Source organism: Planococcus citri, chromosome 3 (genome assembly GCF_950023065.1).
Source record: "Planococcus citri chromosome 3, ihPlaCitr1.1, whole genome shotgun sequence".
NCBI classification, from domain to species: domain Eukaryota; kingdom Metazoa; phylum Arthropoda; class Insecta; order Hemiptera; family Pseudococcidae; genus Planococcus; species Planococcus citri.
The window spans coordinates 12,670,780-13,823,517 of record NC_088679.1 but is presented as its reverse complement, the minus strand read 5'-3'; the positions used below and the strand labels follow the sequence as shown (position 1 = coordinate 13,823,517).

General features: G+C 36.3%; 29 protein-coding genes and 3 long non-coding RNA genes across 49 annotated transcripts; 24 read left to right on the top strand and 8 right to left on the bottom strand.

Annotated features, from left to right (window-relative positions):
- The first annotated feature begins 10,545 nt into the window (after positions 1-10,545).
- On the top strand, positions 10,546-25,816 carry LOC135841730 (zinc finger protein on ecdysone puffs-like). 3 transcript variants are annotated; one of them, XM_065358868.1, is made up of 12 exons: positions 10,546-10,774; positions 10,985-11,289; positions 12,282-12,470; positions 16,010-16,230; positions 18,190-18,283; positions 18,376-18,453; positions 18,538-18,789; positions 23,378-23,570; positions 24,053-24,277; positions 24,354-24,490; positions 24,578-24,655; positions 24,747-25,816. In XM_065358868.1, the coding sequence occupies exons 2-12, from the start codon at positions 10,987-10,989 to the stop codon at positions 25,182-25,184; spliced, it is 2,208 nt and encodes a 735-aa protein (XP_065214940.1). In that variant the 5' UTR covers positions 10,546-10,774; positions 10,985-10,986; the 3' UTR covers positions 25,185-25,816. The 3 variants fall into 3 exon arrangements, with proteins under 3 accessions (XP_065214940.1, XP_065214943.1, XP_065214941.1); XM_065358869.1 differs by having other exon boundaries at positions 10,547-10,774; positions 12,318-12,470; XM_065358871.1 differs by lacking the exon at positions 12,282-12,470.
- A 1,861-nt stretch (positions 25,817-27,677) lies between these two features.
- On the top strand, positions 27,678-53,504 carry ctrip (E3 ubiquitin-protein ligase ctrip). 3 transcript variants are annotated; one of them, XM_065358867.1, is made up of 36 exons: positions 27,678-27,911; positions 29,503-29,641; positions 29,736-29,825; positions 30,501-30,627; positions 32,799-32,850; positions 32,923-33,115; positions 33,208-33,332; positions 33,429-33,671; positions 33,848-34,306; positions 34,394-34,585; positions 34,823-35,010; positions 35,082-35,270; positions 35,364-35,525; positions 35,602-35,724; positions 35,906-36,082; positions 36,356-36,583; positions 36,672-36,913; positions 37,000-37,147; positions 37,335-37,482; positions 37,576-38,151; positions 38,242-38,395; positions 38,471-38,750; positions 42,123-42,335; positions 42,410-42,604; positions 42,690-42,863; positions 42,945-43,136; positions 43,206-43,414; positions 43,502-43,632; positions 43,720-43,904; positions 46,218-46,327; positions 46,410-46,665; positions 46,740-46,985; positions 47,059-47,247; positions 47,392-47,532; positions 51,411-51,720; positions 51,819-53,504. In XM_065358867.1, exons 2-36 carry the CDS (start codon positions 29,553-29,555, stop codon positions 52,013-52,015), a joined length of 6,933 nt encoding a protein of 2,310 aa, XP_065214939.1. In that variant the 5' UTR covers positions 27,678-27,911; positions 29,503-29,552; the 3' UTR covers positions 52,016-53,504. The 3 variants fall into 3 exon arrangements, with proteins under 3 accessions (XP_065214939.1, XP_065214938.1, XP_065214937.1); XM_065358866.1 differs by having other exon boundaries at positions 42,093-42,335; XM_065358865.1 differs by having other exon boundaries at positions 33,848-34,312; positions 42,093-42,335.
- A 2,075-nt stretch (positions 53,505-55,579) lies between these two features.
- On the top strand, positions 55,580-57,236 carry LOC135839208 (ribonuclease H2 subunit B). The gene is made up of 7 exons (XM_065355126.1): positions 55,580-55,749; positions 55,812-55,968; positions 56,043-56,139; positions 56,215-56,329; positions 56,399-56,569; positions 56,648-56,868; positions 56,998-57,236. The coding sequence occupies exons 1-7, from the start codon at positions 55,674-55,676 to the stop codon at positions 57,082-57,084; spliced, it is 924 nt and encodes a 307-aa protein (XP_065211198.1). The 5' UTR covers positions 55,580-55,673; the 3' UTR covers positions 57,085-57,236.
- LOC135839210 (probable pterin-4-alpha-carbinolamine dehydratase) lies at positions 57,137-59,137 on the bottom strand. Its single transcript, XM_065355129.1, has 4 exons — positions 58,891-59,137; positions 57,920-57,958; positions 57,695-57,820; positions 57,137-57,619 (listed from the first exon to the last, which is right to left on the bottom strand). Exons 1-4 carry the CDS (start codon positions 58,969-58,971, stop codon positions 57,434-57,436), a joined length of 432 nt encoding a protein of 143 aa, XP_065211201.1. The 5' UTR covers positions 58,972-59,137; the 3' UTR covers positions 57,137-57,433.
- Positions 59,138-63,485: 4,348 nt separating this feature from the next.
- On the bottom strand, positions 63,486-69,859 carry LOC135839209 (uncharacterized). 2 transcript variants are annotated; one of them, XM_065355128.1, is made up of 6 exons: positions 69,611-69,859; positions 69,090-69,293; positions 68,966-69,007; positions 64,115-64,159; positions 63,900-64,019; positions 63,486-63,773 (listed from the first exon to the last, which is right to left on the bottom strand). In XM_065355128.1, the coding sequence occupies exons 1-6, from the start codon at positions 69,692-69,694 to the stop codon at positions 63,555-63,557; spliced, it is 714 nt and encodes a 237-aa protein (XP_065211200.1). In that variant the 5' UTR covers positions 69,695-69,859; the 3' UTR covers positions 63,486-63,554. The 2 variants fall into 2 exon arrangements, with proteins under 2 accessions (XP_065211200.1, XP_065211199.1); XM_065355127.1 differs by lacking the exons at positions 63,486-63,773; positions 63,900-64,019; positions 64,115-64,159 and adding exons at positions 64,307-64,685; positions 64,756-64,881; positions 68,108-68,173 and having other exon boundaries at positions 69,611-69,857.
- A 132,019-nt stretch (positions 69,860-201,878) lies between these two features.
- On the top strand, positions 201,879-203,720 carry LOC135840363 (uncharacterized protein in vnfD 5'region-like). The gene is made up of 2 exons (XM_065356855.1): positions 201,879-202,102; positions 202,179-203,720. The coding sequence occupies exons 1-2, from the start codon at positions 202,034-202,036 to the stop codon at positions 203,580-203,582; spliced, it is 1,473 nt and encodes a 490-aa protein (XP_065212927.1). The 5' UTR covers positions 201,879-202,033; the 3' UTR covers positions 203,583-203,720.
- Positions 203,721-209,970: 6,250 nt separating this feature from the next.
- On the bottom strand, positions 209,971-1,045,555 carry LOC135841105 (max dimerization protein 3-like). 3 transcript variants are annotated; one of them, XM_065357910.1, is made up of 9 exons: positions 1,045,439-1,045,555; positions 1,043,971-1,044,675; positions 1,017,187-1,017,292; positions 983,837-983,866; positions 561,005-561,119; positions 423,930-424,125; positions 422,940-423,209; positions 422,707-422,820; positions 419,035-419,313 (listed from the first exon to the last, which is right to left on the bottom strand). In XM_065357910.1, the coding sequence occupies exons 2-9, from the start codon at positions 1,044,023-1,044,025 to the stop codon at positions 419,216-419,218; spliced, it is 984 nt and encodes a 327-aa protein (XP_065213982.1). In that variant the 5' UTR covers positions 1,044,026-1,044,675; positions 1,045,439-1,045,555; the 3' UTR covers positions 419,035-419,215. The 3 variants fall into 3 exon arrangements, with proteins under 3 accessions (XP_065213983.1, XP_065213982.1, XP_065213984.1); XM_065357911.1 differs by lacking the exons at positions 419,035-419,313; positions 422,707-422,820; positions 422,940-423,209; positions 423,930-424,125; positions 1,045,439-1,045,555 and adding exons at positions 209,971-216,647; positions 227,150-227,345; positions 268,073-268,355 and having other exon boundaries at positions 1,043,971-1,044,410; XM_065357912.1 differs by lacking the exons at positions 983,837-983,866; positions 1,017,187-1,017,292; positions 1,043,971-1,044,675; positions 1,045,439-1,045,555 and adding exons at positions 795,470-795,556; positions 817,167-817,251.
- On the top strand, positions 278,544-285,840 carry LOC135841100 (metabotropic glutamate receptor 1-like). 3 transcript variants are annotated; one of them, XM_065357903.1, is made up of 14 exons: positions 278,544-278,844; positions 279,056-279,164; positions 279,260-279,533; positions 279,753-281,031; positions 281,186-281,310; positions 281,417-281,502; positions 283,208-283,412; positions 283,489-283,612; positions 283,701-284,095; positions 284,206-284,520; positions 284,626-284,825; positions 285,138-285,262; positions 285,362-285,444; positions 285,580-285,840. In XM_065357903.1, the coding sequence occupies exons 4-14, from the start codon at positions 280,932-280,934 to the stop codon at positions 285,643-285,645; spliced, it is 1,824 nt and encodes a 607-aa protein (XP_065213975.1). In that variant the 5' UTR covers positions 278,544-278,844; positions 279,056-279,164; positions 279,260-279,533; positions 279,753-280,931; the 3' UTR covers positions 285,646-285,840. The 3 variants fall into 3 exon arrangements, with proteins under 3 accessions (XP_065213975.1, XP_065213974.1, XP_065213973.1); XM_065357902.1 differs by having other exon boundaries at positions 279,260-281,031; XM_065357901.1 differs by lacking the exons at positions 278,544-278,844; positions 279,056-279,164; positions 279,260-279,533 and having other exon boundaries at positions 280,932-281,310.
- Positions 286,671-289,598, top strand: LOC135840999 (uncharacterized). Its single transcript, XR_010557823.1, has 4 exons — positions 286,671-287,287; positions 287,985-288,093; positions 288,178-288,451; positions 288,761-289,598. It is a non-coding gene; the product is annotated as an uncharacterized LOC135840999 (long non-coding RNA).
- LOC135840998 (metabotropic glutamate receptor 1-like) lies at positions 290,789-297,686 on the top strand. 2 transcript variants are annotated; one of them, XM_065357779.1, is made up of 11 exons: positions 290,789-290,927; positions 293,161-293,652; positions 293,745-293,830; positions 295,274-295,481; positions 295,550-295,673; positions 295,765-296,159; positions 296,289-296,603; positions 296,691-296,890; positions 296,974-297,098; positions 297,192-297,271; positions 297,417-297,686. In XM_065357779.1, exons 2-11 carry the CDS (start codon positions 293,596-293,598, stop codon positions 297,462-297,464), a joined length of 1,638 nt encoding a protein of 545 aa, XP_065213851.1. In that variant the 5' UTR covers positions 290,789-290,927; positions 293,161-293,595; the 3' UTR covers positions 297,465-297,686. The 2 variants fall into 2 exon arrangements, with proteins under 2 accessions (XP_065213851.1, XP_065213852.1); XM_065357780.1 differs by lacking the exon at positions 290,789-290,927 and having other exon boundaries at positions 293,019-293,652.
- On the top strand, positions 300,607-312,160 carry LOC135841046 (metabotropic glutamate receptor 1-like). Of its 2 annotated transcripts, XM_065357834.1 has the most exons (16): positions 300,607-301,080; positions 302,498-302,606; positions 302,695-302,968; positions 303,161-303,270; positions 303,527-303,678; positions 303,807-304,009; positions 304,115-304,248; positions 304,809-304,894; positions 309,507-309,726; positions 309,808-309,934; positions 310,048-310,448; positions 310,572-310,886; positions 310,950-311,149; positions 311,419-311,543; positions 311,637-311,719; positions 311,803-312,160. In XM_065357834.1, the coding sequence occupies exons 1-16, from the start codon at positions 300,845-300,847 to the stop codon at positions 311,866-311,868; spliced, it is 2,841 nt and encodes a 946-aa protein (XP_065213906.1). In that variant the 5' UTR covers positions 300,607-300,844; the 3' UTR covers positions 311,869-312,160. The 2 variants fall into 2 exon arrangements, with proteins under 2 accessions (XP_065213906.1, XP_065213905.1); XM_065357833.1 differs by having other exon boundaries at positions 310,572-311,149.
- Positions 312,693-328,308, top strand: LOC135840807 (metabotropic glutamate receptor 1-like). The gene is made up of 16 exons (XM_065357506.1): positions 312,693-313,411; positions 317,243-317,351; positions 317,438-317,717; positions 317,917-317,999; positions 319,086-319,240; positions 319,374-319,600; positions 320,542-320,666; positions 321,521-321,606; positions 322,115-322,331; positions 322,420-322,543; positions 325,782-326,182; positions 326,308-326,622; positions 326,686-326,885; positions 327,355-327,479; positions 327,570-327,652; positions 327,785-328,308. The coding sequence occupies exons 1-16, from the start codon at positions 313,134-313,136 to the stop codon at positions 327,848-327,850; spliced, it is 2,874 nt and encodes a 957-aa protein (XP_065213578.1). The 5' UTR covers positions 312,693-313,133; the 3' UTR covers positions 327,851-328,308.
- Positions 329,521-341,072, top strand: LOC135839717 (metabotropic glutamate receptor 1-like). Its single transcript, XM_065355870.1, has 16 exons — positions 329,521-330,017; positions 335,035-335,143; positions 335,239-335,512; positions 335,759-335,865; positions 336,119-336,270; positions 336,411-336,613; positions 336,706-336,839; positions 337,359-337,444; positions 338,116-338,332; positions 338,421-338,544; positions 339,070-339,470; positions 339,606-339,917; positions 339,983-340,182; positions 340,474-340,598; positions 340,700-340,779; positions 340,939-341,072. The coding sequence occupies exons 1-16, from the start codon at positions 329,782-329,784 to the stop codon at positions 341,002-341,004; spliced, it is 2,826 nt and encodes a 941-aa protein (XP_065211942.1). The 5' UTR covers positions 329,521-329,781; the 3' UTR covers positions 341,005-341,072.
- On the top strand, positions 341,095-351,484 carry LOC135839716 (metabotropic glutamate receptor 1-like). Of its 2 annotated transcripts, XM_065355869.1 has the most exons (17): positions 341,095-341,621; positions 342,948-342,971; positions 343,105-343,374; positions 343,463-343,571; positions 343,668-343,944; positions 344,081-344,175; positions 347,264-347,415; positions 347,532-347,749; positions 347,833-347,966; positions 348,057-348,142; positions 348,450-348,699; positions 348,798-348,921; positions 349,028-349,428; positions 349,518-349,826; positions 349,925-350,124; positions 350,236-350,428; positions 350,697-351,484. In XM_065355869.1, the coding sequence occupies exons 3-17, from the start codon at positions 343,130-343,132 to the stop codon at positions 350,754-350,756; spliced, it is 2,853 nt and encodes a 950-aa protein (XP_065211941.1). In that variant the 5' UTR covers positions 341,095-341,621; positions 342,948-342,971; positions 343,105-343,129; the 3' UTR covers positions 350,757-351,484. The 2 variants fall into 2 exon arrangements, with proteins under 2 accessions (XP_065211941.1, XP_065211940.1); XM_065355868.1 differs by lacking the exon at positions 342,948-342,971.
- LOC135841646 (uncharacterized) lies at positions 353,190-354,110 on the top strand. Its single transcript, XR_010557959.1, has 3 exons — positions 353,190-353,481; positions 353,644-353,752; positions 353,843-354,110. It is a non-coding gene; the product is annotated as an uncharacterized LOC135841646 (long non-coding RNA).
- Positions 354,535-363,278, top strand: LOC135841858 (uncharacterized). Its single transcript, XR_010558002.1, has 4 exons — positions 354,535-354,829; positions 361,015-361,235; positions 362,293-362,429; positions 363,193-363,278. It is a non-coding gene; the product is annotated as an uncharacterized LOC135841858 (long non-coding RNA).
- On the top strand, positions 363,387-365,967 carry LOC135838703 (metabotropic glutamate receptor 1-like). Its single transcript, XM_065354441.1, has 7 exons — positions 363,387-363,537; positions 363,938-364,332; positions 364,419-364,727; positions 364,837-365,039; positions 365,116-365,228; positions 365,312-365,406; positions 365,642-365,967. The coding sequence occupies exons 1-7, from the start codon at positions 363,387-363,389 to the stop codon at positions 365,726-365,728; spliced, it is 1,353 nt and encodes a 450-aa protein (XP_065210513.1). The 3' UTR covers positions 365,729-365,967.
- On the top strand, positions 370,156-379,831 carry LOC135838696 (metabotropic glutamate receptor 1-like). The gene is made up of 12 exons (XM_065354427.1): positions 370,156-370,486; positions 370,685-370,820; positions 370,929-371,208; positions 371,455-371,737; positions 371,904-372,124; positions 375,908-376,065; positions 376,197-376,279; positions 377,002-377,233; positions 378,456-378,579; positions 378,683-379,047; positions 379,157-379,471; positions 379,544-379,831. Exons 1-12 carry the CDS (start codon positions 370,257-370,259, stop codon positions 379,724-379,726), a joined length of 2,610 nt encoding a protein of 869 aa, XP_065210499.1. The 5' UTR covers positions 370,156-370,256; the 3' UTR covers positions 379,727-379,831.
- On the top strand, positions 383,274-393,175 carry LOC135840494 (metabotropic glutamate receptor 1-like). 2 transcript variants are annotated; one of them, XM_065357080.1, is made up of 12 exons: positions 383,274-383,575; positions 383,748-383,850; positions 383,970-384,240; positions 384,463-384,700; positions 384,804-385,021; positions 389,943-390,058; positions 390,149-390,207; positions 390,723-390,957; positions 391,036-391,165; positions 391,249-391,643; positions 391,748-392,059; positions 392,134-393,175. In XM_065357080.1, exons 1-12 carry the CDS (start codon positions 383,346-383,348, stop codon positions 392,368-392,370), a joined length of 2,544 nt encoding a protein of 847 aa, XP_065213152.1. In that variant the 5' UTR covers positions 383,274-383,345; the 3' UTR covers positions 392,371-393,175. The 2 variants fall into 2 exon arrangements, with proteins under 2 accessions (XP_065213152.1, XP_065213153.1); XM_065357081.1 differs by lacking the exon at positions 383,274-383,575 and having other exon boundaries at positions 383,749-383,884.
- On the top strand, positions 396,413-406,219 carry LOC135840509 (metabotropic glutamate receptor 5-like). The gene is made up of 9 exons (XM_065357102.1): positions 396,413-396,632; positions 398,157-398,266; positions 399,081-399,139; positions 400,289-400,423; positions 404,378-404,486; positions 404,564-404,696; positions 404,799-405,187; positions 405,292-405,606; positions 405,690-406,219. The coding sequence occupies exons 1-9, from the start codon at positions 396,605-396,607 to the stop codon at positions 405,867-405,869; spliced, it is 1,458 nt and encodes a 485-aa protein (XP_065213174.1). The 5' UTR covers positions 396,413-396,604; the 3' UTR covers positions 405,870-406,219.
- Positions 411,341-416,507, top strand: LOC135841249 (metabotropic glutamate receptor 1-like). The gene is made up of 9 exons (XM_065358110.1): positions 411,341-411,612; positions 411,760-412,033; positions 412,185-412,390; positions 412,488-412,680; positions 414,766-414,988; positions 415,067-415,193; positions 415,323-415,717; positions 415,822-416,136; positions 416,218-416,507. Exons 1-9 carry the CDS (start codon positions 411,435-411,437, stop codon positions 416,395-416,397), a joined length of 2,091 nt encoding a protein of 696 aa, XP_065214182.1. The 5' UTR covers positions 411,341-411,434; the 3' UTR covers positions 416,398-416,507.
- LOC135841140 (metabotropic glutamate receptor 1-like) lies at positions 429,575-438,739 on the top strand. Its single transcript, XM_065357956.1, has 14 exons — positions 429,575-429,755; positions 429,835-430,179; positions 430,603-430,723; positions 430,804-431,080; positions 431,228-431,501; positions 431,596-431,810; positions 432,323-432,530; positions 436,537-436,765; positions 436,870-436,996; positions 437,084-437,472; positions 437,563-437,871; positions 437,995-438,164; positions 438,300-438,418; positions 438,493-438,739. The coding sequence occupies exons 2-14, from the start codon at positions 429,956-429,958 to the stop codon at positions 438,519-438,521; spliced, it is 2,691 nt and encodes an 896-aa protein (XP_065214028.1). The 5' UTR covers positions 429,575-429,755; positions 429,835-429,955; the 3' UTR covers positions 438,522-438,739.
- Positions 711,695-721,239, bottom strand: LOC135838405 (uncharacterized). The gene has a single exon (XM_065354019.1). It carries the CDS (start codon positions 720,783-720,785, stop codon positions 719,310-719,312), a length of 1,476 nt encoding a protein of 491 aa, XP_065210091.1. The 5' UTR covers positions 720,786-721,239; the 3' UTR covers positions 711,695-719,309.
- LOC135838406 (uncharacterized) lies at positions 712,146-714,274 on the top strand. Its single transcript, XM_065354020.1, has 4 exons — positions 712,146-712,236; positions 713,368-713,651; positions 713,750-713,935; positions 714,058-714,274. The coding sequence occupies exons 1-4, from the start codon at positions 712,146-712,148 to the stop codon at positions 714,247-714,249; spliced, it is 753 nt and encodes a 250-aa protein (XP_065210092.1). The 3' UTR covers positions 714,250-714,274.
- A 716-nt stretch (positions 1,045,556-1,046,271) lies between the features above and the next one.
- Positions 1,046,272-1,047,583, top strand: Rrp46 (exosome complex component Rrp46). The gene is made up of 5 exons (XM_065356803.1): positions 1,046,272-1,046,505; positions 1,046,663-1,046,776; positions 1,046,837-1,046,958; positions 1,047,040-1,047,162; positions 1,047,246-1,047,583. Exons 1-5 carry the CDS (start codon positions 1,046,409-1,046,411, stop codon positions 1,047,435-1,047,437), a joined length of 648 nt encoding a protein of 215 aa, XP_065212875.1. The 5' UTR covers positions 1,046,272-1,046,408; the 3' UTR covers positions 1,047,438-1,047,583.
- Positions 1,047,584-1,052,246: 4,663 nt separating this feature from the next.
- Positions 1,052,247-1,114,509, top strand: Swip-1 (EF-hand domain-containing protein D2 homolog Swip-1). The gene is made up of 4 exons (XM_065355907.1): positions 1,052,247-1,052,648; positions 1,111,374-1,111,521; positions 1,112,008-1,112,142; positions 1,113,850-1,114,509. The coding sequence occupies exons 1-4, from the start codon at positions 1,052,485-1,052,487 to the stop codon at positions 1,113,988-1,113,990; spliced, it is 588 nt and encodes a 195-aa protein (XP_065211979.1). The 5' UTR covers positions 1,052,247-1,052,484; the 3' UTR covers positions 1,113,991-1,114,509.
- Positions 1,114,510-1,119,459: 4,950 nt separating this feature from the next.
- Positions 1,119,460-1,121,880, bottom strand: LOC135840275 (uncharacterized). Its single transcript, XM_065356714.1, has 3 exons — positions 1,121,240-1,121,880; positions 1,120,822-1,121,158; positions 1,119,460-1,120,747 (listed from the first exon to the last, which is right to left on the bottom strand). The coding sequence occupies exons 1-3, from the start codon at positions 1,121,699-1,121,701 to the stop codon at positions 1,120,176-1,120,178; spliced, it is 1,371 nt and encodes a 456-aa protein (XP_065212786.1). The 5' UTR covers positions 1,121,702-1,121,880; the 3' UTR covers positions 1,119,460-1,120,175.
- A 4,670-nt stretch (positions 1,121,881-1,126,550) lies between these two features.
- Positions 1,126,551-1,130,716, bottom strand: LOC135841842 (titin-like). Of its 2 annotated transcripts, XM_065359045.1 has the most exons (4): positions 1,130,576-1,130,716; positions 1,130,336-1,130,451; positions 1,130,010-1,130,221; positions 1,126,551-1,129,928 (listed from the first exon to the last, which is right to left on the bottom strand). In XM_065359045.1, exons 2-4 carry the CDS (start codon positions 1,130,408-1,130,410, stop codon positions 1,126,748-1,126,750), a joined length of 3,468 nt encoding a protein of 1,155 aa, XP_065215117.1. In that variant the 5' UTR covers positions 1,130,411-1,130,451; positions 1,130,576-1,130,716; the 3' UTR covers positions 1,126,551-1,126,747. The 2 variants fall into 2 exon arrangements, with proteins under 2 accessions (XP_065215117.1, XP_065215118.1); XM_065359046.1 differs by lacking the exon at positions 1,130,576-1,130,716 and having other exon boundaries at positions 1,130,336-1,130,522.
- Positions 1,130,717-1,130,966: 250 nt separating this feature from the next.
- Marcal1 (SWI/SNF-related matrix-associated actin-dependent regulator of chromatin subfamily A-like protein 1) lies at positions 1,130,967-1,134,223 on the top strand. Its single transcript, XM_065359047.1, has 12 exons — positions 1,130,967-1,131,565; positions 1,131,645-1,131,763; positions 1,131,841-1,131,950; positions 1,132,027-1,132,161; positions 1,132,236-1,132,413; positions 1,132,490-1,132,656; positions 1,132,746-1,132,907; positions 1,132,982-1,133,143; positions 1,133,225-1,133,332; positions 1,133,406-1,133,580; positions 1,133,665-1,133,853; positions 1,133,954-1,134,223. Exons 1-12 carry the CDS (start codon positions 1,131,103-1,131,105, stop codon positions 1,134,068-1,134,070), a joined length of 2,085 nt encoding a protein of 694 aa, XP_065215119.1. The 5' UTR covers positions 1,130,967-1,131,102; the 3' UTR covers positions 1,134,071-1,134,223.
- A 66-nt stretch (positions 1,134,224-1,134,289) lies between these two features.
- Positions 1,134,290-1,143,174, bottom strand: Mlh1 (DNA mismatch repair ATPase Mlh1). 2 transcript variants are annotated; one of them, XM_065359049.1, is made up of 13 exons: positions 1,142,943-1,143,174; positions 1,142,820-1,142,883; positions 1,142,540-1,142,739; positions 1,142,308-1,142,464; positions 1,142,093-1,142,232; positions 1,141,883-1,142,016; positions 1,141,569-1,141,795; positions 1,141,299-1,141,498; positions 1,141,045-1,141,218; positions 1,140,911-1,140,974; positions 1,140,646-1,140,832; positions 1,140,402-1,140,571; positions 1,134,290-1,134,574 (listed from the first exon to the last, which is right to left on the bottom strand). In XM_065359049.1, the coding sequence occupies exons 1-13, from the start codon at positions 1,143,062-1,143,064 to the stop codon at positions 1,134,419-1,134,421; spliced, it is 1,995 nt and encodes a 664-aa protein (XP_065215121.1). In that variant the 5' UTR covers positions 1,143,065-1,143,174; the 3' UTR covers positions 1,134,290-1,134,418. The 2 variants fall into 2 exon arrangements, with proteins under 2 accessions (XP_065215121.1, XP_065215120.1); XM_065359048.1 differs by lacking the exon at positions 1,134,290-1,134,574 and adding an exon at positions 1,140,017-1,140,307 and having other exon boundaries at positions 1,142,943-1,143,173.
- On the bottom strand, positions 1,137,264-1,139,775 carry LOC135841846 (uncharacterized). Of its 3 annotated transcripts, XM_065359052.1 has the most exons (7): positions 1,139,454-1,139,775; positions 1,139,139-1,139,367; positions 1,138,993-1,139,043; positions 1,138,939-1,138,956; positions 1,138,736-1,138,843; positions 1,138,333-1,138,398; positions 1,137,264-1,137,799 (listed from the first exon to the last, which is right to left on the bottom strand). In XM_065359052.1, the coding sequence occupies exons 2-7, from the start codon at positions 1,139,187-1,139,189 to the stop codon at positions 1,137,350-1,137,352; spliced, it is 744 nt and encodes a 247-aa protein (XP_065215124.1). In that variant the 5' UTR covers positions 1,139,190-1,139,367; positions 1,139,454-1,139,775; the 3' UTR covers positions 1,137,264-1,137,349. The 3 variants fall into 3 exon arrangements, with proteins under 3 accessions (XP_065215124.1, XP_065215122.1, XP_065215123.1); XM_065359050.1 differs by having other exon boundaries at positions 1,138,939-1,139,043; positions 1,139,454-1,139,774; XM_065359051.1 differs by having other exon boundaries at positions 1,138,939-1,139,043; positions 1,139,582-1,139,774.
- A 309-nt stretch (positions 1,143,175-1,143,483) lies between the features above and the next one.
- Positions 1,143,484-1,151,138, top strand: LOC135839492 (uncharacterized). The gene is made up of 10 exons (XM_065355547.1): positions 1,143,484-1,143,635; positions 1,143,709-1,143,887; positions 1,143,974-1,144,069; positions 1,144,143-1,144,235; positions 1,144,313-1,144,366; positions 1,144,449-1,144,535; positions 1,144,618-1,144,704; positions 1,148,532-1,148,612; positions 1,148,693-1,150,580; positions 1,150,831-1,151,138. The coding sequence occupies exons 2-10, from the start codon at positions 1,143,774-1,143,776 to the stop codon at positions 1,151,010-1,151,012; spliced, it is 2,682 nt and encodes an 893-aa protein (XP_065211619.1). The 5' UTR covers positions 1,143,484-1,143,635; positions 1,143,709-1,143,773; the 3' UTR covers positions 1,151,013-1,151,138.
- Positions 1,151,139-1,152,738: the final 1,600 nt, after the last annotated feature.

Genomic DNA, 1,152,738 nt, shown 5'->3' with positions numbered 1-1,152,738 from the left:
ATCATTTCTCGTAGTCGTATTAAATGATCGTAAGATTAGTTTAAAATTTAAATAAATCCTTCTTAGTCCGGCATATGACAATAGGAGTAATTGCACCACCCCCCCCCCCGCCGATCCTCCGGGACAACTTTTTTCTTAAAGGGGACATCCTAAGGAACATTTTAAAGCAAACTTTCCAAAGAAAAAGTTGGCCTTACTTACAAAATGGCGGCCATTTTGATTGACAGGTCAGCCGAAATCGCAGATTTTGCGTTTTAACATAGGACTTGCACGGACTTTTTCAAACTTTACAAAGGTAGATCGAAAGATCATGCAAAAATTTATCACCTGCCAAAATTTCAAGTGCTAAAGTGCGTTTTTCGATTTTTGGTGAATTTTTGAAAATCGAATTTAGGCCAAAAATGAGGGAAAAAATCAAAATTTTACCAAATTGACCGAGAAAGCTGAAATTTGGGATATAACCTATTTTCGACATGCCAAATCGATTGGAAACGGTTTCGACCCGTTTTGAGCAGTTCTGGAGCCTCCGGCAGAATTTTGAAACTCGAAATTCCCACAAAATTCCATCAAATTGGAGTTGTAAAGCTAAAATTTATTCTAAAAACTAATTTCAATACGCTACGAAGTACTGCAGGTGAATTTCAAGTCGTTTTGGAGCCTCCAGCGACTTTTTGAAAATTCCTGAAACCTCCAGCAGATTTTTGAAACTTCAAATTTTCACAAAATTTCATCAAATGGAGATGGAAAGCTGAAATTAACATCTACACTCCAATTTTAACACCTTCTGAAGACGACTTCAGGTGGGTTCAAGTAATTTTAGGGCCTCCAGCGACTTTTTTGAAAATTACTGGACCCTCCAGTAGATTTTTTAAACTTGAAATTTCCCCAAAATTTCATCAAACTGAGATGGAAAGTCGAAATTTATTCTGCAAACTAATTTCAATACACTACGAAGTTGACTGCTGGTGAATTTCAAGTCGTTTTGGAGCCTCCAGCAACTTTTTGAAAGGTTGTACGATGTTTTTTTGGAAAATTGAAATTTCCTAAAAGTAGCTGGAAGCTTCAAAACCATTTGAAACCACCATGTAGTCTGCGAAGTAAATTTCAGCTTGCCAACTCTATTTGATAAATTAATGTTGGGGAAATTTCAAGTTTAAAAAATCTACTGGAGGCTCCAGTAATTTTCAAAAAAGTCGCTGGAGGCCCTAAAATGACTTGAAACCACCCACCTGAAGTCGTCTTCAGAGGGTGTTAAAATTGGAGTGTAGAGTAAATTTCAGCTTTACATCTCCATTTGATGAAATTTTGTGAAAATTTAAAGTTACAAAAATCTGCTGAAGGCTCCAGTAATTTTCAAAAAAAGTCGCTGGAGGCCCTAAAATTACTTGAACCCATCTGAAGTCGTCTTCAGAAGGTGTTAAAATTGGAGTGTAGAGTAAATTTCAGCTTTCCATCTCCATTTGATGAAATTTTGTGAAAATTTAGAGTTTCAAAAATCTGCTGGAGGTTTCAGGAATTTTCAAAAAGTCGCTGGAGGCTGCAAAACGACTTAAAATTCACCTGCAGTACTTCGTAGCGTATTGAAATTAGTTTTTAGAATAAATTTTAGCTTTACAACTCCAATTTGATGGAATTTTGTGGGAATTTCGATTTTCAAAAATCGGCTGGAGGCTCCAGAACTGCTCAAAACGGGTTGAAACCGTTTCCAATCGATTTGGCATGTCGAAAATAGGGTATATCCCAAATTTCAGCTTTTTCGGTCAGTTTGGTAAAATTTTGATTTTTTCCCTCATTTTTGGCCTAAATTCGATTTTCAAAAATTCACCAAAAATCGAAAAACGCACATTAGCACTTGAAATTTTGACAGGAGATGAATTTCTGCATGATCTTTCGATCTACCTTTGTAAAGTTTGAAAATTTTCGTGCAAGTCCTATGTTAAAACGCAAAATCTGCGATTTCGGCTGACCTGTCAATCAAAATGGCCGCCATTTTGTAAGTAAGGCCAACTTTTTTTTTGGAAAGTTTGCTTTAAAATGTTCCTTAGGATGTCCCCTTTAAAAAAAAAGTTGTCCCGGAGGATCGGCGGGGGGGGGGGGGTGCAATTACTCCTATTGTCATATGCCGGACTATCTACTTTGAATCAAATTCAGAGATTTTATCGATTCTTCATTCTTGTTATGTAGAATTTTGAACCAGAAACGAGAAACGAACAGACGTTGAAAATGTTGATTTGACAATTTTGATTTTGAATTTCTATATCTAACTTACTTTTGAACAAGAATGTTTTTGAACTCAAAAAAACTTCATTTCGAAGATTTTTTGTTTGAAATTGAAAATTTTTAATTTTTTATACGCATACCTACCTATTTACTACCCTGTATGCTCTACGTATTCCTTTTGAAACAAAACAAAAATAAGAAAAGGAATCTGGAAAATGAAATTCTGTGTGAGAAGAATGATGATTGATAACATGATGAGTTGATCAATTATTGCTAAAGTAAAGAGCAGTAAGATAGGTCACCTGTCATGAACCCAGCATAGATCGATCTGATTTTTTAAGGTCATCAGTCCACAAAGCACTGTCAAATTTCCCTAAAAATTGAAAAAATTCTTTCTGTAATTTTCACACATACTTTTTTTTTGGATTTGCTGTTCAGGATGTGAATAGTACATACGTATACGAGAAAACAGCTACCTACCTATTTCGAACGGTGGCTAAGTACCTACTTATATGATTAAGATTGTATATTAGGATAGATCGCGAAAAAAAACATGTCGCAGGATTTTGACTACGAGTAAATTTGATAGCGACCTTTATTTTGAGCTGAAAATCACTCAAGAAATTACTTAGTTCCGAATGTCTCTGCAAAGGAGCAATATGGTTATGGGCTCACAAAGAGGGAGAATTTTTGAAAAAAATCGTAGTTTTTTCACTTTAGTTTCTACCTAACGTATTTTGGAAAACATGGTCTAGTTCCAAAAAATAGTAGGTACCTACCAATTTGAGATTCTGCATCGATCTATGGGCCATTTTCGTAAAAAATCCAACATCACTTTTCAGATTCTATCATTCTATTGAGTAGTTGAAAATTATCAAATTTTTTATTTTTGGCTAATTTTGTATTTTGAAAATATTTTCTATTCCAACAAATTGAGAAATAAAAATATAGCTTAGTATTCAAAACATATCGAATTTTTTCGAGTCCTCAAAGTTAGCATTATAATGGCCAAAATCAGCTTCCAGTCCAGGGATTTTGTTTGTGGGGGCACTCAGAGGCACGCAGTGTCTCCAGAGGAAGTTTCAAAAATATCACAAAATAGCTATAAAAATAACTGAAGAAATAAAATTTGACGAAAAATAAGTTTTAAGTAATTTTGTAAAAAAGAGAAGTTTTGTTTGGCATAAGTAAATAAAAAGCTTTGAAACAAAACGATGACTTTTTAGGTAGGCAAGGCAAAAATCTCTGCTTTTTGGACGTTTTGGGATCAGGGTTGGCAAAAAAAGCACAAAGGCCCTAGACAGATAAGTATGGTTGAGCGGCCCCCGAGACTTTCGGAGGTGAAACTTATGTGATGCATAGGTACCCCCAAGATGAGTATTTTCCCCAAGTTTTGGACCTCAACTCTGAGTGGTTTTTGAGTAATCCCTCAAAAATCTAAAATCGTTTTTAATTTTTTTCTCACGATTGACTCGGCCGATTTGTTTCAAACTTGAACCAAAGTGTACGTATGCATAAGGGCTTTTCCCAAAAAAATCAACAGCCCCCTCCCCCCACTTTTCCCCTTCCAAAATTTCGATTCAATTTTTTGAGGTCCCCCTTACCCCCCGAGGCCTTTCGGCACACTTTTTGAAAAATATTTTTTAGATGCAGTATTGATCCTAGAACAACATAACTTACCCAAAATTGTACCTCGGGTGCGTCATAGTCAAATTCGAACAAAACCAACACCCCCTAGCTCACCTGTAATAAGGTTAAAAGGGTAGTTTCTCAAATGCTATTTTTTGGAATTAGGCCATTTTCTTTAAAAACAGGCTGGGTAGTTAGGCCAAAAACAACCACGATTTTTTTTTTCAAAAATCTCCCATGAAAGTTTCCATTTAATTTGGTCAAAGTCAAAATCCTGCCATACATCTTCAAAGTCAGACCTACCAATACCAACATGTTACTCATCAGGAACATCTTTATATTTCATCCACTCTCAACCAGGCCATTCTTATTCGGAGCGAGAGGTGAGAGTTACGAGAATGAAATTTGACGTCAATGGTAAAAATACATCAACCAGATTCCTTGACAATGTAGGTAAATGATAGATAGGTACTTACTTATTTTTCTTCCAATTTTTATCGAGATTAGGTATTTATTTTTTCAATACCGCTTTTGCTGACGTTCCTTATTGTGACCCACCAGGTTCTAAATTTTGTTTCTTTCTCCAGAAAAGGCCTAGGTACTACAGAATCAAGTTCAAGTACCTATTGAAGATGAACGCGAACCCAACAAATGTATTTTTGTTGATAAATGTCCAGTCAAAATTTCATATTTTTACCGAACTTTGAATGGGTTAAAACGGATAGATAAGTCAGAACCGCAGAATCATGAACTGTGAATTTTTTCGTTAAAGGCAAATTTTCATAAGTTACCCAGGTAATGTAACACTAGTTCAGAATTCTATTTTATCGTAGTTACTTACTTACTTAGTACTTTTCTGTTGTAGCGTTAGCGTTGTGTAAGTTGCGCCTTAGCGCATTGCAGTCTATTGGACTCCTGTAAAATATGTTATATGCACGTTGATAATAAATACTCAAGTTATGGGTTAAATTAATTCATTCGAGTTATTAATAATTATCCTGCTAAAGTTATAACAGTTGGCGACGAGGATGGGATTCGAACCCACGCGTGCATAGCACATTGGATTACCATTCAAATTCGACGTCTTGACGAGATAAACGATTCAGCGGATACATAATATTGCTGAACTCAGGAACAAAACGACTGTAGTAGTTTACTAAACCACGAAACACTTCGATGTCTTTCTTATTTTCTGGTCTTTTCATGTTAACGATAGCTTCGCATTTAGCTTGCAACGGATGAATACCTTCTTTATCGACACGATAACCGCAATATTCGATTGACTTGGCGAAGAATACGCTTTTCTCCACGTTGATTCGTAAGTTGTACTTCTGCAAACGTTCAAGCACTTCACGTAGAGTTTGAAGATGTTCTTCTCTTGTTGGACCAGTCATATACAGATCGTCTTGAAAAATCTTCTTACGTCGAATACCGGCTAAAATTTTCTCCATCGTCGCTTGCCAAGTACACGCAGCTGATGCTAGACCAAACATCATTCGAGTCGGTTGTAAAAGTCCTCGATGAGTATTCAACGTAAGTATTTTTTGATCTTTTTTGTTCATCATAAGCTGCATATACGCATGGTAAATATCGATTTTCGTATACTCGTCACCCTGCATATCAGCAAACATCTCTTCGTAGGTTGGCATAGGGTAAGCATCGATAATTATCTGCGGGTTGACGGTTATTTTGTAGTCGCCACAGATACGAACGTCGCCTGATGCTTTGACCACAGGAACTATCGGAGTTGCCCAATCACTCGCCGTAACAGGAATATAAATGCCTTCGGAAATGTATTTATCGATTACCGCATCAATCTTGCTTTGTAACGCAAAAGGCACAGGTCGAGCTTTGAAAAATACAGAAGGAGAAAGAAGCCCAGTGTTATTATACAGTTTAAATAAAGTCACGAAAAAGCAGAGTCTTGTTCATTATTTAATACGTAAAACAAATTCATCAAATTATATAAGTACAAAACGAGATGATAAAGGCATGGTGAAAAAAAACAATGTTACCACACACACCGGATAGAGCTTAAATCTAGTTAAATTTCGATGGCAGTGTTGCACATTTCCAACACTCCCTTACAACACAACAATCGAAAGTTCAGGAATACGTAATTCTAAAAAATAAAATCAAAAATAGCACCTAGTAATAAAAACTAGAACAAAATCACAAAGTGAGCAAATTTGGATAGACAAACACATGTCATGAAACACTTAATTCTAAAAAGAGTAGATAATATGTTTAAAAATACAAAGAACACAAGAAATGTAAAACAATTTTAACAAGCAAGTGTTACCTTTTCCTTTTCTTTTTTTACCTTGCAATTTTTTGAGTAGTGGCCCTTATCTCCACAGGAATGGCACACTGCATTATTTCTTTTCATCAATTCAGGGCAGGAATCCACAAGGTGACCTTTCGTTTTACAATACTTGCAGGATTGATCTTCGGAATTAGTATTGGATTGAGCTGATGGAGGAGTTGATGAGGTTGCTATCAGGGCTGCTGCTGTTTTCACAATCACAGGTTCGTTTTTCGGATCTGGTTCTTTCTTATCAGCACCTTTCAATTTACGTAGACGAATATCCTCGGAAACCAATGATGAAATTAAATCTTTGAGCTTGATTTTTTTGTTCAGATTAGCTGCTGATACGATTGCATCGAAACATTTAGGTAGAGATGACAAAATTCTTGTTTTAAAAGCGGACTCGGAAATGCTATCGCCTAAGTTGATTATCTTTTGGCGCAATATTTCAAGTTTACTCACATTTTCTTGCATGGATTTTTTACTGTCATACTCGAAATTGAAGAATTCCAGTTGCAGTTCATCAAGATCTTCTTCTTTTGGACCATAGAGCTGTTCGATTTTATCTAACATCAAAGTTGAAGTGGTACAATGCAAAATGTGACTGGTCACATGTTCACTGATTGTACCTGCGATCAAGAGCTTGAGTTTCAATTCTAAACTTTCTTGTTTTGTTTTTTTCGTGGTATGATGCACTTCTAAGTCATGTAAGTTTGTTACTTGTTCTATAGCTAAGTTCAATCGAAAACGCCATTCAGGATAGTTCTGTGTACCTTGTAGTTTGGAGATGCCATTTGAGATGCTGATTATTAGGTTGTCCATGTTGACTGAGTTCGGAGATTGAGTGGTTGTTCTGTTCGAGTGCGAGATCCAATGATCGAGTTCTAGTTCTTGTTCAAAGTTCAAGGAGTGCGAGGCCAAATATGCCGAGTTCAAAGAGTGCGAGGCCAAAATTGCCGGTAGTACAAAGTACATTAGTTGAAAAATACCATAGTTCGAGTTCGATTTCTGTTCGCGCACAGTTAGGCAAGGGACTGGGCCCATAACCTGTTATTATACAGTTTAAATAAAGTCACGAAAAAGCAGAGTCTTGTTCATTATTTAATACGTAAAACAAATTCATCAAATTATATAAGTACAAAACGAGATGATAAAGGCATGGTGAAAAAAAACAATGTTACCACACACACCGGATAGAGCTTAAATCTAGTTAAATTTCGATGGCAGTGTTGCACATTTCCAACACCCAGACATCGGCACTTGGATCGAAGACAGCTCATGCATCGGTAATTGAAGCTGTTGAAGAGTTCGTCGATATGTATGTGAACGAATGTGAATCTTCGAGCAGTCTGCGCAGAAAAATCTGGGTACATCCTACAATCAACGGTGTCGAGTTAAAAATGGAACTCGATTAGTGTTGGCCTGAGAATATTCTCAATGCGCATAATCTGAGAATATTCGCGAATATTCGCGAATATTCTCAAACGCTTGGAGAATATTCTCTCAAAAAAATAAAAATCGGGACTTTTTTCAAAAAATTTGAAGATTTTTCTACAATTTTCCACAATTTACAAGTTTTACAACTACTTTTCTTTATAAATTTCCAATTTTCCTCAATAATTTGAAAGTTACCAAAACCTTTTCCCTATTATCTCTAAACTAGGCAATAATTTTCTAATTTTTTGAAAAGAATCTGCGGAATATGCGCAAGAATATGCGCATATTCTTGCGCATGCGCAAGCAAAAAAAGAATATTCGCGAATTTGCCCAACACTAAACTCGATTGTGCAGCGGCAGTTTCAACGATAAATTATCGAGAAGCGCTCAAATATTGGCCGAAAGCTGAAGTAAAAACCAGTCAACTTACCTTGTTATCGTTCAACGGGCAGCCATCCAAGGTTCATAGTGAAATTATGGTTCGTGTAAACTTCGAAAAATGTACCAAAGAGCTCAAGTTGTTTTTAGTGAAAGAAGAGCGACCCCCGTTATTTGGTCTCGAATGGATCTACGTATTCAATGTCGATTGGAACAAGTATATTCCTTACATGGATAATTAATTTGGTTTAATTTCGTTTTCGTTTTTATTTTTTGTTTACGTTTTGTCGATTTTGCTTTATTTTTCGTTAACTTCGACGAATTTTTCTTATTTTTTACTTGATTAATGTTTCGTTATTGTTAGTTTTAGTTCGATCTATGTATCGTTATTCTTATTTTTATTTATTTTTTTCCATTCTACGTGAATAGGAATCTTTTTTTTTCTATTTTTTTTGTAAAAGTAGAAAGTGTTGTAGCGTTAGCGTTGTGTAAGTTGCGCCTTAGCGCATTGCAGTCTATTGGACTCCTGTAAAATATGTTATATGCACGTTGATAATAAATACTCAAGTTATGGGTTAAATTAATTCATTCGAGTTATTAATAATTATCCTGCTAAAGTTATAACATTTTCTAACTTCTGTACATAGTATTTTGCTCTAGCCCTTGCCTTAACCGTTTACTTGATGCTTTATAGTTCATTCCACGTTTCATTTTTTTCTCAATGAAGGGCAAGAGTATGTTTTTGAGGTTCAAAATCAACACAGTCAACTACATATTCAACATGCATCAATTAATATCAATTTTTTTTATTCATTTCTCAAGTTTTTACTTTTTTTCAATTTTTTCCTTCTGATTTCTGAAGTTCTGAGTTTTGAATTGAAATTGATATCATTTCCCTACTCTTCTTCAATAATTTCAATAAATATACTTTTGAATTTTTGAGGCGAACGGCGAACTGATGGGGTAGTGACTAGTGACTGAGGTCAGAGCCTCAGAGTCAGGTCAGAGGTGAGTGAGGTGAGGACTAGTAAGGACTTTGACTACTTTGAGACTTGACAAGATTATTTAATTATTAATTCTTCCTTAGTTCCTTACTTCTTTATTTTACCGCCAATTAACAAAATCCAATACCTAATTCAGAATTCAAAATCAGATTTTTTTCAAAATTTAAAAAATTTAAAAATTTTTCATTCAGATTTACCGGAAAGTACATATATACTGGTAATTTACCGAAGTAAAGTGAATTTTACGTTTTCTAGACCTCATAGACCTCTAGCCGTTTCCCATTTATATGCCAAATCAATTTATTGATCAATTAACTGCATAATTGCACTACTAATTACAATCTCACAAAGAACAAGATCAAATAATGTATTAATTCTAATCGATTTTACCTAACGTTATTTCAATCAAATAAAAAAACAAAAAACTAAAACTGTACAAAAATTGGGTCAGCAGTGTGTCACATGCTCAGGGGGAAAATGGAGGGAAAAAGTCGCATGGATGGAGTCGTGCCCAGAGATGTCTAGCTAGCCAATAGCCATTAGCCATTAGCCATTAGCTTATTGAATTTTTTACGTTTAGCCATTAGCCATTAGCCAGCCAATCAACAAAAAATTTAGCCATTAGCCAGCTTTAGCCAATTGATTTTGGCTAAAAATGATTGGCTAAAGGGGCGTACACATGATCCAATATATTTGACAAACTCGATTTGTCAAATCAAATTGAATTTAATCAAACATATTCGGTTGTGTGGACGCTCTGATGATGTCTTTCTCAAATTTTTAACGTTTTGTTGATCGGAGACACCATAGACACAACTCTGAAAATAATTCTGAAAATATAAATAATTTCTATTTTCAGAATTGGTGTCATCGATCAACAAAACGTTGAAAATTTGGAAAAAAAACTTAGATTATCAGAGCGTTTACATGATCTAATATATTTGACTTTCCATGCAACCAAATATATGTTGATTATATGTTGATAAATTTTATCAACGATGTCAATTTGACAAACCTGGTTTGTCAAATATATTGGATCATGTGTACGCCCCTTAAAATTGTAAAAAAAATAGGTGAGTAAATGGGTTTCCTGTGGGTAAAAAAAATAAAAATAAAAAAAAATTAGAAATTTTAAAATTTGTAATAAAATTAAAAGCAAAAGACCGAAAAAGTAGTTTGACATTGGCGGTTCCGGGGTTCTTTTTATTAATTTTTTTCAACGATCGTTGTTTTTCAGTATCTATTTACCTTTGAATACATATAATCAAATAATGCGTGAATGGGAATAATTGTGATTCACGTTTGTGAAATAATAATTATTTCCTAAAACTAGAAATAATATCTATAATGGGAATGTGCTCACTTAGAGGAGTATTTAGAGGGGTCACTCGATTTTTGAAAAATTAGCCAGCTGATAGCCAGCCAATAGCCAGCCAATGAAGAGACATTAGCCAATAGCCGTTAGCTTAGCCAAAGCCCCTAAATTTTTCTAGCTTTAGCCGTTAGCTTTAGCCAATCCCATTGGCTAGACATCCCTGGTCGTGCCTGGCATGTGTACGCTCGTCGCCGCAACCGCGCCGCGGCGTTCATTTTCATTCATTTGGACAAGGTTTGGATAAAATTGCTGTGTACTTTCCTCCCATTTTGTTTCAAATTCAGCGATTTACGTATAATTCGATTACTCCCGTAGTGACTTCAGTTCAGTGAATAATTAGAATTGTTAATCGAAGTATTGCTTGATTATCAACTTGGTATTCGCTTCGGAACTTCCTTCGCGTTGATACTAAATCTCTCGCAGGTAAATCTTATTTATTAGTATTTTCATTCGAGCGTTATTTTGATTTCCAACGTGGCTATCTATAATTTCCCGTTACGCCGGTACCTTCACCTTCGTTTACTTCTTTTCGAAGCTTTTTCAGTTTTCATCGACAGTTCTTCATATTTTTCTAAGCCACCTGTCGCATTGCATCACGTATATTGTATTAATTGAGATGTTAATTTCACCTAGGGATGGCAGGCCGTCACGGTAACATGAACTCGAACCGCTTCGGCTTCGGTAATCAGAAGAAACCCATGATGCAGAATCAGAATAGGAATCGTTTATCTGGAGGCAACCCGAATAATTATTCAGGCGGAGGATTAATGAATCAAGTCAACCCGTGGTTATCTACTAGTAACAACAACGGCTCATCGTACAATAATTCCTTAGGCAGGAATATGAATATCGTGAATGATCCTCAAGCTCAGCTAGCTCTGGCCAGTAATTTACTTAACAACTTGTTATCTCCGTCGCAGCTGAATAATCTATCGCAGGTAAATATACGCGACGAAAACGTGCTAAATCTGTTGTATCGATTTAGCCTAAATATTCCGTTGACAGCTTCTACAGTAATTTTTCATTTTACTGTGGACGTTCCCTGCAATGGTACAGTATATCGATCGATACCTTCGATGCTATATTTTGCAAGTTGTTATACTTTTAAAACACTATTTCGATGGTATATTTTGAAATAACTTCGTGATTTCACTGACAGCTTCCATCGTGCGATTCATAACACGGCGGACGTTCCCTGCAGTGATAGATTGATATCATTTTTCGGTGTTTTTTTTCGTTATTACGATGTAATTTCCGAAGGCCTGTTAATGAGACAGTTAGCTTAGTTTTTCATGTATATAGAACTTTGATTGCAGTCTACGTACGATTTGTTGTTGAAAAATTTCTAGAATTCACTGACAGCTTCCATCGTATGTTTTATAATACGATGGACGTTCCCTGCAGTGATAGAGAAATATCAATCTGCGTTTTATAAACTTCGTGTTTTGTATTCTACGGTCATGAAATTCATGCAATTGAGACATTCTAGTGTAGTTATCATCGTTATAATTAGAATTTATTGACAAGTTTTAGCTCTATATGAGCTGAAAAATAGCCAAAATTCACTGACAGCTTCTGTAAATATGTTTCATAATATTACAGACGTTCCCTGCAGTGAGAAAGTAATACAGTTATGCTATGTTTTAGTGATTCGATTGTTTTCACTAGAGTACAAATAACTGTAACATACCTAAATCAGAAACGAAATGAATTAGTCCACAACTTTGCCTCTATATTTAGCTCTATCATGCTTTTATGGACTTTCCTTATTGTGGTAAATTGAAATCGAGTTAATTCACATCTTTCTATAATGCATTTTGTTATGGAAATTTGCATTACTCGAACATCTTCGTAGCCTATTCACGAAATAGTGACATATTTCGATGTATTTCATTCTGTATTTGTGCTAAATTTCTACGAATACTTTTAGGATAAGAATGCTCTAAAGAGGATGAATTCTTTTCAGCCTCCTTCTCTGCTCAGTCTTGGCAACATGTCGAATTCGAGATCAGCTTATGGAGGCAATCAATCTTACAATCGTGACCGTTTCAATCATGGAAGACCTAATCATCAAGGCAAAGTTCAAAAACGAGATGATTTCAAGAAGCAAGACAACAAGGTATTACTTAACATTCGTTTAGGTTTCAGTCAACTTTTATTTTCAGCTTTCGAATATGCCTAAGATGTTGTGTGAGTTTGTATGAGTACGGATTTCTACTCTTGAAAATTTGAATCTTCGAAGATATCCTGTGTTTCGATTTCGTTCGTGGTTTCGTCGCTTCTCATTGCATTTTGTCAGTGCATGTTGAAATTCGGTGAACTTTTCTGTCACGAAAATGTGATCGTTCTGATACGTAATAGGTAATGATTTAATTTTTAATTGCGGTCAATCAATGTGTACTGATCTGTTGCCTTGTCCTATCTAGTTATGTTTTTTATTCTCCTTCTCGCCCTATTTTTATACGTTATTTTTCTATCGATTTTTATTATATTTAAGATTTTCATTCATTATGTTCAAGTTTATGTGAAAATGGTTCATTGTTCGAGCTGTAAACATGTCACGTGTTTCAAAATGACGATATTATTTCGTTTTGTATGTATTTTCCTCAGCTTTTGCCTTCGTTCGAAATTATTATCGTCGTTTGCTTTTGACAGGTGAATCGAACTATGAAATATTGCAGATAATTCGGCCTCACGTGAGTGTGATATTGTATCAGATAAAACGCTTCGTTTGTTTTAATTTCGATGCAAATATTGAATTTACATTTCGATTGGCTTTCAAATATTTAATAGAGTGTGAATTTTCGTTTCAATATTAGTTTCAAGATACTAATAAACTAACTATCGAAGAAAGTAATTTCTAAAATTAATACCAATCTTCGTAATCAGTATTTTAATTAGCTTGTGAGAATGTTTGAATTTCGGACTTTGTAATCGTCCTTCTCCTTGTTGAGAAATGGAATTGATTTTGAGAATTTCATTTCAGTGAATTAAATTAACACCATTCGAAACCTTATTATTCATATTGTAACATTCACGTCTTTCTGATGCTCCTTGTATGTTCTAGAGGGCAAATAACTACGATGATACGGATCATTTGCCATGTTTAAAAATGCCCTTTCTTTAATCTGTAGTTAATGTTTAAGTTTTTCTTTACTCTTACCAATTTACTGGTGTGATCTTTTCTCCATCGTCCATTTTGACGTTTGTTTCGTATCACTAAAATTTGAAATATTTTTAGTGGAAATGACTGAGAATATTTGCATCTAGTTTACGTTCTAATCGAACAATTTTTCTTCGAAATTGCATTGTGATTTTTTTTTACGAATAGTTTGGAAATTTTCTTATTGTACAATTTATGAATTGCATCGAATGTGATTTCATCCAATTATTCTGTATTTTTGAGTTTCATCGCCGATGATGATTCAATTGGTTGATAAATATTATTAATTAGAGGTAAAATTCAATTTTTCTTCATTTCGCTGTATAATTTCCTTCATAGTCGGGGGCCCACATAAGGATAACTTGCACCCCCCTGCCGATCATCCGGAACAAATTTTTTCTTAAAGGGGATGTCCTAAGGAACATTTCTAGCCCTTGTACTAAAAAAGAAGTAGTGGCCCTTCTTAAAAAATGGCGGCCATTTTGATTGACAGGTCAGCCGAAATTGCAGATTTTGCGGACTAGCATAGAATTTTTTAAACCGTACAAAGGCAGATCGAAAGAGGAGGCAAAAATTCATCACTTGTCAAAATTTCAAGTGCTGAAGTACTTTTTTCGATTTTTGGTGAATTTTCAAAAATCAAATTTTGGTCAAAATGTGAGAAAAAAATCAAAATTTTACCAAATCGACCTAGAAATCTGAAATTTGAGATATACCCTATTTTTGACATGCCAAATCGATTGGAAACTGTTTCAAACCGTTTTGAGCAGTTCTGGAGTCTCCAGCAGATTTTTGAAACTCGAAATTCCCACAAAATGTCATCAAATGGAGTTGGAAAGCCGAAATTAATTCTGCAAACTAATTTCCATACGCTATGAAGTCGACTGCAGGTAAATTTCAAGTCGTTTTTGAGCCTCCAGCGATTTTTTGAAAATGACTGGAGCCTCCAGTGGGTTTTTGAAACGTGAAATTTCCTCAAAATTTCTTCAAATGGCGTTAGCAAGCCGAAATTTACTCTGCACACTAATTTGAATACAATAATATGAAGTCGACTGCATGGTGGTTTCATGTGGTTTTGAAGCTTCCAGCTACTTTTTGGAAATTTCAATTCTCCTAAAAACGCCATGAAACCTTTCAAAAAGGTCACCGAAGGCTCTAAAATTACTTGCACCCACCTGAAGTCATCTTCAGAGGGTATTAAAATTGGAGTGCATAGTTAATTTCAGCTTTCCATCTCCATTTTGATGAAATTTCCCCAGTTTCAAAAATTTCCTGGAGGCTCCAGTAATTTTCAAAAAATTGCTGGAGGCTCCAAAACGACTTGAAATTTACCTCCAGTCGACTTCACAGCGTATTGAAATTAGTCTGCAGAATTAATTTCGGCTTTCCAACTCCATTTTGGTGAAACTTTGTGGGAATTTCGAGTTTCATAAATCTACTGGAGGCTCCAGAACTGCTCAAATCGGATTGAAACAGTTTCCAATCAATTTGGCAGGTCGAAAATAGGGTATATATCAAATTTCAGCCTTCTAGATCAATTTCGTAAAATTTTGATATTTTCTCACATTTTGGCCAAAATTTGATTTTTGAAAATTCACCAAAAATCGAAAAAGGAACTTGAGCACTTGAAATGTTGAAAGGTGTTGAATTTTTGCCTCCTCTTTCGATCTACTTTTGTACGGTTTAAAAAATTTTATGCTAGTCTTATATTGGAATGCAAAATCTGCGATTTCGGCTAACCTGTCAATCAAAATGGAAAATGGCCGCCATTTTGTAAGTAGGGCCACCTTTTTTTTTAGGACATGGGCTAGAAATGTTCCTTAGGACTCCCCCTTTAAGAAAAAAGTTGTCTCGGAAGATCGGCAGGGGGGTGCAAGTGATCCTTATGCGGGCCCTCCGACTATCAATTTTGGTGTATTAAAAAACAAAATCATCATACCAATGTTTGAACCTTACATTTAATCTGAATTTTTTATTATACATATTTTTTAATTTAAGTTTTCTTACTTTTCAACCAAGATGTAATTTTTTTTCTTTTCTTTTTTGGTTTATCATTTTATAGAATTACCAACATTGTACGTATTTCGATTCAATATCACTACTTTATAGAAACCCCCCCCCCCTTCCCCAAATGAATCAATTTTATTTCATACTCCTCGATTCTAGTTCTCAAAAAAAAAGGCAACAGATGAACTTGCGTTGAATTTAGACCGCATACTATTTGTCCTAGAGTATTATAGATTTCAAAATCAAGATTTCAAAGAATCCTGTACCACAAATACGAGGTTTCTGATGATTCGAGTCTTCACTTTGTGTTATCCAAACACGCCAGATGATGAATGTTGTAATTTAATTTTGTCCGATGTCGGATATTTTGAGCTTTTTTTGTATACTGTTATTTTTCTTGTATTCGTCGTACCCACTTCGATGCGACACGTTTTATATAGACGAGTTCGTAATTTACAATATCTATTTCGTATATCCCTGCAATTCAGAACAAACGTTTCGGAAACGATCGCAAGAATGCTGGTTTGAAAAAACCTGATCAGTCTGATAAGAAATCCGCTGGTGACGCGAAAAATGTCCAAGAGAAAAAGGATACTACTACTATCGGTTCTGCAACCGCTTCTTCTGTAACTACTTCTACCGTTTCTACGACAGATAATAAGGAAGAAGTCAAAGTCGATAACGCAGATAAACTAGAGCAACCCGTGAGGTAAGCATCACCTTTATTTCTTCCTCTCCACTCAATCCGTTCTGTTCCTCGGTTTCTTACACCGTCTTCAATTTTGATTGATGTTGATAACTATTTGGTTTCCATCAATCAAAGCGTTTTGTTTTTTTTTTTCAATTTTTTTATTTTACCAGTCCCCTATTTTATTCGAGTGCTCCCATACAGATCGGATAGCGTGAGCGAAGAGGTTTCTGTGTGAATATTTCTATCTCTGTGAGGAGTTGAGTTGAATGGGTAGTTCCTATTCTGGTCTCCAGATGTGGTCGAGTTTTTTTTCAGTTTTTACCGGCTTTTCGAAGAAAAGTCAGGTACTGTATTTGTCTCAACTGTGACAGTTTCGGTCCGGAGTAAATTTTCTTTGCGTTTTGGGGTGTTGGGATCATTGTGGGACCATTAGTTTTTTTTCAGGTTTCCTTAAAGTTTATATATATATATATATATATATATATATGTGTTTATGTACCAATTTTGTGGCAGAGTCAACTCGAAACCTATGAAATTTTGAACAAAGTGCTTTATCCCTCCCGACTGGTGTATTGCCGAAATTTTGAGATTTCGAGTTTTATTAAAATCGGTCCAGGCGTTCCCTCGATATTTCAGATTAAGTGATATTTTTTGTCATTTTTGCGTCCTTTTGCAGACTTCCTCATCAGTTTTGTTTTTGGTATACCTATTTTTTTGTAAGAATAAATATTTTGCTTAGTAATAATCAGTAACATCTGTCTTAATATACCCAAACGATTTCTCAGTTTATTTCTTGTTAGGAACTCGATGGAAAGTCGGTTCACGTGTTCCTCTGACAGTTCAGCTTAGGTAGGCCTAATTTATTTTTGGTGGCATTTTTGCAGACTTTTGCAGACTTCCTCATCAGTTTTGTTTTTGGTACACCTATTTTTTTTTAAAGCATAAATGTTTTGCTCAGCAAACACCAATGTCTGTCTTAATACCCAAACGATTTCTCAGTTTATTTCTTGTTTCGAAATATTTAGGTTTCGAGATGGAACTCTTTGACGAAGGGGGAGCACCCCCACCCCCAATTTTGGGTGAAACTTTCAAAAGAAAATCTGGGGCATGTGATATATCGAATTGTATGTTTTCGGTGACGCTGAACACGAATATGACGTCAGATTTTTGATTGGACCCCATCCATGGCCCCCGGCACCTCCCCAAAGGGGGTAAAAATTAAATAAAGTGTTTTGTTCGTGCGACACATGAAATAGTACGTTTCTTGTAACGCTGAATACGAATATGACGTCAGATTTTCTATCTATTAAATTCTAAAAGCAATTTAATACTAAAATTTGCATATTGAAAGACATTGTTATGAATTCTATTTGAAAAGAACAATATGAAATCACCAAATTTGCTTTATTGAGATTTTATTTGTTTTTTAAATTTATTTCAATGAATTGAAATATTATGCAAATTTAAAATTAATTACGCTATTGTAATACTTGAGAAACTAGTGAATAAATAACTGACCCGAAGTTGATTACGACGTGGTAATGTTTAAAATCACAATCAAAAATTAACCCAAGAAATTTTAAAATTTTCCAGTCATAATTGAATTATGAACACCCTCGAAAAAAAGAACAATATGAAATATCCAAATATGCTTTATTGAGATTTTATTTGTTTTTTAAATTTATTTCAATGAATTGAAATATTATGCAAAATTAAAATTAATTACGCTATTGTAATACTTGAGAAACTAGTGAATAAATAACTGACCCGAAGTTGATTACGATGTAGATATTTGTTTTATATTTATAAAACTGTTATACTGATATAAATATAATTAATATGTTTTTAATACGTTTTTCAATTCTGAAAAGCCGGTTATCTCACGCTTTTTTGCGTGAGTGTTTTTTTTTTTTCGACGGATAAGATGGTGCTCTGACGTAAGATGAACTCATAAACTGTAATAATTTTTATTTATAGTGTTGGTAAAGGAAAGAAAAAAGGAAAGAAGGCTGCAAATGAAAAGAAACCCGAAACTGCTAAAAAAGACGAAGACTCGAAAAAAACAGAAGAGGTATGTTTAGTTAGAATTGAAATCTCAAGTGACGATTTTTATGCAAAAACGTGAGAAATTATGTTATAATAAATGTTCTTTTTTCCCCACAGGTTAAAGTGAGCTATAGCGAAGTACCACCGGCGCTGTTATTCTGTCATATTTGTCGTAAACATATGTGGGATGATTCGGTAAGGTTTCCATAATCTTCGTGTCTCATTTCCACACTACCTTTTGCTAATTAGACTTTATTTTTGTGTGTGTGTATTATGCAGTCTTTCGAGAAGCATTTGGAAGGTAGGCCGCATAAGATGATGGTAGAAGAGTTGGATCAAAGTTATAAGTTGAAGGTGGATTTGTTACGTCACGACATGCGTGTCACTGAGCAGCAGAGGGAAAATGATATTCAACGTGCCCAGCGTAAAGGCAAAAGCAACGTGAAAACGCAGCAGAGAGGATTCTGTACTATGTGCAATTTAAGCTTCCTCGGAATGTTACCGGCTCATAGGAAAAATGAGAAACATCAGGTATGCACTGAAAATGGCTATTGTGTTGAATAAGTTATAGAATTTGTGCATTTAATCGATAATGTAACGATCGTAATCGCTGAATGTTTAAATTTCTACGATGGGCAGGGTAAATTAAGATCATCTTCGGAGTGGGAATTTAATTTTTGAAAGGGACTTTGATTTCAAAATTAACTTGAGGATGGGGCAACTTTTTCTTAAAGAAGGAGTCCTAAAGAACAGTTCTAGCCCTTGTACTCCAAAAAAAAGTGGTACTACTTACAATATGGCGGCCATTTTGGTTGACAGGTAAGCCGAATTCGCAGATTTTGCGTTCTAACATAGGACTTGCACAACATTTTTCAAGCTGAACAAAGGTAGATCGAAAGATCAAGCAAAAATTTATCACCCGTCAACATTTCAAGTGCTAAAGTGCGTTTTTCGATTTTTGCTGAATTTTTAAAAATTAAATTTAGGCCAAAAATGAGGGAAAAAATCAAAATTTTACCAAATTGACCAAGAAAGCTGAAATTTGGGATACACCCTATTTTCGACATGCCAAATCGATTGGAAATTGTTTCAAACTGTTTTGAGCAGTTCTGGAGCCTCCAGCAGATTTTTTAAAGCTGGAATTGATTCTGCAAACTAATTTCAATGCGTCACGAAGTACTGCAGGTGAATTTCAAGTCATTTTGGAGCCTCCATCAGATTTTTTGAAACTTTAAATTTTTACTAAATTTCATCAAATGGCGATGGAAAGCTCAAATTTACTTTACACTCCAATCTTAACATCCACTGAAGACGACTTCAAGTGGGTTCAAATCATTTTGAAGCCTCCAGCGACTTTTTGAAAATTACTGGAGCCTCCAGTAGATTTTTGAAACTTGAAATTCCCGCAACATTTTACCAAATGGAGTTGGCAAGCTGAAATTTCTTCGCAAACTAACTTCAATACGATATGAAGTCGACTACATGGTGGTTTCAAATGGTTTTAAATGATTTTGAAGCTTCCAGCTACTTTTTGGAAATTTCAATTTTCCAGAAAACACCACATAACCTCTCAAAAAGTTGCTGGAGGCTCCAAAACGACTTGAAATCCATCAGCAGACGACTTCGTAAGGTATTGAAATTAGTTTGCAGAATGAATTTTGACTTTTCATTTCCGTTTGATGAAATTTTTAGGAAATTTAAAGTTTCAAAAATCTCCTGGAGGCTCCAGTAATTTTCAAAAAATCGCTAGACGCTCCAAAACGACTTGAAATCCCCCTGCAGTTGACTTCGTAGCGTATTGAAATTAGTTTGCAGAGTAAATTTCGGCTATCCAACTTTATTTGATGAAATTTTGTGGGAATTTCGAGTTTCAAAAATCTGCTGGAGACTCCAGCACTGCTCAAAACGGTTTGAAAAAGCTTCCAATCGATTTGGCAGCTCAAAAATAGGGTGTATTCCAAATTTCAGCTTTCTGGGTCAATTTGGTAAAATTTTGATTTTTTCCCTCATTTTTGACCTAAATTTGAGTTTCAAAAATTCACCAAAAATCGAAAAACGCACTGTAGCACTTGAAATGTTGACAGGTGATGAATTTTTGCTTGATCATTCGACCTACCTTTGTACAGTTTGAAAAATTTTGTGCAAGTCCTATGTTAGAACGCAAAATCTGCGATTTCGGCTTACCTGCCAATCAAAATGGCCGCCATTTTGTAAGTAGGGCCAATTTTTTCTTTTTTTGAGTACAAAGGCTAGAAATGTTCCTTAGGACTCCCTCTTTAAGAAAAAAGTTGTCCCGGAGGATCGACGGGGGGGGGGGGTGCAATTTATCTTTAAGTAGGCACCCCGACTAAAAGAAGTTTGATTTTTTTTTACAAAATTGTCATCGTCTCTCTCTTTTTGTCAACATTTTCCAAAAAAAGTAACTTTTTTATCAAGAAGTTGCAATAAAGTCTCACATTTGCGACCAAAAATTTCGAAAAAATACACGTAATTTTTTTCTAGAATTTTTCAAAAAAATTACCATCAATTGCCTTGAAAAACTTTTTCAAATATTTTTTGTGATTTTTCTGCTCCATTGAGATGTTTACCTCACGACTTGTAATTTTTTTTGGTCACTTTTAGGTTGCTTTTTCAAACTTCTTTGGTTACTGTATGAAAATACTTTATTTCAAAAAAATTGAGTGGGTACGAGCCCTGAATTGCTCATGTGTTAGTGCTGCATTAAAATTGCATAAAAATTGATTTGACTGAATTTTACTTATTTTTTCATCGTCGTGAGGCTTAGAGATTTTGAGGTCGAAAACTTCCACCTTCAGAGAATCAATTTTAATTTTTTGAGCTGTCGAAGTCGAATAAATTTTTTTCTAGTTTGCACACGATTTTCAACATCTTGAATAATTCTGACGAGCTCTTTAGTGATTGTTATGTAGTTGTGGAATTTTCCAAATGCTTTGGATTTGTGTTTGTTGCAGGTTTGTTTTGGGGGGAGGGGTAGGGGGGGGGGGGTCTTTTTTTTTTCTTGAGAACTTATCTGCATAAGAATATAGATGATTTAAATTGTTACAAAAAGATTTTTAAAAAACATTTTCTTTCTCTTTTTTTTAAATGACTGAGCCTAGGAAAAAATTGTCAAATGACCTCTAAAAACTTTGGAAAAATTTCAAATTTTTAGGTCCATGTTTAACCTTCTTGGCGATACCTCAACGTGTAAATAGAAATCCATTGAAACTCTGTTAATAGTCTGAAAGGGGGTTGAATGCTTCAGAAAAGGAGAGAATTGAAATAAAACCCGGGCTCTTTTTTTTTTTTTTTTTACAAACGATAGTGTTTTTACTTCTTGACGGTTTGATAATTTCTTTATTTTTATTTTATTGTAATATTATTTGGTTCGTGTTCTATCCTAAATCTGTTTTTAATTTTCCTCAATTCACTGACAGCTTCTGTAATTACGATTCATAGTATTACAGACGTTCCCTGCAGTGAGAAATTAAAACAGTCATGCTATGTTCTGGAAATTAACTTTGTTTCTAAGAATACAAATGACTGTGATAAATAATAATTTATTAAATTAAGTAATTTGTGTTATTCAATTGACGATAGACTGCTTTAAATCACTGACAGCTTCTGTAAATACGCTTCATAGTATTACAGACGTTCCCTGCAGTGAGAAATCAAAACAATCGTGCTATGTTCTAGAAATTAATTTTGTTTCTTAGAATACAAACGATTGTGATAATTAATTTTACTCGTAATTTTAATGCATAGAATTTACATCATCCGAGTTTGAAATCTTGAAGCAGTTCCCAGTCTCAGTTTCTGATAAATTGCTCTCAATCACTGACAGCTTCTGTAAATACGCTTCATAGTATTACAGACGTTCCCTGCAGTGAGAAATCAAAACAATCGTGCTATGTTCTAGAAATTAATTTCGTTTCTTAGAATACAAACGACTGTGATAATTAATTTTATTCGTAATTAATGCATATGTAGTAGGTATTTACATCATCCGAGTTTGAAATCTTGGGGGCACGTCCCAGTCTCAGTTTCTGATAAATTGCTGTGAATCACTGACAGCTTCTGTAAATATGCTTCATAATATTACAGACGTTCCCTGCAGTGAAAAAGCAAAACAGTTGTGCTATGTTTTAGAGGTTTTCTTTGATCCCTAAAGTACGAATAACTGTGACATTTTAATACGTATTAATTTAGTTGAGAATTTTTCGCCAGTATTCTACCAGAATTTTTCAATAACTGTTCAAATTCACTGACAGCTTCTGTAAGTATGCTTCATAATATTACAGACGTTCCCTGCAGTGAAAAAGCAAAACAGTTGTGCTATGTTCTAGAGATTTACTTTGATCCCTAAAATACGAATAACTGTGATATTTCAATAGATCAACTATACAATTAAATTGAGTTGAAAATTTCAAACGAATATTTCAGTTGCATTTTCTAATTAACTAATTATCTAAATTCACTGACAGCTTCTGTAAATACGCTTTATAATATTACAGACGTTCCCTGCAGTGAGAAATCAAAACAGTTGTGCTATGTTTTAGAGATTTACTTTGATCCCTAAAGTACGAATAACTGTGATATTTCAATAGATCAACTATACAATTAAATTGAGTTGAAAATTTCAAACGAATATTTCAGTTGCATTTTCTAATTAACTAATTATCTAAATTCACTGACAGCTTCTGTAAATATGCTTCATAATATTACAGACGTTCCCTGCAGTGAAAAAGCAAAAAATAGTTATGCTATGTTTTGGCGAGTCATTTTTTCTCATCAAAATACAAATAACTGTTACAGATATCGAAATATGTACATAAATCAATTTATCCACAACTTTGCCTCTGTTTTAGCTGTATTATGCTCCTACAGACTTTCCCTTTTGTGGTAAATTGAAATTGAGTCTGTTCAAATCTTTTGTGATATTTTTATTATGAAAATATGGATTAACTCAAACACTATCACATACGTGTATCATCTGCATATAATTTGCTAACTAAATAGATTACAATTTTCTGTTTGTATTTATTCGATTTTTTTTTCAAGTTACGAGTGTATTTTTAACATATTCATTTTTGTATTTTTTTTTCTGTGTCGTATGTAGAAATTGAAGAAATTCCTTCACCCAAAATGCAGCGCGTGTTCGAAAGAATTCTACACCAGATTGGAATGGGATGATCATAAATTAACGGCAGCCCATTTGAAAAAGTTGGCAGAAATCAGAAAAGCCCGAAGACCTGATCTGCAAGATTCCGAATTCGATATCGCCGATTTTATCGAAGATGTCAACGACGAAAGTAAGTTCAAAAGTGTTTCAATTACAAGAAATATGTGATCAGGTTCAACGAATTTTGTTTAAATTATCCACTTGAATCGACTGTTGAAGAGGGTGTATTCGAGTAATCTCGATTTTGATCCCTGCGTCTTACGTCATTGAATTCTCCTCAAAATTCCCTTCATTTTGAGCACTCACACGAGTACTTTCGAATGATTGTGATTCGAAGCCTCTTAGGGGTTCAGGAGCCCCATCAAATTTGATTTTGAGGCCAGATTATCCCAAATATCGTGTTGTATGTCGATTTCTATGTTTTTGAGGTCCCCGAATCCGAATCCGTAAGCGTTTTGGGAATCTGACTCTTGTATGAGGAAGAGTACTATGAATAATACAGGGAAACATTATTACTTCACAATTCACATCTACAATTTAGTCAACTTGAGAGATTTGAAAATATGCTCTTGTTACTAATGAAAAATCTATTTGCATGTTTTTATTCTTTAGTCGAAGCCGAAGGTGCAGATATTAAAGTGACTGGTAAAAGGGAGACGTTGGAAGAGCTGCGGGGTGATACGAAAGAAGTCGAAGGTGATGCGGTTGGAAATAGCAGCGCTACAGCTGCCGATGGCGAAGGTGAAGATAATGCTGATGAGAACGATAAAGAAGGTAAAGCTGAGGACGACGAGGAAGCGAAGAAATTGCCCAAGTATAGTCCAGGAATCCCAGTCGGTAAGAGAACATTCGAATGATAGGTATCGCATACGTATGAAAAAAGGCAGTACTAAAGTGGTTCATTTTTTTGCAGGAGAGAACTTCGTCGTTAATAAAACTGGTCATTTATGCCGAGCGTGTAATCGGTTCATGTTAACTCCGGAAGATATTAAAACTCATTGCCAAACTGTTGTCCATTTCAATAATACGATTAAAATCTTGAAAGCGCAGGTGAGTTTTGTATACGCTGCGTATTTCTCATCGAGAAAACGTGATTTCTTCGGAAGTGATAGATTAACGGTATCGTTTCAATTTCAGAATAAAATCGTTCGTAAACGACGATTGAACGAGTCAACGACGAAAAACGACGATGAGAAAACAGCCACCGCAGGAAACGTAAGTCATTTCGACTACTCGTTTGAGTCAATCTTGTAATTTCCAGCTTTGTTTATTCAACTACAACTAACTTATTCGTTTTGTTTTCCAGGACAAAAACGCAAAACGATTAAAACTAGACGAAACTGCATCCTCAGATAAAGAACTAAACGGTACGGTAAACGAGTCGATGGAAGTAGACGCACCGGCGGTGGCCGCGGCAGCGCCAGCGCCAGCGCCGGAGACAAATGCTACAGCAGGATCCGAACAATACGACCCGGAGAACCCGGAAAGTGAGAATGAAAAAGAAGGTGATACTGGTGATCAGCAACTCAAGCTAGATCACGATATAAAAGAGAGTCAAGTCGTACTTGTAGATATTAAGCAGGAAGCACGTGACGAAGAGCCTGTCCAGGAGAAGCAAGAAGAACCTGCCGAAGAGCCTGTTCAGGAGGAACCGATGCAGACTTCGCCTGTAAAACCAGAAAGAAAACCAGCGGGTAGGTCGCCCGGTGGACGTGGTCCGAGAGCTCGTCGAGGTCGCCGTTAGTTCTGCCAGCAGCAAAATTTGACGTGCAAGTTCTCCTTAGGGATGGGGATGCTCTTCTTAAGGTGTTTTATTCGACGAACTGTCTCGTATCTATCCCTCATTTCGTCCATGTATGGTACGTCGTGACGTTGTACAATTGTGCTGCGTTTAATCTAGTTTTACTATATTACATTACTACGATACGATTAAATTTTAATTTTTCTCCATTTCACGCTGAATCCCGTGAAATGTTCATTTTCATTTTGACATTATTATGATTTGTACGATTTTGTATTGCTTTATTTTTTTTTTTGTTTTGTTTTTGAACGTTTAGTGAGTGTTGGAGTGTATTGTAACGTCTTGCAAGTGTAAGAGACGTGATCTTAGTATCAATTTTTTCGTGTTTTTAAATTTTTATTAGTCGAATGGGTTTCGAGTCATGTTTGAAATGTGATGTGCATAATGCTCTATGCAGATGTCGAGTTTTCTCCACGCCCAATGAGGTTGCAATACTCTCCTTTATTATTCCATTAGTGTTTTCTGTTCTGCTCGTTTTTTATTTGTGTTTAGCTACAAACGTTGATCACAGTAATTCTATATTGTTTTCCTATTTTGTAGGTAATCTAGAAATATATACAAGTTTAGTACTATCAGTCAAAGTGTTGAATTTTTTTGAATTGAATCCATACAGCGATTTAGTAGTCTGCCAAAGACGATTACAGAATACAGAATGATGAATTGATGATTGATTAATGATGAATAATTATTGATGATCATATCATAGTTGGTGGGATTGAAATTAAAAATAGATGGGAAAAATAAAGGCAAACTTTGCGTCTACTCAAAACAATAACATTTTTGAGGCAAATAGCAAATTTTGGGAAAAAAATCGAGAAAAAATTCGTGTCGTTTTCGTTTCTGTGGAAAACCACTGAACTCTATACTCTTACACTGGAACGCTTACGATACCACGTGACCCGATCGAGCGCGTTAGAAAGAGATAGATATATGTTAAGACGTTCTTGTCCTTGTCTAGCGCGTTGGTAAGTATTGCGTATTCATTTCATCCGTACAGTAGCGTGATTTTTTTTTTGTTTTTTGTTTTAATTTTTGCAATTTTTTGTAGAATTTTTTTATTTTATACGAGTATTGATGTTCAAGATCACTTTTAAGACATCGGCGATCGTAGGAATTGAGAAAATTGCTTTTAAAAAATGAATTATTTACAAAAGTGTACCAGATACTTCAAGTTGAAATATTATAATTTGTAGCAGTACTTATTCAATAAAATTTAAAAACTCATGATCTGGAAATTGAAATACTTAATTCAAATTAGAAAAATATTTAAGTGAATATTGAATAATTTAAATTTTCCAGCAATATTCTATATATATTTATGTACTACATTATAATAAATAAACGAAATTACCTATTATGCAGCTGTGTTGTCAGTTGTGTAGGCTAGATACATGAAAAAGTGACTAAAAAAGGAAAACAGGTACATGATTGAAAATTTTTGAAGAATTTATCACTCAATGAAGCCTCAAACTCAAACTCATTCAAGAGCTGCACAAGACAAAGAATGCACAAATACATTTTTAAAATTGAATGAAATCGAAAATTTTAAATCCAGAACTCCAGAAGTTGTTCATTTTCCAATTCATTTATCAAATAGGTTGAGGTTGAACCTAATTTAGTAATTTAAATCAAGTTTTGAGGGGAAAAAATGAACTCAGATTTTTCAACTCCTTCATTTATCTATCTGTGATAAGATAACGGATAATACGGATATATTTTATTTTTATTCTTCAAAAATTTTCAATCGTGTACCTGTTTTCCTTTTTTAGTCACTTGTCCAAGTACCTTCCCTACACAGCTGCATAAGCACTTTGAAATTTTTTTTACCATTACATAAATGTCTATAAATGTCTCCGTTGTAATATATGAAATCAATTTTTACCGTGAAAAAAAAACGTGAAAAGTTAGAGTCATTATAAAAAAGTCTTAAAGTTCTGTTACGAAACATAATTTCAACTTGAAATACCTTGTTCACTTTTGTAAATAATTCATTTTTTAAAAGCAATTTTCTGAATTCCTAGGATCGCCGATGTCTCAATTTCATCTTGAAATATTAATAATTGTATAAAATAAAAAAAATCAGCAAAAAGTTGCAAAAATTTAAAAAAAAAAACAAAAAAAATCACGCTACTGTATGAATGAAATGAATACGCAACGCGCTAGACAAGGATAACAACTTCTATTCATATAGCTATCTCTTTCTAACTTGCTCGACCGGGTAGTTTAACATTGGACCATATGCAGCGTAAGCGTTCCAGTGTAAGAGTATAGAGTTCAGTGTGGAAAACACATCGTAATACAAAGCTTCGAAAAAAATCCGCTCAACTGGCGCAGCGCTAGTTGACGTTTCGACGACGCCACCTTGAACGCTTTGTTGACGTTTCCGCTTTCGACGACGTTCTCCATTTTACCTGCTGCCTCGTTCCATGGCGAACAGCTGTTTTTCGTTTTATTTTATCTAGTTTCTTTCATTTTTAAAATTTATTAATTAGAGTGTAAAAGTACGTCGCAGTTAAATGGTTACGTTGTTAAGAATATCGCAATATTACTTTAGTACATATGTGTGAAAAATGCAATTGTAATTATCGTTTTGAATTTCATTTTCATTAGGTTTAAGAGAACTATTTTATATAAAAAATTTTCGTGATAGAAGTGGTAGAAATCGGATCGGTAGGTTACGTTTGCCTTGGCTTTGAACTACAAATGAATATGTCCTAAATATGGACGCTTTCTAGTTAACACGTTTTTCTAATCATTTAAATAGTTTTAGTTTAATTAGTAACGAAATATCGATTACGTACGACGATCGTTGGACGATTTACTCGTTTCGTAACTCGATTATTTTCTCGGTTACGTCTCTAGTGATATTGTTATGTATTCGTATTCTCCAGTATCCTTTGTTACAATAGCATATCAACATATCCAAAAATAGAGTTGGAATTTTGTTATTCTAAGTACGTACTTAGATTACTCGATACGATTTATCTCGCGTGTTTCTAGCTTCGTCTGCGATTCCTAGTAGTAATTATTGACCGATTTCTCGAAACCTAAGTGATCGAAATCGATGCTTTGCTAGTACCACCGAGTGAATTCGTATCGATCTTTCGAACACTAAGATGAGCACGAAAGCGATTAAATGATTGATTCTAAAGAGTCGAATATTTTATTAAGTAAGGTAAAAGATGATCAGAGTGTTCTGTACGAGTTGAGTGTTGAAAAATTAGGTTAGGTATTGATTTGTACGTTCGGTGACGAATGCCAATCTATTGTTTCCTTGATATGATCTTGGTTCATTTTCATCGTGTGTGTTTGAGTGTTGCTTGAGAATTATCACACTAGTGATGTTTAAACGAGCATTGAAAACTCAAAAAATGGAAATTTTTTTCAACCCGAGGAAATCGATTGGTACACTCTTCTTTGCTGTGAACTAGAATGAAAAGCTACGCTATCGTATTACATTACCTATTTATTCCAGGAAACAAACCTGTAATTGTTGTTTTTCGATAAGATAAGTTCATTACGAATTTTGGTTTTATTCGGTGTTACGAGTATTTTTTTCGATGGTTTGAGGCTTTATCTTCTCGTTTGAAGCAATCTAGGATTGTTTTTCTTTTTCAATATGGAAATTACTCCCGTTGTCCCGTTGTGTTGAAATTTACCTAGCGTCTAAATGATACCTTTCGGAGTAAGAGATTTTGGAGTATGTTCGATTTATCTTGTTTACCACTTGCGTTGTACATAGGATGACGAACGTGCATTGGAATAATTATTCATTATCGGTGTGTGAGTGTAATGAATATGTGATAAATAGTTCACCGAGGCGATATCTTTCTGGTTGCGTTGATTGGTGAAAGATTATTATATTATCATTGTGGATTGATTTCGCGTATTACTAATTGTGAATTGTGAATTGCGACTGGGTCCAGTGTTTAGTGAGTATTGTTGTGCTTTAGAATACATATAAGGTTCTGGTTGTACTAAAAGGGGATGACTAATGATATATCCACCATTTACGAGTTGGGTTGGCTTCGGTGTGTATGGTTTGTGTTGTGGTGCTATTGTTTCGTTATCTCTAGCTCTCTATTGTGAACTTTTCATTTGCCCATTGTTACCCCGAGGCTATGAAATTTTACCCGAGTTGCATTGGAGAATACGTTAGATTAGAATTTTTAGTCTCTAGGACGAGTGTTGTAGAATTGTATGCAGATGTTACTTATGTGCGGTGGTGTTTTAATAATCTGGTATATTTTGCATTCGGCAGGTTTGCTATATTTATACGTGGAATGATCGAACTGTTGTGTTGTTGCGTCTATGGCCGAACAAGCTAGTTCTGTTCCGGGGGACGCGTCTTCTACATCCCATAAGTTCTCAGCCGATAGCGGCAAGTCCGATAATTCTTCGTAAGTATTTCGTATATATAACCTAAAGTATACATAATAACACGAGGTAGTGCATATAACAAAATTCGACTAATTGTTTCGATAACGTTTCTAGGAAAGAAGAAAAAGCTTCGGAAGATAGTGAGGCGACGCGATTCAAAACGTCCAAGAAAAGAACTCGCATAAATACTACCTCAGCTAGAAAGTAAGTGATGTAACTCGATCGTTTACTTACAACAAGGTGTAATATTTATTTTCCTAAATGGTAGTCTCATGTCTCAACAATGATTGTTCCATAACCATGTTGTAATTAATAAGAAGAAAATCAGTAGTGTAGTATTTGTTAACGTTAACGTGTGGTACACCACGTTCTTGCGACGTTTATTAGTATTCTATTCTTGACCGAAGTTTTGTATACTTTATCACTCGAGTTTTATTCCATGTCGTATTGTATCTGCGAATTATCGCGATTGTTCTTTGCTCCAACGACGCGAATATCGAGAAGGTTGCTGCTGAGGTGTTTGGAGGGCAAGGTTATCCACTTTTGTTATATTGATATTGAAGATCTTTGAGGTGAAGTGTTAGCTACTCGTATGTAATACTATAAGGTGTAATTTGAAAGAAATATGCTCGGTACTCGTCTGGTCCGGTTCGGGCGTCGATCTGGATCTCAGGATATGGAAGTCACGTGGAGTTGGAGGTTTATTTTATACACGAATGTAGCGTGGGAGGTGAATCGTAGATATTGATTTTTTAGTCGAAGCAATTTCGATATTCGTGATTCATGATGGAAAATTATTACTCGTGTTATATCGATCGTGTAATATCAACCTGTATTTGAATTACAATTTATCATCTGTGTTTATTATTTTTTTTACAGAAAAAGAAAAGCGGCTAGTTCGAATTCGAGTAATCATCCAGCAGTACCTGAGGTCAGTAAAAATACGTCGAAAAAATCAAACTCGTCTGTCAAACAGAAAACCACTCCGTTGGTGAAAAAATCAAAGGTAATTTGATCGTTTTACTGTTTGCTTTGTCTGGTATTTTTCACTATTGAGAAACCAAGTCAAGGGAAATTGATTCCTGGGTTGATATTGTAGAATTATATGAAGCATGTGTTTCCAAAACGCACTAAGTCCATTTTTGAAGATTCTGAGATTGCAAGGCCATCTAGCATAAAGTTGAGGCCCAAAATGGCTGATTTTTTGATATGTAGTGCCCAAGGGTCTTGACTATAACATATCAAAAAATCAGCCAATTTGGGCCATTTCTACGTTTCCAAATTGTACTAAGTATCATGAATTTCTTATCAATATTTTTTTGGACTTAGTGTGTTTTGGAAACACATGCTTCATATATATATACAAAAAGAATTCTAAATGATTTGACAGAAAATGGAAGTGAACTAGGTTTTTTAAAATGATCGTTATCAAAATTGAAAATGACTCGGGATGAACATATTTTCTGAGGAACGTTTTATTGAAATAATTGGTTCAGGAGAATAGATTAATTTTTTTGAGGAGTATCAAGAAACTGAGATAGTGAAATTTTGGTAAGAAATCGAAAATGTTGATTTAAAAAAAAGGCAAATTTAAGGAATAATCGTTTGAAAATTTTAAAATGATTTCAAAACCCTACTACAGACTCGTACTGGGTTACTTTTTCAAAATTTTGGCCACCAAAGTCTCTAAATCTGGACTCTGTACTTTTTGAAAAAAGAAGTCTTGGTATTTGTCAAAATTACCAAAAAGTGTTCAATCTTGCTTGTTTGCAAAAATTTCCAAATGTGTCTATTTTTCCTCCAAAAGATCCTAAAGTCTCGCTTTGCTGCCAAAACTTGTCAAAAAGCCTCTCCTTTTTGTCAAAATATTCTGTCTTGCATTTTGTGAACATTGTCTTTAAAAAAAATCTTTTTTTTTTCACCAAAAGATTACAAAAAAGTCTCACTTTTTGAACAAAAATTGAGAAAAAGTATCGCCATTTTCTGCCAGTAGTTTCCAAAAGTCTAGGATCTCGTCAACAATTGACAAAAATTTTCACTTTTTACCTACCCAAGTATTTGCTAAAAAAATTTACCAGTAATTTCCAAAAAAGTCCTGCTTTTTGCTGAAATTGTCAAACTCGAAATCGAGTTTCATTGTTAGATTTTAATTTGAATGTTTATTGTTTCTATATTTTTTTTGTTTTTTTACATTCTGAGTTGAATCAATATTCTGGCTTTTTTTTGGTGATTTTTTCTCTACATTAGAATGGTTTTTGTTGTTTGGTTACTTTTTTCAGCTTCTTTAGTTACTAAAGTCGCATTTTTTGGGAAGAAATTGAGTACGACCGTTTTTATTGCAGTTTTAAGGAAAGTAATTGAGCTTGGAGAAGGGAAGGGGATGGTCGAAAAATCAGAATTCGAAAAAATTATTGAAAATTTAATGGAAAAGACCAGGATTACGTTTGCATTCCTCCTTTCTCCTCCTTATACGTCTAAAGTTGAGACTGAAAGTGTAGAAAATCTGTAGAAACGAGTTTCAAACAACCAGAAATTGAGCTGACATTTCTGGAAGAAAAAGATAATTTAAAATTTAAATGCAGGTGTAAAGATCAGGTATATTGAAGTCGTGAATTCATTTCGCTGAAATTCATGTTTAAATATTTCTGTATCTATAATTTTTTTCTTCCAAGTGCAACGAGTGGTTAAAAATGTTTGAAAACGAAACTCGTTTTAAAGATTTGATAAATCTGGAGGGGTATTTTTTTTTATCAGAAATGGTGAGGAAATGAAGTTGAACTTTGACGTCGAAGTTTCGGGACATTTAATCCCCCCCCCCCTTCCCTCCGAATTGTATTTCAGTTTGTCAGAGGCATTATGTCAGCTTCTATTCAATAATTTTGCTGCATCGCTCCAAAATGATTGTGAATTTGTTTCGAACTGAAAAAATTATGTACTCGTCTTTTTGTAGTCTCGAAAAATATATTTTTACTGAATGAAATACTTTGATGAAAAGCTCAACTCAACTCCGTTGTTTTGAAACCTCTCGGTCGTACGAGTAAATGTGAATTGAATACGTTGGCTCTCTCCCCGCCTCTCGCCCCTCTCGCACGATGGGAAAAAATGACGTTATTCCGTCATTTGCACGAAAAGACAATGAATGGTATATGTTAATATGAGAATTATTTTGTTTTTCAGACTGCTAAAAATAAAACAGCCGCGAACGAAGATAAAAAGAAATCCTCTTCGAGTAAGTTGACGAGCAGCGAATAACGTAAACTGACGTTCGGGTTCAACAATAATTCGATCATGTCAATTGCAGGTCAAATTGCCTCCGAAGGTGATCACACTTGTGGTGAGTCGTCGACTAGCGGGGTAACGAGGGGTAGTAAGGCAAAATCTGCGCCCGAATTAGTCGTCAAGAGAAGGGTTCGGTTTCAAGCTGCTGTATACGAAGCAGCCGAAAGTAGCACCGCGTCTGATTCGAATACGCAGGATTCTGACGTCGAACAAAAGTAAGTAAAAACGGAAATCATTTGAATTGGAGTTCGAATACCGTGCGGATTTGTATCGATCACGATAATATGGACGGTGCGTTTGATTTCAGTAGAAGTAATACGCGTAAGAGCAAAGCTAAGAAGAAAATAGTCAATAAACGATTGGTGAATTCGAAGAAACGTCAGAAAGCCAAAGCAGAAGCGTTGAAACAAAAAATACATAAAGATAAGAAAAGTATGTCGCTATATTTATATCGTATGAAAGATGATTTTCATCTCGAAGAATTATCGTATGTCTAATGTATTGGTTTTTTTTTTGCTGCGTTTTAAGGTGCACCGAAGAAAAGCTCATCGACGGTGGTGGAAAGCTCGTCGAGCAAACGTAGTGCTACCGAATTAGTTAGAGAATACCCGTTACGTAATCGTATTAGATATAGTATTACCAACGCCAGTACGGAAAATACGTCAAACGCCAACACTGTGGAGTCTTCAAGTGATACGCAAAATTCCACCAAATCCGGGAGGAGCGCTGTACCACATAAAAAAGCCAAATTTGGATCTGCCGAAACACTGGGTAAGAAAATTGCTCGTTTAAGGTTTGATTTTCAAGTTTCTAACCATCAGTCTGGATGGCTGGTTTTTTAAACGATTAAAAATTCGTCTTTTTAAGCCTATTTATTCCTCCTGATCGTGATGGAAGTCGTAAAATCGATCTGAGATTTTCTAAATTTTTGAAATGTTTATTTACAGGGGCGAGTATTTCTTCAGGTGGACGTGAGGCGAGTACAAATTCGACCGATAACAACGTATTGAAGTCGGAATCGTCTCAGCCACCTTTACCCTTATTCAGACGACGTAGTACTCGCCAAAAAACAACGGGTTCGTGCGCCAGTACAAGTCGACGATCCCCTCGCGGAGGGAAGTTACCATTTGCTGAGGGTACCGCTAGCGACGGATCTCGTATTGCCGGTATGTCCGGAGGAGGTACCAACAATGAACCGAATAGCTCAAATAATTCTACAAACAACGCCGCAGTCGCCGCCGTTGCCGCTGCAGCTGCTACCGCCGCTACAAACGCTGCCGCGTCCGGTAACACCGACAATACGACGGCTACGTCTTCGACGTCGACTGCCGCCAGCGCCACTCTCAGTAATGTATCTCTACGGGTAAACCCGTTCGAGAATTTCTCCGTAGCGATGGATACCGAACGTAAAGGCAGTTGACTTGATTCACTTTCGTATGTATTGGGAGTTTGCGAAACGAGCTTGACGATTTGTGTTTTTTTTTCTCGTACAGGAACTTGGACTACGTTGGTGCATTCGACCAGTGCTCCGGGCACAGCTGCTAATCAAGATAGCGAAAGCGACGATAGCGATGTTGGACGACTACAAGCGCTGCTTGAATCACGTGGATTGCCTCCGCATCTGTTCGGCGCCCTTGGACCGAGAATGCAGCATTTGTTGCAGAAGAGTATGGGGAGCAGTACGAGTAAGTGCGAGGATCGAATATTGATCTTGTATTAACCTTTGCCTGCAGTAAATTCGGTCGTAATGGGGATGAGGTTTTGAGTGAAATTGAATTTATGATTGAAGGAAATGATGCATGGTATTGATTGTTTAGAGTAAATCATTGAGAATTTCTAAATCAAAATATTGAAATATACTAAATTATATAATATAGGCCGAATAGATTGATAATATTGTGTTTCTTCGTGTAATTTTCCAGGTACCAAAGCTCAACAATTACTTCAGGGATTACAGGCAACTGGAGACGAAGGTCAGCAATTACAGGCGGTAATAGAAATGTGCCAAATGTTGGTTATGGGTAACGAAGACACCTTATCAGGGTTCCCGGTCAAGCAGGTCGTATCCGCTTTGATCGTTTTACTTTCAATGGAACATAATTTCGATATGGTAAGTAAATTAGATTTCACTTTTAAGTGAAATTTACGCATTGTTACTGATTTCTTTCGTCACGTTCACAGATGAATAACGCTTGTCGTGCGTTAACTTACATGATGGAAGCTCTACCTCGTTCGTCGGTCGTCGTATTGGACGCTGTGCCGGTATTCTTGCAGAAATTACAAGTGATTCAATGCATGGATGTAGCCGAACAGAGTTTAACTGCTTTGGAAATGCTGTCGAGAAGACATAGTAAATCGATTCTACAAGCTGTAAGTTTTATCCTCCCTCTCGAGAGAGATTTTATTCGAATAGAGACGACGAATTGTGTAATAAATGTTGTATTTTTTTGGTTGCCAATACAGAGAGGCGTGTCGGCCTGTTTGATGTATCTGGACTTCTTCAGCATAGTTGCCCAACGAGCTGCATTAGCGGTCACAGCCAACTGTTGTCAGAATCTATCGCCGGAGGAGTTCTATTTCATCGAACCTTCGTTACCGTTGCTGTCGACTAGATTGACTCATCAGGTGAGTTAATCAGTCTGAGGGGAAAATGTCGAAAGGATTGTTATCGTTGACCTAAATAATATTTCTCTCGTTTCAGGATAAGAAAAGCGTCGAAAGCGTTTGTCTGGCTTTCAGCAGATTAGTCGAAAGTTTTCAAAACGAGCAGAAAAAGTTACACATTTTGGCCGGAAACGATTTACTTAAAAATTTACAACAATTGGTAAGCCACATGTGAAAATATGTATCGTTTTATAATATTGTAATTACGTCGTCGACGACACGATAACGTGTAATGTAATTTTTTTTCTATCGTTTTAACGACAATTGTGTCGTGTTAAATGGGTCGACGACGTGACGTCGTTGATGATTTACTAATCGACGCGAATGTTTACCGCTTTCAGCTCGTCGTTTCGCCGCCTGTTATCAGTACCGGAACTTTCATTACGGTTTTAAGGATGCTTTCGACGATGTGCGCCAGCTGCTCCGATTTGGCCGTCGAATTACTTAAAAATAACATCGCCGATACGTTATGCTATCTTTTGACCGGATCGCCCGATGGTGCTAATGGAAAAGAAGAGGTTAGTTTGGGGTTCGAGATGAATGGAGGTTAGGTGGGCGAATTGGGAAGTTGAACGGTGACGTGGGTAATGAAATCGTTCACTGGAAACTGGAAAAATCTGTGCTATATTGAGTTGGAATATTCATTGAATCTAACCAGATTCAATGAACTGAAATAATTCAATTTCCGTTTCCTTTTTTGTCGTTGGAATATCTTCACATTTTTTTTTCAACACAATGCTTCCTCTGTAGATCGAATGTATCAATAATATCGTTCAAATATTCCTTTTCAGATCGAGCTAGTTTCTCGAAGCCCGCAAGAGTTGTACGAAATTGTTTGTTTGATCGGTGAGCTAATGCCGAAGCTTCCAAGCCACGGAATGTTCGCGGTAGACAGCCTTTTGGAGAAATCATCGCCGTTGCCAGGAGCCAATCATCAAGATATTCCTATCGTATGGCAATGGAAGGACGATAGATCTCAATGGCATCCGTATTCACCGATGGATTGTAGAATTATCGAAGTGAGTATCGCAGCTTTTGTCAGTCGAAGCTGTAGGTAGATGATCTGGTTCATCGAGTACTCATTCGTGTACATTTTCTTTCTTTCAGGCGTCCCATCAATCGGGAGAAGAAGACGTGAGCTTGACGACGCAAGGACGAACGTATACCATCGATTTCCATCTGATGCGACAGATTAACGACGATACAGGCACAACGAGACCGGTGAAACGTACGATAAATACAGTATTCTTAGCCAACTCCGTCTCGACGAACGATGCGAACGCCGATGCTAGCGGCGGTTTATCTGGTGCTAATAATAATCATCAATATGATTCTGATCTCAAATTCGTGTAAGTTGATACGGCCGATTGTCTGCGTAATTTTTCTGTTGAGATTTTGAGTTCATTTTGATGTGTTTTTTTTTTGTTTTCTGCAGCGAAAGCGGATTGGCGTCTTCTTTCATAAGATCATTATTCGGCATTTTATACGAAGTGTACAGTAGCTCAGCTGGACCTTCTGTTCGATACAAGTGTTTGAGAGCCTTGCTACGTATGGTCTACTACGCTCCGCCGTATTTGTTACAAGTTCGTGTGAATTTTTTTTTGAATTTTGTTTATTTTTGAGATCGATCATCTCGAAACCGATCTGCACTGGCATTTTTTTGGTCATCGAATGTCCTTTTTTGTTGAACAGAAATTACTTCTGTATATTTAATTGGAAAAATTGATGGATCCTAATTAACTGATTGTAAAAATACGTATTAATTTGCAGGAAGTACTAAAGAATAAATTGGTCTCGAGTCATATCGCCTGTATGATGGCATCGCAGGACTTACGAATCGTCGTAGGTGCCTTACAAATGGCCGAAATCCTAATGCACAAACTGCCAACCGTTTTCGAAGTACATTTTACTCGCGAAGGTAAGATATAACGAAGAGCATGATTACTGATTACCGATGAATTGAAGATTTCTATTGCTAACCTGCTGTTTTTTCTTTCCCGTTTTGTTGCAGGAGTTATATATCAAGTTCAACAATTAATCAATATGCCCGTGTTACCTCCTTGTATGGTCCCGTCTACCTCAGAATATCATATCCTCAGCTTACCTCCTATTCCAAATGTCTCAAGCGCCTCTTCGAATAACGTTCCTGCTAGCAATAATTCCTCTCCGAGCAGTAATAACAACAATAGTACTAATATAAATAACAATAACAGTAGTAATAATACGAGTATTAGTAGTAACGGCACAAGCCCGAGTAACAACGATAACAACGGTAACGTGGATAATTCGACAACGAGTGTCGCTGGCGGCACTTCGACCACAACCACGACCGCCGCCGCTGCCCAGGGCGCTGCTACGACTTCGACTACTACGACAACGACCAACTCGAGCAACACGACGACGACTTCGGCATCGGTGACTAGCGGCGATGGTGATAACGAGAACAGCCTGAATGGCGGCAGCGATTTGAGCAGTAATCGAGATACCTCTCAGTTGGTTACCATGGTTCAGTGCAATAATTTGTTGACTAGTCACGAGTCGACCTTAGCTTCGGTATCGTCGGCCAATGGAAGCATTCCGTGTATTAGTAAGTAACGATGCTGGAATTGAAAACAATCTGGATACTTGAGAAATCTTCAATGATGTAATGATAACATAATTTTTTTTGTCTTTTCAGGCAATAGTTACGAAAACGCCATACCACCTCCGTTCGCCAACGTTTTACTCGCGGCTTCGCAAAACAACACGAATTACGCTCCGTTGCCGACTGATTTCCCATCATTGCCCGTGAGCGACGAGTCGAATAGTCGTACCACTTCTCATACTCATATGTAAGTTACTCGACATCGAACCAATAACGAACTGGAATCAGAGTTCCGATTTCTAATCCACTATGTTCTGTGTAGAAGATTAACCGACGTCCTGAAACGTAAACGGACCGCCAAACGCCCAGCTACCTCGACGACTAGTCGTAAAAGACAAGACGATTTGTCATCTTCGGTCATGATGCAGGAGATGTTCAGCCGAGGATCGAGCAATAGTCACGTGAGCGCCAATGTCGCCAGCAGCGGTAGCAGCGCTTCGTCCAGATCTCGTTTATCAGTAGCCACTATGAAGACTAGCAGCTTTTTCGCGTCGCTGAATCCAGCCCGATGGGGTCGGCATGCCGAACGTACTTTCCAAAAAGTAAGTGTTATTGTGTGATTCTGTTCTTAAGATAAGGATAGAATAGGATAGAAATGGGTATGCTCTGTGGAGGGGTTTTGAAGCTAGCTATGGTGGGGCTGGAATTCAATGGGAATTGAGAATGAAAAGGAACCTGGACGTGTAAAATTTGATCCATGAGTGCGAAGCTGTATAATGAGGTCTCTGAATGAAGGTTCACAAATTTGCCCCATCTCGATGATTTTATGTCTAAGTATCCCCTTCTCCAACTCCCCTTTTCAGAAGAATTCTTTATTTCTGCATTATGGTCTACTATGAAAAATTTATCAAGCCGAAATTGAACATTTTTAGCTATTTGAGAAATTTCAATTCGAGTTCCTCTCACTTCTGATTTCAAAAATTGAGTGCCCAAAAAGCCTCCAGATGCAGTTTTTTTTTTTTGTAATTTTCTTTGGAACTACGCAAACTGGCACCTCATTTTAGGGAATAAAAGGTTGGTTCAGAATGAAAAAACTCCAATTATCCTCAAGTTTAACCCCCTTTTTTCAGAGAGTCAAAATATTCCTTCAAAAAAATTGTTCTGAGTGAAATTTACCGTTAGTTCATAGCAAAAATTTTAATCCAAGCTCTTATTTTCTGCCAATTTTACAGGCAGTTTATCAAATTCGTGGTTGAATTAAATTTTCAACGTTTTTGTCTAAAATTTGAAATTGTTTGAAGTTGAATTCAGCATGAAAAAGCCGAGAAAAATCGAAAAAACAATTGATTTTCGGATCAAGAGAAAATTATTAAAAAGAGCATCAGGGGTCTTGACAGCTCTACTTATCCTGCTTTCCCTATTTCTATCCTGCTTTTTGTTGGTGTGCCTTGCTTTTCTGCCTAAACTTACGAAAGACGCTGATTTTTGCTTTAATTGCCTTGAAAGTCTTGGGTGAAAAAAAATCGAAGAAAGTCCTGTTTTTGAAAAAATTGCCTGAAAGGTCGTGATACATATTTTGGTTAAAATTGCCAAACAAAAGGTGTAATGTAAATCCTGTTCTTTCCTGTGTGTGAATTTAAAAAAAAAGTCATCTGTTGAAAATTGCCATAAAAGTTGTGTTTTTTTCCAAATCTGTTGAAAAAGTCATGTTTTTTTTCGTCAAAATTTTCAAGAGTTCTATTTCTACCAAAGTAATCAAAAAGTCTCATTTTTTGCAAAAATTGTCACAAATCCCTAATTATGTAAGTATATCTTAGATTTTTAAAACGTCACATTTTTTGCCTAAATTGTCAGATGGTCTACTTTTTGACAAAATATTATCAAAAAATCACAGTTTTTGACAAAGTTATTTAAAAATTTGTAATTCCTGATTTTTTGCTAGAACCTTCAAAAAAGTACATTTTGATTCTTGCATTAGCTGTTCTGTCCTAAATTGAAAGCCTTGCCTATTTTTTTTCCAAAATTATCAAATAAAAATCCTGTTTTTTGTCAAAGTTTAAAAAAAATATCTACCATTTTCTTTTTTTTTCAAAATTGTCAAAAAGTCTCATTTTTTGCCAAAATTGAATATCCCAACTTTTTCTCAAATTGTATAAAAGCCACATTTTTCGCCGAAATGCCTATTTTCAAGAAAGCTGTAATTTATAAAATTACAAAAAATTCAAATTTTGACCAAATTAATATAAAAAAAGTCCTATTTTTTCCATTTTCCAATATTGTTGTCAAAAAGTCCCATTTTCTGTCAAATTTGTTGAATATGTTTTCATTTTTATCAGAATTTGTCCAAAAGTCCAGCCACTTGCTAAAATAGCTAAATGAGGTCCTCCTGATTTTGAAACCTTTGTAAAAATTGTCAAAAAAGTCCCCCATCTTTGGCCAAAATTGTAAAAAAACCTAATTTTTATGAAAATTGCTCAAAAGTCCTGTTTTTTTGTAAAAATTTCCAGAAAGTTTTTTTTTGCTAAAGTTGTAGAAAGTCTCATTTTTTTTGCAAAATTTTCAAAAAGTTTTGGTTTTTTTCTGTCTATGCCTAAAAAGTCTTATTTTTGTCAAAATTTCGGAAAAGTTTCACTATTTTGTCGAAATTTGCGAATAAAGCTTTACTTTTTACAATTTTTTAAATCAAATTTAGTGCATAATTTTCCATTCATTCTCGTTTTGCAGAATTTTGATTTTTTCTACTTCTCTTTGGGAAACATTTTGATTCCTAAAAATTTTAGATTGAATAAATAAGTAGAAACTATTCTCTACCTAGATAGAGACATCTGAAGGATGTCCTGCCAGAAGTAATTACTGCCTTTATCCTGCTTCTGAGCTTGTCTCATTTTTTAGACACCTTGAACAATTGAAAATGTTTTATCGTGCAAAATTTCTGAAGTCTCGAGTTTCATTTTTTGATTTTTAAAAATTCAAAAGGCCATGAAAAGTACCCCAATTGAAAAATGATTGAAGTAGAACTTGAACTTTGGCTCAAAGACGTACTTTGAATTTCTTTAATCGATGGGTATCGGTTTTAAACTCCGATCGATCTTTCAAAAAAAATGTTGGGTTTTTGAAAAATCCTCTAAAATCTCTTTAATACTTGAAATTCAAAACCTGCAGACTGGGATTGAACGTTCTCGTGTCATCTTTCTGGCGGTTGCAGTCCTGAAATTTTTTCTGCAAATAACTGTTCAATAAAATGCTTCTATCTGAAGACCCCCTCTCCCCTCCCCCTCCAAAAAGTAATCGACGAACGAAACCAATCGAGCATTACTTTATCTTGCATTATTATTCTTCTTCCCTTCTTTCACTTTTTTTTGAGGGGAAAAAAGTGCATCATACAATTCTTATTGACAGAGGATATTTTTTTCGACTCTAAATGTACGCACGCAGCAATATTTCATGCAGTTCAAGCAAAAAGAAAATAGAGCAAGAGGAGAGGAGGGGGGGAACTACATTATTCGCGAAAGATTATTTTTCGTTCGTTTTTTTGTTGCGAAAAATTAGGAAGACGAGGAGGTATAGATAATGTTGCAGGTCTATTACGAAAATTTATTACTTTCGACAAACATGCAATTGGACGAAATATTCGCGTTAAACGAACTAATAAGAATTACTTCCACGAGTCTAAGGGCCGGGGAACCTTGTTCTTGGCATATCTCGCCGCCAAAATACGTACCTACACCTAATTTGCAATATTATACTGTATGCGGTAGGTTGGAAGGGGAATAGGCGAGAAGGCGAATAAAAGGGGCATGCTCTGAGCGATACCTTGGTACTGTTCTTATTAAGACTTAATATTCGCGTAAGAACCGTCATTTAGTTTATTTCTTATGGTTATTACGTAACGTTTTTTTTCTCGTTTTATTAACTTTTGTGTTTTCTCAACTCTGTGTGTACAGACAACAATGCTAACTTCTCCTTCTGCGCAGGAATTAGGGACATTATCAAAGAGCGTCAGCAACGTCAGCATCAGCGCCGGTAATCGCGAAAAAGCCAAGATATGGATACGCGAAAGAGCGGCCATTTTTATGAACTTGTACAACACGAAATTGAACAGCTCGACTACGGTAGAAAGTGGTTTCCATCCGGCCACGTCGATTCTCACTCAGCTTATAGCTGCTATCAAAAAACTAGCCAAAGAGGTGAGTATCTGTGTTCTTCTTTTAACAGCTGCGGATCTGTGGTCTGAACTAATGATGGATTGTTATTCGTTTAGCCTGCCGATGGTATCCCGCCGTTGTTAGATTTAAAGGAAATCGTCCTATCGTCAGACATATCATCGTTCGAAGTTAACCACAGTGGAATGGTTGACGCTCTGTTGATGTACTTGACCCGTCTAGATGATCAGTTCGCCAACGTCGACCGGAATCAACGATTGCGTAATTTCATTCACGTGTTTGCCAGCTGTCCTGTGAGTATCTCGAGTAGTCAGCGAGTCGTATACAAATAGCTCGATTGATGGAACGTAGAAGTACTAATATTTTGATTGATTTTAGGCTGGTTTCGAAGTACCTGCCGGAGATCGTGATGTTACCGCGTTCGCAGCGTTAGTTAATAAATTGAACTGTTGTATATCTCAACTGGAACAGTTCCCGGTTAAAGTGCACGATTTACCTGCCGGAGCTGGCAGCACAACTGCGTTGAAGTTTTTCAATACTCATCAGTTGAAAGTAAGTGTCCAGCGGGTCCATCGAACATGTAAATGTCCGATCGACGAACTAATCTAATCTATGGTTTGCATCTTCGCGCAGTGCCATTTACAACGTCATCCCGAATGCACCAATTTGAAACAGTGGAAAGGAGGTACCGTGAAAATCGACCCACTCGCCATGGTCCAGGCCATCGAACGATACTTGGTGGTGAGAGGATATGCGAGAATACGCGATAAGGATCTGGCCGACTCGGACGATGACAATAGTGACGAAGATATCGACGATACTTTGGTAAGTGTGATGCCTCTGGTTGGGATTTGTTTTTGTGAACGTTTACGAATAATGAATTATTTTTTACAGGCTGCTGTGGTCATCAGCCAAAGCGGATCCAGGCACAAGTTACAGTTCTTGATCGGAGGTCACGTGTTGCCTTATAACATGACCGTGTACCAGGCGGTCAAACAGTTCTCGCCCAATGTAACCAACGATTTCTCCGAGAACGATACCGATAGTGAGACACCCCTAGGATCAGCTAATATCTGGGTTCAAACCCATACCGTTTACTATCGGTGAGTTCATCGTCGGAGATTCTCATAACAGAAAATCCACGTTTGAAAAATGTAGTTCTTAATTTGATTTTCCCCTCGTTTGTTCAGCCCTGTACCTGAAGAAAGCGCCACGTCGACTAGCGCCCGAACCGGACCCAGCAATCCGGTACCGATCAGAAAAGGTAAATCGGGATCTGCCAAATCGGTCTCGAAAAAGAAATCCGACGATTTGTGGAATGGTAAGTGAATCAATCAATCGCTCTGGTATTATGATTCTGTAAATGGAATATTTCATGTTTTTTTTTCTTTACTCGATACTTTTGCAGAAGGTAATTCGCCTTTGGCCAAATCGCCGTTGGATCCGTTCTTGTTCATGTCACTTCCTCCCGGCGTGGTTGTGCAAGATGCCTCGTTACCTGTGCTCACGTTGCTGAGGATATTGCACTCGATATCCAGATATTGGGGTACTCTTTATCCGGCCGTTAGCTATAAATCATTGCTCTCGTTACAAGTAAGTTCGACCGTTTTCGGCGATTGGCTTCTTCGTCTGAATAATATTTCGATTTCGAGGAGAGGTGGTAAAGTTTTCGTGTTTTGTGGCGTGTGAACGGAAATGGAGTTTTGTCAAGGATACAGGGTGTTCAGAAATGGTCTTCGGTAGTGTTTTTCTTCTGGGTTGGAAAGAATTGGGCATTCGTTATTTTTTCGGTTACTTTTCAAGTAACTATGGAACCAAAATTAACTTTTGGTTACTTTTTCTATCGTACTTTGGTTTGAAAAAATTCTTAAAGTTTTATTTTTATGCCAAAAATTCTCACTTTTTAGCAAAAAAATTTTCACTGTTTCAAAAATTGACTGTAATTTTAGCTTAGGGTTTTTTTGCACAAAATACGAAAAAGTCACGCCTTTCTCCACAAATTGTCCAAAAGTCTCGATTTTTTGACATAAACTCCAAGAAGTATCATTTTTTTTTTTTTTGAAAAATTAATAATTGTCAAAAAGTCTTGCTTTTCATCAAAATTATGAATGAGCCTTGCTTTTTGCAAAAAATTGACAAAAACTTTCGCTTTCTAACAAAATTGTTGAAAAATTTTAATTTTTTTCTAAAACTCCAAGAATGTTTTTTTGTTTCAAAAATAGTTTAAAAATCAAGCTTTTTTGCCAGAAATTTTCAAAGAATCTCGGTTTTTTAAAAATGACAAAAATTTTGTTTCAAAACCTACTTAATGGCTACATTTTTTTTTGTATAAAATTCCAAAAAATCATATTCTTTTTGGAGACTGTCCAGAAGTTTTGCTTTTCTCGACAGAAATTGACAAAAAGTATCATTTTTTTTGTCACCAATCACTTATCAAAATGTTCTGCTTTTTGATAAAATCGTCAATGTTTTGCTTTTCGCCACAAATTTTTAAAAATGTTACATGCTTTTTTCGCGAATTACAAATTTTTTTTTGCTTTTTAGCAAAATTGCAAAAAAATGATGTTTTTTAAAAGTTGAATTTCACATAATCTCACAATTGACATAAAGTATCCTCTTTTTTTTTGCTACTAATCGCCTGGTTCTACTTCTTCCTAAAATTGCCAACGTCTTGCTTTTTCCCTAAAATTGCCACAAATTCATTTTTACGTAGCTTTTTTAAAAATGACAAATTTTTTTTTGCTTTTTTTTAGCAACACCTAAATATATTCTAAAATCTTACTTTAAATTTTTTTTCCAAAATTCTCGTTTCTTTACTAGAAATTTCCAACAAAAAAATACTGCCTTTTATTAAAATTGTCAAAGTTTTGTTTTTTGCCAAAAAACTGCCAAAATGTCTTTGTTTTTTGCCAGAAAACTGCCAAAAAGTCTTTGTTTTTTGCCAAAAAAATGCAAAATAGTTCAACGTTTTGAAATTATCTAAAACATTCGAATTTGAAATGTGCTTTTTTTGGTCATTGCTTTTTGGGTGAATGATGTTTTATTTTGAGAGGGGAGGAGAGAGGGAGGGGAGGGGGGAATTGAGTTAGAGTTCTGAAAATGTTGAATTGAAAAAGAAATCAACATTCTGGTGATATGGATTTCGAAATGATGTGCTTTTTTGCTTTTCAAATCAGTTTTTTTGAAGTCTTTTTACTCTAGAAACCAATAATTTTCGGAGAGAGAATGAGAGTGAAAGTAAAATTCGAAATTTTCAAACTGACTTTTTCCGCTTAGTTCCATTTGGAAATTTTCATTCGAGGGAAATGAATGTATCGGTGTAATTTTGGAAACACCCTACGCATGACGTTGGCAGTAACGAAAATTCCGCGAAAAATTACAAGTTTTATTCCCTTTGTAATGAGAAGTTAATTCACGAAACCCATCTACCCACCCCTTTTTCATCCTTCTGCTGCATTACATCGCAGCACAAGTCGTAACACGAATGTTTTTTTCATTCCTGGAAGAGGCGGTGGTGTTGAAGAGAGGAGGAATTACTCGAACGATATTTAGGTTCGTAAGGATGGTACGAAGAAGTTTTCCTTTTCCTTAACACTCTGGCAGTTCGTAAAATATGTGAAAGATTACGACAGGGGGAGAGAGAAAGAGAGAGCTATATGCGTGTCTTGAATTACCGAACTAACTCGCCAAATTTTCGTGACTGAATTTGAAAAAATCAGGTCTTCAACTCTGGGCTAGAGAGGTGGTGCGTTTGGAAGGTGTGTTTTTTGTGCATGACGCGAACGAAATTAAATTTATTACGCGCATCGACGATGAAGAATTGTTGATTTGACACGGTTTTCGTTTTGCTGCCCTTTTTATGTTGGTTGTGATTTTTATTCATATCGTGTTTTTTTTTTTGCTTAGGATTTCGTCAACACCAAATTATCAGCTAAAGCGAATCGCCAGCTGCAGGATCCATTGGTAATCATGACCGGTAACTTGCCTTGTTGGTTGCATCAGATCGCTGTGTTAAGGTGAGTTACTTACTTGGTTGAGTATTTGGTATTTTGAGATTATTTATTCATTTTTAACGCGGTGAAATGTTTTTTTTTGCAGTCCATTTTTGTTACCATTTGAAACACGTCAATTGTTATTCTACGCGACGGTATTCGATCGCGATCGAGCTCTTCAACGATTACTAGACTCGAGCCCGGAACTAGGAGGCAGTGCCGATTCGCAGGAACGTGTCGCTCCTCGACTCGATCGTCGTAAACGTACCATATCGCGGGAGGATATCTTGAAACAAGCCGAAACTGTGATTTCAGACGTTGCCTCTTCGAAAGCTCTGCTCGAAGTGCAATACGAAGATGAAGTAAGCTCGCACGTTTTAAAACAACTCGTTTGTCTTTTTGTACCAGTTGTAACGCGGATTTTTCCCCTGTTTAGGTGGGTACCGGTTTAGGACCGACGCTGGAATTTTACGCATTGGTCTCGCAAGAGTTACAAAGAGCCGACTTGGAGCTGTGGATTAATCCGAATCCGTCGAAAGAGCAAACCTACGTGTTCAGCCCAGTCGGCCTGTTCCCAGCACCTTTGGGAAGGACTACCAAAGTATCTCAGTTGGTGAAAATCAAAAGTAAATTCAGATTCCTCGGTAAGCTGATGGCCAAAGCTGTTATGGATTCTAGACTGGTGAGTTTTTTCGTCCACGAATTGAAAATTGAGATAACACGATCGATTAATTTGTGTAAAATTCCCCTTCTAGCTTGATCTACCGTTCAGTATCGTGTTTTATAAATGGATGCTGGGTCAAGAAAACACACTCTCGGTATGTGATCTGGCCGATGTCGTGCCCGATGTTTATAACACAATCGTACGCCTGAGGGGACTGTGTATGGAGAAAAGAGCCATCGAAACTGATACTACACTGGAGAAAGAACAACAAGATACGAAGGTAAATAGTGCGGAAAAATTATTGATTCGATTATTTCGATTCGTCGAATCTTCAAAAACATACTTTATTTTTCACAGTTTTATAATGTGAATTTCGGTGAACAAATACTTCTATTTTTAAAATCGAACATTTCTTTTTTCGCAGATAAATCAATTAACATTGGACGGTTGCCCAATCGAAGATCTCAGCTTAGATTTTACGCTTCCTGGATATTCTCACATAGAGTTAAAGAAGAACGGGAAAAACACCCCGGTTACTATACATAATTTAGAATCGTATTGTAGGGTAAGTATCTCATGATGATTTGACTTTTTGCTTGTTTGTCTTTCGTAATCTTACTGTTGTTGAATCATTCAAAAGTGACCTTTCGATTTATCATAAAATGGATTGAAATTTCGCGAGAAGTTTGAATATTTCAACGAAAATGGTTTATAAGCGCTTTTGAAGAATTTTTAACCCAAAATTGGGTTATAATTTTTGGGATTTTTAAAATGTCTTATCAAAATGAGTTGTTATTTTGTGAGAAAATCATTTTCTTTCTTCAAAGCTTTTATGAGAACATTTTAAGAGTTTTGAACTTGAAATTAGGTCATGATTTTCAGTGGTTTTGAAAAAGGTGTCGTGTGACCTGTCAAAATGATCTTAAATTTCGTCAAAAAATCAAAAATTTCTATGAAAAATTTCTTTTAGTATTTTTAAAGGAATTTAAAGCCTAGAATTGGATTGCGATTTTTTGGGATTTTTGGAAAAAAAATTTCGTCAGGAAATCAACATTTTATATTAGAACTTTTTTTGAGTACTTCTGAAGAATTTTGAATCTTGAATTAGTGTAGGTCATGATTTTCCAGGGGTTTTGAAAAAAGTGTCAAGTGACTTACCATAACGAGCTTACATTTTTTTTAGAAAACTAAAAATTTCCTTTTGAGTACTTTTTTAGAATTATTCTTGAAAAAAATAGGATTTTTGACAATTTTAAGGATGAGTTTTTGAAAAAATATTTCAGCAAAAATTTAAAGACTTTTTGACAATATTGGGCAAAAATGAAACTTTTTTGAAAATATCCTTGCAAAAAATAGCATTTTACAAGGATTAAAATCTTTTTTCCATTTTGAAAAAGATTGGCACTTTTTGACAATTCTTGAAAAAAAATTGGAATTTCTTGGCAATTTTTGAGAAAAGTGTTTTTTTTTGGAAATCTTTGGGGAAATAGTTTTTTGACAGTTTTGGCAAACAATGAGACTTTATTGAAAATCTTGGCCCAACAAATAGCACTTTTTGACAATTTTTACAAAAATTAAATTTGTTGGCAATTTCGCCAAAAATGAGCACTTTTTAACAATTTTTGAAGAAAATTAGAATTTTTTGGCAATTTTTGTGCAAATGGTTTTTTTTTGGAAATATTAGGGGAAATAATTTTTTGGAAATTTTGGCAAAATGTGAGGCTTTGGACAATTTTAACGAACAATGAAACCTAATTGAAACTTTTGGCCAAAAAATAGCACTTTTTGACAATTTGGACAAGAATTTAATTTTTTTTGGCAATTTCGCCAAAGAGCTAGAGGTAGCCCTTTTTCACAATTTTTGAAAAAATAGGATTTTTTGCCAACATTGAGGAAAGCGGGTCTTGAATATTTTTTTAATTTAGGCAAAAAACCGCACTTTTTGACATGTTTGGCACACATTAGAACATATTTTTGTAAACTTTTGGAAAAGATTGAGACTTTTTAAAAATTTGTTTGCAAAAATCTCCCTTTATGACAATTTTTGTGAAAAAATAGTACTTTTTGACAGTCAAGGCTAAAATTAGGACTTTCTGACCTTTTTGTAAAAAAACACCACCTTTTGTCATTTTTTGGAAAAAGTTAGGACTTTTTGACAATTTTGGCCAAATTTCAGACTTCTTTGGAAATTCTGGCTGAAAATTGCACTTTTTGACAGCTTTGGGCAAAATTATAAAACTGACAATTTCAGCAAGAATTAATAATTTTTGACAAATTTGCAAAAAAAAGAAACTTTCTGAAAATTGTTTCAAATGCAGCATTTTTTGACAGCTTTGGAAAAATTAGTAGTCTTTGAAAGTTTGGGCCACACAATTAATAGGACTTTGACAATTTTGGGCAAAAAGTAGGACTTTGGACAATTTTGACAAAAATGCAAACTTTTTTGTCAGTTTTGGCCAAATTTAGAAATTTTTGACAATTTGAAAAAAGTGCCAGAAGACGTACCAAAATGATTTGAAATTTCACCAGAAAATTAACATTTTTTTAACAGTTTTTTTTGAGAATTGTTAAAGAGTTTCAAGGCCTAAAATTAGGTCATGATTTTACAGGGTTTTGAACAAAGTGTCTTGTGACCTAACAAAATGAACTTGAATTTATTCAGTAAAACAAATTTTCTATAAAAATCAAAATGAGCCTAAATTTCTTCGAAAAATCAAATTTTATATGAAACATTTTTTGAGCGCTTTTTGAAAGAATTTTAAGCCTGAAATTGAATTACGATTTTTGTGATTTTTGAATAAAGTGTTGTAAGACATACTGAAATACAATAGGTTGAAATTTCTGCAGAAAATCGACATTTTTTCATCAGAGCTTTGTTGAGATTTTTTTTTAGGAATTTTGAGCCCGAAATTTAATTACGATTTTTGTGATTTCTGAAAAACATATTATAAGACATACTAAAATGGGTTAAAATTTTGTTAAAAAATCAAAATTCTTCAAAAAAGCTCTGATGGAAACATTTTGATTTTCTATCGGAGTTTTCTTGACCATTTTTGAGGAATTTTGAGCCCGAAATTGGATCACAATTCTGTGATTTTTGAAGAAAAAATTAGTATGAGACATACTAAAATGGGTTGAAATTTCGTCAGAAAATCAAAATTTTTCTATCTGAGCTTTGCTGAGCATTTTTTAAGAATTTTGAGCCCGAAATAGGAGTACGATTTTTGTGATTTTTGAAAAACGTAATATGAGACATACTAAAAATGGGTTAAAATTTCGTCAGAAAATCGAAATTTTTCTATCAGAGCTTCGTTGAGCATTTTTGAGAAAATTAAAATTCTCTATCGAAGCTTTTCGGAGAACTTTCGAAGAATTTTGAGCTCTGAATTTGGGTCATGATTTTCGATTCTTTTGAAAAATCTGCCATGTAATCTACTAAAATGGATTAAAATTTCTGAAAAAAATCAAAAGTTTCTATCAAAACTTTTCTAAATTACTTTTGAAAAATTTTATGTGTCGTGAGCCCAAAATTAAGTCACGATTTTTAGGGTGATTAAAAAAAGTACCATGCAATTTATCAAAATGGGTCAATGTTTCGCCATAAAATTCAAAGGTTCTGTCTAAAATTTTTTTGGGCATTTTTGAAGATTTTTGAGTTTATAATTGGGCCATTACGTTCGAGATTCTTGAACAACACGTCATGTGACCTATCGAAATAAGTTGAATGTTGACAGAAGAACAAAAATTTTTATCGACATTTTTTTTGATCATTTTTGAATATTTTCAAGCTCAAAAGTGGCTCATGAAAATACGTTAGAATTCTGGTAGAGAATCGAAATTTTCCATCAAAATTTGTTGGATACTTTTGATGAATCTTGAGCTCAAAATATTGAATCACTTTTCCACCTAAAACTCATCAACTTTTAGACATGAATTGTTATGATTACCTGCGAATTATTTTCAAAATTCTGGTTTTTTTTTACCTACCCAGGGCTGGGCAAACCTTTTTTGAAAATGAGTCAACGCTTCAGTTTTTGAACTTTTGAAACACTATCAAAAAAAAAAGAGCGATTGAACTGACTCAATCTCGTTGCAATTCTTTGTGATGTGAGAATGCTTCCTTGTTAGCAGTCGAAGTTGTCAAAAACAGGGATCAAATAAAAAATATGAGAGTGGAAAAATAGTTGAAAGGAGTTGAAGAGATCATATTTTCATCCAAAAATCGATTTCTTTCACATTTTAGACCCATATTTACAAAACGTCAATTGAATTTTTTGGACCACTAAAATTCCACTCAAATCGATTTCTACGACACTTTTTATCTGTTGAGCTGTGGATTAATTTTACTATGCATAGTGTTTTTTTTTCAATATAGGACACCCTGTATATTTGACATTTAATTCTATACTATTTAATTGTTTTTGTTTTCTGTTTGCCCCGTAGCTCGTAACATACTGGTTCTTAGTAGAAGGCGTCAGCCGGCAGATGGAATCGTTCCGCGAAGGCTTCGAAAGCGTATTCCCAGCAGCCAGATTAAACATGTTCTACGCCGAAGAACTGGAAAAAGTATTCTGCGGCTCGGAAACTTATTGGGATGTGAAAACGTTAATGGAATCGTTCAGACCCGATCACGGATACACGAGTGATTCAAAAGCCATCCAGAACCTAATGGAAGTACTGGCTTCCTACAATGTCTCCGAACAACGCGATTTTCTCAGATTTGTTACCGGATCGCCTCGTTTACCCGTAGGAGGTAAGTCTAAAGTCCAACTTTTTGTCTATCTATCCATTCATAATTTTTTTTTTTTTTTTTTAAACACGATGCTAAATTTTTATCGTATTCGTTCACAGGTTTCAGAGCATTATCACCGCTGCTGACAGTGGTTCGTAAAACGGTCGATAACAGCACGAATCCTGACGAATATCTACCTAGTGTGATGACCTGCGTTAACTACCTTAAATTACCCGATTATACTTCGATCGAAGTGATGCGAATCAAGTTACGTTTAGCAGCAGTAGAAGGACAGAATTCTTTCCATTTATCGTAAACGATAATTTTGTATGTGATGATAGGGTTTCTTTGTATATCTCGAAAAAAAAAAACGTCAAGTCTTGAAAAAAAAACCGAACGTTGATGCGCCTAGAAAACGACGTATTTTTGCCTATTTTCTTTACTCGAATCAGTTTTTAATTTTTTTCCTTATTTATTGAACCTTTTTTTTTGTTTCGTTTCATCAAAATGAATTTATAAATTATTTCCAACGATATAAAAAAAAAAAAAAAAAAAATGAAGAACATTTTTAAAATTCGTATGTTCGTGTTGAAATTCTCGGTTGAAAAATTAACGACTCGTAATTTGTACAGTATTCTATTTAATATAATATCGTACATAAATTATGTATTTTGTAGGTTGATTTTTATCGATGACGTAGTTATTCGCGTCTCTCCCTTGGTACTCTGCTCGTCACTGACCCGTCACCTTCGTCTTAATTTGAATCGAATTCGTTCGTTTTGTGGTCTTTTTTTTTACCCCCAAATGAAGATATCTCTCTCGTCAGATTTACATTTAGGATTCATTTTGCTCCAAGTGGCAGTTTCTCTGTCTCGATAAAATAACTAGGTATTTACTAATCAAACTTCGATTTTAAATTTTTTTTTGTTTTAATGGAAGGTATTACGCGTATATGTTTGTAGGGAATAGGGATATGGGGTGCGCTGTGTATGTTGTGAAATAATACTAATGAGATTTTAAGTGCGCTCGTAAAAGTTTGTGGTTATGTGTATTTAAAGTTTACCAGTTACATATTTTTTTCCTCTTCTTTTTTTTTCTCTCGTTAAAAATCATCGATTACGATGAGTAATACCACCTTTTTGAAGTCTGATTTTTTTTAAACGTATTAATTTTTAGGATCAAGTCGAATATATAACAATGTATAGTTTTTGTAGCTATTTCGATTTTATTTGATTTCTTTTTTTTTCGTTCTTTCGCGCCTTTATCTTATTCAGTTCGTGTGTTCGAGACTCAGAACAGAGCTAATTTCGTGGTGGTAAAATTTTATACGTGATGGGTAATATTTTTTTTGTAGCTTGGTATATTATCTCCTGTTTTTTCTCTTCTCTTTATTATTATTATTAATACGTTTGTTTCGATCGATCGTCTATAGAAATTTTTATTTATCGTAGGGTTATTTTAACGAATTCATGAAAGACGTTTTTATTTTACAATATTTTTACGTGTACGCGCCCCTTGAATTTTTTTTTTTTGTGTGTAAATACCGAACGTTGATTTCTTTTCTTTTTTTTTCATATTCACAAATATATTGTATTTTTAAGATCTCTTGTTTTTTTCTCCCCTCTTTCTCTTCTATATATATTTATATACATATTATACGATACGTCGTGTTAATTCGCTTTCAATGCTGTCGCCTTCGAAGTGTTTTATTTGTGTATTATAATGAAATTTCTAGCTTATATTTGTTTTATTTTTTAAGAATGAATTCATGTTTCGTGAAAATAATAAATTGTGTAATATATGGATGGATTTTGTTCTTTTTTTTTTCTTTTTGTTGTAATTTTTAATAAACGGACATTAAATTTTTGAGATGGTTTTATTTTGAAGTGGTGTGAAAAGGGAAGATGGATGAGGAGAGGAGGAGGATGAGAAATGGGTGAAATAGTGATCGGAGTTGTTTTTTGGAGCGAGATTGGTTGGTTTTTTTTTTTGTAAATTATTTATATTAGAAAAGAAATGAAATCGATGGAAAATCGTCATTATTGGCCCATCAACCTCCTTGAGGTAAAGGTTTTGGTTTTTTGAGCCAGTTGAAATTTCTGAAGCCTTTCAAGACTCCTGAAAGTTGAAACTTGGAGGTTTTTTTTTTATCTGTCAAGTTTCAAATGTAAGTAATTGCAGTGGCGTAGCCAGGATTTTCTCAAGGAGGGGGCAAAACCACATTTTTAGGCATGAAAAATCTAAATGAGGGGTAATTTTCTAGAAATCTATTATGATGTGTGGTGATTTTATGAAAAGGAAGGCTAAAGTACTGCTCGAGCGAAGCGAGAGCGAAAATTTTTAGAAAAAATGGGTCCAAACAACGAAAAAACGTCCATTTTTGCATGTTTTCTTCAAAATTTTCGCTCTCAAGGGGGGGGGGGCATGGCCCCCTTCGCCCCCCCTTGGCTACGCCACTGAGTAATTGAGAGTATAGTTTCAAAAATATCCACCAGAAATTCAGTTGGAAATTTTCCAGTTGATCGCAGAGGCGTGATGAACCCAAAGCGATGTATCTTGAGGTGGAGGGGAAGGGTGAAACTGAAATTTTCCATGGGAGTTGGGAAACAAAAATTTTGAGTAATTTCAAATGTTAAAAAATGATGCTTTCATACATGACAAAAAATTTGAATTGTTCTATTGCCAAGGCTGGCACCGAAATTCAAAATTCAAAATTTTAGTTGTTCTGAGTTTTTTCTTCTGGTATTGAAAAACAAATTGAACTGAATTTTGGAGGGAACGTCATTTTGAACAGAAAAACTGTTTTAAAGGCGTCTAAAATAGTAACAAACTATGTCAAATTGTCAATTGGCAATTGATATTGAACAATTTAAAAAAGCATGTTCTTTTTTTTTTTTTTAAAAAAAACACTGCTAAAAATGTTTTTTTACGTTTTCTTACTTTTCTGTTTTCTTTTAAATACCTATTCATTTTTGTATTTTCTTGAAATATGCATTGCATTCAGTTCCGCTTTACGTGTTTAAAACTCTATAGCAGTGTTTTAAAAAGGGTTTTCTCTGTCGCCCTAGTTGAATAGCTATTCAGTGGGTACCTACCTACCATTTTTAAAAGTGTGAAAATTTTAAATTATAAAATATTCCAAAGAACCATGAAATGTGGAGCATTGATTAATTGTACAAGTAAATAAATAAGTACCTATATTTCAAACAAATCTGGAACCATTTTGTACAAATTCAGTTTTTGAGGGAAAACTTAAAAGGTCAAAAAACGCGATCAAAGTTGCGCCTCAGTTTCAAACACAGACATGTGAACATTATCTTAGTTTCAAAAACAGACATATACTGGATATGTCTGTTTTTGAAACTAAGACAATTTGCACAATCATGTCTGTGTTTGAAAATAAGGCAAAACTTTGAGCACGTTTTTTACCCTTTTACGTACTATATTGAAAATAACAGACCTCGGCAATGAAAAGAGCGTTAAAAATCCCATAAGAATCAATATCTAACTCGATTTTTGTTGAAGTGGCGTTTGTCTAACTTTGTAACCAACCTCCTCACCTTTTACCTCAAAATTCAATATTGAAATCAAACGATTTGATTTTTGATTTGATTTTATTTAACCCTGATTTCTGCAAGGAGAGAAAGAGAACTGAGATACTCAGAAGAAGACTGAAGAAAAGGGAGGACTATACACTTACACTTTTGATTTTTCTGGTCAAAAAATCAAAAATTCAAATTTTTTTTGAATTTCATTTTCTTTTTCCAAAAATGTTGGTAAAATTCGTAATTTTCAGGTAAATAACGTAATAATTTGTAAACGCGAGCTGCCTGAAATCGAACGTTCAAAGTCAACAAATTTCAATTCGGCGGTATTTTTCTTTTTTTCTTCCTTTTTGAAACTTTTTACTTTTTTGTGATTTTGTGAACTCAAAATTCTTTCAAAATTCAAAACTTCGAGCTTATTCTATCGCGATGAAGAAGAAAACCGGAAGTACAGAGGTGAAAGCTCGATGTCCCGATTCGGATCTGATGTTACTCGTTATGAAAGGTAAAAAATACTCAACTCATCCAACCACATAAAAACATTTCACTATCACTTCCCTGTTTCAGAATTGACAAATTTAAACCACGAATCAGGAGATAATAAGCTAAAAAATCTGGAAATATTGACCTTATCACATCCTCGTGAAAGAAGAAAATCTTTATACATTCTGAACCCGAACGATAACAGTGTCCAAGAGATACTAAAGTTCTCTCCACCTTACAGGTAACTAATATTCCGGAAAAATTGTAATATAAATCGTGTTTCAAGTCTGTGATCTTTTAATTTCTGTACTTTAGATCTTGGTTTATAGGAAATACGATAGAATCTGATGGAAAAATATACCTGTCGTCTAATATCGATCCTTTATTCTTAATACTTCCGTATGTTTTCGAGGTAAGATGAAGTGGTTACCATTATACGTATTATTACTTTGAAAGAACACCGGAATTAAAGGTTTTCGTGTTCCAGGCTAAAATGAGTTCAACTTTCGATCAAATAATCAACGACGATGATTTCTCAGACGCTATAAAACTAGAATCTATCATCGCTGAAGAACAATTATCGATGATCGCTGATCAAAAAAGTATGTTTCAAATTTCACTATAGAAAGTTGCATAGATGTCGAAATATTTACTCGAATTTGTTCGCACAGAATGTGGAGATTTAACAGTATGGAAATATAACGAAGAAAAAACAATGCAATGGTTAGAGAAAAAAGTGAACAAAGTTTCCGACGTCTTGGAACGAAAAGGAATCCACGTTGGGACCGCTTCAGCTGCATCGAACACTTATGTAATAAGTATGAATAAAAAAGAATCACATGGTGAGAATTTTTAGCTAGTTTTTATAACGAATACATACATCCTGTTCAGTACAGTAATTGTCAACTTTTTATTCGTAGAGAATTATGTCAGATATGCTCACGGTATCGTTTCGGATTATTTGAAATCTGAAGTAAGCGAAAAATTACTGCAGCATTTGGGTCTACCGCCTTTAGAAGTGAATTCGAAGAAGAGAAAGAATACTGATTTGGATCCGGAGGAGATTAAAAAACTCAAGAAACAGTGTGCTGAGAAAGAGACCACTTCGAAGTATTTTAACGAAGATGTTAAGCCAGAAAAAGTGAGTTATTTGATCGAATCATCGATGATGAAAATTATTCGACTGGTTCACTTTTTTTTCGATAACAATTTATTCGTATTACTGATGATTCTTGAATCGTATTGACTCCAAATTCCTCTTGAATTTCAGAATCCTAGGAAAAACGTCAAAAAAGCTCAGTTGGCAAAAGCTGCTACTGGAACGAAAAGCATATCGTCATTTTTTAAGAAAAAGTGACCATGGTTTGCTCAACTTGATCAATGTAAAAATTGTTAAACAAAATTAAATATTGTGTAAGTATGTTTTAATGTGAATAATACGTTTAAATTACCGTTATAATTACGAAATTTTAAAGAACTGAATATAATTATGAATTTGTTTTATTTTTATTATTGTGTTTTTGAAATAATTTGTTGTTCTGAAAACAAAATAGGTAGTAGGCTACAAGATGTTTCAGAATGCATGTTTTGAAAATTCAGAATAAGGATAATTCGCTTTCGTAACTTTCGCTACACCCTGTATAAGTATTTCTGTACTTCGAACGTGCTACCGATTGATTGGGATTTTTCTCCTGAAATACAGAACGTTATATATTCTGATAGATCCCGACGACTTGCTCGATATAATTAGCCAAAGTAATATCTCGTTGACTCAGGGTTTTGATGTGTTTCGTCGATAACGATATTTTGACCACTTTATAAACGTTGAACCATTCCGGGAAATGATTGGTTTCTTCGCAGAACATCGCAATATGGCTCATGAACCCGAACGCCTAAAAGTGAATCAAAAAATACATTAAAATGAGGAGTATTTTGTGTCGAGTCAATCTTCATCATTTTATACTAACTCCGAAAAAACTCCTAAAAATGAAATCTTTCTTCATTTTAGCCACAGAAATATTTCTATCGACCATCCAACCCTTTCGTATCAACGGAGCCAAATGCTTTTCATGGTCTTCGTCTGTTAAAGGTACCTAAATTCGGTTCAAAAGGGGAAAAAATGAATAAATATGAAAAGTTCGCAGAATTAAGAGAGAGAAAAAAAGCACGATTAATTCGAAATTATACATTACCGCCGAAGTCAAGGGTGGTTTTTGCCAATTTCTTTTCCCCTGTAGAAAAAGAGAAAAACAACGAATTCATAATTACTCTACCCGGTTTTGGTATTTTTAATAATCAGATTTGTATACCAAGTCGTCTCTTTTTTTATTTAATGTCATAAATTTGCATTTTAAATTTTGTTTAGTTTGAATTTTGAATTTTTTCAACGTTTCATCGAACTAACTGTTTAATCGAAATGTTTTCCGAGTGTTATTTTGTTCCGCTTTTTTTTTCTTTGTTTATTTTTGCCAGTTTTTTTTTTTGCATCGTGGTGATTTATTATTGAAGTGCTGAAATGGGTGAAAAATGAGTTACGCTGACGGAATTCGAAAGAGTTGCTGTTTAATGATGGAAATTTCTTATTTTTACATAATGTTGCTTTAATATTGTGAATTTTTCATAGATTTTTCTTCTTGATGTTTTAATTTGGATTTTATTCGTCTTTTAATACGTAGAAGTGTTTTTTAAAATTGTTTTGATAAAATTTGTCACTGAATGGTTGTAACATTCTTTTTTTTCATCCACATTTTCATTATTTTTATTGTTTTTAGTTTTTTATTCGCAGTGTGTTTACAAAGTGCTTTATTGGTTTTATCATCAGCTTCCAGCATTTCATACTGTGCAATTGAATGGACCAAAAAAAAACAATTTACGATTAAATTTACGTAAAATTTGATACCTATTCAAAGTTATAAAATACAGAAAGAATTTTTTCCTAATCCTAAATTGATAACGCATTACCTAGATTGGAATGTAGAAAACGTATCTCATCGTTTCAGTTTTGGCAAATTTTTTATGAAAAGCTTACCGAAAGTTTTCCCACAGCCTATTTCTATTGCCAACTGCGACTAATTTTTATTTTAGTGCAATAAATAAAAGTGTAATATATTTTGTAAATCATAATGAATAGAATCACATTTGAAATAGGTACAATACTACTTACCTTGCGTTGGTATTGAGAACACACACACGAGCTTAAATACACTACGAGCAAAATTCGAACATAATTTTTTAATTGGAGCATAATTATTTGATCGTTAATTCGAAGAAAAGTCTTTTGAATAGGAGATTTAGGGTCAATATTAGGTACGAGTTCACATCACCGTATCAATAATACTAAATTTTCAAAAACGTTCATAGAGGAGTACGGAAAAATTGAAAAATTTTGATGATACTTCATCGATGATGAAGATTAGCTTGGTAATTTTAATTTCTTATCATCTGGCGCTGAATTTCAACTTTACTCAATGAGGAAACATTACCTGATAAATCGGTTGAGTCGTTAAAGCGAAGGAGGCTATTAGACGTGTGTATTATTTTTTCCTGCAGAATCATTAGATACTTTTATGTATGTACTTTGATTTACTTATTGCCTGTTTCAGTGGCTGTGTCTTACAAAAAAAGAGGTAATGGCTCGGGTTAGAAACGGAGTCTGACTTTACCACCGGCAGTTATTTGGGTCTGAACACACCCACTGATTGAAAACAGTGTCTGTTTCAAACACTGGTCCTAACTTGGGTCTGAAAACACACACTGGTTTTAAACAGTGTCTGTTTCAAACACTGGTTTTAAACAGTGCCTGCTTCATAGGCTGGTTTGAAGCCGTGTCTGTTCCGAACACTAGTTTTGAACAGTGTCTGTCACAAACACTGGTTCTGAGCAGTGTCTGTCACAAACACTGGTTCTGAGCAGTGTCTGTCACAAACACTGGTTTTAAATGTCTGTCACAAACACTGGTTTTAAACGTCTGTCACAAACACTGGTTTGAAGCACAATCAGTCACAAACACTGGTTTGAAGCAGTGTCTGCCACAAACACTGGATTTAGAGTATGTCACAAACACTGGTTTTAAGCAGTGTCTGTTACAAACGCTAGTTCCAAACAGTGTCTGTCACAAACACTGGCTTGAAGCAGTGTCTGTCACAAACACTGGTTTGCAGCAGTGTATGTCACAAACACCGGTTTGCAGCAGTGTCTGTCACAAACACTGGTTTGAAGCAGTGTCTGTCACAAACACTGGTTTTGAACAGTGTCTGTCACAAACATAGGTTTTAAGCAGGGTCTGTCACAAACACTGGTTTTAAACTGTGTCTGTCACAAACGCTGGTTTGAAGCAGTCTCTGTCACAAACACGGGTTTTAAACAGTCTCTGTAACAAACACTGGTTCTAACTGGTTTTAAGCAGTGTCTGTTACAAACACTAGTTCCAAATAAGGAACTAAATACCAGGTATGGAAATACGCCATTTTTGGTTATAGATTTCGTAGTTTTGACGGTGATGTGATTTTTTCATTTCAGTCTTATAATGAAATTGAATCAAAAAAATGGTGGGAAAATGTTTATTTTGTGTATTAAAATGAATATGAAGTAAAAAAATAACGTAAATTGGTGGTATTATTTATAAATTTAGTCCTTGAAAATTTTTTTCCATATCCAAAGATGGCGTATTTCCATACCTGGTATTTAGTTCCTTAGTTCCAAACCGTGTCTGTCACAAACACTGGGTTGAAGCAGTGTCTGTCACAAACACTGGTTTGAAGCAGTGTCTGTCACAAACACTGGTTTTGAACAGTGTCTGTCACAAACACTGGTTTTGAACAGTGTCTGTCACAAACACTGGTTTTGAACAGTGTCTGTCACAAACGCTGGTTTGAAGCAGTCTCTGTCACAAACACGGGTTTTAAACAGTCTCTGTAACAAACACTGGTTCTAAACAGTGTCTGTCTCAAACACTGGGTTTAAAACAATGTCTGTCACACATACTGGTTTTAAACAGTGTTTGTCACAAACTCTGGATTTAACCTTGCATAGTTAAAATTGAAACAGACACTGTTTTCAATTAGTGGGTGTTTTCAGAACCAGGTTAGGACCAGTGTTGAGAACACGTTTGTGACAGCCACTGTTTAGAAGCAGTGTTTGGCACAGACACAGTTTAAATCCAGTGTTTGTGAGTTTTTGTGACATCCTGTGCTTAAAATCAGTGTTTGTGACAGACACTGCTTAAAACCAGTGTTTGAAACAGACACTGTTTAAAACCAGTCTTTGAAACAGACACTGTTTAAAACCAGTGTTGGTGACAGACACTGCTTCAAACCAAGTGTTTGTGACAGACACTGCTTAGAACCAGTGTTTGTGACACACACTGCTTAAAACCAGTGTTTGTGACAGACACTGCTTAAAACCAGTGTTCGTGACAGACACTTTTTATAACCAGTGTTTGTGACAGACTCGTCTTAGACTGCTTAGAACGAGTGGTTGCGACAGACACTGTTTCAATCCAGTGTTTGTGACAGACACTGCTTAAAACCAGTGTTTGAAACAGTCACTTTTTATAACCAGTGTTTGTGACAGACTCGTCTTAGACTGCTTAGAACCAGTATTTGTGACAGACACTGTTTAAATCCAGTGTTGGTGACAGACACTGCTTCAAACCTGTGTTTGTGACAGACACTGTTTCAATCCAGTGTTGGTGACAGACACTGCTTCTAACCAAGTGTTTGTAACATTCTGTGCTGAAAACAAGTGTTTGTCACAGACCCTGCTCAAAATCAGTGTTTGTGACAGGCACTGCTCAAAACCTGTGTTTGTCACAGACACTGCTTAGAACCAGTGTTTGTGACACACACTGCTTAAAACCAGTGTTTGTGACAGACACTGCTTAAAACCAGTGTTCGTGACAGACACTGCTTAAAACCAGTGTTTGAAACAGACACTTTTTATAACCAGTGTTTGTGACAGACTCGTCTTAGACTGCTTAGAACGAGTGGTTGCGACAGACACTGTTTCAATCCAGTGTTGGTGACAGACACTGCTTCAAACCAAGTGTTTGTAACATCCTGTGCTGAAAACAAGTGTTTGTGACAGACACTGCATAAAACCAGTGTTTGTAACAGACCCTGCTCAAAACCTGTGTTTGTGACAGACACTGTTTAAAACCAGTGCTTGAAACAGACACTGTTTAAAACCAGTATTTGTGACAGACACTGCTTAAAACCAGTGTTTGTGACATCCACTGTTTAAATACAGTGTTTGTAACAGACACTGTTTAGAACCAGTGTTTGTGACAGACACTGCTTAAAACCAGTGTTTGAAACAGTCACTTTTTATAACCAGTGTTTGTGACAGACTCGTCTTAGACTGCTTAGAACCAGTATTTGTGACAGACACTGTTTAAATCCAGTGTTGGTGACAGACACTGCTTCTAACCAAGTGTTTGTAACATTCTGTGCTGAAAACAAGTGTTTGTCACAGACCCTGCTCAAAATCAGTGTTTGTGACAGGCACTGCTCAAAACCTGTGTTTGTCACAGACACTGTTTCAATCCAGTGTTGGTGACGGACACTGCTTCTAACCAAGTGTTTGTAACATTCTGTGCTGAAAACAAGTGTTTGTCACAGACCCTGCTCAAAATCAGTGTTTGTGACAGGCACTGCTCAAAACCTGTGTTTGTCACAGACACTGCTTAGAACCAGTGTTTGTGACACACACTGCTTAAAACCAGTGTTTGAAACAGACACTTTTCATAACCAGTGTTTGTGACACTGTGACAGACTCGTCTTAGACTGCTTAGAACCAGTATTTGTGACAGACACTGTTTAAATCCAGTGTTGGTGACAGACACTGCTTCAAACCAAGTGTTTGTGACATCCTGTGCTTAAAACCAGTGTTTGTGACAGACACTGTTTAAAACAGACACGGTTTGAAACCAGCGTTTGTTACAGACACTGGTTTCAAACAGGGTCTGTTTCAAACAGGGGTCCGCGTCTGAAAACATCTACTGATTAATAACAGTGTCTATTCCCAACATAGGTTCTAACCTGGGTCTGAAAACACTCACTGATTGAAAGCAGTGTCTGTTTTAATTTCAAACACTGGTCCTAACCTGGGTGTGAACTCACACACTGATTGAAAACAGTGTCTGTTTCAAACACTGGTCCCAACTGATTCTGACTTTATCACTTTTTTGTGTGGCGCCGTGACACAAATACAAAAAACACATTTTTTTGAGTGTTTCATTGTGTTTTTGAAGATGATACAACTGGTGAAAATGTTTGAAAAAAATACCAATTATAGCACTCATGTATTTAAATTCCTAAATGAAAAAAATTATGTGTACAAAAATTTGGTTCGGAGATACGACGGTTTCAAATTTGGTTTTGTCAATATCTCCCCTCGGGGGGGGGGGGGGTTCCGAAAAGTTTTCAAAGAACTCTCGTTGATAGACTCATGTTTCCTCCATATTTTTTGGGTGAATTCGAAAATTTTTACTGAAATCTCGTTGAAGTATAATTTTTTCCCGGTTTGGTCATTGTTGTCAAGGGGGTTGGGGTTTTTGGGCTACGTATTTTTTATGAAGTTACCCAACAATGTTTCATCAAAATTTCAAAAATCCGAGGACAGGGGAATTTCACCTGTGTTACCCGGAAATACTCTTTACATCTCTAGTGATAAAATCAAAACACATTGATGTATTATAATTATTTTTACTACCTACCTAAAAATATTGTACATATAAAAATTAAATGACGTTAAGAAAACTGCAGTCTAATTCTTTCGTTTATTAAATTACCTGGTACCTAAAAAAATTACAGAAAAATGTCGTATAACTTAAACAGTAAGGCTCCTTTCCAAAATTTCGTCATCTCTTCCCATCATTCGTTCATAAACACGACTGGCAAATTGGGCGATTGCAATATCTTTACGAGTTAGGCCTTTAATCGATTTCGAGCATAGTGTGATTTTTACCCAGCTATCAAAATTGTACCAATCTGGAAAATGACTGATTCTTTCCGATATTAAAGCAACCTGTGTCATGAAACTGAATGCCTGAAAAAAAGTCAGAAAAAATATTTCTCAGCGGATAGATATTAGAATTAAGTATAGGTATCAGCATAGGTATTTTATCTAAAATTGATAAATCCGAATGAAAAGGTGAGATGTTTTTATACCTACCAGACGAAAATCTGCGAATTCGAATTCTCTTTTTAGCGTGCTTGATTGGGATGCTTTAGTCCATCCGAGTTTTATCAATGGTCGTAGTAATTCGTCTTCTTCTTCTTTCCTCAATGGTATCTGCAAAAAGATCAGTATTTTTATGAAAAAATCGATGTACGATGGAGCCATTAGATACAAAAGCATTTGTTTTAAAAAAAATTCATTTTTCATACCAAGGCGGTTGTTGCAAGTGTTCTGAATGGTGTTCTTTTGCCTTTCTGAAAAAAAATTAATGATTTTAATTAGGGATTACCTAGTTTTTAAAATATCAAGTATTCTAATTGAAACTTCAGGTATTCTTAAACTATGTATAGTTAAATTCGGGTAAATAATTCAAATTTTTCACTCAAGCAGATACATACGAATATGTGTGTTGATTAATTTTATTTTTATAAATGATCACAAATTTGAAACTGTTTACAATAAATATTGCAGATCGATAAAATACTTGAAACAATAAATAAAATACAGAAACACAAAAAATACAGAGGTGAACTATTTATAAGTAGGATGATTGTTGCAAACGTGTTAGGAACAGTCTCAAATAAACGGTGTCGATGGCTTCATTTCGAAATGCTGCTCGATTTTGTCGATAAATCTTGCCATTATAATATCTTTGTAAGTTAATCCGTTCACTTTATTCGACCATAATGTGATCTTCAATCTGTTCAGGCTGTTGTACCATTCAGGATGATGTCTTAATTTTTCAGCACGTAAAGCTACTCTGGACATGAAACCGAAAGCCTAAAACAAAAAATGGAACTCGGTTGGAAATTGGTAGAAAAAAATTTCTCGTAAATTTCAGGCTGCTTACTTCGTTGAATGACGCGAACCAGAAATTTTTCACTAATGCTTCTCGTCTATGATCCCATTTCCATCTGTTTTCCAATAAAGGCATCGTAAACTTTTCTACTAAATCAGGGCTGAGTTTTTTTTCTTCCTGAAAATTTCAAAAATATGTTTTAAAAAAAATACGCAAGTGTTATTTCATATTTTAGAATTAGGTTGGGGAGGAGGGGGGCACTGCAATAATGTATGACATTTACATGGAATGAGTTCAGCAATTTTTTTTTCACTTGAATTTTCCAAATTTAAGTCATCAAAAGGTACACAGAACAGAATTTATTTCATTGGCCTATTTTTTTTTTTTTGCAGAGTAGGTACCTACCTAGAAAATTACTGAAGGTGTCTAGCTCACCAGAATTCAACGAATATGTTCAGTTTTTGGACAGAATATATTTTACATGCGTCATATCCAAAATTTCAGCTCCTTTGAACTGTTTTTGTTATGAACTTTTTGAAAATTAAAATTATGAACTTAGGTATCTTATCTAAAAATGGCTTGATTTTTTTCAAATATAAAATCATGACATTTTCAAACTGATAATCGTATTTTAAAAATAAAATTGGTGAACTTTTTCCAATGTTTTTACGTCAATTTCTCAAAACTGAATCACCTTATTTCCGTCCTATTAGGAACTCTGATATGTAATTTTTAGTCAAGAAATGTGGAAAATGAAAAAAAATATTAATTGAAAATGAAAATGTTGTTGAAGTTTTTGGATTGGTTGAAAATGATATCATTTTGATTTATGTTGAGCTTTTCAACTTTGGATAAAACTCAGAAACAAAAACTTGGAAAAAATCCTTTTTAAATTCAATTATCTTTAGCAAACTTGATACGGGTAATTGTTTGTAAAATAATGGTGATTTTTGGTAAATTTATATCTAGTTTATTTTATTATCATCACTGGTAATTTTTGGTAAATTACCAAGAACTATGTAATTTTTTTTGCATTACCACTGATTGATATTTGGTAAATAACACGTAATTTTTTTGTAGATTACTGGTAATTTCTTGGCAAAGTACTGATCATTTGTTGGTAAGTTACTGGTAATTTTTTTTGTTGGTAACTGGTAATTTTTTGGTATATTACTGGTCTTTTTTTGGTATATTACTGGTCTTTTTTTTTGGTGAAATACCAATACCTTTTTTTTTGTAAATTACTGGTCATTTTTTAGGCAAATTACTGGTAAGTTTTTTGTTTAATTACTGGTAATTTTTTTGGTAAATTACTGGTATTTTTTTGGTAAATTACTGGTATTTTTTTGGTTAATTACTGGTATTTTTTTGGTAAATTACTGGTAATTTTTTTGGTAAGTAACTGGTGATTTTTTTGGTAAATTACTATCTAGTAATTTTTTTTGGTAAACTACTGGTCATTTTTTGGTAAATTACTGGTAATTTTTTTAGTGAAATACCAATACTTTTTTTTTGATAAATTACTGGTAAGTTTTTTGGTTAAATACTGGTAATTTTTTTGGTAAACTACTGGTCATTTTTTGGTAAATTACTGGTAAGTTTTTAGGTAAATTACTGGTAAGTTATTAGGTAAATTACTGGTAAGTTATTAGGTAAATTACTGGTAAGTTTTCAGGTAAATTACTGGTAAGTTTTTAGGTAAATTACTGGTAAGTTTTTAGGTAAATTACTGGCAAGTTTTTTGGTTAATTAGTGATAATTTTTTTTGGTAAATTACTGACAATTTTTTTGGTAAATAAGTAGTAAATTTTTGGTAAATTACCTGTATTTACAGGTTTTTGTTAAATTTCTGGTAAATTGTTGGTAAATTACCTGTAATTACCGATTTTTGGTAATTTTCTTGGTAAATTACTGGTAAGTTTTCTGTTTTTTGGTTAATTACTGGTAAGTTTTTAGGTAAATTACTGGTAAGTTATTAGGTAAATTACTGGTAAGTTTTCAGGTAAATTACTGGTAAGTTATTAGGTAAATTACTGGTAAGTTTTCAGGTAAATTACTGGTAAGTTTTTAGGTAAATTACTGGTAAGTTTTTAGGTAAATTATGCTGGTAAGTTTTTTGGGTAATTACTGGCAACTGGTAATTTTTTTGGTAAATTACTGGCAATTTTTTCGGTAAATAACCAGTAAATTTTAGGTAAATTACCTGTATTTACATGTTTTTGTTAAATTCCTGGTAAATTGTTGGCGAATTACCTGTAATTACCGAGTTTTGGTAAATTACCGTTAGTTTTTTGTTAATATCTGGTAATTTGTTAATAAACCACTTGTAATTTTCAGTAAGTCAGTTGAAATTTTTAATGAATCAATAATTGAAATTTTTTGAGGATTATTTTCCAATATTTTTTTTTCTGTCCAAATTCCCAGCAATTTTTTGTAGTTGGTAAATTACTAGCAAATTGAATTGGGTGTTGTACAGTAGTTTTTTGGATTGGGAAGGAGGGGGGAGTGGTTGAGTCAATCACCAGTCATTTTTCGTTGGTTAATTACTAATCATTTTTTCTGGTAAATTACCGTTTCCTGTGAGAGGTTGGGGGAGGATGGGTGGTTTACTTGGCTATCATTTTTTTGGTTACTTTTCCAGTTTTTATCGGGAGGGGGGTCTGAGGTGGGGGTAAATTGTTGGTATTTTTTTTGGTTGGAGATACCTACCTTATTAAATTGGCTACTGATAATTTTTGGTTGGTAAAATTACTTATAAAAATATTTTTTTTTTGGTAAATTATCAAATAATTCGGTAAATTATTAGTAACTTGCAAATCTTGAGGTAAATTACCGGTAATTTTATAATTTTTTACAATGTTAATAGTACCCTATCGTTTGAAAAATCAATAAAATGCTGCGTCCAGTCAGAATTTAGAAAATTTGAAAAAAACCCTGTTAAACTTTCCTTGCAGCGGAGACTTCACCCGAATTTCAATTTCAGAATGATGCCACTTTGATGGAAAATGATTTTAATTTCAAAAAGTGCAAAGATTGTTCAAAAATCAAAAAGTCGAATAGCGCGATTGGATTTTTTTTTTTTGAAATTAGAAACAAGCATTCAACTATTTGTAATTCCTTCTCAATTTTTTTCTATTCCAAAACGATATGATTCAGTTCGTTGAACCTGAAATATTTTTGACTTCGGTAGATAATTCAATTTTAACTAAGCATAATAGAGTATTTTTCAAAGAAGAAATTTCTTTTTCAATCGAGTTTTTTTTTGAAATTGTTTCACTTATTTCTTTTGAGCAATTAAAAGTTACCCTGGAGCTTTCCCTTGTTCAGTATTTCTCAACTTTATTCTAATTACTAATTAGACGACCGACACGACGAATGAAAGCTGACGATATAATCACCTTACCTTATACGTGAAATTATTTTTGCTCGATGGCCATTGAATTGCGATACTACCGGCATCGGAATTCCCCTAAAATAAATACCATCGAATTAATAAAAAATTTACGTAATAAATTTCAAATTATAATAACCAAACTATTATAATTAAATGCATCGTAAGAAAGACGTAGGTATTAAAATTCACAGTGTACCGTAATTCATTAGTCGAGCTATAAAAAAAAGAAAAAAAGAAAGAAACTCTTCGCGTCGAGAAAAAATATCAAGAAGCGAGAGTCGCTCGTAATAATTCGCGAAACAAATTAGTTTTGTAATTCGTTCTGGTTGATAACCTTTTGGGTGTTTGCGAATTAGGTAGCTAAGTTAAAAATTTATCACTGAAGGTTCACCTAACCTATACTATACTACGTTAAGTTAATAAACAATAATTTATGGAAACTTACCAATATATAGTAGCGTTGGTTTAATAACTAATAGTAATAATAAATTCCACACAACTATCACAATAAATTTGAAACACGACAAATCACACCTGAAATGCAAACAACTGCACCCGAATTATCGGCATACGCACAACCAGAACGATAAAATACAAAACTATTTATTATACGTGGAAAATTTTGATTATGAAACACACCGAATAAATTTTACCCGAGGTATATACTTATACTTTTAAGATTAATCGCAGCTCCAAGTTTTTATAGCGATGCCTCGCTATGCGCGGATTTGCTGCACGTTACGCTGAGTCAGCGTTTTTTTTTACATTCGAGGGGAAATTATACGAGTAGCTGGGTAATTTTATCTCGATATTATTACCTGCTAAAAGTACCTATATGTTTATAATGGAAATGGGCTAATTATTTACCGAAAATGCTCGTCTTGTGGTTGCCAGATCATCTTGGGTGTCCTAAAATTAAAATTATTGAGGGTAGCGATTTTTGTTTCGGATTAATAATTTAAGTGGAGATTATTTGATACTCAGAACTTACGTCTTCGGCATCAGGAAAAGCTTCTTGGGAAGGTTCGTTGAGATTTCGTTCACCTGCAAGCTCTTGATCATTGGCATCGCCTGATTCTTGGTCAGCTACCTGCCCAGGTCCAGGAGCTGGCTCAGTTGCGAATTCGGTTTGTTCTGCATTATGAGGCGTGGTTTCATCGTCTTCTTCTATGGAGCTAAATTCGTTTTTATATTGCTAGAAAATTTCGTCCAAGTGTAAGAAAATCATCACCAATTTTCTGAATACTGCTAATCTAAATTTATCTTAGTAAAATTTGACAGAGAGCTGGGAGACGTTTTTTCTCATTGAAATGAGCTGTCAAAAATATTCTCAGGTATTCTTTAAAAATGGTTGCTTTTCCATTGATGAATGTCTACGTATTTCATCAGTCCAAATTTCCTCAATGTGTAAATTTTACGAATAGATAAGACATAGAATAATTTAATAAAGGGATGCTATGTTGAGAAATACCTAAACACCAATTTGAAAAAAATTGAAATTTTTATATTTACCCCATGCACTTGATTTATGTGTATGACATCTTGGACTAGCATAAAACATATCGAAATATAAACGACACTTCTTATTTGTAACATATTAATTCGAAAATTCCGTCGAATTTCATGTATGGGATGTGTGATACTACACCAAGATCTTGATTAACTGACGAATCAGATTTATGATATGTAGTTACATTTTCTCATATTTATTAGATTTGGTTAATAGATTTCCCAATACAACTTTGAAGCACCGGAATTCGTAAGTACTTTTGAAACACTTTTTCTGCTGAACATGAAACTGGCCTCTTAATCAGATTTCATATCGATGACCCACAAAGATATACCTAGATAATTTTAAAATATGCGGTAGGTACTTGCGATCAATTTCTTAATCTCGATCGCATCAAACCCAAATACTTACCTAATACCTACATATTTAAAGGTCATCAACTTGGCATAGGTATCTCCTAAATTACCTATTCATCAACATAGAGATAAAACTTTGCATTTCTTAAAACTTTTTGTGCCCCGAAGAAACCCTCAAACCTCAAATAGATAACGTTAATTTCGCCAAATCCATTAGGTTAACTTGAAACACAGCACGACAGCGTAAATACTTACGGATGGATGGGAATCCGCCACCCCCCCCCCCCCCAACAAAAATGCTTACTAAACGCTTACTCGACTGGAATTAAAAGATAACTCCCTCTTTCATGTAAATTCGCAATTAAAAATCACGAATTAAAGAGCAGACTAGAGGTAAGACAAATATAATTCGATTCTGACCAATATAATTTTCTTAGCTCAATACCGTCCTATAATTAATGCCGATTAGAGTAAGTTGCTTTTTATTCAGCGAACGAGACTTTTCTCGTCTTCGTTTCGTTTTATTTTTAATCAATTAAATGTTGCATTTTATAACGTCTTCGTTGTAGTAATAATTATGCATTTGTGAAATTTGAAATTCGACTCGAAGGGTTGGACGGTCATTAAAAAAAACTGGTGTGAAAATAAAGGTTTTGGATTCAGGGACGAAGAAGACCAATTTAACTAGGGAGAGGAATCTTTAAAAATGCCAACTAAAAAACCACAAATTTCCTACAAAAACCTAACTACGAGTACCTAGTTACTAACTTTTATAAGATGAACACAACATTTTTTTATGCCTTCCAAACATGATACTTGCTCGGCGTGAAGAAGTTGTTGGTAGGTAATTTGTGGACACCTTGCGATTGTACTGAATTCGACTTATTTATCATTAAAAAATATGCACGAAAAATGATGGACGTGATCGTTGATTTTGACTATGGAGAATTTTTAGAAATTCAGATACATGAGGAGAGATACAAGTGATCGAGCAAAAATTTACAGTGATTTCTAAGCATTTTGAACAGAGTTTACAGATGTGCGTGAGTTGTGTTTTTGGTATTTTTCAATGCGCAAAACCGCCCCACAATCTTCCAATCAAACGGTAGAAGGCTACCTCGACCCTGAAAACCCCCCTGGTAACCATTCTTGTCCTTGAAAAAATCACATTTTTGTCAAAAACTTGAAATTTCATCTTTCTGGTGAATTCAAACACAGTTTGCAGGAGAACAAAGCGGTTTCATGAGCTGCGGTTTGCGGAATTGAATTCGCCGTCCCAAAAAACCCCCCCGGTACACCATTTTCAAATTCCAATTCGCAAACTCGCGCGGACCCTTCATTTCTGCACACTGCAAGGTAAAGACCTTCCAATTTGCAATTTTTGATGGGACCGCGCGACTTGTGACTTTGCACGCAGGAAGCAACGGTTTTGGACTAATTTTGGGTCGCTGATTTCGAATATGACGTTCATTTTCACGGGCGATGCGCGTAAGTGGTGTTTTTGGTACTTTTCATTGTGCAAAACCGCCCCACAGGCTTCCAATCAAACTCTAGAAGGCTACCGATTGTTGCAATGAATTCCTCGACCCCGAAAACCCCTCGGGAACCCATTCTCGACTCATTTGCTAGAATTCGTTTCTTGAAAAATTCACATTTTTGTCAAAAACTTTGAATTTCGTCTTTCCAGCGAATTCAAACCCAGTTTCCAGGAGAACAAAGAGGTTTCATGAGCTGCGGTTTGCGGCATTGAATTCGCCGTCCCAAAAAACCCACGAGCCCAAATTTTCAGCTCGTTTGGGCGACATTTTCTCCAGTGGTTTTTTGGCCCCTTCCGCCCACCCCCTAGTGGGCAATGGTGTAATCAACAAGTATGGAGAAAAGTGAGCGATTTGTCCGCAACAAAGACGATTTGGGACTAATTTTGGGTCGCTGATTTCGAATATTACCTTCATTTTCTTGGGAGATGCGCATAAGTGGCATTTTTGGTACGTTTCATTGTGCAAAACCGCTCCACAGGCTTCCAATCAAACGCTAGCGAGCTACCGATTGTTGCAATGAATTCCTCGACCCTGAAAACCCCCCTGGTAACCATTCTTGTCCTTGAAAAAATCACATTTTTGTCAAAAACTTGAAATTTCATCTTTCTGGTGAATTCAAACACAGTTTGCAGGAGAACAAAGCGGTTTCATGAGCTGCGGTTTGCGGAATTAAATTCGCCGTCCCAAAAAACCCCCAGGTACACCATTTTCAAATTCCAATTCGCAAACTCGCGCGGACCCTTCATTTCTGCACACTGCAAGGTAAAGACCTTCCAAGTTGCAATTTTTGATGAGACCGCGCGACTTCCGACTTTGCACGCAGGAAGCAACGGTTATGGACTAATTTTGGGTCGCTGATTTCGAATATGACGTTCATTTTCACGGGCGATGCGCGTAAGTGGTGTTTTTGGTACTTTTCATTGTGCAAAACCGCCCCACAGGCTTCCAATCAAATTCTAGAAGGCTACCGATTGTTGCAATGAATTCCTCGACCCCGAAATCCCCTCGGGAATCCATTCTCGACTCATTTTCTAGAATTCGGTTCTCGAAAAATTCACATTTCTGCCAAAAACTTTGAATTTCATCTTTCTGTCGAATTCAAACCCAGTTTCCAGGAGAACAAAGAGGTTTCATGAGCTGCGGTTTGCGGCATTGAATTCGCCATCCCAAAAAACCCCCACCCCCAAATTTTCAGCTCGTTTGGGTGACATTTTATCCAGTGGTTTTTTGGCCCCTTCTGCCCACCCCCTAGTGGGCAATGGTGGAATTAACAAGGATGGAGAAAAGTGAGCGATTAGTCCGCAACAAAGACGATTTGAGACTAATTTTGGGTCGCTGATTTCGAATATGACCTTCATTTTCTTGGGAGATGCGCATAAGTGGCATTTTTGGTACTTTTCATTGTGCAAAACCGCCCCACAGGCTTCCAATCAAACTCCAGAAGGCTACCGATTGTTGCAATGAATTCCCCGACCCCGAAAACCCCGCTGGAACCCATTCTCGACTCATTTTCTAGAATTCGGTTCTCGAAAAATTCACATTTTTGCCAAAAACTTTGAATTTCGTCTTTCTAGCGAATTCAACCGCAGTTTCCAGAAGAACAAAGAGGTTTCATGAGCTGCGGTTTGCGGCATTGAATTCGCCGTCCCAAAACACCCCCAGGCCCAAATTTTCAGCTCGTTTGAGCGACATTTTCTCCAGTGGTTTTTTTGGCCCCTTCTGCCTACTCCCTAGTAGGCAATGGTGGAATCAACAGGGGTGGCGGATAAATGTGAGCGATTCGTCCGCAACAAAGACGATTTGGGACTAATTTTGGGTCGCTGATTTCGAATATGACCTTCATTTTCTTGGGAGATGCGCATAAGTGGCATTTTTGGTACGTTTCAATGTGCAAAACCGCTCCACAGGCTTCCAATCAAACGCTAGCGAGCTACCGATTGTTGCAATGAATTCCTCGACCCTGAAAACCCCCCTGGTAACCATTCTTGTCCTTGAAAAAATCACATTTTTGTCAAAAACTTGAAATTTCATCTTTCTGGTGAATTCAAACACAGTTTGCAGGAGAACAAAGCGGTTTCATGAGCTGCGGTTTGCGGAATTAAATTCGCCGTCCCAAAAAACCCCCAGGTACACCATTTTCAAATTCCAATTCGCAAACTCGCGCGGACCCTTCATTTCTGCACACTGCAAGGTAAAGACCTTCCAAGTTGCAATTTTTGATGAGACCGCGCGACTTGCGACTTTGCACGCAGGAAGCAACGGTTATGGACTAATTTTGGGTCGCTGATTTCGAATATGACGTTCATTTTCACGGGCGATGCGCGTAAGTGGTGTTTTTGGTACTTTTCATTGTGCAAAACCGCCCCACAGGCTTCCAATCAAATTCTAGAAGGCTACCGATTGTTGCAATGAATTCCTCGACCCCGAAATCCCCTCGGGAATCCATTCTCGACTCATTTTCTAGAATTCGGTTCTCGAAAAATTCACATTTCTGCCAAAAACTTTGAATTTCATCTTTCTGTCGAATTCAAACCCAGTTTCCAGGAGAACAAAGAGGTTTCATGAGCTGCGGTTTGCGGCATTGAATTCGCCATCCCAAAAAACCCCCACCCCCAAATTTTCAGCTCGTTTGGGTGACATTTTATCCAGTGGTTTTTTGGCCCCTTCTGCCCACCCCCTAGTGGGCAATGGTGGAATTAACAAGGATGGAGAAAAGTGAGCGATTTGTCCGCAACAAAGACGATTTGAGACTAATTTTGGGTCGCTGATTTCGAATATGACCTTCATTTTCTTGGGAGATGCGCATAAGTGGCATTTTTGGTACTTTTCATTGTGCAAAACCGCCCCACAGGCTTCCAATCAAACTCTAGAAGGCTACCGATTGTTGCAATGAATTCCCCGACCCCGAAAACCCCGCTGGAACCCATTCTCGACTCATTTTCTAGAATTCGGTTCTCGAAAAATTCACATTTTTGCCAAAAACTTTGAATTTCGTCTTTCTAGCGAATTCAACCGCAGTTTCCAGAAGAACAAAGAGGTTTCATGAGCTGCGGTTTGCGGCATTGAATTCGCCGTCCCAAAACACCCCCAGGCCCAAATTTTCAGCTCGTTTGAGCGACATTTTCTCCAGTGGTTTTTTTGGCCCCTTCTGCCTACTCCCTAGTAGGCAATGGTGGAATCAACAGGGGTGGCGGATAAATGTGAGCGATTCGTCCGCAACAAAGACGATTTGGGACTAATTTTGGGTCGCTGATTTCGAATATGACCTTCATTTTCTTGGGAGATGCGCATAAGTGGCATTTTTGGTACTTTTCATTGTGCAAAACCGCTCCACAGGCTTCCAATCAAACGCTAGCGAGCTACCGATTGTTGCAATGAATTCCCCGACCCCGAAAGCCCCCCTGGAACCCATTCTCGACTCAATTTTTTGAATTCGGTTCTCGAAAAATTCACATTATAGTCAAAAACTTTGAATTTCGTCTTCCCAGCGAATTCAAACCCAGTTTCCAGGAGAACAAACAGGTTTCATGAGCTGCGGTTTGCGGCACTGAATTCGCCGTCCCAAAAAACCCCCACCCCCAAATTTTCAGCTCGTTTGGGCGACATTTTCTCCAGTGGTTTTTTGGCCCCTTCTGCCCACCCCCTAGTGGGCAATGGTGGAATCAACAAGGATGGAGAAAAGTGAGCGATTAGTCCGCAACAAAGACGATTTGGGACTAATTTTGGGTCGCTGATTTCGAATATGACCTTCATTTTCTTGGGAGATGCGCATAAGTGGCATTTTTGGTACTTTTCATTGTGCAAAACCGCCCCACAGGCTTCCAATCAAACTCTAGAAGGCTACCGATTGTTGCAATGAATTCCCCGACCCCGAAAACCCCGCTGGAACCCATTCTCGACTCATTTTCTAGAATTCGGTTCTCGAAAAATTCACATTTTTGCCAAAAACTTTGAATTTCGTCTTTCTAGCGAATTCAACCGCAGTTTCCAGAAGAACAAAGAGGTTTCATGAGCTGCGGTTTGCGGCATTGAATTCGCCGTCCCAAAACACCCCCAGGCCCAAATTTTCAGCTCGTTTGGGCCACATTTTCTCCAGTGGTTTTTTGGCCCCTTCTGCCCACCCCCCAGTGGGCAATGGTGGAATCAACAAGGATGGAGAAAAGTGAGCGATTTGTCCGCAACAAAGACGATTTGGGACTAATTTTGGGTCGCTGATTTCGAATATGACCTTCATTTTCTTGGAAGATGCGCATAAGTGGCATTTTTGGTACTTTTCATTGTGCAAAACCGCTCCACAGGCTTCCAATCAAACGCTAGCGAGCTACCGATTGTTGCAATGAATTCCCCGACCCCGAAAACCCCGCTGGAACCCATTCTCGACTCATTTTCTAGAATTTGGTTCTCGAAAAATTCACATTTTTGCCAGAAACTTTGAATTTCGTCTTTCTAGCGAATTCAACCGCAGTTTCCAGAAGAACAAAGAGGTTTCATGAGCTGCGGTTTGCGGCATTGAATTTGCCGTCCCAAAACACCCCCAGGCCCAAATTTTCAGCTCGTTTGAGCGACATTTTATCCAGTGGTTTTTTTGGCCCCTTCTGCCTACTCCCTAGTAGGCAATGGTGGAATCAACAGGGGTGGCGGATAAATGTGAGCGATTTGTCCGCAACAAAGACGATTTGGGACTAATTTTGGGTCGCTGATTTCGAATATGACCTTCATTTTCTTGGGAGATGCGCATAAGTGGCATTTTTGGTACTTTTCATTGTGCAAAACCGCCCCACAGGCTTCCAATCAAACTCTAGAAGGCTACCGATTGTTGCAATGAATTCCCCGACCCCGAAAACCCCGCTGGAACCCATTCTCGACTCATTTTCTAGAATTCGGTTCTCGAAAAATTCACATTTTTGCCAAAAACTTTGAATTTCGTCTTTCTAGCGAATTCAACCGCAGTTTCCAGAAGAACAAAGAGGTTTCATGAGCTGCGGTTTGCGGCATTGAATTCGCCGTCCCAAAACACCCCCAGGCCCAAATTTTCAGCTCGTTTGAGCGACATTTTATCCAGTGGTTTTTTTGGCCCCTTCTGCCTACTCCCTCCCTAGTAGGCAATGGTGGAATCAACAGGGGTGGCGGATAAATGTGAGCGATTTGTCCGCAACAAAGACGATTTGGGACTAATTTTGGGTCGCTGATTTCGAATATGACCTTCATTTTCTTGGGAGATGCGCATAAGTGGCATTTTTGGTACTTTTCATTGTGCAAAACCGCTCCACAGGCTTCCAATCAAACGCTAGCGAGCTACCGATTGTTGCAATGAATTCCCCGACCCCGAAAGCCCCCCTGGAACCCATTCTCGACTCAATTTTTTGAATTCGGTTCTCGAAAAATTCACATTATAGTCAAAAACTTTGAATTTCGTCTTCCCAGCGAATTCAAACCCAGTTTCCAGGAGAACAAACAGGTTTCATGAGCTGCGGTTTGCGGCACTGAATTCGCCGTCCCAAAAAACCCCCACCCCCAAATTTTCAGCTCGTTTGGGCGACATTTTCTCCAGTGGTTTTTTGGCCCCATCTGCCCACCCCCTAGTGGGCAATGGTGGAATCAACAAGGATGGAGAAAAGTGAGCGATTAGTCCGCAACGAAGACGATTTGGGACTAATTTTGGGTCGCTGATTTCGAATATGACCTTCATTTTCTTGGAAGATGCGCATAAGTGGCATTTTTGGTACTTTTCATTGTGCAAAACCGCCCCACAGGCTTCCAATCAAACTCTAGAAGGCTACCGATTGTTGCAATGAATTCCCCGACCCCGAAAACCCCGCTGGAACCCATTCTCGACTCATTTTCTAGAATTCGGTTCTCGAAAAATTCACATTTTTGCCAAAAACTTTGAATTTCGTCTTTCTAGCGAATTCAACCGCAGTTTCCAGAAGAACAAAGAGGTTTCATGAGCTGCGGTTTGCGGCACTGAATTCGCCGTCCCAAAAAACCCCCACCCCCAAATTTTCAGCTCGTTTGGGCGACATTTTCTCCAGTGGTTTTTTGGCCCCATCTGCCCACCCCCTAGTGGGCAATGGTGGAATCAACAAGGATGGAGAAAAGTGAGCGATTAGTCCGCAACAAAGACGATTTGGGACTAATTTTGGGTCGCTGATTTCGAATATGACCTTCATTTTCTTGGAAGATGCGCATAAGTGGCATTTTTGGTACTTTTCATTGTGCAAAACCGCTCCACAGGCTTCCAATCAAACGCTAGCGAGCTACCGATTGTTGCAATGAATTCCCCGACCCCGAAAACCCCGCTGGAACCCATTCTCGACTCATTTTCTAGAATTCGGTTCTCGAATAATTCACATTTCTGTTGAATTTCGTCTTTCTAGCGAATTCAAACCCAGTTTCCAGGAGAACAAAGAGGTTTCATGAGCTGCGGTTTGCGGCATTGAATTCGCCGTCCCAAAACACCCCCAGGCCCAAATTTTCAGCTCGTTTGAGCGACATTTTATCCAGTGGTTTTTTTGGCCCCTTCTGCCTACTCCCTAGTAGGCAATGGTGGAATCAACAGGGGTGGCGGATGAATGTGAGCGATTCGTCCGCAACAAAGACGATTTGGGACTAATTTTGGGTCGCCGATTTCGAATATGACCTTCATTTTCTTGGGAGATGCGCATAAGTGGCATTTTTGGTACTTTTCATTGTGCAAAACCGCTCCACAGGCTTCCAATCAAACGCTAGCGAGCTACCGATTGTTGCAATGAATTCCCCGACCCCAAAAGCCCCCCTGGAACCCATTCTCGACTCAATTTTTTGAATTCGGTTCTCGAAAAATTCACATTGTACCGTAAGCGGGTGATATTTGGCAGTCCGGGGGTAATTTGGCAGTCTCTCATATGGAGCAATATTATTGCATACTGTGGGACTGATTAACACCCAGCGGAGTGCTATCACACAGTCTAAGCTTCCCAAGTCCACAAATAATAATTTAGAACGAATACCGCTTTTTGAGATGCATTTTAAGGAAATTGAGAGTAAAATTACGAAATGATGTTAATTGTTATTCAAAATGTCACCTTGGAAAGTTACCTCTACCGACCGAACTGGTAAAAAGTTACATTGGCGAGTATTACATTTTCATACGCAGAATTTTATCCTCTTTCTAATGGTATACATGAAGTTGGAGTTATATTGGTACCAACACTCGCTGTAGTTGGTTTTTTAGTTAAAAACGTGTGATTTTCGTGTTGAAAATGCCAAATTACCCTCCGTGACCCACCGTGACCCACCAGATTATCATGTAGTGCCAAATATCCCCATCGCCGGCTAATTTGGCAGTTTTTGCGCAAGGTCTCCGCACGCTAATACCGTCAACTCTGGGGGTAAGTTGGCATCTCCATTCTACTCTACTAACATAGACGATCATTTTAAGCATATATTTGCCTATGTTATCTTCAATCATACAACCTACACAGCGCGTCAAAGTTGAAAACCCCCAGAAAAACCTGCCAAATATCACCCGCTTATGGTAGTCAAAAACTTTGAATTTCGTCTTCCCAGCGAATTCAAACCCAGTTTCCAGAAGAACAAACAGGTTTCATGAGCTGCGGTTTGCGGCACTGAATTCGCCGTCCCAAAAAACCCCCACCCCCAAATTTTCAGCTCGTTTGGGCGACATTTTCTCCAGTGGTTTTTTGGCCCCTTCTGCCCACCCCCTAGTGGGCAATGGTGGAATCAACAAGGATGGAGAAAAGTGAGCGATTAGTCCGCAACAAAGACGATTTGGGACTAATTTTGGGTCGCTGATTTCGAATATGACCTTCATTTTCTTGGGAGATGCGCATAAGTGGCATTTTTGGTACTTTTCATTGTGCAAAACCGCTCCACAGGCTTCCAATCAAACGCTAGCGAGCTACCGATTGTTGCAATGAATTCCCCGACCCCGAAAACCCCGCTGGAACCCATTCTCGACTCATTTTCTAGAATTCGGTTCTCGAAAAATTCACATTTCTGTTGAATTTCGTCTTTCTAGCGAATTCAAACCCAGTTTCCAGGAGAACAAAGAGGTTTCATGAGCTGCGGTTTGCGGCATTGAATTCGCCGTCCCAAAACACCCCCACCACCAAATTTTCAGCTCGTTTGGGCGACATTTTCTCCAGTGGTTTTTTGGCCCCTTCTGCCCACCCCCTAGTGGGCAATGGTGGAATCAACAAGGATGGAGAAAAGTGAGCGATTAGTCCGCAACAAAGACGATTTGAGACTAATTTTGTGTCGCTGATTTCGAATATGACCTTCATTTTCTTGGGAGATGCGCATAAGTGGCATTTTTGGTACTTTTCATTGTGCAAAACCGCTCCACAGGCTTCCAATCAAACGCTAGCGAGCTACCGATTGTTGCAATGAATTCCCCGACCCCGAAAACCCCCCTGGAGCCCATTCTCGACTCATTTTCTAGAATTCGGTTCTTGAAAAATTCACATTTTTGCCAAAAACTTTGAATTTCGTCTTTCTAGCGAATTCAACCGCAGTTTCCAGAAGAACAAAGAGGTTTCATGAGCTGCGGTTTCCGGCATTGAATTCGCCGTCCCAAAACACCCCCAGGCCCAAATTTTCAGCTCGTTTGAGCGACATTTTATCCAGTGGTTTTTTTGGCCCCTTCTGCCTACTCCCTAGTAGGCAATGGTGGAATCAACAGGGATGGTGGATAAATGTGAGCGATTTGTCCGCAACAAAGACGATTTGGGACTAATTTTGGGTCGCTGATTTCGAATATGACCTTCATTTTCTTGGGAGATGCGCATAAGTGGCATTTTTGGTACGTTTCATTGTGCAAAACCGCTCCACAGGCTTCCAATCAAACGCTAGCGAGCTACCGATTGTTGCAATGAATTCCCCGACCCCGAAAACCCCGCTGGAACCCATTCTCGACTCATTTTCTAGAATTCGGTTCTCGAAAAATTCACATTTCTGTTGAATTTCGTCTTTCTAGCGTATTCAAACCCAGTTTCCAGGAGAACAAAGAGGTTTCATGAGCTGCGGTTTGCGGCATTGAATTCGCCGTCCCAAAACACCCCCAGGCCCAAATTTTCAGCTCGTTTGAGCGACATTTCATCCAGTGGTTTTTTTGGCCCCTTCTGCCTACTCCCTAGTGGGCAATGGTGGAATTAACAAGGATGGAGAAAAGTGAGCGATTTGTCCGCAACAAAGACGATTTGGGACTAATTTTGGGTCGCTGATTTCGAATATGACCTTCATTTTCTTGGGAGATGCGCATAAGTGGCATTTTTGGTACGTTTCATTGTGCAAAACCGCTCCACAGGCTTCCAATCAAACGCTAGCGAGCTACCGATTGTTGCAATGAATTCCCCGACCCCGAAAACCCCGCTGGAACCCATTCTCGACTCATTTTCTAGAATTCGGTTCTCGAAAAATTCACATTTCTGTTGAATTTCGTCTTTCTAGCGAATTCAAACCCAGTTTCCAGGAGAACAAAGAGGTTTCATGAGCTGCGGTTTGCGGCATTGAATTCGCCGTCCCAAAACACCCCCAGGCCCAAATTTTCAGCTCGTTTGAGCGAAATTTTATCCTGTGGTTTTTTGGCCCCTTCTGCCCACCCCCTAGTGGGCAATGGTGGAATTAACAAGGATGGAGAAAAGTGAGCGATTTGTCCGCAACAAAGACGATTTGGGACTAATTTTGGGTCGCTGATTTCGAATATGACCTTCATTTTCTTGGGAGATGCGCATAAGTGGCATTTTTGGTACGTTTCATTGTGCAAAACCGCTCCACAGGCTTCCAATCAAACGCTAGCGAGCTACCGATTGTTGCAATGAATTCCCCGACCCCGAAAACCCCGCTGGAACCCATTCTCGACTCATTTTCTAGAATTCGGTTCTCGAAAAATTCACATTTCTGTTGAATTTCGTCTTTCTAGCGAATTCAAACCCAGTTTCCAGGAGAACAAAGAGGTTTCATGAGCTGCGGTTTGCGGCATTGAATTCGCCGTCCCAAAACACCCCCAGGCCCAAATTTTCAGCTCGTTTGAGCGAAATTTTATCCTGTGGTTTTTTTGGCCCCTTCTGCCTACTCCCTAGTAGGCAATGGTGGAATCAACAGGGGTGGCGGATGAATGTGAGCGATTCGTCCGCAACAAAGACGATTTGGGACTAATTTTGGGTCGCTGATTTCGAATATGACCTTCATTTTCTTGGAAGATGCGCATAAGTGGCATTTTTGGTACTTTTCATTGTGCAAAACCGCTCCACAGGCTTCCAATCAAACGCTAGCGAGCTACCGATTGTTGCAATGAATTCCCCGACCCCGAAAACCCCGCTGGAACCCATTCTCGACTCATTTTCTAGAATTTGGTTCTCGAAAAATTCACATTTTTGCCAAAAACTTTGAATTTCGTCTTTCTAGCGAATTCAACCGCAGTTTCCAGAAGAACAAAGAGGTTTCATGAGCTGCGGTTTGCGGCACTGAATTCGCCGTCCCAAAAAACCCCCACCCCCAAATTTTCAGCTCGTTTGGGCGACATTTTCTCCAGTGGTTTTTTGGCCCCATCTGCCCACCCCCTAGTGGGCAATGGTGGAATCAACAAGGATGGAGAAAAGTGAGCGATTAGTCCGCAACAAAGACGATTTGGGACTAATTTTGGGTCGCTGATTTCGAATATGACCTTCATTTTCTTGGAAGATGCGCATAAGTGGCATTTTTGGTACTTTTCATTGTGCAAAACCGCTCCACAGGCTTCCAATCAAACGCTAGCGAGCTACCGATTGTTGCAATGAATTCCCCGACCCCGAAAACCCCGCTGGAACCCATTCTCGACTCATTTTCTAGAATTCGGTTCTCGAATAATTCACATTTCTGTTGAATTTCGTCTTTCTAGCGAATTCAAACCCAGTTTCCAGGAGAACAAAGAGGTTTCATGAGCTGCGGTTTGCGGCATTGAATTCGCCGTCCCAAAACACCCTCAGGCCCAAATTTTCAGCTCGTTTGAGCGAAATTTTATCCTGTGGTTTTTTTGGCCCCTTCTGCCTACTCCCTAGTAGGCAATGGTGGAATCAACAGGGGTGGCGGATGAATGTGAGCGATTCGTCCGCAACAAAGACGATTTGGGACTAATTTTGGGTCGCTGATTTCGAATATGACCTTCATTTTCTTGGAAGATGCGCATAAGTGGCATTTTTGGTACTTTTCATTGTGCAAAACCGCTCCACAGGCTTCCAATCAAACGCTAGCGAGCTACCGATTGTTGCAATGAATTCCCCGACCCCGAAAACCCCGCTGGAACCCATTCTCGACTCATTTTCTAGAATTTGGTTCTCGAAAAATTCACATTTTTGCCAAAAACTTTGAATTTCGTCTTTCTAGCGAATTCAACCGCAGTTTCCAGAAGAACAAAGAGGTTTCATGAGCTGCGGTTTGCGGCACTGAATTCGCCGTCCCAAAAAACCCCCACCCCCAAATTTTCAGCTCGTTTGGGCGACATTTTCTCCAGTGGTTTTTTGGCCCCTTCTGCCCACCCCCTAGTGGGCAATGGTGGAATCAACAAGGATGGAGAAAAGTGAGCGATTAGTCCGCAACATAGACGATTTGAGACTAATTTTGTGTCGCTGATTTCGAATATGACCTTCATTTTCTTGGGAGATGCGCATAAGTGGCATTTTTGGTACTTTTCATTGTGCAAAACCGCTCCACAGGCTTCCAATCAAACGCTAGCGAGCTACCGATTGTTGCAATGAATTCCCCGACCCCGAAAACCCCCCTGGAGCCCATTCTCGACTCATTTTCTAGAATTCGGTTCTTGAAAAATTCACATTTTTGCCAAAAACTTTGAATTTCGTCTTTCTAGCGAATTCAACCGCAGTTTCCAGAAGAACAAAGAGGTTTCATGAGCTGCGGTTTCCGGCATTGAATTCGCCGTCCCAAAACACCCCCAGGCCCAAATTTTCAGCTCGTTTGAGCGACATTTTATCCAGTGGTTTTTTTGGCCCCTTCTGCCTACTCCCTAGTAGGCAATGGTGGAATCAATAGGGATGGCGGATAAATGTGAGCGATTTGTCCGCAACAAAGACGATTTGGGACTAATTTTGGGTCGCTGATTTCGAATATGACCTTCATTTTCTTGGGAGATGCGCATAAGTGGCATTTTTGGTACGTTTCATTGTGCAAAACCGCTCCACAGGCTTCCAATCAAACGCTAGCGAGCTACCGATTGTTGCAATGAATTCCCCGACCCCGAAAACCCCGCTGGAACCCATTCTCGACTCATTTTCTAGAATTCGGTTCTCGAAAAATTCACATTTCTGTTGAATTTCGTCTTTCTAGCGTATTCAAACCCAGTTTCCAGGAGAACAAAGAGGTTTCATGAGCTGCGGTTTGCGGCATTGAATTCGCCGTCCCAAAACACCCCCAGGCCCAAATTTTCAGCTCGCTTGAGCGACATTTCATCCAGTGGTTTTTTTGGCCCCTTCTGCCTACTCCCTAGTAGGCAATGGTGGAATCAACTGGGGTGGCGGATAAATGTGAGCGATGTGTCCGCAACAAAGACGATTTGGGACTAATTTTGGGTCGCTGATTTCGAATATGACCTTCATTTTCTTGGGAGATGCGCATAAGTGGCATTTTTGGTACTTTTCATTGTGCAAAACCGCTCCACAGGCTTCCAATCAAACGCTAGCGAGCTACCGATTGTTGCAATGAATTCCCCGACCCCGAAAACCCCGCTGGAACCCATTCTCGACTCATTTTCTAGAATTCGGTTCTCGAAAAATTCACATTTCTGTTGAATTTCGTCTTTCTAGCGAATTCAAACCCAGTTTCCAGGAGAACAAAGAGGTTTCATGAGCTGCGGTTTGCGGCATTGAATTCGCCGTCCCAAAACACCCCCACCACCAAATTTTCAGCTCGTTTGGGCGACATTTTCTCCAGTGGTTTTTTGGCCCCTTCTGCCCACCCCCTAGTGGGCAATGGTGGAATCAACAAGGATGGAGAAAAGTGAGCGATTAGTCCGCAACATAGACGATTTGAGACTAATTTTGTGTCGCTGATTTCGAATATGACCTTCATTTTCTTGGGAGATGCGCATAAGTGGCATTTTTGGTACTTTTCATTGTGCAAAACCGCTCCACAGGCTTCCAATCAAACGCTAGCGAGCTACCGATTGTTGCAATGAATTCCCCGACCCCGAAAACCCCCCTGGAGCCCATTCTCGACTCATTTTCTAGAATTCGGTTCTTGAAAAATTCACATTTTTGCCAAAAACTTTGAATTTCGTCTTTCTAGCGAATTCAACCGCAGTTTCCAGAAGAACAAAGAGGTTTCATGAGCTGCGGTTTCCGGCATTGAATTCGCCGTCCCAAAACACCCCCAGGCCCAAATTTTCAGCTCGTTTGAGCGACATTTTATCCTGTGGTTTTTTGGCCCCTTCTGCCCACCCCCTAGTGGGCAATGGTGGAATTAACAAGGATGGAGAAAAGTGAGCGATTTGTCCGCAACAAAGACGATTTGGGACTAATTTTGGGTCGCTGATTTCGAATATGACCTTCATTTTCTTGGGAGATGCGCATAAGTGGCATTTTTGGTACGTTTCATTGTGCAAAACCGCTCCACAGGCTTCCAATCAAACGCTAGCGAGCTACCGATTGTTGCAATGAATTCCCCGACCCCGAAAACCCCGCTGGAACCCATTCTCGACTCATTTTCTAGAATTCGGTTCTCGAAAAATTCACATTTCTGTTGAATTTCGTCTTTCTAGCGAATTCAAACCCAGTTTCCAGGAGAACAAAGAGGTTTCATGAGCTGCGGTTTGCGGCATTGAATTCGCCGTCCCAAAACACCCCCAGGCCCAAATTTTCAGCTCGTTTGAGCGAAATTTTATCCTGTGGTTTTTTTGGCCCCTTCTGCCTACTCCCTAGTAGGCAATGGTGGAATCAACAGGGGTGGCGGATGAATGTGAGCGATTCGTCCGCAACAAAGACGATTTGGGACTAATTTTGGGTCGCTGATTTCGAATATGACCTTCATTTTCTTGGAAGATGCGCATAAGTGGCATTTTTGGTACTTTTCATTGTGCAAAACCGCTCCACAGGCTTCCAATCAAACGCTAGCGAGCTACCGATTGTTGCAATGAATTCCCCGACCCCGAAAACCCCGCTGGAACCCATTCTCGACTCATTTTCTAGAATTCGGTTCTCGAAAAATTCACATTTCTGTTGAATTTCGTCTTTCTAGCGAATTCAAACCCAGTTTCCAGGAGAACAAAGAGGTTTCATGAGCTGCGGTTTGCGGCATTGAATTCGCCGTCCCAAAACACCCCCACCACCAAATTTTCAGCTCGTTTGAGCGACATTTTATCCAGTGGTTTTTTTGGCCCCTTCTGCCTACTCCCTAGTAGGCAATGGTGGAATCAACAGGGATGGTGGATAAATGTGAGCGATTTGTCCGCAACAAAGACGATTTGGGACTAATTTTGGGTCGCTGATTTCGAATATGACCTTCATTTTCTTGGGAGATGCGCATAAGTGGCATTTTTGGTACGTTTCATTGTGCAAAACCGCTCCACAGGCTTCCAATCAAACGCTAGCGAGCTACCGATTGTTGCAATGAATTCCCCGACCCCGAAAACCCCGCTGGAACCCATTCTCGACTCATTTTCTAGAATTCGGTTCTCGAAAAATTCACATTTCTGTTGAATTTCGTCTTTCTAGCGTATTCAAACCCAGTTTCCAGGAGAACAAAGAGGTTTCATGAGCTGCGGTTTGCGGCATTGAATTCGCCGTCCCAAAACACCCCCACCACCAAATTTTCAGCTCGTTTGGGCGACATTTTCTCCAGTGGTTTTTTGGCCCCTTCTGCCCACCCCCTAGTGGGCAATGGTGGAATCAACAAGGATGGAGAAAAGTGAGCGATTAGTCCGCAACAAAGACGATTTGAGACTAATTTTGTGTCGCTGATTTCGAATATGACCTTCATTTTCTTGGGAGATGCGCATAAGTGGCATTTTTGGTACTTTTCATTGTGCAAAACCGCTCCACAGGCTTCCAATCAAACGCTAGCGAGCTACCGATTGTTGCAATGAATTCCCCGACCCCGAAAACCCCCCTGGAGCCCATTCTCGACTCATTTTCTAGAATTCGGTTCTTGAAAAATTCACATTTTTGCCAAAAACTTTGAATTTCGTCTTTCTAGCGAATTCAACCGCAGTTTCCAGAAGAACAAAGAGGTTTCATGAGCTGCGGTTTCCGGCATTGAATTCGCCGTCCCAAAACACCCCCAGGCCCAAATTTTCAGCTCGTTTGAGCGACATTTTATCCAGTGGTTTTTTTGGCCCCTTCTGCCTACTCCCTAGTAGGCAATGGTGGAATCAATAGGGATGGCGGATAAATGTGAGCGATTTGTCCGCAACAAAGACGATTTGGGACTAATTTTGGGTCGCTGATTTCGAATATGACCTTCATTTTCTTGGGAGATGCGCATAAGTGGCATTTTTGGTACGTTTCATTGTGCAAAACCGCTCCACAGGCTTCCAATCAAACGCTAGCGAGCTACCGATTGTTGCAATGAATTCCCCGACCCCGAAAACCCCGCTGGAACCCATTCTCGACTCATTTTCTAGAATTCGGTTCTCGAAAAATTCACATTTCTGTTGAATTTCGTCTTTCTAGCGTATTCAAACCCAGTTTCCAGGAGAACAAAGAGGTTTCATGAGCTGCAGTTTGCGGCATTGAATTCGCCGTCCCAAAACACCCCCAGGCCCAAATTTTCAGCTCGTTTGAGCGACATTTCATCCAGTGGTTTTTTTGGCCCCTTCTGCCTACTCCCTAGTAGGCAATGGTGGAATCAACTGGGGTGGCGGATAAATGTGAGCGATGTGTCCGCAACAAAGACGATTTGGGACTAATTTTGGGTCGCTGATTTCGAATATGACCTTCATTTTCTTGGGAGATGCGCATAAGTGGCATTTTTGGTACTTTTCATTGTGCAAAACCGCTCCACAGGCTTCCAATCAAACGCTAGCGAGCTACCGATTGTTGCAATGAATTCCCCGACCCCGAAAACCCCCCTGGAGCCCATTCTCGACTCATTTTCTAGAATTCGGTTCTTGAAAAATTCACATTTTTGCCAAAAACTTTGAATTTCGTCTTTCTAGCGAATTCAACCGCAGTTTCCAGAAGAACAAAGAGGTTTCATGAGCTGCGGTTTCCGGCATTGAATTCGCCGTCCCAAAACACCCCCAGGCCCAAATTTTCAGCTCGTTTGAGCGACATTTTATCCAGTGGTTTTTTTGGCCCCTTCTGCCTACTCCCTAGTAGGCAATGGTGGAATCAACAGGGATGGTGGATAAATGTGAGCGATTTGTCCGCAACAAAGACGATTTGGGACTAATTTTGGGTCGCTGATTTCGAATATGACCTTCATTTTCTTGGGAGATGCGCATAAGTGGCATTTTTGGTACGTTTCATTGTGCAAAACCGCTCCACAGGCTTCCAATCAAACGCTAGCGAGCTACCGATTGTTGCAATGAATTCCCCGACCCCGAAAACCCCGCTGGAACCCATTCTCCACTCATTTTCTAGAATTCGGTTCTCGAAAAATTCACATTTCTGTTGAATTTCGTCTTTCTAGCGTATTCAAACCCAGTTTCCAGGAGAACAAAGAGGTTTCATGAGCTGCGGTTTGCGGCATTGAATTCGCCGTCCCAAAACACCCCCAGGCCCAAATTTTCAGCTCGTTTGAGCGACATTTCATCCAGTGGTTTTTTTGGCCCCTTCTGCCTACTCCCTAGTAGGCAATGGTGGAATCAACTGGGGTGGCGGATAAATGTGAGCGATTTGTCCGCAACAAAGACGATTTGGGACTAATTTTGGGTCGCTGATTTCGAATATGACCTTCATTTTCTTGGGAGATGCGCATAAGTGGCATTTTTGGTACGTTTCATTGTGCAAAACCGCTCCACAGGCTTCCAATCAAACGCTAGCGAGCTACCGATTGTTGCAATGAATTCCCCGACCCCGAAAACCCCGCTGGAACCCATTCTCGACTCATTTTCTAGAATTCGGTTCTCGAAAAATTCACATTTCTGTTGTATTTCGTCTTTCTAGCGAATTCAAACCCAGTTTCCAGGAGAACAAAGAGGTTTCATGAGCTGCGGCTTGCGGCATTGAATTCGCCGTCCCAAAACACCCCCACCACCAGATTTTCAGCTCGTTTGGGCGACATTTTCTCCAGTGGTTTTTTGGCCCCTTCTGCCCACCCCCTAGTGGGCAATGGTGGAATCAACAAGGATGGAGAAAAGTGAGCGATTTGTCCGCAACAAAGACGATTTGGGACTAATTTTGGGTCGCTGATTTCGAATATGACCTTCATTTTCTTGGGAGATGCGCATAAGTGGCATTTTTGGTACGTTTCATTGTGCAAAACCGCTCCACAGGCTTCCAATCAAACGCTAGCGAGCTACCGATTGTTGCAATGAATTCCCCGACCCCGAAAACCCCGCTGGAACCCATTCTCGACTCATTTTCTAGAATTCGGTTCTCGAAAAATTCACATTTCTGTTGAATTTCGTCTTTCTAGCGAATTCAAACCCAGTTTCCAGGAGAACAAAGAGGTTTCATGAGCTGCGGTTTGCGGCATTGAATTCGCCGTCCCAAAACACCCCCAGGCCCAAATTTTCATCTCGTTTGAGCGACATTTCATCCAGTGGTTTTTTTGGCCCCTTCTGCCTACTCCCTAGTAGGCAATGGTGGAATCAACAAGGATGGAGAAAAGTGAGCGATTTGTCCGCAACAAAGACGATTTGGGACTAATTTTGGGTCGCTTATTTCGAATATGACCTTCATTTTCTTGGGAGATGCGCATAAGTGGCATTTTTGGTACTTTTCATTGTGCAAAACCGCTCCACAGGCTTCCAATCAAACGCTAGCGAGCTACCGATTGTTGCAATGAATTCCCCGACCCGGAAAGCCCCCCTGGAACCCATTCTCGACTCAATTTTTTGAATTCGGTTCTCGAAAAATTCACATTTCTGTTGAATTTCGTCTTTCTAGCGAATTCAAACCCAGTTTCCAGGAGAACAAAAAGGTTTCATGAGCTGCGGTTTGCGGCATTGAATTCGCCGTCCCAAAACACCCCCAGGCCCAAATTTTCATCTCGTTTGAGCGACATTTCATCCAGTGGTTTTTTTGGCCCCTTCTGCCTACTCCCTAGTAGGCAATGGTGGAATCAACAAGGATGGAGAAAAGTGAGCGATTTGTCCGCAACAAAGACGATTTGGGACTAATTTTGGGTCGCTTATTTCGAATATGACCTTCATTTTCTTGGGAGATGCGCATAAGTGGCATTTTTGGTACTTTTCATTGTGCAAAACCGCTCCACAGGCTTCCAATCAAACGCTAGCGAGCTACCGATTGTTGCAATGAATTCCCCGACCCCGAAAGCCCCCCTGGAACCCATTCTCGACTCAATTTTTTGAATTCGGTTCTCGAAAAATTCACATTATAGTCAAAAACTTTGAATTTCGTCTTCCCTGCGAATTCAAACCCAGTTTCCAGGAGAACAAACAGGTTTCATGAGCTGCGGTTTGCGGCATTGAATTCGCCGTCCCAAAAAACCCCCACCCCCTAATTTTCAGCTCGTTTGGGCGACATTTTCTCCAGTGGATTTTTGGCCCCTTCTGCCCACCCCCTAGTGGGCAATGGTGGAATCAACAAGGATGGAGAAAAGTGAGCGATTAGTCCGCAACAAAGACGATTTGGGACTAATTTTGGGTCGCTGATTTCGAATATGACCTTCATTTTCTTGGGAGATGCGCATAAGTGGCATTTTTGGTACTTTTCATTGTGCAAAACCGCTCCACAGGCTTCCAATCAAACGCTAGCGAGCTACCGATTGTTGCAATGAATTCCCCGACCCCGAAAACCCCCCCTGGAGCCCATTCTCGACTCATTTTCTAGAATTCGGTTCTTGAAAAATTCACATTTTTGCCAAAAACTTTGAATTTCGTCTTTCTAGCGAATTCAACCGCAGTTTCCAGAAGAACAAAGAGGTTTCATGAGCTGCGGTTTCCGGCATTGAATTCGCCGTCCCAAAACACCCCCAGGCCCAAATTTTCAGCTCGTTTGAGCGACATTTTATCCAGTGGTTTTTTTGGCCCCTTCTGCCTACTCCCTAGTAGGCAATGGTGGAATCAACAGGGGTGGCGGATAAATGTGAGCGATTTGTCCGCAACAAAGACGATTTGGGACTAATTTTGGGTCGCTGATTTCGAATATGACCTTCATTTTCTTGGGAGATGCGCATAAGTGGCATTTTTGGTACTTTTCATTGTGCAAAACCGCTCCACAGGCTTCCAATCAAACGCTAGCGAGCTACCGATTGTTGCAATGAATTCCCCGACCCCGAAAGCCCCCCTGGAACCCATTCTCGACTCAATTTTTTGAATTCGGTTCTCGAAAAATTCACATTATAGTCAAAAACTTTGAATTTCGTCTTCCCAGCGAATTCAAACCCAGTTTCCAGGAGAACAAACAGGTTTCATGAGCTGCGGTTTGCGGCATTGAATTCGCCGTCCCAAAAAACCCCCACCCCCTAATTTTCAGCTCGTTTGGGCGACATTTTCTCCAGTGGTTTTTTGGCCCGTTCTGCCCACCCCCTAGTGGGCAATGGTGGAATCAACAAGGATGGAGAAAAGTGAGTGATTAGTCCGCAACAAAGACGATTTGGGACTAATTTTGGGTCGCTGATTTCGAATATGACCTTCATTTTCTTGGGAGATGCGCATAAGTGGCATTTTTGGTACTTTTCATTGTGCAAAACCGCTCCACAGGCTTCCAATCAAACGCTAGCGAGCTACCGATTGTTGCAATGAATTCCCCGACCCCGAAAACCCCCCTGGAACCCATTCTCGACTCATTTTCTAGAATTCGGTTCTCGAAAAATTCACATTTTTGCCAAAATCTTTGAATTTCCTCTTTCTGGCGAATTCAAACCCAGTTTCCAGGAGAACAAAGAGGTTTCATGAGCTGCGGTTTGCGGCATTGAATTCGCCGTCCCAAAACACCCCCAGGCCCAAATTTTCAGCTCGTTTGAGCGACATTTTATCCAGTGGTTTTTTTGGCCCCTTCTGCCTACTCCCTAGTAGGCAATGGTGGAATCAACAGGGGTGGAGAAAAGTGAGCGATTAGTCCGCAACAAAGACGATTTGGGACTAATTTTGTGTCGCTGATTTCGAATATGACCTTCATTTTCTTGGGAGTTGCGCATAAGTGGCATTTTTGGTACTTTTCATTGTGCAAAACCGCTCCACAGGCTTCCAATCAAACGCTAGCGAGCTACCGATTGTTGCAGTGAATTCCCCGACCCCGAAAACCCCCCTGGAACCCATTCTCGACTCATTTTCTAGAATTCGGTTCTCGAAAAATTCACATTTTTGCCAAAATCTTTGAATTTCCTCTTTCTGGCGAATTCAAACCCAGTTTCCAGGAGAACAAAGAGGTTTCATGAGCTGCGGTTTCCGGCATTGAATTCGCCGTCCCAAAACACCCCCAGGCCCAAATTTTCAGCTCGTTTGAGCGACATTTTATCCAGTGGTTTTTTTGGCCCCTTCTGCCTACTCCCTAGTAGACAATGGTGGAATCAACAGGGGTGGCGGATAAATGTGAGCGATTTGTCCGCAACAAAGACGATTTGGGACTAATTTTGGGTCGCTGATTTCGAATATGACCTTCATTTTCTTGGGAGATGCGCATAAGTGGCATTTTTGGTACTTTTCATTGTGCAAAACCGCCCCACAGGCTTCCAATCAAACTCTAGAAGGCTACCGATTGTTGCAATGAATTCCTCGACCCCGAAAACCCCTCGGGAACCCATTCTCGACTCATTTTCTAGAATTCGGTTCTCGAAAAATTCACATTTCTGCGAAAAACTTTGAATTTCGTCTTTCTAGCGAATTCAAACCCAGTTTCCAGGAGAACAAAGAGGTTTCATGAGCTGCGGTTTGCGGCATTGAATTCGCCGTCCCAAAACACCCCCAGGCCCAAATTTTCAGCTCGTTTGAGCGACATTTTATCCAGTGGTTTTTTTGGCCCCTTCTGCCTACTCCCTAGTGGGCAATGGTGGAATGAACAAGGATGGAGAGAAGTGAGCGATTAGTCCGCAACAAAGACGATTTGGGACTAATTTTGTGTCGCTGATTTCGAATATGACCTTCATTTTCTTGGGAGATGCGCATAAGTGGCATTTTTGGTACTTTTCATTGTGCAAAACCGCTCCACAGGCTTCCAATCAAACGCTAGCGAGCTACCGATTGTTGCAATGAATTCCCCGACCCCGAAAGCCCCCCTGGAACCCATTCTCGACTCAATTTTTTGAATTCGGTTCTCGAAAAATTCACATTATAGTCAAAAACTTTGAATTTCGTCTTCCCAGCGAATTCAAACCCAGTTTCCAGGAGAACAAATAGGTTTCATGAGCTGCGGTTTGCGGCATTGAATTCGCCGTCCCAAAAAACCCCCACCCCCAAATTTTCAGCTCGTTTGGGCGACATTTTCTCCAGTGGTTTTTTGGCCCCTTCTGCCCACCCCCTAGTGGGAAATGGTGGAATCAACAAGGATGGAGAAAAGTGAGCGATTAGTCCGCAACAAAGACGATTTGGGACTAATTTTGTGTCGCTGATTTCGAATATAACCTTCATTTTCTTGGGAGATGCGCATAAGTGGCATTTTTGGTACTTTTCATTGTGCAAAACCGCTCCACAGGCTTCCAATCAAACGCCAGCGAGCTACCGATAGTTGCAATGAATTCCCCGACCCCGAAAACCCCGCTGGAACCCATTCTCGAGTCATTTTCTAGAATTCGGTTCTCAAAAAATTCACATTTCTGCGAAAAACTTTGAATTTCGTCTTTCTAGCGAATTCAAACCCAGTTTCCAGGAGAACAAAGAGGTTTCATGAGCTGCGGTTTGCGGCATTGAATTCGCCGTTCCAAAACACCCCCAGGCCCAAATTTTCAGCTCGTTTGAGCGACATTTTATCCAGTGGTTTTTTTGGCCCCTTCTGCCTACTCCCTAGTAGGCAATGGTGGAATCAACAGGGGTGGCGGATAAATGTGAGCGATTTGTCCGCAACAAAGACGATTTGGGACTAATTTTGGGTCGCTGATTTCGAATATGACCTTCATTTTCTTGGGAGATGCGCATAAGTGGCATTTTTGGTACTTTTCATTGTGCAAAACCGCTCCACAGGCTTCCAATCAAACGCTAGCGAGCTACCGATTGTTGCAATGAATTCCCCGACCCCGAAAGCCCCCCTGGAACCCATTCTCGACTCAATTTTTTGAATTCGGTTCTCGAAAAATTCACATTATAGTTAAAAACTTTGAATTTCGTCTTCCCAGCGAATTCAAACCCAGTTTCCAGGAGAACAAATAGGTTTCATGAGCTGCGGTTTGCGGCATTGAATTCGCCGTCCCAAAAAACCCCCACCCCCAAATTTTCAGCTCGTTTGGGCGACATTTTCTCCAGTGGTTTTTTGGCCCCTTCTGCCCACCCACTAGTGGGCAATGGTGGAATCAACAAGGATGGAGAAAAGTGAGCGATTAGTCCGCAACAAAGACGATTTGGGACTAATTTTGGGTCGCTGATTTCGAATATGACCTTCATTTTCTTGGGAGATGCGCATAAGTGGCATTTTTGGTACTTTTCATTGTGCAAAACCGCTCCACAGGCTTCCAATCAAACGCTAGCGAGCTACCGATTGTTGCAATGAATTCCCCGACCCCGAAAACCCCCTGGAGCCCATTCTCGACTCATTTTCTAGAATTCGGTTCTTGAAAAATTCACATTTTTGCCAAAAACTTTGAATTTCGTCTTTCTAGCGAATTCAACCGCAGTTTCCAGAAGAACAAAGAGGTTTCATGAGCTGCGGTTTCCGGCATTGAATTCGCCGTCCCATAAAACCCCCACCCCCAAATTTTCAGCTCGTTTGGGCGACATTTTCTCCAGTGGTTTTTTGGCCCCTTCTGCCCACCCCCTAGTGGGCAATGGTGGAATCAACAAGGATGGAGAAAAGTGAGCGATTAGTCCGCAACAAAGACGATTTGGGACTAATTTTGTGTCGCTGATTTCGAATATGACCTTCATTTTCTTGGGAGATGCGCATAAGTGGCATTTTTGGTACTTTTCATTGTGCAAAACCGCTCCACAGGCTTCCAATCAAACGCTAGCGAGCTACCGATTGTTGCAATGAATTCCCCGACCCCGAAAACCCCCTGGAGCCCATTCTCGACTCATTTTCTAGAATTCGGTTCTTGAAAAATTCACATTTTTGCCAAAAACTTTGAATTTCGTCTTTCTAGCGAATTCAACCGCAGTTTCCAGAAGAACAAAAAGGTTTCATGAGCTGCGGTTTCCGGCATTGAATTCGCCGTCCCAAAAAACCCCCACCCCCAAATTTTCAGCTCGTTTGGGCGACATTTTCTCCAGTGGTTTTTTGGCCCCTTCTGCCCACCCCCTAGTGGGCAATGGTGGAATCAACAAGGATGGAGAAAAGTGAGCGATTAGTCCGCAACAAAGACGATTTGGGACTAATTTTGGGTCGCTGATTTCGAATATGACCTTCATTTTCTTGGGAGATGCGCATAAGTGGCATTTTTGGTACTTTTCATTGTGCAAAACCGCTCCACAGGCTTCCAATCAAACGCTAGCGAGCTACCGATTGTTGCAATGAATTCCCCGACCCCGAAAGCCCCCCTGGAACCCATTCTCGACTCAATTTTTTGAATTCGGTTCTCGAAAAATTCACATTATAGTCAAAAACTTTGAATTTCGTCTTCCCAGCGAATTCAAACCCAGTTTCCAGGAGAACAAACAGGTTTCATGAGCTGCGGTTTGCGGCATTGAATTCGCCGTCCCAAAAAACCCCCACCCCCTAATTTTCAGCTCGTTTGGGCGACATTTTCTCCAGTGGTTTTTTGGCCCCTTCTGCCCACCCACTAGTGGGCAATGGTGGAATCAACAAGGATGGAGAAAAGTGAGCGATTAGTCCGCAACAAAGACGATTTGGGACTAATTTTGGGTCGCTGATTTCGAATATGACCTTCATTTTCTTGGGAGATGCGCATAAGTGGCATTTTTGGTACTTTTCATTGTGCAAAACCGCTCCACAGGCTTCCAATCAAACGCTAGCGAGCTACCGATTGTTGCAATGAATTCCCCGACCCCGAAAACCCCCTGGAGCCCATTCTCGACTCATTTTCTAGAATTCGGTTCTCGAAAAATTCACATTTTTGCCAAAAACTTTGAATTTCGTCTTTCTAGCGAATTCAACCGCAGTTTCCAGAAGAACAAAGAGGTTTCATGAGCTGCGGTTTCCGGCATTGAATTCGCCGTCCCATAAAACCCCCACCCCCAAATTTTCAGCTCGTTTGGGCGACATTTTCTCCAGTGGTTTTTTGGCCCCTTCTGCCCACCCCCTAGTGGGCAATGGTGGAATCAACAAGGATGGAGAAAAGTGAGCGATTAGTCCGCAACAAAGACGATTTGGGACTAATTTTGTGTCGCTGATTTCGAATATGACCTTCATTTTCTTGGGAGATGCGCATAAGTGGCATTTTTGGTACTTTTCATTGTGCAAAACCGCTCCACAGGCTTCCAATCAAACGCTAGCGAGCTACCGATTGTTGCAATGAATTCCCCGACCCCGAAAACCCCCTGGAGCCCATTCTCGACTCATTTTCTAGAATTCGGTTCTTGAAAAATTCACATTTTTGCCAAAAACTTTGAATTTCGTCTTTCTAGCGAATTCAACCGCAGTTTCCAGAAGAACAAAAAGGTTTCATGAGCTGCGGTTTCCGGCATTGAATTCGCCGTCCCAAAAAACCCCCACCCCCAAATTTTCAGCTCGTTTGGGCGACATTTTCTCCAGTGGTTTTTTGGCCCCTTCTGCCCACCCCCTAGTGGGCAATGGTGGAATCAACAAGGATGGAGAAAAGTGAGCGATTAGTCCGCAACAAAGACGATTTGGGACTAATTTTGGGTCGCTGATTTCGAATATGACCTTCATTTTCTTGGGAGATGCGCATAAGTGGCATTTTTGGTACTTTTCATTGTGCAAAACCGCTCCACAGGCTTCCAATCAAACGCTAGCGAGCTACCGATTGTTGCAATGAATTCCCCGACCCCGAAAGCCCCCCTGGAACCCATTCTCGACTCAATTTTTTGAATTCGGTTCTCGAAAAATTCACATTTCTGTTGAATTTCGTCTTTCTAGCGAATTCAAACCCAGTTTCCAGGAGAACAAAGAGGTTTCATGAGCTGCGGTTTGCGGCATTGAATTCGCCGTCCCAAAACACCCCCAGGCCCAAATTTTCAGCTCGTTTGAGCGACATTTCATCCAGTGGTTTTTTTGGACCCTTCTGCCTACTCCCTAGTGGGCAATGGTGGAATCAACAAGGATGGAGAAAAGTGAGCGATTTGTCCGCAACAAAGACGATTTGGGACTAATTTTGGGTCGCTGATTTCGAATATGACCTTCATTTTCTTGGGAGATGCGCATAAGTGGCATTTTTGGTACTTTTCATTGTGCAAAACCGCTCCACAGGCTTCCAATCAAACGCTAGCGAGCTACCGATTGTTGCAATGAATTCCCCGACCCCGAAAACCCCCCTGGAACCCATTCTCGACTCATTTTCTAGAATTCGGTTCTCGAAAAATTCACATTTTTGCCAAAAACTTTGAATTTCCTCTTTCTGGCGAATTCAAACCCAGTTTCCAGGAGAACAAAGAGGTTTCATGAGCTGCGGTTTGCGGCATTGAATTCGCCGTCCCAAAACACCCCCAGGCCCAAATTTTCAGCTCGTTTGAGCGACATTTTATCCAGTGGTTTTTTTGGCCCCTTCTGCCTACTCCCTAGTAGGCAATGGTGGAATCAACAGGGGTGGTGGATAAATGTGAGCGATTTGTCCGCAACAAAGACGATTTGGGACTAATTTTGGGTCGCTGATTTCGAATATGACCTTCATTTTCTTGGGAGATGCGCATAAGTGGCATTTTTGGTACGTTTCATTGTGCAAAACCGCTCCACAGGCTTCCAATCAAACGCTAGCGAGCCACCGATTGTTGCAATGAATTCCCCGACCCCGAAAACCCCGCTGGAACCCATTCTCGACTCATTTTCTAGAATTCGGTTCTCGAAAAATTCACATTTCTGTTGAATTTCGTCTTTCTAGCGAATTCAAACCCAGTTTCCAGGAGAACAAAGAGGTTTCATGAGCTGCGGTTTGCGGCATTGAATTCGCCGTCCCAAAACACCCCCACCACCAAATTTTCAGCTCGTTTGGGTGACATTTTCTCCGGTGGTTTTTTGGCCCCTTCTGCCCACCCCCTAGTGGGCAATGGTGGAATCAACAAGGATGGAGAAAAGTGAGCGATTTGTCCGCAACAAAGACGATTTGGGACTAATTTTGGGTCGCTGATTTCGAATATGACCTTCATTTTCTTGGGAGATGCGCATAAGTGGCATTTTTGGTACGTTTCATTGTGCAAAACCGCTCCACAGGCTTCCAATCAAACGCTAGCGAGCTACCGATTGTTGCAATGAATTCCCCGACCCCGAAAGCCCCCCTGGAACCCATTCTCGACTCAATTTTTTGAATTCGGTTCTCGAAAAATTCACATTTCTGTTGAATTTCGTCTTTCTAGCGAATTCAAACCCAGTTTCCAGGAGAACAAAGAGGTTTCATGAGCTGCGGTTTGCGGCATTGAATTCGCCGTCCCAAAACACCCCCAGGCCCAAATTTTCAGCTCGTTTGAGCGACATTTCATCCAGTGGTTTTTTTGGACCCTTCTGCCTACTCCCTAGTGGGCAATGGTGGAATCAACAAGGATGGAGAAAAGTGAGCGATTTGTCCGCAACAAAGACGATTTGGGACTAATTTTGGGTCGCTGATTTCGAATATGACCTTCATTTTCTTGGGAGATGCGCATAAGTGGCATTTTTGGTACTTTTCATTGTGCAAAACCGCTCCACAGGCTTCCAATCAAACGCTAGCGAGCTACCGATTGTTGCAATGAATTCCCCGACCCCGAAAACCCCCCTGGAGCCCATTCTCGACTCATTTTCTAGAATTCGGTTCTTGAAAAATTCACATTTTTGCCAAAAACTTTGAATTTCGTCTTTCTAGCGAATTCAACCGCAGTTTCCAGAAGAACAAAGAGGTTTCATGAGCTGCGGTTTCCGGCATTGAATTCGCCGTCCCAAAACACCCCCAGGCCCAAATTTTCAGCTCGTTTGAGCGACATTTTATCCAGTGGTTTTTTTGGCCCCTTCTGCCTACTCCCTAGTAGGCAATGGTGGAATCAACAGGGGTGGTGGATAAATGTGAGCGATTTGTCCGCAACAAAGACGATTTGGGACTAATTTTGGGTCGCTGATTTCGAATATGACCTTCATTTTCTTGGGAGATGCGCATAAGTGGCATTTTTGGTACGTTTCATTGTGCAAAACCGCTCCACAGGCTTCCAATCAAACGCTAGCGAGCTACCGATTGTTGCAATGAATTCCCCGACCCCGAAAACCCCGCTGGAACCCATTCTCGACTCATTTTCTAGAATTCGGTTCTCGAAAAATTCACATTTCTGTTGAATTTCGTCTTTCTAGCGAATTCAAACCCAGTTTCCAGGAGAACAAAGAGGTTTCATGAGCTGCGGTTTGCGGCATTGAATTCGCCGTCCCAAAACACCCCCACCACCAAATTTTCAGCTCGTTTGGGCGACATTTTCTCCAGTGGTTTTTTGGCCCCTTCTGCCCACCCCCTAGTGGGCAATGGTGGAATCAACAAGGATGGAGAAAAGTGAGCGATTTGTCCGCAACAAAGACGATTTGGGACTAATTTTGGGTCGCTGATTTCGAATATGACCTTCATTTTCTTGGGAGATGCGCATAAGTGGCATTTTTGGTACGTTTCATTGTGCAAAACCGCTCCACAGGCTTCCAATCAAACGCTAGCGAGCTACAGATTGTTGTAATGAATTCCCCGACCCCGAAAACCCCGCTGGAACCCATTCTCGACTCATTTTCTAGAATTCGGTTCTCGAAAAATTCACATTTCTGTTGAATTTTGTCTTTCTAGCGAATTCAAACCCAGTTTCCAGGAGAACAAAGAGGTTTCATGAGCTGCGGTTTGCGGCATTGAATTCGCCGTCCCAAAACACCCCCACCACCAAATTTTCAGCTCGTTTGGGCGACATTTTCTCCAGTGGTTTTTTGGCCCCTTCTGCCCACCCCCTAGTGGGCAATGGTGGAATCAACAAGGATGGAGAAAAGTGAGCGATTAGTCCGCAACAAAGACGATTTGGGACTAATTTTGTGTCGCTGATTTCGAATATGACCTTCATTTTCTTGGGAGATGCGCATAAGTGGCATTTTTGGTACTTTTCATTGTGCAAAACCGCTCCACAGGCTTCCAATCAAACGCTAGCGAGCTACCGATTGTTGCAATGAATTCCCCGACCCCGAAAACCCCCCTGGAGCCCATTCTCGACTCATTTTCTAGAATTCGGTTCTTGAAAAATTCACATTTTTGCCAAAAACTTTGAATTTCGTCTTTCTAGCGAATTCAACCGCAGTTTCCAGAAGAACAAAGAGGTTTCATGAGCTGCGGTTTCCGGCATTGAATTCGCCGTCCCAAAACACCCCCAGGCCCAAATTTTCAGCTCGTTTGAGCGACATTTCATCCAGTGGTTTTTTTGGCCCCTTCTGCCTACTCCCTAGTAGGCAATGGTGGAATCAACTGGGGTGGCGGATAAATGTGAGCGATTTGTCCGCAACAAAGACGATTTGGGACTAATTTTGGGTCGCTGATTTCGAATATGACCTTCATTTTCTTGGGAGATGCGCATAAGTGGCATTTTTGGTACTTTTCATTGTGCAAAACCGCTCCACAGGCTTCCAATCAAACGCTAGCGAGCTACCGATTGTTGCAATGAATTCCCCGACCCCGAAAGCCCCCCTGGAACCCATTCTCGACTCAATTTTTTGAATTCGGTTCTCGAAAAATTCACATTATAGTCAAAAACTTTGAATTTCGTCTTCCCAGCGAATTCAAACCCAGTTTCCAGGAGAACAAACAGGTTTCATGAGCTGCGGTTTGCGGCATTGAATTCGCCGTCCCAAAACACCCCCAGGCCCAAATTTTCAGCTCGTTTGAGCGACATTTTATCCAGTGGTTTTTTTGGCCCCTTCTGCCTACTCCCTAGTAGGCAATGGTGGAATCAACAGGGGTGGCGGATAAATGTGAGCGATTTGTCCGCAACAAAGACGATTTGGGACTAATTTTGGGTCGCTGATTTCGAATATGACCTTCATTTTCTTGGGAGATGCGCATAAGTGGCATTTTTGGTACTTTTCATTGTGCAAAACCGCTCCACAGGCTTCCAATCAAACGCTAGCGAGCTACCGATTGTTGCAATGAATTCCCCGACCCCGAAAACCCCGCCGGAACCCATTCTCGACTCATTTTCTAGAATTCGGTTCTCGAAAAATTCACATTTCTGTTGAATTTCGTCTTTCTAGCGAATTCAAACCCAGTTTCCAGGAGAACAAAGAGGTTTCATGAGCTGCGGTTTGCGGCATTGAATTCGCCGTCCCAAAACACCCCCAGGCCCAAATTTTCATCTCGTTTGAGCGACATTTCATCCAGTGGTTTTTTTGGCCCCTTCTGCCTACTCCCTAGTAGGCAATGGTGGAATCAACTGGGGTGGCGGATAAATGTGAGCGATTTGTCCGCAACAAAGACGATTTGGGACTAATTTTGGGTCGCTTATTTCGAATATGACCTTCATTTTCTTGGGAGATGCGCATAAGTGGCATTTTTGGTACTTTTCATTGTGCAAAACCGCTCCACAGGCTTCCAATCAAACGCTAGCGAGCTACCGATTGTTGCAATGAATTCCCCGACCCCGAAAGCCCCCCTGGAACCCATTCTCGACTCAATTTTTTGAATTCGGTTCTCGAAAAATTCACATTATAGTCAAAAACTTTGAATTTCGTCTTCCCAGCGAATTCAAACCCAGTTTCCAGGAGAACAAACAGGTTTCATGAGCTGCGGTTTGCGGCATTGAATTCGCCGTCCCAAAAAACCCCCACCCCCTAATTTTCAGCTCGTTTGGGCGACATTTTCTCCAGTGGTTTTTTTGGCCCCTTCTGCCCACCCCCTAGTGGGCAATGGTGGAATCAACAAGGATGGAGAAAAGTGAGCGATTAGTCCGCAACAAAGACGATTTGGGACTAATTTTGGGTCGCTGATTTCGAATATGACCTTCATTTTCTTGGGAGATGCGCATAAGTGGCATTTTTGGTACTTTTCATTGTGCAAAACCGCTCCACAGGCTTCCAATCAAACGCTAGCGAGCTACCGATTGTTGCAATGAATTCCCCGACCCCGAAAACCCCCCTGGAACCCATTCTCGACTCATTTTCTAGAATTCGGTTCTCGAAAAATTCACATTTTTGCCAAAAACTTTGAATTTCGTCTTCCCAGCGAATTCAAACCCAGTTTCCAGGAGAACAAACAGGTTTCATGAGCTGCGGTTTGCGGCATTGAATTCGCCGTCCCAAAAAACCCCCACCCCCTAATTTTCAGCTCGTTTGGGCGACATTTTCTCCAGTGGTTTTTTGGCCCCTTCTGCCCACCCCCTAGTAGGCAATGGTGGAATCAACAGGGGTGGCGGATAAATGTGAGCGATTTGTCCGCAACAAAGACGATTTGGGACTAATTTTGGGTCGCTGATTTCGAATATGACCTTCATTTTCTTGGGAGATGCGCATAAGTGGCATTTTTGGTACTTTTCATTGTGCAAAACCGCTCCACAGGCTTCCAATCAAACGCTAGCGAGCTACCGATTGTTGCAATGAATTCCCCGACCCCGAAAGCCCCCCTGGAACCCATTCTCGACTCAATTTTTTGAATTCGTTTCTCGAAAAATTCACATTATAGTCAAAAACTTTGAATTTCGTCTTCCCAGCGAATTCAAACCCAGTTTCCAGGAGAACAAATAGGTTTCATGAGCTGCGGTTTGCGGCATTGAATTCGCCGTCCCAAAAAACCCCCACCCCCAAATTTTCAGCTCGTTTGGGCGACATTTTCTCCAGTGGTTTTTTGGCCCCTTCTGCCCACCCACTAGTGGGCAATGGTGGAATCAACAAGGATGGAGAAAAGTGAGCGATTAGTCCGCAACAAAGACGATTTGGGACTAATTTTGGGTCGCTGATTTCGAATATGACCTTCATTTTCTTGGGAGATGCGCATAAGTGGCATTTTTGGTACTTTTCATTGTGCAAAACCGCTCCACAGGCTTCCAATCAAACGCTAGCGAGCTACCGATTGTTGCAATGAATTCCCCGACCCCGAAAACCCCCTGGAGCCCATTCTCGACTCATTTTCTAGAATTCGGTTCTTGAAAAATTCACATTTTTGCCAAAAACTTTGAATTTCGTCTTTCTAGCGAATTCAACCGCAGTTTCCAGAAGAACAAAGAGGTTTCATGAGCTGCGGTTTCCGGCATTGAATTCGCCGTCCCATAAAACCCCCACCCCCAAATTTTCAGCTCGTTTGGGCGACATTTTCTCCAGTGGTTTTTTGGCCCCTTCTGCCCACCCCCTAGTGGGCAATGGTGGAATCAACAAGGATGGAGAAAAGTGAGCGATTAGTCCGCAACAAAGACGATTTGGGACTAATTTTGTGTCGCTGATTTCGAATATGACCTTCATTTTCTTGGGAGATGCGCATAAGTGGCATTTTTGGTACTTTTCATTGTGCAAAACCGCTCCACAGGCTTCCAATCAAACGCTAGCGAGCTACCGATTGTTGCAATGAATTCCCCGACCCCGAAAACCCCCTGGAGCCCATTCTCGACTCATTTTCTAGAATTCGGTTCTTGAAAAATTCACATTTTTGCCAAAAACTTTGAATTTCGTCTTTCTAGCGAATTCAACCGCAGTTTCCAGAAGAACAAAAAGGTTTCATGAGCTGCGGTTTCCGGCATTGAATTCGCCGTCCCAAAAAACCCCCACCCCCAAATTTTCAGCTCGTTTGGGCGACATTTTCTCCAGTGGTTTTTTGGCCCCTTCTGCCCACCCCCTAGTGGGCAATGGTGGAATCAACAAGGATGGAGAAAAGTGAGCGATTAGTCCGCAACAAAGACGATTTGGGACTAATTTTGGGTCGCTGATTTCGAATATGACCTTCATTTTCTTGGGAGATGCGCATAAGTGGCATTTTTGGTACTTTTCATTGTGCAAAACCGCTCCACAGGCTTCCAATCAAACGCTAGCGAGCTACCGATTGTTGCAATGAATTCCCCGACCCCGAAAGCCCCCCTGGAACCCATTCTCGACTCAATTTTTTGAATTCGGTTCTCGAAAAATTCACATTATAGTCAAAAACTTTGAATTTCGTCTTCCCAGCGAATTCAAACCCAGTTTCCAGGAGAACAAACAGGTTTCATGAGCTGCGGTTTGCGGCATTGAATTCGCCGTCCCAAAAAACCCCCACCCCCTAATTTTCAGCTCGTTTGGGCGACATTTTCTCCAGTGGTTTTTTTGGCCCCTTCTGCCCACCCCCTAGTGGGCAATGGTGGAATCAACAAGGATGGAGAAAAGTGAGCGATTAGTCCGCAACAAAGACGATTTGGGACTAATTTTGGGTCGCTGATTTCGAATATGACCTTCATTTTCTTGGGAGATGCGCATAAGTGGCATTTTTGGTACTTTTCATTGTGCAAAACCGCTCCACAGGCTTCCAATCAAACGCTAGCGAGCTACCGATTGTTGCAATGAATTCCCCGACCCCGAAAACCCCCCTGGAACCCATTCTCGACTCATTTTCTAGAATTCGGTTCTCGAAAAATTCACATTTTTGCCAAAAACTTTGAATTTCGTCTTCCCAGCGAATTCAAACCCAGTTTCCAGGAGAACAAACAGGTTTCATGAGCTGCGGTTTGCGGCATTGAATTCGCCGTCCCAAAAAACCCCCACCCCCTAATTTTCAGCTCGTTTGGGCGACATTTTCTCCAGTGGTTTTTTGGCCCCTTCTGCCCACCCCCTAGTAGGCAATGGTGGAATCAACAGGGGTGGCGGATAAATGTGAGCGATTTGTCCGCAACAAAGACGATTTGGGACTAATTTTGGGTCGCTGATTTCGAATATGACCTTCATTTTCTTGGGAGATGCGCATAAGTGGCATTTTTGGTACTTTTCATTGTGCAAAACCGCTCCACAGGCTTCCAATCAAACGCTAGCGAGCTACCGATTGTTGCAATGAATTCCCCGACCCCGAAAGCCCCCCTGGAACCCATTCTCGACTCAATTTTTTGAATTCGGTTCTCGAAAAATTCACATTATAGTCAAAAACTTTGAATTTCGTCTTCCCAGCGAATTCAAACCCAGTTTCCAGGAGAACAAATAGGTTTCATGAGCTGCGGTTTGCGGCATTGAATTCGCCGTCCCAAAAAACCCCCACCCCCAAATTTTCAGCTCGTTTGGGCGACATTTTCTCCAGTGGTTTTTTGGCCCCTTCTGCCCACCCACTAGTGGGCAATGGTGGAATCAACAAGGATGGAGAAAAGTGAGCGATTAGTCCGCAACAAAGACGATTTGGGACTAATTTTGGGTCGCTGATTTCGAATATGACCTTCATTTTCTTGGGAGATGCGCATAAGTGGCATTTTTGGTACTTTTCATTGTGCAAAACCGCTCCACAGGCTTCCAATCAAACGCTAGCGAGCTACCGATTGTTGCAATGAATTCCCCGACCCCGAAAACCCCCTGGAGCCCATTCTCGACTCATTTTCTAGAATTCGGTTCTTGAAAAATTCACATTTTTGCCAAAAACTTTGAATTTCGTCTTTCTAGCGAATTCAACCGCAGTTTCCAGAAGAACAAAGAGGTTTCATGAGCTGCGGTTTCCGGCATTGAATTCGCCGTCCCATAAAACCCCCACCCCCAAATTTTCAGCTCGTTTGGGCGACATTTTCTCCAGTGGTTTTTTGGCCCCTTCTGCCCACCCCCTAGTGGGCAATGGTGGAATCAACAAGGATGGAGAAAAGTGAGCGATTAGTCCGCAACAAAGACGATTTGGGACTAATTTTGTGTCGCTGATTTCGAATATGACCTTCATTTTCTTGGGAGATGCGCATAAGTGGCATTTTTGGTACTTTTCATTGTGCAAAACCGCTCCACAGGCTTCCAATCAAACGCTAGCGAGCTACCGATTGTTGCAATGAATTCCCCGACCCCGAAAACCCCCTGGAGCCCATTCTCGACTCATTTTCTAGAATTCGGTTCTTGAAAAATTCACATTTTTGCCAAAAACTTTGAATTTCGTCTTTCTAGCGAATTCAACCGCAGTTTCCAGAAGAACAAAAAGGTTTCATGAGCTGCGGTTTCCGGCATTGAATTCGCCGTCCCAAAAAACCCCCACCCCCAAATTTTCAGCTCGTTTGGGCGACATTTTTCTCCAGTGGTTTTTTGGCCCCTTCTGCCCACCCCCTAGTGGGCAATGGTGGAATCAACAAGGATGGAGAAAAGTGAGCGATTAGTCCGCAACAAAGACGATTTGGGACTAATTTTGGGTCGCTGATTTCGAATATGACCTTCATTTTCTTGGGAGATGCGCATAAGTGGCATTTTTGGTACTTTTCATTGTGCAAAACCGCTCCACAGGCTTCCAATCAAACGCTAGCGAGCTACCGATTGTTGCAATGAATTCCCCGACCCCGAAAGCCCCCCTGGAACCCATTCTCGACTCAATTTTTTGAATTCGGTTCTCGAAAAATTCACATTATAGTCAAAAACTTTGAATTTCGTCTTCCCAGCGAATTCAAACCCAGTTTCCAGGAGAACAAACAGGTTTCATGAGCTGCGGTTTGCGGCATTGAATTCGCCGTCCCAAAAAACCCCCACCCCCTAATTTTCAGCTCGTTTGGGCGACATTTTCTCCAGTGGTTTTTTGGCCCCTTCTGCCCACCCCCTAGTGGGCAATGGTGGAATCAACAAGGATGGAGAAAAGTGAGCGATTAGTCCGCAACAAAGACGATTTGGGACTAATTTTGGGTCGCTGATTTCGAATATGACCTTCATTTTCTTGGGAGATGCGCATAAGTGGCATTTTTGGTACTTTTCATTGTGCAAAACCGCTCCACAGGCTTCCAATCAAACGCTAGCGAGCTACCGATTGTTGCAATGAATTCCCCGACCCCGAAAACCCCCCTGGAACCCATTCTCGACTCATTTTCTAGAATTCGGTTCTCGAAAAATTCACATTTTTGCCAAAAACTTTGAATTTCCTCTTTCTGGCGAATTCAAACCCAGTTTCCAGGAGAACAAAGAGGTTTCATGAGCTGCGGTTTGCGGCATTGAATTCGCCGTCCCAAAACACCCCCAGGCCCAAATTTTCAGCTCGTTTGAGCGACATTTTATCCAGTGGTTTTTTTGGCCCCTTCTGCCTACTCCCTAGTAGGCAATGGTGGAATCAACAGGGGTGGTGGATAAATGTGAGCGATTTGTCCGCAACAAAGACGATTTGGGACTAATTTTGGGTCGCTGATTTCGAATATGACCTTCATTTTCTTGGGAGATGCGCATAAGTGGCATTTTTGGTACGTTTCATTGTGCAAAACCGCTCCACAGGCTTCCAATCAAACGCTAGCGAGCCACCGATTGTTGCAATGAATTCCCCGACCCCGAAAACCCCGCTGGAACCCATTCTCGACTCATTTTCTAGAATTCGGTTCTCGAAAAATTCACATTTCTGTTGAATTTCGTCTTTCTAGCGAATTCAAACCCAGTTTCCAGGAGAACAAAGAGGTTTCATGAGCTGCGGTTTGCGGCATTGAATTCGCCGTCCCAAAACACCCCCACCACCAAATTTTCAGCTCGTTTGGGTGACATTTTCTCCGGTGGTTTTTTGGCCCCTTCTGCCCACCCCCTAGTGGGCAATGGTGGAATCAACAAGGATGGAGAAAAGTGAGCGATTTGTCCGCAACAAAGACGATTTGGGACTAATTTTGGGTCGCTGATTTCGAATATGACCTTCATTTTCTTGGGAGATGCGCATAAGTGGCATTTTTGGTACGTTTCATTGTGCAAAACCGCTCCACAGGCTTCCAATCAAACGCTAGCGAGCTACCGATTGTTGCAATGAATTCCCCGACCCCGAAAGCCCCCCTGGAACCCATTCTCGACTCAATTTTTTGAATTCGGTTCTCGAAAAATTCACATTTCTGTTGAATTTCGTCTTTCTAGCGAATTCAAACCCAGTTTCCAGGAGAACAAAGAGGTTTCATGAGCTGCGGTTTGCGGCATTGAATTCGCCGTCCCAAAACACCCCCAGGCCCAAATTTTCAGCTCGTTTGAGCGACATTTCATCCAGTGGTTTTTTTGGACCCTTCTGCCTACTCCCTAGTGGGCAATGGTGGAATCAACAAGGATGGAGAAAAGTGAGCGATTTGTCCGCAACAAAGACGATTTGGGACTAATTTTGGGTCGCTGATTTCGAATATGACCTTCATTTTCTTGGGAGATGCGCATAAGTGGCATTTTTGGTACTTTTCATTGTGCAAAACCGCTCCACAGGCTTCCAATCAAACGCTAGCGAGCTACCGATTGTTGCAATGAATTCCCCGACCCCGAAAACCCCCCTGGAGCCCATTCTCGACTCATTTTCTAGAATTCGGTTCTTGAAAAATTCACATTTTTGCCAAAAACTTTGAATTTCGTCTTTCTAGCGAATTCAACCGCAGTTTCCAGAAGAACAAAGAGGTTTCATGAGCTGCGGTTTCCGGCATTGAATTCGCCGTCCCAAAACACCCCCAGGCCCAAATTTTCAGCTCGTTTGAGCGACATTTTATCCAGTGGTTTTTTTGGCCCCTTCTGCCTACTCCCTAGTAGGCAATGGTGGAATCAACAGGGGTGGTGGATAAATGTGAGCGATTTGTCCGCAACAAAGACGATTTGGGACTAATTTTGGGTCGCTGATTTCGAATATGACCTTCATTTTCTTGGGAGATGCGCATAAGTGGCATTTTTGGTACGTTTCATTGTGCAAAACCGCTCCACAGGCTTCCAATCAAACGCTAGCGAGCTACCGATTGTTGCAATGAATTCCCCGACCCCGAAAACCCCGCTGGAACCCATTCTCGACTCATTTTCTAGAATTCGGTTCTCGAAAAATTCACATTTCTGTTGAATTTCGTCTTTCTAGCGAATTCAAACCCAGTTTCCAGGAGAACAAAGAGGTTTCATGAGCTGCGGTTTGCGGCATTGAATTCGCCGTCCCAAAACACCCCCACCACCAAATTTTCAGCTCGTTTGAGCGACATTTCATCCAGTGGTTTTTTTGGACCCTTCTGCCTACTCCCTAGTGGGCAATGGTGGAATCAACAAGGATGGAGAAAAGTGAGCGATTTGTCCGCAACAAAGACGATTTGGGACTAATTTTGGGTCGCTGATTTCGAATATGACCTTCATTTTCTTGGGAGATGCGCATAAGTGGCATTTTTGGTACTTTTCATTGTGCAAAACCGCTCCACAGGCTTCCAATCAAACGCTAGCGAGCTACCGATTGTTGCAATGAATTCCCCGACCCCGAAAACCCCCCTGGAGCCCATTCTCGACTCATTTTCTAGAATTCGGTTCTTGAAAAATTCACATTTTTGCCAAAAACTTTGAATTTCGTCTTTCTAGCGAATTCAACCGCAGTTTCCAGAAGAACAAAGAGGTTTCATGAGCTGCGGTTTCCGGCATTGAATTCGCCGTCCCAAAACACCCCCAGGCCCAAATTTTCAGCTCGTTTGAGCGACATTTTATCCAGTGGTTTTTTTGGCCCCTTCTGCCTACTCCCTAGTAGGCAATGGTGGAATCAACAGGGGTGGTGGATAAATGTGAGCGATTTGTCCGCAACAAAGACGATTTGGGACTAATTTTGGGTCGCTGATTTCGAATATGACCTTCATTTTCTTGGGAGATGCGCATAAGTGGCATTTTTGGTACGTTTCATTGTGCAAAACCGCTCCACAGGCTTCCAATCAAACGCTAGCGAGCTACCGATTGTTGCAATGAATTCCCCGACCCCGAAAACCCCGCTGGAACCCATTCTCGACTCATTTTCTAGAATTCGGTTCTCGAAAAATTCACATTTCTGTTGAATTTCGTCTTTCTAGCGAATTCAAACCCAGTTTCCAGGAGAACAAAGAGGTTTCATGAGCTGCGGTTTGCGGCATTGAATTCGCCGTCCCAAAACACCCCCACCACCAAATTTTCAGCTCGTTTGGGCGACATTTTCTCCAGTGGTTTTTTGGCCCCTTCTGCCCACCCCCTAGTGGGCAATGGTGGAATCAACAAGGATGGAGAAAAGTGAGCGATTTGTCCGCAACAAAGACGATTTGGGACTAATTTTGGGTCGCTGATTTCGAATATGACCTTCATTTTCTTGGGAGATGCGCATAAGTGGCATTTTTGGTACGTTTCATTGTGCAAAACCGCTCCACAGGCTTCCAATCAAACGCTAGCGAGCTACAGATTGTTGCAATGAATTCCCCGACCCCGAAAACCCCGCTGGAACCCATTCTCGACTCATTTTCTAGAATTCGGTTCTCGAAAAATTCACATTTCTGTTGAATTTTGTCTTTCTATCGAATTCAAACCCAGTTTCCAGGAGAACAAAGAGGTTTCATGAGCTGCGGTTTGCGGCATTGAATTCGCCGTCCCAAAACACCCCCACCACCAAATTTTCAGCTCGTTTGGGCGACATTTTCTCCAGTGGTTTTTTGGCCCCTTCTGCCCACCCCCTAGTGGGCAATGGTGGAATCAACAAGGATGGAGAAAAGTGAGCGATTAGTCCGCAACAAAGACGATTTGGGACTAATTTTGTGTCGCTGATTTCGAATATGACCTTCATTTTCTTGGGAGATGCGCATAAGTGGCATTTTTGGTACTTTTCATTGTGCAAAACCGCTCCACAGGCTTCCAATCAAACGCTAGCGAGCTACCGATTGTTGCAATGAATTCCCCGACCCCGAAAACCCCCCTGGAGCCCATTCTCGACTCATTTTCTAGAATTCGGTTCTTGAAAAATTCACATTTTTGCCAAAAACTTTGAATTTCGTCTTTCTAGCGAATTCAACCGCAGTTTCCAGAAGAACAAAGAGGTTTCATGAGCTGCGGTTTCCGGCATTGAATTCGCCGTCCCAAAACACCCCCAGGCCCAAATTTTCAGCTCGTTTGAGCGACATTTCATCCAGTGGTTTTTTTGGCCCCTTCTGCTTACTCCCTAGTAGGCAATGGTGGAATCAACTGGGGTGGCGGATAAATGTGAGCGATTTGTCCGCAACAAAGACGATTTGGGACTAATTTTGGGTCGCTGATTTCGAATATGACCTTCATTTTCTTGGGAGATGCGCATAAGTGGCATTTTTGGTACTTTTCATTGTGCAAAACCGCTCCACAGGCTTCCAATCAAACGCTAGCGAGCTACCGATTGTTGCAATGAATTCCCCGACCCCGAAAGCCCCCCTGGAACCCATTCTCGACTCAATTTTTTGAATTCGGTTCTCGAAAAATTCACATTATAGTCAAAAACTTTGAATTTCGTCTTCCCAGCGAATTCAAACCCAGTTTCCAGGAGAACAAACAGGTTTCATGAGCTGCGGTTTGCGGCATTGAATTCGCCGTCCCAAAACACCCCCAGGCCCAAATTTTCAGCTCGTTTGAGCGACATTTTATCCAGTGGTTTTTTTGGCCCCTTCTGCCTACTCCCTAGTAGGCAATGGTGGAATCAACAGGGGTGGCGGATAAATGTGAGCGATTTGTCCGCAACAAAGACGATTTGGGACTAATTTTGGGTCGCTGATTTCGAATATGACCTTCATTTTCTTGGGAGATGCGCATAAGTGGCATTTTTGGTACTTTTCATTGTGCAAAACCGCCCCACAGGCTTCCAATCAAACTCTAGAAGGCTACCGATTGTTGCAATGAATTCCTCGACCCCGAAAACCCCTCGGGAACCCATTCTCGACTCATTTTCTAGAATTCGGTTCTCGAAAAATTCACATTTCTGCGAAAAACTTTGAATTTCGTCTTTCTAGCGAATTCAAACCCAGTTTCCAGGAGAACAAAGAGGTTTCATGAGCTGCGGTTTGCGGCATTGAATTCGCCGTCCCAAAACACCCCCAGGCCCAAATTTTCAGCTCGTTTGAGCGACATTTTATCCAGTGGTTTTTTTGGCCCCTTCTGCCTACTCCCTAGTAGGCAATGGTGGAATCAACAGGGGTGGTGGATAAATGTGAGCGATTTGTCCGCAACAAAGACGATTTGGGACTAATTTTGGGTCGCTGATTTCGAATATGACCTTCATTTTCTTGGGAGATGCGCATAAGTGGCATTTTTGGTACGTTTCATTGTGCAAAACCGCTCCACAGGCTTCCAATCAAACGCTAGCGAGCTACCGATTGTTGCAATGAATTCCCCGACCCCGAAAGCCCCCCTGGAACCCATTCTCGACTCAATTTTTTGAATTCGGTTCTCGAAAAATTCACATTATAGTCAAAAACTTTGAATTTCGTCTTCCCAGCGAATTCAAACCCAGTTTCCAGGAGAACAAATAGGTTTCATGAGCTGCGGTTTGCGGCATTGAATTCGCCGTCCCAAAACACCCCCAGGCCCAAATTTTCAGCTCGTTTGGGCGAAATTTTCTCCAGTGGTTTTTTGGCCCCTTCTGCCCACCCCCTAGTGGGCAATGGTGGAATCAACAAGGATGGAGAAAAGTGAGCGATTAGTCCGCAACAAAGACGATTTGGGACTAATTTTGTGTCGCTGATTTCGAATATGACCTTCATTTTCTTGGGAGATGCGCATAAGTGGCATTTTTGGTACTTTTCATTGTGCAAAACCGCTCCACAGGCTTCCAATCAAACGCCAGCGAGCTACCGATTGTTGCAATGAATTCCCCGACCCCGAAAACCCCCTGGAGCCCATTCTCGACTCATTTTCTAGAATTCGGTTCTTGAAAAATTCACATTTTTGCCAAAAACTTTGAATTTCGTCTTTCTAGCGAATTCAACCGCAGTTTCCAGAAGAACAAAGAGGTTTCATGAGCTGCGGTTTGCGGCATTGAATTCGCCGTCCCAAAACACCCCCACCCCCTAATTTTCAGCTCGTTTGGGCGACATTTTCTCCAGTGGTTTTTTGGCCCCTTCTGCCCACCCCCTAGTGGGCAATGGTGGAATCAACAAGGATGGAGAAAAGTGAGCGATTAGTCCGCAACAAAGACGATTTGGGACTAATTTTGGGTCGCTGATTTCGAATATGACCTTCATTTTCTTGGGAGATGCGCATAAGTGGCATTTTTGGTACTTTTCATTGTGCAAAACCGCTCCACAGGCTTCCAATCAAACGCTAGCGAGCTACCGATTGTTGCAATGAATTCCCCGACCCCGAAAACCCCCCTGGAACCCATTCTCGACTCATTTTCTAGAATTCGGTTCTCGAAAAATTCACATTTTTGCCAAAAACTTTGAATTTCCTCTTTCTGGCGAATTCAAACCCAGTTTCCAGGAGAACAAAGAGGTTTCATGAGCTGCGGTTTGCGGCATTGAATTCGCCGTCCCAAAACACCCCCAGGCCCAAATTTTCAGCTCGTTTGAGCGACATTTTATCCAGTGGTTTTTTTGGCCCCTTCTGCCTACTCCCTAGTAGGCAATGGTGGAATCAACAGGGGTGGTGGATAAATGTGAGCGATTTGTCCGCAACAAAGACGATTTGGGACTAATTTTGGGTCGCTGATTTCGAATATGACCTTCATTTTCTTGGGAGATGCGCATAAGTGGCATTTTTGGTACGTTTCATTGTGCAAAACCGCTCCACAGGCTTCCAATCAAACGCTAGCGAGCCACCGATTGTTGCAATGAATTCCCCGACCCCGAAAACCCCGCTGGAACCCATTCTCGACTCATTTTCTAGAATTCGGTTCTCGAAAAATTCACATTTCTGTTGAATTTCGTCTTTCTAGCGAATTCAAACCCAGTTTCCAGGAGAACAAAGAGGTTTCATGAGCTGCGGTTTGCGGCATTGAATTCGCCGTCCCAAAACACCCCCACCACCAAATTTTCAGCTCGTTTGGGCGACATTTTCTCCGGTGGTTTTTTGGCCCCTTCTGCCCACCCCCTAGTGGGCAATGGTGGAATCAACAAGGATGGAGAAAAGTGAGCGATTTGTCCGCAACAAAGACGATTTGGGACTAATTTTGGGTCGCTGATTTCGAATATGACCTTCATTTTCTTGGGAGATGCGCATAAGTGGCATTTTTGGTACGTTTCATTGTGCAAAACCGCTCCACAGGCTTCCAATCAAACGCTAGCGAGCTACCGATTGTTGCAATGAATTCCCCAACCCCGAAAGCCCCCCTGGAACCCATTCTCGACTCAATTTTTTGAATTCGGTTCTCGAAAAATTCACATTTCTGTTGAATTTCGTCTTTCTAGCGAATTCAAACCCAGTTTCCAGGAGAACAAAGAGGTTTCATGAGCTGCGGTTTGCGGCATTGAATTCGCCGTCCCAAAACACCCCCAGGCCCAAATTTTCAGCTCGTTTGAGCGACATTTCATCCAGTGGTTTTTTTGGACCCTTCTGCCTACTCCCTAGTGGGCAATGGTGGAATCAACAAGGATGGAGAAAAGTGAGCGATTTGTCCGCAACAAAGACGATTTGGGACTAATTTTGGGTCGCTGATTTCGAATATGACCTTCATTTTCTTGGGAGATGCGCATAAGTGGCATTTTTGGTACTTTTCATTGTGCAAAACCGCTCCACAGGCTTCCAATCAAACGCTAGCGAGCTACCGATTGTTGCAATGAATTCCCCGACCCCGAAAACCCCCTGGAGCCCATTCTCGACTCATTTTCTAGAATTCGGTTCTTGAAAAATTCACATTTTTGCCAAAAACTTTGAATTTCGTCTTTCTAGCGAATTCAACCGCAGTTTCCAGAAGAACAAAGAGGTTTCATGAGCTGCGGTTTCCGGCATTGAATTCGCCGTCCCATTACACCCGCAGGCCCAAATTTTCAGCTCGTTTGAGCGACATTTTATCCAGTGGTTTTTTTGGCCCCTTCTGCCTACTCCCTAGTAGGCAATGGTGGAATCAACAAGGATGGAGAAAAGTGAGCGATTTGTCCGCAACAAAGACGATTTGGGACTAATTTTGGGTCGCTGATTTCGAATATGACCTTCATTTTCTTGGGAGATGCGCATAAGTGGCATTTTTGGTACGTTTCATTGTGCAAAACCGCTCCACAGGCTTCCAATCAAACGCTAGCGAGCTACCGATTGTTGCAATGAATTCCCCGACCCCGAAAGCCCCCCTGGAACCCATTCTCGACTCAATTTTTTGAATTCGGTTCTCGAAAAATTCACATTTCTGTTGAATTTCGTCTTTCTAGCGAATTCAAACCCAGTTTCCAGGAGAACAAAGAGGTTTCATGAGCTGCGGTTTGCGGCATTGAATTCGCCGTCCCAAAACACCCCCAGGCCCAAATTTTCAGCTCGTTTGAGCGACATTTTATCCAGTGGTTTTTTTGGCCCCTTCTGCCTACTCCCTAGTAGGCAATGGTGGAATCAACAGGGGTGGTGGATAAATGTGAGCGATTTGTCCGCAACAAAGACGATTTGGGACTAATTTTGGGTCGCTGATTTCGAATATGACCTTCATTTTCTTGGGAGATGCGCATAAGTGGCATTTTTGGTACGTTTCATTGTGCAAAACCGCTCCACAGGCTTCCAATCAAACGCTAGCGAGCTACCGATTGTTGCAATGAATTCCCCGACCCCGAAAGCCCCCCTGGAACCCATTCTCGACTCAATTTTTTGAATTCGGTTCTCGAAAAATTCACATTATAGTCAAAAACTTTGAATTTCGTCTTCCCAGCGAATTCAAACCCAGTTTCCAGGAGAACAAACAGGTTTCATGAGCTGCGGTTTGCAGCATTGAATTCGCCGTCCCAAAACACCCCCAGGCCCAAATTTTCAGCTCGTTTGAGCGACATTTCATCCAGTGGTTTTTTTGGCCCCTTCTGCCTACTCCCTAGTAGGCAATGGTGGAATCAACAGGGGTGGTGGATAAATGTGAGCGATTTGTCCGCAACAAAGACGATTTGGGACTAATTTTGGGTCGCTGATTTCGAATATGACCTTCATTTTCTTGGGAGATGCGCATAAGTGGCATTTTTGGTACGTTTCATTGTGCAAAACCGCTCCACAGGCTTCCAATCAAACGCTAGCGAGCCACCGATTGTTGCAATGAATTCCCCGACCCCGAAAACCCCGCTGGAACCCATTCTCGACTCATTTTCTAGAATTCGGTTCTCGAAAAATTCACATTTCTGTTGAATTTCGTCTTTCTAGCGAATTCAAACCCAGTTTCCAGGAGAACAAACAGGTTTCATGAGCTGCGGTTTGCGGCATTGAATTCGCCGTCCCAAAACACCCCCAGGCCCAAATTTTCAGCTCGTTTGAGCGACATTTTATCCAGTGGTTTTTTTGGCCCCTTCTGCCTACTCCCTAGTAGGCAATGGTGGAATCAACAGGGGTGGCGGATAAATGTGAGCGATTTGTCCGCAACAAAGACGATTTGGGACTAATTTTGGGTCGCTGATTTCGAATATGACCTTCATTTTCTTGGGAGATGCGCATAAGTGGCATTTTTGGTACTTTTCATTGTGCAAAACCGCCCCACAGGCTTCCAATCAAACTCTAGAAGGCTACCGATTGTTGCAATGAATTCCTCGACCCCGAACACCCCTCGGGAACCCATTCTCGACTCATTTTCTAGAATTCGGTTCTCGAAAAATTCACATTTCTGTGAAAAACTTTGAATTTCGTCTTTCTAGCGAATTCAAACCCAGTTTCCAGGAGAACAAAGAGGTTTCATGAGCTGCGGTTTGCGGCATTGAATTCGCCGTCCCAAAACACCCCCAGGCCCAAATTTTCAGCTCGTTTGAGCGACATTTTATCCAGTGGTTTTTTTGGCCCCTTCTGCCTACTCCCTAGTAGGCAATGGTGGAATCAACAGGGGTGGTGGATAAATGTGAGCGATTTGTCCGCAACAAAGACGATTTGGGACTAATTTTGGGTCGCTGATTTCGAATATGACCTTCATTTTCTTGGGAGATGCGCATAAGTGGCATTTTTGGTACGTTTCATTGTGCAAAACCGCTCCACAGGCTTCCAATCAAACGCTAGCGAGCTACCGATTGTTGCAATGAATTCCCCGACCCCGAAAGCCCCCCTGGAACCCATTCTCGACTCAATTTTTTGAATTCGGTTCTCGAAAAATTCACATTTCTGTTGAATTTCGTCTTTCTAGCGAATTCAAACCCAGTTTCCAGGAGAACAAAGAGGTTTCATGAGCTGCGGTTTGCGGCATTGAATTCGCCGTCCCAAAACACCCCCAGGCCCAAATTTTCAGCTCGTTTGAGCGACATTTTATCCAGTGGTTTTTTTGGCCCCTTCTGCCTACTCCCTAGTAGGCAATGGTGGAATCAACAGGGGTGGTGGATAAATGTGAGCGATTTGTCCGCAACAAAGACGATTTGGGACTAATTTTGGGTCGCTGATTTCGAATATGACCTTCATTTTCTTGGGAGATGCGCATAAGTGGCATTTTTGGTACGTTTCATTGTGCAAAACCGCTCCACAGGCTTCCAATCAAACGCTAGCGAGCTACCGATTGTTGCAATGAATTCCCCGACCCCGAAAGCCCCCCTGGAACCCATTCTCGACTCAATTTTTTGAATTCGGTTCTCGAAAAATTCACATTATAGTCAAAAACTTTGAATTTCGTCTTCCCAGCGAATTCAAACCCAGTTTCCAGGAGAACAAACAGGTTTCATGAGCTGCGGTTTGCAGCATTGAATTCGCCGTCCCAAAACACCCCCAGGCCCAAATTTTCAGCTCGTTTGAGCGACATTTCATCCAGTGGTTTTTTTGGCCCCTTCTGCCTACTCCCTAGTAGGCAATGGTGGAATCAACAGGGGTGGTGGATAAATGTGAGCGATTTGTCCGCAACAAAGACGATTTGGGACTAATTTTGGGTCGCTGATTTCGAATATGACCTTCATTTTCTTGGGAGATGCGCATAAGTGGCATTTTTGGTACGTTTCATTGTGCAAAACCGCTCCACAGGCTTCCAATCAAACGCTAGCGAGCCACCGATTGTTGCAATGAATTCCCCGACCCCGAAAACCCCGCTGGAACCCATTCTCGACTCATTTTCTAGAATTCGGTTCTCGAAAAATTCACATTTCTGTTGAATTTCGTCTTTCTAGCGAATTCAAACCCAGTTTCCAGGAGAACAAACAGGTTTCATGAGCTGCGGTTTGCGGCATTGAATTCGCCGTCCCAAAACACCCCCAGGCCCAAATTTTCAGCTCGTTTGAGCGACATTTTATCCAGTGGTTTTTTTGGCCCCTTCTGCCTACTCCCTAGTAGGCAATGGTGGAATCAACAGGGGTGGCGGATAAATGTGAGCGATTTGTCCGCAACAAAGACGATTTGGGACTAATTTTGGGTCGCTGATTTCGAATATGACCTTCATTTTCTTGGGAGATGCGCATAAGTGGCATTTTTGGTACTTTTCATTGTGCAAAACCGCCCCACAGGCTTCCAATCAAACTCTAGAAGGCTACCGATTGTTGCAATGAATTCCTCGACCCCGAACACTCCTCGGGAACCCATTCTCGACTCATTTTCTAGAATTCGGTTCTCGAAAAATTCACATTTCTGCGAAAAACTTTGAATTTCGTCTTTCTAGCGAATTCAAACCCAGTTTCCAGGAGAACAAAGAGGTTTCATGAGCTGCGGTTTGCGGCATTGAATTCGCCGTCCCAAAACACCCCCAGGCCCAAATTTTCAGCTCGTTTGAGCGACATTTTATCCAGTGGTTTTTTTGGCCCCTTCTGCCTACTCCCTAGTAGGCAATGGTGGAATCAACAGGGGTGGTGGATAAATGTGAGCGATTTGTCCGCAACAAAGACGATTTGGGACTAATTTTGGGTCGCTGATTTCGAATATGACCTTCATTTTCTTGGGAGATGCGCATAAGTGGCATTTTTGGTACGTTTCATTGTGCAAAACCGCTCCACAGGCTTCCAATCAAACGCTAGCGAGCTACCGATTGTTGCAATGAATTCCCCGACCCCGAAAGCCCCCCTGGAACCCATTCTCGACTCAATTTTTTGAATTCGGTTCTCGAAAAATTCACATTATAGTCAAAAACTTTGAATTTCGTCTTCCCAGCGAATTCAAACCCAGTTTCCAGGAGAACAAATAGGTTTCATGAGCTGCGGTTTGCGGCATTGAATTCGCAGTCCCAAAAAACCCCCACCCCCAAATTTTCAGCTCGTTTCGGCGACATTTTCTCCAGTGGTTTTTTGGCCCCTTCTGCCCACCCACTAGTGGGCAATGGTGGAATCAACAAGGATGGAGAAAAGTGAGCGATTAGTCCGCAACAAAGACGATTTGGGACTAATTTTGTGTCGCTGATTTCGAATATGACCTTCATTTTCTTGGGAGATGCGCATAAGTGGCATTTTTGGTACTTTTCATTGTGCAAAACCGCTCCACAGGCTTCCAATCAAACGCTAGCGAGCTACCGATTGTTGCAATGAATTCCCCGACCCCGAAAACCCCCCTGGAACCCATTCTCGACTCATTTTCTAGAATTCGGTTCTCGAAAAATTCACATTTTTGCCAAAAACTTTGAATTTCCTCTTTCTGGCGAATTCAAACCCAGTTTCCAGGAGAACAAAGAGGTTTCATGAGCTGCGGTTTGCGGCATTGAATTCGCCGTCCCAAAACACCCCCAGGCCCAAATTTTCAGCTCGTTTGAGCGACATTTCATCCAGTGGTTTTTTTGGACCCTTCTGCCTACTCCCTAGTGGGCAATGGTGGAATCAACAAGGATGGAGGAAAGTGAGCGATTTGTCCGCAACAAAGACGATTTGGGACTAATTTTGGGTCGCTGATTTCGAATATGACCTTCATTTTCTTGGGAGATGCGCATAAGTGGCATTTTTGGTACTTTTCATTGTGCAAAACCGCTCCACAGGCTTCCAATCAAACGCTAGCGAGCTACCGATTGTTGCAATGAATTCCCCGACCCCGAAAACCCCCCTGGAGCCCATTCTCGACTCATTTTCTAGAATTCGGTTCTTGAAAAATTCACATTTTTGCCAAAAACTTTGAATTTCGTCTTTCTAGCGAATTCAACCGCAGTTTCCAGAAGAACAAAGAGGTTTCATGAGCTGCGGTTTCCGGCATTGAATTCGCCGTCCCATTACACCCGCAGGCCCAAATTTTCAGCTCGTTTGAGCGACATTTTATCCAGTGGTTTTTTTGGCCCCTTCTGCCTACTCCCTAGTAGGCAATGGTGGAATCAACAAGGATGGAGAAAAGTGAGCGATTTGTCCGCAACAAAGACGATTTGGGACTAATTTTGGGTCGCTGATTTCGAATATGACCTTCATTTTCTTGGGAGATGCGCATAAGTGGCATTTTTGGTACGTTTCATTGTGCAAAACCGCTCCACAGGCTTCCAATCAAACGCTAGCGAGCTACCGATTGTTGCAATGAATTCCCCGACCCCGAAAGCCCCCCTGGAACCCATTCTCGACTCAATTTTTTGAATTCGGTTCTCGAAAAATTCACATTTCTGTTGAATTTCGTCTTTCTAGCGAATTCAAACCCAGTTTCCAAGAGAACAAAGAGGTTTCATGAGCTGCGGTTTGCGGCATTGAATTCGCCGTCCCAAAACACCCCCAGGCCCAAATTTTCAGCTCGTTTGAGCGACATTTTATCCAGTGGTTTTTTTGGCCCCTTCTGCCTACTCCCTAGTAGGCAATGGTGGAATCAACAGGGGTGGTGGATAAATGTGAGCGATTTGTCCGCAACAAAGACGATTTGGGACTAATTTTGGGTCGCTGATTTCGAATATGACCTTCATTTTCTTGGGAGATGCGCATAAGTGGCATTTTTGGTACGTTTCATTGTGCAAAACCGCTCCACAGGCTTCCAATCAAACGCTAGCGAGCTACCGATTGTTGCAATGAATTCCCCGACCCCGAAAGCCCCCCTGGAACCCATTCTCGACTCAATTTTTTGAATTCGGTTCTCGAAAAATTCACATTATAGTCAAAAACTTTGAATTTCGTCTTCCCAGCGAATTCAAACCCAGTTTCCAGGAGAACAAATAGGTTTCATGAGCTGCGGTTTGCGGCATTGAATTCGCAGTCCCAAAAAACCCCCACCCCCAAATTTTCAGCTCGTTTCGGCGACATTTTCTCCAGTGGTTTTTTGGCCCCTTCTGCCCACCCACTAGTGGGCAATGGTGGAATCAACAAGGATGGAGAAAAGTGAGCGATTAGTCCGCAACAAAGACGATTTGGGACTAATTTTGTGTCGCTGATTTCGAATATGACCTTCATTTTCTTGGGAGATGCGCATAAGTGGCATTTTTGGTACTTTTCATTGTGCAAAACCGCTCCACAGGCTTCCAATCAAACGCTAGCGAGCTACCGATTGTTGCAATGAATTCCCCGACCCCGAAAACCCCCCTGGAACCCATTCTCGACTCATTTTCTAGAATTCGGTTCTCGAAAAATTCACATTTTTGCCAAAAACTTTGAATTTCCTCTTTCTGGCGAATTCAAACCCAGTTTCCAGGAGAACAAAGAGGTTTCATGAGCTGCGGTTTGCGGCATTGAATTCGCCGTCCCAAAACACCCCCAGGCCCAAATTTTCAGCTCGTTTGAGCGACATTTCATCCAGTGGTTTTTTTGGACCCTTCTGCCTACTCCCTAGTGGGCAATGGTGGAATCAACAAGGATGGAGGAAAGTGAGCGATTTGTCCGCAACAAAGACGATTTGGGACTAATTTTGGGTCGCTGATTTCGAATATGACCTTCATTTTCTTGGGAGATGCGCATAAGTGGCATTTTTGGTACTTTTCATTGTGCAAAACCGCTCCACAGGCTTCCAATCAAACGCTAGCGAGCTACCGATTGTTGCAATGAATTCCCCGACCCCGAAAACCCCCCTGGAGCCCATTCTCGACTCATTTTCTAGAATTCGGTTCTTGAAAAATTCACATTTTTGCCAAAAACTTTGAATTTCGTCTTTCTAGCGAATTCAACCGCAGTTTCCAGAAGAACAAAGAGGTTTCATGAGCTGCGGTTTCCGGCATTGAATTCGCCGTCCCATTACACCCGCAGGCCCAAATTTTCAGCTCGTTTGAGCGACATTTTATCCAGTGGTTTTTTTGGCCCCTTCTGCCTACTCCCTAGTAGGCAATGGTGGAATCAACAAGGATGGAGAAAAGTGAGCGATTTGTCCGCAACAAAGACGATTTGGGACTAATTTTGGGTCGCTGATTTCGAATATGACCTTCATTTTCTTGGGAGATGCGCATAAGTGGCATTTTTGGTACGTTTCATTGTGCAAAACCGCTCCACAGGCTTCCAATCAAACGCTAGCGAGCTACCGATTGTTGCAATGAATTCCCCGACCCCGAAAGCCCCCCTGGAACCCATTCTCGACTCAATTTTTTGAATTCGGTTCTCGAAAAATTCACATTTCTGTTGAATTTCGTCTTTCTAGCGAATTCAAACCCAGTTTCCAAGAGAACAAAGAGGTTTCATGAGCTGCGGTTTGCGGCATTGAATTCGCCGTCCCAAAACACCCCCAGGCCCAAATTTTCAGCTCGTTTGAGCGACATTTTATCCAGTGGTTTTTTTGGCCCCTTCTGCCTACTCCCTAGTAGGCAATGGTGGAATCAACAGGGGTGGTGGATAAATGTGAGCGATTTGTCCGCAACAAAGACGATTTGGGACTAATTTTGGGTCGCTGATTTCGAATATGACCTTCATTTTCTTGGGAGATGCGCATAAGTGGCATTTTTGGTACGTTTCATTGTGCAAAACCGCTCCACAGGCTTCCAATCAAACGCTAGCGAGCCACCGATTGTTGCAATGAATTCCCCGACCCCGAAAACCCCGCTGGAACCCATTCTCGACTCATTTTCTAGAATTCGGTTCTCGAAAAATTCACATTTCTGTTGAATTTCGTCTTTCTAGCGAATTCAAACCCAGTTTCCAGGAGAACAAACAGGTTTCATGAGCTGCGGTTTGCGGCATTGAATTCGCCGTCCCAAAACACCCCCAGGCCCAAATTTTCAGCTCGTTTGAGCGACATTTTATCCAGTGGTTTTTTTGGCCCCTTCTGCCTACTCCCTAGTAGGCAATGGTGGAATCAACAGGGGTGGCGGATAAATGTGAGCGATTTGTCCGCAACAAAGACGATTTGGGACTAATTTTGGGTCGCTGATTTCGAATATGACCTTCATTTTCTTGGGAGATGCGCATAAGTGGCATTTTTGGTACTTTTCATTGTGCAAAACCGCCCCACAGGCTTCCAATCAAACTCTAGAAGGCTACCGATTGTTGCAATGAATTCCTCGACCCCGAACACCCCTCGGGAACCCATTCTCGACTCATTTTCTAGAATTCGGTTCTCGAAAAATTCACATTTCTGCGAAAAACTTTGAATTTCGTCTTTCTAGCGAATTCAAACCCAGTTTCCAGGAGAACAAAGAGGTTTCATGAGCTGCGGTTTGCGGCATTGAATTCGCCGTCCCAAAACACCCCCAGGCCCAAATTTTCAGCTCGTTTGAGCGACATTTTATCCAGTGGTTTTTTTGGCCCCTTCTGCCTACTCCCTAGTAGGCAATGGTGGAATCAACAGGGGTGGTGGATAAATGTGAGCGATTTGTCCGCAACAAAGACGATTTGGGACTAATTTTGGGTCGCTGATTTCGAATATGACCTTCATTTTCTTGGGAGATGCGCATAAGTGGCATTTTTGGTACGTTTCATTGTGCAAAACCGCTCCACAGGCTTCCAATCAAACGCTAGCGAGCCACCGATTGTTGCAATGAATTCCCCGACCCCGAAAACCCCGCTGGAACCCATTCTCGACTCATTTTCTAGAATTCGGTTCTCGAAAAATTCACATTTCTGTTGAATTTCGTCTTTCTAGCGAATTCAAACCCAGTTTCCAGGAGAACAAAGAGGTTTCATGAGCTGCGGTTTGCGGCATTGAATTCGCCGTCCCAAAACACCCCCACCACCAAATTTTCAGCTCGTTTGGGCGACATTTTCTCCGGTGGTTTTTTGGCCCCTTCTGCCCACCCCCTAGTGGGCAATGGTGGAATCAACAAGGATGGAGAAAAGTGAGCGATTTGTCCGCAACGAAGACGATTTGGGACTAATTTTGGGTCGCTGATTTCGAATATGACCTTCATTTTCTTGGGAGATGCGCATAAGTGGCATTTTTGGTACGTTTCATTGTGCAAAACCGCTCCACAGGCTTCCAATCAAACGCTAGCGAGCTACCGATTGTTGCAATGAATTCCCCGACCCCGAAAGCCCCCCTGGAACCCATTCTCGACTCAATTTTTTGAATTCGGTTCTCGAAAAATTCACATTTCTGTTGAATTTCGTCTTTCTAGCGAATTCAAACCCAGTTTCCAGGAGAACAAAGAGGTTTCATGAGCTGCGGTTTGCGGCATTGAATTCGCCGTCCCAAAACACCCCCAGGCCCAAATTTTCAGCTCGTTTGAGCGACATTTTCTCCAGTGGTTTTTTGGCCCCTTCTGCCCACCCCCTAGTGGGCAATGGTGGAATCAACAAGGATGGAGAAAAGTGAGCGATTTGTCCGCAACAAAGACGATTTGGGACTAATTTTGGGTCGCTGATTTCGAATATGACCTTCATTTTCTTGGGAGATGCGCATAAGTGGCATTTTTGGTACTTTTCATTGTGCAAAACCGCTCCACAGGCTTCCAATCAAACGCTAGCGAGCTACCGATTGTTGCAATGAATTCCCCGACCCCGAAAACCCCCCTGGAGCCCATTCTCGACTCATTTTCTAGAATTCGGTTCTTGAAAAATTCACATTTTTGCCAAAAACTTTGAATTTCGTCTTTCTAGCGAATTCAACCGCAGTTTCCAGAAGAACAAAGAGGTTTCATGAGCTGCGGTTTCCGGCATTGAATTCGCCGTCCCATTACACCCCCAGGCCCAAATTTTCAGCTCGTTTGAGCGACATTTTATCCAGTGGTTTTTTTGGCCCCTTCTGCCTACTCCCTAGTAGGCAATGGTGGAATCAACAGGGGTGGTGGATAAATGTGAGCGATTTGTCCGCAACAAAGACGATTTGGGACTAATTTTGGGTCGCTGATTTCGAATATGACCTTCATTTTCTTGGGAGATGCGCATAAGTGGCATTTTTGGTACGTTTCATTGTGCAAAACCGCTCCACAGGCTTCCAATCAAACGCTAGCGAGCTACCGATTGTTGCAATGAATTCCCCGACCCCGAAAACCCCGCTGGAACCCATTCTCGACTCATTTTCTAGAATTCGGTTCTCGAAAAATTCACATTTCTGTTGAATTTTGTCTTTCTAGCGAATTCAAACCCAGTTTCCAGGAGAACAAAGAGGTTTCATGAGCTGCGGTTTGCGGCATTGAATTCGCCGTCCCAAAAAACCCCCACCCCCTAATTTTCAGCTCGTTTGGGCGACATTTTCTCCAGTGGTTTTTTGGCCCCTTCTGCCCACCCCCTAGTGGGCAATGGTGGAATCAACAAGGATGGAGAAAAGTGAGCGATTAGTCCGCAACAAAGACGATTTGGGACTAATTTTGGGTAGCTGATTTCGAATATGACCTTCATTTTCTTGGGAGATGCGCATAAGTGGCATTTTTGGTACTTTTCATTGTGCAAAACCGCTCCACAGGCTTCCAATCAAACGCTAGCGAGCTACCGATTGTTGCAATGAATTCCCCGACCCCGAAAACCCCCCTGGAACCCATTCTCGACTCATTTTCTAGAATTCGGTTCTCGAAAAATTCACATTTTTGCCAAAAACTTTGAATTTCCTCTTTCTGGCGAATTCAAACCCAGTTTCCAGGAGAACAAAGAGGTTTCATGAGCTGCGGTTTGCGGCATTGAATTCGCCGTCCCAAAACACCCCCAGGCCCAAATTTTCAGCTCGTTTGAGCGACATTTTATCCAGTGGTTTTTTTGGCCCCTTCTGCCTACTCCCTAGTAGGCAATGGTGGAATCAACAGGGGTGGTGGATAAATGTGAGCGATTTGTCCGCAACAAAGACGATTTGGGACTAATTTTGGGTCGCTGATTTCGAATATGACCTTCATTTTCTTGGGAGATGCGCATAAGTGGCATTTTTGGTACGTTTCATTGTGCAAAACCGCTCCACAGGCTTCCAATCAAACGCTAGCGAGCCACCGATTGTTGCAATGAATTCCCCGACCCCGAAAACCCCGCTGGAACCCATTCTCGACTCATTTTCTAGAATTCGGTTCTCGAAAAATTCACATTTCTGTTGAATTTCGTCTTTCTAGCGAATTCAAACCCAGTTTCCAGGAGAACAAAGAGGTTTCATGAGCTGCGGTTTGCGGCATTGAATTCGCCGTCCCAAAACACCCCCACCACCAAATTTTCAGCTCGTTTGGGCGACATTTTCTCCGGTGGTTTTTTGGCCCCTTCTGCCCACCCCCTAGTGGGCAATGGTGGAATCAACAAGGATGGAGAAAAGTGAGCGATTTGTCCGCAACAAAGACGATTTGGGACTAATTTTGGGTCGCTGATTTCGAATATGACCTTCATTTTCTTGGGAGATGCGCATAAGTGGCATTTTTGGTACGTTTCATTGTGCAAAACCGCTCCACAGGCTTCCAATCAAACGCTAGCGAGCTACCGATTGTTGCAATGAATTCCCCGACCCCGAAAGCCCCCCTGGAACCCATTCTCGACTCAATTTTTTGAATTCGGTTCTCGAAAAATTCACATTATAGTCAAAAACTTTGAATTTCGTCTTCCCAGCGAATTCAAACCCAGTTTCCAGGAGAACAAATAGGTTTCATGAGCTGCGGTTTGCGGCATTGAATTCGCAGTCCCAAAAAACCCCCACCCCCAAATTTTCAGCTCGTTTCGGCGACATTTTCTCCAGTGGTTTTTTGGCCCCTTCTGCCCACCCACTAGTGGGCAATGGTGGAATCAACAAGGATGGAGAAAAGTGAGCGATTAGTCCGCAACAAAGACGATTTGGGACTAATTTTGTGTCGCTGATTTCGAATATGACCTTCATTTTCTTGGGAGATGCGCATAAGTGGCATTTTTGGTACTTTTCATTGTGCAAAACCGCTCCACAGGCTTCCAATCAAACGCTAGCGAGCTACCGATTGTTGCAATGAATTCCCCGACCCCGAAAACCCCCCTGGAACCCATTCTCGACTCATTTTCTAGAATTCGGTTCTCGAAAAATTCACATTTTTGCCAAAAACTTTGAATTTCCTCTTTCTGGCGAATTCAAACCCAGTTTCCAGGAGAACAAAGAGGTTTCATGAGCTGCGGTTTGCGGCATTGAATTCGCCGTCCCAAAACACCCCCAGGCCCAAATTTTCAGCTCGTTTGAGCGACATTTTATCCAGTGGTTTTTTTGGCCCCTTCTGCCTACTCCCTAGTAGGCAATGGTGGAATCAACAGGGGTGGTGGATAAATGTGAGCGATTTGTCCGCAACAAAGACGATTTGGGACTAATTTTGGGTCGCTGATTTCGAATATGACCTTCATTTTCTTGGGAGATGCGCATAAGTGGCATTTTTGGTACGTTTCATTGTGCAAAACCGCTCCACAGGCTTCCAATCAAACGCTAGCGAGCCACCGATTGTTGCAATGAATTCCCCGACCCCGAAAACCCCGCTGGAACCCATTCTCGACTCATTTTCTAGAATTCGGTTCTCGAAAAATTCACATTTCTGTTGAATTTCGTCTTTCTAGCGAATTCAAACCCAGTTTCCAGGAGAACAAAGAGGTTTCATGAGCTGCGGTTTGCGGCATTGAATTCGCCGTCCCAAAACACCCCCACCACCAAATTTTCAGCTCGTTTGGGCGACATTTTCTCCGGTGGTTTTTTGGCCCCTTCTGCCCACCCCCTAGTGGGCAATGGTGGAATCAACAAGGATGGAGAAAAGTGAGCGATTTGTCCGCAACAAAGACGATTTGGGACTAATTTTGGGTCGCTGATTTCGAATATGACCTTCATTTTCTTGGGAGATGCGCATAAGTGGCATTTTTGGTACGTTTCATTGTGCAAAACCGCTCCACAGGCTTCCAATCAAACGCTAGCGAGCTACCGATTGTTGCAATGAATTCCCCGACCCCGAAAACCCCACTGGAACCCATTCTCGACTCATTTTCTAGAATTCGGTTCTCGAAAAATTCACATTTCTGTTGAATTTCGTCTTTCTAGCGAATTCAAACCCAGTTTCCAGGAGAACAAAGAGGTTTCATGAGCTGCGGTTTGCGGCTTTGAATTCGCCGTCCCAAAACACCCCCACCACCAAATTTTCAGCTCGTTTGGGCGACATTTTCTCCAGTGGTTTTTTGGCCCCTTCTGCCCACCCCCTAGTGGGCAATGGTGGAATCAACAAGGATGGAGAAAAGTGAGCGATTAGTCCGCAACAAAGACGATTTGGGACTAATTTTGTGTCGCTGATTTCGAATATGACCATCATTTTCTTGGGAGATGCGCATAAGTGGCATTTTTGGTACTTTTCATTGTGCAAAACCGCTCCACAGGCTTCCAATCAAACGCTAGCGAGCTACCGATTGTTGCAATGAATTCCCCGACCCCGAAAACCCCCCTGGAGCCCATTCTCGACTCATTTTCTAGAATTCGGTTCTTGAAAAATTCACATTTTTGCCAAAAACTTTGAATTTCGTCTTTCTAGCGAATTCAACCGCAGTTTCCAGGAGAACAAAGAGGTTTCATGAGCTGCGGTTTGCGGCATTGAATTCGCCGTCCCAAAACACCCCCAGGCCCAAATTTTCAGCTCGTTTGAGCGACATTTTATCCAGTGGTTTTTTTGGCCCCTTCTGCCTACTCCCTAGTAGGCAATGGTGGAATCAACAGGGGTGGTGGATAAATGTGAGCGATTTGTCCGCAACAAAGACGATTTGGGACTAATTTTGGGTCGCTGATTTCGAATATGACCTTCATTTTCTTGGGAGATGCGCATAAGTGGCATTTTTGGTACGTTTCATTGTGCAAAACCGCTCCACAGGCTTCCAATCAAACGCTAGCGAGCTACCGATTGTTGCAATGAATTCCCCGACCCCGAAAACCCCGCTGGAACCCATTCTCGACTCATTTTCTAGAATTCGGTTCTCGAAAAATTCACATTTCTGTTGAATTTCGTCTTTCTAGCGAATTCAAACCCAGTTTCCAGGAGAACAAAGAGGTTTCATGAGCTGCGGTTTGCGGCATTGAATTCGCCGTCCCAAAACACCCCCACCACCAAATTTTCAGCTCGTTTGGGCGACATTTTCTCCGGTGGTTTTTTGGCCCCTTCTGCCCACCCCCTAGTGGGCAATGGTGGAATCAACAAGGATGGAGAAAAGTGAGCGATTTGTCCGCAACAAAGACGATTTGGGACTAATTTTGGGTCGCTGATTTCGAATATGACCTTCATTTTCTTGGGAGATGCGCATAAGTGGCATTTTTGGTACGTTTCATTGTGCAAAACCGCTCCACAGGCTTCCAATCAAACGCTAGCGAGCTACCGATTGTTGCAATGAATTCCCCGACCCCGAAAACCCCGCTGGAACCCATTCTCGACTCATTTTCTAGAATTCGGTTCTCGAAAAATTCACATTTCTGTTGAATTTCGTCTTTCTAGCGAATTCAAACCCAGTTTCCAGGAGAACAAAGAGGTTTCATGAGCTGCGGTTTGCGGCATTGAATTCGCCGTCCCAAAACACCCCCACCACCAAATTTTCAGCTCGTTCGGGCGACATTTTCTCCAGTGGTTTTTTGGCCCCTTCTGCCCACCCCCTAGTGGGCAATGGTGGAATCAACAAGGATGGAGAAAAGTGAGCGATTTGTCCGCAACAAAGACGATTTGGGACTAATTTTGGGTCGCTGATCTCGAATATGACCTTCATTTTCTTGGGAGATGCGCATAAGTGGCATTTTTGGTACGTTTCATTGTGCAAAACCGCTCCACAGGCTTCCAATCAAACGCTAGCGAGCTACCGATTGTTGCAATGAATTCCCCGACCCCGAAAACCCCGCTGGAACCCATTCTCGACTCATTTTCTAGAATTCGGTTCTCGAAAAATTCACATTTCTGTTGAATTTCGTCTTTCTAGCGAATTCAAACCCAGTTTCCAGGAGAACAAAGAGGTTTCATGAGCTGCGGTTTGCGGCATTGAATTCGCCGTCCCAAAACACCCCCACCACCAAATTTTCAGCTCGTTTGGGCGACATTTTCTCCAGTGGTTTTTTGGCCCCTTCTGCCCACCCCCTAGTGGGCAATGGTGGAATCAACAAGGATGGAGAAAAGTGAGCGATTTGTCCGCAACAAAGACGATTTGGGACTAATTTTGGGTCGCTGATTTCGAATATGACCTTCATTTTCTTGGGAGATGCGCATAAGTGGCATTTTTGGTACGTTTCATTGTGCAAAACCGCTCCACAGGCTTCCAATCAAACGCTAGCGAGCTACCGATTGTTGCAATGAATTCCCCGACCCCGAAAGCCCCCCTGGAACCCATTCTCGACTCATTTTCTAGAATTCGGTTCTCGAAAAATTCACATTTCTGTTGAATTTCGTCTTTCTAGCGAATTCAAACCCAGTTTCCAGGAGAACAAAGAGGTTTCATGAGCTGCGGTTTGCGGCATTGAATTCGCCGTCCCAAAACACCCCCAGGCCCAAATTTTCAGCTCGTTTGAGCGACATTTCATCCAGTGGTTTTTTTGGCCCCTTCTGCCTACTCCCTAGTAGGCAATGGTGGAATCAACTGGGGTGGCGGATAAATGTGAGCGATTTGTCCGCAACAAAGACGATTTGGGACTAATTTTGGGTCGCTGATTTCGAATATGACCTTCATTTTCTTGGGAGATGCGCATAAGTGGCATTTTTGGTACGTTTCATTGTGCAAAACCGCTCCACAGGCTTCCAATCAAACGCTAGCGAGCTACCGATTGTTGCAATGAATTCCCCGACCCCGAAAGCCCCCCTGGAACCCATTCTCGACTCAATTTTTTGAATTCGGTTCTCGAAAAATTCACATTATAGTCAAAAACTTTGAATTTCGTCTTCCCAGCGAATTCAAACCCAGTTTCCAGGAGAACAAAGAGGTTTCATGAGCTGCGGTTTGCGGCTTTGAATTCGCCGTCCCAAAACACCCCCACCACCAAATTTTCAGCTCGTTTGGGCGACATTTTCTCCAGTGGTTTTTTGGCCCCTTCTGCCCACCCCCTAGTGGGCAATGGTGGAATCAACAAGGATGGAGAAAAGTGAGCGATTAGTCCGCAACAAAGACGATTTGGGACTAATTTTGTGTCGCTGATTTCGAATATGACCATCATTTTCTTGGGAGATGCGCATAAGTGGCATTTTTGGTACTTTTCATTGTGCAAAACCGCTCCACAGGCTTCCAATCAAACGCTAGCGAGCTACCGATTGTTGCAATGAATTCCCCGACCCCGAAAACCCCCCTGGAGCCCATTCTCGACTCATTTTCTAGAATTCGGTTCTTGAAAAATTCACATTTTTGCCAAAAACTTTGAATTTCGTCTTTCTAGCGAATTCAACCGCAGTTTCCAGGAGAACAAAGAGGTTTCATGAGCTGCGGTTTGCGGCATTGAATTCGCCGTCCCAAAACACCCCCAGGCCAAAATTTTCAGCTCGTTTGAGCGACATTTTATCCAGTGGTTTTTTTGGCCCCTTCTGCCTACTCCCTAGTAGGCAATGGTGGAATCAACAGGGGTGGTGGATAAATGTGAGCGATTTGTCCGCAACAAAGACGATTTGGGACTAATTTTGGGTCGCTGATTTCGAATATGACCTTCATTTTCTTGGGAGATGCGCATAAGTGGCATTTTTGGTACGTTTCATTGTGCAAAACCGCTCCACAGGCTTCCAATCAAACGCTAGCGAGCTACCGATTGTTGCAATGAATTCCCCGACCCCGAAAACCCCGCTGGAACCCATTCTCGACTCATTTTCTAGAATTCGGTTCTCGAAAAATTCACATTTCTGTTGAATTTCGTCTTTCTAGCGAATTCAAACCCAGTTTCCAGGAGAACAAAGAGGTTTCATGAGCTGCGGTTTGCGGCATTGAATTCGCCGTCCCAAAACACCCCCACCACCAAATTTTCAGCTCGTTTGGGCGACATTTTCTCCGGTGGTTTTTTGGCCCCTTCTGCCCACCCCCTAGTGGGCAATGGTGGAATCAACAAGGATGGAGAAAAGTGAGCGATTTGTCCGCAACAAAGACGATTTGGGACTAATTTTGGGTCGCTGATTTCGAATATGACCTTCATTTTCTTGGGAGATGCGCATAAGTGGCATTTTTGGTACGTTTCATTGTGCAAAACCGCTCCACAGGCTTCCAATCAAACGCTAGCGAGCTACCGATTGTTGCAATGAATTCCCCGACCCCGAAAACCCCGCTGGAACCCATTCTCGACTCATTTTCTAGAATTCGGTTCTCGAAAAATTCACATTTCTGTTGAATTTCGTCTTTCTAGCGAATTCAAACCCAGTTTCCAGGAGAACAAAGAGGTTTCATGAGCTGCGGTTTGCGGCATTGAATTCGCCGTCCCAAAACACCCCCACCACCAAATTTTCAGCTCGTTTGGGCGACATTTTCTCCAGTGGTTTTTTGGCCCCTTCTGCCCACCCCCTAGTGGGCAATGGTGGAATCAACAAGGATGGAGAAAAGTGAGCGATTTGTCCGCAACAAAGACGATTTGGGACTAATTTTGGGTCGCTGATTTCGAATATGACCTTCATTTTCTTGGGAGATGCGCATAAGTGGCATTTTTGGTACGTTTCATTGTGCAAAACCGCTCCACAGGCTTCCAATCAAACGCTAGCGAGCTACCGATTGTTGCAATGAATTCCCCGACCCCGAAAGCCCCCCTGGAACCCATTCTCGACTCATTTTCTAGAATTCGGTTCTCGAAAAATTCACATTTCTGTTGAATTTCGTCTTTCTAGCGAATTCAAACCCAGTTTCCAGGAGAACAAAGAGGTTTCATGAGCTGCGGTTTGCGGCATTGAATTCGCCGTCCCAAAACACCCCCAGGCCCAAATTTTCAGCTCGTTTGAGCGACATTTCATCCAGTGGTTTTTTTGGCCCCTTCTGCCTACTCCCTAGTAGGCAATGGTGGAATCAACTGGGGTGGCGGATAAATGTGAGCGATTTGTCCGCAACAAAGACGATTTGGGACTAATTTTGGGTCGCTGATTTCGAATATGACCTTCATTTTCTTGGGAGATGCGCATAAGTGGCATTTTTGGTACGTTTCATTGTGCAAAACCGCTCCACAGGCTTCCAATCAAACGCTAGCGAGCTACCGATTGTTGCAATGAATTCCCCGACCCCGAAAGCCCCCCTGGAACCCATTCTCGACTCAATTTTTTGAATTCGGTTCTCGAAAAATTCACATTATAGTCAAAAACTTTGAATTTCGTCTTCCCAGCGAATTCAAACCCAGTTTCCAGGAGAACAAATAGGTTTCATGAGCTGCGGTTTGCGGCATTGAATTCGCCGTCCCAAAAAACCCCCACCCCCAAATTTTCAGCTCGTTTGGGCGACATTTTCTCCAGTGGTTTTTTGGCCCCTTCTGCCCACCCCCTAGTGGGCAATGGTTGAATCAACAAGGATGGAGAAAAGTGAGCGATTAGTCCGCAACAAAGACGATTTGGGACTAATTTTGTGTCGCTGATTTCGAATATGACCTTCATTTTCTTGGGAGATGCGCATAAGTGGCATTTTTGGTACTTTTCATTGTGCAAAACCGCTCCACAGGCTTCCAATCAAACGCTAGCGAGCTACCGATTGTTGCAATGAATTCCCCGACCCCGAAAACCCCCTGGAGCCCATTCTCGACTCATTTCCTAGAATTCGGTTCTTGAAAAATTCACACTTTTGCCAAAAACTTTGAATTTCGTCTTTCTAGCGAATTCAACCGCAGTTTCCAGAAGAACAAAGAGGTTTCATGAGCTGCGGTTTCCGGCATTGAATTCGCCGTCCCAAAAAACCCCCACCCCCTAATTTTCAGCTCTTTTGAGCGACATTTTATCCAGTGGTTTTTTTGGCCCCTTCTGCCTACTCCCTAGTAGGCAATGGTGGAATCAACAGGGGTGGTGGATAAATGTGAGCGATTTGTCCGCAACAAAGACGATTTGGGACTAATTTTGGGTCGCTGATTTCGAATATGACCTTCATTTTCTTGGGAGATGCGCATAAGTGGCATTTTTGGTACGTTTCATTGTGCAAAACCGCTCCACAGGCTTCCAATCAAACGCTAGCGAGCTACCGATTGTTGCAATGAATTCCCCGACCCCGAAAGCCCCCCTGGAACCCATTCTCGACTCAATTTTTTGAATTCGGTTCTCGAAAAATTCACATTTCTGTTGAATTTCGTCTTTCTAGCGAATTCAAACCCAGTTTCCAGGAGAACAAAGAGGTTTCATGAGCTGCGGTTTGCGGCATTGAATTCGCCGTCCCAAAACACCCCCAGGCCCAAATTTTCAGCTCGTTTGAGCGACATTTTATCCAGTGGTTTTTTTGGCCCCTTCTGCCTACTCCCTAGTAGGCAATGGTGGAATCAACAGGGGTGGCGGATAAATGTGAGTGATTTGTCCGCAACAAAGACGATTTGGGACTAATTTTGGGTCGCTGATTTCGAATATGACCTTCATTTTCTTGGGAGATGCGCATAAGTGGCATTTTTGGTACTTTTCATTGTGCAAAACCGCTCCACAGGCTTCCAATCAAACGCTAGCGAGCTACCGATAGTTGCAATGAATTCCCCGACACCGAAAACCCCGCTGGAACCCATTCTCGAGTCATTTTCTAGAATTCGGTTCTCAAAAAATTCACATTTCTGCGAAAAACTTTGAATTTCGTCTTCCCAGCGAATTCAAACCCAGTTTCCAGGAGAACAAACAGGTTTCATGAGCTGCGGTTTGCGGCATTGAATTCGCCGTCCCAAAACACCCCCAGGCCCAAATTTTCAGCTCGTTTGAGCGACATTTTATCCAGTGGTTTTTTTGGCCCCTTCTGCCTACTCCCTAGTAGGCAATGGTGGAATCAACAGGGGTGGCGGATAAATGTGAGCGATTTGTCCGCAACAAAGACGATTTGGGACTAATTTTGGGTCGCTGATTTCGAATATGACCTTCATTTTCTTGGGAGATGCGCATAAGTGGCATTTTTGGTACTTTTCATTGTGCAAAACCGCTCCACAGGCTTCCAATCAAACGCTAGCGAGCTACCGATTGTTGCAATGAATTCCCCGACCCCGAAAGCCCCCCTGGAACCCATTCTCGACTCAATTTTTTGAATTCGGTTCTCGAAAAATTCACATTATAGTCAAAAACTTTGAATTTCGTCTTCCCAGCGAATTCAAACCCAGTTTCCAGGAGAACAAATAGGTTTCATGAGCTGCGGTTTGCGGCATTGAATTCGCCGTCCCAAAAAACCCCCACCCCCAAATTTTCAGCTCGTTTGGGCGACATTTTCTCCAGTGGTTTTTTGGCCCCTTCTGCCCACCCCCTAGTGGGCAATGGTGGAATCAACAGGGATGGAGAAAAGTGAGCGATTAGTCCGCAACAAAGACGATTTGGGACTAATTTTGGGTCGCTGATTTCGAATATGACCTTCATTTTCTTGGGAGATGCGCATAAGTGGCATTTTTGGTACTTTTCATTGTGCAAAACCGCTCCACAGGCTTCCAATCAAACGCTAGCGAGCTACCGATTGTTGCAATGAATTCCCCGACCCCGAAAACCCCCCTGGAACCCATTCTCGACTCATTTTCTAGAATTCGGTTCTCGAAAAATTCACATTTTTGCCAAAAACTTTGAATTTCCTCTTTCTGGCGAATTCAAACCCAGTTTCCAGGAGAACAAAGAGGTTTCATGAGCTGCGGTTTGCGGCATTGAATTCGCCGTCCCAAAACACCCCCAGGCCCAAATTTTCAGCTCGTTTAAGCGACATTTTATCCAGTGGTTTTTTTGGCCCCTTCTGCCTACTCCCTAGTAGGCAATGGTGGAATCAACAGGGGTGGTGGATAAATGTGAGCGATTTGTCCGCAACAAAGACGATTTGGGACTAATTTTGTGTCGCTGATTTCGAATATGACCTTCATTTTCTTGGGAGATGCGCATAAGTGGCATTTTTGGTACTTTTCATTGTGCAAAACCGCTCCACAGGCTTCCAATCAAACGCCAGCGAGCCACCGATTGTTGCAATGAATTCCCCGACCCCGAAAACCCCCTGGAGCCCATTCTCGACTCATTTTCTAGAATTCGGTTCTTGAAAAATTCACATTTTTGCCAAAAACTTTGAATTTCGTCTTTCTAGCGAATTCAACCGCAGTTTCCAGAAGAACAAAGAGGTTTCATGAGCTGCGGTTTGCGGCATTGAATTCGCCGTCCCAAATCACCCCCAGGCCCAAATTTTCAGCTCGTTTGAGCGACATTTTATCCAGTGGTTTTTTTGGCCCCTTCTGCCTACTCCCTAGTAGGCAATGGTGGAATCAACAGGGGTGGTGGATAAATGTGAGCGATTTGTCCGCAACAAAGACGATTTGGGACTAATTTTGGGTCGCTGATTTCGAATATGACCTTCATTTTCTTGGGAGATGCGCATAAGTGGCATTTTTGGTACTTTTCATTGTGCAAAACCGCTCCACAGGCTTCCAATCAAACGCTAGCGAGCTACCGATTGTTGCAATGAATTCCCCGACCCCGAAAGCCCCCCTGGAACCCATTCTCGACTCAATTTTTTGAATTCGGTTCTCGAAAAATTCACATTATAGTCAAAAACTTTGAATTTCGTCTTCCCAGCGAATTCAAACCCAGTTTCCAGGAGAACAAATAGGTTTCATGAGCTGCGGTTTGCGGCATTGAATTCGCCGTCCCAAAAAACCCCCACCCCCAAATTTTCAGCTCGTTTGGGCGACATTTTCTCCAGTGGTTTTTTGGCCCCTTCTGCCCACCCCCTAGTGGGCAATGGTGGAATCAACAAGGATGGAGAAAAGTGAGCGATTAGTCCGCAACAAAGACGATTTGGGACTAATTTTGGGTCGCTGATTTCGAATATGACCTTCATTTTCTTGGGAGATGCGCATAAGTGGCATTTTTGGTACTTTTCATTGTGCAAAACCGCTCCACAGGCTTCCAATCAAACGCTAGCGAGCTACCGATTGTTGCAATGAATTCCCCGACCCCGAAAGCCCCCCTGGAACCCATTCTCGACTCAATTTTTTGAATTCGGTTCTCGAAAAATTCACATTATAGTCAAAAACTTTGAATTTCGTCTTCCCAGCGAATTCAAACCCAGTTTCCAGGAGAACAAATAGGTTTCATGAGCTGCGGTTTGCGGCATTGAATTCTCCGTCCCAAAAAACCCCCATCCCCAAATTTTCAGCTCGTTTGGGCGACATTTTCTCCAGTGGTTTTTTGGCCCCTTCTGCCCACCCCCTAGTGGGCAATGGTGGAATCAACAAGGATGGAGAAAAGTGAGCGATTAGTCCGCAACAAAGACGATTTGGGACTAATTTTGTGTCGCTGATTTCGAATATGACCTTCATTTTCTTGGGAGATGCGCATAAGTGGCATTTTTGGTACTTTTCATTGTGCAAAACCGCTCCACAGGCTTCCAATCAAACGCTAGCGAGCTACCGATTGTTGCAATGAATTCCCCGACCCCGAAAACCCCCTGGAGCCCATTCTCGACTCATTTTCTAGAATTCGGTTCTCGAAAAATTCACATTTCTGTTGAATTTCGTCTTTCTAGCGAATTCAAACCCAGTTTCCAGGAGAACAAAGAGGTTTCATGAGCTGCGGTTTGCGGCATTGAATTCGCCGTCCCAAAAAACCCCCACCCCCAAATTTTCAGCTCGTTTGGGCGACATTTTCTCCAGTGGTTTTTTGGCCCCTTCTGCCCACCCCCTAGTGGGCAATGGTGGAATCAACAAGGATGGAGAAAAGTGAGCGATTAGTCCGCAACAAAGACGATTTGGGACTAATTTTGGGTCGCTGATTTCGAATATGACCTTCATTTTCTTGGGAGATGCGCATAAGTGGCATTTTTGGTACTTTTCATTGTGCAAAACCGCTCCACAGGCTTCCAATCAAACGCTAGCGAGCTACCGATTGTTGCAATGAATTCCCCGACCCCGAAAACCCCCCTGGAACCCATTCTTGACTCATTTTCTAGAATTCGGTTCTCGAAAAATTCACATTTTTGCCAAAAACTTTGAATTTCCTCTTTCTGGCGAATTCAAACCCAGTTTCCAGGAGAACAAAGAGGTTTCATGAGCTGCGGTTTGCGGCATTGAATTCGCCGTCCCAAAACACCCCCAGGCCCAAATTTTCAGCTCGTTTGAGCGACATTTTATCCAGTGGTTTTTTTGGCCCCTTCTGCCTACTACCCAGTAGGCAATGGTGGAATCAACAGGGGTGGTGGATAAATGTGAGCGATTTGTCCGCAACAAAGACGATTTGGGACTAATTTTGGGTCGCTGATTTCGAATATGACCTTCATTTTCTTGGGAGATGCGCATAAGTGGCATTTTTGGTACGTTTCATTGTGCAAAACCGCTCCACAGGCTTCCAATCAAACGCTAGCGAGCTACCGATTGTTGCAATGAATTCCCCGACCCCGAAAACCCCGCTGGAACCAATTCTCGACTCATTTTCTAGAATTCGGTTCTCGAAAAATTCACATTTCTGTTGAATTTCGTCTTTCTAGCGAATTCAAACCCAGTTTCCAGGAGAACAAAGAGGTTTCATGAGCTGCGGTTTGCGGCATTGAATTCGCCGTCCCAAAACACCCCCAGGCCCAAATTTTCAGCTCGTTTGAGCGACATTTCATCCAGTGGTTTTTTTGGCCCCTTCTGCCTACTCCCTAGTAGGCAATGGTGGAATCAACTGGGGTTGCGGATAAATGTGAGCGATTTGTCCGCAACAAAGACGATTTGGGACTAATTTTGGGTCGCTGATTTCGAATATGACCTTCATTTTCTTGGGAGATGCGCATAAGTGGCATTTTTGGTACTTTTCATTGTGCAAAACCGCTCCACAGGCTTCCAATCAAACGCTAGCGAGCTACCGATTGTTGCAATGAATTCCCCGACCCCGAAAGCCCCCCTGGAACCCATTCTCGACTCAATTTTTTGAATTCGGTTCTCGAAAAATTCACATTATAGTCAAAAACTTTGAATTTCGTCTTCCCAGCGAATTCAAACCCAGTTTCCAGGAGAACAAATAGGTTTCATGAGCTGCGGTTTGCGGCATTGAATTCGCCGTCCCAAAAAACCCCCACCCCCAAATTTTCAGCTCGTTTGGGCGACATTTTCTCCAGTGGTTTTTTGGCCCCTTCTGCCCACCCCCTAGTGGGCAATGGTGGAATCAACAAGGATGGAGAAAAGTGAGCGATTAGTCCGCAACAAAGACGATTTGGGACTAATTTTGGGTCGCTGATTTCGAATATGACCTTCATTTTCTTGGGAGATGCGCATAAGTGGCATTTTTGGTACGTTTCATTGTGCAAAACCGCTCCACAGGCTTCCAATCAAACGCTAGCGAGCTACCGATAGTTGCAATGAATTCCCCGACCCCGAAAACCCCGCTGGAACCCATTCTCGAGTCATTTTCTAGAATTCGGTTCTCAAAAAATTCACATTTCTGCGAAAAACATTGAATTTCGTCTTTCTAGCGAATTCAAACCCAGTTTCCAGGAGAACAAAGAGGTTTCATGAGCTGCGGTTTGCGGCATTGAATTCGCCGTCCCAAAACACCCCCAGGCCCAAATTTTCAGCTCGTTTGAGCGACATTTCATCCAGTGGTTTTTTTGGCCCCTTCTGCCTACTCCCTAGTAGGCAATGGTGGAATCAACTGGGGTTGCGGATAAATGTGAGCGATTTGTCCGCAACAAAGACGATTTGGGACTAATTTTGGGTCGCTGATTTCGAATATGACCTTCATTTTCTTGGGAGATGCGCATAAGTGGCATTTTTGGTACTTTTCATTGTGCAAAACCGCTCCACAGGCTTCCAATCAAACGCTAGCGAGCTACCGATTGTTGCAATGAATTCCCCGACCCCGAAAGCCCCCCTGGAACCCATTCTCGACTCAATTTTTTGAATTCGGTTCTCGAAAAATTCACATTATAGTCAAAAACTTTGAATTTCGTCTTCCCAGCGAATTCAAACCCAGTTTCCAGGAGAACAAATAGGTTTCATGAGCTGCGGTTTGCGGCATTGAATTCGCCGTCCCAAAAAACCCCCACCCCCAAATTTTCAGCTCGTTTGGGCGACATTTTCTCCAGTGGTTTTTTGGCCCCTTCTGCCCACCCCCTAGTGGGCAATGGTGGAATCAACAAGGATGGAGAAAAGTGAGCGATTAGTCCGCAACAAAGACGATTTGGGACTAATTTTGGGTCGCTGATTTCGAATATGACCTTCATTTTCTTGGGAGATGCGCATAAGTGGCATTTTTGGTACGTTTCATTGTGCAAAACCGCTCCACAGGCTTCCAATCAAACGCTAGCGAGCTACCGATAGTTGCAATGAATTCCCCGACCCCGAAAACCCCGCTGGAACCCATTCTCAAGTCATTTTCTAGAATTCGGTTCTCAAAAAATTCACATTTCTGCGAAAAACTTTGAATTTCGTCTTTCTAGCGAATTCAAACCCAGTTTCCAGGAGAACAAAGAGGTTTCATGAGCTGCGGTTTGCGGCATTGAATTCGCCGTCCCAAAACACCCCCAGGCCCAAATTTTCAGCTCGTTTGAGCGACATTTTATCCAGTGGTTTTTTTGGCCCCTTCTGCCTACTCCCTAGTAGGCAATGGTGGAATCAACAGGGGTGGCGGATAAATGTGAGCGATTTGTCCGCAACAAAGACGATTTGGGACTAATTTTGGGTCGCTGATTTCGAATATGACCTTCATTTTCTTGGGAGATGCGCATAAGTGGCATTTTTGGTACTTTTCATTGTGCAAAACCGCTCCACAGGCTTCCAATCAAACGCTAGCGAGCTACCGATTGTTGCATTGAATTCCCCGACCCCGAAAGCCCCCCTGGAACCCATTCTCGACTCAATTTTTTGAATTCGGTTCTCGAAAAATTCACATTATAGTCAAAAACTTTGAATTTCGTCTTCCCAGCGAATTCAAACCCAGTTTCCAGGAGAACAAATAGGTTTCATGAGCTGCGGTTTGCGGCATTGAATTCGCCGTCCCAAAAAACCCCAACCCCCAAATTTTCAGCTCGTTTGGGCGACATTTTCTCCAGTGGTTTTTTGGCCCCTTCTGCCCACCCCCTAGTGGGCAATGGTGGAATCAACAGGGATGGAGAAAAGTGAGCGATTAGTCCGCAACAAAGACGATTTGGGACTAATTTTGGGTCGCTGATTTCGAATATGACCTTCATTTTCTTGGGAGATGCGCATAAGTGGCATTTTTGGTACTTTTCATTGTGCAAAACCGCTCCACAGGCTTCCAATCAAACGCTAGCGAGCCACCGATTGTTGCAATGAATTCCCCGACCCCGAAAACCCCCCTGGAACCCATTCTCGACTCATTTTCTAGAATTCGGTTCTCGAAAAATTCACATTTTTGCCAAAAACTTTGAATTTCCTCTTTCTGGCGAATTCAAACCCAGTTTCCAGGAGAACAAAGAGGTTTCATGAGCTGCGGTTTGCGGCATTGAATTCGCCGTCCCAAAACACCCCCAGGCCCAAATTTTCAGCTCGTTTGAGCGACATTTTATCCAGTGGTTTTTTTGGCCCCTTCTGCCTACTCCCTAGTAGGCAATGGTGGAATCAACAGGGGTGGTGGATAAATGTGAGCGATTTGTCCGCAACAAAGACGATTTGGGACTAATTTTGTGTCGCTGATTTCGAATATGACCTTCATTTTCTTGGGAGATGCGCATAAGTGGCATTTTTGGTACGTTTCATTGTGCAAAACCGCTCCACAGGCTTCCAATCAAACGCTAGCGAGCTACCGATTGTTGCAATGAATTCCCCGACCCCGAAAGCCCCCCTGGAACCCATTCTCGACTCAATTTTTTGAATTCGGTTCTCGAAAAATTCACATTATAGTCAAAAACTTTGAATTTCGTCTTCCCAGCGAATTCAAACCCAGTTTCCAGGAGAACAAATAGGTTTCATGAGCTGCGGTTTGCGGCATTGAATTCGCCGTCCCAAAAAACCCCCACCCCCAAATTTTCAGCTCGTTTGGGCGACATTTTCTCCAGTGGTTTTTTGGCCCCTTCTGCCCACCCCCTAGTGGGCAATGGTGGAATCAACAAGGATGGGGAAAAGTGAGCGATTAGTCCGCAACAAAGACGATTTGGGACTAATTTTGGGTCGCTGATTTCGAATATGACCTTCATTTTCTTGGGAGATGCGCATAAGTGGCATTTTTGGTACTTTTCATTGTGCAAAACCGCTCCACAGGCTTCCAATCAAACGCTAGCGAGCTACCGATTGTTGCAATGAATTCCCCGACCCCGAAAACCCCCCTGGAACCCATTCTCGACTCATTTTCTAGAATTCGGTTCTCGAAAAATTCACATTTTTGCCAAAAACTTTGAATTTCCTCTTTCTGGCGAATTCAAACCCAGTTTCCAGGAGAACAAAGAGGATTCATGAGCTGCGGTTTGCGGCATTGAATTCGCCGTCCCAAAACACCCCCAGGCCCAAATTTTCAGCTCGTTTGAGCGACATTTTATCCAGTGGTTTTTTTGGCCCCTTCTGCCTACTCCCTAGTAGGCAATGGTGGAATCAACAGGGGTGGCGGATAAATGTGAGCGATTTGTCCGCAACAAAGACGATTTGGGACTAATTTTGGGTCGCTGATTTCGAATATGACCTTCATTTTCTTGGGAGATGCGCATAAGTGGCATTTTTGGTACTTTTCATTGTGCAAAACCGCTCCACAGGCTTCCAATCAAACGCTAGCGAGCCACCGATTGTTGCAATGAATTCCCCGACCCCGAAAACCCCGCTGGAACCCATTCTCGACTCATTTTCTAGAATTCGGTTCTCGAAAAATTCACATTTCTGTTGAATTTCGTCTTTCTAGCGAATTCAAACCCAGTTTCCAGGAGAACAAAGAGGTTTCATGAGCTGCGGTTTGCGGCATTGAATTCGCCGTCCCAAAAAACCCCCACCCCCAAATTTTCAGCTCGTTTGGGCGACATTTTCTCCAGTGGTTTTTTGGCCCCTTCTGCCCACCCCCTAGTGGGCAATGGTGGAATCAACAAGGATGGAGAAAAGTGAGCGATTAGTCCGCAACAAAGACGATTTGGGACTAATTTTGTGTCGCTGATTTCGAATATGACCTTCATTTTCTTGGGAGATGCGCATAAGTGGCATTTTTGGTACTTTTCATTGTGCAAAACCGCTCCACAGGCTTCCAATCAAACGCTGGCGAGCTACCGATTGTTGCAATGAATTCCCCGACCCCGAAAACCCCCTGGAGCCCATTCTCGACTCATTTCCTAGAATTCGGTTCTTGAAAAATTCACACTTTTGCCAAAAACTTTGAATTTCGTCTTTCTAGCGAATTCAACCGCAGTTTCCAGAAGAACAAAGAGGTTTCATGAGCTGCGGTTTCCGGCATTGAATTCGCTGTCCCAAAAAACCCCCACCCCCTAATTTTCAGCTCGTTTGGGCGACATTTTCTCCAGTGGTTTTTTGGCCCCTTCTGCCCACCCCCTAGTGGGCAATGGTGGAATCAACAAGGATGGAGAAAAGTGAGCGATTTGTCCGCAACAAAGACGATTTGGGACTAATTTTGGGTCGCTGATTTCGAATATGACCTTCATTTTCTTGGGAGATGCGCATAAGTGGCATTTTTGGTACGTTTCATTGTGCAAAACCGCTCCACAGGCTTCCAATCAAACGCTAGCGAGCTACCGATTGTTGCAATGAATTCCCCGACCCCGAAAACCCCACTGGAACCCATTCTCGACTCATTTTCTAGAATTCGGTTCTCGAAAAATTCACATTTCTGTTGAATTTCGTCTTTCTAGCGAATTCAAACCCAGTTTCCAGGAGAACAAAGAGGTTTCATGAGCTGCGGTTTGCGGCTTTGAATTCGCCGTCCCAAAACACCCCCACCACCAAATTTTCAGCTCGTTTGGGCGACATTTTCTCCAGTGGTTTTTTGGCCCCTTCTGCCCACCCCCTAGTGGGCAATGGTGGAATCAACAAGGATGGAGAAAAGTGAGCGATTAGTCCGCAACAAAGACGATTTGGGACTAATTTTGTGTCGCTGATTTCGAATATGACCATCATTTTCTTGGGAGATGCGCATAAGTGGCATTTTTGGTACTTTTCATTGTGCAAAACCGCTCCACAGGCTTCCAATCAAACGCTAGCGAGCTACCGATTGTTGCAATGAATTCCCCGACCCCGAAAACCCCCCTGGAGCCCATTCTCGACTCATTTTCTAGAATTCGGTTCTTGAAAAATTCACATTTTTGCCAAAAACTTTGAATTTCGTCTTTCTAGCGAATTCAACCGCAGTTTCCAGGAGAACAAAGAGGTTTCATGAGCTGCGGTTTGCGGCATTGAATTCGCCGTCCCAAAACACCCCCAGGCCCAAATTTTCAGCTCGTTTGAGCGACATTTTATCCAGTGGTTTTTTTGGCCCCTTCTGCCTACTCCCTAGTAGGCAATGGTGGAATCAACAGGGGTGGTGGATAAATGTGAGCGATTTGTCCGCAACAAAGACGATTTGGGACTAATTTTGGGTCGCTGATTTCGAATATGACCTTCATTTTCTTGGGAGATGCGCATAAGTGGCATTTTTGGTACGTTTCATTGTGCAAAACCGCTCCACAGGCTTCCAATCAAACGCTAGCGAGCTACCGATTGTTGCAATGAATTCCCCGACCCCGAAAACCCCGCTGGAACCCATTCTCGACTCATTTTCTAGAATTCGGTTCTCGAAAAATTCACATTTCTGTTGAATTTCGTCTTTCTAGCGAATTCAAACCCAGTTTCCAGGAGAACAAAGAGGTTTCATGAGCTGCGGTTTGCGGCATTGAATTCGCCGTCCCAAAACACCCCCACCACCAAATTTTCAGCTCGTTTGGGCGACATTTTCTCCGGTGGTTTTTTGGCCCCTTCTGCCCACCCCCTAGTGGGCAATGGTGGAATCAACAAGGATGGAGAAAAGTGAGCGATTTGTCCGCAACAAAGACGATTTGGGACTAATTTTGGGTCGCTGATTTCGAATATGACCTTCATTTTCTTGGGAGATGCGCATAAGTGGCATTTTTGGTACGTTTCATTGTGCAAAACCGCTCCACAGGCTTCCAATCAAACGCTAGCGAGCTACCGATTGTTGCAATGAATTCCCCGACCCCGAAAACCCCGCTGGAACCCATTCTCGACTCATTTTCTAGAATTCGGTTCTCGAAAAATTCACATTTCTGTTGAATTTCGTCTTTCTAGCGAATTCAAACCCAGTTTCCAGGAGAACAAAGAGGTTTCATGAGCTGCGGTTTGCGGCATTGAATTCGCCGTCCCAAAACACCCCCACCACCAAATTTTCAGCTCGTTCGGGCGACATTTTCTCCAGTGGTTTTTTGGCCCCTTCTGCCCACCCCCTAGTGGGCAATGGTGGAATCAACAAGGATGGAGAAAAGTGAGCGATTTGTCCGCAACAAAGACGATTTGGGACTAATTTTGGGTCGCTGATCTCGAATATGACCTTCATTTTCTTGGGAGATGCGCATAAGTGGCATTTTTGGTACGTTTCATTGTGCAAAACCGCTCCACAGGCTTCCAATCAAACGCTAGCGAGCTACCGATTGTTGCAATGAATTCCCCGACCCCGAAAACCCCGCTGGAACCCATTCTCGACTCATTTTCTAGAATTCGGTTCTCGAAAAATTCACATTTCTGTTGAATTTCGTCTTTCTAGCGAATTCAAACCCAGTTTCCAGGAGAACAAAGAGGTTTCATGAGCTGCGGTTTGCGGCATTGAATTCGCCGTCCCAAAACACCCCCACCACCAAATTTTCAGCTCGTTTGGGCGACATTTTCTCCAGTGGTTTTTTGGCCCCTTCTGCCCACCCCCTAGTGGGCAATGGTGGAATCAACAAGGATGGAGAAAAGTGAGCGATTTGTCCGCAACAAAGACGATTTGGGACTAATTTTGGGTCGCTGATTTCGAATATGACCTTCATTTTCTTGGGAGATGCGCATAAGTGGCATTTTTGGTACGTTTCATTGTGCAAAACCGCTCCACAGGCTTCCAATCAAACGCTAGCGAGCTACCGATTGTTGCAATGAATTCCCCGACCCCGAAAGCCCCCCTGGAACCCATTCTCGACTCATTTTCTAGAATTCGGTTCTCGAAAAATTCACATTTCTGTTGAATTTCGTCTTTCTAGCGAATTCAAACCCAGTTTCCAGGAGAACAAAGAGGTTTCATGAGCTGCGGTTTGCGGCATTGAATTCGCCGTCCCAAAACACCCCCAGGCCCAAATTTTCAGCTCGTTTGAGCGACATTTCATCCAGTGGTTTTTTTGGCCCCTTCTGCCTACTCCCTAGTAGGCAATGGTGGAATCAACTGGGGTGGCGGATAAATGTGAGCGATTTGTCCGCAACAAAGACGATTTGGGACTAATTTTGGGTCGCTGATTTCGAATATGACCTTCATTTTCTTGGGAGATGCGCATAAGTGGCATTTTTGGTACGTTTCATTGTGCAAAACCGCTCCACAGGCTTCCAATCAAACGCTAGCGAGCTACCGATTGTTGCAATGAATTCCCCGACCCCGAAAGCCCCCCTGGAACCCATTCTCGACTCAATTTTTTGAATTCGGTTCTCGAAAAATTCACATTATAGTCAAAAACTTTGAATTTCGTCTTCCCAGCGAATTCAAACCCAGTTTCCAGGAGAACAAATAGGTTTCATGAGCTGCGGTTTGCGGCATTGAATTCGCCGTCCCAAAAAACCCCCACCCCCAAATTTTCAGCTCGTTTGGGCGACATTTTCTCCAGTGGTTTTTTGGCCCCTTCTGCCCACCCCCTAGTGGGCAATGGTTGAATCAACAAGGATGGAGAAAAGTGAGCGATTAGTCCGCAACAAAGACGATTTGGGACTAATTTTGTGTCGCTGATTTCGAATATGACCTTCATTTTCTTGGGAGATGCGCATAAGTGGCATTTTTGGTACTTTTCATTGTGCAAAACCGCTCCACAGGCTTCCAATCAAACGCTAGCGAGCTACCGATTGTTGCAATGAATTCCCCGACCCCGAAAACCCCCTGGAGCCCATTCTCGACTCATTTCCTAGAATTCGGTTCTTGAAAAATTCACACTTTTGCCAAAAACTTTGAATTTCGTCTTTCTAGCGAATTCAACCGCAGTTTCCAGAAGAACAAAGAGGTTTCATGAGCTGCGGTTTCCGGCATTGAATTCGCCGTCCCAAAAAACCCCCACCCCCTAATTTTCAGCTCTTTTGAGCGACATTTTATCCAGTGGTTTTTTTGGCCCCTTCTGCCTACTCCCTAGTAGGCAATGGTGGAATCAACAGGGGTGGTGGATAAATGTGAGCGATTTGTCCGCAACAAAGACGATTTGGGACTAATTTTGGGTCGCTGATTTCGAATATGACCTTCATTTTCTTGGGAGATGCGCATAAGTGGCATTTTTGGTACGTTTCATTGTGCAAAACCGCTCCACAGGCTTCCAATCAAACGCTAGCGAGCTACCGATTGTTGCAATGAATTCCCCGACCCCGAAAGCCCCCCTGGAACCCATTCTCGACTCAATTTTTTGAATTCGGTTCTCGAAAAATTCACATTTCTGTTGAATTTCGTCTTTCTAGCGAATTCAAACCCAGTTTCCAGGAGAACAAAGAGGTTTCATGAGCTGCGGTTTGCGGCATTGAATTCGCCGTCCCAAAACACCCCCAGGCCCAAATTTTCAGCTCGTTTGAGCGACATTTTATCCAGTGGTTTTTTTGGCCCCTTCTGCCTACTCCCTAGTAGGCAATGGTGGAATCAACAGGGGTGGCGGATAAATGTGAGTGATTTGTCCGCAACAAAGACGATTTGGGACTAATTTTGGGTCGCTGATTTCGAATATGACCTTCATTTTCTTGGGAGATGCGCATAAGTGGCATTTTTGGTACTTTTCATTGTGCAAAACCGCTCCACAGGCTTCCAATCAAACGCTAGCGAGCTACCGATAGTTGCAATGAATTCCCCGACACCGAAAACCCCGCTGGAACCCATTCTCGAGTCATTTTCTAGAATTCGGTTCTCAAAAAATTCACATTTCTGCGAAAAACTTTGAATTTCGTCTTCCCAGCGAATTCAAACCCAGTTTCCAGGAGAACAAACAGGTTTCATGAGCTGCGGTTTGCGGCATTGAATTCGCCGTCCCAAAACACCCCCAGGCCCAAATTTTCAGCTCGTTTGAGCGACATTTTATCCAGTGGTTTTTTTGGCCCCTTCTGCCTACTCCCTAGTAGGCAATGGTGGAATCAACAGGGGTGGCGGATAAATGTGAGCGATTTGTCCGCAACAAAGACGATTTGGGACTAATTTTGGGTCGCTGATTTCGAATATGACCTTCATTTTCTTGGGAGATGCGCATAAGTGGCATTTTTGGTACTTTTCATTGTGCAAAACCGCTCCACAGGCTTCCAATCAAACGCTAGCGAGCTACCGATTGTTGCAATGAATTCCCCGACCCCGAAAACCCCCCTGGAACCCATTCTCGACTCATTTTCTAGAATTCGGTTCTCGAAAAATTCACATTTTTGCCAAAAACTTTGAATTTCCTCTTTCTGGCGAATTCAAACCCAGTTTCCAGGAGAACAAAGAGGTTTCATGAGCTGCGGTTTGCGGCATTGAATTCGCCGTCCCAAAACACCCCCAGGCCCAAATTTTCAGCTCGTTTGAGCGACATTTTATCCAGTGGTTTTTTTGGCCCCTTCTGCCTACTCCTTAGTAGGCAATGGTGGAATCAACAGGGGTGGTGGATAAATGTGAGCGATTTGTCCGCAACAAAGACGATTTGGGACTAATTTTGTGTCGCTGATTTCGAATATGACCTTCATTTTCTTGGGAGATGCGCATAAGTGGCATTTTTGGTACTTTTCATTGTGCAAAACCGCTCCACAGGCTTCCAATCAAACGCCAGCGAGCTACCGATTGTTGCAATGAATTCCCCGACCCCGAAAACCCCCTGGAGCCCATTCTCGACTCATTTTCTAGAATTCGGTTCTTGAAAAATTCACATTTTTGCCAAAAACTTTGAATTTCGTCTTTCTAGCGAATTCAACCGCAGTTTCCAGAAGAACAAAGAGGTTTCATGAGCTGCGGTTTGCGGCATTGAATTCGCCGTCCCAAATCACCCCCAGGCCCAAATTTTCTGCTCGTTTGAGCGACATTTTATCCAGTGGTTTTTTTGGCCCCTTCTGCCTACTCCCTAGTAGGCAATGGTGGAATCAACAGGGGTGGCGGATAAATGTGAGCGATTTGTCCGCAACAAAGACGATTTGGGACTAATTTTGGGTCGCTGATTTCGAATATGACCTTCATTTTCTTGGGAGATGCGCATAAGTGGCATTTTTGGTACTTTTCATTGTGCAAAACCGCTCCACAGGCTTCCAATCAAACGCTAGCGAGCTACCGATTGTTGCAATGAATTCCCCGACCCCGAAAGCCCCCCTGGAACCCATTCTCGACTCAATTTTTTGAATTCGGTTCTCGAAAAATTCACATTATAGTCAAAAACTTTGAATTTCGTCTTCCCAGCGAATTCAAACCCAGTTTCCAGGAGAACAAATAGGTTTCATGAGCTGCGGTTTGCGGCATTGAATTCGCCGTCCCAAAAAACCCCCACCCCCAAATTTTCAGCTCGTTTGGGCGACATTTTCTCCAGTGGTTTTTTGGCCCCTTCTGCCCACCCCCTAGTGGGCAATGGTGGAATCAACAAGGATGGAGAAAAGTGAGCGATTAGTCCGCAACAAAGACGATTTGGGACTAATTTTGGGTCGCTGATTTCGAATATGACCTTCATTTTCTTGGGAGATGCGCATAAGTGGCATTTTTGGTACTTTTCATTGTGCAAAACCGCTCCACAGGCTTCCAATCAAACGCTAGCGAGCTACCGATTGTTGCAATGAATTCCCCGACCCCGAAAGCCCCCCTGGAACCCATTCTCGACTCAATTTTTTGAATTCGGTTCTCGAAAAATTCACATTATAGTCAAAAACTTTGAATTTCGTCTTCCCAGCGAATTCAAACCCAGTTTCCAGGAGAACAAATAGGTTTCATGAGCTGCGGTTTGCGGCATTGAATTCTCCGTCCCAAAAAACCCCCATCCCCAAATTTTCAGCTCGTTTGGGCGACATTTTCTCCAGTGGTTTTTTGGCCCCTTCTGCCCACCCCCTAGTGGGCAATGGTGGAATCAACAAGGATGGAGAAAAGTGAGCGATTAGTCCGCAACAAAGACGATTTGGGACTAATTTTGTGTCGCTGATTTCGAATATGACCTTCATTTTCTTGGGAGATGCGCATAAGTGGCATTTTTGGTACTTTTCATTGTGCAAAACCGCTCCACAGGCTTCCAATCAAACGCTGGCGAGCTACCGATTGTTGCAATGAATTCCCCGACCCCGAAAACCCCCTGGAGCCCATTCTCGACTCATTTTCTAGAATTCGGTTCTCGAAAAATTCACATTTCTGTTGAATTTCGTCTTTCTAGCGAATTCAAACCCAGTTTCCAGGAGAACAAAGAGGTTTCATGAGCTGCGGTTTGCGGCATTGAATTCGCCGTCCCAAAAAACCCCCACCCCCAAATTTTCAGCTCGTTTGGGCGACATTTTCTCCAGTGGTTTTTTGGCCCCTTCTGCCCACCCCCTAGTGGGCAATGGTGGAATCAACAAGGATGGAGAAAAGTGAGCGATTAGTCCGCAACAAAGACGATTTGGGACTAATTTTGGGTCGCTGATTTCGAATATGACCTTCATTTTCTTGGGAGATGCGCATAAGTGGCATTTTTGGTACTTTTCATTGTGCAAAACCGCTCCACAGGCTTCCAATCAAACGCTAGCGAGCTACCGATTGTTGCAATGAATTCCCCGACCCCGAAAACCCCCCTGGAACCCATTCTTGACTCATTTTCTAGAATTCGGTTCTCGAAAAATTCACATTTTTGCCAAAAACTTTGAATTTCCTCTTTCTGGCGAATTCAAACCCAGTTTCCAGGAGAACAAAGAGGTTTCATGAGCTGCGGTTTGCGGCATTGAATTCGCCGTCCCAAAACACCCCCAGGCCCAAATTTTCAGCTCGTTTGAGCGACATTTTATCCAGTGGTTTTTTTGGCCCCTTCTGCCTACTCCCCAGTAGGCAATGGTGGAATCAACAGGGGTGGTGGATAAATGTGAGCGATTTGTCCGCAACAAAGACGATTTGGGACTAATTTTGGGTCGCTGATTTCGAATATGACCTTCATTTTCTTGGGAGATGCGCATAAGTGGCATTTTTGGTACGTTTCATTGTGCAAAACCGCTCCACAGGCTTCCAATCAAACGCTAGCGAGCTACCGATTGTTGCAATGAATTCCCCGACCCCGAAAACCCCGCTGGAACCCATTCTCGACTCATTTTCTAGAATTCGGTTCTCGAAAAATTCACATTTCTGTTGAATTTCGTCTTTCTAGCGAATTCAAACCCAGTTTCCAGGAGAACAAAGAGGTTTCATGAGCTGCGGTTTGCGGCATTGAATTCGCCGTCCCAAAACACCCCCAGGCCCAAATTTTCAGCTCGTTTGAGCGACATTTTATCCAGTGGTTTTTTTGGCCCCTTCTGCCTACTCCCTAGTAGGCAATGGTGGAATCAACAGGGGTGGCGGATAAATGTGAGCGATTTGTCCGCAACAAAGACGATTTGGGACTAATTTTGGGTCGCTGATTTCGAATATGACCTTCATTTTCTTGGGAGATGCGCATAAGTGGCATTTTTGGTACTTTTCATTGTGCAAAACCGCTCCACAGGCTTCCAATCAAACGCTAGCGAGCTACCGATTGTTGCATTGAATTCCCCGACCCCGAAAGCCCCCCCTGGAACCCATTCTCGACTCAATTTTTTGAATTCGGTTCTCGAAAAATTCACATTATAGTCAAAAACTTTGAATTTCGTCTTCCCAGCGAATTCAAACCCAGTTTCCAGGAGAACAAATAGGTTTCATGAGCTGCGGTTTGCGGCATTGAATTCGCCGTCCCAAAAAACCCCCACCCCCAAATTTTCAGCTCGTTTGGGCGACATTTTCTCCAGTGGTTTTTTGGCCCCTTCTGCCCACCCCCTAGTGGGCAATGGTGGAATCAACAAGGATGGAGAAAAGTGAGCGATTAGTCCGCAACAAAGACGATTTGGGACTAATTTTGGGTCGCTGATTTCGAATATGACCTTCATTTTCTTGGGAGATGCGCATAAGTGGCATTTTTGGTACTTTTCATTGTGCAAAACCGCTCCACAGGCTTCCAATCAAACGCTAGCGAGCTACCGATTGTTGCAATGAATTCCCCGACCCCGAAAACCCCCCTGGAACCCATTCTCGACTCATTTTCTAGAATTCGGTTCTCGAAAAATTCACATTTTTGCCAAAAACTTTGAATTTCCTCTTTCTGGCGAATTCAACCGCAGTTTCCAGAAGAACAAAGAGGTTTCATGAGCTGCGGTTTCCGGCATTGAATTCGCCGTCCCAAAAAACCCCCACCCCCTAATTTTCAGCTCGTTTGGGCGACATTTTCTCCAGTGGTTTTTTGGCCCCTTCTGCCCACCCCCTAGTGGGCAATGGTGGAATCAACAGGGATGGAGAAAAGTGAGCGATTAGTCCGCAACAAAGACGATTTGGGACTAATTTTGGGTCGCTGATTTCGAATATGACCTTCATTTTCTTGGGAGATGCGCATAAGTGGCATTTTTGGTACTTTTCATTGTGCAAAACCGCTCCACAGGCTTCCAATCAAACGCTAGCGAGCTACCGATTGTTGCAATGAATTCCCCGACCCCGAAAACCCCCCTGGAACCCATTCTCGACTCATTTTCTAGAATTCGGTTCTCGAAAAATTCACATTTTTGCCAAAAACTTTGAATTTCCTCTTTCTGGCGAATTCAAACCCAGTTTCCAGGAGAACAAAGAGGTTTCATGAGCTGCGGTTTGCGGCATTGAATTCGCCGTCCCAAAACACCCCCAGGCCCAAATTTTCAGCTCGTTTGAGCGACATTTTATCCAGTGGTTTTTTTGGCCCCTTCTGCCTACTCCCTAGTAGGCAATGGTGGAATCAACAGGGGTGGTGGATAAATGTGAGCGATTTGTCCGCAACAAAGACGATTTGGGACTAATTTTGTGTCGCTGATTTCGAATATGACCTTCATTTTCTTGGGAGATGCGCATAAGTGGCATTTTTGGTACTTTTCATTGTGCAAAACCGCTCCACAGGCTTCCAATCAAACGCCAGCGAGCTACCGATTGTTGCAATGAATTCCCCGACCCCGAAAACCCCCCTGGAACCCATTCTTGACTCATTTTCTAGAATTCGGTTCTCGAAAAATTCACATTTTTGCCAAAAACTTTGAATTTCCTCTTTCTGGCGAATTCAAACCCAGTTTCCAGGAGAACAAAGAGGTTTCATGAGCTGCGGTTTGCGGCATTGAATTCGCCGTCCCAAAACACCCCCAGGCCCAAATTTTCAGCTCGTTTGAGCGACATTTTATCCAGTGGTTTTTTTGGCCCCTTCTGCCTACTCCCCAGTAGGCAATGGTGGAATCAACAGGGGTGGTGGATAAATGTGAGCGATTTGTCCGCAACAAAGACGATTTGGGACTAATTTTGGGTCGCTGATTTCGAATATGACCTTCATTTTCTTGGGAGATGCGCATAAGTGGCATTTTTGGTACGTTTCATTGTGCAAAACCGCTCCACAGGCTTCCAATCAAACGCTAGCGAGCTACCGATTGTTGCAATGAATTCCCCGACCCCGAAAACCCCGCTGGAACCCATTCTCGACTCATTTTCTAGAATTCGGTTCCCGAAAAATTCACATTTCTGTTGAATTTCGTCTTTCTAGCGAATTCAAACCCAGTTTCCAGGAGAACAAAGAGGTTTCATGAGCTGCGGTTTGCGGCATTGAATTCGCCGTCCCAAAACACCCCCAGGCCCAAATTTTCAGCTCGTTTGAGCGACATTTTATCCAGTGGTTTTTTTGGCCCCTTCTGCCTACTCCCTAGTAGGCAATGGTGGAATCAACAGGGGTGGCGGATAAATGTGAGCGATTTGTCCGCAACAAAGACGATTTGGGACTAATTTTGGGTCGCTGATTTCGAATATGACCTTCATTTTCTTGGGAGATGCGCATAAGTGGCATTTTTGGTACTTTTCATTGTGCAAAACCGCTCCACAGGCTTCCAATCAAACGCTAGCGAGCTACCGATTGTTGCATTGAATTCCCCGACCCCGAAAGCCCCCCCTGGAACCCATTCTCGACTCAATTTTTTGAATTCGGTTCTCGAAAAATTCACATTATAGTCAAAAACTTTGAATTTCGTCTTCCCAGCGAATTCAAACCCAGTTTCCAGGAGAACAAATAGGTTTCATGAGCTGCGGTTTGCGGCATTGAATTCGCCGTCCCAAAAAACCCCCACCCCCAAATTTTCAGCTCGTTTGGGCGACATTTTCTCCAGTGGTTTTTTGGCCCCTTCTGCCCACCCCCTAGTGGGCAATGGTGGAATCAACAAGGATGGAGAAAAGTGAGCGATTAGTCCGCAACAAAGACGATTTGGGACTAATTTTGGGTCGCTGATTTCGAATATGACCTTCATTTTCTTGGGAGATGCGCATAAGTGGCATTTTTGGTACTTTTCATTGTGCAAAACCGCTCCACAGGCTTCCAATCAAACGCTAGCGAGCTACCGATTGTTGCAATGAATTCCCCGACCCCGAAAACCCCCCTGGAACCCATTCTCGACTCATTTTCTAGAATTCGGTTCTCGAAAAATTCACATTTTTGCCAAAAACTTTGAATTTCCTCTTTCTGGCGAATTCAACCGCAGTTTCCAGAAGAACAAAGAGGTTTCATGAGCTGCGGTTTCCGGCATTGAATTCGCCGTCCCAAAAAACCCCCACCCCCTAATTTTCAGCTCGTTTGGGCGACATTTTCTCCAGTGGTTTTTTGGCCCCTTCTGCCCACCCCCTAGTGGGCAATGGTGGAATCAACAGGGATGGAGAAAAGTGAGCGATTAGTCCGCAACAAAGACGATTTGGGACTAATTTTGGGTCGCTGATTTCGAATATGACCTTCATTTTCTTGGGAGATGCGCATAAGTGGCATTTTTGGTACTTTTCATTGTGCAAAACCGCTCCACAGGCTTCCAATCAAACGCTAGCGAGCTACCGATTGTTGCAATGAATTCCCCGACCCCGAAAACCCCCCTGGAACCCATTCTCGACTCATTTTCTAGAATTCGGTTCTCGAAAAATTCACATTTTTGCCAAAAACTTTGAATTTCCTCTTTCTGGCGAATTCAAACCCAGTTTCCAGGAGAACAAAGAGGTTTCATGAGCTGCGGTTTGCGGCATTGAATTCGCCGTCCCAAAACACCCCCAGGCCCAAATTTTCAGCTCGTTTGAGCGACATTTTATCCAGTGGTTTTTTTGGCCCCTTCTGCCTACTCCCTAGTAGGCAATGGTGGAATCAACAGGGGTGGTGGATAAATGTGAGCGATTTGTCCGCAACAAAGACGATTTGGGACTAATTTTGTGTCGCTGATTTCGAATATGACCTTCATTTTCTTGGGAGATGCGCATAAGTGGCATTTTTGGTACTTTTCATTGTGCAAAACCGCTCCACAGGCTTCCAATCAAACGCCAGCGAGCTACCGATTGTTGCAATGAATTCCCCGACCCCGAAAACCCCCTGGAGCCCATTCTCGACTCATTTTCTAGAATTCGGTTCTTGAAAAATTCACATTTTTGCCAAAAACTTTGAATTTCGTCTTTCTAGCGAATTCAACCGCAGTTTCCAGAAGAACAAAGAGGTTTCATGAGCTGCGGTTTGCGGCATTGAATTCGCCGTCCCAAATCACCCCCAGGCCCAAATTTTCAGCTCGTTTGAGCGACATTTTATCCAGTGGTTTTTTTGGCCCCTTCTGCCTACTCCCTAGTAGGCAATGGTGGAATCAACAGGGGTGGTGGATAAATGTGAGCGATTTGTCCGCAACAAAGACGATTTGGGACTAATTTTGGGTCGCTGATTTCGAATATGACCTTCATTTTCTTGGGAGATGCGCATAAGTGGCATTTTTGGTACGTTTCATTGTGCAAAACCGCTCCACAGGCTTCCAATCAAACGCTAGCGAGCTACCGATTGTTGCAATGAATTCCCCGACCCCGAAAGCCCCCCTGGAACCCATTCTCGACTCAATTTTTTGAATTCGGTTCTCGAAAAATTCACATTATAGTCAAAAACTTTGAATTTCGTCTTCCCAGCGAATTCAAACCCAGTTTCCAGGAGAACAAATAGGTTTCATGAGCTGCGGTTTGCGGCATTGAATTCGCCGTCCCAAAAAACCCCCACCCCCAAATTTTCAGCTCGTTTGGGCGACATTTTCTCCAGTGGTTTTTTGGGCCCTTCAGCCCACCTCCTAGTGGGCAAAGGTGGAATCAACAAGGATGGGGAAAAGTGAGCGATTAGTCCGCAACAAAGACGATTTGGGACTAATTTTGGGTCGCTGATTTCGAATATGACCTTCATTTTCTTGGGAGATGCGCATAAGTGGCATTTTTGGTACTTTTCATTGTGCAAAACCGCTCCACAGGCTTCCAATCAAACGCTAGCGAGCTACCGATTGTTGCAATGAATTCCCCGACCCCGAAAACCCCCCTGGAACCCATTCTCGACTCATTTTCTAGAATTCGGTTCTCGAAAAATTCACATTTTTGCCAAAAACTTTGAATTTCCTCTTTCTGGCGAATTCAAACCCAGTTTCCAGGAGAACAAAGAGGTTTCATGAGCTGCGGTTTGCGGCATTGAATTCGCCGTCCCAAAACACCCCCAGGCCCAAATTTTCAGCTCGTTTGAGCGACATTTTATCCAGTGGTTTTTTTGGCCCCTTCTGCCTACTCCCTAGTAGGCAATGGTGGAATCAACAGGGGTGGCGGATAAATGTGAGCGATTTGTCCGCAACAAAGACGATTTGGGACTAATTTTGGGTCGCTGATTTCGAATATGACCTTCATTTTCTTGGGAGATGCGCATAAGTGGCATTTTTGGTACTTTTCATTGTGCAAAACCGCTCCACAGGCTTCCAATCAAACGCTAGCGAGCTACCGATTGTTGCAATGAATTCCCCGACCCCGAAAACCCCCCTGGAACCCATTCTCGACTCATTTTCTAGAATTCGGTTCTCGAAAAATTCACATTTTTGCCAAAAACTTTGAATTTCCTCTTTCTGGCGAATTCAAACCCAGTTTCCAGGAGAACAAAGAGGTTTCATGAGCTGCGGTTTGCGGCATTGAATTCGCCGTCCCAAAACACCCCCAGGCCCAAATTTTCAGCTCGTTTGAGCGACATTTTATCCAGTGGTTTTTTTGGCCCCTTCTGCCTACTCCCTAGTAGGCAATGGTGGAATCAACAGGGGTGGCGGATAAATGTGAGCGATTTGTCCGCAACAAAGACGATTTGGGACTAATTTTGGGTCGCTGATTTCGAATATGACCTTCATTTTCTTGGGAGATGCGCATAAGTGGCATTTTTGGTACTTTTCATTGTGCAAAACCGCTCCACAGGCTTCCAATCAAACGCTAGCGAGCTACCGATTGTTGCATTGAATTCCCCGACCCCGAAAGCCCCCCCTGGAACCCATTCTCGACTCAATTTTTTGAATTCGGTTCTCGAAAAATTCACATTATAGTCAAAAACTTTGAATTTCGTCTTCCCAGCGAATTCAAACCCAGTTTCCAGGAGAACAAATAGGTTTCATGAGCTGCGGTTTGCGGCATTGAATTCGCCGTCCCAAAAAACCCCCACCCCCAAATTTTCAGCTCGTTTGGGCGACATTTTCTCCAGTGGTTTTTTGGGCCCTTCAGCCCACCTCCTAGTGGGCAAAGGTGGAATCAACAAGGATGGGGAAAAGTGAGCGATTAGTCCGCAACAAAGACGATTTGGGACTAATTTTGGGTCGCTGATTTCGAATATGACCTTCATTTTCTTGGGAGATGCGCATAAGTGGCATTTTTGGTACTTTTCATTGTGCAAAACCGCTCCACAGGCTTCCAATCAAACGCTAGCGAGCTACCGATTGTTGCAATGAATTCCCCGACCCCGAAAACCCCCCTGGAACCCATTCTCGACTCATTTTCTAGAATTCGGTTCTCGAAAAATTCACATTTTTGCCAAAAACTTTGAATTTCCTCTTTCTGGCGAATTCAAACCCAGTTTCCAGGAGAACAAAGAGGTTTCATGAGCTGCGGTTTGCGGCATTGAATTCGCCGTCCCAAAACACCCCCAGGCCCAAATTTTCAGCTCGTTTGAGCGACATTTTATCCAGTGGTTTTTTTGGCCCCTTCTGCCTACTCCCTAGTAGGCAATGGTGGAATCAACAGGGGTGGCGGATAAATGTGAGCGATTTGTCCGCAACAAAGACGATTTGGGACTAATTTTGGGTCGCTGATTTCGAATATGACCTTCATTTTCTTGGGAGATGCGCATAAGTGGCATTTTTGGTACTTTTCATTGTGCAAAACCGCTCCACAGGCTTCCAATCAAACGCTAGCGAGCTACCGATTGTTGCAATGAATTCCCCGACCCCGAAAACCCCCCTGGAACCCATTCTCGACTCATTTTCTAGAATTCGGTTCTCGAAAAATTCACATTTTTGCCAAAAACTTTGAATTTCCTCTTTCTGGCGAATTCAAACCCAGTTTCCAGGAGAACAAAGAGGTTTCATGAGCTGCGGTTTGCGGCATTGAATTCGCCGTCCCAAAACACCCCCAGGCCCAAATTTTCAGCTCGTTTGAGCGACATTTTATCCAGTGGTTTTTTTGGCCCCTTCTGCCTACTCCCTAGTAGGCAATGGTGGAATCAACAGGGGTGGCGGATAAATGTGAGCGATTTGTCCGCAACAAAGACGATTTGGGACTAATTTTGGGTCGCTGATTTCGAATATGACCTTCATTTTCTTGGGAGATGCGCATAAGTGGCATTTTTGGTACTTTTCATTGTGCAAAACCGCTCCACAGGCTTCCAATCAAACGCTAGCGAGCCACCGATTGTTGCAATGAATTCCCCGACCCCGAAAACCCCGCTGGAACCCATTCTCGACTCATTTTCTAGAATTCGGTTCTCGAAAAATTCACATTTCTGTTGAATTTCGTCTTTCTAGCGAATTCAAACCCAGTTTCCAGGAGAACAAAGAGGTTTCATGAGCTGCGGTTTGCGGCATTGAATTCGCCGTCCCAAAAAACCCCCACCCCCAAATTTTCAGCTCGTTTGGGCGACATTTTCTCCAGTGGTTTTTTGGCCCCTTCTGCCCACCCCCTAGTGGGCAATGGTGGAATCAACAGGGATGGAGAAAAGTGAGCGATTAGTCCGCAACAAAGACGATTTGGGACTAATTTTGGGTCGCTGATTTCGAATATGACCTTCATTTTCTTGGGAGATGCGCATAAGTGGCATTTTTGGTACTTTTCATTGTGCAAAACCGCTCCACAGGCTTCCAATCAAACGCTGGCGAGCTACCGATTGTTGCAATGAATTCCCCGACCCCGAAAACCCCGCTGGAACCCATTCTCGACTCATTTTCTAGAATTCGGTTCTCGAAAAATTCACATTTCTGTTGAATTTCGTCTTTCTAGCGAATTCAAACCCAGTTTCCAGGAGAACAAAGAGGTTTCATGAGCTGCGGTTTGCGGCATTGAATTCGCCGTCCCAAAACACCCCCAGGCCCAAATTTTCAGCTCGTTTGAGCGACATTTTATCCAGTGGTTTTTTTGGCCCCTTCTGCCTACTCCCTAGTAGGCAATGGTGGAATCAACAGGGGTGGCGGATAAATGTGAGCGATTTGTCCGCAACAAAGACGATTTGGGACTAATTTTGGGTCGCTGATTTCGAATATGACCTTCATTTTCTTGGGAGATGCGCATAAGTGGCATTTTTGGTACTTTTCATTGTGCAAAACCGCTCCACAGGCTTCCAATCAAACGCTAGCGAGCTACCGATTGTTGCATTGAATTCCCCGACCCCGAAAGCCCCCCCTGGAACCCATTCTCGACTCAATTTTTTGAATTCGGTTCTCGAAAAATTCACATTATAGTCAAAAACTTTGAATTTCGTCTTCCCAGCGAATTCAAACCCAGTTTCCAGGAGAACAAATAGGTTTCATGAGCTGCGGTTTGCGGCATTGAATTCGCCGTCCCAAAAAACCCCCACCCCCAAATTTTCAGCTCGTTTGGGCGACATTTTCTCCAGTGGTTTTTTGGGCCCTTCAGCCCACCTCCTAGTGGGCAAAGGTGGAATCAACAAGGATGGGGAAAAGTGAGCGATTAGTCCGCAACAAAGACGATTTGGGACTAATTTTGGGTCGCTGATTTCGAATATGACCTTCATTTTCTTGGGAGATGCGCATAAGTGGCATTTTTGGTACTTTTCATTGTGCAAAACCGCTCCACAGGCTTCCAATCAAACGCTAGCGAGCTACCGATTGTTGCAATGAATTCCCCGACCCCGAAAACCCCCCTGGAACCCATTCTCGACTCATTTTCTAGAATTCGGTTCTCGAAAAATTCACATTTTTGCCAAAAACTTTGAATTTCCTCTTTCTGGCGAATTCAAACCCAGTTTCCAGGAGAACAAAGAGGTTTCATGAGCTGCGGTTTGCGGCATTGAATTCGCCGTCCCAAAACACCCCCAGGCCCAAATTTTCAGCTCGTTTGAGCGACATTTTATCCAGTGGTTTTTTTGGCCCCTTCTGCCTACTCCCTAGTAGGCAATGGTGGAATCAACAGGGGTGGCGGATAAATGTGAGCGATTTGTCCGCAACAAAGACGATTTGGGACTAATTTTGGGTCGCTGATTTCGAATATGACCTTCATTTTCTTGGGAGATGCGCATAAGTGGCATTTTTGGTACTTTTCATTGTGCAAAACCGCTCCACAGGCTTCCAATCAAACGCTAGCGAGCTACCGATTGTTGCAATGAATTCCCCGACCCCGAAAACCCCCCTGGAACCCATTCTCGACTCATTTTCTAGAATTCGGTTCTCGAAAAATTCACATTTTTGCCAAAAACTTTGAATTTCCTCTTTCTGGCGAATTCAAACCCAGTTTCCAGGAGAACAAAGAGGTTTCATGAGCTGCGGTTTGCGGCATTGAATTCGCCGTCCCAAAACACCCCCAGGCCCAAATTTTCAGCTCGTTTGAGCGACATTTTATCCAGTGGTTTTTTTGGCCCCTTCTGCCTACTCCCTAGTAGGCAATGGTGGAATCAACAGGGGTGGCGGATAAATGTGAGCGATTTGTCCGCAACAAAGACGATTTGGGACTAATTTTGGGTCGCTGATTTCGAATATGACCTTCATTTTCTTGGGAGATGCGCATAAGTGGCATTTTTGGTACTTTTCATTGTGCAAAACCGCTCCACAGGCTTCCAATCAAACGCTAGCGAGCCACCGATTGTTGCAATGAATTCCCCGACCCCGAAAACCCCGCTGGAACCCATTCTCGACTCATTTTCTAGAATTCGGTTCTCGAAAAATTCACATTTCTGTTGAATTTCGTCTTTCTAGCGAATTCAAACCCAGTTTCCAGGAGAACAAAGAGGTTTCATGAGCTGCGGTTTGCGGCATTGAATTCGCCGTCCCAAAAAACCCCCACCCCCAAATTTTCAGCTCGTTTGGGCGACATTTTCTCCAGTGGTTTTTTGGCCCCTTCTGCCCACCCCCTAGTGGGCAATGGTGGAATCAACAGGGATGGAGAAAAGTGAGCGATTAGTCCGCAACAAAGACGATTTGGGACTAATTTTGGGTCGCTGATTTCGAATATGACCTTCATTTTCTTGGGAGATGCGCATAAGTGGCATTTTTGGTACTTTTCATTGTGCAAAACCGCTCCACAGGCTTCCAATCAAACGCTGGCGAGCTACCGATTGTTGCAATGAATTCCCCGACCCCGAAAACCCCGCTGGAACCCATTCTCGACTCATTTTCTAGAATTCGGTTCTCGAAAAATTCACATTTCTGTTGAATTTCGTCTTTCTAGCGAATTCAAACCCAGTTTCCAGGAGAACAAAGAGGTTTCATGAGCTGCGGTTTGCGGCATTGAATTCGCCGTCCCAAAACACCCCCAGGCCCAAATTTTCAGCTCGTTTGAGCGACATTTTATCCAGTGGTTTTTTTGGCCCCTTCTGCCTACTCCCTAGTAGGCAATGGTGGAATCAACAGGGGTGGCGGATAAATGTGAGCGATTTGTCCGCAACAAAGACGATTTGGGACTAATTTTGGGTCGCTGATTTCGAATATGACCTTCATTTTCTTGGGAGATGCGCATAAGTGGCATTTTTGGTACTTTTCATTGTGCAAAACCGCTCCACAGGCTTCCAATCAAACGCTAGCGAGCTACCGATTGTTGCATTGAATTCCCCGACCCCGAAAGCCCCCCCTGGAACCCATTCTCGACTCAATTTTTTGAATTCGGTTCTCGAAAAATTCACATTATAGTCAAAAACTTTGAATTTCGTCTTCCCAGCGAATTCAAACCCAGTTTCCAGGAGAACAAATAGGTTTCATGAGCTGCGGTTTGCGGCATTGAATTCGCCGTCCCAAAAAACCCCCACCCCCAAATTTTCAGCTCGTTTGGGCGACATTTTCTCCAGTGGTTTTTTGGCCCCTTCTGCCCACCCCCTAGTGGGCAATGGTGGAATCAACAAGGATGGAGAAAAGTGAGCGATTAGTCCGCAACAAAGACGATTTGGGACTAATTTTGGGTCGCTGATTTCGAATATGACCTTCATTTTCTTGGGAGATGCGCATAAGTGGCATTTTTGGTACTTTTCATTGTGCAAAACCGCTCCACAGGCTTCCAATCAAACGCTAGCGAGCTACCGATTGTTGCAATGAATTCCCCGACCCCGAAAACCCCCCTGGAACCCATTCTCGACTCATTTTCTAGAATTCGGTTCTCGAAAAATTCACATTTTTGCCAAAAACTTTGAATTTCCTCTTTCTGGCGAATTCAACCGCAGTTTCCAGAAGAACAAAGAGGTTTCATGAGCTGCGGTTTCCGGCATTGAATTCGCCGTCCCAAAAAACCCCCACCCCCTAATTTTCAGCTCGTTTGGGCGACATTTTCTCCAGTGGTTTTTTGGCCCCTTCTGCCCACCCCCTAGTGGGCAATGGTGGAATCAACAGGGATGGAGAAAAGTGAGCGATTAGTCCGCAACAAAGACGATTTGGGACTAATTTTGGGTCGCTGATTTCGAATATGACCTTCATTTTCTTGGGAGATGCGCATAAGTGGCATTTTTGGTACTTTTCATTGTGCAAAACCGCTCCACAGGCTTCCAATCAAACGCTAGCGAGCTACCGATTGTTGCAATGAATTCCCCGACCCCGAAAACCCCCCTGGAACCCATTCTCGACTCATTTTCTAGAATTCGGTTCTCGAAAAATTCACATTTTTGCCAAAAACTTTGAATTTCCTCTTTCTGGCGAATTCAAACCCAGTTTCCAGGAGAACAAAGAGGTTTCATGAGCTGCGGTTTGCGGCATTGAATTCGCCGTCCCAAAACACCCCCAGGCCCAAATTTTCAGCTCGTTTGAGCGACATTTTATCCAGTGGTTTTTTTGGCCCCTTCTGCCTACTCCCTAGTAGGCAATGGTGGAATCAACAGGGGTGGCGGATAAATGTGAGCGATTTGTCCGCAACAAAGACGATTTGGGACTAATTTTGGGTCGCTGATTTCGAATATGACCTTCATTTTCTTGGGAGATGCGCATAAGTGGCATTTTTGGTACTTTTCATTGTGCAAAACCGCTCCACAGGCTTCCAATCAAACGCTAGCGAGCCACCGATTGTTGCAATGAATTCCCCGACCCCGAAAACCCCGCTGGAACCCATTCTCGACTCATTTTCTAGAATTCGGTTCTCGAAAAATTCACATTTCTGTTGAATTTCGTCTTTCTAGCGAATTCAAACCCAGTTTCCAGGAGAACAAAGAGGTTTCATGAGCTGCGGTTTGCGGCATTGAATTCGCCGTCCCAAAAAACCCCCACCCCCAAATTTTCAGCTCGTTTGGGCGACATTTTCTCCAGTGGTTTTTTGGCCCCTTCTGCCCACCCCCTAGTGGGCAATGGTGGAATCAACAAGGATGGAGAAAAGTGAGCGATTAGTCCGCAACAAAGACGATTTGGGACTAATTTTGTGTCGCTGATTTCGAATATGACCTTCATTTTCTTGGGAGATGCGCATAAGTGGCATTTTTGGTACTTTTCATTGTGCAAAACCGCTCCACAGGCTTCCAATCAAACGCTGGCGAGCTACCGATTGTTGCAATGAATTCCCCGACCCCGAAAACCCCCTGGAGCCCATTCTCGACTCATTTCCTAGAATTCGGTTCTTGAAAAATTCACATTTCTGTTGAATTTCGTCTTTCTAGCGAATTCAAACCCAGTTTCCAGGAGAACAAAGAGGTTTCATGAGCTGCGGTTTGCGGCATTGAATTCGCCGTCCCAAAACACCCCCAGGCCCAAATTTTCAGCTCGTTTGAGCGACATTTTATCCAGTGGTTTTTTTGGCCCCTTCTGCCTACTCCCTAGTAGGCAATGGTGGAATCAACAGGGGTGGCGGATAAATGTGAGCGATTTGTCCGCAACAAAGACGATTTGGGACTAATTTTGGGTCGCTGATTTCGAATATGACCTTCATTTTCTTGGGAGATGCGCATAAGTGGCATTTTTGGTACTTTTCATTGTGCAAAACCGCTCCACAGGCTTCCAATCAAACGCTAGCGAGCTACCGATTGTTGCATTGAATTCCCCGACCCCGAAAGCCCCCCCTGGAACCCATTCTCGACTCAATTTTTTGAATTCGGTTCTCGAAAAATTCACATTATAGTCAAAAACTTTGAATTTCGTCTTCCCAGCGAATTCAAACCCAGTTTCCAGGAGAACAAATAGGTTTCATGAGCTGCGGTTTGCGGCATTGAATTCGCCGTCCCAAAAAACCCCCACCCCCAAATTTTCAGCTCGTTTGGGCGACATTTTCTCCAGTGGTTTTTTGGCCCCTTCTGCCCACCCCCTAGTGGGCAATGGTGGAATCAACAAGGATGGAGAAAAGTGAGCGATTAGTCCGCAACAAAGACGATTTGGGACTAATTTTGGGTCGCTGATTTCGAATATGACCTTCATTTTCTTGGGAGATGCGCATAAGTGGCATTTTTGGTACTTTTCATTGTGCAAAACCGCTCCACAGGCTTCCAATCAAACGCTAGCGAGCTACCGATTGTTGCAATGAATTCCCCGACCCCGAAAACCCCCCTGGAACCCATTCTCGACTCATTTTCTAGAATTCGGTTCTCGAAAAATTCACATTTTTGCCAAAAACTTTGAATTTCCTCTTTCTGGCGAATTCAACCGCAGTTTCCAGAAGAACAAAGAGGTTTCATGAGCTGCGGTTTCCGGCATTGAATTCGCCGTCCCAAAAAACCCCCACCCCCTAATTTTCAGCTCGTTTGGGCGACATTTTCTCCAGTGGTTTTTTGGCCCCTTCTGCCCACCCCCTAGTGGGCAATGGTGGAATCAACAGGGATGGAGAAAAGTGAGCGATTAGTCCGCAACAAAGACGATTTGGGACTAATTTTGGGTCGCTGATTTCGAATATGACCTTCATTTTCTTGGGAGATGCGCATAAGTGGCATTTTTGGTACTTTTCATTGTGCAAAACCGCTCCACAGGCTTCCAATCAAACGCTAGCGAGCTACCGATTGTTGCAATGAATTCCCCGACCCCGAAAACCCCCCTGGAACCCATTCTCGACTCATTTTCTAGAATTCGGTTCTTGAAAAATTCACATTTTTGCCAAAAACTTTGAATTTCGTCTTTCTAGCGAATTCAACCGCAGTTTCCAGAAGAACAAAGAGGTTTCATGAGCTGCGGTTTGCGGCATTGAATTCGCCGTCCCAAATCACCCCCAGGCCCAAATTTTCAGCTCGTTTGAGCGACATTTTATCCAGTGGTTTTTTTGGCCCCTTCTGCCTACTCCCTAGTAGGCAATGGTGGAATCAACAGGGGTGGTGGATAAATGTGAGCGATTTGTCCGCAACAAAGACGATTTGGGACTAATTTTGGGTCGCTGATTTCGAATATGACCTTCATTTTCTTGGGAGATGCGCATAAGTGGCATTTTTGGTACGTTTCATTGTGCAAAACCGCTCCACAGGCTTCCAATCAAACGCTAGCGAGCTACCGATTGTTGCAATGAATTCCCCGACCCCGAAAGCCCCCCTGGAACCCATTCTCGACTCAATTTTTTGAATTCGGTTCTCGAAAAATTCACATTATAGTCAAAAACTTTGAATTTCGTCTTCCCAGCGAATTCAAACCCAGTTTCCAGGAGAACAAATAGGTTTCATGAGCTGCGGTTTGCGGCATTGAATTCGCCGTCCCAAAAAACCCCCACCCCCAAATTTTCAGCTCGTTTGGGCGACATTTTCTCCAGTGGTTTTTTGGGCCCTTCAGCCCACCCCCTAGTGGGCAAAGGTGGAATCAACAAGGATGGGGAAAAGTGAGCGATTAGTCCGCAACAAAGACGATTTGGGACTAATTTTGGGTCGCTGATTTCGAATATGACCTTCATTTTCTTGGGAGATGCGCATAAGTGGCATTTTTGGTACTTTTCATTGTGCAAAACCGCTCCACAGGCTTCCAATCAAACGCTAGCGAGCTACCGATTGTTGCAATGAATTCCCCGACCCCGAAAACCCCCCTGGAACCCATTCTCGACTCATTTTCTAGAATTCGGTTCTCGAAAAATTCACATTTTTGCCAAAAACTTTGAATTTCCTCTTTCTGGCGAATTCAAACCCAGTTTCCAGGAGAACAAAGAGGTTTCATGAGCTGCGGTTTGCGGCATTGAATTCGCCGTCCCAAAACACCCCCAGGCCCAAATTTTCAGCTCGTTTGAGCGACATTTTATCCAGTGGTTTTTTTGGCCCCTTCTGCCTACTCCCTAGTAGGCAATGGTGGAATCAACAGGGGTGGCGGATAAATGTGAGCGATTTGTCCGCAACAAAGACGATTTGGGACTAATTTTGGGTCGCTGATTTCGAATATGACCTTCATTTTCTTGGGAGATGCGCATAAGTGGCATTTTTGGTACTTTTCATTGTGCAAAACCGCTCCACAGGCTTCCAATCAAACGCTAGCGAGCTACCGATTGTTGCAATGAATTCCCCGACCCCGAAAACCCCCCTGGAACCCATTCTCGACTCATTTTCTAGAATTCGGTTCTCGAAAAATTCACATTTCTGTTGAATTTCGTCTTTCTAGCGAATTCAAACCCAGTTTCCAGGAGAACAAAGAGGTTTCATGAGCTGCGGTTTGCGGCATTGAATTCGCCGTCCCAAAAAACCCCCACCCCCAAATTTTCAGCTCGTTTGGGCGACATTTTCTCCAGTGGTTTTTTGGCCCCTTCTGCCCACCCCCTAGTGGGCAATGGTGGAATCAACAAGGATGGAGAAAAGTGAGCGATTAGTCCGCAACAAAGACGATTTGGGACTAATTTTGTGTCGCTGATTTCGAATATGACCTTCATTTTCTTGGGAGATGCGCATAAGTGGCATTTTTGGTACTTTTCATTGTGCAAAACCGCTCCACAGGCTTCCAATCAAACGCTGGCGAGCTACCGATTGTTGCAATGAATTCCCCGACCCCGAAAACCCCCTGGAGCCCATTCTCGACTCATTTCCTAGAATTCGGTTCTTGAAAAATTCACACTTTTGCCAAAAACTTTGAATTTCGTCTTTCTAGCGAATTCAACCGCAGTTTCCAGAAGAACAAAGAGGTTTCATGAGCTGCGGTTTCCGGCATTGAATTCGCTGTCCCAAAAAACCCCCACCCCCTAATTTTCAGCTCGTTTGGGCGACATTTTCTCCAGTGGTTTTTTGGCCCCTTCTGCCCACCCCCTAGTGGGCAATGGTGGAATCAACAGGGATGGAGAAAAGTGAGCGATTAGTCCGCAACAAAGACGATTTGGGACTAATTTTGGGTCGCTGATTTCGAATATGACCTTCATTTTCTTGGGAGATGCGCATAAGTGGCATTTTTGGTACTTTTCATTGTGCAAAACCGCTCCACAGGCTTCCAATCAAACGCTAGCGAGCTACCGATTGTTGCAATGAATTCCCCGACCCCGAAAACCCCCCTGGAACCCATTCTCGACTCATTTTCTAGAATTCGGTTCTTGAAAAATTCACACTTTTGCCAAAAACTTTGAATTTCGTCTTTCTAGCGAATTCAACCGCAGTTTCCAGAAGAACAAAGAGGTTTCATGAGCTGCGGTTTGCGGCATTGAATTCGCCGTCCCAAATCACCCCCAGGCCCAAATTTTCAGCTCGTTTGAGCGACATTTTATCCAGTGGTTTTTTTGGCCCCTTCTGCCTACTCCCTAGTAGGCAATGGTGGAATCAACAGGGGTGGTGGATAAATGTGAGCGATTTGTCCGCAACAAAGACGATTTGGGACTAATTTTGGGTCGCTGATTTCGAATATGACCTTCATTTTCTTGGGAGATGCGCATAAGTGGCATTTTTGGTACGTTTCATTGTGCAAAACCGCTCCACAGGCTTCCAATCAAACGCTAGCGAGCTACCGATTGTTGCAATGAATTCCCCGACCCCGAAAGCCCCCCTGGAACCCATTCTCGACTCAATTTTTTGAATTCGGTTCTCGAAAAATTCACATTATAGTCAAAAACTTTGAATTTCGTCTTCCCAGCGAATTCAAACCCAGTTTCCAGGAGAACAAATAGGTTTCATGAGCTGCGGTTTGCGGCATTGAATTCGCCGTCCCAAAAAACCCCCACCCCCAAATTTTCAGCTCGTTTGGGCGACATTTTCTCCAGTGGTTTTTTGGGCCCTTCAGCCCACCCCCTAGTGGGCAAAGGTGGAATCAACAAGGATGGGGAAAAGTGAGCGATTAGTCCGCAACAAAGACGATTTGGGACTAATTTTGGGTCGCTGATTTCGAATATGACCTTCATTTTCTTGGGAGATGCGCATAAGTGGCATTTTTGGTACTTTTCATTGTGCAAAACCGCTCCACAGGCTTCCAATCAAACGCTAGCGAGCTACCGATTGTTGCAATGAATTCCCCGACCCCGAAAACCCCCCTGGAACCCATTCTCGACTCATTTTCTAGAATTCGGTTCTCGAAAAATTCACATTTTTGCCAAAAACTTTGAATTTCCTCTTTCTGGCGAATTCAAACCCAGTTTCCAGGAGAACAAAGAGGTTTCATGAGCTGCGGTTTGCGGCATTGAATTCGCCGTCCCAAAACACCCCCAGGCCCAAATTTTCAGCTCGTTTGAGCGACATTTTATCCAGTGGTTTTTTTGGCCCCTTCTGCCTACTCCCTAGTAGGCAATGGTGGAATCAACAGGGGTGGCGGATAAATGTGAGCGATTTGTCCGCAACAAAGACGATTTGGGACTAATTTTGGGTCGCTGATTTCGAATATGACCTTCATTTTCTTGGGAGATGCGCATAAGTGGCATTTTTGGTACTTTTCATTGTGCAAAACCGCTCCACAGGCTTCCAATCAAACGCTAGCGAGCTACCGATTGTTGCAATGAATTCCCCGACCCCGAAAACCCCCCTGGAACCCATTCTCGACTCATTTTCTAGAATTCGGTTCTCGAAAAATTCACATTTCTGTTGAATTTCGTCTTTCTAGCGAATTCAAACCCAGTTTCCAGGAGAACAAAGAGGTTTCATGAGCTGCGGTTTGCGGCATTGAATTCGCCGTCCCAAAAAACCCCCACCCCCAAATTTTCAGCTCGTTTGGGCGACATTTTCTCCAGTGGTTTTTTGGCCCCTTCTGCCCACCCCCTAGTGGGCAATGGTGGAATCAACAAGGATGGAGAAAAGTGAGCGATTAGTCCGCAACAAAGACGATTTGGGACTAATTTTGTGTCGCTGATTTCGAATATGACCTTCATTTTCTTGGGAGATGCGCATAAGTGGCATTTTTGGTACTTTTCATTGTGCAAAACCGCTCCACAGGCTTCCAATCAAACGCTGGCGAGCTACCGATTGTTGCAATGAATTCCCCGACCCCGAAAACCCCCTGGAGCCCATTCTCGACTCATTTCCTAGAATTCGGTTCTTGAAAAATTCACACTTTTGCCAAAAACTTTGAATTTCGTCTTTCTAGCGAATTCAACCGCAGTTTCCAGAAGAACAAAGAGGTTTCATGAGCTGCGGTTTCCGGCATTGAATTCGCTGTCCCAAAAAACCCCCACCCCCTAATTTTCAGCTCGTTTGGGCGACATTTTCTCCAGTGGTTTTTTGGCCCCTTCTGCCCACCCCCTAGTGGGCAATGGTGGAATCAACAGGGATGGAGAAAAGTGAGCGATTAGTCCGCAACAAAGACGATTTGGGACTAATTTTGGGTCGCTGATTTCGAATATGACCTTCATTTTCTTGGGAGATGCGCATAAGTGGCATTTTTGGTACTTTTCATTGTGCAAAACCGCTCCACAGGCTTCCAATCAAACGCTAGCGAGCTACCGATTGTTGCAATGAATTCCCCGACCCCGAAAACCCCCCTGGAACCCATTCTCGACTCATTTTCTAGAATTCGGTTCTCGAAAAATTCACATTTTTGCCAAAAACTTTGAATTTCCTCTTTCTGGCGAATTCAAACCCAGTTTCCAGGAGAACAAAGAGGTTTCATGAGCTGCGGTTTGCGGCATTGAATTCGCCGTCCCAAAACACCCCCAGGCCCAAATTTTCAGCTCGTTTGAGCGACATTTTATCCAGTGGTTTTTTTGGCCCCTTCTGCCTACTCCCTAGTAGGCAATGGTGGAATCAACAGGGGTGGCGGATAAATGTGAGCGATTTGTCCGCAACAAAGACGATTTGGGACTAATTTTGGGTCGCTGATTTCGAATATGACCTTCATTTTCTTGGGAGATGCGCATAAGTGGCATTTTTGGTACTTTTCATTGTGCAAAACCGCTCCACAGGCTTCCAATCAAACGCTAGCGAGCTACCGATTGTTGCAATGAATTCCCCGACCCCGAAAACCCCCCTGGAACCCATTCTCGACTCATTTTCTAGAATTCGGTTCTCGAAAAATTCACATTTTTGCCAAAAACTTTGAATTTCCTCTTTCTGGCGAATTCAAACCCAGTTTCCAGGAGAACAAAGAGGTTTCATGAGCTGCGGTTTGCGGCATTGAATTCGCCGTCCCAAAACACCCCCAGGCCCAAATTTTCAGCTCGTTTGAGCGACATTTTATCCAGTGGTTTTTTTGGCCCCTTCTGCCTACTCCCTAGTAGGCAATGGTGGAATCAACAGGGGTGGCGGATAAATGTGAGCGATTTGTCCGCAACAAAGACGATTTGGGACTAATTTTGGGTCGCTGATTTCGAATATGACCTTCATTTTCTTGGGAGATGCGCATAAGTGGCATTTTTGGTACTTTTCATTGTGCAAAACCGCTCCACAGGCTTCCAATCAAACGCTAGCGAGCCACCGATTGTTGCAATGAATTCCCCGACCCCGAAAACCCCGCTGGAACCCATTCTCGACTCATTTTCTGGAATTCGGTTCTTGAAAAATTCACATTTTTGCCAAAAACTTTGAATTTCGTCTTTCTAGCGAATTCAACCGCAGTTTCCAGAAGAACAAAGAGGTTTCATGAGCTGCGGTTTCCGGCATTGAATTCGCCGTCCCAAAAAACCCCCACCCCCTAATTTTCAGCTCGTTTGGGCGACATTTTCTCCAGTGGTTTTTTGGCCCCTTCTGCCCACCCCCTAGTGGGCAATGGTGGAATCAACAAGGATGGAGAAAAGTGAGCGATTAGTCCGCAACAAAGACGATTTGGGACTAATTTTGGGTCGCTGATTTCGAATATGACCTTCATTTTCTTGGGAGATGCGCATAAGTGGCATTTTTGGTACGTTTCATTGTGCAAAACCGCTCCACAGGCTTCCAATCAAACGCTAGCGAGCTACCGATTGTTGCAATGAATTCCCCGACCCCGAAAACCCCCCTGGAACCCATTCTCGACTCATTTTCTAGAATTCGGTTCTCGAAAAATTCACATTTTTGCCAAAAACTTTGAATTTCCTCTTTCTGGCGAATTCAAACCCAGTTTCCAGGAGAACAAAGAGGTTTCATGAGCTGCGGTTTGCGGCATTGAATTCGCCGTCCCAAAAAACCCCCACCCCCAAATTTTCAGCTCGTTTGGGCGACATTTTCTCCAGTGGTTTTTTGGCCCCTTCTGCCCACCCCCTAGTGGGCAATGGTGGAATCAACAAGGATGGAGAAAAGTGAGCGATTAGTCCGCAACAAAGACGATTTGGGACTAATTTTGTGTCGCTGATTTCGAATATGACCTTCATTTTCTTGGGAGATGCGCATAAGTGGCATTTTTGGTACTTTTCATTGTGCAAAACCGCTCCACAGGCTTCCAATCAAACGCTGGCGAGCTACCGATTGTTGCAATGAATTCCCCGACCCCGAAAACCCCCTGGAGCCCATTCTCGACTCATTTCCTAGAATTCGGTTCTTGAAAAATTCACACTTTTGCCAAAAACTTTGAATTTCGTCTTTCTAGCGAATTCAACCGCAGTTTCCAGAAGAACAAAGAGGTTTCATGAGCTGCGGTTTCCGGCATTGAATTCGCTGTCCCAAAAAACCCCCACCCCCTAATTTTCAGCTCGTTTGGGCGACATTTTCTCCAGTGGTTTTTTGGCCCCTTCTGCCCACCCCCTAGTGGGCAATGGTGGAATCAACAGGGATGGAGAAAAGTGAGCGATTAGTCCGCAACAAAGACGATTTGGGACTAATTTTGGGTCGCTGATTTCGAATATGACCTTCATTTTCTTGGGAGATGCGCATAAGTGGCATTTTTGGTACTTTTCATTGTGCAAAACCGCTCCACAGGCTTCCAATCAAACGCTAGCGAGCTACCGATTGTTGCAATGAATTCCCCGACCCCGAAAACCCCCCTGGAACCCATTCTCGACTCATTTTCTAGAATTCGGTTCTCGAAAAATTCACATTTTTGCCAAAAACTTTGAATTTCCTCTTTCTGGCGAATTCAAACCCAGTTTCCAGGAGAACAAAGAGGTTTCATGAGCTGCGGTTTGCGGCATTGAATTCGCCGTCCCAAAACACCCCCAGGCCCAAATTTTCAGCTCGTTTGAGCGACATTTTATCCAGTGGTTTTTTTGGCCCCTTCTGCCTACTCCCTAGTAGGCAATGGTGGAATCAACAGGGGTGGCGGATAAATGTGAGCGATTTGTCCGCAACAAAGACGATTTGGGACTAATTTTGGGTCGCTGATTTCGAATATGACCTTCATTTTCTTGGGAGATGCGCATAAGTGGCATTTTTGGTACTTTTCATTGTGCAAAACCGCTCCACAGGCTTCCAATCAAACGCTAGCGAGCTACCGATTGTTGCAATGAATTCCCCGACCCCGAAAACCCCCCTGGAACCCATTCTCGACTCATTTTCTAGAATTCGGTTCTCGAAAAATTCACATTTTTGCCAAAAACTTTGAATTTCCTCTTTCTGGCGAATTCAAACCCAGTTTCCAGGAGAACAAAGAGGTTTCATGAGCTGCGGTTTGCGGCATTGAATTCGCCGTCCCAAAACACCCCCAGGCCCAAATTTTCAGCTCGTTTGAGCGACATTTTATCCAGTGGTTTTTTTGGCCCCTTCTGCCTACTCCCTAGTAGGCAATGGTGGAATCAACAGGGGTGGCGGATAAATGTGAGCGATTTGTCCGCAACAAAGACGATTTGGGACTAATTTTGGGTCGCTGATTTCGAATATGACCTTCATTTTCTTGGGAGATGCGCATAAGTGGCATTTTTGGTACTTTTCATTGTGCAAAACCGCTCCACAGGCTTCCAATCAAACGCTAGCGAGCCACCGATTGTTGCAATGAATTCCCCGACCCCGAAAACCCCGCTGGAACCCATTCTCGACTCATTTTCTGGAATTCGGTTCTTGAAAAATTCACATTTTTGCCAAAAACTTTGAATTTCGTCTTTCTAGCGAATTCAACCGCAGTTTCCAGAAGAACAAAGAGGTTTCATGAGCTGCGGTTTCCGGCATTGAATTCGCCGTCCCAAAAAACCCCCACCCCCTAATTTTCAGCTCGTTTGGGCGACATTTTCTCCAGTGGTTTTTTGGCCCCTTCTGCCCACCCCCTAGTGGGCAATGGTGGAATCAACAAGGATGGAGAAAAGTGAGCGATTAGTCCGCAACAAAGACGATTTGGGACTAATTTTGGGTCGCTGATTTCGAATATGACCTTCATTTTCTTGGGAGATGCGCATAAGTGGCATTTTTGGTACGTTTCATTGTGCAAAACCGCTCCACAGGCTTCCAATCAAACGCTAGCGAGCTACCGATTGTTGCAATGAATTCCCCGACCCCGAAAACCCCCCTGGAACCCATTCTCGACTCATTTTCTAGAATTCGGTTCTCGAAAAATTCACATTTTTGCCAAAAACTTTGAATTTCCTCTTTCTGGCGAATTCAAACCCAGTTTCCAGGAGAACAAAGAGGTTTCATGAGCTGCGGTTTGCGGCATTGAATTCGCCGTCCCAAAACACCCCCAGGCCCAAATTTTCAGCTCGTTTGAGCGACATTTTATCCAGTGGTTTTTTTGGCCCCTTCTGCCTACTCCCTAGTAGGCAATGGTGGAATCAACAGGGGTGGTGGATAAATGTGAGCGATTTGTCCGCAACAAAGACGATTTGGGACTAATTTTGGGTCGCTGATTTCGAATATGACCTTCATTTTCTTGGGAGATGCGCATAAGTGGCATTTTTGGTACGTTTCATTGTGCAAAACCGCTCCACAGGCTTCCAATCAAACGCTAGCGAGCTACCGATTGTTGCAATGGATTCCCCGACCCCGAAAACCCCGCTGGAACCCATTCTCGACTCATTTTCTAGAATTCGGTTCTCAAAAAATTCACATTTCTGCGAAAAACTTTGAATTTCGTCTTTCTAGCGAATTCAAACCCAGTTTCCAGGAGAACAAAGAGGTTTCATGAGCTGCGGTTTGCGGCATTGAATTCGCCGTCCCGCAAAACACCCCCAGGCCCAAATTTTCAGCTCGTTTGAGCGACATTTTATCCAGTGGTTTTTTTGGCCCCTTCTGCCTACTCCCTAGTAGGCAATGGTGGAATCAACAGGGGTGGCGGATAAATGTGAGCGATTTGTCCGCAACAAAGACGATTTGGGACTAATTTTGGGACGCTGATTTCGAATATGACCTTCATTTTCTTGGGAGATGCGCATAAGTGGCATTTTTGGTACGTTTCATTGTGCAAAACCGCTCCACAGGCTTCCAATCAAACGCTAGCGAGCTATCGATTGTTGCAATGAATTACCCGACCCCGAAAACCCCGCTGGAACCCATTCTCGACTCATTTTCTAGAATTCGGTTCTCGAAAAATTCACATTTCTGTTGAATTTCGTCTTTCTAGCGAATTCAAACCCAGTTTCCAGGAGAACAAAGAGGTTTCATGAGCTGCGGTTTGCGGCATTGAATTCGCCGTCCCAAATCACCCCCAGGCCCAAATTTTCAGCTCGTTTGAGCGACATTTTATCCAGTGGTTTTTTTGGCCCCTTCTGCCTACTCCCTAGTAGGCAATGGTGGAATCAACAGGGGTGGTGGATAAATGTGAGCGATTTGTCCGCAACAAAGACGATTTGGGACTAATTTTGGGTCGCTGATTTCGAATATGACCTTCATTTTCTTGGGAGATGCGCATAAGTGGCATTTTTGGTACGTTTCATTGTGCAAAACCGCTCCACAGGCTTCCAATCAAACGCTAGCGAGCTACCGATTGTTGCAATGAATTCCCCGACCCCGAAAACCCCCTGGAGCCCATTCTCGACTCATTTTCTGGAATTCGGTTCTTGAAAAATTCACATTTTTGCCAAAAACTTTGAATTTCGTCTTTCTAGCGAATTCAACCGCAGTTTCCAGAAGAACAAAGAGGTTTCATGAGCTGCGGTTTGCGGCATTGAATTCGCCGTCCCAAAAAACCCCCACCCCCAAATTTTCAGCTCGTTTGGGCGACATTTTCTCCAGTGGTTTTTTGGCCCCTTCTGCCCACCCCCTAGTGGGCAATGGCGGAATCAACAAGGATGGAGAAAAGTGAGCGATTAGTCCGCAACAAAGACGATTTGGGACTAATTTTGGGTCGCTGATTTCGAATATGACCTTCATTTTCTTGGGAGATGCGCATAAGTGGCATTTTTGGTACTTTTCATTGTGCAAAACCGCTCCACAGGCTTCCAATCAAACGCTAGCGAGCTACCGATTGTTGCAATGAATTCCCCGACCCCGAAAACCCCCCTGGAACCCATTCTCGACTCATTTTCTAGAATTCGGTTCTCGAAAAATTCACATTTTTGCCAAAAACTTTGAATTTCCTCTTTCTGGCGAATTCAAACCCAGTTTCCAGGAGAACAAAGAGGTTTCATGAGCTGCGGTTTGCGGCATTGAATTCGCCGTCCCAAAACACCCCCAGGCCCAAATTTTCAGCTCGTTTGAGCGACATTTTATCCAGTGGTTTTTTTGGCCCCTTCTGCCTACTCCCTAGTAGGCAATGGTGGAATCAACAGGGGTGGCGGATAAATGTGAGCGATTTGTCCGCAACAAAGACGATTTGGGACTAATTTTGGGTCGCTGATTTCGAATATGACCTTCATTTTCTTGGGAGATGCGCATAAGTGGCATTTTTGGTACTTTTCATTGTGCAAAACCGCTCCACAGGCTTCCAATCAAACGCTAGCGAGCTACCGATTGTTGCAATGAATTCCCCGACCCCGAAAACCCCCCTGGAACCCATTCTCGACTCATTTTCTAGAATTCGGTTCTCGAAAAATTCACATTTTTGCCAAAAACTTTGAATTTCCTCTTTCTGGCGAATTCAAACCCAGTTTCCAGGAGAACAAAGAGGTTTCATGAGCTGCGGTTTGCGGCATTGAATTCGCCGTCCCAAAACACCCCCAGGCCCAAATTTTCAGCTCGTTTGAGCGACATTTTATCCAGTGGTTTTTTTGGCCCCTTCTGCCTACTCCCTAGTAGGCAATGGTGGAATCAACAGGGGTGGCGGATAAATGTGAGCGATTTGTCCGCAACAAAGACGATTTGGGACTAATTTTGGGTCGCTGATTTCGAATATGACCTTCATTTTCTTGGGAGATGCGCATAAGTGGCATTTTTGGTACTTTTCATTGTGCAAAACCGCTCCACAGGCTTCCAATCAAACGCTAGCGAGCCACCGATTGTTGCAATGAATTCCCCGACCCCGAAAACCCCGCTGGAACCCATTCTCGACTCATTTTCTAGAATTCGGTTCTCGAAAAATTCACATTTCTGTTGAATTTCGTCTTTCTAGCGAATTCAAACCCAGTTTCCAGGAGAACAAAGAGGTTTCATGAGCTGCGGTTTGCGGCATTGAATTCGCCGTCCCAAAAAACCCCCACCCCCAAATTTTCAGCTCGTTTGGGCGACATTTTCTCCAGTGGTTTTTTGGCCCCTTCTGCCCACCCCCTAGTGGGCAATGGTGGAATCAACAAGGATGGAGAAAAGTGAGCGATTAGTCCGCAACAAAGACGATTTGGGACTAATTTTGTGTCGCTGATTTCGAATATGACCTTCATTTTCTTGGGAGATGCGCATAAGTGGCATTTTTGGTACTTTTCATTGTGCAAAACCGCTCCACAGGCTTCCAATCAAACGCTGGCGAGCTACCGATTGTTGCAATGAATTCCCCGACCCCGAAAACCCCCTGGAGCCCATTCTCGACTCATTTCCTAGAATTCGGTTCTTGAAAAATTCACACTTTTGCCAAAAACTTTGAATTTCGTCTTTCTAGCGAATTCAACCGCAGTTTCCAGAAGAACAAAGAGGTTTCATGAGCTGCGGTTTCCGGCATTGAATTCGCTGTCCCAAAAAACCCCCACCCCCTAATTTTCAGCTCGTTTGGGCGACATTTTCTCCAGTGGTTTTTTGGCCCCTTCTGCCCACCCCCTAGTGGGCAATGGTGGAATCAACAGGGATGGAGAAAAGTGAGCGATTAGTCCGCAACAAAGACGATTTGGGACTAATTTTGGGTCGCTGATTTCGAATATGACCTTCATTTTCTTGGGAGATGCGCATAAGTGGCATTTTTGGTACGTTTCATTGTGCAAAACCGCTCCACAGGCTTCCAATCAAACGCTAGCGAGCTACCGATTGTTGCAATGAATTCCCCGACCCCGAAAACCCCCCTGGAACCCATTCTCGACTCATTTTCTAGAATTCGGTTCTCGAAAAATTCACATTTTTGCCAAAAACTTTGAATTTCCTCTTTCTGGCGAATTCAAACCCAGTTTCCAGGAGAACAAAGAGGTTTCATGAGCTGCGGTTTGCGGCATTGAATTCGCCGTCCCAAAACACCCCCAGGCCCAAATTTTCAGCTCGTTTGAGCGACATTTTATCCAGTGGTTTTTTTGGCCCCTTCTGCCTACTCCCTAGTAGGCAATGGTGGAATCAACAGGGGTGGTGGATAAATGTGAGCGATTTGTCCGCAACAAAGACGATTTGGGACTAATTTTGGGTCGCTGATTTCGAATATGACCTTCATTTTCTTGGGAGATGCGCATAAGTGGCATTTTTGGTACGTTTCATTGTGCAAAACCGCTCCACAGGCTTCCAATCAAACGCTAGCGAGCTACCGATTGTTGCAATGGATTCCCCGACCCCGAAAACCCCGCTGGAACCCATTCTCGACTCATTTTCTAGAATTCGGTTCTCAAAAAATTCACATTTCTGCGAAAAACTTTGAATTTCGTCTTTCTAGCGAATTCAAACCCAGTTTCCAGGAGAACAAAGAGGTTTCATGAGCTGCGGTTTGCGGCATTGAATTCGCCGTCCCGCAAAACACCCCCAGGCCCAAATTTTCAGCTCGTTTGAGCGACATTTTATCCAGTGGTTTTTTTGGCCCCTTCTGCCTACTCCCTAGTAGGCAATGGTGGAATCAACAGGGGTGGCGGATAAATGTGAGCGATTTGTCCGCAACAAAGACGATTTGGGACTAATTTTGGGACGCTGATTTCGAATATGACCTTCATTTTCTTGGGAGATGCGCATAAGTGGCATTTTTGGTACGTTTCATTGTGCAAAACCGCTCCACAGGCTTCCAATCAAACGCTAGCGAGCTATCGATTGTTGCAATGAATTACCCGACCCCGAAAACCCCGCTGGAACCCATTCTCGACTCATTTTCTAGAATTCGGTTCTCGAAAAATTCACATTTCTGTTGAATTTCGTCTTTCTAGCGAATTCAAACCCAGTTTCCAGGAGAACAAAGAGGTTTCATGAGCTGCGGTTTGCGGCATTGAATTCGCCGTCCCAAATCACCCCCAGGCCCAAATTTTCAGCTCGTTTGAGCGACATTTTATCCAGTGGTTTTTTTGGCCCCTTCTGCCTACTCCCTAGTAGGCAATGGTGGAATCAACAGGGGTGGTGGATAAATGTGAGCGATTTGTCCGCAACAAAGACGATTTGGGACTAATTTTGGGTCGCTGATTTCGAATATGACCTTCATTTTCTTGGGAGATGCGCATAAGTGGCATTTCTGGTACGTTTCATTGTGCAAAACCGCTCCACAGGCTTCCAATCAAACGCTAGCGAGCTACCGATTGTTGCAATGAATTCCCCGACCCCGAAAACCCCCTGGAGCCCATTCTCGACTCATTTTCTGGAATTCGGTTCTTGAAAAATTCACATTTTTGCCAAAAACTTTGAATTTCGTCTTTCTAGCGAATTCAACCGCAGTTTCCAGAAGAACAAAGAGGTTTCATGAGCTGCGGTTTCCGGCATTGAATTCGCCGTCCCAAAAAACCCCCACCCCCTAATTTTCAGCTCGTTTGGGCCACATTTTCTCCAGTGGTTTTTTGGCCCCTTCTGCCCACCCCCTAGTGGGCAATGGCGGAATCAACAAGGATGGAGAAAAGTGAGCGATTAGTCCGCAACAAAGACGATTTGGGACTAATTTTGGGTCGCTGATTTCGAATATGACCTTCATTTTCTTGGGAGATGCGCATAAGTGGCATTTTTGGTACTTTTCATTGTGCAAAACCGCTCCACAGGCTTCCAATCAAACGCTAGCGAGCTACCGATTGTTGCAATGAATTCCCCGACCCCGAAAACCCCCCTGGAACCCATTCTCGACTCATTTTCTAGAATTCGGTTCTCGAAAAATTCACATTTTTGCCAAAAACTTTGAATTTCCTCTTTCTGGCGAATTCAAACCCAGTTTCCAGGAGAACAAAGAGGTTTCATGAGCTGCGGTTTGCGGCATTGAATTCGCCGTCCCAAAACACCCCCAGGCCCAAATTTTCAGCTCGTTTGAGCGACATTTTATCCAGTGGTTTTTTTGGCCCCTTCTGCCTACTCCCTAGTAGGCAATGGTGGAATCAACAGGGGTGGTGGATAAATGTGAGCGATTTGTCCGCAACAAAGACGATTTGGGACTAATTTTGGGTCGCTGATTTCGAATATGACCTTCATTTTCTTGGGAGATGCGCATAAGTGGCATTTTTGGTACGTTTCATTGTGCAAAACCGCTCCACAGGCTTCCAATCAAACGCCAGCGAGCTACCGATTGTTGCAATGAATTCCCCGACCCCGAAAACCCCCTGGAGCCCATTCTCGACTCATTTTCTAGAATTCGGTTCTTGAAAAATTCACATTTTTGCCAAAAACTTTGAATTTCGTCTTTCTAGCGAATTCAACCGCAGTTTCCAGAAGAACAAAGAGGTTTCATGAGCTGCGGTTTGCGGCATTGAATTCGCCGTCCCAAATCACCCCCAGGCCCAAATTTTCAGCTCGTTTGAGCGACATTTTATCCAGTGGTTTTTTTGGCCCCTTCTGCCTACTCCCTAGTAGGCAATGGTGGAATCAACAGGGGTGGTGGATAAATGTGAGCGATTTGTCCGCAACAAAGACGATTTGGGACTAATTTTGGGTCGCTGATTTCGAATATGACCTTCATTTTCTTGGGAGATGCGCATAAGTGGCATTTTTGGTACGTTTCATTGTGCAAAACCGCTCCACAGGCTTCCAATCAAACGCTAGCGAGCTACCGATTGTTGCAATGAATTCCCCGACCCCGAAAACCCCGCTGGAACCCATTCTCGACTCATTTTCTAGAATTCGGTTCTCGAAAAATTCACATTTCTGTTGAATTTCGTCTTTCTAGCGAATTCAAACCCAGTTTCCAGGAGAACAAAGAGGTTTCATGAGCTGCGGTTTGCGGCATTGAATTCGCCGTCCCAAAAAACCCCCACCCCCTAATTTTCAGCTCGTTTGGGCGACATTTTCTCCAGTGGTTTTTTGGCCCCTTCTGCCCACCCCCTAGTGGGCAATGGTGGAATCAACAAGGATGGAGAAAAGTGAGCGATTAGTCCGCAACAAAGACGATTTGGGACTAATTTTTGGGTCGCTGATTTCGAATATGACCTTCATTTTCTTGGGAGATGCGCATAAGTGGCATTTTTGGTACTTTTCATTGTGCAAAACCGCTCCACAGGCTTCCAATCAAACGCTAGCGAGCTACCGATTGTTGCAATGAATTCCCCGACCCCGAAAACCCCCCTGGAACCCATTCTTGACTCATTTTCTAGAATTCGGTTCTCGAAAAATTCACATTTTTGCCAAAAACTTTGAATTTCCTCTTTCTGGCGAATTCAAACCCAGTTTCCAGGAGAACAAAGAGGTTTCATGAGCTGCGGTTTGCGGCATTGAATTCGCCGTCCCAAAACACCCCCAGGCCCAAATTTTCAGCTCGTTTGAGCGACATTTTATCCAGTGGTTTTTTTGGCCCCTTCTGCCTACTCCCCAGTAGGCAATGGTGGAATCAACAGGGGTGGTGGATAAATGTGAGCGATTTGTCCGCAACAAAGACGATTTGGGACTAATTTTGGGTCGCTGATTTCGAATATGACCTTCATTTTCTTGGGAGATGCGCATAAGTGGCATTTTTGGTACGTTTCATTGTGCAAAACCGCTCCACAGGCTTCCAATCAAACGCTAGCGAGCTACCGATTGTTGCAATGAATTCCCCGACCCCGAAAACCCCGCTGGAACCCATTCTCGACTCATTTTCTAGAATTCGGTTCTCGAAAAATTCACATTTCTGTTGAATTTCGTCTTTCTAGCGAATTCAAACCCAGTTTCCAGGAGAACAAAGAGGTTTCATGAGCTGCGGTTTCCGGCATTGAATTCGCCGTCCCAAAAAACCCCCACCCCCTAATTTTCAGCTCGTTTGGGCGACATTTTCTCCAGTGGTTTTTTGGCCCCTTCTGCCCACCCCCTAGTGGGCAATGGTGGAATCAACAAGGATGGAGAAAAGTGAGCGATTAGTCCGCAACAAAGACGATTTGGGACTAATTTTGGGTCGCTGATTTCGAATATGACCTTCATTTTCTTGGGAGATGCGCATAAGTGGCATTTTTGGTACGTTTCATTGTGCAAAACCGCTCCACAGGCTTCCAATCAAACGCTAGCGAGCTACCGATTGTTGCAATGAATTCCCCGACCCCGAAAACCCCCCTGGAACCCATTCTCGACTCATTTTCTAGAATTCGGTTCTCGAAAAATTCACATTTTTGCCAAAAACTTTGAATTTCCTCTTTCTGGCGAATTCAAACCCAGTTTCCAGGAGAACAAAGAGGTTTCATGAGCTGCGGTTTGCGGCATTGAATTCGCCGTCCCAAAACACCCCCAGGCCCAAATTTTCAGCTCGTTTGAGCGACATTTTATCCAGTGGTTTTTTTGGCCCCTTCTGCCTACTCCCTAGTAGGCAATGGTGGAATCAACAGGGGTGGTGGATAAATGTGAGCGATTTGTCCGCAACAAAGACGATTTGGGACTAATTTTGGGTCGCTGATTTCGAATATGACCTTCATTTTCTTGGGAGATGCGCATAAGTGGCATTTTTGGTACGTTTCATTGTGCAAAACCGCTCCACAGGCTTCCAATCAAACGCTAGCGAGCTACCGATTGTTGCAATGGATTCCCCGACCCCGAAAACCCCGCTGGAACCCATTCTCGACTCATTTTCTAGAATTCGGTTCTCAAAAAATTCACATTTCTGCGAAAAACTTTGAATTTCGTCTTTCTAGCGAATTCAAACCCAGTTTCCAGGAGAACAAAGAGGTTTCATGAGCTGCGGTTTGCGGCATTGAATTCGCCGTCCCGCAAAACACCCCCAGGCCCAAATTTTCAGCTCGTTTGAGCGACATTTTATCCAGTGGTTTTTTTGGCCCCTTCTGCCTACTCCCTAGTAGGCAATGGTGGAATCAACAGGGGTGGCGGATAAATGTGAGCGATTTGTCCGCAACAAAGACGATTTGGGACTAATTTTGGGACGCTGATTTCGAATATGACCTTCATTTTCTTGGGAGATGCGCATAAGTGGCATTTTTGGTACGTTTCATTGTGCAAAACCGCTCCACAGGCTTCCAATCAAACGCTAGCGAGCTACCGATTGTTGCAATGAATTACCCGACCCCGAAAACCCCGCTGGAACCCATTCTCGACTCATTTTCTAGAATTCGGTTCTCGAAAAATTCACATTTCTGTTGAATTTCGTCTTTCTAGCGAATTCAAACCCAGTTTCCAGGAGAACAAAGAGGTTTCATGAGCTGCGGTTTGCGGCATTGAATTCGCCGTCCCAAATCACCCCCAGGCCCAAATTTTCAGCTCGTTTGAGCGACATTTTATCCAGTGGTTTTTTTGGCCCCTTCTGCCTACTCCCTAGTAGGCAATGGTGGAATCAACAGGGGTGGTGGATAAATGTGAGCGATTTGTCCGCAACAAAGACGATTTGGGACTAATTTTGGGTCGCTGATTTCGAATATGACCTTCATTTTCTTGGGAGATGCGCATAAGTGGCATTTTTGGTACGTTTCATTGTGCAAAACCGCTCCACAGGCTTCCAATCAAACGCTAGCGAGCTACCGATTGTTGCAATGAATTCCCCGACCCCGAAAACCCCCTGGAGCCCATTCTCGACTCATTTTCTGGAATTCGGTTCTTGAAAAATTCACATTTTTGCCAAAAACTTTGAATTTCGTCTTTCTAGCGAATTCAACCGCAGTTTCCAGAAGAACAAAGAGGTTTCATGAGCTGCGGTTTCCGGCATTGAATTCGCCGTCCCAAAAAACCCCCACCCCCTAATTTTCAGCTCGTTTGGGCCACATTTTCTCCAGTGGTTTTTTGGCCCCTTCTGCCCACCCCCTAGTGGGCAATGGCGGAATCAACAAGGATGGAGAAAAGTGAGCGATTAGTCCGCAACAAAGACGATTTGGGACTAATTTTGGGTCGCTGATTTCGAATATGACCTTCATTTTCTTGGGAGATGCGCATAAGTGGCATTTTTGGTACGTTTCATTGTGCAAAACCGCTCCACAGGCTTCCAATCAAACGCTAGCGAGCTACCGATTGTTGCAATGAATTCCCCGACCCCGAAAACCCCCCTGGAACCCATTCTCGACTCATTTTCTAGAATTCGGTTCTCGAAAAATTCACATTTTTGCCAAAAACTTTGAATTTCCTCTTTCTGGCGAATTCAAACCCAGTTTCCAGGAGAACAAAGAGGTTTCATGAGCTGCGGTTTGCGGCATTGAATTCGCCGTCCCAAAACACCCCCAGGCCCAAATTTTCAGCTCGTTTGAGCGACATTTTATCCAGTGGTTTTTTTGGCCCCTTCTGCCTACTCCCCAGTAGGCAATGGTGGAATCAACAGGGGTGGTGGATAAATGTGAGCGATTTGTCCGCAACAAAGACGATTTGGGACTAATTTTGGGTCGCTGATTTCGAATATGACCTTCATTTTCTTGGGAGATGCGCATAAGTGGCATTTTTGGTACGTTTCATTGTGCAAAACCGCTCCACAGGCTTCCAATCAAACGCTAGCGAGCTACCGATTGTTGCAATGGATTCCCCGACCCCGAAAACCCCGCTGGAACCCATTCTCGACTCATTTTCTAGAATTCGGTTCTCAAAAAATTCACATTTCTGCGAAAAACTTTGAATTTCGTCTTTCTAGCGAATTCATACCCAGTTTCCAGGAGAACAAAGAGGTTTCATGAGCTGCGGTTTGCGGCATTGAATTCGCCGTCCCGCAAAACACCCCCAGGCCCAAATTTTCAGCTCGTTTGAGCGACATTTTATCCAGTGGTTTTTTTGGCCCCTTCTGCCTACTCCCTAGTAGGCAATGGTGGAATCAACAGGGGTGGCGGATAAATGTGAGCGATTTGTCCGCAACAAAGACGATTTGGGACTAATTTTGGGACGCTGATTTCGAATATGACCTTCATTTTCTTGGGAGATGCGCATAAGTGGCATTTTTGGTACGTTTCATTGTGCAAAACCGCTCCACAGGCTTCCAATCAAACGCTAGCGAGCTATCGATTGTTGCAATGAATTACCCGACCCCGAAAACCCCGCTGGAACCCATTCTCGACTCATTTTCTAGAATTCGGTTCTCGAAAAATTCACATTTCTGTTGAATTTCGTCTTTCTAGCGAATTCAAACCCAGTTTCCAGGAGAACAAAGAGGTTTCATGAGCTGCGGTTTGCGGCATTGAATTCGCCGTCCCAAATCACCCCCAGGCCCAAATTTTCAGCTCGTTTGAGCGACATTTTATCCAGTGGTTTTTTTGGCCCCTTCTGCCTACTCCCTAGTAGGCAATGGTGGAATCAACAGGGGTGGTGGATAAATGTGAGCGATTTGTCCGCAACAAAGACGATTTGGGACTAATTTTGGGTCGCTGATTTCGAATATGACCTTCATTTTCTTGGGAGATGCGCATAAGTGGCATTTTTGGTACGTTTCATTGTGCAAAACCGCTCCACAGGCTTCCAATCAAACGCTAGCGAGCTACCGATTGTTGCAATGGATTCCCCGACCCCGAAAACCCCGCTGGAACCCATTCTCGACTCATTTTCTAGAATTCGGTTCTCAAAAAATTCACATTTCTGCGAAAAACTTTGAATTTCGTCTTTCTAGCGAATTCAAACCCAGTTTCCAGGAGAACAAAGAGGTTTCATGAGCTGCGGTTTCCGGCATTGAATTCGCCGTCCCAAAAAACCCCCACCCCCTAATTTTCAGCTCGTTTGGGCCACATTTTCTCCAGTGGTTTTTTGGCCCCTTCTGCCCACCCCCTAGTGGGCAATGGCGGAATCAACAAGGATGGAGAAAAGTGAGCGATTAGTCCGCAACAAAGACGATTTGGGACTAATTTTGGGTCGCTGATTTCGAATATGACCTTCATTTTCTTGGGAGATGCGCATAAGTGGCATTTTTGGTACTTTTCATTGTGCAAAACCGCTCCACAGGCTTCCAATCAAACGCTAGCGAGCTACCGATTGTTGCAATGAATTCCCCGACCCCGAAAACCCCCCTGGAACCCATTCTCGACTCATTTTCTAGAATTCGGTTCTCGAAAAATTCACATTTTTGCCAAAAACTTTGAATTTCCTCTTTCTGGCGAATTCAAACCCAGTTTCCAGGAGAACAAAGAGGTTTCATGAGCTGCGGTTTGCGGCATTGAATTCGCCGTCCCAAAACACCCCCAGGCCCAAATTTTCAGCTCGTTTGAGCGACATTTTATCCAGTGGTTTTTTTGGCCCCTTCTGCCTACTCCCTAGTAGGCAATGGTGGAATCAACAGGGGTGGTGGATAAATGTGAGCGATTTGTCCGCAACAAAGACGATTTGGGACTAATTTTGGGTCGCTGATTTCGAATATGACCTTCATTTTCTTGGGAGATGCGCATAAGTGGCATTTTTGGTACGTTTCATTGTGCAAAACCGCTCCACAGGCTTCCAATCAAACGCCAGCGAGCTACCGATTGTTGCAATGAATTCCCCGACCCCGAAAACCCCCTGGAGCCCATTCTCGACTCATTTTCTAGAATTCGGTTCTTGAAAAATTCACATTTTTGCCAAAAACTTTGAATTTCGTCTTTCTAGCGAATTCAACCGCAGTTTCCAGAAGAACAAAGAGGTTTCATGAGCTGCGGTTTGCGGCATTGAATTCGCCGTCCCAAATCACCCCCAGGCCCAAATTTTCAGCTCGTTTGAGCGACATTTTATCCAGTGGTTTTTTTGGCCCCTTCTGCCTACTCCCTAGTAGGCAATGGTGGAATCAACAGGGGTGGTGGATAAATGTGAGCGATTTGTCCGCAACAAAGACGATTTGGGACTAATTTTGGGTCGCTGATTTCGAATATGACCTTCATTTTCTTGGGAGATGCGCATAAGTGGCATTTTTGGTACGTTTCATTGTGCAAAACCGCTCCACAGGCTTCCAATCAAACGCTAGCGAGCTACCGATTGTTGCAATGAATTCCCCGACCCCGAAAACCCCGCTGGAACCCATTCTCGACTCATTTTCTAGAATTCGGTTCTCGAAAAATTCACATTTCTGTTGAATTTCGTCTTTCTAGCGAATTCAAACCCAGTTTCCAGGAGAACAAAGAGGTTTCATGAGCTGCGGTTTGCGGCATTGAATTCGCCGTCCCAAAAAACCCCCACCCCCTAATTTTCAGCTCGTTTGGGCGACATTTTCTCCAGTGGTTTTTTGGCCCCTTCTGCCCACCCCCTAGTGGGCAATGGTGGAATCAACAAGGATGGAGAAAAGTGAGCGATTAGTCCGCAACAAAGACGATTTGGGACTAATTTTGGGTCGCTGATTTCGAATATGACCTTCATTTTCTTGGGAGATGCGCATAAGTGGCATTTTTGGTACTTTTCATTGTGCAAAACCGCTCCACAGGCTTCCAATCAAACGCTAGCGAGCTACCGATTGTTGCAATGAATTCCCCGACCCCGAAAACCCCCCTGGAACCCATTCTTGACTCATTTTCTAGAATTCGGTTCTCGAAAAATTCACATTTTTGCCAAAAACTTTGAATTTCCTCTTTCTGGCGAATTCAAACCCAGTTTCCAGGAGAACAAAGAGGTTTCATGAGCTGCGGTTTGCGGCATTGAATTCGCCGTCCCAAAACACCCCCAGGCCCAAATTTTCAGCTCGTTTGAGCGACATTTTATCCAGTGGTTTTTTTGGCCCCTTCTGCCTACTCCCCAGTAGGCAATGGTGGAATCAACAGGGGTGGTGGATAAATGTGAGCGATTTGTCCGCAACAAAGACGATTTGGGACTAATTTTGGGTCGCTGATTTCGAATATGACCTTCATTTTCTTGGGAGATGCGCATAAGTGGCATTTTTGGTACGTTTCATTGTGCAAAACCGCTCCACAGGCTTCCAATCAAACGCTAGCGAGCTACCGATTGTTGCAATGAATTCCCCGACCCCGAAAACCCCGCTGGAACCCATTCTCGACTCATTTTCTAGAATTCGGTTCTCGAAAAATTCACATTTCTGTTGAATTTCGTCTTTCTAGCGAATTCAAACCCAGTTTCCAGGAGAACAAAGAGGTTTCATGAGCTGCGGTTTGCGGCATTGAATTCGCCGTCCCAAAACACCCCCAGGCCCAAATTTTCAGCTCGTTTGAGCGACATTTCATCCAGTGGTTTTTTTGGCCCCTTCTGCCTACTCCCTAGTATGCAATGGTGGAATCAACAGGGGTGGCGGATAAATGTGAGCGATTTGTCCGCAACAAAGACGATTTGGGACTAATTTTGGGACGCTGATTTCGAATATGACCTTCATTTTCTTGGGAGATGCGCATAAGTGGCATTTTTGGTACTTTTCATTGTGCAAAACCGCTCCACAGGCTTCCAATCAAACGCTAGCGAGCTACCGATTGTTGCAATGAATTCCCCGACCCCGAAAACCCCCTGGAGCCCATTCTCGACTCATTTTCTGGAATTCGGTTCTTGAAAAATTCACATTTTTGCCAAAAACTTTGAATTTCGTCTTTCTAGCGAATTCAACCGCAGTTTCCAGAAGAACAAAGAGGTTTCATGAGCTGCGGTTTCCGGCATTGAATTCGCCGTCCCAAAAAACCCCCACCCCCTAATTTTCAGCTCGTTTGGGCGACATTTTCTCCAGTGGTTTTTTGGCCCCTTCTGCCCACCCCCTAGTGGGCAATGGTGGAATCAACAAGGATGGAGAAAAGTGAGCGATTAGTCCGCAACAAAGACGATTTGGGACTAATTTTGGGTCGCTGATTTCGAATATGACCTTCATTTTCTTGGGAGATGCGCATAAGTGGCATTTTTGGTACGTTTCATTGTGCAAAACCGCTCCACAGGCTTCCAATCAAACGCTAGCGAGCTACCGATTGTTGCAATGAATTCCCCGACCCCGAAAACCCCCCTGGAACCCATTCTCGACTCATTTTCTAGAATTCGGTTCTCGAAAAATTCACATTTTTGCCAAAAACTTTGAATTTCCTCTTTCTGGCGAATTCAAACCCAGTTTCCAGGAGAACAAAGAGGTTTCATGAGCTGCGGTTTGCGGCATTGAATTCGCCGTCCCAAAACACCCCCAGGCCCAAATTTTCAGCTCGTTTGAGCGACATTTTATCCAGTGGTTTTTTTGGCCCCTTCTGCCTACTCCCTAGTAGGCAATGGTGGAATCAACAGGGGTGGTGGATAAATGTGAGCGATTTGTCCGCAACAAAGACGATTTGGGACTAATTTTGGGTCGCTGATTTCGAATATGACCTTCATTTTCTTGGGAGATGCGCATAAGTGGCATTTTTGGTACGTTTCATTGTGCAAAACCGCTCCACAGGCTTCCAATCAAACGCTAGCGAGCTACCGATTGTTGCAATGGATTCCCCGACCCCGAAAACCCCGCTGGAACCCATTCTCGACTCATTTTCTAGAATTCGGTTCTCAAAAAATTCACATTTCTGCGAAAAACTTTGAATTTCGTCTTTCTAGCGAATTCAAACCCAGTTTCCAGGAGAACAAAGAGGTTTCATGAGCTGCGGTTTGCGGCATTGAATTCGCCGTCCCGCAAAACACCCCCAGGCCCAAATTTTCAGCTCGTTTGAGCGACATTTTATCCAGTGGTTTTTTTGGCCCCTTCTGCCTACTCCCTAGTAGGCAATGGTGGAATCAACAGGGGTGGCGGATAAATGTGAGCGATTTGTCCGCAACAAAGACGATTTGGGACTAATTTTGGGACGCTGATTTCGAATATGACCTTCATTTTCTTGGGAGATGCGCATAAGTGGCATTTTTGGTACGTTTCATTGTGCAAAACCGCTCCACAGGCTTCCAATCAAACGCTAGCGAGCTACCGATTGTTGCAATGAATTACCCGACCCCGAAAACCCCGCTGGAACCCATTCTCGACTCATTTTCTAGAATTCGGTTCTCGAAAAATTCACATTTCTGTTGAATTTCGTCTTTCTAGCGAATTCAAACCCAGTTTCCAGGAGAACAAAGAGGTTTCATGAGCTGCGGTTTGCGGCATTGAATTCGCCGTCCCAAATCACCCCCAGGCCCAAATTTTCAGCTCGTTTGAGCGACATTTTATCCAGTGGTTTTTTTGGCCCCTTCTGCCTACTCCCTAGTAGGCAATGGTGGAATCAACAGGGGTGGTGGATAAATGTGAGCGATTTGTCCGCAACAAAGACGATTTGGGACTAATTTTGGGTCGCTGATTTCGAATATGACCTTCATTTTCTTGGGAGATGCGCATAAGTGGCATTTTTGGTACGTTTCATTGTGCAAAACCGCTCCACAGGCTTCCAATCAAACGCTAGCGAGCTACCGATTGTTGCAATGAATTCCCCGACCCCGAAAACCCCCTGGAGCCCATTCTCGACTCATTTTCTGGAATTCGGTTCTTGAAAAATTCACATTTTTGCCAAAAACTTTGAATTTCGTCTTTCTAGCGAATTCAACCGCAGTTTCCAGAAGAACAAAGAGGTTTCATGAGCTGCGGTTTCCGGCATTGAATTCGCCGTCCCAAAAAACCCCCACCCCCTAATTTTCAGCTCGTTTGGGCCACATTTTCTCCAGTGGTTTTTTGGCCCCTTCTGCCCACCCCCTAGTGGGCAATGGCGGAATCAACAAGGATGGAGAAAAGTGAGCGATTAGTCCGCAACAAAGACGATTTGGGACTAATTTTGGGTCGCTGATTTCGAATATGACCTTCATTTTCTTGGGAGATGCGCATAAGTGGCATTTTTGGTACGTTTCATTGTGCAAAACCGCTCCACAGGCTTCCAATCAAACGCTAGCGAGCTACCGATTGTTGCAATGAATTCCCCGACCCCGAAAACCCCCCTGGAACCCATTCTCGACTCATTTTCTAGAATTCGGTTCTCGAAAAATTCACATTTTTGCCAAAAACTTTGAATTTCCTCTTTCTGGCGAATTCAAACCCAGTTTCCAGGAGAACAAAGAGGTTTCATGAGCTGCGGTTTGCGGCATTGAATTCGCCGTCCCAAAACACCCCCAGGCCCAAATTTTCAGCTCGTTTGAGCGACATTTTATCCAGTGGTTTTTTTGGCCCCTTCTGCCTACTCCCCAGTAGGCAATGGTGGAATCAACAGGGGTGGTGGATAAATGTGAGCGATTTGTCCGCAACAAAGACGATTTGGGACTAATTTTGGGTCGCTGATTTCGAATATGACCTTCATTTTCTTGGGAGATGCGCATAAGTGGCATTTTTGGTACGTTTCATTGTGCAAAACCGCTCCACAGGCTTCCAATCAAACGCTAGCGAGCTACCGATTGTTGCAATGGATTCCCCGACCCCGAAAACCCCGCTGGAACCCATTCTCGACTCATTTTCTAGAATTCGGTTCTCAAAAAATTCACATTTCTGCGAAAAACTTTGAATTTCGTCTTTCTAGCGAATTCAAACCCAGTTTCCAGGAGAACAAAGAGGTTTCATGAGCTGCGGTTTGCGGCATTGAATTCGCCGTCCCGCAAAACACCCCCAGGCCCAAATTTTCAGCTCGTTTGAGCGACATTTTATCCAGTGGTTTTTTTGGCCCCTTCTGCCTACTCCCTAGTAGGCAATGGTGGAATCAACAGGGGTGGCGGATAAATGTGAGCGATTTGTCCGCAACAAAGACGATTTGGGACTAATTTTGGGACGCTGATTTCGAATATGACCTTCATTTTCTTGGGAGATGCGCATAAGTGGCATTTTTGGTACGTTTCATTGTGCAAAACCGCTCCACAGGCTTCCAATCAAACGCTAGCGAGCTACCGATTGTTGCAATGGATTCCCCGACCCCGAAAACCCCGCTGGAACCCATTCTCGACTCATTTTCTAGAATTCGGTTCTCAAAAAATTCACATTTCTGCGAAAAACTTTGAATTTCGTCTTTCTAGCGAATTCAAACCCAGTTTCCAGGAGAACAAAGAGGTTTCATGAGCTGCGGTTTGCGGCATTGAATTCGCCGTCCCGCAAAACACCCCCAGGCCCAAATTTTCAGCTCGTTTGAGCGACATTTTATCCAGTGGTTTTTTTGGCCCCTTCTGCCTACTCCCTAGTAGGCAATGGTGGAATCAACAGGGGTGGCGGATAAATGTGAGCGATTTGTCCGCAACAAAGACGATTTGGGACTAATTTTGGGACGCTGATTTCGAATATGACCTTCATTTTCTTGGGAGATGCGCATAAGTGGCATTTTTGGTACGTTTCATTGTGCAAAACCGCTCCACAGGCTTCCAATCAAACGCTAGCGAGCTACCGATTGTTGCAATGAATTACCCGACCCCGAAAACCCCGCTGGAACCCATTCTCGACTCATTTTCTAGAATTCGGTTCTCGAAAAATTCACATTTCTGGTGAATTTCGTCTTTCTAGCGAATTCAAACCCAGTTTCCAGGAGAACAAAGAGGTTTCATGAGCTGCGGTTTGCGGCATTGAATTCGCCGTCCCGCAAAACACCCCCAGGCCCAAATTTTCAGCTCGTTTGAGCGACATTTTATCCAGTGGTTTTTTTGGCCCCTTCTGCCTACTCCCTAGTAGGCAATGGTGGAATCAACAGGGGTGGCGGATAAATGTGAGCGATTTGTCCGCAACAAAGACGATTTGGGACTAATTTTGGGACGCTGATTTCGAATATGACCTTCATTTTCTTGGGAGATGCGCATAAGTGGCATTTTTGGTACGTTTCATTGTGCAAAACCGCTCCACAGGCTTCCAATCAAACGCTAGCGAGCTACCGATTGTTGCAATGGATTCCCCGACCCCGAAAACCCCGCTGGAACCCATTCTCGACTCATTTTCTAGAATTCGGTTCTCAAAAAATTCACATTTCTGCGAAAAACTTTGAATTTCGTCTTTCTAGCGAATTCAAACCCAGTTTCCTGGAGAACAAAGAGGTTTCATGAGCTGCGGTTTGCGGCATTGAATTCGCTGTCCCGCAAAACACCCCCAGGCCCAAATTTTCAGCTCGTTTGAGCGACATTTTATCCAGTGGTTTTTTTGGCCCCTTCTGCCTACTCCCTAGTAGGCAATGGTGGAATCAACAGGGGTGGTGGATAAATGTGAGCGATTTGTCCGCAACAAAGACGATTTGGGACTAATTTTGGGTCGCTGATTTCGAATATGACCTTCATTTTCTTGGGAGATGCGCATAAGTGGCATTTTTGGTACGTTTCATTGTGCAAAACCGCTCCACAGGCTTCCAATCAAACGCTAGCGAGCTACCGATTGTTGCAATGAATTCCCCGACCCCGAAAACCCCCTGGAGCCCATTCTCGACTCATTTTCTAGAATTCGGTTCTTGAAAAATTCACATTTTTGCCAAAAACTTTGAATTTCGTCTTTCTAGCGAATTCAACCGCAGTTTCCAGAAGAACAAAGAGGTTTCATGAGCTGCGGTTTCCGGCATTGAATTCGCCGTCCCAAAAAACCCCCACCCCCTAATTTTCAGCTCGTTTGGGCGACATTTTCTCCAGTGGTTTTTTGGCCCCTTCTGCCCACCCCCTAGTGGGCAATGGTGGAATCAACAAGGATGGAGAAAAGTGAGCGATTAGTCCGCAACAAAGACGATTTGGGACTAATTTTGGGTCGCTGATTTCGAATATGACCTTCATTTTCTTGGGAGATGCGCATAAGTGGCATTTTTGGTACTTTTCATTGTGCAAAACCGCTCCACAGGCTTCCAATCAAACGCTAGCGAGCTACCGATTGTTGCAATGAATTCCCCGACCCCGAAAACCCCCCTGGAACCCATTCTCGACTCATTTTCTAGAATTCGGTTCTCGAAAAATTCACATTTCTGTTGAATTTCGTCTTTCTAGCGAATTCAAACCCAGTTTCCAGGAGAACAAAGAGGTTTCATGAGCTGCGGTTTGCGGCATTGAATTCGCCGTCCCAAAACACTTCCAGGCCCAAATTTTCAGCTCGTTTGAGCGACATTTTATCCAGTGGTTTTTTTGGCCCCTTCTGCCTACTCCCTAGTAGGCAATGGTGGAATCAACAGGGGTGGCGGATAAATGTGAGCGATTAGTCCGCAACAAAGACGATTTGGGACTAATTTTGGGTCGCTGATTTCGAATATGACCTTCATTTTCTTGGGAGATGCGCATAAGTGGCATTTTTGGTACGTTTCATTGTGCAAAACCGCTCCACAGGCTTCCAATCAAACGCTAGCGAGCTACCGATTGTTGCAATGGATTCCCCGACCCCGAAAACCCCGCTGGAACCCATTCTCGACTCATTTTCTAGAATTCGGTTCTCAAAAAATTCACATTTCTGCGAAAAACTTTGAATTTCGTCTTTCTAGCGAATTCAAACCCAGTTTCCAGGAGAACAAAGAGGTTTCATGAGCTGCGGTTTGCGGCATTGAATTCGCCGTCCCGCAAAACACCCCCAGGCCCAAATTTTCAGCTCGTTTGAGCGACATTTTATCCAGTGGTTTTTTTGGCCCCTTCTGCCTACTCCCTAGTAGGCAATGGTGGAATCAACAGGGGTGGTGGATAAATGTGAGCGATTTGTCCGCAACAAAGACGATTTGGGACTAATTTTGGGTCGCTGATTTCGAATATGACCTTCATTTTCTTGGGAGATGCGCATAAGTGGCATTTTTGGTACGTTTCATTGTGCAAAACCGCTCCACAGGCTTCCAATCAAACGCTAGCGAGCTACCGATTGTTGCAATGAATTCCCCGACCCCGAAAACCCCCTGGAGCCCATTCTCGACTCATTTTCTAGAATTCGGTTCTTGAAAAATTCACATTTTTGCCAAAAACTTTGAATTTCGTCTTTCTAGCGAATTCAACCGCAGTTTCCAGAAGAACAAAGAGGTTTCATGAGCTGCGGTTTCCGGCATTGAATTCGCCGTCCCAAAAAACCCCCACCCCCTAATTTTCAGCTCGTTTGGGCGACATTTTCTCCAGTGGTTTTTTGGCCCCTTCTGCCCACCCCCTAGTGGGCAATGGTGGAATCAACAAGGATGGAGAAAAGTGAGCGATTAGTCCGCAACAAAGACGATTTGGGACTAATTTTGGGTCGCTGATTTCGAATATGACCTTCATTTTCTTGGGAGATGCGCATAAGTGGCATTTTTGGTACTTTTCATTGTGCAAAACCGCTCCACAGGCTTCCAATCAAACGCTAGCGAGCTACCGATTGTTGCAATGAATTCCCCGACCCCGAAAACCCCCCTGGAACCCATTCTCGACTCATTTTCTAGAATTCGGTTCTCGAAAAATTCACATTTCTGTTGAATTTCGTCTTTCTAGCGAATTCAAACCCAGTTTCCAGGAGAACAAAGAGGTTTCATGAGCTGCGGTTTGCGGCATTGAATTCGCCGTCCCAAAACACTTCCAGGCCCAAATTTTCAGCTCGTTTGAGCGACATTTTATCCAGTGGTTTTTTTGGCCCCTTCTGCCTACTCCCTAGTAGGCAATGGTGGAATCAACAGGGGTGGCGGATAAATGTGAGCGATTAGTCCGCAACAAAGACGATTTGGGACTAATTTTGGGTCGCTGATTTCGAATATGACCTTCATTTTCTTGGGAGATGCGCATAAGTGGCATTTTTGGTACGTTTCATTGTGCAAAACCGCTCCACAGGCTTCCAATCAAACGCTAGCGAGCTACCGATTGTTGCAATGGATTCCCCGACCCCGAAAACCCCGCTGGAACCCATTCTCGACTCATTTTCTAGAATTCGGTTCTCAAAAAATTCACATTTCTGCGAAAAACTTTGAATTTCGTCTTTCTAGCGAATTCAAACCCAGTTTCCAGGAGAACAAAGAGGTTTCATGAGCTGCGGTTTGCGGCATTGAATTCGCCGTCCCGCAAAACACCCCCAGGCCCAAATTTTCAGCTCGTTTGAGCGACATTTTATCCAGTGGTTTTTTTGGCCCCTTCTGCCTACTCCCTAGTAGGCAATGGTGGAATCAACAGGGGTGGCGGATAAATGTGAGCGATTTGTCCGCAACAAAGACGATTTGGGACTAATTTTGGGACGCTGATTTCGAATATGACCTTCATTTTCTTGGGAGATGCGCATAAGTGGCATTTTTGGTACGTTTCATTGTGCAAAACCGCTCCACAGGCTTCCAATCAAACGCTAGCGAGCTACCGATTGTTGCAATGGATTCCCCGACCCCGAAAACCCCGCTGGAACCCATTCTCGACTCATTTTCTAGAATTCGGTTCTCAAAAAATTCACATTTCTGCGAAAAACTTTGAATTTCGTCTTTCTAGCGAATTCAAACCCAGTTTCCAGGAGAACAAAGAGGTTTCATGAGCTGCGGTTTGCGGCATTGAATTCGCCGTCCCGCAAAACACCCCCAGGCCCAAATTTTCAGCTCGTTTGAGCGACATTTTATCCAGTGGTTTTTTTGGCCCCTTCTGCCTACTCCCTAGTAGGCAATGGTGGAATCAACAGGGGTGGCGGATAAATGTGAGCGATTTGTCCGCAACAAAGACGATTTGGGACTAATTTTGGGACGCTGATTTCGAATATGACCTTCATTTTCTTGGGAGATGCGCATAAGTGGCATTTTTGGTACGTTTCATTGTGCAAAACCGCTCCACAGGCTTCCAATCAAACGCTAGCGAGCTACCGATTGTTGCAATGAATTACCCGACCCCGAAAACCCCGCTGGAACCCATTCTCGACTCATTTTCTAGAATTCGGTTCTCGAAAAATTCACATTTCTGGTGAATTTCGTCTTTCTAGCGAATTCAAACCCAGTTTCCAGGAGAACAAAGAGGTTTCATGAGCTGCGGTTTGCGGCATTGAATTCGCCGTCCCAAATCACCCCCAGGCCCAAATTTTCAGCTCGTTTGAGCGACATTTTATCCAGTGGTTTTTTTGGCCCCTTCTGCCTACTCCCTAGTAGGCAATGGTGGAATCAACAGGGGTGGCGGATAAATGTGAGCGATTTGTCCGCAACAAAGACGATTTGGGACTAATTTTGGGACGCTGATTTCGAATATGACCTTCATTTTCATGGGAGATGCGCATAAGTGGCATTTTTGGTACGTTTCATTGTGCAAAACCGCTCCACAGGCTTCCAATCAAACGCTAGCGAGCTACCGATTGTTGCAATGAATTACCCGACCCCGAAAACCCCGCTGGAACCCATTCTCGACTCATTTTCTAGAATTCGGTTCTCGAAAAATTCACATTTCTGTTGAATTTCGTCTTTCTAGCGAATTCAAACCCAGTTTCCAGGAGAACAAAGAGGTTTCATGAGCTGCGGTTTGCGGCATTGAATTCGCCGTCCCAAAACACTTCCAGGCCCAAATTTTCAGCTCGTTTGAGCGACATTTTATCCAGTGGTTTTTTTGGCCCCTTCTGCCTACTCCCTAGTAGGCAATGGTGGAATCAACAGGGGTGGCGGATAAATGTGAGCGATTAGTCCGCAACAAAGACGATTTGGGACTAATTTTGGGTCGCTGATTTCGAATATGACCTTCATTTTCTTGGGAGATGCGCATAAGTGGCATTTTTGGTACTTTTCATTGTGCAAAACCGCTCCACAGGCTTCCAATCAAACGCTAGCGAGCTACCGATTGTTGCAATGAATTCCCCGACCCCGAAAACCCCGCTGGAACCCATTCTCGACTCATTTTCTAGAATTCGGTTCTCGAAAAATTCACATTTCTGTTGAATTTCGTCTTTCTAGCGAATTCAAACCCAGTTTCCAGGAGAACAAAGAGGTTTCATGAGCTGCGGTTTGCGGCATTGAATTCGCCGTCCCAAAACACCCCCAGGCCCAAATTTTCAGCTCGTTTGAGCGACATTTCATCCAGTGGTTTTTTTGGCCCCTTCTGCCTACTCCCTAGTAAGCAATGGTGGAATCAACAGGGGTGGCGGATAAATGTGAGCGATTTGTCCGCAACAAAGACAATTTGGGACTAATTTTGGGTCGCTGATTTCGAATATGACCTTCATTTTCTTGGGAGATGCGCATAAGTGGCATTTTTGGTACTTTTCATTGTGCAAAACCGCTCCACAGGCTTCCAATCAAACGCTAGCGAGCTACCGATTGTTGCAATGAATTCCCCGACCCCGAAAACCCCCTGGAGCCCATTCTCGACTCATTTTCTGGAATTCGGTTCTTGAAAAATTCACATTTTTGCCAAAAACTTTGAATTTCGTCTTTCTAGCGAATTCAACCGCAGTTTCCAGAAGAACAAAGAGGTTTCATGAGCTGCGGTTTCCGGCATTGAATTCGCCGTCCCAAAAAACCCCCACCCCCTAATTTTCAGCTCGTTTGGGCGACATTTTCTCCAGTGGTTTTTTGGCCCCTTCTGCCCACCCCCTAGTGGGCAATGGTGGAATCAACAAGGATGGAGAAAAGTGAGCGATTAGTCCGCAACAAAGACGATTTGGGACTAATTTTGGGTCGCTGATTTCGAATATAACCTTCATTTTCTTGGGAGATGCGCATAAGTGGCATTTTTGGTACTTTTCATTGTGCAAAACCGCTCCACAGGCTTCCAATCAAACGCTAGCGAGCTACCGATTGTTGCAATGAATTCCCCGACCCCGAAAACCCCCCTGGAACCCATTCTCGACTCATTTTCTAGAATTCGGTTCTCGAAAAATTCACATTTTTGCCAAAAACTTTGAATTTCATCTTTCTGGCGAATTCAAACCCAGTTTCCAGGAGAACAAAGAGGTTTCATGAGCTGCGGTTTGCGGCATTGAATTCGCCGTCCCAAAACACCACCAGGCCCAAATTTTCAGCTCGTTTGAGCGACATTTTATCCAGTGGTTTTTTTGGCCCCTTCTGCCTACTCCCTAGTAGGCAATGGTGGAATCAACAGGGGTGGTGGATAAATGTGAGCGATTTGTCCGCAACAAAGACGATTTGGGACTAATTTTGGGTCGCTGATTTCGAATATGACCTTCATTTTCTTGGGAGATGCGCATAAGTGGCATTTTTGGTACGTTTCATTGTGCAAAACCGCTCCACAGGCTTCCAATCAAACGCTAGCGAGCTACCGATTGTTGCAATGGATTCCCCGACCCCGAAAACCCCGCTGGAACCCATTCTCGACTCATTTTCTAGAATTCGGTTCTCAAAAAATTCACATTTCTGCGAAAAACTTTGAATTTCGTCTTTCTAGCGAATTCAAACCCAGTTTCCAGGAGAACAAAGAGGTTTCATGAGCTGCGGTTTGCGGCATTGAATTCGCCGTCCCGCAAAACACCCCCAGGCCCAAATTTTCAGCTCGTTTGAGCGACATTTTATCCAGTGGTTTTTTTGGCCCCTTCTGCCTACTCCCTAGTAGGCAATGGTGGAATCAACAGGGGTGGCGGATAAATGTGAGCGATTTGTCCGCAACAAAGACGATTTGGGACTAATTTTGGGACGCTGATTTCGAATATGACCTTCATTTTCATGGGAGATGCGCATAAGTGGCATTTTTGGTACGTTTCATTGTGCAAAACCGCTCCACAGGCTTCCAATCAAACGCTAGCGAGCTACCGATTGTTGCAATGAATTACCCGACCCCGAAAACCCCGCTGGAACCCATTCTCGACTCATTTTCTAGAATTCGGTTCTCGAAAAATTCACATTTCTGTTGAATTTCGTCTTTCTAGCGAATTCAAACCCAGTTTCCAGGAGAACAAAGAGGTTTCATGAGCTGCGGTTTGCGGCATTGAATTCGCCGTCCCAAAACACTTCCAGGCCCAAATTTTCAGCTCGTTTGAGCGACATTTTATCCAGTGGTTTTTTTGGCCCCTTCTGCCTACTCCCTAGTAGGCAATGGTGGAATCAACAGGGGTGGCGGATAAATGTGAGCGATTAGTCCGCAACAAAGACGATTTGGGACTAATTTTGGGTCGCTGATTTCGAATATGACCTTCATTTTCTTGGGAGATGCGCATAAGTGGCATTTTTGGTACTTTTCATTGTGCAAAACCGCTCCACAGGCTTCCAATTAAACGCTAGCGAGCTACCGATTGTTGCAATGAATTCCCCGACCCCGAAAACCCCCCTGGAACCCATTCTCGACTCATTTTCTAGAATTCGGTTCTCGAAAAATTCACATTTTTGCCAAAAACATTGAATTTCCTCTTTCTGGCGAATTCAAACCCAGTTTCCAGGAGAACAAAGAGGTTTCATGAGCTGCGGTTTGCGGCATTGAATTCGCCGTCCCAAAACACCCCCAGGCCCAAATTTTCAGCTCGTTTGAGCGACATTTCATCCAGTGGTTTTTTTGGCCCCTTCTGCCTACTCCCTAGTAGGCAATGGTGGAATCAACTGGGGTGGTGGATAAATGTGAGCGATTTGTCCGCAACAAAGACGATTTGGGACTAATTTTGGGTCGCTGATTTCGAATATGACCTTCATTTTCTTGGGAGATGCGCATAAGTGGCATTTTTGGTACGTTTCATTGTGCAAAACCGCTCCACAGGCTTCCAATCAAACGCTAGCGAGCTACCGATTGTTGCAATGAATTCCCCGACCCCGAAAACCCCCCTGGAGCCCATTCTCGACTCATTTTCTAGAATTCGGTTCTCGAAAAATTCACATTTTTGCCAAAAACTTTGAATTTCCTCTTCCCAGCGAATTCAAACCCAGTTTCCAGGAGAACAAAGAGGTTTCATGAGCTGCGGTTTGTGGCATTGAATTCGCCGTCCCAAAAAACCCCCGCCCCCAAATTTTCAGCTCGTTTGGGCGACATTTTCTCCAGTGGTTTTTTGGCCCCTTTCTGCCCACCCCCTAGTGGGCAATGGTGGATTCAACAAGTATGGAGAAAAGTGAGCGATTTGTCCGCAACAAAGACGATTTGGGACTAATTTTGGGTCGCTGATTTCGAATATGACCTTCATTTTCTTGGGAGATGCGCATAAGTGGCATTTTTGGTACTTCTCATTGTGCAAAACCGCTCCACAGGCTTCCAATCAAACTCTAGCAGGCTACCGATTGTTGCAATGAATTCCTCGATCCCGAAAACCCCTCTGGAACCCATTCTCGACTCATTTGCTAGAATTCGTTTCTTGAAAAATTCACATTTTTGTCAAAAACTGAAAATTTCATCTTTCCAGCGAATTAAAATACCAAATTTCAGCTATTGAGTGAATACAAACACAGTTTCCGAGTGATGACGAGAGTTTGATGAAATGTCGATACCGTCAATGAATTGAGCTTCTCGATCAGCCCCCAATACTTTACTAGTAAGTATAGTTTTCAAACTTCTAATGATAGCATAAATATCTGTGAAAATCTGCGATCAATAATCGAAATTTCGGCGAACCTAGCAAATTAAAATGAATTAAACCAACAGTATCAGATAAAGGTATTTATCATTAGGTACTTATTTTCCTCATTCAAAATTTTTTGAAATTTTAAGAATGAATCGAACCTACCATCGCTACAGTCGATAACGAATACCTATTTGATTCGTTCTGAACGATTCCCAAATGATACCACGTAATGATAACGATAATTCGACGTTTTCATTAATGAATTTGGTACCTCTCGAGTAATTTTAATTTGAATTCTTTGAATATTAATCACTTACCTATGCAATGCCTTCTTTATGTATAAATGGGTAATTATTGCCCGAAATTTTGTTACCGATATTATTAGTTGAAAATAATCTAAAATGCTATATCTGTCATTATGTTTGCTTTTGTGTTCCTATTTTGTAGAAGAAACGATCGGTTACATCACAGTAAGTTTGAACCTTTATACAGAATAAATTTTAAAAATACGAAAGAAGTACTTAAGCTTATTCCGTTTTTATTCAGGATCTAGGCACGCTACCTACCTTCAGCGACTGGGCCATAATTCCATATACGATAGCAACCTATGGTCGAGTCCTTTATAAAGAAGATGGTAAATATTTCTTTAAAAATACCAGTCGAAATTTAGTCCCCGAAGGTGAACAAGTGGAATACTTCAAACACTTCTTGAAAAGCAGCGAAATATACGTCGATAAAAGCCCGTTCATTACCGAAGTATTAAACGATCCCAACCGAGCGATTCGTATCCTCAGGCCTAGAATGTGGGGCAAAACGTTAAACCTAAACATGTTGGAGAAATTCTTAGAAATCGAGGTAGACGAGAAAGGTAATCCAGTCGACGAGAAATTCAAACGAAATCCCGAACTGTTCTGCGGAGCAGGATCCAAGCAATTGAAAGTTTGCAATGATAAAGAATCCATGAACGTTTTTGGTAAACATCCTGTTTTATCGATTAGTTTGAAAGGTATACGAGGAAATTCGTATAAAGAAATCGAACTCGGTATTAGGGAACGACTCACTACTGCTTTTCAAAAACATTACTATCTGAAAAGGTATTTAAACGATAATGAAACTTTATTACCATTCGTAGCCATGAAGGATAGATTATTGTCTTTGATGGAAGGTGATCCTCATACCATCGATATGCTGTGTTCGATTCAGTTCGTATCCGAGTTACTCTACAATCACCATGGCAATTCAACTCGCGTGTATCTTCTGATCGATGATTTTGATAGCCCTATTATCAACGCTTTCGCAGCATTTGGGCATAATAAGACCGAATACGACGAACTCATGGAATTCGTACAAGGCTTTTATTCGATGGGTGTGAACGATAATGAATATCTTGAGAAAGTCGTCATGACTGGCACGTACCATTTGTATTTGGATGACGATTTCGCCGGACTGACCAACGTAACGGAGTATAATATACTTCAGGATGATAAATATGGCAAGTATTTTGGATTCAGTCAGCAAGATGTGGAAGGTTTACTGGCAGAGAAATCCATTTCAACTCCAATTTCTCAAGTTCAGCAGTGGTATAATGGATATAAAGTAGGAGGAAGCGAATCTGTATATAATCCCGGATCTGTGATGCAGTTTATACAAAATGGAGGTAAATTGGACCAATATACTGTTCAAAAAGTCAACGATCCATTTCTCACTAAAATATTAGCATCCGATGAAGCTAAATCTGTTCTGAGAAAAGTATCCACAGAGGAGTTGCTGGTAGAAGGCGATGAAGCAGATATAGAAATCGATCCTCCTCAGAATTATGTGAGTAAATCGATCGTATTAATGTGTAATGGAATTCTGACTCCTACCATGATCGATTTGGAGAAAGAAGTTTTAAAACTCAAGTTGCCTAATGAAGAAGTGAAGGAGTTTGTGAAAAAAGTGCTGGCGTAATTCGATGGTATTATTTATTAGATTAGGTATTATGTTTTGTTAAGGATTTATTTTAATAATGTGTATTGATTGTTTTTTTTCAAATTTTGATGCGTAATGTAGATATTAATATTACAGTTTTTTTGGGAGGCTTGAGAAGAGGTGATTCTTTTTTTTTTTTATTAGAGAGAGAGAGCTGAGATAGTTTGCTGAAGATATCTTTTGACTACCCGGGGAAAAAAGTTCAAACTTGGCCATACATGATCATGTATGACGACTTCATACATGATCATACTAAAAAATTGTCCCCCACATGCTCATGTATGGATCATTTGTATGAAATTGCATGTTTTATATCATACATTTTATTCTATAATCTAGACAAGTGTCTATAATCTGGAAAAATGTCTGAAATTCATTTATCCACATTTGTCTTGCATTCTTAGCACATCTTATGTACTTATACCATTCAGCAAATTATCCCATATATTTTATACTGACAATATTTTTATTATAAAAATTCATACATTCTCGAATTTAAAGTATGATCATACATGTTCATGTTAAAAAAAATCCCCGCATTTACACATGATCATGGTTACACTAAATCATACTTGATCATACATGATCATATATGACATGTATGATCATGTGGGGGACAATTTTGTAACATGAGCATGTATGGAAACTTTGGTTTATGTATGATCATGTATGCTCGAGTTCATCCACCATACATGATCATGTATGGCCAAGTTTGAACTTTTTTCCCCGGGTACGTACTGATTCTTGGATAAGTTGAACTGCATGCTTTTTTTTTGATCCTCATTGGGCAAGATTTTTAATCCATTGTCATAAAGAGACGTTCTTGACCTGTACCTACTTCATCAATCTTCCAAGATGCCTCACAATATTGAAATAGGCAACTTTGTCGACACTTGTGTTGATAAAGTTGCCGATCTAGTTTACTGTAAAAATACGAATAATATTGGTGTTAATAAATTTGCCTACCTAGTTTGCCGTAAATACGATTATACGCAGGGTTGATAGAATTATTGGAAATATTTTTAGATTATTTGTAGCTCGATTTGTAGCTCAAATTGATTACATCAGTGCAACTTCGTCTTGAAAGCATAAAATGATGGATGCTTAAAAAGTTCAAACGAAAAATAAAAGTTGAATTTTTAAACATTTTCCTGATTGGATTTGCTTTTTGCCTAATCCATTTTTCAAAGCAGCCAACGTCTTCTTTATTTTTCAAAATTTAGATTATCTACGTTGAAATTTTTTTTTTTTTACTAATCATGAAATTTGAAAGTTTTTTAACAAAAGTTTACATTCAAAGGTCAAAATTGAAGATTTTTGACAAAAATTTGCAGATCATTTTCTTCACTGAGAGTTCAAAGTTGAAGTTTTTATTGCAATTTCAAATCTTTCCTTGCCAGTTCAAAGTTTAACAAAACATTAAAAGATCAAAATTGAATTCTTGAATATAAAAAGCTCAAATTTTACATTAGAAGTTCACAGTTTACTTTTTCATTGAGAGTTTCAAAGTAGAGTACCTAATTTTGTATAAAACTCAAAGTTGACCTATTTCACTGAAAGTTCCAATTTCAACTTTTTCAATTAAAGTTCAACTTCGAATTTTTTCATTGAAAGTCTGAAGTTGAACTATTCATTTCATCAAGTTCAAAGCAGCACATTATTGAATAATCGAACTCTTGAATTGATCATACTGCAAATTTTTCATCATAAATTCACAGTTGAATTTTTCATCGAGAGTTTGAAATTCAATTTTTCCATCGAAATTTCAAAGAACTTTTTTGTTGAGAATTCCAAGTTGAACTTTATCACTGAAAGCTCCTATTTGAACTGATTTACTGAAGGATTCTTTTTAAAGTTCTTCATGGTAAGTTTAAAGTTGAACATTTTATTGAAAGTTCAAAGTTGATCTTTTTTACTAAAAGTTCCAATTTGAACGTTTTCACTAAAAGTTCAAATTTCAACTTTTTCCCTGGCAGTTCAAATTTGAATTTTTCATCAGCGTTCCAATTTGAACGTTTTCACTGAAGATACTATTCATTTCAAGTTCAAAGTTAAACAAAAGTTGAACTTTTCCGCTGAAAATTCCTATTTGACCTTTTTTTAAAAATGAAAGTTTCATCTTGAAGTTCTTCATTGAAAGTTCAAAGTTATTCATTCAATTGAGTAATGTTGAACTGTAACATCAAGTTTCCAAACTTTTCCATCAAAAGTTTGAAATTGAATTTTTAAAATTTTAAATCCAAAGTTGCAATTTATAGTTGAACTTTTTCATCGAAAGTTCCAATTTAAACTGACTTATGTATTTCGCTAAATACGAGTCCGATCGCAAAACGAAAATCATTTTTGGATTCAGCTCCTTCACATTAGTCAAAAAAAGTCATTAAAAAGGCAAAATTTTACAACTTTTTTCCAGCTCATTTTGAGTCCAAAAAAAAATGACAAATTATCAGTAGAAGGAAGCATCGGAGGGGCAATCTGACACCGGAAATGAATTCCCCGTCCAAAAAAACCTCCCTGACCAAAACTTCAACTCGATTACGCCCGAATTTCAATGAGTCATTTTTTTGTCCTAAAATCCAGCTTCTTTTTACTTAAAAAAATGATTCATCGAAATTAACGCGTAAACTAGTTGAATTTTCGGTCCGTGGGGTTTTTTGTGTCGGGAAATTCATTTCCGGTGTCCAATGTTGAAAATTGCATTTTTTTTAGCTCAAAATTGAGGTTAAAAAACCACCTAATATTGTACTTTTAATGACGTTTTCTGATATGTACATCGGGGTTGGATTGAAAAATGAACGTAATTTTCAGGTTCAGCGACCTCAATTGAGTTCAAATGAGTGAAATATTCGAGTAGAAGGAAGCTTCACCCAACGGGAGGTTCAATAGTCCTAATACTTGAATTTTTGAATCAATTTTGTGAGCTTTAGAGAGCTTTTTAGACCGCACGAACTGTCCGTATGGAGGGTTTTGACACGCGGAGAATCCGTTTTTGGCGTTTGTGCTGTCAAAAATGCTCTAAGTTGCCTCAAAAGTGAAGCTTTTTTTTCAAAAAAGTCGAACATTCAGGTAGAAAAAAGCTCGACAAATTAAAATAAACGAGAGTGACGTGATCAGCGATGCTTAATCAGTGATAATCGACTATTCGTACACGCTGTTTGGCTTTCATTTGGCTGAAAAGCTCAATTTTGAAGACAAGTTTAAAAAAATGATGCAGCGCTTCAGGTGGCAGAACATGGAACTTTTTTTGTTATCGTCAAATACTTACATAGTAGTTGTAAATGCATTTTTCTATATCTCAAAATCAGGATTACAAAATAAATTCTCATTTTCACCGCCTGGAGCGCTGCATCATAAATTTTGAACTTTTGAGTCAGTTTTGCGAGCTTTAGAGAGCTTTTTAGGCTGTACGAACAGGTCGAATGGGGGGGGGGGGGGTTTGAAAGGCGCAGGATCCGTTTCCGGTGTTGGTGCTGCCAAAAAGCTCACAGTTTTCTCAAAAATTAGTGTTTCTTTCAAAAAAGTTAAACTTTCGAATAGAAAAAAGCTGGATCGATTAAAATGAACGAGATTGACGTGATCAGCGATGCTTAATCAGTGATAATCGACTATTCGTACTCGCTATTTGGCTTTCATTTGGCTGAAAAGCTCAATTTTGAAGACAAAAAGTTAAAAAAAATGATGCAGCGCTTCAGGTGGCAGAACATGGAACTTTTTTTGTTATCGTCAAAAAGTAGTTGTAAATGTATTGTTCTATATCCCAAAAATCAGGATTATAAAAGAACTTCTCATGTTCACCACTTGGAGCGCTGCATCATAAATTTTGAACTTTTGAATCAATTTTGCGAGCTTTAGAGATCTTTTTAGGCTGTATGAACAAGTCGAATGGGGGGAGGGGGGTTTAAAGGTGGAGAATCCGTTTCCGGTATTGCTGCTGCCAAAAAGCTCGAAGTTGCCTGTAAAATGAATTTTTTTTCAAAAAAGTTGAACTTTCAGGTAGAAAAAAGCTCGATTGATCAAAGTAAATGAGATTGACGTGATCAGCGATGCCTAGTTAGTGATAGTCTACTATTCGTACAACCAATAATCCAAAATTGGCAACCAAGTTTTTCTTTACAAAAAATTTTGGATTTTTCCACCAAAAAATTGGAGTTTTTCCCCAAAAAATTTTGGATTTTTTTCCCAGAAAATTTTGGATTTTTTCTCCAAAAAATGTTGAACTTTTTCCCCCAAAAAATGTTGGATTTTTTTCTCCAAAAAATTATGGATATTCTTCTCCAAAAATTTTTGGATTTTTTCCCCAAAAAATTTTGGATTTTTCCCCCCAAAAATTTTTGAATTTTGTTCCCCAAAATTTTTTGGACTTTTTCCCCAAAAACTTTTGGATTTTGTTGATTTCCAAAAAAATCGAGTAAAATGTCGTTTTCGACTAATTGGAGGTCGCCAAGTCTGAATCTGGTATCCATTTGTGTCGTGGGACGCTGCTTCAGTCAGAAATTGCAATTATGTACTGAAAGTTCCATTTTGTAACTGTTCTTTCATCAGAAATTCACAGACTGTTGAAGTATTCATGAAAAGTTTGTAATTGAATTTCGCAATCGAGAGGTCAAAGTTGAACATTTTTATGTAAAATTCCAAGTTGAACTTTTCTACTAAAAATCCCAATGTGAACATTTTCACTGAAAGTTTAATTTTGAAGTTCTTTCATCAGAAATTCACAGTTGAAAGAGTATTTATCGTGAGTTTGTTAGGGTAAAACAGGGGGTTCTTATGGTTTAGGGGAAAAGTCTTACTTATGCCACCTGGTACCTTAACCCTAAAACAACCCAGTTCGTATAGAACACTGAACCCGCAAGGTATGAATACCTATCTCAGTCTACCCAACTACTACTCTCCACAGCTCGTCGTAAATCAATGATCAACACAAATACATACGTTTCACCATATATTTATATCTCTCATTTGATGTACAGTGAATAAGAACGTTGCTACGATAACTATTCAATACCATTCGTTTACACGAAAGATTCTGCTGGTGATGAGGCGTTTCCTAACAGACAGAGTTGGCATAAGCCAGCGTTAAACTTATTACTACTCTTTATGAAGATGGTTAGAAAACTGCAAGGCGGCTCGCTTCGGCAATCTCGGCCGTCGTCTCCACTGAACCAGTACACCAGATGGCGCTGTACCGGTTGCAGTGTTGCCGCCTGCCTGGGCATCAACTTACCACTGTAGAGTGGTAACATGGAGTCCCAAGTACCCTCTACAAGTTTGAAATTTAATTTCGCAGTCGAGATTTCAAAGGTGAACACTTCTATGTATCAAAAATTCCAATTTCAACTTTCTCACCAGAAGTTCAATTTTGAAGTATTTTATGCGATGCGTCGAATAGCAGATTTTCGAAGGTGTTGATCACGAATATGTCCTTATTTTTTCAATTTGACTCTTTCCACCTCATCAGTTTCCCCTTCATTGGGACTTCAACCAGGAAATATTAACGAGCTACGTAAAACTTTTGAAAAAATTGTACACACGAGTCACTTTTTACACTGAATCGAAGACGAAATGAAAAATTCAATTTTAAAACATTTATTGACACTTTTGAATTAATATAAATTATTTTTCTCTTTACATTAATAATAAAAATAATATTATAATGATAATAACAATAATAATACGTAACTATTACATGAATTAGTTACTCTCTCTACACAAATTTTAACTGAAAAATAACATCGAAAGCTATTCACAATTAATACCTATATAGTGAAGCGTTAACGTACGATTTTTTTTATTATCATTTTTCAAGAACATGAAAAAAAAACAACAATTTGCGAACCAAAAAAAAAGTGGATAAATAAAAAATGAAAAAAAAATAAGAAGAATTAAGTTGGTAAGTATCCTAAAAAAAAGAGTTAATTTTAGTGTCGTTTTGTTTCTTGTTTTTTTCAACGGTATAGGGGTCAACGAACTGGACATATTATTGTCAAATATTAGTTTTAACTAGGTACTGTTGTTGTTGTTGATGTTGTTGTTTGAAAATCTGGCACAATATACGAATATAGTATGTAGTATAGTATAGGTAGTATAAGAGGTTAATGGTTATACATACACACAAAAAACATAATAGAGTTTTGTTTTCAACAACCTTATAAAATAATATTTGCGAAAATATCGTGGTAAAGAGTATAGCTTACAACTTATAAATACGCAATTTACACCAACTTATAACTTTGATCGCATATCTAAAGCAGACATTTGAGAAAATAAAAACAGTAATACTGTCGCAAAGAGATCAGTCTGCTTCCAGCACAAACTAAACATCGTTCTACAAAAAGAAAGACATTTGGTGAGTATCGGCGGAGTGGTGAACAAAAAAACCTGTAAAACTTAACACTTATTTGCGAATCACTTGCTCTCTTAAAAAATACGTACCTAAGAAATTTTGTATTTATAGTATGAACGAGAGAGAGAAAAAAAAAAAGGAAAAAAAATCAATATTTCGAACAAAAGATACCTACTTAAAAAATTTGTACTTAATCCTGTATCATCTTAGAATTTATATACACAAATGGTATTTATGTAGTATTATTTTAATGTATAATATGCAAAGAGTTAGAATTTTATTGATCACACTATCGTGCTTCGCAAACGCAAACGTGTACTCGATGTGATCTAGGAAGTTAGCAATTTTATACACGAGCTCGATGGAATATTATCAATACCTTACAAACACATTGGTATATCCGCTAAACTTTATATAAATTATACATACCTATAATTGTAAATTAAAAATTTATTGTTTAATGATCACAATCAGTTATGGTAATCGCCGAAATGAACTTACAAATTAATTTAAACTTGCCAAGATCGTTGAGTAGACTCTCTCGTTCTTTTTCAGTTTTTAGTAATTCGTCGACGAAAATTTCCACTCGGAAATTTCCCAATAGTTTCATACCATATCAATTTTTTTCTCTTCGTATTTTGACGTTTTAATTATCGCGCGAAATCTTATTCTTCGCGTGTTGAACAACCCGATCACTTAATGGGATGAACAAGATACATACGTATAGGTATGGATCCGAAAATGACATCGATTCGTATCTATTTATATGTATAACAAATAAAACCAAACACGACGGTTTCTAATTATTTCACTGTCAACGTAATTGACTCTATTTTTGACGCAACGAGCACCGTATAATTATTATTTCTCCCATAGAAAGTAAAAGTAATATGTACTTTCGGATACCACACAAGGTGAATTATAAATGTCTCCAAATTTTTCAATTATTGGTTGTAGTAAAACTCAATGGATAAAAAAAAATTACTCGAAAATGAAAATAGGAAATTATGAAGGGTGATTGGAAGGGAAAAGGGGTTAAATTTATTCTGTAGAGAAGAAGAGGGGAGAGGAGAAGGTGAAATATTTCAGTTTCAGATCAAAAGGAGAAGATTAAATGATAATACTGGGTGAAATATTTCAGTTTCAGATCAAAAGGAGAAGATTAAATGATAATACTGGGTGTTCTATTTGAGATATCAAATAATCTGCCTTCAATACAGCAACCCAAACAACACAGGTGTACGATGATTAGCCGACACTGAGAATTGCAGGGGATATTTGGTTCAAAATTTTCAAAATTTCGCCAATGCTTCAAAAAAAGCATCAAAAAAACCCTTTTTAAATTTTATTCCAATTTAAATTTTCATTAAGATGTTATGATCCAGATCTTGAAAATGCTTCAGAGTCTTCAGTTTTACTTTCAGGTAAAAAACAGCTGCACGTTCTACATAAAAAAGTTATGTTCATGTTTTGCCTATGTTGAAAATTGATGGCGCTATCTAGGTACATACCTGTGCTCAATTTTTATTCAGATATTCGTTAATTTGAATTCGGTTTCAATTTTTTCTACAAAATTTGTCACATTCAGAAGATTTTCCCAAAAATATTGCACTGTAAAGTTCTTCTATCTAAGGTATAATTTTTGCTGTTTGGACATATGGACATATTTTCAACCACAAAGCAAGATCTTTAATTGTAATTCACAAAAATACACAGTAATTTACCGTTTTTACGGTCATATTTGGTATTTACCGTAAATAGAAGTGAAAATATTCATCACAATTTCGTTTCAATTCAGATGTGCTCAAAAAAAGTTATGCCAAAGTGGGACAAACATTTTTTTCTAAAATTTTATGGTAATTTACATGTTTTGACCAACATCTACAAAAATTCATATTTTACTAAATTTATGGTAATTTACCATATTTTACCAAATTCATAGTCATTTACCATATTTTACCAAATTTATGTTAATTTGCCATATTTATCAAATTTATGTTAATTTACCGTATTTCACCAAATTTATGGTAATTTACCATATTTTACCAAATTTACGGTAATTTACCATATTTTACCAAATTTATGGTAATTTACCATATTTTTCCAAATTTATGGTGATTTACCATATTTTACTTTTATGGTAAATAATTTGCCATATTATTTTATCAAATTTTACAGTAATTTACTATGCTTTACCAAGTTTTACAAACATTTACCATATGAATCGGCCAAATTTTGTAATGATTTGTATTTCAGAGTAATTTCTATATTATACCATTATGTAGATAACCAAAAATTTAACAGAAATTTGTATTTTGGAAATTTTCTGGCAATTTACTGTATTTTACCAAATTTTACAGTAAGTAATTCACCGTATTCAACACAAACTCAACAGCGATTTGTATTTTACAATTTTTTTTAGTATTTTTCTGTATGTTATCAAAATTTACTGTAATTTACCCTGATTTACCTAATTTTACAGTAATTTACCGTATTTGTATTGAAGTCCAACTTTACAGCAGTGTTGAAAGAACAGCACAAGAACGGAACAAAATTTAAAAGAACGGAACATTTTTTGAAGAACAAGAACAAGAACGAAAACAAAATTCAAATTTTTTCAAGAACAAGAACAAGAACAAAACCGCAAAACCAATTTTTGAAAGAACAAGAACAAGAGCAAGAACAGAATCAAAATCTCCTCAAGAACAAGAACAGGAACAAGAACGGGAAAACTTCCCATGTTCTTTCTTCTTGATCTGTTCTTTGTTCTTCGTTCTTATTCTTGAATGTTCTTTCATTTTTTTCTTAAACCATTGTCATAGCTACGAACTTCTATGGAAATTTATGCAAAAAATTTTGTAATTTGTGAGAAAATCATAAAAAAAGGGTGTAATTTTTGCAAAATATTGATAAAATTGTCAGCAGATTTGAAACCAGCAAGAACGCTAGTGAAAAACGCTAGTGAAAGAACGCAAGAACGCCAGGAAAGAACTCAACAAGAACAAAAATAAAAACAACCAAGAACGGGCGTTCTTGGTAGTAAAGAACAAGAACAAGAACGAAACTGTGGTGCAAAAATTTGAAAGAACAAGAACAAAAACAAGAACATAATTTGATAACAAAGAACAAAAACAAGATCAAGAACGCTTCTGATACATCAAGAACAAGATCAAAGAACAAGAACGTGGAAATTTTTTTCGCGTTCTTTCAACACTGCTTTACAGTAATTTGTATTCTATTCTGCCAATTTTTTGGTAATTTACTGTTTTTTACCAAAAATTTACGGTAATTACCCTATTTTACCAAATATTACTGTTATTTACTTTACCTAGCTTATCTGGCCCAAAATTGACAGCGATTTGTATTTTGCAATTTTTTTGTAATTTACTGTTTTTTACCAAAAGTTTACCATAATTTACTCTATTTTACCAAATATTACAGTAATTTACTGTACCAAGCTTATTTGACCCAAAATTGACAGTGATTTGTATTTTGCAATTTTTTGGCAATTTACTGTATTTTACCAGAAATTTACCGTAATTTACCCAATTTTTACCACATTTTACAGTAATTTACCATTATTTAAGCCAAATTTTACTGCGATTTGTACCTATTCTGTAATTTTTTTTTGGTAATTTACCATATTTTACTAAAACTTTCTGTATTTTACTGTATTTTACCAAATTTTACAGCAATTTGAGTTCTGCAATTTTTTTGGTCATTAGTACTTCATTTTACCAAACTATACTGTAATTTACCCTCTGTTACCAAATTTTACTGCGTTGGCCAAATTTTACATTATTTGAGAAAATTTAACAGAAATTTCTACTTTGCAAATTTTTTGGTAATTCTCATGGTATTTTACCCAAATTTACTATAATTTACCCCCCCCCCCCAATTTTACTTTCATTTACTGTGTTGAACAATTTTTTGTAACTTATTGTATTTTATCCAAATTTTACAAAAAATTGTGTCTTGCAAATTTTTTTGGTAATTTACTGTATTTTACCAAAATTTACTGTAATTTACCCTGTTTCACCAAATTTTACTGTAATGAACTACAGTGACCATCTGACCAAATTCAGCAGTAATTCATATTTTACAAAATTTTATGGCAAATTTGCAGTGTTTCATCAAATTTTTGAAATTAGTTGTATTCTATCAAATTTTACAGTAATTTACAATAATTTACGGTATTTTACCAAATTTTACAGTAATTTACCCAATTTGATGATAATTTACTGTATTTTACCAAATTCTTCCAAATGTTACGGTAATTTACCGTATTTTACCAACGTTTACAGTAATTTACCGTATTTTACCAAATTTCACGGTAATTTACCGTATTTTACCAAATTTCACGGTAATTTACCGTATTTTACCAAATTTTACGGCAATTTACCGTATTTTATCAAAATTTTACTGTAATTTACTATATTTTTACTAAATTTTACCGTATTTTACCAAATTTAATTTACAGTATTTTACCAAACTTTACGGTAATTTGTCGTATTTTGAACCAATTTACCGTAACAACTAATAAAAGAAGGCAACGTAGAATTGATTGTAACTTTCCCAAAAACTCATTGTCATTACCTTTAGGAGTTTTTTTTTTTCAGAGGATCTCGGCGAGTAAACTCAAATCAAAATCTTGAATCATTTCAACAAAATTTTACGGTAATTACCGTTGAATTTTGCAAAAATTCGATACATTTTAGATAAGGAATATCGACTTTGAGAAAAATCAAAAACCTGATCCTGAATATATCGAATGATTGTTTTTCAAAATTTTCAACCTCTTTTGAACGTTTTCAACGACTTTTTTATCACATTTTTTCATCGTATTTGTCCCAAAAAGATTTGCAAATTCGTTCTTCGAAAAACACTTTTTTTTTACATTTTTTCATACTTTTGAAAACGAAAAGGTAAATTTGATAAAATACTGGTAATAAGATTTGAACCCAAATTTACAATTTTTTGATAAAATTTAAGCCATAAATATCCGCTTGTAGCAGAATAAATAACTTTGCATTTCATCATCATGCCATAGAAAGTAAATCAACGAAAAAACCAAAAAGAAGGTAGGTACCAAAGTCCAAAATACTCCATTTCAACGCCATCATTCTCCCTCCCCTCTCCCCTCGTTATTAATCTCAAATACCAAGTGGATCCGTAATCGGATCACATGAAACTAAAAACTCACCGACATTAAAATACCAAGCAAAATTGAGACTAATTAGCTTTTTTCAGCAGTTCTTCCTCTCAAAACACCGTCTTCGTCTCAACTTCATTATTTTCTCAACCCCTCCTCCTCTTCTTATACTGCTCCACTGTACGTACAAATTCCTATATGCACTCAACGAAAACTCACTCTCTTTTCAGCATCGCTCTCTCGATGACTCATACATTTTTTTTTTACGTAAAAATAAACAAATAACGCTATCAGTTCATTCGCAATTAAAAATAAATAACAATAAATTCGTCATTATTTTTAAATAAAAAACGAATTCCGACTAACATAAAAGCTGACAATATTCCTTCATAAAAATTCTAACTCTTTTAAAATATAGGTAGGTAGGTATATTATAACGTAGGTACAAACGAAAGCGGTGTTTTGAAAAAAAAAGAAAAAAAATTCACAAAAAGGAGAAAAAAATTAACATCGTAATTAATTACACAAAAGCGACAAACAAAATTGGAACAATATTATAACTTAATATTATATAAAAACCTCGAACAGGTTTCCACGCGTTAATCTTTGTACACGAAACAATAATCTCGCATTTTTGGTACATGTCGAAATGTCTTTTTTTATTAAAAAAAAAAGTTTAGAGAATTTTAACGTAAAATTCTTTTATTATTTCACAATAAATATATTATATTTATATATTAAACACAAAGAAGGGGAAAATATATAATAACAATTTTACACAATGCAAGTGCTTATACATTTGTTTTTTTTTTTTTTTTGATTGAATTCCTCTCTTATCAACAAATATCTCAACTAATTACACAACAAAACGTAAACGATCGAAGAAATGCAACTTCCTTACACACATAAAACTGTATATTAAATAGTATAAGCTTATTATATTATTTACTCTTATTTGCGCAAAAAAAAAAATTTAAAAAAATTTGTACGTTACCGCAGGCAAAATTTTACCAGTTGCCTCGAAGGGCGTCATAGTATAGATATTATAAATGTATTATAGAGGACACGATAAGCACAAAAAGTTCGCTATTAGATTAACAATTTTTAAAAAATTGGCACGATAAAGTAATATTACAAAATATTTAGTAATTTTATGCTGATCGAATTACTCTTTTGACATTTTTACTTTCGAAATTCACGTCACGTAGATTATTAACAATTAATTGTATCACATGAAAAAAATTCGCATTCGTTTATCAAACGATTTTCATGTATAAAAACAGAAGAAGGAGAAAAAAAAACAAGTAAAAACAAAAAACTAAAAATAAATAAATGAAAAAACACGATGTAGATGTCAATTTTTCTTGTGCGTTGAATGATTTTTAGAAAAAACGAATCTTTAGTCGAGATAAACAAACATACGATGATCCAAAACAAGTTTTACAATTCCAATAGGTTTCTGTATGATTACTATAAGATAGCTTTTTTTTTTGGAATTTTATTAATAATAATGCCAACAACACAAGGATCCGGCTCCGTTCCAAATGACCTGCAAAAAAAATCATTTTTTTAGAAGTCAGATATTTTAAATGTTGATTAATTTCAGCTCGATTAATATAAAAAAACTCATTGTACAGTTTTACACCATGAAGAATAGATTGTGAGGTTAGGTTAGGTACACGATTTTACTGAATATAGATAACGTCAATGCGTTGGAATTGTGGGGAAAGTTCTCAATAAAGTGGAATAGATGAAAGGCTACAACTGCATCGAATACAAAGGCTGTTGTTAGTTATGTCTTATCTTAGAAAAGAGCTTCTATTCATCGTGTTTAGGGGATACAATGTATCATTTCTTTTCGACAGACAGAAAAATAGAATCTGTTGGAATTGAATTATGAGAAAGTAATTCATCGAATCTTAAGTTCGAAGTGAAAAAATGAAAAAAAAAGAACTATGAACTTTGGGGGAATAGTTAATGAATGATTGACATTTGACATTTGACATTTTAACAACCATTTCAAATTCTAATAGTCATTTCGTTTCTAAAGATACTTTCAAAATTATAATAATTGTTAGCATTTTTTGGCTCAATTAATTGTTTTGAATATATTCTCGAACCAGGAATGATTCAAATTGAAAAGAATCGTTCGCAAACGACCATGTCAAATTATAGCATGTCATTTATTTTCCAAAGATACTTTCAAAATTATTATTGTTAGAATTTTTTGGCTCAATGTAATTGTTTTGAATATATTCACAAACCAGTAATGATTCAAATTGAAAAGAATCGTTCGCGAACGACCATTTCAAATTCTAAAGTGATTCATTTATTTTCTAAAAATACTTTCAAAATTACTATTGTTAGAATTTTTGGGCTCATGTTAATTGTTCAGAATAAATTCACGAAACACGAACGATTCAAATTGAAAAGAATCGTTCGCGAACGATCATTTCAAATTCTAGCAGCTATTTTTTCCCTAAAGATACTTTCAAAATTCTTATTGTTAGAATTTTTTGGCTTAATTAATTGCTTAGAATATATTCACGAACCAGGAATGATTCAAATTGAAAAGAATCGTTCGCGAACGACCTTTTCAAATTCTAGAGTCATTCATTCATTTTCTAAAGATACTTTCAAAATTACTATTGTTAGAATTTTTGGCTCATTTAATTGTTCAGAATAAATTCACGAATCACGAACGATTCAAATTGAAAAGAATCGTTCGCGAACGACTACCTATTTCCAGTTCCAGGAGTCAATTTTTTGAAAACGTAAATAGATTTAAATTGTTTTTAGAATCTTCTACTTCAATGAATCGAATACATTTTATAACAGATTCATCACAAATGATTCGAATCAAAAAGAATCGTTTGTGAACGACAATTTCAATTTTCAATGTCGAAGCGGAATTTTCGAAGAAATATCTTTATTGTAATAACTTCACAACAAATTAGTTCAAAACTGATTCATTTTTTTGAAAATCGATTCAGTGATTCAAATTGAAAAGAATCGTTCGTGAACAACTACCAATTTCCAGTTCTAGGAGTCAATTTTTTGAAAACGTAAATAGATTTAAATTGTTTTTAGAATCTTCTACTTTAATGAATCGAATACATTTATAACAAATTCATCACAAATGATTCGAATCAAAAAGAATCGTTCGTGAACGACAATTTCAATTTTCAATGTCGAAGCGGAATTTTTCGAAGAAATATCTTCATCGTTATAACTTTACAACAAATTAGTTCGGAACTGATTCATTTTTTTGAAAATCGAATCAGTCGTTCGCGAACGAATATTTCAATTCGTAACGAATTTGTTCGAGAACGACTCATTAGAGTTAGATAAAAGTAAGAGAAATTTTTGAGTACTTACTTTCAAATGAATCGATCATTCAGAAATAATGAAAATGATGATTTGAAAAGCTTGAAAATTGATCACAATTACCTACTCCCCTCCTCAATTTAATAGGAATCATTCGCGAACGACAATTTTACTAGCCAGAAGAAAAATTTTTAAAGAAATACTTTCAATTAATTAAAATTATCATTTTTTTTTAAAGAATAGATAGATTTAGTCGTTTGTCAATGAACATTTCAATTCATAGAAAATTATTGAAGAATGACCGAGAACGATTCATTCACTCGATTAAGATCAAAATCAGAGGAATTTTTTGAACACTTTCAAACGAATCAATCGTTCAGAAACGATGAGATGATGAATTGAGAAGTTTAGAAATTAATCACACGGATTCAGAATCACACTCTCTCACTCAACCCAAAAAGAATCATTCGTGAACGACTATTTTACGCGTTCGAAGTAGAATTTTTTGAAGAAATTCCTGATTTCATTAACTTTATACGAGTAACAAATTACTTCAAAACTGATTCATTTTTTTGAGAATCGATTCAGTCGTTCTTGAATGAGAATTCAAAGTCATAGGAAATTCTTCGAGAATGATTTAATTTGAGTTATATAATGTATTATCCAAATCAAAAAATCCTAAAAATAAACCAAAACAAAACACTTTCACATGAATCAATCATTTAGAAACAGAATAACAGAAACAATGCATTTGATCACACAAAATCAGAATCATTCTCCCAAAATTCACAGATGATTCAAACCAGAGACAGAGAGTCGTTCGCGAACGGTAATTCAAACGTCAAATTATTTGAACAAGTATCTTTATGAACGATATCCTTAGTCCGTTCGATAGTGATTCATTTCGTTTGAAAGTCGATTCAGTCGTTCGTGAATAAAGGTTTCACTTTACAGAAAATCGTTTGCGAACGATGATTTAAAATTTCATGAGAATCAGATCCAGTATTTTTATAAATTAAAAATGGAATTCCTTCGTTCAAAAACGATTCATTTTTTTTGAAAATTGATTCTATCGTTCGTGAAAAAACGCTTCGGTTTATGAAAAATCGTTCGCCCTCCCCCCCCCAAAAAAAACGAATGGTGATTTTTATTAATTTTTCAACAAAATTTGATATTAGGTACATGTAATTTTTGAAATAATGCAAAAGTGACCTAATAGTAGGTATTACATATTTTGAAAATTAGAAGCTGCTGATCACTGCCTCAACATTAAGGGTTGCAAGTCTGAAATTTTGCCGCGTTCGTTGTTCATGTAAGCTCATTTATCTGCCATTGCAACTTCTACATTCTCATAAATTAAAAACGACTCTTTGTAGATCTTGGCTTATCCCCCCCTCCCTCTCTCTTACTTTGAAAGAAGAAAGCGGGTATTTTCAAACTAGAAAAACGTAATCAATATTCCATTTTATTTTTGGAATTTTCAAAATTTTGATTCAAATTAAAAGCTCTTGTACCCCTTTGAAAGCTTGGGATCCCACTTCGAATTATTAAGTTTGTTAGAAAAAAAATAAAATGGATTCATAAGTGTAATTTTTTTTTAGATAATTTCAAAATTCCTTCTGCGTACCAATCCTGATAGGACCCATACTTCTGGGGGGAGGGGGAAAAACGTCAGAAACCGATTTTTGGGTAGGTCTCATCCTCCCTTTTGAGAGACACTCGCCAGCTACGGGTAGGAATTTTTGCCACACTGAACGGTCCCTATTGTTAGACGGATATGCCTTAATGGTAACACGTATGTGTATAAACAGGTAATTTAACCCTTCCAGCACCGTTCGGTGATGTGGTTGGTAACAATGAGTGGTCAAGGTGTCAAATGAGCCTTCCAGCTTCCTTGGCAACTGGACCAACTCGTAGTTCGTTTTCGAGAAGCAAGCGAGTTGCCAAGATAATATGTCCTTAATTCTTTAGAGCTCCGGCCCTAGGTTTAAAGTGTTCTTGTATATTTTATAATTTAGTAATAATTCAGTAGTGTTAACGTAATTTTCCCCCTCTGATAAATATTGTATTGTTTTCCCTATTTCTCCGAGTCGGTTTAAGTATATTGTGTCATTTTTGACCATAATACATTCGTTTACACGAACTTTGCGTATGATATTGTATTGTGTTCGGTAGTGTACTAAAAGCCCTAGCCGAGGTAAGTAATTAGCTTTATTACGATTACACCAGTGCATTCTCCGTATCCGATTACCTGCTTATTCGAGTAGGTAATTAGTCAGTAGGTATCGAATATACGAACGTATATTTAGTAGGTACCTACGACACAATATTATTTTATCATTGGCGCCTCAACGCAAATCTTTATTGCATGCAAAGTGAGCTTGATTTTCCTTACGGAAAAACGCGCCTAAAATACAGTTAGCTACTGTAATCTGTGTTTAAAGTTAATTAATTTGTGCTTCGCTTCCGCTTTCCGATAGCAAATACCTGTGTAGGTATTTGTATATAAGTTAACGAAATAGTATTGGTATTTATTTTATTTCTTTTCATAAACAATAATCAGTATTTACAATGCATGTTGTAACCTATACATCGAATAAAAGTACAAACTTATTTCTAATTCGCACATTTTTTTCTTCCTAAACGTTGCACTTATTTTTACTGATGTTTACGATGGTAATTAAAGACCGGCTCGGAGGTGTTAATGACCCATATACCTGAAACATAAAAATAGAAACAATGATGTTAGAATACAATAACAACTATAGTTACGAGCTTTATTTTATTCCAAATTGATTTTTTTTTTTTTTTTTCTCTTATTTTGGTTCTTATTTACAATAGTTATATCGAAGCAATAATATTATTGGTAACCGGTTCTCACCTGCTTTGGACATATTGACTTGGACATCAAACTCGCAGCTACGTACGTAGCTCTTCTTTTCTTCATCGTTCAGAGCTGCTGTGGCTGATCTTGATTTGATCCATATTCTCACCTTTTCCGGACGGGTATCTGAAACAAAAAAGGATCTTATTATTGCTAACTGGCAACTTTTTCGATGTTGTGTATCCTAGGCTAGAGCTAGGTAGTTACGTGTATTTGTTGAGTACATTGTATTTCGAGTGATCGATCTCTGGTGGCTCAGTGGGTCACGTACGCGCCTGCTTCAACACTTAGGGTGCGCTGTGGTTCCAAATTTGAGAATTTTCTTCTTTCTTCTCTGCTCACCAATTTCTCATCCGAGAAACTCATGGGGGGCAGCAGGGTCCGTACGGACAGTGTTATCATTAAGTCATGTCTATGTCTCACACCGTGATTTCCTCTGCTGGGAACTTAGCTCGCTGAGTCATAGCTGAGTAAACCTCGGAGGGCATATGTTAGACGGATATGCCTTAATGGTAACACGTATGTGTATAAACAGGTAATTTAACCCTTCCAGCACCGTTCGGTGATGTGGTTGGTAACAATGAGTGGTCAAGGTGTCAAATGAGCCTTCCAGCTTCCTTGGCAACTGGACCAACTCGTAGTTCGTTTTCGAGAAGCAAGCGAGTTGCCAAGATAATATGTCCTTAATTCTTTAGAGCTCCGGCCCTAGGTTTAAAGTGTTCTTGTATATTTTATAATTTAGTAATAATTCAGTAGTGTTAACGTAATTTTCCCCCTCTGATAAATATTGTATTGTTTTCCCTATTTCTCCGAGTCGGTTTAAGTATATTGTGTCATTTTTGACCATAATACATTCGTTTACACGAACTTTGCGTATGATATTGTATTGTGTTCGGTAGTGTACTAAAAGCCCTAGCCGAGGTAAGTAATTAGCTTTATTACGATTACACCAGTGCATTCTCCGTATCCGATTACCTGCTTATTCGAGTAGGTAATTAGTCAGTAGGTTTCGAATATACGAACGTATATTTAGTAGGTACCTACGACACAATATTATTTTATCACTATACTTGAAAAAAATGGGATTTTTTTTAGGCTGGGCTGTTTCGATCTTTTCAAATTTCAATCTGCTTTTCATTGTGTTCAATATCCCACGAAGATTTACTTCAAGTTCATTCGTTCTCGAAATAAGAGCTTTCAAAATGTTGATAATATTTCGAAAAATCTCAAATCTCTTCTTCTCCCCCCTCTGCAATCTAATGCTGGGTTCAATCGAAGTAAATATATATCATACTTATATTATTATTATTATTTTTTTTTTTGAAAAGTTGGGGCTATCTTACTAATCAAATCTACTCGTGTGATTAAGCAGTTTCACGAATAAACACTGGACAAATAGAAAAGGCAAGACCATTGTAATTGCTCGCGCAGAAAACGAAAAAAAAAAAAAATGAAATAAAATGAAAAGTCGAAAAAAACGACCGCTCTGTGTCGTCGAGTTATTAATTCTTCTTTATTAAAATTTGTTTATTGTGAGCTAAAAAAAAAATTCCCCCAATTCCGACTTTGCGCAGCTCCATCACGTTCTCACTGAGTTTCCAGACCCACCAAGGGCCAAGCCCTAAGATCCAGGCATCGTATATACGCGTTTAATCCAATTACATAATCGTTAAAAGCATAGGCTCTAAAAAATTTCTTCATGCTTTTGCTTAAAAGGTAATAAAAAAAGTTCTTATTACATGGCTGGAAAATTTTCACTTTCCGCTCACGTACTCCATCGTTTAATAATAAAAATAAAAAAAGGCTGGCTGGCGAGTCTATGGAAGAGGGAGCAGCAGCAGTCCGGTATAGTGAATACGAATAGGTACATGAAACATTTGAGTCTGCAAAATGTACTAGTTGATAAAGTAAAATTTTCCTAAATGTCTAGTTTTTAGAATCCCACTTCATCGTGTTGAATATTTTATTCGTTTTTGCTTTTGTCGTGTTGCGAAAAAATATGAAGAGAGAGGAAAGAGAATATAAAACATTACATTTTTCAATTAGGAATAAAATCACATCGTGAATTATCCGATATACAAAATAAATAATATGAAATTATCTCACTCGTGTGTGTATGTGAAATACATTCTATGAGACAAAGTTACTCGTACATTTGCGAAAAATTCCATATTGCAAGAGTTACAGAAGGGTGAACGTGGGAGAAATGGATTAAATAAGCATCGCGAGTAGATTCGCAAAAGCCGGACGAAAAAAATAATAAAAAATTTAACGCATTAAACGTAAATTATTGGACCTATATTTGGTCGTAGGTCTAAAGCCTCGACTTCGGTGCTGTGTACATATTTTGCAGGAATAATATAGCCCAAGAGAAAGTGAATTTGGAGGGTGTGGGGTAAGAGGGAAATGACCGAAGCGTAAAAACTAAAAACTATAAACACGAAAAACGAAATACGTGTAATATATTAACACTGCACCGTATTTATCATTTATGTAGGACTCGATTCGAGCTTTTAATAAATATCATCCCTCGAACATGGTACTGGTAGTAGGATCGTCAGAACGAGGAAGAGCGAAAATAATGGTCTGTATATTTCACAATAGAAAATAAGCAACGGTGGCGATGGCGACGAAGCAAAAATTACAACATCGGCGGCGGCGTCGATGGCATGAAAAGGAAAAAAAAGTGCGAAACGAAAATAAAAATCACCCCGTCAAATAATTACTGCCCCTCGCGTGTTCCACGGTTCACTAAATTATCGCAATTAGCAATAAAATCTTAACTTTACGTTGAAGCGAAAATAAAGTAGTGGAAAAACTTTTTATTCGCAATTTATTACAAAGGGATTTTATAATTCTTTTTTGAAGATTAAATTCCCTTAACTTATAATTACGGGCTAAAAATCTTTATTTAATGCAGTTGAGAGAAACTTTTGCCTCGTTTGGTGTAGTAGTTCTCTGTCTTTCCCTTATAATATCTATCTTTCTTATATTTTTTCCTTTCGTATTCTCGTTCTTCTTCCGAAAATGCCCGTTGTCGCCGTAGTCGCTTTTTCCATCCACCCCCCCCTCCCCTCCACTCTCCCTCGTTTCCTCTTTCTCGAAATATAAGAAAGATATTAAAAAATATTTGCGCTTCGAATGTCCTTTTATATTATTTAGTTTGCTAATAACGAAATTAATTATTTTTCTTTCGGGTCGTCTCCACCGTCTCTTGTACCCGTATCCCTTCATCGTTTTGCTCCGAGATTCGTCTTTTTGTGCCATTTTCTTTTAACTTTTCGCTCGCTCGACCGAACCGCGGATCGCGGATTGCTTCTTGTAGAATATTTCATCAGTGTGGTGTAGTTTCCACTGGCAGCTTGGGGCTAGAAAATTCAGCGAGAAATTTAACAACCCTTAAAAAGGCAATGACCGATGCTATTTTTGTATATTTAATGAAGTAAGTTTTAAAGATGAAGCGAAAGGAGGCGAGGAAGGGGTGCCAATTGAATAAAGTTTTTATTCCGTAGTTATTTCATTATGCTGTGAACGAGCGTTCTCTCTTGCACTTGCTCTCCTCGACTGTTTGGAATATGTTTTTGATAATTTGATTTAGAAATTTCGTCGTCGTCGTTGATTTCGTATTTTTAGAAATAGTTTTTTAAAAATTTGGTTGTTTTTTCGTCATGATAGAGCGATTTGATTGTTCTACAGGCGATGAAAGTTCGCATTAGTTGAGTTTCCTTGTTGAAAAAAAAAGTGCTTGCGCAAATTATTTGCGTTAAAATAGAAAACTTCGAAGTTGAGATGTGGTAGATGTACAAGTTACGAGTGGCTGAATTGATTCTTTTGTGAATCGTTCTCGAACGAAATGAATCGTTAGTAATTTTTAGTATGTATAAACAGAATTATCCAAAAACACCTATTTTTGAAGCGGTCGTCTTAATTTCCAAATCTTTTTTCTGAGTGGGAGAAGGAAGAAATGAAAAGCTACTCAGTGCGCAAATGCCAAAATGAGTGAAAAATTTTAATCAAGTGTCCTGAAATTTTCGATTTCTTGATATTTTGACAACCTTTAAAGACCTTAGAGGGGAAAAGGATTTCAAGTGTCTCTATTCACACGAAAGAAATACGTCTCAATCAGAGTAGGGTGGCTCTTATTTATAATTGTAAAATTTTTTTGGCCATTTTTATGCTGTCCCATCCCATTTTTGGGTTTTCATAATGGAAAAAAAATTGCTGAAAATTTTAGCCCTCCAACAAAAATTAAATTACACAGGGAGAGTTGAAAGAACTCAAAAGAGTAAAAAAATTATTCAAAAAACTTTCATATTAAAAAAAAAAAAATTATCTCATTTTTACAAACAAAATCTCCTTTGATTCCACAAGCAATTTTATTCTCTAATAATAAGGGCCCTTAAATTGAGAGGAAAAAAAAGTAGAATATACCTAGGTACCTAAGTACGATGTACATACAAAATTGGTAAACATTTTCTGAAATTTTCCTACTTCTGAATCGAAATTCTCCCAAACATCCCTTTTTTGAAAAGAAAAAAACCCTTCCTCAATCCGCCAAATAATGTTGGTTCCCTTGTAAAGAAGCTCCCAAAGTTGAAAAACAAAGATAAATGTATTAATAAGAAAGATGAAGTCTGTAAATTTAAAAAAATACTTTCCATTTTGGTCAAAATTCTCCAAATACGAGTATGTAAATCTTTTTTCAAGAAAACACCTCATTCAGCACCCCTCCCCCACCCTATACGAGTTCCCACTCAAAAATTATTTTTTCAAACATGAAATACCTACAGAAGAACGAGCAGACATTGTCTTGTTTGGTTCGTTTTGTAGTATTTAACTGGATGAATTTTTCATTCCTGGCGCAGAACCCGCTCACCTCTCCAGTTAAATTTTCCAAACATTTTCGTGTAATGAAGGCCCCCAAAGTTGTAGAAAAAATTAAATCAAAATTCGTTGGTAATAATTTTTCAAAAATATTTCATTTCTGTTTCAGAATTTTCAAAAATAACCCCCCCCCCTCTTTGAAAAAAAATCTCCCTTGGTGTTGGAGGGAGTTGAAAGTATTAACTTCAAGGATTAGAACGAAAAAAACGTAAAAAGTCCAAATTTTATTGATTCTTCTTATTTTGAATAGGGGGGGGGGGGCAGTTCCCATTTTTCAACATGTAAGGAGAGGGGAGGGTCAAAACGCCTGAATAGTGATTTTTCATGAAACTGTACCAAATCCAAGGATTATGATGTGAAGACTAAACATTTTGTTTTTTTAATTTTAATTTTTTCCAAAGGGGGGGGGGAGTTTTTAGAGAATTTTTTTCATACGCCTTAAGTAAAAATTTGAAGGATCGAATTTCATGACGTGATTTTCTCATTCAAAGTAACAACTTAATGGTACAAAGGCAAGCCGAAAAAATCGAGTAACAACATTTTTTCGCGGGTGTGATAATGTATAAACACCCCCCCCCCCCCCTCAAAGGACATGGTTTAATTTTTGGTATTTTTAAAAATTGAAATTTGCTTCATAAAAATATTAAAATTGTCATGTACTCTTGTTTTCACTCTCTTTTCAACCTCTAGAATGAAGCATTTAGCAGTAAGTCGGAAATAGGCTTCCAACAAAACTCTAGCTGCATAAATTAATTTTTTGTCATAAACATACACACCAAAAAGTTTCAACCAGTTTGAATAAACTCAATTTTAAATTCACCCTGCAGTTCAAATTTCAATTAATCATTCGATCAGTAGAGCAATAAGTTCAAGTCACACATGCCAGTCATAAAAAGAGTAGATCCATTTTTGACATCCAACTCAGTTAATAACTTATGTATTTTCCGAATACTTACCATTAAATATCCATCTCGGATAAAGTGATCTGCATCGACGACACCGAAACTCGAGTATTTGGTCTTACTCTTGGTCTCGGCCGAAGAATATAATTATCTCCCCAATCGAACGTACTATTATCCCCTTCGGTACTGAACGCATCCTCCGAATCCTCACTACTATGAGTAAAGTATCCTCCAATATTGTCGATTTCATCTGTAAACACAACAAAAAAACAAAAAAAAAACTCCAATTAATAAAGCTTCATTAACAATACAGCAACAACACCAACAAAACAAAAAAAAGGTCACAGGAATAAATTATTTCGATATTCGAACGAAAGTGCACAGCAAGGTAAATTTTCCCACATATACTTATTCTCTCCTCGTTGAAATTCAGTAAAAAAAAATACTTCACCATGCTAGATATGATACTGGTTCATCCTCGTAGTTCAGCAGTAGCACGAAAAAAAAATCCAATAAAGAGAGCACAACAGTGTTGGCGAAATTCCAAACGTGTAAGAATCTTCTCGTTTATCCCTAATTCCTCCTCCCCCTCCCCTTCCTCTTACCAACCACTCATAACACGTAATACACGCATATCAACGAGACCCTGTACAGTTGAGGGGTAAGTAGAGGAGCGTACGATAAAAGCGTAGAAATCGTGAAATATAGATGTTAAATAAATTGCATATCTAATCGCCTAAAATAACATCAACTCGTATTCACGGCAAACCACTTATGCAATTTATTTAACACGCGAATTTCGTTTCTACTCCGCGTCCAAGTTGTGTTTTTTTCCACCGGTATTTTTTTACCATATTATGTATTTTTTTCTGTCTTTTATAGTTTTATCAAATGATTGATTTTTTCAATTTGGGTCATAAAGGGTAGCGATCCGAGGGTGCGGAGAGTGGGTAATTTATAATGGTAGGTATGAATTATTTATGCATACGAAGACATATTTACGATGGCGAATATAATATTACATCATTAAATAATGTACTTTTTTATGTAGGCAGGTAAAGGTACGTAGTTGTTTTTTTGAGCCCATTTAGAGAAAGGTTGGAAGTTTTTATAATACGCAAATAACAGAAATAATGGACGATGAAAACCAAGGGAGGGGAATGGGATAGTGAAATGTGTTTTGGAACTCGATTTTTTTTTTGCTAAGTATAAAATTATGCCAAATGCTAATTTATTACGGAAGATTGAAAATAATGGGGAAGGGGAGGGGAAAATGAGAGATGATTTTTGATGTTGGAGATGTATGAATAATTACACCGAAACTTCAAATATTTTGACCAAAAAGTTAAAAGAAAAAAGAACCCAAAATTTCACAAAATCATTTAAAGGGCCATCAAAATACGTTATCTAGTTCATTTTAGAAATTGTTCGACAAAATGACTTTTTTTTCGTGTCAAAACGAACCAAAAATGAAGCTTTGTTCTGCGATTCCGTTCAATTTTTTTTAATCAGTTCTCTTTACTGGCTAAACTTGAAGCAGAAATAGCAAAATAAACAAAAAAGTTTTTTAAATCCTCTTTTCAACACATTTATTTCCACCCTGGGTACAGAAGGGTTCCTTTGAACGTTTTTTTGAAGGCGCTGAGTTCGTATTTTGACTCATTTTTTCGATCTCACTATTCTAAATTTCCCTTCTCCAGCTCTCGTGTTTCCAAAAATGGTCAAAATATGTATTAGAGAAATGCAAAATCATAAGTGACGTGTCATTTGTCAAGTTTTTGAGGAGGATGCTAAGATGGAAAATTGGCTCATTTTTTTGATCAGGCTGCTCTGGACCTCTCTCACGTACCCCTAATGTTTGGAACCAGGTACAGCTAAATTGGAAGACCATATAAAAATATATCACAAGCCACAATTTCAGACGTTAAAGTGCATTTTTAGATTTTTGGTGAATTTTTGAAAATCAAATTTAGATCGAAAATTTGAAAAAAAATTAACATTTTACCCCATTTATTTTTTTAGACCCCCCCCCCCGAATCAATCGGAAACGGTTTGGAACTGCTTGGAACTATTCTGGAGCTTCCAGAAACTTTTTGAAAGTTCGAAATTTCACCCAATGAAGCTGAAAAGCTAAAATTAACTTTTATTGAAGGTTATTTTCAAATCGTTTTGAAGCTTCTAGGTGTAGGTATTTTGGAAATTTTGGATTTTCAAAAAGTGCCATAATTATTGGTGCTTATTAGCGATCTATTGGATTAAATAAACGCCATTTTTTTCAACATCGATTTTGGCAGTTCGGAACCGAATATTTCTCTGCGATTTCACGTTTATGGAAGATCGAAAAAAAAATTATTGTACTGACGGTGTTTGACGAGGAACGGTGAAATTCAATTCATATCCATGTTTGATATAAATGCACTAAATTGACTGGAAATGGTTTTAAGCTGTTTTCGAGCCTCCATAATTTTTTTCAAAATTCCATTTTTTACCGAAAATGCCACAAAATATATCGAAAAAAGCCTCAAACACGGAATTTTTCATTTTATAAAAGAGATATAAATCGGTCCGAGCGAAACGAGAGCAAAAGCTTTTGAAAATTCGTATTTTGATTGGTGAAAAAATAATGTTTTTCATACGAGGACTTGATTTTTTTTTTGGCTTCAAAATATTAGAATTCGAATGGTTTTTAAAAAGGGATTTCAGTTTTGAAAAATTATCAAAAAAAGCCCAAACCAAGTGAGGGCAAAAGTTCCCAAAATTTCGTGTTTTGAAAAGTAAAAAAAAAAATATCTATTTTTTGTGAGAAGTTTATTCATTTTTTGAGTTTGAATAAGGGTAAGGGGCACCAATTATGGGCCAGTCCGCAATATGGACCAGCGCCCGTTCTCGTTGGTAATTAGCGCAATCTGTCAGGAAAAAATGTATTCTGATGTATTTTTCATCAAAAAAACGAATGAGACAAAAATTACAACTGTAAAGTCAAAACTCGCTGAGAAATTTACAAAAAACTGTTTGGAGACACTGAAAAATTTTTTTAGTGTGTTTTTCAACTTTTATTAAAATATATAGGTGGTGTAATTTTCTAAATGTCATTGATGTTTATAATATCAAAAAAGGATGTAATTTCTGCTGGAGTGATCAGTTTTTGCTAAAAATGAGGGTATGTACAGAAATTTTCGGTGCAAATTTTTTTTTAATGGGGTGCGCTAATATGGACCACCTGTGATATTGAATTTTTTACTCATTTTTTACAGCCGCTGAAAAGGGGAATGCTTGAAATACTTTTTTTTTGTTCATTTCTACTAATAAATATGATGTTTTGAAACGTAAAAATATGTTTATTTTGAAATTATTCTTTAGGTGGTCCATATTAGGCGTCCAAAATTTTGATCGTCATTTAACCATTTGAAAAAAAATATTCAAAATAAACCTGAACTGCTTAGAATAAGTTTTTTTGTTCATTTTACAAATAAATATGACCTTTTGAAAAATGTGAAAGTATGTTTATTTTGAAATTTTATGGGTGGTCCATATTAGGCGTCCAAAATTTCGAACTGTCATTTTGACACTCATCACTCAACAATAAAAAAAAAACATACTTAAAGTTGACCTTCACCCCTGAAGTTTTGTAGTGTTAGTGGAAGGATGGAACTTCATTTTAAGCCTTTGTGGAGGTTTCTACCTCCTATAGTTTTCAAGTGGCAATCCTCCAAAAAAAAGTGGTCCATATTTGGTGCCTCTACCCTTAATAGATTTTTAGAACGTTTTATTTTGGAAAAACAATATGATTTGGGAAGAGGGGGAGGAGGAGGGGATTATCATTTTTGATCCTTTGATTTTCAATTTGTCAAAAATCGAAAAATGATGTGGGCTGGTTTAGTTTTTTTTTATGGACTTTGGATTTAGCGTCATTTGGTGCAAAAATTTCTCAATCAATTGAAATACATATGTATATGTAGGTACTCGTATTTCTTATCAGAAGGTTTTGGCTATTTGCAATGGCTAGTTCTTCTTCAAAATACAGACGTAAAGGCAACGGAGTTTTCCCCTCCGTCCCTCTTTCCTCGCTTAGCCCACTGTGTAAGTGGATAATTCATGCAATTTAACATGATTAGTAATTATGCTTATTAATTTATTATGGAACATCGAATATTTGTCCGATCTTACTGGTCATCGGAGGTATTTCTCAAATAATAAGGACTTTGTGTAATCCATTTCTGTCGACGCTCTTAGCCTGAGTAGAACCCGCAAAAGATACAGAAGATAAGTACAGTGTCAGTAAGTAGTGAAATATGCTTATTTAGGTAGTTTAATTGATGCACTTTTTCCCTATGAATGTCGTCGTTGTTTCCTTATAAGCGGTAGGCCTATTGGCCTGTCTGCTGCGGTGTGGAACCTGTTGAGGATGAGCCTGAGGTATCCGTGAGTTTCCTCCTTGGTCTCCCTCTGCTTCGCTTCCCCGTTGGTGTATATTGGAGGACCTGTTTTGGTGATCTTGTTTCCTCCATCCTTTTGACATGATTTCTCCAATCTTTCCTATACTGTTTTATCTTCTTCATGACTGGCTTCACTCCGAGATCTGCTGTTATTTTCTCGGATGGGACTCTGTCTCTGAGAGTCACCCCTGCCGTTCTCCTCATGAACTTCATCTCTGCTGCCATTATTCTTCTTTTATCAGATTTCTTCAGTGCCCATACCTCGCTTCCATACGTCATCATTGGTATTGCTAGGGTATTGTACACCTTCAATCTTGTTTCTTTTTGCACCTTACTGCTTCTCAGGGTCCTATTTATCAGTCCTGTGACTCTCAGGAACTTTGCAATCTTTCCACCAACATCTACTTCTCCCTGGTATGATATCGTGTTTCCCAGGTATTTGAAATTGTTGACCTGTTCAATGATTTTTCCATTTATTACAATTTTGCTTCTTACTGGCTCCTTTCCTTTGAAGGCCATTGTTTTTGTTTTCTCTGAAGATATTCTCATATCATACTTTTCTGATGTCTTTGTTAAATTATACATTGATCTCTGTAGGTCATCTTCTGTTTCGGCTAGTACTGCTTGATCATCTGCGAATAATACTGTTGATATTTCTTGCCTTCTGTCTGTCTTGATTCCTTTTGGCTTCATTTTCTGCCATTCTTTTACCATGTGATCCATGTACATGTTGAATAAAACACAAGACAGTGGGCATCCCTGGCGAACTCCTCTGTTTATTTCTGCTTGTTCTGAGAGTTTATTTCCAATTTGTACTCTTATTCTAGTGTTCTTATATATGCTGTTTATCACCTTTCGCATTTTATATGTTATCTCTTCATCTTTTAGGACTTCAAACAGTTTTTTTCTATTAACCCTATCATATGCTTTTTCCAGGTCTATAAAGCACATGTGTGTTTCTAGGTTGTATTCGATCCGTTTTTCCATCAGTAGTTTTACTGTATAACTTGCATCAGTGCATGATCTTCCTTTTCTAAATCCGTTTTGACTTTCTGACAGCTTTTCTTCTGCATGCTCTGCCAGTCGTTTTGCCAGTATTTTCGCATATATCTTGTAGCAGGTGTTGAGTAGACTTATTCCTCGGTAGTTTTTCAGGTTTGACATATCACCTTTCTTGAACAGTGGTATTACAATTGCTGTTTTGAAATCTTCAGGTACCCTTTCTTCTTGGTACATCCTATTTAGGAATTCCAGAAGTCTTCTTTTAAATTCGCCACTTGCATATTTGTACAATTCTGTTGGTATGCCATCTTCTCCTGGAGCTTTTGCATTTTTTGCTGTTCTCAAAGCTTCTTGAAGCTCTTTAATTGAAATTCTGTCTTCTGTTTCTCCAATTTCATCTTCTATCTTTGTATCTTGTGCATTTTCATCACTCCAGAATTCTTCAAAATATTCCTTTGCATCATTGATTTTAATCTTTGGCAAACCCACGCTTTCGTTAAAATTTGTGTCAATTCTTCTTATGATCTTGTACACCTTTGGCCGTAACTTGTATGTGTCATGCTCCAGGAATGTGATGAAATTTTCCCAGCTCTCTCTCTGTAATTTCCTGGACTTTCTCTTGACTTTTGCCGACTGTTTTCGATATTCTTCACCATCAACCTCGCTTTTTGTGCTCATGAATTTTCTGAATGCCTGTCTTCCTATGAATGTCGATCATCATATTTACACCTATAGCTTAAGACTTACTTAGATGAAAGGCAAAACCTAACCTTGTTTTATTAATTTTACTTTACTTCATCGCTAATTAATAATACTTGAGCTAATATAGTTACGGCACTTAAAATTATTATTAAGATTTTTCTATTCACTAACGCGAGTCGTAAGATGCGAGCAAAGGCTTGTGTCCATTATAAAATAATTCTACCATTACAGTAAAAGCTCGTTATAACACTTCTCAAGGGATCCAAAAAAAGAGCGTTATAAGCCGAAGCGTGCTTTAAGTGAAAGTTTTTGTGTGAATGGGGCTGTCTAGGGACCAAAAGAAATCAGCGTTATAACGAAATTAACGTTATAACTGGAAGCGTTATAACGAGCTTTTACTGTGTTTTATATTGATTTATCCTTATGTGTATTTTCAAATTATTCTTAAATCGTAATAAATCAGTAGGTAGTACTAATATTTCGGCAATCTTGTGTATTTATTTGGTATTTTCGAATGATTCTGTGCATAGGGTGACTGGTTTTATTGTATTACTCTTCCAACTCCGAGCTATCCAGGACAAGGTAATTATTCCTTCCCAAAGGACTAATTATCGACTAAACCACCTTACAAAATAATTAAAATAATTTCTCCTTATCCCAATAATCCCAAGTCTCACGCTATCAATTTTATTCGAAAAAACTGATATCTATTTTCATGACAAATTTTTACCCACCCCCCCTCAAAAAAAACTGTTCCCGTTAGATTTACTAATTTTTGAAAAATTGAATAAGAAGGCAAAAACAAAAATAAATTGCACAAACTTGCATTCAAGTATCTGAATTTGAGAAAACAACAGGACGAAAAAGATTCTCGAGAGGAAGAGATGAAATTTTGTGAACCCCATTCGGTTCATTCGCCAGGGGTCCCAACCCAACCGAACAAGTCCACGTCTGGTTGGCATTCTATTTCAATAATTGTACAAAAAATATCACTGAATTTTTCCAAATCAAATTCCAAAAATAAATTCGAAAAACATCCAGAAACCTTTATGAACGATTCACCATATGTAGTTAGGTTAGATTTGATCACATACTTCGAAGAGCAAAGACGCTAATCTTTGAAAATATTTTACCATCGACGTGTGCTATATTATGAATAAAAACAGAAACACACGTATACGTATCAGCTGGGGATGCCTTTTTTCTCCAAATCTTGACACGCTTCACATAAAACATTATCCTTTTCCGACGATGCGACAAAAACTACCTTCTACTTGCCCCCTCAGTTCACCATTCGCCACCTACCACAGCCTACGTGTTCGTGTTTCGCGCCAGCCTTATAGTATAGCGAGAGAGAGATATGTACGACTACACGAAAACAAAACGAACGCTCTCGAATTTTTTTTTTTGGCTTCGAACAAATGCTCGCGAAATACATTTATCATACTTTTAACGAATACGTTAAAAACGTTGTGTGTATACGTGGCGGCGGTGGCGGCAGCAACGACGGCCCAAGTGAAAAAGCACCAAAAACCCCCGTATATCGTCATAAATAAACGCGAAAACAACAAAGGAAACTGCAAAGGAAACTTCCGACGTTATATAAATCATAAAGAGACGAGGCTCGTTTCGCTGCCGCCATCGCCACTGCCGCCTTCACCAACGTACTATCTACGCCAATACGCTATACTAGTACACTTTTTTCATTTTTGAAGAAAAAAAAAAGATAGAAAGAAAAAGAGTACTTTGGGTACCACCAGCATCGCCATCGTCACCGCCGAAATTATACGATAATTTAGCCAACAAAATATGTGCATTATTTATAAACGCGAAAAAGACAGAGAACGTAGAGAGATGGAAAGACGATTCAACATCGTCGTCGTCGTCGTCTTCGTCTTCTTGATCGCATTCGTCGTCGTCGTCGTATTCTTCGAGAAAAATAACCCTCTCGAATACCCCCCCCCCCGTCTGTTTACCCTTTATCAGGGAACTTGGTACCTCTAGCATATAACCGTCTCCGAGAGACACCTTGGCCCATGCTACGCATTCATTTGCCGCGACACTATATCTTGTATAGTGGACATCGTCGTACCACCCCACTCCCCTACCACGGTTGGAGAAAAGTCTGGTGTATGTATCGCTCTCAACTACTACTCACCCCGTATACTCTGGTATAGACCGACTGTATAGTACAAAAGATCGGCTAATAGGAAATGCCTGTCAACACCAGTATACCACCGAATGTAATTTATCGTCGAGCTTTCTCATTCACCGCTGCTTCTTCTCTTCTAACGTAAGATCCGATAGCCAATTCTTATGCCCGCCGAACAAATGGTGCCCGGTGTTTTTCGTTCGCCCTCTGTGCCTCTTACCTATCGGGTTCCTTTTACGAAGCCGGCCATCGAGCTGCGTCTTCTGGTGCTCGGACGTGTGCTCGATCCTATTTATATTAATACACTCGCCAGGGCCATGGCCAGATAAGAGGGGTGAAAAGTATCCAAGATACTGAGAAACATATACGTGGAATTATACGCTACATTTTTTCTCTTGCGAATCGAGTCGATGTTTCAATTTGCATATGAATTTATTGTACAGGGTGTTTAGAAAATATAACGCGATTTCAATACAATGAGAAGTGATTGAGATTTAGTATGTACTTGGAACGTTGAGAATCTTTCAGATAAGTTGAATTATTTTGAAAAATTAAGTATGGGGCATTCCATGTCAAATTAGTCTGGTTTTAAGTTACGGTCTTCTGATTTTACTCAACACTCAAAATAGGTAACTCACATTAGAAAAGGGCAGGGTTGGTTCTCTACGCGTAGACTATCTTTGTCTACATAGTCTACGTTTGTCGCGTAATCTATGTAAACTTCATGTAAAGTAGACTTCCTGTAGACTATGTGTAATGTATGTCAACTTTGAAGTTGTGTGTTCCCAAATAATCTCCCTTCTTGCTAAAAATTGTCATTTTTTTGCAAAAATTACCGTCACTTTTCAGCTGAAAAATTGAAGGAAAAAAAACCTGTATTTTCAACAAAGATTGCGAAAAAGTTCAATTTTCTTACCAATAATTGACAATATCTACTTACTTCTGCAAAAATTATCAGTTCTGCTTTTTTCAAGGTTTTTCGCTTTCAAAAGTTGTCAAAAATAAATTAGGTACCTACTTTAAAAATTGATGAAAATTCTTGTTTTTTGAGCCAAATTGCTAAAAAGTTTCATTTTTTTACCCAAGAAATGCAAAAAATCTCGTTTTTTAATTCTGCTAAAAATTGTCAAAAATTGAAAAGTATTGCTGTTTGCCAAGGAGGTATGTTTTTTACGCGGATTCTCAAAAATCTAGTTTTTGGACATTTTTTGAATCTTGTTTTTGAACACTTATTGGATTTTAACTATCAATTTTCAAAATTTTCTGCCAAAATCCATGTAAAAAATGCCTTATTCTAAAACAAAAAACAGTTTTACTTTGTAGTGTACATAGTTACATAATCTACAATGTCTACATGTAAACTATCGTTGTCTACAGTAACGTTGTTTACACGTAGACAAAGCGTGTAAAGTAGACTATATAGTCTACTTGCCAACCCTGGAAAAGGGCCCCAAAACCTCCTCCCTCCCAGTTTTGCAGATCTCGTTCAATAAATGCGTGCTTTTTGGATTTGCTCAACTTTGAAATTAAGTACTTGACGAAATTTTTGGCAAATATTTTTGAAGCTGCTCTCAATTAAGTACTTGATATTTTTAGTTTTTTCCCAAAAATTTCCAACACAGGTAGTACGGTTTTTAAACGCCAAAAATCCATTTCGGAAGTAACGGGAGAGGAGGGGGAAATCAAAAAAATTCAAAATGTGTACGTTTCGTCGAATAAGGTAAAACACTCAAATGTGGCCAACTTGAAGTTTTTTCCCCCCAGATAAATGCAACACTTTGCAAGCCATACTAAGACGACACTTACTGGCATCAAAATCATCTCATTTGAAAGTAAAAAGAATATCACATTTTTTGAACACCTTATTTTTAAAAAATAAATCAAATTTTCGAGCGAAATTTCTTTTTGAAAATATCAATGTTTTGCTCAAAATGACTATATTATTAAAATTGTAAAAATCCAAAAATGGCCACTAGGGCAAAACGCTCTGACGTCACACAGTGTATAAATGGTTGCGAATCTTGATTCCCCTTACATTCTGTAGGGTTCAAGCTAGTGATTGTTCTGTCTACTTCACACTTTGATAAGTCCAGAACTTTCAAACCATCTCGAGGATCCCATTATTATATGGTTCTAAATTGTAGAGAATTTTGTCTTCTTTCCAATGGTACTACATTTTTTGAAAACCTCAAAGGTCTTCCTTGAGGAAATTGACTTAAGGAGCAGGAAAAGGTAGCAAAATTCAACTTATTGTTCTGTCAACTTTGCACTCTGAGGTGGCAGAACTTTTAAACCATCTCGAGGACCCCATTATTTTATGGTTCCAAATTGTAGAGAATTTTGTCCCCTTTCCAACGGTACTACATTTTTTGAAAACCTCAAAGGTCTTCCTTGAGGAAATTGACTTAAGGAGCAAAAAAAGGTGGCGAAATTTAACTTATTGTTATGTTAACTTTGCACTTTGAGGTGGCAGAACTTTTAAACCATCTCGACGACCCCATTATTTTATGGTTCCAAATTGTAGAGAATTTTATCCCCTTTCCAACGGTAGGTACTACATTTTTTTTGAAATCCTCAAAGGTCTTCCTTGAAGAAATTCACCTGACAAGCTGAAAAAGGTAGCCAATTTAACATTGTTCTGTCCACTTTCCACTTTGAGGTGACAAAACTATTAAACCATCTCGAGGATTCCATTATTTTATGGCTCAAAATTGTAGAGAATTTTTACCCCTTTCCAACAGTACTACATTTTTTGAAATCCGCAAAGGTCTTCCTTGAGAAAATTGACTTGACGAGCTGAAAAGTAGAAGTGAACAGCATTGTTTACAGCTAGACTTGTAAGGACCCTACCATTCACACGGCGCATGTATGCAATCTGAAATACGCGTTTTGCCCTCTTGAAAAATAAATAACAAAATTTTAACAAATTGACCCAGGAAGCTGAAAATTTACATATTACCTAATTACCTACCTCATTTTCAACCCACCAAATCGATTAGAAACGGTTTTGAACAGTTTTGAGCAGTTCTAGTTTTTTTTTTTGAATCACCCTTTATAAACTAATTTAATTTGAACGTTTTTTATGGCAATTTTTGAAAATCTGGAATTTTTGAAATAACGTTGAAGACGAAGGCTCTGAAACGCCGTGAAACCCTCTGCAATCGATTCAGCAGGTAAAAGTTAAGGTATGAAGTGAATTTTATCTTTCCTATCTACTTCATTGGATACAATTTAGTGGAAATTTCAACTTCAGAAAATCTGCTCGAAGTTCCAGAACTACTCAAAACGGTTCAAAATCGTTTCCAGTCAATTTTGTGGGTGGAAAATGAAGTAGATATCAAATTTCAGCTTTCTAGGTCAATTTTGTAAAATTTTGGGTTTTTCTCATTTTTGACTCGGAATTTGATTTTTCAAAAATTCATAGAAAATCAAAAAATGCACTTTTAAAATTGAGTATCTTCGTAATATGTACTTCAAATGTTTTGCAAAATATTTCATTATACGAGTATTATAGATGCAGTTTTTGAACACCGAAAATCCATTTCAGAAGTTATGGAGGAGAAAGGGGGGGGGGGTCAAAAAAAATTCAAAATTCATTGGCTGTATCGAATAGATAAGGCATCAAAATCCAAGTTATGTGACGCCCAAATTATTCCTTCAAAAAAGCAATAAAAACTCAAAAAGAGGGTTTCCAAAGTATTTGACAGAAAATCTTGAAAGTTTGAAAAAATCTCAAATAAGTACATATAAAAGAATATGCCTTCGTCTTTTTACAGCTAGAATTCATGAAACCAATCGCAGTTGGCCAAAAAAATCTCTAAACATGCTATCTCATGAGGGGGGAGAAGGAGGTGAGAGGAGGAGGAGGGGGGGAGGGGGACAAAATTGAATTTTTACAAAGTTACGTTCTCAATTTTTATAGGCAATTTGAAAATTACATTTTTCTTAATTTTTTCAACTAAATTTCTACTCTGCAGCTTGAAAGATTTAAACTAATTTACGAAACTTGCTACAGATGGCGTTAGATTCTCCAGTTGGCACAATAATAGGGATTTTCAAGATGAATTCACTTTTCACTTTTCTTCATTTTTTTTGTCTTTCTTCTAATCGAGTACTTCTTACCTATCTATGTCCTTTTTCCCCCTTTCTCAAGCATACACAAATAGAAAACTAAAAAATTAAAAATTAAGTTGGGGGGGGGGTTGAAAATAAACTGAAATCCTACCTACAAATAATGATGAGTTTTCGGAGTCTTTTTCAAACTGTTTACTTTTCATTTTCTTGAAAACTTGTAGATACATTCAAAAAAAAAAAAAAAAAAATCGAAACGTAAAAAAACTCACGAAGGACCGAACAAAAAATTACTTTAAAGCATCGTACTTTCATTAGGTAGTTTTTTTTGTTTTTTGTTTTTCTAATTGGGCGAACATTTCGGCAGAGAACAAAATTTTTCATCACTCGAACGAAAAAAAATCCAAGACTCCAGCAAGATGCAAGATGAAACAAAACACCAATCATTCTAAAAAAAAAAATGTCACCCTCGCACTTACCCAAACTACCCAGTACAGAAAATCACAGCTGAGAAATGAATGGATACCATCTTCTCACCCCACCCAAGTTGATACCCTTTTCAGAGAATTTCTCAGCTCCGGCCGAGGATCGAGGAGAAGTCGAAGGGAATGCAAATGAGACCGAAGTATAGCGAACTCAGCCCAAAAAGAACACGCGAAAGGCTCACTCTTTTTTTTTTCTGCCATCCGAACGAAAACGGTAGGGCAGGGTAGAGTAGCAGTAGAGAGACGATAGATAAATTACGTAGTCCGAAGGTTTAAATCTTTTCTCAACTAGAGCTTAGGGGGTGGTTCGCGGAGCAAAGAGGGTACCTATACTAGGAGTTTCGCAACGTTGAAATATTAATACTCGGTGTATCGTGTCCACCCATTAGATTACCGGTGCTCTAAAGCTTACGTTAGTCTCGTGACACGCTATTCGTTTCATTTGTTTAATGAACTCTCACTCCCTTCATTCTCGCGAGCTTTACACAGTGTTCGAATACTGAAGGCGGAGGAGGGTAGATGATTTAGATTTTTTCTAGCATATACTACCTACCTACCTACACTATAGGAGTAGTTGCGAGTTTTTCCTTCTCTTTTTTCGCCCCTCTCGCACACACCCTTTCGTCGGGTGTTGTCGTCGTTTATTTTTCTTCTTTATTTTTTCCTTTGCCTACAGCGAGCGATTTCACTCCGGCTGCTGCGAGTGTAATTTATTTCTTATACTTGTTGAGGTGGAGCGGAATTTCTCGCTTAGTCTTCTGCTGTGCAAAAGTGACTCGACTCGGTCGTTCCACGTCGACGATTTTTTAATCGGCTGATTCGTTAGAGAGGTTACAAATTAGTGTAAAAGCAAACGAACGCGGGAGATGCGAGACAGCGTGTTTAATTAGCGAGCTAATTTTCATCCTAAATTGTTAAAATATCGTCGGATGTAGTCGATTAGTATTCAGATGGGTTGAAATGATTCTTTCGTTGTTGAAGAATTGCTCAAATGCTGGAGAACGATTTGGTTAAGTTCGTTATTGTAAAACGCGTTTTTGGGTCTGAATTAACTGAGAAATTAATTTTCAATTTTTTTACACGATAATAACAGTGTCAGAGATATTTGGAATTCAAGAATGAGAAGGGGTGTCACTCTATACAAATATCAAAGTATTTTTGTATTTTTTCAAATTAAAAAAAAAAACAAAACAAGAAATTCCACAAAATAAAAATTCCCAAATTTTTTTGACCTTTTTTTCCTGCGAAGAAAATTATCCAAGTAATACTTAATTTTTTGCCCAAATTTCTTGCGAAAAAGTCTTTTTTTTGTTGCAAACTTCCAAAAAAGATTTCCCTTTTGCAAAACCTGCAAAAAATACCATTGTCAAGTGCTTTTTTTGTATAACTTGTAATAAATGCCTGCTATTTTCCAAAATTACAAAAAAATTATTCAATGCTCCAAAACTGCAAAAAGTCATCTGTTTTGTACCAAACTAGCAGCAATTTGTTCAATTCAAGAGCCAAGGGAGTGAGGGAGGGGCGAGGAGAAAAAAGAGTACCTACTTACCCGCATCTCTATTCCATCACTTGTCGACATGACATTTGTTGACACCAATGTCGATACATGACGAGTGAGAAGTTGATATCAAAATCGACTGTCGTCTCCCTTCATTTTTTGTCTTGACAAGGTCTCGACATTGGTGTCATTTTTTTGAGTGTAAAAGAGTCAAATTTTGATTGAAAATGTGTGAAATGTTCCCAAAACTATCTTTTTGATTCAAGTGAAGTTATTCTCAAAAATATTTCACCCTAAAAAATTTTTTTGAAAGAAAAAAAATTGCCCTGGGTAGGGATTGAACCCAGGTCGCTGCTGTCCTACTTGCTTCTGCCACTGTTGAGTGAAGATGCCTTAAAAGAATATTCAGTCCATCTTATTTTGGACTTAGAAAACTTTTCTTATTGTGTTGTAGACTCAGACATCGACAAATGAGTTGGCAACACTTTGAAATTTCTAAAAATATTTTATAGATCTTGTGATCAACATAAACTTCTTCATCAATATTAACCAGATGGTTGATGTCGATTACAAGATCTACAGAAGTATCTACTTGATGACGACATTTTGTAGATACTTTTGCAGACCCTCTAATTGATATCAAAATTCAACTCACTTTGCCAATGCCAAAGTTGATGTCGACTATAAGATCGACAAAAGCATCTACAAAATTTTGATCTTGTATAGTTACTTTTGTCGATCTTATAATTGTCATCAACTTTGGCATCGGCAAGATGACCTGAATTTTGATATCAATTAGAGGGTCTATAAAGGTATCTACATTATATCGAAATCTTGCACATGACTGCAGATACAAATGTAGACAGTAGGGTGAGTCAGGTTGCATTTTTTTTGAAATGTTGAAGTCTTACCCGCTTAAAATGTTCATTTTTGGTTCAAATGGAACCCCTTAAATTTTTGTTGAAAAATATTAATATTTAGTGGTGGCGCAAACGTGTTGAATGTTGAGAGATACGAGCGCGCGCAAGCACAATACTTTCCACGATGGCGCCGCGGGAAACGCAACGAAGCTTGACGGGGTTCATTCGGCGCAACTATAATGAGAGTGGCATCCCCACTACAACTCATCAAGTGATTCCAATCTTTCTTGGATTTTTAAATCAACCACAACAAAGTATTGATTATGATTTTTCGGCTTTAGAATTCATTTGAACCCAAATTGTGGAATTCAGAAATCAAAACATTCCATTTTCACTAATTAACAGCTTTAAAATGAATAATAGTTATAAAACATAAACTGAAAGTGCTGAATCTTATAAAACAGTCATCTTTCAATGTAAATTCATCCTATATCTACATTACACACATTTTTTCCTACAGTTTCTGAGTAAAATAGAATATTACAGCCTCAAATTCATACTTTTTTTTTTACTTTTCAAATTTTTTGTATTTTCACCTTAAGTCAGCTTTGTACTTGAAAAAATGGTATTGAATCTCCATTAATAACATCTTAAGAACACCACCAAGGACTAGACTTACTTATCATGCATCGTAGAGGGGGTAACGTTTTGTAAGACTGCTTCAATCCAGCGAGGGAACGCAACGCTACATTCCCCGGCGCGCAACCGTGGGAAGTTTTCGCTCGACGCGCTCCTAACTTCTCAACATTCAACTCATCTGCGCCACCAGTAAATATTATTTTTTTTTGCTGATATTTTATATGATGTCTTTTTAGACATAAATGAACGTTTTTAGAGGGTAAGACTTCGAAAAAGTGGAAAAAAAAATTTTCCCATGTAAAGCTGACTCACCCTAGTAGACAGCAATGACGGCTATCAGCATTTCCATCATAATTTTTGAAAATAGTGTCAATTTTTAATCAATTATCATAAACTTAGTTAGATTAACCCCTTTGTGGATAATGTTCTGACTTGTTTCAATCAACAATCATGTAAAATCATGTCAATACTTTTGTCGAGGCCACTGACGATCTCATCAGTGCTATGCGGGTATTCTATCAAAAATGGAATTAATATTTTCTTTGTAAAAAAAATAATTTAGAATTAGAAGAAATGAAAACAGAAACAATTTTTCATAAAAAGTAAAAAATTGTAGTGGGAGGAATTTCGGCATTTTGTATCACTCATGTGAGTTTGTTCTGTATTCAGCTGCATCTCATTTTAGTTATGTAAGAGCGCATTCTGGCGGATTAATTACATAAAAACGCCATCTGGTGGATTAGTTCTCTCATGACCAACGTGTTGTGAAAGCTCCGAGCCACACTTCAGTCATCCATGGACTCACCATGCATAGCATGGGTTTTGGATCTGTTCACTGCCAAGATAGGTCTATGTATGGCTTCCTATCTGAGAAGAATAAACAAGTCGAGATATGGAGCCTTGTTGTAGTGAACATTGTCTTTACGTAACATGAACTATATTCTTATGCGATCAGTTGGGTAGTTATCAATTCAAGCAGACAAATACACAAAGTTTAAGGTGGCTTGGGTGTTACATATATTCATCCTTATCTAAAACCTTTAAGCAGAGTCATGGACAATGAATATGCCCTGTTTGTTGCTCAGGCCCTTCCTCCCTGGGTGGTGTATTTACACATTCACAAATACCTAGTATTCATTCCTATCTATCTAAATCATATATACCTTAGTATTACGTAACTACACAAAGATTATAATAATTACATCGGAAGTGCTTTATAAAAGCTGGAGAATTATAATCGACTTGAGTTATTTCTATTTCGTATCATGCATTCTATATATATGTAAGTATCTAATTCATGTCCCATTACCGAAGAGTAGGTATCGAGGCGGTAATTTGCCCCAGTGATAGCTCTAGGTAAAAGGTTCACTTCCTGGAGGTAGGGAGGAAGATGGACCAATGCATGAGGTTTTAACCAGTAACCACATTAAGCCAAAATCCTCTTTACAAAATTGGGGAGATGAGAACAAAAAGTAACATAAGGTAAGCTACTAGTTATAGACCGAGGTACCAATTACGGATCTTTTTTTGCAAGGGCCTGGCTAGTTTGCAACTTGTCCAATAGGAGTGCCAATTGCGGCATTGTGTTGCCTCAAGTGTAGCCAACCTAGAAATGCATGGGTTTTGGATGTTGGGTGTTATCAGTGTGCTCCACATGTTTATAATCAGAAAGTAAAAATTTTTACTGCAAAAATTTTGTTAAATTTGTACAAGGGGTTTTAATTAATTCAATTACATCCATCTAAAGAGTATATTCAACGAACATTTGGTTTCTATGTGTGAAGCTAAGTACCAAGAACGACTTTTTTGATGTTCAAACTTTTTTTTTTTGCAGATTTTAGGTTTATGTTAGGCGCTTTTTGGTAGAATGACAATGTTCAAACTTGAAATTGCTGTAATGTTTTCAAAATTGATGATTATAAGCCAAGTCTCATGTATTTATGTTGCATACCACATATATTTTCATGTTCCAGTGAATAAACATTCAAATTGTGAAATTCAGTTTTGATTTGTAATTGGTTTGATCCGAAATTGGCAGCTATTTTTTTTACTCCTATGAATTTTTCAATTTCAAAAGGGTTGTCAGGTAGCAATTACAGACTGGTCCACAATTGGTAGTTTTTCAACTTCAATATTTATGAACTTTGATGATGAAAATTTTGTAATGTGGTTCTCGGGGTACTACATATAACTGGTCTCTGAGTGAAAAAAATTAAACGCTTCTGTTCATATTTGCATGATTCGTAATTGGTACCTCTTCAAAAACTGTCTTTTTTTAGACCTTATTTTAAATAGGAATTGGGGAAATGAAAATTACTTTTTTTTCAAAACTGAACACCTTGAAGTGAAAGAGGAAGCTTCAAGGATTTTTTAAAAAAATATATATATATCAAAATTGGGTCATAAATGATGTTTTGGTGATTATGGTAATTGTGAAAAAGTGGTCCATAACTGGTAGTTCACCTTACATACATTATCTTTCAGTGAGAGTTGTGAGAAAAGGTTCCTGGAATTGGAGATTTTTTTTCATGTACCTACATATGTAGTTGCAAAACTAGCCAAAACTGTATGATTGTTAAGCTAAAAGCTTCAAAAATTACAAAAATCGTGACCCAATTTTGGGCTAAAAATTCTTCAAAAATGCTCGAAAACACATTCCACCAAAATATTTGAGTTTCTCGCGACATTTAACCCATTGATAGGTCGTATTACACTATTTTAAAATATACATTTTTTTATAGTCACATTTGAGTCACAATCAGGCTTAAAGGCCCAATTTTAATGCAAAAAGGACTCAGAATGTTTCCACAAGAAAAACTGAGATGCTAGAAAATGTACATCTTTTCACTAATGAAAAAATCCAAGAGTGTGAAAAAGTCCTAGCTATCAACGCCGCCGCCGATTCCCCAAACTACACCTCACCCTTCTTTTTCCGTCTCTCGTGGGGTAATATGAAAATGAGAATGAAAAAAAAAAGAGCAAATTGAACCGTACAGCTCACTCCTTCTTCAACACCTCCACCTATGGGGGATGTAATACGATGCACCAAAAAAACCAAAATCAAAACGAAGGGATTCGTCGAGCTCGTCGCGTATAATTTACAAATTCGTGGCGCGCTCGGTGAGTAATCGTTTGCGAAAAATACTTTATACGCGACATTATGTTAAAAAATAGCTCACATATTAATGCACATAGATTTTTTTTATAAATCAAAATACGTACAAACGTCATGTGCGCAATCTAGAAGCCATAAAAATAGCGAACGTCACCAGCCGTAGCCGTAATAGCGGGAGGGTTTCTTTTTCTTTTTTGGTGGTGGAAGAAAAAATTTTATTCGTTCGACGAAATATGTGTGTACAATAAAAATGCGCGGTTTATTATACCGTGGCAATGGTGCAGAGGGGAGAGGAGAAGGGATGCAGACGGTGTACCCTGTGAAAAATATACGAGCAAAGAACCGAGGGGTGGAATGTCATCGCACGTCGTCGAAGATGGAAAAAGAGCATAATATGACTTGGTAAATATATATATTTGCGACGAGGTTATACGAGTATTTGTGGTCTCCCTTTTTGTTGGTTGAGCGATGATGCTTCTGCACTTGGCTGTATTTTGTAGATCGAGGAGATGATGATGATGCTCATGGTCCTATATATATGGTATACACGGTGGCGTTGATATTTATATTATTTGTATATGTGATGTATACTTTATAATGCCTTATTCAATTTAATATCTTTTACGCCTAAATATATAACGTGCTCGGTTTATTTACATAATATCTGGATATCTAAGCCACAATATCGGTTGCCTGTACGGTACCTACCCAGACCCCTGGTGCGCGATAGTACTATAAACATATATAATATGAGCCAAAAAATGACTACGAAACAGTTGAAAGTTGTTGTCGAGTGAGAGAGAAGAGAAGCGGAAGGAAAGAAATACTTTTAGACGTAAGATACGATACGACAGCCGAGCCGAACGCAGCGAATTTTGTATTCAATTTGGGTGAATAAAGCTCTTCGACACGACCCGTTTATATGGGCAACAAATTGTTCGGAAATATATTTAAACGAAAGTACGAAGAAGAAAAAAAAGATGACGAAAAAAAGCACCAGCACCTTTTTCCTTCTTTTTCTTCGCCTTTCGTCATCGTGTATAGTTCGTATATGCGAGTTCTCCCTCTCTCTCTTGCTTTTACAATATTTAGAGGGGGGAAACATAGTGGGTGCTTTTTTTCTGTCACGTCACCAGACATATAAACGTTTAAAATTGAATCTGTCCTTTCGTGTATATATTTGGATACTGGACGGGATTTTATACTCGGTAAGATGAAGTTTTATCGAAAGAGGTTTAACGCGAATACGATGTATTCGAGATGTAGAATATACGTACAAGTGTAAGTTTTTCCATCCCGAATTGTATTAGGAAATAAGGAAATGCGCGAGAATTTGCAGCTTTTTTCTGCTTTTGAATAAGATATCAAAGCAGAGGTCATTTTTAGCCTCGTTGGGTCGAGTGCCGTTTCGGACGAACGATGGGTGTTTTCCATTTTGCAATATAATGCTAACGTTTGTGCTGATGGTATTCGTAGTTTTTTCGTTGCGATGTTTTTTTTCTTCGTGGGGATGTTTTGTATTTTTTTGCGACGAATGTTTTTTTTTTTTTTTTTCGAGAAGAGTGCGAAAATTGGTCGAGAAAAGTACGTTATGGAGGAGCTTATAATTTTTGAAAAGAGATAGGGGAAAGAGTGGATACTCTGGATGCTTTTTTTCATTGCCGAAGTGTGCTCTGAAAATTAAGTTGGATAATTTTTTATTTGAAGGATCAAAAAGAAAGCAATCTGTTACAAAATAGTAACATTCTCACTGGTAGGTCCAATATAATGACATCTACGCAGATAGTATATCTTTTCATTACAATTCAAAAGATTTTTGACTAATAGGTACATACATTGTCGTGGTTAGAAATTATTTCTTGATAGATGTTACTTCTTATGGATATCATTGCTGATTTCACACTAGGTATTTCCAAATCTTCAAGAGTTGTGCTGTTCTTCACATACCGCGGCTCATTTATAAGTTTTCTCAGAATTTTGTTCAGGAGTCTTTCAATAATCAGGATATTGGATTCACTAGCTGAACCCCATAGTTCAATACCATGCAACCAAATTGGTTTGAATAAACATTTGTGTATCGTTAGCTTAATGTCAAATCTGTGTATGTCCATCAAAAAAAAAAAATGTATTTTTGAGTCACTGATAAGACTCTGGGATGCCCTGAATTGAAAATTTTGCACCAGAGTGCAGTAAAAGTACATGACAGATGATGCACAAAGCTGACCGATGTTCAATCAGAACTCAACGAACCCTTCTGAGTATATCCAAACCCTATTAGTGATGCATAAAAATCGTACTTTTTTTATATGGACATACACAAATTTGGCATTAAGATAATGATATTAAGATCTTGTTTTGTTGGTTCAGCATATTAGTTCCAAGAAGCTAATAAAGCAATTTGATTTTTTTGTTGAGTTGAATTCTCTTCTTCAGATATGATCTCTCCATGTGAGATACAGCAAAAGCTTGTTATAACACTTCTCAAAGGACCAAAAAAAAAGAGCGTTATAAGCCGAAGCACGTTATAAGCAAAAGTTTTTGTGTGAATGGGGCTGTCTAAGGACCAAAAGAAATCAGCGTTATAACGAGCTTTTACTGTAGTTATCAAGGTGTAATCCCAGATATTTGACAATGTTTGTTCAAAGTATTTCATCATTATTAAACATTAGTGAGCAAGTTGTTTCAAGTATTCTTCTGGTAAAAAGGACGTAGCTTGATTTTTCACAACTGATCTTGATTCCTCCGAGTTTTAGACCATTTGTTTATTGTGTTTAAGTTGTTTTGTAATTTGTCCATTGCAACATCTGCCCACTTGACAAGAGATTTGCCGGTTAAGCCGAAATGCCGGTTTATTTGTGTAAATTTGCCGTTTAATAGGCGCGCAAAAATGACAGTAAATTTGCTGTAGAAAAAACACTGGCTAGAAAAAGCTACTACTTTTTATAAAAACAGCCATTTAAACAGCCGTTTTTGACCAGCGAATGGCAGAATTTGTTATTTGCCAAACTGCTGGTTCTCACAAATCAGCTGTTTTTTATTCACCGATTATAGTGCACATGTGCAATGGGTATTCACAACTTCTTTTTAAAAAATTGAATAAAAGTACAAAGTGCGGTACATGTATACTGCTTGAAAACAGAAATATTCACCTTGCAATGATGGCTGCGTGGTTAGAGCAATGGATTGTCAAGTGGGAGTCCTGGGTTCGATCCCCGCTTGGGCTGGAAATTTTTTGTAGATTTCTGGTTTTTATTCAGCGATTTAATGCATTAGGTATTTAAACAGCAGCCGATTTTTTCCTGGCGTTTTTTTAATGGCAAATTTAGTGTCATATTTGAGCCGGCTTTTTCACTGGCTTTTTTTATCGGCGAATCTATTGTCAAGTGGGTGGATTAAAATCTTATGTGGTAATTGCAGTGTTGCCAGCAAATGTCGCCATTGTGACATCACTTGTCAAAGGGATATCACCCATGTAGAGAAGATATAATATCGGGCTCAATACGCTTCCTTGTGGTGCTGCTGCTTAGATTGTTCATGGAGTCAGAGAAAGCATTGTTGTATTTGACTTAAAATTTTCCAACACTTGGGGCCAGTAGCACAATGCAGGTTTAAACCAGAGTTGTAAGTTAACTCAGGTTCAACTAAAATGCAGTGTAGCGCAATGGATGATTAAACTTTTTTTACAGCTTAAAGCAGGTTTTACTTAACTCGACAATTTTTGGAGGTTACCCTAGGATTAACAAATTGGGGCGTGTTCATTGGTTCTTTCAAGTTGTGTGATTACTGATTATTTTGCAAAGGGAAACCAATAACTTCAAATAATAACAACTTTCGACAAAGACAAAGTATAATTACTTACTTACATTGAATGACAGAAAACAAGAATACCTATTATTGAATGTGAAATTTCGAATCACATCACACCCATACTAAAAAATTTGACGACTTTTGTTTAAAATTTGACACTTTACCTCAAACAAATTAATTTTCTGCAGCAAAAAAATTAAATCTAGTCAACTATTCCTTTAAGTCATTCAAGAATATTTATTTATTTTTATTCAAAAATTAGAACTTTGTCTCCAATTGTAAAATATTTCTAATCATTAAAAATAAAAATATGTAATCAAAAAGCACTCCAAAACATTGATATCACAGACATAACCAACAATAATTGCGACAAAATTTGGTTAAATGATGCGTTATCAAAGGATTAGTTAATCTAAACCTGAACCAATGTTGTGCAATGCTACAGAAGTTGAACCTGGAACTGGTTCAAGATTTAAACTAAGTTCAGCTAAACCAAAATTTAAACCTGCATTGTGCTACTGGCTCTTAGATAGTGAGCCAGAAGATTGTATAGTACATCTGGAAGATGGTTTCCAAGTTTCATTAAGAGACCAGCATGCCATACTCAATCAAAAACTTAGCTTACATAAAGATAAGCCACCAGAGCAAATTTTTCAATCTTTGAGAGAGTTGTTAATTTTTTTGACGAGACAATGTACTTGCTGAATAGTATTGTGTTTGGAACAAAGTCCAAATTGGTGGCTTGGAATCACCTTCCTACTTTCCAGAATTGACCATAGCCTTTGTAAAATTAGTTTTTCAAGGATCTTAGATAGGATTGGCAATAAGCTGATAGGTCTATAAGATGATGTGTCATGTTCTGGTTTTCCTAGTTTATGGATGAGAATAACTTTAGCATACTTCCATTGGTTGGGATAGAGTCAAGTTGTAAGTGTCATGTTAAAAATTTGTGTGATATACCAAATATCAGTTGAGGTGGAAATTCTTTAATGATTTTTCCATCAATTTTGTCGTATCCAGGTGATTTCTTGTTTTTAATTTGTTTAACCATTAATCTAACTTTGTCGATTGTGATTGGTATTTGAGTGTTGTTACATTCTTTAGCAGATATATTTGGTGGAGATGTACATAGTGGATGTGGTTTAATTTTTTTTACAAGGTGGCCACTGGCCAACAAAGATTTAGGATTTTTCAGATACATTACATGCCCATTCGCCATATTCTTGTCTTGAAGATGGTATTGATTGTTTTGGTCTTTTTAGGTGTTTAATAATTTTCCAAAGAGAATGAAAACAAAGAAATATACCTCAATGAATACTCGTAAAATATAGAAGGCCAATATACCTAAAGGGCCAGGTAATCAATTAAAATGAATACTCATTACTCAAGTCTAAAAGGGACAAAGATTATATCTATAAAAGGATTGAAGATTACTAAAATGTTCTAAGGTGTGAATAAAAATGCACAGAAGCATTTTTGATTTTCTGTGAAAGGAATGAGAAGGTTTACAATCTTGGAAACATGAAAGAGGCCCTTTCTACATATAAATAAAATCATGTAATTTAAGATCATTTATAAGCCAAATTACTTTAAAATTGAGTAATTGTGTATCCAGATAGTCCCCTTGTGTCGCTGTCCAGAGTATCCCAACCTGACAATTTTCTCTAGAAATGAACCATTGCAAAATGGAGCAAAAGGAATGTCAAATCCATGAAAACACATGAATTTTTAATTTTTCAAACGACTATGATATGTGAGGACGCCTTAGCATCTAGTGAAAAATGAATGTAACTCCTTCGCACGATCAAGTCAAGTAACCTTCTATTAAGTACCTAAATCCACATTTTTTTTTCTACTTCTGAGCTTAGAAAATAGGTAGTTCTTTTAAAAATCATTTGAAATATAGGCTACTTATATAAAGAGGGCGTAGTTATTTTACAAATCATCAATTTTTTCTCCAAAATTATACTCTTCCCGGAATATTTCTCTATTTCTATCCTTCCTTCTCCGTGTGCCCTTTCGAATAAAATCATTACTTCGAAATTTTTGGGTATCTAAACCAATTTACCTGGATGCCATTTTAATCCAAAACCTCGACCAAAACTTACGTGTTTGATTCGTTAGTTAAATCCAAATTAACTTTGTTTAAAACAACCGGGGGGAAAAAACGCGAAAAAGAACGGAAAACTATTCAATATAAAATGCGGTAATCATAAGGTTAAAAGGGTAAACTTTTGTAATCTTCTTTAGTCACGACACTTACCTATATAGGTACTATTGTTGTGTAATGTGTACACGTACCCCGCATTTATATAATTTTTTCTCGATGTCAACAATACACGTCGTGTGCTTGTAAAGTTTTTATATAATTTAAAACTTTTTTTACTCGTTCTATCGTTTCGCTTGAATATTCCAGCCAGAAAAATGTAAATTGAGAAATTAACGTAATTACGGTACCGCAGCTTTTTTAAACCCTTTTTTCTTCGGTGCACAAAATGCACGAAGGAATAAAGACAAACGATACTCGTGTCTTGGTAAGTCATGCAATGAAGGAAAAGAAATAGAAAGAGATGCTAAAGGAAAAAATTGCACTTTTAAATTTATTAGTATAAACGAATCGAACCTAACCTGTTGATAAAGTTCGTGACGAGGCTACTTTTTCCTTTTAATTCTGTATTTTTCTATCTCTGCCTGTTTGCGTAGGGAGGTTTCCATAATTGCTTTTTATTCTTCTAGCGTGTCTTTATTCTTTCTCTGTTTCTTTGGTTTGTTGTACTCGTAATATAAACGTATTGTAATTTTTTCCCCTCTAAACAATCGTTTAAATTTTCACGATTTTCTTCGAATCGTTTGTCGCTATGTTTGCATTCTTGAAATCGAAGCACGGAAATTGTCGTGATGCGAACAGAAAAACCTGTGGGTTTGGCAGCCTATGAGTTTTCAAGTTACCGTGTGTTTATCCTGTGTACCTTTTTGTAATGTTTTAATTTCGAAATTACAATAATTCAGTTCGACGATTTGCATGTTAAATCAAAGCTGTCTTTCTTTTTATTCACGATTAATTTGAATGAGTACGTTATTCGTAGTTCTAAGAATTGAATAAACGATGGGTGTGCTTTTTTTTTTTTTTGATTTCATCATAATGCAGTAAAAATCAGAGTACCTTACGTAGGTACGTAGTTTCTAATTAGAAGTTTTTTTCCACCGTTTCGTTCGTCGATCTCTCCAGAGAATCGTTCGTCTTCTTGTTTCTCGTGAAAAGATATTTTTATCAGACCTCCTGTTACGTGCCATAACGATGAAGATGGAAGAAAAAGAAAACGCCAACGATGGTGTACGGTAGCGAGAATTCGTAAACCATCATGTTTTTGTCGAATCAATCTTTTCGTAGCCTGAAGATACCCTAACTACGTCATACCTTTGGCATTTAGACCTGAACCGCAGTTGCGAAAAATTGCTTAATTCGATAACGTATCGTATTCGAGGCTCGAAAGCGTTACGTACTCGGCTCTTTATTAAATTTCCTTCCATCTAACGACAATTTTACCAGTCAATTATTCACTTAGCGTCATTACGTGTCAGGGTTTCTGCTATATACGACGAAGCTCATCGTCGAGATGCTCTTAAAAGACGTAGCGAATGACAGGGAGGGGGAAACGTTCCTGGAGAATTTATTTTTTAATAAGGATATAGGGTGTTTAGAAAATTTTGTAGGGTGTTCTTTGTTCAGGAGAATTCTCAATTTAAATAACAAGTAATTTTGCGTTCAGTTTGTGAATGAAAAGAAATACCGAATGACGACCATTGATTTCGATTTTTGATTTTTTTTTTTTTTTAAACAAAAAAGGGATAATTTTTTTTTGGTTGAAAAAATTCAAGTTTTAAAACTGTGATTCTCTATTTTTTTTTTATTGAAGGCGAAAAATCCTTAATAAAAGAAAAATTACTTAAAATTTGATTTTCTGTTTTTGTGTTTAGCTTTTTTTTTTTTTGAAACTTGTGAGCACAACATTTTTTGACCATAACAAAGCTAAATTAAAAATGCATTGTCAGCTAAAATTTCAAAAGCTCAAGTGCATTTTTCGATTTATGACGAATTTTTTAAAATCAAATTTTAACCAAAAGAGTAAAAAAATCAAACTTTTCTGCTCAAATTGATTTTTCAGTTTTTGACAAATTTTTGAAAATTCAAAATTGACCATTTTCCAGGATTTCTGCATGTTTTTTTTTTTTTTTTTTTTGATAAAAATGTTTACCCATTCGGTAAAGATGTTGAAAACTGCTCTTGAAACTAATATCAACTCCTCCAAAACAAATTTTACCGTTTGTGGTCATTCTGGAGCCTCCAGTGCGATTTTTGATTTTTCCAGGATTATGAATAAATTCCTCCAGAAGACGTGGAAATTCATTCGGGCAGCTAAAAATTGAGTTCTCGCTTAATCTCAAGCTGTTTAAAAGGATCATCCATACTTGAGTAGATTTACAGGTGGACTCCACGAGTACGTTTTTTTGCTCAGAAAATATAGAAAAAACATTGAAAAAAAATCAAAATTTTTCAATTCGCAAGGACATTTTTGAAATTCGCTCGAGTGGCTGTATCTTGCCTAAAAATTGACTCCCTTTCGAATTTCACAATTCTTAGCCATTCTGGAACCTCCAGCGCAATTTTCGAGTTCTCCAGAATTATAGAATTTTTCCAGAAAACATGAAAATCAATTGAAGTAGGGCGGTGGGGGGGGGGGAAATCGAGTTGTGGCTTATGCACGACCTGTATTCAAGTAGATTTCCAGGCGGACACTTTGAGTACTACGTTTTTTGCCCAGAGATGAAAAAAAAATCAAAAATTGAAAAGTTTTTTATTGGATGGGAAAATTTTCGAAAATTGAAAACCAAATTTTTTCCAAATTTTACTGCTACATATAATGTGGGTTAAGAAACGCACTCGAGATGTCCTCCTGGAAATTGGTCCAAAAGATGATGAACTCACTGAATAGGTCATTCATCATTAGCCATAACTCGACTTTTAGCTGCACAAATTGATTTTTTATAGCTCTCACTGGAGGCTCCAGTAAGTTGAATTGGTCGGGAGGGTGGACGGCGGGTTGATTTAAGTTTCAGAACACATTCTTATTAGTCCGGCATATGACAATAGGAGTAATTGCACCCCCCTCCCTCGCCGATCCTCCAGGACAACTTTTTTCTTAAAGGGGACATCCTAAGGAACATTTTAAAGCAAACTTGCCAAAAAAAAAAGTTGGCCTTACTTACAAAATGGCGGCCATTTTGATTGACAGGTCAGCCGAAGTCGCAGATTTTGCGTTTTAACATTGGACTTGCACGAACTTTTTCAAACTTTACGAAGGTAGATCGAAAGATCATGCAAAAATTTATCACCTGTCAAAATTTCAAGTGCTAAAGTGCGTTTTTCGATTTTTGGTGAATTTTTGAAAATCGAATTTAAGTCAAAAATGAGAGAAAAAAATCAAAATTTTACCAAATTGACCAAGAAAGCTGAAATTTGGGATACACCCTATTTTTGACATGCCAAATTGATTGGAAACGGTTTCAACCCGTTTTGAGCAGTTCTGGAGCCTTCAGCAGATTTTTAAAACTCGAAATTCCCACAAAGTTCCATCAAATTGGAGTTGTAAAGCTAAAATTTATTCTAAAAACTAATTTCAATACTCTACGAAGTACTGCAGGTGAATTTCAAGTCGTTTTGGATCCTCCAGCGACTTTTTGAAAATTCCTAAAGCCTCCAGCAGATTTTTGAAACTTAAATCACAAAATTTCATCAAATGGAGATGGACAGCTGAAATTTACTCCACACTCCAATTTTAACACCCTCTGAATACGACTTCTGGTAGATTTCAAGTCATCTTAGAGCCTCCAACGACTTTTTTGAAAATTACTGGAGCCTCCAGTAGAGTTTTGAAACTTGAAATTTCCCCAAAATTTCATCAAACTAAGATGGAGAGTTGAAATTCATTCTGCAAACTAATTTCAATACGCTACGAAGTTGACTGCTGGTGAATTTCAAGTCGTTTTGGAGCCTACACCAATTTTTTGAAAGGTTGTATGATGTTTTTTTTTGAAAATTAAAATTTCCTAAAAGTAGCTGGAAGCTTCAAAACCATTTGAAACCACCATGTAGTCTGCGAAGTGAATTTTAGCTTGCCAACTCCATTTGATAAATTAATGTTGGGGAAATTTCAAGTTTCAAAGATCTACTGGAGGCTCCAGTAATTTTTAAAAATGTCGCTGGAGGCCCGAAAATGGCTTGAACCTACCTGAAGTCGTCTTCAGAGGGTGTTAAAATTGGAGTGTAGAGTAAATTTCAGCTTTCCATCTCCAGTTGATGTGTGAAAATTTCAAGCTTCAAAAATCTGCTGGAGGCTCCAGTAATTTTCAAAAAAAGTAGTTGGAGGCTCTAACATGACTTGAACCCACCTGAATTCGACTTCAGAGGGTGTTAAAATTGGAGTGTAGAGTAAATTTCAGCTTTCCATCTCCATTTGATGAAATTTTGTGAAAATTTAAAGCTTCAAAAATCTGGTGGAGGCTTCAGGAATTTTTATAAAGTCGCTGGAGGATCCAAAACGACTTGAAATTCACCTGCAGTACTTCGTAGCGTATTGAAATTAGTTTTTAGAATAAATTTTAGCTTTACAACTCCAATTTGATGGAATTTTGTGGGAATTTCGAGTTTTAAAAATCTGCTGGAGGCTCCAGAACTGCTCAAAACGGATTGAAACTGTTTCCAATCGATTTGGCATGTCGAAATTAGGGTATATCCCAAATTTCAGCTTTCTTGGTCAATTTGGTAAAATTTTGATTTTTTCTCTCATTTTTGAGCTAAATTCGATTTTCAAAAATTCACCAAAAATCGAAAAACGCACTTTAGCACTTGAAATTTTGACAGGTGATGAATTTTTGCATGATCTTTCGATCTACCTTCGTAAAGTTTGAAAAAGTTCGTGCAAGTCCTATGTTAAAACGCAAAATCTGCGATTTCGGCTGACCTGTCAATCAAAATGGCCGCCATTTTGTAAGTAAGGCCAACTTTTTTTTTTGGCAAGTTTGCTTTAAAATGTTCCTTAGGATGTCCCGTTTAAGAAAAAAGTTGTCCCGGAGGATCGGCGGGGGGGGGGGGTGCAATTACTCCTATTGTCATATGCCGGACTATATCAAAAATATGTATTTTTTTAAAAACGCATAAATCAACAAAAATAGCCAATTTTCAATTCTCAAAAATTCCACAAAAATTAGAAAATCAATTTGGGCAGCTAAAATTTTGTATAAGGGAGATTCAGACACACTCGTTCCAAAAACCAGTGTTCCGTTCAAATCGCAAATAGACCACCTTGATAGGTTTCCTCATTAGTCGAATCTCTAATCCGAAACTTTCATAAAATTTTCATAAAATTATTCGACAATTTTTTTTTCATTGCCCATCTTCTCAAATGAAAAACTTGATTATAAACCATCTAAATAAATTACCAGAAAACAAGCTCCATTTATTCGAAGATCTCAGAATCTGGTACAAGTACCCCAAAAAACGAGAAGAAAACTAATTTCCCGGATTCAATTTGCAAAAAAAAAAAAAAAATTCAAAAAACAAAAACTTCCAACAATTGAACATAATTTCAGTGCATTTCGCGATTTCCTCACCTTCAACATTTCTCAACACATCGAAGAGGTACGACTCGAATGAAAAACATATACTCAAAATAGACGAAAAGGGATCAGAACCGTGAGTTGCCACGGAATTGTCGCATTATAATATATTCTATTTACGAAACGTAGAGCTCAATTCGTATGCTGGTTAAGCGTTCGTATAGCTCCGTATAAAGAAAACGTGTTGCATTCCAACATTGAGGCTGCAATCGAGCTTGTTCAAAGTTGAGAAAAGTTCCAGACAGAATTCTTATTCGATATAAATATTCCATCGTTCGTAAAATCGTAATCGTATAAGTGTACGAATATACTCGATACGTACTATGTCTAGAGACGTACGAAAAAGTAGGTACCTGCAGTGCAAATTTGTACTTATACACATGTATAATACATCTGCCAGAGTCAGTGCACTGAATCGACCTCCAGCCAAATTTCAAAACTCTTCCACAAATAACTATTTTAAATAACTCGATAGAAATATTCGTTAGATCTTTCTCTTTTTCTCATAACACACTCTCAATAATTTCCCATTCAATATTCTCGAACAAATTACACGCAAATGGAGACTCGATCGGTTTAATACAAAAGAACAGACAGACTAGGGGGTTGGGGTGGGGAGGAGGGGTGGAAGTAATCCATCGTACACCGTTATAAGTCTCGAATAAATAAAAAAACACTCTCGTAGTAGTAATTTCTGAAGAATAAGGAGCAGAAAGTGGTAAGCACTAAGCAGAGTTATACGAATGAAAGAAACACATCACCACCGTAGCCTTTGGCTAGAACAAGAACCAGTATATAGGCAGGGCGACAGGTCGAGGGTGTAAAGTAGGTATTTTTAAATGGCAAAAGAGAGAAAAAAAAAGGGTTATTGATAGTCGAGCTACGACCAAGTTTCTTTTCATACATTTTCGTAATTAAAGAGGTATTATTTTTACGACGGCTTGGCCCTGTGTTTCGATATGGCTGAGCTGCCCCGTTCACTGCTCCTCATCTTAGGTGCTTTTTAAAAAGAACTTTCTACCTCGATTCTTCGAAGACTCCTCGTTCGCCGGGTATTTTTTTTTCGCTTTTATTTTCAGTTCGCTCTTTTGCACGTCGTCGTCATCGTCGTCGTCGTCGTCGCCGCAGTCCGCGGCTGAATTCCCCGGTCGCCATTTTATAAACAGTTTTTCATTAGCGCAAATATTTAAAGGGTTATTTTACCAGACTATGCAAGCTTTTTGGCCGGGTCGTGACGCAGACGCGCTTTAGCACCTAATGAAACGGCAACAAACGAAACAAAAGCGCGGTCGAGCCGTAGCCCCGTTCGCCGTTTCAGCGCAGCGAACGGGTTAAAGCTCTCTTTCTCATCGTCGTGTTTTTTACCGCACGTCGAGTGATTATCTTTTTTTTCTCGTTTTTTTCCCCGTTGCTATCCCTCTTCTGTACACTTTGCCTTTTGTACCAGACTAATACCCGTAGTATATAGTCTGTTTCTTCATTTCCTCGCTAAATACAACAGCCGTCGGGGCGAAATTGGTTACAAATAGTTTACCCTCCTTCCCCCCTCCTTTGAACACTGCAGGTAAGGAAAAAGCCAAACGTATATAAATGGTGTACCAGGATCTGTGAACTGTGATAAACCAACAAGGGCGAAGACTTGAAGAGTTGGTATTGGAAAACAAGCAGTTCAGTTTATTAAAATGCTGCTAGAATTTGTGTCGTTTGTAATTTCATTTCCAATTTGTTGGTATTTTAATCACGTTTCAGATATTGAAAAGGGGATAAAGGGGAGGGAGGGGGATATAGTTGAATCGAAAAAATAACCAGATATTCGAACTCAGCAGCTTTGATTTAGTACCCATGACTTCAGTTTTTAATTTTTTTTCGAATTATGAAAATTAGGGAGGGGAGAGGGTCCTTACTCTCCTTCGGGATGTTGAAATTCTACTTTGAAAATAATTTTTTCTAAAAAAGGTGGTAAAGTAAGGTCTTTGTAGTCATTTTTTCAAAATTTTTAATTTCTTTCAAATTTTCAATTTTTTAAAATAAATTGAACTTTTAATGTGAAAGTTTAGTTTGAAATTTTTCCAATTTCAATTATTGATTTCGAATCTTTTTTTTCTTCTCTTTAAGCTCCTGTTAACAGATTTACTTCAAGTTCAACTACTCCAGAGATACGAGTTTTCAATGTTCGGCAACTTCGCAAAAATCTCGAATTCGTGAAAATTACAATCCCCCCCTCCACCACTGAAAATCGGGATGGGAATAGCGCTGAATATTTCACCGATTTTTCGAAAAGAAATCATGAAAGGATTGCATGAAATTAGAATATCAGACTTCAATTTTTTGACTCGAGCGAATTCGCGTATTTACGGCAAACTGGTTAGGCAATTCTATTAACATCTTTGAAATATTACGATTAAGTGAGTAATCGTGATTTGAAGGCGAAACAATACCGCCGTGTTATGTTGGGGTGGTTGGGGGAGGGTAAGTTGAAGGGATAATGATGATTGTTCATTTCTATTGTATTATTATGCCTCGCAAAACCTTCTTCTATTGTTTCATGAGGGGCGGAGGGAAGAGGATAAGAGGACATTGTCGAGTAGGGTATCCAAATCCATGCACATGTTTTGGACTAAACAACTTCATTTTTTATGTTATTATCCTTTACAAGCTCCAGAAAATTCCTTGGACTCAGAATCGAATTCCAAGACCTACAAACATAACAGTCGATATGTCATCGCAGTGGGCTGTGAGCACCCTCAAAACGCGCGTAATTCAAAAACTTACAATAACACAAAAACAATTGTAAAATGATATCCTCCCTTATGTTTTTGGGGTCACAGAATACGAATTTGACAATATTTTTTGTGGGGGTAGTGGGTGGGAGAAGGGGCGAGGGGGGGGGGGTCAAAAATTCAAAATTTGGCCATAATGACGTGTGATATGTCGAAATGTATGTTTTCGAGGGTGTGGATCACGAATCTGACAATATTTTTTTCTTAGGGGTGAATGGTGGGGGATGAATGGGTGAAAACGGTGAAAAACTCAAAATTCGATTATAATGACGTGTGATATGTTGAAATATATGTTTTCGAGGGTGTAAATCACGAATTTCACAATATTTTTTTTCGTTGGGGTGAATATTGGGGGATGAAGGGGGTGAAAACAGCGAAAAATTCAAAATTTGACTATAATGATGTGTGATGTCAAAATGTACGTTTTCAAGGGTGTAGGAGGGTGAAAAGTGGGAGATGTAGAATTTTTTGTTGGGGAGTCGTCAAAGTCCCAGTAAGAAAAAAATTTGTATCCAACTTTTTAACAAAATTCACTATGATTTTTCACTACAATCGAATGTGGGGGCCGTTGGGTCACTTTCGGTCAAAAATGGCAATTGACATCTTGAAATAGGCCTACACTAGATCTATCACTCTTAAGAAAAAAAAACGAATCTTCGACTTTTTAAAAATCAAAAAAAAAATGGAATTTCAAAAATGTTTGTTTTTTTTAATTTACATTTTTTTAACCGAATTGAAATTTTCAGAAATTTTTAAAAAATCCAAAAGTGAAATTCAGTTTAAGTTTTTTTTCTTGTGGTGTACTTTTGAATGTTTTCCAGGGTTTTTCCATCCAGTGCATCCCCCTCCTCCCACTCCAAATTAATTTCAGCACCTAAATTTTCTCTTTTGGAATATTGCTGATTTTGCTTCGTCGTCCCATAAAAATACATATTCTTCCCATCTGCTTATTTTGAGGGGGGGGGGGGTTGGAAGGAAGAAAAGGAGGGAGGGAGGGAGGGAGGGAGGGAGGGAGGAGTAACAAAAAAATTGTCACATTTGAATTTCTGAGAATTTTTCAACATTTTTCAAAATTACATTTTTAGACAGGTGCTTTAAAAATCAAAAAATCAAATTCTGCCTAAAAATTTCGCTCTTGAGAATATTTTTGGATGTTTTGATTTATTTTGTCCAATCCAAAAATCCTTTCCTTTCCTTTATTTTTTCCCACAAACGAGCAATATTTACCTACCTAAGTCAAAAATCAAAAATTTTTCGTTTCAATCTTTTTTTATGCAGCATATTTTTGAAGTTTTTTTTTATCCTGTACAAAAATAACCCCAGACCCCCACTTCCTTCTAATTTTTCAGGAAAATGAGTAAGCATAAAGTGCTGTTCATCGGAATATTTTCAGATACTTTGATTTTTTTCAGTCCAGTTTGAAAATTTTTCTCACGTTTTATCAGGTTTTTCTGGGCTGTGAATAAAATTTGAACTGTCGGTCATTTTTTTTTTGGAAAGCAAAAAATCAAATACAGCTAATTCGAGTATTTTTTGAAAAAATAAAAAAAATAAAAAATCTAAAAATGAAATTTATTAAGTATTTTATTTTTACAAAAATCGTTCGAATCAGTTCAAAACTCGCTCCCTCTTTTTTTTCTTTTCAGAGAAATGAGAAATGGGTCGAATTTTATAATTTCTTAAAATTCTTCAAGAATCAAAAAATGAAACTCAACTCGTGAATTTTGTTTGATGGTACATTTTTGGATTTTCTTATGATTTTTTTTCTATTCAAACGAGAAATGAATATCGCTCTAGCTCTTCTCTTCTCAAACCGACTCAACACGTCTAAAAAAGTAACACAATTCTTCACAAAATTCCTGTTTTTAGATTCCACATCCAGGGGTTCTCAAAATGTATTTTTTCGAAATAATTTATCATCCAGCAATTTTTTAAATGTTCGTTTTCTAACATCTCGAAGTAATTTATCATGAATTTGTATTACCTCCCCCCTCCTCCTCCCTCTTGAAATAATTAATGTTCAATGTTTTAAAAAAAAGTATTGTGAACTGTTTCAAAAAGCATAATTTCGTTCTCTTTAGATGAGAAAATTACGACTTCGGTTCTCTTTAGCGTTTAAATACCTGTTAACAAACTTTTACAAATTTCATAATCTAATTTATCGCTTCGTCGTCGTTTCCATCATCGTAATATCAATTTCAGCTTCATCGTCCTCGGTCCTCCTCACCATGATACCTCTGTTGGTCATAATCACTTTAAGTATAGAATTAATTCACTCCTATACTTCGTATTATACGTTCATTGACCGACGATAGTTGGTAATTTCACACTTTGAAAAAAAAAAAAAAAAAAAATAGCTCGACGATGTTAAAGTAAAAAGGAAAGCCTATTACAGGTTGAAAATCTATACAGTTTGTTAATTTTTATCGCGCTGGCTCTTTATTCGTATTAAAGTTAAAAGCAGCCTGACTGAAATAGGCTCTTTAAAATTGCACTTTCAAGCCTTTACGACTTTTTCAGCTTCCATTTATGTAGTATACCTACTGTAAAAGGAAAATATGCGTATACCAGGTCACGGTGTGTGTTAATCGTTGTGTGTTGTGTACATGATTTTCTATGTTATGGATGAAACAGGATGCTCGTATTTTCGTTGCAAATTTCCGAAAGAGTCGAGTAATTAGGTTTAGAACATTTCGAACAAATGACTTCGTTGAATGAGGCGAAATGATGACGAAACAAGTCGTACCCAGACCTTCTGGCTTCTACCTACATTCGGAGAGAATAGTAGAACACCAACAAAATTCATTATTTTGATATTTGCTATAATGTAAAACCAGATAGAGAAAGAACGAGGGGTTAATTTCGTGTAAACTGTAGAGTACGAGTATTCGGAGGTTGTAAAATTCCGCCGTATAAGATTGTTAAATTTTAGCAACCTGTAGGTTGGTATTCTGGCGAAAATATATGTAGCGTGTATCTCATTTCATCATGTGTAGCTGTACATAAGGCACCTATAATACATATAATGAAATTGCCAAGAAGAGAGACGGTCGTTTTGAGTCCGGTGCTTTTATAACATCGATACACTTTTGCAATTTACTCGTGTTCTCGATGCACGCGCGTCTTCTGTTCAAATATCTGCTATTAAAGAAACGACCGATCGTTAAGATCGCTTATGACATACTTTTACTGCACAACGCGATGTGTATACTATGGTGTGCGTCCAAATAACGAAGGACCAACTATTTTTTATTTTTATTTGTTGCTTATCTTGTATATGATACTATAATACGCCCCCGTTACGTTATTTAACTCGGAGCCGAGTCGAGTGGGGTGATTTAACTTGTGGAGGTAATATTTTGATAGCCTTACAGACTGTTTATGGTGTGGCTCATTCCCCTCCATCTCCCCTCGTGGCACAGACAGGTCCTAAGTTGAAATATAAATTCATAATATTTGATGCTTGGAGTCTTTGAATTTATAATTTCAACATTTATTTCTGAGAAGGGGGATTGCATATGGATACGGATATCAATAGACGCTACCTTGAGGACAAAAAATTTGATTTTCAGGGAAGGAAAAGGGCCGCAAGACATTAATCTATACAGCAAAAATTTATTTTTTACAGCTTCGGAAAATTTTTGAAAATGAAATTTAAATAAAAAAAAAACATTTAGATTGACGATTGAACAAATTGATTGATTTCTAGGTGAATTACTCACGAACGAATTGATTATTAGTCGGTGAATCATTCGCGAACAAATTGAATCATTTTTGATGAATCATTCGCGAACGAATTGAATTTTTTAGTGAATCATTCGCGAACGAATTGAATCATTTTTGGTGAATCATTCACGAACGACTTGAATAATTTTTGGTGAATCTTTCCTGAACGAATTGAATAATTTTTGGTGAATCATTCGAGAACGAATTGATTCGTATAAGTGACTTGTTCGCGAACGAATAGAATAATTTTTGGCTTTTGGCGAATCATTCGAGTACGAATTGATTCGTATTGGTGAATCGTTCGCGAACGAATTGATTCGTATAAGTGACTCGTTCACAAACGAATTGTGTTTTTTTAGTGAATCATTCGCGAACGAATTGAATAATTTATTAATTTTTGTGAATCTTTCGCGAACGAATTGAATTTTGTAGTGAATTATTCGCGAACAAATTGAATAATTTTTGGTGAATCATTCACGAACGAATTGATTTTTATAAGTGACTCGTTCGCGAACGAATTTAATTTTTCAGTGAATCATTCGCGAACAAATTGAAAAAGTGAATCTTTCGTGAACAAATTGAATAATTTTTGGTAAATCATTCATATAAGTAACTCGTTTGCAAACGAATTGAATAGTTTTTGGTGAATCTTTCGCGAACGAATTGAATTTTTTAGTGAATCATTCGCAAACGAATTGAACAATTTTTGGTGAATCATTCGAGAACGAATTGATTCGTATAAGTGAGTCGTTCGCGAACGGATTGAATAATTGTTGGTGAACCTTTCGTGAACGAATTGAATCATTTTTGGTGAATCATTCACGAACGAATTGAATAATTTTTGGTGAATTTTTCGCGAACGAATTGAATAATTTTTGGTGAATTATTCGAGAACGAATTGATTTGTATAAGTGAATCGTTCGCGAACGGATTGAATAATTTTTAGTGAATCATTCGAAAACGAATTGATTCGTATAAGTGACTCGTTCGCGAACGAATTGAATCATTTTTGATGAATCATTCGCGAACAAATTGAATAATGTTTGGTGAATCATTCACGAACGAATTGATTCGTATAAGTAACTCGTTCGCGAACGAATTGAATAATTTTTGGTGAATCTTTCGCGAACGAATTGAATTTTTAGTGAATCATTCGCGAACGAATTGATTCGTATACTTAAGTGACTCGTTCGCGAACAGATTGAATTTTTTAGTGATTCGTTCGCGAACGAATTGAATAATTTATGGGTAATCATTCGCAAACGAATTGATTTGTATAAGTGACTCGTTCATGAACGAATTGAATTTTTTAGTGAATCATTTTATTAATCGTTCGCGAACAAATTGATGAATTTTTGGTGATTCATTCGCGAACGAATTGATTCTTAAATTGAAGAACTGATCAATTCGTGTAAACAATTCGTTTGAAAACAGATCCACGGTATTAATAAACGATTCGTTAGGAATGGTGGAGGCTTTGTGAGATTTCAAGTTTCATCAAGAGCGGTTCATCCGTTTTCTAGGTAATGAGTTTTTTTTGAAAAATTTTGAAAAAAAGTGTTGTCACTCGATAAACTTGGAAGCTTTGAGCTTTTGGAACTTGATGATGATGTCGAAATGTCCGACTGGTAGCTTAATAAAGTTGTGAAATTCAAAATTTGATAAAAATCGGTTCGGCCGTTCCTGAGAAATTCAATTTTCAATGAATTTTGTGCAAAGTCACCACATGAAAATTTCCAAAAGCTCAATTTTGTTTGCGATTACGCTGGAGATCTGCATAGTTTTTTGGATCACGGTGATTGCGTTCCCTTGCAGAAACTCTAATTTTCTTAGGTTCAAAATTTTTTGTTCTTTGGGTTGAGATACCTCCCTCTTTAGTATTTGAATCTGAGGTTTCCAAAAATTTAAATTACTTTGGGCCACTCTTCTACTAAAATGAATGGATTTTTGAACAAATGTGTTCCTTGCAATATGCTCTCCCAAAAAATCAAAATTTCATCAAACTGAAGAGCAAAGCTGAAATTTTTGTCAATATAAATAATAATTATATTTTTTGATCACTCGAATACATTAGTTGAATTTCCAAGCTGTCTGCGTTCTACACTTCTACAGCCTTTAGATGATTTGTTTTTGAGTGCAATTGTTTTGGAGCATCCAATTGATTGAATTTTTGAATGCCCCAGACTTGAAAAAGTCTCACATAGGTCAATCATGACTAAAATTTACATCTTTTTCAAGATACCTACTTTTGAAATCAGAAAACTCATAAGTCAGTCGCCGAGACTTTGAAATTTTTATTAATTTTTTATCGGAAATAAATGGAATTTCCCTTGAAATAATACGTCAAAAATTCAAAAAAATCATATTTGGCACTTGTAATTTTTCTTATAACCTCATTTCTGAATATCCTCTAAATTTTTTTTCGCACAGGTCAAAAACTCCCGCATTATCCCAAGAGCATTGAATGAACCTTGAAAAAATTTCAGCCAAGCCATAACAATCACTTTTTGTTTTAAACCCTGAGAAATCAAAACATTTGACCAACCTCACCAAGGACCTACACCCACAGCAGACATTCCTAATCAACACAACATTCGATAATAATTACAGAAAATGAATAAAACGCACAACATACACCCTCGGAGGAAAACCAACCCATCAAAGGTGCCAAATATTACCACCACTTACCCTCCCCCCTGCACCCTCAGCAACTAACACATTTAAATTACCTGTTCGCAACGATGCCTTTCGGGCATCGACTATAAATACACGCTTCGCTTGATAGTTAAATTCGTTTTTCATTTCCTTCTCCCTGCACCCCTCTCTACTTTCACCCCTTCTCGAGAGTATAATAAACGTTAAAGCTTGTCTGGAACGAGTGAATGAAGCGGCGGCAGCGATACCTTAGCATCCAGAAACAGCTATATCCTTGGGCTATACACATACACCGTATATATACAGTACGTAAACTCGAGCACGTGCTTCTCTTCTACTTATACCATACGAGTAACCAACTTCTCACCAAACTCATCAATTGCCTTCAAAACGATTCCTTTCAGCCTCCCCCCCCCCCGGTTCACAGATCCTACGCATATCTACTCTAAAAACATTACTACACATACACAGCTCCGACGATTATTCGTCTGTAAGTATAGGTAGGGGTCATTCGAACATAAATCGTAACACGTTTCAATCTGTTCGAAAGAAAAATATCAATATTCCATCGTCGTCTCACGCGTACCACAGCAGCCGGCCGCAAACAAACAATCCCAAAAAGGTTTCCTACCCCTCCCTCGTCCGGCCTTTGCAACCACGAGCGATTCCGCGTCGGTATTCGGCGCTTTTTGCCGTGTGCTCGACGACCGGTGAATTTCCCACAAATTATCGAAAACACGCCGTCGTTTTTCCGAACCCTTCCCCCTCCCTCAACCCCCCAGAACCCTTACGCCGGCGGTAACATTCCGATTCTAATGGATGCTTCGACGGTTGAGACAAATGACCTGACTCAACTTTCAACTTGGCCGCGTTCGTGACGGTTAGTTCTTTTTTGATCGAGAGAGCAGTGTTGGGCAGAGCGGTGGTAATTTTAGCGAATTTCACAGCGAGGGTTTGGTTTTCGTTTCGGAGTGAATATTATTCTTCTGATGGATGATTTCTGTATGCGGTGTAGGCGAGAAAAACAACTCGAAAACCCGGAACGAAGGGGTGAGACCGGTCATAGTAGAGAAATGACCGACCATGAAGTAAGTATTCCCTGTGAGAGATTGAAGACACTTTGGTAACTTTTGGCATTTGTATAACCGTACGAGGAAGTTGGAAATGCGTGTATGGGTCGAAATTAACCCGTGGCAAAACAAAAAGTATTGTCGAAATATGTCGATAATCGAAAAATTGATACTATTTCACCCAAAGAAATATTTTAACTGGTGTTTTTTTTTTCAGACTTATTCTCATTAGAAGAATACACAGCTGTAAGATGATTCGCGAAAATTGAAGTTACGTATGCGAATAAATTGGTGCATCTTACCTGATTCAGAATTAGATGAGAGCGACGAATTGTTCCCAGAAGAAATTGACAAATACGAAGAACTTGACGAAGCAGAAACGGACGAAGAGGAAACGGTACTAGAGGATGAAGATAATGCCGAGCATTCGGATATCGATCTTCGCTTCATGGCGGCCGATCCGGCTGCGACTGCTGCTGCATTACAGCTCACCTGCAGTTGATCGAGCTTTCTCCTGAGATACCTTGCTTCTCGTCTCAGCGTTTCTTTTTGAATACCGTATCTCTTATCTTGGAATTCTAAATTCTGTAACAGAAATTAAAAAAAGGTTCATTAAGTATTTGTAAAATATGACTTAATTAGGTACATCAAAATAATGTAATATTGGTGTTTTAATTTCAATTTCTCGTTGTTTGAACTAACTTTGAGGAGTCAAGTTCATTTCAATAAGATTACATTCATTTTAGTGACTTTACTTTTCTTTTATACCTAAGTAAGTCGGTTTTAGAAAAAAGAAATAATAATAAGTAGGCATATTTAGCTCAAATTCTTTGAAGAATTTCTAGGATTAATATTATTACTCCTCACCACAAATAACAAATATTTAACAAGAGGCTCAATTTGAATTACTATATATAAGATAATTTGAGAAGAAAATGACAATATTATTTAAAATTCAAATTCAATGACTAATGAGAATAAGTGTTCAAAATACATCATCTCAAAATTAATTTTTTAAAAAAGGTGTTTGAAGACCATTTTTGGTATTTTTCACCAAAATTTCATTTTTTTTTTGTTTTGAGGAAACTCAACTCTAAAAGTACACACGATTGGAAATAATTAAAGTGAGGATTTGGAGTGGATCGAAATATGTTTTTTCTGGTTCAAAAATTCAAAGGTAGGTACTTTTTTCCAGAAATGAAGAATTTTTGAGAAAAAAATGAAATGTAAGAAATTTGTGGCCAACGAAGAAGTCAACTTGAAATGCTAAAAATGGATAAGTTTATATAACTTGTTTTCGAGCTTTCAAATCAATTGGCAGTGATTTTTAGTCGTTTTGGAACCTCCAGTGGATTTCTGAATTTTACAATTTCCATTGACAACTTTTCATAATTTTAATTAATTAATTTTTTTTTCAAAAATAATCTCTAGAAACATTTTGAATATACGAGTAAATCGGAGAAAATGAATATGTTTTTCGCCATGATCGCTCATAAAGCCATCGCGAACTTGATATGGAAATCAGCGCAGAAAAAACCTCCCTTCCACTCCCATCATGAGCGAAAATGTTGCCATAAGCGTGTGTATCGTTTAATTGACCGGTCTGTCCGGTTTTTCAAGGTTGTCTGCCTGTCCAAGGTTGTCAATCTGTACGTCTGTGTAGCCTCATGAGGTCAACGACCCTGCATACTGACTTCCCAAGGTCATCTACTCAAATATCTGACCTCATAAAGTCATTGAGCCGTTCGTCTGGCTTTTCAAGATCGCCAGTCTGCCTGTTTGGCCTACTAAGGTCATTGACTCGTCTATTCTGCATATCTTGTAAGGTCATTGACCTTTCTATCTGGATTTCCAAAGTCTTATGTCTATACATATCTGCCCACATCATAAGGTCATCAACCCGGTTTTGTGTCCTCTTAAGGTCATTGACCCGGTTTCATGATCTCCTAAGGTCATTGACCCGGTTTCATGGCCTCTTAAGGCTATTGACCCGGTTTCATGGCCTCTTAAGGCCATATGACCCGAATTTATGATCTCTTATGGTCATTGACCCGGTTTCATGGTCTTTTAAGGTCATTGACCCACATGTGTAGCATATAATAGTCGACTGCCTGCCTTCTTAGGGTTATTGACCCGCCTGTCTGATTTTTCAAAGTTGTCTGCCTTCCTATGCGGCCTCTCAAGATCATTGACCTGTTTGTTGGACTTCTCAAGGTCGTCTGTCTGTCTGTCCACATAACTCTCTAAGGTCATTGACCTGTCTGTCTGGCTTCTCAATGTCGTTTGGCTGCATGTATGGCCTCATAAGGTCATTGACCCTTCTGTCTGGCTCCCCGAGGTCATATATCTGCTTTCTTTTGAGGTCCTTGACCCTTCAGTTCAGATTTCCAAGATTTTCTGGCTCTCCAAGGTCGTCTGTGTACTTGTCTGCCTTTGTAAGGTCATCGAGCGGTCTGTCAGACATCTTAAAGTCACCGCCCTACCTATCTAGCGTATCATGGTCATCCGTCTGCCTTCTAAGGGTTATTGACCCGGCTGTCTAGTTTTTTAAAGTTTTCTGTCTTTCTGTGTGGCCTGTCAAGGTCATTGACCTGCCTGTCTCAGCAATTCTTAGCTTTTGAATCAACAACTGGTAAACTGAGAAGAGATGAATTGACTCAAATTTATGACATTATTAAGGTGACTTTTGGTGTCAAGAAGCTGATAATTTTTATTTTAAAGTTGGTTGGATGATGGTCAAGAGTCCATCGTCTCTCCCTCCCCTCCAGATTAGGGATAAAGTTGGAAAATAATTCAATCATAGTTCTAGATTTAAGATGTAAATTTTTTAAAATAATTTTGTTTATAAAATACCCCCACTGCTTGGTTCGGATTGGGGGATGGGGGGTGAGAAGAAAATTATTATCTTGTAAATATGTACACTAAAACCTAGAATTGTGTAATTGAACAACTACAAATTAAAAATCTTCCTTTTAGATCATATTTTCATTATCGTTGTGCCTTTAATATGTACCACTTTGTGGGGGGGGGGGGATTTGGGCCTCCAAAAATACCAATTTTCCATCTATCCATATCAAAATTCAGATTCTAATTACGATGGTAATTCAAATATGACTAGAAATAAGGTTTTCTGAAATTATAATTAATTATGTAGTTTTTCATCAATTTTATTGATGCAATTTTTAGACCATTTTGGACAATTGAAAACCTCTTGAAATTTACAATTTTTCATGTGAGCAGCTGAAATTTTTTTCGGAAGCTACCTCTTCGTGGGTCCCATGCTTTGGTAAGAAAATGAATAAAATCGATGAATGATCAACGACAACTGAGCTCCTAATACCATTTCTCAAAATTTAAGTAGAAGAGAGACATTTCAAGGAGATATTTCTTCAAAAAATCGACAATTTTGAGAGGATGGGAGCCAATGATCTCAAAAATTGAAAATAAGAACGAGCAGACCCCTCAATATATGTATTTGAAAATTTCTCAATTTTCAAATAATTTCATACCCGATCCTACAAACACACAATCTTCAAACACATCCAAACTACACCATCATTATACTTTTCTGCACACACTATTACTCCGGCAATCCGTCCAAACTGCTTAAACGTTCGTTTTCGTAAATCAAATTTAAAGTACACCCCGCACCGCCGCGCCCATGCCCCTCTACACACAGTAGAGCAGCTACACTATATAAAGCCACCAAGATTTATCAAACTTCGTTATACATACGGCTACGTGGGCTGGCATCCTACCACGTCGACAATATTCTGCCATCTCGTCACAATAAAATAGTACGCGGCGCGCCATAAAAATCGGTCTGAATTTCAATTACATTAAGAATTCGAAATACGAAAACGAGCCCTACAAAGAAAGCCTCACGCGACATTTCCCCACTTTCTCTCTCTCTCACTCCCTGTATCAGTAATACTACGATTCGTTCTTAGAGGAATTTCAAGAATTCTAACAAGTTAAATTAGCCTCAAAAAAAAGAAAAAAAAGAAGGGAAAACGAATGCAGCTTTTTTCCGCATATATCGTTCCCCTCTGGCATCCTCTTATACCCGGTCTGTTTCGCAAAACTATATCTACTACTTCGCAATCATACACCATACGTTAGTTTATACCGTATGTATGTACCCTACCCTTCCTTTCCTTATCACCATACCATGTTCTCGCACACTTTCTCTCTCATCGTCGTCGTATTTTTTTCTCCTTTCCTTTACGTAGTATACTTTGCTTTCCAGTAAACACGAAACTATATGAAAAATTACCCGAAATTTCCGGGCGTTCTACCTCCCTTCACTTCGGTCTCTATCGTATCGTATCGTATACGTGGTATCGTCTTGTTATTCCACAGCACTCGACTCTTTTTCAAATTAATCACCGATATGTACGTACGTAATACGTATAGTGTATACAGCATACTCGTACACACCGACACAGTCAGAGATATTCCAGCTATACGACGACGTGTTTTATCTCTGCCGAAGGTTAATGACAAAATCGATACATATTCGTGGTAGGTACTGTACTAGGTATATGTATTCGTAATATCAGCATCGAGAGTTCCTTTTACCACTACTACATACGTAGGTAGAGGTACTTCTGCTATAACTCATATTACCAGGGATCCTCTCCCTTTTCTCTTAATCTCTCTCTCACTGAGTCAGAAATACATTACCTTATACTCATACCTCTACCTACACATAAGGGTTAATTATGCACATACCGATACATAACTATATCCAACTCATCTCCCCAGCTTCCTCTCCTAACCAGAGAATATGCTGCCATCGTACATACAGCACGAATATTATGTACGTACGTAGATACGATCGTATTCGGAGTACGACCGTTGTCGTATCATATCTAATATGAGCTCATTTTTTTCCATCCTGTCCCATCCTATGTGCACGTAACTAAGTACACTATCGCCGGGACCTGTCCCCATGAAATACACGTACGTAAAATGCAAAAAAAAAATCCACTAGCACATCCATGATACGAGGTACAATAATGGAAATGCATACGAAGAAATCGTACAGGAAATACCAGAAAATATCCGTATAGCGAACGTGTACTGTACTTTCCATACAGAGCACATATATTTATGTAGGTTGCTTCCTCCCTTCTCCTCTTCATCATTCGGTGTTTCGTGAACCGTTTTTGCGACTTGTATTTTGACGATACTTTAATGTTCGCCGAGCAAAGAATTTCGTCTCTTAAAAAAGCATATACGATATCAAAATTAAATCGTAAAATTTTACAAGTATCGTTTTACCACACAATATCAAAGAATATACGCGGTACAGGGTGTGCGTAAAAGTACGATGGGAAGAAAAACGAATGCGATCAGTTTTACATATCAAGAAATATTGAGTAAAAAAGTAGATCGACGGGGTTGGAGGGGATGGAAAGGGAGAGAGGAATAAATACTTAGTAAGTATGAAAAAATAAAATGTACAAAATTGCAAAGGCTACAAGATTTGAATGTTCAACTCTCACCACCACCCCCTTCAGCCTTCTTTTTTTTATTGAAATGGGGGGGGGGATATCAGAAAAGATACTACTAGTACGTACATTCATATTTTTACTTATGAATACCCCCTCCCCTTCAAAAAAAAAATTAAAAATGGAACCGAAAAATTGAAAGGGCGTTTAAAAATTTGTCAGTAAAAATTCAAAACTCCTAATCTTGGTTTTCTGAATCGAAATAAATTTCAAATTTTTGAAAATTCAAATCTGGCTTTACACGCACAAAAAAAATTGATCTGTTTGAGGAAGATACAGGACCATTTTCGATTTCACGAACGGTTAAAGATGATTTCAAGTTATTTAGAAGTTTCTGATGATTTTTAGAATTTTTTCCAGAACCAAAAAATTTCACAGGAATGAAGTTTTGAAAACTTTGTCTGATGTTGGAGGCTTTAAAATGGAGTGAATGATTCGAAATTGTAACCAGATGATTTAGAAAAATCCAATTGAGAATCTTAAAGAAAATTTTAGCTTTTTTTGTCCATTTCCGAGTTTTGATTTCACAAATTCTCAAAAGTGATTTCAATTTTGTCCGGTACCCGTTTTTTTTTTTTTTTTTAGATTTTTTCATATTTTACAAATTTTCCAAAGATGATATTTTGAGAGGGGGGGGGGTGAAAACTCTTTTATGATGTTGGAGGTTATAAAACCGTTCGAAATAATAACCATTCGATTCAAGAAGATTCTTTTATTTATGAGAATTCTAAAAAAAGAAGTCAAATTTCACCAACACCCCCCCCTCCACACAAACAAAATTTAATTTCTTGCAAATTTGAAAGGGATTGGAAAATTGTGAACATCTAAATCAATCAAACAAATCACAAGTGTCATAAAAATATTGCATTCGCCTATTTTCAGAGAAATTTTTCCAAAATTATAAAATTTAAAAATCCGCTGGAAGAGGTATTTTTACTGACTTTTAAAGTGTTGAAAATTTCTTAAAATTCGACAAATTGAATAAATTTTTGCTCTGTATAAAACTTTTATTTTTTCACTTTTTTCAAAATTTCATTCAATTAAATTCTCTTTTCAAAAAGCACGAAAAATTTCATTAAGGTATGAGTAGTAATTTTAATCTTAGTAAAATTTCAAACTTCCCAAAATGTATTTTTGTGGCACAAAAAAGTCAGAAAAGACCTACTTTGCATTTTTATAATACGACAATGTGATGAGGGGCGGAGGGAGGGAGAGGAAAATCAGCATAAAAACCACAAATTTACAAAATGAGATATTATACGACCAATAAAAATTGGTTAAATTTCACGAGAAATTCAAATATCTCAACGAAAATGTTTCATTTGGAGCAGTTTTGAAGAATTTTGAGCTCAAAAGTGGGTTATAATTTTTGGAATTTTTGAAGGAAGTGAAATGCGACTAATCCAAATGAATTAAAATTTTAACAGGAAATCAACATTTTCATCAAGACTTCTTCTGGTCAATTTTCAAGAATTTTAAGCACAAAAATGAACCAAAATTTTTGAAAGAAGAGTCACACAACCCATCAAAATGAGTTTATAATTTTATTTTTTGAACATTTTCTAAGAATTTTAAGCTCAGAATCGGGTCATTTATAAATTTTGGAATTTTTGAAAAATCGAGCATTTCCATCAAAATTTTTTTGAGCATTTTTTTCAAGAATCTGGAGCACAAAACTGAATCAAAATTTTCGAAATTTTGAAAAACTAGTCACAAGACCCATCAAAATGAGTTATAATTTTTCAAAAAATTCAATTATTTAAACGAAAACAGTTTTTGAACATTTTTTTTAAATTTTGAGCTCAGAATTGGGTCATTCATAATAATTTTGGAATTTTTGAAAAATTGATCATTTCCAAGACAAGTTTTTGTGAGCATTTTTCAAGAATTTTGAGCTCAAAAGTGGATTATGAATTTTGGGATTTTGGAAAAAGGTGTTATGCGACCCATCAAAATGAGTTGGAATTTTGCGAGAAATTCAAAAATTTTGATCAAAACTTTTTTGCGCATTTTTACAGAAATTTGAGCTTCAAATTGGAGCTTAATTTTTGGAATTCTTGAAAAAAGTGTCATGTGACCTATCAAAATGAGTTAAAATTTGGCGAGAAATTCAAAAAATTTGACTAAAACTAGCTTCAAATTGATTATGATCTTCAAGTTTTCTGAGAAAGCGTCGTACAACGTATCAAAATTGGTCAAGATTTTGCGAAAAATTCAAATACATATTTTCATCAAAACTCCAAGTGGGTTCCCCTTTTCACTGGTCAAGAAGCGGTAAAAACATTTTTTTAAATTACGAAATGGATTTTTAAACAGGAAAAAACGTCTCTCTTTCACTTCAAACTAAAAAATTGCTGTCATATGACCATTTAGGCCAATTTTATTGCTATTTTTCTGAAAAAGGGTGATAAAATTAGAACCGTACAAATCACTCAACTTGAGCAATCTCAAATTCGAGATTGACTTTCTCCTCCCCCTCTTAAAACTGCTGGGTCAGTTTTAGCTCAAATATGCAAACCTTCACTGTTCTGAATTCAAATTCAATCAATCTATCTTTCTTCAGGTGAAGCTTTGAGGTCAAAGATGGCTTCACGAAATTTCGAATTGTATCTCAAATTATTCAATTTTTACCACACAATTCGGCATTTTGAAAAGAAATGCCCAACCCAACTTAAATAATATTTTCTTTAAATAAATTTTCCAGCTCCGAAACTTATCCTAATTTTCCCCTAGCTCAAGTCAAGAATCAACCCTTCGAAACACCCTGTACCGTACTCGTAAAATACCCCAACGCAACGCCAACGTATTATATTCGTCGACTACTACGCTGTTGGTATATTCCTTAACCATTATTTTTTGATTTGCTTTATTTTAATACACGATATTTGCAATTTTTATCAGATACATACTATTTGCAAAACTCGATACAGAAAGAATTTCACGACGTAATCTCACCGCACGTGTCGTCGCCTCCATGTCCCAATTGTCCCACCAACATTTAGTGGAATTTTTATCAGCGAGTGGTGAAATATGAAATTTCCATTTCCACTTTTTGACTCATCTTTTTCACATCATAAATTAAAAATACATACGTTCACGGTTTTGAAAAAAAATACGATAAGGATGTAAATAGGTACCTACATACTTAATAACCATTTCACTTTGGACAAGCATAAATAAAAATAAAAATACACCCAATTTATAAAGTAAAAAAATTGAAAAATTCGGTATTTTTTTATAATGAGAATTTTTGAAATTGCTCGGAAAAAACAATAAATTAATAAATACTCCAAGTTCATCACTTTTGGAGGAAAAAAAATTAAAACTGATTACAAATCACATACATGAATATTCAAATCCATTTCCAACTTTTAAATTTCTTTTATGCCTTTTTCCTCTACCCCAGATCACCCTACAGCAAAGCAACGTCCAAATTGAGCGGCTCGTTTTTTACATCGCACCATTTGCTGCGCTCTGGTCGAACAAGATATGCTTTAAAAAGACGACCAACGACGGTCGACGAGACCTCCGAAGCTGCGAGGCGGATTGGAATGGGTGAATGCAAAAATAAACGCATATTTTAAGCCAGCCGTCGCCCTGCTGCACATAAATCGAATATCATCTTCGGAAACGTCCAGCTTTTCGCTTCCAGCCATATTTGGAGGAAAAAAATTACGTCCGTTTTCATATCTCTCTAGCTATACGAGTCAAAACGAATAACAGCAGCGACGATGAAAAAAAAAGTAGAGGAAAAAAATGTAACAAGCGTTGTATTATCGTATCTCGGACCCTTCTCTATGAGCTCACTGCTCAGTGACATATTCGGTATCAACTATCCCACCCAGTACATTGAATCCATCTCCTTCAACCCCTCGCAGCATAATCATAAATCCTGCAAACATACTGGGCACTTCTAAAACTTTGAATACACAAACTCACATGAACGAAAATTACATTCATACATAGCGACTATACTACAGCGAGCTGCAGATAGAGAAGAAAAAAACGATAAGAGTAGAAGGGGTGCTGTCGGCAGTGGATGAAAAAAAAATATAATCGTAAAAAAACACAATTGCTGTCGTCAAAAGTGAATTTACGAGCACTTCGCCACGTTCGTACTACCGTCGCGCAGTCTATGAAAATTAAAAAAGTCGCGAAAACTATTTTCAATTGTTTTCCATTTGAATAAATTTATATTTAATTTTGTGAGAAACATTTGTAATAAATTTAAAAATTCCATCTATTTCAATTGTGTTTCATAAAAGAAAAAAAAACTACTACGAAAGTGAACGAAAGAGAACGTGGAATAAAAAAAAAGAAACGAAAACTTCGTAACAAAATTTCATCAGTATTTCTGAAATTAATTATTTTTAGTGACGCTTTCGAAATGAGGTTTTTTCGATATTATTTTTTTTACTGGGTTTCCTCTTTCCCAATCTAAATTAGGTTTCAATGATTACCAAAAAAAAAAAAAATTTCTTTTTCCAATGACATAGCTCATAGAGAATTCACTCATTCTCCTTCAATCCTTCCACTCAAATAACTCGTACTCGTACATTTTATTTGAAAATGTGCAAGTGAACATCTCATTTCTACTGTTGCAATAGATTTGCGGAAGACGTACAAAAATAAAGATTTATGCTGATGCAGCCTGAAATGCTTCAGGGTACCACTTTGGTATTTCAGCATAGGTGAATATATATTCTCAAATTTTAATCATTCGCAAGTCACAGGATGTTTCTTTTTTCTAAGATGCAAGCATATCTATGTACATTATAGGTAGGTATACTTAGGTAAGTAATAGTACATTATGTTCATCTACGTCGACTTTTCAACAAACAAAATATGTTACTTATTGGAAGAAATAGGTCCATGTACATACATAGGTATGTTGAGATCACATTAGCGAAAGCAATGAATTCGCAATTAGCAATATTTTCATTCTTTCAACCATCGATAGTAATTTTATGCTACCGCAAAGCGGAAATTTTAATTACAAAAACCTGCATTAAACGTGGACGGATGCTGGGTTTAAAAAACGATACGATATCTTTACTGATAGGTAACAAACTAATATCGCAATTTCGAATAATTCGAGTTGGAAAGTGAATGACAGAGACAAATTTCACTATCACGAATGAGTAGGTACTTAGTTTTCCTGAACCTATAGTCATTCTCACAATGCAACGAAATTTCCCCTTTTTTGGTATAAAATGATATGTTTTGAGATAAAAATCAAAGAGATGTTCGCTATAAATTCATGAAAAATGCATTCAGTCTGGAAATGTTCAGATCATTATATGTAGTACACTAATCGACATGAAACGGAATCGCTTCACGTGTTCGGTGATTTTTTTCGCATCATTATTTTCGTTGAAGAACGCGAATTGTGACAGTGAACTTTCAAAAGAGCGAAGTAACAAACCTAAACTTAAAGTAGCAGTTATATTGCCACTTTCTAAACCGAACTCGGATAGACTTACATGTTCAAATGAATTTTTTGAAGACGCTTTACAAAACGTGGAAGCTTTATACTATGCCTTGGACGAGATAGAACAGTAAGTAAAATAAATTTTCACACAGACAATGGTTTGCAAATTTTGGCGAATAGTAAATAAAATATAATGTAGGTTCAGGCAAGCATTAGGTTGTATATACTTCAAAACTACGTTTTTTCGTTGTTGAAAAGTTTATACCACTTATTTAGATGAATTTTTCAAACGGATTTTGATATTAGGTGTAACATGTACATAAGTGTGTAAATTTCAGAAATGACACACTTTCAAGAAATTTTACCTTAACAATTGAAGTAATGGAGAATTGCGGTCAACTGATCTCAGAATTGACATATCTTACAAATTTATCCAAGCAATTGATGGTAACAGCTATTTACCTACATACAAAATATATCTATGTACCTTCTTGATTAATTATTCTAGAAAATTCTGCGTTACTGAAATTGAAATTTTACAGGTGGAGCCTGTGTATGCTGAAAATGCAACAGTTGGCGTTATCTACACAAATGATTTAACAAAGCTTAAATACGACACGATTTTCGAATCATTTCCACGGTTCCCACGAATTAGCTATTCAGGACCACCGGCAACAATTGAAGATGAGAGGGAGATTGAAAATGGTCACCCATTTGGTTTGATCATGCTAACATCCGGTCATATTTTCATAGCAGAAGTAATGTTTGAAATTTTGAAACAATTCAACTGGAAATACATTGCGATATATCATGATGGTGAGTTTATCAACTGAACCTTACCGTCGCCTGAATCTGAACAAAAATTATCAAGCGGGACGCAAATTCTCAAACATCTGATTGCAGACTCAGCAAGTTTTTCCCAGCCCTTTGACTAAAAATTCAAGAGTTAAACTACGTATTTTTAAAATTTTTCCTATTAAATGGGGATTTTTCAGCAGTTTTTGGATTAAATCCAGCAATTTTGCATTTTCGTAGGTTGCAATTTCTCTCCAATGGCAGATTTTTTCAAGAAACGCGCGCAAGTATTAGCTATGAGTCATGAAGTTTGTGCAAGTGCTACATACTATCGTTTCTGTCCGGTAAGTTGGTTTTTCAACGAATTGATACCTTGAAATACCTACGTATATGCAAATAATCTCAAATGCAACGACCGGTAATAAAATTCCGAGGATATCAAATTTTCTAAAAGTTTTGTCACCTAACCAAATTCGTTGTCGTTACATTCATATCAGCATTCGACCATTTGGCATGTCGGTTGTTTTCTTAGGTAGTTACCACGATTCAAATTTCTCCAGAAATTGAAAATCGCTCTGAATGGGCCAAAATGTTCAAATTTTGCAAATCGCTTATATTTTGAATGAAATAAATATTTTCTCGGCAGACATTTCGCATTAACTATGATAAATTGATATCGAAAGATATCATTGAAACTGGGGAAACGTTTTGGTACGCAGTGGTGCCGATTTTTTTAATAATTTTTGCCAATTTCAATTTTTTTTTTGATTCATTACCTTCCAGTATTTTAAATCATTTTGATGTGCAAAAAAGCCAATAAACGATCGCTTTCAATCATTTCTAACCCAAATTCTCACGGCATAAAGACACTGCGTCAAAAATGAAATTCCAGGATTTTTCAAATTTCTGAATCGTTACTTGATGACATTGATTGAAATGACGAGACTCACGTCAGTTTGATATGATTATGAACAGTAACTTCGAGTTATGAAATAAATTAAATGAATAGATGGCTTAAGTTCAACAATATGATTCAGGACGATAAATTATTCTACATCAAAGATGCAGATCTGTTGGAATACACGTATAAAACAGTCGACGTGATAATTTGTTATTGCGAAAAAGAACACCTCCAGAATTTAAAGAATTGGTTGAAAATATTTCGTAAAAAATACATTGTTATTGCAGGGTTGGTAAATATTGAATAAATACAAACGTCGCAACAAGAACAGGTACTTACGTAGGTACTAATATTGCTTTGAAAATACATTTTGTTCTATGAATTCATACAATAGGAGTATGGACCAATACTGGGCGCGAAACGAAGTGAATTGACCGTCAGATTTAGGAGAACTGTATTACGTCACACCAACCCCGCAATACCATGAAAAATTCAACAATTACTACACAGCTTTGTCAATGAACAGTACTACGAAACACACTTACCTCAAAGAATTCCGAGAACGGTACTTCGAGGCAAAATTTGATTCTAAAATGAAGTACATAGGATCATCCGCAAGTAAAACGCCTACATTCAAGATGATATATGTACTTACTTACTTACTTACCTATCTATATATTAAATAACTTCATACTTATTTGTAATACGTGGTTACCAAGTTACACCATGTGGAATCACGATATGTTATATTTCTTATTTTTACACGCTTCAGGCGTATATAGAGACACATACAAAAATGATTCAAAAGCGACGGTCAACCTTATTAAATCACTTCACATCATGGCCCATGTTTTGAATGAAGTAGATACCAATGATTCTTCTTACCGGCTATCTGCGGTAAGTTTTCTTTCCACATCGATGAAAACAAAAATTAAAAAAAAAAAACAAGTTGCCAACTTACATATACATATTTCCTGTGATATTAAATCCAACTTTTTGACAGGCTCTCAAAACCGACCATGTCAAATTCGAATTTTTAAATGAAGAATTGAGATTTAGCTCATTCAGACATCTACCTGAAGGAGAAAAGTTAGTACCTATAGTATTGATTTTTCAAACATGATGTCAACAGTGTCCCACAATCCACAGATTTTTTTAAATTGCATTTTGAAAATATTTCTTCTGTATTTCTCTTCAACAATGTTGATTTCATTATTCGAAACAAAGAACTCCATCGAGACTTACAAATGCGAACTACCTATTTCGGAAGAAATGCAATGATTTGCAACTAAGCACTCATCTTACCGCCTACAAAATCATTCTAACAATGAAATCGAACCTCTCCGTGCACCACATCTCACGAGACATTTGGTACAAATATCAATTACAAAAAATATGATCGCATTTGATAATCAATTTTACACGAAAATAGGAGACTTCAAAGTGGTTTTTGACTTTAAAAAATGTTATGAACATTTTTTTTTTTTGACATTCAGACTTTCACAACATTACCAAAAAGTTCTCCAGCTCAGAAATAAACGGATTTTCAATTACGTACCAATAAATGAAGACTTGATTTAGTAAGGCAAATAAGGCAATGTTTAGGAGACTTGGTTGGTTAGAGCGGAATGATTGCCAAAAGCAATAAAGCATTTTCTCGCTATGAATACAGATACCTAAATGTAGTTCGAAAAATTTGTTTTTTCCGCAATTTTTTCTGGATGGTTCTTGAAACATTGTCAGGAAATCCGGAGTATACAAAAACCGCTGTATACAATCTTTGTGCTCAAATTCAATTACCTTAATTCTAATATTTTTTACTTGTCGGATTCAATTTTTTTTTAAAAACTATAAGTACGTCTTCAACGTTTTATGATCAGGTCAAATAACATTCTTATTTTAGCTCGATTTTGTAGTTTTGCAGCACTATATCACTCAATTAGATGTTGAAAAATGAAGATGAACACGAAGAGAGATAGTAAAATACATCTGCGAGTTCAGTGTGCCATTTCGTTTACGCTAAGGATTTGTGTTTTTGCTCAATATTTCTCTCTATGTTCATCTTCATATTCCAACATCTGATTAAGTGGTAAAATACTTATTTTTTTTTTTCAAAATGAAAAAAATTCTACGCTACATCTCATGTTTTAAAGCAAAAATGTTTTCATTATTAGTTACCTGCACAACTAAAGCTTGCAATTTCGCCATTTTAAGGTCATATTTCAGCCCAATAGATTTTATGACTCGATAAAAAATCCTCTCTTTGTGGCCTGGATTTTCGTTTGTTTTTTTTCATTTTTGGTCAAATGCATCTCTTTCATCGAGATTTTATTTTTGCTCGATTTGTGAACTGCCAGACGGCCTTTTTTACTGTCGTTATTACGATTTTTTGAATGAACCAATGAAATTGTTTATTTTCCCTTATTAAAATTCTCTAAAAATATTTTCAAAAAGTGCTTTTTGTTAATGATTTTTTACTCATGCTGTTAAATAATTTTTGAAGAAAGATTCCAATTTATCTATGTACATATATTAATTTGTTTTGTTGGAAATTATAAGGATTTAAGCTTTTTTAAAACTTTCATTTTCCAACAAGATTTTCCTTTGAATGCTCAACTTTTTCGTGATTTTGTCAATTGGGCAGGATACCCTGTTACAACCCTTTAAAGCAATTTGTTTCCTCAAAATGGGAACCTAGAGAACCTCCAAAGGATTAAAGAAGAACAGCAATTAAATATAAAATCGAAGTAACAAGAAATAATAAGTAATTTATTATTGTTATAAATTATTTTAGATTTGATATACACAAATTCAAAGCAATAGGAAATCACTCGGGCGACTTCTTCAAAATCGGAGAGTATGCGACACTTCGTGTTTTGGATAACGGAGATCGAACAGAAATAAACGGAACATTAAACATAAATTATACACATTTCAAGTATTCAAAAGATTATCCGAAACGGACATGCAGTAAACAATGTTCTGCGGGAAACTTCATGGTGAATTTATCGATCCATAATACCTACTGCAAAAAGTAATTTGAGAAATGTGAATAATTGAGAAATGCCCTCGCAGAAAGTAGAGATCGTCCAATGCTGTTGGGAATGCGTTGCGTGTGATGATTTTGAAGTATCAAATGGTAGTATTACTTCGTGCACCAAATGCTCATCAGGTACGGTTCCAGATCAAAACAAAAGTGGTAAGTTGGGGGTCAAAGTTACGATACCTACATTAATTATCCTCATGAAATAAAAAGTAATATTATTCTTGAAACAACTATTATACAGCCTGCATATCAATATCTCAGATTCTTACACTTCCAATTAAATGGAATGATAGCCAGAATTTGATATCTATTGGGATTTCTTCATTTTCAATCACATTGACGGCGATCGTAATATGGGTATTTGTCAAGTATCAGAATACTCCTGCTGTCAAGTCAACCACCAGAGAGCTATGTTACGTAATGTTTGCGGGAATTATTTTGGTAAACCTTACACTCTCTATTTCGGCAATGACCTCGAACTTTAAAACACCAGACGGAAAAATTCTACCTGCGGTAGGATTCACAATGATATATGCCGCTCTGCTGGTGAAAACCAATCGCATTGCTCGCTTATTGGTCACATCCAAACATAAATTCGCCAACATGAACCTCAAATACGTGTCACTGAAAGCTCAGGTAAACTTTGATAAAATACGTTGATATTTAGCTAGGTAGGCAGGTAGATAGGCATTCCATTTTATGAAAAAATCAAATGTGAATCATATGTATGCTCCTATTTATTTTAGGTCTCCATAACTTCGATATTAATCGGAATAGAAATACTAATATGCTGGTTCGCAGTGAAATTTCATGATCCAGATCCAAACATCAGAGGAAGTGACCTCGTTTTGAGAATGTTTTATTTGGATAGTATATTTTTCATCAAGATATTCGCTTTTGTGGCATTATTGATATTGTTTTGTACTTATTACGCGTTCAAAACACGAAATCTACCAGAAAATTTCAACGAGACTAAATGCATTGGTTTTGCGATGTACGCCACGGTAGTGACAGCAGTGGCTTTCAGCATGGTATATTTTGCTACTGATACAAGTAATAAAGTAAGTATGCTGCCCTATATGTATTTTTTGTGAATTCGATTGCACTGAAAACATAGCTATCATATCAATCAATGACTATTTTTTATATATTTTTTTCTTTTACAGATATTGGCGATGAACTTATGCGCCTCGATTAACACTCTGACAATTTTGATTTTCTTGTTTGCACCGAAATTGTACATCATCTTGTGGAAGCCTGAGAGGAATACTAGAGTTTACTTTTCACCTGTTACGTCTAGTATTCGCAGTTATATTGGAAAGGAATCGCGTCCCAATGCATGCAAACCACTAAATCAGTGTTACTCGTAAGTTCATAGAAGTATAAACAAGTACGCACTAACACATACACGCATACAAACAAGCAGAACATTATGTATTATATGGCGTTGCTCAAATTGTTCCATAATTACTTACTTAGGTACCTACATAAATTCTTTTGCTTGACTTTTAACACAACTGAAATCATGCATTCAAAGCAATGCTTTTTTCTAGGATTATTCGAACACAGCAAATACGCAGCTTTTAAACAATTTTTCTAGTTTTAATGAACAGTTATGATGATGAAACTAGGCATCACATTACATTATATGATATTCGTAGTCTTCAATTTCACACAGGCTTGAAACCTCAGGACCACAATCCAGCTCTACTGATGCAGTGGAGAGTGTAAAGGAAAACGAACGAAATGTCATCGAAAAAGTAATTAAAGGAATTGACTTTCAACAGAAAATATTAAATCTAGGTAAGTAGGTACATTCAAAGTCAAGCTACCCTAATGCGTAGTGAAATAATCTCGTTTTTCGACTCAATTTTTGTATCGCTGTGTACTTTTTGCCAAAAGATACATTGAAGGAGAAAGTCAAGACAGGCGATTTACAACTTGATGAAATGATAGATGATCTCCAAAAAGAATATTTTGAAAAGGTATGGTTCAATGTTGATAACGATGAGAGTATACTTTTATTGACACTTTGACAGCCTATGGCAAAAATACTACCTATGTAGGTACATAGATACAAATAGATACCTACAAAATAATTTTTATTTTTCAATACCTAGATCGAAAAAGTAAAACTGAAATATAACGTGGACGTGAATCGAGTAGAACAAAACGAAATCAAGTAAGTAGAAAACATAATATTTTCAACGCCCATGTTCTAATACTCTAATTGAACGACTTTGAAGGTGGAGCTTTGTAAATTGAAATTACAAATTTTTAAATAAGTATAGGTAAAGGAATACCGAGGTCAATTTTGGTACATGGTGCGCATTATATGTATTTTCGTTTTTAAATGTAATTAGCTAGAATAAAATGTAATTAACGAGCACTAATCACTATTTATTGGCCATGCATCCAAATTAGGCCGGTCAATTTATGTCAAGAAAGAGGCATGCACACGTAAAAAAATCTAAGTATAGACATCAAGATCAGCCAAAACTTGCTCTATGAATATTAAATAGATAGGTACATACATCATCTTTACGAACACCATGAGACTATATAATTGATTCCGAGTGATTTTCAAGTCAAGATGAAAGTCTCCGTGGAATATGGTTCAAATTTCTAGCTAAAGATCCACCTAAATGTGTAATTAGGTGCATGAAGAAAAATCGTAGGTCTAGACGGAAACTGGCGAGAATATTCATTTTGAGTGGTCATAGTAGGAGACGAAATACGAAGTCCTTTTAAAAAAAAAACTGCTTTGTCATCATTTCCTCGACTGAAAAGATGCGTTCAAAACGGAATTTTAGAGAATGTAAATTTTCGGTAGAAACGGTGAAGTTGTGGCAGAAAATGGGCATTTTCAACAAAAAAAAGTAGCTTCGGAGAAGGAAAAAATAATTGTTTGTTGTATGTACTTACTTATTTACCGAAATGAAAAAATTTGACAAGAAATGAGGTCTTTTCACAATGAATGAGAATTTTTGTTGGAAAAGACAAGGTTTTGGAAGAATATAGGTACCTAAGTGTATGCGCGAGTGCCAAGCGAAAATTCCAACGATATAAACCTGCATTGTAAGTGGACGGATGCTGGATTTAAAAAACGATAAGATATCTTTTCCGATAGACCACTACATAGTACATACGTAGTACTTCGCAATTTCGAATAATCCAAGTTCGAAAAAGGATGATAGTAGTTGACAATAACGCAATTTTCACGCGAACGATCTCTGATAAACCAGACAATATGACACCATCGTTTAATTTTTCCCAACAAATTTCATTATCAAGAATGAATAATTTCCCTGAATTATATTAATCCGCAAAAGCCACAAAATCACGCGTTTTTGTTATAAAAGTGACATGTTCTGAGATAAAAATTAGAGAGATGTTCGCAACGAATTTTTAAAAAAATGTATTCAGTTTAAAAAGGTTCAGAACCTACCTAACGTTGTGCAGTTACTTGATCTGTGTCGCGTCGTGAATAATCACATTATGAAAGCACATAATAATTTACCACTTTCATAAAAATCTTTTGTTGTGTAGTTACTTTTGCAAGCAAAGAGACGTCATCCGACAACCCAACATGAAACGGGTTCGCTTCACGTGTTTGGTGATTTTTTTTGCATCATTATTTTCATTGAAGAACGTGAATTGTGACAGTGAACTTTCAAAAAAGCAAGGCAACAAACCTAAACTCAAAGTAGCAGTTATATTATCACTTTCTGAGCCGAACTCGAATGACCTAACATGTTCAGATAAATTTTTTCCTGACGCATTACAAAACGTGGAAGCTGTATACTATGCCTTGGACCAGATAGAAAAGTAAATAAAATGAATTTTTTCACAGATAACAGTTTGCAAATTATGACAAATAGTAGGTACAATAAGTTTAGGCGAAATACCGGGTGTCTGATTAATTGCAAGCTTCCTCTAGTTTTCAATTTCATTTTGTTCGCGAGAAAAAATAAATAGAAGAAATTATGATATTATGTGGATATGTACTTACATTTTATTTTATCGTTTATGAAATTATGCGTCGAAATAAATACCTTATACGTCTTACATATTTGATTACGTCATAATTATGGTTCGCTTCTTCTGCGTAAAAACGAAGCTAAAAATGATGAAAAAATGAGGAGGAGCCCGCATCAATCATGACACCCAGAAGGTAAATGAGTACCACAATTAAAAGAAATTAGGAAAAAGCTGGCACTCATTAGCTCGAATTAATGTTGAAATTTTCAAACAATTTCAAATATTCTCCAGTGCATGATGATTCGGGAAAAACAAGTTTCATGACAAAACAGTAAACATTAAGTAGGTGGGCACTTTTCGCCTGTTTAAAAGAAAATCTAAATTAAACAAAATTTTCAAGTTTACATATAGCGACTTCCAATACTGTAGATAGTAGATACATACCTACCTACTTCTTTTGGTGAAACTGTTACACAGCATTTAGGCAAAGTTACCTACAGATTTTAATATCAAATAGATATACATTAATATGTGTAAATTTCAGAGACGACACACTTTCACGAAATTTCACCTTAACAGTTGAAGTAACAGAGAATAGCGGTCAACTGGTCTCAGAAATGAAATACCTTTCAAATTTATTTGGGCAATTGAAGGTAATACAGCTATTTACCATCAGAAAAAAACATAACTTGATTTATTCTTGAAAATTTTGCATTACTGAAATTGAAATTTTACAGATGAGACCCGTGTATGCTGAAAATGCAACAGTTGGCCTTATCTACACAAATGATTTAACAGTGCTTAACTACGAATACATATTCAAATCATTTCACAATTTCCCACGAATTAGCTATTCAGGACCGCTGACGGGAATTGAGGATATAAGGGAGATTGAAGATCGTTCCCCTACTGAATCGATCATGCTGACATCCGGTCATATTTTCATAGTAGATGTTATGTTTAAAATTTTGAAACAGTTCAACTGGAAATACGTTGCGGCATTTTCGAATTGTGAGTTTATCAATTGAACCTTACCCTCGCCAAAATCTGAACAAAAACTACCAGGTGGGACGCAATTTTTCGGACACCTGATGGCAGACTCAGCAAATTTTTTATGCCTTGGGCTAAAAATTGAAATAGTTAAACTACGTACCTCATTTTTGGAATTTTTCATCATTAATAATGATTTTGCAGATCTTTTTAGCTTTAAGTTTACCGATTTCTCATTTCTGTTTTCTCTTTCAAGTTGATGGATTCAAACTTGGAATGTCAAATTTATGTTAATTTTTGAACATTTTTGTTTCATGATAACAAACGCAGATTGTGGACCACCCAACATGCCAAATTTTACCTTCAGACGCGCTCTAAAATTAGCTGAAAGGTACAATGTTTGTATAGTTGGTTCAAGCCTGTGCTCAGTAAGTTGACTCATCGACGAGTAAATACCTAACCTACTACTGTCATCTGATAAAAAAGTTATTAGTAAAATGGTGTAATAGTTAGAGGGGGAAAGGCTGTGATAGGACTGACAGGTAATGATTATCATAAATACTGGGTTGAAGGGGTTCCAAAAAATATCTTCCAAAGGGCGAAAATTCCCTGGTACCTAGTTACATACGAATATGCAACTTGTCTCTCCTGCTCTAACCTACACAGAAACCAGATCATAATCTATAGAATAAATCACGACACAATGATTTATACTGCTTTATTATTGAAGTTAAATCATTGAGCTAATCATAATAAATTAATTATCATTACTAGTAACTAATTGATTTCATAAAGAACGAGATTAGACCTAAATTATGTTAAGTACTTATATTAAACTACACTCAGGACGAATCCTGGTGATTGGTTATTAGGTAGGACTAAAGTTAGAGCACATTAATAATCTATATTCTAACTCGAAAAAGCTCAACACAGATAGGATGCAAACGCTCCACTATGTCGAGCTGATCACCATTTAATCTTGGAGTGTGTCTCAACACTTACCCAACCGTTCGCATTAAGTATCTCTTCTGGGGCTCACTTAAACTAGGCCCATCGATACTTATGATTTATTTCTAAGTTCACTTTAAAACTGGGTACACACTCCCCATGTCCGGATAATGGGAGGTGATCCAAAATACCACAAATCGGGACAATCTGTATGATAATTACGATTTACGTTAACAAAACTCATTTTATCCAAACTAAGTGGAGAATAATAAAGATAAGGGCGCGGAGGCACACAGCCTTGAATGAAACTTAGTGGTGACCAAAGTACTGAGAGCTCGAGATCTTGTACAGGTAGTGAAGAAGAGATGTTTCCGATCCTGGTCCAGACCTAGCATTGGAGAATTTAGCACGTAACCTTCCATCCCTATCCTGAAACCAGTTATTATATTAATAACCACCATAGGCAGTCAGGGCATGTCTACTCATCACAATGGTATGCAAGTAGTCTCAAATGAATCAATAAAACGTGACAAAATTCTGTGGAAATCAAATTTTTGAAAAAGTTCATTACCTATCTGGCATAATTTGTTGTTATTTAAGTACTTACATTTTTATCACCATTCGCCCAGATTGTCCCATTGGCTGCCTTCGTAGACAATTACCGGAATTCAAATTTCTTCAGAAAATGAAAGTCACATTGAGATCGTTTTCGAGCCACGCCAATGATATCTTGTCGAAAAAAATTGCTTGTTATAAAAAAGTAAACATTTATTTGGTGGATCGCCCGAAAAAAGTCGACTGCAGATTTTGACCAAATTCAGCAAAGACATTCTTTTTGAGTTGAAAGTTGCCCACAAAAGTTTTAGCTCCGGAGGTTTCCTTGGAAGGGAGATTTTTGGCCCCCTCAAGAGGTGATATCTATGAAATATTAGTTGTCTTTTTCGCTTCTGTCACTATACACAACCTGTTTTGGGAAAATGGCCCAGTCTCATGTTATTGGCGTCAAAATCCAAGACTACTTCTAGGGCGTTCTACTGAGCGGTTGAAAATTTGCAACTCGCTTGTTTTTTGGATAAATAATTTTTTTGGCGAACATTTCGCATTAATTATTCTAATATATTGAAAGACATCATTATACTGAAACAAGGGAAGTATTTTTTAATGCAGAGGTGCCAATTTTTTTCATCATTTTGTTGAAAATTTCAAATAATTGAAAAAATTTCATAGGTTTTGGCTATTTTTTTCGGTTTATTATTACTTGACGACATTGATTGAAACAACGAGGTTTGGTTTAATCTTATTAAGGAACGAATTACACCTTCCAAAATCATTAAATAGGTAAATAAAAAATTAAATAAATAAATGATGACTTTTAAGTTCAACTTATGATTTAGGGATCTGGATACAACATTTCGACTGAGGAACAAATTGAGCAGGAAAACATGTATAAAACAGTCGATGTTATCATTTGTTATTGTGAAGAAGAAGACCTCCAGATTTTAAAGAGTTTTTTACAAAAAGGTCGTAAAAAATACATCGTTATTGCGGGGTAGGTAAATAGTCTGTACAAAATGCACCTTCGGAGTATTAATTATAATCTGGAAAAATGTCTGAAATTCATTTATCCACATTCGTCTTGCATTCTTAGCACATCTTATGTACTTATACCATTCAGCATATATTTTATACTGACGTTCATTAATCAATATTTTTATTATAAAAATTCATACATTCTCGAATTTAAAGTATGATCATACATGTTCATGTTAAAAAAAATCCCCGCATTTACACATGATCATGGTTACACTGAATCATACATGATCATAATATATGACATGTATGATCATGTGGGGGACAATTTTTTAACATGAGCATGTATGGAAACTTCGGTTTATGTATGATCATGTATGCTCGAGTTCATCCACCATACATGATCATGTATGGCCAAGTTTGAACTTTTTCCCCCGGGATACATTTTATTCTATAATCTAGAAAAGTGTATATAATGTGGAAAAATGTCTGAAATTCATTTATCCACATTTTTCTTGCATTCTTAGCACATCAAATCATCTCATATCCCGGGGAAAAAAGTTCAAACTTGGCCATACATGATCATGTATGACGACTTCATACATGATCATACTAAAAAATTGTCCCCCACATGCTCATGTATGGATCATTTGTATGAAATTGCATGTTTTATATCATACATTTTATTCTATAATCTAGAAAAGTGTCTATAATCTGGAAAAATGTCTGAAATTCATTTATCCACATTTGTCTTGCATTCTTAGCACATCTTATGTACTTATACCATTCAGCAAATCATCCCATATATTTTATACTGACAATATTTTTATTATAAAAATTCATACATTCTCGAATTTAAAGTATGATCATACATGTTCATGTTAAAAAAAATCCCCGCATTTACACATGATCATGGTTACACTAAATCATACTTGATCATACATGATCATATATGACATGTATGATCATGTGGAGGACAATTTTTTAACATGAGCATGTATGGAAACATCGGTTTGTGTTTGATCAAAATTGATTATGTATGATGATGTATGCTTGAACATACATCATCATACATGATCAATTTCGATCATGTATGGCCAAGTCGGAACTTTTTTCCCCGGGGTATGTTTTACGTCATACATTTTATTCTATAATCTAGAAAAATGTCTGAAATACATTTATCCACATTTGTGTTGCATTCTTAGCACACCTTATGTACTTATACCATTCAGAAAATCATCTTATATATTTTATAGTGACGTTCATTAATCAATATTTTTATTACAAAAATTAATACATTCTCGAGTTTTGACTAATCATACGTGATGAACTGTTCATGTTAAAAAAATATCCTCGCATTTACAGTCGGCAGTGATTATTTTAACGTGTATATTTGTGTAATACCAAAAATATATATTACTGATTTGCTTGGGAGTTTTTCAATGAAAAAAAAGTTGAAAAAAGAGCTAATTGTGCTTGAAAATGAAAAATATTTTTGTTCAAACTGTTAAAAATTTCTGTGGTAGAAAAACTGACTTTTCACATCAAAATTATAGCTGTTTTCCTTCTTGAAACTGCAAATTTCAAAAAGCTTTTGCCCTCGCTTCGCTCGGGCCAATTTGATTCTCTTCTTCACACTTCAAATTTCAAGAAACTATCGATGAAATTTTTTAAAAGTTGAGATCAGAAAAGCTGAATTCTTACATTAACATTGATATTGTTCTACTTTTCGAACTACAAATTTTTCAAATTTTTCGCCCTCGCTTCGCTCGGGCCAATTTTGTTGTTTTCTACGCGGTTCCCATTTTGGAAAAATTTATGATTGAATTTGAAAAATGTTGAAATCAGACAAACAAAATAGATAGTTTTCAACAAACTTTGTCTGGTTGTTGGGAGGGGGGAGTGGTAAGAAAATCAGGGAGAGTTGGAAAAAGAAGGGGGGAATCTTGATACTGAAAATTATCCCGGTTGTGTTTGTGTAGCTCCAAAAAATTCTTAAAAACATCCCTGATTTACACAGTATGATCATGTGGGGGACATTTTTGTAACATGAGCATGTATGGAAACATCAGTTTATGATCATGTATGATCATATAATGCTCGAGTTCATCAGCCACACATAGAACTTTTCCCCTCAGGGTTATTACTCCGAAGGTGCGAAATGTTACTTTGCAACGAGTTGCCTACTACATAATACGAGTATTTATTTGTAAGTACATAGGTATATTTTGATTTATGAATTACTATACTAGGAGTGTAGACCAATATTGGACCAAAACGAAAATGAATTGGACGTCAGATTTAGGAGACCTATATTACGTCACACCAACCCCGCAATACCATGAAAAATTCTACAATTACTACACGGCTTTGTCAATGAACAGTTCTACGAAACATACCTATCTCAAAAAATTCCGAGAACGGTACTTCGAAGCTAAATTTGATTCTAAAATGAAGGACATAGAAACATCCGCAAGTAAAACGCCTTTTTCACTTTACATATACTTATTTCTCTATTTGTAATATCTACATGCTTACCAAGTTTGAAGTTACCACATGTTAGCGTTAACTGCTACATTAGAATTACGATTGTTATTTTCTTATTTTTACTTGCTTTAGACGTACATAGAGACCTTTACAAAAATGATTCGAGAGCGACGGTCAATATCATTAAATCACTTTACACCATGGTCCATGCTCTGGATAAAGTAGATCCCGATAATCCTTATTACCGGATGTTTGCAGTAAGTTTTCTTTCAAAATTGATGAAAACAAAAAGAAACGAGCAAGTTGCCTATTATTATTTTCTCTGATATTAAATTAAACTTTTTGACAGGCTTTCAAAATCGATGAAGTCAAATTTGAATTTTTAAACGAAGAATTGAGCTTTAGAAACTACAAAGGTCTACTCGACAGAGAAAAGTTAGTAGCATCGATTTTGCAAACATGATGTCAATATGTGAGGAGAGTGGAGTGATCACGCCTTTTTCGGAAAAAAAATAATGCGTCCACGAGTTTTGAATTTAAAAAATACTTTCTTCTGAGGCTGGGCCATAGGGACTCCACATATTTTGGGTGAATTCAAAATTTTTAATTCAAAACTTGTTGAAGCATGATTTTTTTCCCCGCTATTGTGAGCAAGGGAGGTGGGATGGAGGAACTTTCTTTGGCTCCAACATTTTTTTCAAAGGTACCTACCTTACAATATTTCATCAAAATTCAAAAAATCCGCGGACAGGGGCATTTCACCTATTTTACCCAGGAATGCTCTTTTAGCTATCTTGATATATAAGCAAAAAGTACTTCTGTGCGCTAAATGAATTTTTAATTAAACATTCTGAGGTAAAATTTTACGCTGAACAATTTTAGTTCTCTTCGATTTCCGCCATTTGTCCAAAATTTTGGAGAACCGTGTAAATAAGCGTGGTTTTTTGAGAGTTTTCTGAGCTTTTGAGCTTAACCCATACCACTTCAAATGGCCGGGCGATGATTTCTATAGAAAATAGACCTAAAGATACACTGAAAAAAAAAACAATAAAAATTACTATTTCAGTATAGTAACCGGATCCAATCCAAAAATAATAGTGATTTTTACTCAGCCAAAAAATACATTTTACCTATATTAGGTAAAATTTATTATTCTCATAGTAAAATTTAATAATCTCATAGTAAAAATCGCAATATTTTTGAATGGGATCCGGTTACTGTATGAAATAGTAAAAATTATCCATTGAAATAGTAAAAATTATCCATAATTTTTTTTCCGTGTACATATTTGACGAAAGAATCGTTTTGGCATGTTTTTTCGTTCCGGAGTACTGTCAATTAAAAGTTTTCTTTTGTTTCCCCTTCTCCCCCCATACGATGAAAAATGTTGAAAAAATTCAGGGAGGTATCCCCATGTATTCTCTAACTATATTCGCTCACAGAAAAAAAATATATCAAACACGCGCTTATGCCGAATTTTCCTCCTGAAAGAAGCGGTTTTTGGTCCCGGCTGAGGGAGGTGAGAAGAGGGCGGCGCGAAAGTTCAAACATTTTTCGGCAGCCACTGTACGCAATCTTTGCTTTGCAAAAAATATCTACAATGAAGTATCTTGACTAGCCCGATTCAATTTCAAAATAATCTAAGCTATCAACGTTTCATGCCCAAGGCCGAATTGCGTTCTCATTTTTGCTCTATTTTGTAGTTTTGCGGCATTTAGCTACCTACTTACCTACAGCTGTTTAGTAGACTGTTTAAAATTTTTTTCAACTTCACCAACAACATTTACTTAGTTTATTACGTAAAAAAAAGCTGAAAGGTAAATATAAAATCGAGGTAACAGAAATAATAAGTAGGTACCTTATTATAAATTATTTCAGATTTGATATACACAAATTTAAAACAACAGGAGATCACTCGTCGGGTGACTTCATCAAGATCGGAGAATATTTGAAAGTTGGTTTTTGGAGTGATGAAGATCAAATGCAAATAAAAGGAAAAATAAACATAGATGACACGCATTTCAAGTATTCAACTAATTATCCGAAACAGACATGTAGTAAACAATGTTCTGCGGGACACTTCAGGGTGAGTTTTATTTAATAACGAAAAAATCATTGAAAAATGCCAATAATTGAAATCGAATGACTTTGCAGAAACCACGGATCAACAGATGCTGTTGGGAATGCGTTGCCTGTAATGATTCTAAAGTATCAAATGGTGAAACTACTTCGTGCAAGAAATGCGCATTAGATACAGTTCCAGATCAAAACAAAAGTGGTCAGTTGAGGTCAAGTCAATGTTAAGGAACATTAAACTATCCTCTCTCAACATAAAAACTAATACTATTCTTGAAACAATTGTTGCGCAGCCTGTATACCAATAACAGAGATTCTTCCGCTACCAACTAATTGGAACGATAGCCAGAATTTAATATCAATTGGAATGTCTTCATTTTCAATCATATTGACGATGATTGTAATATGGGTATTTGTCAAGTATCAAAATACTCCGGCTATCAAGTCAACCACCAGAGAGCTATGTTACGTAATGTTCGCGGGAATTATTCTGGTAAACGCTTCACTCTTTATTTCGGCAGTGAATTTGAACTTCAGAACAGCAGATACAAAAATTTTACTAGCAGTTGGATTCACAATGATATACGCCGCTCTGCTAGTGAAAACCAATCGCATCGCACGCATATTGGTCACATCCAAACATAAATTTGCCAACATGAACCCTAAATATGTGTCGCTGAAAACTCAGGTACCAAATCGTTGATAAAACATGTCGATATTTAGGTAGATAGGTAGACAGGCAGGTACAGTGGTACATATCCCATTTTACGAAAAAATCAAAATGTAAATCGTAAACTTATGCTCCTATTTATTTTAGATTTTAATAACTTCAATATTGATCGGAATAGAAGTAGTAATATGCTGGTTCGCAGTGAAATTTCATGATCCAGATCCAGACATGAGAGGAAGTGACCTCGTTTTGAGAAGGTTTTATTTGGACGGTGTATTTTTCATCAAGATATTTGCTTTTGTTGCATTATTGATATTGTTTTGCACTTATTACGCGTTCAAAACACGAAACCTTCCAGAAAATTTTAACGAGACTAAATGCATTGGTTTCGCAATGTACACCACGGTACTAACAGCAGTAGCATTCAGCATGGTATATTTTGCTACCGATTCGAGTAATAAAGTAAAGTTCGCCCTATATTTTGTAAATTGTAGTCCACTGAGAATATAGCTATCATATCAATCAATGCCTACTTTTTGTTTTTTACAGATACTGGCGATGAACTTATGCGCTTCGATCAACACCCTGACAATTTTGATTTTCTTGTTTTCACCGAAATTGTATATCATCTTGTGGAAGCCTGAGAGGAATACTAGAGCCTACTTTTCACCTGTTAAATCCGGTATTCGAAGTTACATTGGTAATGCATCGCGTTCCAAATCACGCAAACCACAAAATCAGTGTTACTCGTAAGTTCATAGGAATGTAAATAAGCAAGTACCCAATTACATAAATGTACAATATGATATTCATAGTCTTCAATTTTACACAGGCTTGAAACCTCACTGTCACAATCCAGCTCCCATGATGCAGTAGAAAATTCAAAGGAATATGATCGAAATGTCATCGAAAAAACAATCAAAGAAATTGCCATTCAACTGAAAGAATTAAATCTAGGTACGTACAAAGTCAAACTACCCCAATACGTAGAGTGGAAATAATCTCATTTTACGACTCGATTTATATCGCTATGTATTTTTTTGCTAAAAGATGCATCGAAGGAGGAAATCAAGACAGACGATTTACAACTTTATGAAATGATAGATGATCTACAAAAAGCATATGAAAAGGTATGGCTGAATGTTGATAATGATGAACGTATACCTATTACCTACTTATTTGTCAGCGTATATCATACGATAAACGCGTTCTTAAATTCAAATTGACTAAATACTACATACTGATAGGTACAAAATATTTTTTATTTTTTAATAGATCGAGAAAATAAAACTGAAACATAAAGTGGGCGTGAATCGAGTATAACACAAACGAAGTCAAGTAGAACACAAGATATTTCCAAGGCACATGTTCCAATACTCCAATTGATCGACTTTAAATACAGAGCTTGGTAAATTGAAATTACCAACTTTTAAATATATTCTGTAGATACGTCAGGTCAACTGACTCAACTGTCGTACGTACTTGGCACACGTTATTCTTTTGTTTTCCAATGTACATAATTAGCTGGAATAAAATGTAATTAACGAGCACTATAATGATGACCATTTATTTGCCGCATACATCCGAATGTTGCCAGTCAATTTATACTCGTATCAAGAGGTATGCACGCGTAAAAAAGTACCTAACTATATCTACAGGCACCCAGATCCTCCACAACTTGCTCTTTAGGTATTAAATAGGTACATAAATCCTTTATACGGAACCTCGAGACTATAAAATTAATTCTGAGTGATTTTCCACTCAAAATGCACGTCCCAAAGGGAATATGGTTCAAATCTTTAGATTAAGATCCACCTGAATATGTGTTAATAGATGCATGAAGAAATGTCTCGGATTTATAATGATGGACGCTGGTGAGAAACATTATTTTGGGTGGCCTGACTGGGAGGCAAAATAGGATCACTTTTGAAACAAATAAAGTTGTTTCGCCATTGTTTCCTACCCTGAAAAGATACCTTCAGAATGGAATTTTTAATGATAAAAAAGTGTAATAAAATCGATAAGAAATCGTTATTTGCGATTTACAAAGGAAATATTGGCCTGCTAAAAAATAAATTTCTAAAAAAAAGGGAAACTTTGGCAAAAAAATGAGCATTTTTTAAAAAAAATACTTATGGAAGAAAATGTAAATTTTTTGAAAAAAGAAAATGAGCTTTTTTAACAAAAAATAAGTAGCTTTGGAGAAAATCAGCATTTCAGCGAAAAAAAACAACAAAAAAACAGATTATTTCCAGCAAAATATGTAAAAAAAAATTGATGACAATGAATTAGTGTTTTCATACAAAATGAGACTTTTTGTTGGAAAAGATAAGGAGTTGGCAGAATATAATCAATAATCATATACTTTGGCAGAAATGAATATTTCTAGCAGAATGTGAGCAGTTTTGGTGTAAAAGAGATCAGTTGTGGCAGATAGTGTAATGTTTTGATGACGATTTCGGAAAAATAAAAATTGGTAATAATTTTATGGATATTTTGGGTATAATTTTGGTTTAGTATACAGTAGATACACTGTATTAACAATTTTCACCGTGTTTGGACATTTTTGAAATTTTTTTCATTGTGTGAGCTCGCATTGAAGGTAAGTCAAAATTCAAAACAAAAATATTGATTACGAGGTCATTAATACAGATAAATCAATTATAATGAGTGTGCAAGGTATTCTATAATACTGTAAGTTACTAATAACTTCGATGAAAAACTGTCCCCTGAGTGCTTCATGGGAACTCGGGATAAGACAAACCTCCAAAAGGCCCGAGCACTTCCAATTTCCCACGAGCGCGCCGTGGTACATTTGACCGACACTCGGGCAATTATCACAAGTGACCAAGTACTTGGCGCTTTTTTTTTGAAAATTCAAATGCTCGTACCTCCTTCCGTTTTGGGATTTGTGGGTTCCACCTTGGACTTTTGTGACTCATTTGCCATCTGGTTTCAATAGATTTTTGAAAAATTTGAATCGGAGGGGTGACCAAGATTTGGTAACGGGTGTCAAAACTTGGTTTTTTGGAGGATTTTTAAAACGGCGGTGGTGAGCAGAAGAGATAATTTTTGAAAACTCCCACTCCCCTTAAAATTTCCTAAAAGGATTAAATTTTTGTATGCCAGTTCTAAATTTACCCCCCGCCCACCACAGACCCCCCAGGGGGCTTCAAAAAACGCCAATCGAGTTTTGGCGCTATAATAATGCCTTATTATGCCAGAAATCAGAAAAAATATTCTGAATTTTCTAACGTCAGATTTCTAAAGCTATATCTTTGATATTCGGTAGGTATGTTGGTTTGTCGCGATGTATTGAAACGACTCTTTGATAAAATCGCATCCTCTTTTTTGGAGCTATGCAGATAGCCCAGTAAAATTAAAATCAGTCAAACTCGAACACATACATTCATAAGTACTTACTTACTAATACTGGCATATCTTTATAGCTTACTGTCATCGAAACACCATTATGAAAATCTTCAAAAAATTACCTGCAACAAACAAAGGAAAAATCCATTGGTTATAGTCTAATATGTGGCATGTGTAAATGGTAGGTAGGAAGGTAGGTATAAATTAAAAACAAAAATCATCAGATAAGTAAGTAAACTTATTTTATAAGTAACCTTATTTAATTATTGAACAAGTAGTCAACAATCTTGATGGTTAGAGTTAGACTCATTTTCACGATGGAATCGAGGAATATCTCGTATTATGAGTCATTCCTAGAATCTCTAGTATATAAAAGTTCACCGGAGGGAGTTGAATTTTTTCCTATTTCAACTCAACATTCACAGGTCCAATAATATGTACTTACTAAGTTATAAAAATTCTAAAACCACTAATTTTATTGTTGTTTTTGCTGCAGGTGTCGAAACCTGATTTTCGCTTAGTTTCGATTTGAATCCTTTTTTCGAGGAGAAAAAACATCAGTTTTTCTGTTCGTCCCTTTAATTTCAGTACATAAATACAAGTACTATAACATTTATGATTTCATCTACGAGAGTAAATAATTAAACCCTGCAGACCGCAATAATTATTGCAGAAAAATGCTTTCAGAGCTCGATTTTCTCATGGTTATGCTGGACTTTAACTGGAATAATCGAAGTGCTCCCTCCCGTCCGCGCCAGCAAACACAATCAAGTTTAAAAATCTGCTTAAAAATGTTCCATCGAGTTATATTTGGAAACCACTTTTCAAACATAAGCTATCGTATCGATTTTATCATAAAAATTTCGTCATCCTGGATGAATAACTGCATTGAAATTTTTGTCACCTTGAATGCACAGGATTTGCCGTCCTATCGTGCTGTAGAATTATGTCATGTGAGATATTAGGTATTAAACGAGATAAAGCAATAAAATAATCGCACTTTTAAATGTTCAAAAATTCTAATTTGAAAAATCTGTACTTATGCAAAATGTTTTTGTGAGTAGATTATTCGCGAATGTTACCGAAGTACCTACCTACATCATACATGAATTTATAAATAATTATACCTTTTTCAATTTTGTAAATAATACGACTGATTCATAGCGTTTGATTATTACAAAAACCGTTCATTTTATCAATTTTTAATCAATTTTCGAGATAATTTGCGTACTTTCAAATCAAATTTAATAATTAAATTCGTGTGCATTAAACTTAATCACATCAGTTTTGTGCGCTAAGAAAGACCGTATCAAATAATTCAACTGAGTAATATGAAACGGTATCGTTACGCTTTTTTTTTGACTTTTTTTATATCAACGGTTTCGCAGAAGAACGTGAATTGCGATGATGAATCGTCATCGAAAAAAGACGGCAAGCCAAATATCAAAATAGATGTTATTTTACCGCTTTCTGAAACTGGAAGTGGCGGCAAATGTGGAGACGTATTTCATCCCGATGCATTACAAAACGTGGAAGCCTTATACTATGCGCTGGACTTGATACAAAAGTAGGAAAAATGGGTTTTCGTTAATGATTTTATCTAGAAGACAATTTTTTAACCGTACTGCTGGGCAGATTAACAAGATACATAGATTAAGGTGTATAAGTAATAAAAATAACTAGAGTACGTGCAATTTATATATGCGGGTGACGCGCGCATCCAACGTAAGCGGGAACCAACGAGAAGCCCATGTTGGCATATTCGGCTGCTGACTCGGGGCCCTCGTTGGTTCCCGCTTACGTTGGATGCGCGCGTCACCCGCATATATAAATTGCACGTACTCTATAGGTACATACGGATACGGAAGCTCAAAATCAATGTGTTCGAAAAAAACTAGGGTAAAGAAAACAATTTGGGAGGGGATATTTTTCACATGTTCGTCTACATATGGGTGAAATATTTCAAAAATGCAAAAATATTAATTTTCTGGGTTCCTGCTTTTGTTTAAAACAGCGGTGAAATTTTGTCAATATGTTTCACTCTTTAAAAAATAGCACAAAAAATGGTATTTCTCGTCAATTTGTTGACAAATTGTAGGGAGAGAGATTTTTTTCACATGTTCGTCTGCACATTGGTAAAATATCTCAAAAAAGCAAAAATTTTCATTTTTTTTTAGGTTTCTGATGGTATTTTTGCAATAAATGTAAAACTTGTAATTTTTTTCTCGAAAATGGAAAAAAATGCCAGTCCAATTTTTTGATACGTTATTCTACATAAAATGGACTAAAACTGAGAATTTTTTCGAATTTTTACTCGTCGAGATCATGTTTGTATTTAAATTATAAGTTTTTAAATAGATTTTTTTAGGTTTTTGAAAGTGTCAACACTGATTATGACATCATTCATCGATTACTCTTTCAAAGTAGGTACTGCAATTTGAAAAATAGTTCAAAATTCTATACAACGTAGAACGTACAACCGGAGCAATTTGCAACTGAAATTTTCCATTTTCGGCCATTTTGGAAAACTTTGAAGCCCCACAGCTCCGCCAAAAAAATCGAAAAAATGTTCGGTTAGCGTCATTCGTCATCGTTTGATGACCTCTACACATGATCTGACTTTGAAAAAAATCGAGACCCTCGTGCAAAAATCCGCCGATTTGGCATGGAACGACCCTTTGCTATTTGGCTATTTACTAGGAAACGGAAGAACGATCAACGAATGAATTAGTGGAGGACTCTAATCAGGGAAGGGGAATGCATCGCAAGTCCCTTTCGAAAACGATTCTGTGTTTCTTATCAATTTTTTTTTTAGCATCACAGTACAGTAGATAAAGTATTAGTCCGATTTGAAAACATTTTAGGATGCACAGAAAGTAACACGAACAAATAGCCGAATAAAACATATTCGTTTAAAAGAACGCTCAAGTACTAAAATTTTGGTTTTAATACCTACAATGTAATGATTTTTATTTTTATTTCAGAGACGACAAACTTTCGCAAAAATTCAATTTAACAGTAGATGTAAAGGAAGTTTGCAGCTCTCCCAACCTAGAATTGAAACATCTTTCAAAATTTTACGATCAATTAATGGTAGCCATACCGAACTAGATGCGTATACAAATCCATTAAGTTGATACACAAAATAAGACCATTAATTATGAAAATCATAATTTCATAGGTGGATCCGATAGAATATCAGAATGCAACCTTTGGACTCATTTATGACACTGTTTTCACAGAATTCAATTATGAAAATATTTTCCTCACGTTTCGTGTCTTCCCTCACATCAGCTATTCGGGGGCTCCAACGAAACTGAACGACGCAGATGTGATTGCGCCTCAATTTGCGTATGATTTTATCACTCCAACATCCGGTCATATTTTCATAGCAGACGTTATACTGGAAATTTTGAATCATTTCAAGTGGAAATATGTTACAGTACATGATCCTCGTGAGTATTCTAGGCCAGGGATTCGAATGTTTCAATATTCTTAACACGAATTTTATTTTATAATTTGAAACACTTTTTTTTTCTTCCTTTTTATACACGTACACAAATTACCAAGATAATGTTTTATTTGAGGTAGGATTAAGTAAACTTTATAAGTTGATTATATGTTATATACTAGAATTTTATTTTCAGGAAAAGATTCTAGAGATGACAAAAATGGAATGGCCAAGTTTTTTGAGAGACGCTTTGAGAAATTAGCCGAGAGCAAAGATGTATGCATATCCAAAGAATCGAAGGAATCGGTAAGTATAGTTTTGTTGTGAAAAACTGGTTTGAGAGATGAGAAAAATAAATAAGACCCAATTACAACCGAACACAAAGACAACTGACATAAGAAGAGAAAGCAGCAAGAAAGTACCCACATGCTCCGACTGAAATGTATTTAATTACGAGGTAGAAATTTTCTGATCGAAGCGAGGGGAAAGAGGAAAATTATTTACTGCAGTTTATCCTAAGCACTTTATATACGTTGGTTTATTGCTCAATCCAAAATTTCAGATTATTGAAGCCACCGAAAATGTACTAACACAAACGCATACTCGCACGAGTAGTATGGCCGACGTAATCCTTTGTTTTTGCGATCAACAAGAGATCGAAAATTTAAAGGGCCAATTGCAAAACCGAAGTAAAAAATACGTTGTAATTGCAGTGTGAGTAATGTAATATAAGTTGCTACTTGGTATCAGATAAGCTTCTCACACATGTTTTTTTCGAGCTTGAAGCACTCATCATGATATTTTTTTAATGAGTGATTTGTTTCGTAAATTCGTGAAAACAGAAATACAGAGCTAAGTTGGACAAACCAAGTGAAATGGAATTCAACTATGGGAGACCTGTATTATGTCACGCCATCACTTCAATATAATGAAACTTTCTACCATTACTACACTTCGTTGTCGGAGGAAAATTATACGAGATATCCCTATCTTGAGAAGTTCAGGAAACGGTACTCCAAATATAACCGCAAAGAAATGTCTAATGGTATAGCATCTTACAAAAAATAGCAGAGTACCTACAGCTAATACAGCATATTTGGTGGTTATTTTGAATAATAAGCTTATATTATTTCATTTTTTCGATCCACAGGTACGAGTATGTACGCAGACACCTATCAGAATAATTCAAATTCAGCGATTAACATCATCAAATCACTATACGCAATGGCTCATGTTATAAAACGAACATTTGATTCAAAATCAAAGAAGGACAGATATGAAGCAGTGAGTGTCGGTCCTGTACTGACAAGGCTACTTTTCGAACTGGCATCCTGCGATTTGAACTAGGTAAACTAAGAAGTTAGACCGAACGAGGAATCTTAAATTGCTCAAAATGAGAAAAAATGAACGCTTCAGCACTTGTAACTTGAGTTGGGTTGCTTATTGGGAATTCTTTTGACTATTTTCTTTAACCAAAACTACGTAAGAAAATAGAAACTGCAGGAGAGTATTTCATTAAAATCTGAGAACTAATGTCAGAATTAATCTCAAATAGCTTTATTGTGATTTGTAATGCTATTTGATGGCATAAATGAAAAAATAGGCACCTAATGCAATATTCCTACTTGTTTGGCAAACGTGTAATCTCCTTAAAATTTTCAAAAATTCGCCAAAAATCTAAAAATGAACTTCAGCGCTTACAATATCGAAGCATGCTGTTTCCGTTTAATCAGGTTTCGTTCAAATCGGCGGACGTCAGTTCATAAAGTTCCCTTGCGCGATAAGGAAAAATGTGAGTAACGCCATTTTTACTGATAATAAATTAATGAACATTATTCCAATAGGGAAATGTGATTCGCAGCATCAAATTCAATTTATTCAACGAAAAAATAAGTTTTACTGGACGCAGTGGTCTACCAAAGGTAGAAAAGTAAGTACCTAGCTATTAACACTTATGTATCTCTATACCTATACTCACAAAATTCGTTTCCATAAATTTTTCATTCGAATCCTCTTCTCATAGTCATATTAGCAACATTTTAGCATGGAAAATAACATATTACAGTACCTACCAAAAAATTTTAATATTTACTCGAAGAAGCCTAACTACGAAATGCCGCATTTTTTTTCAATCTCAAAGTTTTTTTTTCAAATCAACCTCAGGCAATATTAATTGGATCAATCGAAAGGTATCCAATTCGTGAGGGAGGGGGGGGGGATTTTTTCACACGCCTGTCTAAATACTGGTGAAATATTTTAAAAATTTTCATTTTTTAGGTTCCCGCTTTTGTTTAAAACGGTGGAAAAATTTTTTCATCAAGTTTCACGCTTAAAATTATAGCACGAAAAATAATATTTCTCGTCAATTCGTTGACAAATTGTGGGGAAGGGGATTTTTTTCACGTGTTCATCTACACATTGGTGAACATTTTTTTCTCGAAAATGAAAAAAAATGTTTGTCCAATTTTTTGGTACCTACGTTCTTCTACAATTCTACATAAAAAGGACTAAAACTGAGATTTTTTCAGAATTTTTAATGGTTGATGGTTATATTTAAATTAAAAGTTTTTAAATCAATTTTTTTAGTTTTTTGAAATTGGAAACACTGATTTTGACATCATTCGTCTAAAGCTCTTTACATTCATCGATTACCCACTTATAGTCCATCCGGAGCAATTCGCAACTGAAATTTTTCATTTTCGGCCGTTTTGAAAAACTTTGAAGCCACACAGCTCCGCCAAAAAAAAATCGAAAAAACGTCCAGTTTGAGTCATTCGCCATTGTGTGATGACCTGTATACACATTAGGGTGTAATCGTCGTATTCGCGCTACTTTACAGGAGATAGCGTATATGTCCATCTATATTAGCCCGTATCTAGCGTATCTAATCGCTTCTTTCAGGGTCTTGCAGGGAGAGTTGGCCGGTGAGTTTGTTGTTAACAGTTCCGACCGTTTCCTCCCTCTCGTTGATCTTCCTTGGATTTTCCCCTGTACCGCTAGCATGAAAATACCGTTTTCTCGTATTTTATGAGCTAAATACTTAAGCTTTCTGTTTTTGATGTCTTCAACTATGATTTTCCACTCCTCTCCTATTTTTGCTAGTACTTCCTTGTTGGTAATGAAGTCCTTCCATGAGATCCGTAGTAGCCTTTGATAGCACCACATCTCAAAAGCGGATACTTTCTTCTCGCATTCTGCACTCATGGTCCATGTTTCGCAGGAATACTTCAGAACGGTCCATACGTAGCATCGCATAATTCTCTTCCTCAGATCTATACTCATCGTTTGATTTCCCAGCACATTGGCAAGGTTGTTGAAAGCGGTCTTTGCCATTCCAATCTGTGATTTAATTTCTTAAACTTGAATTATCACCATTGGTTTTGGCTTGACCTCCAATCTCACGAGTAGTATCCTCTCTGATTTTGGAATTATGGCACTGATCTTATCACTGATTCTGGTATGTATTAATAATACCCACACCTTGTTCATGTGTGTCTTTCTCAGCGAAGATCATTTCATAGTTTTCATCTACCCGGTATCTACCATTTCCAGTCCATCGGGTCTCACTTATTCCTAACACGTCGATTTGCAATCTCCTGGCTTCTTTAATTACATACATTAGCAAGTTGTCCAATTTTATACAAGGTTTGTACTGATGTTGTTCTGCCTTGTTTTAACTCCGCATATTCTTAGCACCCTATCCAGCTGCCTTGGTGGATGAGGATCAGCCTGATGGAGACTTAGGGCCATTGCTAGATTGATGTCCATATAATTCTAGGGAAATATAATGGTGTTGGTTTCCCATTGCCTTCCACCATGATTTTCTGTTGGGGTTTACTCCCTTAGCCAAATTTGCCAGTTTTTAGGCCCTGGTATTTGCCTACTCACTCTGAAGCTCTTGCGCTTCCCTGGGGCTGGAACGAGTGAGTTGTTGGTGTTCTGCAGCTCTTTTGCATTCTTGTTTGTAATCCGTATTTATGTAGAGGCTTGGCCTTCGACTTGCCACTCCTCCCCGTTCTTTCACCAACTGGAGAATTCTGCTTTAGCCATATTTATCAATTCCGAGTCCATCAAACAGCAATATGTTACCACCCCGCACGATGTGGACGCGCAGAATACCCCTGGTGTTGTCTTCGCCTTCTCATCTGTCCTGTGGGACTGGCTCCTCTTGATGATCCGAGCTACTACCTAGAGACTACCTCTAGCGACAACAACCTGTGCCCTCACGGGGCATTAGGGTGTACCTTATTTTGAAAAGATCATGTTTTGTAGCTCCCACCCGCCAAAAACATGACCTCAGGTGAAAAAATAGTTCCCTATTTTTTATTTTTCCCCATCTGTAAAAAAAGTGGTGCCGCCGGTACTTGAGTGGGGAAAATTAAATTTTAAAAAATTTAAAAAAAGTTATATTCATGAATATTTGTTGTTTCTGCGTCTGAGTGTTTCTAAATAATCTCCTTTTTAAGAAAAAAATTTCTCCGGCCTTTCAAATCATATTGGCCTCCTAGTAAGGAGCCCCTCAAAGTTGAAAAAATCACAAAAAATGATAATAAATCAAAGTTATGAAGGTGAAAATATCTCATTTCCACATTGGAATTGTTCTACATAACCTCCCTTTTCAAGAGAAACCCATTGTTGGACCCCTAAACGATTTTGGCTCTCTTGCATGGAGCCCTCAAATTTAGGAAAAATAAAAAAAGATATTGAAAATTGATGTACGTAGAAAGTTTTTGAAAATTTTTCATCTATGTGCAGGATCTTTCTGAATAAGCACTTTTTCAAGAAAAACCTTCCCCCAGTCACCCAAATCATGTTGGTTACTTATAAAGCCTCTCAAAGTTGAAAAAAATCAACAAAAAATGAAAAATTCGCATATCTATACTTAACTTACATGTTTTTTTGATAATGTTTCATTTCTGAGAGCAGAGTACTTTTAGACACCCACTTTTTCAAGAAAAGCACCCTTTTGTATACCAAATGATGGTGGTCAATCCTCTTTTATGAGACTCTCAAAATTGAAGAATATCGAGAAAGATGAAAATTGATGTCTACAAATAGGTACCTACTCGTAATTAGGTGAAAATTTTTCATCTCTGTGCAGAATGCTTCTAGATAATTCTTTTTTCCAGAAAAACATTTTCTCAGTCCCCTCTACAATGCTCACCATCTGCATATTATGTAGATGATAGAGATCAACATAGTAGACATTTTTTTTTGGAATGGAGGTGAAGTCTCCTTTGCAAAGATAATTTCAAGTAAGTAATGGATATGTTTTTTTGCTTTAAATTTGAAAATGAAATCTTGTAATGGGGAAATATGCCCTGACTTCCTATGGTAGTCTATGTCGTACTTATTGCCTTAAGCAATAATTCGAAGATGACCTCGTGAAGGTCATCTGGTTTTGATCGTTCTAGATCATTCCATCTTACAATCCCCCTGGGTACCTCTCACCCTACAGTAATTGGCAATGTGTGAACTCTATGATGTCACAGACGATTTGCAAACTCGAGGTATCTCTCGTAGATCGTCGAGCTTGCCTCTTTACTCAGTTTTTGCTACTCGCGATGATAAGGTCTGGGTTATGACCCTCAACCGTTTAACATAGGATGTGTCGTGCCAGTGCCTTACTTATTTTATACCACCTTCGGTGGCTGACGTAATCCCCCAAGCAATGGGGGAATTAATAATTATCTTTTTATCTCTCGGACCTTTTGCCAGAATCCGGACTGGGAAAAAGGCAACCCATATAAAAGTGCTTCTTCTACCTAGAACCTACGCTCGAGCCTAGTAAGTATTAGGGGTCTCACAGGTGAGTAGGTTTAACGTGTACATTGTTTTGGGATTTTACCCCAATCAGACTCCCTTTCGATTAACTTTTTAATAATTTATGTTAATCAAAATCTTGCCTATGGATATGGGGATTTAGTGTGAACCATGGACATAGGCAAAAAGGCGAAAGGCATGATTATATCAGATGTCCTTATAGATTTAATTGCTTTATTTTACCTTAAATGTTGACGAACGTAATACACATTTTGTAACTTTAGATTATGCAACCAAATTGGCTTAGATGCAGAAGTTTTGTCTAAGTCAATATGTATTTTAATTGCACTTAGTTTTACACTAGTCTTATCTCTCGAATCAATATTATAAATTACATCGATTAAATAGGATATAAATTGATTCAAATGGGTGTTTTTATTTAATTATACTCTTCTGATTTAAATTAATAATGAAGGTCGGAATGGTGATATCTCTCCGTTATTTTGAGCTAGTTCGGTTGAGGGGAAATATTCCTTCTCTAAGGAATATTTCTTGACGTGATTTCCTAACGTTGTAATTATTACAATTATCACCTTTAACCAATATTTCCCATCTTTACTATTACAACCTCATTGATAGGGATTCCAGCAGACGATTTTTTCCAAGTTTTCAAGTCTTACATTACAAAATATCAGAACGTCAATAAGTCGATCTTCTGTGAAAATTTACGTATTAACGCCCACGAGCACTTACAGAAATTATAAATTTTTCATCTTCAGATTCGATGTACACAAATTTCAAGAAAAACAAAATGAAACCGGCCATTTCATAAGAGTTGCTGAATATTTGAAAACCAGTCATACAGAATACAGCGAAGCAAGAAAATATCTGAATGTACAAATACAAGGTAACCTAACCATATTGGATGCGGGATTCCAATATCCAAAGCATTACCTGATGCACAGATGCAGCGAACCATGTTCAGCCGGACACGTCAAGGTGAATTTTTCGTTTTAATGCCACTTAATTTTTTATCAATCAAAAGTACATACCAATTGTTTGATCGAAATTTGATTACAGAAATTTCATGATGACAACACATGTTGTTGGGAGTGCGAAAAATGCGGAAATTTTTCAATACCAAACAAGGATGGCAACAACTGTGAAAAATGTGAAGAAGGTTTAATGACGAATGAAAATTACACCAGTAGGTGCCATTGAATAGAGCATAGATTATGTTTTTAAAAAATCGGTCATTTCGGTACACCAAATTAACGCTGCAAAATAATCAACATTTTTTCTGAAATGACTGTTGTGTAGAGTGTATAGCTTCGACTTTATCCGTTGTTCTTCAAATATCAACCGAATGCGCATACGTTCAGAATTTATTATCCATCGGACTTTCTTCAATCTCCATTATATTGACAGCGGTCGTACTATTGATGTTTGTCAAACACCAAAATACTCCGGCAGTCAAGTCGACCACCAGAGAACTATGTTACATGATGTTCGCGGGCATTATTTTGGTCAACGCCATAATCCTCTTTTCGACGGCAACCTCTAATTTTGAAACATCAGATGTGAAAGTTCTACCAGCAATTGGTTTCACAATGATATACGGCGCATTATTGGTGAAGACCAATCGAATTGCTCGTCTGTTGGTCACACCTAAACGTAGATTTGCCAAAATGAACCTCAAATATTTGTCATTGAAGGCTCAGGTACTTATCTAGTCTAGCATCTACCTATTTACAACACTGACCAGAAATATGTTTCATAACCCATTCACGTTCATGAAGACTGAGCTACAAAAGCAAATCACAAAATACCTTTTCAACTTCCAGATCATCATGACTGCGATTCTGATTGCAATAGAAATATTAATATGCTGGTTCTCAGTGAAATTCCAAAATTTATCAGAACCAGGAATTCTTGGAAGCAACCTAAACCTGAAAAAGTTTTATCTAGATGGAGTATTTTTAATCAGGATATTCGCCTTCGTCGCCCTGTTGATATTGCTTTGCACTTATTACGCGTTCAAAACACGAAATCTGCCAGAAAATTTCAACGAGGCCAAGTACATTGGTTTTGCGATGTACGCCACCGTACTCACAACAATAGCTTTCGGCACGGTGTACTTTACCATTGATGACAAAAAAGTGAGCTTTTTGCTGAATTCAACTTGTATGAAAATAAATCAATTGGCGGTCAATCTTTTGCAGATATTAGCGATGAACGTATGCGCTTCGATTAATACTCTGATAATTTTGATTTTCTTGTTTTCGCCAAAATTGTACATCATCTTGTGGAAGCCTGAGAGGAATACAAGAGTTTACTTTTCACCTGTTACATCTAGTATTCGCAGTTACATGGGGAAGGAATCGCGTCCCAATTCACGCAAACCTCTAAAGCAGTGTTACTCGTAAGTTCATAGAAAAGTAAACAAGTAGGTTCCTATCACATACAAACATTACAGTGTAGCTCAAATTGTGCCATAATTATATAAATTGTTTCATCTATCTTTTAACAGAAGTGAAATCATTCATTCAAAACGATTCTTTTTTTTTTATAGGTTTATTGCAGCTTTCAAACAATGTTTCTCTAGTTTTGAATTTTTTGAATAAATATGTAGATCATTATTTCTAAGAACTTATATACAATATGACATTTATAGTTTTCAATTTGACGCAGGCTCGAAACCTCAGGACCACAATCAAGCTTCAGTAATGCAGCAGAGAATTTGAAGGAGCATGAACGAAATGACATCGTGAAAACTATTGAAGAAATCGACATTCTACAAAAAGAAATAAATCTAGGTAAGCACAAAATCCAACTAGGTACCAAAATGAACAATGAGATAATCTTGTTTCACGACTGAATTCATATCACTGTGTATTTTTTGCCTAAAGATATATTGAAGGAGAAGTTCAAAGCAGACGATTTACAACTCGATGAAATGATGGATAATCTGCAAAAAGCTTATTCTGAAAAGGTACGATTCAATAAGTAGCTTCTATCAAATATCAACGTGTTGTTGAATGTAAAATGAAATTTAACTAACGTATAATGAAATAGATCGAGAATGTAAAACTGAAATATACCGTCAAAGTGGATCGGGTGGAAAAAAACAACTCCAAGTAGGAACAAAGACTTATTTCCGAGAAACACCTTCAAAGACTGAAACTGAATGACTTTTATAGTGGAGCTTGCTTCGTAAATTTAAGTTACAATTTTCGAAGTGTACCTGACATCAGGTCAATTTCAGTACCTATGTACTACCTACACCTAGTACATATGCACCTACTCGTATGGTACTCTTTTGTATTGCAATGTCATAAAATTAAATAAAATGTAATTTACAAACTTCAAAGAGCATCCAAATGCGCCAATCAATCTTTTCACACTTACAGGTTAATGAAAAACTATAGCTTGACAATCCAATAAATCAATCAATTAATTACCTACTCGGTGAATTAAAATCGAAACGAATTTGTAAGAAGATAATTTTGGTTATCATAGGCTGTGCTGTAAGCAAAAACAACAACAACAAAAATAAAATGAAATCCCACATTGATTTTGTAAAGTATTTTTGTATAAGCTTTGCTCTCAGGTACCTATTTAATTTCGTTTAATCCCTTCAATGAAGAAGATCAATTGAAAAAAAAATTATACGTAATAGAAGTAGGTAGGTACACAATGACTGCTCATTGATCAGTCATAATTTACACAAATGTTCAGGTACCAGTATGTATAACGCCTACTTGGACGACGACTTTAACTGGAATGATCAAGGCGCCCCCTCCCGTTCACGCCAAAAAACACAATCAAAAGCTTAAAAATCTGCTTTGAAAAAGTGCTATCGAGTTATATGTATTTGGAAACCGTTTTTCAAACATAAGCTATCTTTTTGATTTTATCATAAAAATTTCATCATCCTGGATGAATAACTGCTCTGAAATGTTTGTCACCTTGATGTACAGGATTTGCTGTCTTATCGTGCTGATTGTGTCATGTGAGATAATAGGTATCAAAAGAGATTAAGCAAAAATAAAAATAATCACACTTTGAAAAAGTCCAAAAAAAATGTTCTATTAAAAATCTGTACACAATTATATTCGTTAGTACGATCGAGTAGATTATTCGTGAATGGTACCTACCTAGTTACCTACATCATACCTGAATTTATATCTATAAATAACTATAGACTTCAATTTTGTAAATAATATGACTGATTCACAGCTATTGATCATTCCCTAAATGGTTTATTTAATTAATTTTCAACAATTTTCGAGATAATTTGCGAACTTTCAATTCAAAGTTGATAATTAAATTCTCGTGTATCACTTTAACGTAATATTTCAACCTAATCAAAGTACCTCTACCTACTACATCATCATATCAGTTTTATGCGCAAAAACAGACCAAATAAAATAATTCAACTGAGTAATATGAAACTGTATTGTCACACCTTTTTGTTGATTTTTTTAATATCATCAGCTTCGCAGAAGAGCGTGAATTGCGATGGTGAAATATCACCGAAGGAAGACGGCAAACCAAATATCAAAGTCGGAATTATTTTACCTGTTTCAACAACTCGAGGAGACGTTCAATGTGATGATCAATTTCATCTCGATGCATTACAAAACGTGGAAGCTGTATACTATGCGCTGGATTTAATACAGAAGTAAGAAAAATAGATTTTCATCATTAATTTTATCGTTTAGAGGCAATTTTTCAACTCAAGGTACATATTATGGCATATCGTCGTCGTCGTCGTAGTCGCGCTCCTTTACAGGAGATAGCGTATACTTCCATCTATATCAGCGGGTTTCTAGCGTATCTGATAGTTTCTTTCAGGGTCTTACAGGGAGAGTTGGCCGGTGAGTTTGTTGTTAACATCTCCGATCGTTTCCTCCCTCTTGTAGTTCTTCCTTGAATTTTCCCCTGTACCGCTAGCATGAAAATACCATTTTCTCGTATTTTATGAGCTAGATACTTTAGCTTTCTATTCTTTATATCTTCTACTACGACTTTCCGCTCTTCTCCTATTCTTGCTAATACTTACTTCCTGGTTGGTAATGAAGTCCTTCCATGAGATCCGTAGTAGCCTTCGATAGCACCACATCTCAAAAGCAGATATTTTCTTCTTGCATTCTGCACTCATGGTCCATGTTTCATAGGAATACTTCAGAATGGTCCATACGTAGCATCGCATAATTCTCTTCCTCAGAGCTAGACTCATCGTTCGATTTCCCAGCACATCGGCTAGGTTGTTGAAGGCGCTTTTTGCCATTCCAATCCGTGATTTAATTTCTTTATGATCTCTACCATCATTATTTATCAGCGCTCCAAGGTATCTGAACCGATTTACATTTCCAATTTCTTAAGTTCCAATGTTGATTTTGACCTCCTTGAAGTCTCCTTTTGTAAATCTCATCACCTTGGTCTTACCTGCATTTATCTTCATTCCATATTTTAATCCAGCACTGTTGATTTGGTTGATCATTTTCTGCATCTGCGCTTCTGTTTCAGCAAGGATCACTTTGTTGTCTGCGTAGCTTATTTCATTTATTCTCTTGCCGTTGATCTTGAATCCCGTTTGTTTGATTCGTGCTTCTCTCATTATTTCTTCTGTGTACACGTTGAACAGCCTAGGTGAGAAGGGGCATCCTTGTCTCACACCTCTCTTTATACCACATCTATTCTCTGAGTACTCAGTTCCAAACTTGATGTTTGCACTCTGCTCCCAGTACAAGTTCTTGATTATCCGCAGGTCTTTGTCATCGATATTGTATTTCTTCAGGATCTCCAGCATCCTCTCATGGTTGACACGATCAAATGCTTTTTCATAGTTGACAAAGCAAGCAATAATTTCCCTGTTTGCATTCAGTGCTCTTTGGATGATCACTTTCAGCAGGGCGATTGCGTCTCTCGTCCCTCTTTTTGCTACAAAGCCATATTGTGTTTCGCTTAGATTTTCATCTATCTTCTTTTCAATCCTGGCATTTATGATGGATAGTAGTAGCTTTAGAGCATGGCTCATTAATGCGATGGTTCTATATTCAGAGCATTTTTGCGAGTTGTTTTTCTTTGGTATTGGTACAAAATTTACTGCTTTGAAGTCCTTAGGCATCATATGTACCTTCATTGTATATCTCATTTATAATCTTCAGAAGCTCCTTTTCGTACTCAGGTGTTATATGTTTAATCAAGTCTATTGGTATGAGATCTTCCCCCACTGCTTTGTGGTTTCTGGCTCTCTTCACCGCATTTCTCAGCTCCCACATTTCGATTCGTGGTGCCTCCTCTGTGGATGAAACTTCCATTTGAGCCGGACGTGTGTCATCTTCATATCGCACCTCGGGAGTAATAAGGTCACATCTCAAAAAAGTGAAATTTTACAGGAGAGTGATTTTCTTTTTTTTTAAAACTTGATTAATTATTTTCATCAACTTATAATCAATTGTGAGGAATGAATAGCATGTCATTTTGAAGATTGGGTATCGTACCTTCATTTAGCATAAGAATATTTTGAAAAATAAAATCTTAAAGAGGAAATATTTCAATGTTTGGAAAACATTTTGAGTTAGAACCTTTCATAAAAAGTGATCTGGAGGCGAAAAAAAGCGTCCAAAAAAATTTTCATGATAACAAAATTGTAGAGAATTAAATTTCCAATCGACATAATGTCGTTAACTAGTTTTTTTCTAGAGTGCTTAGTTTTTGAGTTTTTCTCAAAAAACTAAAATTTCAATATATATGCAAATTAATTTTTCTGAAAAATGTTCTATTTTAAAAATTTTTTGTTTTGGAACAAACCTACAAAAAATGCACTCCTTGTGATTATTTTACATCTTAAAAACGTTCAACACTATCGAAACTGGTTTCTGACACTTTGTATGTGCGAATTTTACTCAAAGAAAGAGGAGTTTTTTGAGATGTGACCTTATAACTCCAAACAACTTGCAATGTTGTAGAAATTTTGAGTTAGGCCCTTTGCATTTTTTACATGATCTAAGCAGCATACCCGACTCAAAGTGTTATTTTTGGTTGCAGGGGGTCATGCAAACCCCAAAAATGCAAAAACATCAAAATTGATTTTTTTTGAGATGTGACCTTATAACTCCCGAGGTGCGATATAGTTCCTGTATGTAGCTGATCCAGGCCTCTTCTGTTTCTTGATTGTTAACACAATACTTTCCGTCTTTTCTTCGCATGTATGCTATTCCACTTCTCCTTTTCTTATGGGCAGCCATCATCTTCTTCACTTTGGTATGCATTTCTCTAGAGTTGTGTCTTTTCTCCAGTTCTTCTACTTCTCGACATTTCTCCTCATACCATTCATTTTTGGCCATTCTGCACATTCCCATGATCTTGTGATTTAGTTCTGTGTATTCACTACTTGGTCTGTTTGCATTCCTTCGTTCTTCCATCAGATCCAGTATTTCTTGAGTTATCCATGGTTTGTGTTTTCTTTTATCTTTGAGTGGAATAGACTTTCTGCTGCTGTTTCAACCTTTCGCTTCCATTCTTGCCACTTTTCTTCAATACCTTGTTCTTCTTCCAACTTGTCTTCCTTTTGTTTTTCCAGTTCTTCTTGGAATTTCTTCTGCACATGCTTTGATTTGATCTTTGCAATGTCAAGTTGTTGGTATTGTTCTTTGCTCTTCTTCTGGCTCTTCATGACTATCTGGCATTTTGCAGCCAGTAGCTTATGGTCAGTGTTGCAGTCAGCACTAGGATATGTATGACAGTTCTTCACTATGTTCTTGAATCTTCCTTTTACAAGTATGTAGTCTATCTGGTTTCTGGCTCGATCTCCAGGACTGACCCATGTGTATAATCTTCTTGCATGTTGTTTGAACCAGGTATTGCATATTATTAGATCGTGTATATCTGCAAACTCTTCGAGCATTTCTCCTCTTTTGTTCTGCTCTCCAAGTGCGTGCTTCCCTGCCACTTGGCTACCATGATCATTCCCGACTTTGGCATTGAAGTCTCCCATCAAAAACACAACATCATTGTTTTTTGAGCAGCTCATTACTTTTTCTAGATCATTGTAGAAGTTATTGATTTCTGCTGTACTGCTTTCTGCTGTTGGCGCATAAACTTGAATTATCACGATTGGTTTCGGCTTGACCTCCAATCTCACAAATATTATCCTCTCTGATTTTGGAATTATGGCACTGATTTTATCGCTGATTCTTGTATGTATTAATATACCCACAATTTCCAAAAAAAGAAATACGCATAATGCGTGTTTTTTATCAACTTTTTTCAGCATTACAGTATTAAGTACCTAGTCTGTTTTGAAAACATTTTAGGATGCATAGCGAATAATGAACCAAACAAATCATTCGTTTTAAAAATCGCTCAGTATCTACTATAAAATTTTGGTTTTAATACAATGATTCTGGAAGAAAGAATATTGGCACTGGAAACATTTCAATTTTAATCATTTTTTCACCTCATCATGAAGCTACAGATTATGTAATGATGTTTATTTTGATTTCAGAGACGATAAACTTTTGCAAAAATTTAATTTGACAGTATATGTAATGGAGGATTGCGACTTTCCTGGCCTAGAAATGAAATATCTTTCAAAATTATATGATCAATTAATGGTAGCCACCGAACTAGATACGTACACAAATCCATTAAGTTGATACACTAAATAAGGCCATTAATTATGAAAATCATAATTTCATAGGTGGATTCGATAGATCACGATAATGCAACCTTTGGACTCATTTATGAAACTGATTTCACGCAATTAAATTTTGAAAATATTTTCAAAACGTATTATGCCTTCCCTCACATTAGCTATTCAGGGCCACCGACCAAAATGGATGGCATGGATGGCATTACGCCGGAGTACCCTTATGATTTCATCACTCCAACATCCGGTCATATTTTCATAGCAGATGTTATATTTGAAATTTTAAATCATTTCGAGTGGAAATATGTTGCACTTGCAGTACGTCATCCTCGTGAGTATTTCAGCCACGGATTCGAATGCCTTAAATATTTTCAACATCAGTTTTGTTTTAGTTATGTACCTATATTTTAAAACATTGTTTCCCTTCCTTTTTGTACACAAAACGCCTAGAAAATAAGCTTTATTTGTCGTGGTATTTAACTTTAATACAAGTTGATTATTGTAAATGTACACTCGCATTTTATTTTCAGGAAAAGAATATGACAGTAAAGACAAACATGGAATGGCCAACTTTTTCAACAGACGCGTTGAGGAATTAGCTGAGAGCAATAATGTATGCATAGTCAAAGAATTGTTAAGTACATAGGTATAGTTTCGTCGTGAAACTGTTTTGAGGGATGGTAAAATAAATAAGACCCCCATTAAAATTGAATACAAAGACCAGGGGCGAAACATGAAAGAACAATGTTTTTTTATTTATGGGAGGAGGTTGATTTTTTTGGCTTGAAAATTTCAGAATTTAATTTTTTTTTCAAAAACAGTTTTGAAAAGCAAAAGCGAAAAATCCTGAGTAAAGTGAGAGCGAACGTTCTCAAAATTTCGTATGTGGAGTAGTAAAAAAACATTTTTTTAATTAGTGAGGAGTTTATTTTTGGATTTAAACACTTTTTTTGAGTTTGAATGATAATTTTTTAGAAAGTTCGATTTTGAAAAATGAAAATAAACAGACCTCAGCGAAGCGAGGGCTGAAGTTTTCGAAAATTTATATTTCAAATATCTAGCAAATCATGTAAGTATTACTTTCTTACAAGAAGTCAGTTTCTTTGTTACATTCAACATCCTAAAACAGATATTTTCCGAGTGCAGAAATTCAGAAATTCGCTCGGGCCAAAAATTTTATAACTGTGCTATTCAAGTTCCATAAAAGTCGGCAAATAAGTCTCTTTATTAAGACTAAAAATTTTCAAAATTTATCAACTTCGTCGATTCCTGACAAAGTCGGCAAATTTACCGAATTTTTAAGATTAGGCAACTTCGGAGGGGGGAGAGTGGTCCACCCACCCCATATAGTTTTGTCCCTGACAAAGACATTTGGCGCAAGAAGAGAAAACACACACGAGTCATTTGCTTGAAATAGTGTTGATACGTAATTTGCTATCTGCTTCGTTCGGATCAATGGATCATTCAGTCAATTCATTTCGAGTTGTTCGTCCCCTCACGGTTTGTGCTTTATGGTTCCTTTCATCCCTCAGTTTAAAAAAATGGTAAGATAGGTACTCCGACTGAAATGTTTTCAACTGTGAGGTACGTATTTTAAGGGTTATTTCCTGAACGAAGCGAGGGGGAAAAAGAAAATAATTTACTGCAGTTTAGCTTAAGCATTGTATTAAGTTAGATATTGCTCAATCCACATTTTCAGTGGCTTGATCCACTCAACCCTGAACAAATAATGCAAACACAAACTCGTACGAGTAGTATGGTCGAAGTAATCATTTGTTATTGCCATCAAGAAGACATCCAAAATTTGAAGAACCGATTACAAAACCAAACTAAAAAATACGTTGTAATTGCGGGGTGAGTAGTACATATGAGTAGGTAGATTAGATATGTAGCTTCTCGCAAATGTATGTTTTTTTTTGAGCTTGGAGCACTTATCATAATTTTTTTCATGCATGATTATTGATTTGTTATAAATTCGTGAAAATAGAAATATAGCGCTAAGTTGGACAAAAGAAGTGAAATGGAATTCGACTTTAGGAGACCTGCACCTTGTCACGCCATCGCTTCAATATAATGAAAATTTCTACCATTACTACACTTCGTTGTCGGAGAAAAATGATACGAAATATTCCTATCTTGAGACGTTCAGGAAAAGATACTTCGACGAGAAATTCCGTTCCAAAACTGATGATAAGCGCGAAGAAATGTCTAATGGTAAATCATCCTACACACACACACACACACACACACGCATACATACATACATACACACACACACACACGCACACACACATCATAGTACATCATATTTCGCACCTTGGGAGTAATAAGGTTACATCTCAAAAATTAAGTGAAATTTTACAGGAGAGTGATTTTCTTTTTTTTAAAACTTGATTCATTATTTTCATCAACTTATAATTAATTGTGAGGAATGAATAGCACCTCATTTCAAAGATCTCGTATCGTTCCTTCATTTAGCATAAGAACACTTCGAAAAATAAAATCTTAAAGAGGAAATATTTCAATGTTTGGAAAACATTTTGAGTTATAACCTTTCATTAAAATTGATCTGGAGGCGAAAGGAAGCGTCCAAAAAAATTTCATGTTAACAAAGTTGTAGAGAATTAAATTTGCAATCGACATAATGTCCTTAGTTTTTTTCCAGAGTGCTTAGGTTTTGAGTTTTTCTCAAAAAACTAAAATTTCATTATGTGCAAATTCATTTTTCAGAAAAGTGATCAATTTCAACATTTTTTTCCATTTGGTACAAACCAATAAAAAATACACTTCTTGTGACTATTTCTATCTGACAAACATTCAAAACAATCAAAACCGTTTTTTAACACTTTGTAAGTACATGTATACTTATACGGAATTTACTCAAAAAAGGCGGAATTTCTTGAGATGTACCCTTATAACTCCAAACAACTTGCAATGTTGTTGGGATTTTGAGTTAGGCCATTTGCATTTTTACAAGATCTAGATAATGTACCCAACTCAGAGTGTTATTTTTGGATGAGGGGGGTCATACAAACCCCAAAAATGCAAAAATGTGAAAATAGGTTTTTTTTTGAGATGCAACCTTATTACTCCTAAGGTGCGATTTAGTGATTATTTTGAACAATATATAATTATTTCATTTTTTCGATCCAAAGGTATGCACAGAGACTTCTATCAGAATAATTCAAATGCAGCGATTAACATCATCAAATCACTATATGCAATGACCCATGTTGTGAAACAAACATTTGATTCAGCACAAATAACCAGAAGGACAGCAGTGAGTGTCGGTCCTGCACTAGCAAGGCAACTTTTCGAACTGGCACCCTCCGATTTGAACTAAACTAAGTTAGATCGAACGAGAAATTTTTAAATCTCATATGAGTTCTAAAATTCTCAAGAAATATGTACTCTCCAGTCTCTGTTTTCTAGTTTGCCTCATACTACTCGTAAATTCGTAATAAGGGTTATTGAGCAAATCAAACAAAATGATTCCCAATAAGCTCGCCAAGTCAAGTCATAAGTGCTGAAGCGTTCATTTTTTCCCATCCAGAGCAATTAAACTTTAATTTTTTGTGGAATTTTGCAGTGCCTCTGACAGAAGTAGGGGGGGCAAGTGAGGCAAGTGAGGCAAGTTGGCTCGGGCTTGCGTTTTCCAGGGAGATCGAGTTTTTTAAAACGAGTTTGTTAACTTTATTTTCAGAAAGACAATCTTCACTTTAGAGAAAAAGAAAAAATGAGAACCTTATTCCAGAACAGAAATACACACCATCTCAATTTTTGAAGGGAAAATGGAAACATTCATTGAACAAAAACTATCAAACTTTGTTTTTTTTTTCTTTTCATTTTTTTAAAGTCTCTTATGGAATACGTTTTTGAACGAAAAACCGTGCAAGAAAACCCCTCTTCAAAAATTAGTAAAAAAATTGTTTTTGGCCTCGACTTTCAAAAATGAAAACTTCAAATTTGAAAAAACTTCTTCTTGAAAAAACTTTTATAGAATAAATATTTCCATTTAGTCAGGTTTCATTCAAATCGGAGGACGTCAGTTTAAAGTTCCCTCACGCGATAAAGAAAAATTTGAGTAACACCATTTTCATCGATAATAAGTTAATGAACATTATACTTTAACAGGGAAATGCGCTTCGTGGCATCAAATTTGAATTATTCAACGAAAAAATTAGTTTTACTCGGCCTAATGGTCTACCAAAGATAGAAAAGTAAGTACCTAGGCGTTATGTACCGACAAAATTCGTTTCCACAAATTTTTTATTCGAATGCTCTTCTCATAGTTATATCAGCAACATTTTATCGCGGAAAAATAACATATTACAGAATAAAAAAATTTAAATTAAACTTATATGTACTTACTTGAAGAAGCCTAACCAAACGTTTCAACGTCAAATAAGTACTCGTAGTTGTGAAGATAGTTTATAGTAATAAGTAAGGCATCAGGCTACGTTTTTTTTTGGCCAATTTATTTTCACCTCTCTATGCATTTCTGCAATGGTAAAAGAGAATTTCAGAGCCCTCATGGAGATGCGACCTCAAAATAAAGAGGTTCACACATTTTTAGCAATGTTATAGCTTATGTCCTGTGTGCTTTCATACTTTTATAATTTGTGACCAAAAGCTAAGAAAAATATATTTGCTATCTCAATTTCTTGACGCACACGAGCACCTTTAGAAAATACTCGTATAATAATCATAGGCTATTTCCATGTGCAGATTTGATGTACACAAATTTCAAGAAATACAAAATGAAACCGGTTATTTCATCAAAGTTGCAGAATATTTGAAAACCAATCATACAGAATACGAGCAACAAGAAAATGTGAATTTACGAATACAAGGTAATCTAACCATATCGGATGCGGGTTTCCAATATTCAGATCACTATCCGATACAGAGATGCAGCAAACCATGTGCAGCCGGATACTACCGAGTGAATTTTTCGTTTCAATACCGCCGAGTTTTTAATCAATTAAAAGTACATTATTATTATCTATTGCTTGATCGAAATTTGTTTACAGACAAATCATGACAACAAATGTTGTTGGAATTGCGAAAAATGCGGCGATTTTTCAATACCACACAAGAATGGTACTTCGTGTGAAAAATGTGCAGAAGGTTCAATGGCGAATCAAAATCATACCGGTGGGTGCTACTGAATGGAGCATATACAGTATGACACAAAAGTAGTGCTCGGTGGCTTTTATTTCTAAGCGTGGAAAGAGCTAGCGAGGTGAATGAAGCGGCGTTGAGTAGGGGAAAAAAAGGGCTTTCAACAGCGACCTTGAAAATTTCTGGCTCATGCACAGGGTGCCCCTAAATTGAAAAACCGGTTTGGTCAAAAAATCTAAACAGGTTTTTATTGGCGTAATGTATTCTACACACTAAGGCGACAAAAATCTGATATGAAACCGGTTCATTTGTTCGCATTCAGCAAGCAGTTTTTAACAATCGCCTAAAAATTATCTAGAGATAGAGAAAAAACCTTGGAACAAAAGTTGTAGAGCGTGAAAAATTGAACAATTTTCGTTGATCAGATTTTGAAAATGGCTAATTAATTTGCAACCAGGTAACTTTCGATGGCTTGCTGCGAATTCACGAACTGGTTTCAAAATCTGATTGGCGAAAGTATAGTTAAATTTTTCACACTCCACAACTTATGTTTCAAACTTTTTTCTCTATCTTAAATTTTTAGGTGATTGTCAACAACATGGTTGCTAAATGTGAAGCAATGAACCAGTTTCAAAATGTGATTAGGCAAAATTGTGTAATTTTACATGCTTTACAACTTTTGTTTCAAGATTTTTTCTCAATCTCAAATTTTTAGGCGATTGTCAAAAACTGCTTGCTAAATGCGCACCAATGAACCAGTTTCAAAATGTGATTAGACAGAATTGTGTAATTGAAGAGCTCTATTCCAAAGTGGGTTGAGTCATTTTAAAAAAAGGCACGTTTTACGGAGATTTTTACTTCAAAAGTGGGTTAAGTCATCAATTTTTCAAAGTAAATTTTTCTACAAGTGATTGTTCTATGTCCAAAGAAAAGAAAGGTGCACCGACCTTTGGAAACAGAACAAATTTTAGTATCAAAAACTTTAAACGCATTTTTTGGAGGAAAAAATGACTTAACCCACTTTGGAATAGAGCTCTTCAATTTTTCAAGCTCTACAACTTTTGTTTCAAGCTTTTTTCTCTATCTACAATTTTTGGGTATTTTTTGTTAGCTGGTTGCAAATTAATGAACCGGTTGTAATAGTGTGGATAGGAATAACTAGGTTTAGGTGGAATAATGGTAAAAACATCTAGGTATAGACACTGGACCAGCGTATAAGACAACCAACTGGCAGCCATCTTGGCAAAATAACCTGAGTAACGCCAATTTATCCCGCTGGGTGATCTTGGCAGCGCTGTACTTCAATTTTGCAGGCAACAGGGAAAAGGGAGGGTTGTGTAGTCCGGAAGGAACTCCTGGCTGCGCGCGCAGTCAGGAGTACCTCGCGGACTACACAGCCCTCCCTTTTCCCTGTTGCCTCGTCGACCGTATATAATGGACGAATAATTCAAATGGCAGGAAATGACGGCTAGATTTTGGATGCAGAATCCTGGAAACGTTCTGCTCATGCGCCAAACATGACGCTTACGGTGCTGGTGGAGAGAGAGACGGTTCACTGGTTCAACCCATGTTCAACCAGTAAACCGTCTCTCTCTCTCCGCCAGGACCGTAAGCATCATGTTTGGCGCATGTGCAGAACGTTTCCTGGATTCTGCATCCAAAATCTAGCCGTCATTTCCTGCCATTTGAATTATTCGTCCATTATATACGGTCGACGTGTTGCCTGCAAAATTGAAGTACAGCACTGCCAAGATCACCAAGCAGCATAAATTGGCGTTACTCAAGTTTTCTTTACCATTTCTGTTCCCCTCAGCCTGCAGTTGGTTGTCTTATACGCAGGTCCAGTGTCTATACATCTGGGGAACCATTTTAAGAATTATTCCTTAGAGAAGGAATAATTTCCTCTTCCAAACTAGCTCAATTCACAGAGAGTAGCCACCCTTCCTAACCACAATATTCATTTAAATCATGTAGAATATAAAAAATATACTCGAATAAACATTTTATGTCCCGAAAATAGATGTATTACATAAAATATTACAGATAAGGACATACTTTAGAAGTTACGTGCGTTACAATAACTACTACTTGACTTAGGCAAAATCACCTACTTCTAAGCTAAATCTATAGTATAATACTAAAGTTATGAGATAGACACTCATCAACAGTTAGGAAAATTATTAAAACTATAGGTGCGCCTGATATAGTTGCGGCGCCCTTCGTCGTTCTACCTACGTCCACGGTTCACACTAAATCCCCATGTCCGCAGGCAGACATTTCGATTAACATAACATTGGTGGTTAATCTAAAGAGGGTAAGATCAGGGTAAAATCCCATTATAAAATGTACACGTTAATCTACTCACCTGTGGGTCCTCTAATACTAGGCCCGAGCGTAGATTCTAGTTTTAGAAACACATTTGTAGGGTTGCCACTTCTCCCAGTCCGGATTCTGGTGAAGGGTCCGAGATATGAGAAGATATGTAAAGAATCCCCATCGGGGGTTACGTTAAACATTTGAAATAAATTTACGTTTGCCACCGAAGGTGGTAAGAAATGATTAAAGAACTAGCACAACAAATTCTATATTAAACTGAGTAAAATCAAAGACAGGACCTTGCCATCGCGAGTAGCAGAAGTCAAGTAAAGAGGCGAGCTTGACGATCTCATAGAGATACCTCGAGTTCGCGAATCGTCTGTGACGTCATAGAGTTCACACATATTCAATTACTGTTAGGGTAGATAGAGAGATGCCCAGGGGGATCGTATGATCGAAAGATCTAAAAGAACCAAAATAATAAGATGACCTTCATGAGGTACATCTTCGAATTATTGCTTATGCAATATGTAGGACATGGACTACCTATGGCAGTCAGGGCATATTTCCCCATTACACGGTTTCAAAAAATGCATATCACGTTTTTGTCGCCTTAGTGTGTAGAATACATTGCGCCAATAAAAACCAGTTTGAATTTTTTGACTAAACCGGTTTTTCAATTGAGGGATACCATGTGCTTGGGCCAGAAATTTTCAAGGTCGCTTTTGAAAGCCCTTATTTTTCCCTACTCAACGCCTCCGCTTCATTCATCTCGCTAGCTCTTTCCACATGGAAATAAAAGCCACCGAGCACTACTTTTGTATCATGCTGTCATGCTGTGTATATTTTTTAAATCGGTTATTACTTCGGTACGACCTATATAGGTGTACACTGTACAGTGTTAATTAACGCCGCAAAATAATCAACTTTTTTTTCTGAAATAACTGCTGTGTAGAGTGTATGCCTTCACCTTTATCCGTTATTCTACGAATACCAACCGAATGCACCGATGTTCAGAATTTATTATCCTTCGGACTTTCTTCATTATCCATCATATTGACAGCGATCGTACTATTGGTGTTTGTCAAAAATCAAAATACTCCGGCAGTCAAATCGACCACCAGAGAACTATGTTACATGATGTTTACGGGAATTTTTCTGGTTAACACTACAATCCTCATTTCGACAACAACCTCTAATTTTGAAACATCGGATGTCAAAGTTCTACCAGCAATTGGTTTCACAATGATATACGCTGCATTATTGGTGAAAACTAATCGAGTCGCTCGTCTGTTGGTCACGCCTAAACATAGATTCGCCAACATGGACCTCAAATATTTGTCACTAAAGGCTCAGGTACCTGTTACTTATGTAGTTTCTTAGTATTCACTATTTAAACACTGACCAAAAATATGTATCATAACTTATTCACATTCATGAAGACCGAGTTACAAAATGCAAATACCTTTTCCAACTTCCAGATCATCATGACCACGATGTTGATTGCAGTAGAAATATTAATATGCTGGTTTGCGGTGAAATTCCAAAATTCATTAGAACCAGGAATTGGTGGAAGTAACCTCAACCTGAAACGGTTTTATCTAGATGGAGTATTTTTAATCAAAATATTCGCTTTCGTCGCCCTGTTGATATTGCTGTGTACTTATTACGCGTTCAAAACACGAAATCTGCCAGAGAATTTCAACGAGGCCAAGTACATTGGTTTTGCGATGTATGCCACGGTGCTCACAGCAATAGCTTTCAACACGGTGTACTTTACTATTGATGACAAAAAAGTAAGCTTTTTAGTGAATTCAACTTGTTTGAAAATAAATCAATTGACAGTCAATATTTTGCAGATATTAGCGATGAACGTATGCGCTTCGATTAATACTCTGATAATTCTGATTTTCTTGTTTACACCGAAATTGTACATCATCTTGTGGAAGCCTGAGAGGAATACTAGAGTGTACTTTTCACCTGTTACGTCCAGTATTCGTAGTTATATGGGGAAGGAATCGCGTCCCAATTCACGCAAACCACTAAAGCAGTGTTACTCGTAAGTTCATAGGAATGTAAACAAGTATACCTACTTGTTGTAGTATGTATTTGGTACCTAAGTAGGTACCAAACACATTCATGCAGAGCAGCATTATTGTGCACTTGACTCAAATTGTGCTATAATTATCTCGTGCTTTAAACCCAAAACTTTTTTAAAATAAAATCAGTCGTCCCAACTAAAAACCTCGCAATTTCATCAAATTTTGTGCCATATATATTTCAACCTGATTTCCTGACTTGATGAAAAAAACTTTTCATAGCGGCCCAGATTTTTTTTTCACTTTTTGGTCAAAGGCATTTCTTTCACCCAGTTTTTATTTTTGCTCACCTCGAAAGCGTTAATGGAAATCTTTGAATTGTTGAGATAATTGAAAAATTCCCAATGCTTTTTGCACGCAAAAAAATATGCTCGAGCATAAAAATCCGAGTCCTGTAATATGACATTCATAGCCTTCAATTTCACACAGGATTGAAACCTCAGGACCACAATCCAGCTCTACTGATGCGGTGGAGAATGTGAAGGAAAATGAACGAAAAGCCATCGAAAAAGTAATCAAAGAAATTGACTTTCAGCAGAAAATATTAAATCTAGGTAAGTATACAAAAACAAGCAACCCGAATGCATAGTGAAATGATCTCGTTTTTAGACTCATTTGTATCGCTGTGTATTTTTTTCGAACAGATAAATTGAAGGAGAAAGTCAAGACAGACGATTTACAACTTGATGAAATGATAGATGAGATACAAAAAGCATATTTTGAAAATGTATGGCTCAATTTTGATATTGATGAAAGTATACCTACTAATTGTTAGCTTACATCATATCAATGGGTTCTTAAATATTAAAAATGACAAAAATACTACATACGAGTACAAAATAATTTTTATTTTTAATAGATCGAGAAAGTAAAACTGAAGTATAACGTGGATGTGAATCGAGTAGAGCAAAACGAAGTCAAGTAGAAAACAAAATATTTTCAAGGCACACGTTCTAATACTCGAATCGAACGACTTTGAAGATGGGGCTTTGTAAATAGAAACACAAATTTTTAAATAAGAACCTATACCTCAGATACACCAGGTCAATTGTGGTACTTTGGTGCATCTTATTCTTTTGTTTTCCAATGTAATTAGCTGGAATAAATTTTTAATTAACGAGCACTAACGACCATTTATTGGCCATGCATCCGAATAAGGCTAGTCAATTTATGTCAACAGGAATGCAATTCATACGTGAAAAAGTATCTATAGGCACCCAGATCCTCACAACTTGTTCTAAACGTTTTTATTAATTTCGATCTGTTTTGGTGGGAAAAAGTTAAAAAAGCAAGTGAATTGAGACCGTGAAGCTTAAATTTCTTAAAACTTCGAGGCACTATGGAAACTAATATTACCATAATTACCTACCTATTAATTTTTCTCTATGCTTGATGGAGAGGAAAAATCGTTACCAGATTATGACGGGAAATCAGAAAAATTTTTCTGAATTTTCTAATATCAGATTTCTGAAGCTAGGTATATATTTTTGATAGTCTACGTGGGCCTATATTATTGATTTGTTGCGATGTATTAAAACTACTCTCTGATTGAATCACATCCTCTTATTTGAAGCTACGCAGGTAGCTCAATAAAATTAGAATCAGTCAAACTCATATTCTTAAGTGCTTACTTACTAACACTGGCTTATCTTTAGCTTACTGTCATCATCAAAACACCCAATTAAAATCTTCAAATAATTACCTGCAACAAACAAAAAAATCCATTGGTTATAATCTAATATATCAGGAATGTGCAGATGGGAGGTATAAATTTAAAAAAAATCCATCACATAAGTAAGTAAACTTATTTTATAAGTAACATCAATTAATTATCGAGCGAGTCAACAATCTTGATGGTTAGAGTTGGACCCATTTTCAGGATGGAATCGAGGAACGTCTCGTTTTATGAGTCACTCCCAATCCCAAAATTTCTAGTAAAAGTTCACTAGAGTTGAATTTTTTCCTATTTCAACAGCTCAACATTCATAGGTTCAATAATAATTATAAGAATTCTAAAACCACGAATTGGTGTTTTTACTGCAGGTATTGTAGCCTGATTTCTGCTTAGCTTCGATTTGAATCTTTTTCTCGAATAAAAAAAACTTCAGTTTTTCTGTTTGCCCCTTCATTTTCAGTAAATACCATAACTTTATTATTTCATCTACGAGAGTAAATAATTAAACCCCGCAGACCGCAATAATTGCAGAAAATGCTTTCCAAGCTCGATTTTCTCATGGTTATGCTGGACTTTAACTGGAATGATCGAGATGCTCCCTCCCGTCCGTGCCAAAAAACACAATCAATAAAAATCTGCTTAAAAAATAATGTTCTATCGAGTTATATTCGGAAACCAATAATTTTCAAACATACGCTATCGTATCTATTTTATCATAAAAATTTCATCATCCTGGATGAATAACTGCATTGAAATTTTTGTCACTTTGAGTGCACAGAATTTGCCATCCTATCGTGCTGTGGAATTGTGTCATGTGAGATAAGGTATTGAACGAGATAAAGCAAAAAAATGATAGCACTTTGAAAATGTTCAAAAATTCTAATTTAAAAAATCTGTATGCAATTTTGTTCTTGTGAGTAGATTGTTCGCGAATGTTACCTACCTACATCATACAGGAATTTATAAAATTATACCTACTTCAATTTTGTAAATAATACAACCGATTCACAGCGTTTGATTTTTTTTTTTAAATTTTTAATCAATTTTCGAGATCATTTGCGAGCTTTCATTTCAAATTTAATAATTAAATTCGTGTGCATCATTTCAACGTAATATTTTAACTTCATCGCATCAGTTTTGTGCGCAAAGAGAGACCTTATCGAATAATTCAACTGAGTAATATGAAACGGCATCGTTACACTTTTTTGTTGATTTTTTTTATATCAACGGTTTCGCAGAAGAACGCGAATTGCGATAATGAATCGTCATCGAAAAAAGACAGCAAGCCAAGTATCAAAATAGACGTTATTTTATTGCTATCTAGAAATGGAGGTGACGGCAAATGTGCGGACGAATTTCATCCGGATGCATTACAAAACGTGGAAGCGTTATACTATGCGCTGGATTTAATACAAAAGTAGGAAAAAAATGGTTTTCGTTAGTGATTTTATCGAGGAGACAAATTTTTAACTGTATATTGTAGGGCAGATTAACAAAAGACATAGATTAGAGTGCATAATAAAAATAGGTAACCCTATTGACAATTTCAAGTGGCAGAATGCTAGCAACAGTGCTAGCATGGTCATGCTAGCACTGGTTGCACCATTTTGAACACCTTTTCTAGCATATCTGCTAGCAAACTGTTGCCAGCACAATGCTAGGAAAATGGTACTAGCACCACGCTAGCAGCATTTTTCTAGCATTATGCTAGCGATGGTTTGCTAGCAGATATGCTAGTACAGGTGTTCAAAATGGTGCCATTGGTGCTAGCATAGTCATGCTAGCATATTTCTAGCATATGCTGGCATACAATTGGCATAATTCTAGCAGGGGGACTAGCATTATGCTAGCGTCAGTTTGCTAGCAGATATGCTAGTGCAGGTGTTCAAAATGGTGCTACTGGTGCTAGCATGATCTTGCTAGCTTTTTGCTAGCATATGCTAGCATGTGTATAATATGTATAATGCTAGAAGTGCATTAATTTCCTTATTAAAGAATAGGGTATTTTTAATTATGGTACGTTTCCCAAAAATATCCAAAAATTGGCAATTGCCCTACAATGCTAGTTTAGAACTAGCATTGCACTAGCATCTTGTGCTAGTATAAACTGAGTGATTAGTTTGCCAACTTCACTCTTCTTAATTTAAACAGGAAACTGTATTGAGCTTATATTCGACTTGACTACATACTTCATCTAAGAGAAGTAAAGTGTATCATGATAAAGAACAACACTAGCAATTTGCTAGCATTATGCTAGCACTTGACTGCTAGCACCTGGATAAGAAGTCTTTCAACAAAAATCCAGCACCATGCTAGTACTTTGACTGCTAACTTTACCAAGGTTAGAATAGCGCTAGCAGTGGACTAGTGCAAGTTTACCTGTGATTGTATTTCTAGCATGTAACTAGCAGATTGCTAGCATGCCTTTTGCTAGTTCACCTCATGCTAGCACCATTACAGAGTGCTAGCAATGCACTAGCAATATGCTAGTAGTGACTGCTAGCTTTACTCGGTGGTTATGCTGCTAGCATGTAACCAGCAAATTGCTGGTCTGTCCTTTGCTAGTTCACCGCATGCTAGCATCATACCAGTTCTATGCTAGGATGAATTTTCCAATAAAATGTCTGCTGGCAAAGTGCTAAGTGCTAACACCATTCTAACTGGTAATCTGCTAGTTGATTTCATGCTAGCACCGTGCTAGTATTCTGCTACTAATGCTAGCATTCTGCTAGTAAAATTGTTGATAAGATAATTATTCTGCTAGGATTAACTAGTGTATAGCTAGTGTAATTTTTACTAGCTCATATCATGCTAGCAACATGGTAGCTTTATGCTAGGAGAAACTGCCAGCATCGCTCGGTAATTATGATGCTAGGATATAACTAGCATGTTGCTAGCATACATTGTGCTAGCTCATCTCAAGCTAGTATCATGGTAGAATTTTGCTAGCAGAAGCTGCTGGGATCACTCGATAATTATGGTGCTGGGTTTTAACTAGCATATCCCTAGCATACATTTTGCTAGATAATCTCACATTAGCAATATGATAGCATCATGCTAGCAGGGACAACTGGCATTACTAGGTAATTATGAGGTAAGGGTTTGATTAGCACATTGCTCGCATACATTTTGCTAGCTCATCCATGCTAGCGATATGATAGCATCATGCTAGTATGAACTGCTAGCATCACTTGGTAATTAAGGGGCAAGGGTTTAACTAGCATATTGCTAGCATACATTGTGCTAGCTCATCTCATACTAGATATATGATAGCATTTTGCTAGCGGGAAATGCTAGCTTCATTCGGTAGTTATGTTGCTAGCATGTAGCTAGCTCATTGCTAACATACTTCTTGCTAGTTTGTATCATGCTAGTAATAAGCTGGCATTTTGCTAGCATGTTATGCTAGTTCATTTCATGCTAGCATAACGCTAGTATCATGCTAGTTTCCTGCTACTCATGCTAGGTGGGTGCTACTAATGCTAGCATTCTGCTAGTAAAATTGTCAATAGGGAAGGTTACATAAATGCAAGCTCAAAATCAAAGTGTTCGAAAAAAACTAGGGTAAAGCTAGAAAACAAATTGGGGAGGCGGGAGGGGAGATTTTTTCACATGGCCCTCTACGTATGGGTGAAATATTTCAAAAATGCAAAGTATTCATTTTTATGTTACTGCTTTTGTTCAAATTGGCAGCGAATTTTTTATAGGGTAATTTGTTTCACTCCCAAGATTAAGCACGAAAAATGATATTTCTCGTCAATTCGCTGACAAATTCGGGGGAAAGGGATATTTACCACATGCTCGTCTACACATTGGTAAAATATCTCAATAAAATGCAAAATTTTTCATTTTTAAAGTTTCTGATGGTATACTTGTGCAATAAGAGTAAAACTTGTATTTTTTTTTCATCGAAAGTGAAATAAAATGCCAGTCCAATTTTTTGATATCTTATTCTAAATGACAAGCACTACAACTGAGAATTTTTTCAGAATGTTTACTCGCCAAGATCATGGTTATGTTTAAATTATAAGTTTTCAAGTCGATTTTTTTAGGTTTTTGAAAGTGGCAACACTGATTTTGACATCATTCGTCAATTACCTTCTCAAAATACTACAATTTGAAAAAAAATTAAAAATTTTATACCACGTACAACCGGAGCAATTTGCAACTGAAATTTTCCATTTTCGGCCATTTTGAAAAACTTTAAAACCCCACAGCTCCACGAAAAAAATCGAAAAAATGTCCGGTTTGCGTGATTTTTCATCGCTTGATGACCTCTAAACATGATCTGATTTTTAAAAAAATCGAAGACCCCTCGTGCGAAAATCCGCCGATTTGGCATGGAATGAGCCTTTGTAATTTGGCTACCTATTTGGCTATTCAGTAGAGGACTCTAGACCGGGAAGGGGAATGCATCGCAAGTCTCTTTCGAAAACGATTCTTCGATTCTAATCAAATTTTTTTTAGAATCACTGTATGTGGGTAATTCTCAGAAAAAGGTAAAATTCGTGTACATAGCAAATTTCTCAACGGTTTTAGCATGAATTTTTTTTTTTTTTTTTTGGTCCATTCAAGAATGACCCCGCACACATTTCACACATGGTATTGAGGTTTTTAGACCCTCCTTTCATTGGTGTACATTTGATTTTATACCCCAAATTTCCTTCGACTTGGCTGTCACACATCATGTTTTTGAAAATGAATGTTATAAAGTGTCATGAACTTCATTTTTTTTTGGAAAAATTGACACATTCTCATTATCATCAGTGGCGAGGCGTGAATTTTCCTGGCAGGGAAGCAAATTTGTAGTAAAAATTTTCAAGAAATGAAGTACCACAGAGACAGAGTTACATTGAATAAAATGGTGACAATCATTTTATGCAATTTTTCAAATTCACTGTTTTTATTTGGAGCTGTATACAAGCGCATGCGCATGTTACATTAAAAAAACTGGATCGTAAGAGGCAACTAGCAAGTTGCTTCCAAAGAATCACCGTTCGACGCTCTAACGCGGGTGTTGAGGATGGCAAATATGACTCTTTTTTCAGTTGAAACCGGTTTTTTGGAAGCAATGTACAGTTTGCTTCCAAAACACAGAATTATGGTTTTTGTATTCAATAAAAGAGGTGTATTGGATGTCATATGAACAAAATAGTATTCTCCATCGTTTTTCAAATATTTTCTGATATTGATAACTTTGTTACCTACTGGTTACTGATATTTTTTAATTAATTTAATTTTCTACAACAAGGAAAGTGTAAAGGGAAGCAATGCTTCCCTTGCTTCCATGGACGCTTCGCCACTGATTATCATAGAACATGAAAGTCTGTTATTGTGCAAATTGCAATTGCAATAAGTCTATAGGAAGCTCACAATTCACATTTGAAAACTGTCACACACTTTTTGCTCAAATTTTCGAGCAATTTTCAATTATTTTTGGTAGCTTCCCAATCCAACATTTTTTTCTGGTGAGTGGCTGCACTGGTTCACTGTTCTCATAGAAATGTTACGCCGCACCGTTCTTTTTAAAAACTACATTACAGCTCGTTCTGATCGTACTTATCTGTGAAGTTTTGATATTTCGCAAAATCTGTGTCCTCCGGCTTGGTGTTTTCATTTACGCCAATGAACCCGCCAAAACCAATAATTGAGCACGAGAAGTTATTCTACATGATAAGTACACATTTATTTCGTGTTAAAAATCGAATAATGTCCAGTAGGCAAGGCTAGAAACGAAAAAACGTTGAGATTGTCCTTCGGCTTGTCCAGCGCCCATTTGTCCTTCGACTTGGCCAAATTTCAGACAGCAGTACTTTTATCGCGCTAGTCGGCATATTACACGATAATACAAGCAAAATTTCACATTTTCTCCCTCCCCACACTTCACCTCTACCCCTACCAAATAAATAAGTCCAGATTCGAACTCTGCGGCCTGAAAAACATAAATCGACATATTACACGATAATATAAGCAAAATTTGACATGTTCCCCCTCCCCACGCCTCACCCTCCACCTCTACAAAAAAAATAACTCCAGATTCGAATTCTACGACCTTGAAAACATGTCAATCGACGTATTACACATCGATGAGGGTCGAATTCTAATTATCGCCGTTTTAGGGGGGCCGGGTTCCACAGTGGGGGGGGATTGAATTGAGGCCAACACTAGAAAAAGGATCTGGGACACATATACAAATGATTCCCACTTGAAATTTTCCAAAAAAATGATTTTCGTTTTTAAAAATTATGCATATCAAAATCGACCCTTTTTCTGAGAATTACCCACGTATTGATTTGAAAACATTTTTGGATGCACAGAAAATACATAACACGAACGAACCGAATAAATCATTCGTTTAAAAGAACGCCCAGTAGGTATCTACTAAAATTATGACTTTAATATCTACAATGTAATGATTTTTATTTTGATTTCAGAGACGACAAACTTTCGCAAAAATTCAATTTAACAGTAGATATAATGGAAGTTTGCAGGATTCCCAACCTAGAATTGAAACATCTTTCAAAATTATACGATCAATTAAAGGTAGCCACCGAACTAGATACGTATACAAATCCATTGCTTGATAGGTACACTATATGTAAATAAGACCATTAATTATGAAAATCATAATTTCACAGGTGGATCCGATAGAACATGAGAATGCAACCTTTGGACTCATTTATGACACTGTTTTCACAACATTCAATTATGAAAATATTTTCGACACGTTTCGTACCTTCCCTCACATCAGCTATTCAGGGCCTCCGACGAAATTGAACGACGCGGATGTGATTGCGCCGCAATTTACGTTTGATTTTATCACTTCAACATCCGGTCATATTTTCATAGCAGACGTTATACTGGAAATTTTGAATCATTTCAAGTGGAAATATGTTACAGTACATGATCCTCGTGAGTATTCCAGCCAAGGATTCGAATGTTTCAATATTTTTAACACGAGTTTTATTTTATAGTTTGAAACACTTTTTTTTTTAGGTACACAAATTACCTAGATAATGTTTTATCAAAAATACTTTTAAAAAGCAAAATTACCGCCAACAAAAAAAAAAAAATAATAATGTTTTATTTCAGGTGGGATTAAACTTTACAAGTTGATTATACCTACTCGTATGTTGTATACTCGCATTTTATTTTCAGAATCAGGTTCTAGAGACGGCCAATATGAAATGGCCAAGTTTTTTGAGAGACGCGTTGAGAAATTAGCTGAGAGCAACGATATATGCATAGTCAATGTAAAAGAATCGGTAAGTATAGTTATGATATGACACTGATTTGAGAGATGATAAAAATAAATAAGACCAAATTAAAACCAAATACTTACAAAGACAGAAGAGTAAGCAGCTAGAAAGAAAGTACCTACATGCTCCGACTGAAGTGTATTTAATCACGAGGTACAAATTTTCTGATCGAAGCGAAGGGAAAGAGGAAAATTATTTACTGCAGTTCATCCTAATAAGCATTTCATAAGTTGGATTATTGCTCAATCCACATTTTCAGATTATTGAAGCCGCCGAAAATGTACTAACACAAACGCATACTCGCACGAGTAGTATGGCCGACGTAATCCTTTGTTTTTGCGATCAACAAGCCATCGAAAATTTAAAGGACCAATTGCAAAACCGAAATAAAAAATACGTTGTAATTGTGGGGTGAGTATACCTAATATTAGTTGGTACTTGGTACGTATCAGATACTTAGCTTCTCACACATGTTTTTTTTTCGAGCTTGGGAGCACTTATCATAATTTTTTTTTAAATGCATGATTTGTTTCGTAAATTCGTGAAAACAGAAATACAGAGCTATGTTGGACAAACAAAGTGGAATGGAATTCAACTTTGGGAGACCTGTACTATGTCACGCCATCGTTTCAATATAATGAAAATTTCTACCATTACTACACTTCGTTGTCAGAGGAAAATTATACGAGATATCCCTATCTTGAGAAGTTCAGGAAACGGTACTCCAAATATGACCGCAAAAAAATGTCTAATGGTAAAGCATCTTACAAAAAATAGTAGAGTACAACTATAGCATATTTGGTAGTTATTTTGAAGAATATATTATTTCATTTTTTCGATCCACAGGTACGAGTATGTACACACATACCTATCAGAATAATTCAAATTCAGCGATTAACATCATCAAATCACTATACACAATGGCTCATGTTATAAAACGAACATTTGATTCAAAATCAAAGAAGGACAGATATGAAGCAGTGAGTGTCGGTCCTGTACTGACAAGGCAACTTTTCGAACTGGCATCCTCTGATTTGAACTAGACTAAGTTACTAGATCGAACGAGCAATCTTAAAAATATTATATTGCTCAACATGAGAAAAAATGAACGCTTCAGGCACTTATAAGTTGAGTTGGTTTGCTAATTGGGAATTCTTTTGACTGTTTTTTTAAAACCAAAACTATAGGTAAGAAAAAAGAAACCGGAGAGTATTTCTTGAAAATGTGAGAACTCATGTCACACACAACTTAATCTCAAATAACTTTATTTTGTGATTACTGATTAGTAATGTTGTTCGATAGCATAAGTGAAAAAATAGGTATTGTAACATTCCTACTTGTGTTTTGTAGTTTTTATTCAGAGTATGCTGTTTCATATTTAATCAGGTTTCGTTCAAATCGGAGGACGTCAGTTCATAAAGTTCCCTTACGAGATAAGGAAAAATTTGAGCAACGCCATTTTTATCGATAATAAACTAATGAACATTATATTCCAATAGAAAAGTGTGCTTCGCAACATCGAATTTAATATATTCAACGAAAATATAAGTTTTACTGAACGCAGTGGTCTACCACGGATAGAAAAGTAAGTACCTAGGCGTTATGTATTCGTTTCCACAAATTTTTCATTCGAATCCGCTTCTCCTAGTAGTTTTACGTATGTAGCAACATTTTTGCGTGGCCAAATTACATACAGTACCTACCAAAAATTTTAAATACTTGAAGAAGTCTAACTAAATTTATAGGACGGCATCAGGCTCATTTTATCAATTGCTTTTCCTTTTTGTATAAATATCTGCAATGGTGAAAGAGAATTTCGGAGCTCTTATGGAGATTACTCAAAATAAAGAGGTTCACACCTACCTTTAGGATGAAAAACTCTTATTTCAATCCTTACTGAAATATTTATTTCACCACCCGAAAACTCATGAAAATTGGCATGAATGTAGGAAACATACAATTGAGAATTACTAAAAAAATTAAAAAATTTTGTAAATTCATAATCGAAAGTGCGAGCTAAGAGGTCACGGCATTGATTTGGGCGAGGAGGGGAGGAGAATTATTCAGCGACCGCTACACTGATTTCAGTCATTTTTCTTGATATTAATACTAATATCATACTTTTGTAATATGTATGTACCTATGTATAAAGCTGGCAACAGATATTTAAAAAAATTTAGAAAAATACATCCAATATTTAAATTTCTTGACACACACGAGCACCTACAGAAAATATACTCATAATTCCATCTTTAGATTTGATATACACAAATTTCAAGCAGTACAAAATGAATCCGGATATTTCATCAGAGTGGCTGAATATTTGAAAACCAATCACACGGAATATAACGAAGGAAAAAATCATAGTTCACGAATACAAGGTAACCTGACCATATTGGATGCGAGTTTCCAATATCCAAAACACTATCCGATGCAGAGATGCAGCGTACCATGTCCAGCCACATACATCCGGGTGAATTTTTCGTTTAAATGCCATTATACAATTTTTAATCAATCAAAATTAATTACATATCTATTGTTCGATCGAAATTGGTTTACAGACAAATCATGAAAACCAATGTTGTTGGAAATGCGAAAAATGCGACATTTTTTCCATACCACACAGGGATGGCACTTCGTGCGAAAAATGTGGAGAAGGTTTAATGGCGAATCAAAATTACACCGGTGGGTGCTAATGCTCCAGGAGCATATCTATTTTTTCCCCCCTTAAAACGTTCATTTCAGTACACCAAATTAACGTTGTAAAATAACCTACTAGGCAACAATTTTCAACTTTTTTATTATGTTTGGGATGGAAATGCACAATGCACTTGATCGATAGTTTAGACCTTAAGACACAAAACAGAGTGAGTTTTTTAAATTTGAGTTGTTTTTGTGGTCAGGAGAGGTAGTCAAAGTTGTGAAAATAACCGTTTTTGCCTACTTCAAAAATTCATAGCGACATCCATATTGTTTTGTGAAAAAAAAAACAGTTCATTTTCAGATTCTAAAAACTTTTTAAAGTAAATTGATTCTCCGATTTTCGAAGTTTTAAGCATTCTTTTCTTCTTATAATGTTTGAAATACGAAAAAAATTAAATTTGAACTTTAATTTTATTCATAGAATAGGTAAGCCCATTTTCAACCCAAACACAAATTTTCTGCTGCCCAGTGTAATCAATTTTTTTTTTTGAAATGACTGTTGTGTAGCGTGTATACCTTCACCTTTATTTGGTATTCTACAAATACCAACCGAGTGCACTGATATTCAGAATTTGTTATCCATCGGACTTTCTTCACTCTCCATCATATTGACAGCGGTCGTACTATTGGTGTTTGTCAAATATCAAAATACTCCGGCTGTCAAGTCAACCACCAAAGAACTATGTTATGTTATGTTTGCTGGTATTATTTTGGTCAACACTACAATCCTCATTTCGACGGTAACCTCAAATTTTTTGACATCAGATGTCAAAGTTTTACCAGCAATTGGTTTTACAATGATATACGCTGCTTTACTGGTGAAAACTAATCGAATCGCACGTCTACTGGTCACGTCTAAACATAGATTCGCCAACATGAACCTCAAATATTTGTCACTGAAGGCTCAGGTAGGTACCTAGTTACTTAGTTTCTTAGTATTCACTAAAGTAAGTACATATTTAAACACTGGTCGAAAATATCATAACCTATTCACGTTCATGAAGGTTGAGCTACAAATGCAAATGTTCTTTTTCAACTTTCAGATCATCATAACCGCGATTCTTATTGCAATAGAAATAGTAATATGCTGGTTCGCAGTGAAATTTCAAGATCCAGATCCAGACATCAATGGAAGTGACTTCATTCTGAAAATGTATTACTTGGACAGGGTATTTTTATTCAAAATATTCGCTTTCGTCACCCTGTTGATATTGCTTTGCACTTATTACGCGGTCAAAACACGAAATCTGCCAGAAAATTTCAACGAGGCCAAGTGCATTGGTTTTGCGATGTACACAACAGTACTCACAGCAATCGCTTCCAGCACGGTATACTTTACTACTGATGAGAAAAAAGTAAGCTTCTTAGTGAATTCAACTTCTCATGAACATGAATCAATTGACAGTCAAATCTTTTGCAGGTATTAGCGATGAACGTATGCGCTTCGATTAATACTCTGATAATTTTGATTTTCTTGTTTTCGCCAAAATTGTACATCATCTTGTGGAAGCCTGAGAGGAATACTATAGTCTTCTTTTCACCTGTTACATCCGGTATTCGCAGTTATATGGGAAAGGAATCACGTACCAATTCACGCAAACCATTGAATCAGTGTTACTCGTAAGTTCATATATGTCGAAATGTAAACAAGCTACACACAAGCGAAGCAATATTATTGCGCATCTAGCTCAAATCGGGCCATAATTGTTCCCTTTTTTTTGCTACAATTTTAACAAAACGGAAATCATTCATTCAAAACAATGCTTTTTTCAGTATTATTCGAGCACAAATACGCAACCTTTAAAAAATGCCTCTATAGTTTTGAATTTTATGAACAAATGGATCATAATTTCTAGAGACATGTCCTGCAACATATGGCATTTATAATTCATATTCTTCAATTTGATACAGGCTCGAAAACTCAGGACCACAATCAAGCTTGAATAATGCAGCAGAGAATTTGAAGGAGCATGATCGAAGTGTCGCAGTAAAGGTTATCGAAGAAATTGACATTCTACACAAAGAAATAAATTTAGGTAAGCATACGAAATCTGACTACCAAAATGCACAGTGAAACACAGTGAGATAATCTTATTTCACGACCGAATTCATATCACTGTGAATTTTTTTACTGTAGATTTGAAGGAGAAATTCAAAACAGGCGATTTAAAACTTGATGAAATAATGGATAATCTGCAAAAAGCGTATTCTGAAAAGGTATGATTCAATGTTGATTACAATGAATCTATCTATATATACTACATGATATACATATAAGTAGACGTTTTCATATACTACGAGTATGACCAACATGGTTTGAATTTATACTTAATTAAAATCTAACAATTAATGCAAAATGTATTTTCCTTTTCATAGACTGAGAACATAAAACTGAAATATATTGTCGAAGCGGATCGGACGGAGAAAAATGCCGTTAAGTAAAAAACAAGACTACCTATTTCCAAGATACACCTTCAAACACTCCAAATGAATGAATTTGAATGTGGAGCTTGCATTGTAAATTTAAGTTAAAATTTTGTACTGGTTGGGATTGCGCCCGCAGCTTCCACCATGAATGGAAGATGTGTACCTGTAGGAAGTGGCTGTGCTGTGATGTAGTAGTTTTCCACTACAGGCAGCGCGATCTATTGGAACTGGTTTCCGAGTCACTTCCGAGCTAGGTAGAAGACACCTATAGCTCTTCAGTTATGATTTCGTTGTAGATTAGTTCGCACGTAATTGTATACTCATAGTTAGGGATTCGTTTAATTTCTGTATTAATCGTGTCTAGTGTTTAATTAATGTTGTGTAGCTTGTTAATTAGATAATACACGCCCTTTTGAACACAGTATTGTGCCGCAATTATTGTATTGCTTTTCGCGTTCGTTGTTGAACCTACATAGCTGCCCAGTCAGCCATAACAAGAGTGGTTACCTGACCCTCAATCACCTCGGAGATAGCATAAATTCAGAGTATAGCTTCTCCGAATCTTATGTAGCTGAGTCGTTTCTTATACAGGGGAGTCTAGGGTACACCCCCGACCACTACAATTTTTTGCTGTAGGTATTCCAGGTATCATGTCAGTTTTAGTACCTATGTACCTATTGGTATCTTTTGCATCTTTTTGTTTTCCAATGTCATTATCATTAAATAATATAGAATGTAAATTCACAAAACTCCAATGATCATTCACTGACTATCAGGGATTTCGAAATAAAATCGATTAAATTCAAATACGTAGGTATGTACGTACCTACAAACGCTAGTTTTCTTCGTTCTATACCTATGTACATTCAGCAAAATAACAAGTAAGAATCCTGAAATACCAACCTGCAACAAACGAAATAAAATTCATTGTTAGTTATTTAATGCTATTTAATCAGTAAAATTAAGTGTGCAATTGAACCAAAAACGCTTCAAATTCGATTCCAAAACGCGAGTAGATATGAGTATTACAACAGCATGAATCGCTAAAAAAATATCTACCTCATATGAGGAGGGAGGGGGGGAGTTTGACCAAATTCAGTGAAAATTTTCATTTTGAGAAAAAAGTTACTGAAATTTTTTTTTTAGCTCGGATAAGGGTCTCGAAAGAGGGGGTATTTTTGAAGAAGAAGAAACGTGGTTTTTTCACACCAGCCTCCGTTCCAATCTCAAATCTGGGTTTGAAAAAAAAGCCCAGTTCTAAAAGACAATATCAAATGTCACTTTTAGGATTCTAAAGTACCTACTGAATAGTTGAAAATGTTTTCTTTCCAAATACCTGGGGAAATATTTTGAAACACAACAGTGCCAATTTTTCGGTCATATTGTCAATTTCTAAAAACCAAAAAATCAAATAAAAAAAACAAAAGCAAACCTCCAGGGCTTTAACGATACCTACTTATTAGTATAAAATCCCAAAATGAATGATGAGATCTCTCCTTGAATTATTCGGACTTTCAGCCCATTTTTTAAGATTTTTTTTTTCAAACTGCCTTGACCAATTAAATAGCTCAACGTGTGGTCATAAATAACTATCATCAGCTCAATCGGCGAATTAAATGTGACAGAGATTCGAATAAAGAAAAAATTTAACATCACACATCGTTCTGGCTCAACATTCACAACTTTGGTTTTTATTTCGTTTCAACTTGCATATTATCTAATTCCCCTGTTGAAGAAATTTTTATTAACAACCATATTAGCTAATATATGTAGGTCTCCGGCCACTCAACGCATCAAATTTTGTGAATTAAAAGTAGGTCTAGGTACATTTATACGTATAACAGCAACACGAAAACAGAGTAATTATTTTTTTATTTGTAAGCAGACGAGCACTCTTGTAAATTACGTATTTCTTTTATGTATTTACTCATTCAAAAAGTACTTTTCTCTTTCAACAGTTCGAGTGAACGTATTATAAGTAGGTAGGTATGTTTTAAACATTCATTTTCGATTGGTCTTAGAACCCACCAAAATGTGTGTTTTGACAGTAAAATTCAACATACCTACTTACGAAGTGAGCAATCATAAAATGCATCATTTTTTCATTCTATGCAGCTGGTGCAAATTAGACTAGTCCAACATGAAACCGAATCGCTTTGTGTATTTTGTGATTTTTTTCGTATCATCGGTTTCGCTGAAGAACGTGAATTGTGAGAATGGATTTTCATCAGAAAAAAACGACAAAAGAAAACTAAAAATAGCAGTCATATTACCGCTTTCTAATCCATTAATGTTATCGAAACCATACGAATGTTCAAACATGCTCCTTCCTGATGCATTACAAAATGTGGAAGCTGTATTCTATGCATTGGATTTAATAGAAAGGTATGATTATATTATCAATTAACAATTCCGGCAATAATATGTAATGTACTCAGTACAGATTTAAATATTGCATACCTATTCATTTCAGAGACGATACACTCTCACAAAAATATACTCTGACAATTGATATTCTAGAAAGTTGCTATCTTCCTAGCATAGAAATGGGACATCTTTCAAATTTACTCGAACAACTGCAGGTATCTGTGCCTTCCAAGCATAAGTACATAAGTAGTTACCTATACGTACAATATTGCAGAATTTACTATTTAATTAACAAAATAATAATTCCACAGGTGGAGCCTTCAGATTCAGAAAATGCTACCGTCGGAGTTATTTATGCATTCGATTCGGGAGTACGAGGATTGAATTACGAAACTATTTTTGCATCGGTTGACCTTTTCCCACATATTAGCTATTCAGGACCACCGTCACAATTTGATATGAGTACAATGGCGCCAAGATATAATGATGATTTTCTAGCAATAACTTCTGGTCATATTTTCATAGCGGACGTTATGTTTGAAATTTTGAAACATTTTGAGTGGAAATACATCGCAATATTTACGTCCAGTGAGTATATCAGTTGGTTACTTCAGAAAATATGTGTAGGTACAGGAAAGCTCGTTTTACTACTTTTTTTTTTCTCAAACATACTCTTATTGATTATTTTACCATTACGTATAAGTTTCAATTGTTACATACACAGCTTGGTCTGACAGAAATGTCGAAGTGGGGAACTTTTTCGAGAAACGAGCTAAAAAATTAGCTGAAAGTGACAAAGTTTGCGCAGCCAATGATTTTGTAAGTATACTTTCCTATAATTATTTTTAATGGGAAGGGAAAAACTGGAACCAAACGGGTAGGATTTTCAGGTCCAAACTCCAAAAATTTATCAGAAAGGTAAGTTTTGTATATCAACCCAACCGACCCCAACATGGTGACAATTGTCACAAACTGGTTTCTTCCTGCGATCGCTCCGCAGGAACGTGTGATAGGGTAGTAACGACTCCTGGTACACATTTTTTTATTATTTTGAAATAAAGTATAGGGAACTGCCTACTGGCATTCACTGCTTAACTTAATCTATGTAAACCATCGACTTTTATTAACCTAGACCGCTAATCATACGCGAAAAAAAACAATTGGTTATGTCGCCAACTCTGTGTAATAAACAAATGCAACTGCACATGCGTCAACAACTGATGATGTGTGTGTGTGTGTGTGTATGTGTGTATATTGCTGTTAGTGGTTGAGTTGAGTTTACGGTTGAGTTTACGGTAGGGGTAAACTCAACTCAACTACTAACAGCAATATACACACACACTCACATCATCAGTTGTTGACGCATGTGCAGTTGCGTTTGTTTATTACACAGAGTTGGCGACATAACCAATTGTTTTTTTTCGCGTATGATTAGTGGTCTAGGTTAATAAAAGTCCATGATGTAAACTAGTTAATCTAATATACAGGAGCAATGGAGGGGAGGTTAACCAACGTCTCACTCCATTTGTGGTGATCTTTAATGACGCAATTAGATCGGTAGGTTTATCTCTTTTTAGCCATCTTTGAGATGGTGGTGGTATCCAAGAGCTGGATGGCTTCAACGTTTGGATGCCGATGGCGTCTTTGGATCTGAGCTTTTGCCACATGACTGATAACTTCATCCACATTATGGTAAACTCCAATCTGTATCACTATATGCAATGTTTTATTGCTAACATACCATGGGGTGTTCACCATTCATTTTGGAGCCTCTGGATTATATCTCGGTTGGACTTCTTCACGCATCCCCAGAGCTGCGCGCCATACGTCCATACTGGATGTATAATACTGATGAGTAGATGAGCTTTTTGTTTTCAATGCTCAATTTAGAATTTCTTCCGATTAACTAATAAATGTCTCTAAATGCTTAGGTCAAGTTCCTTTCTTTTCTTTTTTACATGCTTACTCCAGCTTAGCTTCAAGTCCAAGATCATACCTAGGTATTTGACTTTATCTATCTGCTGGACGATCCTACCATTTAAGATGATTGATTGATACTGTTGAACATATATAATGGACAAATATTTCAATGTAAAAAAACGACTGGAGTTGAAGCCAACTTTTTGGATGCAGAATCCAGGAAATCTTCTGCTGATGTGCCAAACATGATGCTTACGGAGCTGGTGGAGAGAGAGACGGTTCAATTGTTCAACCAGTGAACCTTCTCTCTCTCCACCAGGGCGGTAAGCATCATGTTTGGCGCATGAACAGAAGGTTTCCTGGATTCTGCATCCAAAAAGTCGGCTTCATATAGGCCAATTTGAAATATTCGTCCATTATATATGATCAACAGTTGATACTGATATTTGCAATTTGAGAATGTAACCACTGCTGATTTGTTGTCATTGATTTTAATCAGGGTTGTGCAGTAGAATACACCATGTAGAATACATGGACATTCTACGCATAGAATAGCACATGTAGAATAGCCTGGAAAAAATGTAAAATGTGTAGAATGCGTAGAATGGGTAGAATGCGTAGAATATGCGTAGAATAGGTAAATGTGCAGACAATTTTTTTTTCGAAAAACTTTATTTTTTCATTTTTTTCATCATTTATTTTATAATCAGGTTACATAATTAAAAAGAAGAAATTCCAAATTCACATTTCCAATTTAATTTGCTGAACAAAATAGTTGAACTTTCATTTTTCAAATCACATTTTTGATAAATAAACAATATTTTTGGCTTTCAGATGGGTGATTTTGTCGCATTCTACGCATTTTACATCGTATTTTACGCATTCTACACATTCTACGCATATTCTACGCATTTTACACATTCTACATCAAATTTTACGCATTCTACACCAAAATGTAGAATAGGTTATTCTACGCGTAGATACCCAACCCTGATTTTAATCTTCCATCGTTTTGCCCATTTTTCAATTTTGGTTGGCATTGTTTGTAGTTTGTTGACTGCTGAGTTATGATTTTTGTGTATTACCAGCTGAGCTGTGTCATTGGCAAATGTGGCATTGATGATATCTGTATCACAAGGAAACTCGGCCGTGTGAATTACATATAATATCAGACCAGTTTTGCTACCTTGAGGTACTCCAGCCTCAATTTCTTGCTCATATGATGTAGCATCATTGTATTGGACAACCTAGTACACATGCGTGTATGCTGTGCTGTTCATTTGCTGTGTGGAGAAGGTTGCCCACTTTTTTATTTCAAGGGGCAGTATTTTTTTTAAAATTTTGTACAGGCCAGAAGCTCGACATTTTTTGTCCCTTAAATAAAGTAGATTAAAAGGATAGGCAAATTGCTGTGCACAAGCAAGTTGGACATGGACACACAATTGTCAGTGATGAGTCAAAATGATTCCACCTGTTTTTAATTTTTTTTTAAAATAAAGAATCGATAAATGTGGAAATTACAAATTAAAAAAAAATATTTGCCCCTTAAAATAAAAAAGTAGGCAAAATGCTCAACATGAGAAGTTAATGGTGCAACCTCTACACACTCCCTCTGGATATCCCAATTCCATACCATATTTCGTTCTGGAGCAGGAAAATTTATTACTCAATGACATTTTTGTAAGTTGGGGGAGGCGGGTTAATGCCTCAGTGGTATGTAAATTTCCAGAATCCGAAAGTCCTTACAATTTTTTCTTAGTCCTTCCAAGCATTTTTTTTGTCCATTGAGATCCTTATTCAATCACAGCCAATTTAGTAGCTTTATCCATTTCAAACATTTTCCCACCAGTTGAGATACCTCCACAAAGTACGAGCCCAAATTTTGTTCAAAGCTTTACAATCAAATCATTCTGCTGTGATGAAGGACATCAGGACTATGAATTCCAAACTCTATCATTTATCTATACTCAAGAATCTAATTCAATAGGTGTTGGAGAATATGAATGACTGGCTTTTAAAATCAAATACTACACTTGCACCTAAGGTCGATGTAATAATTTGTTATTGCTATTTAAGCGATATCCAAACCTTAAACCGGCAATTAAGAAGACACCATAAAAAATATGTCGTCATCGCAGGGTAAGTAGAAGTGTTCGTTGTGTATTATGTAGTACATTATGAATAATACATAGGTATGTACCTACTTATTTATCGTATTTGTCTCCATGTTTCGCTTACTGAACTAATAAAAAAAGAAATAAAGACGAAGATTGGACAAAAGAAGATGATATAGAATGGACATCGGATTTAGGAGACCTATATTACGTAACACCAATGCCAAAATTCAACGACAAATTTTACCATCATTACATTTCTTCGTCCGGGCAAAATGATACCAAATATGATTATCTAAATAAATTCAGGGAACGGTATCTTCAAAAAGCAGTTTATGGAAATGAAGAACCACCAACAGGTAAATCTTTGCTTTAAAATTAACATATCTGTACCTACTGATTTAGAGATATTTGAGCTTACAGTTAATTTTCATTTCACCAGCCGAAAATATGTACAGAAACTCTTATAAAAATAATTCAAAAACAGCATTCAATATCATCAAATCACTGTATACCATGGCTCATGCTTTCAAAAGAACACTGAATGCAACATCTCAGATTGAGCGACACCATGTTGTGAGTACCTACCTACTTAACTAGTTGCACCTTTATTCTGACGATTTCAATTAAATTCATAAGCAACCGTATTAATTCGATAATTAATAGGTAACCATGCTTCGTCGCGTCAACTTTGAATTATTCAACGAAGAAGTGAGTTTTACACGACGCAGAGGCCTGCCAAAAATAGAAAAGTTAGTACTTTTGATTTCTTCTTTCCATGCGCTTATCTGAAGAGATGAAATTATTCCGATCTGGGGAAAGTGATCTGATCCAACCTGATCAGATAAAACCAGTGTAGACCCAATTATAATCAGATCTGATCCCATCATTCAATGGATCCAAATTAATCTGACCACAATCAATCACTTTCTCTCCTAGAAAAAGAAAACACATTGTGTTATCTTACCAGCGAATTTCCAGCCTACATCTTACTGTACCTACAGTTCCACCAATTTAATGTGTTGAAAAACAGAAAATAATCAGTATTGTTAATTTCAGATTTGACATCCAGAAATTTCAAGCAACATCAAACATATCTGGAAACTTCGTCAAAGTTGGCGAATATGTTTTGGAGGGCGACGAATCAGACGGTACTGAAACGGATTTGAAGACAGGACACGTTATATCGAGATCAGATACAGTAATACGAGTACAAGGTAATTTAACAATAACGGACCCAAATTTCCAGTACGCGAAAGATTATCCGAAACAGACATGCAGTGAACCGTGTCCAGAAGGACACTTCAAAGTAATTTTTTCTACTACATATTAAATGACATAAGTACGTACAAGTACCAAGACTTTTCAAGCAATCGAAAATACATATGTTTTGAAATTCTCTTGTAGAGAAATCAATCAGATCAATGTTGCTGGGAATGTGTTGGATGCGGCGATTTTGAGATATTGAACAACGATGCAACTTCATGTGAAAAATGTCAAGTTGGTTTTATGGCAGATCAGAATAATATTGGTTAGTACAAGTCACTGTGTGGTCTAAGAAAAAAATGATTGGATGTACATATTTAATGAGCCCAAAGAATCATTATACCATACTGCAAAAATCATTTTTTTCACAGCCTGCATATCCGTACGTTTATCTTCTATTCTACCACTGCCACCCAAATGGACTGACGGTCAGAATTTAATATCCATTGGGTTTTCTGCATCTGCCATCATAATGGCGGTGATCGTATTATACGTGTTCATCAAGTATCAAGATACTCCGGCTGTTAAATCGACCACCAGAGAACTATGTTACATAATGTTTTCCGGGATTATCTTGGTTAACATTACTGTCTTAATTTCGTCAGTGACTTTGAGCTTTGAAACAGCAGATGTGAGAGTTTTACCGCCAATAGGCTTCACGATGATATATGCTGCTTTGGTGGTAAAAACTAATCGAATTGCTCGTATATTGGTTACATCCAAACATAAATTTGCCAACATGAATCCGAAATACGCATCACTAAAGGCTCAGGTATTTCACTGATTCAAGTTAGGAATTTAATAGGTAATCTAATATACTCGTAGACTGTGTGTTTATAATCATTTTTTTTAAACATTTAGCTCATCATAACTTCTACACTGATCGGAATAGAAACACTAATATGCTTGTTCTCAGTGAAATTTCAAAATCCAGAATCGGAAATGGAAAATAGCGACTTCATTATAAAAAAATATTACCTAGACAGTGCTTTTTTAATCGAAATATTTGCTTTTGTTGCAATCCTCACACTGCTTTGTACTTATTACGCCATCAAAACGCGAAATCTTCCGGAAAATTTCAACGAAACCAAGTGCATTGGGTTTGCGATGTACACTACTCTGATAACAGAAACAGCTTTCGGCTTGGTATATTTCACTACAGATAAGAAAGTACGTTCGGTATTACTCGTTTGGATAAGATTTAGATACCTAATGAAGTAATTATGTATTATGAAACATAAATCAACCGACTTATAATTTCTTTGCAGATACTGGCAATGAACCTTTGTGCGTCGATAAATTCTCTGGCGATTTTGATATTTTTGTTTTCACCGAAATTGTACATCATTTTATGGAGGCCAGAAAAAAACACCAAAGTTTATTTTTCACCGGTTGCGAGCAATATTCGTAGTTTTATGGGAAATACGTCACGGTCCAATCCACATCGAATGTCTAATCAGTGCCACTCGTAAGTAAACGGACTAAATCGGCCACCAATTAAACCAAAAGAAATTTCATCGAATCATTTGCACTAATGTGTTTGCCTGATATCTACTTACCTATGATAAATTTGAAATAGACTTGAAAATAAAAAACCATCAACGCCAGATGATTCAAAAGAACAAGTACATGATACCATCGCCAAAGCCATCAAACACTTAAACGACATTCTAAACAAAGCATCAGCCACAAGTGAATATTTAATGACACAAAAGGATGATTCAGGAACTCAAAGAACAGATGGTATCTGGGAGAAAGAGTATGCTGAGATGGTAAGTGTATGGTTGATTGATTTAATTTGGGTAACAGTACCTACCTAGCAAAATGGTTTCAAATTCAACAGGTTTTGATTAAAGTTATGAGAGGTAGCATTAATTTAATTTTAGACCCTTCTATAAAATAGGAACCTATGATTGTTTGATATAGCTGAAACACATCAGTTATCTATTGAAGAACACAAAAAATACATAAAACACTCTCGTTTTCAAAAAAAATTTATCAATATCTGTTCTTCTTTTTTTTAAATCTTGTTTTGTGTAGATTGCAGATGTGAAATCATGTTACATGGAACTGAATCGAATGCAGAAAAATGATCCTTAATCAGCAGACGAATAATTTTTACTCTTCAAACTTTAATCAGAAGCTAGCTTTTCAATTATAAGTATTGATAAAATTGTACCACGTCATAATTACTAATAAAAGAGCAAAAAATAAGTGAACCTGTCAAGTGAAGCAGTCAGCGAAGGCGAACCGTATGTCGGAGAACAAAATTTTACAGAGGCCAAAAACTAAATAATTACAAAAAAAACTCTTTTTTTGGGGAGGGGGGATTCGTATATTTGTGATACTACTATTAATCTTGTACCTATTTTAAAATGAATATAATGAGTTGATGTCACAGAAGTGTCATCTTTCTTCCTCAAATTGAGGTTTTCTGAGAAGCTTCTTCAAATAAAAATCATTCAAATGCCATAAATAACACAAAAAATCAATATTCGTGGGAGTCCACGTGAAAAGAAATTTTTTTGTTCTGGATTTTGGTCATATAAGACCTCTTTTTACATGCGATATAGTCCAACATAGTTCCAATTTAAAGTTGACTACCACGTCTATGCTTAATTTTTTTTCGAGTGTTTTTCAATCTAAGAGGTAATTTTATGAGGAAACTCTGCATTATATTTTCCAAGATTCTCGGTTCAAGAAAAAGGCAACAAACAAAAAACGCAGATATTATTTTTTTCGTTTCTTTTTTAAATCTTATGAATTATGAAAAATTTACATTTTGGCAATGGAGCTTCTCAAAAACTTGCACAGTATAATGATGAAGAGAAAAATAAAAACATTAAAAGTGACTTTTTTTTTCTCATTTACATACTTCAGAATATTCTCATAAAAACAAAAAACATACAAAATTTTCAAATCATTTTTTCTTGGTTTTTCAAATTTTTCGTTTCTGAAATTCAAAACTTTTAAAAGTTTACAGAAACATTAACTTTTAACGATTTTTCAATTTGTTTGGAACATTGGAAAGAGGAAATAGGTATAGGACTATTCAAATCACTCATAAAACGAAAACAAAACAAAAAAGTGTCTACCGACTCGACTACCTACTGATGGTTTGACCTCGTTGGCCGTTTCAGCATTATTTTACTCAATACCTACGTATTTTACTCTTTTTGTGATTAATCATGAAATGGTAATCAAATTCACTGAACTGTTCAGAAGGATCTTGATCGTCGTTTTTCACTATTTTACAAGTACGAGTAAGTATAGTTCAAAGTAAATACCTATTTACCTAAATCTTTTCTCCACATATTTTAAAAAAATAGCACGAGTAGGAATTTCACTTTTGGTACATACATTTACCTACTTTTCAAGTTGGATACGTAATTCATTTAATTCTTCAATAAATATAAAAAATTATTAAATTTTCAAAAAATGTATTTAAAAAAAAAAAATATATCGCTGACGAATCCGATTTCACAAAAGTATCTCATCAATTTCGAACTCTATTTTGACAACAGAAAAACGTAACCTCAGTCAGGAGGCTATATAATTTGGTAAATAAAACATTCGAAGCTGGGATAAGCTCTGAAGGCTTATCTAATGAAGACTAAAGTTGTATAGAGAATTTTATTTTACAATTGTCCATTTGTATTTGAGTCGAGATAAGTTTTTTTTCGGAACAGAATTAATTTTTAAAATACTCGTAGGTATCTTTGGAAAAAAGGCTGAGAATTTTGAAGCTAGGAAATGTAATCTTGAATAATTTTTTCCAGCGTATTTTGGTTCTTGAATGATACAAGTTTAAAATTAAAGCGTAATATTTCAGTTTTTAATTACGATTAGTGATAAAACCTACATACATCCCTTGGGCTTAACAATCAACACGTCACATTTATCCAAATTAGTCATGAAAATGTAAATACAACGCATGAAAATTACCTGCCTATTAAAATATTTAATAATTCGCCAGTAGGTAGGTAAGGTACTTTTTACTAACTCTCGGTACACTTCATTATATTATGCAAGTACGAGTTGAATTAATTATTGTTGTGTTCATTTCAAAAAGTGTGTTTTTGTTTTTTGTATTCAACGGTTTACGCAGTAGGTATGTACATCAAATAGGTATTCCTATCATTTTTGATTTCATTTTGAATAATCTCAGTGGGTAAGTAGTTCACCTACATAATATTTTGGTACATATGATAAGGAAATGCTAAATTTCAACATTGAACCTGAACAAAAATAGTCAAATGAGAAGCTGAACTATCACTTCTAATCACCATCACCGCGATGAATAACTCATTCGGAATTTCAGTAACTCGGTATACCGGATGATGTTATTTTGTACTTCGCTGTTTTAAAATTACATCATGCGATTAAGAGAATAAACGAGATAATCCGTCACAAAAATTAGCTAGAATAACTATAAATATAAATCCATTTCAACAGTTATCTAAAGTTATATCTCTGATCGCCTATTGTCAATTTAATTAATTAATTTTGATATAAATTTGTGATCTTCCACCAAAATAAATATTTCAGTGATTTTTGTGTGCAGAATAACTAACATGAAACGCAATCAGATCGCGAATTTGGTGATATTTTTCATAACATCGATTTCACTTAAGAATGTAAATTGCGACGAACAACTCGCGCCGAAACAAATTAGCAAAATAAATCTCAAAATAGCAGTTTTACTACCACTTCTGGAAAAAAAGGCGACATCTCTTTCGAGTCAAACTAAATGTTCGGATATTCTACATCCTGATTCCTTACAAACTGTGACAGCTTTGTATTATGCGTTGGATTTGATAAACAGGTAGACATTGCAGACATTTTCCAAAAAAGTTCCAATTTAAGTAAAATAAGTATAGGTACCTAATTAATTACATTACCTAACTGGTGGCACAACAAAAAATACCCTAATATTCTATGCTCATACGTAAAGCATTTTCATATTTTACCTACCTACTGATTTCAGAGACGAGACACTTTCAAAAAATTTCACCTTGACCATCGATGTCATAGAAAACTGCCACGATTCGGTCTTAGGGATGAGACATCTTTCAAATTTAATCGAACAATTGCAGGTATCGATGCAGCAAAAAAATACCTAACAATAAAAAAAATAAAATAAAAAAAAAAGATTGACGATCTACCTATTAAAATAAATTCCATAGATTGAACCGATAGACGCTGAAAATGCTACGTTTGGAGTTATTTATTCAAATGATTATGCAGAGTTGAACTACGAAACTATTTTCCAATCATTTCCAAATTTCCCACTAATTAGTTGTTCAGGACCTCCGACCGGAATTACCGATTTGAATGGAATTCAACGAAGTTCGAATGGTGGTTTTAATACAGTAACATCCCGTCATGTTTTCATTGTTGACGTGGTATTTGAAATTTTAAAGCACTATAATTGGAAATACATCGCAATATACAGTCCAGGTGAGTAACTAAGTATGTACTCTACAAATAATACTGAACAGGTTCGTATCCACTCAAGGGGAAATGATTGGATCTGCTCGGGGGTCTCAACACTTAATCCAATCTAATCAGATCCATCAAGTATGTTTGACCTAGGTATTCAGATCTCCAATCAGAACAGGTCAGGTCAAAGTAGGTCCATGGAATGTCTAGATTTGATCAAATATGATCCGACCTGATCAGTTCCAATCACATTCCTTTAGGCATAGTGAACGTAATCAGTCAATCGATCTAGTAAGAGTTATTAATTTTTTATGTTGTTATAAACACTTACAGCTTGCGAAAATCACAAAATGGCTGAATTTTTCAAGTCTCGTGCATATGAATTAGCTAGAAGCGACGACGTTTGCATAGGTCATTCCACGAATCCTCTCACGTGCTTGGTAGGATAAATTCACCTTATAAAATTGAGAATAAAGTACTTACACGAGTACATTTAGTTTCCAGTGATCAGTTTTCCAAATACTTATTTGACAAAAGAAAAAACAACTCACTCCTGTCTTTTATTCTTATGATCAGATTTCAAAACTCAGGTATCACAGGATTCCTACAGCGAAGGATAACCCTACGTATGATACAGTCGATGTCGTAATTTGCTATTGCGAAATCACGGATATTACGGAATTGAAAAACCAATTACGAAATCGTACCAAGAAATACGTAATTATAGCAGGGTATGTAAACATATCAACTTTTTTTCTGTATAACAATTCTTACTACTGACAAGCGAGATTTCCCTGTCGACAGAAATATAATAACAGCATGCAAAAATACATTACCTGCCTAAATTTCAGATGTTAGAGTGCATTTTTCGAATTTTTGTGAATTTTTGATGATCAAATTTGCTCCATAAATGTGAAAAAATAGAAATAACTATTGCAATTTCAGAAAAATTAGAAATCTTTTGATTTTTCGGCGATTCAGAAAAATCTATAGCTATAGAAATGTCCTTGCGGGAAGTATATAGTCCGGCATATGACAATAGGAGTAATTGCACCCCCCCCCCCGCCGATCCTCCGGGACAACATTTTTCTTAAAGGAGACATCCTAAGGAACATTTTAATGCAAAGTTGCCAAAAAAAAAGTTGGCCTTACTTACAAAATGGCGGCCATTTTGATTGACAGGTCAGCCGAAATCGCAGATTTTGCGTTTTAACATAGGACTTGCACAAACTTTTTCAAACTTTACAAAGATAGATCGAAAGATCATGCAAAAATTCATCACCTGTCCAAATTTCAAGAGCTGAAGGGCGTTTTCCGATTTTTGGTGAATTTTTGAAAATCGAATTTACGCCAAAAATGAGGGAAAAAATCAAAATTTTATCAAATTGTCCAAGAAAGCTGAAATTTGGAATATACCCTATTTTCGACATGCCAAATCGACTGGAAACGGTTTCAACCCGTTTTGAGCAGTTCTGGAGCTTCCAGCAGACTTTTGAAACTCGAAATTCCCACAAAATTCCATCAAATTGGAGTTGTAAAGCTAAAATTCATTCTAGAAACTAATTTCAATACACTACGAAGTACTGCAGGTGAATTTCAAATCGTTTTGGAGGCTCCAGCGACTTTTTGAAAATTCCTGAAACCTCCATCAGATTTTTGAATCTTTTAAATTTTCACAAAATTTCATCAAATGGAGATGGAAAGCTGAAATTTACTCTACACTCCAATTTTAACACCCTCGGAAGAAGACTTTAGGTGGGTTCAAGTAATTTTAGGGCCACCAGCGACTTTTTTTGAAAATTACTGGAGCCTCTAGCAGATTTTTGGAACTTGAAATTTCCCCAACATTAATTTATCAAATGGAGTTTGCAAGCTGAAATTTACTTCGCAGACTACATGGTGGTTTCAAATGGTTTTGAAGCTACCAGCTACTTTTAGGAAATTTCAATTTTCCAAAAAAATGTCATACAACCTTTCAAAAAGTTGCTGGAGGCTCCAAAAAGACTTGAAATTCACCGGCAGTCAACTTAGTAGCGTATTGAAATTAGTGTGCAGAATGAATTTCGACTCTCCATCATGGTTTGATAACATTTTGGGGAAATTTCAAGTTTCAAAAATCTACTGGAGGCTCCAGTAATTTTCAAAAAAGTCGTTGAAGGCTCTAAAATGACTTGAAATCCACCAGAAGTCGTTTTCAGAGGGTGTTAAAATTGGATTGTAGAGTAAATTTCAGCTTTCCATCTCTATTTGATGAAATTTTGTGAAAATTTAAAGTTTCAAAAATCTGCTGGAGGCTTCAAGAATTTTCAAAAAGTCGCTGAAGGCTCCAAAACAACTTGAAATTTACTTGCAGTACTTCGTAGCGTATTGAAAATAGTTTTTAGAATGAATTTTAGCTTTACAATTCCAATTTGATGGAATTTTGTGGGAATTTCGAGTTTCAAAAATCTGCTGGAGGCTCCAGAACTGCTCAAAACGGGTTGAAACCGTTTCCAATCGATTTGGCATGTCGAAAATAGGGTATATCCCAAATTTCAGCTTTCTTGGACAATTTGGTAAAATTTTGATTTTTTCCCTCATTTTTGGCCTAAATTCGATTTTCAAAAATTCACCAAAAATCGAAAAACGCACTTTAGCACTTGAAATTTGGACAGGTGATAAATTTTTTCATGATCTTTCGATCTACCTTTGTAAAGTTTGAAAAAGTTTGTGCAAGTCCTATGTTAAAACGCAAAATCTGCGATTTCGGCTGACCTGTCAATCAAAATGGCCGCCATTTTGTAAGTATAAGGCCAACTTTTTTTTTTAGAGTAGAAAAAAGAAAGAAAAATTACACATTTTGACTTGATTATAATTGCACGTTAAAAACACATAGCCACAACGTTTCGGCACACGGTGCCTTCATCAGGTGTACACTAAGACTAACTAGGTATATCTAATAAGTGAAAATACGTACGACGAAATAGCAAGCAACGAGATAAATTATTGGTATTGTACTAGAGATTTGTACACATCGAAACCAGCAACGTCCGTTTTTTTATTGATGCAGTTTCGATTATTTAAAATGTACAGTACCTCTGTGGTTTTTCTTTTCTGTAGATTAGAACAACCTTTATGAAGAATTTTTACATTTTCGAAATCGAACTTATGATTATACATTACAGAGTGTTCTGATAGTGCAGTAGTAGTCCTACCATTTCTAACATCTAGATTATGCCTATACATTCTGTCTTTAAGGTGTTGCTTTGTTTCTCCAATATACTCAACGTTACAATTCATACATTTTACTTTATAAACTACGTTGCTTTGACTCAAATTAGGAATCCTATTTTTAGTGTTGGAAAAAATTCGTTTGAATAGGTTATTGGGATTTTTATATGCGAAAGTAATGGTCGAATCCTCTTCCTGACAAAGTTTTTCAATTCGTTTGGAAGTTTTACCAGCATAATTGAGACACTGAAATTTTTTTGGTCCAATATTAGAATTAGAATGATCAGTAGAAGGGTTACTATGGTTATAAAAAAGCTGAATTTGGGATTGTATCATTTTCCAGGGGTAATCATTAGCCAAAGCAACGTCATAAATATGATCGATTTTTTCCTTATGAAAACAAGCATCAGAGAGACCAAGTACCCTATCTATGAGATTTTTCAAAATATTTATTTTTTGCTTTGCTGGTTGGAAAGAATGAAAATTTACTAGCCTACCACTGGCTATTGGTTTTGTATAGTGTTTCGTAAGAAAAGAACCATCACTAGTTATAATTTGCAGATCTAGAAAAGAAATAGTACCATTAACTTCGTTTTCAGTGATAAATTTTATGCTATCGTGAAGGGAATTGGCAAACTGAAAAAGTTCATCGATTTTTGATTTTTTGACATAAAAAAGGCTATCATCAACATATTTTTTTACGAATTTTATATCATCTTTGAATTTTTCAACTATTTTCTTAAATATGTGGTCCATAATTAGGTCACAGGCAATAGGTGAGAAACTATCACCCATGGCAACGCCATGAGATTGTTTGTATAAAGTATCATTAAATATAAAGTAACCATTAAATAAAATAAATTCTATGAGATCTTTGAATAAGTTGAAGTTACCCATGCAAGAAAATCATAGATGAGTAGTACTATAGTACTATTTCAGTACTATTTCTGTAAAACTATTGAGTACTAATTCAGTACTGTAGAACTAAGTAGTACTTAGTATTACTTCAGTACTACTTCTGTATAACTATTCAGTAGTACTTCAGTATTGGGATACCAAGTAATGGGATAGTACTATTCCAGTACTACTTTAGGTAAGACTATTCAGTACTACTTCGGTATTGTGGTATCAAGTAGTACTATAGTACCATTCTAAATACTACTTTAGACAAATTTCTCATTTTATGGTCTATGTTCAAGCTTAAACTTATTTGTTAAAAATAGGTATGTGAGTTTGAATTTCAATTATACCTGCCCAGCACACGTTTTTTCTGAAATTTAAAAAATTAAGTAAGTAGCTAATAAATACAGCAATTATTTCTATATGCTCAAAAAACAGCAAAAAAAAACGCTCATAATAAGTAATTATACAATCTAAAAAAAAAAAAAAAAAAAAAAAAAAACGCATTACATTAATATTATTGTGCTAAGAAACCAAAGACTGCAGAAATAAGTGCTATAAAACTGCTCCATCATGGGTAGGTATCAAAATGTAGGTATGTATTTTCAATGAGCTATCAGAAAACCTAAAAAACGTCGAACATTAATTTATTTTAAAACACAAATGCATCGATCATCGTTTTTAATTTTCATATAGGCTATTAAAAAAAATAAACATTCAGTTTTTTGTATTGACAATTTCAAAATTTTTGTTTTTTCCCATTTTTCAAACTGATTTTTGCTGTTTTTCTCCCACAAAAAAGCTGTAACGACCTGAAAAAACTTCAAAATCAACGTTTTTTTAAAAACTAAAATAAGCATTTGCATTTATTGATTCCAAAAATATGCGAAAAAATGCGCTATAAAGTGTCATAATTTGTCTCAAAATTTCATGAAACTGACAAAACGTAAAGAAAATTACTATCTGCGGTATTTGGTGCAGCAAAAAAATATACGATATCATTAAAACAATTGCCTTACTAATAATGTACTGCAATTTTAAAAAAAAATACTAATAATGTACTGCAATTTAAAAAAAAAGGAAATATTTCAGAATAACAAGGATAATATGCTTATATTGTTCAAAATGTGCTATATCCATTGAAGTCCCCATAGTCTAGTGGTTAAGGCTAGGTAGTTAGGAACGTAGGGTCCCAGGTTCGAATCTCAGGTTAGGTAGGAAATTTTCGTTAATGGAATTGGATGGTATATGAATTAATGATTCGATAGATAAAAAGTAAAACGATTACTGATAACAGAAATTGTGCCAAATGTACTCAATATTTTTAAAAATTAATTTAAAAATGTTAAAATGTAGTACTAGGTACAGTTCTTTTGAGTAGTACTACAGTAATATGTCCTAGTAGTACTGCAGTAATACTTTCTCAGTAGTACTACAATAATACTTCTTAGTAGTACTGCCAGTAAAACTGAATTGCTCAATTTAGTACTACTGAAAGTAGTACTGCTTTTAGTATTACTCTAGTAGTACTATTTTTCTGCATGGGTATTTTTGAAAAAATTCTGTAGAATAGTCCAATTTCCGGTGATGATTTGATAGATGTACTGTAAAGGTATGGATGTATACATTGAAACCACATCGAAAGACACCAGTTGATAGTCAGGGTCAGGTTTTATTTCTTTGATGATTTTTCTGACTTCTATGGAGTTTTTAACGTTGATATCTGACTGTAATTCGGGTATGTTCCTCATTATGGATACCAAAAATTTAGAAAGGTTAGATATCGGAGAATCTATAGTAGAGACGACAGGACGTGCCGGATTGTTTGGTTTGTGCGTTTTTATCAGACCATATAACCGAGGAGCAACTGAATTTTGTCTGGTGAGCGCTGACTTCTCCGATGACGTGATGATATTTTCGTCATAAAGACATTTTATCAAGGCATTACCTTGTTTTTCCAATTTTTTGGTTATATCAGTGGGAAGAATAGAGTATGTACAAATCTCTAGTACAATACCAATAATTTATCTCGTTGCTTGCTATTTCGTCGTACGTATTTTCACTTATTAGATATACCTAGTTAGTCTTAGTGTACACCTGATGAAGGCACCGTGTGCCGAAACGTTGTGGCTATGTGTTTTTAACGTGCAATTATAATCAAGTCAAAATGTGTAATTTTTCTTTCTTTTTTCTACTCTAAAATTTGATACTTGGTTTTTTTCTAAATGATTTTTTTGACTTTAAAACTTTTTTTTTGGCAACTTTGCATTAAAATGTTCCTTAGGATGTCCCCTTTAAGAAAATTGTTGTCCCAGAGGATCGGCGGGGGGGGAGGGGTGCAATTACTCCTATTGTCATATGCCGGACTAATAGCAATGAGCACTCAAAAAGAGGGCATGATTTTTTTCGCTTCCATCGCTACCCAACCTGTTTTGGAGAAAATAGCCTGTTGAAATGTCATGAAAATTCTTTTCCGGCAGTTTTGGACCACAAAGAACAACTTTCGCTGATGAATTTTATATTTGAAGATCTCTGCTGGTTCCGATAAAATATTGATTTTGATTTTGGCTCAACAAAAGAATTGTTAAAAATTCGCCAAAAATCAAAAAAATACCCTTTATCATCTGAAATTTATTTATGGGTTTGCTCCCTCTTTAAGAAAATTCTGGCTACGCCACTGATGTATTTTTGCATAATTTTCCACCTCAGCTTTGTCCAAAGCAAAAAATTATCTTCCTGTTAGAATATCTACCTCCCTTGTGAGCACATTTTACTAACTATGTTTTGTGATATGATTTCAACAAAGAAATTTAGATAAACCTTGGAAAAACGGAACACTAACGTGGATATCAGATATTGGAGAATTGTATTACGTTACGCCGAAGCAGCATCAGTATAATGAAAATCTATATAATTTCTACGAATCGGTGGAAAATGATACGAAACAAGCTTATTTTAAAGAATTCAGAGAACGATATCTCAAGAGAAAATTCCATTCTGAGAATACAACAGAAAAAACATCAATTGGTAAAACATTAAGAAAAAGGTCGGAAAATTCTGACTGAATTCGGCAGAGACCTTCATTATGAGTTGACAGTTGCCCACACAAAATTTTAGCTTCGGAAGTGTCACTGGAGGGAAAATAAAAGCCCTCAAAGAGGGTGAATTTTCGAAAAAAAATCGTAGTTTTTTCGCTCTTGTTCTTACCCAATCTGTTTTGGGAAAAATGGATCAGTCTTAAATCGAAGTATTTGAGGTTCTGCGTCGATCTTTGTCATTGCCGTCAAAATCCGAACCACTTTCAGGATTTTAAAGAGGGGTTGAAAATTTACAGATCACGTACTTTTGGATAAATTCGACTTTTGAAAATTTTTTCTGCGTCAATTTTTTTGAATCAGTTTAGCTGAAATATTGAAAAATATCATTCCTGGAACTAGGGAGATATCTTGGAACACATGAGAGCCAACTTTTTGGTCATTACTGCCAATTCCAAAAAATCCAGAAAAATACGTAGCCAAAAAACTTACAAACTTCTTTCAATTTTTTGACATTATCAAGACTTTCCAAAATATTTCCTCAGGCTCAGGAATGACATCTTTCAATATTTTGACATGATTAATGCATAATATTTTTGCAAAGAAAACATTTTCAAAACACGAATTTATCCTCAAATAAGTGATTTGCAAATTTTCAACCACTCAGTAAAACCCTAAAAAAAAGTTCTTGGATTTCGACGAGAATAGCATAGATCAATGCAAAATCTCAAAAACTTTCATTTGGGACTGGGCAATTTTTTCCAAAACAGGTTGTGTAGCCAGGAGCGAAAAAACCACGATTTTTTCGAAAATACTCTCCCTTTGCTGGCCCAAATCTCCCCTTCAGGAGCATCATCTGGGCTAAAATTTTTTGTGGATAAATTTCAACTCAAAATAAAGTTTTCTACATAATTTTGTTTTAATCCTCCAACTTTTTCTTGAGGCGATCTACCCTATACAACATACATACCTACATATACCTACCATTAATTTGTTATTATGAATCATTTAGTGATCTATACAAAAATGATGATTTTAATTTTCAAAAGGTTCAGATACGTTCAGAGATAGTTACAATAATAATTCAAATGCAGCTGTTAATATTATCAAATCACTTTACACAATGGCTCATGCTATAAAAAACATTTTCGTTGAAAAATACGGCCAGCTTTCTCGTTATTATGCAGTGAGTATACTCGTACATTCGTACAACATTAAGCAGTGCAGATCACGAAAAAAAAAAAAAAAGGTTGGAGAATCTTGACGATCAGAATTCAATTAAAGACATTCATTTTGTGTTAAAAGTCACTCGCAAAAAAATTTTGGCTCCGGAGGTGCCCCTAAAGGAGAAATTTGTGCTCCCAAAGAAGAAACATTTTCGAAAAAATCGTGTTTTTTTGCTCCTGTCGCTATACAACCTGTTTTTGAGGAAATGGCATAGTCTCAAATGAAACTATTGAGATTCTGCGTCCATCTATGCTATTATTATAAAAATCCAAAACCACTTTTAGGGTTCTAATGAGCGGTTTGAAATTTTCAAAACACGAATTTACCCAAAAAAGCCATTTGCAAATTTTCAACCGTTCAGTAGAACCCTAAACGAGGTCTTGAATTTTTATGACAATGACGTAAGTTGACGCAGAATCTCAAACAAGTACGATCTTTTGGGATTGAGCCATTTTTCCTACAACATGTTGCACATGTAACAAGAGAGAAAAAAAGCACGATTTTATTCGAAAAATTCACACTTTTTGAGAACCCATTTCTCTGTTCCAGAGGCACCTCTGGAGCTGAAAATTTTCCTGTGTGATTTACAAGTCGAAACGAAGATCTCCACTAAATTTCGTTAAAATCATTCAACATTTTCTTTTTTTTTCATGACCCACCTAAATATCTAATAATGTACTTTGAATAAACATGATAAAAATACCTGCCTAATATTTCAACAGAGAGGACACCTCCGCGATGTCAATTTCAAATTATTCGATGAAGAAGTGAGCTATACCAAATACAGAGGTCTGCCAAAACTAGAAAAGTTAGTACGAAGCACAGAAATCGCATAATTCTGCACAATGACTCGTGAATAAGGCAGATAATATTCAATAATTTCGAAATTTTTGATCATTCGATCTAATCATTTTTAATGATATTGACCATACCTAGATTCGATATACACAAGTTTCAAGAAACAGAAAACGTATCCGAAACTTTTATCAAGGTCGGCGAGTATACAAAATATGGCGACAATGATGACGAAACACCCTCGAATACGAATGCAATATTGCGAATAAAAGGTAACTTAACAATATTTGCAGCAGATTTCCAAAATTCAATAGATTTTGCGAAGCAGATATGCGGCAAACCGTGCACTGCGGGGTATTTTAAGGTGATTTTTTTTTTCAATTCAGTAATACAATATGAGCTAACCATTCAGTACAAACTGAAAAACTGACCGATGATTCCATTTTTCTCTGACAGAAAAAACAAAACAATAAATGTTGTTGGGATTGCCTTGCTTGTGACGAATTTGAGGTATCAAGTGGTGATGCTTTTTCGTGTGATAAATGTGAAGATGGCTCGGCACCGAATGAAAACAAAAGTGGTCAGTGCCCATCAAGTTATTTCCATCTGAAGCTGAACGTCTTATTTAATAGCTATAATAAAATCTTTTTTTTTCATGTAAATGTCGTACAGCCTGTATATCTATATCCGTTGTTCTTCAACTACCAACTGACTGGACCGATGGACAAAATGTATTATCCATCGGGTTTTCCTCATTTTCCATCTTGTTGGCGTCGATTGTACTATTGGTGTTTGTCAAATATCAAAATACTCCGGCTGTGAAGTCAACGACCAAAGAACTATGTTACGTTATGTTCGCTGGTATTATTTTGGTCAACACTACACTCCTCATATCGACAGTAACCTCGAATTTTATAACATCAGATGTCAAAGTTTTGCCAGCGATTGGTTTCACTATGATATACGCTGCTTTGCTGGTGAAAACTAATCGAGTGGCACGTCTACTGGTTATACCTGAAAATAAATTCGTCAACATGAACCTCAAATACTTGTCTCTGAAGGCTCAGGTGAGTTTGTGAAAAATATCGAGATACATATACCTAATATTATCTCACGTCAGTGTTCTAAAATACGATTTTTTTCTCAATTCAAGATGGCCATAACAGCGATTCTGATTGGGGTAGAAATACTGATATGCTGGTTCGCGATTAAATTCAATGACCCAGACCCCAGTATGGGAGGAAGTGATTTCATTCTGAAGAAGTATTATTTAAACGGAACATTTTTCATCAACATATTCGCTTTCGTTGCACTGTTAATTTTGCTTTCAACTTATTACGCCATCAAAACACGAAACATACCGACGAATTTCAACGAGACCAAGTGCATTGGATTCGCGATGTACGCGACAGTAATAACAGCAGCTGCTTTTGGCTTGGTGTATTTCGCTAGTAAACAAAAAGTGAGCCTTATTTAGATCTCATTTTAAGTGCCTACATTTACATGGAAAGCCTTATATGTAGCTGAAAAAAATCAATGATCTATTGATCGGCACAAATATTTTCTTTCAGATATTAGCCATGAACTTGTGCGCCTCGATTAATTCGCTGACGATTTTGATTTTTTTATTTTCGCCAAAATTATACATAATTTTTTGGACACCGGAAAGAAATACCAAAGTGTTCTTTTCACCGGTTACTTCGTCCATGCGTAGTTTCATGGGAAATAAATCTCGTCCCAGTGCACGTAAATCATCGATCTGTCAGTGTTATTCGTAAGTATCGATTCAAAGGTACACAGATTGTCTACCTAGTACCTACCTATTCAACTATTTACTAATTTTCACGCAGGCTTGAAAATACAGCACCACAAAGCGTTGATGATCTGAAGGAACAAGTACGAGATTCCATAGCCAAAGTCATCAAAGAATTGGACGACATTTTAAACAAACGATCAAAGACAGGTTGGCATAAATAAATTTAGACTGATACCAAAGAGTAGGTACCTAGGATAATTTTTCATCCTCATCAAATTGTACGATAATAGATGGAGGCCATGTGGGCGAAGGAAAAATGAAGAAAAAACTCAAAAAAGACCATTTAGAAACCGAAGATGTTCTACAAAAAGCACATGCAGAAATGGTAAGTAAACTTCCTAATACCTATTCATTAAGATAAAGCGTCCTCTCCAAGTCTTAAAATTTTTACTGGCTGAAAACTGAAACGGTTTCGCATTTTTCTCATGAAATGTGCAGCCAACGAGATAGGATACAACTTTCACATCTTTCAATACCTTGGAAAATAATAAATATTTTAAAATAATGTGTGCACTATTTAATTATAAAATTCTATTTTTTCTTCTGTTTACTACATATAGCTGGAGAAAGTAAAATCATGTCATATTGAATTGAATCATGTACAGAAAACTTACCTACGTTCATTAGAAGACGGTACCTATCAATAATTCTTAGAAACCATTGTGGCAGATTTAAGTTCATACCTAAGAGAAGCACTGAAAAGTATCAAATGCAGAACTCCCCTCCCCCCCGCAAATAATTTTGATTTTTCAGTATACTCGTAGTATGACATTGAAATAAACTAATAGGAAAACATTTTGCTGCAGGTTTTTCAAAAACTGTCGTGCTACTACTTATTAATATCCGATTGGAATATGTACATTGTACATACTTCCGCAGTTTCTATTTATTCATTGGAATTACATATTTTGTTAAGTATTCATTAATTGTTTCAATGTTGAAAATTAAAATTGATAAAGTATTATGATTCTTTTGAAGTAGGTACCTATTTCAAAGCGCAATAAGGCCAATAAAATTACCAAGATAATCGAGTCAGAAAAAAGATCATCTATGTATCTCGACTTTCTCTCATCTGGAGAGATTTCAGGTATCCATCCAGAAGAAAAAAAGATCAAATTTTTTCCCCACTGTATCAGAAATGTCCGTTTTTTTTAGTATCACAATAGCCTGTAGACACCCTCAATTTTTGAGAAAGAATAACCGCGCTTGATAAAAATTGGGCATTTTTAGCAGACATAGGCAATGCATGTAACCCTACTTTTGGCAGAAAATGAGCATTTTAGTAAAAAATGAGCATGACTAAACAATGCTCATTTGTGGCAAAAAATGTAGATTTTTGAAAAAAATTCGTGGGTAGGTATTTAAAAAAAATGAGCATTTTTTAAAAAGAAATACTTCCAGCAAAGAATGTAAATTTTACGTATGAAATGTTACTCAAGTTTTGATGAAAAGTGAGCTTTCTCAACCAAAATAAGTAGCGTTGGAAAAAAAATCAGCATTTTGGCAAAAAAAAAACAGATTATATTTTCTTGAAAAAAAATGTAATTTTTTGTCGGAATGATGTACCAATTTGGCAGAAAATGAGGTCTTTTCACAGAAAACGAAGAGTATTTGTTGGAAAAGATAGGATTTCGGCAGAATGTGTATAAATTTTGGCAGAAAATGAATATTTTTTCGCAGAAACTGAGCAGTTTTGGCAAAAAAGAGATCAATTGTGACAGAAAATGTGAAATTTTGATAGAAACATGAGTTCATTTTTGGTAGAAAATAAGGCAATTTTTTGGGGAAAAATGCGCATTTTTAACCAAAAGTGAGATTTTTTGATAACAATAAGCCGATTTAAGTTAAAAAAATCATTATTTCGACAAAACACGAGAATTTTTATTGGCAAAAAAATAATTTGCTATTTTTGGCTGCAATGTACTTACAAATAATTATGTTAACCAAAAAAAAAAAAAGGAAAATTTTTGGAGGAAAGGTAAAGTTTTAGTATAATGCGTAAATTTCGGCTGAAAAAAAATCTTTTCACATAATAGGGTACGAATTTGTGAAAAAAAAGTACAGATGAGCATTTTTGACGAAAAATTAACAAAACTGAGCATTATTGGAAAACCAGGTTTGTAACTACCTAATGGGAATCCCTAAAAATTGGAAACTAGATCATGCGATGAGTCATTTCTGAAACTCTCGACAAAGTTTCATCCCCCCAAAAAGGAAGATATTCCATTTACATTTTCCTGAAAACGGCACTACATCAATTACAGGGGAAGGATAGGTATTTTTTTACTCTTTTTTTTGGTCAAATGCCCTGCCAAAGAAGATCTTATTTCTCGAAAAACTTTCTCGCAGAAGTAAATCAAGTACAATAGTCCGGCATATGACAATAGGAGTAATTGCACCCCCCCGCCGATCCTCCGGGACAACTTTTTTCCTAAAGGGTACATCCTAAGGAACATTTTAAAGCAAACTTGCCCAAAAAAAAGTTGGCCTTACTTACAAAATGGCGGCCATTTTGATTGACAGGTCAGCCGAAATCACAGATTTCGCGTTTCAACATAGGACTTGCTCGAAATTTTTAAAACTTTACAAAGGTAAATCGAAAGAATATGCAAAAATTTATCACCTGTCCAAATTTCAAGTGCTAAAGTGTGTTTCTCGATTTTTGGCGAATTTTGGAAAATCCAATCTAGGCCAAAAATGAGGGAAAAAATCAAAATTTTACCAAATTGACTAAGAATGCTGAAATTTGGGATATACCCTATTTTCGACATGCCAAATCGATTGGAAACGGTTCCAACCCGTTTTGAGTGATTCTGGAGCCTCCAGCAGATTTTTGAAACTCGAAATTCTCACAAAATTCCATCAAATTGGAATTGTAAAGCTGAAATTTATTCTAAAAAATAATTTCAATACGCTACGAAGTACTGTAGGTGAATTTCAAGTCGTTTTGGAGCCGCCAGCGACTTTTTTGAGAATTACTGGAGCCTCAAAATTTTATCAAATTGAGATGGAGAGTCGAAATTCATTCCACAAACTAATTTCAATACGCTACCAAGTAGACTGCTGGTGGATTTCAAGTCATTTTGGAGTCTCCAGCGACTTTTTGAAAATTCCTAAAGCCTCCAGCAGATTTTTGAAACTTTGAATTTTCACAAAATTTCATAAAATGGAGATGGAGATATGAAATTTACTCTACATTTCAATTTTAACACCATCTGAAGACGACTTCAAGTGGGTTCAAGTCATTTTAGAGCCTCCAGCGACTTTATTGAAAATTACTGGAGCCTCCAGTAGATTTCTGATACTTGAAATTCCCGCAACATTAATTTATCAAATGGAGTTGGCAAGCTGAAATTTACTTCGCAGACTACGTGGTTGTTTCAAATGGTTTTGAAGCTTCCAGCTACTTTTAGGAAATTTCAATTTTCCAAAAGAAGGCCATATAACCTTTCAAAAAGTCGTTGGAGGCTCCAAAACGACTTGAAATCCACCAGCAGTCAACTTCGTAGCGTATTGAGATTGGTTTGCAGAATGAATTTCGACTCTCTATCTCAGTTTGATGAAATTTTGGAGAAATTCCAAGTTTTAAAAATCTACTGGAGGCTCCAGTAATTTTAAAAAAAGCCGCTGGAGGCTCCAAAATGACTTGAAGCCACCTGAAGTCATCTTCAGAGGGTGTTAAAATTGGAGTGTAGAGTAAATTCAGCTTTCCATCTCCATTTTGATGAAATTTTGTAAAAATTCAAAGTTTCAAACATTTGCTGGAGGCTTTACAAATTTTCAAAAAGTCGCTGTAGGCTCCAAAACGACTTGAAATTTACCTGCAGTACTTCGTAGCGTATTGAAATTAGTTTTTAGAATAAATTTCAGCTTTACAACTCCAATTTGATGGAATTTTGTGAGAATTTCGAGTTTCAAAAATCTGCTGGAGGCTCCAGAACTGCTCAAAACGGGTTGAACCCGTTTCCAATCGATTTGGCATGTCGAAAATAGGATAAGGATATATCCCGAATTCCAGCTTTCTTGGTCAATTTGATGACATTTTGATTTTTTCCCTCCTTTTTGGCCTAAATTCGATTTTCAAAAATTCACCAAGAATCGAAAAACGCACTTTAGCACTTGAAATTTGGACAGGTGATGAATTTTTGCATAATTTTTCGATTTACCTTTGTAAAGTTTGAAAAATGTCGAGCAAGTCCTATGTTGAAACGCGAAATCTGTGATTTCGGCTGACCTGTCAATCAAAATGGCCGCTATTTTGTAAGTATGGCCAACTTTTTTTTGAGCAAGTTTGCTTTAAAATGTTCCTTAGGATGTACCCTTTAGGAAAAAAGTTGTCCCGGAGGATCGGCGGGGGGGGGGGGGGTGCAATTACTCCTATTGTCATATGCCGGACTACAATAGAAGAGTTTCAATAAGCATGCATTTTTGAAACTCAGGCTTAAAAATTAAATCATTTCATCATACTTGCCAGCCTGAGATCGCCATTCAACGAAACGTTACTTAAGCATCATTGAACTGTGAACACTCACCTGCAACAAATAAAATAAATTTATCCATTAGTTTGATTAAACCTAAGTACGTAAGTAATTAATTAATATCATAAAATTGTCGAGTTCGTGCGATAACGAAAGTATGCACTCGAATTTATAATGGAGGTAGGGTGGGTACTAGGTACATGTTTAGAAAAACATGCAGGTGTATACTATTTTTGGTTTTTAGGGAAACTAGGAATCCCAATACGAATGCAATGAAAAATTTCAATCATCGGAGCAATTTTTCTGAAAAAAAAAATATTATAAACTACCTATCTATTTTATCGCAGAAAACTTGTAACGCTATACATAATCAACATCGTGACACGTTTGATAGGAAAATTCACATAACGCGTACTCTTTTCCGGATGTAACGCCATAGATAATTGAATACCACTTAAATTATTCGTTAAAATCATCGCGATAAGCAGAGAAAATTGGCACCGACAAACAAACATCGAATACGTAAATCACAGATTAATCTTCTCGTATTTTGTATTTGGAAATGAACGAGTAGGTAAATACTAAATACTGTGTTCGACGTTTGGTTATCATTTTTTTCTCGTGTATTCGCAAAATACCGATAGATTTCAAATTTATAAGAATCCGAGAGAATATTTCATATTTCGTCTACACAACGATGCAGATTGATCGTTTCGTCTGCATTGTGATTTTTTTCATAGTGAATTGCGACAGTCACACTTCACCCAAGTCAGTTCACAAGCCGAGCTTTGAAATAGCAGTTCTATTACCACTGACTGAAGCAGCGGCGAGTGAATATTGGGTTTCTACTAAATGTTCGAAAAAACTACATCCCAGTTCTTTACAAACAGTGGAAGCCTTCTACTATGCGTTGGATTTGGTAGAAAGGTGAGTTGATAATGATTTGAAGTTTAATACTCGTAATTAAGGTGAGCCGAAGTTCAACTTCATATTTTTTGAAAATTATCCCAATCGCGAAAATTCTCATCACGTCATCAGCTATACTCGATAATATTGGCGACCCTGTAACTTGTATTCATTGAGCGTTGATATAAACAAATTTCAAATACATCACGATGGTTTCAGAGACGAGGAACTTTCGCAACATTTCACCATGAAAATTCATATAGTAGAAAACTGTGGTTCGCCAGTCGCGGATATGCTCCATTTTTCAAGATTGCTGCAAGAATTATACATGGAGAATAAAACAATCATAAAATTGGTAGGTATAGGTACACATAAAATAAATAAGCTTATCTACACTCATCTTGAGATTTTCATTGATTTCTGTCGAAAAATTGATCATTCTTTACCAAAATGAATTTTACAGAGAACGGAATCGTCGAATTTTGAAAACTATACATCGTCGCCTTATTTGATCGGAGTCGTATATTCGAACCAATACACGAAATTGGAATACGACAGGATTTTTTCGACAATTCCTGAATTTCCTTACATCAGTTTTTCAGCCTCATCGAAACAAATCTTCAATCCGACCGAATTAGGAGAAAACGTAATATTGGTATCTTCTGGCCATCTTCTCGTAATTAACGTTATATTTAAAATCTTGGCATACCACGATTGGAAACACGTTTTATTCATAGCCTCTGGTGAGCAATGCGGAAACTTCAACATGAGAGCGCTGAAATGGTTCTGATTTTAGTAGGCTATATCTAATTCTGAAGCCTCAAAAACCTCTTCGGATCAGAAACTGGTCTCATCCTCAGTACGATTCACGTTGAAATTTACACGCATCATTCATTTGTTTTAATTTTTGCCTCTATTTTGGCAATCATGCGAAATTATTGTCGTCTTCCTGATTTATTAAGTAATTAATTCTGATTCCACCAACACAGATAACACCGGTGACAAGGGGAGTTTTTGGACCTATGTCAAAGCGCTGGCTGCACTTGAAAGTGTCTGTATAAGTCAGACATTAAGTATGAACATAGTACAAGATATGGCACACCACCACACCTTCAATGAAGATCGTCCCCAAGAATACTTAAGAAAACGTATACCTTCGTACGATACACTCGACGTGATTATTTGTTACTGCGACCTCCAAGATTTGCGACTTTTACAAAGCGCGTTGGCTTTAGCAGGCAAAAACGCCAGAAAAATTTTAGTAATTGCAAGGTACGTTACGTAGCAAGTGTATTACCTTTTTTTATTGTTCTATAAAAATTTGATGATGATTCTCCAGGTTTGCGTGATCAAACAAGCAAAAATGTATCCTTTTCGAAAAAATTTTAAATTATTGTGCATTAATTATGTTTTGCTGCTATTCGAATCGATAAAACAGAAACCCGGACGCCAACGAAAACTGGAGAACACTTGAATGGGAAACAAAATTGGCAGATCTCTTTTACGTCACTCCAACGCCACAATACGTCGACGAATTTTACAATTACTACACATCTTTATCAAGGGATGACGATACAAAACACGAGTACTTGAAGACATTCAGGAAACGGTTTTTTGAATGCCCAGATGATAGACAAGTATACGATGAGCCATGCTACGGTAAGACACGATAAATTTTTAATGGCCAATTTAGATTTGCATAATAGTTATTATGAAAAAAAGTGAGTGTAGAGACCCATAATAGGTATGTATTAACAAGGTGCGTAACAAAATTTCAAAATGAAAAAGCAGGACTTTTGGCAGGACCATTTTCAAACACTAGAAGTGAAAATAACTTGTCAATTCAACATTATGGAGTTTCCAGTGATTTTTTCCTTCTCCAGAATAGCCAAAAGCTATAAGTGCTTAGTCATGGATGTGCGGGAGTTGAACAAATAAATATTTACATTGATAGAGTTAGGAATTTTTTTTCAATTTTTGTCGCTCATACAAACGTACTCATCATCATTGAACTTTGACCCAGTGAGCTGTTCAGCCCATCTGGGAAACTGTAGAAGAATTGCTTGCTGATGTATCATCAAGTTTTTTCTTCAGTCTTCCTCTGCTCTTTCTGCCAGTTAGAAAGTATATTCTTTGACTTTTTGAGGGGACTGTTCCTCAAGTAGTGGTGCCAAGTTATCGATGTGAGCTTATATCGATATTTTTGATATACAGAAAATTCGTTTCCCTAGAACTTCCCTATCTAAACCTATGTTAAAATAACCTTTATAAATGGAAACGGAACCTACATACCTAAGTGGAATTTTGTTTTGAGAAGCAGAACCTCTGCAACTGAAATGTTACTTTTGTTTTACCTATCTATATATAAGTGAAATTCTTTTCTTTCTTACCTCAGTGGAATTTTGATTGGAGTAGCAGAACCTCTGTAACTGAATGTTACTTTCGTTGTACCTCTATTAGTGAAATTCCTTTCCTTCTTTCTAAAGGTGCTGTTATGATAAATACTTCAGTTCAAGAGGTAAGAAGGAAAGGAATTTCACTAATAGAGGTAAAACAAAAGTATGTAACATTTTAGTTACAGAGGTTCTGCTACTCAAAACAAATGAAACCTCCATAACTGGGAGTCTAATTTGTGCAACCTCTATAAATGAAACCTATTTTAGTGGAAAACCTGTGTAAGTGGAAAAAAATCTGTTTCCCTTGGGCTTCCACTTGGCGAAGTCCGACTGTATTGAAGATGTTGCTGAACATAGAAATTCAAAAATGACATTTATTTATAGGGAAAATCTGGAAAAATTGGGCATATTTTATAGATGAAACGGCTGGACACGAATTGCGTCCCGCACCACGGGTGGTACAAATGGGTAGGCTCGAATTGCGTCCCAAACAGGCACGAATTGCGTCCGCTGGGGCAGGTATATTTTAGACAGAAGGAGTGGCTCAAAATGGAAAAAAAATGTATCCACAAAGTAGGGTGTACCTTACGTCTTGCATTACCAATGTTATTTCAAATGAACTTGGCATCCATACGCTTGAACTCTAAAAGAATTGAAAAAACAACACTAGAGTCCCAGGGTTTTAAATAAAAACAAAAAAAAATGCTGAAAAAATTGAGCGTGGGGGGTTTGTTTAAAAAACCACCAATGTCAAAATTTACAAACATTTTCTCCAGGGACAAAACTAGGCATTTTCTTTGAGGGGGGGGGGGGGGTGTTCGACCAAAAATTTGTCAACTGATATGACAAAAAAATACTGATTTTGCCGATTAAAATATTGAGTTTTTTAATGTGAAATAAAATGTGAGAAGACAATTTTGCCAATTGATATAAGTACTCAACACATATGATGGGTATTAGCCATTAGGTTATATTCATAGCCTATTATGACTCATAAAAAAATTTGCATGCTCATTTTTCAATTTTTAGAAGCCTCAAGCAGAATTTTTTTGTTTTATAAAAATGAAAACAAATAAACACATTGGCCCAGCGTAGCAAGGGCAAAAGTTTTTGAAAATTTTTAATTTTATAAGTAAAAGAACAATGATTTTTCATGGGAGGAAATTGATTTTTTCGGTTCAAAACTTTCATAATTTGAACAATTTTTTTTTAGAAATTTCAGCTCCAAAAAAGAAAAGCAAAAAGGTCCCAATGAAGTCAGGACACTGCATATTTGTATACGTTGATTTGTACGCATTCTTCCTATTTCTCAAAAAACAACCATCCAACCTATTTAACACCCTATCCTTCGGACGCAATTCGTGCCTAGTAAAATATTTCTTGGGACGCAATCCGTGCCTTTTCGTACTTTTGGGACGCAATTTGTGCCTTTTCGTACTTTTGGGACACAATTCGTGCAGTGCCAATGAAACAAGGTAATTTGTATAATACCAGCAAAACTGCATTTTTCTTACTGTTTTCATGAGTCAAGTACAATTTTTCTGCAAAGCTTTCTGGTTTTTACAAAATCAAGTCCAAATTGCGGTTCAAAAAAACCGGTTTTCAACAAATTTTTGCAATTTTGATGTGCATTGATGATCAAAATGTTACATCAATGAGCATTGATATCTTTTCAAATCAATGTATGACTACATTCGGACTGGACACTAAGTAGAGGGCGCTAGTGAGCTGGCAAATGTTTACATTTTTCAGACGGGGCTTTTCTTATCAGCGTTTACAAAAGCATTAATTTCGAGGGTTAAAACTGAAAAAATAATTCGATGTACATTATTTTTACGATTATTATGGCATATTTATCATGACCAAATCATATTTTCATTTTCAACTCTTAAATCCAACCTTTTGGTAAAATACAACTGATAAGAAAGGGTTAAGAAAAAAGCCCAGTCTGAACTCTAGAACAATGGTCACACTAGCGCCCTCTACATGAGAGACCCGTCCAAATTAATGTAGGTATATTGATAACTTTGCACCACTGTTGTCGGGCATTCCATATCAACATGTCTTCAACATGCCTTTCTGTAATCTTTCACCCATCCAATGATTGGCTCTGCTCCTAGCTTCTTCAGGGTCTTCGTTCCTTTTCCTATTGTGTCTCACATTTATATCCTGCTGTGGCTTGCATGAATCTCATTTTCACCGCAGTTACTCTGCTTTTTATGTGCTTTCTCATTATCCATGTTTCACTTCCATACAGCGGCATTGGCCTTGTCAGCATATTGTAGATTCTTATTTGAGTTCAGGCTCTGACTTTTCTTTGTGGGATGACTTGGTTCATCACCACGCCTACTCTCAGGAATTTGTTGATCTTAAGTTGTGCGTCAACCTCTCCTTCTTAAGATAGCTCAAACACGATATATTTAAAGCTTCTGACTTTTGTTCTACTGGCAGTCGATTTATGACAATTTTGACGCGTATTGGCTCTTTCCCCTCAAAGGCCATCACCTTTGTTTTTGAAGACAAGATCATTCCATATTTATCTGCTACTTTCAGAAGGTTGTACATTGCTCTCTGCAAGTCATATTTGTTGTCAGCAAAGACCACCTGATCATCAGCAAATAGCAGGGTAATAACATGGGTGTCATGGATGTCTAGCCCTTTTGGCTTGGTTTTCAGCCGTTCTTCAATCATGTTGTCAAAGTTGATGTTGAACAGGCTACATGACATTGAGCATCCCTGTCTTACTCCTCTTCCTATCTTCTTTGCTTCTGACAGGTTTCTGGATCTCACTTGTATTACATTATCCGTGTATATTTCTTCAAATTAAGCGTACTTAATATTTGTTCATTCACTTCAATTTTCCTCAGGATTTTGAACAACTTCTTTTTTCATATTCAATCATACACCTTTTGGCTTCTCCAGATCAACAAAGCACATGTGGGTTTCTAGGTTATACTCACATCTCTTCTCCATCAGCAGCTTTGTTGTGTGGACAGTATGATATACTATTATGTGTATTTCTTCCTGGTTTCATGTTTCAATTTAGATACGTACAAAGACACATACAGAAATAATTCTCAAGCGAGTAATATCATAAAAACAGTTCATGTCATAGCACACGCTGTAAATAACATCTTCCATAACCAAAACCCCTGGATTCTTCTGGGATCAGAAATTCCTCTGGAACCATTTAGGAAATATGTAGTGAGTATTTATGTGTACCTTACAACAGACTCGTCAGGCGATAGAATAGATATTCAATACTCATGTATTGGATATGAATTTACTTACTTAATTGTACGTAGATGGTAAATATCTATGATTATTGATTATAGAGTCAACAAATTAACCACGTCAAGTTCAAGTTATTTGATACAGAAGTAAGCTTCACTGCAAGAGGTCTTCCCCAAACAGAAAAGTAAGAATAGACAAACGCATTTAGGTACATAAGTATCCATCAAATGAGAAAAGAAAAATCAATTTACTTATCATCACTTGTCACTTTTTTTTTTTTAAAGCACTTCACAAATACCTATACTTAAGGTATGCCAAAGTTAATTTAAATGGTTCTCATGTTTTTTTTTTTTTTTTTTTTTTTTTTGAAAAACTTGAATATTCAAAAAGTTGCTGAAGCTTTCAAAATTGATTGAAACCACTTGCAATCGATTTGGCACATCAAAAATAGGGTACAAACTAAATTTTAGTTTTTTTCATCCAACGGAAAGGGGTACTTACAGTGATATTTCAAATTATTCAGCAAAAGAATAACAAGTGGGTGAAATTGAGTATACCTGGTGATAGCCTAAAACGAAGACAAAATTGCTGGACAAAAATAATAACTGAAAATTTCTATAAATCTGGATGACATCTCCACCAGTTTTCAAGGTAGGTAGGCAAAACACAACCTCTCAACACCTTCTGTATCTAGAGCTTTCAATGTTCTACAAGTTCGGTAGTAGATATTTATTAGGTATGTCTAAACTCAAAGTTTTTGCAAATTAAAAAATTTAGAATTTGAAGTGCTTTTAAATTTTTAAAATAATTAATTTCCAATTACAAAAACTTCCAAAAATTCAACTACATATAGATATTGAAACATCCCACCAAAACTGATCGTAGGTAATTTTATGTAAAACATAGATTCGACGTGTACAAATCTCAAGCGACAAAAAACGTATTGTCCAATGAATTCATCAAAGTCGCAGAATATTTCAAATATGGAGACTCAGACGATAACAGCGAAGACATATACTATACAGTATCTCCATTTGAAATAAAAGGAAATCTGACCATACTGAACGATTCTTTTTATAAGCCGAGGAACTATGTGAAATCTTCATGCAGCATGCCTTGTGATCCAGGCTACATAAAGGTAACTTTGCTTCACATTTTGGTGTAGAAAAAATTGATTTAAAAAAAAACAGAACATTTCAAATTGAAATGTTTTGTTTTTTAATTTCCAAAAAGTTGAACCGAGACTTTTTTGCAATTTACTGAAGAAGAAAAAAAACAATTTTTGATGAAAAACTAAAACATTCAGGATTTTTTTTATGTGAAATTTTTGAGGAATGTTGCTAAAAAGCGAATACTTTTTCTAATTTTTGGCAAAAGTCAACACATTGATTATTTTAGCGAAAAGCAAAGATGATACTTTTTTCGCAATTTATGACAAAAAAAACTTTTTGGAAATTTTTGCAACAAAAAAAACACGATAATTTTTAACCATTTTGCTAAAAACAGTACATATGTGTTGCCAATTTTTACAAAGAGAGAATTTTTCACAATTTGTCTGCAGAAAACAAGACTTTGATAATTTTTTATTTAAAAGCTGGACTTTTTAATTGATAAATTAATTAGAAAGCGATATAGGTACTTTTCTGACAATTTTTGGCGAAAAAGAGATAACAAATTTACAATTTAAACAGCGAGGATTATGACAGTCATTTTGTCTGATTTTTTTGCAATTTTTTTCAAAAAAGATGACTATTATGGCACCTATTTGTTTTGATGAAAAAAAATTACGTATAAACGAGCTACATTAAAAATTACCTACCTATTGCCAAAAACTGATTTTTTTCAAGGCTCAAACCGAAACTTCCTCAAAAATTTTTTTAGGTTTCTTATCCCTAACTCTTTTCTTTCTTAAGTTGAAAAAAAAATCCTATTTGGAAAATTTGTGAATAGCGCTAAATTGCGCTGAACCCGAACAATAATAAAATTTTCATTGATTCATTCATTGATTCATTCTGTAATTTTTATCGAAAAAGCGAAATTATTGAACAATTTTTCTGTGAAAAAAGGGAATAATTGTAAGTTTTTGGCGAAAATCAAGACTGGAAATTTTAGCAAAAAGCAGGACTCATTGTTGGCAATTGACAAAAAATCACAGAGTTTATAAAAAAAAACAAAACATTTGGGCAATTTTCGGAAAAAAATCAGCAAAAAAGCGAGAATGGTTATCAATTTTTTGGCCTAAAGTAAGATTTTGACAATTTTATCAAAAAGCGAGACTTTTGGGCAATTTGCTCCCATGCTCATCAAATTGATGAATGCTACTTGCATGCAAAAAAATTTTACTATAAATTCCACTACAGAAACCTCAAATTGACCAATGTTGTTGGGAATGTGATTCGTGTGGTGTTTTTGAAAAACTGAATGTTGACGGCACCTCTTGCGTCGAATGCCAATCCGGTTTTTTATCTGATGAGAACAAAAAAAGTAAGTACAGCTCTACCACACACCTCGAAAAACAAAACATAAACGAATGATGAAATGAATTAATATAATTTCTTTTTTTTTTTTTCGACTTTTACATAAATAGTATGCATACCTGAACCAATTCGAATACCAAGCAAATGGTACGATGGTCAGAATTTGATATCCACGTGTTTTTCATCGTGTTCTATTATATTGACGATTATCACATCAATTGTGTTTGTCAAGTATCGAAATACTCCGGTGGTCAAGTCGACCACAGAAGAACTATGTTACGTGATGTTCGCTGGAATCATTTTGGCCAACATTGCCGTTCTTATTTCGGTGTTAAGTTATACGTTCAAAACATCTGAGGGAAAAGTTCTGCCTGCCATTGGTTTCTGCATGATTTACTCGGCTTTATTGATGAAAACCAAATCACAGAACGCCTTTCCAAGAATTAAACCGAAGCTGGTCTCGTTAAGGCCCAAGGTACAGTTCAGAGAAGTATTTCGAAGAGTAGATACAAGAAATGTGAAATCACACCACCTAAGTAAGTACCTATGTGAACTCTGAACCTATTGTTTGTTTGTTTTTCCAGATCATCCTTACTATCGTGTTAATAGGCCTAGAGACGCTCATTTGTTGGCATTCTGTACAAGCCAATGAAACGAAACAGGTCATCGAGAAAAATGGCGTGAATTTATTCCTGATCAAGCATTACTTGGATGGATTCTTTTTGATGAAAATATTCAGTTTCGTTGTAGTGTTGGTTTTACTCTGCGTGTATTTTGCTATTAAAATGCGACATTTGCCAGGAAATTACGACGAGACTACGTACATCGCGTTTACAATGTACGCAACGATACCAACATTGTTGTTTTTTGGTCTAATATACTTGATCAGCGAGTACAAAGTACGTGGACATTTGTGTATGTAATGCAATGTAATTCAAAAGAACAAGTCTTATCATACGGATTATTTGCAGATATTGGCGGTAAACTTGGCTATTTCAATTAATTCATTGATCGTCCTGGTATTTTTATTCTTACCAAAATTGAATATAATTTTTCGAAGACCTGAGCAGAACACAAAAGCTTACTACGCAACCATCACACCCAGTATTCGAAAGCATCAGGGAAATGATGCAGTGGAGGAGATCAACCAATAATTACTAAATTGAGTCCACGCAAAACACATCTAATCATGACTACCCACCTATTTTGTATTCGCTTTCATTCGTTCATTATTTTAAATACCTACACGTACCTGAATAAATCACATTTTACCATTTTCCATAAATGTATGTGCAAAAAATTTGTGCTCAACGGCGATTTCTTGAGTATGAAATGAATGGTGCTTTTCAAGAAGGTCCTATCGACAAAAAACTGGTTTTGAGAAAAACGCATTTTTATATTACAGTGTTTTGCCATTTTGGTTTAAAATGATATAGCGAGCTCCGGTTTTTTTTGTTGAATAGAAGCATCTTTCCACTATTTATTTCCTGCGTAGTAATTTTTTTTCCACCACCAACATTTCCATGGGAGCGCTTTACAAAAGAGACCTCGATAGGACCTTCTTGAAACGACAGGACCTTCTTGCGGTTATTCGCCTAAAAATCGATTTTATTCCTTCTCAAACCCACCAAAAACATGAAATAGTCACTCTTGAGTAGTAATTTTCAACGCAGAATTCAAATTTTGAGTCAATTTTGCCCCTCGACCCCCAGGGGGGGTGGTACCAAATGAAAATTTGGGGAAAAAGTGAAAAAATCGAGTATAGTGTCAAAATCTTGATACTTTGAGTTAAAAACCACGATTTTTGAGTCAATTTCCCTCGTAGCCCCCCAGGGGGGTGGTACCAAATGAAAATTTGGGGAAAGTGTGAAAAAATCGAGTATAGTGTCGAAATCTTGATACTTTGGGTTAAAAACAACGATTTTTGAGTCAATTTCCCTCGTAGCCCCCCAGGGGGGGTGGTACCAAATAAAAATGCGAAAAAATCGAGTATAGTGTCGAAATCTTGTACATTTGGGCTGGAAACCCGATTTTCGAGTCAATTTTGTCCCTCGGCTTCCGGGGGGAGGGGTGTGGTACCTAATAAAAATTTAGGATAAAAGTGAAAAAATTGAGTACTTTAATGTAATATCTTTAATACTGTAGGGCAGAAGTTTCTTCCGCCAGCATTCCCCAAAACGACGAATATGAAAAATTATGCATTTTAGTGTATGTAAAACAACTGCGATCGATTTACCTGCGGAAACCTGCGAAAATCTGTATCATCTCATACTTTAGCCATGCATGTGTGAGTGCGCACTCGATTTTTTCACTGTTTTCCCCAAATTTCGATTTGGTACCACCCCCTTCCTCCCTGGCGTGCGAAGGACAAAATTGGCTCGAAAATCGGGTTTTCAGCCCAAATGTACCAAGATTTCGACACTATACTCGATTTTTTCGCATTTTTATTTGATACCACCCCCCCTGGGGGGCTACGAGGTAAATTGACTCAAAAATCGTTGTTTTTAACCCAAAGTATCAAGATTTCGACACTATACTAGATTTTGTCACATTTTCCCCAAATTTTCATTTGGTACCACCCCCCCTTGGGGTCGAGGGGCAAAATTGACTCAAAATTTGAATTCTGCGTTGAAAATTACTACTCAAGAGTGCCTTCTGGTATAGTTGTGATCAACCATTTCGGAGAAGAAGGTAATGCGCGCATTTTCCAGTTGCGTTTCCTAGCCAACTTCATACTCGTAATATAGCTGCTGTTTGTGAACAACACCACATGGAGCGCTGCGGTTTGCACCATCTTGTGTAGAAAACGACAGAGATTCAAATTTCATGAACTACTCAAAAAGGTCCTATCGGTCGATAGGACCTTCTTGAAAAGCACCATTCAAATCCTATTTTCAATTTTAAATATCAATAAAATGATGATGAGAATCATAATAAAAACGTAAATTCGACCAAAAAGTAATAAGGGGGGGGGGGGGTCGGCGATTTTTTTGAAATTTTTTCTGTGAAAAGACCTTTTGAAGGGACTACCAGCAATGGCGCAAATCGCAGCCCTCTAGCTCTTTTTTAAAGGCTTCGGTGGGTGTCAAAGTTTTCAGTGAAGTTGAATTAACATCCATTTCAGCAGTGGATTACTCGATAACCGCGATACTTGCCAAAATGGAACTTTTTCTAATAGTTAGGCGTTTTGAAAGGGTTTTTGGTGGTATCGTGTTGCCACCTTTTTTGTACAAAAAATTAGCTCGAAAAGTTTCAAAAAGCAGTTTTCATCGTTCCGACTCTCAAAAATTCCAAAAAAAAATATGTTATAGACAACTTGTTATGCTGAACAACACATAAGAAAATCGAGATGGCATTATTTCGCAACGTGGATTTTAAAAAAAATTGAAAGTTTGCGAAAAAATGCAATTTTTTAATTTAAAACATAAATGAAAGTTTTGATTGGTGAAGTTGACACATTTGACCCCTATTCTTCGATGAAATGAACTGATCGCAAAAAAAATCAAAATTCGAAAAGATTCAAAAAATAAACGAATTTTAATTTTTTTGCTATGAGTGTAATTTTTATCAACATTTTCATGAAATATTACACCAGGAAGAGGTCAAAATAAAGAACTGAATAAATTTAAACTTTTTTTCATGTTTGAAATATGAATTTTTTCGAATTTTGATTTTTTATGATGAGCTCATTTCATTGAGTGAAAGGGTTTTTACAACTTTTTCAACGGATACGTAAAAATAGGGGTCAAATGGGTCAACTTTACCAATCAAATTTTTTTTCATGTTTTAATTCAAAAAATCGCATTCTTTCGCAAACTTTCAACTTTTTTAAATCGACTTCACGAAATAATTCCATCTCAATTTTGTGATATGTTGTTCAGCATGAAAAGCTATCCGTAATATATTTTTATCTGAATTTTTGAGAGTCGGGACGAAACGAAAACTACGTTTTGAAATTTCTCGAGCTAATTTTTCATACAAAAAAAGTGGCAACACTGATTTTTATGATATCACCAAAAGGCCTTTCAAAACCCCTAACTATTGAAAAAAATTCCATTTTGGTAGGTATCGCGGTTATCGAGTAATCTACTGCTGAAATGGATGATATTTCAAGTTCACTGAAAACTTTGACAACCCCTAGCCAGCCTTTAAAAAAGGGCTAGAGGGCTGCGATTTGCGCCATTGGTCATCCCTTCGGAAGATCTTTCCACAGGAAAAATTTCAAAAAAGTCGCCGACCCCCTCCCCCCTATCACTTTTTGGTCGAATTGACGTGGAATGACCCTGGGGTATTAATGGAAAACAAATTTTATATTTTTTTTCGTCAACAAAATGTAGAACCTTGAGAATTATTATAATAATTCTTAAACATTGTTAGATTTGTGCAAGCACAAAGTCATATCATGTTTAGTAATGACCTAAAATTTACTACTACTCAACCATACCTACGATTAGGTATAAAGTTTTGATAAGCAGGAAATTATAGCTATCAATTAATGCATAAAATTCATCTCAATTAGACAATGCACTCGTCTAATCATAGCTCATTATGCTATGTTTGGTTAATGAGAAGTGCGTTTCATTTCATTCATTTTTTTGATAGTTCGCGAATGCCGAATACGCTGATATGATGCCATTGAATCAACCGCTTATCGCTGTATTTATGTTAATTAACGTTGAAATATATTTCCCTATACTTTGGCACACAACAAAATATAACTAGTTTTGACCACACGTCTGCGCGAGTACCTACATAAAACAATCGCGTAGTGACATGGAAAATAATCACTTCGCGCTTTTAGTAATTTTAATGATAGTAGTTCTGTTGACACGCGTTAATTGTCAAGATTACATACCGAGTTACAAAATAGCAGCCGTATTACCCGTTTTGGAAGTGAACGAGAAGAATTTCATATCCATTCAATATGACACCGGATGTTCAAAAAAGCTGCGTGATGATGCGCTGCTAACGGTGGAAGCTTTGTATTATGCATTCGATTTCGTGTAAGTTTTGCATGATCAGACCTACGTAACAATTTTTTTTTTTCAATAAAATAATTATACCTACCTAACTTATTCCGATTGTTGAACTAGTAGACTCTAGAATCAACATGAAACAGGATTTTTCAGATTGAAAAATTCTCTTAGTAATCCAGTTATGTACTACCGGTTTCAGAAAAAAAAACGTTTCACAAGAATTCGACTTAAATATTGAAGTAATCGAAACTTGCGGAAACAAGCTCACCAACCTGAAAGGTTTTTCAAAATTATATGATGAGGTACTTGAAAATCCATCCAAGATTGACATAATACGTAATTACATTTGTGCTATGTGCTATATAATTCAACAATTACATTGAAATAATCCTTGCACCCGAATCGTGATTTTTCTTTACAGACGCAGCAATCAGATTCTGAAAATGGTACCTTAAAAGGAGTCATATATTCGGATGAATACGGGCCTTTCAATTATGATAGACTTTTCCAATCGATGGATTTAATTCACTGCAGCATTTCAGGACCTTTGAATAAGAGTTTCAGCTTAGGAGAAATCTCCACACCGTGGGCAATTTATTCTACAACTGGTCATTTTTTCATTCTTGATATTATATTTCAAATTGTGGACGAACAAAATTGGAGGCACGTTTTGTTTATGGACCCTTATGATCGTGAGTATTAAATGAATTGACTGTAGTAGGTAAGGTGTATACGTAAGTATTTAAACATCCAAAAGCGAGAGGAAGAGTGTAAAGGGCGAAGAGTTCGCTGAATTTCGATGCATCATCACTTCGCTGGTAGTCGTTGGACACTTCAGTGCTTTTGCACAACACTCATGCCTAATTTAATTAATTTCTAGCCGAAAAATACCTTAAATTCACTTATCATTCCAGTGAACGATGAAAAATTCAAAGGCAAACAGTTACTGGAACGTGCACAAAAATTAGCAAAACGGTACGACATCTGTCTAACCTCAAGACATGATGACATAACAGATGAAACTTTGGCGAGCGTAATTATTTGTTTCTGCAATGGAGATCAAATCATGGAATTGAAAGAGCGCGTAAAAGATGTAATAAAAGAAGAATTAGAAAAAGAGAATAAATCTAGAAAATTCGTAATTGTCGCGGGGTAAGTTTTCAAGACGATTTTCAAAATCTTTAGATACGTATTTCCGGCAGAATGTATTGTTTTATTGTCTCGTGTTTCATTGCCATCCGAATTGATGGAAAAGAAGTACAGATGAATCGTGGAGAGAAAGAGTGATATGGGAACCGAATGTTGCAGACTTATTTTATGTCACGCCAAGAGTTGGGTACGTGAAAGAATTCCACGATTATTACGCATCTATATCCACAAAAAATTTGACAGAATATCCTTATTTGGAAAAATTCCGGCAACGTTATAGCCGACTTTTCAGTTCCATCGCTGACAGCAACGAAACATTCGATGGTAAAATACTTGGTTTTGTTGGTATACCTACTTGCCAATTTACTTATTTGTACAATAACTCGAGGCAAAAAGCAATAATTGCTTTTGAACTGTAGATTTGCAGGCTATTATTGAAAATGTTTGAAAAGTTATGAAGAAAGTTCAAAAAAGCTCGATAAATAGTTTCTTTCAGGGTTTTGCAGGGAGGAGTTGGCTGGCGAGTTTGTTGTCTGCGGCTCTGATCATCTTATCCCCCTCGTAGTTTTTACTTAAATTTTTCCCTGTACCAATAGCATGAAAATACCATTTTCTCGTATTTTGTGTGCAATATACTTCATTTTCCTTTTTTTCATATCCTCTGCTGGTATGTATGTATGTATGTATGTACGAGGGATAGTCGGAAAGTAAGTTTCACATGGCTGAAAAAGTATGAACGCGTGAACATTTTTTGACCAAAATTGGAGGAAATATAGTTCAAACATTCAACCAGATCTGACAAAATTTATTCTGCATTTGGGTGCATTGTTCGTATCTTACAGCGTGATTAGTAGAGTGCTGATAAAAAACATCCGTCCAAAAATTATATTTTACAAAAAATTAATTTTCCAAGATAACAAAAGAAAAATTCACTGGAAAATTGATTGAGAACCACTCCAGACATAGCATAGTAACATTATTTTGGTCAATCAAAATCCAAATGAAGTAGATTGTTCAATGATAATCTGCTGAATGTCGGCATTGTCGAAAGTCACTCAGCACCAGAAATTTTGCAACCATCACATGAACAATTTACAGCGCCAAATAACGTATCAACTTGAAAAAACATTAGTATGATATCTTTTGAGTAATTCTTGATGAATTTTACTCATAATTATTACAACTGAAAAAAATTTTTTTTTGCCAAATACTACATTTGGACGGATGTTTTTTATCAGCACTCTACTAATCACGCTGTAAAATACGAACAATTCACCCAAATGCAGAATAAATTTTGTCAGATCTGGTTGAATGTTTGAGCTATACTTCCTCCAATTTTGGTCAAAAAATGTCCACGCGTTCATACTTTTCCAGCCATGTGAAACTTACTTTCCGACTATCCCTCGTATGTATGTATGTACTATTTTCTTTCTCTACTCTTGCTAGGACTTCTGTGTTGGTGATGAAGTCCTTCCATGAGATCTTCAGTAGCATTTGGTAGCACCACATCTTGAAAGCAGACGATTCATTTTCACATTCTGCAGTCATGGTCCATGTTTCAGAGGATACTTCAGAATGGTCCATACGTGGCATTGCATAATTCTCTTCCTCAGAATTAAATTCATTGTTTGATTTCCAAGCACATTGATGAGATTATTGAACACACTTTTTGCTATTCTGATCCTTGATTTGATTTCCTTTTGATCTCTACCATCATTATTTATCAGCGCTCCAAGGTATCTAAACTGATTTACATTTTCAATCTATTGTGTTCCGATGTTGATTTTCACCGCTTTATCTTCTTTCTTTGTGAATTTCATAACCTTGGTCTTACCTGCATTTATCTTCATTCCATTTTTAATCCAGCACAGTTTATTTGGTTGATCACCTTACTGGCATTTGGGCTCCAGTTCTAGCAAGAATCACTTTGTCGCAGAGCTGTGGGACTGAAACAATTTTGGGATTGGATTTTAGTTTCGGCAACAAAATTTATTAATTTCACGATTGGATTTGTTTCGGGATTCATTCTTCAAAATTTTCATTTTGGTTTCGGGATTCGTTTCAGGATTGAAAAAATTTGTTTAGGTTCTGGGATGAATCGGTTTTGGTTTTGGGATTTCCATTTCAACCAATTTTAAGCCTAAATTAATTGATGGATCATGCAAGGGGTCTAAAAATACAATGATGTTTTGACATAGGGAGTCCAATGATGTAATTAGTTTAACGTTTTAAATGGATTCCTGTTGTTTGTGAATTTTGAGTAAGGTTGATTTTCATGTGAATTGGTTATCAGCCATGCCAGATATATCACAATGGTAGGGCTGCTATCTAGGCCTCCGTGCATGCCTCATCCTTTTTTAGTCGCCTTTTACGACAGGCTGAGGGTACTGGAGTTCGCCAGGGATGCCCACTGTATTGTGTTTTATTCAACATGTACATGGATCACATGGTGAAAGAATGGCAGAAAATGAAGCCAAAAGGAATCAAAACAGACAGAAGGCAGAAAATACCAACAGTAGGTATGTATTATTCGCAGATGATCAAGCAGTATAGCCAAAACAGAAGATGACCTACAGAGATCAATGTACAATCTAACAAAGACATTCAGAAAAGTATGATATGAGAATATAGTGAGAGAAAACAAAAACAATGGCTTTCAAAAGAAAATAACCAGTAAGAAGCAAGATTGTAATAAATGGATATATCATCAAACAGGTTAATAATTTCAAAGACCTGGGAAACAAGATGTACCAGGGAGAAGTACAGATGTTGGTGGAAAGATTGCAAAGTTTCTGAGAGTCACTGGACTGATAAATAGGACCATGAGAAGCAGTAAGGTGCGAAAAGAAACAAGATTAAACCCTCACAATTCCTGATGATACCAATGGGGAAAAGATGCAGAGGGAGACCAAGGAAGAAACTCACTGATACCTCAGGCTCATCCTCAGCAAGTTCCACACCATAGCAGACAGGCCAACAGGCTTACTTTAGCAACTTTAGTAACTTTATAGTTGCTTGGAAATCAACTGAGTAGGAGCCCTTTGACCTAGGACCCCGGAAAGACGAGGGAAACAATGATACTTAATTTTTTCAAAATTCTTTGTCGAGAGCATAGTTACCTACCCAAATGAATTTTTAAAATGAGCAAAGTGAGGACTGAAATTATCAATAGCCAACCAACCACATATCGCACCTCAGGAGTAAGAAGGTAACATCTGAAAAAAAATCAATTTTGACATTTTTGCATTTTTGGGGTTTGCATGACCCCCCCCCCCCCTTCAACCAAAAATAACACTTTGAGTTGGGTACATTATCTAGATCTTGTACAAATCGCAAATAGCCTAACTCAAAATCTCAACAACATTGCAAGTTGTTTGGAGTTATAAGGGTACATCTCAAAAAACTCCACCTTTTTTGAGCAAGTTTTGTACATACAAAGTGTTAACAAACAGTTTTGATTGTTTTGAATGTTTGTCAGATAGAAGTAGTCGCAAGAAGTGCATTTTTTATTAGTTTGTACCAAATGAAATTTTTTTTTAAATTGATCACCTTTCAGAAAAATGAATTTTCACATGGTGAAATTTTAGTTTTTTGAGAATTACTCAAAAACTAGGCACTCTAGAAAAAAAACTAACAACGTTATATCGATTGAAATTTAATTCTCCACAATTTTGTGAACATGAAATTTTTTTGGACGCTTCCTTTCGCCTCCACATCAACTTTAATGAAAGGTTATAACTCAAAATGTTTTCCAAACATTGAAATATTTCCTCTTCAAGATTTTATTTTTCAAAGTGTTCTTATGCTAAATGAATAAGGTAAGATACCAGATCTTTAAAATGAGGTGCTATTCATTCCTCACAATTACAGTGGAACCTCGATAACTCGAAACTCTAACTCGAAAACCACTATAAGCCGAACCAACCTCCCTTCCCCTTGAAATCTCCGTTACACTCAATGTTAACTTTACTTGGATAAGTCAAAATTGACTACACAAACCAGTCGTAACTCGAAACTAAAATTTTGCCGAAATAGCGAGAAAGCCTCTATAAGTCGTACGTTGTCGGGCGTTTACCGCTATAACTCGAATATTTCAATTCATAATTCTATCTTTTATGCACTTACATATCTCAGTCATAAGTCGAAGCTAAACGTTTGCCGAAAATAGTGAGAAAGCCTCTATAAGTCGTACGTTGTCTGACGTTTACCTCTATAACTCGAATATTTCAATTCATACTTCTATCGTTTTTATGCACTTATATATCTCTCAATTCATTCATTTTGTAAAACCTCTATAACTCGAACTTCTCAAAATCTTACCTGCATAACTCAAAACTGATTATCTCAAAAACCTCTATAAGCCGAATGCATGACCATTCCCCTTGGATTTCGAGTTATCGAGGTTCCACTGTAATTATAAGTTGATACAAATAATGAATAAAGTTTAAAAAAAAAAAAAAAATCACTCTCCTGTACAATTTTACTTTTTTGAGATATTTAACCTTATTACTACCAAGGTGTGATATATACCTACCTACTCGTAGTTAAATGTAATGCTCTATATTATAGTGTTGGTAACCTGCGAACATGCTCAGTGGCGTAGAAGGTTGAGCCACGGCTTTCTGAACAAGAGGTTGTGGGTTCAAATCCCGCTAGAGATGCAGGCGTTAACGTGTAATGAATACATTGTAGTGCATTTAAAATCTATTACCTACATGTTAAGCTCCGAGCACCAGAACAGCAGAGGCAACAGAAATGCACGCAATTTGTTGCTGGTATCAAAAAGCTGTAACTGGTTTGAGCAACTATAGGTAGTGATGATTACAGCACTCATTGTTGTAAAAACCCAGCCAGTGATGTATGCGCTACTTTGAAGATAGCATAGAAAGAAACGGGAAACTACTACGGGAAACTACTAGTGAAAGTTTAAAACAACGTCGATTCCCTAGAATAATCACAGTGGCAATAGGCATTCGCCTCACCCTGTTAGGGTACCACAGAAATGCGATTTCCAATGTTCTGTAAATCGCAGTGGCAATAGGCATTCGCCTCACCCTGTTAGGGTACCAACCACAAAAATGCGATTTCCAATGTCCTGTGAAGGATAAGGAACCACGATGACAAACCTGCGAACAATTGGCGGACTGACCCTATTTTTGTTCAATTTTACCTCGAGTTAAAGTAAAATTCATTATGAAATAGGATTGAAATGATTAATAACGCGTAATATTGTTTTTATTTTAAGGTACAGATATATATGAAAAAACTTACAAGAATAGTTCTCGGGTCCTAAACGTCATGAAATCAGTTTTTTTAGTGGCACACAATACACCCAATAGTCGTCCAGAACTGGATTCCCCAGTGAGTACACAGATTACGAGTATATTCCCACTTACTTGTAGACTTTTAAGCGGCAAACTCATTTTAATAAATTCATCTATTTCTACATAGATTGCATTTTTCGGCGAAGATCTGGAATTTGATGGTTTTAGATTACCAAATGGTGAAAAGTAAGTATACCTACCTAATATGTAAAACCGTAATCCCATAACCGCGGAAAGTAAAACAGACGGTTTTTTTTTTAGCAACGATTCCGTTGATTTTTTAAAAAAATGAGCGGATTTAACTTTAAGATGACAAAATAATGATGTACAAACATAGAACTGTTACTAGTTTCTGGGCCTGTTGAAGCGCTTTTTGGAGACGGTGGTACAGTGTTGCCAAAAGTTGACCAAAAAAATGAAAAAATCATACTTCTCCATCACGTCCGTCCTCAAAAATTCTAAAAAAATTACCCCAAGTACAACTTTTTATGCTGACGATTAGCAAAAGAATCAAAACACTGAAGCGACCTTTTTGCTTCTTCAAAAATTACGACAAAATACATAAGTAGGTACATTATTTCTCTCAAAAGGTCGAACTCGAAATTGCGCAAATTACCTCAAGTGCAAAAACATCGACGATTTGACATGTAATGACTGAAACATTGAGTCGAGTTGTAATTAATTTAAGATGTTGAACACAGATTTGAAGTATACAAATATCAAGAAACAAACAATGTAGCACCTCATAATTTCATCAAAATCGCAGAATATTTGAGAAGAGGCTGGGAATTTTTGAGCGAAGACTACTGGAACGATACGGAAACGGGATGGGAACCGAATATTATACCATTGTTCATGAACAAGGAACATTTTCAATATTCATCAGATGAAGTGAAATCTCACTGCAGTGACCCATGTTCAGCAGGATACAAGAAGGTACGTAAATCACACATTTTATGCAGAGCTAGAGTATCGAGAACTTGGCAGCAAAAATTATGCGCAATTCTTTCACAGAATTTTGAAAAGGATCGGTGTTGTTGGACTTGTACTAAATGCGATGTATTGGAAAGAACGAATCTAAATCAGACCTTATGCATAAAATGCGACGTTGGTGAAATACCAGATGAAAACCGAAATAAAACTCGTCAGTAAATATTGCGAAATGAATCGAATATCGCGTTAAATACTGAATAGGTAGGTAGTGTATCAAGTTTTTCTCATTTCTAGACTGCGCTTCCATATCTACCCGTATCCGAAAACCAACCGAATGGTACAATTGGCAGAATTTGATATGCATGTGTTTTTCTTCATCATCTGTCATACTGACGATTATCGTATCGATTATATTCATCAAGCAACGAAACACTCCCGTGGTCAAGTCAACAACGAAAGAACTGTGTTATGTAATGTTCGCTGGAATTGCGTTGGCCGATATCACCATTTTCATCTCAGCCTTGAGCAGGGAATTCAAAACACCAGCGGCGAAAGTCCTGCCAGCGACTGGTTTCACGATGATATACGCTGCTTTATTGATGAAAACAATTCGAATAGCGCGCATCTTGCCCAAATCCGAGAATTCGTTTCCCAGTATACATCCAAAATTTGTTTCCATAACGGCTCAGGTAAAGTCAACAATTTGTAGCAACCTTAGAACACAGGTAGGAACATAAAAGTCATTATATTTATTTACGTTGGTATCTGACTGTTTTCACATTTTTTGTTCCAGATTGTAACAGCCGTGGCGTTAATAGGTCTGCAGTCATTGATTTGCTGGCACGCGGTACAAACCAACGACACAATGAACACTGAGACAGATGTTTTAAATTACGCACTGAAAACGTATTATTTGAATGGATTTTTTCTGATGAAAATATTTGGTTTCGTCGGGGTGTTAATTTTATTCTGCATGTATTTCGCGGTCAAAACGCGAAATCTGCCGGGAAACTACAATGAAACCATGCACGTGGCGTTTTCAATGGTCACAACGATCATAATAGCCATGTTTTTCTTTTTGATGTACCTCGTCAGCGAGTATAAAGTAAGTACCGTCTCGGAATAATTCAACGAATGAGTCAATAATAGTACTCACGCACAATTGGAATTTTTTCACAGATATTGGTGGTAAATTTAGCCATTTCGATAAATTCGCTGTCGGTTCTGGTGTTCTTGTTTTTACCAAAATTGAACATAATGTTGCGTAGACCTGAGCAAAACACAAAAGCCTATTATGCAACCATGGCACCTAATATTCGCAAGCACGTCAGAGAAGAACCTCATCATCAGCAGAAATTAAATATTAGACCAGAAATAGCCATCAGATTGAGAGAAAAAAAAGAATTAGAAGAATAATTATTTTATTTGTCAAGCTTGTTGAATTATTTTTTGAAAAAATTTTCATTAGCAAAAATTGAAAATTATTAGGCTACGTTATTGAAATATTGAATTTGAAAAATCGTAAAAACGTAGTAAATTGAATCAGTGTTTGAAACAGACACTGTTTTAATCGGTGTTTGAAACAGACACTGTTTTCAATCGGTGTTTGAAACAGACACTGTTTTCAATCGGTGTTTGAAACAGACGCTGTTTTCCAATCAGTCTTTGAAACAGACACTGCTTTCAAATCAGTGTTTGAAACAGAAACTGTTTTCAATCAGTGTGTGTGTTCACACCCAACTTAAAACCAGTGTTTGAAACAGGCACTGTTTTCAATCAGTGTTTGAAACCGACACTGTTTTAAATCAGTGTTTGAAACTGACACTTTTTTTAATCAGTATTTGAAACTGACACTGTTTTCAAATCAGTGTTTGAAACAGACACTGTTTTCAAATCAGTGTTTGAAACAGACACTGTTTTCAAATCAGTGTTTGAAACAGAGACTGTTTTCAATCAGTGTTTGAAACAAACACGGTTTTCCGTCAGTGTTTGAAACTGACACTGTTTTCAATCAGTGTGTGTGTTCACACCCAACTTAAAACCAGTGGTTGAAACAGACACTGTTTTGAATCAGTGTTTGAAACTGACACTGTTTTTCGATTAGTGTTTGAAACAGCAAATGTTTTGAATCAGTGTTTGAAACAGACACTGTTTTAATCAGTGTTTGAAATAGATACTGTAAAACGTGAGAAATAAAATGAATTGATCGTGAGAAAACTAATGTTGATCTTCAGCTTTATAATTAATTTGTTAAATTTCGACGAGCATTTATAAGTTTCATCTCCACAATGAAGAAGAGAGATTCTATTCACCTTTTCCTGCAGAGGAAAGGAAGACACAGGATCGATTTAACATGGGGTTAATATTTACTTTTTATTTTCTGGTCGAAATGCTGAGTCAAAGAAGAACTTATTCCTCTGTATAAATTTTCTCGAAAAAATGATTCTTTAATATAGGTAGCTCATGTTCTAGAAGTTATTCAAGAACGATAGAATAGTTCGAATAAAGATGAATTTTTGAAACCCAGGCTAAAAAATCAAGTTATTAAGTACATCATACCTATTTGCCAGCCTGAGATCTCCACTTGAAAAAAAGCATTATCTACTTACATGAACAACATTGAACAGTAAACACTCACCTGCAACAAATAAATAAAATTCATTCATTGGTTTGATTAAACCTAATTAAGTAACTAACATCGTAAAATTATCAAGTTCGTGAGATAACAAAAATACTCGAATTTCTGTACATAGAAGTTCCTATTAGATAGGTCGGGTCGTAGGTACACGTGTTTAGAAATACATGCATGATGCAGGTAGGTAGAGGTATATAATATTGTTTTCGGTTTTTATAGGAAACGCAGAAGGTATTCTTAATTGTATAAATGCGATGAAAAATTTGACCATCGAATAAATTTTCTGTTATATCACAAAAAAAATTTAAACGCTTTGGATAATCAACATCATCCTGACACGTTATACAAATCCACCATTATGACTGTACCTTTTTAAATATCAGTTAAATTATTCGTCAAGCATTATGATAAGCAATGGAAATTGGCCCCGATAAACGAGTAAGTACATATATTAAACAAGTACGTAATGCACAGATTAATCTATTCGAATTCGTATTCAGTAGGTACCCAGTTAACGTGCACGCTGCATTCTGAGTTCGGTTATGATTGTTTTCTGTACCTATATATTCGCGAAAATCCGATAGATTTCTAGCTTAGTGAATATTATTTTTAAATTAGATTTTAAATGGGGATCTGTATTTTTTTCGACTGTTTGTAATATGAAAATACGAGTAAAAGGCTATCCATGTATGTACTACTTATAAGTTTACAGTTTTTCAAAAATAATTAAACTAAGTATCCATTTGCAAACATACACACGCCTACCGGTATCTTCAATGACTTGATTTCAAAGTCACGAAAAAAAGGCTATAACACAGAAAGTACTCACTTAATTACACATTTTTAATGATTTTAGAGAAAGTGTAGGCTACATCATATCTAATTACGCACAGTACCTATTTATAATCGTTTGGATTTTGTAGCACCCGTGAGCATAACGTTTTAATATCTGGGCAATTAGCCATCAATTAACACATAAAATTTACCTCAATTAGACAATCACTCGTCTAATCATAGTTCATTATATGTTTGCTTAATGAGAAGTGCGGTTCATTTTATTCATTTTCGAGGTGATTTATTCATTTTTTGATATTTCGCGAATACACTGATATGATTTCATATAGGTATAATCAAACGCTTATCGATTTATGTTCACATTTTGTTGCTATGTTGTTGTACAAATCGTATGTATTTGTTCTCATCTGATATCTATGTTAAAGAATTAATTAATTTAATAAGTAATCTGTGTCAAACAGTAGACGCAAAAAAGCTTAAGCTGCGGGGCTTCTTTAAATAAAAATTCATTAATTCTCAATTAACGTTGAAGTCGATTTCCTTACTTTTGGACGCAAGAAAATATACCTAGTTTTGACCACACGTTTACGAATACGTAAAACAATCGCATGGTGACATGGAAAATAATCACTTCGCACTTTTAGTAATTTTAATATTAGTAGTTTCGTTGATACGCGTTAATTGTCAAAACCACAAACCGAGGTACAAAATAGCAGCCATATTACCCGTTTTGGAAGAGGACTATAATAATTCCACCGCCATTTATGAATCCGGATGTTCAAAAAAGCTGCGTGATGATGCACTTTTAACGGTGGAAGCTTTGTATTATGCATTCGATTTTGTGTAAGTTTTGCATGATCAGACCTACTAACAAGTTCTTTTCAATAAAATAAACCTATTCCGATTGTTGAACTAGTAGACTTTAGAATCAACGTGAAATAGAATTTTTCACTTTGAAAATTCTCTTACTAATCCAGTTACGTATGTACTACCACTTTCAGAAAAAAAAACGTTTCACACAAATTCGACTTGGATATTGAAGTAATCGAAACTTGCGGAAACAAGCTCACCAACCTGGAAGATTTTTCAAAGTTATATAATGAGATGCGTGTAAATCGATCTGAAGTTGGCATAATTTATGCTATCTTATTCAACAATTCTGCTGTCATTATCTTTGCACCCGAATCAAAATTTTTTTTTACAGACGCAGCCATTAGATTCTGAATATCATAATGCCAGTTTTACTTTGAAAGGAGTCATATATTCGAATGAATATGGGCCTTTCGATTATGATAGACTTTTCAGAACGATGAACTTGATTCAGTGCAGCATTACAGGACCTTTAAATAAGACTTTCAACACGGATGAACTCGTATCAATTGACGCAATATTTTCTACATCTGGTCATTTTTTCATTCTTGATGTCATGTTCAAAATTTTGAAACATCAAAATTGGAAACACGTTTTCTTGATGAATCCTCTATATTGTGAGTATGAAATGAGTCGACTATATAATGTGGAGTGTATAGGTTACATACTCGTATGTAGGTCTAGGTATCTACCTATTTAAATATCCAGATGCAAGAGGAAAAGAGCAAGGGAAGAGTTCGCTCAATTTTCGCATCAAACTTAAGCCACAATATTTATTAATTTTTCACCAAAAAATAATTCAAATTCACTTTTTATTCCAGTGGACGATGATAGATTCGATGACAAATATTTAAAGAAACGTGCAAAAACATTAGCAGAAAGGCACGGTGTCTGCCTATCCTCAGCAAACACATTTTTTGAAACTTCGGTCAACGTAATCATTTGTTTCTGCAATGGAAATGAAATCATGGAATTAAAAAAGTTACTAAAGAATATAAAAGAAGAAGCACTAGAAAAAAAAATATAACTAGAAAATTCGTAGTTATCGCGGGGTAAGTTTTAAAGATGATGTTCAAAATCTTTAGATAATTCTGGCAGAATGTACTCGTAATATTTTATTGTCTCGTGTTTTATTGCTACCTGAATTGATGTAAAAGAAGTACAGATGAATCGTGGAGAGAAGGAAAAGTGACATGGGAACCGGAAATTGGAGAGTTACTTTATATTGCGCCAAAAGTGCGGTACGTAAGAGAATTCCACGATTACTACGCATCTTTATCCACAAAAAACATCACAGAACACCTCCATTTGAAAGAGTTCAGGCAACGTTATATTCAATTTTTCAATTCCATGGCCGGCAGTAACGAAACATCCGACGGTAAAATACTCAGTTTTGTCTGTATACCTACTTGCTATTACTTGTAATAACTCGAGAGGAAAAATTCAAACAGTAATTCTATGTAAGGTGGACCGGAGTAAGTTCGAATGAGGGTTTCACAATTTCAACTTTGACCACCTATTACTCTCCCACTAATGAACCAGAATGGATCACATTTAGTATGTAGGTTTCCATAAAGGTTCTTTACCTATGGTAAAAATTTAAGCGCGAGTGTCACAGTAGCTTCCGCTCAGTGGAATAAAATATAAATTGTTCGGAGTTATCCCAATTGGGGGGGCGTTCGATACATTATTTTGTCGTTTGAACACTTTTTCTATCTGGGTACCTAACAATAAGCTCTTTACCTACTGTCAGGAATTCACGATTTAGTTGTGACAATGACTTTTCCGCTGTGAAAGTGCCTATTCTTGTCGTGTTGACGCTCTCTCTCGTCGTTGTCTGAAATCGCACCCGAAAACAAAAGTAACTTTGGAAGCCAAATCGATGAAAAAGGATAACCAAAAGTTCGCATTATTAGTAACTTTGTTAAGTACCTACCTACTTGAAAATTGATCCAGTACGAGCCCTATGAACTAATAAGATTCAGGGAAGACGCGTGGGAAACAACGATAATTTTGTCAAAACTAATTGTCGAGAGCATGAAGAGCGACTCCAGTTACAAGAAAAATTCAAAATTTTCAGGTCCGGATAAATTATGCAGTCCCAGTTTTGATAACTTATGTTGATTGTACTCGTACATAAGGTTCTAAATAACTACTGACTAGAACCATTCATATACTAAGTTAGTTATTATACGATAGAATAGAGGCACTGAAGAAAAAAAAAATGTATGATTCATGATTGAAGGTTACCTAAATGAATTTTTAAAATGAACAAAGTGAGGGCTGAAATTTTCAACAGCCGCGAGCCGACCACATAGTACATACCAGAGTCCTGCACGGTATAGTTAAAAGTTATCTGCGTTAGTCGCGTGTCGTGTGCGGTAAGCTACCAAATATAACTCATCCAAAAGCAGTTATATTAGCGTTAGCCTATGCGGATAATTTTGTAGTTAAAATGACTAAACTACCTGCGATTATACCGCGCTCTTATCGGAAATGTAATGTTCGATTCTGTCTTATCTGTTTGATGAGTCACCAAAATGTATTGTTGAGACACCAGAGAACCGAATGCGGTTAACGTATGGTTATTAACCTAACTTACCGCTGGTTGCGCGCGCCGACAAAAGTAACTGCAGTTTGTAACCTGTAGTTGAATTAGCCGATAGCTCCGGCGGTTATCCGGCTATTTTAACTTAACCGTGCAGTACTCTGGTACATACATACGTACACGTAGTTAGATGTAATGCTCTCGTGTTCATATAACCTGCGAACAATCGACGCACTCCATAACCCTATTTTTGTTCAATTTTACCCCGCATTATAGTAAAATTCATTAAAAAATAGGATTGAAATGATAAATAATGCGATTAATGCGTAACGATGCTTTCATTTTAACGTACAGATATATATGAAAAAACTAACAAGAACAGTACTCGGGTCTTGAACGTTATGAAATCTGTTTTTATATCGGCACACAATGTACCCTATGAACATCCACATCTGGAACACCCGGTGAGTACAGAGGCCTATAGAATCAAATGCCTACTTCTCCACTTTTTTTCGAAAATGAGTTAAGCATGGTTTGGTATACTACAACATGTCCCGCATCTGATGAAAATGTCAAAATTTGAATTTCGGTCAAGGAAGTATGGTAAAACAGCGTGTAAAGTTAGGGGTTAGAATCAAAACTCTACTTTTTTAATGGAGAAGTCGAGTTTTCAAACGAACCTGGCAGAAATCGAATGAAGGACTAGTGTTATGCCTTGAAATTAGGCTTGAAATTGAATAAATTCATCAAGTGAGGACCCTTCCCCCAAAAAACACCTTTAATTTTTATTAATAAAAATTAATTTTTTTTACTTTGAAAAAAAAAGGAAAATTATTTCAATTTCCAAATGAATGGTCTAAAAATGCAATATTATTTTAATTTCTCAAACTTTCCAAGCTTTATTCAACTTTTAGCACTATATTACCAGAAAATTTTTTGATGAAGTACCCTACAAAGATGTATAAAGTGTAAAGTTGGAGTCAAAACTTTACTTCTCTAAACTTGAACCAGCTCAGGAACTCTTACGGAAACGCATAGGGTAAAACAAGCATGTGGGTCACTATTGTCATGTTGGTACAAAAATATTTGACTTATTACCTCGGTATTTTATGTTACGATGAATGCCAGGGAGGTTTTTTGCGTTTTTCTCAAAATGTTCGAAAATGGAGAAGTAGACTTTTGATTCTAGTGGCCTCGATTATACCTATTACCTATACCTACTCGTACACTATTGAAGTGCAGCAAATTCATAAGAAAAATATTTTCATTTACTTCTAGATTGAATTTTTTGGTGAAAAACTAAAGTTTGATGGGTGGAGGTTACCAAATGGTGAAATGTAAGTACATATATACCTACGACCTACCTATGTAATCAAATCATAAATGCATTATCGCGTAATGAAAAACAAACAAAAAGCGATTTCTTCAGAAACGATCCCATTGATTTAAAAAAAAAAACTGCTGTTTATTTTAGAGTACCTCCCAAACAATTAAGCTAATTAATGAGAAAATATTCAAATGGTATTGACAGATATGAACCAATTGTAAGATCTAACACGATCAATCCGAACAAATTCGGGAAAAAGGCTTCGGGAAAGCGCTCCGGAACCTTTTCACCAAATCAACAATCTCCTTTTTTTTTCAATTTACAAACATTTTAGTTTTTAATAAAAAATTATGGTTTTTGTACAAAATTACCAAAAAGCCCAGTAATTCATTTTGCTGAGATTGTTAATGTCTGGGAGCCGTTTGTTTTGCCGCGCACGTTTCGCCGCCACGGTGAAAGATTACATAATGATGAAAAATGAAATTATGTTTGATAAAATTATATGTAAGTACGTAATTAGAAAATCATTCACATGGGCAATCGCCTCAAGATGCCATCTAGAGTATGTTGGTACACATTCCATGTGGTGATACCAAATTTGGGCTGTTCACGAGCTCTCCCACGATCCAAACTAATCTTCCTGTATACATATTAATGTGTCCTCGAAGTAGTCCAGGACACTTTCAAGGGACGACGGGAGTTCTTCTTGCAGAACATTCAGGCTTTTCTCGACATCTTCAGGTATTAGAAACGCCATAATGTGGTAATTTCACGTACTGGCATGTTCAACTTAGGATGATTACGGTATTCGGATCCAAAATCATTACTTGAGACATGTTTTTGAATATTTTGGGTCAGAAGAAATAAGTGTGTAACCTATCCGTGTCACGCTGTGACTTTTAAAAACTTGAATCAATTTCTGAAAATAATTTCTATTCAAGTTGAAGCAAGTTAAGTTTAAAAATCATAATTCGCCAACATTTCCATCTTCAAAAATTCTGGAAAAATTACCCCAGCACGAATTTTTATGTTGATTACACTTTTTCCCGAAAGGTCAAAATTGCGCAAATTATTTCAAACGCCATCAAAACTGCGGTGATTATATGGAATAACTGAAATATTGAGTCGAGTTGGAATTAATTTAAAATGTTGAAAATAGATTCGAAGTGCACAAATATCAAGAAAAAAGCAATGCAGCATATCATAATTTCATCAAAATCGCAGAATATTTGAAAGATGACTGGTCATACATACAGACGGACGACGGAGCATATTGGATTGATATATCTTTCAGGTACCTATAGTCCAGTCATTTTAGCAAAATTTTTAGTCGAACCTCGAGAAAATTAGGGGCAAGCTGAATTTTACATTAATTTGTTCAGATTGGTCTCTAAAACAACCCATCAAAAGTTGCACCCCGCAACTTGACCGCTACCCCCGCAAGAGGTCATTAACCTTTGTCAATCTACGTTTTTCGGCAATTTAACCGAAATGAACGGTCGGAGGGATAAAAGTAATTGAACTAAAATTATTCTAAGTCAAATTTCCTATAAGCAGTTGTTTGCGTAATCATAATTTCAGCCTTACAGTGGAAGTGTTTCAAATTGAAAAAAGTAATTAAAAAACTGATTTTGCTTTTTTGATAAATACCTAGATAGGTGTCACATGAACATTTTAAAAATTAGAAAAAAATTGTAAAAAATATTCTAAAAAACAAAAATTTGATGAAATTATAATTTTTCAAACTGAAAAGATGATACTTAACTTTCTATGCCGTAACTTTCTCATTAGGTAGGTACCTATTTGCTTTTGTTGTATAGGTAATATGCTTTAAAAAAAGAATAAAACGACACCTAGCATTAGAAATTTTTTTTAAAAGTACGTTGAATAGGTACCTATAAAACATTGAAAAAATCAAGAAATTGATTTAGGTAATTTTTTAGTAAGTTCTGCCTGAAAAAAATTTTAAAATCCCAAAAACATCTCTAAAAATCGAAAACACCAGAAAATCATGTTTTAAATGGTTAAAAGTTAAAACTTGATTAAATAGGAGAAAAATGTGATTATCAGAGGGTGAAGGAGGGAGGTGGGTTCAAGTCCAGCTGATTAGTCAAAATGAAAAAATAAACCAATATTTGAATTCAGTCTCATTGAGATGGTCACAGACAACATGTCATAAATTTTTACCGAATATTAGAGACCCTTTGTGCTCTTCCAAGGTTGTAAAGATTCCACTGGTATGGCATGCCCAGGTGACCAATGTAAGGTAATGATTATAATTTGTAATAAAGATTTATCGAGGGGAATCAAATAAACTCACTTCAATTTTGTTTTTCTAAACACCATTCTTGACCTCTTGAATTGATAGGTTGTGGTTTCAAAGGATTCGAGAGACTCCATCGAATTTTTAAAATTTTTTGTTTTGGAATAATTTGTATCAAAGAATAAAAGGTTCATTATCTGGGTGTATCTTTCGATTAGGTACCTAATTTGAAAACATATTTTCAAATTCAAACTTTTCTCCGATGAGGTTTTTTGAAAAAATATGTGAATGAACAGCAGTTCGCGAACGAATCAACATAAAAAGCTACGATTTTTGGCTTACAGCCTATTTTCGAATGAAAAAATCAATTGGGAGGCGTTTTGAGTCATTTTGAGTGTCCTAGGAAATTTTTGACATTTTTAGTTTTCAAAATAGAAAAGAAAACTTTTATCCCTCCGACCCTTCATTTCGGCGGCATAGCCGAAAAACGTAGATTAACAAAGGTTAATGATCTCTTGTGGTGGGGGGGGGGGGGTGACGGACAAGTTGCGATGTGCAACTTTGGTCAAAATATTTTCGAATGTACCTTGAATCGAGTTCACTTTTCAAATTGTCAATTTTCATTTTTTAAAACAATTTTCATAAAATTGACAACTTTACCCCTCTGCCCCCTGAGTAAGCGTGAAATCGCCAATTTGGGAAAAGCTGAACTGGTCATGCTTATAGGAAATTTAACGTAGAACAATTTTAGTTCAATCACTTTTTCCCCTCCGATCGTTCATTTCGGTTAAATTGCCAAAAAACGTAGATTGACAAAGGTTAATGACCTCTTGCGGGGGTAGCATACAAGTTGCGGTGTGCAACTTTGGTCAAAATATTTTCGAGTGTACCCGGAACCGAGTTCACGTTCTAAATTGTCGATTTTTATTTTTTAAAACAATTTTCACAAAATTGACAACTTTACCCCCTCCTTAGTAAGGGTGAAATCGCCATTTTGGTAAAAACTGAACTGGTCATGGTAATAGGAAATTTAACGCAGAATAATATTTATTCGAACATTTTCCCTCTAGGACCCTTCATTTCGGCGATAAAGCCGAAAAACATGTTTCGGCAAAGGTTAATGACCTCTTGCGGGGGTAGCGGTCAAGTTGCGGGGTGCAACTTTTGATGGGTTGTTTTAGAGACCAATCTGAACAAATTAATGTAAAATTCAGCTTGCCCCTAATTTTCTCGAGGTTCGACTAAAAATTTTGCTAAAATGACTGGACTACCTAGCTATTCCAGAAATTTCAATAATTATTTTTACAACAGCCGATTTAAGTTGAACAGTCCGTCAACGCTCGATTGCGCATAAATTTTGAATAAAAGTTCATGCGCAACCGAGCCCTGACGGATCGTTTAATTTAATCGGCTGTTGTAATAGTGGACCTAAGTAAGTTATGTTATAACTTTAAAAGAGTTTAAAATTCGTTACCCAATGTAGCCGATTGGTAAGGGTGTCCGGTGTACTTACGTAATAACTACAAAAAAAACTACCGCTAGGATTATATTCATTTTTGAATAAATGTTACTTAGATGGATAAAATCTTCGTTGCGACGAGCCCCTTTTTGAGAAATTTACAGTGCTTGGAAATGAAAATGTCAAAAAAACGTCCCCTACACTTACATTTTATTCATTCAAGTTCGCGTATTATGAACAAACTAGAAACCTCAAAATTATATTTAAAGTAAGTATCATATTTTTGGAAATTCGATACTTGCGAATTTTTACTGGTTTTAATTGATTTTGTTTGCATTTTGTCAAATTTTACTGAAATTTCATCCACTTTTAATGAAAACCGCGTTAAAAGCGAAAAAGCGTTATAGATTTTGCTGTACTTCTTTTGAGACAATTATAAATACATTTTTTTGTGGTGGAGTTAAAAAGTAGAATTTTACACTTTCGATTTCTCGGCCAAATATTTTAAAATAAAAGTTGGGTACCCAATACCCATTTTCTCGGATTTTCAGAAGCCAAGTAGGCTACACCCTTTACGCTAAGAAACAAACAAAATCTTGTCGGAAATCGAGTTGAAATAATATGACACAAGATTTGGCGAAATTGCGAGCTTTGTAGTAGAAGTAACTAATAACAAAAATATTTTTGCTTGGATTCACGAAATGTAGCAAAGAATTTTCTTTCATTTTGTGAAAAAATGAGTAGGTATTTTATCACCTAATCGTATAGTGAACAAAAACACAAATCCATAGCATAGGTAAACGAAAATGAAAAACTGAACTCTTGAATAAATTTGCATTTTTGTTTACTTTTTTTTACTTCTCTTCATCTCCATCTTCATATTCCCAAACAAAATGAAAGAAAATTCTTTGCTACATCTTGCGATTCAAAGCAAAAATGTTTTCATTATTAGTTACTCCCACTACAAAGCTCGCAATTTCGCCAAATTTTGTGTCATATTTCAGCTCGATTTCCGACAAGATTTTACGGCTTGATAAAAAATCCTCTCTTTGCGCCATAGATTTTTCTTTTCTTCACTCTTTGAACAAAGGCATTTTGCCAACAAGATTATTTGATTCTCGCTGAATTTGTGAACTGCCAGATGAAATTTTTTCGATCTTGTTTTTTTTTATTTTTTCTAATTCATTTTTTATTTACTTTTTTTTTTCTGAAAGAGTGCTTTTGTTCAATGTTTTTGATCCATTAAAAAAAATCTGCATACTTTCAATTTTTTGTGGGAAATGCCATATTTGTGCTTGTTGAAAATAAACTTTTTATCAAAAGCTCAACTTTTTTGTGATTTGGCAAATTGTGCAAGGCGCCCTAAGCTTCATCAAACTCATCAAAGCAATTCAATTTGCTTACCCTACAACCTGGAGAACCTCCAAAGAGTTAACGCCAACCGTTGAAAGCGTGCGATGATAAAATTTTTTTAAAAAATGCAAGTTTTCAGCGGAATTAAACGTGTGTATCCATGTAAATTTCAGTGATTACCCAAACGTGTCATTACTGGACATAGACAGGGAAAATTTTCGATATTCAACAGTTCAAGTGAAATCTCACTGCAGTGAACCATGTTCGCCAGGATACATCAAGGTACGCAAATCACGCATTCCTGCAGCGCTAAAGTATCGATAACTTGACAGTAAAAATTATGCACAATTCTTTCGCAGAATTATTTTGGAAAGGATCGATGTTGTTGGACTTGTACTCCATGCCATGTATTGGAAATAACGGACGAAGAACAGACCTCCTGCATTAAATGCGAAGTTGATGAAATGCCAGATGAAACCCGAAATAAAACTCGTAAGTAAATATTGCGAATGAATTGAATATCGCGTTAAATAATGAATAGGTATAGGTTTAGGTACTCTATTATGTTTTTCTCATTTTGTTTATGTTGCATAGAGTGCGTTTCTATATCAACTCGCATTAAAGAACCAATCAAATGGGGGCAGAATTTGATGTGCATGTGTTTTTCTTCATCATCCATTATACTGACGATTATCGTATCGATTATATTCATCAAGCAACGAAACACTCCCGTGGTCAAGTCAACAACGAAAGAACTGTGTTATGTCATGTTTGCTGGAATTACGTTGGCCAATATCGCCATTTTCATCTCAGTCTTGAGCCGGGAATTCAAAACACCAGCGACGAAAGTCCTGCCAGCGACTGGTTTCACGATGATATACGCCGCTTTATTGATGAAAACAATTCGAGTAGCGCGCATCTTGCCCAAATCCGAGAATTCTTTTCCCAGCATAAATCCAAAATTCGTTTCCATAACGGCTCAGGTAACGTCAAAAATATGTAGTAGGCATTAGGCAACCTTAGAACACAGAGAGGAACTGAAAAGCCATACTGTTTACGTTGTGGTATCTACTTTCTCTTTTACCAGATCATAACAGCCGTCGCGTTAATCGGACTAGAGTCATTGATTTGCTGGCATGCGGTACGAACCAACGACACGAATCTGAACACTGAGAAAGATGCTTTAAATTACGTAATGAGAACGTATTATTTGAATGGATTTTTTCTAATGAAAATATTTGGTTTCGTTGGAGTGCTAATTTTATTCTGCATGTATTTTGCGGTCAAAACGCGAAATCTACCAGGAAATTACAATGAAACCAAGCACATTGCGCTTTCAATGTTCACAACGATAGTAATAGCAATTTTTTTCTGTTTCATGTACCTCATCAGTGAGCATAAAGTAAGTAGGTACCATCTCGAAATAATTCAATAAGCGAGTCAAATAGTACCTAAAAATTACGTATATTTGAATTTTTTTCACAGATATTGTTGGTAAATTTAGCCATTTCGATCAATTCGCTGTCAGTTCTGGTGTTCTTGTTCTTACCAAAATTGAACATAATTTTACGAAGACCAGAACGAAACACAAAAGCCTATTATGCAGCCATGGTACCTAATATTCGCAAGCATGTCAGAGAAAAACCTCATCAGCAGCAGCAATAAAATATTGAATCAACGTAACAACAGACCTTCCAAACACAAATCCACACATCATGATGTCTATTTATGCAGAAAACTTACCTGCACACCGATTTCTGCCCAGACTTCGATAAAATAGTAGGTACGTAGTTACCTAGTCATCTTTCAGTACTCACCTGCAACAAAAATACATAAAATCATTTGTTAACTGAATATCAACCATAATTATTATTCCAAAGTTGTAATGTAGGTATGTATATTTTTACATATTATGTATTTTTATCATAGAAATTGTTTGTAATAGAAATCACAGATGTTTTAATTCACCATAAACCAGTGCTTCAATTAGATATGTAACTACTCGTATTTATTGGTGCAAAACTTTTCAAACACCAAATGTTCACATCAGGCTTAAATCATCACTTTTATCATTAGGGTTACATGATTTTTTGGCTGGTAAGGAAAACAGTAAACAAAAATTAATGGCCATCAGATTAAGAAAAAAAAAGAAATTTAAAAGAAAAAATGATTTTCTTCATAAAGATTGCTGAATCAATTTCTTGAAAATATTCATCAACCAAAATTAAAATCACCACGTTTTTGAAATATCGAACTTGAAAGTGGTAATACAATCAGCCAAAGACGAAGTCTATAGAAAAGTTTTGAAGAGGAAACCCCCCCCCCCCCAAAAAAAAAAATTGGAATCTCTAAAATTCAAATAGATATGTAGTTTTTTATATTTTTTTATTTTTTTTTTTTAAATTGAGTATGCCTAGTAACATTACAAAAGCAAAAAGTGGTCATCCAACAGTATCCAAAAGAGACCACTGAAAAAAAGTAAAGAATACAATTTCAAAAAATTGACCTCGAAACCAGAATTTTGATAATGTACCAACCTTATTTTCAACCGGCAAACCGATTAAAATGGTTTGAACCCGTTTTAAGTACCTAGTTTCGGAACCTCCAACAGATTTTTCAAAGTTGCGATTCCCACAAAATTTTACCAAAGGAAGTTGGAAAACAAAAATTTACTCAAGACCATAATTTCAACACACTGAATCAACTGAAGGTGGTTTCAAGCCATTATGGAACCGTTAATAACATTTTTGAAATTCCAGATTTTCATAAAGTACTTCCCGCAAAAGAGCATAATGTAAATTTTAGTTTCCTCACTTCATTCCTGGCGCAGAACCCACTCACCTCTTTTGTCAAAAATTACCATTATTGCGCTTAAAATTCACTCGTAAGAGTCGTAAGCTATGATTAAATATCCGCTTTCAGTTCCCCCTCTGTGTTTGATCGCAACTGGGACTGTTTTTATTGTGACGTTTAAAAGTCACACAGCTCGATTTTCAACAGCCCAATTCAGTTTCCACGCTTTTTGAAGAAATTTTAAAATTCTGGAGGAATTTAAAATCACACTGGGGACTCCGGTAGACAGAAAATGGCAAAACTCCAGTTCGAGGGAGTTGATATTAGCCTCGGGACGAATTTCCATAAATTTTTTACTCAAATGAGAGGCGTTTCGCGATATGGGTCCTTGTGGTGATTCGATGTTTTTTTTTTTTATTGGCGATTCTGACTTACTTTTTCACGAGAAATCGAATGGTGCAATCAGATTTCGCCTATCTCATCAACTTCTCGGTTTAAAAATTACTTGAACATGAATACTCAAAAACTCACATTTTTGGGAAATCGAAAAACAAAGTTTTTGTATGTTTTTGATTAAAAAAAAAAAAGAAAAAAAGGTCGATGGAAAAATTATTTTATTGTTGCTACCTATGTAAAATTTCATGGCGAATCCGAATTTCTCGGTATTTTTTTGCGGGGTACTCTGTAACGTTGTGTAAATTCGGCTGTTCACCACAAGGTCCCTTTTTTAAATCACGGATATCAGGCGATGATGAACGAATTTCGTTAAAATTTCTCATCCAACCTATGCGCAAGACAACACTGCACCCGAAAATAAAAAAAATAAAAAATCGAAAAAATCGAAGCAATTCGATGTTTTCTCTCTCCTGAAAAAATCGAAATATCACCACAAGGGCCCTTATCGCAAAACACCTCTCAAATGCATTTCTTCAAAAAGCATAAGTACGAGTAAATTCCAGAAAATAATCAAATTTTTAATTTTCAAGCCAAAAAATCAATTTGGAAAGCTGAAACTTTGCTTATTCGGATTTCAGGTCGTGTTCTTTCAAAAAATCGCGATTCCCATCCACTTAGAACTGCACTCCTCGAGTTGCTCCGTTGCGCGTTGAGAGATGATTTTAGATCATATTTTTCATTCCTGGCGCAGAATCCGGTCGAAATTTATCAATGCAGCACTTCAGCCACTCCTACACAATGATTAAGTATCCAATTTATAGCTCCCTCTCTTTTATTAATTCATACCTTGGACTCTTTTTTATGATTTTTTATAATGCACACCTCGAATTTCAACAGTCTGAATCAAGTTCCACGCCAACTAACTGTGCATTTGAAATTTTAAAAATCACAAAATTTGTGGGTAAATTCCCCACTGATCACCTAGTAGGCAAGAAAAATTGTTCTTATAGCCAGTAGTTGATCATTGTGATTTAACAATTTAAATTCATTAAAACACTTCCGAATTTACAAAAACAACTTCGACTCCAGTTAAATTCACATTCATATTTCACTCTCAGTGCAAATCCGCCCTTTTCTTTTATTCAAATAACATTTATTAAGTGATCAACTACTGAACAAAATCATGATCAACTACTGGATTTTTGTGATCAACTACTAGCTATTTCACTTTTTGACTTGAAATTGAAAAAATAATAAGAAGAAATAACAAAATAAGTTATTCGAGCGTGGCTATACGAATAATATAATGAAAAAGTGATCGTATGGTGCTTTGCTCATCACCCCAGGTTTTTTTGTTTCAAAATGATAGCTACTTTTTTACAAAACTTCCACTACTTGAGTCAACTACTGGTCAGGTTACCTTATTCGAGTTTCGAGTTGGGATCTCTCAATGGAGGGGGCACCCCCACACCCAATTTTGGGCGAAACTTTCGAAAGAAAATCTGGGGCATGTGATGTATCGAATTCTATGTTTTTGGTGACGGTGAACACAAATATGACGTCAGATTTTTGATAGCACCCCATACATGGCCACCAGCACCTCCCCAAATGAGGTAAAAGGGCAAAAAAGTGTTTTGTACGTGCGACACATGGAATCGTGTGTTTTTGGTAACACTGAACACGAATATGACGTCAGATTTCTGATTGTACCCGTCCACGGCCCCCAGCACCTCCCCAAAGGGGGTACCCTTCCAAAAAAGGATTACAGTTGTGTGACACATGAAATAGTATATTTTAGATATCGCTGAACACGAATATAGCCATGATTTTTTAAATCGACCTCACCCATGGCCCCCAGAACCTCCCCGATAAGTAAAAGTCTAAAAAAATCTTTGGGGGCCCTAACCAATTTTTCGATATGTAAGTACATATAACGTAACTCAAACATCATTTTCAACTATGATAAAAAAAATTCAACACTACTTTTTTTATCATAACTTCCGCTAAATATTTCCGTATACTGAAACGAGGTCAAGGGAACTTGGAAATTTGTCGATCAACGGACCATAAACATAATTATGTTCGTGATCTAAAAAAATGACCCAGTAATACGAGTACGTAAAGTCAAAATCAAAACTGAGCTTGGATGGCGAGGAGAGGTACCTTGAGACCATCTTTCAAGTTCACAAAAATAGGTTAATACTCGTACAATCACAAGAAAATTCATTAAAATCATCTTTCACTACCTACGTAATTAAGGAATGAGAATATTTTTAAGCTCAAAGTCCATACGAGAAAAAGACCACCAGAAATGTGATAGGTGATGAACTGAAATTTAACACTGGCATCCAAATTTCAGCTCTCCCTTGTCCAAACGGATATTGAAAAAATTTCGTGTAGTGATTTTGATTTTTAAAAAAAAAAACAAAAAAAAACAAAAAAAAAAACCAGAACTTAAGTTACAATTTTATTAGAAAATTAGTATTTTTTCCTCCTTTGGAATCGTTAAATGAGTACCTATTTAGGTATTCATGCTCACATACGTAAACGTAATCTAAATCGAGATAATAAATTACAACATTGAAAACATTAAGGACACGAATGCATCACATTTACATATCCGATCCCATATCCTGAAAAAGTAGACGAGAATAATCGCAGAGCGAAAGCTGATAAATAATTATTAAATTTTGACATTATTTTAGCAGACTATAAAATATGCTTGGTGTTTTAATAATAGCAATTTCCAGCACTCGATAGTCGATAAGCTCATAGTTTCAGTTCGTTTCATTACTTACTCAATTTATTTGTTCATTCTTTTCATCAATCTGCGTCAAATCAGCGGGAGAAAATTTTAGTTTGGTAAGTGTACCTAATATATAAGGCCTATTTCCTGTGAGAAGCACCTAAAAAATCGCGAATATATACAGGGTGTCATACCATTGATAGATGAATGCTTATCGTTTTATTCAGGTAACTTCAGAGCATAATACCTATACCTATGCGTTTTTATGTTGTAAAAATTTTTTAAAATACCACATGAGAATGAAGAACTTTACACATTTGACGATTTTTACGATCGCGATATCACTGAGATACGTCAAGAGCGAAAATAGCATCCGAAGTTACAAAATAGCTGCTTTATTGCCCGTGTTGAAAGAAAATCCTAAACACTCATCCAATCGTGATCCTGAGTGTTCGGAGGAGTTACGAGATGGCGCGCTGCAAACAGTGGAAGCTTTATACTATGCATTAGATTCAGTAGAAAGGTAAGTTTTCAACTAGGGTGCAATATATGTACATATTACATAAATGATTGGATTTTACTCGCGATTTCCTTCAAATAGAACGTAGATTACCTACGCGAAATTCATGACCTTGTCGAGTCTCTTCAGTTTCAAGTGTCTTCGCATTGATTATAACCAAGTAAAAAGCAAAATACTTTTGTCCAAGAAAATTTCCACTTTGCAATTTACATTCATAAAAAAATAACTCAATCAACCAATTTTCTTCTTTTTAAAGAAGTGGCTAAAATCCACTCGTATCGACAAAATATTTTTTAGCAAGGCTTTTGACCTAAGAGCCCCCAACCTTCAAAAAAATTCTCCCATCAGTCATGGAACGTGAAAATGATATAAATTTATGAACGATGTAACGAAACGCTGCAATTACAACGTTAAAAATTCGAATTACAGAGAGTAAAACACGCCTGTTGATTTCAGAAACTCAAACTTCTCATCCCACTTCACCCTAACCACTGAAGTTTTCGAAACCTGTGGAAATAAGCTGACGAATATAGATCATTTGTCTGTGATAAACGCAGATCTGACTGGAAGAAGACCCAAGGTATGTATTTAAGCAATAACAATAAGCTTCCACTTCGTCTACAAAATTATCACGTTTTGTAATCGTTTCCTAAATAATGACTTTTTTTTTTTACAGATAGATCCGTCAAATTCTGCAAATAACACGTCTGCATTGACTGCAATAATATATTCAAATGATTATGGACCTTTTGATTACGATAGGCTGTTCAAGTCGATGGACTTGATTCACATCAGTTATACAGGGCCGTCAAAAATCAGTTTCAACATGGAAGAAATCGAATCACTTAGGGCAATATTTTCCACCTCCGGTCATTTCTTCATTCTTGATGTTATGTTTGAAATTTTGGCGTATTACCAGTGGCGACACGTTACACTGATAGGCTCCAACGATTGTGAGTAATAAAAAAAGTTAAACAGACAATACTAAGTACCTAGGTACCTAACTGTGGGCTTAAGAAACAGTTTCGTTTATACATAATTGTGGTCGCGAACGAAGTATCATTTAGATACGATGTAAGTAAATTCACAAACTGATTCAGTTATAGGATATGATTACCAAAAAAGCAATTTTGTCAGACGTGCGCGGGAATTAGCTGCAGCTTACGAAATCTGCATAGGTCACACCGTAAATACCTATCAGTTGCGTCATTATGGCATATACGGATCAGAATTATTGAGACACGAGCGAGCATCGCTTAATATAACCGATGTAATTATTTGTTACTGCGATAAAAACGACATCATCACTTTAAAAAATGAACTAGTGAAAGTAAACAGAACCGTAACACCAGCAAAAGTTGTAGTTATCGCGGGGTAAGTATTGGCTCATTATTTATGCATAGGTACGCAATCCTATATCGATTAAGAAAAACTCATGCTATAGCTCACCCAACCATACAGTCTCAATACTTTATAATAATAATATGTACTTAATTTTGCTGTTCCAATTCATGAAAAACAAAAGAAGTACAGACGAATCTTGGAAGTATGAAGAAATTATATGGGAACCGAAATTGGGAGACTTGTATTACGTCACACCAGCGATGGATCAGTACCCTAAGGAATTTCACGATTATTTCACATCACTATCCGCGGAAAACTTGACCAAACATTCTTATTTGAAAAAGTTCAGGCAACGGTATTTCAAATCCAAGACCAGTAACAACAAGAGTAATCAAATTTTATTTGTAATAATATACTCGTATAATGAATGAATACCCTATACCTTTATTGTTTTTTGTTTTGTTTTTTACATTCTACAAATAAGATGCGAATACAATCTATAAAACCATTTGCAAGAATAATTCTCGGGTATTCAGCATCATTAAATCAGTTTACGCAATTGCGCATGGGATGATGGATAAACTAGCCCGATTGAAATTGGAATATGGACTTATCAATTTTTTTTTATTTGGCCAAGAAGTGGGTTTCACTCGGAAACGCTTACCATCAATGGAAAAGTAAGTAAACACGGATATAGTTAAAGCCGTGTTCTCAATTTCTAACGGAAAAAAGAGCATAATGTGTAGCGTAGCCAGATAATGTAGAGATAGAGGAGAAGGTACAAATATGGACCCCCTCTAGCTTTTTGGCTTTAAAGGGTAGAAAAAATTATCAAAATTTTTTTTCGAATATACCTACCATTCGAAAAGCCAAAGACTCTAGTATATTATGTTAGAAAAAAAAGTTGTTTTGTTGAAAACTCACGGAGAAATTTGAAATTTAGAAAAGTGGCATAAAATGGTACAAATATGGACTCGGGTACAAATATGGACCCCCTCAAAAAAATGAATAAAAATTTCAGAAAATTGAACAACAATTTATTTGAAGATGTTTTTGATGCTTTGGACTTATCTGCTTTATTAATAATACGTTTCTCGGTATTCTAAAAACCATTGAATCAAAATTGAATGAAAAAAAAATTAGGGGTCCACATTTATACCCATGCAAAAAAATGGCTAAGTTTATGAAAAATGAAAAAATCATGGTCCATTTTCGACACTTTGGACTTGTCTTCTTTGTTAATAACACTTTTCTCGACATTCTAAAAAATATTGAATCAAAATTAGGTAAAAAATTTAGGGGTCCATATTTTTATACCCATGAAAAAAATCGACGCAGTTTATGAAAAATGAAAAAAAATACGAAAATCAGTTGAAGTACAGACAAATATGAAAGTATATTTTGAAAGTACACACTGTAAGCTACTTACTTCGCTAATAATTTTTTTTCCAAACTTTATTTGAAGTTGATGAATTACTGAATGAAAAACTTGTAAAATTTTCCATTGGTAAGAAAATAATGCGCAAAAAAAACAATTGCTGATGAGAGACACCCAAGTTTGCATGGATCCGAAATAAGTACATGGATCATCGATACTACACTACTAGTATAATTTTTGGTACCCAGCATGACCGTAGCGCTAGTGGTTGTACACTAAACCATGGGGGGGTCCATATTTGTACCTGGGTCCATAATTGTACCTTCTCCTCTATATTTTGCACCTGAGTGCTTTACTCGATACATTTGCTCACTTGCCTAATTACTTCAAGGCAAGGAGCAGTAACTAGCTTCAAAAGCTTCCTAGGTATGTATCTGGCGACTTACCGCCTCAATACCAATTTTTCGGATACTGATTTACACTTACGTAATACATAACACTTGAGACAAATACCTTATAAATAAAGAATTCCTTCAATTACTCTTAGAACCGTTTATTGGTGATAAATCTTGTACATACATAAGAGATAATTTACTCTAGTTTATTACTGAACCAGTACAGAAGTACGAAAGGGAATGACATATAGTCTAAAAGGAGTGTAATTAAACACATCACCTCAGGGAGGAAATAATAAACGGATGAGGCAAGGTCCATCTACATTACTCATATGTAGAAATGAGATTTTCAATAAGGATACCAAACAGTATTACATAATTATACTGATGTACCCGAGTACATCTAAACAACATCAATCTGTATAACTGGAACAATTTGTATATTACGAAATAGATCACTTGATCAGAGGAGCATAGTGGAACCTGTTCATATTTTAAGCAATGGAACAGATTTACGCTACTAGATCACTGATCTTGATTCACGTAAATAAGAGAATAGGTACAAGCCTATCTCTTCTCTGGAACATAGATTACACCAATGTTATGCAATGGGAGTCGTTAGATGACTGTTTTATCTCACATATCTCTTTCAACTCAAAGAGAACTAATTTGATAGAGGTCGTGTTATGGAACTATTTAGTATACCTATTGGCTAGAGGAAGAATGAATTTCTATCACCTACGTGACAGAAAATTCTGCACACCCGTACGGAAAAAAACCATGGTTGACAATACGAAAAAACATAGTATAGTTAACTATTGAATTGTGGCGTTCTGGGGAACTTTTGTTCATTCAAATCCTGAGATCGCTTCTGAGTAACCTACTCAGCTAAAATTCGTGTCTAGACAAATATCAACTCGAAATATGATTTTCGAAATTATCTTATTTAGTAAGATATTTAACTACAATACTGTTATGGTTGAAAACAGATTTGATATATACAAATACCAAGCAACAAACAATACAGAAATTCACCATCTCACCAAAGTCGCAAAGTATCTGAAATATCGTGATAAAGACGAACCATGGCAATACGAAGGCGTTTATCGAATACGAGGAAATCTAACTGTCCTCAATGAAAAACTTTTCCAATATTCAAAATCTTATGTAAAATCAGAATGCAGCGAACCCTGTCTGCCAGGACACTTAAAGGTACGTCAATCACACATTTTTGCAACGCTAAAGTATCAAAAACTTTACAGAAAAAAATATGCATAATTTCTTTTACAGATTATTTCTGGAACGGATCAATGTTGTTGGTCTTGTGCTCCATGCGATGCATTGGAAAGAACGGACCTACACCAGACTTCCTGCATCAAATGCGAAGATGGTCAAATGCCAGATGAAAACCAGCAGGGTCCGTATATTTATAATTTTCGTAAATAAGTATTGGGAAATGAGTTGATAATCGCGTTAAACAATGAATAGGTGAGCACTAGGCACTGTATTAATTTTTTTTCGTGTTTTTGATGTTGCATATACTTAGACTGCGTTTTTATATCTACCCGCATCCAAGAACCAACCGAATGGTACAATTGGCAGAATTTGATATGCATGTGTTTTTCTTCATCATCCATCATACTGACGATTATCGTATCGATTATATTCATCAAGCAACGAAACACTCCCGTGGTCAAGTCAACAACGAAAGAACTGTGTTATGTCATGTTTGCTGGAATCGCGTTAGCCAATATCACCATTTTCATCTCAGTCTTGAGCCAGGAATTCAAAACATCAGCGGTGAAAGTCCTGCCAGCGACTGGTTTCACGACAATATACGCCGCTTTATTGATGAAAACAATTCGAATAGCGCGCATCTTGCCCAAATCCGAGAATTCGTTTCCCAATATGCATCCAAAATTCGTTTCCATAACGGCTCAGGTAACGTCAAAAATATAGTAGGTAACCTTAAAACACAGAGAGGAGGAACTGAGAAGTCATACTGTTTACGTTCATGTTTAACTGTTTTCACTTTTTCCCCTTAGATTATAACAACCGTGGCTTTAATCGGCGTAGAGTCATTGATTTGCTGGCACGCGGTACAAGCTAACGACACGTATCTGAGCACTGAGAAAAATACTTTAAATTACGTATTGAAAAATTACTACTTGAATGGATTTTTTCTTATGAGAATATTTGGGTTCGTTGGGGTGCTAATTTTATTCTGCATGTATTTCGCGGTCAAAACGCGAAATCTGCCGGGGAACTACAATGAAACCAAGCACATCGCGCTTTCAATATTCACAACGATAGCAATATCAATGTTTTTCTGTTTCATGTACGTCATCAGCGAATATAAAGTAAGTATCATCTCGAAATAATTCAATGCGCGAGTTGATTAATATTGCCTACAAGTTCCATATTTGAATTTTTTTACACAGATATTGTTGGTAAATTTAGCCATTTCAATCAATTCTCTGTCGGTTCTGGTGTTCTTGTTCTTTCCAAAATTGAACATAATTTTGCGTAGACCTGAGCGAAATACAAAAGCCTATTATACAACCGTCGCACTCAATATTCGCAAGCACGTCAGAGAAGAACCTCATCAGCAGCAGCAATAAAATATTAGACCAGAAATAGACATCAGATTGAGAGAAAAAAAAATGAATTTGACGAAAAATTATTAGATATACTTGTCAAGATTGTTGAATTAGGTATATATATTTTTTAATTTTCATTAGCCAAAATTAAAATTATTACGTTCTTGAAATATTGAACTTGAAAAATCATAAAAATGTAGTAAATTAGCTGAAAACGATGTCTATCAAAAACTTTTGAAAAAACAATCCAAAAAAATTTTGGAATCTCTAGAATTTAATTTGTGTAAGTAAATAAAAACAGAAACGTAATTTTTAGTGTGCGTAGCACACTATTGGTTTCGCTTTGAGAAATTGAAATTGAAATTGCAATGAATGTTCTCTTAAGCTATCCAACCATTTTTTGTACCTATTGGACACCATTTGAGAATCATTAAGGCGGAGGGTATAGATTTATTTTCATTCAATGCGGATGGGTAATTGCTGAGTAATTGCAATTTTAGTTCATTATTTTAATGCATAAATTCCTAAAAAAGGAGAAAGGGGACTTGTAAACCACCTGCCGCTCATTGTACCCTGCTATACCCCCAGCCTTATCCTTTCATCATTTTATAAACAGCTGCGTTGCATTGTACCCTGTTACACCCCCAGTCTGCCAGCTGTGTATTTCAAGTGGGAGTGGCTTGGTGGGGTGTTTACCAAACAAATATATTATTTTAATGCCGTAACCCTCGTAGTGAAGTGGTGGCTGAGTGGATAGGGCATGTAGGTAGGAATAGGAAATTTAGGGACCCAGGTTCGAATCCCCGTGAGGTAAGTAGGTAGGTGACAGATTTTTCATAGGAAAATCGGATAGGTAAATGCTTTGGAGTTTACTACCTACGTAGTACATGATAATGGGGCAAAAATAATGCTGAAATTGAGTTATGAATTATGATATCATTTGCTAACTAAAAATTCATTTCATGAATTACCTTGACATGTGTTGGGAAAAACCAACGTAAGTTGAATGAAAACACACGAGGGGGCTTAAAGCCTTTATTGAGAGAAACATCACACGAATATACACAGCACAACTGCGGTTACATACACGATCATAGAACATCTATCTGTACTCTTCATCCGCTAATATTAGGGTAGCTAGGCGAGTGGAGACACAGCAGTGTTACCACTCTTTAGTCCAGTAAATAAAGAGTTTGACCCAAACAAAATTGCGACAAAAGATTTTTTTGCTTTAAAAGGTCTAGGATGATGTCCTAAACAACATATCCGGAGCCGCCCCCGATCCACCTGGTGCGTTCCCCCCCACAGTGGATTTTAGCCCCCCAAAACACGTTTTTCGCCATTTTCTCCCCCGCATTGCATTTTAGCGAAAAATGTGTGGATAGATTAAAAATCTACGTCAAATTTCCGATCTAATGATGTATCAACTTCCCTTGTTGGTACAAGGGGGGTGGGACTACAACCATTTAAAGAAGGGGGGTTTTCTGAAAAATGCGTAAAGGCAATAGCTGCCTAAGAGGGGTGAAATGGTCTCCGAGAGCGTTTAGATTGATATTATCATGGAAGGTTGGTACCATTGAGAAACTTCCGCGTGGAAAATTTCAGATCCACTGCCCCTCCCCTTTTTGGGGAACCCCCCTTTTCTAAAATTTCAAAACCATCTTTCTCAGTCCCATGTGGACCGATTTTGAAAATTTTTTAGTATGTTGTACACATCCTTTGGAGGTACACCCACAAAAATTTTCAGCCTCCTCCCCTCATATTTGCCCCTCAAAATGATGTAAAAATGTGTCGTAAGGAGGGTTGGGGTAAAATGGGAATTTTGCGGAAAATAACTAAGTATCAATAAATAGGGTGTCGTTTTCTTATGATTCGATACCGCTGAGCATGAATATGACGTCAGCTTTTTTCCTACCCTCATCTAGACCTCTCCAGAGCACTTAGCCACTTCAAATTTGACTATTGTTAAAAAGCATAAAATAAGTTTGAAACGCCATTTTGAGGGGTAAATATGAGGGGAGGAGGCTGAAAATTTTTGTGGGTGTACCTCCAAAGGATGTGTACAACATACTAAAAAATTTTCAAAATCAGTCCACATGGGGCTGAGAAAAATGGTTTTGAAATTTTAGAAAAGGGGGGTTCCCCAAAAAGGGGAGGGGCAGTGGATCTGAAATTTTCCACGCGGAAGTTTCTCAATGGTACCAACCTTCCATGATAATATCAATCTAAACGCTCTCGGAGACCATTTCACCCCTCTTAGGCGGCTATTGCCTTTACACATTTTTCAGAAAACCCCCCTTCTTTAAATGGTTGTAGTCCCACCCCCCTTGTACCAACAAGGGAAGTGATACATCATTAGATCGGAAATTTGACGTAGATTTTTAATCTATCTACACATTTTTTGCTAAAATGCAATGCGGAGGAGAAAATTACGAAAAACGTGTTTTGGGGGGCTAAAATCCACTGTGGGGGGGAACGCACCAGGTGGATCGGGGGCGGCTCCGGATATGTTGTTTAGGACATCATCCTAGACCTTTTAAAGCAAAAAAATCTTTTGTCGCAATTTTGTTTGGGTTTACCTCCAAAAAGTGCTTTATTTACTGGACTACTTATGTAGCTACGATCTAATCTTTCACTCCCCCTATTTGCGGATGAAAAGTCATAATAAGAAATTTTGAAAAAAAATACAGCAGATCATAACTTTTGAAACAGAGAAAAATAATATACAAAAAATTTAGCACATCTCATTAGCCCCGCCACAACAAATATGTTGTGGCTATTTTTCACACATCTCGCATATTACATATACATATATACAGCTGATAGAAAATCAGGGTTGTTAAACTTTGTTGAAATTTGAATTAACAGCCTGGCATTCTGAGATAACAATCGCATTCAAATCTTCATCGTATTCTTCCTCGAGGTTGATCTGTAGAACTAATAATAAAGCATTATAAAAGAGAATAACTATCATATTTACAGAAAAATGATACATCTTTTACGCAAGTAATTAGTCCAGTATCCTTTGGAAATCTCGTTTATCCAGTGGTTTTGTAAAAATATCTGCAAGCTGTGATGTGGAATCTACCCAATTCATCTCAACCTCATTATATTTTACACACTCTCGTGTAATCTGCTCCTCAGGCTCTACTACATATTTCAGTTTAGGTTTCCCTCCAGCCAGAGTGCAGTAAATAGCTGACTGATTATCACAGTATGCTGAAACTGGGTACAGAAATTTTCCCATCACACTATGGATTGTACCTTGAATACATTTCATTTCTCTCACTGCTTCATTTAATGCTCGAAATTCTGCTTCACAAGTAGAAGCTACCCTTCGCTTTCTCCTTCTTGCTGTCCAGGAAATCACATCTCCAAATAATTTTATAATAAATCCCTCTGTTGTTTTATTTGAAGGTTTCACATCTCTATAGCTTGCATCTGAGTACACTTCCACATTATCTTTCTCACTTTTATAAACTAATCCTAAGTCTTTTGTCCCATTCAAGTACCTGAGAACTCGTTTAGCTCTTATCCAATCAAAATTAGTAGGTTCTTGCAGTTTTGTACTCAACACATGAACAGCATAAGCTAAGTCTGGTCTGGTTGCATCTGTTAAGTATCTCAAGGAACCTATCAATTCTCTGAATGGAAATTTTGTAATTTCTAACATTTTTCTCTGCTCACTATTTTCTGGACTCTCCTCAATTGTTTTAAGCTCTTTGTTAGTTTCTCCATTGGTTTTCATTGGAGTAGGTACAGGCTTAGAATTACTCATCTCAAATCTTTTCAGAATTTTATCAATATAATCTCGTTGATCTAGTCTGAGAATTTTATTTTTAAGGTCCCTAGTAATATTTATACCTAAATATTTTTTCGGTTCTCCTAAGTCACTCATAGTAAAATGTTCGGATAATTTTCTCATAATTTCATTTAGTTTTTCCAAATCATTACTAGCTATCAAAAGATCATCTACATACACAACTATTAGTGCTAAAAATTTACCATCATGCCAAGTAAATAGGCAAGGCTCATACATTGTACACTTCATACCTATACTTTCAGCAACTTTTGAGAATTTTTCATTCCATTTTTTCGGACTGATCTTCAAACCATAAATTGATTTGTCTAAACGACAGACAAAATTTCTCTTTTCATTTTCATTCATAATCCCATCAGGAACTTCCATATAAACTGGAGTATCGAGTTCTCCATACAAAAATGCTGTTTTCACATCTGATTGCCTAGCATGGAGACCAAGTTTGTTTATTATAGAAAATATTCCTCTAATATTAGGTAATCTCTCAACTGGAGCATACACCTCAGATATTTCATATGTTCTAGGATCCTGAAAGCCTCTAGCTACTAATCTTGCTTTATATCTAAGATTATTTTTAGTTCCTGGCTTTTTAGAAAACACCCACCTAGATGTTAATATTTTCTCTTTAGGATCCACATCACTCCTCTTCACAATTTTCCATACTTTATTATTTTCCATAGATTGTTTCTCATCTTCTATTGCATTTAACCACATCTCTTTGTCTTCTCCCCCCATTGCTTCTTTAAAAGAAGAAGGATTATTTTCTAGTTCAGTCATTGTGACATACTTATGAAGGTCCTCATCATAGATTTCATCATCTTCTTCACTCTCTTCATTAATTTTCTGGTGAATTATTGAAGCTAACCCCATCAATTTCATTTCAATCTCATTTTTCTTTGATTTTGAATCACAAATATTTGATTTTTGTAATTGTTTCCTTGTCTGAGATCTAGTCATAGGTTTCCCTGGTAAATCTTTGTTCAAGCTAGTTTGTTTCAAAATTTCAACCTCTGATTCATTTTCAAAATTAAGAAACCATTCATCAGTATTCATTTCTACTGGTTTAGGAATAGCATTAATTTTCAACTCATCACGTACATCTTTATATACTAAATTTCTATTGAATCTCACCTCTCTTGTATTTATTATCTCACCTGTTTGTATATCAAGAATTTTGAAACAGTTGGTGTCATATCCAACCATAAAATACCTCTTTAACATGGACTTATCACTAGTATAAGTTCTAGAGTCAAATTTTCTCATCTCATTTTTCCTCAAAATTTTCCTATATGCTACGCACCCAAAACGAGTAAGATATTGTATGGTAGTTTTATCTCGAGGATCAAAAACATTCACAGGATTTTTAAATTTTAGTCCTTTATGACACGTGTGATTTAACACATACGTAGCTGCCTCAACTGCCAGATGCCAAAGATTGCTTGGAAATCCAGAATCCAGCATAAAACTTCTTACCATATTTTGTAATTTACGATTCCAACGCTCGGATTTTCCATTTAATTGCTGAGTTTCAGGAGGTGAAACATCATGCTCAATTTTCTCTCTAACGCATATTTCATGTAATTTTCCTTGAACGTATTCTTTAGCCCCATCACTTCTCAGATAACACACCTTTGCATCATGTCCTAATTTATTTCTAGCACTGATTAGAAATTGTTCGAAACAATTTGCTACCTCATCTCTTGAATTAATACAATAAGTATATGCAAACCTAGAGAATTCATCTATAAATGACACAACATATCGCTTTTTACCTGGGAAAGTTGTAGGTTTTATTGGACCCATTACATCACTATTTACAATTTCAAGTGGACGAGCCGCTACTCGTCTAGAATTACCAAAGGGTTATCTTGTCAACTTGGATGCAATGCACACTTCACAATCCAATATGGAATTATCAAAATTGATTTTCTTAAGACCCTCTTCTCCTCTTGCTAAAATTTGTAAATATGATCTAGATATGTGCCCTAAATTTTCATGCCATTTAAATCCTTCTGTTTTACCCTGTATACACTCAGTATGTAAAATTACCTTTTTTAATGGGATAGGACCATGACAATCAATTAATTTACGCTTCTTTGTGGTTTTGTAAGAACTAGATACGTTTTCCAGTTCAAAATTTACTAACCAATGTGGTTTTTTATAAATCCCTTTGAACAGAATTTGGTCACTGTTTGGTTCCAACACTTTAATTTCAGAATGGGTCAAAATTACTGTACACCCTATATCAGTAAATTTACGCAGTGAGAGCAGATTCTCACTTGCATGTTCTGAGTATAACACGCTACACAATTGTAATTCTCTCCCTCCCCCTCTCTTCATAAATGATTTCACATTTAAATCTCCACATTTTTCAATGAGAAGATTTGAGTTTGAATTTGCACTAACTAAGGTAATAGCTGACTGTGGTTTGCGCACATTCTGTAAACCATACGAATCTCGTAAAAGATGCTCACTCGCCCCACAGTCTGCTATGAATGATATGTACTTACTCCCATCTTCCAATCCATTTATTTCGCCATCCCTTGAATGTCCTGCCATATATGCAGTAGCATTTGTGTTCCGCATCTCATGCTGCATACTCGCCTCTTGCATTACACACATCTCTGAAAAATTTATATAAACATATTTTAAGCTTTAAAGCGACGACGACCTCCCCCTTCACTCTTCCTTTTAAAAGAGTGAATTCCTGTTTTGGCTTTATATTTGCCAAGGTTCTTCTTACCCTGCGGTTGTTTTGGAGGAGGGTTTTTCATTTTCCATGTTTTACCTTTCTGCTGTTTGCCATCACAATTTTGTGCAATATGAGTAGTAAGCTGACGACATTTGTAACCGAACTTGATTCCACTACTAGCATCTACCTTGCAGAAATCTGCCCGATGGCCATTTGCCCCACAAATGTAGCACCTCTCTTTTGATTTTGTATAGTTCCGGCCATATGGTTTACGATTGCGATTGCGATAATATTTAGTTTTAAACGCCATGGCAGTACCTCCTGAAATATTAGGTTTTTGTTCAGGTTCTTTGGGTTCAGGTTTAATAATTTGAGTAGAACCATTTCGTTTATCCTTAGCCTCAAATTTTAGAGCCAATTTTAAAAGAGCATTATAGTCTTCATTTATCCCCTTTGTCTCCGCAGTCCACTCAAATAAATCATAACTATCCTGCAATGCAATAATAATTCTCAAACACTTAGTATCATTCTCAAGTGGCCTACATACCATCTCGTATTTCTCAACAGAAGCCTCAAAACGTGCAACGAACTGAGCGATGGACTCCTGACCTTTTAAAAAACGAATATCTTCAATCTCCTTCATAAGAGTGGCAGAAGGAGTATTAATTTCAGCTTTCCTGAATTCCTTCAGCCTATTCAACGCAACACACGGATCATCAATTTTGACTATCAAATTATGATAATAATCATCGATACGATTAATCAACACATGCCTCGCTTCTTGTTTTCTCTTCATCATCTCAGCTCCGGTGAAAGCTCTAGGAGGTAAAGCATCTGTCTCTATAGTATCAATTAAATTCAATGCCAATAATTCACTCCTGAAGTTATCATACCAAATATCATATCTCACTTTTGATGACAATTTATACTCAGCCCTAAATGTATAGTTCAATTTCAGCTGTGGGTTTGAAATTGATTGCGAATTATCCTCCTCCCTAACAGTTTTATTTAGATCGTTGTTACTCAAGCTACTTTCTTTACCTGATGATGAATTACTCATTTTCTGGAGGTTCAGATTGATCGCATCCAAAGCCTTCAATAATGCCTCTTGTAAGGCTAGGGGGTCAGTACCATCTGAAGAATCATCAACTCGGCGAGAACAGCTATGGTGTGCTCCACGACCTCGGGGAGCACCACCACTCATGCCACCACGACCTCGGCTACTTCGAGTTTCCATCTATAAAATTGAATTACCCGAATGGATAAAAAATAATCCAATTAGTAATTTATCCCATCACATAAATATCCTCTCTCCCCCCCATCTCAGAGCACAGCTTCTGAGATTGGATAGAGAAAGAATAAATTATCACGCATATGGGCTTCAGCACCTCGTAAATTTTATCAAATTTCTCCATATTCAATTTTTAAAAAAAAACTGGTTAAAAAAAATTATTCCCAAACAAAATTTCAGAATATCACGAACCACCATAAGGTATATCTCATCACAAAAAATTTTATTAAAAAAAATTGATCCAATTTCATGTTTACAAACCCATCTCAGTTGAAAACAGAAACAAGAAAAAAAAAATACCCGAGTCTACCTATAAATGAAAACAAATTTGAAGCACAGCTTTCAAAAAAAATTTAATATAGGTAGGAAAAATTTAACGAAGGTTACGCTCATTTCTGAGCACCATTTTCCACACCCAAAATCCGAAGCACAGCTTTCAAATTTGGTACCAAGTGTTGGTAATTGTGAAAAAAAATTGTAACCGAATACTCTCGTGAATTTTCGCATTAAAAAAATTTCTCTTATCAACTCATCCACACATCAAAGGAGTCCTCGTCAGTCTCAAATATAGTACACTTATATTTGTATACTGACGAGTATCAGCTATGCTGAGTCAATCAAAAAAGGAAGAAAATAGAGTACACTTCTATTTCTAATATACTGATTGACCTCCTGGGCCCACAATTTTCACAAAAAAAATTCAAACTGAGACACAATATGCGCGTATGCCCAAATCACAAATTAAATGCATACAAAAATGCCTAATTTACGTAATTGAAAATATCTCTACGATTACTCACCGAACTCAGCAATGATCAAATAAAAAAAACAACTTGAATGAGCCACTGACAAAATTGAAGGAACTGCCCCAAAAGGAAATAGATGTCAAATCACCAGGGACAATTCACGCACAGCAACGATGTAAATGAGGGGAAAAGTCAAATAAAGATGCAAAAAAAATTTCCCACACAAAATATTCAAAAAAATCGGAAAATAGCACTCGAAATTTAGGTACACGTATATAATCGAAAAGAAATTCAAAAATAATTATCAAAAAAAACGACTCGAAAATTTCAATGAAATTACGAGAAATCAGTCAACCAATTCCAAAAGAAAATCAGAAAAAAAGATAAAATGCGAGAAAGAAATCAACAGTCTGCACAAGAAAAATTACCCAGAAAAAAAATTGATCACAAATGCACCAAAACAAATCGATCAAACTGTTCAAAAAAAAGTAATCAAATGAATTACTGGTCAAAAATTTGAATGTAATATTTACGTAAATTGATCGTGAACGAAAATCAAATCGAATTAAATCAAGAAAAAAACGTCAGTAAAAAAAATTGTCCTTAAAACGTTTTGAAAAAAAAATTTCACAACAACGTGAGCACTAAGTTCCAAAAAAAAACTCAAAACAAAATTCCCACAGCAAATGAGAATTTCACACACAGACAACGAATTTAAAAAAATTACGAATGAAATGTTCACGAATTTACCAATTTAAAATCGATGACCAGTACCAACGACTAATTGCAGTGCAAATCCCAATGAAGCACCCGAGTTTAACAAATGTACCATCGAATTGCGTAAAAAAAATTTATGAGTTTCAAAACTGAAAAACAGTACCAACAAAATACTTCAAATTGAAAAATTCGCGAAATACGTAGCACATCAATCACAACATAAAAAACGAGTGTAAAATTTCCCTGAAGAAAAATTCAGGTAAAAATCCATAAGAAAAATTCACTGGGTATAAAAGTACAAATGTTCGTGATAAATTTTAAAACCAAAATTCACAACTAAAATGATCGCGATGTAAGAAATGAAAACTCTGCAAGTACGTATGACAAAGATACCTACACGTAAAAGCAGCACTCTCAAATACCAACCAACTATACACTCGAAGAATCAACACAGAATGAGCTCATCTTTAAAATCGAAACTACACGTACCTCTTGAAAAAATCAAGGAACAAAGACTTAAGGGATGTTGGTAAAATCACACATGGCCTGGACTGTCAGTGTTTTTCCTAATTTATGAAGAGAAATACAGCGGCGTTGTTAAAAAAAATACACTCAACTGCAGACATGACCATTACTCATTTATACTCATCTTAGAGTTCGGCAAGATTTCAATTACAACAGGCAGGCTGGCGAGCATCGGCCTCACACGATTCTTTTAAATGCTAAGAGCTCTAATATACACATATGCATCATGTTTTTAAAAGGTTGCAGCTGCAAGTCTAGCCTGTATCGATACGGCACTCATCTCGCACCTGTGTTGTTTTAAAAATTTATCACCTAGAAGTCTGTAAAGCAGGACTTCATGCTAGGACAACAACACACCAGATATCGTCTATTTCACCGCATTCCATCGCATTCGGTAGATACAAAAAAGGTGTATATGAAAGAAACGAACCCTTCTCACTGATAACCATCGTATTCACGTATATGTACACGTACGTAAGGTTTGGGTAGGCCTACCACGAATATACCTATTTTATATAACCATGACCACATCAACTTACGTTCGTGCATTAAAAAAGTATGGTCTTATTGTTCAGATTTAATTCAAGCTACATACATGCCTTTAAATATGCGTAGATACATAGCACAAGCTGTAGGTACCTATTTAAAATCAACATGCACTAAAACCAAATTAATCTAATTATCTATATTGCGCAATATATAAGAAATTCAAACCATATTACCAACTTCATACTCGATTACTTGTACCTATCTTCCATGTACGTATTTTCTCCACGATTTGATTCCTCTTCATGTCATTGATGATGCGAACGTATATTCTCCACGGTTCGATTCTTCTTTATTTTTTTTCGATGACGCGATCTTCTTATTGAACGATTTTGTTGACAAAAAATCTTCCGAGGATTTATCCGTTTTTGGATATACCTGGCCGCCTCCACCATGTTGGGAAAAACCAACGTAAGTTGAATGAAAACACACGAGGGGGCTTAAAGCCTTTATTGAGAGAAACATCACACGAATATACACAGCACAACTGCGGTTACATACACGATCATAGAACATCTATCTGTACTCTTCATCCGCTAATATTAGGGTAGCTAGGCGAGTGGAGACACAGCAGTGTTACCACTCTTATGTAGCTACGATCTAATCTTTCAACATGAATAATTTTTAACTTTTTACTTATAATTTAAAAATTACTTCAAAATGAGTAATTAAACTAATTTTTGTACAATTGAAACATGAAATTTTTATTATCATGATTTAGTAAAAATTATTAAAACAAAATGATTTTTACTATTGGTACCTATAGCAAAATTTATTAAAATGATAATTTTTACTAAATGATTACAGTAAAAATTATTAAATGGGATCTGGTACTTAATTGTGCTAAATACCAGTATTTAGTTAAATTTTTTTGTAAAAATTACCCATATTTTTTTTTGTGTAATTTAGAGGCAATTCAAATTCTTAACATATTTTATAAGATTTAATTCTTAATTTAGAATAAAAAGCAAGTTCTGAAAGTTGGTTTGAAAATTTATAAATTTGAAGACAATGGAAATTCTAAAAAAAATAGTATGAAAATTTGTATTTAGAGACGCTGAGAATTCCAAAAATTGATTAAAAGTTCTGTAAGTTGCAGATAATGTGAACTTGAAAATTATATAAAATAAGTATTGTAATATTTATGAACAAGATGAGAATTCTGAAAAATTGGAGGCAATGTAAATTCCAAAAATTGAGTAAACGTTTTACAATTTGTGAACAATATGAACTTGAAAATTGAATTTGAAATTTTTTAATTTAAAGACAATACGAATTCTGAAAAATTATTCAAAATTTGACTATTTAGAGGCAGTGTGAATTCTAAAAATTGATTGCAAATTTCCTAACTCAGCAGCAATGCAAAATTCTGAAAATTTATTGAAAACTTTATGAAATTGTAGCTATGGGGAATTCGGGAAATTGATTTGAAATTTTGTAAATTTTAAAACAATGCAAACTATGAAAAACAACTAGAAATTTCTTAATTTAGAAGCAATACAAGCTTATAAATTATTCTGAAATACCTATTGTAATTTGGAAAATATGAAAACACCGAAAAACAATTATTATTTTGAAGCAGTGAGAGTTTCAAAAATTCTCATTACTGTGACATGGTTGATTCACTTATGCACTACCTAGATGTAATAACGGTTATAGCTGTAGAAAAGGCAGCTAGCTACGCACACTTTGCACTAGTTTCAATTTTTTTTCAAACAAATGTAGCCTTTTGGCGTATTTTCTTATTTTAATTTTATTTTTAATCAATCGAAAGTAGAGTGAAGTTTGTATCTGTTGAACATACTATACATATTTCCAACCCGTTTTGAGTAGTTTTGGAGGCTTCAGTAGATTTTTCAAAAGTGCAATTTTTACAAAATCTTACCAATTGTTCCAAAAATTGAGATCCCATTCTGGTGTTGGGCACCTCGAGGGTTCCCTTGTTAGTAATCTAACTTGAATCTTGGAGGGGCGGTCACCTCAAATTTTTATATGTACGTTGTACATAATATAAATTTCAAAAATGGACGAAAAAAAGTGAAAAATAAAATAACAAATTTTTCAATATGTAGATACGTAATAACGTAACTCAATCATCATTTTTTCTACTATGATAAAAAAAATTCAACACTACTTTTTTTATCATAACTTCCGCTCAATATTTCCGTACTGAAACGAAGTCAAGGGAACTTGGAAATTTGTCGATCAGCGAATCATAAAAATGAATATGTTCGTGATCCAAAAAAATGACGAAGTAATACGTAAAGTCAAACTCGAAACTGAACTGGATGGCGAGGAGAAGACAAGGGAATTATGTACCTTAAGACCATCTTTCAAGTTCACAAAAATAGGTTAATAACTTACTCGTACGATCAAAAAAATTCACAGAAATCATCTTTACTAGTTAAGGAATGAGAATATTTTTTAGCTCAAAGTCCATACGAGAAAAAGACGACTAGAAGTGTGATAAATGAAGAACTGAAATGTCGAGGAATCGAAACTCTGGCAAATGAAATGAGTCGAATTTCAGCTCTCCCTTGTCTCAACGGATATTAAAAAAAATTTCTTATGGTGATTTTGATTTTTTTAAAAAAAATTCAGCAATTTTAAGTTGCAATTTTATTAAAAAATCAGTATTTTTGCCTCTTTTGGAATTATTAAACGAGAGTATTTATGTATCATTCCTGCTCAGCACAGTGATATGCAAATTATTACTCGTCACTCGGATACGTAAACGTAATCTAAATCGAGATAATAAATTACAACATTGAAAACATCAAGGATATACAAATGCATCATATTCATCTGATCCCATATCCTGAAAAATTATACGAGAATCATCGCAGAGCGAAAGCTGATAAATACATAATTAAATTTTGACATTATTTCAGTTGGTAGACTATAAAATATGTTTGGTGTTTTAAGAGTAGCAATTTTAAGCACTCGATAAGCTCGTAGTTTCAGTTTGTTTCATTATCCAATTTATTTGTACATTTTTTTTCATCAATCTGCGTCAAATGAGCAGGAGGAAATTTCAGTATGGTAAGTTTAATACGTAAATCCTTATTTCTTATGAGAAGTACCTACAAAGCATGATATCGAATTGATTATTCATCATCAGGTACCTAATGGTAGATGAATGCTTACCACTTTATTCAGGTAATTTAAGAGCATAGATACCAATGCGTTTGTATGTTCCAATTTTTTTTTTCACACAAACGTGAAAAAAATACCACACGAGGATGAAGAACTTCACACATTTGGCGATTCTCACGATCGCGATTTCACTGAGATACGTCAAGAGCGAAAATGACACACCAAGTTATAAAATAGCAGCTCTATTACCCTTGTTGAAAGAAAATCCCAATCGAGTATTCAATGCTGACCCTGAGTGTTTGGATGAGTTACAAGATGGCGCACTGCAGACAGTGGAAGCTTTATATTATGCATTGGATTCAGTAGAAAGGTAAGTTTTCAACTAGGCTGCATTCATACGTGTATGATTGGATTTTACTCGCGATTTCCCTCAAATAGAAAGTAGATTGCGCGGAATTTATGACCTTATAGATCTCTTCTGTTTCAAGTGTCTTGGAATGAGTTAGTAATCAACAAAAAGGAAATATTTTTTACCAAGAAAATTTCCACCTTGCCATTTGCATTTATACAAAAAAAAACAAAACAAAACTCAGTCAACTAATTTTCTTATTTTTAAAGAAGTAGATAGGCAAGGTTTTTCGACCTGAGAGCCCCCACTCTACAAAAAACCGCCATCAACCATGGAATATGAAAAAATATACGAATAAGTACATACGATATAACGAAACGTTGCAATTACAGATAACGTTGAAAATTCGAATTACAGAGAGTAAGACATGCCTATTGATTTCAGAGACTTTCGCACCTCATCCAACTTCACCTTGGACGCTGAAGTTTTTGAAACCTGCGGAAATAAGCTGACAAATATAAATCATTTGTATAAAATAAACGCAGACGTGACTAGAAGGCCCAAGGTAAACACCCGCTTCATCTTCTATAAAACTACCAAGTTTTGTAATCGTTTGGTAACCCATATAACGATTTTTTTTCACAGACAGATCCATCAAATTCTGAAAATAACTCGTCTATATTGGCTGGAATCGTATATCCGAATGATTTCGGACCATTTGATTACGATAGGCTATTCAAGTCGATGAAGTTGATGCACATCAGTTATACAGGACCATCGAAAATCAGCTTCAACATGGAAGAAATCGAATCACTCGCTGCGATATTTTCTACCTCCGGTCATTTTTTCGTTCTTGATGTTATGTTTGAAATTTTGGCATATCACCAATGGCGACACGTTAAACTGATAGGCCCCGATGATTGTGAGTATTTAAAAAAGTTGACCAAGAATAACGTGTACGTAATTGCAGGCCCAAGGAACAGTTTCGTTTATAAGCTTATGTACATATCTTGTAGTCGAACAAAATACCTATCATTAACATACAATGTAAATTCATAAACTGCTTCAGTTATAGGATATGATTACCAAAAAAGCAATTTTGTCAGACGCGCGCGCGAGTTAGCTGGAGCTTATGAAATCTGCATAGGACATACTGTAAGCACCATTCAGTTGTCTGCTAATGGGATATATGGATCAGAATTATTAAGATATGAGCAAGCATCGTCCAATACAACTGATGTAATTATTTGTTACTGCGATGGAAAGAATATAGCGGTATTAAAAGAACTACTAATAAGAGAAAACAGAACGAAAACGCCGGCAAAAACAGTGGTTATCGCGGGGTAAGTATACTGGCTACCTAATTTATTGCGCACCCAAACGTGCTGTTTCAATACTTCATATTTTGGCTGTTCCAATTGTTCATGAAAAAAAAAGAAGTACAGACGAATCTTGGAAGTATGGAGAAATGACATGGGAACCTAAATTGGGAGACTTGTACTACGTCACACCAGCGATGGATCAGTACCCTAAGGCATTTCATGATTATTTTACGTCACTTTCTGTGGAAAATTTCACAAAACATTCTTATTTGGAAAAGTTCAGGCAACGGTATTTCAAATTCAAGACCGGAAGCAACGAGACATTCAACGGTAAAATAATTGATATAGTACTATTGATGAACCGCCTTATCAAGGTAAAATCAGTGGGATGTTGTTTTCATTTCTGCGGAGCATCTAACAAAGTGTCTTTCGTTTTTCTTTTCCTCCCTTCATTTCTGCTCAAAATGAATACCTATGATTATGATGTTATACGTCTTAACAACATGCCTGATTCTCAAAAAAAAAAAAAAATTAACAGGACTTTTCCCAAGCTCTTTCGATTGATTTGTCACTATTTATTAGCACCTAGTACATGACTTCAATTTGGTACCTAGACCTACCAATTGAACATTCCCCTTTCCGCCCAGACTGTTTGCAAATTATGGGACATTAGTTTTTGTTAATATACGATATCGATCAACGAACTAGTACACGGTTCAAGTTTAATGTAACGTTAAATTTCACCACAGATTAAGGTATTCAAATCTTATGAAAAAGTATAATAATGTAATAATAATAATGTTTTGTTTTTTTTTTCAACATTCTACAAAATACTTAATAAGGAGCGAATACATATAAAACCATTTACAAGAATAATTCTCGGGTATTCGGCATCATTAAATCAGTTTACACAATTGCGTATGGTGTGCTTGGATCTGGACATGGTATGTTCGGACTAGCCCATTGGACGTCTCAGCCTGAACTTCTCAGATTTTTTTTATTCGGCCAAGAAGTGAGTTTCACTCAGAAACGCTTTCCATCAATGGAAAAGTAAGCAAAACTCCAATATATTTTATTTATTTTTTTTATATACATATTGCCGGATGTTACTGATTACTGGGTGATAATAATGATTATGGAAACTATAGCAAGAAAGCTCAAATTTGAGATGTGGAAAGGGTTTGATAACAGGTCATCAGGAAAAATCTAAAAAGTTCGAAATGTCAATTAGGAAAGCTTCTGGAGCAATTTAAAGCTCAAAAAAGCTCAATAATTATTAAAAATTTATCATTTGGTAACACTGTAGCAAAAAACTTTATGGAAAATGCTTAGCAATAAGAAATGCATCGCATTATCGCTTCGTTCCTAAAGCTCAATGATTACCTATTAAAAATTTATCACTTGGTAACACTGCAGCAGAAATTCAATATGGCAAATGCTTAGCAAACAATTTCTTCTTCGTACCTAAATAAACTTTTTGAAAAATTTGTATTCTCCAGCTGCATTTTACAAATACATACATACGTAGTTGAGAGAGACTTGGTGGCAACCTCGAAAAAACGAGTTCTGAGAGAGAAAAGAGAGATCGACGGGGGGTTTGGGGGGCGCGAGCGAATTTTGAGGGCGAAGCTAGAGGAGCGATTGTGAGGGGTTGGGTTGAGAATAGGTCGCAACTTGATTTTTAGCTGTCCAAGTTATCTGTGTCTTTTTCAGAAAAGTGGAGGCTTCAGAATGAGCAAAATGAGGAAATTTGGTTCGTGGGAGTTGATATTATTTTTGGAACTAATTTTCATAATTTGTACCTAATAAACACCTGAATATGTACCCTTATTTTTTAAACGAGCATACATCACCGAAAGTGGTCAATTTTGGATTTTTGAAAAATCGTCAAAAATCGTGAAATCAATCTGAGAAGTAAAAATTTTGGTTATGGGGATTTCATCAGGCCATGCTTTTTCTAAAAATTGAAATCCATGCAGAGGCAGACACCTCGATTTAATGATTTACTATGACTGTTTAATTAAGAGATTTGATCAACTTTTGTGACTATTGTGTCCGTTGGGGGGGGGGGGGGGTTGAAAGTATATTTTGAAAATTAGTTTGTCAAAAAGAAACTAGAAAAGGGTCTTAATTTTTTCAAATATTCAAATGGTAGGTTTCAGTCTTCTGTTAATCATGATGAGAAGTTACATTTTTTAAATTTTAGCCAATTATCAATCTTGAGCCTCATATTCACCTACTCCATAGAAAACTTCAGAGACAGATTTAAGGTACTTAAAGTTAGGTCAGTCTCGATATATGCGCCTTCGACTTCGACCCCCGCAATTATTTCTGACATTGAAATTTTGAATAATGTGTAGATGTGGGCTTTTAATTTGATTTTGTTTACCTACCTATTTAAATAATTGTTTGAAATATTTTATCATCGGTTCTCTCTATAACCTTTACCTAACTATTTCAAAACTTTTTGATGAAAAATCGAGACTGTTTGATAATTTTTTGGTAACAAAGTAGGAAAGGATTTTGGCAATTTCTGACAAAAAAGGCAATTCTAGGAAAAATAAAACGAGACTGACAATTTTAATAAAAGGGGTTTTCTGAGAGTTTCTGGCAAAAAAGCGAGACATTTCGACAATTTTTTGAAAAAACAACTAGGTAAGTATGTACGATTTTTACAATTTTTGGCAAACAGCGGAATTTTGACAATTTCAGCAAAAAGAATAACTTTGTGAGAATTATTGGCAAAAAAAGATAATTTGGCAATTTATTTCTGGAAAATACTTACCTAAGCTGAGATTTTAGATGATTTTGAAGAAAAAAAAACTTAAAGCAACAATTAGATAGTTTTAGTAAAGATGAGCAATTTTTGAAAATAAGAAATTAAGTACACCTTTTCGCAATTTTTTTCCAAAAAGTGAGATTTTTCACTTTGAAACTTATGGTAATTTTACGTTGAAAATAGAGACCTTTCAACTACGAAAAAGCTAGAATTTCCAGCAATAGAGAAGACTTTTGGACAATTTTTTTGAAAAAATACTCGTATAACTTGATAGAACTTTTTGTAAACAACCGAGAATTTTTACAGTTTTAAGGAAAAAGCAAAACTGACTATTTTTGGAGGAAAGCACGAATTTTTCATAATTATTGGACAAAAAAATGATGAGTACTTTACCGCAATCTTCGTTGAAAATGGTTGACATTTTTTAGTCATTGATATTTTTTCATGCAAAAAATGGGGTTTTCAGGTCATTTTTAGGAGTAGAAATGAATACTTCTTGAACTTTTTCTGCAAAAAATTTTTTCAGGTGAAAAGTGCGTTTTTTGGATAAACATTTTTTTAAAATTTTATGGTGAGTATTCAGGGTGGTTGGGCCGCGAAGCGGCCAGGGGGCGGAGCCCCCTAGTTTACATAGATACGTCGTATGTATTTTCAAATTGTAATGCCAAAAAGAGCATAATAGCCAGAAAGGATGAATGAGCTGGGATTTGAAATTAACTAATAGAAGTTGGTATCCTGAAGTTCAAACCCTCCCTCGTGACAAAATTTTCAGATTCTGGTTCACATTTTAACCTCTCCAAAAGAGATAAAATTGATATTTATGTCAAACAGTTTTTATCATGAGTTATTCCACGTCAAATCACCGAGCTTTTTGCACTTGGCATCAGGGGTTTTAGAAATATTTTTCACGTGAATAGACCTCGATGATGAAATATAACGAATGGCGCAAAGCACAGTCCTCAAAATGTATTTGGATAGCGATTTTGTAAAAGTTCAAGTGAGGTTAACTCGATGATAACCATTAATGGTAAAATGGTACATACATTTTTGGAGCTTTTGCCAATTTGTAGATCCATAGAAGATATTTTTGGAGAAGTTGTGAAAATCAGTGTCACCGCCTTTTTCAGCACCAAAAAGTACTTGAAAACGTTGAAGAATGATACTTCTTCGAGGTACTCTCGATCATAAATTTTGAAAAAAATTACCCCAAGTACATACAACTTTATATGCTGATTAGCCCATCAAAAAATTGAGGTGACGTTTTTTCGTATTCTCGATTTTAAAAATTTCAAATAGGTATCGCCAGAAAATAAGTACAATTTTTTTCCACAAATCGCGCGTATTTTTGAATAAACTCGTGTTTTAAGAATTTTTTCTTCACAGATGATTTGCATTAACACCACAATCGTTGAACGGTACTCGTATTATCGAAAAACTTACAAAATTTATTCGATTTTTTCAGGTTGGCAGTAGGTAGTGATTAAAAAATTAGCATCAGGCATCACTGCGTTCCAAAATATTTTCCCAGTTTCAGGAATAATATCTTTCAGTATTTTAGCATTATTAATACAAAATATCGGCGAAGAAAAAATTTTCTAAACACGAATTTAAGCGATTCACAAATTTTTAACCACTCAGTAGAACCCTAAAAATGGTCTTGAATTTTGACGCCAATAGCATTAGATCGATGCAGAATCTCAAAAATGTTCATTTAGGACTGGACTATTTTTCTTAAAATAGATTGGGTAGCGACAGGGGCAAAAAAAGCACGATTTTTTCGAAAATGCCCTCTCTTTGAGAGCTCATTTCGTCTTTCCAGAGACATCTCTAGATCTACAAGTAACATTCATTCTGAGTAACCTTCAATTAAAAATGAAGATCTCTGCTGAATTTTTGGTCAAATTCAGTTTCAGAACGTAGTATATTTCTTCAGCATATTTCATACAGGTAGAAAGACCTTCAAAAATGCAGAACTGATTTTTTCACCATTTTGTAGTTTTGGTTGATTTTGCCATTTTTTATGGGGGGGGGGGGGGGTCATGAAAGAAGCTGAACTAGACCATCAATCTGAATTCAGACCATATTGTTTAATTTTCCACCTTGCTTTATAATTTTTACTGAAGAAATCGAATTTCGGCATTTCGGAAACCCCTGAGACTTCTTCCCGGTGATCAACACGGCTAAAGTTCGTGTCTACACTAACATCAACTCGAAATATGATTTTCGAATTCATCTTCAGTAAAACAGTTACCTAATCACTGTTTATGTTTAAAACAGATTTGATATATACAAATACCAAGCAACAGACAATACAGAAAATCGCAATTTCATCAAAGTCGCAGAATATCAGAAACATCGCGATGAAGACGAACCATCGCAACAGGAAAGGTCGGGCGTATTTCGAATACAAGGAAATCTGACTGTCCTCGATGAAAAACTTTTCCAGTATTCAAAATCTCATGTAAAGTCAGAATGCACCGAGCCTTGTCCACCAGGGCAGAAGAAGGTATTCGAAAATAACATTATAATATGTACATACTTACACTACCCCCACTTCCATCAAAATTATCGATAGATTGTAAATAAAAATAAAACTGAATTTGTGCACAGACATTGCTAAGAGACCAGTGTTGTTGGAATTGTACCCCATGTGACGATATTTTTGAGATAGTAGATGAAAATGCGACATCGTGCGAAAAATGCGGAATCGGTTTGATGCCGAATTCACATAGAAATCGTACGTAAACATAAATTTATTGTAGATATTTGTATATCATCATTATTTTGCATAATTTTTTAAAAATTTATTATTATACGTTTACAGAATGCATCCCAATTCAAATTCAATTACCAAAAGATTGGAACGAGGAACAGAATTTAATATCCATTGGGTTTTCTTCATCTTCCATCATATTGGCAGTGATTATATCGTGTGTATTTGCCAAATATCAAAATACTCCGGCTGTCAAGTCGACCACCAAAGAACTATGCTACATAATGTTTGCTGGTATCATCTTATCCAATATTACAATTTTGTATTCGGCTTTAAGCCTCAGTTTTAAATCATCAAGTGTGAAGACTTTACCGGCGATAGGATTTGCAATGGTATACGGTGCACTGGCGGTAAAAACCAATCGAGTTGCTCGCTTATTAGCCATACCGAAACGTAAATTCGCTAACATGAATCTCAAATATGTCTCACTGAATGCTCAGGTAAATTACTCAAGCTGAGTATACTGCCACCATTTCTAATCTCTCGATGATTTCTGTACCAATCTGATTTTACCCGTAATATTTGCACAGATAACGATAACCTGTATACTTATCGGAGTAGAAGTAATCATATGCTGGATCGCGGTGCAAACTACAAATATGATGCAGAGTTTTGATCCAATCGACATAGTTTTAAGGGATTATTACTTACACGGAGCGTTTTTCATCGAAATTTTCAGTTTCATAGCGTTGTTGGTATTGCTCTGCACGTATTACGCATTCAAAACGAGAAACGTTCCGGAAAATTTTAACGAAACTAAGTACATCGGGTTTGCGATGTACGCGACGGTGATAACAGCGATTGCTTTCAGTCTGGTATATTTTAATACTGATAAAAAGGTATATGTAGGTATATTATCACTTATCAGGCAATCTACATGAATTCAATTCGATAAAAATGCAGCTTTTCTAAAAGAACGCAGCATAATATGTATATAATTTAACATTCATTTTTCTCTGCAGATATTGGTTACACATTTATGCATTTCCATTAACTCGTTAACCATTTTGACTTTCTTGTTTTCGCATAAACTGTACATCATTTTTTGGACACCGAACAAAAACACTAGAGTTCATTTCTCACCTACGTCTTCCAGTGTACGAAGCTACATCGGGAAAGAACAGAGACCTTCGTGAGTTCATATGCACACTTTTATCTCTACAAAAATATTGTGTTATAGTTTCCAATAGATGGATAGATGGACTCCATTAATTTAGCTTGCAGTATTTATACACTTGCATTAAAATAATTATTTGCTTTTACTCAGCATCCAAGATACCAAAAGACAAACAACGATTGCAGATGAGAAAAATAAACAAGCACGCAACTTCGACTCCGGAATTATGACAGAACATCGCTCCACTTCAAGCACAAAATCAGAGACAGGTACGAGTCGCTCTTTCTATGTAAATCAATTCATACTTTTACGACCCCCATTCACGTACAATTTTATCATTTAGATGAAATAATCACAGAAACATTACTCTAGAATAGACGATTCAGAATATTATTGAAAGAAGCTAAAAATGCATCAAAATCCCCAATTACGCAACCAATGGGCGTCATAATCATAACATAAGTTGGCTGCTACGACGTTATGAATTTTTCGTCATTCTAGACACATTATGTAATAGGAACTTATAATATTATGTATCCTTTTAAAATTAGGTACACATCTATTAAACTTGAAGTTGATTAATTTGTAAGTTAAATGATTGATAAATAATCCTTATATATTAAAAGAATTTTAAGTTGTTGAAAACGTGAAAAACCTGGTGACAATCCGCCAGCCTCTCCTACTGAACCGATTTTGTTCAATTTTTTTTTAAAATGTTCCTTATCACATGTAGATGTGTTATGAAACATTTAAAATTCAAAATTATTCATTTTGAGCCCAAAAAATTAAAAAAAATGCATTTTTTTGAACAATTTTATCTTCGATTTTTGGCCGAATATTTTAATTTGCTAGGCATTTTCTTTATTCAACATGGATATCAAAATAGGGCTTTATACGAGTAGGGTCGATGAAGTTGATTTTAGCATTCATATTCACTTTAACCTTAAAATGAACCATCCAAACAGAATTTCTAAAGGACCCCTCAATTTGGGGAGAGGGTGCAAAACGTGCCAGCAGGATTTTGACAATTTTAGCAAAAAGAACTTTGTGAGAATTACCTATTGGCAAAAAAAGATACTTTGGAAATTTCTGGCAAAATACGTACTTACCCAAGCTTGGCTTTAGTTAATTTTGAAGAAAAAAAATTTTGCATGTTTAGAAACTTTGTTAAAAAGCGAGGATTTTTTTTGCAATTTTTGACAAACAGCAGGATTTTGACAATTTTAGCAAAAAGAACTTTGTGAGAATTACCTATTGGCAAGAAAAGATACTTTGGCAATTTTTCTGGCAAAATACTTACCCAAGCTTGGTTTTTAGTTAATTTTGAAGAAAAAAATTTTTAAAGTTGAAAATTAGATAATTTTAGTAAAAATGAACAATTTTTTAGAATTAGAAATTAAGTCCACCTTTTTGGAATAAAATTCCAAAAAGTGAGATTTTTTACTTTGAAACTTATGGCAATTTTACGTTGAAAATCGTGACTTTTCAACTGCAAAAAAGCTAGAATTTTCAGCAATAGGGAAGACTTTTGGACAATTTTTTTGAAAAAATTTTTTGTAAAAAAACACTGAGAATTTTTGCAATTTTAAGCGAAAAGCGAAACTGACTGTTTATGAAGGAAAGCACGAATTTTTGATTATTATTGGGCAAAATATTGATTTTTTAACCGCTAAAATAATGGGCAAGTTTGCAGGTGGGGTATGCTTACGTATGAGCTTTAGCTTTCAGTGGTTTCGAGCTTTGATTCCAGAAAAGTGGAATTTTGGATTCGAAAATCATTTTTAATGGAAGCAACGTACACTTCAGTTGAAAGCCCTATTTTTAAAGGGGGAGGGGGAGAAGCATCGATAAGATTTAGTGGTAGGGAAAATCACAAACAATTTACTACAAAATTTTCTTAATTCAGAGACCAAAATGAAGGAATCTTCAGAAATAATGCTCATTTCAAAAGCTGTAGGAGTGTAGGTAGAAAAATTCAAAAATTTTAGTCATTGATATTTTTTATGCAAAAAACGAGATTTTTAGGTAATTTTTAGGACGAGGAAATTACTTTTCCATTTTTTTTTTGCAAAATTTTTTTCACATGAAAAGTGCGTTTTTTGGATTACTATTTTTTTTTAAATTTCATGCTTAGTATTTAGGGTGTTTCGCCCTCGGAACTCGCATGGGGGTTGGGCCGCGAAGCGGCCAGGGGGCATAGCCCCCTAGTATAAGTTAAATAAATTTTGAAAAATGGAGTTTAGATTTCGATACTTCGTTAAGGTGCACTTACATCTCCAAAAATTCAAGAAATTCTTTCTTTCACTTTCAAAAAATCCCTGGCCAAAAAAATCGCGAAGACGTTCGGTTCGCGTCATTGGTCCTCATTTGATGCCCTCTCACACATGCAAAACATTTCAAAAAAAAAATCGATTGTCTGATTTTTATTCAATTTTTTTTTTTACTAAAGTTTCAAATGATTTAAGGCTAAAAGTACGAGAATAAAAACCACCCGATAAAATGATACTAAATCAAAATTTCAACTACATATTAAAATAAATTTCGGTGTTTTAATTCTTTTAAAAAAATAAAATAAAATAATTTCCTAGAATAAAAAAAAAAAAACAAAAACAAAAAAACTAAAAATCCAACTGATAAATAAATTTAATTTCACACTTACATGAACAAATACACTTGCTGGTTTTTGTCAATATTCGATAAAATATGAAAAGTCAATAACTTTCTGGTACTCACCTGCAAAACAAACAAAAAATCCGTGGTTAATTTTACAGGAATAGAATCAATTAAAACATACAAATGAAGAGTGATATTCCAAAACTCGCTTTGTCCATTTTCACAACTTTTCAGGAGAGAGGAAAAACAGTTTCCCTTTAAACGGGTAAATTGGCTTTTTAGGCGAGTTTAGCACTTTATTTGGGCGGATTTATGATGTAGGAGTGTAGGTATACATTTCATCCACTAAATACTGCTGAAAAAAATTTCAATAAAAATGGACAAAGCGCGTTTTGGAACATTATTTCTTTTTTAATTTTTAGTGAATTGGCTATTTAGGTGAGTTTAACACCTCATTTTGGTAGGTTGATGATGTAGGAATGTGAGTTAATACTTCATCTACCAGGTACCACTGAAAACCCAACTTTGATAAAAATGGACAAAGCGAGTTTTGGAATATCACTCTTCAAATACGTATATAATGTACAAATTATGCATTTAGATACCTGCATTAGGGTCGATCTCCCCCCCCCCCCCTCAAAAAAAGGCGATGGATTTTGACCAAATTCAGCAGAGATCTATAATTGTTTTCAGTTGAAAATTATTCAGAAAAATTTTCAACTCCAGAGGTACCCCTGGATAGGCCCTCAAAGGGGCAGCATGGTCGAAAAAATTCGCGGGGTTTTCACTCTGGCCTCCACTCAATCGGTTTTGGGAAAAATGAATCAGTCACAAATGAAAGTACATATTTGAGATTTTGCATCAATCTATGCAAATTTCTGGATAAATTCGTGTTTTGAAAATTTGTCTTCCTAAATATGTGGCATTCATTATGCCAAAATATTGGAAGATATACCTAATTACCTACCTGAATCAGTCAATAGGATTTTTTTTTTTAGAATTTCAACACTCAAAATAGGTATGCTAATTGCCAAAACATTTTTTGAACCAGACAATCGAGTGTGCAAAAATACATCACTCGAGTACATTTTTCAATTGATGGTGAATTTTAAAAATCCTTGTGCTAAAACTGAAAAGAAAAATCAAAATTTTACAAAAATGATCTAGAAAGCTTACTCGTATATTTGGTAGGTATGTACCTTATTTTCGACCCGCCGAATTTATTGGAAACGTTTCGAACCATTCTGAGTAATTTTGGAGCCTTCAGCAGATTTTTTTAAAGCTGAAATTTCTTCAAAATTTTAATTAACCTGAAAAGCTTTAATTACTTTGTACTCTAATTTCAACACGTTGACTCGATTGGAGCTTGTTTCAGGCCATTCTCAGGCCTCTAGCCATATTTCGAAAATTCCAGGTCAAAAATAAGAAAATAAATTTAGGCAGCTGAAATTTTGGTTATGGCTGCAGTTACTTCTCTTTTTTTAATTTGTATCTTGGAGTGTTTTTTCTGTGATTTTTACAAGCCACAGCTCGATTTTCAGCAGCCCAAATTAATTTCCACGTCTTTTGAAATTCTGGAGGAATCAAAAATCACGTTAAATGGTGAAATCTGGTTCGAGGGAGTTGATACTCGTATTATTAGTTTCAGGACAAATTTCCGTCATTTTTTACTTAAAAATATTTCTTCAATAAGCCAAAAATTGCAGAAAGTAATCAAATTTTGAATTTCAAAAATTCGCGAAAAAATCAACTTACGAAGCTGAAATTTTGTTTATGGGGATTTAAGTTCACGTTTTTTTCCAAAAATCGTGACTTCCTTTAAATTAGACACGTACTCTTCAAGTTGCTCTTTTGGGAGATAATTTTAAGCAATATTTTTCATTCCTGGCGCGGAACCCGCCTATACCTCTCCTGTCGAAATTCATTATTATAGCACTTCAGCCACTCGTTGACTATGATTAAGTATCCATTTCCAGTTCCCTCTCTGCTTTTAATCAATATATCTTGGATTATCTTTTTGCGATTTTTTATAAGGCACAGCTCGATTTTTAGCAGCCTAAATCAATTTCCACGCTTTCGGAGTGAAATTTCAAAATTCTAGACAGATCTAAAACTACGCTGGAGACTTCAGAATAACTAGAAATGGTGAAATCCAATTTATACGAGTTCATAGGTGTGTTAGTTTCAAAACGAATTTTCGTCAATTTTTATTGAAATTAATTTTTTCTAAAAGCATAAAGTTGTGTAGGAAATGATAAAAATTTTTAATTTTCAAAAATTCGCCAAAAATTGAAAAGTCAATTCGGGTAGCTGAATTTTGGCTTTGGGAATTTCAGACCGTTTTTCTTCCAAAAATCTCGGTCTTTTTTCAAATCTGCGATGGATACTTCGAGAAGTTCCCTATATTAATTGGCAAAGCACATTGTAAACTATAACTAAAGCTTGAACAAATATGTACCTACAATAATATAAATGAAAAAAAAAAAATACACAATAAAATCAAATCAGATTAACGTCAAGAAAACGCTCGCAGCTGAGAAAGTGTTACCCCACATAGGATGGCATAGCTCGTACATCGAGGGTAGGTATACTTTTTTTTTCTTTTCATAAAACATTTAAACGCCTTGCACAGAGATCAAAAGCGAAAAAAGACAGAAAATATAAAGTAATCGTATTACATGCCTGTTTTCACGCTGCTACAAAAATTATAAAAGAACCCTACTCCAGAGAAAATGTAGATATCTTTTTTCTCAATTTCAACCGCTCATACCAGTTAATGATAAGTGCACTAAAAATAAAATGGTTTAATTAAAAGAATCCATCAAAAGGAGACGATTGGTGTACCACTAATTACATAACGAACTACTCATGAAAAGTGTCAGTTGTCTCATTAAACTTTTTCCCCATTAGCTTATTTGTTATAAAAATGTCACAGAAAAAGAAACTTTACCATTCATGAAAAACACGTTTCAAGAATCACGATGAGAGACTCTTTATCCAGAGATGTTATTCGCATCACATCACACCATATTTCTAAACAGGTACAGCTATATTTATACGTTTAATTATGCACCTATTTATGCAGATGAGCAATCTGCTACATATTTATGCACTCACAAACCTGAATTATTTACTCTGAAATATCTTTATTTGCTCTGAACTACAAATATCACGATTCAAATGGGAAGTAAGTACCAGCTTTAATATACATGAGAAATGAGAATGAAACATTATTTAGCCACTACGGAGCATCGAAGGGATACCGCAACATTACCTACAGCATTTTTGATCAATAATGATGGAGTACTGGTCATGTTGACGCGATAAGACCGAGCCTAGTCTCTTTTAACAGATATGTTCCAACAGCAGACGAGTCTCGATGGGATAATTTTCACACTACAAATTCATTTGACCATCATTTCACCTCCATTTGTTATACACGTACCATATGTATCCACTATCCAGCTACCTACACCCTATAACTACTAATCCAACTCATAGGAAGCTTTTTCTTCGCCCACATTACGACAAAATATAGGTACCCACAATAAGCCACGAGATAAAAATAAAACAAACATTTTATACGAGTTTTGAAACAGTTCAAGAATCCATTTCGGGTATGGAACTTCCAACAGAGAATTTTCTCAGGCTACAGAAACCATTTCGTACAAATTTCGTTTAAATTCTATACTTAGGATTTTCCAAGTTCTCAGAATGTTCGTGTCGTTTGAGAAAAAAAAAAATCCGAGCCGAGTTTACAAAACTTTCAGAGTGCTTTGACTCTATTTAATACGAAGTATTTCGCCAACAAATTTATCAAAATTTTCTTCCAAACATACCTTTGACCTTGTTCTCTTCATGTACTAAGAGTTTCAAATTTCTTAGAAAAGAATTTCCAACGGAGTTTTCTCATTTCTTCTCCAAATAAATTTATTCGTAAGAAATCACGTCAAGCAATCAACATCCCCCCCATAAAAAATCTAATAAAATTCTAACAACGAGCTCGTGTAAATTTTGACGTCAGCGTTGTTAAAATGAACACTTGGAAATTATTACAAAATTACCCCCGAAAAATGGCGTACTTCGCATCAATTTACGTCGAAATATGATTACATTATCATTTTATTAATAAAGCGGGGAATAATACAGACCGAGGGGAAGTGGATAAAATATATGAAATTTCGTCATTTACTTCGCGTAAATCCTGATTTTCATTAAATTCGTCCATTCATTAATGTAGTCGCTTAACTGAGTTAAACGAATATAATGAATTATTACAGTCTCAAAAAACGTTCTCTCCTCCTTCATCGTTCACTTTTCCGAATCACATTTAACATATTTTCGACGAAAAAAAAAAACAAAAAACACCAACAATCAACGCAGTAGAAGAAGAATGAACAAATAAAAACGTCTTAGGAAAAATCGAGAAATAAACTAAAAATAAAAAAACACTAAAATACGAAAAAAGTAAACACAAAAAGCAAATAAAATGAAAAATAATGAACTGTATATTTTTAAACGTCAGCAAAATATCAATTTAAATGGCGGTTTAAGGTTTACAGTTAATAAATTCGTCAGTTTATAAAATGAAAAATAACGTAGCTGTGTACTTTTCATTTTTTTTTTTTACCCTGCAACTTTTATTATACGATGAATTTTTTCCATTTATTAATAAGAGAAGAGAACCGCAGCTTAAGCAAATTTTTCACTAAGTCGAACTTACTCGGGTTTTATTTGTTTTTAGTATCCCACCCTCCTTCAATTCGTTTCGTTCTCTTATTATTTAATTTAGAATAAGTATAAATATGAAAATCTAATAGAGGTGAGAGAGGTAGAGGACCTCGAAGCGTAAAAAACCACCATTCGCTAAGTGACAAGCATCATTATAGAGGAAAAGTACGTACTAACGATAACAATACGACGAAGCTGTCGCGATGAATCGTCGACTGTTGCGAATGAAATTTATGGTACTCGTAACTCGAGAGTTTGAACTAAAAGGGTAGCGTTTTATAGTTTTTGAAATTGACTTATCGTCGTCGTTTCCAACTTTTACCATTTTTTTCCCTCTCAGCTCAGTAGGTAGTAATTACTCAAGTTGTGAGAAAGTATAACCGTATAAAAACTCGAAGCAGGGATTCTCCAGCAACTCGAATGCACACATCTTACTCGCGAGATCTAACTAACTCTAAGTCGTTAACCGAAGACGAAGACGAAGACGGCGATGGCTTTGATAAAACGAGACATTTTACTCGACTGTATTGAAACAAAAATAATCTCGAATAGATTTTGAATACTTTGTAGGTACTAATGTGATTTCGAAGATATACCTCCACTCCCATGCTTCTTTCTTCATCGACGTATAGTTCATTTCGCGAGTAAAGTTATACATATATAGGTACTCTGCTACGTGAAGAGGGGGGGGGGAAGAAAAAGAAAATCCACGAGTTTCATTTTTCTTACCATCAGCAAACTGGTAGCGTAATCAATCAACGAAACGTTTCACGATGAAGGGAGAGAAAAAACACAGCGGAGGAAAAAAAAACTTGGAATAAATTTTTCTAACTTAGCGATTTATTTTAACTCCGGTACATTCGAGGACAAAATGTTGGAAAACAAATGACCCGTAACGTGAATACGATAACTGTCGACAACGCTATTGATCGAAATACGGTACCAGATCGACATTCAACTGCCATCCGACTATCGTCAATCGTCAGAGGGAGGAAAAAAACAACCGGAGTCGAAGTACGAGTATCATGACAAAATTTATTAGAATCGACTTTACGTTTACGCGATTTTCTGAAATAAAATGAAAAATTGTCAAATAGAGAACTCAGATGTAATCTAATGTAGATAGGTACCTATTTCATTTCATGGATTCGGACCGAGCACGAAGCATAGTGCGCCAATTTTTGTATATAAAGCAAGTGGAACACCCCTTGAAATTTTACATTTTTTCTTATAAAGCATTTTAATTTTTTCAATTGATTTTTTGAATTTTTGAAGGGTGGAGTTTTCAAGGTTGGTTGAATTTTTGAAGGTTGAAGTTTTTGAAGGTGGAGTTTCTAGGTTGAAGGTTGATCTTATGAAGGTTGAAGTTTATTTTTTAAGGGTAATAAAGTTTTAAAGTTGAAGGTTTTCAAGGTTGAAGTTTTAAGGGTGAAGGTTCTGAAGGTTGAATTTTTGAAAAGTGGTATTTTCAAGGTTGAAGTTGTTGAAGGTTGATTTTTTTTTTGAAGGACGAAGTTTCAAGGTTGAAGGTTGAATTATTGGAGGGTAATATATTCAGCATAAAGTTTTTGAAGGTTGATTTTTGAAGGGTGGAGTTTCAAGGTTAAAGAAAGGTTGAAGTTTCGAGGTAGAAGGTTGAATGCTCGAAGATTAAAGTTTTTTAAAGGTGGCATTTTTGAAGGGTGAAGTATTTGAAGGTTGATATTTTGAAGGGTGAAGTTTCAAAGTTGAAGGTTTTGAAGGTTGAAGCTTTTGAAAATTGATTTTTTTGAAGGATGAATGTTCTGACAGTCGAATTTTTGAAGTTTGGTACTTTTGAAGGTTGTTGCTTTCTGTGACAAAGGTTTTGAAGGGCAAAGTTTCAAGGTTGAATGTTTTAAGGTTAAAGGTTTTGAAGGTTGAAAGGTTGAAGGTTAAATTTTTGAAGGTAGAAGTTTTTTGAAGGGTGAAGTATTTGAACAGTGAAGTATTTGAAGGTTGATTTTTTGAAGGGCAAAGGTCCAGAATGTTGAATTTTCAAGGTTGATGCTTTTGGAGGTTGATGCTATTAGGACGGATGTTTTGAAGGTTGATTTTCAAAGGGTGAAGTTTCAAGGTTGAAGTTTTTGAAGGTTGATTTTTAAAGGGTAAACTGTCTAGGTTGAAGGTTGATTTTTTGAAGGTTGAAATTTTTGAAGGGTACCTTGTCAAAAAAATGAAAAACAAACCAAAAGCACGAAGTGACATATGGCAGATTGGCCCCACTGCCATTAGGTAGTGCTTATTAGAATTACCCTCTATATTGTGAATATTGGTAACGTGTTTATATTTTAACAGAACAATGTTCGCAACAAAAATATATGTATAGTACGTATGTCGTATACTTTCTTATATGATGCATAAGACCAAATCCTCAATTGGTACACTCTAGGTAGATGGATTTGGGTACACTTCTCTTCTCTTAGGAAAGGGTTAAGTGAAGCAATTTACGCTAAAGAACTCGCGACTCGTACCTTTATATTTTACAACCTAAGATAGTATTTTTGTTAATGAATCCTATGTACTACATGTACTGAGAAATTGCGCCAAAAGTACCATGAAGGGAGGAGTCTCAGTACCTTATGCATCTTTATAATACAGAACTCTCGCGTCGTTTCCTCACTTGGCTAGGTGACCACAATTCGCAATAGTTGGTTCTTTGTCAACGTCAAAATCTGATGCTGTGAGGATCCTCTCCGATAGAGGTGACCACTAGGGTGAGTCAGGTTGCATTTTTTTTTGAAATGTTGAAGTCTTACCCGCTTAAAATGTTCATTTTTGGTTCAAATGGAACCCCTTAAATTTTTGTTGAAAAATATTGATATTTAGTGGTGGCGCAAACGTGTTGAATGTTGAGAGATACGAGCGCGCGCAAGCACAATACTTCCCATGATGGCGCCGCGGGAAACGCAACGAAGCTTGACGGGGTTCATTCCGCGCAACTATAATGAGAGTGGCATCCCCACTACAACTCATTAAGTGATTCCAATCTTTCTTGGATTTTTAAATCAACCACAACAAAGTATTGATTATGATTTTTCGGCTTTAGAATTCATTTGAACCCAAATTGTGGAATTCAGAAATCAAAACATTCCATTTTCACTAATTAACAGCTTTAAAATGAATAATAGTTATAAAACATAAACTGAAAGTGCTGAATCTTATAAAACAGTCATCTTTCAATGTAAATTCATCCTATATCTACATTACACACATTTTTTCCTACAGTTGCTAAGTAGAATAGAATATTACAGCCTTAAATTCATACTTTTTTTTTACTATTCAAATTTTTCATATTTTTACCTTAAATCAGCTTTGTAATTGAAAAATTGTTATTGAATCTCCATTAATAACATCTTAAGAACCCCACCAAGGACTAGACTTACTTATCATGCATCATAGAGGGGGTAACGTTTTGTAAGACTGCTTCAATCCAGCAAGGGAACGCAACGCTACATTCCCCGGCGCGCAACTGTGGGAAGTTTTTGCTCGACGCGCTCCTAACTTCTCAACATTCAACTCATCTGCGCCACCAGTAAATATTATTTTTTTTTGCTGAAATTTTATATGATGTCTTTTTAGACATAAATTAACGTTTTTAGGGGGTAAGACTTTGAAAAAGTGGAAAAAAAATTTTTCCCATGTAAAGCTGACTCACCCTAGTGACCACAGTATCTTCTTTTTCAATTAATATTTTTATAATTAATTTATTCTTCTAAGTTAACGTCATCTCTGGCATGACAAATTCTTTTTATTTTCAAATCAATGGTCTTTGGACTCATAATTATTAGTGTATCTTTTTGGTAAGCAGGAATAATCTAGATATTCTGAATTACGCAAAGTGTGACAGGTGTCTCGTTTAGCTAAGTGCCATCAAAAGCCCATAGTATTAGGAGGGCTCCAGAAAGTGATGGTAAACGTGTACAGTGTTCAAGTAAGTGGTGAAATACACCTACTTAATTAATTATAAGTTATTTTATGTGGGTTGCGAGCATGGTGTCGTAATCTATAATTGGTATTAATTGAATTAGAAAATATTCTTATGTACATATTTTGGCTGTGATGTACATACCTTCACCTAACAGACTCAAATGTAAGATGAGTTGGTTAAAGTCTCAATACTTCGTTATTGTCATCATTTCGCTGATCTCACCTAACACGCGTATAGGTAGATCATTTACTAGTCTTAGTTTCATTCATTCTCATGCTATGTGTAAACATAAGTGCAAACGATGTATGTTAATGAAGATTTGTAAATAGTGTAAATATATATGTAAATAGATATGTGTTTTTATTTATCAATGTAACCACCTCTAAATGTGTGTAGTTAATTATTGGAACTGCAACCCTCTGAGCTATCTTGGTATCCGTAATTATTCACCTCCTGGTGAGTGATAATTATCCTCACTACAATACATAATCAGTAATAGGTAGGGTGAGCCACCCAGTTTGCAACCGGTTAAGGAGGTGCCAACTTTTAACAAGCCTATACAGAAGTATATTAATGCAAATTTTGAAAAAAATTAGATATTTCGATTCCCTGAAGTTTTCCGTTTCTAAAAATATACTACTAAGCCTTTTTCGTTAAATACTTTTTTTTTTTAATTACAAAGATATTGAAAAAACTCAAAATTACCAGTTTGCAACCAAAGCACTCTAGTTTGCAACGTTTGATTTAACCAGTTTGCAACCAATTATTTTCTATTGAAGCAATTAGAAAATGATGAGAAATTGATCCGTTTTTTTTTTTATGGTGGTAAGTAGATTGCTTGAGCAACTGTTTAAACTACTTGGTATTGATTTATGCTTTTAATTAATCCTGTCTCAAGCCTTTCTAGAAAACGTAATTTTCCAGTTTGCAACCAGTTGGGTATCCAGTTTGCAACCATTGTATTTAGCATTTCAGGCTCCAAAAAAAATCAAATTACCTCTTGATAAACTAAATAAATGTATTTCACTGATTTTTAAAAACATACTGAGGTACATGGTAATGTGTTTGATGTATTTTGGAGCCTGGAATTGTAAGAAATAAGTTGGTTGCAAACTGGCACCTAAATTTCGATTCACTAAGCCACTTTGCAACCGGCGGTTGCAAACTGGAAAATCACGTTTTTTGGACTCGGTTTGCAACGTGATCAATTATAAGCATTAAATCAATAAAATAATTGATACCAAGCAGTTTAAACAGTTCCTCAAACAGTCTACTTACCATCATAAAAAAAAACCGGATCAATTTCTCATCATTTTTCATACTTTTCACTGAGTTTTAAAATCACCTCCATCACACTTCCTTTTAAGAAAACACCACAGATGTACAAATGCCTGGAAGGCACAACTTCAGTGACGAATATCAAATAAGAGAATCACAGATAAATTATGTAGGAATGGTTCATTGTGTAGAGAATCTCAAACTGTAGCATTTAAAAAAAAAAAAAAAGGTGAATTCTAGCCGGAAAGTCTTATTTTTTAACTGTGAAGTGAATTTGGTTGCAAATTGGATGGTGGTTGCGAACAGGGTAGCTCACCCTACCTTCATTATCTTTATGCAGGGCCAATAATCTTAACTATATCAAAAGTTTTAGAAAATGGAGAAAAACGAAATAATATTATTTTTACAACTCCAAAAATCTGGGATCACTGCTTAAGAAAACCTTAAAAAACAAGAAAAATCAGCGCTGTGAAACTGAAACCAAAACGAAGCTAAAAAACGAAATCAAGCAAAATTAAAAAAAAAAAAAACTGAAATCAATTTTCCACTTTTAGTCTATGGTTACCCAATACACATTTCATTTTTTTAAATAAAAAAATTTCATCAACCAATTTAGAAATTGATGAATATGGAAAAATTCATAGGAAAAAATTTCATCTTCCTTCAACTTCACGTCCATGGTTTTATTTAATGTGCAAAACTGCAATCCTTTTCTCGCTACAAAAATGAAAAATGAAAATTCTAAATTCTAATCATTTTTATAGCCTTTGATATGGATAAACCCCCCTCTTGCCCCCCCCCCATGAACAAAATTGTCGAATTTACAGTTTTCTAATAACGTACCTACCTGTTGAGAAACGAAAAACGAAACATATTATTGATAACAAAAAATGATACAGAGACTGAGAAACGCTTCAAGGTCACGACCCTTCTAGCATTCACATCCAACATCTGAAAAAATCTTTTCTGCGAGCAAATTTTTCCCACATAGAATATTTAACTCGTGCAAAAAAATATCCAAAAAACGTACGAATATTTTATTCTTCCATTATATCGCCAGGACGCCGTTCGCCTTTGAAAAGCAGTGGAAAAAAAACGAACGAACACGAGAAAAAAATCCTCGTAAGAAACTTTTTTACCTGGCTGTTTAAGTTATTTAATAAATTGCGTAGATTCCTCGAACCTTTCTCTTTCACCCTTTCTATTCTTTTTATTCTTCTTTCGAGTCGTCGTTCTCTTTCTATTTTTTTAATTAAGAAATTCTTCGATATTAAGTGTGAACATTTCTTTGTATGCGTACTGTGACCGAAATGAACTTAATTCTCTTCTTTTTTTCCTCTTTTGCGTCCCGCTCACGCGCGAAACTTTCTCTGTTTTTTCTACTGTTTGTCTTTCATCAAATTGAACTTTTTCCTCCCCATTTCTAAATATTTCCAAGAAGGCATTCTCCCGTTTAAAGGATTACTTTCAAAGTTTCTTTGTAAAATGAAAGCTTTGTTAGTAAGTTGTTACCATTCTTTTTCCAATTAATTTTTTATACTTTTTTTCCTTCTCTTTTCTTTTTTTTTCTTTTTCTGTTTTAGTAAGTAATGGCGAAAGGCGGTGGCATTTTTGATTTTTTTTCCTCCTTTCAGTCTTTCTCGCTCTTGTCCGCTCTCGTTCCACAGAAACAGCTACCTTTACGCTGTTTCGCGTACACGTCGTGCTACTTTTATAATTTTCTCTTTTCCGCAAAGTTTTTTCGTTAAAATAACCTCTCTTGGTCTTAACTTATAGCTTTATCATTACGACGACGACGTTTTACGAGAACGAGACGAGAGAGGAGAAGACGAATCGTGAAATTCAACTGTTTGGCTTCTTTCGCTTAACCAACTTAAATATAAATTATCGATTTATATTGTCCGAAAAATTGCCTCGAGGGTTTGATAAGTATAAAGCTTCTTCGTCGTCTGAGAATTACGAATTAATTTAATTACCGAGAGAGTGATATTAGAAAACGATACGACGATGTGAGAGCAAAGCAATCGCTCTGATAGGTCCAATTCCAACACACGTAGGTAGGTACCAAATATGGCTAATGAGAAATTATTTGTGAAGAAAGAGGGAATCCAAGAAAGGGGGGAGGAATTTACAAAGGCAACAAGCAGTTTCTTTCTATTCAACCCGAGTCGTCCAAAAGAGGAAAACTTCGGTCATTTTTTTCCTTTTAATGATACTTTTTAAAATGAGTCAAACACAAACGCCTTATTATTCCCGAAAAAAAAGAAGAGAAATTAAATTAAAAATGTTCAAAACTCAATTTTCACACAATATCACGTTCTTCTTCCATCGCATTTATTTTTTCATATTCGCAAAAAAATAAAATGAAAAAAATATCGCGAATTTTTTTCTTATTTAATTACTCTCGGGCTAATTTTTATAATTTTTTTCTTCTCGTACCGAATTTTTCAACGTGGAAAAATAAATAATTAGTTTGATTGCGTATACTATAAATCATTCGTAATGTTCAAAGAGAAAAATGAACACTAAGAATAGGATGAAAGAAACGTCGCGAAATGTATCACGAAAATTAAAATCTTGCTAAACATGTCCTTCTTTCAGTAGGTATAAAGTTTTATCGCACGACAAAATAAAAAAAGAAGAAAATTCAAAAGTTACGCGGACATTTATCCGAATTTAATAATTAAGAAGTTTTCAAACTTCGATATCTCGCAGCAGAGGGTTCTTAAAATTACATATTCATTAAATTCGAATTATCAAAAGAAGCTTTCGAGCCTTGTAACGCCTTCGGCGACGTGAAATTATCTTAGAATACATATTTTGTTGATTAATTTTAACAATGAAATCACTGCAGGTAAAGCTTTCGAAATAATTTTACGATTTCTTGACTCGAAATTTACGTTTATCGTCTTTTTGTGGTATAGTCATTTCTGCGCCAGGAGCTCACAAGATGTTGAGATTGTCTCTTTATCTGGTGCTCGAAAATGTCTGATTTGTTGATTGAGGACATGATTACAGAATTTCTTTTCCTGAACTAGATTTAATGATGATTTCACATATTTACAAGTTTTAAATTCAATTTGTTTCAGATAGAGTTTTTCATTTCGGTTTATACTCGTAAAAGGTGATTGTATCTGAACTTACAGAAAATTTCAGGGCTAAGCAGAGCTTGGTGCTTGAGAGATTGTGCAAAAATTCTCCAACAAACAAAATTTCAGAAATTAGGGTGGATTTTTCAAGATTTGAGTTTAAAAAATTCAAATTTTGGCTAAACCAAGGCGGTCTAAGAAAATTTCAAAACGAAAAATCACGACTTCAGCAGGACCTTATTTTTATCATCACTTGACGACTATTTTTTCTTTATTTTTCCTCTTTTTCCAATGTGTTTAAAAGGTGACCGTTGCATTTTTTTCATCAGTGGGGCATTTTAAGAACATTTCAACAGTTTTTTTTTTCTTTTTTTTTTTTTTGAAAAAGGAAGATCAAGATCGAAATTTTACATATCATTTTTTTTCGTTTTTCAAACGTCTCCGGAAATTCCAATATTCATTCGTTAGGATCATCGAAAATTTTTGTAATTTTCCATTTGATAAACGTGAAGTTTTAGAAAATGAAAAAATGTTGAATTTAGAGTAACAACTGGCAAACATTGAGAATTCATTTCGCGATGGAATTTTTTCTCAAGTCCACAAAGGAGGGATATGATATCGAATTGAAAAAATTAAATTTTTATTGAAAAAAAGCAGCATTTTTTGGCAAAAATCCGAACAAAATCAGGATTTGCAGGATCAGCAGAACTTTTATAGACACCCTGTAAAATGACAAGAAAAATTAACACTTTTCTTTTAGCAGGGCTGGGAAGCAGAAATTTGGTTTTTACTGCATTTCAGCTCTACCCCCTTCCAAAAAAAAATCGGTCAAAAGTGACTTGGAGCTATTTTGAGCAGTTCTGGAGCCTCCAGAACATTTTTGAGAACTTCAATTTTCACAGAGTTTCCCCCAATCGGTCAAATAGGCCACTAAAATATACACGAAACGAATTTATAAGCGTTAAAGTTTATTTGAACGCATTTTGGAACGTTTTTGAAAAACTGGTACTTCCAGAACTAATTGAAACCATCTACAATCAATCTACGAGGTTGAAAGAGTGATGATACAAATATCAAATTCCAGCTTTATAATTTTACTGGGTAAAAATTTTTCGGAATTTCCAAAAAAAAATCTCATGAATTCAGATGAGAGTTCTCAGAAATTCTGAATGAAATTTCTCAGAAATTCCGAAAAAATTTATTCGGTCAAATTATTCTGAGGCTCAAGAACTACTCAAAGCAGCTCAAAACCGCTGTAATCTAGATTGAAAAGAACGGGTAGGGAAGGGGGAAAATTTTACCATTTAATTTCAGTTTTTCAACTCGAATACTTTTCCTTAAAATTCAGTAAAAATTGTGATTTCAAATTTTTTAGAGGTTCTAGAATTGCTCAAAATAGCTCGAAACGGTCTCCAACGATTCAAGATGAGAGACGACGAACAGCCTCGAAAAACACACATCACATTTCAACTTTTCGACATAATGAAGTAAAATTTTGACTTTTTGGGGTTTGCCTTTAGCCAAAAATTGATAACAAAAAATTTCCCACTGCTCCAAAAATTGAACTTCAGAGTACATAAGTATGAAATTCTGATGGAAAGGGTGGGGGAGTTGATTATTTTAGACTAAAAAAAATTTCATTTTTTTGAAACATAAAAAATTGAAATATTTAGGGCGTCCTACTGAGGCGATTTGGCCACCATTTTCAACTAGCAACCCGGTTCCTAATAATAATAATGAAAAAAAAAAAAAAGTCGTAGCAGTCTGCCGCTACGTAAGAGCCAAATTTTTGTGCTAGAAACATTGAGGGCTCCTGAACTACTCGCACCCTCGCTTCACTCCTGTGCTTCGCCTGTGTTTGGGGGGACTTTGTCCCCCCTGCACCCCCCTTGGGCTTCGCCCAACTACCTCCTCATAATGTCTTTTTTTCGTGTTCTGCGCTTCGCTTGAACTACTCGCACCCTCGCTTCGCTCCTGTGCTTCGCCTGTGTTTGGGGGGACTTTGTCCCCCCTACACCCCCCATGGGCTTCGCCCAAATCACTCCTTCCGCAATTTCTTTCTTGTGTTAGCGGGGGGACTTTGTCCCCCCTTCACCCCCCTTGGGCTTCGCCTAATTACCTCCTGCTGCTGTCTTTTTTTCGTATTCTGCGCTTCGCTTGAACTACTCGCACCCTCGCTTCGCTCCTGTGCTTCGCCTGCATTTGGGGGGACGTTGTCCCCCCTGCACCCCCTATGGGCTTCGCCCAAATCACTCCTTCCGCGCTTTCTTTCTAGTGTTGGCGGGGGGACTTGTCCCCCCGCCACCCCCCTTGGGCTTCGCCCAATTACCTCCTGCTGCTGTCTTTTTTTCGTGTTCTGCGCTTCACTTGAAGACGCCTTGAACTACTCGCACCCTCGCTTCGCTCCTGTGCTTCGCCTGTCCCCCCTACACCCCCTATGGGCTTCGCCCAAATCACTCCTTCCGCGATTTCTTTCTTATGTTAGCGGGGGGACTATGTCCCCCCTGCACCCCCTTGGGCTTCGCCCAACTCTGTCCTTCCACTGTTTCTTTCCTATATTGGCGGGGGGACTCCGTCCCCCCTGCACCCCCCTCGGGCTTCGCCCAACTCTCTCTTCTTCCTATCTTCCTCCTTCAAAAAATGTGGTAACAAACCTGTCTTGACCCTGAAACAGGTCAAATGGGGGTGGAAGGTTGAAACTGGCAAAAGGCACTTCGGGTACATCCTCCAAATGTACTGTGAAAATTTGAGCCATCTAGGTCAATTTGGAGGGGCTATAGGCTTTCCTAAATGTCAAAAAAACACATTTGACCCTAGAAAGAGGTCAAATGGGGTTGGAAGGTTGAAACCTGCAAAAGGCACTTCCGATACATCCTCCCAATGTACTGTGAAAATTTGGACCCTCTAGGTCAATTTGGAGGGGCTGTAGGCTTGGCTAAAGGTCAAAATTTTCAAAAAACACGTAAAATCGATGAAAAAATCCACTTTTTTGACCGTGGAGAGGAGTCAAATGGGGTTGGAAGGTTCAAACCTGCAAAAGGCACTTCGGGTACACCCTCCCAATGTACTGTGAAAATTTGGACCCTCTAGGTCAATTTGGAGGGGCTGTAGGTCTGGCTAAACGTCAAAAAACACGCAAAAATCCACTTTTTTGACCCTGGAGAGGGGTCAAATGGGGTTGGAAGGTTGAAACCTGCAAAAGGCACTTCCGATACATCCTCCCAATGTACTGTGAAAATTTGGACCCTCTAGGTCAATTTGGAGGGGCTGTAGGCTTGGCTAAAGGTCAAAATTTTCAAAAAACACGTAAAATTGATGAAAAAATCCACTTTTTTGACCCTGGAGAGAAGTCAAATGGGGTTGGAAGGTTCAAACCTGCAAAAGGCACTTCGGGTACACCCTCCCAATGTACTGTGAAAATTTGGACCCTCTAGGTCAATTTGGAGGGGCTGTAGGTCTGGCTAAACGTCAAAAACCACGCAAAAATCCACTTTTTTGACCCTGGAGAGGGGTCAAATGGGGTTGGAAGGTTGAATCCTGCAAAAAGCATTCAAGGGGCACCCTCTTATTGTATGCTGAGAATTTGGACCCCCTAGCTCAATTTTAGGGGTGAGGGGGTCAAAAATAGGGGTAAAATGTGGTTTTTCTCACTTAACATGGGGTGGGGATGACCTAGGAAGCTGAAATTTGGATATGTTGATCACAATGGAGGTATTGACCTATGGTATGATTTTGGACCTTTTTCGTTCATTTGGAGTCATATTATGCCCCTCCAAAAAATTGACCTTTCTGTAATTTTCAACTTTGACCCTTGAAACTTCGGAGGTCAATTCTAGGTCCTAAATGAACCCCATTTCCCAAGTTTGACCTTATTTGATCAATTAGAACACGTTCCAGGTCATAAAATGTAAAAATTCGAGTTTCGGTGGAACTTATATCTATATATATATTTGCTAGCGACCAGACATGTCAACTATGCTTGGCATATATGCAGAAAAGTGAACAAAATTTTAAAATTGGTATAATTTCTGTTCTAAATCACTTACCAAAATTTTATTTGCAGATTCAATCTAATATTTTAAAAATCTATGTGTTGAAAAAAGTATTCAGATTTTTAGGCTAAATTTTGTAGAAAAATTTTGAAAATGGAGTTGAAATAATTTGAATTTTAAAAAAGTTAAGACACCACAAGAAAGCTTGAACACCATAAAAATTTTTGATGTTTCTAATTCTTCCATGGGCCAATAAAATACTGAAAAATTTCAAGTCAAATTTGTTGTCGTGTACTCTCAGGATCGATGTATCTGCATACATATCCACCAGCGCATCACATTCTACTTACTACAAATCAACTGTAGACCCTGCGTTCGTCCTCGCGCCTTGATTTCTAAACCATGCGCGCTCTGCTGGAAGTTTCTGAAAACTCATAGTTGACTTGTATAGTAAAATTAACCCATGACTTGTCAACTATAGTTGAGAAGTTGGTCAGTCCACTTGTATAGTAAAATTAACCCATTCATTAGTTGACAAGTCTGGTTACTAATACCTATATAAATACATATTCTAGGGGGCAATCTCGTAACCTTTTTCTAGATTAACCAGCAAACTCATAACGTTTTGGCAAACTCGTAACCTTTTTAGGACGTGACTTTGCGATGAGGTGCTTTATGAATCTACAAGGTGTGGGGAGTCTACTGGCAAAGTTTGAGCAGGGACGTGAGATTGCTGTTTATACAATTTCTCATTTGACTCAATTTTCAAATGAGTGCATAGCCTAATTATTATCTACGAGGACATGAGAAAAAGGTGCTTATTGCCAAGAACCATTTTATTCATTTTTCAAGTTCTGTTTGGTGATTCTGGTGGTTGAAGGTCTCCTCTTTCACATGGCGTGGTCAAAAATCGTCTAAAATGAATTTTTGACTGCTCAATTTCAATTTAAAGTTGATTATACAGGTCCGCATTTTCGTGTTTTTCAACATTAACATTGATTTTACGAGGAAAGTATGCATCCTATGAAAAAAATGCCATGAAGGAAATTGTAGAGTATAAAATTTCCTTTCTGCTCAGAGCTGGTTATTTTTTTGTAGGATGCTTTGTTCAAAATGTATTTGCGAAAAACATGGATGCGTAGGACTTGAAAAAAAAAGCTTTCCTGAAAAATTGATGTTTCGGCAATGAGCAACTTTTCCACAGGGCCCCCAAAAATCAAGTTAACGAATATAACGCGGCCTAACATCGAGTCCTATCAGGCCTATGGGGTGACGCGTCGAGCGTATGCACAGCAACGAAGTTATAGAGGGGTCTTGAGATTGCTGTTTATACAAAACGTTACGAGTTTGCCTGTATGCGGCTATATATATCAATATCTACTTTTGCAACGTTATGGCACCATTTAGTTAAATGTCGTTGTGGCACCAGGTAGCAAGTGAAAAAAACTTAGTCATTTACGCGAGTATTTTTCCGGCAATGGTTAATTCATTAATAAAAACCAACTGGTGCCTCTATATTATACGAGTATAGAGTTATGATTAAGTGTATAAGCAAGAGCGCCATCTAATCGAAACATGTTATAACGAATTTTTACAAATGAATACTTCGAAAATCAATGAGACCTGAAATGGTGCCACAACGTCTGTTGACTATATAATTTTACCAGTATATATAAGGGATTTTTAAATGTCGTTGTGGCACCAGTACAAAAATTTGCCTAACGACCCCTGGCAGTGCCCTGATGACATTCCACACGATTTTAGATAAAAACGTTGTGGCACCATTTGGTGGTGCCACAACGTAAATTTTGGTGCCTGAACGTGTGTAAAGCATATAAAATGGTGCCACAAGTACATTAATTATGAGTATATATATATATAAAAACTGACACACCGGGAATCGTCTAGTTTTATCTTAAAACGTTGAGAACTATCAAAATTTTTCATCCCCGACCTTTTTATCCAAAGTTGGGCCTACTGCAATAGCCATCATTTTTTACAAAAATTTGGCTAAAAAACAAACAAACAAACAAACAAAACGCTCCAGTGTGGGTGGTTTCAGAACCAAAATGAGGCATTAGGAAGCTTGATTCAAAATTTTAAAAAATTCCAATTCATCTTCACATGTTTAGGAGACAAAAAAATTAGTGTGTGGGAAATTAGGTTCATTGGAGATTCGAGTTTTCTTTTGCCAATATTTCTGGCTATCTTTCTATATGGGAAGGGAGGGGAGGGGAAGGGGAAAAGAAATGAAAAAATTTTGAAATGCTTCACGAATATAGACCTTTGAATCAACAAAAAATGTTCAGTGGAACCAACACACTCAAAAATATGACCCAATCTCCCCCCTCTCCAAAAAATATTTTATCACCATTGTAGTCAAGAAGAGCGTAATTTTTTATTCAATTTTTTTTTTTAGAGGGACCCAATTACCCACACAATGTCTCATTGAGATTTCAAAAATTTGAACACAAAGGCACTTGACCATTTTCAGCTGGGAACGCTTCTCAAGATTTTCTGACAAACAAGGCTGTATATTTTATTATGAGTCTTTTCCACCTCGTCGAGATTTAAACTCGACAAAACTTTCAATCCCAACTGAGATTTCGTTTTTTCAAAAACCAAGATTCTCGAAGAGGATACCATCACCTACGTGTACAATTAGGGAGCCTAATTCCTTCCTTCTCTTAATTTGTTTCGGAACTGTCCACCATAATTCACCGCAAGCTCGACCCTATATCACATCGTAATTATCATCTAATTTGCTTCCAGGCCTTACCACTGCCACTGGCATTCTTCCGTTTCACAAACACGCACTAAACCCCCTCCTTCTCAATGTCCAGCTCCGGTAATCTCTCAAATTCACCTTTACAGAACGACCTCCTCGTACGTTTATCACAAACACGTTTTGCATATATCATCTCCATCTCTAACTCTATACATATAAACCATACAGGGAAAATACAACACCGCAGACTTGATAGGGGGTGAGAAATGAAAAAAAAAAAAATAAAATAAAAAGAGGAAAAAGACTCCTCTAGATTAACAAAGAAATGAAGGAGAAAATTGCGTTGCCGCAATATTCCACCGAGCATAAGGACAGAGAAGAGGAGCGAGAGAAACGCTTCGAGTACATTTTTATTCGTCGAAGTTGTTGGGAGAGGAGAAGTTTTAAATCGTGTAAATTATCACTACTTTATCTTGGAACTTATTTCAACCGACGAGGCTTTAACGGTCGTAATAAAGCAAAGAAGAATCCGCCTCATATACGTCGATAAGCCTGGATATCTGTAGCTTATAGTATGCGCCTTTGCCTTGGTCTACCGCCTTTTAAAAACTTTCACCCCGGAGCTCGTTCCCTCTTCGGGCACTTTCGAGAGTATACCGGGGCAATAAATGAATTTATTACATAGTCCTCTCGTGTTATTTTTTTCGGCAAAGGGTGCTTTTTATCCAGAATCCGGCAATTCATTTGGCGGATCTGGTAAAGCTTACTAATCGACCAAAAAAAAAAGCTACCATCGTCGTCGTAGGTATTTCGTAAAAACCACTAACGAAATTTCTTCTCGTCTTATGTAATTTAATTATACGTCACTGATGTGATGTGATGGTCTCGCTTCCTCGTATACACACGATAATATGGTAGATAATGCTCGCATAGTGTACCTAGACCCCTTCTTTCTCCCTCCCACCCTCACACTCACTGGTCTCTCGATCCGTCCTACGCGTTCAAATTAAAACAAAAGACTGATGATACAATTAACTCTTACAAAGCTTGGTCTAGAAAAATGTACCAAGCTGTTCGAGAGTTCTTCATCTTCTTTCTCTCCAGCACCAGTATAACGTCTTTTTTTCTCTCACACACTCGCAAAATTTAACCTAACCGATGTGAAAAATTATAACAAATCGAGTGAAATTCTTTCTCCGCCCACCTCATCATCGTCCCCTTCGGCCTTCATTGTCTTTAGCTCGCTTAAATTATATCGAGTTCTCCAACTTTTTTCTACACGCCGAAGAGGACCCCGCCATTGCTATCGCCACTGCCACGTCATTATTTTCCAACATTTTTCTTCGCCTTAATTAAAAATCGATATTATTCTCGAGCCAGCGTAAACACAATTCGACACCGACGACCGGTGAAGTAAAAACCGCTCTATCTGACTTTAATCCGAAACCATTCCAAATTACTCCTCGACCTCCCCTCCAACTCTATTATACCTCTAGAATCTCTGTATGAATTACACGAAATGTTGCTAACGTTTGCACAATGCGAAATGTTATACATTAATACGACTCCCTCCCTCTACACCATCCCCCATGCACTGTGGGGACCGTAATAAAAACCGGCCCAAATTATCCCGCAGTAGCTTATCTGGATCGTGTCAACTTACCCTAGCGATGCTCACACCCAACCTCTTCATTGGTTGATGGTCAATTTGACCAAGATTCTACACATCTGAACATATATGTGTGTATCGCACATGGCATTGGTTTGCACCTCATTTTGCACCTCGCCTCGAATTAATAAAAACCATAACCGCGACCACTCCACTGACCTACCGTGCTGACGATGAAACGAATTTTAATGGCCGAAAAACCAAAGTCAACACACGTGTTTTCTCATTTCGTTGGCGATGAAAGAAGAAGAGAAGTTGGCTGGCAAAAAGTTCGAGATTTTCAATGCACGAATGGCGGATTGTATCGTTCGAAAATATTTATATTATTTTGGAATCTTCGTCGTTACAACACTGAATAATTCATTTTTCACTTACCTAGAAAAACAAACAGAAAAAAGAAAACAAAATTATTAATATTCAGAACTTTTTAAATACGAATGATTATGAATACCACATGTAACGAATTTTTAAATTTGGGATGAGGGGGAGAGGAGGCTTCGGAAAATGTGCAATGTAAATTTCGAAAGTTTTTGAAATTCCAACTTGTGATCGAGGTTAACCCATCATATAGCACAAAACTCAACCAAGAAGTGTTATCACTTCAACATCATTCCGTTTCTTATAGGCTTGTTCTGATAGAGCTCCCCCCCCCCAAAAAAAAAATGCGCAGATAGAAGGTGTCAATTTTCAGGATTATTACAGATAATCGTTCAATTTTTGCATTCCGAGAACTTCGGTAAAATTAAGTGAAAATCGTACAAAACGTCATTAAAACATGCTCAAAATTACAAAAATCATTCAAAAAACCATCCAAATCAATGAGAAAATCCCGAAAATTAATGAAATCAATCACAACAAAATTTGACCAAAAATGCATAGAAATGTTTAAAAATCTATTAAACAAAAAAATAGAATTACGAAAATGGCAATAAATTCAATAAACATCGTCAAACTATGGTGAAATGTTATGAAAATTTATAAAAAAAACTGCATACAACGTTATTGAAATAATGTGAAAATGTCACAAAAACATCCGAAAAAGCATTAAAATCATTTTTAAAAATAAAAAAGCAAAAATTTAGTAAAAATTACGTAAGATTTCGCTGAAACATGATTAAAATAGAACAAATGGAAATAAGACAAAGCATCAATATCATTATTAAAAATCCTCAAAAACTAGCGAATTTTGAAAAACTTAAAAATCAAAATTCAACATAAATTGCGTCGAGCAAAATTTGGAGAAATTCAGTGAATAAAATTCCATAAAACTTGATTAAAATAAATAATTAAAACGACACACCTAAGATCATTTAAATCAATCAAAATCACCAAAAACTGATGAATTTCCAGGAAAATTAGGCAAACCTCAATACAAAAGGCATAAAACGTTATTAAAATATGATTAAAATATCATAAAATCACGAGAATCGAGCTGAAATCATTGAAAATTATCAATAGATAACAAACAACCGATGAAACTGTACCCAAAACTCTGGAAAAAAATCACACAAGAAATGGCGAAGAACTTCAAATTGAAATTACTGAAAAAGTTTCAAAACATTAAAATAATTTGAAATAACTTTGAAACAATATTAGTCCTGTCCCCTCGCTCCAATGTAAAATTTTCATTGAGACAAAGATTTGATACTCAGGGGAAGAAGATCAGAGCTGAAGGTCGTGATTAGGAATCCGAAGAACGTGCAGATCAGATCTGATCCATCTAATCCAATCAGATTTTCTTCTATTGCATCTGATCTGATTTGAATAGATCTGATTCTATTGACAATTCCATTGTGGAAAATCTGATAAGATTTCTTTAGGTTTAAGAGTACTGAATCAGATCAGATCAGAACAGATTGAATCAGGTTTTCATTATTGGAAGGTGTGATCAATTCTCATCCCACTAGAATTCCAATCTGAGTATACCAGAGCTGGTCAGACCAATTAGGATTCAAGATGTCCGGATCTGATCTGATCTGATCTTATCAGATTTTTGATCTAATCAGATCTGATCTTATCAGATTTTTGATCTAATCAGATCTGATCTTATCAGATTTTTGATCTAATCAGATCTGATCTTATCAGATTTTTGATCTAATCAGATCTGATCTTATCAGATTTTTGATCTAATCAGATCTGAATGTGAATCTGAACAAATCTGATCAGATCAATTTGGAAACAGGGAACGTTCGGATCTGCTCTGATCTGATCTAATCATTAAATAGAATCAGTTTCTCCCTATTGAATCTGATAAGATTAGATAGAATCAGGTTTCCTCTATCGGATCTGATCCGATCAGATAAGATAAAATCAAGTTTCTTTTATAGGATCTGATTTAATCTGATCTGATGAGATCACATCAGAGATTGAATGCGGTTTGAACAGATTTGATTCTATCAGATGTTTGATCTAATCACACCCGAATACAAATCTGAACAAATCTGGTCAGATCAATTTGAATTCAGGGAATGTTCGGATGTGATCTGATTCTGATCCGATCATCAGATAGAATTATGGATCTGATAAAATTATATCGCACCTCGGGAGTAATAAAGTGACATCTAAAAAGAAATTGATTTTGATGTTTTTGCATTTTTGGGGCTTGTATGACCCCCCTCAACCAAAAATAACACTTTGAGTTGGGTACATTATCTAGATCATGTAAAAACCCAAATGGCCTAACTCAAAATCCCAACAACATTGCAAGTTGTTTGGATTAATAAGGTGACATCTCAAAAAACTCCACCTTTTTTGAGCAAATTTTGTACATACAAAGTGTTAACAAACAGTTTTGATTGTTTTGAATGTTTGTCAGTTAGAAATAGTCATAAGGAGTGCATTTTCTATTGGTTTGTACCAAATGGAAAATTTTTTTTAAAGTAATCACTTTCAGAAAAATGAATTTGCACATAATAGGTATAGTGAAATTTTAGTTTTTTGAGAAAAGCTCAAAAACTAAGCACTCTAGAAAAAAACTAACGACATTACGTCGATTGGAAATTTAATTCTCTACAACTTTGTTTTCATGAAATTTTTTTTGGACGCTTCCTTTCGCCTCCACATCAACTTTAATGAAAGGTTCTGACTCAAAATGTTATCCAAACATTGAAATATTTCCTCTTTAAGATTTTATTTTTCAAAGTGTTCTTATGCTAAATGAAGGTAGGATACCAGATCTTTAAAATGAGGTGCTATTCATTCCTCACAATTGTTTTTAAAAAAAAGAAAATCACTCTCCTGTAAAATTTCACTTTTTTGAGATGTCACCTTATTACTCCCGAGGTGCGATATAGACTCAAGTTTCCTACATCGGATCTGATCTGTTCAGATCAAATCAGGTTTCTTCTATCGGATCTGATCAGGTGTGAACAGATTTCATCATATCAAAACTTTTATCTGATCAGATCTGAATATAATCTGAGCAAATCAGGTCAGATTAATTATTTTGGATTTAAAAATAATGTTCGGGTCTATATCAGATCAAATAGATCAAATCAGGCTTATTCGATTGGAAGATCGACGGCAGACATACTGTAATCCGATTTGATTAGATTGAATCAGATTTCCTGTATTGGTTCAAAAAATTTGATCTCATCCGATCTGAATATACTAAATCTGAACAAATATCATGATCAGTTGAATTAAAATCCACAAAATGTCCAAATCTGATCTGATCTGTTCAGATCCGATCCGATCAGATCAGATCAGATCAAGTTTCTGCGGCAAAGACGAGAATGAGACAGCAGCTCATGTTTCACTAGTTTGTACACGATTCAAAGATGGACGTCCAGATCCTCCAATCGATGTCAGTGACACTGCTCATATCCACTATTGTCAAAAAGTAGTCCAATCACTGTGGACCCTCGAACGTAATCAATTTCATGTCATACCTTCTCCTAGATTATGATTAATTAATATCACCCTCTTGTTTTTTCCCCTTGTATACCTAGATATAATTCGCTTCTTCATCACATTATCTATTTATTGTAGTTGATGTAAATTCTTACTATTTCTTGTTTGTTGTGTACTTTGGTATGGTTATGATGAGAACCAATAGGTATTCATAAGTTGTACCTTATATTGCACAATAAATTCCCCCACCCCCTCGTGGGGAATGGGGACACTTGAAAAAAAAAAAAGATCAAGTTTCTTCTTTGCAAATGATCGGTTCTGAACATGATATAAGTCAGTCAGAACAACTCCAGGCAGATCCAGTGAAATAATTTTTATACAGGGAATATCCGAATTCGATCCGATCAGTTGAGATTGAATGGAATCAACTTTCTTCTTGGCAAATTTGATCGGGTCTGAACAGATCTAATCCAGTCAGACCAACTCCAGGCAGATAATTTTGATACAGGAATATCCTGATCTGATCTGATCTGACTGATCTGAACTGATCTGATCGAATTAGGTTTCCTGTATTGGGTCTGATCAGGCCTGAACAGATATAATTCTCTCAACATTTAATCTGATCAGATCTGATTAGAGCCACTCATTTTACACTTTGTAATCCAAAAACAAAATCCTGCATTAAAAAACTCACTTTTTTAAAACCAAAACCACCCTCCTCTCCCATTCACAAGTCGAAATACATATAAAAACTCCACTTCACGAGCTCTCATAATATGGAAATTGAGCTCCAGGAATTAAATCGTTCCTCAATTTGCAGCCCAAATTTTATCATTCTGATTCCACGTTGTTTAGTGCAAAAACTCTTTCAAATAACCCAGCTATGTTTTGAAACACCGACTAACCCTACAAACAGTCATGACAAATCATTTCTTCGCGAAACTGAACACATAGAATCAGGTCATATCTTCGAGTCGTTCGAGACGCTCTCTGAGATGAAAAAAATTCCGTAGAACTGCATTAGCACCACATTCGAACTCGGAGTCATTTCGCATTGCGGTTCCACCATCGTCGCAACGAATGATGACGGTGATGGAGATGATGGTGTGGTCGCTTTTGCAGACGTTGCAGACAAACGTCGCGTCAGCGTCACGTGTGCAAAACGACTCGAGCTGTGTAGTATACGGGACGATTATCTCGTACTGTGGTTCAACACTTACGCGTAAATTGCACCGGTTGTGCGGTTTCTCGAGCATCGCAGTCTACGTCGAGAGAGCAATAGCAATACGTTCCAGTGGCGGTGGAGCGGGCGAGGGGCTTTCGTAAACGACCTCGTGGCCAATAAGCTTTTTACTCGTAGACAAAACGTACGTATATACATATTCGTACTTTCGTACAGCAACTATAAACGAGAAACGAACGCGTATAGTACAACATTGGTGATGAAAGGGAATGATAATAAACTTTTAATGAAGCATACCGTGAAACTATCCTGTTACAAAATAGCTCTCGTCCTCTTACTAATTACAAATGCTCTCTTCGAAATGATTACGTCGCGTCTTCTGCGTGCACTTCGTGCTCGTTACATCTTTTCCATTTCTCACTGTATAGTACGAGAGAGATGAGATACCTACCCTCTACCTCTAGTACGTTTCGTCGATTTCGACGGCCAGGGCGCTTGTAAAAACACCCGTGATCTGCAGCGATGAAATAAACAAAGAAGGCAAGGCGATGGAGAGAGAAAAAAACACACCCAAGCAAAAAATCGAGTAATCTTCTTTCAACATTTACCCAGCAACCAACATTTCGCCTCACGGGAGCGAGAAAGCTGCCTTCGTTTCTCCCTCTCTCACTTCCTCATTCTGATTCTCGTCGTAAAAGCAGACGTAGATAAACGCATTTAGAAAACGTTAAAAATCAACCCTCCACTCTGCTTCTCGGTATTCGTGGCAAAACTTCCGGCCGCTTTGAGGCCTTCGCCCGGCCCGCACCATCTTCTCGAGTTTTTACTTACTTACCTACCCCCTAAGTAAATCGAAAGAAAAACAACTTAACAGATAAATGAATAACATGTTGAAAATAAAACTGTTTATTCGGTCGGTATTGCTGGCCCGTTGCAATTATCTTAAATTTTTTATCGCTTTCATCTTCGTTTCCCCTGCTTCTTTTCTCTTCTTTTTTTCTTCTTCTTCATTTCAGCTCGCTTTTACTCGTCGTCGTCTCTCTGGTCTGTATCCAATTTTGGTAATTTTTCGCTATATAGCCAGTTTTTATTTGATTCGTCTTAGTTTCGTTTTTCCTTCTCTTTTTTTTCTCGGTTTTTCTTCTTAAAAAAAAAAAATTATTTTTTCTTATTTCATATTTGATGTTTCGAAATAGCCGCGAGAGGAATTAATTTATCTGACTTTTCGAATTATAAAAGTACATTTTTTTCTCGTTCTTTTCTTCCCTCTGTCACTTCCTTCTCACCATTTCGAGTGTTTCTTACGCATGGTGTTCCATCTCATCGTCGAATAAAACAGTGAATTTACCAGTGTCACAACAATCATTCCAATATTAAAACCTGATAAAAACCCAAATCTGGCATCTAGTTATCGCCCCATCTCCTTAACTTCAGTTCCTTGCAAAATACTCGAAAAAATGGTTATTAAACGTCTTAATTGGTATATTGATTCATCAAACTCTCTTAGCATTTATCAAAGTGGTTTCAGATCTACCCTAGATCACCTCTTTAGTCTCCAAAAAGAAATTAGTTCGGTCTTCCAGAATAGAGAAAGTGTTCTTTCAGTCTTTTTTGATCTTGAAAAGGCATTTGATAAAGCCTGGCGTTATAAAATTCTCCAAAAATTACATTCCATTGGAATTAGAGGACATTTGGCCTACTTTATTCAGAATTTCTTAACAAACCGTACTTTTAGAGTGAGAGTTAACAATACATACTCAAAATTTTTTGAAATTGAAAATGGAGTCCCCCAAGGTTCAGTTCTTAGCACAATCTTATTTATACTTTTGATTGATGACATTTCCAATGTTGTTTCTAGACCCATTTCTCTGAGAATCTTTGCTGATGATATAAACATTTCCTTTCATTCAAATAATATTCAACTAGCTTGTAAGGAGCAGATATGCCTTAACTCCGTAGAGAGGTAGGGCAATAACCTCTCGTTGGGGGTTATATCGTAACCCCTCTTTCGAAGAAGTTTAACTTACTTCTCCTACATTTCTGGAGCCCAAGGTAACGTGTACGAATATGTCCGAGAGTAGGTCGGTCGCTCCAAGCTCGGATACATACCCTTGAACTTTCGACTATATAACCCATTTCACAGACCATACAAGGATTCTTGGTTTCTTTTGGATAAGTTCGTAGAACGACCCGGGAAAAAATGTTCAGATCAAATTTGATCAAAGTAGGTAAATTTTAATGAAAATCTTGATACAGTTTGATAAAAGTTGATCAATATTGATTAAAATCTTGGTATAGTTGTATGAAAGTTTATCAAACTATATCAAATTATATCAAGGTAGATAGACTGGTCTCACCCTTGTTTGATCAATTTAGATCAAGTTTGATATTGCGACTTACCTGATTTGATCAATTTAGATCAAGTTTGATATACCTATTTCAATCGAACTTATTGAGCTAGATCAAATCTTATGCAATTTTATCAACCTTTATCAAGTTGTATCAAGAAAGATACACTGGCCCTAGCGTTGTTTGATCAATTTAGATCTAGTTTGATCAAGTTATATCGAATATGATATGAGTGATTTGACCAACCCTATCATGTTTGATCAAATGTTATGAAATTTTACCAACCTAGATTAGGTCATATCAAGGAATATACACTGCTCCCAGAGGTTTTTGATCAATTTAGATCAAAAATGATATCCTTATGTCAATCATGTTACCTTATGAAGTTGATGAATTAAGCAAATTTTTGAAAATCATTGAAATCTGCTCTTATACATATGATAAGCAATAGGTGAATTTTTCCAAGTCCATACCTATCAAAGGAGAATATATACTCCAAATGTCCCTCAACTCACAAGGAATGGGGTAGCCTAATGGTTAAGGACATGGTCTGGAATGTGAGAGGTCATAGGATCGATCCCACCTCTGGACACAAAATTTTTTAAAATTTTTCCCCTACTATTAAATAAAAAATTGCAACCAACATCTCATATTATGCGAGGCTTACATTTTTGCAGTAATTCAAGCAATTTTACTAGTAAATATGGCTATTTTTAAAAAATCTGCATTACATTTGATCTAACTTGATCAAAGTTGATACAGGTGATCTAATTAAATCAAAAAAATGTCTCGATCAAAATAGATCTTATTATATCAATTTTGATAAAAACTAATTAACATTGATCTATTTTGATAGAGACATTTTTTTGATCAAATTAGATCACCTGTTTTTGATCAAATTTGATCTACACATTTTTTCCTGGGGAATCTCTGACAGTCTGCTTCACGAATTTTGGAGAATACCTCATTCGATCCGGATCTTGAGGAATTCGACCCCCGGCAAAGTGTATCTACCACCAATACCCTGCGACGTGCTTAGTATTAGTAGCACCCCGACGAGCAGGGAACGTGTACAGTGTTGAGGCAGGAGATGTATCCTAAATCCTGTCCGGGTTTGTGTTTGCCCGATCAAATTAAGGTAAAATGAATCATCCCCTTTATTTGATATGCTTAATCTTTTCTAAGTTTTAACTAACTTTTCGAGAAATAACTACAAAATCTGCTTAACTACTAGTTAAGTGTAGCATTAGGTTAATCATACCTATTTTCAATTAATTATGACTTCAAACCCCATAATTAATGCAAGTACGCAATTGTTTTATATCAAATAATACAATTTGTAAAACATTGTCTCGTGTTTTATTTCCACACGATAATAAGAAATTGTATGTGTATAAAGCGTATTCGTAATGATCAGTACAAGCACCTATTGAGCTAGCATGGTGCACAAAAATAATCCCTTAGGAGTATTTATCAGAAAATCCATAGGTAGTAAGTATTATTATACACCCACCACATAGTCTTTCTCACCTACTTCAACTAACCCCGCTCATTACCAATATCACTCTATCAAGCTCTTCAAGTAATCCAAGAAACCCTTGAAAAAATTGAATCATGGGCAGATTCTAATGGTCTAACCTTCTCTGAGTCAAAAACCCACTGTATACTTTTCACCAAAAAAAAATCAGATTCCTCCAGATCTCATTCTCAACTTCAAAGGACACTCTTTAGAATTCAAAACCACTACTAAATTTCTTGGCTGAACTTTTGATAGAAAACTAAATTAGACTCCTCATTTTCTAAAAGTAAAATCAGATATCATGATACGCCTAAATCTGTTGAAAATAATCAAAAACACCAAGTATAATCCATCTCGCAAACTCCTACTTATATAATCTCTAATTCGCAGTAAAATTGAGTATGGAAACCCATGTTTTTCAAATATATCTCAAATAAAACTTCTAATATCCTAAGGATCTGTTTAGGAGCCCTCTATTCCTCTCCAATAGATAGCCTTTATTGTGAAGCAGCAGAATTACCCCCAGATTTTAGAAGAACTCTCATAACAAACAAATTCATCTCAAATGCATCCACCAACCCTTCCCATCCACTCCAAAACTCAATTAACCCACCCAACCCCCAACATTTTGATCATATAGAAGGACCCATTTCTAGTTTCATTACAATGTTGAATGATCTTCAAATCAATCCTAAAACACTCATCCAACAACCAATATCATATCCCCATTGGCTCCTCAGGCCTCCTCAAGTCAATACACAACTTATTAACTTCCCAAAAAATAGCCACTCTCCACTAGTAATAAAACAAAACTATTATGAACTCTTATCAGAATACAAAAAATTCAATCTCTGCTTTACAGATGGATCAAAAATACCAACATTTCATTCAGGGTATGCCTACTCTATTAATGATAAAATTTCAAATTCTAAAATCCATAACTGCTCTTCAATCTACACTGCCAAACTCACAGCTATTTTCCACTGCCTCTGTGATATATTCACTTATGAATCAGAAAATAAGTCTTTCTTAATTCAGAGCGATTCCCTCAGCTCCCTAACTGCTATCCAAAATCTATTCTCTGACCACCTCCTAATTCAAAAATCCATAAAACTCTATTTGATTTACAAAATTCAAACTTCTCCATCCAGTTTATGTATGTACCCAGCCATGTTGGAATCACAGGAAATGAAATTGTAGATAAAAATGCAAAATCCGCCACTACCCTCTCTCCTTTCACATTTATCACAGCTGACGACCTTAAATCTATCTTCACCCAAAACACACTTGAGAAATGGCAAAACTTTTGGTCCCTCCAAACATCAAACAAGCTCTTTCACCACAAAAAAAACTACTCACGTACTCAGCCTTGGAAAAACCTATCTCAACTAAATAGACTTGAAGAAATCATTATAACCAGATTGAGAACTGGCCACACAAAAATCACCCACAATCACCTATATGAAAAGACCTCAAAACCCACATGCCAGTTCTGCACGTCAGAACTTATATCTGTCCAACACTTACTATTTCGCTGTCCCTCCTTACATCAGCACAGACTATCCCTACAAATAGATGAAAGATCCCTATTCATACCAGACGACCCTTCCGAAATCAAAAAATTCTTAGACCTAATTAAAAAACTTAATCTTAACAACTCGATTCAAATCTCACACGACGGGTGTAATAATCAAGTAATTACAAACACCCAAAAAAAAAATTTATATACGTACCTATGCTAATTTTTCTTTCGAGCTTTATTAAGTTTATATTTGGGGGGGGGGGGACTTCCCTCAGTTTGTATATGATGCTATGTAATTCGAAAAAAGGCTGAAATGCAGAGACATTAAAATTACAGAAGTGAATTATCTGTTGTTTGGTAAAGAGTCCATTTGCAGGTAGAAATTTTGGTATGGAAGATGTGTCGAATTTCACCCAGCACCAAGAAATGATCTCCGTAGGGGAGGGAAATGGCGGGAGGAGGGTTCATATTTTCAAAATGTAAAATTTTTCGTACCTTCTTCTGCACAAACTTTTGCTATTTTCATCGCCCAAAACACACACTAAATTCACGCTCTCTCCAAAAAAAAAGTTGCTCCTGGCGCACAACCCGCCTTACCTCTTCGATCTTAAACTCACCCGAAGTCGAGCCTTTACAGCATTCAAATCCACAGGAAATCTCTTGCTGCAATAAAGTCAACCATATTCATTTCACGACCAAACCAACAGATGGCGTTTCCAACCTCTATAAACTATACAAAAGACCCTCTCCAATTCTCTAATACGAGTTCGGTGACAAATTTTTCATCGTAATTTTTTCAATCGAATAAATACCGCACCATTTCGCGAAGGGGGAAAAATATAACTCGCCTTTTATTTAAATTTCATTCTTCATCTCGACGTGGTTTTCTCATTTGAAACCCATTTCGTCGTCGAAAAGAAAAGCAAGAAAATCGCATCAAAATGTAATTTTTTCTCAATCATATCCCGCTGTAATTTCGTCATTACATTAATTCGATCAACCGACGGACGCGACCGAAGCGACGTTGCAAAAATTACGCCATCGTGGCGAGAGTAAAAAAAAAAAACAGGAAAGAAAAATTGAGCGTTTAATGTACCTATACGAAGGCAAAAGTTCTCATTTCACGCGACGAGACGATTTTTCTCGTTAACGAAGCGCGCTTTTCACACGATGAAGAAAAAAACTGCATAATAACGAAAATTATTACCGACGAAATTCGCCTCGATTCGATTTTATTTTTATTTTACGACGAACGTTTTTTTTTTTTCGATACGAAGGAGTAAGTATCTCGCGGTGAACTCCTCCTCCTCGCCTCGCTTTCTTCACTCTAGAGTAATAAATTCCGCTTTTTAGTCTGGAGCTTACACGTTCGGATTTTTACTACCTATACCTATTTATGTGGATTGTAGAGTTATAGTATCTCGTACGAGGTGCTCGACGTCGACAGGCAATACCTCCATCACGTACTCTGGATAGTTATACATTATACGCCGACAACACAGCCTCATTTTCATAATTTAAAAAACACCGCCGAAAAATTATTCAAATTTCGCCAAATTTCTTCGCTTTTCTACTCGTACATTACTAAACATACTCGCTAATACCATCAAACTGGCAATTTTAAATTCTCACGCTTGCACGACGCAAAGGAAAAAAAAATTCTCGTCTGAAAATAATCGTATTCGTACACGCACGACGAACCTTCTTCAAGGTTACGAGGGAGAAAAAACCTTAATTCGCTATTTTACGCTTACCCAAACCCATCATCAAAATACCATGTCAGGTAAGTCGAGTTATAGGCCCTTTCAAGTCGATAGAAATTACCCTATACATGTGTGATGTGCGCAATGCACACATTTCTAGGAGGTTACCCATAAATACATCAGCTTGGCAAGTATTCGAGAATATTTCCATTTTTATGTGATGCAATTTTCAAGTGAACGATTCGTGAACGAATTGATTCGGTTTTTGCGAAGCTGTTGTACATATAGGAATTCATCTGTTTACAAGCGAATCGAATCGAATCATTCACAAACGATTGAACGAATTCATTGATTTCTAGGTGAACCATTGGCGAACGAAATAATTGATTTTTAGTAAATCAACTGAACAAACTGATTGATTTCCAAGTGAATCATTCGTGAACGAATTGAATAGTTCGGAAACGAATTGAATGATTTTTGTTAAATCATTCGCGAATGAAAGGATTCATATGAGTGACCCGTTCGCGAACGAATCAATTTATTCAATTATTTTTTGGCTACTCGTTCGCGAACGAATTGAATAATTCTAGGTACGTAAATTGGGAACAATTCGAATAATTTTTATCAAATCATTCGCGAACGATTCGATTCATTTGATCAATTTTCGACGAATCGTTCGCGAACGAATTGAATAATTTTGGGTGCATCATTCGAGAACGAATGGAATGATTTTTGGTGAATCGTTCGCGAATGAATGGATTCATATAGGTGACTCGTTCTCGAACGAATCGATTCATTTATTTAATTTTTAATGCATCATTTGGGAACGAATCGAATAATTTTTGGTGAATAATTCGCGAACGAAAGGATTCATATGTGTGACTCGTTTGCGAACGAATCAATTAATCCAATTAATTTTTGGTGAATCGTTCGCGAACGAATTGAATAATTTTTGGTGCGTCATTCGGGAACTAATAGAATAATTTTTAGTGAATCACTTACAAACGAATGGATACATTCAATTAATTTTTCATTTTTGATGAATAATTCACGAACGAATCGAAAAATTTTTAGTGAATCATTCGCTAGGCGACTCGTTCTCGAACGAATCGATTCATTTATTTAATTTTTGTTGAATAATTCGGGAACGAATAAAATCATTCTTAGTGAATCACTCGCGATTGAATGGATTCATATAGGTGACTCGTTCTCGAACGAATCGGTTCATTTATTTAATTTTTAGTGCATCATTTGGGAACAAATCGAATAATTTTTGGTGAATCATTCGCGAACGAAAAGATTCATACGAGTGACTCGTTCGCGAATGAATCAATTAATTTTTGGTGAATCATTCGCGAATGAATGGATTCATATAGGTAACTCGTTCTCGAACGAATCGATTCTTTTATTTAATTTTTAGTGCATCATTTGGGAATGAATCAAATAACTTTTGGAAAATCATTCGCAAACGAAAGGATTCATACGGGTGACTCGTTCTCGAACGAATCAATTCATTCAATTAATTTTTGGTGAATCGTTCTCGAACGAATTGAATAATTTTTGGTGCATCATTCGGGAACGAATAGAATAATCTTTAGTGAATCACTCGCGAGCAAATGGATTCATATACGTGACTCGTTCGCGAACGAATCGACTCATTCAATTAATTTTTCATTTTTTATAATTAATAATTCACGAACGAATCGAATAATTTTTAGTGAATCATTCGTGAATGAATGGATTCATATAGGTGACTCGTTCTCGAACGAATCGATTCATTAATTTAATTTTTTGTGCATCATTTGGAAATGGATCGAATAACTGTTGGTAAATCATTCGCGAACGAAAGGATTCATACGGGTGAATCGTTCGCGAACGAATTGAATTAATTTTTAGTGAATCACTCGCGAACGAATTGACTCATTCAATTAATTTCTCATTTTTGATGAATAATTCACGAACGAATCGAATAATTTTTGGTGAATCATTCGCGAACGAAAAGATTCATATGGGTGGTTCGTTCGGCAACGAACCGATTCATTTATTTAATTTTTGGTGCATCATTCGGGAACAAATCTACGAGAACGCAGTGGTGCCAATTTTTTATAGCCAAAAACTCAAGAAATTTTTTCGATTTTTGAAATTTGGAATTATGACTTTTTAGGGAATCATTTGCGAACGAATTGTTTCGTATAAGTGACTCCTCGGCAAACGTTGTCAAACGGTATTTTATGCAGTTTTTGGCAAAAAGTGAGGATTTTTTCGGAATTTATTCGCCAATAAACGACAATCTTTAGCAATTTGTGGTGAGAAACCAAAACTTTTCGGCAAAAAACGCGACTTGAACAATCATTTGTGAACAAAATAATCAATTTTCAGTGAATCACTTGCGAATCGAATCGAATAATTTTTGGCGAATCAACCGAACAAATTGATTGATTTCCAAGTGAATCATTCGTGAACGAATCGAATAATTTTTGGCGAATCATTCGCGAACGAATGGATTCGTACAAGTGATTCGTTCGCAAACGAATCGATTCATTTAATTAATTTTTGGCGAATCATTCTCGAACGAATCGAATAATTTTTGGTAAATCGTTCGCGAACGAATTGATTGGTATAAGAGACACTCTTTGACGAACGTTAAAAAACGGTATTTTTAGGCAGCTTTTGGCAAAAAAGTGAGCATTTTTTTCGCCAATAAACGACAATTATTTTTAGCAGTTTGTGGCAGGAAACAAAACTTTTCAGTAAATTTGACAACAGGTGCAACTTTCTGCAGTTTTGGCCAAAAAACACACAACTTGGACAATTTGAATTTTTCATTTTTTTTTTTCAAGTCACTTTAATAATCACAATTTTTGAATAAAGGTAATCAAAAAGCGCTGTTAATAACTTCAGTAACTTGGTTACTTCAAAAGTAACTGAAAACATGCCCCGCAAAACTTGTTCAAAAATGTCTCATCTGGGTCAGGGTTCTGATAAATATCCCCCCCCTCTTTCAATAAAATCTTTCTTCGGTCTTTCAAATATGTATAATCATCGCCAAAAAAATAAAAATTAAGTAGGGGGAGACAGCTCCCGTGACGTTGTAAATTATTCCAATCAATCCGTCACAAATCATACCACACAAAATTCAAAAACCTGCTACAAATTTAAAAATCCAATTCCTAGCTGCGATTTCTTTTTGAAACACCCTGTGTACGACGACGGGGATATTACACGCATGGAAAAGTGATTCGATCATAATTTACGAAGTTAGCGAAAATTGACGTTTTCGAGTATATTAATTTCTCAACGCTAATCCGTGATACCACGTTCTACTCGTACGTATAGTACATTAGACCCCTGTGATTCTCCACTCCGCGAACGAAGGATAGAAAGAGTACCTCTGGCAGGGCTGGAGAGGGGTTATAAACTGCGTGTAAAATATATACACGTAGCATAAAATAAAGCTCCGATACTCTCGGCGTTTTTTACTCGTACCCGACTACCCGTATATGGTATCGAGGTGACTATTTTTTTCCTTATTTTTTCGGAGCTAGCTTTTTCTCATTTTGACAGACGAACTTGATGTAAAGAGCGAGAGAGCGGTGGTTCGTCGGAAAGTTACTATACTTTTTATACATAATTAAATAAGTTTCGTCGACGATAAATGTGCATGTATAGGTAGCTTTTAAAAACTTCTGCTTTTGCGGCGCGACGACTACGACGTCGATGCTGCCGCAGCAGCAGCAGCAGCGGTGTTATACTAAGAGAGAAACGAAAAAGTTTAACACAATCTTGGCAAAGAACGCGATGTAAGTAAACTTTTCCATGGCGTTAATAAAGTGCTGCATGTACCTCCAAGTGCCATGCCATTCCTTCTCAGCTGTAGGTAGGTAGCTAGTACCTGTTTCGTATCTATCTTCGCTTAACCCTCCTCCTCCTCGTGTTGCTGGCAGTACCACCAAATAAACTCGTGTATGGTATCCGGGTAATATATAACTAAAAATGACACCCGCTCTAGCATACGTATACACTTATATGTACCTCTATCTACCTATTCGAGTCTAATCTGCCAGAGCTTGTTACCTTTTATAAACTCTCGTACACATTTTGACGAACTTATATACCGCCGAGTAAGTATACGAGTATATCGCGTCGTCTTTTTTGTTTTTCGCAACCCGCATTCGCTACCAATTTACGTTTCTTTAACCATACAACAAGCCCATAAACGAGCCAAATTTCATTTTATATCAAAATGACAATATTAGTATACGACGCGTGGGTGGAAAAGAACGCGTAGGTGGCAGGCAGCTAAGCGAAAATGAGCTCTTTTAGGTGAATTAAGATGGCATGGGTACCTGGTACATGATGTTTCAAAAGTGATGCTGCCTCTTGTAATCTACCAAAATAGGAATTTTCTATTCGAAATAAACTCAATTTTTTCCTCATTTTCAATGTTCATTTTCACATTAGGTACCCTTCATGATGGAATATTCTGCCCTTTTCAATTCTAATAGGAGCCAAAATTCGCAGCTACAAAGTCTTTTTGATTTATGCAATAATTTACCAAAGATTACCAGTACTTTGTCAGAAGTTCTTAATAATTTACCAAAAATTCAAATTACTGGCGATTTTCCGAAAATGACTAGTGTGTGAAACTGCGTAGGTATAATCATAATGGATAAAAAATAAAAATGAAAAATAACAAAAAACAATTCAGCGAACACTTTGAACTAACTTTGTAAGAGGTATTTTTTATATGGTCCGAAGATCACTAGTAACATAGCAATAATCAGGTACAATAATTTCCCAAAGAATACCAAGATTACCATTGAATTTGACCACGGATCATAAGCCCTACATAACATTTTTCAGGCAGAAAATTACCTGCATCATTTTTTCACCAAAAAATCACCACCAGAAATTTTCCAAAAGTTTCATATAATTTATCAAAAATTAAAAATAATGGTAATACTAAAAATTACTGGTAATTTACCAAAAAATACTGACAATTCACCTAAGTTACTGGGAATTTACCAAAATTACTGGGAATTTACCAAAAAATTACTGTCGATTCACCAAAAAATTACTGGTAATTCACCAAAAACTTACCAGTAATTTACCAAAAACAAAATTACTGGTAATTTACCAAAAAATCACTGGTAATTAAATTTATTAAAAACATTACTGGTAACTGATCAAAAAATAACTGGTAATTTACGAACAAAATCACCGATAATTTACCAAAAAATTACCGGTAATTTACCAAAAACTAAATGGTAAATTACCATAAAAATTACTCATAATTTACCAACAAAATTACTGGTAATTTACCAACAAAATTACTGCCCGCTCACCGATATTAAACCAATAATTACTCAACATATTTTTAAAACCTTGAACCTTGAAAAAAGAAAATGATGATGAAAAAATCTATACTTTTGGACTCTCTTGTAGAGACTCAAAAATATTAACTAGACTTAAAATTAATCATTGTAAATTCATGATAAATATTAAAAGTAGAAACATGTAGACTAATTGGAAAAATGGGTGGGACAGTTGGCAGGAGAGAGATGCGTTCAGGCCTGCGTGGAGCTGGTGAAATGTGGCTCAGGGTGCCTAATTGGGTTAAGGCACACTCTCAGGCACAGTTTGGCTTCAGGGGGCCACAAATGTACAATTCGCTACTGGCAACAATTAGGGGGATAGCCAGTGGAAGATTGAGGGACAGGGCCATAAAGAAATACCTCTTGCAATAGTCTAGTTTTTGCTGCATTGGCTTTTCAATTTATTTTTGTTTTCTTTGTTTTTTTGATACCATTTACTCTCCACCTCCCCTCCAACATTATATTGTACTATGTTTCGTAGTTTTGTTAATCATTTTTTTTCTTTTTTTTTCTTTCTCTCTCTCTCTCTTTTCATACCATTACTTTGTAATTTGTCAGCTGTTTTCTATAGTTTGGTTGAAATATCTGCGTTTTATACTTATTATTTTATTTTGTTTTTTGTTTTTTGCTTTGTTGTCTTTGATTGTCTATTGTTTACCGGCCTCCGCTCGCCTTTGGCATAGGGGTGTCGTTAATTTGTGTACCTACTTGCCGTGTAATGTTATCTTCAATAAAATTATTATTATTATTATTATTAGCTGAGCTAACAGATAATGCACGCCATCTGTTAGCAGAATCAAAAAGCTGAAACTGGTTCGAGCGTCTATAGAGGTCAACACTGAGGAGCTCAGGGTCTCTAAACTACCCGGCTAGCTCCAAGGTGCTTGTGTAGATGTCACTAGAAAGCAACGGGAAACTACTAGTGGAAGCTTGAAACAACGTCGATTCCCCAGAATAATCGCAGTGGCCATAGGCATTCGCCTCGCCCTGTTAGGGTACCACAAAAATGCAATTTCCAATGTCCTGTAAAGGACAAGGAACCACGACGACGAAATTACCACAACCTGTTTGTAATATATGTAACATACCTATGTCAGCCCATCATGTCATATTTGATTGTCCAAAATTTAATAACTCTAGATTATTACGTAAAATTTCTTGTAATCAAAATCCTTTTTTAGAAAATAATTATTGTGATCTACTTAAATTTATTCGAGATATTAAGTACAATGATTCAATTTAAGATGTACATATATTTACTGATATCAAGTCAATTATGTATCTAATACCTTGTGACTATAGACACTGGACCTGCGTATAAGACAACCAACTGCAGGCCGAGGGGAACGGAAACGGTAAAGAAAACTTGTGTAACGCAAATTTATCCCACTGAGTGATCTTGACAGCGCTGTACTTCAATTTTGCAGGCAACAGGGAAAAGGGAGGGATGTGTAGTCTGGAAGGAACTCCTGGCTGCGCGCGCAGTCAGGAGTACCTCGCGGACTACACAACCCTCCCTTTTCCCTGTTGCCTGCAAAATTGAAGCACAGCGCTGCCAAGATCACCCAGCGGGATAAATTGGCGTTACACAGGATATTTTGCCAAGATGGCTGCCAGTTGGTTGTCTTATACGCAGGTCCAGTGTCTATACTTGTGACTGTTTAAACAACATAATAAAAAAAAAATTACTGGTAATTTACCAAAATTTACAGGTAATTCACCAAAAATTATTGGTAATTTACCAAAAGTCAGTGGGAATTCACCAAAAAGTTGTTGGTAATTTACCATAAATTACTGGTAATTCACTCAAACGTACTGGAAATTTGCCCAAAAGTACTGGTAATTCACCAAAAATCACTGGTAATTTACCAAAAATCACTGGTAATTTACCAAAAATACTGATAATTTTCCAAAAATTACTGGGAATTTACCAAAAGTCACTGGGAATTTACCAAAAGTTGCTGAAAATTCACCAAAAATCACTAGAAGTTTACCAAAGATCGCTGGGAATTCACCAAAAATCACTGGTAATTTACCGAAAATTGCTGGAAATTCGCCAAAAATTTCTGGTAATTCACCAAAAATCACCTGTAGTCTATCAAAAATTACGCGTAATGTAAGTACCAAACTTTCCAGTGAACTAAATTTGGAATGAAATTTGGATGTCAATATGTTGGCAAGAAGATCTACAATTTCAATCAACGTTGAATAAAAAAATCTCAAGGTAAAGTGACATATCAAAGACACTCGGCTCTTTTGATTTGACTTCTTTGTGCCTTTTCCTCTCCTTCTATGAGTGTCCTTGAACGTTGTTAAAGTTCGAATATTCGCCAGCTTTCATGATCTAATCTGCATGTAAAGATCAATGAGCCTTTGTAATTCGAAAGTTGAAGCAGATGCATATTTTATGTGTAGCTTTTTTGAATCAAACAATTATTCGTTCTCCATTCGGGTACTGGTTTAAGCTGTTTGTTTAATTATGAACAAATCGATTCGTTCGAAAGATTACTTCAATTTTTTGCCAATGCATGCTGCTGATAGAACTGTTTTAGTACATAGTAAATATAATTGGTCTGAATTTTTTTTGTTTTTTTTTTGTTTTTTTTTTTTTGAATGAGAAAACCCGTCTCAGTGAGACTTTGTGATATTAATACTTTTAAAAAAGAATTTCGTTTTGAAATTGTGTATTACTACGTACTTAAGTGTATTCATCGCTACCTAACTAATATGCACTTTTTTTCTATATTATCTTGCACGAGTACATCAAATTTAATGGACTGTTTTTTTTTTTTAGTTGAAAAGAACACTTCGTGTCGTTTTTTGCGCTGATTTTTTCATCTTTTTTTTTGCAAATGATCTATGCTTTGTGTAGGAGGAATTAATTATCACAGAATATAAGGGGAATCTAATGGGAGCAGATTTTCAACAACGTTAATGTCTTAATTACGAGAGTAATGAAAATGGTATTTTTTTTCTCTGTCTGTCGTTCATCATCTCATTTTCTCTTTCATTTTTATTTTTTATTTTTACAGCTTCTGCATAAATCCGCGTTATTCGCTACGCGTCAGTATACATATATAGGTAAATTACTCTTCTATTTATAGAGAGTAATGAAAGAGCTCGGCAGAGGGGGTGATGTCGGAAGGGGTTCGCTTTTAATGCGTTCATTTCCGAGTACATGAGGCTGCGAATTCGATGGGCAGGGAGGAGGGAGGAGGGGGTCGGCGCGGCGTCGAGTTAAAATACTCGCGAATACCTTGGCGCTATGGGAAATTTTACTCGATATCGTGAAAATCGGCGGCTTGGCGCAGCGCGGTAATGGATGCGGGGAAAGGACGGAGGGCGAAGTATAATTTGGACGGGTGTAATGAAAGACGTCAAAACTAATTTCGCTTTTACGAATAATTGAAAGTTTCAAAGCGGTATAAATTAATTGGAGTAGAGTAGTATTAGCGAAGAAGCTACGTTTTTCGGATAAAATTCGTAGCATAAGTAAGTATGGTAAGCGTCGTAGTCGTCGGAGAGAGAGAGATAGAGAAAGAGAAAAAGACGACGCGATGGTGACGAAGAAGAAAACTCGCGCGGCGCAGTTCGGCGTTTAAATCGCTGGAAATGTCTTACTTTTGTTGCTACTACTTGCGCCTTATACACCGAAGGCTGGATATGCTGAAAGAAGACGATGAAGGCGACCGGAAAAGAGCGAGAGGAAGACAGTCTGAGAAAATATCAAGAGAAACGTCGTTATATAGCGTCGTACACGTTGCTTATAATCTGCCATTGTTAAATCCAATTATCGCGGAGAGCTCGCAATTTTGTAGGTTTCGGGTAACAAGGCGTTATTACGTTATATTGACAAAACTGTCTCTGTGTGTTGCTTTTCCGCGCACCGAAAATTCTCGGCTAGAGACCTGGTTATAAGGGTGTGTGCTACATATATGTGGAAACATAATTCGTCGTGTAGGGTATCATATACACAGGGCTAAAGTTTGATGTAATTAAACCGATCGGGTTCGTGTATGCGCTGAAATGCATACACGATGGATGAAAATGAAAAACAGAAATATCTTCAATCAAAGTAATTTAAGAAAAAAAAACTCAAAATGTTTTTTTTTTGCTCTAGAAATTTTTTTCTCATTTCATCAATCTTGATTAAAAATCATCCGATTTCACCTGTTTTTAAAATTTTCAAAATTTTAACTTTTGGGTAATTTTCCAGTAATTTGTGGTAAATTCCCAATAACTTTTGGTAAATTTTCAGTATTTTTTTTGTAAATTACCAGTAATTATTTGAAAATTACCAGTAATTTTTGGTAAATAACCAGTAATTTTTGGTAAATTACCAGTAATTTTTGGTAAATTACCAGTAATTTTTGGTAAATTACCAGTAATTTTTGGTAAATTACCAGTAATTTTTGGTAAATTACCAGTAATGTTTGGTAAATTATCAGTACTTTTGGTAAATTACCAGTAATTTTTAGTAAATTACCAGTAATGTTTGGTAAATTATCAGTACTTTTGGTAAATTACCAGTAATTTTTGGTAAATTACCAGTACTTTTGGGTAATTTTCCAGTAATTTGTGGTGAATTCCCAAACTTTTGGTAAATTTTCAGTATTTTTTTGTAAATTACCAGTATTTTTTGGTAAATTACCAGTTTTTTTTTGGTAAATCACCAGTAATTGTTGGTAAATTACCACTGATTTTTGGCAAATTATCAGTACCCGTACAACAATGACCATGCTAATCTTTCATGTGAATGTCAACCCATCCACATCCGTCACTTTTGGATGCCACATGTCGATGTGAATTTCGACTCTGTGTCGAGCCAATTGTTGATGTAATTGTCGACCAATGTTGATCGACATTTATGTCGATAATTGGCTCGACACAGGGTCGAAATTTACATCAACATGTGGAGTTCAAATGTGACGGATGTGGATGGATGGACATTGGCATTAAAATTTACGTCAACCACCATCTACCCAAAATTGTTAAATTTTAGTTTCACAGTTGAAAGTTTTTTCCAAAAATCATTTTCTCTTACACACTTAGGTGGCCATTGCTCATGCTGAAAGTGAAAGCAGCATCGACGCGGAGGCCACCTCCGAGAAGTACAGACAGAAAGTCCATAAATTCGGTATAGTTGAACATTAAACTCTTTATACTGAAAGGTGCAATAGGACTAGGTTATCTAAGAGTACTAAACTAATACATTTTCATGTTGACGACATGTCGATGTTAATGTTGATGTGAAATTTGACATCAACAAATACATCCACAATATATCAACTCAATTTTTCAAATTTGAGAAATCTTTGAAAATCTGGTCGATGTTAGTGTCAATGTATTTGTGGAAGATCAACTTTCACATTGACATAACATCGACAACTCCAAACTATGGAAAAGTGAATAATTTTATCAAGGCCATTAAAAAATTTTTCTCCCTTCAAACAAATACCATCTTTTCAAATGTTTACTGAGCTTTTAAACACTGAAACAGAAATTTTAATTCTGAAAAATTGGTCGACATAGTTGTGGATGTAAATTTCGAGCATCGAATTTTACATCAACATGTCAACATCGCATGTCGAGGTATCACTGGTATCAGAAATAATTAACCTGGCTTCTTTACAGACAGAAGATTCCCATTAAATAACTTATTGGTCACTTTTCCATCATGTTGGAAAAAGACGTGGTCGATGTGAATGTCGACGTCTACAATTGTTGTATGGGTACTTTTGGGTTATTTCCAGTATGTTTGGGTAATTACCAGTAATTTTTGGCAATTTACTAGCAATTTTTGGTGAATTTCCAGCAATTTTTGGTAAATTCCCAGTATTTTTTGATAAATAACCAGTAATTTTTGGTGAAATACCAGTTATTTTTGGTAAAATACCAGTTATTTTTGGTAAATTACCAGTTATTTTTGGTAAATTACCAGTAATTTTTGGTAAATTACCAGTAATTTTTGGTAAATTACCAGTAATTTTTGGTAAATTACCAGTATTTTTCGGTAAATTACCAGTAATTTTTGGTAAATTATCTGTAATTTTTGGTAAATTACCAGTATTTTTTAGTAAACTATTTTTAGTAAATTACTAGTAATTTTTGGTGAAGTACTACACGTACATAGTAATTTTTGGTGAATTACTACTTGGTAATTTTTAGTAAATCACACAAAATTTTTTATGCATTATTAGTAGTTTTTGATTAAAAATATGTGCAGTCAGAAACCTAAATAAAATTACAAAAAATATTTTTAAAAAAATAGAAAGCAGATGAGTAGGTATAACTTTCATACCCCAATTTCTATCGTCAAATTTCAAATTATGGCCTATTCTCCTCAAATTTGATTTTTTCAGTAAATTAAGAGAATTATTTTAGAATCACTGTTTGAACGACATCATCCAGACAAGAACACAAAACAACACTTCAAAAATACGTACCACATTCGTTTCGGCTTTAAAAATAACAAAATGCCTCACTTATTGTCACTCACGTAGAAACGTAAAACTCGTTACTCACCTGAAACAGAAAAAAATATTACACAGGTTAATAAATATTGTTCATAGTAGAACTAGGATTCCATTTAATATTATAAAAATCAATAAAATCAGTTTTACACGTTCCAATTGTCATCAGAACTACTAATAAAAATGAAAATTTTCGTTTAATGGTCATTCTTTTAAAAAAAGTTCATCATCGTCAAATTCGTAGATATCCTTTTATACTTCAGCGTCAATTTCGAGTCTGTAGAGCTGTGTAGCCATCTTATTCAGCAGTTCAGAGCTAGGTCAAACATCCTTCTGAAAAGCTCGCACTCAACATCTCACTCTCAAATAATCTCCCAACTTCTCCTCCTTCGAATCACAGCACAACACACTAGGAGAAGCAAAGAAACCTTAAATAACACAAATCCACATGAAAATCCCAACCCCCATCACCCAATACGGAAATTAGCCCATCTTCTTCGTACTCCTCCGATCTCGATATAGTTTCCATTTTCCTATTTGCTATTGGTAACACTGATAACGTTAAATTGTTTCCTCCGGCGAAGTTAAAACTTTATAAATAAATTTCACGTTGCATATCCCCTCGTTCGAGTTCGACTTCGCATACGACTGTCATCGACGTACCCTACGTACGCAACGCTTCAGTACCACGAAACTATACTATATAAGACTGCGAAAAAAAAAAGAAAAAGAAAAAGGAAAGAAAAAGAAAAGCGAGCCGAAACTTTTCGTATATCCTATAAAAGGAAGAAGATTCGCGAAACGAGCAGGAAAAAAGTTAATTTTGTAAACATTGATATTCATAAAAAGGAACCGAACACGCGGCCGGCGTCGAGTCTTGGACGACAACAGCAACGGTTCTATTCTTAAACAAAAATCATTATAAAAGGAAAAAGCCTCGGTTTGGTGAACGAAAGGAACGGGGGGAGGGGGAGGGGGAAAGCTCGGCATTTGCTTTCGCATATACTCGCGCTCGTTACGTATTTGTACGTTGAAGAAAAAAGAAAATTAAACTTTAATTTTTACAGCAACGGATAAATTTCCAACAATAGAATTTTTATTTCTTTTTTTTTTCTTCTCTTATTCTTCGCGTAAAGGGTATATCTGCGTATTTTATTCGTTTGTTTGTCGTGTCCCTCCTTTCTTCATTCGTTCGCCTATGTACATTTATAATGGTGGCGGCGAAGATATTCGTTTCTTAAAAACCGTATGCGTACGTAACGTACGAGTTATTTATACGTACCGTAAACGGCCTGCGATTTCGTTCTTTTCTTATTATATTATATATTACAGCAACAAACAAAAAGCTGCCGAGCGATGAAGGGAGACCGGAAGAGAAAAAAAACACTGCTAGTAAAACTATAAGTTTTTTTTAGCGAAATTTAAATATTTTCCGAACAGAAATCACCGCCGAGCCGTTATTCTTTTCGGCAGTAAATATTAAAGAAAATAAAGTTTCTTTTTTTAACCCTCCCCCTTCTTCGGTTCTCTCATCGTCTTTCTCTCGTTCTGTTATTGTTGCTTTCGCCGGCTGATGCAGATTCTGGAGGGATTCTGAGCTTGGAAAGGATGAAAATACTGGTGTTTGTTTAGAATAAAGCGTAATCTCGTGAAATGGATGGTGCATCGATAAGTTGTGTGTAGAACCAGGGTCTCTTATATGGATGCATGAAGGAGGCTCATAAGGCTACAATTATAGATTTTTTGTGCAATTTGTAATTTTTTTCACAATACATAGATGATCATCTCAGAATTTTACTCACACAGACAAATGAAAAACAGATCATTGAATAAATAAGAATTAGACCTGACAAACCAAATCTGACCCCCCCTTTTTACGGGTGTAATAATCGTGTAATTATAAACACCCCCCCCCCCCCAAAAAAAAAGGTACAAAATAAGGGACAAAATTTGACCACGACAAAGAGTCGTATAAGGTACCCTCATCTCGTTACTCTTATTATTAATACAATTTAAAAGCAAGCAAAACAATCTTATACCTGTTATGCTAAAGTCACTCTTCCATTCATTTTACGGTTAGTGTATTATTTCAAGAGCATAGGCCTCCCCCAACCGTATCCATTCTCTTCTGTTCTCAGCTATTCTGTGGAAGTGGCTGTGTTGAAGAAGTTTGCATATGTCGTCTCTCCATCTCATTTTCTGTCTGCCCTGATTTCTTTTCCCATACATCTGCCAAAAGGTCACCCGATGGGTCCATCTCAGTGAGCTGCTCCTTGCAACATGGCCAGCCCATTTCCATTTTTTCTTTCTGACCTCTTTGGCCAAATCTTTATTGTATTTTAGTCTGGATTTAATAAATTTCAATTTTACCCTATCCCTCAATTTTAAGTTCAAAATAGATCGTTCCATTCGATTTTGTGTGGTCCGAGTTCTGTTTAGAGATTTTTCATCAACTGCCCACGTTTGTGCTCCATAAGTCATAACTGGTTCAATACATGAGTTAAAGATTATACTTTTTTGGTTTTCTGTAAAGGGCCCCTTGAAGATGTGTTTTAATGACCAAAATTTATTCCATGATAGTGTTATTTTTCTTTGGATCTCCCTCCCTTCACTAAAACCTCCTATGTTTATCTGTTGTCCTAGATAAATAATTTCTTTTTCACCTTCTATTTTTTGACCATCAATCTGTAAGGTAGTGTTATTTTTTGAATTGGTTAATAGTTTTGTTTTGCCAAAATTTTATATGTAGACCAGCTTTTTTCCCCTCATTATTGAGTTCTTCAACCATACATTGTAGTTGGGATATGCTACTTGCAAAAAGAACAACATCATCTGCAAATCTCAACTCACTCAGGTAGGACCCATCTATAACAATTCCTTTTTTCTCCCAGTTTAATTTGCGAAAAATTTCTTCCAAAGAGGAGATAAATAACAGTGATGAGAGAGGATCCCCTTGTTTTACTCCTTTTCCCACATCAAAATATTCCCCTTCCATTTCTGTAATTATTCTTGCCTTCAGTTCTGAGTAAAGTTCTATAATCATTTTCACATACATGATAGGCACACCTGCTCTTACTTAGGGCCATGGCAGTGTTATAATTTAAGATTGTTAATACTGCTGTAAAATAAAGGCTATTATTATTATTATTATTATTATTATTATTATTATTTCAATATTGTACCGACATTGCTGTTGTTATTGTTATTGTATACGCTGAATTTGCCGAAGCGAATGTCAGGTAGGTATACGACTATACGAGTGTGGTACACGAACCAGCATGAGGAGTAGATTTTTACATCTGTTTCATCGTCGACGGATACAATTTCCTCGTATTCGTTTCAAACCAGCCAAATACTAAATTTAACGCTTCGCTAAAACGTATCCTCAAATGTAATTGTTTCGCGAAGGTTTCGCCTGCCCTTTTTTTTAACCCTGCTAGTCTTCTTGTTGTTGTTCTTATTCTTCTTCTTCGAAGTATCTTGTCTCGAGTATATCGTTTTACAACGACATTTATACGTATAGCGTATGAAGCAAGTGCAGGGTTTGTACGTACGAGTACAATTTTCCAAAAAGAATCGTTTCAATCGTATGCAAATGGATGAGATGTCGAGAAATTGAGAGATATAGCGAGATTTTTATAAGTACGTTTACTTAGGAGAATAACACAAAAACATTTATAAACTGATTTTGAATGCATTCGTTTAAACGATTCCGTCCTGAGTACGTACTTTATTCATTTGAAAGAATTTCTGACCATCGTTTTGAAAAATCAGGGCGACATTAGCGTTGAAAAAAAAAATGAAAAGAAAATCAGAGAGTAGGTAAGTAAACTTAATTTATAATTTTTTCAACAAAAAAACAAACAAACAAACAAACAAAAGCGTTTTTCCTTCCTCTTTCGCATTTTGAACCATATTTTAAATGTCGAAAAACCCTATAAAGTACGCTGACAATTAGTCTGACAAAGGAATTTTTGTAAGTCTTTGCCATCCCTTAAAACACGACTATGATTTTTGGAAAAAACATGACCTGAACCACCCCCCTCCACATTCTGTATTTCAGCTGCCCAAATTGATTAATCAGCAATTTGAATACAAATTCAAGAAATTTTCTGCACATTCTACGCAGTTTTTTTTTACAAAATCTTATCGCATTTCCATGAATGATACTTATTTTATGGTTCCCCCCCATTTCTATAACTTTTTTTTGTGTGTGAAAATGGCCATTGGCCAGTTATTTGAAAATGCTCCAACGAATGAAAATTTTTGATGAAAGACTTTGAAAGTATATACGTGGAAGTTTTGAGAAAAATTTCTCCAACCAGGTTAGTACTCCTTACAATAAGTTGTTCCTGAAAGACCTCCCTCCGCGTTCATAAAGTATACAGTATGACACAAAAGTATAATGCCCGATTACGTTGAGGAGCAAAAAATAAGGGCTTTCAAAAGTGACCTTGAAAATTTCAGGTCCATGCTCAGGGTGTCCACAAATTGAAAAACCGGTTTGGTCAAAAAATTCAAACTGGCTTTTATTGTTGGAATGTATTCCACGCACTGAGGTGACAAAAACATGATATGAATTTTTTGAAACCGGTTCATTAATTTGCAATCAGTTATTAAAAAATACCCAAAAATTGTAAATAGAGAAAAAAACTTGAAACAAAAGTTGTAGGGCGTCATAAATTACACAGTTCTGTCAAATCACATTTGAAACCGGTCCATCGGTTCGCATTCAGCAACCAGTTTTTGACAATTGCCTAAAAAATTGCTGATAGTCCAATTTTTCACCCTCTGCAACTTTTGTTTCAAGCTTTTTTCTCCGTCCTAAAATTTTAGAAGATTGTCAAAAACTGGTTGCTGAATGAGAACCAATGAACCGGTTTCAAAATATGTTTGAACCGAATTGTGTAATTTTTCACATCCCACAACTTTTGTTTCGAGCTTTTTCCCTTATATCCACAATTTGAAAGAAATTTCTGATAACTGGTTGCAAATTATTGAACCGGTTTCAAAATCCAATCACCGAAAATAGATCATTTTTTCACGCTCTACAACTCTTTGTTCCAAGCTTTTTTCTCTATCTTAAATTTTTAGGTGATTATCAAAAACTGGTTGCTAAATTCGAACCAATGAACCGGTTTCAAAATGAGATTAATTGTGTGATTTTTCACGCTCTACAACTTCTGTTTTCAAGCTTTTTTCTCTATCTACAATTTTTGGCTAATTTTCAATAACTGGTTGCAAATTAATGAAGCTGTTTCAAAAATTCATATTATCATGTTTTTGTCGCCTTAGTGCACTTACGTGGAATACATTTCGCCAATTAAAACCAGTTTGATTTTTTTGACCGAACCGGTTTTTCAATTTCTGAACACCCTGAGTATGGGCCTGAAATTTTCAAACCGGTTTTGAAGCCATTATTTTTTATTACTCAGTGATGCTTCACTTTTCTCGTTAGCTCTTTCCAATTGGATTCTTTGGATGGGGGGGGGGGGTGTTTGTAATTACATGATTATTACACCCATCACGTGAGAGGTTATATCAAATTGGTAAGGTTTAATTTTTTCATTAGATCTATAAATTTTTAATTTTGGAAGGGTTATCTGGTATGAATAGGGATCTTTCATCTATTTGTGAGGATATAGTCTGTGCAGGTACCAGGAGGTGCAGTGAAATAGTAAGTGTTGGACCAGATAGAAGTTCTGACGTGCAGAACTGGCATGTGGGTTTTGGGGCCCTTTCATCATAGAGGTGATTGTGGGTGATTTTTGTGTGGCCAATTCTCAATCTAGTTATAATGAATTTTTCTAGTCTATTTAGTTGAGAACAATTTTTCCAAGGCTGAGTAGTTTTTTTTTTTTTTTTTTTGTGGTGAAAGAGCTTGTTTGATGTTTGAGGCGACCAAAAATTTTGCTATTTCTTAAGTGTGCTTTGGGTGAAGATAGATTTAAGGTAGTCAGCTGTGATAAATGTGAGATGAGAATGAGTAGTGGCGGATTTTGCATTTTTATCCACAATTTCATTTCCTGTGATTCCAATGTTGCTGGGTACTTACTTACATACATAAACTGGATGGAGTAGTTTGAATTTTGTGAATCATATAGAGTATTATGAATATTTTGAATTAGGGGGTGGTCAAAAAATTGATTTTGGATAGCATTTTGTGAGCTGAGGGAATCACTCTGAATTAAGAAAGACTTATTTTCTGATTCCCAAGTGAGTTAAAGCCAAAGAGCACTACTTTTGTGTCATAAGTAGAAATCCGAAAAATTTCAACTTCACATTTTTTTTACTTTCTAGTAGACCTTAGATTTTGGTCCATTTTCATTAGAAATACTGTCGAATACTTTTGACCTATCTACATAATAAAAAAGTGGAACTTGCCCCCTTCCTCAAAAAATGAGAGAAAAAAGGAATATTTTTACATTTATAGGTAGGGTATAGGTATGAATTTCCAAAAATTTAATAATCAATATCTAATTACACAAATGGGTTTTTTAAGGCGCTAATTCTGGTTTTGAAATCTGTTTGGCCCCAAAATTGAAATTCAGTCTCCTTGAGAGAGCATTAAATTCACAATTTTCAAAGTTGCAATTAATTTTGATTTTAAGGTCAAACGGATTTTTGAATGGGGGCTACTCAAACCTTGCATAATTGCAATCTTCAAAATTTTGATTATCGAGCACTTTGGGTAGAGTCTCGATTTTGATTTTGGCATTGAATTGATTTCATATTCAGAATCTGCACCCTCATTGAAAACTTACAATATCATTACCCATTTTGCAACAAATTTTGAATGTTTGGTCCCAAAATCCTTTTTGTAGGAACTTGAGGCTTTCAGATGGAGCCACCGAGGGCTCCATTCTGATCAAATTTTAAAAAAATAAATGTCTATAACCGTTCTTTATGTTTTTTTGATAGCACTAATTTCCAATTTCAACTTACATATGTATTTTTCAAGTCTCCTAGATTACACAATGAGCTCCCTAAAAAAGAAAACCTTGAAAAATTTGTGTAATTTATGTTTTGTTTGAGTTTCGGGAATTCTTATTTCAAATTTTGAATTGATTTTTTGATTCCATACCCTCCATTCCATGGGGTATGGTTCATCCTAACTCGAAAGAGTATACAGATAGAAGCATATCACGACGATTCGTCAAGGAATGTTGGTGACAAATCACTTATTTCAGAAAAAAGTGAAGAATGCATCTTCTAAGAAAAAATTGAACCGAACGTCCTAAAAAAAAAATCAATTCGTATTTCTACCAAAAAAGTTTACTTCAGCCCAATTTCTAAGAACTAATTTGCTGATTGCTGATAAACGAAATATATCTTCTGTGAGATGCTGTTGAAAGTACAGAAAACACTCAACGCCAACGGTCAAGTGAACCGTTATCGTCTGGGTGGAGTAATTGCTAGTGGAAAAAAATTGCCAGCTAAAGCCAGCCCCTTGACTTAACACAGGACGAATGCAGAGTCCAAGAAGATAATATACCTACGTACATTCCATTGCTCGTTCGCAAAGTCACTACGTAGGTACATATAACCAAGAGAGTTGTTCAACTTGATACCTATCTACTCTCACTCTCGGCGCGACAATAAAACAATTTTCTTGTTCCTCGGTTTCGTCACGTTTATAGAGACAAACGTATGCAAAGGAGAGGTGAATAGGGGAGCTGAGGGAACAGTGAACAGGGGACGCTTTGCTACGGTAACTTGTACACAACACAATGAACGAAGAAAATTAGTTAAATGTCAACAACACTCCAAGTCAGAAAACGTTGCCTTTGATGTTGGGCTATTAATTTAAAGGTTTCGTCCCGCGCCGACCTTGTAACGAGTTGCGGTTTGTTTGATGCCATATAATATTTAACCGCGAAGACGACGCAACTTTTACTCGCCCATTGTGGTAATTTTTCCTCGCCTTTTGCGTACGTCTTCGGTCTTCACGAAAACCCCAAGTAAGTCACACTTTTAACTCGATCCCTATCCAGCTCCAGTGACTCTGTATCTTTCTAGTACGAGCAAAATTAAACAGACCCCCTTTATTTCCAGAAATTATGTTTCTTTTCTTCCTCCTTATTTCCCCCCTCTTTATTAAAGGTAAGGGTATACCTAACTATATTGGTTCGAGTGGATGACGAAAATAGTAATTAGTGGAGGGTTTTTCGATGTGATCGCTGCAAGTTTCGAAATTGACGAAAGACAGGTCTTTTTACTCGATTACCTACTCGTATTTTGACGTAATTGTCATTCGGTTTGGTAAATAAACGGAAATGTAATTTGCGTCGGAAATGGCGACGTGTTACGAACGACTTTACACAGGCACAGGCGGAGGAAAAAATTACTCTAAAGTTTAATTAACTTTTGTGGAAATTACAATCGGTAAATGTTCCGTTACGCTTAATTTAATATTAATAGAATAAAATATCCCACTAGAAGCGAATTTACCCATTATCGAGGCGACGTTTTCGCGGAATTACAACATGATTGAAATCACGCGTTGTAATACCTACAAAATAACGCAGTACAAATTGTATGTAAATACACACATATATCTACAATAACAATAATTCGTCGCGATTCGATTTTCGATGGCACGGTTACCGTGTAGAATTTCTGCGAATTGGAAATTTGATGCGATGTCGTCGCACGAGCTGTGCGAAATTGCGATGCGATGGTGTGAATTTGAAACTTGCTCGGTGTGAAATTGACTTTCTTTGTAGCGTTTTCGATATCGAACGTAGGCAAAATTACGTTATTACTCGGCGATGTAGGTTTATTATTCAATCTTATCAGCGAGTTTTTGCTCAATATACGAAGATCTGGTTATATTTTCATTAATTTTAAAACGTCGCGAATTTTACTATATTTTCGCAATACTTACGATCTGAAATAAATAAGGATGGTAAAAGTTGGTAACTTCGAGTACCGGATACGAGAGTTGTGGCGATGTAATTTTTTTAATGGTTCGTAATACGATGGAAATTATCGTTCGAATACATCAGAAGTACCTATGTTAAATTTATTTCAAGATCGTTGAAAATTGTGTCAAATGTTCAAAACACGATACCTATACATATGAATTGCGGTTTCCAAATTAGAATTAAATAAGATGTACCTAACCTTAATCCACACATGGTACGTAAAGCTCGCGTCAAATAATACCTCCGAGAATAATTTCCCAAATCCATTCTCCAAAGAAGGAGGGTCATTATGGGCATTTTCGTGCCCCTCGCTACTTCGAGACTTGAATGGCCTTTTCTTATAGGGAATGGTCCCTAGTATTAATATTAGGCGATATTTTCCCAGAAAAGCCCATAGGGGGGCTGTGGGGTGGCCCCAAAGTCGAAAATTTCAAAAATTTTTAGAACCACTGCTCGAAAATGTAAAAAATTAAAAGTAGCGAATATATGTTGCTTTAAGGGTAAGCAATGCGGCACGTAACGCTTTTTTCATTTTTGACCTTTTTAGGGGTTGTGGTGGGGGTATTTCTATTTTTGAAAATTTTGGAATCCCCTTTTTTGACCCTTCCCGTCGAGCCACCCTAATGCCCTTTTCATGGTTTATTGCTACTAGTAGTAAGTTCAATTGATATCATTTGCAACCCCCTCACCAACTTGGCTCATATCGAAAAATTCAATTTTTGACTTTTTTTTGAGGTCCATATTTTGGGAAACCATGAAAAGCTATCGAGGTCCGGTTTGCGGCAAATATGTTGCATTTTACTTCTTAATCGACTGGCATGCTTGCATTTTTATTTCAAGTCAATTTTTGACCTCATTGTTGCAGATCACTTTTGGGGGTGGCGAACTTTGAGAACCCCTGAAAAAAGTTCTAAAGTGAATTTTTTCAAATTTTGAGCTGAAATTGTCTTAAATACATGTGTTTAACCAATATAATATACGAATGCGATATTTTAATACAATTTAGTCATTTTGGCTGATTTTATCAAAAAAAGTAGTGTATTAACAACAGGCATAGCATTTCCGGTAGTCCAGTCATTAAAGACATTTTTACAGGAAAAATTAATATCAAACCGATCTTTCGCAGATATTGTTCACAGAGGTCCCCTCAACAACGTACTAAAAGTCCTGGCCCCTACCGAGTCCGGAGCCCCCTCAAATGGGGGTGGAACCTCCCCCTAAATCAGTTTTTCGCCATTTTCTCCCCCGTATTGCATTTTAGCGAAAAATATGTTGCTAGATAAAAGAACCTACGTCGAATTTCCGATGTAATGGTGCATCAACTCCCTTGTATGTTCAAGGGGGGCGGAACTGCAACCATTCAAATGAGGGGGGGTTCTCTGAAAAATACATAAAGCTTATAGACGCCTAAGAGAGGTGAAATGGTCACCGAAATCGTTCGAGTTGATATTAGTATGGAAGGTACCATAGGTACCATTGAGAAACTTCCGCGTGGAAAGTTTCAGATCCACACCCTCTCCCCTTTTTGGAGTGCCCTCCTTTTCTGAAACTTCAATAACACTTTTCTCAGCCTAATTCCAACTGATTTTGAAAATTTTTCAGTATGTTATGTATATCCTCATTAGGTATCCCCACAAAAATTTTCAACCCCCTACCCTCATATTTACCCTTCAAAATGGTGTAAAAATGTGTCATAGGGAGGGTTGGGGGTAAAATGGGAATTTTAGGGAAAGTAACTAAGAACTAATGAGTAGGGTATAGTTTTCCTTATGATTCGATACCGCTGAGCACGGATATGACGTCAGATTTTTTGCTACACTCATCTACAGAGTACTTGGCCGCCTGAATTTTTATTATTGTTAATAAGCATAAAATAAGTTGAAATACGCCATTTTGAAGGGTAAATATAAGGGGAGGGGGTTGAAACTTTTTGTGGGGATACCTAATAAGGATATACATAACATACTGAAAAATTTTCAAAATCGGTTGGAATGGGGCTGAGAAAAGTGTTATTGAAGTTTCATAACTTTTGCCGGAAATGCTATGCCTGTTGTTAAAACACTACTTTTTTTGATAAAATCAGCCAAAATGACTAAATTGTATTAAAATATCGCATTCGTATATTATATTGGTTAAACACATGTATTTAAGACCATTTCAGCTCAAAGTTTGAAAAAATTCACTTTAGAACTTTTTTCAGGGGTTCTCAAAGTTCGCCACCCCCAAAAGTGATCTGCAACAATGAGGTCAAAAATTGACTTGAAATAAAAATGCAAGCATGCCAGTCGATTAAGAAGTAAAATGCAACATATTTGCCGCAAACCGGACCTCGATAGCTTTTCATGGTTTCCCAAAATATGGACCTCAAAAAAAAGTCAAAAATTGAATTTTTCGATATGAGCCAAGTTGGTGAGGGGGTTGCAAATGATATCAATTGAACTTACTACTAGTAGCAATAAACCATGAAAAGGGCATTAGGGTGGCTCGACGGGAAGGGTCAAAAAAGGGGATTCCAAAATTTTCAAAAATAGAAATACCCCCACCACAACCCCTAAAAAGGTCAAAAATGAAAAAAGCGTTACGTGCCGCATTGCTTACCCTCAAAGCAACATATATTCGCTACTTTTAATTTTTTACATTTTCGAGCAGTGGTTCTAAAAATTTTTGAAATTTTCGACTTTGGGGCCACCCCACAGCCCCCCTATGGGCTTTTCTGGGAAAATATCGCCTAATATTAATACTAGGGACCATTCCCTATAAGAAAAGGCCATTCAAGTCTCGAAGTAGCGAGGGGCACGAAAATGCCCATAATAACCCTCCTTCTTTAGCCAATATATACGTTGAGTGAATTGAAAACCACGCCACGCGGTTTTGACTCGGCCTTTTAATTATTTAACGTCATTAATACATATCAAATTTCGCCCATTCGTTCACATTTATGGTGGTTGGCTTGGCATAATATTTTTCGCAGTTTCATGTAGGCTCACCTACCTGCCGAAGATTTGAACTTACTATTAGATGTACTATTTATCGTGGGCAAATTTGGGTTTTTGATCGATTTATCTGGGCATTGCTGAAGCTCGTGTTTCACAAAGCGGTGTAGCCGAATTAAGGATTACTACTCGTTAAGCTGACCTTTGGCGATCTTTTGGCATAGCTAAGGTTTTCGGCTTGTGTATGGTACCTACCGAGTTGATGCGTTAATATCGTAGAAGAGCGAGTTTCTTATGTATTCACATACGACTCGGCTTCGACAATATGTAGGCTATACCTTATTGTTAGTAGAGGCTGAATCCTCAAATCCTCGTATTGTGTACTTCTTTCTTTTTCATTTTTTAGTGTGCTTTGATCTTGCAGTCCGAGAAAAGTGATTTTATTATGCTTGAGAACGTCGTTTTTAACTATCCAATCATTTGTTATATCGTAGGTATAGATACCTATTGGACAGAATATGAGAATCACTCAGACTGAGAGAATAAATTAGTTTCCTTTTAATTTTTATGAGTAATTTATGAGCAATTGTGATATAGTTCACCATTTCACCTTTTAATGTATAATTTCGTGAAAAAAAAGGGCCTTGTATCAAAATAAGGATTTAAAAAGATAAAGTAGGGTGGTCAACATCATCATCATCATCATCACTGAAATTGGACCCAGTGGGCTGTTCAGCCCATCTGGGAAACTGTAGAAGAATTGCTCTTCAATGTATCATCAAGTTTTTTCTTCAGTCTTCCTCTGCTCCTCCTGCCAGTTGGAGTGTATTCTTTGACTTTTCAAGGGGACCATTCGTCAGACATTCTATCAACGTGTCTTTGCCATTTCTTTCTGTAATCTTTCACCCATCCAATGATTGGATCTGCTCCTAGCTCCTTTAGGGTGTCTTCATTCCTCTTCCTATCGAGTCTCATATAGTATATTATCCTGATGTGGCTCGCATAAATCTCATTTCCTCCGCGGTTACTCTGCTTTTTATATCTTTTCTCATTGTCCATGTTTTGCTTCCATACAGCAGCATTGGTCTTGCCAGGGTATTGTAAAGATTCTTATTCGAGTTTCAGTTCTGACTTTTCTTGGAGGGAAGGCTCAGTTTATCACCCTACTTACTCTCAGGAATTTGTTGATCTCAAGTTGTGCATCAACCTCTCCTTCGTAAGATAGCTCGCTCCCTAAATATTTAAAGCTCCTAACTTGTTCCACTGGCAGTCTATTTACAACAATTTTGCTTCATATTTGCTCTTTCCCCTCAAAGGCCATCACATTTGTTTTTGATGACGAGAATTGCATTCAGTATTTATCTGCTACTTTCTGATGGTTGTACATCACTCTCTGCAAGTCATCTTTGTTGTCAGCAAAACCACATGATCATCAGCAAATAACAGGGCATTGACATGTGTGTCATTGATGTATAGCCCTTTTGGCTTGGTTTTCAGCAATTCTTTAATCATGTCGTCAAAGTATAATGTTGAACAAGTTTCATGACATTGGGCATCCTCATCTTACCCCACTTCCTATCTTCTTTGCTTCCGACATGTTTCCAGATCTTACTCTTATTGCATTATCCCTGTATATTTCTTCAATTAAGCGTACTAAGTATTTGTTTGTTCGCTTTGATTTTCCTCAGGATTTTGAACAGCTTCTTCCTTTGTACTCAATTGTACGCCTTCTCCAGGTCAACGAAGCACATGTGTGAGGGGGCATATGAAAAGAGACCATATGACCAAAAGTAAGATTTCACAGGCGGGGGAGGTTTAAAGTTTTGCGTTATTTCCCTTGTTTCAAGGTAAGATTACATATGGCTATTCCAACTTTGAAGGTCCTACATACTACCACACATTCACCCACACCCTCCAATGACCTGTACTGGCCAAATTAGGCACCAAAAAGTTGATACAGTGAGCAATTCAGTTGATATTATCACTCATTTTAAAGTCTTGGTTTTGAAAAAAATTGGTTGCCGCTAATTGTGACAATGTTTTTCGGTTCAACTTGTGTTTTTTATATAGTATCAAAATAAAACTAGTTATATATCATTAAAATATTATATTACAATACAAGCACCGAAAGTGAGTGTTTTCATGGCAAGTGAATGTTAACGGACCGAGCCGAAGGTGAGGTACGTAAATTTGCGAGGCATAAAATGCTGACTCAGTGCTTGCATTGTAAGATATTTTTCATTACGTGATATCATGAAAACGCGTTTTCACTTTTTCAGCACCTTATGCGCATGCGCAATTCAAATTAATTTCAGTCCTCGTAAACACACGGAACAATACTTCTCGCGTTGCCAATAAAAGAGCTGCTTTCGTGCGTCAACGCAGGAGTGGGAAAACGCACTTTCATGATATCAGTAATGAAAAATACATTTCATTAGTCGGCCGTAACTCGTTTGCGCACAGATGGGGGAAAGTGACCGCAGCGGGTAGAGGTGGTTTGCGCACAGGGTAGCTGTAGTGACCACAACTTGTTTGCGCACATGTATGCAATTGTACATAGTTCGTAGCTTTTTAGATTCATCGAATGGGTCACTACATTGATGTAGCAAAGCAGTGCTGTAACGTGGGAATTCATCGAGTGGGTTCTGTGATAGATAAGTACCTACATCTCAACACATGATGATATCATTGCCTACATTCATACAGCACACACGAACAAGGTAAGTGTGAACGGTTCGTTCATGTTTGTCTCCGTGCATTGATTGAATGGATGATTATCTGCGAAATTAATTCCATTCGACAAGGTGCTTCTAATTATGTCAGGAAAGAAATGAAGGAGAAAGAAACATTTTTGAGATCAACTTTGGAGCAGTACAGAAATGAAGAAATCACCATCAGCAAATATCTATCAATTTTAGGACAACGATGTCACCCTACTTCCTTTTGAATTTTAAATCAATCGGAATCACACCTGCCAATAATGCAGACAGTCCTAATAAAAGCCTGTAAAAGTGAGAAGGAAAATATGTGCGCAAACGAGTCGTATTGTCCCTATATGTCCCTAAGTTTCCTGTGCGCAAACGAGTTCTAATTTTGTGCGCAAACGAGTTATGTTTTCCCCCATTTGTGCGCAAACCACTTGCAGCCCATTAGTCGATACCAGTGGCTAGGTGTCTGTACTGATGGATCATGTTGCCAGAAGCCCTGGGTTCGTGTTCCGCTACCAGAAAAAATTGTTTATGATTTTTTTCCACTCATGTCTTTTTAAAGTCATGAGTTTTTGTAAGATTCTCATTTTTTACGCATTTTTACATCTTTTTTCAAATTTTTTACATCATTTTTCAACTTTTCTGAGTAATAAATTTATGCATGCTTCACTTAAAAGTAAGAAAATTCGATGAAATGATAAAAATTGGGGCTTATGGAGGGTTCCACTCGATTTGTGAAGAGTTCCTACGAAAATTTTATAAAGAAAAAGAAAATTGATTTTTTGGTCATTTGGCCCCTTTTGGCCCTTTTAGTATACACCCTCACATGTATGTTTCTATGTTATATGATCGTATTTTCTCCATCAGCAGCTTCATTGCATATTCTCCATCAATGCATGATCCCTTTTGAAATCCATTTCGGCATTCCAATGTTAATGGCTCCACATGGCTCTTGATTCTTCTTCTTCTCATTAGCATCTTTGCAAGTATTTTGTAAGCAACATTTAGTAGGTTTATTCCTCCCTTGTTTCCTGGGTCGTTTTGGTCTCCTTTATTAAAAATGGGTATTACAATAAAATTGCTGTATGGAAGTCTTCAGGTATGGTAGCACCTGATAGTATTTTATAGTAGAAAGCTAGCAGTCTCTTCTTAACAGTTATTGCGGCATTCTTGAATAAGTCTGTTGGTAACTTATCGCTGCCTAGAGCTTTTCAAGGCTCCATCTAGCTCCTCCCGAGAAAATGGCTCACAGTTGATCTCCTCATGGTTTGTCATGTTGACTTCATTGTCCTGATCACTCCATAGGTTCACGTTGTATTCAGCCATTTTTTCATGGTCTGCTGGGGCATTGTTGGCTCTATGTACCATGTTTCCAATATTCTTTTGATAATTTTGTGCACTTTTGGTTTTAGTTTATAAATGTATTGCTCTCCATGTTTGCCACAAATCTTTCATATTGTTCCTGTTGGGTTTCTCTTTATAAATTTTAAAATACTTAGATAAGTAGGTACCTAAATGAAAAAGATAAGGATTTAGAAATGTTTTGGTATCTCACAGCAGGTGGTTGAAAAATATGTCACATTGTTGCTCATAACGAATAAGGATAGGTACAGGAATGTTCCAAAATCACACAGCAGTTGTTTATTATAAGAGGGAGTGGTTGGTAGGACCTTTCTCTGAAATTTTTAACTAAACAGATAATATTTCTTAGGTACAAGGGTAAATTCAAAAGTAAGATTCCCCACCCTATAAGTCTGGAATGAATAAAGTTGCAAAAGAATTGAAACTCAATTTTCTTTACGTACTTATTTACTATTTATGCACTTTGAAATATTTTTTCAACCTTCAAATTAATTTTGAAATTTCAAACTCAATGAAATGGAAATTCATCCCATATACACCTTACTGCCCTGATTATGTCCCAAAGGATCATAATCTTTTTACAAAATTGAAATCAGAGTACTAGTCAGACACAATTTTGAAATGAAAGATGAAGTATGTATCATGCTTGAAAAATGTGGATGGAAAGCTAAACAAAGGTTAAAATTTCAAAGTTGATTTGAAGCTTGTAAAAAATGCATCAAATTGAATAGTAAATAATAATGTAAGAGAATGAAAAAAAATTTAGATTCTGAATCTGGCTTCAGTTTTTTTGTAACTTGATTCCTTCCAGACTTTGTAAAGACTTAGATCATCGGCCAATGTAAAGACATAGAAAGATAATAAACACCTAAGTAAAAGTTTTGAGTTAAGCACTTACCATATATCTATGCTCTGATAATATAATGCACCGGATAGCTATATTACACTGATTGAGACCTAAGCTTCACAAGAATCCGTCTATGATCTGTCCGAGGACCTATCATAGGGGTGTATTAGCACCTAACTAGGGGTCAGAACTCTAATAATTCACCTATCTACATTTATTCATTTAGCGCCTAAATAAACAAATTAGAAGAATAACAACACCTAGTTAGATACTCCGTGTATTCGATGTAATAGTAATACACACCTTATAATTACGCCACAAATAATTGTTAAAGCTAACTATTTGTATCTTATAATAATGGTATCAATAAGTTCATCTTAACATATTTTATGGAAGAAGATAATTAATTACTTACGACCATTGATGTTATGATTGACGCGGCGAGCACTTTACCTTAGCAAGAGTAGATAAAGAACATACGAAACGCGACGAATATATAACGATTATTTTGTAGCCCGTGGGTTGTATTAGCAATTTAATCGATATAATTTCTTATTGACAATAAAAGTACGTTTTAGCAATTGGTCGAGCTGGGTTTTATGCGATACTAACCCACACGACCTGGACTGATATTAGAGAGGACTTTCGGCTTCCTTGATTCTAATATAAGTGGCGAGAGCTACCGTTTCTCCGAGGCTCAATGCTGGCATCTCGCTAGGTCGGAGGTGGAGTCTCTCCCACTGATATAAGTAGGGACATCTCCTTTAGGAGTAATCTTACACATAGACGCGGAGAGATATATGATATGTGGCAACACCTAAGCGTTGCAAGGCATATGTCCCCTCACAACTTAATACTTTTTTTGTAATTTTATGAAGTTTCAAACTATTTTCAACACTTTTTCACAATTTTTGCGAAATATTAGTTCAATGACTACCTACCTACATTATTCAGTATAAAATTAACTGTTGTTTGTAAATTTATATCTGCAAAATATTAAGGCACTTTTTAGAGGTAGAATGCGTTTGTAAACTATGTCCAAATAAACAATGTAAAAATTTTTGACAAAAAATTTATTTTTTAAAAATTGGTTTGTGTTATAAATCGTTTTCTAAAACATTAAATCGAGCTGTGACAAACGTTATAACATTAACAAGGGAACTACCTGAACCTGCAGAAACGAAAATGAACGAATCAAAGTTAGATGGAAAGGGGACCACCTCCGGACCCCTAATCAAAAATTTCAAGTAATAAAGTTGATTTCTCGATTTTTGGAGAATTTTTTTGAAATGGAAAAATCCAAAAAATTATCAATTAATACCAAAAATTGAAAATATTGATGAAAAATGGAATTTTCTCGGGAAGTGGTGCGTACTAAACGACCTTTTCGATCCCACAGCGCCGTATATTTCTCGTATTTAGGGTTAATTTCACGCAAATGTAAAGTGGCATCGTCGTGTCGTTCTTCTGCCTATATGTACGAGAAATCCTACATGTACATTGTACAATCCTGATACGTAGGAACATAAATTTTAAAAACGTCGTTTATTCGACACGTACGTACAGGTACAGTAGAAAACATACGCAACGTGTGAGCATCGAGCATAGCAGCTCGCTATGCACGACGTACATAGCACACGAAAATTCTGATATGTATCGGTTACCAGACCTCGGCCGATTTAAATTTATACGTCGAAACAATACCCATCGCTGTACAACATATACATAGAATGTACTCGTAGGTACATCCACTTATTCGTAGTTCCCCGAATACCGTAGTCGTCGTCGTCATCGTCGTATTAAGCCGTTAACAAAACACTCGGGGAATATCGCAAAACACTCGGCAAAGCGGCAGGCTTTTACACGTGTTTCGAAAAGCTATAACAGGATTTGCGAAAAGCAAAGACGCTCCCGTCACCCGACTCGTATACCGTGTTACATACTGTATATCTCTACTAATACATACCCTAAGACGAAGACGGGAGTAGAAACCAGAGAAAGAGAGAGAGAGGTGGAGATATGCAGCCATCGCCAAAAACCAACAAACACTTACGATTTATTTGCCAACTAATCGTGTACACCGGAAACATGCGCCGAAATTAATTTTAATTGAATATTAATAAGATTGGAAACTCGGTGAGGGGTGAAGTTTTCATTAGTGCGGTAACATTTACTACTTATAAACGCGCCAGTTGCTGAGACAAGCATTCCGCAAAATCTTATAATCCATAATATGCCTAACGCGACATGCGACGCCTAAGTAGGGAGATTAGGTAGGCATACGTAAAGATGGATAGGCAACGCCAGCCAGCTAGCGTGAAAACTGCTTCTATTCGTGAAGGAATTCCATCAGCCGAAGATCTCAGTTCCCCATTATGACGTCAAAAGTCGATGAAAATTTTCCAACGTCTTTTCGAGAGCAGTCAAAATCTCTACGATTGGTATGTGGCTTAGTTGGTAACAAAAATCAGCAAGAAAAATAGTAAAAGAGGGTCATTCCACGTCAATTCGACCAAGAAGTGGTGGGGGAAGGGCGGCGATTTTTTTGAATTTTTTCTGTGAAAAGACGTTCCGAAGGGATGACCAATGGCGCAAATCGCAGCCCTCTAGCCCATTTTTAAAGGCTGCTAGGGGATGTCAAAGTTTTCAGTGAATTTGAAATATCATCCATTTCAGCAGTGGATTCCTCGATAACCGCAATACCTACCAAAATTGAACTTTTTCCAATAGTTAGGCAGTATTTTACAAGGCTTTTTGGTGATATCACAAAAATCAGTGTTACCACTTTTTTTTGTATGAAAAATTACATAGCTCGAAAAGTTTCAAAATGTAGTTTTCATAGCATTCAGACTCTCGTCAAAAATTCTGAAAAAAATATATTGTGGACAACTTTTCATGCTGAATAACATAATACAGTAAAAATCGCTTATTATTATAACGGTTAATGTTATAAATCGCTTAATGTTATTAAAATCGTCCGGTCCCGATCTTTTATATCTCATTACATTGAAATTCCATCGGTTATTGTAATTGAAGCATCGGATAATGTTATAATTTTTAAGTGATTTTCAAGCATTTTTCACATTTTTATGTAATTTTAAAATGTTTTCAACACTTTTTCATCCAGTTTTTGCCTAATTTTTTTGAAATTTCAGACTTTTTTCTGATTGACATCATTTTTTGTTACTTTTTTCACAACTTTCTGAAGTTTCAACCTATTTTCAACACTTTTTCTCCCAATTTTTGCGAAATTTTAGTTGCAAGAAAGTTGGCCATATAAAAATTCTTGGAAAAAAATCACTTTTTTGTTCAATCGGTTTGTGTTATAAGTCTCTTAATGTTATTAAAATGGCCTGGGACAAACGTCATAACATTAAGCGATTTTTACTGTATTAAAAATTATGTAATAGATAGAAGAGGAGAGAACGCTATTGGTAATGATTATGATGATTAGTCTGAGGGGTGGTTAAGGTCAGAATATATTCACAAAGAATAGACGTATTGTCCCTTATGGTTTTCCTGGATAGCTTATGGGATTCACCCTGATTCAACTCTACATTAATGTACTAGTTAGTGTCTATTTAATTGTAGGCGCTCGCAACGAAATAAGAACTCGGAACTACTATATCTACACTTATATATTTGCAGTAAATTTACAAATATACACCTTAAAACAACACACAGATTAGTAAGATGAAGTATCACTAACTGTACCTTATGATAATAAGAACATACTTTACACATACAGTAAAAGCTAGTTATAATGCTTTCGGATATAACGCTGATTTCTTCTGGTCCCTTGACATCCCCATTTAAACCAATGTAAAATTAATCGCAATATAATGCTCATGAGCAATTATAAATCGCGTTTAAAGTTTAAACGCTCTATAATTCAGGAAAAATCATGGTTTTTTCATAATTTTAACAACAAAACCCCAATTTTTTGTGAAAAAAGCTTACTCATGTGTAAAAAATTATCACTTTCTGAAAATTTTGGCCGCATGCAACAGTTCTTTTGCAATTTTAGTAGTTTTGATTTTTAAAAAAGCAAAAAAAAAACTTTTATGGCAAAATTTTGCCAAAAAATCATTTATATCATCATGGCACTGATGAGAAGGAATCTGTGCTAGGGAGAGACCTCTTGAAATAGTAACACACATAACAACGATTTAAGGGCTTGATGTAAAAAACATATATTGCAACAATTTAATAGAATTACATATCACAACATGACACACACAAAGGGCTCAAGTATTGATCAGGTACCCGAGATTACCATCTTTGGTCACCTATGGTGCGAGGACATACATAAGCATAACAAACCAAATTCTCCTTTGTATTTCTTCGCCGTAGCTACTCATGCAGTGACGAGAAAGTTCCAGTTTGGTGCATAGATTTAAGCAGTCGTTCGTAAATTTTTTTACAATAATTGTCAGTGTTTTTTTCCAATTTTTGTGAAATTTTCCACGCTTATACAAGTTGGGGTTTTTTTGAAAGGAAATTACCCAAGATGGATGATTTGTCTGGTCATGGCAGATTGGAACAAATAAGAATTATCATACATTGACATGTTTTTTCTGATCAAATTAGTTGCTGCTTACGCATGTAAAATCTCTTCAAAAATAACCTGTAGGCTGTAGGTAGTATTTTTCCACAATCTATATTACGTTTTTCGCTCATTTACGTCAATAGGAAAAGATGTTCGTCTGTTATTGACGCACATCTTCCAGAAGAAAGCATTTATGGAACTCTTACACGAAGAGGTAAAGGTACATAAGCTTTCATATGTATTTTGGTAGCCTCACAACCATCATCTATTTTTTGTATCGACATTTTTTACCCTCACGATCGGCTGTTTGTCGCGATTAAAATAAATTTTTGTTCTAGTTCGGACAATCGTTTCTATTTTCAGTAAGGTACATTTGTTTTAAATCTGTTCGCATTTTCAACAAGGTCGCGTAATGTATCGGATATTTATCATCATCATAATAGTATTATCGATATTAACCCTTAAGTGCATAGGTTCCCATATATGGAACATCAATTTTGAAAAATTCTTAAGGGCACCCAAATGGAAATTTTTCGTTAAATGCATCATGTTCCATTTCTGGAACATGTTTTCTACCCACAAACCAAAAATCACGGAATTCTAACCACATTAAAAAAAAATATAAACATTCACAGGTCAAAATGCTAGGCAAACTCAAGTTTTTTGATAACAGCTGATTTCTGCTTTTTTGAAAACACTGTGGAATCGCTAAATATGAACGAAATGAGCTGAAAAAAATCTTGTTGGGTAGCTGGCACTCTCTAGTATCTGTTCTGATAAGCAAAATTACCCGACCTGACGATTTGAGACCACGGGATTCAATAATAATCGTGTTCCATATACGGCACATCATGCATAAAAAGTACCCATTTTCGTGTTTTTTGTTCCATATCTGGCACATCATGCGTATAAAGCACCCATTTTCTACCATTTTCATATTTTTTTTCAAGCTCCTTATCGCTTGTTTACACTTTTCTTCGAGTAAATTTCGATTTTCTGGCTAAATTATTACGAATTATTACCATGGAATTGAAATTCACTCGAATAAAACCATTTATTCGAAATAAATTTACAATTTGACTCCATTTGGCACAAAAATTTTTTCACTACATGCATGATGTGCCGTATATGGGACATACTTTTTTCAACCCTCTAGAAGGGGTAGTTTTGATCCTGGAATTTTTTAATTATTTGTCTAGTGCTATTAGAGGCAAAAGCTACCCAAAAATATTTTTTTGGAAGCCATAGAAAAGTCATGCACTTAAGGGTTAACTTCAATAATTACGGAAAGCCAACCGCTCATCGAAGTATTTCGCCACAAAATGTGCCAAATTAGAAAAACTTATCCATTCGTGGCTCAAGCAATAACCGATAAGTATGGTTTGTGTACTTCCGAGGCATTGAAAAAACTTCTCTGGATTTATGAATGAAGATAAGTAGGTACATAACTCTTTACAATAATGGATACTGAGGAATCCAAATAAAAAATTAAGAAAAGTAGTATGTACACTTCAACTTGTTCTCCCGTCTTCTTGATGATTTTGCAGAATTGTCAAATAGGTATTTTGCACACCATTTATACGTTTATTTTAAAAAGTGTCCACTTAATGATAATGATGTTTTCATTTTCAATTTTTTGTGTTAGGTTTTATTGGAGCAATTTTTCTTGCTTGTGGTTTTTGAATGTATGTACATATTTTAGTTTTTTTTTTCACTTCTTGAATTTCAATTTAGTTTTTTCACAGTTGATTTTCTTATTTAACTTTTTTTGTGGTTCAATTATTTTCTTGGTTTTTGTTTCGAGGTCTTTAAATTCTTTGTGTTTGTTTTTACTATTTATATAGTGTAACTATAGGGGTTCATTGTGACCAAATTTTAGGCTTAAAATAGTTCAAAAGTGCTCGAAAAAAGTTTTGATGGTAATTTTTGATTTTTTTTTGCCTACATTTTGAGCCATTTTGACAGATTGCATGGTACCTTTTTCAGAAATCACGAAAACCATCACCTAATTTTGTGGACAGAATTCTTCAAAAATGCTCAAAAAATATTATTTTAAGTAATGGATATCGATATGTCTTTTTGACTGAAATTTGGAACTCTTGTGCCCCTCGCATGAGTAATATTTAGACGGCAATGACGACTTGGTACCCATTTGCGACCATAAACACTTGAAAACGAATCTTGAAACTTCAACTTATTAGGATGTTCATGTTGAATATTCAACTTAAATACTTTTAACTGATCTCCTAAGGATTTTATCCATTCAGTCTGAACATTGAAATTCAAGAAGTGAAAAACAAAAAAACTGAAATAGATTCAAAAACCACAAGAAGTTACCCTCAACTTCTGCAAATGCTGAATTTTATTTAAAAATGAACAAAATGTTGGAAAGCAGTCTAGAAGATGTCACAAATGACAGGAATGTCCTCCAGGAACAATTTAACCACATCGAACAGCTTATTGCAAAGAAGAAAGGTGACAACATAAAAAAAAATGATGGTAGGTATTGTTGTGCTATGCTCCCAAGTTATTTTTACTTATTTGATGATGAGGAAAATGTTTAGCAAATAGGAAATATTTGGCCTAGAAATCAAAGCTACAAATTATTGAACAATGCATTTTTAAGTTTTCGGGCTCAAACTAAAAAATTTTGAATTTTAAATGTTCGATGGCACATCTACACGTCATAAGGAACATTTTTTTAAAAAAATTTGAGCGATATCGGTTAATATGGAGAGCCAGGGCTGGTGAGACAAACTTTTCACCTGATTCTTTTAATATAATTTATTAGATACATTACAATTTACATATTATACAGATTTGTTACGTATTCATTTTTATATTTTATGTTTTGTAGTAAGTTTTATAATTAATATTTTAGGATACAGTTATTATTGTCTACATATACAAATACATGAAATTGTAAACTTCCATAAATGTCTTTTTGTTATTTATTCTGACTTTTTTTTTTGGATATGATCATAAGGTTTGCGTCATCCTTGAAGTGAAAAATAATGGTATGCATTTGCTTAGAAATCCAAATTTTGTCTGTTATTCTATTTTTACACGATTAGTAATGATTTAATTTCTGTGTTAATTTTCGACATTTCGCCAAATTTTGATGACATTTGTCTTCATTTTCGAATCATTTTCACCAATTTTCACACCAATTAAACAAATTTTATCGCACGTTTCTGGCTGTGTTAGGCAAATTTTACCTACTTATTTTTATCGGGGTCTACTTTGCTTTTTTCCCAAAAAATTTGATGCTCTTTTTAAATCTATTAGTTATTGTGTTAAAGTTAGGCTATTTTGTTGACTCTTTATGGAATTTTCACAATACTTGGGGGGGGTGTGTGAAAACCCGAAAAAGTCAAACTGAAAGCCAAATGGTACCTACTTTTTTTATCAGGTAAGTACATTTTCCTACTTTGCTTTTTTTTTCAAAAAAATTGATGCTCTTTTTAAATCTATTATTTGTGTATTTAGGCTATTTTGTTGACTCTTCATGGAATTCGTACAGTACTCGGGGGTAAAAAAGGCAGAAAAAGTCAAACTAAAATCCAAATGGTTTTTTTTGCACCTTTAAAAATCTTGTCATATCTCCTACACCTCTAAATTGACCTAGGAAGCTGAAAATTGGCATGCACATTCGGAGCGGGATCCAGACGTGCCTTTTGAGGGTTTCGACTTTACAACCCCTCCCTACCCTTTTACAGCTGCAAAAACGTGGAGCCTCCCCAAATTAACCAATTCTTCAAGGGGTAAGTATGCTGGACCACCATTTTCTTCCTATTTTTTTTATAACTGGAAAAACTATGACATTTAAAAATTTTACAAGAGTCATTTTTTGTAGAAAATGAAAAAATATGACCAATATTGCAGAAATTTTTTTATTATTTTTTTTTATTTTTTCAATATTTCAGGTTCTACTTGAAGACTTTTGCAAAATTTGTCATCTTATTGTCTCATTTTCTACCAAAAAAAGGACTCTTGTAAAATTTTTGTAAATGTAGTAGTTTTCAAGCCCTATAAACACTTTGAATTTTTCTTTTTAAATTTTGGTAAAAATTGTGAGCTTTTGTGGCTTTACACCCCCCTCCCCAACGTTATTAGCTCATTTCAAAAATAAGTTTGTTGAAAGACAAGTGAAAAATTTTCCCTGAAGAAACCCCAATAATGCCTTTTAATTTTTACACTGATTGTGAGAAGTCGATCTTTCATCTTGGAAGTTCAGTTTCGAGTTTTTCAAATTTTAATCGAATATTTTATAATTTTTGTCGATTCTTTTGGAAGTCTTGCAAACGACCAGTCCTGAATCAAGAGCTTCAAAATCTCGATAATTCCGTTAAAAAATCAGAAATTCATAAAAAGTTTCAAAAATCTACTGGAGGCTCCAGTAATTTTCAAAAAGTCGCTGAAGGCTCCAAAACGACTTAAAATTTACCTGAAGTCCACTTCGTTGCGTATTGAAATTAATTTGCAGAATGAATTTCGGCATTCCAACTCCATTTGATGAAATTTTGTGGGAATTTCGAGTTCCAAAAATCTGCTGGAGGCTCCAGAACTGCTCAAAACGGTTTGAAACAGTTTCCAATCGATTTGGCATGACGAAAATAGGGTACATTCCAAATTTCAGCTTTCTTGGTCAATTTGATAAAATTTTGATTTTCCCCTCATTTTTGACCTAAATTTGATTTTCAAACATTCACCAAAAATCGAAAAAGGCACTTCAGCACTAGAAATTTTGATAGGTGATAAATTTTTGCCTGATCTTTCGATCCACCTTTGTACAGTTTGAAAAATTTCGTGCAAGTCCTATGTTGGAACGCAAAATCTGCGATTTCGGCTGACCTGTCAATCAAAATGGTCGTCATTTTGTACGTAGAGCCACTTTTTTGTTTGAGGACAAGGGCTAGAAATGTTCCTTAGCACTCTCCCTTTAAGAAAAAAGTTATCCCGAAGGATCGACCGGGGGGGAGCGTGAAATACATCCTTATGCGGGCTCCCCGACTGTAAGCCCCTTCAAAAATTACATACATGCTTTGGGTGGGTAGGATAAAATTGGCAGTGGTTATTTTACTAAATTATCGAAGGAAACTCATGAAAAAAATAATAAAATCGACTTCGATTTAATTCTACTGCTTGTAGTTGTTCATGTTGTGACGCACTTTGTTTAGTGTTAATAAAATTGCCTAACCGATTCGCCGTAAATACGAAGCAGTTCGGTGGGCGCGTCAGTTGAGATATTACCGCGACAACGCCGTGGAAACAAACCGAAGGTGACGGGCGATACGCGGAAGACGACTGCTTTCTTTCGTTGATGCTTCAATTGATGAACTAATAGACTGGAAATGTTTTGAAATGATTTTTTTCTCCCCCCTCCCCCTTACCAATGTATTTTTTCCCATTTTCTCGACATTCCTCGACGATTTGCTCGTGAAGAAATTATCCTTCTGGCATCGCTGATCGGCTGTTTCAGTTGAATGACTCATTTCGTTCATTTCAAACTTCAACTCGATGCTATTCCAGTATTAATTCTTTTCGAAGGCATTCATTCTCGCCGAAATTCTCGCGTCACCTGGAGCACAACGCTGACGACGACGTCTCGCATCATAAATCACTAATCAGTAGGTAAAACTTTCGATAACGAACAAATGTCGGAATTGTCGTCGTATTACCTTGTACGACAATCTCGTACGCGAAATTGACGCGGTTTACCGACGAAAGTAAGCGAAGAAAAGTTAAATTTAACCGTCTGAGACGTCTCGTGAACAACGACGACGACGCTAATCGTATGTCGAATACATTTACCTTCCATGCAGGTATGACAGGGCAGTGCAGAGTAGGCCTACCTACATATATGTGGCAATGTGTCAAAAAGACACGCGTGTGGCGATGATGTTGATGCGATTAAAAAGTAATGAAACGCGAAAATCGAGGCGCACCGCGAAGAACGCCAAGAGACGCCGAGCCGAGTTGAAAGAAAAACAGGCCAGGAAATATGCCGGCTTCATTGTGCCATACCACGTGCTCCTGTAAGTATACGGCGCGGTATGGTGCGGCGTGTGATGTTGCGTGTAAAACTCTCCGGTTCGCCGCCCAGCCCTGCTGTGAGCGGTGGAGAGTCGAAGGGTAGAAAATTTAGGCGTGTAGAAAAGAGAACGAGCCACGAGGTTGGCAGGAAACCTCGCGAGAAAGTTGGTATTTTTCAACTTTTAATAGGAATCTCGACGAGAGAGAGACGTTTGAACGCGGAACGCCAACTATAAAATGGTTACAGAATAGCGAGCGAGCGAGCGAGCAAGGTGAACATTGTATCGGAAAGACGATCAGGCAGTGAAGGAACAGGGTATTTTAATTACGCCGGTGTTCCTTCGCTACGCGCTAATGTTTTCCTGCTAAGTTACCTGTGCTGCTCTGTGCTGTGCTGTGCTGTGCTAAGCGAGAAAAACGTGTTAACAGCTTGTTACAGTTACCTACGTTAGAAAATGAGCCAGCGAGAGCTCGACGTACTTATACTAGTGGAATTCGTAAAGTTTGAAGGAAGTACTTGCGGAAGCTTGTTTTGTAGTGGGTTGACCCTTGTTTGTGGTTGCGGAGAAAAAAATTGCAATTTTGATGAGAAAAACTGACGAAAAAAAAACAAACAAACAAACTACCTGTTCAAAAACTCTGTAGTTGGAAGATAAGTATTACTATATAATTCTGATTATGGGAATCGTTTCACACTACATCTACGTATGTATTAATTAGTCATTCTCACCTTCCAGAATTTCACAGACACATTGTAAAATTATTTGAAATTTTTGTTTTCTTCTCAATTTGAATGAATGAGTAATTCATGAACGATTTATTTAGGGAAATCAGTCATTCGCGAACGATTCGTTCGAATAAATTAGTCAATTGCGAACAAACTCGTCCATATAAATCATTTGTTCGAAAACAATTCGTTCGCGAACGATTTGTTTGGATAAATTAGTCAATTGCGAACAAACTCGTCCATATAAATCATTTGTTCGAAAACAATTCGTTCGCGAACGATTTGTTTGGATAATCAACTGAATGAGTAGTTCGCATGAATTAGTCGTTCGCGAATGATTCATTCGAACGAGTTAGTCGTTCGTGAATTATTCGTTCGAATGATTCAGTCCTTCACGAATGATTCGTTCGCATGAATTAGTGAATTAAACACGATTTGTTCAGATGAATCATCCTCTCGAAAGAATTGGTAGTTCGCGAACGATTCGTTCAAAAGTATTGGCCGTTCACGAACGATTTGTTCGGATCGTCGAATGAGTTAGTCGTTCGGGAACGATTCATTCATATGAATCAGTCGTTCGTGAACGATTTGTTCGGATCATCGAATGAAGTAGCCGTTTGCAAGAAATTTGTTCGAAGTAATTAGTCGTTCGCGAACAACTCGTTCGACATGAATTATTCGTTCGCAAATGATTTGTTCGAATGAGTTGGTGAATTGCGAAGGATTCATTCATATGATTCAGTCGTTCGCCAATGATTCGTTTGCGAACGTTTCCTCCGGATAAGTTAGTCAATTGCAAACGATTTGTTCGGATTATCAACTAAATTAGTCGTTCGCAAAAGATTCGTTCGAATAAATTAGTGAATTGCGAACGATTTGTTCATATATGAATCATTCGTTTGAAAGAATTGGTCGTTCGCGAAAGATTCGTTCGAAAAAATTGACCGCTTGCGAATGATTTGTTCGAATGATTTATTCGTTCACGAACGATTTCTTCAGATCATCAAATGAATTGGTCGTTCGGGAATAATTCGTTCGAATAAATAGGTGAATTGCGAACGATTCATTCGTATGATTCATTCGTTTGAGAACGATTTCTTCGGATCATCGAATAAGTTAACCCTTCGCACGCGATTTGCTCGAATGAATTAGTCGTTCGCGAATGACTCGTTTGACATAAATTAGTCTTTCGCAAAAAATGATTTGTTCAGATGAGTTGGTGAATTGCAGAGGATACATTCATATGGATCAGTCGTTTGCGAATGATTCGTTCGAATAAATTAGTCAATTACGAATGAATTCATCCGTTTCAATCATTTATTCGAAAACAATTCGTTCGCGAATAACAAACAATTCGTTCGCGAACAATTTGTCCGGATAATAAACTAAATTAGTCGTTCGCAAACGATTCGTTCGAATGAATTAGTGAATTGCGGTTTGCGCACGATTTGTTCATATGAATCATTCGTTCAAAAGAATTGGTCGTTCGCGAACGATTCGTTTGAAAGAGTTAGTCGTTCACGAACGATTCACTCAGAAGAATTGACCGTTCGCGAATGATTTGTTCGAATGATTTATTCGTTCATGAACGATTTATACAGATCATTGAATGAATTGGTCGTTCGGGATTGCGAATGATTCATTCACATGAATCAGTCATTAGAGAACGATTTGTTCGGATCATCGAATAAATTAGACGTTCGCGCAGGCAATTTACTCAAATAATGAATTAGTAGTCTTTCGCGAATGATTCGTTCGACATGGATTAGTCGTTCGCGAGTGATTTGTTCGAATGAATTCTTGAATTGCAAAGAATTCATTCATATGAATCAGTCGTTCGCGGATAATTCGTTCGAATGATTTATTCGTTCGCGAACGATCTGTTCGGATCATCGTATAAATTAACCGTTTGCAAGCGATTTGTTCGAATGAATTGGCCGTTCGCGAACGATTCGTTTGACATGAATCAGTCGTTCGCGAATGTTTTGTTCGAATGAATTGATGAATTGCAAAGGATTCATTCGTATGATTCAGTAGTGGATTCATTCGTATGATTCAGTCGTTCGCCAATGATTCGTTCGCGAACGATTTGTTCAAATCATCGTATTAATTAGCTGTTCGCCGGCGATTTGTTCGAATGAATCAGTCGTTCGCGAATGTTTCGAAATTAGTTGATCGCGAATGATTTGTTCGAATGAATTGATGAATAGCGAACGATTCATTCATATGAATCAGTCGGTCGCGAATGATTCGTTCGAATGATTTCTTTGTTCGGATCATCGTATAAATTAGTCGTTCGCGAGTGATTTGATCGAATGAATTGGTCGTTCGCGAACGATTTGTTCGAATGAATTGATGAATTGTAGGATTCATTCATATGAATCAGTCGTTCGCCAATGATTTGTTCAACATAAATTTGTCGTTCCCGAATGATTCATTCGGATGACGAATCATCGAATGAATTAGGTCTTCGCGAATGATTCTTTCGTATGCATTGGTGAATTGCGAATGATTCATTCGGATGAACTGGTTACCTACGAACGATTCCGTTCAGATGAATCAAATGAATCAGTCCTTCGAAAAATGGAAATAAGCTACATAATTCATATTTTGACACTCGCTGTATTTTTCAACATTTTAGGCTAATGCAACATCCTATCCAAACGCAAATTCATCAGTTGGATGCTTTGAATTTTTCATTATTCTCCCTCCCTCGTCCCACCTTCCCAAGTTTCACTGAAATTTTGTATGTAAAATTGTGAAAAATTGTTGTTTTTTTTCTCAATTCGGATGAATGAGTTATTTGTGAACGATTTTTGCGGAAGAATTAATCGTTCGCGAACGATTCGTTCGAATTAATTAGTCAATTGCGAACAAATCGTAGCCATCAAAACAGTCATTTTCAAAGCCAGTAACACAATGATTTTTTTCCACATCTGATGCTTTCCAACCCCCCTCCCTCCCTCCCTCCCACCAACATTGTTACCATCGATCAAACTCTCAATTTTAAAAATACGAACGATTTCAGAATTCGTCAACTTCCATTTCTAGAAACTTTCTCGGCGTCGAATATAAATTCGCAGCATTTTTCTGGGGCAACTTGCAATTTCTGCAACCACCACCACCATCTCTCTCGCTCTCCTCGTATTTGCGACTGAAAAAATTTTCCAAACAGAACACATCCATAATCCGCACATGGAAGACTACCTACATGCGTCAGCCCGAGGAGCTTAAAAGTCGTAAAAACTTTACCGTGGTATCGTAGTTCGGTTCACGAAAATGGTACACAGTGCAGAACAGCCCCAGGACCCGAGTACATTCACGACGACGAATGAGCCAGCCCAGCCACATCAACAACTACAGTGTCAGCCAGCGCAAACACATAGAAGAAAACTACCAATAAGACGAAGCAGTGATGAACACAGACATGAGACAGAGACAGAGAGACCAAAGACGAGGAAAATTGCCCAAGTGAAGAAATATGTAATATCGATACTAAAAACTGATAACCGTTTGAAACAATAAAATGAAATAGCATTCAGAATTTTATTACCTTCTTTAAAAGATATTTACCAAGATTTTGGTCTCGTAGAATGCCCGAAGCGGAGGCGAGCGAAGGGTACGAATATATTGCAGAGTGCGCGCTAGCGATAAAAAAAAAAAGTCTCAGCGACAAAGCATTAAATTTTCTTCGTGCTGCGGTCGTCGACGAATCAGTTTCATTTATTTAAATCGCTAAATCAGCGTCGATTTTCATCGCGCGTTGTTGTTCATCGTCTCAAATTCCCTTCACGTCGTCGTCTTTTTTTTTTTTTTGTTTCCTCGTATAATAAAATTGTATATACTGTGTGTTGCTCTGCGGAAACACCGAGGCGTATAAATGGACCCATCGTTGTATAGTCGACGTCGACGTCGTCGTCGTCCTCCTCATTGTTGTCGAAAAAACACTGCGAGCCCGGAATGATGAAGCCAGCCAAAGAAAAAGAATCGAAAAAATCTACCCTCTCGTTTGAAAATTAATGATCTGTCAAGTAGCTAAATAGCGTAATGCCGAAAGACGTGTAAATTAAGTAAACGTTTCGGATCATCCGGGTTCGCGATGCTGCACCGTGTACAAATCGAGAAAATATCGAACGTGTCTATCTCGAGAAGCTTTCGTACCCCCAAAAAATACAAGCGTTATTTTTCAGCAGGTATTTCAATCCACATGATTGGTCTATGGGGAGGGGGGCACAGTGGGCTGTGAGCACCCTCAAAACGCCTGAAATTCAAAAACTTACAATGAATCCTAAAACAATGGTACAGTGATATTCTCCCTTATGGTTTTTGGGGCCACAGAATACGAATTTGACAATATTTTTTTTGTAGGGGTGGGGATGGGGGTGAGGGGGAGGGGGGTGGAAACTTCAAAATGTGACGATATTGATGTGTGATATGTCGAAATGTATGTTTTTGAGAATGTAGATCACGAATCTGACAATATTTTTTTCGTAGGGGTGAATGGTGGGGGGTGAAGGGGGTAAAAACGGTGAAAAATTCAAAATTTGACTATAATGATGTGCAGTGATATGTCGAAATGTACCAAGTATGAATAATTCAACTGAAAGTAAGTACTTTTCATCAATTTACTCAATTTTAGTTTTTATAAAGTAATTATAGAGGCACAATTTATGTTAAAATTCCGTTTTTTGCCCACTCTGTTGCATAAATTGGAATAGAACAAATTTTTGCACGTAGATGCACAGGAAATTCCAGTGGCTGGTAAGTAATACTTAAGGTAGTGTATTTCAAGATGTTAATTGCCATTTTTGCCCCAAAGTGCCCCAGGGACCTCCACAGTCGATTATAGTGAAAAATCTTGGTGAATTTCGTTAAATTGTTACAAATTTTCTCTAACTGGGACTTTAACGGCTTCCCAACAGAAAATTCTTCATCCCCCACCATTCACCCTTTCTACAACTTAGAAAACGTACATTTTGACATATCACACATCATTATAGTCAAATTTTCAAATTTTTCACCGTTTTTACCCCCTTCACCCCCCCACCATTCGCCAATACGAAAAAAATATTGTCAGATTCGTGATCTATACCCTCAAAAACATACATTTAGACATATCACACTTCATTATTGTCAAATTTTGAATTTTTCACCCCCTTCATCCCCCACTATTCACCCCTACGAAAAAAATATTGCCAAATTCGTGATCTACAACCTCGAAAACATACATTTCGACATATCACACATCATTATAGTCAAATTTGGATTTTTCACCGTTTTTACCCTATTCACCCCCCCCCCCCACCATTCACCCCTACGAAAAAAATATTGTCAGATTCGTGATCTACACCCTGAAAAACATACATTTCGACACATCACACATCAATATTGTCAAATTTTGAACTTTCCACCCCCTCACCCCCTCATCCTCCACCCCTACAAAAATTTCAAATTCGTATTCTGCGACCCCAAAAACATAAGGGAGGATATCACTGTACCATTGTTTTAGGATTAATTGTAAGTTTTTGAATTTCAGGCGTTTTGAGGGTGCTCACAGCCCACTGTGGGGGGGGGAGAGGGTCTCCAAAACCGAGCATATTCGTTGAAGAACTAAAAATATCGAGCCTATCTTAGCAACTTACCCATTTTGATATTATTCGTAGTTAAATTTTCAAACTCACCTGAAACAAAAAGAAGAAATTCTCGATTAGTTGATCTGGCATTTTGATTAATTATTATCAAGTATATATTAATTAATATATAAAATAAATTTATATTCGCCGACTTGAGAATATTCTCAACCTCGCCCAGAAGAGCAACTCCTTCTATCAAACTCTTTGAAACTAATTCTTCTAAACCGCACACTCGACACACCGATCTCACCACAACTCCACTTCGATTCGTGCCTTACGACTTTCGTCATCTTCGCGTGACCCGTCAGCCTTAATTTTCTCAAAAGCTCGCACTTATTTCTCGCGATCAAAATTCTTTTACAACAGCACGACCGACCCCAAACAACCCGTAAAACCTAATTAAGCTTTTACTTCGCGTCGTCGTCGTCGTCTTAGTTATTAACATAACCACAGCAAACGTTCATCGATGAGGGAGTTGGGGGCGGGGGGAGCAGGGGGCATGAGGCAGGAAAACGCGGTAACGAAACCATGTCGCCTCTATCGCGCTACAGCAGCAGCAGCGATCCCGGACAACGTTGAATTTCCGCAGGCGATTTTCATTTTCTTTAATAAGTTTCCTAGAGTTTCCGCTAAAAAACGATAAAAATCTAGTATATATATACGCGGTTTATGTAAATTTTTTAAAAGACATTCGGTCGCGGAGGCTTTATTTTTAATGTATTTTTAACGTCTCACCTCCACCTGCTCCAACCCCTTCCCCTAATCGCACCTCTTCCTTGTTTTGGTTTACTTTTACCCTTTTTCTTACTCTTACTCCTCCTCCTCTTCATCATCATCATCATCATCATGATTGCTGCTAAACTTCAAATTGTTCCGTTGTCCGAGTTTTTTAATCTAAACTCGACTCGTGTTTTTAAACTCTGAAAAAAATCACGCGAAAAATTTCTCGCCTCAGGGTTCCTTTCGTCATCTGCTGCTTTGTCGACTTTTCTCATCCCTAGTACTAATCAGTGGTGTGTAAATTTATCTAAAACTTGCTCCCGTATACGAGTATACGTCGAGGCAATTTACCCTTATTAGCCCCTCTAACTCTTGGCTTTAATTTACTCTATCGTATATATACATACCTACACGATGTCAATATTATTTTCATCGCCTGAAATTACCTATCTACCTATCCCGATTAGTTTTAGTTATAACGCGACAAGACGTCGAAATGAGGACGATGCGACGACGTGTTTAATTAAATTTCCGTCGTCGTTAAATTCATCCACCAGTCTCCTCACCTTATTTGCAACTTCTTTGTAATATAGAACGTTACCACGTGTTCTGTTGACGCGATTTTATAGAATTATTAGACCAGTTTCTAATACGCGAGGATTATATATACCTTACAATATCCTTTAGGCGTAGTAAGCTAATAATTTGTGTAAATTAATAGAGGAAAGGTAAATTTTTTATAAAAATATGTTTTCATTGGAGGGGGGGGAGGAAATGAGAAACGCCCCGAGTGTTTTTACCTTACATATACCCATGTATCAGGATAAAAATTAAATGGATCAGGAGAGCGACGAAAATTTAAAAAAATTACATTTGTAAAAATATGTACAGTAAGTATAAACATTCCAAGTACTTTTATCAACTCATTCCCTTGGCCATTTTGAATTTTCCAGGCCAATTGTTTCAGTTTTGTAGATTTTTTAAAATATCAACTTCGCACAAAATGAGGAGGGGGAGAAAGGGGATACATTTTTTTTTATAATGTTATCAGTAGGGCAGAAGAACATATTCTTTAGCATATTTTTTTCTGTGCTATTAGGCAGGGAATATCAAACACATCTTTGCTCATCAAGAGAATTCAAGTCGACTGAGCCAATGTTATTTTGCATATTTTAGCATATTTCAACTAAAAATGCCCGTTTTAGCATATTTTCACCTGTTTTAGCGCATATTTCAGCATATTTAGTCAATTTTCACAGTTTTTCCCTATTTTTAGGGAATATTTTTAAAAATCTTCAAAATTTGATTTTTTTGTAATTTTTTGAAAACAAAATTTTTGGAAAACGAAATTTTTTGAACACAAATTTTTATTTTTTTCTCAAAAACTTTGAATTTTATATCCTTCCCTTGCAAATACCTCCTGGAATTTTCACTTTATCACACTATCAAGATTACCATTGAATTCGCTTTGTTTTTCCCTGTAAAATGATACCCATATTTTGTAGGAAATGGTGGGAATATTTTGGCATATTTCAACTTTTTAGGAATTTTTTTTGCATATTTTCACCAAAATGAGCGCATAAAATATGCGCATATTTTGCGTTTTTTAGAGCATATATTCTTCTGCCCTAGTTATCAGCAAGGAATTAATTCATCAATGGACATGTACAAACTCAACAAAAATCAGGGGAGGAGGTTATGATGATTTTTTCATTGAAAGTTATTGAGCTCAAAATACCTACCACTATCACAATTTAATGAAAATTTTTTTCTGAATTTTTACGCTTTACTATTTTTTCAATTTTCAATGTTTTTCTTTTCTTATTGTTATTTTCACGTGGTTTTAATTTTTAATATTATAACATTTTTGTTTTCAAACTTTTTTAACATTGTTTTTCAACGGTTTTTCTTCGTTTTTTTTTTTTCAAATTGAAATAAAGTATTTTTTTGTTCCTGCGCGGGGAACTCCTGAAACCTTTAAATTAATCCTAATTGCATTCCCCTCGTACGAAATATTGGTCTTCGCTGTAGATTCGATATCACGTCATAATATCAGGGTGTACTTTATTTTGCGAAGTTGGACTTTTCCACCTCCGCCCCCAAGTTGTTGCATCAGGTGAGAAAATAATTGCTTGATTTTTGTTTTTCCTCTATCGGTAAAAGAGACAATGCCGGTAGCCCCCCCCCAGGCAAGAAAAACCAAAATAATTTCTAAAAAGTTGTATTCGGGGAAATTTTTTGTTTCTGTGTCAGAATTTTTCTAAATACCTAAGCCACTTTTCAAGAAAAAACGTTCTTCCACCCCCCCCCCCCCAACCATAGTAAGGAGCCCCTCAAAGTTGAAAAAAAATCACAAAAAATGAGAATGAATCAAGTCAGAGAGAATTTGTTGAAAATATCTCATTTACATATTAGAATTGTTCTACATAACCCCCCATCTCAAGAAAAACCCATTGTTGGACCCCCTCCCCGTCAGTCTTTTTGTCAATTCGTCGTTTCGTCTGTTCATCATTTTGCTGTTTTGTCTTTTTGTCGTTTTGTCATTTCGTCATTTTGTCTTTTAGTCTTTTCATCTTTTTGTCTATTTGTCATATCGTCATTTTGATGTTTAGCCTTCTCATCTTTTTGTCGTTTCATCTTTTCGTCTTTTTGTCTTTTCGTCTGTTTGTTGTTTTGTTTTTTTTGTCATTTCGTCGTTTCGTCTTTTCAACTTTTTGCCTTTTTGTTTTTTTGACTTTTCATCTTTTCATCTTTTCGTCGTTTTGTCTTTTCATCTTTTTGTCGTTTCATCTTTTCGTCGTTTCATCTTTTTGTCGTTTCATCTTTTCATTGTTTTGTCTTTTGCTCTTTTCATCTTTTTGTCTTTTTGTCATTTCATCATTTTGCCAATTAGTCGTTTCATCTTTTCAACTTTTTGTCTTTTCATCATTTCATCTTTTTGTCTGTTCGTTGTTTCATCTTTTTGTCATTTTGTCGTTTTGTCTTTTTGTCTTTTTGCCTTTTCATCTTTTCATTGTTTTGTCTTTTTCTCTTTTCGTCTTTTCGTCGTTTCATCTTTTCATCATTTTGCCTTTTTGTATTTTCACCTTTTCATCTTTTCGTCTTTTTGTCTCTTTATCATTTCGTTTTAAGTGAGTAGAATATAGGGTTAAAAAGTATTTTTTTTTTCCTTGGCTATATGTTCCAAAGTGGTAACACTACATCCATGTTGAAGAGCCAAAGAGAGATCAAAGTTGATCCCTCTTTGGCTATGTAGTGTTACCACTTTAAGTCAAGAAAAATAACTTTTAAACTCCAAAGGTACTTTCAGATAACCTCATTTTCAAGAAAAACACCTCCGGAACTCCAAAAATCATGTTGGTTCCTTTTATGGAACCCTCAAAATAGAAAAATATCAAAAAATATGAAAATTGATGCCTGTAAGGTATACAAAAAATGATTCGAAAATTTTTCATGTCTGAACAGAATGCTTCGAGATGACTCTTTTTTCTGGAAAACCTTTTCCTCAGTCTCCTCCCTCTACAATATTGACCACCTACATATAAATCTTCAAAGTTGAAAAAAAAAAATGTTAATGGAAGTTGGGTTTCCTCCATGAGGAAAGTTGCGCATCATGGATACGTTTTTTGCTTTAAACCTAAAAATTGAAACTCATTGATAGGGATTCTGAACAATTTTTTCCAAGTTTTCAGAAGTCTTACATTACAAGATGTCGGAAGGTCAATAAGTCTTCTGTGAAAATTTGACATAATTTTATTACATGCTCTTGAAAGAATCTACACGTCCAGTTAATGTTACTAGAAGTCAAAATGTCAAAAATTGATTATTTTCCTACAAGTTATCAAAAGACTGTCATGACGTCATGGATTTGTCAAAATTTGTTCCAAGTTCTTGAGATGAGTCAGATAACATATTGTAAATTGGGCGGGGGGGCTCAACGGCACCACTTATTTTTTACCGAGGGGGCTGAAAATTTCATGGCGTGATTTTCTCACCTGAGGTAACAACTTTAGGAAACATGAGCGAGAAAAATCCCCAAAAAATCTCCACCATAAAATATGAATAAGTAAGGTACACCCTATATGACGATTTTTATAATCTATCGCATTTTTCAACGTGTCATTTAAATATACTATGAGAATTTTTACGACATTTTCAAAGTTTCACCATTGATCTAGTGCTAAATGAGTGTTGGAAAAAATACACGAATATCATTTTAACCGCGTTCATAGGTCAAGGTACGTAGACGTACCTACGTATCTTCTTTGATACAAATATCAGGATAGTAATATACGTACGTATAATAACCATCAGTGTACATATTTTGTCATTTGAGAACGTTCGTACTCATATACGAGTACACAACGTGTCACGACGTACCACGTACATATGCATGTAGTTGGCCATGTTTAATTATAAAATTACATAAATTCGCGTTAATGTCTTCACTCGCGAGTATACCTATGGAAGAATTTCCAAGTTTTTGTCAAAGTTTCGTCTACCTCAGTTTTACTAAAGGTTCCCCATACAGTACCATTTATGTACAACGACAAGTAGGAAATTCGTCGAAATAAATTCGTTTTAGCGAATAAAAAATGACGTAACCGTATAGAACAAAAAGAGCTATATCCGCGAAACTCGTCGTCGGTAACGCGTGTATCATCCTTTATTCGCCGAATGTAGGTACCTACTACCTAGTCGGTAGCTTTTTTCTCTCTTGGTTTTTTTTTTTTTTTTTAGCAAGCTCTCTTTTTCTCGGTCTCGTGTCTTTCGTTTCTTTTTTTTTCTCTTTCTGTTGTGTGCTAAAATGTACGAAAAAACACTTCCATTCTGGATGCGCACAATAGGTAAATCTTGGCAGAGTGATTTTCTTACCTTATTTTCCGCTATGCTGTAATCTACGCCATTCGAAAGAATAATAGCGATATTTTCTCCCTTCTCGTCGTGTATTTTCGTCAACTATACAATACGTTAGGAGGTAGGTGCAGGTACGAAACTTTTTCACCGACAGCAGTATAGCGAAAGGAAAAAAAACAGTACTGTAACTTTATCCGTGAAAGTGCCAGAAATGTTCGTATATACCTATAGTAACATGGCTGAGCTGAGGGAGGTTACGCAGGAGGGGATTTTTTGCGAAATATTAAAAGTACCTTTTTGTTATATATTTTCAACCTTTCTCCTCTACTTATCAATGTTTTTCTTTCGTTTTCGCATCTGCTTCCGTCTGTGTCTGTCATAAGTATTTTACTTTTTTTTGATATGTGTTTCAAACGATATCATTTATCTAAATGTTTATACGTTCGGGTTTCGTATAAATTACCAGAATACAAACACGTACACGTATTTTACTCGATGAAGCGATTTAGTGAATATCTTATTCCATATATTCGAACGCTAAAGAAGCAGCTTATGGGTAACGTAATGACGTGATTGGGACATATCGGATAGAATCAAGGGGCAAAGAGGGGAGATCAAAAATGTATTCGAACGATACGGTTCCTTGATGAGTTGAAAATACCAATTATTACATCAATAAATCTGTTCATGTCAGCTCGGATGACTGTGCTATTACCGACTCCATTCAGGAACGAATTGATTAATTTTTTGAAAGAACCATTCGCGTACGAATAGATTTATTTTTAATGAACCATTCGCAAATGAATTGAAAAATTCATTATTTATGAATCACTTTGTTCACGAACTAGTCAATTGTACGAATCAGTTCGTTCGCGGATCATTAACCAAAAATTATTCAATTCGTTCGCGAATGATTCGCCACAAAATTACTCAATTTGCTCGCGAACTAGTCAATTACACGAATCAATTCGTTCGCGAATGATTCGCCGAAAATTATTCAATTCGTTCGCGAACGATTCACCAAAAATTATTCAATTCGTTCCCCGGTTCGCGAATGATTCAATAAAAATTGAATAAATGAATCGATTTGCTCGCGAACGAGTCCCTTGTACAAATTAATTTGTTCGGGAATAATTCACCAAAAAATTATTTAATTTGTTCGTGAACCAGTCAATTATATGTATGAATCAATTCGTTCGCGAATGATTCGCCAAAAACTATTCGATTCGTTCGCGAACGATTCACCAAAAATGATCAAATTCGTTCCCGAATGATTCGTCAAACATTATTTAAATTGTTTGCGAACGATTCACATACAGTTAATCAATTCGTTCGCGAATGAATCAACAAAATTTGAATAAATGAATCGATTCGTTCGCAAACGATTCCCTTGTATAGATTAATTTGTTCGCGAATGATTTTCCAAAAATTATTCAATTCGTTCGCGAATGATTCACCAAAAGTTATTCAATTATTCGTTCGCGAATGATTCATCAAAAAATTATTCAATTTTTCCGCGAACTAGTCAGTTATTCGAATCAAATCGTTCGCGAATGATTCGCCAAAAATTATTCAACTCGTTCGCGAACGATTCACCTGAGTTATTTAATTCGTTCGCAAATGATTCACCAAAAAATTATTCAACTCGTTCGCGAACGATTCACCTGAAGTTATTTAATTCGTTCGCAAATGATTCACCAAAAAATTATTCAACTCGTTCGCGAACGATTCACCTGAAGTTATTCAATTCGTTCGCGAATGATTTAACAAAAATTGAATGAATAAATTGATTCGTTCGTGAACGAGTCCCTTGTACAAAATTATTCGTTCCCGAATGATTCGCCAAAAATTATTCAACTCGTTCACGAACGATTCACCAAAAATTATGAAATTTGTTCGCGAATGATTCGTCAAAAGTTATTCAAATCGTTCTCGAGTGATTCATCAAAAGTTTTTCAATTTGTTCTCGAAGGATTCACCAAAAATTATGAAATTCGTTCGCGAATGATTCGTCAAAAGTTATTCAAATCGTTCTCGAGTGATTCGCTAAAAGTTTTTCAATTTGTTCTCGAACGATTCACCAAAAATTATGAAATTCGTTCGCGAATGATTCGTCAAAAGTTATTCAAATCGTTCTCGAGTGATTCACCAAAAGATATTCAATTCGTTCTCGAATGATTCAACAAATTTTAAATAAATGAATCGATTCGTTTGCGAACGATTCTCTTGTAAAAATTAATTCGTTCGCGAATGATTCAACAAAAATTGAATGAATAAATTGATTCGTTCGGGAACGAGTCCCTTGTACAAAATTATTCGTTCGCGAATGATTCGCCAAAAATTATTCAGCTCGTTCACGAACGATCCACCAAAAATTATGAAATTTGTTCGCGAATGATTCGTCAAAAGTTATTCAAATTGTTCTCGAGTGATTCACCAAAAGTTTTTCAATTCGTTCTCAAACGATTCACCAAAAATTATGAAATTCGTTAGCGAATGATTCGTAAAAATTAATTCGTTCGCGAATGATTCAACAAAAATTGAATGAATAAATTGATTTGTTCGGGAACGAGTCCCTTGTACAAAATTATTCGTTCGCGAATGATTCGCCAAAAATTATTCAGCTCGTTCACGAACGATTCGCCAAAAATTATGAAATTTGTTCGCGAATGATTCGTCAAAAGTTATTCAAATTGTTCTCGAGTGATTCACCAAAAGTTTTTCAATTCGTTTTCGAACGATTCACCAAAAATTATGAAATTCGTTCGCGAATGATTCGTCAAAAGTTATTTAAATCGTTCTCGAGTGATTCACCAAAAGTTATTCAATTCGTTCTCGAATGATTCAACAAATTTTAAATGAATGAATCGATTCGTTCGCGAATGATTCACCAAAAAATTATTCAATTCGTTCGCGAATGATTCACCAAGAAATCAATCAATTTATTTAATCACCAATCGTTCCTTAATGATTCAATTCACAAATCTATTGCTATACAAATGGTTCTCCAAAATTGAATCAATTCGTTCGTAAAAGATTGCGTGAGTGTTTTCTTTAAAATTGGTGTTATTAAAATTGCCTAACTACTTCGCCGTAAATACAAAACTCCATAATATTCATTATTTCATTGAGCTGCATCGCCCGACAAATTACTCGAAATCTTCGACAAAACACCCGGTACATACCTATTACCTACCTATACGAAGCTATACGATACTTTGCTGTACCTATTTAATAAGCTATTTCTGCATTATCGAATATAACGAATAAGTAAATTTACGACTAGAACCGGTGTTTACTCGAAACGTTCGAAATTACGAGTTAGGTTAGGTGTATAAATTTTTAAATTAAAAAAGATTCTTCGCCAGTTTGCCAGCTACGCGCTTTTTTACTACTCGAGCAGTTTTTATTAGCGTTAATTTTTTACCCACTTTCGAGCGAATTTAAAACGAATAAAATTGAATATTAAAAGAACTGCATTTTTAATGCTACACAAAAAGGCAGAAACATCGAACAGTGAGCTCGTTTAATTATGTTTTATTCAGCGATAACTGTCGGTGTGCTTCTTAAATAAGTAGGAACGATATTCGCTGGAGGCCATTCCTCTCTCTCTGCCTTCTCTTCTTCTCCGATCAGCAGAGCAGAACAGACGAAAAGGCAGAAGAAATCCTCGAATTTCCGACGACGAGTCGAGTCGGGTTCGCGATATGATTAATTGGAGATTCGCGTTTCATTAAAATAGTGTTGTATTTCGTCGAGTTTCCACCAAGTATAAGTGAGGAGCTGGATATCAAAACGCCGTAAGTCCATTTTGCAAAATTTTCAGAAATGAGGAAAAACTATGGGGGGGTCGGGGGGGAGTCGAAGGGGGTCAAATGTGGTATCAGAGGAAAGGGGAAGTCACCATGACCTCAAAACATGAAAGTGCCCAAATTTTTGAGAACCGGGGGGAACGTGGGAAGGGGGAGAAAAAAAGTTACTGCGTTTTGATCTGAAAAAAGACAGTTACTGCGTTTTGATCTGAAACTTGCTACAAAAATCACGCACATTTTATATCAAAACGCAGTAAATACACCGGCACTCTCTTACTGAAATAAAAACACATGGGTAGAGAACCATTTTAATGATTATTATCTATTAAATAGTAAAAAAAATATTCAAAATTAAAGCGCCGTTTGCCATAGTGACTGAGTCATGACACAAGATTTTGTTTTTTATGTTCAGGCCAAGTGTGATTATGATTGAACAATATGTTGGAAATTTTTTAAAAGTCTGTAGTTTCATTACCAACAGTAACCACCTTCTGAAATCAATGTTTACCAACCTTAAAACACAAAAAACGCTAAAAATAGTGTAGTTACTGCGTTTTGAAGTAAAATTGCTGGTTTTTACTGCGTTTTGAAGTAAATCTCAACTTTGAGTGGGATTTTCGAGGTGAAGCATGGCAGATGGATTTACGACGATGGCTGCAATCGATTCCCCGTTGAATTTTACATAGGAAAACACTCTTATCTCAATTTTCATAAAAATGGACTTACGGCGTTTTGATATCCAGCTCCTCAAGTACTCTTTTTTGCGGATAATCCTGTCTGTCGTATGTTCGAGGTGGTCGACCTGATCTGCGGATAAAGGATCGGGGTGAATCACAGTGTTCGTCTTCTTCTATCCGCACAGCTAGGTAAAGCAACAATCAATTTTAAATTGTGACACTTGATCGTTTGTTTTAGATGCTTTCAACGTGAAATGAAAAAACTTGATTTTATGTTTGGAGCCAACGAGCTCGAATACTGAGTCAGAGGTCACTTTTCGAATGATTAGCAAAATCGCAGGCCTCCTTCCTCCTCCATCACCTAAATATATTCTAGATCAATGTACCCTAATAACCAAGGAACCCCTTCTTATTTTTTATCGACGGAAAGACGATAAAATGAGAAAATTCGATTACCAAAAAAAAAGAGAGCAAAAAATCGTAAGAAGGAACGAACAAAAAATAGAAGAAAAAAACCAGTGCCAAATTTCTTCTTTGCACATGTACGAGTATACGACTCAATCATCGCGCAGATATAATTTGGTCGTTGGAAAATACATATTCGCTGGTGTATGTTAAATCAATAACCACGGTGGAATTTTGGGCAACTTCGCTGCCGCTTGTAAGGCGATATTACCGGAGATAATGATATTTTACGCGTACGACGACTTGCCGCTTGCCATCCCCAAGGGGTTCGCTCTTCCGCACAACAAATATCGTACTTATATGACAAAAATTGTCAATAGGATTTATGTATAGGTTATAAATGTGTATATAGAGCACAAGGGGGTGTGTTCCAAGTTAACTGTTTCCTTCTTCTTGCTTTTTTTTTTTTTTAGATCTGTCGTCATTTTTCCTTTCTCTCATCGCTATACCGTATACTTTTGTGTGACGATGGCTGCTTTGCTTTTGCCTTTTTTTTCAAAACCATCTATTCCTCGATCTGATCGTATATTCTGTTCGTTGAGAAAAATTTCTCATTAAATGAGGAACTTGGCGAGGACGTGATTTTTTCCTCCTTCTTTCCTGATTTTCTCTCAACTTTAATGTGTACTTTAACCCGTTCATTATCCGCTAGTATTACTCTCTCCCTCCGCACCTATTTACAAACACCAGCATCGAAATCAAACACGTGATCTCGTATTACATACATACGAGTATAGCTTACTTCGGTTTGAATTTAAAACACCCAAGCACACACACACACACATTCGTCGTCAATAAAACGTGAATACCGAAGATTTTTTCGTATTTTCACCATTCGACGATGGTGGTTGGTTGTTTCGTATTATACGTTTACGTTTACGTATATAGTATACTGTTTCCCAACGACATCGACGCTAAGCTCGTAAAATTGATTCTCTATACTTATAGTATATACGTTGAATACGTACGGTTGCCGATTCCGGCGCGATGTACTAAATTTTTATGGCACGTCGCTCGTTTAATAAAACAATTTTATTTACGGCCGATAACGAGCTGATAAAATTTACTTCTTCGACTTTTCACCCGTTTTTCCTCCCCCTCCCCCTCGCCCTTTTCGCCTGCACGTTCTTCTGGACTTACCACGCCAACAACGTTTTTCCCGAAGTTTTCCCATGTATGAAAACTGAAAAGTTACGCTACGCTATGTTATTATAAGACGTATCCGTGGAGAATATTTAATGAAATCACGCCATTTGTCATAAATCACTTTTTCACGACGACGACGACGACGAAGCGAAACGTAGATAACGACAAAGATGTATAGTATGGCAAATATGGCGAATTCCAAGTACAGCATGTCTTCAAAAAATATCGAAGTAAATTTTGATGCTTCAGAGTATGTACGTATGTGCTTACAGGTTGTTTGTTAGTAACACGGTAGATGTTGCCTCAATCTTGCAGCAATATTTTTGTGATGTTGAATAAATGTTGCTGCGATATTCTGCCTGTGCTATGTGAAACCTTCCATCAATGTTGTGGCGTATTTTCGGTTAGTTGCTGTCGCAATATTTATTCAGTGTTGCAGCAATGATTTGAAGTTCATAATAATCATGAAATGTAGACGATGTATTTATCTAAAAACAATGTTGTGGAAAAATGATGTCGCAACATTTTGTATGATATTGCGACTACATTTCGTCAATGTTGAGGCAATGAGGCAACATTTCGTCAAAAGACAACATTTCTTCAAAGTTGAAACAATGATGAGACATTTGGTAAATGTTGAAGTAACATCTCACAAATGTTGTGGCAACATTTCACAAATGTTGTGGCAACATTTCTCAAATGTTGTGGCAGCATTTCTCAAATGTTGTGGCAGCATTTCTCAAATGTTGTGGCAACATTTCTCAAATGTTGTGGCAGCATTTCTCAAATGTTGTGGCAGCATTTCTCAAATGTTGTGGCAGCATTTCTCAAATGTTGTGGCAACATTTCACAAATGTTGTGGCAACATATCAAACATTTCACAAATGTAGTGACAACATTCCACAAATGTAGTGACAACATTTTACAAATGTAGTGACGACATTTCACAAATGTAGTGACGACATTTCACAAATGTAGTGACGACATTTCACAAATGTTGTGACGACATTTCACAAATGTTGTGACGACATTTCACAAATGTTGTGACGACATTTCACAAATGTTGTGACGACATTTCACAAATGTTGTGACGACATTTCACAAATGTTGTGACGACATTTCACAAATGTTGTGACGACATTTCACAAATGTTGTGACGACATTTCACAAATGTTGTGACGACATTTCACAAATGTTGTGACGACATTTCACAAATGTTGTGACGACATTTCACAAATGTTGTGACGACATTTCACAAATGTTGTGACAACATTTCACAAATGTTGAGACAATATTTCACAATAATGTAGAGGCAATATTTCATGGTTATTGAGAAAAATCAAAAATGTTGAGGAAACATTGTTGAGGTAACACAAATTTCACAAATATTGAGGAAAATGTCAAGGAAACATTTCACAAATGTTACCCACAACATTTCACAAACGTTGCTACAACATTTCACAAACGTTGCTACAACATTTCAAAAAGGTTCACAAATGTTATGACAAAATTTCACAAATGTTGAGACAATATTTCACAATAATGTTGAGGCAATATTTCATGGTTATTGAGAAAAATCAAAAATTTTGAGGAAACATTGTTGAGGTAACACAAATTTTACAAATATTGAGGAAAATGTCAAGGAACATTTCACAAATGTTACCCACAACATTTCACAAACGTTGCTACAACATTTCACAAACGTTGCTACATTTCACAAACGTTGTCACAACATTTCAAAAAGGCTGAGGAGACAATATTTCACAAATGTTGAGGCAATATTACACAAATGGTGAGGCAGTATTTCACAAATATTGAGGAAACATTGTAGAAGTAACATTTTACAAATGTTGAGGAAACATTGTTGAGGTGACATTTCACTGATGTTGCCACAACATTTCACCAGTTGTTATATTTTGTCAATTGTTGCAATATTTTGTGGTTATTTTTTGTAAATTTCTCCCAATAGAACCACAACATTTTGTCAACATTGTTGCAAAATTTTGTCAACGCAGCTGTAAGTTTCTGGGAATTTTGATGCAGTACTTTGTCAATAAGTTGCTGCGATGTTCCATCAACATTGGCACAACATTTAATCAATGTTGAAAATTCTGGCATATTTTGGTGTGGTAACTGTTATGTAGTTATTGTCACATTTCATGAATGTTGTGTGGATAGCAGTTGTCAATACTCAGCTACAACCTTCTGTGAATGTTGTTTCATTTTTCTATCAATTCGCGTTTTTCAACATTTTTTTTTACAATTGTTCCAATCTGTCGTTGCTTTGAATTATTGCCAATTTTGTAATGTCATTTTGCCATGTATTGTCGTTGTACTTGGTTAATGCTAAACTTGCAACTTTTTACCAATTTTGTCCACACATTCCAATTGTTGTAACACTTTGTTATTGTCATTGCAAATTTCTGTTAATTTTATGTCAGAATTTTGTTGATGTTGCTGAAAAATACCATCAGTGTTGTGACCATATTTTTGCCAATATTTGTGTGACATTCAACACAATCCCATTAATTTTGCAACATCGTTTCATCAATGTGGTAACATGTTATGCTAACATTTTTTTAGTGTTTTGGTCACATTTCGTCAATGTTGTGGCAACAGTTTGGCAACATTTTTATCTGCGTTGTGACCACTGCGTTGTGACCACTGCGTTGTGAATACATTTAATAGTCAATGTTACAGCAACATTTCATCTATGTCGTGGCAACATTTTGTCAACGTTGTAGCAACACTTTGTCAACGTTGTAGCAACATTTTGTCAACGTTGTGGCAACATTTTGTCAACGTAGTAACAACATTTTGTCAACGTTGTAGCAACATTTTGTCAACGTTGTAGCAACATTTTGTCAACGTTGCAGCAACATTTCGTCAATGTTGTAGCAACATTTTGTCAATGTTGTAGCAACATTTCGTCAATGTTGTAGCAACATTTTGTCAATGTTGTAGCAACATTTCGTCAACGTTGTAGCAACATTTTGTCAATGTTGTGGCATTGTTGCAACTTTTCATTAATTTTGTTGCTACATGTTGGTATAACTTGTCAAGCATCGATGTTCACATTCTGTCTGTGTTGTATCAGCTTTTTTTTGCAATGTCGTTGCGACATGTTGCAGTAGGTAACCTTTCATCAATGTTGCTGCAATGTTCCGTCATGTTGTTGGTAACTTTTCATTATTTTGCAACAACATTTCGCCAATTGTTTTGACGTTTCGTCAATGTTGCATCATTTTATCATCGTTATCGCAGATGACATGAATGACGTTCCATTTCACATCTATTACCATGATGCTGGGCAAGGATAGGGTAGGGGCTTGATTCTCCGACTCTCTCCTATACGAATACACTACTCCTCTGGAGTAATAACTCGACCATCAAAGAGACCCAGCTGCGATATTTTTTACGCTCATTTATTACCCTCTTATTCGAGGTAATAAGATAAGGTCCACTTTTAAGATATTTTTTTACAACTTTTCTCGGCTGGCTATAGTGAATTCGAAATTATCCTGTGGTACTCGTAGGTAAAACGTGAAGTACACGCGCGACCATCTCCGTCGTCATTTTCTCCACCGCAGCAGAAAGAAGTAGGTACAACACGTAGGTAAGTATAGCATGGCCAAGATAACAATAATTAATGACCGAAGAATGACTCTTTAAAATTCCTACTACTAGTAAAAATGACTAAGTGGAAAAGTTCTTTTGTTTCGGGATCTCGCGTTTTTTCCCTTTTTTCTCTACTTCATCGTGGTCGTCGCTGCAAACATTTCGAGAATACTTTTCATATAGATAAAAATGACACATCTAACGTATATAAATCAGCGTCGCGTTTTGATTTAAAAGCTGCACATTAATTATTAAATGTTAAATGAGTCGAAATACCTACTCTAGCCTGAGCGTTGTTTTCAAAAAAATAAATCGCTCACGTCGCGCTTTTATAAAAACATAAACCCGCCATTGCGACGAGCTTTATTGCTATACGTGTTCTCCGTATACCTAGTAACACAATCGGCTATATAGTTTTTTCCTCTTAATTTGAGGTTATTAAGTTGGCAGCAGCGATGGGGTATTTAATCCAGGCAAACGTGACCGACGATGTCACAGCACAAAGGGTAGGGTATTATTTGTCGTTTGAAAACGACGACGACGACGCTGGCGATATGAAATCTCGTATATCTGCTCAGTTTTCCGGCAAGCTGGCAAAAGGTATACCACACAGTTTATGTGAGATGAGAATTATACTATGAGTAGCACGTGGCATGGCGATGGCTGCGGTATGATTTTTTAGCCTGCTGAGCTTTGTCAGATGAGCGGAAATACTTCCGCGTGCGATACCTTCAAAATTTACCTATCTCCTTCGTAGGTACCTACCTCTAATCAAGTTTCAATAAAGACTAATGAAGTGCGTATTAAATGCGCATTTTCACATTAAGAATGCGATGAGAGTTCGAGTTATATACCCGCGGTATCATCGTATAAGGGTAAAATGACGATGAGCGTGGCATTTGAGGTGATTTTGATAAGAGCCCGGGAAAGAAGAAGCGGCGAAAAGATGCTAATTTTGACCTAATTTCTTCGGTCTACACAACGATTTTTTCTCAGCCCATTCTGAGGGATTAGTTATACGTTCGTTAATGAGGTCGAACAAAACAGTCTGTGGAAATTTTTGCACACGCGGACCAGACCATTTTGGAAGTCTTGTTAGAATTGCGTATTGTCGAAATGGTGGTAAAAAAAAAACACGTGAGAATGACCTTTTTCCTTAATGAGCTATCTATCAAATAAAGGGTACACACGTGTCACAGAGTGAGTATTTTTCAGTTCATGGAAACACCGCGTGTGGCATAAAATATGCTATTGTGCTGGCCACAGAGACGTTAAGCGAAGCAGAAATGCACTCGAATGCAAAATCGACCGCAAATGTAAACATTGCTCGACAATGATTGTATTTCCCGAAGGAAATACCACACAGACACATAACACAATTGAGTTCAGTTCAGTTTAGTTCACTTCAGTTCAGTTCAGCTACACTTGTATGTAAACTAAACGAAGATTGTTTGTCTTCTCGCTACAATATGCATGGTAACATCGCTGTGAACATGAAGCTGAGCAGCCAAACTAGTAGTATCGTCAATCGTGTACCAATTCGAAAAAAAACCTCATCTTCCTCATTCTCACCGCAGCTGCCGTGTTTAGAAAAAGGTAACAAAAATATTACAGCGAAAGTGCGATAGAAAAAAAAAGGGTCAAAAATGAAAGACTATGGCGAAAGCTGCTACGTTTTGATACGAAAAAAGAGGCCATAGGTAAATTTGGACGTGAAAATGGAATTTTCATCGCTATCACGTGTAATTCAGTAAGAAAAAAGAAACATTTCTATTCAATCGAACGATAATTTGGCGTCAATATTTTTTTGTCGAATAATGCGGCTCTTAATACAGCGAGAGAGTAAGCGGAAAGAGTACATATAAAGGGGCGAGCAGTAGGGTATAAGGTACTATATAAGAAAGAGGGAGAGAGAACGTGTCATCATTTCGGAAACGTATCCTTTAATACGGTTACTACGTTTTCGACGGCCGAAGGAGAGAAATTCTTTTGATAGTTAAATCGGTCTACTTGCAATATTGAATCTTTTCAAAATTTCACACAGATGGAGGAAGAGTGGGGACTCATCTTCACAGGTCTATGAGGTAAATTCCGCCAGCTCCACCCATATAAAATTTGAAGTGGAAATATGCACCAATCGTTAGTGCATCGTTAGTGCACGTAAGTGCATCCATTTATTTCGTTAGTGCACACCCCCTTCCCCCTCCCCCGGAAATTTCCACCCCCGCGACCCCTCAAATGATATGTGGGCGTTGAAAGTTGCATCAATCGTTAGTGCATCGTTAGTGCACTACAATGCATGTGCACATTTTTAGATTCCACTCCCCCTTCGTCCCCACTGAATTAAATTGATATTTAGGTGTTTGGGTGGAGCTGGCGGCATTTAAAAATTTTTTTGTGATTTTGTGAAATATTTTTTTCCGTCACCTACACTGGGAGAAAATTTTCCTGTCTCCTAATTGGGAGAAAAATTCTCATTCGCCATAGCAGCAGGATATTTTTCTACCCCCTAAGCGACAGATTTTTGATCATTTTAGTGACCAATTATGACGTCAGTGACCAAACCGCGACAATTTAAACTTCCTACTCAGTAACTGTCCATCACTCTCGCGATAACATAGTAAACCAGTTTGACACGAATATTGCCGAGTATAATCGAACATGATGTAATTCTAGCGCCAGCCACCAAAGATAGCGCCGCTAGAAGCGTTGAGCGCGTGCGCCACTGACTGCATATGTTCCCCTGCCCGATTTCTCGTAAAAAGCGCAGTTATAAAAGCTCTGATCCGAGACAATTTAGGCAGGACTGCAGACATCGACTCCACCAAGTATAGTTCCAACTTTACTTCCATCTCCGTGAATGGGCTGGAGCCCATTCGCCAGAAGAGACCAACAAATCCATCTTTAGCTCAATATTTCCAACTCTAGTTCCTACTGTTTCCAGCTTTAGCTTCCTTCAGTTTGTGATTTACTGGACTTTGATGAATTTTGGCGTCTGCAGCCTCAGACTTTGTCATCATCTGCAATAATATTGTTTCTCAAGTTAAGTCCCTATGGGTCAATTAGTGAATCTTCAGCTGTCTCGGATCACTCTTTGAAATGCACAGAGATAGATTTTAATAACAAGTTGCCTTGGTTTACATTCCAACTTTAGATTTAAGTTTCAAGACCTTAGCTCACATTGTCTTTCTTTATTTTCTTTTTTGTTTGAAAATGACGTATCACTCAGGATGTGCATTTTAGTTTTACATTCAACGGATGGTTCACTTTGTTCCCTTTCTTTTTTCTTTTTTTAATATTTATTTTCCTTTTTGTTACTCCTAGTTTAAGTATTCCCAAAATTCCCTAGGGTTGCGATCCTTTTTATTTGTCTTTGTTTCATCCTTTAAGTATAAGAATAAATGTCCTAAATGTGAATTTGTCTTGGACTTTTATTCAACTCTCGTGACTTTGAGAATTCAATGAATATTTCCAACTTTACCACAAATATATCATTCCGTCGAAAGTTCAATCATATCTTAGCTCAAGCTTCAATTAATCCAACTTTAACCCCACGTATTATAAATATGTAAATATTGGGGAGGGAACCCATTTTACATCAGTGATTCGTCCGATCCTGAGATCTCGATGAGCTAGTTATAGAATCGTGAGAGATATCATTTTGACATCACCAATACTTCCATCATTATTTTTCCAACAGAACGAGAGTGCATGCATCCGATATCCAGATGGCCAAAGAGGATTTGAATTAGTCTATATTTTCTTATCTTCAAAGAAATCAAGATTCAAAAATTTCCATTTTTAAACTCTTGGTGAAAAATCAAAAACTTGAAACTAGATTTTTGAAATACCTATATCTAAAGATTTTTGAGTATTATCCTTATGACCTATCACAAAAAGAGCTTTTGGAAGGGTTTGAAGTGGATCCGTTGGAAAAAAGAAGAGAAACAATTGCATTAATGTTTCTATATGATCTCATCCACTGCAACATAAATGACAGTAACCTTTTGGGAAAAATCAATTTCTGGGCCCCAAAAATCCACTCCAGGCAGAAAAAAATATTCTCCTTAAACAATTACAACACATTTAGGATGAAGGTATCTCCTATGAACAATGTCATGGGTATCTCTGACGCTTTCCTCTGTAGGTGTGCAGATGCTGATATTTTTAGTATGGGTAGATCTGCTTTCAGGCGTGCGGTGAGGATGGCATGGGAGTAGGAGTGGGGGTGCAATGGGGGCTGTTTGTGAACCATCTCATATTCTGTATCTTTTCCTTTGGTTTTCTATGTTTTATTTTTGTCTTTTTTTTGTTTTTTGTTTTTTATACTTAAGTATTTCTTCTGTTTGGTGTTATACCTTTTTGCTTATTTCTTACCTTCTCTTTTAGATAGGAAGAACTACATTTATAAATATTTCTTTTGTTTTTTTCTCCTTTTTGCTCGCTTTTGTATTTTTGTATTTCTCAAACTTGTTTCTCTGGAGCAAATCATAGTCTTATCTCTTTAATTATAAATGGTCTCTCCTGTAATTGGCTTTAGCTGTTGGAGAGACCTAAATTGTAAAATAAAAAAAATAAAATAAAAAACAAACAATTTTTATCTAGGTTATTTTCAATTGTCCACAGGGTGTTGATTTTTGGCGAGTTGACAAAAAGTAATGTTTTTTTTTTTTTTTTGTCAAAATTCTTATGAAGCAGGTAGTTTTTTGATAAAAATAGCCAAACAGTCGTAACTTTTGTAGAATAATAAATTTTTGAAATTTACATTCTTTTTGAAACTGCACATATTTCATTTGGAGCTGCACGTTAGAATAAGCCCTGCAGTGATCGATCGTAAAAAAATCCAGTCAACAAGAGATCCGGCTGATGGTTCACTTAGCTATAGATGGAAGCAACAGGTTGATATTACCTATTATTATTATGCTTCGTCGTGTAATGAAATTGACGCCGGTATACGAGCTTTCATAATAAATACGAAAGCTCGGCGATATCTTGTTTTTCATGCTTGCGTACTTACCTATACTTATTCTGAAATGGAAATATACGTATACGTACATAGTGTACATACGTATATGTATTTGTACCACCACGTTCGAGAATATATATATTTATCTTTCAATGGAAATCTTCAGCTTCGACATGGTAGACACACGTTATGCACGCATCTGGGAAAAGGGTATTAATGCCTCGGGGCTCTATCAAGGAGTACGTACAGTAGAGAAGCAAAGAAGACACATGCTGGTGAGAGATTGCGTCGTTGTATCAATTTACTCGCGTAAAATTGCTACCGAAGAAGTCGAACTCGAAGCGAGCATATGCTTCGCATCGCGTTCGAGTGAGCGCAAAATTATTACCTTTGTGGTGCTCTATACGTACACGTACCTATGTAGTATTTGTACACGGTGTACTCAGTTTATCGATTTTATTTCGCTAAAATTGATAGCAGCTTTTGGCGGTGAACGGTGCGGTGTGCCGCAGCTGCAGTAGCTGTGTACTGTGTAGTCGCTCGAGTGTAAAAATAGTACGTAGGTACTCGGTACCTACTCGCGAGCCTGGCACACACCATCTCTCTTCGAGTTGGTTAATCGACAAAGTTAACAATCGCTTTCTTTACCCGAAAGTCGAAACTATTCCAACTTAACGTTTCATTACTTTAAAAGATGTACGACGACTTGAGGAATAAGAGTAAGTACATACCGTATACATATACTCGTAAGAGAGTCGAAGAGAAGGGTGAGAGGAAAAAAAACCACTGCGAAATGGTTTTGTCGACGAGCGTTTACCAAAAGATACCGTACGTATTACGGTTTGAGAAAACGCCAGTGAGTAAGTGAGTAAGAAAATCAGAAGGAAACTCGAGGGAAAAAAATACCAATACGGCGGCGACGACGAAGACGACGACGTATATTTGGGGCAAACATTCGAGCGACAAAACGAGAGAAAAAAAATCTCCTGACGGACGCGAGTTTTTGTTCAACTTTTCCATTATACAGCCATAAACTAAGTTATAAAGTTCGGTTCGCGTATTTCTTTGATATCTGTGCACGCTGGCGCGCAATTCGATGAGATTTGATTAATCAGTCGGGGTTTGAGATGATGGAGCTGTAATACGTGCCCTACCCTTCTCGAGTCGAGAGCGAAAATTCGCAAATGGAGCAATTTTGACGTATACTACGAACTCGACGAGCACGTCGATTGTCAAATATTCGCCGAATTGTCACAAATATGTCGTCATAAATCTCGTCGACCGTCTTCGAGTGTAAAACGTTTTAAAATATTGCTAATACTTTGCCAACAAGGCGTGGCTGGCTTTTAGTTAAAGAGCCCGATTGCTTTCGCTCTCTCCCCATCTTTGTCGTTATTCGCGAGAAAAAAAAGAGCACACGATGTCGACGTCTTCGTATCGTAGTATAATACGCGTAAGTGCCGCAGAAAAAAAATGTCAACTTTTTCAACTTTGATTTTTTTTTCCTCCCTTCTTAAGCGTATTCTTCCTTCCTCTATAGCGATGGCAGCAACGTCAAGTCGATGATGGTCTTGTGGTCGTGGTATAAAATTTCACTATTTACAGTATAGCATATCATACGAATAGCTATAGGTAGGTACGAGTAGAGATGGGTAGATTGGGCGGAAGAAGGAAGTCGATATTACTCGTACTACTACGACGACGAACCACGACGAGAGAGCGAGTATTTTAAAATAGTCGTTTGTAAAACGAATTAGAGAGCTGAGAGAGATGCCTTTTAGCAATGATGAAGACAACGATGAAAAATACGAAAATCTTTTTCATAAACGAACTGTATCTAACTTACTTCTTTTTTTGCGGTTCGGTTTAGGGGGTTTTCCTTTTACTTTTCGTTTTTTTTCTCTTTTTTTCGTCCTACCTATACAAAATGTCTTTCTTTTTTTCTTGCTGACTATATAGTAGGTACAAATATCGTTGAGCAATGATTGATGATTTGTTTTATGTATTTATGCGTGACGTTGCTGTGCGCCTCCTGTATACCCGGTTCCCTTCGAACTTCGTATCAAACGAGATGATCAGCTTTTTTAAATGAGAGGCGTAAACTTGGCTATTTATTTTAATAATGTTTTTTCGAGAGCATCGCTCGAAAATGAAGTGAATTTAAAAAGACTTTTGGCTGCGTGGAGACGATCACAGCCAGGGGTGCGAAAGTCAGAGAGGTCGTGGAAATTTCAAAGAAAGGCAATTACATATTATTTATTCGAAACATGGTAACCAAGATAATATGGTAAGGTGCACCGGGGGAAGTCAGAATTCGGGGTAAGTCAGAAAAACTGCTCTAGCTCTTATAGAGGCTTACTCGTATATCTGCCGAAGCGCTATACCCAGGGGTAACTTGAGGGTACTACCCCTACTTCATCACAGCATAAAAAATTTCGCGACCCAGTTTCATTTTACAGGCTTTTGATTGGTTCTTTTTTAGTTGCTGTTTTGAATTTGATTTCAAATTGTAACCAGTGTTTTTCAAACTGTTTTTTACCTCAGAAGAAATGATCAGTAAAAGTGATATTATAGATGAAAGTATTCCTAAAACAATAATGTAAAACCCCAAGTGTTCAATTTTTTTTTAATTTTCAATTATTCATTATTTATATTGCTTTTTCTGACTTACCCCCTAAATTAGTGCTATGGGGTAAGTCAGAAAAGTGAACATTGATAATTAGGATTCGACTTCATCGATGTGTAATATGTAGATTGATATGTTTTCGAGGTCGTAGAATCCGAATCTGGAGTTATTTTTTTTGTAGGAGTGGGGGTGAGGCGTGGGGAGGGGACAATTCCAAATTTTTCACACATTATTGTGTAATATGTCGAATAATATGTTTTCAAGGTCGTAGAATCCGAATCTGCAGGTTTTTTTTGTAGGAGTGGGGGATGAGGCGTGGGGAGGAGACAATTTCAAATTTTTCACACATTATTGTGTAATATGTCAAATAATATGTTTTCAAGCTCGTAGAATCCGAATTTAGAGTTATTTTTTTGTAGGAGTGGATGGTGAGGCATGGGGAGGAGACAATTTCAAATTTTTCACACATTATTGTGTAATATGTCGAATAATATGTTTTCGAGGTCGTAGAATTCGAATCCAGAGTCATTTTTTGTGGTGAAGGTGGAAGGTGAGTCATAGGTTCGTATGGGTGGGGGATTTCAAATTTTGCTTATATTATGGTGTAATACGTCGATTGATGTTTTCGAGGTTGTAGAGTTCGAATCTGAAGTTGCTTTTTTAGTAGAATGAGGAAAGTAAAAAATTCCAAATTTGGTTTTTATTTATCTCAATGTTTTCTTATACCATACCACTGATGTTCAAAGTTGACAGTATTTTATATAAAATCAGAATTCAGATCATGTTTTGAAAAAAAATGCTATACAATCAGGCAATATCATGTGTTCTTTTCTGCAGGATGATGTCAGATGTGTATTTTGGAGTGGTGTTACTATGTTTTGGCCTTTGGGGATTTTTTGTTTTGTTTTCTCAGAAGATAATTACTTTTTCTCCTTACATGAGTTTTTCAATTTTTTACAAGTACATTTTTGTACTCTACAATAAATTGTCAGATGAATTGTTTTTCTGAAGTTACCACAAAGACAGCCAAAATGCCACTATGGAGGAATTAACAGGCAGGAGAAAGAGATTTCTACAAATCGTCATTTTCATACACATCCGTGTTTTTGAGCGGAAGGTATTTCAAATAATCATAAGTTAGCTCATTTCATTACTGTTCCAACTTCCACGGGGCACAGTAGGCCACAACCTCCCTTTCCAAACGGTGATACCTACTTGAATAGCATTCGACCCTAAAAACTAGCTCAAGATTCGAATTCTGCAACCTTCAACACATATCAATCAACATGTTACACAATATTATAGGCAAAATTTGAAATTTTCCCTCTTCCCACGCCTCACCCCCCACTCCTACAAAAAATAACTCCAGATTCGGATTCTACGACCTCGAAAACATATTATTCGACATATTACATGATAATGTAGGAAAATTTTGAAATTTTCTCTCTCCCCCCACTCCTACAAAAAAAATAACTCCAGATTCGGATTCTACGACCTCGAAAACATATTATTCGACATATTGCGCATCGATCAGGGTCGAATCCTAATATGTATCACCAATTAATTTTGTAGATTCTCTGACTTACCCCAAAGTGGGGTAAGTCAGAATAAGTTACATTTTATTCCATTGTGCGAAAGCTACTGTGACAATCGCGCTGAAATTTTTACCATAGGTTAAGAACTCTTATGGGAACCTACATACCAAATTTGAGCCATATTGGTTCATTGGTACAAAAGTAACAGCTGATCAAAGTTGAAATTGTGAAAAAACGTTTTGACTCCCCCCCCCCCCAGTGCACCTTAAAATGAAAAACTGAACATGGCTGATTTCTGCATCGCTCTTACGTTGAACATATAAAAGCTCGCCATACCCAAGCTGGGTTGCAGACTGGATAAACTGGACTGGCTCACAGTGAGGCAATAAGCCATCATACTTACAACCCCAGTAGCATAATCTGTCAACTTTATTGACAGTCAAATTCAACAACCAATACACTTTTTCAAACATTTGCCCCATTTGGTGAGGTGCAGGGGCCGTGACTAGAGTCTAATAAGAAAACTGACATCATATTTGTAAGAAGTCATTTTTGTTACAAGTACATATATTTTGTGCGTTTCTCACGCTATTTTCGTCGTCTTGGTGCGTTTGGCGTTTCCAATACCTCCTGGGGTGTCCGCTCGTAGAGCAATTAGTGGCTGTGTGTTTTCTATATATTTTTACAATACACAGAAGATACGCATATGGATTTTTATGATGCACAAATACGCGCATTATTGGCAGCAGCATTGAGTTGCCTTTATTATAAGGGGTTATCTTAGCGACCATGGGTGAAGGAGGCAAGGGTTCTCCCACTTATTTGAGTACAAATATACCAGCAAAGAGCAGGGTTGCGGAACGATAAAACAAAACGGTATCGGTACGTGGTATTGGTATTTCAAATGTGGTGGCTAAAACGGTATTGGTTTTTCGGTTTTCATCAATTTCTACCTCAAAATTTCGGTTTTCGGTATCGGTTTTTCCAATTTTTGTGAATTTTATTTCGGTTTTCGGTTTCGGTATTGGTATTTTATCACCCAAAAATGAAGCTAATTACAGAACACTTTGCCTTAAAATTCAGAAATTGAGAGGGTAGTAGTATAAAAGTTGAAATGAGAATGAAATGAGAGGAAAATCAACAAAAAAAAGTGATCATTGAAATGAATAAACTCATTTTGTTTGATGTTGGAATTGTTTCATTTGCAGAAATATGCAAAAATGAGTACCAAAATACAGATTTTAAAATAATTTTGGTATTGGTTTTCGGTATTTTGTACCGATTTTGGAATTATATTGGTATTTTCTAAATCGGTTTTTCATTTGTCAACTTATTGGTATCGGTTTTCAGTTTTTTCAATTTTTTTCAAAAATTAGGTGGTTTTTCCAGTATTGGTTTTTCGGTATCGGTATCGTTCCGCAACCCTGGCAAAGAGTTTGGCTGAGCACAGAGATCTCAGTCGTTTTAAGACTTTGTTAAAGTAAAGTGCCTGTGCTTGTTGCTGCTATTTTTCCCCTGGTCAGTAAGAGATACCTGCTCCATTGACGTTGTATTGACGATTACGAATATGATACCAAGAATTACAGTAGACTTCCGCTTATCCGGACAGCCGTATTATCCGGACGAAAAGAAATTCTCCTTATTATCCAGACTTTCCGATTATCCGGACAAAATCCGTATTATCCGGACAAGTATACATGAATTACATACGAGTACATACTCAAAAATTTTTGTTATCTTCGTTTTTGGTTTGTTTTTCTCTATTTTGTGAAGAAGTAAAATTCATATTTTGCACTTTTCATTAAAAATTACAAAAATACACCATTATCATCAAAAAAACAGTCATTTTTGGCCAAAAATTCAACCAAAAACATATTAATCCGTATTATCCGGATTTTTGCTTATCCGCCCAATTGACAAAAATTTGGATAAAAATGCTAGATAATAGCTAGCTAATCACGCTACAATTGCGATAGCGCACTAGCGTGATTTTGGGACTCTCTGCTAGCTTTTTTTCGCCAGTGTTTCACGCTAGAAAATCACTAGCAAAAAGCTAGCGTGTTCGTTAAAAGAAAGCGAGCCTCAGCTAGGAAAAAGCTAGCAGAAAGCTAGCATTTTGTGCAGTTTTCGGATTTTTTTGAGCGATAAAAGTGCTAGCAGAACATGTTGCTTCTTTCTCAGCTTGCTATACGCTAGCATTCCACTAAATAAAATAATAATCACCCATTAAAGTCAAAATTTTATTTTCAAAAATTAAAAGAGTGGGGTTAGGTACCCTCAATTTTGAGTATTTCTTCACGTCTGAATTCTCCTCATCACAACAAATTTTTTAAGACCTAATTTTCCTACGAAAATTTTCCTACCTGATTAACGGGGATTCGAACCTGCAACCCTATGTTCCTAACTACCTACGCTTAACAACATGGCCACGACTGAAGTATTTGATTCAGGCCCTCCAAGTATTGATTGGTGTATCCTGTATCACTGTACAAGTTTGTAATGTGGCATTTATTGGATTGCAGTGTGTGAATCAGCGTTTCTCATTGCCAATTTTTTTAAGAAGAATGTTCATTATCAATCATTTATCTATCAATTGAATTTTCAGTTAGGTAGGTAGACCTACCTATTTACTTAAAACCTCAATAAAAAAAATGAAAAATATCCATCATAGTCCAGGAAAGTTAGACAAAAAAAAGGGTCATTGGGAAAAGTGAGGTAGAAAGCTGAATTTTGGTATACCGGTCCATTTTTATGTGCTGAACACGAATCCGATGAGTCCCCGCTCGGCCCTGGTGAGCGTTCTCCCCTATTGTGGATCTAAGCCCCCCAAAACCCGTTTTTTGCAATCTTCTCCCCCGCATTGCATTTTAGCGGTGGCGAGATAAAAGAATCTACGTGAAATTTCTGATCTAGTGATATATCAACTTTCCTTCTACCCCCAAGGGGGACAGAGCTGGAACCATTCATGAGAGGGGTTGTCTAAAAAACACAAAAAAAACCTTCGGCGCATAGGAGGGGTGAAACGGCCCCCGAGAGCGTTCGGGTTGATACTAGCATGGAAGGTGGGTATCATCGAGAAGCTGCTACCGCGTGAAAAATTTTAGATCCACACCACCTTCCCTTTTTGGGGAACCCCCCTTTTTTAAAATTTCAATAACACTTTTCTCAGCTCCACTTCAACCGATTTTGAAAATTTTTTGGAAAGGTATCTCCACAAAAATTGTCAAACCCCTCCCCTCATATTTACCACTCAAAATGGCGTTTTTTCATTTTTCTATGCCTATTAACAATCAAGATTGCGAGGTACAATTTTGGAAACACGTTTTTTGGATGTATTTTTGGCCCCCAAACATCATATACTATATTAGAAATTTTTGCTTGGGTGCGCCGTGGTGAAAACTTGGAATAATGTATCATAGGGGGTGGGGGGTGAAATGGTAATTTTGAGGAAAATAATTATCAATGAGTAGGGTATCGTTTTCAATACAATAACAATGAACTTATGTAATTTTCCCATAGCAATGAAACCAACATCATCAAAATAACTTTATTTCGAAAATCGTGAAAATTGAGGGGGGCTGAGGTGCTCTGGAGAGGGGAAGGTGAGTGTAGCAGAAAATCTCTAGTCATATTCGTGCTCAGCGGTATCGAATCGTATGAAAACGACACCAATGTCATCAAAATAACTTTATTTTAAAAATTGTGAAAATTGAGGGGGGCTGAGGGGCTCTGGAGAGGGATAGGTGAGTGTAGCAGAAAATCTGAGGTCATATTCGTGCTCAGCGGTATTGAATCATATGAAAACGATACCCTACTCATTGATAATCATTTTTCTAAACATTCCCATTTCACCCCCCCCCATCCCCCTACGATACATTATTCCAAGTTTTCACCACGGCGCACCAAAGCAAAAATTTCTAATATAGTATATGATGTTTAAGGGCCAAAAATACATCCATAAAACGTGTTTCCAAAATTGTACCTCGCAATCTTGATTGTTAATAGGCATAAAAAAATGAAAAAAGCGCCATTTTGAGTGGTAAATATGAGAGGAGGGGGTTGAACCCAACAATGTTTCATTAAAATTTCAAAAATCCAAGGGCAGGGGCATTTCATCTATTTTACTCTGGAATACCCTGTGAAAACAAAGACTATAACCGTAATCATGTGATTGTGACGTCATGCGTCATGAGTAGGAAAGCTAGCAAAAATTCACTTGCAGATTGCTAGAATTACACGAGCAAATCTAAGCATTTTCAAACTAGCTCAAGTGCACGAGACGATCGCTTGCTTTTCGCGAGCATAAAACGAGCAAATCTAACCATTTTTAAAGTAGCTGAAATGCGCTAGATGATCGCTAGCTTTTTGCAAGCATTTAAAACGCTAGCTTACAATCGCTAGTAAACTGCTTGATTTGCGTGAGGAAGGAAATGTTGCTAGCTGGAAATCGCGAGAAATTCGCCAGATAAACGCGAGTCAGCGAGGTAAACGCGAGGTTCCGCTAGCAAAACGCTTACGATTTTGTCAATTGGGCGGACATCCAAATTCCCCAGTTAGTCCGGATAAGCGGAAGTCTACTGTACGTGAATGAGGCTCTATTTAGTGGGGAACATCTCAAATATGGACAAAAGGCAAAAATTTATCTTTCTGGATTTTAGTACCTAGGTAATCACTCTTGTTTGACACTTGTCCCAAAAGCCAAAAAAAAAAACTCAGTGCCACGCTGATTCTCCCAATTACTCTCTACCTTTCTCTCCTTTTTCACACAAGATGACCACATCTGCTCATTGTATTCAGTTACATATTTATACTCGTTGCATACGAAACCAATACCTAACATGGACGCGATATCCAAAAGGCAGTAAATTCCTTCGATCACTAATACCTGACACATTAAACGTTTTATTCTCGCGTAGGTATACCGTGTACCTATTCGAGAAAATTGAAAATTTCTATCTAGTTTGCGAAGAGGTTAAGGGGCAAGGGGATGGCAAAGCCGTAAAAAAACGACGCCGTCGATCTCCTTGGGAGGTATATGGGATACTTTAAGAAGGTAATTGAGACGAATACTACGAGTATAAACACGATGAAGGTGGCTCGAGCTCGGCATATCGCTGATAGTATACCATAAGAGAATGGAATACCCGTGTAAAAGTATCGCAGCAATTGCTTTGGGAACCGTAGTATTTTCATATTCTATTATGTAATTCGCGCGTACATAACCGTAACGTTGAATATCTTTCGTTTAGTTCGAATAGGTACGTAGAAAGAAAGAGCGCAAGAAAAGAGGCCGGGGACCGGGGTAAAAGTATATAAAAGCTCAAGAGAAATACCTGCGCGCCATTTCCACTATTATTTACGTAAGTACATAGGTCGCTAGGTATCGTAGGTATACGTAGACGTACCTCTACAGCTACTACGCGAGTCTGTGAGAAATTAAACAAACGAGACTGTATATCTTCGTAAATGACTCGATCGAGAAGAAAGACAGAGAGCAGGAGAGGGCAAAAAAAAAACCGTAAAAATATGGAATACGAACGAGAACGTTTTAAAACAATACAAACGTGTTGGCGAACAATGAACATACCAGAGCGAAGAAAAAAGACGAGCAGGGATTTAGAAAAAAAGAAAGAAAAAAAAGTTTACCAGTTACACGGGGAAAAACATTGATAAAAAACCCGTTTACTATACATAACGAATGCTTAAAACGAGGTAAACTAAATATTCCTTGGGGATGCGAAATTTCGAGTAAAGTAAAAACAAAAAAACAAAAAAAAAAACATTTTACAGGAAGTAAGCAAGTTGTAAATGTTAAAGAGACGACATTCCAGTTGGGAATTTAGTTGGGTAAAAGGGCAACGAAATGTCTCATGCCTCGAGTCAAGTTTCCGAACAACGTAAATGTTCATCTTCGCATTTACAAATTACGTTTTATTATTCATTCGACACGGTACCTTTTCCTCGTAGTATTGTGAACTTCTCTAGTGTGCAAGATAGCGCGAGATGCTTCACCGTTGTCTATTTTATCGTACAAGTATAGTAAAAGGCTGCAGCATGACTGAGAAGTTTCAAGTTTCGCTTCTCAAGGTGCAGGTAGCAGGTATCGGGCACGAGGTACTTGGATTTGAATTTAGATGCCAACTTATATATATGGACGCTAAAGCGCAACCAGTGTACATGATTTTTTTTTTTATCATGTTCGTAAAAGCCTCCGTTCTCTTGGCTAGTTGTGGTTTGTTTGATCTATGCCCAAGATGTTGATTCAACATCCAATATGAATGTACGAGGAATTAGTGTAAGTAGTTTGCGGTCCAGCGAGGTAATTTGCTCTTTTGAACGAGTCGATGGATGAAATTTTCGGAAAGTTGGAGAGAAATTATCCAAGTTGGGGGCAATGTTCGTGAAAGTGTTCAATTAGGTACCTATTTAATTTTTTCAAAATTCATTACCCTTGAGGGTTACCTACTGATTAATTCGAAATTTTGAATGTATGTACTTACCTACTTTTTTTTGAGCAATTTCATAGTCAGGATCGAATATTATAAACAAGTGAATATCACACTGTCTTCTTGCTCTTCAATATTTCCAAAAATTGTCAAAAAAATAACTTTTTTGCCGAAATTGTCAAAAATGTTCAACATTTACGCTTGATTGTCAAAATTGCCAAAAAAATGTCTCGTCTTTTACCAACATTGTGAAGAAATCCACTTCTTGGAAAAAATTAGGTATTAAAAAGGGACTAATTTTTGTCAAAATTGGCAAAAAAATTTTAAATTGTTTGAATAATTAAAAAAATAAATATTTTATTTTGCAAACATAGACATCTCGTTTTTTCCAAAATAGTCGAAAAATGGATTCCTTTTTTTTTTTTTTTTTTTGGTCAAAATTGCCAAGAAATCTACTTTTTGCTAGAACTGCGAAAAAAAAGTGCTGCCTAAATGAAAATTGTCAAGACGTCTCCGTTTTTACCAAAATATTGTTCGAAGAATTATGTTGATGGTCAAAACTGTCAGAAAAGGCCTTCCCATTGCCAAAATTGCAAAAGAAATCCAGTTCTTTCCAAAAATTACCTGTTGAAAAAGTGCTGTTTCTTTTCTTCAAAATTGTCAAAAAAGTTGATTTTTCCAAATTGCAAGGTGTCTAAAGGTCATGAAAGTCATGAAAAAGTCATAAGTTTCGGTAGATGGCCATGAAAGTCATGAAAAGTCATGAAAAAATCATGAATTTTTGTCAAAACTTCTTCTTCCTGCTTGCTTGCCCATATCCGGACATTGCGACTACAAAATCCCCGCAACCAGTTCCCTCCAGCTATCTTTGTCCTCGTCCTTTCTCCTGCATTCTCCCACTGAAATTTTGGCAGTTTTCTTGATCAAGTCCGTGTATTGGGTGGGTGATCTTCCCCTTTCTCTCTTGCCTTCTGTGTGGCCTTGGACTGTCAATTTTTCCAAGTTATCCTGTCTCACGATGTGTCTGAAGTAGCACGGTATTCATCTCCTGATGACTGTGCTTAGCCTTAGGTCCTTTACACCCAGTTGTTGTAGTATTGACGCATTTGCTCTTTTCTGGACCCAAGATATCCTTAGCATGCGTCTGTAGCAATACATTTCGAATGCGTCAATTTTATCTTGATCTGCCTTGCGTATTGTCCAGCATTCTGACGCATACAGGAAGATGGAGACGACTAGCGTTTTTACTATTCTCGGCTTTGTGGCCTTTGTAATGTTGTGGCTTTTCCATATCCGGTTCAGCTTTTCCATTGCCATCTTTACTATAGCCGACCTTCTCCTGATTTCTCTGTGGCTGAGCTTCCCTGATTCGTTATTAATGAACCAAGGTACACAAAGTCCTGTACAACCTCTATACCATCAATCTCCAATATTTCAGGTCTATTCTTTTGCTCCCTATCGATAATCATTATTTTCGTTTTTTCCTTTGTTGACCCTCAGGCCTGCCTCATTGCTGGCCACTTCGATTTTCCTGAGCATTTCCTTCATCTCATCTGGTGTCTCTGCAAGCAGGGTTGTGTCTTTCCTCCAATTCTGACTCCCTTTTCCCAATCCTCTAGGGCAGTTCTCATTACCCATTATCCATATGCATTGAAGAGAATTGAGCTTGGAAATGATTGGTAAAAGCTCTCCTTCAACTCTCACCTGTGCCATGTTGTCCTCATACAGACTCTCCATAAGACTGACGAGGTGCTTTAGTACTCCAAGCTTCTTGAGGTTTTGCCAGAGGATCTTCCACTTCACATTGTCGAATGCCTTCTCATAGTCAATGAAGCACGTGTACACTGGCTTGTTGAATTCTCTTGCCTTTTCAATCACTTGGGGTACATTTAGTCTTCCTGGCACAAAACCTGCCTGTTCTGGTAGTATCTGTGGCAGGATGTACACTTTGATACGCACACACTTGAAAATTTGTTAAAAAGCTTGCAAAATGAGAAAAAATTGAAAAATTAAGGTCCAAAAATAGGGATATTCCAAGGATCCCTGTTTGAAAAATCAGAAAATGAAAGAACTGAAATACCTATAATTGTCTACAATTTTTTAAAAAATTCTTTGCAGTTTCAAGTTATTGATTTTTTTTATTTGGGGGGGGGGGGGGGGTATTTTCATGCGGTAAAAATGTGAAAAATAGGTCATGAAAATATCATGAAAAGTTCATGATTTTTTTGTCTAGGAGTTTTGATGGACACCCTGAATTTTCAAAAATTGTAGTTTTTTTTTCAAAATACAAGTAGTCAAGAAATTTTGTTTCTGCCCAAATATTGTTCAAAGAGTTATGTAGACGGTTTAAATTGTCAAAAAAAAAAGGTCCTATCCATCGCTAAAATTGCAAAAAATTTGGTTGTTTGCGAAAATTTTCTACTTATCAAAACGTGCTCAATTGTCAGCTGAGATGTAGTATACAGTACCTTTACCCTTTTTGTAGGGGAGAGAGCTGAGAGACGCCAAATATGGAATGTTGCCTAATATGGAATGTGACAATATCTCGAATGTTTACCATCGAAATCTACCGGCGATGGTCAGAATCGATTAAGCTAGTGAAATAACCAGGCTATATGCGTTTTGGTGGTGATCCGTACAGTTATCTGTGTTTAATTGACAAAAATGTGATTTGAAATCAAAAAAATTTTTCTATGAAAAATTTTAGCAGAAAGTTGTGCGAAAACATTTGTATGAAGACTGCTTCTAGAACTGAAAAGTGAGTACTTTCAGAATATTTCATCAGTTTTTCTCGAAAGCTGCAAATAAAAAAGTTATGATCGTTTTTTATTCAGATTCTTTGGGTAGCCTATTATGGAATATGTTGTGTTTCTTATTTTTTAAGTATTCTTTCGATCATACATGTTCAAAACGTTAGTAATTATGCATCTTAGATGTATTTTAGGTCTCAAGTCATCCATTAATTTTTGAAAAAAAAATTTTTTTGAAAGTAAGATAATTTCACATTTTAAATTGATTAAAATGTGAATTATGTTATTGTAGTCAAAGGTTTTAATTACTTATTACATTTCAAGTCAAATAAATTCATTTAAATACATATTTTTGCGAGTAATTTTTGAAAAAAAAACTATTCCATATTTGGGGACAATTTTTTCAAAGTCCAAAAATGACACTTTCTACAAAATTGGGAGTGGGGGAAAAGTTTTTGGTTTTGAGAACTGAGCTTTTAGAGGATGAAACTAGAGGGTTGCAGCTACCCATTGGTTGTTTGAGATCACCCTTAAGTTGATTTGGGGCTGAGCAATCTCAATTTTAAAGATGGTATTCCATATTTGGCGTCTCTCCCCTACGAAACTCTGCTGCTAAAATGTGCTGAAATGAAGAAACTATGTAAAGAAAGGTGAGCGGAGGTGGGGGTATTTATGATACACGAAAACCACATTCAAACTGACGATGCTTTCATCCGCATCGGCATGCTGATTAAGTACCTATAGTAATAATACTAATCATAATTATAATAATGTACCTACGTAATATCGACTCAGGCTGGAAATCTGATTACTTCTTAACCTAGCATCCTCCATCATGCTGGTCTCTTGAGTCGTTATCGTTTAGATATAATGTACCCGTAATGCATAACTTGGAATGGCGTGATCGTATTTATACTTTGTATAGGTAGGTACATACTTATATGGAATAATATGAACAACTACATATACATATGTAGTTTCGTATTCGATTAACGATACGTATTAAAGTGTATATATTAACGAAGGTATCTACAGATATTTGAAGTAAGATGAGAGCGAGGATTTGCGGAATATTAAATGGAAAGACTTCAAGAGCTGCTACATGTTGTGTTTCGATTAAATACGTAATAAGTATTATGCTTTATTGTACTCGTATCTAAGTATGGCGAATATGAGATAAATAGTTATTACTTTAGACGAGTGTATCCGGATGAGTAGTTTTGGGTGACTATTTAATGATAATTGAAAAGCACCGAAGAGTTACCTGTATGAATGCATTACTCGCGTACAAATAACGAACGTACATATGTATGAGTATTATGTTCGTTTTTATTTCATATGTACGTATCTGCTGCTCGTACTTACCTATACGTAAAGCTAACCTATCTGCAAGTTGGTGTAGGTAGTATACAGTACACGTAAGTCTGGTTGTATACGTATAAAGTCGATAAACCGAAGAAGGGGCGCGATGTATTTTATGGCTATGGGTGTCTGGTGTATTACGAGGAACGATTTCGACGATAATTAATTACGAACCTATACTATACTATAATACGTAAGTATACGTATAGAGACCCTCGGTTGGGCTGCTTCTACCACTGCCCGCCATCCCCAGCCCAATGCAGAACAAGACGCTGCAGACGGCGCGACGACAACGACGACGTCGACGTGGCCCTAGAACGTTGTTGTTGTAGTACCTACGCGATTTATGGGCTACTCGCAAAGTTTTTCTTGTAAGTTGGAATTTTTTATGGCCGTCGAGTACCGCATCTGCTACCAAGTCCGTGTAACATACGTTCGGACGACGACGAGGACGAAGGAACGAGTAACGTGTTACCGAAGGCTATAACTATACAATAGTCGTGTTCAGCAACCGACGATGGTGTCTGCTGCTCGTCGCGTCCGATAATAAGGGGCTCTCGTACGTATTGTACCTGCCAAACAGTCCACCTGAGGGGATCGAGGGTATATAGAATGAATTTTTTTCCTAACGTGGATGTGGAAGTGGCGCGGAGATAGAAGCGTGAACGATTCCAGTGTTGGAAATTTAATTATAATTTCGGTTCGGAATTTATTTTCGCGCTAATGTTTACAACTTTTGTGTACTTTCGTATTATCTGAGAATGTATAAATTCGTTCCGTTGAACTACTTGTGAAAACAAGAGAAGAAAAACTTGTACAAGAGAATCTTTCGAAGTTGCATTCTCTGATTGAACGAAATCTAGCTAGATCAAAATTCTCGCGAATTTATTTGCTTATGTTTATTTGTTTGTGTGATTATTTGTTTCATCGATATTTTTGAAAGCTTGATTTCGATATAGCAGATGAAGAATTGCAAACTTTTTGATGAAGATTTTCAAAAGATCAAGTCGAAAATTCCTATATGAAATCGAAATGAAATTGTCAGTTTTTCAACACTGATTTTCCATTGATTATTCTTCAAAGCCTGCTTTCAATACAGTAGATGAAAAATTGTGAACATTTTGGTGACGATTTTCAATCGATCAAGTCGAAAATTCACCTGATATGAAATCGAAATGAAATCGACTTCGATAAATTCCCTATTACTACTCGTATGTATTTGATAATACTTTGGGGGTCATTTCCATGTCAATTCGACCAAAAAAATGCGATTTTGAAAGTCATGTATTTCGATTTCGCTCAATTTTTTTTTACTGTGTCTACCTCCAAAGCTATGATACTTTGATCAAAGCTGATTTCACAGTTCGAAAGAGCATTGCACTTTAAACCTTTCAAGTATTCTGAAATTTTCAAAATGTGAAAGTTGAACTTTCAAACTGAAAGTTCCAATTTCAAAATGGCGCTATAAGTCGTCGTCGTCGTCGTAGTCGCGCTCCTTTACAGGAGATAGCGTATATGTCCATCTATATTAGCCGGTATCTAGCGTATCTAATTGTTTCTTTCAGGGTCTTGCAGGGAGAGTTGGCCGGTGAGTTTGTTGTTAACAGTTCCGATCGTTTCCTCCCTCTCGTCGATCTTCCTTGGATTTTCCCCTGTACCGCTAGCATGAAAATACCGTTTTCTCGTATTTTATGAGCTAAATACTTTAGCTTTCTGTTTTTGATGTCTTCAACTACGACTTTCCGCTCCTCTCCTATTCTTGCTAGTACTTCCTTGTTGGTAATGAAGTCCTTCCATGAGATCCGTAGTAGCCTCCGATAGCACCACATCTCAAAAGCGGATACTTTCTTCTCGCATTCTGCACTCATGGTCCATGTTTCGCAGGAATACTTCAGAATGGTCCATACGTAGCATCGCATAATTCTCTTCCTCAGATCAATACTCATCGTTCGATTTCCCAGCACATTGGCAAGGTTGTTGAAAGCGGTCTTTGCCATTCCAATCCGTGATTTAATTTCTTTATGATCTCTACCATCGTTGTTTATCAGTGCTCCAAGGTACCTGAATTGCTTTACATTTTCAATTTCTTGTGATCCGATGTTGATTTTGACCTCTTTATCATCTCCTTTTGTAAATCTCATCACCTTGGTCTTGCCTGCATTTATTTTCATTCCATATTTTAATCCAGCACTGTTGATTTGGTTGATCATTTTCTGCATCTGCGCCTCTGTCTCAGCAAGGATCACTTTGTCGTCTGCATAACTTATTTCATTTATTCTCTTGCCATTGATCTTGAATCCCATTCGTTCGATTCGCGCTTCTCTCATTATTTCTTCTGCATACACGTTGAACAACCTGGGTGAGAGGGGGCATCCTTGCCTCACACCTCTCTTTATTCCACATCCGCTCTCCGAGTACTCAGTTCCAATCTTGATGTTAGCGCTTTGCTCCCAGTACAGGTTCTTGATTATTTGCAGGTCTTTGTTATCGATATTGTATTTTTCCAGGATCTCCAGCATCTTCTCATGGTTGACACGATCAAATGCTTTTTCATAATCGACGAAGCAAGCAATGATTTCCCTATTTGCATTCAGTGCTCTTTGAATGATCACTTTCAGCAGGGCAATTGCATCTCTCGTCCCTTTTTTTGCTACAAAGCCATATTGTGTTTCGCTTAGATTTTCATCTATCTTCTTCTCAATTCTGGCATTTATGATGGAGAGTAGTAGCTTCAGTGCGTGGCTCATCAGTGCGATGGTTCTATATTCAGAGCATTTTTGCGAGTTGTTCTTTTTTGGTATTGGTACAAAATTTACTGCTTTGAAGTCCTTAGGCAGTGTGCCTTCATCGTATATTTTGTTTATTATCTTCAGCAGCTCCTTTTCATACTCTGGTGTTAAATGTTTGATCAAGTCTGCTGTAAGTGGGAGCTACTATTTAAAATTCTAAAAAAAATTCCCATAGATGTCGTCATTGTCATAGTCTCACTCTTTTACAGGAGGTAGCATATATTTCCATTTGTATGCTTTTTGTTAATTCATTGAATCATCCTCTAGCATCTGTGTTTCTGTCCCAGCAAGGATCACTTTGTCATCTGCGTAACTCATTTCATTTATTCTCTAGCCGTTGATATTGAATCCCATTTGCTCAATTCCTGCTTCTCTCATTATGTCTTCTGTGTAGATGTTGATAAACTCATCTGAATTCCATACACGACATCTTTCAGTGCTGGAGGTGTCTATCAGTTTTTCAACTTTACTGTTTTCATAATGAACTATCCCTTGATCTGAGCCAAGTTTCTGTTAATTCTCCATATCCATACAAAGATGCGGAGGATTCATCAGCACTTTTGTCTTTTCCACCATGGATACAACTTCATATCTAACTGCTGGCAGGGCAAGGGCAATTCCGCTCATGCTCATACATATTATCCAAGCGTGTTGGGGGCGAATAAGGCACCCTGCTGCTAATCTACATGCTTCGATCAAGGTATATCAATTTTGCTTGCATGTGGTGGACAACTCCAAACAGGGCATGCATATTCCCCCACTGAATAGTGCACCGGGCTAGTGCAGATTTTTCATAACTCTGGGCTTGGTACCCCATCTACTCCCTGCCAGTTTGCGAATTATATATTTTGTTCTCACTGCAACTTTCATTCATCTACCTGTAGTTAACCCCCACCCCACCTCGCCCCCTCCCCCAAAAAAATCTAGTCTCCAAGGTGTCCCCAGATTTCTAAAATATTTTACTATTTGGAGTCAGTTTGGCCCTAAAAATCGACACTTTGGCCCTTTTTCAAAATTTTAGAATCAGTTTGGCCCTAAAAATCGACATATTGGCCCTTTTATCATTTTCGCATTTTTCACCAGAACAGATTGGCCCTACACCTTGAAAAAAACAGTATGGCCCTTCTTCCACATCTTTCTAAAAATTTAATTCTCCTTTGATGTGAGAGGCAAAACCATTCATGGACCACTCAAAATAAAAAAAAAACATCGCCAAATACAATTCAGACTATAAAACATAATGTCTCTCAACATCATCATTGATCACCCTTTACAGCACATAATGCTCGAAAATCATTTACAGAAAAATTCCAATCTTCTTTTTTATTGTCGTCTCGTCTGTTTTCTCTTTTCTCTTCTCTCACTTGAAATCTAATCTCAGCTCAAATTTCATCAGACCATAACCACCAAGGGGAGTAAAAACAGCCACAAATACGAGTACGAGCATTCCCAACTTAATTACTTATCTTTCAATTCGCAATTCTTTCCGCCAGTCGAACCCATCTTTGCGTCAATTTCCCACCAGCATGCAGCGTCACTCTTCCCATGGTCTTAATTCGCGATACAATAGTTCTAAAAAATCACTTTTCCAACCAAGGTGGCATTAAATACGTCGCAATTTCGCAACAAAAATGTATTGTCGCATGAAAAATTAAATCGCAAACATAAACACTCTCCCCTCCTTTCACATCTTCATCTACGCTTCCAAAACCATACTCGTACAAACGACAGAGCAACGAGTTTCGTCGTGTAATCCTCGCATTTACAATTTTCTTCTTTTTCGTTATGGTAAGTTTAAGTAAAAGTATTCGTACGTACGTAGTTCTACAAAAGTAAACGTGTATCGGAGCAAAAAAATTCCACAAAGGGAAAAAAACCCAGCATCAGCATCGTGCACCGAACAACATTGACGAAGTTTTCTCTTTTGTTTAGCTCTGATCCTTTGTTTGTTTTCCATTTCTTTTAGAAAGCAAAAAAAAAGATCAACTCTTTTTCTGGCCACAGTGATGGCGCTGTCATCGCATATAAATTTTAAGCTCGCACGTGATAACTTTGTCCATCTCTTGTTCCACATCATCCACACATACCCGAAAATATAGATGAGGATTTTCAGACACCATCGCTCGTATCGGGTTATCTACCCTTCATCATCTTGTTTGTCTGTCTGTCTCTGGTTGTACTTTAAAGTACCTGCTCATGCTAAGGCGTTATACCTACTACTCGAAAAATATATTTCATAAGCTTCGTTTGTAGCTTCGGGCATCTTGTATAGGTACGTTAAATTTAACCATACCGAGATAAACCAACTCCGGAGACGATATATTTTTCGTCCTGTAGCTTACGAGTCGGTTGCTAAATTACGTATTTCGTATAAATAAAATGTTCTCCCAGAGACGAAAGTCATTACGTGGCTGTGGTAAAAAAAAAACCTCGAGCTTCTGCTTTTTTTTCCTCGCAAAAGCAAAGGAGAAAAAACACCTCGAACGAATCGTATCTTGCAAACAAGACACGTTTGCTTTGATAACTTTGATCCATCCCTTCAATCATTTTTCCACAAGCTATCGTGTATCGTTTCATCTCATCTGGTCACAGGGACGAGGAAGGGAGGTGGGATTCTATAAAAATACCACACAATAAAAAAACAATCGACAGCAGCATCACTATACTTAGAAAAAGACTTGGAATATTCTCAAGATTCTTTCGAAATAAAACAAAGGAGGGAGACGAGAGAGGGGAATGAAATCCTAAGCTCTTATATCAAGTCAAGAAACCCCACTACATCTCACATTTGCTCAATTTTTATAATTTTCTCCAGCAGTAGGATTAAAAGAACAGAAACTCGAGTGGAATGCGGGAAATTGGACTGAGAAGGGGGGGTGGGTGTCTAAATATCCTTCTCGTTCGGTCGGCACTTGAGGCTGGCGCTGGCGGAGAATCGATTTAAGCAACCTGGCGTGCCTAGAACGATCATGAGAGCTCGTTTAAAATTAATATAAACTGTTATTACGCGCATTTAAAATTATACTCGACGAACAGTCGTGGTATTTGTTGCCTTGTTCGCGTATACCATACCTACCTACCTACCTACCTAAGTATACTGTTTCGCTGCTGACGATACCTCAGGAGAGGTGAAGAAGGGAGACGTGGCAGTATCGCGCTTTATTTCTATAAACCATGAATATATTTATATACGGTCGTCTATATCTATAATATAATCCGCTTTCGGGGCCGCGATTTCTCGCGCTTTAACCCGCTAATTTCGTTACACTTGGATATTGTAATCATCGTAAACGGGCGTAAAATAACTTAAGACTACGAGTATTATATGCGTAAACTTACCTTAATAAAATTCTTAGCCTTAATAAGTAGTCCTAGGGTAGTGTGCCGGGCTGAGTTATGTCCTAATGGCACAAGATGCTTTAGACTATCCATACATCCTCGTAGGTGTGCTCTTCTGCAAAACACGAGAAAATTACAATTGAGAATTAATTCGAGTTCGCAATGAAATGGAAAATTGAAAACACATGTTGAAAAAAAAAAAAATTTTCGGTAAATATGTTCTCTATCATTAAGTAGACCATAAAAAAGTATTTTATACACATAATAAAAAAAAATATATTCTCTAGAAATTTTTTACATAAATTCTGTACACAATTTTTTGAAAATTATTTTCTCAAAAAATATCAAAAAACACCGCAGTTTTTTGAATGATGTTATTCCACATGAATAGGGCTATTTTTGAGAATTTTTTCAGAATTTTGAATTTGTATTTTTATATTTACTAGGTAACTATTATTTCAATCGCAAGTTTTTGAACTGATTTTTACACATTATCAAAAATGGCAACACTGATTTTTAGGCAGCGTAATCAAACAGCTCTCAAAATGTAGAATTAAGTGAAAAAAAAATTATACCATAAGGTTGATTACAACCTCCGCTCCAGGAATTTGAATTTTTCATTTGGCCACCATTTTGAAAATTTTCAAATGCTCCTCTTTACGAAAAAAAAATGTAGGGATTACCAGCTTGAGCCATTTCTCATTGTTCGATGAGATAATGACCTCTATCGATATGTAATATATATGGGGGAGGGGGGAAATCGGCGACCCGTCGAGCAAACTGGCCTGATTTGGCTTAGAATGGCACAATATAAAGGTTATGTTTCGAAAAGATTACCTGCCTACCTTTTGAAGAAAATTGGTTGCTTCAATGTTTTTCATATTTTTTTTCTCTCATTTTTTCACCGCACGATACATATTATGTACTTGAAATTGCTGCAGAACAAATTTCTCGAAAGGACCCCCCCCCCCCTCCCTCAAGAAACATGGGTTTGGTATCATCATATATTACGTAAGAAAAAATTCATAATTACTGCCTCAAAATCGTTAGAATTACTCGGAAACCTCTCGAAGGAAGTTTCAATGACAACATAACAACAAGGAGGTGGGGGGGGGTCATATGAGCGACAATTCAGGTGCTAATAAAAGACTTGGCACGAAGCATTTTTTTTTCATAAATCACGACAGCCTTTCACAACAGCTGTACGTGTTGATCCGTTTGCATCAGCGTTTGCATGTAGTAAAATGACGACGACGCAGACGACACAGATGACGCAACTGAGATCGGTTGAAAGCCAGCCCAGACGTTCGATGGAGGAGCTACACGGTATTTGCCAGTGATCGGATTTCTAAGGAATCGTCTATTGTGACATAATTTGTGATAAAATATACCATTTGTGTAACTTATGTGTGTATTTTATCCACATCTTGTGGTTTATTATTATAACGCCGTCCTGCTGAGCTAGCCAGGTAAGTTATCCTCTACGGAGTATTTCTTAGTTCTCCCCTTTGAAGTAGTGATTTAACCCATTATGGTAACAGGCATAAAGCGTGTGGAACGGTGTAGTTTGTTGTACACTGATCACGTCAATGGTCTTCCGGGCTAAATACGTCGCTTCACTGCGCGGATATGTAAATTCTCAGACCAACCCACGTTGTAATCTGTGAATCTTTGTTAATTTCGGATAATCTCGGTTTAATTGTGTTAATTTGTGATTATTTATCGGTTAATCGTCTATTGTGACATAATTCGTGATAAAATATACCATTTGTGTAACTTATGTGTGTATTTTATCCACATCTTGTGGTTTATTATTATAACGCCGTCCTGCTGAGCTAGCCAGATAAGTTATCCTCTACGGAGTATTTCTTAGTTCTCCCCTTTGAAGTAGTGATTTAACCCATTACGGTAACAGGCATAAAGTAATAATATTCTCACATTGGCGCCCTAAACAACAAAATAAAATTTCAACTAAAATGATACTTTAACGACAAATTTTTTTCGAAAAATTATCAATTTTTAACATTCTGTTAATGTCAAAAAAAAGTATCTATTTCAAGTATGAATTAATATTTACTTATTAGGTAAAAATGATGAAAATAATTAGTCTTGAACCTGATACCCCCCCCACTCCAATCCGAATTTAACACTTTCGAGCCATTCTGCGGAGCCTCCAGCACGATTTCTGATTTCTCCAAAATTTTGAAATTGCTCCAGAATGGCAAGGAACTGTGAAATTCGGATTCATAGGATTAGTTTCAGTCTATTAGAAACAGAAATTCCTGCAAATTTTGAAAAATTTTCTTACTGCAAACAGAAAATTAAGTATCATTTTTTTTTACTTTTTTTTTTTGAAAAAATTCTAGTTCAAAAAACGCTGCACTTGAAGTGTCTGCTTGGAAATCGGTCTAAACGTGGATAAAATAATGTTGAGCAGGTCGAGTACAAGCCATAATTCGATTTTTTAGCTGCCTAAGTTCATTTCCACGCCCTCTGGAGAAATTTAGAAATTCTAAAGAGACTTCAAAATGTCTCCAAATGATGAAATTTGGATACAAGAGGAAGGGGGCAGGGTTGCCTAGAAACATCAATTATTGAAAATTTCAAAAATTTTCTCATAAAATTTTTTTATCCCCAAAAATTTTCTTGTAAAATTTTTTTATCCTTTGTAAAAATTCTGGTGAAAAAACACCTCAGAGGTGCCTACTTGGAAATTGGCCCAAATGTGAATAAAATAATTAAACATGTCGATTATAAGCCATGACTCAATTTATAGTAGCCCAAATTAATTTCCACGCCTTTTAGAAAGACGTAAAAATTCTAGAGAAATCGAAAATCGGACTGGAGGCTTCAGAATGATTTGAAAGTGTGAAATTCGGATTCGAGGGGGGAGGGGGTATATTGGTTTCACGGTTGATTTTTATAATTTTTACTGCATGAATATATTTTTTTTTTCTAAAAAAAAATCACAATCTCCTAACTTTGTAACATTTAGACTATCAAAAATTCGCCAAGGATTGAAAACTCAATTTGAGTTACTGAAATTTTGGTTACGGGGGTTTCTTCCAGAAATAACAGTCCGGATAAAATTGAGAGGTTTTCTATCATTTTTTTTAAATTTTCGATGCATTTGAATGAGTTGCTTGAATGAACTTCACAAGAAAGGAGATAATTGGCGGGAATTTTTTCGGATCAGATTGAGAAAAGTTGAAAGAGCATCCAAAAAAGCATTACTCTGAATTTTTTGAAATCTTTTGAAAATTGGAACTGAACATATTTCACACGAAAAAAAAATCAGAATTGTATCATACTGAGGCGAGATGTTAAATGGGATGGATTGTAAGCAGAGGGAGGGAAATGGAAGCATTTCGAAAAAATTGGATGAAGATTTTCATCTTGAGTTGAAAAGTTACCCAGAAAAAATTTTAGCTCCGGAGGTGTTCCTGGAGGGAAGATTCATGGGTTCAAAGAGGGGACTAAAAAAAAAAAAAAAAAAACTGTTATTCGGTAGTTCTCAAAAAAAGTTTAAAAATCATTTAACAGGTGGTTTACTTGAATACTATTTACAATTGAATTTTTTCGATGGCATTGTGTAGATACCACCTCGGGCATCACGTGCATATAGTTTCATGCCCCCCAACCCCCCTCCACTATGGGGCAAGCCCCCCAACCCCGAAAATTCCATCGTCGTGGCTTGTAACCACTTTCAATTTTTCAACTTCATCTTCAAAAATTAATTACACTGTCACTTTTTCTGAGAAAAAAAAGGATACATATTATTGTGTGATATCCAGAGTAAATGATAGAACCAATACAAATTTTCAGAATGATACTTATATACCCTGAAACCGAGGTCATAAAAAGATGTAACCAGTTTTTGCTCCATCGCCGTGGCCAATTTTTGTTTATTTTTCCCTGGCTCTCTATTCGACTTTTTTTTGCGGTGAAATGGCTACACTGTATTGTTTCAGTGATAGCAGTGCTGTGCCCATTTCACAATTATCAAGGAAATACAGTAACCCATTCTCCGAATCGTAATCTTTGAAAATTGTACAGATTACCATTTTCCAGATCCATCGCCGTGGCTTATCATTCTCACGTTTAAAAAAGACATTTTTTTTTTCTTGAAAAAAAGAAAATATTCAAATGGTAGGTAAGTATTTGATGACCACAACTTTGAAAATTGAAAAATTATTGATTCTATTACCATGTGAAACAAATTTTAGTTCTTTTTTTCTCACGTCGTGGATAGTGCAGTTTGGTATTTCGTCGTGGCCATCGTGATTTTTTGTCCACGGTGAAGGAAAGTACCTTATCATGTTTGAATACTCCCATTAAAATGTACCTGGTACATACATGATGACCTTTTTGTGCTGAGCTAAAGCTACTAATAACTGCTCCAGTTATACCTATACCTACCAAAAAGTAGTGAACAGCCTTTTTTTTCAACATGTGACACCGATTTTTTTGAAGCCCCTACCCCCAACCCTATTGAAGATGACTTGGGCCTGAAGTCATTTTAGGGGTCCTGGGTATGCTTAGAATCAAGTCCCTTTTGAAAAAATTGCAAAAAAAGGTTTTCATTTTTGAAAAATTTTAGTACTGACATTTAAACTTTTTTTGAGAATAACCTTATTTTGATTTCGGTTCCTAACACAACTTGTCTGGAGAAAAAATGGTTCAGTTTCAAAAAATATGGTACTAGTTTTTCGAATTTTTGGGGCCACTGCACTTCAGTTCCAAAATATCCCCCCAGACCTTAAAAAATTGTCTTGAATTGGACGAAAATGGCCCACTTCGACGCAGAATTTCAAATACTGTCTTTTGAAAATTGAAACAAAGCGATTTCGCCCAAAGCAGGTTGAATATAGGCTAGAGAGCGAAAAAATCACAACTTTTTCTCAAATGCTTTCGCTTCAAGTTCCCGTATCTCCCCTTCAGGAACATCTCCGGAGCTGAAATTTTTTCTGAGTGACTTTCAATTCAAAATGAAGGTCCCCGGCCATAATCATTCGGTATTCCTCCCTCCCCCGCCCCCCGAACCACTCTAATCCGTAATAATGCATTTCCTATAAACGTTTTCTTGAAATTGAAAACCTCTCCAGTGAGTGTGTAAAAGCCGATACGATGACTGGTGCATTTTATTCAAAAAGAATGTTATTCTTTTTCACGTTTTTACGTCAAGTTATTTTGAAAAGAAATAGAAAAAAATAACAGTGTTCGCGTAATTGACACGAGAATGAAATTATGTATGTATATCTACCTGCTATGTACCTTCATACCATACTTCAAATATGTAGCTGCATAAACATAAATAGGTATACCAAGAGGGAGCCAAATAAAATACAAACAATGTTAGTTTATCGAAACGAGTGTCGCCGCGATCGACGTTTTATAGACAGATAGGAATAGCATTTGCAGGTGTCTCGATGCCAGTGGCAACCTAGCAGCCTTTGGAGTTAAATTCTCAACACGTTCTGCACACCTTACCGGTACATATAGTTTTCGTTCGCTTTGAAAAAAGTACAAGAGGCAGTCGAAGAGGTCACGCAAACTACAAACTATCGACAAGAAAAACAGGACTCATACTATCGTATATAGTATACTACTATAGTGGAACGTTGTTGGTTTTAATTTATTAATCAATTTTGGCAAATGGAGAGAGAAAGAAAGATAGAATTTCGGTATGAAAAAGTTTTACGATAGGGCTGCAATGGTTGGGGGGGGGGCGATAGCAGTACGTATAATATACGGACGCGCGATAAGGGTGAACTAAAAATACACTATAAAATGTGAGCGGCGCAAAAGCCTATTTGAAAATTATAGTTTTTATTGTCGACACAATTGTCGCGCCAAATATGAGACTAGAATGTTAATTAATAATTTAAGTCGAAAAGCGTGATAAATTCCAGATACTGTAGTTTCGTTGTTAACAAACTCGCCGCCTGTCGCGTCGCAACTCTCCCTCGCCCCCCCCTTCCCAACTCTCCGGCAAAACGGATAAAAACATGGAACACGTGCTTGAAATTTTATAAAAGCCGTGTTAGCCGTGTTTAACTCGGCTTATCGGAAAATTAACCGCGTGGTGGGCCGACTTTGCTGGCATCGGTGCTACAACAACCATTCCTACGTATATAGTAAATTAATTTTTCTCTTATTTTTTCCCTCCTCTTCTTCCTCGACCAGTTCATTTTAGTGTGTGTGTGAGAGAGAGAGAGTGCAAAGTTGGCTGGCAGGAAAGTGGAAAACATCCCTCGTCGTTTTCGTTGGGGCTGGGGCTACGGGCTGCTGCTGATTTTAGTACGTACACGTAGCCTACACCACGTCGGTATGGTACGACTACGACTACAACGACGAGGCCACAGGGTGTTTTCGAAACGAGGTTAAAAATGAATTATTTCGATTGATTTAATAATGAAATTATCGCGTAGGTGGTTCGAATAAACGTTCGGTTGGTTTGGAGCAAAGATGAAGAGGGAGGGGGAGGTGATACGACGAGATATGGTCAATTTTTTTCGCAATCTTTGCCATTCCGTGTTATTGAATGGGAATGGGAATCGAAGGGCGACGATAAAAAAACGTTGTTTGCGAATGAAGGGTTCAAAAGGAAGTAATATGTAACATCGAGCTCATTTTTCACCCTTATAATTCGAGTAAATAATAAGGTGAGGCGAAAATCACCGTTTAAATGAATTTTAAAGGCTATTAATTTTAAATATTTTTTTGTGTGCGAGCATCTGTCGTCTGTATTGACGAAAACCCACTATACTTATTGTTTCTTGGCTCATTCACTGGCACTCATCAAAATGGGGGTATCGCGAAAGAGAAATATCCAGGAAAGGATCTTGACCAAATTCAGTAGAGAACTACATTTCGAGGTGAAAATCGACCTAATCAAGTATGCCAAAACACGGTTGGCAATAATGACCAACAAATTGGCATCTGGTTCAACATACGAAATTATCGAAAAATATTTGAGAACGAATTCACCCTCCTTCCTCCTCTCTTTCTGAAAAAAATGATTTGAAACCCTTAAAAGTGGAGTTGGATTTTGATGGAAGTGACCACCTCATGTCGCGAATGTGATTCATTCGCCTCTGAGCAATGAATGATTCATCGATTCTGAGCAAATCGTTCGCGAACGAATAACTTTAAATTTCGATTGATACGAGTGGATGAAAGAATGTTTCGTTTCACCTTTTTATCTACAACCAGGTTATTTGATTTTTAAGCAATTCAGTACCTAGTTTTTGAATGATTCAACATTTCTGAGCAAATCGTTCGCGAACGAATTGAGTTCTATTTTTATGATAGGATTGAAATCGTCAAATTTTGTCAATGTGATCCTTACTTGATTTGATCTTCCAGCGATTAATTCGTTCGCGAACGATTCATCTCCGGCGAGCAAATCTTTCGCGAATGGATAATTTACAATTCTTTTCGTTAATTTAAAAAACGATTTGTTTCATCTTTTCGGGCATTAGCTGATTCGATTTTAAAGTGATTTGGTCGTTCTCATGATTCGACATTTCTGAACGAATCGTTCGCGAACGAATACCTCACAATTTTTATTGATAGATGAAAAAATGTTCCGTGTTGTCTTTTTATTTATATGTACAACCAGCTTATTTGATTTCCAAGTGATTCAGTACCTAGTTTTTGAAAGATTCAACATTTCTGAGCAAATCGTTCGCGAACGAATTGAATCCTATTTTTGTGATAGGATTGAAACCGGTCAAATTTTGTTCGTGTCATCCCAACTTTATTTAATTTGTCAGTGATTATTAATTAATTCGTTCGCGAACGATTCATCTCCTGCGAGCAAATCGTTCGCGAACGAATAATTCACAATTCTCATCGTTGGACTACAACATGATTTGCTTTATTTTTTCGTGTATTACCTGATTTCATTTCCAAGTGATTCAGTCGTTCTCATGATTCAACTCATTGGAACGAATCGTTCGCGAACGAATTGAGTCCTATATAATTGATATGATTAAAACCGTCGAATCTCATCCATGTCATATAGACTTGATTTGATTTTTCAGTGATTATTGATTAATTCGTTCGCGAACGATTCATCTCCTGCGAGCAAATCGTTCGCGAACGAATAATTCACAATTCTTATCGTTGGACTACAGCATGATTTGCTTTATTTTTTCGTGTTTTACCTGATTTCATTTCCCAGTGATTCAGTCGTTCTCATGATTCAACTCATCGGAACGAATCGTTCGCGAACGAATTGAGTCCTATATAATTGATATGATTAAAACCGTCGAATTTCATCCATGTCATATAGACTTGATTTGATTTTTCAGTGATTATTGATTAATTCGTTCGCGAACGATTCATCTCCTGCGAGCAAATCGTTCGCGAACGAATTGAGTCCTACATAGGTGACTTATAGGATTGAAACAGTCGAATTGAATCCATGTCATCTAGACTTGATTTGATTTTTCAATGATTATTGAATATTGATTAATTCGTTCGCGAACGATTCATCTCCTACGAGCAAATCGTTCGCGAACGAATAATTCACAATTCTCACCGTTGGACTAAAAAATGATTTGCTTCATTTGCTCGAATGCTCGCGTATTACCTGATTCGATTTTCAAGTGATTCAGTCGTTCTCATGATTCAACTCATCTGGACGAATCGTTCGCGAACGAATTGAGTCCTACATAACTGATAGAATTGAAAATGTCGAATTTCATCCATGTCATCCAGACTTGATTTAATTTTTTAGTGATTGATTCGTTCGCGAATGATTCATCTCCTGTGAGCAAATCGTTCGCGAACGGAAACAAATAATTCACAATTCTCGTCGTTAGATTGAAGAATGATTCGTTTTAGTCTTTCATGTATTATCTGATTCGATTTTCAAGTGATTCATTCGTTCTCATGATTCAACATTTTCGAACGAATCGTTCGCAAACTGATCAACTTTAATTTCTGTCGATAGAAGAATCTTTCATTTAGTCTGATTCATTGGAAATTCATTCATTCGCGAACGATTTTCTCATTTCTGTGTAAATCATTGAAGAGCGAAGGCAAGTTTTATCTCGTTTCTCTTTCATTTGGAGTTGATTTCGATTTATCACGAATGATTTTTAAATTCTGAGCAAATCGTTCGCGAACGAATCGAGTCTAGTTTTCTATGACAAGATTAACATGATCGAATTTCGTCATTTCATCAATATCTAATTTAATTTTTCGGCGATTCTTTCGTTCGCGAACGATTCATCTGCTCAGAGCGAATCGTTCGCGAACGAATTGAGTCTAGTTTTTTATGTCAGGATCAACACGATCGATTTTCATCATGTCATCAACACCACATTCGATTCTTTCGTTCGCGAACGATTCATCTTCTCAGAGCAAATCGTTCGCGAACGAATCGAGTCTAGTTTTCTATGACAAGATTAACATGATCGAATTTCGTCATGTCATCAATATCTAATTTAATTTTTCGGCGATTCTTTCGTTCGCGAACGATTCATCTTCTTAGAGCAAATCGTTCGCGAACGAATTGAGTCTAGTTGTTTATGTCAGGATCAACACACGATTGATTTTCATCATATCATCAACACCTCATTCGATTCTTTCGTTCGCGAACGATTCATCTTCTCAGAGCAAATCGTTCGCGAACGAATCAATCACACTTCTCATTAATTGATTGAAGAATGTTTCGTTTTGTCTTTTCGTGTATCATCTGATTATATTTTCAAGGGATTCGGCCGTTCTTGAATGATTCAATATTTCTGAACGAATCGTTCGCGAACGAATATTGATATATTGATCAGTATTCATTTTTCAGGGTGCTTTCTCTTATCGATAAGGTTATGCCAATTGGGGTTCTTGAAATTTTGTCCAATCTCAAATGATAAGCCACTGTGCACGCTGCTGACATTTTGACTTTTGAATTGAAAAAACAAAATATCAATCTAACAATCTTAAATTCTCCGAGATGATTTGAGAATCACCATACAGAGGTTTTGAGAAGGAAAAAGATGGTCACATGAGGGTCTCATTCGAAGTTGAAGTCCTCTTTTCACAACTACTTTAAACATCACATCCCAACAAAGCTCAAAAGACTACCCACGATGAAATCGGCCGACGAGCGACGTAACATGTCCCACGTCCGTACTCGCTCCATAAATTCACGAAAGAGACTTATTATTCTATAAAAACAACGACGAATTACAAGTTTTATTTTTATTAGGTACTTTTGAACATATTATTTCTCATATACGATCTCTCCTTCAAAAAAGAACGTTAAATTTATACGCCATAAAATTCATGATCTCTTTTTCTTTTATGTGGCTTGTCAAAATTACGCCGCCGCCGCGATGTACATACGAGTATATTGTGTATGTACGCGTACATCGCGCCCATCATACACAACAGACGCGATATTATTGTATTAGTATATGTGTATAGTGTAGTCATTTTTGAATGAATGAATTTCCACAAGACATGCAATCAACTCTCGAGTGTCGTTGTTTTATAACCACGCTTTTCCACCACACTGCCAGTGTGTTGCAGTCGTTAAATTTTCGCCAAAACTTTCTCCATCTCTATCGTCGTCGAAAAGATTTTATACCGTAGTACTACGTGCTGCCTGCCGAGGCCGCACAGAGCTGCTGTAAGGTGCAATACCCGTATAAATGTATGAATTTTCCGAATCCACGTTGCTTGCTCCGCAGCAGGTGTGGTCTAACCGTATTATAAATACGAGTACAACGCGCAGACACATGCATTACCATCGTAATATAAACGGAATTATTTATCGTTTGCGACCCCCACAATGCCTTCGAGCAACGTAAAGCGAACGCAACTTGTACTCGAATCAAAAGTTTTACTACTCAGTCAAACTGTTCGCGCTTCTATATTGTGTATAGTCTTGGTTAATGGGCGCGCCATGTGGATTTTGCACTCGTATTAATACGAGCTGTGCGCTGGTTGCTTGGTGGCGATGGAATTTTGCATAAATTCTCCTCAATATTGCGATAAGTGGTTGTGTGGCATATGCGAGTAATTGAAAGGAAAAAGAGGGGAGAGGTCTGTAAGTAGCTTGAGTTTTTTCTCAATGAATGACCTCACGACGACTCGTGACACTTTACGATTAATCATCGACTCAATATTGAAGATGAATGCTACTTCGCTTTTAAAAATTTCTGAATTTGGATCGAAATGGAAGCAGGAAGGGATTTCAACTCACATACGACGTTGAGATCTAACTACATTATAAAAGTTAGTTTCCTCGCAAAAAAGATGACAGATATTCAAAGTTTTTACGAGTCCTCTTCGTCCCCCCCCCCCCCAGGAAAGGTGGCATTAAAATTTTAAAAGACCATAGAAATGATTCGTGATAAAATCAAAGCGGAAACAATGAATTTTGTTTCATTTTCATACATTAATAATAGGTACCGTAAACTGGGGTGAAGCGGTTGACCCGGGTGAAGCGGACCCCATGTCGGAATTCAATGTTCTTTAGCTCGTGCAACACTGATTTCTGCATGTAGCGCATTCTAGTAAAAACCATTGTAAAGCTCTCTCTTTGGTGAACATTTTTGATATAAAACAACTAGGTTTTCGACATTTTTAAGGTACTCCAGAGCGTGTTGAAGAAAAAAAGAAAATTAGTGATAATTTTCATACTCGTCAAACTATGGTTTGTACAGCCGAACTCGATGAATATTTTTTCTAAACGTTAATAGCTCTGGGTTGGTAATTTAGTTGTGAGCATTTTGGTATATTGGAGTGTGAATTCAAGTGTAACTGAACTGATTCAGCAACGGTTTTGTGGAAAAAAAAAAATCGAAAAAAAACTCAAAATTTTTTGACAAAAATCCGAAAATTCGCCAGAGGCTTCAGAAATTATGTATGTAGCGAGCTTTACTAAAAACCATCGTGAAGCTCTCTCTTTGGCGAACATTTTTCGTATAAAACAAGTAGATTTACCAAATATTTAAGATACTCCAGAGCGTGATGAAAAAAAAGACAAAAATCAGTGAAAATTTTGTTATGCAAAAACTATGGTCTGTACCGCCCAATATGAGAAATATTGGGTTTAAAAATGCATACATACTTGTAGAGAATTTCATTGCGAACATTTTGGTGTATTAACATTTGGATTTAAGTGTAACTGAACCGATTTAGCTACGATTTTATTTTAAAAAACATTGAAAAAAAAATCAAAAATTTTTAGATGAAAATCTGAAAATTTGCAGGAGGCTTCAGAAAAGCTTGAAACCATCACCAATCGACTCAGGAGGTTGATAATAGTGTACAAACCAATTTTCAGTGCATTTCGTTCATATTATCACAAATTGAAAATTTTTCATTTTCAAAATTTCATCAAAAAACACGTTTTTTCTGAACTTTGGATCCATTTTTTGGGGGGTTGCTGTCGATAAAAATTACAAAATGATACATCATTGTAAAGAGGAAGGTCGGAGGATTCATTTTTTGACAAAAAAGGTGGGGGCCACTTCACCCCGGGGGTCGGTCTGAAGCGGCCCTCTCTTTGACCTCGTCCCAGCCACGTGGTATGGGACCAAAAAAGTTCAAAATTGGTACATGTATAGCTGAATGATAGACCTTCAATTTAAGACCAAAACCAAATTTTTAGCTTTATTTGGGGGGGAGGAATTCTCAAAAAACCTCGAAAATCAGGCCGCTTCACCTCGTTTTACGGTACGTTTAAAGAGAAAAACGAAGGTGTTAATAGAATTGCATACTCAGTTCGCCGTAAATACGACGCGCATTATTTACGGCGAACCGGGTATGTAATTCTTTCGACACCACCTGACACTACCAAATTCATCGCAGAACTAAATTCACTGTCATTCATTCATGATATCGCGATAAAATCTCGTAATCAAACTCTCAAATCGAAGCTTAACTGTTGACGATGAAACAGAAATTGATTTGGCATTAACATTTTTTTTAAAATTTCGATCAAGACAATTTTTCTACCCTCTACATGCATACATATATAACTACCTAACTAATTTTTTAAAATGGAATTTTAATATGTAGAGGGGGTGTGAAGGAAGCAAAACATCCGACCTTTGATTGAAATTTAAAATTCGAGATCAATAAAGAATAAGCAGGACTTCTCCAGCAATTCTGGCTTCCAAGTAAAACTTTTTGGAATTCGTAAAAAAAAATCGTGAAACTTGAAAAAAAATTAGCCAAAAATAGGAATTTGAGTGAGAATTTTTCCTAAAGTCGATTTTGAAGAAAGTAGAAGAGAAGGGTCGTTGTTATATTTTCAAGGGTAAAAGAGAATAGGCAGGACTTCTCTGAATTTAAGGTACAGCTCTCAGACAATTTTGGTAAAAAACAGCACTTTTGCCAGGACCTTTTTTCCCTAACATTTTAATTTTTGAGATGAGAACACAGTAGACACCCAGGGTAAATTTTATGCAGTTCCAAAATTTTTCATGTCAGCATTTTTCTTTAAACAAGATTCTGAAAGAAGAAGAAAATTAATGGAAAAGGAGAAGTATCGATAAGGCCATTTTTTGGCCCCAGACAGTTATCGACTGAACCACTCTTAAATTGTTGTAATAAATGCCCCAAATACGAATTCGTGGTTAGTTAACCCAAGATGACCATTTTTTGGGCTCCAGGGGTTCCCAAAGTTGCGAATAAAAAAATAATTTTTGGAACCACTAAGTATTATTTTCAAAAACTTTGTTAGCGTAAAATATCTGCTTGAACCCGTTAAACATGATACGGAGCAATTTTTCCATTTTCGACCCTCGGGGGCGGAAATGGGGGGTTTTAATTTTTGGAAAATTTTGAAACCACATTTTTGAACCCACCCCTTGGAACCCCGCTAAAAAGCTTTTTACAGTTCATTAGTATTTGAAAGACTTCCATCCTACCAAATTTTCAGTTCAATAAAATTTTGCGCTGGTACTCAAAAATCCAAATTTGCAATTTTTTGTAATTTGAATTTTTTGGGAACCCCTGGGTAGCTGGAAACCTGCGATTTGCGCCAAACGTAACGTTTTGAGACATATATTCAATTACCTATGTGAAAAAGTTTAATTAAGCTCCCTGTATATTCGTGATTCTGAACCCTTTTTTTAGAGCCCCCCTTTTTGGGCACCCCTGAAAAAGGCGATTATGCGTATATTTTCAAATAAATTGAATAATTTACATTTGGAACACACTAGCAAGAGCTCGATAATTTTTCACTCGATTTTACCTGTAACTTTCAAAATTGAGCTTTTTTGGGCCAAATTCTGAGATTTTACTTCGTTGAAACCACGAAAACGTGATTTTAACGTTTTTTCGAAGAGTAAAATCTCAGAATTTGGCCCAAAAAAGCTCAATTTTGAAAGTTACAGGTAAAATCGAGTGAAAAAAGGGAGAGAAAGAGATTAAAATATAGGTAATCAAGTGCAGAATTGCTGTTTTCAAAATTTCTCCATTTGCACTTCCAATGAGAATTTTAAAAAAAATCAAAATTCTGGAGAAAGAGAATCAAAAAAAATTTAAAGATTAGAAAATGCAAAAATACCAGATTACTTTCAATTTTAATGAAAAAAGTGGAACTTCTTGACAATAATTGTATTTAAAAACAAGACTTGAAGCAAGAATTTTTCAAGAAATTTTATTTTAAAGGAAGGGGAGATGGAAATTCATCTATCAGAATTTCTCAAATCATAATTGTGTCACTTCTAAGTGCACGTGGTAAAGCACGCAAGCATGCTTTTGTTCTGCAAATTTTGACAAAAAGAAATGGATCCTATTTTCAACTGATCAATTTTGAAGGAAGGGAAAGGGGATGAAAAAGCAATCAGGTGAAGAAATACGTATTCTCGTTGAAATTTCTCATTTTCAAGATTTTTTTTAAAGAGGTAGAATTCTGAAAAAAGTAGAGGATTTTTTTCAAAATTTGCCCCCCCCACCCCTCAAAAAAAAGTTGAACAATTATAGTCAAAAAAGCACTTTTGGCAGGGATGTTTTCAAATAAAAACTTCATTTTTGAAGGAAGGGGGAGGGGGAGATGTGATGAAAGTGCATTCAGGGGTGAAATTTTTCTGGTCACAATTTTTCTACTTTCAGGAGAATCAAGTGAAAAATCATTCTAGTTAAAATTTCTCATTTTTCAGGAATTCAAGAAAAAAACAAGTCACAATTCTGAAGAAGTAAAGGACTTTGTTTTCGTAATTTTGCCCCCCCCCCCTCAAAATTTTTTTTTAACCAATTACAGCCAAAAAAAAAAGACTTTTGGCAGGGCTTTTTCCAATAGAAACTTCATTTTCGAAGGAACGGGGAGGGGGAAGATGTGATGAAAGTGCATTCAGAGGTAACATTTCTCATGTCACACAAATTGAAAGTTCAAATTTCAAAATGGCGTTGTAAGTGGGTGCTTCCATTTTGAAATTCTGAAAAAATTTCCATAGATGTACATTTTGATGTTTTTTTTCGAAATATTCAATTTTCGAGATGGGATCTTTTAACGGATAGGGAGCACCCCCTCCTCCAAATTTGGGGAAAATTTTCAAAAAAAAATCTGAGGCATGTGATACATCGAATTGTATGTTTTTGGTGACGCTGAACACGAATAATATAACGTCATATTTTTAAATTGACCTCACCCAATGGCCTCCAGAACCTTCCCAAATAGGCAAAAGCCCGATAAATAGGTAATGATTTCCGTATATATATGAGATCCAATCAAGAATCTGACGTCATTTTTGTGTTCAACGTCACCAAAAACACATAATTTCGTGTGTTGCACGAACAAAACACTTTTTTGAGCTTGTTGGTCGAACTTGACCCTTTAGTCAAAAACAGCACTTTGAGAAAAAATTGGTTTTTAAAAGCATTTTCATTTTGAGAGGAAGTGAGGAGGCTTACATATATATCAACATTTTAAAATACGAAAAAAATCAATAAAAACATTCAAAATTTTTCAAAAAAATTGGAAAAAAATGTTTTTTTTTTGGAATTTTGGCGCAAAAGAAAGACAAAGAGTTCATTTGTTGAAAAAATTTTATGATTCCAGCATACAGACGACCATAAAATCAGATAAAAGCTACCAAATCCCGCTAGAAAAAAGGGAATTCGACATTGAAAATGGAAAAAGAACGAAAAGTAAGACCTAAGTAGCTGCACGGTTGCTACACTTAGACGTGTTATTCTGAAGAATACATATTTACAGCTTTGTGGAAATAAATTGGATATGAATTTTTCATTATACCGAGATAGGTAGTCTTAAAAAGCACATAGAACAACGAACGCAGTAGGTAAAAAGAAAGGTAGTACTCGAGAGGGACCTACTTTTATTTGATACAGGAAAGGGATGTTTTCGATAAAGAATTAAACCTATGTGGTTAAACTTTTTACCATCATCGTCACGTTTATCGAGTTTCAGTTTGATTATACAGAGAGCGACCACTTTTGGGTGGGTTCAGGTTCATGGTAAGTTTTTTCGAGCTGAACCGCCGCCGCCGAAGCAGGGGATGTTTAAAAAGCTACCTGCTCGATACAATATGTGGTACGTATAGGAATGTAGAGGTACGTGTGTATGGATATGGGTATTAGGGTTGATGTGGCTCACCACATATGTACCTGTAGTGTGTGCCTTACTTATATGTACTTGTTGTGTTCACTTTTTCTTTATGTAGTGGAGAAGTTTTTGAGCTACGAGTAGAGAGAAAAGTAGATACACACGTTAAGCTATAAATTTATTAGCAACAGTCTTAAATAAGAAGAGCAAAATAGTAGTTTTGCGTATAGTTATATGATACATACATGCATGTATTATGTACCTCTACCTACATATACGTGCCTTTATACTTTACAATATGGGGATTGTTTTCTGACAGGGGGCAAGGGGAGCGACGTAGAATGTAGATGTACACTGGGATATGTGCGTGTGGCTCGGTTTCGGCTTCTTCGGCGGTGTATCAGAGACTAAAAACGAAGCTGAAGAAGAAGAAGAAGAAGAAGAAGAGACGAGTAAAATGAGCGTGTTGCTTTTCGTGAGCAATGTTTCTCAGCAAGTCCCACACGTACCGTTTTGAAGTCGGCTAAATTGACGATTATAAATAATGCAGACTATGAAGCGTTAATATAAATCGTAATTTTAGAGTGGCAGTATATGCTGAAGCTCCTCTATAAGAAGGAGGATGGGGCCGCATCTTGGGTGAAGAATTGTTGAGCAGTTCGTCGTGTGTGTGGAGCTGTCTTTGTTGCTCATAGGGTGTACACTGTACAGTGTATACTAGCTAGAGAGATTTCTGTATACTGTAGTCTTAACGTGAAGAAGTTTGTGCGGCGCTATCTTTAACGAGGATTGATTATATACGTATTTCTTTGGTGAAAAGTTTTCGCGTACTACGATTTATAGTATTGCTTACGTTGTTGCTCTCGTCTACCCCCCCCCCCCACCATCGCTCGCTCCGCTGTACATATAAATGGCCATTCTTACTCGGACAACTTTAATGTTTGAGAGCTTAACGCCCAAGCCACCATCGCCACGCTCTTTGCCCGTATAGTCTTCGTATTCTGCTTCACAGACACTCGGCAAAAGAGGTGAAACACCCTATCTAATGTACAAAGATAAAGGATCATATCGCCATAGAGTATAGCGTGTTCCTTAATGAGTTTTGTAACTGATAATGCGGCGTTTGAGATTTCCAAACTAAGGCAGTGAATACCAAGTTGTTGTGTACTCTGCTGCGAGACCGAGCCCAATGGACTGAACTGATGCAGAGAATGATAGATATACAAGTACCTAGTAATATTGCATCGCTTTCGAGTAATGATTTTTGTGATTTCTGAAGAAGTGACATGCGACAGAAATTTGTTGACCGAAAACCACTACCTTTCAAAAAAATGAAATAAAATCATCACCTTCCAAAATATTTCCAACCCCCTCCCCCCTCAATTTTTTTTCAGTTTGTCTACAACAAAATAAAAAAAATCAAGACTCAGCAGGACTTTCAGCACAACGTTTTTTAAACATTTGGGAATTTTCAAGTGGGGAGGGGATGGGCGAGGCAAAATTTTACATTCAAATTTGTCGCTTTTTAAATGTATTCAAAGATCACAAGATTTTTTTTACAAGCAAACGGATAAATTACGTAGAATGAAATTTTATTGTTTCAATTTTTCATTTTATTTTTACGTCGAAGCGGCAAGCCATGAGGAGAACAATTATGAGCCATTCTCTTGAAAAGAGCTAGATGGAGCCTTGAAAAGCTCCAGAAATGGATAAGACCCAGGCAGCGATAAGTTACCAACAGACATTCAAGAATGCCACAATAACTGTTAAGAAGAGACTGCCAGCTTTCTACAATGAAATACTATGGGGTGCTACCATACCCGAATGACTTCTGTGCTGCAATTGTAACACATATTTTCAAAAAAGGAGACAGAAATGACCAAGGAAATTACTGTGGAATTAGCCTACTAAATGCTGCTTACAAAATACTTGCAAAGATGCTAGGGAGAAGAAATGAGAGCCATGCTGAGCCAATAATATTGGAATGCCAAAATGGATTTTGAAAGGGAAGATCATGCATAGATGGGGTATATGCAACAAAGCTGCTGATGGAGAAGAGATGAGAATATAAATATAACCTATAAACCCTTATGTGCTTTGTTGATCTGGGGAAGGCGTATGATTGAATAAGAAGGAAGAAGTCGTTTGAAATCCAGAGGAAAATCGAAGTGAACGAACAAAATATAGTATGCTTAATTGAATAAATATACGCGGATAATGTAATAAGAGTAAGATCTGGAAACAATTCGGAAGCAAAGAAGATAGGAAGAGGAGTGATAGGGATGCCCAATGGCATGTAGTCTGTTCAGCATCTACTTTGACAACATGATTAAAGAACAGCTGAAAACCAAGCAAAAAGGCTGGACATCAATGACACCCACGTTGATACCATGCTATTTGCTGATTGTCTTTGCTGACAATGAAGATGACTTGCAGAGAGTGATGCACAACCTTCAGAAAGTAGCTGATAAATATGGAATGAGAATCTCATCATCAAAAACAAAAGTGATAGCCTTTGAAGGGAAAGAGCCAATACACAGTAAAATCATTGTAAATGGACTGCCAGTGGAACAAGTTAAAAGCTATAAATATCTCAGATGTGAGCTATCATATGAAGAAGTCAATGCACAACTCAAGATCAATAAATTCCTGAGGGTAAGCAGAGTGATAAACTGAGCCATTCCTCCAAGAAAAGTCAGAGCTGAAACTCAAATAAGAATCTACAATACCCCGTACAACAATGACCATGCTAATTTCGATGTGAATGTCGACCCATCCACATCCGTCACTTTTGGATGCCACATGTTGATGTGAATTTCGACTCTGTGTCGAGCCAATTGTTGATGTAATTGTCAACCAATGTTGATCGGCATTTATGTTGACAATTGGCTCGACACAGGGTTGAAATTTACATCGACATGTGGAGTCCAAATGTGACGGATGTGGATGGATCGACATTAGCATTGAAATTTACATCGACCTCCAGCTACACAAAATTATTAAGGCTGAGGCCATGCTTATGGGCGGTAAGTGGTGAGCGATGAGCGTTGAGCGGTAATAAAACGCACCGCTGAGCGTTTGACTGGCCATACTCATGAGCGTTTTTGCAAAGCGTTTTTGTTATCAGTTGAAGAAAATGAGTGATTACAGCTAAGATTTTTGCCAAGTTTTCGAAACATGCGAGCATGAGACTGATCATATACTTTTTGCTGTATTTGTCTTTTTCTATAATGAATTAATAAACAAATGCAAATTATTTTGGTTTTCGGTAACGTACAATCCCATGTGAAAACGGTACTATGGTGCTTATCAGTCATTTTTAAACCTATCGAAAATTCCACTAAAAACGAATAATTTTTCACAGTTTCAAGTTAGAACTTGGTTAATTTAATATAAAAAGCTTTTAAATAGTGTGAGTGATGTGGAAAAAGTCTCCAAACAGCAAAATTTCTTTTCAGTTGTGAAGTGAAAATGAAAAAAAGGATGTAAAACACCTCAACTGAAAGAATTATCAATTGAATTGCTACGGTTTGTTTGTTCACCTTTTAAAACTCACTAATTATCAGTCATTTATCACAATAAAATTATTTTCGTTGAATCAAGTTGTTGTGCCAGAAAACTGATCAGTTTTTAGTTCAGAAACATCATTTTCTTCAATCATGCACAACTTATAAAAATGAAACAAAATAATTTTGGGTAAAATTTTTTGAATTTCAATGTCTATGAACATCTGATAATCAACAGCATAATTTGCAATATCAAAAAACCAAAAAAAATCGACACTAATTACAAAAAAAAAGCACATGACATCGGCCACCACTCAGGAATAATCGAAAACGCGAGCGGAAAAAACAAACTTTTTTGTTTTTGCCGCTAAGCGGTAAGCGTCTGTCATTCCGCTCACCCCTAAGCGGCACTAGTATGGCCTTGCTCATAAGAAATAATGTGTTTAAAATTCCGCTCAACACTCATCGCTCACCGCTTACCGCTCATAAGCATGGCCTCAGCCTTTATTCAAATTTCAAAATTAAAATTTTTTTCCAAAAATTATTTTCTCTTACACACTTAGGTGGCCATAGCTCATGCTGAAAGCGAAAGCAGCATTGATGCGGAGGCCACCTCCGAGAAGTACAGACAGAAAGTCCATATTCAGTATAGTTGAACTTTAAACTCTTTATACTGAAAGGTGCAATAGGTTATCTAAGAGTACTAAACTAATACATTTTCATGTCGACGACATGTTGATGTTAATGTTGATGTGAAATTCGACATCAACAAAAATACATCCACAATATCAACTTAATTTTTCAAATTTGAGAAATCTTTGAAAATTTGGTTGATGTTGGTGTCGATGTATTTGTGGACGATCGACTTTGACATTGACATAACATCGACAACTCCAAACTATGAAAAAGTGAATAATTTTATCAAGGCCATTAAAAAATTTTTCTCCCTTCAAACAAAGATCATATTTTCAAATGTTTACTGAGCTTTTAAACACTGAAACAGAAATTTTAATTCTGAAAAATTGGTCGACATAGTTGTGGATGTAAATTTCGAGCATCGAATTTTACATCAACATGTCGACATCGCATGTCGAGGTATCAGAAAGGATTAGAAAATTTCGAAAATTTTCATTAACCTGGCTTCTTTACAGACAGAAGATTCCTATTAAATAACTTATTGGTCACTTTTCCATCATTATGTTGGAAAAAAACGTAGTCGATGTAAATGTCGACGTCGACAACTGTTGTATGGGATGTTGACAAGACCAATGCTGCTGCATGGAAGTGAATCATGGACAATGAGGAAGGATATAAAAAGCAGAACAAGCGCAGCGGAAAATAAATGAGATTCATGTTAGCTATAGCAGAATATATGAGACAAGATAGGAAAAAGAACGAAGACATCCTGAAGGAGCTAGGAGCAGAGCCAATCATTAGACGAGTGAGGAGTGAAAGATTACAGAAAGAAATGGCAAAACACGTTGATAGAATGCCTGATGAACGGTTCCCTCTAAAAGTCAAAGAATACACTCCAACAGCTGGGAGGCGCAGAGGAAGACCAAAGAAAAAACTTGATGATACATTGGCAAGCAATTCTTCTACAGTTTCCCAGGAAGGCTGAATCACTGGGTCAAAGTTCAATGATGATGATGATTGATGATTTTTTCATTTAAGGTTCTTTGCTAAATGTGATGAAATTGGGCCGGAAAAAAACAACTTTTTATGTTTCAAAATAACACAACGAGTTTTAAAGTAAAATAAATAAGAGATACGTAAAATAACAATTTTGTCATTCGAAAGGTATAATATTCATACATAAAATGTATGAAAATTTTGATTTCTCTTTCAAGTCTGGAATTTTTTAACTATGGAAAAGAGAAACAAACAGACCCTGGCAAAGCGATGATAAAAGCTCTCGAAAATCGGTACTTTGAGAGGCATTAAAAATTATGTTTTTTCGTGTGATGAATTCTTATAAGGAGTTCATAATTTTGCTTCAAAATTTTAAAATTCAATTAAATAATGATTTTTTTGTTGAAAAAATTGATATTAAAAAAAAAAGCAAACGAGCCCGAACGAAGCAAGGGCACAAATTTCGAGAGGTATAAAAACGATGTTTTCTTGTGTAATAAGGTAAATGAAGAAGTTTATTATTTTTGTTTCAAAATGTTAAATTTTGAATGATAATTTGAGACCGAGTCAAGCAAGACCAAAAGCATTCAAAATTTCATTATTTGAAAAGCAAAAAAAGTTTCTTTATGCAGGGAGATGTTTACTTTTCTGATTCAAACTTTGAATATTTCTTGAATTTAATGAGTCCTTTTTCACAAAATATTTTACATGCGGAAAACTGGATTTTTCACTTTTTTCATTTTTCACTATCTTTTGAGCAATATTTTTGAAAATCACTACTTTTTCACTACTTACTTTCACTACCGACTTTCAAAATCACCACTGTTTCACTGATTTCACTATACCCAGTAGACACTTCAAAATGAGTTGAAATTTCACAAGATATTAAAATATAGTAACGAAAATGCTGCTCGAGCATTTTTGACGAATTTTGAGTTCAAAATTAGACAGTTTGAGATTTCCGAAGAAGTGTCATGTGACCAATCAAAATGGATTAAAATTTTTCGAGAAATTTGAATATTTAGAAAAAAATGGGATCTGAGCACCTTCGAAGAATTTTGAGTTCAAAATACTTGAGCAATAATTTTTGGGATTTTTGAAAAATTATTAGGTATTCGACCTATCAAAATAAGTTGAAGCTTCGCGAGAAGATCAAATATTTTGACAAAATCGTTTTTCGAGCATTTTTGAAGAATTTCTATCCCAAAATTTGCGTTATGATTTTCGAGATTTTCGAAAAAGGTGACATGCGACCCATAAATATAAATCGAAAATTCCAACTGAAAATCAAAAAATTTCTATCAAAAGTTTTCTGTTCAAAATTGAGTTTGAGTAGGGAGGTTATGAAAAGGTGTCATGCGACCCATCCAACAAAATTGCTCACATATACTGTACTTGAAAGAGACGAGGGCGTCAGAAATGGTTTCATAAACCTCCATCTCTTCACCAAACATAAATAATTCAGAAAGAATTAAACACACACAAAAAAAAAAGAAAACACATAACTCTCTCAGCAGTTACCAACGTACCATACTTGTACAATATTTTATACGTGCAAGTCTCTCATACCTATCGAGTTCACCCTGCTCTCTCTTCCCCTCGTTCGGATTCCCTTTTGGTAAGATCTGCCACCTGTAACGATTTTCAAATAGCCAAAGGCATCCGAGGCAAACTTCATTAATCCGTGGAAAGTGGAAACCTCGTCGTGTCAAAGGAATCGACGATGGCGCGGCGTTTTATAATGCGAAGACACTTCAAAAGCGAGCTCCGCAAACGCGACTCCTCTGCAATAATATTAACACCGGTCGTTCTCGTAGTCGTCGTCGACGATTAAACGACTGACAATCGAATTCTCTATGGCGAAGCGTTTTCATCATCGTCGTACCCTGCTCGTTATTCGTTTCTATTCACCTGCTCTTGTTGACGAATTTGAAAATTAAGTTTCTTTTTATCAACACGTGGCGTGGTGTTTTTAATTGTAATCTTCTCCTCGGCCTGGTTTCTGTCATTCCGTGTGCCTACTTTTTTTGGTCTTTGTAGCCAGCGTTTTGGCGCTTTTAGGCTGAAACCTGAATCGTTCTGCTTTGAAATGATGAAAATTTCCCAAAAATGCAACACGTATCATAAAGGATCACTGAATTTGGACGCTGGGAGATCCCCAATGGTCAAAAATCCGAAAAATGTTAAAAATTGAATTGAGAACCAGCATTTCACACAATTTTACTCTACCCACAGAAAAAAAAAATAAAAAAATAAAAAATAAAAATAAAACCCACTGCAGGGCAGATAATTTTGTAAAAATACTACGAACATTATCAGCATAAAAATTAAATTTTCTGTCGAGTTTGCAGCTAGAAAATTTTGATTACACAACTGTCCTGAAGTAAAATACTTGGTAGGTACATATCGTGGGCTTCCTGTTCAATTGAATCATTTTTTGCAACAGATCCGCTTCGCAAAATTTAATCGTTTAGAATATCGAAATAAAAGAAACGTCTGCGTATCCACCCCTAATAGCCTTAGGCACATCATTTTGATAAAAAAATGAAAAAAAAACACATTTTGAACAACAAAAAAAAACGCTTACGTATAGCATCGTTATAAATAATTGCACAGCATATGCAAGAGGATATTTTCACATATAATGAAAACACAATTCTTGTATGTACTATGTGTGTGTACGCCTATTTCGACATTGCTGTAGTGGTTGTACATAGTAGGTAGTAACAAGGGTGGTGATGGTGGATGGGGTGGTATACGATGTTTGTTTGTATATGTAACGGAAGCACGTGCGTATATCGAACTATGCATAGAACGTTGTTTGTTTTTCCGATTAACTTGTCAGATAATATTTAAAAGGAGTAAAATGCCGGAGCAGCCTGCTCACTTTACGTAATTAATGGTCGCCTGGTTGGGATTAAAGTATAATAAATGCCGTACTGCGTGAAATGTCCCAGTGCCGAAAAATTTCATTGACGGAGATAGAGAAGTTGTGGCGGGATGAGAAGGGTAGAAACAACGCAGAGAGGAAAAAAGAGAAAACCGAAAATGAGATTACAAATAATAATTTATATATAGAGTGTAGATATCGTAGCTTTGCAATTATATGGTCTAACTTTGATTTTTTTAGACACTTTGAAAAAATTCCTATGAATTCTTAATAAATTATATCACACTATTAAAAACTTGACAAACAAGCCATCAGCTATTCGCCGATTGCAAGAGAGTTTTTGCATTTACCTTTTGCTTATTGGGTGATCTAATGCTCTATGCTTTTGAATATTTCTTCAACAAAACTTGATGGTATGATCAATAAATAATCTCACCTCAGACATTTACCTTCCACTTGAGAATTGATTTTTCTGAATTTACCGTTTCAAAATTCTTATATAGATTCTTAAGTTAGTGAGAGGTGCGTCATCTTTCCCCACTTTCTCTATTACAAAATTTATTGACTTTGAGACAGATCAAAATCAGGTGAAATTTGTTTGAGAAATGACAGAGTTTTTCTGAAAGGTGCGTCATCTTTCCCCACATTACCTTATTCAAAATTTATTGACTTCGTAACCTATCAAAATCAGTTGAAATTTGTTCGAGAAATTGAAATACATATTTAGACTAAATTTTTTTTAGCATTTTGGAAGAAGTTTGAGTCCAATTGAGTTGAGAATTTTGAGATTTTGAAAAAAAAGTGTCTCACAAATGATTTGAAATTTTGCGATATAAATTCAAACATTCCCACGAAAACATTTTTTGAGAATTTTTGGAGAATTTCGTACCCAAAATTGCCTCGTGATTTTTGGGATTCCTGAAAAAAAAAGCCGTGCAACATATCAAAATTCGTGAAAATTTTGACAAAAAAATCAACATTTTCCATTTTTTTTTTTGAGCATTTAGAACCCCTGGTATATTTCCGTAACACCGACATCATTCAATTACTCGTACATCGGACCCGATACCGAATCATTCGAATTCCACCTCAGGCCGTATTATTGTAAAGCATCCAAACGAAATAAAAACACTCGCGATGAGAAATGCAATCCTGCACACCGTTACTACTATTTCCCACAGGGAACAACACTGCTCACCAAATCATTCAACTTACGTACTTATAGCCAAACACTTGACGCTTTGCAACCGCTTTCGTGCTTCTTTCAAACTAAAATAAGAAGAAAAAAACAGCTACCATCTTTCGCCACGTAAGCAGCAAAAAAAAAAAAAAAGAGAAAGGAAAAGAAAAACAAAATCCCCGAATGAAAACTTTTCGTAAAAATTGTGACGCAAATTAATTCGAGACTTGGGAACGACGTGCGGTCTACTCGTAGTCGCAGCGATATGCTCGTCAACGTGTTAGACAACCCTGTCACCTAGTTCACGAGTTCATTTCAAATCAACTTCTTCCTAGAGTGTACCTCTCTCTCTCTACCTGCTCTCGGATTTGTGCAGTCTTGGTTTTCCCACAAGGCCATCGAGCTGCAAAAACGTACAGTAATTTTCCCCATTTATTATACTTTTTTTCGCGAAACATATCATCATCGTCAGTGTGAAAATGAAAAACTGACACCGGCACCGCGCAGTATAAACGAAACAGTAGACGCGAGAGATGGTCGATGAGGGAACCGATCGAGGAAATATCGCATCGTTCATCTTATTCAAATATTTTTCCCGTCGCAAGCCACCACCATCGTGAAGAGCAAAATGTTGAGAATTTTTTCAGATAAGGGATGCAGCAGGGCTGTGATAAATTTCATTTTACCATCGTCCAGAGAATACAGATACACGTTCGGATCGGCGTAACATATTGGATAGGGACTTGCTATGGCTCTGGAGCACAGATCGTCTTCTTGTATTTCATTATCAATTCTCGCGTAGTCATTTTCCAATTCTGAAGCAGCATTTTAACTCAGCAGCATCTTGTCATCGTCTCCTTTGTTGCCATTTTTTCTCATTTTTATAAGCAACAGAAAAACAACCGGCTTGGTATAGTATAGGTATACCTAAACCTATCTATGTAGGTATTATTATATGTAGATGTACTAGCTGCAATACGCACATACAAGTGCTTATACGTGGAATAAAATAAGATGTCTTATGTCTTACAAAAAGCATCGTAGTTCGTCGTAGGATTTTTTTTCTTATCTTGGCAAGTTCGTTGACGTTACACAGGAAACGATATCGGTTCAGAGTCTTCCGTCGAATATGTATGTAGCTACAAATTTGTGCCATAAAGTAATGAAAAAAAATCGCACGTACGAGTGTTTCACGCCATGTACGATTCACATCAGCATCAACTCACGTATGCTGATTTATCCGCGTGAAATTCTCACACCCTCGAACAAAATATATCGAACATGTGATTCTACTCGACCCCTTCAAATCACATGATAATTTACGAAAATGGTGATTCAAACCGGAATCGGTATTTAACACGGTCTCCAGGAATTAAGTCGTAATAAAAGTGACATTTTAAACCCACGTCCCATACATTCATATTTTTGAACGTCGGGATGAGGATGAAATGAAATCGATATATCGAATGTCAGATCACAATATACGTCCAAAAATTATGAAATAGTACGTACTTACGTTGAATTCAGGAGGTAGACAAAGTTTTGAGTAATTTTTGGCAAAAAATTGACGGTTTTGAAATTAAAAAAAAAAAAAAACTGAGATTTTTAAATGTGTAAAAAATACACTTTTTAACTCGTTACCTCGGATTTTTGATTCGCAGACCTTAATCAATTTGAAATACCAAACTTATGAAAAGATTAAATATAAATATTTAACCACTGAAGCTGATTACAACTCTCGCTGGAGCGATTTCAAATTGCTGGAGGCTCCAGATTGGTTCAAAAATGGTGACAATTGAAGAGACCGGGGTCGACTTTGAAGAGTAATTGAAGTTTTAAGCAATTTGTTGAAAAAGTTGACGATTTTAAAATTTTTTAAAAAGGTGAGATTTTTTTTAAAAATTCGCCAAAAATCTAAAAATTAATTTCGAAAGCTAAAAATTTTGGTTCTAAGGTCTTGATGACATGTTCTTTCAGTGGGTCCATTTTCATTCCCTTGCCAGATAAGCTTTAAAACAAAACAAAAATCGACCCATTTTAATAGACCACACGACGCTTTTTCAAAAATTTCTCCAACTTTCGTCCAATTTTAAGCTTAAAATTCATCAAAAATGCTCAAAAAATAAAAAATTGTTTCATGATTAATATTCTGTCATTTAAAAGAACTTAGTTTCATCGCATGCCAACTCTTTTAAAAATTTCGAAATCCATGATCCAATTTTGGGCTCAAAACTCTACAAAAGTAGGTATATGTACTATGTACTTGAAAAACATTTTCGTCAAAATATTTTGAGTTTTTCCAAAATGTCGACCGACTTTGGTAGGTTGCAAGACATCTCTTTAAAACCCCTTTTGAAAATCATTACCTAATTTTGGTCTAAAAATTCTTCAAAAAAGCTCAAAAAAAATTACTTGATAGAAAAAATGTTGATTTTTTGGTAAAAATTTTAACCAATTTTGATATGGTGCATAGCACTTTTTTCAAGAATCCCAAAAATAATGGCGCAATTTTGGTCTCGAAATTCTTCAAAAACATCCAAAAAACGTTTTCGTGGAAATGTTTAAATTTGTCGTAAAATTTAAACTCATTTGTGAGGCACTTTTTTTAAAAATCCCGAAATTCTTGACTCAAATTTGTGATCAAACTTCTTCCAAAATGCTGAAAAAAAATTTCGTCGAAATATTTCAATTTCTCGAACAAGATTGATTTTGATAGGTTACAAAGTCAACAAACGTTGAATAAGGTAAAGTGGGGAAAGATGACGCACCTCTCAAAAAAACCGCTGTCATTTCTCGAACAAATTTCAACTGATTTTGATAGGTCACAAAGTCAAAAAAACTGAACAAGATAAAGTGGGGAAAGATGACGCACCGCTCAGAAAAACGCTGTCATTTCTTGAAAAATTTCAACTAATTTTAATGGGTCATAAAGTCAATAAATTTTGAATAAGGTAAAGTGGGGAAAGATCACGCACCTCTCGAAAAAACTGCTGTCATTCATCGAACAAATTTCAACTGATTTTGATAGGTTACAAAGTCAACAAACGTTGAATAAGGTAAAGTGGGGAAAGATGACGCACCTCTCAAAAAAACCGCTGTCATTTCTCGAACAAATTTCAACTGATTTTGATAGGTCACAAAGTCAAAAAAATCATGAACAAGATAAAGTGGGGAAAGATGACGCACCGCTCAGAAAAACGCTGTCATTTCTTGAAAAATTTCAACTGATTTTGATAGGTTACAAAGTCAACAAACGTTGAATAAGGTAAAGTGGGGAAAGATGACGCACCTCTCAAAAAAACCGCTGTCATTTCTCGAACAAATTTCAACTGATTTTGATAGGTCACAAAGTCAAAAAAATTGAACAAGATAAAGTGTGGAAAGATGACGCACCGCTCAGAAAAACGCTGTCATTTCTTGAAAAATTTCAAATAATTTTAATGGGTCATCGTCGTCGTCGTAGTCGTGCTCCTTTACAGGAGATAGCGTATACTTCCATCTATATCAGCCGGTTTCTAGCGTATCTGATAGTTTTTTTCAGGGTCTTACAGGGAGAGTTGGCCGGTGAGTTTGTTGTTAACATCTCCGATCGTTTCCTCCCTCTTGTAGTTCTTCCTTGAATTTTCCCCTGTACCGCTAGCATGATAATACCATTTTCTCGTATTTTATGAGCTAGATACTTTAGCTTTCTGTTCTTTATATCTTCTACTATACTACGACTTTCCGCTCCTCTCCTATTCTTGCTAATACTTCCTGGTTGGTGATGAAGGCCTTCCATGAGATCCGTAGTAGCCTTCGATAGCACCACATCTCAAAAGCAGATATTTTCTTCTCGCATTCTGCACTCATGGTCCATGTTTCACAGGAATACTTCAGAACGGTCCATACGTAGCATCGCATAATTCTCTTTCTCAGAGCTAGACTCATCATTCGATTTCCCAGCACATTGGCTAGGTTGTTAAAGGCGCTTTTTGCCATTCCAATCCGTTATTTAATTTCTTTATGATCTCTACCATCATTATTTATCAGCGCTCCAAGGTATCTGAACTGATTTACATTTTCAATTTCTTGAGTTCCAATGTTGATTTTGACCTCCTTGAAGTCTCCTTTTGTAAATCTCATCACCTTGGTCTTGCCTGCATTTATCTTCATTCCATATTTTAATCCAGCACTGTTGATTTGGTTGATCATTTTCTGCATCTGCGCTTCTGTTTCAGCAAGGATCACTTTGTCGTCTGCGTAGCTTATTTCGTTTATTCTCTTGCCGTTGATCTTGAATCCAGTTTGTTTGATTCGCGCTTCTCTCATTATTTCTTCTGCGTACACGTTGAACAGCGTAGGTGAGAGGGGGCATCCTTGTCTCACACCTCTCTTTATACCACATCTATTCTCCGAGTACTCAGTTCCAAACTTGATGTTTGCGCTCTGCTCCCAGTACAAGTTCTTGATTATCCGCAGGTCTTTGTCATCGATATTGTATTTCTTCAGGATCTCCAGCATCCTCTCATGGTTGACACGATCAAATGCTTTTTCATAGTCGACGAAGCAAGCAATAATTTCCCTGTTTGCATTCAGTGCTCTTTGGATGATCACTTTCGGCAGAGTGATTGCGTCTCTCGTACCTTTTTTTGCTACAAAGCCATATTGTGTTTCGCTTAGATTTTCATCTATCTTCTTTTCAATTCTGGCATTTATGATGGATAGTAGTAGCTTTAGAGCATGGCTCATTAATGCGATGGTTCTATATTCAGAGCATTTTTGCGAGTTATTTTTCTTCGGTATTGGTACAAAATTTACTGCTTTGAAGTCCTTAGGCAGTGTTCTTTCATCGTATATCTCATTTATAATCTTCAGCAGCTCTTTTTCGTACTCAGGTGTTAGATGTTTAATCAAGTCTACTGGTATGAGATCTTCCCCATAAATTTTGAATAAGGTAAAGTGGGGAAAGATGACGCACCTCTCAAAAAACCGCTGTCATTTCTCGAACGAATTTCAACTGATCTTGATAGGTCACGAAGTCAAAAAAATTGAACAAGATAAAGTGGGGAAAGATGACGCACCGCTCAGAAAAACGCTGTCATTTCTTGAAAAATGTCAACTAATTTTAATGGGTCATAAAGTCAATAAATTTTGAATAAGGTAAAGTGGGGAAAGATGACGCACCTCTCGAAAAAACTGCTGTCATTTATCGAACAAATTTCAACTGATTTTGATAGGTCACAAAGTCAAATTTTTTTGAATAAGACGAAGTGGGGCCAGATGATGCACATCTCGGGAAAATTCTGCAATTTCTTCACAAATGGTTCTACATATAAGAAGCTGCAATTTTTACCTAATGATCTCTAATTATCCATCTGCAACCTGGAATGATGAGTTTTTTTTTTTTTTTTTTTGTTACTCAGTTACCAATAAATTTTGACAGCAACAAAGTGCGCTATCTGGCCATCTTTCGGGGAAGGGGGTAAGATGCCGCAGTGGCCGTAATGGTGTAATGGCTTAAGTTTATTAAAACAAAGAATTGACATCGTTGAAATGAAATTGATATTTTTAAATAAAAATTTCGTGATTCAATAATAATTTTTTTCAAAACTGGATCAAATTTTGAAAAATTTTCACAAAAACATCATAGAAATATCTTCAAAAGGCCGGTAAAAGTATTAAAAACACGTTTGATAACTGAAAAGTAATGAAATTTCGGCAAAATTTGCCAAAATTGCACGTAAAAGCGTTGAAAAAATATTGAAATTGTGTAAAAAAAAAACAACTCCCAAAAAGCATTAAAATCACTGTAAGCTAATGAAACTTTACAAAATTTTGAAAATCAATTCTAGAAAACTGGCACTACCTTTCGACAATCGTTTCGTGCAGGTATTTCAACCAAACATACAACATTTCGCGAACCAACTGAACCAAGCCCCATTATCCATGTGAATTGCGACGACGAAGACGACGAGCGACGTATTGACGAAGAAATTCGATTCGATAATAAGAAAAGCGCTGAGAATAAGAAAGAACAAAATACCTGGGCTGGTGGGTATTCTTCTCTTCATTCCAACTTCTCGCTTCTCACTTCACTTCACCCTGCTCATCGTCAGTCAACACGCACTTTACACAACTCAACGATGACTTAATCAAACAGTGAAAAAGAGAGAGATTGAATGGTGGAAAAATCTTATTTATATCTATTTTCCCGCAACACCTCTTCCATTCCTGCCCCCTTCACTTCATCGTACCAACGCATTTCTCAACAAGTCGGTCTCCCTTTCACCCTTCATCTCTGACTCGCGCCGGTCTTCTTTTTGAAATGGGCTTTCGTCACCTTACCTATATATCTATTAAATTTCTTACGCTTTTGAATTTCCCCCACTTTTCGCCATCCAAGGATACCTTATGAAAAAAAGAATAAACCAGAATGATGAACTTTCATCGTTCGCAGAGCCAACGAATTTCGACAATTATTCGATTATATTCTTTTGATATTTTAATTATATAGCTCGACTTCTTCGTCGTCGTGTATTCCGCCTCGTCGTTTTTTACACCCTAATTTTTCTGTGTGATTTCGTCGATATCTCGATTTTCGCTTCTTTTTTTTACCAATAAAAAAAAGGTGCTCGCTAAATTGACGCTATTCTATTCTACCAAGATACTTATTACACTAAAGAGGCATGAACGTCGAGAAATAGGGACAAACAGTCACAGTCACGAAACGAATTAACGACGAAAATTATTATCAGTAGGTCGAAAGACGACGCGAGATATTTACAGAGAAAATGCAGGCAGCACGAAAGCGCTCCTACAAGTACACTACATTTTATACGTACGTAGGAGAAGAAGCGAGGAGCAGAAGAAGACCGTATTCAGCTCTCTAAATCCCTTTTTACGTTCTTGGGCTATATAAGGTTAAATTTATCTAAAATGTTTGGAAATTATAATTTAATTCTGTACGGTATAGTAATATTGGTCAACGCTCGGCAACCAACGTGAACGAACAGTGGGCACCACCGAGCACCGGGTAAAATACTTCAGAAATTGAAAGGACCGTTTTGATAAAAGTTACTAGCGTACATTAAATTATTGGAATTGACGTGCTTTGAATTGCGAATATATATACGAGAGAGCGTAACAAGAAAGGATTAAAGTATTTTACGACATGCCGAGAGCAAAACGGAGACAGATAGAGGTAGGCCCTGCCGACGACGACGCCGCCGTATACTCGTATATACACATAGCCAGCCACTATAGCCACAGCAGCTCACTACGATGAGTGAGAGAGAAAAAGCGCAGCCATACACTATACGAGTAACGTTTCAAAACATACGGCAGATTAAAAAGATAGCCGTAATGTACACAATTTCTTGGCCCCGGAATTAAATATGCGCTACGATGGCTTGACAAATTTTCGCGTAAGCTTTCCGAATAAGCTCGCAATATTTTGTGTACACGTTATGCGGGTCGATGGTCTAATATACATGCTTGTATTTGCTCGTCCGTTTCATTCTTTTGCTGCTCTTGCTCTTTTTTCCCCTCTATCTCTCTTTCGTGTGCAGAAATTGACCTTTTTTTTTTTTTTTTTTTTCGTAACACGTGGAGATTTTTCTTTTGCACGGTTTGGTGGTATGAATGAGTGATAATTGTACACTGAGGTTATGGGGGTAGGTGAGTTTTCGGCATCGATGATCAATTTTGAAGATTTTTTATAATTTTCATTACCTGTATTTGTTTGGGGAAAAAAGCTCATCTTTCAACTTTGATAAAAAGTGTTTGAAATTTTCATCATATCATAACTTGTGGAACTCACCTGAAACACACAAAACGGAACAATACATTAGATTTTTGAAATAAGAATTACCGACGTAATCATAAGTCGGTGAAATATCAAGGTTATTACAACACAAGAGGAGCCATTTCAGGGGGGGGGGAAGGAAGCTCCGTTCATTTTCGAAAAATCTCGCATAAAACTTACTCGATTTCAGAAGGATACATCTGAATTTTATTTCTTGCGAAATTTTACCCCCATTCGACAGGACCCTTCATCTTATGAGTCATTTCATCAAAAATTCCAAAAATAATAGCCCAATTCCGTTAAAAGTGGAATTTTTGGTTTTTCCGTGACACTTTTACAAAAATTTCAAGAATGATGACCCAATTGAATGGTGCTATTCAAGAAGGTCCTTTCGACAAAAAACTGGTTTTGAGAAAAACGCATTTTTATATTTCAGTGTTTTGCCATTTTGGTTTAAAATGATATAGTGAGCTCCGGTTTTTTTTGTTGAATAGAAGCATCTTTCCACTATTTATTTCCTGCGTAGTAATTTTTTTTCCACCACCAACATTTCCATGGGAGCGCTTTACAAAAGAGACCTCGATAGGACCTTCTTGAAACGACAGGACCTTCTTGCGGTTATTCACCTAAAAATCGATTTTATTCTTTCTCAAACCCACCAAAAACATGAAATAGTTCAGACAACTTGTTAGATACGTAATTTACAAGTTTAATACACCAAGTCTTGAGGAAAAAATTTAATTCAGATGTTGCCACACTGGGCCAGCATGCTGGAAAATGCGCGAATGATTTTTTTCTCCGAAATGGTTAATCACAATTACACCAAAAGGCACTCTTGAGTAGTAATTTTCAACGCAGAATTCAAATTTTGAGTCAATTTTGCCCCTCGACTCCCAGGGGGGGGTGGTACCAAATGAAAATTTGGGGAAAATGTGAAAAAATCGAGTATAGTGTCGAAATCTTGATACTTTGGGTTAAAAACAACGATTTTTGAGTCAATTTCCCTCGTAGCCCCCCAGGGGGGGTGGTACCAAATAAAAATGCGAAAAAATCGAGTATAGTGTCGAAATCTTGGTACATTTGGGCTGAAAACCCGATTTTCGAGTCGATTTTGTCCCTCGGCTTCCGGGGGGAAGGGGCGTGGTACCTAATCAAAATTTAGGATAAAAGCGAAAAAATTGAGTACTTTAATGTAATATCTTTAATACTGTAGGGCAGAAGTTTCTTCCGCCAGCATCCGCCAAAACGACGAATATGAAAAATTATGCATTTTAGTGTATGTAAAACAACTGCGATCGATTTACCTGCGGAAACCTGCGGAAATCTGTATCATCTCATACTTTAGCCATGCATGTGTGAGTGCGCACTCGATTTTTTCACTGTTTTCCCCAAATTTCGATTTGGTACCACCCCTTCCTCCCTGGCGTGCGAAGGACAAAATTGACTCGAAAATCAGGTTTTCAGCCCAAATGTACCAAGATTTCGACACTATACTCGATTTTTTCGCATTTTTATTTGATACCACCCCCCCCCCTGGGGGGCTACGAGGGAAATTGACTCAAGAATCGTGGTTTTTAGCCTAAAGTATCAAGATTTCGACACTATACTCGATTTTTTCACATTTTCCCCAATTTTCATTTGGTACCACCCCCCTTGAGGTCGAGGGGCAAAATTGACTCAAAATTTGAATTCTACGTTGAAAATTACTACCTAATTAAGAATTCTGGTGTAGTCGTGATTGACCATTTTGGAGAAGAAGGTAATGCGCGCATTTTCCAGTTGCGTGGCCTAGCCAACTTCATATAGCTGCTGTTTGTGAACAACACCACATGGAGCGCTGCGGTTTGCACCATCTTGTGTAGAAAACGTCAGAGATTCAAATTTCATGAACTCCTCAAAAAGGTCCTATCGGTCGATAGGACCTTCTTGAATAGCACCATTCAATTTTGGGTTAAAAATTCTTCGGAAAATCTAAAAGAAAAAACGTGTTGAAGATTCGAAAATCATGTCCAAGTTTTTAAGGTAAAGATTCTTCAAAAATGCTCGAAAAAATGTTGGTTCAGATATTTGAATTTATTACAAAATTTTAACTCTGGCCTTCTTCCGGCTTAAAATCCTCCAAAAGAAATTTTACATAAATTAACCAGTTTTGAGTTCTTCCCGGAATTTTAACTAATTTTGATAAGTCCAGGACACTTTTTTTTTCAAAATCTCAAAGATAATGAACCAATTTTAGGCTCAGAACTCTTTAGAAATACTCAAAAAAAATTCTAGTGGACAAAATATTTCAATTTCTCGCAGAATTGGCATATTTTGGATAAAACGCTCGATACTTTATTAAAAACTTTCAGAAATAATGTACCAATTTCGAGCTTAAAACTTCTCAAAAAACATTTTTGTTCGCATGCATGGATTTCTTGCAAAATTTCAATTCATTTTGATAGGTTTTCTCATCGCACGACACCTTATATAAAACATACAAAATAATGGGTCATTACTTATTTAAATCCAAAATTCATCAAAAATGTCTCAAAAAATCTTCAACAGGAGTTTCTGATTTTCTCCCAGAATTATAACCCATATTGATAGGTCACATAATAAGGCACTTTTTCATAAATTCCAAAAATGATTACCTATTCTATTTTGGACTTGAAATTCTTCAGAAAAGCTCGAAAAAACATTTTCGTTATCATACCTATCTATTTGAAATTCTGGCCAAATTTTAACCCATTTTGATATGTTACATTACACTTTTTAAAAAAAGTAAGTATCTAAAATCATTATACCTAATTTTGGGCTCAAAGCTCTTTAAATATACATGAAAGAACCTTCACCCAAATTTTTGATTTTCTTGCAAAAGTTTGGCTCATTTTGGGCCTTAAAATTTTTCAAAAATCCTCAAAAAAACTTAATAGAAATTGTCTGATTTTCTACCTGAATTTCGTGTTTTAAATTCGCCGTAAAATTTAAAAAAAAATCTAATTTGAAATTCTTGTTGAATTTTAGCCCATTTTTTCGGTCGCATGAGAATTACATATTATTATTAAAAAAATCTCAAAAATCAGGACTTGATTTTCGGCTCAAACCTCGTCTTCAAACATGCTCAAGAAAAACATTACCATCCAAATTTGCATTTTTTAAACTAAAATTTCAACTCTATTTTCTAAAAACTCTCGCGGAATAATGTCCCAACTTCAAGGTGAAATCTATTCAAAAATACCCAAAAAATATTTTCGTTCAATTTTATAATTTCTTGTAAAATTTTCATAAATTTTGATCGGCCCCCTCATCGCATGATTGACACTTGACCGAAAAATTCAAAACCATGGCCGAATTTCGAGCTCAAAATTCTTCAAAAATGTTTAAAATGATTTCAACAGTACTTTATGATTTCATTTCGAAATTTCAAGCCCTTCTAATAGACCCTTCTCCCCCCCCCACACATGGCACTTTTTTGAAAAATTCTCAAATTCATGACCCAATTTCATGCTGAAAATTCTTCAGAATGCTACAAAAAAAAAAAAAAAAAAAAAGGTTTTTGACTTGATAAGTATTTAAATTTTTTGCAAAATTCTAATCCAGATACGATTATTTTAATAGGTCACAATAATCGAAAAATCCCAAAAATCATGACCCAACTTTCGGCTCAAACAACTTCAAAAATCCTCAAAAAAGATTATCGTCTGAATTTTCATCTTTTTTTTGTAGCTAAATTTCATGGGTTTTTCGGATAGATTGCACGACATTTTCTGAAAGCCCTCAAATTTTCACCAATTCTCATTGGCTTCCTCGTCGCAAAAAAATTTCAAAATCAGGGGACAATTTTGAACACAAAATTCTTCTAAAATGCTCAAAAAATGTCAATAGTAGGTACCTACCTAATTTATAATATTTCATCTGGAAATTTCATGCTCCGTTGATGAGGACCACAACTCACATGACACATTTTTTGAAAAATCCTCAAAATCACGACCCAATTTTCGGCTTAAAATTCGTCAAAATGTGCAAAAAACGTTTCTGTCAAAATATTTCAATTCCTTGCAAAATTTCAATCTATTTTGATAAGTCGCATGACACTTGTTGAAAAATCTCAGAAATCAGAATTCCAGGTTTTTTTACTCAAAGTTCTTAAAAATGCTTAAAAACATTTTCGCCAAAATATTGAAAATTCTCACGAATATTCGTCTCAATTTTGAACAATTCTATAGCATGGTTTACTTCATTTGGGATTTGGAAGAGGAGCACGATTTCAATATTCGATTGGGTGCTCAATTGAAGAACTCGTAGTTGTTTTTCGGGAACTTTGATTCATGAGACCATGTTGAAAAATGAAGGTTTTTGACCATGCAGGCTTCCTCAAGATTGAAGTGCAAACAAAGTCATCTTTCTGCGTCCATTGAACTAAAGTTCGCGCAAAAAAGACTTCGACAATTGGGCACATTCGAATTATGAAGTCACTCACATCCGCCCCCCCCCCATTCGAGTAAAAATTAAACTGTCGACGAATTATTCAAAAGTGACCTTGCGACTCATAAAAATGTGTTGAAATATGCGAACAATTCGCATGTTTTGACGAACATTTTTTTGACATTTTTGAAAAATGTTGAGCCTAAATGATGAGAGAGAAGGGAGGGGTAGGATAAGATAAGGGAAAACTCGAAAATGACAAGCACGGTGAGCTTTCGTCAGTTAGGTGATAATAACGATCGGAGGTCAAAATGCAAAACCAAATCAAGAATGTATTTCGTTGAAAAAAAAAACAAAAAAAAAAACGCGCATGAGTCGCCATTACCACCTCACCCTCCCCTCATCGCCTTCGTCGTCATCGCCGCATCGAGAAAATATGTGCTGACGAAACGTCAACCCTCGTTATTCATTTTGAATTGGTAATAAGCGATAAGAAGGAAGGGTGAATGTGAAAAATCCGGCATCTCGTTGACAAAACAAAGTTTCAAAAGTTAACAAAAGATGTGAAATAACTCGTGTATGGTGTGATGAGGAGTGAAAGGAAAAAGAAACCGAAGAAAATTTTCTTCGCAACATGAAAGCTCATCTCTCTTTCTTATTCTATCCTTCTGTATCCTCTCACTCTATTTCTTCGATGTGTATTTACTCTTCAGTATGTTCTCGATGAAAGCTGTTGTGTACGACGATGGCACTTCGTACATACGTTATGTTTTCGTACCATATACTATACGTTATTTCTTCCGAAGAATACATAACAACGTAAGTATGTAATACGTATACATATGTATAGTACTGTACAACATGTCTTGAAACGTGCGCCTGTTTTGCAAAGTGCATTCGGAAATAAGTCCATACGAGCGAAAGAGTCTCGGTCCCTTCGACGTACGTCTCGTTCGTAACACGTATATCTAAGTATAAAGTACCTAGAAAACTTTACTCGACGTTATGCCCCTTCCTTCCGTCTCTTTCACATTCGTAAACAATGTATAGAAAGTTAGAATTTTGTATCAACAGCTTAACAGAACTGTTGAACCAATAAGTGTGGTCTGGCTGGGAACGGTTACAAGGTGAACTTGCTCCGAGCTGTGAGTATATTGATTGATGGCCTTTGTTACACGACGAGTATGGCAGATATGTATGTACTTCGAATAAGAATGTATTTATATTAACTATTTTCTCTCTGGAGTTATTGGCAACAAGAAAAATGCAAGAAAACTGATAAATATAGTCAATGTTTTCAGACTTGGTAAGAATGAAGATGAAAAAAACCGAAGAAGAAGCAATCGTTCCATCTTGCAATACACTGTAATGATTTAGCTATTCCCTCGCCTGCTGCGGTGTGCTTTTCTCGATGATTATGTAATCTCGATACAACTTCGTATACGGTAGAGAAGAAAGTACGAAGAGGAAGCTAGAGGGTTAAACTCGGTTTGAAAAATACTCGTACGTAGAGTACTCGTACTCGTATTCGTACGTACGATATATCGCGTAAGTACGTAAACTGGAGTACGGATGGATATGGAAGTATACGACTATGGAGCAATTTAACATGCTAACTCGGCTCGAGAATATATAAAAGATTACGCTATAGTAAGGAGAACTGCGGCGTTTTGGCGAAATTGGTATTCTTGGCGGCATCTTTCGGTCGCTTATTGGTATGCGTGCGAGAAATGCACGAGTACGTTTTGTTTTAAAACGTTTTCGCCATGTACGATGTTTTGTGGAATCTGCGTTCGTTCGGAGCAGAGGCAACCCTCCTGCGACTCTTGCTTCCAAAGATGGTGGTTCGGCGGATCCCTATAGTCCCGGTGAACGGTGGCGGCGACGAAGACTATACGACTTTACAGTATCTCGATTCTGGTATGCTTGTGCTTCGAGTATGTGTAGGTATAGTATACACTGCTCGACTTTTCAACTTTATGACGAAAGCATGACTTCCATCTGTATAGAGTATTATAGCCACTAGAGAGCGTGTGCATGTGCATGTGTATGTGTATGGTGTACGCGTCGAAAAATAAGAAATCTTTTTTCTTTCGACGTACCGACGACGACGACGATGAGAGTGTGCTCGTATATACTTTATGGGCCTATATAGGGCGAGGAGCGGAGCGATGAAGAAAGCAGGCAAAAATGTCTATGTGTACGTGATGTATGGGATAAGCCAACTCGACCCAAAGAACGGTATAGCTTTTATGAGGTGAAAGGTGATGAGAATAGGGGGTTACGAAGAGCGTTTTTTTCTACTCTGTTTCTTTCCTATTTCTCGGCTCGATTCGATGCGCGACGAAAGAACGAAATCGAGCATAGAATATTTTTGACAGTTACGCGTCCTTTTTCTTTTTTTCTCTTAGCAAAATGGTGGTACAGATTGAGAAAGGAGGGGTGAATTTTGAAAATTGTACCTATTATCTATGGGAGAAGAAACATGAAATTTGAAGCTTCAACGTTGAATTCTCAAGTCATCCAAAACATAAAATTCAAAGGTTACAAGCATAAAGTCCCCAATTTTCATTGAGCCGTTGAGCCCCAATCATGTATTGCTAACAGTGGGAACAGCTCAAGATGTCTGCGTGGAAATTGCACCGATTGTGAATAAACTCATGAAATAGTTTGAGAATAAGCCAGAACTTCATTTCTGATAGACCAAATCAATTACTCCGACATCTCGCTTCATACCACGTGATACAAGCAGAACAGGTGCATGTCCACGGCCCCCCACCCCCACCAATTGACTTTAAACACATAACATTCGTTTGTGCTACGTTTGTGCTGGTTTGTGCTGAAAAGATTTTCGTTTGTGCTGCCCCCCTTCCCGAGATAATTGAGAAAAGTTTGGGGGGCTGTAGACATGGGAGCTCCCCCCCACTTTTAGCTCGTCGTCGTTGTAGTCGCGCTCCTTTATGTCCATCTATATTAGCCGGTATCTAGCGTATCTAATTGTTTCTTTCAGGGTCTTGCAGGGGGAGTTGGCCGGTGAGTTTGTTGTTAACAGTTCCGATCGTTTCCTCCCTCTCGTCGATCTTCCTTGGATTTTCCCCTGTACCGCTAGCATGAAAATACCGTTTTTCTCGTATTTTATGAGCTAAATACTTTAGCTTTCTGTTTTTGATGTCTTCAACTACTTTCCGCTCCTCTCCTATTCTTGCTAGTACTTCCTTGTTGGTAATGAAGTCCTTCCATGAGATGCGTAGTAGCCTTCGATAGCACCACATCTCAAAAGCGGATACTTTCTTCTCGCATTCTGCACTCATGGTCCATGTTTTGCAGGAATACTTCAGAATGGTCCATACGTAGCATCGCATAATTCTCTTCCTCAGATCAATACTCACTGTTCAATTTCCCAGCACATTGGCAAGGTTGTTGAAAGCGGTCTTTGCCATTCCAATCCGTGATTTAATTTCTTTATGATCTCTACCATTGTTGTTTATCAGTGCTCCAAGGTACCTGAATTGCTTTACATTTTCAATTTCTTGTGATCCGATGTTGATTTTGACCTCTTTATCATCTCCTTTCGTAAATCTCATCACCTTGGTCTTGCCTGCATTTATTTTCATTCCATATTTTAATCCAGCACTGTTGATTTGGTTAATCATTTTCTGCATCTGCGCCTCTGTCTCAGCAAGGATCACTTTGTCGTCTGCATAACTTATTTCATTTATTCTCTTGCCGTTGATCTTGAATCCCATTTGTTCGATTCGCGCTTCTCTCATTATTTCTTCTGCATACACGTTGAACAACCTGGGTGAGAGGGGGCATCCTTGCCTCACTCCTCTCTTTATTCCACATCCGTTCTCTGAGTATTCAGTTCCAATCTTGATGTTAGCACTTTGCTCCCAGTACAGGTTCTTGATGATTTGCAGGTCTTTGTTATCGATATTGTATTTTTCCAGGATCTCCAACATCTTCTCATGGTTGACACGATCAAATGCTTTTTCATAATCGATGAAGCAAGCAATGATTTCCCTATTTGCATTCAGTGCTCTATGAATGATCACTTTCAGCAGGGCAATTGCATCTCTTGTCCCTTTTTTTGCTACAAAGCCATATTGTGTTTCGCTTAGATTTTCATCTATCTTCTTTTCAATTCTGGCATTTATGATGGAGAGTAGTAGCTTCAGTGCATGGCTCATCAGTGCGATGGTTCTATATTCAGAGCATTTTTGCGAGTTGTTCTTTTTTGGTATTGGTACAAAATTTACTGTTTTTAAGTCCTTATGCAGAGTGCCTTCATCGTATATTTTGTTTATTATCTTCAGCAGCTCCTTTTCATACTCTGGTGTTAAATGTTTGATCAAGTCTGCTGGTATGAGGTCTTCTCCCACTGCTTTGTGGTTTCTGGCTCGCTTCACAGCATTCCTCAGCTCCCACATTTCAATTCGTGGTGCCTCTTCTGTGGATGAAACTGCAATTTGAGCCCGACGTGTATCATCTCCATACAGTTCTTGTATGTAGCTGATCCAGACCTCTTCAGTTTCTTGATTGGTAACACAGTACTTTCCGTCTTTTCCTCGCATATATGCTATTCCACTTCTCCTTTTCTTGTGGGTGGCCATCATCTGCTTCACTTTGGTATGCATTTCTCTAGAGTTGTGCCTTTTCTCCAGCTCTTCTATTTCTTGACACTTCTCCTCATACCACTTGTTTTTGGCCATTCTGCACATTCCCATGATCTGATTATTTATCACTGTGTATTCATTACTTGGTCTGTTTGCTTGTCTTCGTTCTTCCATCAGATCCAGTATCTCTTGAGTCATCCATGGTTTGTGTTTTCTTCTTCCTTTGAATGGAATAGACTTTTCTGCTGCTGTTTTAACCTTTTGCTTCCATGTTTGCCACTTCTCCTCGATACCTTGTTCTTCTTCCAACCTGTCTTCCTTTTGCTTTTCCAGTTCTTCTTGGAATTTCTTTTGAACTTCTTTTGATTTGATTTTTGCAATGTCAAGTTGTTGGTATCGTTCTTTGCTCTTCTTCTGGCTCTTCAAGACTAGCTGGCATTTTGCAGCCAGTAGTTTGTGGTCAGAGTTGCAGTCAGCACCAGGAAATGTGTGACAGTTCTTCACTGTGTTCCTGAATCTTCTTTTTACAAGTATATAGTCTATCTGGTTTCTGACTCGATCTCCAGGACTGACCCATGTGTATAATCTTCTTTCATGCTGTTTGAACCAGGTATTGCATATTACTAGATCGTGTCTTTCAGCAAACTCTATGAGCATTTCACCTCTTTCATTCTGCTCTCCAAGCGTGTATCTCCCTGCGACTTGGCTGCCATGATCCTTCCCAACTTTGGCATTGAAGTCTCCCATCAAAAACACAACATCATTGTTTTTCGAGCATCTCATCACTTCTTCTAGGTCGTTGTAGAAGTTGTTGATTTCTGCTGCACTGCTTTCCACTGTTGGCGCATAAACTTGAATTATCACCATTGGTTTTGGCTTGACCTCCAATCTCACGAGTAGTATCCTCTCTGAGTTTGGGATTATGGCACTGATTTTATCGCTGATTCTGGTATGTATTAATATACCCACACCATGTTCGTGTGTGTTTTTCTCAGCGAAGATCATTTCATAATTTTCATCTACCCGGTATCTACCATTTCCAGTCCATCGGGTCTCACTTACTCCTAACACGTCGATTTGCAATCTCCTGGCTTCTTTAATTACACTAGCAAGTTGTCCAATTTAATACAAAGTTTGTACATTCCAGGTTGCGACGTTGATGTTGTTCTGCCTTGTTTTAACTCCGCGTATTCTTAGCACCCTATCCGGCTGCCTTGGCGGATGAGGATCAGCCTGACGGAGACTTAGGGCTGTTGCTAAATTGATGTCCATATAATTCTAGGGAAATATAATGGTGTTGGTTTCCCGTTGCCTTCCACCATGATTTTCTGTAGGAGGTCCGAAATGGTGTCAATCGTTTGTGCTGGTTTGTGCTGGTTTGTGCTGAAAAATTTTTTGTTTGTGCTGCCCCCTTCCTGTGGTATCGAGGGGTTATTTGTGGGGGGGCGTAGGCATGAATTTTAAAAAAGGGGTCAGACGAAGCCAAATCGATTGGAAATCGTTTCAAACCATTTTCAGCAGATCTGAAGCAAGTGGAGCACCCAGCAGATTATTGAAACTCAAAATTTCATGAAATGCAGTTGGAAAGCCGACTCTGTAAACTAATTTCAATACGCTATACGGAGGCAACTGCAGGTGGATTTGAAGTCGTCTTGGAGCCTACAGCGACATTCTTGAAAATTACTGGAGCCTTCAGCAGGTTTTCAATACTCGAAATTCCTATTTAGTAAAATTTTGATTTTATCCTCTCGTTTTTGGCCTAAATTTAAATTTCAAAAATTCACCTAAAATTGAAAAAAAATGCATTTTAGCTTTTGAAATTTTGGCTGATGATAAATTTTTGCCTGCTCTTTCGATCTAGCAGTGTCCTGTTCAAAAAAGTTCGTGCGAGTTTTATTTCGGAACGCAAAATCTGCGATTTGAGCTGAACGTTTTTTTTTTTTTTTTTTGCAAGTTTGTTTTGTACTTTAAAATATTCCTTAGGAAAAAAATTGTCCCAACAGATCAAGAAGGCGGGTGAAATTATATATTTATGCAAAATTATAACGAAAATCAGCTTCGTGCACGCAATCGAATCAAATAGGTACCAAAAAATACGCCAAAAATCATCTCAAATCCTACCAAGCAGACAAGAAAACAACAGCTCATAATTTCACATCGGTCGCGTCGAGTCGCGATATCGGGATGAAACACAGTACGAAAAATTCTCAAGATATTAAAATTTATTCGACGCTGTCGCAATATGGTATCAATAGTAACCCGAAATGAAATATTTCGCTTTTCCCACTCGATCCAGAAGGTCTTATCACACCACCACATCGTCGTTCATCCGCTCTTCTTGCTCAAGACGGTGCAGCCAAGTGAGATGCTGCTGGTGGGAAAAAAAGCTTCGAAAAAATACCAGCTTTATTGTTCGACGAAATTAAAAAATGGAAAAAGAAAATTTCATTTAGAAACAGAAAATCTCCTCCGATTATACCACAGCACAGCGGTGTTTAATAACAAAACACACACAGAAACCCCCTATATATACGAGTATCGTGTACGTAATGTAATAAGTACGACGAAAAGCAGCGCCAAAAAGAAGAAAAAAAAACTGGAATAAAATTCAGATACCAACTCGGAATTCAGGACGTTTACCGCACGATAATATAGAAAAACCAAGGCTCGACGTAATCGTTTAAGGTTTTTTCCCCTTTCCTCTCGTTTTATTCTTCATTTTCTGTTGCTCTCGCTGGTGCGTGTAAATGGCTAAGGTGGTGGCTGCTGCGATATATTTTGCTTTTCCCTCCTCCCCAAGGTCTTCACGACCGGTGATAAGGTATCTTTGATCTTTTTCGAAAGGACTTACTTTTTTTTAAAAAAATCCTCTCTCTCTCTTTCTGCCCATCAGTCCGTCTTTCTCTTTTTAACTCGGCAACTTATACACGCAGGCAATTAGGCTAAGTGACTCCACCCTATCGTTAAAGAAACCTCAAAATCTTGCTATAGTTTTTCACAAGACAATCTATGTGTACAGGGTAAGAGTATATGTATAGCCAAGTCGGGGATTGGCTTGAAAGTTAAATAATTACGTAGCGTTAAAAATTATCCGAGCTCTTATCTCGGTCTGCTAAAAGAGTACAGCCTATGTACGAGTAGGTACGTAGCAAGTAGTATAAAGCATCTAACGCGAGCACATCTAAGTGTAAATCACGGACGCAAAAAGGCTTCGTAAGGGGTATGGGGGCGAACAGAGACGACGTTATTTTAGATGTGCAACGTGTTTTTAATACTAATTTCAATATAGCCTGCAAAAAGTACCTAAGCTAATCGAGTCGCTCGCAGCCTACGACTCTACGTCCTGATTGCTTTGCCTAGGATGGCTGCTGCCCGTGTCGCTAACGCGGTCGTCGAGCATTACGCGTGGAACACGAAAATTGGTAATTAACTCGGCCTGATACGATCAACCATTTAATCGGCTACCTAGAATGGTAGAAATAATTTTAAAATATAACCTTTTTCTTTTAATGACGGTCTGCAGGAAAGAGGCAGAAAGAAGGAAAACTAATGCAGAAAAACAGACCCACCACCTATAGAGGCACTGTACAAACACGTATTCTTTCTACCAGTTCCCCCTCATAGCTTGGTTGCTACTCGTCGTTGTAAGTAGGATCGTTCGCAGAAACAGTTTTAGGTTTACTATACGACTAGTGAAAAAAAAAAAAATACCTACAGGGGCACCCCAAATGGCGACATTTTAATCAGAAAAATACGCCTATGTGTACGATATTTCACTCTCGACCATCCTACCTCGCATTTTATTTTCTATTACGCGTCCTTTTTTTTCTCCTCCGTTCTTCCCTTCGGCCTCCTCCTTTCATTGATAACAACTTTGAGGCGATTCTCCGAAACTGTGTACTAATCGTACAGATTTTTCACGCAATCCAGACCCATGCAGACGGCGAGTGGTGCAGTCTTTGTGTATGCCTACCAAGTTAACCCTTTCCCTTGAGACTCGATTGCCACCAATACGTTGCACGATTCTCGACTCTCGTTCCTCCTCACATCACCGGTCTATTTCTATACGCTCATCTGCGTTTATGCTCGTTTTCTTTGTACCGTAGGTAGGTACTCGAATAAGTATCATGGTATCTGGGTGTAAGGTCTCGCCGCATCGTTACCTTTATTATTATATGGCTTTACATAAAGGACCCCTTATTGTGACTGCTTCTTCGTCGAGTACGCTCAGCTGTCCGTTATTTGATCATTTTTCTAGCATATTTCTCGCCCTGTTTGGTCGAAATTCTATCTTCCTTTCCTGAAAGTCCAACTGCAAAAAAGTGCTGTAGAAATTATTGAATTTAGCTGGGTATTTTTTCGTGTCAAAAAAAAAATCAGGAAGGGTGACAGAGAATTGCGAATGAAGTTGGGCTAATTTTATTCGATGTATTTTTTTTTCAAATTGTATTACTCAGTTCAGGGATGAAAAAGGACATTTTTTCACATGTTTATCTACATAATTGATAACATATCTCAAAAATGGAAAAATTTTCATTTTTTATGTTTCTGATGGTATTTTTGCCATGAGTGACAAATTTGTAATTTTTTTTCTCGAAAATGAAAAAAAAATGTCCGTCCAATTTTTTTGACATCTTATTCTACTCTTAAAAAGGACTAAAACTGAGAATTGTTTCAGAAATTTAACTCGTGGACATCGTGGTTATACTTACTTAAATAAAATTATAAGTTTTTAAATCGATTTTTTTAGGTTTTTGAAAGTAGCAACACTGATCTTGACATCATTCGTCGATTACCCTCTCAAAGTACTACAATTTAAAACACACAAGAAAAATCAAAATTCTATACCTACAACATACAACCGAAGTAATTTGCAACTGAAATTTTCCATTTTCGGCCATTTTGGAGAACTTTAAAGCCCCACAGCTCTGCCAAAAAAATCGAAAAAATGTCCGATTTGCCTAATTTGTCATCCAGGGTGTCTAATAAAATTTAAAAAGGAAAAAAAAATAGGACTTTTATAGGACTTTTAGCAGGACTTTTAGCAGGTCATTTTTCCAGCACTACCATGAAATTTTTCAACAGGACAGTTTTTGAACACTTGGGATTTTTCAAGAGGGGGAAGGAGTGGGCGAGGCAAACCATTGCATTCAAATTTTTCGCTCATCTCCAATGACTTCAAATATCCCAAGATTATTTTCAAGCAATAAGCGTACGTCGAAAAAGTAATTTTATCATTACAATTTTTGGTGTATTTAGGTTCTTGTCAATGTAATGGGTAAATGAAAAAACACTTTTCAAACAGACAAATTTGAAAAAAATGTAAAAAAAAAAAATTAATAGAGAATTTGGAAAAAAGCACCAACTTTTTTGAAAGGTATAATTTTGCCCAATATTCACGTCTTGACAAATGAAAATTTTCATTTCTCCTTCAAGTTCGGAATTTATTATTAATTAAGGAAAAGAGAAACAAACTGACCCTGGCGAAGCGAGGGTGAAAGCTCCCGAAAATTTGTAGGTATTTTGGAGGTAGGTATAAAAAATGATGTTATCTTGTGTGATGAGTTACCTACTAAGGTACATTATTTTGCTTCAAAATTTTGAAATTCGAATGATGATTTTTATTTTTTTTAAATTGAAAATGAAAAAAGAAAATCGAATGGGCCCGAGCAATGTAATGGCAAAAGCTTTCGGAAATCAAAAAGCGTTAGAAATTCAGTATTTTGAGAGGTATAAAAACGATGTTTTTTTGTGTGATATGTTACCTATATTTTGCTGCAAAATCTTGAAATTTAAATGACGATTCAACACCCCAATTCAGAAAAAAAAAGAAAATGAAAAGAAAAAATTCGAACTTGAAAAAGAAAAGCAAACAAACCCGAAAGAAGCAAGGCTAAAAGTTTTCGAAAGTTCATGTTTCGCTGAGAAGTAAAAAAAAATCTGTAAGGAAGGAGGAGTTTATTTTTCTGATAAAGGTTTTTTGTAGGATAAGGATAAGTAGGAGTGTTAGACACCCTGTCATCGTTTCATGACCTCTAAACATAATCTAATTCTGAAAAAAATTTAAGACCCATCACGCAAAAATCCGCTTATTTGGCATGGAGTGATCCATTGGCTCTTATTTATATGTACTTGTGAACATTTTTTTTTGTGATTTTTTCACGCATTTTTCTTCTCTCAAAGTTGTTGGTTTTTATGTTGAACATCTTAAGTTGATATACATATACTGTATTTTTTTCTTAAATCTAATTTCTCTGAAAAAGTTGGTTTTTTGAGAGAATTCATCTTCAATTATTCATTTTTCAAGGGGAAAAAATTACAAGCTGTTTCAAGTCTTTTCGTATGGAGCCCCCTCCCAAAAAAAAATAAATCCAAGTAAATTAAATTTTTTGAATATTCCACATTTCTGGGCCATAGTTCTCGGTCTGAAGGGGGAGAAAGTAATTAGAGGCGCATTTTCTCTGGTTGTCTATGGTTGTAGTCGTAAAATGCACACGTCCGCGTCCGAAATGTGGGGGGCACATCTCAAAATCGAACACATTACTTTTGGTGATTCTCGATATAATTGCATTTCTTCGCATAAGTGCAATTATCCACCAACATTATGTCCCTTGACTCTTTCCTAAGGAGCCTCGTGAACCGTAACTAACACACGATTTAATGGGGAACTTGATATCGTGAAGCGCGAAGTCATAAATAAGTAGAAAACGTCATAAGTTGATAAGTAGTTCAGGTAGGAAGCCCTGATTGTAGGACTTCTCAGGGTTGAAGCGTACGAAGGAAATTATGACATCTCAATTAGCCAAAATAATAAATTCATGTATTGGTATCGTAGCACGTAATATCACAGGTTGCTCAAATCGTATACATGAATGAGTCTTCTATAATTAAATGATAATTATAAACTTCTAATAGAAAACGTACAGAAAATTGAATGCGTAAGATGGTGGCAGGCTTTCAACGTTTTTAGTTGCATATTGAGCCCAAAACCGAAAAGCTCATATGCAACCCCCGAATCCCTCGAGGTTGTGGTTAAGGACATCGCGTTCTCTGGATTGCTGTGTCTACTGACGAGCTTATAACCCCGATGCCCAAGTGCTAGTTACATTCCACGGTTCCTCATTTATGATCCTTTATGACTTATATCCCACGGTACTGTGGAGATATAAGAACGCGTAAGGCGTGACTCGGTATGTTGGTCCATAACGGATGGGATAAGTTCCATGGGTCCATAGAAAGCGTATCCGCAGCATAAATTCGTATTTCGAAGTCTTAGTCACCGAGGTATTCCACTGGGCAGCAAGAAGTCGAAAGCGTGAGGAGGAATGCGTACAACAACTGATCAGCTAGCAAGGTAGGTTGAAGGAACTAACAACTGAGGAAAAAATGCCCGTGCATGAACTTATAAAGGCGAAAGTTCAACGTAAAAGTAGCAGGGATGACGGATATTCTTACGTAGAAGTAGGGACAAAACGGCGCGCGTCGCGTAGGTCTCATTGGCGGTATAAAATAGGTGGTGGAATCGCGGAAAGGATGATGAGTCGCGAATATTTCCATCGGCTGACGTCACAAATACCATAAAATCGAATGCGTATGACGTCACGAGTACCTTGTATTTACGAGGAAATTTTCATTTTCTACCGCTTATAGTGGAATAAGTGGTCATTTCTACCGCTACAGGTCCCCTGAACAATATTGCTTCCCTAGCATAAGGCCCTCTAAAATTGGGAAAAAATGGGGGAAAAATGAAAAATTAAAGATTGTGAAATATTTTGTTGCTTTTTCCCGATTTTTCTAACATACACACCTTCTCCTACATAAGTATGTACTTATATACGAGGAGCGATACTGTTGAAAGGCAGAATTGAGGAGCGAGACAGGTACACATTTTCTTTGAATAATTCAATGAAATTCTGACCAGAAATGGAAAATTTTTTAAAAACTTCTATAGCTTCGATTTTTCCATTTTTTTCCTCCCAATTTTTCCTCATTTTTGAACTGACTGTACACAAAAGTACGTATCAAAATGGATCGGGTGAGACCGCGGAGAGTTTATTTCTTAAAAATGGGGTTATTTGAAAGAATTTCGAGAAAATTTGATCTTATTTTTCATTTTACCAGAAGGGACAACAGCTCGGCATAAGTCACGACCAGTGATGAAGTAATTTAAATGTAGCTCTGTTTACACAGACGAGTAACTCACAGTAATGAGTTAGATTTTGGTTTCAATAGGTAAAAATATTTGACGATATCATAAGCAATCAACTTACTAACTATTATAATAGCATTCCCTATTGACAAAAGAGCGCTAAAAAAGTTTGGCGAAAACGATGGCGACATTTTGACACTGTTTTTGAGTGCATAGGAGAGCGTATCTAATTTTACGCCAAGGGAGAGCGCATCAAAATTTTCGCTCTGCACATCCGTATTTTTGATGCGCTCTTGTTTTTGGTACGCTCTCCCATGGCGTAAAATTAGATACGCTCTCCTATGCACTCAAAAACAGTGTCAAAATGTCGCCATCGTTTTCGCCCTGCTGTTTTTGAAGAAGTTTTTCGCCTATTTTTCCGTTACAGATACATTTTGAATAATGGCGCGGATTTTAACTATGTTTCGAACAATATGGTACAAATGAATTTTTTTATAATTTGAAAAACAATCGCATCATGTAATTAAGCACGTTACGAGTTGAACATCCAAATAGAATGACGAAATAAAAATAATTCCACTTTCAAATTAATATAAAAACACCAAAAAACACGATATTCATGCACTTTTCATCATTATTATGGTTTCTTAATTTCTTTTTTCTCGTTTTTTAAATTTCAAATTTGAAACTGAAATACTATCAAACACTAAACACTGCAATCTCTAATCTCTCACACACTCAACACACTAACCTCACCCAGTACCTCTGACCATTTCACTATCTGTTTTCACACCAAAGCTAAAAATTTCCAAAATCCCAATCCCTGCAAAGAACTGAAAAAGTGAAAACCAAATAATCCAAATGCAATAAAATCTGGGAAGCAGCCCCTGGCCCAGGGAGGTGGCGCCAGGGCCAAAACATTTATTAGATCGTGGTCAAAAATCAACCATGGTCAAATTGAGAAATCACTTTGAACTGCACTTTTACACTGTTTGTCAAAAAATCACGTCACGTCGCACTATACTTACAAACCTTTTTAAAATCATGTCACACTATTTATTTTAAAACTTTTTCTATCAAAAAGTTACTTTATACTGCTTATGTAATAAAAAATACTGCTACACAAACCGATTGAAAAACACACCATTCACATTTTTAAAAATCATTTCTACATACTTATAAGACGCGTTTAAAATACGTTTGTCTCAGCCACTGCATGGTTAGGTAGTTTATCACTTAATCAGTTTAAGAACACGAAGCACTGAAGTTATTATTAGACTATCCGTAATCGCCTACGGTCAACCGGATATTGACGGCACAAATACACAGATAACAACACAAATCAGTGAATTGCAAAAAATAGAATCTCACAAATGAAAGAACGCGATCGAATATTTGCCCATTACTAAAAATTACTCCTAAAAACTAGAACAGATTTTGAACTTTCCCTACACAAACGAGCGACACCTGTGACCATATGCATGGTATATCAAACAGTGATTCAAACTTAACGGAAAAAATGCCAGGAAATCAGGGCGAAAATAAAAAAATTCGCCCTGAACTTGACGCTGTAATAAATTATTGCTCAACATATGGGTGCAGATTTAGATAACTCATCCTAAACATGGGCGCTAGGAGGCTGAGAAGCGCCCAACAATTATTAAAGCGCCAAGTGCATGGCGAATTTTTACAATTTGCGCCCATGTGTTGGGCAAAAGTTCTTTTTAGCGCCAAGTGTGGGGCGAGTTTTTGCCATTCGCTCTCATATGTTAACTGAAAGTTCATTTTAGTGCCATGATGAGGACGAATTTGCAAAATTTCGCCCGCATTTCATGGAAACGGACTTAAGAGAGCGACCATTTTGTCAATTGGGTTCTGTTTTTCCCATGAAGAAGATTATTAGGTACTCACCTGAAACAGAAAATAAACAAACAATTGATTAGCCAATTGACGATAATCTCGCATAATACATAATTTAGATGATAAATCTAATTTATGGTCGACAAAATTTTGGACCGTCAACTCATTGCCAATGATTTGAATTTCTGTGTCTCAAAAACCTTCAGTTAAGTATCGTCGTTTTTCGGACAATCTCCCCTTCCATCTGTCTACCTAGCAGCTCCCCCATCATTATAAAATTCGACCAGTCGCTGTTTAGTCAGGCATCGCTATCTCTGGGTATAGGTAAGATAAGTAAGTCCAGGTACACATAAACCAAATTCAATGAGATACCCTAAGCATCGGGTACATATTGTACGACCTTTATACGCATTTACTTTGCAAATGCTCACGCTGCTGATTACTTTTGACCATATATTACTCGTACCTACCTATTCCCACCCACCCTTACGCAGAAGGGCGAATGGAAAAACGGACAGCACACACTGGACGCGGTTTAACATAATCCCAAATCGATGTTCAATAAAGGTACCATAAGTTACGTTTTAATGTTCGTGTTGCTTTCATCACAATGACGATTATTCACCGCGAAACTGCGAAATTGTCGTATAGCGTATATTTGCGAAGGTCTAAATGATGGGTATGGTAGTATATGCGGCATATGGTAAACGAGGGGCAGGGGTGGGGGAAATGGGGGTCCGAAATTTATTGTATAGGAATATTGAAACATCGCGCGTCGTGTCGTGTTCCGTCGCAATACCTCGGCTCGTCTCGCCTCGTGCTCGTACACGAGGAAGTAATTCATCATCATGCGTATAGGATTGTAGAACAATTCAACTATAGCGTACACGTTACGATGATAATTCGACTCGGTATTTGTTTTTTTTCTCTCTCTGTCTCTCTTCGCTTCGGTAGCTTATTTTTCTTTTCACCCTTACGTTGCTGTAATAATAATACCTGGTATAGTAATCGGTTTTAATGTTGACAAGAGCAGTTACGATAGACATTTTATCGTTTTGCTATATGTCCTATATGTTGGTTATAGTATTAGGTCTAGTATATGTGTGTACTCTTCGTGTATGTATTAATACGATACGTATACTTATGAAGAGTGTGCGAGAGAGAGTGAGAGAGACAGACGGAGGGAACTTGTATAAAAGAGTGAGAAAGAGCTTAGGTACGGTTATAAAGGTTGTATAAATCATTCAAAACACCCTTCAAATACATAATTCAATAATGTCAGTTACAAATGGGATATTAAATGATGAATCACTGAGTGACGATTCTGCGTGTATGTAGTGTATAATGCAAATATGTGGTAGGTTTAGTACACTACGTACATGGATACCTTAGCTCGGCGTATGTTTTCTCATTTTATATTTGTACTCGAAACGTCTCAATTTAAAATGTCACGCTTAGTTTAATCCCTCTTCACTATAGTAGGTATCTGTTCGCCTGAAGGGTCGGTCCGGTTCGACTTAGCTGGACAGAAAATAAGAGTGACATTGAAAACGATATTATGACCTATCTGGGTCGTCTGGGACAATAATTTTCGAAGGTAATTAGCATTTTTTTTCAAAATGGGGAAAGGAAAGAGAGGAATTGAGGGGTCCGACCCCAAAAAAAAAAAAATGAGTAAATATTTGAACTCAGCACTCTCAAAATCACAACAAACGAGATGTCACACTTAAAATTTAAAAAAAAATTGAATTAACTATGTTGAAGAACACTGCGATGAGGGAGGGAAGGAGGAAGGATGAAGAAGACCGGTTCAAAAACACCAGATCAAAAAAATATGCAGATATTCGAACTCGATGACATGAAATTAGTAACAATCGATATGTCACTTAATTCTTAGATATTTTTTTTGAATTTTGATCAAAATTGAGGACCCCTGTACCCTCAAGAAAGTGCTGAGATCTAATTTTGAAAGTATTTCTTGAACAAAATAGTCTGAAATTAAGGTCTTCGTCGCTGCAATTTATCGTAGTTTTGAAAAACGAGCCTTCAAATTTGGGCAGTTTTGTGGAGAAATTACAAATGTGTAGGAATTTCGAGCTTCCCCCTCCCTCCCTCCCTCTCCCTTCTTCCTGGATTAGGACGAGGCTCGTAGCAGTATTTCAGAAATCAGTATTCGTAGATTATCCAGGTAAACTAGTGAAAAAAATTATCTGTGCCAGTTCTGAGACCAAACACATTCATTTTAACAGCGCTTTTCAAGTGTTAATAAAATTGCCTATCTGGTTCGCCGTAAATACGGAATTACATAGTACAGCCATTTTAGCAAAATTTTTAGTCGAGCCTCGAAAAATAATTGGGGGAAAGCTTAATTTCACATTATTTGTTCAGATTGGTCTCTTAAACAGACCATCAAAAGTTGCACCCCGCAACTTGACCGCTACCCCCGCAAGAGGTCATTAACCTTTGCCGATACGGGTTTTTTGGCTGTATCGCCAAAATTAAGGACCCGAGAGGAAGAATGTTCAAATAAAAATTGTTCTGTGCTAAATTTCTCATCAGCATGACCAATTCAGCTTTTCCCAAAATGGCGATTTCACCCTTATTAAGGAGGGGGTAAAGTTGTCAATTTTACGAAAATTGAAAAAAAAAATTAAAATCGACGATGTAAAACGTGGACTCGATTCACAATAGACTCGAAAATATTTTGACCAAAGTTGCACTCTGCAACTTGTCTGCGATCCCCGCAAGAGGTCATTAACCTTTGTCAATCTACGTTTTTCGGGTATATTGCCGAAATGAAGGGTCGGAGGGAAAAAAGTGATTGAACTGAAATTATTCTACGCCAAATTTCCTATGAGCATGATCAGTTCAGCTAAAATATATTTCTCAATTTTTGGTGAATTTTTGAAAATCAAATTTTGGCCAAAAATAAAAAAAATAAAAATTTCACCAAATTGACGTAGAAGGGTGAAATTTGGGATACATCCTATTTTCAATGTGCCAAATCGATTAGAAACTATTTCAAACCATTTTGAGCAATTCTGGAACCTCCAGCAGATTTTTGAAACTTGAAATTTCCACAAAATTTCATCAAAAGCAGTTGGAAAGCTAAAATTCATTCTGTAAACTAATTTCAATACCCTAGAGAGTCGACTGCAAGTAGATTTCAAGTCGTTCTGGAGCCTCCAGCGACTTTTTGGAAATTACTGGAGCCTCCAGCAGATATTGCAATGCTTAAAATTTCCGTAAAATTTACCAAACAGAGACACCCCATTTTTGACATTATTCTGAGGTGGATCGCAGAAAGTTTCAATCCGTTTTTGGAGCCTCCAGCAGATTTTTAGAAACTTCTGTTTTTCTGAAAATGCCACGAAATCTATCCGAATCAACTTTCGGCTTTCCAACTTTATTTGATGAAGTTTTGTGGGATATTTCAAGTTTCAAAAATGTGCTGGAGGCTCCAGAACTGCTCAAAACGGTTTGAAATAGTTTCCAATCGATTTGGCTGGTTGAGAATAGGATATATCCCAAATTTCAGCTTTATAGCTCAATTTGGTACAATTTTGATTTTTTTCTCATTTAAAATGCAAAAAATCTACATTTTTGGAAAGGGCTCATCCTCAGGAGAAAATAACTTTTATTAAAAACGCCTCAGCTTCCAGTCTATTGGTATTAAAACCTCAAAACTGAGATTCTGGGAAGACAAAGTTCAAAAAAAAATTCAAAAATGCAATATTTGTACCAAAATGTGGCTCTTAGAGTACGCTGGTTTCATTTTTGAGAACCATTGGACACTAAAACTCAACAAAGAGCACTCAAAGAAAGGTATCAAAAACTGAAAATTTTTACCAAAAAATTGAGTCTCAAACTCAGGGTGTCTAACAAAACTCCTAGACAAGAAATCATGACACTTTTTCACGACCCAGTTTTTACATTTTCATCACAATGAAAATACCCCCCCCCCCCCAAAAAAAAAAAAAAAAAACAGAAATTAAATGACTTGCAACTGCGAGAAATTTTTTTAAAATTTGTAGGCAATTAGGAGAAGAGATAAACTGAAATTTAAAAAAAAAATGTCAATTCTGTATCAAAACGTAGATTCTTAAGCTCACAAGTTCAATTTTTGGGAATCATTTAACGCAACCCCCCCCCAAAAAAAAACACCAGTGAAAGAGAGGATTGAAATCTGAGAGTTTTCAAAAAAAAAAGTTGCAAAATGGCTATAAAAATATGAGTTTTCAAGGACTCTGATCTAATTTCTCAAAACTCCCCACATTTTTTTACCTCATCAATTTTTTTCTAATTTTCATAATATAATCGGAATTTATGTTTTAGTTGTAGTTTCATACAAATAGGTATTCCAAATAAAAATAATTTCATTTTTTTTTTTTTAAATAATTGTGTTGATATTGGGTCAAATCAAAACAGCAAGAAATCAATAATAATTATTATGGTTCTTTTTTAGTCCTTTTTTTGGTGAAAAATGGTCCTTAAATTCCTTTCTTTTTTTTCAAAATTCAATTGCGATGCCTGCATTTTTATGAACCAAATTACGAGTATTAATAGATACAACTCTATCTCTCTATCAGCGTTTGTTTATAGGTAGGTACCTCTACCTATCTTGTCAAAAAAGGCCCATCCATTTGCATGATATTAAAGTTGTTTTTCATCCTCGTCCACGAATTTATGCAAAAAGTGAGCCTGCGAACGCAAAACTGTATACCAACTTTAGGCCCAATACCATCCAACTCCCAAATACCGATTTCGTTCACCGCTTTCTCTTTTGAATTGCCAAACAATATCCTATTTTATTACCTTTTTATCTATCCGAACGAGCGCGCGAAAAGTTGAATTGAATTGTCATTAAAAGAAAAGACAGAAAAGCGTCGATTTTATCTGTTTCTTTGCGTTGGTTGGTTCTTCTTTTTTTGTTTCTCGAGTAGGTACGTTAAAGCGCAGTTTTCCAAAGTTCCATTAGACTTGAACGGCTCACGCTGGAAAATTTGATTTTTCTCCTCGATTTACTTAACGAGAAAAGACCTTGACGTGTCGTTGAGAAATTTCCATTTCGCTATGCTAAGTTTTTCAAACGTGAAGGTCGTTTTAGCTTTTGAGATACGAATTACTATATTTCAATCGTTCACACGATCAAGAGTGTTGGGTTGATTTTTTTTCGAGTACTTACTGTTTGTAATTTCGAATTCGAGGAGATTTCGAATTGTTGAAATTTCAACCCCCCTCCTTTCTCCCTGCTCACCAAAAATCCTCGCAAAAGGCTAGGAAAAGTGACCATCGAAGGTCAACTTTCAAAATAATATCCCCATCACGTTCGCCAAAAGGTACGAGTGGTAACATTCCGATATAATGGAATGTTCTCTATTAAACGTATTTTAATATATAGTTAGGTAGTCGAAGAAAAATTCTGGGTTGAAGTCTACGTACTCTTCTCGTAATAAATCTATCAAAATTTGACGTTAATTTCATTGAAAGGTTTTAACTAGCTTTTCCTACATATAAGTACATCTTTGAGAATCACTTTACGAGCTTACGGTATCATTCGATTAAATTAATCTTCTCTCGACTTAATTTAGAGAGGTGATTTGTCGAAAAAAAGTAAACTAAAAATAAGACGGCTGTGTTTTTTTCCTCTTCTTCGTTCAGATTTATGGAAATTCTCAACGTCCTTGAGATGAATACACGAACCGAGTATTGAACCTTTGAGCTACGAAACCGAACGAAGGAGCGAACGAGGCATCTAAGGTCACGATATGGAATTTCCATTAAAATATATACCTACACGTAGTTCTCAGTTCACGATACCTGCTATATGTATAGCCTCTTCTTTACGCAAGAATAACGTAGTCGTGTGGGCTGTGTTTTCGTAACACGGTAACGTAGGTACCGTAAAGTCCGCAGAGGACGCACAGAAGGGAAATATTTTCATACGAGTATAATTTTCGAACGCTGAAAGCTATCTAGGCATTTCGACGTTACTGCAGCAAATTCAAGGTAGATGTGTATAGTGCGTGATGTGGTTCGTGGAGAAGAAAAAGGTCATTTTTAGAATTTCACTTTCATAAACGGAGAGTTCAACAATTTTACCCCGTTGCCTGCAGATACCAAATTGTGAGTTTGAAGGTCATGCCATTAACTTTTCGTATATCAACCGAGACTACGTACGATTCCAAATTCTTACGATCTCGCTTTGTATACTGTTAACGTCCTCTCGAGCAGTAAAATTGGTACATGAAATTTAATTAGGTGCACCAGCGCCACGTATTTGTACGTACGATAACAAATATACTAAAATAACTCATTGTTGGGTAGTAAATTTTGCGTAATTTACGTGCGTAAATTTATATGTACTACCTTCCCCCCCTCCAGTATGGTACCACACAGGCAACCCTTCTCTCGTCATTATTCACTCCTCTAACACGAGTCTCCTTTCGCATTTTTCGTACTATGAATATCACGCTCGAGGATGAGCAAGAAGGCTCACATAAAATACCACCATCTCAAACGACGACGACGACGACGGTGGCGGTGGCGGTGGCGGTGGCGGCTTCACGTTTCTAGGTAACCCCTACCCCAGCCAGTCACTCAGCCCCTGCGGCGTACACAGCGCTGCAATTAAAACGCGAACACGCAATTATAACGCGAAAGATAAATCTCTTTCGTAATTATCGCGCTGTCGCATGTTAACATAATGATGATAATACGCGAAAAAATAACGTCGAGTGTGAATGAGAGCTCGGAATACATCTAGATGTGTAATCAAAGCACGAGTTTATGATGTGCGATGATGAATCGTGCGCGCAGAAGTTTACTCGGTACTTGATTGGTAGCTTTGCCTGGACGTTGGTTGGGGGGAAGGGGGTGGGGGTTTGGTTGACTGCGGTCATCGAAAATGAAGTTAGCGTTCTCGGAAGCTCAAATTTTAATACCAATATTGTGTTGGATTTTTTTTCAAAAAATTTTAGTTGTTGCGGTAGCTCCACTCGGGTTCTCTTTTTTGGGGTTTTGGGTCCAGTGATCATGAAAAAATGAAATCGGTGGCGTCAAAAGCCCACTTTTCGATATCAGTACACCCAAAAACTGACATTTCCATTGAAAAAATTGTATTTTTTGAGATTTTCTCTCGGTATCTCTTCCCCTCAGGAGCTCAGTGTTGAGGTTTTGTGCCCAATGCACATCAAAAATGAAATCAGCGTACTCAAACCCTTATATTTTTGTGTCATATTTTTTTTTTTTGAATTTTCATTTTTGATACCTCCTTACAAGGCCTCTGTTTTGGTTTTTGTGTTCAACATCTTGAAAAATTAGTGTCCTTGCATATGTATTGTAACTTATTATTTTCTGGTTTTTGGGTTCGGTGGTTTTCAAAAATTGAGCTGGTGAACTCAAAAATCCACGTTTTGATTCAAAAAGTGTAGTTTTTTCAGAATTTCAGTTTGTGGAATCACTGGAAGCTTGTTTAGGAGTTCTAATCTGTGGGTTTTGGGCCAAATCATCAAAACTGAAACCAGTGTGCTCAAAAAACCGCATTTTTTGCTGTCCTGATTTTTTTTTGTAATTTTTAATACCTTTCTTCAGATATTTATTGTTGAATTTTTCCGAAGGCCAAAGGATGCTCCCCTCAAGGGGGTGGGTTCCTGATGTGAACTACACACCGCTGGAACCATGCAAAAATGGATTGACACTCAAAGACGTCAACCAACGCGTCTTAAGCGTTAGAACAACTCTCAAACATGCATGAAAACCGAGGTTAGACAATCTTATTAGTCCACAATCGATCCTTGGTAAACACTTAGCTGATATTGAAAACCCAAATGTGGCATGGCATGTAACATAGTTGACAAGGCAATGGATCAGTTGATCACTGATATGCAATACCTTGTGCTAAGAGGGATAAAACGGAGATCCTACAGCCCAGTTGGGCCAGCTGCTGTGAGTTGTCTAGCGCCTTACTGTGATTACCAACAGATAGGTCAAAAATAACCCCAGCTGGGGTGGGGAAAGTCCTCAAACAAGCAGAGAATCGAATGGAATCTTCACCCTAGAGAAAATATAGGATGATCTGATAAAACAATACAAATACTATCAACTAGCAATACTGGCAACTCCATTAAAAATACATTGAGTATTTTCGTTGCAGCAATAGCGCGTTCTGAATGGCCTGGGTTGAAACAAACTCTTATCAAAAATGCTCTGTTTGGTTGGTTTATAACTGGTTTGACTCTCGCGCGAGCATGAAATTCAAATCAGCGAATCAGATGTTTGTAGTAAAATTTAGTTTCACCCCATGCCCCTACGCGGATAAAACACCATTTTTTGATGGAGTTGCAAGTATTGTCAGTTGATAGTACAGTGGAAATCGCTTATAATGAGAATGGTTAGTGCAAGATTTCGGACACAACAAGAAAAATGCAAGCACAACGCCATTCAAACATGTGCAATATGGTACCTGTTAGAACGAGCTCATTTGTAACGAGGAATCCGGATAGTACAAGCTGAAATTCTTGAAATTTGGTTTGTTTTAATGTTTTTTATTCCGCTTAAAACGAGTGTTCATGCAGAAAACATTCATTAAATCCCGAATTTCGGCTGTCATAGGTTAATTTGGTAAAATTTTGAAATTCAGACCAATTTTGGGGCATTTTTTTGAAAAACAGAACTTTCTAAAAAGCTGTTAGAGGCTCTAGAACTACTCAAAACGATTCGAAACCGTTTCCCATCGATTTGACAAGTCAAAAATAGTAGTAAAATTGACAATTTTTTTGCTACATGTGTGACGAGTACCTATCATTTATAACAAGAAGCTCCTTATATCTGGTTATTACAAGATACTTGTTATAAATGCAAAACCTTTTAGTATGAGAGCCCGGATACAACGAGCAAAAAGTCTGGTCCCTTGAATCTCGTTGTAAGTGATTTCCACTGTATTTGGATAATACCAACAGTTTGCCTTGGCACATTGTGTCAGCCAAGACTTCAGGATGTCCATGGGCATTGTGCTCCTGTTCAGACAAGCCTTTGGCAACCAGGACATACTGAGATCAAGGGGTGCTAAGGTTGGTGAAGTAGTTGAGCTCAAAAAAGATGGAAATTACATCCTTTACACCATCACCAAAGAATAGTACAACAATAAGCCATCAATCAAGGATTTTGTAACAACGATGAAAGCACTTGCTACCAAATGCGACCAACTTAAGATCAAAAGGATAGTGGTACCAAGGCTAGGGTGCAGTCTGGATAAACTAGAGTGACCAACAGTGAAGCAGTCCATCATTGAATGCTTCAAAGACCACTCGGTCACTGTTTGTTAGAGTATGTGCCCCAAAGAAGGAATAGCTTCAATTCTGATCTAGACATCAACCCAACATCAACCTGAAGAAGCCCTGTAAATAACCCGTCAAAATGTATTACCTTAAGCTATAAATAACTAATGTACATACATGGAAAATAAGACCAATTTAACCAGTTGTACCTAATTTCCTAAATTTTTTAGCTTAAATTTATTAGTTGTAATCAGTTTATACGCTTAAGTCCAATGTGAGCGGCCGGTGACAGCCCTTAGAAAGTGCACCAGCCGCCTCACAAAAGTCCCCTTATCTGAAACTCTTGTAATGCAAGGAGGAGACCAACACTTGTTGACCCTCCCCCCCCCTAGGTACCAAATTCTCCTCCATAAAATCCCTTATCCCAAGATGGGTTGGGGAACTCAGTCTACTGGAATAGCACACGTGAATAACGAAGCATGCTTAGGTGATTGGGCCCTTGGCAACCACCTAGGGGGTATGGGTCATGATGGACAACCCATCTTCCCCTCTCCTCCTCCCCCTAGCATCTTAAATCTAGGATTAGGGATAAATTGGGATATTAGTAATACACTTTGTTTAGATTTAGTCTTAGATTCCAGATGTAAATAAATATGTATGTTTATTATCACACAAGAAAACATCAAACTTTACAATATCGCTATTTATTTTCTTCAAAACTTTGAGCACTCCCAAGAACATATAGGTGCACCATAATAAGTACATATGTATATGTCGAGTTTCTGGTACCGCATATACTTCATGATGTCATTTTACCACATATACTGGTGATGCCGGGTTACCCTATATACTTCATGAAGCCACTTTACCACGTATACGAGTGATGCCAAATTACCTCATATATTTTTGATGCCTCAGCCATAATCAATCTCCTACGACTCGTGATCTAGAGTTTCTATCTGAAATCGAATGCGTCAGTTCAAATAAAATACTTCGAAATTAGGTCAAAAGCTGTCTAATTTTATTCAACAGTTTAGTTAATGTTACTTATTCGAGTGATTTTGCGAGAATTTGTATTTTTTTTTCAGTATTTGACCAATCACAGAAATTTTTTAATCGGACTTTCGCATTTGAATCGAGATAGAAAAGCTTTGACAGGTGTGTAAAGGTCATTCGACGACCCTTACGAGTGATTTGAATTTTTCAGACCCCTTTAAATCGAACTTGCACATTTCATTCGATATGGAAATGCTTTTCACATACCTACGTAAAGCTCATTTAAAAGATCAGTATGCCGAAGCGACTCTACAAAAAATTAAAATATTCGCAAAAACCGTCGAATGACCTTTTCACATCTGTCATTAGCGTTCTCTTGTACTAAGAAATGCGAAAGTTTGATAAAAAGCCGTCTGAATGCATTCAAAAGTAGGTTATTGTACAGGGGTCGGCATAAGTTAGTATTCCGATTTGCACAAACGAAACTTTTTTCAAATGAAAACGAATTTTTCTTCCATAGTGACATAGCGGGGAAAAAACTATTATTAATTACCAAAGTGTTGGTGGGACTTCCATGAACACAACGCACTACCTACAAGCGCGATATAGTTCGAGAAAAACACTAAGAATTTTCGCAATGGTCGATAAACAACTGCTAAGCAAAAATTTGATTAAATGGACTCTAAAAAATTTAAAAAGCAGGTCCGAAATCTTTTAAACCGCACAAAGGTAGGTCGAAAGAGCAGGCCAAAATTCATCACAATTTTAAGTGCTAAAGTGCCTTTATCGATTTCTGGTGAATTTTCAAAAATCATATTTTGGCCAAAAATGTGAGAAAAATGACCTAAAAAAGCTGAAATCTGGGACATACTCTGTTTTCGACCTGCCAAATCGATTGGAAACTGTTTGAAGTCGTCTTGAGCAGTTCTGGAACCTCCAGCAGATTTTTGGAATTCGAAATTCTTACAAAATTTCATCAAATGGAGTTGAAAAGCCGAAATTCATTCTGCAAACTAATTTCAATACGCCACGAAGTCGACTGCAAGCGGATTTCAAGTCGTTTTGGAGCTCCCAGCGACTTTTTGAAAATTACTCGAGCCTCCAGTAGATTTTTGAAACTTGAAATTTCCCCAAAATTTCATCAAATGGAGATGGAAAGCCGAAATTAACTCTGCACTCAAATTTTAACACCCTCTGAAGACGACTGCAGGTGAGTTCAAGTCATTTTGGAGCTTCCAGCGACTTTTTTAAAATTACTGGATTCTCCACCAGATTTTTGAAACTTGAAATTTTCACAAATTTTCATCAAAATGGAGTTGGAAAGCCGAAATACTCTGCCTAATTTCAATACAGTACAAGTCGACTGCATGGTGGTTTCAAAAGATTTTGAATCTTCCAGCTACGTTTAGGAAATTTAAATTTTCCTAAAAACGCCATGAAACCTTCCAAGAATTCGCTGGAGGCTCCAAAATGACTTGAACCCACCTGAAGTCGTCTTCAGAGGGTGTTAAAATTTGAGTGCAGAGTTTTCATCTCCATTTGATGAAATTTTGGGGAAATTTCAAGTTTTAAAAATCTACTGGAAGCTCGAGTAGTTTTCAAAAAGTCGCTAGAGGCTCCGAAACGACTTGAAATCCGCTTGTAGTCGACTTCGTAGCATAGTGAGAACTGCTCAAAACGACTCCAAACAGTTTCCAATCTATTTGGCAGGTCGAAAACAGGGTATATCCCGAATTTCAGCTTTTTAGATCAATTTGGTAAAATTTTGATTTTTTCTCACATTTTTGGCCAAAATATGATTTTTGAAAATTCACCAAAAATCGATAAAGGCACTTTAGCACTTGAAATTTTGACATGTGATGAATTTTGGCCTGCTCTTTCGATCTACCTTTGTGCGGTTTAAAAGATTTCTACAAGTCCTATGTTGGAATCCAAAATCTTCGATTTCAGCTGTCCCCTGTCAATCAAAATGGCCGCCATTTTGTAAGTAGGGTAAGTAGGGTCATTTGTTTTGAGGACAAGACCTAGAAATGTTCCTTAGGACTCCCCCTTTAAGAAAAAAGTTGTCCCGGAGGATCGGCAGGGGGTGCAATTAACCCTTATGTGGGCTCCCCGACTGTAATTACTTATAAGAACATTTCATTTTCGATTTTGTAAAAAAAATAAAACAAACAAACAAACAAACAAATTAGCCTAAGAAGAGCAAGGGCAAAAGCATTTGAAAATTCTTATTTTAATAAGTAAAAGAGCGATGTTTTTTATGGGAAATCACCAATTTTTTGGCTTAAAAATTTCAAAATTTGACTGATTTTTTTAGAACTTTCAGTTTTGAAAAAGAATGGCAAAAAGGTCCGAACAATGTGAGGGCAATAGCTCTCAAAATATCACGTTTTGAGAAGTAAATAAAATTGTATACTACCTATGTGAGGAGTTTATTTTCGAATTTAAACATTTTTTAAAGTTTGAATAATTGATGTTGAAAATTTACGTTTCTCAGGCCTAAAATTTTCAAAAAAAAAATGTCCCCAAATCCAAGACTACAAAAAAATTTGAAGAGACAACTTTAGATTATTTGAGACATTTCCAAAGGAAACAAATTGCTAATTCCAAAGTTGAAGCAGTGTGCACGAAAATAACAGTTACAGCTTCTGAAATTGATTTTTCGTTATTTTTGGAAACTTTGTTTTGAAGATTTTGGATTTAAAAATATGTACTATATTGAACACTTATTTTGAAAATTTCGCTCAAAAATCACAGAATTTATATTACGAGAAAAAAGACAATTTTCAAATGCAAAGCAGGTCTATCAAATTTTTCGAAATCCTGCAGACACTTTTTTTTTCAAAATTAATTCGTTGTAAGTTATCATAACTGTCCAGATTGTCGAAAACCATTTCCAAAAGTTGAAGCTGCCTATTGTTGGGGGCCCGCATAAGGATCTACTGAGCATCCCTGCCAATCCTCCCAGGCAATTTTTCCCTAAAGGAGGAGTTCTAAAGAACATTTCTAGCCATTGTCCTCAAAAAACTGGCCATGCGTACACAATGCCTGCCATTTTGATTGACAGATCAGCTGAAATTGCAGATTTTGCGTTCCAACATAGGACTTGCTCGTAATTTTATAAACCGTACAATGGCAGATCAAATGAGCAGGCAAAAGTTTAACACCTGTCAAAAATTTCAAGAGCTTAAGTGCACTTTTCGATTTTTGGTGAATTTTTGAAAATCGAATTTAAGCCACAAATGAGTGAGAAAATCAAATTGATGGATGTACCCTGTTTTCGACCTGTCAAGTCGATTGCAAAACGTTTGAAACAGTTTTGAGTAGTTCTGGAGCCTCCAGCAGAATTTTTAAACTTGAACTTCCATGATATTTCATCAAAACCAAACTTCATCCTGCAAACTAATTTCAATACGCCACGAAGTCGACTGCAGGTGAATTTCAGATCGTTTGGAGCTTCCAGCGATATTTTAGAAATCATTGGAGCCTCCGGGAGATTTTTGAAACCTAAAATTTTTACAAAATTTCATGAGATGGAGTTGGAAAGCCGAAATTCACTATGCGCAGTACGCACTATCAATTCGGGCAGATTTTGTGGCATTTTTTAAAGAACTAAAGTTTTTAAAAAGGTGTAGAAGGCTCCAAAATGTATTGAAACTACCAGCAATCTATTTCGGAGAAATGCCAAAAGAGGATGTTAACTGAATTGTATCGTTTTCCCTCAAACCAATGAGGAAGAGTAAATTTTTGAAATTTTCAAAGAAGTGTGAAATCGAATAAATTGATGCACAAAAATACGTTTCAAACAGGAGTCGCGATGCCGATTTTTTAAATAAAAATAACGGGTAAGTACGTAATCTGTCAAGGTCATTAACAGGCACCACTCACGAGCAAGCAAGCTTTAGATTATTTGAACGAGTTTTATGGCGTTTTTTGGAAAATCTAAATTTCAAAAAAGTAGCTGGTAGCTTTTAAAACATCTTGAAACCACTGCAGTCCACTTCATATCGAATTGAAAATTTCGGCTATCTAACTCCATTTAATAAGATTGTGTGAAAATTTCAAGTTTTAAAAATGTGCTGCAGGAGACTCAAGGAATAAAAGTTGCTGAAAGCTCCAAAATCACTTGGCCCCTTCGACTTTCCACCTACATTTAATGTGATTTTTGTGAAAATTTTCAAGTTTCAAAGATCTACTGGAGGCTTTAGTAATTTAAAAAAAGCCAGTGGAGGCTCCAAAACTACTTGAAATTCACCTGCAGCCGACTTCGTAGCGTATTGAAATTAGTTTGCGGAATGAAGTTCGGCTTTCTAACTCCATTTGATAAAATTTCATGAAAGTTCACGTTTCAAAAATTTGCTGGAGGATCTAGAAATATTCAAAACGATTTGAAACAGTTTCCAATCGATATGGCAGGTCGAAAATAGGGTATACCCTAAACTTAAGCTTTCTACGAGTACGTCAATTTGATTTCTTCCCTCATTGTTGGCCTAAATTTGATTTTCAAAAATTCACCAAAAGTCGAAAAAGGCACTTTATCACTCGAAATTTTTACAGGTGATGAATTTTTGCCTGCTCTTTCAAACTAGGTACCTACTATTGCGATTTTGAGCGCATGTATCCGAAATTGTACATACAATTTTAAAAACTTACATTATCACTGATAAGTGATAATAAAGCAACTTCCGAAATCGAAGCAACACAGCTACCCTCCTAAGAAATGCGAAAGTTTGATAAAATTAGTCTGAATAAATTCAAAAGTAGGTTATCGCATTCAAAAGCTCAATATGGTTCAAGAAAAACACCAAGAATTTTTGCAAAGGTCGCTAAACAACTGCTACATGTAGGCAAATGCTATTTTATTTCAAATCAAAAGCAAACATTTGATTAAATGGACTTCAAAAAATGTCAAAAGCAGGTCAATGTTTTCAAAGGTGCAATACATCAAAAAGTTGAACGAAAAAAATTTAAAACACTCGAGATAGTAGTTGGAACGTCCCGTCGCACAGTGGGCTGCGAGCACCCTCAAAATGCCTGTAATTCAAAAACTTATAATGAATTCTAAAACAATGGTACAATAATATCCTCCCTTATGTTTTTAGGGGCGCTGAATACAAATTTGACAATATTTTTTTCGTAGGGGTGAATCGGGAAATTCCAGTGGCTGGTAATTCTTGAGATAGTGTATTTCAAGTTGTCAATTGCCATTTTTGACCGAAAGTGACCCAACGACCTCCACAGTCAATTGTAGTGAAAAATCGTAGTGAATTTTGTTAAAATGTTACAAATTTTTTCTTACCGGGACTTTGACGACTCCTCAACATAAAATTCTTCATCCCCCACCCTTCACCCTTCCTTCACCTTCGAAAACGTACATTTTGACATATCACACATCATTATGGTCAAATTTTGAATTTTTCACCGTTTTCACCCCCTTCATCCCCCACCATTCACTCCTACGAAAAAAATATTGTCAGATTCGTGATCTACACCCTCAAAAACATACATTTTCCGACATATCACACATTATTATGATCGAATTTTGAATTTTTCACCCCCTTCACCCCCCACTATTCACCCTACGAAAAAAATAATGTCAAATTCGTATTCTGCGACCTCAAAAACATACATTTCGACATATCACACATTATTATGATCGAATTTTGAATTTTTCACCCCCTTCACCCCCTCACCCATCACCCCTACAAAAAAAATATTGTCAAATTCGTGTTCTGCGACCCCAAAAACATAAGGGAGAATATTCCTGTACCATTGTTTTAGGATTCATTTTAAGTTTTTGAATTACAGGCGTTTTGAGGGTGCTCACAGCCAACTGTGCATCGTCCTGGCAAAGCATCAGCCTTTCCAGGAAAAACTATGATGGCGCATTACCATTTATCGTCTATTAGCACCGTTGCCAAAAATTGATGCGAGTTTGTCCCTTAACAACAATTCCAAAACCTTCATACAAACGCTCGAGCAGCGCACTCTACCCGTTTGGCGCGTACATCATAGGGGTAAGGGGTGGTAGTATATATGGTAATGTGGCATCAACAATTTGACCAGTTTTCCGGCATCTATACGACTAGACTTAGCCAAAAAACAGTGATGTTAATCCGGCATCCGTAAAATGATGCCACTTTGTAAAAAAGAAGCCAGATTACCGTTTAACAAAAAAAAAAGATGCCAGATGGGCCCTGAACAAATCTATTATAATATCTAAGTACATACATACCTACATAAGGCACCTATATGGCGATGACGAAGACGCGAAACTTGACTACATATTCAAAGTCACGCATACCTTTACCTTTTGTACACAAAAATTCGAGTCTAAATCGTCGACTCCTTTCATCGAATGAGCTGTTGTTGTCGTCGATGCTGACGCTATAGACTATTGCTACCTACGTGGATTATAAAGCATTTCTCTTCTTTTTTTTTAGTTTGGGGGGAGAGAAGGAGACTTTAAATCTCGCTAGTTGCTATGAGCATTATACTTACTTTCATACCCTCGGAGCATTTTTTTTCTTTCTTTCTCTCTCTCTCTCTTTCAACAGTTTCGTATTGGGTATCGAGTACCTACTTGTCGCGATACCTACACTATACGTTCAGACGAATGGTATTAACTTGACTTTTCATGCGTTAAAAATCTGCTTATCATTTCATTTCCGAGTACCGAGCTTACAATAAGTACCTACCTACCTACCTACCATTTTTAGGATACAACTGGAGAAAAAATTCCCTTCTCGAGAGCGAATAGGTATAGACCGAAAGCAGTATGATTGAGAGGAAGGAGCATACGTTAAGTAATTTCTCAACGCCATCCAGCTATTAATCCTGTTCACGTTGTAAGAGTACCTACCTTACCTACCTATTTGAAATCTGTTTTTTCAAATACTTTATTATTGTCATTGTGTGGGGTAGCAGATGAAGAAAACCATGGAATACAAGAGTAATACGATTTACGATAATGACGATTGAAACAATCAGCATTGAACATATAAAATGTTTTTTTTTTCGTCTCGACTTGATGTGCAAGTTTTTGATGAAAAAAGCGAATTTGTTTGGTAATTCAGAGCCACAACGTGAGAATTTCCCAATTTCTGACAAAAAACGAGAACGTGCTCTTATAATACAGCTACTGGCACACCAATAATGGCACCATTGGCGACATTATCGATAAATTATAAAAGATCATTAGAGAGCAACCACAGTAAAAAATTATTCGCGCCATCGACATTAAGTATATACGTAGCACAAAAAGAAAATGAGCCATTTTTGTGAAAAACGCGCTAAAACAGCGATCAAAGGCGATAACGAACGAACGAACGGACAACAAAAGTCCGACAAAAATGGTGGCTAAAGCGTTTGACAAACTGGCCATAATGATGGTGGACGACGATATATACCTAGAGATATGGAATTTTGCGCTTTTTTTCCACGGCACCCTTCATCCCTGTGGGGCTTTTTCTTGGCCCATACCCGTCTCGTACTATACAACGACTGCGGAGCGAGCAGAACAGCCAGAACATAACCGATAACGTTTTGCCATTCGTTACTCGATTCCATCGTATATATATATGGTATATTTTTCTTACTGTATGTTTCGGTCCATTTCCTCTTTTAATGTTTCTACCATAGTAAATCTTTTAAATAAAACTGCGTTCTTAAATCTTTTATTTTGCACAGTGGCCGATGATAATTTATATCTTAATTTCCGCTTTTTTGAATTCACCGTTAAAGATAAATTCCGACGAATATATCTTCTATTATTCGCCATAACCCTAAAGTACGGCCCATTTATACCAAAAATGCGTCTGCTGGGACACATTTCCAGAAATGACGGACAATTTTCATTTTTTTTACACACTGAAAAAAAAAAACAATAAAAATTACTATTTCAGTACAGTAACCGGATCCAATCCAAAAATAATAGTGATTTTTACTCAGCCAAAAAATACATTTTACTATAGAATTAGGTAAAATTTATTACTCTCATAGTAAAATTTACTAATCTCATAGTAAAATTTACTAATCTCATAGTAAAAATCGCAATATTTTTGAATGGGATCCGGTTACTGTATGAAATAGTAAAAATTATCCATAATTTTTTTTTCCGTGCAGGCAACTTTCTCTTCTACTACGGTTTTGTGTCGATTTTTCGCATTTCGCTTTCGTTCTTCACGCCTTCTGTCGGTTTATCAGCACACGACGAGCTAACTTACGTGGCAGCGGTAAGGGGGTCGGCTTTTTAAAGAAAATATCATATTTTCTCCAGAAGGGAGGTTCGCAACAGCAGCAGGAGCAACAGAGACGAAAGAAGAAAGGAAAAGAACCTCGCTCGTGCAGCAGACGAAAAATCAAAGCCAAATAAATAGCTTTAATAAATAGCTTTTATTTTTCATTTCGATTTCTTTATACTCGTCTCTCTTTCAACTTTCAACACCCTGTTTGCTGCGAACAGTCACACGCACACATACAAGTCAGGCAGCCGAGAACAAATCAAAATCACAGAGACATCCTTTAATATGTAAGAAAAGTGAGATCTTCATTTTTATATATTTTTTCCCCATCGAGTTGCTTCCTTCTCAACTCTTTTAATCTAAGCCATTTTTATTCTTTTCCTTTTTTTTCTCCTGTTTCTTGCGATTCTTTTTTTTTCTTTTTTTTATCGCATACGCTGCGTGCGATAAATGCTTCATATTGTTATCATTTTGCCACGTCTTGCCTTTTACGCGTATATCTCGGTGCTTTTTGCCTTCTTTAGCGCCTCTCCTTCTGTTTTTCTTCTTTTTTTTTTACCAGCTCGTTGTCACGCGTGTGTGTGTCATGACCAAATGACAATACAAAATGTCATTTTTCTCCTATATTCTTTTCCATTTCTCCAACTGCTTTCTTTTATATTATCTTCCGTAGGAGCAATATGCAATGTACATGGCGCCTTTGCAAACACCTTATACTTACTATATCTTATTCTTCCCTTTTTTTCATTCTCCTAACACATGTCTGTTTTCAATCGGATAAATATACGTGCTTATTTTTTTTTCGCGAAAATTTCTTCTTCAATGGGGTAAAATGGCATTTTCCGGAACACATCGTCGTACGCAAATTGTGTGTGTTTTAAAAATAACAAACGCTTTCTATAGCATCGTCGTTTAAAAGCCACCTAAAGCAATTAAACGAGACGATTTTCGGACAAATATGGTCACACCTTTGTCACGTGTACCGGATGAGTATGCGAAGAGGACGAGGAAGACGACCAGCATGTAGGAAAACACAGAGCAACCCCTATAATTGCTTGTCACCCTTTCGTATGCGCCCGAAGGCTGCAGGACGATCCAATTCTTCGTTTCCGCGTTATCTTTTAAAGCTGTCATTTATTTCGCTGCTTTTCTCGTACACATAATGGCTTAAGTGGCATTTGTTTATTTCGTTATATTTTGGTTTCATTTCGTTCGGTGATAATACATATATATATAGCTGACCAGTGAATATCTATGGTCTCGATGTTTGTGGTTTTTTTCACAGAAGTTGAACTTGGAGATCTCTGATTTCACCTCATTTGACAAAGTATCACTTTTTTCCCCAATAATTGCCAAAAATTCTTGCTTTTTTCCGAAAAAATTGTAAAAGTTCTGTTTTTTGTGAAAAATACACAAAACATCATTATCCGGCATATTCCAATTAGTATAATTGCACCCCCCCCCCTACTGCTGCACTTTTTTCCCAAAAATTACCCCAAAAAACTCGTTTTTTTTTTTTTGCCAAAAAATGTAAGTTCTTTCTTTTGCTTGAAGTTTTGGAATTCAAACAGTCAAGTTTCGTCACGCAGTCTTTGCTGAAATTGATTTTTTTTCGTCTGAGCAAATCGTTCACGAACGAATGATTCGTAATTTTTATCGACGGATTAGAATACGTCTAGTTTTGCCTAGTACTTGGTATACATATTTTTGATTTTGGACTTATAACTAATTCAGATATTATTCTCGAATCATTCGTTGATTTTATGTAACATCGGTCGCGAACGAATTCGAGTCATGTAAAACTGTCAAGTTTCGTCGTTTCATTTGTAAGAAATTTTATTTTTCAGTGATTCATTCGTTCGCGAACGACTTAGTTTTCGAGCAAATCGTTCGCGAACGAATGATTCATAATTTCTTCGATAGATTAGAGAACGTCTCATTTCGTCTGATGGTGTTGCATTATCTGATTTGATTTCCAAGTGATTCAGTCGTTCGCGAACAAATTTGAGACAAGTTTTTGAGTGAATCGTTCGCGAACGAATTTGAGGGCAGTTTTTGATACTTAGGATTAAAACAGTGAAATTTCGTCATTTTCATTTCCCCATCAAATTTTATTTTTCAGTGATTCATTCGTTCGCGAACGACTTAGTTTTCGAGCAAATCGTTCGCGAACGAATGATTCATAATTTCTTCGATAGATTAGAGAACGTCTCATTTCGTCTGATGGTGTTGCATTATCTGATTTGATTTCCAAGTGATTCAGTCGTTCGCGAACAAATTTGAGACAAGTTTTTGAGTGAATCGTTAGCGAACGAATTTGAGGGCAGTTTTTGATACTTAGGATTAAAACAGTGAAATTTCGTCACTTTCATTTCCCCATCAAATTTGATTTTTCATCGATCATTCGTTCATAAACGACTTTTCGCTCCTGAGCAAATCGTTCGCGAACGACTGATTCATTGATTTTGTGTAAAATCGGTCAAGAACGAATTCGAGTCAAGTAAAATTGTCAAGTTTCGTCATTTCATTTGTAAGAAATTTTATTTTTCAGTGATTCAATCGTTCGCGAACGACTTTTAGTTTTCGAGCAAATCGTTCGCGAACGAATGATTCATAATTTTTATCGATAGATTAGAGAACGTCTCATTTCGTCTGATGGTGATGCATTATCTGATTTCATTCCCAAGTAATTCAGTCGTTCGGGAACGAATTTAAGGCAAGTTTTTGAATGAATCGTTCGCGAACGAATTTGAGACAAGGTTTTGATAATAGGATTAAAACAGTGAAATTTCGTCATTTTCATTTCCCATCGATCGTTCGTTCACGAACGACTTTTCGCTCCTGAGCAAATCGTTCGCGAACGACTGATTCAATGATTTTGTGTAAAATCGGTCGCGAACAAATTCGAGTCAAGTAAAATTGTCAAGTTTCGTCATTTCATTTGTAAGAAATTTTATTTTTCAGTGATTCAATCGTTCGCGAACGACTTTAAGTTCTCGAGCACATCGTTCGCGAACGAATGATTCATGATCTTTATCGATAGATTAGAGAACGTCTCATTTTGTCTGATGGTGATGCATTATCTGATTTGATTTCCAAGTGATTCAGTCGTTCGCGAACGAATTTGAGGCAAGTTTTTGAATGAATCGTTCGCGAACGAATTTGAGACAAGTTGTTGATAATAGGATTAAAACAGTGAAATTTCCTCATTTTCATTTACCATCAAATTTGATTTTCCATCGATCATTCGTTCACGAACGACTTATCGCTCCTGAGCAAATCGTTCGCCAACGAATTCGAGCCAAGTAAAACTGTCAAGTTTAGTCATTTCATTTTTAAGAAATTTTACTTTTTAGCGATTCATTCGTTCACGAACGACTTTTAGTTTTCGAGCAAATCGTTCGCGAACGAAGGATTCATAATTTTTATCGATAGATTAGAGAACGTCTCATTTTGTCTGGTGGTGATGCATTATCTGATTTGATTTCCAAGTGATTCAGTCGTTCGCGAACGAATTTGAGGCAAGTTTTTGAATGAATCGTTCGCGAACGAATTTGAGACATGTTTTTGATAATTGGATTAAAACCGCGAAGTTTCGTCATTTTCATTTCCCATCAAAATTGATTTTTCACGATTATTCTTTCACGAACGACTTTTCGCTCCTGAGCGAATCGTTCGCGAACGAATGATTCGTAATTCGCGTCCATCAGAATAGAGAACGTCTCGTTTTGTCTGATGGCGATGCAATTATTGAATTTGATTTCCAGATGATTCAATCGTTCTCGAACGATTGACTCATTTTGAATGAATCGTTCGCGAACGAATTTAAGACAAGATTTCGATGATAAGATTAAAACAGTCGAGTTTCGTCATTTCCTTTTTATCCAATTCAATTTTTCAGCAATTCATTCGTTCACGAACGACTTTTCATTCCTGAGAAAATCGTTCGCGAACGAATGATTCACCATTTTCATCGTAGTATTGAAGAACGTCCGAGTTTTTGCGATATCGTATTATCTAATTTGATGTCTAATTGGTCCAGATATTCTTGAATGATTCGTTGATTTTAGAGTGAATCGTTCGCGAACGATTGATTCATAATTTTTATGGGCGGATGTATTAAAGAACGTCTAGTTTTTTGCAAACTTGTATAATAATTTGGTGCCTATAATATTGATCCGGTTATTCTTGAATGATTCATTGATTTTCAAAGTGAATCGTTCGCGAACGATTGACGTCCTTTTTCTGACGGCAGAATTTAAACCTGGAAAGAGCAACTCTTCGCTTTTAGTACTTGGTAAAACGTCGTTTTTGACTTCTAAACGCGCTCACCAAAGTCAAATGAAAAGGCATTGGCATGGCAGTGCAAACGTTTCAAACTCCGCGGAGAACGATAAATCATAGATTTTCTTTGCGCGACAATACGTTATCAGCCTATGGAGGTTTTCCTCTCGAGGAAAACTTCTTGGGTATGTGTATTTTTGCCAGTGTCGTACCTCCTGCCACCGACCATCGTCATCCCACCTCCGCAGTTCGGTACCTACCTATTTCTCTTACGAAAGAAGAAAAGTCACGGCACGGTGGCTTGTGTGTTGTATTCCAAAGTCATATGTGTGTGTTGTCTTAACGTATGTCTCGTAATTTGAAAAACTACCGAAGTTTTCTACGATTCTCTCCCCCTCTCCCCCTCCTCTTCCCGCTCGCACAACTATACGAATGTCAAAGCACGAGGAAAATACGTATACCTACACAATATAGAACGCTCGTTAGCTCGATTTATTTTGTAGCCTATGTTTTGAGCCCGATCCCTGTTCTTCGACTCGTACCCGATGATTTATTTATTTCCGCAGCCATCAATCGGATTGCGATCGGCCCAATATTAACTTTGGGAGTTTGCACCTCGCCGCGTACTGAAGGGGTAACGGGAGTGAGGAACACAGCAGCGTTGATTAAATTTTATCGTAATCTTTACTCAGCCGAGCTGTTTTGTTCGGCGTGTTGACGTTTGATGGGTGATGGGTGATGGGCGATGCACGACGTGTGACGATGGCGACGATGAAGGCGAAATTATGCTAAATCGTAACGACGACATACAAGTTTCTGGCAAACAAGCCGCCAAATTTTCAAACTATAAACAGGGATTTTGTGGGATTTTCGTTGTCTGTGTCGGTCTATGTACATGCGGATATACTATCGAGATGGATTGGCGACGAGTGGAAGAGGCTTATATGAATGATAGTGCTGTGTCGATGTGGATGTAGTAGGTGACATCTTATACTCGCGTATGCATATACGTAGCAGGCATAATATGCTCTTAACACTATACATATGTATACAGTAGAGCCAGCTTTGCTTCATCGCATTCATATACCTACATAATATATACTATATAGTGTCGTTATACGTACTGTAGGAAGTACATATATTACTAGAGCTGCATTATTTCAATTCCAACATCCAGATAGAAATACATTCACGTGTACATCATCGGTGCAAACCACGTGACCAGCGACGGCCTGTCTGTAATTAGAGACATGGTGTGGGCTCCTTTATTCCGAAATTCAAGCTCTCATCCTTCGGCTCAACCTCGTCTAATATTATGATGGTGAATGTTTCGGAAGCGAACATTCTAAAATATATGCTTATGCTTGTATGTAGTTGGATCTACCGAGTAGATTAATTTATCAGAATTAATTTCACAAGATGTAAGGGCCCTACGGTGTTCTTTTTTTTTTGCGAATCTATCAACAAAAATAAAAGTTCAATTGCTTGCGAATGATTTGCTCAGAAACGATGAATCATTCGAGAATGACTGAATCATTTGGATATTGAATCAGATAATGAATGACAAAATGAAACGAAATATTCTATAATTTTGACATTGAAAATTGGGGAATAATTCGTTCGTGAACGATTTGCTCCGGAGTTAAAAGTCGTTCTAGAACAAATTGATGTAGGAAAAATAAAATTTGGTAGTAATGAATAATGATGAAACATTGAAATTTGACAGTTTTAAGTAAATCGTGCCATCGAAAACTGGACTCGATTCGTTCGCGAATGATTGACTCAGAAGTCATAATTAACGAATCATTTGAGAATGGCTCGATCACTTGGAAATCAAATCACCAGGCAAAACTATGAACGTTCTTCAATCTTTCGATAGTGATTCGTTCGCGAACGATTTCTTCTTCTTTGATTGAATCCTTCTCGAAAAAATGAATTGATGAAACAAAATCGACTCACACGCCAATTTTACCAAATTTTCGCCAAAAAATTAGACTTTTAGAGAGAGGTATTCTCAGAAATTTTTGCCAATAGCGAACGAAACTTCTCAGAAAAATTGGGTTAAAATTTGGAATTTTTGAGAATAAATTGTCAAAATTCGACATTAAAAATTTTTGAAAAAAGCAACACATTTTGGGAATTATTAGCGATAAATGATACATTTTGACAATTTCAGACAAAAAAGCTAGATTTTTGGGGTAATCTTTGAAAAAAAAGAGAGACTTGGTAGCGATTTAGCCAGAAAACAAGATTTTTTGTTAAAAAAAGAAACCTTTTACAATTTTAGGAAAAAAAAAATCAAGACTGTATCGCAATTATTGTTGGCAAAAAAGTGATATTTAATCGCATTTCATTTTCAGAAAATTGTGCTTATTTGAAACTTTTTGATAAAAAGCGGGACGTTTTGGCAATTTTTGGCAAAAAATCTGAACTTTTCAACAGATAGGAGATGGGTCAATTTTTCTAAAAAAAAAAAAGTTGAAATAAACTAAACGAAGACGAAGGCACTTCTTCACCCTCCTCACCCCCAAAGGAAATGAACAGGACTTTTTACAAATTTGACGAGACAAAAAAAAGTCTTTTCCTATCTAGGGTTGAAAAGTACTACTTTTCCAACCTCGTTCAGGAAAAATTACTTCATTAAACTCGGAGAAAAAGTGATTTTTCCTATCTAGGGATGAAAAGTACTACTTTTCCAACCTCGCGAGAATCGCTCGGATGTAAAAATAAGTACTTTCCACCCTCGTTCAGGAAAAATTACTTCATTAAACTCGGAGAAAAAGTGATTTTGAACTCGTGTGAGTTGTTCCCCTCACTTCGTTCGGGTCACAAACCTCACCCTCGTCAAAAATCACTTTTTCGGCCCTCGTTGTGTAATATACTATTTTTGCTATTTTGACAGAAAGACGTATAATTTTTTTGACAATTTTAGCGAAAATGAATCCAGTTTTCTAGAAATATTGTTCAATAAAACAGCATCCACTTAAGGTTTTTTTTTCAAAATGCTTCAATTTTGAGAACAAGATGGGAGATGGGACAATTTTTCCAAAAATAAAGTTGGAATAAACTAAACGGAGGCACTTCCTCACCCCCCCCCCCCGACCTCCAAAAGAATGAAACAGGACTTTTTACAAATTTGACGAGAAATAAGAAGTCTTTTAATGTGCAATTTTGACAGAATAAAGACATAAGATGTAAGCTTTTTGACAATTTTAGCGGAAATGAATCTTTTTTTCTAGCAATTTTGTTCAATAAAATATCGCTTGAGTTTTTTTTTCAACTGCTTCAATCTTGAGAACGAGATGAGAGACGGGTCAATTTTTCTGAAGAAAAGTGAAAAAACTGAATAAAAGAGAGAATTAATGAAAGATTTCAAACTCTGATTTCATAATCTCGCAATTGTAAACACCCCCCCCCCCCCCCAGAAAATAGAAGAAACTGGTCTTATTTACAATTTTGTGAATTTTAACGAGAAAGGAAATCTTTCTTGAAATTTTGTTCAAAAAACAGCACTTGAGAAAGAGATGAAAAAGGGGTCAATTTTCTTGAAAAAAAAGGTGAAAAAAACTGAAGAAAAAGAGAATTAATGAAAGATTTCAAAATCTTATTTCATAATCTCGCAGTTATACATCTCTCCTCTCCTCCTTTCCAAAAAAATGGAAGAAACCGGTCTTTTTACAATTTTGACGAGAATAGAAGTCCTTTTTACAATATTTATAAAAAAACGTACAACTTTTCGGAAATTTTAGCAAAAATGAATCCTTTTTTATAGCAATAATTTTGTTCAATAAAACTTTTTTTTTCAAATACTTCAATTTAAAGAAACAAATGGGTCAATTTAAAAAAAAAAGTGAAAAAAAGGAATAAAAGATTTCAAAATCTGTTTTCACAATCTCGCAATTATAAACAATTAAACCCCCCTTCTCACCCCCACCCCCCCCCCAATGGAAAAAACAGAATTTTTCACAATTTTGACAAGAAAGGAAAAAAATAGAAAAAACTGAAAGAGAGAGAAAATTTTAATGAGAAATTTCAAAAGTGTTAAAAATGGAACAAAATCAATACTTTTCGACAACAATTTTGGCAAAAATGAAAAACCGGATTTTTAGCACGAATTCACTTTTTTCCAATGTTTCAATTTAGAGGGGAGGAAAAATATATTCTTGTAGGTACAAAGTCGTCTTTGTCAAAGCCCCTAAGCCCTCATGTCAATTTTGCTCATCTGAACCCATATCTGTTCAACACCTACTATTCTATTGTCCCCAATTACACCAAGATCGATTATCTCTTCAAATAGATGAAAACTCTTTATCCATTCCTGACAACCCCTCCGAAATAGAAAAATGTATTACCTACTCTTATTAAAAAACACAACCTGACAAATTCAATATAATCTGACATAGGGTGTAATAATCTAGTAATTATAAACACCCCCCCCCCCAAAAAAAAATATATATATATATATTTCTGAAAGAAAAAAAAGGTGAAAAAACAAATCTGATTAAAGAAGTTGAGAGCATGGAAAATTTGAAAACTCTGATGTACGTAAAAAAAAACAGCAATTTTTTGCAGGAATGACAAACAAGTAGGTACATAGGAAAAATTAATTCATACGGAATTGTGGACTCTGCACAGACTTCTCTGTTTTTCTAGTGTGATATTTTTGCACGCTTTTTCGATCCAGTTTTGTACAGTTAAAAATGTTTGTCGATTGGAATCCCTCCTTATTTTTAAGCTCAACTCCTAATTCAACAAAATATCTTTCCTAAATGACATATCTCAAAATTGGAAACCTTATCGATGATGTTCTTTTCATTTTTCTAAAGAGTTTAAAATACGTAATGCAACGTGTTGATTTCTCCCCGTTTCATTTTCCCTCCAGCTAATAAATTAACGCAATGATGATTCATTGAATTCTCAATAAAAACTTAGGTACTCTTTATTGGCCTGCTTGTAGGTATAGCAAAGCAAGAGTGCAATCGAGCCAAAAAGCAACATGTGTTGCGTTCGTCGCGTTGGTTTTCAAGGCATCGAATAATTGAGGAAATTTCTATTTACGAGAATGGAATTCTCGGTATTTTTTTCTCGCTTATCACGTAGTAGACCTAGAATAATACATAGTATAAAGTTATAAAAGAAGAGAAGACGTTCGTTGCAAAGACTCGGGTGAAATTTTTTGTCAGTGGGTTTAAAACGAGCCCGAAGCCGAAACGAGCCGGCATGGGTAGGGCAGGGCGACGAAGCGAAGAGTAAAAGAAAAATAATAATAACGGTAATATATCCGAAAAGCAGAAACAATTCGGAAATAAAGAAAAAGGATAAGAAAACAAAACGTGCAGTGAACGTCTAAAATAGCGTTATTAAAAGTATCGAATTTCTTGGCACCGAGCACCAGTGTTACCCTATACACGAGGGTGACGGAGGGTGTTACACTTGTAAAGTTTAGGCTTATACAGAAAATGGAATTCTCGGCAAGAGAGATGAAAATTGTTGTATGTACATAGGTACGAATTGTGTGACGAAAAAATACTGACTTCTGTGTAGAAGACGCCTCGCTAGTGTAAGCTTTTTGGGGATTGTTTCGGTTTAATAAATGATCGACACGTTTTCTGTTTCGGCCAAGTAGTAATGGTTTTGGGTGAAATTGTGGAAGGCGTTGATTTGCGATTTAATTTGTTTCCCGCCAACGACCCCCCCCCCCTCTCCTTCCCTCAGCATGGACTGGCGTGGCCGAGTTTTGTTTTAAATGTGTAAACAAATGTGTCCATCGGATAATTTATCAGTATTACGTTTAGTACGAGTTGAAAATTCTAACACGTTTGCCTCAAAGTATACACAATACTTTTATACGTATCATTGGGCATCTTTTTTTTTTATTTTATTTTACGCATTTGTAACTTGTGCCCTTTTTCCACTCGGAGGGCAGTTACGTATTTCGTAGACTCGAAACCAAATTATCAACGATATGTTACGGAAATCAAGAACTTCAAATAGTTATTCTTTTATCACTCTCGAAAACGATTATATATTGGTTGATAGACACAGGCAAATTAATTACAGAATATTTACAGACGATAATTACGATTCATAAAACGACACATACGGATTATATTAATTTGGACAATTACGAGGAGGCGGATAGTTGTTTCACTGTGTCTTATTTTTTCGCGACTAATCGTTCATTAGCGCCAGGCGCTATGCCTGGGCTATCCACCTCGCCCTTGAACGTGCGAAATGTACCGTTATGTTTATTAATCGAACCACATATTGGTACTTTTTGTTGTGGAATTTTTCGTGATGTTTTTTTATACATTTCGTTGCATTTCCTATTATCATTTCTATACGTGACAACTATCCCCCTCCTTTAGAAAATGCTCGTCCCGAGCATTTAACAACCTTACAATTAACAACCTTACAAATAAACATATATCACCTTTATTTTGATCATTATAATAGTTTTCTTAAAATTAATTTACAAATTAGAGCTGTCGATTCTGGTGGTAGTAATGGGAATTTGTCTGCTGAGGTATAGGGAATATAGTTTTAGAATGATTATTGTTTCAACAATTACGATAAAGGTCAGGATTGTTAGCCACGATATATAGAAAATATCCCCCCAAAATTGATTTTCAAACATCCCTTTTGGGGGTTTTTTCATTTCAATCAGTCTTATTCTGTTTTTGATTTCTTCTGCAGAAGTTTTTATAGCAAAATTTGGGGTTAGATCTTTCCAGTTTTTATTGACTATTTTTGATATGTTTTTGAAAAATATAGTATTTTTCGTTAGGGCATCAGCTGAAAGAGTTTCGAATTCTGTCCATTGGACGGGTAGGATTCTATGGTACAAATATTTTTCAGATTTCTGTATACATGGGAATTGTGTTTCGATTAATGTTTTTACGTTATCTGTTAGTTCGTAGTCACATGGTAGTTTTATTTTCATTGCACCGTAATGGTCTAGTGTGAAGTTAAGTTTGGTTTTTCCTTGAGTTTTTGCGTTGTTAATGTAGAGTTCCTGTTTCAGGTTTGTCAGTATAAATTCGGTTTCGTCAATTTTTCGTATAATAATTTTGTCGTGGTTCTTTTCACACCTAAATCCACATATGTTATTAAGTTCGTTTCTCGATTTCTTCTTAAATATGGCTTCTATACATAGAGGAAATTCATCGGCTGTATCCTCATAGGATGAAATGTAACAAAGTCCTGAATTTTCATTGCAGTTTTTTATTGAGGTACCTGTTATAATTTTTGCATTTTCATTTTCATAGTCAAAAGATAAGTAAGACGGCTCAGTATGCATATAGCATATTTCATTTTCAAAAATAAAGGGTATGGGTAAAAATTCAAAAACTTCCCATAACGCATTTTTTGTTTTGATGGGTACTTTAATGTGCAAGGAAATTTCGTTTTCGGATATTGAACAGGTAGTTAAGGGGTGGGTGTAATAATTTTGGATTTTCGATATGTCAATCGCGAGGGAAAATTTACTTTTTTTCAAATTTTGTTCTAATTTTTCGAGGTCATTTTTCAAAGTTTCGATGTCGACAAGGGTAGAAGGTAGCTTATGGGCTTTGCAGTGCAGAAGGATGTCCCTCATGAAATTTTCAAAGGCAATTTTTTGAATAATATTAATCAAGTTTAGGATGTTTTCCTGAGACTGGGTCATGAAGTCAGTCTCAGGTTTTATGTAGTCTTCAAAAATAGAATTTATTCTGTTATTCATTTCCTCGAATTCGGATACAATGGTTTTAGAGAAGGTGTTTAGTTTTTGAGTGGTGTTAAAAAGTTCCGAATGGCTATTTATAAGTTCAGTTCTCAGTATTTTATAGTTTTGATTGAGGGATTCCTGGTTTTGGTAGAGTGGTTCAGTTTCCTTTAGAGTTATTAAGTTGCAGCACCAGTTATAAAAATCTCCAAAAAACTGGATGCCTCTTTTTTCTCGTTTATTCAAGTATTTCGAATCAAAGTTGTAAGATTTTATGGTTTTGCCAACGAATTTGTCTAGAGTTTCTAACATTTCATAGTTTTTCATTTTTATATTACAGAAGCTGGTTAAGCCTTCTGGGCACTCATTTATTCTCATTTTTCCAAAATTTTGTTGTTTAGGCATTTTTAAGGGGACAGTGTATTCTAAAAGTAGGGAGTTTTCATATGAGATAATTTTTGATAATTTCCTGAAGTAACCACCAGCGACAACTTCCACATCAAGATGGTTGCTTGTTGCAAAGTGTAGGGTGAGTAAAACAGTCATGATTTGAACCATATTCTGAAACAGATTGGAGAGAGAAACATGTAGTTGAATGGATTAGACAGTATTCGTAGTTAGGATAGGGAATGTTGGGATTTTTGGATTATCCAAATTTCATATTTTTTACTTTCATGTGCCAATTATATTGTTTCTGGGCTTCTCGTGGGTTGTAAAATTTAGTTCTTTTGGTATGGGTTCTTTTCGTTGGCGGAATAATCAGTATAAGGTGACCGTTTTCTGTTGTTTTTAGGGTCCATTTTCTTAAAATTTCCTTTGTGGGTTTTGTTATGTAAGCTTTGTCTGTAAGTAGTAGGATTTTTCCAATTTTTTCAGTTCCTATTGTTAACCAGTTATTATTTTCGTCAAAGTTTTCTGGGAGTGGGATTATACATTTCTGAAATGTCTGTAGTATATTCAAGACACCTCGGTATTTTTCGGCAAGAATCGTGGTTTCGTTCTCCTTCAAAATTTGAACAATATCGAATGCAAGGTTACTTTGGAATTTTCTTATCTCACGATCGTCAGAATGTTGCCAAATGGGGTTTATCTCAACAAGAGTTTCTCTGTTTTCGTCAGTTAGTTTCAAAGTTTTTGTTTCAAGTTCTCTCAAGATTTTTCCCAGTTTTTGTCGGTTTGACATTCCTAATATGATGAAGTAAATCAATTCTTCTTCCATTTCGTTTTGAAGCACGACTGAATTTTGGTGGATTTGGGTTTGTAACGTGGAGTAAATTTCTGAGTTTTTTATAAGCATTACAGAGTTGAGATCAGAGTACCCTAGCAGTCTAGTTTGTGTAAAGGCCTCATTTTTAAATTTTTCTCTTTCATCTTTGAATAGAATCGGAAATGACCTAGGGTAACTCCATATTCGGTTCTCATCATCGACTGCTTGAATCGTTCTTATCATGAGCATTCCAACATATGAAGTTTTATTCATTTCTCCTGATTTTATTTTTTCCTTGCATACTTCATGTATATATCGCTCATACGCATACACGCTATCTAGAGCCATGTATGACACTTTTTCTGAGACTAGATATACATATATTTCATTATCAAAGTTTAATTTAAATACTTTATTGCTGTTTATTGAGGAGTGTATCTGCAATCCCGACTCGTACAATATTGGGTGACCTCCATTTCGCATTGGTCTGGTAAGGTAATTTTGCCTTTGAGATGTTGCCGTTTTTCCTTGATTACCTTTTTCCTGTAAAGTTTCATCCTATGAGTTTCTCTTTAGAGATTCCAAAATTATTCTACGCATTTTCTTTATGGGGTCTTTCCTTCATCATAATTTTTCATACTTCTTAAAATTTTCAAAATTTCATCATTTTTCCTTTTTAGCAAGGATTATTGCTACAACTGGGTGATCAATCCTGCTGTGGCTCCTCGCTAGAGGCAAATCTAGAATACCTCAGAAAATGTAAATTTTTTAGACGTCTTTATTTTTCAAAAATTTTATCGCGCGATTTTTTAATCTTCAGTTTCACTACTTTTTTCGTTATCAGTTTCGTTATCTTGGGGTTCTTCATTTCTTTGATGGTATTTCTTTAGTCTTCGTACATGTACAGTATCTTCAGTCATTTTCCCCCTGATAGGTAATTCAATTTTGTAGTTTTCTTCTGATATTTTTTCCTTCACTTCATAGGGCCCTAAGAATTCTTTATAAAATTTTCCCTGTTGAATTGGATTTTTCAACATTACTTTTTCCCCTACTTGAAAAGAAACTTGTTTACGATTTTTGTCGTAGTTTCTTTTCATTTTTTCATTAGCGTTTTCTACTAATTTTGGAATTTGTTCTCTAATTTCTTTGAGTTTCTCAATTTTTCCTAGTCTACTCTCATTCTCATCTATTCCTAGTTTGTTCAAAATTGGTGAGTTGGGCGTTTGACCAAACATCAGAAAGTATGGGCTTAGACCTTTCAAACTTTCGATTGGACTTGCATTATACGAAAATGTCACAAAAGGGATATAGTTTGCCCACTTTGTTGGGTTGTCTGCCACGTATGATTTTAAAACCTCACACAATGTTTGATTTGTCCTTTCACAGGCTCCTTGTGTCTGTGGAGCATAGGCTGTACTAAAGTATAATTTAATTCCCAGACTTTTGCAATTGTCTATCAATTTTTGATTTTTAAAATGCGTTCCCCTATCAGTTGTGATTTTCTTTGGACATCCAAAAGTTGTGATAATTTCATCCAAAAATTTTATCACTGCGTCGGCATCTGCTGTTTTCACGGCCTTTGAAAAAGCATACTTTGTGGACTTACAGATACCTACTAGTATGTAATTTTTCCCTTGGCTAGATGATAAAGGGCCCACAAAATCGAATTCTACGTGAGCTAAAATTGATGTGTCCTCAAGTGGTATGGGTCTTAACAGACCAGTTTTTTTTCCTCGTTGACGCTTGGTTTCTTGGCAAATTTGACATGTTCGGATGTAGGTTTCAGTATCCTTTCTAATACTTTCCCAATAAAATTTTTCTTTGGTTTTTTCGAGTGTTTTGTATAAGGCAAAATGACCTCCTCCTACTGGAGAATCATGGTAATTTTCGAGAATTTTATTTTGAAGACTTTTTGGGGCAACAAGTAGTTTTTTCAAACCTTGGGGAGAATCAGTTTTATATTTCAAAATTCCATTTTCAATCAAATAGTTTCTACTTTTTTTATATAGGTTTTCGAGGGATTTGTTCTTTTTACCATTTTTTATATCAATCATTTTTTTACAAAATTCATCTTTTTCTTGTTCATTTTTCAAATCAAAAGGGTCATCATTTGGATTAATATTGTCAATTATGGTTCTGCTTAGGGTATCAGGTACAATATTGTCTTTACCTTTTTTGTGTTTGATTATGAAATCAAAATCTGATAATTTCATAATTAATCGAGCCATTCGTGCTGATGGCTCTTTCATGTTTCGAAAATGGGTCAGAGCCATATGGTCTGTATAAACTACAAATTTTATGCCATAAAGGTATTCTCGAAAATGTAACAGTGTCTCAATTAGAGCAGTCATTTCAAGGTCATAAGCTGAGTATTTTTTCTGGTTGCCTTGAAGCTTTTTTGAGTAATACTCTACTGGGTGTTTTTCACCTTTTTCGTTAACTTGATGCAAAACTCCTCCTACAGCTATGGCTGACGCATCAATTTCTACAATTGTCTCCCTATCTTCTTTATACAAAGCCAGAACTGGTGCTGTGCATAACAGCTTTTTTAAATGATTGAAACTTTCTTCAGCTTTTTCGTTCCAATTGATTTTTTCATTACTTTTTGGGTCTCCTTTTGTTAGGTCAGATATAGGAGCCGCTATTTGCGCAAAATTTCTTATAAATTTTCGATAATACCCACATACTCCCAGAAATGATTTTGCTTGTTTGACCGTTTTTGGTCTTTTAAAATTTTGAATTTTTTCGGTATTTTTCTCTGTGGTTACAATTTTTCCACCATTTACTTTATGGCCCAAAAGTTCTACCTCGTTATAAAAAAAATGACATTTTGACGTTTTCAATTTCAAATTTAGTTTTCTCAAACGTTTGAGTGTTTCTCTTAAATTTTCTAAAGCTTCCTTAAATGTTTTTCCAAAAGTACAGATATCATCCATATACGCCACTACACGCGCATATAGAATATCTCCTAACGCATCGGTAACTGCTGCGCTGAATGCAGCTGGAGAATTTTTTAACCCTTGGGGTAAGACTGTGAATTCGTATAACTCATTATCAATAATTATAGCCGTGATATGTTGATCCTCCTCCTTTATAGGGATTTGGAAAAACCCTTGGTTGGCGTCCATGACACAAAAATATTCAGATCCTACTAATGCCATAAATATAGCCTCAGCACGGGAGACAGAGTTTCTATCAGTATGTATTTTTTCGTTTAACTTCTGAAAATTGCACAGTAGCCTAAAGTCACCTCCTGGCTTTCTTTTTATGCAGGAGATGCGTATGACGATTTACTTTTTTTCAAAATGCCTGCTTTTACCATTTTTGTAATCAGAGCTTTTAGCTCTCTCCTTTCTACAGGTGCGAGTTTATAGCCTAGTGTAAATACTGGTTTTTTGTCGATAAGTTTTATGGGATAAGGTTCTATATTAGCTCTTCCTACTTTCAGTGGATCAGAAGTAAATAAGTCAATAAACTCACTCAGCACACCTTCAACCTGTTGTTTTTGAGCTTTTTCTAAATTTGGGTTAATATCGAGTTTTTTCCCTTCTGCGTCACAAAGTGTATCTTTTTCACCTTTTCCTACTTGATGATTCACATTGAGAATTTTTTGTGGAGTAATTAAATTGATACGTGTACCTGGTTGAATAATTTCATAATCTGTTGTGAAGTTATAAATGAAGGTGATGTTACCTTCTTCTTCTTCTTCGACTATCATTTTTGCAATTCTCTGGTTAGGATAAATTTTTTTCATTGTAGGCGAGTTATTTATTATTTCGATACCTATTGCATTTTCTTTGACATCGTGTTTGTTTACAGTTAATCCACTTCCCGTTGCGAAATATTTCAGAGGGTGGATTGTAACAGTATCGTCCGCAAGGTTACTCTTGTTGTTTACAAAAAATATCGACTTTTGCTTAGGTGGTATAATTACATCATTTGTTGCGAAAATTTCACCATCTTTGTTTACCTGGAAGATATTTGTGTCGTTGCTGACATCCTTTATCCATTTTTTATCAATTTCGAGCAAAACTCTATTGTGACTAAATCCTATTTCCAAAAATTCCCTCAAGAAATCGATCCTAGCTCTATATTGCATTAAAAAATCAATACCTAACAACATTTCTGCTGAAAGCCCTCTTATAATATATGCCTTAATTTTGAATTTTTTCCCATTAATGATTATTTGTGAATTTACAGTGCCCATAATTTCAATTGTATCATTACAACAACCACCTACCTTCAATGAGGTTTTTTCTAAAATTAAATTTTTATCTACTACCTTATCACTAATACACGTAATATTACTACCAGTGTCAACCACTGCATTTATATTTTTCCCACTTAATTCTAGGGTTACGTTTATTTGAAAATTGGGGGCATTATGCGAATTTATTCGAGTGAAAGCCCTTTTCCTGACATCCTCATTTTCGATTTTTTCTATACATTTTTTCACTTCATTTTCCTCAGTTTTTTCTGCATTCTCACTTATGTCGTTTTTCTCACACTTTTTTACGACAATTTTTTCAGACTTTTCTATATCTTTATTTACATCACTTTTTTCATTTGTTTTTTCGAAAATGTCCCCAATTTTCTCATCTATTCGTTTTTTTTCTCGTCCTGTTTTTTTTCTTGTTTTTCAAATTGTTGTCCACCATTTTTATCATACCAGGAATTCGGCCTTCTATATCCGCCACGAAAACCTCTATAATTTCCCCTATAACCACCTTGATCTCCTCGATAATGGTCTCCTCTATAGTTGTTACCTCGGTAATGGTTGCCTCGATAGTTGTTTCCTCGGTAGTTAGATCCTCTGTAATTATTATTTCCTCGATAATTATTATAACCCCCTCGATATCCTCTATGGTTATAATTTGGTCTCCAGTTATTTCGTCCTCTGTATGGTCTGTCGCTTTGGGTATGTGTACTGTATATTTTTGTTTCGTTTTTTACGTCTAATTTTTTAATTTTTTCTATTGCCTCCTGTAATTCTCTCTCGCTAACCTGTTCCTGTATCAATTTCCTATATTCAATTTTTCCAATGTTTTGGATTAACTCTTCGATTGTATCGTTATTCATTATTGCCACTGTATCAATCATGTCCTTTGGGAGTCCTTTAATGATGTATTCACACAGTTCAGGCTCTTGCATGTTTGGATTTAGCTGAATACACCAATCTCTCATCTCATTTACATAGGTTAATAGGTCCTCGTCCTCCTTGTATCTCCGTTTGCTAATCTTATTTTTAATTAGGATCCCCTGCGGTTTGAATTGTGCAATTATCCTATTTTTCAGTTCTTCATAGGATGTGATGTTTTTAATTTTCTTAAGGTAGGCATACGTATTGTATGCCTTTCCTTCTAAATATTCGGGCAGGTACTTTATTTCTTCTTTGTCAGTTAATTTCCTAGCTTTATAAGCTGCCTCGAATCTATCAAAAAATTCTTCTACATCTCCTTCGCCCTTATACGCTCCTACTTTAAAATTCCTATCACCCATTTCGTCTTCACTACTTTCACTTTCACTACTCTCACTTTCACTACTTTCTTTTTCACTAGTTTTAATTTCGTTATTTTTTATATTTTCTAAGTTATCTTTTATCTCCTCGTTTTGGTTTTCGATAGTTTTGGCTGGTTTTTTCGTTTCGTCAAGTTGTTCGTTTTGTTTTTCGTCACGTTTTTCGTCAAGTTTTTTTGGCGTTTTTAAGCTATCTAGAATTTCATTGATGTTCGGGACCGCCCAATTGCGTTCTACAGTATTCAAAAATTCTTCAATTTTTCCCCACTCAGAAGTTTCCCTTTTCTTTGGGATGTCTGAGAAGATTTCTTCTAGTTTTTCACCTATTTCGGGAAAAGTTCGCACAAATTTTCGTAATCTTCCCCTCAAATTGTCTAAAGTCCCTTCTGAGTTTATTTTATAGACCTGTAAAAGTTTTTCTAATTCTGGTTTTCTCAAATCGTTAATCCATGAGGTTTTGATTTGATCCATATAAAAACTACCAGAGGTGCAAAAAGCTTAAGACCAACTCGAAAAAACACATAGTAATGTCCAAAACGTAATATTGGGGGAGGGTGGATATTCTGATTTTGACTAGTTTAAAAATAACAATACCATTTTTATTTTATTTTTGTTCAACTGCGTCCTGGATTCTGATACTGGCAAAATTCCCTTTGGTTTGGTTGGACTGGCAAAATTCTTCTTCAACGAGTTGTTTTTGAACAGCAATAACTTATTGGACCACAACGAGTTGTTTTTGAACAGCAATAATTTTTGGGCAGCAACAAGTTGTTTTTGGACAGCACCAATTTTTGATCAACGATTTTGGATAGGAACGACCTTGGACAGCTGCGATTTTGGACAAGGATTTCAGACAGCAATGATTTTCGACAATGGATTTGAACTTCTTACAGGGTCTGAGTCACGAAAAATTATACCAGTTGGTCCAAGTGATAACAATTCATCAACTGCGTAAATATTGAGGTTGATTCAACACCATCTGACTGAGACTGACCACAATTCCAATAATTATAACGAACGTAGAGACTTCCAACATGGACAGCTTTTGATTTTGGACAAGGATTTTAGACAGCAACGAACACGTTTGCCTCAAAGTATACACAATACTTTTATACGTATCATTGGGCATCTTTTTTTTTTATTTTATTTTACGCATTTGTAACTTGTGCCCTTTTTCCACTCGGAGGGCAGTTACGTATTTCGTAGACTCGAAACCAAATTATCAACGATATGTTACGGAAATCAAGAACTTCAAATAGTTATTCTTTTATCACTCTCGAAAACGATTATATATTGGTTGATAGACACAGGCAAATTAATTACAGAATATTTACAGACGATAATTACGATTCATAAAACGACACATACGGATTATATTAATTTGGACAATTACGAGGAGGCGGATAGTTGTTTCACTGTGTCTTATTTTTTCGCGACTAATCGTTCATTAGCGCCAGGCGCTATGCCTGGGCTATCCACCTCGCCCTTGAACGTGCGAAATGTACCGTTATGTTTATTAATCGAACCACATATTGGTACTTTTTGTTGTGGAATTTTTCGTGATGTTTTTTTATACATTTCGTTGCATTTCCTATTATCATTTCTATACGTGACACATTTTTTTCTCTTTTTAGTCGCTAGCAACATATTCTTATTTTATTAATTCTTCGGGAAATGGCAATTTTTCAACTTTACAGTTTACAGTGCTCTTCCGTTTGAAGATACATTTTGTTAAAACGTTTAACCGTTTGACTTTCAAGTTGAGAATTTATCTGCTGGAAAATATATGTATATTGTTTTCAAACAAATAAAAATTTTCTTTCGAAAATATCCCCTCATCTCCGCTTGCTCACGAGTAAAATTGTGAGCGGAAACATATACGTACATTTACACAGCGAACAGCGTCAAGTTGTTACGCGATTGTAATTTGTAAAAGTAAACATTATTTTACAAGTAATGAGAACTTTTTCAATTTTTTTTTTTTTTACTCTTCTTCGGCGTCTTTCTTATTTATTTTGTTTAAGAATTTAAACGCCTGACGATGTCCGTTGAGTTGAACGCGCAGCACACTATAAAATAAAGTGGATTCCCTACCTCGACTGATGCGTTCAACCTTATAAGAGGCGAACCCAACCCAATCAGCCTTACTTCTACAATCTTGCACCTTTGTAAAAACTTTCGTATTTTGGTATCATTACCTACCTACATCTTTTAAATGACGCATCGAGCCACTCTCAAGTGAGTCTCTTTTGATGTATTGTGTATGAGTAGGTAGGTGTACTTGGACTGCCTAGTGCTTTACTTTACCTTTAGTACGCCTACTCGCTTACATTTTCACTCGTCGATGTTGGTTATTTTCAACCCGAAGTGTGACGAGGAAGAGGACAGGGAGAGGGGGAGATGATTGGCGTTTAAAAACGAAGTTGAAATACTTACCTATAGTGGGGGAGAGTTAAAAAGGTGAGCTTAGACTTATAATCGGTTATCATTTTTCAGTCATTTTAGGCATCATTTTCAGAAAAGTAGTGCAAAAGAGTAACCCTAGAACGTCCCGAAGAAGTTGGACTAAAAAATTTGATTACTTAGGATATTTCTTCCTCCCTCCTCCTCCTCCTCCTCACCCCAAATTGAAACTTACTACAATGGTTAAGAAGTCGTGAAAAGTTGGGAAACACTCAAAAACATTAACAAAATCAAATTTTTCACAGGAAAATTTTCAACAAAAAAAAAATTGAAATTGGAAGAAAATTTGTAGGTGTACAAAGTAAAGGTTTTTTAATTTCAATCAATTTTTTCAATAACCTGAAGGTTTTTGTTGCACGTTTGATTTTTTTTCATTTTCTATCAACCTTTCTAACTAAATTATTATTCTTTTTCACTACTCTCACTACCCATTTTTTAAAATCACTACTTTTTCAATACTTTCACTTCCTGTTGGATACCCTGTATTTTGAAGAAGAAAAAATGACGCCCAAGTTGATTTGGACGGTTTCTAGAGAAAATCTGGAAATTTTCAAAATACCCTCGAAGGCTCCGGAACAGCTTGAACCCACCTTCCAATCGACTCAGCATATTAAAAATGGGGTACCAAGTGAATTTCATTTCAGCAACTCGATTGGGCGAAATGTTGTAGAAATTTAAATTTTCCAAAATATGCTAGAGTGCTTCAGAACTAAGCACTCAAAATGGTTCAAAACCGTTTCCAAACGATTTGGAGGGTCAAAAAAAAGGGCATACGCCAAATTACAGCTTTCCTGATCTATTTGGTAAAATTTTGATTTTTTTACATTTTTGACCCAAGTTTGATTTTTTTTAAAAATTCATTAAAAATTAAAATCGTTTGTGAACTCAAAAATTCGATTTATAACTGCTTCCAAATTCGTATTCAGAAGATTCGATCATTTCAATTCAAACCTGATGGACATTTATTTCAGCTGATTTTCAAATTCCATGATTTTAGAAATTTTTTCTCGATTTGCCATTGAAAATAAAAGGTCACAGGTGTAGAAGTGACTTACGTAACTTTTCTCATAAGGATTATAGAATAACTTACTTATTCTCATTGTCATAATGCGAGTTCGTATTCTATCATTTTTGGAAGGAAATTGTACTCACCTGAAACAAAGAAAATTAAGGTAGATTAGTTGGTTATAAAATTATTGATCAATCAACAGATATATGAAATAATAATGGTCGAAGGCCAAAGTAAAAATTTCTCACGATCTACGTGTTTAATAAAGAGCCAGAAATGAATATTCACAAATGAAGTATCATAAAAATTGTAAAATTTATTGTGAAAATCGCTCAAAAATATCAAAAATTGATGAACCGATCAGAAAACGACAGAAATTTCAGAAAATGTCTCATTTGGGTAAAATTTTGCACAGACTGGTTAGATTACTGGCAAATACCAAGTATACATATTAATCGGAAATTCTCATTCTGGGTTTTTTACTTTGATGAAATCGTGATAACGTGATCTTAACATCTTTTCGAAGAGTTAAATCTCAGAATTTGATCTAAAATAGCTCAATTTTGAAAGTTATCGGAAAAATCATAATATGATAAATTATCGAGCACTTTTTGGTGTATTGCAAATGTAAATTCTTCAATTTATTTGAAAAAATATGCATAAACACCTTTTTTAGGGGTGCCTAAAATGGGGGGGGGGGTGCTCTAAAAAAAGGTTTCAAAATTGCAAATATACAGGGAGCTTAGTTCAACTTTTTCATCTAGATTATAGAATATGTACCTCAGGACGTTACGTTTGGCGCAAATCACAGGTTTCTAGTTTTCCAGGGGTTCCCAAAATATTACCTAAATTACAAAAAATTGGAAAATTGGAATTTTGAGTACCAGCGAAAATTTTTATTGAGGTCAAAATTTGGTAGGATGGAGGTCTCTTTCAGATACTAATAAACTGTAAAAAGCTTTTTAGCGGGGTTCAAAGGGGTGGGATCAAAATGGGCGTTCCAAAATTTTCTAAAAATTGAAACCCCCACAATTTCTGCCCTCGAGGGTCGAAAATGAAAAAATATCCTCGCATAACGTTTATGTGGTTCAAACAGATATTTTACGCTAAAGAAGTTTTTGAAAATAATACTCGGTGCTTCCTAAAATCATTTTTTATTCGCAACTTTGGGAACCATTGGAGCCCAAAAAATGGTCAGTTAGGGTTAACTAACCACGGATTCGTATTTCGGACAATTATTACAACATTTTTAGAGTGATCGAGTCGAAAACTAGGTGGGGCCAAAAATGGCCTTATTGCAACTCCTCCTTTTCAGAAAGCTTTCCATTTGACTCCCCCTCCCCCACACACACAAAACTAACAAAAATAAATTTTTCACAGGAAAATTTTCAAAAAAATTGAAATTTGAAGAAAATTTGTACCTATAATATGTATAAAGTATTTTTTAAATTTAAATCAAAATTAAGAAAAAAAAACAATGTAAAATATGAACGCATTAGTGATTTTTTTCACTGCCTTTTTGGCCAAGTTCACTATTTTTTCACTACTTTCACTCCTGTTAGACTTACCCTATGTTGAATCGAATTTCAAAATTTTGCATTGATTCACTCCTCTATTCAAATTTTTTAAATCACTTTTCCTAGATCAATTTAGTAGAAAAAATTTTAATCCATCCCCCTTTTTTCCCTCGACATTGAGGTATGTATTTGAAGAAATCTAGCTTTTTTTTTTTTCGTAATAAAACTTTGAAATTTGCCAATTATTCTCTGTTCTAGTTCTCTTTGAAAATGGATTAATTTTTTAAAAAAGTAATTCCGACTTGAACCTATCTCTCTCCCTTTGAATCGAAACATTTGAAAAATTTTCGTATCATGAGTCCTGATCATCAGAAACCTTGAAAAATTTCAAGACCTAAGTTCATTAATTCTAAATCTTTGCAGAGTTTTCAAAACCAACAAGGTGGAAAAGTGAGAAAATCAAAATGTAGCCTCATCGAGTTGAAAGTCAGTCAGAAGAATTTGTTATTCATCCCATTTACAACATCCATCGCCCATTCGACGTGATTTTCCAGCTGTTTCGAGTAATTCTAAAGCCTCCAAAAGATTTTCGATAACTGAAATTTTCACAAAATTTTACTCAATAAATCTGAAGAGCTGGAACTTATTCAATACCACGATTATTTTCAACCTACTGAGTCAATTGGAGATATCTTGGGGGCTAAAAATCATTTGGACAGATGTTTGGATTTTTTGGAGGAGGAGGGGAATGTTTCTGGAGGATCGAGAACGGTCTCACCCCCCTCCAGTCAACTTCGTACGTCGAAAATAGAGCATCGCGATCAGTGGAATTTTAGCTTCCCAGCTTCTTTATAGGTAAAATTTTGTAGAAATTTCAATTTCCGGAAATGTGCTGTAGGCTTTAGCACTACTCGAAATAACTTAAAATTGCTTCCGATTTGGGGGGGGGGTGAATAATAGGGCATAAGTACGGTATATCAAAAATGTTCAGAAGATTTTAGGCAAATCGATGGCCAATCTTGATGGTCAACCTCTCTCGGTCGATGCCTTTGGTAGGCTATTACTCATGTACATACTTGTAAAGTATACGAGTACAGTGTGTTGTGTAAGAGTAAAAGTATACACATCAACTCGCCAACATCGGCTCATACATACAAAACGACCGGTCGTTGTATTTGTCGAAATGTCGAATAAAGATAAAAAAAAAAGGAGCACTCGGCTGACGTGAAATTTGTATCCGTCTGGTGAAATGTATCTTGAAACTTTTGTTGGCTAGATTGTAATTTCGCGATAGTGGCGCCTTAGGCGAATACACCGAGTAAATTTTACTACCGTTGTGGTACACAGATACGAGTAACTGATGTACGATATACACGTCTTTCTACGTAGACGTATAAATAGTATACGTGTAGAATATATACGAGAACGATAAGGAGGCCGGATAGCGATACTGTGGGTATCAGTGGAGCTGGCTCTGGCTGTATTGGGAAATGTGTGGAAAAATAGGGGTCATCGAGTCAAAACCTCGTACAGTAGATAGGCTAGTATATACTCCATATATATATGTACTGTAGAGAAAATCCGCCGAGTGATGAAGAAAGAACGAGACAGAGAGAAACCGAAAACGAACGCGAAAGCGAACACGACGATCGGGTAAGAAGGAGATGGAAAACGGGCAGCAGGATATTAACTTCCGACAATAAAACTTTAATTCGTACTGAAGGGATACGACACACAAACGACCAAGTTGAAAATGAGGCTTCGCCATTCTTCGGGTATACTAAACCTATGTACCATACTACTTGGGTCGTGCTCTCGTGTATCAAATACTGACGAAATACGCTTAAGACATCGCCGCCGGTTCGTCTTGTATACGAGAATAGCCCTGCTCACAATGCTGACTGCCTCCCCACCCCTCCCTCTTCCTCCTATTCGATGCTCTTTCCCTAGCCACCGTTTTTAAAGCTCGTTCTCTCTTTTTCACTCTCGATGTACGGGCGCGGCGGTGGCGGCGGCGACGGCTTCGTATCGGCTATAAAACCAAACTGCGAAATGCTAAACAAGCGATTTCGTACAATTTCCCATTATTGGCGCACAATGCTGAAGGCCTTACGCAATTTCCAGCGTCGTTGTCGTCGTCGTTGCTACTTCTGTGCTGAACTGCTGTCGGTGGTGATTCGAAATAGGGTACACGGTGGATAGGAAATTTTTTACCCCTCGTCCAGCCGACTCGACTATCGCCGCCACCGTATATTTTTATTGCCTTTTTTCTTTTTACGCCGAAGCTGTACTAGATCATTGAGAGCTGGTGCTGGCTTGTGTGAGAGAGTAATTTGCAGCAATTTATGAACGTTTTAAAGAAATACACGTTGAAAAGGTCTCACACACGATGCATAGTGGACCGCGAATCAGACAAAAAGACGAGCGTGTCCTTTTTTCAAGAAAACTGTAACCCATAGACAGCTTAAAATTATGGAATACGAATGTTTTTTTTTTAGGTACCGTAGAAATCAAATCGTGGGCCAATTTTCATGTTTGATGCCTGTGGCGGGGGGGGGGGTGTGTGATGGTGTTTGACTGGAATTTGTCGAGAAAAATGGGTATAAGTCGAGTGTGGTGTTGCAATCTAGGTACAATTTTGGGGGACGAAAAATACATTTAAAATGGCCTTTTTTTCTATAGTAAATTAATACGTTTGAAAGAAAAAAGAAGAAAACCAAGACAGAGTGAGAGCTGGGGAGTTATAGGGGGAAAAAGAAGAAAGCAGATACGCTCCATCGTCGAGAAATTATCGACGATGAAAAAAGATGAAAATTTATAATACTCGTAGAAAGAGAGAGAGACAGAAGAGAGGTGCTGCTTTTTCGCTACTAACGCTTATTTAACTCTCTTTTGTCTTTTTTGCGCCTTTTTCTCTCGCTCTCTTTTCTTCAACGACTACGTCATGATTGGTCCGCATCCGCGACCGAAGCACTCCGGAACTTTGTAAATTAGTTCATTCATCTGGTCGATTTTTATCTGATTTAATTTCGATAGCTTGATGAAGCTTTTATTAAAATTAATATTTTTCGCCTTTTTGCTCGTCTTCATTCGTCTTTCGCGTTTCTTCTCTTTCAAACCACCACCTCCTCGCCTGCCACGGGCGGTCTTTGAAATTTCGCTAGCAAGTTCGCCCGCAGCTTTTTATTCGGATTTTTTTGAAAATGAACGAGAAAATTGCTACGACGACGGTGAAAGAGGAGAAGAATGAATTTTTCGATAGTGCGAATTCGGAACTTGCTTGTGTTCGATCGTTTTTTTTTCTTCGTGGGTTTGTAATTATATCAGAAAACTTTATTACGACCATTTGACATTGTTATCAAAGAGGGATGAGAATTTCGAAATGGATCTGGGAAAATTTCACAGAGGTACTCTTTTGATCTGGAGGATTTGTTACATTATTTCTCAAAAAGGAATCTTAACTATTGACCGAAGAATACCTAATATTTTTTATATTCTGATTTTGAACCGACTTTCACCTAATTTTAGAAAAATATTCCACCTTGATAATTTTTGGAAAAATTTTAGATAGGTTTCAAAAATATAATTTTGAAGGGTTTTTCAATTTTAGATACCTACATAGGTTTTCGCTCGAATTTTTGAAGATTTTTCCTATTTTTTCGGATTTACGGATTTTCAGTTTTGGCGCAAAATTTGGTGAATTTTTATCGCAGTCGTTTCGAATAATCCTGATTGTAAGAGAATTTTTGATAAATTTTCATTCACATATTTCTAGAAGATTATTGCAAATTATTGGTAGATTTTTGTATTTTTCCCCTAGAGCATTTTTTGTTGGAACTTTTGAATTATCTTTCAATTTTATGTTGATACCCGAAAAAAAGATTGTTTATTATGGCACGAAAAATGGAAAACTAAGGATGGGAAATAAGAATATGAAAATATTGAAAAAAGAATGGGAGGAGATAGAGCAAACGTTTTTAGCTGATTGTGGCTTTCTTACAGAGAAAAAATACAAACGTTACGAAGATTGATTTTAAAATTGGAAAAAGCAACACTTTTTAGACAAAATCTGACAAACGTTAGGACTTTTTGACAATTTTTTCAAAATCTGTACTTTTAGACTATTTAGGATAACAACGAGATTTTATTGGCCATTTTAGCATAAAACATTGCCCCATTGGCTGTTGTTGTAGAGATCTGCTAGTTAAGCTACACATCAAGCATAATGATATGTATATAATAAAAAATGCCATAAAAAATAAAGTGCGTCAAATGAAGCTCTGTCCTAATACAAAATCATTCATTCATTTATTTAGGATTTTTTGTATAACTTCTCAAAAAAAAGTCTTTGCCTACAACATTTTGTCAAAAAAGTAGAGCTTGCTGACAATTTTGGCAAAAAGCTGGGGGTTTGAAAATTTTGATTAAAAGCAGACGTTTTTTTTTGTGCATACAATAATTCATTCAATTTGGTAAAAAAAAAACATGTTTTTTTGATAACCACAAAAAAAAATTTTTGACAATAATTTGTCAAAAAACATGACTTTTTAGGATAATTTTGGCAAAAGGAAGAATTTTTGCTAATTTTAGCAACAGGATTTTTTTAACATTTTGGCAAAAAGCAGGAGTTTTTTTTACCAATTTTTACAAAAGTTAGGATTTTTTTATAATTTTGACAAAAAAGGAACTTCTTTACAGTTTTGACAGAAACAAGATTATTTTGACAATTTTAGGAAAAAACAGAACTTTGCAGACAATGTTTGCAAAAAACGTAACAAGGACTTCTTAGGATAGGTAATCATAGCAAAAGCAGGAATTTTTGAAATTTTGGCTAACAAAGTTCTTTGGTCATTTCATGATGGCAACATTTGCAGACAACACTGCAATTACCACACAAGACTTTGATCCAGCCAGATGTTGCAATAGACAAATTACAAAACAACTTGAACGCTATTCGGAGTTGACAAACAAGTGTTGCACTCTGGTGGTAGAATGCATGAAATACATGTTATCATGCTGAAAGGGGGACATTTGCATACTCATACACGTTTCCACACGCACACCGCACTTTTTACCAGAAGAAAAGTTGAAACAACTTGCTCACTAATGTTTCTTCTTCTTGGTGTCGTTTCACCCCTCCAGGGGTATCGTGATTATCAGGGCCAGACCCATAGAACGCGTGGTCTACCGAGATATCCCATTTTAGCCCCCTGATTTTGGGCTCCTCAATTATTCAGCCAAATTTTTTTCTCCCCTTTTTTAAAGTGCAGAACACTGAGCATAAAAATTCATTCAGAAATTTTTTAAGCGGCCCAGTTTTTACCTCATCGGCCCAAATACGTCGCAGCCCACTGAGATTCTCAGTGGGTGGGTCTGGGCCTGGATGATGCAATGGCAGCCGTTTCTGTGACACCAAATACTATCAACTAACAATACTGGCAACTCCATCGAAAAATGGTGTTTTATCCTCCTAGCGGCCTGGCAAGTAACTAAATTTTACGCAAGCATCTGATTTGCTGATTTGAATCTCGTGGACGCGCGAGATTCAAACCAGTTATGAACCAACCAATCAGAGAATTTTTGATTAGAGTTAGTTTTTTTCCAGGCCGTTCAGATCGCGCTTTTGCTGCGACAAAAACGCTCAATGTATTTTAAATGGAGTTGCCAGTATTGTTAGTTGATAGTATTTGATGACACGATACACCAGCTCCCTCCAGCTGTCTCTATTTAGGGTGCTCCTGACACAAGCTGAGAAGCTGAATCCAATGGCTTTCCAGATGGAGTCTGTCCATCTTGTGGGGGATCATCCTCATCCTCTTGTTCCCTCAACCTTGCTTTGTATGAACAGGGACTCCATTGCATCTGCCCATGTGACATGTCCAAAGTATTTGAGGATTCTGCTGCGTGCCACTTCCGACAATCTTTTCCAGATACCGATTTCTCACAGGACAGACACATTGGTCCATTTCTCACAGGACAGACACATTGGTCCTTTTCTCTGTCCAGGAGATCCGAAGCATTCTCCTCCAGCACCACATCTCAAGTGCATCAATTTTTCTTCTGTCTCCCTCACATACTGTCCAAGTTTCTGAAGCGTAGAGAAACACAGGGAAAACTAGAGCATTTACCAGACTTATCTTCAGAGCCTTATCTTCTTTAGATGCGACATGGCGCTTCTTGTAATCTGCGCTCTGCGTCTTATCTCGGCTTCACTTCCTCCTTTGTTATCCACAATGGATCCCAGGTATACAAACTGATTCACAACTTCGATGCCTTCAATCTCCTGTATTTCCAGCGAGTTGTTTTCAGGCCATTTCACAATCTCAATTTCCTCACATATTGATGAAATGCGGGCATTTTTATCCCGTTGTGACAGCCTAGTTATGTGCCGAGATAGAATTTTCCTCTGTCTGTCATGTTCTGTGGTCCTTGGCAGCTTTCTTTGCTCTTCTATTGTCTCAATTGTTTCCTCTGTGAACCAGTGCTTCCAAACTTTTGGTTCAGTCTTGGGATGAGTGGTGTCATATGATATTGAAATACTTTGAACAATCATCATCAAATATCTGGGATTATACCTTGATAACCATCTCACATGGAGAGAATGATCATACTTAATTATTCTGAAGAAGAGAACTCAACTCGACAAAAACTCAAATCGCTTTATTGGCTTCTTGGAACTAATATGCTAAACCAACCAAATAAGATCTTAATATACAAATGTTTATTCTAACCAATTTGGTTGTATGGTATTGACCATGGCGTTTGGCTAGTGAATCCAATATCCTGATTATCGAAAGATTCCAGAACAAAATTCTAAGAGAACTTATAAACATGCTGTTCTATGTTAAGAACAGCACAATTCTTGAAAATTTGGAAATACCTAGTGTTAAATCAACAATATCCACAAGAAGTAACATCTATCAAGAAAGAATTTCTAACCATGACAATGTATTAGTAAAAAATGTTTTGAATCATGATGAAGAAATATACCATCTGTGTAGATGCCACATGTTGGACCTACCAGCGAGATTTCAATTTTAATCGAGTGCAAGCCAAATGTTACTATTTTGCAACAGATTGCTTTTCTTTTTGTTCTTTCGAATAAACAAAATAAATTTCTGCAAAAAACTATGGCCAAAACCGTGCTTTTTGACAATCTCTGACAAAAGTTTATAATTTTTTGTAAATTTGACAATAAAAACAATTCTGGCGACAAGATTTTTTGAACATTTAGGCAAAATACATGTGCTTTTAAGGCAACTTTCACAAAAAGTTGATATTTTTTGATAATTTTGCCAAAAATAGGACACCTTTTGGTGAAAACAGTTTTTGTGCCCAAACCCTTCAATCTGGAGATGTGGCTGGTCAAAGTTTTCTTTTGTCAAATTTACCCCCACCACTATGATACTCCTACACATTTCACCTGGTACCAGAATTTTCTCTCCACCGCTCATTGTCCAAGGGTAATGGGTTTAGGGGCGGAAATTCCCCTCAAAATTTTTTTTGAAGGTACCCAACAATAATCCATTATAATTTATGTACCATATCTCGGAACAGGGCCATTTCACCTGGATATTTTACCTGGAAATACCCTTTTCTCAAAAAGGAGAGATTCCTTCTTTCTTTTTTTGAATATTCTCCGATGTCATGTGGTGAGGCGGGGACTGGAGAATGGTTGAATGGGGTTCTCCTGCGTGTAGCTTGGATTGTGTACATCTTCACCAAACACTATTTCAAATCACTGCTGTACATAGACGTCCGTGAAAATAAGAACTAGAAAAAAGGGAAAACAAGGGTGAAGAACGTCAAACGGAGGTCGTCGCAGGAAGTATTAACCTCGTAAGTCGTTCGCCGAATGAGTGAGATCGCGTTCGTGCCAAAATTAATGACCTGGTTCCGAAACCGAAAAACGCCACCCTCATTCGCGACATAATGCAGGGAAGAAAAGATGCATCGATGTCGAGATACTCTCATTCTCTATAAGAAAAAGAACAGAAAAGGAAACCAAAATATACGAGATTTGCACCACCCAAGCCATGGCTCGACATGGCATTTCTTTCGGACATTTCGATCGAACCGAAATGAGAAAGCTATAAGAAAAGCATTGGCAGCTGATTTTCTACTATAGGAGAAGAGAAAATGCTCAGAGTGAGCTGAAAATTTTTGAATGTAACTTGTGTTGTATACAAAATACATATATACGATAGAACGTGTACACATTTGCCATGGTACGTCATTGTTAACAAACACGTATTCATTATTTCCAGTTAACGTAATTTCTTCACAAAAGTGGCACGTTTATTGCGTATATCTAATGTCCATCGGACTGTACAAGTGTATTTTCCGCGTATAAAACTAACTCGTATTGATGTTCATCTGGTGGAAAGTTTACCGGACGCCTCGTATTTCTCTTCCGCATCAATTGGCTTTTTCTGGTACTGGCATTTCAGTCTTTCTATGTACCATGTCCGGATCCCTGCTTCGCTTCAGTCGTCGTCATCAATCGCCAGCTCTACGATACGCGTTTTTTTCCCTCGCATCTTTCCTCTCTCCTTCTACATATAAGTTTCGCAGCTAGAGCCTTCGAATACGAAAACGGTAAGGGCGACAAGGATACACAATATTGGATGAGGAAGTATTCGATCGTTTACCGATATGTACGTAGCTTTAGAGCTACCTGGTGTGTTGAAGTTAACGTTTTTAAGCATTATTGCTTTACTACCTCTACTACTATTTTTACAGTGACGAGGTTTTTTTTCTTTATCGTATCGTTTCCTCTTTTTTTTGCCTTTTTTTGGGGGGGGAGGGGGTATAAGCACGCGTTTTATTCGTCGAGCCTTTTTTTTTTTGGAAACTAGGAGTATACGAGTACGTGCATAGTGCGGATGACTGCGCAGAAATTTTCATCCTCCATGGTTCGTGTATTTGTGAGTAAATACGAGCAAATCAAATTGGATGTGTTTGATTGATGGATCAACCAGCTGTAAAATAGGTTTTACGTGAACATTTTGCATAAAGTGTTCGAGAAGCTGAGGTAATCATACATATGAGATGAGAGTAGGGTTAAAAAATGAATAAAATGTAGGTATGTACCTATGGATTTGAAATGCAAGTAAGTTGTGAGGTATTTCAGCCACTCGAGATGTCTGTCCATCTCTCACATTCAGTCTTATCCATTCAAATATTTCGATGCAAATGTTTTTCAGCACTTTTGAAGAGTTTTGGGCACAAAATTTGGTCTCGATTCCTAGATTTTTGACAAATGTGTCATGTGACTTATAATAAATTTAAATTCTGCGAGAAAATGAAAATGTTTTTTGAAAATTCATGCAAAATCCTTTCAAAAATGAGCCTTTTTTTTAATCGCAACTCAAATTTTTTTTTGCTTCACTTTCAAAAATAAATTTAAAAAAAAATGAGACTTGATCGTATTTTTGATGAAAAAAATCATGCATCTGCTAAAATTGGGAAAACTGATCCAAAATCAAGAGAAACAATTATGTAAGTATGTATTTTCAAAATTATAGAATCAAAAGTCCTATTCCTTGGTTAAAAATTAAGATTCCATCACAGGAAATCAAACGAAATTTCCAAATCAAAATGCAGCACTTTCACACCCCTCCCTCCCAGCATGAACAATCCATCAAACTGCGTTTTTTACTATTTTCAAAGTTCTTAACCAGTTTTTGTTTCCAGTTTTCAAGGATAAATTCAAATAAAATAATGCTATATACCTAACGAATTTTAGATGACATTTTTTTAAAAAATCCATTTAAAAATGTAAAAATATCTTAGATTAAATCCTTCAAAAATGAGATTTCTTGATCCTAACCCAAATCTACGTTTTTTCCCCACTCTGAAGAATAAATTTAGTAAAACTGACACTAACGAATTTTCCAAGGAAAACCACTCAAAATTCTTAGTACGTAAAAATATAGTTGAAATAGAAAAAAAACACCAAAATTCGTGTAAAAAAATCTATTTAAAATATATATATTTTTTTAAAGCGTATTAGAGCGGGCAAATAGCGGATTTAAAAAAGAAAAAATTGGCACATGAATTTTTTCTTCGGGAATGTGTTTAGATGGACCCTCTGAACCACCAAAAAAAAACCAACTCTCCTACCCCTGGAGGAAAATTTTTTAGGGGGCTGAAACCGGTTCCGATTCACGTTTTTGGCGTTTTACTCGGTAAATATTAGGTTTTTGAGAAAAACTACCATGACGAAAAATGTTCCCCTTCAAATTCTCGACAATTTGATACTACGCTCGATACCCACTGCTCAAGGGGGGGGGGGGGTGTCCGAAAAAAAAGGGTGGAAAGAGTAGGTGTTTCAAAAAAGGTCAGTCCAATAAATTGATCAAAATTACCACTTTAAATCATTCGTTTTCGCTCAAATTTTTTTTACAAAGTCTACTCACCCAATTACTAATCAAACTACCATTGGTTTGTCTTCAACCCTCCTCGGGGGTTCGTGAGGGTTGCTTGATTTTTCAAGTAACACACTACTGAATCATATATTTTGAAAAACAAATCTGGACGTGCGATATATCGAATAGTATGTTTTCCAGGTCACTGAATACGAATACGAACTTATTTTTTGCATACAACCCCTCAAAGCCTCACTGTGCCCCAAAATGGGGGTCAAAATTTTGAAAAATCGCGAAAAGTCGAATGATATATCGAATGTCGATATATCGAATGGTACGTTTTCGAGGTCGCCGAGTGCGAATATGAACTTATTTTTTGGGTCCCACCCCCCAATGTCCTTCTGTGCTCCAAAATGAGGGTGAAAATTTTGAAAAATCGTGAAAAGTCGACTGATATATCGATTTGTATGTTTTCAAGACACTGAACTGGAATATGCACTTTTTTCCTGTTCTGCTTACGATTCCTCAAAATCCCTTTACGCCCTCTAAATAGGATAAAATTTCGAAAAGTCACCAAAAAACGTGTAATACGTCGAATAGTATGTTTTCAAGGTCACTGAATACGACTATATTGACTCATTTTTATTATTTCACTCATTTTACTACTCAAACGTCCTACTACTTTCATTTATTATTGGCTACCAATCGAAAACAAAATGAAATAATTTTTATTTAATGGAAAAAAACATCGAAAATTTGCAGTTTGCAGTTCGTGTTTTTTAAAAAACATACCATTCAATAAATCAGTCGACTTTTCACGATTTTTTAAAATTTTGACCCTCATTTTGAGGCACAGAGGGGCTTTGAGGGGCTGTATGAAAAAAATAAGTTCATATTCGTACTCAGCGATTTCGAAAACATACCATTCAATATGTCACTCGACTTTTCACTTTTTTTCAAAATTTTGGCCTTTTTTGGGGCAGTTGGGAGCTGTGCGGGGTTGGGCCCAAAAAATAAGGTCATATTCGTGCTCAGCGACTTTGAAAACATACAATTCGATATATCACTCGACTTTTCACGATTTTTCAAAATTTTCACTCTCATTTTGGGGCACAGAAGGATATGGGGGGGGGTGGGACCCAAAAAATAAGTTCAGTGTTTTCAAATTCAACCCCCCCTCCTTAAAAAAAAACACACAAAAACAAAATAGGTAAGCCAACAGAATTTCTCAATATTTTTTGAATTTCTCACCCCACCCCCTCCCTTCCTCAAGGAAATCCTCAAGATGAAAATGCAAAACTCTCCTTTGAATTGCGACTGGTTCATTGAGCATGCGCTTTTCACAGCTTTCGTTACTCCAAAGTAGTGTTTTTCCAACCTTGAAATAATAAATCGGACGAGAATAAAGTTCTAATGGAATCTCGATGAAAATTTCCAAATTTTTAGGACAAAAATACAAATTTTTTAAGCAGGCCCTTGTTTGATTAATCCACGCAGTGCAGTCATAAAATTGTGAGAACTTTACAAAAATTTCAATGTCTTCAAAAAAATATTGTTGGGTTCATTCAACTCAAGAAATTTGTCCTGAACCCCAAATTATTGGTTCTAAACGAGAAAATAATTTTTTCAAGATTTTTCTTTTCCGTATAAGTATGTAAGATCATAAAATGACTTACTTATGCCTATACATTGACAATGTATTCAGTAAGAATAGCAATCATTCGAACTCACCTGAAACAAAAATAGCACAATACGAATTAGTGTCAATTTCATTTAATCGTCTCATCTAAATTTATTCTACTCATCGTAACATTCAAAGGGATCTCAATTTCCAGCTTGTGACCCTTCCCCCTTCATCTTTTCACAAAGTTTTATCATTTTCCTCGATCAAACGTTGATTTTACTGTTTTAAATTCAACTTCCATCGCTTTCATTTTATTTACTCACCCTGAAAGTACCCTCGACAACGTGCTGAAGGCTTCGTGAGATTATCCAAACCCATTATTAGAGTCAACGACCTTCTTCAAGACACAAAAATAATGAAACCGAATATAAAACACCCTGACCTCACCTTATGTAGATAGTTACAACGATGAAGTGATTTCGCGCCTTATTCAACCACCCTACCCCGTCTACTCGTATCTCACCCCTGTACCATCTTCATTTTGCGATTCGTATACGAAAATACAAAGTTAATTAAAGTATACGCGATCTACAGAGATGAAAAAATATTTATATAGAAAATTAGTCAAGACAGGACGGGATGAGACGACGTCGACACCGTTGACGTTAGCTCTCCAGTCTCTGGCTCTGCGAACACAGCAGAAGGTGGCGACGACGACGACGAAAAAAGCACCGAGAAAAATTTCAAGATGGATGAGGACGTTGAAAGGCGACCGTATACAACGAGCGATGTTTTTCGAGATTCGATAAAGGCTCGTCGATGGGCATGAAGGGGCACAGGGGCAGAGACGGAAAGGGAAAGGTGTCGAAGAGATATACGAACAACGAAGGCCAGAGGCGAGGAGAAAAAAATTATATTTGATCTTTATTAAAGAAGAGCAGCCGAAAGAGGAAAAAAAAATGCCAGATTTTTACATTAACCTCCTTTTTTCCTCCTCGTAGTGTTTTTTTGAAGGGGTGAGGGGGGACAGCTTCTCTCAGCACGGCGGCAACGTTGAAATACGCTCAATCATATTCGAGGCGCTAGCTCCGCTCGCGTTTCGCGTTTAAAATTACAAAACTAACCGTTTCGGAAAGTTTGTTCACATTATTCATCATTGTCGTTTTCGAACATTTAATAACTTAAAAAGCAAATAGATGCGGTGAAGGGTGGTGACATCGGTTTTTCGCAGAGCGTGGCTGACGCGGGGTCGAGGTGAGATGACGGCGACGATGGTACGCAACCCAAGGTGAAATACGTACGTACTATATACGAATGGATAGACGGATAAGATGAGCAGGGAGCAGCAGCATACCAGAGAGATGTACTCGATGGTTTGGCTCAGGCAGGCGCTGCTTTAATGCGGTTAAAATGTAGAAATGCAGCTAAGGTTTTGCAGAAGAGAAGAAAACTTTGACGTTTTAAAACGTCGTTTACGACAAGTCATTAACAAACGACTCTGCGATCAATCATACTTAAAGTGCTCTTTGCCGTACGAATAGTACATAGTACGAGTAGCTTTCGTCTCTCATTTGACGCTCGCTGGTTGGTGGTGGTGATGGTGCAGGATGTGGAGTTGTTCAACTCACTGTAGTGTAGCAGTGGCGCGAGAAGAAGGGAGAGAATCGCTGTTTTTTGTTTCTGAAGATATCATTGCTGCGAGGATCATTCATCTGACGCGTTTTCTATTTATCTCCCCCCCTCCCTCTTTGTGCTACCGACGACGATTCGTTCGCTCAGCTTTGGTTCAATTTGTGTGGTATAGATTGAGAAAAATTACTCGTCGAAAGACAAATGGGGGTATAACGTGGCATCTAGGAAGCAGGAAGCAGAAGATGTACGATTATAATGGTAGAAAAATACCCTAAAATTGGTAAAAAAAATTACAATTTTTTCAAATTACTGTTTATGAAATCGAATTCATCTCAACAGGTCAGGAAATAAGAATACTCGAATCACACCTTGAAGGAGGGTGGTGGTGGGGGGGGGGTGGATGGCGATCGAGGTAGTGCACGTGAGTATTAACCTTATCCAAAATTAGCAAAACCCATTTTTAGAAGTTATCCGCATCTTTGAGGATCCCTGGCTCAAGTCTTCTGTACAGCTATAGGGGGCTCAAAATTTTTCTGGACGATCTTTCACTCGAAATAAACACCCTCGTCAATTTTCTCAAAAATCAACGACATGACATATTTTTCTTCCTCTGATTTAGCACCCAAATCCCCATATTGGAATTTTCCCTCCTTTTTTTGTTGTAATTTTCCCAAAAAAATTGCAAAAGATGTGGACTGTGGAGGGGAAATCAAAGTCATATCTAAAAATTGAGTACAAATCTGAGTTATACTCTATTAAAAACATATGTACGAAGGTCTGGGGTGGATCGAAAAAAAATTCATAGTCTTCGATTTCCTTGAAATTTAAGTACCTACGTACATACGTTTGACATTTTGAGTTGAAATGACCTTCAAAATATTTTCAGCCCCCCACGTGTCCTTGAGGTGGAAAAATATCCCTACCCCCCCCAGTAGGGTCGATCTGGGGAAAACCGCTGTTTTTTAAAGTTAAAAGCACCAGTCTCCAATTCTCCATATTTTTTCCGAAAACGGGTAGTACTCAAAAGGTGAACTATTTTGAAACTTTACGACAGAAAAGCGAGACTTTTTGGCAATTTTTGGCAACAAAATAAAAACGTTTGCAATTTCTGGCAAAAACGTCATAAATGGACAATTTTTGAACAGAAGTAAGATTTTTTGGAAATTTCTGGAAAAAATAACAATATTCAGCAAATTTTTTAAACGATGAATTTTTTACAATGATTTTTGGCAAAAAGCAAAACTCTGGCAATTTCAGCAAAAAACAGGTCTTTTTGGGAATTATTTGCAAAAAATGACACGTTTTAGCAAATTTTTTGGCAAAAAAGCAACAAGTTTTTCGAAAAGCAAAATTTTGAAAACTATAAGTAAAAAGCAGCAATTCTTGGTAATTGGTTTTAAACAAAATCAAGCGCTCTACATTTTGGCGAGAAATAATTTATTGAAAAGAGACTATTAATTTTCTTCAAAACTCCACAAACAGGTTCTCTTCAAGTTAAACTTATAGTCTCGAGATATGAACTCTAAAAATCTTGTACAGTTTTGAAAAAAATATAAAATGAGAGATGACGAATCGAATGACGTCATTGTTTTGATTAAATTTCAATTGAAATAGAAAAAACAAAACACGCAGATTTGTGACTTTTCAAGCGCTTAGAGGGGGATGGGGTTAGGGGGTGAAATCAAAAAACAAATAATGTCATTCAATTTGTCATCTCAAATCGCAGCTTTTGAGTGCCAACTGTTTTCGGAAAAAATGGGGGCTGGTACTTTTAAATTCAAAAAACATCGTTCCCCCCCCAAAATAAGACCCTACTTTGGGGGTCATTTGTTCCACCTCAGGGGCTCGTGGGTGGCTGAAAATTTTGTTGGGGTCATTTCAATTCAAAATCTCAAACACACTTTGATTTCAGCGAAATCGAAGACTATGATTTTTTTCCAATCCACTCTCGTATGTACCTAAGAACAGATCACACGAAATTTTGATCCTTTTTTTCGAGTATCTTCCTGTGCCGAAATTCAAAGGATTATCGAAGGGATCTCCAGAGACGTTGGAGAAATTTTCACTCAAAAATGATTCAATATTTTGATTCCTGTATTATTGATAACATTACAAATGACAAATTAATCGATTTTTCACGTTTCATGGCGTAATTAAGGAAGGTCATAGCAGGAGCATAGAGGGGATGAATCCTAAAAACAAGTCGATATTCCAACTCGGCATCATTGAAAACATCACAAACAAAATGTTACAAGACCCATTATATCGACAAATTGCACTTATCAAAGATAAACGTAACTTTCGATTGTTTTTACCGAATTTTAACCTTTGAAAAAATAAGATTTACGTATCAGTGCTTCTGGATTGTTACATTAGCTCTCACCGATGATTCAACGAAAACAAAAGCTTCCTATTCACATAAAATACGAACTGGAGAAACTAAATACTGAAGATTTTACCTGCAAGATGCTTTAATATGCTTTAATGATAATGAAGTTGCTGGGAAAACAAAAATCTTCGACCGCGAACACCAAACACACTACGAGCAATGAACTTTCAGCACGACATTACAGAATGCACCATATTACGAGTACGAATAAAATGAATAAAAGCGAAAGAAATTTACCGATGCAACACGACGACGAACTACTTTACACTATGCAATATGCATTATGAAAATGATCCAACCTTTGCGAAGCATCTACACACGGTTATGTAGATAAAAATTTACGAAATCATGAATCACCAACCTGGATTTAAAAAAAAATCGGAGATAATACTCGTTTCGAACATCAACGCATTTTTAAAGAAATTAAATTATCACGAAGCAGGTAGAGTCGGAGACGAATATCAACGAAGATAAAGTGACAATAAGGTAGGGCGACTATCGTATTCAATTGATACTTCGAATATTAGCAAGTTTCAACGCACCTTGCCGAAAATAACTTCACGCCACGTCACCCTTTGGAGATAGACGATACAATACAATTACCTATTGTGATACGCGCCGAAACATTCTTATCGGTGACGAAATACAGACAAATTTATTATAATCGAATGTGTTGGCGAATTCGAGTTTAACATGTGGTTTTAGAATTTTACAATTTGGATTATTTTTGCATTTAGGTAGATAGATAGATATTTAATTGTTGCAGAGGATTTATTTTGATGACAGATAAAAATACCACCCAACGAATGCGTCGAGTAGGTATCGTGTTTCTACAGGGTGCCCAGAAATATCGAGCACCCCTAAAAAAGTTTTTTATTAAAATACTTTGGTTGGTCACAGTGAATGATAATAATGATAGCACATGATTGGTTGTTGGACTGGAGAGATAACATTCCACCAATCATATGCATCTATTTCACGTTGCCAACCTATATTTTTAATGAAAAACTTTCTTAGGGGTGCTCGATATTTCTGGGCACCCTGTATTATTTGAAAAAAATTAAAAATCCAGCATAGGTACAATGGTACATAATAAATGGTGTTCAATTAAAAAAGAAGTTCAACACTCAACTGAAAAAAGCAATGAGCCGACCAGATGACAATTTTTTTAATACAACGAGTGATCAAAAATTCCTGTTTTCATCTTAATTCTTCCTAAAAAGTAATGTTTTTTGTAAAAATTATCCAAAATTCCTGTTTTTGCGTAAAAACTGCCAAAAAGTAGGAACTTACATTACATTACTTGCAATTGGTACTGCTTTTTTTCTTCAAAATTGCCAAAAAAATCTTATTTCGTAATGGGTCATTCCATGTCAACTCAGCCAACATTTTTGAGTCATGTCTTTCGATTTTGCTCAATTTTTTTTTACAATATACACCCACCCAGTAAGTAATAGCCCCGCAATCAGTTTGGTCCCAGCCCCCTCAGGGGGTGGGTAGGGGGCTTCCATTATTTTCACATTATTTCGAGGTACTCAACTTCAGCAGCCCATTCCTCCAAAACTATGATACTTTGATCAAAACTGATTCCACAGTTCGAAAGGACATTGCATTTAGAACTTTTTAAGCATTTTGAAATTTTCAAAAGTTGAAAGTTAAACTTTTAAAATGAAAGTTCGAATTTCAAAATGGCGTTGTAAGTGGGAGCTACCATTTAAAATTTTGAAAAAATTTCCATAGATGAAACTTTTGATGCTTTTTCGAAATATTCAAGTTTCGGGATGGGATCTCTAAATGGAAGGGAAGCACCCCCACCCACAATTTTGGGCGAAACTTTCAGAAGAAAATCTGGGGCATGTGACATATCGAATTCTATGTTTTTGGTGGCGCTAAACATGAATATGACGTCAGATTTTTTATTGGACCCGTACACGACCCCCAGCACCTCCCCAAAGGGGGTAACCCCCAAAAACATGGTTACATTCGTGTGACACATGAAATAGTATGTTTTTGATATCGCTGAACACGAATATTGCCATAGTTTTTTAAATCGACCTCACCCATGGCCCCCAAAACCTTCCACAATAGGTAAAAGTCAAAAAAAATTGTTGGGGGCCGTGGATGAAGTCTGCAAAATTGCCAAAAATTCTTGTTTTTGCCTGAACTGCTAAAAAAGTATGTATCTACTTTTACCGTTTTTTTTTGTCAAGATTGTCAGCAAATCTTGTTTTGTGTCAGAATTGTTAAAAGGTGTTCCACCTTTTGCAAAATCAAAAATTCCTTTTATATGCCTTACTCATAATAATCGCCAAAAAAGTACAGCGTTTTTTGCGAAAATTATGAAAATATTTTGTTCTTTGTGTTAATTTGTCAAAAAGTACCATTCTTCGCAAAATTGTCAGAAATTCCTGTTTTTGCCTGAACTGCCAATAAAGTAGCTATACCTAACTAAGTAAGTAATAGGTACTGTTTTTAATTGCCAAAAAATTGTCAAAAAATATTGTTTCTTGTGTCAAAATGTTCCAAGTTCTTTCAAAATTGTCAAAAAATTTTGTTTGTCTAAATTGCCATAAATGTACCTACAATTTTTGGCCTAAATTGTCAAAAAAAGCATGTTTTTTGTCATATGTACTTAAATTATAAAAAGTTTCAAATTTCGCCAAAATTTTCAAAAAAATTTACTGTTTGCCTAAATTGCCAAAAATTGCTGTTTTTGGTCAAAATTGTCAAAAAATCTTGCATTTTGACGGAAATTCCAAAAAAGGCTTTCATTTTGCTAAAATTGTCAAAATTCTGCACTATTCCAAAAATTTTCAAAAATTCTCGCCTTTTCAAAAATGTCCACTTTTTGGGGGGGGGGAGGCGTTTATAATTACTGTCCATGCTATTCAGAAAAACAGCGATTTTTTTTTGGAGAACATTCCAAAAAATCTCACCGAGTTTTGTTTTTTGACAAAAATTGTAAAAAAAAAGTAGCTTGTATACTTATCGTTTTTAGCTCATTTTTTATCAAAATTGTAAAAATGTACATTTTTTTGCCAATAATTCTCAAAATGTCCTTCTTTTTGCTGAGATTGCCAAAGTCTTGCTATTTGCTAAAAAAAAAATTGTCTGAAATTGCAGAAATTCTCATTTATGTATTGCCAAAAAAAAACCAAAAAGTTTTGCTTTTCCACTGAGAAGTTGCAAAATAAGTGCAGATTTAAAAAAAATAAAAATCCGACCTTTTTGAGCCATTTTTCTTTAGGTACTTTTTTTTCATGGTTTGCAATTTTTTGGTTGCTTTTTCAAGCGTTATTGGTAACTAATGTTGCTTTTCTTTTTGAAAAAAATTAAAACGAGGCCTATTTTTTACATGAATAAATTTTTGTGGAATTATTCGAAGGTGTCTCGAAAACGGTCCGTAAAATTTTAACGGATACCTTAAATCAGCTCCTACTTTTGGGCTAATTTACCCTTTGAAAAGTTCGTCAAATGTCGAATGTAAAAATTTCAATGAAGTACATACTCGTCATAGACGATATCATGATTTTTTACTTTCAGTTGAGTAAAATTTGGGCTTCATTAAGTGCTTCTCGTGAGTGATTTCTCGCCAGTAGGTAAGTAATTTATCAATTTTTTTCTCTTTGGTCATTTTTGGTAAAAAAAAATTACGACGTGATTGAATTCATCGCATGTTTATTCTCCCTCGAAAATCATTCGTAAATATTGGGTATTTTCGATTTTGGGTATCAATAAACTTTTGTAAAGCTATAACGCCTATAATATAAAAGATGAATGAATTTATCGAGTTATATTTCTCGTACATGACACCTGTCATTCAATTCCTGCAGAACTTCAGGCAGACACGTGGACGTTTTATGGAAACATGTGATAATTTTTCCAACCATGAAGGGAAAAACTTTACGTTCATAGCGTGCGCTGGAATAAGTCTCACACATGTTTTGTTGTTCTGCTGCGGCGACCTGCTGTCTAGTGTAAATCGCAATACACGTGACTAACAGTATTACCTACTCATTGTTAAACGTATAAATTGCATATTTTCATAGCTCATATCTAGACAATGGGTCCTCGTGGGCGTGTTTATATGAGCGGTAATTGGCATGTATGGCAATATCTATCTATACTGAGGTCGAATTAATGACAACGAATTGGTGATTTGATTTCTGTATGTCTTGGTTCGTGTAATTTGCGAATAGGAATATATATTTCGATCGACTTCTTAATAAAATATGATAACTAGGTATGGGCATTTATGTCAATGTACAGCGAAATTCAAACCAACTTCTCGGTGTCATGTCATCGTGTTGACGAAAGAAAACTCCGAAGTAGGTATTTATTTTTTCACCCTAATATGTTCTCTCAGGTATTCCTACCTCGCATAGAATTGGGTAAATTTTCAAATTACGTTTGCATAAACGAATCATGCTGCCAAAATGACCGAAACGAATACGACAGACGTTTGATAGAAGGTGGTGCGGTGAATTTTCCACTCAACTGACTGAAAATATCTACATACGACGTATGTACTCGTATCTGCTGGCGCCATTTTCAAACGATACCGACTTCGACATCGGCAACCGATTACCCGTGTGCATCGTAGTACTTTGGTACTTGGGTACAGTAATTTGAAACCGCGATAAATAGCACGTTTTCGTTTTATAATGCGCACCTCGTCGTACAGGAAATTGGAATCGAAATTAACCAGCCATGATGAACGTAGTGTACACAAGCAGCACATGGATACGTTTACGTGCTATAGATAGATAGGTTGCAGAAGGTTGTAGCTGGCTAGGTAGAGATATAGATAGGTTCACAGTACGATACCTATATCGTCTGTCGAATACTAAGAGTCCGTTATACTATTTACGTGCACGAACGAATAAGTGTACGGTTATAGTGAAGCAGAGCAGAGCAGAGCCAAGCAAAGTCGCTTAGCTAGAAACACGGGAAAAAGGTGGAAGGACGAGCCAAGCAGAGCCGCGCTTTAAAGAATAGCGATTGCCATTCTTGAAAGCGTGGCTATGCGTTGGTGAAAGGTCTTGTCAACCTTTTTATCCATGTTTCAACGTTCGTGACTTTGCTTGGCTCTGCTCTGCTCTGCTTCACTATAACCGTACACTAAGGGCATCGATATCTGTTCCGTCAGCAGTAGAAACAGAGGTGGCTAAAAAGGGCAGGGTTTATTTAAATTGCTAGCATCGACGATGTGTACACTGCTGCCCACCAGTTGCCTTTGCACAGCTCGAGTATATTTGTAGATATACATATATGTACCATCGTTCAGCCAGCCACACTTCATCCTGGTTTCGTTCTATTTATAGAAATGCTTATAGTATACCTAGCGTGATCTAAAATGTTATTATTTATCTTGCGAAATGTATCGAAGTCACGTTACCTTTCGCCGAAGAACCATCACTATATATACGGTTAAGTTTCCTTCTTTTTTCACACAGGTCGGTGTCGCTTCTCAAAATAACACTGTGCATTACTCTTTTATACGAGTACGTACAGACTACAGAGATGTAAAATATGTAAAACCAGGATAATGAGTTATTTTGGACACATAGCCAGAAGAGGACTGGAAAACACAGAAAAGGGAATTCTCTTTGGCAAGGTCCCTGGAAAAAGAGGAAGAGGAAGATCTTCAACTAAGTGGACTGATAGAGCCCAGAAAATAATTGGCTCATTTGCGAATGCGGCCACACTAGCTCAAGACAGAGAGGAGTGGCGGTCGTTGTTGGGGGCACACTATGAGGTTGATGTTGATGACACAGTTTCAATAATAGAATTTGAAACCTCATATGCCGGACTTTTGTGTTTTTCAATCTTGGATTATCGCCGATTAGAGTGCTAGGGTGCGTTTTCGACTTGAGTATGAGGTTTTTAAATTCGAATTTCTCGTTTTTTTCCTCTATTGAAATCACAAAAAAAGCATTTTTAATAAAACCTGGACTTATATGAGATGAAAAAATTACTTCAGATAATGGTTCTACTCCTACTGAAAATGTTGATGCTAATATTAGGTATATTATGTAGAAGATTCTGAAGAAAAACTGGAAGAGTGTTCCTTTTCAAGAAGAGTAATTTTGATCAAATTTTTCATTAGTACATTACATTATGTCAACTGCCCTGTCGATCAATTCAGCTGAATATAATTGATCAAGTGAGATAATTTTGCACCCAATTTCTCGATTTTCCTTGCCAGAGTAACAACTTTTTTTTTGTATTTTCAAAACAAATAGTCGATTATAGACTTCAATGCTCCAAAAAGTTTCAAACTCAAGTAACAGCAAACTTTTCGAAACACTCTGTCCCCAACATAAAATCAAAATAGAACCAGAACACAGCGAAGCAAAATATACCTAATAAAAATAAAATTTAGCTAAACCTAAAGCCTGGGATTTGTTTCGAATCGTACGTTAATGGTATAAAGATTTAAAAAGCTCGTTAAAAACTGTCGTATATTATCGATACGTAGCGTACTACATACATTTGTTGGGACGATTTTTTTTTTCATCTCCGGTCGCCATTGCCAATTAAATATTCGCAGTTAATCGCTCGCTCGAAGTATAAAATTTTCAAAAAAAAAAAAAAAAAAAAAAACGCAAAAAAACTGACAATCCGGAAATTAATTTTATTCGTACCCAATTGTGAAGTGTGTGTTCTGTGTCTAAATGTATTCGAGTAATAGAGCGGATGAAATTTCAAGCGTATTGATTAATTTGTCTTTCCATCATGCCACAACTGTTCAACCACGTTCCCTTTCTTCTTTTTTTATGCAACCTCGTATGTGTTTGGAAGCTGAAAAAATGTTTTTTCATTTAATCGGATCGGATATTTTAGCTCTTTCGGGTAAGTACGTACTCATATTATATGAAGTGGATTGAGTAAAAATTATCATCTACTGAATCACATTTTTCTAGTTTCATTAACTGTCACTTTGTAATATTTTGGATGAGAGGAAGGGGCAGAAACGCAAAAGGCTAAGCTGATTTTATTTTTGGTTTTCAGTTACACTATTGATAAAATAATACTGTGCCGTAGATATCTAATTAATATACGTGCGTATATTTGATATCTACTCAGGTTACCTACTCAAATAAGCAGGTAATACTTGACGGAAATGCACAGATGTAACTGTATTAAAGCTAACACTTACCTCGGCTATGGGTTTTACAGTACACTGCCGAACACAATAAATTATCATAAGACAAGGTCGTATCAACGAATATATTTGTCAATAAAGACACCACTTAAAACCGACTGGAGCACTTGAAGGGTTCAATACAACGATTATTCGGGGGAATTTACGTTAACACTAATTATCGATAAATTAAAACTATACAAAACACTTTTAACCTAGGGCCGGAGCTCTAAAGATTTAAGGACATATTAACTTGGTACCTCGTATACTCGCGAATTCGAACTACGAGCTGGTCCAGTTGCCAAAGAAGCTGGAAGGCTCATTTGGCACCTTGACCACTCATTGTTACCAACCACATCACCGAACGGTGCTGGAAGGGTTAATTTACCTGTTTTACAAATACGTGTTACCATTAAGGCATATCCGTCTAACACTATCGAAATTTTTAAGTTTTAAATTGTATTATTCTTGGTCATCTCAGGCAATTGAGCCAGAAGTGCTCTGATTTTGCACTGATTTTTTTTTGGAGTTTCTACACAATTAGAGAAAAGAAGAGAAAACGCTGTCATTTGGCCCCAAATTTTTTTGAGGCAGGTGCAGGTAGTTGGAGTTTGTTTTGATGTTCAACTTTGAAGTTCAATATTGCTTGAGACTGCGGTGACTTGAAGGAAATCTGTTTGTGGCATTTCAAAATAATTATAAGAGGGGGTTCGAAAACGTTTTCTAAAATCAAAAAATCAAAGTTGGACTTTTTTGAAAGCTCAATTCTGAAAAAGCTGCAAAAAAAATATTTTAGTATAGGTATTTAAAACAATGAGCTTTTCGGGATGTATATACGTATAATTTAGGGGTGTCTAAAGCCCCAAAATGTTGATCAAAATAGACCCAGATTCAATGACCATCCCAGACAACCCTTCTGAAATCCAAAAATTCATAACCCTACTAAAAAACACCAACCTAGTAAACCAAATCAGTACCTAATTATTTTTACCAGTTTTAGTCGGGGAGCCCACTTAAGGATAAATTGCACCCCCCCCCCCCGTCGATCCTCCGGGACAACTTTTTTCTTAAAGGGGGAGTCCTAAGGAACATTTCTAGCCCTTGTACTCAAAAAAAAAAGTGGCCCTACTTACAAAATGGCGGCCATTTTGATTGGCAGGTCAGCCGAAATCGCAGATTTTGCGTTCCAACATAGGATTTGCACAAAATTTTTCAAACTGTACAAAGGTAGATCGAAAGATCAAGCAAAAATTTATCACCTGGCAAAATTTCAAGTGCTAAAGTGCGTTTTTAGATTTTTGGTGAATTTTTGAAAATCAAATTTTGGCCAAAAATGAGGGAAAAAATCAAAGTTTTACCAAATTGGCCAAGAAAGCTGAAATTTGGGATACACCCTATTTTCGACATGCCAAATCGATTGGAAACTGTTTCAAACCGTTTTGAGCAGTTCTGGAGCCTCCAGTGAATTTTTGAAACTCGAAATTCCCACAAAATTTTATCAAATGGAATTGGAATGTCGAAATTTACTCCGCAAACCAATTTCAATACGCTACGAAGTCAACTGCAGGTGAATTTCAAGTCGTTTTGGAACCTCCAACGATTTTTTGAAAATTACTGGAGCCTCCAGCAGATTTTTGAAACTTTAAATTTTTACAACATTTTATCAAAATAGAGTTAGCAAGCCGAAATTTACTCTGAAAACTAATTTCAATACAATATGCAGTCGACTGCAGGTGGATTTCAAACCGATTTGGAGTCTCCAGCGATTTTTTGAAACTTGAAAGTTCGGCAATTTCATCAAAAATGGAGTTGGAACGTCGAAATTTATTCTGCCAATCAATTTCAATGCGCTATGAAGTCAAATGCAGGTGGATTTCCAGTTATTTTAGAGCATCCAGCGATTTCTTGAAAATTACTGGAGCCTCTATCAGATTTTTGAAACTTTAAATTTTCACAAAATTTCATCAAATGGAGATGGAAAGATGAAATATACTCTACACTCCAATTTTAACACCCTCTGAAGACGACTTCAGGTGGGTTCAAATAATTTTGGAGCCTCCAGCGACTTTTTGAAAATTACTGGAGCCTCCAGTAGATTTTTGAAACTTGAAATTCCTGCAACATCTTACCAAATGGAGTTGGCAAGCTGAAATTTACTTCGCAAACTAATTTCAATAAGATGAAGTCGACCACATGGTGGTTTCAAATGGTTTTAAATGGTTTTGAAGCTTCCAGCTACTTATTGGAAATTTCAATATTCCAAAAAACGCCATACGACCTCTCAAAAAGTGGCTGGAGGGTCCAAAACGACTTGAAGTTGAAATCCACAAGCAGACGACTTCGTAGCGTATTGAAATTAGTTTGCAGAATGAATTTTGACTTTCCATCTCCGGTTGATGGAATTTTTAGGAAATTTAAAGTTTCAAAAATCTACTGGAGGCTCCAGTAATTTTCAAAAAATCGCTGGATGCTCCAAAACGACTTGAAATCCCCCTGCAGTTGACTTCGTAGCGTATTGAAATTAGTTGCAGAATGAATTTCAGCTTTCCAACTCCATTTTCGTGAAATTTTGTGGGAATTTCGAGTTTCAAAAATGCACTGGAGGCTCCAGATCTGCTCATAACGGTTTGAAACAGTTTCCAATCGATTTGGCATGTCGAAAATAGGGTGTATCCCAAATTTCAGCTTTCTTGGCCAATTTGGTAAAACTTTGATTTTTTCCCTCATTTTTGGCCAAAATTTGATTTTCAAAAATTCACCAAAAATCTAAAAACGCACTTTAGCACTTGAAATTTTGCCAGGTGATAAATTTTTGCTTGATCTTTCGATCTACCTTTGTACAGTTTGAAAAATTTTGTGCAAATCCTATGTTGGAACGCAAAATCTGCGATTTCGGCTGACCTGCCAATCAAAATGGCCGCCATTTTGTAAGTAGGGCCACCTTTTTTTTTGAGTACAAGGGCTAGAAATGTTCCTTAGGACTCTCCCTTTAAGAAAAAAGTTGTCCCAGAGGATCGACGGGGGGGGTGCACTTTATCCTTAAGTGGGCTCCCCGACTATGGTTACTTACTCGAAGAATAACCAAGTACGAGCCCTGTTAGAATATACTAAAAAAATGATAATTCAAAAAATATGCATTATCGTTCGCAGAAATAATAAGCTAAAAGTATCTATAGATAGAAATGTGTTTTCTCCTGCCCCTCCTCCCACCTGAATATCTACAAAAAACGAATAATTCTGAGCGACAATGCGCGTAAAAAAATACTTATCCCGGGGAATATAAAAATAATATTGGCGAGAGTAGTGATGTACTTAACGCTTATATTGTTTATTTATTCCAAGTCGAGTAAAATGGACTCATCGTTCGTGGATATACGAAGAGCAAAATTTTTAATCGTGGCTTTTTCTATATTCTATATTGGCGTTGGTATTATTTTAAGATCAGAATGTACGCGCCAATATTGAAAACGCTTTTAAGAGAAAAAGATTTTTATTATATTTCATCTCAGCTCACTTAGCCCAAGTCTTGTTGTATCGCATTAAAATATAAAATACGTTCGCGAGGTCGAGATAAAGTGAGGAAGGCTGCAGATTCCAGTATTATTCGGGTACATTTTCAGATCACCTTTTTTTTTGCCCAGGAGAAAGAACTCGATTGTTAAATTTCTAAAAGCGATGTGTTTCTTTTTCTTAAACGTTGTGCTGGCTCGAAGGAATAAGACGTGTAAGAAAAGGAAGAAAATACAACTAGGAAAGCTTTCGTTTGGTAAATTGAACGCGTGCGCGCGTAAATTCGGTGTTTATTCAATATAGTGTGGGATTGAATTGAAATTGGAAAATTATATTTTCATGTTTAACGTGTCGGGTGTAATATATAACAATAACGAAAGGCGACGACGACGATCACGGTGGCCTTATAGTGAGACTGGCAGACGAAGAGAGGGAGCTGAGTAGTAAGTACTGGTAAAATGTACGAGTACCCGGTACCGAGGGCGAGGGCGGGGGTATTTGAGTAGTTGGCGGAGTTTTGTACTCGTATTATACTATTATAGAGAAGTAGAGTTCATGTTAAATGAAAAATTATACTTTAAAGTATTATCGAACATTTTATTTACTACACCAAAATGGTTGTTAGCATTTCCGCTGTTTGCTAGAATTATACTTTATAATACAAGTTTCATGCTTTTATTGTTCTCCTTTTCTTTTCTTTTTTTTTCGCTATAGCTCTTTTTCTATGGTATATCTCGACGCTGCATTGCGCACGTGATAATTTTGTAAGCGCGTACGTTGTAATTATTTGGAAATTTTTAACACCTTCGTGTTGAATTCGTGTTGGTTTTTTATGACTGTCCGGTATTACGCGGTGTTTATTATTGTATAGGTTATTTTCATTTTTTTTTCTTCTTCGTGTCCTTATATCGTTGCCTTTTTTTCTCCCCTTTTTATTATTATTATTGTTATTATTGTAGAGTTGGCGTTATTTTTTCCTTATTTTATGGTCGCGCGGCCACGGCCCAGCGAATTTCGATATTATTTCGATCTGATTATGTGGCGCGGAAAAATGATTTATTCAACGATTCGCCCTCTCCCCCCCTCCTCGTAGCCCGCTCATCGTCTTGGAAATTCGATCATAATACTAGGTTTTTGCCAAGTGCTATGGGCGCTACATTGTGTTAAGTTATTCGTTGTAATGAATTAGGTATAAATGAATACGAATGGAATTACAGTTTTGGGAATTTATCGTCGTCTTTCCGTTGTTCGTTGTGTGCGAGTATACCTAATAACGAGAACGTGTACTTATGATTTGACGATGAAAATCAACCGGTAATTGTTAGTATTTCACAGGCAGCAACGTTCGTTGATGTAATTGGTGTTGAAATAATGCGTTTTTCGTCGAGTGGTTTTATTTTCATTTTTTTGGCTAAATTGATTTTGTGGTAATTGATTTTGTGCTACGAAGGTATGCATTGGAATGAGGTAGTGGAAATGTTTGGATTAAAGGGGGAAATGAAGGTCAGGGGGGAATTGATCTCGAGTCGATGTGTCGAGATTTTAAGAAAGTACACTAACCAATAGTTTGTGGCGAAACTGATTTTCAATTTTCAATTTCATCAACAGTTTTCGATTAAGATTTCTTGCAGATGCAGTTCGTTGCCTAAGTTGCAAAGTAGTGTATGTCCATCTGTTCACTCGATACCTCGTGTAAAAGTGCCTTCAATCTGGAGCGTTATCTATTGGGTTTTAGTATTCAACCAGTGGGTGGGTATGTCAGAGACATGCCACTAGCACCCACATTTCAAAGGCATTAATTCTTCTTCAATCATCTTGCTTCAACGTCCAGGTCTCTGCTCCATATAAGAAAACTGGAAAAACTAGCGTCCTGATTAGTCTCTTACTCATTTTTATGGAGATTTTCAGGTTGGTGGTGACTTGACTTTTGAAACCATGTACATAAGTACAATAATTTCATCAATTGTGTCATTCCGTAGGTAATGGGCCCATTTGGTCGTTTCTATTTATCGAGATAATCTGTTTTAGTGAAAAAGTCGAGAGAATTGATAATCGAGGTTTTGATGGATTTCGATGTAGAACATGGTAGCTATTCCTGAAATTTCGGTATGCGTGATAAGCGAGTCATGAGAGTTTCAAAACCGTTAACTAACGCAGTTACCACAGTTACGGATCGGCAACATGTTGGTAACTTACTTACGTTAACTCCAAAGTTGAGCTAAAAAAAGGCTAAAAAACTAATGGTTGCAGTCTTGGAGATGTAGGTAAATGAAGTTTCTTTATTGCTTCATTTTGTTTTAATTGCGATTTTTCAACTATTTTGATTAAAATGTAATTTTGCTATGGCACCTAAAGTATTAGCAAATGATGAAAATACAAAATACGGATTAAAAATGTTAGTTCAATTTAAAAATATGAAAATAGTTTATGACGGTGCGAGTAGTGCCCATTCCATTATTCCGAAAACTTGTGGCTACTCATCAGTTAACGTCTATCGATAAGAGTGATAGTATAGTGATAAAAAATGAAAATGCTGAACGTTATTTGCGGAACTTAACCATCATAACTGACCTATCACGCTTACTGAAATTTGAGGAATAGCTACCCATATCTGACTATGGCGGTTAAAGTATCAAGGCCACAGGTGCGCCCCAAGTGGAGAAAAATGGAACTAAAGTTTTTCCAAGAAGGGCTCATTTGGTCTATTTTGTTTTTTTGCGGTAAATTCATTTCCAAAGACGTATGAAAAAATACCCGCAGAATTATACTGCACCTAGTTGCCAGTGGCAACATGTATACCATTGAATAACACATTTTAGCTAGCTGCTGCGCTAGCCATGTGGCACTGATAATGGATTACAGAGCAGGAGGTGTGGGTTCAAATTGCACATAAGGGAAGAAATTTTCAAGAATTTTTTTTTTTACAATTTTCATTATTATAAGTTGAATTTTGACAGAAAATGTAATTTAATAATTTTTTTTGCTTTTGAACAGAGTTATGAATTTTTTATGCAAGATTTTAATTTGAAGGTAATTTTCTCAAAAGTTGAGCTTTTCAAATTTTTAATTAAGTATGGATTTTTTTAGAGTTTTTTTTTGCACTTTTTGGGCTTCTATCCATTTCATATGATTGCTCCGGAGATCCAACTCACCCTCCCCCCCAATAACTCAATATCGACCAAATGGGCCCATTACCTGCGGAATGACACAATTGTAAATTTGAAAACCTTGTATGTCCTTGTTAAAAACCACATAGGTTGTACATAAGTATGGTGAAAATCTCATATGTCGTCTTTCAAAACCTCATATCAGACCTGTGGGTTGGAAACGATCCCGAAAACTGGAACTGATTAAATCCAGATTCAAATTCAATCCCATAACCAAAATCATTATTTTTCTTGATCCCAAAACTGAAAAAAAATTCTGGAACCAATATAATTTTGAACCCGACAATCCTGAAACCGAAATAAAATCATTTTGGTTTTGGGATTTCAATTTTTGCATTTTTTTCAGCGATTTCATTTTGATAAATTGTCATTTTACATCATTCATTCAGATTATAATAAAAATTATATGACGAATTGAGCAAAATATGTAAGTACATACCTATTTAAAACATTAAACCAATTACACCATTGGATTCCCCATATCAAGACGTCCCATTTTTTAGACCCCTTGCAGGTTCCATAGGTCGATTTGGGTTTTAAATTGGTTGAAATGAAAATCCCAAAACCAGAACGGATTCAACCCGGAATAGAAACAATTTTTCCAATCCCTAAACAAATCCTGAAACTGAATGAAAATGTACATAGAAGAACAAAATTCCAAAACAATTCCAATCCCAAAATGAATAAATTTTGATCCCAAAACCAAAATCCAATCCCAAAATAATTTTGGTCCCATAGCTCTGCCTTGTATCTCGTGACTCCTAAAATATATCATAATGCAATCTAAAACTGCAAATAACAAGCGATGAATGTTTGAAACGTTTTTTTGCTCTTCTGAAAAATTTACAATTTTGGACTTAAATTCTTCAATTAATATAATCATTAGCATTCTCAGTAGGTATAGAAGCATTATCTGAAATAATTTCTTCATCCTGAACTTGACCCTCTAATATACTTATTATCAATAGGAGATGCAGATTGATCTTCCACTTTTTCTGTAGGATCTTGAGCAAGAGTGGTATCAACATTCTCACTAGGAGCAAAATCATCTAGAGTACTCCCCTCATGTTTGACTTGATCACCTGAAGTTATAGTAGTTGAGAATCTTCTTACCAACTGTTTTTTCAAAATGTTGAAAAATCAATAGGTACAGTTAGTGGTACCTCATCTACCTCATCCTCCAAAATCACATGCAATATTCTTTCAAACATTCTAGACAAAATTGACTCTCCAGAGCCTCGGCTGATCTTGTTTGAAACTGGTTCTGTTTCCTAGCAGTTATTTCACCCTTCAATTTGACAGATGGAAGCATTTTCGATTCAATACTTCCCACAAATGATATCAGATTAACTAATCCAAAGTTTGCAGTTTCGCATCTGATCCCCTTTGCTGATTTAGCTGCTTATATTCGCGATTAAAAAACGTTTTTTTGGGGTGAAGAGCAGAACACAGATTGTATAATTTTTCGGGTATAAAAGTTTCCAAGCTTTTGACCAGAATGTACGATATGCAGATTTAGCTTTATTTTCAGCATTTGTTTGTGCGTATGCGACATTTAAGTATAAGTATAATTATTGTATGCCGAAGCAAAGCATGCGATAGGATTAAGGTAGATTAGTATAGGGGAAATTTTTGCGACGAAAATGAGAAAAATTTGGACGGTGTGTTTCGTGTATTCGATAAAATAAGTCGGATTAATGCGTTAAATATCACACCCCGCGTCCATCTCGTCTTCTGTAACTACGGTCGCAGCATCGGCAGCCGGAGCGAGAAAACGAGCCTCTTTTATAATTCCACTCGGGTTAATGATTATATCAAAATTTCTGGCTTTACACGCTTAACCATAGCGTTTCGTGTTCGAGTATCTCTATGTATAATACCAACGCACTGTACTATACATATACACGTTGAGTAATGACGCAAACATAAGCTCCCCCCTTTGAAACGCGGGCCCTGAAAAAGGACGAGGCAGGGTGGCGCTTTCTCTCAGTATACCCATCTTTCTCTCGCTCTCTCAACTATTTCGGCTTTTGAATGTACGTCGTTGTGCCGCTGCCCCCATCCCCCTCTTCACCGACAAAGGTATGCAATAACGCGTGGAAACTATGCGTACCGCCATCCCATAGCCGCGTTAGTCGTGCTCGTCGTTAAGTTGCCAGCGAGAAAGTGTAGAACGAGCACCCCTACTTCCGTCATATTAATTAGCATTTCACGGCTAAAAATGCTAGTTAATTACCTAATCCGAAAACCTTTCTCAATGTTTGTTTCCACCCTATTGTTTGACGTATATTCTGACATATCGTTCTCTTTTCTCCACGCCGCGCTGCGCTGTTGCTATACTGTAGGTGCTCTACTCTACTCTACTCTACTCTACTACTCCACTTTGCTCCATCTGTCTCGTGTAATGTTTTCTCATCGTCGTCGTTGTTGTTGCAGCTAAAGCTGCAGAAGCTGTATCATCCCTGTGTAGACTACACAGTTCTCTTCTTTATGTCTTTTTCGATGCCTTTTCTGCGAGATTATTTCATTCGGCGATGATTCGGACCAGCTTGTGCCTTTAGAAAGAAAGAGACCAGGAGACGGAGGGGGGGAGGAACGTATTTTTCAAGGCTAGTTTCAACCGCTTCTGCTGTGCTAAGACCTATTTTTTTTTTTTTTTTGGCGAGGTCATCGAAACAGATGACCTTGCTGCGTTATAATGGCCTGGAATTTCATGGGGCAGAATGAGTACAAAAGCGTGATTCAGATAGATGATGTGTGATTTTGACATCCAATTTGGCTGAAACTTTTGTAAATATCTCAAATTTAGTTGTTTGTTTTTGTAGATATGGGTTTAAAATGTCAAAATAAACGTATGAGTGGTACGAATTTTCAAAAATGAGCTGCAAAGGATCGAATCCTAAAACGATTAAACCCCTCAATTTTTGAAATCGTTGGGGCTCAAAGAATTTTTTCACCTATTAATGGATCAATTTTCCCAGGTCGACCATTTTTAGGAAGAGGGGTGAAAGTAGTGTCAATATTTTGTACTCCGTTTGTGCTATTTTGTGCACGTATCCTTTTCTTTTTGGTGCTCCTCGCCTTCCCCTCAATATTTTCCTTCTCTAATGGGCTCAGATGATGTCCCTCCCCTCCACTCACTTCTTCCTGTATTTGTAGTCATTATTTTTATAGCGTTACTTTTAAAAAAAAATTATTCTGACAAAAATTGAGGAAAATTTTTGTTTTTTGGCACAAAATTGCATCTCTTAGAGGGGTGTTTTCGATATTTTTTTCTTCATTTTTAGTTCAAATTTTCATAGTATGTTTGCCATAGAGGTCTTATGAGTATCAATATTTATCAATAATATCGATACTTAGCAGTATCGAAAAGTTTCGATACTAATTTGTAGTATCGAATGAGTATTGATATTTACGTTTTTACGTTCTTATCTCCATTATCCGCTTTTTTTTTGGTTTGTAATTTTGACTGGAGCATTAATTTTTGGTGTTGATGAATTGTAATTTCTGACAAAAAAAAAAAAATCATAGTTACATTATCGAGTTCTGCCTGGTTTGGCTGCTAATGCTATTCATTCCCATAATTTGTAATAAATTATGAGCAAAATAACTGGTTATTGAAGTAAATTGAAAAGTATCGATATTTATCTATATTACCGATACGTGGGGAAAAAATATCGATATAAATAGAGGAGAAGGTACAAATATGGACCCCCCATGGTTTAGTGTACAACCACTAGCGCTACGGTCATGCTGGGTACTAAAAATTATACTAGTAGTGTAGTATCGATGATCCATGTACTTATTTTGGATCCATGCAAACTTGGGTGTCTCTCATCAGCAATTGTTTTTTTTGCGCATTATTTTCTTGCCAATGGAAAATTTTACAAGTTTTTCATTCAGTAATTCATCAACTTCAAATAAAGTTCGGAAAAAAAATTATTAGCGAAGTAAGTAAGTAGCTTATAATGTGTACTTTCAAAATATACTTTCATATTTGTCTGTACTTCAACTGATTTTCATAATTTTTTTCATTTTTCGTAAACTGAACCGATTTTTTGCATGGGTATAAATATGGACCCCTAAATTTTTTTACCTAATTCTGATTCAATATTCTTAAAAATGTCGAGAAAAGTGTTATTAACAAAGAAGACAAGTCCAAAGTGTCGAAAATGGAACCATGATTTTTTCATTTTTCATAAACTTGGCCAATTTTTTTGCATGGGTATAAATATGGACCCCTAAATTTTTTTCATCTAATTTTGATTCAATGGTTTTTAGAATACCGAGAAAAGTGTTATTAATAAAGAAGACAAGTCCAAAGCATCAAAAAACATCTTTAAATAAATTTTTGTTCAATTTTCTGAAATTTTTATTCATTTTTTGAGGGGGGGGTCCATATTTGTACCATTTTATGTCACTTTTCTAAATTTCAAATTTCTCCGTGAGTTTTCAACAAAAAAATAATTTTTTTTACACAATATACTAGAGTCTTTAGCCTTTCGAATGGTATACTCGAGAAAAAATTTTGATAATTTTTTCTACCCTTTAAAGCCAAAAAGCTAGAGGGGGTCCATATTTGTACCTTCTCCTCTATTGATACTGAAAATCGCTTAAAAATAAGACCTCCAGTTTGCCATTTAAAATTTTCAAATAGGTATAAATAAAAACTTGGGTAAAGTAAAGAGCGACCACCTTTTTTAAAAATGATTAAAACACTTTTCTTTCATGCAGAATCTATAACCGGAGTGTTTCTTTAATTCTTTTGATTTTGTCGTCTTAAGAGCAGAAAATTGCAAATAACTTTAATGAAAATATATTCATGTATTTTCAGTTTGCAGATGCAAAATCCAAAAGAAACGCGATTTGGTGTTCAAGAATAGGAAGGAAGAATGGAAAAAACGTCAACCATGGATGCTGGAAGAAACATTGAAGCTCGTCATAGAAGAACACAGACAAGTAAAACTGGAAGGAAATGATAACAAGTACACAGCCTTGAATATTATGCGTTCAGAGAAATTGCAGGAAATATAGAGAAGCCTACCTGATCAGATGTTGTGAGGAAATTCAAGAATATGCCGACCACAACAAATCAAGCATACTATTTAAGAAGATAAAACAGATCACCAGAGATTTTAAACCACAATCACATGAAATCACAGCTGAGGATGGTACAGTTGCATGGGACTCGAATAAGATTCTAGAGAACTGGAGATTGTATTGTAGCAAGCTATATCGGAGTGAACAACAGAACCCAAACAACTCACCCCCTCCCCCACCTCCTCCCACTGAAAACAATAAAAACACCATGCACCACGTAATCTAACCTACAAAAACTACAATTCGCGTTAAATTCATATTGTAACTACATTTAAAGCCCTATTCCAGCGTAAAATACTCGCATATGAAAAACTCAACCAGCATGACACACCATACATCGTGATAGTGTCAGGCAAAGCCTACTCTTAAGGCAAAAAATACTCCTATATATCACTAAAAATAACGCGGCGCAGAATTTTTTTGGCTAAAAAGCGAAATAAATAATATTCCAGGCGCTAAATGCGGCCAAAATGTTTTTTCGAAAAATAAATTTATTTTCTTAATGTAAAATTTACCAAGTGTAAATTTCCTCCGCGCCTTCCCCACCACCCTTCTCGCACCAAAGTATAGTAGCCGAAAAAGAAAAAAACACGAAGAAGCATTAGTACGATATTCGTAGGAACACCCATTATTAAAATGTTGGCCGGAAAAAAACAAAAAAAAAATCAACCCTCTTGCCTCCTTCTCGTTCGAAGCATTAACATTCGAGTATTAAATTAACTCTATCTCTGTCTTTTTTCACTAACGACGTACTTGTAGTCAGTCACATAAACCATACTCATAGACAGAGACACACATAGGCATGTCTCTAGCATTTTATCGACAGCCCTTCCCCTCCCCCTCTCATCTGCAACAGCAGCAAAAGTCATACCTGGAGTCCGAGTAAAGTGCGTGTTAAATGGAAATAATCTCGTCTCATTAGCCCACTGTACAGTGTACACATCTAGATAGATATTATGTGAACTGGTTGTTCATGGGTCATTTTCTTCATACAGGAAGTTTCATTTTTTCTAGGGGAGACGAGTGGGGGGGGGGTAAAAAAAAGTACACAGTAATTTCGATAATATCAAAACCGACTGATGAATCATTCCAACCTCTTGCCCCTGGTACTTTGATGGCATTTGTTTGGGCAATACGATAGGAGAGATAGTATCTCTGTTTTTCCCTGCCTTGTCGAACATGGAAGCAGAAGGGAAGAGGAGAAACGATGAAGGGATTTTTATCTATGTATACGACGCTGTTGGAACGATTTTCAGACAAAAATGAACCGCAAATTATACTGGAAAAAGGCTGAATTTTTATTCTCCGAAACACGCAGAAAAACAAATCTAATTAATTACCTCTTCGCTTCGCCTTGTTCGTCTTCGTAGGTCGTCGTTTCCCTTCCACGCCACGCTTCGCCTTTCAAACTTTTCTAATGTTCGGTATAAAATTTCGATTACTTATCAACGCTCGCTCCTTGCCCCCTCTCGTGCCGCGACTCACACGGTTTAATGCCAGTTTTGAAAATTTGCCAACTTTGCAAATAATTTAAACGATGGAAAAATTATAGTCATTATATTTCGCGTATAAGCCGGCCGAGCCCCCCGAGCCTGGAGCCTCCGCTCGCCTATACTCGGGCTCGTATACGCTAATTAAATAAATCGCAAAAGTTCTCTTTCTCTCTCAAGTCCGAGACCGGCTTCTAGGCCGTAAATCACCTTGTATTTATTAGCTTTGTATACTGTGTGTAGTGTGTAGGCTAGGCTACATACATATATACGCAACCTTATATAATACACATATAACAACGCTGCAGCAACTTACCAACAGTTATGAATCACATCGTGCGTATCCTTTCTCCTTTTCTCTATCTCTCTCGCTCTTGTCTCCTTTCTATATGTATAGTACCGTAATGTATTAAGAGTTGCTCACGTGTATGTATACGATATTATTAGACCTAGCAACTCACACACTCTCATCATACTTGCCAACATATCTAACACAGTACACTATACAACACAATGCGTGTATAATAAATGTACTCGTAACTTACTACACACCGCACCTAAGCCATGTAGATGACATTATATCGCCGAATCACGACCCTTGGCGCCGTCTTGTCTGCCAAAATTACTACCGTGTAGCATACAGTAAGCTCCCAATACCAGGTGTATTTACTTTCGCAATAACTTTGCCCTTAACGACTCCTACATAGTTTCAAGGTCGAAATCATTTATCATCGTGCAATGTCTCTTTGGGGGTTAATTTGCAGTGAAGAGAGGAAGAGGAAGAGGAAGCACAAGTTCTTCAAGAAATACAAATACCTAAGTGAATTCTCAAAAAAAAAACTTTTACATTTTTTTTTTCATCAAATACGATACTTATGATTTTTTTTTTAAATCCAAGGAAAAATTTGGTTGACAAGCTAAATTTTTGAAAATATTTCCTGTGCTTAAGAAAGAATTTAAGAAGATTCGAAATGAGGAAATTGAAGTTTGAAAATCTCGAAACTGCACTTACAAGATTGAATTTTGGGATACACATGACTCTTGAAGTGATAAAGATCAAGGAACGAAATTGAAAATTGTGAACGTGAAAAACTCTAGATATAAATACCTACATATAAAATTACATTTCAAAATTTTAATTGAAAATTCTGAAAAAATCAAAAAGTGATAACGAAATTAAAAAAGAAAATGAAATCGAAAATTCTAAACATTGAATTAAAACGAGCAAAATTGAGAACTCCAGAAATAAAATTGAAAATTGAAAATGAAATCGAAAACTGAAACTGGAATTTAAAAGCTTGAAAATTCCGGCAATGAAATTGACAATTGAAAATTACCTTGAAAGTTTTGAAAATAAAATTAAAAATTGAAAAAGAAATTAAAATCTCTGAAAATCAAATCAAAAATATGTATTGTGAAAATAATATCAAAAACTGTTCTATAATCAAACTGAAAATGAAATTTGATAAGTTTGAAAATATGTAATTTCAAATACTGACAATGAAAATTTAATAAAAATTTCTGAACAGAAAATCGAAAAATTTGAATAAAATAAAATTCGAAACTATAAATACAATATAGAAAATGAAACCGAAAACGCTGGAAATGATGTTGAAAGCAGGAGAAAAAACTGAAAATAAAATTTGAAAGCCAGTAAAAAAATGAAGATCACTGAAAAAGATTAAATACAACAAAATTTAAAACGGAAACTGAAGCTGAAAGCTGAAATACCTATTAAAATCTAAAAATTAAATTGATAACTAGAAATTAAATCAAGATAACTGAAAAAAATTCAAATACTGAAGACAAAATTCAAAACGGAAACTGAAGCTGAAAGCTGAGAATGAAATCAAAATCTAAAAATGAAATGTAAAACTGCAAATTAACTTAAATCAAAAGCTGATGATAAAAATTGAAAATTCTGAAGATTGAATCAAAATTATTAAATTAAATTAAATTTGAAAAATTTTAAAGTAAACTTACACACTTTGAAAATGAAATCTGAACAGTGAAAATAGAATTGAAAATTGAAACGCAATACTGAAAACTAGAATTCAAATTAAAAACTGAAAATAAAACGATGAAAACTCAAAATGTGAAATTATAAATTCTCTGAAGAAAAAATCAAAAATTCTAAAAATTTCAGTTGGAAACTGTTGATGAAATTGAAAACTGAAACGTCAATTAAAAACTGAAAATGAGTTGTAAGACTCAGAAAATGAAACTGAAAACTGAAACAGAAAACTATAAACCCCAAAAATAAAGTCAAAAACTTTGAAAATTAAAATCTAAAACTGATGATGTGATTGAGAACTAAAAATGAAATTGAAATCAGAAAATGAAATTGTAAATTCCCGAAAATTGATTTGAAAACATTGAATAAGATCAAAAATTCTAAAAGCTAAAATTAAAACTGAAAATGAAATTGAAAACTAAAAATGAAATTGAAACTGAAAATGAAATTGAAAACTAAAAATGAAATTGAAAACTAAAAATGAAATTGAAAACTGAAATGAAAACTGAAAATGAGATTAAAAACTGAAAATAAAATTGAAAAATGACATTGAAAAATGAAAATGAAATTTAAATCAGAAAATGAAATTGTAAATTCCAAAAATTGATTTGAAAACATTGAATAAGATCAAAAATTCTAAAAGCTAGAATTAAAACTGAAAATGAAATTGAAAACTGAAAATGGAATTGAAAGCAGAAAATGAAATTGTAAATTCCGAAAATTGATTTGAAAACATTGAATAAAATCAAAAATTCTGAAAGCTAAAATTTAAAGCTGAAAATGAAATTGAAAATTGAAAATGGAATTGAAACTGAAAATGGAATTGAAACTGAAAATGAAATTGAAAAATGAAAATGAAATTGTAAATTCCAAAAATTGATTTGAAAACACAGAATAAAACCAAAAATTCTAAAAGCTAAAATTAAAACTGAAAATAAAATTGAAATCTTTGAAAAAAAAAAGAATGATAATGAAATCGAAAACTAAAATCAAAGTATGATATTTGAGTGATAAATTAAACTCGAAAATCATAAATTTCAATAATAAAACTCAGAAAGTGAACCTCTGAAAATAATGTGATAGAAATAGGCTGAAAATAAAATTGAAAACTCCAAAAATGTAAAATAAAAAACTGACAAAATAAAGAGCTAAAAACTCCAAAAATGAAGTGGGAGTCTGAATATAGAATACAGAACTGAAAAATATAGGTACTTACCTACATAATGAAAACCTGAAGTTAAAATTGAAAACTGAAGGTAAAATTTAAAATAGAAAGGGAAATCAAAAACTCCAGAAATGAAACTGAAAACAAACGATGTAGGTAATCAAAAATTTTTTTAATGTAATTGAAACAAAAAATGTCTAAAATTGAAAATAAAGCCAAGAATTTTGAAAGTAGACAAAGAAACTGAAATTCAAGTCAGAAACTGAGAGCACTTAGAATTAAACATGTTGAAGAAAATTCATCACTCACTAATCCTGAATCAATAACGGATTTCAAAAGGGGAGAGGGGGAGAGGGGAAAGTGAAACTAAACAAATTTTCAAATTTTGAGATGATTTGGCATTCGAGTTCGAGGTGATGAAAAGTCAGTCTCCAAGTGATTATTACATGAAAAAAGAGACCTATTACATACGTAAGAATTTTTGTGAAGCTGTTTCTCAAACGTACACCTTCAAATATGATACCACTCTCTACTATGTCCATTCCCTTCTCCTTTCTCTTCCACCCTCATTGTGATTGGATTTTTAATATGTAGTACATAGTTCAAAAGAAACACACCACCATATAATATTCTACCCCATCATCGCCACCGGTGACTTACAAGACTGAAAATTGATTCGGTTTGTTTTTCAATTGTCGACGCGATGGATGGCGGGCTGTGGTGGTGGTGTTGTTTGCGAGGGAATTTATATGCAACATATACGTAGAATTATTTTTCGTTTCGCGTTGAAACGCTTCATTATTCATGTAAATGTTGGGTATTAATTTCATTACGGTTATTTATCCGTTCCGCTTTGCTGTGTTGCGGTTCACGGGAGGCAGGCGTTAAATTCTAAACGTGTTAATTCAGCGTATATTCATCATAGTGGCTCGGCTGTATGCCTGCGGAATAGATCTAGCGCGAATTTTCGCGTACATTTGATTTAATTAAATAAATAAATCCGTCTGGTAAACCTGTATTATTATGACAGTCACGCTCCTAGCAGCGTTCTTGCGGAAGAGAAAGATAGCGAGATGGTGTAAAAAACAGGAGAGGCACGTGTGAATAGAGGAGGGGAGGGGGACGAGAATATGCATCGAATTTAATAACACTCCAAGATAGGTACCTTCGGTTTAGGCGGAAATATCATTCGTACTATCATAGTATTGATAGACCTACTCACTGTTACAACGTACATGAATATTTTTTTCAAAATTTCTCCAATGAAAGCGTATCATATACCCATATACTGGAATATCGACTTGGAGTGTATACGACAGCGACACGTCGTCTAAGTGAGCAAAAATAGGGTGTGGAAAAAACCCTTTCGAAGATATCCATCTGTAAACGAGAATTTCACGTCATCGTTGTATCGACGACGACGCGAACGATATCACTAAAGGCTGGAAAAGCGAAAATACACCGTAGATGGGACGGTTTCGATGCTGATAAAAAGGAGGCGAAACGCCACGCTGCCGTCGCCGCCGCCGCTGTCACGACTCTTATCAGAGTTTCGGCATCCGAAAACGTAATGGGCAATTTTGCAAAAGCTAGTTGTCGAATTTATTGCTTGGAACGAAACTTGATATGAGCTTTGACACGATTTTCAATCGATTTCGCACTAACTACGGTATAATTTCCACCGAATATACGCCAACAGATAGTCAAAATGGTTGAATAATACAGTGATAGGAGGAGAAGAGGGAGGCGAGTCCTACGCATCAAGATGAAAAATAAATACGAATACCTATTGCGAATGTGAGTATGCTTACAATTGTGATGCCTTATGGTCGTTTTGCGAATACTATATTCGTGTACGAATTACTCGACTGGGTCTGGTGGATTCTCCCTACATGCATAGATGTCTACTGGGAGAGTATATAAAGTTGCAACACCTTTATGTTTTTCGGTAAGAAGTTTTTATTCATAGCAAAGGTTTCAGAATAAATACGTTATTTTTAGGCAATTTTTCTTTCTATATTTAAAAAAATGCTCAGAAATTCAGCCCATAAAGAGAAGCCATTAAATTTGATTATTTTTCACGTTTTTCTGACGTCATTCAACAGTTGTTTTTTTTTTATAATTCCTGGTCCTACCACATATTTCAAACAAAAAACCAAAAGAATCAGTCCTCATTAGGCTTATATCACGTCAAACCCCATGGAGCAGAAATTGAAAGAAAGGCAAAGCGTTTGACAAGCCAGTCAATTAATTCCTTTCCAGCTCCAATGTACGTAATTAAATGACTCATGTCTTTCAAGTACAGATGCATTACTTACCTATAGAAAGTTTCCCTCCAAAATCAATCTTATTCGCGAATAATGAGAATTGCTTACCTGAAATCAAACAAAAAAAATATTTCATTAGCATATGGTGGTTTTCGTTTAGTTCAACATTGGTACAAACACACAAGGAGAAAAAAATCAAATTTCAAAAAAAAACTGGGGTTATTAACAAGAAAGCCCATTAGGAGTAAGTACATAATGTATTATTTAGTTTCTATTTCAGCAAAAATTTGACAGTTAGAATAAACAAGTTTTGGAACTCGTAAACCCAAAATTTCAGCAGCTTTGATTAATATTTCGATTTCAGATGAATTTTTGAAAATTTTAAAATCCCAATTTTCTAATATTATGTACTGCACAACACTTTTGAAGTGGAATATTTTTTTAAAAAAATGGACACAGGTTTTTTTCGAGACTCAAATTTAACCTTTGAAAATCGATTTCCATCAATATTTCCAGTTGACGTGGAGCCACTGACAAAATTTCGACTTCCTCCAGAAATCGTCAAAATCGAACAAAAGATGTGGAAATTGATCAGAGCTTCTGAAAATATGTGTAAATTTATGTACCATACATGTTATCTACTCGTATTAAGGGGTTACATTTCTTTAAAACAGAATTCCCAAACAGTTGAATTGATAAGAAGATTGAGTTCTCAGAAAGTGCACATAAAACTGTTCAAAATATGACAAAAATTATTGAAAATCTTTCGAATTGTTAAAAAAATTATCCCTCAAATTCCAGAAATTGTTAAGGTACATATATACCTAGATACCATATTTAGCAATTTTTGAGACATTTTACAAAATTTTGAAACTTTTTACCCTTTTTTTTTCAGCAATTTTGACTTCATTTCATTTCCTCCATATTTTGAGCTACGTAGGTGTATAGTGATTTTTTGAAATATTCTTGTTCTTAAAAATACTTCACACGATTTTCGATCATTTTTACTGACTCAATAATTTTCATGCATTTTTTTGCATTTCAGACAATTTTTATAGCATTTTAAACAATTTTTGCAACATTTCACGTAATTCCCGGGAAAAAATGGATTAGATCTAATTATATATAAAATGGTTAGATCTAACTAGATATAGAAAATGTCTCTATCTAGATAGATCTAACTGGATATAATTTGATCTAATTATATCCAGTTAGATCTATCTAGATAGAGACATTTTCTATATCTAGTTAGATCTAACCATGTTATTGGTCAATGCTCAGTTTTATTCATTTACATATAGAAGAGTTTTAGTTTAATTTGGATCCTCGCCCTTTAATATGTAGTTTGTCTCCAAAAAATGGGTAGATCGAATAATAATAATGAAAATTACAATTCTCAACATGTTTTACTCGATCAATTTTACTTCGATGGAACCATGAAAAGTTAATTAGGAAGTTTGAGCCTTGAACCCTATATAGGATTCTGCTCAACACTTTATCTGCGAGTAGTCAAAACGACACACTTTTCGAGCATTTTAGATCCAACTTGATCTTCATAGATCTAACCAGATATAATGAGATCCATTCAGATATAATTTTATCAAATTTGATCTGAACAGACATGTTTGCAAGAAATGTGATTCAAACATTTTAGATCCAACTGGGTCTTCATTAGATCTAACCAGATATAATGAGATCTATTCAGATATAATGAGATCAAATCTGATCTGAATAGATATGTCCGCAAAAAATATGATTCAAACATTTTAGATCCAACTGGATCTTCATAGATCTGACCAGATATAATGAGATCAATTCAGATATAATTTGATCAAATCTGATCTGAATAGATATGTTTGTAAGAAATACTATTCAAACATTTTAGATCCAACTGGATCTTCATAGATCTGACCAGATATAATGAGATCAATTCAGATATAATTTGATCAAATCTGATCTGAATAGATATGTTTGTAAGAAATACGATTCAAGCTTTTTAGATCCAATTGGATCTTAATATATATGACCAGATATAATGGGACAAATTTATATCTAAGATTGATCAACATTCAGATATAATTTTATCAAATCTGATCTATGTTGATCAATTTTTAGATCTAATTTGATCACATTAGATATGATCAGATACAATTAGATCTGTCCCATTTTTTCCCGGGTTTTTAATTGCTTTTATACTTACCAGTTGAGCAGTATTATTTTCAAATTCAAAACAATCTTTATGATATTTTAAAATATTTTTCGAACGTTTTAGACGAATTGAATTGCTTTTTGAGAATCTTTTCATATTTTTTAAACATCATTTAATGAAAGAATTTGTTTTGCAACTTTTTTACACTCATTTTTATTCTACTTCAACGTATTTTTCATTACGTTTCAGACACATGGAATAATTTTTAAAAATTGTCGAATCATTTTAAACAATTTTAATATTTTTTTGGAAATTTTTTAAATTTTAAGTTACTTATTTCAGAGTTATTTTCAAAAACATTTGAACAAATTTAAGAATTTTCGAAAACGTTTGCATTAATCATATTGGATGATCTTCACGTCTTTCAACAATTTTTTTCGTGTACTTATTAAAAATGTTTTTTTTTTCAATTTCAAGAAATTTTTATAACATTTTTGTTCAACAAAAATATTTAATACTATGTCAATTTCGATCTTTGTGTTGTTTTCAACTTTTTTAGGTGATCTTTAACAGTAATTTGTCTGACCTGATCCAATTATTTTCATGGTACATATTTTAAGCAATTTTTGCAATTTTTCACCATGTTTGAATAATTTTGGAAAGTTTTTAGCTCATTTAACAGCTTAAAAATTATTAGAGTATGTTTTCTTTTTTTATTCAATTTAAACAAATTTTAATGTCTTTTAAACAATTTTTATCAACTTCAAACAATTTTTATATCTTTCATGTGTAGAGTAATTTTCAAAACGTTTTAGACCAGTTTAATGAACTTTTGAAAAGTTTTGCATCCTCTTGAACAATTTCATTATTATTATTTTCAAAAAACTTTCACTTTTCAAACAATATTTTCATTCTACAGTATTTCAAAGAAATTTTCAGCATGTTTCAAACAAATTGGATGATTTACAAGAGCTTTGGCATCGTTTTAAAATAATATTCTAAATGGATTTTTAAAACATTTTGAGCAAATCTAAAGATTTTTAAAATTTTGTTGGCGCTTCTTCAACCAATTTCAACATCTTTTAATAAATTTTCTTGCATTTTAAACAATTTTTAGGTTAGGTATTTCAAAGTGACTTACACATTTTTTCATCTTCATAGCAATTTTTTCACATTTTAGATAATTTTTATGCAATTTTAAAATAATTTCCAGACCTTTCTGAGCACAACGTATTGATTTATGAGGACGACTCTGACATTATTTACGATGGTTCTCATGCCCAGCAACAAATTTTTTCATGTTTCGAGTAACTTTTGTGTAATTTCAAGAAATTTTTATGGCATTTCACATTTAAAAATTAATAATTTTACACCATTTCAGATTTCTATTGACTTTTAAAATTGTTTTCAGAAACTTTTATATTTGTCTTCAACAATATTCATCTTGGATTTGAAATGTTTTCAATGGTAAGTACATGTATTTTGAACCATTTTGTGATATTTTCACACAGTTTGAATAGTTTTGGAAATTTTTCAATCTAACCAACAATTTTTAAATATTTAAGTAGGTAAGCATTTTTTTGTTACATCATTATGCGTCACTTTGATAGTTCCTTTTTTTAAAACAAATTTTTTTCAATTCTCAACAATTCTTATGCCATTTTCAAGTAATTTTCAGAACATCATTCTAATCAAACGCATTGATTTTTGAGAAGTTCAACGTTAAACAAATTGAAGCAATTTTTTGGGATATTTCACAATTTTACACAATTTTACTCATTTTATCGACTTCTTCGTCATTTTCAACAATTTTTATGAGTTGATCACAATTTTCCTTCGACTTTAAACAATTTTCATATCATTTCAACGTAATTTTCAGGACGTTTTCAACAATTTAAATTTTTTTGTAAATTTGTATGCCATTTTGATCATTTTAACACGATTTTATGTATTTTTTTTTTTTTTTTTTGTTTTGTTTTCAGCAATTCATGCAAATTTTAATGGTATTTAAAAAAATTGGCAACAGGGGGAGGGGGGTCAAAGAACATTCAAACTTTTACGATAGCCGGTATATTTTCAAATACGTTCCATCCAGTAAGAAAAATCACTAGCTTGAAACTTTTTTCTATCTAGACGTTTCCATCGGTGCAATGATGTAATATTGAAGGATGTTTGAAAAAATTTTCCAATTTCGCGCCACCCTTCTCGAAACCTTTAACTGCATGAGGACTGAGAGGGAGATAAGTGGATTTGCATGTGCATAGAGGTTCCAGTGTTGCTTGCAGGATGAAAAGGCATTCGTAAACTAACGAAAGGAGCCTCATGTATGAAGGCATAATGAATTAATGCGTAAGTGTAGTAAATCTTGTGCTTTGGTGCTTGTGTGACGGAAGAGGAGAGAGTTCAGCTTCAGCATCATGCCAGCGTACTTCAATACCGTACCTACGTTATGTACTTGCACCGAAGACATGTATCACGAAGATGTAAATGATGTGAAGAGATAAACGATGAATATATATGTATATTATGCCTATATAGGTAGAGGTACCTATATAATGTGTATAATGGTAATGGTACATTGGAAGTAAATGCATAAAGATAGCTGGACGGATTTGGAGGACGATAATGAGAAAATACGACGTGTAATTTAAAGCTCAACGGGTATCGGTATAGATACACCTTTACACCTACTACGTGTTCGCTTCTCCTCATTTTGATGAAATACATCGGACCTTTCGCTCTCTGCAGCTTCTGCCATCTCTGCACACCATTCGCACCCACACACATTCGGACCTTTCCGAGTACATATACCGCGTATTATAGGTACCGATGTTGATGGCGAACACGGACAAGGATGCGCGAATAACGTATTACAGACATCAATCAGTAATGGAAAAACATCGCACAGAACAAAGCGAAACCATCTCTTTGTAAAAGTTACCACGACCACGGAAAATGCAGCGGTGAGGAAGCAAGCGCATAGACACACATTCGCAGCGCCATCGCCATCGTCAGCGCCAGCGCCACCGAGCGAGCTAAATACTGAATAGTTGTTAATGTTTCCTACAAAAGGAAGTAATTTATATTAAAATGCAGTAGCTCGAACGTGTAATTAAAACGCATTTCTCTAAACAGAAAGGGTGGTTATTTGGCTGCTCAACTATTGAAATTTATTCAAAATTAAAGTCGACTAGATATGTAGGTACCTACGAGTACGTGTACGTAGCTACGTACCTATATACATACTTCACACGATATATATAATTCGTACGTCTATCGTATACGTACCTACACGTATGTAAGTCTGCTGGATCTACTACTAGAAAAGGTACCTGGTTGATGTGTTCGGATTCCATAAACTAGAGCTAGGTACTCTAACATGTACTCGATCCATTAAATAATTAAAGGTGGTATTTCCCACCCTCTAATCTACGTATACATATCATGTACACACAGATGTACATATCTATTCTACTTACGTAATATCATCCTGCAATATGCACTCGAGTATGTACCAGCTTTGGAAGAGTTGAGGGAGGTGTGTTTTTCAACATCATAAGTTTGTGGTCTGTGTGTGGTTTTGTGCTAGACTATATTCTCCTCGGGATGAATTTTACGTCATGTGTATTTGCAACGAAGCTATATATAAGCGGACTCCGAAGTCGAGAGTTTGGCTAAATGAAACGCCTCAAAGCTACAGCTGGATACTCGCAGCTCTCCCAGCGCAATTAAACTTATACAGAAGTACGGTTAAATCCTAGATACCGGTTGTTTAGGGAACGAAGCGATTAAACTTATTTGCATACTTAGCTCTTTAATGCAGTATAAGAGTATCAATGTACCTCGTATTTCGTTCACTGTGTACAACTTTTATACCATTTCTACTGCTGCTGCTGCTGTTAACCGATTTGTTGTGTGAAACTATGAGGAGACGTTTCCTTTTAACCTGGATTAAGTATATGATGCAGAAATGATATCCCTTCATCTTTGTAGTCGTGATAGTGGTGGATGCTGCAGCTTGGATTTTGCAAGCATTTCTCTAGGCGTGATTTTGAAGTGTTTTTGTGGGCTACGGATCGACTTGATTTTACCAAAGCAGGGTGTCCACTCATTTCTGGAAACGATTTTCCCTGACTTTTCCAGGTTTTCCAGACCAAGGTCTGCAATTTTACAGAGTCTTGAAAAATGAATTACACACGCGATCCGGTGGGGAGGCAGGGGGGGGTTCAAATTTTTTCGAACATTGTGAGCTCCAAATATCGTTGATAGATCTACAGTTGTGCCATTTTTTTCCTAGCATGACTGTGTGCTCAATAGGGTGGCCCTTATTTAAACTTGTGGGGAATTTTTTTTGTTTTTTTTATTTTTTTAGTGAGAAAAATCAAGATTTTAACGTGCTGAGTTCAATCGATGATATCAAAACCAGTCATAACCCCAGTCACATTAGTTCCGTTTCATCGTCAGAAATGACAACCAATCAGAAAGCAATAATAGTATATTACGTGACAGGAGCGGAAAGTAAGCGATTAACGAGTGCGAAGTTTAAGGAGTGAGGCGAAGCCAAGCGACTTAAATCGCACAAGTTAATCGCGTTACTGTCCAATCCTGTCGCGTATACTATTTTAATTTCATATGAGAGGAAAATAAATGCTGAAATTTTAAAAAATGGCTAATTTTGAATTTGTAAACATGTGCGGAAAACAGTTATTTTCCTCCCTAGGGAGGAAAGTAACTGTTTTCCGCACATATTTAGATAGATGCGTTAAAGACGTATTTTCCAACCACAAAACTGTGTAGGAAACTACTCATTTTCCAATCATATGAAATTAAAATACAATATGGCTGCTTCCTCTTTGGAACACAATTAAGACCAGTCAGATCACCAGTCATATCACCACTCAGTTTTGTTTTTTCTGACTACTTTTTGGTGAATTTTTTTTAAAATGTTAAATAAATATTCAAAGTCCACTTTTTATGAGCAATGGACTGGTCATATATGGTAAATTATCGGTTTTGGCTCAAATATGCACTATTTGGAACCCAAAATTGGACCCATTCGCCAATAATAACAGTTGTCATATCCCCAGTCAGAAGCCCAGCCACATTAGTTCCGTTCCATCATCAGATTCGTTCAGTAGTCATATTCCCAGTCAGATTTAAGAATCTGACAGCACAAATTGCCAATCGAGCGATATGAGTAAATATGCCATGATTGCCTTAGCGGTTGATAAATTAATATATCCCTATGTACTGAAAGTATGGTAATGTGAGAAACTATTTTTAGATCTGCAGCATGTAGCTTTAAGGCTCTTGCATCAGATCTCCAACCAGCAACTTTACTTGGTTTCAGCTACTCGCAATGGCTGGTTCTTAGTCAACTTATGGATGCATAGACAGCAGAGCTTTTCCCCTCCACCCATCTTTCCTGTCATAACCCATTTACCTAAGTGGATAATTTGTGCTGACAATGTGATTATTTCTGATTTCTATTCGAATTATGTCCAGTAATCATGGTACATTGGGTACTTCATTGATCTTCTGCGGCATCGATGGTACTTCTCAACAAAAAGGAGCTTCTAGTAATACATTTCTGTTGACGTACTTAGCATTAGTAGTACCCGCAAAAGAGGCAGAAAATGCGTACAGTGTCATTAGTAAGTAATTACTCTCAATTTCTATTAATGTAATATTACTTCATCGCTAATTAATATTTAATAAGCTTATACTTATCATTATTACATAAAGATTATTCTAGTTAGTAATCGTGAGTTGTAAGATGTAAGCCAGAGCTTGCACCTATTAAAAAATAATCTCGCCCTTATTTTATATTGACTAACCCTAAAAGCGTATTTTTTTGAGTTGTTCTTTAATACAGTAAAAGCTCGTTATAACACTCTTCAAGGAACCAGAGAAAAAGAGCGTTATAAGCCAAAGCAAATACTATCAACTAACAATACTGGCAACTCCATTTAAAATACATTGGGCGTTTTTGTCGCAACAAGGGCGCTATCTGAGCGGCTTGGCAAGTAACAGTAAGTAATAGGCATTCATGTCAAGGGCTGTGATTGGTCGATTTAAATCTCGCGGCTATCAGTACCACACAACAAACTAAAAAAACGAACTGATAAAACATCATAATACCGCAAAATTCAATTCAACCAATCAGAATGCTTCTGATAGGATTTAGTTACTTGCCTGGCCGCTAGGAGGATTAAACATCATTTTTCAACAGAGTTGCCAGTATTGTTAGTTGATAGTATTTGGCCGAAGCGTGTTACAACCAAAAGTCTTGTTTTAACGCATCAGCGTTATACCGCGAATTCTCGTTTTAAAGCGAAAAAAGCGTTATAAAGGAAGTGGAAACGTGAACTTTATTTTGAATTTTAACAACTGTTCCAGTTGGAAATAAAAAAATCTGAAATTTTAATTTGATTTTGAGGTCTGCTGTAATAATTTAAATGATTTTTTGGCAACAATTGCCCATAAAAGTTTTTTTTGCTTTTTTAAAAAATCAAAGCTACAAAAATTGCAAAAAAAACTGTTGTTGCGGCCAAAATTTTCAGAAAGTGATAATTTTTTACACATGAGTAAGCTTTTTTTCGCAAAAAATTGGGGTTTTGTTGTTAAAATTATGAAAAAAATGTGAATTTTCCTGAATTTTAGAGCGTTAAAACGCGATTTATAATCACTCATGAGCGTTATATCGCGATTAATTTTACATTGGTTTAAATGGGGATGTCAAGGGACCGGAAGAAATCAGTGTTATAACGAAATCAGTGTTATATCCGAAAGCGTTATAATGAGCTTTTACTGTACTAATAAATCACATTATTAATACTTCGTCGAATGTGTGTATTTATTTGGTACTCAAGAATAACTTTATGAGTAGAGTAGATGGTAAGTATATTTATTGAACCTCACCATCAATCTGAGCTATCCAGGAGAGGGTAATTCCTTCCCTAAGGAATAATTATTGACTTAACCACCATAAATAGGAATTAAAATAATTCCCCTCATTCTAAATAATTACTAGTCTCACTCTATCACGTCTTTTCATCTTTTAATCTTCTCATCTTTATGTCTTTTCACCTTTTTTTGTCTTCTTGTCTTTTCATTTTTTTGTTTCTTTTGATCTTTTCATGTATTTTCAGTTCTTTTTATCTTTTTGTGTCTTTTCCTCTTTTCGTGTCTTATCACTTTTATTGTGTCTTTTCATCTTTTCGTCTTTTCAAAAATTGTGTATCTCGAAGGGGGCTTGATGAAAAATTTTGGAATTTTCATAGATTGTGTACCTACATCATTATAAGGGTACACAGAACCATAGTAATTTTTTAAAATTTCTGCCTCCATTTTCTTAGTTCTTCAGTGGGTTGAAAACATTGAAGATTTTTTTCTACTTTTTTTTCTTTCGCGAGGAAGGTACATGGCTGAATTTTTGTTGATACCCCAAGGCATAGCATATAATTTTCCCAAGGTCTCAAGGAGGAGGGAGAAGGTGCAATATGGTGAAAAAAAAGAAAGTTTGAAAAAAACATGCATCTCTCATACTACCGAGTGTTTTGTCAACACTCCTCCATGGCACACCATGGGAAAACTTCACCTATCGCTCTCAAACTTTTGATTCTTTTTTTTGAGAACCCTATTAGCTCGGCATATGACATAGGGAGTAATTTCAACCCCCTCCCCCTCACGCCGCCGTTCGTCCGGGACAGCTTTTTTCTTAAATGGGACATCCTAAGGATCTCTGACCCTGTTAAAATGAATCCGAACTTTAGGAATGAATCCAAAACCAGTTTTTAAATGAACGGCTCATTTTGAGTGATTAATTATTAATTCATCTCTTACGAGCTGTTTTATGAGCAGCCTAAGCGTATGGAAGCGTGGAGTACTCAATTTGGATGCCTGCGATTGGATACGTTCAATGTGTAGTACATAGGAATCTATGAACGTCTATAAGCTCGATTCTCATGCAACAGCGAAAGAGATGTTAAACGTATCCGTGCCAAGTAAATCGAATTTTTTATTCGTATTGTAGGTACACGAGTTCGCTCTCAGATATACTGTGTGAGAGGAAGAGAAACAGAGAGAATAAGATTGAAAAGGAGGAATATTATATCGTTGGATTTTATACCTCGAACGAGCATGAGAGAGATACACTGGCACAATACTTACTCGGAAGGCGCTCTTGATTTGGCGGTAAATTATAGCGTTGTGTTTTTCGCGCTTCGATTAAAAATAAACTGCGAGCGCGAAGTGCACTCCAATTTAAATAAGATCTCTCGTCTAACATATTCCGCTACATTAATATATATATATACTCGACGCGAGAGAGCTTCGCGTTCGCGGGAGAACTTCGATAGAGAAAAGTTTTCTTTCTATTCGAGTACACCCGAAGAGAGCGAGAGAAGCTTTACATTTAAATTGTTTAGCGCGCCAGCAGTCGGTAAACAATAAGTTGTTTACGAGAATGGAGCGAACGAGCAGGGTAAAGCGAGAAGGTACTCGATTCGAAGAAACAAAACAAGAATCAAAGAAAGTTGCAAGTTGATTAATAAACGAGCGCTTCATCGTATTGCGGAAATTACCCTAACGCGTTCTCGCCCACCGTACCGCACCCCATCCTCGTCCAAAAACAGCTTCTTATTTATACAGTCTACTCGTATTATAAAAGCTGTGATGACTTAATTACCCTTTTTAATTAATTACGCACTTGGTATCAATTTACTTTAATTTATAAAAGCACAAACTTATTTATATAAAAAGTTACATTAAAGCACAAAAGATTAGCTTAGGTGTTTTACATGTAGGAAGACTGACTGAATGAACCAATATTTCGATAGTATTTATACGGAACTTTTAGGTGCCAGGGTGGTCAAGTAGCCTGGACAATAAGTAATCGGAGCTGATACATAAGTTGCAAGTTATTGAAAAGCTGGGTTATAGGATAATCTACTTGAAGCGCCATATCTATGTTTTACTGGAGTTGGCCTTGTGTAAAGGCAGGAGCGGATTGCTGATAGTTTAGCCAGTTTATAGTTCAGTCAGCTTATGGCTTAGTCAGTTTATGGATTGGGTGGTTTATAGTTTAGGCAGTTTATATATTTTCGTCATTACAATTTTTCCATGCTTCCAGAGAAAAGTGACCTCACTTTTCAGCTTCAGTTTTCGAGAGTTGCACCTAAGCTGTACATACAGACTCAAAATACCTCGTATTAGTAGATGAATAATAAATAATTTAGGCTATGATTAATTAATAAATGATTTATTGATAAAATATCAAAGGTAGGAAAAAAATTTACAGAAAGTAGGTATTGGATAATACAAACTTAAGAATATGAGTAAAAAAAAATATCAAGAGTCTTAAAGATTGATAAAATGAAGAATAAATTGAGTAAGTAAGTATACTTGAAATTGAAAAAGAAAGTTAAAAAAATATAGAGTAAGTATCTAAAAATAAAGAAATACTTAATGCTGAGTATATTTAATCTTAAAAATTTAAGAATAAAGTAAATGAGATTAACTTAAAATTTTAAAAAAAAAGGTAAAAAAAATTGATCAGGTATTTTTATGCTTTTTTGATTAAAATTTTGATTAAAAGTGAGAAACACAATAAGATTAAAAATGTAAGAATACTTAACCAAGTGGAAAATATAAATTCACTTAGGTAAATGCTATTAACTACTGACGTTTGTAAATTTTTCAAGTTCAAAGTTCTCAATTTTTCTTTGAAACTTTCACTAGTTTGTTTTATATTAAAATTTGGAGTATGATCTTTCCACTGTTGATCTAAAATTTTTGATAAATTTTTGAATTTCAAGGGATTATTTCTATTGAATTCAATTTGTCCAGTTTCAAGTTTAGTCCATTGAAGGGGGACAATTCTAAGTACTTGAATAAAATTTGGCAAAAATTTTGGACATGGGAATTCTGATGGAATTATTATTTGTGTTTCTTCGTCTGTTTCTTGAATAAGTTCCAATTCACAAGGTAATTGTAATTTTATAGCACCTGATTGGTTGTAATTAATTTGTAGTGTGGTAATATTTTCATCAGTAGAATTTCGAATATAAAGTTTTGGTTGAGGATTTGATAAAATGTATACATTTTCATCAATTTTTTTCACTAGCAATTTTTTATGAAGGGGTTCGCATTTGAATTTACAGACAGCATTTAGTTCTGGTGTGGATTTTCCCAAAACTAAGTTTTTTGCACATTCAGGAGATTCATATCCTGAATTAAAATAATCCAAAAAACAGAGATTTTTATTCAGATCACATTTTTGGAGTGCATGACCTGAAATTTCACGGATATTTTGATTTTGGTAATCATATGCAATCAGCATTTCATCTGTATCCAAAATACAAAGTTCATCATTATGGCGAAAAAAAATTGGAATATGTTTGTATAATTTCCAAGATGAGTTTTTCTTAATTAAGGGTATTTTAATTTCTATTAAAATTTTATCTTTTGAAATTTGACAGTGAGTCAAGCTTAAGGTGTAGTATTCAAGAATTTGAGAAGGGGGGATAGCTAAAGTGTAATGAAATTTTTGAAGATTTTCATTTAATATTTCAAGGTAGGTAACCAAGTCATCAGGGGAAAGAATTGAAGAGGGGAGTTTATGCTCTTGACAGTGTGTTAGTATGGAAGAAAAAAATGTATTATAAAAAGTTTTTTGAAGAATTGAAATTAAGACAGGGTATGTATATCTGTCTCTTAAAAATATTTGAGCATAGGTGTTTATAGTACTAGAAAGAATATCAATTGCATTTGCGAATTCTGCCATATTTTCATGAATTAATTTTGTGAATGATTTTAATTCTGTTGAGATATTGAAGATATCTGAATGAGCTTCTATTAAAGCTTCTTTTAGAATATTATAATTTTTTTGAATTTCTTTATCATTTGTATAAAGGGGGGAAAGGTCTTCTTTTGTGACTACATCACAACACCACTGTAAAAAGTTTCCATAAAAATTTGCAAATCCTCTTTTTTTTCTATCATTTTTCAAAATTTTCGAGTCAAAATATGTTTGTTTGAGCTGAATGTTTATAAAATTTTCAATTTGGAGAAGAGAAGTATAGAATTTTTGAGTAAATATGCATTCTTCATCATTCATGTTACATTCCATATCCTGATTTATGGAGGGGGTAAGGTTTGGGTAAGTATAATTTAGGACAAATTTGTAGGGGATTGATTTTTCATAAATGATGATTTTCGAAAATTCGGAGAGATAAGCTCCAGGGGTAATTTCGATTGGTAATTTTTCAGATGCCAAAATTAATCCAAAAAAGGATAAAAAAATTGGAAATTGGAAAACCATGGCTGAAAAAGAAAAAGGAAATATTATTGAAAAAAAATTGAGATATGGGAGTCTTAAAATAAATTAAAACTAAATGTGATGATTTCATTTTTCAAATCATATGGAGAAAAAAAAATTCCATTTTCAAATATACATTTCAATCAGCTATTCTAAATGCATCAGGTTCAATTTCATTTGCTGAAATTATAACATCAAACATATTTCTTGCAGGGAGCTCTACAAAATATACAAATGCCTTAATTTTTAAAGTTTCAAAAATTTTGATAAAAAGTCCTCTTATGGTTGTAATTTTATCATCAAGATATCGATGAAATGGGCCTATTGGTGTAATATATGCTATGGATTCATTCCATCTGTGCCTACTTGCACAAAAAATGACAATCTCATGTCCACTTAGAAGGTAGCAGTCAATGTATAAGATGACACCTTGTCTGGCTAATTCACTTATTTCGAAAATTTGCACCATCCTGGAAGAAATAAAAAATAAATTGATTGAGAAGTCTGAGGTGCGATGTATTTTTTGTTTGGTCTAAGAGCATGGGTTGAAGGATCGTGACTTTTTCACTGTTATATTTTTTTTTTTTTTTTTTTTTTTTTTTATTTTATTTTATTGGTTTGTATATTTGTTGTTTGAGTGAGACAGATTTTATGCATCGGAGTCTGGTTTTGGGGGGACAGGTATGGGTTCCATTCCTAACAATGTATGCGATTTTTTTTCCATCATTTTTTTATGATTTTGTAAATGATCCGAAAAATATTAAAAATTAGCGAGTGAGAAGTGTAAGATTTTTCAGTCTTACTTTTAACTTTGTAAAGGATTGATTTCGTTTGGAGTAGTAGATTTGGTGGTGTTTCGTGTTGCTTTTTTGTTCTTAAACTTACGGTGAATTTTTGACAATTTTTTTGTTTATTTTGATTTCGTTTCGTTTTTTTCTTGTGTAATTGAGAACAATCGCGAATTTTTTTCTCATTTTATCATTTTTTTTGTGTTTGGGTGTGATTAATTTCGTATTTTATCATGGAGGGACAGTTTAATATTGATGAATTGCTGCAAGAAAATGATTTCCCCGCGGAAGTAATTGGAGATGAAGTTGACAATTTATTACAACGTAAGTACCAAAATAGATTTTTATTTTTAATTTATTTTTGTGTATTTTTTTCGTTCATGTGTTTTACAAAAAATTAGATTAATTTTCGGAGGAAACAAAAGGTGATGGGGGGGGGATCAAATTTTTGTGTTTGAGGGAAAGATGATTTTCATAAAACTCATTTTTGGGAAAAAAGTTGAATTTGGCTTTTTTGGGGGAAAACTTGAATTTTGATGGAAAATGAAAAAGGAGTTGTTACTTTCTGATGAAAAAAAGAAGATTGAATTTGGATTTTGGGAACAATTTTTGGGAAAAATGATCGAATTCTTGTTAAAAAAAAAGAAAAGGGGGGAATTTCTGGTTTTTGTTTTTGAGAGAAAAAAAAGTGAATAACAAATTTCGAATTTGGGGGGGGGGGGAATGGGAAATGTTTTGATTTTGTGTGGAAAAACGTATGGAATTTTCCATTTAAGGGAAAAAGGTGAAGATCTGATTTTTTTCTTCGAGAAAAAAAAGTTGAATTTTTTGTGAGTGGAAATAGAGAACAAAAGTTGAATTTAAATGTGTTCGGAAACCAAGCCAGTTCTTTACTTCAATTTTTTTGGAATTTTGATAATTTTTGTATTTTTTTGAATCCAAATTTGATATTTTGAAGTTTCCGAAAAATCTAAAAATGAATCGCAGTGCCTAAAATTTTGATAAATATGGTATTTTTGCGTGTTTTTCCGATCTAACTTTTCATTTAGGCGTTGGGAGAAAATAAAGTTTGAGTTTTCGAATTTTGGGAAAATATTAAGTTTCATTGTTTTGTTGTGAATGTTGAATTTTGTCTTCGTTTCTACAAAAGGGGTAAAATGTTGTTTAGAAAATGTAATTTTTCTTTTGGTTAGGTTGAGGGGGGGGGTAGAATCGAATTTTGTATTTGTGGGAAAATTAATTTTTGAATTCAGAATGAAAAAGGGGAAATGGTTTCGTTTTTGGGGGAAAATCTGGTTATGTGTCGGAAGGTAAGGAATATAATTTTTGTGATGTGTGAGGGGGGGGGGTTAAAATTTTGAATAAAATTCGAGCAAAGGGAAATATTCGTGTATGAAATATATTTTTTGAAATAATTTGTCTATTTATTCGTTTTTTTTTTGTTCTTGTTTTCAGAATTACAGGGAATTGAGGGATGCCCACCTGCATCATCGTCTGTGGATGTTCCTGAGCCAACTGGGGCGTCATCCTCGAATGAAAATGTTCAGGAGGAAACAGGGGAAGAGGCGATTGAGGCTCCCGAAAATTTAGAGCCCTTAGTGGCGGTTGAGCCGGCCGAAGCACAGCCAGAAGGAGGAAACGGGGGAGGAGGAGAGGAGCCAGTAGTAGCTGGTCCCCCTCAGCAGCCAGGAGTAGCTGGTCCCGCTCAGCAGCCAGCAGATCGAATCGGAGAAACAAGGGTAAGGTTGACGTTTTTTTTTTTTTTTGTTTTTTTTTTTGTAACATGCTATTCTATTTTAAATTTCGTTTTATCTCTTATTTTTTTCTCAATTTTCAGACTGCTCTTGGTCCTGGAGGTAACCCAATAATTACTCATGACTATTGGGACCCAAGGGGTACCCTGCGTTCTCTGCGCTGCTCCCCTTATTCTGCACTTTTAAAATCGAAAAGGAAAATTGGGTGGCATGCAGTGTGCCATCGACCATCATGTCATTTTTACAACGTGCATTTCTGGTCCATGCGAGTAGGTTTCTTCTTTTTTTTTTTGTTTTAAATTTCTTATTTTTTGTAAAATTTTTGTTTGGAATATTAATTTATTCATTTTTTTTTTTTTTTTTTTTTTTTTGGTATTGGTGGTTTTTCCAGATGGACCTAGAAGATGTTCTCGAAAAAGTGAACCAGAATATTGCGGTTGGGGAATCACCGGTGAATTTTCATTTTCGATTTAGGGAGTTATTCCCCCATACATTCCATATGTATGGATTTCTTAGGGAGTATTTCATCCATTTCAAGCCACCAGTGGCTGAAGGGAAGTTGTTTCTCCCTAGCCGCCGATGAACAATTTTTTTGGATTTTTTTTTTTGTTAAAACAAATTGTGTATTTTTGAATAAGTACTGTTTTTGTACTTTTTGTTTTTCTTGTATATATTTTTTTCGATTTTTTTTTTTTTTGTTTTACTCGTATGTGGGGAAAAAAAAGGGGGGTTTGATTCATTATTACTATTATTTTTTTATTTTATTTATTTTTTTTTTTTTGCATTTATTTGTAAAATTCCCTCTTTTTTTTTGTGTGTGTTATGTTTTTCCGTTTGTTTTGTAGGTTCAACGAAGTGCATGTAAAAAAAAGGATATGTATTAGGTATAACTATAAATTTAAATATTTTACAATTTCTATTTTGTACATATTCTAAATGAGTAATAAAAATTTGTGAATTCATTTTGTTTGATAAGTTGATTTGCAAAGGTAAGGGGGGGGGGGAATAGATTGAATTAATTTTTTGCAATTTTTGTAGTTCTAGTTTTTACAAAAAAAAAATACAATGGTGATGTGAATTGAAAAAAAAATTCTTTGGGCTTGGTGACTTTTGTTTCGTTTTCTGAAATGTGAGGGGGGCAGAATAAACTCAATTTTTCATGGTTTTCAAAAAGAAAATTGTTTAGATTGCGTTTTCATCATTTCTCAAAAGGTGGGGTACAATTTCTTCTTCAGAAATCACTACCTCGTAGTATTCTGGTCTGATTGGGTCATTATTGAAAAAATAAATGTATGCATATAAGCCAGTAAAAAAGAAAATTTTTTCCATCATTTTAATTATGTCAGCAATCTCGTCATCTCTAATATTTACGAATGGTATGTGATAACCTGACACTATTTCATATTTTTGAAAGTCCCAATTTTCGTATTTGTCATAAAATATGACAGTTGGCGTTCTTCTATGGGAATAGTTATTGATAAATTGCATCAACTGGGTTTTTGAGGTTGTTGAGATGTCTTTTGGTTCCGTATAATAGTCCAATACTGGAATTAGGTGATCAGAATCATTCGGAATCATCTGTAAATAATATTGAAATGTTCTCGTACGTATTCGCCAGTTTGCTAGGTAGTTTGAGGTTAGTGAGCTCGTAAAAATAGCGTTATGTGTTGCATGAGTTTTGACAAAGTTGACCAGATGTATAAAAAAATCAAGAGTGAAGTGTTGGAGACATAGACAGAGAAAGGAATAGAATAATGGCACTAGTGGGTAACTGGGTATAGTGCCTAGGTTCAAGGACATTTAGACTTGAGTTTAATACACTCGTAGGTACCTTGATTTTACTGCTTCGTTTTTAAGTTTCATATCTACATATTACGTACAAAGTAGTTATGAAATAAATTTCTGACGTTTTTTCTTTGGGAAAAAAAAAATGTGCAGCTCATCTCATTCTTCTTTTTTAAGGAAGATATTTTCAATGCGCGCCTAGAAAATAAATGAGATGGATAGGGTTATTTATTTCAAAGCTACCTGCTTTAATTTTTCGTTTTTTGATTTTTCCTCTCTACATATTTTGCCAATCTACGGACATGTACAATTTCTCTTTTGGTTTTCTTTTTTGTTTCATACTCAATTTCATAGTTAAGGGGAGAGTATTTATTTAAAATTTTCACAGGGCCTGTGTACATTGGAATAAATTTCCCTTTATGGGGGTTTTGTAATAAGGCAATTTCTCCTGGTTCAAAATTTACTTCTTTATGGGTTTTGTCATAATTTCGTTTGTTGATTTGTTGATTTTTGTAAATTAATTTTGGAACTTCTTTTCTAATTTTGGCAAGTTCTCTAAGTTCTTCCATTCTTCCTTTCCATGACATTTTATTGATTGCCAGCAGATTGTCAATGGGTAAATTTGGATGTCTTCCAAAAACTAGGAAGTATGGAGATAATTTATCAAAATTGGAAATTGGTGTTATATTATAAGTAAAAACTACAAATGGTACAAATTTTGACCAATTTGTTCTATTTTCATCAACATAATAAGCCAAGGTTTTACATAAACTTCCATTTAATTTTTCTACAAGTCCGTTTGTAGGGGCTGAATAGGTGCTTGAAAATACTAATTTAATTCCAATATTTTCACAAAATTCTTTAAATTCTTTATTATTAAAATGTTTTCCATTATCACATGATATTTTCATAGGGCACCCATATTGGCAAATCAAGTTATAAATAAATTGTATTACATTTGCAGCATCTGCTGCTTTTGTTGCTTTTGCAAAGGCTAATTTTGTTGCCTTGCAAGTTCCTACAAGTATGTATGAATTTTCTTCACTTTTGGGAAGAGGGCCAACAAAGTCAATTTCAATATGTGACAGTAGGTCACATTCTGGTACTTCAATTGGTTTTAATAAACCTGGTTTTGGTCCTGGTTTTCGTTTTCTAATTTGACATTCATGACAAGATTTTATGTATTTTTCCACATCTTTGATCAAGTGTGGCCAATGAAATTTATTTTGTAATTTTTCAGTTGTTTTTCTAATTCCAAAATGTCCTCCTCCAATAGCTTTATCATGATAAGCTGAGATAATTTTTTCTGTTAAATGGGAGGGGATAACTATTAAATTATTTTTGGGGTGTTTTAATTCCAGAATTCCTTCTTTATTCAGAATGTATCTTCTACTAATTTTTTGAAATTTTGAGAGCTCTTTTTTGGGAATTTGATCAGGTTTGTTGTTCAAAATAAAAATTAGTTTTTTACAAAAATCATCTTTTGATTGCTCCAGTGAAAAATTTGAATTTGTTGCAATTGTGTTTATTTGAATTCTGCTCAAATAATCTGGAACAGTATTTGTTTTTCCTGACTTATGCATAATTTTGAAATCAAATCCAGATAATTTGTGAATTAATCTAGCCATTCTCGAATTTGGCTCTTTTGCATCTTTGTAATATATTAGGGGTTGGTGATCTGTGTATACAGTAAAATGTTTACCAAAAAGGTATTCTCTAAAGTATTGAATTGTTTCAGTTAATGCAGTTAATTCTAGGTCATAAGTACAGAGTTTTTTCTGGCGAGGTTGTAATTTTCTACTAAAAAATGCTATGGGGTGAATTTTGTTAGTAATTTCATTTTTTTGGGAAATGACACCTCCTATTGCAATTTCAGAGGCATCAGTTTCTACTATTGTTTCACGAGACTCATTATAAATTCCTAGTACAGGTTTAGTTATTAAAGCCTGTTTCAATGTTTCAAAAGCAGTATCATGCTCTTTTTTCCAATCTACCTTATCCTTTTTTCCAGGATTTCCTTTAGTAAGGTCACTCAGGGGGCTAGATATTTTTGAGAAATTTTTAATAAATTTTCGATAGTGAGAACACATACCCAAAAATTTTCTCACTTGTGTTACATTTTTAGGCTTATCAATTTTTTTAATAGCCTCAATATTTTTTTCAATAGGTCTTATAATAGATCCATTTATTTTATGTCCGAGAAGATCAATTTCATTGTAGAAAAATCTACACTTTGTAGTTTTTAATCGGAAATTTAGACCATCTAAACGATCTAAGGTACTTTTCAAGTTATCTAATGCTATCTGAAATGTTTTGCCAAAGACACAAATATCATCCATGTAAGCTACAATTTTTTCATAAAGTAAGTCCTGAAATTCTGAGTTTATTGATTTACTAAAGGCTGCAGGGGATACACTCAGTCCCTGAGGTAGTCTAGTAAATTGGTAAAGTTGATTATCAACTATTATTGTAGTTAAATAACGACTACTTTTAGCCAATGGAATTTGATGAAATCCAGAATTACAATCTAAGAGAGAGAAAAATGTTGAGCCTTCCAGAGCCATAATTATATTTTCTATTCTAGCCACTGAATTATGGTCTGGGTAGAGGTGATCATTAATTTTTTGAAAATTGCATAGGAATCTATAAGAGCCATCAGGTTTCTTCAAAAGAAAAGCTGGTGAACAACAGTGAGAGGTGGATCTTTCCAAAATTCCATTTTTCAACATGAGTTGAATTTGCCTATTTATTTCCCTCCGTTCCACTGGGGATAATTTATAGCTTCTTGAAATTACTGGGGTATTATCTTTTAATTTTAGTTCATATTCTGGGACATTTGCTTTTTCAATATTTGTAGGGTCTGTTGAAAAAAGGTGTAAATACTGTTTTAAAAGGTTAAGTACTTTTTTGAGTTGTTCAGTATTCAAAAGTGGGGAGATATCCAATTTATTATTTTCCTGATCATAAAGGGCATTTTCGGATAATTTTTCATCAAAATTGATTTTTCTTTCCTTAAGTTCATGAAGGGTTGTTATAAATTTTCCTATATTTTGGTTTTTGTATATGGTTTGGTGTATTTGTGTGTAATTGAAAAGTACAAGGTGTAAGATATCATCTGTATTATTGAATTGTGTAATTTTTATCCCAGAATTATTTAAAAATGTTAAGTTGTGAAAAAAATTTGAGTTTGGAATTTTTGATGGATTTTTTAATGAAATAGTTCTTTCTTCTCTAGGCTGAATTTTTAAGTTTTCGGTAGCAATCAATTTATTGTGAATTAGAGATATTGGTTTTGTTTTTATTTTTGATAACCAGTTTGAGTCCATTTTTAGAATTATTTTATTTGGGTACTGGCCTAAAGTTATTAATTTTCGATTGAAATTTATTACTACCGCATTTTCAATAAAAAAGTTAATCCCTAAAATTATATCTGATGATAGATTTTTTGCCACATAAAATGTAGTTGTAAATTGGATACTTCCTATTTGAAATGAAATGTCAGTTTTTCCTAGTACATCAATTAAAGTATTACTGGCTGTAAAAATTTTTAAATTTGATTCTGATAGGAGATCAAGATTTTGAAAAATTTTATCAGAAATTAGAGAAACATTGCTTCCTGTATCAATTATAGCATCATATTTATTATTATTGAATAAAATGTCAATTTGAAGGTTATCAATTATACTAACATGTTGTTGGTTTTTATTCAATTTTTGTTTTTCAAAATTCAAAATGAAAGGGGATACTTCATCATCATCAAAATACTTGAAATCGGAGTATTTATGGGGATTTTGGATAAATTCAGTTTTTTGAAAATCATTTAAAAATAAAAATAAAGTATTTGATGATGTATTTGATTTATTTATTGGCGTTTTTTTTTTGATTTCTACAGTTTTCTTTTTTATGACCAGATTTCCTGCAATTTGTACAGAATAGGTTTGAATTTTGGTTTCTATTTTGGTTTTGTGAGGGATTATAATTTTGCTGGAAATTGGGTCTATTGAAAGGGTATCTAGGCACTTGAGAGAGTTGTTGCCTATTTGAAGAAAAGAAGGGTCTAGATGGGAGAGGTCTCAATGGAAAAGGTCTAAATGGAAAAGATCTAGGTGGAAGTGGTCTCGGAGTAAAAGGTCTTTGAATTATTGGTGGGAAATTATATGGTCTAGGAGTTCTGATTTGGTACTGGAAGGGGGTTTGATTTTGGGGATTAAATGGATATATTGGCCTAGATCGTGGCCTAAATGGTAAGAAATTTGGCCTTCTCATCAGTGGTTCAGGTTGAATATTCAATTGGGACAAAGACTGGGAAATTTTTTCAACTGTGTTATTATTATTTTTGAGAGCACAGAGCTCATTTTCTACTTTTTTCAATCTGTCACCTTGATCAAAATTTTTTCTGTAGTCCAATAAATTTTTTGAACATTCATATTTTTGAATGTTTTTACGAATTTTTTCTACTGTATCATTGTCAGAAAGGGAGATAGCCTTGAGAATTGTTGGGTTTAGGCCTCTTAAAATGTGTTTACATTTGTCTTCTTCAGGCATATTTTCATTGATACTTTTGCATAAATTCAAAATTTCTGTTAGGTATTGCAATGTTTTTTCATTTTCTTTTTGAAACCTAGTAAAAAGTTTACTCTGATTAAGATCTTTGTGAGCCTTCTCATTAAATGCTGTTAAAAATTGGGGTTTTAATTCACTGAATTTTGTTTTACGATCAGATATGTTTTGAAAGACCTCTAAAGCTAGGTCAGTTAATAACATTGGGAAGTATTTTGCTTTATCTTCATCTCCCCAACCATTCGCAGTTGAACAGAGGTCAAAATTTTCCAAAAATTTGTATAGATCATCATCAAAACCAGAGAATTTGTCTGGGTGGAAAATTTTATCTTTATTAGCCATGTCTGTTTGAATTTTTTTATTTGAGGTTTTTGTAGTTTGGTATTTAATCAAATTGGCGTAAATTTGTTTGGCATAAATATTATGCTTAGTACTTTGGCTACAATATGTTCTTATACAATTTCTAATTTTTTCAATATTAGATTTGGGGGGGACTTCTAAGGTCAAGATTTTTGCAATGAATTTTGCTTCAGTTAATAATAGATTTGAAAGCCAACCTGTAGATGTTTTATCTAATTTTGGAAGGGGGGTTGGAGAGTTTGAGGGAACAAATTCTCTAAAAGAATTATCTAAAAGTTCTGAATCTGAATCAGAAGTTTGAGTAGATATATTCAATTGTGGGCTTGAGGTACTTGGGGTAGAATTATCTTCTGTGTTATTATTTTCAGTTTTGTTTTCAATATTATTTTCTGTTTCTTCAACAGGGGGATTCATTAATTTGAGGGAAATTTAAACATTAATTTAGGGCTTGTTTTAATATTTGCATATAGGACTGTGCAATTTTGAAATTTTTCTTTTGAAGATTCTGGTTTTTCAACAAAGACTACTTTAGGTTTTACACTGGGGAAAAATGATTTTCTTTTATAAAAATCAGAAGCTTCCTGTTCAGAGGAGAAAATTAGTTTTCCTTGTTTATATTCAGTTTTTCTAGAATTTAAGGGTACTGATTCAGTAGTGGATTGGGGGGTTTGGGAAAAGAAACACTTCAACTTATTAAATGAATTCATAAAAGACATAAGCTAGTAATTATTGTTTTTAAAATATCAACTATGTTATTAATCACATTAATTATCAATTTAATGAAACTTTTGTACATACCTTGATTATGAAGAACTCGAAAAATTTCAGGAAAATTCGGAAAATTCAGGAAAATTTTGAAAATTTACGAACTTTTTATAAAAATTTACTTGAAAAACGCACTTTCAAGTTTGAAAATTGATAGAATCGAAGTATTTGCTTGATTCTTGAAAAATTTCAGAAAAATTCACGAAAATTTATGAAATTTGAAAAAAATTTGCTTTAAAAAACACTTTAAAGCTTGAAAATTTGTAAAAATTTGAAAAAATTCATTCAAAAGAACACTTTAAGTTTGAAAATTGATAAAAATCACGAAATATTTGCACTACAAATCACTTTAAAGTTGGAAAATCGCGAAATATTTGCACACAAAAGCACTTCAAAGTTTAAAAATCGAAAATCACGAATTATTTGCACCAAAAAAAAGCACTATCAAGTTAAACTTTTAGTCCGGGCGCCATTTTGTGATGACTTAATTACCCTTTTTAATTAATTACGCACTTGGTATCAATTTACTTTAATTTATAAAAGCACAAACTTATTTATATAAAAAGTTACATTAAAGCACAAAAGATTAGCTTAGGTGTTTTACATGTAGGAAGACTGACTGAATGAACCAATATTTCGATAGTATTTATACGGAACTTTTAGGTGCCAGGGTGGTCAAGTAGCCTGGACAATAAGTAATCGGAGCTGATACATAAGTTGCAAGTTATTGAAAAGCTGGGTTATAGGATAATCTACTTGAAGCGCCATATCTATGTTTTACTGGAGTTGGCCTTGTGTAAAGGCAGGAGCGGATTGCTGATAGTTTAGCCAGTTTATAGTTCAGTCAGCTTATGGCTTAGTCAGTTTATGGATTGGGTGGTTTATAGTTTAGGCAGTTTATATATTTTCGTCATTACAAAGCTGAAGTACGCGTGTATGGCTTTTGAAATTGAAAGCCCGTCTTTATTTTTTTTACCAATGGTTTCGTGAAAAATGATGGCGAATTTAGTCGCAAGAATTGTGTAGGTATAAGTCGCATATTCGCGAACGTTCCAACAGGGTGGTTCGAGAAGATTGGCGAAGTATACAATTTTTTTGGAATTCACGAACGAATCAAGTCTCGTTTTGACAGCACTGACAGCACGATTAAAATAGTCGAGTTTCGTCGAATCATCTTTACTATGATTTTCAGATGTTCACTCGTTCGCGAACGGTTTTTCCCTTCTGATCAAATCGTTCGTTCACGAACGATGTCATCTTCTGGCAATTCGGCTTTTCAAGTGATTCATTCGTTCGCGAACGAATTATTCTCAAATGTTACTGGTGAATCAAAAATCGTCCAGTTTTCCTGACAGTGAATCACCTAAATTTAATTTTCAAGTGATTCAGTCGTTCTCGAATGATTTGTTAATTTTTAGCAACTCGTTCGCAAACGAATGATTCGCAATTTTCGTTGGTGAATTTTAAAAAAGGTCCAGTTTTGTCTGGAAGTGTGTATTGCTTGATTTTATTTTCAGGTAATTTAGTCGTTCTCGAATGATTTGTTCATTTTGAGCTCGTTCACGAACGAATTGAGCCTACTTTTGGGTTTGGTAAAAGGATCAAAAAGATCAAATTTTATCAAATCATTCATTTTTTAAATTTGATTTTTAGGTGATTCATTCGTTCGCGACGGTTTTCCCCCTTCAGATCAAATCGTTCGCGAACGATTGATTTGCAAATCTTATTGATGGATAAAAAACTTCACGCGTAATAATTCTACTTTCGTTTTATCTGGTAGTGAATCACTTAATTTGATTTTTGAGTAACTCGTAGTCGTTTTCGGATGAGTTGTTCATTTTAAACAAATCGTTTGCGAACGAATTGAGCTCAGTTTTTGATAATAAAATTAAAACTGTACAGTTTCGTCATGTCATCTTCAGGTAATTCAACTTTTCAAGTGATTCATTCGTTCGCGAACGATTTTGAACGAATTATTCCCAAATGTTATTGATGGATCAAAATCCGTCCAATTTTCCTGATAGTTACGAGTAATTACCTAAATCTGATTTTCAAGTGATTCAGTCGTTCTCGAATGATTGGTTCATTTTGAGTAAGCTTGTTCACGAACGAATTGAGCCTAGTTTTGGGTTTGATAATGAGATCAAACGATCAAATTTTATCAAATCCTTTTTTTTGAATTTGATCTTTAGGTGATTCACTCGTTCGCGAAAGGTTTTTTCTGATCAAATCGTTCGCGAACGATTGATTTGCAAATCTTATTGATGTACATATAAAAAAAACTTCATAACCTAAATTTGATTTTCAAGTGATTCAGTCGTTCTCGAATGATTTGTTGATTTTTAGCAACTCGTTCGCGAACGAATGATTCGCTATTTTCGTTTTTGGATTTTAAAAAAGGTCCAGATTTGTCTGGTAGTGTGTTACCTGATTTTATTTTCGAGTTATTTAGTCGTTCTCGAATGATTTGTTCATTTTGAGTGAGCTCGTTCACGAACGAATTAAGCTTAGTTTTGGGTTTGATAATGAGATTAAAACGATTAAATTTTATCAAATCCTTTTTTTTTGAATTTGATCTTTAGGTGATTCATTCGTTCGCGAACGGTTTTTTTCTGATCAAATCGTTCGCGAACGATTGATTCGCAAATCTTATTGATATATAAAAAAAACTTCATAACCTAAATTTGATTTTCAAGTGATTCAGTCGTTCTCGAATGATTTGTTGATTTTCAGCAACTCGTTCGCGAACGAATGATTCGCAATTCTCGTCGGTGGATTTTGAAAAAAGTTCAGTTTTATCTGGTAGTGTATTGCATGACTTTATTTTTGACTTGTGAGTAATTTAGTCGTTCTCGAATGATTTGTTCATTTTGAGCTCGTTCACGAACGAATTTAGCCAACTTTTGGGTTTGATAACAAGATTAAAACGGTCAAATTTTGTCAAATCATCATTATTGAACTTGATTTTTAGGTGATTCATTAGTTCGCGAACGATTTTTTTCTCCCTCGAGGAAATCGTTCGCTAACAAACGATTCACAATTTTTTTTCAAGGATTGAAGGAACGTCTATTTTTGTCTGATTCGATTTTGAAATCGTTCAATTGTTCCCGAATGATCATTTCGTTTCGAGTAAATCGTTCGCGAACGAATCGAGTCTTTAAACTGTTGAGCTTTGTCAATTCAATTGTACTGAAATTTATTTTATCGTGATTCATTCGTTCGCAACTGATTTTTTTCTCCTCTCGACTTAATCGTTCGCGACCGAATGATTCACAATTTTCATCAATAAATTACAAAACATCTAGCACGGTCTAAAATTATTCATCTGATTTGATTTCCAAGCGATTCAATCGTTTTCAAATGATTCATTTATGAGCGAACTGTTCACAAACGAATCGATTCGGTTCTTTGATGATACATTAGGAATGTCAAGTTCAATACTGTCAAATTACTCGTATATCAGGCAAATACACGAGTAAACTCACAGCACAAATTCAATTCGATACTTTCGACATAGTAACAGTAACTGAGTAACACATACAACATATGAAGAGTGATATTCCAAAACTAGCTTTGTCCATTTTTATCAAAGTTGGGTTTTCAGTGGTACCTGGTAGATGAAGTATTAACTCACATTCCTACATCATCAACCTACCAAAATGAGGTGTTAAACTCACCTAAATAGCCAATTCAATAAAAATTTTAAAAAAAATAATGTTCCAAAACGCGCTTTGTTCATTTTTATTGAAATTTTTTTCAGCAGTATTTAGTGGATGAAATGTATACTTACACTCCTACATCATAAATCCACCCAAATAAAGTGCTAAACTCGCCTAAAAAGACAATTTACCCGTTTAAAGGGAAACTGTTTTTCCTCTCTCCTGAAAAGTTGTGAAAATGGACAGAGCGAGTTTTGGAATATCACTCTTCATATGTACATCAATAAGTAATAAACCAAACCCTCTCGTACTACCAAAAAGATCAAGACATCAAATCCGTTCGCGAGCAATTTGCAAACAGTATTTCTATTCCAATGTACTCGTATTTTGCTTTTCTGTCAATTTCATTATCGTGAATAAGACTAAAGTAGCAAAAAGAACGCTAGACGACGGATTATCCATATAAAAAAATAATATCGTAATGCTTTAGAAACAGAAAAAAAAAGAAAACTAGCAACTACGACAAATAAGATGAAAAATTGCCCTTGTTAGAACAATCCGATGTATTTTCCAGATTTTTTTTTGTCTACGTAAATGTTCTTTTGTTGGCAAATTGAACCCTGAAGGTTTCTTTTTCCTCCTTATTTTCCCCCACAAACAATCTTCAACGAGAGGAAATTTTTTCGAGTCTAGATTTTTTTGTAGGAAATCGTGTACGAATCATAAAAACAACGCAGTGGCGAAAAAAGAATTCAAATTAATTTCGTACACATTTTTTCATCGCTTAGAGATTTTTTAGCCGATAGCATTTACACCAGTTTTTTTTGGGGTGAGATGTCTCAATTTCAATGTTAAATAGAAATAATAACGATTTGAGATTTTTAAAAGGTGTAGAACTTTCATCGATGCCACGTGGTTAGAGCCAATATTTTTCAAATCGAATGAAAGAGTTCGATAAAGCGAAATTTTGACAAAATATAGGAAATTATTAAGAACAGTTTTGTCAGCTATATCATTTTTTTTCAAGTCACCTACTTATTCCACAAGTTTATCAATGAAAAAAAAAATCTTAAAAATCAGCCACATACAAAATTTCCCCCTCCCCCCCAAAAAAAAACTTAAAAACGCTTACAGGGCTACCCTTTTGACTCTTTCTTCCACAACAATTCATACCAAAAAAAAAAAACTCGGCATCACTCTGATTCAGCTTTTTGAAAAAGTTAATAAGACCCCCCCACCCACTCGAATGTATCACTCATAAAAATCCCCTCCCTCTCTGCACCACTCACACACGTGCCATTTCCTCGAACATCCGCGACGAAGCACCACGAAAAAAGAGAGAAAAAAAAAGGGTACCAGCTCATTCACCAAACCCATAGAAAATGCTACATTATGAATTCATTCGAATAGGAGGCCTAATTTGCTCGTATTTTTCCATCAGCACTTTTCAAAGGGAAAACTTTCTTATACAGGTAGGTAGGGTAGGTAGGTTTTCCAACGATGATGTATTCTCGTTGACATGCGGTATTTCGTCGTCGAAAATTAAAACTACACACCTCGGGTTTTCTTTTACTTGGCTGGCGAGGGCGACCGGTATTTCTTTTTCGTTCGTTGGCCCAAATTAACATATTTATCGAATTAAAGCGTGTTAAAAGTAGAAAACAACAACAACAGCAGCGGCAACCAACGACGGAATATTTTATTAGGGAGAAAAAGAAAACAGCAGGCTACGTTAAGGCATCGTCCAGGGTGTAAAAACAAATCAATTGATACGATGTGTGGGAAGGTGTACAGGTTGTAAATAAATAATTAACAACGTTATTTTTAAATATACTTATATAATTATAGCTTGTCAGGCTAAAAGGTGTCGAATGAACTATACAAGCATGAACGAGCCGCAAACAATTACAGTTCGTGCATTTGTTATAGCTATTATTATTACTTTTTTTTTCGGTTCGACCAATACGGTCTATTAATTATGGACATTCGAAGGTGAAACGCGTCTCGATGCTATAAGGATAAAAAAATTCGTGAAATAGGCAGGCTTTTCCTTTTCCAGCGTTGAAAAAAGTTAAAAGAAACACGAACCAGCTCGAAAGCAAAAAGAAAAAGAATAGAGATGGTAAGTAACACTTAAAAAAATTAGGTTTTTTTTCGTTTCGTTTGGTTGTCGTGTCGGAAATTTAGATTGCCGAGGAGTTTTATTTTGATTATCGCCGAGTACAGTATATAAGTACACACAGGTAGATACACAAAGAGGTATTTCGCATTCAAATGATTTAACGACTAATAAAAAAGTATAAGCTGCTCTGAAGTCTAAAAGGCTTTTTTTATAATGGAATTACACCCGTAAAAACGTTCAAGCCCAAGAATTTGTTTTGCAACAATAAAAACCAACGCAAATTCGCTGCATGAGCGAAAAAGAGACGCACACAGAGAAAGTATACGTAGGTAACACCGTGTAATTCTACGAAAACGACGAAGATGCAAAGAGAAAAGAAAAGAAAGCACAGCTAAACCTTTGAAGTAAAAAGTACGGATATAAAATAAGATATCGGAGACGCGGCGAGCAGAGCACGCTGTAGGTATAAAACGAATAGCGAGAGAGAAAAAAAAGAGAAGCTGTACAGCCACCGACACAAAGAGAGAGGGGAAAAAACTTTAAAAAGTAAATGGAATGAATAAGAGCGAATATTACAGAATGAAAACGAGCGAGAGAAAAGAAATAAACAGAGTGATATAGAAACGCTGCTAATGCATTGTCATCAACTCGGCAACAGCATATACACAGCTAAACAGAGGACATACCCGTCACACAAGTGCCTCTCTGTTATCATTTGCAAAACCTACGCACGTCTACTAAAGCCTCTGCAACTCGCTTATGTCCCTCCTGTCTTTCATTTTACTTCTTTCGGCTTGAAAACAAATCAACTATGCGAGAGAAATTCTATTGCCAGATTGAAATAATCAGAATCCTCATCTTGTTGTTTGTTTCACCTCTCTTCAGCTCCATCCAGTGATGGAAAAATCAGAAAGGTGATCGAAAAATATGCAGAAAAAACACAAATTTACGAATGCAGACGAGTAATGAAATGAATGTTTATGTTTTTTAACCGAAGTTGATCTGTTTTCGCTGACTCGTCAGAAAAACCCTCACATCCCTCTTGATTCGAAAAATACCCATTGGCGAAATCAATCAGCCATAAACTTACCGCAAGGCGAAGGGTCAAGTACTCATAAACATTTACACGATTAACCCTTTTCTCGAGTTAAAGAACACTCTATAACATAATGTATATGGATACCCTTTTCATTTAAAGTGGTTAAGAACTGAAATTGAAAACGACTAATTGTAAGCGAGGGACCGATTGATGAAGGGTCGAATTCGCAAAACTGGGTCATTTCTACAGTACATCGAAGTGGTATAGAAATGAAGACGAGACGCTACTTGAGTGATGTAGGCACGAGAAGGGTGCTGGAGGGTGAAATTTCCGAAGTTGAGACATTTAATTAAGTTTCTTTCACAGTATAAGTATAAGGATGAGACGATACAGTGGATTGGTGATTTTTTTCAGCGATATAATATTTTTTGCCTTACACAAATTTTGAATTGAGAAACATTCGTCTTGAATATTTTAAATGTTTTTTCCAATATACTCATCTATAGGATGTCTCCTGCTCCGCTCTTTTCAACCTCTCCCCTCCCCCGGCTGATAAATAGAGGAGAAGGTACAAATATGGACCCCTTTTTGGCTTTGAAGGGTAGAAAAAAATCATCAATTTTTTTTCGAATATACCATTCGAAAGACCAAAGACTCTAGTACGAGTAGGTGTATTGTGTAATTTTTTTGGAGTAGAAAAGTGACATAAAGTGGTACAAATATGGACTCGGGCACAAATGTGGACCACCCCCCCCAAAAAAAAAAAATCTAAAAATTGCAGAAAACAACAATTTATTCAAATATGTTTTTTGATGCTTTAGACTTGTCTTCTTTGTTAATAACACTTTTCTCTGTATCCTAAAAACCATTGAATCAAAATTAGACGAAAAAAAAAATTGGGGTCCATAATTTAAGTATAGGCTACCCATGCAAAAAATTGGCCAAGTTTATGAAAAATGAAAAAATCATGGTCCCTTTTTCGACTTTTTGGACTTGTCTTCTTTGTTAATAACACTTTTCTCGACATTCTAAAAAATATTGAATCAAAATTAGGTAAAAAAAAATATAGGGGTCCATATTTAATTATACTCATGCAAAAAAACGGCTCAGTTTATGAAAAATTTAAAAAATTATGAAAATCAGTTGAAGTAAAAACAAGTATGAAAATACAACTACTGAAAGTACACATTGTAAACTACTTTCTTCGCTAATAATTTTTTTTCCAAAGGTTATTTGAAGTTGATGAATTACTGAATGAAAAACTTGTAAAATTTTCCAATGGGAAGAAATAAACATGAAAAAAAAACAAATGCTGATAAGAGACACTGAAGTTTGCATGGATCCGAAATAAGTAACTGGATTGTGGATACTACACTACAATAAATTCTTAGTACCGTGCGTGACCGCAGCGCTAGTAGTTTTCTCTAAACAAAGAGGGGTCCATATTTGTACCACGGTCCATCATATTGTACCTTCTCTGAACTTTTTTGTGACTTCAAGACTAATTTTTTTGTTTTCATTTTATGGCTATTGAAGTAGGACCGAAAGATTTATATTTATAAGTTTCAGCCCAACAATTTTCATGACTTGGAACCTGCTCAGGGAGGTTAAATTACCGTAATTTTTTCACTGGTAAAATATTACGGTAAAATACGGTATTTTACTGTATTTTACAAATTTGGATATGAAGAATTATTTGTAGTTTGACTTCAAAATTCTGAACTTCTGATCTGCCCCTGAGGTAAATTTTCATCAGTTAACTAGGTGTTATTAGAGATTATAGGAAATTTTCCATGGCAATTTTTTGGAAATTCATAGGGAAAGTTTTTGGTAACTTTCAAATCATAAAAAAGTGTTCAGTTTTGCTTGGTGAAATACGGTGATAAACTTTTGGTAAAATACCGTAAAATACCGTGGAATACTGTAAAATACCGTAAAATACCGCCGTATTTTACTAACATAAATTACCTTACAGCCCTTAGAACCTGCTCTAATTGATTAAATAAATTCAAACTTGGGGAATAGGGTTTCCCCAAAAATCATATTTGACCCCTGGAGTGGGCAGGGTCAAAGTTGAAAATTACAGTAAGATCATTTTTTTGGAGGGGTATATTTTGGCTCATGAAGTCATGATGAATGAAAAGGGTCCAAAATCATACCCTAAGTCACTACCACCCCTGCGATCAACATATCCAAATTTCAGCTTCCTAGGTCATCCCCACCCCATTTGAGACGGAATCAAGTTGAATTAAGGTAGAAAAATCATATTTTACCCCTCTTATTGACCTCCCCCTCCCTCAAAATTGACCTTGAGGACCAAATTTTCATCAAACAACGAGAGGATGCCACCTGACTGTTTTTTTTTCAGGTTTCAACCCTCTAACCCTATTTGACCCCTCACCAGGGTCAAAGTATGTAGTGGATTTTTGGGCTACTTTTACAAATGTTTTTTGACGTTTAGGAGAGCTTGCAGCCCATTGACCTGAAGGGTCCAAATTTTTACAGTACAACAGGAGAATGTTCCTGAAGTGTCCTTTTTCCAATCCAACTTGACCTCTTGCCAAGGTCAAAAAAGTGGTTTTTTGGGCTATTTTACATGTTTTTTGGCCTTTAGGAAGCCCTGCAATCCCTCAAAATTGACCTAGAGGGTCCAAATTTATACAGTACAATGAGGAGGTTCCACTTGAAATATTTTTGAAGGTTTAAACCTTCCAACCCTATTTGACCTCCTGCCAGGGTAAAAATAGTAGATTTTTGGGCTATTTTACATGTTTTTGACGTTTAGGAGAGCCTGCAGTCCCTCCAAATTGACCCAGAGGGTCCCACAGCACAATGAGAGGATATGCCTGAAGTGTCCTATATCCATTCCACTTGACCCCTTGCCAAGGTCAAAAATAGGATTTTTGGACTATTTTACATGTTTTTTGATGTTTAGGAAAGCCTGTAGCCTCTCCAAATTGACCTGGAGGGTCCAAATTTTTACAGTACAATGATAAGGTGCCACATGAGTGCATTTCGAAAGTTTAATCCTTCCGATCTCATTTGAATTCTCTCCATGAAGCAAAATAGTGGATTTTTGGGCTATTTCACATGTTTTTTGACGTTTAGGAAAGCTTGCAGACCCTCCAAATTGACCTAGAGGGTTCAACAGTACAATGAGAGGATGTGCTCGAAGTGCCTATTGCAGGTGTAAACCTTCCAACCCCATTTGACCCCTCTCCAGAGTCAAAAAAAAAGGATTTGGACTATTTATTCGCATGTTTTTTGACGTTTAGGAAATCCGTCAATCCTTCAAAATTGAACTAAAAAGTTCAAAATTTTCACAAAACAATGAGAGGATGAACCTGAAATGCTTTTCGTAGGTTTCAACCGTCCGACCCTACCTGACCCCTTTCCAGGATCAAAAGAAGTGCATTTCCAGACTATTTGACCAATTTTATATTGTGTTACATGGCCTTTAGGACATGGACAGCCTCCTGTAGCTCTTCCAATGTGACCTAGGCCGTCCAAGTTTTCACAGTACAACGAAAGAGTGTCGTTGAAGTGTTTTTTGCAGGTTTCAACCTTCCTAATACACATTTTCCTTTCTGATTTCGTATTATTAGATTCAAAACCCAATTTTCTTTCCTTTTTTTTGCATCAAACCTCAATAAAGGTCTCATAATTCACAAAATAAAAAACTTACCTACTCTGTTCTATCTTTATCTGCCATTTATCAACCAAAAAAATCATCAACTCACCTGAAACAAAAAAAAAATAAATACAATGGATTAGTTGATTGAAAACAGCACGTGAGCCATAAGATCAATGACCTAGACTGCAGAACTTGATAAATTTTTTGAACTCAATTCAGCACCAGATTGGAACTACATACGAAAAACTAAAAAAATTACCAACCGGAAAATTTCCAAGGTTTTTCTAAAAATACATATCTATTATTATGCCTGTCTTCCAAAAACTAATTTTGCAAGAAGTTTGCATTCTTTGAATAATGGAAATAATAATACATATTTTGACGTTTTCCCTTTTCCTTGCTCGGCCTAAAAAGAATCATGGGGCTGTCAATTCAATACGTATAATTATAGTACCTACTTGAACCATAAAATATTACCTATACAAGTAGAACTTTTCGATCTTTAATCGTTCATTTAATTTTATGTACCTAAACCTATACAATACATCTCTAGTTTCGTTTTCAATTGTTTGCTTTCATTATTTCCCTTCTGTTTACGTCAAAACTGCCAAAAAGACTGGTAATTATACCGTCGTTTTCGGACATTACGGTGCTGGAGAAATTTATCGTGTACAAGAGGGACGATGAGGAACCGAGGAGGGTGTATTTGATCGAAAAAATCATCAACTCTTACTCGAACCTATCAATTAAATAGAACAAAATAACCAATTAACCATAAATTGGTATTCAGGTTGAAATCGTATATGCAATAGGGTAACAGGTAAGTGGCTAATTTCGATCTTGAACAATACCAATGGGGTGTACTACATCATTAGAACCTATCAAGAAACCCAAAAAAGGGAAACAAAAATAAAGGACAGAAAAACCTATTGGAGAAAAATATGTTTTAAAAAAATCACCCGTCGGAACGATATATGTTACTTTTGAAACCGTCCTACGTATAAATTGTTACGCTCGTCACAAACGTACCTACTAAAATTTATAATAAAGGATAGAATCGAAGACAGAGTACAGCGAACGGTACAAAGTAGCAAAAAAAAAAAAAAAGAGGGCAAAACGAACCAGCAGAAGAACGCTACAGCAAAAAAGCTAAGCTAGCCGGTATGGTATGGTATGGGAGGAAAACTCGACGAGCCAGGGCAGCAAAGAAATGGAAGAAAATTGAGATAAAAGCCATAAATTGATATTTCATTTGTCACTTTTATCCTTAACGGTAAGAAACGTGAAATCCTTCAATAAATGGTACGATCGACGGTCGACGATGCGGGTTTTAAACGTCCATTGGGATTTGGTTGGTGCAGCAGCACGGTAGACTGCGCGAGCCGAAGACGGCCAGGCCAGCAAAGGTGGCACCAGCAGAAGCAGAGGCAGAGGGTAGACTGAAAAAAAAAGGTGAACGCAGCCGAATTGCGGCTCAAATGAAATATAAAGGTTTTGGCCACTGTTTGCCAAATACGAGCCGGCTAAACATGTAATTTAATTGAATGGTATAAAGCGCCGCCATTGTTTCCTAAAATGCGTGTACACGCAGTTTTTTCCTCTCTCTTGCGAGGCCAGCAACAGCAACGACGATGTGGATGCTGATCTCTTCGGCGATGATGTATGGCCCGGGGGCGACGTTCGGGGCGCAAATGTTGAATTGTTGGCTCGAGAAGGCGTGTTTTTCAGTTTCTCCAGCACAGCAGCCACGTTTCGCGTTTCGTATATCATATCGTACTATACCGTACTTTGCTGTATTGTGAAGTAATGGCGAGATAAATTATGAAAGTTGACGCGCGAGAATTTGGAATTTTCAAAGCTTTGTTTTTTGAGTACACTGCCGAGTAATGGGCTCTTGAAAAATTTTGTTTACAGGCGGTCTCGTCGAGCTGCGCTAGTCACAAGGATAGGTAACGGGTTCAGCGAAGGGTTCGTTAAAGTTTACGGAAACACGAGATGCTACACCAGTGTTCCGGAGAGACGAAAGATGCAGAGAGAAAACAGTCCGAAGGGAGAGAACAAATTTGATTATTTGACGACGAGTCGACTACGATGCTAACACTACGCTTTGGTACGCGTTAATGATGATTTTTTTTTATAATATGGCCCCGGCTAAATTACTCTTCCTTTTGACTTCCTCCCTAAAAACACTGATATTCGTAAAGAATAAGAAGTTGAGGATTTGAGTACACCCCTTGCGGTATTGTACAAGATCGAAATTAGAGTGAAGCTCATAACCACCTACAATCATTGCACATAATTTCAACCTGAATATCAATTATGTTTAAGATACTTACACACCGTATATTTTTTTCAGAATATTATTCAGTATGGGTAAAGGACCTTCAAAAATGCTAAAGAATTGATTTTTCAAATGATTTGTTCCTATTGATGGGTCAATTTTGGCTGATAATTTTTTTCCTCTCACTGTCAAGCCAAATTTGGATTAAATAAGTCAGTTTTTTATGGTTTGTAATTTCCATTGAAAAATATCAATTGTAGGTAGATATAATTTATTATGCGGGTATTTTTGGAATCACTTTTTCTGATTCACTTTTATGAGACGTTTGACCTGATTTTTCTATAATCGTGTAAATTATCTCTTAATTATTTTGGTACAATAATCTGATTTTGAACCAATCCATGATCTAGAACAAATTTTAGATGACTTTTTAGTACAATTTTGGAATCTTAGTTTTGGTGAGATATGATGTGTGTGTGTGTGTGTGTGTGTTTGTAGTACTTTTTGGATCTGAAAAAGATTTTGTTACAATTTTTGAAGATTGAAATCGAATAGCCACGTCAAAATGCAATTTGACCCAAGCATAATTGGGATCAAAAGTTTTTTTGGTGAATATTGTCTAGGGTGGTATGCTGAACAAAATACTTAAGTCCCCGCCCCTACCCCACGAGCTAAAGTCCCCCCCGGGGGGGGGTTAAAGCCCCCCAAAATCAATTTTTCGCCAAGAACTCCTGAAATATTGAATTTTGAGTAAAATGAGCTCAGTGATCATTTCATCTCCTCTCCAATACCTATCAAATGAGCTATCGACCAACTCCCTAGCCTCAAGGGGGTGGCGCTACGACCCCTCAAAGTGACGACGTGATTTTAATAATTTTACATTTTATGACTTGGGACTTGAACCTGTTCTAATTGATAAAATGAAGTCAAACTTGGGAAATGGGATTATTTTGCGAGCTACACATAGAGTTGACCTCTGGAGTGGGGAAGGTCAAAGTTGAAAAATACAGAAAGGTCATGTTTTGGAGGGGCATAACATGACCCCAAATGGATGAAAAGGGTCCAAAATCATACCATCGGACAGTTGCCTATCTGTGATCAACATATCCCAATTTCAGCTTCCTAGGTCATCCCCACCCCATTTAAAGCGGAATTGAGGTGAAAATCCCCTTATATTGGCCCCTATTTTCAGTTTTTTCCATCTTAAGAGGAGTGGGGATGACCTAGGAATCTGAAATTTGGATATGTTGATCACAATGAGAATACTGTCTGATGGTATGATTTTGGACCCTTTTCATCCATTTGTGGTCATATTATGCCCCTCCAACAAAATGACCTTTCTGTAATTTTCAACTTTGACCCTCCCCACTCCAGAGGTCAACACCAGCTCGCAAAAGAATCCCATTCCCCAAGTTTGACTTCATTTTATCAATTAGAACAGGTTACAAGTCCCAAGTCATAAAATGTAAAATTATTGAAATCACGTTACTTTGAGGGGTCGTAGCACCACCCCCCTTGAGGCTAGGGAGTTGGTCGATAGCTCATTTGATAGGTATTGGAGAGGAGATGAAATGATCACTGAGCTCATTTAACTCAAAATTCAATATTTCAGGAGTTCTTGACGAAAAATTGAATTTGGGGGGCTTTGACCCGGGGGGGGTTAGCTCGTGGGGTGGGGACGGAGACTTTTAGTATGTTGTTCAGCATACCACCCCAGACAATATTCACCAGAAAAACCTTTCATCGCAATAATGTTTGGGTTCACCTATTTTTTTCTACTATTTGGCTGGGCTAGAAATCGAAATTTGTATTTTCTGCAACTGTACGGATTTTTAGTTTGACTTCTGAACAATTTTTGAGTAATTTGCTCTTTTTGGTAAATTTTTGTAAGTTTGACTTGCGATATTTTCATCTTGAAGGTTTTTTTTTCACCTAGCATTGTGGAAACGTGTTTAAATCAAAAAGAATGTGTGAATTGTAACTGAATTGCTCTGACCTCAATTTGAATTTTTTCAATCGATTTTTTTTGCTCATGATTATAATCCTTGCTTACTTCAGTAGATGAGCGTTTTGACAAACCTTTTGAACACGTTTTCTAGGGTGAAATTTGACGCTTAGCATTTTTTGTTGCATACATTTTTCGCATATTTTGTAAAATTTTGCCCAAAAAACCCACAAAAAACGCGTATTTTTCAGGTTTTTTTGCAAATATGAGCCTTTTGCAGACAACATTTTAATTTTATGAATCAGTAGAAAGAGAGTACTAAAAAGACACATTTTGTCGAAAACAGTTTTTGTGTCCAACCCTTCAATCCGGAGCAGAAGCGGTTCAAAGTTTCATTTTGTCAATTTTACCCCCCACCACTATGATAGAAAATTTTGAAAAAAATCGTGTTGAAAGGCCCATGCTTCCTCTTAACATTCCACGTGGTACCAGAATTTTCACCCCACTACTCATGGATATTGACTTTTTCCCGCAAAAAACGCGTTTTTTGGCTATACTGCCCAAGGGGGGGGGTTGAGGGTCGGAAACTAGACCATTTCGCCTATTTCACCTGGGAATACCATTTCGCAAAGGTTCTGCAGCTAATCTTTGATTTTCCATGAAGCGAAATGAAATCCCTGTCGTGTCCTCCCCCACCCCCTATTACCCACAAAATCACTTAATTTTATGCATGTACTTCACTCTGTTTCTCAACTCGTCGACCAATCACCAGAATACACCACAATACACGTGTACATACTACCAACTATTCGTTTCAATCAATGCACCTTATTCTTGCAAAAACATTTCCTTTAGAAGCAACAGTCACTACCGTTCATTCTCAGATCAAAAAGGAAAGCGTGCAGCCCCACGTCACCACAACTCTTTTGCCCTCTCGAGTCAGATATTCCTGCACCACCATAAGTTGACATAACTTGGTAAAGGCAGCTCTGTAGACTGTCGTAGCTCGTAGACCCCGCAAAGACGCCAAATCGTTTAGAAAGTTTTATTTAATGCGGCTTTTGAAGAATTGAAACTTTCAAACCAGTCAACACCACTCCGCTGTGTACGCGTTAATTCGCCGCCGCTTCGTGTCGCGTCATCGTCGTCGCTCGCAGTAATCTGTCAAAAAAGTTTTAATTCGTTCGTTTCACTCGAGGTCCTCTATACAGTGTGTGGTTGTACGCGTGTCACAGACCAGGCTTCGTGTAGAGTGCAAGACGAATTCGCATGGTCGTCGCCGCCAACCACGTCATCCACATTGCTCCCATGCTTACCAACATACAAGTACACAGTTATGACTGACTGTGAGTCTCAACTTGCATAAACTACACGCACCAGGCTCAGGCATAAGGCTTTTGCACACACTGTAAGTATACATAGGAAACGTCGCCATTCTCTTTTTTTCTCTCCTTCATATCCAACGAGAAGTTTTTCTCTCTCTATTTTTTTTCCTCCTCAAAAACTTGGATGTTTAGAAAAATGTCGAGCAGCCACAAAACTTCTTCCATTTTATTCCATTATAACTACGAGTATTTTTTCCTGCCATACTTTTTAAAGACCCGTTTGTCAAGGATCTCAATGAGCATGCCATCTCGCTCCATCCACATCGCCAGGCAGAAGGGATACGCATCTTTTTTCTCTATAAGTATATCCGCAGCAGCGCGTATTCTTCTTTCGATAAGACGAAGACGAAGAGGTCATCGAGAAGAGGTTTATTTATTAAAAACTTTATGACACGTAGAAACAAGCCGCATCAAAGTGGGCATCGTGTTTTTGGCATTTTTTCTCCTCCTCTCTTTTTCTTCGCGACGCTGTCTTTGTGGTTCGTACAATGTCAACCTCTCCTCAACACTGTCCTGGTATCTTGTGAAAAAAAAAGCGCGCGTTTATTCTTCTTCTTGTTTCTTGAAAGTTTTCGGTTTCAGAGCGTTTTTCAACTTATGGGCCCATTCTTCTTCGAACAATGTGCTTTTGCGAAATGAACGCCGCCGCACGCCGTGTTGCTCAAGCTGATTGTGAGCTGCAGGATCGTCTAATGGTACGAAAAAATCGGTTATTCTAGACTCGTGATTGTGATCCCTCTCTTATGCCACTCATTACTTTAAATTTCTGCGAAGTACTCACGTTGGTATCGCAGTGTTTCGTGCCACCAGTGACTATGAACCTTATAGATAGAGAGTTCGATTATGTGGAAGAATAGGTTAGGTTATGGTATTCGAAAGGTTACCGTTTTACCCAAGCTTTTGCTATTCATTTACCGTAAATAAGCCACACGTATACCTACTATTCTGCAAAATATACTTTCATTATTAGAATCCCTTCTTTGTACACGTTCTCTCGTCTCTTCAAGTGTCGACGATGCTTTTCTATATGGTACCCGAAATACCTATACGGTAATGGGCACACGTAAACGCTATAAAATATTTACACCGCAGTATTACAGATGACGAGTGCTGCAGGTAACGCGAAGTCGTAAATTTACCAAAGTTTCCATCAATAAGTACGCAGCAACGTTGCAACAATGAAGGAAAGTGCGAGTACTTGTAGTTTTTAAATCGATCGATGATAGATTATAAAATGTGTTATTAAATGACTAAGCTTCTAATTGAAAAAAAAAACATGCACATAAGAAAACGGTTATAAATAATGATGCAAATTCTACGTTTATTTCTACACTTTCCCTAATTTGAGAAATATCCAGCAATAATTTATATTGATGACATCATTCCCGATTGCTCTCATAAAATTGACAATCTCAGATTTGGCAACGGCTTTGTTAGAATATCACCCAATTGCTGATGTGTTCTAATGGGTCATTCCATGCCAAATCGGCGGATTTTTGCACGAGGGGTCTTCGATTTTTTTCAAAATCAGATCATTTGTAGAGGTCATCAAACGATGACGAATGACGCAAACCGGACATTTTTTCGATTTTTTTTGACGGAGCTGTGGCGCTTCAAAGTTTTCCAAAATGGCCGAAAATGGAAAATTTCAGTTGCAAATTGCTCCGGTTGTACGTGGTATAGAATTTTGAACTTTTTTTCAAATTGTAGTACTTTGAGAGGGTAATCGATGAGTGATGTCAAAATCAGTGTTGCCACTTTCAAAAACCTAAAAAAATCGATTTTAAAACTTATAATTTAAATATAACCACGATCTCGGCAAGTAAAAATTCTGAAAAAATTCTCAGTTTTAGTCCTTTTTATGTAGAATAACATATCAAAAAATTAGACTGGCATCTTTTTTCATTTTCGAGAAAAAAAAATTACAAGTTTTACAATTGCTGCAAAAGTACCATCCGAAACCTATAAAGTGAAAATTTTTGCATTTTTGAAATATTTTACCAATGTGTAGACGATAATGTGAAAAAAATCCCCCTCCCCCCAATTTGTCGACAAATTGACGAAAAATGCATTAATTTCACTCTTGAAATAAAAATTTATAGCACGAAAAATGTCAATTCGTTGACAAATGGGGGGAGGGGGATTTTTTTCACATTATCGTCTACACATTGGTAAAATATTTCAAAAATGCAAAAATTTTCACTTTATAGGTTTCGGATGGTACTTTTGCAGCAATTGTAAAACTTGTAATTTTTTTTTCTCGAAAATGAAAAAAGATGCCAGTCTAATTTTTTGATATGTTATTCTACATAAAAAGGACTAAAACTGAGAATTTTTTCAGAATTTTTACTCGCCGAGATCGTGGTTATATTTAAATTATAAGTTTTAAAATCGATTTTTTTAGGTTTTTGAAAGTGGCAACACTGATTTTGACATCACTCATCGATTACCCTCTCAAAGTACTACAATTTGAAAAAAAGTTCAAAATTCTATACCACGTACAACCGGAGCAATTTGCAACTGAAATTTTCCATTTTCGGCCATTTTGGAAAACTTTGAAGCGCCACAGCTCCGTCAAAAAAAATCGAAAAAATGTCCGGTTTGCGTCATTCGTCATCGCTTGATGACCTCTACAAATGATCTGATTTTGAAAAAAATCGAAGACCCCTCGTGCAAAAATCCGCCGATTTGGCATGGAATGACCCAATATGATTCACACTGATCATGTTTTTTCAAATTTGGTTACAAATGAAGAAGTACTTCCTCTGGATATGCTTCGTTCTGCTATGGAATTTGACGTTCTCTGTGATCTTAATGGCATTCTCATTATCCACTAATAAGATAGGAACATAGGACAGATTGAATAATTCTTGAAATAATATCGATAGGTATCCATATGGCTTCTTTCAATGCTTCATTAGCGGCAATTAGTTTGGCTTTGCAACTCGAATCAGCTACCAACTGCTGTCCTTTACTGATCCAGGATATTGCCGCCTCAGCATATTTAATCAGAACACTGGTTGTGGATTGAGATGTAGTAGGATAGTCGGTGAAATCTTGAGTCACTATAACATTCCAGCTGTTTGAGAAGATGTAGTAGGATAGCTGGCGAAATCTTGGGTCGCTATAACATTCCAGCTGTTTGATAGTTAGATCTCAATGATAAACTAGTTTTTTACTGATAAGTATGTTTTACTTTTTTGGAATTAGAGACACTCTTCCATCTCGGATCTTGAAAGTAAAGACTTTTTAAACTTGGTGGGGTTAAATTAAGTACATATATGAAAATGAAGTCAAAAATGGTCAGAAGACAAAATTTTGATAAATGGGGGAGGAGCAGCCTCACAGAACTCATCTTATAGGGTTTAGCAAATGTCTCCTGTGCTCATAATTATTTTTTTTTTGGGGTACTTGGGCACTAAACAAAATTTCATGTTTTCATCATTCCACTCAACTATTTTGTTTTTACTTACGTACATTTGATTGCCATTTTCATGTCTTTTTGAAATATTATTTTCAACAATTTTGATCTTTAAACTCAAAATACTGCCAAAAAAGATGAGAAATCACGTTTTTTACAAGATTTTGATTTTTTAACATGTTGCACCAATTTTTGAGCTCCACAAAACATAATACAGTAAAAGCTTGTTATAATGGAGTCTTGATAACTCAAACTCCGTTAACTCGAAAACTCCGGTAACTTGAGGCAAAGTCTGTTTCCCTTCAACTCTCCATAAGACTCAATGTAAAGTTGTTGAAAAAAAATATAAAAGTCACAATTGACGTTTGTTGACTTTACACATACATTGTATCTCGATAATATGACAAATTACAAGCAATTACGAAGTAAGTAAACGATTACAATGTTGACGTGATTTTTACATTATTTTCAACACTTTCCCTAATTTGAGAATTATTGAGCAATAAATTGACAGCAAAAACTGCTCCATACAAACATGAAGAACATTGATCATGTTTCCTCGAATTCGGTTGATGTTAAAGATGCTTCAATATCGGCGATGAACTCAGGATGAGCAACTTGATCAGCTACCTGGATCCACAAATCGCCGTGTCAGCATTTTCGAAAGGTACGCCAGTTGTTGAGTGAAATGTACTCAGACATCCGGCAAGCTGGAACACTAGAGCTGTCTTCAATTACGTGATGTAGACAGGTGACGTTTTCGTTGGTAGGATTTTCCAGAGAGATTTCGACGTGTCTCTTGCGACGTAACAGCAGCAGTTTGTCTACTGCTGATCGATGATTGATTGGAAATATCAGACATATCGATGTCTGATGACTTTCCTAGAGATCTAGAACGCAGATCTGGTGCATCGTTAGCGGCTATGGAACGGATTGTGGTGTCCATAGGGTCTTTCAAATTGAAACGATAAATTGGAAAAATTGATGAGAGCCTTACAATTGAAATTGAGTAAAATGAAATCAAAATTCCCAAAATATCAGATAAGTGCTTAAAATGTTTAAAATTATGAACATTTTTATATTTATATGATATTGTACGAGTACATTTCGATCACTCAATCGATGAGCTGATTTGATTAATAAATTATGAGTGCAATACACGACTTTGGTGCGTTTTTTTAAAAATATATTTCCATTCTTGAAATTCTCTCATTTTTGTTGATATTTTAACGAGTACATTTTCCCCTTATATAATCACAGAAAATTTCCACATTTGAGAAAGGAAAAAAACAACGCGAGTTGGTATTATTTATTACAACGCTTGGAAAATTTATCGTTTACGAGCCACATAAACACGTGTAGTTATTTAAACGCGAAAAATTACCGCCTACATTTACACACGCACACGCGTATATTTTCCTTACTTATATAAGTATTTCTGCATGCATTCACACGAGACGAAAGAAAAGAATAAGTAAAGAAACGAGCGAGAGAGAAAAAAACCTCCACCAACCACCAAACGTACACTATATATACGTATTACGATCGCAGTGTACGAAGCGTATACTTACTACTAAAAACCACTCCATATTTTTTAAAGAAACATTTCCCGTTGAATTTTCTAATCTAAACACCATCGTGAACCACTTCTCGCTGACTCCATCATGTACAATGTACATAATATGCGACCATGCATACACAGCGCGAATGTACGAGTATTACGTAGTACGTACATCTATTCCATATATAAACATATCGCGACAATCTCGCAGAATTTGTAAAACGTCCAAGAATACACTTAACACCATCGTACACGTATTAAAAAGCGCTCAAAGAGCCGTCGCGAAGACAAGAAATAGAGAAATATTTGCTCCCCGGCTCCTTACACCCTTTCACGAATCCCTCGCAGCAGTATCGAGACCGAGAGTGAGAGACGAACAGTGTACACCACTTAAGCGGTGAATTTTTCCAACTTACGTTAGCTTAAATACATGATTCATCGCGAGTACTTGAGCAACATTTTTTCCTTCTATGATTCTCTCTCTCTCGCTCTCTCTCGGTGTATTTCTTTCTTCGCCATCGTTGCCACATAAACGCTGATGTACTTGTGTGGTATTTTTCTCCAGCCGGAGCGGTTTACCAGCACACCCACACAATTACGAATCGAGTCGAGTTTCGCGATTCGCAAAAGGCAAAGACCTCGTTTAATTGCACGAGAAATTATTGTCGGCGAAGGAGAAATGTTGAGAAAAAAATGAAGCCAGTTTTGAAAATAAAAAAAAAGAAGGAAAAACGCTCTTGTACGATATTCGAGTCTCGTTTAATGATTATATTATTCGAGCCAGATTCCATGTTAATTTTACCCAGTGCTTTCAACTTGTACACCTATAGGTACGATTGCTGCTTTTTGTAGAACAAATATGGGGTAATTACCCATATCACGAAATAGTAACTTCAGTCCAAACGTTTGTAAATTTTCGCTGATGCAATAAACCACCAGCATCATACGCTAATAGTACCTATATACTTTGAGAGAATGATACAAAAAGAGGCAAAGGGGAGAGTAATAGCACCCTGACGACGACGACGATGGAGTAAGATAATACTTCTTCTTCTTTGTGTACGTATCTACGCGTAGTTTTGAAAAAGAAAAAAAAAGTTAAAGAATAGAACAGCTGAGGTAAACCCCGAACGTATAAATTCAGACTACGTATAGTACTCCTAGAGAGAAGCAAATTACAATTTAAAATTCATTTGTTATTCGCTTTCCTTCTTTTTCTCGTCTTCTCTCAAAGTAAATAGCGTGGAAGAAAACAGATTTTGTGCGTCGAACTGAGCTCAACTTTGTCGAGAAGCGGGACGAGGGCGTCGAAGAGAAGGCGACATAGCCTATTCAATTTAAAAGGCACAAGTTGACATAAAATTAGTAGCACTTTTTTAACATCAAGCGAAGAACATTTTTCTTTGGCAAAAGCACGAAAGCTTCTCCCGAAGTACCTACTATATAGCAATGCAAAGAAACAAGAACGAAGGCGAAGGAACGAAAGAAAGAAAGAGAGAAAAGATGTGCAAAAAAACACGACTCTGGAATCAGAACAACGAAAACTTTTTAATTTCTCCTGTTTTTCTTTTAAAACTTCGCAGCGTTTTCTTAATGATATAACATCTATAACACGATGATACATGATTTTTTACTCTCTTCTCATCATTATAAGTGGTTCGCAAATAAGGGTACGATGGTGCAGCCTCGTTCGTCTCATTATTTCGCTAATGTGCTCCGTGGCATGGATTCCTTCCTTATCTGTAGCGTCATTTGGTGGGAAAGGCGGAGTTGTGATAAGAGATGAAAAACACATTTTTGAGGGGTTTTCAGGGTGTCTACTCATTTCTGGAAATGATTTTCCCTGACTTTTCCAGGTTTTCCAGATCATCTACAGTTGTGCCCTTTTTTTCAAGCATGACTGTGTGCTGAATAGGGTGGTCCTTATTTAAACTTCATGGGGAATTTTTTTTCTTGTTTTTTAGTGGGAAAAATCCAAAACATCTGCCTTTTTGAAACTATTGGTATTTTTTCACATGGGTGTCTCTCTGTCTTTCCATCTGTCTGTCCTTTGGTCTTTTTTTGGCATTGCAGCCTTTGATTACACACCCAATTTTCAGAGAACTTGAAATTAGATCGCGAACTGTTCCTCCTGGCGCAGAACTCTCAGTGTAAAAATTCACTTGTTTTGGCAACTTGAAAATTTATTCTATTAAGTTTTTATGTCATTTCAGTGTTTGACTGCTTATCCAGGTTCCAGTGAACTTGAAATGTTTGTCGCGTCAAGTAAGAAGCATTGCTCCTGGCGCAGAACTCCACACACTAAAAAATAAAATTCACTTTTTTGGTCATTTTGAAAATTTCATTTCAACTTTTCATTTGACTGTGGAGACTTTGATTATATGTTTATCCAGGATCCAGAGAACTCGAAGTGATGGTCGTGAATCGTTCCTCCTGTTGCAGAACTGGGCCCATCTAAATGAACTCGTTTAGCGATTTTCAGATTCAATCTCAACTTTTTTGGCATTTGGGTCTTCAAAGCTAAGTTCAAATGGCCTTTCAAAAATTTAATATGAACTTTTTTTTGGCATTTGAGTCACTGACTGCTTATGCAAAGTTAATTGAACTTGTAATTATGATGTTCGAATGTTCCTCCTGGCGCAGAACTCTCAGTATAAAAATTCACTTGTTTGGGCAACTTGAAAATTTATTCTTGAGTTTTTATGGCATTTGAGTCACCGACTGCTTATGCAAAGATAATTGAGCTTGTGATAATGATGTTCAACTGTTCCTCCGGGCGCAGAACTCTCAGTATATAAATTCACTTGTTTGGGCAACTTGAAAATTAATTCTTGACTTTTTATGGTATTTGAGTGTTTGACTGCTTATCTAGGTTCAAGTGAACTTCCAGTGATTGTCGCATCAAGTAAGAACGATTCCTCCTGGCGCAGAACTCTCAGTATAAAAATTCACTCGTTTGAGCAACTTGAAAATTTATTCTACAAAGCCTATTATGTCATTTGAGTGTTTGACTGCTTATCCTGGTTCAAGTGAACTTGAAGTATTTGTTGCGTCGTGTGAGAAGCAGTCCTCCTGGCGCAGAACTCTCAGTATGAAGTTTGCTTGTTTGGGCAACTTGAAAATTTGGTTCAAGTGAACTTGAAATGATTGTCGCATCGATTGAAAATTATTCCTCCTGGCGCAGAGCTCTCAGTATATAAATTCACTTGTTTGGGCAACTTGAAAATTTATTCTTGACTTTTTATGGCATTTGAGTGTTTGACTGCTTATCTAGGTTCAAGTGAACTTCCAGTGATTGTCGCATCAAGTAAGAACGATTCCTCCTGGCGCAGAACTCAACCCATGATGATTTACTTGTTTGGGCATCTTGTATTTGAATTTCAATTTTTTGGCAACGAGATCTTTGATTACATATTCAGGATCCAGAGTAAGGGTAGAGGCACCAAATATGGACCACTTTTTTTTGGAGGATTGCCACTTAAAAACTATAGGAGGTAGAAACCTCCACAAAGGCTTAAAATGAAGTTCCATCCTTCCACTAACACTGTACAAAACTTCAGGGGTGAAGGTCAACTTTAAGTATGTTTTTTTTATTGTTGAGTGATGAGTGTCAAAATGACAGTTCGAAATTTTGGACGCCTAATATGGACCACCTATAAAATTTCAAAATAAACATATTTTCACATTTTTCAAAAGGTCATATTTATTTGTAGAAATGAACAAAAAATCTTATTCTAAGCAGTTCAGGTTAATTTTGAATATTTTTTTCAAATTGTTGAATGATGAGTGTCAAAATGACAGTTCAAAGTTTTGGACACCTAATATGGACCACCTAAAGAATAATTTCAAAATAAACATATTTTTACGTTTCAAAACATCATATTTATTAGTAGAAATGAACAAAAAGAAGTATTTCAAGCATTCCCCTTTTCAGCGGCTGTAAAAAATGAGTGAAAAATTCAATATCACAGGTGGTCCATATTAGCGCACCCCATAAAAAAAAACTTTGCACCAAAAATTTCTGTACATACCCTCATTTTTAGCAAAACTGATTACTCCAGCAGAAACTACATCCTTTTTTGATATTATAAACATCAATGACATTTAGAAAATTACACCACATATATATTTTAATAAAAGTTGAAAAACACGCTAAAAAAATTTTTCAATGTCTCAAAACAGTTATTTGTAAATTTCTCAGCGAGTTTTGACTTTACAGTTGTAATTTTTGTCTCGTTCGTTTTTTTGATGAAAAATACATCAGAATATATATTTTCCTGACAGATTGCGCTAATTACCAATGAGAACGGGCGCTGGTCCATATTGCGGACTGGTCCATAATTGGTGCCCTTACCCTTACTTGAAATGATGGTCGCAAACGATTCCTCCTGGCGCAGAACTCGACCAAGCAAAATTCACCAGTTTGGCAATTTTCAAAATCCAATCTCAACTTGTTTGGCATTTTAGTCTTTCAAGCCAGATTCAATTGAACTTGAAATGATGGGTATGATGATTGCAAAACGTTCCTCCTGGCGCAGAGCTCAACCCATCAAAATTAACTTGTTTGGTCATTTTGAAAATTTAATTTCAATTTTTTTTGTAGCATTATTGGGTCTTTGACCACATATCCAGAATCAAGTGAAATTGAAATGGCAGTTGCGAATTATTCCTCCTGGCACAAAATTCAGTCAATTAAAATTCATTGTTTGGTCATTTTGAAAATTTATTTTCAACATTGTTTGGCATTTGATCTGTTGACTGCTTTTGCAGGTTCATATGTGAACTTGAAATGATACTTACAAATCCCTCCTCCTGGCGCAGAGCTCGCACAATAAAAATTCACTTATTTGAACAACTTGAAAGCTGTTTATTTCAAAATTTTACAGTATATGAGTAGTTGCCTGCTTATACTGGTTTAAGTGAACTTGAACTGATGGTCGCATCAACTAAGAGCCATTTCTCCTGGCGCAGAACTCGACCCATCAAAATTTACTTGTTTGATCATTTTAAAAATTTGATTTCCACCTTTTTTTTGACATTGAAGTCTTTGATGACATAACCAAGCTCAAGTGAATTCGAAATGATGGTTGCAGAATATTCCTCCTGGCACAGAACTCTCAGTATAAAAATTCACTTGTTTGAGCAACTTGAAAATTTATTCTACAAAGCCTATTATGTCATTTGAGTGTTCGACTGCTTATCCTGGTTCAAGTGAACTTGAAATATTTGTCGCGTCGTGTGAGAAGCAGTCCTTCTGGCGCAGAATTCTCAGTATGAAGTTTGCTTTGTTTGGGCAACTTGAAAATTTGTTTCAAGTGAACTTGAAATGATTGTCGCATCGATTGAAAATTATTCCTCCTGGCGCAGAGCTCCACACGTCAAAATTTACTGTTTTGGTCATTCTGAAAATTTAATTTTAACTATTTTTGCTCTTGGAGTGTTTGCTCACGTATCCGAGTTGAAGTGAGTTTGAAATGGCGGTTACGAACTATTCCTTCTGCTCCTGGCGCAAAAGTTCACCCATCAAAGTTCACTTGTTTGCTCATTGAAATTTTATTTCCACTTTTTTTTGGTATTGTAGTCTTTGATGACATATCCAAGCTCAAATGAATTTGAAATTATGGTTGCAGACTATTCCTCCTGGCGCAGAACTCGATCCACCAAAATTCACTTCGCTGGATGTTTTGAAAATCATAGTTAGGTATTCGAATTTTTCTTTCAGAATTATAATCTCTGATTAACAAACCCGGATTCAAGTGAGCTTGATATGATAATTACAAATTCCTCCTGGTGCAGAACTAGAGCATTCAGAATTCAAAGTGTTCGAGCATCTTAATAAGTGATGTGTACTTTTTTTTGGATTCGAGCCTCTGGCTACTTCTTCAGGTTCAAGTGAACTTGACGTTATGATCGTGAACTTCCTCCTGGCGCAGAACTCGACCCATCGAAATTCACTTGTTTGATCATTAAAATTTATTTTCCACTTTTTTGACATCGGAGTCTCTAATTACATATCATAGCTCAAGCGAATTTGAAATGATGGTTGCAAAATATTTCTCCTGGCGCAGGACTCGATCCACTAAAATTCACTTGGTTGGGTATTTTGAAAATCTTATTCAATTAGTTTTTTTTTTCAAAATTTTGATTTCTGATTAACAATCTTCGGTTCAAGTGAACTTGATATGATAGTTACAAATTACGAGGGTTGTCTGCGAAGTTGCGCGCAAAACGCTCTCTCTCGGAAACTATTTGAGCTATGGTGCTGGTTTTTATTTCATTCGATTATCTGTTATCTTGGCTACATTTTGGTATGTTTGCGATCGTGATTGAGTAAAGTGCGGCTGTGCCAGAGCGTTTTGAAGTGAGTGAAAAAAGTGTCTCAGGTCGGCTGATGAATTTATAGCAGCGTTTGTTTGTAAATGAAGAATAATTCAAAACGTCATTAATCGAAAAGTTTTTATCGAAACAGTACGAAAATTTACAGACCTTTTATGTGATCCCCCTCCTTCGCAATGACCTTTACCGGACGGTCCGGAAGCTTCTGGATTCCGGTCATGATGCGTTTTTTGTTGAGCTCGCGGATCTGTCGCGTCACAGCGGTGGTCAATTCGAATAACGGATCCCACGAAGATTTTCTTTAAGCTTTGGGAACAGATCGTAGTTGCAGGGACTCATATTCAGACTGTAGGGTGGATGCTCGGTCGTTTTCCAGCCACTTGTCCAAAATCTGTCATTGGCGTCATTCGAATTAACGTGAGCTGACTACAGCTGTGACGCGACAGATCCGCGAGCTCAACAAAAAACGCATCCTGACCGGAATCCAGAAGCTTCCGGACCGACCGGTAAAGGTCATTGTGAAGGAGGGGGATTACATAAAAGGCCTGTAAATTTTTGTACTGTTTCGATAAAAACTTTTCGATTTATGGCATTTTTTTACAAACAAACGTTGCTATAAATTCATCAGCCGACCTGAGACACTTTTTTCAAAGCTCACTTCAAAACGCGCTGGCACAGCCGCACTTTACTCAATCACGATCGCAAACATACCAAAATGTAGCCAAGATAACAGAGAATCGAATGAAATAAAAACCAGCACCGTAGCTCAAATAATTTCCGAGAGAGAGCGTTTTGCGCGCAACTTCACAGACAACCCTCGTATTTCTCCTTGCGCAGAATTCGAGCCTTCAAAATTCAATGTCTTCCTGGTGCAGAACCCAACTATTGAAATTCATTCGTTTGACTGTCTTGGGAATTTTGATTTCAACTTATTTTCCCACCACTGGACCATCGATTATACGCATCCAAATTCAAGTATGTATCGTACATTAGATGATATAGCAAATAAAATACAATGAAACGAAGCAAAGTAAGCTGTAAACAAATAGGTACTCGAATTTCATCAGTTATTATCGGCAAAATTCTCAACATTCGTCATTAAATACGGCGCCATGCCTTCGCGGGCGAACGATTGAAAACCTGCAAATAACACCTTCATCGTCTCCTCTATCCTCCCCACAGTTGTTGCGATTTACTTCAAAACGAGCTAATTTCGACGTTGAAAAATAAATGAAAAGGAGAAAAAGAAGAAAGCGCCGGGAGAGAAATCACACACCACCGACCACCGTCATCGTCATCGGTGTATTTGACATACTCACGCGAGCATAGAAAATATAAAGCGTGTATTGACCTTCGATTTCGGTGTAACCGCATTAACCGCTTTTTGAGTCGCACCCTTTCAACGTGTACGCGGGCACGAGAGCGTCGAAACTTTGCGAAAAATATTACAGATTGAAATACGTGTGCTGTAAAAATAAAAAAAATGAAAAGGAAAATGGGTAAAAAAAAAACGTGCACCAGGCAAGCCCTTCATCGTCATTAGATGGCTAATTATAACCCGTCGTTAATTTTGTCGCCGTGTAGTATATGGGATCCTTTATTATACTGACCCTCCTCTTCGCTATAGTTCCCTTTTTTAAAATCATACTATACAATGTGACCCCCTGTTATCATTTATTTCTTTCCTTTCTTTACTCTGTGTTTTTTTTTTTTTTTATTATAACGACACCAACAAGCAGAAAAATGTGTACACGACAACCGTGAATTGAAATTTTCGTGACCTTTAGTCGACGATCCGGACGAATCCGTAAATAATATCGCTTAGCAACAAGTTATCGATTGTTTGATGAACCTCGCTCAGTGTACAATACTTCAACAGGCGTTTTTTTTTCTTCTTCCTCTTGCTTTTCTTCTTCTCCATTATGTAGTCTTCTCATCCTCTTAACTATCAAATTAGATATACCTTACCTTAGAACACACCTAAGTGAATTATCAAGTCGAGTTTTACAAGGGACATCGCCAAGCTACGTGTTCCTACCTCATATTTTCACGTGTCAAATCGGCCTTCATCCGCTCCCTCCCTCTCTCTCTCTCTCTGCGCTCAATTTTCTCGCGAACGAATAAACGAGGCGAAGGAATTCTCTGCGGTGTTGTGCTGTTTTTGTTCACCGCCCCTTCCCCATTTCCCTTCCGTGATGCACCTTTCTGTACGGAATAATAATCTCCCAACAGGGTAGATAGGTGCCTAGGTACTCGATTCTAAGACAAATTCATCTACTTACCGCTACGAATAATTCATTAGCGTGTTGTAAATTATTGAAATACCTTTTAAAATCTTTTACAACACTTTGCCGGCGCGACGCTCTATACTTTGGGGGGGCGGAGAGCGAGAGGTACAGGTAAGCTGTGTTCGAAGATTTCAACGTAGCTGGTGTTGGTACGCGGTTGGTAACGTGATATGTCGCACAATTCAGGCATTTTTATCATCGCAGACATTTTCCTTAATAGCGAACGAGCGTAAGCATCCCCTCTACACCGCCATACCCGTATATACTATAAAATATACGTACGATGCTGAAGCCTTATATACATAGCTCTTCTTAGCCCTCGCATCGCGCCGTTTCTTTATTGTCATCGACATATAATACCTACCTGCCGCTGTATAAGGCGTTCGTTCGATAAAATTCTCCGCTAAAGCGGTGCACCACCTTATATAGATTTACATATATTTTAAACGTAGGTGCTATAATATTTACCACCGCTCAACGAGCACCCGAGAAATAGAATCGAATTATTTTACCGTCAGAAACCCGCGCCGCGGAACCCGGTTGTTCCGAAAAAAAATATCGCTCCCTGGACCTGTCTTAAGGTACGGGTATGTGCACAGTGTGTTCCGTAAAGATCATGTTTTGAAGTGCTTTGATTGGGGGGGGGGCTGTTGGGTCCTCTTTGTAAATGGTTAATGCTATCGAGAGGACCTAAATTCTGTAAAATGAAATCAAATAAAATAAAATTTCGAAATCGCAAAAATGTCACTTTTGGATTTTCATTTTGTATGTCCCCTCCTCCCCCCCCCCCCCATTCACCAAAACATGTTGGAATGTAATTCCTTAGATTCTCAACGATTTTTATTTCGAACGTGACTGACATTTTATCAAAATAACATCATAGAAATTATAAATCCCTCTCTTGGTGGTTTGAATTTTTCGCAATGGTTCGAAAAAATATAAAATTTTCAAAATAAAAATATTTTACAAAAAAATGTTTTGAGTTTATGATCATTTTATCGAAATGTCACTCATTTGAAAACAACTTGAGTATTTAAAAATTTTTGACATTTTTTTCAAGATTTTAAATTTTTTTCAACGTTTAAGTGTTTGCACTGTTTACTTCACAACTTTTTTTTCAACTCTTTCAATCCTTGGCTCGTGCTGTAAGAATTCGACTCATCGAAAGATGGGTTTTTTGCTCATGGCCACATAACAAAGTGAATTTTGGTCGGTCGAGTTCTGCGCCAGGAGGAGCAGTTCGCAACCATCATTTCAAATTCGCTTGAGCTATGATATGCAATCAGAGACTCCAATGTCAAAAAAGTGGAAATTAAATTTTAATAATCAAACAAGTGAATTTCGATGGGTCGAGTTCTGCGCCAGGAGCAGGAGGAATATTTCGCAACCGCCATTTCAAACTCACTTCAGCCCGGATACGTGAGCAAACACTCCAGGAGCAAAAAAAGTGTAAATTAAATTTTCAAAATGACCAAAAAAGTAAATTTTGACGTGTAGAGCTCTGCGCCAGGAGGAATAATTTTCAATCGATGCGACAATCATTTCTAGTTCACTTGAACCAAATTTTCAAGTTGCCCAAACAAAGCAAACTTCATACTGAGAGTTCTGCGCCAGGAGGACTGCTTCTCGCACGACGCGACAAATATTTCAAGTTCACTTGAACCAGGATAAGCAGTCAAACACTCAAATGACATAATTGGCTTTGTAGAATAAATTTTCAAGTTGCTCAAACAAGTGAATTTTTATACTGAGAGTTCTGCGCCAGGAGGAATAGTTTGCAACCATCATTTCGAATTCACTTGAGCTTGAATATGTCATCAAAGACTTCAATATCAAAAAAAAGTGGAAATCAAATTTTTAAAATGATCAAACAAGTAAATTTTGATGGGTCGAGTTCTGCGCCAGGAGGAATAGCTCTTAGTTGATGTGACCATCAGTTAAAGTTCACTTGAACCGAGATAAGCAGGCAACTACTCATATACTGTAAAATTTTGAAACAAACAGCTTTCAAGTTGCTCAAATAAGTGAATTTTTATAGTGCGAGTTCTGCGCCAGGAGGAGTGGTTTGTAAGTATCATTTCAAGTTCACATATGAACCTGCAAAAGCAGTCAACGGATCAAATGCCAAACAATGTTAAAAATAAATTTTCAAAATGACCAAACAATGAATTTTAATGGACGGAGTTCTGCGCCAGGAAGAATAATTCGCAACTGCCATTTCAAATTCCTTTGATTCTGGATATGTGGTCAAAGACCCCAATGCAACAAAAAAAAATGAAATGAAATTTTCAAACAGACCAAACAAGTTAATTTTGATGGGTGGAGTTCTGCGCCAGGAGGAACGTTTTGCAATCATCATACTCATCATTTCAAGTTCAATTGAATCTGGCTTGAAAGACTGAAATGTCAAACAAGTTGAGATTGGATTTTAAAAATTGCTAAACTGGTGAATTTTGCTTGGTCGAGTTCTGGATTAGGAGGAATGGTTTGTGACCATCATTTCAAGTTCTCTGAATCCTGGATAAGTACGTAATCAAAGATCTCGATGCCAAAAAATTGAAATTCAAAATACAAGATGCCCAAACAAGTAAATCATCATGGGTTGAGTTCTGCGCCAGGAGGAATCGTTCTTACTTGATGCAACAATCACTGGAAGTTCACTTGAACCTAGATAAGCAGTCAAACACTCAAACGCCATAAAAACTCAAGAATAAATTTTCATGTTGCCCAAACAAGTGAATTTATATACTGAGAGTTCTGCGCCAGGAGGAATCGTTCTTACTTGATGCGACAATTACTGGAAGTTCACTTGAACCTAGATAAGCAGTCAAACACTCAAATGCCATAAAAACTCAAGAATAAATGTTCAAGTTGCCCAAACAAGTGAATTTATATACTGAGAGTTCTGCGCCAGGAGGAACATTCGAACATCATAATTACAAGTTCAATTAACTTTGCATAAGCAGTCAGTGACTCAAATGCCAAAAAAAGTTCATATTAAATTTTTGAAATGCCACTTGAACTTAGCTTTGAAGACCCAAATGCCAAAAAAGTTGACATTGAATTCTGATAATTGCTAAACGAGATGGGTCGAGTTCTGCAACAGGAGGAACGATTCACGACCATCACTTCGAGCTCTCTGGATCCTGAATGTATAATCAAAGGCTCCAGAGCAAAAAAAAAAGTTGAAATGAAATTTTCAAAATGACCAAAAAAGTGAATTTTAATGTGTGGAGTTCTGCGCCAGGAGGAATGCTTCTTACTTGACGCGACAAACATTTTCAAGTTCACTTGAACCTGGATAAGCAGTCAAACACTCAAATGACATAATCATTTTGTAGAATGAATTTTCAAGTTGCCCAAACAAGTGAATTTTCATACTGAGAGTTCTGCGCCAGGAGGAACAGTTTGCAACCATAATTACGAGTTCAATTGACTCTGCATAAGCAGTCAATGACTCAAATGCCAAAATAGTTGAGATTGAATTCTGAAAATCGCTAAACAAGTGTTCGCGACCATTATTTGAAGTTCACTATTGTACTTGTACTTGGAAAAGTATTCATAGACTACATAGAAGGGCAACCAAGTTGAAATTAAATTCTTGAAATCGCCAAACGAGTGAATTTTGATGAGTAGAGTTCTGCGCCAGGAGGAACAGTTTGTAACCATCATTTTGGGTTCTATAGACGTCGGTGCCAATATAAATTGAAATTCAGATTTCAAGCTGCCCAAACAAGTGAATTTTAATTGGTCGAGTTCTGCGCTAGGAAGGAACTATTCTTACTTAATACGACCCTCATTTCAAGTTCACGTGAGCTTGGATAACCTGCCAAATACTGAAATGCCATTAAAACTGTAGAATAAATTTTCAAGATGCACAAACAAGTGAATTTTTAAATGTCGAGTTCTGAGCCAGGAGAAACAGTTGCTGATTTATAATTTCAGGTTTACTGGAACTTGGATAAGTAGTGTAATACTCAAATGCCAAAAAAGTTCATATTAAATTTTCAAAATGGCCAAACAAGTGCATTTTGATTGGTCGAGTTCTGCGCCAGGAGACATAGTTTGAGACCATAATTTCCCATTCTTATGAACTTGAACACGCAGTCAACAACTCAAATACCAAAAAATGTTGAAATTGAATTTTCAAAATGTACAAACAAACGAATTTCGTAAGGCTGGGTTCTGCGCCAGGAGGAGCAATTGGCATCACTCAATTCACTTGCCACTTCAATTTCCCTTGAACTTGGATAAGGATAAGGAATTTTGATAGGCTGAGTTCTGCGCCAGGAGGACCAGTTTGCATTACTTAATTCACTTGCTCCTTGGACTTGGATAAGTAATCGAGGACCAGTTTGCATTACTTAATTCACTTGCTCCTTGGACTTGGATAAGTAATCGAGGACCAAATAATCATTTTTCAATACTAAGAATTGAGTGCATTTTAAGGCTACTTCTGCGCCAGGAGGACTAATTTCAACGAGACAAAACTGATGCATCCATTTCACTCCCAGTTCAAAAAATTTGTCAAAAATCCTCTGTTTTCAGTACGAATTTTCTGTTTTTCTCATATAATGATGATCTATGGTAGAACACTCTGAACACCTTGACAAATACATTCACTCCATTCATAGGAGCAAATTCTCGATACCATGTCGATACCACCCCAGTATCATTTTCAAGCACCTACATCCAATTAATAAAATTAAATCCCTTTCGCCATTGAAAATCACTGCGAGGAGAATCACAAAGCTGTGCTTTTTGCTGAATCGTATCACGTTTCGGTACGATGACGTTTTACAATGGAACGGTTGAAAAAAAAATTAGCGAAGAATGGATGCGATCGAACGCAAAGATAGGAAAATGGTATACGAGTAAAAATAGGTGTGCTGTATAAGTACTGCAAAGGCGTGATAAATCATCGACGCGAATTGCATTTTCACAACCGCAAACTGTACGTGAACGAATACAATACACAAAAATGCGCTCGTAAGTAATAAGTCACATCGTGCAGTAGTACAGGAAAAAAACGCAACTCGACCATTACCCTTGTAACCTAATTCGCCAACTCATTACTGCATATACGAAGAAGAAAAAAAAAACAACGATGACGACAACGAACACTTTGGTTTTGTTTTATACAGCAAAGGGTTGATTAGAATCGGTGCACGTACTTATGAATGATGGTTTTGCTTCGGGTTTTTTGTATCAATACCTTGATGCGAGTTTACATTCGTAATGCTTCTTTTTTCTCTCGTTTCTTAAAAAAAAAAATCATCGAGTATGATCTGTAGAGGGTGTCTCGTCCAAAAGTAGGTGCCTAATTCTCCTAATTTCAATGTAAATCCAAGACGAAACACCCTATAGATACACAGCTTCACATGAATACATACAAGAAGAGACATCCAAAAAGGTGAAAAGAAAAAGAAACAAAACGTAAACTAGGTAAACAAAAAAAAAGAAGAAGAAAGAAGAAAGAAACAAAAGAAGTTCCAAAAACAACAACGAAGCAATTAAAACCAAGCAATCATGCGCAAATACCCAGCACGCATTAATTTCAAAAGTAAAGTTTCAGTTTTGTAAAAACCCAACTCGGCATATCGAGGTCCTATCCTTTGCATCGTCTGAGATACTCGTATTACCAACACAAAAACGTTTCGTTTCCTTTTTTCCCTTCTAGGTCGTAGGTTCTCTTTTTTTTATAGAGGTCTTTCTGCTTTTTTCTCCTTGCTTAGCATCTCTTCCTTTTCTAATTCTGTCCGTAAAATGATACCATAGCGAGTGTGCAATGTGCATGCGCATCTTCATTCTTTACAGATACCATAAAAAGCACTACTTTATAAAAACCGGTAGACGCTCTTAAATTTTTAATTATAAATTTTTCTACGAATACTACACATCGCATAATGAGGATTTAAATAATTAATGCCAAACAGCAACTTGTACAGTTCGCCGTAAAAATAACGATAAAAAATCGTTTGGCTTGTGCTTCTTTTTCACTCCGACTCGAGCAAGTACCTATAATACAGTACCGTACGCTAAAGTGGCAAATTGCTAAGGTTAAAATATAGCTCGCTTTGCACGATGTAAGAGTGCTTCGAAATTATAAAGGAATTTCAGATGAAGGTTGAAAAAAAAACTGCTATTTCCATTTCTTTTTTCTTTCGAGATCTTGACGCCCTTGAAAAGCTGAATGGTTTGGTATGAATACTCGAATCATCAAAGTGGACTAAATCCAACATATAAGCAACTTTTTCCGCGTATTATTCGCTGTACTTTCTTTTACAAGAGTCAAATCGCAAAAATATTCCCGGATCCGTAATCGGGGACCTCGAAAACATTGAAATCGATATACGACACGATATTTTTGAAAATTTGACCTCGAAATCAAATTTGATGGGGCTCCTGAGCCCCTGAGGGGCATTAAATTCAAATTATACGAAAGTACTCGAGTGGGTACTCAAAATGCAGGAAATTTCGAAGGGAATTCGATTACGTACGATTCGCGGATCGAAATTGAGATTACTCGAATCTGACCCTGAGAACAGTCAACACAAGTCGATAATTCACCACAGAATTTGTTGTGCATAACTACATTTATTCAAACCAGGAAAAATAATGAAAATTTGAATCATCTGAATACAATCGTGTAGGAATTCAAATTCTGGAAAATTTTCAATTAAAATTTCATCGCGAGAATCGAACGAATTTCTTCTATTCGCAACATACTAATATTAAAAGCTGGACGAAGAATAGAAATTTTCAACTTTTCATCAAGCATGTACAGATACACTTTCATTATACGAGTAACAATCGAGCAACCTACACAAATATAAATTTTCGTATAGCTCGAGGAAATCAGTAAATTAGAAATGCGAAAATTACAAACACGATGATTTAACTGCTCCTGAAAGCAGCCTAACAGAAATCTATCAATACAACCCGATAAATTTGCAACCGTTTACAATGAACCTTGCCACACGGAATCGATAAAACAAATACGTAAATTTACAAAACGAACAGAAACAGAATAAAAAAGCTCCATTCGAATGAGTTCAAAGTAAAATACACGCCCAAAGCTTTATCCATTCTGTACCTATTACCCTACTAAATGAAGCAATAGCCGATATATTTTTTGCCAATGCCAAAGCATAGGAGTAGTATATTCGAGCCGAGCACGAGCACCCTATATGTTTATACACATATGTGTAATATACGAGAGAATACACTACATCAAAAGAACCAAATAGTATAACACAACCGAATTTTCCCATTCGAGCGAAATTTTCACCGCGTAGGTACAGATTCTTTTTGATTTGTTGACGTTTTTTAGTCGAGTTTTTCAGGTTTTTTTTACCCTTCTTCACATTGCCCTGTTTTATCGGGCGAAATCATCGCTAACGACAATTCGTCGATTTGTTGCATTTAGAGTATTTTTTTTTCTATACCTGTATAACATTTTTTATCTCTCTTGTTACACATACGAGTGATATATTAATGAGATCTTTATTATGATCCTCCAAATCGAATGCAGCCACCCCCAGCTGTTTTTGAACTCCTCCAGATAGAATTTAAATGAATTTGCTCGGCTATAAATCGAGTTCTGGCTCGATGCAGACCTGTTCAACGAATTTTTTCGCAATGAGGGCGATTTGCAGGAGACCATCACTCGATTTATTAAGTAACCGGCAACCCTCAAGGACAGAATTTTGAATATTTTTTTGGGCCATTCTGAAGTTTTCAGTGTGATTTTGAATTTCTCTCGAAAATCAATTTTCACCCCCCCCCCCCCCCGGCTCCCCCCCATCCGCCCTGGGAAAATTCAAAAATTATATCTACGTAATTTGGTTGGGAAAAGGAAACATAAATTTCAGGATTGATTTTCCAGCATTTTTACTGAAAAAGTAGGTACGTTTGAAAAAAAAATCATGTATTTTGGAAAAATCAGAATTTTGGAATTTTCAAAAATTCATCAAAAAATCGTAAAATCACTTTCAGAAGCTAAAATATTGGTTACGAGGATTTCAGGGCATAGTTCAATAATTGCAGAAAATTGGCTAAAAATGATTACAGGCCTCCATTTTTTGGTTCATCACTTCTTTTATATTCCAAAATCTGTTCATAACTCATCAAATCACTGTTATTCTTAGTCAGTTATGAAAAAAACTCGAAAAGATTTTTTTTCATTTTCCAGGGAAGACTTTTAAAGATTTTCAATGGTTTTTTGAGAAATCCAAAACAGTATCTCATTCCAACAGAAGACAATCGGAATTGAAAATAAATTCGAATATTTTTTCTTCACACAAAATAATTTTTTGGAAAAATCGAGAAATCTCCGGAAAATGTGAAGAAAACAAATTGTAGAGCATGAAATTTCCCATAGGCAGTAGAAAATGAAGTCGTTTTTTCCAGAATATTAGATTTTTGAAATATTTTTGGCACGATTTCCAAAAATCGATAACTCTTCGTCAAAATCAATTTCTAAAAAAATAGGTGTCAAATGTGGTTTTTTCCACCTTACATGGGGTGAGGATGCCTTAGGACGCTGAAACTTGGATATGTTGTTTACAATGGCGATACTCACCAATGGTATGAATTTGGACCATTTTCATCAATTTGGGGCCAAATTATGCTTCTCCAAAAAAATGACCTTTCTGTAATTTTCAACTTTGACCCTCCAAACTGCAGGGGTCAATTCTAGCTCCTAAGAGAATCCCATTCCCCAAGTTTGACTTTATTTGATCAATTAGAACAGGCTCCAGGTCATAAAACGTGACAATCACCATATGGACTGAAACTTATAATATATATAAATAAAATGACTGGCCTACCGCAAATAGCCCATTTTTTACAAAAATTTGGCTAAAAAGGCATTTTCGAAGAATTATATTTTTTAGTAAAAAAAATTACTAGGCTCAATTTTTCGTTAATTACTTTTTTTTTTACGAAATTTCCAAAAACTTCTTAACTCGATCCCCTCTCTCCCTCCCTCTTACCTTTACCGGTACAGTGGTGAATGATAATTTAAGGCATCATAATTCTGAATGAAGGTTTTTTTGAAGGATGTATGGTTTCATTTTCGTTGATTATTTTGACCGAAAACTCTGAAAAAAAATTGTAAAACATTGAGCCTAAATTTTCAAAAAACTGTCCACTCGAACCCCCTCTCCTTCTCCCCCTCCCCCTCCTCCTCACAAAAGTCACATCTTGAACGGAAATTTCAGAAAAAATTAACGTTAGAAGAAAATTTGTATAATTTGATGTCACATATTCCAAAACACTGTTGCCAATTTCATCGAAAATAAACTTTTTTTTTTGAATGATTTGAAGGTGAATTTTTTCACTACTTTTTTTGATTAAATTCACTTCTTTTTCACTATTTTCACCATACCTATTTTCAATATAGTTACTTTTTCACTACTTTCACTACCTGTTGAATACCCTGGAAATTAAAATCTTCAAAATTTTCACGTCGAGTATCATAAAGTAGGTAGGTATACATGATTTGATATCCGAAATCTGACATTGGGATCAATTTGTTGGAAAATTTTCAAATGCCACCTTCCTTCTCCCTCGCCCCGTACTAAAGCATTTTGTTTACCACTTTTTCTTGAAATTTTAACCAAATCTACCATTTTTTCAGCAATCTTACTACGTGTTGAAATTTTTATACCTTTTTCCCACAGGTAGAGAGATGATTCATAAACGAAACCAGCGAGCATTTCCGAGACAAAATCGATCCAAATTCATGGGTAATTCTCAGAAAAAGGTAAAAATCGTGTACATGGCAAATTTCTCAAAGGTTTTAGCATGAATTTTTTTTTTTTTTGGTCCATTCAAGGATCATCCCCCACACATTTCACATGTGGTATTGAAATTTTTAGCCCCTCCTTTCATTGGTGTACATTCGATTTTATACCCCAAATGTCCTTCGACTTGGCTGTCACACACCATGTTTTTGAAAATGAATGTTATAAAGTGTCATGAACTTCATTTTTTTGGGGAAAAATTGGCACGTTCTCATTATCATAGAACACGAAGGTCCATTATTGTGCAAATTGCAATTGGAATAAGTCCATAGGAATCTGACATTTCACATTTGAAAACTGTCACACACTTTTTGCGCAAATTTTAGAGCAATTTTCAATTATTTTTGGTAGCTTCCCAATCCAATATTTTTTTCTGGTGAGTGGCTGCACTGGTTCACTGTCTTCATAAAAATGTTACCCCGCGATGTTATTCTCATAACCTACGCAATGGCTCGTTCTGATCGTACTTGTCTCTGAAAATATGATACATATTTCGCAAAATTGGTGTCCTTCGGCTTGCCTTTTTATTTACCCTGATGAACCCGCCAAAAACGATAATTGAGAAAGGGAAGTTATTCTACATGATAAGTACACATTTATTACGTGTTAAAAATCGAATAATGTCCAGTAGGTAAGGCTAGAAACGAAAAAACGTTGAGATTGTCCTTCGGCTTGTCCAGCGCCCATTTGTCCTTCGACTTGGCCAAATTTCAGACAGCTGTACTTTTATCGCGCTAGTCGACATATTACGCGATAAAACAAGCAAAATTTGACATTTTCTCCCTCCCCACACCTCACCTCTACCCCTACCATAAAAATAAGTCCAGATTCGAACTTTGCGGCCTGAAAAACATAAATTGACATATTACACGATAATATAAGCCAAAATTTGACATTTTCCCCCTCCCCACGCCTCACCATCCACCTCTACATGAAAAATAACTCCAGATTCGAATTCTACGACCTCGAAAACATATCAATCGACATATTACACATCGATGAGGGTCGAATCCTAATTATTGCTGTTTTAGGGGGGGCCGGGGTCCACAGTGGGGTGAATTGAATTGAGGCCAACACTAGAACAGGGATCTGGGACACCTATACAAATGATTCCCACTTGAAATTTTCCAAAAAAATGATTTTTATTTTCAAAATTTGCAACGGCCAAAATTGTGATTCCAAACTTATCCGATAAATTTTCCAATTTTTCGAGGCATTTGTGAACTTTTTCAATAATATTTGGCCGCGCTCAGTTTTTTGATTTTTGTTTATGTACTCGCTAAAATTTCGTCTTTTTTTCCATTCCTTTTCAATTCGTTGGTTCGACAATGTACTTTTTCTTATAATTTTTTTATGTACGCGAATTCGTGAAATTTATAATTATAATGTCTATTTTGTTTCATGTACTTTTCATGTTTTCTTTATAAATGAATTTATCTAATGACGATTTTTACTTTTCGTATCGTCATGTCTGTTACAAATTATGCACATCAAAATTGACCTTTTTTCTGAGAATTACCCACATATTATGTGGAACAACAGGATGGAAAAGTACCAGACGACCATTATAGATAAACGGACTGAATAATTCAACCGGTCACCCCTGCGAAACGTACTTTGCGTGTAGTACATAGAAATATTCAAACTAGAAGAAGAAATACGACCTCTGAATTTTTAAAATGTTCAGCAAATAATTACTTACACTAAAATTAAATCTCCAACTTTCTCATTAAGTAAACACAAGTATGTAGTGAAGGATCGATGACATCCATATTATCGTACCTACTCTGAAACCAAAAACGGGAAATTTTCATAAATCGTCAACATCGACACTTGTTCGTAATAAATGCCCCCCCCCCGATTCCATCCCTATTCTGATGGCTATTGCTAGTTTGCTCCTAATCCTCTAGTCCAAAAAAAACACACACCACAGTGTATTCTATCTTTTAATCGTCATCGTATGCACAGGAACCTATTAATCTATCCGCAGCTGCGATAAATACATCCATCGAAGGTAATAAACATCGACAAAATGGCACTAAGCAGGGTATATAGCGAGTACATAGAAGATTACAGTACCGATGACACGTATAGATTAATCGCGGTGCTCGCTTCGCATATATAGCTTCGTGCGCTATGCTGAGCTGAGCGGTTTTTTTTGTCGTTTTGAAATGCACCACGAATCTACGAGCTGTACAAAATGTACATGACTGTATTCGGTACACGCAACACGTGCACTAAGTAAATTAATCCTTTGGACGTATACACTACAGCGACGAAAGTAATGTATAAGTAGAATGTACCATATTCGTTGCATATTTACCGTAATGTAATATATAATGCATGCATCAACTATATACACATATTTTAGCAATTTAGCATAAATATATATATTCGGTGTATGTCAACGATGATACCTTTAAAACATCCCAAATTGTACAAACTCGTACAGTGTGTTTCGAAACGGACATCGAAAAGTTTACACGATGAAACTAAAAATATTTGGAAAAGAAAACATAACGTACGAGTAAGTATAGAAAGCTGGTAATGAGAACAATTTTTTCCAAGATATGGAATAAGTATTCATCGAAAACGATACGAGAAATTTCATGGATAGGCTATGTACTTAGGTATAGATTGCTCATTTTTTTTTCAAACTGAAGGAGTTGCCAACTTCTTTCGAAGGAAAAAGTCTGGGTCGACCTTTTGAAAACACTATCTCTTTACATAACTCTATAGGTAAGTTTACAACATTTCAATCATTTCGTAGGGCTCCTTCAACAACGAAAGTGGGCTTAATTTACGGAAAATTTGTTCTAGCACCCTATCGATGACTACAGAAGAGCACTTGATTATATTTCACTCGTTTTCAAAAATTCGCAAGACGCAAAGAGCTCCGATGAAGGAGAATTCCTATCAACTGTTGATAATTTAAAACGCTCCGTATTATTATTCGGCTGTGAAAATTCTTTGTATGATAATCTCGTCTTGGGGAACGAACTATTTATCTAAACCACATAGAATAATCGACAAAAAATCGTGACTTCGTGAGATATGGCTTCTTCCTGCCACAAAGTTTCCACTCATTCAGAAAGATTGTTTTCATCAACTTTTCATGATTGAGCGAACCAAATGTTTACAATTGTGAGCACCCTCGATTGCAGATAATTTTTATTCCACAGTTTCTCCCCGATCGAAATAAATAACTGCCATAATTTCAATCCGACCCACTTGAGGGGGAGGGGGGATTCGATTTGCACCCATTGAAGATTTTTTTAGAAAATCATAAACTTTGACGTATTCACAAATCTGTTCGCGGAGTTTTAAAGAGAACAAATCAAAAATTGAGAATCTGCGATTAGAATCGGAAAAGCTCAAAGTTGAACATTTCACTGTGAAAGCTCAACTTCTCGTAATGAATACAAAAGTTGAAAATTACCATAAAATTTGAAAAAAATTACTGAGTACTAGATGCTTTTTTTAAATCCTCTAATCACACAATAATTTTCAAAATGGGATTTCAACGCCCCAAAAACGTATACCTAAGAGGTTATTGAGGGGTCCATATTAATTTTAATAAACCCTTTTTTTTTAAAAAAAATATTTCCCTTCATAACATGGCTAAAATTCTAAAAAAATGTTGAATAGTGAAAAACCGAAAAAATTACAAAAATGTGTTGATTTCTACTCCTTTAAGTGTGCTGAATTTAAATATTTATTATCTATCATTTTTTTTTTAGATACGACCCCTCATGTGACAGCCCAGATGCAAAATTTTGAAAAAAAAAAATATATATATAGGTACACAAATCAATAACTCAATACAACTAGAATTGAAATGTCGACAATTTCAACAAAAATAAGCAGAACTTTTTGGCACTTTCTGACAAAAAATGATAACACATCCAAATTTTTTTAAAAAAAATGATACTAGGTATTTCACAAGTTTTCAGCATTAGAGCGAAATTTTTTGACAATTTCTGACATAAAAGTGAGGATTTTCGACAATTTTTGATAAGAAAGCGAGATTTTAACATTTTAGAAAAAGACAAGAGCTTTTTCGGCGATTTTTGGCAAAAGAGTGAAACTTATTAGCAATTTCTGCCAAAAAAAGGAGAATTTTTTGGAAATTCTTAGGCAAAAAAAACGAGATTTTCAAGAAATTTGGTAAGCAAACGAGAATTTTCGTCAATTTTTGGCAAAAAAAAAAAAAAACAGGAATTTTGGGAAATTACTGGTAAAAAGTGATCCTTTCTTGCAATTTTTTTTTCGAAAAAAGAGACTTCAAATTACAACTTTTTCGTATAAAAATGACTATTTTTGGAAATGTGGACATAAAGCGAGACTTTGAAAATTATGAGCGAGAAGGATTTGGGCAATTTTGAGTAGAAAAAAGTGAAATATTTGGAATTTTTTGCAAACAACCGATAATTTTTATCAATTTCTGGCAAGGAAACAGCCCTTTTTGATAATTTTGACAAACGTCGAGCTTTTGTGCCATTTTTGGCAGATATACAAGACTTCGCCAATTTTAGCCAAAGACATTTGTTTGTAATCGTAACGCTGAAAAAGCAGTGTAACCTGTTGTAAAAATACAAAAAAGTAAATACGAGTACTTTCAATGTAGCGTCATGATGTCGAAAAATTGAATTTTTTAAAGGAGTTTACCACGTTACCCTACTTCCAGTATACGGAGATAAAGCTCAGACTCTGCTAGAGAAACATACATAGAAGCATCTATTAAGGGGAAATTACTAGAATAACTACCAGGTGGTAAGGGCATTCCTGTTCATCACAAATTTAACTATTAAAGCTTTAAATTTTTTGTCATGTCAGGTGGGAACTGTTGAAAGTTGGTCATTTCAAAATTTCTTTTAAAAATGTAAAATACGGTAAACTTTATCGGAAAAACTGATTTTTTCATTTAAAAAATAGGGATGGGGAGGGGGCTAAAAAAAGTCGCGAAAATATTGGTTTTGACACCCCCTCCGAAAAAATCTTAGAATGCCCAAAGACATTTAAAAAATTACTGGCGCGTTAATGATTGACACCGCCTCCCCCTCCTCCATTCCCCTCAGATGTTGCCAACGTCCTGCTTCATCATTTGAAATTTTGTTAGACACCTTGGAAATGGATAATTTTTGAATATATACTTGAATCAAATTACATAAACACCCCCAAAAAAATTTTGAGATCATTTTTTGCTTTTTTCAAAAACCCTGTTCGACTCTCGGAACACACGTGGAGAAAAATCAAAAGACGGGGAATTATCCTCTCATGAAAGTCATTAACTCCAGAGGAATGGGTGCAAAAAAAAAACAGAATTTCAAAATAAGAGCTACTCTAAAAGTTACATGAGTGGTCATACTCCACCAAATGAACAGAAATTTAAATTCAAAGCCATTGAAAATGTAATCAACGATATGCCCCACATCATTTAAATTTTTTTGGAAACATTCACCCTGCTCAAGGAAAATACCTACTAGAGAAGCTTATAAATTGACACTCTCCGATTTGAACGAAACCAAACTAAATCAAAAAAGCATGTCCTAAATCCTATGTAACCAAAATTTTGAGAGTCAAAGTTCATTTTCTGTTTCTTAAAGGGTTTTTGAAAGTTTTGAAAATTCAAAGAAACTGTTTCAAGAATGAATTTTAAATATAAATTTTTTGAGAAAAGTGAACCTATGTAGATAAGTTCTTGAATTCAACTTTCGTAGTTTTGGGACATTCTGGAGCCTCCAGCGATTTTCTAATTGTCTCCAGTAATTGCAAATCGCTCTGTAAGGTCCAAATACAAAACTACAGTACATACCTATAACTTCGATCGATGCTTATTGGGCGTCTTTTCAACCGTTCAAGTTGGTTAATGCGAAATTCCAGGAGTGTCAGCTTAAAAGTGAATTTTTGGCCAATTTATAAGTAAATTACAGAAAATGTGGACAAAAAAATCAAATTTTCAAAGAAAGCACCTATAAAACGAGTGGATTTTTTTAAAAGTAAGATATATCTTTTGTGTCTACACATCACCCGACCCAAAAACAATCTCAATTTAGCCCTTCTGGAGCCCCTGTCGAGTTTACAAATTTCTCCAGAAAATTAAAATAGCTCTGGAAGGACCGAAAATAAATCCTTTTGACCATTTTCGTTACCTACATATCTTGTCTGGAAAATTTAATCAGCGTTTAGAAGCACCAAAAAACTTCATTTCACACACATCAATACCTTGAATTTTCGCTCATAATATTTTTTTCTCTTTTTATCTCAAAATTTCGTGACTTTACACGTTTTCCACGACGATCTTTTCGCTGAGTTTTTCCATTTTTGAAACATCACGTACTTTACACACAAGCTTATGCATTATGCAACGGTAATAAATCGTACAGCACCATTTTTGTGGCTTTTTCGCTCATGCCTCTTTTAGTTATCGCAATTGCATGTACAAATAACATGCATAATTTACGAGACGAAAGTCGAATGCATTACACATCGAGCTGACGTCAACCGTAATGTAAAGCAAAAGAACAGAAGGCATTTTTTGATGGAAATTTTCACTATTAACTATGCCGAGAGACCTAGCGATGAGAGACAAGAGACTCGAATGTAAAACATACGTCAACGGTAATTACATATCTGGCCGTTTAATCCTCGTAGATTTGGTCGTCACATTTCTCGACCTCTATCCACAATCCACGGCCGGCTATTCCCAAAGCCTTCTTATACAGTAGACTCCCGATTATCCGCCATTCGATTATCCGCCCTTCGGCTTATCCGACCCAATTTCATCCGCCCTTCCCTCCGGGTTATCCGACCTACTGAGGGCGGATGCACACATATTTGCATATTTTGGCTGTTTTTAGCGCATATTTTAGCATATTTTGGTCTTTTTACTCGTTTCAATGCATATTTTTCTCATTTCTGCTCATTTTCTCAAATTTTTTGTAAAAAATCATGTTTTTTTCGTTTTTTAGCTGGAAAGTTTTTTAAAAAATTTCATCCAAACGAAACGAATTTCCCTGAAAAAGTTATTTTGGATTATCCGCCATTTTTCGTTATCCGCCAGACCTTCAGCCCCAATTAGGGCGGATAATCGGGAGTCTACTGTACTTATACGAGCACACACCGGTGACGATAATTTGTAAAAATATTACCAGAAACAAGTTGGCCAAAAAAATTTACATATTTCGCTCGTACATAACAATTATTTATGACGTTTACATTTCTACATAATTCATTTATAATAGAACGCAATATTTCAGAATTAACGTAATTTGTTACACTTTTTTCTTGCTTCTTTTTTTCTCCAGCTTTTCAAGTCGTCCGAGAGTCTTTTCTCATCTAGTTATTTTCCCTGTAACCGTCGTCGTCGCATCTGGTATGTGTGTGCGAGAAAGAAAAAACATAACAATTTTCTCACGAGCGACGACAACTCTACGCTCGGCGTATATTGGCCTAGACAAACGCCATTTTAAAGTGAACTCGACACATTGTACACACTCACTCCTCCACCTTTGCAAAGGCCCAACAAGAGATCTATACTGTACTCCATGCTGCTCTTCTATACGTACTCTGGCAAGCGAACGCGAGAGGAGCATATAAGATTAACGCGTAAACAACGAAAAAGTCACCGACTTATATCTTCTGTATACCGGATTTCGATGGTGTTTAAAGGGCGGTATAAAGGGAAAATACACATTCCATAAATCGCGGCAATCTACTGGGCTCTTTGTTTTGTTGTAAGCGCCGCCGGTACCGGGGGGAGGGGGAAGGGGGCGGCGGAGCGCGGAGCGTACAATGTTCCTGAAAATTTATTGCCGCTTTATTACCAGCGAAATATTTGTTGTTGGAATTCTTCTATACGTACTTTCTTATTCTTGGCATGGAATTAAAATTATGCTCGAGTTTATTTGAACGTGCTAAGAAAAGTAGCTTTTAAAAAGCCCTTTCGCCAACCCCTTTGTCGATTGTTCGAGCTGCAAGGGCATGCACTTCGAGATACGAGTAAGACGCGCGGGTATAGTTTTCCCACATGGTTGGCGAAATTTTATCTTAATGCAGACTTATACGTATTATTAGTGTTTTGTGTGTTTCGTATTTGGTTTTTTTGATCCGACCCCAATGACCTTCCTCCCTCTCTCCATCGCCCTGAACAGAGTGAAGATTTCAAAAAAACATTAAATTATGTGTGACGTATCGTTTGTTACATTTTCAAGGGCTTTGCATTTAAATTTCTGTTCATTGGGTGCTCAATTTCTTCTATTAATACCAATATTTTTCAAACCCAAAATTCATCCTCAAATCCAAAAACACCTGAACCAATTGAAATCAACCCCACCTAAGAAGTGGTGAAAACCAGTAATTCCAAGAAACAAATACACAGAGAATTAAATGTAACAGATCTGTACACTCATGCTCTAATTTTAAGTATGAATACATATTATTGTAATATGTCAAAATTGTCAAATTTACGTGATATTCTTTTACCAACAATAAACAGAAGATTAAAACCTAAACTAATCCAAGACCTATTATAAAAATTGAAAACTGAAAATGAACCTGCAATTTTCATAAAAGAGCAGCTTAAATCAATAGAAAAAAATTTCAAATTCAATGAAAAAGACTACGTACTTATCCAAAAACATTTTGAAATTTTCAAGTTATGATGGATATGTTGGAAGGACAAAGTGACCCAATATCAACAATTGCACAATCAACAAATGATATAGACAGTGCAGTGAAAATCTTGACCGAGAATTACCCGTATCTTGAAAATAGAACAATGAAACTGGTGTAATAATCCTGCAATTATAAACACCCCCACCCCCACCCCCCGCCAAATGTAACTTATTGGGTAGCTCTTATTTTGAAATTCTGGTTTTTTTTTTGCACTCATTCCCCTGGAGTTACAGAATTTCATGAGAGCGTAATTCCCCATTTTTTGATTTTTTTCTACGTCCACGAAATGTTGTTCCCACTTTCCCAGAGTCGAACAGGTTTTTTGAAAAAGCAAAAATGATATTAAAAAATTCGATTCAAGTATACCTAGGGTGCCCAGAAATATTGTGAACCCCTAAAAAGGTTTTCTGCTAAATATTTCAGTTGATCACACTGAATGATACCTAATAATGATAGCACATGATTGGTTGTTAGACTAAGGTGATAACATTGCACCAATTATCTGCATCTATTTCACATTGCCAACCTATATTTTTAATTTAAAAAACTTTCTTTGGGGTTCACGATATTTCTGGACACCCTGTATATTAGTAGGGTGAAAATGGGCAACCTGGCCCAGTTAACGTATCGTCCGCTAGGTGTGACATATCGATTGTTATGTTTTCATCTATGACTATTTAGGAAATGCATTTATTTTTCAGATACAAGTTGATTAAAACCTGGAAATTAGATTTTTTTCTATGAATTGTGAGAAATAAATGAAGTGAGGGAGAAACGATTTCACATGTCTTATTTTTTTTCTTCTGAATCCATCTTCACACTACTTTTTTTCTCTTATGAATCCATCTTCATACTCGAATGAAAATATTATTAAGGTAGATCTTACATGATCGATCCTATATGAAGATGAATTCATAAATCATTTATTAGATTTTGAGATGGATTTTTGTGAGAATATTGTATAGAATAAACAAATACAATACTCAATAGAATAATTTTCTCAATCATGTATGAAGACGAATTTTCAAATCATTATTAGATGTTCAAGATCAATTAATATTGATTTATAAGTTCATCTTCATACATGATCGAGAATATTATTCGATCTCGCAATGATTTTTTTCTCATCATGCAATATTGAGACAAAAATTCATCTCAAGATTAAATAATCATTCACAAATTTATCCAAGTACCGACTTATTCAAATTCAATCCTTCTATATTTATACTTTTTACCAAGCTTTATTATTATCACAATCATTTTGAAAATACCTACCTACTTAGATATAAAACTGAGTGAAATTGTAATAAATTGTCTCTATTCATTTCAATTCTCATGTTTGTCTATGTGATAGAGTTGCCGCACTTAGTGTAGAAGGTAAGGCCAGGAGATTGAATCCACTCTCTATCATCTTCATGTGAAACCATGTACAGAAAAAATTTGGTTTCACATAAAGATGATCAAGAAATGGATTTACTACATCAATAAATATAAGTAACTCTGAGACCCCATGAGACTTTTTTACAAAAAAAATTACCACCACCCTACTGACAAGAAATACGCGGTCAATTGTGTAAATCTGAGACCCCGTTTTTTGGTGCGCTTACGCCCATTTTTGAAAGACCCCTCTGGAGTGTGAGATGGCATAAACCCGGTGCGGATGGAGTAAAAAAACGCAGTCTACTTCTACAAAACTGGTTTCAGGTAGAACATTCTGACAGCAGATTTGAAAAAAGCTAGCAGATTTGAAAAAACGTGGGCGTAATAGCTGAAAAGTGAGACTAAAACGCGTATTTCTTGTCACTAGGGCATACCAAATTAAAATCAAGAAACTTAAGAGAGAAAAAGGGAAATTTCTCTCTTCAATGATAACTCAAAACAATTGATAGGAAATCATTAGAATACTAATGAATGATTCAATCTTGTTGAGTCAAAAGAAAAAATTTATAAAGTTGAAATCAATAAATAGGAGAACAAAAGGGGATTTTCAAGTTAAAATCAAGAAACAGGGAAAAAAGAAAATTTTACACTTCAAGAATAATAGTTAACTGGGTTGAAAATGAAAACAGAACAATACTATCACTCCTAGCGGACAATACAACAACTATATCAACAAAACGAAACTACCGCTCCTAGCGGACGATACGTTAACTGGGCCAGGTTGCCCATTTTCACCCTACTCATATTCAAACATTACCTATCCCTTTCCAAGGTGTCTAACAAAATTTTAAAATGATGAAGCAGGACGCTGGCAGGACTTTGGCAACTTCTGAGGGGTAGGAGGAGGAGGAGGTGGCGGCGGCGGCGTGACAAACATGAAAATTTCAACTGTTCTGATTTTACTTTTGTTATTGGTGGGGGGGGGGGGGAGTTCAAGAACCAATTATTAGCATGTTGATGGGACGGAGAAGGGTCAAAATTATTAAATTGGTATGCGATGCTATTCCAAAAGGAAACCACCCCCCCCCCCCCCAAGCTGACCAATTCGATGGTGAATTTTTGAATGTTCCAAAAAAAATGCTAATGTAGTAAATTCCTCATTTTTAAACAAAACTAACCGGTATTTTTGAATCAATCTGGAGCCTTCAGCAAGTTTTCAATTTTCTGCAAGAATTTCAAATTATGCTAAAAGAGCTAAAATTTGTTCACGTATGTAAATAATGAGCTACGAGTATCTAGACAGCAAACTCCTCTTCATCTTATATTAGATCTACTCGATGCTTTTTTCAAACACACACCCTCCCTTCAAAAACACACTCACCCAACTTCTATCATCACCATTCCTCATAGAACGGTACAAAGTTTATTCGTTGACGCATCGATACATCGTACACTATACATTTTTCTTAAACCAATAAGCACACCTGCTCTGCCCCCATACCCAACAAACCACCTTCGAACTCGGATTACAACATAAATTACCGCAATAAAGGTAAAACCCTTACTCTCCATTAATTTCGCAACGTTTGCTTTTGGAATTTCTCACTACGACGACGACGACGACTCGAATGAATTGGGATGGGGTGAGGGGGCTGCCGGCGGCTTCGGCACCTTGTTCTCTTATACCTATACTCTTGTATACTTCTAGAGTCGGTTCAACTTATAAATAATTTATACGATTCGAACACCGAGTCCACCCTTCTCCGTCTCGCCCGCGATTTTGTATTTTCGAAAACATAAACCAACAATAGTTGTTTAATTCGCTTACTCGGCGAGAAAGTATACACTACACGCAGCACACACAAAGTATCTATCGGTATAAGTATAGTTTTCCCATCGAGGAGTCGCTCGTCGCGAATTCGATGACGATGACGATGAAAAAGAAGAAGACGCGCGATCCATTGTGACCCCCCCTCGCCCCCTCCTCTGCAGAGCCTGCAACCATCGACGAAAGCCCAACTTCGACGGTTATTATTATTTGGAAGGCGTTTTGGCACGCGAATTCCCTTTGGCCCGGATCCAAAGAAACCCAATAATTCGTACACATTAGTTCAATAAGCGCCTCCGTGTGTACCATCCTTTCGAGTTAGCACGACGTTTCTTGCCTGCCTCATCCCCATCCCTTATACGCTCAGCCATTGCGCCGCACCAATGTCATTCTTGGTGGTTTATTCGAGCCTTGTTGCGATGATATTCTTGCTATATTGCTCTTCTGTGTATAGGAACGAGTAAGTATAAGGTAGATACCTATATACGAGCTCTGGAGTAGGTACGTAAAAAGCAGGGTAATGGGAACGACGACGAAGCTGATGAAATTACTCTCCTTCGTCGTGTATTTTTCCAATTTTTCCTCATAAATCTTATATCTCGCTAACCGTATACTAACTTAAAAACGTATTACTGACAACGATTACCTATACACCGCTATCGTAAAATGTCTTTCGCCTCTTTCTCTCTCGCAACACAGTGCACAATATACCAAAAACGTCTCTCACACACGAGACACATTCCATTTCAAAGAAAAACCGCCTCTTCGTTATTGTAACGGATTTATCTTCTTACTATAAATTGACCGAGCTATAGTGCGCGGTTTTGAGAAATAAAATGAAGGCCTTACACGCGTTAGACTTTAATATGTGCGTCAACAAATTTATTGTAGTATCGAAACTTTACCAGCTTGAATACGAGTAGATAGAGGTTCGTGCGAAAATACATATAGGAACAGCTCTCCGATGATTCTATTGCGACGACGACGACGACAAGAACAGGAGTTTTTCAAAAATATGTTGACAGTTTTATGGCGATTTGGGTTTCCAAAGTGTACAACAGATGCTTAAAGAAGCGAAAATGGGCTTAAGTAAATGGACAAGAGATTCGGAAATCTTACCTGCTTTAGCAGCGGTGGTATTTTTTCGTCCTGAATGACGCAAATCGTCACACACTCGTGTGAATTCGAGGTCGTGAAAAATACTTGGAAATTCCATACTTTGTGCTTTTAGTGTTAACTTGACGTAAAGCCTACTTACTTTGTATTTCGATTGATCGAAGTCGACTGATAGAGAGATAAGATGGGATGAGTCATTTGATAAAGCGAAGATGAAATTTTCAAAATCAAAGTGGTCGACAACCAATATGGATTAAGGATTCGAAAAGGGCTTACGTTTTTATACAAAAATCTCCTGAGACCTGATTTGAAAAGTTAAATTTCTAGAAATCATTTTTTCCCCTTCAAAAATACCCATTTTTATACTCGAATGCTAACATCGTATTATGAATTATTTTTAGTCAAAAATTTGCCTCTTAATTAAAAGTAATTAAGGTATGAATCCACCCCTTCTCTTATCACAGAAAAAAACACATCGAGAAATAAATTTATGAACAATACACAAAAAAAAAATATACTTAATTTGAATTTCGATCAAAAAATAATGAGCAAGTTTATTTATGAATAAGAAGAGCCCAGCCAGAAACATTTTGAACATACCAACCAAAAATAACTTTTAACCAGGGATCCTCGAAATAGGGCCATTTTTGAGAAAACGTGTTTTTTTCACTTTTGAGATGTGTCATATTCCCCCTCCCTCATCCTTAAAATGGTATCATTTTAGTTTCCTAATCGTTCTAGCAACTTGTGAAAATATACCATTTCAAGGTACAGACAATTGGGCATTATTTAGGACTTTGTGGCTTCTTTTCATTTTCGGATGAAATTTTTCACGGAGCTAATTTTTTGTCATAAATTGAACATTACTTCTTCAAATTCATAAATTACTCTGCACTTACTTTCAATCAAGTTCTGGAAATTAGCTATGAGAATCAACCACTTACCTGAAACAAAATAAAATAAAAAAACATTAGAAAAATTTTATAACATGAATATTTCGACAAAGAAAATATATGTACAAAGATGAATAAAACAAGCCAAATTATGGTCAGCTCAAGCATATGCCTTGATCATGATCTCATCTGATCCAATACAACGGGTAGAAAACTTATACAACTCTTCTCAAATTCATTCATACAATTAAAGCAACACGTGCCTCATCATCTTCAGGTCCGGGGGGGGGCAAAGGAAAAGGGGAACCGAAAAAGCACTTAAAAACATACCACCAGCAAAAATTCAAGATGCTAAGCCAAACTTGAATTTTCGAAAATTCACCAAAAATTGAAAAATGAATAATTTTAGCAAAGACCCTTTTCAATTCCTCCTAGTCCGATTCAAAAATTATTATGCTGGTTAGGATACTTCCTTTGTTAGGAAAAAAAATTACCTAATCAGGTATGGTCATGGATAAAATTGCATCTAGACAATTTCCTGATCTGATCTGATCTGATCAGATCAAACCGCTGTCTAAACAGCTCCTCTCAGATCCAACTAAAAAAGGTCAACACAGATTTAATTAGATCTCATCACTTTTCTTTTAGGCACCGAGGCCGAGAGGGAAAATCAAAATAGGACCCTACAGAAAATTGATCATATCTGACCAAACCTATGCAGACCTATTGGATGAGATGTGAGCTTACTTTTTTAGTCCTGTTTGATCAGATAAGATCTGATTCATATTCGTTGAATCCAGGGGAAAAGGCATAAAGCTCTAAAACAATAATTATGTCAAAATTGCCAATAATACCTACTAGTCATATAAATCATTTCAAAACATTCCACTCTCATCTTCAACACAAATATAACACATACAAAGCATTTGGATACAGAACAAAAAAGTTCATAGTTTCACTGCGACTTGATCCACTCAACATACCTCAGATTGAAAGCTTTTATAAACAGTATCAATTCATTGTTCCAACTAAAACTATTCCTGAACATACTACATTCACTCATAGATCACTTTTAACTGAAAAATTCCCCAAAAAATATGACACGCATCTTAATGTGAATGTGAGAATCCAACATCGCTCGGTATTATAGATTCATGTAAAGTACAATATGAAATAATCAAAACTGAAACACTCGGTGAAAATTTTGAATGCATGCAAGTACATGAAGATGAAGAAGAAATGTGTGAAAAGTTTTTCCTATTCCTAATTCATGCAGGGATTTATGATTTGTTATAACTTATCTGTTTTGCTTTGTTGAAATTTTACTACAGTGGAATCGCGATAACTTGAAGCTAAAGGGAGAAGATGTTGACTTTGAGTTATCCAAGTTTTTCGAGATAAAGATGTGATTTTTGCATAGAGTCTTATGGGGAGTTTGAAGAAACAGACCTTCACGTAGCCCGAGTTTTCAAGTAAACTGACTTTGAGTTATTACACTTCCACTCTATATTTTTGTTGAACTTTGTTATATTTCTGTGAATTTTGCTATACTTTTGTTGAGATTCTATCATTTTGCTGCAGGGTTGTTGCGATTCGAATCGCGTAAAGAATCGCTAATAGAACCACAGAGTCACGGTTCCAAACTGTGGCTCTTTTGCAGTTCTCACGTCAGGATGAGAATTGCAAAGCACAATTTTGCAGTTCTCTACATATTGCGGTTCCCAAATTTTCAAGATTTTGCCAAATAAATGTGAAATTCTTCAGTTGATTTCTTCAATTTCCCCCCTAATTAAGTAGTACAGGTGTAGACTGTAGAACTAAAGATGGTGAAGAGTAATGCAAAATTTTGTTTGTTGCTTTGCTCAATTATCGGTCTGTTTTCAAAATCTGAAAAAAAAAATGGGAACTGCAAATGAGAACCAGAAGAAGAACCGCAGTTCCTATGCATAGGGAACTGCAAACAAGAGATTCTACTATAAAAATCGTAGAATCACACTTTTTGAGAACTGCATATTATTCTTTAAGCCTGAGAATTTGCAACATCTCTGGTTTGTTGCTTTGTTCAATTATCAGTCTGTTTTCAAAATTTAAAAAAAAAATGGGAACCGTAAATGAGAACCGAGAGAAGAACCGCAGTTCCTATGCGGAAGGAACCGCAAACAAGCAATTCTATTATAAAAATTGTAGAATCGAGCTTTTGAGAACTGTGATTATTTTAGCCTGAGAATCACAACATCTCTGTTTTGTTGTTATATTTTCGGCTATATTATTGTTACAATTTTTTTGGTAATTTAATTTCTGTATTGTTGATGTTAAAGGCCAAGACATTTGATGTCGTTAAATACACTTTTGATGATGATGATGATGATAGGGCAATTTTTGGCATGAAAAAGACTTTTTTTCAGAAATTTTTGCAAAAAACCAAATAGTCTCTGCAATTTTTCTAAAGAGCAACAATTTTTGAAACATGAGAATTATTATAGATTTTTGTCAAAAACGCGTAAGATAGACAATTTTAGATAGCAAAAAGTAGAACATTTTGGCAATTATTGGCAAAAAATGTGCTTTTTTACAATTTTTGTCAAAAAACCAAGGTTTTTTGGCATTTTTCGGAATTTTCTGCAAAAAAAATGACAAACTTTTGTAAATTTTTCAAAAAGGAAGACTTTTGTTCAAAAGTAAGGAATAGAATTTTAGTCAAAAGTAAGACTTTTTGAGAACTATTGTCCAACAAAAACCTTTTTGAAAGTTTCGGGCAAAAAAAGCGAGACTTTTGAGTAATTTTTGTAGAAGAAGTGAGACTCTTATAATTATAAATTTTGCAAAAAAGCAAGAATTTTTGTCAAGAAACATTTGTACAATTCTAACAAAAAGCTGAATTTTTTTGAAATATTGACAAAAATTTTTTTTTTAATTTTGTCAAGAAAAGGGAAATTTTTTGATAATTTTTGGCAAAAAAAGCGTGGCTTTGAGTAATTTTTGTAATAAAAGTGAGATTTGTCAATTTTAGGTTAAAAGTAAAACTTTGTCAATTTTAGCAAAAAGCTGAACTTCTTTGCAATTTGTGGTATAGGTACTCCTATATTAGATAGGAACTCTTCCTATCTGAATAAAATCGTTGCTAGAGTGCGTTACTTGATGCAAGATTCGTGCTGGTTGTTGGAACTTTTGAATCTTGGTTCAAGTAACTTATGATTTTTCGTGGAAGATAGCTGACGATGCGATTTCACATTGATTTTTCCTTTTCATGTATTTGTTGATTTGGGCTGCGGATTGGACAAAATGGATTGGAATCTTGTAAGACACGCAATTATAGAGTTCTTCAAGAATTCTCCAATCACAGTCCGAGTGTGCACCCAATTGAGAAGATATGTGTAGCCAGTACTAAGCGACAACCTGATTCCCGATTTAGACCTTAGCATTAAAATGTAAATAAATACCTTTTTCTCTATATTTAGTTTGTAAGAGGTGGTTGGTGCCAATAAATTATAAATAGACACCCTCCACTTTATATATATGTTCATGTAAATGTTTGTAATTAGGGTTTCAGGTGTAATTTAGTTTGTCTAGATATGGCCTGATAAACTCAAAATACTTAACGTAAATATTTAAAATAACTGTAAATATTGTACCTTTTCATACATTTTTATACCTTTTTATTTTTTAATATCTTTCATTTTTATTAATCCCCAAAATAATGATACCCAAATACAGAAAAGTTATCCAAACATCCAGATGTCGCAGTTTGAAGACAGTCCTGGATCAAGATATCTAAAATTGTATATAGTAACTTTAATCTAGCATAGAAAATCATAGCAATCTTCATTGTGGGCGGTTGGTGAGAAGCAAGCAGCAAGTGGGCTGACCGCCCCACAAATATCCCAATGTACTCACGGTCTTTTAACTGGGGGCCCCAACTTGTTGGGATCACCCCTAGGCGAAATCACTCCCCCTTCAAACTTCCCCCAGAGATAGGTCGGGGGCACAGTCTGCTGTCAGACAGGTACGCGTGAATAACGACTCCTGGAGCTTGGCAGAGATCGAGCCTTAGGCAACCGCCTAGGGGTCTGGGTCAGGGTGGACGATCCGTCTCACTCTCCCCCCCATTCCCCTTCCCGTCCCTCGTCTTAATCTTGGGGTGAAGGTATAGCTATATTCTAGAATAATTAATAGTAGTTAATATTAGTAACCCTAAGATTAAGATTGTTTTTCTTTTTAATTAAAATAAACCCTCGGCGCCTAGTGCGACCGAGGAGTTTAACAAAAAAAAAAAAAAAAAAAATCATATGCATCTATTTCACGTTGCCAACCTATATTTTTAAGAAAAAACTTTCTTTGGGGTGCTCGATATTTCTGGGCACCCTGTACATACCTCAGCTCATAATTTTCCATTTCGTTAACTATCTTCTTCTTATACCTACTTTCTCATATACCTATTAACTCGAACCATACAAGTCCTTGCTAAAAATTAATTCTAATTTTCATATCCTTACATCACAAATTAAGTATAACAGTTGAAATATTTTTCAATTGGAAAATTAATTCTGACACCTAAATTGTAGGTGAGATAGTGATATCTTTTCTTCTTTTTTTTTTTTTGCAATTTCTCATGATTTTTCACCTTTTTTTTTAAAAATCAATTTCATCATTCGCCACATGATCGTCTACAAAATACTAAGTACAATGTATACTACGAGAATGTTGACTTTTATGACTCGTACGACTGCACCAGCAATCCGGTATTCCAACTATTTAAAATGCTACCTAAGAATATACCTACACATCGTATAGAGCACCCATAAGATTTGGTAATTTCAGTCATTTTCAAGAATTTGTGTCGTTTCACGCAATATACTTGCTGCTAAGGATGATCTCGCAATACACAGGTCTATACGTAAATATGCCTGTACGTAATACATCGTACGTACATTAAGCAGCATTTAAACGACTGCAGCACGCAAAATGGTATCGTTCCATTCGTGTCTTCGTACGTTTGTCTGTTTTTGATAGCGTAAAGGTTGTTTTTAAGGAGAGAAGGTTGAAAGCGAGACACGTGTTACGTGTACTTCTACGAAGCTAAGGTGAGGCAGTTAAATAAAAGTACATATAGGTACCTACATTATACGGGTAATACTTATTAAGCTATACGTAATACGACGTATATTCCAAGTAGGCTTTGCGGGTATAAAAGCAAATGAAAGGATTTTAAAGTTGTAGAAACACGTATTTGGTAGCAGGCTGTGTATCGTACACTTCACCTAGACTTTCTGTTGTACTCGCAGGTACCGGTTATAAAGAAACTTATACAGACTGCCGAACAGAAAACTGAGCAAGGGTTGGTTAAAGACGAAGAAGATGAGGGTACTAGAGGCATCATATGTGTTGCAAGATGCGTACATCTTGCAAATGAGTAGGTACGTTTTTAATTGAGGCAAGCACACAGATAATACATACGATAAAACTATGGTCTCGATTCATGTGTTGTTGGTGCGATTAGCAGCATTACAGGATCGTGCAAATGGTATCGTCATCAAGTTGAAAGTTTCGATTAAGCCATGTACGAGTACCTATATAGTATATAAGTAGCATATTAGGTAAATAAAAAATGGTGGAGGGGATGAGGAAAAATACCAAAAGTGTTGGGTAAATTTAAATCTTGGAAGATGAAAATTAGGACCAGAAACGCAGCGAAGGGTACGTTAAACGATAGAACTCGGGCTCGACTCGAATAATTTGCAGCATTATTCGAAAGCAGGCTCGTTTAAGCATTCGAACATTTTGTAGATATAGAACATGAGTGTACGAGGAAGACTTAAAGAGAGAGGATAAGTGTTACTGTGTTTGTTTTACTTTTTAGCGTTTTCGCCATTACTTACGCTTCGTTTAATAGGACAAACGTTGTGTTATTTTAGCTGATGGCAGCGGGTACGAATACGTATAAAAATGTTGTATACGTTAACGTTAGTCATGTATTACTCGCTTATATAGCTTTAAGGAGCGAAATCTGCGTGTCTGTCTGTATGCACAAGGATAAAAGTCAGTTGGCGAAATAGGCGAAGATGGAGGAAAAAAATAGGAACGAGAAAGCAAAGATGAAGAGAGCTACGTGGTGAGATTTCATCGGCGGATAGAGAGGGTACCATAAGTATTTGGCGAATGAAAATTAAAAGGAATTCGTTGTAAAACATTTTATGCTTTCGGATGTAATCACTCGAAAATATGTACTTGGCACACTATTGTACTGCTATAGATTTACTTTCACGCTTACCTAATTTAGGATAATTTTAGGTTGAAAGTTAAGTCACTATAGAGGAGAACTTTGTTAAGTTCTGTTTGGGAAGTTGCAAGCACATACAGCATATAGCCCAGCAGACGAAGCGGTGAAGAGAGGCGCACGCTATGGTAAGTTTTAAACGGTGGATTACAGTTGAACGAAGTTCTTGGTCGGAATTAAATTCAAAGATAAGCGATTTTATCTGTTTCATTCTTGTGTCTGTTCGTTTTAACTTTAATGCCGGTGCATTTTCTGTTTGCCTTGAGCTTTTCACTTTTAGCGTGTTTGACTCGTCTTGTCTGTTCTTTTGCACGAGTTGAATTCACGCTGGCGCTGGCGCTGGCCGCGCGAACGCACGTAGAAGCTTTTACCATGTACGAGTACCTTTTTCTTCTTCTTGATTTTTTGCCTTGCCTTTCTCTTGTTGGAAAATAATTTCCAAACCGTTGTTGAAAATTGGCTTACGATGTACTCGCAGATTCCCTTAGCAAAAGTTTTTGTTCGTCTATGAGCGAGCATGTGAGGCGAGGAAAGAAGAACGTACGTTTTTTTTTTCACCTTCGGTGGTATTAGTTTGTGGAATTTAGTTTGTAACACCACAAATAGTATACTGGTACCTATAGGATGAATATTTCAATATTTCCAGCGTACGTGAGTGAAATACATTTCGACTTGTAGGATAACTGGCTAAGGGGAGGTGAGGTTCCTGGATTATAATTTATTGACTTTTCCGTGTTCAATGGTATAAAAGCTCGCTCGTGGCGAGAAGTTTTATCCGAATAGGTACGAAGATGTCTTGTCTGCAGCGTTGAAAGGTGCAACAGCTTTCAAGCTCGAATGGTGATGTTTAAAAAAGAGGAAAAGGAATAAACGGAAGGAATTGTTCGAAATGCTGAACTTGTGTGGAAGAGTACGAGTGTTTTAAAGTTCTAAATCATGCAGTAAGCGTGCTTGTGCGGCCATTGACCCGGATTATGATTTTAAATACCGTCAAATTATGATTTTTGAGCGTAAAAGCGGGTTTATATTCGTATCTTCAGTGGTTGTTGCTTCCAAAATGTGTTTTTCAGGTGGGATACTTTATTTCAAGCTTTTTAAAAAATCAATTGACTTGAAATTTGGTGAAAAGCTTGTTAGTCGGGGCCGTCGGGGGTCCCGCATGAGGATCAATCGCACCCCCTGCCGATTCTCCGGGACAACTTTTATCTTAAAGGAAGAGTCTTAAGGAACATTTCTAGCCCTTGTCCTCAAAAAAAAAGTGGTCCTACTTACAAAATGGCAGCCATTTTGATTGGCAGGTCAGCCGAAATCGCAGATTTTGCGTTCCAACATAGTACTAGCATGAAATTTTTCAAACCGTACAAAGATAGATCAAAAGAGCAGGCAAAAATTCATCACCTGTCAAAATTTCAAGTGCTAAAGTGCCTTTTTGGATTCTTGGTGAATTTTCAAAAATCAAATTTTGGCCAAAATGTGAGAAAAAATCAAAATTTCACCAAACTGACCTAGAAAGCTGAAATTTGGGATATACCCTATTTTCGACCTGCCAAATCGATTGGAAACTGTTTCGAACCGTTTCGAGCAGTTCTGGAGCCTCCAGCAGATTTTTGAAACTCAAAATTTTCACAAAATTTCATCAAATGGAGTTGGAAAGCCAAAATTAATTCTTCAAACTAATTTCAAGTCGATTTGGAGCCTCCAGCAGTTTTTAGAAAATTACTGGAGCCTCCAGTAGATTTTTGAAACTCGAAATTGCCACAAAATTTCATCAAATGGAGTTGGAAAACCAAAATTAATTTTTCAAACTAATTTCAAGTCGATTTGGAGCCTCCAGCGATTTTTTGAAAATTACTGGAGCCTCCAGTAGATTTTTGAAACTTGAAATTTCCCCAAAAATTCATCAAATGGGGTTAGCAAGCCGAAATTTACTCTGCAAACTAATTCTAATACAATAATATATGAAGTACACTGCATGGTGGTTTCAAGTGGTTTTAAAACTTCTAGCTACTTCTTGGAAATTTCTATTCTCCTGAAAACGCCATGAAACCTTTCAAAAAGTCACTGGAAGCTCAAAAATTACTTGAATCAACCTGAAGTCGTCTTCAGAGGGTGTTAAAATGAAGTGTATATTTCATTTCAGTTTTTCATCTCTATTTTGATGAAATTTTGGGAAATTTCAAATTTCAAAAATTTACTGGAGGCTCCAGTAATTTTCAAAAACTTGCTAGAGGCTCCAAAACGACTTGAAATTCACCTACAGTCGACTTCATAGCTTTTTGAAATTATTTTGCAGAATTAATTTCGGCTTTCCAACTCTATTTGATGAAATTTTGTGGAAATTTCGAGTTTCAAAAATCTGCTGGAGGCTCCAGAACTGCTCAAAACGGTTTGAAACAGTTTCCAATCGATTTGGCAGGTCGAAAATAGGGTATATCCCAAAATTTCAGCTTTCTAGGTCAGTTTGGTGAAATTTTGATTTTTTCTCACATTTTGGCCAAAATTTGATTTTTGAAAATTCACCAAAAATCGAAAAAGGAACTTTAGCTCTTGAAATTTTGACAGGTGATGAATATTTGCCTGCTCTTTCGATCTACCTTTGTACGGTTCAAAAACTTGCATGCTAGTCCTACGTTAGAACGCAAAATCTGCGATTTCGGCTGACCTGTCAATCAACATGGCCGCCATTTTGTAATTAGGGCCACTTTTTTTTGAGGACAAGGGCTAGAAATGTTCCTTAGGATTTCCCCTTTAAGAAAAAAGTTGTCCCGGAGGATCGGCAGGGGGGTGCAAGTGATCCTCATGCGGACCTCCTGACTGAGTGGCACTGGAGATGCATTGACATAATTTTTTTTTAAATGTTTTCATCTCAACAACAATCTTGAAATCTACATTGAAAAAGATGAAATCCTCATAAACGAAAATAGTCTAGCAAGAGGTAAAAAATAATTTTCAAAGGTACCTACCGATTTTTAAAGAAGTCATGCATATTGGATGTATACGGTTTGGAAATGGCTGAAACCAATTTTGGAAAAATGAAATACATCGGTCAAATACATGGGTCTCACTAATAAACACCAATTCTTTGAATTTCACAAATTTTAGTACATTTTTTTTTTTGGAAAGTGGGATTCACGAAAAGTTGTTGGAAGTTTCAGAACGACTTTTAAGCCATCTCCAATCGATTCAGCAACTTGAAAATACTTAGGATAAAAAATAAAAAATGAAAAAGAAACCAAAAAAGTGACAAAACGTGAGCAAAACAGCTGTAATGTATTAGAAAAGACTCGACAAAAGAAAGATAACATCACGAAATGAAATGTGTTGATTATTAATTTCAAAAATCAGAACTATAATCATTTTGCAACGTTTTCATTTCTGAACCAAATTTGATTTTCAAAAAAATCACCAAAAATCGAAAAATTCACGCTGGCATCGAAAATGTTGACAGCATGTTGTCAAGTTCAAAAGTTTCTCTGCCTGTTGGAATACCTCCTTTGTTGTAATTTCTTTTTTTTTTAATGTTTTTTTTTAGAGAAATTAATAAACAAATTTTTCCAAAAATAAAAATAGTTCTTTCAATAACAAAAAAAAAGAAAAAATGAAAAAAGTGACCAAAGAAGTGAAAAAACGCGAGCAAAACATTTTGTAATGTAGAAGAAAATCAAAAAAAAAGAAAAGAATAACATGACAAAATTAAACGTTTTGATTTTCAATATTGAAAAGTTGAACTATATTTTGAGAAGTATTGATAAAAAGGCGAGACTTTTGACAATTTTATAGCAAAAGAAATAGCTTTTTGGCAATTCGCACAAAAAAAACCTAACATTTGGACAATTTTTGAGAATTTTTTGGCAGTATAGAAAACATGATTTTGTCAATTTCAGCAAAACGCAGACTTCTTGGAAATTATTGACAAACAAAGTGATATCATGATAACTTATAGCAAAATAGCGAGGCTTTTGAGTAAAAAAAAAAAAGAGAATCTTGAATTTTCTTGGAACACTCTGCTGTGCCTGTGCATCGTCGTCTGAAAATTCCAGTTTTGATTTTGAGGTCATTCGGTATTCCAAATCTGAATTACAGCTTTCGAAAACATCTTGTATCTGAACATTTAGGCACAAAACAGGACCAAAAATCTTTGTAAAAAATACTTTTAAGCTATAAAATGCAGAGATGTCTTTTAAAACGACTTCCACAAAAAATAACCTCACTTGCCTATATCGAAAATAAGCACACTACACAAGTCCTGAAAATCAACGAATACACACACACGCCAATTTATACACGATTCGATACACGTGCGCGTATAGTTCATCAAAATAAACACATCACACGTATCTTTGGCTAATCCGCGTAGTTTTAAATTTAAAACAACAAACGTAATAAAAATCTCTCACAAAAAAAAAAAAGGAAGAAAGAATGAAACAGAAAACGAACGAATAAAAAAAAAGATAAGATAGGACAAAGAAAGAAAACGCCTCGAGACGATAACGAAAAATGATGCCTAGATAATAAATTAAAAACGTAAATACGACGGCAATAAAAAAGATGCCAAATGCCAATTAATTCTCCATATAAGACATCGTAAAAATTTAAAAATAGAACGAAAACTTCTTTAAAATCAATAAAACACGCGTACCGAATAATTTCAGCTCGTATTGACGGCGTGAATTATTTTCTATTCGTATCTTAAACTAACGTGTAGGTACATACCAGATACAAATGCCAAACTGGATAGAGGTATAGTATACGTAGCCTTAGAACAAAAACGTCTTTCGACAAGTCGATTTTTTCCTCCCTCGAGTGGAAAATGAAAAACAAAAAAACAAATAAGCTTTCGCCTTTTACTCGTAAGTTCATCGTCACGTCGTCGATCAAAAATATACAACACCCACGACATTAAAAATACGAGTATCAAAAGATGAGGAAGAAACCCGCGAGTACGCGTATAAAATGCGCCTTAATTTATAAGGCGAACCCTGTTAGTAGCGTAGAATTTCAGATAAATTTACATTGCGAAAGATTAAAAGAACACTAACTACATTAAACGTATTACACGAAATATATAAATCTTGCACACCTTTTTACAGCAATCTTTTTGCTGCCTTCGTCGTCGTCGTCGTCGTCGCCGTCATCGTCACACAGCACATAGTGCAGCGTGAACCCCCCCTCCCTCCACTCCTGCCCACGCTGCTCCGAACTGTTAGCCTTTGGGGCACGTAACGCCGGAACCATTTGCGGTCTGTAAAGTCTAAAGCTTTCTGTACGCTTTGACGACGTAAAGCAAAGGTGAACAATACTAGCAAACCCGGTATAAATAATGTTTTGCCATGTTATTTAATATTTATAGTATTATACTCATTTATGTTCTACACGTCGCTCGTTTCTCTCGGTTTTTCTACCCTCGTCCTCGTCGCCTTCCTACTCGACTCTTTTTCTTCGCCATCGTCGTCGACTCGTCGTCGTGTTTCGAAGTGGGAAATACTTCGTTTTTCACGTAATTTTCCACTCGCGTCGCGTCGCGACGACGACGACGACGATGTGGCAAAATCGCGGATGCGAATCCCTCAACAGCGTCGAGAAAGTGCAATTATTATAGTATAGGCTTCGTCTGCGTGTCTGTTTCTTTCTTCTTTGCAAATTACGCGAATACGTACCGTAGTCAGCTTGCTAATTCTTTCGACGACGACGCCGACGCTTCAACATGTCGCTGAATTAGACATCCGAGCTCGAGAGGCGAAAAAAAAAATACACCAGGAAGGAAGAAATGAAAAGTAACCTACTCGTTTTCATCACGCTGTGCCGTGCTGTGCAAATGAAACAAAATGCTATCAGCAGCCTCTCTCTCTCTTCGATGCTATAAAATCATTACGACGAAATGTGCCACGTTTGCTAAATTCAAATCAGAAGCACACAGCTTACCATACACCAGCCATGCTGATACTTCTCCCTCTGAACCCTGCCACACGTCTCGGTTTACTGTACCATAAGGCATATAAGTATAGCCTTTTTCAACCACGTGATACAGGGTGCTTAGAAAATATGTGTTGTCATTTTCCAACTTTTGAGTATGTTTTAATGTGACAATGAACGGTTCAATTTTTGCAAAAAAAAACATCCTTCAATTGATTGCAACCATTTTGGCGGGGGAGAGGGGTGGGTCGATTTTAGGATGTAGGTATAGCATCACCTATGCAGCCTAAATAAGCAAAAGTTATGTCAAATGATCTAGCATCGATAGAGCAGTTCAGAATACTGCTAGTCCCGATGTTGGAGCACTTCCATTTCCCTCCTCGCCACAGAACAACCTGATTAGCCAATCACTCAAAGTCACCTTGTGCGCGAAGCCTATTGAAGTCATTGACCCGTCTGTCTGGCCTCTCAAGGACGCCTGTGTGCCTGTCTGTCAGGTATATTAAGGTCATTGACAATGACTCGTCTGTCTGCCTTCTCAAGGGCGATCGCCTTTCTGTCTCACATCCAAAGTTCATTGGTTCCTTTTTCTCTGGCTTAAGGTCACTGACCTACATGCCCAGCTTCTCTCAGCTGTCTGTTCATATGTCTGGACTCAAAAAGGTCATTGAGCCATCCGTCTGACTTTCCAAGGTGGTCTGTCTGCTTTTTCAAGGTCGTCTGTCTTATTGTCTTACCTCCAAAGGTCAATGGCCCATTTTCCTGTCTGTCTGGCCTCCTAAAGTCATTGGTTCGTTTTTCTCTGGCTTTTTAAGGTCATTGACCTAAATGTCTAGCTTCTTTCAGCCGTCTGTTCATATGTCTGGACTGCATAAGGTCATTGACCCATTTATCTGACTTTCCAATATGCTCTGTCTGCCTTTACAAGGTCGTCTGTCTTCTTGTCTCACCTCCAAAGATCATTGGCCGGTTTGCCTGTCTGCCTGGCTTCCCAAGATCATTGGTTCGTTTTTATCTGACTTCCTATAAGGTCACTGACCTACATGTCTAGCTTCTCTCAGCCGTCTGGTCATATGTCTGGACTCTGTAAGGTCATTGACCCATTTATCTGACTTTCCAATATGCTCTGTCTGCCTTTTCAAGGTCGTCTGTCTTCTTGTCTTGCCTCCAAAGGTCATTGACCGGGTTACCTGTCTGTCTGGCTTCCCAAGATCATTGGTTCGTTTTTATCTGGCTTCCTATAAGGTCACTGACCTACATGTCTAGCTTCTCTAAGCCGTCTGTTCATATGTCTGGACTCTGTAAGGTCATTGACTCATTTATCTGATTTTCCAATGTGGTCTGTCTACCTTATCAAGATAGTCTGTCTTCATGTCTCACCTCCAAAGATCATTGGCCGGTTTGCCTGTCTGTCTGACCTCCCAAGATCATTGGTTCGTTTTTATCTGGCTTCCTATAAGGTCACTGACCTATATGTCTAGCTTCTCTCAGCCGTCTGTTCATATGTCTGGACTCTGTAAGGTCATTGACCCATTCATCTGACTTTCCAATATGGTCTGTCTGCCTTTTCAAGGTCGTATGTCTTCTTGTCTCACCTCCAAAGGTCATTGACCGGGTTGCCTGTCTGTCTGGCCTCCCAAGATCATTGGTTCGTTTTTATCTGGCTTCCTATAAGGTCACTGACCTACATGTCTAGCTACTCTCAGCCGTCTGTTCATATGACTGGACTCTGTAAGGTCATTGACTAATTTATCCAACTTTCCAATATGGTCTGTCTGCTTTTTCAAGGTCGTCTGTCTTCTCGTCTCACCTCCAAAGGTCATTGACCGGTTTGCCTGTCTGTCTGGCTTCCCAAGATCATTGGTTCGTTTTTCTCTGGCTTCTTATAAGGTCACTGACCTAAACGTCTAGCTTCTCTCAGCCGTCTGTTCATATGTCTGGACTCTATAAGGTCAATGACCCATTTATCTGACTTTCCAATATGGTCTGTCTGCCTTTTCAAGGTCGTCTGTCTTCTTGTCTCACCTCCAAAGGTAATTGGCTGGTTTGCCTGTCTGCCTGCCCCCCTCCCACCAAGAATATTGGTTCGTTTTTCTCTGGCTTCTTATGTCACTGACTTGAACGTCTAGCTTCTCTCAGCCGTCTGTTCATATGTCTGGAATCTATAAGGTCATTGACCCATTCATCTGACTTTCCAATATGGTCCGTCTGCCTTTTCAAGGTCGTCTGTCTTCTTGTCTCACCTCCAAAGGTCATTGACCGGGTTGCCTGTCTGTCTGGCCTCCCAAGATCATCGGTTCGGTTTTATCTGGCTTCCTATAAGGTCACTGACCTACATGTCTAGCTTCTCACCTCCGTATGTTCATATGTCTGGACTTTAAAAAGGTCATTGACCTTTCTGTCTGGCTTTCCAAGGTCGTCTGTCTTCCTGTTTCAACTCTAAAGGCGATTGACCTGCTTGTATACATGTCTGCCCATCTAGTCCCCTAAGGTCACTAGTTCGTCTGTCTGGCTTCTCAAGGTCACTGACCTACATGCCTAGCCTCTCATAGTGGTATGTTTGTCTGTCGCTGACGTTTTAAGGTCATTGACCCTGTCTGGTCGCTTGATATCTAAAGGTCATTGAACCCACTGTGTGGTTTTTGCAAGCTCGTCTGTCTGTCTGCCTGTCTGACTTCTTAAAGTTATTGACCCGCGTGTGTGGGCTCCCAATGTCACTGACCTATCTGTCTAGCTTCCCAAGGTCATCTGTATGGCCGTCTCCAAACATTTTCCAACTGATCTGGAGCCTCCAGAAAAATTGGATTTTCTTCAGTAATTTCAAATCGCTCCAGCTAATGTTCTAATCGACTCTGGTAGCTGAAAATTCAATCCTTTCATAAGTTTCACCTCTTGAATCGAGTAGAACAGGTGAATTTCAAATTTGCATTTGAGTTGAGAAGTGTATTTTTCTACAATTTTCAAATTAAAAAAAAAAAAAGATTCCAAAATTGTCAATTTTTGCAACTTGCTCAAAATTTTGTGTACGTAGGAGCAGGGATGGTGGTCGGAACCTGATTCTGATCCCTGACCCCGAAAAATCCCGATTAGTTTCAATAATCGAGAGTGTAAAACGGTCAGGAAAATAATGAAAGTCATGAATTTTTGGTAGGTGGTCATGATAGTCACGAAAAGTCCTGGATTTCAAACCATCTACGTACTTATCACGACCAAATAAACTTATTAAAAATCATGAAAACAAACAACATTTCATTGGGTTAAATCCAAGCTGAACTTTATATTCACGTCTGATTACTTTACACAACGTTGGTTATTTTATCGAATAATGATAAGAATTAAACGCTTACGCCACCGAACGGAAAATATACACAATAAGCTTTTCCGCAGGTATATTAGATAATAAAACACGAGGCAATGTTCGAGAAAAGGAAAAAACGACAGGCAGAGAGAAAATTGCCAACGCGAAGGAGTAAAAACAGAGTGAAAAACTTTTACCTCTCTCGAGTTTCATAAACAACGAGTAAACTGGCCGTTAAAATGAAATGCTCCTTTTGAAAGTTGCATTAAACACGACGCGAATATACAACACTGTGTACAATAAGTATACAAGCGGAGTGGAAAGCGACCCGACCGTTGCACAGGGGGTGGCACAAGAGGTCGAAAAGGCAACCCAAGAAGGAGAGCGAGCTAGCTGGAATTTAGTAGAAAGCACTGATTTATATAATGCACACAATGGAAATGGATCGCGCGTTAGTATGTATATTTTAAGTTAATTCCAACCACTGGGTAGTAAAAAGGTTTCTTTTTCGTGCTTTATTTGGCGTATAAGAAAATATTTATTGTCATTTAATGGGCATTAATGTCGGGTAATAAAATGCTCAAGTTGTGTATTTAACCACCGTACAAGCGTTATGTTTTTAATGCTTTATAATTCTCACTGCAATAACGTTATTTCACTAAAATTAGTGGCGGTTAATTACTTTATTACGATACGAATATCCTTTTTTCGCGTTTTTTCCCCCGCCTGCTGTTGGTTTCCCGCCAGCCCGTACAGTCCGCTCCTAGCTGCTGATCCTTCTGCTCTGTGATAGCAGACCCGCAGCCCCCCGAAATAAATTAGGTAAATTTTGCGTGTAACACGGATTTTAGCTTGTTGTGTTTTTTTTTCGAGCTTATTTTGATTTCTCTAAAAATGATACGATCTATTTTAAATGTGGCATAGCGTTTGGGTTGGCTGGTGGAAATTTTATAGCATTTTTCTCCCTTGCTTTTTGTTCTAAGTGAAACAGTGCAGCTGGAGCTGCTCTCGATTCAATGACAATCAATTTCAGCCTTCAGGTCATTTTAGAACCTCCAGCGAATTTTCATTTTTTTTTCAGGAATTTAAAAATAATTACTCTAAGAAGTTGAAATAATGATCATGAACACTAACTTTAATTAGCACTTATTAGGAATTTTCTTGATCATCTGAGGTGCTTAAACGAAATGGTAGATTTGTGAGTTCAAAAGTGAATTTTTTGTAGGTATATGTGAATACCTGATTCTGAGGAGGGAGTTATTACTACCGGAGGTAAATGTTTCGGACCGAATAAAGCTGAATAAAAACATCATGCAAAAATACATCATCGTCCAAAATTTCAATAGCCAAGTACATTTTTTGATTTTAGGGAAATTTTTCAGAAATCAATAATTTGAGTTCTGAAAAATAAAAAATTAAAATGTCACAAAATTATCCTAGAAAGCTGGAATTTTTACGTGTACCACATTATGACCTCTTGTATCGATGAATTTGGCTTCGAGCCATTTTGAGCAATCCTTAGGCAGGAATGGCGGTTCAGAACGATTTTGTTCAGGGTCATTGGTGAAGGATCAAGATCAAGGGTCGGGGTTCGAGTTCAGGGTTTAAACGTTCAGGTTCAATTCCGTTTCAGGATCTAACAACAATCGTGATCATAAAGGATCGGATCGGTATCAGGCTTAATTTTTTTCTCTGCCTCTTTGTGATAATTTTTGGCATTAATGCTCGTTATAGAAATCGAGGCACACAGAATTGATACAGAATTACGCAGAAAAGTTTCTTTGCCTTCAAGGGTCGCGAAATTCTGAAACAATCAGTCTAAAAAATACCAAATTTTACCCTTCAAAGTGTTCACTTAGGTATGTACCTGCTTCTAAAATTATTGCGAAGAAGCCTTATTTTTTTGTGCCAATAATTTCCAAAAAGACGTCTTGCTTTTTGCTAAAACGTCAAAGTTTTCGCTTTTTAGCAAAAAAGTCTTTGCTTCTTAAACAAATATTTCCATAAATAACCAAAAATTCTCGCTGTTCTATCAAAAAATTGCAAAATTTGGTAGTTTTAAATGACTTAGATGCATTTTAAAATGATTTATTTTTATGTTATTTCAATAAAATTTCGCAAACGAATTGATCAACTCTTCAATTTATGAATCAATTCGTTCACGAACAAGTCGATCACTTATACGAATCAATTCGTTTGCGAATGATTCCACAAAAATTATTCGATTCGTTTGCGAATGATTCACCGAAAATTATTCAATTCGTTCGCGAACGAGTCACTTATACGAATTGATTCGTTCGTGAACGAGTCACTTATTCGAATCGATTCGATCGCGAATGATTCACTGAAAAATTCAATTCGTTCGCGAATGGTTCGTCAAAAATCATTCAATTCGTTCGCGAATGATTCACCAAAAATAATTCAATTCGTTCGCGAATGATTTACCAAAAATTATCAAATTCGTTCACGAATGATTCATCGAAAATTAAGTACAGGAATCGATTCGTTCGCGAACGAGTCACTTATACGAATCTATTTGTTCGCGAATGGTTCATAAAAAGTTCAATTCATTCGGAATGATTCACCAAAAATTATTCGATTCGTTCGTGAGAGCATTAACTCATTTGAGGGAGAGGGAATCAATTCATGAACGAATTGACCAATTTTTCTTTATGAATCAATTCGTTCGCAAATGATCCGCCAACAATTATTCAATTCGTTCGTAAATAATTCACCAGAAATTATTCAATTCGTTGGTGAATGATTCACCAAACATTGGGTAGATGAATTGATTCGTTCGCGAACGAACAACTTATACAAATTGATTCGTTCGCGAATGATTCACCAAAAATGACTAAATTTGTTTGTGAATGATTCACCAAAAATTATTCAATTCGTTCGTGAATGATTCATCGAAAATTGAGTAGAGGAATCGGTTCGTTCGCGAACGAGCAACTCATACGAATTTATTCGTTCGCGAATGATTCACAAGAAATCATCCACTTCGTTTGCGAATGATTCATCAAAAATTGATCAATTCGTTTGTGAATGATTCATCGAAAATTAAGTAGAGGAATCAACTCGATCGCGAACGAGTCACGTATACGAATCAATTCGTTCGCGAATGATTCACTGAAAAATTCAATTCGTTCGCGAATGATCCACCAAAAATTATTCAATTCGTTCGCGAATGATTCACCAAAAATTATTCAATTTGTTCGCGAATGATTCACCAAAAATTATTCAATTTGTTCGTGAATGATTCAACAAAAATTAGGTAGATGAATCGATTCGTTCGCGAACGAGTCACTTAAACGAATCTATTCATTCGCGAATGATTCGCCAAAAATTATTCAAATCGTTCGCGAATGATTCACCAAAAATGATTCAATTCGTTCGTGAATGATTCATCAAAAATTGAGTAGAGGAGTCGATTCGTTCGTGAGCGAGCAACTTATACGAATTGATTCGTTCGCGAATGATATTAACCAAAAACTATCCAATTCGTTCGCGAATGATTCGCCAAAAATTATTCAAATTGTTCGCAAATGATTCACCAAAAATTAATCAATTCGTTCGTGAATGATTTATCGAAAATCAAGTAGAGGAATCGATTCGTTCGCGAACGAGTCACGTATACAAATAAATTCGTTCGCGAATGATTCGCCAAAAATCATTCAATTTATTCGCGAATGATTCACCAAAAATTCTTCAACTCGTTCGCGAATGATTCACCTAGAAATCAATCAATTTGTTCAATCGCCAATCGGTTGTTAATGATTCGATTCAACCCGATTCACTTCGTTTGGAAACAGATCAATTCCTATCCAATAGTTTCACAAAAACCGAATCAATTGTAAATTAATTGATCCGTTTGCGAATGATTCGCTAAGAAATCAATCAATTTATTCAATCACCAATCGTTCGTAAATGATTCGATTCGACTGTAAACATATCAATTGCTGTACAAATGTTTCAAAAAAAAGTGAATCAATTCGTTTGTAAAAGATTTTTATTAGATGAAAAGTCGGTCTTTTAGCGTGTCGAGTGTTTTTCCTCATGTATTACTTTAATTCGTATTGGATTTTTCTTTTAAAAGAAATGTTTTTGTTTCTGATGTTTGAATTTGAATTTTAAAAAATTCATAAAAATAAAAGAAAGAGAACTAGTAAATTAAACCAAACAGCCAAGTAACGTACTAATTTCGCTGCATCGACACTATTTCAAACTCTAACCGTCGTCAACATAGGCATAGGGAAAAAATGCTAAAACCCATCTTCCACTTTGGTAACTCTAAAAAGACACCTTTTCGAAACACGCTGTACTTGGTAAATATTTAAAAAAGGTCCGAAAAAGAAACTAAAAAAGCATTTTACGAGCCGAGTCGACCTCCGTCGAGTGTGTAATCAACGAAAATTTTCATAATGTTAAAGATCGCCTTTACCTCGGATCCGTTCGCCCGTTGCTTTCCTCTTCCTTTTTTTTTGTGTGTAAGCTCTCTATTCTCGCTTTGAAAGACCCTACCCGAAACTGTGATTCACACTTTACAGCACATAAGAGCACGAGCACCTTTCGGTATAAATATTTCTCTCCATTATCTTTTTTTTTCTTCGATATAAAGCTTCATAAGCCTATACATACAATACAAACATCCATTTCATCGTCTCGTCGCGTAGTTCTATACGAGTATAGCGATAATTACTACCTAAAAAAGCATCATCAGCTTACTGCTCTGCCGTTATTGAAACATACACAGGCTTATATATATATTCAAGCTCGCTCAAACATCTACATACAATCTACATCTATAGAACCTACTCGAGGGTGAAAAAGAAATCGGCTCGTTTTGACTGAATAATGTTATATCAAACCATTAAAAGGGCACACCGTTGTCGTCGCTGCTGCCCCGACTCTCGACTCGTTCGGACGCGAATATCTACTTCAACGTGTACATACTATACACTTTCAACATTTTGCAACGCCAAGAAAGAAAAAAAAGGCACAAACACGTGTAAAAATACCCTTGGGAACCAGAACAGTTGCTAAAAATGGACAAAATAAAGACGCCGGCTAAGAAAATATTCAATGTTAAATTTATTAAAATAACGATGAAAAATTCCGATAAGATAAACCGATACAGCCCACGGAGAAATTACACGAAAAAAAAAAAATGAAATGCGCCGACGGACGACGACGACGACGATGAGAAAAGCCCTGAAAAACAGAACACTACGACATGGCGGTATCGAGTTTCTTTTGTTATTAGAGGTAGGTAGGTATAGTACGTATAAAGCAGAAAAAAATGGAATAAAAAATCTAAATCGAGAAATCATATTAGAAAATTTTTATACCGCGATGAAGCGGTTGCTTTTTTTTACAACCCTTTTTTCCCCCTTTAAGAACATTTGTGAACGACGGACGATGTTTTTATTTCTGTGTATAGCGAGGTAAAAAATGATAATTCTCGCAACTTACTTTTGATCTGTTTTCGTAACCTTTCTTTGGTATTTCTTTGGTTTTTTTTCTTAAAAATTGAAACTCAACGAACTATAAGTTGCTTACCTGTAACAGAGAAAAAATACAAAGACGTTAGAGAACAAGTAGCCCTACATAAATAAATTACAAGTTGAAAAACGAACGCGAAGAATTATTATTTTTAAGTATTTTAGGTTGAATAGAAAAATACTGCACTTAATAAGGTAAATACAAATGAATAAAAATTCAATCATCGCGTATTTTCATAATTCTCTTACCACTCTCATCATCTTCTTTTTTTTTATTGATGTTTTATTCGTCGAACTTTACTTCTCAGGGACAAATACCTACTTAATAATCATTAAGAGATTAATCCTCATTTGAGTCGGTTTTTGGAGGGACACCTCAAGAGTGGTTTTGACCAGTTTTGAGAAATTTAAAAATCGCGCTGCAGGCTCCAGAATGGCCTGAAATTGCGGAACTCGGCCTCAGGGGGTTTGTTGTATAAGAAATACAGCGATTCGTGCAAATTTCAAAAATTTCCTCAAAAACGGTAAAATTTTGATTTTTTTTGGATTTTTTATTTGAAAAAAACTGGCCAAAAGCCACTCTTGAGGTATCCCTTCCGAAACTGACTCAAATGTGGATAAACTTGTTAAACAGATCGAGTATAACACACAACTCGATTTTTAGCTGCCCAACTTCATATTCACGCCTTCTGGAGCAAATTCAAAATTCTGGAGAAATTGTAAAATAGCGCTGGAGGCTCCAGAATGGCTGGAAATGGCGAAATTTGGATGGGGGGGGGGTAATATCAGTTCTAGGATTTATTTTGAACATTTTTACTGATCAAGTACGTACTTTTTTTTTTTAAAAAAAAGCATAAGTGACCAAAATAGTCAATTTTGGATTTTCAAAAATTCACCAAAAATTGAAAAATGAACTTGGGCAGCTGAAAATTTTGATTTCGCGGTTTTAGAACATGCTCTTTCCAAAAATCGCGGTCCCGTTCAAATCGGATGCGTACACCTCAAGAGGTTCCCTTGTAAGTAATTTGCAAAAAAAAAGAAAAAAATATTTAAAAAAAAATAAATGCAGAATAAAAGCTTTGCAGAAAAATCTTCAACTTTTTCAAATGAGTATAATTTTTTAAACCAATTTTGGCAGAAAAGTAGAATTTCTGTCAATATTGGATGAAAATTAGAATTTTTGGCAATAATTTTTCCGATAAAATTACGATGAGGCAATAGAAAAAAAAATCGTCAACTTTAACAAAAAATTAACATTTTTGACACCTTTTGAAAAAATCGAATTTTGGCAAATGAAATGAAATTTTATTGAAATTTTGGGGGAAAAAGTGAAGATCTTCGCTATTTTGTAAATGAAATAGAATATTTTTGACAATTACTGCGAAAAAGAAGAAAGATTTTCGTCAATTTTGGGCAAAAATCCAGCTTTTTGCCAATGTTGTCAAAAAATTCGAACTTTTGTCAGTTTTCGTCAAAAAGTCAAATTTTTGCCAATTTTAGTCAAAAACTCAGATTTTTGTCAATTTTGGCCAAAAATACAGTTTTTGACAATTTTTATTAGAATAAAGTGCAATCTTTTCACCACTTTGGCAAAAAGAATTATTTTTAACAAGTTCGACAATTCTGGCAAAAAAAAAGTTTTTTCAGCAATTTTTTCAAAAAAGTGAAACTTTAGGCGTTTTATTAATGAAGTAGAAGTTTTCTAGCGATTATAGCAAAAGGGAACTAACTGGAAAATTCAAACTATTGTCAATTTCGACCAAATTTGGCAAAAAATCGATTTTTTTCAATTTTGCTGAAAAATACGGTTCTTTATTGACTTTTTTGGCTAAAAATTAATTACAAGTTATGTCAACTTTGGCAAAAAAAATGCAAATTTTTGTAACTTTCGGCAAAAAAATCAGTTTTTGAGAATTTCGGCAAAAAAGGTAAAATTTCCGTCAATAGAAAAAAAACGTCGTCCTTTGTTCGCCAAAAAGTCATTTTTTTATCAAAAATGTTGAGAAAAATCAAGTTTTGGTGCCAAAATTGACAAGAAAAAAGTAGCCAATGTTTTTTTGCTGAAGTCACAAATCTCTCTAAAATTATAAAAAATGCCCTCATTTTTTTGTGAAATTAAAATTGTCAAAAAGGTTTGCTTTTTTGCAAAAATGCCCTCTTCTTTGGCAAATGGTCACAAAACGTCCCATCGTTTTCGCCAAAAGTACTTTTATTGACAAAATTGTCTAATTACATTCAATTTTCTTGCAAAAATCCCCAAAAGGTCCTGTATTTGGCAACTTTGTTGCCGAAAAATTCTCCTTTTTTGCCAATTCTTTTGTTTTTGATTATTTTTTGTTGCCAAAATTGCAAAAAAATGCTTGGTTTTTCGAATTTTTAAAAAAAATTTTGATTGATTTTCTCATTTTGTTTAGAGTTTTGAATTTTTTAATTCTTTACAGTTCTCTTCAAAAATGGAAAAATTTCGACGTGAAAAAATTCACACTCGAATTAATTTTGGCCAAACTCCCCACCCCCCTCCCCCAGGCTTGAGCAATTTATGAGTTTTTTGCCAAAAGCCCTTACTTCTGACTTTGCATAGGAAAATCAGGCCGATTGAAGGTGTTATAAGATGGATTAAAAGTTTTTCAAGTATACTCGAGCACCTCTAATTTGGAACACACTCGAAGAATTATGAACTAGGTAAACCATTTTTGTATAGAGCATTCAAAGTTTCAAACAGAATTGTATTTAGTTTTTTTTTTCTTCTGGAAAATTAAAGTGAGTAAATATTAATTTTTTGAGGGAATGAGGTAAATTACGCAACGTTTGTTATCACAAAAGTCCAAAGAAGACTAACAATATGGTTCCTTTTTTGGTTTTGTTCAATTTTCAAAACTTAAAGTGCCATAATCGATTGAAATACATTTTCAAAAAGCTCAGTTAGAGCCTTTTATTTGAAATCATAAGAAACATAAATGGTAAATGAACCTGTAACTCATTCTGTAGAATTTTGAATGCTCTGTTAATTACGTAATTTACCGTCAAATGCAGCTCGGATTTCCATATTATTCCTAAGCGAATCATTAAACTTTTTTTTTTAGAACACCCGGTGTACTTGAAGAGAAAAAACTACCATCGTACCATCGCATGTCTTATTATTAGGAGAGTACTATAAGAGAAGTAAGATGTGTTTTTTCTATCGTATAATGATCTGAGGTTGTCATAGGTCAGCTTCAAATGATCATAGATGGGCAACGCTTCGTTTGCGTTTTATCGAGTCCACTTTTATCGTATTTTACAAATCGCCATTTATCCGTACTCGTACATTTTGCGGTCTTATTAAACGTGGCAGTAAGAAACTAAGAAACTAGTGCAGAGCATAGACGAAGCAAAATCGCAACTTTCATGATGGAAGATGAAGGCAAAGGTGGTACCATACTGAAGTGATAAGCTCGTTATGTCTCAGACATTTGTGGCGTTTGTCGTCGAGCTCGTACGGGATTAAAAAGAGCCACCATTCGTCAGGCTGTCTGTCTGCGGATGGGGATGAGCTGGATTCGCAGATGTGTATGCTGTGTATTGTTATGTCATCGGATTACAGGCGAGAGATGCTCGACGGACGAAATGTGGTAATTGTCTGTATGTAACTTGATGACTGGTGCGATTTTTTAGCTCGAATTTGTTTCTCGCTTTTGTTCTTTTGAGAGAAACTGAGATCGTTGTAATAAGGGTCTTGTTAGTTGATTAATTTTTTCTACACGAGCAATTCTTCCTCGTCCGTCGCTGCCGTTACGATATCTCTTTAATTATTCAGGATATTTTATTCATTAGGTACAATACCGTGATCTAGCCTTGTAAAGGGTACAAGATGGATAAAACAAAAAGCAAAATTAATGATAGTTTTTTGTACTTGAATCGGCGAATTTTTCATTCTTTCGTATTCCTTTAGTCGATAAAAGTTGTAAAGTCGTCCCAATACACTAGAAATATAAAGTGCAACGAAATCTCCAAAAATAAGTTATATACTTTGCGAAAAGGAAACACAACCAACGTACTGTACAAAAGTATGCTAACATTAAAATGCTGCTGCGAGATAGCCGAGTAAATAAAATTATGATGGTTTTGGTTACGTGCTGTGTTTACGTAACTATAGCCAGTAAACTTATAGCATAACTTTGATCTGTACTGTAGCGTGTACTTAAGGATATTTGACTCGGCTAATCTGTAGTTATTTATGCAATCACGATGACGATGTGAAATTTTCAACATTGTCCAACGGTTTGTCTACTTGGAAAAGGGTTAAGTACTGTGAAAGAAGCGGAGAAAAAAAAGCAAGTTTGTTTTTAGAGTGGCATTTTTTTCCTTTTCCACTTACCTACTATTTCTTGCTATCGTTCGGCGAAAGAGAGGAAAATGTGCTTGGGTAATAATACGATTGCTAAAGAGAGTTTTTTTTTCTCGAAAGAGTCTCTTGCTTCCAATTTTAAAATATTTCAAGGTTTTCAGTATGGCTGAGATGTGTGTTGGTGAGCAGAAAAAATAGCATCGAAAAGTGTGGAGAAAAAGACAAAAGAAAAAACACATTGCAATGTGCAGTTTTTACTTCTGATTATTTAATTGACAATAAATTTGTTTTTTTTTTTTGTTGGCAAAGTTTCTGAATAAATTCCACTCTTTTCCTTTTTTAGAAAATTCTACTTTTTTGATTAAATTGCTAAAAAAAAATTTTGTTTTTTGCTAAAAATAATTTTTTCGCCAAAATCAACAAAAATACCACTCCCCCTCCCCCTCCCCCAAAATATAAACTTAATTTTTTTTGTACCAAAAATTATGAAAAAATTTGATTGTCAAAATTGAGAAAAATCCTAAGTTTTTGCCAAAACTTCTAGAAAAATTTTTACTTTCTCGCATAACGACCAAAGAGATTTTAAAATTTTTTTTGTCGAAACTGCTTAAAATAATTCCACTTTTCTGCCAAAATTGCCAAAAAAATCCTGTATTTTTGTTAAAATTGCTACAATGAAATCTACCTTTCTGCCAACATTTCCAACAAAGTTATCAGAAAAATTATACTTTTTTGGAATAAATAATAATCAAAAAGTATAGAGAAAAATCTACAAAAATTCAAAAGAAAACTCACCAAATCGGCGAAGAAAAAAATACACAAAATTCAAAACGAAAGCCATCCAACCGAAATAAGGAGAAATCTCGACTATTTGAGGTATAAAATCACACAAGCTCAAGGAAAAATTTTCATGAAAAAATCACGAGAATTCATGGTGATAAAATTCGGCAAAAATTCACGCGAAAAAAATCATCAAAATTCAGAGCAAAATCTTGGAAAAATTATTTTGGAAAAAAATCACCACCAAAATTCGAGATGCAAAAATCAATCCAAGCAGGAAAAAATCCACTAAAATCCATCGAGAAATTCAAAAATAAAAACACTTGTCGAAATTAGAAAACCCCTTAGTATACTTGTATTTCAAATGAAAAATCATCAAAACTGAAAAAATAAAATTTGTAACACTGAAAAGGCAGTGATGCCATTTAGATGAAAGCAATGTTTTTTTCAGCTCCCACATTTCAATTTGTGGTGCCTCCTATGTGGATGAAACTTCTATTTGAGCCAGATGTGTGTCATCTCCATACAGTTCTTGTACGTACCTTATCCAGATGTCTTCTGTTTCTTGATTGTTAACACAATACTTTCCATCGTTTCTTCGCATATATGCTATTCCACTTCTCCTTTTCTTGTGGGCAGCCATCATATCTGCTTCACTTTGGTACGCATTTCTCTAGAGTTGTGCCTTTTCTCCAGTTCTTGTATTTCTAGACACTTCTCCCAATACCATTCATTTTTTGTCATTCTGCACATTCCCATGATCTCATTACTTAATGCTGTGTATTCACTACTTGGTCTGTTTGCTTTTCTTTGTTCTTCCATCAGATCCAGTATCTCTTGAGTCATCCATGGTTTGTGTTTTCTTTTTTCTTTGGGTGGAATAGACTTTTCTGCTGCTGTTTTAACCTTTTGCTTCGATTCTTGCCACTTTTCTTCGATGCCTTGCTCTTCTTCCAACTTGTCTTCCTTTTGTTTTTCCAGTTCTTCTTGGAATTTCTTTTGCACTTGCTTTGATTTGATTTTTGCAATAGACCATATTCGAACGGTATTGTCCATATCTTGAAAACGTAAACAATCGGTAAATTTAGAGCCGTTGTCGCTTCTCATCAGTAAATTTTGGGGCAAATATCCTGAAAAAAGTATTACTTTTCACTTTTTTCCTTGTGGTTAGATAAATTTTAAGTTAAAATGCTGAAAAACTGAAGTATTTTTGACCGAGAATTCATTTTTTCTGGTTAGTTTTCTAAAATTTTACATAGGTATTGAAGGAGAATTCTTTAAAAAGTGCCACCTATACGTGATATTTGCCCCAAAATTGAAGAAAAAGGTACTGATAAGGACCAAATCCGCCATGTTGTGACGTCAGTCAAATATGGTCTATGTCAAGTTGTTGGTATCGTTTTTTGCTCTTCTTCTGGCTCATCATGACTATCTGACATTTTGCAGCCAATAGCTTATATGGTCAGAGTCACAGTCAGCACCAGGATATGTATGACAGTTCTTCACCGTGTTCTTGAATTTTTCTTTTACGAGTATGTAGTCTATCTGGTTTCTGACTCTATCTCCAGGACTGCCCCCAAGTGTATAATCTTCTTGCATGCTGTTGGAACCAGGTGCATATTATTAGATCGTGTCTATCTGCAAACTCTACGAGCATTTTACCTCTTTCAATCTGCTCTCCTAGTGCGTACCTCCCCACAACTTTGGCATTGAAGTCTCCCATCAAAAACACAACATCGTTGTTTTTCGAGCAGCTCATTACCTACTTCTTCTAGGTCATTGTAGAAGTTGTTGATTTCTGCTGTACTGCTTTCTGCTGTTGGTGCATAAACTTGAATTATCATAATTGGTTTCGGCTTGACCTCCAAGCTCACGAATATTATCCTCTCTGATTTTGGAATCATAGCACTGATTTTATTGCTGATTCTGGTATGTATTAATATACCCACACCTAGTTTGTGTTTGTCTTTTCCAGCATAGATCATTTCATAATCTTTATCTACCCAGTTTCTACCATTTCCAGTCCATCGGGTCTCACTTATTCCTAATACGTAGATTTGTAATCTCCTGGCTTCCGTAACCACATTAGCGAGTTTTCCAATTCTGTACAAAGTTCTCACATTCCAGGTTGTGATGTTGATGTTGTTCTGCCTTGTTTTAACTCCATATATTCTTCGCACCCTATCCGGCTGCCTTGGCGGATGAGGATCAGCCTGATGGAGACTTAGGACCATTGCTAAATTGATGTCCATATATTCTAGGGAGATGTAATGGTGTTGGTTTCCTGTCACCTTCCACTATAATTTTCTGTTGGGGTTTACTCCCTTAGCCGAATTTGCCAGATTTTAGGCGCTGGTATTTGCCTTCTCACTCTGAAGCTCTTGCGCTTCCCTGGAGCTGGAATGAGTGAGTTGTTGGTGTTCTGCAGCTCTTATGCAATGCATTCTTGTTCGTAATCCATTTATGTAGAGGTTTGGCCTTCAGCTTGCCACTCCTCCCCATTGTTCAACCAACTGGAGAATTCTGCTTTGGCCATGTTTATTGATTCCAAGTCCATCAAACAGCAACATGTTACCACCCTGCATGACGTGGACTCGCAGAATGTACTCCTGGTGTTCTCTATGCCTTCCCATCTGTCCTCCGGGATTGGCTCCTCTTGATGATCCGAGCTACTACCTAAAGACTAGCTCTAGCGACAACAACCTGTGCCCTCGAGAGGCAACTTTTAGTAACCAACATTTTTAAAAAGTAACCAAAAGTTACTATTAGTAACTTTAGTAACTTGGTTACTTGGAAAGTAACCGAGTACAATCCCTGTTGAATCTAAACGAAGCAAAATTCCGAATACATTTCTGAGCTCACTACCCTGAAAATTCCTATCGCAACAAGAAAGAAAATTCAATTCATGTACAAATTTCAACCTCCAAAATAGATTACTCAATAATACTCTCATATCGTATGCGAAAAAGAGTATAAGAAAATTGGTAATTACATAGAACATTACATGACCGCATCGTCGTAGTCGTAGTTTTCATATAATACGCCGCCGCGCCGTCATTAGGGAAATTCACTTCAACTGCGTCGAGTTCTCGAAAGAGAATGAGAAAAAATAACATCTCTCGCACATCAAAGCTTTTCTACAAGTTGACGCCTTAAACCGAAGCCGAACGAGGCAAAAAAAAGGCGCAAAAAAAATTCTCCAAAGGTCTACTCTACGTATACTTACATAAGAAAGCGTAAAGAAAGAAAAGAAAGAAAAAGGAGAGAAAAAAATGCGACGAACCTATTAATTTAACCTTACCAACCGAATATACTTTCTATGTGAAAATTAACGAACTGGAAAACGTGTTTTTTCTCTTTCTTTCTCTCAGTCACTCGTCCTCGTCGTCGTCTTGTTGAAGCACCACGCTGTTGTAGCCCCACAACGCCTTGTATAAGCCTTATGCCGAAGCCGGCTCCGACAAATTAACGAAAATTTTATTTTTCCGCCAACCAAAATGTTACGAGTATACTGCTCCTTGTTCGACTTGTTGGGAAAGTGCTCGAAATGGATTTTATTTTTTATTTCTCTGTTTTACTCGGAGAAATACATTTCGTAGCATATCGAGAAAGAGATATAGGTTCACTTCCCTTGAGAGACAATAATGCAGGGTAGACAATAGACTATGGTGTTTTATCTCACGAAACAATGACTATTTTCGATGTACAAATTCTATTTTCTGATTGCGAATTGGTGAGAAACGCTGAAATTCTATGAGAATCACAGCACAGGGACCAGTCGGTAGGAAAAAACGCCAAGATGACATTTTTGACCGAATTCGGTGGAAGATCAAAGAAACATTGCTGAAAAATGTCACTGATTGTTGCTAAATTCCATCATTTTTTTCATTGATCTCCTTCTGGACTTTGGGCTTCAATTCTTCGCTCAAAAATATCAGTCAAATCAAGTGAAGAACTAGTTTCAATGAACCAAAAGAAAAATTCAAAATTCCCATTTTTTTTTTTTAGAATAAGATGATAAATGCATGTCAAAAAATTACATCTCTTCTTTTTTAGATCTTCTTTTCACCAAGTGGTTGTTTCGTGGCTCGATTTTTTTTTTCTGCAAAACCTGCAGGTTAAACGTTGTAAAGAAAATCCTACAGAAAGAGAAGAGGAGCAGATACGAGAAAGCTAGAACAACGTTAATGACGCTGATTTAAAATGCTCATTGTTAAGGAAGCGAAAATGAATTTAAGCTCTTTTCAAGCTGTATCTTTTTTTTACGCGTTATTCGTGTCGCGGCTTTGGGTAGTTAATTAGAACGAAATACAGACAAAGAGGGAGCATGTCAGCAAGATAGAAAACGACCGAGAGTGAACGAAACAGAGACAAAAATACTCGAAAGAGAGGGGTGAAAAAGTCTAAAAAAAAAAAAAGCGAAAAGAAAAAAATTACGAACAAATTACGGCGTTAGTTCGGTGTATGGTACGATAGACGAGCAGGGAGATCGGAGTTGAAGGAGAATTTACGCCGGCACGTGTTAAAAGAAACACCTTTAATGGATTTAAAATGGGCGCCTAAAGTGCTCCAGTAATAACGCTAAAAAGAACCCTTATTATAACTGGAAAAATTTCCAGCCCTTTGGTCGAACTGAGCAACGCTCGTAGTATACTTTGGTGTACAGGTATATACCCATTCGTATAGAAGGATGTACTTTGGATTTGGAATTGGTCAAAGTAGGGAAAAAAAACTGTGCGCACGGAGGCGAAGAGATGAAAGATGACAGACAAAGTGTATAAACGATGGAGACCGGAGGCGAGACACGACGTACGAGACACGACGTACGAGAGGCTTTCCAATCCAAGTACCATGTTTGTAGCTTTGGTCATTATTTTTTCAACTCACACAGTTTTTCTTTCGCTTGTTTTCCCCCTTTTTTGATTTCTACCACTTCTGTAGAATGAAGAAAAAAAAGAACAGGACGAAGAAAGAAAAAAAAAGTATTACAGATAAATTTTATCGTGTCAACAGTAATTGACAGATGACTCTTGGCGAGGATTGCGGTTATGGTGGCGGTGATGGTGGAAATACAGGCCTCGATGACCTTTAAGATTGACGTCGTGTGTAGACGTGACGTCACGTAAGGTTATTAAATCAGAATAATATATTATGTGTCGGTTGTTCGATGTTTTATCCATCCCCAAGCAAGTTATAGGTCTTTCTTGACTTGTTTTCGCTCAGGTACATGCGTAACGTACTATGTACTATTATATGTACCGGGTGTTCCGTAACAGGTGTCGAACAGTTTGCCTGACTGTGTAGCAACCCAAACTACATCTGTGTTAATTCGTTTGTCGGAATTAGAAAAAAAAACATCAAAACACATATCCAAGTAAACCTTTGAAATTTGAAGTGTCCCGTGCCAAATTGAAGTGTGTGGGGGGGTATAATTTCTGTTTGATTGATATGTTTTCAACTTTTTTCTATCATTTTTACTCCTCTCCACTGTGAAAATGTTGTTTGAATCAACACCATTCACACTCAAACTTCTCAAATTTTGGATATTTCGACATCGTCATCAAGTTCCAGAAGCTCAAAGCTTCCAAGTTTATTGAGCGTTAAAATTTTTTAAAACTCACTACCTAGAAGACGACGGAACCGATTTCGTTGACACTTGAATTCTCGCAAAGCGTCCACCATTTCTAACGAATCGTTTATTAACAAGTGCGTGGATCTGTTTTCAAAAGAATTGTTTACGTATACAGGGTGGCCAGAAATATCGGGTACCCCTAAGAAAGTTTTTCATTAAAAATATAGGTTGGCAACGTGAAATAGATGCATATGATTGGTGGAATGTTATCTCTCCAGTCCAACAACCAATCATGTGTTATCATTATTATCATTCACTGTGACCAACCGAAGTATTCAGTTACAAAACTTTTTTAGGGGTACCCGATATTTCTGGCCACCCTGTACATTGATTCAATTCTCAGTGAATTGTTCGTGAGTAGATAATTCTTCAATTTGTGAATCAATTCGTTCGCGAATGATTCACCAAAAATTGGGTAGATGAATTGATTCGTTCGCGAACGAGCAACTTATACGAATTGATTCGTTCGCGAATGATTCACCAAAAATGATTCAACTCGTTCACGAATGATTCACCAAAAATGACTAAATTCGTTTGCGAATGATTCACCAAAAATTATTTAATTCGTTCGTGAATGATTCATCGAAAATTGAGTAGAGGAATCGGTTCGTTCGCGAACGAGCAACTCATACGAATTTATTCCTTCGCGAATGATACACCAAAAATCATCCAATGCATTTGCGAATGATTCACCAAAAATTATTCAACTCGTTCGCGAATGATTCATCAAAAATTGATCAATTCGTTCGTGAACTGAATGATTCATCGAAAATTAAGTAGAAGAATCAATTCGTTCGCGAATGATTCACTGAAAAATTCAATTCGTTCGCGAATGATTCACCAAAAATTATTAAATTTGTTCGTGAATGATTCACCAAAAATTAGGTAGATGAATCGATTCGTTCGCGAACGAGTCACTTAAACTAATCCATTCATTCGCGAATGATTCGTCAAAAATTATTCAAATCGTTCGCGAATGATTCACCAAAAATGATTCAATTCGTTCGTGAATAATTCTTTGAAAATTAAGTAGAGGAGTCGATTCGTTCGCGAACGAGTCACGTATACCAATAAATTCGTTCGCAAATGATTCACCAGAAATTATTCAACTCGTTCGCGAATGATTCATCAAAAATTACTAAATTTGTTCGCGAATGATTCGCCAAAAATTAATCAATTCGTTCGTGAATCATTCACGGTGAATGATTCATCGAAAATCAAGTAGAGGAATCGATTCGTTCGCGAATGATTCACCAAAACTTATTCAATTTGTTCGTGAATGATTCACCAAAAAAAATGTAGATGAATCGATTCGCTCGCGAACAAGTCACTTATACGAATCTATTTGTTTGCGAATGATTCACTAAAAAATTCAATTTGTGCGCGAATAATTCGCCATAAATTATTCAATTTGTTCGTGAATAATTCGCCGAAAATTATTCAATCCATTCGCGAATGATTCACCAAAAATTAGGTAAATGAATCGATTCGTTCGCGAACGAGTCACTTATACAAATCGATTCGTTCGCGAATGATTCGCCAAAAATTATTCAATTTATTCGTGAATGATTCACCAAAAATGATTAAATTCGTTCGTGAATGATCCATCGAAAATCAAGTAGAGGAATCGATTCGTTCGCGAACGAGTCACTTATACGAATCTATTCGTTCGCGAATGATTTACTGAAAAACTCAAGTCAATTCGTTCGCGAATGATTCGTCAAAAAATATTAAATTCCTTCGCGAATGATTCATCGAAAGTCAAGTAGAGGAATCGATTCGTTCGCGAACGAGTCACTTATACGAATCTATTTGTTCGGGAATGATTCGCCAAAAGTTATTCAATTCGTTCGCGAATGGTTCACTAAAAAATTAAATTCATCCGCGAATGATTCACCAACTATTATTCAATTCGTTCGCGATTGATTCACCTAGAAATTAATCAATTTGTCCAATCGTCAATCGGTTGTGAATGATTCGATTTGATTCGATTCACTTCGCTTGAAAACAGATCAATTCCTATACAATAGTATTCACAAAACCCGAATCAATCGTAAATTATATAATTGATTCGTTTGCGAATGATTCACCAAGAAATCAATCAATAATTTATTTAATCACCTCGCCAATAGTTCGTAAATGATTCGATTCGATTGTAAACAGACCAATTGCTATACAAAATATGTTTCAAAAAAAGTGACTCAATTTGTTTGTAAAAGATTTGTATGCATTTGAAGAAAAGTTGGTCTTTATGCGTGAAGGTTTCTTCTTAATTCAATTTTTTTTGTCAAAATACTCATTTTACACCAAAAACTCTAAAAGTTTCCGTTTTTTGCCAAAAATTATCAGAAAATTCTACTTTTCTGCCTGAAATTTATTTTTATACCTGTTACCAAAAGTCCCCATGTTTTGCCAAAATATTTTTCTTTTCTGTTGAGATCGTTAGAAAAGTTGTATTTTTTTTCTTTTTGCAAAAAACACATTTCCTTTTTTTTTTGCCGAAAAGTTATTTTTGTATCAAAGTCTCCAAAATTGTCCGAAAATACCTACTTACTTTTTTTTGCTTAAATTGACAATGTGTCATTTTTTCCCGAAGCTATCAAAATATTCTTAACTTGCCTACGTTTTTCGCCCAAAATTACTAAACGCCCTCTTTTTTCAGTATAAGATGGTCAGAAAAGTTATACCGACTTCTTTTTTTTTTTCTGCCCAAATTGCCAAAATGTTTTTTTCGGTGTTTTTTTCCTGCTAAAATGGTCAAAAAATCCTTCATTCATTATGCTCTGAAAAGCATTTAGTACCAACAACATCACCAAAGTGTTCATTTTTGCTAAAACTGTCAAGAAAAGTCCTTCTTCTGCAGCCAAAAGTCTTATTTCACTGCTCAAAATGATTTTGTCGATTCAGAACACAGACGATGACTGAATTTCAACTTTCCACACTGAAAAACGCGTCGATACGTACAAATGACGATTGAAATAAAGAGACAAACATTTGAATCGAAATTCGACAACGTGTTCGTTTGAATTTCACACACCCTTCGTTAGAATTTTCGTTCTGTTCGCGAGTAAGTACACTGATATTTTTCGAGCTGAAAATTTCTTCAATTTCACTGCGAAAAAATATCTTCTTTTGTTTCATAATGGAAGCCTGACAGAAACAAAACCTCGAAATTCGGCTAGAAAACGCCGAACGTAAAACCGTCGCTGTATCAAGAAAGCTTGGTGAAATAAGTACCTGGCCGTGCTTTTCCAAGTAGCACAACAATTCGCGTATAAAACAAGAGAAGACGAATGAATGGAAGGAGAAAGAGGTGAACAAACGGAGGAAAATTTACAACCAACCCCACCGTCTGCTGCTTATTCCTTCGACATGTATACCTACTACGAGTATAACAGCGAAAGATGATAAAACGTTGAAAAACAATAAAAGAAATTCGAAACTGTACCGCGAGACCGTGAATTTGATATTTTCTCGTTTTATGATTTTTTTCTCTCTCATTTTCGCTTTGTTTCATTTATTCTATAGTTTTTTTTTTCTGTGTGTTGTACGAGGTTTTTCTTTTTCTTTTTTTTTTTTTGTTACTTCGTCGGGATTTTTTTCCATGTTTTTCTCCTCGTTTCAACGCATTACTTACGATAACGAGAGAATTTTTTTTAAAAAAAAAAGCTCGCCCCTTATATAGCAGATGCGAAGCAACGATCGCGTGAAATAAGTTTTAATTAAGCTTTTTCACGAGGTATTGTTTGATATACGCGAGTTCGACTTTGTAACTTTTTTTGTACTCTTTTTTTCCCCCTTTCGGTTCACGAAGTATCGATTCTTGTACGTAGTAGGTACATAAGCTGCCTGCCACCGAGTTTTGTTCTTCTTGTTGTGTTTGAATTTATAAGCGAGTATTTCGTAGAGGTATTTTTTTAATTAGGCTCGAATTATTTGATGGTTTTGAGAATTGTGGAAGGGAGGGAGGGGGGAGGATAAGGGTGATTCTGCGGTCACATTTCTCATCTCTGCTCTGGTTCGAATAGTTTCGAATTCGGTGTTCGGTTTGGTTGTGTTGAAAATCTTGTTCATTCAAGTTTGCTTTCGCTCTGAGGCAGAATATATACTCAGAAAGTTTCTAGCAGGGTTTTCCTTTAAAGGATGTGTCAAACAAAGCAGAAGATATCGGAGGATAATAAAAACATCTCAACATAACAAATACGCTGTTCTTATCCATCATTTAGTACATCTATATACAAATATATGTACATTTTACAAGCACAATACCACAGAAATGGAATAAGAAAACCGAACGAATCAAGAGGAGAGTATCATCAGTAGTTCAGAGTAAAAAAAAAAACGCACATCGTATACGTTCTCTATATACATGTACTATAGTTCTATATACGGCAGAAGACGATGAAGAAAATGAGGATCACAGTTCCAAGCCTAAAGCAGCTAAGATTAATGATAATGTAAAAAACGTCAAGCAAATGATTTATTATTTGGCCATTCCATTTTAATAATATGTAAATAGATAGAAGCAGCGTACATACGTTGTTTACAATGTCTAAGCTTAATGAGCCATATTCTAAACTGCAAAGCCTACTAACAGTTTTCCTTCTTGATATTATCAGTATATGATTTGAATATACGCGATCTCGCCGCCGCCACCATCGCCTTCCATATGCGTATATACTACATACTTTGATAGATAAATACTAGATATGTACCGGATAGATGAGGAAGAAAAAGCAAAAGGGAGGGAAAAGACTCGCAGCATACGCCATGATATAACATATACAATTTGCCAACAACGCTTAGCATTTACAGGGTGTTTCATAAAAATGCCAACCAAGTTGGCTCATTATGGTAGGCCTACATAACTGGTGCTGATGTCCTTTCAAGATGGATTATGGCTGTGCCATAAACCGCTATCATTTGTGTCATTTCAATCTCTAGCTATTCGCGTAGATTGATATAAGAGGAGAGAATAATGTTGCATTGTGTATTGTGGATAGCATACATTTCAATGTTGCAGGCATCTTGGAGAAATTGAAATTTCAGCGTGGTTTTTATAAAATGTAGCGAAATGATGAAATTCGTTGATCGTCGCTCATTTTTTGTAAATAAATTTATCAAAATAATCGTGAAAACTGGCAAAAAAAAATTTTAAAAAGGAGAATAAAATCTCACAAGGAACCCACTCGAGATGTTTGATTTCGATTGAACGGATGAACTGCAAAAAAAAACGAAGTATTTTTGTCAAAAAATCGCAAAATGAAATTTGAAAAAAATGGCAATTTTTTTCTCAGAAATACTTACATATACCTCTAATTTAAATTTTTTTCAGTAATTCTGAAAAATGTGATTTTCTGATTTCAAACACGAAAAAAGTTGAAAAAGTTGAAAAAACCCCTACACTCGATGAATAAACTTATCACAAAAAAAATCAAAATTCGAAAAAAGTTTAAAAATAGACGAATTTTAATTTCTTTGCTATGGGTGTGATTTTTATCAACTTTTTCATGAAATACGCCAGAAAGAGGTCCAAATAAGACAACTGAATAAATTAAATTTTTTTTATGTGAAAAATTGAAAATTGAATTTTTTCCAGTTTTGATTTTTTTGTGATGAGTTTATTTCATCGAGTGAAAGGGTTTTTCAACCTTTTCAACAGGCACGTTTAATTAAAATCGATTTTACGAAATAATGACATCCCAATTTTTTAATATGTTGTTCAGCATGAAAATTTGTCCATAATATATTTTTTCAGAATTTTTGAGAGTCGTAACGATATGAAAACTACGTTTTGAAACTTTTCGAGCTAATTTTTCGTATGAAAAATTTTGACACCCTCCCTCCTCTCCATAGTCAGGGAGCCCGCATAAGGATCTATTGCACCCCCCTCCCCGTCAATCCTCTGGGATAACTTTTTTCTTGAAGGGGGGTATCCTAAGGAAAATTTCTAGCCCTTGTCCTCAAAACAAAGGTGGCCCTACTTATAAAATGGCGGCTATTTTGATTGACAGGTCAACCGAAATCGTAGATTTTGCGTTCCAAGTCCAACATATGACTTGCACGACATTTTTTAAACGGTACAAAGGTAGATCGAAAAATCAGGCAAATGTTCATCACCTGTCAAAATTTCAAATGCTAAAGTCTCTTTTTCGATTTTTGGCGAATTTTCAAAAATCAAATTTTGGCCAAAATATTGAGAAAAAACCAAAATTTTGCCAAATTAATCTAGAAAGCTGAAATTTGGGATTTACCCTATTTTTGACCTGTCAAATCGATTGGAAACTGTTTCGAACCGTTTTGAGCAGTTCTGGAGCCTCCAGCAGATTTTCGAAACTCGAAATTTTCACAAAATTTCGTCAAAATAGAGTTGGAAAGCCGAAATTAATTCTGAAAACTAATTTCAATAGGCTATGAAGCCGACTGCAGGTAAATTTCAAGTCGTTTTGGAGCCTTCAGCAATTTTTTGAAAATTACTAGAGCCTTTGAAATTGGAAATTTCCCAAAATTTCATCAAAATGGAGATGGAAAACTAAAATGAAATATATACTCCATTTTAACACCCTCTGAAGACGACTTCAGGTGGATTCAAGGTAATGTTGGAGCCTCCAGTAGATTTTTGAAACTCAAATTCCCACAAAATTTCATGAAATGGAGTTGGAAAGCCGAGATTAATTCTTCAAACTAATTTCTAGTCGATTTGAAGCCTCCAGCGATTTTTAGAAAATTACTGGAGCCTTTGAAATTGGAAATTTCCCAAAATTTCATCAAAATGGAGATGGAAAACAAAAATGAAATATATATTCCATTTTAACACCCTCTGAAGACGACTTCGGGTGGATTCAAGTAATTTTGGAATCTCCAGTAGATTTTTGAAACTTGAAATCTCCCCAAAATTTCATCAAATGAGGTCAACAAGCCGACATTTACTCTGCAAACTAATTTCAGTAGGTACAATAATATGAAGTCGACTGCATGATGGTTTCAAAGTGGTTTTGAAGCTTCCAGCTACTTCTTGGAAATTTCTATTCTCCTGAAAACGTCATGAAACCTTTCAAAAAGTCACTGGAGGCTCCAAAATTACTTGAATCCACCTGAAGTCGTCTTCAGAGGGTGTTAAAATGGAGTGTATATTTCATTTCAGTTTTCCATCTTCATTTTGATGAAATTTTGAGAGAAATTTCAAAATTCAAAAATTTACTGGAGGCTCCAAAACGACTTGAAATTTACCTGCAGTTGACTTCATAGCTTTTAGAAATTAGTTTGCAGAGTAAATTTCGGCTTGCTAACCCCATTTGATGAAATTTTGTGTGAATTTCGAGTTTCAAAAATCTACTGGAGGCTCCAGTAATTTTCTAAAAATTTCTGGAGGCTCCAAATCGACTTGAAATTAGTTTAAAGAATTAATTTCAGCTTTCTAACTCTATTTGATGAAATTTTGTGGAAATTTCGAGTTTCGGAAATCTGCTGGAGGCTCCAGAACTGCTGAAAACTGTTTGAAACAGTTTCCAATCGATTTGGCAGGTCGAAAATAGGGTATATCCCAAATTTCAGCTTTCTAGGTTGCTTTGGTAACATTTTAATTTTTTTCTCACATTTTGGCCAAAACTCGATTTTTGAAAAATCACCAAAAATCGAAAAAGACACTTCTGCACTTGAAATTTTGACAGGTGATGAATTTTTGCCCGATTTTTCGATCTACCTTTGTACGGTTTTAAAAATTTCGTGCCAGTCTTATTTTGGAACGCAAAATCTGCGATTTCTGCTGACCTGTCAATCAAAATGGCCGCCATTTTGTGAGTAGGGTCACCTTTTTTTTGAGAACAAGGGCTATAAATGTTCTTTAGGACTCCTCCTTTAAGAAAAAAGTTATCCCGGACGATGGACGAGGGGTGCAATAGATCCTTATGCGGGCTCCCCGACTACTGGCAGCCTTCAAAAAAGGGCTAGAGGGCTGTGATTTGCGTCATTGGTCATACCTTCGGAAGATCTTTCCACAGGAAAAATTCCAAAAAAATCGCTGACCCCCCCCCCCCACTACTTGGTCGAATTGACGTGGAATGACACTGTAACAGTTGGAATAGTTACCTACCTCTTTTGATGCTGAAAAATTTTAGTTTTTAATTTTCCAGCAGATCATAACCCCATAAAATTCTTCCAGAGACTAAAACGACCTCGAAATTCATCCAATTTAAAAATCATAACACGGTTTCGAGTGCAAGTATCTTATCATTACTCAAATTTCATCGCGTTCGGAACCCGGGAGCGTATAATTAATATCCTGTTAATTGACGACCACCTATTCGAGTAATCGAAAAAATACAATAATAAAACTAAGGTAAAATACCAAATAAGTCGAACGTGCGAGTGTGGTCTTTGTTTGCACATTGTTGTAAGTTACAATATCGAAAGAAAAGATCGAGATTGTAATCTTAACGACGTTTTGTGTATTGCTCGCTGTACAGTGTACAGTGTACAGTGTACGTGCACTTTAGACTGAGACTGAAGAGTGGTACGAAACGCAACTATCAATGAGATTTTTTCCTCCATGTTGATGGTTTATTGGCCGATATTAGTATTCGTCTCGCGTCCGCGCTTCTGCCCCACTTCGTCTTACGTTAGTTCTTCGTTCAAATAGAAACGAATATCTGTTTGTATTATCTATCGCGAAAATGGTAATATAGTTTTTGGCGAAACTGCCCCCGTTTACCTCGGCCCACTCGTACATACGAATCTATTAACCATTAAGACTCGACGAAATGAAAATTACAGCACAATATGCCGCATCGCATCGTATCGGTTTAATAAACTCGGAGCACTTACACAGACTCGTCTTCTCTTTCGCTTGCTTCTTGGGTCTTGCTGATTGTGAACGTGTGGGAAGTGGGAACTGGGAACAGGTGATACGTTTGAATTTCATAAGCATGTGTGCAATGTAGTACCTGCCAGCCTTGGTATCCATTGACTTATTTAATATGGTACCAAATGGGTAGAAAGGATACGTACCTAGTAGATGCTTGAGCCGGAGCAACGAAATGATGAAAACACGTCGAGATAAATTGAAAACGATTTTAGCGAAACTTCCCTGTCGGTGTTTTCTTTGCCTGCATGGTATCTTTGGCCGGGTAAAATACGACGTTAATTATTTGATAAAGTGAGGTTTTTACTCGACGCGAGTGTGAGTGTGTGTTTGTGTGTGAGTATAACGTGGTCGCATCTTTGATAATCACGCTTGTATTGCTAATTTAGAAAATAATTTCACTTCTAGAGTAATTTAACTATATATACACGAACCCGAACCCCTGAACTAAGGGTATATATCTATTATTAGCGAGCTTCTTTATAGCATAGTACGAGTAGCTGGTTGGTTGGCAACTATATTATATGAAGGAAAAGCGTTTATATAAATTAGACATGAAAACTCGACAGCGACGATGGCGATGGTGGTGGTGGTGGCGACCCCACACACTATCACCATCGACGACGATGAGGTTTGTTTCTTCGTTGTTTGCTCGACTCGACTTTGCCTGTGCTCGGGCTTGGGCTTGGGCTTTTTGAAGTATACGCCAGATTAGGTTACCATTTAACGATATCGAAATACTCGGGCTATACGCTACGTATACGTTCTCTGCTTCCTCGTTCGGTCTTATGGTCGTGCACTCGATTCAACGACCCTCTTCGTCGCTGTGGTATTCTAGTAAAGTGTGTAAAGCACAAGCCCGCGTGTCAGAATTCGCTATATTAAATGCCGCTGACATATACTTCGTGAAATCCAAGTTAGATTCGTATTGATTGGTATTTGCCCAGCGATGGATTGGATATTATGGGATGAAGCGATGACCCGGCGACTGCATTGGGGGCTAAAGGCGAATGGCGATTGTGGTTAGGTCGTTTTGACGTAATTCGCAACTGTTTATTGCTTCTGTAAGTGTGTGTAACTGAGATGCCAAATGCTGCCCGCATCGTGGTGTGAAAACCAACGGTTGGTTGAAGTTTTCATAATATTTAACGGTAGGGTTTTTTGTGGGAGGGGTGGGGGGGGGAATTGCTTAAAATTGTGGAAAAATTCCGCTACATCTTGGACAAAATATGTGCAGACTTTTATTTCGAGTTGAAAGTTATCGAGAAAAACATTTTTTTTTCTTGGGAGATGCCTCTCAAGGGGAGATATACATTCTGGATATTCAAAGAGAGGGAATTTTAGGAAGAAAAAAAAACGTGGTTTTATCATCTTTAGCCTCTACCCCAACCTGTTTTGGAAAAAATGGTCTAGTTTCAAAGAATAGTGCGTGAGATTCTGCGTCGACCTAGGCCATTGACATCAAAATTCGACGCAATTTCGAGCCAGCACATCTGAAAAAATATTTAATAAGCCCAAAAAGTTTCAAAAAATTTCCCAAAAATGTGATTGGGCAGCTACAGTTCTCGGAATCGTCTTCTCCCCAGTCACAAGTCGAGTTTCGAGGTGTTTATGCTCAATTATGAGTCAGCTCACATCCGAAAGGGTATTTTTTCGGCCCAAAATTGCACAAAAATATAGTCGAAAAATGCATTTGGGCTGCTTCAACTCTGGGAATCACCTTCTCTAGTCACAAGTCGAGTTTCAAGATGTTTGGGCTCAATTTTGAATCTGCACGTCCAAAATGGTATTTTTACAGCCCAAAATTTTCAAAAAATTACACAAAAATGGTCGAAAAATGCGTTTTGGCAGGTACAACTTTGGGAATCGTTTTCTCCAGTCACAAGTCGAGTTTTGTGGTATTTGGGCTCAATTTTGAATCTGCGAATCCCATAGGGTATGATCAGGACCTAGAATTTTCAAGAAATTTCGAAAAAAATGCCAAAAATGTGATTTAAAAAAAAAAACTCTTTTCACAATTTCAGGATTATGATTTATATTTTGTATTTGATACTGAATGTCGTACTTACTACCAAGACCATTTTCTCGAGTGAAATATTTGATACTACGTACGATACTATAGGTATAATAAGAGTATCTTCAGTCTTCACAGGCACTTACCTATAACAGAATAAAATAACACATTCGATTAATTAACCAAGTAATACTGAGGAAGAATTTTCTAACAACAAATTTTTTAGCTAACATTTCTTCAAATATTCTTAAGCTATAAACTATCAAAACAAATTTCAACTATTTTTAATAATATTTCAATTTCTGCAGTAGGTGTCATATAAGTATGAGGTGATTGCAAAACGAAAAAAGATGAGTTCACTTTGACAATCAAAAACAAGACTCGAGGCAAGTATTTTTTAAATATTTCAATTTCGAAGGAAAGGGGGTTACAATTCATCTGTTAGAATTTCTCAAATCAGAATTGTTTCACTTCTCAAAGTGCGGCAAAGCACAAGCATGATTTTTTTTGCAAATTTTGACAAAAAGAATGGAAGTTTTTCATATGTTGACCACAAACAGGACTTTAAGCAGGAATTTCATTTTCAATTGATCAATTTTGAAGGAAGGGAAAGGGATGAACAAAATTTCCGGATGATTTTTTAAAAAAGCAAAAATTTTAAAAGAGAAGGTTTTTTTGCAATTTTGTCGCCCCTCCCCAAAAAAAATAGAACTAAATGTAGCCAAAAACAAGACTTTAGACAAGGATTTTTTTATATATGAAGTTTCTTTTCGAAGAAAGGAGAGAAGATGAGAGGAAAGAGCATTCAGAGGCGAAATTTCTCTAGTCACAATTTTTTTACTTTCAAGAAAATACGTATTAGGTACCATTTTTAAAAAAAGAAAACAACTAAAAGAAGGAAATCTAAGGAAAAATTCAAAATTTGATTCAAAAATGGTAAATAAGAGATTTTCTTGCTCCTTCGGCAAGAAAACAGGATTTTGCAATTTACCAGTGCACAAAAAATAAGCAGGAGTTTTCTGCATTTTCAGCAACAAAGTAGGACTTTTTTTTGCATTATTGACCAACATTTTAATAATTTTGCTCAAAAACAATACTTTAAGAACAAACTGGTTTTTTTTTTCAAACATTTTAATATTGAGAGGAAGAGGAGGGAGAGGGTCAAAATTTCTCCCGCAGAAATCTGTCTCTTTCAAGAAGATTTTTAAAAAAGAAAAAAATTGAAATTTTAAAAGGAGAAAAACATTAGTAAAAAATTTCAACATTTTTTTTTTTAAATGAGAAAACCCTGACTTTTTTGAAATTTTGGTGGAACATAAGCGTAAAAATAGAGGAATTAGTTCAAGCGAGACTGTTACAGAATTCATTGTTGAAAAAATTCTATAATTAATTTAAACATTTTTTATGTTTCAAGAATTACCCCCCTGCCGATCCTCCGGGACAACTTTTTTCTAAGAGGAAGAGTCCTAAGGAACATTTCTAACCCTTGTCCTCAAAAAAAACTCGACCCTACTAACAAAATGGCGGCCATTTTGACTGACTGGTCAGCCGAAATCGCAGATTTTGCGTTCCAATATACAGTAGCGTGCAAATTAGTTTGGGACAGCAGCAAAATCACAACATAACACCATTTTTCAACAGCTCGCTACAACAATACCGCTAACAATTTTGAAAAAAAAATTACAGGGGGTGAAAGCCCTATCCTTTACGAAAATTTTGATGTGTTAGAACCAAAAAAAATAAGTTTCTATAAGCTCATAAAAGCTCACTGAAATAAAAATCAAAAAATTTTCAGTCTTTTAGTTTTCCGCATTTACCGGACGAACCGTACGTCCTAGCAAAAATCTGATGACATTATGCTGAAAGAGAATTAAATTCTCTACAATTTCGTTTCAATGAAATTTTCGTAGGACGCTTGGTTTCCAAACTGCACGCCTTCAAAGTTTGAGTAAAAAACCGTTGCTGCAACTTTTTTTTACTAGAAAAACCAACGTTTGCACGCTACTGTAGTTTTTCGCATTTACCGAACGAACCGTACGTCCTAGCAAAAATCTGATAGGATTATGCTGAAAGTAATGTTCTAATTACGCGAATTTACGTAAAGATCGAATTATCGAAATTAAATAGAAAAATCTAACTCAAACTCAAAGAAATACTCGGCGAACATTTTTAACGGTTTATTCAATTCGACATATAACATAATAATAACGTATAACGTATTTTACAAAGTTCAACTTATTTCTAGGAAAGTCTGTAGTCAAACTTATTATATACAAATAACGTTATAAGTAACGATAACGAATAGAAACGTAAATCGATACCTACAACTACACCAACTACCTATCTAGATCTATGGGTAATTACCCGTCAGTTTACCAAAAGGCACAACACGCCTCCTAAAAAATTATTTAGAAATCTAGAAAAACTAATTTTTTCACGTGGCTTTTGGAAGCGTTGGTAACACTGACTTGCACGTACTACAAAACTCTCGCCTAAAGCGAATAAACAATAGCACTAAAAACGTAAACACCGTAGAATCTCAAAAGTTCAACTTTTCTCGAATAAAAACCGATTAAATAATTAACAAAATAAATTAAAACATGATTAAAATAATAAAATATAAAATGCGGGTAAAATAAGTGCTAAAATACACGATAAAACAGTTTCCGGCGAGCGTATACCGTACTACGATCTGTACGTATAGTTGACAAATAATCTACGAAAAATTTCACTCAGAAGGCCGGCTACGTACAAGGTAAAATACACGATAAAATAATTTAAAATAATTAATAAAAACAATAAAATAGAGACCTAAACACTGGATAGACGTTAAGTCGACGACGAAAAATTCAACACGAAGAATCACAGCAAATTCACACGACAAATAGTGACTAAATCACCGTACGAACAATCCTAACGATCGAAAAGAAGCTGAAAACAATCACCGAGCTTTTTGGCAGGTAGAGGCTTCGTGAACGCATCTGCCAAGTTGATTCTGCCGTCGACTTTAACTATATCTATCTCTCTGTTCGACCAAGCATTTCTTGTATTATGAAAACACAAGTTTATATGGCGAGTTTTCGATGTTTCAGGGGTTTTCGCCATACCCGCAGCAGCCGTAGAATCGCAAAGAACAAGAGTCGGTGGTAATGGAAAACCGAGCACGCTGAGCAAATTACGTATTGCTCGAACTTCGCAAACACATTGAGACAGCGCAACGTATTCGGACTCGCCAGACGATACCGCTACGCAGTTTTGTTTCTTTGCACGCCATACGATTGGACTACCGAACAGAAAAAGAATTAGCCCAGACGTAGACTTGTAATCCGACGTATCGCCGGCCAGATCAGCGTCGACAAATGCGGTAAGTAGCTTCGGCTCACACGCAGTGAACTTTAGCTTGAAGTTCGCGGTACCTTTCAAATATGTTATAACTCTGTTACAGGCTATCACTAACTTCGACGACGGCTTCGTTTGGTACCGAGAAAGAAAATTAACCGCAAAGGTAATATCAGGTCGACTCCAAGATGCTACATATAACAACGAGCCAATCATCGATCGTACCTGCGACTCAAGGGACCAATCAACATTCGCCTTTTGGAAACCAAAATCTTCGAAGGGGGAAGAAGAAATATCAGCGTCTACCAGACTGAAGCGCTCGATTATCGACTCTATATAGTCGCACTGATCGATAGTAAAACCCTCCGAAGTACGTATGATATTGACGCCAAGATATTTCTTTATATCACCGAGATCTTTAACCTCGAAATTTCTTTTCAACAGGTCGATAACCTTCGCAATGAACTCATCGTCCCATCCGGTGATAAACAGATCGTCGACGTATATAGCGAGAATACACCGAAGTGCATCGCCCTCAAAGATGAAGATAGTAGCGTCGAACACAGTGGCTTTAAGGCCAATTTTCGCTAAAATACGAGCAAGCTCATTGAACCACGTTACCGGAGAGATTTTTAACCCGTACAGCGCTCGGATAAGTTTCCACACGGGGCTTTTGAATCGACCACGATAGTAGAAGCCCTTGGGCAATTTAACGAACACCGTATAAGGTAACTTTCCATATAGAAAAGCTCCCTTTATATCTACGTGGCGAATACGCCATCCATATTTTACCGCTAGCGCTATGAGAGCTTTGATGGTGTCTGCTCGGACGACAGGAGAGAATATATCGAACGCTTCGAACACTTTTCCCTCTTGATAGCCTAAGACAACGAGCCTAGCTTTATACGTATTATTATCCTTCTTTCGATAGACCCATTTAACGCCAAGAATTTTCGCTCCAACAGGTTCCTCGACCAATTCATAGGTACCTATTCGCTCAAGATTACAGAGTTCCTCATTCATAGCGACGCGCCACTTATCACGATCAGCACCGGACGTCGCCTCCTCGAACGTAAGCTCGGGCTCACCGGCCGCTAGCATCACTGTCTCTCTTGGTACGTATTCGTGCTCTTCTATATATCGATCTTCATTCGCTACCCAAGTGACTAGGTCACTGTACTTAGAGCTCTCATCGATACGTACGTGTGAAAACACCTGTGTACTATCGTCTTCGATGTTTAATAATTTATACCCGGTTTCAGTGAACCCTACGACAACCCAGACTGCTCGCCGGGTACGTTCGTCGAGCTTTTTGCGCTGTTCTGGATGAACGAAGATTTGCGCTTTACTACCGAAGATTCGAAAGTACTGGTACTTTGTTGGCTTCTTACGCCAAAGAGAATACGGAGTTCGTTTGTCGTCGAGTGCTCGGGTAGGTAAACTATTCAACAAACAATTTGCTGCTTCGACAGCAAAACACCAGTACTTTTGAGGCATACGCGCCTCGAATAACAGAGCTCGAGTCTTATCCATCAGCGAGCAATTGAATCGCTCCACTTTGCCATTATGCTGATGCAAAAACGCTTCGGAGCGTTCCATGGTGATACCTCTCTCTTGACATATCCTTGAAAACATACCCTTCACAAACTCGAGCGCGTTATCACACCGGAGGTACGCTACTTTCACGCTCTGAATAGCTTCGGCACGCTTAACGTAGTCGTCAAAACACCAACCTACATCGCTCCGGGCTTTCATTATATACGACACATTGAAATGGGTAAAATCATCCAACAAATTTAGAACGTATAGGTCACCCTCGACCGATTGAGGCAATGGACCTATAACGTCTGTGTGTACGAGCTTAAGTACACGATCTACTACATGTCTCTCATCGTTACAGGGGTTCCTGCACAGTTTTGCTTTGGCGCAGACATCGCAGTTGGTCATCGACAGACCGGAATTCGATGGAAGACCCTCAATCTGATTCAACACTTTGTCGCTCGGATGCCCAAGTCGTCGGTGCCATACCTTCGCCTCCTCGGACACCGTCATCGCGCTCTCGACCGGCTCTAACACGTACTGGAAACGTACTTCATTCAAACCATCCCTACGTACCGCTCTAACGACAAAATTTCCAGCGGGATCGAACAGATCTATGTCTGCAGCCAAATTTATCGACCATCCAGTATTTCTCAAACGCTCCGTCAAAAGTAAGTTCGCCTTGAACTGACTAGAAAACTTAACACCGCGCATATGATAACTCTTTCCATTTAGACGAAGATTCACCGTACCGATCTTCGTAACGGTGACAAACTGACCCTCGAAGGCAGTGTTCACTAGCTCGTGCATCTCCTCTGACTCTACGAAATAACGCTCGTCGTTGATAAAATGATTGGTCGCGCCCGAGTCCAAAACCCATACCAAGTCACTACTCTCACCGAAACGCTCGCTCACCGGTCCTCGACCCTCACACGCCATCATAGCAGTCGACTTGACATCGGGACGCTTGCTCTTTTCTTTATTAGTCGGACAAATAACAGCGATGTGGCCATATTCACCGCAGGCAAAACACTGAGCCTTACTTACATCGCCACCGCGATATCTACGATCTTCTCCACGACCATTACCTTGGCCTCCTTGACCACCACCGCGATACCCTTGACCGCCACGACCACCACGACCGTTTCCACCGCGCCATTGACCACCGTTACCCCTACCTCGATAATTCGGACTATGTCTAGGACCGTTATTGTTTACAAAATTACGATTAGGATTAAAATTACCACTTGTACCGTTGTTCACAGGTTGCGTAGCGTAACACGAACGTGCCATATGACCGGGACGCCCGCAACGATGACACGTAGGCCTCTGCTCTTGCGCCTGGAACGCTGAAGACTTGATCACCGGACCAGAACTCGACGTACTCGCTTGATTCGCCGATTCACCGTTTTTATACCCAGCGATGATGATTTCTCGAACTTTGTCGGCCGTCGCTCCTTTCTGTAACGCTGCAGTTAACGTACCACGCAACGAATTACCACGGGTATCGTTTGGCAGCCCGTTCACCAGCCAAACTTTCTCGTCTTCTTCCAAGTCTCGACTCTGCTTGCGTATCGAGTCAGCATACTCGTCGACCTTCTTGAAATCGGTCAATCGAACAGCGGCCAGCGCAGTCTTCATTTGACAGACCTGCGCTTCCGTACGTTGGGCCCATCTCTTCTTCATTGACTCGATAAACTCGTAAGGCTTGTCACCGGCGATTAACGTGATTGTATTATGATGAACGTGTAGGCCTATAACTTCCATCGCTCGATTCTGCTCGTCGGCCGTTCCACGTTTGGCTTCATCTTCGTCGAGGGTATGGTACAAGCTCATAGCCTTTAAACGTAGGCATATTTTCCTAAACCAGGGCTCAAAATCTTTGCCCTCGAACAGTAGCGATTGTTCAACGGGTGGCGGCGTATAATGGGTAACGACCGGAGGTGCCATCACTTCTTCTTCGTCTTGTGGCGTATCTTCGAGAAGTTTTTGCTCGTTATATAACTTCGTAGCTTTCTGCTTATATTTCACCAGCTCTCCGGACTCAAGCTCCGATAAATCGACACCTTCGGACTCTGCTAATGAACGTAGAAACTCGTCGAACTTTTGCTTTCTCGTCGCAGGCATGCGTATATAACAGTAGGCTAGGCCGGGTACGGATCTTGTACTCAGACTCAAACTCGTGAGTCGTAAAACAGCGCAAAATACTCAGATTTCTCGCCTCCTGGCGCAGAAATATAACCAGCTCCAAAAAACTCCAATAAACTCAAAATAACGTACCTCTGAGATCGTACCGGCCTACCCAGCTAATTAGTCGACACGTGCACGACCGACAGCCATTATTCAAAGTTCAGAAAAACTCAATAAATCGTACATCGAACCACGCGACACTTTGCTACCATAATGTTCTAATTACGCGAATTTACGTAAAGATCGAATTATCGAAATTAAATAGAAAAATCTAACTCAAACTCAAAGAAATACTCGGCGAACATTTTTAACGGTTTATTCAATTCGACATATAACATAATAATAACATATAACATAATAATAACGTATAACGTATTTTACAAAGTTCAACTTATTTCTAGGAAAGTCTGTAGTCAAACTTATTATATACAAATAACGTTATAAGTAACGATAACGAATAGAAACGTAAATCGATACCTACAACTACACCAACTACCTATCTAGATCTATGGGTAATTACCCGTCAGTTTACCAAAAGGCACAACAGAAAGAGAATTAAATTCTCTACAATTTCGTTAACATGAAATTCTTGTAGGACGCTCTGTTTCAAAACTGCACGTCTTTGAAGTTTTAGTTTAAAAAAGTTGGTTTTTTTACTAAAAAAAAAGTTGCAGCAACGTTTTTTACTCAAACTTTAAAGGTGTACAGTTTTGAAACCGAGCGTCCTACGAAAATTTCATAGAAACGAAATTGTAGAGAATTTAATTCTCTTTCAGCATAATGTCATCAGATTTTTGCTAGGACGTACGGTTCGTCCGGTAAATGCGGAAAACTAAAAGACTGAAAATTTTCTGATTTTTATTTCAGTGAGCTTTTATGAGCTTATAGAAACTTATTTTTTTTGGTTCTAACACATCAAAATTTTCGTAAAGGATAGGGCTTTCACCCCCTGTAATTTTTTTTTCAAAATTGTTAGCGGTATTGTTGTAGCGAGCTGTTGAAAAATGGTGTAATGTTGTGATTTTGCTGCTGTCCCAAACTAATTTGCACGCTACTGTAAGACTTGCACGACATTTTTTAAACCGTACAAAGGTAGATCGAAAGAGCAGGCAAAAATTCATCATCTTACAAAATTTCAAGTTCTCAAGTGCTTTTTTCGATTTTTGGTGAATTTTTGAAAATCAAATTTAGGCCAAAAATGAGGTGAAAAATCAAAATCTTATTATGATGAAAGAAACATCACGTAAATATAGTGTTTTTTTGTAAACGTGAACTTTCTTTCATCATAATAATACAAAACACTAAAAGTGATAATTTCCTACATACATCAAAATCTTACCAAATTGACCTAGAAAGCTGAAATTTGAAATATACCCTATTTTTGACCATGCCAAATCGATTGGAAACTGTTTCAAACCGTTCTGAGCAGTTCTCGAGCCTCCAGCAGATTTTCAAAACTCGAAATTTCCACAAAATTTCATCAAATGGAGTTGGAAAGCCGAAATTAATTCTTCAAACTAATTTCAAGCCGATTTGGAGCCTCCAGCGATTTTTAGAAAATTACTGGAGCCTCCTGTAGATTTTTGAAACTTGAAATTTCCCCAAAATTTTATCAAATGGGGTTGGAAAGCCGAAATTAATTCTTCAAACTAATTTCAAGTCGATTTGGAGCCTCCAGCGATTTTTAGAAAATTACTGGAGCCTCCAGTAGATTTTTAAAACTTGAAATTTCCCAAAAATTTTATCAAATGGGGTTAGCAAGCCGAAATTCGCTCTGCAAACTAATTTCAATACAAAATGGCGGCCATTTTGATTGACTGGTCATCCGAAATCGCAGATTTTGCGTTCCAATATAAGACTTGCACGAAATTTTTTAAACCTTACAAAGGTAGATCGAAAGAGCAGGCAAAAATTTATCATCTAACAAAATTTCAAGTGCTAAAGAGCCTTTTTAGATTTTTGGCGAATTTTTGAAAATCTAATTTAGGTCAAAAATGAGGGAAAAAATCAAAATCTTACCAAATTGACCAAGAAAGCTGAAATTTGAAATATACCCTATTTTCGACCTGCCAAATCGATTGGAAACTGTTTCAGACCATTTCGGGTAGTTCTGGAGCCTCCAGCAGATTTTTCAAACTTGAAATTCCCATAACATTTCATCAAAATGGAGTTGGACAAGACGAAATTCATTCTGCAAACTACCTAGTTTCAATACGCTACGAAATCGACTGCAGGTGGATTTCAAGTCGTTTTGAAGTCTCTAGCGGCGTTTTGAAAATTACTGGAGCCTCCAGTAGATTTCTAAAACTTGAAATTTTGTCAAAATTTTATCAAATGGAGATAAAAATAGGCAAACGTAAGGAAATGGATATCAATGGCATTTTTGACCAAAAATATCTTTACTTGAGACAATTTTGGGTAACATTTTCAAAAAAACTTTTGAATTTTTGAAATACCTGTTTTTTGAGATCTTGGACACAAAAATTGCACTGCCCTCCCTCCCAACCAAAATCAGAAATATTTTATCATCACTACATACCCTCTCAATCAGATTCCCACTCTGATTACGTCACATAAACATCGTAAAATAGTAGATATTTAAATTCCAAATACACGTAATTATTTATCAACGTCATTTTTGTGCACTCGTGTGATGTTATAATATATGGTCGGAGTAACTCGTCGGAAAAATACAGCCGCCCTTTACGATCTGGTTAACTTACTCGTTCGAGAACAGACTGAATTTGATTTAGCAAAAAAAAAAAAAAAAAAAGGAGGAAAAAGAGAGGTTAATTCGAGACAGGAAATAATATCCCGCGATGCGTATAATTTTATGTCAACTTAATTTTCTATATTATAGGTTAGGTAATTGGTAAGTACGTATGTAATGCACACATGTTTACTCAAACATCATAGTCTCTCAGTAATGTAGACGTAAGTACATGAAATAGGTACCTACGATACGGATACATCTATATAAGAAGGCACCTACGAGATAGAGGTGCAGGTAGAATTATTATTGTATAGATAGATGCACAGCTCGCTAATCAAAGACGTATACCATATACGTATATACAGAGAAGAGGATGATATAATAACTTCATAATGTAAAAAGAGATGTTATCTTGCATCGTTTTAATGATTATACGTAGATAGTAGATACACGGTACAATTTTCGTTTATTTAAAACGATACGATACGATATATCGCTGCAGTAAGAAGGGATCACGAAGAGAAATAGGTACGCGGTTCCTAAACCATATTTAACATGCAAATTAACGACTCCGCGCAAACTTCTCCTCGCGATGGTGTACTGTGCACGTAGGTAGAGCTATAGTAGAGTAGAGATATGTATATTGATGAAGTTGACGAAGTCGAAAAGGGTAGTACGTTAAGACAAGTTTAATTACCTGCGTTAACTAAATTATCGCTAAATTTTCTCGCGAATTTAGCGTAGGTACTATAAAGCGATCGATGATTGATAAGTTGATGACACCGGCTCGTCGTCGCGGTTATTTCCACCCCAACCCCATATTTTATGGACTCGTATCTCAATTTGAGTTACAGCAGCTGTTAATAGTACATAGTATAAGGGTAGGCAACACCACGATGAGTTGGTGATGCTTACTTACGTTATTGTCTATAATACTCGTATAATTACGAAAGGAAACACCACCTTATATATGTATTTTCTCGTTTCGGGTGTACATTGCATCCCATCATAATACATATAATGCACTCGTACGAATACTACATTGGTTCGAAGTGGAAATGGATGTCGATGATGGCGATGGTTGGCGCGGCGGAAGTCGTATAGAAATGTGATTTGTAATTAACTTGTTTAAATATTTATTCGGCAGAACATCGGCGTCGGCGTCCTGCTCTTAACCTCGGCGATAGATAATAACACGGTGTGATGGTACATATAACTATTCTGTTCTCTTTCATTTTTTTTCTCTCACTCGCCATTCGCATTTTCATCGTACCTATAGCTTGAAATTGTATCGTTTGGTGTCGTGCTTGGCATAATATCAGCCAAGTGCTCTCGGTAAACTGCACTCTGTGAGGACAGGACAGGGCAGAGGACACATACCTATATAAGTAAGTGAAAAACACGTCAACGAATGATATTTTGTGCGGGAATAAGTACATATTTGAAGATCGCTTCTTACGATATAATTAAATTAATGAAATGGTAACGGCGAACAAACGGAATAAAATGAGATGATTGTTGAGAAGTGTAATGGTATTTTTTTCCTATTACATTGTACTTTTGTTGGTTTTCCTTTCCGAAGTCCGCCCTCGCTCTTGGTGTAAATAAATAAATGCTGTGTTCGTCGCACAGCTTTGATAATTGCACAGTAATTTCACGTTTTGTTGACGTTTAATTTGAACTTGGGTTATGCAAGCAAAACGTCGAGTAAAGAGGTGGGGAAGGCGAAATTGAGGGAGAAGTAAAGAAAAAAAAGGACGTACATAAATGTAGCTATAAATTCAGGCGAATCGTGAAAAAAACGATGAAGGATTTTGATCAAATTCAGCTGAGATCTTAATTTCGAATTGCTTAGAAAAAATTATAGATTTAGAGGGAGGCCCCTGTAGAAAAGATCTGAGTGCTCAAAGAAAAGGAATTTTCAATAAAAAAAAAATTGTGGATTTTTCGCTCTAGCCTTTACTCAACATGTTTTGGAAAAATATAGCCAAGCTTCAAAGGATGGTATTTGAGATTCTGCGTCGATTTAAGCCATTGCCATAAAAATCCAAGACCACGTTTTGGGTTCTATTGAGTGGTTGAAAATTTACAAATCGTTTATTTTGCATTAATTTCGCCAAAACGTCGAAAGATATCGTTTCTGAAACGGGAGGAATATTTCAGAATTTGGCCACTATCGTAAATTTCAAAAAAAAGAAAAAATTTGATAAGTTTTTGGCTATTTTTTTTTAAATTGGCAACAATGGCTGGAAAATTGGCAACCTCGCATTCCAAAATATTTCGCTAGTTTCAGAAATGATTGTTTTTGACTGATTCAATGCGAAATATTTGAAAACGAAAAATTTTCAAAACACGAAATTACCCTGAGCTGGGCGAATTTGCATATTTTCAACTGCTCAGTGGAACTCAAAACGTGATTTTGGTCTTGAATTTTGATGGCAATGACCTAGATCGACGAAAACCCCGAATCCCATCCTTTGGAGCTTGGATATTTTTTCCAAAACAGGTTAGGTAGGGGCTAGAGCGAAAAAAAAACACGATTTTTTTCTCGAAAATTACCTCTTTTTGAGCATCCATATCTCCCTTCCAAAGGCACTTCCCGGAGCTAAAAAAATTTTCTGAGTAACTTTCAGTTCAAAACGAAGGTTCTCACCCAATTCGGTCAAAATCACGCGACATCTACCCCCCCCCCACACCCCTTTAATTTTCTTAGTTACCCTTCTTCCTAAGAAAACCATTCGAGGTGTCCGCTTATGGAAAAAGCATATTCTAAGACCTCCATAACCCCAATTTCAGCTGCCCAAATTGATTTTTGAATTTTTGACAATTTTTTTTTTTTTATATATAGATAGCTTTCATTATTTGGTTCAACGCAATTGCGCTATTCACTAATTTGACAAATAGGATACTTAAAAAAATAACTTAAGAAAGAAAAGAGTTAGGGCTAAGAAACCTAAAAGAAATTTTGAGGAAGTTTTGGTTTGAGTCTTGAAGGGCGATCTTGCCCGATATCGAAGCAGCAGGCAAGGGTGTTATCAGATAATTTGTTCAGGTATTTTTCAGTTACAGTTTTCAGAAAGTCGTCGATCGTTTCAATTTTGAGTTCGCGTTGTATTTGAGTATTCCGGAAAAACTATGGAGCGTTAGTGACGATTCGACAACATTTATTTTGGAATATTTGAAGTTTTTTCTTGTTTGTTTTGGAGGTACCATACCACACAGGAGCCGCATATGTAAAAGTAGGACGAAGAATAGTCTTGTACGAGTAGATTAGTAATGCTGTTTGGATTTTCAAATGTGAACTTCTGTTGATTAGTGGGAAAAGTGTTTTGAGTTTGAAGTAGGTAGCTTTCATTTTCTATGAGATGTGACTTGTGAAAGTGAGTTGTTTGTCAAGCAATACTCCAAGATATTTAACGGCTTCATCACTCCATTCTATTGTAGTGTTTTCAATATTAATTTTTCTGGTAGGGTTGCAGTGGTGTCTCAGCGTGAAGATTTTTGTAACTGTTTTGTTTGGATTGAGTTCAAGTTTCCAGGATTTTAGCCAGGAGTTGGTGGTGTTGATACTTTGTTCGAGTTCGTCGATTGCACTGGAGAGATCATTACTTTGGGTGCATAAGCAGGTATCATCTGCAAATTGAAGAATTTCAGCATTTGATGAAGTTGTGATGTCGTTGCAGTAGATGTTGAAAAGTGTAGGACTTAGAACAGCTCCTTGAGGTACGCCTCTGAAGATAGGTTTAGGGTCTCAAAGTGAATTGTTTATGCAAATCTGGAAGTAGCGGTCTGATAAGAATGATTTGATGGTATCAAATAAGTAATGAGATGCTTGAGTATTCTCCAATTTTTGTAACAGACTGGAATGCCATATAGAGTCGTAAGCTTGTTTAATGCTGAGAAACGCTGTGGCAGTGTATTGATTATTTTCAAAACTGCGGTGGATAATTTCGGTAAGACGATGGAGTTGGTGTGCTTTTGCTGTATGTTTTCGAAAGCCAAACTGAAACTGTGGCAATATTTCATGTCTGTTGGTGTGATCAGTTAAGCAAAACCACCTAAAATTAACCGTTTTTGACGATTTGTGACTTTAAAAAATGTTTATTCAGTAAATGAGTAAAAATTATGGAACTTTGTTTTGAAACTATAGCATGATAAATCTTTTGAATCAAATCAATTCACTATTTCCAGCCTTTCTGGAGTCTCCATCAAGATTTTTTATTTCTCCACAACACGTGGAAATTTATTTGAGAAGCTAGAAATCGAGTTGTGGCATATTCTTGACCTTTTTACGAATTTTTCCGCATTTGAGACAAGTTCCATGCAAACGTGTCAAGAAGTGTGTTTTTTGGACCAAAAGTCGAAATTTTCTGTTCTGAGAGAATATTTTTTAAAAAAAAGGATGGGTTGCTATAAGGCAGTTTTCATGCCTCCCTCCTCTTCTCGTGAATTTTGACGAAAATGGCAAAAAACTATTGCATACGCTCATCTTGAAAAAATTGGCCATCAGTTTCCCCCCTCCCCCAAAAAATAATTAAGAAGTAGTCCTTATACCACCTCCAAAGCTGAAAACCAAAAAATTTTGAAATCACAGCAATTGAAGAAAATTTTTTTTCAATGAAGAATGTGCAATTGACAGTTTAAATTTCACCATTTAGCAGGGTTGTTATACCGTACCACGGTATGTACCGCGGTAAACTGGTATACCAAAAAAAAATTGTGGTACTGGGATTAGTACATGGTATCGGTAAAATTTAATAGTGGTATTGGGATTGGTATATGGTATAGGTATTGTTGAATTGTGGTATTGGGGATTGGTATATGGTATCAGTATAGATAAATACTTAGTGGTAGTGGTATTGGTATTTGGTATTTGGTATTTGGTATTTGGTACCCTCATTATAGAACTTGGTATCCGGTATTGGTACACTGGGAAACATCCAATTTTTCCCACTACATGGTATTGGTATACCGGGAAGATGAACCATTTTTTATTGGTATCTCCTGGTATTGGGAATACCATCCCAATACCGCGGCAAATCCCTGGTTTTTGGGTATCCGGTCCCGTAATAGTGAGGCAAACATTTTTTTTTTCTTCAAAAATCAGTGACTTGGAATGGGGAGGGATCCTTTAGGTGACGAAAATTCAATAAAAACATACACATAGAGGCACCTTTTGTTTGCATACTTCAATTTTTTTTTAAATTTTGACTCTGACAGTCTCTAGCAATAATTTTACCTGTATTTTTATAAAATAATTGGTACAAAATCTACTTTTAAATCTTATTATTGTCTTTTATCCTCTCTCGAGTGAAATACAAGCCCCACCAGCACCATACACCCTTCAAAAATTCCAAAATATCAAAAAAAAAAAACATTTTTTTGAACATTACATTACAGATACTGGTAAAATACCGGTAAATTACGCGGTATTGGTATGCAGCAGTTGATATCTGATACCGGTATTTGGTAATGGGTATCCCATATTGAGTTTCTGGTATTGGTATGTGGTATTGGGTACTTGGTATTCATGTTCCCTGCATTGGTATTGGTATTCAGTATTTGGTATCTTTGATTTTGGCTTTGGTATTGGTACTTGGTATTTGGTACTCTCATTACAGAACGTGGTATGTGGTATTGGTAAATGGGGGAAAATCCAATTGTTCCTGGTATACGGTATTGGTATACCGGGAAGACATACCAGTTCCCATCGGTAACTGCTGGTATTGGGAATACCGCCCCAATACCGGGACAAATCCCCGGTATTTTGGTATCCGGTAATACCGGTATAACAACCCTGCCATTTAGAGCCATTCTGGAGCCTATAACTCGATTTTTAATTTTATCAGAACTCATAAATTTCTCCAGAAGGCGTGAAAATTCATTTTGAAAGTTTGTTATAAATAGAATTGTGACTGAGTTTCGACCTGTTTAACGAGTTCATACTCATTAATGAAAATGTGATTTCTGGGAGGGCATTTTGAGTGTATTTTTGAACACCCTGTGGAAGGAAAAAAATATTCAAAAACTTTCTGCTTGATTTTTTTCAACAGCAATTTTTATTTCCATATTTTACACCAGATGAACTCGAGATGCCTTTGTGGAAATCGACTTAAACAGGTCGATAGTAAATCACCAAGTACTCGATTATTTAATTGAAAAATGTCAGACAAGTTGAAGATTACCGTGGATACTTCAAAAAGGCCGAAAAAGGTGAAAGGTTCAGGAAGTCGATACCATTTCCACAACCAATTTTCATCATTTTTATTTAATAATATCTTGAATTTTAGAGAAAGGGGAAAAAAGTAAATCTTTGAAAACGTCCATCTTGTGATATCAAACATTCAGAAAAAATCGAAAAATCATTTGGGCAGCCAAAATTTTAGGTATTGAGGGGGGGGGGAGGCTTCAGACCATAATTTTTCCAAAAATCATGATCCAGTTCAAATCGGAGTCGGATACCTTGAATGGATCCTTGTTAGTTGATTTTAAGGTTCAATTGACAAAAGAGACAAAAGGCTTGAATCGAAATGAGATGGATTTTCCAACAACAGAAATTTATTTTTGGAATTTGAGGCCGAAGTCTCATAAAATTACATACATCAGAAGATCAATTTGAAATTCTGGTAAATTGAAAAATATTGCCGAGTGAAAGTTGATGATATTTCAGCCATACTTAATTTGGATTTTCAACATTATTTCCCCTCCACTTCCACCTCATCCACCCTCATGAACCTTCTATGGTTAAGAATCAGTTGGTCTAATGTTGTTCAGATCATGAAAAAGTTGAGAATGTCAGCTTTTAAAAATTCATCACGTTTGCTAGATTTTTGTTGAACAGAATGTATCCCTTAATATCGACTTAACCATACTTGACGTAATTCTTTCGGCGCGGCGTTTGTGTCGATGGGAGTTTTGCGTGATTTTTTAATAAGCCTTTAATAAGCGGTTTCATGGCGAGAAAGGTCATGCGAAGTAGATTCGAACGCGAGTATGATATTAAAAGAAATATTATAACGATTTAGTAACGTGTAATAATTTACGTTTGAGCATTAATGGGACATTATAACGTGTAACGTTTGCTTAAATGAAACCTCAAAAGGTTCGAAAAGGTTCGAAAAATTCTCTTCTATGAAGGTACGCCTATACGAAGTAAATGAGTCAACTGAGTCAACATTTTTTCTGTCAATCGAGATGTGTCGACTGTTGAGTGTACCCGACTGATACATATGAACTGGAGCATTGCATTCTGGTTCAAATTCCCTTCATTTTGAGTACCCACTCGACTATACTTGTGAGATTTGATTCGAAGCCCCATATGGGGAGTGCCCAAGCCCCGTCAAATTTGACCTGGGGTCAATCTAGTAAACATATCGAGTCGCATATCGATTTCTACATTTTCGAGATCGCTGAACTCGAATTTGAAGTCAGTTTCCCAATTTGACAAAAATTTCGATGTATCTACGCCAAAATTCTGCTGAAACAGTTCGTTGCATCGACGCAAAACTATAAATTCGCCATCGTAACATTTCATTTATGCATTTCCTCGATAAAATTACAAATTCTAAGTTGGTTCAACATGAAAACGTACAAGTCAATGACCCACATCCGCGAAGATCTGTTTGTTTACCTACGACTACGTTTATCAATTACGTTATCTTGCACAACACGTGTCGAGAAATTATATTAGTGATAAATTTGGGACGCGGGTCGCGGATTTCACGTCTAACGCTGACACGCAGACACGAGCCACAACAGACGAGCGACACGGAGGAGAAAGGAAAAAACTAACACAAAATCTCTACTACAACAGTCGTACTCGTATTTATGTTGCAATCCAAATGGTCCCAAGGCAATAGCAATGTACGAGTATGCATGTTAACGACCTGTCAATAGGTGCAAATAATAATGCCACTGTATACATTAAAACCCAGTGTACGATACATAATGTGTAGTGTAGCCTCGCGATAACATATTATATGTTAGTTTGGTATCCGCCTCGCCACATTTTACACTATGCACCGTGCACTGTGCGGTACTCTGTGTGCATTTCCATTTACCATTTACACAGTTCTACCTGCAATAAATTTTTCTACATTGCAGTGTACATTATGTACGATGAATGATGCGATATGACGATGATGTATGTGTTTTGAAACGTTGTCATCATCGTCGTCACAAAGATTCCATACGGTTACATCATCCTAATACGAGTAATATACGTCTAGCTCTCCACACTGCCAGTCAAGTCAAGCTACTAATATACGAGGGAAAGGCAAAATAATATGCTCGGGCACTTGGGCGATAATCGTCAGCAAAACGTGTGAATTTATCGTCTTGTAAATGTAAATGTGTAAATGGTCTATTGATGTTTCGCTGGTTTTATGACGCTCTGCGATGGCGTGATCGTTTCAAGAGTGAGCACTTTTTTCGATTAGCCTGTGCGGCATGTGGTTTGTGTACTGGGCATATAGTAATTTGCATATTACCTGGTAATTATTGATCAACTGTGAAGGATCGAGCACCGACACCGGATGATTTTTCCGCCATTAAATCAATCTCTTTTGTGTTTTATGGCGTTATTAGCGAGGTCGAAGCGGAAGGGGGAGGGGGTGCGATGATGACAAAATGCTAATCATCGGAGCGCGCGAGATGTAAAGTTTGGTGCGTACCTTTATGTTGTAGGTAGGTATAAGTGATAATTAAAGTTTGCGAAGCGAATAGGGTGTTTCGAAAATCAACGTGTTTTAAAACTCGGCACCAATTTGAATCCATTTTGATTCGTCGTCGTCGCAGAAACAGTTTTGGTTAAAAACGTAAATAGAAAAAATTTATCCAAAAATGAAAGTTTTCAAGCCGAAAAATTCATGTTTTGGGCCTTGGGGCCAAATTCCGAGTTCAGTGATAAATTATAACCTTTTTTGATGTCACAAACATTATTTTAAATGATGGAGATGATGAGGGGGGTGGGAGAGGGAAAGGATGAACTACATTTGCGCAACTTGAAAATTGCAGTGTGCTGAGGATACCAATTTTTAAAAATAAGGAGTCACTTTGGTTAATTTTCACCCCCTGCCTTCCTCCAGCGTAATTATAAATTTACTAAATTATTTAAGATAAAAAATGGTCAAAATTGGCCAAAATTACCCAAAAAGTGCACTTGGAAGTTTTCAAAATGGAGCTGGAGAATCTAGGAAAAATGTTCATGGTCCGCCAAAAGCGACCATCATAATCGTTGGTTCCCAAAAACGCTCATTTTATTAGAAGCCAAAATGTACGCATTTTCTGCATAATTATGTCATTGTAAAAAATTGCACATTAGTGCAAGAACTTACATTTCTGGCCATAAATACTACCTTTCTGCCAAAAAAAAAAATGGTCATTTTCAGCTCAAAAATGACTTAAGTTTCTGCAATATAAAATATTTCTTGCAAAAGTTCATATTTTCTGCCAAAAAAATGTTTATACTTTTTTACCAAAACAGTTCATATTTCATCACTTTTCTGCCAAAAAAAATTGCTCAACTTCTGCCAAAAAAACAGTTTTTGCAAAAATTCAAATTTTCTAATAAAAATGTAAGCTTTAGGCCAAAAATAGTAGGTAATAAAATTCCACACAATAGTTCATTTTCTACCAAAACAGCTCGTTTGTTTTCTAAAAACATTTCCTGCAAAAATGCGTTTTTTCTGACAAAAATTGCTCAAATTCTGCCAAAAAATATTTGTTACCAAAAATTTTCATTTTATTCCAAAAATTCTCAATTTGCTGCCAAAACAGCTCATTTCTTTTCAAAAAAAACATTTCCTGCAAAAATACACTTTTTCTGGCAAAAGTTTCTCGATTTCTGCCAAAAAATGAGTTTTGACAAAAATTTTCATCTTATTCTAGAAATTCTCATTTTTTGTCAAAACAGTTCATATTTCATCACTTTTCTGCCAAAAAAAATTGCTCAACTTCTGCCAAAGAAACAGTTTTTGCAAAAATTCAAATTTTCTAACAAAAATGTTCACTTATTTAGGCCAAAAATGGTTATTAAATTCCACACAATTGTTCATTTTCTACCAAAACAGCTCGTTTGTTTTCAAAAAAAATGTCCTGCAAAAATGCGTTTTTTCTGACAAAAATTGCTCAAATTCTGCCACAAAATATTTGTTAGTGAAAATTTTCATATTATTCAAAAATTCTCAATTTTCTGCCAAATCAGCTCATTTCTTTTCAAAAAAACATTTCCTGCAAAAATGCACTTTTTCTGGCAAAAATTTCTCGATTTCTGCCAAAAAACATTTTTTGACAAAAATTTTCATTTTATTCCAGAAATTCTCATTTTTTGTCAAAACAGCTATAATTTCTTCTCAAGAAACATATTTCATGTAAAGATGCACTTTTTCAGACAATAATTGCTTAGTTTCTGCCAAAAAATATTTTTTGTCAAAACAGCTCATTTCTTCTCAAGAAACATACTCGTATTTCATGTAAAAACGCATTATTTCTGACAATAATTGCTCAATTTCTGCCAAAAAATATTTTTTACCAAAAATTTTAATTCTTTTCCAGACATTCTTATTTTTCTTATTTTTAGCCAGAGCTGTGTCGAAAAACATTTCCTGCAAAAATACACTTTTTCTGACAAAAATTGCTCAATTTCTGCCAAAAAATATTTGTTACTCAAAATTTTCGTTTTATTCCAGAAATTCTCATTTTCTACCAAAACAGTTTATTTTTTGTCGAAAAACATTTCCTGCAAAAATGCACTCCTGATAAAAATGTTCATTTTCTGTCAAAAATCACTTTTTACAAAAATATTCCTTACCTGCCAAAAATACTGATTTTATTTTTCAGCCAAACATTGCTAATTTTCTGTACAAATCACTTTCCGCCAAAAATGCTTAATTTCTATCAAAAAAAAGCACGTTCTGCCAAAATGCCCTTTTTGACAATTTAGGATTATTTTCTGACAAAATGCATTACCTATCTGAAAAAAAAATGTTAATTCTATTAAAGGTCAAAAATGCTAGTTTTTTTTCGCAATTGCCAAAAAGTATTTGTAGGTAAGCGTTTATTCAAAAATTCATATTTTTTGATCATACCTAGAATGTACATATATTTTTCCAAAAAAATATATATACAAACTATTTACCAAAGATAGTCGTTTATGTCAAACACGATCATTTTTGGCTAAGAATTGCTTATTTTTTTGGCCAAAAATCGGTCAAATTGGAACAAAAAGTGCTCTTTATTTTATGAGTTTGGAAAAATTGTCTCTTTACCAAAAATTGCAAGTTTAGAAAATTATACCTAATAATATGGGTAAAACATCATGTTAATCGAAAGATGGGGGATGTATAACGGGCATTTACGACGTTATCGGCGAGTCAGCATTTGAGGCTTGAGCCACATCCTTCACCAAACTTTATACTCATCGCGATAGACGCGTTTAAAGCGAAAATTTTGACACATATTCACACTGTACCTACGGTGTAAACCAACACCAGAAGTTCCATCACAATATCTACCACCTTCGCATCGGTATCTCCACCACACTGCACAATACTTACTCGCGAAAAACAAACTTTTTCTTCGCCAGTAGGTACTCGTTTATGTACACATAACTATAACGCGGAGTAAGAGCATACCTTCGTATAAATGATAGCGACAAGCATGAGTGAAAAGATAGAACATAGACACCGCAGAGAGAGAATTTACCCTTTCGAATTTTCCTCTTTTTTTGAGCAGTGAGAGATAGAGAATGGGAAATATACGACACATTTCTACCGTTCCGGCAGGCTCTGTAGACCATACACGTAATTTCAAAAAATAAAAAGTAATTGAAAAAGTTTACTCATTTGAATGACGTCGTCGTTGTCGTCGTCGAATCTCATTTTCTCTTCGTCACAACCTGTGTATTCCCCTATTCCCTACGTGTATGTACGAATAATTACAATAAAAACGTCGTCGTCGTCGTTGTGGTCATTCTCGCCGACATTACTGCTTCTCATCTGCCACATTTTTAGAACGAACTGTGTATTCTTTTCGGTAAAAGGGATGATAGAAGGATGGAGATTGGTAAGATTTCGTCAAAAAAATAATCTAAAAGTACATAGTTAATATTCTATTTAAAAGAATATACAATAGAAAATGGAGTGAAATCGACTACATTATGCTGATCCCACTGGAAAGTGGACACCGATTCAAAAGTTTATGATGCAGCAACTCCTCCCCCCCTCTCCGATTCACTAAAGCATTCCTTGATGAGTGATTTTTCAGATAACATTACTATTGGGTCATTCCACGTCAATTCGGCCAAGAAGTGGCGAGGGGGAGGAATCGGCGATTTTTTGTAATTTTTCCCGTGGAAAGACCTTTAACTTTGCGAAATAATGCCATCTCAATTTTTCAATACGTTGTTCAGCATAAAGAGTTGTGCATAAATTTTTTTTTCGAATTTTTGAGAGTCGGAACGATCTGAAAACTGCGTTTTGAAACTTTTCGAGCTAATTTTTCGTACGAAAAAAAGTGGCAACACTGATTTTTATGATATCGCCAAAAACCCTTTCAAACCCGCAAACTATTGGAAAAAGTTCTATTTTTGTTGGTATCGCGGTTATCGAGTAATCCACTGCCAAAATGGATGATATTTCAAGTTCACTGAAAACTTTGACACCTCCTAGTAGTCCGGCATATGACAATAGGACTAGGAGTAATTGCACCCCCCCCCCCCGCCGATCCTCCGGGACAACTTTTTTCTTAAAGGGGACATCCTAAGGTACATTTTAAAGCAAACTTGCCAAAAAAAAATGTTGGCCTTACTTACAAAATGGCGGCCATTTTGATTGACAGGTCAGCCGGATTCGCAGATTTTGCGTTTTAACATAAGGACTTGCACGAACTTTTTCAAACTTTACAAAGGTAGATCGAAAGGTCATGCAAAAATTTATCACCTGTCAAAATTTCAAGTGCTTAAGTGCATTTTTCGATTTTTGGTGAATTTTTAAAAATCAAATTTCGGCCAAAAATGAGGGAAAAATCAAAATTTTACCAAATTGACCAAGAGAGCTGAAATTTGGGATATACCCTTGTAGCAGCTCCCTCTAAGAAATACGTGGCTGCTCATTCTAGTTACCAAAAGCGTTTGTTATTATTTTCGGTTATTTATTTTTATCAAATATACATACGTTACGACTCAACGACTCATCAGCTCTTCCAATTTAATATGTACCATTACGGTACAAATTGGTGACCACGACGTTCGAACGCCTACTCAACACAGCAATGGAATACGCCATTCCTAATCCAGTAACGCGTATCACAAACAAAATCATCCGTAAGTAAACTTAATTTCAATCACTCTCAACAACGACAACGGCGACGATGAAATCACTGACGCCACTTCGGCCAGAATAATTTCAATTTCAATCCACAAAATGACCAGCCTGGGTGCAAGAATCCGAAACAACGTGGAGTAGTGAGCCCCATACGCTATGTCAAAATTCACTCGCCTCATTGGACAAATCAACCAACAATCTCAATGCAAATATCAACGATTCAACTGTCAGTCTCCAGTAGTTCTCAATTCGCAATCTGGTCAGACATTCTCATAGATGCAACCTCAATCATCCTGAATCAACATTTTTTCTTCAGAATCAACAAATTTCAACATCAGTCATCGACTACAACCAATTCAAAATCGACTCATTCTGTCTCATTGGTTTTCGAAATCGCGGCTTCTCCGCTGGAGGGGGAGTTATGTAGCAGCTCCCTCTAAGAAATACGTGGCTGCTCATTCTAGTTACCAAAAGCGTTTGTTATTATTTTCGGTTATTTATTTTTATCAAATATACATACGTTACGACTCAACGACTCATCAGCTCTTCCAATTTAATATGTACCATTACGGTACACCCTATTTTCGACATGCCAAATCGATTGGAAACGGTTTCAACCCGTTTTGAGCAGTTCTGGAGCCTCCAGCAGATTTTTGAAACTCGGAATTCCCACAAAATTCCATCAAATTGGAGTTGTAAAGCTGAAATTTATTCTAAAAACTAATTTCAATACGCTACGAAGTACTGCAGGTAAATTCCAAGTTGTTTTGGAGCCTCCGGCGATTTTTTGAAAATTCCTGAAGCCTCCAGCAGATTTTTGAAACTTTAAATTTTCACAAAATTTCATCAAACTGAGATAGAGAGTCGAAATTCATTCTGAAAACTAATTTCAATATGCTACGAAGCGGACTGCTGATGGATTTCAAGTCGTTTTGGAGCCTCCAGCGACTTTTTTGAAAATTACTGGAGCCTCCAGCAGATTTTTGAATCTTTAAATTTTCACAAAATGTCATCAAACTGAGATGGAGAGTCAAACTTCATTCTGCAAACTAATTTTAACACCCTCTGAAGACGACTTCAGGTGGGTCAAGTCATTTTAGGGCCTCCAGTGACTTTTTTGAAAATTACTGGAACCTCCAGTAGATTTTCGAAACTTGAAATTTCCACAACATTAATTTATCAAATGGAGTTGGCAAGCTGGAATTTACTTCGCAGACTACATGGTGCTTTCAAATGGTTTTGAAGCTTCCAGCTACTTTTAGGAAATTTCAATTTTCTAAAAAAACGTCATACAACCTTTCAAAAAGTTGCTAGAGGCTCCAAAACGACTTGAAATTCACCAGCAGTCAACTTCGTAGCGTATTGAAATTAGTTTGCAGAATTAATTTCAACTCTCCATCTTGATTTGATGAAATTTTGGAGAAATTTCAAGTTTCAAAAATGTACTGGAGGCTCCAGTAATTTTCAAAAAAGTCGTTGAAGGCTATAAATTAACTTGAAATCTACCAGAAGTCGTTTTCAGAGGGTGTTAAAATTGGAGTGTAGAGTAAATTTCAGCTTTCCATCTCCACTTGATGAAATTTTGTGAAAATTTAAAGTTTCAAAAATCTGCTGGAGGCATCAGGAATTTTCAAAAAGTCGCTGGAGGCTTCAAAACGACTTGAAATTCACCTGCAATACTTCGTAGCGTATTGAAATTAGTTTTTAGAATAAATTTTAGCTTTACAACTCCAATTTGATGGAATTTTGTGGGAATTTCGAGTTTAAAAAATCTGCCGGAGGCTCCAGAACTGCTCAAAACGGTTTGAAACAGTCTCCAATCGATTTGGCAGGTCGAAAATAGGGTATATTCCAAATTTCAGCTTTCTAGGTTAATGTGGTAAAATTTTGATTTTTTTCTCACATTTTGGCCAAAATTTGATTTTTGAAAAATCACCAAAAATCGAAAAAGGCACTTTAGCACTTGAAATTTTGACAGGTGATAAATTTTTGCATGATCTTTCGATCTACCTTTGTAAAGTTTGAAAAAGTTCGTGCAAGTTCTTATGTTAAAACGCAAAATCTACGAATTCGGCTTACCTGTCAATCAAAATGGCCGCCATTTTGTAAGTAAGGCCAACTTTTTTTCTGGCAAGTTTGCTTTAAAATGTTCCTTAGGATGTCCCCTTTAAGAAAAAAGTTGTCCCGGTGGATCGGCGGGGCGGGGTGCAATTACTCCTATTGTCATATGCCGGACTAATGCAGCATTTGAAAGAGGACTAGAGGGCTGCGATTTGCGCCATTGGTCATCCCTTCAAAAGGTCTTTCCACAAAAAAATTTCAAAAAAATCGCCGACCGACCGACCCCCCCCCTTTCCACTTCTTGGTCGAATTGACGTGGATTGACCCTATTTTCTATGACCACAATATAACATTCGAATGTCCCATTATTTCATTTTTCTAGCGTTTAAGGTTTAGAAACTGATCTGAACTCATCTAATTCGAATTTCCTCTAAAGTTCCTTTATTCTTTTTAAATTCTCACACGATCATAGTATGTAGCTCAACTTCATTTTGTGTACTCACATGTCCATTTACTATTGGGTTTAATTTTGACCTCCTGCGGAACTCTCATGTCCCATGCAATTTGACTGGAGGGGGGAGGGGGTTAAAAAATATCAGTTGTGCATCGAGATCTACATTTTTGAGGTCGCTGAACTCAAATTCGATATTATTTTTGCAATTGAGCAGCAATAAAGAATCTGTACGAGAATTCCAACGGTAAAAGAAATTCCAAAGGTTTGTTTTCTGAGCGAATATGTCAGACTAGTGCTTTTCGTTCATCGTTGCATTTCATTCAAACGTTTACGCGGTTTATCGTGAGAGTAAATTTGACCACCCAAATATCGATTATCAGACTGTGAATTAAAACGGAAGATGGAATTTACTCGAACCGGTAATTTACTATAGGAACCAATATAAAAACGACCGGTTATGCGTTTGAAAAATCGTATGCGTGGTATGGCGCGTGGTGATGGGATCGAGTCATGAGGCGAAATTCGTGATTTTCGAAATGATGGGCGAAAGATAGAGGTGCTCTAAATCTACCATCTCAGACTTGAACGTTTCGTCATCGTTGAGTACAAAATGATTTGTTTATGAGGTAGATATTTTATACCAGAGATGTGTTGTTTTTTTTTTAGGGTGAAAATGGACAATAGATGTAAATTAAACCGGCGAGAGTATTGGGCAGTGTTATTAATCTTAACGATCATTTGACAAATACCGATTGCCTACTCGGTCGGTGAAAATTAATGGGATTGTTTTTCCTTTTGTAAAACAGTCTCTGTTCTGTAGTTTGTGCTAACGGGTATATTACTAGTAGGTATATCTTGTGTCTGCGAGATAGCCGGCTTTATGTAATTCGTATACGTCTTCGCCTTCGGAACACTGGACAATTTCTGTCTGGCTGGAGTAAAGAAGTGATTTTTTTTTTTTTCATTCTCGGCGAGATTCTGTGTAATCGTGTATACCGTAGAGCTCTGTGAAGTACAGTGCACGAGGAGGACGTGGACGAACTGTACTTCATCAAGTTTTCAAAAGAACCCGGCTTGGAACACTTCACAGAGCCAGTCTGTTTCTTGTTTACGCGAGAATAAATTCGCTGTCGAGTATACCTCTCTCACTCGTTCTCTCTTCTTGTGTGTCTGTGCTGTGATGTCCTGTCTTTGTGTATGAGGGCAATGCTGTTCGTACATACGAGTATATGCAGTAAATATATCGTACGTACTATGTACGGATAGTGCAACGAATGAGATAAGTAAGGAAAAGGTGTACTCTGTACAGTACACAGACAGAGTGTACACGAGTTAGGATAATAAATTCACCTTTTAGCTATTAAAATTATCGAGCATAAAACATGGTTTCGTTTTAACAATATATACACCTTGTTCGTACGTATCACGGATGAGAGATTTAACAGGTTTACATACAAAAATGTATCGCCGCTACGAAATATACGAATATAATGTTGCTCTGTCTGTTGTACCCATCACATCGTATTTTTGTACAAAGTAGATACAGAGTAAAAAAAAATCTGCCAAACTTGTCGAACGTCCGCTTTGCGATGCGGACTGAAGCAGGAAGGAAGCTGAAAATTGTATACGTGTGGAATTAATATCTACCTATAGGTACTAGGTACTAGGTAGGTATACTGACTGCAACGGAAAATGAACGGATCAGAGAGCCACGTTGGGGAGGAGTTTCTTCAGTACTTTGTATTAGTGAATCAAGATTTTTGGGCTGTTTATATCGGCGGTACGCCGGTTCTATTATGCTCTTTAGTATACCAAAGAAGTTGAAATTTGCGGCTGTTTTTTGAAATTAGTATTACACACTGCAAAGTAATGTTTAAGTTTTGGCGGTTTTGAGTCGCTACGCGGACGTTGCGAGCTTACTTCTCGCCATCCAGTGTACAACTATCGGTGATCGTATTATTGTAAAGTTGACGTGAATTGTTATGTTTGGCGAAAGTTTTCACTTTAACGGTGTTATTATATACGCGGTGGTAAAGTTGAACAATGAAAATTCGAGAGGCGGAATCAGTCGAAGAATTTCCTCGTGAGCGAATTTTTTGAATACGAATTACTAAGTACGTATACAGCGTTATAACGGCGAACGGGAGATAGCGATTGCAAGAATTTCTTCGTCTCGGGGTACGAGCTCGACCGATCGTTTCTTGCTCTGGTATTGGTTTCCTTTTTGGTGTCATGATGCAATTTTCGTGGCGGACGAGCAATGATGAAGGTGGTTTCCAGAAATAAGTATATGAAGTGGTAAGGCACGGATTGCCTAAGGTGATTTACTCAGACAATGCCACAAATTTTATTGGTCTTCGTTGGTTTTTAGAACAGAACAGAGCAAACTAGAACGTTTTTTGAGCAAACATTTGGTTGAATGGCATACAATTGCACCTCGCAGTCCTCACCAAGGTGGAATTTGGGAGGCTGCAGTAAAATCTGGTAAGAAGATACTTGAAAAGGCTATTTGTAGCCAAGTTTTGAACATTTTAGAACTCTAAACGATCGCCACAAAAGTAGAGGGTATTTTAAACTCTCGTCCTATTTCATATCGACGTGAAAATAGTCTCATTGAACCTATCACTCCTGCCCATTTTCTAATAGGTACGGCGTTGATGGAATTTCCCATTGTTGAGGATTCTAAAACTGTGAATTTATGTAATCATTATCGCTTATGGACAAGCATTGTAAATACATTCTGGTTGTTTTGGAGAAAAGATTATCTCAACCACCTTCGTTGTAGATACAAATGGAAAGTTGAGGAATGTAATGTTGAGATTGACGATGTTGTTCTTTTTCGTTCGGTATAAAATTGACCCAAATTTACCATCAAGCATATTTCATATTGAGCATCGCCACATATTTTGTGTCGATAATTTGAAGAGTGTGTGTAGTTTTTCAGTTGATTTTTCAACTCTTTTTTGTGATTTGATGCAAAATTGACTCAATATCTGTGTCGATGGTTTTGAGTATGTTCTATTGACACATCTTTCTGATCAATTTTGTGTCGAGCTTATGAAAAACGACCTTAAATCTTCAGAAAATTGCTCTTCATATGTATTCTAGTGCATATGAATGCAAATACATCATATTATATTGTGAATTGATATTTAAAATGATTTGATGGGGAAAATCCCTGCACCTCGACTCTTTCTTGACTCAAAAATTGGATCTAGATGACCCCTTAGAAATGAAGCGAAATGTTATAACACTTCTTTTCTCCAACATTGAAGTTTTTTGAAAAACTACTTATAGTTTTTGCTACACACTTTATCAGCGAGTAGTAAAATTATGTCAGCAATAAATAATTGATGTCTATTTTTTATCAATTTTTGGTCTACTTTTACTACTACTGTGCTGTTGATCAACCATAAAATTTTGAAGCGATTTTCATACTATTTTCATTTCTCAGCAAAAATGAGTCAAAATCAACTCCAACTTCAATGTGCAGAAAAAATTTTATATTTTTAAGAAAAAAATTGACGAATATTTTGTGACAAGTTTTGACTATTTTCAATTCATCAAAAAATCGATGAAAAATTGATTCAAATTTTGAAGCTTAAAAAAACAATTGACTACAACAGCACACACACGCATTAATTTTTAATTAATTTTCACGCCATTTTCATTTCTAAGTGATAATCGGCTTAAAATCAACTCCAACTTTTATGTGCTAAATTAATGTCTATTTTCAAGGCAAAATCGATAGATATTTCAAATCCAGTTTTCATAGTCACATCATTTTGACAAAAAATTGATGAAAAATACATCCAACTTATGATTTAAAAAGTAATCAATTTTACTACCATTTTGCAACAATTTTGAATCGATTTTTTACATATTTTCATTCGAGCAAAAAATTGGTAAAAAATTGATCCAGCATTGAAATTTTAAAAAAGGCATCGATTATGATATCACAAAAGAACAATTATTTTTAATCAATTTTCACATCATTTTTATGACTTGGTAAAAATCGTCCTATAATTGACTTCAACATTTGTTTGCATAATTGATGCCTATAGAGAAAAAAAAATCAACAAACATTTGCAGTCAAGTTTAGGTCCTCAGCAAGAAATCGACCTGAAATCGATTTGAATTTTCATCATGACATTGTGATCGATTCAAGTACTACAATAAAGGATGATTTGGGGCCAAGTTTCCATCAATCTTACATTTTTTAAAAAATTGTTGAAAACTATCAGTCGATTATTTTTATATTTTTTGTCGATTCTCAAAATCATCAAAAATGATCAAAAATATTTGCCGATTTCTACTCGATCAAAACTCGACCTCAAACTGAAAGTCGAGATGGTTTGTCGGGGTATCATATGTGAGGGCGCATACGGAAAGGGTCCATTCGACCAAAAAAAAAAAAAAAAAAGTTCTCTGAAATTGCCGTAGGAACTCTGTAAAGGGTTCCTACGACAATTTCAGAGAACTTTTTTTTTTTTTTTTTTTTTGGTCATAAGGACCCTTTCCGTATGCGCCCTCACATATAATATGATTAATTTTATGATTGATTTTAAGTCAATTGTTACCTTGTTGGTAAATTTAAGTTGTTTAGATTGAAATAAAAATAAGGTTACCTTATTTTTGAGGGGAGGATGTTGATGGGTCTTATGATATTTTGTACTGTTTTTAGTTTATTTTCGATTAGTTTTTAGTATTGAGTGCGCCACTGACGTAGCACCGCACTCTAGCTTGTTAGTTACAATGTTTAGTTCATAAATGGTACCTATCTAACAGATTTTTTTTTTTTTTGAAAAAAATCACTACTTTTTTTACATCTTTTATTCAAACAAATTTTTAAAAGCTCCCCAATCGATTCAGCATAATAAAAATGGGGTCCTATGTAAATTTTATTTCAACAACTCAATCAGGTAAAATCTTGTGGAAATTTCAATTTTCAAAAATCTGCTGGGGTGTTCCAGAAGCCTCCACTCAAAACGGTTCAAATCGTTTCCAATTGATTTGGAGGGTCGAAAATAGGGCACACACCAAATATCAGCTCTCTCAGTCTATTTGGTGGAATTTGTATTTTTTCTCAATTTTCAGCCCAAGTTTGATTTTTCAAAAAATCATTAAAAATCAAAATCGTTTGTGAACTCAAAAAATATTTAATCAACTATTTCCAAATTCGTATTCGGAAAAACAGATCACCTCAGCTCAAACTTGATGGACAATTATTTCAGCTGATTTTCAAATTCCGCTAATTTAGAATTTTTTTTTCATTTTCCATTGAAAATGAAAGGTCACAGGTGTAGAAGTAGCTTACATAACTTTTCTCATAAGAATTATAAAATTACTTACTTATTCTCATATGCGAGTTCATATTCTATCATTTTTGGAAGGAAATTTGTACTCACCTGAAACAAAGAAAAATTTAGGTGGGTTAGTTAGTTATAAAAAATTATTGATCAATCAACAAATATATAAAATACTAATGGTCGAAGGCTGAAGTAAAAATTCTGACGATCTCGATGTTTAATAAAGAGCCGGAAAACAACCAAAATCAGAGAAAATGTGTCATTTGGGTATTTGACACAGACTGCATAGATTATTGAAAAATACAAAGAATTAATCGGAAATCCTCGAAATCGAATTATGAGTTGTCAAAACTGCATAAAATGTCCTGTCATAAAATTCGTCAAATCGACCCCCCCTCCACAGTTGAAAATTACCAGAAGTTGATCATGGCATCTAATAACGGAATTTTTTGCAGAAATCACTACTTTTTTCACAAATTTTCAGAAAGCTCTCCTTGTTTTTTTTTGGCAGAAATTGAGACTTTTTGCAACTTTGACAAAAAACGAGACTTACTGCACTTTTGACGAAATTAAAATAGAAAGAATTCATTTCATCTTTTCATGCGGGGTCTATACTCACTTAAGTTCTTGGAGAGCTTGAGGGATGCATTTTCAAAAATACATACAAAATAACTCATATCATTGAAGCAGTCAGTTCTTAGTCGTATCCTTAGCAGCTTCACCATACCGTCGACGTTGTCGACGTCGTCCCTGCACAAAATCCGATCAATTTAAATACCGAATTACTCGTATTTCTATAATTTTAAGAAAACACATTAAAAGTCATCGGTTGCTGAACTGAAAAATGAGAAGGCGACGACGTCTGCTCGCGCGAATATTAAAAAATATACAACGTTGAGGGGGGGGGGGGAAATCCAAGAATATTGAATCTTACTTAAAGAATACGAACGATATGTATTTTTTCCACCATTTCAGTCGAGCAGGGCGCGGACGACGACAACGGCGTCGACTTCGATGAAGAAGAAGCCAGACTTGCCGGATGAGCTTGCGAGAGAAAGATACGAATCGTAACAGAGAAGAGAAAACAAGATAGAAAATATAGTTTATTACGTATTTTAATATCTTTTTATGTTTGACTCTTCAAAAGGCAAAGTACGATAAAAATTTTATTTTCGAACCCTTCTTCTTTCTAATATAGTACGGAATTTTCGTTTCGAATTATATGGTTCATAAATTTAAGGTATATCCTATATTAAAATCGAGACTGAATGAACGAATCTTATTGCCATTGTCCGAACAATAGATTTCATTATTTTGGATTTTTCCGTATCGCTGGATCTTTCGTCTTTGTTTATTTTTTTCTCTTGCCCTCTGTCTATGTCTGTGTGTTTGTTGTGCTGTTGCATCGATATGCTACCGAGTTTATTGTCCGGTTATTGGTCCATTTAGGTGGTTAATTTTTCTTCGCTGCGATAACGACGACGGCCATGTTCAAATTTGATCTTGTGGTTGTAATTTTCAATGTGCTTAATTTGCTACAAATATAAGTATATGGATGAATGAGGAAACAAATGAAATTTTATTACTAGGGTAGAATAATATGGAAACTGCTGCGAAAAAATTAGCTATCAGTCGACTAAGAACAACTTTTGATTACCTAATGTTTCTAAGTGGATTTCCATTTTGTAGAGTATACCTACCCGGTCGCTGAACATTTCTTCACCGCATACCGTTGAGGTTTGATTTTTAGTTGTCATTATAGTAGGTAGCTTTTACCAAAACGTGTATTAGTTTTGGCTTTTTGGACTTGTACTATGTTAACTTTTCATCCGTAAACGAGGACGTCTTATTATCTAAATTAGGGTTCCGCTATGTTTGGCTATGCGAACGAGCGAAAGACTGATTTAAATGTCGGTAGTTCGCTTCTACACAGTTGCGAGATACTTTTACCTAGCGAACTATTTTGTATCTACCTACCTATCTATCTACTCGAGTCGTATTTGAGTGCACGACGCGACGAAGAATCGGGGAGGGGGCGGGAGCGAGGCGCATTTATAAAATGAATGTTTCAACGGTAAAGGATCAGTTTCGGTTAGCTTTTAGTTGCTAATAGAATTTTAACGGTAGTTCTAAAATGAAATAAATGGTAGTCGCGTTACGTGCTAAATGAGTTGTAAAAAGTAACGACGACCGACGTAAATAATTGTACTTTTGCGAATGTACCATAAGTATACTAGAGGTACTCCTGTAATGTGCTAGCGTAGGTAGTACATAGATAGCTAGGTAATAGATACCTATGTATAAGTCAAAAGAAGCATCTATACGTCCGCAAAGTAACGGGTTCGTGGGTCTACGAGGGACGAACGGATTGGATATCCAAGTTTAATGATACGCATTGGTCGAATGATTGCGTGGATAGGTATTTATCTTCATAATGACGATGCTTTTGATCAGTTTGACAAGTTATTCGAGTGATTCTTCGACCGTAAGAAGTGATGGTCTTATAATTATTGAAAAGATAATGGATGAATGAAAGGATATAGACGGAATAGGGTTGATTTGAATCGGAAATCAGAAATGTGTTTTTCTATGGCGCTTGTTGGTGAAAAAAAATATATTTTTAGCCATTGGCTAACAGAATGGCCTGTGTGAGAGGGAACTTCCACAAGGTGCCCACCTACACTCATTTCTGGAAATGATTTTTCCTGACTTTTCCAGGTTTTTTCTAGACTAATTTCTCCAATTTTCCAGATTCTTGAAAAATGAATTACATATGCAAACAGGAGGGAGAGGGGGAGGGGTGTCAAATTTTTTCGAACATCATGAGCTCCAAATATCGTTGATAGATCTACAGTAGTGCCCTTCTTTTCCAAGCATAACAGTGTGCTCAATAAGGTGTCCCTTATTTAAACTTGGTGAGAAATTTTTTTCATCGGTTTTTTAGTGGGAAAAGTCAAGATTTTAACATGCTGAGCTCAAACAATGGCATCAAAATTTTTTAAAAGAGAGGTGTTCTGTCAAAAGAACAAACATTGTATTAATAATTTGCATTCGAGCATAAACACAATAGAAGAACATCATTTCTCAAAAAAAATTTAAAATTTTAATTTGAACCCTCAAACATCTTTTATTGGAACTTGAAACGAATGAAGAACTGGACAGAATATTGAACTGAATGCTGAACTAAATACTGAACTGAATACTGCAATTTTATTTTACTTTATGTCTTTATGTCCTTCCCCTTTCCATCTATCTGTCTTAGAGATGAGAGGAAACTTTCAACAGAAACTTTCTTGAAATTTTTCCGGAAATTTTCCGGAAACTTTGGAAATTTATGAAATTTATAAATTTTCACCAAAACACTCGCCAAAGTTCAGCATTTTCATTCATAATAAGGAAATGCTTGTAAATAGTAAACAAACACCACTAGATTATGACATTTAAAACAATAAAATATGTTTTTCTTGGTTTTTTAAAAAATTTTTGAATGAAATTTTCAAAATACGCGTATATACACGACTTGGTATCATTTTTTCAACAGGTGTAACAATAACAAACCTGCAAATGAACCATTTTGAGACAATTTCTTGAAATTTAAAAAAATACTGCACATTTTTTCAAAAATAAATACCTAGGTATAATTAGTTGTCTTCTTCAAGAAGTTCAAGGACTCTTCAGATCCATTTCCATCCAGACGAAGTTCAGAATTTGAAAAATGAGAAATTCATTAATACTTTTGTTTTTTACTCATATGCATTGTCAATGATTCAAGAATCAATTTTTTAAAATAAAAAAAATTATTCAATGACTAATGAGAGAAAATGGCAATATTTGTCTCAATTGTCGCAAATTTCATGGACCATATAATTAACCAAATTTATTCAAAGGTTACAAGTTTATGGTTAGAGAAATGAAAATTTCAAATTTGGGTTCCAATTCCAATTTTTGTTTTGATTTCGGTAAAGGCTAATTGGATAAAAAATTAAAAATTATTTCCCCAAAAATTTTCTGGTTGATTTTGATTCCAGTTCCAGTTACTTACAGTTGAAAATTTTGGTTCACATCCCTGCATTTTTTTCTTCATTATTTAGAATTTTTCTGGTGCAGTTTTTTATTTTTTGTGAAGTAATCATTGAATTCTTGAACTTGGTCACATTTTTTAATTCATAAAACACCACACAAATGACGTTTTATTGCAGAAAATTTGAGAATTCATGAAAAAACCAGAATTATTGGAAATTCATCAGTTTGTAGTTGACCAATAGCATTTTAAAACTGGCATTTGTTAAAAACAGGTATGTGGTGCTTCATTCACCGAAGAAAAATAAATTTCCAGAAAGTTTCCGGAAAGTTTTTGAAAGTTTCTGAAAGTTTCCAAAAAATAAATTTCAGGAAATTTATCATCTCTAATCTGTCTTCTCGTCTTCTCGTCTTTCCGTCTTCTCGTCTTTCCATCTTTCCGTCTTTTCGTCTTTCCGTCTTTTCATCTTTCCCTCTTTTCGTCTTTCAGTCTTTTCATCTTTTCGTCTTTTTGTCTTTTTGTATTGTCATCTTTTTGTCTTTTCGTCTTTTTGTATTGTCGTCTTTTTGTATTGTCGTCTTTTTGTCTTGTCGTCTTTTTGTCTTGTCATCTTTTTGTCTTGTCTTTTTGTCTTGTCGTCTTTTTGTCTTGTTGTCTTTTCATCTTTTCATCTTTTTGGCTTTTTGTCTTGTCGTCTTTTTGTCTTGTTGTCTTGTCATCTTGTCTTTTCATCTTTTCATCTTGTTGTCTTTTCGTATTTTCATCTTTTTGTCTTTTCGTCTTTTTGTCCTTTCATCTTTTTGGCTTTTTGTCTTGTTGTCTTTTTTGTCTTTTTGTCTTTTCGTCTTTTTGTCTTACAATTCCAAAAAAGGAAGACTTCATAAAAAACTATTTTTTTAATGTCAACATGACTCAAATTTAACCTATAGTTTTTTGAAATTCCAGGGCTCATACATTTTTTTCCTGAAAAAATGACTTCAGTAACCTAAATCGCTCAGAAAAGTAACCAAAAATTAACCCTTAAAAGGCACACTGGGGTGAATTTCACCCCACCGGTTTTTCGTTGCGGTGCGCTGCAAGGAAAGAGTGCTCGGGTGGTAACAGCTATTGGTATATGAGCGTGTATGTCTTGCGCTTCAATTTCGCTGTTGAGCATATTGCATACTTTTTTATTTTAAGGGGCAGTTTTTTTTTAAGATGAGTAAAATAAAAATTATTTTTGAATGTTTGCATTTTTTTTGCCCCTTAAATGAGAAAGATAGGCAAGTTGTTGTATATAAATTGGTAGAGCATGGATGCATAAATATTTACCAGGTGGTAGTTTCATTCCAGCCCCTTTCGATTGGCTACAAAAAATTGTCAAAAAATATGAAAAAAATGAAATTTTTTCAAAAAATTCTGCCCCTTAAAATAGGAATGTAGGCAATGTGTCAAACATGTCAAATGAAGGGGCGAACATTTACACACATGTATCAAGGAGCCCTGATACCATGTCACTAGTCAGCCCAGCGCAGGAAAATCTTTTAAAAATATCAATTTTATCATGTGCCATTAACGGGTTAACCAAAAAGGTGACAAAATGTAGGTAATACATTTTTAATGCAAAAAAAAAAATTATCAAAAAAACAAAACTTTCTGTTTTTAATTAAAATCTAAAAATGAAACTCGATAGAAACTTGGTTAATCTCATTGTCAGCAAAAAGCAGGACATTTTGGCTATTTTTTCTCCAATTTTTGCTGGAAAAGTTGAACTACAAAATATTTAGCAACTTTTTGGCTGAAAAAAGGCATTTTTTTGGTAATTTTAGACCATAAATTGAGAATTTTTGCGATTTCTAGCAATAAATACAAGACTTTTGACAATTATTTCAGCAAATGAAAAGTTTTTTTTTCAACAATTTCTGGCAAAAAAAAACGACACATTAGAACTATTATTGAAAAAAGTGGGAGTTTTCGGATGCAAAAAACAACACAATTCTTAGCATCCTTTTCGCAAAAAAAAAAAAAGGATGAAAATTCTTGACAATTTAGGCTAAAAGCGGGACTTCCGAATGTTTTCACTTTTAAACACAGCCAGAAAAAATCGTAGAGATCAAAAATTTTGAAAAAAGTTAACGCCTAAATGGAAAATCTTAAGAGTTAAATTGATGAAAAATGAACAGGAAAAAGCTGCATTTTTTTGCAATTTTAGCAACAAAAACAATGGCAATTTTGATTTTAAAAAAGGAAAATTTTAAACGAGACATTTTTCCAAGTATTTCAGTAGGGTGAGAGGAGGGGGTGGGCTCAATTTAATTGAAGACAAAACTTTGCCATTTTCAAAGAAATTAACGAGTAGAAGACATGAAAAAAAATTCAACATTCTGAATAAAAAAAATTGAAGGAAAAATTTAAAAAATTGAAAACTATGCAGCATTTTTTTGAAAATTTGGCAGAAAAAATCAAAACAACTGTCACCTTTTGGGATTTTTGCAAAAAAAAAAAACATTTTATGAAATTTCGACCAAAAATTGGGATTTTTTAAAAAAATGTAGACAAAAAATGAGACTCTTTGAAGGTTTGGCAATGAATTGAGACTGTTCTGCAAGTAAGACAAAAAATCAGGCCAATTTCATAATTTTTTCATAATTTTGACAAAAAGATGGATTTCTGCCAAATTAACAAAATTGGGACTTCATGATTTTACGTTTTCCTCGATATTTGGCACTGTTCTCAAGATTCAGAGCAACCTGTGCAATTTTTTAGAATGTTTAAATACTTACTACTTTATTCCCTTCCTCTGAGATTTATACGATACCCAGTATGCTTGTTTCCTGGTAATTTCTACCAATCTGGTAAATATTTTCTACAAATTCAAAACATTTTTCTGAAATTATGAACAATTTCTGAGCAATTAGGAGGCAACATCATGAATTATTTCGTCATTTGTGATGAATTTTGAATAAATTTTGTCAATTTTTTTACATTACTTATCGCTACCCTATCCGCCCAAAATGATAGAAAAAAATGTTATCACGTAATTATTTCACGACAACATTAAACTAATCTATCGGTATCCATGCTTCACAAGTTATATCATACACTCACACCGACAGACAGAAAATTTCAACACCCCCCCTCGATTCTCCAACCCTACAGCCTATAAATTATCTAATGAGCCGCCAGGCCTTCATCGTGCACATCGCGAACTCAGGCACAAACGTCATAATTACGTCAAACACATTCGCGAATTGCCTGCCCCATTAACACGTACGCTTGTTGTATCATACAACGACTTAATTTCACGCGCCAGCGTTACAGTTTCTTCTTTAAATCGTTGTTATTATTAATGGTATATTTCAAAGCGGCGATTAATCAAAAAAAAAAAAGAAAAAAAATCCTTCTACTTTCGTTCTCTTTGCAATTAATCAAATCACTCGTGTGTTTTTCTTCTCGCGTCGCTACTACCGAGCTTTAACGAAGTTGTCGTCTTCGTCGACGACGAGACGCGAATTCATTCATCTGTTGCCATCAGGCTATACTCAGTGTCTGTGGTACCTCTACCTTCAGGATGATATGGAGAAAAAACAGAAATATCGTGTTTTTTTTTATCTCTATCTCTCACTTTTCCCCCTTTCTCCACCACCTTTTATCTTCTTTTCGAAATGCTTCGGAATGTGTGAACTGAAAACTCCTTACATACATGATACCTACAACATACCTAGTAAAAGTCATCAAAGATGGAATTATTCTCCAACAGCTCTGTGCACTGTTTTCTAGCTCCTTTGACCCGTAACATCTCCATACATCGAGAAAGTTACCACTTCGTAAAGGATGGGTATCATTTTCTGCAACAGTGTTTATTCTTTCAACGAAACTCGTAGGGAAGAAATTGCTTCTGTTTTTTATTAAGTCCATCGTGCATGAATTGGAAAATTTTTCTCGTTTTCTTCTTGCTTTTTATTCCTTTTAATGACGAGTTTTTTTTTTTGCAACTGAGGGGTATTTGTTTTTGTTTGTTTTTTATTTTCAGATTTAAGTTTTCGTTTACCTGAGTTTGCATGTATCAAATTTCAATTAATGGATGAAATTTTAATTTTGAAAATTTACCAAAATTCGTGAAATTAAATTTATATTTTGATTGTTGGTAATTCGGTTCTCAAGCAGTTTGAAATCATCTTCTGTACGTTTAGCCAGATAAATAGATTTCAGCATAGATATTTTCGAGGAAAATACAGTAAGGGATAAATATTTGAAAAACTTGTATCTCAACTTTCGCTATTTTTTCGATATATCTTTCAAACGAATAATATAATAATGATAAGAAATCCAATCACATCAATGTTCGACTTCGCAAAACTGCCATGAAGTGATTGTAATTTGTATGGGTACTTACTTATATCTACGCGTATTTACACGAGCGTAAATAACGTAAATTCCGTAATATCCAAAGTAGCAATTTGCTATACTCAAAGGACAAACTACGAACTACGAATAGAAGTACGAAATTCGATAAAGTATACCGAACAAAGTGATTACATTTCCTTTATAGAGAGCATTGATTACCGAAAACGTACTTTTTGATTGACCCTCGAATTCATTTTGTTACAACGACCTTATGGGGGGAGGGGCCGAAGGGGGGGGGGGGCTAAACGTTGTCGATTGAATTTTTAATTCGTAATTTTTCGACTTATTTTTGTAGGTAAGAATTTCAAACTTATGAAATCAGCTGCGAAGTTCGCGTAGCTGTAACTGAAAGTAGAATACAAAAATCAAAATGAAACCAAAAACTGTGAAAAAGAAGTAGAAAAAAAAATAATAACATCGTTAGAAACTGAAAAAAAATTGAAAATTCGGAAAATTAGATTAAAAACTTGGAATAGAACCGAAAACTTAAGATGAAATATGAAACTGATGATGAAAATTAAAACTGAACGTAAAATTGAAAATTCTGAACATTAAACCGAAAACTCTGAAAATGAAATGAAAAATTCCGAAAATTGAATTTAAAAAACAAAACAAAAAATAGAATCGAAAAATTAAAAAACCAAAAACTCTTAAAGTACTTATGTTTGAAAATTGAAAAAAAATGCAAATTCTGTAAGTACCTAAATTATATTTCAAACTAAAAGTAAACTTGAAAAAAAAAACAGATAATCAAGTGAAGAAATTGAAATCTGAAAATGATGTTGAAAAGTTTTGAACATTCTCATAACGTTGAAAACTCTATATTACGAATTGAATTAAAAACTTATAATAAAAACTGAAAACTCTGACAGAGAAGCTGAAAACTGAAAATTAAATGAAAAATTACCAACTCTGAAGATAAAACTGAATTTGATGATAAAAAAAATTCAAAACTCAAAAATTCTGAACATCAAATTGAAAACAAGATATATAGTTGAAAGCTCTAAAAATGAAATCAAAAACTAAAAATGAAACTAATACATAAGTAACTCTACAAATGTCATTGAAAACTGAAAACAAAATTGAACTCTGAAAATGAAATAGAATATTCGGAAAATGAAATTGAAAATTTTGAAAATGTATTCAAAAACCCGAAATTAAAATCGAACACCATAAATTAAATGGAAACTGGGAAATGCTCAAAATTGAAAACTTTGAAAATGAAATTGAAAACTTGAAATAAAATTGAATGTAAAAATGAAAATTTTGTAAAAAAAATACCTACAATAAAAATCAAAAACTGAAAATCAAATGAAAAATTGAAAGTATAAAATAACAACTAAAATAAAAACAAAAGCTGAGAAAAATGAAAAATTGAAAACGAAAAATTGAACTATACCCGAAAGCTTTGGAAATGGAATTACAAACTGAAAGTAACCCCCCCCCCCCCACAAAAAAATGAAAATATTACATATAAAACTGAAGGAAAAAAAACTAAAACATTAAAAAATCAGATCGAAGAATGAAAATTCAATCAAAAAATGAAAAAAACAAAAACTGAGACCAGCTGAAAAGGATGTGAAAAATCAAAAATAAAACTGAAATTCTGAGAATAAATTGGAACCTACCTAGTACCTACCCATAATAGAATTGAAAAATGAAATTTAAAACTTCAGAATAAAGATACGAACAATATTATGTTTTGATCAAATCATAATTTTATAACACACAAACCTAAATTTTTTATTTTAGTTCAATTTTAAGAAAAGTGTTAAAAATTGGCACAAAGGTTGAGGAAGCATGGAAAAATTTTTTCGGAGTGAAAATTTTTGCCAGCCCAATCGGCTGGTGGCACGATGGTTGTTTTTAAAACTTCAAAATTGATTTTAAAGCTCAAAAAATTCGTTCAATTCTGTTTAATACGTCTTTGCCTTCATATCTCGTTCAACTTTCATTGTCTATGTTCTTGTTTTTTCCAAACAATAATTAGAATTATCATTTTTTTTTCTGTTCAAATAATCGTTTACATTATGATAAGCATACCCGAGCTTTTCTAAATACAAGTACTAAACCATTTAAAGAACATTATTACTTTTGTTATCTTTTAAACGATAGTGGTAATAACAGAAATAAATGCATAAATATAGCGACAAAGACGTTTCATTATGATTTGATCTTTACGCTAACGCGTACATTCGCTTGTGTGCTTATATAATTTGATAACAACTGGGTTCCTACTTTATTTAATGTCTTAACGTTAACCAATACAATCTATTTTTATCCATCAGTATAATAAGTATGTAATATTGTACCTAATGGATGTTCTTTAAGAAACGTCCAAAATTAAATTTTCCCCCTTCAATTGCATATTCGTTTATTTTGTGCTCGTTGAAATTTTTCGTTGTCTCGAGTGATTCCAGGTGAAAAACCTCCACCGAAGGGTGGGCCCACAACCATGATTACATACACGAACGTGAGCACTTCTTGGAGCACGATACAATTCCACATACATATAAACCGCCTTTAGAAAACAAATACCTACCAACTACTCGTATTATCGCATATACATATGCATAGTATCTCATTAACTCCACTGCAGTGCTCTGAAATCTACGGATTTCTAGTCGCGAGTTCAAACAATAGGTTGTAAAATAGTATTTATATATCGAACCCCGGCTTCCTTGTCGGTAGCTTGCGAGTTGCAATGGAGTCTCTCTTATGGTATTGGTGACTCGTGGTATGTACTTGGAGTTTTTAAAAAAAATGCACGTTCACGATCGCCAACTCTTTTTGTCTCTTTGGAACTGCTGTGCGGCTACCGGAGCTCGCAGAGATGTGCTCGTACTATAATATACCGTTTGTTTTTGTCTTCGATGTCTATATGCCGCCGATCGCGGATCGATGCTCGTGAATATACTTTGATGAGGAGGAATTTGAAAATAATTAATTTCCGACACGTGTATTTTACAAGAAGTACGCGGCGTGTGTGTAATCGCGAGTTGATGTTATCTTTTCCTCTACAATACTTATACCGAATACAGTGTATCGAAAACCTGTCGTAAGAGTATAGGATGGCAGAAAGAGTATAGCCTGCTGTCAGGTGCTGGGACTTGAGTAGAATGGAAAGTTAAATTTTGCTGTAGATATTTTAAAATAATATTTCATGATGCTGGGAGGCTGATTTGATACGAGAATTGAAGCTATTTTATCTGCTGACTGATATGAAGGACTAACAACTAACATACGATGACACAATTCATTCAAAAATGGTCGAAAACGACGAAAATCGATAGAATATTAAGAAAATATTCATTATAAGAAAAAAATTACTTTATAGTGACACAAAATTATTGAAATTTGACAAAATGTGGCAAAATTAATTCAAAAATGATTGAAATTTGATAAAATGTGGCAAAATTAATTCAAAAATGATTGGAATTCGCATAAAATACTTGCAAACGAAAAAATGGTACCCTAAAATATCATCAAAATTGTATAAAATAGTTCAAAAAATTCTCTAGAATTCATGAAAAGACAGTAAAACCAATCTACAAAGTAATCATTGAAAACAAAGTCAAAATTGAAAAAATTTTGCAAAATGTTTCGGAACATTGCTACAAAACCATTAAAAATCCAAAAAATTTAACCATACAAATCGGAACTTTTCTGCAATTTTTACAAAAAAAAAAAATCAGGGGTTTTTCGAAAATTTGGTCAAAAAAACAGGGATTTTTTTTGTAATTTTTGCAAAAACTGAGATTTTTTGACATCTTGACCAAAACGAGACCTGTTGCACTTTTGACCGAAAAATTCGTTATTTTTTGAACATTTTACTCAATAAATCGAAACATTTCTCGAATTTTCACAAAACGACTATCCTTGTCATGTTGACAAAAAAAAGGACTTTTCTGCGAGTTTTACTTACAAAAAAAAAAAAAAAAAAAAAACACCAACTCATTATGCGTGAGAAGTCCGACTTTTCTTCAAACAAAAATCTTCCACGAACGAATTGATTCACTGTTTTTTAAAAACACTTGTATAGCAATTGATCTATTTACAATCGAATCGAATCATTTACGAACGATTGGTGATAGAACAAATTGATTGATTCCTAGGTGAATCATTCGCGAACGAATTGAATTTTCAAGTCAATCATTCACGAACGAATTCAATAATTTTAGGTGAATCATTCGCAAACGAATTCGTAGACGTAAATCATTCGCGAACAAACTGAATAATTTTTTGTGAATCATTCGTGAACGAATTGATTCGCATAACTGAATCATTCGCGAACGAATTGATTTGTATAAGCGGATCATTTGCGAACGAATTGAATAATTTTTTGTGAATCATTCGCAAACGAATTGAATTATTTTCGGTGAATCATTCGTGAACGAATTGATTTGTATAAGTGACTCATTCGCGAACGAATCGATTCATTTACTTAATTGTAGGTGAATCATTCGCGAACGAATTGAATGTTTAGTGAATCATTCGCGAACAAATTGATTCATTTACTCAATTTTAGGTGAATCATTCGCGAACGAATTGGATTTTTAGAGAATCATTCGTAAACGAATTGATTTGTATAAGTGACTTGTTCGCGAACGAATCGATTCATTTACTTAATTTTAGGTGAATCATTCGCGAACAAATTGGATTTTTAGTGAATCATTCGCGAACGAATTGAATAATTTTTGGCGAATCATTCGTGAACGAATTGGATTTTTAGAGAATCATTCGTGAACGAATTGATTTGTATAAGTGACTTGTTCGCGAACGAATCGATTCATTTACTTAATTTTAGGTGAATCATTCGCGAACAAATTGGTTTTTTCGTGAATCTTTCGCGAACGAATCGATTCATTCACTCAATTTTTAGTGAATCATTCGCGAACGAATTGAATAATTTTTGGCGAATCATTCGTGAACGAATTGATTCGTATAAGTGACTCGTTCGCGAACGAATCGATTCATTTACTAAATTTTCGGCGAATCATTCGCGAACGAATTGAATTTTTTAGTGAATCATCAACGAACGAATTGAATCATTTTTGGCGAATCATTCGTGAACGAATTGATTCGTATAAGTGAATCATTCGCGAACGAGTTGAATTTTTTAGCGAATCATTGACGAACGAATTCAATAATTTTTGGTGAATCATTCACGAAGGAATTGAATAATTTTTGGTGAATCATTCGCGAACGAATCGAATAATTTTTGGTGAATCATTCGCGAACGAATGGATTAATAAATTGAATAATTGATCAATTCGTTCGCGAATGATTCTTGTTTTCAACTTCTAAAAGGCAACTTTGAAAAAAATTTGAAAAATTAAAAGAGGCATGTTAATGTCATAGTAACTGCTTTTACGATTCTAAATAAGAATGTTCGAGGCAGGGATTTCCAGCCAGCCAATAGCTAAAAGCCAAAAGCCAATAGCTGATGCAAGCCAATGGTATTTAAGCCAATAGCCAAAAGCTAGCTTAATGAAAAATTGCCAGCCAATAGCTAATAGCCAAAAGCTAATGAACTTTTGAAGTGATTTTCAAATTTTTCAACTAAAAAATTTTTTTTCATAATATTTTATATTTTTTTTCACTTACGACGCACGTCTTACACTCACTGACACCACAGAAATGAAATTGTCCATTAAAAATCACCTACACATCATGACGAGTATTTTGAGGGGTCACACGTATTTTTGTTTTTGTAAGCCAAAAGCCAGCCAATCACTAGCCAATGAAATTTTGCCAGCCAATAGCCAGCTTTATTTAAGCTAATGAAAATTACGCTAATAGGTGATAGCCAAAAGCTAATCGATTATTGGCTGGAAATCCCTGGTTCGAGGTTTCTTAGCGAAATTTAATCATCGTGAGATCAGCAAAAATAAAAAATATGTAAAATTTCAATGAAAAATCAAATGGGTATATTTACGTATTAAAACGCTAGAATCACGTAACCTACATCAATAGCTATTGCTCCACAGAGAGTGTGATTAACTGATTATTTTCATAAAATGACTTACTTATTCCTCATATTGAGGTACACTGTATTCTTTTTGTGGCAATAATTCGTACTCACCTGAAACAAAAAAAAACACAAATGCGAATTAGCTTATTTCAATCAATCAGTCGACAATTCAACTTAAGAGGATCAAAAGAAACACTACGACTATGGTTATGCATCATACTGAAAATTTTACAAAAATCAGTTTCAAATTCAGAAACACACTAGTTGGTTCATTTTTCCAAGTTGATTTTTTTTTTTTGAGTCAAAATTCAAATCTGTGAGGATTGTCTGATGTGTATTCAAAGCACTGGAAATTTAAAATAGTATAAATCGATCGAGCTCTTCTATAAGCAGTTTTGTGTTGTAGTATTAGTTGAAAAAATACAGCAAATATGCCTCTGTTCTATCAAAAATAAAAATCTTCGTATATTTCTGCAATTTAGCATATCCAATAGGGTAGTAGATGATTACAGATATACCAGGTCATCCTACAGCAGTCAAAATGGCACCTTTACACGACTCGAATAAAAATGTTGATATTGGGTACTTCAGATTTATGAATTCCTATTGCTGCAAACTCGAGTTGGAAAATTCAAGTTGACATTTTCATAAAGTAAATGTTGTTATTTTGCATTGGCGCGTCAATTTCCAACACCTCTAGTACATATTACAAGTCTTGCTGCCATAGCATATTTAACATATCGTACATAGATTGATATAACGATGAGGAGAGGTAGGTAGGGGTACACTTCGCATAACATCGAATACTGCTCCACCATTCTAATTATTTTACACGACGGTATTTCGCTCGTACTCGTACTTACCCTACCCACTCACCTGCCCACCTACTCGTATTTCTTTATCGGGCATACTTTTTACCATATTCGAGTGGTATAGGGCTCGGATATTAGATATGGCACGGTAACTTTTTAAATATTCAAAATCACGCCGCGAGTCGATATTATTCGTCGACGTGTACGATGCCGAACGTCTTTTCAGCTCTTTTCCACCTCACTCGTCACTCTTCGCTCTACCCCAATAAGGTACAGTACGTATAAGTGTACCGGTATGTATAAACGTCAGGCGTTCGTACATTACTAACGTGTGTATATTCTGTGTGTATCATTTATGAAAATGCAACTCGCGCACGGTGATTGGCATTTGAAATATTCATTTTCAAAAGCTTCGCTTCTCTTCACCTGCTTCGAGAGCTTCTTCAATATTTCGGCGGCAGCGTAAGCAACAGTAAAGGTTTTTTTCAGTATTTCAAACACGATGATGGTACGAGGTACTGTATAGAGTGAGTCAGAGACGAAGAGGGTGTCGAATTACTTTATTATTGATGCGAAACGGCAGCTATGGACGAGAAATTCGATTAAATGAATGAAACATTTTGACGTTTTATTTTCGATAATACGAGTACGAGTGCTTTTTTCAATCAATCTACGAATGTGAGGGTTTTTCCGGCGCTTTTTTTCCAGTTTCCGACAATACTGTCCTGGCCAGCAATTACCAAGTATACGGGGTAGAAATACGTAGGTACTGCGCTGATGGGGTGGTTTCCCACGGATTCAATGGTGTAACGTGTTGGCGCGAAAATGAGTAAGGTGAGCCTTTTACCACAAATGGTGGTATTTTTGACGCATATTATTCTCCTTTATAATATTTTTAATGGGGAGGAGAAATATCTACGTTTAGGAAAACTTTCGCGAGTATTTTCAATTTTCACGGTGGAATATCTCAGAAAAGAAATAATTCTTAAATGATCAGCTGATTAAAACCCAGATCGGAAAATTCTGAGTCCTCAGGAGTGAAGTTGAAACTATGATGTTTTCAAAACTTATGATTTGTCCAAAATCGTTCAATTATGACCTAGATGAACGATTTCCATAACCTTATCTTCTCAATAACGCATTTTTTAGACATTTTAGGGAACTTCTTTTAAAAAAAAATTGGGGCCAAAAGTGAACTTTAGCTCACTAAAATCTTCTCTTTTTATAGACAAACTTTCTTTGTTTCATTTTTCTTTCAGATTTTTTTCAGCTCATTGTCAGAAGTTATTCAGAGCATGTTCAACACAGAAATTTATATTTGAAAATTTTGATTTACATACCTGCTTGCTATTTTTTATTTTTTCAACTATGAGGGAGGTAAAAGGTGGATCGCAAAAATAAACGTAAGGGGGAGGGGGGTGAGACCAAATTCAAATTTAATGGAGACCTCCCTTTTGGGTGTTGAAATTCACTCATAAAAAATGTTAGCTCTAGGAATTCTTTTAAGAAGGGAGATACTTAAGGGTTACCGAAGAGGAAAAATTTTCGAAAAAATTGTAGGTTTTTTTGCTACAGACTCAACCCAAATTGTTTTAGAAGTATTGCTCAGTTATAAAAAACAGTACTGGAGATTCTGCATCAACCTAGGTCAATGCTATTAGAATCAGGATCGTTGAGAGAGAAGAAGGGCAGGGTCTGTGATTTTAAAAAAATAACTGTTTTTTTCACTTCTTAAAACACAATTTTTGCAAGCTTTTACCTTCATGAAAAAATAAATTCCTCGCATAAGAGGTACAAGTATATCGTTTTTATGCTTCTCGAAATACAAATTTTCAAGAGATTTTTCTCTCACTTCAGCCTGTTCTCTTTTCTTTTTCAAAATTAACATCCTAAAAAAAAATCGTTCAAATTGTAAAATTTTAAAAACCAAAAAATAAACTTCTTGCATGGAAAAACATAATTTTTAGTTATCTTAAAATACAAGTTTTTAAAAATTTCGCCCTTGGCCAATTTGTTACTTATTTTAAAACTTGAAAATTTCACATTTGAGCCCTCAAAAATCCAAAACAGAAAATTGAAATTTTATTTTTATACTCAAGTCATGGATGAATAGGTATGATATCAATCGGCAAACTTGGCATTTTTTCCCTATTCAGTCCGAAAATTTTCAGTCAACCCTCCCCCCACTCAAAAAAACTTTATACAATTTTTGCCTCTCGGTGGCTCTGATCAAAATCCAAGACCACTTTGAGGGTTCTACTGAGCGATTAACAATTTTAAAATCGTGTATTTTTGGGTGAAAAAATTCGTGTTTTGAAAATTTTTATTCTCAAACGTTTCGCAATAATCGTGTTGTAAGATCGAAATATATCATTTTTAAAACCAGAAAAATACTTTGGATTGCAGTTGTGTCAATTTTTTGGTCATTATTGCGTACTTCCAAAAAATCGAGTAAAATATCAAAAAACTCGTCAATTTTTATAGTTTATTCAAAAAATTGGTGACAATGACCAGAAGATTGGCACCATTCAATTCCCCATTTCAGAAATGATATTTTTCAATGTTTAAACATATACGTATAATGCGAATAATTCGTAAAAATTTTTAAAACAATAACTTTACTCAAAAATCAGTAATTTCTCAGTTTATAAATTCCTTCAATTTTGGAGCGTTTTGTACAATGAGGACCAATATTTCTGGAGGACCAAGGGAGTTTTTTTTTTTAACGGGGACTATTTAGAAGAATTTTAACAAATTCATTCAAAAATTTTTGTTTAAATTTTTTTTCACAGTTTCATTTTATTTTTTGAGCAAGGAAAGAGCTCTTGACTTGGCTTATAGTCGGGGAGCTCGCTTAAGGATCTATTTTACCCCCCTTCCGGTCGATCCTCTAGGACAACTTTTTTCTTAAAGAGAGAGTCTTAAGAAGCATTTCTAGCCCTTGTACTCAAAAAAAAGGTGGCCTTACTTACAAAATGGCGGCCATTTTGATTGACAGGTCAGCCGAAATAACAGATTTTGCGTCCCAACATAGGACTTTTACAAAAGATTTCAAACCGTAGGTACAAAGGTAGATCGAAAGATCAGGCAAAAATTCATCACCTGTCAAAATTTCAAGTGCTTAAGTGCCTTTTTCGATTTTTGGTGAATTTTTGAAAATGAAATTAAGGCCAAAAATGAGAGAAAAAATCAAAATTTTACCAAATTGACCAAGAAATCTGAAATTTAGGATATACCCTATTTTCGATATGCCAAATCGATTGGAAACGATTTCAAACCGTTTTGAACAGTTCTGTAGCCTCCAGCAGATTTTTGAAACTCGAAATTTCCACAAAATTTCATCAAAATGGAGTTGGATAACCGAACTTTACTCTGCAAACTAATTTTAATACGCTACGAAGTCAACTTTAAGGGGATTTCAAGTCATTTTGGAGCCTCCAGCGATTTTTAAAAAATTACTGGAGGCTCCAGCAGATTTTTGAAGCTTGAAATTTTTCCAAAATTTCATCAAACGGAGGTGGAAAGTCGAAATTTATTCTGCAAACTAATTTCAATACTCTACGAAGTCGACTGCTGGTGGATTTCAAGTCGTTTTGGAGCCTCCAGCGGCTTTTTGAAAGGTCGTATGGCGTTTTTTTGGAAAATTGAACTTTTCAATAAGTAGCTGGAAGCTTCGGAGAACCATTTGAAACCACCATGTAGTCGACTTCATATCGCATTGAAATTAGTTTGCGAAGTAAATTTCAGCTTGCCAACCCCATTTGGTAAAATGTTGTGCGAATTTCAAGTTTCAAAATCTACTATAGGCTCCAGTAATTTTCAAAAAGTCGCTGGAGCGTCCAGAATGGCTTGAACTCACCTGAAGTCGTCTTCAAAGACTTTAAAATTGGAGTGTAGAGTAAATTTCAGCTTTCCATCTCCATTTGAGGAAATTTCGTGAAGAAGTTTAAAAAATCTGCTGGAGGCTCCAGTAATTTTCAAAAAGTTGCTGGATGCTCCAAAACGACTTGAAATTTACCTGCAGTACTTCGTGGCGCATTGAAATTAGTTTGCAGAATAAATTTCAGCTTTCCAACTCCATTTTGAGGAATTTTTCTGGAAATTTTGAGTTTCAAAAATCTTCTGGAGGCTCCAGAACTGCACAAAACGGGTTGAAACAGTTTCCAATCGATTTGGCATGTCGAAAATATGTAGAGTATATCCCAAATTTCAGCTTTCTTGGTCAATTTGGTAAAATTTTGATTTTTTCCCTCATTTTTGACCTAAATTTAATTTTCAAAAATTCACCAAAAATGGAAAAACGCACTTTAGCACTTGGAATTTTGACAGGTGATAAATTTTTGTCTGATCTTTCGATCTACCTTGGTACGGATTGAAAAATTTTGTGCACGTCCTATGTTGGGACGCAAAATCTGCGATTTCGGCTGACCTGTCAATCAAAATGGCCGCCATTTTGTAAGTAGGGCTACTTTTTTTTCTGAGTACAAGGAGTAGAAATGTTTCTTAGAAACTCTCCCTTTAAGAAAAAAGTTGTCCAAGATGATCGACCGGGGGGGGGGCAATAGATCCTTAATCCTTAAGCGGGCTCCCCGACTGTTATGGTTGTCAATTAGGAGAGGCTAAAAATTTTCAGGATTTTTTTTTCATGAAAGCCAGCAACCAACTTCAGTCAATGGAAGCAGAATAAATCGCCAAAAAAATATCGAAATTACAAATAATAAGGACTATTATAGTCGATACAAAAGGTTTTTGGAGCAATAAAAAGCTAAATTTGAAGCCAATTTTTTAATTGGTTGGAGAGGGTATAATTTGAAGGAGAGAAGGATCAAAATGTTGCCAATATTGATGGGCAATACACCAGTTTGTTGGTTTTTGTGATCGGGAGGGGAGGAAGAGGCTTGAAAAAGGAGAAAAATTAAAATTGCGAACATCCTTAGTCCAATAGAAGCCAATTTTTTCAACTCATCGGGACCAGATGATGCACAAAATACATACTCGATGGACATTGAAAAAAGTACCCGTACCCGTATCACTTTATTAAAGCATTCTAGTTCAATTTCAATTCACGCACAAAACATTTCGCCGGCGGCGATTACACCAGTGACAATATATAAAACAAAAGCAAACCCCGCCGGTAAAAAATAAGATAAAATACGCGAACCAACAGCAACAGTACTAACAAAGCTGCTTCAGCTGGAAGACACGAACAGATATGCAAGACAGAGCGAGAGCATACAGAGACAGCATCGGCGACGATGGCTGACTAGTGAGTATAACCGCAGCAGCAGAAACATGGCCAATGATACACTGAGAGTGAAAGAGTGAGAGAGAAAGGTCATTCTGTGATGATGAGACATTGACCTGGCGTGTTGCACTTGTAATCACGCCATATCACTGGTTTACAAACCAGCACACGTAATATACGAATTATATACGAATACAATGTTGGCGAGATACGTCATTCACTTTTCTTCGTATATGGCGACGATGTCTTGGTCGTCATTTGGCCCTGTTGGTTATCATGTTCGTTGCCAATGGACTCCAAAAATGACTCCCAATCATACCTACAATAATTTTATAATAATATGCGGTCAATAAACAGCGCAACCACGCACGCGAAAAATTATACTGGTGGAGAAAAGCGAATTGGAATTTTGAGCGAGAAAAAATTCTCCGCATCTTGGCGCGTTCGCGTTAAATTACCATCATCTTTATATCGCGATCGCGTACACCCTCGGATCGTAGTTCTTTGGACACGGGTTCACAGGCCGACCGCAATCTCGTTCCTATGTCTATCTCACTCTGGCCAACAAGTAGGCCGTATTCGTGCCGCATGTCGATTCGAAGATAAAACGACCGTATAATTTATCGAATGGAAAATTTTTCAACAATATGCCTTCTCGACGCAGGGAATTAATCCGTTCGAAAATTTACTCCTCGGCACATTAATTATTGCCAAGTTTCTTCGCCTGTCTATCGCCCAGCGCCTACCCTTCTACTCGGCTCCCTTTCCACGCCAGTCTATCTCTTTCTTTCTTTCGCTAGATTGGGTTGGATGGTTGGTGCTCGCTCTACAATAAGCCTAGTCAATTCCAGCACACTCGGACACAATGGATAATATATCAGTTGTATACAACCTCGAACTGTTATCGATTATTCGCTCTCTTGCTGGCGTATTTTCGCTCGCCATACTCAATGTGAAATAATTACCGGCCGACGCGCTTTTGAAATATAAATATAATAGCGGAAAATGTAGGTAATCGAAGGCTCACACAGCTCGGTCCAGTCTTCCTATTTTGATAATTTATGCGTTAAAGTGAACTCAGACCGTCTTCCTCTTTTGCACATTTTAAGGTACATCCGAGGAAACCATCGCATGCGATGAATTTTGGTAATGTTGAGTTGGAATAAGAACAGGGGAGTTGATTTGAGAGAAAATTTGAAAAATTGAGAAGTTTTAACAAAATTTGAAGTTAAATCCTTTCTTTTTTCAAAAAATATATATTTTTTTTTCGAATGTTTACAAATTTGTCTTATCTCAATGTGTCTACCTTCATTATTTCCAAAATCAAAAAAATCGAAAAGAAATAGAGGCAAAAACTTATCAAATTTTTAGTGTGCTACGCACACTATTACTTTCGTTCTGAAAGTTGAAAAATTCTTTGGCTCGAATGTTCTCGAGAACATTCTCATTCCTATAAGATCTTAGAAGAATGAGCTGATTTTTTTGAAACATTCATATGTAGGTGAGGCTTAACTTGAGGCAGGGAATGTCGTAATTATAAATGTGATTACTCAAGTAGCTTCTTGAGTAATTGCAATCAATTACGAAAATTTGTACTTGAAAAATAATAAAAAAGAGGAAAAGGGCCATATCGAAAGAGATGCCGACATTACGTTTATTGATTTATGACCTTTAGAAAATAAATTTTGAATTCTAAAAATTGAACAATGGGATTCTTATCTAGAGTGTTGTCAATAAAAGATTTTTCAAAATTGAAAAACGTGACCCCTGTGGTCTTACACTTATAAAAGAGGTAGCTCGGCGAACATAATGGGCAATAAAAATCTTTCACGTAACATTTGAAAATGTCTTATCTGCGGTGTTATCCTTCCCATTGTTCAATTTCAAAAATTTCAAATTTAGGTATTTTCTAAAAGTTTTTTTTGTTTTTTTTTGTTTTTTTTTTTGTTTTTTTTGTTTGGGTGTTTAACTGTTTATAATTACTAGATTATTACACCCTACGTCAGATTATATAAAATTTGTCAGGTTGTGTTTTTTTAACAAGAGTAAAAAAATTTTCTATTTCGGAGGGGCTGTCAGGGATGGGGAGAGAGTATTCATCTATTCGGAGAGATAATCGATCTTGGTGTAATTGGGGACATGTTCAATTTTGAGAAATGTTTTTAGAACTCCTGCAGGTGTTTCATGTACATAAGTTCAGTACCTAGACAACGAATGCAGGTGGTTACCCTTTCTGAATCAAATCCCACCAGTCATTTGTGATTTTGCTGTGCTCCCAAGAGGTTCTTTCAGTACTGTAGTGCTTTTGGAGTTGCATTATGCTTTCAAGATACATATATCGAGTTGTGCTTTGGAACTTTCAGAATAGCATAGCAAATTCGGAATTGCGTAGCATATTTGGAATCATGTAGTGTATTTGTAATCGCGTAGTGTATTCGTAATTGCGTTGTGCTTTTTTTCAAAATTGTGATTTGTTTTTTTTTCAAAATTGTGTTCTGCTTTTTTTTCAGAATTGCGTACTTAGTGCTTTTTTTTTAAAATCATGTGAAGGGCTAATTGTGAAAGTCGCCTTAGTCAGCAGTGATTTTTGTACATAATCAATGAAAACATTGTTGTCCTGCTTCAGTGATAATGTAAAAACTTCATGGTCAAGTATTAAAAAAACATCTTCAACTATCCCAGAATGCATTACAATACTCATTTTTTCCTTTAAAATTGATGAAATATGAAAAAAAAATGTTTAAAGTTGTGTGAACAAAAAAATGACTAAGGCGACTTTCACAATTAGCCCTTCATGTGCTTTTTTTCAATGTTGTTTTTTTTTTAAATCTCGTTGTGCTTCTTTTTTAAAATCACATTGTGCTTATTTTTTCAAAATCGCATTGTACTTATTTTTTCAAAATCTTATTGTGCTTTTTAACAAAGTTGTGCTTTTTTTTATAATTTTCTTGTGCATTCAAAATAAAAATTTGCATTCTGCTTTCAAAATTCAAATCGAGTTTTTTCAAAATATGTTGTGCTTTTTTTCAAAATTGTGTGGTGCTTTTCTGTTCAAAATCTCGTTGTGCTTCTTTTTTGAAATTGTGTTGTGATGTTTTTTCAGAATTGCGTTATGTTTTTTTTTCAAAATCACGTTGTTTTATTTTTGAAATGGTGTTGTGCTTCATTTTCAAAATTGTGTTGTGTGTGTTTTTGTTTTGAAATCACGTTGTGCTTATTTTTTAAAAATCACGTTGTGCTTTTTTTCAAAATTGTGTTGTGCTTTTTTCAAAATCGCGTTGTGCTTTTATTTCAAAATCGGGTCGTTTTTTTTGAAATACCATTGTGCTTATTTTTTCAAAATTGCATTGTGCTTTTTTCAAAATTGTGTCATTTTTTTCAAAATTGCGTTGTTTTTTTCAAAATCGCGTTGTTTTTTTTAAAAATAGTGTTGTGCTTTATTTTCAAAATTGTGTTGTGTGTGCTTTTGTTTTAAAATCACGTTGTGCTTATTTTTTTTAAATCACGTTGTGCTTTTTTTCAAAGTTGTGCTTTTTTTCAAAATTGTGTTGTGCTTTTTTCAAAATCGCGTCGTTTTTTTTGAAATACCATTGTGCTTATTTTTTCAAAATTGCATTGTGCTTTTTTCAAAATTGTGTTGTTCTTATTTTCAAAATTGTGGTGTGTTTTTTTTTACAAAATTAGGTTGTGCTTTTTTCAAAATCGCGTTGTTTTTTTTTCAAAATTGTGTTGTGCTTTTTTTCAATGTTGTGCTTTTTTTTGAAACCTTGTTGTGCTTTCAAAATCCGAATCGCGTTCTGCTTTCAAAATTCAAATTGCGTTTTTTTTTTTTCAAAACTGCGTTGTGCTTTTGTAAGAAATACGCTACGCACACTGTTACAGCTGCGAGTCTAGTTTCAAATTGAAATTGGCAATAATGATTGGGAAATTGCTCCAAAATGTTTCCGCAGCTTGAGAAATCATTTTTTTCCGTATTTTGGCATAAGTAGGGCGAATAAATCGAATCATAGCTTTTTGAGGACACTTTTTACGAACCATTTATCCCGAAGGTTGAAAATGAACCCGGATCCAATGATCTCCGAAATCAATTCTGGCCCTCGTACATATTTTGAACCAATAAGTGTTGTCTTTTGAAAATTTTAATGTTTTGTACATCCCCTTAAATTAAAGTCTGTGCTGAATTTGGTCAGAATCCGTCGACTTTTTTTTTAAAGATCGATCCACCCTAATGTCCATTTTGCTGCTTACCATACAACTCTTGTAATATGCACCACTCGTACCTGTACCTACGTACGTATGCTGGTCTATTCTCACACACAGTCCATCCATTTCACGTATTTCTCATAAATACACGTTGCAACGTGTGGCATGCGTAGAACCAGTAGCAAAACGGCCGGCCGGCTTACATGCATAATTCATGCACTAAGATAGAAAATTACCATATCAACACAATGAAACAGACGTGCATCACGTTTATCAATATTCGAAAACGCGCACACAAATAGGTACATATCCTACGAATAATAGCAACAACAAATAAACAATATGTAATTTTCAGATATAAGTACTGAAACTCTCTGAAATATTAACTCGATATCGCATCGACGAGGTGCAAAAAACCACCCTTCCCCCTCCCCCTGTCTTCGGGCGTATTCTCAACAAAAACTATAATTAACTCGCAGCTGTCTGAAAAAAGGTTCGCTGACGACGACGTTGCAATTTCATGTAAGTACTCTTTGCATAATTACAATTATGGTACCTAGACGGATATTTATGCTCGTTTATTTTGCTATATTCTTGCAGGCTAAATGCTTACGGGGTGTATTAAACCTAATCGGCTGTACGATGCATTTGTAGGTACGAGATCAACCAGTATTCTGGATCCTTGGCCCTTGTCCCTTCGTTAAAGCGTTCTTACACCTACACAATTATAATCAACTCGTATGCCCAAGTGTTTTAAAATACTTAATCACGTATGTATGTAGATTGTACATCGTTAAGAAGAAGGTATAGTTCAGAGTTTGCAGACTGAGACTTGAGCTGAAGGAACTCGAACAACGATCGCGATCAGCGTGTAATGCACCTCCTATGAGATTGAGAAGCATACCTAAGCGTGAAATATTCACGCTATACTATCGATCATCTCTCTATCTCTGCCTCTGTTTCTCTCTCACATCATTTCGTACCTCTCATCTGTTGTTGAAGAAAATGAATAACAAGAAGAAAAAAATGCACGAGTACCACGAAATATGTACGAGTACCTATAATGAATATTTTTGCTGCCTCCGCATACGTCATAGGCGTGGTAAATAATAAGGAAATTTTTTTCATCCTAAAACAAGCTGGATGATCGTGAATAAGGCGAACTATTTAGAATATTCCGTAGAAATAATCGCTGATTAAAGCAACAAAAAAAAAAGGAGGATTAAAAAAACAACCGATCGACGAAAAAAGCTAACAAAATTGCAAAATTAACCTTTATTCGTTCGACTCGATAATGCTCTTGTACATAGCTTTTAGCTTAGTTACGTTATTGAAAACAATATTAAAAATGAAAATCAACGTACATATTACATAAAAAAATCTAATTTGATTCTCGTAACATGCCATATAACGATAAGTACCTACATCGCAAAAAATACAAAATCTAATCCACCCTTGAGGAGGAAAAGCGAGAAAAGCTGTAATGTATTTTAGATAATATTGACTTTTTCCACTTATTCAAATTATCGCGTTGTTTTGTTTCGATAATTTTCAACGTAATTTGCCAATTTACTCGGTCGTGTCCCTTTTTTCATGTAAATCTATTTTTCCAGTGACCATGGATGGGAACTTGGGAAGGGGAGATGGTCAATTACTTGTAAGTATTTGGTTGGTTTACGTTGAAAAAAAAAATAATGAGAACTTCGCTTCTCTTTTTCGCTACAAAAAGAGACGTGCGACGAAGTGATGTGTGGGGTAGGGGGAAACACTGAAATTTTCTCAACTTTTCCGCCAGATTTTTCCATTTTTTTTACCTCAGACCCCCTCCCCCCACCCTCAGCAGATTTTTTCAGCAAATTGGCCATATGTGGTTCGAACAAATTTTGGAAGGGGAGAAACAAAAATGTTGAATAGGTCATTTTAATTTTCAAAAACAATTCGGCAAAAGCTCTCAAAAATTCACAATTCTTTACTTTTTCAGAACATAATTTTATGTTTTCAAAAATAACTAATTTTGTAAAAATTAAAGCCCAGTCAAAATGCAATTTGACCCAAACATAATTGGGATCAAAAGTTTTTCGGTGAATATCGTCTAGGGTGGTATGCTGAACAACATACTAAAAGTCCCCGCCCCTACCCCACGAGCTAACCCCTTCACAGTGGATGAAAGCCCCCCCAAAATCAGTTTTTCGTCAAAAACTCCTGAAATATTGAATTTTGAGTAAAATGAGCTCAGTCATCATTTCATCTCCTCTCCAATACCTAATAAATAAGCTATCGACCAACTCCCTAGTCTCAAGGGGGATGGCGCTACGACCCCTCAAAGTGACGTGACGATTTTAATAATTTTACATTTCATGACTTGAGACTTGTAACCTGTTCTAATTGATAAAATGAAGTCAAACTTAGGGAATGGGATTCTTTTGGGAGCTAGAGTTGACCTTTGGAGTGGGGAGGGTCATCGTTGAAAATTACAGAAAGGTCATTTTTTTGAAGGGGCATAACATGACTCCAAATGGGTGAAAGGGGTCCAAAATCATACCATCGGACAGTACCCTATCTGTGATCAACATATCCAAATTTCAGCTTCCTAGGTCATCCCCACTCTTTTTAAGATGGGAAACCCCGAAAATAGGGATAAAATAAGGGGATTTTATCCTTAATTCCGCTTTAAATGAGGTGGGGATGACCTAGGAAGCTGAAATTTGGATATGTTGATCACAGATGGGGTACTATCCGATGATATGATTTTGGACCCTTTTCATCCATTTGAGGTCATGTTATGCTCCTCCAAAAAAATGACCATTCTATAATTTTCAACTTTGACCCTCCCCACTCCAGAGGTCAACTCTAACTTCCAAAAGAATCCCATTCCCCAAGTTTGACTTCATTTTATCAATTAGAACAGGTTACAAGTCCCAAGTCGTGAAATGTAAAATTATTAAAATCATGTCACTTTGAGAGGTTGTAGCGCCACCCCCCTTGAGGCTAAGGAGTTGGTCGATAGCTCATTTGATAGGTATTGGAGAGGAGATGAAATGATCACTGAGCTCATTTTACTAAAAATTCAATATTTCAGGAGTTTTTGACGAAAAACTGATTTTGGGGGGCTTTGATCCACTATGGGGGAGAGTAGCTCATGGGGTAGGGGCGCGGACTTTTAGTATGTTGTTCAGCATACCACCCTAGACAATATTCACCAAAAAAAGCTTTGATCGCAATAATCTTTGGGTTCACCTATTTTTTTCTGCTATTTGACTTGGCTATTAGAGTAAGTAATTATAACCCCCCCCCCCCCCCCCCAAGAAATTGTTTAGAAATTTTTGACAAAGAATAGGAAGTTTTAAAAATATTTTTGCAAAAATTGGAATTTTTTGGCAGTGTTGACTGGAATAGAGAGACCTTCTTATGGGAAATTTTAGGTATAAACACAGCATTATGTTTGATGTGAGAAGTCAATTTTTCTACTTTTCAACTTATGGTCGTAGAATTTAAAAGGAAAATGATCTGGCCCGAGCAAAGCAAAGGCGAAAGGTTCTGAGAATTCATTCTTCAAAAAATAAATTTGTTTTTTCAAAATATTCCCAAGTTTCCCAACTTTTTCTAATTCATCTACTTTTATCCCAAAAATTCCCAACTTTTTGCCAGCATTTTCTGTCTGGGGAACACCCCCCCCCCCCCCCCAACACCTCCTAATTCCAATGAATGAAAATATTGAATTTTTATTTTATTTATGTTTTTATTCTTCTTTTTTTTTCTAATTTAATACTTTCTTTGTTTTTTCATTTTTTTGGGACAGGAGCAGGAGGAGAGAGCACAATGATCCATATTAAAAATTTAACCAGAAAAATTCAGAGTTTTGTGCACAAAAAATCAACAACTTTATAAAATTGAAAATTTAAAAAAAGACAACATTGATACCGAAAAATGTGTGTGTTTTTTTTAGAATCATTTTTGAAGATCATTGGATCTCAAACCTCAAAGTGGGCTCCAATACTTCCTTACCAAAATTACAGGGAAGACTCATTTTTCGTCAAAATTGCGAAGTTTAGTTTTGTTTGAAAACTTTTCAACCCCTTCCCATCCCTTTACAGCTACAAAAAAATGGCCATGAAAACTTTTCAACTCCTTCCCATCCCTTTACAGCTACAAAAAAAAAATGGCCAAACTTTTTTTAGACAGGTTTTTAATTTTGTGTCATTCCTGAATCCACTGTAAATTGACCTAGGAGGCTAAAATTTGGCACGCACATCTGGAGGGTACTCTACATGAGCTTTTCAGGGGTTTTGACTTTTTAACTCTTCCCCATCCCCTTACAGACCACAAAAAATGGATTTTTGTGCTTTTTTGAGATGGGTTTCTAACTTTTTGTCATCGCTGGAACCTCTCCAAATTGACTTAAAAGGCTGAAATTAGGCATGTACATCTAGAGAGGGTGCTCTAAATATGCCTCTTCTCTTTCCTCTCGCCTCTCTATGAGGCACCATCCCGCATACAGCTTGTAGTTCAGAAAGAAGTCGAATTTTCAAAAATTCGTTAGACACCCTGATAGTCGTATAATCCGCGAGCACAGCTGTAGTGTTCTTCATCGTGGTCGCGTTAATTGTGTGGAATATTCAATTAGTTCGACATTAGCGAAGCATAGACGCAGACAGAGTACGTATGGGGGAGCAGACGCAGACCTCATCGTGGCAGTGAGAATTTTCGTTTTCTTGTTTCCACCATTGATCAATTCGTCGCATCGAGCGAATAATAAGTACATTTCGTAACGGAATACGGTTCCGCTTCTGTGTATCTTTATTAAACTGCTCCTCTTTTTTTTTTTTTTTTTTTCATTTTCATTATTTTACGGAATCTCCGCAGCTCGAGGCCTATTGTAAGTTGCACGACATTTATAAAAGAACGAATTTACGAGTCAAGGTCAAATTGGTTAAAGGATGAAGAGAGAAAGAGAGAGATGGACCAAGTAAGATCAAGCAACGTCGCCTCATTACCATTAATTTACACGCCGCCGCATCGCCAGAGTATGGTAATCGTATATCTCCAGCGCATGAGATCATTATTGTGCGTATGCTGTATATTTGGCAACGTTTAACTACTTACCAGCACGGTAAATCTCATTAATCGAGGCGAACTGTGTCCGGCACATGGTCTCGAATGTGTAAGGCAAGGGGTAAATTAATTCGATTTGCGATTTTTATCACGTGTTGAGCATTCTGAACGTGTAAGTAAAGGTGTCCAACATTCTGTTGTGAGTGAATGTAGATATTTTTCGAGTTTACAAAATGGAGAAAAATTTGCAATAAACGTGCAATGCGAAATTTCAAGGGCTAGAACGAAAGAACCATAATGTTTTCGAAAATTCCCCCTCATTGAGGTGACCCACACTACAAATTCATGTCGTGTATACTTGGACTTGAAAATTGAGCGAACATCGACCGATACCAAAAGTTGAACATATCTCCCTATCTATCTGCCTACCAGTATTCGAAGGGCACCTAGCACGATTTTTTTGCGTGCGAATGAAACAACGATAAAACGTACGTATAATGTACAGAACGCGATCGATTTTTAAAATAAATGCGAAAACTTTTAAAAGCTTGTACATAAATATAGAGTACCATGTTGCTCAGCGATAATTTACGATGACATTGTACCATTATGCTTGTGATTCTTTTTCACGCTCGGTTATATGGACAGAAACAAGGTGCAGAGATGGAATGAAACGATAAAAATCGCCATGCTACAGATTTTTCGGTTATTGGTCGCAGTGCAGCTTGGTGCTGTTCTTCTCAAATCCGTACCCTTCGTTCAAGCATTAAAAGTTTTTTTCTCGTGTGCTTTTTATCCCTGGCTAGAGGTAATTTTTAATATCGAGTTGAAGTCGTCGTCCATCATGCTCGTATTATAGTCCGGCATATGACAATAGAAGTAATTGCACCGCACCGCCGATTCCCCGGGACAACTTTTTTCTTGAAGGAGACATCCTAAGGAACATTTTAAAGCAAACTTGCCCAAAAAAAATTGGCCTTACTTACAAAATGGCGGCCATTTTGATTGACAGGTCAGCCGAAATCGCAGATTTTGCGTTCCAATATAGGACTTGCACGAAATTTTTCAAACCTTACAAAGGTAGATCGAAAGATCATGCAAAAATTTATCACCTGTCAAAATTTCACGTGCTAAAGTGCGTTTTTGGATTTTTGGCGAATTTTTAAAAATCCAATTTAGGCCAAAAATGAGGGAAAAAATCAAAATTTTACCAAATTGACCAAGAAAGCTGAAATTTGGAATATACCCTATTTTCGACATGCCAAATCAATTGGAAACGGTTTCAACCCGTTTTGAGCAGTTCTGGAGCCTCCAGAAGATTTTTGAAACTCGAAATTCGCACAAAATTCCATCAAATTGGAGTTGTTAAGCTGAAATCTATTCTAAAAACTAATTTCAATACGCTACGAAGTACTGCAGGTGAATTTCAAGTCATTTCAGAGCCTCCAGCGACTTTTTTGAAAATTACTGGAGCCTCTAGAAGATTTTTGAAGCTCGAAATACCCACAAAATATCATTAAATGGAGTTGGAAAGCCGAAATTCATTCTGCAAACTGATTTCAATTAGCTACGAAGTTGACTGCTGGTGGATTTCAAGTCGTTTTGGAGCCTCCAGCGACTTTTAAAAAATTACTGGAGCCTCCAGCAGATTTTTTAAACACGAAATTCCCACAAAATATCATTAAATGGAGTTGGAAAGCCGAAATTCATTCTGCAAACTAATTTCAATACGCTACGAAGTTGACTGCTGGTGAATTCCAAGTCGTTTTGGAGCCTACAGCGACTTTTTAAAAATTCCTGAAGCCTCCAGCAGATTTTTGAAATTTTAAATTTCTCCAAAATTTCATCGAACTGAGATGGAGAGTCGAAATTCATTCTGCAAACTAATTTCAATACGCTACAAAGTTGACTGCTGGTGAATTTCAAGTCGTTTTGGAGCCTCCAGCGACTTTTTAAGAATTCCTGAAGCCTCCAGCAGATTTTTAAAACTCGAAATTCCCACAAAATATCATTAAATATAATTGGAAAGCTCGAAATTCATTCTGCAATCTAATTTCAATACGCTACGAAGTTGACTGCTGGTGGATTTCAGGTCGTTTTGGAGCCTCCAGCGACTTTTTGAAAGTTTGTATGGCGTTTTTTTGGAAAATTGAAATTTTCTAAAAGTAGCTGGAAGCTTCAAAACCATTTGAAACAACCATGTAGTCTGCGAAGTAAATTTCAACTTGCCAACTCGATTTGATACATTATTGTTGCAGGAATTTCAAGTTTCAAAAATCTACTAGAGGCTCCAGTAATTTTCAAAAAAGTCGCTAGAGGCTCTAAACTGACTTGAACCCACCTGAGGTCGTCTTCAGAGGGTGTTAAAATTGGAGTGTAGAGTAAATTTCAGCTTTCCATCTTCATTTGATGAAATATTGTAAAAATTTAAAGTTTAAAAAATCTGTTGGAGGCTCCAGTAATTTTCAAAAAAGTCGCTGGAGGCTCCAAAACGACTTGAAATCCACCAGCAGTCAACTTCGTAGCTTATTGAAATCAGTTTGCAGAATGAATTTCGGCTTTCCAACTCCATTTAATGATATTTTGTGGGTATTTCGAGCTTCAAAAATCTTCTGGAGGCTCCAGTAATTTTCAAAACAGTCGCTGGAGGCTCTGAAATGACTTGAAATTCACCTGCAGTACTTCGTAGCGTATTGAAATTAGTTTTTAGAATAGATTTCAGCTTAATAACTCCAATTTGATGGAATTTTGTGGGAATTTCGAGTTTCAAAAATCTGCTGGAGGCTCCAGAACTGCTCAAAACGGGTTGAAACCGTTTCCAATTGATTTGGCATGTCGAAAATAGGGTATATCCCAAATTTCTGCTTTCTTGGTCAATTTGGTAAAATTTTGATTTTTTCCCTCATTTTTGGCCTAAATTGGATTTTCAAAAATTCGCCAAAAATCGAAAAACGCACTTTAGCACTTGAAATTTTGTCAGGTGATAAATTTTTGCATGATCTTTCGATCTACCTTTGTAAGGTTTGAAAAATTTCGTTCAAGTCCTATATTGGAACGCAAAATCTGCAATTTCGGCTGACCTGTCAATCAAAATGGCCGCCATTTTGTAAGTAAGGCCAACTTTTTTTTGGGCAAGTTTGCTTTAAAATGTTCCTTAGGATGTCCTCTTCATGAAAAAAGTTGTCCCGGAGGATCGGCGGGGCGGTGCAATTACTTCTATTGTCATATGCCGGACTATATAGGCTGTGGCTGTTATGCAGGGTGTCCAATCATTTCTGGAAATGATTTTCCCTGACTTTTCCAGGTTTTCCAGACCAATTTCTCCAATTTTCCATATTCTTGAAAAATGAATTACACATGCGATCAGGAGGAGGGGGAGGGGTGTGTCAAATTTTTTCGAACATCGTGAGCTCCAAATATCGTTGATAGATCTACAGTTGTGCCCTTTTTTCCCAAGCATGACTGTGTGCTCAATAGGGTGGCCCTTATTTTTAAAAAAAATGCCAGTCCAATTTTTTGATACGTTATTCTACACGAAAAGGACTAAAACTGAGAATTTTTTAGAATTTTTACTCGCGGACATGGTGATTATAATTAAATTATAAGTTCTAAAATCAATTTTTTCAGGTTTTTGAAAGTGGCAACACTAATTTCGACATCATTCGTCGATTACCCTCTCAAAGGACTAAACTTTGAAAAAAAAGTTCAAAATTCAATACTACGTACAACCGAAGCAATTTGCAACTGAATTTTTTCATTTTCGGCTATTTAGGAAAACTTTGAAGCCCCACAACTCCGCCAAAAAAAATCAAAAAAATGTCCGGTTTGCATCATTCGTCGTCTTTTGATGGCCTCTAAACATGATCTGATTTTGAAAAAATCGAAGATCCCTCGTGCAAAAATCCTCCGATTTGGCGTGGAATGACCCTGCTGTCATTTCCACCGAAATAAAGAAGAAAACGACCTGCTTCATCTCGTGTTTTCGGCTCAAACCGCGGAATTCCAATTTAATTCGATTAGTTCGCGAGATGAACGCGATTGATTATTTACTCGCACGTGTATCATTACACAAAAATACACACCCAGTGGCCAGTATGACGGACCATGAATCAAAATGATGAATTCATTGTGACAATGAATGAAAAAAAAAAATAAGTACAATTTTATCAGCCGGCGCGGCGTCAGTCAGTGTCAGCGACAAGGGTAACGTCGTCGTTGGGCGCAGGATGCGAAACAAATTACTCGAATCGAAATTTATACGTTTTGTCTTTTTCTATTCGCCGGTCTCATTTGCAGGCCCTGTCTCGCTCTTTTTAGCTCTCTTCTGCGCGTATACACTATACACTATGTACAGTGTTTGTCTGCGTATTATATACTTATTTATCATTAGTTCGTGTAGTGTACTGTACCGCCGCAATTGTTTCTTTAAATAAAGGAAACGTGAATAAAAACCTATTATAAACGTTGCACACTTCCTTCCAATTCTCTTCTGATTACATTTATAGGTATCGCATAAAAAACTCGGCGGAATAGGATACATTTTTTCTCTCTTTTACGTGTCGCTCGCTCTATCTGCTAATAAAATAGTATAACAGAGCAGCGAGGTGATATCCAGTCTGGAGTTGGCGGTGTAGTTGCCCTCCTGCCTTCCGCACAACACACCTTAATTTCACACTTAAAGTCATTACGAGTTCGTTTGTTATTATTCTTCTCATCCCCTCGCACAATTGTAAAAAAAAGACTACAGGATGAAGGAGGGAGGGGGTGAAATCTAAATTAATTTCGCTTTTTAAAAATTCTCAAGTATTACCACATCCGCGACACAGTAGTGTATGTTTTTCTTGGTAGAGGGGCTTTTGCCTTCTATTAATAATGTGTAAAGAAAAAATAATCCCAAATATAATACCTTATAGGTATATCATAATATCGAAAATGATTTTTTTTGTACCTCACAAATTGTAAATTTTCTGAAGCTTTTGCTCGAAATAAATCAAAAATTTTTTGTTCTTTGTTTTGAATTTGATCTTAAGGGCTACAAGGCTAAAAAAAAAACAAAAAATAATCATTGAAAAAACACGAAAAAAATTGAATTTTTGATTTTGGAATTCAGTACCAACAAACCTTGCTCCGCCTTCCAAAATTTGTTCAAACCACATCTGGCTGATTTGCACGAAAAATACTAGAGCGATGGGGGTGGGGGGTCTGGGGTAAAAAGTTGAGAAAATTTCAGTTCCTCCCCCTCCCTGTTTCACTTGAAATTTCTCAAAAAGTCTCTTCAAATGCAACTGCATCAAGATGCGTATCAAGGAAGGGGTAATCTTAGGCACCATGGGTGACAGGTGGAAGTTCTCACACATAGTGAGTACATTGTACCAGCAAAGAGTTTGGCTGAGCACGGAGATCTCAGTCGTTATAAGTCTGTGCTGTGAGTAAAGTGTCTGTGCTCGTTGCTGTTTCTTTCCGTGGTCATCTTAGATACTTATACCTGCTCCAGTGACGCTATATTGACGATTACGATTACGACACCGAATTATTTTTATGTGAATACATAAGTTATCTTACTGACAAGGGAGGTGCCCCAGGTGACATGCAACGATTTCAATGATTCTTGCACCATTGGATAGAGGACATCAAACATAGTCCACCACAAAATTTTCAGCTGCTGAAGTTGAAATTTTAATTTTTCAGAGCAACTTTTTGATTTTTACATGGCAATTTTGAAAAACTGAGCAAAAATTGTCGGCACATGTCGCATACCAAAACTTCCCATATTATTTTGGCATTTTAATACATCTGATGGGACTAACCCACAGTGAAATTTTCAGTTGCTGAAGTTGATATTTCAGGCTTCCAGGGTAATTTTTCAATTTTCACATAGAAATTTTGAAAAATTGGGCAAAAATGGTCAGCAGAGGTGATACAGAAACCTTCCATATTATTTGGGCATTTCAATGCATATGATAAGACTAGCCCACGGTGAAATTATCAGCTGCTGATGTTGATATTTGAGCCTTCCAGGGTGATTTTTTTGATTTTCACATGGCAAATTTGAAAAATTGGCCAAAAATAGTCGGTGCAGGTCGCATACCAAAACCTCTCATATTATTAGGACATTTCAATAAGTATGATGAGACTAGCCCATGGTGAAATTTTCAGCGGCTGGAGTTGATATTTCAGCATTCCAGGGCAGTTTTTTGATTTTTTTTTTTTAAATTGCAATGTGAAAATTGAAAAATTGCCCTGGAAGGCTGAAATATCAACTTCAGCAGCTGAAAGTTTGGGGTTAGGCTATGTTCGATGTCCTCTATCCAATGATGCAAGAATCGTTGAAATAAGTGAATGTCACCTGGGGCACCTCCCTTGTGAGTACACTGATACATGAATACCTGTTTTAGAATAGGCTTTGTTTAAGTACATACTTGTTTGCATGATATCGTGGTGCAGTATATTAGCAAAGCACTAAGATATTAATTTAATTAGGATAGTGATTTTGATTAGAACAGTCGTCGTCGTCATCGTTTCCTTATAAGCGGTAGGCCTATTGGCCTGTCTGCTGTGGTGTGGAACCTGTTGAGGATGAGGCTGAGGTATCAGTGAGTTTCCTCCTTGGTCTCCCTCTGCTTATTTTCCCCGTTGGTGTATATTGGAGGACCTGTTTTGGTGATCTTATTTCCTCCATCCTTTTGACATGATTTCTCCAATCTTTCCTATACTTTTTTATCTTTTTCATGACTGGCATCACTCCAAGATCTGCTGTTATTTTCTCAGATGGGACTCTGTCTCTGAGAGTCACCCCTGCCGTTCTCCTCATGAACTTCATCTCAGCTGCCGTTATTCTTCTTTTATCAGATTTCTTCAGTGCCCAAACCTCACTTCCATAAGTCATCATTGGTATTGCTAGGGTATTGTACACCTTCAATCTTGTTTCTTTTCGCACCTTACTGCTTCTCAGGGTCCTATTTATCAGTCCTGTGACTCTCAGGAACTTTGCAATCTTTCCACCATCTTGTTGTTTGTGTATTTTGAGTAAGGTTAATTTTCATCTGACTTGGTTACCAGCCATGCCAGATATATCACGGTGATAGGGCTGCTATCTAGGCCTCCGTGCTTGCCTGGTCCTCTTTTAGTCGCCTTTTACGACAGGCAGAGGGTACCATAAGGATATTCTTAACCCGTCCTTACACGGGGAGATTAGAACAGTGTTAGCTTTTATTATGCGCATTATATGTCTTGTCAGTGAGTCACGACCCTGCGGGGTACTCAAAGGGGTACTACTATGCAGTATGTGTGACCAGCCATACTGATGACTATGTGGTCCTTGCGGATAAATCTGGGTTTGGTGCCTAGGGCCTCTTTGTTACAACACTGCTAGTTGGCTGTTAAGGATCATTCTGTAATGCTGACACTGATGGGTGAATCATGGGTTAACTATCGACACTCGGGTTGAAGCAGTCCCACAGATGGTCAAAGGTGAGATGGCATGGTCTGAGATGGATGTCTTTAAAGTGTTTATTTATTGAAGAGATTATTTACAAGTTATTTACGAGGCTTGCATGATCAATGAGTAGTACATGTGTGTGCTCAAAAGCGATTATTTTTATTACAGATTGCTTATCATCCATTCAAGTTCCAGCCAAGCCAGAACTCCGGACCTGACAACCTCAATTGATTGATTGCTCAATTTTCAGATACTCTTTTACAAATATAGTGAAAATCGCTTAGAGCAAGATTGAAGGGGCCGGATATTTTGCTCGTTATATCCCGTTTCTCATACTAAAAGGTTTTGCATTTATAATGAGTATCTTGTAATAACCGAATATAAAGAGCGTCTCGTTATAAACGATACTCCTAATACGTGCAGCAGTAAAAAAATCATCAATTTTGCTACCATTTTTGACTTGTCAAGTCGATTGGAAACAGTTTCAAATCGTTTTGAGCAGTTCTAGAGCCTCCAGCAGCTTTTTAGAAAGTTCTGTTTTTCAAAATTGCCACAAAATCTGTCTGAATTTCAAAATTTTACTAAATGAACCTATAAAGCTGAAATTTGGAATTTAATGAATGTTTGAACCAAATTTCAAGAATTTCAGCTCGTACTATCCGGATCAGTGGCGTAGCAAGGGGGGCGAAGGGGGCCATGGCCCTCCCCTTGAGAGCGAAAATTTGAAAGAAAACATGCAAAAATGGACGTTTTTTCGTGGTTTGGACCCATTTTTTCCAAAAATTTTCGCTCTCGCTTCGCTCGAGCAGTAATTTTGCCTTCATTTTCATGAAATCACCACTAATTACAATAGATTTCCATAAAATTACCCCTCATTTCGATTTTTCATGCCTAAAAATCTTCTGGTTTTGCCCCCTCCTTGAGAAAATCCTGGCTACGCCACTGATCCGGATTCCTCGTTATAAATGAGCTCCTTCTAACAGGTACCATACAGTACATGTTTAAATGGTGTTGTGCTCGGGACCGAGCATTTTGCTTGTTGTATCCGAAATCTACTTAGGGTACTAAAAAAAAGTTATATTTTTCGTCAAAAAGTGAACAATTTCTCATTTTTGTCAAAATTAGTACTTTTTGAAAACATAAAATTTTGCCCTGAAAAAATGAAGAATTGTAAATTTGTTAGAGCTTTGGCTTTCTCTTTGCTTGAGCCTTATTACTATTTTTAAAAAATATGTGATTTCCTCAAACTATTGTTGAAATTTTGAACATGTTAAAGCCATGAAAATCAACTTTTTGAATATACTTACATTTTTCTCAGTTTTTGCCATCAAAAATTTCCAAATTTAATCTTAGAATTTCGGAATACAACCTAATTAATAGAAAAATTCAAAATTTTTTGTTCAAAATAATCATGGGTTGGGTATTTAAAAATTTTAAATTATTCAACATTTTTTTGTTTCCAAATCCCCTTCTAAAATTTGTTCGAATCATATCGCACCTCGGGAGTAATAAGGTCACATCTAAAAAAAAAATTGATTTTGATGTTTTTGCATTTTTGGGGTTTGTATGACCCCCCTCAACCAAAAATTACACTTTGAGTTGGGTACATTATGTGGATCTTGTAAAAAACGCAAATGGCCTAACTCAAAATCTCAACTACATTGCAAGTTGTTTGGAGTTATAAGGGTACATCTCAAAAAACTCCACCTTTTTTGAGCAAATTTTGTACATACAAAGTGTTAACAAATAGTTTTGATTGTTTTGAATGTTTGTCAGTTAGAAATAGTCACAAGGAGTGCATTTTTCATTGGTTTGTACCAAATGGAATTTTTTTTTTAATTGATCACTTTTCAGAAAAATGAATTTGCACATATCATGAAATTTCAGTTTTTTGAGAAAAACTCAAAAACTAAGCACTCTAGAAAAAAACTAACGACATTGTGTCGATTGGAAATTTAATTCTCTACAACTTTGATAACATGAAATTTTTTGTGGACGCTTCTTTTCGCCTCCACATCAACTTTAATGAAAGGTTATAACTCAAAATGTTTTCCAAACATTGAAATATTTCCTCTTTAAGATTTTATTTTTCAATGTGTTCTTATGCTAAATGAAGGTAGGATAGCAGATCTTTAAAATGAGGTGCTATTCATTCCTCACAATTAATTATAAGTTGATAAAAATAATGAATCAAGTTTTCAAAAAAAAGAAAATCACTCTCCTGTAAAATTTCACTTTTTTGAGATGTGACCTTATTACTTCCGAGGTGCGATATCTGGCCAATTGAATGGAAAAATCTGGGGGGGGGGTCTAAGGTTAAAAAATTGAGGAAACTGTCGGAAAAAGTTGTGAAAATTTCAGTATTCCCCCCTCCCCCTCGCCCCTTCACTTAGTCACGCCTCTGCGTGCAAAGAAATTATCGCAGCAGTAACAGCACGACATGAAAACTGACTACCTACGTATAAATACATATGTACTAAGGTATAGGTACTCAAAGGTTACATGCAGTATGTGTACGTCTACGTACCATTGTATTGTATTATTGTCACGTTGTTGTTGTAGTAATTTTTAATTAATTAAGCGTCCGGGTGTGTGCCTCAGTCAGTATACGTTTGTTCATCGTAGGTACTCTAAATGTATATGTAGACCAGAGGATTGGGGCGGGAGATGGTTTCACGAAAACCTGAAGAAGAGAGGCGAGATACGGCGGCGTTGCACCAATAATACACGTAGCACGTACCTACGAGTACAATATTTTCCCAATTATTTTATCGCCGATAATGACGAAGCGATAAGGGAACAAAAACTGTCACTCTGGTTGTCTAAATTATATATGAAACACGCGTGCCAGCAGCGCCTTATCGAATGGAAATCGCGTGAATGAGGGGATGGTGGCGATTGCAACAAACTATAAGGTTCAGCGATACCTTTGCCACCTTTCGCTATGTGGTGTTTTTTTTTTTTTTTTTTTTTCATTATTATTAGTACAGCTCGTAATAAAATATTTTATCTTTATTTAGAATCGTATACTCGTATATCGAGGTTCTACCTATACGTATACTGATGGTATGTATATAGAATAATGCGCGCGTACTCGTAGGTATGAGCCGGAACGTCATGCCAGGTTGGTATGAGAAAAAAAAATACGTTTTTCCGAAGAACTGATATAGATATCGAATGTTTTTCATAGCAACCGAGTTTGAAGTGGATAGTTTATTCGACGTAAGTAGAGGTATGTCTATATGTACTATCGATATATGGGGTTGTTGAGAATAATATTGGATCAACGGATGAGGATTTTCTAGTTTTTAGGTGAGCTTTTGATTCCTCAAACCTGACAGTGCATGGATTGAAAAAGCTGAGAAGATGTTGTGATTTTAAACTGACGAATCTCATATTGAGAGTGACCTTGACCCAACTTTGTCAAAATTTTGAAAAATCCTTCTCTCAAATAAAAATTGTGAGTGCATAAGACTCACGTTCCATCAAAGCTGTCAAAAGTCATGATTTTTGAATTGCAAAAAAAAAATTCACTCGAAGTTTTCAGAAATTCTTGCTTTTTTTGTAGCAAAAAATCAATGTTTCTTCTGGCAAAATCACAAAGAACATGACGTAATGACCCAGCTGTGATTAAGGATGAGGTTACTAATAAAAACATGTCGACAAAATTTCAAACCCGTGTACAGCTTCTGAGATGCATATTACAAGCATATGCAAAATAATTCTACTGTTGTGCCTTCCACTCAACCGGAAGAGTACTTTGAAAAAAATCTATTCGAACATCTCGCCTATACTGTTTGATATTACAAGCGCTAAAACGTTTTAAACTTTTCACCCCCGACGACTAACGACCGTAAGTATTTTGCGTAAAATACAAATACGAAGAAATATGCTCGCCGTAGCGAAAAAATACGACCGAAAAGAAAATATACGTACACGAATTAAGTAAGGATGGCGCAAAAATGGCGAAAACATCCCTTTTGCCACTCGAAAAAAAAATGACGAAAAAGAGAGAACTCGGCATGTGGTAAAAAGGCTCGCTTTCCGTAGAAAACTGCAAAAGGCACGACGACGCGACGCGGCGAGGCGTACATATACACCGACGCGTAGCCGTTTCATTTTCGAATTTGTGTGGCCTTTATTGCGGTCGGCTTATACTCGTATACGTACGATATCTTTATTCTAACGGGACGTATTTATAATCCGCGGGAATTTACGATCCAAAATAGCATAAAGAGCGAAACTTTAAGTAAAGTTCTCAGCGGGCTAACATTAAGAAGCGCGTGCGAACTATAAATAACTAAATTTCGTAGCGCGTATCGCGTACTGGGATCTACAGGACAAATTATCAACTATAATGCGTTTGTGGTGGTAGCACATACGAGGAAGGGGTGATATTAACCGAGTACCACCTTGGTGGTCAGCAGATTGGTGGGAGAGTAAGTTTTAATGAGGTCAGAGATGTGGAGGTACTATCAGGATATGAGATTTTCAAATAGAGAATCGCTGACAAGAGAACGAACGCCTTTAGAAGTGTCTGGCTCCAATTTGAACGAAACAGCAATTTTTAGAAAAATCACGATCTGAAACCCCCAAACCAAAGTTTCAGTAGCCTAACTTGATTTCTGGAATCAACAAATTTACAGGACGATGTTTCCTGGACTAGATATTCCAGCTCTGCTTGCTTGAGAAATATCATGAGGGAATTGGACGATGATGAAAGGTAACGAAAGGAAAAGGCTAAAGGGCGTACAAACAGAGACGTGGGTACCTAAGATAAGGAGGAGTGAAGGATCTCACCCCCTCCCTCCACCATCCGACAGAAAAAAGTAGGCAAAAAGTTGAGAATTTTTTGCATAAATTGGGTGAATTAGAAGAAGTTGGGGGACTTGGGAAAATTTGGAAATGATTTGTGTAAGTTGATATAACCAAAATTTCTTCAAAAAAAAAGGATTTTTTGCAATTTGGCAATAAAGTAAGGTTCTTTTTGCTACAAAAAAGGCAAGAATTTTTGAAACAATTTTTTTTTGCAATTTTGTAGAAAAAACATGATTTTTGACAGCTTTTATGAAACGCGAGTCTTATTTACAGTTTTTACAAAAACCAGCAATTTTGCGCAATCTCAGTAAAAAAAAGTAAGATTTTTTAAATAATTTTGAGAAAACTGATTTTTTTCAATTTTGTTTTGGAAAATTTTGACCAAAATGAGTTTTTTTGATTTTTCTGCAATTTTAGACTTAAATAAAACTATTTGGCAATTTTGATGAATAATAATTGGCATTTTCAGTATAATTCCGTAGTGGAAGGAAACTAAAGACATTGGTGATCCTACATAAATTTTACCTGACCTGTTTATCAAACAGTCAGCTGTTCTATTGTATATACTAAGAGTATCAGCGATCCTATAGGACATTTAATGAAACTATTCATCATAACAATCAGCTGATTTACCAAAATAAACAAACTGTCAGATATTTTATCTACTTAGCAATACTATGGGAAGTCTACCTTGACTAATTTCAATATATTAGTCAGCTGTTTCATCTTATCCTTAAGGAGCATACTCAATCAGCTGATAGGTCTTGTTTAACCATACATTTTTATGTCATTATACAGATGAACTCAATCAGCTGATATAGATTCCTCATCAGCTGAGAAGCTAGTGCACCCACCTTTTTCAGAGTATATAAACTCAGCCACCAACTCACTGGTAAAATGAGATCTCTTCTGGCTATTGAAGAATACTAATCTTCCTTAGGTAAAAGAGTTAGGGAGGCCTACCTAAGCATTGGTGTTGATTTCCACCTATGTGTAGACCACACTTTCATTGATTCTCATTGTGGCTGCTTTGGTGCCTATTTGAGATCCCTGGTTAGCCTGCCTGTACATACAACAATGACCATGCTACTTTTGATGTAAATGTTGACCCATCCACATTCATCACTTTTGGATGCCACATGTCGATGTGAATTTTGACCCTGTGTCGAGCTAATTGTTGATGTAATTGTCAAGTCAAGTGATGCTGATCTGCATTTGTGTCGACAATTGGCTCAACACAGGGTCAAAATTCACATTGACATTGGGCATCCAAAAGTGACGGATGTGGATGGATGGATGGATCGACATTCACATTGAAATTTATGTCGACCTCCTGCTTCGTTAAATTATGAAATTTGAGTTTAAAAATTAAAAATTTTTTTTCCAAAAATGATTTCCTCTGATGTGGCTATTGCTCATGCTGAAAACAGCATTGGCATTGATGAAAAGTCTACTTCTAAAGAAGTACAGACAAAAAGTCTGAATAATCAAAAAGTTGAACAGAAAGTCCTTATACCAAAGATGGTGCGATACTTTATCTAAGAGTACTAAACTAATCTATTTTCATGTTGACATTAATAATGTTGATGTGAAATTTGACATCAACAAATACATCCACAATATCAACATCATATCATCTACATACAACTCCAAACTGTGGAAAAGTGAATAATTTCATCAATGCCCTAAAAAATTTGTTTTCCTCATTGAACAAGATCATATTTTTGAATGTTTACTAAACTTTCAAACACTAAAACAGAAATTTTAATTCTGAAAAATTGGTGACATAGTTGTAGATGTAAATTTTGAGTATTAAATTTTACATCTACATGTCGAGATTGCATGTCAAGGTATCAGAAATAATGAGAAAATTTTGAAACTTTTCATTTACCTGGCTTTTGTATGGACAGAAGATTCCTAACTGAATAATTAATTGATCACTTTTCCATCATTATGTTGGAAAAAAATGTAGTCGATGTAAATGTCGACGTCGACAATTGTTGTGCGGGTAATTAGGGAGACCTACTTAAGCACTGGTATTGATTTCCACCTTTGTGTAGATCTCAATCTCATTGATTCTCATTGTGACTGCTTCTGTACCTATTTGAGATCTTTGGTTTGTTTGAAAGTCTAAGGGTTAAATTAACTTAACCTAACCTAACCTAACCTAAGACTGGGACTTGTTCCCTTAGAGCTGTTTGCGACTACGTACATATAAGCCGTGTAAAGTTCAGTTAAGTATAATCCGTGTATAAATCACATGTTTTGTGTTTATAAAAAAACTTTAATAAAAAACTCAAAAAGATTTTGTGTGTATGTTTTCATCCACTACAAATTCTGATGACAAACAGATTTATTTTGAAAATTATTTTTATGAAAAAAGTATGGAATACTTTTGCAATTTTGGCAAAAAAGTAAGGTCTTTCGATAATTCTGATAAGTAATAAGCTGATTCTAGCTGATTCTCTTTGCGACCCCCCCCCCCCCCAAACAGATTTAGTTGCTACAAAAAATGGCAAGAATTTCTGAAAATTTTGTTTCTGCAGTTTTGACCAAAAACAATAGGTATGATTTCTGGCAGCTTTGACAGTTTTTATGCAAGAGAAAGATTTTTCGAAATCTTGACAAAAAAGTAAGATTTTTTAGTAATTTTGAAAAAACAGATTTTCTAAAATAGTGTTAAAAAAATACCAGGAAAATTTTAACCAAAAAAAAAATTTCCATTACAGTAGGTATTTGAATTTCTTGTGGAACTTTAACTCAATTTGATAGGTCGCATGACACTTTTTAAAAAAAATTTAAAATCATGACCCAATTTTTTGACTCAGAATTCGCTATAAAAAAGGTTGTCACATCATTTGCATTTCTAGAAAAATGTTGGCCCATTTTAATCAGTCACATTAGACTTTTTGAAAAATTCCCAACACCATGACCCAGTAAAAAAAAAAGCTCATAATCCAACCAAAAAAGCTCAAAAATAAGGATTTTTGTTGTGATAAGCATGTGAATCTGTAGTGAAATGTTAACCTATTTTTATTGGTTTCATATGCGACCACTCAAAGTGGGGTAACACCCAAACTTTGTTTACTTGAGGATTTGCTGCGAATGTCAACCTATACTAGACCTACACTTGAATGTCCTCTACATTCCTTAAATGCACGAACCCTATACCTACCTCTCTATCATTCAATCTAATCTGGTTCTGTTGTGTTTACTCTCAGGAGTAGAGCCACGTCCAGTTACATAATCGTCATCTTATACGTAATATAGTGTACGTATTTAATGCGTTAATAGATAGGAAATAATACATAAACTATGTTACTACACGTCGCGTATACTATGCGAAGATACGTATAGTAACTTCCAATTCGAAAAATTATCTCGGGTCTTTTTAATAACAATGTTCATCCGGTCATCTACTCATCCACACTGAACACAGGAGGCCATCGCGCAGCGTACAGAGTATACGCGTACAATACAAAGATAACCATCTACAAAGGATGTACTGCGAGTCGATTCTTTTAAACAAAAACCTAAAGCACTCTAACCATCGTCTCTCTCTCTGTCTCTCTCGTGCTTTCCGAGGCTATGTACGTCTATACATATTACACACCCTACCATCTATGTCTGACGAATAAAAGTATCCAGGGTTAGACGAACTCAGTTCCGTATTAAATGTCTCCGGTGTGTGAAGCATTTTTATACTTATTTATCCGCATTTTGAAAAAAAAGAGTAAATTATGCCTAATAATGTCCGAAATGAGAGCTGCTTTTTTCACGTAGTTCGCCAGTCTGCCCACTACCTCTGTCCACTTGCTTATACTAATCGCTCTGTTCAACTCAACTCCCAAATACCTCTATGATCTAGATCTATCACCCTATACTTCCTGAAATATGAAACGTTATGGACTCTGTGCAGTAAATTTTGTTGCTGCTGCAGTGGCCGAAGCTGGACGCCCGACCGACGTACGTCTATATGGTATAAAACACTATACCATCTTCCAGTGTACGATATGGATATCTCGACGTAGTAGGGTATATTGGTCAGGCGCCAATATACCCAAAACAAACATCCTATCTTGTTCATAACATTTGCAATCTTCTCTCGTAACACGAATCATCCATATATGTAGTATCCACCCCTGTCTGCTTCTCGTCTCGTTGAATTAACCCTCTGTGTGTCTCGAACAGTCTATCCATCGTTGATCCTGCAGCATTGAAATATATACCCTTGTACTATGTAACGCTAACATGACCAATGTACTTAGTTATGATGGTCAACAAATCTCTCTAATACGAGTTGTCGTCTGTTCATTAATTTTTAAAATGCCACGTATGAAGAATGCAATCTGACATGCTTTGCTTCCTCTCCCTTCGCTCTGCCCTGCTTGGTTTCAAGTTGCTTTCAGTGCGAAGATGAGCACACTGTAGTCTGTCTACGTGTACTTGTACAACATCAATCATTTTACGATCATGCTTCGTAGATGAATTAGTACTTAGTCTTTGAAAATCAAATTACAGGGATTAATATCCTATGGGTGATCTCATACCTGCAGCGTATTTAGATTTTGTTAGAACTTACACTTCGGTGTGTCTCCCAAGAAAAAAATATTTTTTAGTCTTTTTTCAAAAATTTGAAGCTCAATGTTGGTCTATTATTCTTGGAATGAAGGCCAAACTATTTTTTAAGCATTTTTGGAAAATTTCGAGCTCGAAATTGGGTCAAGATTTTCGAAATTCTTGAAAAAAGTGATATTCTACTCATCATATTATTTGGTTCAAGTTTTTCAAAAAATTCAAAATATCGTTTAGAAAATATTTTTTGAGCATTTTTGAAAAATTTTGGATCAAATTTGGGTCATGATTTTCAGGATTTTATGCAACCCGTAAAAATGGGTCAACATTTTGCGAGAAATTCATGTATCACCACCGAAATCTTTTTTGAGCATTTTTGAGGAATTTTTAACTGATTTTTGAAAGTCTCATGCGATCGTTCAAAATGAACCAAAATTTTGCTACAGAAATTCAAATACAGTGACGAAATTTTTTGAGCATTTTTGAAGAATTTTAAATCTAAAAATTGGGTTACGATTTTCGATATTTTTGAAAAAATGTCATAAAATGAGTACCTAAGATGAAAATTGGTTAAAATTTTTCAAAAAAAAAAAATGAAAAAATTGTAACAAAAATGTAGGTATTTTTTTTTAAAAATGAGAGCAAATTCCTTTTTATGGCAACGATAATATTTTTTGAGCGTTCTTGAAGAATTTTGAGCTCAAAATTGGATCATGAAATGATTTTTGAGATCATTTTTGAAAATGGTGTCATGGAACCTATAAAAATGGGTCAACATTTTTCTAGAAATTCACACATCATCATAAACCTTTTTTTGAGCATTTTTGAATAGTTTCAAGCCCAAAATTGGGTCATGATTTTTTTTTTTTGAAAAAGTGGCATATTACTTAAAATAGGTTAAACTGTTGCTGTATTTATGCATATTGCAACAAAAATATTTGTTGACCATTTTTTAATCATTCTAAACCCAAAATTTGGTCTTGAATTTTGTGATTTTTGAAAAAGGTGCCATGCAACCTATAAAAATGGGTTAACATTTTGCAAAAAGTTCAATAATTGTAATAAAAGTGTTTTTTGAGAATTTTTTGAATAACTTTGGGGTCACGATTTTGTTTTTTTTTTGAAAAGACGCCATGCAACTCATCAAAATAGGTTTAAAGTTTGATGGCAATTCAAATATTGAGACAAAAATATTGTTTGAGCATTTCTGAAGAATTTTGAGCTCGAAATTGGACCATGATTTTGAGAGTTTTTAAAATAATGGATGTCATGAACACGTTTTCAAAAAATCCCAGAAATCATGACTCCAATTTCGGGCTCAAAATTCTTCAGAAATGCTCAAACAATATTTTTATCTCAATATTTTAATTTTTGCAAAATTTCAACCCAATTTGCTAGGTTGCAAGGTCACTCTTGAATGAGATATGGTGTCGCATGACAATTTTTCTCAACTATACCCACAAAATTGACCCGATTTTGGGTGCAACATGTTTTAAAAGTGATCAAATTAATTTTCTACAGAAATTTTCTCCAATTTCTATGTATCGAATGACACCTTTTCTAGGCTCAAAATTTCTCAAAAATGCTCAAAAAAATTGTTTTAAAGATTTTAATTTCTTGTGAAATTTCAACCCATTTTGATAGGTCACATGATACTTTTTCTAAAATCCCAAAAAAACATGGCCCAATTTTGGGCTCAAATTTACTCAAAAATGCTCAAAAAACATTTTCACTGAAATATTTGGTTTTTTTGCGAAATTTTAATCTAATTTGATAGGTCGCAAGGTCACTTTTGAAAAATTCTATAATTGTTCATTTTCGCTCGAATTGGACGGGACACCACTTAAAAATTTGATTCATCGACTGTGCCTTATTGTGCAAGGCATTTTCAGCGAACTTTGGTTCAATGGGAGTGGAACGAGCTCCCTTATGTTATTCCTAAGAATTGTTTTGGGCCTTCAACTTCCTAACATCAATTTGAGAAATGAGCCCCAAATTTCGAGACTTTTTTTTTCAAAAACTCATCTATACTCGTATTAACCTACGAGTATTTATTTCAATTAAAACAAAATATTTCCAACTGTAATATTTTCGCAAACCCATCGGAAATCTCGCTTTTAAGAAACGCAAAATACATATCTACAACGTCTTCACAGACTTCACAATGCAATTTGGCTCACATATACACGAACGCAGAAACGACAAAAGGCAAGGCGACGAATGTTGGTGGGGGGGGGGGGGGTGACGAATAAAATACTCCATATTTCTTCATTTTAGCGCGCACCCTGTGCGCACGTAACGCGTTTATTATTTTTGAGAAGCCCCAGTACCGTGCTACAGTAGCCATGGGGGATGTTGTTAATGTTTTAGGTTACTCTTTAGATATTTGCTTCTTCATCTCGCTCGGTTTCTTTCTCTCTCGTCCTAAATACGTGTGGCATAGTAGTAGTAGTATGTAGTATAGCCGAGTGCTGTACTCGAGAATGTATGTTGTTATTCGGTAAAAGGGTGACCATGACTATAGTTAGCTTTTTCATTTTAAAACCATCCTATTTCGCTCGCTCGGTCTCACTCTGTTTCTCTGTTTCTCTCTCTTCTCGACTTGATACTACTTGGATCCATTTGTACTTATATGAGAGCTATAAGAAGACTGATATATACCAGTTTGTTCTGTACGCAGTACGAGTACGAGTACGACTCGATAGACGAACGTGGCAATAGTACGAGTGTCTGGAAGTAGGTATGCGTTTTTGTTGCTCCACATTTTCAATTTTTTTTTTTTTTAAATACAGATGATTCATAAATATGTAATTTGACAATATTTAAGTAAAATTTCGCAAAAGCTCGCACAGCTGCATGCATATTTTATAGGTGTAGCAAGTGGTTTTCTCAGGGTTTTCTAAAACTACGATGTGGGTACAACCCTGTCCTAAAAATTTGAAATTCTCATCTGAGATTAAAGAAATTCCCATCAACAATAAATTTTATATAATTAATGTACTTCGTTTCAGATGGATTCGTGCCATAAAAAAATTGCATATAATGCCTATTTACACTTACTATACGAGTTGAAGAGAGGCAATCGATCAGAGAACTTGAAATGCTTACCTGCAACAAAACAACAAAAGAAAAAACAATTAATACAATTCGTAAATACTTATAGACCATAAATACAAAATTCAATTATATTGGCATTGAAATAAACAGGGTGTAATTTTCAAATTATTTTTTCTGAAATACATACTGAACAGAGTGACTGAAACATAAATGAAAAATAATAATTTCGTAAAATTGAGCTGCCTAAATTTTTCTTTAAAAACTTAAAAAACCAAACTTTTTGAAAAAAAAAGCCAGCCACACTTGACAGAGATGGGTCATTCCATGGGCTCTACTGACTTTCCTTGGAGCAAATAGAGCAGAACTTCTTATTTTCAAGGAATCCAATTGCTCGGAACTGCTACAGCTTGGAAGGAATTTGTTTGTGGCATTTTAAATGTAATCATCGAGAGTCGTTTCAAAAATAATTGTCGAAAATTTCAAAATAAATTCAAGTTAGACTTTTTTTAAACGGTTCAATTTTCAAAATTTGCTAAATTTCAGAGCAATAATATAATTCAAACACTTCAAAAAAATTTCATAAATTCTCTATGATAGGATTCGCAAAATCAATAGAAGAGCGAGGCAAGGGGGATGGAACCCAAAAATTCTGATCAAAATGTTAAAAAAATATCGAACATGAAGCTTAATACGAATAATAACTTATTTTTTGATTCAAGTCCTCTTACGCCTCCACGTAAGCAGAATAAACAAACAAAAAAAAACCAGAGTTTTATTGTTTTTAATCCTGAAAAATTGAATTATTTTGGAATTTTTTGATGAAAAAACGAGACTTTTGGCAACTTTTTGGCAACAATTTCGGGCAAAAAGACAAAATACCAGACTTTGACAATTTTAACAAAATGAGGGCTTTTTTGAGGAAAAACGAGACTTTTGACAACATCTTCGAGAAAAGACAATTTTTGACAAAATACCAGACTTTTGGACAATTTTAACAAGATGAGAGCTTTTTGACAAAAAAAAAGAGACTGAAGCAAATTTTTTTTTAACAAAGAGACTTCCGAAATTTTTTTAGCAATTTTGATATGTAAAAAGCGAGGATCTTTTACAATTTTTGCCAAAAAGCAAGACTTTTGTAATTTTGAAAACAGCCGGATTTTTTTGTTAATTAATGACAAAAAAGTACACAATACCATTTTGCAACTTCTGAAAAAAGAAAATAGGATTTTAGATCATTTTTGAAAAAAAGTGAACTAAAATCCTTGGCAGTTTTACTACAAAGCAAAAATTTAATAATTTTGACAAAAAACAGCAATTTTTGGGAATTATTGATAAAAAAAATAGATACTTACATTTTTTCCTATTTTTTTTTTCAAAAAGCGAGACTTTAATATGTAGGTAGGTACATCTTGACAATTCTGGATAAAAAGCAAAACAGGATGTCCCATTATTTTTGACAAGTCATTTTCACTGACTTTTTCAGGGTTTCCAGATCAATTTTCCAGACCATTTTTCCTATTTTCAATATTTACCCCACACTTTAATTAAATAAGAAGTTGCTCAGGGAAGGGGGATGATTCTTTCATACAAGATACTTTTTCGGATATAAAGAACAGCTAAACTTTAATTAATAACTTTTTTGACAAAAAAAAAAAAAAAAAAAACATGCAAAGAGTTTCTTATAACTTTGAGACATGTTTCAATAGGTGCATTTTTTCAAAATTCCAAGGATTTTGCGTGAAAATTACGAAATTTTTGACTTTTTCAAATTTACAAAATTACCTGACATTTTCCTTTATTTTTTTTATTTTTTTTTAAAAGATTTTCCAGAGAATGGACATTCTGAAAAAGCTAGCAGTTTTTGCAATTTTCGACAAAACACAAGATTTTGGGACAATTTTGAAAAAAGGTAACTTTTTGGAATTTTTTGCAAAAAAAACAAGAATTTTTACCGTTGACAATTTTTTAAAAATATCACGACTGACAGTTTCAGCAAATAAAAAGACTTTTTGGAATTGTTGATAAAAAAATGATACTTTTTCTGTTTCAGAATTTTTTTTGAGGTATATGGAGAATTTTTTTCGGTCAAGAACCGGACTTTTGACAAATTTTGGCAAAAAAGCCAAACTTTTGGGTGATTTAGGAGGGGGGGGGGGAATCAAGACTACGAATTTTTTGCGAAAAATTTAAAAAGTATTTACGTACTTTCGCGTGTCATGAAATAATTAGAATTTTATTGGGAGCCATTTTTCGTAACGAGAACCAAAGGAGGGAAAAAAATGTCTATAAGTTACAGCAGTCCAGAGCGAATGAACTCTAAAATTGGTCAGATCACTAAAAATTTCAATCGATGCACTGATTTTTCATTTTTTTTTCTAGTAAAAAAAAACACAAAAAAAATGGTGATCAAAACTGAGGCATCCAAACCAGAAAATTGACTGATTTTACATTTGGTATCTCCTCATTTCGGTTCAACTCAAAACTTACTTTTTCACTCACCATCTCTTTCTCTGAAAATGTCAGCATTTTTTGAGAGTGGGGGGGGGGGGGTACATGAAGGTTCATACAAACGACACCACCTACGTAATACGAGTATTAAAAAAATATGCTTATTCAATATAGCTATTAATAGTATACTCGTTTCGAGTCGAATTAATCCGAGCAGCCAGTTTCATACGGATTTAGGTATAGTAAAACCGTCCAGCCCAGCGTATTAAAATTATCAATCTTATATCCAGCACGTTATTCATCACTGCTTGTCCAATATGCTTAAAACGTGTACGATAACTATGTATTACAAACATGTGCTACACTGGACCATCAAAATCTACAGCGAACTGTGCGTGAGTGAAGAATACTGAATAGAAGAGTGAGAGAGGAATGCGATGAGCGAGATGTTTGGGTCGAGTACAACACACTTGTCATACTCGTTCCATAATGTTGTACAAAAACCAGGGAACGAGCAGGGTACAGGGGTATCTCTCTGGTTGTAACTTCTAACCTCTAGACAGACACGAAAAGAGTGAAGGGACGAAGACGATAATCATTGTGTATGTATGGCAAATGTTTATCCCAACATGTGCCGAATCATGGTAGATAATTTGGGGAAACCGATGGACGCGATGATGTGTCCAGATAGCACGAGATATGAGCCAGTGATAAAACAGCTGATTTCAATACAATAATCACACGAAAAAGTCAACTTTACGTAGGTAGATGCGTGGAAAAGATTACGTATACTTATTATTACGTACTCGTACTATACTGAAAGGGAACCCTGACTCTATTATAGTATTGCATAGAGCACCTACAACGAGCTACTGTACAAGTATTATTATACAAATTCGTAGACTACTCAACCAAATTGCCGAATATGTAGATGAAAAAACAAAGCGAAATAACCAACAATAACAGCAACAAACGAGGAATTCGCGTGTTTTTTAGCCGATACACGACGTAAAGTCGAAATTTCAACCCCTCCGCTGCCTTCTCTACCCCAGAAGTTGAGACAATTGATGAGAATCGTCCTGGCCTCAACCACCACACCAGTCTGCATCTCGTAAGTCGTAAGTATGCAAGAAACAGTATTTTCGAGAAAAGGGAGACCGGAGCAGCAGAAACAAAGAATTGTCGGGAATTGCGGCGGACGTCGTGTGGTTTTTTCAAAGGATGAAGCCTTCCCTTCATTTCCCGATTGCCTAGTTTGCACCCGTAAGTATGGTTTGGTTTACGTATAGAATATTTTCTTCAAAGAAAACCAAGTTGAACGGTAGAAAATTTAAGGGTGCAGGCAGCTTGTATTACTTCTTGTGTTCTCGAGACGTTGCTTGTTTTGCAAAATAACATGCAAAAAGAAAGGGTTTCTTCTCTTTTAGTCGTGGTCGGTCTATTTATGTAATTTTTATGGTAACTCGACGACTCGGTGTTTCTTTTGTTTTTAGGTTTTTAGACGGTAATTTCTGCTCGAGTCGACGAGAAGAAACATGAAAATATAGAATGGTGAAAAGGGGGGGGGGTACCAGCAGCGACTTTTGCAACGTGAAGACTTTCAAGTTGTGCTGTATGTAGCAGTGCGCTGCTGTATTGTTACGAATATTAGATATTTGAATAATATTGTAATTTTCTCGAGTTGAAATGGAAGAAATGCTTTTATAAGGGAAGTATTGGCATAATTAACGAATTTCAGCAAATTTAATGATGAATAGAGAATCTCAACTAGCAATTGTGATGATGAATCAGTTACGATCCATTGTCTGATTCGAAATTTAATCACATCGAGAAATCGTAAAAACATCCGATATGTTTTTAGAATTTTCAGAAACGGAAAAATTAAAATCAATTCTCAAAATTAAGTCAGACTTATAAAAACCTTTTTTAAAAGCTTGATCAATTTCCAATATTCGGAGTCAGCCAATTTTAGAATATTTAGTCAGATTTTTCACTTTTTTGAGAACTTGGAAAAAATGACAATAAATTCCTAACGGTATGTTGGACTTGAAAACTTTGAAAAAAAATGACGAATTTTTGAATATAGACTTTCAATATACTTAGATAAGTATCAAAAAAAAAAATGACTTTCTGACATTTTGTCAGATTTTTCTTTTTATTCGAAATTCTGAACCTTCAGTTGACTTCAGATGGAACACATATCCATGATTTGAAGCCTGAACCTCTGAACAGTTCTAATAAGGGTGGCTCTGGCTATTTTTGTCAGAATTCCTTTGAGATATTTTTTTTGTTCCTACCTTCTCTCTTCCCAGCAAATTTGGTTGTTATGAAAAAGAAAATCTGAAAATTTCAACTCCTCAATTTGAAATTAATAAGTTGTGCAAAAGCCCTTAGGAACTCCATTTTCGAAAAATTAAAAATAAAATGAAAAAACCTAGTCAAAACACAAAATAATTTGAATTTTAAAGTTATAATTTATCCAAATAGGTAGATATAATCTCATTTCAAAGAAAACCCTCCCTCGGACTCTTGACTTATTTTGGTCATCTTGTATGGAGCCCTCCCCTCTCCCCTAATGAAAAATCAAGAAGTTGGAATAAATCAAGGTCGGTAAAACTATTTGAAAATTTTTCATTTCTCAGTCAGAATCCCCCTTTTTAAGGAAAAAATTTTTCTCGCCCCTTCCACAAAACAATGTCCATCACCTGTAATGAGCCTCCTCTCACCTCCCCCCCCCATCCAAAAAATGAAAAAAATGAAAAATTGAGCTTTGTGAAAATACAAGGGAATAAATATTGCCTGGAGGGGCGAAAGAGGTGACCCTCTTGAAAAGAGTGTTATTTAGAAGGATTGAACGCTGACTAGAAATAAAAATTCAGACTGGTTTTATTTTTATTATTTTTTCTAAATTTGGGGTCTTGACACAACTTATATTGCACTTATGTCTATTCTGGGTACTAACTGACTTGACTTTCAAAAATGCCAAATGTGAAAAAATGGACTTCTTGTAAAAAAAAAAATACTCAATAATTTACTTCTTAAATCCCAAATTTTTTAAAACTTCAGCCTTTGCTTTGATTTTTTAAAATCAAACTTTCTAAAAATCCATTATTCACACTCAAAAAATGTTTAAATCAAGAAAATGAACTCCTCACATAAAAAATAGGTAAACATTTTTTTTTTACACCCCAAAACTCAAATTTTCGAAAGATTTTGCCCTCAGTTCGTTCAAGCCTGTTTGTTTTTCTTTTCCAAAAGTGGAATTTCGAAAGAAAAAACCATCATTCAAAATCTGAACACTCCTCACATAAAAAACCAACTCTTTCAATTATTAAAACACGAATTTTCGAAAGCTTTTGTCCTTATTTTGTTCGGGCCTGTTTGCCTTTTTTTCAAACATGAAATCTTTAAAAAAAAATCGTCATTATTCAAAATATTCTAAATTTTTGATGCCAAAAAAAAGTAATCAAACTCCTTACATAAAAAAAAACATTGTGTTTCACCTATCAAAAAATACGAATTTTCGAAAAATTTTGCCCTCGCTCGTTTGGACCTGTTTGCTTTTCTTTTCCAAAAGTGAAATTTTGAAAAAAAAAATCATCATTACAATTCTAAAATTTTGAAACCAAAAAAAGTAAACTACTCGCATAAGAAAACATTGTGATTTAACCTATTACGCGAAAGCATTTGCCCACAATTCTTTCGGACCTGTTTGCTTTTCTTTTTCAAAATGTTGAATTTCTAAACAAAAAACGCATTAAAATTCTAAAATTTTGAAACCAAAAAAATCAAATTGTATTTTTTTTGTTATTGTCTGCTGTTTTTCAGGGCCCTATTTTTGCATTAGTGAGATTTCCCCCTGAAATTCGAATTATCTAAGCTGGATGACAGCTTTGCACATTTTGTCTAGTTCCAAAAATTTGTTGCGTACTCGTAGTACCAGAAACAGGAGGGGGCAATTTGGAAAAATTTTGATATTGAAAATTATGCTGGTTGTGTAGCTCAAAAAAAAATCCTACAAATAATCCCCGAGTGAAATGGTAATTCACACTCGCAAAAAAAAATTCAAAGGAAGAGCACTCTTCCATTTTTCACATCGCCAACGCAAACAATACATATAAGTTGTATGTATTTCCAGCACTTGATGAAAATTTTTCAACTTTGATTAAAATTCACTGCTTAATTTCGCGTTATTATATTCGATAAAAATCATGCCACCGGCTATCGTCTCATTTCGCATCGTCTTCGTTCGTATAATCACCTCCCCTTATAATAACAAATGCAGCATACTAAAAAGCTTCACTACTCGACTACTTAGACTTACCTACCTACTTTGTATGATTTCTCGCACTAATCACGACGAATCATTTCAATAAATCACGAAAATGGTCCGCAGGTTGTAATTATTTCCCGGTACAACGTCTCAATAACGAGCAAACTAACTACACAGCTAAAACGCTATACGTTTGTAGCATCATTTGCGACTAATAATTTTTCCTCATTTCGTATTTAAACTTCCTCGAGTCGAGTACTATACCTCTAATGGACGCTGCTCTGCGAGATAATCTCTTCTCTGGTGTGTTATCTGAAATGGCAGAAGGCATCGTTGCTCGAGAGAGGGAATTAAAAGAAGAGGCGATTCCAACAATGAAAATTACTCGTACTCGACACTCGTATAAATAAATTCGAAAAACGAGCCGGAGAAAATTCCCCTTCGAAAATTCTTCTTCTTTTATTCTTTGCGCTGGCAAAACACGCGGAAAAATAAGCGAAATAACCTTGTACGGCGGTTTCGTATGTGTACCTATAGCAGTGTATCTATATTATAGGTACCTACTCGTCGTAGGTATTTTTTTATTCGCGGAATTTCTTCATTTATCGTACACACAACTCGACTGTAGGTAGAATATACTTCAGTTTAATGAAACCAGACGCGAAAAAAAAATCGCTATAGAATTTTTTTACGTTTCAGCGTCCAATACTAAAAGAAGCTCGCGAGAGTCGATCAAAGTGTACATAAAAATATCGAAATGGTGAATTGCATTTTTCTCTTTGTCACCGCCAATGGCTGAACAGCTAGAGTGGGATGAGCAGGGGGGTTTAATACGGTGCCGATAAAGCTCGAAAAATAATATAATGATGCCGCGATATGATATAAAATTTTATAACGCGTTCGAGCTCGACGTACTGTATAGTAGTGCCGAAGATCAGCCATGGGACGGGATTAGGGGGCAGGGGGTTCCGAAGATAGGGCAGAGGAAATGTGCATAACACGTAATAATGATTTTTATATGTATGTGCGGTCTCTTTCTCGCGACTATCGTGTTACACATACATACATATTTCCGAGACTTGCAGAGTACGTACGTATTATTCGCGTAAAATATAATAAAATTTCAAACTCGAACAGCATGTGCATACCCCCCGCCCCTTGGCTGCCTCCTCGCTTTATATTTGCCGCTGCTATATTGCAGCTGTAATTATTCTACGTATACGTACGTTTATGCGACAAAATATTTAAAATTCGCGTAGTATTCCAACGTGCGTTATAAATTTTTCATCGTGGATTCGATTACGTGTACGAGGTCTAGATAGAGGTACCTCTACCTATACCTATATACGTCTACGTACCTACGTAGATGGCTGCAGCAGCAACAGCGTCAATGGTGGTTTTACGATTAGTAACATGGTTTTTGTAGTACCTACTCGAATTATTGTACGTACCTCTCTTTTACCTATATGTATGTATGTAGTTTTACGTACTTGTATACGGTACATTTGTGTAGCACGTACGATATATATGGGTACTTTTATAAGCGAAAATAAAAATGATGAGTGAAAATTTCGCCGATTCGCGCCAAGTGAACTGACCTCGTAAAATAGAGACACGTTGTAACAAATAACCCCGTTGCTATTATTTTACAATGGTTGAAACTCATCGTCACACGACAACATCGCGCCGCAGATGGTTTTATTATGTCGTAAAATTACCGTTTGCCAACGTAGATTCGATTTTATTTAATAAAATTACTCTCGTAATAAGTATATTATGGTGCATGTAGGTACCTACGCTCTAGGACGCGAAGATGAACGCCATGAACGGTGTATACTAAATGAACGATGGAAAGTGATGGGTGAAGGGGGCCAGGGGGCTAGAACGTCACTCATATCATATAGAATGCTATCAAGTGTACCTGATCCTGTACGGTATAGTATAATATTGATGTGAATTTCCATCCTGTGATGGTACCTACTACCTACGTCCTACTACCTACATAGAATAATAAAATTAATAATAACTAGATAACCCGTTTTTCGCGCATACTGCGCTCCTCTTCTAGACGTGAATTGTTCATTTTGAAAATTTTGAAAGTATCTTTTTTCGCCTATAATTCCCAAAAAGTCTTGCTTTTTGCTAACATTGTTATTGTTGCTTTTTGCCGGAAATTGTGAAAGTTTATGGCTGTTTTAATAATTGACAGAAAAAAAAATTGTTTCAAAGCAAAAATTCTAATAATTCTTACTTTTTCATCAAAAATAACCCAAAGCGTAAATTGTTCTCTAAAATATCCTGAAAAGCATCACTCTGTCATCGCTTTATCATTCATTAAAATAATGTCCTACTTTTCTACAAAAATTGAAAAAAAGTATCAGCTTTCTTATAACAATTGCCTGAAAAGTCATGGTTTCATTTAAAGTTGGCAAAAATTTCAAGTTTTAGGCAAAATTGCGAATTAGGCTACCTACTTATCACTTTTTTAGCAGAATTTGCTGAAAAATTCCAAAAATACTTGTTTTTTTTCTACAGTTGAAATGAAACTAACACATTGGATTGGATCTAATACCACATAACTGAAAATTTCAAAGTTTCACTTAACTTTGACCTGGAACTTTTTTAAGCTTTCTTCAAAACTGCGAATGTGTCAAAATGTATTTTATGGCAAGCTTTTTCTAAGCAGACTATGAGTACTCTAAATATTGGTTCGGTACTGGAGAATACTTCGATAAAATACTTACTTAACACAATTTTAGAAATATTCCAAGATTTCCGAGTCAAAAATGCAATTAGGAATTTCCTTAAAACGTGATTCTAATTTTGTCAAGGACTCACAAAAAAAATTCAACCCCTCAGTTGAAAAATCTAAACTCCTACATATAACAGTAGAGATTTTCCCAAATAGTCCAAAACTTGCATAAGTTGATGAAAAAGTGAGATGCTACATAGATATAACCACTCCAGAACTCAAAAAAATGAAACCATGGTTCCAGGATTAATTTTGATACCCAATGTGCTAAAAATAGCACTTTTTCATGTGTACATCAACACCGTTGTTTTTCTGTTTTGAGCTATTTAAAAACTTTTTAAAGCTCCCTTCAGAAACTTTTCAATTTTTGATAAAAACCATCACCACTAAAGTTTAAAAGCTATTTTCAAATTAAAATATTATTGAATAGTAGAGAATACTGATTGTATGAAGCTTTTTCATGTTTTTTAAGCTTTAGGATTTCATTTAAGCTTTCTTCAAAACTGCGAATGTGTCAAAATGTATTTTATGGCAAGCTTTTTCTAAGTAGACTATGAGTACTCTAAATTGGTTCGGTACTGGAGAATACTAATTTTTTATGTCATATCTGAAGCTTTCTAAAAAATTTTCAGCTTTAAGCTTTCTTCAAAATTTCACGAATATGGTCAAAAAGTATTTTTTGGCAAGCTCGATATAGGTAGACTATACATACTTTAAAATATTCATTGGGCACTGGAGTATTCTAATTTTTACATCATATCTGAAGTTTTTTGAACTTTTTTCAGCTTTAAGCTTCTTCAGAATTTTGCGAATATGGTCAAAAAGTATTTTTTGGGGAGCTCTTTTTAGGGAGACTATACATACTTAAAATATTCATTGGACACTGGAGAATTTTAATTGTTCCTTATGAAGTATGACGCTTTTTGAACTTTTTAAAGCTTTAAGCTCCTCCATGACTTACCCCACAACCTCACCAAAAAAATAACTCCAGACTACGACCTCGAAAACATATCAATCGACATATCACACAATAATATAAGAAACATTTGACATTTGAGCTTTTTTGAACTTTAAGCTTTTTTCAAAACTTTACGAATATGGTCAAAAAGTATTTTTGGCAAGCACATTCTAGGTAGGCCATACATACATACATTAAAATAGTTATTGGGTACTGAAAAATTCTAATTGTTTATGTCATGTATAACGTTTTTTGAACTTTTTCAAGCTTTGAATTTTTTCCAAAATTCTACAAATATGGTCAAAAAACATTTTTTGGCAAGCTCTTTCTAGGTACACTATACGTACTTGCGCGTATACATCGACACAGTCATTTATACTGCCTTGAACTTTTTGAGCTTTTTGAAGCTTTTCAAAGCTTTAATCAGAACATTCCAAAGTTTTGATACCACAACCCCACCAAAAAACTGACTCCAGATTCGAACTCTACGACCTCGAAAACATATCAATTGACATATTACACATTATAATATAAGGAAAATTTGACATTTGAGCTTTTTTGAGCTTTAAGCTTTTTTCAAAACTTTACGAATATGGCCAAAAAGTAGTTTTTGGCAAGCACTTTCTGGGTGGACCTCTTACGTAATTTAAAATGTTTATGGGGTATTGAAGAATTCTAATTGTTTACGTCATGTACAAAGCTTTTTCAACTTTTTCGAGCTTTAAGCTTTTTATAAAACTTAACAAATATGGTCAAAAAGTATTTTTTGGCAAGCTCTTTCTAGGTGGACCATACGTACTTTCGCGTATACATCGTCACGCTTGTTTATACTGTATCAATTTTTGAGCTTTTTGAATCTTTTGAAAGCTTTTTTCAAAACTTTTTGAACTTTTGACCAAAACCTGCACATCTACGGGTCAAAAGCTTTTTTTTGAGACATCGTTGAACAAAATCGGTTCGGCAGTTCTTTCAAACGAACGATCACAAAAAAAAAACACCTTGCTATTAATATATAGATTGAGCTTTTTTTGAGTTTTAAAGCACACACTTTTTGTGAACTTTTTTCTTCAACATTTGACTTTTTTAGATGCTCTTTCAAGGTATAATATACGTACTACTGTGAATACGTGACATATGCTACATATAGGCTAAAATCAATTATTGAGCTTTTTTGAGCTTTATGGCACAACTTTTTTGTAAACTTTTTTTTTGACATTGGACTTCTTTCGATGCTCTTTCAAGGTGTAATATACATATTTCTCTATATGTCGAATGTATGTACTACGTATAGGCTAAAATCAATTATTGAGCTTTTTTGAGCTTTAAGGCACAACTTTTTTGTGAACTTTTTTCTTCAACATTTGACTTTTTTAGATGCTCTTTCAAGGTATAATATACGTACTACTGTGTATACGTCGAATGCGCTACGTATGGACAAAAATCAATTATTGAGCTTTTTTGAGCATTACGGCGCAACTTTTTGAACTTTTGATTAAAACCTGCACATCTACGGGTTAAAAGCTTTTTTTTGAGACTTCGTCGATCAAAATATAATATACATATTTCTCTATATATGTCGAATGCACTACGTATAGGCTAAAATCAATTATTGAGCTTTTTTGAGTTTTATGGCGCAACTTTTTTGTGAACTTTTTTCTTCGACATTTGACTTCTTTTGATGCTCTTTCAAGGTATAATATATGTACTTCTCTGTATACCTCAAGTTGGCTACGTATAGACAAAAATCAATTATTGAGCTTTTTTGAGCTTTAAGGCACAACTTTTTTGTGAACTTTTTTCTTCAACATTTGACTTTTTTAGATGCTCTTTCAAGGTATAATATACGTACTACTGTGTATACGTCGAATGCGCTACGTATGGACAAAAATCAATTATTGAGCTTTTTTGAGCTTCACGGCGCAACTTTTTGAACTTTTGATTAAAACCTGCACATCTACGGGTCAAAAGCTTTTTTTTGAGACTTCGTCGATCAAAATCGGTTCAGCCGTTCCTGAGATCTCGCTGTCACAAGAATCCGGTCATAATTTTAATATATAGATACGATATGAAGGGGTTTTGGTTTATTGAAAATTTCACCCGTGTAATGAGAAACCTTACGAATGTACTAAACTTAGCTTCCTATACGGTATTTTAATGTGTAATTTAACGATATTTGGACCCTACTACCTTTCTTCTTCTCTATGTTCCTTTTACTTCGCCAACTATACTCGTTGTTTGATTATTTTATTACACATGATTAGCTAGGTGTTCTGAAAAAGATATTACTTAATTATTTATAGGGACGAAACTAAAAGTTATGTTGGGGGTGCAACCGAAAGGGCGCTTTTTAGTTATCTTTGCTGAAAAGCGAGTTTTTGTACATTTTTGACAAAAAGTCATAATTTTTGGACAATTTTTGAAAAAACTCGACTTTTTTTGTGATTCTGTTGAAAATTTATTTTATTTTATTTATTATTGAAGGAACAAAATAGTGATCTGCTGCAAATAGTAGCATTTAGCTTAGGGGACCCTGTCCTATGATGGTGTACTTCCTAAGACAGGGGCAATTCAAATTGGGTATGATTTATCGTCACGACAGAATAGGTGAATCGCACGACAGAAAAGGTGGTCTAAACGACAGGCCCGACAAATAAAAGAAATGCCCGACCAAAAAAGAAATTGAACGACAATCATATGTTTGCACGACAGATAAAAATGTCCACGACAAATAAAAAATTGAACGACAGTTAAAAAAAATTGAACGACAATAGTAAAAAAAAAATCACGACAGAAATATCCATTAACACGTCTATTTTTAATGTTTTTTTAATCCATCAACACGCCTATTTTTACCAAAAAGTTACAAATCGAATAAAATGAAAAAAAAATAGAAATTTTCATAAAATGATAGGAGGGTAATTCTCGAAAAGTGGTAAATTTTGTGTACACAGTAAATTTCTCAACGGTTTTGGCATAAATTTTATTTTATTTTTGAGATTTTTAGCCCTCCTTTCATTAGTGTACATTCGGTTTTATACCCCTAATGTCCTTCGACTTGTGTGTCACGCGCCATGTTTTTGAAAATGAATGATATAATTATAAAGGGTGATGATCTTCATTTTTTTCGTTGAAAAAATTGACGAATTCTCATTATCATAGAACGCAAAGGTACTGTATTATTGCGCAAATTGCAATCTCAATAAGTCCATAGGAACCTCATATTTTACATTTGAAAATTGTCACACAGTTTTTGCACCAATTTCAGAGCAATTTTCAAGTAAGTACTTTTACTAGCTTCCCAATCCAACATTTTATTTATCGCTTTTTCCTATGTTTTCAGATTTGCAACTGGATAAATTGTTCTGTTGTTTAAAATTTTATTCTGTCGCTTAGACATCCTTTTTTGTTGGGAGGACTTGTCGTGATTATTAATTAAATTTGTCGTTGAAAATCTGTCGTTGTAAAGACCTAACTTGTCGCTGCCACAGCATTTATTGTCGTTTGATGGTGTCGTTCAAACACCCTTTTCTGTTGTGCGATTATATATTTCCCATTCAAATTTCTGGGTCGTCTGGCAACCATGATGTAAAAAAAAAACCAACTGCACCCTGTCTTTGTGCTTCACATCTTCGACTGTTCAACGTAGTTGTACCCGCTCGAACAATTACTTTGCTTTCTTGAGAACGTATCTTTGTTTTTTTTGCTGAAAATATTTGATCATTGCAATTTTTTGCCAGAAGCCCTTCCAAATTGGTTTCATTACTAAAAGTGACTGAAAGTATCTTATAATGTGCCAAATTTCATCTATGGTAAAGTGGGGTAATTCCGATAGCAAGCCCTAGCTTTGTTGCAAAACACATTTTGGCACATATGATGAAGAAAGTTGGTAGTTTTAGTGCTAACCTACACCCATTAATGATCAGATGGTCCATCTGCTCCGTTTTGTCAAGTCTGGGCAGTGTTCAAAATCTGAATGCCCAAAACCTTTGCCGCAAAAAACAGTGCATTTTTGAAACGTGTTAAAGTGTCAGTACCTCTTGTGATTTTGCTTTTATAATTATTTGTTTGGTGGTATTGAATTGTTGAACTTGTCAATCATTTTTCATGCCGCGGGGTAATTCCAATAGTCCTAGCAAAATTGCCCTGTAATGTTTTTTTCTCTGTTTTGATGTAGTATTTTTTTTGGGGGGGGGGGGTTGAAATTATCAAAGAAAAACATCAAAAGGGGGCTTTTTTCTCTAGTTAGTCTGGTTTTCAAAAATTATGCCTCAAAAATGTAGGTATATTTGTAAAAATTTTGTGATTTTTATTCTAATGATTCAATTTACATGAAATAAAAAGCCAAGTATGCATTATGCAATAAATGGTATATTTCAATATTACTGGCTCGGAATTACCCCAGGAAAATTACTTTCCATATAAAACTCGTTATTGGAATTACCCCAAAAATGGGTTGATTCCAATAACTCCACCTTTCAAAATGTTTTTTCAATTATATGTGTGAAGCCTCCACACAAATCACTCTTCAATATAGTCAATGTGTAGCTGAAGGATGTAGGAATAAAGTTGTTTCATCATATTTGCCCCAAAATGTATAGGAAACCCAAAAAATGAGAAACTGCTAAAATTTTGAATTTTGCCATCAGAATTACCCCACTTTACCTTACTTTTTAATGCGCTACTCAGTTTTTTCATTAGTGTTTATGTTCATTCAAAATCGACTAAAATTTGAATTTGTATAACCAGTCCTACTCCTATGATGGCGCAGCCTCAAAAGCAGGAGCCTTTCATCAACAAAAATGGGAAAAATTAGGTGAATTGTGTAGTAATGTATATAGTGAGCCTAATTTTACATGTTTCTGTTCAAAATATTTCATGAAAATGTATTATTGCAAAAAGATTGAAAACAGAAGGATTGTCAGCCAAATTCACTGAAAGCCTTTAAGAAACAAATAAAATGGAGTGAAATAGTGATCCCAATGCATTCAACATGATAATTTCAATCTAATTCAATCAATATATGTAGTTACAGTTATACTTCAAAAATTGGATTTGCACCATCTTAGGAACGAATTTGCACCGTTGACGCATATGACCTAACTTACATTTCATTTGGTTGAGACAAGAGTTTGAAACTGAAAGCATTACGTTTCTGGTGGTAAGTAGTAGATAAGTCTCCACCAAATTTTTGTCCATTTTGGTTGGATACTTTAGGAGTACCAGGCTTTGGGGGAAAAAAGTGTGCTGTCTTAAGGCAGGGTCCCCTACACGCAATTAAGATTGAAATTTCAATAATAGGTCCTATACATGACATCTACGCAGACGGTATATTTTTTCATCACAATTCAAAAGATTTTTTACTAATATGTTATCTTGGTTAAAAATTCTTTCTTGATAGATGTTACTTCTTATGGATATCATTGATTTCACAATAGATAGCTATTTCCAAATCTTTGAGAATTGTGCTGTTCTTCACATACAGTACCACAGCGCGTTTATAAGTTTTCTCAGAATTTTGTTCTGGAATCTTTTGATAATCAGGATATTGGATTCACTAGCCAAACACCAAAGTTCAATACCATACAGCCAAATTGGTTTGAATAAACATTTGTACATATTTATGGAGATCTTGTTTTGTTGGTTCAGCATATTAGTTCCAAGCAGCCAATAAAGCAATTTGCTTTTTTGTCAAGTTGAGTTCTCTTCTTCAGAATATGATCTCTCTACATGAGATGGTTATCAAGGTGTAATCCCAGATATTTGACAAAATTTCTTCAGAGTATTTTATTGTTATTAAACATTGGTGAGTGAGTTGTTTCAACTTTTCTTCTGGTAAAAAGGACATAGCTTGATTTTTCACAATTGATTTTGATTCTACAAGTTTGATACCATTCATTTATTGCGTTTAGGTTGTTTTGTAATTTGTCTATTGCAACATCCGGATCAAAATCTTGTGTGGTAATTGCAGTGTCATCACTCATCAGCAAATTTCGCCATTGTGACATCACTTGTCAAAGGGATGTCACCCCTGTAGAGAACATATAATATTGTGCTCAATACACTTTCTTGTGGTACTCCTGTTTGGATCATTCCAAAGTCAGAGAAAGCATCATCAAGTCGTATTCAACTCTGAATTTTCTATCACTTAGATAGCGAGCCAGAAGATTGGGTATAATGTCTGGAAGATGGTTTTCAAATTTCATTAAGAGAACAGCATGCCATACCCAATCAAAAGCTTGGCTTCATTTGAGCAATTTTTGTCAATTTTGGAAAAAACAAGACTGACGAGTTCAGCAGAGAGCAGGATTTTTTGGCAATTAATATTGTCAAAAACTGATGCGTTTTCTCAATTTTTTTTTGAAATGAAAAAGTGAGAGTTTCTGGCAATTTTTGGTAAGGAATCAAAACTTAGAGACAATTTTTGAAATGTGGCTACAGTTTTTTGCAATTTTGATGAAAATTAAGAATTTTTGTAAATTTTTGAAAAAGTTGAACTTTTGTCAATTTTTGGTTGAAAAAGACATTCTTTTGCAATTTTTGCTGAAAAGCGAGAGTTTTTGGTAGATAATTGTTTCCAAGAAGTAGTAATTTTTGCACATTTTTGGAAAAGTAGAATTTTTGTCAATTTGTGGTTGCAAAAGAGGCTCAATTTTTTGTCAATTTTTGGCAAAAGCCAAGCCAAGACTTGGACAATTTGGGCAGAAAGAATTTTTTTGGGCAATTATTGGCAATAAATAATGCATTTTCAAATTTTTGTTGAACAAGCAAGTTTTAGGCAATTTCTAGCAAGAAATCATAACTTCTGCTCAATTGTTGGAAAAAAGTGTAGCTGATGCAAGTTTTTTTTTTTAAATTAGAATTTTTGGTACTCTAATTTTGGGACAATCTTTTTTTTTAAATGTCACTTTAATGTTTTCTGCATTTGTAATTTTACTGAAAATTGAACATTTTTTTGTCAATTGGCAAAAAAACCAAGACTTCTACGATTTTAGCAGAAATCCCGACTGTAATGCAATTATTGACCAAAAAATGATGCGTTTAATTTTGGAAATTTCTGTTGAAATCTCGAAGTTTATCACAATTTCTAAATAATAAACGAGACTTTTGAACATTTTTTTGGAAAAAGTGAGAATTCTTGTCATAACTCACAACACGATAATACTGAAAATTTTAGCAAAAAATAGGGATTTTTGTGAATTTGTATAAAAAAAATAGACTTCTCGTTAGTTTCTGGTGATAAAGCGAGACTTTTATGTAATTTTTGGAAAAAAAGTAAAACTATATGGGTTTGTTAAAAAGTGAGCATTTTTATCAAAAAGCTATAGGTACTTTTACAATAGAGTACTCATCAAATTTTAGCTTCCCTCTCATTTTTGGCCCGAATTGATTTCCAACTCGAAAATTATGAATCGTTGTACTACACATGACAATATGTGACATTTTTTTAAATTTTGGCGGTCTGTCCCCCCTCCCCCCATCGACCCAGGGTTTTTCGAATACCATAACGAAAAGTTCATAGCTGTAAGTTCATAATGGAAATTTGATTTTCAGATTTTTTTCATATTTTGATATTTATTACAACTCCTTCTGGCAAGCGTTTTGAAAACTCAGCTTTCATAAAAAGCTCAACTACCTGCTTCACGGGAGGGCGATTAGAGGGCCAATAATAGCAACTTTTCTTCATTCCTGATCTGAAGAACGTACCAAAAATGTTGAGCAAAATCGGAGGATCCAAACCCGAAACAAGGTCAATTTAACGTTGTAATGACCCAGAGATAAGACGGAATAAAATATTCTAGGGGAGAATGATTGGATTTGAGCATGTCTCGCCCGATTAAATTCAATCCAGAGGATGTCCAGATCTAGTCAGATTTATCTAATACAAATCCGAGGTGAGAAATGGACCTAATCTTTGAACAAAATAATCTAATCCGAAAAATGTGATTAGATCAAATTGGATTAAAACGAAGCAAAGGCTTGAAGGTCAATACCATGGCATCGATTTCACTTAAAATCAAATTCAAAATACATACATCTCTTCTTGCCGTATAGCCTCAACTTTCTCCGCTGAAACCAATGGAAATCAAAACACACATTTTTTGAGCCCTCATCTTCCTTCTACTCTACGTGAGTCGTGAGGCTCCACAAAAGACGCCAAAACTACAAAGCGATCCGATGTTTACTCGCCTAACGCGTCGCTATCGCAAATATTTATACATCTCGCTGCGAGGCTGTATACGAGTATATGTGTATGCTGGCAAAGCTATTTAAAACATCGCTTCGGGTTTTTAAATTAAGATCGGCATTTACGCGTACGCGTATATAAAGCACACTCACACACTCGTCAGGCGTCAAATAATTGTACGTGCTCTGCACAATCGTGTTTCATTTCGATGTCGGTTTTTCTCACATCCCTTCGCCACCACATTTTACATTAAGAAGACGGATGGTGGTAGAAGAAGGAGGTAAAATTGAGCGAACTAGAAGGGACGATGATGACGATGATGCGGAGGTTGAGGAATGGAAAGAATCGTCGAATCAACAACTAATGAAAATTTCAACTCACTTTCTCGCCTGTGTGATGCTTGTCCTTTGTTATATCTCGTACATGAGACTTCGACTATATACTTACTCTCGTACGTCTTCCATATATGTAGTATGCCCTACTCGTAGGATGCTATGCTATAGGTAGATTTAGGTTTACTCGTATATGTGCTAAAATACAATATGGAAATTTCTCTGCTCGCGACGACGATGACGACGACGACGACGACGACGACGCTACACACTATTAAGTTTTCATAGCTCAGCAAACGCTTATAGCTGTGAAATGAAATCAAGAATTTAATATACGTACGTTGTTGGCGTAATCGATAAAACACACACGCGTATAACATAAGGTTACATTGTATAAAATTGTGCACAATGATACCATTTTAATTATATTCCAATTACGTATTTCTACGAAAATGGAAATTAATTACTTTCGTGTATTACTCGGAAATATACTATAGAATCGAAATCAAATACCCACGAATCAATTGCTGGCATCAAAGGTCTATATTCTTGGCTCGTTACGAGGTAATTACTTGCTCGAGAGATGCCGATGGACGAATGCAACCAGATCTACAATATACCAGCGAGTTTGTCTCATATTTCATCAAAAAAATCCCCCCTCGTTGTTTGGCTTGTGATGCCAAGATGATAAAAATTTCTCTGTCTTTCGAAGGTCTGAAAAAATAAAACTGTCAGACGGGCTTCTTTCAGCATTCGAGCCAAGTACAAAAGCCATTAACTTAATAGCTTATCATTTCAATTAAGCGGCACATCTTTGCAATATCTATCAACGGCTATTACTCGACACGATGGACGTGTGTTTGTTTATAAGCCATCGCCATCGTCATCGTCATCGCCACACACAAACATCATCGCAGAGTATCAGCCCAGGCTAGGAAAAAATATCATTTCGAGATGAACTCGATCTTATACGAGTATATAGCCAGCTCTCCGAGCTACAATCGAATTCAGTCCATATCAAATGGACGTCTCGTCGTCGTTGCTGCCGCTGCTGCTGCTGCCACCGCCGCCGTCGTGCGCCATACTTTCAGAAACTCTACCACACATAATAGCATTTATATAGTGAATATCCCTCGAGCGATATATTTTTAATTAAAAAAGCAGTAATAAAGGGGAAAAAAAACTCTTTTACGTCCCAACTTTTTAAACAGCTCTTCTCTTACTCGAGCATTTTTATTGCGAAAAATCAAGTTTACTAGTTTAATACGCGTCCATCGTCGTCGTCGTCGTCGTCATCGTCGTCGTCGTGTTTTACGAAGACGGCGAACGGCGAAGGCGAACCCAACGATAGAGACGAGTTTCAATCAACTGTTGAAAATTACACCATTCGGGTGTCTTTCATCACTTCCTCCCACATTCCTCTATCGGCAACTTTTTTCATTCTCGTGTTGACCAAATTTTAGCACCGAATGTTGGAATTTTAACGTTGGTTTGACCTGTTTCGTATACAGGACCAGAGTTCACCTCGAAAGCGTACTCTTTTTTTCAACTTGAATTAACTTAAAATCTCGAAAATGGTTAAAATTGACTCGAGGGGGTAATTTTGGGTGATAGGACCACGTATCAAGATTCATCGACGTCAATCGGTTCAGAATCATAAACTCAATCATGGCATAGTGCTTTTGAAAGATATTTTAGAGAAAGTATAACGACAAGTCAGTTTTTGGTGGAAATTATGAATCAACTGAACATATTCTTGATTTTAAATTTTTAGCAAAATTCACTAAAATTTTGAATTTGTAGCAAATATGAGCCTTTTGTAGACAAAGTTGTAATTTTATGGATTTGTAAAAAGAAAGTACTTGCAATAAGACACAATTTGATGAAAACCGTTTTTGTGCCCAACCCTTCAATCCGGAGCTGTGACCGTTGAAAGTTTTCATTCGTCAATTTTACCCCCACAACTAAAGACGGGGAGCCCGCGCTTACGGATCTATTGCACCCCCCCCCCTCAATCCTCCGGGACAACTTTTTTCTTAAAGCCGGAGTCCTAAGGAACATTTCTAGCCCTTGCACTCAAAAAAAAAGTGACTCTACTCACAAAATGACGGCCATTTTGATTTACAGGTCAGCCGAAATCGCGGATTTTGCGTTCCAACATAGGACTTGCACAACATTTTTCAAACCGTACAAAGGTAGATCGAAAGATCAGGCAAAAATTTATCACCTGTCAAAATTTCAAGTGCCAAAGTGCGTTTTTCGATTTTTGGTGAATTTTTGAAAATCAAATTTAGGCAAAAAATGAGCGGAAAAATCAAAATTTTACCAAATTGACCAAGAAAGCTAAAATTTGGGATACACCTTATTTTCGACATGCCAAATCGATTGGAAACTGTTTCACGCCGTTTTGAGCAGTTCAGGAGCCTCCAGCATATTTTTAGAACTCGAATTTTCACAAAATCTCATCAAATGGAGTTGGAAAGCCGAAATTTACCCCGCGAACTAATTTCAATACACCACGAAGTCAACTGCTGGTAGATTTCAAGTCGTTTTGGAGCCTCCAGCAACTTTCTGAAAATTACTGGAGCCTCCAGTAGATTTTTGAAACTTGAAATTCCCCAAAATTTCATCAAATGGAGATGGAAAGCCGATTCTGCAAACTAATTTCAATTCGCTACGAAGTCGACTGCTGGTGGATTTCAAGTCGTTGTGAAGCCACCAACGACTATTTGAAAGGTTGTATGGCGTTTTTTTGGAAAATTTAAACTTCCAAAAAGGAGCCGGAAGCTTCAAAACCATTTGAAACCACCATCCAGTCGACTTCATATTGTATTGAAATTAGTTTTCGCAGTAAATTTTGGCTTGCTAACTCTATTTCATAAAATGTTGTGGGAATTTCAAGTTTCAAAAATCTGGTGGAGACTCCAAAACGACTTGAAATCCACCTGCAGTTGACTTCGTGGTGTATTGAAATTAGTTCGCGGGGTAAATTTCGACTTTCCAACTCCATTTGATGAGATTTTGTGAAAATTCGAGTTCTAAAAATATGCTGGAGGCTCCTGAACTGCTCAAAACAGCGTGAAACAGTTTCCAATCGATTTGGCATGTCGAAAATAAGGTGTATCCCAAATTTTAGCCTTCTTGGTCAATTTGGTAAAATTTTGATTTTTTCCCTCATTTTGGGCCTAAATTTGATTTTCAAAAATTCACCAAAAATCAAAAAACACACTTTAGCACTTGAAATTTTGACAGGTGATAAATTTTTGCCTGATCTTTCGATCTACCTTTGTACGGTTTGAAAAATTCCGTACAAGTCCCATGTTGGAACGCAAAATCTGCGATTTCGGCTGACCTGTCAATCAAAATGTTAGGACTCCCCCTTTAAGAAAAAAGTTGTCCCGGAGGATCGACGGGAGGGTGCAATAGATCATTATGCGGGCTCTCCGATTATGATGTATGTACTTATTTTTATTATAATCTTTCGTTTTGTGAAACAAGTCATACCTGGGTCATTCCACGTCAATTGGACCAAGAAGTGGTAGGGGGGTTCGGCGATTTTTTTGAAATTTTTCCTGTGAAAAGACCTTCCGAAGGGATGACCAATGGCGCAAATCGTAGGTAGCCCTCTATTCCATTTTCAAAGGCAGCCAGGGGGTATCAAAATTTTTAGTGAACCTAAAATATGTACGAGTATTATCCATTTCAGCAGTGAATTGCTCGATAACCGCGATACCTACCAAAATAGAGCATTGGGAAATCTTACAAATAGTATTCGCTGCGCCGTACATTCATGTCAAATCACCACTAACAAACCACGGAGCAACTAACGAACTTGCAACTGAGTATGGTCGGAGCAAAATTCTGTTATTCGCCGGGCATCCGCTTGGAGCGCTAATGTCGCCACCCAATCAGCGCAGGACGAAGTGGTTTGTTGATGTTTATTTGACATGGACGTACGGCGCAGCGAATACTATTTGTAACATTTATACAATGCTCTATAGAACGTTTTCCCATAGTTAGGGATTTTGAAAGGCTTTTTAGTGATATCATAAAAATCAGTGTTGCCACTTTTTTTCGTACAAGAAATTAGCTCAAAAAGTTTCAAAACGTAATTTTCATATCGTTTCGACTCTCAAAAATTCTGAAAAAAATGTAATATGGACAACTTTTCATGCTGAACAACATATTAAAAAATTGGGATGGCACTATGTCGCAAAGTCGATTTAAAAAAATTTTGTTTGGGGAAAAATGCGATTATTTGATTCAAAAGATGAAAATAGTTTTGATTGGTAAAGTTGACTTATTCGACCCCTATTTTTACGTATCTGTTGAAAAAGTTGAAAACCCCCTTTCACTCGATGAAATAAACTCCTCACAAGAAATCAAAACTCAAAAAAATTCAATTTTCAATTTCAAGCATCAAAAAAAGTTTAAATTTATTCAGTTGTCTTATTTTAACCTCTTACTGACGTATTTCATGAAAAAGTTGATAAAAATTTCACTCACAACAAAAAAAAATAAAAATTCGTTCATTTTTCGAATCTTTTCAAATTTTGATTTTTTTGTGAGGAGATCATTTCATCGAGTGAAAGGGTTTTTTCAACTTTTTCAACAGATACGTAAAAACAGGGGTCAAAGGGGTCTACTTCACCTACCAAAACTTTTTTTCATATTTTGAATCAAAAAATCGCATTTTAAATCGCATTTTTTTTTTGCAAACTTTCAATTTTCTAAATCAACTTTGCAACATGTTACCATCCCAATTTTTTATTATGTTATTCAGCATGAAAAGTTGTCCCTATAATTTTTTCAGGATTTTTGAGAGTCGGAACGATATGAAAACTACGTTTCGAAACTTTTTGAGCTAATTATTGTACGAAAAAAGTGGCAACGCTGATTTTTATTATATCACCAAAAAGCCTTTCAAAACCCCTAACTATGGGAAAATGTTCCATTTTGGTAGATACCGCGGTTTTCGAGTAATTCACTGCTGAAATGGATGTTATTTTAGGTTCACTGAAAACTTCGACACCCCCTGGCTACCTTTAAAAATGGGCTAGAGGGCTGCGATTTGCGTCATTGGTCATCCCTTCGGAAGATCTTTCCTCAGGAAAAATATCAAAAAATCGCCAAACCCTCCTACCACTTCTTGGTCCAATTGACGTGGAATGACCCATCTGCCTTGTGACTATATACTCAAGAAATGACGATCAGACAGTCATCAAGCTCAAAATTGATTCTGAAAAAATTTACAGCTCAATTTCAGGAACTTTTGGATGGGACCCATGGCATCTCGTAAGTAAAGTACAGCTCTAAATGAATCGTTGCTACTTGCAGCCTCCGCTATAAACCAATCTGCACTTCAAACATATCCAACATTCAATTGGAGCTTGCAACTGTGTACCTATCCCCTCGGAAATCAACTCGAAAACCATACAGTGCAGTTCAGCAAAAATGACACGACGACATCACGCGTCACCTCTAAGTACGCTAATGGCTAATACATCGATGCTACACAGCGGTATATTATACTTCGTGTACTCGCTCACAGTCGCTCGTACAATGTACATGCACCATACAACCTATGTACTCGTACTACGTCTACGTACACCGAAGTAAAAGTAGGCTACACACGTGGGTACTTTTATGCGAAAAGAATATCGCATTGGCACAGAAAGCTGGAGAGAAGAATAACGTCGCCTATACGAGTATATTCAAAAAACCTAGTTCGCTGCTATATAACCAAAGTCTATGTTATATGTATCATACACGTGTGTATCTGCACAATGACCGACTATATCAGTATCACTACTTCTCTCTCAGCACGACGACGACGGACAATACCATACTGCGTCCTCATCATCGTCGTCATAGACGTTTTCCAACATACGAGTAGAATAGAAAAACACAAATATCGCCATTTCCGAAACCATAATGGAACGTAGTACGAGTAGAACAGCTTTGCATCTTCTTTCAGCTTCGTATACCATACCTACATAAAAACATAGGCAAAAAAAGAGAACCGTTTACTCGATGTAGTACGTGGCGTCGCGTCGCTCTGTGTGAAAATGGCTGAAAGGTGCAGTGCGAACGTGGCCGTGTAGTAAAACATCGTACACTATACAAATAATGAAAAAATTTCCACAACATTGTGACCAAACAGTATACTCGTACAATGGTTTCTCTCTCGTACATAATATCTTCATCTTGTCAAATGTCAAACATATTTTGTACTTTGCGAACAATACTCGAGTGTGTTTGTGTGTAATGCGGATACCCCTGCACAACAGCACTATAGCGTCGTTTGTCATTCTTCAATTAACCCAGTGTATAATTTTCAACCATAACATGGTGTTCGTGGCTTCTGTTTCTTCATTTCACTCGTGTCTTTCCTCCTCCTTCTTCTGTTGCTCTGGCTGTCCCAGCGACGACGTTGTTGATGACCCGTATAGGTGACAAAAGCAACTTCCTCGCCTCCAGTTATTCGGTCAATTAGCGAATCACCGAAATAATGGTTTGTTAGCGAGTGCTACCGTTGCGCTGGTGTTACGCTTGCAACTGTTGGTGGATTTTTTTTTTCAGAGCATTTGCATCCATATTACAGAGTGCACAACTTTCATTTTCAATTGGCATTCGAGGTCGTTCATCACCTTATCGTATGAGTCACTGACGATATTCGATTCGATTTTAATCTCGATACGAGTGTATTTCAGGAACAGGAAGATGAGTACCAGTACATAAGAGGAGGAGAACATAGTTTTTTCAATGAATCTGCAGTGATTGAAAATTAATCAAGAGTCAATTACCTACCACAATTTTAATGAATATGATTTTGGATAGTGAGGAAAATCCATTGAAAAGAGGTGTTTTATCTATTTTATAGCCCCCCTCCCTCCCAAAAAAAATTACAGCCTCGATTTCCTACCTCTATACAATACAGGTAATTTTAATCACCCAAATGCCAACATGAAAATACCAACATTATTTAATTACTAAATGAAAAAATAATAATAATTCCAGCTGACCGCTGATAAAGGCTTATCGTGGAGTAACCTGCCTATACTGTATCACAATGCATACATATAATATGTAGAACACGTCAGCCATAAAAATGAGGGTAACTTCCAATACATCATGGCTATGTATAGGTATAGCACTATATAGCTGGAACATTCAAATCATCTAACCTGTATTGATATGTGCCAACAACAACTACCTTCACGTGCGATGCGAGATTGAATCACACTATACTATCTAGATATTCTCTTTTCTACTCTGCACTTGTTCCCCTTCAATCATTCATTTTGGCTGCGATCATTCATCGGTTACTAACGACACGTGCAAATTGATTACGAAATAAAACTTTTTTGTTGAGAGTACCTTTTTAGTATATGACAATTTCAACGCATCAACTTCTCGTTACGTTGCACATTCCGAGTTTTTATTATTAGGGTTCCTGCTCAATTTTATCCAAAGAAAAAGGAACTTTATCGATCAAGCAGTTTGAAAAAATAACCAAAAAGTGATCAAAAACTAGAACAGGGTGTCCACTCATTTCTGGAAATGATTTTCCCTGACTTTTCCAAAAAGATTTTCCAGACCAATTCCTCCAATTTTCCAGATTCGTGAAAAATGAATTTCACATGCGATCAGGTGGGCGGAGAGAAGGAGGGTATACTAAACAAATACTGAACTGAATACTGAAATTTTATTTTATTTCCAAGTTTTTATATGTAATATACTCGTATAAAGATTAGTTCATTCTTTCATCCAGTCTTTCTGTCTTTCCATTTTTCCATCTTTCCATCAACTCCATATTATATTTTAGTCTTTTCGTCTTTTCGAGCGAAGCGAGGGCAAAGGCTCTGAAAAATTTACAATTCCAAAAAAGGAAGACTTCATAAAAAAATGATATATTTTTTTAATGCCAACATTACTAAAATTTAATCAACAGTTTTTTGAAATTCCGGTGCTCTTACATTTTTTTTCTGAAAAAAGTGACTTCAGTAACCTAAAACGCTCAAAAAAGTAATAAAAAAAGTGACAAAACAAAGGCAAGACTTTTTTAATGCAAAAAAAAAATTATCAAAAAAACAGAATTTTTAGTTTTTAATGAAAATCAGGAAGCGCAAGAGCTTCAGAGTGAGTAGGCAAATACCAGCACCTAAAAACTGGCAAATTCGGCTAAGGGAGTAAACCCCAACAGAAAATCATGGTGGAAGGCAACGGGAAACCAACACCATTATATTTCCCTAGAATTATATGGACATCAATTTAGCAACGGCCCTAAGTCTCCGTCAGGCTGATCCTCATCCGCCAAGGCAGCCGGATAAGGTGCTAAGAATATGCGGAGTTAAAACAAGGTGGAACAACATCAACATCGCAACCTGGAATGTACGAACTTTGTATAAAATTGGACAACTTGCTAGTGTAATTAAAGAAGCCAGGAGATTGCAAATCGACGTGTTAGGAGTAAGTGAGACCCGATGGACTGGAAACGGTAGATACCGGGTAGATGAAAATTATGAAATGATCTTCGCTGGGAAAGACACACACGAACAAGGTGTGGGTATATTAATACATACCAGAATCAGTGATAAAATCAGTGCCATAATTCACTAATCGTTAGCCGCCGCAAAACTGGATTTTACTCCGACCAATGAAAACGCATTCCCCACACACAAATAAAGGATATAGTAAGGATAGCAAACTTACAATTTTTATTGAAAATAGATTCAAACTGCCTAATTTCGCTATTTCGTGTGATATTAATTTATTGTTTCAATTATTATTCATTACAAATGACTAATGAGTAATTTTTCTATGCAGTACCTACCTACCTATGCAATCATGTCATTTCATTTATTATAAATAATTGATAATTTGATAACTGCAGCAACTAGCAAATCTTGCTCGCGATATTACAACTCATTTCAAAAATTTTCAGATAATTCTTCAATCTGAAAAGAATAAATTTTGATCTACGTACATTTTGCAAATATGAATGATCACTCTGATCTAGAAATCGATTAGATTAGAATGAATTGACTTTTCAAAATGCCGAAGGGCTTATGGTAAAAAATGATTTGTATTCTCACTCTCTTATTACATATATTTCCTTCTCATTACTTATTTTGTTTTTTCTCGTCATCTAATTCTAAAGTAGTACAAGTAGTTTTTCAGTTCTCAAAATTTCTAATTAATAATAGGTACGTATTCTCCTTTCTAGACCTGGAAATCAGTCTACTGTGGAAAATCAACTCAGAAAATGTTGAGTAAAATTCCAGATAACTGAGATAACTAAATAAATATTCATCAAAGAAGTTCGTGAATCGGTTATGAACGTTTATCTCACTCTCCTTTTTTATTTTTTCACAATTCTAAAATTGAAGATTGAAATTTACAAAAATAACACACAACACTCACAACAGTGTTATCACAGTTTGAGTGGGAGGTTATGGAAACATAAAACACGTTTTCATTGGTCGGAGTAAAATCCAATTTTGCGGCGGCTAACGATTAGTCCATAATTCCAAAATCAGAGAGGATACTATTCGTGAGATTAGAGGTCAAGCCAAAACCAATGGTGATAAAGAAATTAAATCACGGATTGGAATGGCAAAGACCGCTTTCAACAACCTTGCCAATGTGCTGGGAAATCGAACGATGAGTATTGATCTGAGGAAGACAATTATGCGATGCTACGTATGGACCGTTCTGAAGTATTCCTGCGAAACATGGACCATGAGTGCAGAATGCGAGAAGAAAATATCCGCTTTTGAGATGTGGTGCTATCGAAGGCTACTACGGATCTCATGGAAGGACTTCATTACCAACAAGGAAGTACTAGCAAGAATAGGAGAGGAGCGGAAAGTCGTAGTTGAAGACATCAAAAACAGAAAACTAAAGTATTTAGCTCATAAAATACGAGAAAATGGTATTTTCATGCTAGCGGTACAGGAGAAAATCCAAGGAAGATCGACGAGAGGGAGGAAACGATCGGAACTGTTAACAACAAACTCACCGGCCAACTCCCCCTGCAAGACCCTGAAAGAAACAACTAGATACGCTAGATACCGGCTAATATAGATGGACATATACGCTATCTCCTGTAAAGGAGCGCGACTACGACGACGACGAAGTATGAAACTCGATAGAAACTTGTTTAATTTCATAAAAAAAAAACAGGACATTTTGGCAATTTTTTTCCAATATTTGCCAAAAAAAGTTGAACTACAAAACATTTGGCAACTTTTTGATTGAAAAAAAGCGATTTTTTTTTTTTTGGTTATTTTTGGACCAAAAATTGAGAATTTTTGTAATTTCTGGCAATGAATACGAGACTTTTGAAAATGTTACCAAAAGAAAAGATTTTTTTAAGCAATTTCTGACAAAAAAACGACACATTTCTTAGCATATTTTTCGCAAAAAAAAAGAAAGAAAAATTCTTGACAATTTAGGCTAAAAGCGAGAGTTTTTGCTATTTTTGACAGAAAACGAGACTTCCAGAAATAATTTCAGTAAAAGGCAGTGCTTTTTAACCATTTTTATCAAAAAAGCGAAACATTTTAGCGCTATAGAGCGATATTTAATAATGATACTTATAACTCATAAGTTGATAAAATGCAAGACTTCAATAATTTTTATGAAAAACAAGACTTTTTGGGAATTTGGTAATTTATGTACCTAGGTATGACAAAACCAACCAGCAAAAAATTGCCTGTGCAAAGCGAAGGTGAATTTTTTCATTATGAGAAATGGAAAAATCTGTTTGAAGTAATTTTTCACAAAATTCTCTGACTTTTGAGTAAAAAATGCTGTGAATTTCCAAAATTCTCTGAATTTTCCAGGTTTTCCAGCCTTGTGAACGATGATGGTCCGAAATCAAAATGGAAGTCTAAAAAACAATCAAACGCTTAAATTTCGACCCAAATTATCCGAATACCATTCGTCGAAATGCAATCACATCAAAATACGGTTATAGGCGGACATAGGTAGCGAAATGAAAAACGAAAAACAATTATCGAAGCAATTTATTTTTATTTTAATTATCGCCACAATGTGAATTGTCTGTATTGTTCGATAAATTATCAATACCTTTAATCGTCGAATTACTGTTATTGCAATAGCTAATAATTATAAACGTAGTACTTAATCGACTCGTATTATACTATAGCGACGATACGAAGAGAAAAAAATAAAGGAAGACTATATAGAAAGAGAGGAAGAGAGGAAAAAAAATTACGCGTATACAATTACATATTATATTGACGTTATTATGACGTTATCGCGCGCTCGCGATTACAAAACACAGTGACATTACTTTAGTGCTAATAATGCAGTTAAAAAACATACATATACAACCATTGCCTGTTTCATGAACCGATTACACGGCTCGATGGTATTAAGGTCGTCCTAATTTAGTATCTATTTTCGGAATATTATTCGCAAAATGGTAAAATTCACGTTGCCTTTATGGCTACATTATGTCTGGAGGTGCGTGTTGCACTAGACGTCGTTTCCCCTTGAGCCATCGAAAAATAATATGATAACCAGATGGCCGTGTCATCTTCCTTGAACTTTATTTTTTTCGGATTTTTTCCCCCGTTTATCGTGTTGTTTGTCGAATATTACGATAATATTTCAGTGTTTTATTGTACGATGATGGTGATGCGTGCTGCTAGGCCATTGCCCCGAATTGCGGCGATGCAGAATAAATTAACAAAGTTGAAGAATCGGAGACTCGATGATAGATAAATGATGTGTGAATACGATTTAAAAAGTGGAAAACGATTTGCAAGTGATTTTCTCAAGCTTTTTTGGTTACCCAAGTTGATTCTTTTTTTTGGAAAAAATTGAGTACGAGCCCCAAAAAATACAAAATTTTAAGAACTGATTATCATTTTTTTGTGCATTTTGGAAAATTCAGATTTTATTCATCTTCTTTAAAAAAAAAAAAAAAACAAGATAATGTGATCAAATCGAGATGGAAAGTTGAAGTATGGTTTGTACGCCATTTTCGACCTGTTTAATCAATTCACGATGGTTTCGAGCCGTTTTAAAGCCATCATAAGCAAATTTTGGAACTTTTTCAACTGTTAAAAAAATCCCACAAAACCTGCACTTTTCTTTCATTTCTGAGCGACACATCAATCGGGAAACTTTTGGTTCACATCTCGTACGTTTTCAAGAAATAGGAGGTAGAAGTGAAGAGTGCATTTTTCTTCATTTGGAAGTTGTATGAAGAACGTATGAGAACGTGGAAAAATATTTTCTTTTGCCAGCAGCACGCAAAATGTGGTATACTACATTTTTTTTGTAACTCGTACGAGGTACCGAGCTATTATCCAATGAAATGTATATGTTCTGTGTACATGTGGATACATTTTCGCCAGCTTCTTTCCATATTATTTATTTTTCCTTCTCGGCTTCTCGTCTAGGCACTGCTCAGTGCTCACTGGTCCAGCGGCGCTTCATTGCTGTTTTTGTTGATGTTGATATTGTTACTGGGACATGTATATTGTGCAGTAGCAGTATCAGCAACAGCAACATCAACAACAATAATAAATGAAAGAGCGTAATGCTGGCGAGCTAAGTTCTTACTCGTATATTCCCTCCCTGCTTCAATTATTACTACACATTTACTTTCTCTCGAGTCACGTTTGCACGTGGTTATAAGGTTTTTGTGTTGCCAGTTTCAACATGTGGAGGTCGTTGACTCGACCAAATCTCTAATTTTCTGCCAGTCTTACAATACACTGTACGTACGTTGTTGGTTGGTAAAAGGTACTACATGATGTGTGAGTGTTGTACTGATGATGAGCAGTGTACAGTTTCCAAAAAGCTGCATGGTGGATTGCTGCATATGTCGCCGCAGGTCGCACAGTGGCTTTTTGCCTATTAGTTTTCTGCCCGGAGTATAGACGCATAGTTACATGCGTGAGAAGGGGGAACACTTTGTGAACCCACACTCTCCGATTTGAACGAAATCAAGCTAGAGAAAAAGTGGAATCTCCTAACGAGGGGTGGTTGGGGGAGTGTCTCATCACTAGCACCAACCCCCTTTTCCCAAACAGAAAAATTTAAGCGAAAAGTTGGAAATTTTGGGGAAGAAATGGGTGAATTAGAAATGTTGTCGGGAATTTGGGAAAGTTGGGAAGAAATTGTTCAAGCAAAGAAAGTCAAATCTGTCACCTGTAAAATTTCAAGTGCTAAAGTGCGTTTTTCGATTTTTTGTGAATTTTTTGAAATCAAATTTAGTCCAAAAATGAGGGGAAAAAATCAAAATTTTACCAAATTGACCGAGAAAGCTGAAATTTGGGATATACCCTATTTTCGACATGCCAAATCGATTGGAAACTGCTTCAAAACGTTTTGAGCAGTTCTGGAGCCTCCAGTAGGTTTTTGAAACTCGAAATGTCCCAAAAATTCATCAAATTGAGTTGGAAAGCCAAAATTCATTCTGCAATTCAATTTCAATACGCTACGAAGTCAACTGCAGGTGGATTTCAAGTCGTTTTGGAGCCTCCAGCAACTTTTTGAAAATTACTGGAGTCTCCACCAGATTTTTGAAACTTGAAATTCCCACAACATTTTATCAAAAATAGAGTTAGCAAGCTGAAATTTACTTCGCAAACTAAATTCAATACAATGTGAAGTCGACTGCATGGTGGTTTCAAATGGTTTTGAAGCTTCCGGCTACTTTTTGGAAATTTCAATTTTCCAAAAAACGCCATACAACCTTTCAAATAGTCGCTGGAGGCTTCAAAACGACTTGAAATTCACCAGCAGTCGACTTCGTAGCGAATTGAAAGTTTCAAAAATCTACTGGAGGCTCCAGTAATTTTCAAAAAGTCGCTGGAGGCTCCAAAACGACTTGAAATCCACCAGCAGTCGACTTCGTAGCGAATTGAAATTAGTTTGCAGAATGAATTTCAGCTTTCCATCTCCATTTGATGAAATTTTGAGAAATTTCAAGTTTCAAAAATCTGGTGGAGACTCCAGTAAATTTCAAAACGTCGCGAAAGGCTCCAAAACGACTTGAAGTCCCCCAGCATTCGACTTCGTAGCGTATGGAAATTACTTTGCAGAATGAATTTCGGCTTTCCATCTCCATTTTGATGAAATTTTGGGGAAATTTTAAGTTTCAAAAATCTACTGGAAGCTCCAGTAATTTTCAAAAAGTCGCTGGAAGCTCCAAAACGACTTGAAATCCACCTGCAATCGACTTCGTAGCGTATTGAAATTAGCTTGCAGAATGAATTTCGGCTTTCCATCTCCATTTGATAAAATTTTGGGAAATTTCGAGTTTCAAAAATCTGCTGGAGGCTCCAGAACTGCTCAAAACGGTTTGAAACAGTTTCCAATCGATTTGGCATGTCGAAAATAGGGTATATCCTAAATTTCAGCTTTCTTGGTCAATTTGGTAAAATTTTGATTTTTTCCCCTCATTTTTAGACTAAATTTGATTTTCAAAAATTCACCAAAAATCGAAAAAGGCACTTTAGAATTTTTTGCCTGATCTTACGATCTACTCCTGTACGGTTTAAAAAATTTCGTGTAAATCGAAACGGCCGCTATTTTGTAAATAGGGTCACTTTTTTTTTGAGAACAAGGGCTAGAAATGTTCCTTAGGACTCCCCCTTTAAGAAAAAAGTTGTGCCGGAGGATCGACGGGGGGTGCAAAAGATCCTTATGCGGGCTCCCCGACTATGGGTTTTTACTTTTTAAATTATTTGAAATCATCCCCAATCGACTCAGCGTGTTGAAATTAGAATATAAAGTAAATTTTAGTTTTCCAACTTGATTGAATAAAATTTTATGGAAAGTTCAGCTTTCTTAAAAATCTGCAGAACGCTCCAGAAATGCTTGAAAAAACAGCTCAAAATCATTTTCAATCGATTCGGGTGAACGAAAATTGGATACAAACCAAATCAACTTTCAGGGAGAATTTTAGCAAATTTTGATTTTTTTCACTTTTGGCCCTTCGATTTCCAAAAACTAACCAAAAATGGAAAAATATGCCGACTGGTGATGTATTTTTATAATATCATCCAAAAAAATATCCAGAAAGAATCTTTCATTTTGGATTCAATTTTGCGCAAGTTTTTATGGATTTTCCCCTCGTATTTCGAAAAATATTGGCTTCGGAACCGATTTTGAAGAAATTAGCTGTAAATTCATCTCTTTTTTTACATTATCAAGCGCTTTGAAATAAGTTTTTGTTTCAAAAAAAAAAAAAACTGTAAACACTTACTCGCTGGTGTAATTTCAACATAAATTAATAATGAATCATCGCATTATTCTTACCTGAAACAGAAAAAAAAAAATGTCATGAATTCAATAAGTTTATCGAGAGAAATAATTATAACAACGTTTTATTTACAGAGGCAGATCCTAGCAGCATTTTCCACGCTGAACTAGGTAAGTAATAAATACACATACTAATTCCAAATTGTCAATTCTAAAACTTCCGAAATACTCATACAACCCCTTCAGCAACTGATTCATAGTCTCGTCTCTCGTACATACTCATTAGGGTAACACGACGTTAGTCGAAATCTTACACCTTCTATTAAGTACACGCAGAAAATGCTGCACTGATGCTCTACCATGCTTTGGCATAACAATACTAGATGGTGCAGTTCCAATAGAAACATCGTATCGTACATTCAGACGATACGACCGACCCCAGCAAGCACCATTAATTTTCACCATATTTAAATCAATCAACGTTTTATTCACAACCGACTGCTAAGGGCTGCGAATCTAGTACATAGATCGAGGGTGTACAATGTACACGTATAAAGGTATACGAAAATTTCCATTTAGAATCTCCACTGAGGCAGCGGCGGCTGCGGCCGTGGCAACGATGCGCCTTGTATCATTCATAAACGTTATTAAAAGCGCGCATCGCGATAAGAAGAAGCGAATTCACGATGTGATTAATGCGCGTATTAAAAACGGTAATAAAAACAAGTTAATGTAACAAAATCGCAGCAGCATTGTTTCATTAGCACGATACTCTATACTCTGCACTCTACCACCGCCGCATCTTTTCGTGTCGTATTTTTTCTCGTACCTTTAAACCCCCCTCCCCGCCGGAGGTTTCCCTTCGCGGTCAATAATCGTTATTTTTACGAAGGTATTACACTGTATGATAAATTCGTATATGTACATATGAATGTACTCATGGTGTACGTGTAAAGTTGGCTACGTTACAGGTTACAGATACGTAGACAATCGAAGCTTCTTTGTCTGCATTCATTTTCATTCCAATGATACAAAACATTCATTTCAATGCTCTAGAATTTGGGAAAATTCTAGAGTATTGAAATGAATGTTCTATGCATTAGGATATAGTCCTTATTCGTGTAATTGATGAGAATTTTTCTCAGGTTTTATCCCTCTGAATAGTTGAATCGGTTCATTTTTTCCTAAAAATTGGACACCGAAAATTTCAGCTCAAAATATTAATTTTAGGGAATTGACGTAGGGGAACACGTACGCGGAAAAATTGTTGGAGAGAGCTGGAGCTACTAAAATTAAGATCAAAAAAGGAAAAAATTCAAACATGGGTAAATACTGGCCTGGTCGACTTTATTAATCACGTTTCAATGTTTTTAAACATTTTTTTTTTTAATTAAAAAAAAATTGTTTTCATTTCTTGATGTAACTATTGGGTTCTGGTTTCAGTTTTTTTTGTTTGATGTTTTGGGTTCTGGCTTCGGGGTTTTTCTGACGTTTTGGGTTCTAGCTTCAGTTTTCCAAAAGCTCACAAAAGCTCACTGAAATAAACATGAGAAAATTTTCATTTCTGGAAATGATTTTCCCTGACTCAACCAGGTCTTCCAGACCAATTTCTCCAATTTTCCAGATTCTTGAAAAATTAATTACACATGCCATCAGGTGGGGGGGGGGAAGGTGGTGTGATTTTTTCGAACATCATGAGCTTCAAATATTGTTAATATAGATCTACAGTTGTGCCCTTTTTTTTCAAGCATGACTGTGTGCTCAATAGGGTGGCCCTTATTTAAACTTGGTGGGAAATTTTTCTTTTGGTTTTTTAGTGCGAAAGATCAAGATTTTAACGTGCTCAGCTCAATCGATGGTATCAAAATTTTTAAAAAGAGAGGCGTTCTGTTTAAAGAACAAAAATTGTGTTAATAATTCGCATTCAAGCATAGGCACAATATGGAAGAACATCATTTTTCACAAACTTTTTAGAATTTTTATTTGAACCTTCAAGCATCTTTCATTGGAACTTGAAACGAGTGATGAACTGGACAGAATACCGAACTGAACTGAATGCTGAACTAAATACTGAACTGAATACTGAAATTTTATTTTATTCTATTTTATATTTGTCTATTAATTCATTCATTCTTTCATCCAGTCTTTATGTCCTTCCGTCCCAGTGAAAAAATACCAATGGTTTTTAAAATACCATAGGTTAATCAATGGTTAACCAATGGTTAAAGTAAACCACAAGTATGACGCAAATACCTATTGGTTTTTTGAAACTATTGGTATTTTTTCACACGGGTTTCTTTCTGTCTTTCCATGTGTCCGTATTTTTGTCTTTTTTGTCTTATCATCTTTTTGTCTTTTGGTCTTTTCTTCTTTTGGTCTTTTTGTCTTTTCATCTTTTCGTCTTTTGGTCTTTTTGTCTTTTCATCTTTTCATCTTTTCATCTTTTTGTTTTTTCGTCTTTTCATTGATCCAAGCAAAGCCAGGGCAAAACCTTACCTTAATGCCAAATCCGTGTATGTCCATCCAAAAAAAGTACAATTTTATGCATCACTAATAAGGTTTGGATACGCTCTTAAGGGTTCATTAAGTTCGGATTGAACATCGGCTAGCTTCGTGCATCTTCAGTGGTGCACTTTTACTGCACTCAGATGCAAAATTTTCAATTCAAGGCATCCCAGAGTCTTATCACTGATGCAAAAAGACAATTTTTTTTGGATGGACATACACGGATTTGACATTATGGTAACGAAAAGCTCTGGAAAATTTACAATTCCAAAAAAAGGATGACTTCATAAAGAAATATATTTTTTTAATGTCAACATTAGGGTAAGGTTGCCGAAATCATACCGGCGCCCAAATTGTACCACCCCCTCCATCGCAGAAACCATCCGAAAATAGCACTTTCTACCAATAAAATACAAGGTGCCCAGAAATATCGGGTACCCTTAAAAAAATGTTCTGCCAAATACTTTGGTTGGTCACAGTGAATGATAATAATGATAGCACGTGATTGGTTGTTCGACTGGTGAGATAACATTCCACCAATCATATGCATCTATTTCACGTTGCCAACCTATATTTTTAATGATAAACTTTCTTTAGGGTACCCGATATTTCTGGGCACCCTGTTACTAGCTTGCATTTCAAGGTCCATGATACCAATATCAGGCACATTGAATCATTGGTTTTTTTTTATTACATTTTTTTTAGAAAAATTGCATCTTTTGTTTTAAAAAAAAATACTTAACCTGTTATGTAAGGTAATTGCGACAAAATAATTTTGAAAAGCTAAGTTACGTTTAATCCTTGCAAAAGTATGTAATAGGTATTACCTACATTTACAGTGATGTTTATGAAAAAATTTCATCAACATCAACCTGAGTGAGCGAAGATTGATGTTAAAAATGCGAGTTGCTCAAATCGTATGTACTTGTTGATGGTTGCTCAAATCGTACCATGATTTCAATACAGATATGTAATGTCATCAAACATTGAGAAGAAAAAATATGGAATATGGTCTGTGGATGATATGGAGGGCTCTTTGGAGGAATATAGTGAAAATAAAATTGGTTTGAATGAGTGCTGCTGTCAATATGAAATACCCAACCCCACCTTTCTTTTACATTTTAGAGACATTGTAAAAAGTGGATTGGATGAAGGAATGAAAGTCAAAGGGCGGGGGGAAACATTATATGGATACATAGAGAAAATTAAAATTTGAATTTGAGGTGGTGGGAGTTCACAAAGCTTTATTTCTATCAATTTCATTCATGGGTACAATTTGAGAAACTGGTGGTACGATTTGAGCAACTAGGTCCCTAAATCGTACTTTTTTGAGACCTTTGCGCAGATTCAAATAACGCCTTTGCTATTTGAGATGTGATTTTCATTTTTGCGCTCAGGTAGGTAGCCAAAAGACCAAGGTACAATTTGGTGCATGAATGGTTTCCAAAAAATAATTAGAGTGTGGTCCAGGTTGAAAAAACTAAAAAGTGGTACAATTTGGGCAACCTTACCATACTCAAATTTAATCAATACATTTTTTTTTTTTTTTTTTGAAAAAAGTGACTTCAGTTACCTAAAATTCTCAAAAAAGTAGCCAAAAAGTGACAAAACATAGACAATACATTTTTAATGCAAAAAAAATTATCAATAAAAACAGAACTTCTTGTTTTCAATTAAATTTGGGATACGAAAGGACCAAGATCGGAAAGGGGGGGAGGTTTAAATACCCTTTACAACTGTGGAAACGAGTATTCCAGAGATTTTTCTGAATGGAATGATTTTCTCCGATCTTTCAAATTAAGTTGAAGCTCTGTAAACGCGATATTTCGCAAAAGGCAGCATAAATATTGAGGTACTCGTTTACTATGCATAATATTATTCGGAAGAAGTGCGAATATTTTGTTACACGTTGCAAATCCTTCATTCGATAGTTTTACTGCCAACGCTTGTCATGCGTGACAAAAGTAATGCAAATGTTTGTTACAAAAGATATAAACGTTGTTTACATGTGATCGAAGCAATAAAACTGATAGTTATAAGTAATTAAGTATACGTCTCTAGAAGCATAAAACGATTTCGTATTGTGTTCATTTCATCACCTTCTGGTACTAATACGAACGTTCTCCCTTTCTCCACTTCTCTGATCATAATGTTTACTCGCATCCTATTCTAACCAAGTAAATACTCCATATCTTTGAGAGAGTTTTAACGTATTTTTCAATCTAGGAAGCTGGATTTTTAATCAAATGGTTTGATAACGTGTGTACAAAGTGTGCTCAATTTTCGTTCTGATCCCCATAAACAAAAAGAAATCGTTAGTACATTACATACGATGTTAATTTGATGCCTTTAGCCGTAGGTATGGCCTGATTTACTCGTATAGTTAGCTTTTTCGTTGGACATTTTACTTTTGTGAGGCCATTATTGTGTATCCAAATTGACGTAATGTATGTACACTTGTCATTGTATTGTCCACATTCTAGATAAGCTTTGAAAATATCGTTTTGTAAGTTCACTGTGTGATATGTATGTAGTTGAATATAGGTATACTATAGATACGTGTACGAGATGGCCTATGTGATATATCTAGTCGATAATTTAGTTTCTCTTACTACGTACGTGTGCACAACAAACAAACCAGCAAACGGCACATTACATACGTGTCAGCGCGGCCGTTTATCGCATTTCCGCGTACCCATAGGAGGAAACTTAATTGCAGAATGAATTTGGCTGGATGGCGTGTACCTACTCGTTCGTATATATGTACCTACGTGAAAATGCTACGTTAAAAATGCATTATAACGAGCTGAAGCGCGAGATACGTTACGTGCAATAAAGTACCATCGCGGTGCGCTGCAGCATGACGTCAACAAGACATAACATACTACATACGTGTAAAGTATATAGTGTTTTAGTATATACGCGAGAAGCAGTAAAAAAAAATACAGAGAGAGACAGACAGAGAGAAAAAATTTTAAAATAATTACCGTCGACCGGTGCACGGTGCGACGAATTGTACGTGTTGAAATCATCGACATAAGAGCGAACTGACTCGGAAGTTGACAAATTAATTAGCTTAATGTGCGGTATACGGAACATAAAAACGTCATGTACGTGTATAGCGTATTCATATATGTGCATATATATCAGCCGTTGTGTAGTCGCCTTCTTGTCTACTCTATACTACACATACGTGCCCTCGTCTCGTAAACTGGTCCTTTTTCAAAGTACGATACGTAGGACGTAGGATAGAAGGATACTATGTATGATGGATTACATCTAGTATGTTTTGCTATATGTACCAAGTACCATTAGCTGATATCTCGTAAAAATGAAATACGAAAAAAATACGAATTGAAAATGAAATAAAAACACGATGAAAAATTACCAAATATGTAGGATACGATGTGACTCTTGATATGGGAGTTTGTAATCTTACTCGTACGTAGGTAGCGGGATAATTTAATTGAAATGTCCATGGTTGCAGTGAACACGGTCTGTTATCTGACGGACCTAAATGATCCAAGATAGAAATTTTGAAAAATTCATCGTTTAGTCCGGCAAGGTGTCCACTCATTTCTAGAAATAATTTTCCCTGACTTTTCCAGGTTTTCCAGACCAATTTTCTTGAAAAATGAATTACAAATGCGAACAGGTGGGAAGAGGGGGGGGGGGTGTCAAATTTTTTCGAACATCATGTGCTCCAAATATCGTTAATAGATCTACAGTTGTGCCCTTTTTTTTTCAAGCATGACTGTGCGCTCAATAGGGTGGCTCTTATTTGAACTTGATACCATCAATTGAGCTCAGGACGTTTAAAGCTTGATTTTTTCCGCTAAGAAACCCCAAAAAAATTTCCCCACCAAGTTCAAATAAGGGCCACCCTATTGAGCACACAGTAATGCTTGGAAAAAAAAGGCACAACTGTGTGCTCAATAGGATGGTCCTTATTTGAACTTGGTGGGAAATTTTTTGGGGGGTTTTAGTGGAAAAAATCAAGCTTTTAACGTGCTGAGTTCAATTGATGGTACCAAAATTTTTAAAAAGAAAATCATTCTGTTGAAAGAACAAAAACTGTATTAATAATATACTCAAAAAAGTTGGTGGCACAAAATGGGGAGCTGATTTGAAATCTATGCTACATATTTACTCAAGTCATGTGCAATCTATCTTTGATTATGGATCAATAATATACAACACTGCATCGAAAACTGGTTTGAAAAAACTAAACTCGGTCAGTGCAAAATCAAGCAATTCGACTCTACTCAGGAGCTTTTTGTACCAGCCCAATAACCAAACTATTTGAAGAGACTAGAATACTCCCTCTATCACAAGCAAGAGATCAGCTTATGCTATGCCTGGACGATCCAATATATTTGACAAACTAGATTGGTCAAATCCTATTTGTCAAATAAATTGGATCATGTGGACTCTCTGATAATTCAAGTTTTTTTTTCATATTTTCAACGTTTTGTTGATCGATGACATCAACTCTGAAAATATAAATTATATATACATATTTTCAGAGTTATGTTCAGAGTTGATATCATTGATCAACAAAACGTTGAAAATATGAAAAAAACGTGAATTATCAGAGCGTCCACATGATCTAATATATTTGACAAATTTGATTTGACCAATCGAGTTTGTCAATTATATTGGATTGTGTGTGCCAGGCATTAAAGTGGTACCTGAAAGTTGAAAATTCTCCAAATCATCCTAACTTCTACAAAATGTTCTATTCTCCACTTGAACAAAAGTATACTACTTATCGTCCATTGGCTGTTGTTGTAGAGATCGGCTGGTTAATCTACACATTGATCATAATGACATAAACGCCATAAAAAATCAAGTGCATCAAATGAAGCTCTGTTCTAATACAAAAATCACATCATATAGAAAAAGTAGGAGAGAAGAAGTACATACATAATGCTAACCAGATTACAAATTGGGCATATAGGTTACACTCATTCTCTACTTTTCAAAAACAAGCAACTGGAGCAATGTGACCCTTGTGGTGTGCCAATCACCATCATGCACTTGATAAACCAATATTGTAAATATGAAAATGACAGAGAGCAAATCCTAGGAGAACTTACCTATGAAGATGTTTACATAGATGATGGAAGATATTTGTCAGGCATTTTTCAAGTGTTTATTTTGGAGTTATGTATCAAGATTCATGGTTGTAACTTGAAAAAAAAATTAAAGTACCCACAGAAGAACAAGATTTTATCTACCAAAAAAAGCTATACCTATGTAAGCATAAAGTAAAATGTCTTATCAAGATTTGGTGGGTGGGGGGGGGCTGAGCAATTTTTTTTTAAAAAGTTGAATTTTTGGGAGTTTTTTTTTCAGTGGGGTGAGACTTTTTGCAAATTTTTTTGAATTTTGACTCCCCTACAACGTTTACCAAAATTTAAAGAAAGAGATGAAAAAAATTCCTTATAAACTGAAAAAATGAAATAATTTGAGAGAAAAATAAGAGCGTTCTCCCTCACCCCTCCCATCCAAAAAAGTTTTTTTTTAAATTGTCAGAAGCTGTTCCTTTTGCTAAAATTGTCAGTATTGCTCTTTATCAAAAATTCTCGCTTTTTCAAAAATGATAAAAATGTTTGCTTTTTAGCAAAGTTGCTAAAAATTTTCTTGTTTTGGAGACATTCTCAAAAAGTCTCATTCTTTTCTGAAAATTGTTCAGAAATCAGATTTTTTTTTGACAGGAATTGCAAAAATATACCTATCATTTTTTGGCCCCTAGTTATGTATCTAACTAAAAGTTCTGCTTTTTGCAAAAAAATAAAATCGACAAAAATTCGCGTTCTAGCAAATATTTTTTTGAAAAATTTCACCTTTTTTCCAAAAATTTCAGAATGTTTAAAAAAAACAAAGTGTACAAAATTCCAATTTTTTTACGGAAATTGTCAAGAAGCTTTTCCTGTTGCTAAAATTGTAAAAATGTTTCATTTTGCTAGAAATTCTCAAAAATTTTCTTTTTTTTTAAATGGCAAAAATTTTTGCTTTTAATGAATTTTTGCCTGGTCTTTCGATCTACCTTTGTACGGTTTGAAAAATATTGTGTAAGTCCTATGATGGAACGCTAAATCTGCGATTTCGGCTGATCTGTCAATCAAACTGGCCGCCATTTTGTAAGTAGGGCCATTTTTTTTGAGTACATAGGGTTAGAAATGTTCCTTGAAAAAAGTTGTCCCGGAGGATCGACGGAGGGGGGGGGGGTGCAATAGATCCTTAACCGGGTTCACCGACTATGTAGGAATTTTTTGACGTGCTTTTCTTTGGTCTGTGGTAATTATTTTTCCTGTCGTTTAAACCTCATACTTTTGACGTGCATTCACCTTTTTTTGCCATAATGAAAAATCGTCCCCTTTTTTTCAGCCCTATTAAAAAATCCTCGATAAAAAGGATAAATTTGAGGATATGGGTGCTGGGAATTTTTCAGGGGAGTTTTCGGAAACGTGTTTTAAAAACCAGTCTTGAGTAATCAGGGGAGAAGGAACTCAGATTTTCATCATAGGTGCTTATGAAATTCCAGTTTGAGATGCTGCTCAAATCTTGACCACTGTTTCATCAAAATTTTCACACGAGTAGGACAACTTCTTTCACTCGATCCTCATTCTTTCGCAATGGCACATGAATTTTTCGAATTTTTGTACACTATTGCGAACAAAAAAGGCGAATCGAGCTTGAAAATATACGCTGGAAAAATTGTCTCGTCGGGTCATTTTCATATACGCGATGTCGTCGTCCTTCGAAGACGCGAAACAGCAAAAAAAATATGATAAAGAAGAGAAAAAAAATCCAACAACACCGTAACACAAAATAAATTGCTTGTACAGGCGATAGCGATATCACAACACTTGACCTATTCTCATTGCTTGTATGTACTAGGTTTTCGATGCTCGAAGCGACGACGACGCAGGAGGAGGACGTACGGAGGGTGCACAACTTGCACGCGTGTGTACTGTGTACTGTATAAGAAATGTGAATGAATGTCTGTCCGTACATTTTGCATTGTACAATGTACATTGTACCATATGTACCTACGTGCGATGTACAGTGTAATTTCAAAGAGAATAAAAATCTTCTAGTTTGCACCTTTTCCTTCTCGTTATTTTTTCTTCCTCGTACAATGTGATAAACTTGCTGTGTGACCTGTTCCATTCGATTTGGCTACCTCGTATAGTATACAGTTAGAGAGAAAAGTTTTTCATTTTTTTTCTGCTGTTGCTGCTTTTTGACCGATAAGTATTTGTGCTATTTTCGACGTTTCCATTACGTATTATTCGTACGCGACTTAGACGTTTGTTGCACATGTAACGATAAATTTATGCTGTCATCGTTTATAACCATTTTCGATGGCGCTACGTGTACTCGAATACGATGTACAGGTATATCTTTGTGTGCTACACAATATACACGTATACAATTTATTTGAATATTCTGTCCCGTCCGAGGTAAATTGTTTGTATTACTGACGTTGCTGGATAGAGATACATACAAAGGCTATACCTACACATACAGTACATACCCTATGCAATTATGTGCATGTGTATACTAAATGGAATGGTGTATAGTACATAAATTGTCCCAAAATGAGTGACGATGACCTCGATTTCGTACGTTTGGTACGTGTTGTATATTAATCCAGTCGTGTATCCATCCGTAGTGTACGTATTACAATAAAAGCATTTAATTGTACGAGTGTATCTAATGTATTGCATGAGCACACTATGTACATATAATAATAATAATGTGCATCCATACGAACCTATTTATACTGTATTAAAACAACTACCTGCATTATACAGGTACCTATACGTATAATTATACGATATAATTATATGGTATAACTTATAAGAGTGTTTGAAACAATGTTAAAATTCAACGAAATTGATAATTTTGTGTTAAACACGCGAGCTGGTTGCGAAATTGTTTTTACTGGAGCGCTAAAGTCGAAGATTCGGTTCGGGCTGGAAAAAAGTCAAAAGCTAGCATTTTACTAATTTGAAAAAAAAGTATCGATGAAAGATTCTATTGAAAAATTTAAACGATTGAATAGAGAACGATGTCAATTTGAACTTGGGAAGTATTTTCTGGTGATTTGAAGAGGATTTGCTGATTTTAATGCTCACTGTGTTGTAATCGATTTTTGAAAAACACTCGACGAATTGTTCAGAAATCTGTCGGTTTTATCCATCTCATTCGTACGTAGGTTTTTGTACTATTTTGAGTAATTTTTTTGAAATTTCCAGTAGATTTGAATTTTTAGTACGGTTTTGAATAATTTTCAGAGCATTTTTGATGAATTTTGGTCGAGAGATTTTTCAGAGGTTTTCAGATTTCGAAGAGAGTTTTGAAATATGATGACATTGATGACATCACAGGTTAATTTCAAGTACCCTTGACAATTTTTCATCGTAAATTTTCTCAGAAATGACTTCAACAGGGTAATGTGTAGATACTTGAAAAATATTTTCAGAAGGATCCGATCACGGGTTTCAATAAAATCGCATGTGAATTTTGTGCAGGATTTTCCTCTCTATACACGATTCAGGGTGTCCACAAGCCTGGAAAACCCGGAAAAGTCAGAGAATTTTGGAAATTCACTGCATTTTTTACTCAAAGTCAGAGAATTTTGTGAAAGATTACTTCAAACAGATTTTTCCATTTCTCATAATGAAAGAATTCACCTTTGCTTTGTTCAGGCAATTTTTTCGCTGGTCGGTTTTGTCAAAAAGTACCAAATTCCCAGAAAGTCTTGTTTTTTTGCAAAAATTGTTGAAGTCTTGCATCTTATCAACTCATGAGTTATGAGTATCATCAATAAATCTCGCTCTTTAGCGCTAAAATGTATCGCATTTTTCAAGCCCTGCCTTTTACTGAAATTATTGTGGAAGTCTCACTTTCTGTCAAAAGTAGCGAGAAGTATTGCTTTCAGCCCAAATTGTCAAGAATTTTCTTTTCTTTTCTTTTGCGAAAAAGGTGCTAAGAATTGTGTTGTTTTTTGCATCTGAAAACTCCCACTCGTTCCAATAATAGTTCTAATGTGTCGTTTTTTCACCAGAAATTGCTAAAAAAAAAAGTTTTCTTGTGCTGAAATTGTCAAAGTCTTGTATTCATTGCAAGAAATTGCAAAAGTTCTCAATTTTTGGTTTAAAATTACCAAATAAATTGTTTTTTTTTTCAATCAAAAAGTTGCCAGGCAAAAATTAGAAAAAAGAGTTGCCAAAATGTTCTGCTTTTTGCTGAAATTAAATGATGTGCACTTTTCAGAAAAGTGATTTTGGTGAAATGAAAAGTAAAAAGTTGTAAAAAGTGTGAAAAGTAAATCGTGTGAGTCTCATTTTAAAGCTCTCCGCAAGAGCTTCAAATTGATGTATTTTTTGCCTATCTAAAACACACAAAAAAACAAAATCATTTTTTCCCACGTAATTAATCGAATAGTGGTGGTTTTGAGCCTTTCTAGAGCCTCTAACATTTTTGGGTTTTTCAGTTTTGAAAAAATGTAGTGAACAATATCAAAAATGGGTGCTGAATTGCGAAGGTGGAGGAGTGGAGAGAGAAACTTGATATTTGACTTCATCAATGAGGTCAGTGATCTCTGATGAGTAAATTGATTGGTCACTCGCTTTTTTTTTTAGTGAAAAGTAGGAACTTTTATTTTAAAATTTTCATTGAAAGAAAAGTACTTTTCACTTTTCACTTTTCAGACTGCACATCTCTACTTACCTACCATAAATCAGTAATCTTCAATTTCCCATTGATCAATACTTTCTGTTCAATTTGCCGTGTCGTGTACCGATTTAATTTTCATCCCGATGCTAAAGCTCATCAAAACCACAACGATGACGATGAGAGCCCATGTGCGAGCGAATTTTTGGCCTAGTAATTTAATTGTTGCCAACAACGCGATGCGACGAGCACGAAGAGGCGAGGAGAGCGACTGGATATGGAGATCGGAGCGAAGCAGTAATTCAAAAAAATACGTATATACGAACGTAAAATTTACGAAGCCGAAAACCCCGGTAACCATTAATTTTACTGATAGCTGCGCTATTTTTTTTTCTCGCGCGCGAAATTTTATACCATAAAAATGAACCCTGGCAGCAGAGAAATTTTTTTCTTCGCTAAACGCCTCGTAAATTTGATTCATAGCTCGTCTAGCAGGCCCGGCACCGCGTATACTGGCGCGTAAAAAATTATAAATTAATTTCCAACATGTAAAACGGGCGAGAAAAACGTGGCACAGAGAACTGTAGGTAACTAGAACTACCACTACCAGTGAAAAGGGGAATGTATTACCTGGGTCTGGTAGGCTGAAAATATTTATATTTATAAAAAACTGCGACCATGGTACTAGAGCTACTCTTACCCACCTCTGCCTCCTGTATATCGAAAGTGTTTTGTGTATTTTCAATGAATAGAGAAGCTTTACACGGAGGAGGATGCAGCGGCGGAGACGCGATAAAGCGAATAATTTGCCTCATTCGATTAATGATCTAAAGCGGTTCGGCGGCGGCCGTAGTATACAAAAACATCAGGCTACGGTGGAGACTTTAAATACGCCGAAGTTGAAAAATTTTGTTCAAAACGTTCAACTTATAATAAACTTTCACCCCTCGATACAATAGAGGTATCCGCCCTTTTATTTTCATAACGCTCCATTTGACGGCGTACAGCACTTTTCGACTTTTCAAAACCCCAACTTGCCCTCGCCCTCGTCCTTCCCTCGACGAGCCAGAATAGTATAGAGTGCAACACCTCACCCTCTTCCCTGCCCCCACTCACCACACCTCGAACACGACGACGACGCAACATTAAGCTTTGTGAAAATTTAAATTATGTTTTTCTTGAAAACAAAAATTCTCCGCGTATATAGACCGTTTAAAAAAAGTAAATTCTCTATATACGGATGCGTGTTCAACGGCTGTTAAATTGCTCATGTTAAATAAATAAATAATTTATCAAAATCTTGCAGACGTTGCATGCGTTCTCGCCAGTCAGCCAGTGAAAGCAGCAACGGCTGCGTCGAAAAACACCCAAGAGAAGAAAAAAACTCATTCGGTCTTGTAAATAGGACCTTTTATATCGTTGAAAACGCGCAAAATATAACGCGTTACCGATTTCTCGCTATTTATATTCCGTGTTTTCTCCCTCTGTCTCCCTTGATGGTTCCGACCTTCTACGTATTTTCTTCGCCTTTCTTCTTTCTTTTGAAAAGTATTGAACATAACGTGCATATAGAGGAAAAGAACTGTGCCCTGCTCCATCCTAAAGAAGCGCTTATTGTAATTAAATATTAAACGATGTTTTAATACTGTACAGTTAGCCATCCATTCATGAAAGTACAAACATACTATCGTGTTGGACCGGCCGGTAGGGCAGACAGACGAACTATTGAGGAAGGAACTCGATAGTTGTTAACTATAGACGATTAAATTATGAATATTTAATAGACACATGGAAATATACGCTGACGAAATAGGTACATACCACCAGAAGGAGGGGAGAGATACGGATATTTTTTGAAGTACTTCATAAAGATGGAAATGGGTTGAGTTGGATGGAAGTCGAAGAAAAAATTTTCAATTTTCAAAAAAAATCAAAAAAAAACATTAAAATTTCTGAATTTTTCATCACTCAGACAGTGAGTCAGCAGATTGTATAGTATGTCTGGAAGATGGTTTTCAACTTTTCAAGTTTCATTAAGAGACCAGTATGCCATACGCAATCAAAAGATTGGCTTACATCAAGAAAAGCTACAGCACAAATTTTTTCATCTTTGAGAGAGTGATAATGTATGTATGTAATTGCTGAATAGTATTGTGTTTCAAATGAAATCCAAATTGGTGGTTTGAAATCAGCTTTCTCTTTTTCAGAATTGGCCATAGCCTTTGTAAAATTAGTTTTATGAAGATTTTAGATAGGATTGGCAATAAGCTGATAGGTCTGTATGATGAGGTTTCTTGTTCTGGTTTTCCTGGTTTATGGATGAGAATAACTTCAGCATATTTCCATTGGTTGGGACAGAATCAGTTGCAAGTACATATCATGTCAAAAATTTGTGTGATGTACCAAATCAGCCAAGGTGGAAATTCTTTGATGATTTTTCCGTCGATTTTGTCATATCCAGGTGATTTTTTTGTCTATCTTCATGGATTGTGATTTTTGGCTTATTTGAGTATTGTTTTGTTCTGTAGTAGATACATATTACTATACTTGGGGATGATTTGCTGATGACACTGCAATTACCACACAAGATTTTGATCCAGATGTTGCAATGGACAAATTACAAAACAACCCCATTGGGGAAAGATCTGCCCATATGCAAGACACCAAAACCAGCTGGTTTATTTACATATCATCGTCTTAATACGCAAAGTGGCTAACTCCAAGTTTTGACCAAAATGAGTTATGAGCATCATCTGATTTTTCTTCACTTAATTCATAAGTTGAAATCTTAAAAACACGCTTGTGCAGGCCCATTCGTCTATTATCTGTGGTTGAAGTCTGGAAAATTATCTAACTCTGTCAAAGGATAATGCACTGTGTATTTAGCTACGTGAAACTGTTTCATTTTTATGTCACATGAAAATGAGTTATGAACACCATCTGAAAGGTGAACACTTTGTAAATACGAGGCCTGGCAATTAAGTTCTGGGAAGTGCTTCTGAGATGTAGAGATACAACACTGGTGTGCTCCCAAACACATTGTTGTGTAGATTAGACCTTCCTTTAATACTGTTATAAGTTTCAAGTTGATTGGGTGAATTTTGCGGGATCTATAGCTGTTTAAAGTGAACAACTTTTAAGGTCACGTTGCAAAACTTCAAGGGGTGACCTGAGGAGGATGCTCAAGTCAGGGAGATCAGATTTTGAGTTGGTGGAGAGGTAAATGTCTTGAAAGTTCAAACGCGATGTTAAAAAAAATTAAGGAAATGTTTGAGGAAGATCAGGTGATCAAAACCTCACAAAAAGTAGGCCATGAGATTCTTGTTGCCAAGTGGCTGTGAGGAAATGTCCTCTGAGGTGAGTAAAAAAAAAAGTTCAAAGGAGATTGACCTCATAAGTCGTTATTGTGGTCTTCCTTCAACTCAAAGCATCGTATTTTTACTCGATGCTCCCATTTAGAAACCTGTTTTGTGTCCCTCAGAGGTGAATTTTTCAAAATTTGAGTGGATGTTTTTGAGTCCTCCTCAAAAATGCAATGGGTGTTATTCTCAGGTAAAAACCAACTGGGAATGAAGTAAGTAGAGGTCCCTAGGAATCAAATCTGGGGTGTAGAAATAGTGAGGAGACACTAAGATGTCTTGAGGAGGTGACCATTCCTCCAAGAAGTAATTTGCAACCCTCCTTTTCCCGATGTCGTACCAAAAGTTACATTCGAAAAATACACACAAAAAAAACTGAACAACCTACAGCATTGAAACTTTGAACATTACTAAAGGAAGGTCCAATCTACTGGACAACATATTCGCGAACACTCCAGTGTTGCATCTTCTACCTCTCAGAATGGCTTCCCAGAACTTAGTTGCCAGTCCTCGTAACTTCAGACATTGAAAATTACCTCAGGTGAATTCATTGGTGTAGTATCCGCATTTGAAGTTGGGAAAAATATCTAACTCCATTCCAAGTGGCTTAAAATGTGTCAAGTGAAAAAGAAATTTAGCAGCATTTTTTTTTACTTTAATAAATATCCTTAACTATGTAACACCCATCAATAGTTGATAACACTGTTTTTTGCATTTCCTGAACAATTTACAAAAATGGATTTGGTCACTTTGCATATTAAGATGATGATATACGCATGAAAAAGTGCTGTTCAGAAGGCGGATTGGTGCACCAAAAAAAATCTGCTAAAAAATACGCTACAAAAACATTCGCATTGGAAGAAACCAACTACAAAATACGCCACTATCCTGTTTTTTGATCGTTTTTTTTCACATATTTGCTAAATAACACGTGTAAATGCGGTATTTTACATGAATGTTTTAGCATAGTATAGAGATATTTGCATTCATTCCATCAAAAGCCCCGGCAATTAGGTAAGAAGCAGAGTCACTCTACAACTCAGAAACCCAGGTTCAATCCCTGGCAGAGCCAAAAAAAATGTCATAAATATTGGACAGTGGCAGAACTTATTGCGTAAAAAAATAAGCTTGCAGATTAATGAGCAGAAAAGTATTGGCGGAAAGACGTATTGCAATTCCTGCTGTGTTGTTTTGTCTCATATCATCGGCAGATTTTCACCCAATGGGGAACGTGAACGCAATAAATGAATGGTGTCAAACTTGGAGAATCAAAATCAATAGTGAAAAATTGAGCCATGTCTTTTTTTACTAGAAAAAAAGTTGAAAAAACTCGATCACTTAATGTTTAATAACAATGAAATAATTTGAACAAATGTCATCAAATATCTGTTTGTATCTGGGATTACACCTTGATAATGATAACCATCTCACAAGGAGAGATCATATTCTGAAGAAGAAAACTCAACTTGATAAAAAACTCAAATCGCTTTATTGGCTTCTTGGAACTACGTAATATGCTGAACCAACAAAACAAGATCTCAATAAATACAAATGTTTATTCGAACCAATTTGGTCATAATTATGGTATTGAACTATGGGGTTCAGCTAGTGAATCCAATATCCTGATTATCAAAAGATTCCAGAACAAAACGCTAAGAAAACTTATAAACACACTGTGGTATGTGAAGAACAACAGAATTATCAAAGATCTGAAAATACCTAGTGTGAAATCAATGATATCCATAAGAAGTAGGTAACAGCTACCGAGAAAGAATTTCTAACCACGACAAAGTATTAGTAAAAAATCTTTTGAATCCTGATGAAGAAATATACTGTCACTGTCTGAGTAGATGTGACATATTGAACTTACCACATAGGACATTATTTTGATAGGGTGTTTTTTTTTTCAAAAAACTCATAAAGGACACCGGGGGGGGGGGGCTAAGTTCTCAAAAAGAGCTAACAAATTGAAAAAATAATATACTGAAATTCAGAAAGAAGGAAAATAATGAATGATAAATTTTGGAATGAACAATTTTAACGTTTGTTTAAAAATTGAAGAAAACCTCGAACTAAAAAAAAAAGAAAGAAAAAATAAAGAAAAAATTTCAAAGTTTGCTTAAAAATTTAAAAAACATTATTTTTTGACAATTTTTGCAGAAAATTAGAACAAAAGGAGGACATTTGATTGAATATTTTTTCAATACATCATGAAGGATACGAAGGAAATAAAGGGAAAAATGTTTAATTTTTTAAAAAATGAAAAAGTTAAATAGGTTAGAGTATATTAAAAGAAAAGAGGTGAGAAAAAAATGGAAATTCCAAAGTCTGCTCTAAATTTAAATCCCTACTTTTTTTTAAAAAAACAGCAACTTTTTGGTCAATTTTGGCAAAAAAATCAGAACGGAAGCAGGAACGCAAAAAAAGTAAACACTGAAAGAAGGACAGATTCAAAATTTTCTGGAGAATAAAAACAAAAACATTTAGAAATTTTCAAGAAGAAAACAACAAAAGCAGAATAATAAAACTCACAGACAAAGAGCAGCTCAACAGCACACAATGCAGAATCGAAATTTTCCAAAATTGTCAATCTCTTACAACAGAAGCAAAATTACAAAAAAATACACTCATCCAACCTTAATTAAAATCATTCCAAGTAATTTTTCCACGACCTGTACTCCTCAACTTACGCACGTGTTCTTTCATCCCTTTCAATTCATTCAACACGAAAAAAAAAATTAAATATAAACCCAGGTAAAATAAACAACCATTTCTCGACTGACTTATTTACAAGCGTAATTTTTTTTTCAACTCGTTCAAAAGATGGGGAAAAGGCTACAAAAAGGGGGAAAAACGTCGAGCAAAGTCAACAAGCATTCCGAGAAATTTTTTTTCCTACCTTGTATTACGCACGTAATTTTCTAAAAAAAAAAATTATAAAATAAACGAAAAACTAAACGTAAAAAATACTTTTATAATGAGCTAATTTCGCTAACGTGTTTGAAAAAACGTGTCTTCAATTTAGAAAATGCTTTTTCATTACCACTAGGGTGAAAAATAACCCATCTAGGTAGCAAAATTAACAACTACATGATGAACTACTGATGTATTTGTAAAATAGGTACGTGTGATTATTTATTCCAAACGTAAGGGTTAAAAAATTGAAAAACATCGGTTTTTCAGATAATTTTAAAAGCATAAGAGTTCGTAGGTTAAATGTAGGTATAGGGCCAAAAGCATACCAACATTTTACATACATATACATTTTGTAGTTTGGATAGACACGAAATGTGTTACCTTAACATGACAACGACGCGTTACTCGTACGTACATTTTGCACACGTGACACGTCGAATTGATGGTAATTGAAAATAACGTGTAAACGTAAATTAAGGCTTCGTATAGGACATGTTTATGTAGTACCTATCTCGTATTATGGTATTAAAAAAAAAAGTTGAAAAAAAATAACACAAAAACACCATCAATTTCATTCTATTCTATACATACGAAGTACCTACCTACACCTCTCGTCAAAAGGTATAGTATAAGGGTAACCAATATTTAAGCGTGTACAGAAATAATACAGCACGAATAATAAGAGAACGAGAGTGCGAGAGAGACCTACACACGCAGCATAAAACGAAATAATAGATTAGCTAGCGTTAAAACTCGACTGTAGGATAATTTTTTTAAACCCCTTTTTATTAATATTTTAAGCTCGAATTATAAACTAGATCTGCTTACGGTATTTTCAGTTTATACCCCAAAATTTAAGCAACCATATACGCCCAAAAATTCAAACACATAACCTGTAGGTAGTAAGGTATGTACTGCCACACGCTATACCTCAAAAACACACACACACACACACACACACAAACACACCCAAAGGAAAAGCAACAACCAAAAACTATACGAAAGTAATTTGAGAGAGGAAATAAAAACAAGCGAAAGTTCAGGTATTTTACCCAAGCAAGGTAGAGAAACGAATACTCGAATAACAAGAAGAAAATTTCACCCTTTCTTCGCAGCTCTTTTAGCACCAAACACGAGCGAATTTTTTTCTCTATGTTATTGAAGAAAAGTTGTTAATAATTTTTCGAAATTGTTACAGAATCTTGGCTCTCTGCGTCTTCAACCCCCCCCCCCCCCGCCCACAGCCTTGAGAGTTTTAAAGAACTCTCTGGTATCTGCTGTGTTTCGACTTTGCTCGTGCTGTATACTAGGTACAGGGAGACGAGCAAAGGGAAACTGGCAGCAGCAGCGCTGTTGGAGAAAATTATACGAGGGTAAGATGAGAGATTGTAAGTGTACTCGTGCATCTGCTCGGTTGATCTTTTATATTGTGAATTTCGTAGCAGTATAACTTTCAAGATGGAAATTATTTTCGATAATAAATGACTTTTTGAAACAAAAAGGTATAACGCTGTAACACTTCAGCCATCGTTGTTGTGCTCTTCGTTCGTCGCCTTCCTCTGTCCTATCCATCCGTATCTTCTATAGCAAATTTTGCGAAAAAATCCAACCCAGGAAGGGCAGAAGAGGGACAAAGTAAGCAACATACAGTATAACACGTAATTTCTTCAGCTTTTGTGAATACTTATGATGGGTAACGAGAGTACAACTTGCTGCGTTTTAGCAGTAAAAGAAATGAATAGTATTTTTCAACCCTTCAAACTTGAAACATTTAAAATCCTTTTCGAAATTTTTCAATTTTTATTGTAAAAAATTCAACTTTTAAAAGATGAAACTACTTACATGTCAACATTTTTGATGAGAAAAATTGCCCGAGTAAAAGCAAAGGAAAGGTGTGAAATCTGACTGATGATATCACCCCTCTCCTCCTTTCCTCTTTCTCCCCTCAACTGAATCACATAGTTTAAAAATTTAAATTTTTTTCTAAAAGCGTTGAAAAATCTGATAGGAGTTGACTGATGTAAAAATTTTCATTCCAGAAGTTCGTTCAAGCCATTTTAAAGCATTTAATGGACTTTTTTGGAAAATGATTACTGTTTCACAAATAGTTCTTTTTGATTACTTTTTTGAAAAATTTTCAGAACTCTCTCAACTTGATCATATCTCTTCTTAACATCTCTCCCCCCCCCCCCCCCCAAAAAAAAAACCACGACAAGGTCAAATTTATTGCAGTAAACATTTTAAATTCGAAGACAATTTATTCAAAAATAAACAATTTTTATGACTTTTCAAAAATATTTGGCACCCTGCAGATTTTTCATTTTTTGTTACTGCTCGTTTTGGAAACATTGACTGAATTCGTCAATTTTTTTCAAATTTACCACATTTTGGATACCCTGCATCATCGCTTTTTGCCTTCTTTCTTCATTTGAAGGGGAAGGGGAAGTCCTGAACACGCAATTTTTCAGTTTATTTGAGACAATTCTGATCGATGAGATTTTACTGTGGGTTTTTCATCCTGTTTAGTTCAAATTTCCTCTTCTATGTACTTTCTCCTTCTTCCCTCAGAATCCCCCCCCCCCAGCTTCGTGGAAAAATGTAATGTAAGTGATGTGATGAAAATATTATCCCTCCAAAAAATTATTTCCACGTTTTATATTTTATTTTCGGGGGGGGGGGGTTGAAAAATTGCAATTTTCAGTTTCTTTAAGACTATTTCGATCGATTTGATTTTTCTGTGGATGTTTTCATCTGCAATAAAACTTTTAGAGAAAGTATCACTTATTAAAAATCGTTCAAAAGTGGATTCGTCTTATTTTCTTTGATTGGCTTATTTTCACTTTTCTTATTTTTTTGTGGGGAGGAAAGAGGAGGGGAGGGGTTGATTCCTGAAAATGAAAACACAATTTTTGTGTTAATTCGGGACAGTTTTTGATCGATTTTCACTGCAGTGGTTTTCAACCAGCAATCCAATCATTTTCGACAAATCTCGTTTTTACCCTTTCTTCCCTTCACCCCTCAACAAAATGTCACAATCAGTTTAATTCAAAAATTTTCAAGCAAAAGATTATTAAAAATACTTATTTTAGAAGTTGATCGATGATTTTCTTTTATCTTATTTCTTTGAAGGGGGCAACTTGAAAATACATTTTTTTTTAGAATGGTTCGTAATTTTCATAGATTTCAGAATTTTTTGAAAAAAAATCTGTTACTTAGAAGTGAACATTTTCCTGCCAAAAATGTGTTATTTTTTCACTTCTTGCGTGAGAAGTGGGGGGAGGGGGCGAGGGAGATTCTCAAAATGACATTTTTTTAGTTATGGTTGAGACTATTTCAAGTCATTGTTATTTTACCACGATTTTTCTGATCCAAATTAATAATTTTGATCAAATTCCCTCCTCAACCGTCCCCCTCCCAATCGTCAATCTTCAACATAATCAAGCAGGTGAAAACTGCCGGTTATTTTCAAATTATTCTTCAAAAAATTCTTGTAAAAATAAATCGAAGTGAATATTTTGGGTCCAAAAATTTTTCCGAACAATTTATACAGTTATGGTTTTTGCTCTTTTTTCAAGGAGTGGGAGGGAGCGCTTCCTGAAAATGCTCGTTTCGCCCTTCCCCTTTCTCCCCTCAATTAAAGCACGAAAGTTCACAATTTTCAATGGTTTTCAAAGAAGTGGCATCACGATGAGAATATTTTCAGTTGAAAAACGATCCATGTTTACTTTTGCCCTTCTTTTCTTTCAGAAGGAAAGGAGGTGCTTGAAATGTAATTTTATTACGTTGTTTTTTTCACCAATGTCATATTTATTTGTGAATAATCGTCTTCACACCCTCTCACCTCTTTCCGCGAGGAGGGGGGGGGGTGGAGAGGATACACGAAAAATAAGATGCTTAAAAAACCATATCGATTGAGAAGCTGGGAGAAAGATAATAAAGGGCCATTTCACGTCAATTGGACCAAAAATGGTAGGTGGGTTCGGCGATTTTTTTGAAATTTTTCTTGTGGAAAGACCTTCCGAAGGGATGACCAATGGCGCAAATCGCAGCCCTCTAGCCCATTTTTAACGGCAGCTAGGGGGTGTCAAAGTTTTCAGTGAACCTAAAATATTATCCATTTCAGCAGTGGATTGCTCGATAACCGCGATACATACCGAAATGGAACTTTTCCCAATAGTTAGGGGTTTTGAAAGGCTTTTTGGTGATATCATAAAAATCAGTGTTGCCTCTTTTTTTCGTGGAAAAAATTAGCTCAAAAAGTTTCAAAACGTAGTTTTCATATCGTTCTGACTCAAAAATTCTGAAAAAAATATATTATGGACAACTGTTCATGCTGAACAACATATTAAAAAATTGGGATGGTAACTTGTAACAAAGTCAATTTAAAAAAATCTAAACTTTGCGAAAAAATGAGATTTTTTAATTTAAAACATGAAAAAAAAGTTTTAATAAGTGAAGTTGACCCATTTGACCCCTATTTTTACGTACCTGTTGAAAAAGTTGAAAAAACCCCTTCACTCTGTGAAATTAACTCATCACAAAAAATTAAAATTCAAAAAAATTCTAAAAAAAGCAAATTTTATTTTTTTTGCTGTGAGTGAGATTTTTATCAACTTTTTCATGAAATGCGTCAGAAAGTGGTCAAAATAAGACAACTGAATAAATTTAAACTTTTTTTGATGTTTGAAATTGAAAATTGAATTTTTTCGAATTTTGATTTTTTTGTGATGAGTTCATTTTATTGAGTGAAAGGAGTTTTTTCAACTTTTTCAACAGATATGTAAAAATAGGGGTCAAATGGGTCAACTTTACCAATCAAAACTTTTTTCATGTTTTAAATCAAAAAATCGCATTTTTTCGCAAAGTTTAGATTTTTTTAAATCGACTTTGTTACAAGTTACCATCCCAATTTTTTAATATGTTGTTTCAGCATGAACAGTTGTCCATAATATATTTTTTTCAGAATTTTTGAGAGTCGGAACGATATGAAAACTACGTTTTGAAACATTTTTGAGCTAATTTTTTCCACGAAAAAAAGTGGCAACAGTGATTTTTATGATATCACCAAAAAGCCTTTCAAAACCCTTAACTATTGGGAAAAGTTCCATTTCGGTATGTATCGCGGTTATCGAGCAATCCACTGCTGAAATGGATAATATTTTAGGTTCACTGAAAACTTTGACACCCCCTGGCTGCCGTTAAAAATGGGCTAGAGGGCTGCGATTTGCGCCATTGGTCATCCCTTCGGAAGGTCTTTCCACAAGAAAAATTTCAAAAAAATCGCCGAACCCACCTACCACATTTTGGTCCAATTGACGTGGAATGACCCATAAGTATTGTCTCGAACAGTTTTCAAGCTCAAGTCATGAATAACTTTCTTTTTGAGGTAATTGAAAATTTTTTTAGTCGAGTTTCGTCAAATTTCAAAAATGGTTGAATTATTGAGGGCCCGAAAACTGCTACTTTTCCTGCAACTTTCTAGCTTTGAACGAGGCAAGAGCGATAATTTTTTTTGAGAGGCCCATAAAAGAAAAAAATTATAGCCGAAAACCCTGAAAATCCAACATGAAGCCTGCCCTAATTTTTTCAGCTCTTTTTTTTGTAAAATCCAACCTTACGTGGATTTTGAAAAAAAGTTGAAAAAATTGGATCAGTCTTCCTCTTGAATTTTCAGTGTTTTCGACTGTTATTTTTTGCTTTTTGGGCCTCTCAAAAAAAATTTTCGCTCTTGCTTACGTGGATTTTGAAAAAAAAAAAAAACATGAAATATGAAATTAAAAAGCACCAGCAAGTACGAAACATCTTTGAAAATGAAAAAGAAAATTCCAATAGTTCTAGTATTACAGTAGAACCCCCTGCCAACCCCTCGAATTCTACATCTCCGCATCCCCATTCCTCGTAAAATATAAAAAAAATAAGAAAAATTTCTCCATATTTTCCTTTCCCTGAGATATGTACTCGGAACAGTTAAACGAATTTTAATCAGAACGAGTTAACGGTGCGGTCACACAGTAAGTTATACCACCGGTGGTGGTGTTGCTGTTGCTGCTGGGCCTTCACCTCGGTATACTATACATATCTATAATACTATAAAGGAAAGTCCCCTTTTTTTGTTGCCGGTAAACTCGAAACTTGCCGAACCAAAAATTCTGAATTTTTATGCATACGAACGCCTGTAAGCTGGAGAGTGTTTATGGCAAAAAAAAATTTGAAAAAGTTTCAAAGGACAATTGTTATAAAGCTTCAAAGTTGAAAAAAATGACGACTTTTTTGGACTTTGCGGAGGTGAAACCAGTTTGCGGAGAGACGAGGTAAAATTTCGTTGCAAAGCGAGTGTATTACGTTGCATTGAGGGTAGGTGCTGGAAGTAGGGGTGGTTCTAACTTCTAAGTGTAGTAAGAGTCTATCAGGTTGTGAAATCAGCAGTTCGGAACAGTGTTGCCAGGTTTTTGAGATGTTAAAACCCCAATTTATGACGGGACCGCGATTTTGGGAAAGAGCGTGTTCTAAAACCCCCCAAATCCAAATTTTCAGCTGCCCAAGTTCATTTTTCGAATTTTGGCGAATTTTTGATAATTCAAAATTGACTGTTTTTGGCGATTTATGCTTTTTTTTAAAAGAAGTACGTACTTGACCAATAAAAATGGTCAAAATAAATCCCAAAACTAATATTAATTTCACCATTTCCAGCCATTCTGGAGCCTCCAGCGATATTTTTCAATTTCTCCAGAATTTTGAATTTGCTCCAGAAAAGAATCAAAAGTTTTCCATTGGCGAGGAAATTTTTGAAATTTGCGCGAATCGGTGTATTTCGTCCACAACTAACCTCCTTCGAAACCACTCAAAAATGCTTCAAAAAAACAAAATGAAATTAAAATGTTAATTTTCAAACTTTTTTACAATTTTCAGTTTTTTTCATGGCATACATCAAAAATCAATCATTCATCTGCGATCTTTTACACGTAAATTTATAAAAATCGTCAAAATTTCAATTAAGATTACTCAAAATTAAATATCATTCATCTGCGAACTCAAAATTAAATATTTATATTTTCCTTTATTTATTTTTTTTTGTTTTTTTTTTTCATACTGAGAGCTGTAGCTTTGATTGTTGGAAAGTTATTCAGTTCAGGTTCAAAGTTGTAAAAACGCAAGGAGTAATAAAAATGAAATTTTGAATTGAAATTTCTTGAAATTTTCAGTGAGCACCTCAGTGTTTCACTAAAACATTCTGCATTTTATCCTTTCTACTTGGGGATACAACTTGAACTTGAATACCTAACTTGAACAAAAAAAAGCTGCAGAGCAACCCTCAGTAAATCACAGCTACAAAATCGGATAAAATTCAATTTTTTAGTCTGGAAACTGTTCTATATAATAGTTCACACGTTCAGAGATGAAACTTGAGGAATGGAGTACTTTTATGAACTACTAAAGTGGGGATGGTCAAAGGTTTAAATAACAGAAAGGTCATTTTTTTGAAATTTTGAATTCGATTTAAAAAAAAAAAAAAATCAAAAAGAGCAGTGGACCCAATGCACAAGAAAAAAGAATCATATTAGGCCATCATGATTATGACCGCATTTTTCAAGACGGTCGTGATCTTATGTGACCATTTTTGACCTTTTGTACCTTAAGTGACTGTGATTGGGGGGAGGGGTGAAAATTTCGAACTTCAAAAAATAATAAGTTGGCCTGTGTCTGAAAAATGCCACTATCCAAAAATCACTGATAATGAAAATGAAAAAAATAAAATAAAAAGAGTAATTTATTGATTTTCTCATTTGTAGCCAAAAACTTACTAGGTACCTACCTGCGTAGATGATTCACAATGTCAGATTTTATGCACGTACTTAAGTTTTCCATTTTTCAGTTTGGAAACTGTTCTAATGGTTCAGCGATGTTTGGAGATAAAGCTATGAGGAATGGGAAACGTTCAGAAACTAGAGTTGACCCTGGAGTGGGGAGAGTTCAAGTTGAAAATTACAGAAAGGTCTTTTTTTTTGAAGGGGCATTACTGTCATTACCTACATCAGGTGGAATGTGAAATAAGATAATTACCAAACAATTTTTTATTCATTCATATGTAAATAAGCAAAAACTGCTCTAGATCTCTTCAATAAAAATTTCAAACTTCGAAGAATGAAAATGAAAAAAAGAATTAAAAACGGATAATTGACCAATTTTATCATTTTTAGCAATTTTTTGTTCAAAAAATATGTCTATTCCGGAGTGCCCACTTTGGAAAAAAGGCCGGGGGAGTAAAATTTTTGATATTTCGCAAGTTTTTGAGCTCAAACTAAGAATGAAAATGAAAAAAAGAATTAAAAACGGATAATTGATCAATTTTATCATTTTTAGCAATTTTTTGTTCAAAAAATATGTCTATTCCGGAGTGCCTACTTTGGAAAAAAGGCCGGGGGAGTAAAATTTTTGATATTTCGCAAGTTTTTGAGCTCAAACTAACTAGATGATTCACAACGTGTCAAATTTTGTAGGTAGGTTATGGTGAATTTTCAATTTTTCAGCCTGGAAACTGTTCTAATATACTTAGTTCAGACATTCAGAATTAAAACTTGAGGAATGAAGTACTTTCAGGAACTATAGCTGACCCCTGAAGTGGAGAGGGTCAAAGGCTAAAATTACAGAAAGGTCTTTTTTTTGGAGGGGCATTAGTGTCATTAACCACATTAGGTGAAATACGACAACAATTACCAAAAAATTTTTTATTTACTCAAATGAATTTTAAAAAATGCAGCTCCACCCGTCCGAAGGACGGGTATTTTCTGCTTGTACTATATAAGGGTGCGTACAAAGTGTCCAACTACCCTTAATGTTTGATAGGGCCGCGCGTGAAACTCTGTAGACCGGAAATTGAACTACCGGGTCTTGTATACGAAGTATATACGGTGTAGTATAAGGTAGTAGCCGTCGTCGCCCGTCCGTATCACGCGTAATTCTATAATACAAAAAAGGTCATGTGCAAGTTTTGCCTAAACGCCACATTTAAGGAGAAAATTTCCTCAAGAATAGGGGTGTAAAGTCTTCTGATATTGGATTTCCTAACGATAAATCTTTACTCGAATACGAATACCTATATATATAAGATTGTTCCTTCATATAGTGTTGATGGAGATGCGAAACTGAATTATAATAGAAAAGATCCGATGTCGAAGGGGAGGGGTACAGGAGAGATATTCTCGTCAAAAACGAAAACAGCGCTGTTCTTGAAGGTACCTCTACCTACCTATATTTATACCAAGAAATTATACCCACACGAAAAAAAAAAGAACAACTCAAAAACACGCCTAAATATTAATACGCCGGCGATAGTTTGCAAACTCTTTAAATTTTCCAAATACTCGATTTAAAAATTTCGCCATCCTCTCGTAGCCCAGCTTTTAGGTACGTTTTAACGAAACGAGAATTTAATTTTGTTTAAATTGTCGAAACACGTGATACCAGAGAGTGGAGCTCATTTCGGATAAATTATCCCAAGGTCTTGGCGAAACTTTTTCCAACTCGAAATTACCTTCACCTTATCTTTTTCTCATCAACGGTCTCGGCAATCCTTAAAAAAATCCTTTCATCTACAGGATCTTAATTCTTTCGTAGGAGAAAAAAAAGCACCAACAATACCTAGCGTTTGAGAGTTCGTCGACCAGGGGAAAAAAATTTCCACCCGATGCGAAGAATTTTCTACGAGTAAAAATTTAATTCTTCGCGATGAAATTTTCAACTCGGTAGGCCTTTTTTTTTGAAAAGGCTTAAATTACTCTTTCAAAGGCGAGAGAGCTTTAAAAGGACTTTGAAGAATATCGCAGTCAGCGAGGGAAAAAAAACTTGGCTGGGAAATTTCTTTTTCTTCATTAAACTCGACGTAGCCCTACGAGCGAGGCAGGTTTTTCCTACACATCGATATCCTACGTAAACGTAGGTCGTACAGCTATACAGGCAGATACACAGAGTGGCTAATTACACGAGTATATGGTATACGTAGGAATTTGACCCAAGCTGAATAAAAAAATCTGGCTATATGTCCCATAGGTAGAGGTATTTCCTCATTTCCTCGACACAGGCGTAAACCAGACCTCTCTGTATTGGTATAGATTTGACAACGCTGTATAATTTTTTTTTATTTTCAGTAATACACTATCATCATGTCAAACGCTTTGATACTCGTATTGTTTACCAAACCATGGTATTTGCTGGTTACACGATGATGTTTTTTGTGTTTTTTTTTTATTTTGTCACATTATTTTAGGGGACAGGAAAGCAGACACGGCAGAACCGTGCTATACGTTTGATTTTCCAACGTGCTATTTGTTGTTGTTTTTTTTTTCAAAAACAGGCTAGAAAATAATTCAGGTAACCTGTACAAACACAATATATTCGGTCGTCAGCTACATCGTCGTAAGGGGCAGACAAACATCAAAGGGGACGATATGGGGGGCTGAATTCGAGGGGGTTGGTGAGTCGGGGGATCGAGGTACGTAACGTATAGTGATTAATAGGGCGTTGCTTGAGCACACAGTTTCTAAAATGAAACGTCGTTAAGTTAGAACCAACAACGATTGTGTAATTAAACTAATAATATCGACTACGACGAAGGTTAAATGCGTGTTTGAGGGCAATTAGACCGCTTACGGCGATGTAATTAATATTACAAACACACAAACACCATAACCGAAGCAGACACACGAATACATACGGCTGTTTCATTAGAACACCGTATAATAACACATAAAGTACTTGAAAGTAGTAAACAGCTATGAAAGCCATTACGTGTCAAATACCTCGACACGTTTCAGATTTTGCGCGAAAACTTGGAAATTTCGTTGTGCGTTTCCCCTCCCCCCTTCTGCTGCTCTCGCTCTCGCTCCCTCCTGTGGCTGGTTTCATTTCTTTTTTGTACCATCATTATGTATAGGTACTGTTTCTCTTCTCTCGTTTCTTACTGTATACTTTCATCTATCTGTCTCTCTCTCTCTGTTGGGTCTTTTCTTTTTTTTCGCACAAATTATAGTAGGTACGTAACCATTAAGGGTATTATTTTACGAAAAACCTAAACAGAAAAATCTACGACGATGAGGCAGCCTACTCGGTAGGTATTTCTGGCTGTTCGACTTTTTTTCCCCTTTTCGAACAAATATACAACTAATAGTAAACGCAGATGTACTTGTAAGTACATCTACCTAATACATACCTAAACTACTCTATACAAATACGCCCAGCGTATCTTGATGCGAGTCGTCCTCTTATCTCTTAATATTTATATACGCGTGAGAGCTTAATGGATTAATTTTACTTAACGCGCCTTCGAATTATATTGCTTTATAATTAAATGTTTGGCAATACACGTTATACACACGCGTGTATAACTGACTAACTACCTATATTCTCGTCCCAATATGTATAAAATACACTCTATGCGTAAATCGCTGCCTTCTTAAGTGGCCCATCGCTAAATTGCTCCGCATTTTACCGGTACAGAGTGTTTATAAAAGGTATCTGCCAAAGATGGGTCTATTTTTGGTCATTTTTATGTACTCTAAGTTTGATGATGGGCTCAAAGCTAAAACTATTGTCAAATGACCTTTGAAGTAATGGAGAAAAAATTTAAGCTCTTTGAGTTCATATTCAAGCAACCCCCCCCCTCCCAGCCAGAAAATCCAAGTTCAGAATTATCAATTTTCGATTAAGTATTTAAAGAAGATAGGTCTTACAAAAAGAGATTAAACAATTCGAGATAACTTCAATCTTTTCTATTACTTAATCTTCTCTTGAAAGGCTTTTTTTTTTTTTTTTGAAAAATGCATGGAAAATTTCAAACTTTTTGAGAATATATTCACACAGAAAAAACACTGGATTGTAGCCCAAATTTAACCACCACGTGAAAAATGAAATGTAGTCGAAAATAACCTCGAGTACTGATTGAACTCAGAATGTTCCAACAAGTGAAGCTTTTGAACTGACATTATCAGATTTGAACGAAATCAAGGTGGATCAGAAAATCATGTCTGAAGACCCCCTGTAACCAAAATTTTAGTTGACCCAGTTCATTTTTGGATTCTTGACATATTTAAATTTTCAAAAAACAGTTTTTCGAGCAATATGTTTCAATTTTTTATCATAGTTTTTTTTTTTTTTCAAACAAAATGAATCAATGTGAATATTTACTTCATTTCAAACTATTCCCTCCAACCATTTCGAAACCTACCGAAGGATCAAATGATCTCAACAAAACGTCTTTTTTTTGGTATTCATTCAAGTACATAGGATAATAATTTCCAATTTTTAGACCATGGTTTTTTATCAGAATTTTTTTTGAAAAAATCACAACTTTTTTCATTACCTACCTGTCTTTAACCAATTTTTTTAGAAAGCTCTCCACTCAACCCCCCCTCCCCACAACACACACAAAAAAACATTAACAAAATCAAATTTTTCACAGGAAAATTTTGAAAGAAAATTTGTTAGTACACATAAAGTATTTTTCTTAATTTCAGTCAATTTTTTCAATAATTTGAAGGTTTTTATTGTACGTTAGAATTTTTTTGTTTTTTTACTACCTTTTTGACTAAATTCACTACTTTTTCACTACTCTCATTACCCATTTTTAAAATCACTACTTGAAAAAAAAATTACGCTAAAGTTAATTTGGACGGTTTTTTAGACCATTTTTTAGAAAAAATCCGAAATTTCTAAAATTAACGATACCCGAAGGCTCCAAAACAGCCCGAAACAACCTCCGATCGATTCAGAATATTAATAATGGAGTACTAAGAAAATGTCATTTCAACAACTCAATTGGGTAAAATGCATGTTGTAGAAATTTCAATTTTCAAAAATCTGCTAGGATGCTCCAGAATTACCACTCAAAATGATTCGAAACCGTTTCCAATCGATTTGGAGGGTCGAAAACAGAGCACACACCAAATTTCAGCTCTCTTGGGCTTAATTGGTAAAATTTTGTTTTTTTTTTCTCATTTTTGACCCAAGTTTGATTTTTTAAAAATTCATTAAAAATCAAAATCGTTTGTGAACTCAAAAATTTGATCTACTGTTTCCAAATTCGTATTCGGAAGATCAGATCACCATTGAAAATAAAAGGTCACAGGTGTATGTAGAAGTGACATACGTAACTTTTCTCATAAGGATTATAAAATTACTCACGTCTTATTCTCGTACGCGAGCTCACATTCTATCATTTTTGGAAGGAAATTGTACTCACCTGAAACAAAGAAAAATTAAGGTGGATTAGTCAGATATAGAATTATTGATCAGTCAACAGATATATGAAAAAATAATGGTCGTAGACCAAATGCAAAAATCCTGACCATCTCGACGTTTAATAAAGAGCCAGAAATGAATATTCACAAATAAAGTACGAGTAGGTATCATGTAAAAATTATACAATTGATTGTGTAAATCACTCAAAAAATATCAATAATTGATAGACCATCAAAAAACGACAAACATTTGAGAAAATCTCTCATTTGGGTAAAATTTTGCACAGATTGCTTAAAAACATAGATTATTGAAAAATACCAAGAATTAGTCGGAAATTCTCAAAATTGAATGATGATTTGTCAAAACTTTAGCTGCAGAAAGTGTCATGAAATTTGTCAAACTGACCCCCCCCCCCTCCCTAAATCCAGTAACGGATTTTTTTGTAGAAAAAATGACTACTTTTTCAGCTACATTTTCAGAAAGCTCTCCATTCGATCCCCCTCTCTCCCTCCCTACATGCATAAAAAAATTAAGAACGTCAAATTTTTCACAGGAAAATATTTTCAAAAAATGGAATTGGAAGAAAATTTGTATATAAAGTATTTTCATTTATAGGTACGTTTTTGACTGAATTCACTAGTATTTCACCACTTTCACCACTGGTTAGACACCCTGTAGGCTCATGTTCAAACCCCCTCCCTTCTGCCCGCGAGAGTTCAAAGTTTGAAAATTGGTACTGGTTTCAAAACATTCTGGAGCTTTCAACGAGCTGGTCGCTCTGGAGGCTCTAAAATATTTTTAAAAATGCACTTTTTGACCACCCATAAAACGACCGTGAAAGTGTCACAAATAAGTACAAACCAAACTTATAAGTCCTGAAGTTCATTTTAACCTTTTCAAAGCAATTTGAAATTTTTGGAAAAAATTGAAAATTTTGATGAAGGTTTTATTCAGAATGGATTTTCGGGGAGGGGGTTTGGAAATCGTTTATTTTTGGACATTTATCGTGAAAAATTACGGATTTCGAAGTGAAAATTGGAACATTTTGACTCGCTGAATCTAAATTTTCGAAATTATCAATTGTTTGTACTGTTTCGTTCGATTTTTATTTTTGTTTAGTAAAAATTGACCGAAATTACGTTAATCGATCTGTTAAAAATCGATTTTTCAATCATTTGTTTTTTTTATATTCGATTTCGATCATTTCAAAGTCGGATTTTGTTGTTTGGAAAAAATTGACCAAAATATAGTCTTTCAGAAGTTGACCTTTTGAAAATTTTCAAGATAAGTTGTTGACTCGTAATTGATAATTGTAAGTATTTTGATTCGCTAATGATACTAGCAATCATGACCGGGAGGACTTTGAACTGTTTTAGTTTCTATTTTAATTTTTTTTTTTGCAAATAATCATTTTCGAAATTTCAAAATAGATTTTGGAGGTCAAATACCTTCAACATTTGACCCAACATGTTTTGATGAAGAATTTTTGAAACCATCAGCAGCTAACGAGATAATCCATGTTGTATGCCTCCTTATTTCATACAAAAAAAAAGACAAAGTGAGCAAAAAGGTGCAAGGTTGTATCAATAAAAAAAATAAATCCTCAGTTTTCAAAAATTCGAGCACAGCGTTCAACGATAAGTACTTCGATGCTACAAAAAAATTACCATTAGACGCCTCGCCACGTCCTACGTGAGTTATCTAACACTTCAAGTACTCTATCAGTAAATCACAGACGATCTCTTGACATTCGCTTCATATGAACTTTCGAAACACCCTGCTCTATCATCCTAAACATAACACACGTTGCCACTAACGTAAGCGCCGCCGACCGTAATAACTCACCGGTATAATTCGTGTTTTCTTTTTTTAAATATTTCATATTTTAAAAGCACATGTTCCGCTTACGATTAGATGTACTCGTACGTATAATGGTAAAGTACAAGTACACCCATGTGTAAGGCGGTATAAAATCTCGCTTGCGAATAATATTACCTAGAGAAGGCGCCGAAGAAGGATACAAGAATCGTAAAAAAAATCTTTGAATAAGAAGAAAAAATGAAAATAAAAACAGCAAGCAAGCAGACACACAACAAAAGTACTTATATGAAGTACATATGTATATCGTAGTACTTCACTTGTACTTGCGATGATATAAACGTGCAACAAGCCTTATTCAGCAATAACCCGGATCAATATGCTACACAAGCGTAAGGGAATCAAGCATAAGGAGCCAGATAGGTACAGCTTACGAAGGGAAGGAAGGGTAAGTAGGTAAAAAAGTACTCGTAAAATGCTGGAATACATGAACGTATGGACATACATCGTACATTTATAATATTGTGCTCGTATTACAGATGAGCAGGTAGTGAATAGTGAAAATCTACCGTAGAGAATACATTACATAAAACCGTAATTCTATTCGATGAGTCATTTTCCGCGCATTTAACTTGCCTACCAACGTCCTAAATGGCATAATGAGTAATGACCAAAAAGCTCCGTCGACCGTAAACAAATCAGTATGTTTACATTTTGGCGTCTGAATTTCATATAAGCAAGAAAGGGATTAACGCAGAAGCCTCGTCTGGTCCAGTCTCTCCACTCTGTCTGGCTAGTGTATATCTATGGTACACATATAAATGTTGTATGTACTATGTGCTCACGTCAGCATAGCGTACGTGCAGGTGCTGCAAAACAGAGCACGAGATCGGAGCGGTACAGTGGTCCTAACAGCATCCGAAATTCGCATCGTGTCCTGGTTCCGCAAAACAAATCGATGACGAGCTCTGAAATTTGCTCGCTGGATAATAACCTGAGATAAATTCAACTTGACTAGAAACACAAAACTGAGTTACTGAGATCATTTTTGAAACTAAACGACAACTGAAAAAAAGATGTAAAAATTTAAAAGTTCGAATTTTATAGCCCACAATAGTTAAATCGTTTCATTTCAACAGCAGGGTGGTCACTTTGAACTTTTTTAGTTCATTTATAAGTAAGATGAGACTTCCTGGAATTGTTTTGAACCTGATTAATTCTGGATGGCAGCCAAATTTTCAAAATTTGCAATTACTCGTATGTTATAGCCTTCCCTCAAAATCAAAAATTGACTTTTATTCTTTAAAAAAAATTTTAAAAATTCGAAAATTAAATTTAAAAAGGGAAGAACACGTGTTTCTCCCCAAACTAAACCGCGATGGAGAATTTTTGAAAAATTTTCCACATTTTTGTGAATTGAAAATATGGTTTTGGATATAAGGGAGGAAGGGGGGGTGGTTTGAATCATCTAAAAATTTTGAGAATTATATGTAGGTAATTATTTCAGTGATGCTCATTTGGAAATTTTTGAATAAAAAATTAAAAATTGATTATCTTAAGACAGGGAGTGTCGCACAAAATCTCAAAAATCAATAAAAAGGACTATTTGGAAGAACATTTTTAAAATAAAAAATGGGCCAATGCTACTGCCTACCCTCCTCTTCATATTCGCGAGCTCCCTAGCCCACAGCTCATTTCAAGTCTCTCTCAGTCATAGCCCAAATCAAGAGTATTTTTTCGATTCATTGATCAAGAATTCTTGAATGGTGCGAATTTTCAACAAAATGTTGGGAAATGGAGGAGATACTGGGTGGGTATGCCTGAAAACTATTGTACAGAGAGCAGCAGAGGAGGCACTAGGAAAAAGATCAAGTAGACAAAACCACAAGAAGCTGAAAATCTGGAATGACAAACTATCAAGAAAAGTGAAGAGGAAACAAAACCTTTTCCGGAAGTGGATGAGTTCAAAGAATGAACAAGACAAAGGAAGCTACAAAGAACAGTGCCGCAAGACAAAAAAGATGATAAGAGAAACACGACTGAAACAATACAAAAGGTTTGAGGCAAACATGGTGAGGGACACATATAAACTGAAACCAAAAGTGTACAAAATAATCAAAAGAATATCGGAAGATGAGGTACACAAAGCTAACATTGCACCACCATACTGTGAAAAAATGGTTTAATACTATGCAAACCTATGGAGTGATCCTGACAATGAAATTGAAGTCGCAAACCATGGGGAGAACAAGTATGAGCCATTCTCTTGGGAAGAGCTAGGTGGAGCCTTGAAAAGCTCCAGAAATGGAAAAGCCCTAGGCAGTGATAAATTATCAACAGACTTATTCAAAAATGCCACAATAACCATTAAGAAGAGACTGCTAGCTTTCTACAATAAAATACTATCAGGTGCAACCATACCAGAAGACTTCCGCGCTGCAATTGTAATACCCATCTTCAAAAAAGGAGACCGAAATGGCCCAGGAAACTACTGTGGAATTAGCCTACTAAATGCTGCTTACAAAATACTTGCAAAGATGCTAGTGAGAAGAATCGAGAGCCATGCGGAGCCAATAATATTGGAATGCCAAAATGGATTTCCAAAGGGAAGATCATGCGTAGATGGAGTACATGCAACAAACCTGCTGATGGAGAAGAGATGAGAATATAACCTAGAGACCCACATGTGCTTTGTTGATCTGGAGGTGTATGATCTAGTATGAAGGAAGAAGTTGTTTGAAATCCTGAGGAAAATCGAAGTAAACAAATAGTACGCCTAATTGAAGAAATATACACGGATAATGTAATAAGAGTAAGATCTGGAAACATGTTGGAAGCAAAGAAGATAGGAAGAGGAGTAAGACAGGAATGCCCAATGTCATGTAGTCTGTTCAACATCTACTTTGATGACATGATTAAAGAATGACGGAAAACCAAGCCAAAAGGGCTAGACATCAACGACACCCATGTCAATACCCAGCTGTTTGCTGATGATCAGGTGGCCTTTGCTGACAACAAAGATGACTTGCAGAGAGAAATGTACATTGTACAACCTTTAGAAAGTAGCTGATAAGTACGGAATGAGAATCTCGTCGTCAAAAACAAAGGTGATGGCCTTTGAGGGGAAAGAGCCAATATGCAGTAATAGCATTGTAAATGGACTGCCAGTGGAACAAGTTGAAAGCTTTAAATATCTCGGATGTGAGCTATCATATGAAGGAGAGGTTGTTGCACAACTTAAGATCAATAAATTCTTCAGAGTAAGTGGAGCGATAAACTGAGCCATACCTCCAAGAAAAGTCAGAGCCGAAACTCGAATAAGAATCTACAATATGTTGGCAAGATCAATGCTGCTGTATGGCAGTGAAACATGGACAATGAGAACCGCAGCGGAAATGAGATTCATGGGAACCACAGCAGCATATACTAGATGAGATGGGAAAAGGAACGAAGACATCCTGAAGGAGCTAGGAGCAGAGCCAATCATTAGATGAGTGAAAGATTACAGAAAGAAATGGCGAAAACACGTTGACAGAATGCCTGATGAACGATCCCCTCGAAAAGTCAAAGAGTACACTCCAACTGGCAGGAGGAGTAGAGGAAGACCGAAGAAAAGACTTGATGATACATCGGCGAGCAATTCTTCTACATTCTCCCAGATGGGCTGAACAGCTCACTGGGTCAAAGTTCAATGATGATGATGATTCAAAAAAAGTGTAAATTGGCAGAATGTTGACTGTTTCTGAAAATTTTTGGGTACAATCTTCTTTCTATGTAAATAGGTTTCTGCTAGGGAAAACTTATTCTTCGATGTTCATCGCCTCATTCAAATATCCAAGTTACAAGAAAAGCTACAGAATACGCTCGAATCGCTTTGGAATCACCAAGTGAGTTATGTTTGGAGTTTCCAGCGACCCTACGTTCAGCTACATTGCCTAAAAAAATTCACAAAACCACACCTCCATTCATTCCACAGTCCTTCTCTGCATCCATCTGTTCTCCCACACTGCAACCACGCATCCCCATAACCGCAACGAGGGCAAAGCACTATGAAAAATTTATAATAAAAAATTACAAGCGTAATTTCATCAACAATACCACGCTTCATCAAAACAACAAACATTTGTTTCAAAAAAAAAATATATAGAATTAAATAAACGGCATCACGCGCGCGAAAATATAAATCTCCCAAGTACTCGTATGTATTCAACAGAGAAGAGGCAAGGAGAGAGGAAAGATACAACCACAGCATCGGCCAAACATCTACTGTGGCGGTATTATTATTACAAATACTGCACGCAGAGAGGGAGAGAAAGAATTAATGCCCAGTTGGCACGGATTATGACAATTTTATCGACTTCTCGGAGAAATTTCCATTTGCCAAGTTTGGTTCTCGAAGAACGATCATACCCTTGACTTTGAACACATTAAATGGAGCGCGGTACCCGCGCATCTGGATCGTATGTGTGGTTTTTTTTCACGTAGTGTTTGCAAACGCATAAATTTCTCGTACTCCAAACATGCTATATACACAGTTACACACATACAGACGTATTCTACTCTTACGCTAACCAAAAACTACAGCCAATTTGAAACGTTGAACGTTGATTTTATTTTCGTTTTGTAAATCTTCATCACGTTAAACGCTACGGACGCGTAACTAATTTCAAAATTCAACATCGCTTCATTACACCTCTCCTCGTACCCCTGCTACATTCGTCTATCTATTTTGTAATGTCACATTTACACAATTTTTTTTTCGTTTAATGCATTCGTCGCGAACATCCCGTGTACTCGAATATTTATGCCATTCGCATGAATACGTACGATGAGTACAGTACACCATCATCCATCCATCCATCCATCCATCCATCCATCCATATACACAGAAAGGTAACGCGAAAAGGAAAGCAAAAAAAAAATTATCAATCGATAAACCACACGTCATTCGACTATTGCCACAATGTCGATTCGCCTACTATAGGTACCTTTTTTCTCGCAATTTTTTTCTCCTTCTCTTCGCGCCTCGTTTGGTACCCGAATGGTGCTTTTTTTCGCGTTCAATGGGGAATTAAAAATAATACCGTCGATGTGTGTATGAGATTATATAGCGCGCGGAAAAGTTAATATTATCCGATAGATTACGTGATTCTCGTAAATTATTTTTTATCGCGTATATTTGCCACATTCGGCTATAAATTTACGCCTTCAGCTCCTCGGTCGAGTCGTACCTAGTTGCGTCCATGGCTACCTAAACCTATAGCTCACCAGCATCTCTCTCGATCCATATTCATTCAATAAAACTCCCATTTTACAAGTAATTTTCCTCCGCTACTCTGTTGCCTTTTCTCTCTATCTCTCTCTCTGGTTCTGTTTCTCGTGTCTTTCTTCCAACTCCCAAGATACCTTCTCGTATAACCTTATTTTTTTTCGCTATATCCTTAAAAATCAATTCGACGTGCTGTGAAACACACACACGCATACGTTTGCGTGGCGTGCGCGAGTAGAAATCAAATCTTTTTGACTTCCAACAAACCTTACACAATTTTTATTTTTTATATGAAAAAAAAGCAGAAGAAAAGCATTCGCAGCAGACTAACAAGAGGGCCTTTTAAACTGACACTCTGCGATTTGAACAAGAACATGGTTTGAAACCTCCATAACTAAAATTACAGATCTTGGAGTTCATTTTTGCATTTTTGGCAATTTTTTTTTTAGAAAATTTCTGAAATTCAAAAAATTCAAAAAAAAAGTTCCAAGTTCAAAAGTGAATTTTTGAATAACAAAAGAATCTCTCGATGTATCCACATTGCCTACACTGAAAGAAATGATTTTCAAAACGCTTTATTTAGTCCTAAAATTGATGCAATGGTTACTGCACAGTACAGTAATTTTCAAATTACCTCATTTTGATGTAATGATTACATAGGTTAAATCAGAGAATGCATCAAGTGATGGAATGAGTACATCGCCAGGATGGATTTATTGCATCACTTTTCAAAATTCATTTCTATGTTCTCATTACATTTCTTTGGGGACTTAGCCCTGCAGACATGGTATTCAAAACATCATTTGGTGGGTAATAAGTAGGTACATCGTATAGTAAGCAATGATTACATTCCTTAAACATGACTGAGAACCATGAAGTGATTTACTGAATACAGTAAACGATGTACTGAGTACATACATCGCCGTACTACAATGAAATCATTTTTTTCAAACAGTGAAAAACCTATAAATACTTCGAGGGCCTGAATCAAACATTCTACTCGCGGCCATGTCGTTAAGTGTAGGTAGTTGGGGACAAAAGGTCGCAGGTTCGAATCCCAGTGAGATAGGAAAATTTTCTTAGGGAAATTAGGTCCAGAAAAATTCGTTGCAGTGAGAATTATTTAGATGTGCGGAGAAACTTGAAATTGATAGTACCTATCCCCACTTTTTAAATATTGTTGAATAAAAGCGATGGAATGGTTACCACACTTCTGTGTAATAGTTACTTCTCTAAATATGTACCAATTAATGCGTTTCATTCCTATACCAAAATTACCGCGTTTTAATGCACTGAGTAATGTAACTATTACTGTTTATTTCTTTCAGTGATACATAAACGAGGCTAAGATTTTTGGAAAGAACGTAGTATGAAACCCCCTGACCAAAATTTCAGCTGTCCAAATTGATTTTTCAATTTTTTGGCAAATTTTTGAAAGTTCAAAACTGACCATTGTTGACAAATCATGTTTTTATATTCCAACATTTATTCAGTAAAAATTATATACGTTTATCCTGAACCTAATATCAACTCCTCCTTCGAACCGAATTTCACCATTTTCAATCACTCCGAAGGCTCCAGCGTGATTTTAAATTTTTTGAGAATTTAAAAATTTCTCCAGAAAGCGTAGAAACTAATTTGGGCACCTAAAATCAGGTTGAAGCTCATTCTCAACCTGTTCGAAGTTTCTATCCTCATTTGAGCTGATTTACAAGTTGATACCTCCAGGGTGTTTTTTGACTAGCATTTCTCTAGTTACCTGTAAATAAAAAAACACACACACACACACTTGAGGTGTCTGCCTCAAAACCGAGCCAACCAGGGATGAACTCATTGATTGGGGCTTGATCTCCAGAATGAGCCACAATTGGATTTCTAGCGGCCCAAATCAATTTTCACGCCTCTTGAAGAAGTTTTAAAATTCTGGAGAAGTTGAAATAAATCACGCTGGAGATTTCAGAATGACTCAACATAGTGAAATTTGGATTTGAAAGGGTTGCTTTTAGACAAGACACAGCCATAGTGCTAATTTAAAAAATTTCCTTGCAAACAGAAAATAAACTCTCTAATAGATCAAGAATACAATTGCCAATAATACATATAAATCATTTCAAAACGTTCCACTCCCATCTTCAACACAAATATAACACATACAAACCATTTGGATACAGAACAAAAGAGCTTATAGTTTCACTGGGACTTGATCCACTTAACATAATTATGTCTGGTTGAAAGCTATTATAAACAGTATCAATAATTCATTGTTCCAACTAAAACTACTTCTTACAGAACAAACAGAAGAGAAAAGGTGATTCTAGCCAGAATTTGTATTGGACATACTACATTGACTCATAGATCACTTTTTACTGAAAAATCCCTCAAAAAATGTGACACTTGTAATGTGAATTTGACAATCTAACATTTATGTACATATAGATTCATGCAAGTTTATGAAATAATCAAAAATGAAACACTTGGGGAAAATTTTGATTGCATGCAAGTACATGAACATGGAGAAGAAATGTGTGAAAAGCTGTTCCTATTCCTAATTTGTGCATGTCTAACAATGACCATGCTAATTTCAATGTAAATATTGATCCATCCACATCTGTCACTTTTGGATACCACATGTCGATGTGAATTTTGACCCTATTTTGACCCAATTGTCGATATAGGTAATTGTCGACCAATGTTGATCGACATTCATATTGACAATTGGTCCGACATAGGGTCAAAATTTGCATCAACATGTGGGATCCAAATGTGATAGATGTGGATGGATTGACATTTGCATTGACATGTTCATCGATACAATTTTTTCCAAAAATGATCTCAAAGGTGGCCATTGCTCGTGCTGAAAGCAGCATCAACACGAAGACCACCTCCTGGAGGTATAGACAGAATGTCTGTACAAAATAAGAAGTTGAACATAAACTCTTTATATTGAGAAGGTACAATACTTTATCTAAGAGTACTGAACTAATACATTTTCACGTTGACAACATGTCAATGTTAGTGTTGATGTGAAATTTGACATCAACAAAATACATCCACAATATCAACGCCATTTTCAAAATTTGAGAAATCTTTGAAAATTTGGTTGAGGTTGGTGTTGATGTATTTTTGTAGACCGTCAACTTTCACATTGACATATCATCGACAACTCCGAACTATGAAAAAATGAATAATTTTGTAAATGCCATCAAAAATTTGTTCTTTTCTTCAAACAAGATGATATTTTAAAATGTTTACTGAACTTTTAAACGCTAAGACATCACATGTCAAGGTATCAGAAATAATGAGAAAATTTCAAAAATGTATACCAACTTGGCTTATTTACAGACAGAAAATTCCTACTAAATAACTAATTGATCATTTGTCTATCATTATATTGGGAAAAAACATGGTCGATGCAAATGTCGACATCGACAGGGATTTATGATTTGCTATAATTTATGTTTTGCTTTGTTAAAATTTATATTTTCGTGAATTTTGCTATACTTTTGTTGAGATTTTGCCATTTTGTTGTTATATTTTTTGCTGTTTGTTCAATTTTTTTTGCTTATGTTAAAGGCCAATTGATGATGATGATGAATTGATGATGCTGATCCACAACTCGATTTTAATCTACCTAAAGTCAATTTCCACGCCTTTTGGAGAAATCTAAAATCGTGCAGGAGGCTACAAAATGACTCGAAATGGTGAAATTTGGTCAAGGAGAGGGGGGTTGTTTCATTCAGAAGAGAAAAAAAGGTAATTCTACGCAAATTTCAAACATTTCCCCATTACCAAAAAATTTTTGATTTTTTTAGATTAAAAATCAAAAAAAAACACCCTTGAGACGTTCACCTTAAAATTTTGGGAAAATCGAAAATCGCGATGTGCGCTTCAGAATGACCAGTAGTAGTGAAATTCGGCTCCAGAGTAATTTGAAATTTCTAGAGAAAATTGAGAAATCTCTGGAGGCTATGTAGAATTACCCAAAACGGTAGTTTTTGATGTGTAGGAGTCAAATTGAATGAATCATTCACATATTGGTTCATTTTGCTCAAAAATTTATATTTCATGAACATATTTAAAAATTAAATTTAAAATTGTGTTTAAAATTTTTCAAATTTTCAAAAATCCAAAAATGAAATTTCAGAACCTGAAATTTTAGTAACAGGGATCTTAGAACGTGCTCTTTCGATCTAGTTTAGTTTCGTTCCAATCGGAGGGAGTCTGTCGGTTCAAAAAGTTCCCTGAGAACTTTTACGATGAAAAATCAAAAACAGGAATGAAATTATCCAAATGATTAAGCGATTAAGCGATTCATTGCTGCGATGAAACCCTGAATTTGTACGAAAAACGTATTCGTCAAGTCTTCCACAATTTCAAAAAATTGTAAAAATCACACCTTCCCGTTCCACTTTCCTCATAACAACAAACCCAACACCTAGCTTTCCACCAGAAAAGAAAAGCAAATGAAAAATAATAAAAAAGAAACCGAAATAATTTATTCAATGTTGTCGCTTTTTCTACAGTCATACATACACATACGAGAAGCACACATAATCCATCCTCAGCACATATGAACTCAGCCGAACAAAGCGCAGTATAAAACTTTTGCAAAACTATCCTACGAAATCTCCTCCGCGTATACACAGTATAGTACGACTGTATTGTATAAATATATCTAAAAATACGAGGCGTAAGCGCTCTGGTATAACAAGAAAAGGGGAGTGCGAGTGCGACCAAGAGACCAAGGCAGAAAAAACGTACCAAAAGAACATAATGCCTCTAAAAACGTATTATAAACTTTTTCGGTGTCATATCGCTTTTCATAAGAGACAAAACGATTAAACCGAATAGAGAAAAACTTTCATCGATGTAGAAAGCCGCAGCAACCGGCGGAGTTGTATCCGCAACGTACTATAGCCGAGCTCGAGAATACGAAGTACGAGTAAGTATAAGCTCCAGAATATGAATCTAATAAAAGCTTATGACAAAACACTCTCCACGTCCGCAACATGTACCATACACCAAAGCTTCGGCTTTCCTCTTTCTGTACGTACTTCGATTCGCGTTGGTAGCATTTATAGAATATAGCGATGCTGTGGGAAGGAAGCATGGGGCAGGGGTAATAGACGACGACAACTCGAGTAAGCATAACAGCAACTTACGATGACTTTTCGCCTCCTCATAACCACTGCCGTCGTCGTCGCTTTTCCGAGAGGTGTATTAGGTTCACTATGACGTGATACGCTGGGCGACTTATATGAAAAGAACTTACTTACAATTATAAGTCGCCTCTCTCGCTCTTTCGCAATATTCAACACAATGTTGCTCTAAATTGCGATATATTTCAATAGCACGTTCTGCTAAAATGCTACGTTTAATTCACTTCGACGATATATGTAATATTTTTTCCTCTATATTTTTTTCTTTCTGAGATGCTGCTCCGCACCTTATTTTCCGTGTAAGTTATATGTACCGTAAGTATAGTATGTAATATTACTCGCTCGCGCAAATACACACCCCTTTCGCTCGACTCTCACGTATTCGTACATATATTGCATTAAAGACCGTCTTATTCGTATTACTGGAGCGCTTTTTTTCCCTCCCTCTAGCACCTCTACTGCATCCTAAGTACGTAAGTACTTTTGGAGAAAAATGACGAAAAATTTTCCATTAGCAGACGTTCAGTTATTTCGCCAAATTTCAAATTCTTTAGAACCCTCTCCTCAACATACTCTATAACTAAAACTCAAAATTTACAATTTTCACAACATAGGTAAAGGTACTGTTCTCGTACGATATTTGGCGCGATAGTATTTCCTAAAAATCATACACCTGTACTCCATGCTTAGCCCTCGACCTTCGATGTTGGCCTAGTGTCCCATAGTGCTGGCTGCTTTAACGCCCCCGCATTATAATCTTCATTTTCCTACCGGTAAAGTCGCCCGAGTTGATGCTGTAGACTGTCGTCATCTCCTCCGCTTCATCTTTGTTCCTCGGTGATGCCAAAAAAAGGTAAAAATATATTCTTTCGCGTTCATGTACACGACGACGGTATAAGTGGACGTACATTAGTAGAAAGAAACCTTGACGCACATGTAGAATCTCTACACACAGGGTGTTGTCAAAATACTGCTATTTTTAAGAAACGAAGACGTGAAATGGCACATGAAATGTACAAAGTGCTCGTTTCAATTCACAAGATCAAAAATTGGAGAAAAACGTGAAAACTGTGGAACCATCTCCTGAATTTTTCCTTGCTAATTTTCATCTATGATTATTTTCCAATTTGGAAAAATGTACCTAGACCTACCTATCCACAATGAACAGGAAAATATCGAGGGTTTCTAATTTTGCTGAAATTGAGAGTAAAATGTGTCAGAGGTTCTCAAAATGATGAGATCCAATTTTTCAAATTAAAATTACACAGCACAGAAAAATTGACGAATTTGAAATCCAAATTCAAGTTGATGGTTTAGTTCGGGGCTTCGATGGTACACAATTCGCAGAAAAAAAAATTTCAACCAAAATTGACTAGTTTAGGCGGGCAAACGCGTTTTCAAAATAACCAGTAATGGTGGAAAATACCATGAAAAATTTCAACATACTTTTTTTGGATTTTCCCCATATTTATAACTCTTTTCCACATTGATTTGAAGTTTTGAACTTTTGAAGCCTTTGTTGGGGCAAAAAAATTTGAAAAAAATCAGAATCATTCTTCACCTTCACACTAAATTTCAAATCAATCCCCTATGAAGACCGGTGGAAACAGCATAAAATCACTGAAAATTGTGTTTGGGGGGGGAGGTTGACCGCTTCAATGCCCATTTTTCGGTTTTTATGATAGATACTCATTTCATGTTATTTTTGCAGAATTTTAATCATTTTTTTGCAATTTTCAAATGTTTTTGTGTAATTTCGAGAAGCTTTAAACTTGTTTTAGGCAATTTTCAGATAAAATTTGACAGTATTTCGTCAATGTTATGGCGATTTTCAGACATTTTTAATTTTTATAGTTTTTTTTTTTTTGAATACTTCATTGTTATGAGCATTTTTACAAAATTGTATTCAATTTTAATAATACATACTTGATCAATTTTTCGTGATTTTCTATCAATTTGTTCATTACTTGGGCATTTCTGCAATATTTCAACAAATTTTCAAGGAATTTTCTCAAAGTTGGTTCGATTGTGCATTTTTAGTGTGCGTAGCACACTATTGGTTTCGCTTTGAGAAATTGAAATTTCAATTGCAATGAATGTTCTCTTAAGCTATCCAACCGTTTTTTGTACCTATTGGACACCATTTGAGAATCATTAAGGCGGAGGGTATAGATTTATTTTCATTCAATTCGGATGGGTAATTGCTGAGTAATTGCAATTTTAGTTCATTATTTTAATGCATAAATTCCTAAAAAATGGTAAAGGGGACTTGCAAAACACCTGCCGCTCAGTGTACCCTGCTATACCCCCAGTCTATTCCATCACCAGCTGTGTTTCATTGTACCCTGTTACACCCCCGGTCTGTTAGCTGTAAATTCCAAGTGAGAGCGGTTTGGTGGGGCGTTTACCAAACAAATATATTATTTTAATGCCCTAACCGTCGTAGTGAATTCGTGGCTTAGTGGTTAGGGCATGTAGGTAGGAATAGGAAATTTAGGGACCCAGGTTCGAATCCATGTGAGGTAAGTAGGTAGGTGGCGGATTTTTCGTAGGAAATATTGGATAGGTAAATGCTGCGGAGTAAGTACATGATGACGGTGCAAAAAAAAAACGGATTTTGAACCCTGTAACCCCCTCATTAGCCAAATTTTTGTAAAAAATGATGGCTATTGCGGTAGGCCCAACTTTGGATAAAAAGGTCGGGGGTCAAAAATTTTGATAGTTCTCGACGTTTTGAGCTCAAACTAGACGATTCCCGGTGTGTCAGTTTTTATATATATAGATATATATATAGCCGCATACAGGTAAACTCATAACGTTTTGTATAAACAGCAATCTCAAGACCCCTCTGTAACTTCGTTGCTGTGCATACGCTCGACGCGTCACCCCATAGGCCTGATAGTACTCGATGTTAGGCCGCGTTATATTCGTTAACTTGATTTTTCGGTCACCTGTGGAAAGGTATTTCATTGCCAAAACATCAATTTTTCAGAAAAGCTTTTTTTTAAAAGTCTCATACGTCTCTGTTTTTCGCAAATGCTTTTTTAACAAAGCATCCTACAGAAAAATAACCAGCTCTGAGCAGAAAGGAAATTTAATTCTCTACAATTTCCTTCATTGCATTTTTTTCCTAGGATGCATACTTTTCCCATAAAATCAATGTTTAGATTGAAAAACATGAAAATTTGGACCTGTATAATCAACTTAAAATTAAAATTCAGCAGTCAAAAATTTATTTTAGACGATTTTTGACCACGCCATGTGAAAGAGGACATCTTCAACCACCAAAATCACCAAAAAGAACGTAAAAAACGTAAAAAATGATTCTTGGCAATAAAAACCTTTTCCTCATATCCTCATACCTGTTAATTAGGCTATGTACTCATTTGAAAATTGAGGCAAAAGTGAAATTGTATAAACAGCAATCTCACGTCCCTGCTCAAACTTTGCCAGTAGACTCCCCACGCCTTGTAGATTCATATGGCACCTCATCGAAAAGTCACGTCCTAAAAAGGTTACGAGTTTGTCAAAACGTTATGAGTTTGCTGGTTAATCTAGAAAAAAGTTACGAGTTTACCCCCTAGAATATTTATATATATATAGATATAAGTTTCACCGAAACTTGAATTTTTACATTTTATGACCTGGAACCTGTTCTAATTGATCAAATAAGGTCAAACTTGGGAAATGGGGTTCATTTAAGACCTAGAATTGACCCCCGAAGTTTCAAGGGTCAAAGTTGAAAATTACAGAAAGGTCATTTTTTTGGAGGGGCATAAAAAGGCCCCAAATGAACGAAAAGGGTCCAAAATCATACCATAGGTCACTACCTCCATTGTAATCAACATATCCAAATTTCAGCTTCCTAGGTCATCCCCACTCCATTTTAGTTGGGAAAAACCACATTTTACCCCTATTTTTGACCCCCTCGCCCCTAAAATTGAGCTAGGGGGTCCAAATTCTCAGCATACAATAAGAGGGTGCCCCTTGAATGCTTTTTGCAAGATTCAACCTTCCAACCCCATTTGACCCCTCTCCAGGGTCAAAAAAGTGGATTTTTGCGTGTTTTTTGACGTTTAGCCAGACCTACAGCCCCTCCAAATTGACCTAGAGGGTCCAAATTTTCACAGTACATTGGGAGGGTGTACCCGAAGTGCCTTTTGCAGGTTTGAACCTTCCAACCCCATTTGACCCCTCTTCAGGGTCAAAAAAATGGATTTTTTCATTGATTTTACGTGTTTTTTGAAAATTTTGATCTTTAGCCAAGCCTACAGCCCCTCCAAATTGACCTAGAGGGTCCAAATTTTCACAGTACATTGGGAGGATGTATCGGAAGTGCCTTTTGCAGGTTTCAACCTTCCAACCCCATTTGACCCCTCTCCAGGGTCAAAAAAGTGGATTTTTGCGTGTTTTTTGACGTTTAGCCAGACCTACAGCCCCTCCAAATTGACTTAGAGGGTCCAAATTTTCACAGTACATTGGGAGGGTGTACCCGAAGTGCCTTTTGCAGGTTTGAACCTTCCAACCCCATTTGACTCCTCTCCAGGGTCAAAAAAGTGGATTTTTTCATCGATTTTACGTGTTTTTTGAAAATGTTGACCTTTAGCCAAGCCTACAGCCCCTCCAAATTGACCTAGAGGGTCCAAATTTTCACAGTACATTGGGAGGATGTATCGGAAGTGCCTTTTGCAGGTTTCAACCTTCCAACCCCATTTGACCTCTTTCTAGGGTCAAATGTGTTTTTTTGACATTTAGGAAAGCCTATAGCCCCTCCAAATTGACCTAGATGGCTCAAATTTTCACAGTACATTTGGAGGATGTACCCGAAGTGCCTTTTGCCAGTTTCAACCTTCCACCCCCATTTGACCTGTTTCAGGGTCAAGACAGGTTTGTTACCACATTTTTTGAAGGAGGAAGATAGGAAGAAGAGAGAGTTGGGCGAAGCCCGAGGGGGGTGCAGGGGGGCGGAGTCCCCCCGCGAATATAGGAAAGAAACAGTGGAAGGACAGAGTTGGGCGAAGCCCAAGGGGGGTGCAGGGGGGACAGAGTCCCCCCGCGAACATAAGAAAGAAATCGCGGAAGGAGTGATTTGGGCGAAGCCCATAGGGGGTGTAGGGGGGACAACGTCCCCCCAAATGCAAGCGAAGCACAGGAGCGAAGCGAGGGTGCGAGTAGTTCAAGGCGTCTTCAAGTGAAGCGCAGAACACGAAAAAAAGACAGCAGTAGGATGTAATTGGGCGAAGCCCAAGGGGGGTGCAGGGGGGACAAAGTCCCCCCGCTAACTCTAGAAAAAAAGCGCGGAAGGAGTGATTTGGGCGAAGCCCATGGGGGTGCAGGGGGGACAACGTCCCCCCAAATGCAGGCGAAGCACAGGAGCGAAGCGAGGGTGCGAGTAGTTCAAGCGAAGCGCAGAATACGAAAAAAAGACAGCAGCAGGAGTTAATTAGGCGAAGCCCAAGGGGGGTGCAGGGGGGACAAAGTCCCCCCGCTAACACAAGAAAGAAATTGCGGAAGGAGTGATTTGGGCGAAGCCCATGGGGGGTGCAGGGGGGACAACGTCCCCCCAAATGCAAGCGAAGCACAGGAGCGAAGCGAGGGTGCGAGTAGTTCAAGCGAAGCGCAGAACACGAAAAAAAGACATTATGAGGAGGTAGTTGGGCGAAGCCCAAGGGGGGTGCAGGGGGGACAAAGTCCCCCCAAACACAGGCGAAGCACAGGAGCGAAGCGAGGGTGCGAGTAGTTCAAGAGCCCTCAATGTTTCTAGCACAAAAATTTGGCTCTTACGTAGCGGCAGACTGCTACGACTTTTTTTTAATTTATAAAAATTAAGTTATGAAATATGATGATATTATTTTGCTAAATGAATTTTAATTTCATTTATTCCAATACTTTTTACCACCTATAGTGCCATAAGTATAGTAAAATTTAAAATTTACCTTAAGATGAGCAATTTTTACTTTTTTATGATATAAAAATTACCTTAAAATGAGTAATTTTTACACAACTTGGTTTATGTAATTTTTATTATCACGCTTTAGTAAAAATTATTAAAACAAAATGATTTTTACTATTGGTATAGCAAAATTTATTAAAATGATAGGTACCTAATTTGTACTATAAGATACAGTAAAAATTATTATTGTAACTGAACAGCCGGAAATATTGAGTTTTAAAACAAATTTCATCTTATCATACTTATATTATGTATTTTTGAATGGGATCCAGTCATTGTGCTAAATATGTAGTTAAAATTTTTTGTAAAAATTACTCATATTTTTTTTGGTGTAATTTAGAGGCAATGCGAATCCTGAACATATTTTATTAGATTTAACAATTTAAAATCAAAGGAAAATTCTGAAAAATTGGTTTGAAATTTTATAAATTTGAAGACAATGGAAATTCTAAAAAAATAATATGAAAATTTGTCATTTAAATTAAGAGACACTGAGAATTCCAGAAATTGATGAAAAGTTCTGTAAGTTGTAGATAATGTGAACTTGAAAATGATATGAGTTATTGTATGTAAATATTGTACGAAAAATTAGAGCCAATGTGAATTCCAAAAATTAACTTAAGTAATACGTTTTGCAATTTATGGACAATATGAACTTGAAAATTGAATTTGAAATTTTGTAATTTGAAGACAATAAGAATTCTGAAAAATTATTCAAAATTTGATCATTTAGAGGCAATGTGAATTCTAAAAATTGATTGGATGCAAAATTCTGAAAATTTATTGAAAACTTCATGAAATTGTAGCAATGGGGAATTTGGGAAATTAATTAAAAATTTTGTAAACTAGAAATTTCTTAATTTAGAAGCAATGCAAGCCTAGAAATTATTCTGAAATATTGTAATTTGAAAGATATGAAAACACTGAAAAACAATTATTATTTTGAAGCAATCAGAGTTTCGAAAATATTATTATTTCTCATCACTGTGACATGGTTGAGTCACTTATGCACTACCTAGATATGTAATAGCGGTTATAGCTGTAGAAAAGACAGCTAGCAACAGGGTGCCTCTAAAACAGGGCACTTGCCAAATTTCAGCTTTACAGACCAATTTGGTAAAATTTTGATTCATTTCATTTTTCAAAAATGGTTCTTAAATTTTCAAAAAATTCACCAAAGATCGAAAAATCCACTCCAGCATCATAAATTTTGACCGGTGATATATTTTTGCATATTCTTTCGATTTTGCCTCATCCAGTTCAAGACTATACTAATACTCGATACACGTGAAGTAGGTACGATGAGATCCATTTTACAAACTCGTATTACCTGTATACAGCCATCTATACTCACACTAAACTAAACTGCAGCCTCTGTGATATCGCATTCGCAATCGATACATTCACATTGCAGGTAAAACTGCACACAAGTTCACAATACACATCCATTTATACGAGAACACGTCCAACGAGCAACAATCGGCACATCAGTGCACCAGAAAAAAGTCCCTGAATTACGTACCTAGGTATCAATTATACATAGTACCCGTAGAGAGAATCGCACCGCTATAGGTAAACTTAAAATAGATATTTGCATACAAAATGCACCGAACGTGCATATGCATAACCGTAGGTACAGCAGTGCATACTGCACATGCACCGATTTCAAACCACCATCGCGCTTTGGATCGCCATCATAAATACGTTTCGCAGTCTCTAATGCATGCACACTTTTCAAACAATCGCATATTAATTGCTGATAAAACGCGTACAGGAATTAAATGCACTCTGCTGTGTAGTGTACCTAGGAACAGCCTACAACACGTAGGCTTCCTCTTGAATATTGCATACACAATTACTCTCGGTACTTGTACTCGTCTCGTACATGCTCGCTCTCAAATAATACGCGTACGTGTGTGTGTAGTGGTACCGCTAATGTATTGAACATTACTCGCAATATACCAACAAACATAGCTGGTATGTGTTATCTATATGCAGCCGCGATTATGCATCTAAATAATAAATCAAAACCGCGATAAGCTCTTCTATTATGCACATTGCACCATCTACTCGTACTTTCAAATGATTGTATGTAATCCAAATGCGTCATCTTACCTATTTTTTTCCAGCTCATTGTGAGTAGACCTGAAACACATAATAAAAATTCCAATTAATTAACGTCATTTTTCAACTTAAAAAAAAAAATACACATTAAGAGTAGGTAGTAGGTACTCGAAGCCCAAGTAAAAATGTACCTAACGGATGAAATTTGAAAATTTTCATCACGCTTTATAGGTTCTGTGTAATTATAGGCTTGTATATAAAGTTAATTTTTCTCGATGAAAAAGAAGATTTCACATACAAAATAGGATCCTCTTAATGACTAAAATATTCATAAGTATGGATGAACACAACTCGTAGCTACATTAGAAAAATATAGTCGAAATGATCACCTGCAATTATGAAATGAGTTTGATGTAAGTATCCCTTTATAATTACTTGTATAAGACGATGCCTCGTAGGAACTCCAGTTTTTTCATAAAGGAGAAAACAATGTTTCCACCAAATGTTAAAATTTTTCAAAATTATTCTAAAATTGTATGCTTATTTCATGATTTTTATGGTAGGAATTTTCAAATGCCTCTCTTGCCCTCAATAAAACTCTCAGAGCTTGGCCTCCGGTTTGCGCTATTTCTCATCTGCTGATGATAGCTCTACCGAAAGGCAAAACATTTAAAAAAATCGATTCCCTTCGTGCAAATTTTGGCAGATTTGGCATGGAATGACCCTAAATTTCAACGACTTTAATATAAATTTGAGCGATTTTTTCCACAATTTCAATACGTTTTGCATTGAATTTTGAAATAGGTAAGAGTAAGACAGCACTTGCCGTTAAAATTTGACAAAAAAAATTACAATACATGAAAAAATGTAGGTATCTACACAGAGAAAAATGTATTGCACTTTTTAGTTTTTACTATAAATCATAAGATTTTGGATGGGCTCTAAAAATTTGACAATTCTTTCTATAAATTATAGTAATTTTTGCAATGCTTTTTGAGAGAAATTACTATATTTTATTTAAAAAAATCAAAAATTACTATAATTTATAGTGAAAATTGTCAAATTTTCAGAGTCCATCCAAAATCTCATGATTTATAGTATAAATTCCAATATAAATTTTTCTCAGTGTACATAAGAATTAATCAAAAATACGAAGTATAATCCTTCTCGCAAACTCCTACTTCACTTATATAAATCTCTAATTCGTAGTAAAATTGAGTATGGAAGCCCATGTTTTGCAAATATCTCAAATAAAACTTCAAATATCCTAAAAACAATTCAAAATTCAGCCCTAAGAATCTGTATATGAGCCCTCTATTCCTCTCCAATAGATAGCATTTAGTGTGAAGCAGCAGAATTACCCCCAGATTTTAGAAGAACTCTCATAACAAACAAATTCATCCCAAATGCATCCACCAACCCTTCCCATCCACTCCAAAACTCAATTAACCCACCAAACCCCCAACATTTTGACCATATAGAAGGACCCATTTCTAATTTCATCACAATGTTGAATGATCTTCAAATCAATCCTAAAACTCTCATCTAAAAACCAATATTATACCCCCCCTTGGCTTCTAAAGCCTCCTCAAGTCAATCTACAGCTTATTAACTACTCAAAAAATAGCCACTCTCCATTAGTAATAAAACAGAACTATCTTGAACTGTTATCAGAATACAAAAAATTCAATCTTTGCTTTACAGATGGATCAAAAATACCAACACTTCACACAGGATATGCCTACTCTATAAAGGATAGAATTTCAAATTTTAAAATCCATAACTGCTCTTCAAGCTACACTGCCGAACTTGCAGCTATTTTCCACTGTCTCTGTGATATACTCACTTATGAATCAGAAAATAAGTCCTTCTTAATTCAAAGTGATTCCCTCAGCTTACTAACTGCTATCCAAAATATTTTTTCCGATCACCTTCTAATTCAAAATATTCATAAAACTCTATTTGACTTACAAAATTCAAACTTCTTCATACAGTTTATGTATGTACCCAGCCACGTTGGAATCTTAGGAACTGAAATTGTTGATATTAATGCAAAATCTGCCACCACCCTTTCTCCCCCTTATATTTATCACAGCTGATGACCTCAAATCTATCTTCATCACCCAAAGCACACTTAAGAAATGGCAAAACTTTTGGTCCCTCCAAACCACAAACAAGCTCTTTCAACATAAAAAATCAGTCCATCCTTGGAAAAACCTCTCCCACTTAAACAGACTTGAAGAAATCATTATAACTAGATTGAGAATTGGCCACACAAAAATCACACACAATCACCTCTATGAAAAGGCCCCAAAACCCACATGCCAGTTCTGCCTGTCAGAACTTATATCAGTCCAACACTTACTATTTCTTATTTCACTGTCCCTTCTTACATCAGCACAGACCATCCCTACAAATAGATGAAAGATCCCTATTCATACCAGACGACCCTTCCGAAATTAAAAAATTCTTAGTCCTAATTAAAAAACTTGACCTTACCAACTCGATTTAAATCTCACACGACGACAGGTGTAATAATCAAGTAATTACAAACACCCCCAAAAAAAAAAAATTATAAGAACTTGAAATTTTAATTTTTTTTCTGATTTTTCTGAATTTTTCTACAAGTGTTTCCACTTGATCTACGTAACATGAACAATATTTCCTGAAATTTACGATGTTTTCCTACTCTATTCTCTCACAGCTGCTATACCTATACCTGCTTCATCTTAAACCAGTCAAATTGTTCTCATTATTTTTTAAAGATTACAAGATCGAAACACGAGTAGATTTTACTATTTTCATCTCTGCCTTCTCCCCCTCATCTTCGCTATAACCTTGAAAATGGCAACTCTAGTCACTCTGCGCTGATTGCAGAAACGAAATTCGATCACTTGATCAATCCACGGTATTTTTTAGAGTACGAAAAGATAAGATATATAGGTAAACAATCACGTATATTTTCAATTTCGGTCAAATTTCAACCATTTTATTCGCCTTCTTTGCCCCTGTCTCCTCGCACCAGCAGCAATGTCTGTATAGTCCACGTGTACGTTGAAATTGGCGAAATGAAATTTTTATCGGACATCGAGTGTAATGAGGATCGTGTTTATGCATCACATAATATATAGACGGACACTCGATGCACAATAGCAAATGATCTCAATATACGAGTATTTTTTTTACAAATAAACGTGCGATGAATTCGAGGGCGTCAAGGTTGGGCCATAATATTCATCTATATCGCATAGCCAGGCGAGTAAGTACATATATGTGTAATATACGGTGTGATGCACCATTTATCGCAAAATAATGACGACCGCGTGTATACATATACGAGAGAGTGAGAATGAACGAAAAACAAGCAGAAGTGTTGGCTATAATGAATATTATGAGAGGAATAAATAAGTATTATGCACACAAGTAGTTAAATATACGATGTCTGTACATTTATGTACAGGGGGGTCCATAAGTCACCTGGCAAATTTGCAATAAGCAACACAGTGTAATGCGAAGTCAGAGCGATGGAACACGCGTGCGCTCGATTTTCGAGGTTGCCAGGTGACTTTTGGACCCTTCACTAACATGATATCTGACCGGCTCAGTGTAATGCAAAGCCAAAGTGATAGAATGCGCCAACCCGAGTACGCTCGATTTTTGAGGCTGCCAGGTGACTTATGGACCCCCCGTATAGTACGTTCGATGCAACAATCAGCGAAAAATCTAACCGAAATTTTACAAGTTTCACTACACCATACCTACATATTATTACTGAAGTCGGATTGAAGTTATTAAGCATTTTGGGTTATTGTTCGTTAATGAGAACTGAAATTTCATATACAAGGCTGATTTCCTCATCTCATAGGTATACCAAAATACGTAAGAAAAATGAATTTGGGTTCTGTGATTTCCTCTTAATTTTTTTCTACTGGCTTCCCAATCAGCGACCTCCAAATTAGGAATCGACATGTCACTGTTTATTTTCTTAATTCTTGTGTTTTTTCATAAATTGACGGGGGGGGGGGGGGGGTTAGTGGTTCGCTGAGGTTACATCCAAAATAGATAAATAAATAAATAAATAAAATGATATTCGAACTCAACACCCTCAAAAACTTGACAACAATCACACATCATTTCAGTTTTTTTTGGAACTTGGCTCATGATTCATATTTTGAGTGGGTAGGGGAAGGGTCCAAAGGGGTAAGATCGAAAAAATACGTACGTATTTGAACTCAACACATCTTACAATTAGTAACAATCAATAATACGCCACTTCGATTCTGAAGATTTTTTGAATTTCGATGAAAATGGTGGATCCTAGAACCCCCCCCCCCCTCAAAAGCTGAGAACCAATTTTGAAATTTAATTTATCAAAAAAAAAAAGATGGAAAAGTCTCCAAACTGTAATTTTTTTCAAATTTTTAAATGTTAGTCTTAAACTTTTGTTGTATTCATTATGAAAAATTGAGCATTCAGAATGAATGTTTATCTTCAAGCTTTTGCAATTTCGATTATCGATTTTTAATCTTTGATCTATTTCCTTAGAAACCTCAAAATAAGCTTTCAAAGTTCAGCAGTCTTGCGAAAAAATCATCATCACCTGAAAATCAACAATTTTCACCCCCCCCCTCCGGCCCGGAAATATTGGGGGAAAGAAATTATGGCGGATTATTTTACTAGACTAACGATAAGAACCGGCGACAAAAAATGGGTGAGATCAATTTTTAGCTTAATTATATTCTAAAAATTGATGAATAAATTTTTTTTTTGATTTTTAAACTTTCAAAAATTTTCGGGCAGAGGAAATTATGAGTATGGGAGATTTGAAACTAGCCCATCTCCACAAATACAACTTTAACTGAAATCATAGTCGAATACTTCGAGAAAGTAATCAACAATAAAGTACACACACTAAATTTGGTCACTTTTTTGCGCACTTGAGCCATTTTTGAACAATTTTACACCCAATTTTCAAGGCGTTTTTTCAATTTTGGATTTGATTTGTAAATGCACTGCCAGTTTTGCAGATTTCAAATCAATTCGATTTCGAGAAATTTAATTAACGTTTTGTGTGATTTTTCACAATTTAAAAAAATTCTGGCATCATCTTATCGCATTATTTTATCATTTTTTAGTGATTTAACTATTTTCAATTTAGTTGAATGGCGGTCAAATTTTAGCTATTTTATCGACTTTTCAACCCATTTTATAATAATTTTGTACAGTTTTAATAATTAATATTTCATTAATTTTGTTCCAATTCTTCAACAAAATCCACAATTTTTAACAATTTTCTGATCATTTCAAAAAATTTTGTGAATATTTTGGACAATTCTTCAACTTTTCATCTAAATTTTTTTTTTGCAATTTTCTATAAATTTTTTGATAAATTCTCTTGTTTTCTGGAAGATTTCAACAGTTTTTTCAAATTTTAATATTAATTATTTGATAGGTACTTCCTTAATAAAATTTCATATTTTTAAACATGATTCTCGACGATTCTTGAATCAATTCATCAGATTATTTTACCTATGGTGCATCTTGAAAAATATAATTTTTCAATTTTATTCAATTTTTAGGTGAGTAATTTCAGGTGAGCTGAATTTTTTGTGATTTTTGCCATTTTTTTACACAATTTTCTCTTATGATTTCTGACTCCGAAAGAACCGTAGTAGGTATGGGTAAAGAAACTAGAAAGTTGTATTAAAGCATTTTCAAATCCACTAAAATATTGAAATTCAACAGAGCAATAACGTGAACACAAAAAGACCAACATACGTTAGACATTTTTTGCGAAATATTGCGAATCGTTGCAAAACATAGAAATAGGTAAAAGCGAAGCCAGACCAGAAAAAAAAAAAGAACAGAAATATAATCAAGCAACCATAGTACTATCTCCTCTCGGTCGGAATTAAATAAAAACCCGTAGTAGCAATCTTGCTGGACACTGGACGTTCTAGAATTTAGAATTTCTCATTTATTGGCCAACCAACGATAAATACCGCGGCTCTATTATACACACGGTATACTTGGTCGAGCCAGCCATGTCCCCGAGTAATTGAACCGCATTTTAGTATCAACCAATTGCAGTTTTTCAGCTCGATGTTCGTATAATTTTTTTTTTTCTAACGAGTATTCGTGCTATTGTGTGTGTGTATCAGTGATACGCGGCACAAAAGCGACCACGTATATACGCGCCCCTTAAGAGAATAAAAGTGGACGTACATACAAAAAAAAAAAGAGTTTGAAAAATATACAGACTCGACGGTTTCGACGTGCCGAATAAATCGATTCAGATGATATCTAAACTTGTCAAAGTTTTCAACTTGTGCGTGTTGTAGCGGTTAAAAATAAACGAACATTTGCAATTTTGATCGATTTTTTTTCTCTTTTTTTTGGTAGGTACTGTCTCGTGTTTTTTTATCTCTCCACCTTTTTTTTTATAAATATGATACTGGTGGTTAATTTATTAATTTCACAGAATTGTTACAAAATTCAATTGTTTGATAAGGTATAAGGTAATGTTTTGAAAAAAAATAAATAAAAATATTCTAAAAATTTTCACGAAGAGAAAATTTGATTAAAATTGTAGCAAATTTCATTATTTTCAAAAAAATCTACCATTTTGAAGCAATATAATCCCTAAAATTCTTCAACTCTTCTAGGTTTTTTGTACAGTTAAAGTTTCATTAGTCTTTTTTGGCTCATATTTCATTGAACTCACATTGGATCACTTGTCATATCCATCGTATCCAACTCGGTTTAGAAAAAATACTCTCACTCATCAATTCTTCAGAAAAAATAAGCATAACACGAACCAGAAGGCAATTTACGTAATCACGCCAAGTATTTTTTATGCCTGCAGCTTTATTCCGGTTCGAAGAAAAAAAATAAACCCAAACAATAAATACTGAGAATAAATGCTTGATAAAGTGACAAAAAGATCTACATAGTTTCGACATTTTTTCTCATAAAATTCGCATACATTTGTCAAGCCATCACAGAACATTCGGTGGAATTGATTTCCTACATTTTGCTACAGAAGGTCTGACCCTAAACAAATGCTACGCACACCTAAAAAAAACTTCTCTCCGAATTACGACTGGTTATAAATTTAGGCCAACTATACGGTGAGATATTCCGACTACCTTCGCAGCAAATAAGCTTAATAATAATGGTCGTCAAAAGTTACCCGAAACGTCAAGGTAACTTTTTTCCTCCAGCATCATGCCACCTTTCCTTTAATATCGTTGGAAAGCTGGGATGGGAAGGGGAAGTGCGGCTTTTATTAATCACTTCAAAAACCTAACGTTATTTCTTCTTGCACCTTGTTTGTGCTGAATTGAGCGAATCTATCATACAGAGAAACGAGCATAGGTACATTCGTATCCATCGTAGGTAGCATTTCTCATCTGGCGAAAATTTGTGTTTCGTGGTTTTCAAAACTACATATTATGAGGGTGTAAATTCATAATGAAGGAAGAGTAATGTGTTGAGGTCATAAAGTTCAAAGTTGAGAAAATAAACCTTGAGAAAGATATTGAAAATTTTTCGAAGAGAATTAGCAGGTACTGGAATTTTTTATGATCGAGAAAATACTGGAAAACACATTCAATGAACAAATGTTTGGAAGATAAAAAAATTACCAAAAAAAAAAACATTTTACACCAGTAATAACCAAAGTTGAGCTTATTGTAAGGTGATCCAGAACGATGAAAAGCATGACTACTTGGTAGCAATTTTTTCAACTAGCAGGCATCTTTAAAAAATTCAATCAAAATTTCGTGTCCATTCACCTTCTTCCCCCTCCCCTCGCAACAGTGTCATATACGAACCAGCATACCAATCCAGGCCATTCACCTCACATCAAAGCTATAATGTTGCTGGTAGCTGCCTAAAATTACCTCTGTAAACACCTTCAATAATTATCGTATCATTTAGAATTTTCACAGGTAAACATTTTTTTTATTGTCTCTCAGCATCTATGAAGTGTTAAAATTTTATTAGATGAATTATAAATATGGAGAATCCGAAAATCAGCTACAGGTTTCAGAATGATTAAAACTATCACCAATTGACTCAGTAGATCAAAAATAAGGCATTGACCAAATTTTAGCTTATCACGTTAATTTGATCAAATTTTGATTTTTTCCCATTGAAAATTATTGATCAAAATTTGAAATTTCAAAAATTCTCCAAAAATCGAGAAATAAATTTCAGAAGCTGAAATTCACGCTGATAACGTATTTTGGGGCTCTCTTATGAATTCTATTTGTCTGGTTCAAAAAAATTGTGCTGGTAGAGAAACCTCCCTTATTGAACATGGAATGTGATTTTTTTTCGTGAATTAAGAACAACAATATTCTTACTGGTTTTAGGATGTTTTAGAGCCTCCAACAATTTTTTGTAAATTCCAGTTTCCCAAGAAATGGTATAAAAAATCTGTCGAAATGGATTTCAGCGCCATTAAACACGTTTAGAGCGAGTTAGCGACTCACTTGATCAATCACACAGCAATTTTCCAAAATCGATTTCTGTGGGTTCTGAACTTGATTAGTATTTTTAAAATTTTCAATCACAAAACCGCTGGAGAAGTTTGAGGTTTTGAACTGGCAGAGTTAATTTTGAAAAAATTGAATTTTTCGAGCTGAAATTTATTTTATAGCTTTTTATGACACATTTTAAGACTCTAGAATTTCCAAAGTATGGCTGGAGGCTCCAGAATGGCTTAAAACCGGCTCCAAAACGGCTTAAACCCACGTTCAATCAATGCAGCATGTTGAAATCAGAGTATAAGCTTAAGTAAATTTTAGCTTTTCGACTTCATTGGGGGCTGGGGTGTAGAAAGTCCTCAAACGAGCTGAGAAGGAACCAGAAAAGAAAATCCAACACTCCAACTGGGGAAACTGGGGAAAGATAACTTTAGAGACCAAATCAAATGGGATCTTCACCCTAGAGGAAATAGAGGATGATCTGATGAGACAATACCCGCAGTTTGCGTTGGCCCATTGTGTCAACCGAGACTTCAGGATGTCCAAGGGCATTGTGCTCCTGTTCAAACGATCCTTCGGCAACCAGGACACTCTGCAGTCAAGAGGTGCTAAGATTGGTGAAGTAGTAGAGCTCAAAAAAAATGGAAATTACATCCTTGATGCCATCACCATAGAACAGTACAATGATAAGCCATCAATCAAGGACTTTGTAACAATGATGAAAGCACTTGCTGCCAAATGCGACCAACTCAAGATCAAAAAGATAGAGGTACCAAGACTAGGGTGCAGTCTGGATAAACTGGAGTGGCCAACAGTGAAGCAATCCATCATCGATTACTTCAAGGACCACTCAGTTACTGTCAGAGTATGCACCTTGAAGGAGGAACAGCTTCAATTCTGATCTACCAAACAAACATCGACCTGAAGAAACCCTGTAGGTAAATAACACATCAAGATGCAATACCTCAACATTTAATAACTGCAGTTATATTTTTCAAAACCTATGCATGCCTTACTTAAATATATATTTTTTCTCAAAACCATAAGCTTAAATAAATTTAGTGTGGGTTTCTCGTATTATAATATTGTACAGATTTGCAAAATAGACTAACTTAACTAATCATACCTATTTTCCTAAATTTTTCAGCTTAAATCATGTAGTCATAACTAGTTTATACCAGGGCTGTAAGGTAATTTATGTTGGTAAATTACAGCGGTGTTTTACCATACTTTACTGGAAGTTTACTACCGTATTTTACTGTAAATTACCAAAAAGCACTTTTAGTGTTGAAAAACTGCAGAAAGTCAAAAAAAAAATGTTCCTTTTGAAATATTTTGCCATACCTACATGATAATGGGCATTTTTTTGTGATTTTTTTTACCTTTTTTTAAAAGTTTTTTTGGTGTTTTTCTTACCAAATTTTTTTGAAATGGTGTTGCCTTATTCGAAGTGTAAACTTTGAATTGTAGGTGTTGTCAATTTAAGATTGTTGAGAACTTGAGATGTTGAATAATGATACATTTTGTTTTGATTCGATTGTTTTCTACGAAAAGTATCGTCGTCATCGTGGTTCCATATCCTTTACAGGACATTGGAAATTGCATCAAGTGGTACCCTAACAGGGTGAGGCGAATGCCTATATGCCACTGTGATTATTCTAGGGAATCGACATTTTTTTGAGCTAACATGTAGTAGTTTCCCATTGCTTTCTACGCTATCTATAAAGTAGCTCATACATCGCTAGCCGGGTTTTTACAACCCTGAGTTCAGTAATCACTGCTACCTATAGGTGCTCAACCAGTTACAGCTTTTTGATACTGGCAACAGATTGCGTGCATTCCTGTTGCCTCTGCTGTTCTGGTGCTCGGAGCTTAACGTGTAATAGATGTTAAATGCACTACAATGTATACATTACACGTTAACGCCTGCGTCTCTAGCGGGATTTGAACCCACGACCTCTTGTTCAGAAAGCCGTGGCTCAACCCACTACGCCACCCAGCGCACGCAAAGTATAGCTACTGCATAATTAAGAAAATGAAAAATGATCTTGAATTTTCACTTTGTTGATAACTTTTCCAGCTCTGCAATTTTTTTCACTCATAGCCTCATAGGTAAAAGTTTTCCTCTAAAAAGTAAAAAGTCACATTTATTACAGCTAATGAAACTAGAAGTTCAAACTAGTGAAACTAAAATACTCAAGTCTCAACTCTCAAACTATAAAATAATTCATCAAATTGAAATTAGTAAAATATATTGTATAATACGGTCGTTGTTGTTGTAGTCTCGCTCCTTTACAGGAGATAGCGTATACTTCCATCTATATCAGCCGGTTTCTAGCGTATCTGATAGTTTCTTTCAGGGTCTTACAGGGAGAGTTAGCCGGTGAGTTTGTTGTTAACATCTCCGATCGTTTCCTCCCTCTTGTAGTTCTTCCTTGAATTTTCCCCTGTACCGCTAGCATGAAAATACTGTTTTCTCGTATTTTATGAGCTAGATACTTTAGCTTTCTATTCTTTATATCTTCTACTACGACTTTCCGCTCCTCTCCTATTCTTGCTAATACTTCCTGGTTGGTAATGAAGTCCTTCCATGAGATCCGTAGTAGCCTTCGATAGCACCACATCTCAAAAGCAGATATTTTCTTCTCGCATTCTGCACTCATGGTCCATGTTTCACAGGAATACTTCAGAACGGTCCATACGTAGCATCGCATAATTCTCTTCCTCAGAGCTAGACTCATCGTTTTATTTCCCAGCACATTGGCTAGTAAAATACTGTATTTTACTGGCGAATAAATTACGGTAATCTAACAGCCCTGTGAGAGACCAGTGAGAAGCCCTTAGCAAGTGCACTGGTCTCCGGAAAAAGTCACCCCATATCTGAAACTTGTGTAATGCAAAGGGGAAACCGACACTTGTTGACCCCCCCCTAGGCACCAAATTCTCCTCCCTAAAATCATTTCCCAAGATTGGTTGGGGAACTTAGTCTACCTGATGGGCATGTGTGAATAATGAGGCCTGATTAGATGATTGGGCCCTTGGCAACCGCCTGGGGGTATGGGTCATGGTGGACAACCCGTCTTCCCCCTCCCCCCCCCCCCGCATCCTAGATCTAGGATTTAGATCAAAGATGTAAATAAATATGTTTATCAAAGAAACCCCCCGGCACCTTGTGTGCCCGGGGAACCAAAAAAAAATAAAAAATAATGAATAAATAAAAAAACTAAAAAAAAAGAAACTTGATTGGGTGAAATTTTGTGGAACATTAAATTATTCGAAAATCGGACTGGAGGCTTCAGAACAGCTCAAAGCAATTTGAAAAAGTTATCAATCAATTTGAGAGCTTGAAAATGACTTGCACACTAAATTTCAGCATTCTAGATCAATTTGGTGAAATTTTGATTTTCTTCCTCATTTATGGGCCCAAATTGATTTTCAAAAATTCGTGCTTTTTTTCCTAGTGTTATCAGAAAAATTAAATGAGCTGGAATTTCCTCCATCTTTGCATATCTATCGATGGAAAAACATTCTGTCGATGATTGAATTAATTACTCCAGTAGACAAGTTTCATGATTATAAAGGAATCTATCGTATTTGCGAAACCAAATAAAGATGTGGGTCCAGTATTTGTACGTACAATAAGCACCACGATTCGATAATATTACGTGCTTTATGGTTATGAATACAACGAAGCAACATATTATACCTAAGCCTGGAGGGCTTGCCATCAAATACGCGAGATGACCGCGTTACATCTTCTACTGTACCTTTACGAGGTACGAAAACAAGGTAGTGGTAGAGTACACGGTGACTAGTTTTTTGGACGATGATTTAACCACGTACGAGTAGGCTAGGTATTAGAATCACCTTATCGTACGATATCGAATTTTATAGTGTAACCCAGCAACAACAAGTTCGGTACAGATACGCGTAGATCGTTTAGAAATGACTCCCGGATCGATTGGAAGAAATACAGATGGATAGATACGATGTTTTATTACGTAAGAGAATATCTATCTATTTATCTATAAAGATGGTACGTTGATAGTAATCTAGTATACCTAGATAGATACCTATATACCGGTACACCGCAGAAATCCCATCATAACGTACCAATTTTCACATTAAAGGAGTAAGAAAAAATACGAGAAATTAGATGTTAGAGTAGATTTTTATTCGAATGACGAGAAGGAGTCGAAGGAGGGACGAGGGAATGTAGTTTTCTCATCGTGCCAAGTGTACAAACTACAAAGTGATTCTTCATCTCAGCAATTATTTTACTGGTCGGTTATCGAGTTTTACGATTAAGTGACCTCTCTTTTGGTGAGTAGGTAGGTAGATAGGTACTTTACTTTGCCAATTGCCAAGAAACACACGAAATTGTATAATTTCGACTTTTTTTATTCGATGTATTTTTCGAACTCGTACATAGGGAGGATGATGGTTCATTCAATATAATCACTAATTCAAGATATAGATTTCCTTACGAAAGACATTAGCAACTGGATCAATGGTGTTTTCTCTGTTTTTTTTTAAAGTGCAGGGCAAGGAGTATAGGGATGAATTAGGCAATCTATTTCTAATTTTTTTTGAATCGTTAATCTCGAACTAGAAAATTTTCATCGTATTTCATCACGTCGTGTCGTAAACATTTTGCTATTTTTGTCTCCGGCCCCGGGCTATATTAGATCGTTAATTAAGAAATCATTAATAACAATATAGAGCGGCCTCGAGAACCTTCCGCCCATTTAATGCACTTCTCCTGTCCTGGTCTTATTTGTTCAAGTGATACAGAAACACATTTTTTTTTTTTTGGATTTACCAGTTTTGAAAAAAATCGAGAGAAGTTTTCCGAGATATTTTTCGTAGAATAGATTTCGTTGAAAATTTGGGGTGGGTTGCGGATTGCGAGAATGCACTTCGAAGTGCAGTTACGCGTCATAAAAAATTTGAATTATTTCGATGCACAAACGAAATTATCTGTTATGTTGCTAACCTTGCGAAAAAACTGCATCCACGTATGTAGATGGAATTATGCCAGAATCCAATTAAAAACAAATGCACGTTTTTTTTTTGTCTAATACGCTTATTTCTTTTTCTTTTTTTGGAATAGTATCTTTAAAAAAGTTTTGAATGAATTTGTAAGATTGTAATGCAAGTTATGTATTGTGAAAACAGAGGTGGTACTCCATAAACTCCATTTAAAAAAATGTTGAGATTTTCTGAAAATTTTTAGTATTGGTTTTTTGACGATCTGTTAATATTTTTGGTGATTTTTTCATCGTTTTTAAACAGTTTATTGATTTTTAAATATGTAAATATCACAGAAGTTTGCGGTAATTTCAACATTATTATTATTAAATACCATCATATTAATGATAATAATTTTCATGATAATTTCAAAAATTTCAGTAGGTAATGTTTTAGCTTTAATTTTCATTTTTCATTATTTTTTTCAACTGGTTAGGTAGAGGAGTTTCTAACACGAGCCAATTTTCTGAGAGAAGGAGGATTTTTAAGCATTTCTTCTTTTCATAAAAATCAACAAATTTTAGAGGATTAGAGCAGGAAAAAATTACAAAAAATGTCACTAGCATAAAAAAGACCACCCTTAAGTACTCGTATATTATAAGTTTTCCAAAATTAAAAAATCGTGAATTTTGTCAAGTTCAAAAACTCAAATACAAGAAGGAAAAATTCTTACAGAATTGCCTACACATTTATAATCGAAGCAACAAGAAGTAGATATAGCTTTGAAAGTTGAAACTACGAATTGAACTTTTGAACATCAGTGATGTCGAACGAAAATTTGTGGATAGATGTGGTAGAAAAACATCAAGTTTGCCAATTGATACGATAGAATATTCATTTATTATGACTTATGAAAATTTTTCTTTTCTTTCTTTGATTTTTGGTGACCTCAAATGTGAAATTTGTTCATTTTAAAATGAGAAACAAATTGGCCCGAGCGAGGCAAGGGCGAGAGCTTTAGAAAATTTCTAGCTATTCCGAGATGCTTATAAAAACGAGGGTTCTTTTAATGCAAGAAATTTCTCTGGGTTTTTTTAATTTTAGAATTGAAATGATGTTTTTTTTTTGAAGGAAGTTACTTTTGAAAAAGAAGAAGAGAACAGGCTCGAGCGAAGCGAGGCGAAAGCTTCTGAAAATTTGTATTCTGAGAGGCATAAAAACGAGGATTTTTTAATGTGAGGACGAGTAGTTTATTTTTTGGCTTTTAAAATTTTAGAATTTGAATACCTATATATATTTTTTTAAAAGAAAGTTGAACAGAACAGACCCAAGCGAGATCGAAAGCTCTAGTAAATCAAAGCTTCCAAGTTTATCGAGCGAAAACTCATTATCTATGTGAAAAAGAGCAGAACAGATTTTGATGAAACTTGAAATACATATTACTAGGCCTCCCCGATTCCTACAAAGTACTAATACGACCTTCAATTTTGGTGAATCATTCATGAACGAATTGATAAATTTTTTGGAAGAACCATTCGCGAACAAATAGATTCATTTTTGGCGAATCATTCGCCAACGAATTGATCAATTCTTTAATTTATTAATTAATTCGTTCGCGAATAATTCATCGAAAGTTATTCAATTCGATCGCGAATGACTCACTTATACAAATCAATTCGTTCGTGAATGATTCATCAAAAATTGAGTAAATGAATCGATTCGTTCGCGAACGAGTCCCTTACACGAATCAATTTGTACGCGAATGATTCACCAAAAATATTTCAACTCGTTCGTGAATGATTCGCCAAAAGTTGAGTAAATGAATCGATTCGTTCGCGAACGAGTCACTTATACGAATCGATTCGTTCGCGAACGAGTCATTTATACGAATCACAATCAATTCGTTCACGAATGATTCACTAAAAAATTCAATTCGTTCGCGAATGATTCAGTTAACTATTAAACAAATTGTTCGCGAGCGATTCATCTAGAAATAAATCAATTTGTTCAATCACCAATCGGTTGTGAATGATTTGATTCGATTCACTTCGCTTGAAAACAGATCAATTCCTACACAATAGTTTCACAAAAAACCGAATTAATTGTAAATTAATCGATCCGTTTGAGAATGATTCACCAAGGAATCAATCAATTTATTTAATCACGAATCGTTCGTAAATGATTCGATTCGATTGTAAACAACGTAAACAAATCAATTGATGTACAAATGTTTCAAAATAAGCGAATCGATTTGTTCGTAAAAGATTTTTATTTGAAGAAAAGTCGGTCTTCTCACGTTAAACGCGTGAATGTTTTTTAAAATTCAATAGTCCAAGAGCTATACCCACTGCGATTGCCCTGAAATAACTGAAAGCTGGGACTGGTCTCAAAAGTTAGTATACATACCCCTATTTTAAAAGCACTCCGTCTGCCAATCCACAGCGGCTGCTTTAAAGCTCAGTGAAAGCTCTAAAGTTCACAATTTTTCTGAACTTTCGCCCGAGAAAACTGATGGCTCAAATTGGTGCCAAATTATAGCATTTTTCGCGCTGAATCCGAATATGTAGGTCTGCCGATCCTAAAGTGCTGCCAAAGCCCCACCAGACTGGTTTAAAGGGGGGGTCAAATTTTTCAACAAATTTCATCTTTTTTGGCTAAATTCGCATAAAAAGCTATAAAATCGGTTTAAAAATGATTTTCAAGCAGTTTAACGAAATGCTCTAAGGGTAAGAAGATTTTTAGGCGCCAAAATTTTTCAAAATTTTCATTTTTTGGGGGGTGGGGCATAAGGGGGGGGTGTCGAAAAATTCACCAAATATGGCCTTAAGATACATCAAAATATATGTTTTTTGGGCCGCAGAATTCGATTATGGCAATATTTTTCACATCACTCGGTCCCCCCACCCGCATCTGCTGCTTTAAAGTTCAGTGAAAGCTCAAAAGTTCACAATTTTTCTGAACTTTTGCTCGAGAAAACTGATAGCTCAAATTGGTGCCAAATTATAGCATTTTTCACGCTGAATCCGAATATATAGGTCTGCCGACCCTAAAGTGCTGCTAAAGCCCCGCCAGACTGGTTCAAAGGCGGGTCAAATTTCGCAAATTTCATCTTTTTGAGTTTTTGGGCTAAATCCTTATAGAAAGTTATACTGATGTGAAAAATATTGCCATAATCGAATTCTACGGCCCGAAAAACATATATTTAGATGTATCACAAGGCCATATTTGGTGAATTTCTCGACACCCCCCTCATGCCCCACCCCCCAAAAATGAAAATTTTGAAAAAATTTGGTACCTATAAATCATCTTACCCTTACAGCATTTCGTTAAACTGCTTGAAAATTATTTTTAAACCGATTTTAAAGCTCTTTATGCAAATTTAGCCCAAAAAGATGAAATTTGCAAAATTTGACCCCCCATTTGAACCAGTCTGGCCGGGCTTTGGCAGAATTTGAGCCATCAGTTTTCTCGGGCGAAAGTTCAGAAAAATTGTGAACTTTAGAGCTTTCACTGAGCTTTAAAGCAGCCGCTGCGGATTGGCAGACCGAGTGCTTTTAAAATAGGGGTATGTATACTAACTTTTGAGACTAGTCCCAGCTTTCAGTTATTTCAGGGCACTCGCAGTGGGTATAGCTCTTCTACTACAAGGGGTTTTGCGTGAAAATTCCCTGACTTTTCCAGACCAACCAAATTCCCTGTCTTTTCCAGGTATTCCAGGAGTGTGGACACCCTGCTTCATATTTTACATTTGCTGGTTCAAATTGGAAATTGCCTCCCTCCCCCTCTACACACCCAATCACGGTTGTTTTAATGATTTTGTACCGATTCAAAAAATTCCCAGTTGTTCGGTTGTCAGTCAGCTCAAAATATGTACACCACGTCGTACGTCTTATATCTATGTACCTACTACCTACCTATACGTATCTACAGGCTGAAAAACTCCTACACATTGTACATATACCATTACCTGTACACATGTCTATTTTGCTTTTGGTCTTAGTTTTTTTTATTCTTTTTTTTTTTTTATTTTTTGAGAAATACACCGTCGTGTCGCGTCTCGTATAAGGTGTCGCGTGCGGTTTGGAAAATGTCAAAATAAATAAATAAATAACGACGTCGCATCGTCGTCATCGGGCGCGCGAAAAAGAAAGGCGAAGATAGAAAATTACTACACGTACGCCACCTCGAGTTGTTCAATTTTCGTCGTCGTCGGTGTGTTTGTGTAAGCGCGTAAAACTGACACATTCGGCTTTCGAGTAGGTACATAATGAAAAATAACTTTTGCCAAAATTCCATCAAATCGACGATAGACGACAGTTCGGTTTTTAATTGGATCGGAGCGGAGGTGCGGTCTCACGTACCCGTGTATTTTTTGGCTCGAATTTTCTTCTTATCGAAAAACACACACATTCGGCTGGTGTTTGAAAATTTTCGAAATTCTTCCAACGCTCTGTGTGTCTTGTTTCGCAACCCCCGTTTCACCTCTCACGCCATCACCTTCTGCACTTCGAATGACAAATTCATCGTGATGAAATACTCTCCTCCGCCCTGCCGCCTCCTTCTCGAAGAACTGATGCTCTGTATCACGCCGGTCGCGAGATAAAGTAAAATACAAGAGTGATTGCGGAGGAGCAGAAGAGGGATTACATATGCACGCATATAAGTTACGTGTATGTGCAGAGAATGATAAACAAGTTCGAGCTATCGCTAATTAATGGCAATGCGGGCGTGTCATTGCGCCAGATAGCATTCGTACCTACAGAAAGAGGTACATTACAATATGTACTCGAATTAAATCGCGAAAACTCGACATTGCAGATCAATATGGCGATGGCGTGGAATGCGAGGGTGGCATAAGCTCAATTTACCCACCCGCGTACTTTAATTTCGCAACTTGGAAAATTTCTCTAAACCAAGTTTTTTTCCTTCCTTCTTCGACTTGATAACCACGAAACGACGACGACAAATGGATAGATCGTGGTTAGAAATTTTATGCAACGATCGTGGTCGTTTCTTTGGTTTTTTTTTTTTATTCACGTAGGATAGCTCATTTAGCATAATTTTTATTTTTTTCATTTTTTTTCGCCATTTGTTTGCCGTAATAAATGAATTCAACGATGGTATCGCAGAATATGGTCTATCTTTAAAATCAAGGCTATTGAAAGTTGAACGTACACCAAGTTCACTTCACCGTTATTTTCGCACTGTTGCTGATGTTTCCTCGAGTCTACTACACTGTGTGTGTGTACAAAAGTACCTATGCCTACCTACACGTACTTGTACGGCCGCAGCGACGAGCAGTAGTCGGTCGAGATGTGCGAACAGGTTTAAGCCGCACAGTATGAGACTGCACGCCACCCAACCATTGATCAAAATTCGTGAAACGTGCGCATTTTTCGATTTCTGATGAATTTTTGAAAAGCAAATTTGGCAGAAAATAGATAAAACTCGACATTTTACGAAATTGACCTGGAATTTCCCCCTTTTTTTCGTGATCTACCGAGTCGATTGATAATGGTTTCCAACCGTTCTGGAACCTCTAGCAAATTTTCAGATTCTGTAGTTTTCAAAAAAAGGCATATGTATTTTCAAAATAATTTTTTTGTGTTGGTTCGAATCAAAAATTTTCTCTTGTAATTAGTTATTTTTGGAGAAAAAAGCTGAAAAATTCATGGTTCGAGAATGCGTCAACAAAAAAATGTATTCCATTTTTGACCTACCAAGTCGATTGATAAAAATTTTGAACCATTCAGGCATGCAATCTACTATTTAATTTTTTTAAGTGACTTTAATGACTGAAAAATAGCAAAAAAGTGACCAAAATATTGAGAAATATTATGTTAGTCGGGGAGCCCGCATAAGGATCTATTGCACCTCGCCCCACCCCGTAGATCCTCCGGGACAACTTTTTTCTGAAGGGGGGAGTCCTAAGGAACATTTCTAGCCCTTGTCCTAAAAAAGTGGCCCTACTTTCAAAATGGCGGCCATTTTGATTGACATGTTTAAACCGTACAAAGGTAGATCGAAATATCAGGCAAAAATTTATCACCTGTCAAAATTTCAAGTGCTAAAATGGCTTTTTCGATTTTTGATGAATTTTTGAAAATCAAATTTAGGCCAAAAATGAGGAAAAAAATCAAAATTTTACCAAATTGACCAAGAAAGCTGAAATTTGGGATATACCCTACTTTCGAAACGCCAAGTCGATTGGAAACTGTTTCAACCCGTTTTGGGCAGTTCCGGAGGCTCCGCCAGATTTTTGAAACTCAAAATTCCCACAAAATTTCATCAAATGGAGTTGGAAAACCGAAATTAATTCTGAAAACTAATCTCAATACGCTACGAAGTCGACTGCATGTGGATTTCAAGTCGTTTTGGAGCCTCCAGCAACTTTTTGAAAATTACTGGAGCCTCCAGTAGATTTTTGAAACTTGAAATTCCCACAAAATTTCATCAACTGGAGTTGGAAAGCCGAAATTCATTCTGCAAACTAATTTCAATACGCTACGAAGTCGACTGTTGGTGGGTTTAAAGTCGTCTTGGAGCCTCCAGCGACTTTTTGAAAGGTTGTACGGCGTTTTTTGGAAAATTGAATTTCCAAAAAATAGCTGGAAGTTTCAAAACCGTTTGAAACCACCACGCAGTCGACTTCATCTCGTATTGCTGTGGGAATTTCAAGTTTCAAAAATCTGGCGACTCCAGTAATTTTCAAAAAGTCGCTGGAGGCTCCAAAACGACTTGAAATCTACCTACAGTCGACTTCGTAGCGTATTGAAATTAGTTCACAGAATTAATTTCGGCTTCACATCTCCATTTGATGAAATTTAGGAAATTTCGAGATTCAAAAATCTGCTGGAGGCTCCAGAACTGCTCAAAACGAGTTGAAACAGTTTCCAATCGATTTGGTTGGTCGAAAATAGGGTACATCCCAAATTTCTGCTTTCAAGGTCAATTTGGTAAAATTTTGATTTTTTTCCTCATTTTAGGCCCAAAGATTTTTAAAAATTCACCAAAAATCGAAAAAAGCACATTAGCACTTGAAATTCTGACAGGTGATAAATGTTTGCCTGATATTTCGATCTACTTTTGTACGGTTTAGAAAATATAGGTTCTATCTCATCACATCGTCTTATACATTTTTAATGTTGAACAGTTGATTTTTAATATTTTTTTAAAATGTAATGATTCTGAAGGATTTTCATGAAAAATATTGATCATTTTCCTAAAATTTTGCACTTTTTCTTTTTTACACGACAAATCTTCTAAGGTCACTTTTTTGGCCATTTTCGCCGAAATAGTGACAAAAAGTGACTTGCAAGTGAAATAGTGACTAAGTCACTTTTTAAGTGACCAAATTCCATGCATGACCATTCTAGAGCTTCCAAGGGATTTTCAGATTCTCTAGTTTTTGAAGAAAAAAATGGAGTAACCGAAAATTTGCTGGAACAGACCATCATTCAATCGACAGGGGCGTGCCGAACGTGAGATGGGAGGAGGGGGGTGTGTTTCCCCTCCTACCCTCACCCTACAGACAAATTTATGCGAAAAGTTGAGAATTTTTGAAAAAAATTGGATGAGTTGGAAAAAGTTGGGCAATTTGGAAATGTTGGGAAGAAATTGTGTACCTAAGCAAGGAAAATTAAAGGATTACCTCCCCCCCCTCCCCCTAAAATTAGAAAGTAGAAAAATTGACTTCTCACATCAAAAATAATGTCTTTTTACTCAAATTTTTTGCAAAAAAAAAAACAACGCGCATCTTGGTAAAAACAGCCAAAAAGTCCCAAATATTGCTGAAATATTGCTGAAATATCAAAAATTTCCTATTTTAGCCGAAAATTTGGAAACAATCATTTTCTAATTTTTGCCAAAATTGGTTGTTTTTGAAAATAATATAAAAATTATGTCTTGAAAAAAACGAAGAAAGGTGAATTTCCGAGAGCTTTCGCCCTCGCCTTGCTTATGATTATCTGAAAACTCGAAATGCTAAAGCCATGAAAACGAGGTTCTGTCGGAATATCTCCCTCAGGTATCTACACCTTCCCTCCCTGTTAATCAAAGTATCTTGATACTCGAAGTACATATAATAAATTGGAATACCTGATCATCTTTGAAATGAGCAGGTAAATTTATTGGGAATGATAAATTTCGAGCTTGGAAAAAAAGCCACCCCACCCTCCTCTCTCGATCTTAGCTCGATAAGCATCCAGAAAAAGTTCGTGGATCAAATAATGGAATTCTTCAGTGAGAACGATCGAAAATTTTCAACTTCCTCCTTTCTTCCCTCCTCTCCCCTTTTCAAAATCTCCTCTATGTAGCATACCTAATAGGTACGTAGTTTTCAATTAAAATAAGTTAAAAATTAATATCTAAAAAAAAAAAGTCCAAAAAACTAGGAAAAGCAAAGAAAATAATCTCTTCGAATCATCGAGTGATTGGGCACCCTGCTGTGGTTACGTCAAAAGAGTATTTCCAAAACCCCACACTATTGTATAGGTGCTTCGTTTATTTTTGGTTTCATGAGGAACTTTTTTTTTAAACTTTAAATTGCACTTTATTAGATAGATAGATATCTTTTATTAATATTCGGTTCAGCGCAATTGCGCTATTCACGAATTTTACAAATAGAATACTTAAAAAATAACTTGAGAAAGAAAAGAGTTAGGGCTAAGAACCTAAAAGAAATTTTGAGGAAGTTTTGGTTTGAGTCTTGAAGGGTGATTTTGCCCGATATCGAAGCAGCAGGCAAGGGTGTTATCAGATAATTTGTTCAGGTATTTTTCAGTTAAGTACAGTTTTCAAAAAGTCGTCGATCGTCTCAATTTTGAGTTCACGTTGTATTTGAGTATTCCAGCAAAATCATGGAGCGTTAGTGGCAATTTGACAAAATTTATTTTGGAATATTTGAAGTTTTTTCTTGTTTGTTTTGGAGGTACCATACCACACTGGAGCCGCATATGTAAAAAGAGTAGGACGAAGAATAGTCTTGTAGATTAGTAATGCTGTTTGGATTTTCAAATGTGAACGTCTGTTGATAAGTGGGAAAAGTGTTTTGAGTTTGAAGTAGGTAGCTTTTATTTTCTGTGCGATGTGACTTGTGAAAGTGAGTCGTTTGTCAAGGAATACTCCAAGATATTTAACGGCTTCATCACTCCATTCTATCGTAGAGTTTTCAATATTAATGTTTCTGGTAGGGTTGCAGTGGTGTCTCAGCGTGAAGATTTTTGTAACAGTTTTGTTTGTATTGAGTTCAAGCTTCCAGGATTTTAGCCACGAGTTGGTGGTGTTGATACTTTGTTCGAGTTTGTCGATTGCACTGGAGAGATCATTACTTTGGGTGCATAAGCAGGTATCATCTGCAAATTGAAGAATTTCAGCATTTGATGAAGTTGTGATGTTGTTGCAGTAGATGTTGAAAAGTGTAGGGCTTAGAACAGCTCCTTGAGGTACGCCTCTGGAGATAGGTTTAGGGTCCGAAAGTGAATCGTTTATGCGAATCTGGAAGTAGCGATTTGATAAGAACGATTTGATGATATCAAATAAGTAACGAGGTACTTGAGTATTCTCCAATTTTTGTAGCAGACTGGAATGCCATGTAGAGTCGTAAGCTTGTTTAATGTTGAGAAACGCTGTGGCAGTGTACTGTTTATTTTCAAAACCGCGGTGGATAATTTTGGTAAGACGATGGAGTTGGTGTGTTGTTGCTGTATGTTTTTGAAAACCAAACTGAAACTGTGGCAATATTTCATGTCCGTCGGTGTGATCAGTTAAGCGCTTCAAGATGATACGTTCTAGTAATTTGGAAAGTGAAAGGAACTTTTTAAAAAAATGTAAAAAGTCCAAGAAAGCTATAACAAATTATATCGAATAATCAAAATATTCCCGAAACAATTATTTTTGAGCCCTTTCAAAACTTCCGACATGTTATCAATTTTTTTTTTGAAAATTTCAAATTATTCTAAAAATGATCAAAAATGAACTTCTGATCCTGAAATTTTGTTTGTGACAATTTCAGGATATCCTGTTCCCATCTGAGTCAAAAAGGACTGTAGCCAATTTTTTCACCTGATGTACTGCCCATTGCCTTTTGAATAGGATAATATTAAATGGCGAAAAAAATCACATACTTCATATAGAAAGAGACCAAGATGCTTCATTTGATTTTTCGTTTTCATGAAAGAATGTTTCAACGTTGAAAACGATCGAAGTGGTATAAAAACTACTCACTATACGATTTCTTAGCCGGTATGCGGCGGGGATAGGAGAGAGCTGTTATGTCAACACATCGCGCTTCAACCACATTAAACCGGTACATTGACTTCGGTACCTATTCGGAAAAGGGTAGGCGTATATTTTTTATGATTTTCCCTCATCTCTCGCCTTGTTCTCATCAGCTGTGGTTATTCCCTAAGGAGAAATGCTGTATATCTCGTTCGAATCAAATGATTATCACTGAAAAACGCCTTTTAAAATACGTATATACGTACATCTTTCGATGTCTTCTCTATATTCCAACTCTTATGTACCAAGGTCATTTTTTCTTAAACATGAAAAAACAACGAAAGAAACAGTATAATTAGTACGTATACTTCGTACCTGGTATATGGAATCTATATGCAAAATGATCACGAATGCGATTTTTTCTCTTTATCGATCGATCAAATAATTCGTCGAAAGAAGAAGGTACGTAGGAATAAAATTTGCAATAATTTTATTCGATTTACTCGAGTATATGTACAATAAATGTAGGTACGTTTGCGATGGATGGTGAACTTATACTCGTATGCTATATAACGTGCGGTCGAGAGAGCGTAGGCGTAAAATAAAAATTATATTACACGTGCCAACTGCGAGCATGTAGTGTAATATACTCGGTCGTTCGATTGTACGTATATACGTACGTACTTGTACTATATAATGCGAAGGAAGAAGAGAAGCTCGGATGCACGATGGCCTGTAGAACTGCGGCTGTGGTCGCGGTCGCGGATATATACCGCCGAGAGTACTCGACAAAACGAGATTTTCATCGAAACAACATAACAGCCAGCAAGTGCGGCATGCAAATAAAAAAAATAAACCGTCCGCAACCAAATCGTGAACCATTACAATAATTACGTAAGTAATTGCTAAACAGCGACGACGACGACGACGACGACGATATGCTAGAAAGAAGAGAAAAATACGAGATAAAAAAGAAAGAAAGAAAGAAAGAAAAAAACGGTTCACTATCTGCGTAGAATACCCATTACGTGTTATGTACTTACAGTAGGATATTCATCCTCGTTATATTAAAACACCTTCGTCTGTTTCCTTTCCTTTCCTCCTCCAACACTCCGAGCTTCAAGCTGGAAATACGGAAAGAAAAATCGCGAAGACGACGGTTCATTTCCGAAATCGAATTTTCCAGCGAGAGAAAAAGAAATCAAAACGACGAGCTCGCTTCACAATTCACAAAATGAGAGGAAAAGTTTTAGGTTTTTTTTCTCTCTCTCTCTTTCCTAGAGAAAAAAAAAAATCAAACCTAGTCCTACGGCAACCCACACAAACCGACTCGTATCACGTATGCAAATTAGAATATACTATAAACTCCCCGTCATACTTGAAATTCAATAGCCTATTACTTGGGAGCGGATAACGATTTTAAAAAATACACGTATCGTATCGCGGCTCTGTGGCTGTGCTCAGATATACGTATACGTTTTCATCCTCATCGTGTGTACCTCTATTGCGTGCACTGCACAGACAAATACGTACGTAAGAGTACACTATACATATGAATGCTGAACGATATCACGTCATTGCTCACTCGTATACGATGAGAAATTTAACGCGAAAAACGTGCTTTTACGTTTCCAGCCAGAGATGTAGCAGAGATGCAGGAGATAGGATGAGAAAACATGTAGGAAGCCATCGCATCGAATCGTTTCTAAATAATCGCGCGAATAAGAGACGTATCAATGCTGTTCTGCTGAAGATGGGTGCTCTGAGTCAAAGAGTTTGTACTTTTCACTCACCCCCTCCCCCCATCCTGGTCTTACTTTTCAACGTACGAGGTGAAAACATCACGAGGAAACTCTTGGAAAGGGATGACTCCACAGGCACAGATCCAACCAGGAAGACAGCTGATCGTTGAAGAGATATCCGAAGTTGAGGTTAGAAATTACTTTTCATACCTGTGATCTGATGTACCTGTTTGTAGATAGCGTTAATGAATTCCAAAAGCTGATTTAAGGAATTTTTGAAGCATCACGAATGGAGGATTCGTCGATCCTCCGGGACAACTTTTTTCTTAAACAGAGTGTCTACTGTCTATACTGAAACTAAAAATGCAAATTTCTTGCTCTTTTCTCGCCTTTTTCTTGCTTTCTTCGTGCTGTTTTCTTTCTTTCAAACATGAAATTTCGTACTCCTTCTCATTGATAATCTTCGTTACACCCCCCCCTCCCACCCAAAATTTTCAACATGCTGAACATCTGCGGCGTTTACAGGATGAAATCATAGAGAGAATTTATATTTTCATTCGCGATGAGGAGGAGGGAGGGGGAGAGGAGAGCAAAATCAGATTTTCAGACATGAAAAATCGACATTTTAGGTAATTTTCCGAAAATGCTTCATAATGAATGATTAGTTTATCGAAACGGAGGCAAAATTAATTCCTGCGAGAGCGAAAATTTTTCGAAAGAATTGGCCCAAAAAACGACAATTTTGTATGTTTTATTTCGCATTCTAGCTGGAGCATAATAGTATCGACAATTTTGGAAAGTTAGTAGTTCTGTTCCCAAAAAATGAAAAATTCGCACTTTTCAAATGGTTTGGGTATTCCGAGTATTTTTGGAATTTTTCTATTTAATTTTTGAATTAAAAAAAGTTTTGAAAGTAGTATCTTGAACAGCCCGAGCAAAGCATGGGCAAAAGCTTTGGAAAATTTGTACATAATTCGAAAAGTAGAATAACATCAATTTTAATGAAAGGATGCGATTTTTCTAATCTCAACATTTTTCAAAATTGGTAGGATAGTTTCAATTTTTTAGAGATTTTTAATGTGAATTTTTTGGAAATTTTCTTGCTTATTGAAGGAATTTCTATACTATTTTCTTGCTTTCTTGGCACACTGGTCAATTTCTCGCCTTCTTCTCCCTTTCTTGCTACAGTAGACACCCTGTTAAAGGAGAAGTCCTAAGGTAAATTTCTAGCCCTCGGCTTCGAAAAAAAAGTGGCCCTACTTACAAAATGACGACCATTATGAGAAAAAAAATCAAAATCTTACCAAATTGACCAAGAAAGCTGAAATTTGGGATATACCTATCCTATTTTCGACATGCCAAATCGATTGGAAGCTGTTTCAAACCGTTTTGAGCAGATCTGGAGCCTCCATGCAGATTTTTGAAGCTCGAAATTTCCCAAAATTTCATCAAATGGAGATGGAAAGCCGAAATTTATTCTGCGAACTAATTTCAATACGCTACGAAGTCAACTGCAGTTGGATTTCAAGTCGTTTTGGAGCCTCCGGCGACTTTTTAAAAATTACTGGGGTCCCTACCAGATTTTTGACATTCGAAATTCCCATCATTTTATCAAATGGAGTTAGCAAGCTATTAAAATTTACTTCGCAAACTAATTTCAATACGCTACGAAGTCGACTGTATGATGGTTTCAAATGGTTTTGAAGCTTCCAGCTACTTTTTGAAGATTTCAATTTTGCAAGAAACGCCATACAACCTTTCAAAAAGTCGCCGGAGGCTCCAAAACGACTTTAAACCCGCCACCAGTCGACTTCGTAGCGTAATGAAATTAGTTTGCAGAATGAATTTCGGTTTTCCACCTCCATTTGATGAAATTTTGGAAAATTTCAAGTTTCAAAAATCTGATGGAGGCTCCAGTAATTTTCAAAAAGTCGCTGGAGGCTCCAAAACGACTTGAAATCCAACTGCAGTCGACTTCGGAGCGTATTTGAAATTAGATCGCAGAATGAATTTCGGTTTCCCATCTCCATTTGATGAAATTTTGGAAAATTTCATGTTTCAAAAATCTACTGAAGGCTCCAGTAATTTTCAAAAATTCGCTGGAGGCTCCAAACGACTTAAAATCCAACTGCATTTGACTTCGGAGCGTATTTGAAATTAGATCGCAGAATGAATTTCGGCTTTCCAACTTCATTTGATGAAATTTTGTGGGAATTTCGAGTTTCAAAAATCAGCTGGAGCCTCCAGAACTGCTCAAGACGGTTTGAAACAGTTTCCAGTCGATTTGGCATGTCGAAAATAAGGAATATCTCAAATTTCAGCTTTCTTGGTTAATTCGGTAAGATTTTGATTTTTTTTGTCTCATTTTTGGCCTAAATTTAATTTTTAAAAATTCACCATAAATCGAAAAAGGCACTTTAGCACTTGAAATTTTGACCGGAGATAAATTTTTGCCTGATCTTTCGATCTATGTACCTTTGTACGGTTTAAAAAATTTCATGCAAGCCCTATGTTGGAACGCAAAATCTGCGATTTCGGTTGACCTGCCAATAAAATGTCCGCCATTTTGTAAGTAGGGCCACTTTTTTTGAGGACAAGGGCTAGAAATGTTCCTTAGAACTTCCATTTGAGAAACAAATTGTCCTGGAGAATCGACGGGGGGGGTGCAATAGATCCTTATGCGGGCTCCCCGACTATCAATCAGAAAAAAAATACCTAGAATTTCCCCTCAAGTTGAAATTTCTGAAAAAAATCTCAAAAAGCGAAAAAGAAACTCATTTTTGCATGTTCCAAGTAAACTTTTTATTCGCTACAAGAGGGGGAATTTCTTAAACCAAACCCAATATTTTTGAAAGCGAAATAATGGAAATTAAAATACGATTTCAATTTATATCCCTAATATATTTTGAATACATTACTTCAAAATTTCTTCCGCAGAAATTACTCCAATCGATGCAAAAAAATTTGAACCGGATAAAGGGGTATCACTAGAGGACACTAAAATACAGCAATAGCAAAAATTTCAGATGCTGGAATTCATTTTTCGATTTTTGTCAAATTTAAAAAATTTTTTTGCTCATTTCTTATATATCTATAAAAAAAAAACATCAAAAACTGATTAAAATTGACAAACAATGCGAAAATTTTGTTTGTTTTGTACCTTCCCTATTTTTGGTCTTTAGAGTTGATTGGCAGAAGCACGACGAAGTGATTAATTGTGAAGAGGGACTAGGACTAAAATTTTCTCAAACTTTTCGGCCCAACCCTCCTCCCCTCCTCCCATTTTCCAATATTCTCGTTCTCTTTCTTCATTTCACGTCCAACTTTCTCGCAAATAAGGAATTTTTTCTACGAAAAGTTTCTTTAGCTGCAATTTTTTCTCCATCGCAGAATGCTCTCTCTGTCTCGAGGCATTTCAGTAGCATGGGTACTCGGTACCTAGTAACCTGCAGGGCCAACATAGCTATAGGGATTTGCAGTGTACAGAGCGATATACAGATTAATACGTTTATGGTTTGTGGATAGAGAGTTAGAGAAGCAGGGCACTTCGCGTGTAGACAATCGTCTATTGTTGTTTTAAAGTGCAACGCTCCCCACAATCGCGTAAATGGACTAGTCCTTCCAAAGACAATAGTCTCGTGTGTGTCTCATCGACATCGTCAGTGTACGTACTATAGCATACTAGGAAGATTTTCACTTACGTTAACCGAGAGCCAACCGATATAACCTTCAACTTTGACACGGTTTTTTGTATATGTGCAACGTCGACGTGCTGGAAAATTTCATCAGATAATTGGTTTCGAAGAATTCGCCGATTTTTATGTGTTTTCCATGTCCGCTTAAGTGGGGTTAATCGAGATTTTAGGTTACATTCTTATTTGCACTATTCTCTGTACATGTACAAGTTACTCGTATTTGTACGATCGACTCTTTTGGTTATTTAGCAGGGTAGCTTTTTACGTTACAAGTTTGCCATTTCAAGGTTCGACAATCGACGTTCGAGTACTACGTACATACCTACAAGTTGTAATTTGTTACGTTTGCTGGTGCCATGCGTTCAACTCCCAAATGAAGCTCGTGCATGCCCCTTGTACACCATCTAGTACATTACATGATGCTAAAAGTACGTATATGTATACTTTCGGTAATGAAATGTACTTCTCAAGGACAAGGCGTCGTCGCTCTTTTTTTTATCGAATTTTGTACATCAGCTACTTCTACTGTATATAGGTACTTGTGTTATTAGATAGGCAAAAGCTGTTTCAAGATGTCTTGGAAGAGGTTTTTTTTTTATGACGAGACGTATGGGAATTTCGTGCTCTTGAACATCTCTGTTTTATCGAGTTGGAAAGTCAGCTTTGAAAAATTTCATTTTCTAATCGAAGAAAATTCGATTTATTCTGTTGCATTTTAGTCCAGTCATTTTAGCAAAATTTTCAGTCGAACCTCGAAAAAATTAGGGGAAAGCTGCATTTCACATTATTTGTTCAGATTGGTCTCTAAAACAACCCATCAAAAGTTGCACCCCGCAACTTCCCGGCTACCCCCCGCAAGAGGTCATTAACCTTTGTCAATCTACGTTTTTTGGCTATATCGCCGAAATGAAGGGTGGGAGGGGAAAAAGTGATTGAACTAAAATAATTCTACGTCAAATTTCTTATAAGCATGACCAGTTCAGTTGAAATATTATATTTTTCGATTTTTGGTGAATTTTTGAAAATAGAATTTAGGCCAAAAATGAGAAAAAAAATCATAATTTTACCAAATTGAGCTATACAACGCTGAAATTTGGAACATACTCTATTTTCGACCTGCCAAATCGATTGGAAACGATTTAAACCTGTTTTGAGCAGTTCTGACGCTTCCAGTACATTTTTGAAGCTTGACTTTTTGGATCTTACTGGAGCCTCTAGCAATTTCAATGCTCGAAATTTCCATAAAAATTTACCAAACAGAGTTGGAAATCAAAAATTCACTATGTACATACTTCAATTTCACTACGCTATCAAGTCGACTGCAGGTTGGTTCAAGTCATTTTAGAGCCTCCAGCGACTTTTCGTAAATTCTCAAAGTCTCAAACAGATTTTAGAAACTTCAAATTTCATTAAAAGCAGTTGGAAAGCTAAAATTCAATCTGTAAACCAATTTCAATGCGCTGTATGAAGTCGACTACCGGTAGATTTCAAGTCGTTTTGGAGCCTCCAGCGACTTTTTGGAAATTACCGGAACCTCTAGCAGATTTTTCAATGCTCGAAATTACTATAAAATGTTTACCAAACAGAGACACCCCATTTTTGACATTATTCTGAGGTGTATCGCAGGTTGTTTCAATCCGTTTTGAAGTCTCCAGTAAATTTTTAAAAACTTCTGTTTTTCAATATATGCCACAATAAAATCTATCCGAATTAACTTTCAACGTTCAAACCTCATTTGATGAAATTTTGTGGAAATTGCCAGGTTCAAAAATTTATTGGAGGCTCCAGTAACTTTAAAAAACTCGCTGAAGGTTCCAAAACGACTTGAAATCTACTTGCAGTCGACTCTCTAGCGTATTGAAACTAGTTTACAGAATAATTAGAGCTTTCCAACTGCTTTTGATGAAATTTTAAGTTTCAAAAATCTACTGGAGGCTCCAGAACTAGTCAAAACGGGTTGAAATCGTTTCTAATCGATTTGGCAGTTCGACATTAGGGTATGTCCCAAATTTCAGCTTTATAGCTCAATTTAGTAAAATTATGCTTGTAGGAAATTTGACGTAGAATTATTTTAGTTCAGTCACTTTTTTCCCTCCGACCCTTCATTTCGACGATATAACCAAAAAACGTAGATTGATAAAGGTTAATGACCTCTTGCGGGGGTAGCAGACAAGTGGCGGTGTGAAACTTTGGTCAAAATATTTTTGAGTCTACCGTGAATCGAGTTTACGTTTTAAATTGTCGATTTTCATTTTTTAAAACAATTTTCATAAAATTGACAACTTTATCCCCTCCTCAGTAAGGGTGAAATCGCCATTTCGGGAAAAGCTGAACTGATCATACCGATAGGAAATTTAGCATAGAACAAGTTTTGTTCGAACATTTTCCCTCTCGGACCCTTCATTTTGGCAATACAGCCGAAAAACCTGTATCGGCAAAGGTTAATGACCTCTTGCGGGGGTAGCCGGCAAGTTGCGGGGGGCAACTTTTGATGGGTTGTTTTAGAGACCAATCTGAACAAATAATGTGAAATTCAGCTTTCCCCCAATTTTTTCGAGGTTCGACTAAAAATTTTGCTAAAATGACTGAACTATTATTGTGAACAAAGTCATATTTATAGAAAGAAAAAAATTCTCTGTTGATTTTTTTTTCATTTCAATGTTCAAAGTGCTAAAATTTTAAACTCCGCGGTCTTTTTCGCAGGGTATTTAGGAAGCTACACGGGGAGGGGAGGGGAACTATGATTCATAAAAAATTAAGCCGAACAAGCTCTGAGTTTGGCATATAGAAAGTTGCAACTTTTTGAGGAAATTATAGTTTTACAAAATTACAGACTATACCTACAGTCAATTTCACAAAATTTTCTGATTTTGGAGGGGAAAAAATAATTACAATTTTTCAGACATTTCCATAAATTTTCCACAAGTGCAGAATTTCCTCACTTTTCTCGAGTTTCCAGAGAATTGACACCCTGTCAAGGTCAGCTCAAATATTTCCAACTGAACTCCTCCCTTCATTTCATTATTATACTTAGAAAGGCAAACCCCTCCAAAAAAATTCACCTGTTTCCACAGAGCTAATTTATAAGCCACCCTTTACGCAGGGGATTCCTATACGTTTCAAGCAACCAACCATTCATCCATTGAATGCATATTATTATTTATTACGAGCTATTTCGAATCAGCTGTTCGAAGTCTGGCAGCATAAAATGTGGGTACGTGTAAAAAGAACACCACAATAATAAAAAAAAAAACTCGCTTTCTCTGCTTCTTCGTTTTACCATTGAATCTTATTATAGCCACTTAAAGATTAAAATTCCTTCCATCCCTTCGCCCCATCGAACCACTAGGTTGCAGCACACATCTGACCTACGATCGCTGAAACCATCCATTTGCCTGGCTTCGTTTCTTACACCTCGAAAATACACACATATTAGTACAGTATATTATGTAAACCAGAAAAACCTCTTTTTCGTGTTTTCCTCTCGATTCGATAAAATTTCGATGAAATTCTTAGTTCATTGCACACTGAAGTGATTCACCTGATGAAGGAAAAATATGAGGCACCCTTATCACTCCAGCATACGAAAAACAAAACAAAAATGAACCAATGATGAGTTGTCTGAGAACTATTGCTGAAAAACTTGATAAAAATGAGTGAAATGAATTTCGTACCCTAAGAAATGTAGGAATTCTTAAAATCGATATGAATGAGTGAGCTCGAGTACATCTTCATACCGTACTCCTTATTTATAAATAAATAGTTCAACTTGCGTGTTTGTTTCAATTATACGCGAGTATGCACCTTTTATATGTACCTCTCCTCCACGTACTTACATCGCAGGTCTAGATACCACAATAGGCTGACGAGTAACACTACATAAATGCATATTAAATTCAAGTACAACTACGTTCGTATAGAGGAGCATAAAGATGGGTACCCGCAGATAGCGAAGGGGTTAGACAAAGATGCGTATAATCAATTGAAATAAACCTCTGTGCGGTGCTCTGGCACGCTATAACGAAACTAGACTGCCGCAAACCAGTTCTCTGTCTCTCTTTTTCTAGTACGTATGCAATGCGTGGTCATACACACAAACACGTACGTAATCTACTACAGTACATAGGTATATAAGATGAGACGATGATGAAAAAGAAGTACACATAGAAGGAATAAAAATACAGAAGAATTGAACTGACTGAGGACTGAGGAGAAGACCGAGTTGAAAAAAAAACTGAGCTAGGTAGAAGGTAGATATAAAATAGCGAGTAATATTTACTCACCTATTGGTTCCCTGAGTTTTCTTAGTCTTTGGCCTCTTCGTCTCTATTCGGCTGCTGAGATCATTTATTAAAACGGGCCTAGTGCTCGCATATCCGTGTTCGGCTTCTGAAATAAAAAAGAGAGAAAAAAAAACCATGAATATACAGTATACACAGACGTGTTTGTAGTAATGTAGTATACACTTAGCATAATAAACATAGCATACCCACACACACAGCCCTACAATGAAAAATATAAAACGTTTTTAAAATAAACAAAAATAAAAACAACGGCCAGACTAGTCTAATTCCAATTATAATAGAATGTTAAAAATGTATTCGATAGTAGATTAGGTTAGATAATCCTCCTTCTTCTATAATATTACAGCATGGCTCGTTTAAACGTACCTACACTGTGCTGTGTGCATACAAACATTTGGGAATGATATTCACATTTTCATTCTCAGAAATTTCTCAGCACTCGAACAAGGAACATTGTCACGTTTTTTTAAATCAGAACTTCAATTTTTTTTGATCCTCAGGTTGAGAATTTTTTCAATTATTATTCTACGAATTTTTGGTTCTTTGGAACGCTGGAATTCTATCGTCTTTTTAAAAAGGATCTTTGGATATGCTGGGGTATTTTGCAGACATTTGAGGAATTTTTTCGAAGGGTTCGCCAAAATTTACCAGTAATTTAATCGCGAAAAATTTTATTAATAATTTTGAAAAATTACGTCAGATGTTCGTCAGCACTATGCAAGTTAGAAATTGACCAAAGCAGAGCTCAAATTCTCACAACATTTTTCGGAAGTTATTTCATCGAAGTTTTTTCTAACTCCCAATAATTTTTGAAAATGATTGAAATTCAATGTAGTACCCTGGAGCTTATTTTCTTTCCCATTCAATCAGTTTTACTGTCTTTATTCTATACTCATGAAGGGAACATATCAAAGTGTTCGCTTCTGATTTGAACGAGAGCATGATTTTTGGAAAGAGCATGGTCTAAATCTCCCCCCCCCCATCAAAATTTCGGCTACCTAAATCTATTTTTCGATTTTTGGAGAATTTTAAAAAATTCAAAATTGACTACCTTTAATGTTGAGACAGTCGCTAGTAGCGCCGAATCAGTCGCTAGTAGTGTCGAGCTGGTCGCTAGTAGTGTTGAGTTGGTCTCTAGTAGTGTCAAGTTGGTCGCTAGTAGCGTCAGTACAAGCGCTAGTAACATTTTCGGTATCACTAGTAACTTTTTCAGAAACGCTAGTAATTTTTTGAAGTCACTAGTAGTGATTTTCTATGAGGGATATACATTTTGAAGAAAAAAAACATAAACCATTGAAAATGCCAGATTTAAATTTTCAAAAATTCGCCAAAATTCGAAAAAACCCTTTCACTCGATGAAATGAACTCCTCAAAAAAAAATCAAAATTCGAAAAGATTCAAAAAATAAACTAATTTTCATTTTTCTGTTGTGAGTGTAATTTTTATCAACTTTTTCATGAAATATGTCAGAAAGAGGTCAAAATAAGACAACTGAATAAATTTAAACTTTTTTTGATGTTTGAAATTGAAAATTGAATTTTTTCGAATTTTTGATTTTTTTGTGAGGAGTTAATTTCAGGTTTTTTAAAACTTTTTCAACAGATACGTAAAAATAGGGGTCAAATGGGTCAACTTCACCCATCAAAACTTTTTTTCATGTTTTAAACCAAAAAATCACATTTTTCGCAAACTTGAAATTTTTTAAAATCAACTTAGCAACATGTTACCATCCCAATTTTTTAATATGTTGTTCAGCATGAAAAGTTGTCCATAATATATTTTTTTCAGAATTTTTGAGAATCGGAACGATATTAAAACTACGTTTTGAAACTTTTTGAGCTAATTTTTTGTACGAAAAAAAGTGGCAACACTGATTTTTATGATATCACCAAAAAGCCTTTCAAAACTCCTAACTATGGGAAAATGTTCCATTTTGGTAGGTATCGCGGTTATCGAGTAATCCACGGCTGAAATGGATGATATTTTAGGTTCACTGAAAACTTTGACACCCCCTGGCTGCCTGTAAAAATGGGCTAGAGGGCTGCGATTTGCGCCATTGGTCATTCCTTCGGAAGATCATTCCACAGGAAAAATTTCAAAAAAATCGTCGAACCCCCCTACCACTTCTGGGTTCAATTGACGTGGACTGACCCAGCTGTAATTGTAATTATAGAGGTTTCAGACCATACTCTTTCCAAAAATCCTGATCTGCTTCAAATCGGAGGCGGATACCTCAAGAGAGTCCCTTGTACTATGAGCATTTTCGCCTTTTTCAAACGTTGTAAAATAGATATGCGATGCTGAAGGTGACTATAAGTACACGAAGATTGGTCGATGATGTTTCATACGTAAGCAGTCGTAAAGTAAATAGCTTATACGCCTGTGAAGGAAAAGTATACAGGGAGAGGTGTCAGAAAAGTTTAGTACACTCTTCAGCTACGCACATGTAGGTGGTCTGTATTATGTACTCGTGTCGTGTGAGTGTGAAATGGAAAAGTACCCATACATCTAGGTACTCGTACACATACGTTAATGCACATGAGACCATGTACCTATACGTAAGTACGAGTATAATAATTGTACTCGTACGTATATACCCAGTGCAACTTTAGTATAGCGGTAAAATCTACTCGTAGGTGCGTGAATCGAAAGAGAATACGAACTAGGTGGTTTTATTCTTGATCATTAACTCGTGAATAATTCGAAAACATGTACATCTACATACATACGTATGTACAAGGCTCGATGCAGTTAGGTGCAGAGAAAGAGAGAGACAGGAAAAAGCAGTCGTACCCTTTGTCGCTGTCGCCTTGGTCGACGACGACGCCTGACTGCATTGACTTCAACGAGGGGCTAGTGAAGATATGGTACACCGTGTACCGTGTATTTACGATTTAACCCTTCAAACGCGTATTTTACCAGATTAAAGGGAATATATTTAGTGTAAATCGGTTATCTTTTGAGCATTGAATATAACACAGTTGCACTATATGTTGAATATGTGCTCCAGCTCGTGTATAGCAAAGGCTATGTTGCTGTTGGAGGAAAAAAAAGGGCATTTTTCAGCGAAGTTTTACTCTTTATGGAGTTCACGGACGATGATAGCGTATTTGTGCGAAAGTGTGTGCTTTTTTTTTCAACTCGAAATACTTTACTGCTGCAGTAGTCGATTCTTGGGGTGAAAAAGTTTTCGCTATGTGTATTCGTATACGATACGATATAGTACACTTTTATCAATACACGTGGTATATTTGTGTGGTTTTTATCAATGTACATACCTACTAATATCGAATAAAACACATGTATCGATACATTACGAAATTTAAGCTACGAAGATAATATTATTATCTGTTGCTGAGGTTTTTTTTTTTTTTTACTTTCAAAAGGGGAAACAGTTGTTTTTAATTTATAATGTTCGGTGGATTTATTTTTCCTCTTGTTTATCTTGGTGAAAAGTTTCGTTTTTTTATGGGGTATGTGTTTTCTCTAACACTGACGTTTGCTAAGGCTATATAGAAAAGAATAAGCAGAGAAGAAATAGATTATATATGGGAACGTACCTAGTATGTACTATAAAACACCGCAGTTCCTGGTTGGGCTGCGGAACTTGGGACTATGAGAGAGTTATCAGCACATATGGTCCATATGATTTGTAACGCTGAGCTGAGCTCATATATGAGCTGTGAAATGAACCATTGAAAGCGATGATGCTAATGATAAGAACGTTATTAAATCATTATCGAGCAATTTTATTTCTCTTTTCGGCGTCTTATTCGCGCTCGTGTCTAGTGTCTATGAAGAAAGCTTGTCGTATAATCGATAATTTTACGATTGTAATTTTTCCATGTCGATGAAAATAGGTGGTACGTGACACGTGCTTAGAATGGCGCTTAATGGAATTTTTTTTCAAAGGTCAGAAAAATTGGCGATGAGAATTTAATCTCGTCGAATAGTGTACCTACGAGTGATATTATTGAAACGAGTGAGTGTGGGGAAGAGAGGAGGGGGTAATTTACAAACAATTTGTAGGGAATTGTTCGATATGAAATGACTGTTTTTCGTGTGTATTTTTTTATCTTTCGCAAATGAATTACGAATCAATTAGTTTTGGAAAAATACTTGGCAATATTGACTGTTGTTTTTTTTTTCGAAATTTGGGGGTTACAGTCTTGATAACGCTACTATTGGATTTATTCTGAATTTCAGCTTTATATGTAGGTGAATTTGATGAATTTTGATTTTTTCCCCATTTTTGGTCATTTACATATTTTTCAAAATTCACCAAAAATCGAAAATGCACTAAAGCACCTGAAAAATTGGCAGCTGATGTACTGTTTTTGACAGCCTTACTAAACTTTTTCCCAAACATTTCAAATAAGTCTCTTTTTTTTTTTTTGAAAAAATTGCCCAACAGTTTGGCTATTTTTCCGGAAATTGCCAAAAAAGCCGTTCGTATTAATTGTTTACTCTTTCGATCAGCTTTATCCAGTTCAAAAAAATTTATGCGAAGTGGAATACCTCATCCCTTGTTTAAGTAAGATGAATTAATTTTTTGAAAATTTGGAAAATTTCAGCTGCCAAAATTGATTTTTCGAATCTTGGCAAATTTTTGAAAATTCAAAACTGGTCAATTTCAGAGGGTTATGCTTTTTTTCCCTTCAAAATGAGTACTTACGTAATTAGTGAAAATTATGGAAATTAGTACCCTAAAAATGATGTCAACTTCCCTGGACCGAATTCCAGCATTTCTGAGCCATTCTGGAGCCTCCAGCAGGATTTTCGATTTCTCTAGAATTTTAAAATTTCTCCAGAAGGCGTGTAAATGAATTTGAGCTGCTAAAAATCAGGTTAAGAGTTATTCTTCAACTTGTTTTATAAGGATTTACCTACTCAAATTTGGGCAGATTTCCTGGTGGCCACCTCGAGTGCAGCTTTTTGACCACTGGATATACATGTTTAAGTAATCAAAATTAATTTCCACACCTTTTGGAGAAATTTAAAAATTCTGGATTAATCGAACATCGCGCTGGAGGCTCCAAAATGGCTGGAAATCGTGAAATTCTGATTGAAGGAGGGAGGTGGTTTTTTGACAATAATAAGTTACAGTCATTTGTGCAAATTTCAAAAATTTCTCAACGAATTGAAACGTTTTGATTTTTTGAATTGTAAATATGCGGATCCAATTAAATGTGGATAAATCCTTTTTAGGCAGTGGGGTAGCCAGGATTTTCTTAAGGGGGGGGGGCAATCCCAGATTTTTAAGCATGAAAAATCGAAATTATAGGTAATTTGTGATGAAATTTTTTAGAAAAGAGAGTAAATTACCGCTTTTCATCTCCATTTGATGAAATTTTGTGAAAATTTCAAGTTTCAGAAATCTACTGGAGGCTCCAGTAATTTTCAAAAAGTCGCTGGAGACTCCAAAACGACTTGAAATCCACCAGCAGTCGACTTCGTGGCGTATTGAAATTAGTTTGCAGAATGAATTTCGTCTTTCCAACTCCATTTGATAAAATTGTATGGGAATTTCAAGTTTCAAAAATCTGCTGGAGGCTCCAGAACTACTCTAAACGGTCTGAAACAGTTTCCAATCGATTTGGCAGGTCGAAAATAGGGTATACCCCAAATCTCAGCTTTATAGGTCAATTTGGTAAGATTTTGATTTTTTACCTCAATTTTGGCCTAAATTTGATTTTCAAAAATTCACCAAAAATCGAAAAGGACACTATAGCACTTGAAATTTTATCAGATGATAAATTTTTGCCTGCTTTTTCGATCTACCTTTGTAAGATTGAAAAAATGACTTTCATTTTGTGAGTAAGGTTCTCTATCGATAAATGGGAAAACAATTTCTTTTCATAATTTGAAAATTTCACCCTAAGGTGTATTTTATTACGAATTTTTAAAATCTCATCCGTCGAATTCCTTGCGAAGAACGTCGTAAAGGGTTAAACAAAAATAGAATCATATCTATAGGCAACGAACTGGTATTCCTTTAGCCTTTATAATATAATACCGCTCACTCACACACAGATACACGCACGTGCCCAATTTCGCATCATTTTTCTTTCACACCTTTCATTTTTCCATCAAATTTTCGCATATAGTTCATTTTTTGACTCGGCACCGGCTCCCGTCTCCCACTGATATCCTTTCGGAGCTCGTGCTGCGGGTTTTTAATGCGATTTTGCCCCCGTTTTCCATTTCTCGTCGTTGATGCGATAGCTGCGTATTATTATCATATCGCGCGATAGACATAGTTCGCTTCATCCCAACGGACACGTTTCCGTTAGTCTGAACACCTCTATATCGAAAATCCGATTTCAGAAATATCCTCCTACTTCGGTTTGGTCGTCTTATTTCACGTGCAGCGAGCGAGGCAAGGTGCAGGGCACGCACCTATCGATTGAGTCGACCATCTTTCAAGAATAATAATATCGCGGTTCGTACTTTCTCATATTATAGTCATAACTCTCACATTATTGTTTATCGTTTTTTGAACGAGCTCGGCGCGAGTCTATACCTCTTTATACTTCGCCTCTGGTCGCACCTAAAGTATTACGGTAACTTTCCTATACTGTATGCTATTGCATTGCATAGCATACCATAATGTTCCGGTCGACGATACAACCAACAGTATGGTGCACCTATAGCTACATATATAGTCTGGTACTCGCTAGCGCATAAAATTAGAATAATTAATTTAAACTTAGCAACGTGAAAATACAGCCTAAATAATTTTTTCGTTTGTACGAAAACGTTCAAAAAAAAAATAGAGAAAAAATGAGAAAAAACAAAAACAAGAAAAAAACACAGCGCACGTTATATACTATTCAACATCAAATATTAATTTTTTTATCAACATTAAAAAACGACTATACATTTTTTAGCTTCGTATACTTTTTTTCCCTCTACCCTTTTATTTAATTTCCTGCGAAGCTAAATAACAATGAAAAACTTTATAACAATGTTTCAAAAAAATAACGAAAAAAAAAAAGAAAAAAAAGTCAACTTAATAAAAATGAGGGTTTCATTAACCAACATGAAAATATTTTTACAACGTGGTAGATATAAAAATTCCAAAATGATTTAAGAATTTAGCTCGTGGCTCGTGCGCCGCCAGCCAAGCTAGGCCCATATTTTCACATCGCTCTTTGCTCCCCTTGTACTTGAAAACTACCAGGGTTCGAATAATTACCGCTGCGATGCTGATTAATATACTTTCTGGTTGTGTTTTTTTTTTCCTGAATAAAACGTACAGCAAACGTCGAAACTGCCGCGTGTTTAACCCTTTCGTGTCCAGGAAAGATTTGACGATTGGAATTTGAAAACTTGTTGGATCGTACAGGGTTGATTAAAATTAGTGCATAGGGCACGAGATGCGCGAGGTTACTTTTGCCAATAAGAATGGAAAAGCTTTCTAGTTCCAGTTTCCTGTGTGAATTTTCTGCAAATCGTACCTACTCGTCTCTGATGATGAAGTGATGGATAAACCGATACAGTGAAAATTTGATATTTTCTTTTCCCTCCACTTTTTAAAATTCATTATTGCCTAAATTTGAAAAACTGATACAGCTTAGATAGTTCTTATTTTGTATTTGGTGAAATTTTGAAAAAAATTCACGGTCTTCGAACGGCAAATTGGTTCATTTTGGCTTTGGAAAAAATGAAATTTTTAGACCCTAAAATTTAAAAATTCGTGCGAGAGGAACATCGAGGAATAACTTTGTCCTCACAGAGATGAGATCCACTTGGAGACGATGAGGTTATAAGCTCTAAAATTCTGGGAAACAGCGAACAGTCCTCTGCTTAAAGAAATTTGTTGACCAAAAATGTAAGTAAATACCTCAACAGAGTCTTGGAACGAGCAGAAAAAAGAATAAGCTCTACAGATTGCTCAAAATTTTGAAAATCCACAATTCTCCCATCATCATTATGATTGGATGGAGAGTTATATGGCCTAAAATTTTTCAAACCGCGAAAAATTGGTTAATTCGAGAATTTTTGATTTTTGAATCTGAGTAAATGCTCTGATTTGAGACATGATAAACTTCAAATGTGCCCGGAAAAAGGTTTAAATGTCATTTAATCGATTCAAGAACTGAAAAAGTGCATGTGACTAAAAAAAAGTTTGAAAAAGAATGATGTGAGTTGATTTACCGAAATCGGGGAATTTCCAGATCCCTCCCCCCCCCCATCTCCAACTTCAACTCGCCGTGGGTCCAGAATGACTTCAATATATTCAGATTACCGATTTTAATATTTTTAGTTTTAAAAATTCTCAAATCAGGCGAATTATTGATATTTTTAAAGATTTTAGTGCCCATAAATCTAGTGAATTGTGCCCAATGGGATTAAAATTGTTCTCTGAGGTCCACTTTGTAATACCTATTCATTTTTTTGTAATTGAATCAAAAAAATCCATGGGATAAAAACAATGTCCAAAAATTACTGAAATATTGGGTTTCAAAATTTTTCAGGGCATTGTACCCCCCTTCCTCCCACACCTTTCCAAGTTTGCCCTAAAATCCTGATACCAAAGATTTTTGTTCGAAAAAATTTTTGAAGTGAAAGGAGTCAGCCAATGGCAGCAATCAAGTTCGGATTCGTTTGAATACCTACCTATTCGAATTTTAATAATAAATTTACTTTATTCATAAGTATAATTACCTAACAATAAGGATAAAAAAATTTCAATTTTTATAGAAGTTGAAAGAATAATTTTCTTTTAATACCTCAATTCAATTAATTTCAAATTCCATGGGTATTATTCATTCATGAAAACCCCCTTCCTGGCCCTATCTATGTTCATAAATACTTGGTATAATTTGTGGGAATTTTCAACTGATGGTGTTTGGAAACATTACTGTTTAAAAGAAGAGCTTAATAAGCATAAAATAATTCCTGATCACCAATTCAGATTCAAAGAAGAGAAAAGCACTCCACAGTTGAGCAAGCACATACAGTGACAGATGAAATCGTCACTTCTCTAGAAAGGAAAGAGGTCTGTGCTGCCTCCTTTCTTGACATTGAGCAGGCCTTCGACAAAGTGTGGCATCTGGACCTCCTCTACAAAATAAGGCAATTACTTCCTTATCAGTTTTACCGGTTTTTTCAATCCTACTTGAGCGAGAGAAAGTTCATGGTAAAGATGGATAATGAGCTGTCCTCACTTCTTGAGATCAATGCTGGAGTCCCTCAGGGCAGTATTTTTGGCTCTTACCTATACAGGGGTCGGCATAAGTTAGTATTCCGATTTGCACAAACGGAAATTTTTTCAAATGAAAATGAATTTTTTTTCTGTAGTGACATAGCGGGGAAAAAAACTATTATTACCAAAGTGTTGGTGGGACTTCCACGAACACAACGCACTACCTACAAGACCTTCTATCTACTCATTACACACAACAGGGTGTTAAAAAGAATGCATCAGTTTTTGAATACGAATACTAACTTATGCCGACCCCTGTATATGTACGTTGTTCACTGCAGATATACCCACCAATGAGGAGACAGTCTTGTGCACATTTGCAGATGATACTGCAATTTTGAGCAGGAGCAAATGCATAAAGGAAGCTACTCAGCAGATGCAGAATCATTTACAAGATATTGAAGCATGGTTACAAAGGTAGCGTATTGAAGTAAATCCCACAAAATATACAAATATTACCTTCACAATGAAGAAATGCTCTACTCTACCAGTTGGGCTGAATGGTACAGAGTTGCCAATAAAAGAATCAGTAAAATACCTTGGTCTGCATTTCGATAGGACTATGGCATGGAAAACTCATATCAAGACAAAGAGAAAGCAAATGGATTTGAAATTCAAGAAAATGCTTAGGTTATTGGGCAGAAAATCCAAGCTTTCTCTAAAAAACAAACTACTCTTGTACAAAAGCATATAATTCGACCAATTTGGACCTATGGCTGCCAGTTATGGGGCACCGCCAAAGGCTCTAACATCGAAATAATCCAACGATTTCAAAATAAAACCCTGTGCTGTATTGCTGAAGCTCCATGGTTTGCAACGAACCAGTCCATCTAGGATCATCGCAACATTGAAGCAGTCAAACCAATTATCCCAAAAATTAGTGGAAAATATAAACTCCGGCTGGAAAAGCATGAAAATATCAATGCTGTTACGCTATTGGACAACAGCACAACCATAAGAAGACTCCAAAGACAGCATATGCTAGACTTATGATTAAAGTGTCGCATCCAATGGGATGTAGCGCAGATGTTAATTAATTATACGTATATGTTCACTAAATTAATTAAGGCCCAAGGCGGGGCCGTTGTAATTTTAAATTGTAAATAAAAAAAATTAAAACCCCCTTGCTTGTCTTATGTTCATAAATACTTGGTATAATTTGTGGGAATTTTCAACTGATGGCAATGGCGTTTGGAAACATTACTTTACCCCTCCCCTCCCCTCCCCTCCCCTCCCCTTACGACTACCAGTAGGAAAAGTAGGGGTAACTCATTTTTTAGGCCGTAAACAGACTGCTCAATATTAAAAATTCATGAAAGTTTTTTTTTCGAAAAAAAATAGGTAAAAAAAAGAAAAGTCGAATAAAGGATTCGATTTTACTTTTTTGAAGTCTTGAAACCTGACACTCTTTGTTCATCAGAATAAATTAATTTTCGATTTTTTTTTTACTAATTTTGAATCACCCATTATCATTTGAAATATGAAAAAACGATGAAATTCGGAACTGGAATTTTTTGACGATCTTTTGACGTAAATTTATATAGGTAACTGTGTCACAGTTACGAAAAGCTTCGCTCTATAGTTCCAAAATGAATGGTCAGACAGTTCTGAGTTCACCAGAGAAGTTATTTAAAATATGTAGTAAATAGTAATCATTAAGGATTTCTAGCCTTCCCTCCGTCCTCTTGTTATTTCAACAACTCGGTTCGGTTTCAGCTTTTAATTTACTTCAGTTATCTGGCTGGAAGAGCTATCGAAAGAATATAATCAATAATGCTCAAAATGCGAAGCATTACAGTGGATTGTGTGAATAAACAGTCGAAGGGTTTTGACCAAATTCTGTGGAGACTTTCGTTTTCAGTTGAAGTGCTCCCAGAGAGGAAATATGGGTCTTCAAAGAGAGGATATTTTCCAAAAAAAATATTGTTTTTTCGCTCTAGCCTGTGCCCAACCTGTTTGGAGGGGGAAGTCAAATCCAAAACATAATATTTTGATTAAAAAATCCGAAAAAAATGTCACGTTTTTAGCTATGCTCTGTCGATTCTTCGAAATTGACAATTTTATTATGACAGAAAAAATTGGCACCACTGTACTTTAAAAATATTCCACCTGTTTCAGAAATTATATCTTTCGATGTTTTAGCAAAATTAAGACGTATTATTCGACACAAAAATATTTTCAAAATACCAATTTATACAAAAATAAACGATCTGCAAATTTTCAACCGCTCAGTAGAACCCTGAAAATGGTGTAGGATTTTTTTGGCAATGGCCTAAGTCGACGCCGAATCTCAAATATCATTTTTTGGAACTAGGGTATTTTTCTCAAGACAGATAAAGTGAACGCTAGAGCGAAAAATCTACAATTTTTTCGAAAATGCTCCCCTTTCTGAGAACTATCATCTCCTTTCCACGGCACATCCGGAGCTAAATTTTTTCTGGACCATCTTTCAACTCGTAATGAAAATTTCCACCGAATTTGATCAAAATCCTCCGACATACCTATCGCTGTTTCAATTATCTGTCCTCGTAAAGCATATTTTTCGTATTTTTCAGATTATTTTCAAATTTTTGCCTGCGTCTACGTCATATTTAAATCACTGGTTTTGCGACGATAGCCAGACCTTTTAAAAAACTCGTAACGATGATCGATAATAATACGTCCTTTGAACGAAGCACAGAATGCGGAAGGTTTAGTATATGTCAGTGTGAAATGGACAGGAACGATTAACTCAGTCATAATTTAAAGATATCACACTAATAGATTAAGTAAACGCGAGTTATTTATAATTCTTCAAAAATTTCCACTCGCTACACCAGTAGTAGAGCCTTCGTAAAAATACACAGAAACCGAAAAAAAGCTCATAAAACCAGGTCACCAACGACACTATATGAAAACTTTCCACGCGAAGAATACACATTAAGCATAGTCGAATAGTTATTTAATTTCGATACTCATTAAGAAACCTGCTGATCGGCTGATCAGTTGTAGATGTGCACTGTGCACTACACCCAGACCTACGTATAAGAAAATCGACCACTCAGCTGCATCATTGGCACACGCAATCTTACCACCTGCTTGCAGCGTAATACGAGTATACTGTGCACTTTGTACCTATTATAGATCTTGTTGTGTGCATCGAGTTCAACGAACCTTCAACCCTTTCTTGCAAGTACCTTGCAATTATATACGCGACAATGTTTACTCAGTACACGTTTTAAATTAGCCGGGCGATTTTTCTTCTTTCTTTTCCTCCTCATGTAGTATGAGTATGAGCTGTGCTGCCAAGCTATTGAATAGCTGGAATCACGTTCTCTCTTTTTCTGAGCTCTCGTCGTTGTCGATGTGTGTATGTGTGTGTGTAAAGTCGCCGTATACGTGGCACTGGCATGGCACTGTTTTGTATAGAGCTCTCTTTCGCCTCTTTTCAATACACCACGTACCAAGAGGGTTTACGCATCTTCCGTCACCAAACACTTGTCATCTTTCACCCCCTTCTCTTTCTTTCTGTGCGATATCGAGTCGAGCTCGCTTGTTTTATATTAATTTTTTTTCCTATTAGCATTTTCTTCGGCATTGCTGCGACTTCTTTTACCCTATCAAATGCTCGTGCCCGTGCCCGTGCCCGAGCTTTTTTCATCTGGAGAAAAGAAGGGAAAGTTGAAGAATTTACATTTTTACGTGGGAAAGCTCGAGGTTCGAAGCAGGGATTTATTGTTGGGTGAATTTTTGTACTTTGAGAAAATGATTTTTTTGTTGAAATTGCGATGTTGTGTGTGATGTATTTTGAAATAATGTCGGTCTAGAAAATGAATTTTAGGTCGGTGGGAGGAGGAGGGGGTGTCATCCGAAAGGGAGGTCAAAAATTCTCCAAATGAGGATTTTCATTTTTTTTTTTAAAAATAAAATTGAGGACAAATTTTCATTGATGAAAAGGATCTTAAATTCCCAGAAAAAAATTGATTTTTTTCAAACTGGATGAAGCTATTGGAAAAGATTGGAAAAGAGTGCATTTTTCAATTTTTGGAGTATTTTTGAAAATTAAGGAGCAAAAAAATTAAAAAATCAAAATTTCACCAAAATGACCTAAAAAGCTGAAATTTGGAATGTGCCCTATTTTCAAACCCTCGAATCAATTTAGGACAATTTCGAGCAGCTTTGAGCAGTTCTGGAGCCTCCAGCAGACTTTTGAAAGATGAAATTTCCATAAAATTTTATCCAATGAAGTTGCAAAGCTCAAATTTACTCCATTCTGTAATTTCAACATGCTGGAACGATTGAAGGTGATTTCAAGGTCTCCTAAACCTTCCAACTATATTTCCAAAATCTCAAATTTTCAAAAAAAAAGAACTAAAAATATCAAAACAGGGTGTCTACTCATTTCTAGAAATGATTTTTCCGATTTTTCCAGGTTTTCCAGACCAATTTCTCCAATTTTCCAGATTCTTGAAAAATTAATTACACATGCGATCAGGTGTGGGGGGGGGGTCAAATTTTTTTGAACATCATGAGCCTCAAATATCGTCAATAGATGTACAGTTGTGCCCTTTTTTTTTCAAGCATGACTGTGTGCTCAATAGGGTGGTCTTATTCAAACTTGGTGGGAGAACTTTTTTTGGCTTTTTAGTGGGAATTCTGTTAAAAGAACAAAAATTGTATTAATAATTTGCATTCAAGCATCTAGATACAATGGAAGAACACCATTTTCAAAAACTTTTTGAAATTTCTATTTGAAATATCAAACATCTTTCATTGGAACTTGAAACGAATGATGATCGAACTGGACAGAATTCTGAACTGGAATGCTGAACTAAATGCTGAACTAAATACTGAACTGAACTGAAATTTTATTTTATTTTAATAATTCATTCTTTCATCCAGTCTTTCTGTCCTTCCGTGTTTCAACCCCAATGAAAAAATAACAATGGTTTTTAAAATACCATAGGTTATCACCATAAGTATGACGAAAATACCTTTTGGTTTTTTGAAACTATAATTGGTATTTTTTCACATGAGTGTCTTTCTGTCTTTCCATCTGTCCATCTTTTCGTCATTTCATCTATTCGTCTATTCGTCTTTTCATCTATTTGTCTTCTCGTCTTTTTGTCTATTTGCCTTTTCGTCTATTTGTCTTTTCGTCTATTCGTCTTTTCGTCTTTCCATCTGTCTGTCTTTTTGTCTTTTCATCTATTCGTCATTTCGTCTATTTGTCTTTTCGTATTTTCGTATTTTCGTCTTATTAAAAACAAATTGCCAAAAAAAAAGTAAAAACTGAACTTTTTGTTTACAATTAAAACCTAAAAATAAAACTCGATAGAAGCTTGTTTAATTTCAGAAAAAAACAGGACATTTTGGCAATTCCTTTTTCCAATTTTTGCCGAAAAAGTTGAACTACAAAATATTTGGCAACTTTTTGATGAAAAAAAAGCGTTTTTTTTTTTTTTTTTTTTTTTTTTTTGGTAACTTTAGACCAAAAGTTGAAAACTTTTGCGATTTATGGCAAATGGATACGACACTTCTAACAATTTCAGCAAAAGAAAAGGGGATTTCAGCAATTTCTGGCAAAAAAAACGACACATCAGAACCATTATTGGAAAAGAGTGGAAGTTTTCGGATGCAAAAAAACAACACAATTCTTAGCATCTTCTTTGCAAAAAAAAAAAATCTTGACAATTTAGGCTAAAAGCGAGGCTTTTTGCTATTTTTGACAGAAAACGAGACTTTCACAATAATTTCAGTAAAAGGCAGATCTTCTTAACCATTTTTATCAAAAAAGCTTTTGCAAAAAACGCAAGACTTTCTGGGAATTTGGCAATTTATGAAAAACCGACCAGCGAAAAAATTGTCTCAGCAAAGCGAAGGTGAATTTTTTCATTATGAGAAATGGAAAAATCTGTTTGAAAGTAACCTTTCACAAAATTCCCTGACTTTTGAGTAAAAAATGCTGTATTTCCAAAATTCCCTGATTTTTCCAGGTTTTCCAGGCTTAAGGACACCCTGCAAAATTAATTTCAGGACCCAAAAATACGATTGATGCTTGCTAATGACCCACTTAGACGATTACACAGTTTATTACCAAAATCGAATTCTGCTGGAACGGAAATGTACATTTCTCCAGCGATTGAAAATTTGAAAAATTCACTGCGCTCTTGTCACTCGACGAAAAAATCTGAAATTCAGTTTATGTCTTATTTTTGATAAACGAAGTCGACTGGTGATGGTTTTTGTCCATTTTGAAGCCTCTGTCAATTTTCTGGAAATTCCAGTTTTCCAAAAAATGTCATTAAAATCACTCGAAATGAACTTCTGCACATATAAACGAGTTCAATGCATGTTAGCCACCCACTTGACCGATTACACACCACTTTTCCAAAATCGATAAGCCCCACTGGTGTTTACACACTCTCAAGTTGGTTTGGACAGGTTTCAGAGCATTTTATAAAAATCTGGAATTTTCAAAATCCGTTTGGCAGCCCCAGAGTGGATTGAAACCCTCTGAAATCCGAGCCAGTATCTTAAAATTAGAGTATAATGTAATTTTCAGCTTTCCAACTTCATTGGATAAAATTTTGCAAAAATTTCAATTTTCAAAAATCAGCTGGAGGCTCCAGAACTGCTCAAAACTGATCGAAATCGTTTCCAATCGATTTTTGAGTGAGGGGGAGGGGTTTGAAAGTAAGGTACACAAATTTCATCTCACTCGGTTAATTTGGTGAAATTTCGATTTTTCCCCATTTTAATGCCCAAATTCGATGTTCAAAAATTCGCCAAAAATTGAAAAATGCTCTTGAAAATCTGAAATTCAGGCTGCAGATGTATTTTGTACGCTCTTTTGATTAAGCTTTCTCTGGTTCAGAAAATTTTCCGCCAATTGAGACACCTCCCTCGTTGAAAATTTCCTACATTCGTCTAAAAAAAATTACACATTAACAAAATCGACTCACGTTTTTTCGATAGTAATAATAAAATACCACACATGCGTAAAGTTCGAGGTGCATACCGACTGATAAAGAGGTTAAAAGAGCAAACGAGGGGTAAAACGACGAGAAATCGACAAAAATGTAAATTGAGTTGGTATTTTTCCAAAATATTCCTCTATATATACGAGCGATATGCAGATAGAAACAAAACAATCGCCTAACGACAAGAAGTTCTGTACGACATTGTATTTATATTGATTGTACTATGTATTGCCTTCGATGATGGTGTTTAATTTTAGCGTGTAATTTAAAAATTCTCGACTGTGTTTTTTCCCTGTACTATTACGCCGTTAGAAGACGCGGGTCGGGAGGTATTTTTAAATTAATTTTTATCAGCGCGAGGGTTCGAAGAGAGACGTTCGAGATGTAATGGTCAGAACGGTTCCGCTATTGGTATTTTTATTTTACTTTTTGCTATGTAGCATTCGAGCCAAGAAGAAATTGATTAAATGGTTGATTTCATCTGTCGACAAAATTGTGGTATTCCAGAGAGGTTTATTATAGTTTTTTCTTTCCTTTCGAGCAAAAACGAAAAACGAAAAAAAAAAGCTTGCGAGAATATGATCGATTGAGCTTTGTTTTCGGGCGTGATTTGATTGAGGGTTATTTATAGTGTTTTTTTTCTTCCTTATCTACGGGAAATTATAAGTTTAAACGACGAATTAGATCGATGAATGGTAAAATGAAACATCGACGAGTAATGTGAACTACGAAGATAATATTTCGTTGAAGTTGAGAACGCGAACGAGCATATTGCCACGAAGAAGATACCGCTGCGTTTATATAAAACTTCTATAGCACGACGAAGAGAAGGGATAAAGATAGAGATGTCTGTCGCACTTTAAATGTAATTTTGAAAACTTTCTAAAACGAGTAATATGTCGTTACTCCATTAAGCTAATTTCCGGATAATTTCAGATATTTTAAAAAGAAATTAAAAACTAAGTTTTTTCCCTACTTTTTTTTCCTCTCTGAAAAAGTTTTTTTTTCTTGATGGAAAAAATAATCAGGTTTACTACGTTGGGTTTTTCTTTTCTATTTAGCTTGCTTATACTTATTTTTCAATTTTTGATGGAACTGTTTTTTTTTTTTTTACTTTTTTCAGCGACCGACCGACGAGTTTATCTTATTCGTATTACGATAAGAAAAAGGTCGTTTTTATTATTTTTTTTCAAGCGTAAGGCGTGACTGAAAATTACTCGACGACTCGTTTTAATATCTATATATGAAGGTACCTGAATATTTGATAATCGTGGACACTCCGAAAGTTTTTTTTTTAAGAAATGAAAATCTAGAAAAAAACACATACACAAATAAAAATTGTTTTCTAAAATTTCGACCAACTTCATTAATATTCAATAATTTTCAATATCTGGCTCATCAAGGCAACCCTCCTCCCCATCCCCCCTCCCTGGAAAGACAAAATTTTCTCGTCTCTTACGATTCGTGTTGAATATTAAATAATATCGAAAAATTTAACCCCTCTCTGACAATTTTGACCCTATTTTATTTGACGTGTCTCTAGTTCGATCCGTCATGAAAAATTATCAAGTACAATAATGAAAAATTCAAGCGTAATTACCCGAATTGTAGCCGTACATTTTTAATGGTCCGACATTCGTCCTTCAAAAACCCCATTTTTGTCGGTGCCAAGTTTGTACATTAAAGATTCACCTGGCTGATTTCTTCGATATAGTCCTTGCGAGTCTCGTACTCAATTTTTTCCAAGAAAAAAATAACTTCAGTAACCAAAAAAGTAATCAAAACTGGCAAAAAATTATACCTTACCCTTTCAACATTTTTGTCAGAAAAGTAAAGGTACATACATATTTCACAACTTTCAAATAATAAAACAAGACTTTTTGGGCACTTTTGACCTTAAAGTGAAAATTTGTGACTATTTCTGGGAAAAAACAAAAATTTGACAATTTTAACAAAAAGCAGAACTTTTTTTTAACCATTTTTGACAAAAAAGGTGAACTTAGAAAATTACTATGAGAAAAATCTAGACTTTTTGGGTGTTTTTGAAAAAGAAGCAACAATATTCAGTGATTTTTAGCAAAAAAGTGAAACTTTTCTGCAATTTTCTTGCTCAAGAATACATTAATTAAGTAATTTGGTTTTTAAATTAAAATTTTAATATTTATTGTCAGCTTCAAAATCGTTAAAAAAATTAAAATTTTGTAGGAATCATTAATGAAAAATTTAGAAATTTGATTCAAAAATATGTGAAAAAAGAAAAATTTCTCAAAAAATATTTCTCTACTGGTGGGGGGGATTTAATTTGTTTCGATTGTTTTATTTCAATTTTATACAGCTAAAAAAAAATTTCCAATTCAAAATTTCAAAATGAGGAAAGAATGACTTGAAGAATTTCAATGTTTAAAAAGATAACTAACAAGGGAACCTCTCGAGGTGTCACACTCCGATTTGAACGGGACCGCGATTTTTGGAAAGAGCATAGTCTGAAACCCCCAAAACCAAATTTTCAGCCGCCCAAGTTCATTTTTCGATTTTTTGCAAATTTTTGAAAATTCAAAATTGACCATTTTTGGCGATTCATGTTTTCTTTAAAAAGTACGTACTTGATTAATAAAAATGGTCAAAATAAGTCCCAAAACTAATATTAATTATCCAAATCCAAATTTCACCATTTCCAGCCATTCTGGAGCCTCCAGCACGATTTTTCAATTTCTCCAGAATTTTGAATTTGCTTTAGAAGGCGTGAATATGCAGTTGGGTAACTAAAAATCGAGTTGTATATTACACTCGACCTGTTTAACGAGTTTATCCACATTTGAGCCGATATTGAGAGTGACACCTCAAGAGTGGTTTTTTGAGGTGTCACTTTCCCTCTAAAACGGCTGGAAATGGTAGAATTTGCGCTCCGGGGGTTAGTTCTTGAAGAAATACAGCGATTCGCGCAAATTTCAAAAATTTCCTCACAAACGGTTATCTTTTGATGTATTTGATTTTTTAATTTTGAAAAAAGCTGGTCAAAAAACCACTCTTGAGGTGTCACTCCCAAAATCGGCTCAAATGTAGATAAACTCGTTAAACAGGTCGAGTATAATACACAACTCGATTTTTAGCTGCCCAACTGCATATTCACGCCTTCTGGAGCAAATTCAAAATTTTGGAGAAATTGAAAAATCGCGCTGGAGGCTCCAGAATGGCTACAAATTGTGAAATTTTGATTTGGGGGGTTAGTTACGGAGAAAATACAGCGATTCGCGTGAATTTCGAAAATTTCCACACAAACGGGAAACTTTTGATTTTTTTGATTTTTTAATTTTGAAAAAAGCTGGTCAAAAAACCACTCTTGAGGGGTCACTCCCGAAATTGGCTCAAATGTAGATAAACTCGTTAAACAGGTCGAGTATAGTATACACAACTCGATTTTTAGCTGCCCAACTACATGTTCACGCCTTCTAGAGCAAATTCAAAATTCTGGAGAAATTGAAAAATCGCGCTGGAGGCTCCAGAATGGCTGGAAATGGTGAAATTTGGATTTGGGTAATTAATATTAGTTTTTGGACTTATTTTGACCACTTTTATTGATCAAGTACGTACTTTTAAAAAAAATGCATAAATCGCCAAAAACAGTCAATTTTGAATTTTCAAAAATTTGCCAAAAATCGAAAAATGAACTTGAGCAGCTGAAAATTTGGTTTTGGGAGTTTCAGACTATGCTCTTTCCAAAAATGGCGGTCCCGTTCAAATCGGAGTGTGACATCTCAAGAGGTTTCCTTGCAAGACATTTTTTCAAATATTTCCTTTTTGGAGAGAGGTCATAAATTTTTAGATTTTTTTTTTAATTTCAAATTCTGCATCACCTGAGAGAAAAATTCCAAAAAATCAAAATTTATAAAGATGGATAATTATGTACATACCAAAAAAGTTGATAATTAAAAAAATAGAAAGAAGTACACGGAGGTGTTTAAAAAGCAGTAGGTACAACATGAAAAAATGGGAATTTTTACAAATTCTTCAATTTTTAAAAAGTGAGGAAAAAGAGGTGAACATTTTTCAAATCAAAAAAATTTTTAGTCAAAATTTTCCAGTTTTGAAAAATAGGAGAATTAATGCAACATGAAAAATTCAAGCGTAATTACCCGAATTGTAGCCGTACATTTTTAATGGTCCGACATTCGTCCTTCAAAAACCCCATTTTTGTCGGTCCCAAGTTTGTACATTAAAGATTCACCTGGCTGATTTCTTCGATATAGTCCTTGCGAGTCTCGTACTCAATTTTTTCCAAGAAAAAAGTAACTTCAGTAACCAAAAAAGTGATCAAAACTGGCAAAAAATTATACCCTTTCAAAATTGTTGTCAGAAAAGTAAAGGTTCATACTTCACAACTTTCAAATAATAAAACAAGACTTTTTGGCCACTTTTGACCTTAAAGTGAAAATTTGTGACTATTTCTGGGAAAAAAACAAAAATTTGACAATTTCAACAAAAAGCAGAACTTTTTTTAACCATTTTTGACAAAAAAGGTGAACTTAAAAAATTACTATGAGAAAAATCTAGACTTTTTGGGTGTTTTTGAAAAAGAAGCAACAATATTCAGTGATTTTTGGCAAAAAAGTGAAACTTTTCTGCAATTTTCTTGCTCAAGAATACATTAATTAAGTAATTTGGTTTTAAAATTAAAATTTTAATATTATTGTCAGCTTCAAAATCATTAAAAATATTAAAATTTTATAGGAATAATTAATGAAAAATTTAGAAATTTAATTCAAAAATATGTGAAAAAAGAAAAATTTCTCAAAAAATATTTCTCTGCGGGTGGGATTTGTTTCGATTGTTTTATTTCAATTTTATACAGCTAAAAAAAAATTTCCGATTCAAAATTTCAAAATGAGGAAAGAATGACTTGAAGAATTTCAATGTTTAAAAAGATAACTAACAAGGGAACCTCTCGAGGTGTCACACTCAGATTTGAACGGGACCGCGATTTTTGGAAAGAGCATAGTCTGAAACCCCCAAAACCAAATTTTCAGCTGCCCAAGTTCATTTTTCGATTTTTGGCAAATTTTTGAAAATTCAAAATTGACTGTTTTTGGCTATTTATGCTTTTTTTAAAAAAAAAGTACGTACTTGATCAATAAAAGTGGTCAAAATGAGTCACAAAACTAATATTAATTACCCAAATCCAAATTTCACCATTTCCAGCCATTCTGGAACCTCCAGCACGATTTTTCAATTTCTCCAGAATTTTGAATTTGCTTTAGAAGGCGTGAATATGCAGTTGGGTAACTAAAAATCGAGTTGTATATTACACTCGACCTGTTTAACGAGTTTATCCACATTTGAGCCGATATTGAGAGTGACACCTCAAGAGATGGTTTTTTAAGGTGTCACTTTCGCTCCAAAACGGCTGGAAATAGTAGAATTTGCGCTCCGGGGGTTAGTTCTTGAAGAAATACAGCAATTCGCGCAAATTTCAAAAATTTCGTCACAAACGGTTATCTTTTGATGTTTTTGATTTTTTAATTTTGAAAAAAGCTGGTCAAAAAAACACTCTTGAGGTGTCACTCCCAAAATCGGCTCAAATGTAGATAAACTCGTTAAACAGGTCGAGTATAATATACACAACTCGATTTTTAGCTGCCCAACTGCATATTCACGCCTTCTGGAGCAAATTCAAAATTCTGGAGAAATTGAAAAATCGCGCTGGAGGCTCCAGAATGGCTAGAAATTGTGAAATTTGTTTTGGGGGGTTAGTTACGGAGAAAATACAGCGATTCGCGTGAATTTCGAAAATTTCCACACAAACGGGAAACTTTTGATTTTTTGGATTTTTTAATATTGAAAAAAGCTGGTCAAAAAACCACTTTTGAGGTGTCACTCCCAAAATCGGCTCAAATGTAGATAAACTCGTTAAACAGGTCGAGTATAATACACAACTCGATTTTTAGCTGCCCAACTGCATATTCACGCCTTCTGGAGCAAATTCAGAATTCTGGAGAAATTGAAAAATCGCGCTGGAAGCTCCAGAATGGTTGGAAATGGTGAAATTTGGATTTGGGTAATTAATATTGGTTTTTGGACTTATTTTGACCACTTTTATTGATCAAGTACGTACTTACTTTTTTTTAAAAAAGTATAAATCGCCAAAAACAGTCAATTTTGAATTTTCAAAAATTCGCCAAAAATCGAAAAATGAACTTGGGCAGCTGAAAATTTGGTTTTGGGGGTTTTAGACTATGCTCTTTCCAAAAATGGCGGTCCCGTTCAAATCGGAGTGTGACATCTCAAGAGGGTTCCTTGCAAGACATTTTTTCAAATATTTCCTTTTTGGAGAGAGGTCATAAATTTTTAGATTTTTTTTTTATTTCAAATTCTGCATCACCTGAGAGAAAAATTCCAAAAAATCAAAATTTATAAAGATGGATAATATGTACATACCAAAAAAGTTGATAATTAAAAAATAGAAAGAAGTACACGGAGGTGTTTAAAAAGCAGTAGGTACAACATGAAAAAATGGGAATTTTTACAAATTCTTCAATTTTTAAAAAGTGAGGAAAAAGAGGTGAACATTTTTCAAATCAAAAAAATTTTTAGTCAAAATTTTCCAGTTTTGAAAAATAGGAGAATTAATGCAACATGAAAAATTCAAGCGTAATTACCCGAATTGTAGCCGTACATTTTTAATGGTCCGACATTCGTCCTTCAAACCCCATTTTTTTCGGTCCCAAGTTTGTACATTAAAGATTCACCTGGCTGATTTCTTCGATACAGTCCTTGCGAGTCTCGTACTCAATTTTTTCCAAGAAAAAAGTAACTTCAGTAACCAAAAAAATGACCAAAACTGGCAAAAAATTACACCCTTTCAAAATTTTTGTCAGAAAATGTAAAGGTACATATTTCACAACTTTCAAATAATAAAACAAGACTTTTTGGCCACTTTTGACCTTAAAGTGAAAATTTGTGACTATTTCTAGCAAAAAAACAAAAATTTGACAATTTTAGCAAAAAGCAGAACTTTTTTTTACCCATTTTTGACAAAAAAAGGTGAACTTAAAAAATTACTATGAAAGAAATTTAGACTTTTTGGGTGTTTTTGAAAAAAAAGCAACAATTTTCAGTGATTTTTGGCAAAAAAGTGAAACTTTTCTGCAATTTTCTTACTCAAGAATACATTAATTAATTTGTTTTTTAAATTAAAATTTCAAAATTTTTATTTTTATTTTTATTTTTATTGTCAGCTTCAAAATCATTAAAAAAATTGAAATTTTGTAGGAATAATTTTAATGAAAAATTTAGAAATTTGATTCAAAAATGTATGAAAAAAGAAAAATTGCCCAAAAAATATTTCTACATGGGTGGGGGGGGGGATTTAATTTGTTTCGATTGTTATACTTATTCAATTTTGTACAGCTAAAAAAAATTTTCCGATTCAAAATTTCAAAATGTGGAAAGAATGACTTGAAGAATTTCAATGTTTAAAAAGATAACTAAGACAATTTTTTCAAACATTTCCTTTTTAGAGAGAGATCATAATTTTTTAGATTTTTTTTCAATTTCAAATTCTGCATCACTTGAGAGAAAAATTTCAAAAAATCAAAATTTATAAAGAAGGATAATACCTACCAAAAAAGTTGATGAGTAATTGAAAAATAGAAAGAAGTTCACGAAGGGAGGTGTTTAAAAAGCAGTAGGTACAACATGAAAAAAATGGGAATTTTTCCAAATTCTTCAATTTTTAAAAAGTGAGGAAAAAGAGGTCAACATTTTTCAAATCAAAAAATTTTTTAGTCAAAATTTTCCAGTTTTGAAAAATAGAAGAATTAATGCAAAATTTCAGTCAGGTCAAAAAATTATAAAAATTCTATAAATTTTTGACGACCCCCCCCCCCCCTAATGGACACAAACAGTGTAAGCAGGATGCACAGGCTTGGTGTTAGACACCTTAACTATATAGGAAAAATACAAAATACAAAATACAAAAATTAAAATGGCAGGTGAGGCGTCGTTGGTCCAATTTCCGAGGGCACAACTGGTAAGTTCGAAATTTCGAATAATCATTCATTTTTAAAAGTCTCAATATCCTCTCCCATTTCGGAAAAAAAATTGTGAAAATTTTTTGTGAGGCGTCAATTTTATTTATTACTGATTTGAGGTAGTTCAAGCTCAAAAATATCTACTTGTATTTATTTTTTGCATTCAAACCCTTCCATTTTCTCTGAAACACTCATATTTTTCAAAATCAGGGACAGAGAAGACAATCAGGGCTCAAAATCAAAAATTAATGGATCCTATACATACTCCTTCCTTACAAGAGTATAATTCTGCGAAACACATAACATGAAAAATCACACAAAAAAACCTATTGGTATTTTTTCAGTGTTATAAGTTATAATATTTCTTTCCAAATCGACTATTCTACAAACAAAACAAAAATACACGAATAAAAACCTTTGGAAAAATTTTCTACACACAAAAAAAAATTACTCGAATAATTTTTCAAAATAAATAGTCATTTACCTTCCGTTATCATCTGCTTTAGGCACTTATCTTCATTTTTCACGCGTATCTCGCTCGTTTAACGTAATTTTAACCGAAAAAAAAATATATCAACGAAGGAAAATATAATTTTTGAAATACCCTAGCGCGATGTTCGTATCACTTTACAACAAAAAAATCCACTTTTTAAAGCGTATTTGTGTGCGATCAAATTTCACGAGTGTTTGTTTCTCGTCAGTGTTTTGTTCAGTTAACGACGACGACGACGACGGTTCTTGGTTAAAATCTCGTCATTGGAAGTGATATTCGACGTGAAATTTTCAGTAGAAAAATATTCATGGTTAGTTTCGATGAAATATTGCAACGATTACGTCGATATGGGGCAAAATTCGACGAACAGGTGGACATGACACGTTGCACACGTCAGCATAACTATAAAGCAGATGATTATACGAATTATGTAATTTCGTGAACTGAATCGGAAAAATGTGAAATTTCACGTTTGAAAATTGATTGAAGATATTTTTAAAATGTTGGTTTATGATTTACATGAATTTTTTTTTTAGCATTGACAGTAATTTGGTTTTGCATCTTTTCTTTTTTTTTTTTTTTTTTTTTTTTTAAATGAGAATTGTAAATTGACGTTGATTGAAATAAAACTAAAATTAAATGGCCTCAAAAAAATTATCTCGATATTCTACAAGAAAATAATATCTTCAATGACAACGATAAAATCGAGATACCTGTCAAAATTCCTGCACTGACTCGATAAAATTGAATAATTTTTTCACTTTCTCTGAATTTTCAGCCTTACAAAAAACAATCACTCGCGATATTAAACATTTTAAAATTTTTTCCACTACCAAGAACAATCTTCTTCGAACCTTTCCATTTCCACGATTAGGTACTCATCAACATAATTCATCCACCAAATATCTATCTATCTATCCTTCCAAACATACGATATATTAATACCCTAAAAACTCGACCTCAACTCGTTTAACCAGCCTGTTGATTAATGCTTACACGAGCAGTAAGCACTGGCATCAGCCAAATACCACTATTAAGTCGAAAGATTCGATATTTCGACCACATCTTCGTCCATCTCTAGTTTTTTTCATCTCAGAAATGTATGTTTTAGCGAAACACGAGTTTTAAAAAAATCCTTTTAACAAACCCATGGTATAGCAAAAAATTCACTATTATCAGTATAATTCTGAGCAGGTTCATGACGTGGTTAGCAATGTACACACGTTCGTATAAAATGGATATGTTTTTAATCGAGTGCATCATTCTATCGTGTACTCGTACTCGTACCTAGCATATGATTCATACATCATATACGACAAAATGTAAACTTTCGAACGTTTCAGGCAGATATATCAGGGAATGAAAAAAAAAAAAAAAAACACAGACACACACAACAACCTACATTACGTATTCGATTTAGAGTAACATCCATTAATTTTTTCAGCTACTTGTTTTAGTAATGAGCGAAAAAAATTTCAAACTGGCTGCCGTTGGCCACTAAATGAATTCTTGTAAGCACAAGCATATAGCAACAACCTCGTCATCGTCGTATGTCGTACAATAATGACATTCGCAATAAACAGAACGTTGGTACCGAGCGTGTCACGTGCAAACCATGCTAAAAAAAAATTACCTCGGAAAAACACCAACTCTCTCAAGTTCATCGGATGACATTTTTACCCGAACGTAGTTGACTTATTTTTCATATTACAATGAATTTACAATCGGGCTTTCTTATACTGGGGGAAAAAAAGTTGTCATACGAGTCAAAGTACCCGACTGTAATAAAAAATTGAATCGAGTTTACACACAAATAGGTACCTAAGCTGATTTTTTAAACGTTAAAGAGACACAGATTATTACTCCAACGAGAGAAAAAAAAATCGTCCGATGTTTATTTACAAAACATTCGAACTGATAAGATACCTACTCGAGTAACAATGAAATAAATTTTAAAGAATTTAATCGTTATTCGTTCGTGTTGTAACAGGTACCTAGTTATAAGAGTACCTTGGCACCCTATAAGGATTTAGCTACTCGGGTAAATATTTACTAATGTTGTAAACCTACCTCGGTCACGTCTTTCTAGAAATTCGGCGGCTTCTAATAAAGCTGCGATGCTCATTATAACAAATATACAAAATATCACTACCGCACGAAAAATTAAAAATACAAGATGAAGATAAAATTATTCGCACGTTTGAAAAATACAATTTAAAAAAAAACAGCACAAACACAAAAATTAAAAACAAAAAAAGAAGGAAAAAAAGCCCGAAAATGAATTGAAAAAAAATGAAAAATTGAAAATAAAAAAACACGAACACGAAAAAACAATTAGTCGGGCCGAAAAATAATTACAAGAAACAAACGTCCGACCGACCTCTAAAGCGATAACAGACTAAAAACTGAGTGAACGAGCACAGAAAACGTGCCGATGACGAAGCTACCGATATAAGGTTAACAACGCTTTTTTGTGCATGTGTATGCGTGTTCCGCGTCTCTCTATACCTTATAAACGAATAAATGTTGCGCGATTGGTTGAATGCGCTTAAAACTGACGACGCTACCATCGTTCGGAATCAACTCCGGAGTTATTACCATCTACTTACATGTCACATCGACCAGACACGTGAATTTCATAGCTTCGAATTAACTTTTCACTGCCATCTCCGGTACAATAATGCGATTACAGGGCGAAGTCTGCGATCTGTGGAGCTCCGAAGGCGCAGATTTCAGATTTCGTAACTCGATTCGTCTTCTCAGCTGTTTCGTAGCCTAGAAGAAAACCCATCAAAGTATTATTACAAACTCATCTTCTCATTTCAATATTCACACAACGTAAGTGATTAATAGGCATATGCTAGCTCTCTAAACGAACAAATTTCATCACCGTTGTGATGTTCGTTCGAAGTGTATGCATTTGAGATAGGTACACTACGAGTAAGTACAATTTTACAACCATGGGAACCATCTCGAAGCATATTGTAACTATCACCACTGATGACTTGCATCTCCGTTTCGAATCCACTAATCCAACAATCCACTAAAAGATCTTAAGAAGCTAAATCGAACAATTTGATGGTTTTTCTCTCACTAACGGTACACACAGGCATATACCGTCGAAGATCTTTGACAGTCACAGCTGTCGTAAGTGCATCTGCATAGGTACGTGAGTAATGATGATTTGGATAGGTATACACTCTATGACTCTACGATGATCATTGTACTACCTACTGACAGAACTGCAGTGGTACAAATTCGTGAAAATATTCCACATCAGTCATCACACGCTACGATCACGATATCCCCTTTTGTAATTCACTAAATGCATTGCAAACAGGTATTTCATTCATTTGAAATACCAACATGCATAGTTTTTCCAACTTTATGAGGATTGATGATTATCTGGAGTCCAATTAAATAGGTTGTAGGATGTTCTATGCTGCACCTTCGAGTACCTAATGGCTAATTCTTGAAAAATTCGTAGTAAATTATTATCGAAGTACGTTGTTGTAATTTGCATAACACAATTACTCACCTAATTATGATAATAATGTTGCTTATGTCGCTGTAAATGCAGTTCGTATCAGTTTTAAAGTAAAACATTCCGATAAGCTTTCAGCTGTGTACGTTTTCTGCTTCGAATACCTGGAAAACATTCAGTTCATTATCAATAATATGATTCCAGTAGATGGAACGAAACCAGAGAATAAGCAAATAATTGAAAAATATACTCACTCAAGTCATCAATGAGATAATAAGAAATAAATCAATATTGATTCGAGGGCCAAAGCAATACTTACATCGAAATTCCTCTGCTCCAGAAGACGGGACCGGTGTACCGGTGATCATTCTGGCTGGTAGATTGCGAATCACATTGATGCGATCAAAAATGTCCGTCCGTTCGAATACTTCTTCGAGTAGTTCGAGTAAGCCTTGGAAACAACGTAGTCAATTAATCATTACTGCAAATACTCATTTAGAAGTAATTGTAACTTACCAAGAACCAAAATTCGAATTAAATTCACGCGAAATACTCGGAAACATTCAGATTCGCGAACTCATCATTACTCCATTGAAAAATAATGACTCATAAACATAAACTCAACGATGACTTCATCGACTGATAAGGAGAAGAAAATCTCACCGATTGCTCAAAAAAATCCACCATTTTCCTCAAAACTCCCTCCAAGCATTCCATTAATCCATTTTCCAGGAAAAAATTGGAAAACCCGAAAAAAAAATTGAAAAAAGTTCTTTTCCTGGAAAATCATAATTTGTTTTTAGCGCTCCACACTAAACTTTTGGAACTAAACGTTAAAAAAATGATAAAAAAATCGAATCTGCGACGCACGAACCCTAAAAAGTAAGAAATGTGATTGAAGTGTGAAATGTTTGATGTTTGGTTTTTTGCAAAATAAAAACAACGCGGTGGTGATAAAATTAATTTAAAGTTACTAATAATTAATTTTCGTTTAAATCTGTTCCATTTATTCATTCTGACAAAGATGGCAGAAAACGCCACCGAAATATTGGAAACGCCCATGTTCAAATGCGAACTGAATACGCTTTCGAGAGCAGATGGCTCGTGCATTTATAGTCAAGGTATGGCAATCCATGAAAACACTTTTTATTAAATAGATAACGATTCAGATTCGTTTATTTAGTATTAATTGCGAATTACTTATTCGTTCGACTCTACTGTACGCAATTCAATCGAACGAGTGAAATGGGAAACTTACGTTGATTTCATATGTTACAGATGACACTGTCGTAGCTACAGCTGTCTATGGTCCAGTGGAAGTGAAACAGCATAAAATGCATATTGACAAAGCTCACGTCGAGATACTATTTAGACCTAAATGCGGAGCATCTCGTAAGTTAATTTAATTATATTAAATGTAAACGAATCCAAGTAACACGAATTTCGTTACAGAATTGGAAGATCGACTCTGCGAATCGATAATTTCGAGAATTTGTGAAACTGCTATAATAACCTCCGCCTACCCTCGCACAGCTATTTATGTAATTATACAAGAAATGCAAAACGAAGGATCAGTAAGTTAATCGTTGCATTATTACGATGATTTCAGACGTAATAGAACTGATAATTAATTTACGTGTTGTGTATAATTACAGCTATTAGCTAGTACCATAAATGCAACATGTTTAGCTTTAATCCATGCTGGAATATCGATGAATTTTCTGTTTGCTGCTGTCACTTGTGCAATACCTCAGGAAGACGAAGATATTCAATTCAAGGTACGAGTAATATACATATTTTTTAATTACGTTACTATGTAGTAGTTGATTTTATCGTAATACGATTTGTTTTCTGTTCGCAGGAAGGTACTTCTGAAGAATGTTCGTTAACATTTGTGTTTGAAAACACGTCGAGTAAAATTCTTGCGATCGATTCGCACGGTAAATTCACCGACGAGCAGTATAAAAGCTGTTTGGAAGTTTGTAAACGTTCGTCCGAAGTTATTTTTACGTTTTATAAAGATATGATAAAGAAATATGCTACAAAGATGTGATGAGTAGAATATGTTACCTAGTGTTTTAATTCAATTATATTATATTATAAGGCGTGCCGAGTGAAGTAGTGTGTGTTAGAGTATCTTTTGTAAATATTCTTGCTTATTTGTTTTTTATTGAAGAATAAATGTACTTAAAATTATAAGGTTACGTTTATTCGATTCAAAATCAGTGCATTCTAATCGTCGCATCTGGTGTTTAATGTTCGGTTTCAGGGGTTCTGTGATGAGTTACGTTTTGGTGAAATAACGTCGATCGTCGATTCTCGTCGATAAGATTGTCTATTTTGTCGTGTTTTTTACGGTGGTATTTTGATATGGTTGCATTTTCTGACGCTTTAGGATAATTTTTGGAGTTGATGGTTATTACACGTCTAATCAACATCTCATTTATGGATCTAGAGCACGTAGATGGATCTGCATATCGAGTTTTCAAAGTACGAAAATTCCGAGTAAGGGAACAGCTCAGGCTCAGCTTGAGCGAAGCAAGGGCAAAAGTATTTGAAATTTTATAATTTAGGATTGAAAAAAATCATTTTTGGTCAATTTTTTTTGGATTGAATAAAAAGACATTCTGCTTCTGGAGATTTATCGCCTTTTGAATAAGTATTGTTGAGTGTTTGTTCGTCCTTGACGCCTCTCTAGTTGTTCCAGTGTACATTAAATGATATTTGAAATATCCTATCAGGATTGCATCATATAGAAATATTAGAGGTTACAGTCCTGCTTCACTTCAACATAATATTATATATTTAATTCGTCAATATTGTAAAATTTTCTCAATTTTTACTCGTATCTTTATTTTTTGATTTTAAACCAAACCATAATATTTGAAAAAATTAGTTTTCGATTCCAATCTAACAATCGATTACCCAACCACAGCTTATGAAGTATACTCGAGTGGTATTTTCAAACTTAGGTAAATTATAAGTTGCCAACAAAAAACAACTAATTGGTTCTAAAATATCCCTAACACGATATCCAATTTGTCAAAAATTTATCCAATTTATTAATTAAAATTCAAAATAATCCGTCTAAATTGGTCCTAAGTTAAACAACGCAATAATTTTTTCCTTTCTGGTAATTTGTGAGAGAGAAACCCTATTTGAAAAGTACCTTTTGTAGGTATATTTTTTATGATTGTTATGAACACTTGTTTATAAAACCATTACCGTATTTGGTTCGTTGAACCCTATAAATAAGATTAGTCTAATTTAGTAATTATTTATAACTATAAAGTGTTGAATGTGTGTAGGTTAAGATGTTAGCAGAACGGTCAGCAGTTCCATAAAGGTACACCTTGAGCATGATTTCTGATTTCATTTATTGTCTTTCGTCGGTGTGTTTCCCATAACACCATAATGATCTCGTTTCCAGTATATTTTGTCGTAAATGTAAATAAAACGAAGTGAACCTGATGGGAAGCGAGTTAAGAGCACGTTGAAAGCTATTAATTATTTTTAAATGTAGACTGGGTCATTTTAATGTTTTTCGAATTGAATCGAAAGTGGAGAGAATGATTATGGAGTTTGCAGCTCTTTGAACAATTTCGTTTGTATTTTTTTCAAGTATTTTTTTTTTCAAAAATTGGATGGATGATGAAGTATGTAAGTATGTATTTAGAAATTTGATGTCCTGATAAATTTATTTTTTGATGAGAGGACTATTGAGAGTTGCTGTGGATCCTGTACAAAAGTTGAGGCACTCTTTTTTCAATTTTGAAAAATATTTCACAGATCTGGCTCCTTTTCCTTGATTCAAGATCGGCGATGAATCGTGATCTATGGTCGAGCGATCTTTTGAACTTTCGTAAACAAATCAAATCAACCAATGAGAATTGACGTTTTGTTTTAATTTTTTACTTTTTCAAGCTGCTTTCACAGCTTTTTAAAAGCTTCTCAAGAATCGCGATCTCTCGATTCTTTCACGATCCCGGAATCACGATATTTTCAAATCGTCGCATCATTGACCTACCTACACGTCTTGAATTACAGATCTTTCTCATAAAAAATAACTTTACTTTACGAATTAAGAGCAGTTGTCAAAAGTTTTAGCCTATCAAGAATGTGTTGAAATTATGTAAAAACTTTCAAAAATGCATTAAAACCACTGGAAATTTCCAAAAACTGCTATAAATTTTCAGTAAAGTTTGTCTAAGATGCACTCAAAGGGGTTGAAAATGAAAACGTACCTACTAAAATAATCTATAAACGCCCCAAAAAAGAAAACATGAAATTCTTAAAAATGACTAAAGTACAAAAGCTCTTGAAATTTTTAATGAAAGTTGTCAAAAATGTATGAAAAAGAAAAGAGTTCAATAACCTGTCAGAAATTATGTGAAAGCTCCCAAAAAGAATTGTGCCTTTAAAAATCGATGAAAATTACCAAGCAAAAAGTGATGATGATGAAATTTTTGTAGGAATTGATACCAAAAAAGAATGAAAAAGTGTTGAAAACATGTGAAAATGATGCAAGAACACCAATAAAGCATCACTCAGTCAAAATCACTAAAAAAAATTAATAAAAAATTAAAAATGTAGTAGGTAGAATTTTTCAAAAATGCAAAAATCTGTGATTATGATGTAAAAAAAAGCTCCCAAAAAAGCAATAAAATCATCGAGAATCGCCAAAAAAAAATTTATTAAAATTTGCTAAAAATGAAAGTATGAAAAATGATCTAACAACTGTCAATATGAAATAAAATTACTGAAAATCCCCTCTCCCTTCCCCACCCAAAAGAAGATGAATTTCAGCAAAATTATAAAAAAAAAATTCCAAAAAAGTGGTACTTGATAGTGAAAACCGAGTTGAATTAAAATTGTATACAAATTGTCAAAAGAACACTGAACTTACCAAAAAAAAAAAAATTAAAATTGTAAAGTAGTGATGACTGATAATGATGATCAGAGTTGGAAAAAAAAACAAAAAAAACGTTTTTTTTTTGTTTTAAACAAATGTTAAAAACAGTTCTATCGATTCGTTATTTAAAACAGTGTTTAAAACATGTTTAAAACACGTTTTAAACAAAATTTTGAATAAATAAGCGAAATGAATAGGTAGTCAAAACTCAAATCTCAAAAGTCTTACTTTTGTTGTTTAAATTGTATTCATCATGTAGTGTTCTTTTTGCCAACGATTGAAATTTCTGTTTATCATTTTTATATTGGTTATCAAATGATTTTCAAATGTGACTGTGATTGTAAAAAATTGAGAATTTCATGAGAAAAATAGAAAAAAAAACATGTTTTTTTCCATTTCAAAAAAACAACGTTTAAAACGTTTTAAACGTTTTAAACACTTTCTGTGTTTTAAACACTTCAATTTTTTTGGGCTGTTTAAAACACTGTTTTAAACATGTCTGTTTTTTTGCCAACCCTGATTGATGATGATAAAATTTAAATTTTAAATGAATGATTGACCAAAGTTCATGAAAAAGTGCTAAAATTATGCAAAAAAAAAATCCAAAACAATATTCTGAAATTGAGGAGCTTATTGCAAAAATAGTCCTTGTACAAAATGAAAATAAAAAACAAGCAATGCAAAAAACCACTGTAAAGTCGTGATAAATTGGAATAGTGTGTTTAATTTTTTTTTTATCAACTTGAGTAGGTAATTCCTGTTACTCTCAGAAAAACTTTTAGAGGGCTATCATACTGATTACAGTGATTACTGATGCATTCATACAATGCAATGGAGAAAAGAACCTCCCCAATTTTTTTCAAATTGACAAGAGCTGTTTTTGCAATGAGCTCCTGAATTGTATACCTACTAGAATTTCATCACTTTTTAAGTTTTTAGTGAATTAGTTTTACAGTTTGATCAACATTTTATTATTTTTGTTAATTTTTGCTTTTTTATGCTTTTTGACTATTTTTTTTTTTTTTTTTTACTGAAATTCTGTCATGTTTTGTAAATTTTTAGAAATTTTAATGTATTTTTTCATAGTAATTTTATTAACAAACTTTCAATTCAATACTTTTCCTTAATTGTAGATACTTTTGACATTTTCCTGAAATATCATCATATTTTTTTGTTGATTTACAGGATTTTACTATTTTTGACAAATCCTTGTTCAAAAGTACTTACCAGTTTTTTTTTCAAATTTTTTTATTTTTTAATTATTACTGTTCAAAGTTTTCAAGTTTGAAATTTGAATCAATTTATCGAAGGCAAAAACAAGATTCTACCATTTCTTGAACCATAAATTTTTTACTATGAGGAGAGGAAATGGAAAATAAAATTGGACACTTGAACAGGTTGTTGACAGGATTCGCAAATGTTTCCTAATCAATTGAAATTTGAAACATTAAAATTTTTGATATTAATAATATACAATTTCTTATAATGGTGCTTTCTTTGTGAGGGGTTTTGTTTTGTTTTGTCGTGTTCATGTAGGCCTTTTCTCTGTGATTCTTGTGTCTGTTATAATTATTATTCATTTTACTTTTACTTTCAGTGGGAATGAATCAGACGATGGAAATCAATAACTTACTCATCGCAGGGACGCAGCTCAGGTTGATATCTGTAGAACTAGACGATGTGTTGATATTAAACGCTAGTACTTCGTGTATCGTTCTATAAAATACAAAAAATTAATCAATAACTCGTCATTTTCCTCATAAGTTGAGTTATTTTTATTTTTCCATCAGCAGAACAGAGACGCCCAGTCAAAATTGACAAATTCAACTGAATATTTCTTTCAGGTGGCAACACTGAATTCACAGCAGACCAAACACGTGTACAACTTTCGCAACACTGGTTCCGCGACCTCGCTCTCTTATCATTTTTCTCCCTCCTCTCATTCTTCTGTTTACGTTGAAGCTGGATCAATTCTACCAGTTTGCCTGCTGGACTCTTGGTGTTTCAACTTACTGTGTCTTCGCGCTTAAAATATTATCTTTCTTATTTACGTTAAATTATCACCGCGATTTATTTTTAATTTTTAATTTCAACTCCTATTCGATATACTCAAGAATTGACTACCGTTTCGGTGTGTTTTTAAATTCGCTGAAGTTTTTTTGAAAGTGCAAAAGTCTAAAAAAGAATCATGCCTGTCGACGAAGAATTAAGCACCGTTTTGAACCGAAGACAATTGATCAACGAGGGTGAACAAATTCCACGACATTTTGTCCGAGTACACAACAATATCTTCATGGAATTCAAGGAATTTTCCCGAAAACAAATCAAGGATTACGAGACGACGTTTAACAAGTAATTACATCTGGTTTCTGTATTGTTTTATATGCGGGTTCTCGACCAAACGAGCTCACCATGCTAGATTTTTAAGGCATGTAAATACGTTACATTATTACGAAATACGTTACGTTTGAAATACCTATTATGCTCGTGGTTGGTTTGGTATTGTTTAATTGAATTTTTATCCAAAATATTTTCCTTATAATCGCAGCTATCAGCTATACTGAACCGAACCTTGGAACTAACGTACGTAATAAAACTGAGTCATATACTTTTATTTTCCATCATCGACGATTCCGACATTCGACGTGTTGAAGGAGTGCCAATATAACGATTTTTTTTCGCCATATCGATATTATTCAAATCACAAGAATCTGCTTGCTTCGCTATGTAGAAGAAGAAAAAAATGCATACATCGTTGAACCGAACCGAACACCGACGATGTCGAGCTGAAAAACACTTCGTAATCTCTTATCGTGTCAGGATATTAGAATTTATCGCATATTCGAATCGTATCAACTCGTTAGTTATTCTTATTCGAGCGACAATCGAGTAATTATTTTCATCGAATAGAAAGAGAAAAAAATCTCGGAATTTTTTATTCTCCTTTTTGGGTATACTTACAACACATCTGGTTATTATTAGTTCAAATTGTAATGCTACGTTGCGAAATCACATCTTTAAATTTGTTAAGTATTTTTAATGGAATTGCCCTTTTGACTCGAGATGGAGATTGTAATCTTGCTTGAAAAATACGATTTGATTTTACGTGCGAAAAATCAGCACGAGTGTGTTCGGTTTTGCTTCGAGGAATTTTTATTCTAATCGATCGAAGACGAAGTACCTACCTAACACTAATGGCTTGAATCAAGTTGAAACAAATTAATATTATGTACATAGGAATGGAATAAAATGAATGTCAAGGTTGTAATTTTGTTGAAGGTTCGGTAATTTTAGGTTAGTGTTTTAGAAAGCTTTTGTTTTTCTTTTCTAACTCAGATTTTCTACGAGTTTTCCTCGTTTTGGAATTTTTTTAACCACGTTAACTCGTCGAAATGAACGAATATATTTTTTTAATACCTGTTTTACACGCAATAATGAGCTGTGGTGTTTGTGGGTATTTTTATTGGCATGAGAATTTTGAAAAGTTGAGATCATAGGTGTTTCCTCTACACAATTATACAAACACTTACACATTCCTACGTATAGGTAGAGATACATCTAGACTATGTTTGATAAATGTCTTATCTCGTTTCCTCTTTTCAGAATAACGATAAGTTTTCATTTCTAAATACAAAAATTCTGCTTAATATGATTGAAATTTACACTTTAAAACCATGAGTAGATAGGTAGAGTGTTCAAATTTCCAGCATTTGATCATCATTTTCAAAGAAAAAGACATCTATGAGTCCTAAAAGTTTCGGGATTGCTTCTCCTTTGCCATTTTTTGATCTTCAGAATGGAAAATTGTGCTAAAATTGTCAAAAATTTGTTAATTTGGTAGATTCATTCGTTCATATACATATTATTGAAAAAAAATCAATGTTTGAAAGAAATGTTTTACTCATTATCGGTGTGAAAAACTCTAAATTTTCAGGAAGAATTTACATCTCACTAGAAAAATTGAGCCAAATCTAATTTTTGAAATCAATTCGTTGATTTTTTTTTTACAAAAGTGAGCCAGCTAATTTGAACCATGATCGAAAATTTTTTCAAGGGTAATTTGTTCACTAATTTATGTTAGTTAATCTCAGCCATCAGATTTTTAAAAAAAAATGTGAGGTCGATGTGGGTTATTGTAAACAGATTCTTGAATTTTTTTTTTCAGAATCTTTTAGGCATTTTTTTTTTTTTTACTCTAGAAACTTTTATCGCCAAATATGTTTATATCATCTGAAAGTAGAAATTTTAAGCTATCGTTTCATTTGTTCAGATATTATTTTACACGAACCAGTTCTGAATAATGAAGTGTTTACAATTAAACTGGCTGTGTTACAATTACCTCACAAAAAGTGGGTAATTGTGAACACTTTAGAATGAGAAATGAGCACGAGCAGATATACAATTTGCTAATCGATAACTACATACAATTGAAACGAAGGTATAATAAAGGACAGTCTGAGCAATCTGAAAATGTTCTTAGAACATTCGATATTCCAAAATTCATCTCTCAGATGTTCAATTTAGGAAGTTTTTTCACAGGTGTTTTTGTGAGCAATTTTCCTTGAATATTTTCTTTGCATGACTTCCTGGGGAAAAATTACCCACTCTGGTCTGAGCATTTGAGATATTTTACGCTCTACAATTTTGTGTGCTTTTAATGTTTTCAAAACGTTTGGTTTTCTTCAAAAATGATGATTTAAAAATTGGTCTGGTTTTCAAAAATTGACTGCTTGAATTGTAAACTTTTTTTTTTAAATTTGTCTTCCCATTTATATTTAAAAAATACCTCAAATTAGTAATTAACCTCACATATTTTGAAAATATTTCGTGAAAATATCTCTCGAATTACTCCTCAAATATTAAAAAAATGATAATTTAGTTAAATTGAACTTTAATGAAAAAAAAAATTGTCTTTGGAGTTCCCAAAATCATATGGAAAGTGTTTTATAGAAATTCTGAATTGCACTTGAGTAGATATGTGCTCAAACTTTTGAGTGGGTAGTAACCAAAAATTTCTGATGTAACCAATGTTGATTTTCAAAGTCATATTGGAGTGCTTTTTAAAAAACTCCCAGCTTTTGTAAATTGAGCAACTGGTTCAGAGTGATTAATCACGAAATCTGGTTTGGAGAGAGGTCTTGACGATAGATTTTCATCATTTGGCTCAAAAAGTTTAGAACTGGACAAAGGCTAACCGAAAGAGGACCCAAACATTCACCACTAGCAGAAATTTTAGCTGCTGAGATTCATTTTTCAGTGTTTTTTTTTTCATTTCTCGTGAAAAAAAAATCAAAAATTAAACAAATTGGTATTACAGGCCAAAATTGGGGTTGTATCCAATTTTCGACCTTACCAGTCGATTCACGATGATTTTGAACCGTTCTGGAGGCTCCAGCGAATTTTTGGGTTCTCCAGTTTTCGAAAAAAAAATGCTGTAAATGGGCCGAAAACGAAATTCAGCGTTTGTAGATTCGGATTTATACCATTTTTGTGACGTTTTCGATCGATTTAGGGCATATTTTCAAATTATTATTTTCGTACGTGCCACTTCAAATCCAAAATTTTCTAACTTTGTTGTAAATTGAGCAACTGAATCATGGTTTGGGGAAGTCTTGACGATAGTTTTTCATCATTTGGCTCAAAAAGTTTAGAACTGGACAAAGAGTAACCGAAAGAGAACCCAAATATTCAACACTAGTCAACATTTTAGCTGCTGAGATTCATTTTTGATTTTTTTTTTCATTTCTCGTGAAAAAAAAAATCAAAAATTGAACAAATTGGTATTTCAGGCCAAAATTGGGTTTGTATCCAATTTTTGACCTCACGAGTCGATTGACGATGATTTTGAACCGTTCTGGAGACTCCAGCAAATTTTTGAATTCTCCAGTTTTCGAAAAAAAAATTCATGAAATTCAGCTAGTGTAGACTCGGATTTATACCATTTTTGTGACTGACGTTTTCGATCGATTTAGGGCATATTTTCAAATTATTATTTTCGTGCCACTTCAAATCCAAAATTTTCTCCAGCAATTATTTTGAAAAAGAATGAACATTCATCGTTTGCGAATACGTTAACGAAAAAAGCAAAATAAATTCTACTTTGGACTCATCGAGTCGATTGACGATGGTTTTGAACCGTTCTGGAGCCTCCAGCGGATTATCTGATTCTCCAGGTTTTGAAAAAACTCGGTGAGCAGGGTAAGTATGAAATTCATCACCTATAACAAAGGTCATAAATATGGTATAAATTACGGTTCATAAGTGCTGAATTCCATTTTTACCCTAATTACAGAGTTTTTTCAAGAACTGGAGGATTTGAAAATTTTCTGGAGTCTCAGAACAGTTCGAAACCATCAATAATCGACTCAAAAGGCTGAAAATAGAATGCAAACCAAATTTCAGTCTTAGATGTCAATTTGATCAATTATTGATTTTTTTCTGTAAGAAATGGGCTAAATTTGATTTTCAAAAATTGAAAAATAAATTACAGCATTTTGAATTTTTTTTTCTGGTGGTGTATTTTGGGGTCTTCTAGCTTTTTCTTCTATGAGCTCAATTTTGGAAACATTTGCAATAAAACTCAATTTATGGGAATTTGTTCCTTTCGACTTCACCGGTAAAATACTGATAATTGGACAATTTTCAAAATTTTTGTTTTTTGATAATTATTGATGAAGTCATTCAAGCTTAAAAATTTTAATTTTTCTAAGAAATCTGGTCATATTTTGATTTTTTCAAGTTGGTACTTGACCTGCAAGTTTTCATGAAGGTTCGACCAAAAATCTGGAAAAATTTCCCTTTGACACTAATCATTTATTTTTTTAATTAAAAATAAAAACAAAAAACAAAAAAAAAATTGTTTTCACCTCGAATTTCTAAATTTTTGATAATAGCAAGTTTTTCTATCACTTCATTCGTTCAAAAAAGCGATGATTAGTGTGATGCTTCAACAATCGTTTCCGATTCTTACGTAAATATTTGTTTTGAATTACGCCATGACACAATAGGTAATTGAAAATTTCAAAATGTTCAACCTGTAACATTGTCGCTTTGTTGATATTTCATCGTCATCGCGATTCTTGGGCAATAACGTTACATTTTTTCCCTCAATATTTTTTACTGATTTTTACCAAGTAAGTAGGTATTCGTAGTCTTTTAGGTAAATAAATTTTTATGACACCAATTTGATTGTAAAACTATGTAGAAAATTATCATTTTTGCGATATTATATAAAATTTGTCGACAATTCTTCGACCCTGTGATCCCCGATGAGGCTACGAATGTCACCCATTTTCCAACATTTTTTCTGTTCGTAGTGTTTCAATCGAATTCCTATACGATATCAGTCGACTCAGAAATGATAAAATTATTGTTATGTTACGATATCATAAAATTCATAGAAAATTCTTCATCGTCATGATCCTCAATCCTTGGGCAACAATTAGTCACATTTTTTTATTTATTTAATTTTTTTGTAATATTTTCCTTTATCGTAATACTTTTAAATCAAATTTCTGCATTCCTTTTTCATTCAATTCAGGAACCAAAAAATCATATAAAAATACTCCGCTATGATGAAATCCGCCCATCTGCTCTGAAATTTTTCATGTTTTCTTCTTCTGTTCTAATTAAACTCACCTGCATCGTTGACTTCCGCGCGTCAGAGGCAGACTCTGAATTACCTAATAAAAAAAATGACTCTATGGTACCCAGACCGGCGGTTCCATCGACTACCCGCTGAGCTAATAAAAAAATATTATTTGCCAATTACCTTTATACCTGCAGTAGACGATATAAAATAGGGGGACGCTGACTCGGAAACGGTTGCAAATGGCGCGATACTAATTACGATAATGTTTACGCAACTCGCTAGGTTCCTTACCTTTGATTACGCTTGTTTTATTTTCTTCTATGTTGGTAGCAAAAATAAGGACACGACAGTTATTGGAAATAGATCACATTTTTCTAAAACTTGCGGAGACCTAGTTTAACAAATACGAGTAATTTCGTAAGAATTAGGTAGTCGACTACGTCGAAGTGAGTCTAAAATAAAACAATGATTGTTTTTCAATCGAGCAATCATCATCAGTTATAGAGAGAAATGCCGAGTTGCGTATACAATTTATGATCACATTGAATATTGCAAGGTCTCATTACCATATGATTGTTGTTACGAAGACGTCGATGGCCATCGTATCGCCTTCCAATATTTATAATCTCTCTGCTACGTTCTGTACAGACCAAGTGCAAGCAGACGAAGTTTTTTTTTACCCTTTTAAGGTATTCGGGCTGCATAATTTCGTATCTACCTGTACCTGAACCTAACCAATTGATACAGATCGGAAGTTATTCGGATTGCTTTAGGGGTTTTGGGTCGTTCGCGTCACTTTACATATAGGTATTCTTAGTCCATCACCATCATCTGCCTATGTTACAATTATACGAGATTCTTTTTTTGAAAATACCTCCTCTTCGCATCAGTTGAACTGCGGCCAAGGTCGATTACAGCTGAACATCGAGTAGGTAATATAGCAATAGCAAATTACATACTGGTGTATTTTGAAATCTCCTCGCCTCGCTCGTTTTGAATTACTGTAATGTATCGCATCATCATCATCATCATTCCTACACATTTCTCTATCGCGATTTGTTAGACTCACGTATACAGAAAAGGCGATCAGAGTGTCATCGAGAGGCTTTCGTATCTGCTGCTACATACATATGTAAGATTAACGACCAAAGTACAGAATAAAAATACCGTATATGCTGTATAAGCAGGCACGAAAGAGTCCAATAAACCGTAAGTTTCGATACCATTGATAAAAAGTCATACGAGGCCGACAGCGACTCGACTGGTCGTCGTGAAATATTATTATGTATTCTTAAATAAGCATTAACCCTTTCGTGGATTTTATGACCGGGCTTGTCAGTTGTTGTCGGGTTTATTGCTTGTTAAACATTATTTTCCTGGTCCAAGATTTGTTATGTAGACTGAAAGATGAGCTCTGTTGGGAAGCTTATGGACTCGATATCTTTAGAGGTATCAAACAGCCGCAAATTGATGAATATCGAAGTATACTACAAATATATATGAGATGGGGATTTAGATCGCGGTCAAGCCGGTCATTGGATCGGTGCTGCGGTGCTATAGGTATATAAGATCATCGTCGTATTCGTGTTATCGAATTGGTAATTTAAATACTGAAAATCGAGGTGTTTTCATTTTGCTGAGAGGTCGACGATCGATGGCAAAGGATTCGATGAGTGGAATTATTTCATTTTTAGAGTATAGTGAATGAGTTGAATGAGGGAATGCTGTTTTTCAGTAGAGTGTCAAGTCCATAAAGAACCAGGAAAAGTCAGATTTGGGTTTTGGAATGGTTGACGAGGGTGGGGCGGAGTTGAATGCCTCAAAATACTTTGAAAATGTGATTTTCTTTCATTCTCGAAGTTTTTGTGCCCTCGTCTATTTTTTTAAGAGGGAACCAATCGAGACGTCCGCATTTGATTTTAAAGAGAATTCGATTTTTGGAGAAAGCAAAATCTGAAACTCACATAACTGAAATTTCAACTGTCTAAATTGATTTTTTTAAATTTTTGGTCAATTCTTGAAGAATTAAAAATGGTGATTTCCTTAAATCGATATTAAATATGTCGTAAATAAGCCAGAATTCGATTTATAGCTGCTCATTAGTTGATTTCCGTCCATATGGAGAAATTCAGAAAAAATCTGGAATGATTGAAAATCGCACTGAAGGCTCCAAAATGGCTTGAAATTGCGGAATTCGGTTATTGCAAAAGTTCATTTGAAATCATTGAAAGCAAAACATCGTAGATTCAAGAAAATTAACATTTTTGGGTTCTCAGAATTTCCCAGAAACCAAAAGTTCAATTTTCGTAGCTGAAATTACCTTGGGAAAGTAGGTGAAATGCTCACAAATTTTTTCAACATTTTTCAGAGAGCTGCAGATTTTTTTTAGAGCTGGAAAAGTCGAATCGACCACGAAATATTGAATAATTGAATTTTGTGCATTTCAACCCCTACCCCTCCTTCTCAGTTCACCTGGATTCCAAATGACCGTATACTGTTCCCAGATTAACTATTAAAATTTTTCTCCCTATTGTGAAAATTAGATGAAAAAATTGTCGAATCAGTCGAATTTTTGCTGTTTTCAAGCCAAAATTATTTTCTGAGGTTCGTTTTTCATTTTTTGTTTTTGATCGAAAGAGTCGGTGTGATTCCATAATGTCCTAAAGTTGCAGGAAAATATTGATTTTTTCATGTTTCAGGACATTCGATCCCTTCCTCTTCAATTCGTCACAAGACCCTGATGCCCAAAATATTGTTAGAATACTTATGAAGTTTCTCAATTCAAAAAATTCTTTAGGTATGCATAAATCAAATTTACCTTTATTGGGGGCCATAAAATTTCAAAAAGAAAAGTCATCCTAGCCCTCTTTTTTCGATCTTACAAAATTAGAGAACTTTTTGAACTGACACTCTTTGATTTGAACCAATCAAGAAATATGTAGATCTAAGGAGCATACCTCAAAACGCCTTTAACCCTTAAAGACCCAGGCTAATCCTGAGATGTTGTGTGAAAATGCTTTCAATTTCCTGAATTAGATCATCACAAGCATCACTTTAACCCACAGTTTGCCCCCCAGCCCCTTAATGCCGTCTCGTAAAAGCCGTACCAATTTATTTAATTTTCCTTGAAAACCGAGAAAGCAAAAACCCCAATGAGGTCAATCATGGAACTGAATGATATAGTATCATTAGGTGTACTGAATGAGTAAAAGCATATCCCCAAAGAACACCCCACCCCTTTTTGGGGAGCAAATTTTCAAAAAAGTTGGGATAAAAAAATTAGACCCATGCTCCATTTTTGGATAAACATATTGATGGTAGACCCTTCACAAAATGAAATCATGAAAGGTGTGAAAATGGTGGACCAGAGCGATTTTTTGAAAATTTGATTCGCTTGTCTCGATAAAAACCCGAAAAAACAGAGCATGAATACGCAAAGTACATAATATGGGAAATATTATCAAGTAGGCTTGAAATGACAGAAACAAGAATTGAAAGGAACACAGATGCTTTTAACAGCACATAAGTTCAGATAATCTACAATCCACCCATCAAATCTGTTTATCACTCCGTGGATATTCTTTCTCGATATTTGTCACCAAATAGTTACATCCTACAAAGGTTAGCAGTACGATTGTTTTTCTGCAGAAATATCGAAATAGGTTTATCAACCACTTTGAAAAGCTTTACACAGTCAAATTGCAGCACTCCCTGGCATTTCATAATGTTCAAGCATTCATGAAGAAGTCACTATCCCTTCTCGATCATAGATATAATGTATGTAGTTCTACATCATGGAAATTGCACGAGCAGAAGTCGAGGTTTACAATCATGAGATTGTGTCCAGCTTATGACTACAGGATTCAGGGGATTTGAGATTCAGTAAAAAGCTTTCAACTGTTGTTCAACCACAACTCTGAACTTTTGAATGTTTTGAGAAATTCCTGCTGAAGTTGATATTCTTTCTCGATATTTGTCAACAAATAGTTACATCCCGCAAACGGTTAGTGGTACAATTGTTTTTCTGCAGAAGTATCGAAATAGGCTTATCTACCACTTTGAAAAGCTTTACACTGTCAAATTGCAGCTGTCTCTGGCATTTCATAATGTTGAAGCATTCATGAAGAAGTCACTATCCCTCCCCGATCATTGATAGTGAAGTTGTACATCTTGAAAATTGCTTGAGCAGAATTCGTTGTTTCCAATCATAATATTTCATTTGGGACATCCTGGAGCTTCCAGCAATTTTTCAACAGTTACTTTTACACTTTATTTGAAAATTTGACTTTTTTTACACGTGCTGGAATTTACAAATCGATCAAAAATTTACTTTTGAACTGACCTTCATCTTTGGCTTTTCCAAAGTGATTTGAAGCTTCTGGAGAAAATTCAAAAATTTCCTGAAGGCTTCAAAATGGCCCAAAACTAGTGCTTAGTTGTTGATTTATGGAAGTTGAATATTGAAGAAATTATGCTTATTGGTTTACTTTGCTCAAAAATTTGTATTTTGTGAAAAAGTTTGAAAATCGCCCTTGCAACAGCTTTTTAATTTTTTTTTAAATCTTAAAAAATTTGTCAAAAATCTAAAAATGAACTTGAGGACCTTCAAAGACACTTGAAATATGTATTTGGAAAATTGAAAAAATTGGAAATAACCAAGGACAATTATTTCTTTGGAAGACTAAGCAACCCTCTGAGGTTTGAAATTTGATTTTTTTACTTGTGCTGGAATTTACAAATCGATCAACAAATTTACTTTTGAGCTGACCATCATTTTTGGCGTTTTCAAAGTGATTTAAAGTTTCTAGAGAAAATTCAAAAATTTTCTGGAGGCTTCAAAATTGCCCGAAACTAGTGCTTAGTTGTTGATGAGTGAAAATTGAATTGAAGAAATAGTTCATATTGGTTCACTTTGCTTAAAAATTTGTATTCCATGAAAAAGTTTAAAAATCGTCCTTGAAACAGATTTTTAAAATTTTTTAAATCTTTAAAAATTTGCCAATAATCCAAAAATGACTTTCAGGACATTCAGTGACTCTTGAAAGATTTAGAAAATTGGAAAAATTGGGAATAACCGAGGAAAATTAATTCTTTGAAAGACTGAACAACCGTCTGACGGTTTTGATTTTTGTGTTTTTTTTTTGGTTTTTGAGGTCGAAGAAGTCAATGCGATGTCAAAATATCCAAAAATTGAGCTCCCTACCAATAATTTTTACAATGTTCTGGAAAATCCCTCTCTTCCTCAGCTTGTCTCAAGATCCTTATGCCCCAAATATGGAATCCCTATTTCAATTTTTTAGTGAAAAAAATGTTTAAATGAAACAATCAGCCATTGTGGGCAATTAAATTCTTGCTTTCAAAAATTTAGGGATCACCTTAACCCCCCTCCTTACTCCCCCCCCACCGATCCTAGCTTTGTAAACATTCGGCATAAGTTTGGGAATCAATTGGTCGAATTGGATACTTTTTCTGTAACTGTGGCCTTCCCCGTGATAATTAAAGTATTCTATGCAAGGAGAAAGAAGGTGGATTTTATATCGTAGGAAGGTGTTTAAAATATTCGCAATGTCAGTGTTGGACGAAGATACTACAATTTGAATAAATTGTGATGCATGTTGTGATGTAAATCATGTTTTTTTGAGTCACCATTTTGTATGAATCAGATTTCGAGTTCTAAGGGATATGATGGAAATGGTTTGATTTTGATTTATGATCATATTTAATATGAATTATTACTGTCCGATGATGTGAATCATAGTTTTAGCGAAACTGTGCGCAAATTAAACGATAAATAATGTAAAAAATGCAATAGTTTGGTCATTTTTCTATCAAAATGTACTCGTACATTCAAAAAAAAAAAAAAAAAAAAAACGGAATTTTTGTTCAACCTTCAAACTTTTATTATTTTTTTGCAAAATATTTTGCTTGTATTGAATATGATTGGATGTGGAGGGCGGGTTGAATATCATTACTTATCGATTAACGATGAATGGTTGTTTTGGATCCAAATTTCAGAAAATCAGGCTTTCGTTTATAAAAAACGTATTTTTCATGAAAATAAATGACCACTTCTTGGGTCAATCTGAACGAATTGAGGATTTTTCCTCAGACTGTACTCAAACCTCCTCTCCCTTCTCCTGGCTAATTTCTTTTAGGCCCATTTTCGTTCCAAGAGAGCAAAAGGAGAATTGGAGATGAATTACTTACTACACACGATCGTACACACATTTGTTTAATTTGTAAACATTTCAAACAGCTGGACCTGGCTTTACCTTTCCTCGCATTCCTTCGTTCTATCGCAATTTCTGGGTAAATTCCAGACGAGCTATAAGATAGCGCGTGTCGTTGGAAGTGTAATTTATCGAGAGAGCTAGAAAAACCAGTATAAACGCGAGTTTAAAAATTCTGGTTATGGGAAATACACTATGTATTATGTGTTCATAGCCTAAATGTTTTGATTACGTATCCTTATCGTGTATACGAAAACCGCTATAAATTGAGTCATGGGCCCAGCGTTGAGTGTATTCGTATCATGTGCATTGGCGGTACATCTACAATCTACATGCGTTTGTGTACAATTTTCTCCTAACTAGAGGTTTCCGATTAATAGGGTTTATTGTTTTTATCATCGAGCGTGAATTCGACCCCTTCGTGTACGGTTTGGTTGCCTGATGCCTGGTTGGTGTAAATTTCACGTAGAAGTAAACTCAGTGGCTAAATTATTTCCTCATTTGTAATCGCAGGCGAGGTACTGGATGGTAAATGATTCATCGCGGTTGTTGGTATAATGGATTGGTTGTGATAAGCGATTTTTAGCGTGTGCTGAACTTAGAGAATAGGTATATATGACCGCATGATGGTGACTAATCGAGTGAAGGTAGGTCGTAGTGAAGAGTTTTTTAGACGACGACGACGACGACGACGAGTCTACCCCCTATCATGCGTAATGTCTCTTTTGAGCCAGGAGCAATTTTTTTTTTTCAAAGCACGCGATTCAATATTTTGCACGTTACTATAACAACAGGTTTTTTATTTTATTTTCCGGAGTAGGTATATCGCATTGTATGATGAGTCATAAATCGGCGGTCAATAGTGCAGATTTCAAATACTTACCCACATACATTACGCACAGTCGTCGCACACCCATATTATGACGACCCGATAAGAGATTTTCAAGGCGGACGCGTGCCTGTCTTCTTCTTGTCTGTTAATTACCGTGAAAGCATCGACGCATTCGAGATGATAAATTCGTCATCCTTGTACGTACGGTTTGATTATCTCTTTCTGTCTCTTTCTTTATTGTGTATGGTTTCGTCGACTTGGTGCCTCGTTGTTGGTTAATTTGTTCGGCGTGTCGTATTCGGTGTTATAAATGCCACAGACCCAGAAGAAGAGAGAGAGAGACGAGAGCTGATGACGTTGGTGTTATAATACGATGAGGCGACGACGGAAGCTGAAGCTGGAAAGTCGGTTATCGAGATGAAGAAGAGTGAGGATTAATAATTTCGGAGGAAAACCCAATCCGAATCTGATCGGACGTTATATTATAGGATCGAGTATTTGGTGAAAAATCGTCGGAAAATGGCCTAGATATGTCGACCAGATGAGATCTTACAAACCGTACTGTGTAGGTTTGTTTCGTTTCGTTTCAATTTCAATTGTGACGATTGCTGACGATGAAATATGGTTCATGAAGTGCGTACTGTATACGAATGCTCTCGTTTGGTTCTAGTGTTACGACGAGCGAGGGATTGAGTTTCAACTTGTTGGTATTCTGGCCAAGGAAACAGGGGTGTGATAATTGGACTGGTGTGTGGGGTGATCATATAAGGTGTCTGTATCGTAAGTACATGCTTAAGTATGTGGGTTAGTACGAGCAGGGTTGTCCTTGTCTGGATTCGAATGACGAATTACTACGTATCTTCAAGAGTAGAGCTGTTGTTGAAAAAAGGGTGATGGGTTTTGAAAATGACCTGAATTTTCTGATTTGTTTTTCGGCGTGTTTATCGAGTTTGAGAGTTACAAATCAAGGTGTAAGTCGAGTGTATTTTTTGGGAATTGAGAACTGATTGGGTTACGAATGTTTGAAATTTAGTAGATTCTCCTGTTTTTGAGAGATTTTCGAATTGCTGTAACTGTAACTTCTGTTCTTTGGAGCGAGCATTTGTGAGGTCCAAAATATGCGATTTTTGACTTGAGAAATTTTTTGTGTTTTCAGTTCCAGCATTTTCGGTCTTTTTTCGGGTAAGGGAAAGGGGAAGGAGAAATGGACTGATTGAATTTTCTAGTTTTTGCTTAAAATATCTCGATAACGTACCATGAATCCATCCCCAGTTATGTCAAAAAATCGACTTTCTGTGACTCATTTTTTGATCTTGAAAATCGATGGGGGGGGGGGGAGGACAAGTATCTTACGAAAGAAATGAATAGAAAAACTATAGTGTGGGTAAAATTTTCCATTATGTACAGTATAATTTAATTTTTTTTTCGTGAAGCATTTTTTTGAGATAATTTTGTAGCGAAGTTGAATTAATTTCGACTTGAATCACTGTTGTGACGGATTTTTTAATTTCTTTGTTAATTTTTCCACCACTGAAAATAGATTTTTGAAAAAAAACTTCACTCTTGACGAAAAAAAAAATAAAAACGAATTTTAAATTAAGTATGAAATTTCTCACCTGTGCAGTGTGATTAGTTTTTCTCTGGAAGACATTACATATTTTGAAAATATTTGAAGCAAAAGTTGAAAAGCTCAGCATGACAAAGCAATCCTCAACCACAGAATTCCTCCAGTGAAGGATTTCCTAAATGATTTTTTGAAAAAGGGATAGTTTTATTGGTTCTCCAATTCTAGTGGTTTATCAATTTAATTTAACCTCACAATAACTCTTTTTGCTCAACTTATCCTGGTCAAAAATAGGTCTCAAGCAGTTTTTCTGGTTTGGATGTGAAATAATGCGACTTGAAATGATCGTGGCATTGGCCATTGGCGTCATTAAATTGCCAAAATTTTGATAATTCAAACCCAAAAACAAAAACCATGCATAAATGAAGGTACATAGAAAGCAAGTTTTTTCAGTTTCTTCATATTTCGAGCTTTAAATTTTCACTTTCATTTTCAATTTAATTTTTTATGATTTTTTTCAACATTTTTTTTTTTTTTTTGGTTCTCGATTCTTCATGGTAGTTAAAGGTATCAGCTAACAGGTGATGAAAGTAGTAAAAGTAGTGAAAAAGTAGTGATTTTAAGAGTGGGTAGTAAAAGTAGTGAAAAAGTAGTGCATTTAGTTAAAAAGGTAGTGAAAAAAATGAAAAAATTCTAAACCTGCAACAAAAACCTTCAAAACATTGGAAAAAAAAGTTTATTTTTGATGAAGTTAGCAATTTTTTTTAAAAAAATAATTCTGATTGAAATTAAAAAATATGTACTAATTTGTATACTAAATTTTCTTCCAATTTAATTTTTTTTTGAAAATTTTCCCGTAAAAAATTTGACTTTTTATTTTATTTTTTGTGTATGGAGGGGGGGGGGTCAAGTGAAGAGCTTCTGAAAATTTAGTATAAAAAAGTAGTAATTTTTTTCAAAAAAAAATTCCGTTAGATACCATTTTATTTTTTTTATTTTTAGTTTTTAGTTTCATTTTTGAGATTTCTTACATTTTCATTTTAAATTTCGTTTTTTTCAGTCATTGTTTTTTTAGTTTTTTGACTTGAAATTCTCATTTTTCAATTTGTTAAGTTCTAGTTTTAGTTTTTTTTTTTAAATATTTTCAGTTTTTGATTTCTTTAATTTTGATTTTTTTGATTTCAGTTCTCGTGCTTTAATTTTCAGTTTTTATTTTTATTTTTTCGCTTTCAGTTGTCGTTTCTTAGGTTTTTGTTTGGCCTTCAGTTCTCAGTTTTCTGTTTGGGGCTTTACATTTTCGTTTTCGATTTATGATTTCGTTTTTTTAATCATTTTGTTTTTGGTCTTCGATTTTATTTTGTTTTCAGAGCTTTTTGCTTTCATATTAATTGGTTCAACTTTGGAGTATCTGGATCATGAAAACAATTTTTTTCAGCTGTTTTTAGTTTTCTTGTTCAGGTTTTTTGGTTTTTAGTTTTTTTAATTTTAATTTTTGTTTTTCAGGTCTTTTGGTTTTTAAAATTTTCGTTTTCATAAATTTTAGTTTTCAGTTTGATTTTGAAATTTTTTTATCTTCATTTCTTATTTTAGATTTCAATATGTTTTTAGGGTGGGGGGGGGATTGGTTTCAAAGAAACTCTGAAATGATTTGAAAATATGGTTTACAAGTTGTGGCTGCTCAATTAATTTTTTTTGAGTGGGCCCGGAGACATCAAAATTTTAATTTTGGGAGCCTAAATAGAATCTTTGACCTGATCCATCCAAAAAGTGATCCATGAAAATGTAGTTTTTCGAAACTTAGAATTTTCGTCTCTTTTCCTGCACTCGTTCATTTCTCAAAAAATGTCATTTTTGGATACTTTGATCATCATTCATCGCTAAAGTCCTCCTAAAACAAACTTGAAATGCGATTTTCAGAATAATGTAGAGTTGTAGATATTAGTGAATGTCCTGTTATATGGGTCTTTTATTACAAATTATAGAAAATTATCATCGCTTCATCGCAGTGCTGCACTGTTTTCTATCAGAAGACAGAACTTCATTTTTATCTACATTTTGATAATTTTATCTCTAGATTTTTCGAGTTGGTGGGTATTGAGTTGATAAAATACATACTATAATGAGGAATGAAACGTGCAAGTACGTGCAAGTATAAGTATGTTAGTTTGTAGTTTCCCATATTGTCATTGTTCATTATGGCGGGATTGTACGTACGATCATTCATTAATTTTCGGGAAGATGTACGTCTACGTATGTATGATTTCATTAAAATTCATCTGACGTACGTATCATCATTATCACATTGATTTTCCTACTCCCATACTAATTTCTCTCACACACATAGGTATGAGAAAATCGATTCGTGTAATCGTTCTATCGTACGTTATATTGGTAAATTCTTAATTAATACGGTAAACGTACATATGTACAGTACTGTAAGACCTTCATTACGACGTCCTTGATGATAGCTATAAGTGTAAGCCTCGTTGCACGGATTTTCGCGGTACATAAGAGCGAAAAGGCCCTAGGCAGATAAGCATGGTCGAGCGGCCCCCGGCACCTTCAGAGGTGAAACTTATGTGATGTATAGGTACCCCCAAGATAAGTATTTTCCCCAAGTTTTGGACCTCAACTCTGAGTGGTTCTTGAGTAATTCCTCAAAAATCGAAAATCGTTTTTAATTTTTTTCTCAAGATTGACTCGGCCGATTTTTTTCAAACTTGAACCAAAGTGTACGTATGCGTAAGGGCTTTTCCCAAAAAAATCAACAGCCCCCTCCCCCCACTTTTTCCCTTCCAAAATTTCGATTCAATTTTTTGAGGTCCCCCTTACCCCCCAAGGCCTTTTGGCACACTTTTTGAAAAATATTTTTTAGATGCAGTATTGATCCTAGAACAACATATATTTTACCCAAAAGTGTACCTCGGGTGCGCCGTAGTCAAATTCCACCAAAACCAACACCCTCTCACCTGGAATAGGGTTAATACGGTATGCAACTGCTGTTCAAGTATAACTGCCGGAGTATTATTAATAATGTTGTAATTTTCAACTGAAAATAATATGTTTGAGTCGTTATTCGTTATTCACAAGTTAATATTTAGGGGTAGCGAAGCACCCCCCCCCCCTCCTGCCCCATTTTTGGGCAAAGTGAAATTTTCAATATGGGTGTCGTTTTCATATGAATCGGACACGCCGAGTCCGAAAATGAGGTCCAATTTTCATTCTGATACCCATAAGTACCTCATTCGGGGCGAATTACACTGTAAAAATAGACTTTTATACATTTGAAAAAATGTACTTACACCTTACTGAACTTTGGAACTGGAAATAGCGCTATGCGATTTTGAATCTCGACCACCGAGACAATATGTTTATACCAAACTATACTAGATTTTATTAAAAACATGAATAATTGAAGTTTTTACAAAATCGAAAAAATATAATTGGTGTAATTAAGCTAAAACGACATTTTTACAACATAAAGTTAAAGGTATCATATAAAATGTACAAACACAACCTAGTTATCACCCAGAATGATCATTATTATGATACATATGTAGAAAAAAATTCACATTACATGCACAAACGAAATTTTATGGGAATGAACTCAAAAAAAAGACATCAACAATCAAAAAAACAAAGAAAAAAATGCATTAACGAAATTGTGGACCAAAAAAAAAAAAAAAAGAATCAAGAAAAGATGCACAAACAAAATTATTGACCAAAAAAAAAAAAGAGAAAGAACCAAAAAAAGATGCACAAACGAAATTATGAACCAAATTAAAAAAAAAATCAAGAAAAGATGTACAAACCAAGTTATGGACTAAAAAAAAATCAAGATAAAATGCACAAACAGACTTATTGTAAAAAAAAAAAAAAACTAAGAAAAGAAGTATGCCATAAGAGATTAGAAATGTGAAATACAGTACAAAGAAAAATTCCATCAATGTGACATTTAGGAAAAAAGTACAAAAAATATCACTACCCATCCTAATTAATCATCTTCGTCACTATCTTCATTTATTGTGATGTCAATGTTTTCCTGATCAAATATTTTTGACAATATTTGAGCTGGTTTAGGGACTCTGGACAAATATCTGGCATAGCTCAGGTAATAAATGATAGCTGCAACATGAGAGCAGCACCCAACTGTCCTCAGCCCATTGGGACAATCGCAGCAATACCTCGGGACCCCTCTGTAGCCTTCAGAATTTGGTAGGTATTCGATGAAACATTTATATATTTTACTTTGAGTGTGTCTGGACTGCACAGTCACCTTCAGGATGTTATCATTGTCTTTAACATAATCCATATTAATGTCACCATGATCATCAATCATTTCACTCAAGTAACAAATTGCTTGCTTATATTGATAGCATCCAGAAAATAATCGTTTTAGGTCACCCTCTGTCATTCGTGGGAAATTGTCAATGTCATGGGCTGAGATTTTTTGAAAAGGAAGCCTTTTGGTTCGTAATCTGTTTTCCTCAACAAATGCTGCGAGGGTATTCTCTTTCTCCGACGTCATTTTTGATTTCATTATGTTCGTGATTTCTGAATGATCTTCATCAGGTGTCAAGCGTTTTGAGAATTTGTTGTGTAAGAAACTTGCGATTCTGTAGAACGAACCTATACAAGGTATCATCTTATTGTCAAAAACGTGATCTAGCAATCTATATTTCATTTTAAGCATTCCATGAACAGCTTCAACTGCCCACCTAATTTTGGTAACAAATCTGGAATTGTTGGCTTCTTCAGTACTTAGCTGAGCTTTTTTTCCCTTGAAAGCAGGCATGAGAACAGTGTAGCCTTTTTCTTCCAGATAGCTTTTCACATCTCTAAATCCTCGGTCAACTACAAAGATGTCACCAGGCTGAAGCAATGAAGACAAACCACCTTGTTTGTCAATAACACCTCTCATTATCGATGCATCGTTTTGCTTTGCATAAAAAGGCCCTTCCATATTTATGATGTAGCCATCACTTGCACTAATCGTAAAGGGTTTACACAGAGGCTCTTTTTTCTGAACAGAAAATGATTTTCGTTGGTATTCGTTGTTTTTACTTTTCTGATGATAGGCATAAGTTCCATCACAAATAATGATCAACTTATCATCGATGCTTTCGTATAACATTTCTGCAATTGGTGATGTGTGATTGGTGATCAGTTGTTCTCTTGTAAGTGCAGTATAGCCGAAATGGATAGGAAGCACATCTTTTTCAAACGAAGCGATTACTTGGTGAGTGTAATGTGACACAGTCTGTTCATCTTTCAGGCCCAAAATTGAAGATATCAGTTTATTAGAATTACCGGACCTCAGCTTGAAAAGGAATACCACCAATGCCTGAACTACTGTACGATTGTCTGAACCTCTCATTGACTTCAACAGAACAGTAAGCTCTGTAATATTCTCCCAATTTAAGCCTGTAAAAACATTGAGCTGCTCCTCTGATATCTGATAATTTCCTAAACGATCAAGCAATGGAGAATCACAGTCTACTGACAAAGTTTGTATAACCTGGCTCAATTCATGAGATTGGAGTATACTCCAATTGGAATACACCTCTATTTTCGATAAATCATCTTCAAAAAAACGCTTGTGTATAATATGTTTCGGACAGCATCGATTGCCACTAGGAATGAAGATACGCCTTTTTACGAGACACTGCAACCGAGCTTCATCAGGTATCACTGCAAGAGATTCATCACGTGCACCACAAAGACAGCAATATTTATGAGTAGAAACTGTTCTCTTCATTTGTATCTCTACATATTCAACTTCTTTCACCGCTACCGAAATATTCCTTTTAAAAGGAGGGTCGTCTGCATCAGAATTATTTTGGTTTGAGTTGTTGGCTGAAGAATCCAGTTTAGGCTTCTTATACTTTTGTAGGCGACAGACACCACAAACCACTTTCCCAACATAGATTTGCTCTTTACTTTCTTGAAAAACAAAGGAAAACTCACTTACGTCAGCTTGAGATTTAATACGTTTTGGTTTACCGGTTGACTTTCTGATATACTTTGTACAAATGCAACATTTCGAATCATCAGTTTTGGCACTCATAATTAATTTTACACTTATGAAAGAATTTACAACCAGCCCTAACACTCGAATAAAATCAAAGATTACTTTTTAAAATCATAAAACAAAACACATTATCAAGTTCATAAACACTTGCACTTGTCTAGAAGCTGATTATTTCACATAGGTATAAAAGAGCAAGCAGCCAAGTATTTCTTGAATTTGTTGAAAAGTACCTACCTATTTTTTTGAAAAGTACCTATTTTGTTGAAAAGTGTCAATCATTGGGTTGGAATAGGATGAAGAATTGAAGACGTATGAACAATAGCATAATTACACCAATTATATTTTTTCGATTTTGTAAAAACTTCAATTATTCATGTTTTTAATAAAATCTAGTATAGTTTGGTATAAACATATTGTCTCGGTGGTCGAGATTCAAAATCGCATAGCGCTATTTCCAGTTCCAAAGTTCAGTAAGGTGTAAGTACATTTTTTCAAATGTATAAAAGTCTATTTTTACAGTGTAATTCGCCCCGAATGAGGTACTTATGGGTATCAGAATGAAAATTGGACCTCATTTTCGGACTCGGCGTGTCCGATTCATATGAAAACGACACCCATATTGAAAATTTCACTTTGCCCAAAAATGGGGCAGGAGGGGGGGGGTGCTTCGCTACCCCTAAATATTAACTTGTGAATAACGAATAACGACTCAAACATATTATTTTCAGTTGAAAATTACAACATTATTAATAATACTCCGGCAGTTATACTTGAACAGCAGTTGCATACCGTATTAACCCTATTCCAGGTGAGAGGGTGTTGGTTTTGGTGGAATTTGACTACGGCGCACCCGAGGTACACTTTTGGGTAAAATATATGTTGTTCTAGGATCAATACTGCATCTAAAAAATATTTTTCAAAAAGTGTGCCAAAAGGCCTTGGGGGGTAAGGGGGACCTCAAAAAATTGAATCGAAATTTTGGAAGGGAAAAAGTGGGGGGAGGGGGCTGTTGATTTTTTTGGGAAAAGCCCTTACGCATACGTACACTTTGGTTCAAGTTTGAAAAAAATCGGCCGAGTCAATCTTGAGAAAAAAATTAAAAACGATTTTCGATTTTTGAGGAATTACTCAAGAACCACTCAGAGTTGAGGTCCAAAACTTGGGGAAAATACTTATCTTGGGGGTACCTATACATCACATAAGTTTCACCTCTGAAGGTGCCGGGGGCCGCTCGACCATGCTTATCTGCCTAGGGCCTTTGCTATTTAATTGACCATACTTAAATAGTATCGCTAATTAGGTATGTTTGGTAGCAAAATACACCGAGTAAATTGAACGTAACAGCAAAAATAATCAATTCGAAGCGAGGTTTTTTGTCACCATTCTCAAGCTCGACGAGCTTTGATCACACCTTATTTTATGCAAAATAATGCTCATACTTTATACGTACTTATCTGCGTTCAACGTTGTAAATTTCCAAGCGAACTCCAGCTCCGAGTATATATTTTACGCCTACCTGCGATTCACTGGAGGAGACTTTGTGGTGATTTTTCTTATCTGGCAATCGAGCCAGTTGAGCACGAAGTAATTTTCTATATGGTCACGCATTTCTTGACCTTGCTAATGTGTTTTGTAATAAGTTAAACGAGACAAAGATATACACACGTGTGTTCGTGTGTCTCTGAATAGTTCGTTAGCTTCATTGGAGACTCATGTGTGCCGCACTGCCGCACAATGCTCGAATTAGAGATATATTATAGTCTGCCTATACTTATGGAACAATAACTCGAATTGAGGTATTTTTTTCCTCTAAAACAGTCCCAAATAACGGGAAAATATGTACCGCCGAGTGTAGGTTTAATTATACGTTTAGGTGGTGGTGGTGGTGATGATGATGATGACCATTGACCATACACAGGTAATGGATTTCCAACTAGGTCTGCCTAGAATATGTGTAATTGCCTGGAACTGGAAATTTCAAAGATCTGACAAATGCCTGGTCGAAAGAACTGCGATATGTGTCAGTTGGATCGAAATTATGTTCTCAGGAAGAAGTACATAATGCGGAGAGTATTTTGACTTTTTTGAGCTGCCATGTCGTGTACGATTTATTATATGTAATGTGTATTTCGATGACTGCGAAGGCGCGTGTTGTGGTATGAATTCCTCATATATTAACACGCTTTGCTGGTTTATACGACGACGATGTAAGTAACTTGATATGATATGTACTCGTAAGCGTTTGTGTAATTCGTTTTTGCACGATGACGAGTCGTATAAGCTCGTACACATGTGATATATGCGATATTGTTTTGCATATACGATTTCGAACAACCGGCGTGTATTATTTTATTCCGGAATTCGACCGAGGTATAATTGAATTACGTATGTAAAGTAAGTGTGATTAATTGATGAAGTGACGAAAAGAATGGTTTGTCGCGATGATGTTTCCTTTTTCCTCTTCCGTAGGAATTTCTCGTCGCTGTTGATGGAATGAATATCGATCATAGGAGAGGTAATAAGGGGGGGGGTCAATGTGTTCTTTTTGTTTTTCTTTTTGAAATTTTGTGATTGTTCAAGTCAGAAAATTTTAAGGATTTCGAAGAGTTCAATAAACAAATAATGTTTGTTTGTCCTGTAAGAATTGAAATGTTGCATTGAATTGGAGTATTGGTATTTTTATTTCGAATGTCTGGCAGATAAAGGAATCCATTATGTTATTGGATTCAAACATTACTGATTGTGAAAAAGATGTTGAAAGGTTGCATAGTTTTCTATGTAGAAGTCAGTCTCAGTATAGTATCTTAATTTCATCATTAGCGTATCGCTTGACTCTTTGTGATAAATTGGAATTTAACTGCGTCGTTGGTATTCAATGAACATCTACTATACCAAATTCTGGGAAAAATCACCGAGATTGACAGCAGAAAGAAGCTATTTTCAGTTTTGAAGTTTTCGTATGCCTTCTTGGCTGTCTTATTTTAGAGTTTTTGTGAAAAGACGCCTTTAATCTTATCGATATGTTCCATCTTATACATAGGTTAGTTCTCACAATTACTTGTAAGAGCTATGAAATGAGTCATTATGTGTGTGGGTTTTTTTTGTTCTAAGAAATGAAAGTATCATCCGCATGTTCCCATAATATGTTTTTGAATTCTATAAACTTCGAGGGGCTGAAAAGTAATTAGGTATAGTCTTTGTGGTTGTAGATTCAGTCAAAAAATTGGGAAATGAGTCTTTTTTTTCAATTATCTTGTTTGAAAATTCGATTTCTCGATTTTGATAAAAACTGAAAGAGCATCGAATAAGTTTCCACGAGAAAACCAGATTTTAATACACGATTGAATATTGAATTTTTTTTACAATTTTCCATACAAGAGAGGTATCTCAACCAACACAAAATTTTTTGAACTAGACAAAGATGAGTCGGAAAAGGACCACAAATTGATTTTCGAGCAAAATTTCAGGTGGTGAAATCCATTTTTCGATCTTTGGCGAACATTTCAAAATTTAAAGAGCCAAAATTAGAAAAAAATCAAAATTTCAGCAAAAAGACCTAGAAAACTGAAACTGGGTTTATATCCTATTTTTGACCTGCCGAGTCGATTGGTGACGGTTTCAAAACGTTCTGGAGCCTCCAGCGGATTTTTGATTTCTCCAGTTTTTAAAAAACCCTCTATATAGGGTATGAAAATAAAATTCAGCACCTATAAACTCGAATTTACCGTCCTTGCGACCCTTTCGATCGATTTAGGCACGTATTATCAAAATATTTTTGTGGTGGTTCAAATCCAAAATTTTCTCCAGTGATTATTTTTGCAAAAAAAATTCAAAATCGTGGATTGCGAACGCGTAAACGAAAAAATCTCAAATTTGGTATGTACCCTATTCTCGACCTTCTGAGTCGATTGGTGACTGTTTCGAAACGTTCTGGAGCCTCCAGCGGATTTTGGGTTTCTCCAGTTTTCGAAAAAATGCTGTAAAATGGGCCGAATTACGTATTTTTGAAAATTTTGGGCCCAAAAATATGTTTTTGAATGCACAGACTCGAAATCGCACAAAAAATTCAAGGAATTCATCTTTTGACCAAATCGCTGTTTTCGACCATTTTTGGGATATTTTTTGAAAATTTTTGGCTCTAAAAATGTCCTTTTGAATGCTCGGGCTCGAAATGACGTCCAAATTCTACAAAACTTTAGGTGTGACTAGAAAGTACGATTCCCAAAGTAGTAGCTGTCCAATCGCATTTTTCGACCATTTTTGGGAAATTTTTCGAAAATTTTGGGTTCCAAAAAATTTTTTTTCGAATTCGCAGAGTCGAATATTACACCCAAACTCCACGAAACTTTACTTGTGACTAGAAGAAAGGATTATGTCAAAGTTGTAGCGGTCCAATCGTATTTTTCGACCATTTGAGCCCCAAAAATACCCTTTTGAGTGACAGGCTTGAAATCATGATCAAACTTCATGGAATTCATCATCTGACGGAGATTCCTAAAGTTGTAGCTGCCCGATCGCATTTTTCGACCTTTTTTTAGGATATTTTTAGAAATTTTTGGGCCCCAAAAAATATTTTATGTCCCCTATAATTTTTTTGGCGGTTGATTTTCGTGAAGATCATTATTTTATACCTTTTTCAAACTATTCTTTCATTTTTTTTTTTTTTTTTTTTTGACAGAATTAATCCAAAAAATTGAAGTTTTGAGACTTTTGGATCCTTTGTGGGGCCCTTAAATTTGCGACTGAGCAACTATAAATTTTATGGTGAACTACCTTTGGGCTCCTTTTGCTTTAAATAAAAATTCGTATTGAATCGTTTCCCGCACACTCGTGAGGTTCCATTGTCAGTGGCCAATAATTTACCCAAATGATCAACAATAACAATTTAAAGAGCTATTTTCATGCAAGCATTTGGTACAGTAAAATGGTCGATATTCAATGAACTATTGTCTACAAAAATGTATCCGCGAGTATCCTTACGTTGACCTCTCTCGTTAACCTGAACTCAAAAATTGGATTAAAATTTAAAACTATTACATTTCAAACTTACATGGATTCTTCAATAATGATGCATTTAGACTTAGTACAGTCATTTTAGATGAAATGAGAGGATTTATTCGGACTAATTCCTACAAAAGGTTTTTTTGCGGGATACTGTAGTGGAAGGGGTCCTATTCAACATACTAAAAGTCCCACCCCGTACCCCGCGTGCGTCGCGTGCTAGAGCGTGAAAAGTGTCCCGCCGCTGCGTTTTTTGCGATTTTCTCGCGAGGAGTTGATTTTACGTCGAAAATAGTTTTATTTTTGTGTTCTACGTCAAATTTCCGATCTAGTGATATATCAACTGTCCTTCTACCCCCAAGGGGGGTGGAGCTAGAACTATTCAAAGAAGGGGGGTTTCCTGAAAAATACATAAATGTTATAGGCGCCTAAGAGGGGTGAAATGGTCCCCGAAAGCGTTCGAGTTGATATTAACATGGAAGATGGGTACCATTGAGAAACTTCCGCGTGAAAAATTTCAGATCCACATCCCCTCCCCTTTTTGAGGAACCCCCCTTTTCTGAAATTTCAATACCACTTTTCTCAGCCCCATTTTAACCGATTTTGAAAATTTTTCAGTATGTTATGTATATCCCTAGTAGGTATCCCCACAAAAATTTTCAACCCCCTCCCCTCATATTTACCCCTCAAAATGGTGTAAAAATGTGTCTGAGGGAGGGTTGGGGTAAAATGGGAATTTTGGGGAAAATAACTAAATATTAATGAACAGGGTGTCGTTTTCTTATGATTCGATACCGCTGAGCACGAATATGACATCAGATTTTTTGCTACACTCATCTAGACCTCTCCAGAGCACTTGGCCCTCTCAAGTTTTACTATTGTTGAAAAGCATAGAATAAGTTGAAAAACGCTATTTTGAGGGGTAAATATGAGGGGAGGGGGTTGAAAATTTTTGTGGGGATACCTACTAGGGATATACATAACATACTGAAAAATTTTCAAAATCGGTTAAAATGGGGCTGAGAAAAGTGGTATTGAAATTTCAGAAAAGGGGGGTTCCTCAAAAAGGGGAGGGGATGTGGATCTGAAATTTTTCACGCGGAAGTTTCTCAATGGTACCCATCTTCCATGTTAATATCAACTCGAACGCTTTCGGGGACCATTTCACCCCTCTTAGGCGCCTATAACATTTATGTATTTTTCAGGAAACCCCCCTTCTTTGAATAGTTCTAGCTCCACCCCCCTTGGGGGTAGAAGGACAGTTGATATATCACTAGATCGGAAATTTGACGTAGAACACAAAAATAAAACTATTTTCGACGTAAAATCAACTCCTCGCGAGAAAATCGCAAAAAACGCCGCGGCGGGACACTTTTCACGCTCTAGCACGCGACGCACGCGGGGTACGGGGTGGGACTTTTAGTATGTTGAATAGGACCCCTTCCACTACAGTATCCCGCAAAAAAACCTTTTGTAGGAATTAGTCCGAATAAAAAACTTAAAATGACTGTACTAACTAGCAAAGTACGAATATCGTTGTTTTTGTTGCGAAAATTGCACCTGGTTCAAAAAATTGGTATCGATTTGCACCAAATAATCGTGGTAAAAATTTCTACTCTTTAAAGGTTTCATTACCTTTTCTATAGCTCAACGATTCAAAACTCTGATTTTTTTTCTTAAATATTAAAAGTCAATGAACGTCGTGAAGGTCACTTTAAAGTAAGCTTTGGATTTTTTGAGTCAATTTGGAAGAAAGGAAGGAAGGAGGGGGGGTCGAATAATGGAAATAATTGGCTGCTCTGTGCAAAATTGAAACGTTTATGTAAAATTGTTTTTTGGAAAAAATTCTCGTTGTGATTAAAATTTTTTTTCAAAACAAGAAAAATAAAATTTTAAAACTCTTATATGTAGTTTCTGACGTATGAAGAGTTCAAATTTTCACTTAAATAAAAATCATTCCGCTGATATTTTTTACAAAGCTCCCTTGAATTTTTCTAAAATTCTGATTGATTTCTTTTCATCCCCCCCCCCAGATCAACTTTGACTCCTAATTCAAAATTTTGTACCTTTTTTGGTTACGTTACATGTTTCAAGATGGAGATGTACCCAAAAATTTGGGAATTTTTTGAGCTCTTACACCTCCAAATTGTTGAATTAACTCATTCCCTCAAGTTGTAGGAGCTGGAATGACCCATAAAGTAGAGCTCCAATGCTCCCTACATCAAAATGTAATCTCGACTTAAAACTAATTAACTCGTCATAAAAATAACACAAAAACTAATTTGTCGAGAAAACACAATATTCTTACAAATCTTCTATACGACGATACTCGTGTTCTCTCTACACATTTTTTCATTCTCAACTCGGCGGATTTTGCGGTCTATGGCCACATATTGCGTTCAAATAACACGCGAAATCCGAGCATCATTCATGCCTTACGAGAATGAAAAATATGTCGAAATTGATTTCCTGTAAATAAATGGAAAGTTCGAAAAATAAGGTATTCGAACCTGACTGATGTGTAATATCCGCACAGTATATTAATTTTTTTCCATCCAATCTACTATCTCTCTATCCATCGTATCGGTTATTAAACGAGAATTACCCGCATTTAGAAGGGAGAAAAAGGTAGCTGGTATTTTGACCTTTGCCAGCTTAAAGTCATAGTGCACTCTGCACTCGTATATAATTTCTCGTAGACTTGTCCAGAAGCTGGGAGGGAAACAAAGAAGGAAATTAATTAGTTTTTTCTCCAGCTATACGTATACGATGATTTTTTTATACTTTCGCTCTCGTATACAAATACAGAATCCAGTTACCAAGGTGATGAATAATCAATGGTAAATTGGTAACGCGGCGTTGGTCGAACTCGCCAGTGGAGGTCTCCTCATCTGTGCTTCTGCTCGTACATGTGTATTTTTGGAAATAACTCGATATCAAAGATACCCTGTAGTGAGTTGTGCTGTGTTTGAGGATTTTAGTGGTTTTTTTACTTCTTTCAGATAGGTAGCGAAGAAAGTGAGCGGAGTGAAATTATCAGTCTACGAAATATATATTACATGTGTAAAATGTACGAGAGAATAAGAAGAATATTATCGTGTTTAAATTTATCGTCTCTATATTGCGACGATGTCAAATCGATGCGAAACAAGTGCTATTTAATCTTGAGATAAGCGTGTGACGTTTGTTTTGTAGAAAGCTTTCTGTGTTTTTTTTTCTAGGTAGGTAGTTAGGTACTAGGTACTAGGTAGATATCGAATCGAGGTCTTGTTATTAGGTGTAATTGCGCGATAAATTTGTTAAGCTAAGTGGAATGTGTGTATTTGCGATTATGGATATTATAATGTAGTTTTGGCCAAGTTCAACCACGTGAAATGGTTGTAACGAGATAAGAGCTGTCGTAGAATGTTTTGAGAATTTTAAATTAGAAAAATTAGTACTAAGACCAAGGAGAGTTTTCTCAATTTCTACTTCACTCAATTTTTTGATAATTATGATAAAATATAATCTCATCGAGTGATCATGAAGACCCATCCAATCCATATAACTTCAAAGCTTCACAACCTCTCACTTTGAAATAAAAAATAATCGTCGATCAATTTGAAAAAAATCTCGTTGCACTTTCATTCTAATTACTAATTCGGTCCACACAGTCCGATGTTTTGGGTCAAGTGCCTATGATCGATCAATAGATCACCCATCATGCTCAAACATCGTGAAACTCGTCGAGTAGGCAAAAGGTAAATTTTCAACGCTTCATTTCTTTCTTGTTTATGATTTTTCGATGAATGATGCGACAACAAACCCACATGTAGGTACTTGGTTCACTTACCCATGACGTTCTCTCTGTTATCGCGAAGCAACAATCAATGGACACGATCGTTACACTCTTTAGCATGGTCGAGAGCGAAACCTTATCTACCTGTTGTAATCATACTCACGCAAAATTGTACGTACCATGTACCTTTTGATCTATACGGTTATCGTTTATAGTACTAGAAGTGCTAACGATACAATGATGATGAGATTTTTTCCAGCGTAAAACATGTGTTCGCGGTAATTACCCGTTGAAAGGTGTACTCGTCGTATGTGTGTGCTTAACCGAGAGGTTATTTTTTTATGGCTTCATCTCACGTGCATTAGAATTCGAAAAAATAATAATTCGTCTTCGGTCTGGGTTTAAAATAACTTTAGTTTTGTGCGGCACGTTTACTCTCTGCTGGAGTTGGAGTTGCAGTGTACTGTAGACCACGTGTTCCAGATCCAGCAAAAGACCGCGCGACCAAGACGTCTGACGTCTTCTATTCAATGCCAATTTTCCCCCAAGCGTGTAGAGAAATTCGTTAGGTTGGTATATTGCCATCGACTTTGGAACGAGCGGGCTAAAATACGAGTACGAAAAAATAATTACTTCGGTGGGTTGTTGTGAACAATGGAGGAGGTTTATGAAAATTTATAAGCTGGAGAGATCTTTGAGATTAGTGAGAGTTTAAATTTAATTATAGAAATTGAAAGTTGTTTAGATCGTGAAGTTTTTTTTTGATTGAGGAAATGAGATTTGTGGAAATTAGAAGATGATTTTTTCGGTTAGAAATATTATGGAAAAGTTGAAAATTTGTTTTAATTTTCCAAAAATTGTCAAAATCTCGCTTTTTAGCAAAATTTTTAATAAATCTCACTTTTTTCCAAAAATTGAGTATCCAAAAATCAAGCTTTTTTGCTAAAAATCGATATTTTACCAAAAAATAATTGCAATATAGCCAAACTTTTTTGATAAAAATTGCAAAAAAATGTATTTTTTTGTGATTGCTAAACAGTTTTGCGTTTTGCTAAATTATTTCAAACAGAAATTCTTGCTTTTTAGCAAAATTACTTTTTTTCAAAAGTCATCCAAAAGTCTCATTTTTTACCCAAAAATTTCCACGTTCTCTGAAAAAAAAAATAGCAAACAGTCTCGCCGTTTGTCTAAATTGCCAAGAATGCTTCGTTTTTGCCAAAAAAAAAAAATGTCTAAAAATTGTGGTTTCTTGGAAAAAATTTCAAAAAGTCTCACTCTATTCCTAAAACTATCCTAATGTGTCGCATTTTCATCAAAAATTGTTAAAATACATGAAACCATTTTTTTTCTGCTTGAATTGCCAGAAGTCTCGGGTTTTTGCCATGGCAAAAAAATTGCAACATTTTTTTTTGTCTAAAAAGTTGCTAAAAAAATCTCGCTTTTTAATCAAAAAATTTCAAAATAGCTCCACTTTTTTGGCAAAAATTGCTTAAAGTATCACTTCTTTTGCAACAATTGCCAACTTTTATAAGTTAGTGATTTAATCAAGTTTTCGCAAAAATTCATTAAAAAATTTTCCATCAATTTTTGAGAAAATGAGTCATTATGGCCATTCGAAGGCACACTTATCTTCCACATAGATATGTTTGTGTTTAAGGAAATGGCCAAAAAAAACATTCCACATGACGGTCGCTGATGAGCCATTATATTATGCTCTTTCAGCACTACCCCGTGAGAAGACACTTTGCTGAATTTTTTCAAAAATTTTGTTTTTCCCCTTTCTCTTTGCTTCAGAAAAAAAAACTGTGTCTGATCCCAACAAATTCATAATTTTTTTATTTTACCTAATAAAAATTCGATGATTTTTTTTCTGCATTAAAATATTTGTATGTTCTACAAACATGTTTTGTCACCTTTTTTAGTTATTTTTTGGAGCTTTTTTGGTTGCTGAAGTTCTTTTTTTCTGGAAAAAAATGAGCATGAGCCCTGAAAATTGAAAAAAGAATGCAGAGAATTAATCTCGAAATGATCCTTCCTCAAAAAGCACCTGTGCTGATTTTTCATCTTTGTTTTTATTCATGTGACAGAAATTTCCATTTTTCTCCCGTTTGCAAACATTTTTCTCGAAAGTTGCAAAGATTTTCATTACTTTGGAACCAAAAATTATTATTTTCAACTCATGAAAATAGGAATTTGTGAGGTAGGGTGAAAGATGAAAAAAAAACTGTTCTCAAATTTCGATCAAATTCAGAAAGTTTGTTCACGATTACATTCAAGTGTTCTGAAAATTTTGAGACCCCTCAGGTCGAAGAAAGTTGGTTCAAAGAGTTTCAAAAATGGTTTTATCATATAAGATGCAAATCCATCTAAAATTCCCTGATGTGTAAACCACTTGGTTGGAAGTTTTTTTAAAAATCATTTTTATCGAACAAAAAATGAGCACTTTACTTGAAGAAGAAACATTTTTGAGTACATGGGATTTTTCTGTAAGTGTAGCCATAAAAATAATTCATTTACCTATGCTTAGTTTGATCAACATTTTGTTTTAAAAATATGTACATAAGAATTTTTTTTTCAAAAAGGCAATTCATATTTTTTTACTCGATCTACGAGTATGGAAAGACCTTTACAGGGTACAAAATCTGAAATAGAGAACCTTTTCACCATAATTTTAATAATCAGAAAAAATGCTATCATTTTTTGTTTGTTTATTTTTATGTGTGCTTTACCATGATGAGATGATTGTTGATTTACTAATCGATAATTAAATTTTTTTGTTTCAGGTGAGTACAAATTGTTGGTACTATTGATGTCATAAGATTTGCTAAACAAATGGTTATAAGTAAGTTATGGTAATTTTTATTACAATAGTAAAAATCTATGATCAGCAGTTTATAAAGTTTATGAACAATTTTACAACTATATTTTTATAAATAAAAGTGAAAACCGTCACGAAGAATTTTAGATAATTTTTAGCTGAATGTGTTACCTAAAAGTCTGTGAAAAATTAAATATCCCTACATTTGGGGGGGGGGGGGAGATGAAAGAAGCAGAAGTACAAGCATTTTGGTCTCAAATTCCTCGCTTTTTTCAATTTTTCTAAAATTTTGAATTTTGAATTTCATTTGGACAATCAAAGGTTGAGTCAAAAATCTGAATTTTTCTCCGCTGGTCGTCGTTGACTTAAAAAAAAAACAAATGAAATGTAACTTTTAACAAATAGGGTGTTCAAAAAGTTCCAAATTTGTCTGAAATTCTGATTTCCCATTACAAGTTGAAGTGAAAAAATTCTGCCTTTCGCGTTTTTAAGATTTTTTGCTTTATTGTAAACATTTTGACATTTTCAAGCAATTGAAACATGTCAGCAACATTTAAATTTTTGCCCATTTTTTTTTTTTTTGAGAGATAAACGTTGAGAGTGTAAAATTTTCTTGACGAAACCCATCGATAATAATTACAAATGTGATGCCATGAAATTCATCACTTAATTTTGAATTTGTGACTAATCAAGTTTTTGCAGAAATTGAAAAAAAAATGATAATTTGTACGAATTTTCATTAGAAAATTGTCTATAAATTTTTGAGAAAATGAGTCATTGGCCATTCGAAGGCACACTTATCTTCCTCATAGATACGTTTGTGTTTAAGGAAATGGCCGAAAAAAAACATTCCACATGACGGTCGCTGATGAGCCATTATATTATGCTCTTTCAGCACTACCCCGTGAGAAGACATTTTGCTGAATTTTTTCAAAAATTTTATATGTACTTCCCTTTTTCCTTTGCTCTAGAAAAAAAAGTCAATTCTCTTCATATTGTATCTGATCCCAGGAAATTCATAAATGCGCAGCTGAGAAACTCTCCTTCCTTCTGTCGTGTCATCCCTCATACAAACCACCTACCCCCTTTTCCCCGAGACTTTATTATGTCATATGTGAATATATTTTTGTTCCACACAATTGAATTCTGAAGGACAGCACGACTCAGCTCATATATACGAGTAATTTGGAAAGTATCAAGTGAGATGCTTTTGAAAGAGAATTGAGAAGAAGGTGAAACGACACCTGGCACGACGTCTCGGTCTCTTCCTTTTATTTTCTTTTTCTTTTATTATTGTTTAGTAATTTAATCTCACTATAGTGCGGGTATATCTACGCCATGCCGGTACCTTAGTTACTTTATAGCCGCCAACGCTACAATCGTGTGCTATGTACAGAATGCTGATGCCGATGGTGTTCGATTACGTGATATTGTTCTTGCCATAATATATAAGTCGAACGTACAGCTTCACTTCTTTAACCATCGATCACGTGTGCGTGCGAGGATCTTATCCGAATAATCTGGGTTCCTTTTTATCAGACCATTTCTAATCTTTGGAGGATGTGATTATGATGAGTGCTTGAGTAGGTCTGTCTCTATAGCTTAGTTATCTGACCGACTGTCTAATTTGGAGGATGATGTCACGAGTGCGCCTTTCTTTCTTTTGTTTTGTTTCGAGAAAGTTTCTTGAGGTTGAGGTTGATTCGTCAGTCTAAATCTAAAATAATTGAGAAAGGAGAGTATTTCAAATTCGATAAATGATTTTGGGAGCAAAAGGATGAAGTTATAAAATTTATAAATTCTAATTTCGTGATTAATCAAGTTTTTGCAGAAATTAAAAACAAAATTATGCGAATTTTCATTAGAAAATTTTCTAAAAATCTTTGAGAAAATGAGTCATTGGCCATTCGAAGGCACACGTATCTTCCACATAGATACGTATGTGTTTAAGGAAATGGCCAAAATAAAACATTCCACATGACGGTCGCTGATGAGCCATTATATTAGGTATGCTCTTTCTGCACTACCCCGTGAGAAGACATTTTGCTGAATTTTTTCAACCTTCAAAAAACTGTACTTATAAGGTGTAAATTTTACTGCTTTGAATCGTAATATTTTTTCACACTATCAAAACTTTTTCATTTTCTCGAGTAGATTTTTCGCTCGAAAGCTAACCCTAAGCTCAATAATCGTCCATTTTTTTAAAAAAATGCTTGTGTAGTTGAATTAATTCCATGAATAATTTCCGATAAAATTTCAGATATTCAATTTTATCAATTATTTCATAAAATTCTATGAAAATAATGGTACAGTATGGTAAAATTATGTTTAATTGAATTTGAACATTTCCCTCATTGAATTTATTGAAATTACTCGTATCAACAACCTAATCAAACTCACTTAATATAAACGTGTATCTGCAAAGTTTCATTTCATTCGTTCGAATTGATAAAACATTTACATATTCATTTCATGAAAAGTGATAATAAGTGTTCGTGTGGGTAGAATGGATGGCGAAGTAATAATTTATCGGAATTTATGTGTGCAAAAATGTTTCCTATTTTGCATATATCGTGTTATTATATTGGTCGTTCTAACAGTCTATATTGCTCATGCTCCGGTATGTTTTAACAAAAATAAAAATACTGTTTTTAAGTTCTAAACTCAGTCTCATTTTCATCTACGTATGTGAACGAAATGCGCCATGACAGTCATAATGCTACAAAATGGTTTTCGCACTCAGCGTATTTCAATACCTTGAAATCGGTATGCACGAAGCTGTTTAATCTTTTTTTTTGCGTCCCTTCTCATCTCCGTCATGGTCCGCTTTTATGTACAATTTGGTAGAAAAAGCACGAATATCTTAGCAATTTTACCAAAAATTACGACCATTTGAATAAGTTTAGTATTTTATCAAAAAACTACTTCCTCAGAATTTTGAGGGGGAAGAACATTACAATTTTTCAATTCGCCAAAAATTCACACTCTCTTTTGGTGGAATAGGACCATTTGACAACTTTAGCAAAATTGGTCCTTTTGGACACTTTTTGACCACTGCCAAAAATCAATTTTTTTTGACAATTTTGATGAGAGTTGACACATTTTGACTAAAATCGACACTTTTGATAAAAACTAACATTTTTTGACAATTGTGTCAAAAACTAACACTTCTCACCTATTTTGACAAAAATTGACACTTTTTGACAATTTTGACATAAATAAATACTTTTTGACAATGCCAAAAATATACACTTTTTGACATTTTTGATAAAAATTGACACATTTTGACTAAAATTTTAACATTTGTTGACAATTCTGACAAAAACTAACACCTTTTTGACAATTTTCACATAAATAAACACTTTTTGACAATTGTGTCAAAAATGCACACTTTTTGATAATTTTGACAAGAGACACGTCTTTATCTTAACAATTTTGACAGAAATTGACACATTTTGACAATTTGGATGAAATTGACACATTTTGTCTAAAACTGACACTTTTGATAAAAACTAAACACTTTTTGACAATGGTGCCAAAAATGAACACTTTTTGATAATTTTGACAAGAGACACTTTATCTTGACAATTTTGACAAAAATTGACACTTTTTGACACTTCTGATGGAAACTGACACTTTTTGACAATTGTGCCAAAAATTAACACTTTTCGACTATTTTGACTAAAATTGACTCTTTTTGACAATTTTGACAAAAACTAACGCTTTTTGATAATTGTGCCAAAAATTGAAACTTTTTGACAATTTTGATAACATTGACACATTTTGTCTAAAATTGACACTTTTGATTAAAACTAACACTTTTTGACAATGGTGCCAAAAATGAACACTTTTTGATAATTTTGACAAGAGACACTTTATCTTGACAATTTTGACAAAAATTGACACTTTTTGACAATTGTGCCAAAAATTAACACTTTTCGACTATTTTGACTAAAATTGACTCTTTTTGACAATTTTGACAAAAACTAACGCTTTTTGATAATTGTGCCAAAAATTGACACTTTTTGACAATTTTGATAACATTGACACATTTTGTCTAAAATTGACACTTTTGATTAAAACTAACACTTTTTGACAATGGTGCCAAAAATGAACACTTTTTGACAATGGTGCCAAAAATGAACACTTTTTGATAATTTTGACAAGAGACACTTTATCTTGACAATTTTGACAAAAATTGACACTTTTTGACAATTTTGATGGAAACTGACACTTTTTGACAATTGTGCCAAAAATTAACACCTTTCGACTATTTTGACTAAAATTGACTCTTTTTGACAATTTTGACAAAAACTAACGCTTTTTGATAATTGTTCCAAAAATTGACACTTTTTGACAATTTTGATAAAATTGACACATTTTGTCTCAAATTGACACTTTTGATTAAAACTAACACTTTTTAACAATTTTGACATACTTAGATAGACACTTTTTGACAATCTTGATAAAAGTTGACACTTGACTAAAATTGACTCTTTTTGACAATTTTGACAGAAACCAACACTTTTTGATAATTTTGACAAAAATAAACACGTTTTGACAATTTTAACAAAATTGATGTATTTTGACTAAAATTGACACTTGTGATTAAAACTCACACCTTTTGACAATTTTGACATAAATACACTTTTTGATAATTTTGGCAACAATAGACACTTTTTGACAATTTTGATGAAATAGACGAATTTTGACAATTTTGATGAAAATTGATATATTTAGACTAAAATTGACTCTTTTTGACAATTTTGACAAGAACTAACACTTTTTGACCATTGTGACAAAAATTAACACTTCTTGACTATCTTGCCAAAAATTGACATTTTTTGACTAAAATTGACATTTTTTGACTAAAATTGACATTTTTTGACTAAAATTGACATTTTTTGACTAAAATTAACATTTTTTGACTAAAATTAACATTTTTTGACAATTTTGACAAAAACCAACACTTTTTGATAATGTTGACAAAAATAAACACTTTTTGACAATTGTTCCAAAAATTTACGTTTTTTGACTTGGGCAAATGGCTCAAAGAAAACTAAACCTCACTTATAAGCAAGTTTAGCAACAAAAAAAAAAAACAGGAATTGTGTTTGGCAATTTTTGAACAAAACAAGGAAGACCAAGACTTTTTATACAGGTGAGGCAAAAATCAATTATTTTTACATGTTATTGTTTGAGATGGGAGGGGGTATAAAAAATCATGGACTTGAAACTTTCGAGAAATAGCGTGCCCCCTGAATTAAAAATATTGACAAAAAATGTCTGGCATCATGTATATCGATTTCAGGGTTTTTACAGGCGCTGATTCCAAATCCAGCATTCATTTTTTATTTGGACGTAAACTCTGAGAGATAGAGTTGGAAAAAGGGGCGTGCGAGAAATACATTTGGCAATGAAACATGCCATGACAGTCATTCTTCTGCCAAATAGTATTCCTAATCATCAAATAGATATAGTTTTCGTATTCAGAGCATTAAAAAATCCTGAAATCGATATGTATGGAGTAGTTTTATAATTTTTTCCATTTCCCCTCCCTTCGCCCTCCATGTGCAGAATATTACAGTGTTCTTTTACATAATCCGGTTGAATTTTGAGGGTATTTTTGATGTCGTGTTGGAATATTCTGATGATTATTTTCAAGAATTTCATTCGTCATTTTGAAATTGTACGTAGGTATATGTATCAGATTTTCAAATATGTTTGTGTAAGACAAAGGGGGAGGGGGCTTTAACGCCGAAAAACTGATATAATGTCGTCATGTATATCGATTTCAAGGTTTTTACTGCTGCTGATTCCTAAACTAAAGTTCATTTTAGATTTGAATGAATATTTGGAAATCTGGTGGTGAGAAGAAAGGGTCCATCGTATCTTGAGATCTTGTATAAAATTCTTCAGAATGTGGATTTTTGGGTATTGGGGCTAATTGGGAGTTGTATTTTGGAATTCTGTCGAGTACCTATTTACTTTATCGAATTGGCCATTCGAAGCACACATATCTTCCACATAGATACGGATGTGTTTAAGGAAATGGCCGAAAAAAACGTTCCACATGACGGTCGCTGATGAGCCATTATATTATGCTCTTTCAGCACTACCCCGTGAGAAGACATTTTGCTGAATATTTTCTAAAAAATGTTGTTTTTCCCCTTTCTCTTTGCTCCAGAAAAAAAAATTCCCTCCCTGTCCCTGCTCCTGCTGTGTCTGATCCTGTGAGAAACTCTCTCTTTTTTTTAAAAGAATGATTATTTAAGAAATTTTTTTTTTTTGAATGTTGTAAAATTTAAAGATACTTGGAAAGGATTTGCACTTGGAGTTTTAATAATGATGGAATTTGTGAAAAAATTTAAGAATGTGAAAAAAATGGATTAGTTATATTAGATTGAAAAAGAATTTGTTCAAAAATCAAAAATCAAAATGCATAAATTTTTTTGTAACTTTCTTCAAATGATTTTGAAATTTCTTATATTTTTGACGATGATTGAAGTTTTTGAAAAGCAAACCTGCCACCCTCAATTTTGAAATTTTTAAAACAAGGTTTCCTGATCCTCACAATGTTGAAGTCGAAAAATTTGAAAACAGTTCCCTTCATAATTCGAACCAACGTCTCTATTTCACTTCTTGACCACATCAGCGTGATCATTTTCGATCATGATCAATTAATTCGTGCTCATTCGCTCATATCGCATAAATATTTACCGAGCACTACACACGTACGTACACTTCACTCGACGTAGGTACAGGTACATCACATTCGTACGATGGGAAAAAAATTTCTACACGACGGTTCGAATGGACTTTTTATGTCGAAGTCAAGAAGAAGAGCGATGAATGAGAAACGTGTGTAATCGCGATAGTGACGGCGGCTTGTTAAAACATCGCTTCGAACTACAATAATGATAATTACAGGTTATTTAAAGGAAAGTGTTATACATATTCACGCGTTAAAAGCATCCGATTAACGGACGAATAATGTACTGGCTGCGGAGTAGACTGTGTATAGGAAAACCAAAGAGATGCGATCGTGTATTGTGACTGGCTTCTGTAATGCGAAAATCTGTACCTTGGAGAGGCATAATACGTACATGTACATATATAATCATCATAAATACATAAATAAAACGTTTCCTGATCACATCGAGAGGATGATTTTGACCATTGTGTATGGTCTGATTATGGCATGGCACGTTGTTATTTTCTTCTCGTTTTAATTATACCGCCTCGTTAAATGTATTGACTGACGCCTTTCACCACAACAAACTCGATGTTATCGACCGGAGCAGTCAAAATATCGTAACACCAACATCGTCAGCGACGACGAAGTCGACATTATAAATAATGGGCGAATGGGTGTGCCAAAAGCTAGAGGTAATTTTCGCAATATAAGCTTCCGAAATTGAACCCAGAACACCCTGGATGGCTACGACCACGCGATACTGGCGCCTGCTACGAGTAAAAAGGATCGGCTGAAGGAAGGTAGGGCGTTGGTGGGTGTAACTGGAACTTATACATGTGTAGATATCCTTATAAGGAAATCTGCAACTTGATAGAGCAGCCGCCGAAGTTGAAAAATTACCATCAAAGTTTATTACCAACCGAGGAATTTTTATTACCGAATTTTTTTTTCATTTAAATTATATACGATGATCGAAAACAATGCGAGTATGCGAAACACGTGTCAAGATTGGCACAATGTTTCACTTTTAGCCTGTCACACGTTCCTTACAACATCAAAAAACATTACGATCAGAGCGATACCTGTGGCTTTGGATATCGCCACGACAAGAAGCAAATCGACCGTGAAATATTATCCGTGACCGGTTCGCTAATTCGAATTGACAATTAACGACGAGCGACGCGAGCACGAGCAGAGAAAAGAGGTGAAAAAAAGCCCGCGTAAAAAAATTCTTATAATGAAAGGGAATCTGTTCTAGATTTCTATATGGGTCGGTTCTGCGTATATTATAAAATAATACGCCGGTATAATTGGAAATTAATTAGTTGATTATATTCACCAGCTCGACGTGGTGAGCCGGTCGTTTAATTCCAGACGTGTTTTGGAAAGAGAAACGGGGTTACGTGCTTGCACCTTTCGGTACATTGTGAGGCTTGTGTTGATTGATTTTTTTTTAGCGCTGTTTTACGGAGAAAAAAAGTGAAAATGAAAGTTTGGGTTGAGAATAAAAATAGTTCGTTGAAAAAGAACGGTTTATTTTGAAAAAGTGAGGTATTCATTTCGTCGTTTATTATTCCAGCGTGTTAAATGCTATTATGTAATTTAACCATTGAGATTTATAACACACTCTGTATTAATCTAGGTCTTCTATTAATCGTATGCAAGAAAAGTAAAGGCGGTTTTGACGCATTCTTTCAGTTATAATCAGGCTGTGAATGATTAAAATGAAAATCTCTGGAGAGTTTTTTGAAAATCTCCAGGGTTGAGTGATGGGTGTTGAAGATTTCATAATTGATTTTTTTTCATCTTTTCTATTCAGCTTTTTGACTGATTTTGTAATCACATTTATTGCTCTAGAACTGAATGAAAAATTTATAACTATTTTTAAAAAATATGAAAATTCACCAAAGTGAAATTTTGAAAGAAGAGCAAAATAAACGAAAAATTTCATCGATTGATTAAAAAAATTGAAAAAAATCAATTCCTTTTTTGCAATTTCGGTAAAAAGTGGGGTCTTTTGGCAATTTTAGCCAAAAGTTACCCTTTTTTAAAAGTTTGTCCAAAAAAAACAGGTCTTTTAAAACGACGAATTTGTTTTAGTGCAAAATTTTTCTATTTGTAGGAAGAATAAAAATAATCAAAATTCTAGAAGAACAACAAAATAACTGAGAAATTTCAAAAATTGATCTGAAAAATCGAAAAAAATCCAACATTCTGCACTTTTGGCCAAAAAGTACGATCTTTTGGAAATCTTGGCAAAAAAGCTGTATTTTTGGCTATTTTAGCAGATAATTAGTTTTTTTTTTTTTTTACAAAATTTTAGCAAAAAATCAGATTTTTTGAATCATGAATTTATTCTAGTGCTAAATTTTTCCATTTGCAACGCGAATGAAAAGAAAATCAAAATTCTGAATAAAGAACAGAATATATAAAATTATAAGTAAATGAAAATTTAATTTTTTTTTGAAGTTCGGGAAAAAATGAAGTCTCTTTGAATCACAAATTTATTTTTGGTAGCAATTTTCCATTTTCAGAAGTACCTAATGAAAAATTTCAATGAATAATTTGAAATATTGAGAAACCAATCAAGACTTTTTTTGCAAATTGAGCGCAAAAAAAAGTAGGGTTTTTGGCGAAAAAATAGGTATTTTTTGGTAATTTTATAAAAAGACAGTCTTCATTGGCAACTTTTGGAAGAAAATTGGCCTTTTTTTTTGACAATTTTGCCCAAGTACTCGTATTAGGTCTTTCCGACTATTTCGGTAAAAAAAATCTAGCTTTTTTGACACTTGGAATAAACAATTTGGAAATATTATAATTAAATGGTAAAAAATGTGGTTTGCACGATAATCATTTGAAGATACAAAGGGGTTCAAGAACGACCATTTAGATGGTATAACCACTGCATTTTAAAACGATAGAAAAAAGTGATATGTAGCATGATATTTTTCATTGATAAAAGAAGGCGTTGGCACTAAAAATTTTCCCGTGAGATAAGCATCAGGCCATTTTTGGTCATTTCTTTTTTGTGGGGATACTAATTCTCGAAAGTTGTAAGTCCACAATTTTTTGTACTCCCTTCCCCATCCCAAACATTCGAAAAAATTGTTTTTCTCGTTTAAAAAGTACTTTATATGTTCCAAAATTGCAAAAAAAAAGTCCAGTTTTCTGTCAAATTTACCCAAGTTAAAGGGTGTCAATTTTTGAAAAACTTGTCTAGAAGTGTCCATTTTTGGAAAAGGTGTCAAAAAGTGTCAATGTTTGGAAAAGTTGTCTAAATGTGTTAATTTTTGAAAAAGTTGCCAAAAAGTGTCAATTTTTGGAAAAGTTGTCTAAAAGTGTCAATTTTTAGAAAAGTTGTCAAAAAGTGGAAATTTTTAGAAAAGTTGTCAAAAGTGGAAATTTTTAGAAAAGTTGTCAAAGAGTGTCAATTTTTAGAAAGGTTGTCGAAAAGTGTCAATCTTTGGAAAAGCCGTCAGAAGCTTAGGTGTCAATTTTTGGAAAAGTTGTCGAGAAGTGTCAATTTTCAGAAAAGTTGTCAAAAAGTGTCAATGTTTGGAAAAGTTGTCTAAAAGTGTCAATTTTTAGAAAAGTTGTCTAGAAATGTCAATTTTTAGAAAAGTTGTTGAAAAGTATCAATCTTTGGAAAAGCCGTCAGAAGGTGTCAATTTTTGTAAAAGTTGTCTAAAAGTGTCAATTTTCAGAAAAGTTGTCGAAAAGTGTCAATCTTTGGAAAAGCCGTCAGAAGCTTAGGTGTCAATTTTTGGAAAAGTTGTCGAGAAGTGTCAATTTTCAGAAAAGTTGTCAAAAAGTGTCAATGTTTGGAAAAGTTGTCTAAAAGTGTCAATTTTTAGAAAAGTTGTCTAGAAATGTCAATTTTTAGAAAAGTTGTTGAAAAGTATCAATCTTTGGAAAAGCCGTCAGAAGGTGTCAATTTTTGTAAAAGTTGTCTAAAAGTGTCAATTTTCAGAAAAGTTGTCGAAAAGTGTCAATCTTTGGAAAAGCCGTCAGAAGCTTAGGTGTCAATTTTTGGAAAAGTTGTCGAGAAGTGTCAATTTTCAGAAAAGTTGTCAAAAAGTGTCAATGTTTGGAAAAGTTGTCTAAAAGTGTCAATTTTTAGAAAAGTTGTCTAGAAATGTCAATTTTTAGAAAAGTTGTTGAAAAGTATCAATCTTTGGAAAAGCCGTCAGAAGGTGTCAATTTTTGTAAAAGTTGTCTAAAAGTGTCAATTTTCAGAAAAGTTGTCGAAAAGTGTCAATCTTTGGAAAAACCGTCAGAAGCTTAGGTGTCAATTTTTGGAAAAGTTGTCGAGAAGTGTCAATTTTCAGAAAAGTTGTCAAAAAGTGTCAATGTTTGGAAAAGTTGTCTAAAAGTGTCAATTTTTAGAAAAGTTGTCTAGAAATGTCAATTTTTAGAAAAGTTGTCGAAAAGTATCAATCTTTGGAAAAGTCGTCAGAAGGTGTCAATTTTTGTAAAAGTTGTCTAAAAGTGTCAGTTTTTAGAAAAGTTGTCAAAAAGTGGAAATTTTTAGAAAAGTTGTCAAAAAGTGGAAATTTTTAGAAAAGTTGTCAAAAAGTGTCAATGTTTGGAAAAGTTGTCTAAAAGTGTCAATTTTTAGAAAAGTTGTCTAGAAATGTCAATTTTTAGAAAAGTTGTCGAAAAGTATCAATCTTTGGAAAAGCCGTCAGAAGGTGTCAATTTTTGTAAAAGTTGTCTAAAAGTGTCAATTTTCAGAAAAGTTGTCGAAAAGTGTCAATCTTTGGAAAAGCCGTCAGAAGCTTAGGTGTCAATTTTTGGAAAAGTTGTCGAGAAGTGTCAATTTTCAGAAAAGTTGTCAAAAAGTGTCAATGTTTGGAAAAGTTGTCTAAAAGTGTCAATTTTTAGAAAAGTTGTCTAGAAATGTCAATTTTTAGAAAAGTTGTCGAAAAGTATCAATCTTTGGAAAAGTCGTCAGTAGGTGTCAATTTTTGTAAAAGTTGTCTAAAAGTGTCAGTTTTTAGAAAAGTTGTCAAAAAGTGGAAATTTTTAGAAAAGTTGTCAAAGAGTGTCAATTTTTAAAAAGGTTGTCAAAAAGTGCAGTCTTTGGAAAATCGTCAAAAAGTGTCTACTTTTAGGAAACACTGTCAAAAAGCGTCAGTTTTTGGCAAAACAGTCGAGAAGTGGCCATTTTTGGCACAATTCTTAAGAATAAAGTGTCAATTGTTGTCAACATTTTCAAAGTATCCATTTTCTCGTAAAATTGTCAATTAAGGGTCAATTTTTGCCTAAATTGTCAAATAGTCGCCAATATTACTAAAAAAATCCAGTTTTTTACCAAAATTATCAGAGAGTGTCAATTTTTGGCGAGTTGACAGAAAATTGCACTTTTTTTTTGGTCAAAATTCTTAGGAAATAGTTTTTTTAGTAAAATAATCAAATAATCGTAATTTTTGCCAAAACGTCCTAAAGTAAGTACTTACTATTAGACATGTTTTTAAAAGTTTCAATTTTGGGGGGGGAGGGGGATTCATTTTGATCAAAATTTATAGAAGTCCAAAATTTTTCATTTTCAGAAGGAATGAAAAAAAATCAAAATTCTGAAAAAAGGTCAGAATAAATAAAAACTTTCAAAAGATTACGAGTAATTTGAAAAATTGATAAAAAATCAAGTCTTTGTTTGGCAATTTCAGCAAAAAAATCACCTTTTCTTGAAAATTTTGGCAAAAAATGAGGTCTTTTTGACAATTTTACCGAAAAATAGACTTTTTGACAATTTTGACAAAAAATTATAGCAGAAGTAAAATAACAGGACACTAAAAAATAAAGGGAAATATTTAATCGAACGACAAAAAAGGTGGTTTGAACGACAGGCAAGTCTTACGACAATAAGAGGAGTATTAACGACAAATTAGGTACTAAAAACAGAAGCTTTTAAAGGACTAAACAGTAGGGCGGGTCGAAAAAAAACGTAGGTCTCAGAATTTTCTGAAATTCACATATGTGGTTCCTTTTGAGTTGAAACCACCCCAAAAAAATGTTTAGCCCCCAGCGGCACCATGGGGCTGAGCCACGTGGTCTCAAAGTGGGGCCATTTTAGCTAAAAATTCACGTTTTTCAGGTTTACAGCTCCAAAATCGATTTTTAAAATTTACGGCTAGCACTCAATTTGTAGAGTTTGTGATGCTGAATCTCCCTGTGGAGTTCATTTTTTGTTTCGGTGGTCGCTTACGTCCGCGCAAATTCGTTGAAAGTATGAAAATTGCTGATTTTAAGGTGTCAGGAAAACGTTTCCGCGAATTTATGCCCAAATGGTGTTTTGTAGGGGGACATATCGATGTAGTAAGTTGTATATGTAGTCGAGGGGTTAAATTTAGAATCATCAATATGCCCTCAGATCGCTGATAGGGTACATGATTCAACTTTTGTACAACATTTTAGGATTTCATAAACTTGAAAATTTCATCAGATTGCTTCTACCTATTTTTTTTCGAATGTTTTCAAAAAAATTTTCATTTCATTTTTTAAAAATTCAATTTTGAATGAGATATGTATCTTGGAAGTACACAAAACCTTTTTTGAAAAATGTGAAAATACTTAATTCAAAAATATGAAAAAATGATAGACCATCAAAAAACGACAAAAATCGAAAATAAATTGAAAAGCATCAATGTGATGCCTGAAGTGGAATCGAAAAAGGATTTTTGTGGTCTTTGAGTTTTTTTTCCAACTTTTTTAGGGTAATTTGTACTTTGAATTTTGAAAATAAAAACTGTTTTTTTTTGGCTCAATTTTGACAATTTTCATGACACTTTCTGCAGTTTTGACAAATCATCATTCAATTTTGAGAATTTCCGATTAATTCTTGCTAGGTACTTTTCAATAAACCAAGCAGTCAGTGCAAAATTTTACGCGAATGAGACATTTTCTCAAATTTTTGTCGTTTTTTGATTGTCTTATCATATTTTTTTTCATATTTTGAATGATTTCCACATTTCTCAAAAATGGTTTTGTGTACTTCCAAGATACATATCTCATTCAAAATTGAATTTTTAAAAAATGAAATGAAAATTTTTTGAAAACATTCGAAAAAAATAGGTAGAAGCAATCTGATGAAATTTTCAAATTTATGAAATCCTAAAATGTTGTACAAAAGTTGAATCATGTACCCTATCAGCGATCTGAGGGCATATTGATGATTCTAAATTTAACCCCTCGACTACATATACAACTTACTACATCGATATGTCCCCCTACAAAACACCATTTGGGCATAAATTCGCGGAAACGTTTTCCTGACACCTTAAAATCAGCAATTTTCATACTTTCAACGAATTTGCGCGGACGTAAGCGACCACCGAAACAAAAAATGAACTCCACAGGGAGATTCAGCATCTCAAACTCTACAAATTGAGTGCTAGCCGTAAATTTTAAAAATCGATTTTGGAGCTTTAAACCTGAAAAACGTGAATTTTTAGCCAAAATGGCCCCACTTTGAGGCCACGTGGCTCAGCCCCATGGTGCCGCGGGGGGCTAAAATTTTTTTTGGGGTGGTTTCAACTCAAAAGGAACCACATATGTGAATTTCAGAAAATTCTGAGACCTACGTTTTTTTTCGACCCGCCCTACTAAACAGGTCGTCATCACGACTATTTTTGTTTATGAATCACGACAACTTCTCCCGACAGATATGAGTGTTAGAACGACAAAGTATGATTTTCAGCGACAACTACATCTGTACTTGGGTATACTTAGTGTTTGAACTGCACATAATTGGTACAATGGAATATGATAAAGTTGTAATTCAAAACTGTCTACATTTTGCCACTTCTCCAGATATGTCTTTGGAGGAGTGGATCTCTGGGTATCAATGGGCTGCTCAAAACAAAAAAGTGATTCAAATTCCAGGCGATTCCAGCGCTGCTTCCTTTTTTTTCACCACCTCTAGCACAGCCAAACACTCAATTACCTACTCCCAAATTGATCAAAACCTTCAAAACTGCAGAAAAACATTGGAAAACTTTTGACAAATTCCTCAAACTCACGCATGGAATTTCGAAAATCAGCATTGTATCGAACAATTTGGAATTATCAAGTTGCTCATGCCCTTATTTCATGAAAAGAACAACATGTAAACATGTACTTGGAATGCAAAGTTGTCAGAAATGCCCCCCCCCCCGAGGCGAAATCCATTTCTTTCGGCCAAAAACGCAAGCGTGGGAGGCCAGCTAAATCCAAAAAGGCACTATTGGTGCAATGAAACTTTTTTTCCTATCAAATTATTTGCAAATGTACAGTCTGTGTAGTCTCTTTTTAATCGTATAAATTGCCGTTTTTAATCATAAAATTAGTCGTTCCTAGATACTATTGTGTCGTGATGAATTTCGCTTATCCGGTTGTCCTGTAAAATAATTATTTGTCGTTGAATGGATTTTTTTACCGTGCAATATAAAATGCCTGTCGTTGAAGTAATTTTTTTGTCGTGTTTTTTGTGGGCCGTGGTATTTATTTTTTCTGTCGCTTAAACCCCTTATTTTTGTCGTGCATTTCCCCTTTTTTGTCGTAACGATAAATCATACCCAAAAATAAAGCTGGAAAATATCAAAATTCAAAAATTTCAAACCTCGGTAAATAACTCAAAGTCGAGCCAGACACTTAAATGTTTTCCTCACTTTCCTGAAGTCACTTCAGAATTTCTTTTCACAAATCTTTTCCAAAACTCCATTCGTTTCAAAGTCTTCGACAAAATTATTTCCAGTAAAAATCCAGATTTCGTGGTACGAAAATTTGACTAATGTGCACAACATACTTAAGGTATTTTTTTACAGTTTTCTAAAAATATTCCGAACTCGGAATTTTGAATTTTTTGAAATGAAAAATTGTCGATGAATTAATTGCAAAATGATTTCATTCTCGTTTTCTCTCGGCAATATTATATTGATCGAATTGAGAAACTCAATTTTTTCTGGTTTCAACCGTAAAATTGGCAGTATTTTTTTTCGTCCAGTCACTCTTTTCTCCAATTTTCAGCTCACTCCAGTACACCCTATCCGTGCATATAAATTTTTAATCCATAAACACACTAAACTCACACAATTCTATTCGCTATAATACCTATCCATGTACTTGAAAAATAATAAAGAAAAAAAAAGACAAGCAGCACGATTCTCGTGAATTGGCAACATCGTCGTTGCAAACGTGTAAAACTCATTATGCGGCACCATCGCGACTGGCTGGCGGATTCTCCAGCAGCCAACCTCTGCTTCCATTTACTGCACGTCAGCCAGCTCCAGCACCTTATTGATCTCGTAAAGCGTAAAGCACACCGACCCGACGACGACGACGACGGTTCCCATAGTAATTGCATCGTGACTCGTGAGCCGAGCACCGGCACCGGTATCGCCAAAGTACCCTAGCAAGCTGGCTGCTCGCGCGTCAAATCCCGGTCAAAATATTGTGCGTGTCGCGTGCAAGATTAGTTCCTCGTCTACCGAGAAGTCGACATATTGAAATGTGAGCTCGAACAATAATATACTCGATGAGGCGACGATGTGAAAAACATAAAAAAAAACAAACAACATTTTTATATGTAATACGAAAATGTGTGTAAAATGAAAGAAACAGTTACAGTTACGTAAGAGTTATTCTTTTAGAAACAATACGAGTCTAATTCGAGTTAAACTAATTTTATACGTACTGTACATAGTATAGGGATATTGTCTTGTATAGAGATAGAGGTATATAAGTAGGTACACCTTCGGCTCATTTCACATTTTACTGAACCGACATTATAAGTTCGCCCAAAAACAGTTAAACAGATGTACTTGTACCTTATTACCTACCTATTCATTACGTTTACAAATTTATTAACGGCTTTGCTCAGGAAATGAGTAAGAAGGTGGAGGAGAATTGCCCGTATCTGATGAAAGAGAACAGCATATTTACCTGTATGTGTTTATGGAAATGCATCTGACGAGACTGGCAGTACCTTGAGAGTTGATTGTGCTCGTTATACCCAGCTTATGGTTAGCTTTGTTTTTATTATGCACATTTAAAAATTATATACCTACGATTACATGCAACCGTATTGTATATGAGTGTATAGATTACCTGTAGGTACAGGGTGTTCCAGAATAACCTTTCACATTTGTTTTTCTTATTACTCTGAGAGAAAAATGTTTACAAAAATTCTTTTACAACCAAAATGAAGTAGAAACATGCCGTTTTTAGACCGTATATTTGAGTTTCCATTAAAAATCAAGTTTTAAAAATTTTTTCATCGAGATATTTTCCATCATTTTTGACACATTCAACCGAACATTTTTTCAAATTATTGAACACTTCTCTTCCTATCAGTCTCGACTCACGATTAAGATTACCTAGAAGATGTTTCAGAGTCCTAGATTCATCCTGATACACTTTTGACTTGAGGTAACTCCATAAAAAAAAATCATAGGCTGAAAAATCAGGGGATCGAGGTGGCCTTTAAATTTCTGTGTTCAACGAAATTATTCAATGTCCAAAGTGCTCACGCGCTAAACATATTGTGTTGGTCTCTGAATGATAGGTAGCTCCAACATGTTGGAACCAAGTAAGTAACTCTATTTTATCTGCCTTTCAGTTCAGGAACAAGAAACTTGTTCAACATTTTGCCTTACCCCTCACCATCACTGTTTCATTAAACACACATGGTCCCACTACACCAACTTTAGCCACGCCCAACCAAACAGTCAACTTGACGGCGTGTAGAGGTTTCTCGAGTATTATCACAAGATTCTCTGTACACTTGAAGCGCACATTCTGTATATTCACTTCACTGTTTAGATAAAAATGAGCTTCGTTACCGATGAGTAAAGAGTGAAGGGGTCCAGGAGTCTTTATTTTTAAAAAAAGACCTTCACAGTAAACGTACACTGTACAGCCATCTACTTCTCCAGGACAAAAAATAACTATTGAAACATAATTCGGCATGCTTTGGCTACCTAGAACCGCCTTTACCATTCCCCTAGCTCCACTTGAACACAGATCAGTGGTTACCAAAATGTGAAAGGTTATTCTGGAACACCCTGTATATACAACCGAAAGTAAAAGTCACGCGAATAAATGGACAGTTATAATAATAATAAAGTCGATGAAAGTAAAAACGTCAGCTGTGTTCAACGACCTAGCCCATTGGGGCTTCTAGACTCTAGTCGACTAATCTGTTCGATTTTTTCCTCCATCTCCAACGTGCCATACCCGTAATTGGCGCTGGCAGCTCGATAATCTGTATCTGGTTCTGGTTCTCGAGATTACGTCTCGTTTAAGAAGCTTTTGTTGCTTCGTTTCCCACCTGCCTCAGTTTGTATACTCGTACTGTTTTGCTGCAGTAATTAAAAACGAGAGTAAAGGTGAAATGTTTCGCGGCGGCTTTGACTCTTCGTCTTTAGTCTTGGTGTGTTATTTTACACGAGCTAATGATGCAGTTCTTCCTCTAAACCCCGCTGTAGACTGGTCTGCAATCTCTCTTTGTATAGTGTGTATGGTTTTATATGCAGTTTAATTTGTGCCATGTGATGACCTGATGAGGTGATGTTGTGATAAAAAACTGTTCGAGTGTGTGGTTTGCCAAAATATTCGCGATAAAATTAAATATCGGAATTTTTCTATAGAAATGAAGTGATAAGGGAGATAATAAATTGTAACGATAGGAAAAATTGGAAAAAAAAGTTGCAATTTTAATAATTTTTATATTGAAAAGCATTCAATTTTTAGATGGAAGTTTTAAGGTTTCATAATGAGAGTTGGGAAGTGTAAATGGAAAGTTTTCATCTTGTTTCGTCTCGAATTTTAAATTTCAACTTGCTTCAGACCATTTTTTCGTCAATTTTTTGGCATTTTGTATGAGAATGTGCGACTAATACGAAGAACGAGTGCTTACTCGTAATTTAAACAACTGAAAGTGTCATTAAAATTAATGAACACGAACATCACAAGACGTATCAATAAAGAATACCGTTTAATTGATTCAAGTTTGGCGAAATTCGATAAAACTGGCATATTGAAATTACTGTAAAGGCAGAGGTAATTGTTGTTAAGATGTTACAAAACGCAATAGAGATGCAGGGTTCATTAAAATGATGCGAATTTTAAATTCTTCTTTGTAATTTTGGAAGATGGGAGACTGCTAATTTCTTCGTATTGAAGACAGCATCTCTAAAACTCGAAAAAGCGCACTGAAACTTATATGATTCACTTGGGAAAGGGAAGGGGGAGGAGGTGTGATCATTTGTAAGTATTTTTTCACGACTTTTGAACATTTTACGGAATTCCATGATTGATACAGAAATTATTGCCTTGTATTAAGATGTAAAATAGTTTATGAAAAGTACTCGAGAAATTCCTTTACTTATCTTTTTCTTATACTGGAATTTGGCGTACAATTTTCAAGATTTGTTGATAGGTGTCAAAAAGAGAAACATTCGTATTCGAGTGAGTTTTCCATAAACATTTTTTACAGCAATGATCTGAGATAATTTTCAAATCCTTTATCTTCTGTTCTCGCACTCGCACAAAGAAAAAATTAGACTATTTTTTGAATTTTGAATTTTTGAAACATTCATATTATGCTTTGAAATAATCTGTCATTTGTCGGGAACGTTTAATTTAAAAAAAAATTAAAATTTCAAGTTCAAAATATTGTTAGAAAATTTTAAAATTGGATTTTGTGCCCAAAAACCTGATTTTTGTTGTTCCAAAATTGTAAAAAAAAAGTCTGACGTGTTTACCAAAATTGTCAAGAAAATCTGATTTTTTTACATTTTCAAAAAATGTTATTTTTGCCAAAATTGTAAAAAATGCCTCATTTTGTTGGAAAAATTACAAAAAATCCTACTTTTGGTTTCAAAAATTCCAAATTGCCAGAAGATCTTACCTTTTTTAAACCAAAATTTCAAAAAGAAGTCTTGATTTTTTCCAATTATTTCTAATCAATTTTTAAAATTTCTCATTAGTCTGTTATTCGTCGGAGATTTTTAATTTTAAAAAAAAATCAAAATTCCAAGTTCAAGAATTATTTTTACAAAATTTTAAAATTGGATTTTGTTCACATAAAACCTGATTTTTTTTGTTCCAAAATTGTAAAAAAAAAGTCTGACGTTTTCCCAAAATTGTCAAAATGATCTGATTTTTTTGACAGCATTTTCAAATAAGGTTATTTTCTGCCCAAATTGTGAAAAAGGCCTCATTTTGTGGAAAAAATTACCAAAAATCCTATTTCTTGTATAAAAAGTTGAAAATAGCAGAAGATCTTACTTTTTTTTTAAATGAAAATTACAAAAAAGTCTTGATTTTAAAAAAATGTTCAAATCACTTTTTAAAATTTCTCATTACCTGCCATAGTTTGTTCTTTCTTTCTGAATTTTTTTTTTTTTTTTTTTTTGAAAATGGGAATATTTTTACTGAAATAAATTTCAAATTTTCGTTGTTCATTAATTAGGTATTTTTAGAATAATTTCTCAATATTTTGAAAACTCTCCAAAAAATCTTTGAAAAAAACTGCGAGGTTATGAGAATGAATAATACAAATGTCTGAAAATCAAAATTTCGATGTGGAGATGAAAATTGGAAGTTTTGAAGAAAATGAGGATTTTTTCCAATGGGAAAAAGGCATTGGCGGGTTGGTGAATGAAAAATTTTGGAAAAGAATAAAAACTCGTTGGATAACTCTAGCTTGTGAAAAAAAATTCCGCTGCCCAAAGAAAATATCGAGAGCTCTACGAGTACTATAGTTTTTGAGTTTTCCAAAGCTGTCCAAAAATTGCATAAACTGATAGAAAGAACTGGCAAAAACGCTATTTCTGGTCACATTTTATTTATAAAATCGTTCAGAGACCCAATTCGATATTTCTGACCCCCTCCTCCCCTCACTTTGCTCTCGCCAGTCCCAAAACATGGACATAAAACACGTTCGAGAGAATTTCAAGGGGGTCGAGTTCGAATATCAACTTTTTTTAAAAAATCAGTAACCTCCTCAGACCTGGGTACTCTCAGTCTCCTCCCCCCCCCCCCATAAAAAATGGTGAAAAAAAAACACAAATTATTTGTGTCCATTCCTGCAAATTTAAGGGTGCTGCACTCGAAATTTCTGAGATATCAGCCCTCAGTGCATTGGTGGCAACTATCCTGTAGCCTGTGTAGCTTCGGCTACACACGAGCAAATTTCGTGTGTAGCATGCTACACATGGCACAAAAATTAAGAGTGCAATAATTAGTCAATGAAATAATTTTGGACATTCTTAAAAAATTCCTCAATTAAAAAAAATCATTTTCGCACAACTAGGTTTCCTTTTCAAGAATACCTAAACGATTCGTCAAGTATTACGTATTAAATAAAACCTCAATGAATGAATTTCCGAAAATGGTACAAGAAGTTCATCTTTTTAAAATAGAAAATAAGACTTACCTACTCATATTACCTATAGTCGGGGAGCCCGCTTGAAGATCTATTGTACCCCTCTCCGTCGGTCCTCCGGGACACCTTTTTTCTTAAAGTGGGAGTCCTAAGGAACATTCCTAGCCCTTGTACTAAAAAAAAAGTGGCCCTGCATACTAAATGGCGGCCATCATGATTGACAGGTCAGCTGAAATTGCAGATTTTGCGTTCCAATATAGGACTTGCACAAAATTTTTCAAACCCTACAAAGGTAGATCAAAAGATCTTGCAAACATTTATCACCTGTAAAAATTTCAAGTGCTAAAGTGCCTTTTTCCATTTTTGGAGAATTTTTGAAAATCAAATTTAGGCCAAAAATGAGGGAAAAAATCAAAATTTTACCAAACTGACCAAGAAACCTGAAATTTGGGATATACCCTATTTTTGACCTGTCAAATCGATTGGAAACTCTGGAGCCTCCAGCAGATTTTTGAAACTCGAAATTCCCACAAAATTCCATCAAATTGGAATTGTAAAGCTAAAATTTATTCTAAAAACTAATTTCAATACGCTACGAAGTACTGCACGTGAATTTCAAGTCGTTTTGGATCCTCTAGCGACTTTTTAAAAATCCCTGAAGCCACCAGCAGATTTTTGAAACTTTAAATTTTCACAAAATTTCATCGAATGGAGATGGAAAGCTGAAATTTACTCTACACTCTAATTTTAACACCCTCCGAAGACGACTTCAGGTGAGTTCAAGTCATTTTGGAGCCTCCAGCGGCTTTTTGAAAATTACTGGAGACTCCAGTAGATGTTTGAAACTTGAAATTCCCGCAACATTTTACCAAATGGAGTTGGCAAGCTGAAATTTACTTCGCAAACTAATTTCAATACGATATCAAGTTGACTACACGTTGTGGTTTCAAATGGTTTTGAAAGTTCGAGCTATGTACTTTTTGGAAATTTCAATTTTCCAAAAAACGCCATACGACCTTTCAAAAAGTCGCTGGAGGCTCCAAAACAACTTAAAATCCACCAGCAGTCGATTTTGTAGCGTATTGAAATTAGTTTGCAGAATACATTTCGACTTTCCATCTCCGTTTGATGAAATTTTGAGTTTCAAAAAACCACTGGAGGCTCCAGTAATTTTCAAAAAATCGTTGGAGGCTCCAAAACAACTTGAAATCCCCCTGCAGTTGACTTCGTAGCGTATTGAAATTAGTTTGCAGAGTAAATTTCGACTATCCAACTCCATTTGATGAAATTTTGTGGGAATTTCGAGTTTCAAAAATCTGCTGGAGGCTCCAGAACTGCTCAAAACGATTTGAAACCGTTTTCAATCGATTTGGCAGGTCGAAAATAGAATATATCCCAAATTTCAGCTTTCTTGGTCAATTTGGTAAAATTCACCAAAAATGGAAAAAGGCACTTTAGAACTTTAAATTTTTACAGGTGATAAATTTTTGCCTGATCTTTCGATCTACCTTTGTAGAGTTGGAAAAATGTTGTGCAAGTCCTATGTTGGAACGCAAAATCTGCGATTTCAGCTGACCTGTCAATCATGATGGCCGCCATTTAGTATGCAGGGCCACTTTTTTTTAGTACAAGGGCTAGGAATGTTCCTTAGGACTCTCACTTCAAGAAAAAAGTTGTCCCGGAGGATCAACGGGGGGGGGGAGTGGTTCAATAGATCCATAAGCGGACTCCCCGACTACTAATAACCAAATAAATTTCGTTTTTCCCTTCAAATTAGAGGGGGGGATTATATCACAGTAATTTTGATCCGAAATTTTTGTGCTACACACGGAAAAAATTCAAGTTGCCACCCCTGCCTCAGTGCCCTTATAGCTCCTAAATTTTAAAAGCAAGATGTCCACCAGGTTATCAAAATTTTCAAAAACTCATCCTTTTGACCCAAAATTGACCAAAATATTCTCAAAATTTAACGATATTTTGTCAAAAATGCAGAAAGCAGATATTATAAAAATTATTTTCGAATGTACCTCCAACTTCTCAGTTACTGATTCAAAAAAAATAGTTTAAATTGACTTAAAATTTGATAAAACATTGTCAAAATATTAAAGCGAACATGAAATCGTGAAAAAATTACGTTACGTTATCAAAAATTGATAGAATTTCAGTGGTAATATAAGAAGAGGAAAAAGTTGATGTATACTCCTGATTTTTTTCAAATTTTTAAATGGTAGCCTTCATTTTTCGTATTAATTATTAAAAATTGAGCTTTCACTATGGTAGTTCAATTTTGAGCTTTTTGATGACGATTATTGAGTTTAAATGCTCATTGCTCAATATAAGTATTCTCTTTGAAACTCGGCGAACAGATCGAATACGTCTTCTGACCAGACTCGAGATATGATCAGTAAACTGGACGTTTGGCAAAAAGTGCCAAGGTGTGAAATTAACGTAGAATTTGCTCTGGAATGGGTCGCATTTTTCTAATCAAGAAATACCCAGAAATGTTACTTATTTCCTTACTCGTGTAGAAAATAGTCCTTTAAACGCAGAATCTCTAGAAAGAACATTCCCAGAGTCATGGATGCCCGACCATTGGTCCTTGTTTGGATGGAGGGGGGGGGGGTGGTCTTCCAAAAAAATATCATCACTCTCATTTGTGTCAAAATTATGCCTGCTCTGGCAGTTTTAAATCAAATATGTTTAGCCAGGAATTTTTTTATTCCAGTACATACGTACCTTGTTGTTCGATTTTTTCATCAATTTATGGAGTTTTTGTTTATTTTTAAGAATTCAGATCACCTCAGAAATTTTAGTCTTTCATTTAAGCCGCTGAATTATCAAAATCCGCGATTAAATAACAAAAATATTTTTTACGAAGATTTTTCAGAAAATTATTTTCACATTTGACATCATTCAATCTCATATTTTCGAATTATAAAATATGACGTAAGTTTGTAGTTTGTGATAGTACTTTGTGTACTGATACAGTAAATAAATATGATGATGATGATGATGATTTGAATTTGATGGTTCTCTGTGCTTTGTTTTTGCCAATTCCTCCCCCCTCCCCATCAATTCATAGCTGACAGTCTGTCCCATAAAATATGTTCTCCATTTCTATGTATAGGTAAAGGTAATCACATTAATGCTACCCAAATACCCATACGACTCGATACGTAAATTTTAACAACCACAGAGACTATATCGGTTGATCCAAATTGTACCCTTGGACTTTATCACATCCTACATATAAACACTAGAAGGCCATTTTATTCGGCTTATCACCGGTGTCACTCGTAAAAAACTAGCTCATCGTCAATCGTCATACGTAAAAAATCGTGGTATCGAATTTCAATTTATTGGATTTCCTGCAAAATACTCGTATAGGTACCTAACCCAAACCTACGTAGTGCGTATTTATTTGCTACATAGTAGATGGTGATGGTACATATATAAGAGGATTTTCGCCACGTTAAAATCAAGGTAATTTAATTCGCGTTTGTTGTTGTACGAATCGCGAGCTGTGTCAAGTTTCCTCGTTCTCCCTTGTCTTCATTTGGATGACACGAAAAAATACGACATGAGAAAAAAACATGGCGCAAGGACGATAAATAAAACCCATAATACAATGTACCTATATTATTACATTACAGCTACCGTATATAGTACTTATTTATGTAGTCAAATTAACCAAGTGGGTATAAATTTCCGACCAGTTTTTGTACAAAAAATAATAAACATAAAAACGTGAGAACGTGACAGGGGCAGCGGGGGGTTAGAAATGATCAACTCTGGTTACTTTCATCCACTACTGCATTTACTCGTACGATTCATTTTCCATTTTTTTTTCTTCTTCATTTACACCGCATGGTAATACATGCAGCATGCTGTGGTTTGTTCACCTTGAACACTCGACTTGTATGTACTTATGTGTTTTTTGGTTTCGATTTCCTTCGATTTTCCTCCTCACGAGTTATAATCGTGGTCTCTTCATTCAACCGTTTTTATTACGAGTATGTTTCCTTTACGATATTTTATTTTATATTTAATGAGGTTTCTATCGCCGGTAAGTTCATAAAAAATATAGGTAGTACAAAGCTGAAGTAATTAGTCTTCGTAATTGCATTTAAATAATTTATATACGAACACATTCGTACTCGTATAATCTTATAATCGATTCGGTCATTATTCCTGCATCACGTTGTTAGCCTTCTTCTATCCTCCCTTTTAGCTCGAACGATGGTGGAATTTTTTTTTAAATGCAGTTACGAGTACTTTTGTGGCCTGTTTCGATTCTCTTATGCATTTTTTTTCACCACCTGAAGGATGAATTGTGAGGTCTGAAACGTGGTATTTTCTTTGTAGTAGTTTACTAGACGAGTAACTCAGCATGAATGGCGTCAGCTGTTTTGCCCTGGTCTGGTATAGGAATTCTTTCTTTAGTAGTTTTCTGCATTTTGCACCTGGCCTGTGTGATCTTTGGACACGATAATGGTCTTTCTTTGTTATGTCTAAGGAGGGTGAAGGTCTGTGTTGAGAATGGGTTTTGGTTTTCGTCCCTGTAATGTAACATCAGCTTGAGAAACGAATATTTCAAATATTTGTTCTTGTATTTTCTGGTGCTTTCGTTTTCGAATTTTTTCTTCGTAGTGTTTAATGTGAATCGATTTTTGAAGGTTTTTTCCTTATTGACTTTCTCGTATTGTGAAATAATAGTGTTTTGAATGTATTCCAGGAAGTCTTTAAAATATAGACATGAGGATGATTCACGAAAAAAATCAACTTCTATTTTATTTGAGAAAAATATTCTCGATAGAAATTCAATTGAATTATTTTAAATTCGTCTTCGTTGCTGGTAATTTATTGCTCGACTTGTGAAAAGTTACTTTCTACCTAATATTGACCTCTCGAACTCATTTCCCTCCATTTCGTTGTAATTTCGTCTGACTTTTCTTGAACCTTTGGCGCAAGTTCAAAGTTTCTCTAGTATTTTCGGTTTTCTTCGAATTTGCGTACATAAGACATGAAAATCAATTTTGGTTGGTGTGGGTTTTTGTTTGGTGAAGGGGGGGGGGTGTTGGTTGGCATTTTTTCCCCTCGCTCTAGACTTCTCTCTTGAGAAGATTTTTTTGTTATTCTATTCATTTTTCTGTAGTTTTATGTAGGGGAGATTGTTGTACCAGGGACCGATTTTTCGTTTTTTGGGAATGGACTCCAACCATTAATTATTTTTGAAAATGTCAATAGGGTGCATCAAAGAATGGTCTTTTACAAAAAAAACGAGATATTCACATTTGTTCAAAACTCATTCCCCTTCCCTCCAGAATTTTTTGAAAAAGTCACTTTTTTTTGGTCCATGGTACAACGGGTCGTGTACCAAGGACCAAAAGGAAATTTACCCTGGAAAATGCCTAAAAGTTGGCCGTGAAGGCATAAAGTTCACGTATGGATCATAGACATTCATTATACATATTTACTTTTTACAATAAGATCATATAAAATTTTGCAGAATTTTTTTTTTTAATTTCATAAGTTTGTCATGTTGTACCATGGACCATAGATTTTTCCTCAAATTTTCACCAATTTCAAATAAATTTTGAAACGTTTTCAGATGCTACAATGTAAAAACTGTGTAAAGGGCATCCTGGCATCTGAAAAAGTATCAAAATTCGTGAAAATTAGATGAAAAAATTGCGGTCCGTGGTACACGATGAAATTTGGTCCCAGGTACAAGACCTCCCAAAATTTAGAAAAAAATTTCTACAAAATTTCACACAATATTTTTTCAAAAAGTGAATATGTGTACTTACACTTGGATGGTGTAGCTACACGTTGCACTAATTGCTTTGACAAATTTCAAATAAACAACAGGTCAAAATGAGTTCACAAAACATGGCAAAATGTAATTTTTCGTTTTAAAACGTGATAATCGTGTGCAAAATTTTCAAATGAAAACCTTATCGCCTATAGTTCATTTTGTGGCATACCCTAGTGATGCTTTAAAACGTAGTGGGGTCCGAATTCCGCAAGTGGCGTTAGTGAGGGAAAGGTCCCTGGTACAACAGGTCCGGGGTACAACAATCTCCCCTACCTATTTAATTTTGAGAAAATTTCTGCAACAAATTTGTTAAATATTAATTTGTATTTTTTTTTCTTGTTTCTTTCAGATACGACGAAGGACGAGATGGATTCTTGGATTTGGAAGAGTTGAAACGAATGATGGAAAAGTTAGGAGCTCCTCAAACGCATTTGAATTTAAAAGCTATGATCAAGGAAGTCGACGAAGATGAAGATAATAAAATCAGTTTTAGAGAAGTGAGTTTTTTTGACTGGTTTAAAAACTCAAAATAGAATTAGATGTAAATTCTTAACGGGTTAGGATTTTCATTGTAGAGAGAGATTTCTTGTGGGAGAATAAGAGGGGGGAAATTTTGGGAGATAATGACTAATTTTTTGGAAATTTTTTAAGCTATGTAGGTATTTTTTTTTTGAAGGAAAGGACTGTAGATGTCTCGATTTTAGACAGTCCAAAAAAAAAAGAAACATTGAATGAAAAAAAAATCAGCTTTGATCATGTTTTTGGGCATTGAAAATCTGGCCCTGTTCATTTTCATTTTATACGATGGACTTCTCTTTTTTTCAAATGAAAATAAAATGGGAAAATTTGTCATTATGAAACGTTTTATTAATTTTAAAAATTATTTAAAGCCTGTAAAAAAATATTAAAGCATGAACAAAATTCATTTTTTAGCCACTCAATATTTTTTATAACTTTACTCATTCGTTGTTTTTATTTTACAGTTTTTGTTGATATTCCGTAAAGCGAACGCTGGCGAATTAGTCGAAGAAAGTGGTTTGAGTAAATTAGCCAAATTGACCGAAATCGACGTTGTAGAAGTTGGAGTCGGCGGTGCCAAAGAATTTTTCGAAGCTAAAGTAAGTTTCTGTGACATTCAAATCTCAAAAAAATTTCTATTTATTTCATTTTTTGTAAAAAAAAAAAAAAAATTGAAAAATCATGAAATTCAAAATTTTTGATTTTTTTTTTTAGTAATTTTGGATGTTTTTGGTAATTTTTTTTGCAACTTTTAGTAATGCTTAATTCATTTTTAAATAATTTCACGATTTTATGATATTATTTTCACTATAAAATCAATATTTCAACAATTTTTATGTTACTTTTGATATTTTTTTCAATATTTTGACACCTTTTTTGGTGTAAGTATTTTCAAAAACTTTTTAAACATTTTAAACAAATTTTTGCAACATTTTAAACAATTTTCATTGTTTTTAATCAAATTTTCAATTTGTTTTAGCAATTTTTGTTACACTTTTGGCAATTTTTGTAGTACTTTTAGTGAATTTTATTGCATTTTTAGCAATTTTTGCAACGTTTTGATTAATTTTTAAAATTTTAAAATAAATTTTTGAAATGTTTGGGTAATTTTTTGAAGTATTTTTAACAATTTTCATGATTTCCGAACAATTTTGTAATGTTTTATAGCAGTTTTTGTTGCAAATTGTTTGTGTTTTATCATATTTTAGTTGTTTTTACAATGTTTTCAGTAATTTTCTATTTTTTAAAAAGTGATTATTACAACGTTTTAAACAATTTTTATGATTTTGATTTTTGAACGGTTTTTTTGTTTTTTTTTTTTACAATGTTTGAGCAATTTTACAATTTATTTTAAATATTTTTTTTACGGTTTTTAATCCAATTTTTCTATTATTTTGTCACTTTTTGTTACACTTTGCCCAACTTTCATTATATTTGAATAACTTTTACTATGTTTTCAGTAATTTTCCAACATATTGAGTAATTTTTACTACATTTTATGCAATTTTCATGAATTTTAAACTAGTTTTCAAAACATTTCAAAAATTTTTGTTGCCTTTCAGAAAACTGTTATTATAAATTGTAATCACTTTTATAATTTTTTCAACAATTTTTATAGAATTTTAAACAAATTTCACATTTCAAACAATTTTTATAATTTTAAATCCAATTTTTAATTTTTAGAATGTTTTGGCAATTTTAAAAATATTTCAAACATTTTTCTAAATTTTTAAAATCTTTCAGAAATTTTTGTCACTTTTTTTCAAACATTTGTTGTACTTGAACAAACTCTTATAATTTTTTGAAATAATTTTTAGCGCAATTTTATCTACTTTTATGCATTTTAATACCTTTTATTTATTTTCTATGGTTTTTAAAATATCATCAGCCATGTTACAATATTTCCAACTTTTTTTTCATAGCATTTAACATAATTTTTTTGATCGTTGATACAATTTTTCTTGTACCCATTTGAAATTATTTTCATATTTTTGAGCAAATTATTAAAATGCTTCGGAGATTTTTTTGTACTTTTTCCAAAAACTTCGGTTTGAACGACTTTTTCAAATTTTCAATGATAATTGTTGTGGTATTTCTAGCAATTTTTACGAAATTTTAAACAAATTCCATGGCTTTAATTTTCATGTCCCCCCTCCCCCAATTTCTAAGATATTTCGTTAGGTAATATTCTTGTTCGTTGGTTCGTTTCTAGTTTTGTTCAATTGTTTACTATTTTTTTTAACTTTTCCAATTACTTATGTACTTTGCTGCGAATACGTTTTTTAATCTCGATTACCTTTTCACAGATACAACAACTGAACAGAAGTAATAAATTCGAAGACGAAATCAGACAAGAACAAGAAGAAAGGAAAAAAGCCGAAGAAGAAAGACAACAAAGACGATTGGCTTTCAAAGAAAAAGCAGCCATTTTCCAAAACGGAAGCTAGTCCGCTGGTTGTGGGGGATAACTATTAATAATTATGACCATTTGCGCCTAAGTTTTTCTTTCCAATTTTAGCTTTTTTTTACCTACTACAAAGTACCTCTATATATGAATGAGCAAAGAAAAAAAATTGAGTATACTTAACGCGATACCTTTATTAATTAATGTTTTATTTTGATTTTTGTGTGTGCGGTAGTTGATGATGAGCCTGAGCGAGCCTTGGCACTTGCCTAAAGTTTATAAGATTGTTTTGCTATTGTAGTTTTTATCGTGTGAACTTGAACTCGTGTTGAGATTATGTTGTAAGTTTTTTTTTTAGTTGGATAATCACGTCGTGTTATTTTTAAAATTTGATTTTTGATTTGCTTTTCCTCGTGTATGTTTGATTTATGTGTGTTCACGTTAACGTGGAATTTACCGTATTTATTATTGACCCTCCTTTTTAATTTTTTTTGTCTCGTGTAATTTTTATTATCGATTATACCATATTATTTAAATAATGATTACATTTTTTTTTTATTGATGTTTGTGGTATTTTTTTGTGTTTATTTTTATGGAGATTTTTTTTTTGAACACTTGTGTCAAACGAATAAAAAAGGTTTCTTTCGAGATAATGTATAGGTCACTCGTGTCCCATTTTGGTCATTTTTTTGGTGAAACATCGACTGTCGGAACGAAAAATCAACGGTTCTACGGGAACTAAATTTCGAAATTAATGATAATTATTTTACTCCTCAACTTCTCATTTTCACCACTTGAAGCGATGCACAATAAATTTTGAACTTTTGAATATATTTTGTGAGCTTTAAGGAACTTTATATTAAATCCGAACTGTCTTCGAAAGGCTTTTTGAACACAGAGAGCGGCCGTTTCCGGTGTTGGTTCTGCCAAAATGCTCAAAGTTTCCTAAATAACGAAGCTTTTTTACAAAAAAGTTCAACTTTAGGATGTAAAAGTGCAAAATCGAATAAAATGAATGAGCTTTTCGTGATCTGCGATGCCCAATTAGTGATATTCGACCCCTCGTACACCCCATTGGCTTTTCATTGAGGCAAAAGCTCAATTTTTAAAAATTGAAATACGACTGTAGCGCTATCTGTATTGTAAAAACAAAAAGTAAACTAACTGCTTAAATAAGAACAAATTTTTAAAATAAATGATGCAGCGCTTCGGACGGCGAAAAATGGAACTTCTTTTGTTTTCCCCCATTTACATAGGGAAAAATGAGTTGAAATCACCTTTTTCTATATCAAAATCGAGATTACAAAAGAACTTCTCGTTTTCACCGCCTGAAGCGCTGCATCATAAATTTTGAACTTTTGAATAGGTAGGTATGTTTTGTGAGCTTTAGGGAACTTTTTAGGCTGTACGAACTGTCGTGGGGGGGGGGGGGTTGACACGCGACACGCGGAGAATCCGTTTCCTGCGTTGGTTCTGCTAAAAAGCTCAAAGTTTTCTAAATAATGAAGCTTTTCACCAAAAAGTTGAACTTTCAGGTGTAAAGAGGTGACATAGAATAAAATAAATGAGTGTTATGGGATCAGCGATGCTTAATTAGTTGAAATCGACCCCTCGTATGCCCTATAAGCTCTTTATTCAGGCAAAAAGCTCAATTTTCAAAAGTTCATCTTTGCCCCTTAATTTTAGGTAATGCAACCCAAACTGCATGCCAAACTGACCTATTTGACTTCATGAACTTTTGAATCTATTTTGTAAGCTTTAGGGAGCTTTTTACAATGCACGAGCTGTCGTTGGAGAAAGTTTTCTAGACAACAAAGATTTTTATAAAAAAGTTGAACTTTAAGCTATAAAAGTACAATATCGAATAAAATAAAATGAGCTTTACGTGATCAGCTTCGTTCAATTAATAATAATCGACCCATCGTACGCCACTACGCCTTATTAGCTTTTCATTCAGGCAAAAAGCTCAATTTTTAAAAATACCTACTTATTACCCCTTAAAGCTGAGGTATGCAACCCAAACTACATGCCAAACTAACCTATTTAACTGCTGAACTTTTGAATTCATTTTGTGAGCTTTAAAGAGCTATTTACAATGTACGAACTGTCGTCGGAGTAGTTTTCCAACATGGAGAATCCATTTCCAGTGTTGATACTGCCAAAAAGCTCAAAGTTTTCTAGATAACGAGGCTTTTTACAAAAAATTGAACTTTCGGATGTAAAAGTGCAATATCGAATAAAACGAATGAACTTTTCGTGATCTAGCTGCAATGCTTAAATTATAGTAATTCCATTTTAAACCCATTTCTGTGAAATTTCAAAAAATATTGCCCCTTTTTTCAAAAATAAATATTCAGTTGTCGCCTTTACGACTTTTAAGGACTTTTCAAATCCAGACAAAGTTCAGAATATGAATAAAAATGAAAAATTCATCAATTTTTTCAAGTTTAGTTTATAGCACAAAAAATACTGACAAAAATTTGATTTAAATTGAAAAAAAAATGAAAAATTGAATTATATGTATGTATTAACTATAATTACATAACTGCAATGTTTTAAAGGCTACAGGTCAACAGTTAGGGAATGAAAATGTCAAATTCGGGTTTTGGTTCCATTTTTTTTGATTTCGGTTGAAACACATATTTTCTACTAAAAATGTTGCCAACATTATTTTTTCTGTAAAACATACCTATCTCAAAGCATGAAGATTTACCATTTTTGTGTCTGAATTTTTTTTAATACAATTTTTTTTCAAGAAAACTCCCTCGCTTGATCTCTTGCAGAGGACTTCAAAATTGGAAAAAATAACAGACAACCTTTTTGAAATCCAAATTACCAACCTGATAAATTAACTCAAAAACCTTCTCAATACCAAACAACCACCCTCCTTTTATTTTCTGGTCAAAACATTTTTGAATACCCCCCCTCCTTTCACATTTTCAATAAACAGTCTCCTTCCGCCCCTGTCCGTAATATTGGTCCTCTTGTGTAAGGATCCTCAAAGTTGAAAAACATGTTTAAAAAATCAAAATTCCTCTCTGCTAGGCAGTACACAATTATATTGCAAATGTTGTCTTTTAGAAGAAATTGTGTTAGAGAAAATACGTTAGAGAAAGTAAAGATTATTGGATAAAAATTATTTCCTTGAAAATTTCGAATTAATTTCTGTTATGGTTCAGGTTCTTCTCATAAAAATTTTCGTTTCTCCTGTTCAATTTTTAGAAACCTCAAACATAAAATTTGAAAAACACAACGTTTTCATCATTCATGTGTAGAATTTGATTTTTTGGTTTTAAAATTTCAGAATTTGAATGATGATGTTTTTTAGAAATTTGAAAAAAAAAAGCAAACAGGTCTGAGGACCGAATGAACTTTGAGCAAAGTTTTCAAAAATTCGTACCTATTTTAAAAGGTCAAAGAGCTTTAAGTATTTTTTCTTCATGTGAGGATTTTGATTTCTTTTTTCCTTCTGTGTTTTTAATACCGCCACTTGCCTACCAATGCTGCTTGTTCAATTTACCGGCTTTTCCAGGGTATCTAAAGGATTTTTTTTGTTGAAAAAATCACTACCTTTTCAACCAAATTTTCAGAAAGTTATCCACTCGACCCCTCCCCCCTCGCACACAAAAAAAATTAACAAAGTCAAATTTTTCACAGGAATATGTTCAAAAAATTGGAATTGGAAGAAAATTTGTATACAACGTTTTTATAATAACAATCAAAATTATTATTTAAAAAAAAATAAATAAAAAAAAAATACAAAATGAATGAACGCATTACGTACGTTATAAGACTACTTATGTAGGTGTCTGACAAAATTTTAAAATTTTAAAATAAAAAAGCAGGACTTTTAGCGGGGCATTTTTTAAACACTCGAGATTTCGTGAGAAAAGCAGGGTTGTACAAAAACGTGTTTAAAAAAAAAAAAATATTAAAAAAAAACTTTTTTTTTTTTAGTTTAAAACGTTTTTTTTTTGTTTTAGAACAGTTTTTTTTTCTTGTTTAAAACTTTGTGTTTAAAACGCGTTTTAAACACGTTTAAAATGTGTTTCAAAACACAAATTCATTTATTTTGGGTTCACCAGACATCAATTTTTAAGATGTGACGTCATAAAATAGCTATAAAGCTCAAGAAATCTGAAATATTGAAAAATTGGAATCAAAACACAAAAATTGTCTCTAAAAATACAGTTTGTTCAATTTCACTTTTTTTCACCAAGAAACTGAAAAAAACGTGTTTTTTTTAGGAAATTGAAGTTGAAAAAAAAACACGTTTAAAACAAAAAAAAAACACAGTTTTAAACGGTTTTTTTTTTCATGTGTTACAACCCTGGAGAAAAGGGAGCTGAGGGGGAGGCAAAATTTTACATTAGGATTTTTCGCTTTTTCAATGTCTTCAAACAGTCAAACACCCTAAAAAAATTTTCAAGCAAGTAGATGTCGAAAATATAATTTTATCATTTCAATTTTTGATTTTACTTTCACCTTTTAGGTCCTTACTAATGTAATGAAATTGTGCGAATAAAAAACTGTTTTCAACGTAACAAATTTTTTTAAAATGTACCAAAATTTAATGGAAAATTTTAATGATGTTTGAGGGAAAAAGTATACCAATTTTTAGAAATGACACGGCGAGTTTCAAAGTGAAATGAGTAAGATATAAAATTACAATTTTGTTATTTGAAAGGTAGAATCTTGCCTAATATTCATACAACGTATAAAAATGTTGATTTCTCCATTCTCCTTCAAGTCTGGAATTTTTTAATTGAGGAAAGGAGAAACAAACTGGCCATGAAAAAGCGAAGGCAAAAGCTCTCGAAAATCTACAGCATTTCGAGAGGTATAAAAAACGATGATTTTTTCGTGTGATTTTATTATTAGGTAGAGGTTTATTCCTTTAAATTATGTTTTTTTTTTTTTTTTTTTTGAAAAATTCAAAATTGAAAAAAACAAATGAGCCCAAGCGAAGCGAGAGCAAAAGCTTTCAAAAATTCGTGTTTTGGAAGTAAAAAAAAGTTTCTTCGTGCAGAGAGGAGTTCTTTTTTATGATTCAAACTTTCAACATATTTTCTTGAATCTGAACAATAAGTTTTTCATGTAGAAAAAGACCAAAATAGCCCGAGCGAAGCGAGGGCAAAAGCTCTCAAAAATGTGTAATTCAAGCTCTTAAAAAAATAGACTAATGAATTCTTTTCTGCCTTTCTGAAATAATGATCGAGACAAAGGAACGCATTTGAATTTTTTCATGTTTTCACTACATTTTGAACAAAATTCACTAGGTACTTTTTCAATACCCATTTTTAAAATCACTACTTTCACTGTCTGTTAGATACCCTGAATTTTCAGTTCTTTGGCGATTTTGAATATGTATTGACATTTTATTTCATTATTTCAATTTCTTCGAGTTCTATAGGTAGGGTCGTGAAATCACGTTTTGAATATAAAAAAGAGGCAAAAGCACAACGATTAACAGAAAATTGCAAGATGTTTTCAAAAAATCACACCCGAAACGAAAAACTTTGTTTCTCTTTATTCTCATAATAAAAAAAAAATATACATAATTCTTTTTTTCAAGAATAAAACATAATAAATTCGTACAAATTCTCACTTATATCTTATAAAGTAAACTTATTTCAATATTCTCACAATTTAAATTTTCATGGTAAAGATTAAAGAAGAGAGTTATACGTCAAAATTCAATTGATCGGTACGGCAAAAGTAGAATTTACCTACATCGAATATAATGTTTTTCAAAGTTTTAAAAAATCGCCAGTAAACTTGCTAAATTACAAAAAAAAAAAAAAACAACATTGAACTTTTTACCAAGATTAGATGGAACATTTTGGTGAAGGAAAGACCACTAGATAATGGTCAATAATTATTTCTTCTTTTTTCCATCATAGGGTCCTCATTGTTGAAGCGACAGCAATTTGGACCTTCATCAAATTTCTAAAATAGTGAACATTAACATTACGTAAAGTTAGCAACATAGACATACCGATGTTTTTTCTTCCTCAATAATTTGAAACCAAACCTTAATACATCTAGTATTTGAAAGTATAAGTACATAGGACAGTGAAGTATACATTAGACAATAATTATTGAAAGTTCTCTTAACATTATAGGTAAAAACACGAGTCTTATTTCAAAACGATACATTCTTCGATAATACACTATCGAAAATTAAAATTCGTATTTCATCTTACACACAAACAGTAATAAAATTTGCTACTTGAAATTAATATAAATATTCGTACAGTTATAAAATGCGAAATGTTTCTTAATTAAATCTAAACGTTTACCTTCCAAGCTCGTAGTAGCAGTATCTTCGTTCGACTTTCGATTACCACTATCATTATCATTATTTTCATACAATACAGACATAGGTAAATCTAGCACTACATCGGTTTTATTTTTAAACGAAGTAGAACAAGTCATCACAGGCAACGTGTTCGTAGATTCATCGGGTAAAACGGAATCCGAATCGTTTGAATTACACGACGTCGTGTTGTTAATCGACGATGTATTTTCTTCGTCGATAGGCTGATTCGAATTCGAGTGATAATTGTTGTTATTAGATGAGAACTCGACTTCGTCTTCTACGAACTGATTAATAGTAGATGCTGGTTGACTTATACTAGATTCGACAGTCGTTTCGGTTCTTCTTTTGATATGTAAACTGCTATCGATATATCCTTGTACTTCTGTGGTAGATTTCCAAGTACCGTGTCTTTTAACGGTACGACGATCAGCTCCAGCATTGGCTAGAAGACTTGACGACGTTTTACGTATACTGTGTCCTAAAATTAAATAAAAATTCAGTATCTTCGAGTTGAAAGTTACACCCAATGATGATAAATTGTAGGGTAGATACCTGTGTACAGATGAGCGTTTTCTAATTCCAAGAAAGTAGCTATTTCTCTGGGCATACAGGCGAATTTATGTTTACCAATCACCTGTATGGTGCATTTACCTTGACGATAGCTTAGGAAAAAACGATCACATTTTACATTAAGAGGCCTCAGCTGTCTGTATTTTTCAACAATGTCGTAATAATGATCACTGACGGTGAACGAACGAGTAATCGAAGGCTGGTCTGGTTTAGGGATTTTTACCAGAAATATACGTCCGTGTGTTTCGATATTTTGAACTCTCAAATTAGTCAGTTCGTCTGTTCGGCAAGCTCCCAATATACCGAAGATCAGAGCAACCTGTAAAGATAGCAAACGAGATACAGGATTAGAATTACGTTCTGTACGATTTCAAAGTGTTACGATGAGTAATATACGTACTTTGGTTACTAGATATAGAGCATCTGGTGCTTCGTTGATGAATTTAGCAACATCTTCGTCGGTGAAGACCGGAGCAGTTACAGCTGTGTATCCTTTCGATCGTTTTTTCAACAACGCGATTAATACGGAATATTTTCCGATATCGATATCGTGTTTCAATTTGATCATACCCTTTAACATCGAATACGTACACCATAACGTCGAAGGTGATTTTGTAGCGGATAATTCTTCGAAGAACTTCATCAAGATCTCTTCCGAGTACGTACTAGGCTGTTTATGTTCTTCTCTCCATTTTTCAAATGATTCGTACGTCGCTTCGTACCTGTGTCTGGATTTCTCCGGTAATAAGGCTATGTTACATGGTGTGTTTGCTTCGTCTTTGAATTCAGGAGTACAGAATACCTCTTCGATGTAATTGTAATCGTTTTCATCGGTGTCCATCAGACTTGTAGAGGATAACATGGTCTTCTTGAATCGAAGCTCGAAGCTCGAACAGTGTAAAATCAACGTTCACTAATTAAATTATTCACAACAGAATGACATATTTTATCATTTTTTATCAGCAGAAAAAAAAGATGGACGTAATCGTCAACTTTCACTCCTTGTACTTGGGACGCCACGACGGTAAAAATTAATTTTCAAGTAGACAGTGTTGTCTTCGAGTGTAAATCGATGGTTTTAGCTAACAGTGTTGGTAATACGAAGAAATATTTCAATATTGCACGTGTGTTTACATTTTGTGCAACATGAAATAACCCACGATGAGCTTGTCATTCATGTGTGAATTGATTTTTATGATGATTTATCGTAAAATTATTGAAAAATGTGGAGATATTTTAATACGTTCAAAAATTAGCTAAAAATTGAGAAATCAACTTTGGCAGCTGAAAATTTGGTTCCAAATTCTACTTCTTTAGTCGGGGGTCCCGCACAAGGATCACTTGTACCCCCCTGCCGATTCTCCGGGACAACTTTTTTCGATTTTTCTCAAAGGGGGAGTCCTGAGGAACATTTCTAGCCATTGTCCTAAAAAAAATGGCCCTACTTACAAAATAGCGACCATTTTGATTGACAGGTCAGCCGAAATCACAGATTTTGCGTTCCAACATAGGACTGGCAAGAAATTTTTTAAAACATACAAAGGTAGATTGAAACAGTAGGCAAAAATTCATCACCTGTCAAAATGTCAAGTGCTAAAGTGCCTTTTTCGATTTTTGGTGAATTTTCAAAAATCAAATTTTGGCCAAAATATGAGAAAAAAGTCAAAATTTTACCAAATTTACCTAGAAAGCTGAAATTTGGAATATACTCCATTTTCAACCTGCCAAATCGATTGGAAACTCTTTCAAACCGTTTTGAGCAGTTCTGGAGCGTCTAGCAGATTTTTGAAAATCGAAATTTCCACATAATTTCATGAAATGGAGTTGGAATGCCGAAATTAATTCTGAAAAATAATTTCAATGCGCTGTAAAGTCAACTGCAGGTAAATTTCAAGTCGTTTTGGGGCCTCCAGCGATTTTTTGAAAATTACTGGAGCCTCCAGTAGATTTTTTAAGCTTAAACGTCCCACAAAATTTTATAAAATGGAGTTGGAAAGCCGAAATTAACTCTGCAAACTAATTTCAATACGCTATGAAGTCGACTGCAGGTGAATTTCAAGTCGTTTTGGAGCCTCCAGTAGTTTTTTGAAGCTCGAAATTCCCCAAAATTGAATCAAATGGAGTTATAGAAGCTGAAATTAATTCTGAAAAATAATATCAATACGCTGTGAAGTCAACTGCAGGTGAATTTCAAATCGTTTTGAAGCTTTCAGCGATTTTTTGAAAATTACTGGAGCCTCCAGTAGATTTTTGAAGCTCGAAATTCCCACAAAATTTTATCAAATGGAGTTGGAAAGCCGAAATTAATTCTCCAAACTAATTTCAATACACTATGAAGTCGACTTCAGGAGAATTTTAAGTAATTTTGGAGCCTCCAGTAAATTTTTGAAGATCGAAATTCCCACAAAATTTTATCAAATGGAGTTGGAAAGCCGAAATTAATTCTGAATAATAATTTCAATACGCTGTGAAGTTGACTGCAGGTAAATTTCAAGTCGTTTTGTAGCCTCCAGCCATTTTTGGAAAATTACTGGAGCCTCCAGTAGATTTTTGAAGCTCGAAATTCCTCAAAATTTCATCAAATGGAGCTGGAATGCCGAAATTAATTCTGAAAAATTATTTCAATACGCTGTGAAGTCGACTGCAGGTTAATTTCAAGTCGTTTGGGAGCCTCCAGCGATTTTTTGAAAATTACTGGAGCCTCCAGTAGATTTTTGAAGCTCGAAATTCCCACAAAATTTTATCAAATGGAGCTGGAATGCCGAAATTAATTCTGAAAAATTATTTCAATACGCTGTGAAGTCGACTGCAGGTAAATTTCAAGTCGTTTTGGAGCATCCAGCGATTTTTTGAAAATTACTGGAGCCTCCAGTACATTTTTGAAGCTCGAAATTCCCACAAAATTTCATTAAGTGGAGTTGGAAAGCCGAAATTAAATCTCCAAACTTATTTCAATACCTACGCTATGAAGTCGACTTCAGGTGAATTTCAAGTCGTTTTTTGGAGCCTCCAGTAGATTGTTGAAGCTCGAAATCCCCCAAAATTTTATCAAATGGAGTTGGAAAGCCGAAATTAATTCTGAAAAATAATTTCAATACGCTGTGAAGTCGACTGCAGGTTAATTTTAAGTCGTTGTGGAGCCTCAAGCCGTTTTTGGAAAATTACTGAAGCCTCCAGTACATTTTTGAAGTTCGAAATTCCCCAAAATGTCATCAATTGGAGTTGCAATGCCGAAATGAATTCTGAAAAATAATTTCAATACGCTGTGAAGTCGACTGCAGGTAAATTTCAAGCCATTTTGGAGCCTCCAGCAATTTTTCGAAAATAACTGGAGCCTCCAGTAGATTTTTGAAACTCGAAATCTCCCCAAAATTTCATCAAATGGATTTGGAAAGCCGAAATTAATTGTCCAAACTAATTTCAATACGCTATGAAGTCGACTGCAGGTGAATTTCAAGTCGTTTTGGAGCCTCCAGTAGATTTTTGAAGCTTGAAATTCCCCCAAAATTTTATCAAATGGAGTTCGAAAGCCGAAATTAATTCTGAAAAATAATTTCTATACGCTATGAAGTCGACTGCAGGTAAATTTCAAGTCGTTTTGTAGCCTCAGCCATTTTTGGAAAATTACTGGAGCCTCCAGTAGATTTTTGAAGCTCGAAATTCCCCAAAATTTCATCAAATGGAGTTGCAAAGCCGAAATTAATTCTCCAAACTAATTTAAATACGCTATGAAGTCGACTAAGTGAACAGGGAAGGAATAGATACTATGGCAGTCAAAAATCTTCAATAGTCTCCCTCCACAAATCAGGGTATTCATAATACAAAGCTATTTAAAAAAGCTCTTCATAAATGGCTACTAAAAAGGTCATTTTATGATGTAAGTAGATGAGTTCCTAAACTCTAACCCTATTTAATTAGTTATATGTATCCATTACTTTATCTTATTGTTTTGTTTCTATCCGTTTCATTTTATTGTATTTTTAATGTTGTAGAGTAGCTCAATAGGCAATACCATGTAATATATTGTAACATGACTTGTAAATGCCGCTTGCGGTCTCTTACAGCAATAAATTATTTGATATTTGATATTTGACTGCAGGTGAATTTCAAGTCGTTTTGGAGCCTCCAGTAAAGTTTTGAAGCTTGAAATTCCCCCAACATTTCATCAAATGGAGTTGGAAAGCCGAAATTAATTCTGAAAAATAATTTCAATACGCTGTGAAGTCGACTGCAGGTGAATTTCAAGTCATTTTGGAGCCTCCAGCAATTTTTGGAAAATTACTGGAGCCTCCAGTAGATTTTTGAAACTCGTCCCCGAAATTTCATCAAATGGAGTTGGAAAGCCGAAATTAATTCTGGAAACTAATTTCAATAAGCTATGAAGTCGACTGCAGGTAAATTTCAAGTCGTTTTGGAGCCTCCAGTCATTTTTGGAAATTTACCGGAGCCTCCAGTAAATTTTTGAAACTTGAATTTTCCCCAAAATTTCATTAAATGGAGTTGGAGATCAGAAATTAATTCGGCAAACTAATTTCAAATCGTTTTGGAGCCCCTAGCGATTTTTTGAAAATTACTGGAACCTCCAGTAGATTTTTGAAGCTTGAAATTCCCACAAAATTTATTCTGCAAACTAATTTCAATACACTGTGAAGTCGACTGCAGGTGAATTTCAAGTCGTTTTGGAGCCTCCAGTCATTTTTGGAAAATTAGGGGAGCCTCCAGTAGATTTTTGAAACTCGAATACAAAAATATGAAGTGCACTGCATGGTGGTTTCAAGTGGTTTTGAAGCTTTCAGCTAGTTTTTCGAAATTTCAATTCTCCCAAAAACGCCATGAAATCTTTCAAAAAGTCACTGGAGGCTACAAAATTACTTGAACCCACCTGAAGTCGTCTTGAGAGGGTATTAAAATTGGTGTGCATAGTTAATTTCAGCTTTCCACCTCCATTTTGATGAAATTCTAGGGACATTTCTAGTTTAAAAAATTTACTGGAGGCTCCAGTAATTTTCAAAAAATCGCTGGATGCTCCAAAACGACTTGAAATTTACCTGCAGTCGACTTCACAGCGTATTGAAATTATTTTTCAGAAATAATTTCAGCTTCCAACTCCGTTTGATAAAATTTTGGGGAATTGCGAGCTTCAAAAATCTACTGGAGGCTCCAAAACGATTTGAAATTCACCTGCAGTCGACTTCACAGCGGCGTGTTGAAATTATTTTCGGTTTCCAACTTCATTTGACGAAATTTTGTGAGAATTTCGAGTTTCAAAAATTTGCTGGAGGCTCCAGAATTGCTCAAGACGGTTTGAAACAGTTTCCAATCGATTTGGCAGGTCGAAAATAGGGTGTATCCCAAATTTCAGCTTTCTAGGTCAATTTGGTATAAGTAATTTTGATTTTTTCTCACATTTTGATTTTTGAAAATTCACCAAAAATCGAAAAAGGCACTTTAGCACTTGAAATTTTGCCAGGTAATGAGGTTTTCCTGTCAGAAATTATTCGTTCATTAATAAAAACAAGCTTGAATCCAGTTTCTGTATTACCTACCAAAGTACAGATTTTCGAAGAATTTGATCACGTGATTTGATCGTTCTTTTTACTTCATAAAATCAGTCGATGTATAAAATGAAAATGAATAATGAAGAAATGGAATTAATCTAAAATAATTTTCATTTGGTATGTATTTTGGTTCATGAATAATTCTACAAACGATTCCTACAAAACAATTTATTCATTACCTATATATCATCATTCAGTACAATATAATAAATTAATAAGATACAACATATTATTATACAAACACAAACTGAGTATCTTTTTTCAATATGCAATAAATAAGTTACACGAATAAGTAGGTACACATTTTCACATACTTACAAAACAATAATAACAACAACAACAAAAAAGAGTTAACTAGGAGCAAGTTTTTTAACATTAGTCACAATTTTTCGAATCATAGGTCGTTTACGAGTTTTTCTGGCAAACACACCATGCTCTACATCCTCACTAACAGTTACCGAACAAGCGGTAATCGACCCTGCATCGGTTGCTTTAGGCGGTTCTTCTTCATCCGCCTTTCTAGAGACAATTTCGACAAAACCGACATTTTTAAAAGGTGATAGATTTCTTTCTTCGTTGATCATCGGTATTTTAGCGTTGATTTTATTACTTTCCATCTGCGAGAATTTTTCTTTCAATAAATCCGGCGTGTCTTTTAAAGGTGTGAGCAATTTGGGATGTTTTCTCATACTGAGAAGCGCTTGTATGCAAGGCATTTGAGCATTTTTCAGGTGGAGTAAATCTTCGATTAAATCTTTGGCTGGAGTTTTGTGAAGCGATTTGTTCGATGAGTCGTTGGCGAGATTACTGAGAATATTGACTGGATCGAAGCAATTCGTGATACTGATTGGAGGTTGTGGTTTGGTTACGGGGGCGACATTTTGAGCAGGTTTTTCTTGCTTTTGTTGGCTGTCGCGAAGGATATTTTGTTCGAATGCAGCTGGTTGTGTTTCTCGAATATTACGATGCCCATTCAGCACGAGTTTGATTTTTTCCGGAAGCATGTTTAGTTTCTCCGCTTGGCTGCTGCGTAGAATATTTTGTTCGAGATTATATTTAGCCGGAGGTGACTGACGTTCTCCTGGAATACGGTGGAGATCATCGAGTGCGAGTTTGGGTTTTTCTAGAAGCATATTTTGTTTCTCTGGCTGGCTGCTGCGAAGAATATTTTGGTCGAGATTAGATTTAGATGGAGGTGGTTGACGTTTCTTTGGAATACGACGGAGACCATCCGGTTCAAGTTTGGGTTTTTCTGCGTGGCTGCTGCGAAGAATACTTTGTTCGAGATTAGATTTCGATGCGACTGGTTGTTTTTCTGGAATGGTACGGTGATCATTCGGCGCATGTTTGGGTTTCTCTGGAACATTGAGATGGTCTTTCGTAAGATTAGCTTCTGCTGGAGGTGTTCTTTGTATTTCTCGAATGCTACGGTGATCATTTAGCTCGGTATTGGGTTTCTCAGGAAGCAGCTGCGAGTTTTCTCGAATACTACGCTGCTCATTCAGCTCAGGAGTAAGGTTTTCTTGCAGCTTAGGTTTTTTTCGAACATTGTGGTCATTTCTCATCGGACTAGGTTTTTGTGAAAGTGGTTGTTGATTTTCTCGAATACTACGGTTGCTATTTAGCTCGGTATTGGGTTTCTCAGGAAGCAGCTGCGAGTTTTCTCGAATACTACGCTGCTCATTTAGCTCAGGAGTAAGGTTTTCGTGAAGTAGCTTAGGTTTTTTTCGAACATTGTGGTCATCTCTCACCGGACTAGGATTTTGCTTAAGTGGTTGTTGATTTTCTCGAATACTACGGTTGCTATTTAGCTCGGTATTGGCTTTCTCAGGAGGCAGCTGCGGGTTTTCTCGAACATTACGCTGCTCGTTCAGCTCAGGAGTAAGATTTTCTTGCAGCTTCGGTTTTTTTCGAACACTGTGCTCATCTCTCACCGGACTAGATTTTTCTGGAGGTGGTTGTTGGTTTTCTCGTACGCCAAAATGATTATTTAGCTCAGAATTAGGTTTTACCAGAAGCTGCTGAGGTTTTTTACGAACTCTACGGTTTTCAGTTTTCACAGGACTAGGTTTTTGTGGAAGAGGTTGTTGGTTCTTTCGAGCTGCATGATGATCGTTTACCTCAACATTGGGTTTCGCCGGAAGGAGCTGTGGTTTCTCACGAGCATTACAAGGGTTTTCTGGAGGAGGTTGTTGGTTTTCTCGAACACCATGATGGCCGTTTAGCTCGATATTAGGTTTTCCCAGAGGCAGCTGAGGTTTCTCACGATTGTTACAAAGTTCATTTTTCGCAACACCAGGATTTTCTAGAAGAGATTTTTGGCTCTGTGGAACACTACGGTGGTCATTTCTCATCACATTGGAGTTTTCTACGAGAGATTTTTGACTCTGTGGAACACTACGGTGGTCATTTCTCATCACGCTGGGTTTCTCTAAAACAGCTTTCTGGCTTTCTAATACTCCATGGTGGTCATTTCTCACCGTGTTGGATTTTTCTGCAAGCGATTTTTGGCTCAATGGAACACTTCGGTGGTCATTTTTCACCGTGTTGGATTTTTCTGGAGGTGGTTTTTGGCTCTCTGGAACACTTCGGTGGTCATTTTTCACCATATTGGACTTTTCTAGAGGTGGTCTTTGGCTCTCTGGAGCACTTCGGTGTTCATTTTTCACCATATTGGGTTTTCGATTCTCTGGAACGTTCCGATGATCATTTCTTACCATATTAGGTTTTTCTGAAGGTGGTTGTTGGTTCTCTCGAGAACTACGATGATCATCCACCGCAAGATTTGGCTTCTCTGGAGGTACACATTGATTTTCTCGAACAGTACGAGGGTCTCTCGTAATCGGTAGTCGTTTCTCTCGAGTACCACGAAGATCATCGAATACACTAACAGGTTTTTCTGGATGCTGGTGTTTCCCTCGAGCATCACGATGATCATTTCTGGCAAGATTAGATTCTGGACTTGGTTCTTGTTTTACTCTACTATGGCGATGGTCGTCTAACTTACGATTGTGTCTTTCTAAAGCCAACTGTTTCTCTCGAGCACCACCGTAGCTATTCTTCGCTGAACTGAACTCTTCTAAAATCGGTTCTCGTTTCACATCAGGAACACGATGCTCATTCACTTTCCACTTGGTGTCACCGAATAGATTTTCAACTCGATCGTTCACACACGTCGAAAAATATTTTTCTTTACCATCTGGCAATTTCGCTCGAGATCTGTGATGCTTCTGTGGATCGTGAAACTCTCTACTACGATGCTCGTTTCGTTCGGAACTGCTGCTTTTCTCTTTTTTAACATCGGTTTGTTGTCTTTCGTCGTATCTATTCCTTTTGTCAACCGTTTCCCTCGAATGGAAATCGTTTTCTGCTGCGACGGTACGAGATTTATTTTTATAATTCTCTTCGGGAGGACTAACTTCTTCGTGATATCTTCGGCGAGGATCTTTATGATCACGAGATTTATCTCTATCACGATACGTTGGTCTATTTCGGTTATTCGCTTGACGACGGAATGCTAAATCATCGTTTCTAAAATTGAAATTGAAAAAAATGTATTAAAAAATTGACCAGAATCGTTAATTAATTCGTAATCAACGAATGCCAACTTACTGAGCTCGTAATTCGTGCATCATGTTTTCTTTTCGTTTATTTTCAGCTATCGCAGTTCTGTATAAAGACGATATATTTCGTTCGAGATCTTTGATTTTTTTCTCCAGCTGTTCTATACGTTTACGTTGTTCTTGGTTTTCACAATTCAACTCTTTATTACAGTTTTGTGAATCATCGCGCTGCTTTTCAAGAATGTCCACCTTGTTTTCAAGCTGCAATAAACGTAGAATTTTCAGACGAAACAAATGAAACGTGAACAAAGAATGTTGAAATAACGAAGTTCAACATTAGATATTGTAATTTTGTAAACATGAGGAAGGTTTTACCTTAGCTATGTATTCGCTGGTGGTTTCTTCTGGCAGATCATTGTACAGATCGTCATCGCTATCCATTTTACTCATTTTTTAATCGTTAATCGCTTCGAGTAGAACATTCAATCGTACTACAAATAAATGCACATATTTTACAAAGATACGATGAATTGGATTAGAAAATTGCAATAACTGAGTTGAGTTATGAAGTGACAACATCGTTGATAAATTTTCCATACTCTACTTTTCACTCACCTTTGAAAAATCCTTCTCTGAAAATGAACATCCGTCTTGTTTGTATCGTTCAAATTTTTATACTCGTAGATATAATGAATTCGGGTTCATTTTCACTGCAACGCCAACACTGCTCGAGTATTTTGAAATTCGAGTAAATTGTTTCTCAATCCTCGATGTTTCGAAATTCTTCAGCATCGATTTTGTGAATATCTCAATCAACTTTTTAAAGTTTTACAAATCACAATTTGAATTTCTCGAATAAAAAAAACTAAAAATTCTTTCTTACGATTGTTATGATGATAACACGAACACAAATGGCGCCAAAAAGTTGTTTGGATTGATAACGAACTAAAACGTGAAACTGATCTGTGATTTTCCAGGTGTTTGATTTTTTTTACTACGACGAAGACGAAAACGAATTTGAAAATTTCGCTACAAATTCAATACTCTTTCAGCGACCGTGAGTAACTATTTTCTAAACTATTTTACAGAACTTCATCATGCCCAGTTACTGATCCGATGACTGACAAATCAGAATCACAACAATGTCGTCCCAGACTCTGAGTGAAGAACAAAAACGACGAATCGAAGAAAATAAACGGAAAGCTTTAGCTATCAGAGCAGCTAAAAATGCATCCGTAACTCCACCAGCTACCTCGTTCAACAACACACCAAAATCTGGCTCATTCAATCCTTCGACTCCCAAATCCACTAACTCAACTCCGATTTACCAAAATGGTTCCAAAGATAAATATCAGCCGCAGAGAAATGGAATTTTGGCCATCGAAAGAAAACCTGCTTCTGAAGCTAAGAAGACTGCTTACGAAGTCAAGAAGACTGATTCTCAAGCTCCTAAAGCAATCTCACTGAATAATTTCTACGGCTCACCGACGTCCAGACCAGTTACCGTCAATTGTGTTCTGATTTCAAGGGACAGATTCGCCGCCGATTTTATATTCAACAAAGTCGTAGTGGATGCGTTAAAAACGATTCCAAATAGACAATACGGTTTGTGTAGTCTACATTCACGTTACGATGGAGTTTTTTCTTCACTTATTTCATGTAATTTTTTCTGATTTATGTTTAGATCCGAAAACTGCTCGATGGAGTTTCCCTTTGACCGAGTATAATAAAGTAAAGACTACGTTGCAATCGATCAAAGAGATCCTTGTGATCGTTATTCCGTTACCAAACTTGGTTTTGAAAGTAAATGCACGAATATTGCATCACATTTGTAAACTTCGTTCTATTCATTGTAAAAAATATATTCGTCGATGTTTCAGACATTCGCAACTGCATCTAAACAGAAAGCTGATTACAAATCTATCGATTTATCCAACATAGACAAAGCTTTGCTCGATAATTTATTCCCTTTTCAAAAAGAGGGTGTTCAGTAAGACTAAACTACGTTTATTTTTAGTAACTTTCTTCGATCAAATACACTGATGCACTTTGTTTTTTTACTTTAGATTTGGTGTATCGAAAAATGGCAGGTGTATTATTGCGGACGATATGGGTCTGGGGAAAACAATCCAGGCTATTGGTATTGCTCATTATTATTACCACGATTGGCCTCTTTTGGTCGTATGCCCTTCTTCGATGAGGTTAATATCACATTCGAGCATATATTCGTACAATTGAAACTATTATGTAAATCTCAAATCGTATTATTTCTTAGATATCAATGGGAGCAAGAAATAATGAACTACCTTCCGAACGTGCCATTAACTAGAATATTCGTCATGAGGAATAGCAAAGAACCCATCGACAATCCATTGGTGTTGATTACTTCGTACGATTTGATGTCTAAAAATGAGAAACAATTACTCGAAATCGAATTCGGTGTTATTATTTTGGTAATCGTACTTCTGAAGTCCAGTAATTTTTAAGCGATGACTGATGAGGTTTGATCTAATGATACCTAATTTGCAGGACGAAAGCCACTCGATTAAAAACATGAAAACTCAACGAACCAAAGCAGCATTTTCATTGATAGCTAAAGCCAGAAGATGCATATTATTAAGTGGAACTCCGGCGTTATCCAGACCAATGGAATTATACCCTCAGATGAAAGTTATCGATTCGAAGATTTATTCGATGTACGTGTCTTTTCATTTCTGATTTTTTTTTTTCTGAATAAAATAGAGTATTAACAGTTCTATGAAACTGATGTGTTCGTATTTTGCAGGAAAGAATTCGGTATGAGATACTGCGAAGGCAAAGAAAGTAAATTCGGCATGGACTACACCGGTTGCTCGAATATGGAAGAACTCAAAGTACTTCTCGAAGAGAAATTCATGATCAGAAGATTAAAAGCTAATGTGCTCAGTCAGTTACCTTCTAAAATAAGGTAATCATTTTCGTCCGATTGTTGTGATTTTTCAAAGATGTATTAGAATGACTAACGAATATTCGTGTTTATAGACAAGTCGTCGTTTTGGACGAAGATCTGATCAAGGCGAAGAATAAAACGATGAGAGATTTTGCCGAAAAATTAAATGACGAATCAATGAAAGGAACCGAACGAAGAGGTACCCTATTGCAATATTATGCTGAAACAGCCAAAACGAAAATAAACGCCATCAAGTGAGTGTTTTTATTTGAAATTTTATATTTACGTATTTAATTTTACCCAGTTTTACCAGTATTTTATTTTTCATTTTTAAGGGATTACGTTTGTCAAGTACTGGAAGCCGGTAATAAGTTCTTGCTGTTTGCTCATCACAAAGTGGTCTTGGACGAAGTATGCAAATTATTAGAAGAGAAACAAACCTAGTACGTTCCCTTCTTCACCTCTCTTACTCGATGTTACTTTTTCCGAGTTTTATTTCGGTGGTTTTTTTCGTAGCTATATCAAAGTTGATGGATCGGTCAGCTCAGATGCTCGTAAAAGTGTATGTGATCAGTTTCAAACCGAAGAAAAATTCCGTGTGGCTGTTCTATCGATCACAGCTGCATCTACCGGACTTACCTTGACAGCTGCGAATCTCGTTGTGATGGCTGAACTGTTCTGGAATCCAGGAGTATGAAATAATTTAATACAACTTAGCAATAAACTATTTATTAGTACGTTTATCATTATTCGAATTCTATTTTTATCTGTGTAGATCTTGACCCAAGCTGAAGATCGAGTTCATCGTATTGGACAGCAAGATAGTGTTCTTATCCAGTACTTGATTGCTCGAGGGACCGCTGATGATCATTTGTGGCCCTTGATCAAGGCCAAGTTGGGTATTCTGAATCAAGCGGGACTCAGTAAAGATAGCTTTTCCTGCGAACGTACCTCGATGAAGACGGTAAGCGAGAATTTTTTCAATTTTTTGAGTCCAGTTGATATGGATCGACCTTAAAATAATGTTTACATTCAACATCGACCTTCTGTTCTGTTATTTTCAGTCTGATCAGCCTTCCATAATGGATTATTTCGAAGATATAAGCGAATTTGAGCACGACTTGAGCCAGATACTCGATGAAGTCGAAGGAGTGGAAAATAAAAGAATAAAGTTAGACTGATTACGATGAGGTTTATTTTATCGTGATGTTCCTTACGAGTTTTTTTTTCATTGGTAATTTTTTTATTGAGTTTATACGTAACCATATTTTTTTTGTATAGTATTGTTTGAGAGAAAATTTTTTGTTATATTTTAATATACTTACTTTCAAGTTCGTGATAACTTAGTTTCTTTTTTTATTGAGAAAATTATCGAATAAATTGAAACGAAAAAGTAAGAAAAAAATACTGATGTAATTCTAAAAAAATAAAATAAAAAACAAAGATCATTCAATTTGAAACAGACACCGAGCAAATTATAAAAATACAAACAAGTATGACTTAGTAAAAATAATAAAATAAAAACTAGTTCAACATCTTTCGAATACTTTATACAATTGAGGTAAACTGGCGATTTGTAGAACTGCTCGATCATTGAAGAGTTTCTTGCTCGGTAGCAGATGTTTTTTAATCGCTGGGTACAAAACGTGTTCCAGGGTCCATGTCCATTTTAAAGATTCGCCATCCTAATTGACGTGATAAAATTAGAAAATTAAATACGAAGATAGATACAAATGCCATTACATAAGCCACAAATACTGTATTCTTCAAAGACGAGTTCCTTTTTCGGCTTTTTCCTTTCAGAATATCAGTGTCAGCTCGTTACATTTTTTCGTTGTTATCGTTCGTTCGTTTTCGTTTATAAACGTCGTTTTTTTGGTTTTTTTTGGGGGGGCGGGGTGGGGTCACGAGCGTGACCCTGGATAAATATTACCGTAAGGTCTTCATCATCTGGAACGTTCTCTTTCTTCCAACCGTAGGCGTAGAAGGTGGCAGTCTGCTCGCAGAATGTCAACAAGGCAACTCTTCCTCCCAATTGACCTCTGTAGCTAAAGTTAACGCATAAGAAGGTAATCCGGCCACGCTCGGGGTATAATTGTCTGAAAAATGATTTATAATCATTCGAATGACTTAGGTAGACTATGATTTTTTTTTTTGAAAAATTTGAAATTGAAAAAGAGACTCTAATGGACCCGAGCGAAGCGAGTTCAAAAGCTCTCGAAAAGTAGTATTTCAAGAGGTATAAAAACCATTGTTTTCTTGTATGATGAAACAGTTTTATTTTCGCTTCAAAATCTTAAAATTTGAATGATGATTTTTTAAAAAAATACGAACTTGAAGAAGAAAAGCAAACGAGGCCGAGTGGAGCGAGGGCAAAAGCTTTAAAAAATGACGTGGTAATTCAAGTTCTAAAAAATGATTGGAAAAATCCAAGAAAAATCTTTGAATTTTTCCTGTTGGTACATATTTCAAAATCCAGTTGGCAATTATTCGTGTTGGAATTCAAGTTGAAATTTTCAAAATTTTCATTTCTTCAATTAGAAACTTTTTTGCCAACTGACGTTTGACGAGTGAGAATCGCCAACTTGCCACCAGAGAGTGGTTTTCTGAATAGAATTTTCGATGGCCGGTGGGGTCTTGGGTTTTTGGATTGATAGTTTCATTCATATATTGAAATGGAATTAAAATTGAAATTCAACAACCTGAAACTATAATAATTAAAAATTTTTTCTAAATTAAGTAGGTAAGTATAATTGTAGGTAAGTGAATAGTGAAGAACGTGTTTTATAATGTTACAACAATTACATGCATTTCCTAACATTCGAAAACTTGACTTTGTGAGTGGATTTTACAATGATAACAGATCGAATGCAGCATAGGAAATAAAAAAAAAAAGGTCGTCCTCTTTTATACTATTCTAGCTGCCTGTTTCATAGGGGTAGTTTTGTTGGGAAAAAAAAAGGAAAAAAAATAGGTATATCCCAACATTCCTAGTAAGTATTTACGACCCTGCAATAAACGAAAGCATTGAATGTGAAGGCTACTTGATCAGTGAAAATGTTCAAAATAAGTCCCAAAACTGATATTATCCCCCCAATCCAAATTTCGCCATTTCCAGCCATTCTGGAGCCTCCAGTGCGATTTTTAAATTTCTCCAGAATTTTGAATTTGCTCCAGAAGGCGTGGATATGAAGTTGGGCAGCTAAAAATCGAGTTGTGTGTTATACTCGACCTGTTTAACGAATTTATCCACATTTGAGCCAATTCTGGAGCGGACACCTCAAGAGTGGTTTTTTGACCATATAATAAAAATATTCAAAAATTAAAGGGAGGCCCAAAAAAGGCTGGAAATAGCGAGATTCGCTCTTGTGTGGTTAATTAATGACAAAATACAGAAATTGTTGATCTTTGGATATTTTTATTTTGAAAAAAAGCTGCTCAAAAAACCACTCTTGAGGTGTCCGCTCCAGAATCGGCTCAAATGTGGATAAATTTGTTAAACAGGTTGAGGGGTCGAGTATAACACTCAACTCGATTTTTAGCTGCCCAACTTCATATTCACGCCTTCTGGAGCAAATTCAAAATTCTGGAGAAATTGAAAAATAGCGCTGGAGGCTCCAGAATGGCTGGAAATGGCGAAATTTGGATTTGGGGGGGATGATATCAGTTTTAGGACTTATTTTGAACATTTTTACTGATCAACTAGGTAAATACTTTTTTAAAAAAAAAGCATAAATCACCAAAATAGTCAATTTTGGATTCTCAAAAATTCGCCAAAAATCGAAAAATGAACTTGGGCAGCTGAAATTTTGGATTTGGGGGTGTTAAAACATACTCTATCTAAAAATCGCGGTCCCGTTCAAATCGGAGGCAGACACCTCGAGAGGTTCCCTTGTTAGTTATTATGAAAACCAAGCAGAAAAATTCCAGAAAATAAATAGGTATCTTCTCATACTTAATGCTCAATTCACGTATCTAACATTCAAATTTCAATTATTGTCGGAAAAATTACAATTTTTGGTCGGCAAAATGACGTGATACCCCCCTCTCCCTCCAAATAGCATGACTTCGAACCGTCACTGGTAAAAAATAATCGTGGAGCCGCGAGAATCTTATTGCAGGAGCCGTGAGTGGAATCGGAATCGGAGCCGCGGATTGAATGGAATCGCAAATTGCGACTCCAAATCCGATTCCCATTTCAAAGGAATCGTATAACAGGGAATCTAGATTCCCAATTTGTGGAATCGCAACTTTCGGAATCGGGATCCGAAATTGCCGGAATCGCGCCAACTCTGCTTCCCGGAGGGCCCAGGTGCAGTGCAGTCTATACTACTAACATAAAGTCGAAAATATACCAATAAAATTACCACAAAATAAAATGTACATTAGTACGTAGTATACCTAGTACTTATTAATAATTTATTATAAACAATCAACGCCACACAAGTTAACAGAAACTTCTACTCGAATCGTTCAACCACTTCCTTCGGAAATTTATACAGCTTCATAAATACGGATAACGCTTTGGAAGCTTCTTTGTCTGTAGTCCAGTCGCAGTCGGGAAAGCTTTTGAAAGGGCGACCAGGAGCCAATAGTCGTTTCTTTAGAATCTCAGATAACTCAAAATATCCATTGGCATAATCATCCGCGAAGATTGATTCATCTGTATATCCATTTTCAGGCAACAACTTCTTCAGTTTAATAATTTTTCGCTCCTCGGCCTTATTTTCAAGAATCCATTTCATTCTGAGTTTACGAACACGTCTGGTTTGTTCGTCGAACGTTATTCCCGACTTTCCTATTTGTGGAATTCCAGAACTGTCGATCTCCGCGTTACTACCGTACGTTGTTTCAAAATCTTCCATCGCACTACGTGCGGTCGCCATCCATAAGGAATCTTCGTATACTTTCTGTAAATAGGTACCACATAAATAGAAAAATATCAGATATTTCTCTAACCACTAATCCACACACGTAAAAAAAGTAATTAAAAAAGTGACAAAACATGGGCAATACATTTTTAATGCAGAAAAAAACAGAATTTTTCGTTTTTAATCATACGTAATCTAAAAATGAAACTCGATACAAACTATAGTTTAATTTCAGCAAAAAGCAGGATATTTTGGCGATTCCTTTTCAGTTTTTTTTTCAATGCCGAAAAAGTTGAACAACAAAAATGAGGGGTCTAGGTGCAAAGTAGACAAGATCCAAAAACCATTTTCTTCAGGAAACGCGAAAAACTATAGACAACCTATAAAAATGCCTGAAATTTGGTTTTGGTACCAGTCTTCTCTAAGTGGTTCGAAAATGATTGCCCGCCCCTCAGGAGGTTTTCATGTCAGGGGGTTTGGGACCAAATTTTATGTTGGATCATGTCACTTGAAGCCCGCCCCTAATATTAAACTACCTATTAATATTTTGTAAATGGAAATCTAAATCTTACCAATTCACTTTGCAACTCTCCCATCTTAATGAGTGCACGAGGCAAACTCTTCATCCAAGGTTTTTCCTGAAAATAAAAACATCAGAATCTTATATTATTTAGGTACATTTTTGCAAAAAAACGGAGCTATTTCATCAAATTCCACTTTCCAGTCGACTTTACTTGTTTTCATGTTATTTCAGGAAATTTCAACACTGTTTTATTTGATATTGCAAACTTTTGCCAAATTTTACATCCCTCCCCTCAAGCAAAATTCAAAAACTAAAAAAATCATAAGAAATACACTCTTTAAAGCACCAAGGGAAAAATCACGCACCGATGATATCCTGCAGCGCTCACGTACGTCATTTTTAGAATACGAGCGATGCAAAACACAAATTTCAATGCAGCAGATTTGACTTACTTGGACATTTTCTGAGTTGCCATTCGAAGATGATTTGTCGTTGAAGGCTTCAGTTACGATGAAAACAGATGATTTCGTTTCATCGGAAACATTTTGAAGTTCGACCGGCTAAAAAAAATACAAGAGTAAAAAATTGTAAAACTCTGTTACATTACATTATTTATCATAATAATGAATAACTAACTTCTCTAAAAAAAACTTACCTTGTCGGATAACCTAAACTGTCCCATGAAAGAGCATGAATTTATAGATCCGACTTGGGAATATGTCAGTCCGACTGACTTGACTGGCACACACGTTGACGCAACCTTACAAAAAGAAAAAGAAAAGTTAATTTTTCTCACTTGGTTTTAGGTGAAGAATCCTGAAAATTGACACTGCACAATAGACAATCAATTATTACCTTATTTCCGTGGCAAATAACACGCAGGTTATATTTCATTAAAGAGCACATGACTCTCTTTATAAGCTGTCTTTAAAAAACGTACAAACAACTTCGGACGAAGGTTGGAAACTTCCAAACAGATTTTATACTGCTCGTCGGTGAATTTACCATGCGAATCGATCGCAAGAATTTTACTCGACGTGTTTTCAAACACAAGTGTTAACGAACATTCTTCAGAAGTACCTTCCTGCGAATAGAAAACAAATCGTATTACGATAAAATCAAATACATACTAGATAGTAACGTAATTAAAAATATGAATGTTACTCCTACCTTGAATACACAGTAGAAAATTTCAGTTCAATACGATCTAATTAGTAATTACACTACTAGCAATTAATAACTAAAATCCATAGGTACAAAGAATTATGGCAAATTTGAAACACGAATATGATTCATACTACATATTTTCCAGTCTTGGTTGATTGTGCTTCTTGATGATATGGATTGACCCTTAAAATAATGTTTACATTCAACATCGACCTTCTGTTCTGTTATTTTCAGTCTGATCAACCTTCCACAATGGATTATTTCGAAGATATAAGCGAATTAGATCACGACTTGAGCCAGATACTCGATGAAGTAGAAGGAGTGGAAAATAAAAGAATAAAGTTAGACTGATTACGATGAGGTTTATTTTATCGTGATGTTCCTTACGAGTTTTTTTTTTCAATTGGTATTTTTATAATTGAATTTATACGTAACAATATTTTTTTTGTATAGTATTGTTTGAGAGAAAATTTTTTGTTATATTTTAATATACTTACTTTCCAGTTCGTGATAACTTAGTTTCTTTTTTTATTGAGAAAATTATCGAATAAATTGAAACGAAAAAGTAAGAAAAAAATACTGATGTAATTCTAAAAAAATAAAATAAAAAACAAAGATCATTCAATTTGAAACAGACACCGAGCAAATTATAAAAATACAAACAAGTATGACTGAGTAAAAATAATAAAATAAAAACTAGTTCAACATCTTTCGAATACTTTATACAATTGAGGTAAACTGGCGATTTGTAGAACTGCTCGATCATTGAAGAGTTTCTTGCTCGGTAGCAGATGTTTTTTAATCGCTGGGTACAAAACGTGTTCCAGGGTCCATGTCCATTTTAAACATTCGCCATCCTAATTGACGTGATAAAATTAGAAAATTAAATACGAAGATAGATACAAAATACAAATGTCACTACATAAGCCACAAATACTGTATGATTATTACCGTAAGGTCTTCATCATCTGGAACGTTCTCTTTCTTCCAACCGTAAGCGTAGAAAGAAGCAGTCTGCTCGCAGAATGTCTTAAAACAAGGCAACTCCTCTTCCCAATTGACCTCGGTAGCTAAAGTTAACGCATAAGAAGGTAATCCGGCCACACTCGGGGTATAATTGTCTGAAAAATGATTTCCATATTGATTCTTTTGATCAAATTTTATTCTAGGAGAACCAGGTTTTCTCAATATTTACCTAATAATAAAGGAATTGATAAGAGATTCTCATTTTCATCGATTTCCGTCGCAAAATAATCATTCAGCATGAGTTTCTTGGAATCGATAACGTCAGCTGCAGCTTTAGCAATTTGAGCTTTTTCTTCGTCGCTGCCTTCCACTTCTTCCATAGCTATTGATATCAGTTCTGGGAGATATAAAGGAGTCTGAAAAAAATCAAAAAAATTATACTCACACGTAGGATTATTTTTACAAATAATAATCGTCAAGATTTCATTTCTTACTGAGAATTTTATGACGTGAAAATTGCCAAAATTCGAGATCATCATTTGGTAAAACATTTCTTCGCTGTAAAATTGCATCCAAATTAATGATCACTGATAAAACAATCTTGATTATCCACGAATACCTTACTCACAATATCAAAGCATTATTACAAATGTACAACTCCGTTTGATGCTGAATCACACACCAGATTTTATTCACAGCGCCAACGTAAGAGAAATTACGTAAAATATCTTTGAGCTTTTCATCGACATTAGATTCGATTTCTTTTTTCAAGTTTACTACGCTGGTAAGCTTGATGTCTCTCCTGCACAAAGAAATTAGACAATTTTACAATCACGTAAGTAATTGAAACTGAAACACAAAATGAAGTCATCTCAAACGTACTTAGTCTCGATAGAAATACTGATATTAGGATTCGTAATGGCAGGAGGTGGAGGAGCATTAGGGCTGAAAAATTTATCAATTTTTTGAGTTCCTGGATCATTACGAACTGTATAATTAGGAGCAGGAGCTGTTTCCGAAGCAGTTTTTTCCGTTTTAGGAGCAGATTCCGTAGCAGGTTTCACTTCTCCGGGTAATTTGGTCTGTACAGAAGTGAAATTGATTAAATTACAAAATTTAACTTTGTACTCGTTGTAACGGGGAGATATTTACCTGAGTGTAAAATATTCTAGACGTATTACATCCGGTAAGTTTGGCTTCGATGGCGATTTTTATTTTATCAATGATCACATCTTCGTGTAAAAAATGAACCTCGTGTTTGGTAGGATGAACGTTCACGTCGACATTACGAGGATCCAACGATAGACTAAGGTATAAAAAAGGATGCATTCCTTTCGGTAAATACAAACTATACACTTGTTCCAAGGTTTTCCTTATGTCTGAAAAAAATACGAGTAAAGATTATTCATCAATCATTGCCCATGAAGCAAAATTTGTGAATTATTCGTCGTTTAAATGATACGTACTTTGAGAGTCAACCAAACGATTATTGATAAAGAGAAGAAAAATTTGTTTCTTCATAGGAAAATTAGCGTTGGACATGTATCCTTTGAGAGTAAACTTTAAGCAGTCGTCCTGAGCTTCAACTAATTCAACTCCTCTGAAAAGAAAACAAAAATCACGAATTAAATCACACTTCAAGTGTAGAATATTTAATTCAAAAAATGGTCAATTACTTGGCTACATTTAGACCGTAAATACATCGAATATTATCCACATGAGTTGAATTTGGATTGGTCCTGACATCGGTCGAACTTTCACCTTGTTTACGAAGAGTGAACCCAACCGTAGGATTGTGAATGGAATATTTACTCACCTGGAATCAAAACAGAGTATTATTTTTCATACTATTACAACTACGAATTGATAAATTATTGTAGTTGAGACGTACAACATCCGCAATTTTCATGTGTTCTTCGCTACTACTCCTCAATGATTTTCTTCTAGTGGCTACATTATAAAATAAATCTTCGACTATAATTTGAGTACCTTGGTTACCCGCACACGCTTTAGGAGGACCTTTCAACTTGCTATCTTCGTAACTAGCTCTGAAAAATAATACTTTGGTCAATACGAGTCTACGATTTCAATCACGTGATCTCTGAAGAGCATCGTAGAGTTACTTGTAAGCGCAAGGATCTGAGGCTGTCTTCGTTATGATGGTAAGATGAGCAACGTGACTAATACTTGCTAAAGCTTCGCCTCGAAATCCAAACGTGGTTATTGTATTTAGATCCTCGAATTGAGTTAATTTACTAGTTGTGAAACGTTCGCATACAATGCCCAGATCGTCTTTGCGGATTCCAGTGCCGTTATCTTGAATCTGAATTTATTAAATGAATCAGTGTTGATACATATCAATGTGAGCAGTGATGAAATGTGCTACGAGCAACGTTCATTTACCTGAAGTAACTTTAAACCTCCATTTTTGACGGTGATCTGAATATTAGTAGATTTGGCATCCAAGCTGAAATAAAGAAGATTATTGAATAGGTGCTTTAAATAGTTTAAAAATAAGAGTGTTACCTGTTTTCCAATAATTCTTTCAGAGCATTGGCTGGTCTTTGAATTACTTCTCCGGCGGCGATTCGATTCACGACGGTTTCATCCAATTTTTTTACAACTGCTGGAGCTGCAGAGCTTGCCATTTTGAGATTTTTTCCAGTACAGAGACTTTAGTTGGGCATACTAATAATTATTACTTTATTTCGTAAATTAGTCAGAACTTCAAAAGGTGGACGATGTTATCAACATAAATAAAATTATCAAATTTTTCGCTTTCGCGCCATAAATCCCCCCTTCCCCATGTTGAAGCACATAGCACCAACGATTGTACAGTTCGAAAATTCAGATTTTTACAATTTTAAAAAGTTTTTGAGGGTTGAAATGAATTTTAAAAGGATGAATTTGAAGTTAATTAAAATTTAATCGTAAATTAATTTTGTAACTACCCCAGAAACGTAAAAGAAATTAGTTTGGAAAATTGGATTACTCATTGGCAGAATGACAGTGCATAAAAAAAATTGTATCATTCCGTGCGTTTCCATCTTTTTTTTCGGAAATGACGAACGTTATCAGTTTGATGCAAAATATTTTGGTTTGGTTTAAAATTTTGATCTGAATTCTGATTTTCTGCAGAAAAAACTGGGAAATGTTCTTATTATAGTTCAGATTTTATAATAATGAGTTGATTTTCATTCACTAGAAATCTCACTCCAGGTAATACTTCATTCATATACTCTATTTTAGTAACTATCTGTCTTCTAACTTCGTGTGTTCATTTCTTTTTCAGATCAGCAAAGACTTACGTTCGGGATCGTTATTTCTCTTACATTGGAACAGCATTACTCGATCATCATGCGAGCGAAGAGGCGTGATGTATGCCACGTTTGTGGTAATACTTTTACCGCAGCTCGAGGTTTAGGTCGTCATCTGAAGACTGTCCATAATATAGGAAACGATCTAGCTTGTGTAAGTAGACTAATGAATATCCTGTATATCTCCCCAGTACACAGATGTACATTATTGAGATATCGTTCTTGTTAATCTGCCTTTAGAAATGCGAAATCTGCAAGAAACCTTTCAGTCGTAAAGAAAACCTGAAACGTCATATGGAATTTTTCCACCTCGACGATGAAGAGAAGCTATCGTTTGTGAGTATACTGCATTGTCACCGTTGTTTCGTTAAAACTGTTCTTGTGATACTTATTTTTTCATTATTTTTAGGAATGTGACTATTGCGGAACTATTTTCCCACGACGAGATAGTTTAGTTCGTCATATTAAAACGCATATGGAACGAAATAATTTCTCGCATAAGGTAAATTGTATTGTGTATTTTGCAGTATGCAATTCCTGGTCAACGTATATTCATTTTTGATGCATTTTCTTCTACAGATACGTTTGTCAAAATATCGAAAGAAAAAACGCATAGAAGAAAATAGGCAATATGTGAGTTGATTTTATTTGGCGGATATTTTTTACTCTTAACGTTCGTGGATAATCGTTTGTTTTTGTCGTGATATATTTGCAGGAATGTGATTACTGTGGCAAAGTGTTTGAAAAAAGAAAAAGTATCGTTAGTCATCTGCGAAATTGTCATAAATTGAAGAAAAGCTTTGTATGCTATTTCGTGTTTTTTTTTTATTTACTCGAATTTAATGATATTGTTCGTGTGTTTATGCTTTTGATTTTTATTCTAGGGATGCGATATTTGTAGCAGAGCTTATCGCAGTAAATACAGATTAACGGAACATATGCGTGAAGCACATGCATCTTCGGAAGAGTTGGTTAGTTGTATTTTATTGTACGAGTATTTTGTTCATTTTTACATATGCTCGTTGATTCAAATTTTGTTTAAATCGGCTTACATAATAGGGTAAAGTTGAATTTCAAAATCCCCCCCCCCCCGGTCAAATTTTGAGTAGAAATTAAAAATACCTTGTTTTAGAATTATTTGAAAGTGACCTTTCATCTCATCAAAATGCATAAGAAAAAATTTCGCAAAAAATCAGAAGTTTTTTTTGTTTTTTTTAAGCTTTTTGAAGAATTTTGAGGTCAAAATTGGGTCTTGATTTTTGAGGTTTTTGAAAAAGTGTACCGTAACCTATCTAAATACCTGAGTTGCAATTTTACGAGGAAATCAAAATTTTCCATCAAAACCTATTTTTGACCTCTTCACGAATAACTCCATTTCGGGTTCATTCAAAATTGCTCTAAAATATTCTCATTAAATTTTTTGAATTTTTATCTAAATTTTAACCAATTATCACAGATGGCATATTTTTTTAAAATACAAAAATCATGGTTTAATAATTTTGAGTGTGAAAATTTTTCAAAATTGCTCAAAAACACTCTTGTTGAAATTTTTGAATTTCTTATGAATTTTTGGCCAATTTTGATGGTCGCATGACACTTTTAAAACCGCTGAAATTAGACTCAAAATACTTCGAAATTATTCAAAAACATTTTTGTAGAAATTTTTGAAATTCTCACGAATTTTAAAACATTTTTATAGGTTGCATGACACTTCAAAAATTGAAATCATGACTCAATTTTGCGATCAAAACTCTTTAAAATTGTTCAAAAACATTTTCAGTAGAAATTTTGAATTACCTACTCGTAAAATTTTAACGGATCTTGATAGGTAGGTACTAGGTAGTGCCTAATTTTTGAAAAATCCAGAAAATCGTGGCTCAATTTTGTGTTCAAAATACCTTTAAAAGTGCTCGAAAATGTTCTCGTTGAAATTTCTGAATTACTCCCGAAATTTTAATCAATTCTGATAGGTCTCACGACACTTTTTAAAAAGCGAAAATCATAACTCAATAATTTTGAACTTAAAATTCTTTAAAATTGATTAAAAACATTTTTGACTAGAATTTTTGAATTACATACTTCAAAATTTCAACCGATTCAGGTCGCTAGAAACTTATTCAAAAAATCTCAAAAATTATGATTCAATTATTTTGTCTTTAAAATTCTTCAAAATCCCCCAAATAAACATTCTCTTAGAAATTTTAATCCATTTCAATAGATTGCATAGTATTTTTCCAAAATTATTAAAAAAAAAAAAAAAAACACTTTTTATCGCACTCTTCGAATCTTCACAAAATGTTTCCCAATTCAGGTCGCCAAACTTTTTTAATAATCTCAAAAATCATGGCTTAATTTTGAGCTTAGAATTTTCCAGAATTTCTGAAAATCATTCTCGTTGAAATTTGAATTACCTACTCGGAAAATTCCAACCTATTTTAGGAGGTTTCGTTGCATTTTTTCAAAAATTTAAAAAATACAGGTACCCAAAATTTGTACTCAAAATTCTTCAAAAATGCTCAAAAACACATCCGTCTTTATTTTAAAATCCCTGCAAAATATTGAGTCAATTTTGAAAGGTCGTACACGTATGTCTTTTTCAAAAAATTCGAAAATCACGAGTCAATTTTGTGGCTCAAAATTGTACTAAGATTACTAAAAAAAAAAAATAATAAAACATTCTCGTCAACATTTTTGAATTTCTCACGAAATTTTAATACATTTTGGAATGTTGCATGTCACTGAAAAAAAAAATGAAAATCATGACCCAATTTTGGGCTTAAAATTGCTCAAAATCATTTTTGACAGAAATTCGTAAAATTATTCGGTAAATTTTAGTGAATCTCGAAACGTAGGTCTCTCGGCGATTTTTTCAGAAATCCAGAAAATCATGGCTTAATTTTGAGCTTAAAAACAGAATTTCTGAAAATCATTCTCGTTGAAATTTGAATTACTCGGAAAAGTCTAACCTATTTTGGGAGGTTTCGTTGCATTTTTCTAAAAATCTCAAAAAATACAGGGGCCCAAAGTTTGCACTCAAAATTCTTCAAAAATGCTCAAAAACACTTCTGTTTTCATCTTAGAATTCCTGCAAAATATTAGCCAATTTTGAAAGGTCGTACGTATGCCTTTTTCAAAAAAACTCGAAAATTATGACTCAATTTTGTGGCTCAAAATTGTACTAAGATTACTAAAAAAAAAAAAAACAACATAAAAAACATTCTCGTCAACATTTTTGAATTTCTCACGAAATTTTAATACATTTTGGAATGTTGCACGACACTGAAAAAAAAAAAGAAAAATCATGACCCAATTTTGGGCTCAAATTATTTTTGGCAAAAATTCGTAAAATTACTCGGTAAATTTTAGTGGATTTCCAAACGTAGGTCCCTTGGCGATTTTTTCAATAATCCAGAAAATCATGGCTTAATTTTGAGCTTAAAAATTTTCAGAATTTCTGAAAATCATTCTCGTTGAAATTTGAATCACTTTACTCAGAAAATTCTAACCAACTTTGCGAGGTTTCTTTGCATTTTTCTGAAAATCTCAAAAAATACAGGTACCCAAAATTTGCACTCAAAATTCTTCAAAAATTCTCAAAAACACTTCCGTTTTCATCTTAGAATTCCTGCAAAATTTTAGCCAATTTTGAAAGGTCGTACGTATGCCTTTTTCAGAAAACCTGAAAATTATGACTCAATTTTGTAGACTCAAAATTGTACTAAGATTACTAAAAAAAAAATTTTGTCAACATTTTTGAATTTCTTACGAAATTTTAATACATTTTGGAATGTTGCATGACACTGAAAAAAAAACCGGAAAATAATGACCCAATTTTGAGCTCAAAATTGCTCAAAATCATCTTTGACAGAAATTCGTAAAATTACTCGGTAAATTTTAGTGGATCTCCAAACGTAAGTCCCTCGAAGCGTTTTCAAAAATCCAGAAAATCATGGCTTAATTTCGTCCTCAAAATTCTCCAAAATTAATCGAGAACATTTTCGTTAAATTTTTTGAATTTCTCACCAAATGTCAATCTATTTTGGTGGGTTACCTGGCACTTGAAAACCTGAAAATCATGACACGATTTTAGGCTTAAAATCCTTTAATACTGCTCAAGAACATTTCTGGCCAAAATTTTTGATTACTCGCAAAATTTCAATATTGATCTTGACTTTAAAAATTATGGCTTAATACTGAGCTTAAAATGCTTCACAATTGCTCAAAATTATTCTCGTTGAAATTTTTTACCTGCTCACGTTTTATTCTATTTTGTTGAATTGAATGTCATCTTCTCAAAAATAAAAAAAGAATGTATCCGAACATCAGGCTGAAAATTCTTCAAAAATGCTGAAAAAATCTTTGATAGGTCACTCACGTGGCATTCTCGAAAATTCCAAAAATGATGGCCTAATTTTGGGCTCAAAATTCTTCAAAATTGTACAAAAACATTTTTAGCCAAAATTCTTGAATTGCTTCCGAAATTAAAATTTTCGAAAATCGTGTCCCATTTTGAGCTTATAATTCTCCAAAATTTATCGAAAACATTCTCGTTGAAAATTTTGAATTTTTCACCAAATTTTAATCTATTTTGATGAGTCGATATTGTTTTGCCTTCCTTTAAAGAAAATTTTAGTCAAGCCACTGTCTCAGCTTAAATCTTGTCTGCTCTGCTGGTGTTTTAGGGGTAGAGAAAGTGGTCAATTTTTCTTTTTAGCAAGAGTAAAGAGTGCTATTTTAAGCTTTAAAAAATATTTCCTCTATTCGTTGAATATTAATCCTGACTCAATTATATTTGCAGATGTGTCAACGTTGCCATCGAAGTTTTGTCAAGGAGGAATCGTTAAAACAGCACATGGAAAAATGCCTCAAACGAACCAAGGTATTCATTCCTTCAACCCTCATTACCCTCGTGGCTCGTTCCATCCATAAATTATTTAATTCCTCGACCTCACGTTACAGGTATCCGATTGCACATCTTCGGTAAATTGTGTCCTCTGCGGTATCCACTACCCTGTCAGATACGCTCTAACCAATCACTACACCAACGAACACGGTATCGAGTTCAAACCCGAAACTCACGAGTTCGATTCTCGCGAACAATTCGAAGAATGGAAATGTAAACTCGAAGTATCCACCATAACGCAATACACTAGTCGTCGAGTCTGCCACACCGCCAATCACGAGTACCGAGTTTTCGAATGCCATCGTTCCGGCGTCTACCGCGAACGAACGCAGAAAGACTTTCGCTTAAGGAACTTGAAAAAGCAAGGATCGAAGAAACTAAACGGCACTTGTCCGGGTGAACTGAAACTCAGACAAGATAAATCCAACGGTAAATGTACGGTCACTTTTCAACCCATTCACGTCGGCCATGAAATCGGCAACGAAAGCGAACTAGCTCATATTTATCTCGATAAAGCTAAACGGAACGAGATCGCTTCTCAAATCGCCGAAAACGTTCCACCCACCGAAATAATCAAGAAAGAGCAAGAGTCGTTGGTAAATGGCACCTGTAATAATAGGAAAAGATCGCTGCTAAGGAAAGATCTGCACAATATCGAACGCAAACACGTCGTTAACCTGTTCCCCATCTCTAAAGATTGCGATAACGTTACCACTTTCGTCGAATCGAATCACAAAAACATTCTGTACTACAAAGAACAACAGAAAACTACACCCATCATCGACGTACTCAAAGATCCTCCCGAATCGTGTCTTTTCTCCGAGCACGATTTCGTCATGGTTTACGTCGACTCGACGCAGAAACAAAAACTAAAACTGTTCGCCGAAGGTGGAGTCATTTGCATGGGATCGACTCCAGATACCAATCCGTATAACTTCATGCTCTTCACAATCATGGTATTGAACTTGAACAACGAAGGCATACCAGTCGGCTACGCTCTGAGTACTCGAAACGACGAAGTCTCCGTTACACTATTTCTCCGCTGTATCCATACCATCATCGGCGATACCCAAATAAAAACCTTCATGTCTAACATGGACTCCGTCTACTACAACTGTTGGTCTAAGATCTTCCCCGTGCCCGAAACTTGGCTGTATTGTTCCAAAGAAGTAACCCAATGCTGGAAGCAACACCTGTCCTTGATCCAAAACGAAAAAACTCAACAAACCACTCGCACTTTCCTTCGCAGCATTCAACGAGAAATGAACGAGAAACAATTCAAACAAACGTTAGAAAAATTCCTCAACGATCAAGACCCAGAGCTACAAGATTTCATCAACTATTTCCTTAGTAATTACGCCGGTACGGCCGAAAGATGGGCATATTGTTATCGAAGCCATGCCGGAATTAATAAAAACGATCGCCTAGAATCGTTCCACGAGAAGCTGAGAAAAAGTAAAATCAAATCGCTCGCTGAAGAATTACACTACCTGAAAACATTCCTCGCTCAGAAACTCCTCGCATCCGATGAGAATCCACCGGAAAAACTCAACGCGTTGAAAAAACACCACGAAGAAGCTCTAACCAATAAGAAAGATTTCACTATTACTTCGTTATCCGAAGGATATTGGCAGATCGATTACGGTCGTCAGTGTAATTTTATTCAGAAGCTGACTCCTCGATGCGCGTCGCTCAAATTCAAATCAATCGGTGAGATGTGTTTGCTGAAATGTTCGCAATGTGAGACGTGCTGGCATCAGTATTCGTGTTCGTGTCAAGAATCGGCTATTCATCAGAATATGTGCAAACATATACATTTATTGGTGACCAGTCTGAATGAAGAAGCTGTCAGTAGCAGTAACGATGCCGATGTTGTTATTCAAGATTATTATTACGTGACCGCCGATGGAAGCGTGGTTAATATTTTGGAAGATGTTATTGAAGGTAATTTTTGGGAGTGTTTTAATTTTTTGGGTGGGAGGAGGGGGGGGGGTGTTTGTGTTTATTCAAAGATTCGGAACTTCTAAATTTTGAAAAAAAAAAAAAAAAAAAAAAAACGAAACAGTTTTACGATCGAAGTAAAACTTGTAAAAATGATCAAATCAGAATAATTTTAAAAATTTGAAATCCAAACCGAAAAAAATATCTTCATCCTGTCAACCTTATTTTTGTTTTTTTTTTTTTTGCCTCGCAGAAGATACCAGTTTTCATCAAGATATTGAAGATACTCTTAGCTGTTTCAAAGAATTACTATGCCAACGAATCAAAACAAAAGAAGAATGGCTGCAAATAAAAAAAGACTTCTTAACGCCCATCGAAGAGAAATTAGAACAAATTGATCAATTTACGAGTAAAGATGAAAATTATAATACGTAAAATTCAATCGATTTCATCCTCCTGATTTTATTTTTGTTTTTGTATGTAATGTAATGTGATCTATTGTTAGATATTTTTATGTATATATGACTGAGTTTAAATATTAAATAGGTAATTATTTTTTGATAGGAAAATGTATTTTTTTAAAAAAAAATCTATATATATGAGTAGGTACTTACTTTAGGCTTTCGTATTCTTCGAATAAGAAAAGGTGCTTCGATGATGTCCAAACTATCTAAGAGGCTTGAGACTCCGGAATCATGTAGTGTTCTGCTTTCGAAGTGATTCAGTACAGCACAGATTTGAACGTGTTTTTTCGACCTGGCTTCGTCTACGTTAAAGTAATATAGATCTGTCTTCGTTCAATTTTTTAATTAAGAAATCCATTTACAGCCATTCAAAGGGTTCAAAATGAAAAGTTTTGAGTTCAGAATTTGTCATGGGTTTAGAGGTTTCTGCATGATGTGCCATTTGACTTATCAAAATGGGTTAAATTAGTTCTGGTTATCAAATTTCTGAAATCTGATACAATGAAATTTTCCAAAGATGTTAAAAATATTATAAAAATCAAAATTTGGACACTTTCTCTTTATGGGGCCAGTCTATTGATACGTCTTTCAAAAACCTCTAAAACCATACCTAATTCTAAGCTCAAAATTCTTAAAATAGCTCCAAAACAATTTTGATAAAAAATTTGGATTTTTTTGTCGAAATTTAACCCTATTTTAATTGATAGGTTGCATGTTGCCTTTTTTCAAAAATTTCAAAAATCATGACTCAATTTTCGGCTAAAATTCTTCAAAAATACTCTAAACACATTTTCACCGAAACATTCCAATTTTTCATGAAATTTAAATCAATTTTGATAACTCACATGGCACATTTTTCAAAAATCCAAAAAATCGTGACCCAATTTTGGTATCAAAATTCTGTAAAAATGCTAAAAATACATTTTTCTCAAAATATTTGAATTTTTTGTAAAATTTTAATCCATTTTGATTGTTTGCATGATATTTTTTCAAAAATCACAAAAATCATTAGGTACCTACCCAATTTTGGGATCAAATTTTTTTTCAAAAATCCTAAAAATATGGTTTCCTTAAAAAAATTGAATTTCTTGTAAAATTTCAACCGATTTGATTGGTCGCATGATATTTTTTCAAAAATCCCAAAAATTATTAAATATACCCAATTTTGGGAACAAAATTCTTCAAAAGTGCTAAAGATACCTACGTTTTCCTTGAAAAATTTTAATTCATTTTGATTGGCCACGTGATATTTTTTCAAAAATCCCAAAAATCATGACCCAATTTTGGGATCAAAATTCTTCAAAAATGTACAAAATACGTTTTTCTTGAAGCATTTGAATTTCTTGTAAAATTGTAACTAATTTTGATTAGTCGCATGATATTGTTTCAAAAATCACAAAATTCATTAAAAGTATAGGCTACCTACCCAATTTTGGGCTCAAATTTTTTTTCAAAAATCCTAAAAATATAGTTTTCTTAAAAAAATTTAATTTCTTGTAAAATTTCAACCCATTTGATTGGTCGCATGATATTTTTTCAAAAATCCCAAAAATTAGATATTAAATACCCAATTTTGGGATCAAACTTCTTCAAAAGTGCTAAAGAAACGTTTTTCTTAAAAAATTTGAATTCTTTGTAAAATTTTAATTCATTTTGATCAGTCACGTGATATTTTTTCAAAAACCCCAAAAATCATG

Bases quoted from the DNA above. Each gene is read 5' to 3' on its own strand.
- LOC135841842 (XM_065359045.1), bottom strand. From the start codon at position 1,130,410: ATGAGTAAAATGGATAGCGATGACGATCTGTACAATGATCTGCCAGAA. The intron at 1,130,222-1,130,335 runs GTAAAACCTTCC...CGTTTATTGCAG, and splicing joins CCAGCGAATACATAGCTAAG to CTTGAAAACAAGGTGGACAT. The intron at 1,129,929-1,130,009 runs GTAAGTTGGCAT...TTTCAATTTTAG, and splicing joins ATGCACGAATTACGAGCTCA to AAACGATGATTTAGCATTCC.
- LOC135839717 (XM_065355870.1), top strand. From the start codon at position 329,782: ATGAAACGGCATCGTTACACTTTTTTGTTGATTTTTTTTATATCAACG. The intron at 339,471-339,605 runs GTAGGTACCTAG...TTCAACTTTCAG, and splicing joins ATTTGTCACTGAAGGCTCAG to ATCATCATAACCGCGATTCT. The intron at 339,918-339,982 runs GTAAGCTTCTTA...AATCTTTTGCAG, and splicing joins TTACTACTGATGAGAAAAAA to GTATTAGCGATGAACGTATG.
- LOC135839210 (XM_065355129.1), bottom strand. From the start codon at position 58,971: ATGCTCCAATTAAAAAATTATGTTCGAATTTTGCTCGTAGTGTATTTA. The intron at 57,821-57,919 runs GTAATGTATAAT...AACCGAATTTAG, and splicing joins AACCACCCTTGACTTCGGCG to GTACCTTTAACAGACGAAGA. The intron at 57,620-57,694 runs GTTAGTATAAAA...ATTCACTTTTAG, and splicing joins TTTTTAGGAGTTTTTTCGGA to GCGTTCGGGTTCATGAGCCA.
- LOC135841249 (XM_065358110.1), top strand. From the start codon at position 411,435: ATGGACTTGATTCACATCAGTTATACAGGGCCGTCAAAAATCAGTTTC. The intron at 412,681-414,765 runs GTAAGTAAACAC...GGTTGAAAACAG, and splicing joins CGCTTACCATCAATGGAAAA to ATTTGATATATACAAATACC. The intron at 415,718-415,821 runs GTAACGTCAAAA...TTTTCCCCTTAG, and splicing joins TCGTTTCCATAACGGCTCAG to ATTATAACAACCGTGGCTTT.
- LOC135841105 (XM_065357910.1), bottom strand. From the start codon at position 1,044,025: ATGAGCATCGCAGCTTTATTAGAAGCCGCCGAATTTCTAGAAAGACGT. The intron at 983,867-1,017,186 runs GTGAGTAAATAT...TATGTGTTTCAG, and splicing joins AAAACTCAGGGAACCAATAG to GTCTACTCACAATGAGCTGG. The intron at 561,120-983,836 runs GTAAGATGACGC...CGTGTTTTGCAG, and splicing joins AATGAGCTGGAAAAAAATAG to AAGAGCACACCTACGAGGAT.
- LOC135841846 (XM_065359050.1), bottom strand. From the start codon at position 1,139,189: ATGTGCTCTTTAATGAAATATAACCTGCGTGTTATTTGCCACGGAAAT. The intron at 1,138,399-1,138,735 runs GTAAGTCAAATC...TTTTATTTTCAG, and splicing joins GCAACTCAGAAAATGTCCAA to GAAAAACCTTGGATGAAGAG. The intron at 1,137,800-1,138,332 runs GTAAGATTTAGA...ACCTATTTACAG, and splicing joins GAGAGTTGCAAAGTGAATTG to AAAGTATACGAAGATTCCTT.
- LOC135838696 (XM_065354427.1), top strand. From the start codon at position 370,257: ATGCAGATTGATCGTTTCGTCTGCATTGTGATTTTTTTCATAGTGAAT. The intron at 371,738-371,903 runs GTACGTTACGTA...TCGATAAAACAG, and splicing joins AAAATTTTAGTAATTGCAAG to AAACCCGGACGCCAACGAAA. The intron at 376,280-377,001 runs GTAAGAATAGAC...TGTAAAACATAG, and splicing joins GGTCTTCCCCAAACAGAAAA to ATTCGACGTGTACAAATCTC.
- LOC135840275 (XM_065356714.1), bottom strand. From the start codon at position 1,121,701: ATGTTATCCTCTACAAGTCTGATGGACACCGATGAAAACGATTACAAT. The intron at 1,121,159-1,121,239 runs GTACGTATATTA...CTATCTTTACAG, and splicing joins CTCTATATCTAGTAACCAAA to GTTGCTCTGATCTTCGGTAT. The intron at 1,120,748-1,120,821 runs GTATCTACCCTA...ATTTAATTTTAG, and splicing joins AAACGCTCATCTGTACACAG to GACACAGTATACGTAAAACG.
- Rrp46 (XM_065356803.1), top strand. From the start codon at position 1,046,409: ATGGCAGAAAACGCCACCGAAATATTGGAAACGCCCATGTTCAAATGC. The intron at 1,046,959-1,047,039 runs GTAAGTTAATCG...GTATAATTACAG, and splicing joins AAATGCAAAACGAAGGATCA to CTATTAGCTAGTACCATAAA. The intron at 1,047,163-1,047,245 runs GTACGAGTAATA...TTCTGTTCGCAG, and splicing joins ACGAAGATATTCAATTCAAG to GAAGGTACTTCTGAAGAATG.
- LOC135841046 (XM_065357833.1), top strand. From the start codon at position 300,845: ATGAAACGGTATCGTTACGCTTTTTTTTTGACTTTTTTTATATCAACG. The intron at 310,449-310,571 runs GTACTTATCTAG...TTCAACTTCCAG, and splicing joins ATTTGTCATTGAAGGCTCAG to ATCATCATGACTGCGATTCT. The intron at 311,720-311,802 runs GTACGATTCAAT...ATAATGAAATAG, and splicing joins AAAAAGCTTATTCTGAAAAG to ATCGAGAATGTAAAACTGAA.
- LOC135840494 (XM_065357080.1), top strand. From the start codon at position 383,346: ATGGAAAATAATCACTTCGCGCTTTTAGTAATTTTAATGATAGTAGTT. The intron at 384,701-384,803 runs GTAAGTTTTCAA...TTGATGGAAAAG, and splicing joins AAATTCGTAATTGTCGCGGG to AAGTACAGATGAATCGTGGA. The intron at 392,060-392,133 runs GTAAGTACCGTC...ATTTTTTCACAG, and splicing joins ACCTCGTCAGCGAGTATAAA to ATATTGGTGGTAAATTTAGC.
- LOC135838405 (XM_065354019.1), bottom strand. From the start codon at position 720,785: ATGAATCCCCCTGTTGAAGAAACAGAAAATAATATTGAAAACAAAACT.
- Swip-1 (XM_065355907.1), top strand. From the start codon at position 1,052,485: ATGCCTGTCGACGAAGAATTAAGCACCGTTTTGAACCGAAGACAATTG. The intron at 1,052,649-1,111,373 runs GTAATTACATCT...TGTTTCTTTCAG, and splicing joins TACGAGACGACGTTTAACAA to ATACGACGAAGGACGAGATG. The intron at 1,111,522-1,112,007 runs GTGAGTTTTTTT...TTTATTTTACAG, and splicing joins ATAAAATCAGTTTTAGAGAA to TTTTTGTTGATATTCCGTAA.
- LOC135841140 (XM_065357956.1), top strand. From the start codon at position 429,956: ATGAAGAACTTCACACATTTGGCGATTCTCACGATCGCGATTTCACTG. The intron at 430,724-430,803 runs GTAAACACCCGC...TTTTTTTCACAG, and splicing joins ACGTGACTAGAAGGCCCAAG to ACAGATCCATCAAATTCTGA. The intron at 436,766-436,869 runs GTATTCGAAAAT...ATTTGTGCACAG, and splicing joins GTCCACCAGGGCAGAAGAAG to ACATTGCTAAGAGACCAGTG.
- LOC135838703 (XM_065354441.1), top strand. From the start codon at position 363,387: ATGATATTGACCATACCTAGATTCGATATACACAAGTTTCAAGAAACA. The intron at 364,333-364,418 runs GTGAGTTTGTGA...TCTCAATTCAAG, and splicing joins ACTTGTCTCTGAAGGCTCAG to ATGGCCATAACAGCGATTCT. The intron at 365,229-365,311 runs GTTGGCATAAAT...GTACGATAATAG, and splicing joins AAACAAACGATCAAAGACAG to ATGGAGGCCATGTGGGCGAA.
- Mlh1 (XM_065359049.1), bottom strand. From the start codon at position 1,143,064: ATGGCAAGCTCTGCAGCTCCAGCAGTTGTAAAAAAATTGGATGAAACC. The intron at 1,142,465-1,142,539 runs GTAACTCTACGA...ATTATTTTTCAG, and splicing joins TCAGATCCTTGCGCTTACAA to AGCTAGTTACGAAGATAGCA. The intron at 1,140,572-1,140,645 runs GTAAATATTGAG...ATCATTTTTCAG, and splicing joins ATCAATTCCTTTATTATTAG to ACAATTATACCCCGAGTGTG.
- LOC135839716 (XM_065355868.1), top strand. From the start codon at position 343,130: ATGAAACCGAATCGCTTTGTGTATTTTGTGATTTTTTTCGTATCATCG. The intron at 349,827-349,924 runs GTACGTTCGGTA...ATTTCTTTGCAG, and splicing joins ATTTCACTACAGATAAGAAA to ATACTGGCAATGAACCTTTG. The intron at 350,125-350,235 runs GTAAGTAAACGG...AATTTGAAATAG, and splicing joins ATGTCTAATCAGTGCCACTC to ACTTGAAAATAAAAAACCAT.
- ctrip (XM_065358865.1), top strand. From the start codon at position 29,553: ATGGCCGAACAAGCTAGTTCTGTTCCGGGGGACGCGTCTTCTACATCC. The intron at 38,751-42,092 runs GTAAGTGTTATT...CTGTGTGTACAG, and splicing joins CCGAACGTACTTTCCAAAAA to ACAACAATGCTAACTTCTCC. The intron at 42,864-42,944 runs GTAAGTGTCCAG...ATCTTCGCGCAG, and splicing joins TCAATACTCATCAGTTGAAA to TGCCATTTACAACGTCATCC.
- LOC135840807 (XM_065357506.1), top strand. From the start codon at position 313,134: ATGCGCAAAAACAGACCAAATAAAATAATTCAACTGAGTAATATGAAA. The intron at 319,241-319,373 runs GTGAGTAGTACA...TCGTGAAAATAG, and splicing joins AAATACGTTGTAATTGCGGG to AAATATAGCGCTAAGTTGGA. The intron at 322,544-325,781 runs GTGGGTGCTACT...ACTGCTGTGTAG, and splicing joins GGCGAATCAAAATCATACCG to AGTGTATGCCTTCACCTTTA.
- LOC135840998 (XM_065357779.1), top strand. From the start codon at position 293,596: ATGGTCCATGCTCTGGATAAAGTAGATCCCGATAATCCTTATTACCGG. The intron at 293,653-293,744 runs GTAAGTTTTCTT...ACTTTTTGACAG, and splicing joins CTTATTACCGGATGTTTGCA to GCTTTCAAAATCGATGAAGT. The intron at 293,831-295,273 runs GTTAGTAGCATC...AAATTATTTCAG, and splicing joins GGTCTACTCGACAGAGAAAA to ATTTGATATACACAAATTTA.
- LOC135840509 (XM_065357102.1), top strand. From the start codon at position 396,605: ATGGCCGGCAGTAACGAAACATCCGACG. The intron at 399,140-400,288 runs GTAAGTACATAT...TGTTGAAAATAG, and splicing joins AGGTTACCAAATGGTGAAAT to ATTCGAAGTGCACAAATATC. The intron at 404,697-404,798 runs GTAAGTAAATAT...TATGTTGCATAG, and splicing joins TGAAACCCGAAATAAAACTC to AGTGCGTTTCTATATCAACT.
- LOC135839492 (XM_065355547.1), top strand. From the start codon at position 1,143,774: ATGCGAGCGAAGAGGCGTGATGTATGCCACGTTTGTGGTAATACTTTT. The intron at 1,143,888-1,143,973 runs GTAAGTAGACTA...ATCTGCCTTTAG, and splicing joins TAGGAAACGATCTAGCTTGT to AAATGCGAAATCTGCAAGAA. The intron at 1,144,367-1,144,448 runs GTGAGTTGATTT...ATATATTTGCAG, and splicing joins TAGAAGAAAATAGGCAATAT to GAATGTGATTACTGTGGCAA.
- LOC135841100 (XM_065357901.1), top strand. From the start codon at position 281,059: ATGTACTTACTTACTTACTTACCTATCTATATATTAAATAACTTCATA. The intron at 281,503-283,207 runs GTTAGTACCTAT...AAATTATTTTAG, and splicing joins CATCTACCTGAAGGAGAAAA to ATTTGATATACACAAATTCA. The intron at 285,263-285,361 runs GTAAGTAGGTAC...TTTTGCCAAAAG, and splicing joins ACAGAAAATATTAAATCTAG to ATACATTGAAGGAGAAAGTC.
- LOC135838406 (XM_065354020.1), top strand. From the start codon at position 712,146: ATGGAGGGACAGTTTAATATTGATGAATTGCTGCAAGAAAATGATTTC. The intron at 713,652-713,749 runs GTAAGGTTGACG...CTCAATTTTCAG, and splicing joins ATCGAATCGGAGAAACAAGG to ACTGCTCTTGGTCCTGGAGG. The intron at 713,936-714,057 runs GTAGGTTTCTTC...TGGTTTTTCCAG, and splicing joins TGCATTTCTGGTCCATGCGA to ATGGACCTAGAAGATGTTCT.
- LOC135839208 (XM_065355126.1), top strand. From the start codon at position 55,674: ATGAAGAAGAAAACCGGAAGTACAGAGGTGAAAGCTCGATGTCCCGAT. The intron at 56,570-56,647 runs GTGAGAATTTTT...TTTTATTCGTAG, and splicing joins GAATAAAAAAGAATCACATG to AGAATTATGTCAGATATGCT. The intron at 56,869-56,997 runs GTGAGTTATTTG...CTTGAATTTCAG, and splicing joins AAGATGTTAAGCCAGAAAAA to AATCCTAGGAAAAACGTCAA.
- LOC135839209 (XM_065355127.1), bottom strand. From the start codon at position 69,694: ATGTTACAAATAAGAAGTGTCGTTTATATTTCGATATGTTTTATGCTA. The intron at 69,294-69,610 runs GTAAATATAAAA...GAAATTTTCTAG, and splicing joins ACATAAATCAAGTGCATGGG to CAATATAAAAACGAATTTAG. The intron at 64,686-64,755 runs GTAAGCAGCCTG...TTTTTGTTTTAG, and splicing joins GGTTCGCGTCATTCAACGAA to GCTTTCGGTTTCATGTCCAG.
- Marcal1 (XM_065359047.1), top strand. From the start codon at position 1,131,103: ATGTCGTCCCAGACTCTGAGTGAAGAACAAAAACGACGAATCGAAGAA. The intron at 1,131,566-1,131,644 runs GTTTGTGTAGTC...ATTTATGTTTAG, and splicing joins GATTCCAAATAGACAATACG to ATCCGAAAACTGCTCGATGG. The intron at 1,132,162-1,132,235 runs GTTAATATCACA...ATTATTTCTTAG, and splicing joins GTATGCCCTTCTTCGATGAG to ATATCAATGGGAGCAAGAAA.
- LOC135841730 (XM_065358868.1), top strand. From the start codon at position 10,987: ATGGCAGGCCGTCACGGTAACATGAACTCGAACCGCTTCGGCTTCGGT. The intron at 12,471-16,009 runs GTATTACTTAAC...CCTGCAATTCAG, and splicing joins TCAAGAAGCAAGACAACAAG to AACAAACGTTTCGGAAACGA. The intron at 24,656-24,746 runs GTAAGTCATTTC...TTTGTTTTCCAG, and splicing joins AAACAGCCACCGCAGGAAAC to GACAAAAACGCAAAACGATT.
- LOC135840363 (XM_065356855.1), top strand. From the start codon at position 202,034: ATGCTATATCTGTCATTATGTTTGCTTTTGTGTTCCTATTTTGTAGAA. The intron at 202,103-202,178 runs GTAAGTTTGAAC...GTTTTTATTCAG, and splicing joins AAACGATCGGTTACATCACA to GATCTAGGCACGCTACCTAC.